The sequence below is a fragment of the Ornithodoros turicata genome, chromosome 4, assembly GCF_037126465.1.
Source record: "Ornithodoros turicata isolate Travis chromosome 4, ASM3712646v1, whole genome shotgun sequence".
Classification (NCBI taxonomy): domain Eukaryota; kingdom Metazoa; phylum Arthropoda; class Arachnida; order Ixodida; family Argasidae; genus Ornithodoros; species Ornithodoros turicata.
The window spans coordinates 45,973,773-47,127,205 of NC_088204.1; the positions used below are offsets into that span (position 1 = coordinate 45,973,773).

Here is a 1,153,433-nt window from a genome sequence, read left to right on the forward strand (position 1 = left end):
CCCATTTCCAGTGAAGGGTGTACAGGCACCAGGAACAGATCACGTATTGAAGCAGAAGACTCTTGACTTCTAGTGTACCTCATAGCAAAAGGCAATGTCAAGTAGTGCATTTCCATTTATGAAGTCTCAAACTCCGGTTGGGGTTTCCTAATTTACACTTCAACATGGGACCATATACTCAACAATCATGACATTATATCCTTAACCGTGTTCAATGTCAATAGGTTTCATTTGTAACTATGTTACACCCTTTTTAATATAACCTGCTGATGGCGGTGATGAGGTAACAGAAAAAGATGAGGATATGAGTCGCGACAGAGTCGGGGCCACCCCTGGACGCCTACAAGCGACGAAAATGCAAACAGATGCACATACGGTGAACGGATCAATTGCAAAATGTAGGACAAAGGTCTCAGAACGAGTGAGGGTAGTATGACACAAGTAATATGGCGTGGGGGGGGGGGGGGCACACCAAGCGGGCACTTCGCAAGTCATAGGGTGCATGTATATTACGCTTTTCAACTTGAATCTTTATAATCTATAATGACGGCATTAAGGCTGTCGGTTGTGGGCCACAAACGCAGGTGGCGAATTTCCCCATTTATCATCATCAGTGTATTCGTTGTTATTGTATAATGTCACGCTAGCAGCGCTCTTAGGCCGCTCAATCAGTGGATAAAATGAGTTTAACATGATGTTCTAGGAACCCTTTGTATAACATCAATTCCATTCAAGCATTTTCGGTTAATAATACAAGTGTGGCATTTTTTCTTCTCTCTCTCTCTCTCTCTCTCTCTCTATATATATATATATATATATATATATATCTGCAACAAAATAAGGAACAAGGAAGAAGGAGCAAGGAAATAAGGAATATATCTTTCGCGCTATATATATATACTATGACTCGGTCGTTCTACTGGTCAACAGTAAAACCGTGCGTGCAGAGAGAATACTACTGCGGTGCTACAATTTCGTTTTTTTTTATGGCCGATACCTGTTCCTTTATAGCTACATAGGGAGCAAAAGAATTACATAACAACTAAGATGTGCGGCGAGGTACACTGTATAGAAAGCGCCATAGTTTAGCTAAATGAGAATTTAGTTGAACAATTTACCATCGGCCTATGTTCCGTGACAAAGTGTTCCCAGCTTCCTGTACACCGATAAAAGAGATAGGGCGCAGACTAGCTGGTGCATGATGATGAAGGAACGAATAACCGAGAGACACGGGACACGAAGACAAGCACAAGAGTTCTCAGACACAGTAATGATTTAATAACACTAAACCTCCTAAATACCTAACAACTCCCGGAGGGGAGGGAGAGGGATAAAGGATGGTTGATAGGATGATAAAGGATGATAGGAGGTTTGGTGTTATTAAGTCATTACTGTGTCTGAGAACTCTTATGCTTGTCTTCGTGTCCCGTGTCTCTCGGTTATTCGTTCCTTCATCTTCCTGTACACAGCAACCCGATAATCGAGGCTGAAAAGAAAGAGTGAAGAGAAAGAAACCATCAAGGAGGCGAGCTCTTGGACGCAGTAGCCGCTCTTTATTTTGTTTTTCGACCCGTCTGTCATCATCCAACGAAGATAAGACATGCGGTCACGTGCTTCGCAACATTCCGATATATTTCGCTTGCAGGGATCGTGGGCTAGGCAGACGTGACGGTAGCAAATGTCGCGTGGTTTAGTTACAAAGAACTGCGGATGCTAGTAAACAGTCAGTGCGGCAAACCGACGTAGTGCTGGTCCAAATATATTCACTTTAAAAATAGTCAAGCACACATACACCGTCATACACAGCACATGTTGGACTAGTTCAACAAGAATCCGCTTGGTTCGCAGCGAGCGCATAGCGCCGGAGCTCAGGAGCTTGGCTTCAAAACAGGGGCATCGCGCATTCCATGTACTGAATATGGCGGTAAGCACACCAGTCTTTCTAGCCCACCATACCCGTGCTCAGGTCCCCCAAGGTCGCCATTTTCCCATGTATTTGTTCCTATCCCGATGCGGGCAATGCCGGAGAACGCCCTTAGATACCCCATTGTTACCAGACGTTGGCTTGCGTTGGATTGTAGCGCGCTAAAGATCCAGTTGAAGCACAATCCAAGCCAGGCCAAGTCACCGAAGGAGAAATGGACGACTGCGCCTGCGGCGCCTGGTACGACAGGTACGCTATGTGATGCACGCAGGCGTGCGCTCAACACGTTTAAAAACGGGACCAAAAAGTGAAACACGGCACAGAATGTTGTTATACGCGTTTTATTTGGACATATAAAGACTAGATTCATTCGCAGAAACAACAAAAACATTTTGCCGCTAAACTTAGCGCGCTGAAGTGATCCGGAACGGCAACAGTGGGGTATCTAGTGGCGGCCTTCTTCGTTGCACGCTTTTCCGAGGTGAGTTTGGAGGACCTGCTCGTGCTACTATGGTGGGCTAGAAGGACTGGTGTGCTTACCGCCATATTCAATACATGGAATGCGCGATGCCCCTGTTTTGAAGCCAAGCTCCTGAGCTCCGGCGCTATGCGCTCGCTGCGAACCAAGCGGGTTCTCGTTGAACTAGTACAACATGTGCCGTGTGTGACGGTGTATGGGTGCTTGACTATTTTTATAGTGAATATATTTAGACCAGCACTACGTTGATTTGCCGCGCTGACTGTTTACTAGCATCCGCAGTTCTTTTAACTAAACCACGTGACATTTGCTACCGTCACGTCTGCCTAGCCGACGATCCCTGCAAGCGAAATATATCGGAATGTTGCGAAGCACGTGACCGCATGTCTTATCTTCGTTGGATGATGACAGACGGGTCGAAAAACAAAATAAAGAGCGGCTACTGCGTCCGAGAGCTCGCCTCCTTGATGGTTTCTTTCTCTTCACTCTTTCTTTTCAGCCTCGATTATCGGGTTGCTGTGTACAGGAAGATGAAGGAACGAATAACCGAGAGACACGGGACACGAAGACAAGCACAAGAGTTCTCAGACACAGTAATGACTTAATAACACCAAACCTCCTATCATCCTTTATCATCCTATCAACCATCCTTTATCCCTCTCCCTCCCCTCCGGGAGTTGTTAGGTATTTAGGAGGTTTGGTGTTATTAAATCATTACTGTGTCTGGGAACTCTTGTGCTTGTCTTCGTGTCCCGTGTCTCTCGGTTATTCGTTCCTTCATCATCATGCACCAGCTAGTCTGCGCCCTATCTCTTTTATCGGTGTACAGGAAGCTGGGAACACTTTGTCACGGAACATAGGCCGATGGTAAATTGTTCAACTAAATTCTCATTTAGCTAAACTATGGCGCTTTCTATACAGTGTACCTCGCCGCACATCTTAGTTATGTAATTCTTTTGCTCCCTATGTAACTATAAAGGAACATGGTATCGGCCATAAAAAACGAAATTGTGGTACCGCAGTAGTATTCTCTCTGCACGCACGGTTTTACTGTTGACCAGTAGAACCACCGAGTCATATATATATAGCGCGAAAGATATATTCCTTATTACCTTGCTCCTTCTTCCTTGCTCCTTATTTTGTTGCAGATATATATATATATATATATATATATATATATATATATAGAGAGAGAGAGAGAGAGAGAAGAAAAAATGCCACACTTGTATTATTAACCGAAAATGCTTGAATGGAATTGATGTTATACAAAGGGTTCCTAGAATATCATGTTAAACTCATTTTATCCACTGATTGAGCGCTTCCCTAAGAGCGCTGTTAGCGTGACATTATACAATAACAACGAATACACTGATGATTACAAATGGGGAAATTCGCCACCTGGGGTTGTGGCCCACAACCGACAGCCTTAATGCCGTCATTATAACAACAACAACTTTATTTTTGACCTTGGAGAGTGGGGAGTTTCATCGCCACAGGCGATACTCTACCCTATTGCTGGTGGGAATGAGGGAATAAAATAACGAGCCCCTTCACAATAACGATCGAAGTCCGATGGTGTCCAGAAATGTCAGAAGACATTTGAGCGCACAGCGTTGCTGGGCTGGATTGGGCCAGGGACCAAGCAATTTCGATAGGGAGAAAAGGCGAGAGTCCAGCTGACGAAGAGACTCGGAGAGTGTGGTTCGGGAAGGTTGGTAGTGAGGGCAATGAAGAAGAATATGCTCCCGATCCTCAAGAGCACCTCACTGGCAGCAGGTGGGAGAGTCAACTTGTCTCAAGCGGTAAAGCCACTGAGCTGTAAAGGCCACGCGCATTCGGTGGATTAATGCAGCATCTTGACGAGAGGTGTTTCGTGGCATGCGGAAAGCGAGCGTTGGATCAACTCTGCTCAACATAGAGGGGGGAAGAATGTCGGTTGTCCGTTGGCGGGAAGCCAGGGGTGTCACTAGGCGTCGCAGAATTGAACGGCGGTCTCATCTCAGCAGAACAATACTGGTCCGTTTCCGATACGAGAGTGCTGCTTCTGCGGCGCTGTCGGCCTGCTCGTTCCCCACGACACCACAATGGGCTGGAACCCTCTGGAGAACTAGCCTGTGGCCTGCTGCGTAGATAGTGTGGTAAGCCATTAACACATCTGTGACTAGGGGTGCGGATGGGCCTCGTATGCCGGAATTTTAAATTGCTTGAAGTGCAGATTTGGAGTCTGTAAAGACTGCCCATTCCCGGGGTGTAAAATCAGCGATGTGTTGTAGAAAGAAAAGGATGGCATAGAGTTCGGCAGCTGTGGAGGAGGTTGGATGTGAAAGGCGTCTTCCGTGCACTACGCCTTCGGATGGTATGACGAATGCTGAGGCGGACTTGTTGTTTCGGGCTGCGCCATCGGTATATGCTGCCATAAATGTGGAAAACTTCTTGTCTACCAGAGCATGAAAATGGGCTCGGAGGACTTGAGGGGGGACCTGATCTCTTCTTTCCAGAAGGTTTGGGAGGCGTACAAAAGTGGGCGGTACCGGTATAGACCAGGGGGCTTCCGGCGGTATAGTGTCCTTAGTTATGAAGCCAGTGAGAGTCTGGCGTGTCCTCTGCGCTACTCGATAGAAGTCACTTTCAGGCCGGTATCGAATTTTCCTGAGGAGCGGGTGGCGGGGAATGTGAGCACGCAAACGGAGGTAGTGCCGAGCCGTTTCCCGTTCACGGAGAACCTCAATCGGGAGCTCACCAGCTTCAGCCAGTACTTGCCGTGTTTCAGCCATTCTTGGAACTCCGAGGCATTCAGACGGCGTCATTATAGATTATAAAGATACACGTTGAAAAGCATAATATACATGTGCCCTATGACTTGCGAAGTGCGCGCTTGGTGTGCCCCCCCCCCCCCCGCCATATTACTTCTGTCATACTACCCTCATTCGTTCTGAGACCTTTGTCCTACATTTTGCAGTTGATCCGTTCACCGTATGTGCATCTGTTTGCATTTTCGTCGCTTGTAGGCGTCCTGGGGTGGCCCTGACTCTGTCGCGACTCATATCCCCATCTTTTTCTGTTACCTCATCACCGCCATCATCAGGTTATATTAAAAAGGGTGTAACATAGTTACAAGTGAAACCTATTGACATTGAACACGGTTAAGGATATAATGTCATGATTGTTGAGTATATGGTCCCATGTTGAAGCGTAAATTAGGAAACCCTAACCGGAGTTTGAGACTTCATAAATGAAAATGCACTACTTTATATTGCCTTTTGCTATGAGGTACACTAGAAGTCAAGAGTCTTGTGCTTCAATACTTGATCTGTTCCTGGTGCCTAACACCCTTCACTGGAAATGGGACTGTCAAGTACTTGGTTGACATTCAGATCACAAGATGGTTCTTGAGATGCACCATATAAAATTTAAGCATGACAGACCTTAAATACAGATATTCCACGATATTCCTTGGGGAGATCCTTGTACAATTTTAACTGGATCTGTAGCATCTCGAGAAATGTTAATATGGCCTGAATTTTTTTCAAGGCCACTGTACACATGTCCACAACAAAGTTCGTGTCCAGGAAGCCTTACAGGGGGGGGGGGGGGGTAATATGTTTATTAAGAAAAAAAAGAAGGAAAGGTTAGCCAGGCAAAGAGTCGGCTTGCTATTCCAAAAAAAAATGGGAAAAGCGAAACAGAGAAGGAAGGAAAGATAAAGGAAAAAACGGGGAAAACGAAAAAGACAAGGTTTACACTCAAAGACCATGGCTGACACGCGAAGCTTAGCATCTTAAACGTCGCATAAACAAAATTAGACGGCGATGGAAACTAACCCTGGTTTGAGGTTTGACGAAGGCACTGAAGGACGAAATGAGGAAATTAAGTGAGACTAAAAAGAAATATTATAGCTACGTCTTTGTTGCGTACTCCCAGCAAATTTGGCATATGACTACTCAAAGTATCGAGCAAAAGAGGAAGAAAATGACGCACAGCAGAGAACAGATTATATAGAAGATGTGGCAAACTCCTAATAGATCTATCACCGTTGTCGCACAACTTAAACTCCCGAATTATTATTAGTGTGACATTACTTTAAAGCAGCATTACTTTAACTTGTATCTCTATTTCTTATTATGCCACTGTGGGAGGTAAATATGAAGCAGTCTTCTGCGGGTAGATTGGCAAAGGAAAAAAGTGGATATGCTAGTCCAAAAAGTCTCGGGACTGATTACTCCAGGACGCGATATTGTTGTCTTCTGGGCAAGACAATATTCCGAATGATTTTCTTAGAAGGTACGCCGAATAAGCTGCGCAATTTCTCAAAATTATTTTCCAGATATCGCTGGGCGAAGGGACTGTCCCGAACGAATGGAAATGCTCTCGTTTAAAACCGATACGTAAGGTAGGAGTCCCGACTTTGGTTTAGAATTTTCTCAGCTTTTGTGAATTGCTAAAGCACATCTTTTCCAAACAAGTAACATCATGGTCAAGTAACAGCTTTCCTTGCAGCATATCCGTGGCCCTGGCAGCATGGCCCTGTTTGATTTCATCCACGACTTCGCATTTGCTTTATGTAATAACCTACAAATTGAAATATTGGTTTTGCATCTCTCCAAGGCATTTGACCGTGTACGTACACTATAGAAAGCTGACACATAATACCAAGATCATGGATTGGCTTCGGGACTGATTCCCTGTCTGATCGAACCCCATACACCTGGGGTATACGACAGGAGTCAGTCTTGAGACTTTTGCTGTTTCTTGTCTATATGCACGATATGTTAAGTAACATTAATTGTAAAGCATGTTTATTCGCTGATGACTGCGTAACATATAGCGCGATATATTCCGAAAAACATAGGGATGTCTGAACGTGCGTCCTCAATATGCCGATCGTTCTCTCTCTCTCTCTTTCTTTTTTTCGCTTATGGCTCACCTTGCTCGCCTCATATTACGCACCTTTGCAAGGCAGTTTAGAACACATCAACGAGTGGTGTTACAAATTGCAATTCAATTTGAACACCGACAAAACTGTGTCTATGCTGTTATATGTAGAACAAAGGCTTTGCCAACATCATAGTATACTTGCAAGGGAGCTTAGTGCAAATATCTTGGGGTCGCCGTCCCGTCCGATTTTAGATGGAATTTTCACGTGCGCTTAATAGGCATCGCAGTCAAGAGAAAGCCTCTTCTATCTCAGAAGAACACTTGATTATGCTACTGCTTAGGTTAGACTACCGGTATATAGAACACTCGTGTTACCGATCGTCACGTTCGCGAAGGTAACTTGGGACCCCTTTGCTGCGTCTCTTTTGCGGGTTTCTTTCGAACTGTCGCCACTATACGAGTGTATTATGTGTATATATTATATAATTAATGTACGTTCCCTACTCCTTCCCAGGTCCCTTCTGGGACCAGTATTCTGAAATAAATGTATAAATCGTTATATTTTCGTGTCGTCCCCTTTGTCTTCCGGATTCCTTGCCTCTACTGACTGCGCATATGCAGACTCTAATCAGCAATTCTATCGCTTCCGTTGGTTAGCTGCAGTTAACGTATATCTCACGCTTATAGCCCACCACCGACTTAAACATTTCTATCACAATCCCCCGTCACCCGACCTCGCAACCTTTAAGGTAAAGGTCGCTCAAATGAAGGGAACGATGAGCATATCACGAATATCACCACCCAAAGGCAGAACCGGCTGCTCGAACACGTCTTTATCGTTATCAAAGTACACGTGTCCCAGACCCGAGGGCTGATAGTGACGCGCCGACGAATGTCAGCACTGATATCTGGGTGTGCCATTCGTTTGCTCCTGCAGGTGACACTCAAGGGGCATTTTGCATGCAGAGCAAAGAAAAGGCACGCTCATGGCTTAACGGCAGGTGTGTAATCACGTGACGAGTAGCACTGAAATGAGCCGCGAGAGGCGATTAGATCGCATAGCGCCGAGATACGCTTGGCGCCATCTCTCGGCAGGAACATCGGCGGGTACATATGACAACCGCCGAACGGCTCACCAGTCCTTCTAGCCCACCATAGTGCTACAGTCGAAACATGGAGGTAAGAAACCATGGAGGAAGGAAACACAGGAGCGGCCCTTCCAACTTTTTGCCATTGGGACGAGCGTGCCGGCCAGTGCCGGCATTCGCATTGCATTCTGGGATGCTCCTGTCTACCATGTGACCACTCACGTGACCCCAAGAGCATGCGCAGGCCAGCTGTCTAAGCAGACGACGGGAGTAGTGATTCTCTGGCAGTTGCATTGTGATGAACGCCGCGCGTCCAGTTTTATTTGTGTGTGTTCGGAGGTTTACTCTTGGTTTTTCCTTCTACTACGAGACCGGTCACGGTCTGTAGGACAAGCACGCAGTACTAGAAACATCATCAGTGGCAGCGACGTTTGTGTAACGACGTCGCTACCTTTTTTGTGTCGTTGCTGAAGTGGTAAAGCGTGCCAGTAATCAAACTTGCACAACAATGGAGGAAATCAAATGAATCTGCAACTGTAGCACAGCGCCAGCTTGCAAACGAACGATTCAAGATGACTATCACATACAGAGGTACGAAACAACCGATCAAGTACGTACTGACGAATGAAACGTTACTCCCATGACAAAGCCGCTTTCTGTTCTGGACCGAAAAGTGAATATAAACCTATCGAAACATTATGTTCAGCGAAAAGCTTGAACCTTCAAAAGTTCAAATGTCAAAGAACTCCGCTGAAATCGCTGTGGTTTTTCTGTAATCGAATTTTCCATAATCGCATGTCCAGGGACCTAGTAGGAAACCGAGCAGTCTGTCAACAATGGCATGACCCCGCGCCATCTGTCGAGGACGCATGTAATACGCGCACTTCCGGGCGCTAATCCGGCGAAAACGAAAATGGCAGTGGGCATTTGTGACCGCTTTCTACGTCGAGAATGTCGACCCTCTTGGACATAAGTGCGCTGGAATTCCGCATTCGAGAACTGTCACTCACACAGAACTGTTGTTCGTGCGATAGCGTGCTGGAAAGTGCGTTCTTCGCAGCAGAAGATTCCTCGTCCAGAGATTAATCGGAGTCACATTCGTCCTCAGGAGTAGCTCACCGTGCCGTGAACATGGACTGCTTTGTGAAATTTCCATGTATCAGAGAGAAGCACTTATGTAAGCCGAAACAAGCGCTGTTTTTTCGTCGTGCAGGTGTTCATGTGTGAAATGCAAACCGACGGATACTACGGTGGATACTACGCTTTTTGCTGCCGAGAGGTAGAGAATGCGTGTGAAAAGCAGACAGACGATTGCATCAGAACTAACGAATATTCCGAAATACTGTGCTTTGACACCGAAGTACTGCCAGTGTATTTTACATACATCCGAGAAACCGAAGAGCATGGCAACGTACACGGCAGCGCCATGTGGTCTTTACGCGCTACTTGAACGGCAAACTGGACGGAAAACCCTTATTTCTGCAGGAAATTCCGTTTTACCACCTGTTGGCGATTCACAAGGATATGGGGTGCTCCGTGAAAATACAATAGAAAATACTCCACTGGATCTCGATCTGCGTCATGCATGCTATTAGGGATGCTTTCCCATCAGTGCGCTGACCTCTAGAACTGTTGTCAGCACATTTTCATTTCTTGTTTGCTGCAAGTTTTTCTCATTGCTTTTTCTTTGCTGTCACAGCATATTATAATTACTAGTTTGTACCTGGAAGGTTAAGTAACCTGTGGGCATAGATGTATTTGTAGGTTATACTCATGTCTCACTTGTATATGTGAGGAGTAAGTAAGACAATTTTCATCAGTGTCATTCAGCTGAATTGTGTTCATAACCTTTTAGTATACTTCTTAGTGACCACGTTTCCAAATGTCAACTAATAATTGAACCAAGATTGGGATTTAACACTTAATTAACTCTTTTGCTAAACGGAGTACTTGTAACTGATTCATTATCACGTCGCCAACTAACATTTGTAAAGAAGGACTTGAGGGCTGACTTCAACTATTATTAACCCTTGCTCTGGGTTCAAAGTTAACAATGCACCATTGGTGTGCATAGTACTCCAAAATGGCTAAATAATTTATTGCATAAGTTCTCTGTTACTGTAATTGAGATGTACTTTTGTAAAGTACTTTTGACAGCCCTACAAATTGAAACTGGCTTCACTGTACACTACAAATGCATCGTAACATTTAATTGAAATATAATATAAGAGCAGAAGCAACGTTTTGTCCCAATTCAAACTATATCTTTCTTTTTTACTGTCCAGGGATTTAGGAAATAGAGTAGGACTTCCTGCCCTCTGATGTTTTGACGTACTTGAACGTACAGTTGTAAAACCTACAACAAAATAAACAAGAGAAGTATAAACAGTTTCGTCTTTCCCTTTTGAATTTAACAAGCTAGTTATATTTTACCATTTGTTCACTTTTGTATTCTCTGTTGGTGAAAAGATTACAGGAAAAATGATGCTGCAGATCAAACAATGACCTGTCATCTTGATGAAGATCAGAACATTTCTTCAGGCATGCTAAGTGAGACAAAAGAAATGTACAATGAAGGTTGTACAAAAACAGCAAATCTCCGTCGACTATAACTTTATATATGTGGATGTTACCACATCGTGTAGTTTCCACCCAAAAGTAGGACTATTCAAGGTTGTTTGGAAGGTTGTTGGGATGTTGATGTGCTATACCGTTAGAGCACATCAATATAGATGAGGGGCAAACACAGTAGACAGCGTAATGACTGCAAGCTCAAGTGAAGATTTATTCAACAGAATAAGAAACCGAAAGCATGAGCAGAGAAAGGCAGTGCCCATGCAGTGTATGGTGAACCATATTCATTTCTGAGAAGGTAGGATCGGGAGAGCAATTAAGAGAAATGACAGTTGCGTCCGAGATAGGGGAACTCTGCAAATTTTGGGACCAATATGATGTGGTAACCTTGCATGGCTCACTGCAGCTCTGACACACATTGAACAATTCCAGTAGTTACGGCTTCAAAGACAATGAACGTTTGCTGTTGCACTGGGTATTCAAGTGTAGAGGATGCATCTCTAGAAAATTAATTAGTGTTCCTTAGTCATAAAGTCATAACTCCATCTCAACAGGAACTATTCTCGTACCCTTCAAACAAGCTAGTAGTTCTCATCGGTTTCTTCTCCTCTTGTTGACGTCATACTAATGTTCTGCACCTGTCCAAAGACTAAAAAAAAGAAAAAATGTCACAAAGTCTGCAACACGTAACAAATCTAGTGCTTCCATCTGTGGACTTTGCATACCTGCTTTCGGTTATTTCTGTCATGTCAACTTGAGTGCCTGGATCACACATACGAAGCAGTCTTGCGCCACTTCAACACTGGAAGGCCCCTAAAGTTAAATTTGTTGATGTTGACAAAGTTGAGTACGGGACAAGTAGGATAACATAAGTTAAATGGAATACGTCGTCGCTATATTATAACTTTATACGTGTGTGACGCCTGTACATACCTAAGACGTTGTGTTGAACTCGTCACCTCGGTGAAGCAAAATCACTGGATACTGAGCATCAGTGTGCTTCGGACGTCTTCGCAATTCGCCTTCTACGGCATCTTCGTAGTCATCGGCAGCAAAATGAGCTCAGCACATACCACACGACTGCTACATCTAATAACCGAGTGCTTTGAACCACATTCGTTTTCGCGCACTCTCCTGTTGAATCTTGTGGTAGAAACGCCTGCCGCCGATGGTGAACGAACATGATTTTTGCATCCCCAAACACAAAAACCACACCACTCATATGTAGGTTTCTCGAATAATTGACACAACAACCACGAACATGTCATTCACTTCTCTTCGCGCGACCAACACGACCGCCCACGACGTAAACAATAAACGCGATAACACAGACGACTCTGCAGATGGCGCGGCGGATCGTAGCTCGTAGCTCGTAGCGGCGAAGTAGCTGAATGCTTTATTAACGTAAAAGCTATGGAAGTGAGCGTCATTTTTAAAATAGTGTTTAGCTGTAAGATAATGTGCGCCAGCTTCGTTCTCTACAAAATTAGCTCTCACGTGGTAAGGGTTGACCAATCCCTGGGAGCCCTGACCTGAAACCCAAGTTGCTCTTTTTCGCCGTTCGCTGGCAGCACCGTCCATGTTCCGGCAACCTTCAAAATATTTATACGTAAAAAATACGCCGAATTGAGAAGTAATGCTTTCTGTGTCTTATCAAACAACGATGTTGTGCACGACAGTGGGCAAAAATATGGGGGTTACTCTTTCACTTTTCGGTCCCTTTAAGAAAAAATGACGTTCGAAATGCATAAAAGCACGGAAAGCAGCGCGAGCAACAAAGCGTTGCCAATGGAAACAACTCAGGGAAAAGAGGTGCTGACGCCAGGAATCGAACCTGGGTCTCCTGATTTCCGGTCAGATATGCTAACCGCTACACCACACCAGCACGCCGTTTCCCTTGAGCCATTGAGTGCCTCAAGTACGGGGGGGACGGACAACCAACCACGCTATTCCCATTCTCTCTTACATCTTTCTCACTCTGCCAAGCCGAAACTTTAGAGAGGATCACGTGGTGGACATGAAGTAATGGCGGATTTGACAGGAGCGACCGCCAGAGGGGTCCCACGGAAACCTGTTCGAAACGGCCATGGAGGAAGGAAACACAAGGAGCGGCCCCTCCGACAGTTTTCTATCGGGGCGAGCGTAGCCGGCTTTGCGTTGCATTCTGGGATGCTCCTGTCTACCACATGACCGCTCACGTGACCCTCCAGACAGCATGGCGCCAGCAGAGCAGACGACGCGAGCTGCAGTTGTGTCTCAGTTCAGACGGCAGTATTACGATGTGCGTGTGCTTGCACTTTATTTCTGTGTGTTCGAATGTTTACTGTTCTATTAGAATACCAGTCACAGTGTGCAGAACGCAAAAGGAGTACGCGGGACCGGAAACATCACGTGTGGCAACGGTTACTTCCAACGTATGTACGTTCCTTGACTGCTAAATAATATCGTTCTCAAAATACCATTAATCAGATTTGCACAACAACAGAAGGTATGAAATCAATCTTCGGCACAGTCTGAGGCCCCAAATGAACAATTCAAGATGACTCGAACACACACGGGCGACTAAAACAACTTACCGTGTACTTACGAACAAAACGCGTTCCCGTGAAAGAGCTGCTTTCAGTTCAACGAGAGCCGCAGCCGGGACAGGAACACATTACCATACGTCGTTTCTACGATGGTGCTCACAGTTTCACAATAAAATACTTTCAAAAAGCAAAATCACACGGAGAGCAGCGCGAGAAACAAAGCCTTGCAAAACCGAAACTTTAGAGGGGATCACGTGGTGGACAGGAAGCAATGGCGATTTTGACTCGAGCGACCGCTAGAGGGTGGCTACGCTAGTCTGGCGTGAAGAGCCGCTCCTTGTGTTTCCTTCCTCCATGGAAACGGCCGCTCCTGTGTTTCCTTCCTCCATGTAAGAAACTAAGCAGAGGGCTATAAGATCGGAGGGCCGTGGGACCCCTCTAGCGGTCGCTCCTGGCAATACCACGCCCATCTAGCGCGATCCCCACATGTTTCGGCGTTATGGCGGTCTGCTCGGAGGATTGGAAGTTTAGCAAACCTCATCTTCAGCAAACGTCTTACCTTCAAAGAGTCCATTCGCACAATACTTTGAAGGTTATGGGTTGTTTCAACATTTGCCGCGTGATAAATCACAACAAAAGTTGAGCAAAACAGAAGAGAAGCCAGGCAATGTCACGATGACGTACGTACGTCTTCTAGCGATTTGTGATCCATTGCTTCCACACTGAGATGATCTATCTTGTGTTTCAACGGGTGTGATAACTTCTAAGATGTTATGAAAGCGGAAACAAGTTATTCGGCCGCAGCTCGTCTCTGTATTCAGGTAAGATACGCCGCGGACATGGAGGACGCCATGTTTTATGACGTCTTGCCGTGACGTTTATGGGTCACGTGTGTGGGCAACTAACCACAATGCCATGCGCGGGTCACAGCACGCTCGCTTGCATTGGGAGAGGCGCTTAGGGCATCTCCTTAGTTTCTTACCTCCATGGATTGGAAGAGCACAGCGGGGCAACTTTTTGCAGCAACTATGAGCAACTTTGGAGTTGCTGTCAGCCGGCAACCTCCAGCAACTCGAGTTGCTCCGAGTTGCTGCGAATCGCTCCCGGACCGAAAACTTGAGAAGTTGCTCGTGCATCGGCCAATCACAGAGGGAAGCATTGCCACGTGACTCCCGATGGCGTTGTGGATTTCGTTCGTGGGTTCATAGGTTCAAATCCTGGAGGTGCAGCTAAAAATAACTTTTTCTTTTTTTACGAACTTCACGGAAACATATCAGTTGCCACTTCTGGACGGCAATAATGATCTATTGGAGTAATAAAACTGACTGAAATTTGATAAACAGCAGCTAAAGAAAAGATTCCACCAGTTCGATTCGAACCCACATTGTCCGGTCGCCATAAGGTTGCTTGTGGGCGGAGCTACAGAGTTGCTGCGTGTGAACGCGGACTCGAAATTGCTCAAAAGACGTTGGTTTGAGTTGCTTCGAGTTGCTGGGAAAAGTTGCCCCGTGTGAACGCCGGCTTAGGGCATCTCCTTAGTTTCTTACCTCCATGAGTCGAAAAGAGTCTCCCATTTTGGTATGACCGCGGCGGCGTGAATCGGCGCAAGTCGGCGTGACGCTGGTATCGGTGGCGGCGTGATCATTACTCCCGCGCTTTTCGAAAATTAGATTTTCTGCGAAACACCCGAAATATCGGTGGGCCTCATAACGCTGTCTGTTTCAGTTTCTTTTCTTTGTAGGTGCCAAACTACTTAAAAGTGATAGAGTGCTTAGAAAGGACCGACTGGTATCATACCTACAGAAAGAAAAATCCGAGTCTGGGAGCGAGAAAGCACGAACAACAAGACATCTTGTTTGTCCGCGTCGTTCTTATGTTGCCGTGCGTTCTCACGATGGGAGGTACGCAACTTCAACGTGAATACCGTCGACACTGAACCTTGCGTTTGAAAAACTTTTGCGTCTGCTATCCAAATTACGGCTTTGCTACGCAAGCGTTACAGTTGGCTGCAGCTAATTAACATTTCACAACAAAGGGGTGTCTTAGTAATCATGTAAAAAATAGAGGGAACGCTGGGAAAAACCTGCAGGAAAATATTCATCTCTAGAAAACTTTCGCCATAGGGTTCGTTTTATCCATTTTAACCAATCTCTTGAATCGCGTCGACTGAACTCCGAAGTGTGTAAGGTGAATGTAACGTCTTTCTCATAGACAGAAAGCTCGCATCTAACATTTATCTCATTCTACTGGAAGATACATTCCCGACTTCACCTGATGCAATGGAATCGCTGAACAAAATCGCCGGGCAGAGAGGGAGACTCGCAGATTCGGGAAAATACGGACAAATTACCATTGTAGTTATCATTGTATTACCAACTTCAATGCCAATGTAATAGGAAATGTACTTCGTAATAAAGCGGGGTAAATCTGACATGAAAAATTTTGTGGAAAATATTCTAAAAAATAGTCGGTAAGACACTCATTCCCGTATTCTGCTGACGTTTTTCATCGTTGTCGTTTTGTGGGTCGACTGACTAATTCGTTGGAGCAAAAAATCACGAGATTTTCAGAAATCTCTGTAGATCTGTAAATTTTTCAAGAAGTAGGTAGATCTCACGATAAATCTGTCGGTGTGGCAACACTGAATTCGGCGCGCCCAACTGGCGGCGGCGCGCATCGGCGGCTGTAGCACACAGGTCTAGCTTGGTCTAGCTCGTCTAGCTCTAGAGGACGCTCTAGAGTGGCGGGCGTTTACTGCTCAGTTTACTAGGACTAGCTTTCTTTGCGGAAGCTTGCTGAATGACTGTACGAGGCCGGAGTGACGGGGGGTGATGGTAGATGGTAGTAGCAGTAGTCAAGAAAGAGTACGCCGTGGACAGGGATTCAGAAGTAGGGACGTGTAGCGGTTCCGTACATAAAACCACACCGTTGTAATGCAGGCATCGACTTCATCTTCGAAAAAGTAGTAGCCTTATTATGGCTGATAGCGAACCAGTTTCGAGGCGGGAGCTTCGCAAGACAGCGGACCTGAAGCGTATACTATTCAAAGAGCAAGAACAAGAGAAGATCCGACACGTACGTTGTGTAGACACGCTTAGTAAGGCAGGATAATGCAGGCACTATTCATTTTTGTGTGCGAGGCAATGCACCAGATTGAAAAATGATGTCCTAGTACCTTTGGTGAAGAAAGTGCGAAGTTACTAATTAATCTATTTCAGATTCGCAAATTGGTAAACAAGCCACCGTGGGACAGAACCAACGAGGAACAGGCTGTATTAGAAAATTCTCCAGAGCTTGTAAACATTCTCCTGGAGCGGTCCAGGAAACGGAAGTGCAATCAGCAGCGTCAGAAAGAGGTGAGTCGATAATTTGCATGTGAAACAGAGTCAGCCCATCATTGTGTACGTTACGCATTGTGTACATACGCTCCGCTAATCCTGAGTGCGATTCAACGTTTACGGTGCTCTAATCAGGTGTGCGTTAATGTTTTCAAATACAGTTGACGACACATGCACACACAATTTCCAGCAGTGAAACAACACAGGATCTTCTTTTCCTTTCTGATGTACAGGGCGCCCAGGTCACAGTTTCGCTTTTGTCATTACGCTGAAGTGAATGAAAACGGCTACTTAGGAGTTGAACTGTGTGTTGCATAATGTATTAGATGCTTAAATGTCACATGAAACTAGCTGCTGGTGTAATTTTCTTACCACAAGTCATGAATATTGGAAGAATGCTGACTCAGTTGACCATGCCAAACATCCCAGAAGTGACACTCAACCGTTATCAATTTTGTTATAAAAATTCATACAAAAGTTATTACTTGGAAAAAACCACTAAAACAAAGGTATTAGCTGTCATTACAAAATAGTTGTCCCTAAGCGGCTATTTAAAGTTATGGGTTCCTTGCGTCTGACCACCCCCGCAGTCTATGCATGGTGCTGCCAAAATTATCGAGGTACCAACTGGCATAGCCAGAGGGGTGCGGCAGTTCTGGGCAGTCAATCCTGCCAAAAATGGAACCCTTTGCAGTGCCTTTGGGAGAGAGAAACGAATGGAAATCCTCCCATGTAAAGTGCCCGTAGAACCCCTCCTCGAATATTTTTATGACAACGGCTCTGCTGCAGCTGTTTTCGTGCCACGGTAAGGAAGAAGTGTTTGTGTACCTTCCTGAGGGTTGCAAATATTCTGGTTGCTAGCCATATATATCCTAAAGGCGGTGCGAAAAATGCTTAAAGAAAACTTTCACACTTGTTCTGGGCTACATTGCTAAGAGTAAAGAAACAAAACTATTTTTGATGTTGAGATACAAAAGGGTACTACAAGCCAAAAGCCTGTTGTTGCGAGGCTAAACAAAATGATAGGGAAAAGATATATGCGACTATACAGCAACTTTAACCGTAAATAACAAAAATGGAGCACAGAAAGGAGTTCAGTGAAAGCTGGAAGACACTATGAGCTTGTTGGTTTGAACTCATAATAAAAGTGCTAAAAAGAAGAGAGAAAGAGACGGACAGGTACGCTATGTCTATCTGCTCTGTCTGCTTTTTTTTTTTTTCGCTTTTATTCTGGGAAAAGTATCATGCCCAAGGAATTCAAGGAGCAAGGTCTAAAAACGCATATTTTTTATAGCGGAGAAAATTTCAGGGCCAGCACAGACAACGTGTGCAACTGTCGCTATACACTCTCGTGCCCTCCTGGGCAGCTCATCGAAGGTGCACCGATAATCAACATTTTGTTATTCTGTACTGCGCGATGAGTGCATGTACCGTATTTTCACGCGTATTAGCCGCGGCTTATGCGCAATTTATTTTTTTCGCGGACGCTCTGCGGCTTATCCGTGGGTGCGGCTTATCTGGTGACTTTTTTTCCCCTGGTACTTTCCCCATGCCCCGGGTTAAACGAAAGGGCCGACAGTGCCTCATGTTTTCCGGAACAGGACCGCCCTGCAAGTGCACGAACAATACCGAACAGGGGCGGGTCCACTCCACATTCGAGTGGACGAACCCGTCAATCCACGAAAAACACGCAACAAGGGCACAATCCGATCTTAGTAGAACACTAGAACTGACCTCCTTTGTTATACATCATGCCGACACCGGAATGTGGACAGGGTTTATGGCCTTCCCTACGGTCTCCTTTGTCGGCAGACCCACAGGAAGGGTTCAATACACCTGACATCGGGATAAAACGTGGTCAGCTAAGCGTCAGTTCTCATTTGACGAGAGCAGCAGCATTCGTGGACACGGGCACGGCAGTTTGAGGTGAGGCATGCTTCAACGCTGAGGCACAGCCACGACAGCGGCTTCAAAGTAAAAGTCGTCGACTTCGCGGACAAGTACGGGAACAGGGCAGCTGGCAGGGAGTACGGCGCTGACAAGCGTTGAGCGTCTCTGTTGATTTTGTATGTGCATCACTGGTTTAGCGCACAAAGCAGTCGCGTCGTATTACCCGCGGCTTATCTGCGAGTGCGGCTTATCTGCAAAAACATTTTCAAAATGTATCTAAAAACGAGTCCTGCGGCTTATCTGCGGTGCGGCTAATACGCGTGAAAATACGGTATATGATTCGTTGTGATATGTCACGAGCTCTCGTGTGATGACCAGTCGTGTCGTTTCTTTGATATCCCAGCCTACCGAAACAGTTTTAAGACGAAACCACGTGGCGTTTGGAGCGCTCCATCTCCTAACACAGTTGAACCTCGTTATAATGAACACGGACACAACGAATTATCGGTTATAACATAGTGAATGCAAAGTTTGGTCGGTTTTTGCTTTATTTCAGTGGCAGTTCTACTTTTATGATGAAACCCACAACCAAGGAAAACATTCACGCGATGTTCATTATGACTAGGGCCCGGAAATTTAGGCACTAAAAATGATGGAAATAGGCAGGCAATTAGGCCCTCGAAAACAGCTAAATAGGCACGTTAATCTGGTGCACTCTTTGACTTTGTTGGTACTTCAGAATGCTCCATTCAGGAAAAATGGCTACGGTACTGTACATGCTTTGACTTTTACACGGATACTGAGGCTGCGTAGAACCACGTGATATTGAATACTACTCTTGTTTTCCGCCCTCAAAGGTCAAGAAAGGCCCAATATCTTGTTCAAATATACATGCACCTCTTCAAGCAAACCAGGGTACTGAAGGAAACCAAACGAGAGAGAGAGAGAAAAAAAGGTGGAAGCATGCAGGAACAAAATGCAAAATTCAGCACTCAGCATGAGTCTAGAAGATGAGCTCACCCTTGCACCTCTAAAAAAAGGCTGTTAAGGCTTACATTTGGAAGACTCCCCAAAGCTTTCTTTATGTTCTTTTTTTTTGTCAACGAGAGGGCGTGACATATGAAGGTAGGTACAAGAACCTACAATTTGGCAACTTTAGGAAGCTACCTTCCTCGCGGGCTGTCGGGGTCATAGGTACATGAAAGAAGATGTGACACCGCGTTCAGTGTGAGCAGAATTGATCCCCCATACTATTGCGACCCTTGTGATACTGCTGAAAACGAAATACAGAAGGCGAAGCCTAAAAAGTTCGAGGACTAAAACAATTTATTGTCACATTAAATCTTCCAATGCTCAAATATCGCCAGTATATGCTGCCCGAGACAAGTCCTCCAGAGAAGTGCTGTGAAACCGGTGGTAATGGCTAGAAGTCCTGTCTTTTGACCATAGTAGGTTCAATAAGTTTTGCATTTCATGCAGCAAAAAAATTATGACAACAGTCACAACCACCATTTACGGTATTGTTCCTGCAGATAAAACTGATTTATTCACTTTCTTTGTGCGCTTTAAGTGCTACAGATGAAAAAAATGTAACAATTTATAGTGGCATTTTTAGTGCCTAAACTGAGATTTTTCGCGCCTAAAACAAAATTTTTTCGTCCCTAAAAATCCGGGCTCTAGTTATAATGTAGTATATTTGACCTTTCATGTTGTTCAACTGTGTGTGCGAGCCAAAAAGAAAAAGAAAGACTGTGCAACCAGCGGGAACTCTCAGGCATTCAAATTACGTGATGCGCGAAAATATGCGCGCTCGCTCGTTTCAGGCGCTGCGGAGGCGATCGCCGTGATGGTGCGCGCGCAGGGCACCACTGCACGCACGTGCAGAAACCACGTGGTCTGCTTCGCTGTTGGCGGGATGGCAGCCAAACGGAAAGCAATCCCTTTGGAAGCGAAACTACGTAGGGTCTTGGAACGAGGTTAAGCGATCGAGAGTACGGAACTGTTTGTGAATGCCAGGTTCACTCTACCTGCTGTGGACACTTCACCGGAAAGCCATCGACAGACGACGCAAATTGGCGCTGATTAGCCTTGCGAGAGATATCTTTTGATGTCTTTAGTCCGTATTCACCAACTTACTTAAACCATTGCTTTAGTGACGTCGGGTTTAAATCGATCACGTGAGACTTTCGTTTGCCAATCCTGGATCACCACCCCATGCTCCACCACCTGCTGCTACGAAGCTTATGGCACCTCACATAGCGAGCTTCCTGCATGGCGCATGGGCATTTCGCCAGGGTTTGCCAGTAGCGATGGTTGCCATTGGGCCTAATCCCCGGTTCACGAAGAATTCTTCATCAAGTCTTAGGTAAGTTCTGATTGACATAGTTACTGGAAGCGCCCAGGAGACAGGGTTTATCACAATGGGATGAATATTTGCCTCGAATATTCCATTTCGATCATCCACCCAAGCTACTTAAACTGGTGGTTTAAGCCCCATGCATTTGAATGGGACGTATTTTAAACTAGGGGAGGGGCTAGTTTAACGTCGGTCTAAGTATGTTGCAACTACTGTGAACATGTGTGTTGAAAAAACGGACGTAGAGCGGCTGCGGTATGTGATGATGCACAAATTCGAAGTTTTAAATGCACGGTTAGTAAAGAAAACGGCGTAACGCCTGACTGGAGGCGCGAAATGCGGCAGTTGTTTTTAGAAGGCGCTATTGCGAACTCTTGCTTGGCATATGTAAAAAAAAGAAAACTGTCAAAGTGTGGTCAAAGAGAACAACATAGACATGCGCCACTGGACAAAATCCATATACCAATCCAAGGGACCGAGAGAGCGTGCGGATGGCCGAATGTCAACGTACATCTTCAAAGATAAAGTATAAGTAGTGCTGGCTAGCGCTTGTTATGAGTGTCATCTCTTGTGATACACACTGTAAGCGCCCCCGTCATTGTACAGTAAGAGCAACTGCATGCTAGATGGTTGTTGCGAGCCCCGATGGAGAAATTGGGGGGGCGTTATCCATCTTGCATGTTTATCAACGATCCCGTTATCTCTTCCTGGTATCATCTCTTCGCAGCGTGTCCAATCTCCAGGCATATTTAAGTGTGCAGTAGGGCTGATCATAAAGTGCATTAGTGTTTTGCAGCTGTTGTGTGGATACTATCAAGGCATGGAGATATTGCATGCTGTAGCACTACACTAAACACAAAATTTGAGCAGATTTTCCGTTCCCAGATTATGCAAATATCGGAACAAAAGCGAACGAGGTCCCCATTTTCCCTGGATTCACATGCAAGCATAGATGAAACTGAAATGTGTGCTTTACTTATTTCAGCATGCCACAGCAGAACAGACCAACGAAGAACAATTCTTGAGGTATCGTGTTATCACTGCAACATTAGAAGACATTCAAAGAGACACTGCATACTTCCGTTTTGATTTATCATCTGCTAACAGTAGATGTACTTTTGTAGGCTGCAAAGGAGGCTGCAAACCTTTTGGAAGCATCATGACTTTTCTAGTTGAACTATTGCAGGTACATAACCACGACCAATCACCGACAGCTTTGGTGCATTGTGTAAGCACAGATATTCTGAAGGTCCTTTCTCGAAAAATATCTTATAAACTCATCACAACAACTTTGTATTCGTGAGCATTTTGTTTATATTACAATAAAGGCTATTACGTAGTTCCACAAGGATGACTTTTTTCATAGAGGCGTGCACTCTTGATATTCTGTTCAATAGGAGATATGCGAAATGAAGCGCCCTCTCTTGCCCGTTAGCGGAAACGCGCTCGTGCCATTTTCGTCGAGGCGATGCTTGGAAAGCATGGCCCTGCTGTTCCGTGTACACGGTTTGCGTTGCCCCTGCGTAAGTTTGACTGAATAGTGGCAGCTGAAAAGGGCTTCTGTTGTCATCTTATGTGTAAGCGCCTCATGTACCACTGCGTTAGTAAAAGTTTGTTGTGCAGCAAGGCAGCAGCCGTCAGCATAGTGTAAACGACACTGCAAGCTTTTCGTTCTGCTTAGTAAAGAATCGTCTGATTACCACAACTTTTTGTCGTGTTGTGAAAAGGACTGCGTATGTCGAAACTCTGAAGAACAAAACACAATGTTATTTAGTAATGATGAAGGTGTCATCGCACTGCTGCGCGAAGCTGTACTAGCAGAGAGGAATAAAACGACAAAAGGGTGCGTATTCATGAATCGCTGTAACTGAGCACTAGGAAGAAAATGACATGAAGAAAAAACCTGAAATAGTATCCTGTAGTTGAGGCTACTGTAGGACCAGACTAAAGCTTAATGAGTAAAGCTTAACATTCTCGATCATTCAGAATTAATACGAGTAGGCAGTCACTTTAGAATCAGACATTTGCCGCTCGTTTATGCACCACTGATGCAGAACCTGAGAGGCAGACCCATAATGTGATATGAGTGATCCTGATTTGACTCTTTTTGTAAAATCACTGAACTTATGGTGAATTATATCATAACCAGCAGGTGAATTGTCAAATGTGATAGATTGGAATATTGTTTTGCATATGTACCTAGGGCGCTGTCTTGACGTACATCCTATAACTCCAAATAAGCATGTGCACAATAATTTGCGGTCTCTACATGTGTTCTCTACTGTGTTCCAGTTTCTCGTGCACAAGGGAAAGTAAGAAAAGAAATTAGTCGAACCACTAAATAGGCCAGAACGCCAGAATAGGACATCATCTATAAATATTTGCTTTTAAATCTTATTTGTGTTTGTGTGTGCATTAAGGAAGATCACTTCTTGTAGTTGAACTACGTAGGATAGAACCACTCTTATTACAGGTTCAGAATCGTGGCATTTATGTTGATAAAATATTTATTTATTAAATAACAAATAAATGTTGGTCATGAAGTCACATGCTCGACAAACGGGTCAAGTCGTGGCTTAAGGAGAGCAAGCAGCAATGATAGAACCAGATACCTTCCAACATCTAAATCTGAAACTTAGTACTGTATCGTCTAATTATATATCACAACTACCAAATGCAGCAGCACTACAACCATGGGGTGGGTTACCAGAATCTCAAAACATTAAGGAAGAAATTGCTCGGCACAGTGCGGCAAATGGTATGAAAAACTCCCGTATCAAAATATTCCCTTTTATAAGACCAGTATCTCATTTAATCTAACCATCACAATATCAGCCAAAACTAAAAAGTGAAGTATTGCAGAAAACAAAGTAAATGCAAATGCCGAACGTCGATGATAAATGCCGTGTGAGATCTCGCTTAAAATGGAATCGATCGCAAAACTGTAGGATTATTTCTGCTGCTGAGACTAGAGTTCTGAACAGTTTGTCATTCGTACATTCCGCCGAAATGTTCTGTACTCCACCGAGAAGTCGTGCTTCAAAAATTGCGGCCGTGGATTTCTCTTTAGCGGAATCTCCTCAAGCCGCGCTGCAGCTCGTGAGAGATCTGCCTTAGCCATGGCGGTCGGGAGCGGCGCACTCGACAGATGGCGCTATTTCGCATATCTCCTATTAGTTGCCCAAGTCAAATGAGAACATAGGTGAGCAACGCCCTACAAGGAAAAAAAACCCTTGCTACTTTCCACATGCTGACTCCACTAACATATCTGAGGTGTCGTACTGCAGTAGAGTTGAATTGCACAGCGGACTGCGTAGATAAACTTTGAAGCTCCCATTGTACATCGCTCAAAGTTGAAAATGAGATCAACTGCAATTACTGCATATAGCTCCTGCCAGATGAATATAACAAAACATAGGCTATAGACTCATCAATTGATGGTATTGACAATTATAATAGGAGTCAGCTGGTACATGCAACATCAGAATACAAATGCGGTTCCATCATACCGTAGCATGAGTGCATGGACAAATTGTACATGGACACATGACCGTTGTCAACTACTTAAAAGAAAGTTAGCTTACATTAACATGAGTACAGATTTGTCCTGCCAGTGCAGCCATTTATGTCCACATTGAGCACGCGAACATGTGAAAGAACATGCACCTATGTTAACAAAAAGTAGGGAAATCCCACGCGAAAGCATCCAATGAGTGCGCTCGACCTGCCACCATTCGGGCCGAAAAAAATTGTGGCACCTCCTGGGTGTTTGTAATGCCACATGACAAAATATTTATGCTCTAGTGGTAGCCATTGTCGCTCCAAGCACCGTTAAAGGGTGAGTTCCTTCTAAAAACCACCAATCGACTAAAAGTTTGTAGCGACGCTCCTGGATCTCCAAGAGACTTGGGGTTTGTCTTAAATTGTAGAAAGTGCTCTATTCTATAATCTCAGCAAAATTCCCGCCTTTTTACCTTCCCCCACCATTGCCTGCGGAACCCATCACGAACACAATTTTTGCCTTGGTTTGCGATTTTTTTATGCCTGATGGGTCAGCTGAATTTTCGTGAATATTTTTTGCTGTTAGCTTGTGTGATGCTGCTCATGCAAAAAAATCGTCAGAACTGGGGGTGTAGTTGGTAATGTATTAAAAATTTGAAAAATATAGTTTGCGTCATCGTATGCGACGGACCTTACCATATAACATATAAAAAATTCTGGGGGTATTTTTTTTTTTTTTATAAGCGTGAGAAAAAGAAATTGTGTCGACGGATACTTCGCCACTCCGCTGGGTGAATTGGCATCGTACCAGCTCCCGTGGCACAGTGGTTAGGGTGATCGCTTTCCACGTCGAGATTGGGAGGTGACACGGGTTCGAATCCTGTCACCGGCTGTGCTGTCTGAGGTTTTCCCTGGGTTTTCCGAAGACTTTCCAGACGAATGTCGGCACAGTTTCCCTTGAAGTCGGCCCAGGACGCATACTAACCCCCCTGTCCCCCACTCCTTCCTGCTGTCCTTTCTTCATCTGTCCACGTCTATACGCCGCTCATAGCCACAGTTGCTTCGCAGCGCTAACACGGAATTAGATTAAATTTTAAAAATTTGGCATCGTGCTCGTGCTACCGCATTGAATGTCGGTGGCCCCTGATAATTTCCTTTTTCTTATTTGCTTTGCATGTCTCATTTGTCGGACAGGCCATCGAGTTTCTGTGACTTCCACATCAACTCACCTACTCTCAGTCTTAGACTAGTCTTAGACTATTATTATTATTGGATTGAACGAAACAGTTCAGTTCCCCTTGACGTGTATTTGCGTAAGTCTTACTGCGGTGAGACTTATCTTTTTTCTGTGACTTTTTGTTAGCGTTGTCGTTGCTGGAGCCCTGTCCGGGCCCCCGACCCGACCCGAGGGCTAGGCTGAGCTTGTTATTGGTTGTGTGCTCCGGGCCGGGCCGACAAAATACGCCAACACCGCGGGCCGGGTCGGGCCCGTGCTGAGAAGAGACGCCAGCACTGCGGGCGCGGTCGGCTGACATGTTTCCAAGAGACAGGCTCGTCTGGGCCACGCAACTAATCCCACGCAATGGTGGATTATGCTTGCGTCATTACTGTGCATATTGTTACAAGATCGCAGTCTGTGTCACGATGAGTTCTGCTCGCCACAAGTTCGTTGGGAGAAATGCCCACGCGACGGTCCGATACCGCCTGCCCTTTTTCACGCCCGTCTTTTTCGTCTTCGCAACATCACACCCTCTTCTCCCCTCTGGCACTGTTGAGTCAATCTGCCTGGGGTGCTCCGTTGCCGGTTGAGAGTCCACGGTATGGTGCCAGATGGTCGACGTGAACGACAAGGGGCCGATCACGGCCTGTCCGCCTGATCTGGTAGACGACATCATTGAGGCGCTTATCGATGATATACGGTCCCTACCAAGGCTGCTGCAACTTGGGTGATAGGCGCCGCTTCCGAACAGGGTTGTAGAGCCACACCGATTGACCTTCCTCGAACCTCCTTCCGGATGCCGCCCAATCGTAGTGAGTCTTCATACGTGTGAATGTATTCCGCGGATGGTCTCTTGCAAATGTGTGCACAGTCTGGAGGCGTGTGCTCAGTGTCCGTAGGTAGCCGGAGACGTTGCCTGCAGCGGGGTCAGCATCTGGTGTTGGACCAAGAGCCAGCTTGCCTGGAAGGCGGAGGTTGCATCCGGTCGTCATCATTGCTGGTTTTTCCCCTGTATCCTCGTGGAGCGTTGTCCTGTACGACAGAAGGAAGAGGGGAACCAGAGTATCCCAGTTCCTCTGATTCTCGGACACAAATAGACTCATAGGCTGCAGTATATTGCGGTTGAACCTCTCCACCATTCCGTCGGACTGAGGGTGGAGTGGGGTGGTCCGTGTTTTGGAAATGCCGAGGCACCTGCACATGTTCTGGAAGAGCTGAGATTCAAAGTTGAGGCCCTGGTCAGAGTGCAGCAGCAGCGGCGCCCCAAAGCACGATACCCACTCGTTAACGAGGGTCTCTGCCACCGTAGCTGCTTCCTAGTTTGTTAGGGGGTATGCCTCAGAGAAATATATTTGCAAAAACAAGCAAGGGACACTGCATTATGCGTATGATTTCTCCGTCTATAACATTCTCAAGGTCACTTTACATTGCTCCTGACTCCTGACGTATTTCACAAGCACGTTCGCAAAGCTTGGTGAGAGGGGTAAGGATTGAGAGAAGCTGTTGACAGCAGCCCGTGTGAGTCCTGCATTTAGTTTGGTCTCATGCTGTTATGGTGTTAAACCGACTGTTCTTGTATGTTTATAGCCATGTCCTCTCTTATAAATTTCCTTATAAATTTGTGTAATAAGCGCTAGAAACGCGTACGTCATGGCTGGAAATACTAGCCCGGGATCTACGCGGTGAGTCACAGGGCCAGCCCGAGCTGCATAAAAGCATGAAGGTCTGGGCCCGGACTGGGCCAGTCCTTTTTACCATGTGCCCGGGCTGGGTCGGGCCTGGAAAAGTCCGCCTGTGCACAGCTCTAGTTGTTGCCTCTCACCCCACCATGTGTCTTGTTTGTCACCATGAGTCACTGTACCGGGGGAAGAGTACCGCAATCGCTCTGCGTCGTCTGCTCGGGCAGCCATATTGCTTCCAAGCCGCCGCGGATCGCCTGTTAGGATAGCTGTAGGCAGTGTTACATCGCGTTGACTTCGCGGCTGTGCACCAAAAAGTTTGTGACTTCCTGTGGTGGGACTCGGCTAATACTTAATGAAACAGGGCACAAGCGTCACTACAGTATCGTTTGTTGTATTCTGTAGCTAACAGACGAATTATGTTGGCGCGTGTTCACCTCTGAAAGGCATCGTCGAGTCTCGTTCGCGCTCTGTAGAGCAGTTCCTTTTTCTTTTAATTCACTTGTTTTGTTGACATTTCCACGAAAACAGAAAAAGAAGAAAAAAAAGAGAGACAGAAAGGGGATCATGACTCAGTACTTATCGCCGACCATTTTTGCGGTCCCAAGGAACACGCGTCCCTAGGTTCACACAGTGCCGTCTATGCCAAAGGGAGTCTGGCCATTAATGGGACCTGTCTATACCTGAGGCTCCACCCACTTTTTGAAGTATCTAGCCAATCACAGGTCGAAGTACAGTTGTCTATTGTTACATCCATCCAGTACTTATACCTCACCCTTATTTACTGGGCGCTACCATTTTGGAGAAAATTGATGGATTTGGATTGAAACGGATATCACTGGTGACAGACCAAAACGACAGATTTTGCGCCCTTTTTTATCAATGCCATCTGCACGGAGAGAGGCATGTTGGGAAGGCTCAGAAATGCAGAAATGGTTGCTGGCAGAAGTGATTGGCCAGGATGGCGGTACAACCGCTTCTTCGTAGCAGACGACAGCCGGTATGAAGTTTTATATCACGTAATGTAAGTACACTGAATCAAAAAGGAGCAAAGATGTATGTATAAATAAAATGCAATTATATAATGCAAATTCCTACGTATAAGGGTCGTCTTTCTTGCTATTTTTCTGGTATCACGATCTTAACTAGGCCTAACGTTAGCGACGAAACATCCCATTTTCACGTAAATAATGATGGCGGAGCGAGAGTTGAAGCTGATTTTGCAGATGCATACAAGCGGATATATACTCACAGTATGAAATTAAAGTAGTCTGTGAAATTTTTTTCTCGCGAGATCTCCGCTTCGCCATTCCAAGAACCATCATCCATTTTGGAGAAAATTTGGTGTCATGGCAGCTCCCATGGAAAACAGTAACCAATGAAATGCGCCTACGTTTGATTGACAGGTCGAGCCTCTTTTTTAGGCTCCTCCTAATGGCCAGACTCCCTTTGGCATACACGGCACTGGGTTCACAGATCGAGCAGCGCCATCTCACGGGCCAACTCAGGGCCGTGGTGGATGGAACGACCCAGTGGATGTAGCATCGCCAAAAGCACGTCCCCGTCTGCGTTCGAACCTCTGCCCCCAGATGGCACTCAGCCTACGTCGCTCACGCGTCCTCCCATTGGCGCGCTCCGGGTGGGCGGGGCGCGCGAGGGAGAGGGAAAATCTCAGGCCAGCTCTCTAGAGAATAGTCGTTGATTGCAGTCGTATGGCCACAGAGTTTATCCATGTGCTGATGTGTTCACTGTGAATATAGAGATAAACCAAAAACGGTGTCCTTTTTGTGTCTCCTGAAGCTCAAGGCTTTCCTTTCAAACAAAAATGTGCACATGCTGTTTTGCATCATTTTGTGAGTAGGACTGTTCAAAAAATTACTTGATGACACTGCAGCGTTACACTGGTGTGATCTGTGCACTCTTGTTGTGTAGCCTCATATCCTGTATCGGTAAATCTTAAGAATGGAAAAACACATCCCTGTGGAATCATGCCACATGATTTATTATATACACCTGCATCCACATTGCAATCATGCTTCTATTTAGTACGAATTCCACAATGCCTCTAATTTTGCTGTGTTGTGCATGTCTTCAGCGTGTTCTGAATACCTGAGTTCCAAAATAGTGAACCAAACCAATATCGTTCCAATATGCATATGTGTAGTACATCACTGTACCTTCAATTATGTTACAACTTGTTCTTCTTGCACCGGCTCAGGTGCGTGCAAGTGTCCACGGTTTTTGCTGTACGACATGTCCTGTACATTGGTACTCTCATTTCACACCAGCTCTCCTCTGCCTTGACTCGCACTCCACCCCTAACTGTACAGCAGTGAGGGGAGGATGAACAGAATATGGAGATACTACGATCACAAAGTTCTAATGTACCGTATTTTCACGCGTATTAGCCGCGGCTTATGCGCGATTTTTTTTTTTTTCGCGGACGCTCTGCGGCTTATCTGGTGACTATTTTTCCCTGGTACTTTCCCCATACCCCGGATTAAACGAAAGGGCCGACAGTGCCTCATGTTTTTCGGAACAGGACCGCCCTGTGCACGAACAATACCGAACAGGGGCGGGTCCACTCCACATTCGAGTGGACTAACCCGTCAATCCACGAAAAACACGCAACAAGGGCACAATCCGATCGTAGTAGAACACTAGAACTGACCTCCTTTGTTATACATCATGCTGACACCGGAATGTGGACCACAGGGTTTATCGCCTTCCCTACTGTCTCCTCTGTCGGCAGACCCACAGGAAGGGTTCAATACACCTGACATCGGGATAAAACGTGGTCAGCTAAGCGTCAGTTCTCGTTTGACGAGAGCAGCAGCATTCGTGAACACGGCAGTTAGAGGTGAGGCATGGCTCGAACGCTGAGGCACAGCCACGACAGCGGCTTCAAACTAAAAGTCGTCGACTTCGCGGACAAGTACGGGAACAGGGCAGCTGGCAGGGAGTACGGCGCTGACGAGCGTTGAGCGTCTCTGTTGATTTTGTATGTGCATCACTGGTTTAGTGCAAAAAGCAGTCGTGTTGCATTACCCGCGGCTTATCTGCGAGTGCGGCTTATCTGCAAACACATTTTCAAAATGTATCTAAAAACGAGTCCTGCGGCTTATCTGCGGTGCGGCTAATACGCGTGAAAATACGGTAACTAAGAATGTGTCATCAGCATCATGAGAAATGATTCTAACATCTATGGATCTGTCATTCGAAACAGTGCCTGAATGCTGTTGCAATACGAGACATCATGACATACATTTATTGCGGGAAAGCTTCTTTCCTTCACATCATCACCAGGAGAATCTGTGCCATGTCCTGCACACTGCTTTCACTGCATGACTGGCACCAAATGCCTGTGACGCATGATTGTATATGTGTCATACCTGGTTCTTTATTTTGTTTCAGGTGAGCAGTTCTTCAATGCCATATGTGAAGAAAATATATTGTGGTTATTGTGGTTATCTATACAAAATGTGGTAGGCATTAGCTTAGGCTTATGGCATACCATGCCATCCCCAACAAAAATCATGTCTGTGTAAGAGCTAGCTTCACCATGGGTTCAGAAATCTTGTGGTTGTGCGTGTGAAATTTTTCATTTCCTTTTAATGGGAAATTCACACTACATCTGTTCCTTTTTAGAACCCCCCTCTCCCCTCACATTTTCTATGGCACCCTTAGGGGTGATAAAGTTCAGTAAAGTGCTCTGAAATAATTACATGCTGCTCTTGTGTGCCAACGTAATGTATATGCATTTGTGAAACTGTTGCTTTGGGTGCTGGTATCTTGCAAACCATCTCCCATATGTCATGTATTAATCTCCAGAAGTTGAATGAAGCAGTGAAGACAGTAACAGTTCGTCAGTCGTTACTGAAGTTAGGTGGTTATTCATGGAGAGGCATCTATATTATTTTACAGTGAAACCCGCGTGTAACGATATTGGCACTGATCGCGAATTCCATCGTTATACGGGGTACATCGTTAAACGAGGGCTGACCTAAATAGCGCGTTCCTGAAAAGTCGCGCGCCACCCCGCGTGTAGCAAAAGAAAAAGAAACAGATGGTTAAAAAAAACGCAAAGCTGTGTGACATCGCACTGGCTTGGGAAAACAGCGATCAGAACTCGTGGAGGGAACCAGAGAACATAACAGGACAACTTCTGGCAACACTACACGTCATCATCCCGCAAGTCTGCTTCATGTAACGCCTGCGTGCTTTAGGAGAAGCTCGCTTTAGAATACTGTCGCGCGACTCGCGGGTGGAAAGCACGTACGAGGGCTGGGGACAGGGGTAGGCGAGTAAGGCGACCTCCTTAGGCCCCGCTCTTGCATAGTCCCCGCGCACGCAGCTCTCAACCAGGGATTACTTCTTTTTTTTAAATATCAAGTATGCACTTAATTGCACGCAAATGAGAGAACAATGTGTTATGTGCCATTCCGTCACGTGATGAGAAAAAGTCCCACTTTTAAGAAAAATCCGCCAACCCTGCAAGCTATAGCGAGGATTTCGCACCCTTCTCTCCTGCTGCCATTTCCCGTACTGCTAAAATCTCCCACTGCGAAAATCTTATTAGTTCTTCTATTTGCATTACTGCTGTTGTGAAACAGGCCCCGCGATGTGCCTTTGCCTCAGGCCCCGCACACCCCTAGCACCGGCCCTGGCTCGTACTAGGCCTTTTGAATCATCTCGCGAATTTGAGCAGCACTGGCCAAATACGGAGACACAAAAGCGTTACCACCTACCCTTTCACTGAGAGTATTGGAAAATGAACAGTCGCTGTCTATTTTCTTGCCTCAATTTTCATTTTGGTTTAATTCTTTTGATGTGGATTTCGGATGATACAAATTTTTTCCGCTACCCCGTGAGATTCGTAGCATCGTGATTGTCGCGGCGATTATCACCGTGAGGTTACGCGCACGGGACAGCGTCCAACATCGTTACACAAGTACTCGGAACCGCAGTCCCCATCGCTATACGCGGGTCGTTTCCTCGTGGAAACAATGTATATTTTGACGGTAAAATTACGAACCATCGTTTTATTATTATTCGCGATATCGCTATCCGCGAGTTTTACTGTACTACAAACTCTGCATTCTGTCCCATACATCTGCTCCCAGACTTAGTCCTTGATGATGCAGTACACCATGCTCACTACATTAACCTGTCCAGTCGCATAGATTTGTGCTGACACAACTGGATGAATGTTGGCTTCTGCAAAGTGACAACTACCAATGTGGCTCAAAAAATAACTGAAATTGTGAAAGAAAGATCATTAAAGAAGGAATCACGTAAATTTCATTAAAAATACTACAGCACATTGTAGCTAAGAGGCACCTGATTTCAAGTTGCATCCCTTTCTCTGTATGAGCTTATTTGCATTGTGTCAATTTTTTCACTGTAGACTTCTTCTTACGGTATGATACCGATCAATACAGAAAGCGAGCAGACAATGATCAGTGCTGCTGCTTGCTGTGACACTGAGATTTCATGCTAGAATGAGCGCCTCTAGGTTTGCTATGATATTCCACTGTGTTGTTTCTGAAGAAATAGCACAATCTCTCAGTACAAAGGTGTACAGTCAAACAGCGTAACCACACAGTGCAGAAATGCAGCCTGTGTAATAATTTTTCATAGTCATAGTGATCTGTGCAAACAACGAAAATTAGTCGAAGCAGGCCACAAATACGGGTGATACAAACATGTAACCCTCGAACGTCCAGTTGTTGAGTTACTTAAATTATCGTCTGTATTTCAGGATGTCTGCAATCTTGCAAAGCATGGAAAACTGGGAATAATCTGAGAACTATTGCACGACTGGAAAACTAGAAAAATGTCGAAGTGGTGAAGAGCTGCTTAAGTAAAAATTCACTAAATAAGTTTGCACAATTGTACGAGGGGTGTTCAGGTCAAACCGGGACTTTTCATTTTTCGCAAAAGTCAAATGAACTTACAAGTGAGAAATTAGTTTTATTTTTCCAACGTAATCTCCAGCTGGTACCAATGCACTTGTCCCAGCGTTTCACGAGGGCTTGGATGCCAGCACCGTAGAAATCCTTACCGGTGCGTAGCAGCCATGATCGGACCACATTCTTGACCTCGTTGTCGCAGCTGAAGTGGCGGCCCCCAAGGAATGCCTTCGGTGGCCCAAAGAGACGGAAATCGCTGGGGGCAAGGTCTGGACTGTAAGGGGGATGTGCAGCAACTCCCAGCGAAGTTCCTGTAAGGTGCGTGTCGTGAGATGCGCGGTATACGGGCGTGCATTGTCCTGTAGGAGGAGGACTCCTTTGGTGATGAGGACCGGCCGCTTTTGCTTCAACGCCTTATGCACATCCCTGAGAACCTGGCAGTAATATGCACTATTGATTGCGGTACCACTGGGCAGAAAATCAACATGAACAATGCCAGCCTTGTCCCAGAAAACCGTGACCATGACCTTACCCGCAGACGGGGTACTTCGGAACTTCTTGGGAGCTGGCGAGCCCGGATGCTTCCACTGTTTTGATGCGCGTTTAGATTCAGGAGTGAAATGGTGCACCCACGTTTCATCGCACGTGATGATCCGATCAAGGAACTGCTGTCCTTCACTGTCGAAATGGTACCTTAGCTCTTGGGAGATTTCCAGTCTTCTCTGCCGATCAAACACGGAGAGCTGCCTCGGGACCCAACGGGCAGTAACCCCCGTATTCCCAAACAACCCTGAGGGCTCCCTATGTAAGCGCCGGCCCTAAGGGAGGAGAATTTCGTTTCCCAAAGCGCCCGTATCTGCAAGGGGCGCCCCAAGGGCGCGCGCCAGCCAAGCAAGCTCGCGAGCTCCCTGTACACTCCCTGAGGGACGCTCGCCTCCAAACAAACATGGAGGACATGTGCGATTTCATTCATGGATCGCGTCGAGCGATTCGGTTTTATGCCGACAGTACGACGAATTCGGCAGTGGGAAAAACCATCTTGAGCGGTACGACGAATATCAATTCAAAGAAAGATACTGCTTATCGAAGTCATCCGGGCATTATACCAACGTCTCAACATCAGGAGGGGCATGGACAATCGTGGCTTCCTTTGTGCGCTCATCAAGTGATTGCTACAATCTTGCCATTTTAGAGCAACACACATACACACAAAATAGACGATGATGAGATGGGTACAATTCATATTCGCAATACCCAACAGTTATACAACATCTGAACACAATACTGACATGAAGTTTGCGAGACAAACGCCAGCATATACCAAAATAGCAGACTACAGCCGTCGGAAGCGGAAATGAAGCGCGGTTGTGCGCATGCACCTCTGCTTCATTCTACGAGGAATCGGGCAGAATCCCCTTCGAGCCTCCCGATGGCCAGCCCTTCGCTGAGCGCGTGCACATTTACGTTTGAGAAACGCATGCTGCCCTGAGGGGATGTTCGCCCTCAAGGGTCCCTGGGCTACGGGCGCCCTTAGGGCGAAGTTGCGGGTGGTTTGGGAATACGGCCCTAACTTTCCGAAACTGGAGGTGTTCATGAATGATAGTGTTCAACGTTCCCACAGAAAGGTCCGTCTTTCGAGCCAGTTCGAGATTTGTTATCCGTCGGTCCTTGAGGATAGGCGCTCCACAAGTTGAATGTTCTCAGGAACTCTGACACTGGGCTCTGAGCCGCCCCGGCCGGGATCGTCCTGCACTGATGTACGGCCGTCTTGGAACCGTTTGCACCACTCAAACGCTTTGCTGCGGCTAAGTGTATCATGGCCATACTGAGCCTGAAGTCTTCTGTGAATTTCAGATGACTTTACGCCTTCATTTACGAGAAACTTCATGACAATTCGCTGTAAGATGTGCGCGCTCACCTCGTTATCGGCCATCTTGTCCAGCACGTGTCTTCTATTTTGCACAAACTTTGGACCACCACGTGGTGAGCGCGGAGGCCTGTCGCGTGTAAAAATGACGAAAAAGAAATAGCGCGAGCCATTTGTACACTCAGGAGACAGAAAGTCCCAGTTTGACTTGAACACCCCTCGTACAGTGGTAATTATCTTTCTCATGGCATCACACAGGCCTCTTATGTCATTTCACAGTCAAAGTTGAGTCATCTGTGTCAGAGCGAAGTGATAAGTGTAACTGTATCACTATGGGAATTCTTTCTGAACAAGAAGGCTAAATTGGAGAGATTCCAAAGATTGTAGTGTAAGATGCATTTGTCCGTGTCGTCGTTCTTCTGTCCGTGTCTTTTTGTTCTCTGCACACCATGAATTCGTACCAACTACCCCGCCTTGATACGCTTCTTTGGTGCATGATATGCTGTTGGCAGCCGTATTATAGCATGGCATGAGCTGTGGGGAGATTTTAGGCATTGGTGGTGGTGGTGATGGTTTGGCATGTAATGGTGCGATGATAATGCTAGTGAAATTGCTTACTATGCCAGTATGGAGTCGAGAGAGAACTTTAAAAAAATTCATGAAAAAATAGATAAGTCTCCAACCTGGTGTGTAAAAGTGTCTCGTTAATAATATATGGCTTTGAACAAATAACCACAATGCAATTATTGAACAAAATGTCAGCACAGGCTTGTTTGTAGCTGATGTTGCAGCTGTTGTTGTGTGTTTTCTTTAGCCCATTCCTGTTTGCTCCATCCTTGAAACACCACTACTGAAACTGGTATAAGACATCCTTCTTTATGAAATATTTGGTTCATTTTAACATCTATATTTTGTGTACATGACATATATACGTATCTCAATAAACTACAAACTGCTGTGATACTGACCATTACGCACTGATATGAGTTGTGATTTACACCTCATGGTGAATCTGAGTTTTCGTTATTTGGGCATCTCTCTTGCAACCTAACTCTCGTGTTAGGTTGCACTGCGTTTCATGTGACTGTTTACCAGACAGATAGTCCACCTCAGATATGTCCCCCATCCTGTGCACTCTGACTGTTTCAATCGTTTAGTGCAAGGGCACTTCACCTTTGCCTTAGTCTATTTCCGCAGCTTCGCTGGGACAGAAATGACTGCTAGCCATCAAGACAAAGCTGATCTTTGCTGATGACACAGCAAAGATGTGTTCAGTGCACTTCAAAGAGACTGATATTGCCCCAAATGTGCCAAATGAAGGCGGATTCTCTATGAATTTGTGGTGCCATCACTCTTCACATTCAAGAAGAAGCCAGAGAGAAAACTACCAACAGAATGTGATTATCGCTCCCAAAATCGAAATGACCGCGCTCCAATGCTTTCACTGCAATAAGGAATACAAAAGCACTCTTACCTTGCTTGCGTTCTCTTCTGAACCCCTCGTCTCACCCAGACGTGTACGCCAATTATCTTCAACCGTCAGTGTCAGCGGCGCAAACAAATACAAGTTGAACTAGCACAAATCCGCAACCTATACTGACATCGGCATCAACAAAAATAAATTTGCCTTCGCAAGAGTTCTGTAAGGCTCATGTTAACGTGCGAAAACAGGTCCTCGGCGTGACTGTTTCGGTACAGCGGTGGTGCACACGTCTAGTCTCCCCACATGAATAACATAGTGAAACAGCAAATGTGTGAGGCAAGACACTCCATAGAATAGCTGCACGTGAGTTGTATGTATGACTCTTGACAGGTAGGGAACCCCAAACATGGTGGAATTCCGTAGCTTTCCGTGCGTGCTACGGCTTTGCATATCGTCTATTCAGCATCGGGCCCCGGGTATGCTGTTGGTGTCATCTATTACGAGCAGGCAGTATGATGTGATGGGTTCATCCACTACAGCCTAGCCGTCAGAAAAGACCGCTTTTTTGAGTATGACGCAAGTGCGGCGTTGAAAATGTACTTGTATACGACATAAACAACAAGAATTAGCTGAGGCAGGCTACAAACAGGGATGTTACAGAGACTTAAAGGAGTATAGCGCACCATCCAAAAAGTTTTCGGATTAAGACGTCTGATGAAAGTGTCATTGCGCAAAAGGTTTTGATGTGTGCAATTTGTTTCCCAGAAAAAAACTTCCGCGCGTTCACCCTTAACTCGCCACTCCGGGGAGGAGAAGGTATATAACGAGGAGGAGAAGGTATGATGCCACGTCACCAATGACATTACAGGGAGAACTCTGTTCTGGTTGCTGGTCAGTGGGGGGTCAGCGCCTTGTCCCTTTGCCTCCATAAACCAGTTTTGCCAGTTCTCCCGGAGAATTGGGGATAGAAGGAGCGGCCGAATCATGACCGAGTCAGGAGCAATGCTTTTTCAGAACAGCTGAGTAGCAGACGACGGCTGAGTAGCAGATATTTCTCTGGACCAATCAGCGAGCATGACCCTTGTAGCGTCGCCGCGAGGTTCCAGGCAGATCATAGGCTGGTACTGCTGTCCACCACCGTTGCACACGGTCGCTTTTTGCGGCGTACTTTACATTCACTTCCTGCGATAATTATGACTCTGTCGTACGAATCACATTGCATGGTGCATCTCACTGGCCTACTTAACAGTTTTATAGGAAGAAAACAAGGTGTCAAAAGTGACTCCTGGGCTACTTTAATCCCCCAGCTGGCGACATCTTGTGTATACGACATAAACAACAGGAATAGACGAATTCAGAAAATCCCAGTGCTCCTTGAGCACGTGTTGCATCCTGGGAGAAAGGGAGAATTGTCTTTCACTTTTCATTTTCGCTCTTTCTTTTCTTGTGGATAGTCTGCCGAGAGAGAAGGAAATGAAACAGCTTGGATGCCTTCTCCTCCTCTGTTATCAGCAAGTTCTCATAGTTCAAAGCGGCGCAAAGTTCTCTGAGATTTTGAGAAGTTGTTTATTGTAGCCAAGACAGGTTACTACATGAGCGACGCAAACACAAATGCCTCCAATGGGCTCACTGTTTCAAAGCAGTGGAAGGTGCGTGTGCCATGCATGGGCACCACACTTTGGTACCTCTCCTCCAGGAGCTGTCCTGTCTCACTTTGCCAAACCCAAACTGGTTGTGCACTCTTGAGGCTCCAGTTGTAGAATCTACTTGTTGGACCGTTGCAAGCTTGCTTTTGCTGCTAGGCGTTTTGCCGTTCCTCCAATGCCGTTACAGGGTCCTATACCCTGGAAAGTTGCAAACAAGTGCCAAGTCACAGAACGTTATAAGTGAAATTAGGTCTATAAGGTCTATAAAGTCAACCAGGTGAGAAGGTGCGCACCTGGTTAAACATCAATCTGCAGCTGCGGAGTGCATGAGAGCGTAGTGACAGTTGCTCGCGATGTCTGTGCCGGGCCCCGAACTTCAAAAATTCTTTTCTCCGTTATAAAAAAGAAATACTTTTTCTAAACTTGCTCCTTGTGTTCCTTGGGCATGGTACCTTCTTCGAGCTTTCACTGTAGCTTCCTCTGCGCTCTACCATTTATGTTATTTACGGTTAAATGTGCCGTATTTTCGCAAGAGTCGCATCTTCGCATATTTGATTCTCTTTAATTTTATTTAGCATCTAACGAGACTTTTTTAGCTTGTTGTACCCATTCGTATCCCAACATTAAGAATAGTTTTGTCTCTTTACTTCTAGCAATGTACTCAAGAAAAAATGCGAAACTTTGCTTCCCGAAGCATTTTTCGCACCATCTTTCGGATATATATGGCGAGTAGCCAGTTATGGTATCTCCATAATTTTGGCAGTGCCATACGTAGACTGCAGGGGTGGTCAGAGGCTAACCCCATAACTTTAAACAGACACTTAGGGACAAGTATTTTGTGGTGACGGCTAAAACCTTTGTTTTAGTGGTTCTCTCGAAGTGATTAATTTGTATAAATTTTCATAACAAAATCCACAAGGGTGGAGTGCCACCTCTGGGACTTTTGGCCCACCTACTAAGCCACACGTCAATGTATGTTCCATTAGTTTTGTTTCAGTGTAAACATTGCTACAACTTCGCTTTTTGAACCTTAAAACTGTAACATACTCTTTTGTTGAACCACCTTCAGTAAATCTGCCTCCTAGAGTTAATTTCACTGTGACTGTGATCCTTTCGCAGCCCAAGAAAATGACAAAATAAGACGTTGATGCCATATAGGGAGAGTGGATTCTACTTTCTGTAAATTTCTGGGAGATTTTCTGGAAGCAAAAGGAATCTGAAGCTACTTTTTAGTGTTCAGTACATCATCCATACAAGCACTATTTTGAAAGGAGCATGGAAAGACTTGAGAAGAAACATGTCAGGATGGGACACGCATTCACACAAAAACTACGACTGCAGCATATAATCATGGAGCACAAGAGAGCTTTGAATCTCATGGGTCAGGAAACACTCAGCTGCCAGTTTGCAACGTCATGTGCCTTGCCAATACTGAGGCATGCACCTTCTTTTTTCTTTCTTTCTTTTTTCAGTCACATTTCGCCCTGCTCTTCCCGTGTCTTGACTGGTCGCTCTCACTAGCAGATGATTCTCGGTTGCCCACAAGGAGTCCTCTGCCATTTGATGGTACGACATGCGAGGAGCAGCTGGGCGATGCCGCTGCTCGCTGTCTTCCGAAGTAATTTTTCCACTGAATTCAAACTTAACAGCAGAAATATCTTGCATGATGGTTCATGACAGTACTATGCCCATATGACGCAGTAAAAAGAACATGTTCCAAGTGCCTTCCATGCTCCTTTAACATCACAAAAGAATCTGCATTATTAATCTCTGTACTGAAGCCTGATTGAAGATAGACCAAAAGCCAAGGGACATCGTGAGGGAAACTTACACACACTGGCTCAATGCAACAATGAAACAAAATGTAGTATGACGTTTTGATGCCTGTTCGAGCATCATCATCAGAATGAAACAAGAACGGTACACCATCCGAGTTCAACTTTAGCTTAGTCATGACCTTGTAGCAGTCAGGTACCGGCCCTTTGTGACTGTTACGTGCGTTATCATCACGGTGAATGTGCCAAGATTCCACAAATTTTCTTACCCCCCATCTATGCTCGTGTGCCATGGTGTTTGCATTGTGAAAGTCAAAACAATGACCTGTTTTTAGCATGTGCTCGACAAGTTCTGTGCGGTGATTCACTGCCGGTGGTTTTGTTATCTGTTGTTAATGTTCTTTCAGTCTCGTGGCTTTCTTTCTTCCAGTTTCTCCCACGTAGCAGGCACTGCATTGTACACATTCCAACCTGTATGCAACACCAGATTCTTCCATGTGGGGCACAGTGTCTTTGGGGTGGCATAAAATATTGTATAGTGTTTTGATGGGTTTAGAAGCTGTGTGTATGCCAAGTGGTATTAAAATTCTTCGTACAGCTTCTGATAGACCCCAAACATAGGGAATGCATACAACCTTTCAGGAGTGGGGTTCTTCTCATGAACATCAGACATTCTAGAAATGGTACTTTTGACGAAGTCTTAAGCACGTTTGTTTTCAGGTGTGTGGTATGTTCAACGTGCTGTTGTCAGAAGCCTTTACAAACGTCAAGATGCAGTTTCAAGCACTCGCAAAGCAAGAGAAACCGAATGTAAGCTATCAAGTGACATCCTCACCAAGAATCATTACCCTGTCGACTTCGTCAAAAGTACCATTTCTAGAATGTCTGATGTTCATGAGAAGAACCCCACTCCTGAAAAGATTGAATGCATTCCCTATGTTCGGGGCCTATCAGAAGCTGGACGAAGTATTTTAATACCACTTGGCATACACACAGCTTTTAAACCCATCAAAACACTATATAATATTTTATGCCACCCCAAGACCCTGTGTCCCACATGGAAGAATGGTGTTGTATACAGGTTGGAATGTGAACAATGCAGTGCCTGCTACGTGGGAGAAACTGGAAGAAAGAAAGCCACGAGCCTGAAAGAACATGAACAACAGATATCAAAACCACCAGCAGTGAATCACCGCACAGAACTTGTCAAGCAGTGCTAAAAACAGGTCATTCTTTTGACTTTCACAATGCAAACACTGTGGCACACAAGCATAGATAGGGGTAAGAAAATGTGTGGAATCTTGGCACATTCACCGTGATGATAACGCATGTAGCAGTCACAAAGGGCCAGTACCTGATTGCTACAAGGTCATGACTAAGCTAAAGTTCAACTCGGATGGCGTACCGTTCTTGTTTCATTCTGATGATGATGCCCGAACAGGCATCGAAATGTCATATTTGATTTTGTTTAATTGTTGCGTTAAGCCGGTGTGTGTAAGTTTTCCTTTCTAAAGCCTGAGTTGTTTGCTTGCGAGACCGATTGCTACCACAGGCTAATCACGGTTTGTACTCAATCCAGATCCTGCATCAGTGCAAACAGGTTGTTAGGAACTCTTTCCATAACCAACACATAATCATCTCTCCAGACTCAGGATCCACAGCACATCATGGAGGATAAATGCAAAGGACTTGCACAAGCCATTGAAAGTGCCAAGTGTCTTATTGTATACACTGGAGCTGGAATCAGCACTGCTGCTCAAATACCAGACTACAGGGGTCCATCTGGTGTTTGGACATTACTACAGAAAGGGAAAGTTCCAGAGTAAGATGTTGTAGAAAATGTCTGCATGTACATCTTGTATATTCACTGACTTCTTGCAGGGTCCAAGAGCTGAGTGAAGCCCAACCAACATTTACACATATGGCAATTGCTCAACTTTATCATCAGGGGAGAGTGAAACACGTTGTGTCGCAGAACTGTGATGGATTACACATCCGCAGTGGTCTGCCAAGAAACAACTTGTCTGAGGTCCATGGCAACATGTTTTTAGAGGTTGGTTGCTGATGCTTTACCTTTTTGGAATTTGGAAGCCCCTCACTACTGGGCAGGCGAGCTACGAGGTGCAGATTAATATTTTTCTGCATGTATAAAAACGGAAGTAGTGCTGTAACAGATGCTATACTCAGTGCAGAATTAATCAAAAGAGGCTAAAACACCTTCACCTTGTGGCCTTCAGTTAATCAGGCAGTGGCTGGTGCTTTGCCATGTGGTTATCAGATATATTATGGCTTGGAATGTGTTCTTTCGTGTCATAGCGGGAGTGGTCATGGGCGTCGGCAGGATTTTGTCTTGGGAGGGGGGACAATGCAAGAAACTCAGGTTTGGAGTGAGGAGGGAGAGAGCCATGTAAGCGAACAAATGAACAATTGCAGTTTAATGTACATGTAAATGCAGTTAACCGAGTCACAGAGATTCAGGCAACATTGACAGTGGATCAATGGTGGTACTGCCCAGGAAAACAAAACTCTGCAGACTGTTTGACTTGGGGCATGACCATTCATGCAGTGTTAAAGAGCTTGCACTGGTGGGATGGTCCGATTTGGCTCAAGGATGGAGAGTCTCAGTGGCCAAAATTTGATGATCCTTGCCGGATGGAAGAATCGACCATGGAAGCCTGCAGTAACTCTTCGCAGGAGATGCACGTGACTCTCGAAAAAGTGGAACATCTAATGGACATCCAGAATTTTAGCAGCCATGTGAAACTGCTACGAGTTACTGCTTGGGTTATGCGGTTTATTGACAGATGCAAGAAAGCAGCCCAACCGTCTGCACCGTGGCTAACCGCCGAAGAATTCAATGCAGCCGACGAGTACTGGATAAAGGTTGCTCAACAAGAGTTTCCCTTACGAGATGCAGGAACTGAAATGTGGCAGCGCCATTACGAAGACTTCTAAGATTAGGATGTTGCAATCCTACTTGGACGAGTATGGGATCATGAGATCAAGGGGACCCCTGGAATTTTCACCAGAAACAGCGACAGTCATAATTTTAGACAAACAACATAGGCTGTTGTAGCGGTCTTGTTTGCAGATCGTATGAGAGATGTTGTGAGACTGTTATCTCTTAGCTCTTTTTGTTACTCGCTATGTTCTAGTCCCGGTGGCGTTGTTGTCGCCACGGCAGCGAGAATGGTATTAGAAGACGATGGCTTACGTAAATAAACTTCTTCCTGTTTTGGTTTTGTACGAGACGGCTGCTCGTCATATGTGCAACATCATGGTATCAGAAGTGGGGTGGTGTGGACTCCACCCCCTTCCTTCCACCATGCCGAATCCCCCACCAGCTGCAGAAACTGCGGCCAATGGAGTGTCACCATCTACGAAGCCTCAGCCACTACAATTCAGCGGTGTCAGTGGCGTTGGTCTCCCAGCGCCTTCTAAGTTCGACTTTGCAAATCCGGCAAAGTGGCCGTCGTGGTGAGCAGTCTTCGAAGACTATGCCTTCGCTTCAGGTATCATCCTCATGCAAGATTAAACTCGCGTGAGAACACTCCTCTACTGCATGGGGCCTCAAGCTCGCACGCTCCTCTCGTCACTGGGCCTCGAGAAACCTAAAGACAGCAAGTATGACGACATAATAACTAAACTAGAGGGTCGCTTCGTTCACCCGGCAAATGAAATCTACGAGAGCTGACGGTTTCTCCGTGAAGTGCAATAGCCTGGCATGGTCGAGTGGGCGTCTGCTTGTTGGTGGTAGCCAAGGTTGTGCCGAAGACTGGGAGGTGGTGGGCTCGAATCCTACCGGGAAACCTTGTAAGAATGATCGAGTCTATCTGAAATGCGAGTAGGAGGTAATATGTAAAGGGGGCGTAATGAGTTTGCGCGATAAATGTGGTTGAAGAGACAGAGACGAGAAATCCGGTGACGTTGAGAGAGGTCAGCTAGCTGAAGACGTTGCTTTATCTGGGATACACTAGAGAAAGGAGAACAATCAGATGTAATGAATCGGGCAGCCTGGTTTTGAATTTTTTCTATGTCAGTGATTAAACATTTATTATGCGGATCCCAGATAGCGGACACGTACTCCAGCTGAGGCCGCACTAATGTGGTGTCGGCGAGGAGTTTTACATTAGATAGGGATGACTTAAGGTTCCTACGCAAGTAACCTAGAGTTCGATTGGCTTTTCGAGACACTGCCTGGATATATGGAGAGATTGGATTGAAGGCGAACACCAAGGTACTTGCATGAAGAGGAACATGGAATAGGGCGCCCGTTGATGGAATATGTGTGCAAGGACGGTGATGTAATTTGGCGAAAGCAAACATGAGCACATTTATCAATATTTAATGACATTAGCCATCTTTCACACCAGTTATGGACTAAGGTTAGGTCTTTTTGTAGGGCGATTTGGTCAGCATCAGAGGATATTACACGGTATAAGACGCAATCATCAGCGAATAGAACTAGAAATAGAAGCAGGTAAGTCATTTATGTACAGTCGAACCTCGATATAACGAAACCCACGGGGACTGCAATTTCTTTCGTTGTATCGAACATTTCGTTGTACCGAATTGAAGGTCACAGATCGCGACCTTTGCGAGGGCGCGCGCTGTACATAAGCGTCGATAACTCCCGCTACGATGCGGAAAAGTTTTTCGTGAAAAATGAGAACAACTACAAATACAGCTCCAAAGTGCACCTAAGGTATTTTATTCTTGCGTGAAATAGCCGGTTATACGCGTCTGCGTCGTGCCTAGAAGACGCGGTGTCACGCATTGTTCGTACGCCGCCGAAGCCCCTGCAGCTTTCTCCATATCGTGTTGCGATCTCCCGCAAACCTTCTACGTCTATAACAGTGCGTTTTTCGTAAGGCTCTCCGTTGCTACCGCATGTTTGTCCCCGTCAAGAAAATGATCTAGGCTGATTTTGTCACTTACGCCGACACGCGAACGAAGCGTTTCCCACGCGAGCGATGGCGCCTTGCGTCTCGTGCTCTTTTTACTTGGCTGCAACTAGCGTGACTCTAGCTGCAACCGGACAGTTCAAAACAAGCGCGAAAAGGAGAAGCCTCGGAAGAAAATCCCTAACCTTCCAATGACTCCTTTTGTAGGCACCAGATTCCTCCCGACCCTACTCGCTCGTGCCATCTTTCGCCGCGAGAACAGGACGCTGCTTGCGCCCTTTGTTTTCGTGACCTAAAGTCGGCTTTGGGGTCATAAACCTTATCTCGTTCTTTCGCTGTATCGAGGCTGCGGCTAAAAAGTGTTTCGTTGTAGCGGGAGTTAAAATACATTGATCTCTATGGCCCTCTGCCGGGGAATCCAAATTATTTCATTATATCGCATTTCGTTGTAACGAGGTTTGACTGTATATGAGGATCAGAAGGGGGCCGACGACGGAACCCTGGGGAATTCCGGAAGTGACAGGGCAGAAATCCGAAGAGAACTGGCTAACAGTGACACGCTGTGAACGGGATTAGAGAAACGCAGATATCCAGGAGAGAATAGTAGGGTCAGTGTTTAGATGGGATAGTTTTAGTAAAAGGCGCTTGTGTGGAACTCTGTCAAAAGCTTTAGAAAAGTCGAGAAAGATGGCGTCGAGTTGAAGACGATTGTCAAGAGCTTGATGAATATCATGGACGAATACAGAAAGTTGCGTCTCACATGAGTGACCCTTACGAAAACCGTGTTGCTGTGGGAAAATTAGGAAATTTGCCTCCAAGTACCTAATTATGTTAGAATGAATGATGTGTTCCAATATTTTAGATGGAATGCTTGTAAGGGATATCGGCCGGTAGTTCTGAGGGGAATGTCTGTCGCCCGATTTATAAAGCAGTATAACATTTGCAGTGCGCCAGTCATGAGGGACGTAACCATGGTCTGACGACTGCTGGAATATAATAGACAAAAAAAGGCTCGACAGTTGCTTCGTACCTTTTAAGATTTTAGAGTTTATGTTGTCGAGACCACACGATGACGAAGTTTTAAGTGACTCAATTACTTTCATCATGCCAGACGGGGAGAATGCAATTGAACCCATCGGTTCGGTATTTACCCTAGAAAGGGATGGCAGGTTGTTAGTGTCTTCAGAAGTAAACACGCTGGCGAAAAACTTGTTGAATATATTCGGGCATGCATTTTCAGGGATCTTGTTGCCGCGATCGTCTGTCAAGGATGCTTCGGAGGTATGCCTCGGATTTATCGCGTGCCAGAACCTTTTGGGGTCAGTGTTTATGAACGTAGCTAGGTCTTGACCATAGAATTTTTCTTTGGATTGCCGAACAGCTTTCTTGTATACACATGCACAAGAGTTATACTTTTCCCAAGCAGTATCAGTATTTAGAAAGTTGGCCCGTCTGAAAAGCCGCTTCTTTTTATTTAACAAGGACCTAATGGGATGGTTGAACCAAGGAGCTGTCGACGAAACGACTATGGTAAGAAGTGGGATGTGTTTCTTGACTAGCTCAGTGATTTTGTCTTTGAAAAGAGACCAGTTGTCCTCTACGGACAGAGTGGAAAAGGTAGAGACAAAGTAATCCAGGTAGTTTGACAAACCTTCGTTTATGGCTGGAAAGTCAGCTCTGTTGTAGTTGCGTATTACTTTCTTTCTTAGTTGTCGCTTAGGCAACGTGACTGACACTAAGAAATGGATAACTTGGTGATCACTGAGAGGGGCAAGTTAAGTGATGTCAGCAATCGTGTCTGGATGATTTGTCAGGATTAAGAGAGTGGTCGATGATGATGATGAAATTCTAGTAGGAAAAGTAACCATTTGGCTAAGGTTGAAATCAGCACAGAAATCTAAGAAATCCCTTGCAATGGCAACTGAGCCTGGTTTTATAGAAAGTGTTTCCCAGTGAACAGCAGGAAAGTTGAAATCACTGAGCAAAAGCAATTTATGGGTTGGGTAACGTGCTACAGTATCACTCATGACAACTTGCAAATCTGATACAAAGCTATCGATACAGGTTGGAGGCCTATAACACACACCAAGTAATAAATCAGTGAAACAACACTCAATGCAAATCTAAATTATCTCCAATGCTGAAGATACTGGTACACACACGGATGGCACGTGTTCTTTAAGGGCTATCAGAACACCACCGCCACTTCTACCCTCGCGATCATGGCGATAAAACACAAAGTGAGGGAAGTCACGAATAAGTTCAGTATCAAGAATGCCTGGCGATAACCAGGTTTCAGTTAGGACAAGAATATCGCACAAGGTAGAAGATAATATGTTTGACAGGTCTTCCTGTTTAGGGAGAAGGCTTCTAATGTTTGTAAACACAACAGAAAGAGGAAGCGTGGATTGAACAGGTGGGGGCGCCGATACCACAAGTGGAAATGTTTGCTATTTGCATTCCTCAATTTATTCATTACTCTCATGAAAACGATAGCACTTGTTATCAACCAACAGTTTATCATATTTTAGTTTGAAAGGCAATGCAAGTGACTTAGCGAGAGCAAGCAGTTGGGAATGTGCTTTGCGCACTCTGAGTGAATAATCACCGCTAATGGAGTACCCAGACTGCTTCAATTTATGTCCCAAAGATAGAATTTTTTCCTTCCTCTTGTAAAATTTGAACTTAATGATAATAGGACGATGCCTTTCTGGATGGTACCGTCCTAATCGATGAGCACGTTCAATTTCATCGTGGGAAACACTCATATTTAGCTTTTCTGAACACAGCTCGATCACTTTAGCCTCTGACTGAGCCCACGATTCCCCAGCAACGTCAGTGATTCCATGGAAAATTAAGTTGGAACGGCGCATTCTGTTTTCCATGTCATCAATTTGGTTCTCAAGCTTCGTGATATCTTTGGACATATTGGCGGATGTCAACTGAATGTTGCTAATATCAGTTCGCATGACTTTTAACGGTGTTAATTCAGTCTCAATTGTTTCAACTTTGGTAGAGAGGTTCATTGTTGCTTGATCTGCGGCGTGCAGTTTTTCTTTTAATGTCCTTTATGTCGTTCAACAGAATGGTTTGCCTGACCTCCAAGCAGGGGAGTATTGCGATCGCGTCGAGTAAACGAGACATTTGTTCTTCCGTAACCATAGGGCCTGGGTTTAGTTCTACGTCCCCAGACTGAACAAGTAACAATGATGATACATTGTAGCAATCGCAGAACATGGATAGCAAAGCATTGGGGCTCGGGAACATCACCATACAGACATTGTCAGATTTCCTAGCAAGTAAAGAGTGACGATTACAAACCTGAACATACAAAAGGAACGGACGATAAAGAGACCACATCCTGGCGATGTCACCAAGCCCAATGAACCAGTCGCTGTCAGCCTCCGGCGTTTTATAGGGTGGCGCTATGTCAGATGACGTTGAACCTGCAGGCATACTCTGCCCTGTTGCTGGTACAGTCGCCGACCGATTTTTCGGACATGCTCAGTAATTTGAACACCGTCAGGGCACGGTCACGCGCCCCATAGGGGTAATGTATAACGACGACCGAAAATTCAGACGCTGAACAGCACCTGCGGTTCGGTTTTTCAGACTTACTTGGTGTCCAGATTTGACAAGTTTGTGTGTGCGGGTGAGTCATCACGCGCTCTGCCTGCCAGATAACCTCCTGTCAGCGGGGGCAATGCCTTCCGGAATCCGGAGCAATACTTCCAACCCCATTCCTCCTTCGCACGTGAAGGAAAAGGTCTCATTGGTTGGAGGCCACTGAGGGTTAGGGTCACGTGGCCTGTTTGCCTCCGCGTGCGCAAACCGTCTCTCAAGCGCCTTTCACAAGTGATTGATCCGCTGCAAGGTGACCATGTGAAATGGCACCAGCCTCTTCCTTGCTGTGACCAATGGCCAAGCCGCCCAGGAATCGCGGCAAGTACAAAACCATGATGATGAAGAAGAATGTCGCAATCATAAAGGAAGGGAAAAGTGGCCGGTCACAAGCAGACGTCGCCTGGGAGTTCGGCATTTCTAAGCAGACAGTGTCGGACTACATCAAGCACCAAGAGAAGATCGACGCAGCAGCAGGAAAAGTGTCCACATCCCAGATGAAGAACTTCAGCCAAGGAGGCCACCCAGTACTGGAAAAAGCTCTTCATATGTGGCTCAGTGCTACCGTAGTGAAGTGCGTTCCCGTGTCTGGCGACCTTTGCCTTTGAGCTGGCGACAGTTGGCCCTTTCCTGTGATGTGAAAAGCCGGAGTCTGGGACAGTCACACTGCATCAAATACATTGTCTGCCCTTGAGAAACTTTACAATGAGTGGGGTACACCTGAAACTGTAGCTGTGTAAATTGTTTCATGGGAATAGCAACCTTTTCCTCATGCTTACATAGTTGATGCTTCCCTACGTATTTCTCTGGTTATCAAAATTTTGTTGCATGTGCACATTGCAGTAAATAGGGTTGCTAGAAGTAATTTTGGTTTCGATATTCGAAGTCAATGTTTGCAATATTTGTATTTGACTCATATTCGATATTTATACTATTTGCACAGTCCTTGTAAATAGTGAAAATGAGACTCGCTACTTATAACACACAGTTCCAAGAGATAACTAAAGTAGTTCAGAGGCCCAGTTCCTGTTCTGGCACTGGTGTGTTGACTTTTTCCTGATATGTCTTTACTTCACTTTCTTACACCTATAGAGCCTTTAGGCCTCAGAAACTCAGTCGGAACGTACGTATGCCAGCGTGTTATGTCAGTCTGTTATATCGTGGACATCAATGCTCCTTGTTTTAAAAACGCACTTTTTTAAACGCACGCAAAACAAGCTCCTTGTTTTAAAAACGATAAAATTCCCCAGTGTAGGGTACAACAAAGAGGGTGACACAACACAGGCACTGGAAAGTCATTTCAGTTGGACCTGTGCGAACTCAGCAAGCTGCTGTTTCCTGTTGTGGTGAAGCTGAACACTGTAATCAAGACTACAGGCGAAATGCGCTACAGCTTTGGAGCAACGCGAGCGCCACGCTGTGGCGGGAGCGCGCATATATCTGCTGTCGCTGCCTCGTTAGCTGTCACGTCTACTGCATTCTCTGTTTGTTGAATTCTTCGTATGTTGTGCCATGGAAAACGAAAATCCTAATCGATGGTCGTCGAGAGGCAACTATTGCTGCACAACAAACAATTGATATGCGATAATATCCACGCCTCGTGTAACCCATTTCTCAGAAAGCCACACGGGAAGGATAGGAGAGAAGGATAGGATTGGATCACAACAGTTCATTGAATTGAATAAGTTCATCTACGCATTTATATACAATGTGCGGCACATTTTATTTCAGGGTGAGGAGAGTACAAACTTTTAAATGCGCGTTGCAAAGTGAAAAGTGGGTGACAACGAAGATAACTGTCGTATGCAGTGTGTCGTAACCAGACGGTAACCAGACGAGTGATTTTGCAAATAGCCTTTTTTATATATCCACGGCCTCTCCTGATGCATACTGCCAAGCACATCACGACGGCTGACAGGATGCATCGAACGACAGCAGGCATGTTACTATTCATTTCAAAAACATACGGTGATGGGCTACATATTTCTAAATCATTGTGAACTCTGGCTTCCTGAATCATCTGCAAAAAAGGCGATGTACCGTATTTTCTCGCATATAATACGAACTCGGGTATAATACGAGGTGCAATTTATAGACTCCTATCAAAAAAAAAGTTTTCTGACTCCCGTATAATACGACATTTCAGTTTCACCCGCCGTTCGTTGCGATGCCGTCGTTTCTGGCGAGCTGCACTGCCTTCACTCGAATTGCTTGCCCGGTTACGGCGATGTGCCGCGACCGAAGGTCTTTAACGTACTCGAGGAGTTGCTTCTCGATCTCCGGATGATGTCCCTTCTTCGGGCCACGAAACGCTTTCCGTGTTGCTGAGCGCTGAAACAACGACGCCCGCTGACGACGCCAAACACGAATGTTGGCTTCGTTAATCCCAAACTTTCGTGCAGCAAACATATTACTAGACGCTTCGGCCGCCAGTACAACTTCCCGTTTGTACTTGGCCGTGTACGAAGCCCGGCGTGGAGCCATGCCCGCGCGCGCGGTTACTTTCGGAAAGTTGGCGGGTGAGATGAAATCACGTGGGTGCGCGCGCATGACCAGGAGAGCCAAGGGGAGAGGGGAAACGTACACTCTTTCAAGAGAGGAGCGGGGCTCGTCGCCGTGGCTCATACAACCCGCAAATAATACGAACTCGCGTATAATACGAGTCCGCATTTTGGGGGTCCATTTTTCGGAAAAAAACCTCGTATTATATGCGAGAAAATACGGTAATTCTCAGTGACGAGGATTTCCGGGGACACGTGCAGACATGTAGTCAATGATCATCCGCCGTCAATGAACGCCGTGTTACTCATGCCACCTTCTTAGTAGGGCACATCAATTTCATGAAGATAACATGGACCTGGTGTGCCATATATCACAAGTAATAATACGTATATAAATAAAAATACATAAATATACAGAATACTCCAATTCTGGTCACACTTGTGCACTACATGGGTGACATATTCCACGTGTGTTCTGTGCTGATGAATTTGCTTAGCCTTGTGCTAAAGCGATAATTTTGTTTAGTATTTTAGTGTAGGGAATAGGAGTTGTTAGTATGACAGATGTCAAATATGCGGAACACTGCATGATATGGATTTTTCTATTTCGTGCACTGCCGGTCTCGGTTGTTCAGGTAGTAGCGTGTAGGCTTTTGATGAGCACCCCAAGCGCTCAAAATTGTCCGCAGCCCTATACCTGGCTACACGTCCAGCATGTAGCTAGCCATGCTGGAGACCCCCTTACGTGTAAATTTCCTAATTATTATTAGTGTGCCAAATACCTAAGCGCAAACACAACACATTCGCCTTGTCACTCTACAGCATGACTATGCGCGCAGTTTCCGCGAGTGGCACTGTAGCACAATAAGTAGTGGCGCCTCTAGCGGAGCGCAGGTCGCCTACAGGCCCACAGTGTTGTTTGCTGTGATGACTTTCTTTCTGATTCTCCCAGGGGAAAGAGGGTACTGTCGACGCTCTGACGGTTTGACCTCCCCTACCATTACTGGCTGTGCCGTGTCAAATTATGTAACCGTACAGTGTGCTTGAACGACACGTTTCGTATTATCATTGTGTGTCCTGTACGGTGTTTCACCCGAGGTATGCACGTCCCAACTAATGGACAGTGTCCCACCTGAGCTTTATGCATGGATAACCTTTTCTTCTGTTATTTCGTGGCAGGTTTTTTTTCAGCTGCTGTTGTGACTTTGAAATAAACAATAACATTTAAGAAGCAATACCTGGCACACGCCTTACAGTTGAGGGCTCTATTCAGGCCAAATGCGACCATTGTCTCTTTGGGACTCATACCACACCCTCAAGGTCATGAGTTTTCAAGCAGTGGGGAATTCCTCCGTGGGGGACACCATGTAACATTCACCTCCAATAGGCGATTTCAGATATTGCCCTTGTGCTCCGCACGAGGGCCCTCCGTCGCGCAAGTCACGCACATCGCGCAATGCGTTGTGGGAAATGCGTTGTGGGTTTGCATACGTGCTCGTCTGCCTGTTGCTTGAAGGTGCGGGAGGTGAAGGAGAAAGAAAATCGAAATCGTTTGCGCGCTTCTTCTTCTCTCTGACTCATGAACACTAAATCCCAAGGTGCAGCGGGGCTTTCGCAACACGGCGCTCTCTGGTGGGCCATCCATGCAATTTCTGAAATCGTCTATTAGCCCTTGTGAGCTCGCTGCGTAATATATCATTCACAGGACCTCTCGCCAGAAACACCTCGACGGTATGTCATGATTGCTCCTGGGTTACGGGTTCAAGGGCCATCTAGCGGTAAAGTCGCTTGCCCAAACAATATGTTGAAGAAACTCTGAAGACGCAATAAAACTCCTCAAATTTTTATGCATGTAATATTGATTTGCAGTTAATATAAGGGGATATCACTTCAATGAACAGCAAAAGGGGTTCATGGAGCAAGAAGGGTTGAGAAGCGCTGCTCAATGTGTTGTTGAGCAACAAGGAAAGGAAGCAATGCTTGTCACGGCCAACCAAGTGGACACACATGTGGCCTCGGCTCAGTGAGGCGGACATATTGAATTCCTTTATTAAATTTTTATTTTAAGTTGTGCACAGTGAAGAGTGCACTAACTTTCAACGTAGATGAAATAAAACAGAAAGCAAATCTCACACATTCCATCTGTGATAGTTCGCAACATGCTTTCAATTTTTTTGCTTCACTGCACCTACTTCAGTACTGTTGTCTGTACACCAGAAATCCTAGGAGACACGAGACAACCAACTTGTGTGAGGTGGGGTAGCATCAGAGACTAGTACATGTTTTATGAACCATGATACGTCCGTCTTTCAGAAGATATTGTGTAAAGGAGGAATTTTCACAGTGATTCACTAATCTTGGATGCAGGTCTGTTCAAAGTGCAAACCACTCAGGCAGTACTTCCGGCTGTTTGATGTTACGGAGCGCACATCACTGCACAAACACCGTACAGGGCGCAAGTGCCACAAGTGCAGTGCAGACCTCATTGACACCATTGTGCATTTTGGGGAACGAGGAAGACTTCGCTGGCCTCTCAACTGGCAAGGTGCTGAAAAAGCTGCAAATCGTTGTGATGCCATACTTTGTCTAGGCAGCAGCCTTAAGGTAAGTACTAAAGTTAAACATAACTCAAGTGATTATTTTCCTCATTATCAGATAGTATTTGTTGGCTTTGGGTGATATGAGGTATGAGGTTGTGAGGTAGTATCTGCTGACATACCTAACTGACTTGTTCGTGCCTCCATTGTCATTTTGTTATTTTGAGTGAATATAATTAAGAGTATTGTTATTAAAGAAAGCTAGCAGCCTTCATACCAGTGCACATAATCTCATTACAGGCTGCTAGGTAGTGCTGGTGTAAGTATAGTAGGCGTCCCTGGCCTTATACTGCTTCTTGCAAGGCCAGGTAAGCAGTGACAACCCAGACTGCGAGCAATCAATCTTAAATTCATTCATGTGCTGGTCACATTGAGATTTTCTAAATGTGTACATAAGGAACTGCAAAATATTCAGAAAGTTTGGGTAAATCTGCATTATGTGTTATGGGGTGCACAGTCAACCCTCGATTTATGAATGGCTAACATTTCTCGATAAATCTAGGAATTAATAAATTGAGGTTGGGGATAAGCAGAAGAGTGTCAGTGCTAAATAATAATAATAATTTATTTTTGCTATGGCACCCAAAGACAACCCATAGGGCCTTCTGAACCTAACTTTAACACAACTTTAAGCTACACAAGTTGCATGGGTGTGTAGAAAAGGGACATGATATAACAGTTCATTCCATCAATTGGGTTGAAAGATTCGGTTGGCACGATGTGGACGGTTGCTATGATGTGCAGCGTCTCAGCGTACATGCTCATGCAAAAGAAGGTCAGATATAAGTGTGTGCTGTGCATGCTCCCAACTGCTCCAAGGTAAACATGGCCCTTCGTCTGTATTTACTCGCATATTTTGTGCACCCCTAGTTTAGCACTAAAAATGAAAAAGAAAAACAAAAAATCGCGTAATTTGCTCACCCGTGTTTTCACGCGCAGATACCTTGCACGCGCGTCTCAGCGACCGTGGCGATTGCTTTTTGCGCTGTCAGTGCTACTGAAGTTATTGTGGGGTTTTTGTTTGATTTGTGCACATTTTCGCGTGATGGTCCACTGACGCGATGGACGGTATCGTCCATCGCGTCAGTGCGTTTGTCCAGCGTTTCTCAGCGTTAGTTCGAGTGACAGTATTGTCACTCGAACTAACGCTGGACAAACGCACTTGTTGCGTAACTTAGAGGAGGATGATGGGCCACCAGGTTCATGGGATCAACATGAGCGCGCAGCTCCTGGCTCGGGTTTTTTGGGTTCTGGTCACTTGTTGATTAAAGCTTGTTGGAGTTGGTCACCAGGAGCTTCAGTCCATCTGGCTCGTTTATGTAACACATTTTGGTGCCAAAACCCAGGAACCCTCCCCACACACACACATTGAAGCCAGATTATTCCGAAAGCTTCAGTCACCAGCTATGGAACACCTTAAACTGACCCAAGGTGGAACCCGTGGCTTCTTGACACGGACCATGGTTCGCCTGAACGACCTGTTGGCTCAGACTGATCCCTTTGGGAAGACATTGAGGCTGTTCTCAAATTTCTCATCAAAACGACAAGCTCTCTACGACCTTGATCGCTCCACCTTGAAGGCAACCCCAGAAGATGAGTTCGACACAGATCTCAGCGGCGCATTGGAATATGAACAGAACCTCGAAGAGGTCATCACACATGCACGTCGGTCACTGCAACATCTCCCAAGTTCCGTGACCGCTATTCAGCAGCTCTCAGAAGCCTTGAAGTCATACCAAAGTTCTTCGGCAAACTTCAGGAGTGGCAGCATTTCTGGGAGCATTTCGACGTGTCAATTCATTCCAACCACTCGCTAGCCGCCGTTGAGAAATTCAAGTATCTGGCATCCTAACTTGTCGGCGACGCGAAGCGTGATATCGAAGGCATACGCATCAGTTGAGGCAATTACCCCTCTGCTGTCATGGCCCTCAGGCACAGGTACGGCCGGCCAGGTTTGTTGACATCGGAGCACAGCGACAGTCTACTAGCCAGAGTAACAAGGCGGGGTAGATGGTACGAATCCATGGTGTGTGGACAGCAAAAAGACACGAACAGAAGAGCAACGACACGGAAGACTGCTAACTCTCAACTGATAGACTTTATTGGACAAAAAGAGTTTAAATACATGTGACACATCACGTGTATATTTAAACTCGTTTCGTCCAATAAAGCCTATCATTTGAGAGTTAGCAGTCGTCCGTGTCGTCGCTCTTTTGTCGCTTGACCCCACTAGCCTGAAGTCTTCAAAGTGCTGCCAGTAGTAGGTAGTGCCAGGCTGCAAACTGCTACAGTGTGGGCCTCTGGCCCCGCGAGCAGAAGGCGAATTCGCATCCTCCTCGACACCAGCAGGTGTTCGTTCGATATGATCTTCTGCAGCAGCTACGTTGCGAAGTCGAGGGTGAAGAAAATTTGTCTGTATTCTCATTTGTGTTGACCCAAGCATTGCCGCTGCGAACGGGTCACGGTGAGCCTTGAGTCCCTCTTTGACCGTGACTCCGTTGTCGACTTAACAGCTCTTGGCGTCACTGACCGTTGTCCCGTCGTTGCTCCTCCATTGGACATCAAAACACTCAATGTACTGCGAGAGCACGGCTTGCCTTTTGCTGACACATGTCAGACCACAGAGATCGGAGTGCTGATGGATCAGACTACCATTAGAAGGTAGTCACTGGCCATGTCAAACGCCTCGCTGCCGACCTCAGCTGTTGAAACCATCTTCGGATGGATTCTACAAAACGTCTGGGTTCCCTTCCGGGTAAACGTTGTCGTCATTGGTCTGTTTTCTTCCTCGCATACGAAAATCAGGATCACTTGGAACGCATCGACCCGTTGTAGATGTGGCATCTGGATATCCTCAGCACTGCCGACCAACTTGCCGGCGACGAAGATCCCTTCGCCTCACTTCGCTTCTCAAGTCAAGTGGAAAAGCGTAATGGCCGCTACGTGGTTCCCCTTATGGTTAAAGGCCCTGGACTTCCCCCCGAAGCAAACAACGAGGTAATGGCGGAGCAGCGGCTCTTCGCACAGTTGCGATGTTTTCGTTCATCCCCGGCTCAACAGCTCATACGAACTGTGAAGGAAGCTCTAAGAAGCGCCTCACCTTTGAAGAGTTGATTACGACACTCTGTGAAGTAGAAGCAATCGTCAATTCCCATCCACTCACGCACATTGGAGCTGATCCCAGGGAGCTTGAGCCACTTACCCCATCGCACTTTCTACTGGGAAAACGAGCAGTGGCTTTGCCTTATCCATTCGCTTCCGACTTATAACGACGTAGGACTCAACTTTCGAGCCATTCAACAGGCAAGGCGGCAGTTCTTGAAGCGCTGGACACGCGAATACATGCTTCAGCTGCGGTCAGCACACGCAACCACCTCACCAGCAGCATCTGAGACGCAACTAAAGGAAAGTGACGTTGTTCAAGTTCAGGCAGGAAGACAACGGAAGACAACTCTTTCTGGAAGTGGTCTCGCGTGTCAAGCATCATACAAGGGCGAGACACCATCATATGGGTGTGCTCGCTGTGCCTGGCCAATCTGGTTGTCAGTCGTCCGACCCATACAAAGGCTTTGCCGCCTTGAAGTTCACGTGCCCCAAGTCCCGGCGCGGGATGATGTTGTGTAACTTAGAGGAGGATGATGGACCACCAGGTGCATGGGATCGAAATGGGCGTGCGGCACCTGGCTCTGGTTTTGTGGGTTCTGTGCACTTGTTCATTAAAGGTTGTTGGAGTTGGTAACCAGGAGCTTCTGTCCGTCTTGCTCATTTTCGTAACAATGCGATGACAAACCTTACAGCGCAGTATGACAAAGTTGGCACATTTGAGCCTTCGTGTTGTGTTGTTTACATGTCTTGCCCATTGTTCAGTCTTGCCTATCATGGAGTTTATCCACCAGCTAGCCTACGTCTTCACCTTTCTATCTTGGCGAACATAGCGTGCTTTCGGTTGTGCAGTGTGACTAGTGGCGTCTTCCAGCAGTGTCTCGACATATTTCACCGGTATATGGGCAGTAGTAGGTCGGTGTTTTGCCTCCTGACCATCGGTGGTTCCGCGGTATTTGGGTACTTCTTTCGCACTCGCGCAATTCAGTGATAACGTCAATATCAGCTCTACTAGGAGCTGATATGACCAGCATAACAAAGTTTTGAAATTTTGCGTTCTTTAGATATCATAAGGAACGTTCCCTCGCAATAGGGACTGCGCAGTAAAGCTTCAGAGCGGAGAAAGAAGGCGCTAAGCATTCACCCTCACGAATGTGACGTGACCGTGCTTTGTTCGCAAGAATTATTATTATTATTATTTTATTATTATTATTTTTTTATTATTTATTGTTTTAATTGTGCACATTTCGTTTGCTTCTCTTATCTGTTTTTTCTGAATGCCAGCAAAGTCAGTAGTGATGAAGAGGTGATGCAGGGAGTGACCGGAGAGTTAAAATTCTTGCACTTGCCACAGTTTTCGACGCGCCACCTGGAGAAGTGTATGTTCCCTATTTGCACACCCCTACTTTTCTGACTTTTTTTGGGAGAAAAAGTGCGCAAATTGTGCGAGTAAATATGGCAATTGGGTTTTGAAATGGGATGAGGCTGCTTGCTCCAAATTTAGCGTCTTGCGATCAAGTATTTGTCAATTCTTATAAACTCTGTTGATGTTGAGAGCTCTTTCAGCAGGTATAAAATGATTATAGGCGACAGATAGCATTCGCTGTCAGAGAACGCAAGATATCATGTAATGCTGAGCCACAACTGTGCTTTGAATCTGTATGCTTATAAAATATTATCCAAGAAAATAAAGTGTTTCCCGTTTGAAGCAGCCGCTGACTCCTTGCTGCGGAATTTCCAAGTCGGAGCCGCAGACTTATGAATTTGCTGCAATAGCAAACCAGGGGCCTTAACCATGCCCCACAGCAAGTCGAGAAAGCCAATCAGTACAGTCCTGAATTTTCTTGAAAAGGAACATGCCAGTATTTAGATGTCATTGCAGCAGAAAGCGGGATGAATTATACCATTTTTGGATAGAGAGGTTTAATTGCTATTTCTTGGCTTTGTTTTCTCTGGGTGTGTTTGTGTGAGACTACCTGATCCACACCATTACCATTGTTGAACTGAACCCAACCATACATTTTCAAAACACAGTCATGAGCATGCTCACTCATACTCATATTCATTGTGGCGAATGAGCTTAATGGAGAGCTGAGTGGGAGATGAGTGAGCGCGAGTCAACAAATCGAGAGCTGAGCCAGGAGTGAGAATGAACATGACTGAGCAAACAGAGCTGTGCATGTCGGATAAGGAAAGGCTCCAGAATATTGTGGAGGCTGTGCAGATCAGACGGTCAAGCACTACTAAGTGGATCTGTCTCCACACTGTATCAGTTCATGACACGACACATCCCATGACCAGAATGCGACTGGCTGTTTATTCCAGGTGGGCTGGTTAAATAGTACAAGGGGCCGCTCCTGTAGCAGAGGTTGCCAACAGCAAGTACACATCTGACACACCTTTCCTTCCTTAAAATTTAACACTTTAACACACTTTTAACACACTTTTAACATACTTTTAAGAGTTAACACCTACAATTCAAACACTATGTCAACTGACGAAAATGTTCATCATAAGTCAACCTCTGCCAAGGCCGTACGTTTCTTATCGACCGCATGATGGCAGTTCCTCCCGTTGTACTGCTCCTGTCAGATTGGGATTTCGAGGGCAGTACTGCAGGCAGATCCTCGAAGGTTGTGGCTGGGACGTCAGGTTGCACGGCATCCTGCACTGCGTGTTGCTGACCTGCACCCTGACCATGAGTATCTGTAACATTTTCAACTTCAGGAACATCTTGCTCCCCCACATCATCATCAGCATCCGCACCTCTCACAAACTGTGCTTTGACAGGAAGGAGTTGTGTTCTATTTCGCCGGAGTTCCCTTCCGTCTTCTACCACTACCAGGTATGACCTTGGAGCCACAATCTGCCTTACTTGAGCCAGCATACCCCAGCGACTGTGCTCCCTGATCCACACCAGATCCCCTTGTTGAAGTGGCCTCAAAGGTGCTCCTCTATCACATGCTTGTTGACGCTTCATGGGAGCCACTGGAATATGTGGTGAAAAGTCCGGAAGCCGGGACCTAATTCGACGTCTCATTAACAACTCGCTAGGGCTGCGACCATCAGCCAAAGGTGCTGATCTGTAACTGAGCAGTCCGAGCCAGAAGTCCTCGTTTGCTTCCGATGTCTTTTTAAAGATGCGTTTCACCACCTGTACTCCCTTTTCTGCAAGGCCAGTAGAGCGAGGAAAGTGCAGACTCGATGTAATATGTTTAAAATCACATTTTTCAGCGAATGCTTGAAACTGCTTGGACGTGAACTCTGGTCCGTTATCGCTACAAAGTTCTAAAGGTATACCATGTCTCGCAAACATAGACCACAATGCTTTGATGACTGCTTCAGCTGTCGTTTCCGTGAACCTCTCCACTTCTGGGTAATTTGAGAACGCATCATAGGCTGTGATGTAGGAGTTGCCAGCATACTCAAACAGATCTACCCCAATCCTCGTCCAGGGCAGACTGGGTGTCTCCTGCATCATTAATGGCTCCTGTGACTGTTGGTAGGCGAAATGCTGACAAATATGACAACCCCGAATCAAGGCCGCTATGTTGTTAGACAAGCCTGGCCAGAAAACCAGCTGTCTTGCCCAAGTGGCCCTCATGGATCCGCTCTAGTATCTTCCTACGCATAGCTCGGGGGACAACCACTTTCGTACCTTTGAAGAGCACACATTCCACCTCCGTCAGTTCTCCAGAAAAGGGTTTTTATGGCCCTTGCACAAGAGTCCACTTGTCCTGGAGAGAGTCCACAACTTCTCATAGCTCCGGGTTCGTTGCAGATCCACAGACCAGCTGCGCCCTTGTTGCATCGCTGATGAGGCTGTGTTGCATTTCCACTGCATGCATCTTCACATCTGTCCATTCAGTGTCATCCACTTCGTGACTGGGCAGCGACCTCGACAGGACATCCGCCACCACCAACTGCTTCCCCGGAACATATTGCAACCGGAAGTCATATTTCATTAGCGTTATGAAAAACCGTTGCAGTCGAGGAGGAGCATCCCTAATGCCCTTTTGGGCAATTACAATGAGAGGCTTGTGGTCTGTTTCCGCTTCGACATGTCGACCGTAAACAAAGTGGTGCAATTTTTCAAGACCAAATGCCACCCCCAAAGCCTCTTTCTCGATTTGTGAATATCTTGTCTCAACATTGGACAGAACTCTTGAAGCATAGGCGACTGGACGCCACCCTTCCGAATGCTTTTGCAGCAGGACTGCCCCAAATCCGTTTTGGGAGGCATCAGAGGACACTTTCACTGGCTTCGCTGGATCATACATAGGGAGTGACTTTTTTGGGTTAAATGCCTTTCCCGGATTTGGGGGGGTGAAATCGGGTGGTATTGCCACTGCGGTGGTACGGTCTGGTGTTATCGGGTGTCTGTGACTCGTTCGCTTATCTCTTCCACATTCATTCCTTTACTACAACAACACACGTCACGGGTGAGCTGTGCTTCGCACTAGTATTTATTAAACGCACACATAAGAATATTTCCATCATTCACAAATGCAAATATTATAGACAGTAAAAAATCATACAAAATAGTAATATTTACAAAAGTCGACAGCGACATTTACAACCAGAACAATGGTGGCAGCATTCACGAGTGGTATCTACAAAACATTTTTGTTCACATATAACATCATTTGCATCTTGAGGAGCTCGGATGACATTTGAGAGCGTTCCGGACGCTGCACATATCGCATATTTGAAAACGCTCATTCAGCGTCGCAGCTCCCATTTGGTATGCACGGAATGGTAAGGGCAGCCTCTGACAAGTGTGTGTAACATTGCCTCTCTCTTTCCAAAAGGTAGTGAGCAACAGATCGTGGTTCTGAGGCGCATCCTCCAAAAGATACTGTTTCAGCTCACCGTAAACAGAAGTATGGTCGTCCACAACAAGGTCAAACAGATCACAATAATAATCTACCTGCTGTGGTGCCAGCGATTTCTTGAACGGATCAAGGACAGATCCCAGTTGTAGGAAATGCATCTGGTGTTGCATTTGGCAACAGATGCACAGAGTCATAAGTGCCAACCTCTGAATACAACTATGGTGTTACTCCCAGGACCTGCTTTACACCAGCATTTTTCTGTGGCAAATTGAGGGTCTCTGATGGTTCCCACTGCTCTGACATCTGCTTGTGATAGAGACGAGTACACATGATGAAGCACATTTTGGTAGAGCCACTAGTGTGTACTGCACCTGCAGTTAACAACTCCTTTAGCCTGTTTAGTTGTGTATTGAATACCATGTCAGAGTGTTTTGTTTGGCTAATAAGTACTGTTGTAGCTGGTGATAGACCTGCATGGTGACACATAAAAAGCACACCACATGAAATGCATCTGACGTTGCAATAGCCTGCTGTTATGTTTCGTGCAACAGTACTATGCCACTTTTCACAGAGTGTACCACAGAACTCCTCATGACACCCTTTTGCATCTTCCCTGTCTGCCCTTGGAAGCATTGCCAAGGCAGTGCTTGCTGTGTCACTCCTCTGATTTATTAGATCAAAAATTATTTGCGGCAACTTGACACAAACAAGATGCTCGTAATGGGGCACTAAAATCTTCCCGCTCTCGAGCTCAATTTGAATCTGCATTAACTGTTGAAGTGCATCCTGCATAAGTACAGCCTTTGCAAAAACTTTCTGACTTTGCACAGCAAGTATAGTGTTTATTTTTGCCGCTTTGCTGTTGCTTGTATTATTTTGCACCAGGTCAGTTCCCCACATTTCAACAACACACTCAAGTGAATTGTAGAAGCTGGACCACCTGCTCGAAACTACAGCAGGCGGCTTGCGAATATCGCCTATTTCGGTACCACTTGCGATGCAAACCTCGTAGTAATCCTGCAAGAGCTTATTCGCATGCTTGAACAGCGCGCCAAACTTAATTACGATGGATCTAACGTCTGCTACACAGTCTGCAGACACAGCACGATCTACAGTGACATGAATGAGGTGAGGTATGTCTTTAACTTGCAAAACACATGTAGCCTCTGCGGTGCAGATATCTTTTACCATTTTTTTTCATGTACTCGGCTGAATCCGATGCCAAAGCAATCACATCGTTCCATGATTTGCCCACACTCTTTAGAGCTTTAGTAACAACAGTGCCAACGGTAACGCTATTGCAAGTGTTTACCCGTTCAACATCAATTAGCACAATGCGCTTGCCCCCCTTCTCTTTGCTATAGTAACATAACAAGGTGTTCACAGTTGGAATGCGGGTTATGTCAGGAGACTCATCAACGATCACACTTACTTTCGACAATCCTATGCCTTCACGTAACGCCGCAAAGTCCTTGTCAAACACATCTTGAAGGTGCTTACGTCGTAGTTGGTTTGATGACGGCATTGTCTTTGTTGCGGGGCAGTACTTCTTCACGAAATCTCCCAATGGACCGTCGGCGTGCTCCATGCTTACCCCAGCGTATGCAAGAGCGCGAACAAAATCGTGTACCACACTCTTCCCGAGCTGATCCTTCTCCCGTTGTCTGAACATCACGTCAAACACAGTAGGCTGGTTCGCATTCCTCGCCATTTCTTCCAGTGTACCGGCCTTCAACCTCTTGTGCCGGGTCGACGCCAAATGTTCCTTTATCCTGTCGTACGGCTTTCGTGCAGGATCACGTGGTAATACCACGTTGCAGTACTTGCACGCCAGCGAATGTTCCCCTTGGCTTGTGTGGTTGGCATGCCCAGCGACGACTTCCAAGTCTTCATGATCCTTGCACCAGTCCTCTGGGCTCTTCCTTTTTCGTCCCATTACGAAAGTGACTAGATGCCAGCAAAGACAAATCTCAACTGCCAGCGCAGTGTCTGCAGAATGTACAGTTGTTGACGTCATATAGGAGAACTAGGATACCACTTGCTTTGTCACTCTACCATTCGGTGAGCGGCCTACTTGGGGTAATCCGTGGTAGAATGGGACACACAGTGACCTGAATGTCTTTCCGGGAAGTCACCGAGTTGGTTTGGATCTTCAGTGACTCAATTCTTAACATGTATAGGTATAACACGTGGGGATGCTTTTCACCCCTCGCTGGAAAGGTCAGTTGATGATTGCTATGGAATGGCATTCGGGTCGAATCGGGTTTAACCCGAGAAAGTCACTCCCTAATCATACAGTGCGAGGAGAGGCCTTGAGCACATAGGAGCCCACTCTGCTTCGTGTGCACTTGTCCACTCAAAGATTCTATCATCCCTGATAATGTCCCGCATCAAAGCTGTCCTGGCCGACAGGTTGGGCAAAAACTTCCCAAAATAGTTGATGAACCCCAATCTTTGCTGTACATCTGTCTTGCTTATTGGTTGCGGAAAATTGTGGATGCTCTGCACTAATGCGGGACTTGGGTGGATACCCTTGCTGCTGATCACGTCACCCAGAAACTCGATCTGCCTCAAACCCAATTTGCACTTCTCTAGGTTAAAGGTAAGCCCCTCTTGTTTCGCTCTCTCAAGCACCGCTCATAGCCTCGGATCATGTTCTTCGTCTTTCCCCACACAAGCATGTCATCCACGTAAATCCTGGTGCCAGAGAGTCCCTCAAACACTTGGCATATAGTCTTTTGGAATACTTCCAGCGCAGAGACAACCATAGACAACTTGATCTCTAATCATCGAGTCAGCTAAATTGCCGAATTCACACGACTGCGCTTTCAACAGCAAGTCCCAGTAGAACTGTTCAAACAGCTGTCCTTTGGCTTGCTGACACATGCGAAACACATACCTCTCGTAGGTTTCGTTTTTCTTAGGTGAGCAGTAGTCGTCAAACTTTGCAAGAACTGTGGCATGCGTGTGCTGACCATTCAGGTCAAAGGTGTTGAAAACGTCGACAGCTTCCTCCCCTGCCACGTGCAACAGCACCGCAATCTTTTGGGTGGACTCAGTCGCTGTCATAAAAATTTCCAAACGCTGCTTGAATCGCCTCCAGTTTTCAGCAACATTGCCGACAAACTGGACTGTTTCCGGTGCCTTTAAGCCTTCCATCAGGGTCCCACTTGACCGTTGTCGGGGTCAGGCCAATCCCACTCCTGACACCATGTATCAGTTCATGGCACAACACATCCTATGACCAGAATAAGACTGGCCTTATTCCAGGCAGGCTGGTTAAATAGTACAATGGGGCGCTCCTGTGGCGGAGGTTGCCAACAGCAAGTACACATCTGATACACACACTATCATCTAGAGCATTACAAACAGTGAGCAAATAGAGACAGGGTGTCTACCAACTTGGAAAACCTGGAAAACAGGGAATTGTCAGGGAATCTTGATGTGACTGGAAAAGCCAGGGTAAGGGAATTTTGCGAAAAAGCAGCTGAAGTCAGGGAAAATCAGAGACAAGTGCTGTGATGAATCGTGTGTGCTGACCGGTGGTTGAGCAGTGTTGCCGCGAGTAGCAGTTCGCCAATACGACAAGCTCCGAGGCAGAAAAGTAGGGTAGCCCTTCACTGATGCACTTCATAAATGATCTGTTTTATGAGTCAGGGAATTTGAAGGCTGCAATTTGGTAGACACCCTGACAGAGCTGAGTGGCTAGTGGTAATAATATTTGGTGGCTTTACGGTGTGAGACAACTATGATCATGAGCGGTGCCACAGTGGTTGGTCTGTGGATTATTTTTGGACAGCTGAGGGTTCTTGAATGTCCTCTGAAAGCTCAGCATGCCGTTTTAATATCCATCACGGATGACGGCCTGTCTCAGCAACTTGTATCCTGCCACCAAGTTGTTGACTGGATCGAACCCACAACATTGGGATCAGTAGGTGGGCATGCCTCGGTGGTCAGTACGTGAGAACCTGAGCCATAGATGAGCGAGCAGGAGTCATAAGTGCCAACCTCTGAATACAACTATGGTGTTACTCCCAGGACCTGCTTTACACCAGCATTTTTCTGTGGCAAGTTGAGGGTCTCTGATGGTTCCCACTACTCTGACATCTGCTTGTGATAGAGACAAGTACACATAATGAAGCACATTTTGGTAGAGCCACTAGTGTGTACTGCACCTGCGGTTAACAACTCCTTTAGCCTGTTTAGTTGTGTATTGAATACCATGTCAGAGTGTTTTGTTTGGCTAATAAGTACTGTTGTAGCTGGTGATAGACCTGCATGGTGACACATAAAAAGCACAGTTCGTATTCTTGCTTTTTGCTGCATTAGTTGTGTTGTAATTAGCTGCCCATATGCTAACGCATCATCTTACATTTGCAGGTGCTAAGGCGCTACCGGTGTCTGTGGGCTATGGACAAACCTGCCAAAGATAGGCCAAAGCTGTACATTGTCAACCTGCAATGGACGCCTAAGGATGATGGAGCTGCAATTAAAATCAATGGTTAGCTTTAAAGTAACACTTGATTTTTGCTGTTATATGCTTTAATGATGCAGTCGAACCTCCATATATTGAATTTGCAAATGCTGGCTCTTTGTTTCATTAAATAGAGCAATTCGTTCAATGGAACCCACCAGGTGAAACAAAGGTGGTCGCTGCCACCACTACCTGCGCTGCGCGTGCCGCAAAACTCCATTTGTCATAAAACAGGTATCATGCTATGAAGGGCACAAAATATCAAGCTTTATTCATCACATAACGCTAGGTAATACGTAATTTATGCACAATATTGCTTGGAGCGTTCATAACTTTCGTAACTATGGATGGCCTCTACTGCTTTCTCCTGCGCGCTCGCGTATTGACGGTCTCTTGGTTAGTTCACTTGCACTCATGACGCACGATTCCGGAAAGAACGAGGGTACACCACCGTTCAATACCGAAAAGAACGAGAAATGGGTACATATCACGTAGACGTTTGCGCTGATGGAACTTTGACCGGAGACGATGTCATGCTCAGTTTACTACCGTCAGCGTCAGCGGCGCGAACAAAAACAAATAAGAAACTGCACAAAACCGCAGCCTACTGTCATCATCATCCCATTAGCAAAAGCACGTTGGACTTGGCGAGAGGACAGCAATGTGTGTTTTCATGTTCGAAAACAGGTGCGAAGAGGCCCTCGCACTGGTTTCGAAACTGATTCGACGTACCATAAAATTACCGGCGGTGGCGCACATGTCTACACGCTGCTTTTACGGTGTGCCTACAGCACGTGACAACTGCAGCAACCAACGAAAACTCGCGTGAGCAGTTCCTTCAGCAGTTATAATGATGTACCAGCTATACCTGACATCGAGTTTACGTCGCCTGGTATTTAGTTATTGCTAAAACTTGGTGAAAAAAAAAAAGTGAAGGACCAGATCACTTGCCGAATACTTTTCTGAAATGTTATGCAGAGTGGATATCGTTGTACTTACATATTACAGTAGAACCTCGTTACCTCAAACTCCGATATTTCGAAAAATCGGTTAAGTCGAAGGTTTCTTGTGTTGCAGAATTATCTCCTATACTTGCCATGCATTTATAACCACTTATCTTAAAAGGTTTTCAAGATTAAGTTCAGATATCTCGAAATCTTATCAGTGAAAATTTCTGAAATATGAGTAATCATCGCACGGCAGCCCTGCACTGGCGTTCGCCGAAGTTATTTTCTACCGTTCTATCTGGAGTGCAGCAGAGAGGAGTTCCGTTGCCCCACCTTCTCATTCTCCGAGGAGAGTAGAATGGCCTGTATTGCCGTGTTGTTGCACAGAGCAGTCACAATGATTGGCTGGGAAGTCAGCTCCCTCACGAGTGTCACATGTTCGTCAATTCCTACGGCTACTTTTATTTTCCCTCACGGTGCCATTAAGCGAGCAGCAGTTGCTGTTACGTTTCACTAAGTGGAGACTGCTTATAACGTATGTCGCGGGACCACCTCAAATCTGCACTATAAGCAGTGCTGCAGTATAACCAAATATCACATTTTTAGGCCAATACATGCCCGAGATCGAGCACCCACCTTTCTGTTATACCATATTGTGAACCGGACTGAACGGCACAGAGATTCCATGCAGAGAGAACAATAAACCTCTACCTGAGAAACGTCATCATGACGTTGGTAGACAGACCGAAACCAAAACAGATCGGAAGGGGAGAGCTGGGTTCCACGAATGGGCAATTGTTCGCTGAAAGAAAAGTAGGACCGAAGGTCGCGTCTCTTTCAGAGACCATCGTAATCCCCTCAGGACCGTGGCTTTCGGACGCGACCTTGTTCGCCACTAGCTTTGAACGTAGTTCAACTCTACCAAACTCGTGGCGCTGTCGAACATTATGACGTCATTTGTTTACAAACAGGTAGAGGTCTATTTATTCAACGTTCTCATGGAGCCTGGAAAAACGCTGTGATTTTCGTCTGGCATAGCTTCCTGACCGTGACTTGCATGTGTGTCTCCAACAATGGTGTGGCAACTGAATGCCTCGCCCCTCAGTCCATTATAGGTACAGAAGTCCCTTCATTTGTGCACACACACTATCGCATCTTTGCGGGACATCTCTGCTGCCACAAAGTCCTGATCATCACCAGAGTCGTTTTCCAGCACGCACGCTTCACGGTCCCGGATGGCTTGCACTATTGCTTCAGCAGTGGCTGTTTGCTCGCAGTTGCAGACATCGGTGTCCGTCAAAAGAGTCTCTTTTTGAGAAACAAAGTCGTTCTCTACAAGATCGTTCCATAAGTTTAGCGCGTTGATCTCCAACCTCCTTGCAAGACACCCTGGCCCGCCTCGTCATGAGGAGATAACAGACGCGTTCTCCACGATGGGTGGTTCATGCTTCGGAATTTGCTGACAAATGCGCTTTGCCCTTCGGTGAATGCACTATAACCGGTATGCCGCGTCGGGATAGCCCATGATAAGCTGTATTCCTGTTCATTATGTTCTATGGGAAGAATACCGTAAAATGTCATTAAGTCAAATGCCGGTTAAGAACAAAATTAGGCTTCAGTCGACCGCCCACGATGTCCTGTGCATGGCCTGTATTCCCGTAATGTAAATAATACCTGCTTTAGTCGAAATTGTTTAAGTCGAAGTCACGGCTAAGCTGAACAAATGTTTCTTCCTAGGCGACATTTTTCATCTGTTTAAGTCGAATTTCACTTCGGATCGGTAAACACCACCTTTCTCGACTATGGATCGCCATGATTGGCCAAGTTCTTCAAGCCAGCCAACACAATCCAATCCAAGTCCGCCTGACCGAGAATTGATGGGATCGAAGCTTGCATGATTCCAAAACTAGCGCGAGACGCTGTGCGCGGGCTAGGCTAGTTAGAACACAGTAGTGGGGAAATCTTAAAATTTTCGCCAAGGGTTCAGGGCTTTGTAACACTCAAAATGTATAGGAAGCAAGGAAAGATACCAGACTATTTCCAGAGCTGTTAGAGCGCAACCAGTGGTTTATAGCAATTGCAGCAGTAGTGGCTATGTTTGTACACCCTTGAAGTACATCTGCAGAGTATTGTGTGAGTTAAGTTAAAAGTTCAAACTACAAATAAAGGTGATATTGATCCATTTGTGGTCTATGCAACAGTTTAGGGGCCAATTTTTATCAGAATTTGGCAGTTGTTTGATAAGTCAAAATACTGTTTAAGTCAAACTAACTGGTCTGGATGGTGGGTGTTTGAGTTGAGATTTTACTGTGTTGGGGGTCGGGAAAAGCAGCATTACAAGCGGTGCCGCACTGTAAGCGGTTACGTTAGTGGTCTCCACTGTATATAGAAATGTTTATGAAACTGGTAAGGTTCGTGATGCTTGAAAAGTAGCAACGATTGTCCCGGTACCTAAAAAGGGTGATCAGTCTAAGGTTGAAAACCACTGACCTATTTCTTTGATTTCAATGTGTAACAAAGATTTTTTAACATGTTCTCAGTAGTCATATGTCTGTGTTTTTGGAAGAGCACCGTATTATCAATGGATGTCAATGCCGGTGCAGGAAAGCTCATTTAAAAGGGCTCGGAAAGCACTCAATCACTACCATTTTTTTAAACCAAGCAGTTCGCCTGCCTATTAAAATGAACCATGCAAAGTAATTCAATCAACAAGTGCTCACATATCGCAGGATTCGATTTTGAAAATCGCAACCGTGCGAAACTGTGGCAATACCCGGAACGAGCTGTCGAGTCGCACGCATCATTTCAACGTCAGGAAAGTGGAGCCGCTTGTTAGTCGAGGAACGTCGTCTGCTATTTTTCACTCGGAACTCCGCCACAGTGGTTGAAGAAGTTTCTTTTTGCTTTTTCTTCGTTTTATCAGATACAGTAAACGAACGTTAGTCTACAGACACCGTTCAAGGTTAGACCGTGAGATTATGGAGGCCATCGTCATTGAACTCCACGAGCAACGTCAACCAAAAATCGGTCAACCTGTCCCCGCTCAACCTCGCTTTTCCCTCTGAACATCCATTGGCTGTGGTTACACACCACCATTGCCAAGTAGTGTCATAAAACCACCACAATTTATGGTCAACTTACCAATCATCGAGCTTAACAAAAATTAACCGATGCATGCTACAATCGTGGATGACACAAACACACAATTTTGATTCCATCCGTGCCTGTCACCTTTTGTTTTGTTGCCACATAGTGACCGACAACGCCAGTTAAGTTTGCACCTGCCGACATATCAACGTGCACTGGAACAGCACGTGACTAGCGTATATGTTATATGACTGTAAACTGCACCGTCGCACGCGGAAACCGCCAACGGCGAACTGTGACTAACTCAGACATAACATTGCAAACACCCAACTAACCAACATGCCACCCTGCTAAGCCAAATGGCTGCTAAAATGTGGCTTTCATTCGCTAACACGACTTGGACACATATCGAAAACTCATGAATTTGAGTGTTTAAATAGTGATGGTACGTTATAAGCATGGCATGTCATCTTTCGAAGCAGCATTTTCCCTGATTTTCCTTGTTTCCAGAACATGAATCCATCCCACCCTAAAGTTGGCAATACGAGAACATGAATTTCCAGAACGGGGGTTTCACGACCGAGGTCCTCCCTTATACAGCACTTGACAGGGAGAAGGCAGGGGAAAGAAGAAAAAAAAGAAAGAAAAGAAAAGAAAACCAGGCAGCACTGACCCAGATAGAAGCGCGGTCGCTGCGGAGATGTTCAAGTGTTTTTGTTTTTTTTTCTACGAAAAATATCGCATACAGAGAAAGTTTTTGTGTTAATCATCAAGTTATCTGCTTCCACAACGTGTTCGGAATGGAAAATGTTTTAGATGGCTTTCTGAGTTCCTTTAACTATTTTTCAATTGATCGAGTTTGCACACAATTTATCGATGTCCCTTAATTTGAGCCAACAGGTTGGTGCTGTTTCTCTGGACTTGGAAGTCTTTCATGCAAAGTTACTGCATATGTTGCACTGTATATTCAAAAATGTAAAAATGGTAGGTTGTCTTTCATAATATAGTCGAGCCCGTTTATTACGATCTTCGATAGAACGATAACTCCGATATTGCGATCGAATTGCTGGTTCCCGTCAGCTCTCCCATTGAACTACATGTAAACAAAACATCGATATAACGATCGCCGCAAAAGCGCTTGCTCGGATATAATCTCTTGCTCGGATGGTAATTCTTCCGGCTGCCGTTTAAAACGTGTGAAAATTAGAAAGCAAGATTGCACCATTTCACTGAAAACAAGTTACATTGGCATTTTCAAGAGCCTTTGCCTCCGTGCGCATGTGCAAAGTGAGAACGCAGTGCGTTTATCCGTGCATGACTGCCGCGGATTAGATGCGTGCGTTGCAAGGCACGCGACTTCGAAAGGGTGGAAGGGGCTCGCGCGAAGTAGAGAACGTTGTTCTCTCTCCAAATCGTTCTCTGGCTTTCAAGCTTTTTTTCTTGTTTTGCTGCGTGCTTGCTACGATGGCGTCCGCGTTTCCGAGTTGCTGTTTGACGATGAAAGACGCGTAGCTCGACCCGAAGTTGCATGCGCACTACGGGCTTCGTACTGGTGCAAAACCGCGTTGTGAAGTACAGCGGCTTAGAAAACGTGTATTGGCAGACAGTTGCATGTCGCCACCCAAACACGCGTCGACAGATTACCCGTGGCGGAGGCGCATTCTGATGGACCACGCACTCCTGATCGTGAGAACTGCGATGACTACGGCATTGGATGACGAGCAATGGACAAGGTCGTCGATCTCAAAAAGGTGCGGCACCCCACGCGATATCGGCGGTAAGTTATCAAAAGCTTTCGACACGCAGCTGCGTCATTTTAGAGCTAGATAAAATGCTTCTGCGCTCACAACAAACGCGTATGTTCAGCGGCGTGCTACTTGTGGCGATCTATTTTGTTTACGCAAACCTGAGCGGCAATTTTTCGAAAGCTCGTCTTTTACGATACTGCGATGTAACAATCAGATTTCGCTTTCCCATCAATATTGTTATAAACGAGCTCGACGTATCTAAATGGCGGCCTGCAGTTTGTCGAGTTAAACAAAACGTCATCTACTCAGTTGCCTGTTCATTCTGGGGTCCCTCAGGAAACTGTTTCAGGGCCTGTGTTGTTTTTAATATATATAAATGATATGGTTAATAGTATAAACGTTAATATAAGGCCCTTTGCTGACAAGGATATTCTGTACAAGGTGGTAAGACCACCGGATGATCAAATCTTTTTACAGAATTCCTTAGATGAGGTAATGAAATGGTGCAAAAATGGCTGATGGTCAACGAACAAAAGTGTGTTGAAATGACCTTCACTCGAAAAAAGAAAAGTGTACTCGTAACCGGCTACACAATTAATGACACCAGTCTTAACAGGTGAATCAGCTTAAAGGGGCACTAAAATACAAAAACAAGTTAACCTCAACTTACGTTACATGCTATGTTCATTTCGTAATTGTTACCATAATTCAAAAATTTGATTCCGTTATGAAGCTACAACTAAAACTATACCGAACTCTTTCTTGTGTTGGCGCTAAGCAGTGAACAACACTTCAGCTCGTGCATTGGTGTCTTTCTTCCATGCTGTGCGTGCCACACCATGGAGCAGTCCCAGTGAAAAACATAGTGCACATTGGAAAGCGAACTGGCATCGCTGTGCGAGGGACGTGAAGATAAATGTTGGCATTGGAATATTCGCGAAAACTGTTGTGGGCTACAACTCAGTGAATCGGTATTCAAAAATTCAGCAGTGCATATCATGCCACACATATGCGGAGCACTACGATCGGACCCATTCCAAATCCACAAACCCAGAATAGGTACGCGCGCACTTCTCCTGCTGTCTTATTGGATGCCGCCAATCTTTCCCTCCTCGGGATCCCATTCGTTGCCGCCAAACACGGCTGTGTTTGCATTGCGTTTTTCTTCTAAACGGTAACATTTTGGGAACTAATTTTGTATCAAGTATGCTAGTTCAAACCAGGGATGGGCAGTATTTAAATACATTGTATTTAAAATAATATTTAAAATATAAATACATGTATTTAAAATATGTATTTAAATATAGGCAAGAAAAATGTACTTATATTTATATTTAAATACCGTTTTAGGCGTATTTATATTTAAAATACACTTAAATACACATATCTCATCCTCCCGTATTTGTGTGCTTCTCTCGAGTTCCACATTGTTAGACTCCAGCAATGAAAGGTATCTTGGTTAGATGTTACACTAATTTAAAAGAATAATGTGCCTAGACGCCTCAAAGTATTTACGGAAGTAGTTACAGTATTTAAATACTGTCTTAATGTATTTATATTTTGTATTTAATTACTTTCATCATAAAGTATTTATAGGCAGTATTTAAATACATGAAAACATGTAGTATTTTGTATTTATATTTAAATACCCAAAAAGTGTATTTATGCCCATCCCTGGTTCAAACCTAGGCTTTCAATTGAGATCAAGTTATTTTTGTATTTTAGTGCCCCTTTAAGTATTTAGGTTTGTTGTTTAGTGGACTATCCTTGACTTTGCTGACCAAGAGCAAGGGAGGCTCCGCCTCAAAACGGCGCAAGGTGGAGCGATGCGGCCTCTGCTCTTGCCTAATAGATGGCGCATCGGTAGCGCTCGGCTCGGGATATGTGAGCCGCCGTCGTCTGCTTCTTCCGGTAGAGCTACGACCTTGAAGCCTCTGCTCTCGCGTAAGAGATGGCGCAACATTGGCGCTCGGTAGGGGCACGTGTGGTTGCCATAACCTTTAGCCTCGACCTTGAGACTGGCCGGTAACCTAAATTCCGATGATGCGGCAATAGCAAAGCATAGTGCATATTGTTTTGACGATTATGCTTCATGGATGTGTCATTACATTACCAAATTTGTGGCCAGTTCGACGTTTCGCTCCGCTCTTATGCGCGAACATTGTCTCAGCTCATGAAAAAGGAAATAAATGTTGCTGCTTTTGTTCTACTCCTTGCACTGAAATAAATCATTTAAAATAATTGAACCTCTGTATGCAATAAGGGGATAAGTCAAAAAATCCCAAAATGAGAAAAGGGGCCTGATATGATTGTCCGTCCCATTGACACACATGCATTTCCCGTTCTTAACCATGCTGTAGCGGGCCAACAAATCGCAATAAGGTCCTAAGTTTTCATTGGCAGGTGCATTTCATTGGTGTTTCTTTTTTCTTTTCTTTTTATAAGTAGTTACGCAAGTATACTGCGTAGTTTTGACGATTATGCTTCATGGATGTGTCATTACATTACCAAATTTTTGGCCAGTTCGACGTTTCGCTCCGCTCTTATGCGTGAACATTGTCTCAGCTCATGAAAAAGGAAAGAAATGTTGCTGCTTTTGTTCTACTCCTCGCACTTAAATAAATCATTTAAAATAATTGTACTGTGTGTTTCTTTTTTCTTTTTTTTCTTTTCGTAAGTAGTTACGCAAGTATACTGCGTAGTTTTGACGGGGTGGCAATCATAAGGCCGAAACTCATAAGGCGGAATTATCAGAAGGCCGAAAATCAAAAGGCCGAAAAATCAAAACACCGACCTATCAGAAGGCCAAAAAGTCAGAAAACCGAATTATCGAAAGGCCGAAATGTAAGGAACCCAGGATACGAAAACATTTATTCCAACTGCGATAAAAAATTAGCTCTACAAATTAAGTAGGATAGACTTGCTGTGAATTAATACTGCGAATAAATTATTTCACCGAACTTTGCGTTAATAACATACTTTCGATCACTTAGGGGAAAACAAAAAAAGGAAAAGTAGGCATATGAACCAATGTGTTATTGTATGTGTTTATTTTACACAATGGCAATAAGTTAAAATGAAAACTTACGAGCTATGCCATGATATTTCCCATTCTCATCCCATTTTCAACAACGGCTTCAACCTCGGTCATCCCTAAAACCACTTCCCTATCATCAGCTCTGACTCAAACCCGCACCTAATTGTTCGGCCTTTCGATAAGTAGGGTGAGTAGTCGAGTGAATGACCTGGGACAACTGATGACTATTCTGGAAGAAATCATATACTGTGCTCCTGTGTCAGGGGACAAGCGTGGTCATTATACAGTTCTTGAAATAGAGTGGTACAGAAAGTTGCAGGCGAAGCAAAAAGAAAAAAAAAATCGTACAGATCTTGTCATAGATATCCTATGTAGGGGTAAATTCATGATGGTCATTAACTGAGTTTAAGTTATTTCTGTGTAGCAAACAATTCAGACGATTGCTTGTTCAGATCACGTTCAGGTCACCAAATGTAGAGAAACACCATCTCCTCTACAATCCATTCAGTGGGTGATACAAGTCATTCACTGGTATTCACCCACGAGTCACTTTCTTTTTTGTAGTAAACATGTTGTAGATTTCTTTTTTCTCCAGCCAGTCTATTTCTGAGCACCAAATGCTACTTCAATTATTCGATTTCTGATACAAGAGCCAGGAAACTTTTCTATATAATCTTATGACACGAACAGTCCCATTCAGGGTCTTCTGTGTCTTTGGCCTTTCCATTTTCGGCCTTCTGATTTTCGGCCTTTTGACTTTCGGCCTTCTGACAGTTCGGCGTTATGATTTTCGGCCTCTTGGCTTCCGGCCTTATGATAGTTCGGCGTTATGATTTTCGTCCATCTGATAGGCTTACGTTTTGACGATTATGCTTCATGGATGTGTCATTACATTACCAAATTTTTGGCCAGTTCGACGTTTCGCTCTGTTCTTATGCGTGAACATTGTCTAAGCTCATGAAAAAGGAAAGAAATGTTGCTGCTTTTGTTCTACTCCTCGCACTTAAATAAATCATTTAAAATAATTGTACTGTGTGGTTTTTTTTTTTTTTTCTTTTTGTAAGTAGTTACGCAAGTATGTAAAAAGGAAAGAAGTGTTGCTGCTTGTTCTACTGCTCGCACTGGAATAAATAATTTGCAATTGTACTGTTTGTGTGTCTTTTTCTTTCTTTTTGTAAGTAACGGAACTATGTAAAAAGGAAAGAAATGTTGCTGCTTGTTCTACTCCAAACACCGAACTAAATCCTTTGAAATAATTATACTCTGTTTCTTTTTTCCCCCCTTTTTGTAAGTAGTTACGGAAGAAAATAATTGTACTGTGTGTGTGTTTCCTTTTTGTAAGGGTTCCGGGACATTTGATCGAACGTTGTTTGGTCGAAAGGCATTTGATCAAACACCGGTTGATCGATTCTTTTATTCGTTGGCTTGGAGCGTTGATGAAACAAAAAAGAAGAAAACAACAAAAGAAAGCTTCCAGTTCTAAATGCTGTTATCCCATGGAATATTTCACTCTGTGTAATCCGCTCGCCCATAAACACATTCCTCATCCTAATCCACTTTTTGGCATCCAGAAGGTGATCCGATGATGTGCCTTTTTTTTTTTCTCGCTATTTATTTGCATTAAGTGCTGAAACTGCGTTTGCAGCAGGGTGTCGAACCGAACCCGAACCCGAACCGAAAACCGTACCCGAACCGTTATTTTTGCCGGAACCGAACCCTAACCCGAACCGAAATTTTCGGAACACTGCTGAACCCGAACCGGAGCAGAACCATAAAAAATAATAGCGGTAACCGGTTCGCAACAAAACGGTTCGGACATAGAAGTCAGCACAAGAGTTCCTCTCTATCCCCGAACGAAGACACAATGGTATCATCGTCACGCGCCTATATCATGAATTTAAGAAATTTTCACCTAGCAGTCAGACGACGACATATGGTAAGTATACTTTCAGCATCTTTTTAACATGTTGAAGCCCAGTTGTCCTTGTGAGCGCCCAGGCTGGCGCCCCACGCACGTGGTGATGCGGCGTCTACTCTTCAGAGACGAGGTGCCACGCGGACGAATGCAACAGGAATGGAGTAGGCCAGTTATGTAGCTCTACACGACGAATATGTGATCAAATAAGCGCCCAAGATTTCTTTTTACACGTGAGCAGTAAAAATTAAACAAGTCAGAAACATGAGAAGTGGAAAAGGAGCGTACGCAGAACGGTGCCTGTTTGATTGGTCGTGGTTTGAAAAGTAAATGTGGTTCTGCTTATTGGTAGTGCAGTTGTGTCGTGATACATTGCCTTGGTGAGGTGGATTAACTAGTACACTGCTGTGAGCTCGGACAGAGTAAGGCTGGCAGGCTTATTTGCGACATGCTTCAGTACAGTTTCAGATCGATTCACGCTACGAAGGCAGTGTGCCGGCAAGTACTGTCGTCTATCTTACGCTGTCCATCTTATTAGCCTTCCTTTAAGTTTATCTTGCTGGCACTGTGCGTGTGAAAAAGAGATTTTGGGAGCAGAAAGTAACGGGACAACACCACTTCATCAGCGTGGACTCTATTTGCAATAAGTGTACATCCATTTCTTATTTCTCTCGCTAAAGAGCTACCTCACCGCTAAAGACGTCAATGCAGACAACAGCAGTAAGCTATTAGTCACGCATTTCCTGATAAAAGCAGTTTTATGGAACATATAAAACGGAAGCGTTGAACCGGTTCGCGAACCGGTTCGGGGCTGCGAACCGGTTTGCGAACCGGTTCGGTTTTTGGCGTGGCCGAACCGGAACTGAACCGGAACAAAATCAAAACAACGCGAACCCGAACCCGAACCCGAACCGAACCCGTATTTTTTGCGGTTCGACACCCTGGTTTGCAGGGGCTTTGAAAGTAAAATTAGACGTTCAGCTCCACTCTCATGTCCTCGTGGCTGATACTGCCGCAGCGTATTGCTAAAAGTATGCGCAAACATTTCATTTGGTAAAATGCTCCACAAACTGGGACAATTTTTTCCTACGCCCATGCTAACGTGAGACATGTGGTTCGCTGCGTTTTTCCAACATATCTGCCGGAAATATGCAGAAGGTATCAGGGCCTTGGGGAATTGCTTCTTAGTCTTGTCACGTTGTCTGTGTGTTCTGTTTCATGACTGCTGCCGTTTCGATCAAACGGTGTTCGATCAAATGGCTTTCGTCCAAATGTCCCGTGTTCGATCAAACAGCTTTCGACCAAACGACGTTCGATCAAATGTCCCGGAATCCCTTACAAAAACGAAACAGTTTCTTGCCTAACGACTTACAAAACGAAAAAGACACACACAGTACAATTATTTCAAATGATTTATTTCAGTGCAAAAAGTAGAACAATCAGCAACATTTCTTTCCTTTTTACATACTTCTGTACTTCCGTACTTACAAAAACGAAACACACACACACACACAGTACAATTATTTTCTTCCGTAACTACTTACAAAAAGGGGAAAAAAGAAACAGAGTACAATTATTTCAAATGATTTATTTCAGTGGAAAAAGTAGAACACTCAGCAACATTTCTTTTCTTTTTACGTACTTCTGTACTTACAAAAACGAAACACACACACACACAGTACAATTATTTTCTTCCGTAACTACTTACAAAAAGGGAAAAAAAGAAACAGAGTATAATTATTTCAAAGGATTTAGTTCAGTGTGAGGAGTAGAACAAGCAGCAACATTTCTTTCCTTTTACATACTTGCATAACTACTTACAAAAAGAAAAAAAAAGAAACACACAGTACAATTTTTTAAATGATTTATTTCAGTGCGAGGAGTAGAACAAAAGCAGCAACATTTATTTCCTTTTTCATGAGCTGAGGCAATGTTCACGCATAAGAGCGGAGCAAAGTGTCGAACTGGCCACAAATTTGGTAATGTAATGACACATCCATGAAGCATAATCGTCAAAACTACACACTATGGTTTGCTATCGCCGCATCATCGAAATTTAGGTTACCGGCCAGTCTCAAGGTCGAGGCTCAAAGTTATGGCGACAACACGTGCCCTTACCGAGCCCGAGCGCCAAAGTGGCGCCATCTCTTACGCGAGAGCAGAGGCTTCAAGGTCGTAGCTCTACCGGAAGAAGCAGACGACAGCGGCTCATATATCTCGAGCCGAGCGCTACCGATGCGCCATCTATTAGGCAAGAGCAGAGGCCGCATCGCTCCGCCTCCCGAGTCCTCCTATTGGCGCGCCATTTGGAGGCGGAGCCTCTCTCGCTCTTGGTCAAGGATAGTCATTTAGTGAAGATCTTAGGTGGAACCATCAAATTAAGAACATGCTAGCAAAAGCAAACACCAGGCTGTACTAAAGAAGAATGCTGAAAGATGCTAACAATGATACGAAGCTAGTCGTATATAACTCTTTGGTTTGTTCCATATTAGATATGGTTCCGCGATACGGTATCCAGCAGACCATACAGATATGAATGACTTGGAGAGGATACGAAGAAAAACAATTCTTTTTGTTTTTAATAAAGGATCCCGATATGACTCACTGTCACAACTATTGGAGGTTGACGTTCCCACATTATCTCATGGTGTAAGGGTTCAACATTTAAGAACACTATGGTCAATTTTGAATCTTCAAACATGCATAAATCCGACGTTGTATATCAACATGGCGCTTAGAGGAAGCACTAAACATATTGAACAGTACCGCTTTTGATCTAACTGTTTAAAAAATTCAGTTTTTCCAACTTCAATTACTGATCGGAATTTGTTACCACAAGAAGCTGTTGAATATGAATCATATGTCCTCTTTCATCGCTTTTATTGAAGGGTGCGTTGAGTGTTTCATATGAGTTGCTTGATTTGTACGGTCTCATAAGTGAAGTTTTTCCCCTCTTTTTTTATTTGTTTGTTTTTGTTGTTTGTAGAGGTGTGCGATATTGAAATTTTCAAATACGAATGGAATACGAATATCTGCAAAATTGTCCTTCCAATATCAAATCGAATATCACGTCATAGGATAAAGGCTTCTAAGAGTTAATTAAGTTAAGGGTTAATTAAGTTAATGAAGCCCCAAAACAAGCAATGTCATACTTGTGTCCTGCTGATCCTTAGAAAAATGTCCCAAGTGCTAATACAGAGTCTGTATTAATGTATTTGCTTAGCGTAGGACATAGATGCTTATAAGCACATGTACAACAAAATTATTTTTACAATGAGACAATGTAATGTTGTCATGAGGCAAGCTGAAAACTGTAAGAAATAACTTCAAAAATCTTTTGTGAACAGTGTTGGCATTGTAAGTGCTAGTGAGACAGGCAGAATGGAAGTAAAGGGCAATGACATGTTCCGAATGCAGGATGTGCAGTGATGAGCATATCTCAGACGGAAAATGAAGATGGCAAGTGCTCTCTTCTTGCACTGACAATGCCTTCCGCATTTGTCATGTAGGCAAGAAGCTGGCATGGTTTCACTTTGCGCTCACGCATGAGACCATCGTTCCTGACGGACGGTAATGCATAGCTTGGAACAGCTTCATCATTAGCGCAATAAAACCGCGATCCTCGATGATGTTGTGTGACTGTGCTGATCACGTGTCATTGTTTCCACGATGTTCGTGTTTGGCGTTTTTCATTTCACGGCAAAATGGCAAAATGACTCCATGCAGGTCGGGCTTAAGTTTTGCTATCATCTGTAACAACAGTTAGTGCAGTTTCAAATGTCTTTGCAGTGTTAATGTCGTCCTAGTTGGCATTTTTTTAACATATGCAATCGCACAGCGCCGGGGTTGGAGAAACTATGCCAAAATATCGTCATGTCCCACTCCTCGATTATTGCCGTCATCACACTCAACCCTAGTTATATTATATGCCGCTGACAACCGCAAATCGAGACAGAAAAAACGTGTTCAAGATGCGGGTTTGGTTGTGCATGCAATGGCACGATGAATTGTGGTGTTCAGCTCAACACCAACAAAATTTCAATATTCAACCGGAATTTCACTGAACTGTAGGTCTCATTTCATTGAACAGAGTTCGTTGGAAATCCACTAAAGCCATGACTATGCTGATGATGCATGAAGCGTACCACGGTTTCGCATTTAGCTGGGGCGGACTTTAAAATGGTGGCTGCAACTGTGCACTAGTTTTTGTTTCGGTTACCAACCGTGTAGTGGCGCATTCGCATATGAGTGTACTTCAGAAGCTATGCGCGTCGCTTTGCAGCTGTCCTTTTCTTGTTCGTCGCTGTTACAGCAACATACAAATTCCAGTGCGCAGCCTACAATGGCTTTGTAATGAGCTGTTATGATATTAAAAAAATCGAATATTGGAAAACTTTGAATATCACATTATCGCCCCTCCTTCTGCTGCATTTTCTATGCCAGAAGTTTTCTAAATAAATAAAAAACAGCATGTTTCCACGAGACATAGCCAATTCTGTGAAATTTCACGGGCTTGCGGAAAGCTCGGGGTAGCTATATACGGATACACCCTCAGAATACCTAAAACAGAAGTGAAAACGAAAATAATTGACGGTAACCTTTTTATTTATTTATTGGTATTTTTATGGTGCCCAAGAGCAGCAGAATAATTGGATACTGGAAAACCCAAATTATTCAAAACCTTTACCGTATCATTTACATACTGTATAAATGGTTAAATTCGCGGGCTCAATAATTCGCGAATTTGTGAGAGGCCACGATCAGGCAATTATTCACGGAACCTTAAATTCACGGTACCGCGGTGCTTCGACCCTGCACCTTTGGGGCCATGATAGAAAACAACGAAATTACACACCAGCTTGACGCAACAAATAACAATTTTAATGCAGACGTTTCGTCTCCCATGCGGGGGACATCATCAGTGAAGGCAAAAGTACAGTGTCTCGGTTGCGAGGTGTCCTACATTGGAGAGTCGGGCCGCAAGCGCAGTACAAGACTAAAAGAGCACGAACGAGATGTCCGCAACTCAACAAACGCAACGCGATCTAAGACAGAGCTCACCGAGCATTGTTGGAACACAGATCACTCTTTTGACTACGCGAATGCTGTGACCTTAGCCAGGGAACAAAGGTGGGGCCCCAGGAAACTGCTTGAGTCATGGCACCTGCGAGGAGAACCTTCAGTGTGTAATACCAATCGCGGCCCCCTCTCCGAAGTGTTCGCCGACCTGGTTAAGTAATCCGCTGGTTGCGGTCGCCTCTCATTTTGCCTTCACTGATGATGTCCCCCGCATGGGAGACGAAACGTCTGCATTAAAATTGTTATTTGTTGCGTCAAGCTGGTGTGTAATTTCGTTGTTTTCTATCATGACTTCTCCTGGCTTCTGGAATATTTTTGCATCTTTGGGGCCCTCCACCTTGAACTTCCTGAAAGAAGCTAATAAAAGGTTTCACAACTGGGTAGCTCGTTTAATTTGTCTTCCTTTTGAGCACTTCAGAATGAAAGGGCTGCGATTAGGGGCGCCCTACTCAACTTGTATCTGTGTCATTGCCGAATTGCCCTGTCTCCCGTCATTCTTGTCATCGCATCGAGCAGGTGCGATTGGCACTCGATAGTGATGCGGCAACTTTTACAAAGGCTGATCCGCGTCGCAGAGTGCATACACGCTTGCTGGATGATCCAGACTTACAAGGAACTGGAATCACGGGTCGCCTACATCCGTGAGGGATTCGTGGGCTGGAGGCTGGTCTACTGTCTCCAGTTGCAGCGCGGAGCTAAACACTTTGCGAGGCAATGCAGTCGAATAGCGTATGAAACCCCGTGTACATAACGTTGCATCAGTGTCCTGGGTAAAATTTCTTACATATTTCGTTCTCGTATTTTTCTGTCATTGGTTCGAATATTTCGCGGAATGTTAACTTCGCGAAAAATAGGTCCTCGTGAAAATTACTACTTATACAGTACCTGCTAACTCTCCCGATTCATCCGGGAGGCTCCCGGATTAGGGCCAGTTTGCACGATTGTCCGACCGAGAGGCAAATCTGCTGGAAAATGCAGTTTCTCCCTCTATATTTCAAACGCCTGCTTTTTGTCTGCCCACTGGATGAAAACGTCAATCCAATACCAGCCTGATTGCCATCGGCATCGCTGCTGCTTTCCGGAGCCTCTATGTTATGGAGTTCACGGGTTCTGGTCATGGTTCTAGTTCTAGCACTTCTAGTTTCCGGGTCTTTCCTCCATGTTTTTGAAAACAGGGGTGACACAAACCCACCATTGTTGTAACTACCCTTAAGCGGGTGCTTTTGGCAAAATTGCCATCTCGTCCTGGTCGCACATCATAGAAAACGTCATTTTGACGTCATGTGACTTTGTTTACATGTTGTTTTGCCGCTTACTTACATATTTGCATCATCATAGTGCTAAGAGATGCAATATGGTAGCCCATTTCTCCTTAGTTTAAGTATATCGCATCGGCTCAGTGAGTTTTAACGTGCAGTTGTAATCACATCTTTGGAAGTCGTCAACAGTACTAGGCCTTATGCGCAAAACTCTATGTGCTACTGCGAGGTTATCGGCTAAAAATAATTACCGTGATTGAAAGACATCCAAAACATCGCGCAGAAACAACCACCGCATTGTTTACAAACGGTTTCGCCGCCGATCACGGGCGCCGCCATCTTTAAGGTCATGTGTGCCTTGACGTTTGCTGTGACGTGTGAGCAGGACATGTCCAGGAAGCATTGTGTTCGCCCAGCATGCTTTCGTCTACAAAGCAATACATTGGATGCCACTCTGTGATTTCGGGCGACAAAGATGCCTTTGCACTATTTCTGCCTTGCATATTGCACATCACGGCTCAGTGTAAGCGAAACAAGTGTTTCGCTACACGTGTTTCTGAAGAAATACACAGATGAATTGGGGTGCGTGATCACGTCCAGGAAGGGCACCATGTGTTCTGCGCAGTTTACGGTTTTGATACCAGCATTCCGTGTGGAGGGTGCGCTTTGGAGCATCAGGAGTTGGAAACATGGAGGAGGATTGTGCTTTGAACTAAGTCGACTGCAGTTGTCGGTGAAATGGGAAACGCCCCACAGCAGCTCATGATGAACTTCGGTGAACTTCGGAACAGGACCAGAAAAAAAAAAGAGAAGATCGACAGTAAGCCTGTGCATCACAGTTTTGCAGTGAACGTGCTTTTCTTATCATATGATAATAATATAGGTCGTGGAAACAACAGAAAACTTACATAATTTGCAGAAAATCGATTATATCTCATTCATGGCTTTCAGTAACAAGTGGTCGCAAACTTACTTCATAACTCTTTTGCTTCTATTAGTGACTTTCCCTTTGCGAGTAGAGTTGACGTAACGTTGTTACTTTGAATTTGCACGACACTGTACAGTAAAATCTCGTTAGTTCGGCCCTCGTTAATTCGGAATTTCAAATGACTTGGCTCCTTCAGTTGGTCCTGTCAAAACAACCATGTATTTCTATGGCAGGAAGCTCTCATTAATTCGTTACAAAATTTAGCGCGCTCCGCATAATTCGGACTTCGGGCCGGACAATCGGCTGTCATAAACGCAAAAAAGAGCGGCACATTAGACTCCCATTGAGATCCCAGCCAGAAAATCGGCTCTCGCAAACGCGAAAATGAGCGGCGCTAGCTCCTATCGAGAGAGGGCATCACCCGATCTCCTTCTCTCTCCCTCTCTTATTGCACGTGCGCTGCCCTTCCTCGCTGCTCCTCGTGGCGTTCCGTACCTCAATGGGAGCGTTCGGACTGCACGTGGCAATGATTGCTCACGCAAAAAGTGGATAAAGTGGTGTTTAACTGCTTCAAATATAGGGATTTATGCAATCTGAGGACCAACTGGATGCCCCAGAAAAAACTTTCGAGGCCAGCATACAAGACCATGGCGATTTCGACCGCGTTCATCCCCGCACGGTGCTACTCGCGGACTACGTTCCGGCGTTGCTGTCGCCGGCCAGTTGACAGACGAAGACCGTATCAATCATGCGTTGGACACGAAACTCGATGAATCCGACAGCGGAATCGACTGTGAGGAAATGCCGCTGCCCCTGTCCGTGAAGGACGCTGCTGGGGCCCTTGACACCCTCAAGGACTTCTACGGCGGCCCCGATGGTGCCTGTGCTGAGGAACTGCTTGCAGGCATCCGGAAACTCGTTATTCGCGTGCAAACATCTGGTAAACAGGCAACTATTAACCGGTTTTTTCGGAAATAAATCTGTGTGAGTGCAGCGTATGTAAAAAAAAAAATAAAGATAATCGTTTTTTGGTGTAAATTTGTTATTTCGGAAACCCTGATAATTCGGATTTTTTTTGTGCTCCCTTGAAATCCGAATTAACAAGATTTTACTGTACTAGGTTTCCCTACCGCGTTCTGTTATCATTGGCAGTTGCTTTCAGGTTCCCTCAAGCTCTGAACCAAAATGCAAAAGAAATGCTGCCTAAAGCAGTGCTTCCAAGTACGTGCCTGAAATGACGCACATCGTCACGAACGATTAGTTGCGTTCTGAGGTAGAAAAATATGCTCTACTCTTTTGAGCTTGATATGCAGTTTAATTGCACAACATTAAGGCATAGCTTTGAGCCGTTTCATAATACACCACAAAGTAAGGCACATGTGAGGTGTAATCTTCACTTGCATACAGAACTACGCTACAACCCTCCAAATCCCCATAAAAGTTCTGGATTTTTATCCGATTGGGTTGTATTCGCCCCAGTGTTGCACACATTGAAACTGAAAATCTGCAAAATTTTAGCCTGTGGAAACTGCCAGATTTGTGCACCATTGCAGTAGGTGATCGATGACCCGAATAATTTGAAGTATTCAACAAAATACTATTCGAATCGAATGTTGAATACATGATTGCAGTATTCAGCCCGAATGTCGAATACTTCGAATATACCCACATTCCTACTTGTGGTGAGTCACAAGTAACAAGCATGAGTAACATTCGTCAACACCATGTTCATATACCACATTCAACGATGTGCTGTATTTTTGAATAGATGTGCTTTGTGTGCACATACATTCTTAAAGTCCTGAAAATTGATTTCCGAATATGCTATAAAAAGACGTATTATGTTTTGTGACAGTCTCAAGGCTTACCAAAAAGAAGGGAAACAACAAATGATGCCAAAAATCGAAAGGGGGGGATGCCAAAAATCGAAAAGGAAATTAGAACAAGCAGCAACATATATGGACTAGTAACGGAGGCGGTAACGTTAACGAAAAAGTTTGTTACCTTTCCCTGTATTCCTCCACTATAAGTCACATTGTGTGATGTTTTTTCCTCACATTAACTTTCCCGGCGTGACTTGAATTGGTATGAGATGAGTGTGGTATCAGTTCACTCGGTATGATTTGTCTTGGTGTGAGCTGGGTGGTCACCCAGTAACTAGTGTCAGAAGTGCAGTTGAACCTTAATACATGCTGTATAGAGAATGCTGATTTAAGGAAATCCTCTATTTAACGTATGGTTTCTGTTGCACGTGCACTTCTAAATAGGGGCATACTCATTTCTCTGCTGTATTTAACGAAGTGTCTCCATTCGGCATGTTGTGTTTAATGAAGCCTTCTGCACAAGAAGCAAAAGAAGAAAAAAAAAGTATTGCAGCAGTGTATGCAATCGCAGCCGCTGATCCCTAAATGAGAGGGAGAGTGAAGAGATGAGGAGTGACGCACTTCGTGAGAGAGTGAGGTCAATGTCAGAGTGTGTTAGTTGCTACGTGTGCTTCTGAAAACAGTTCCATGCATGGCTGTACACCAAATGGATACCCCAGATGTATTTTTGAATTTTTGTTCCATCCTTTGTTGTGTGTGTGATGGCTGAGTTTTCTCTTATTGTGGGGGTCTGATACATTGCCATGGTGTTACGTTGCAGCCCTGCATTTTCTTCCATACAATCAACACTCGATTTATGAATTCCCTCACTTTATGAACATTGCTATCCGGAACAAGACACATCCCCTTTCTCATTCCAAACCTCGTTTTATGTATTCCTCAATTTTAAACGTTTCTTTCAGGAACATTGACCATTCATAAACAGGGGCTTACTGTATTAGGTAAGGTAATTCAAATGCGGTCCTAGCACACAAGGACATTGTTCTGGCAGTTCAGCGTGTGGTGGAACCAGATTGCACAAGCGTTATGAGATTGAAGTAGCAGTGAGGGAAGTGCTGCGCCATTTGTGCCAAACTGTGCCAATCACAAGGTGCTGCGCCAGCCTGTGCCGTATAAGGATGTTTGTGCTGCATTTGCGCCAAAACGCAGAGTAGGTGACTGCTTCGCAGTCCATGGAAGTCGTGCACATCACGAGAAAGCAAAACCCGCATTAGATGAGGCGAACCAGCGTTTGACAAAGTCTAAACTTGAAATGAAGCTGACGCAGTGACTTACTAGCCTTCTAATCGACCGATGCCAGCTAAGTAGCCGAGCCCTAGCCAAGCAGCGTGAAGACTCCCATTCCCGGTGTGCGATGGCTGAGCTTTTGTGTCATTGTTGGGCATGGCGAGACGAGCGAAACAAGCCAGGCAAATACAAACAAGCACAAGAGGTTGTGAGCCATGTCATTCAAGCACTTCTGACACCATGTTGTGTGCGCAGGTAATAAGGTCACGTCTGTATGGATGAACAGCAGAAGGAAACTTCATTATCATGGTCCGCTATCTTAAATACAATGTTGGGTGACTCGCTGAAGCGCAGTACACGGGGAGAATGTGGCGACCTCTACAGCTAGGCTCTTAAGGGCAGATCCCATAAAACACGCCTAGCGACAGCTACACGCGACAAGTGACATATTCAGCGACGGCACTGGGCTTTCGCAACAGATGTCGCGGCTACAAAATCTTGCATCTGCTCACCAGTAGATATTTATCGCTTCTCGCCAGTCACCTTTGCCTGGCGCATACCCAAAACTTGCTAGATTTGGCGGTATGTAGCTGGAGCGAACAACAAAGCATAGGGATGTGGGAAAAACGATGTAGGGTGGGTGGCAAGCCAACTTTGTTATAATGAAATTTTGAGATTGTAGGGGGAAAGTAGCAGTTTGAATCGATGGTTATAGCGTATGACCAAAATCTATTGCACATTGTGTGGAAACGGATGGAACTGCAGCGCCACCACAGACACATATGTTATAACAAACTGACGGTAGTGTAAATTCCTCTGTGTTTATCTTCCTACGGTGTTTCAATTGAAATTTTATTATGTTTTTGACAGATATGCCACATAATCAATTGAAAAATAGGAATTCTTCTCTCGTAAATGTAGTTTTGTCACCAGCAGCTGTCGTCTCACAAATGGGTCGGGAAGCTGCTCCCGCTACAGCGACAGAATCTGTAGCGTGTCGCGTGTTATGGGATCCGCCCTTCAGACAACAAAACATGTTGCGTATGTGGACACGCACTGCACTGACCGCTACACACTGACTTCTCGAAAGCAGATTAGACTCGTGGGTCCTCGAGCTTGGGCCTCTAAATTGTATGAAAATTGCTCAAGACGAAATGGAACTGCTGGAACAATGGAAAGTGCTCATTCCACATCATAAATGAGTGACCATACATACCCGACCTGAGGCCCTCCGACGGCAGTTCGCTAAGCTGCGTTATGCTGCACCAAAACTCGATTTTTCCTGCGCGAGAACGCTTCGAGGCACTTAGAGAACTGAAGTAGACAAATTTGAATATGTAACATTGGTGACACATTGCAGTGTATCAAATGGGAGCACACGGCCACGTATGGCCCGCAGTCGGCTATTCTGTGGCCTGAAGTTCCTTCACCATCAAACGGAAGGAAGCTGCCTTCTAAAAAAGATGTAATAAAGAAATAGAAATGAAACCAGAGTTTCAGGCATTGTTTTTAATCTTGCCCGGCATAGTGCTGCGCCTATCCATGTTAGGCAGTACATACCCTATGTATGTGAACACTTCTTGTGGCCTAAGAAACTCAACAAGTTACGATCACAGCAACTGGGTATTTACATGCACATTGCTAAAACACAACTAACTAATGTGAGGGTTAAGATGGGCTTATCTTAATTCTCACACTAAGTTTACAAGCTTGTAGAAGCAGCAGTCCTTTCGGATATCATCTGCAAGAAATTAGAAAGGAAGAGAGAGAGAGAATTCTCAAACAACAACTTTATTTTGAGATGGAGAGTGGAGAGGTTCATAAGAGGTGATACTCTACCCGATTGCTGGTGGGGATGTGGGGAATAAAATAATGAGCCCCTTCACAATGGACAACCAACAGGCCCAAATGGATATTTTAGTGAAGAGAGGGAGAGAAGAAAATAAATGTTGCCAGAACAGTGATGTATTGCTTGCAAAATACTTTTCTGGAATCAATAGCTTGGTGTGTATCCTACCTGAAATCTCCAGGTGTTCAAAGATTATTTTTCCTGACTAATAGAATCGTGTGACATACGGCCAACTTTCGAACATAATGTTGGTACAGTTCCTTCGACAATAACGACAAAACCAATACTGACTGTTCAATACACTGATTGAAGATTTCAGACAAGTGTGTTGCATGCAAAATTACAACAGTCATTGTAATTTAATTTTTACGAGTCGTATTAAAGTAACCATCAGCTAGCAAGTGAAGTCAGCTTGCTCTTTCTCTTTTGCTTTGTTTCTTTTTCCAACTTGAAACTGTAAGCAATGGCAGCAATGCAGTGTGTAAACCATGCTGTGGTGCAGATCACTTAAGGTCTGCTCCAGAAGCCACACACTATAATTTTTTGTCGTCACACATGTAATAAAAGCCACACACTATAATAAAGTCATCACGGGTTCTGCCTCTCTCAATTTTTTGTCATTTCTAATTTACAATAATTACCGTAATTTCACGTGTATTAGCCGTGGCTTATACACGTTTTTTTTTTTCTCACGGGCACCCTGCGGCTTATCCACCGGTGCGGATTATCTGATGACAATTTTTCCCTGGTATTTTGTCCATACGCCGGTTCTAAGGAAAGGGCTGACAGTGTCTGTGGAAGAGCACCGCTCTGCCAGTGCGCAAACAATGCGTAACGGGCGCGTCGATCTTCGAGTGGACTGACCTTCCTGGTGACTTCCCCCAAGCAGCTTTAACGAAAGTGGTGACAGTAATTTATGTCTTCTGGAAGACCGCTGACCTGTCGATCCATGAAAAACACGCAACAAGGGCACAATCTAATGTTGGCAGAACACTAGAAATGACCTCCTTTGTTGTACGCCATGCCGATCCTGGAGTAGGAACCACAGGGCTTCTCTATGGTCTCCTTTGTCGCACAAATCAGTCGCGCCGTTTGCCCGCGGCTTATATGTAGGGAGTGACGTTTTCGGGTTAAATGCCTTTCTCAGATTCGGGGGGTAAAAATTGGGCGCTATTTTTAAATCTGTAATTCGGGGAGAAATCTGGCGATAATTGTGCCTTCGGATGTTATTGGGTGTTTTTGTTTCTCCTCTTGTCTATTAAGTCCTTCCCTAATCTCTCTTTTTTGTTTTTTTGCGGGATCGTGACCTTCCAGCGGTAATCCACGAAGACATAGAGAGTGTTGACACACATGGGTGTATTGTTGGGAACGTAAATGACCCATTCTTGCATGTGTTACACGTGGTAACCTTTGTTCGTCTTCAGTGGAAGCGTCACCTGAGGATTTCATAGTGACTGGAATTCGGGGAGAAATCGGGTTTAACCCGAATTGGTCGGAGGTCAGTTCGGGGGGGAATAACCGGGCGGAATCGGGCTTAACCCAAAAAAGTCACTCCCTACTTATATGCGAGTGCGGCTAATCTGCCCGAAAATTTTCAAAAGCTTTCCTAAAAACGGGTCCCGAGGCTTATACACGTGAAATTCAGGTACATCGATGTTCACAACATGTCATTATTTTACATTTGTCTTGAATAGGAAAGTATATTGGCCCAACTTTCCTGTGACCTCATACTGTGCCATGGGTCTAAACTGAATAAATGCTTGCAAGTAGCATGCGAAGTTGTAAATTGCATAATCAGGCTCTTGACACAAACTAGGTCGTTAATGGGGTTTACACATTTCTCATTTTAGGGCGCTGCGATGATGTCATGAGGAGAGTAATGGAACTACTACAAGTCAAAGTTCCAGAATATAACAGGTTGGTTCTTATCTTTTACTATTTTCATGTAAAGCAGTGAGAAATACTAAATAGCCCCGGATATCTTGAGTAATGCTCGATGTGACCTGATAACTTGGTAATTTAGGTTAGAAGTGATTGGTTCCTCCTAGGGCTGTGCGAGTACTCGAAATTTCGAGTTCGAGTCGAGTCGATCTCATACTCGACTCGGGTGTACCCTGTTACCCACTCTTAATAATAAAACTTTTGAAATCCACGCTAAGAAATCCACCCTTCAAATTCCAATCCTTTCAAATTCAAACTGTCAAAATAAATCACAATGGGTCTATGCAGTCCAGTGTTAAGCATGGTTTTACGTGAGAAAATCAGTGTTTAAGAAGGTCACACTCCAGAATAACGAGTCTTTATGCAATTCTGTGTGGTATTCAGCATGTATCTCTCAATTATTCATTAATTTAATTAAGTTAGAGGCGTAAATAACTACGCGTATGAATACTAGGAAAACAACGCTTCAGAGGTTCGGCCGTTCAGCTACTATTGGGGACGAGGCTATTAGAGAAAATGGAGTAACGACGGAGCTGTATGGTATTGCGTGATGGGTCCATGTCTAGTTTAGCGGCGCCACTCGATTTGAGCCTTGAAATTTACATACCTGAATAAATTATCCAAGGTGCATCGTAATCCATAATAAATAAGCGGCGGTCGGTTTCAGAAATCCTTCCAGAGAGCATTCCCCAACGGAAACTTTCGGCGTCGGAGCCCACGACCATCCACATACGCCCATTGTTTACAAATGTGTGCCTTCGCACTCCTTCTGTTGTCTCCCTCTCCTGTACCCTCTTGCCCTTTTCCAGGGAATTGGTTTGGCTACCGGCTAGGGAAGGAACGTACGATAACAGGTACCACGTTCCTTGGTGCGCATTTCTCGAGTTAGCTGCGAACCGTGTTACTTTTCAGGGCGTTCATGGTGGCGCTGCAGGTGACACGTTTTCCGCGTTGCAAAGGACATGGAGTGGTCGCTCTACTGCTCTACATATCCAAGGGGCGGACTTCCTAAATATCTCGTGACTGATGTTCCGGGAACAAGGGATTATTTCCAAGGTGATAACGCGGTTGTGATGATAGAATTCGATAAAGGCCCAGATACGAGTAATCTTTTACGAAAGCCTGCTACCCGTGTTTGAACGATTTTTTTTTTTTTTTGTAACGGGGGTGGTTACTTATTTTATATTTATTTCTTCGTGGGGGAGGTGGGGGCAGGTAGCGCCTTTCTGGTAACCAAGTTGTGTGTGAGGCAGTGATTACTATTTTGATAAATTCTGCAGAAATTAAAAGGAGGGGACGCGTTAAGACGCCAGACTGATACGCTCATTAAAGTCATTTACGCAGAGGAATACAGCACAAGCGTGTTTTCATCGCACAGTTCCTGTTGTTTTCTTTTATTTGTTCTGCGGAATGCCTAGGTCTTTTTTGAAGCCTTTTGCGTATCCATGGACACTTATATTTTACACATAGTTTCGTACTTCCCATTCAACTTAACACGTGTATATAAGGTGTGCAAACCCACTTCTGCCAAACCATAACTGCTTGTGTTTACGGTCAGCCAAATGAGCGTCGTTAGTTTTCTATCGATTCCTTTTTTTTTCTTATTTATAACCATGATGCAATGATCTTTTGGTTTGGATCACAAGCATACCAGTAGAGTTCTCCCTCCAATCCAGCAAAGAAAGAAAAGAATGCAGATGCACGAACCATTCGAACTCCATGATTTAATGAGCAATGACCTGGCAACAATACATTTTCTAGAGTCTTTTGGGCTCTTAGCAAGTTCACCAACATGTACACTTTTTAGCACTCAATTGTTACTGAACAGTGATAGTGAGAGAAGTGATGGCTATATACGGAGATTGTTTCTAGGAGAGGGCAAAAAGAAATTACCAAATGAAATAAAAGCAGTGGGGTGAAATAAAAACTGCAATAGGCAGTGGGGGGGGGATGACAGTGAAATAAAAACTGCAATAGGCAGTGGGGGGGGGGATGACAGTGAAATAAAAACTGCAATAGGCAGTGGGGGGGATGACAGTGAAATTAAAAACTAAAACATTAAAAACAAGCCCTCTCCTTCGCTGTTGTGGATCTTGGTGGCCTTTGGCTTCCTGTACGCGCCTAATCGCCTTCTTCGCTGTCGGAATCCCTGCCTTGTATTGCCAGCTGAGCTGGTTCTTGTTCGGGATTGTACAGCTCAGCGGCGGCAGCGACGAAGGCGTTGAATTCGTCCCAGCCGGGGTGCGCAGCGGCCCACCTGGCAAACATAAACTTCACCAGGTAGCCCACGAAATGCTCTCTGTTTCTGCGCCCTGCGTGCATAATTTACGGTTATTCAAACATATTACAACATTTGAAAGTTATATGCCTACCTGCCGGGATATAGCGCTTTGCATGTGTCCATGTGCCCTCAATGGTGTTGGTGCAGGCTCCGGTCTCTGGGTCCTTGAAGTGAATACGGTGGTTCACGGTGAGATGAGTGTAGTCGGGCGACCTGCTAAGTTCTCGATAGGCCGCCCAACAATCCGTCATCACCACCGTGTCTCTAAGGACCTGCACATATGGATAAATATAACCTTCTGGGAACCCATTATACAAGAACAAAGAAAATTACATGAGCAAGCGAATAGTCTTACCCATTGTTGGATGATGGGGATGAGTACATCGGAGCCGCGTGAAGGCACAGGCACCAGGAAGCACTTGTTCGAGCCACGCTCGATGCCACCGAAGACCCACTGGCCCTCCACTTCTCTTCCCCGGTTGTACTTCTTGTGGCCGAACTTGCTTTCATCTAGTTCGACCACTTTGCCTTCGCCACCTATGGGCTCGCCGTGAGTTATCATAGCATTGATAACAACCTCACGGCAAAAGCTGGCCCAGTCGGTGACGGTCTGATGCGCTACTCTGAGCTCTCTCTCGATTATATGGCTTGGATAATTGAGAGCCCAGAAGTAGGAGAACAAGGCAATCGTACGTAGGGGAAGATGCGATTTGTCGAAGAACGACCACTTGCGCACGGAGGTCTTTCCTTGGCATCTTGACCGCCGTGCCTTCTTCTTGGGCCGTTCTTCGCTGGTGGAGGCCGGACATCTCCATATATAGCCGTCAATGATCTCACTATCACTGTTCAGGTTCATTTGAGTGCCGCACAGTGGACACGTTCGTGAAGTCGCTAGGAGCCCGAGAGACTGTAGAAAATGTATTGCTGCCTGGTCATCGCTCATTGAATCATGGAGTTCGAAGCTCGTCCATCTTCTCGCAGCCATCGCCGAACAAGATATGAAAGAAATCAACTGGTTCCAGAGGCTTAAATACACTTCTCATAATTTGAATTACGACAGACATTGGTTGAATTGAAGTCTCTGATAAGTTCGTCCATATGACGTCAGCCCGTCTTCAGCAACTGTTGGTAATGTGACTCGACGGGTACTGTACCAACGGGAACCAATCAGTGGATAAGATTCTGAGTCACACACGACTGTGACTGGCTCCGCTAGGCACGATAGCCGGTGTTACGGTGCGGCGGCTTACTAAGACTCGCTAATAAGACGGGCTGACGTCATATGGACGAACTTATCAGGGACTTCAATTCAACCAATGTCTGTCGTCATTCAAATTATGAGAAGTGTATTTAAGCCTCTGGAACCAGTTGATTTCTTTCATATCTTGTTCGGCGATGGCTGCGAGAAGATGGACGAGCTTCGAACTCCATGATTCAATGAGCGATGACCAGGCAGCAATACATTTTCTACAGTCTCTCGGGCTCCTAGCGACTTCACGAACGTGTCCACTGTGCGGCACTCAAATGAACCTGAACAGTGATAGTGAGATCATTGACGGCTATATATGGAGATGTCCGGCCTCCACCAGCGAAGAACGGCCCAAGAAGAAGGCACGGCGGTCAAGATGCCAAGGAAAGACCTCCGTGCGCAAGTGGTCGTTCTTCGACAAATCGCATCTTCCCCTACGTACGATTGCCTTGTTCTCCTACTTCTGGGCTCTCAATTATCCAAGCCATATAATCGAGAGAGAGCTCAGAGTAGCGCATCAGACCGTCACCAACTGGGCCAGCTTTTGCCGTGAGGTTGTTATCAATGCTATGATAACTCACGGCGAGCCCATAGGTGGCGAAGGCAAAGTGGTCGAACTAGATGAAAGCAAGTTCGGCCACAAGAAGTACAACCGGGGAAGAGAAGTGGAGGGCCAGTGGGTCTTCGGTGGCATCGAGCGTGGCTCGAACAAGTGCTTCCTGGTGCCTGTGCCTTCACGCGGCTCCGATGTACTCATCCCCATCATCCAACAATGGGTAAGACTATTCGCTTGCTCATGTAATTTTCTTTGTTCTTGTATAATGGGTTCCCAGAAGGTTATATTTATCCATATGTGCAGGTCCTTAGAGACACGGTGGTGATGACGGATTGTTGGGCGGCCTATCGAGAACTTAGCAGGTCGCCCGACTACACTCATCTCACCGTGAACCACCGTATTCACTTCAAGGACCCAGAGACCGGAGCCTGCACCAACACCATTGAGGGCACATGGACACATGCAAAGCGCTATATCCCGGCAGGTAGGCATATAACTTTCAAATGTTGTAATATGTTTGAATAACCGTAAATTATGCACGCAGGGCGCAGAAACAGAGAGCATTTCGTGGGCTACCTGGTGAAGTTTATGTTTGCCAGGTGGGCCGCTGCGCACCCCGGCTGGGACGAATTCAACGACTTCGTCGCTGCCGCCGCTGAGCTGTACAATCCCGAACAAGAACCAGCTCAGCTGGCAATACAAGGCAGGGATTCCGACAGCGAAGAAGGCGATTAGGCGCGTACAGGAAGCCAAAGGCCACCAAGATCCACAACAGCGAAGGAGAGGGCTTGTTTTTAATGTTTTAGTTTTTAATTTCACTGTCATCCCCCCCACTGCCTATTGCAGTTTTTATTTCACTGTCATCCCCCCCCCACTGCCTATTGCAGTTTTTATTTCACTGTCATCCCCCCCCCACTGCCTATTGCAGTTTTTATTTCACTGTCATCCCCCCCCCCACTGCCTATTGCAGTTTTTATTTCACTGTCATCCCCCCCACTGCCTATTGCAGTTTTTATTTCACTGTCATCCCCCCCACTGCCTATTGCAGTTTTTATTTCACTGTCATCCCCCCCCCACTGCCTATTGCAATTTTTATTTCACTGTCATCCCCCCCCACTGCCTATTGCAGTTTTTATTTCACTGTCATCCCCCCCACTGCCTATTGCAGTTTTTATTTCACTGTCATCCCCCCCCACTGCCTATTGCAGTTTTTATTTCACTGTCATCCCCCCCCACTGCCTATTGCAGTTTTTATTTCACTGTCATCCCCCCCCCACTGCCTATTGCAGTTTTTATTTCACTGTCATCCCCCCCCCACTGCCTATTGCAGTTTTTATTTCACTGTCATCCCCCCCCCACTGCCTATTGCAGTTTTTATTTCACCCCACTGCTTTTATTTCATTTGGTAATTTCTTTTTGCCCTCTCCTAGAAACAATCTCCGTATATAGCCATCACTTCTCTCACTATCACTGTTCAGTAACAATTGAGTGCTAAAATGTGTACATGTTGGTGAACTTGCTAAGAGCCCAAAAGACTCTAGAAAATGTATTGTTGCCAGGTCATTGCTCATTAAATCATGGAGTTCGAATGGTTCGTGCATCTGCATTCTTTTCTTTCTTTGCTGGATTGGAGGGAGAACTCTACTGGTACGCATGTGATCCAAACCAAAAGATCATTGCATCATGGTTATAAATAAGAAAAAAAAGGAATCGATAGAAAACTAACGACGCTCATTTGGCTGACCGTAAACACAAGCAGTTATGGTTTGGCAGAAGTGGGTTTGCACACCTTATATACACGTGTTAAGTTGAATGGGAAGTACGAAACTATGTGTAAAATATAAGTGTCCATGGATACGCAAAAGGCTTCAAAAAAGACCTAGGCATTCCGCTGAACAAATAAAAGAAAACAACAGGAACTGTGCGATGAAAACACGCTTGTGCTGTATTCCTTTGCGTAAATGACTTTAATGAGCGTATCAGTCTGGCGTCTTAACGCGTCCCCTCCTTTTAATTTCTGCAGAATTTATCAAAATAGTAATCACTGCCTCACACACAACTTGGTTACCAGAAAGGCGCTACCTGCCCCCACCTCCCCCACGAAGAAATAAATATAAAATAAGCCCTAGTAGCACATATTGTGGCCTCGACGTTGCAGCAATGTTGCGAATGTTGTCCAATGTGGGGCAACGTTTATCAACATTTCGCAATGTTCCTGCAACATTATCAAAAGTGGACCAACGTTACTTGACATTCAGCAATGTTCAAGCAACATGGAAGGTCAACATTTGAGCAACGTTGCGGCCGAACGTTCCTGCAGCATTGTCAGAAGTGGACCAACGTTACTTGACATTCACCAATGTTCATGCAACATTGCAGAGCAACGTTGGAAGAATATTGCGGCTCTACGTTTCCTGAACGTTGTTTATTGACTTTCCAGCAACATAACACTGCGTAACACTCTTACCCACAGAGGAAACCTACCGGTTTTACAGCTCCAAACAGTAGGTAATTACATTAGAGACGAAAGCTTGAATTAAAAACACAGTACATGACAGGGCGGGATGTCAAAAATGTTGTTGAGTGCACTTGACTCTTGCAGATGCAAGGGCTAACTACAAGAACGCATCCTGGTCACCGTTGCAAACGTTGTACGCACTGCTACACTTAATGAGCATGCCCCCAACACTTCGCATTTTAGTATATGCCTCATCCTGTTCGCAAATAGAGCCTACTGCTTGCTTCAGGCTTTCGTAAAAGATTACTCGTATCTGGGCCTTTATCGAATTCTATCATCACAACCGCGTTATCACCTTGGAAATAATCCCTTGTTCTCGGAACATCAGTCACGAGATATTTAGGAAGTCCGCCCCTTGGATATGTAGAGCAGTAGAGCGACCACTCCATGTCCTTTGCAACGCGGAAAACGTGTCACCTGCAGCGCCACCATGAACGCCCTGAAAAGTAACACGGTTCGCAGCTAACTCGAGAAATGCGCACCAAGGAACGTGGTACCTGTTATCGTACGTTCCTTCCCTAGCCGGTAGCCAAACGAATTCCCTGGAAAAGGGCAAGAGGGTACAGGAGAGGGAGACAACAGAAGGAGTGCGAAGGCACACATTTGTAAACAATGGGCGTATGTGGATGGTCGTGGGCTCCGACGCCGAAAGTTTCCGTTGGGGAATGCTCTCTGGAAGGATTTCTGAAACCGACCGCCGCTTATTTATTATGGATTACGATGCACCTTGGATAATTTATTCAGGTATGTAAATTTCAAGGCTCAAATCGAGTGGCGCCGCTAAACTAGACATGGACCCCTATAGCTAAATCGAGCCCACGAATGCCTGCTCTCGAAGCTCTTTTGGCAATTTTGGACTCCATGGGACATTATTTCCTTCCTTACACCACAAGCTGCTATGGGGTAGAGTACCGCCCCAGGCAATGAAACTCTGTCCATCTCAAAATAAAGTTGATGAACAGCATCTGCAACTTTTGTGAGGTGGTTTAAACTACTCTTATAACTACATGATACAGACAAAATACAGAAACCGACACTTCCTCAGGTAGGACCTAAGGAAGCGTGGGCCTCCATGCGAAACCTTGTACAAATTAAACTTAAACAAAAATCTTCAGTGTCGGTTTCTGTATTTTGTTTATGCGATCTACGGGACTTGACTCCCCTCTTCGTATATCAACCACATGGTATGTGTAACCTAGGAATGCTGGTATGTGGGTGGAGTGACTAGTTTGCCACAGTACCACAAATAGGAACACAAATGGCTGATAAATCTGCTACAGAATCTGGGCCAAGACGATGAGCACTTGGAATCATCACAGTTTTCAATACCATGCAGAGGAAGATAGAGTAGAGTACCTTCAAATTTTGTACTACTTTTTCTGAATTACTTGTAATTATGCAGCAGCTACATAGGCAGCAGTTAAAATGCTACTCAGAATTGCCAAAACTTCATGCTAGCACTCAATTCTTTTTACAAACTTTGGTTTGTGATGTGATGAATGTTTCGGTGACTTCCATAGGCCCGGTTTCACCAACTCTGGTTAACTGAACCAATATCAAGGGTTGCCAATCCTCGAACAGACACTTAACATACACTTCTTTTTTTCCATCGGTGATGTGGTGAAGCAGATAGTTTAATGACCGTTCATCTAAGTTCAGATGCTGAAAAGGTTGGTGAAACTGGGTCATTATGTAGCCTTTGTGTTCTGGTGCTGTGCAATGGTTTTTCGAGGGATTCAAACTATATAAAAAGGGTAGTAATAAAAAAAATTCTTAGCATACCTACCTACCTACATATATGTCCTGGACAGCATGTAAGAAACTCAACAGAATAGAAATGTCATCATGACATTGGTAGACAGACTGATACCGAAACAAATCAGAAGGGGAGGGCTGGGTTCCACAAATGGGCACTTGTTCACTGCCTCCTCTTGAAAGAAAAGTAGGACCGAAAGTTGCGTGCTCTGTCAAAGACCACCATAATCCCCTCAAGACTGTGCCTTTTTGATGCGAACTCGTCCCCCCTAGCTTTGAGCGTAGCTCAACTGTACCAAATTGGTGGCACTGTTGAACAGTATGATGTCATTTGTTTTTATGATGGACAGTGTGATGTCATTTGTACCGTTTCTAAGGCACTTTGTACAAGGGTTTTGTATGCCAGCAGTGTACTGTCTGCGAAAGGTAGTTTCCGTGTCCACTTCAAGAAGACAATTTTTTTAAGAGGCTTAGAGGATGTGTAACTAATGTGTGATTCCCACTAAATATCAGAAGAGAGCTGCACACTTAAATACCTGAAACCCTCAACTCAATTAATTGTAGGATCAAAATTACGTGGAAATATATTGAGGTTTGTCTCGTTCACAAAAGACATCATTGCACACTCTGCAAAGTGCATCAGTAGTTGCCATGGCCTACATCAATCATAGATACTGCAAACCACTCATTGAGCATAGTCAGTCCGCAGTACACAAAGTGAAAAGAGTCATTGCCCATTGTGAACATGGCCATGCAACAGTGCTTGCGGCTCCGCATTTCTCACTAGTTTCTTTCATCACTTTGTTATGAGATGACTAACGCTTTGCCAATTCAACACTTGGAACTTTGGAACAACTTTGCAAAGCATATGTACTCGTATGCACTTCCTTTAATCGCTTCAGGAGTATTTCTTCCGTAACATATCTCAGCAAAGCAGTATGTCATGTAGGTAACACAATTTTGGCACAGTATTTGCTTGATATGTCCAACAAGCAGAGATATCAAATCTTTGTGCCAAAATGGTGTGCCACGTGTCCGTGTAAAAACGAGTCGCTTAGATGGAATAGGTACAGCATCTTGATGTTGAATGCAAGAAGTTAATGTTTGACAACATATATGTCATTGGTTAAATAGAGCAGTATATCATACACATCAGAAGAATGCCAACACTTCAGTGCTTTACCTTTACCTGTTATTTCAATGTTTACTCTCCCTTCTGTTGGAATTATGTATTTCAGAATCATTTTTGTATTACTGAATTTTAATTTGGCAATCCTTTCACATGTCTTGTGATAGACAGGTTAGCAATGTAAGCAGTGTTTATGTGCCTCTCACAACCTGCATCTTTATGCAAAAGTACTCCAAAAGCCGGGAGACGACATAACTAGACAAAAAAGTAGAGAACTCCAACTTAACATAACAAAATAACAAGGTTTACTCAGACGTTTCATCCGTCATGCGACAGACATCATCAGTGCCAAACTGAATGAGCGATTGCACAGCTGGTCATTATTTAAGGAGATGGGAGTATTGTTCGGGGAAGGGCCACGGTTTTTCTTAAAAACCGAGGCGTCACTGCGTATGTTCCGAGACTCTAGAAGCTTCCTGTGTCCCCATCTTTGTTCTCTCTTGTTATGTTAAGTTGGAGTTCTCTACTTTTTTGTCTGCATTTTTATGTCTGAGGGTGTTTTTGTGACAAGAGGGCAAGGGTGCCGGCAACATGGCACATGTTCGCAAAAATGCAGAACCAGAGACACACGCACAAAAAAAAAGTATAGCATAACACAGTCCCAATCATTTTGTCGTGTCCTTTTTGATGTGTCGTCTGTTCTACAGTTTTGTTTTGTTTTGTTTTGTTTTGTTTTTTCGTGTGTAGTTTCTGGATTTTAAGCCCAGGAGCAGTTGCTGTAGAGGATGCTGAGAACATGTGAAGCATACATTTTCTCATTCTCACATTATGCTGTAAGCAGTGTGAAATACAACCCAAAAGGAATTTAATGAGAGACAACTTGTCATCAAGATCAGTGTGGGAACATTGCAAAGGAAAAATAATTCTGAACCATAATGAATTTCTATCCTATTTAATGGTACAGTATCAGATGAAAGTAATCCAAATAATATTAAAGAAGTAACCGTGCAAATTATGAGTCAAACAGTGAAGCTGGCTGCAGTACACTACAATGTGTCACATGTAACAATATCAGTGTTTCCAAAACTGACACATAAACCATAGGGAGGCCGCAATAGTCAAAGCAGGGGTTACACCAGTTGGCGAAAAGAAAAAGCAGATGAAATGAACGCAATATGCGACAAAACCAAGGAAACTCAAGCTACAACTGCAATATATTGAAGTTGTTTTTAAAAAATAGAAGTTAGTTCAGCGCACAGATATCAGCGGTCGAACACACAGCCATCCCGAAAACTATGCCCATCTTCGTTGATGCACCCACGAATCCACAGGAAGACCGCCGAGGCTTTCCCACTCGGATTAAGTGTCTGTACCTTGAACTGTGAACAGTTTGGTGTACACTCCAGAAAACGAGAACAGCTGATTGCCGATTTCATGGGCGCGGCCATGCGAGCCGACAAGGACAGTTCAACAGAGGAGCAATTTGAACGCGAATGTGGCACTAGTGGTAGGCGCAACAATTTGCACTTCAAACGACGTAAAGTGACCAAAAATTAAGCAGCGAGGATGCGTGCTTGCTCATTTGTGATTATTTGGGCCTGTAATCCACATCACGGTTCAGAAAAGCTGCTAAAAATGCCGATGACAGGCACAAGAAAAACGAGTCTGCAATGTTTTTTGACCCGTTGCGGTTCAAGCGAATATATCTTTTTTGTGCTTCCTTCCTCTTTTTTTCTTTCTTGTATTTCTTTTTCTTTTATTGTTTTTTACTGCTGTCGGTTCGTACCGGAGTTCCGGAGCCCTAGCTTGGAAAGCTGCTCCTGTTTAGTTTCGGTATCAATCGGAATGTGGGGGCAGGGGGAACAGTCCACCGCTCCTCGAGTTTTCACAGTGCTGGCTCTGCCCCCCCCTCGAATTTTCCCTCCGAGGACCTCTTTGAAAATGCAGTACTTCTCAATCTTTAACTCCATGTCCAGCAGTGCTCTCCTTCAGGTTAGGTTAGGTTGGGTTAGGTTAGGTTAGGGCTCGCTCCCCCTTGCCGACTTCCGAGTTAGTGCGAGCGAAGTATCTCGATAATGGAAAATCTGAAACGGTGCACTAAAAACAAATGTCACCTCTGGGGATAATAATTTGAAGCATATAGATGAAGGATTCATCTCATATCTAAACCGATTGCCAGCAATTCTGCTCTTTCTGTTTCTCAAAGAAAGGAAAAGAGCTTCACACACACACACACACACACAAAAAAAAAACATCTTAGTGAATTATGCAAATTAGAATGCCAAAATACATTGCAGATAAGGTTTTCCTCCACTCGCGTACGCGTACGTGCGAAACTAATGTACACATAGTCCTAGTTGTTTTATTTTTTAAAAAAATCTCCATTAAAATATGGCTACGACCACAAAGTATGCGTTTGTGGCACCCCGTTTATTTTTTGTGTGTGTGTGTTTCAGCTTGGGGGGGGGACAAACTTTTATAAAAAGTCACGAGAGCATGTCATTTTCACAGTTGAGTTCTACGGGCGCGTATCTTTTCCAAGAGAGACTGTAATGACTAATAAGGACTAATCAATTAAATTCATTAATTAACTCTAATAAGGACGTCTTGAACAAAAGCCAGATACCGATATGAGAGACTGTCCTAGTTAAAATCCACGTTTAAAAATTCTGAAACGCGTACGTGTATTAAAATATCAATCCCTGACTTTTGACATGCAAATGGCCAAAACCGAAACCGTGGCAACCACGTTTGGGGTGGTGGCCTTCACGGTACGGGATCTGTGTGGGATAAGTCAACTGCGCTCACAACTATATTGTCTTGGCTCAGAAACCGTATGTTTCTGGAACGTAGAGAGGGAAAAAAGGAATCACACAACAGGAATATACTTCAAGTACTCTTCTCCTTAGGGAAGCGAAGAAGCGAAAGATTTATTGACTCTACGTTGCACTAGTGTCAGCGCGCTGAGCGGTTGAGCTGGAATTGGAATTAGAATTGGAAATGAATCAAAAAGAATGATAAATATTACTAGAAAGAAAAATAATGAAAAAAGCGTTATCTGAGCTGATCGAACTCGGTTCACTCTGGAAATTGTTGCACCGACGACTGGCGCTACGCTCGAACTTACCTAAAATTGCTCCTCTGTTGAACGGTCCTTCTCGGCTCGCATGGCCGCTCGCATGGCCGCGCCCGTGAAAGCAGCAATCAGCTGTTCTCGATTCGTGGAGTGTGCACTAAACTGTTTGTAGTTCAAGCTACAGGTACTTAATACGAGTGGGAGAGCTTCGGCAGTCTTCCTGTTGATTCGTGGGTGCATCAACAAAGATGGGCATAGCCTTCGGGATGTCTATGTGTGTCAGCCGGTGTCTTTCTCCGTCTGTTACGTCGCGAGACAACTGAGATCACCGTCAGGAAGCTTGAAATCTGCCCTGATACATATACAGTAATATACACCTTCAATATACGCTGATACATATACGGTCAATAAATTGGGACTTGCTCCATGGCAATCTTTCCCAGAGTTCACAAGAGACACTGTTTGTGGATTTATGCCTTACATTTAATCTATCGCATGCCGTTCCACATCCTACCCGAATAACTCATGCCACGCAGTCAACCCTTGACTTGGTTTTAACCTCCCATCCTGAGCACATCACTTCTTTGCATGTCACTGATGGTCCCAGTGACCATTTTCTAAGATATCTCTTCAAGTAGTCCAAATGTTCATAAATTCAACGATAAAACCATATACGACTATGCTCGAGCTCACTTCAAAGCCATCAACGAGGGTCTTGAAGCTCTGTATGAAAATTCATTTCATGGCACCTTGCCTCACTCCATTGAGGATAACTGCTCCCTCTTTCGTGACAACATAAACTACCTTACCGAGTACAATGTTCCAAAGATAAGAGTGAAATCTTATGATCACAATCCTTGGTTCACGAAAAGTCTTAAAATCTTGCTAACCAAGAAAAAGCGCTTATTCAGGAAAGCAAAGCGTCTTGGCGACAACGTATCATGGGCTAAATTTCACTACTGTGAACGGGAATACAGGTGCTCGATCAAGGAAGCGAAACATAAGTTCTTTACCATCGACCTCCCGTCTCTCTTGACGAATAAACCAAAACAATTTTGGAAAATCTTATCTCCACCAAAATCCCACTGTATCAGTCTAACTGACACCCGCCGACAGCGACTGCGCCAACGCTTTCGCTTCCTTGTTGTCATCCGTTTTCAACACCGATAACGGGTACACCCAAACTCCATTATCAGTTGTCGCCTTGTCACCTATGGTCCCCATTCATATCTGCACTCATGGTATATGTAAAATCATTGAGTCACTTAAGCTGTCGTCGAGTGCTGGTCCGGACTCTATTAACACGAAGGTTCTATACAACACGAGATCTATTTCCAGCAAGATTCTATGTTGCATATTTACTCAGTCACTCAGAGATTCTGCCATACCGCAGGACTGGAAGATGGCGAAGATTGTCCCTATTCACAAATCAGGCAGCTGCCACATCGTTAATAACTACCGCCCCATTTCACTCACATCTATAGTATGTAAAATTCTCGAACGCATACTCCAACGTAGTTAAGTACCTTGAAGAAAAATGCTTCTTCTATCACTTGCAGCACGGGTTTCGAAACCTCTTTTCATGTGAAACTCAAGTAGTCAGTTTTGTTCACGACATCTTTCTCCACGCGGACAATAATCATCAGACTGACGCCGCTTTCTTAGACTTTCGCAAGTCCTTCGATATGGTGTCGCACTCTAAGCTTCTATACAAACTCTATCTGCTTAACCTCGGCCCGTATGTCGTCCATTGGATAGCTCAATTTCTGACTAATCGTACGTTATTTGTTACTTGCAACAACCACCTGTCCCCAGATGTACCTGTGCTTTCTGGTGTCCCTCAGGGTTCAGTCCTCGGCCTCTCCTTTTCCTTATCTATATAAATGACCTTCCTTCAGGCATATCTTCCACGATTTGTCTCTTTGCTGACGACTGTGTAGTGTACAGGCAAATCCTCTCTCCTTCTGACCAACTAACCTTACAAAGCGACCTTTAACTAATCCGGCGTTGGTGCAATGAGTGGCAAATGCCTCTGAACATTGCACAGTGTCGCATTTTGTCGTTTTCTCGAAGACGGGTCTCCTGCCTTCCTCCCTTCCCCTACACTCTAAGTGATATCACATTAACCCGAGCAGATTCTTACAAATATCTTGGAATCCACCTTTCCTCCAACCTAACTTGGAACGATCACATCAACCCCATAATAACTAACGCTTCTCGCTCCCTAGGCTTTGTTAGATGCACCCTCAGGTTGGCGGGCTCCATCTTAAGCTCCTAACTTTCACGGCTCTTGTACGAAGCAAGCTGGAATATGCATCACCTATTTGGGACCCTCCCCAAAAGTATCTCTGCGACGCCCTAGAAGCCATCCAGAATCAGGCTGCCCGTTTCATTTCCAACGACTACAAATTCGATCCCTTGTAACCGCGTTAAAATCAAACCTTAATCTCGACACACTCGAACATCGTCGCCGTCTTGCCAAGTTAGCCCTCTTCCATGGGTTCTTTTTCATCTTGCCACCGCACCAATCGCCCATCACCTGCCTGAGTGTCATTTTTCCTCGCATCCACCACACTAATAAGGTCACATGCTTTCATTGTAATACCAATGCATTATCCAGATCATTCTTTTGTTCAACTGCCATCGAATGGAACAACCTCCCATCACCTCTCGCAACTATTATCTACCATACACTATTTTGTAACACCCTCTCCCGTTCACTCCACCCACAAGACCACCACGCTTGTATGTCAGTTGCTATGAAATTTTTCACCTCCCCCTTATCATATTTGTTAATTATCTGTACTTATGTGAACGAACTCCCTGTTTCACGCTTTAATACTTGTTTTCATATAAGATTGTACTGTCGTCGTTTCTTTATTTTCCTGTTTACTCTTACTGCTAATTGTGTTGTTCTTTTCTGCTTGCTTGTTTGTTTCTATCAAGTTGCTGTAAATGTATCTTACGCTCCAGTTCCCACCCCCCATGTAATGTCCTCCGGACCCTTGGGGTTCTCGAAATAAATAAAGAAATATGAATGTTATACTAGTGCGTGCAAGTAGCGTCTGATGTAGGTCCACGGTCTCGTCATGATACTGCGGCACACTTGATTCAAAGCATTGCTGCGAGTTAGCTTGTTTCCCGACTAATTGTGTGCTGAACTGAACTTGCATTTTTGTAAAACAACTTCAATACAATGCAGTCGTAGAGAAATAGTTTCCTTGGTTTTGTGGCATATTGCCCTCACTTCATCTGCTTTCTCTTGGGCCCCGTTTGGGCTATCGTGGCCTCAATGGGGGTCCTGACACACGGTTTGGGAAACACTGAGGCATACTGTATATTGTTACATGTTGTAGTGTACTGAAGCCAGCTTCACTGTTGTATTGTTTCTTCGCATGGGTACTTCTTCAACATTACTTGAATGAGGAATGCGGAGAATGAGGAAATGTATGCCTTGCATGTTCTGGATGTGCTCTATTTGCTGACCCCTGCTGTTGGGCTAAAATCCAGCAACTACACAAAAAGATTAACAAATGCAGAACAGGAGACAGAAACACGGACACAATGACATGATTGAGATCATGATATGCTGTCAATTTTTTTCTGTGTTTCTGGTTCTACATCTTATGAACATGCGCCACATTGCCAGCACCCTTTCCCTCTTGCTACGAAGAGAGCCTCTCAGCAATAAAAATGCGGGTTGTCAAATGCACGTAAACAGTGGTTACATTTTTTTGGGGTCTTCACTCATCTAATGTTTATGCCAGAAAATGCTCCCCTAGTTCACATGGCATACTGAATATGAGTGTGCTCCACAGCCACAAACTACATTGTAAATTAGCACTGCAGTATGTTTATTGACACTCATGAAATTACCCTTCATAAGTGCATCATGCAAGCTGATTGATTCTGATGCCAACTGCTCATGAAATAACGTGGGGTGGGGTGAAAGACACTGGAATCACATGTTGCGTCACTAGCAGTGCCGTACTCACTCAGCAGTGATTTTTCACTGAAGCCTGCAACTCAACGATGTAATTTACATCTTGATTGCAGAAAAAGTAAGCACATGTTTGTTATTACTTGGTATACAGTTGAAACTTGTTAATGTGATGACGGTCATTCTCGTTGATTTTGGCAATGAAACCATTTTAGGATAAAAAACACCTGTCAAGGTGTAAGCTATGAAAAGTAGTAAATTGAGTGAGGCATTTTAAATTGCCTTTTTTCCTTTATATTTTCAGTGCTGACATACATCAGCTTGTGTAACTGTCAACCTGGGCTATTCCAGCCAAAACCAGCCAGAGATGTAGCTTGACTCTGTTAAATATCACTGAAAAAAATTGTGTGCATTTTTTAGATGATGCATATATCGAATGTAACTCATCATTTTGTTTTCTTGAACAATGGGGGCACATTAAACTGTGCCGAAATATGAAGTTGTCCCTTACGAGCTTCCTTCTGACATCTACATATGCATCATTTGTGCGCTTTCCTTGCCTGGTGTTAGAGGGGAACCACGGCTCTGCCATCCCAAAGGGTATGTAGAACAAGAATAAATCTGGTGACGTGGTGAGAACTCAAGAAAGGAACACATTTGGAGTCAAGTTTACAATAAATTTCTGACACATTAGCATTCTTGAAGGAGCCCCAGATTATTTATGCTTGTAACTGATTGCTTGTGATTAGCTTCACATAAAAATATCAAGCTGATCTATATTCATTGTTTAACCATGTGTTTGAGAATAACAAGCACTTGCAAAAAATTACGTTTTTTTCAGATAGTATATTCACATATAGGTCGTCTAAAAGAAATCTTCACTTATTTGTATAACTAGTCCTCTCCTGCAACATATTGAAAATCTAGAGGTTTATTTTTCTTTAAGAAAAATTTAAAAAAATTGTCACCATAATGTGCTGCAGCTTGTTCGTGAGTTGAGGCCATCTAGGAAGCAAAAAAAAAATAATTTGAGAACCTACAGGTGTATTTGCTCTTACACAAGAAAAAGTGTTTCGTCAGCTCATTCATATCCCATCTGTATGACGCTATAGCACACTTTGAACAAATTCTGCATTCAACCGTTCTGCCCAGTTCTACAGATTAATTGCAGTCGCTGCTTCATAACAGCTTTGTCAACATTTATGATTGTTTTCACATACCTGAAGTCATCTGGAAAGTGAACAAATCTCATCATTTCAAGGGCATACCCTCTCCTATAGCATGTTCAGAATCTGCTGGCATGTGTTTTCTGTAGGTCTTATAGCATCAGCTGACCATATTGGCTCAGATAATGTCAGAATGCGACGTAACAGCTTTTGGAAACAATTTATTATGATCTCGTGTGCCCTTCAACCACAACAGAAAAAAAAAACCCAGTCTTTCTTTCAGTGGAAATAGGTGTTTTTGCTGCATTAACAGAAGGTGGCTCAAATTAATTGTGTACCTCCTTGTGGCCTGGGTGGAGCATGCCTCACTGTGCTTTATGCCCAGTAATTTCTTCTCCAACCGCATCTCTTTGGCAGTGAGCCACAACGTATGCAGTCTTCAAGCTTTCTTTCACCCGGAAGAACAGCTTACAGCTCTGCAGGCATCAGAATATTGCACGCAATAAGGGGCTACAATCTAGCCCTATAGGTGCCAACGTTTTAAATCGTACTGCGAACACAGTCATAGTACCCTATATCACGGCACAAAGCAATTATGTCAAAGTTATGCTTGTGGAGGCAAAGTCACGCTTGCCAAAGCCAAAGAGGCAAAGTGATGCTTATGGAGAGTTTTATTATGCCCTGCTGCTCAGTGTATGGCTTCTGTTTTTAGCTGGAACAAACCAATATAAAAAAAAATCTGAGGAAAGAAATATGCCACCTTCAGTTGTCATCGACCAAGCAAACTAAGTCAATAATGGTGGTTGTTATTCACTCTGCTATGTGATTGTCTTCATGTAAATTCACCTCTTTGGTACTGTGGTATCAGGTAGCTTCCTTGTAGCGTAACATATATGTGACCACATAGAGGACAAAAAGGAGGAATTAGCTAGTCTGGCGTAGGAGCTCTCACACTGGCATAGCTGGTCAAAAAGAAAATGTGGGCCATACATCACATAAGACACAAATACCAGTATATTTTCAGCAAGCACTGGTTAATTTCTAGTAGGTGCAGTGCATATAGCATGTCCATGGACTGATATTTTATTCCTAGAGAAATAATATTTTTGCAGTTATAAAGGATGACAACATGTTCTACATCCGAAGCGAATGTACTAATTAGGTCTCGTTTAATTATTAGAAATAGAAGGTCGGTGCAAATGCAATGTCGGTTTCCCTATGTGCCGCTATAGTTTTCCAAAGAATGCTCGTGACCATTTAGTGCGAGGACATGGCCCCGAAATAATGGCTGTGTGAGAGTAAGTCCCGGAGCGTTCTTTTTGCCTTTTCACTTGAACGTGAGGAAGAAACAACGCTGCAGAACTGCAAGCAGCACATTTAATGTAATGTCGTACAGGATGCAAGTTTTACAGCGATTTCATATTTCAGCACAATATTTATAAGCTGTAAAAATCGGTGCAAGGGTACCATACAGTGAAGTAGCTGGTACCGTAAATTTTAGACCTCTTCTTGACGTGGGTGCTTGGCATAAAGAGTGACTGCTAATAAACGTACTTGGGGATTTCTGAATGCGAAGATCATAGGAGAGAAAGGAAGGCAAACAAATACAACAGAGGGTGCCATTCATTTCTCACACTTCTGATTTCAGTTACTTCATTGCTCTTAGTTCTTCAGTTCCGACATCTGATAACCAGAATTTACACTGTATGTCCACGCGAATAAAAAAGATGCAAAAATTCCTGTGAGAAAATTTCATGGTTTTTAATACCTTGAAAATGGCATTCTTCGGTTCCAGTGTATTCAAAGACCAGTGAAAACAAAGTGCTTGAAGTATTATGTCTAGATACATCTTTTGCAGCTTTTGCATGGCAAATCGTTGTCTAGGAAGGTGCGCGAATCAATGTGGATGTTCCTGAAATTAGAATCTTATTTCGTTAGACTTGGAGATTACCGTATGCTGGTTACAAAAAAATTAGGACATCTGCTGACTCAAGTTATTCATTCGAGAGAAAATAGTTTCTTTCTTGCAAACAAACACACAATTTCTTCACATTCATATGCAGCTTATTTGCAGAAATGCATTTCGAGAGTCTGTCCAGTACCTGTTCCGTGCGTTAATCAGAACGTAGGCTCACAAGGAAAACCACAGGCAGGTTCCGATTTCACGATTCTGAGGCTGGAACACACACAAACACGTACAGACGGATAAACACAACACATCCACACGGTATCGGAATCAGGCTTTTTCGTCGATCGTCACTTTTCAACTCTACGACTTCACAACCAAGGCAGCTGCAGGAGAATGGCGATGTTCGCGACAATGTTCATAATATAGCAGGTGTCCACCATAGCTGGGACGGCTGGGACCAACACCGGGAACTCATTCGGTGACACCACACGAATTCAGAGTTCGACATACTCAAATTTGACAGGCGAGCAGCAGAGCAAATCATCAACTGCAGTGTCAACAGAATCCTGATAGCCAGCGGAGAATACAGTAAACGATTCGTCCAGACTCGGTACTCTCGTTCCCAGCCCACCGCAAAAAGCCTCACCCTGCGGCTTTGCGGGGAACTATTTTGAGACGCGGGAGCCAAAAGCCTTCGCTGCTCTGAGGCTGCCGTGGCTGTCGACCAATCAGAGACGATTTATTTTGAAAGTTTGAATCTGAAGCGTTTGTATCGCAAAAGTTGATTTTTACGGCTTTATCTTTACACCGTGGATTTTTTCGTGATTTATTTTGAGGAGTTTATTCTCGAAGTTTATTTTGCGAAGTGTAAACCAGAGTGATCCCCTCGACTCGAACTCGACAAATGATGACTCGTGAACTTTCGAGTACTCGATATCGTTTCGAGCTCGCGTTAGATCCACATTAAAATCCATCACATATAAGATATAACCTGTCGCAACGATTCCACCATTTGGAAACACGCATTTGGTGCAGCCGTGATCGCTGTCACAATTCCGCCATCTTGTTTTCACTATTAGCTTCGGCTAACCTCGATCTGGCTACAGACTGAGTAGTGGCTGTGAATGGCAAACCGGCTTGAACTGGCTACTGCTGGCCATGGAGGCGTCGCGCCCGCGGAAGCGTATCCGACATGGGAGGAGGAGGAGCGCATCTCGTAGTTTCGTTTCTTCGGCGGGTGATTCTGTTTCGGTTCTACTGGTTCATAAAACTCAAGAGATGTCTGACAAGAGTGAAGAAAGTGCATCTGCACACAACCGAAAAGGGCTGGAAGCCTTGTGTAGGACTACTTTACGAAAATTTCCGGTACGAACGCTTCCTTACCGCGCCCATAAAGAGTCGATCACCGGTGATCGACGTTTTATGAGCGGCGCTACTTGGTCCCTAAAGTAGATTTGGACAAGTGGTCACATTCGTAGGATACTATAAACACTACACAATGAGTTCCATCTTCACTTTTATCTTTTCTTTGTGGTAGCGATTTATGAAGTTGGCCCTGCGCCAAGGAGGCAGTGTGGAGATCCTATCTTTTGGTTGCGGCGTCGCGTTCCCGCAGCAGACCTCTTTCGCAAATGCGCACTACTCGCATTTGAAGCATATTTGGATTCGATTTCGTTTATTACAACGCAAATAACGACTCTGAAGGTGATAGACAATCAGATTTTTGTCCTGCACGTGTGGGCATGTATAACTTGCACTATTGCTGTTCTTCCTGTCTCAAAACTAACCGGGAGGAATGGAAGAGTGGTGAAATAGCAATATGTGGTACAACAGGAAAGTTGAGCCTGAAACTAATGTTTTCAGCGGAAATTACGATGTTAATTTCCGTTTTACTCCTTCAATGAACTCTGTCACTCAGTTACATGAACAACATGCAGTGTTGACGTTATTTTCCGCAACTCGTGAACTTCTTGATCCAGAGGGTTGATATTTTCAGATATTATTTCTGACAAAGATTGTATTTTGTATATTTGTAAATTTTGTATATTTTAGAACTTGTAGATTGATATTTTTCTTCAAGATACAGGCGTATATTCATGAGGTTTCTGCTGTTTGCACCAATTTTTTGGTGTCCCAAAATCAATTTCGGAAATACATGGATAGCTTTGTTTATGAAACTTACATCATTCGATAGGGCATTGATTTGGCTACATTTTCCTATATAGCAACATATTTTGAAGTGATACTGTCAGCCACAAAAAATATTTGTCAAACCACCCAAAAATGGCCATTTTTGCGACGATAAGGAAAGGGTTAAACCGCACCTTGTAGAAAGACCAGTTTTCCTACCCATAAGTTGTAAATCTTTTATGGTTGCAATATTCATTTAGCAATGTTGTCTTTAAGTGGCACATTGTTTCCATAAAGCTCTTATAATCATTCATTTCATTTTTTGTTGTCAACTGTAGCACAAAAGAACATTTTTAAAGGAAAGTTGGCCAAAAGGCGGCGCTAAAGTAGCTTGAAAGTTTATATCTATCTTCCTGCTTCTACACATTACCTATCATTTAATGGAACGCCAACTACTCGACTCGAACTTGAAAATTTTGCTACTCGCACAGCCCTAGTTCCTCCATAAAATTATCAGTTTCAGGTCAGGGCACTGTTGGTGAAAGTCTTGACTATTGAGGAACTGTGTGTTCTGTGTCTGTTACACAACATACCGAAAATGCAGAAATCGGTGTGCTGGCATAAGGAAGATGACTAAAGCTGAGTGCAGATAGGCAAATTCGTACTTGCACCACAACCATAGATGTGCCACCTGCACCCGCAACCCACAGTGTGTGATGCGGGTATACCCGGCAGAGGTGGGCATCCTTACGAGGGCAAATGAGGGTGAGGATGCCCTCACCCTTATTGAGGTGAGGATGAGTGAGGTGAGGTGAGTGAGGTAAATTTTCTGAAATTGAGATTGAGGTGAGGTGACGAAAAAATTTTGAGAGGGAGGTTGAGGAGATGTGGAGTGGCTATATTCAATTACGCGACCTCTTAAAAGGGCACTGAGAGCCAGCTTTTTCTATTACCAATGTAGCAGAAATGTTTTTGTACTGTGAGCATAGGCTCTCTACACTAAAATGTGTTCGATGTAAGCCTGTTGTTTCGGACTTTCAGTTGAGTCAGATACATGATAGACGTTTCAGGTCAGATGCACGTACAAGTGAATATAGCTTATGTGTGCTTATGTATCTAGCTTAGATTTCAATACAATCAAACTAGTCAGTTGAGTCACGTACATGATGTGAGACACATGAACAAGTCAATATAGTTCCGTGTGCTTTATGTGTTTAGATTTCAACAAAGCCAAACTAGTCAGTCTGTAAGCAGATGTCTTTCACGTATTATTTGGAACGATAGTACAAGACAGCCAATGACCTTATCAGAGACTGATGTAAGAAATGGAGGCAACAACACGCGTTTTAAGTGCAATAAGTGCAAATACTGGCATATGTTCCGTATTGCAACAAGTTGAACCATTGAGCTTTTAGTACGGCAATAAAGTTAGGTGAAAAGCCGCGAAGCAACTGTGGCTATGAGTGATGCCACTCTTGAAAGAGCAATTGTGAAGTGAAAATGGCAAAAATTATAACAAGTGAATATATTTTAGAAAGAAGGTTGAGGTGAGGAAGATACCTTAGAATGAAGGTAGAGGTGAAGTGAGGTGAAGTGAGGTGAGAAAAATACTTCAGAAAGCAGGTTGAGGTGAGGAAAACTTTTCAGAAACAAATTGAGGTGAGGTGAGGAAAATAATTTTAAAAGGAAGGTGAGATGAGGAACAAAATCCCCCAAAAATGAGGTGTGGTGAGGAAAATAATTTTAAAGGACGTTGAGGTGAGGTGAGGAACGAAATCCCCCCAAAATGAGGTGAGGTGAGGTGAGGAAAAACATCCGGGATGAAAATTGACGTGAGGGCAAAGATCGTGAGGGCATTTGCCCACCTCTGATACCCGCAAATGCAGTGCAGGTACACCAGCATTTTATCTGCAACGCAGTGCGTCACCAAATTTCTACTTGCAAACAGAAAAACTGTGAAATGAATCAGGTAAGGGAACAATATCGCCTACAGTGACGGTTATTTCCAATCGTATCATGTGGTCAAGTCCTCTTTTTAGAGTCTGCATGGGAAGAGAATCGACGTGGTAACAGGTAGTCCCATCTGACTGTGATATTGTGAGATGATCGGCTTGTTTGTTGCCGGTTTGAATTTAGTTGAAAACAAAACAAAAACTAGGAATTTCCATGAGTGTTGGCTGTTTGGCGTAATGTTCGATGTAGAAATTGTCAGGCATTTAAGTAAAAGCCAAAGGTGAAATGTCAGATGACCATGGGATATGCGAAGAAGTTTACTTTTGCAGGTATTTTTGTCAATGAAAACTTAAGAAAATGCTAAGATTAGTAGTAACTTAGGGTGGCAAAAGGTTAGTTTAGTGGGTGCGGGTAATGCAGGTTTACACGCATCCCACATTGACAGTAAATTTTTATCCGCAAATCACAGAACTGCACTGGTATCTGTGGTACCCATACTCACCTCTAAAGATGACGAAGACTCAGAATGGAAACAAGTTTAAGCAATGCACTTAAAGCGACTGTCTCATATGTCCCGGTTGATTCCGAAACTACAGTGCCGTTTTGCTCCTAGTTCAATACTGTCCATAATGCCAGAAATCTCACATGAATTAGTTGAGTAGTTTCTGCAGAGAGTCGAACCGAAACGTTTAACGGTCCGGTTCGGGTTTAGGTTCGGCGATAAGGGTTCGGTTCCGGTTCAGCTCCAGAAAGCAATTATAATGGTTCAAACCGGTTCTTTCCGGTTTCAGGGGCGACGGGTGCGAATGAAGCACAACAGGCAGGTTAAAACAAGCTTCCGTATGTGTGTTACGGTGCTTGAAGTGGGCAGGAAAGCGTCAGTAGTCGTTCAGGATTTGGAAAGAGTTTGTGCGATATGAAAGACAAGATTAGTAGCGGTTACAAGAGGAGCATAGCCATGAATTACTCGTTTGGGTTGAGTTTCCCCTCACGTATAGCTCAGGTCGCGGAGGTTAACTCACCCACTGGATTGTTCGTAGAATCTCACCAGGAATAACAGTCAACCAAACCTCCTACCTTGGCCTAAGTCATTTAAGTAATTGAAATTATTCGCTACGAGTCAGAATCGCGATTACACGTTAATCAGATAACGACGCTTCATGGTATGTAATTGGATTGGAATGGTGCGATCGTGAGCTCCGGGACATTACGTGTACTAAAGGGCACGTTATTGTGTCAGCATTGACCGCCGCCGTGCTCGGCGTTAGAGTGAAGTGTCTGTGGAACAAAGACAAAGCAAGTGCAAACAGACACTTCAGCTCATTTTAGAGCCACTGGCGATTTTTAGATACTGTGTCAGTACGGTCGTTTTTGCTTCTTTTATTTTAAATCCACAAAGAAAGGCAACTTGGCATGTTCTTTTCATTCTGACCAGCGTGAGTGTGGCCGGTGCTTTACTTTCTAGTACCCTATAGGCACGCCCGGGCTAACTTAATAAACGAAATCACAGTAACTTCACCTCCTGACCAACCAGCATCCCGAATGACACCGTTTTTTCAACACGCCCCTGCTTTCAACAAGCCAGGAGAGAACGACGCCACACAAGATGATAGTTGGTGTGGAGGTGAACTTACCGGCATTCCGTTTCATTAAGTTTACAGTGTGGCTAGCGTATAAGGGGCTTATGTAAGTTCACACGTGCACACGTTGGGAATCACGCTGCAGCGTTGTACACACGAATGCGTGCTAGAGCTGAGCTCAGGTAGTTTGCTTTCGCAATGTACTACGTACAAGAGAACAGAAGAAGAAAAAGGAAGGGGAGAATATTTGAAAGACCGAAGGTCGCACAGCCGACGACATATACGTCGGTTGGTCCGCGCATTCGCATTTATCAGGATGCCTGCGATAACGGTAGAGATGATCTCGAAGACATAGCGCTGTTGAAGAAAAACTGACAGGTTTGTCTTACAAACGGACTGATCCTGAAGTGCAGTGCCTGTTTCTGACGCAAACGTCACAGGAGAGTGTCAGTTTCCCATTGACGGTTCTATGTACCAGCGGTCATTTCTGCTGCTAGGGTGGACTGTGTATAGCTGACTCTGATTAGTATATTATTATAATATGTCACTTATTGACTGCTACCCAAAACTGTCCCTCATTTCCTGTTGATATCTAATTCCTATATATATTTATGTGTATGTCTTTAGACGTTAGTAGTCCTAGCAGTTTTAAGTTACTATCTGTTGCTATTTCGTGACTCGAGAAGATCCAAATCATTGTTGGGAGGGCACGACTTTTTCGGCAAGCAAGAGGATGTCTACGAACCTAATAAATGAAGAAAAAATACGAAAAATAGTTTTTGTGTTCATGCACAACATCCAAGGTTTCGCACTTAATTCCGTGTAAACCGTTATTTGAACCAGAAACCAGTATTTTTTTTACCGGTTTAGTTCCGGTTCAGCTCCAAGATGGTTTCGACTCTTTCGGTTCAGTTCAGTTCCGGTTCGGCCAAAAATAACGGTTAATAACGGTTTTCGGTTCGGGTTCGGTTCAACTCTCTGAGTTTCTGTACAAGTTGAGGCAATGCATAGCAAGAGCAGAAGACAGATGTTGAGAGTATACCGGAATTCCCTCTCACATCATTCACTCGCATTCAAAGCATCACTCGAACAAGGCCATTCAGGGAGTGCCCTTTGGCACGGACAAGTCCAATCAAGAAATGGCCACAGGACGACAAGTGGGTGGGAGGGAGGGCATCTGCATGTCGCGGCAAGTCTGTGATCGGCTTGTTGAATGTCACTTCTGGATTAGCAACGGACATGTTTGCACATCCAGGAGCGTAACACCATATTCCATGCGACATGGTCGTGTCAAAACTTGCAGTGGTAAGCAATGGCTGGCGTATTTATTGAGGACGTTTCACTTAGTATACAGTATCTGACCGATCTTCCGAACTTGACGGTGACCAGAAAAAATCTCAATGATGCTGCAGTCTGAAAAATCAGACGATCACACAATTAAACTTTATTTCACTTCAACTGCACTAAAGACTGAGCATCAAAAGGCGAGGTAGTTGATAACAGTACATATTGAAAAAGGAATAGCAGCAAGGGACAAGTACAGGAACCACACGAACCAACTGCTGACAGCCACCCAACTGCTACTCAGCAGTTGGCTCGTGTGGTTCCTGTCTTTGTCCCTTCCTGCTATTCGCTTTTCAATATTTATCTATGTTTGAAGACTGCCGGCAGTCAGTTGACAGCCAAGGCAGGTAAAAACAAGATATGCACAATGATAACTATCAGCTAACAGCAGAATAAGTACTAGTCAATGACAGCTCTGCACACACACAAAAAATAAAAAAATTAAAAAAGGCTTAACAATAAAGCAATAGCAGAATGATAACACGACACACATGTTCACTGAACAGGAATACTATTCAGGGCAGAACGAAAACAGGACACCTAAATTCACTCAACAGGAATACTAAGGTAACACTTGATAGCCAATGAAAATGAGGATGCACAATAAATTTCTGTAACATCCACTGGGAAATCATTCCACTCGCGCACTGTGCGAGGGAAAATGAGAAATACAAGACATTCTTTCTCGACCAAAGCTCACAGATGAGCTTGCCGTGTTTCTGTCTCGTCAAGCGACTGGAGTTATATGTCAAATAATCGTCCATCTTTCACCCAATCTTGTCGTAAACAATGTTAGGCAACAATTTCAATTGCTTGAGTTTTCTCCGAAGAGCTGATGGGGGAATTCAAGAGGGCTTCGTACAGCGCTGTTATTGATGAGTCTTTGGCATAGGAATTATAGATAAATGTTTCTAAACATTCTCTAACAGGTTTATATGTTTTAAGTCCCATCCCATATGCACTAAAGAAGTCAATAATTGTGCCCTGCCACATGTAGCACCTGCATGTGATGATATCCGCTTGCATTTGTCGTATTGGTGGTTTTTGTCACTCTAGTGCTCTCGCATTTGTCGGATTGGTGCTAATGTAGTCATATTTGTGCTCGTCCACAAGCATTTGAGTCTGGAAAATGGTAGCAAAAATTTATTAATCCTGTGGTGAAGGATACAGTTCCATAGGTTCTTAAGTACCGAACGAGTCCGAATAATCAGCGTCCGAAAAATCAGTCTGCCACTGTATTTTGTTGCAAACACAAAGCAGACAAACTCGGAGACAATGTCCTCTGCTGCGCTCCCATTCATCATGATGTTAATATCACTGGGGCTTCCTTAGCTGTAGAGGGTGAGCGAATCTTTAAAACTCATTTATTTATTATGTAAGCTGTTTTCGGAAGTTTGGCAAGTAGACTGAAGTGGTTCCAAATATTACTGTATCAGTCTCATACACGTTTCCGGATGCGACAGTCCCTTAAAGGGAGACTTCAGAACAAAATCGGTTGCAGGCTTCTGTTACTTTTACGATTATTGACATGTCTCAAACGCAGTTACATAATATCTCTGCTAAAAAATGTTGCAGACATCGCAAAAAATTATTTTTGAAATGTGCGATTAAACAACAATGACAGTGATAAAAAAAGGTTGTGAGAGTGTGTTTCATCAAAATTTGTGGCAACAAGTCTATTTCTACGTCTGGTGTTGCTTATTTTCATTTTCCGGGAGATGAAACAGGCATGGCCTTGAGTGGGAGGCAGCGCTCCAGAAGATTGGAATGATTCGACACAGAGCAGAATATGGTCCGACCATTTCGAATCTGAAATGTTCAACATCAGAGCACGTCTGATGCACCAGTTATTTTTCTTCAAAGAACGAAAAGTGTTGTAGAGCCACGCTGTTCCTACGCTCTTCTTGGGTGCTCCTATGCTAACTCAACGGAGTGCGAATGCAAAAAGAAGACTCAGAGAGGTGTGAATATACAAGGTAGTGCAAATATTAGCTCCTTTGATAATCCACACAAGTCTGGTACGACTAAAAATATATAGATCGTAGATGAGGCTCTGAAGGCAGACTTGTCATACGCAGCAAACACCTGTGCAACACTGATGTTGATGTCAGCATCCAACGGTGGCTCCGAAGAAGCTTTGTCACACTCATCCGAGTCAGACGAAAAGGATACAGGTTCGTAATGGCCTGAACCCATAACAGAACACTGACGGACACTACGCTGACGCTTCTAAACCGCTATGACCAGCCTTGACACACGCATACTTCTGTTGCTTCTTGCTTCTACATACTCTGCGACATCATGCGTCGGCTTCGTGCGGGCGTTCTTTAAAGGGAAGTTCAGGCCGCCTCACCCCCAAATGTGGTTTCGATCGAGATTAGCTGATATTTCCGCATAATACATTGAGTAAGAGGGAAACCATGCCCATAGCTGATATTTGAGGGCCGATATGTACCAAAAGCGTTATGTAACAATTTTTTTCAAAGATTGGTCCGAAGTCTCCCTTTCAAAGCAACAATTGCTTGCAACAAGCATGAGAGACAATACACAAGAGCAATACAGTGTGCTGCAAAAAGCCACATGACTTGACATCTTTCATTCCTTTCCCCACTTGGTCACACACGAGATTTGCTGAAGGGTATTAAAATGCACTCAACCTGACATCTAATTGCTGCTGACATATCAGTGCTGAAGCTTCTGTGAACTTATGAATCCACTGTATTAAAGAGGGGCTGTGTAAATACAGCCAAACTACTATGCACCAGTGTTTAGGGGACCATGAAAATTGGAAATAACTTGCTTAAACAGGACTTTCAATGAATTATACTGTACAGTCTCCCATAAATGTGTGCTGACGTAAACATCAACATTATGGAAGCTACCAAAGAGCATGTTCAAATATGACAGCTTGTGTTTTGATCATGTCATGTTGTAGCCCTTCCTAACTGTAATGTGTTCATAATCATTTTGACAGAAAAAAACAACAACAACTGAGGACGTCATCGTAATGTATCAAAGTAAGGTGCTAATGGTGTTTCATTGTGCATTAGCATAGGACCCGTACCTGAATAGGGTAACAACAACCTTGTCTTGTCAGAGAAATCATACACACCTGTGCTAGACTTAGTTATGTCGACTGCGAGAGGACTGAGGGAATGCACATGTATAGCATGCCAAGCAGATACTATGTACACCAGTGCAGACTCCATTTGAAAGCCTTTATTCACAAGGCTGAGGGGAAGAGTACTTGAAAGAGCTCAATAGTTGGTTAGTTAGTCATAGTGTTAGTTTTATGAAGAAAACGAATGGAGACTTGTCATTGCTGGAGGCGAATGTGCGGACAATCTGGCTTCTTGAATGTTAGGAGACATTACACAGTCAGTTTGGTGGTAAAGCCATTAAATTTCTGCGGTAAAAAAAAATTTGTTATTCCGCGGAGCAGAATGTCAAAATCGGCGAGTGTCTGTGGGGAAAAAACTGAATTCCACGGCAACTTTCCGCAGCTCTGGAAATGAACTAGGCCTGCACAAAATATTATTTTATTTGTCCTCTTGACTTAGAATATGCCAACTAAGCAGGGCTGTCTTTAGGTTCCAGATAAACAAAGGAAAAACAACAGTATAAGTCGGAACTAGCTGATTTAGAAGTCCAAGTAGCTATTGTGCTTTAGCATTAATAGATATTTTGTGTTTTGATTGCTTAGTGAGTACCTTTCTCTTTTTTCTAGACAATGTCCCCCATATTGGCTAAACGACCTTTCAGCATCAGATACGGCAAAGCAATCGATGCTAAAGCAGGCATAAGCTCTTTCATTCTGAACCGGAAGCTCATGATGTCAAAATTTGGGCCACAGTGTGTTTCTTTTGAAAGGAACTGAGGAAGAGGGTTGTCACTGGCCTGCAACTTGGCTGCACTTTTAAGGTACAACTGCCATTCAGCAGACAGAATAGCTGAGTGAGCTGCAAGTCCAGGAATGGCACTGTGAAGTGATCTGGGTCCAAACACGTTATGAACTTCAAAAACTTCCAGGTGTCAGATCCTTCCAAGTATTTTTCTGCTTTATCAGCAGCTTTCTTAATTCCATCTTTTAGTTTCCTAAAAATGTGGAAAGCTTCGATTGCTGGAACATTTTCAACCAGCATTCGGCTGTCGAAGTCCTCTTGTGCTGCAGCCTTATAATAGCCCCACAGTGTTAAGAGAGCATTGTAGGTTGAAAGATGAAAGTCACTGAAAAGGTTAGCCAGCTTCAGAACATCAGTTTCTCTCTTGAGCATTGTAGGCTTTATGATCTGTTGGCTCTCGGCAGCCTTGAGAAGGCTTGGAGTCTTTTTCCCAAAAACGCTGATGCAGCGCATGCTGTACTTTAATTCTGTGTGTTGCTCACCAAGTAGCTGTTGAAGAAAGCCAACTTTGCGCTGTGTCTCCATACTTTTCTCGAACCTTTGTTAACAGAGAAGGGTAGTGCTCAATATATGCCGAATATACTTCGACAGCCTCTAGCCATGAGTTCCACCGTGTGTTGACTGGCGCCGGGGGTGTCTTAGAGTCTTGTGCACCACACTATTCCAGACACTGTTTGTAGAAAGCATGTTTGCTGCTTGACAATCTGAAAGCTTTTCTCGTTACAACTGGTCAACGAGTCCAAAAGAGCTCTGCATAGTGCCTCCCACGAGGTTCACTGTATGCGCAACACAAGTAATGTGTACAGAATTTTAGCGCAAGGGTCAGACGTGTTGCTTGTACACCTTGATCATGTACTCAGCGCGCGTTCCCGCTTATGAAAGCCATGATGTCTTCGAACTTGATGCCGTACCTTGTCACCATCTTGGCTACGATGGGGCTGATGGTACCCACGTTAACTTCCTCAACGAACTGCAGTTCGACGAGGATTGGCTTCAGGAGTTTGCCCACATTGCTCGGTGGCTTCGCGAAGAGAGCATTGACGACAGACCTCGACATTTCGTCGGTGGTCTCGTCCGCTGTTACAGAAACAGTCGATCCTCGCATCGATTGTCTCATCCTCTCAATATGTTTTTCAGAGCAGCTACATGTCTTTCGAACAGCTGGGGAACACGAAGCACGCCAGAATGAGGTATGGAGTAATAGTCACTCGCCGGTGGAGGAAGCTTCTAGGTTTGGGGTTGTCCACCTTCTCCAGCGGAATATTGGCGGAGGTTAGGGCTTCTAGGAATTCCATTACCACGTCTTCTTTGCCTAGCTTGCTTTTCACTACTGTTTCCAGGGTTTGTAACCTTGCGTTTACGTCATCACCTGACTGCTGCACCTGTTCCCGTTTCAGCTTGTCGGCGTTCACGCGATGTTTCCCGCTAGCTAGGTGGTCATTGATCGTTGATTTTCGTCTGTGATCAACAGATTTTGCACAAGCTTTACAAAAAACTGTGACATTGCGCACCGCGCAGCGTCCAAGTGATGGGTTATGCGGCGTTCCTCACAGCCGCCACCCGCTTGTGCGCCTACGAGGTGAGTTTTCGTGACTGTGGTTGGTTGTCTCCTTGTCCACGTGACGGCCCCTGCTTCCTCAAGTTTCACAACGCTGATGCTCCTCACCGTTAGCACCGCGTTTGTTTCTTGTGCTTTTCGCTCTTGTTTTTACAGTTCATGAAGAAAATTCCCCCAAAACATGAAAACTGCATGAAAACTTAGAAATCCGAACGGGATATTGTCAGTTCCGCGAATTTCTGCGCAAAAACAATATTCCGCGAAAAATCTTCACTTCCGTGGGATTTCGCGCAAAGCTAAGGGCTTTAGTTACTGGTCACTTGATTATTAAGGGCTTTTCCTTTGAAAAAGTGAAGCTGAGATGGTGGTCGTTGGCGACATGCTTGAGTAGCTTTGGTGACATCTACCCTTCTCCTTTGTTTTCTTTTTGTTGTTTCTTACGAATTGTTTTTTTTTTTTTTTTTTCATTTCTTTTTCATTATTGGCTTTGCAAGGAGAGAATTTTGTAGACAGTGATTATGGTACCCTAGCTTTTCGCTGACAAGTACTAATAGAATTTTCATTATTGTGGAGCTGTGTAGCCATTTACACAGCGTGTCATTTACTCATAAATTGTTTGGAATTGTTTTTTTATGTTCTTGGTAAGTTTTACATTGACCTGATGATAGCTGATTGAAGGCTATCACTTCTTGGATGGCTCACAGTCCCTCATGTACTCTTAAATCAGTTAACAGTCGTTGTAACAGTCTTCTGCACAGAGTAGCCATTGCAGTGTGAATAAGATATGCTGCTCTGCTGAAGATGAAGGGTTACAATTAGAGATGTCACAAACTTTTTGGAAACCTGAGGTTCGCAGTCGAACATGGTGGTTCACAAGAGTTCGACGAACCTTTGAACTTCAGTCTGGTTCGCAGAGGTTTGCATAAGTTCCCAGGTTTGGCTTAAAATTCTGTAGCTAATATAGCTCTTCAAATTGAAATATCTGAAGAAAGGAAAACTGTCAAACTTTACAAAGCATTGGATTGTCTAGTCAGTACAAGTTCACAATGAAACGAGCACGGCCTACTCTATGCTAGAGACCTGGAAGACTGGCATTCGCCTATGGGAGAGCCAAGTCATGTGTTAGTTACGCTAGTGACCGCTGCAATCGCCACAGAGCATTATTGGGGAGAGAGAATGACTCTAGCATCCTTGCCATTGTCTTTCATCTGCTACACAGGGCTACACAAGCTGTTGCTAAGCATGCGCTATTCTCTCTCTTGCTGCTTCGTCATTGTGAACCCAGCCCACCATACGTTGCCACGGTTTCAGCAAGTCACATGGTAATGAATAGTACGAGCTAGCGCTAAACCTCATAGCGAAGCGGCGATTGCCAGAACTACTACCCCAGTGCTGCAAGCTTTGTGGATGTCCAGGTCTCTAGTATAGTAGTAGGTCGTGGAAACGGGCGCAGCATGACAGGGACCGAGAAAGGACGACACCACGCAGGTGCTCAGTAGCAAGTACTGAAATTTTATTGAAAACAACAGTTCTTATAACCACAGGAAGTGTGACCGAGATTGTAATAATGCACCCGCATCTGTCAAACCTACCCGTTATGTCGTCTATGCGTGTCTGCTTTGGAGTAGTTTGAAATCGCATATTATCAAAACAAGCGACGCACAGGAAAATACAGCTGGGTAATTCCATTTTAAATCGACCAAGGTCCGCCGATGGCATTTTTTGATTTCACTGAAAGAAATATATGTTGTAAATGACCTTCAGTGAAGACGAAAGCAGGTTCCCGGAGCTTCCTACGATCAACCAGTCCACAGATGGAGAGGGGGTAAGGGGGCGCCGTCTTCGCGACGTAATTTTTTCTCGCGACTTTGCAGCCTTACTGACACCACTTCATTTGCGTCACAGCCCTCATAGCTAGCACATGTAAAGTCTGGGAACTCTAGCATACCTGTACGGAGTGAAAACGGTGTCACTTTAAAGGGACGCTGAAGAAAAAATGCCAAAGTCAGCAGGTATGACAAAAATTGCACGTTTTCTAGCGCTCATAGCTTCTCGACGACAAGCCACATATTCATAAATGAAGGATGCTTTGAATGTGCAATCTTTCCTCTGTCGTTCAATATACAGAAAACCATTCTAATCCGTTTCGTTGCCGAAAGAGATGTCAGTAAAGTTAGGTGAGAGCAGAAAATTGCCGATGTTTGGTATGGCATACCTCAGCCCCTGCAATAGTTATTCAAATAATTTTGCAGTTACTGAAAGGCCAACGTATCCCCTAAATCCAGCTGCAAAAATATGTTGCACTATTTTAGTAGGGTGAACGCAGCGAATTCTTCTCTGTGCCCAGGTCTCGACGTTGCGGCCTTCACTCTGACTCCATTTTTGAGTGGCACGCCATCGCACGTTTCCCATTTGACAGGGCCTTCGATCTCCCGCCGATGACACTTAGTCGTGGACATGTGCACGTCTGCATTCTTATTTATGTGCAACCATTTTATATGCCGTTGCGAGACCAACAGATGGTGTCTGCCTATTATGCCGCAGCAACTGAGAGCGGAATACTGACTCGTGATATGTAGCAGAGTATAACAACAACTTTTGCAGCAGTTTTGTTAATACTGCACAGGGTGTGTGCTTAAAAATTCTGTACTGGGAAGTGCTACCAAGTGGCTTATTGCTAGAGGTGCCGTCTTTATTACAGCTGCAAAAAGAAGTAACAAAAACTGTCCGGCTACATTGCATAGGTAGCGTATGCATCCCCTCAGCCCCTTCGTTATTTGTTCACTTAGACAGGATTTGGTCAATAAAGAGGAAGGTTGCATCACGCCAGACCAGGCGAACCCTTGTCGTGAGAACGTGTGGTTCATTCTTTTTTATTAATATATGTCACAAATAGATGTCAGGATAATTTTCATCGCAGAAAGGCATGATACCTATGCAGTGTGGGCTGACAGTTTTTGTTACTTCTTTTTGTAATAAAGCGGCTGTAATAAAGACGGCACCTCCAGCAATCAGCCACTGGCAGAGCTTCCCAAATTTAAATTTAATTAAAAAATTCACACCTTGTGCAGCATTGACAAAACTGTTTCAAAAGTTGTTGCTATACTCAGCTACATAACGTCAGTCAGTACTCCACTCTCAGTCACTGCGGCATAATGGACAGACACCATCAGTTGGTCTCTCAACAGCATATACAAGGGTTGCACGTAAATAAGAATGCCGAAGTGGACATGCCCACAACTAAGTGTCGTCAGCGGGAATCAATGCAACATCAGAGAGACCGAAGGCCCTGTGAAACGGGAAACGCGCGATGGCGTGCCACTCGAAAATGGAGTCGGAGTGAAGGCCGCAACGTCGAGACCTGGGCACAGAGAAAAATGCGCTGCGTTCACCCTACTAAAACAGTGCAACATATTTTTGCAGCTGGATTTAGGGGATACGTTGGCCTTTCAGTAACCGCAAAATTATTTGAATAAGTATTGCAGGGGCTGAGGTATGCCATACCGAACATCGGCAATTTTCTGCTCTCACCTAACTTTACTGACATCTCTTTCGGCAACGAAACGGATTAGAATGGTTTTCTGTATATTGAACGACAGAGGAAAGATTGCACATTCAAAGCATCCTTCATTTATGAATATGTGATTTGTCGTCGAGGAGCTATGAGCGCTAGAAAACGTGCAATTTTTGTCATATCTGCTGACTTTGGCATTTTTTCTTCAGCGTCCCTTTAAAGTGACACCGTTTTCACTCCGTACAGGTATACTAGAGTGCCCAGACTTTACATGTGCTAGCTATAGGGGCTGTGACGCGAATGAAGTGGCATCAGTAAGGCTGCAAAATCGCGAGAAAAAATTACGTCGCGAAGATGGTGCCACCTTACCCCCTCTCCGTCTGTGAACTGGTTGATCGTAGGAGTCCCCGGGACCCTGCTTTCGTCTTCACTCAAGGTCATTTACAACATCGATTTTTTTCACTGCAATCAAAAGATGTCATCGGCAGACCTTGGTCGATTTAAAATGGAATTACCCAGTTGTTGTCTGGCAGCATCTCAGGTGTGCCAGCAGGTGCATTATACTTGGTCCTTTCCAGATTTCCAATCCACCTTTTTCTCTCCACTTTGCTAGTGTAATAATAAATATATAGCACACAGAAAAATATAGAACGCTGTGGCGGACGACGAAGGCGTGCCTGTGCTGGCACGTGCCACTGCACCTGCCAGCCAGTTCTACCGGCACCGTCCTCGCGTGAGGCCATGACCATCTGCCCGCTGGGACATTCCATCATCGCCGATCAGGACTCATGTAGAGGAACACCACATCCTCTACAACGCCATAATCTAAATATACCGCAACTACTTGGCGGCTTCTCAAGTTGTGAAACAAATGCTTCCACTTCTGGTAAGGAGACCGGCGTGCATGCGCAGTCGAAGTCCAACTCTGCGAACTTTTTCGAATTTTCCAAAGAAAGGTTTGAATTTCGCGAACTTTTGCAAATTTGAACCTCCAGAGGTTCGTGACATGTCTAGTTACAATAGCTGAAAAATAAAGGTTATTTAAAGGGAGGCTCCGTGACAATTCGAACTTCTTATAGTGACTGCATAGATAAGTTCGGTACATTCTTTAGTAATGAGAAACCAAGCTGGCTTGACAGTTGGGGACTCGTTAGTTGCCAAAAGAGCTCAGAAGAAACTCCTGGAGGCTCCCTCTCTGGTCTCCTGTACCCTACGTGATATCACAGGTAGGCTCGCGTGGGCCTTCGGCTGTTTGCTTAGTGTCGGGCACATGCTTGGAAACTTCTTCGTGAGACATGGATGATGAGTCATCTGCTTCCTTGATTTCGTTATAAAGTATACCAGCCACCGGGAGAACCGAACCTACAGATATGCGCACACAAAGAATACGTGTGAGGTGAATCCCAGTGTTGCTGGACCGCTCTTCCGTTGAGGGTGCCAAATCACTTAAAGGAAAATATTGGTTTTCTAATTATCCTGGGGATGAGAAATTGTGTTCACTGAAACATCATACATTCCCCGACAAACTGAATATTCTCTGGATGTATGAATAATGTCCTAACGGATTCCTACGTCCGATGGATATCACTCAAATATCCATCGGACGTGCAAATCCATTATTGTCCACGTATCTGAATGCAGACATTATTTGGACATCCAGAGGGTATTCAGTTTTGTTGGGGTTACGGATTGATGTCGCACTGTTACTTCAAAACGCTTTTGGTGCAGAGTCTCCCTTTAAAGATCAAGTAATGAAATACAAAGGCAAAGTCACAAATAACCTGCACACATTCACAAAAAGGAAAATCTCTTAGAGTATTCTAAAAGGAAGAGTTCTTCTGCACATGCTTAAAACACGCTTCTTCTGCACATGGTACAGTATTACTTCACAAGCTTGATGACTCTTTTCACCAGGGTCTCACAAGTTAGTTTCTGTTCCGGAATGCCTCTGTGGAGTGGTTTAAAGGGCCAGCATGTAGGCAAATTGAACACAACTACTGCTCGCAGAATGGGTAGAGTACCAGAAAAATTGTCTGACTAACCTTTTAAACAACCATATAGAGTAGCCGACAGATTTTCCGGACTTGACGTTGACCAGAAAAAGTCTGAATAATACAGGTGTCTGATAACTCCGACGATCACTAAATTCAACTACATTTCGCCTCAGCTGCACTAAAGAAGATTGTAATTGTGCCCTGCCACATGTGGCACCTGCTTAATCATTATATGAGCTTGCATTTGCGTGAGCGTCATATGTTAGTCGTAGCGACAACGCGTCGAAAGCTGGTGAATAGCCACAGCGTGTCCAAACAGAAACTTTGCTGGTGTCCCGATTCCCAAAGGTGGTGGCACCGAAATCCTCAGCGCATGCTTGCTGCTGCTGCCGTGGCATCGCCTAGCGATACGTTTAGGAAATTTTAGAGCAGTCTCCCCCAAGATTCTTATTACCAATCCAATCCAAGCGTACCATCCAATATGGCGGTTTCGCAGTTGCCGCCATTGTGCTGAAAAGTGGTATTGGTGCTTATCGACAAGCATTGTTGTTGACCTTCGGACTTCAGTCTGACTTGAGTTGATAGTCTACCCCATCACTGGCAGTAATGTGGTGGAATGGAATAGTCAGTCGCCCCAAAGTGAGGACCAAAGTCCTGCGTTGTCCAAAAAGTTTAGAAGTGCTTTTAGGGCCGAGCGTTGGTGGACTGGCTTTGGCCATGGACCAAGCATTTTTGACATTGTGAGAGGGTGAGAGTCCATCGCATTTAGAGACTCTGAAAGTGTGGTTCTAAAAGATTGGTAGTGTGGGCAATGGAGGATGACGTGCGCTAGATCTTCCAGATCAGCACAGCGACGACATCTTAGAGGGTTCACTTGTAGATGGGAAAGCTGCTTTATGTCTGCAATGTGCTACAATTATGTCTGGGAACTCATCTGTGAAACAGATACCACTATGCTTGGCATCGGCTAACAGTCTACTTGGATATTTTTTATTTTTTGTACGGAAGTGCTTAGATATTAAATACTGTATTTTCTCGAATATAAGACTACTTTTTTTTTCTTTTAAGTTCCATGTTCCAAAGTCAGGGGGTCGTCTTAGATTCAAATATCAGCACCAAAATGAGGTCAGGGGGGAGATGGGAGTGGGCTGCAGGATCGAGCCAATAGTGTGGCACAACCGATACCACGTGTTGTGGTTGTCAGTGCCAGTCAGTGCGAAACAAATTAAGCAATGCAAATACAAATACAGCATGTGCCATGTGCCTAATAACATTGTCCTGTGCGTAGTAGTAATACAATGTCCTGTAGTACGCCGCACTTCCGTCACAGAGCCGTCATGTGAAAAGCTGGAATGTGCCCCCCTCTCTTGTCACTAGAGCGCAGCACTGATCAGTGGGCCCATTTCTTGTTGTTCTGTGTGTGGGGAAGCATGGCAGCCTTCAGTTGTTGCCCGTTTATTTTGGAGTTCGTTATTATTATTATTGGCGACACACGATTCCACGTAAAGACCACGTTTCCCAATCAACAGAATACGTTTGTGAGAGGCACTTCGAACCACGGTTCATAACAAAGTCGTGGGAAGCATTCTATGAAGAGCACACAGTTGTATGTGCTCCGCAGAGAGCATCTGTGGCAAAAGATGCAGTCCTGACCAAATTATGGGTCGCCCAGGGTGTCGCAGGGGGAGAAAAGAAAGGAAGCTGCTACTGCTAGTGTTCTGCAGCCAAATGGTCCTGTGTGACTGAGGAATGTTCAAGAATCCCACCTGCACCACCAACGCTGAGCCGCCGTAATGGCCACAGATATGCGACATAGTCAGTGAAAGGCTGATGGAAAGTACAAATTGTTCTGAGGTTGGAACATACAGACCGACACGTATCACAGTCCTCAAGTTGCCTGGAAACATGAACAGTTGAAGTATGCAAAAATACTCCAAAAGCAGGGAGACGACATAACTGGACAAAAAAGTAGACACATGTTTGAATGCCTCCCGAGCTGCATCGACGCGCACACACATCCAACTCTGAAATCTGAACACTCGTTGGTTGACCGCCTACATAATTTAAAGAAGAAGGACCACCTAGATGATGCTACCTATTGTCGCCTTTTCTCCTGCAGCTCAGGAGCTCGGGAGGCATTCAGACATGTGTCTACCAAAAGCCTTGTGATACCGGCATTTTCCTTGGTTTTGACTCACACCATCCCACGGAGCACAAACGGAGTGTGAACGTTAACGAACGAACGGGAACGAACGTTATTTCACCGATCTGAACAGTTGTCATCCTGCACCGAGTTACGGGCTTCTGAGGACGCGACGATCGCCGATTATCTGGACAAACGGGGCTACCCACGCAGGTTTATCGAGGACACTCGCGAGCGCATGCAAGCATCTGGATCGCGGGACGGGAACCGCACCCGTCAGACACGTGTTGTCATCCCCTATGTCTAAGGCGTTACTGAATCTATCCGCCAGGCTTTGCTTCAGTTGGATATCAGGACTACGTTCAAACTGCATGTTAAACTTCGAAGCCTCATATCGAATCCGAAGGACCCCGTCCCCCCGGAAGACCAGTCTGGAGTAGTCTACAAAGTACAATGCCAAGACTGTGACACGTGCTACATTGGCGAGACAGGCAGGAAACGGAACACTCATTTCAAAGAACATAAGCGGGACATAAAGAGCACAACGCACGCCACACGGTTCAAGATGGAGCTTACAGAGCATTGTTGGGATACGGGGCATTGTTTTGACTTCGACAACACGGTGACCTTGGCTGAAGAACAAAGATGGGGACCAGAAAGATTCTATAGTCTTGGCACATACGTGGTGACTCCTCGGTTTGTAACGAAAACCGTGGCCCCCTTCCTGAGTAATACTCCTGTCTCCTTAAATACCGACCGGTTGTGTAATCTCTATCAGTTTGGCACTGATGATGTCCGTCGCATGACGGACGAAACGTCCGAGTAAACCTTGTTATTTCTTTATGTTAAGTCGGAGTTTCTCTCCTTTTTTGTCCAGTTGAAGTATGGCAGTCAATGAATCAAGCAGGGTGAATGATGAATGAATGAATCATGTGTTCAGTCAAAGAACTGAATGCCAGCGTGGTCGAATTGGTCAAGGCACTCGACCAGTAACTGAGAGATGCGTGGTTCAACTCCCACTGTTATCTGGCTTCTTCCATGTCTGCCATACTTCATCAGTGAAAGCCCTTTTATCGAACCTGATGAGGGTACTTTCGATTGAATATTTGACAAGGCTGAAAGCACACACCTCTGTAATGTGGCAGGGGCCAGTCACAAGGTTGACAATGATGGGCTGCGAACAGTTGTGTTTTCCGAGGTGTTCCTACTTGATGCAGCAACGACACTGCAAGACTGTGCCACTGCAGAGCCACATCTAATAAGCCTGTCTGATCTGACACTGCCATTTCAGAAAGATTAACCTTCCTTTTCTCGTCTGGAGGAATTAAAATGCAAGGTTTTTGACTTTGCGGAGAATGGGATTGAATGTGATGGTGCACCTGCATCGAACAGTGTAACTGATTGCTAGGTTCTGAGTTTTCGGAGTTTGCATTCTTGAAAATTCGGAGGCTATTTATCAGAGTTTTCAACTTTTCCGAAATTCTGAGTTTCTCGGAGAAATAAAAAGTCTGAAAAATGAGCGGCGTCGATTAAAAAGTAGTCGTCGCAGAGACAATGCAAGGAAAGAAGTGCAAGAGTGACTGAGACCACACAATATAGCGCACGGATGTTTTACTACCCAGAGCTACTGAAGTATTTGCACAAACTGTGAATGGTGCCCAGGCTCAAAATGAGTAGCAGCTGTGACGAACACAGAACTGTTCTGTGTCAAACTAGCCCAGTACCCAGGGTCAAGTAGAGTCACGAGGGTCGAGGATGCGTAGAACAGATGGGAGAAGTGTGTGTCCTATCCTCCTTTTGGGCAATTTGTTTGTCCAGCGACCCTGAAGGAAGCTACCACTTCTGACCCCCTTTTTTGGATCAGTTTGAAATCGAAAAGTAGATGTGGAAGAAGGGGGACAAAGGAACAAGGAAAGCGGAAAAACCGTAAGGCTGCCACGTGCGACTCTGAAAATATGGAGTTTATCAGATAAATTCGATTTTTTGCAAAAAACATCGGAGGGAGTTTGTCGGAGATTGTCGGATAAATCCGAAAAGTCAGAAGCCTATTTTAGCCAGCCATGGAAGCCATAATTTATTATGTAACCGGGTTTATGAACTGAAAAATCATAAAAGAACTCTAATTGTTCAGTGTGTAAAATTGGACTAACAGGTGCTGGGGCACCTCAAGATCTGAAGCAGCCCTTGTATTGTGCAGAACTTGAGGCTGTTGTTGTTGAGGCTGAGAAACAGATCGCAATGCTGTTATCAATCACCTAACAGTGTGACTCAGTTTTTCGGTGATTGATAACAGTATTGCAGTCTGTTTCACTCTTCCTCTTTACCGATTTTGTTTGCTTATTTCTTCCTGCTTTCTTCGCAGAGGAAGGGCCCTTGGGCGGAGCTTGTATCCGCGGCAAAGCAAAGGCCGCAAGAGCGCCCAACTTGCAATAGGATTGCGGATGCTTTTCGGGTAGCAATTTTTCTCTGAAAAACGTGCGCAAAATCAACTAATTTTGACTGCGATACGCTATTCCAGACATGGCCTTTCCAATTCCGGCAGAAAAACGTGACGTTTCCTTGGCATTTTTCAAAAATTAATTAGCAAAATTGCACTAATTAATTAATTACATTAACGAAAGTCATTACAGTAGGTGTCAAAATCCTTCAGGAGTCTCATAAAGCAAGTCCCATGCTTTTATCACCCCTATTTTTTTGTGTGTGATTTTTTTACACTTTTTCGCCGGACACCCTGTATAATGTTCAGGAGCAGTCAGTCACGTTTTTGAACAGATCACTATTCTGCAGTCCCCATGTATTATTTTGTGTGAACCCATAGCTTGCAAATATTTTTCTGAAATGTTGAAGCCCTGGTCATTTTACATCCCAGGCAAAATGATGACCGAGCCTGAAAAGGTCCTTGAAATAACATTGAATTTTTGTTCCAAAATTCAGTGGGAATCATGTTCCCAATGTGGCTTGGTACATTGAAGAGTGGGTACCTAGCATGGTGTGAATGGTAGCAAGCTCCTGACAGTCACATGGTGTAGGTTCGAATCCCACTGCTGGTGCCTTTTCAGGATGTCTACCAACCAGGAATTGGCAGGGAATTTGGATGAGACTGGAAAATTATGAGGATTATCATAAAATTTGCCAAAATGCAGCTCAAGTCGGGGGGAAAATGCAGACAAGTGCCGTGATGATGCGCGGTGAATCACAAGTTTCGGTCAGTGGGTCAGCGGCCATGCTGCAGTAATGTGACCGCGAGTAGCAGTTCGCCAATACGGTAAGCTCAGAAGCAGAAAAGTAGGCAGCCTCACTAATACGATCTGTTTTATGAGGGATCTGTATCAAAATGTAGCAGCACGCGCCAAGTTTCTTTTGTATTGGTAATGGTCTTTGCTTTAAATAGTCAGTGAAAACCTGGAAGAGTCAGGGAATTTGAAAGCTGCAATTTGGAAGACACCCTGCTTTCCTTCAACTGCCACTATTCAGTAAAAGTAACTTGTTACTTTCAAGATCCTGTCATGTTACAATTTGTTAAATTTACTGTCATATTAATAGCAACAGTACTCTTGTTTTCCTTGCTCTCCTCTGCAAACCTAATGCCTGATAATATATCGTTTGTGTGGCGCTGCACTCACAGGAGGAGGAAGAATGGCAACACAAAATGAATGTAAATGAGCAAGTCACCTTAAACTACTTCTGTTCTTTTAATCATCTGTTAACATTTGTAGCTGCCCCTGCTTGCTACGGCTCTGTGAAACACTGGTCTCTCCCCCCACTTTTTGCTAGACCAACATGGTGCCATGAATGTCCACTAATCATGAGGTCCTGAGACGTCCTTCTGCAGAAGGATGGCGGTACTTGGAATATCTGAGATGAAATGAATGCATATGGAAGTGGCAGTGCTTTTTTCTCTAATATTACCACGCTGCAAGTCTCTGCATTATAGCCGAGCTTATTCCTACCACAGTAGAAATGACTAAAAGCATAGCGATGTTTATTTCACTAGCAAGAATTTGGTTTCATTTAATTATGCATACCCTCATTTTGTAGATCACTGTATGAATGCTACTCTACTTTATGCATAGAAGCAGTTGTATGTTAGCATGTTACTTTGAACATTGATACCTTATCGTGCTTTCAGAAATATGTCACAAAGTTGCCTCGTTCTGCAAACCAAGTACAAAAACATATCAATTCTTTACTATTCCAGCAAGCAAGATCCCCTTTTCAAGCTGCACTCTCCACTACGACCGAAAGAGCTAAAGAGTTTTTCTCGAGCACCTCTGGCCATTCTGAGTGAGGAAAAGGACCTCCAACCTATGATGCAATGCCAGGTGAAAACAGAGTTTGAGGAGTCTATCTTCACCGATCACTGCTACGCTAGGAAGAACGAACATGACGTCTCCCTCAAAGAGGAAAGAGGCTCTCTCTTACAGTCGGACACTGAGGACAGCATGAGGGACGTCAAAACGGAATTACCCAGCGAAGGAGAAACCACTGAAGAAGATGAGAGACCTACAAAGCTGAAGCGAGTCAAACTCAAGGGATGGTTTGGCAAGGGTTATGCAAAGTGGAGGGCACGACGCAGGAGATAGCACAGATTGTAGCATTCGTGGAGTTATTTAATTCACCCGCACATTCTTTTTGTTAATCATGGATGTCAATTTTTTGTAAGCGCACTTTTTCCTGCTTTAACTACAGCCGCTTATCAAGTGAGAGGGGAGGAAATACCATAAGCAAGCAATTATATGTTGTTTATGACTGATTTTGTACTGTAACTTCTGTGTGAAATATTTTGCTTAGTTCTGTATGTCATGTAGGTTCTGTACATAAACTTTTGTTCATGTGGTTAGACATTTAGCTGGGCTACATAAAGTGATGCCTATCATGCAGCTGCATTGAGTCATATTATTTATTCTCATCCCTTCATTGTACTCACTGTGTTCTATTATTACCCTAGTTGCATGGTCCACATGGTGCAATGAAACAGGACAACTAATTTCTGTTGTGGTTTCTGGTTTTCTTAAATTAGATATCATGTGGGATGCCATACTTCCAAGTGACACGCTAGTTGCCATCAGTAACTGGTGGTATCCACAATACTAAAGATGAAAAAAATAAACAAAGCACTAGGAGATTTAGTGAACAGACAAGGATTATTGTCCAATGAAGCTATGCATATCTCAAAACAAGCTTCCTGCATTGTCCTTTTCTTCTTCCCAACCACTTTCCTTTCAACACCACCTTTTCTGATATCTGATGCACTTCAGAATGGGCTTTATTTGTTTTAGGCACCAGCCAGGAATGCCACAGTGTGTATGTGTGGAAAAGTGTGTGGGAAAATGATGAACTAGCACTGCAGCACAAGGACGGACAGAGAAGAAGCGTCCTCTTCCCTGTCTGTTTTCGTGCTGCAGTGCTAGTTCATCGTGATTGACTCATACCAACTTGCACGATTCACTATCGTTATGCAAAGTGTGGGGTTGGGGAGCAGCTCAAGTCCAAAGGATGATGCTACACACTGTGTGGCATGATTCCAAGCATGTTGAAGAGCTTTCATTCAACAAGGCAATGGCTTGTCTATGTGAATAACAGAAGTAGATGTCTATACTTGGAATGTGTTTTGTGTTCGAGGGTTAGTGTCGGCAACAGTGAATATCTTCATGCAAAATAACAGATTTTCCTTACCTGAATAAATAAATACAACCTTGTAAATAAATATTTCCTGCAGTAAGCAAAATTCATACAAATCAGCATGCCTATAATATAAAAATTCACTTTACGAGGCCAGCTCCCATGGCATAGTGGTTAGGATGATCGCTTTCCATGCCGACACTGGGAGGTGACACGGGTTCGAATCCTGTCACCGGCTGTGCTGTCTGAGGTTTTCCTGGGTTTTCCGCAGACTTCCGGCGCTAACATGGAATTTATTTTAAAAAATTACGAGGCTGAATACCAAGCAGTCTGCCTGGTCTAGAGAAATGAAAATGAGGCAAGGCTCCTGCAGCCAGAGCTCAGAGGAGGAGTGGGGGTGTGGTGGGGACCTCCCTCACAGCCCCACTGGTTTAACCAAAATTATTTCGTTTTCTGTTTTTGTGAATGTGTTTGCTTTGTGTTAAGCTTTGGTACATCACTCGCTGATCCCATTTGTAATCCCTAAAGAAACAATTTGTAGACAAATTATTAGGTCAAGTCATGCAGTGAAGAGTTTGTATACATGCATGGGTGTAGAGGGGAGCAAGGAGCATCAAGGTCACCTGTGAAAATTGTGTGCTCCTTAATCACAGGTCGTCATGGTTTATACCAGGGTGTCGAACCGAAACGTTTTTCGCTCCGGTTTTCGTTCCGGTTACATCATAAACGATCCGGTACCGGTTCTGCTCCAGAGAAAAAAAATAACGGTTCACACCGGTTTTTAACCGGTTCCGCTTCTGCTGGGAATATTCATCCCCACAAAAAAAATCAATGTTACAAAATGTAAACCTGTTTATTCCGCATACACGGTATTAAAATCAATAGACAGCTGTGAAATTGGTAGCTCCTGCTTCCTGTAGGTTACTGTCTGTTCAAATGGGCTTTCTCCTTTATTGAAGCGCATGCTACAAACGGACATTGTTTGTCGTGATGTCATACGTAAAGTACTTTCTTGCTGGGTTGGAGCGATTGCGTCCCATGCGAATGCCTGTTGCTACTGTCTAGCCAGCAAGCACCACCGCACGAGTACGACGCAAATCGAGGAACACCTTCACTCACAAACGCGCTCGATGGCTCCGTTTTATTTTCTTCGTGTCCTGTCCACAAAAGAGTTGCCACTTTGCACGGGCTTGCCCTCGCGTATACGTAAATGTATTCAACTTAGCTGCTCTCAAACAAGGGACGCGTTGCGCGACATTACCGATAAAGAAGCCGTTATGCAGCCCCCTTCGGTCGCTGTTTAGTTGAGGAGAGTTTGGGGGCATCAAATTAAAACGAACGCTACGGCACATTGCTAGAGAGTCACATGTACCTCGAAGTATGTGTGCGTGCGCAAACCATAAACCATTACAAAGGGAGCCTAAGGGTCATACTATACCGACATACATTCCACCGTAACCGTAATTCCATGACATGACTTCAGAGCACACGACGTCTGTTTCATTCGCCTATCCGTAGTCCAAACCGGCGAAGTTTTTTCTTGGACCGAAAACCGTTAAATATATTTTTCGGTTTCCCTCCTGAGCGAAAGAAACATATACGGTTTCGATTCCGATCCGGTTAGCACCAAAATAGCGTTTTTTTCCGGTTATCGGTTCCGGTTTTCGGTTCGCTCCGACACCCTGGTTTATACTCTGATGTCGTCAGAGTAATATGAGCAAGCATCTGAACACCGGCACAGTCCGCAGCGCCCGTCTCCAGGAGAAGGGGTGCAGGGGTTGCCCACCCAACCCCGGAAGTACTTTGCCTCCCCACTTAGAAAAAATCCTGGTCAGCTTTCAGCTGACTGTGCCTATTCTCTGACGATACATGGATTGGCGAGAAACAAGTCTGTTGGCACAAAACACAAGGTCCATTCTTTTTTCGCTGCACTGCCTGCACCTCCTGAACTAGTTCAAGGAGCGCAACGCTCTCGCATTCTTTTTTGTCATAGACCTCATATGTACTTAAGAACTGGTGCAGCACGAATGCAGCACTCTTCTTTTTAAAAGGATGGACCTACGTTGTTCTTGCATTGCTGTGAACTGGTAGCTCAGACTGAAGCCATTTCCATTTTCATCGGCCATTTAGCAGTTGAGCATCCACCTCAAGCCACCACTTCTGACACTATGTGTGATGCATTACATGCTCAGTGCTGCTGCTTGCATGCATGATACATGATATACACTGCCCTTGGTGGATCAGTTGCTACCATGTCTGCCTACTTATCTCAAGGTAGCCGGTTCGATCCCGTCCAAGGAGGGTGGTGGCTTGGTGGCTGAGTACAAGTTGCTCCAGCACAGTCGCTGTCTTCGATTGGGCTGCACTTTGTGAACTAGTGAATGGAGCAAGTTCCTGCATTCGATTGAGCGGAAGTGCAGCCTTTGCACTGCACTTGACCATTCGATTCGAAATGTGCCGCAGGAGTGCAACATGGGTTCACAAAAATGCTGCACCTTCTCCGACATGCGGCCAACCAGGATAGATAATACGCTCTCACAAAATTGTGATGCAGTGCAGACGTCTGTGAGAAACAATTTGAGGCTTACACTTTTCTATTGATTGGGCTCAGTCAACTTGGCAGAAGAGCGGCACCTGTCGTGCACTCCTTTACAATGCTGCTTGCACTTTTCCATGAAGCAAAGACAGCCATTGCCTTCTGCGAGACACGTTGGTAACACATGGTGTGCCTTGTGCAGTGCTTTTGGTGCATGTTAAAGAGCCATCTGGTTGGCAAAATTGATCCACTGACCGGCCACTGTGGCTTTGCTCATGATCATAATTGTCTCAAGACGTCAAGCCACAGGTTATTAACACGATACGCATTCTCAATGTCTCATATTACAGTTTAGGTATAGCCATACATAAATATAATAATAGAAATGCAGTTCATTAAAACAATAGATGTAAAACTGGAAACACGTTATCAAATTACTGCGGGGACTTATGGTGTGGTGAAACGTGCGTCCACCTAATGAATCCACATTGTTTTTACATTTCTGTTGCAGACTTATTGTCAATTGACACATTTAGTGCCCATTGTGAACTGTGGTTACTTGATTCCAGAGGAAGCAGTACCATTGCAATGCTAATTCCAAGTGGAACGCTGCCTGGGCTGGCCATAAATGGCTACAAGTACAATATGGTAGATTATAAGGCCAGGTTTCACCAATGCTGGTTAACTTTGAACTGAGATCACGTGTTAGCACTAGAAGATAACACTTAATTCTTTATAACAATGTTAGTTAGTGACATGATGAATGTAACTACACTTGATGAAGCAGAGTTAAGAGTTTAGGGAATGCTCATCTTGGTTCAAATGTAAATTTGGATTGGTGAAACCAGAACATAACAGTAAGTACAGTCATGTCTCGATTATGCATGTGGAGCTCAGATATCCGGAAAACTCTTTATCCGGACTACATTACTAGGAACAAACCTGCTACCAGTGGATTTTGTCTCGGTTATCCGGAATTCGTTATCTGTATCCGGACAGCAGGTACAGGGACCAATCCTCCAGGACCTAGGTCATTCTGATTAGCTTCTCTGGAAAAGTGTGAACGTCCCCTGTCCCTGGCATGTGCTGTGTTCGCACTATTCCGGAAAAGGGTCACATCTCACAGGGGCATTCTGTACTGTTTGACTCTCCTTTCTTCAGAGGTCACTCTCTTTTGATGTGTGTGGGCACACTGTAGAGATGGTAACGATAAGCGGAACAGGTGCCCTGTATCCAACGGGTGCACGAAATCCACATGTGAACGTCAGGCCGTCAAATGTCAGGCCGTCCAAGAGCATCGCCTGTTTTTTGGCCTGTGCCAAAGAGCATTTGCAAAAAGACAAAAACATGTGCGCGGGACCAACTTTCTGAGGCATTACCCTTGTTTCAACAGCAAGGTGACACAAAAGGTGCCGTGGCTGTGACAAAAATTCTGTCACACCGTGTGCTTACTAATTTTAAGCAGCTCATTTCACATGAATTTTTGAAGTAACAATATTTCCCTTGTCTCCTTTTCTGGAGCTATAGAGAGGTCTCCCAAATTGTTCGGGTTTCTCCGGAAGTTTGCTTTGTTCAGTCATCCGGAAATTCGTTTTCCGGACGAAAAGGGACAACTCCCGAGGTGTCCAGATAATCGAGACATGGCTGTATATTGAAGTTCTGCTGCACATCACGATGGATATGATGAGACAATCATTGTGGGTTTGCATAGGCGTGTCTCGGCAGTTGCGACACCTAGCATTACTCATGCTTTGTTCAGCATGCAGTCTATCAGAGACATGCACAATATATTTGCTCTAGTGTTGTCTTGTCTCTGCGTAATGGACCTTTTTCACAACGGCCTATGCACATGACCTTGAAGTGGCGGAGAGGGTTATCTCCACTTTCACTAGGTGGTGCAGTATGGGGACGACAGAAGTGGGGACCAGTGGGGGCCGCACAAGCTCTTCGGCACCTCTCTGGACCGTCCTTTGTGCTACCCACACGGATTTGTTTTGGTACCTGCCAAGCGTGGCTCACTAGTGAGCCGCTAGAATGAAACATGCATGTGAAAAAGGTTCACAAATGGTGTGAAGAAAGCAACCCTGTGCGGATTACGTTAGAGGCCTGGCTCAATGTCCTGGCATGATATAATCAGCTTGGGGAGCTGCCGGAAGGTCTCATTTCTCACTGAAAATTTGTCTGCTATAGATGCAGTGTGGCATTACTCGCGGAAGACTCACCACGTCGCAGCACCACTTGGGCTCCTTGAAGGAATTTTGTCAGGAAGGGTTTCTGTAAGGTGTGTGAAGACCTCTCTCTCTCTCTCTACAAGTCAGCCAGAATTACCGTTCTTGCACAATATACCAAAAACACCAAACAGACACAAACGAAGCATTTCAGGAGGGGCCTTTCACTGACCCTTTAAAGGAGTACGGAGGGCCATCCAAAAAAAAATTCAGATTAAGACATCTGATGAAAGTGTGTGTATCATTATACCGAATAGCGCGAAAGGTTTTGATGTGTGCAATTTGTTTCCCAGAAAAAAACTCACATATACATAGCTCCGCGTGTTCATCCTTAACTCGCCACTCCAGCTATAACGAGGATGAGGAGGTATGATGCCACGTCACCGATGACGGCATAAGGAGAACTCGTTCTGGTTCGCCGGTCAGTGGGGGTCAGCGCCTTGTCCCTTTGCCACCGTAAACCTGTTTTGCCAGTTCTCCCGGAGAATTGGGGATAGAAGGAGCGGCCGAAGCATTACCGAGCAAGGAGAAAGGCTTTATAGGAGTGGCCGAAGCATTACCGAGCAAGGAGAAAGGCTTTATCAGAACCCCGAACAGCCGAGTAGCAGACAACATTTCTCTAGGCCAATCAGCGAGCGTTCTCCTATAGCGTCAGCGCGAGGTTCCAGGCAGATCACAGGCTGGTACTGCTCTTCACCACCGTTGCGCACGGTCGGTTTTTGCTGCGTATTTTAAATTCAATTTCTGCGATAATTATGACTCTGTGGTGTAAGTTACTTCGCATGGTGCATCTTACTGGCCTACTTAACAGTTTTATAGGAAGAAAACTGGGTGTTAAAAATGACTTCTGTGCTACTTTAAGACATGCTACTACATATCTTTTTTTCCAGTTCTTAAATATCTTTTCATAAATACCATAAGCTTTTTCGTCGCTTGAGACTACTGTGTTCTGCCATAATGTAGAGAGAAGAAATTCAGGTCGCACAGTTTTATGCTGTAATGTGTTCAGCACTTCTGCCGATAAACAGATGCCAATAAAGATAGTCCTATAGCAGCTTCAGCTGGTTTGGCTCATGTTCCTGTCGTGGCATTTGCAATCAAGATTATGGAAAACCATTTCCTTTATTATATGTCTAGTGGATGCCCCGTGTCACACATTTTCAGAGCTATAAAACAGTTCACTCTGAGAAAGCTTGATACAGTCTCTTAACACATCATTCAGCCAGTCACGTCTACTTTTGTGGGGCAATTTTGAAAGTGACTCAATGCAACTCGGAGTCAGGAACACAACCTTGATGCCCAAAGTTTTCAGCTGTTCTACTTTTGCTCTCATAACCCCTAGAAGTGATGCTGAAGAGTTACGGAGAGTTACACTATGATCCAAGACTTCAATGCTGACAGGAATGCGAACACTTGAGGGGACTACACTGTCATCCTGAATTTTGTCCAGACCATTATGTCCAACAAGACCCTTGAGTATGAGAGGAGAGACGTGCACAGTTCTTCTTGTCCTTGAAAGTAGGTCTTCCAGGTTGTTTACTGGTGTGAAGGACAATGCTGAAGCAACTACCAATGCCACTCCTGCTATTCTGATATGAGGTAATATACAGCTTGGACAAAGCCCTTCGGAGTTGTAGAGATTGATCAAGTTCATGAGACTGGGACGATGGATGAGGCTGGCATCAACAGCATGCGACATAAGCAAGGGAGGCAGTTTCTGCCGGCTCAGCATAATCAGCGCAGAATTTTTAACAAACACAAACTGTTGGAACAGTTTTTTTTTGGGGTGGTGTGTCAGGTGATTTTCAGTTATGGATGCACAAGCTCGGCATGTGAGGTCTTCAGGGTAGACACCGAAGCATGCCAGCGATTGAAGTGCATCTAGAACATGTGGGATTGTGTCTGGATGAAAGTTGTCCTCAATGAACTGAACAGCCATAGTTGAATTCAAGTTGCTAATCTGGTGTCCTACACTGGCAAGTGCCCATAAGACCCTGGCAACATCTTTTATCCTTGGTGCAATTGAAGGATGCATTTTTGAATCTATCGTTACACCCCTTTTGATGAAAGTTTTCAATGAAGAGAAAGCACGAGCTTCAAGTTTCTCGAAAACATCTCTTTCGCAAACCTTCACACTCGAGTAAGTCGCTAAGAAATGTGCACACTCGGTCACATTAAATGTGTCACACTGTGCAAGAATGTAGCTGGTGAGTTTCGCTAACAATGTCTCTTTGTAGTATTTGCACATTCTCAAGAATTTCAGCACACTGATAAGGTCAAAACGGTCTTCATGCAGAAGCATAAGCTGCTCCACCTCTGTGGCCACTTTGTTTAGAGTGGTGAAATCAAAATCTTTGCACTTGAGCTTAAAAAGGCTACTGCAGACAACAGCAAGTTCCCTGGGAGTGAGAGACGGAAGAAATTTGTACAGGTTTGTACTCAATGAGCTGGACAGATTTTCAGGCACAGATTTCTTTCGACTCAACAAGTACACCAGGTGAACAAACTCTTCCTTTGTAGAAAACCTGACGTGTAAAGCCCAGTAAGCCACAGCGCAAGCAAAAAACTCTCCATTGAACGCTGTGTTGCCAAGTTGAGTTATCCATGAATCCATGATTTGTACACTTATGCTGAAGCTGAATTTTGATATTCTTTTACAACACTCCCTGTCCAAATCTTTCCATTTGCTCTTGAAGACTGAAGAGTCACGGCACAAAAGAATAGCTTGGAGTAACTCAGTGTCACTAAGACCAGCTGGATTCACTTGAAGGAAATGCCTATTCAGAAGTTCCTTTTGTAGATTCAAATCTGATCTAGCAACTGTCCTGTACTTTGGATTGTTGAGAAAATGACTGTAGTAATGTTCATGGATCTGACGTAACACTGGAGAGTGGTATTGTGAAACATTGCATGTGATGCCATTCCTTGCTATTGGCAGTAGCTTCGACAACCTGTGATGTAGCTGCAACATTCTTTCTTCTGCTACCTGCTGTCATTTCATATCAGGTGTATCAAAGTGGCACATGCTTTTGTACTTGATGAGCAGTTCCCTCTTCTTTATCAGTTGTTTCTTTAGAGCTTCAACTTTGTGCAACTGCTCCTCCTGCGTCAAATCGATGCCAGGTAATTTCTGAACCAGTTCTCGACAGGTCTGAAGCTTGTTTCGCAGGTCCTGAATTTTCAGTGCACTGTCGTAGCTGTCACGCTTCTGGTTTGGGTCGTGCGAATCCCTTTCAATACTGAAACAAAGACGTTACCGTATTTTTTTAATATACCGATATTGGTGTCGTATTCTGAGGTTCTTGGAGTTGCAAACACTTATTACCCAAGTACCCTTCAATGGCGCGAAGAACAAGTCGCCGAAATTACTGAACTGTGTCATTTATTGGCGAAGCTATGACAAACAAAGTTTATTCCACGAGTACTGGCAAAACAAACCAACATCGCAGCAACTCCTAAATTAGCAATAAGGCGAACTCATGTTTTTCTTGGAGAGCGAAGGAACTCCGCTTAGAAAAGGTACATCCCCGGTTTCACCAACGCCGACTAACATTTGAACCGACATCAACGGTCCCTTAACATGAATTTAACGCTTAACTCTGCTTCACTAAAGGGGGTTATTGTCGCTGAAACATTCATCACGTCACCAACTAACATGTGTAAAAAAGAATTGAGTGTTCACTTGAAGTTTTAGCAACCCTTGATCTCGGTTCAAACTTAACCAGCGTTTGCGAAACCGGGTCACTTAGTAGCAAGCAATCAATACCTTCGAATAATATCATAAAGAAGATGTAAAATATCGCTGCTTGCTTCCTCCACACTTGCCATAGTGCAACAAGACGCTAAAACCTGACGGGTATCATTGCCGCGTCACTCCATCCCTTCATGCTTCCGCATCAAAACGTAGTCCCTGATCCTCATTGGCTGGTGTGTGTGTGAGTGCTGTGTCAAGCTGTGTGTACTGTTTTGTTGCGCGAGAAAAAGGAAGCCGTGATTTTTATATTTTTTCTTAATACTGTACTTGCTGGGGTTTTGTATTTTTTTCTTAGTACTGTACTTGCTGGGGTTTTAAGCGTCGACTGATTACATTACAAGGAACGGATTACATTACAATTTACAAGGGAAAATGTCGAGCGGTGGTTAGATAACTTGAGAAATGATACCCGTCAGGTTTTAAGCGTCGACGGAATACACAAGGGAAAATGTCGAGCGGTGGTTACGATAACTTGAGAAATGATACTGTCAGGTTATAAGAAGATCGGGACGTGACTTAAAGGGACAGTCGCATCGACCACAGATCGATTCCGAAACCACAGTGAAATGAGATTCCCCGTCCTTCACTGACCATGACTCCAAAAGTCCCATCCCGATCGACGAATACTTTTTGCATAATTCGTGTGTAAGCGGCGCTACAGCAGACGACGGATGCGGGCGCCAAGCGGAACTCCCTGCTGAGAATCTTTAGCAACGTCACGAGGAATCTGACCAATAAGAACGCGGCGAGCCAGAGGAGTCCCCGCGGCTTGCTGCTTGCATGAGCAAGGTCAGGGAGACGAAGGCGAAGGCACATACGGAGATGGCGGACTCGGAACGCGGAAGTGGCGAATCGTGCTGTTCAAATGCCTTTAATAATAGCTCCCGTGACGAATATACATGTTTGATGACGGCCCATATTCGACGGATCCGCTTCCTCTGTAAGTCGCTGGTGATGTACGTGCCGCAGCTGCGTTAGCGCAACAGAACGAGCCTCAGGACCACTGCTTTAGGTACGTTCATGATTAGAGTGCTCAATACTTGATCCCGTGACATTCACTACGACGCAGGAAACAATCCAAGTGTTTGTGCGGCGTCTGTGCTCCCCAGGAACCCGATGAGTAGCTATATGCTGCAGTGCTGGTGAAGTGGCAGAGTTGTGCAATGACGGCGAAGTACAGTGTAAGCACGCATCACACTTTGTTCCCAGCTCTTTGTCTTCGGCCAGAACTTCTGGTGGTGTATCCACCGCAGTATTGCAGCGACAATCACAGTCTTCGCCATCTGTACCCACAATAGATCGGCACGTTGAGCCATCCTTATTTTCGTAGTTGTCGTCGTCGTTTGCACACACGACGAATGCCCAATGAAAGTTACGAAGGCTCTAACCAGCTGTGCAACTCAAGGGCCTGGTTAGAATTAGAATGATTGTCAGGAGATTACTGTGCTACGTGTTTAGGAAAGTGTCCTTTCTTTTTACAGCTACGTCAGGTTCACTGCTTATTGTGTGTTTACAAGCTGAGTTTGGAGACCGAGAAACAGACGACAGATACCTGGGTGTGCCGTCCGCATGATCCCCCAACGTTTTTCCATCCCGGTCCTATCAGGGCAATCATCTTTAGTGTGCCTCATTTCCTCAAACAAATTTTGATACCTGTCATTGATCCCATTTTTTTTGCACCACTGTTTTGAAAACATTTTTCAATGCTGTAACTTCAGAGATCCTTGGCAGAGCATTACCTCTTGTCTATGTATTATAATAATTATTATAATGACAGGCGATAAGTTATGTAAATGTGAATAAATATTTGTGTTGACTGAGTGTTGACCATTCAGGAGCCATTGCACAAGTCCACATTCAACTCTCCATGCACAGATATTCATTATTTGCTATGCACAGACAGTTATCAGCGTGCACCACACTGGCAACGTCACTCGGGACCTGAAGCGAGGACTGACAAAAAAACAAAACAAACAAACAAAAACTGCTTCGTAAGTACTTCAATTGCAATGAAAATCTGGAATTGTGTGTTCTTTACATTTCTGGACGGTTTCATGAACTTCGGGTAATTAACATGGGGTATACGAGTTCCACCTTCACTTACCTTTTCCAAACGCACAATCTTCACCGAGAACCTCAATCTTGGGGTGGTGTTGCAAAAAAAAATGGGGCTGCGGTTACATTATAACAGTGGTACACAGGAAAAAGAACTCGGGGTGTTGTGGGGGACCTGGATCGATCTTTGGGCACAACCAAGTGTAAAATTTTGGAAGGGTTAGTACATCCTGAAATGACCCCATTGCCTCAGACCCCACTACTGGAATAATGCACCTCTCTTTTACGGTAAGAGTTTGTGTCAATCCAAGTTTCACTTGCATGATGTTCTCATCCAGGTACATATTATCGGTGAAATGCGAGGAGCATACACGGACAGCATGAACACTCCTTGCTTCATCTGGATACCCGCTAATGATGTAGCCGCTTCCAACTTTTGCTTCGTCTGGGGTCTGCCTGTAGCTGTACCCTAGGCGTGCGAAATCAAACATTGAGGTTTTCGAAGGAAGCTTTCCTGGAGTCAGGAACGCTGCGTCGGTTTCCAAACGACATCTCACGCGAAGGATGCAAGCGTAGAGATTCTCCCGATTCACAAAGAGTATCCGCTTCACTAGAAAGTGTCACATGTGAATACGGGCGACGTGAAAAAAACAAAGCTGCCCCAGACTTGGCGGCAGACGACAGCGTCCTTCACCGCGGATTAGCCAGATTCCACCTTGCGTCACGCGATGTTGTTGGCACTGGCGCTTTCGAGGATGAAAACGAAACCGGATCTTTTAAATTCGATTCCTCATCACCCGGGCGGTTTTGGAAAAAGAAAATTTGGCAAATAGCTCGTGGTAGTGTACCGAACACATTGGTATTGGATTCGTAACCATGGTTCCGGATGCGACAGTCCCTTTAACAGAAATGATACCCGTCAGGTTTTAAGCGTCGACGGAATTTACAAGGGAAAATGTCGAGCGGTGGTTACGATAACTTGAGAAATGATACCGTCAGGTTATAAGAAGATTGGGACGTGACTTAACAGAAATGATACCCGTCAGGTTTTAAGCGTCGACGGAATTTACAAGGGAAAATGTCGAGCGGTGGTTACGATAACTTGAGAAATGATACGGTCAGGTTATAAGAAGATCGGGACGTGACTTAACAGAAATGATACCCGTCAGGTTTTAAGCATCGACGGAATTTACAAGGGAAAATGTCGAGCGGTGGTAACGATAACTTGAGAAATGATACCGTCAGGTTATAAGAAGATCGGGACGTGACTGAACAGAAATGATACCCGTCAGGTTTTAAGCGTCGACGGAATACACAAGGGAAAATGTCGAGCGGTGGTTACGATAACTTGAGAAATGATACCGTCAGGTTATAAGAAGATCGGGACGTGACTGAACAGAAATGATACCCGTCAGGTTTTAAGCATCGACGGAATTTACAAGGGAAAATGTCGAGCGGTGGTAACGATAACTTGAGAAATGATATGGTCAGGTTATAAGAAGATCGGCAAGTGACTTAACAGAAATGATACCCGTCAGGTTTTAAGCGTCGACAGAATTTACAAGGGAAAATGTCGAGCGGTGGTAACGATAACTTGAGAAATGATACCGTCAGGTTTTAAGCATCGACAGAATTTACAAGGGAAAATGTCGAGCGGTGGTAACGATAACTTGAGAAATGATACCGTCAGGTTTTAAGCATCGACGGAATTTACAAGGGAAAATGTCGAGCGGTGGTAACGATAACTTGAGAAATGATACCGTCAGGTTATAAGAAGATCGGGACGTGACTGAACAGAAATGATACCCGTCAGGTTTTAAGCATCGACGGAATTTACAAGGGAAAATGTCGAGCGGTGGTAACGATAACTTGAGAAATGATATGGTCAGGTTATAAGAAGATCGGCACGTGACTTAACAGAAATGATACCCGTCAGGTTTTAAGCGTCGACAGAATTTACAAGGGAAAATGTCGAGCGGTGGTAACGATAACTTGAGAAATGATACCGTCAGGTTTTAAGCATCGACGGAATTTACAAGGGAAAATGTCGAGCGGTGGTAACGATAACTTGAGAAATGATACCGTCAGGTTATAAGAAGATCGGGACGTGACTTAACAGAAATGATACCCGTCAGGTTTTAAGCATCGACGGAATTTACAAGGGAAAATGTCGAGCGGTGGTAACGATAACTTGAGAAATGATACCGTCAGGTTATAAGAAGATCGGGACGTGACTGAACAGAAATGATACCCGTCAGGTTTTAAGCATCGACAGAATTTACAAGGGAAAATGTCGAGCGGTGGTAACGATAACTTGAGAAATGATACCGTCAGGTTATAAGAAGATCGGCACGTGACTGAACAGAAATGATACCCGTCAGGTTTTAAGCGTCGACAGAATTTACAAGGGAAAATGTCGAGCGGTGGTAACGATAACTTGAGAAATGATATGGTCAGGTTATAAGAAGATCGGCACGTGACTTAACAGAAATGATACCCGTCAGGTTTTAAGCGTCGACAGAATTTACAAGGGAAAATGTCGAGCGGTGGTAACGATAACTTGAGAAATGATACCGTCAGGTTTTAAGCATCGACAGAATTTACAAGGGAAAATGTCGAGCGGTGGTAACGATAACTTGAGAAATGATACCGTCAGGTTTTAAGCATCGACGGAATTTACAAGGGAAAATGTCGAGCGGTGGTAACGATAACTTGAGAAATGATACCGTCAGGTTATAAGAAGATCGGCACGTGACTTAACAGAAATGATACCCGTCAGGTTTTAAGCGTCGACAGAATTTACAAGGGAAAATGTCGAGCGGTGGTAACGATAACTTGAGAAATGATACCGTCAGGTTATAAGAAGATCGGGACGTGACTGAACAGAAATGATACCCGTCAGGTTTTAAGCATCGACGGAATTTACAAGGGAAAATGTCGAGCGGTGGTAACGATAACTTGAGAAATGATATGGTCAGGTTATAAGAAGATCGGCACGTGACTTAACAGAAATGATACCCGTCAGGTTTTAAGCGTCGACAGAATTTACAAGGGAAAATGTCGAGCGGTGGTAACGATAACTTGAGAAATGATATGGTCAGGTTATAAGAAGATCGGCACGTGACTGAACAGAAATGATACCCGTCAGGTTTTAAGCATCGACGGAATTTACAAGGGAAAATGTCGGGCTGTGGACAGATGGAGTTACGACAACTAAAAAAAAAAAATATATACCATCAGAAGAAAAAAATACGAACCTGAGTTGCATTTTGTTGCCCACTCTCTGTTTGTAGTTTCAGTGACTGATCGGGCTTGAGTTATGTTTTATTGCTAACGTCATCCTGGGTCTTTCTATACTCGCAGAACGCGAGCCATTGTGGCAGATATTTGGTGGCCCTGAAAAGGACCGTATTTTCTTTTTTTCTTCTGTTGCATTCTTCCTCTTAGTGTGCTCGGAAGGCGCCGCAAATTCCCTCTCCATGGCCACAAGTAAGCTTCCTTGCCCCGGTTTTGCCGCAAGTTGCACAACGTGTACACCTGAGGATCCTGGGCGTCAGGTGCGGTGGCGCAGGTGTCAATGGGGTACCTATCGCTGTGTGCAGGGCCCGCTGTATGCAAAACGCCAGGGCGTTGATGCCGTGCTTGCGGTCGACGTGGTAGCCGTCAGCAGCAAGGAGGCGCTTGTCGGCTAGACCGTGCTTCAAGAATTTGAACTGAAAGCAAAACATACATTTCAAAGGGGGTCCCTAAAATCCGTATATAATGTATGGCTGACCAGAAATCTCTCACAAGAAGAATTACGATGTTGATGGTATCATTTCCTTGAGCTTGGGGGTGCATCAGGGACACCGTGATCAGGGATGAGACACGGAACCGGACGCTTTTATCTCGTCCCTAGTGCGCCCTCAAGGTAAAAAAGAAAGGAAACGCTACCACCAATACCGTTACATTAGCCTGCATGCCTCCAATTGCGCTCCTCAACAATTACTTGCGTGCTATACAGTCGGTGTATAACACATACGAACCAAGGTAAACGCGCATCAAAAAAGATAGCAAGGAAAATACAAGGTTACCTCGGTCCCGACAATGTGTATGGTCCTGTCCGCCGCTTTTTTCAGGCGCCTGTTGAAGCGTTTGTGCTTCTGGCACAAGGCATCGTCAAGTCGGGGCATTAACTGGCATAGGAAAACATTCTCAAAGCTGCCTTGGAGGAAGTGAGCAAATTCCTGAAAAGGTGCAAGTGTTAATTAATTAGTGATTGCGCACTAGGCATGACTACTCAAACGAAAATAATGCAGGGAATCAGGGGCATACGTACCAAGAGGTGGTTGAAAACATCGTGGGGTTCCCGGCCGCTGTCTATATCGTTGCCTCCAAGGTAAACAACGATGAAGTTCATTCTCTCCAACCGCAGCTGGTCAAATCGGAAAGGAGCCTCTCCAACTGTGAGCCCGGGGATAGAAAATGTACAGATCTCAATCTCCCTGTCAACAAACAATCGTTCCCGACAGAGAAATTTTAGTTGCGATGATCCAAACAGCACTCCCTTCATAGTGCAAGACGCTGTGGCCGACAAAGCATGCATAGGTTGCTCTTATAGGTCCAAGAATGTCCTTGAATCAACTGCTTGCTTGGTATGATGTGAGTCAGTCCTGGCTTGACAATTATACAGATTAGGCTGTACAAGAGGCAGTTGTACAAGACAGCCCAGTTTCTAACTTTGTTCAAAGGATTAAAGCGGCCTCCCGCCTTCAAAGGATTCGGCTACTTGGAATTCTGCAGCTTGGGAAAACACGGTCAGTGCGTGACCTGCGCAACCCTTTGACGTTTGTTCGGGTACATGTCCATGGTCCATGTCCAGGTGGTTACAAAGAAGGAAGCTGGTTGAAGTTCAGTGAACTGTAGAAGGCTCCCTCTTCTGAACGTTTGAGCAAAAGGTATCGCGCATATCACCAGAACGTTCTTGCGTTCTTCTCTGCCGTGATCAGTGCGTCACGTACGTCGCTTAGAGTTCTCTTTGCTTTTGGAGACGATCAACGAAGACTTCTGCGCCCCTGTCAAGCCAGCTGTGAATATTCGGAAAACCAGGTTGTATATCTTCATTTACTTTTTACCTTCGTTCTTTGATGCATAGTGTACGCACGTAAGTCTGACAGTGCAGTTTTGATTTTTGTGCCGATGTCATGGCTTCGGTGACCCCGCCCGAAACGACACCGAAGGTTTTCAGGTGTTCTCATTGCCCGAGCGCATTTACAAACGTAAAAAACTTGTATCGTCACAACCGCACGAAGCATAATATCGCTCCTAATGTAACGGCGTCCCGTTTTCTTCTGCGGTGCGAAGAAGAAGAATGCGCGTTTTTTACCACAAGGAAAGACGACTTGCGGAGCCACCTTGCAAGTCAGCACAACATGGATATGAACGTCGTGAAAGTGACGCACGACTCCATGGATGAGTTCCTCACGTGGCTTGATGCCTTAACAACAAGCGCAAACTCCCAGTTTTGCCTGCAGAAGGGAGCTGCAACTGAAGGTGCTTCGAAGGTCTATTCATATGTGTGTAACCGCTCCGGAATGTGCAACAGCAAATTGGCGCTACAAGACAGATGTCGACAAATGAGGTCCCAAGGCTCCTGCAAAATTGGTAATATGTGTACGGCATACATAACCGCGAGGTTATCTTTGACAACAGGCAAAGTTGTGGTGAGCGGATGCCTCAGCCACTACTACCACACAACCGATGTTCAACATCTCCGGATGCAACAATCTGATAGAGCAGCCATAATTGAAGACTACGTTCGTGGCGTGCCGAATGACAGGATAGTTCGGAATGTGCGAGGCACCATGCCTGCACGTGTGGAAGACCTCAAGCGCTCCCACCTGACAAAGACTGCCGATGTGCGAAATATTGCTGACGCTGAAGGTCTCATGGATTGGAAGCTTGACAAAGATGACGGAACAAGCGTGAAAAAAATGGTTGAACTTTTCCGTGGAAGTCCACAGAACTGCGTATTAATGTACAAGCCTACAGGTGTCCCTCACGATGTCTCTGACCAGCCTTTGCCCACAAAGGACTTCATGATTGTTTTACAGACGGAATTTCAGAAGGAAATGCTCAAGTTATTCGGAGCGAAAGTCGTGTGCCTCGATGCGACACACGGTACCAACGGTTACAAATTTTATCTAATTACTTTGTTGGTGCTTGATGCAGCGGGCGAAGGCGTTCCTGTTGCGTGGTGCCTTAGTAGCACTGAAAATAAGACCGCTCTGTATCACTTCCTCAAAGCAGTTAAAGAAAGCGTCGGTGAAGTTACTCCTAATTTTTTCATGACTGACGATGCGAAGCAATATTATCATGCATGGTGCGAAGCGTTCCAGAGCAGACCAAGGAAGTTACTATGTAAATGGCACGTCCGCAGAGAATGGTCAAATAAACTCAACAGCACCGTGAAGGACGAGCGAAAGAGGAAGGAAATTGAGAGCACCATCGACGTCCTCCTTCAACAGAAGACAGAAGATGCCTTCCGTGAGAAAATGACGAGCTTTACAGAGGTGCTACAGATAGATGAGTCCACTCATGTGTTCCTGCAATACTTCGAAGCGTATTACATGAATCGTGTCGAAGAATGGGCGACTTGTTTCAGGACGGAGTGCGATATTTCAACAAACATGAAGCTGGAATCATTTCACAAGGTTCTGAAATACTTGTTTCTCGACAAAAAAGCCAACAAACGTACGGATAAGCTAATTCACACCTTGTTGGCCTACTCCAATTGGAAACAGTTCGACGTCCTCATCGGTTCAAGCAAAGGTAAGACGACTAAGACGATGACCGCCATCTACCATGCGCATATGAGGGGCAAAGAGATACCAGTTCACGATATAACCACGCTCGACAATGGCAAGTGGAAGGTTTGCGGCACCAAAGAGTACGAAGTACTCGCCAGGAACACCTGCCATGCGCCTTGCCAGCTCCGATGCCGCGAGTGCAATATTTGTGTTCATGCCTATATTTGTTCGTGCCCTTGTACACTTATGTGCAAGCACATTCATGCAGTGCACCTACATTTTGGTAGTAGTCACCCCCCTTCCCTTCCAGTGTCATCTACTGCATTATTTGTTGCTGCAAGTAACTACCCATCTCCAGTTCCTCGTTCAAGTTCCCCCGAAGCAAGTGACAGCCCCGTCCAAGAAACTGATGAGCATCCCCCATCTCTTATACGGCCACGACTAGCCAAGGCATTCAAGTCTTTGGGTGATATTTCACATGGTGTAGCACGACTTCTGTCTTCAACCTCTACTCCGTTGCCTAACTCAGCCGAAAACACGCTTGCAACAGCAAATGAGGCAATCAAGGCAGCATTAGCTCTCAAACGTGTTTTGACCCCTGCATACATGCCAATGCATCCAGATCACGATTATACACCAGCAAACAAAAGAATTGCCCCGCAACGCAAAGCCAGAAAACGCAGAAAGCTTTCACAACGCTCGACCAGAAGGAAGGCAACCGACCTTGATGCACAGTGCAGAGAGTCTCAAGAAGCTCCACAGGAAGCAGAGATGGGCGACGTAGACGTGGAAGTCGCAGAGGAAGATATGCAGCTCATAATTCTCTTCACTGGAAGCGACATTAAAGAAAGGATACTCCATGGCCACAAGGCAGATGAACAGCATGTTGAGAGTGCTCCTGACAGAATTCCGGATGATGTAGTTGATGCTGACGTTTCTTGCATTAAGTGTTATTTCACCGATGAAGGATGGCAGTGTGTCATGCAAGTGTTGGACGCCAAGCGGAAACACTGGGCTTGCAACTCTTGTACCGTGACCACAACGAAGCTTCCAATGATCCAATGTGACTCATGTGAGAAATGGTACCATTACCGATGCGCTCTTATCAAACGGGCTCCTCGGTCTACCTGGCATTGCAATGCTTGCCTAGGTAAAGACCCACATAAATTAACATAACTTAACTGCTGTTGGCTTTGTATATTTCTGATTGTGTTCCTTTTATACTGACCATTCACATGAGTTACATTGTGAACACCTGTTGTCCCACCCCAGGCGTATGCACTGTTACAAGTGTTTCTTGAAACAATTTAGCACTAGTTTGTACAGAGTAGTTCCAAGTGACAATTGCTTCATGAACCACTTGTAAATGTGATATGACACTTGCTTGCAACGTTAGCTGTACTTTGTAGGTTACGTAAGTATGGCTCATTGACCACTGTCAACACCAAACGGGAGCTAGTGCTGGTGCTGGCGGGCCTTCGGGCTCTTGCAATAGAGCACCTCACCCTCCCTTTTGGCCTTTGCCCATGTGTCGCTCCCTGTATTTAGTACTGTGCAAATAAATGTGCTAATGCCTCTCTTACGCATCCTTGTTCTGTTCTCTTGTTGCCATTATACCAAAGAGGAGTTAGTGCTGGTGCTGGCGGGCCTTCGGGCTCTTGCAATAGAGCACCTCACCCTCCCTTTTGGCCTTTGCCCATGTGTCGCTCCCTGTATTTAGTACTGTGCAAATAAATGTGCTAATGCCTCTCTTACGCATCCTTGTTCTGTTCTCTTGTTGCCATTATACCAAAGAGGAGTTAGTGCTGGTGCTGGCGGGCCTTCAGGCTCTTGCAATAGAGCACCTCACCCTCTTCTTTTGTTGGCCTTTGCCCATGTGTCGCTCCCTGTATTTAGTACTGTGCAAATAAATGTGCTAATGCCTCTCTTACGCATCCTTGTTCTGTTCTCTTGTTGCCATTATACCAAAGAGGAGTTAGTGCTGGTGCTGGCGGGCCTTCGGGCTCTTGCAATAGAGCACCTCACCCTCCCTTTTGGCCTTTACCCATGTGTCGCTCCCTGTATTTAGTACTGTGCAAATAAATGTGCTAATGCCTCTCTTACGCATCCTTGTTCTGTTCTCTTGTTGCCATTATACCAAAGAGGAGTTAGTGCTGGTGCTGGCGGGCCTTCAGGCTCTTGCAATAGAGCACCTCACCCTCTTCTTTTGTTGGCCTTTGCCCATGTGTCGCTCCCTGTATTTAGTACTGTGCAAATAGATATGCTAATGTCTCACTCTTGTCCTGTATCAATTGTGTAAATAAATATGTACGCTAATGTTCTCTTTTTTATAGTATTGCATGTATGTAAATATATTTGTAATGATTGCATGAAAATGGGTGTGAAGGCTGTAGGGCGGGAAACCTACAAATTGCAATTGTGTGGCTGTTGAAGCGATGTGTATGCCCAAATTCTTTTCCTATCGTTTCAGAAATCAATGACCGGTTCGTGCCTTTGTTGGAAGCCTCCACGGATCTTGACGGGCACAAATGTGCAACGTCAGTGCCTTACAAAGTAAAGCTCCCTGATTGGAGTCAGTAAATTCCACTCATGACCGAAGGCGGTCAGGGCTTAGAGTCATGCTGCATAGCCTCACCCCATTTCATAATGATGAAAGGCCTATGATGAAAGGCATTACGTACACTACATGTGGCGAAAATGTTTGTCTGAGGCAAAAAAAGAAAAAAAGCTTGCAGCATAAAAGCAGCAATTCCAGCTTTGAGTGTAAATGCCATTTTCACTTTTGAAAGCTACTAAAGATAGCAGATGGATTTTGTTCAATAAAAGATGTGCAACATGCAAAGCTTATTGCCCTCCAGGTTTTACTGCTTTATCCATAAAAAGTGCAATTATTGCAGAATTATAGTACTTGCTGCTGCAGTCAACTAAAGGAATTAGCACCACAGGACTCAACTCTTTAAAATAATAATGTGATACTTTATTGTTCTGAACGATATGCATGTAGAAAGCGAAAACAAACCCAAAAATGTCCAATTATATAATCTTCAGTGCCATTACCTTTCTGCACAGTGCCATTAGTATAACAACTCCTTCTCCGAGTTCCGTTGTGAATGCCTTTTACAGTCAAGTGTTGTACTCCCACCAGTAGTTGCACCTGGAAATGAAATTTGTCTGTTTATTTGTAATACACTCAAGGCACATAACACTGCAGCTGCGAATGGGATACAAAGTTTTTTTTAACAAAACAGAGACACAAACTGCATATAATCACACATGCAAAAAAGGAAGATGGTTGGGTAATACAGCACTAAAATTCTTAGCACAGGCAATGGTAGACACTGATGAGGGAAGACAATTCCAACTTAATGTAGTATGAATAACAAATGAGTTTTTAGACATTTAAACAGACGATTCGTAACCACCGCTCGACATTTTCCCTTGTAAATTCCGTCGATGCTTAAAACCTGACGGGTATCATTTCTGTTCAGTCACGTCCCGATCTTCTTATAACCTGACGGTATCATTTCTCAAGTTATCGTAACCACCGCTCGACATTTTCCTTTGTAAATTCCGTCGATGCTTAAAACCTGACGGGTATCATTTCTGTTCAGTCACGTCCCGATCTTCTTATAACCTGACGGTATCATTTCTCAAGTTATCGTAACCACCGCTCGACATTTTCCCTTGTAAATTCCGTCGATGCTTAAAACCTGACGGGTATCATTTCTGTTCAGTCACGTCCCGATCTTCTTATAACCTGACGGTATCATTTCTCAAGTTATCGTAACCACCGCTCGACATTTTCCCTTGTAAATTCTGTCGACGCTTAAAACCTGACGGGTATCATTTCTGTTCAGTCACGTCCCGATCTTCTTATAACCTGACGGTATCATTTCTCAAGTTATCGTAACCACCGCTCGACATTTTCCCTTGTGTATTCCGTCGACGCTTAAAACCTGACGGGTATCATTTCTGTTCAGTCACGTCCCGATCTTCTTATAACCTGACGGTATCATTTCTCAAGTTATCGTAACCACCGCTCGACATTTTCCCTTGTAAATTCCGTCGATGCTTAAAACCTGACGGGTATCATTTCTGTTCAGTCACGTCCCGATCTTCTTATAACCTGACGGTATCATTTCTCAAGTTATCGTAACCACCGCTCGACATTTTCCTTTGTAAATTCCGTCGATGCTTAAAACCTGACGGGTATCATTTCTGTTCAGTCACGTCCCGATCTTCTTATAACCTGACGGTATCATTTCTCAAGTTATCGTAACCACCGCTCGACATTTTCCCTTGTAAATTCCGTCGATGCTTAAAACCTGACGGGTATCATTTCTGTTCAGTCACGTCCCGATCTTCTTATAACCTGACGGTATCATTTCTCAAGTTATCGTAACCACCGCTCGACATTTTCCTTTGTAAATTCCGTCGATGCTTAAAACCTGACGGGTATCATTTCTGTTCAGTCACGTCCCGATCTTCTTATAACCTGACGGTATCATTTCTCAAGTTATCGTAACCACCGCTCGACATTTTCCCTTGTAAATTCCGTCGATGCTTAAAACCTGACGGGTATCATTTCTGTTCAGTCACGTCCCGATCTTCTTATAACCTGACGGTATCATTTCTCAAGTTATCGTAACCACCGCTCGACATTTTCCCTTGTAAATTCTGTCGACGCTTAAAACCTGACGGGTATCATTTCTGTTCAGTCACGTCCCGATCTTCTTATAACCTGACGGTATCATTTCTCAAGTTATCGTAACCACCGCTCGACATTTTCCCTTGTGTATTCCGTCGACGCTTAAAACCTGACGGGTATCATTTCTGTTCAGTCACGTCCCGATCTTCTTATAACCTGACGGTATCATTTCTCAAGTTATCGTAACCACCGCTCGACATTTTCCCTTGTAAATTCTGTCGACGCTTAAAACCTGACGGGTATCATTTCTGTTCAGTCACGTCCCGATCTTCTTATAACCTGACGGTTTCATTTCTCAAGTTATCGTAACCACCGCTCGACATTTTCCCTTGTAAATTCCGTCGATGCTTAAAACCTGACGGGTATCATTTCTGTTCAGTCACGTCCCGATCTTCTTATAACCTGACGGTATCATTTCTCAAGTTATCGTAACCACCGCTCGACATTTTCCCTTGTAAATTCCGTCGATGCTTATAACCTGACGGGTATCATTTTTGTTCAATCGCTTCCCGATCTTATAACCTGACCGTATCATTTCACAAGTTATCGTAACCATAGCTCGACTTTTCCCACTTATCCCGTCGACGAATTCCGCTTAACCTGCACACGAAAAATCAAAAGATTGCCTACCTGCACGCGACAAGATCGGAGAAACAAAAAGACCACACAACACGCCGGAACACCGCCGACACCATGGACCAGTCGAGTGAGAATTGTAAACTTGCGCCAACCAGGGAACTACATCCGCACCTAACGCGTAGGAGCACGTATGTGCACCCAAATGATACCCGTCAGGTTTTAGCGCCTTCCCATAGTGCACTAGGGAGCAGGGTTGCCAGATGCCAAACTGGTCTCCCCCCCCCAAAAAAAAAAAAAAAACTGATTCAAAAAAATAGCCCAAATATCGCCTACTCACGCCAACGCACAAAAGAAAATAATAGCCGAAAGTGTTTTTCGTTACTCTGTTCACAAAACCGGGAGAATGGGGAGAATATACAGCATAAGATGGGGGCATGGAACTTCTCCTGGATTATGGATACATAAGTGCGCTTTTAAACTTGTTCAGGTAGGATTCGGTTGGCATCACTGATCTCGATTGTAAACACTGATCTCTATGTATAAAGCACTGATCTCTATGTATAAAGGCTGGATCGCGTATGGGAGAGGGGCTCGTGGGAGAGAGGCACGCATTCGGGCCGCCATGTTGGTGGGCCCTAAAACGCTGCGTGTGCCCATTGGAAACAATGGGAGGCAACAGAGATTGTGAGTATTTATTGCGCTACAGGCGTTGATCATTGTTTGTCGTCACGCGATTTTGTAAGGTGCCAGTATACTGATGTATCCTAACAGTGTTTCGCAGGTGCCCTGCATTTCGATTCTTAATAACGTTATGTTTTGCATTCCGAAACTAGACCGTCACTGCAGTGCAGCGCTGGGAATTGTACTACAGCTCGTTTCCCAGCCAATATTTCAATAAGAAACGATGTGAGGTTAACAACAACCATGTATATAATATCCCGTGCTGCGTTCTGGACAAAAATTGTTCCACAAAGAACGGTCCCAGAAGGGATACCCGCATGGTAGAAAGAAATCGCCCCGTAGAATCACAGCCGTTGTTTCAAACAGGCGTATGCGTTTAATTTGATTGATATCAAGCAAGAAAGGGTCTTTTAGTGAACGACAGTGGTGTCTTCGATGTAATGCCTCGCAAATATGAACACACCGAAGCATCCCAAAGAATTACTGCACGCAATTAGATTACGCTTAGGTCAGTTAATCTAGGTGTTGATGTAAACTTAATAAAGTTATTTAGTAAGTGGTAACACCTCCTTGAGACACAAAACTTATATCCTTTTGAAGTACAGCACTTCTTTTTTCTTCTTCCTTCATTTTTTCTGATTATTTGCAGGTGAAATTGAATGTCCTTCTCGCGTACTCACATGCTTTTGCTGAATAGAACTGCAGCGTGAACAAAGCTGCGTAAGGATGGGGGCCTGCCATCCACTGCTGACTTTGTCATGCTAGTTATGTGGAGCACGTTGCAAAAAATGCAGCTGCACATCTGAAACTCCGATCATTATCATCGTCATCTAAAAGGGAATGTGGTAGCACTGCTGTGAAACCAGGCACGATTTCTGAAAACCCTCTATGGCACTTTCCGCAGTTTGCACACTTTTCTTCAGCGTCAGTCTCTCTCATAGGAGTCACTTTGCATTAACAGTGACTCCCATCTTACATTTTCATGTGCGAGGGCTCTCTTGCACTACACATGTACGGTTTCCCAACTGCAACATGACGATTTGGAGCTTGAAACTGGAGCCCTGGTGTTCCCTGTGTATGAAATGATACCAACCGAATCTTGTCAAACGTGATGTTTAGTGGAAGATGGCTTTCTTGGTTGTGCATTCTGAGTGACAAAGATTAACACGATATGCTTTTGTAAAGATAAGTGATGTTATGCTCTATGAATAAAGAAAATATACATTTTTCAAGTTCAACATTTATTCTGGCATATACGCATTTCAAGATACAATGAATGCGCAGGGAAGTGACAAAACAATACATTTATTGTTTTGTGACCTCCCTGCAATGACAATATATATCACAGAAATGACAACGTACAGGTACACTATGTAAATTTGTTGCACCCAATTTTCATACATGTGAATTTTAAATTTTTGTTTTGCTGCCTATGTGTTCAGTGTATTACAAATTGCGTAATGCAAACAACACTTTGTTAATTTCAAGCTTTTTGCTCCCATCCAAGATATTCCTGCCCTGAAGGAACCGCCCCTTCGACACCATAAATATTCAGTAGGTTTCACTCTGGCAGGCCCTGCCACTGCAAATTTCCTGAATTGAAACCCTTCAATCTGTGTCATAACCTTAAATACGTCAATATTTTTGCAAGTACGTAGTTTACATGCTGGAGGACACTCCTCCTGCAGCTAAGGCAACTACAGAGAGTTCCAAGAGGCCGAAGGTAAACCTACAGCTGCATGAGTTTGATCAACAGTAGTGCATTCTCAAGAAATAATTTTCTTCTTATAGCATATATGTGCATGCCCAGTAACTGAAACAATGACCACAGTTCCGCAACGAGTTTTAATTCCTGAGGGTGTACACTGTAGAGGTGGGTTAGATCTACAACAGTTAATACAAGGTATTATATACTATGAATCAGTGATGGCCACTAAGTACTTCTACTATAACTACTAACTACTTTGCAATGGAGTAGTTTAACTAGTAGTTCAACTACTTTTCAGGCAGGGTAGTTAAAACTACTTCTTTAACTACTGCAGTGTAGTTTAACTACATCTATAACTACTTAATGTTGTCCATCAACACCAATCCCATTCTATAACGTTCTAAGACCCCTAAATATGAATCACAAGCAGTGATAAAAGTGAAAATTTAGTACACATGCACGGCACAATTGCTCTGCACCTCCGTTCTCATCAAACAAGTAGCTCAAGGTAAAAATCAGAAGCACAGCCATGCCGTAAAGCTTGCGGCAAAATCGGAAGTAGTTGGCGCCTGCAGTAGCCTAACTACTGTAGCCAACTACTCGAAATAGTAGTTTAACTAGTAGTTGCACACTACATTTCTGCAAGTAGTTGATAACTACTTTTTAACTACAATCAGGTAGTTTAACTGCATGTAGTTAACTACTGGCCATCACTGCTATGAGTACCTTTAAAAATCTCATGTGACACATATGCTTTTACTTTTTGGAGGTGCTGCGGTGATCGAAGTTTGTGGGCACTGCTCAGGTTTTGCACTGCTCAGGTTTTGCACCCATTTCTTGCGTATGTCGAGGCAGCTGTGAAGGAGAGAACATTTGTTAGGTTGCAACTAGTTAAAAATAAATATGTTGTTTAGTAAAAGCATCGCATAAATGTTTAAAACATCAGTTTAAAACAGGGTTTACAATCTTGATATCTTTTAAAAATTTCAACGTTTAAACGGTGTTGTAAAAGAAATTATAGCTTCATCACTAAGACACAATGCTGGGTGAAGGGGTCTAAGGTGTATATAAAGCTCTTTGAAGTGATGTGTTCCATGATGTGAACATGTAAAGAGAATGTACAAAATTGAGAGAGGATCACCACAGTGCGTGCACTGGGGTGGTTCCTCCTCGTACAGTAGGAACCCGTGAATGAGGAACATGATACTTATCTGTAAGCTCGATCGCATCAGACGATGACACAGGTGATGCTCGATGACACAGACGATCCTCCGGGTAGCCCCCGTGAGGAAACCTGTATTGAGGGACCACACTGCTGCAAATAACACGACAAGATACAAATTATTATTATCGCAACAAGCTGACAACATAGCTCAGACACAAAGGCGGTATCCAAGTCACACCACACCACCGTTACGTAGGATTCTTTGTCACAAATCAAACCAAGGCACAAAATAATACCAATACAAGAAAAAGGGTGACTATCTTGGTCTTATTATGACGTAATACTGAACTTATACGCGAAGGTGGTTCAAAGAAATGACTGTGCACTTGCTTCCGTAGAGAACACTTGGTACCGTGCTAGCAATGCATGCAGAAAAGCGCTCGAGTGCTCGCACATATTGATGACACCACTATCAGTGTAGTGTAACATGTTATCTCCAGCATGTTATGCACTCAAACTGTATTTGCCGGCGGGTAAAATGCAAGTGGGTTCGATTGAACCTCGGAAGAGCGATCAAACAACTTGCACCCAGCGCTGGTTTTGGACAAAAAAACACTTCATAATTGTCAAATAAATGTACAGAATGGACGCCTATTTATACCTTGATAAAGAATGACTCACCTGTAGAAATTTCGGCCCGGTATCATTGCCGGTACGGTTGGTACGACCGTAATTTCAAGAAGTTGCCATGATCGCTGCGGCGACTGTTTTGGGTACAGTAAGATGGCGGCCGGTTGCCGCACGATCACGCTCCCTATCCGCGATCCAGCCTTTTACAATCGAGATCAGTGGTATAAAGGCTGGATCGCGCATGGGAGAGGGGCTCGTGGGGGAGAGGCGTGCCTTCGGGCCGCCATGTTGGTGGGCCCTAAAGTGCTGTGTGTGCCCATAGGAAACAATGGGAGGCAACAGAGATTGTGAGTATTTATTGCGCTGCTAGCATTGATCGTTGTTTGTCATCACACAATTTTGTAAGGTGCCAGTATACTGATGTATCCTAACAGTGTTTCACAGGTGTCCTGCCGTTCGATTCTTAATTACGTTATGTTTTGCATTCCGAAACTAGACCGTCACTGCAGTGCAGCGCTGGGGATTGTACTACAGCACGTTTCCCAGCCAATATTTCAATAAGAAACGACTTGAGGTTAACAACAACCATGTATATAACATCCCGTACTGCGTTCTGGACAAAAATTGTTCCATAAAGAACGGTCCAGGAAAAGATATACTCGCATGGCAGAAAGAGATCGTTCTGTAGAATCACAGCCGTTGTTTTAGCCGTGTATGCGTTTAGTATGATTTATATCAAGCATCGCCTTAGAAAGAGTCTTTTAGTAAACGACAGCGGTGCTTTGCCTCGCAAATATGGACACACCGAAGCAGCCCAAATAATTACTTCACGCAATTAGATCACACTCGTTAGGACAGTTAATCAGGTAGTGATGTAAGCTTAATTAATTAAGTTACTTAGAAAGTGGTAACACCTCCTTGAGACACAGGACGTATCTCTTTTTGAACGAAGTACAGCCGTTCTATGTTTGTTTGCTTCTTCCTTTATTTGTTCTGATTATTTGCAGGCGCGGTTGTGCCAAACTGAATGTCCTTCTCCAGCACTCACACGCTTTTGTTGAATACAACTGCAGCGTGAGAAAAGCTGCTTGGGGAGGGGGTCCTGCTATCCAGTGCTGACTTTGTCATGCTTGTTATGTGGAGCATGTTCCAAAAAATGCAGCTCCACATATGGTCTTCAAGTTGCAACAGGACTATTTGGAGCTTGAAACAATTGTGATTTTGTCATTTTGGCCCTCGTGTACCCAGTCTGTGAAACGCAAACAAAAAAGTCTAACACGATACGCTTTTGTAATGAAGATCACTGATGATGAGTAAAGAGAATATACGAGTTCAAGTTTATTCAATATTTTATATCATTCATTATATTATTCAACATTTTATGTCAAGTTTATACAACATCAAGTTTATTCAAGTTCAAGATTTATTTCTTGCACTTATGGGTTTCAGGATACAATGAACGTGCAGGCAGGTCGCAAAAGACTACATTTATTGTTTTGTGACCTTGCTACAATGGCAATATATATTTTAGGAATGACAATGGTCAGGTACGCTCTCTAAATTTGTAGCACTCAATTTTAGGTTGGAATGAGCAATGAATAGCAACTTCCCTCCTGATATTTTCTCATATATGCTAAATTTTAAATTTAATGTGATTGAATATGTAATAATATAATAATAATATATAAGAATATAATATGTGATAAATGAATGTGATCAAGAGGTAGATGTAAACAACATGAGTAGCCAGAGAAGTGCATTCTCAATAAATTTCTTCTTATATCGTATATGTGCATGCCTATTAACTGAAACAATTATCACAGTATGAACAGATGACAAGTTTTAATTTCTGAGAGTGTACTGTAGAGGCTGCTTAGATCTACAACAGTTCATACAACGTATTATATACTGTGAATGCCTTTAAAAATCCCACGTGACACATGTGCCTGTCACGGGTTCGGGTGACGATACCGAGTAATGTCTGGAACTCCGTGACTAATTATGATTCGGACTCAGCGAGTCAAGCGGCTGCAGTCATTGGCTGAACGATTGCACACGTACACAGAGCTACAATCCACAACATATTTACTCATGCTACAATAATGTTGCAAAAACTGAGATTACACAGAGCCAGTACCACTTCAAACCAAACAGTCACACTTAGCTCAGTTCTGCGATGTCTTGGAGGGGGTCAATCGCTGCCTACTTCCAACGGTGGTTCTCGGTGGGTCCCTTGTGTCGTCGCTTCACTCACAACACTTGCCGAACTCAGTCAGCTTTCACACACATTTCTAACTTGTATCATCGTCCACCTGCAGTACATTGCCGCCACTCCTCTAACTTCCCCACCACTCTCTCGCTGGGACTCTTAACTGACCACCTTGCGACGACTGGCCCACCTTCCCTCAGTTACTCCTTATATTACCTCGGGAAACGGGGTTCCCAAATGTTACTTCACGGAGCATCCCCCCCCCCTTTTCTGAGAAAAGGTAATCACCCCTCTGTCCCAAAACACAGCTGGTATTTTTACGTAAAAAAAAAAGAAACAATAACAACACAACAAAAAAGAAAACTTCTTTCAACGCATCATTGCGAAGACGACCCTCAAGTTCTGGACCTTAAAACAGAATTCTATTCTACAACACGTAGCCTCTGGTTAATGTACACGGTCCTAACGACCCGAAAGCAGCAGCACTGGTCGCGCCGCGGGGTGCCAAGAACAACCCGGAGGGCACAAACACAGTCGCGTCGAGGTGTCGTGTTTCTCAACGTGGACTGTTCCCCCACGAGTCTAACCAAGCATCTGGACGCCATAGATCCGAGCATCCCGAAGATGTCATGGCCCATCGAACCAGAGTGTGCTCTTCCAAATTGACTCTCCCAAAAACTGTTAAACGACAAAAATCCACAAAACAATCTTGTCGCCCTGTGACACGACCCCATCGCTAAGAATATTATATAATAATATTGCAAAACCCACAAACAGGGCGAGACATAAGATTCCGGCATAATATGCGACACAAAGTCCACTCCATAAAAATCCACACTCGCGATACAACCAGCCCAAGTACGTTAAAAAAAAAACTTATAACGCACAATATTTGACGTAAGTGACACGACGATCCCTCTCTTAAGAATATTACACCACAATATTCAAAACACCCACATGTACTGACAAAATCTTTACATTCGTGCACTCTGGTTGACTCATCATTTGCGACGCCACTGCACTAATAGGCCATCAAGTACAAACACAATATTCTCATTTATCCATAACCACAAATTAACCACTGTATCACAACAATCACTACCTTACTGAAACATTATTAACACACGCCTTACAACACTCCGGAACCGAAAATCAACTCTAATATTACACCGCCCTCGATCCACTTTGCAACGATTCGCTTTCTTTCACTGCAGTCTGCCGACCCACTCACTTCTGAATTCCCCATGTCATGTTATAGTTGGTTCCTTGTTCCCATCCTTTCAGAGGCTCACACGTAGTTACGTCCTTCTAAACCTTCCGCTCGAGACTGAGCACTGACACTGCAAACGTCTACGCTCCATCCTGATCCGCGGTGGCGCTCGTTCATACCATCTTCTCGGTCGCCGACCCCTTTCGCTCCTACCATTCGCAGCCTGAGTCGGACATCTGCCGTACATCTGCTTCCTGGTCTCTGCGACGGTACCCTCTCCACTATCGGCTTCTTCCCAATTCGGATCAGGATTAGTAGGTCCTCGTGCATTTGGAACGTTCCCGATGATCACGTCATACAGTGGGGCTTCCATACACTTTGCCGTCAGAGGCCCGCTATAGAACGGCGTCTTCACAAAAATTCTCGCCTCCGGTAACTTCCTTACAGTCCCATCTACTAGGCGCACGGGGCTGTACCTTCCGGTCATGTCTTCTTGTCTTACCAGTCCCCTCTTGACAATCACCGTGTCGCTTACTGTGTCTCGCAGGACCGTTATTTCCCGCTTCCCCATTTTTCCTGTTGCGGCCGGCATGCCTTCGATCTGGAACGCTGTTTTGGGCGTCACACAAGCGTTTACAACGGGCACCATTGCGCCGTTCTTGAGTCCCACATGTCCATCCTTCACGTCAATTTCTGTACAGCTCTTGTCCTCAACTCTTCGGACGATGACACACGATGACTGGGAAACTGCTGGCACCTCCTCTGGGCAGTTTCTTGCCTGATGCCCTTCCTTCCCACAAGAATAACATATCCCGTTCCTTTGGCGACTCCTACAGTATGCTGCCTTATGGCCCAATCTGTTGCACAAAAAACAGAGTCCTCTTGTTCGCGTTTCTTTCCCCTCATAGGCGTGCCTTGTCACTGCTGCTTGCGCTGGCTCTTCGTCTGAGCCGTCACTTTCGCATTTTCTCTGCCCGAGATGACTCTGGCACTGCGCTTCCAAAAACCTGTCGGCCAGCATCGCCAAATCTGCCAAGGATTCGGTCTTTCGCTCCCTCAAAAACATGGCCAACTTTGGCTGGCACCCCTTCACAAACTGCTCCGTCAATAAGAGGTCCCGTAGGCTGGCATAGTCCTTCTTCGTCTCAGACAAATCGATCCACCTGTCGAAAAGGTTACTCAACCGCGCTGCAAACTGTGTTCCGGTCTCTCCATCCACTGGCTTCCCACTTCGAAACTTCTCCCTGAAACCTTCCGCCGTTAACCTAAATCTCTGAAGGAGAGCCGCCTTCACCTTGTCGTATTCAGCGGAGTCCTCAGGTGTCAGTCTGGCAAAAACTCCCAACGCATCGCCATTAAGACAGACGCTGAGCGCCGTCGCCCACTGCTCTTTTGGCCACCGTTGTCCCGTCGCCAGGCGTTCGAAACGTAGCAGATACGCGTCGAGATCATCACGTCTTTCGTCGAACGGCGCAAGCCAACGGTGCGGTGTAACCGGTAGTGTGTTACCGACCTCGCGTGCAGCGTTCGTCGTTGTCGCGCCTGAACCCTGATTCTGCAGTTCCTGTAGCCTGATCTTCATCTCTATAGTTCGCCGTTCTTCTTCCGCTAACTGTTTTGCCTCCTCAGCCCTAGCCTTTGCTTCTTCGGCTCTAGCTTTCGCCGCTTCGTTTTCGCGTACCTGTTCCTGCTCTCGTGCAAGCGCCTGCTCTTTCAACAGCTCCCGTTCTTGAGCCCTTCTTTCCCTCTGTTCTTTCTCTACCCATTCCTTCAGCGCGGCTCCCTGAAGACCTAGCTCTTTTCCGACGGCTATCAGCTCGTGCAAATCCATGCCGTACACCTTACGTTTTCAACCTGTACGCTCGCTCACCCACGTAACCGCTTCTAAATACGACTGTCGCTGAGTCCTGTCGCGGACGCCAGTTAATTGTCACGGGTTCGGGTGACGATACCGAGTAATGTCTGGAACTCCGTGACTAATTATGATTCGGACTCAGCGAGTCAAGCGGCTGCAGTCAGTGGCTGAACGATTGCACACGTACACAGAGCTACAATCCACAACATATTTACTCATGCTACAATAATGTTGCAAAAACTGAGATTACACAGAGCCAGTACCACTTCAAACCAAACAGTCACACTTAGCTCAGTTCTGCGATGTCTTGGAGGGGGTCAATCGCTGCCTACTTCCAACGGTGGTTCTCGGTGGGTCCCTTGTGTCGTCGCTTCACTCACAACACTTGCCGAACTCAGTCAGCTTTCACACACATTTCTAACTTGTATCATCGTCCACCTGCAGTACATTGCCGCCACTCCTCTAACTTCCCCACCACTCTCTCGCTGGGACTCTTAACTGACCACCTTGCGACGACTGGCCCACCTTCCCTCAGTTACTCCTTATATTACCTCGGGAAACGGGGTTCCCAAATGTTACTTCACGGAGCATCCCCCCCCCCTTTTCTGAGAAAAGGTAATCACCCCTCTGTCCCAAAACACAGCTGGTATTTTTACGTAAAAAAAAAAGAAACAATAACAACACAACAAAAAAGAAAACTTCTTTCAACGCATCATTGCGAAGACGACCCTCAAGTTCTGGACCTTAAAACAGAATTCTATTCTACAACACGTAGCCTCTGGTTAATGTACACGGTCCTAACGACCCGAAAGCAGCAGCACTGGTCGCGCCGCGGGGTGCCAAGAACAACCCGGAGGGCACAAACACAGTCGCGTCGAGGTGTCGTGTTTCTCAACGTGGACTGTTCCCCCACGAGTCTAACCAAGCATCTGGACGCCATAGATCCGAGCATCCCGAAGATGTCATGGCCCACCGAACCAGAGTGTGTTCTTCCAAATTGACTCTCCCAAAAACTGTTAAACGACAAAAATCCACAAAACAATCTTGTCGCCCTGTGACAATGCCTTTACTTTCTGGAGGTGCTGTGGTAGTCAAAGTTTGTGGGCATTACGCAGGTTCTGCACCCATTCCTTGAGTATGTCGAGGCAGCTGTGAAGTAACCTGCATTGACGATGATTATTCCAATTTTTATGGTGCATCAACAACAAAGGAAATAATACATCAGAACATTGGTTTGGGTGCAACCAGTTAAAAATGAATATGTTGTTTAATAAATGCATTGGACAAATGTTAAAACATCAGTTTAAAACATGGTTTACAATCCCTGTATCTTCTAAAAATTAAAAAGATTAAAAACTATTCTAAAAGGAATATGGGGAACTCTTCTAAAAAGAATTATAATCTCTAATTATTATATTGCTGGGTGAAGGAGCCTAAAGTGTAAGGTGAGTTTTTGATGTGAACATGTAAGAAAATATGCAAAACTGAGAGAGGCTAACTACAGTGCCACTGAGGTTGTTCCTTTTTGTAAAGTAGAAACCAGTGGATGAGGAACGTGATACTTACCTGTACACCCAGCCGTATCACACTGCACAGATTATTCACTGGGTAGCCCTCATGACGAAACCTGTATTGAGAGACCACTTTTGCCTTAAAAGCTGCTACAAATAGCACCACACGCTACAGATTATTACTATCGTAACAAGCTGACGATACAGCTCAGACACAAAGGCGTTATTCAAGTCGCGCCACACCACCGTTACGTGGGATTCTTTGTCACAAATGAAACCAAGGCACAAAACAATACCAATACATGAAAAAAGGTGACAATCTTGGTCTCATTATGACGTAATACCGAACTTGTGCGCGAAGGTAATTCAAAGAAATGAATGTGGCACTTGCTTCCGCAGAGAACACCGTGTACCATGCTAGCAATGCATGCAAAAAAGCGCTCGAGTGCTTGCACATATATTCATGACAACACTACCTGTGTAGTGTAACGTGTTCTTTCAAGCATATTATGCACTCAAACTGTATTTGCCGCCGGGTAAAATGCAAGTGTGCTCGATTGAACGTCGGAAGAGCGATCAAGCAACCTGTATCCAGTGTTCGTTTTGGGCAAAAAAACACTTCATAATGGTCAACTAAATATACAGAATGGACGCCTATTTATTCCTCGATGAAGAGTGACTCGCCTGTATAAATTTAGGCCCTGTAACCTTGCCAGTACGGTTGGTACGACCGTAATTGCAAGAAGTTGCCATGATCGCTGCGGCGAGTGTTGTGGGTACAGTAAGATGGCGGCCGGTTTCTTCACGCTCGCGCTCCCAATCCGCGATCCAGCCTTTTACAATCGAGATCAGTGATTGTAAAAGTATCTCCTGGATAGCGGATTGAGGGTGCAACCCATGGAGGTAAGAAACTAAGGAGAGGGCTATAAGATCGGAGGGCCGTGGGACCCCTCTAGCGGTCGCTCCTGGCAATACCACGCCCATCTAGTCACGTGATCCCCACATGTTTCGGCGTTATGGCGGTCTGCTCGGAGGATTGGAAGTTTAGCAAACCTCATCTTCAGCAAACGTCTTACCTTCAAGGAGTCCATTCGCACAATACTTTGAAGGTTATGGGTTGTTTCAACATTTGCCGCGTGATAAATCACAACAAAAGTTGAGCAAAACAGAAGAGAAGCCAGGCAATGTCACGATGACGTACGTACGTCTTCTAGCGATTTGTGATCCATTGCTTCCACACTGAGATGATCTATCTTGTGTTTCAACGGGTGTGATAACTTCTAAGATGTTATGAAAGCGGAAACAAGTTATTCGGCCGCAGCTCGTCTCTGTATTCAGGTAAGATACGCCGCGGACATGGAGGACGCCATGTTTTATGACGTCTTGCCGTGACGTTTATGGGTCACGTGTGTGGGCAACTAACCACAATGCCATGCGCGGGTCACAGCACGCTCGCTTGCATTGGGAGAGGCGCTTAGCGGGCGTTCACACGGGCCAACTTTCTGCACCAACTCCGACCAACTTTGGAGTTGGTGGCAGTCGGCCGACATCACCGACCATGACCAACTCGAGTTGGTGAGAATCGGTCGCCGAGCGATAACTTCGGAGAGTTGGTGGTGGTCTAACCAATCAACGCGAGGAGCATTGCCACGTGACCCTCCAGGGCGTCAAGCGATTTCGTTCCTGTCGTACTGCCTGGCATGGGTTCAAATCCTACGGGGGTACATGATAATTTTTTTTTGTTGCTAGCGCCATATAAACATATCAATAGGCATTTTTTGAGGTACTGGTGACCTTCTGGTGAAATACAATGACTTCGTTCTGATTAATGACAGTTAAAAAAAAGTCACCAGCGGTTGGACTTGAACCCATACACCCCGATTGCCGTGAGGTTGGTTGTGGGCGGAGCTAACGAGTTGGTACGTGTGAACGTGGAGACGGTACCGTCTTGAAGTTGGTCCAAAGACGTTGCTTCGAGTTGGTCTGAGTTGGTGCTGAAAATCGGCCCGTGTGAACGCCCCCTTAGGGCATCTCCTTAGTTTCTTACCTCCATGGTGCAACCGTACGGTCACCGGCCACCATCTTGGGAAGCTCAAAACATTGCCGTCCGCCACTCAGCTGCATTGTGAGCGTGCGCCTTTGCGTAGCATTTTTATGGTGTCATGCCCGCCTGCTGTGGTTATGGGTGTGCTGACCGTACTGGCAAGGCACTGGGGACGACATTTCACAAGTAAGTGACTTGGTTTTACAAATAAATGCGATTTATTAGTTCACGAGCGGGGTGACAAAACGTTGCTGTTGATGCATGTGCGCGGCACTTTGTGAATCGTATCTCAAGATCTAAGCGTTAAACTTTAAGCCGTACGTTATCTGGATAGAGTCATTGTGATAGTCTAGCCTTCCTGCAGTTCACGGGTATGGTCTCGGCACGCAGCAGGCGTTGAAGTGCGCTTGTCAGCTGTGGTATCTGCGGCTCAGTTTGTTGGTCACGGTATCAACGATTGCTTGCTTGGATTAGCCTTGTCATCCCTTCCGTAATTGATGGCATAAATTGTTCAATGCAGGTTCCCTCACGGCCACCCAGAACATTTAAACAAAATGTGCGGCAAATGTCAGGCGAAAGGGCTGGACGCCGTCGACGACATCACTGGTCTGCAGCAAACATTTTAAAAACAAATGCTTCGACAGACGCTGTTCCCAACAAGTTCGACTTCCCAGAACACCTCCAGAAAGTAATAATGCATGCGACATATGTAGAGGCCGGATTTATATGCACTAAAAGCTGGTTGAACACACATGCATGAGAAATTCATTTATCTTGCTCGAAATATGCGCCTCTAGGAATTCACTTGCATGCATTTAAAATACACAACAAATTCACTGGGGCAAAAGTATCTTACTTTATGTAGTGTACAAAAAGCATGCAGAGTTGAAAGCATAGATCGAGAAGTTGCCCGTCAAAAGGAACTCGTTACAAAGTTACCGTGTGAAAAATGCAACTAAGTTAAGAACTAAGTTATTCAGCCCGAAACGTAGCTTGAAACGTTACAGAGTTATTAAAAAAAAGAACGAGTTACTCCCAAGTTACTTCGGACACAAAATAACACTACACAGGTGCAGTTGAGTTCGGCCCTGAGTTGCCTGTGTTGAGTTTTCGTTTATGTCCAACAATTCAAACGCGTTACATCTTATTCCCTGTGGGCACACGATGGTTCAGCTTCATTTCAATAGCAGCAGTTCTTACTTTCTGAACAGAATACTGTCATTGACTGGACATCACGTTTTATGACATAAAATGCTGTGGAAGAACCGTAAAGAAAGCAAGGAAATAAGTGGACGTGAGTAAAAACGAATTAGTAACTTGGAACGTAGCTTAAGTTACTTTGGCAAAGTTACCTGAAAAAGGAGTTCCTCTGAAACTTACCACGGCGCAAAAGTAGCGAGTTAAGTTATATAATTACCAAGAAAAGGAACTTAGTTACAGTAACGAGTTACCTCGAACTCTGGTTAAAAAGTGTGTATTTGCATGAAAATCTAGCCTCTAGAATCATGTTCCCTAGTTAAGAGTTTCAAGCGATGGTTGATGATTGGAATCAGTACTGCACTAAGAGCACTAGCACTGCAGCTAGTACAATATATGAAAACACTCCTGAATTATGCATTCATATGCAGTAGAAGCCACTCCATATTGGATAGGACAATACTAAGATGGGCAAAAGCATATAAAGACAAAAGTATTGCATGAAAATGCTGCCTAACGTACAAACTCGTATTAGTGGGACGTACAAACACACCAGCCACATGACTCTGGTGCGTTCCAGCATGTTTACTTTACTTAGAGACAATAAATAATTTTTCAACCTCGAATGTCTACTCTTTATTCTCGCTGCTTAAGTTTGCGACAACACGTTTGAATGCAGCCCATCCGATCAATGTATCTGTGATCAGTCTGATCAAAGAAGTTTCCCAGTGTTACAGCAGTATCGGACTGTACCACCTTGCCAAGGAATATACAGAGAAGGTGACAGCCAGGCCTCAGCTGCGAAAGAAATTGTCAAGGTTGATCATATTCAACAACCAGTAATGCACTCTGCCCACTTACCTGCTTGACTGCCTCAAACTTGCTGTTGCAACTGAACTTGTGATACTTTGATGTTGGAGCTTTCAGCACAAGACCTTGCTACTTAGCCTTTTTATGACTTATTCACTCTACCTCTAGTCATTTTGAACTGTCTTTACCGCCATTCATTTCCCCAGTGCACATATTTCTAATCGATATGTTTTTACCGTCATATAGCCTTTATATCACATATCATTCTAGTCCTTTGGAAGTGCTTTAGTGCCGTTCGGCATTTCGTGTCATAACTAGTCATATCTAAACTTCCTGTGCAAAGCATAATGTTTATACCCCAGCATTAAGGCGGTTACATAAACAAACATTCCCTGGCATTCCACACTCCCGAGCAGAAAGGAAATGGGAGAAACACGGGAAGCAACACGCTGCACACACTGACAGACGACAAAGGAAACGTAACACAACAAATACAACACCACACAAAACCAGCAAATCACATAATCGAAGTTCAAAGTACAAAATTGGGACGACACGACCTCACACGAGTACAAAATAGACAGGAAATAACATGTATGTGACGGGATTTCACACAAAAAACGTAAGGAATCCAATCACGAGGGATTTCTGCAGCGATCCGTGGCAAAATTTTAGTGAAGAAGCAAGGGAAGCGCTCACAAACAGCAAAACTTGTCACAGCTTACATGCATTCCAATGGGAGTGAGTCACATATTCAAGATAGGAGAAGCTCTAGTTCGACCCTGGGAACGAGGCTATGTGCCGATTGCCTTGGCATGTAGTGGATCACTGGCTATTTTGTCCCCGTGCCGTTTGAGAAGCCTCGCTTGTTGTTGGAGTCAAGTGAGCCCAGTTTTAATATTAAACAGGGTAAGTGTGTCACTTGTTCTTACCTCGTTCATCTCGTCAAGTAAGCTTCCTAAGCTTCTGGGCCAGGATTTTTGCTTATTCAGAGCAGTAGTTATTTCGCTGTGAGAGATCGAAGTAGCCGTGGGTCGTCGACCAGTCTGCTCGTCTGTGCTCCAATCTTTCACATATTTATTTCTCGAATAAGGTCGATTAATTGCATTTATTCTGTTCATCGGGTCCAAATGAACATATGGGGAGGGATTGGTACCATTCCGAGCAGTAGTTATTTCACTGTGATCGATCGAAGTAGCCGTGGCTCGTCGACCAGTCTGCTCGTCTGTGCTCCAATCTTTCACATATTTATTTCTCGAATAAGGTCGATTAATTGCATTTCTTCTGTTCATCGGGTCCAAATGAACATATGGGGAGGGATTGGTACCATTCCGAGCAGTAGTTATTTCACAGTGATCGATCGAAGTAGCCGTGGCTCGTCGACCAGTCTGCTCGTCTGTGCTCCAATCTTTCACATATTTATTTCTCGAATAAGGTCGATTAATTGCATTTCTTCTGTTCATCGGGTCCAAATGAACATCTGGGGAGGGATTGGTACCATTCCGAGCAGTAGTTATTTCACAGTGATCGATCGAAGTAGCCGTGGCTCGTCGACCAGTCTGCTCGTCTGTGCTCCAATCTTTCACATATTTATTTCTCGAATGAGGTCGATTAATTGCATTTCTTCTGTTCATCGGGTCCAAATGAACATCTGGGGAGGGATTGGTACCATTCCGAGCAGTAGTTATTTCACTGTGATCGATCGAAGTAGCCGTGGCTCGTCGACCAGTCTGCTCGTCTGTGCTCCAATCTTTCACATATTTATTTCTCGAATAAGGTCGATTAATTGCATTTCTTCTGTTCATCGGGTCCAAATGAACATCTGGGGAGGGATTCGTACCATTCCGAGCAGTAGTTATTTCGCAGTGATCGATCGAAGTAGCCGTGGGTCGTGGACCAGTCTGCTCGTCTGTGCTCCAATCTTTCACATATTTATTTCTCGAATGAGGTCGATTAATTGCATTTCTTCTGTTCATCGGGTCCAAAGGAACATCTGGGGAGGGATTCGTACCATTCCGAGCAGTAATTGTTTCGCAGTGATCGATCGAAGTAGCCGTGGGTCGTCGACCAGTCCGAAGTAGCCGTGGGATTCTGTACAAAATTGTTCAATGGGCCGCTCTGTTACTACAGATGCAACAAGTGCCAGTCCACTTTTTCTCAGCTGCACCCTCTCAGTTCAGGCAGCAGCAGTACCAGGTGTATGTACATAACTTCTAAGTGAATTAAGACGCACGAGTGGAATTCTGAAGCTGGTAAGTACGTCTCATGCTACACACCATTCGCGTTCAACGCTCTTATTTTGCATGTGTTGTAGCAAATGATTCAGTGGCACAAACCGGCAGACTGGTGCGTAATGTACACCCATAGTGCCAAGTTGGACGAATTCTGGGGACGTGTTCGTGAAATCTGTGTAATAGGACTGTCTAATTGTCACCTGTTGTATCTTAACACCGAAGTTGGTATATGAGTAAGAAATATCGTGGTTTCGGCAGTTATCAGTGATCTTTCGTTGTGCTTAATGTTTCCTATTATTTCGTATTTGTGTTTTTATTCAGAATTATCATACTGTATTCTTAACTGGAGCAACAAAATTACTAAACACATGAGGATTGTGTTGAAACTGAGGACATTGCTTATTTTTACTGATTTCAGATTTTCAGGCATGGAGAGAAGAAATGCAGGATGCAGCCAAGAGTCGTTTTACTAAAGGCACAGGGGTAAAAAGATTGAAAGATGGAGGTTTAAAGTGTTATTATATTTGTAACTGATCAGGTGCTTTTATAGGTGGCGTGCATATGACGTCACACCATAGCTTTACCTGTGCTTTTTCCCTCTTTCTGGTGAACCGGCGCATCCTGCCTTTACGCATGCTTCTTTTCACTCTTTCTGGTGATCCAGCTTACGCAAATGCACCCCACCTATAGAGAGGACACATCAAAGGAAAAGGTCCATCAAATCACAAGGTTCCGTCAAGCGTGGGGACACCTGCCTTGCTGATATGTCTGCAATGTTCCAAACTGGCAAGGTCTCGTTTGTCTTCCAAGCTTCCTATTATGCACATGATTTTGGGCTGTCCCACACCCCACTGACAAAAACAGAGGAAGATGCAATAGAGGCGGCCCGTGCAGGCACTTGTAAAACACTATGTTGTACTGGAATGTCCTTTTTTTACCTTCAAGAAACTATTTGTTTATGTTAGGGAAACTACATGACGGCATTGCACTGCAGCTCAGTATTCGGGGTGTGCTGGATGGCACCTTTCAAAGGATCCAATTCACCTCACTACAAGGCAATACTTGTACACCACCATGAGGGAGAAGTTACCCGTCAAAAAGAACTCGTTACAAGTTAAGTTACCGTGTGCAAAATGTAACTAAGTTAATAACGAAGTTCTTCAGCATGAAATGTAACTCGCAGTTACTGAGTTACTTAAAAAAAAGAACTAGCTACTTCGGACACAAAATAGCATTATGCAGGTGCAGCGCGCGTGAGCAGTTGAGTTAGAGCTTGAGTTGCCTGCGGAGGAGTGCAACACGCTTAGATCGTTTTCGTTATGTCCAACAATAGACCTCTCCCTGTTTGTAAACAAATGACGTCATAGTGTTCGACAGCGCCAAAATTTGGTAGAATTGAACTAAGCTCGAAGCTAGAGGTGAACAAGGTCACTCCCGAAAGCCACGGTCTTGAGGGGATTACGACATGGTCCCTCAAAGGGACGCGACCCTTGGTCCTACTTTTCTTTCAGTGGGAGACAGCGAACAAGTGCCAGTTCGTGGAACCCAGCCCTCCTTCCGATTTGTTTCGGTTTCAGTCTGTCTACCATTGTCATGATGACGTTTCTCTGGTAGAGGTCTATTCGAACGCTTTGCATGTTACCCCCTGTGGGCGCACAATGGTTCAGCTTTGTTTCAATGGCAGCGGTTCTTACTTCCTGAATAAAATACTGTCATTGATTGAATATCACGTTTTATGGCAAAAAATGCCATGAAGGAACCGGAGAGAAAGCAAGAAAATATGTGGACGTGAGTGAAAAGCGAGTTAAATGTAACTTGGAACTTAAGTTAATTTGGCAAAGTTACCTCTAAAAAGGAACGAGTTCCTCTGAAAGTTACCAAGGCGCAAAAGTACCGAGTTAAGTTACAAGTTACCCAAAAAAGGACCTTAGTTACAGTAATGAGTTACATCGAACTCTGATAATATATGTTACGGTGAGAGGAAACACGACGACAATCAAAGCAGTGTTGCCCTGTTGGTCAGTTCTATCAGAGCCCAAACAAACAGTTCAGTGCTTTCCCTCACACACAAAGGCAAGAAGGATGATCCTACTGTCTTTCAACGAGGAAATAGTGACTTGTTGCAAGATGAGGATTCCTTGCTAGTTCTCATGACAGGCATGGCAAAAACACCTGTTAAGGCATTTGGGCACCAACAAAAGTGTGATGAATATAGGAGGAGCAGGAAAGCTAGCTGGTGTTGACTTGATGTTAATGCCGAAGTGTACACTTTCTTTTTACCCTGTCTCTCTTGCACTTTGTGTATTAAATCCTCATTGCTGGTTTGTGTGTCTATGTGTTCGTCTCGTCCTGTGTTTTCCCTCAAACTCAAGGCAATGTTAACATCAAAAGAAAAGTGTGCATAGATTCTACACATAGCACCACAGATGGGTCATTCTATGTGATAGTTGTGTACTGCCACTTCATACATTTTGGGTAATGGTTCAGGTGAAACACTTTACAGCAATGCATGCTCTCCTGCATTGACTTTTCAACTGAAGACAATATGCCCCATTTTGAGCTTGGTCTAGGGTATATTACAGCAGGTAAATACATTTAAGTGTACATACATACACATAACATAATTGGCAATTTGAATATCCTATAAAGTGCTCTGACCTGAGAAATCTTGTAGAAAAAATTGTGTTAATATTCTGCCAATAAGAAGTGGAATAAACTTTCCACTCACTGCACTAGGCAGTTTGTTTTATTCTGTGTGTTTATATCTCTCCAGTACTGAGTACTCTCTTGCAATATAACGAGACAACTGCCCCTGACTGATGGTATTGTTTTCTTCAGCTGCAACAGATGCTTTTTACCATGAAAATACTAACATCAGTTGGCATTGCACGCATAAAGCCTTGGTGAGCTCAAAGCCGCTGTGTGTATTCTTGTGAATGATTTATCTAAGGAAATGTACAACCTTCCAATAACCATCAGCAAACTCTTCATGACTATATATAATGCATAATTATTTAATTAGATTAAAGAAAAATATATTATCACACCAGCTCAATTGCAGTCTTTCGTTATCATCAAAAATATGGTGGCCGGGGTACATGACTCTCATCAACATTCTGATAATGTAATTCGCATACAATGCTCAGTCATTTTAAGTCATGGTAGCCAGAAAATATTATGGGGGGGGGGGGTTCTATGGGGACCTCCCAGATGCACTACCAAAGGTACGATCTTGGGGGTTTGAACCCCCCCTGGCTATGCTAAACCTGCTGTGACACTACTGAACAAAAATGCCAAACAACTCCGCTTTGTCTCAACAAAGATGCAGGGAGTTAAAACGGGTGCAGCTATGTGAAAGCCAACCACTGCAGAAATGCAAATAAGAACAACAGTTCTGGAACCTAATGTTTGAACAGCTGCTGGGAATTCAGATGATCATACTATATGCGTGAAAATAACTAGCACAATCACATATGTTTGTATGTTCATGTGTCTTGCCTCAGCAACTGAGTTCCAATGTATGCTTGATTGCATTTATTTAGCATTTGTTACAAGAGAGGCAAAAGTCCTCAAGATATTGCAAATCTACTCAGTATTGGCCAGCTAGATCACACAATTTGGTTGATTCATTTTATCAAGCTTTGTTTCACACCTCAAGGAAACGTAGCTCTTCGGTAACCTCAGTGAGCCAAACACTCAGTCCAGTTTTGGATGTTTTTACTGGTCTCGTTAGCAATACGTAGTTCCAAAATACCACAAATTCCAGCTGGACACCATATCAATGAGCCTGTCGCCTTGCACCTCATCGGAGCGGCCCCCTGCTGGCTAGCAGGAAGATATCGAATAAGAAACAGGTGACTGGACTGGCTGTTCTGTGCACCTCTCAGTGTGTGTGGCTGCTCCTGTTTGCTGCTAGGATGTTACTCCCATGAAGAAATGCAACACCCCATAAACTTTTGTCCCAATCTGTTCGAATATTGATGCAGAGATGGTGTGAAGAAAGCCATAGCAGCAGGGCAGTTTTCAGAAGCAGCTTTTCAACCAAATTCCAAAAGTGTGCCAAGCAGCAGGAAATAGACCCAGCCAGAGGGTTTGTTGAATTCATGCTTAAAGACCTTCACATCTACATCATTTACGGATGAATGCAGCACTGTCATGTGACAACACATGACAGTACATTAATGCTTTGAACATGAATTGAGCTTTACGCCTCTGGTTTGGCGTGAAACAATGAATCTTTCAACAGCTCATGACCCATTTGGGGGTCATGACCCACAGTTTGAGCAACACTGCTCTACACATTTGTTCCAACAATAATCTGGCATCCTTCAAAAACACCATCAAACAGGACTTTTCTGCTGATACGTAGGGTGACATGCAATTACTTTTTGATTATGTGCATTTCTCTGCTGTGCAATATCTTTGCTATTTGTTTCTTATACATACTTGCCATGTGTTCTTGATATTTCTGTTCCCCTCAAATTGTGTAGACATTTGCATTGACTGTGTCTTGGACTGTTCAACAGGGCTTGCCCTCTCAGTCTTGTTATCAGTAATCAGTGTAATACTGTCACGGAATAACAATAAAAAACTAAAAAAAAAAATCACCTGAAACGCATCTGTCTGTCTGATTCCTCTAACAATCTCCTCACAAATGCTCATGTAACCACTCCTCTGGTTGCGTGGCACAGGATATGCACCTTAAAGATGTCGTTGTGGACAGAAACAAGCTGTAACAGACTGAGGAAGTTTAGATGATGTGGTGAACGTATGAGTTTGTTGTTGCCTTGAATGGGCAATCATAGCTCAGAGTTAAAACTTATTTATGTTGACTACTGCCTTCAAAGTCTAACTATAAATTTTTTTGTTCTGCACTTGTCTTGGTACACCGGAGCTCACCCAAATGACTTTCTTAAGCGTTTTTGCAAGGGCAGCCTTTTGGGAAGAAATAGGCAGCAAAATCTCAAATTGGAACACTGACCTTACCGAGCAGTGTTTGTTAGTTGTCGGGGTTGTACAATGTACAGCTTGGTACAAATGTTTACGTACCACCATGGTGTCACATTTCTCCATTGGAGTGACACCCTAGCATCAAACAAGAGCGGACGCACATACTGAGAGATAGACCCGTTTCTTATTCGATCTTTTGCTGGTAGCTGGCAGGGGACCGCTCCGATGAAGAAAAGCGGAGTGCCGTGAACGTTTGTCTCGGGCTGTACACGCTGTTGTGTTGTACTCATACAAATTTGCTGCAAAAAAACTGCAATCTTTGGAAATTTGAAACCATTATGCCTTAATTGTCGGCTCTGATCATGAGCGAGATGGTACGGGGCCCCGGAGCATACGTCCCGTTATGTCCTGGAACCTTGCCAGTCTGGAACGTTGCAGACGAATCATCAATGCAGGTTACCCCACGCCTAACGGAACCTTATGATTTTATGGACCTTTTTCCTTTGATGTTCTTCTCTGTAAAAGCACCCGATCAGTTACAAATATAATGATGAAAGATGTTCCAGCCTCAGACCATCAGTTTCTCTCTTGTTCAACAAATATAATACAGTTGAACCTCTCAATAACGAACGTCGATTTAACGAAATCCTCTGTTTAACGAAAAATTTCCGTTGCACGAACGAGCGTGCCGACATGTGCGTCTCCGCCGCCGGTAATCGTTGCGCCGACGCTGTTTCGAAACCGGCGCGAGGGTCTCTTCGCACCTGTTTTCGGACAAGAAAACACGCATTGCTGACATCTCGCGAAGTCTAATTTGCTTGTGTTGATGAAGACGACAGTACGTTGCGGTTTTGTGCCTTTTCATTACTTGTTTTTGTTCGCGCCGCTGATGCTGACGGTGGTAAAATGGGCATGATGCCGCTGCCGTTCAAGGTTCCATCGGCGCAGACGTCTACGTGACATGTACCCGTTTCTCGTTCTTTTCGGCGGTGTACGGTTGTTCTTTCCGGACGTCATGAGTGCAAGTGAACCAACCAAGAAACTTCGATACGCGATCGCGTAGGAGAAAGCAGTCGAGGTCATCCGGAGTTACGAAGGTTATGAATGCTCAGAACGATATGATGCACAAATTACGCGTTACGTAGCGTTATGTAATGAATAAAGCTTGATATTTTGTGCCCTTCTTACCTTAGAACCTGTTTTATGACAAATGACGTTTTGCGGTACGCGCGGCGCTGGTAGTGCGGCGGCCATCTTTGTTTAACTTGGCGTATTCCATTTAACGAATATCTCGATTTAACGAAACAAAGAGCCAGCATTTACAAATTCGTTATATAGAGGTTCAACTGTAACACATTAAACTTCCATCTTTCAATCTTTTTACCCCTGTGCCTTTAGTAAAATGACTCTTGGCTGCATCCTGCATTTCTTCTCCCCATGCCTGAAAATCTGAAATCAGTAAAAATAAGCAATGTCCCCAGTTTCAACACAATCCTCATGTGTGTCGTAATTTTGTTGCTCCAGTTAAGAATACAGTATTAGAATTCTGAGTAAAAACACAAATACAAAATAATAGGAAACATTAAGCACAACGAAAGATTACTGATAACTGTCGAAACCACGATATTTCTTACTCATATACCGACTTCGGTGTTAAGATAGAACAGGTGGTAATTAGACAGTCCGATTGCACAGACTGTACGAACACGCCACTCGAATTAGTCCAACTCGACACTATGGGCGTACATTACGCACCAGTCTGCCGGTTTATGCCACTGAATCATTTGCTACAACACATGCAAAATAAGGGCGTTGAACGCGAATGGTATGTGTGTACTAGTGTAACAGAGCATGAGACGTACTTACCGGCTTCAGAATTGCAATTCACTTGGAAGTTGTGTACCTACATTCACCTGGTGCTGCTGCTGCTGCCTGGACTGAGAAAGTGCAGCTGAAAAAAAGTGGACAGGCATAGTAACAGAGCGGGCGTTGAACGCGAATGGTATGTGTGTACTAGTGTAACAGAGCATGAGACGTACTTACCGGCTTCAGAATTGCAATTCACCTGGAAGTTGTGTACCTACATTCACCTGGTGCTGCTGCTGCTGCCTGGACTGAGAAAGTGCAGCTGAGAAAAAGTGGACAGGCATAGTAACAGAGCGGGCGTTGAACGCGAATGGTATGTGTGTACTAGTGTAACAGAGCATGAGACGTACTTACCGGCTTCAGAATTGCAATTCACTTGGAAGTTGTGTACCTACATTCACCTGGTGCTGCTGCTGCTGCCTGGACTGAGAAAGTGCAGCTGAGAAAAAGTGGACAGGCATAGTAACAGAGCGGCCGTTGAACGCGAATGGTATGTGTACTAGTGTAACAGAGCATGAGACGTACTTACCGGCTTCAGAATTGCAATTCACTTGGAAGTTGTGTACCTACATTCACCTGGTGCTGCTACTGCTGCCTGGACTGAGAAAGTGCAGCTGAGAAAAAGTGGACAGGCATAGTAACAGAGCGGGCGTTGAACGCGAATGGTATGTGTGTACTAGTGTAACAGAGCATGAGACGTACTTACCGGCTTCAGAATTGCAATTCACCTGGAAGTTGTGTACCTACATTCACCTGGTGCTGCTGCTGCTGCCTGGACTGAGAAAGTGCAGCTGAGAAAAAGTGGACAGGCATAGTAACAGAGCGGGCGTTGAACGCGAATGGTATGTGTGTACTAGTGTAACAGAGCATGAGACGTACTTACCGGCTTCAGAATTGCAATTCACTTGGAAGTTGTGTACCTACATTCACCTGGTGCTGCTGCTGCTGCCTGGACTGAGAAAGTGCAGCTGAGAAAAAGTGGACAGGCATAGTAACAGAGCGGCCGTTGAACGCGAATGGTATATGTGTACTAGTGTAACAGAGCATGAGACGTACTTACCGGCTTCAGAATTGCAATTCACTTGGAAGTTGTGTACCTACATTCACCTGGTGCTGCTGCTGCTGCCTGGACTGAGAAAGTGCAGCTGAGAAAAAGTGGACAGGCATAGTAACAGAGCGGCCGTTGAACGCGAATGGTATGTGTGTACTAGTGTAACAGAGCATGAGACGTACTTACCGGCTTCAGAATTGCAATTCACTTGGAAGTTGTGTACCTACATTCACCTGGTGCTGCTGCTGCTGCCTGGACTGAGAAAGTGCAGCTGAGAAAAAGTGGACAGGCATAGTAACAGAGCGGGCGTTGAACGCGAATGGTATGTGTGTACTAGTGTAACAGAGCATGAGACGTACTTACCGGCTTCAGAATTGCAATTCACTTGGAAGTTGTGTACCTACATTCACCTGGTGCTGCTGCTGCTGCCTGGACTGAGAAAGTGCAGCTGAGAAAAAGTGGACAGGCATAGTAACAGAGCGGCCGTTGAACGCGAATGGTATGTGTGTACTAGTGTAACAGAGCATGAGACGTACTTACCGGCTTCAGAATTGCAATTCACTTGGAAGTTGTGTACCTACATTCACCTGGTGCTGCTGCTGCTGCCTGGACTGAGAAAGTGCAGCTGAGAAAAAGTGGACAGGCATAGTAACAGAGCGGGCGTTGAACGCGAATGGTATGTGTGTACTAGTGTAACAGAGCATGAGACGTACTTACCGGCTTCAGAATTGCAATTCACTTGGAAGTTGTGTACCTACATTCACCTGGTGCTGCTGCTGCTGCCTGGACTGAGAAAGTGCAGCTGAGAAAAAGTGGACAGGCATAGTAACAGAGCGGGCGTTGAACGCGAATGGTATGTGTGTACTAGTGTAACAGAGCATGAGACGTACTTACCGGCTTCAGAATTGCAATTCACTTGGAAGTTGTGTACCTACATTCACCTGGTGCTGCTGCTGCTGCCTGGACTGAGAAAGTGCAGCTGAGAAAAAGTGGACAGGCATAGTAACAGAGCGGGCGTTGAACGCGAATGGTATGTGTGTACTAGTGTAACAGAGCATGAGACGTACTTACCGGCTTCAGAATTGCAATTCACTTGGAAGTTGTGTACCTACATTCACCTGGTGCTGCTGCTGCTGCCTGGACTGAGAAAGTGCAGCTGAGAAAAAGTGGACAGGCATAGTAACAGAGCGGGCGTTGAACGCGAATGGTATGTGTGTACTAGTGTAACAGAGCATGAGACGTACTTACCGGCTTCAGAATTGCAATTCACTTGGAAGTTGTGTACCTACATTCACCTGGTGCTGCTGCTGCTGCCTGGACTGAGAAAGTGCAGCTGAGAAAAAGTGGACAGGCATAGTAACAGAGCGGGCGTTGAACGCGAATGGTATGTGTGTACTAGTGTAACAGAGCATGAGACGTACTTACCGGCTTCAGAATTGCAATTCACTTGGAAGTTGTGTACCTACATTCACCTGGTGCTGCTGCTGCTGCCTGGACTGAGAAAGTGCAGCTGAGAAAAAGTGGACAGGCATAGTAACAGAGCGGCCGTTGAACGCGAATGGTATGTGTGTACTAGTGTAACAGAGCATGAGACGTACTTACCGGCTTCAGAATTGCAATTCACTTGGAAGTTGTGTACCTACATTCACCTGGTGATGCTGCTGCTGCCTGGACTGAGAAAGTGCAGCTGAGAAAAAGTGGACAGGCATAGTAACAGAGCGGGCGTTGAACGCGAATGGTATGTGTGTACTAGTGTAACAGAGCATGAGACGTACTTACCGGCTTCAGAATTGCAATTCACTTGGAAGTTGTGTACCTACATTCACCTGGTGCTGCTGCTGCTGCCTGGACTGAGAAAGTGCAGCTGAGAAAAAGTGGACAGGCATAGTAACAGAGCGGGCGTTGAACGCGAATGGTATGTGTGTACTAGTGTAACAGAGCATGAGACGTACTTACCGGCTTCAGAATTGCAATTCACTTGGAAGTTGTGTACCTACATTCACCTGGTGCTGCTGCTGCTGCCTGGACTGAGAAAGTGCAGCTGAGAAAAAGTGGACAGGCATAGTAACAGAGCGGGCGTTGAACGCGAATGGTATGTGTGTACTAGTGTAACAGAGCATGAGACGTACTTACCGGCTTCAGAATTGCAATTCACTTGGAAGTTGTGTACCTACATTCACCTGGTGCTGCTGCTGCTGCCTGGACTGAGAAAGTGCAGCTGAGAAAAAGTGGACAGGCATAGTAACAGAGCGGCCGTTGAACGCGAATGGTATGTGTGTACTAGTGTAACAGAGCATGAGACGTACTTACCGGCTTCAGAATTGCAATTCACTTGGAAGTTGTGTACCTACATTCACCTGGTGCTGCTGCTGCTGCCTGGACTGAGAAAGTGCAGCTGAGAAAAAGTGGACAGGCATAGTAACAGAGCGGGCGTTGAACGCGAATGGTATGTGTGTACTAGTGTAACAGAGCATGAGACGTACTTACCGGCTTCAGAATTGCAATTCACTTGGAAGTTGTGTACCTACATTCACCTGGTGCTGCTGCTGCTGCCTGGACTGAGAAAGTGCAGCTGAGAAAAAGTGGACAGGCATAGTAACAGAGCGGGCGTTGAACGCGAATGGTATGTGTGTACTAGTGTAACAGAGCATGAGACGTACTTACCGGCTTCAGAATTGCAATTCACTTGGAAGTTGTGTACCTACATTCACCTGGTGCTGCTGCTGCTGCCTGGACTGAGAAAGTGCAGCTGAGAAAAAGTGGACAGGCATAGTAACAGAGCGGGCGTTGAACGCGAATGGTATGTGTGTACTAGTGTAACAGAGCATGAGACGTACTTACCGGCTTCAGAATTGCAATTCACTTGGAAGTTGTGTACCTACATTCACCTGGTGCTGCTGCTGCTGCCTGGACTGAGAAAGTGCAGCTGAGAAAAAGTGGACAGGCATAGTAACAGAGCGGGCGTTGAACGCGAATGGTATGTGTGTACTAGTGTAACAGAGCATGAGACGTACTTACCGGCTTCAGAATTGCAATTCACTTGGAAGTTGTGTACCTACATTCACCTGGTGCTGCTGCTGCTGCCTGGACTGAGAAAGTGCAGCTGAGAAAAAGTGGACAGGCATAGTAACAGAGCGGGCGTTGAACGCGAATGGTATGTGTGTACTAGTGTAACAGAGCATGAGACGTACTTACCGGCTTCAGAATTGCAATTCACTTGGAAGTTGTGTACCTACATTCACCTGGTGCTGCTGCTGCTGCCTGGACTGAGAAAGTGCAGCTGAGAAAAAGTGGACAGGCATAGTAACAGAGCGGCCGTTGAACGCGAATGGTATGTGTGTACTAGTGTAACAGAGCATGAGACGTACTTACCGGCTTCAGAATTGCAATTCACTTGGAAGTTGTGTACCTACATTCACCTGGTGATGCTGCTGCTGCCTGGACTGAGAAAGTGCAGCTGAGAAAAAGTGGACAGGCATAGTAACAGAGCGGGCGTTGAACGCGAATGGTATGTGTGTACTAGTGTAACAGAGCATGAGACGTACTTACCGGCTTCAGAATTGCAATTCACTTGGAAGTTGTGTACCTACATTCACCTGGTGCTGCTGCTGCTGCCTGGACTGAGAAAGTGCAGCTGAGAAAAAGTGGACAGGCATAGTAACAGAGCGGGCGTTGAACGCGAATGGTATGTGTGTACTAGTGTAACAGAGCATGAGACGTACTTACCGGCTTCAGAATTGCAATTCACTTGGAAGTTGTGTACCTACATTCACCTGGTGCTGCTGCTGCTGCCTGGACTGAGAAAGTGCAGCTGAGAAAAAGTGGACAGGCATAGTAACAGAGCGGGCGTTGAACGCGAATGGTATGTGTGTACTAGTGTAACAGAGCATGAGACGTACTTACCGGCTTCAGAATTGCAATTCACTTGGAAGTTGTGTACCTACATTCACCTGGTGCTGCTGCTGCTGCCTGGACTGAGAAAGTGCAGCTGAGAAAAAGTGGACAGGCATAGTAACAGAGCGGGCGTTGAACGCGAATGGTATGTGTGTACTAGTGTAACAGAGCATGAGACGTACTTACCGGCTTCAGAATTGCAATTCACTTGGAAGTTGTGTACCTACATTCACCTGGTGCTGCTGCTGCTGCCTGGACTGAGAAAGTGCAGCTGAGAAAAAGTGGACAGGCATAGTAACAGAGCGGGCGTTGAACGCGAATGGTATGTGTGTACTAGTGTAACAGAGCATGAGACGTACTTACCGGCTTCAGGATTGCAATTCACTTGGAAGTTGTGTACCTACATTCACCTGGTGCTGCTGCTGGTGCCTGGACTGAGAAAGTGCAGCTGAGAAAAAGTGGACAGGCATAGTAACAAAGCGGCCGTTGAACGCGAATGGTATGTGTGTACTAGTGTAACAGAGCATGAGACGTACTTACCGGCTTCAGAATTGCAATTCACTTGGAAGTTGTGTACCTACATTCACCTGGTGCTGCTGCTGCTGCCTGGACTGAGAAAGTGCAGCTGAGAAAAAGTGGACAGGCATAGTAACAGAGCGGCCGTTGAACGCGAATGGTATGTGTGTACTAGTGTAACAGAGCATGAGACGTACTTACCGGCTTCAGAATTGCAATTCACTTGGAAGTTGTGTACCTACATTCACCTGGTGCTGCTGCTGCTGCCTGGACTGAGAAAGTGCAGCTGAGAAAAAGTGGACAGGCATAGTAACAGAGCGGCCGTTGAACGCGAATGGTATGTGTGTACTAGTGTAACAGAGCATGAGACGTACTTACCGGCTTCAGAATTGCAATTCACTTGGAAGTTGTGTACCTACATTCACCTGGTGCTGCTGCTGCTGCCTGGACTGAGAAAGTGCAGCTGAGAAAAAGTGGACAGGCATAGTAACAGAGCGGGCGTTGAACGCGAATGGTATGTGTGTACTAGTGTAACAGAGCATGAGACGTACTTACCGGCTTCAGAATTGCAATTCACTTGGAAGTTGTGTACCTACATTCACCTGGTGCTGCTGCTGCTGCCTGGACTGAGAAAGTGCAGCTGAGAAAAAGTGGACAGGCATAGTAACAGAGCGGGCGTTGAACGCGAATGGTATGTGTGTACTAGTGTAACAGAGCATGAGACGTACTTACCGGCTTCAGAATTGCAATTCACTTGGAAGTTGTGTACCTACATTCACCTGGTGCTGCTGCTGCTGCCTGGACTGAGAAAGTGCAGCTGAGAAAAAGTGGACAGGCATAGTAACAGAGCGGGCGTTGAACGCGAATGGTATGTGTGTACTAGTGTAACAGAGCATGAGACGTACTTACCGGCTTCAGAATTGCAATTCACTTGGAAGTTGTGTACCTACATTCACCTGGTGCTGCTGCTGCTGCCTGGACTGAGAAAGTGCAGCTGAGAAAAAGTGGACAGGCATAGTAACAGAGCGGCCGTTGAACGCGAATGGTATGTGTGTACTAGTGTAACAGAGCATGAGACGTACTTACCGGCTTCAGAATTGCAATTCACTTGGAAGTTGTGTACCTACATTCACCTGGTGCTGCTGCTGCCTGGACTGAGAAAGTGCAGCTGAGAAAAAGTGGACAGGCATAGTAACAGAGCGGGCGTTGAACGCGAATGGTATGTGTGTACTAGTGTAACAGAGCATGAGACGTACTTACCGGCTTCAGGATTGCAATTCACTTGGAAGTTGTGTACCTACATTCACCTGGTGCTGCTGCTGCTGCCTGGACTGAGAAAGTGCAGCTGAGAAAAAGTGGACAGGCATAGTAACAAAGCGGCCGTTGAACGCGAATGGTATGTGTGTACTAGTGTAACAGAGCATGAGACGTACTTACCGGCTTCAGAATTGCAATTCACTTGGAAGTTGTGTACCTACATTCACCTGGTGCTGCTGCTGCTGCCTGGACTGAGAAAGTGCAGCTGAGAAAAAGTGGACAGGCATAGTAACAGAGCGGCCGTTGAACGCGAATGGTATGTGTGTACTAGTGTAACAGAGCATGAGACGTACTTACCGGCTTCAGAATTGCAATTCACTTGGAAGTTGTGTACCTACATTCACCTGGTGCTGCTGCTGCTGCCTGGACTGAGAAAGTGCAGCTGAGAAAAAGTGGACAGGCATAGTAACAGAGCGGGCGTTGAACGCGAATGGTATGTGTGTACTAGTGTAACAGAGCATGAGACGTACTTACCGGCTTCAGAATTGCAATTCACTTGGAAGTTGTGTACCTACATTCACCTGGTGCTGCTGCTGCTGCCTGGACTGAGAAAGTGCAGCTGAGAAAAAGTGGACAGGCATAGTAACAGAGCGGGCGTTGAACGCGAATGGTATGTGTGTACTAGTGTAACAGAGCATGAGACGTACTTACCGGCTTCAGGATTGCAATTCACTTGGAAGTTGTGTACCTACATTCACCTGGTGCTGCTGCTGCTGCCTGGACTGAGAAAGTGCAGCTGAGAAAAAGTGGACAGGCATAGTAACAGAGCGGCCGTTGAACGCGAATGGTATGTGTGTACTAGTGTAACAGAGCATGAGACGTACTTACCGGCTTCAGAATTGCAATTCACTTGGAAGTTGTGTACCTACATTCACCTGGTGCTGCTGCTGCTGCCTGGACTGAGAAAGTGCAGCTGAGAAAAAGTGGACAGGCATAGTAACAGAGCGGCCGTTGAACGCGAATGGTATGTGTGTACTAGTGTAACAGAGCATGAGACGTACTTACCGGCTTCAGAATTGCAATTCACTTGGAAGTTGTGTACCTACATTCACCTGGTGCTGCTGCTGCTGCCTGGACTGAGAAAGTGCAGCTGAGAAAAAGTGGACAGGCATAGTAACAGAGCGGCCGTTGAACGCGAATGGTATGTGTGTACTAGTGTAACAGAGCATGAGACGTACTTACCGGCTTCAGAATTGCAATTCACTTGGAAGTTGTGTACCTACATTCACCTGGTGCTGCTGCTGCCTGGACTGAGAAAGTGCAGCTGAGAAAAAGTGGACAGGCATATAACAGAGCGGCCGTTGAACGCGAATGGTATGTGTGTACTAGTGTAACAGAGCATGAGACGTACTTACCGGCTTCAGAATTGCAATTCACTTGGAAGTTGTGTACCTACATTCACCTGGTGCTGCTGCTGCTGCCTGGACTGAGAAAGTGCAGCTGAGAAAAAGTGGACAGGCATAGTAACAGAGCGGCCGTTGAACGCGAATGGTATGTGTGTACTAGTGTAACAGAGCATGAGACGTACTTACCGGCTTCAGAATTGCAATTCACTTGGAAGTTGTGTACCTACATTCACCTGGTGCTGCTGCTGCTGCCTGGACTGAGAAAGTGCAGCTGAGAAAAAGTGGACAGGCATAGTAACAGAGCGGCCGTTGAACGCGAATGGTATGTGTGTACTAGTGTAACAGAGCATGAGACGTACTTACCGGCTTCAGAATTGCAATTCACTTGGAAGTTGTGTACCTACATTCACCTGGTGCTGCTGCTGCTGCCTGGACTGAGAAAGTGCAGCTGAGAAAAAGTGGACAGGCTGTAGTAACAGAGCGGCCCATTTTACAATTTTGTACAGACGCCCTCACCTTTTGAAATTCGCAGGCGTTGCTGAAACGTTCCCTCATCTGTTGAACATCGACGGACGAGCCGGACATCCAGCGAGGAACTTGAACGGAATATTTGGCAAAGCTGCTTCACCACTACCACAAATCTCATCCTCAAGCCATGCCCAAAAGGTCAGCTACGCCGATTTCCCGATGTGCTGAAACGGTTGTGATATTCAGAACGAGCACATCCAACTGCCCCCGAAACGCACCTTCGTTTCTCACTTTTGTCTTCCTATTACGAAAATTAATTAATCAAAGAAACCAAAACAAGCCATGGGCGCAGCCATTTTTGTGACGTAGATGGGATAAACCTGCTCCATCTACGTAGATAGAGAATCGTGCGTCTGATTGGATGAAAGCTGAGGCTTTCTCTGACTTTCCTGGCGTCTTCTCCCGTTTGCGAGGAAATCCAGTTATGGCCGCCGGCTACGATGAGCGTTTCGTCAGAGGTAATCCCGAGAACTATTGAACGATGGAAACAACAACCGCGAACTCACCTCAACATCATTTTCGGCGTGAAATTGTGATTATGTGCTCGAGAACTTCGCAGTTCAACCGTTCAGCTGCCATTCACGTCAACCCGTTTGCTGCTTTTACTACAAGTGCAGGAATGGGAGCGATTGAGCAACAACGTGAGACTTGGTGATTGTTTGAGCATATACCTGCAGAGGACTGGTCTTCAAAGAAAGAAGGCCGTATTTCTGCCCATGCACATCGTGCGATTGCCAGGCTTGTTACACGAGATACATATATTGTGCAGCATCATAGCGCGACTGCAATGAACGACGTAGGAATGTATCGTGACCACTCGAACTGCATTCGTTGAACCATTCGTCGATTATATGAAAGTGCTCATTAGAGTTGCCCCGCACAAAAAGTGTTGGATGTAGTTTTGTAGTGTGTTGTTTATCTCGTAGAGCGCATCGCGGCATGTAGGTCGAGAGCCCTTATACGTATTTTTTTGCATGTTTACTTGAATCTGCGCATTGTTCTATACCACACAGGCCATATTTCATTCATAATAGTTTCGCAAATAAACACGTACGGGTCGATCTCATATTGCTTTTGAGTTAGGCATAGTGTCTTCAGATCAGGGTATGTGTATCCTGTTTGCTGGGCCCAACAGATGTTATTAAGGGTAGTGCAACATTTCCCACTTCTTGTACCATGCTAACATTGCCAGAATAAGGAACATTACACTGTGCTGTGTATTCCACACTCAGTTGTCTCGCGACGTAAATCCCCAATTATTATATTGGGTACTCCACATGTTCAACCAGTCAGCACTTCCCATATCCTATTTTTTTTAATTGCACAACTGTCACTCAAGTAACTTTGCCACCAAATTAGTCAGTGACAAAAGGTATATGTACTATATCACAAATTTAATGACCTTGGTGGAAATGGTTGATGGTGTCCTCTGCCTTGTACGGTGCACTTCATAGCAAAATACACAATAGTCCAAATGTTTTCCTTGTCCACAAATGCCCTGTCAAAGCTGAAAGACTCTTATCAAAATGGGGAAGCAGGCTTGCTTGTCCAGAGAAACAAATATGAAACTGCAGTGCTCAACGTAAATAACTGCATGCTGAGCAACTAAGGCTGGTGATGCCGAAGACCTAATATTTCTAGGTTAAAAGGAACAAAGGAGAAAAGACCACTGCAGCGTATTAATGTTGTTTCAAAAGTATAACACCACAAAATTTGTGAGAGTCAGTTGGTGTATTTAGTTATGTTGGTCACCTCCTGCACCAATTTTTAATAAGATTCAAATGCGTTGCTACCAACAAGGACCTAAGCCTGACCTATGATCTAATATTAATAATAGTATCTATCTATGACCTATATGGACCTTCACCACTAGTTTGGTCTAGGTTTCACATGTGGCTTCTAGTGAAATTCGAAGCTGCTCTGTAGAGCTGACAGGAGACTTGCAGAATAGAGAATTTTTTATTTATATTTTCCAAAGAACATGTAAAAAACAATGTGCTGTACCAACTGTATTCAAAGAAATACAAATATACTTTTAGCTATGTGCATATTAGCAGATTACAGGTGACCGATGACACACAATGGGCGTCAAGAGTGAGAACACAAGAATACTACCACTGCAGGCACTGTCCTGGAATTCTAAGTCACCATTTGTCAGAAAGCAATGACCACGCACAGCCTAAGTATCATATTGAGCTCCTTCCATTATTCTTTTTATTGACAGCATGTTGGCTGCCATCCAGTCCATGAAAGTGACCCTTATCGTTGAAAGAACGGTTCAACAGCAAGTGAGCTGGTGATAGTGTCCATGATGGCGAGACTTGAAGAGGAGATACAAGAAGGGACATAAACACGCTATGTTGAGACATTGTGTATGTCCCTTCCTATCCCTCGTCTCAGGGTTTTTCGCTATGGACCTTCATGACGTTTCCTTCCGGAAACTTTACATATTTTTATGTACAATTGTGAAGGTACAAATCACACAGTACTTTTCTTGAAACAAGAATCCATAGAAGGTACACAGTCATCTTCAGCATTGCACACATCTATGGTACATGTTAATCACTTTGGAATGTCACAGACATGTCATGGAGGCCGGCACATGATTAGTGGTGTTGAGCAGACAACAATTTGTCATATTTTAGGCACAAAAAGCAGTTTTGGCACCTGCATGTTGAGACAGATGTATCTCTACATACTTTGCCATGACACAAATATATGAAGCAACAAATGTACCCTCTACTTTATTATGGTTATTAGTCAACACTGCCAAGAATGTGGGAACACAGTCTTGTACAACCTACACTCTTCAAAATGACCTTCACACACAACACACTGTCAACGAGACTCCAGAATGATGTCCTCTCCCTCCCCATTGGCTGAAAACATTTTTCTTTCACTTTGCATAAGGGGAAGTTAGTACAAGAAACGCACACGTTCCTTTTTTGAGCAAATCAGTATTCAGAGCGTTACCATACCGTGGTGGGCCTGCAGTGCATTACGTGGTACAGCACATGCTGCAAAAACTTTATGTCCCCCATTCTAAAGACAGTCTTCTTCAGTTTTTCAAACTGCCATTTCCCATAGTGCTTTATGGTATGACACAGCATTTCTAAATCTTTACTGTAGTTTACCGATTGTAGCAGAAAAAGATACCACTGTTTCCGATCACGGGACGCAAGCCATAAGTGCCATACGGCAACAGTACATGCTGCTGTCTAGCAGTTGTTCGTGTTTGGACATGGTATGGTGCATGCAGGGTAAATTCCATGGTTAAAATATCCAAACGTGAACAACTGTTAGATTAGATGATGTAGAATACTCTATAGTACAGTAAAACCTCCAAAGTCGGACACCTCCCTACCTCGGACAACTCCCCATGATTTCATTGCACGGGCAGGCTCCCATTGAAACTACATGGGGATGAAATTCTCTATGTCGGACACCTCCCTATCTTGGAAGTAGGATAGGGTTTTCCCTGCAAAGTTGGACAAAACCCTGACTAAATTCCCTCAATATTGGCCCATCTTTGCACCAAAAAGACCCAAAATGAGCCAGTGGCCTTGACTTTTGCCCCTTTTTTCCCCCTATACTGGTCTCAGCATTTTGTTGCTTTAGTTTTTAGAGTCCAAAAACAAGTGCTGTCAGTCTACATTGTAATTCTTTATGAGAGCACTTGTATTCAGTTTGTCTAGAGCCTTTGAATGAGCACTGCACCAAAGCTATGAGAAGTGGGCTGACGCTTCAGAGACAAGTCCTTGCTGCTCGAAAAGCTCCAGAGGTAATGCCATTGAGTAGAATCTGAACGGAATTATTCAATTGCGTTCAGGGACCGTTTTTTCCTACACCCGAATTGAATATACTAAAATCAGTAATAATTATCAGTGAAGAGTGGGTAGAGGTACCACTACCAGGCACCACCACCAGGTACCACTAAGGACCTTAAATTGTAGAAGGGGGACATTTCTCACAGCTGTGATCTCTTTCATTTTTTGTTGCCGTCATATTCTGTAACTCGGACACCTCTATAAGTAGGAGACGCTTCGGCTGCACCGCAGGTGTCCAATATAGGAAGGTCTCACTGTATTTATGTTCCGTGTCATGTGACCACAAACAATATATGCTTTTGCTCATGCTGCACAGCACAGGCGAATTGAGCTGCATGTGAGGATAATAACATGAAACCCGAGGCGCGGAGGAAAAGGCATGACTTTACGGTCTCTGTGTCAGTTGTTTCATGTTGTAATTGCGTACGAGCTGGCCTGTACCTGAGAATAGGTTTGATGCATTGTACACGCACCATAGACATGCAGTGTGTGGCGTGTTGTGATAGTAATGCCACTGCCAATTGAAGAATAATGCTCCAGGTGGATTGTTTCGGTACAACCTTGAACTATGCATACCAAGGGGTAGGGCATCTGCGTGACAGGTTTACCTGGAAGTAAGAATGTAAATGTTAGCATAGGTGGGGAAGTTACTTTTATTTTGTAGTGCACTACCGTTACTCACTACTTTTTCAAAAAGTAACGCGTTACGTTATTCGTTACTGTTGCGGTAGTAGGTAACGCGTTACTAACGCCGTTACTTCTGATCAGTAATGCCGTTACTTTTGCATTACTTCATGAGGTTTTGCTTATAATATGTACCATTTTTGGTTGAGTCACATAAGTGCATTCCGCAAATTAATACAAGCAATGTTGTGCACAAACAAGGGTCACGCATGAACATAACTTACATGTGCGATTTATTGCAACGTAGAAGTAGTTGATGTTCAAAATTTTCATCTGTGAGCTTCGCCCGTTGGGCTGAGAGGACGCCTAATGACCAGTGAGTGCCCCTTGTCAAGGTTGATAAAGAGGTGACCTTTTATCTCACACAGTACAAATCCAAACAGCCAATCTCTTGGTACTTTGTTACTTGTTCAGGTAGAGGCTATTTTTCTGCCACTTTTGCCCCCCCCCCCATTCGTCCGAAAAATACCAGAGGGAGTGAAAAACAGAGGTGGTAAACAAAGGTGACATCTCAACCAGGGTAGGTCAATAACCCTTCTTTTGCGTTCTTCGTGGGTGTCGATGTGACCTTCTTCTCATTGTTGAAGATGAATAGCAAAAATCGGGGATTTTCCCGGATTCTGCAGGCACGGTCCTCGCTCAAGCATTCAAGTTTAGACGATGAAGCAATGTTCCCGAACACGCAGTAACGCATAACGCCGTTACGCGTTAGTTATTAAAAATGTAATGACGTTACGTTACTCATTACTTTTCTCCCAAATGTAATGCGTTACCATATTTCACTACTCGAATGTAACGCGTTACCGGTAACGCACTACTTTGTAACGCGTTACTCCCCACCTATGAATGTTAGCTGAAGTCATTGAATAATTAACATTATCAATATACTGCTGCAGATGATACAAACAATAGCACACAAGATGCTCAGATATGTTCTGCAGGAATGTCTCTGTGCTCACAATATTAGTACAGCAGCTACAGAAAGGCATAAAACAAGTTTTTGTATACATGATACCACTTGAATGCAACAAAAGCTTCTGCTGCACTGCCAGAACACCACGGCGGACAGATTTACCTTACTTCACCTGAGAAAAAGTATGTACTGTTGCACACATGATGCTGTTTGAATGTCTCGAAAAACATAATTTATGACCGAAAGACATCAACTGGAAGATTTCGATTTACCTTAGTCAAAACTGAGAAAAAGTATGTGCTGTTGCACACATGAAACTGCTTGAACTGCCCTTGAGCACTCTGGAAGAACACCTTATTTGTGACCAAAATACAACAGCTTAGCCAAAATTGAATTTATACCTTACTCAAAATACACAAGATGTGCTGTCGTGCATATGATACGATGATACTGCTTAAATGTACTCTGAAAGCGCTGGCACCTCAGGCATGGTTGCTCTAATCTAGCGAGCAACAGCAAGGGTATACGAACACAAGAAGTCGAGCACAAGTGATGGAATGCACTTGATTAATCAGAAAATGGAATTTCTCAGTACCAGGTGTCACTGTTCCGTCAACAAAAACAGATGAACTTTGAAGGGGCGTCTGGTTGGCACTGGTGACAGCCTTCAGCTTGAAACCCAGACGGTGATAGTTGAGACGTGGAGTGCAAGCTTTTCGGTGGTGCCAGAATGCCTGCGAAATCATTTAACAAATAAGGCAATTCCAAATATGTACTGAGAATACACCCGCTGGGGCGTAATCTCTAAAGGATGAAGCAGTAACTGTCAGATAGCGTATATTTCTCTTCTACGTGATGCAATTTGCACCGCATGACTGACTTGTCTAACATTAGGCGTCTTACCTTTATCTGCTGCCTAGTCCTGCCCCTCCAATCTCCTGCTGCAGATAAGGTTGGCACAGCATCCCGAACGAGACATCTTCGGCTTCTTGTGAAACAAGTTGCGTATTGCTTCCGTAACATTCGTATGGGCCAGATCAAATCGCTGCTTTCAAATGTGGCACCCAGTCGGAGTTGTAACCGATTGTAGCAGTCAATAGATTTCTCTTTCGCCTTTCGGAAAATTGTGGTTGAAACATTGGAACTGCATGCTGAAGTGTTCTTGCAGACGGGAGCAAAACGCTCACGCATTCTCGGCACGCAGCACAGAACACGTATCACACCAGGAAGTCTGTACTGGCCTAGCAAATGCTTTGCAGTCGAAGGAAGCAAAACTCACGTTCCTCGTGGGTCCAGAAATATACTGGCTCCCTAATAGGGAACTGTTTATCACTTCCCCAATGTGAATCTGCGCAGCAGACGGCTCGGCAGAAGAAACTGGCCGGCTTGGCGGAAGAAACCAAGCCAAAAGTCATGCCAAGCCGGAGCGCGGGCAGACCACGAATGTGTTGTCGACACAGGGTTTGCGGGCCACAAGACGGGATGTCAGTGAAACTAAAAATTCACTTTTTCGGAAAACCGCGAGGAGTTTGGGATAACTATTTTGCATACATAATCAGTGTTCCCTTATGAACACATCGTGTCAGTACCATTCCATTCTGTAACACTCGAAAATCGGCGTAGCTGAGCTTTAAAGGGACAGTCGCATCGACCACAGATCGATTCCGAAACCACAGTGAAATGAGATTCCCCGTCCTTCACTGACCATGACTCCGAAAGTCCCATTCCGATCGACGGAATACTTTTTGCATAATTCGTGTGTAAGCGGCGCTACAGCAGACGACGGATGCGGTCGTCAGGCGGAACTCCCTGCTAAGAATCTTTAGCAACGTCACAAGGAATCTGACCAATAAGAACGCGGCGAGCCAGAGGAGTCCCCGCGGCTTGCAGCTTGCATGAGCAAGGTCAGGGAGACGAAGGCGAAGGCACATACGGAGATGGAGGGCTCGGAACGCGGAAGTGGCGAATCGTGCTGTTCAAATGCCTTTAGTAATAGCTCCCGTGACGAATATACATGTTTGATGACGGCCCATATTCGACGGATCAGCTTCTTCTGCAAGTCGCTGGTGATGTACGTGCCGCAGCTACGTTAGCGCAACAGAACGAGCCTCAGGACCACTGCTTTTGGTACGTTCATGATCGGAGTGCTCAATACTTAATCCCGTGACATTCACACTACGATGCACGAAACAATCAAAGTGTTTGTGCGGCGTCTGTGCTCCCCAGGAACCGGATGAGTACCTATATGAAAACCAATCATGTCTACCACATTCCACAAAAGTCACAGGTTCAGTAACAGGGAAAGTTTCATGATAACGCGTCCGACAACGAGAAAAGCCAATCACGTTCATATGAATGACACCATGTTCTTTTATTTCTTTATTGTATTTTATTTATCTAGTTATTAATCATAGGTTAGGGGAGACCTTACGTTGTACCGATTTCGTCTTTTGCTGCTAAGTTACTCACGCGCAAGAGTGACAGATCCGATTGGGAAACTACATAGACATTGTGACTTACTGTCGAAGTTGCTGGCTCGCTTTGTTCGTGGAACACTGTCGGAACGGCGTCAAGTTTCAATTCGTTCCTTTTTTGTGTCAATCCAAGTTGCACTTGCATGATGTTCTCATCCAGGTACACATTATCGGTGAAATGCGAGGAGCATACACGGACAGCATGAACACTCCTTGCTTCATCTGGATACCCGCTAGTGATGTAGCTGCTTCCAACTTTCGCTTCGTCTGGGGTCTGGCTGTAGCTGTATCCTTGGCGTGCGAAATCAAACATCGAGGTTTTCGAAGGAAGTTTTCCTGGAGTCAGGAACGCTGCGTCGGTTTCCAAACGACATCTCACGCGAAGGATGCAAGCGTAGAGATAGTATCCGCGTCACTAGAAAGTGTGACATGTGAATAGGGGCGACGTGCCGGAAAAAAACAAAGCAGCCCCAGACTTGGCGGCAGACGACAGCGTCCTTCACAGCGGATTAGCTAGATTCCACCTTGCGTCACGCGATGTTGTTGGCGCTGGCGCTTTCGAGGATCAAAACGAAACCGGATCTTTTAAATTCGATTCCTCATCACCCGGTCCGTTTTGGAAGGAGAAAATTTGGCAAATAGCTCGTGGTAGTGTACCGAACACATTGGCATTGGATTCGTAACCACGGTTCCGGATGCGACAGTCGGAAGTCGGCAATTGGAAGTTGCCGGAAGTTGCCGGAAGTCGGCAATGGAGAAATGCGGCGCAAATTGTCAATCTACACGTTCCTGTTACATAGCAAAAGCAAACCGACTTCATGTTTACAGGATTCCGAGTCTCCCTGCCTTGCATGTGCAACCGGTCTTGGACACCCGAAAGGAGTCGTTTTGAGCTTTCAAGCTTGCTGCCACTATGTGGGTCAAGAGCCACGGCGCTACAATTTCTACACCCGACGTGCTCCTTCCATCCGCCATTTTGAAAGGAGCAGAGCGCCCCCTGTAGTTCGTTGGAGACGCGAATGGGCTGTAATCGCTCTTTTGAGCACCGCAATATGGCGGCCGGTTGGCATACCCTTTCCCGCGATACACTCACCCATCCGCTATCCAGCCTTCCCTACATAGAGATCAGTGGCAAAAATACTCCAAAAGCCGGGAGATGATCGAGCAGTGACGAGAAAGCAGTGACCTTGTCTCGAGAACAAAGATGGGGACCCAGAAAGCTTCTAGAGTATTGGCACATACACGGTGACCCCTGGGTTTGTAACAAAAACTGTGGCCCCCTTCCCGAACAATACTCCCATCTCCTTAAATAGCGACCGGTTGTGTAATCTCTCATTCAGTTTGGCACTGATGATGTCCGTCGCATGACAGGCGAAACGTCTGAGTAAACCTTGTTATTTTGTTATGTTAAGTCGGAGTTCTCTACTTTTTTGCAGACTTGAGCCCGTTACTCGAAAAAAGTAATTGATTACCGTTACCGTTACTGCTGTGGAAAAAGTAATTGATTACCATTACCAATTACTCGACTTCAAATGTAATTGAGTAACGAGTAGAAAAGTAACGCGTTACTTCGGTCGTTACTCTGCATTCACGCAAATTATAACCCTCTTTCTGTGCCTCAGAAAAAAAAAAAAAAAAGGTTCAACAGTGGAACAGCTGAAATAACAAGACAAACAAAATCACGTAGGACAAGGAGATCTGACTGTACGCCCGGGAAGACGTTGACCCGTTTGTGGAAGAGCATTGCGTGGAACTTCCCCATGACTCACTAAACCTCCAAAGCTTTAGGTACCATCACACTGGTGTAGGAAGAGATTAGGGAGAGAGACTCTGAAATTCCAGAGCGTTATTACAATGACCTCCGCTTGCTATAGTAGAACAGCCCAACAAAGGCTGATGGCACCAGGGGCTTGACTTGGGGCAGAACATCTGAAAGATAAGCTAATCTCTGCCGGTAAAGTAATCAATTACTGAGTAATCGATTACTCAGAATTGATTACTGGAAACATTACTTTGACAGTAAAGTAACTGATTACTCGAAAAGTTACTCAAAAAGGTAATTGATTACAAGTAACGCAATTACTAGTAACGCGTTACGCACAAGTCTGCAGTTTTTTGTCTAGTGAGATCAGTGGATACCCTAAGGACCTAGACAAGACGCTAGACTAAGGCATGTCCTGAGTAGTATCATTGCTGCGTCACTCACTCTTCCAGGTGCTTCCGCGCAAAAATCTAGCTCCTACTTCTCATTGGCTGCTGTGTGGGACGCCTTGCATTCTAGTTGCCTCCGCGGGAAAAATGAACCATTATTTCAATTTCATCTTTTTGTTGTGCTGTTTATTAATAGGCCTGTTCTTTCACACGAATGTTGCGCGGACGGTCTTTTTCTCGTTGTTGAAATACTGGGAACTTTTTTCCTGCATTGTAGTTTGTTGGGTTTGTGTTTGAAGGTTGAAGTCGTTGAAACCTGTTGAAGCCGGCTCATATTCGAAACGTTGAAAGTGTATCTGAAGCATGCGAAGTACTTTGTAACTTGTCAGAGGTACTGTGCATCATCGCTATGTTTCTTCTCATGGGTCATCATGAGGCACCTCACGGCAATGATATGGGAAACAAATCGGATTCAAGTCAACTCTTTGTTTCGAGAAGCAAATATGTTCAGAATTATAGTTTTTTCTGTATTTATTTATTTCTGCTCTTACGCAACAACGCCTTACGACATTACTGTGGTGGGGATAAGTAAGCAATAAGTACAGCATACAAAAAGAAAAATTAAAAAGTACACATGTATAAAACAACACGTACCCAGATCCAGAAAAAATCAGTTCTACATCCGCTAGGCTGAAGTTTCCTGTGATGATCAATCTCGATGTGATGTACGATGGAGGTACCAAATAGTTAGAGGAGGTTCCTTTGTCATATACTAATTTAATCATTCATAATCTTACCTAAAAATTGCAAACGTAACTGTTGTCTCCTTGTCGACAGAGTATCCCAACCTAACCTTGACTTTATCTCGCTTGTACTAACATCCATGCAACTTATCTACGGCAATATTCTGAACCCTCTCTTTCCAGAATTAAAAACATTTCGTGCGGATCCCATACTGTACATGCACAATCCAAAGTAGGGCGAATCATAGTAATGTATGCATCCCTTTTAACTCGAGTACTAGCCCGTTTAATATCATGGAAAACAAAGAGAAGCATCTTTCTTGCTTATTTACCTTTCTTCATGCCCAATCAAATCCCATTTCAAATCCGAGTTTGTCAAATCCTCTGCAAAATCCAGAAATTTGGGGAATTTGATAGAAAACATGGCCACGTGGTCAACTTTAGAGCAGGGGTCGAAACCGTAACTGAACCGTAACCGAAAACCGCAAAAAAAAAAAAACGTTATTTTTCGCCGAACCGAACCGTAAAAATTTTTTGTCCCCTCTTGAACGAACCGGAACTGAACCGAAAAAATATGATGCGGTAACCGGTTCGGCACACGGTAAAAACGCCTATACTTTCCAACTCGACTGCCGCGCACCAGCTCCCTGCATCGCTCGGAATCTTGCCGAATTCATAGAGCGGACAAATTGATAAACCAAGAAGTGGTGAGTCCATGCACCGGGTGGCAATCATAAGGCCGAAACTCATAAGGCGGAATTATCAGAAGACCGAAAATCAAAAGGCCGAAAAATCAAAACATCGAGCAATCACAAGGCCGAAAACCAGAAGACCGAAAAATCAAAACACCGAACAATCAGAAGGCCGAAAATTCAGAAAACCGAACTATCAGAAGGCCGAAAAGTCAGAAAACCGAATTATCGAAAGGCCGAAATATAAGGAACCCAGGATACGAAAACTTTTATTCCAACTGCGATAAAAAATTAGCTCTACAAATTAAGTAGGATAGACTTGTTGTGAATTAATACAGCAAATTAAGTATTTCACCGAACTTCGCGTTAATAACGTACCTTCGATCACTTAGGGGAAAACAAAAAGGAAAAGTAGACATATGAACCACTGTGTTATTGTATTTGTTTATTTTACACAATGGCAATAAGTTAAAATGAAAAATTACGAGCTATGCGATGACATTTCCCATTCTCATCCCATTTTCAACAACGGCTTCAACCTCGGTGATTCCTAAAACCACTTCCCTATCATCAGCTCTGACTCAAAACCGCACCTAATTGTTCGGCCTTTCGATAAGTAGGGTGAGTAGCCGAGTGAATGACCTGGGACAACTGATGACTATTCTGGAAGAAATCATATACTGTGCTGCTGTGTCAGGGGACAAGCGTGGTCATTATACAGTTCTTGAAATAGACTAGAGTAGCTTGATGGGATTGTTGGTACATGACTCAGAGAACAAGGAGCAGTCAAAAACAGGGACAACGACCCAAGAAGACACACAAACAGAGGCTCTGTTTGTGTGGAAGCTCTGTTTGTGTGGAGCCTCTGTTTGTGTGTCTTCTTGTGTCGGTGTCCCTGTTTTTGACTGCTCCTTGTTCTCTGAGTCTTGAAATAGAACGGTACAGAAAGTTGCACAGGCGAAGCAAAAAGAAAAAAAAATCCTACAGATCTTGTCATAGATATCCTATGTAGGGGTAAATTCACGATGGTCATTGACTGGGTTTAAGTTATTTCTGTATAGCAAGCGATTCAGACGGTTGCTTGTTCAAATCACGTTCCGGTCACCAAATGTAGAGAAACACCATCTCCTCTACAATTCATTCAGTGGCTGATACAAGTCATTCACTGGTATTCACCCACGAGGCACTTTCTTTTTGTAGTAAACATGTTGTAGATTTTTTTTTCTCTAGCCAGTCTATTTCTGAGCACCAAATGCTACACATTTCAATTATTCGATTACTGATACAAGAGCCAGGGAACTTTTTCCTGAGCCAGGAAAACAGTTCGGCGTTATGATTTTTCGGCCTTATGATTTTTCGGCCTTTTGGCATTCGGCCTTCTGATAGTTTGGCGTTATGATTTTCGGCCTTCTGATAGGCTTCCCCATGCACCTCCTATACAACCTCATCTCCAAAAGGTTCACGACATCGCTGTACATTTTTGTGATTCGATGTGTAAAAAAAAGATGTGCTACATGACAGCTACACTTTGCATTGTTGGCTCGGCTGCTTCCTTTCATTCAGCGTCGCAGTGTGAAGGCGACGTAAATTTCAATAGTTCACAGTGATGTCCACAAGCAACGCAGACCTCCAGCGACCACGGGAAAGAGGTTGGCGTGTGGTCCAGAGCATGGAGTAAGGAAACACAGGAGCGGCCTCTCGCAGTTGTTTCATCGGGGAGCAGAGTACCGGCCTGCGCATGGGACTCTGGGATGCTCCTATCTACCCACGAGACCACTTTCTTTTCTTTTTTCTTTAGAAATTGGCGATAGCCTTTTGCAATGCAGTTCAATGGTATGCTGTACGCCATTTTCCAGCACTTTTCGGTACAGGATCAACAACAACAACTTTATTTTTGACCTTGGAGAATGGGGAGTTTCATCGCCACAGGCTCTACCCTATTGCTGGTGGGAATGGGGGAATAAAATAACGAGCCTCTTCACAATAACGATCGAAGTCCGATGATGTCCACAAATGTCAGAAGAGCTTTGAGCGCAGAGCGTTGCTGGGCTGGATTGGGCCAGGGACCAAGCAATTTCGATAGGGAGGAAGGGCGAGAGTCCAGGTGACGAAGAGACTCGGAGAGTGTGGTTCGGCAAGGTTGGTAGTGAGGGCAATGAAGAAGAATATGCTCCAGATCCTCAAGAGCACCACAGTGGCAGCAGGTGGGAGAGTCAACTTGTCTCAAGCGGTAACGCCACTGAGCTGTAAAGGCCACGTCGAGGCGCATTCGGTGGATTAATGCAGCATCTTGACGAGAGGTGTTTCGTGGCATGCGGAAAGCGAGCGTTGGATCAACTCTGCTCAACATAGAGGGGGGAAGAATGTCTGTTGTCCGTTGGCGGGAAGCCAGGGGTGTCACTAGGCGTCGCAGAATTGAACGGCGGTCTTCTCTCAGCAGAACAATACTGGTCCGTTTCCGATACGAGAGTGCTGCTTCTGCGGCGCTGTCGGCCTGCTCGTTCCTCACGACACCACAGTGGGCTGGAACCAGACTTGTACAAAATACTGCGCAAAAGTATTTAAAATAAGATACTAAATACTCTACGGAAAAAGTATTTAAAATAGAGTACAAAATACTCAAAACTGAAAGTATTTTGAGTAGAGTACTAAATGCTCTAAGAAGTATTTAAGATACTATTTAAAGTACTTTAGTATTAGCAGTAAGTGAAACACGTATTCTGAACGTGGCCTTACAAATGAAAGGAATAAACTTCATCAGCCATGCATATCTTTCATTTGCAACGTCTTGGTGTCAAGTAATGTTTGGTGAACTTTGGTGAACCCAGGTAAACTTTGTTGATATGTTGTGACCCAAAACTTCGTAATCCCTCCTGTATGTCGGTTCGGGTCTTTCAACCTCTGGCACGTGTTTATTGCGTTGATGACCAAGGAAATAAATGCCGGGATTATCTTGTACCTATTCCCTTGGTGATTCACCTGGCAATATGAATAGGAACGGTTTTCTGACGAAGCTGGCTATTGAGAAGCAAGGCCAGGCTTGGGACCAGCCTATTGTACAAGAGGATAAATGACAGATTCGCGAATTCCCGAAAAAAAGAAAACGAAGAAAAAGTGGGTTAAATTCCAGTGAGCTGAAAATCTCGGCACGGCGGGAAGCGTGCTGGATATGGTTTGACGAGGAAGGAAAGTATTTTGAGTACTGAGTAGCAGATACCGAAAAAAGTATTTTAAATACATTAAAAATACTTGTCGCAAAAAAGTATTGAGTAGAGTACCAAAATACCGGAAAAAGTATTTAAAATACTGTATTTTGAGTACGTACTCAATATACGTACAAGTCTGGCTGGAACCCACTGGAGAACTAGCCTGTGGCCTACTGCGTAGATAGTGTGGTAAGCCATTAACACATCTGTGACTAGGGGTGCGGATGGGCCTCGTATGCAGGAATTTTCAATTGCTTGAAGTGCAGATTTTGAGTCTGTAAAGACCCGGGGTGTAAAATCAGCGATGTGTTGTAGAAAGAAAAGGATGGCATAGAGTTCCGCAGCTGTGGAGGAGGTGTGAAAGGCGTCTTCCGTATACTACGCCTTCGGATGGTATGACGAATGCTGAGGCGGACTTGTTGTTTCGGGATGCGCCGTCGGTATATGCTGCCGTAAACGTAGAAAACTTCTCGTCTATACCAGAGCATGAAAATGGGCTCGGAGGACTTGATGATCTCTTCTTTCCAGAAGGTTTGGGAGGCGTACAAAAGTGGACGGTACCGGTAGAGACCAGGGGGCTTCCGGCGGTATAGTGTCCTTACACAGTAAATTTATTTACGCCCCTATGAGTGTAAAATGAGTGTTAGATAACTCACACCCTCATGGGTGTAAATGTTACACCTCAATAATGGGTGTAACAGGGGTGTCACATGTTACACCCAAAAGAAGGGTGTTTATTGGGTGTATTGACCCCAAAAACGAAAAAAGGCTTGCTCCCGAAATTCACGGAACACTAGTTTCACGAATGCATTTGCAGGTGTGAACATGACTCTTAGAGCTTTTTTATTTCCGTGTTGGCGCCGCGAAGCAGCTGTGGCCATGAGTGGCGTTCAGGCGTGGACAGAGGACAGCAGGAAGGAGTGAGGAACAGGGGGGTTAGTGTGCGTCCTGGGCCGACTTGCGGGGGAACTAACATTCGGTGGGAAAGTCTTCGGAAAACCCAGACGGTGACAGGATTCGAACCCGTGTCACCGGCGTGGAAAGCGACGATCTTAACCCCTATGCCACGGGAACTGGTCTCTTTTAGAGTTTAGCTAGCTGTGCACTCGAAGAGCTTAGAAAGGCTTTGCTAGCTAGGCCAAGTGCTTCCGCTTTATTCAAGTCGACACTTCAACAGTAGCGTGCCTTCGATATTTGCAAGCCCAGTTGAAGGCTGCTGCTGCTGCTGTCGAACTTCCCTTGTTCTTCCTAACTGTTCGTAATCTTTGGTTCTTTCTACCTTTTCTTTTCGTATATTAATTTCACAATCACTCACAGTAATTAGCCCTTTACTTACCTACACATATGTATTTTAATTGCAGTGTCACCCGCGCCAGTAAACCTTCCAGCCAGGGGCTCAAGCCCCTGTCACCAATTTTCAAGTTTAGTCCTGCTGAAGGCAGCGCGGACTGCCAAAACGTCGACCCCTAATTTTGACTACAGATGTCCTACAGTTGGCAATACGACTGTAAATGTGTTTCTAGTAATTCCCATAATTCCCATTGAATTTTGTTAATGCAATAAAAGTAGCAATTGTTGTTAATCCTTAAACGGCTACCCAAGTCTCTCCGTTACTTATGATCTATATCTTCTCGCATCCATCTGTATGTACCAAGTTATCTATACACACACATAAGTTATATATATATATATATATATATTGCAAAGATTATCACAATGAAAAAGAAAACTACAGGAGCTTTGAGCATTGTGCGGCATACACCCCTGTTGCACTGATATGAGTGTTCCAAAATTTAGCATGGTGTGTAACATAAGTGTGATCGGGGTGTATTGGTACATTACACCCCTTTTACGCCATCACGGGTGCTTAGTTGAGTGTAGTATAAGTGTATTTCGGGTGTGTCCTCATAGTACACCCTTTTCACACTGGGAAGGGCGTAAAAAAATTTACTGTGTAGTTATGAAGCCAGTGAGAGTCTGGCGTGTCCTCTGCGCTACTCGATAGAAGTCGCTTTCATGGCGGTATAGAATTTTCCTGAGGAGCGGGTGGCGGGGAATGTGAGCACGCAAACGGAGGTAGTGCCGAGCCGTTTCCCGTTCACAGAGAACCTCAATCGGCAGCTCACCAGCTTCAGCCAGTACTTGCCATTCAGTTTCAGCCATTCTTGGAACTCCGAGGCATCGACGAAGGCTTCGAGCAAACAGGGACCGAAGTGTATTTAATGAAGTTGTTGATATCCTGTGCAGAATAGGAAGGCTGTAAAGCACAGTCGCCCTCACCAATGCCGCGTGAACTGCGAGCAGGGAACGCTGATCACAGCCAGAGAGAGCCAGAAAGATGTTGAATTGCGGGGAGCCATCGCTGCACTTTAGTTTCAAGGTGTTTAATGTGCCGACCCCAGCGTAAGTCCGAGTCGATTACCATGCCAAGGAAGCGGTAAAAGCGTACCGGTTCAAGCTTCTTTGTACCAAGCCAAATAGGGAAATTGGCCATAGCTTTACGCGTGAAAGGGAGCTCGACACACTTTTCGGGTGAAAGGTCCATCCCAAGGTGCGTGAGGTACGTATGGATATTGTTTAAAGCGAGCTGCAGGCGGCGCTGGAGAGCTGGGAGTGATTTTCCTACTGTCCAAAAGGGTGACGTCATCTGCATACACGGAAAACGACACTTTGCGAGAAATTACTGATTGTAGGCCGGCCATGACCACGTTAAAGAGTGTCGGGCTGAGAATGCTTCCTTGGGGGCTCCTTGAGGAACAGGATGCTGGGGGCTTTGGCCTTGGGACGTACAGACAGCGACAGTTCTGTCCGTAAGGAAGTGTAGAGGCGGATGGTATTCCTCTACATGAGCCCCGACCGGCGATGATGGTATGCCACGGAGAGGCGATGACGGTGGACTATCTCCATGGCCGCGCCGGTGGAACTGAGAAGCGGGTGCTCCACGCGCGTGGCCATCGTTGTCGTCGTCCAGCGTCCGCTACAGGGGTCCCCCGGCCGTCAGATGCGTTGCGGACGCATCGCAAGAGCTGGAGTCCAGGTAACGCGTCTGGGAAAAGCTGCAGTTGAGGGCGACCGTGGTAGACGTGCAGACGTGGTGACGTGTGGTCGAACAGGTGCAGGGCACGGCACACGTTGGCGGCATGTCACAGATGGTGAGGACGGGAACAACGATCTGTCAGGTACAGACGAGTGAGAGAGAATGATGCGCTCGGTATCGTGGTCCTGGGGTGCCGCGACCGGCACGGGAGCCGAAGCTCGAGAGTCCCAGGTGGAGTGAGTGAGGTGCCGAGACGGGCTGAAGCGTGCCGAGGCGTCGGCTGGCGCGACTGCCGCGACCGGCAGGTGAGCGCAAGGCTCGAGTGTCGCGGCCGGCAGTGAGGAGTGTGAGAAGAGGAGTGAAGAGTACCGAGATGCGGTAGGAGTGGAGGCGGGCCGTGTGTGCCGGAGGTAGTGCTGCTCGATGGTGTCACAAATTTGGGATGGTGAAGGGCCGAATTGCTCCGGACGTGATGTTCTTCGTCCGGGTCACCAAATGTAGAGGAGGATGGTATTCCTCTACATGAGCCCCGACCGGCGATGATGGTATGCCACGGAGAGGCGATGACGGCGGCCTATCTCCATGGCCGCGCCGGTGGAACTGAGAAGCGGGTGCTCCACGCGCGTGGCCATCGTTGTCGTCGTCCAGCGTCCGCTACAGAAGTCTTGGAGCCAGATGAAGAGCCGACCGGATACTCCAAACGAGCGCGTGCAGCACACAAATGTGCGAGACGGTATCATATGCGCGCTTGATGTCGAGGAAAACCGATCGGACGATCCGTCGATGGGCACGAGCATGTTGAACGGTAGAGACTAGGTCGAGAACTGGATCCATGGAGCTTCGGTGGCGACGAAATCCAGCCATTTCGTGAGGGAACGCACGTTGTTTTTCGAGCCACCAGTCGAGGCGATGCAAAACCATTTTCTCCATCAGTTTCCACATACAGCTTGTCAGGCTCACAGGGCGAAAGGAGGATAGGGCATTTGGGGGCTTGCCTGGTTTCAGGATGGGAACAACCAATGCCTCCTTCCATGTATGTTGTAAAAATCCTTGTTGCCAAGACGTATTATACACATGAAGGAAAGCTTGGAGTGACTGCCCGTCAAGGTTTCGTAGGGCGGCATAGGTGATGTTATCGGGTCCAGGGGACGAGCCAGCGTTCACAAGCTTCAACGATTAGCTCGATTAGTGTGAAGTCGCGGTCCATAACTTCCGGGGGACGGGGCCAGTCTTGGTGAAGTTCAGCCGTCAAACTGTGGACAAAACTGCGGTGTAGTAATGAAAAAAATGTCTAGGAAGCAAGCGAGCTGGTCTCGGGGTTTTTACATTATGCGTTGTAGTGGCGTGGTCGAGGCAGCCGCCGGAGTCGTTGGTACCACACAGAAGTCCGTCGCTAGCGTGTTTTCGTTTACACCCTTAACGATAGCCAAGGCCGCGAGAGGATTGTTTTGAGGGGGCGCCTCCTTCAGAGATCGGATTGTCCGCCAGATCTTCATGGCCGGATCAAACGGTGAAAGGTGGTGGCAAAACTTACGCCAACGCTTCCTGTCCTCGTTCTTAAGTTCTCGTGTTACTTTAGCTTTCATCCGGCGGTATTCCACAATGTCCGTAAGTTGCCCTGTCCGACGAGCCGTTCTTTCTGCTCGGCGACGTAATGCTCTAAGGTGGTTAATTGCTCGGGAATGACCAACATGGCCTGTTACCCTTTTAGACATGACCACCGCGTCCTGAATACCGCGGGTAATTGCTTGAGAGAGAGAGCCTCTGGGTACATACCGGGGTGCACAGATGTTCTGAGGCCCGCACGAAAAAGTCTCCAGTTTGTGAAAGAAATCAGTCCAGTAGTGGCTGAGAGGGGCAGTCTGTCGTGCGAAATATATAGAGGAAAATGATCGCTACCTCTAGTGTCGACGTCCGTAGCGCACGACAAGTGGTGAATTATGTCGGTTGAGCACCACGAGGGGTTCAATACATCAAGTGACGTTGGAGATCGCATGTAAGAGGGCTTGCGGTTGTTCAGCAGGCACATGTTACTATTTTCCATTGCCTCCAACAACCTCCTTCCCCTACGGTCCGTCCTTCGGCTTCCCTAGGCCGAGTGATGTGCATTGATGTGCGGTACAGGATGATCTGCTGTGAACTGCATGGTTCTTCGTACCTATGAAGTGTAGAGACGAGCGAGTAAGAGGAAGGAAGGAAGGAGGAGCAAGCCATCGCCAGAACCTGATATTACCACTCACATGTGGTACACTGATTAGCACAGCACACGTAAACCGGTTCGAACCGATTGATATCGGTTCAAACCGTTATTTTGGTTGCTCTGAACCCGAACCGAACCGACAACCTTGAACCGGAACTTGAACCGAACCCAAAAAATAACGGTTCCGAGCCCTGCTTAAAGGGAGAGTCTGGACCTCAGGGTGGATTTCGGGTTTTCAGCTCACACAATAGTATTTCGTACCTATAGGCCGTACCCCAAACAGAATGCCTGAAAAGTGCGTAGTTGTTGAGAAAATGAATAAAATCTTACGGGTGAACCACATCCGGTTTCGGTTTCTTGTGACGTCACGGGCAGTACAGTCGCGCAAAGCGCAATCGAAAGGTTCGAAAGTGCATGGAGGACGCGTCTGACAGTGATGATGACTTGTTTTATGCGAGTTACTTCGAAGACGAGAGCCCGTTTACAACCGATCCACTGCCAGTACGGGACGCAGAACATGAACGACCATCTGCGCACACTCAGTCTCGTACGCAAAGCGATGCCTTCAGGTAACGATCTGCCAATTCCCAGCGAATATTGTGCGCTTGCATGATCGACTTTTATGTACTGAAATATACTTTCCTGCTTGATATATGCTGTGCAGGTATCTGTGCTCTGTCTGCCAGCCGCAGCTGCCGGATGAGTTTCTGTGTTGTAGAAGTGTTGATGTCATATCGCGGCTATCTGACGAGGCCGGTGTCGAGTGTGTCACTATGCACCAACTGTTCTCGCCTCTCTGACTGATTGTATCTCATTACGGCCGAAGTCTCATTACTGCCGATGTCTCAATACGGCAAAAAGTCTCAATACGGCCGATAATACTTTAATCCCAAGTGTCTCATTACGGCCAAAGTCTCAATACGGCCGAAGGTAGTCTCATTACGGCCGAAGATGTCTAATATCGGTCAAAAGTCAAAATGTGTATTGTAACGTGCATTGACATGCAATGTTGCTGCCAGGTACGGATATACATTCCAGAGGATATAAGCCATGCAGTGTGCCCTTAGGGCCCTTATCATATATATAAACATATTGTGTGACAATCAGTATGTTATCATACCACAGCACAATGCAGCATATTGTGTAATGTGTACACCCCAAAGGTAGTGTTGATGTTGCTGTGAAGCAGCAGGCTACTAGGTGGAGTTAGCTGCTTGTGGAGAGCTAGATGAACCGGCTTTGTTGTGACGTTTTTTGGAGACATCCTACAGTCATTGGCCAAGAAGGAACACCTATCTCAGTCGACGTCAGTTTATTTCCACTCGCTTTACAATGATACAATTCTTGCTTCTGGAATGAGTGGACCTGCAATAAGCAAAGAGCAACCCTGAACAGGCTAGAATATATATATATATATATATAAAAACAGGCATTTGACTCTACAGGGCTGGTTTTAATGTGCACAAGCTGCATACATGTTGATATGTGTCTGTTATTTCATACAAGGCTAACATAAACCTTCATCTAGACAAACAAATGAAAAAAAATGTGACTTCCAGGTAAACACAATGCATAACCATGAGATGAATTTAGTTGCATTAGTTCATTCACTTAATGGAAACGTGTGAATATGAAACAGTGATACATTACAATTCATGAAATGATGCATGCATGACTTTCCTTTTCTCGTTTCTTCTTATAAAAGTAGTGCACGAATTAACTCTCGTGCACTACTATACACAATTTTTCACTTCACAACAGAACCGTATGATACAATTGGTAATCTTAACAGCTCACCTCTTCAGCCAAAACTCCCTGGGCAGCAACATCCTGTTAGCCATGTTTTTTTTTTTTTTCGGAATCCTTCGCGTACCCACATAACATGACTGAAATGGAAAATAGCTATAAATAACAATATACTTAAATGACTTCCTCTTGAAATATTTATTGCGGCTATAAAAATATTATTTATGTAATCAGATATGCTGTTGCGCTTAGTACAGTGCAAAAGCCTGCGCAACATTTGCAGATGTTCGCGGTAAGCAATTCGAGGAGATCAAGTATGCCGACTTGTGCTTTTATTTTTGAACAAATATGACGACAAATTTTAACAAATGAAATATGGCTCACAATGATAAATGCTGCTGTACGGTGCGGCATTATCGGTGTCTTAACTTCGAATGAATTTGTTGTTCCTAAACGCGCAACGAACCACAAACGGTGCAAATCTACTAACACATACCCACCTACATCTATTACAGGCACTTCGGCTGTTTTGATTCAGTCAAATTACTCGTATAAGAATGCAACTATGTGTGGATAACACACTGCTAAGCCAGACAGTCTACGAAAGCATAACTCACCAGAATTCTTTGTTCTCGGTCTTGGTCAACACAGCGCGATATACGTTGGGACTATGACGATTCATTCAACTCAATTTTCACCGGAACAATACGCGCTGCTCGAAAGACAACGACGGAAAATAAAGTGCCGCTTAAGTCCGCTAATTTGCACGTTACAGCACTACAAATCGATAGATAATATTATTGCGTCGTAAACTACAACTGATCGCTAACACATGGATGGATGGATGGAGCTTAACACAAGTACAGTGCCCTAGAAGAGTGTAGTGGAAAGAGCGGAACCGGTTTCAGCCCAATAGCTGAGGAAGGACGAGCGGACGGCCACTGCTGGATCTCCTGGCGCTGCCGTCGAATTCCCGAGGAGAAACTGTGAAGCGCTTTGGACCGCTGCAGTGTTTTTGCTGTGTTCGCGTGGTTTGCATGATGCTTTGGTGACTCGGAAAGAAGGTGATGTGTGACGCACCAAAATAGAGAACCTTCCTGTAAATTTTGCCGGTATTTGAGTGTGCTAGTCCTCGATGGAGAAGAAGAAGAGGGTAGAGAGGGGAGGAATATGTTTATTGAGAAAAAAAAAAATGAAAAAGCGAGGGGTAGAGAGGCATTGCTTCGTGCCCTGCTGCAATGCTGGCCCGATGTTGCCGGAAAATTCCTGTCTAAATCAAAGTGTGACATGCATAGAAAGTTGTTGCTTAGTGATAAGAATGATGTACAGAACCTGCAGGCAGCTCAGCTGACTCAGCTGAAAGATAAGGAGGGCAAGGATTTCCCTATGTACACCCTTCCTGCATTTTTGCGACACCCCCCCTGAAATTTCTCAGGGGAGCCCACCCAGCTCGGCCACCAACACGTTCTAGTATAGTGAGTCCGGCGCAGCGAATTGCATCCTGTACTGTCAAACTTATGCTGTAGGACCACAGGCATGCAGATGATCGTACCATGCATTTGTCTAAAATCATTTGAAAATGACTGTTCAATGCATATATAGCGCACATATACGAGCAAAAATGCGTGCGGGCACGCAAACTCAATGTGGATCATGAAGAACCATTTGCGCCCAGCTCAATCAGGCAAGGTATTCTGCTTTTTTCGTCTAAGGTTTTCACCGTTGGTTGCTAGGTATCCATTGAGCTTCGTGAGACAAGGTGCTAGTCTTTTCTCTTTTTCGGTCATGCGACTATGCATCTTAACGTTGAAATGCCGTTCACGATGAATCTATATTCTAATGTACTGCGTTCTAAACTTAATAACATGTACAAATAAAACGGGAAAGCTGTGCAGATATGTCACCATTGTACCACGATACTTTACGTGTCTAAGAAAAATTCCGTAAGCGGAACTTTCACCAGGCATAACCCCCCCCCCCCACAGAAGTGAATTTCTGGGCAAATCACTGAAGGGGGGCAAGGGGGGCCTGTTATACCCACTAGGCTTTATGCTTAGGTTCGTGGAAAATTCGGAAAACGTGTTTACGAGCTGCTTCAGTACGCAGGAACTTCATGATGAAGGGGTCCGCTACGGACAAGTGCCAGGTGCATGCTGGGATTGGTCTATTGAACCCCATGTTCAAGTTCGGACCCTTGGACCCCCCCCCCCCCCCTAGATCCGCGCATGATGGACGTCATTGCACTTCTTCGTAGACCACCGTGTTCTGAACACGATAGGATGCAATTGGTTGCAGTGAACATTGCAAGCAAATGAGTGCTGAAGTAATGGCATTTTATGTCACCACTAGAATCCGTTTTTTTTTCTTTTTTGTTGAGTCGCTGAATCGAGCCAGAGCACAGAAACGTGACTGTGCAAAATATCTGAAGATCAGTCGCTGCACATAACTTGTCTTTTTTACCTGTCAGTAATTAATTTTGTTATTTACATTATGTGTATCCAATGTTGCATTTAATTGCAGTTTTATTGTGCGTTTTATATTCATACTCTGTGGACGTAATAATCTTGTGTCTTATACTTCTTGTCAGTCAACGTTATAGCTTTACATATAGCTATATGCTTTACATACCTGAAAGCATAAACTTGTCTCCCTCATTGCGCGTGCTTCCTGTTTTATGTGGCATATGCCAGTAGACTATGTCATGTAGTAAAAGTTTTTGATAAAAGTAACAAGAAATAAGTCACAGAGAGACACGCACACACAAATAACAATCCTAGGGAGTGAGATAACCCGGTATGCCGGCGACAGTTTCTGCTCGGGGTAACTACACCAGCGACCCCCAGCGGCATGCGCCTTAAGAGCCCCACAGAGGGAGCGTCGCATTTTCCACTACAATCTTCTAGGGCACTGTAACACAAGAAACGAGATACCTAACGTTGCTAGACACCATCCGAACTTCCGAAGTGAGAGCGTGAGAGTATATATAATAAGATATCAAAACACGAAAGGAAGAGTATTGATCGCACCTCCTTCTATAGCATGCAAAACGTGATTAGCGCTGAGATGAACATGCATGTCCATGACGCGAGTTATTTTCACTGATCAAAAAGAGGTCACGTGGGATTGCGTGACGCTTGCGAAATGTGCAGCAATGTGCGGTGAGCATCATGGCGAAACGAAACTTTTAAATCGTGCATTGCACTTCATGGTAGCTGCAGGAAACGAAGCAAACTTATGAGACACTGGATTACAGGTATGTTGGCATCTTTTTCATTCCTGCATATCATTTCACATTACACTATACGTGAATACATGGTGTCATGTCATGGGTGTCATGTCTCACGATGCTGGGGAAGTAGTTGCATGGGGAAGTGTGCATGGTTCTTGACTTTTAGTTTTTGATCGCGTAATCGAAATATCGGCACCTCTCGCATTGTGGCTTGCATGTGACCAACCAAGTGCTGTTCCCTTACTAGCGCTTCCTACAAACGACAAAACGAAACATGTGGGAATGTATATTTTTGACTACTCATATATAACAAGAAAATGTATCGTTTTCAGGTTGCTACCACTACTCCATGTGTCCGCAATTGTCTTGCGTGTATGATTACACTAACGACGTCGCCCACCACGGCGGAAGTGTTTTGCGTACACGCGTTTCAGCATGAAGCCTGCAGGTAACATCTGATGCTTACCCTTCGGATATTCTGAATTTACATATTGTAGCTTAGAGGAATTCCGAATGCCCAGAGTGACACACACTTATAACATTGTGACATCAGTCCAGGGGCATAAGCTCTAATGTAGTGCCCCACGAAAATGAACAAGGGCAGTGGTTTATCCAGAATCCCAAGCACGAGAGGGGTGTTGGAAAAAATTGTGGGGGGAGGTCATCATTATAGTTACGTCATTACAGCTTAACATATCATTACAGACATATCTGAAGCTAAAATCGCAAGGGCACCCCCTGTAGGGAGTGCACCGGCAAAAAAGTTAGGGGGGTGTAGGGGGGGTCTGGATAAAGCACTGACGAGGGGGACTCCTCCACCCCATGTCAAGCCTCATAAAACACCTCCTGAAATATTTTCCTGGCTATGCAGCTGCATCATTATGACGTAACTGTCATTGTTGTCCATAATTCTTGAATATGTTTTGAATATATGGAAAAAAAAAGTCTGCTTGACAGCATATGTCTTATGGTCATCATCAAACAAGAGCATATGTCATTTTGTTCAGTGCCTTATGTACTTTTTTTAAATTTCAGGTGGACGTAAATTGTAGAAGGCAGCTAGTGGGGGAGAAGATCATGGTCATAGGTCATGTGGCTCCTGGAGCTCCCAGTGGGCTCCCTTGTGGAGTACTTTTCAGAACACACACACACAGTTTGCTCACAGAACCAACGAGTAGGATGTTGCTTGAATACTGAGAGAAAATGGCGTAACACATACAAATATCGTGTGACACATATGACGATAAAAACATTTTTCACGAGGGATGCATGAAACACTGTCGCAATATTGTGTGCATGAACCATTGTGTGTGGCACAAGCCGTGGGGGCACATCGCCTCGGACACATTTTGGGAAGCATAAAACACAGTATATACACAGCTAATATGGTGGATGCTTCTTTTTTCTTTTTGGCCGTTATGAGACATCTTCGGCCGTAATGAGACTACCTTCGGCCGTATTGAGACTTTGGCCGTAACGAGACACTTCGGGATTAAACGATTTCTGCCGTAATGAGATGTTACCCTCTGACTTCATCGGGACTTGCTCATGGTCCACGTGCGCCACATGAGGCACTACATTCCAACCCGCCTCGAAGAATGTACAGGCGAATATGTAAGCGATGACAGCACGCTTGTATATTTACCGTAGCTTACACAGCAGCTTTATGAGTGTCCAACAAGTCAAACCGTACGTAACAATCTGCAAGATGTATTGTTGAAACCACCATCATTATATATGGGACATGAATGAATAATTTGTTGTTACATTGCTTGTGTGTCCATGTGTATTTTCTGTGGACAGCACCCTGAGGTTTGCAGCATACACCCTGTTTGTTTGTTGGGTGTGGGGACGCCTTGGGAGAGGCCATCGGAGGCAGATTCCCGGGTGTTGTGTTTCTATGATACGCAGCACATTTCCATCGCCTACATACCATGGGTTTCAAGGTGGGAAAAGGCAAAACAATAACCATAAGAGAGCATGAGCTGCAGATTAACAGGTGTTTGCATGAGCATGTCTGCATGATCTTCTGAGTTTAACAGATGCATGTAACCTTTGCGACACAAGAATGTGCAATGTGGTTCATCCAAATGTCAATACCCCGTAACTACAAGCGGACCATGAGGTGAAGAGACGGTGGCTCACATCCATACTCGACAAGCCTGGGTCTGGGCAGACAGAAATAATGACAGACACACAGGGACTGAGAACTACCAAATGATCATCATTTGCATAATCATCATTTGCTGGTTCTGAGTCCCTGTGTGTCTGCCGTTATTTCTGTGTGCCCAGACTCAGGCTTGTCCAGTATGGAGTATATCCACCAGCTTGCCTGCATTTACGCCATTTTGTCGGTGTGACTCACATCATTTTCTTTCTATATTCCATGACTTTGTCGACGGGTCGAGTAGAAATCTAGTGATCCGGTAGAGCACAAAATGAGAGAAAGCCTCAGTGGAGAGCTGCCGATATTACAGAGACAGATTATATGAACAGAGACTGTTCTTCTTCTCGGCATAGTCCTCATCACATGGACGGTGTCCAGAAGAACAGTATCGGCGGCTCTCCACTGAGGCTTTCTCTCATTTCATGACTTTGTCGAGTTCTGTCGACACCGTTCCATTTATTTCCTTCACATACGAGTATTATGCCCAAAAAGTGCCTTGTCAGCTCTCTGTGAGTGTCTGTGGTAGTGTCTGATAAAAATATTGCACAGTAAGCATTGACGGTTGAAACAAACCTCAGTGGTTCAAATGAGGAAATGTTTTACTTCAAATGTTGGCTCTCTTTTGCACGCAGGTCTTGTCAGCTCAGAAGTAGCACTGCAAACATGCACTACCTACTTTATCCATCTTGCTTCCTTCTCTTGCAGACTAATTGCACAGTAAGCCTGTACACATATGTATCCATATTGAAAAGCTCCTCCTCCCTGGTACCCAGTGACATTCTGTAATGTATGAAAATAAAAATGAAGTGCCTTACACACCTGTACACTTATTGCAATTTGTGGTGAACATGGGACCATGGGGTATTATACACCGGACAGTGTCGTCTTTGTGGACACTTGATTTGTTTATTGGTATGGGTGCAACTAAAGATGGAAGTTAGCATGGAACAAGTGTTCGGTACCAATGTGTGAATTGCTGGCCCAATCTCGCGGTTTATCCGCATCCGACCCGCTCCTGATCCGCCGCGATCCGCGTCCGGTCCGCAGATTACAACAAGCGTCCATATTTCATTCGAACCCGCAAGTTTCGGGTATACGCTTCCATTCATGGATGGTTCGGGGCTTTATATATAGCTGTGAGCCTCACTGGAACCTATAGGACAGTTTGGACGAAGAACTACCACCACGAGATTTCGTCACTTCCAGTACTTCTGCTATGTAAATGACTTTTTTATATGTTCGTCTTTTCCTCTAGCGTTATAACTTGTTAGACTTTTCGTGGTTTACATTTTTTATGAATTTTTCGGCATTTAAATGTGACAGCTGAATGGAACCTTGATCAACTGTACATGTATTTACGCGCTTAGTATTCATGCTGGTGAATTGAACTCCACAGCGCTCAACTGGAGTCATGTTCCTTTCGTTCAGATGGTTGTCATATTGCAAAATGCAAACAAAAAAATCGAAAATACAGGTAATTAAAACGGTAGCCCAAGAAACAAATATAGCACCCCACCTGATACACGCAACGTGGGTCTGTGTGGCCGTAATACTTTCTACAAAAAAATAAAAAATAAATAAATAAATAAATAAATAAATACATCTCTTGTATACGAAAAAAAAAACACCCTCAAGATTTGTTAATATGTTGTAGAGGAAGGCTCGTTCTATAAAACTACGTCGGTTTCAGACGTCTTTTCCGACCTCTTCGTTGGGTCTTTTACGCCCGATTGTATAGCGAATTTTGGAAAAATCGCATACTTCCCCTATTTTCCTGCAATGACTACGAAAGTTACCTTAAGTTTTTTCTGTTGAAGTATTTCATGAGGCATTGGAAGGAAAACATATTCATTAAAATTTAATGGCTTGTTTTTCTACAAAAAAATCACGAAACAGAAGGAAAATTGCGAAACTTCTGGTATACCAGCACCGATTACAGCACGACAACCGGGATTTGCGACGCCTAGAGAGCATGATTGCCTCTATAGGCAAAAGAAAACCGCACACTTCTAGGTGCTTTCTGTGAGCGGCAGCTGCCGTTCACGCCAAGCATGGTTTTGGCTAGCGCTGCTAGCTTTGCTTGCGTCTAGCACCCGCCATATTGATATCTAGGAAAAAAACGTTTCGTGGAATGTCGTTTTGCACTATTAGGGGCTGCAAAACTTTTTTCGTAAAAATTCGCGGTAGGTTTTTGAGGGCCGCAGGTCCACTGGATCATTTCGCGTGGAATCGCTTAGAATCGAGCCATGGCTTGGAGACCTGGACGCTCTAAGGGTGCCGCGTTTCCAAAACTGCTAAGGCGCCACCCGATATTGATAAATAAATTACTTTAAAGTACTTTATTTATCAATATCAATATATATATAAAATATGTCGCAAATCCCGGTTGTCATGCTGTAATCGGTGCTGGTATACCAGAAGTTTCGCAATTTTCCTTCTATTTCGCGATTTTTTGTAGAAAAATAAGCCATTAAATTTTAATGAATATGTTTTCCTTCCAATGCCCCATGAAATACTTCAACAGAAAAAATCGCCAGACAGGTAACTTTCGTAGTCATTGCAGGAAAATAGGGGAAGTATGCGTTTTTTCCAAAATTCGCTACAATCGGGCGTAAAAGACCCAACGAAGAGGTCGGAAAAGACGTCTGAAACCAACGTAGTTTTATAGAACGAGCCTTCCTCTACAACATATTAACAAATCTTGAGGGTGTTTTTTTCGTATACAAGAGATGTATTTATTTATATTTGTTATTTTTTTAGTAGAAAGTATTACGGCCACACAGACCCACGTTGCGTGTATCAGGTGGGGTGCTATATTTGTTTCTTGGGCTACCGTTTTAATTACCTGTATTTTCGATTTTTTTGTTTGCATTTTGCAATATGACAACCATCCGAACGAAAGGAACATGACTCCAGTTGAGCGCTGTGGAGTTCAATTCACCAGCATGAATACTAAACGCGTAAATACATGTACAGTTGATCAAAGCTCCATTCAGCTGTCACATTTAAATGCCGGACAATTCATCAAAAATGTAAACCACGAAAAGTCTAACAAGTTATAACGCTAGAGGAAAAGACGAACATACAAAAAAGCCATTTACATAGCAGAAGTACTGGAAGTGACGAAATCTCGTGGTGGTAGTTCTTCGTCCAAACTGTCCTATACGTTCCAGTGAGGCTCACAGCTATATATAAAGCCCTGCACCATCCATGGATGGAAGCGTATACCAGAAACTTGCGGGTTCGAATGAAATATGGACGCTTGTTGTAATCTGCGGACCGGACGCGGATCGCGCCGGATCAGGAGCGGGTCGGATGCGGATAAACCGCGAGATTGGGCCAGCAATTCACACAGAGTACAAGCTGCACAAGCTGCAGGGTACCGAACACAGAGTACAAGCTGCACGCAAGGCGCTCGCGCGTCTGGGAGGGATCTCTTGCGCCTCGAGCCGAGGTGCGCGTTCCTGCGTTCCACTTGCAATAAATTGTACCTGTTTGGTTTGTTGCAAAATGTGTTGCTGTGTTTCGTGGCGTGTATTCTTTCGTGGCACCTAAATCTGCGCTTGCTGCCGTGTATCCTTTGGTGGCATAATGGACGCTCAGGACTTGTCCTCGCTACGAAAGCTGTGCCACTCCGGGGTTTTCACTGTCAGAACAAGGGAGAGGAAGTCGCCCGTGTGGATGGTGTTCGGTTACAGCTGTTTTTGTTAGTCTTTTTTCTCTGCTATTTTATGCTGACGGGAAATAACGTTTATTTCTCGGAAAATTAGCTAGATATATCCAGTCCAGAAACTGAACTATTGCTGCGTGCCGTAGAAGACGCGGATCTTGTGGGTAGGATCCGGATGTCAAAAAGCTCATCCACGCAGGGCTTTAGTTCACACGACAAAAAGTCCATCGAGATGTTTTAATATGTTGTAGAGGAAGGCTCGTTCTATAAAACTAGGTTTGTTTCAGACGTCTCTTCCGACCCGATTGTAGCCACTTTTTGAAAAATCGTATACTTCACCTATTTTTCCTGCAATAACTACGAAAGTTATGTGTCTTACGATTTTTCCTGCTGAAGTATTCCATGAGACCTTGGAAGGAAAAAATACTCATTAAAATTTAATGGTTTGATTTTCATCGAAAAAATTGTGAAATTGTAGTAAAGTTGCGAAAGTTCCGATCTGTGTATACCAGCTACGATTACAGCGTGACAATCGGGATTTGCGACGCTGTGAACAGCATGGTTTCCTCTATAAGGAAAAGAAAACCGCACACTTCTAGGTGATTTCTATGAGCCGCAGCTGCCGTTCACGCCATGCACGGTTTTCGCCTGCGCTGCGAGCTTTGCTCGTGTCTAGCACCCGCCACATTGATATCTGGGAAGAAATGTTTGGTGGTGTGTCGTTTTGCACTATTAGGGACTGTTAAAAGAAATTCGTAAAAATTCGGTATAGTTTTGTGAGGGCCGAGCAGGTCTACTGTATCATATCGCGTGGACTCGCCCTTCTATATCCTCCCCAGGTGGGAATGCGTGCATGTGCCACTAGTGAGGCGCGTCCCCAGTCGTTTGTTTCCACAGTCCTCAACTTACGTCCAGTGTCCCACTACTTCGATGGGTGCAGGAAAGGATCGCTCATCAAGAGTACGAATGTAGGGATCACGAACAACGGCCTGGGTTTTTATTCTCTCTTGTTTTTAAACCGTTGATTTACGTCACTTTGCGTTCTTTCTTGATTTCGTTATATTCTTGCGTCCTTCACGTTTTTTCCTTTTTCTTTCTTTTTGCTTTCTCCAAGTTTAGTGGAATGCATCAACTTGCCATTCGGTTAACAATTAAGTGGCGATTGACTTCTACATCGAGGCTAACTAAACCAAAAATTCAGCTTTCTCGATTGCGCATAATACAGTCCGGAAAAGTAGCTTTTTTTACACCGATTGTTTTTTTTTATCTACACCCTTACATCTCAAGCATAGGGGACCCCTAATATTCTCCTCTTACTGGCCGAAAGAACAACCTGGTGTGCAGCCACCAAGGCTATTACATTTTGTTAAAGCAGCGGTACGCGTCCCAGACAACCATCAACGTCCCCAGGACATCCCAGTTTGGTCATAACGTCCAGGTCCATGATGGATGTCCACTGGATATCCCCTGGATGTCCCAAAATATCCATAAATATCCTGGATTTATCCAGTGCTGACGTTGCGAGCTGGACGTCCCTTGGACGTCTTGGGTGTATAATATCAGACGTGTTGTGATACAGCCAATTAGGCTAACAGCTTTCATAACAACGAAGGTGTGGTGCACTCTGGTCGCAACCAATAACTACATGCGTAAAATAACATAGCGCAAGATTTTGATGCGGGATCTTAGCAGCTATATTTTGATTGGCATCCTGCGAGTAATATTACACCAGTTTTATTTACTCAATAGCTGCATAAAATAACGTGGATAGAACTACGACAGTACCAACCCTATGCGAGCTAGATTCCCTGGGATCAAAATCAAAGAAACGTCCCCCGCCGTTCACTGCTGAGCGTCGTCTGCTGCATTAACTTGCACCGCCGCGCAAAAGCAGAAAGCGCCATGAGCATCGACAATAACGCACGTCATCATCATCATCATCCGCTCGCCACCTCGCCACTGCAAGCGTTCACATTCCGTTGTGCAGTTTTAAGTTTCAAGATGAGCCTATAATATGTGCAGTGACGCCGAAAGTTAAGGGTAAAAATATGTGTGCATGAAGGACCGTCGGGCTGCAGAAAAAACTCTACGATTTCGGCTAACGCTCTGAGTACGCAACGCGATCAACACGAGTGTCGTGCGTCTTGATCCCGGAATCAAGATGAGGTCTTTATAGTAAACATGCTGAGTGGAAGTGATGATAATTGTGAGTCCTCAGTAGTTCTCCAATCATCCGTCGCAGGGGAGGTTGTGGAAACTTATTGTTCAACGTCAGAGAGTGCTGAACAGTTTGAAACAAAAAGTACTCAACGTGATTTCCAACACAGAAGAGAACCGAGCACGGTTGTACATGGTTCGTTCATGAGCGATGTAATGAAGTAAGTAATGATGTAAGTGATGTAAAGCATACTCCTACCAATGCCGGCATCTCGAATGACATCGTTCACGCCCGTGCGATGTTGAACAAGGGAGGCGTACGCCTTTTTTGTACCACTTATGAATTTCGTAATGGGTACAAAAAAGGCAGCGCCTCCGGTTTTCAACAAATCAGGGGCGAGAACTTTGTCATTCGGGATTGTGGTTGTCTAGGAGCGGGCTATCAGGTAAAGACCGTTTTTAAGAAGAAAAAAAAAACTTTGTCAGAAGCTGCACAAGTGTGCCTAGGAGGAAATAAGACTACCAAGAGGTACCAAACATGAATAAGAGTGTCAGCCCTGTGCTCCTTTCTACTGTGTTTTTTGTGAAATTTTTGATTTGGTGTATTGTTACGTATGTGACATCTTCTGAACTTGCGAACTTCTGTCACATTTACAGGGTGTAGCTCTTTTAGCTTAACTTTTGCATACTATTTGCTGTGTTCTACAGTTCACGACAAAAGTTAATGGAACACGTGAGCTGCATACTTTTTCTCTCGTGCGGCACCCAAGCGGTCTTCGGGAGCGGTAGAGTTCTTTGCTGAGAGAGGCGTGGATGAGTGTGCTGCGAGAAATTCGCTGCAGTAATTTCGGTATTGCTTCTCTTGAACGTGCCCACGACGCCCGTTGGATTTCACTGCAGTGCTCTCCATCAACATGTGACTGAAATACTGTGTATGTAAGCTGTCATCTGGTCACGTCAGATATTTAATATGATCACAGCTATGTTCCCTAACGATTAATGTGTTTAGAACATATGTAATGCTTCTTCGCTTTTTAATTTGGGAAACACACTATCGTGTTTTCACTATGACGTATTTTTATGTCCCCAGTAATACCTGGGAGCTCCCAGTCTTCACAAACTTTCAGTGACGTGGTGTTGCAGAACACTGCAGTGGTTTCGAACTCACTTCGCAGGCACTATAGTGAGAAGCAATACCGAAACTACCGCAGTATGTAGCTTGCAGCCCACTCATCTACGCCTCTCAAACAATGACCGCGCTCAAACTCACCTGCTTCCGTCTGCCTCTCGGGTGTCTTGAAGGAGAAAAAAATGCGCAGCTCGCATATTTCGTACACTTCTGTCAGGACCTGTACGATTTTCGGAAAAATGTAGTGCTGTTGGTTAGCACGTACATACTTTGTTTCTAGCATTCGATATGCAACTGCGAAGACAGCTATGCAAGGTGTGCCGGGGATATTCTTTCACATGAAGTGTTGGCAGTGTGTAACTGTGATATACCTGTACCCTATTTCTTTGAGTCTAGGCATACAACTCCCTCCTCAGTTATAAGAAAGTAGCTGCAATTATTGTTTTGCTAAAAGCACCAAGAGTGGCTGTGATAAATTATGTGTCGATATGAATAGTTCAAGTACGGTATGTGTACAGAGGATGTTGCACGAGAGAGTGACCATCAATTGTTGCAAGAAAACAACGAGAGATAAAAATTGAAAACATTCTGCATTACACTTGTGAAGGTTTTTGCTCCCAAACAGTGGTTTTCTATGGGTGTCCCTCGTTAATTAATGTGATTAGCGCAATGGAACTAAAAAAATTTGCCAAGAAAAGGTAACCTTTTTGCATTAGGTAGAAGACCCATAGCCACAACACACCATTTCAGTCACAAATACAGGATGTTTCGCAAACGTTTCTACAAAAATTTGGCACCCAAAAACACCCAACAACCGCCTGAAAAACCTTTCCGTGACAAAATATTGAGTTCAAGAAAATTACTCTAATTATTGAGGTACACTGATGCAAACCTCCTGTTTGGGTGGCAAAAAGCTTCATAAGTGTTGTGCAATAGGTTTTCAATTTTTATCTCACGTAAATTTTTTAAAAATAATGAAGGGTGACTCTCTCGTGCAACATCCTATATATATGACGACAAACGTTTCATAAATGTTGCCCCACTGTGATTTGCTGTGTACCTTGCAAACTCCTCAATAAATTGTTTTTCAATATATATTTAAACTCTCTTTCGATTTGTATTGTTACACATGCAAGCACCAGAAACTGTCAGGGAACAGATTAACGCGTGTCATTATTTCCTTGTAGATTATAGCAGTTTGGGATGCTGCCTCTGCACGCATAGGTGCAGGAGCATTAATGAAATACACGAAATATAGGTCCCATATAGCGTAGGTAGCAACATCCTGGTTCAGTCCTACAAATGTCATATATGACGTCTTGTGGACAAACAGGGGACGTCCATGGATGCACCTTTGAGTTTTATGGATGTCCTCAGGACATCCATATGTCCAGAGATGGATGTCCAGAGGATGTCCTAAAGACATATATGGTTGTCTGGGGTATATTCCCCCTCTCTTGATACTGTCACCATTTCATTCCACTCTCTAAAAATTAGAATTTTCCCCGAATCATTACAACTTCAGAGTTTCAAGTCTTGAAACAGCCACAACAATAAAGAGAAATGACCGTTGTGTCCGAGATAGGGGAACTCTGCAAATTTAGGACCAATATGATGTAGCCTTGTGTGGCTCACTGCAGCTGTGACACGCTTTGAACAATTCCAATACGGGGGCTTCGAATACAATGAACTTTCGCCGTTTCAGTGGGCATTCAAGTGTAGAGGATGCATCTCTAGAAAATTAATTAACGTTCGCTAGTCATAACTGTACCTCAACAGGAAGTAGTCCTCTACCCTTCAAAGAAGCTAGTAGTTCTCATCGGTTTCTTCTCCTGCTGTTGGTGTCATACTAATGTTCTGCACCTGCCCAAAGACGCCAAAAATGTCACAAAGTCTGCAACACGTAACAGATCTAGTGATTCTATCTGTCAGGTCAACTTGAGTGCCTGGATCACACACACGAAGCAGTCTGGCGCCACTTCAACACTGAAAGGCCCCTAAAATCAAATTTGTTGATGTTGACAATGCTCAGTACGGGACAAGTAGGATAACATAAGTTAAATGGCATTGCTATATTATAATTTATACATGCGTGACACCTGCACATACCTAAGAGTTTGTGTTGAACTCGTCACCTCGATGAAGCAAAATCACTGGTTACTGAATGGCAGGTTGCTTCGGACGTCTTCGCAATTCGCTTTCTACGTCATCTTCGTAGTCATCGGCAGCAAAATGAGCTCAGCACACACGACACGACTGCTGTATCTAATAGCAGAGTGCTTGGAACCACATTCGGTTTCGCGAACTCTCCTGTGGAATCTTGTGGTAGGAAACGCCCGTCGTCGGAGATGAACGAAGATGATTTTTGCATCTGCGAACACCAAAACTACGCCACACACTTAAAAAGAGGGTGTACTTTAACTCCTTTTTTTGCCACATATATAACACCCTTTTGGAGAGTACAATGGACCATTTCCGACAACACGTATGCGCATGCCCAGCCCTCGAGTCCGCCATCTTTGAGCGGAAAACATCGCCATGGACCCACCTGCGGGCGACTATCATGTTCATTGTGGGGAGATAATCGGTTTCAATGTTACGCGGACGTTTGAGGTCTGGTAATGAGTACAATGCGCTTTCACTCTTTCCGCATTTTTCTTCCAATCTTCTTTTGCTAATGAAACTACTTTCCCACGCAACGTACGTGCCAGTTCGTAAAGCGTCACCATTATTGAGGGGAAATACACGACGTTCGACATTCCACCGCCAGGGGCGACGTGAATATGAAAAAGGTCCATTACGCTCAAAAGGGTGTCTCCTCACTCCCTCAAGGGAGTAGCATAACACCTTTCTCCCTACTGGAGAGTAATATTACTTCCCGGCAGGGAGAAGGTGTTGTGCTACTCCCTTGAGGGAGTGAGGAGACACCTTATTGAGCGTAATTGTACTCTCCAAAAGGGTGTTATATATTTGGCAAAGGAAAGGAGTTAAAGTACACCCCTTTTTTTAAAGGGACGGTCTCGTACAGATCGAGCGATTCCGAAACTTAGCTGAAATTATATTCAAGAGTGCTACAGAAATACAGTCGCGAAGTTTCGACCAGAACAACGAAGTGGTTTTCGAGAAATTTGAAGGAATATGCCGTGACAGCAGACGGCGGAAGTCGCAGCTGGATTCAACTCCCTCTCATGCAACGTCACATGTGACGTGGTTATGGTATTTATGGTGGCAGGTCGCCCATTGGGCGACGGAAGCGCAATGACAGTCGGAGGTGTATGTGCTTTGCGCTTGAAAGTTGTCACGCGCGACGTCGTAATGTCTGATAGCAAATTCAGTGATAGTGACGGGTCCCTGTCACTAAGCCGTGAAGATGAGCTCATCGGCGCCGATCGATTGAAGAACCGGGGACGTCGATGAACCTTTAGCTACTGACCCTTTGCCACAACAACGTGGTTAGCCAGTGAAAGTAGTGGATGATCCGGAATCGATTGACGGGTAAGACTCATCCATAAAAGCGCACTTTTCTGCCCATATATGTTCCGCTTGATCGTGACACCATTCTAAATTGTACAAACATTGCAGGTGTGTGTGTAGACACTGCACGCCAATACCAACATGTGTGTTGTGCGCACAATCAGGAACCTGTTTCGGTCCGTCACGTACACATGGTGTTGTATTCTCCTGAAAGGTGTTGTAAGGTTTGTTTTTGTTGCGCAGCTTTTTATTTGCATATAAAAATGTGTGTTTCATGGTACGTTATGCAAAATTTCAGATTTGGGCATTTCGTCATATATGTATCAGAACTTGGATAGAATGCTGAAGAAAGCTGCTCTCTCTATCCATTCCTGCAAGCGGCAGGAGGTTGTCAACGTGATAAGTGAAGGCTTTCCATTCATGTCATTGCACCTGGAGCAAATGACAAAATCAAGGATAAGCTGATCTACATCAACGTCTTCAATTACCCCTGGCCTATGAAAACAAAAAAAGCCTTTTTCAGGACCACCCAACATATCTGCATGCTTCTGCATCGAATAAGCTCTTATCATCATTGATGATTATAGTATTTCGTATCAAAAATACCTAGACGTGCATTACGAATGTGCAAGATGGATCAGCCGTATTTTTGCTAATATTATGGCGGTGTGTTCATGAGCCCATACTGGCTCAGATTTTGATTGTGTCAGGGGTTGCACACTAAGATGTCCAGCACGTTGAATATAAAAGATTTGGAAATGTTTAAAAACTTTCAAAAATATAAAAAATACCTAGACATCTTACAAATTTGAAGATGGAACAGCGGTTTGCAACAGGTTTACATGTCGTCTGGCTTATTGTTGCTCATGTTACACCGGTGTGTTCATGAGTCCATACTGGCTCAGATTTTGATTGTGTCAGGGGTTGCACACTAAGATGTGCAGCACGTTGAATATAAAAGATTTGGAAATGTTTAAAAACTTTCAAAAATATCAAAAATACCTAGACATCCATGACAAATTTGGAAGATGGAACAGCGGTTTGCAACATGTTTACATGTTGTCTGGCTTATTGTTGCTCATGTTACACCGGTGTGTTCATGAGCCCATATTGGCTCAGATTTTGATTGTGTCAGGGGTTGCACACCAAGATGTCCAGCACGTTGAATATAAAAGATTTGGAAATGTTTAAAAACTTTCAAAAATATCAAAAATACCTAGACATCCATGACAAATTTGGAAGAGGGAACAGCGGTTTGCAACATGTTTACATGTCGTCTGGCTTATTGTTGCTCATGTTACACCGGTGTGTTCATGAGCCCATATTGGCTCAGATTTTGATTGTGTCAGGGGTTGCACACTAAGATGTCCAGCATGTTGAATATAAAAGATTTGGAAATGTTTAAAAACTTTCAAAAATATCAAAAATACCTAGACATCCATGACAAATTTGGAAGATAGAACAGCGGTTTGCAACATGTTTACATGTTGTCTGGCTTATTGTTGCTCATGTTACACCGGTGTGTTCATGAGCCCATATTGGCTCAGATTTTGATTGTGTCAGGGGTTGCACACCAAGATGTCCAGGACGTTGAATATAAAAGATTTGGAAATGTTTAAAAACTTTCAAAAATATCAAAAATACCTAGACATCCATGACAAATTTGGAAGAGGGAACAGCGGTTTGCAACATGTTTACATGTCGTCTGGCTTATTGTTGCTCATGTTACACCGGTGTGTTCATGAGCCCATATTGGCTCAGATTTTGATTGTGTCAGGGGTTGCACACTAAGATGTCCAGCACGTTGAATATAAAAGATTTGGAAATGTTTAAAAACTTTCAAAAATATCAAAAATACCTAGACATCCATGACAAATTTGGAAGATGGAACAGCGGTTTGCAACATGTTTACATGTCGTCTGGCTTATCGTTGCCCATGTTACACCGGTGTGTTCATGAGCCCATACTGGCTCAGATTTTGATTGTGTCAGGGGTTGCACACTAAGATGTCCAGCACGTTGAATATAAAAGATTTGGAAATGTTTAAAAACTTTCAAAAATATCAAAAATACCTAGACATCCATTACAAATTTGGAAGATGGAACAGCGGTTTGCAACATGTTTACATGTCGTCTGGCTTATTGTTGCTCATGTTACATCGGTGTGTTCATGAGCCCATATTGGCTCAGATTTTGATTGTGTCAGGGGTTGCACACTAAGATGTCCAGCACGTTGAATATAAAAGATTTGGAAATGTTTAGAAACTTTCAAAAATATCAAAAATACCTAGATGTCCATGACAAATTTGTAAGATGGAACAGCGGTTTGCAACATGTTTACATGTCATCTGGCTTATTGTTGCTCATGTTACACCGGTGTGTTCATTAGCCCATACTGGCTCAGATTTTGATTGTGTCAGGGATTGCACACTAAGATGTCCAGCACGTTGAATATGAAAGATGTGTAAATGTTTAAAAAATATGAAAAATACCTAGACGTGCATGACAAATTTGTAAGATGGAACAGCGGTTTGCAACTTGTCGACATGTCGTCAGTCTTATTTTTGCCTTTGTTGTTGCCTTATTTTGTTTGTCTTATTTACGCCGGTGTGTTCATGAGCCCATACTGGCTCACATTTTGATTCGATATCATGGGTTGCAGACTAACATGTCCAACACGTTGAACATAAAGTTTGCGGAAGTTGAGTGTTTATGTAGTCATCTTTTATTGTCCCTTATTGTAATGTACGTCCACAGCACTGACCAATTGTGTTAAAATTGGGTTGTTGGTATCGGGTAGTCATAATGATGTTCAAGCAGGAAGCTCTGAGCAACCTGTCGTCCTGTCCTGTAAACAAGGTTGTCTTGTCTTTTGCTGCTTGAACATCATATAATCACAACACTGATTTGTGGATATAACTTACATATTTATATTATGCAATACTTTTCTCACATCAGCAATGTGCAGGGAAAATTAAATAGAGCTGTGAAGCCTGCGAATTGGAGTTGTTATATTTGTGACCCATTAATAGGTGTTGATTCTGGCACGGGAAGGAGTGCCACTCTCATCAGTTAGTGTCAGCTACTGAAGGGGTACAAGACAACATTATTGAGCATTGTTTGGCGATATACTGCTCCGGTAGGGATAATACCTTAGAGAGGCTATATCCCAGTAAACCACCGATGTCCCATGGACGTCCTGAAAAGATCCCGAAGTCCTGATCCGCGAAAAATGTCCCAATGATGTAAATAAGACGTCATTCGAAACGTCCTAGCGTTGTCTAGCCAGGATGTATTTTAAAGGGACCGAAAATTGAAAAATAACCCCCATATTTTTGCCCACTGTCGTGCACAACATCGTTGTTTGATAAGACACAGAAAGCATTACTTTTCAATTCGGCATATTTTTTACGTATAAATATTTTGAAGATTGCCGGAACATGGACGGTGCTGCCAGCGTACGGCGAAAAAGAGCAACTTGGGTTTCAGGTCCAGGGCTCCGAGGGATTGGTCAACCCTTACCACGTGAGAGCTAATTTTGTAGAGAACGAAGCTGGCGCACATTATCTTACAGCTAAACACTATTTTAGAAATGACGCTCACTTCCATAGCTTTTACGTTAGTAAAGCATTCAGCTACTTCGCCGCTACGAGCTACGATCCGCCGCGCCATCTGCAAGGTCGTCTGTGTTATCGCGTTTATTGTTTACGTCGTGGGCGGTCGTGTTGGTCGCGCGAAGAGAAGTGAATGACATGTTCGTGGTTGTTGTGTCAGTTATTCGCGAGACCTACATATGAGTGGTGTGGTTTTGGTGTTCGGGGATGCAAAAATCATGTTCGTTCACCATCAGCGGCAGGCGTTTCTACCACAAGATTCAACAGGAGAGTGCGCGAAAACGAATGTGGTTCAAAGCACTCGGTTATTAGATGTAGCAGTCGTGTGGTATGTGCTGAGCTCATTTTGCTGCCGATGACTACGAAGATGCCGTAGAAGGCGAATTGCGAAGACGTCCGAAGCACACTGATGCTCAGTACCCAGTGATTGTGCTTCACCGAGGTGACGAGTTCAACACAACGTCTTAGGTATGTAGAGGCGTCACACACGTATAAGTTATAATATAGCGACGACGTATTCCATTTAACTTAAGTTATCCAACTTGTCCCGTACTCAACTTTGTCAACATCAACAAATTTAATTTTAGGGGCCTTCCAGTGTTGAAGTGGCGCAAGACTGCTTCGTATGTGTGATCCAGGCAGTCAAGTTGACATGACAGAAATAACTGAAAGCAGGTATGCAAAGTCCACAGATGGAAGCACTAGATTTGTTACGTGTTGCAGACTTTGTGACATTTTTTTTTTTAGTCTTTGGACAGGTGCGTATGACGTCAACAAGAGGAGGCGAAACCGATTAGAACTACTAGCTTGTTTGAAGGGTACGAGAATAGTTCCTGTTGAGATGGAGTTATGACTTTATGACTAAGGAACACTAATTAATTTTCTAGAGATGCATCCTCTACACTTGAATACCCAGTGCAACAGCAAACGCTCATTGTCTTTGAAGCCGCAACTACTGGAATTGTTCAATTTATTTATTTATTTTATTTGTTAATTGTTTGTTATTTCTTATTTGTTTAATTGTTCCCCTATCTCGGACGCAACTGTCATTTCTCTGTATTGCTCTTCCGATCCTACCTTCTCAGAAATGAATATGGTTCACCATACACTGCATGGGCGCTGCCTTTCTCTGCTCATGCTTTCGGTTTCTTATTCTGTTGAATAAATCTTCACTTGAGTTTGCAGCCATTACGCTGTCTACTGTGTTTGCCCCTCATCTATATTGATGTGCTCTAACGGTATAGCACATCAACATCCCAACAACCTTCCAAACAACCTTGCCTAGTCCTACTTTTGGGTGGAAACTACACGATGTGGTAACATCCACATATATAAAGTGTTAGTCGACGGAGATTTGCTGTTTTTGTACAACCTTCATTGCACATTTCTTTTGTCTCACTTCCCAGACAACACAGTGATGTCCAGTGGATGTCCAATGGATATCCATGCGGGAAATGCGGGATATCCAGAGGATATCCCACCATGTCCCGCGGACATCCAGGTCACATCCCAGTGACTGCCAGAAGACGTCCCACGGCAATCCTATGGACTTCGTATGGGACGTGTCACGGACATGTTATGGACCTGTCGGGATATGCGTACTATATCGTAGCTAGGTGTTCAGCAACGTTCAATATGTTGGCATTGAAACGTGCCGAGATGGTTTCCTGATTGTGGGAAATGAGACATTATGACGCAAGACGGTTGCGTAATTCAAATTGTAATGACACTTCTTTATTGCAAATAACAGATGTAGTATGCAACACATACAGTATGACTAGACGCACGAGTAAAGCATCCTTACTTAAAGTGAAAACTTGTAATGTGAGGACGGGTGCTTACACAGCTTGCCAATTCAACAAGCCATTTACCCACTTACACAAATGGCAATTGCATTCTGAAGTACATAATCTAAAACCAGAATCCTTACGTATTTACATATTCTCTCTAGTTAAGTATGAAGTCGCGTTATGCTTTATATAGGTTTGAAAAATATCACATCAATGAGCATAGCATCTAGTGCATCATGAGCATTTTACACATAATTTTGCAGCAAAGCAACTGAAAACAAACATCGAAAACTACAAACCCCATGAACAACTGCTGCATGAAAGAACTACACGTGAGTCCTTGCATTAGAAATGATGAATATCCCAAACTGTGGAAGAACATTGAATGGAAAGTTTAAAAGAAAGGGTTGTTGGTTAAAAATGATTTGTAAACGTGAAATGAACAAGCTAATGCAATCTCAATCATGGTCAGCTGATGTAGAAAAAAAAAACTAAAGTAAACAGCAAGCAAGAAGACAAAAGCCCAATGTTGCAACTTGCATGATAAATGATTACTTCCCGTTTAACAAAGGGCACCAAAATTAAATGGTTGAAGCAAACAGTCGTTTGCAGAAAAGTAAATGTTTGGAAAATATGGCATGAACTAGGTGATGCTATTTCAGCCACAGTGAGCTGGCACACAAAAACAGTTGCAGCAAAAAACCAGAAGTTTCACATGAGTAAATAGATCTGAAACATGACTGTCCCTTTAGTGAAGGGCACTATAACTGTGTTCGAAGCAAAAGGGTAGAAGCAAAATTTGGGGTACAATATTATTCCAACAACAATTAGCGTTTGCCAAACGGGAAATAATTTTACCATAAAAAGAGAAGGAGAACAGTTACGATAAAAAGAGAACAGTTTTCCAAGTATTCACACTGCTGTTACATGTAAGAATGGCCGTGAAGTTTTACTTGAGGTTCAAAGGCGGCTGAAAAGCATGGTAGCTCCACAACGTAGCAGCAGGGTGACGAAAAAGCAGAGCGATGTTCTCTTACCATATCTTAAAAACTAAGTATACAACCGAGTGTTGGTTATAGTCAAGCATGATGAAGGCATGCTAACAGGAACACTATAACGGACAAGCACGCACATACGCCATTCAACTTTAACTGACATGTGTTAGCCTATGCCTCTCCCAAGCTCTTTGAAAAGATTACCTCACTTGGAATCAGGACTAGTGAGTGGTGGCTAACGTTATTACCGCCACATCAACACGGAAGAGCGTAATGGCCTCCCTTCTGCATCATGTCATGGAACGGGCTATTCTGTATTTTGGGATGGCTGCGAGTAACGTTAGCCACTATACAGGGTGTTTCACCTAAAATGATAAATTCCAGCTTGCGACGTACTCGCCTGAGGATTGTGGGACTTTTTGCAATTACCTTCTGGAAACCTTTGACTGCATTTAAGAAGGCTTTGGACATTTTTTTATTATCCAACTTTTTTTCAATCGAACTTTGAAAATTGCTAAGGGAACCTCACTTTTTTTTACACAAATGTGAAGTCCTCCATGGATAACCACATACCCAACAAAAACTGCACAGTATTGCAACAGAAATAGTATAAGAAAATTAGTAAATATTCCACTTTAGCCCCGGCTGCTCGATTGCCACTTAGAAGATCGTACGGAAGATGTGAGGAAAGGAGGAAGGGTTCCCGCCTCTTGCTTTATTATTATTTCCCCTGCTCTGACCTTGACGGTGGTGACAAGGCAAAACAAATGAAGGTAGGAACACTTCCTCCTCAAGGCATACATTTCCCACACATTCCTTTGAGAAAATCATGCAAGCAGGGCTGAAGCCTTATTGCCACTAATTTTTGTCGACTATTTCTGTTGCGATATTGTGCAGTTTTTGTTGGGTCTGCGGTTATCCGTGGAGGACTTCATATTTCTGTTTAAAAAAGTTTCGCGTGGCGATTTTTGTAGTTCAATTGACAAAATAAATTTCCCACAATTAAAAATTGGCCAAAGACTTCCTCAATGGTGCCAAAATTTCGAGGAGGTAATTGCCGAAAGTCCCACAGTCGTCCAGCAGGTACATCGCCAGTTAAATGTTTTGTGACTCTTGGTGAAACACCCTGTATAGGCCTATCTCCCTGTGAAAATCATCTTTTGAAAGAACTCAGGAGAGACATGGCCTAAGTTACCCACATTAAGCTGTTTGCGCGTGCTTGTCCGTCCTAGTGTTACACTCCGCATTCTTTCATCATGTTCACCCCTTGAAGCATTTTGTAGTTGTACAAAACCAGCATAACTGATGCATCAAGGCAGTTAAGACACTGTGAAGGCATTCCACATTGGCACGCAAGAAAACAGTACATAGCTGCCACTTTTGCTGTGATTTAGTCCTTCCACTCTTGCCACTTATTTAGACGTCCTGTCGTGGCGCTCTTTGGCGTGCCTCAGCCACGATTTTATGTTGTGCCCCACTTCGCTGCGTGTGGCATTCTTAAGCAGCCGGTTGGACATCACGATGCCTAGAATAATTATGACACAGCTGTTAGAAAAATGACACGTCACCTGCGCATACAGTTTAACCTGATTACAGTCACATTTTCTAGCAGAAACATTGCGTAATACTTACCGCAAATTTGCTGAAAAATATAACTAGGCCTGACTTTTTCGGGTTTTACTTTTTTTACCGAATTCAGAACTAACAGTTATAACTTTCTTCAAAAATACAGCACGTGACTAAACCCAGATTGGGTTCAATCGTGTTGAGTCAGGTGTGGACTTTCAGTTTAGTCGTCATGATGTTTTTATTTTGACGCTCTTCACAATCATACTTATGTATTTACAATAAGGGTTTCTTTCACTGCTTTTCTTCGGTTATTGGGAATTTGGTATCCCCTGGTCCAGCAGTTCTCGAGGAAACAGGGCTACCTGATAGTCGCTCGTTTGCTTCAGAGTGTATTGAGCGTATGTATATGTGCGATGTATTGAGCGTGTATGTTCTATGTATATTCTGTGACATCACACAACAAGCACTATGTTATCACGACCTTTTCCTACCATTCTTCGCGACATTCTCGAAATAATGGGGTGACATACCTTTCGAACTCATGGTCAGTCAAAGTGAACGCCGGCACTTGGTGAACGCTCCAGTCACCGATGCCAGGGTACGCGCTGCAAGCAAATTTACGCTGCGGAAACAGTCGGCACAATTAAGTACGCTTAGCCAATATCTGTTCATGAAAGATAAGTTCTTCTCTGTTTCTTTTTTCTTCAACCGGATTGGCCCGCCTGATTCCGGTTGTACCTCTGGAGTCTGGACACATCGTTTCACCGCGTACACGTCAGCTGCGCCATTAAAATGACGGTGACCGCACACTGAATGCTTTATCGCAGGCATGTGGATATTGCAAAGTGAAGATCGCACCACATGATGCATCTCTTGTCCCCAGCATTTCCGATGCGGGGCGTGCATAAGATGTACCATATGCGGTCCCGCTGAGATGTCCATTGGACATCCATACAAAGTTTCAGCGGGACGTCTTGTCGTTTCGGACATGATGGGAATGCGAGGATATCCTAAGGACGATGTGTGTTGTCTGGGTTAGCATGCCTGAAGAAATGTTCTGATCTTCATCAAGATGACAGGTCATTGTTTGATCTGCTTGTTAGAGAATACAACAGTGAACAAATGGTAAAATATAACTAGCTTGTTAAATTCAAAATGGAAAGACGAAACTGTTTATACTTCTCTTGTTTATTTTGTTATAGGTTTTACAACTGTACGTTCAAGTACGTCAAAACATCAGAGGGCAGGAAGTCCTACTCTATTTCCTAAATCCCTGGACAATAAAAAAGAAAGATATAGTTTGAATTGGGAGAAAAAGTTGCTTCTGCTCTTATATTATATTTCAATTAAATGTTACGATGCATTTGTAGTGTACACTGAGGCCAGTTTCAATTTGCAGGGCTGTCAAAAGTACTTTACAAAAGTACATCTCATCTACAGTAACAGAGAACTTATGCAATAAATTATTTAGCCATTTTGGAGTACTATGCACACCAATGGTGCATTGTTAACTTTGAACCCAGATCAAGGGTTAATAATAGTTGAAGTCAGCCCTCAAGTCCTTCTTTACAAATGTTAGTTGGCAACGTGATAATGAATCAGTTACAAGTACTCCATTTAGCAAAACAGAGTTAATTAAGTGTTAAATCCCAATCTTGGTTCAATTATTAGTTGACATTTGGAAACGTGGTCACTAAGAAGTATACTAAAAGGTTATGAACACAATTCAGCTGAATGACACTGATGAAAATTGTCTTACTTACTCCTCACATATACAAGTGAGACATGAGTATAACCTACAAATACATCTATATAAAATACAAATATATCTATGCCCACAGGTTACTTAACCTTCCAGGTACAAACTAGTAATTATAATATGCTGTGACAGCAAAGAAAAAGCAATGAGAAAAACTTGCAGCAAACAAGAAATGAAAATGTGCTGACAACAGTTCTACAGGTCAGCGCACTGATGGGAAAGCATCCCTAATAGCATGCATGACGCAGATCGAGATCCAGTGGAGTATTTTCTATTGTATTTTCACGGAGCACCCCATATCCTTGTGAATCGCCAACAGGTGGTAAAACGGAATTTCCTGCAGAAATAAGGGTTTTCCGTCCAGTTTGCCGTTCAAGTAGCTCGTAAAGACCACATGGCGCTGCCGTGTACGTTGCCATGCTCTTCGGTTTCTCGGATGTATGTAAAAGACACTGGCAGTACTTCGGTGTCAAGGCACAGTATTTCGAAATATTCGTTAGTTCTGATGCAATCGTCTGTCTGCTTTTCACACGCATTCTCTACCTCTCGGCAGCAAAAACCGTAGTATCCACCGTAGTATCCGTCGGTTTGCATTTCACACATGAACACCTGCACGACGAAAAAACAGCGCTTGTTTCGGCTTACGTAAGTGCTTCTCCCTGATACATGGAAATTTCACAAAGCAGTCCATGTTCACGGCACGGTGAGCTACTCCTGAGGACGAATGTGACTCCGATTAATCTCTGGACGAGGAATCTTCTGCTGCGAAGAACACACTTTCCAGCACGTTAACGCACGAACAGTTCTGTGTGAGTGACAGTTCTCGAATGCGGAATTCCAGCGCACTTATGTCCAAGAGGCTCGACATTCTCGACGTAGAAAGCGGTCACAAATGCCTGCCCATGCCATTTTCGTTTTCGCCGGATTAGCGCCCGGAAGTGCGCGTATTACATGCGTCCTCGACAGATGGCGCGGGGTCATGCCATTGTTGACAGACTGCTCGGTTTCCTACTAGGTCCCTGGACATGCGATTATGGAAAATTCGATTACAGAAAAACTACAGCGATTTCAGCGGAGTTCTTTGACATTTGAACTTTTGAAGGTTCAAGCTTTTCGCTGAACATAAAGGTTCGATAGGTTTATATTCACTTTTCGGTCCCTTTAATGATATCGCTGGGACTTCGAAATGGCATCCCGATCGGATGTTGATTTAGAAGTAGAATACAAACATACTTTCGATGCTCATTATATTTTTGTATCCTTATGATAACGTTCAACAGCGTGCAGCAAGAAACTAAAACAGTGACACTAATTTTTATACGTGTTTCCGAAGTGGCAACACACAAAAATTATTCATCTGAATTTACAAAAAACTCCCGACATGGTCCGAGCTTAGCAGATGTACCACAGTATCTAGCTTCTGTTTCCTTTTACTGTAGTGCTAATAAAGGTAGTTGGGAAGGCCGAGAAGACCTCGATATCTCTTGCAATATCTCCATGTAGAACGGAACACACACAACTACATCTCCAGATGTGCTTCCCTGCCGGAACGAGAAGACATAACATCATTGAATTGTCGCCACAATTCCAACGAGATCCAAAGACAAATCAGACAGTCAATTCGTTCATTATGTAGCCGTCAGGTACAAGTTCCTCACTGACAGAATCAGGGTTTTTGAAGAGAAGCTATACCTTTGCGACATCATGTTCCACTATGTTGTGTGGCGAAGACCGTACCCACGGAATAAAGAAGCAATTCAATGAATTGGCTTAATGGATATAAATGCTAAACGCTGATTTCCACTTGATTTAATGTAATCCAACATGTTTTGTACACACTGCACCAGTTCAAAGAATGCGAAACCAATTGAAGGAATTGGCCTAGAGTATCAATAAAACAACAACTTTATTTCTAAGGTTAATAATGAGGAGTTTCGTCGCTAGTGTGGATACCCGAGCCCACTGGCATAAAATGCGATGAAATGTGCCCCTTCACCATAAGGATCGAAGTCCTGACGTGTCTAAAAAGACCAAAAAAGCTCTCATAACAGATTGTTGATGGGCTGGATTTCACCAGGGGCCAAGCAATTTTCATAGAGATAGAAAGGGTGAAATTCCAACTGACTAAGGATCTGAGAGAGCGCGGTTCGGGAAGGTTGGTAGCATGGACAAATAAGAAGAATGTGCCCAGGTCCCCTACGGCACCGTAGTGACATCATCGGTCAGAATAGATCAGATATGCATAGAGATTCCAACTGAGCACTGCACATGCCACTTGAGGTGGCGGTTGATACCGCGGCGTCTTTTAGCCATCCAGTGATGGTTTAACCCCATCAGAGTGACATCGCGGTGTTTCGCGATGGGTTCCCGTGTCTAATATCTTGGCCTGCAGCGGCGATATCGGGATGCTGTTTCTTGTGACGAATTTCCCTTCCATCCCCCTACGCGTGCACCTTGCGGCTTGTGAGAACTCCTGGCGGTTGTCCAGATATTTGAAAATTCTAGGCAACCGTCGGTGCTTCTGACACCTTTAAAGTCTTTTAAATCCCGCCCGGACTGTTGGATCGAGACCATAATTCAGGTCCGAACGGGCCTGGATTAGCTGTGTGATCGCGCAAATCACACAGGAACTGATCTGTAGTGGTTTCGAACTCGTAGGCGGAGACGCGTTAGTAAAATTCGTTTTTCCGAACTTCAGTGCCCTTGTTGGAAAGAAGTTCGTCTCGGACAGGGTTCATACTTGGAGAACCCACTGTTCTCGACGCGGAGCACGTGATAAAATTCACCGCGTCTCTCTAAATTTACCAGTTCTCGAGTTAGAGGATTCCGCGTTCACACTCCTCCCAATACATGGGACCAGCGGCTTTTCCGCCCCCCCCCCCCCCAAAAAAAAAGCCTTCCCGTTGCTGCCACATGGTCATGTTTGCCTTCGTTATGAAGGTCTCAATGTGCTCTTTCCAACAGCGTTTCTCCCGCAGGCGCGCGATGTTCCGTTCTCCCGATATCGGCTTAAAGGGACTGTCGCATCCGGAACCATGGTTACGAATCCAATACCAATGTGTTCGGTACACTACCACGAGCTATTTGCCAAATTTTCTATTTCCAAACCCGCCCGGGTGATGAGGAATCGAATTTAAAAGATCCGGTTTCGGTTTCATCCTCGAAAGCGCCAGTGCCAACAACATCGCGTGACGCAAGGTGGGATCTGGCTAATCCGCGGTGAAGGACGCTGTCGTCTGCCGCCAAGTCTGGGGCAGCTTTGTTTTTTTCCTGCACGTCGCCCGTATTCACATGTGACACTTTCTAGTGAAGCGGATACTCTTTGTGAATCGGGAGAATCTCTACGCTTGCATCCTTCGCGTGAGATGTCGTTTGGAAACCGACGCAGCGTTCCTGACTCCAGGAAAGCTTCCTTCGAAAACCTCAATGTTTGATTTCGCAGGCCTAGGGTACAGCTACAGGCAGACCCCAGACGAAGCAAGAGTTGGAAGCGGCTACATCATTAGCGGGTATCCAGATGAAGCAAGGAGTGTTCATGCTGTCCGTGTATGCTCCTCGCATTTCACCGATAATGTGTACCTGGATGAGAACATCATGCAAGTGAAACTTGGATTGACACAAACTCTTACCGTAAAAGAGAGGTGCATTATTCCAGTAGTGGGGTCTGAGGCAATGGGGTCATTTCAGGATGTACTAACCCTTCCAAAATTTTACACTTGGTTGTGCCCAAAGATCGATCCAGGTCCCCCACAATACCCCGAGTTCTTTTTCCTGTGTACCACTGTTATAATGTAACCGCAGCCCCAATTTTTTTTGCAACACCACCCCAAGATTGAGGTTCTCGGTGAAGATTGTGCGTTTGGAAAAGGTATTAAGTGAAGGTGGAACTCGTATACCCCATGTTAATTACCCGAAGTTCATGAAACCGTCCAGAAATGTAAAGAACACACAATTCCAGATTTTCATTGCAATTGAAGTACTTACGAAGCAGTTTTTTTGTTTGTTTTGTTTTTTTGTGAGTCCTCGCTTCAGGTCCCGAGTGACATTGCCAGTGTGGTGCACGCTGATAACTGTCTGTGCATAGCAAATAATGAATATCTGTGCATGGAGAGTTGAATGTGGATTTGTGCAATGGCTCTTGAATGGTCAACACTCAGTCAACACAAAGACTTATTCACATTTACATAACTTATCGCCTGTCATCATAATAATTATTATAAAGACAAGAGGTAATGCTCTGTCAAGGATCTCTGAAGTTACAGCATTGAAAAATGTTTTCAAAACAATGGTGCAAAAAAATGGGATCAATGACAGGTATCAAAATTTGTTTGAGGAAATGAGGCACACTAAAGATGATTGCCCTGATAGGACCGGGATGGAAAAACGTTGGCGAATCATGCGGACGACACACCCAGGTATCTGTCGTCTGTTTCTCGGTCTCCAAACTCAGCGTGTAAACACACAATAACCAGTGAACCTGACGTAGCTGTAAAAAGAAAGGACACTTTCCTAAACACGTAGCACAGTAATCTCCTGACAATCATTCTAATTCTAACGAGGCCCTTGAGTTGCACAGCTGGTTAGAGCCTTCGTGACTTTCATTGGGCATTCGTCGTGTGTGCAAACGACGACGACAACTACGAAAATAAGGATGGCTCAACATGCCGATCTATTGTGGGTACAGTTGGCGAAGACTGTGATTGTCGCTGCAATACTGCGGTGGATACACCACCAGAAGTTCTGGGCGAAGACAAAGAACCGGGAACAAAGTGTGATGCGTGCTTACACTCCCAGGCAAAAATCTGGAGCGGGACCACTTCAAAGTGGTTTATTGGACAGGTCCCACTTTGAGTGTGGGACCACTTCGTGACTGGGACCAGTTGGAAGTGGAACCAGCTTCACGATGGTCCCACTTGAAGTGGAACCAGTGGAACTGATCCAGTGGTCCCCTCTGCTAAGTGGTCCGGGATCTGGCCACTTAGCAGCTGGGACCACTGAATGCATGACCGAAAATAATGCGTAGAAATGCACATTTTGCTCAAGTAATTACCTTTTATTCTGCGAAAAGCATACACTGAGCAGAAAGAAATAATCAATACATCGCTACATGTACATACCACGTAGTATAAGTCCGATCACTCACTGTGTCTAGACAAAGCATATGCTTGACTGTGCGATGCACTCACGGACCACTGGGAGCTTTCGTTGGTTGGCCACCTCACATCTTGTATTTTCTTAGAGAAGATGACACATGACACTCCTGTTTTCAATGCAGGTCGCGTCATACACTGCATTCCTCTTCACCGTACGTTCAGAATCATCTTATCCTGTTTCTCTTCAAGTTCCTCCGAGGTTTCTTAAATGAAACATCTAATTAATAGTAATCAAAACATCACGGTCATCACTCATACCTGCAAACATTCGTGTCGTGCAGTCCATTCGGCGTTTCACAGTGCGTTCTTACCCCTACGCCGTTTACGTCTTCTTGGCGTCAAAACTCTTCCGGGAAATCGGCAATGTGTTGCACAGGAACCATTGTCATCGCATTGTCTTACAAAGCGCACTGAAACACACGTAAATACTGCACAGGAGATACACCATCCTTGCGACGGCTACTGAAACAAAACCAACTTGCTGCGACGCGTACAACGTACAAGTTCCAAGTTCCAACTTCCAACCCTTCCAACCAGTGTTGCCAACATTCTAGACGAATGATCCGCCAAAGTAGCCAACCGATTCCGCCAGAATCCGCTAAATTTTGCGAAGAAGCCGCTAAAATCCGCTTAACGCTGAAAAGTGCATGAACACGTTGAGATTTATGTATATTTCACCTCTGTTTATGGTGTTCAGGAGCATGCTTCGCATTCTCGTTCATTTCTTCTTCGTCGTACCGAGGAGGTCGTACTCGAAGCAGCTCCTCGCGTGCCTTCTCAAGCCCGTATCTTGACCATGACCAGGCCCGACCATGTCCGGCTTCATTTTATTGCGCAAATTGTCCTTTATCAAGTTCAACTGGCTGAAGGTGCGATGAAGATCATCCTTGAAGTGCCTATAAAGCACGTTCGTCAAGCTGGCTGAACATTTGGAGCGATACATCTTTTATTCCTTTGTCTGGAATCTTCGCACTGTCCGGGAAAGACTTCTTGTACAGTTCCCCGACATGATCGGCGGTCAGCACTGAACTGTGTTCAGCAATAAAGAGCTCTATCCCGCCTTCAGCCTCATGCGCTGGATCGACTTTCTCCGGGGCGATGCGAACTTGCTGTTGACCGGACGTGAAATGTCCCAATGCCTGTCTGTGCTTTGCACTGTCTCCATGTGCCTTCAGATCTGAGTACATCGCACCCAGCACAGACTCACACCAGCACTACACCGATGAACTAGAACCAGCACTATACCGTTTCGTCCAATCTGCCGCCGTTCTGAACCGTTCCTTCGCCCAGGGTCCCGAAGCCATTCCTTGCAAAGTTTTTGTTTGTAACTCACTTTTGGCATTTCAACAAACTAGAAGAGTGCACACTGCCATAGACGCTATTGAAGAAGAGAAACGAAGCCACCTCGCATTGGGAACAGCAATCGGCAGACTTTGTGGGCTACTACAAGATGTCGAGACAAACTTTAATTCGTGTTCTGGTGCAAAATCTCGGGTTATGTGTCATCATTTCCCCTAGTCAACAATGCTGTGCTGGTGGAGAGCAGCATTTAAGGCCTTAGTAGTTAAGGCCTTAATTTCGCGCCCTAAGGACAGAGCAAAGTCGCTTCTGTCCGGCGCAAGATTACGGCCCTAACATATAAGACATTAAATGGTCTGACCGAGGTACTGGTGGTGTGTTCTCCAAACCAGATCAAAAAGGTTCTCGCACAAAGGAAAGAGAGCGAATCGAAAGTGAGCTTCTTGCGCGCAAACAGCCGTGAGATACCAAATTTCAAACAACAACTTTATTTTTGACCTTGGAGAGTGGGGAGTTTACCAAATTTCAGGTGACTGGTTTCGGTTCGGAAGTTAGCATAATGTAGGGAATAAATTGATTTTTCGAGTTTCTTCGTTAGCTGGACTCTCGCCCTTTCTCCCTATCGAAATTGCTTGGTCCCTGGCCCAATCCAGCCCAGCAACGCTCTGCGCTCAAAGCTCTTCTGACATTTCTGGACACCATCGGACTTCGATCGTTATTGTGAAGGGGCTCGTTATTTTATTCCCCTCATTCTATCCAGCAATGGGGTAGAGTATCGCCTGTGGCGATGAAACTCCCCACTCTCCAAGGTCGAAAATAAAGTTGTTGTTGTTTGATTTTTCGGGCTTTTCAGCCAAAATGAGGCGAAAGTTTGAATCCGCTAGAATCCCCTAAATTCAGCCAGGACCCCGTGAGAAATTCCGCTAGCCGCTAAAGATATTTTTTTCCGGCTAGATGCAAGTCGAATCCGCCAGATCTGGCGGGAAATCCGCTAAATTGGCAACACTGCTTCCAACCGCTTCCAACTGCCACCTGCCACGCCACTCTCGCCTCTCGCCCTTTCCTCTCTCTCCCGGCTCTCGCCGTATGAAGTTTGAATTGCCGTGGCGTCTTCCGACATCACATTGCATCAGCCTCTGCAATTACCTTTTCTTTTTTTGTTGTTGTCTTTCTTCTAGTATTTAGCTTAATTTTTGTTGTTGTTGAGTAGTATTTTTTTACATTTCTCTGGTACTTAATATGTTATGATATTCACCTCAGATGAGAATGTGCACGAATTGGAATTACAGGGATACAGCATATATTGATCGCAGACGCGCGCACCTGGATAAACAGCAATAAAAAGAGCATACGTGTGCTAAAATAGAAAAGAGTAATAGATCAAACAAAACATGGCAAGTGTGGACAAGATGAAATCTCAAAGGGGGAAGCTGCCCAACTTGGAGTCTCAGCGACCATTCTGGGAACAAAATGGTAGGCTCCAGCTGGAACTTCTGGAACCATCTGAGACCAGAGTGGTACCACTGATGTCACCAAAGTGGAACCAGCCACCCCACTTGGGAATCCAGCTGGGACCATCCACATTCAACTGGAACCATTCCGGGACCATCAAACATCCAACTGGAACCAGTCCAGATTCAACTGGAACCATTCTGGGACCAGTCCAGATTTTCGCCTGGGCTGTACTTCGCCGTCCTTGCACAACTCTGCCACTTCACCAGCACTGCAGCATATAGCTACTCATCGGGTTCCTGGGGGGCACAGACGCCGCACAAACACTTGGATTGTTTCCTGCGTCGTAGTGAATGTCACGGGATCAAGTATTGAGCACTCTAATCATGAACGTACCTAAAGCAGTGGTCCTGAGGCTCGTTCTGTTGCGCTAACGCAGCTGCGGCACGTACATCACCAGCGACTTGCAGAGGAAGCGGATCCGTCGAATATGGGCCGTCATCAAACATGTATATTCGTCACGGGAGCTATTATTAAATGCATTTGAACAGCACGATTCGCCACTTCCGCGTTCCGAGTCCGACATCTCCGTATCTGCCTTCGCCTCTTCGTCTCCCTGACCTTGCTCATGCAAGCAGCAAGCCGCGGGGACTCCTCTGGCTGGCCGCGTTCTTATTGGTCAGATTCCTCGTGACGTTGCTAAAGATTCTCAGCAGGGAGTTCCGCTTGGCGCCCGCATCCGTCGTCTGCTGTAGCGCCGCTTACACACGAGTTATGCAAAAAGTATTCCGTCGATCGGGATGGGACTTTCGGAGTCATGGTCAGTGAAGGACGGGGAATCTCATTTCACTGTGGTTTCGGAATCGATCTGTGGTCGATGCGACTGTCCCTTTAAGAGCATGACGAGCTGCGAGGCTGGCTAGAGCAACCCTGAAACGCTTCCCACTTTTCGGTGTCGTAAGTCGATTACCCGATGTCCGATTTAGTCGAAATTTTGTGTGCGCGTGCTCTGTTCCCCGCTCTACAACTTTTCAATTGAGACCAGCCGTCGATTTCCAGTGGTTAAGACGTCATTCTCGAAATTCCTGACACCGACCACCGTTCACCGATTTTTGTGCCTGTCTTCAGGCTTGAAGCCCACGGCGGATCCGACTTCTTTTTAATGGGCACACGCACTCGACATGGGAAACGCGTAGAAACTTGCCGCATCTTTCTATCCCTCTCGGTTCTCGAGTTAGAACACCGTGGCAACGGCGGTTCTCTGATACATGGGCCTGGGGCATTTTTTCCGATATCAGGTTCTTGCTGGCGTAGGAAGGTGATTGAGATGTGTTTTTGAAGAGGAAAACGCCCTCTTTCCGATAGCGTTGGTCCTGTCTTCGCGCGACTTTCCGTTCCTTTGCTACATTCCGAGGAGTGCCTGGGCGCTGGGGCATGGCCTGGCGGGCAGGTGGCCTTCCTGCCGTTTCTGCGCTGCGGGCGGCGTCCATTTCGCTTGCAAGCTTCGTTGCGTTCGCACACCTTTTTCTGACTCCCGTTGTCTCGCGTTCCGTCGTTGCTCTGGTGCCCTGGACTGCTGTGAATGTGTTTTTATGCCCTACTAGTGTTGCCTGGGGGTGCTTTTATGTGTGCACCCTGAAAGATAGTTCCAGAAGCCTTGCGATTTCTTAGATTAAAGGTTAGTTCTATGTTTGTACGATTCGTGCAACTTTTGTTTGGTATCATTGCTAGCGTGTGGGTTCTATTACAGGGTGTATGCTATAAAAGGTCAGTCACATTTTCGTGCAAGAAGTGATACCTCCTTGATGCTGTACCTCTATCATGAAAAGACTTCCTCTGCCTCAAAGTGAATAATTTATGCTAGAGGAACCTAGGAAACGATTGTGGTTACCTAGCACTGTGTAACAAAATAAATATGACCATGCAAACTTTCACCTCCATCCATCGGTATTGCGCATAGGAAACACATGAAGACGAAAGTTTCCGTGGCCGTGTTTATTTTATTACGCAGTGAATGGTAACCACAATTTTTTCGTAGGTTTCTCTGGCATAAGTGATTCGCTGTATGGCAGCACAAGTCCGTTTCTCAAATAGATATAGTGTCACGCGCGAAAATGTCACTGACCTTTTATAGCATACACCCTGTACTTTATGCTAGCAGTGTGATTATTACCCTTTTGATTCCTATTACCCTATGCTTTATCCAGCTAAGTGTACTCGTGACCCTACCAGCACTTTTCAAGGTGAAGATGCAACATCGTCAGTGGCCCCGTTACTAATGTCTGATCTATGAATTTCAGATACTTTCGACGTATTCATTGCGGTGAACAACGCGGTTGGGACAGCACACTCACGACGTGGGAAGGTCACAGAAATGTTGAAAGACATCAGGTAAGTTACGCTAAAGTGCGTTTCAGAGCTCTTCAGTGACTTGTGTTTACTGCGAAACAGATTGGGCATACGCTTCACCCGTGCAACTTCGTCATGTGCTCCACGGCAGCACAAGCCTTTACGGCTGTGCCACTGTATGTAAAAAATGCTGAGTGATTTTAATAAAGAATTTGCAGGGAAGTACAATATGTCGCACCTTGTTGAATCTTTTACAGATGTGTGGAAACGTCGTAGCGGATGAATGTGAATTATGGATCTCCAAGTGGCGTCGCCAGCGTCATTATCAAGATTTTACCCGTTTTGAAGGTACGTAGTGAATGTGCGAGGCATTCACGTTCCTACTACGTGGTTATCCATGCGTTTCCCGTCTTCGCAGGCAATAGGGCTGTTGATAGGGAGAATGCTAGGCTACTGCAGACTGCAACCATAGGCTCTGTGTCTAAAGGTATGCGTATACGTCGATGCGTACTTCACAGTGACATTTTGCTGTAGCATTGTTTTTGAAATTACATTTCTTGCAGGTTAAGCTCACATGACGCGGCAGGGAAGGGAGTCCGTGGCGAAAAGTGAATATAGCCGAACCGAAGTTGGATAGCGTTAATTTTTGCGCACGAAAGGCAAGCTGGACACATGGCAAATCTCCAGTTGTACGAAACACAGTGCAGCATGGTCGTCGGTTATGCCAGTGCTTCAACATATGTTTCAGCGTCGCACTTCGGACATTGCGGGCATATACCTTTAAGTTTTTCCCCTTGTGGACCGATGCTGTATGTGTTCATGGACGTCATGTTTTCAAAGACATGTAAGTTCTCAATAATAATGCGAAAAAAATGCTGGTCATGTTACGCTGTGATATAATACCTGGTGAGGTAATACGATGCTATGACGCTCAGTTTCATACGAAATAAAGTGTTTGATCTAATGTTGCTTGTTTGTGCCACTGATACGCACTGCTGTGCGGTGTTGATGTAATGTTCAGAGAACGCCAGTAAGCCTGGCTAAGGCACGGGAAAAAGGTCCACTAGAGGTCCGTAAAAGGTCGTCATTGACGTACTATGGACTTCCTTGGGACGTGCGCGGATGTTATTTTGGCAGTTCTGAGTACGTCCCAAGTATGTCAAAATTATGTTTCAGGATGTCCTCAGGATGTCTTCATCGTCCATCATGTAACATCATGTAGACGTCCTTGGGACATCGGTGGTTTACTGGGATGCAAAACAAACTGATGTAGCCTGCTGGATCAAGCACTTCCTTCCGAGGTACGCGGGACTGCCGTTTCGTGCGGTGCCGATAATTTCTGTACACATCACTTTTGGCTATTATCAACAAAGTAATACCTACATTTCAATACTGCGCGTATCCAGTTCTTTGGACACCGTTGCCGCTAACAGTTGACTGCGTGACGGCCGACATCTTTTAGTTTGAGCTGCGTCCGGCGCCGTCCCATACATATCGTGCTCGCAGAACGTCCCTTACCTCATATGCATCGTGAACGAAACGTGCGGAGTACACGCACGCGTGTGACAGTCAGACCGTTTGTTGAAGATGCTTCGAGTGTGTGACTCCCAACAGGTGCTTTTCTATATCCACTTTCGTCACATTGTCGTCGACAAAAGAGTTGTTACGTTTCCACCACTTCCATACGGAATATTCTTTTCGCAGGTAAGACGAACTAGAAGTGCTCAAAATACCGAACGATACGAGACAAGTTAGTAAATAAGCGTCAACTGCCTTTATTAGGTGGAGTCATCCACGTAAACTGCCGCTCGAAATGAAGATGCGAGACGTATTGACATTGTTGTTCGGTCACAGTTTACAATACGCGTCTTTCGTTTGACCAGACCACATGCAGCAAATTTATTGCCGTCGCCGTGATCCTCGAGCACCTTTTGGAAGTCGTCTGCTCTCACCGCTGCAAGGAGGCGCGAGAGCGGATGATTTGTTCATCCAATAAGCGGTCTGCCATCGTAGCGGATATCGCTGTTGCCAACAGAAATCGCAATGTGCTGGCGCTGTTCTTATCAACTTAATTCGTTTATTTAATAACCGTGACGATTCTGGACGAGCGAATTCACAGTATTACGTTTTCAGATATGAGGAATCGAATGGTACGCTTTGTGGATGGGCCAGGGTGTACGAGACCGTCCCTTTAAGAGGGGATACCAGCTCCAAAGGCCCATGTATTTTCTATGGAGCACGTTTCGTCCTTAATCTCGGTTAATATTCGACGGATTCTCACCCGGTTTGTTTTGTACGATAGCTTGTCCACTGCTGCATTTGAGCTTCATTACCAATTTTTGAGTTTCGCTCTTGACATTTTTCTAGGCGTTGCGAAAGCAAGGGAAGAATTGAATGCAACTTTGAAGCGCTCTTGCTAAAAACTAAGAAGAAAAATGAAAAATCCGTATTGAAACTCGGATGCAGAATTCTTTCCAGAGTATTTTGATACCATACTCATTGAAATCCGCTCACCCGTTATCGAGATTAAGGGCAAAATGCAGAGGTACCTAGAGCCGTGGGAGGGATGACGCCGAAATAAATCATGTAAAAATAAAACGTTTTAAAATAAACCTCTTAAATATCAAATTTGCAAAATAAACTCTTCAATATAAATCATGAGAAAATCCACGCTGTCGAAATAAACTCCGAAAAATAAACTTTGAAGAATAAACGCTTCGAAATAAATCTTTTAACATCCATCGTCCCTGATTTGTGGACAGCCGACGGCTCTACGTCCGCCGCGGAAAATAGTACCCTCCTCGCGCTTGGGACTAGACAGGGCTATAGCTGTGAACGAGGATTTCGATACACCGGAAGTAGGTCGTCTGTCTATATGTGTTCCGTGACCAGTTTTGCCAACTTAGAAAAGGAGGGGGGCTGATATAATTCGGAATGACGGATGCCCGGGAGCGTATTATTCGGTGAAGTTCTGTTTTAGCAGTGCAAGTAACGCGCGACATCGGTGTAATATAGTCTAATATAGAGCCGACTATCAGGAGAGTTTGGCCATTCTTTGGTATGTTTTCTGATTTTGCGTTTCTCTTTTTCGTGTGCGTGCGCGCCTCTTGGCCTTTCTTTTACCAGTGGGAATGACCGTCGCCGCGCAATCCGTCCACAGCGCTCAGCTGACTCAAGGATCAAGAGCATACCTGGGTAAATTACTTCTAAAATGTAATTAAATTACATTACTCCAGTTAGAATTTAATTAAATTACATTACTCATTACTGCAATTGAAACGTAATAAAATTATATTACAATTACTACGAAAAAGTAATGACATTACAATGTCATTACTTTACCATTATTGGCATACATGTTCCCGAGTTTGTGGAAGGCAGAAGGGACACACAAGTTGACGAAACTTGCCTTCCCTGAAATTCGAGGAAATAAATGTATGCTTGCCAACAGTTAGCTTGTACTCTTCTATTTGTCTCTTCTACGTGAATGTCATGCTAGTGTGCCACGTATGACGTATCGTTCCACAATGTAGAGACGAAGGAGACACAATGTATCACGACAACAGGAAGATTGTCAGGAGGATGGGGCCCGCAAACAATGGTTCTCCAGGGCTACAACCCGTTGACCTAACAACGTTTGTTTGTGGGTGCCCTGCCTAAGGCAACTGGCTCGTCAAAGGGAATTGACGTTCCACGTGCCGATTGAGTGCGTCACCGTTCATAGTGCCGTTCGAATTCTTTTCACTCGCTAGTCCCCCGACTGTCTTTCTGCCAAGTGCCAACACAGAACACACACTCGATTCTTTTGTAAAAAGTAATTAGTAATGTCATTAAAATTACAGCCCAAATGTAATTAAATTACATTACAAATTACCTAATATCAAAAGTAATGCATTACATTACAAATTACCAGAAAAAGCAATTCATTACTGTAACTTCATTACAATAATGCAATTACTACCCAGGTATGATCAAGTGTGCGTGTCCTGTATTCATACGCGCATCGTCGTCATCACTTTTAAGCTGAATATTTCGAAATCCTAAGTTGTTATATAATTGATAACAATACAAACATGAGCAAGAAACATCATAATAGCATGTTTCGCCGAAAAGAACATCGTGTCGCCCATACGGCTATCACTACTTTGATAAGGAGCGTTACCTTCCTAAGCCTAACCATGATTTATTTTAACAGCGTTTATTTTAAGGACGTGTATTTTTAAACGGTTCATTTCAGAAAATGGATTTCGAAGGGTGGAATTTTAAGCATGGATTGTTTAATGTTTTATTTTAAGAGATTTATTTCGGCGTACAGCCCCGTGGGAGATGGTTCTGTCTTCCCCCTGCATGGTAGCGCCATGCCGTGGATTAGAAGGGAGAAGTACCACTACGCGTAAGGAAGCCCCCGTATTCCAAACCCCTATCCTTCCTTCTCGTGGTGTGAGTCAGAAGGGATCAGAAGCCCATTGTAGGAGGCCTACTTGGTGCCTTCAAAGCGGATTAACTGATGGCCAAGGTCGATAATACCGGCCCTTGGTAGGCTTTCCGAAGTGAAAACGGGTAGCAGCCTTTTGGTCGGGGACGTCTCCATCAACGAAGGAAACGAAAAGAACTCACATGTTATATTCACAATATCGCTGTGGGTAGCGGAAAAGACAAAATAAAGCAGATCAAAAACTGAAAACACAAATGGTTATTTAGAGATCACCGTAAAGATTCCAATAATCCGTGCGTTGTCAGGAATACTTGTTCAATAAAAACCGATAGATGCATGACATGTCACACTACCTCATAACAGAGATTCATGCCCGCTTTTATCGAGTGATTTCTTGTTATCTCTCGGCGGAAAGCTGTATGCGAACGTTTCACGAGTATTATGCAAATTAGAAGCGTATGTGTATGGCTCAATGGCTCGATGGTTGTTGCTTCCTCGCGTCTATCGCCATATTCAAATCTGCCGCAGGTGTTCCATTGTATGTTTTTCTGCTCCATCGCCGTTCAGGTTAGCCGCTGCTGTGCGTCGCGTATTCCTTGTATCACAGTCCGTTAGTTTCATCCACCTGTCCATTTCCTTCGTTTTCAATTTTTCACGTTTTGCGTTCCCACCTCATTTCATGCCATGATGTATTTTCCTTTTATTGCTCAAGTTTTAAGGTTATGTTTACACACACAAAAAAAACACCCTGTATACATTTTACACGCTAGGCAGCACACTTTATATACAGGGAGCAATGGCTGTGTCAGAAAGAAAAAGGCAATCCAGAGACAACTTCTTGACGCCACCAGAACCAGTTTATTTTATGACATCAATCAATTATCGGGCCTCCTTGAAGCGCGTAACACATATAGCTGTTGTGTCGAAGATCATCATGATATTCGCAGCAATAATTGAATCAGCGGTTATGTTCACGAACCCTGAGCATAATAAATAATAAACTTTACTTCGGTGTGTCTTCTATGCCTTTGTGCAAAATTCAAACACAAAGAATGTTTCTCCTTTTGGACGTAGGAGAACGCTGGAATACAAAGGCACTGTGCACATGATGTCACACGAGAGGATTTCTTTTCTGTGGGGTCTTTTAGTGCACACTGCTTCTCGCCTATTCTAATTGAAGTGTGCATGAACAATAAAAAAAAACTCGATCAAACGACCGCTGTCGTTTCGATCAAACGGCGTTCGACCAAATGTCCCGCGTTCGACCAAGCGACCTTCCACCAAACGGCGTCCAATCAAAGGGTGGTGCACGATTCCCCCGATTTAAACTCCCCCGTCCCGATTCCCCCGGCACGAAGCAACCGGCTCACCTCCACCGCCCCCCATTCACCCGTCGGATTTCCCCTGCCGTAGTGCAGTGACCCGCAACGGTTACAACAGAAGAATGGCTCGGGAGATAACACAATTTTTAATGCGTTAGCGCTAGGAGCGTTAAAAATTGAAAAAGCTATATGTATGTGGGTGTGTGTCCTTGTATGAGATGGCCTCCGATGGATACCTTGGCCTCACCGAGGCCGAGGTATAAGTGGACATGCAAAGGGGAGATAATAATAATAATAATAATAATAATAATAATAATAATAATAATAATAATAATAATAATAATAATAATGTTTTATTGGTGCCCAAGAACGGTCATGACGACCCTGTAAAGCCGAGAGCAAATGTAAATGGAGGCAATTAAAAGTAAGAGGTAAGAGTAATTGAAGGTAATTAGAGGTAATTAAAGCAAGAAAGTTGAGTTTAAAGGTAATGAATGTAAGATATATGTAATTAAGGGAAATATTAAATGTAATTAAAGGTAATTAACGTCAGATAAATCGAAATTGAGAGTAATTCAAGCAAGTAAACGTAATTAAAGGTAAGGAAATGAAATTCAAGATTACCTCAGGTAATTAAAGGGTAATTATACAGGGCAACTGAAAGTAATTGAGGGTAATTAAATGGACTTACATATACGAATTGAAAGTGTCGAACCGGAAGTCAAGCATAGACCAGAGGTGGACAACCGGAAGTGGAGAAACGGAAGTCGGGTTTAGACTGGAAGTGGACAACCGGATGTCAAGTTTGGACCGGAACAGGCGCTTAATGCTAACACATTTCTCTCGCATTTACCGCTAAATCGCCACTGAATTTTATTCATCTCTTATTTTTAAACGGCGAGGCTAAAGCGTGTCATGTCTATATGCCGCAAAATGCTGAATTTTTTTTGTGGAATTCAATTTCGGCGTTAGTGCCTGTTTTGATATAAACGACTGTAACTAGCTTTATTCCTACTATTCGGCAGCAAAAACAGATAAGGCTTGTGGAAGGCGTCGCTCTACGATACCTGCCCGCGCGTTTTCGAACTCATTTATTGCTTGAAGGGGCGCTTTTGACAAAATTGCTGATAAATAACAAGCTTGGGGTTTGATTGGAGATCATTGGCTGGTTAGTATCAATATAGCGCCATTAGATGGAACGGGTCACTTGGCGTTAAAAGCAACGTGTTCGAGTATTTCTAGTTCTATGTATACAGATGTCATGTAACGACTCATTTATGTTGATTCCGGTAGCCCTGAGACCGTAGTTGCAGGGCTGATTTTTGTCTTCCATGTGTCATCAAGATCCACTCCTTTCTCTGCTTTCCACACTGGAGTTGGGCTCTACGTAGAGCACGAAAAACTGGGCTGTAATTTGTGATGCCTACAACTCCTTTGTAGTGCCTTAAAAGAGTTTTTTTTTGCCTTTTATAGGCGCCTGAAACCAAAATTTTTTCATGCCTAAATATGCAGGCTCTAGACATCACAGTAGCTGTACCTTCATATGATTGGTGGTTTTGCCAGGTATTTCTAGGAAGAGTGTTCATGAAATGCTGAGTATCGCCCAAAACGGCCCGTATAGATGACCATTGATGAGATCACTTGATTAGATACCGACGGCTCAAACACTAAATGCGTCACTGTCGACGCCTATCAAAGTCTTTGTTTCGTTTCTGAAACGCAAACTGCGCGAAAAGTGTCACGGGGGAATTGACACGGGGGAATTGGAACAGGGGGAAATGATACATGGGGGAGACGGCGTGGGGGAAATGAGACGGGGGAGTTGGGACGGTAACATCTCATTACGGCCCGAGTCTCATTACGGCCGAAGTCTCATTACGGCCGAAAGTATCATTACGGCCGAAAATCCTTTAATCCCCAAGTGTCTGGTTACGGCCAAAGTCTCAATACGGCCGAAGGTAGTATCATTACGGCCGAAGATGTCTCATAACGGCCAAAAAGAAAAAAGAAGCATCCACCATAGTAGCTCTGTATATACTGTGTTTTATGCTTCCCAAAATGTGTCCGAGGCGGTGTGCCGCCACGGCTTGTGTCACACACAATGGTTCATGCACACAATATTGCGACAGTGTTTCATGCATCCCTCGTGAAAAATGTTTTTATTGTCATATGTGTCACACGATATTTGTATGTGTTACGCCATTTTCTCTCAGTATTCAAGCAACATCCTACTCGTTGGTTCTGTGAGCAAACTGTGTGTGTGTGTGTTCTGAAAAGTACTCCACAAGGGAGCCCACTGGGAGCTCCAGGAGTCACATGACCTATGACCATGATCTTCTCCCCCACTAGCTGTCTTCTACAATTTACGTCCACCTGAAATTTACAAAAAAGTACATAAGCCACTGAACAAAATGACATATGCTCTTGTTTGATGATGACTATAAGACATATGCTGTCAAGCAGACTTTTTTTTTCATATATTCGAAACATATTCAAGAATTATGGACAACAATGACAATTACGTCATAATAATGCAGCTGCATAGCCAGGAAGCTATTTCAGGAGGTGTTTTATGAGGCTTGACATGGGGTGGAGGAGTCCCCCTCGTCAGTGCTTTATCCAGACCCCCTCTAACTTTTTTGCCTGTGCACCCCCTACAGGGGGTGCCCTTGCGATTTCAGCTTCAGATACGTCTGTAATGATATGTTAAGCTGTAATGACGTAACTATTCCAACAATTTTTTCCAACACCCTTCTCGTGCTTGGGATTCTGGATAAACCACTACCCCTTGTTCATTTTCGTGGGGCACTACATTAGAGCTTATGCCACTGCACTGATGTCACAATGTTAAAAGTGTGTGTCACTCTGGGCATTCGGAATTCCTCTAAGCTACAATATGTAAATTCAGAATATCCGAAGGGTAAACATCAGATGTTACCTGCAGGCTTCATGCTGAAACGCAAAACACTTGCGTGTACGCAAAACACTTCCGCCGTGGTGAGCGACGCCGTTAGTGTAATCATACACGCAAGACAATTGCGGGCACATGGAGTAGTGGCAGCAACGTGAAAACGATACATTTTCTTGTTACATATGAGTAATCAAAAATATACATTCCCACATGTTTCGTTTTGTCGTTTGTAGGAAGCGCTAGTAAGGGAACAGCACTTGGTTGGTCACATGCAAGCCACAATGCGAGAGGTGCCGATATTTCGATTACGCGATCAAAAATTAAATGTCTAGAACCATGCACACTTCCCCTTGCAACTACTTCCCCAGCATCGTGAGACATGACACCCATGACATGACACCATGTATTCACGTATAGTGTAATGATATGCAGGAATGAAAAAGTTGCCAACATACCTGTAATCCAGTGTCCCATAAGTTTGATTCGATTTTTTGGCAGCTACCATGAAGAGCAAATGCACGATTCACAAGTTTCGTTTCGCCATTTTCATTGTTGATTTCGCAAGCGTCGAGCAATCCCACGTGACCTCCTTTGGATCAGCGAAAAGTGAAAATTACTCGCGTCATGAACATATATGTTCATCTCAGCGCAAATCACGTTTTGCATGCTATAGAAGGAGGGGGGATCAATATTCTTCCTTTCGTGTTTTGATATCTTGTTGTTTTGCTACTCTCACTTCGGAGTTCGGATGGTGTCTAGCAACGTTGGGTACCTCGTTTCTTGTGTGTGTGAGCGAGTGGTTGCTGTTCACGATGTGTTCATATATCGCTTTGTAGTGCTGTAATGTGCAAATTAGCGGACTTTATAGCGGCTCTCTATTTTCCGTCGTTGTCTTGCGAGCAGCGCCTGTTGTTCCGGTAAAAATCGAGTTGAATGAATCGCCACAGCCGCGACGTATATCGCGCAGTGTTGACCAAGCCCAAGTCAAGCAGGAATTCTGGTGAGTAATGCTTTCGTAGATTGCCTGTCTTAGTAGTGTGCTGTCCACACATAGTTGGATTCTCATAAGAGTAATTTAAATTAATCAAAACAGCTGAAGTGCCTGTAATAGATGTAACTCGGTATCCGTTCGTAGGTTTGCGCCGTTTCTAGTTGGTTGCGCGTTTAGGAACAACAAATTTATTCGAAGACGATAAGATACCGATAATGCATCACCGTACAGCAGCATTTACTCGTATCATTGTGAGCCATATTTCATTTGTTAAAATTTGTCGTCGTATTTCTTCAAAAATAAAAGCGCAAGTCGGCGTACTTGAATTGATCTACTTGAACCGCTTACGTCGAACATCTGCAAATGTTGTACTTATGTGCCTTCGCGCACCATACTAGGCACAAAAGCATATCTGATTAGAAGAAATACTTCAAGAGGAAGTCATTCAAATACATTGTTATTTATAGCTGGTTTTCCATTCCAGGCATGGTATGTGGCTGCACGAAGGATTCCGAAAAAGAACAACAACAACATGGCTAATAGGATGTTGCTGCCCAGGGAGTCCTGGCGAAGAGGTGAGCTGTTAAGATCATCATAAGGTTCTGTTGTGAAGTGAGATTTTTTGTTGTAGAAAACGAATGTTAATTCGTGCACTACTTTTATAAAAAGAAACCAGAAATGGAAAGTTATGCATGCATCATTTCATGAATTGTAATGTATTACTATTTGATATTCACATGTTTCCATTAAGGGAATGAATTACTGAACCTATATTCATATCATGGTCATGCTCTGTGTTTACCTGGAAGTCACATTTCTAAGGCTTGTCATTCTTTTGTCTAAATGAATATTTATGTTAACCTTGTATGAAATAGCAGACACGTGTCAACACGTGTGCAGCTTGTGCACATTAAAACGAGCCATGTAGAGACAAATGCTTGTTGTTGTTGTTTTTAATATTCTAGCCTATTCATGGTTGCTCATCGCTTCTTGCAGGTTTACTCATTCCAGAAGCAAGAATTGTATCATTGTAAGGCGAATGGAAATAAACTGACATCGACTGAGATAGGTGCTCTGTCATGGCCAATGACTGTAGGATGGCTCCAAAAGCGTCACAACAAAGCCAATATTCATCTAGCTCTCTACAAGTTGCTAACTCCACATAGTAGCCTGCTTCACAGCCTACACTACCTTGTGGGGGTACACATTACACAATATGTTGCATTGTGCTGTGGTATGATAACATACCGTTTGTCTCGCAATATGTGTATATAAATATGATAAGGGCCCTAAGGGCACAGTGCATGGCTTATACCCTACTGAATATATATCCATACCTGGCTGCGACATTGCATATCAATGCAGGTTACAATACACATTTTGACATTTGGCCGTTATGAGACATCTTCGGCCGTAATGAGACTGCCTTCGGCCGTATTGAGACTTTGGCCGTAATGAGACACTTGGGGATTAAAGGATTATCGGCCGTATTGAGACTTTCGGCCGTATTGAGACATCGGCCGTAATGAGACTTCGGCCGTAATGAGATACAATCGTTGGGACGGGGGAATTGTGCTACACCCCAATCAAATGTTCCGGAACCTGAAAACACTGCAGATGATTTTCTATAGACGCACCTTTTGTTTTTGCGGCTGCTAAATTATCGAAATAAATAAGGTACTCTCTCTAAATGGCGGGATTAAGCTTTAGATCTTTTCATCAAACACTTTTCGAACGAACGTGTCGATCAAGTGTCTTTCGATGCGACCAAGTGGCGGTCGATCAAACGTCTTCAATCGAACAGCGTTCGACCGAATGGCATTTGACCAAATTGGCGGACCACGCGCTAGCCGTGTTAGCCACCACGTGCCGATTTCTGATTGTCGTTAAAATGTAGTTCCCGAAGGTCTTCTTTCATGGGGTAGACGCTCGGAGACCATCGCATGCGAAATTCATAAGTTATTTTTTATTTAATTGGCGAGAGTATGCAAATGAACGTTACACGGCATATCTTGTAGCCGGTGCGTCACTAATAGCAACCCAAAAGAAATTATTTCGCCGGCATGAACCGTTTTCGAGTCGTCCAGCCGGGAGATTGTAGTGAGGAGCACGGTGTAAGTCAAAAGCAGCAAGACGATACACAAGTCGAACAGAGTGCGAACCAAGGAAGAAACCACAGACACATTTGTCCCACAAAGCTGTATTCCCTTCAAGAACTCCTCTTTTCTTAGGAGATTAGCCGTACATTCTTGTCGATACGAACAAATGCAACAAGGTCACGCGTGTTGTTGGAACTACATGCCCCATCGGTGTATTGCGCACTTCCTGAACAACGGTACTGGTTACGGCACCCTCAGAGCCGTATATTAAAAGGGAGTCTGGCCATTGGGAGGAGTCACAAAAAGAGGCTCGACCTGTCAATCACAGTTTCGCTCCTCTGATTGGTTTGCTTTTTACCAAGGGGGTCGCCATGACACGATACTGCCACCCAAAATGGCGACGAAAACAAACACAGTGAAGCGGGGATTTCGTGACAAAAAATTTTCACAGACTAACCTGATTTTACGCTGCAAATGTACATCCTAATATAAATTTCTCGGAAACCAGTTTCAACTTATGCTCATCCATCGATATCTAACTGAAAATAATACGTTTTGTCGCCGGCGTTAGGCCTAGCGAGCACGGCGATCACGATGAAATCATAACAAAAACGACGCTGTGCTGTACAATCTTATTTTTAACAGCTGGATTTCATTGATATAAAAATTCTTGCCTCTTATATTCCAACTATTCATGTAGAGTTGTTTAAAAATCATACCGACAACAGAATGTGTCCCAGCAGGTGGTTCTGCCGGCAGCGGTACAACGACGGAAGCAGACGACAATTCCCGACGTGCCTTACGCTCCCTAGGTGGCGCTTATCAAATTTGCACCAACAATCCACTACTTTTGCAGATTGCGAGAGGTATCCATTTCAATCCCATCCAATCCACTTGCCACCCAAAATGGCGCTGCCCATGTTGGATAGGGGGGCAAATAGTGAGGATAGGCTGATTGATAGCGCCCCATATTTCAAGACTTCATTGGTCGGAAAGCTGAAAAAGTGGGTGGAGCTTCAGGTATGGGCATGACCCATTAATGGCCAGACTCCCTTTTAATATACGGCTCTGGGCACCCTGCGCCTCTAGCGCCATCTGGTGGCTGTTTAGACCCCGGCGCCATCTCGTGCCGAGAGTCGGCGAAACGGAGCGGCTGGTATCCCCTCTTAAAGTTTAACGTTTTGATCTTGAGATACGAGTCACAAAGTGCCGCGCACATGCATCAACAGCAACGTTTTGTCGCCCCGCTCGTGGTCTAATAAATCACATTTATTTGTAAAACTAAGCCACTTACTTGTGAAATGTCGTCCCCGGTACCTTGCCAGTACGGGCAGCACACCCATAACCACAGCAGGCGGGCATGACACCACAAAAATGCTACGCAAAGGCGCATGCAGAATATGGAGCTGAGTCGCGGACGGCAATGTTTTGAGCTTCTCAGGATGGCTATCCAGCCTATTACTATAGAGATCAGCAGTGACGGCCAGTAGTTAACTACGTGTAGTTAAACTACTAGTTAAACTACCTGATTGTAGTTATTAACTACTTGCAGAAATGTAGTGGCAACTACTAGCTAAACTACTATTTCGAGTAGTTAACTACGGTAGTTAGGTTACTGCAGGCGCCAACTACTTCCGATCTTGCCGCAAGTTTTACGGCACGATTGTGATACCGACTTTACCTTGAGCTACTGGTTAGATGAGAACGGAGGTGCAGAGCAATTGTGCCGTGCATGTGTACTAAACTTTCACTTTTATCTATTTATTTATTTAATTCCGTGTTAGCGCCGCGAAGCAACTGTGGCTATGAGCGACGAACAGACGTGGACAAATGGAGAGAGGACAGCAGGAAGGAGTGGGGGACAGTGAGGGTTAGTATGCGTCCTGGGCCGACTTCAGGGGGAACTGTGCCGACATTCGTCTGGAAAGTCTTCGGAAAACCCAGGGAAAACCTCAGACAGCACAGCCGATGACAGGATTCGAACCCGTGTCACCTCCCAGTCTCGCCGTGGAAAGCGATTATCCTAACCACTATGCCGCGGGAGCTGGTTTCACTTTTATCGCTGCTTGTGATTCATATTTAGGTGTCCAAAAGCACTATAGAATAAGATTGGTGTTGATGGACAACGTTAAGTAGTTATAAATGTAGTTAAAATACATTCCAGTAGTTAAAGAAGTAGTTTTAACTACCTCCCCTGAAAAGTAGTCGAACTACTAGTTAACCTACTCCATCGCGAAGTAGTTAGTAGTTATATTTAAACTACTGTAGAAGTAGTTAGTGGCCATCACTGGAGATCAGTGGACCCGGTCGTTGTTCCGTCAAGTTGCTCGCTGTGTCTCCGCGCGGCAGCTCGCCACGGCGCGGCGCCAGCTGTACTCCGTTCGCCGATCCGTTTAAACTCGCTCCAGAGAATACTCCTTGCATGACGAAGGTAAAATTTTGGTTCTGAACTCAGAAAAATGTTTTCTTTCTGATGAAATCGAGAAAAAAAATCATTTCATACTCCCTTTAAGGTTGATCTCGGTTGTTTCCAAGCAGACGTCGTCTATGGGACCTCCTTATGCCAGAGGATGTTCTCACGCCTCCACCCGCCCCCTCCAGCGATCAACTTCCGTCTCTAAGCCTCACACGCCCAGCAACTAAATAATTCAAACACATTTTCCCTGAGTTCCCTGAGTTGTTTCTATGTACCATGGTGTCGGCGCCCCGTTTCGTTTCCCACTTCTCGGCTTCTCGCTTCACTCGATCGGCTTCACATGTGTCCTTACGCACAGGTAGGGTACGACCCCCGTCATCGTGCCACTCTATCCTTTACATGGTCTTACAGCGCCTGCGACAGGTGTTATCGATATCAGTAGGCCTCTATAATCCGTCTTCATTGGGCGGATTAAAGCCGCCTCCCTGGAAAACGCGTCATGGGTAACGACACGTGCACCAACTCGTGTTTTCAAACCTCGCCAGCACCACATTGTAAAACCGTTGCTTGCACTTTACCGCCCGACGTCATTTACCATCCTTCGTTCCTTAAATATGTAGTGCAGCCCATGTAGCAGCCCACGTAATGGAGCCGAAGACGACGCGGACTGAACAAAACACCCCGACGCGAAGACAGTTCAGTGCGCGACAACACGCCAAGTAGAAGTTGTTGTACGGTTTCTGGTTGCGACGACGAATCAGCGCCATCCATGAACTCTTACTTCGGCCCATTATCATCCTAAAGTCCCAATAATATCTGTCTTGCATTTCGTAAACTAGCCTTCAGATTCGGCCCTTCATATTAACATCTCACCTGGCTAAACGAGGACGCCATCAGAGCTCCCGCATTTACCATCAGCGGCCATCAGCGACCAGCAAGGCCACGACGCCTTCTTGTGTACGCATGACACGCTAAACCGATAGCCTCGAAATACGACATCATATCACCACGTTTGTTTCTCCCGCTGCTTTCATGCAGTTCCTGCTGAAGGGTTAATAAAGCAGGCACTCTTAGAAATGAACTTCACCACAGAGCACGCTCCTAGCCAACCATCATCCCGAATGACAATGTTCTCGCTAGAGCACTGCACGGGCTCGTGCCCCCGACCCGGCCCGGGCCCGGCCCGGCCCGCGGGCCGGGCTGGGCTTGTTATTGGCTGTGTGCTCCGGGCCGGGCCGAGCCCGGGCCGACAAAATACGCCAGCACCGCGGGCCGGGCCGGGCCGGGCCCGGGCCGTTAAAATACGCCAGCACCGCGGGCCGGGCCGGGCCCGGGCCGACAAATATGTTCCCGGGAGTCAGGCCCGGCCGGGCCACGCAGCTAATTCCACACATTGGAGATGCATTAGTTCATATCATCATGCGCTTGCGTCATTCCTGTGCATATTTTGCAAAGACAAGCTAAGGGTACTGCATTATGCATATGATTCGACCCTCTAGAACATTCTCCAAGCCACTTTACATTGCTCCTCACTCCTCACATATTTCACAATCACTTTGGCAAAGCTTGGTGAGAGGGATAGGGACTGGGAGAAGCAGTTTGTCGACAGCATGCTCTATTTCCACAAAATCTTGACAGTGTAACGATAACGCCCCGTGCGTTCTGGATTTAATTTGGTCTCGTGCGGTTACGGTGTTAAACCGCCATCACTTGTATGTTTGTCTTCTCTCCTTATAGATTTACTTATAAATTTGTTTGATAATCGCCAGAAACGCGTACGTCGCGGCTGGAAATACTAGGCCGGGTCACCGGGCCGGGCCGGGCCGGGCCGGGCTCTAGTCACTGGGTCACCGGGCCGGGCCGGGCCGGGCCACATAAAAATATGAAGGTCCGGGCCCGGGTCGGGCCGGGCCATTTTTCGACGCGCCCGGGCCGGGTCGGGCACGGAAAAGTCGGCCCGTGCAGTGCTCTAGTTCTCGCCCCTGATTTGTTGAAAACGGGAGGCTGAGCCTATTCTGTGCCGTGCATAATGATCACAAAATAGGCTCCGCCTTTCGTTTTCAACAAATCAGGGGCGAGAGTCATTACCTGCCATTACCCCCCCCCCCCCCCTCATTGCGAAGGATTGCTTTGATACTATAAAATCATCTTAGTAACCATTAGTAGTAGTAGATGCAGTTGTTTATCCAGAATCGCAAGCGCGGCAGGGAGGAGACAGGCCATCATTACAGCTACGTTATGTTTGTAACGACTTCATTACCATTGTCGACATGTAGGGTGTGCATTCAAAAGAAAGGAAGGGGATGTCGCCAAAGACCCGGAGGGAGGTTTTTGGATGGTGTAGGGGGGTCTGCATAAATCGCTGTCAGACATATGTCGGCACAGTTCCGTCAGAAGTCGGCCAAGGGCGCACATTGCCCCAGAGCGTTAGTCGTGACGTTGTCCACCTCTGTGAGGCCGAGAACGGCGAGCTCCTTCATTAGCACCACAACCGTGCTCAGGGGAACTGTACCCATGCTTCTTCGCATTCCGATTCCGATTTTTGTGTGTTGATGATGTTGATGCTGGCGAAAAAATATTAGTAGTACTAATAATATTTTTTTGTGTTAACTATCTTCGGCAGACAACCTACTTGTATTCACAGCATCAACATCGATATCGACGTTATACATTATCTTCCTAAGTAAAGAGGAAAAACGTTCTCGTGCTGGAATCTGGGCTTAAATTCTGTCATTCACAGCGCGATCGCAGATTTGTTTTGTTCCCTTTGGAAGAAAGGAACTATGGCGCTGCACCATGACGAGACCGGCAGGACGACTGCCAGCAGAGTGGCCAAAAAGGCGAAGCGTAGTGAACGAAGGTAACTGCCTTGGTTCGTCGTAATTTACACAGCGTATTGCAGCTCAAAAGAGAACGAGAATGTAAGCGTGCCTGCGTAGATTTGAGACAGGTGGCATTCTTCTTGGGACTGAGGAATGAGAAAGAAGGCAAAGAAGGAGACAACTACTTGTTCACTTTCCTGTTGTTGTCGCGTTCCTCAGCCGTAAGGAGTGCAACCTACAATGGAATCTCTAGCACATTCAAATGAGAGCAGCGCATTTATGCTACACGTGTTTTATTTCCTTTTTAGCAGTGTCTTCAGGGCATAATGTAGACCACGCCTACGTTTTGAGGGAACATGACCCCAGAAGGATACTACGTAAATACAACGTATAAAATAGTAATGCTCTTATTGGGTGAAATTGTCCGCCTCGCAATACACTTGCGTCACCCCAAAAGACTCGTTGTTTTGGATGTCACTTTATTTCAGTTTCCGTAAATCGCGTGGTTTCAGTTCACCACTGGACTGTTGGTTACTGCTGGGCGCACGATAAGACATCAGAACGTGTATACTTTATTGTTTCAGTAAATCGGAACATGCCCCGTCATCAACCACTTCACCAACTTCACCAACTTCGCCCACCAAACCGAGCTCACCGAAGAGTGGTGTCACGGATACACCAGCACATCCTTCCAGCACAGCGACAAGTCAGGCAATTGATCAAGCGCTAAAGCGAAAACGCAAGATATACATTGTCTTCGCCGCGATGGGAATACTGGGATCAGTCCTTCTAGCATACGTTTTTTTCTTCCGAAGTTCTGGCCAAGGTAGCCAGAAAGGGGCAACGCCATCCAAGACTATGCTCGGCAACTTCACCGAATGGGCTGCTGTAGTAGGGAGTCAAAGCTGTGCTGGAGTGCCCAGGTAAGCAACAAGCTAGTTCATAATTTGTGGGCTGATCGTTTCAATCCGTAGAGGTCTACTTCTCGTACATGATCGTAGGCCTTGTGAACTTGAGGCCTGTAAAATCTTTTGATCTTGGTTAACAAATGTAATTATTTAATATTCGTTCTGATTTTCACAGTGCACTGTATAATACTCAACTAACCAAGTACAAAGGCGCCAACGCGTTAGATACATCTTGGACGTTGGAGGCTTATATGTTTGCGTCGTCCCTGGTTCTCTAGAGAGCTGGCCTGAGATTTTCCCTCTCCCTCGCGCGCCCCGCCCACCCGGAGCGCGCCAATGGGAGGACGCGTGAACGGCGTCGGCTGAGTGCCATCTGGGGGCTGAGGTTCGAACGTAGACGGGGACGTGCTTTTGGCGATGCTACATCCACTGGGTCGTTCCATCCACCACGGCCCTGAGTTGGCCCGTGAGATGGCGCTGCTCGATCTTCCTTGGGATCACGAAAATGGTCGGCGATAAGTACTGAGTCATGATCCAATTTCTGTCTCTCTCTCTCTCTTTTTTTTTCTGTTTTCGTGGAATGAATTGACGAATTTTGACGGCTCCTGTGTTCGCTTGTTTTTGCTTTTAATAAACGTTTCACGATCGGCATCTTGAGCGATGCCCGCGTTTGTTTGTTTGTTTGTTTTTGCTTGTAATGAACGTTTTATGATGGCTTGATCCGTTGCCTGTTAGGCGCGGACTTCGAATGGCGCGTTTGCGGCGTCCTTGAGCGATGCCCGCGTTTGTTTGTTTTATTAAATATATGGAACACGCGTTGTTAGAGTGATCTTGATAAGACGTCCGCGGAATCGTTGCGCCCGTGTTTGGGTGATAGTAGGGCGTTCTTTGGCGTGTGTGCGTGTGCCTTCCCTGTTATTGAGCATGTCATGCGATTGGTGTGCGATGAGCTGTGGACCGGGACACGGCCGGTGAGAGGTATATCCCGTTTTTGTTTCTTTGCCGTTTCGCGGGACAATGCGTCATTATGGACTGTTTCCCTCTGCGTTTTTGTTTTTGTTTTTTTTTTTGTTTCATACCCCCTTTTTGTCTTCACTGCGTCATGCGACACGTGTTGTTACGAAAGGAATTTGATGAGATGCCATGCCCGTGCCGTTTTTGTGCGTATGTTTAGATAATGCCGACAGAAGACTCTGATTCTTTTCACTCTTTTACTGAACATGATGCCACACTTGATGTTACAGAATGACTTTGACGAGACGCCCAGGCCGTTTTTGTGCGTATGTTCGGTAATGCTAGCTAATGACGAAAGAAGACTACTGTTTTGATGGTTTCTTTCATTAAACTTTTGGTGGCACCGTACCGCTGTCAATCGACTGGGCGCGCATCCTCTTTCTATGTGAAACCAGGAGACGCATGCAACTGACCACAGCAGACTGCGAAATTAATGCATATGACATTTATTTCAAGGAACTGCATGGACAGGCTTTTGTTGGCGATGATAACTGTACATGTGGTCGAGGGCGGTCCTCTGAAACCCGTGCCGTAATGCCTCGGTAGTGGAATACACTGTTGTCTTTACATGTTGTAGCATATCATGATGCGTGCTCATGCAAAATGACACCCGACTGTCATTTTATAGGATTAATGGTTCCGGGACGTTTCATCGAACGTCGTTTGGTCGAAAGCCGTTTGATCGAACGCGGGACATTTGGTCGAAAGCCATTCGATCGAACGCCGTTTGATCGAAACGGCAGCGGTCGTTTGATCGATTTTTTTTATTGGTTCGCTTGTAGCGTTGATGTAACAAAAACAAGAAGAAAAACAAAAGAAAGCGTCAGTCCTAGATGCTGTTATCCTAAGGAATATTTAACTCTGTGTAATACGCTTGCCCATAAACACATTCCTCATCCTAACACACTTCTTCGCATCCAGAAAGCGGTCCAAGGGCCTGGGTTGTTCACCCTCTCCCGTTCGACAACTTGATAGGTTTTTCCTCTCTGACAGATAGTGACTAAAAATGGCATACATGCCTTTCACCCCTAATCCCCCAACACTTTGTCAAATAATAATTGATGTCAATTGTCAAATAATAAACTTTGACAAATAAATAAATAAATGACATTCTTGAATGGTTTATTCGCGTCGAACGTGGACAAATTTTAACAATGTATTATTAAGGCTACGGTCTCACGGTAGCCATCTTGAATTTACTTACGGACTTCCTACGGCGGGGCGCCACCGTCGCGGTTTCCGTGGATGACCCCGGTAGGGAGAATCGCGCGTGGGACAGCTGTCCCACGCGCGATTCTCCCGACTGGACCCTTTGACCTTGAGTCTCTGCTGTATGCCATTGTACCCGATGTTTATACGTGTGTAGAAGGGAGGATTGTATCGTAAAAGTCTTCTGAAACTGTCGTGCAAGACGGCGAGTTGATTTTCGTGCTTTCGTGGTTTGAGTAGCACGGGGGTAGCTGCCGCGCGCGTAGCGTGTGACGAAGACTGTGCAAAATATATTTGAGATATATAAAAATATATATCTCAAATGCAAAATGGTCAAACAACCGTCATAAAAAATGGACGCAAATACTAAATAATTGGAGTCAGCTGTGAAGAGTCTGTTCACGTGCCGATCGGTAGCAGTTTTATCTCAATACAGCTTACAGAAACAGGATTTCTTGAAATGAAGTATGAAATTACCACTTCTGTTGAAACTAGAAGTTCAACTCACAGTACGCACACAAAATGATAAGAATCAAAGGAATGGCATAACCGAAGTAAAATAGGGAAGTCGACAATTATGTGTAACCTGTCCGTATTCCGCATAGTAGCGGCCGTGACTAGTAGGTGAAGATAACTTTTTTTTTCTATTTGGCTGCGATTCGTGTTATCGCTTTGTGAGATGACGAGAGGTGTGATCTTTCGCCACGAAATGTGGTCATTTCACTAGTTTATTTCAGTCGTCTCCATCGCATTACGCGGCGCTGATTGCCCACAGTTTGCCGTGAGACGATCGTTGTATTTGCGAGTAAACGGAGGATCCGTCTACAGATTTCAGAGTTCAATCCAAGAAATTGCATTTGCATTGCAAGATAGTTATCGTGCGACAAAAATTCCTCGAAGCAAAATGGATGCGACAGCACTCCTTCCCCTTTCCTACATAATAAACACTTACCGTGGTGCCCCCTCCTTCCATGCTCCGGTTCTTCGTTCAGTTCCCCCACATGTAGAAAACAAAGAAACTAGTTGGAAAGAAAAAGGAACGAGACAAAGACGCGCGTGCTCTGGGGGAACCGGAAAAAATGTTCCCGGAAGAAATGTCCCCTGGAAAATATGTCCCCGGAAAAAATGTGCCCTCGAGAAACATCCACTTTTGGTACGCGTGGAATTTTTGCGAAATCTCCGATATTGCAGATCTTGAAGTCCTCCGGCTCAAAATAAATACTAAAATTCCTAACCACTTACTAAGGGTTTTTACTTTGAAAGCTCGACCTACTTTCACTTGCGATTTCTCGTAGGGATTACACTGCAATCAATTTCACGTTCGTTGATACAACGTGACACGGGTTCGAATCCTGTCACCAAGTGTGCTCTCTGAGGTTTTCCTTGGGTTTTCCGTCGGACTTTCCTGACGAACGTCGGCTCACTTAGCCCTGAAGTCAACCCGGGACGCATACTAGCCCCCTGTCACCCCCCCTCCTGCTGTCCTCTGTCCACGCCTGTACACCTCGTACAGCAATGGTTGCTTCGCAGCGCTAACACGGAAAAACATTTTCTCTGCTAATTAGCACAAATGTGAAGTGTCACAGAAAGTAGTACGACGTCCAGTTTCAACAAATCAGGAGAGAAGACGTCATTCGGAATGACCAGGAGCATGTCAAGTTCTTTTTTAGAAGTGCGCAGATCGACGTGCACGGTGATGTGTAAAGAGGGAAATAAAATGCGGGGGGGGGGGAGCAACAAAATTGACAGACAAAAATATATTTCCATATGTCTTGCGGTATCACATCTCGGGAGCCCCATGACTGTGCGGCCGCATTGTTGCAAGACACAAGGAAGTAAATTCACCAAAACTGACCCACAGCGACTACCTAGGCAAAGAAATGCTATGTGTGAATAGTCATTTTAAAATGGAATTGAATACGAATAAATTAAGCTACTCGTTGATAACCGTAATTGGATACATATACAACATATATTGGAATACAAACATGTACGGTACGTATATGTATGCGTAAGTATAGCGCTTACTCTTTTTTTTATGTTATGGGGAAACTGACGGAGAGAATGGTTTTGCATCGCCTCGACTGGTGGCTCGAAAAACAACGTGTGTTCCCTCACGAAATGGCTGGATTTCGTCGCCACCGAAGCTCCATGGATCCAGTTCTCGACCTAGTCTCTACAGTTCAACATGCTCGTGCCCATCGACGGATCGTCCGGTCGGTTTTCCTCGACATCAAGCGCGCATATGATACCGTCTCGCACATTTGTGTGCTGCACGCCTTGCGCTCGTTTGGAGTATCCGGTCGGCTCTTCATCTGGCTCCAAGACTTCCTTACGGACCGAACTGTCGCTGTCCGTACGTCCCAAGGCCAAAGCCCTCAGCATCCTGTTCCTCAAGGAGTCCCCCAAGGAAGCATTCTCAGTCCGACACTCTTTAACGTGGTGATGGCCGGCCTACAATCAGTAATTCCTCGCAAAATGTCGTTTTCCGTGTATGCAGATGACGCAGCCTTCGTCGATGCCTCGGAGTTCCAAGAATGGCTGAAACACGGCAAGTACTGGCGGAAGCTGGTGAGCTCCCGATTGAAGTTCTCCGTGAACGGAAGACAGCTCGGCACCACCTCCGTTTGCGTGCTCACATTCCCCGCCACCCGCTCCTCAGGAAAATTCGATACCGCCCTGAAAGTGACTTCTATCGAGTAGCGCAGAGGACACGCCAGACTCTCACTGGCTTCATAACTAAGGACACTATACCGCCGGAAGCCCCCTGGTCTCTACCGGTACCGCCCACTTTTGTACGCCTCCCAAACCTTCTGGAAAGAAGAAATCAGGTCCCCCCTCAAGTCCTCCGAGCCCATTTTTATGCTCTGGTAGACGAGAAGTTTTCTACGTTTACGGCAGCATATACCGATGGCGCATCCCGAAACAACATGTCCGCCTCAGCATTCGTCATACCATCCGAAGGCGTAGTGCACGGAAGACGCCTTTCACATCAAACCTCCTCCACGGCTGCGGAACTCTATGCAATCCTTTTCTTTCTACAACACATCGCTGATTTTACACCCCGGGAATGGGCAGTCTTTACAGACTCCAAGTCTGCACTTCAAGCAATTGAAAATTCCGGCATACGAGGCCCATCCGCAGCCCTCGTCACAGATGTGTTAATGGCTTACCACACTATCTAGGCCACAGGCTAGTTCTCCAGTGGGTTCCAGCCCATTGTGGTGTCGTGGGGAACGAGCAGGCCGACAGCGCCGCAGAAGCAGCACTCTCGTATCGGAAACGGACCCGTATCGTTATGCTGAGAGGAGACCGCCGTTCAATTCTGCGACGCCTAGTGACACCCCTGGCTTCCCGCCAACGGACAACCGACATTCTTCCTCCCTCTATGTTGAGCAGAGTTGATCCAACGCTCGCTTTCCGCATAACGCTCGCTTTTCGCATGCCACGAAACACCTCTCGTCAAGATGCTGCATTAATCCACCGAATGCGCCTCGAGGTGGCCTTTACAGCTCAGTGGTGTTACCGCTTGAGACAAGTTGACTCTCCCACCTGCTGCCACTGTGGTGCTCTTGAGGATCTGGAGCATATTCTTCTTCATTGCCCTCACTACCAACCTTCCCGAAACACACTCTCCGAGGCTCTTCGTCAGCTGGACTCTCGCCCTTTCTCCCTATCGAAATTGCTTGGTCCCTGGTCTAGTCCAGCCCAGCAACGCTCTGCGCTCAAAGCTCTTCTGACATTTCTGGATACCATCGGACTTTCATCGTTATTGTGAAGGGGCTCGTTATTTTATTCCCCCATTCCAACCAGCAATGGGGTAGAGTATCGCCTGTGGCGATGAAACTCCCCACTCTCCAAGGTCACAAATAAAGTTGTTGTTGTTGTACTCTTATTTATTTATTTTTTTGTTCTCCATGTGCCGGGTCTCTTCAAATATATTCAGTTCTGTAGAAGCATCAATTCGATTTGGAATTCGAACATTGAATTCCATATTTGATTAGGAAATGGAATAGGATATACGATTACTCGCTTCGGTGCTCAAAAATCCAAACATTCACACCGTCCTATATAGTAAAAAGTCAACGTCCGAAGTCAACCAGTCCACGCGTACCAAAAGTGAATTTTCCTCAGGGGACATTTTTTCCGCGGACGTTTCTTCCAGGGAACATTTCTTTCGGAGACAATTTTTCCGGGGGCATTTCTTCCGGGGACATTTTTTCTGGGGACATTTCTTCCTGGACCCGTGCTCTGGGGAAGGGGTTAGCTTATATTCTTTTCTCTCTGAGCAATAGTATTCACGCCTAGCACTAACAATTGTTTTGTAACAGCCTGCTTTCCGCCCCTAACAGGCTTCCCTGTCATAGAAGTTGTCAGTGTCACTGGGAGACCGAAGTTGATTCGTCATGCGCAGCGGAGGGCGCAATTGTTATGATTCGAGCCTATTGTGATAATTGCAGTTTCATTGTGATAAGTATTATAATAATAACGAACACAGTTCTATGACATTTGACAGCAGGGCTGCTTGTCCGTCGCGTAGCGAAAAGATTGCAACGAGACAGCTGTTGTACGAAATGCCGCAAGCGTTCATTGTACACGCACGCATTGCTTACTAGGGGCAAAAATAGGATGCTACGATTTTAGTTCTGTACACAACAGTTGTTTCGATCCAAAGCCAATATGTTACTCTGTGGAAACCTTGCAAGAATGTCAGAAATACAAGCGAAGAGACACTCAAGAGCCAAGCTCTAAACAACAGTTCCTGCATAAAACAATATTTTATTGCCTAAGCGTTGTCTGGGCTCTACTCATCATGGTTACATGTTCGTCATAAAAAAAAAAAAAATCTTACGAGGCAGCTTGGCAGTAGCGCCGGTACATATTTCCATACGGTAGCGGTACCGCGCTACGTTTCGGAATGAGTAGCGGCGTTTCAGAGGAGTAGCGAATAGCGGTACTCCGCTACCTAACTGCCGAACGAAGGGACAGGACGCAGGCAAGCTGGTGCATAACCCGGTTCCTTCCGTTCGATTAGAAACAATGAAGCAAAAAATAGAAAAAATAAAGGAAGATGATGTGTTTGGGAGACGGAAGAGAATTAGCTCGTAGCATTTTCTGTGTTCACATTCATTGTCTACCAGTGACAATTCTTTTGTAGGAGCCTGCTTGTTGCCCCTAACAGCTTTATCTAACCCTGTACTCACACGAGTCAGTTTTCTGCCAGCTGACGCTCAGGCGGCAGAGAACGTCACTGCTCTCTGGTGCCACGTGACCGGCGCTCTTCGCCACGTCACCACTTGCTGATCTCCGCAGCGGCAGTCGGAGGCAGCCGGATATCTTGTCCTCCCGGCACAGATTCTGACGACCGACGGCGTCTGCAGCCGGCAGAAGGAGGGTGACGCAACGGATACTTATCGCGCTTGCTTTTTATTTCATCAGGATTGCTCTGCACGTGTCCCATACAACGGCATTCACTGTACTATGGCCAATTCTGAACTGGAACGCAAACAATGCTTGGTTTTACCGCGAAAGTAGGGGGCGTGGTTTTACCGGCGCAGGAGCTTAGGAACAATTATGCAATCCATAGATAGATGTCTACAATGTAGTGTTGCATAGGAAGCTTTTTCTCTACGGGAGGCGATGCAGACACGGAATACAAAGCATGAATTTTATAAACGCGGATATTTCTTTTGCTGTACAGACGTTGACTACACATAATCGTTCGCTTGCACCTTCCCAATACATGTATAAAAACATAATAATTCGAAGCTACTCGTCCTACCGAAAGGAGAATAAAATTTGATTTAATTTAATTAATTATTTACTACGCGTAGCTCGACATCACAGCTTCATCGCCAGTCCATCACTTGTCGGCACGCTGTCGCGCCTATATTGGTGCTCAGCATCGAGATACGCTTCATGAGTGGAAAATAAAACCGAATGTGACAACGTCCGTTCTCAATATACTCCGATAGGCGTTTGGGTTGTCCACACGGAGATTTGGGTTCATGCTGTTTTACATTCCATAGCGCTTCTTCGGAATCTATTCTTTGGCCCATATCTTGTCCCGTTTCTCACGTGAATGGACCCTGAATCATCCACAAGGAGTCCACGTGCAATAAGCTTTTTCTTTCATTGATCCATCCTTCTTACGCTAGACACAGACAAACTACACGCACGAATACAAGGGATCGGGAAACTGACAGCCGCCGGGAAAATGGCTCGTGTGAATGCTAGAGAACGAGCTGGCGTCTTCAAACTCGTAGTGACCTTGTTTATCTCGGATATCCTCTCACTCCTTCCCGACTTGCTGCTGGCAGAAAACTGACTCGTGTGAATACAGGATTACACGCAGGATGTCAGTGACACTTGCAGTAACCGAATATGATTCAGCATGCACGGCGGGGTGTGCAACTGTTCAAACGTATTGCGATAATTAGATTCATTACGATAATTATGTTGATGATACCGATTACAATTTTATATTCACTTGAGACCATGGCTGCTTGCGCACCGAAGATAGTGCTGCACGAAATGCTACAGTCGTTCATTGTACCGCTAGATTTGGTCCGCAGGCACACTACACGCACGTATTGCTCTCTAGGCGCAAACATAGGGTTCTACGATTTTTAGTTCGTTCACAACAACGAGTATGAGCCAAGGCCAATATGTTAGGCCGAGGACACGTTGCGAGAATGCGAGAAAGACAAACAAGGAAGCACAAAAGAGACACCTTTCCAATAACAGCCTTATGCGTTCCCCCACGATTTTCTTTTACGATTAGACAGGTGGTACAAGAACCGAAGGAATGTGAACGAGCGCGCTTTTCCATTATTTGTCTCGGTCATCTGTCCTCTTCTGGCCGTGTGCCATGCTAACCCGATTGCAGCAGGTCAGTGGTCGGAAATGTCGTGCAAGTTGGTCTATTTCCTGCTCTTGCATAATGTATTCAAAGTGTTAGAAGACTTTTATGGGAGAAGAATCTATACGATAATTTTTCACGAGACCGCAGGACGTTGTAGAAGGTAAAAAAAAAAAAAAAAGAAGACGAGAACATATGGTGAGACTAAAGGAATGTACGGGTCAAATTTCAGGTATGTTAGTACGGGCATTGTGATATTGTATGAACATGCCCATGCTGAGTTCATCGTGCGGAAGTGGCCATTCGCTTGGCGAGGGTAAAACAACGGGGTGAGGCAGTGAGGCAACTGTAGCAAACATAGAAAAAGAGGAGATGGAACACAGCCATTAGAAATTGGTAAATACATATATTATTTATGATAACATCCGGGTCGACCTGAACCGCATAACATCGTACGCTCTTGGATAGCCGCAAGTGAAAGTTGGCACCACTGTGGTAATCTGAAAAAGGCAAAATGCACAAAAACTTGGCAATGCTCATGGGCAGAAATGAAATATCGAAGTGAGATACACAGCAGAAGATAGTTCCAAACCTAGAGAACGCTGTCCATCCTCACCCCTTCACTCCTGTGCTGTACCTCAGACTATATAAAAAAAATTAATCGGGGGAGAGTCGTAATACAGGTGCTTCTCAGTCTTGCCCCCAGAGTCAAGGCAATGACACTAGACTAAGACCACTGATGCCTAAGACCATACAAGGGGGCAAAGACCACAGCTTGGATTGCCTACGGAGAATAACAAATAAATATGAGCAAGCGCACTGCACCAGTACAAAGTTACAATCACTTGGTTACAACTTACCGTTTCTCTCTCGGCAGCCGCCGACGCAGCTTGCGGACTGATTTCCGACCGCAACTCCGCGGTTTCCGAGGATTCTTGCACGGCCGTGTCATTGCCGCGCGTTTCCAGTTTGTACGAAGCGGCAGCAGCAACGATACTGTGAACGTGCAGCCTACCGCAGTATCAACAGTTCAAATCAGAACACGACAGTCAGCACCTGTCAAAACGGAGTAGATAAATGCGTCCCGCAGCACAGCGGCACAGCCAGAGCAGTATGCAACACAAGTGACGCAAGCGCCACCTTTCACAGAATACTGGAGTTGATCACTCGGTAGTTACATGCTCTGCCACGATGTGGCCACCGAAAATCCTGTATAGTTTCGGTTTGGTCGGAATGTTTCGGAATGGCTTGGGAACGTAATAACCTGCGCTGTGCTCTTCCAATCCATGGAGGTAAGAAACTAAGGAGATGCCCTAAGCGCCTCTCCCAATGCAAGCGAGCGTGCTGTGACCCGCGCATGGCATTGTGGTTAGTTGCCCATACACGTGACCCATAAACGTCACGGCAAGACGTCATAAAACATGGCGTCCTCCATGTCCGCGGCGTAGCGGCGTATCTTACCTGAATACAGAGACGAGCTGCGGCCGAATAACTTGTTTCCGCTTTCATAACATCTTTGGAGTTAGAAGTTATCACACCCGTTGAAACACAAGATAGATAATCTCAGTGTGGAAGCAATGGATAACTAAATCGCTAGAAGACGTACGTACGTCATCGTGACATTGCCTGACTTCTCTTCTGTTTTGCTCAACTTTTGCTGTGATTTATCACGCGGCAAATGTTGAAACAACCCATAACCGTCAAAGTATTGTGCGAATGGACTCCTTGAAGGTAAGACGTTTGCTGAAGATGAGGTTTGATAAACTTCCAAGCCTTCGCGCAGACCGCCATAACACCGAAACATGTGGGGATCACGTGACCGGGCAACTAGATGGGCGTGGTATTGCCAGGAGCGACCGCTAGAGGGGTCCCACGGCCCTCCGATCTTATAGCCCTCTCCTTAGTTTCTTACCTCCATGGATAAATCACAGCAAAAGTTGAGCAAAACAGAAGAGAAGTCAGGCAATGTCACGATGACGTACGTACGTCTTCTAGCGATTTAGTTATCCATTGCTTCCACACTGAGATTATCTATCTTGTGTTTCAACGGGTGTGATAACTTCTAACTCCAAAGATGTTATGAAAGCGGAAACAAGTTATTCGGCCGCAGCTCGTCTCTGTATTCAGGTAAGATACGCCGCTACGCCGCGGACATGGAGGACGCCATGTTTTATGACGTCTTGCCGTGACGTTTATGGGTCACGTGTATGGGCAACTAACCACAATGCCATGCGCGGGTCACAGCACGCTCGCTTGCATTGGGAGAGGCGCTTAGGGCATCTCCTTAGTTTCTTACCTCCATGGATTTATCACGCGGCAAATGTTGAAACAACCCATAACCGTCAAAGTATTGTGCGAATGGACTCCTTGAAGGTAAGACGTTTGCTGAAGATGAGGTTTGATAAACTTCCAAGCCTTCGCGCAGACCGCCATAACACCGAAACATGTGGGGATCACGTGACCGGGCAACTAGATGGGCGTGGTATTGCCAGGAGCGACCGCTAGAGGGGTCCCACGGCCCTCCGATCTTATAGCCCTCTCCTTAGTTTCTTACCTCCATGTTCCAATCATGCTGAAATTTTCAGCAATTGTTTTGCGCATAATTGCCCATCCACTGCCACTTCTAGGCTGGTGTGGTGACATTAGAACACCTCGAAACAGGAAGCCAAAGAAAGGCATTTTTTCACGTTTTTCTGAAGGCGCTTCCGGATTATCGGCGTCATATATCAATAAGAGCGAGACGGTCCACCCTCCACTTATCACAGAACAACACAACGCAACAAATTGTGCGCCGCTATCTGCTCTCCCTTTTGCGCCAGTTTCGTGCAAAGACCACCCATAATCGGAGATATTGGCATGTTCCAGGCCTTATGGCGCCGCAACCGCATGGCTGGCCGAAAATCGGAAGACGGTCCCCCCGAGTCAAGAATCCTAGCTTCCGAATGGCACCAGTTTCACCACCAACAGACGAAAATGAGAGCTACAGGTCTGGTACAAAGTTGTCTCTTTTTAAGAGGGCAGTGAGACCATAGCCTTAATGTTTGTAGTCAATAACTAGGGTTTGTGGTTTTCGGCATTTATTTTCAACCCAATTCGGGGGGTGTTTATCGGCATTTATATGGAGGACTATAAATCGGACTTTTTCGGCATCTATATTCCGCCCAAAAAATAAATGCCCGAATACGGGCATCTATTTATTTCGCATGAAGGAAAGCCTATTTTGCGCGCGAAGTGACAGCGAACCGAAAAGAAGTGAATCGATTCATGGTTTCATTAACAATGTATTTTATTGCCTGTGCCAAACCAGCAAACAAGGAGACTACCTCTTGTTGTAATAGATGCAAGCGTACATCATCATGCTCGCATCTGTCATAGCGGCTCGCTCCTTGCGATTAATAACACGCATTTAGAGAACGCGCGCTCAACATTAGCGCTAGAAACAGGAATAGCCAGTATGCTTAAGGCGCACTGCGATAACAAAGGCCATGTGCTGGAAGGGGTCGTCCGAAATTGAATAGGAGATATATCCACCTGAGGGGCAGGGCATGCAGCATATTCGAAAAACTCGCGCTTTATATCATCCATACGAGATTCATCTCGTAGAACAAATAAGAATAAGTCCTCATACAGTGAAGTGCCTCGCTGTGCCTTGAAGTGCCTCAGGAACGGAAACAAGGGTCTCTCCAAGTGGTAACTTAAGCGGAGTAGATAGAGGAATACAAAGAACACAAAAATGAACTAGAAGGCTAGGGCAGGGGATCAGCGATCGGCTTTTGAAACCGTTTGGGAGCTCCGTACACTCGTGATCTCTTTTTAACTTGACAACAACAGACCACAAAGGTTCTGAATAGTAAATTCATTAAAGATAGGTGTGTCACTAAGTACGTGTGCTGCCAAAGCTGAGGTCATCCTCCTATAAGCGCTTAAGCACAACGAAACAAGGGCACAGCCCGAAGATAATGCCACGCTCGAGAAATAGTCGACAACGGGAGATTCCAAGGGGATTTCCCTTTGTGGTTCCAGAAATGGCAGCTGTCAAGATACGAGAAATTCGGATTTTTTCGGAATATTCCGAATCTGAAAAAAATCACTCGGGGGTGTTTTCCGGCATTTTTCGGAAAATGCCGAAAACCACGAACCCTAGATATATTGTAAGCCTTGGCTGCAGAATCACTGGGTGGATATCTGTAAAATTTTAGTGCCTTATTTTCTGTGGTGGTCACTGTCACTAATAGTGATTCAGTTAAGTGTTGTGGCAATTCCAATGTAAACAGTCATCTGCTATATTGGAAAGTGAGTGATTATGGTCACACAAGTCTCAATAAACATGATACCTTCTACAATACCATCTGTGGTTCCTAAATGTCGGTATGACAAGGTATGAAGAAATGTTAACGTAGTGCATGCTATTCAAAGCAAGTTCTTCCACATCCTCCCCATCTACAAACACCCAGAAAAAAAAACAAAAAAAAAACGGGTCTTGGGTTTGCCTCTGGTAACATAATTTAACTACACAAATGCAGATATGTGCAGTCAAACACATCTGCAATAAGGAAAGCATGAAGATTATTGCAGTTGCAACGATCATGTCAGTAGGTCATGTACACCTTGGTATTTTTGAAATTTCTCAAACATTTCCATAGCTTTTATATTCAACATGCTGGACATTTAGTGTGCAACACCTGATATCGAATCAAAATCTGAGCCAGTATGGGGTCACGAACACACCGGTGTAACCTGAGCAAGAATAAGGTAGACGGCATGTCAACAAGTTGCAAACCGCTGTTCCATCTTGCACATTTGTCATGCTCATCTAGGTATTTTCAAAATTTCTCAAACATTTCCATATCTTTTATATTCAATGTGTTGGACATCTAGTGTGCAACACCTGATATCGAATCAAAACCTGAGCCAGTATGGGGTCACAAACACACCGGTGTAACCTGAGCAAGAATAAGGCAGACGGCATGTCAACAAGTTGCAAACCGCTGTTCCAGCTTGCACATTTGTCATGCTCATCTAGGTATTTTTAAAATTTCTCAAACATTTCCATATCTTTTATATTCAATGTGATGGACATCTAGTGTGCAACACCTGATATCGAATCAAAATCTGAGCCAGTATGGGGTCACGAACACACCGGTGTAACCTGAGCAAGAATAAGGTAGACGGCATGTCAACAAGTTGCAAACCGCTCTTCCATCTTGCACATTTGTCATGCTCATCTAGGTATTTTTAAAATTTCTCAAACATTTCCATAGCTTTTATATTCAACGTGCTGGACATTTAGTGTGCAACACCTGATATCGAATCAAAATCTGAGCCAGTATGGGGTCACGAACACACCGGTGTAACCTGAGCAAGAATAAGGTAGACGGCATGTCAACAAGTTGCAAACCGCTGTTCCATCTTGCACATTTGTCATGCTCATCTAGGTATATTCAAAATTTCTCAAACATTTCCATATCTTTTATATTCAAGGTGTTGGACATCTAGTGTGCAACACCTGATATCGAATCAAAATCTGAGCCAGTATGGGGTCACAAACACACCGGTGTAACCTGAGCAAGAATAAGGTAGACGGCATGTCAACAAGTTGCAAACCGCTCTTCCATCTTGCACATTTGTCATGCTCATCTAGGTATTTTTAAAATTTCTCAAACATTTCCATAGCTTTTATATTCAACGTGCTGGACATCTAGTGTGCAACACCTGATATCGAATCAAAATCTGAGCCAGTATGGGGTCACGAACACACCGGTGTAACCTGAGCAAGAATAAGGTAGACGGCATGTCAACAAGTTGCAAACCGCTCTTCCATCTTGCACATTTGTCATGCTCATCTAGGTATTTTTAAAATTTCTCAAACATTTCCATAGCTTTTATATTCAACGTGCTGGACATCTAGTGTGCAACAACTGATATCGACTCAAAATCTGAGCCAGTATGGGGTCACGAACACACCGGTGTAACATGAGCAACAATACGGCAGACCACATGTTTTTGAAATTTCTATTATTGTAGAAGGTATCATGTTTATTGAGACTTGTTTGACCATAATCACTCACTTTCCAATATAGCAGATGACTGTTTACATTGGAATTGGCAAAACACTTAACTGAATCACTATTAGTGACAGTGACCACCACAGAAAAGAAGGCACTAATATTTTACAGATATCCACCCAGTGATTCTGCAGCCAAGGTGCTTACAATATATCTTACAGCACTGTAGTGTGCTATATTGCATATACTGCAGTATTACTAATCGCTAATTAAATTTAAACTAGTATGTGAGAATGATATACTGAAGTGAATAAATACATAAAGCAAATAAGGGGAACAACTTTCCTCCGCTCTTGTCTGAACATATGCACCATCACCAAAATAATATTGCGCGAGTCTGGAGCCTGCTAATATACGCGCTCGAGTCGCAAAAGCGTTATTAGGCAATTAAAAAGAAAGTATCCAAGTCTAATATCTACACGACGGGATGCACACGGCTGTTTGTGAACGGACTGGTTCGCGAAAGCGCCTTTATAATGCAAAGTGTAGCAACACGGGAAGCCATAATAATGTGGCGTAATTTATCGTGCACGTCCTTTTGTTTATACGTATTTATTTATATCGTCGTATGCCGTATATGCGTGTCGTACACCCTAATCTCACAGCATACTAATTGAGCTCTCAAACAACAACCATCAGTTGAACAATAAACGGAGTGAGATTAATATAAACTCGCTCAAAGACTCGTACACAACGCTGGACCCAAAACCCTCTTGCCGCCGACGCCGCGTATCGCGGTCACGAGACCATAACAACGCCGTGGAGAGCCGCCACGAGAGCGTCTGTCCTGTCGCCCGCAGCGCCACCACAGCCTTGCACAAGGGGGCGCTCTATTTCGCACCGCCATCCAATGCCTCCCGCTATCTCTCACCGCGTCATCCGCGGAATGCGACAGCAGCGGCCCCTAGTGGTGAGGCGTCGCTCGTAGCGCCCTCTGGTGGTGTACCCTACACAATGGGTAATCCTTCTATTCATCGGAGATAATCCGTCTATTGGGGGCTCCATTGGAAACAACACCCGAACTTTTTGTCACTGAACTTTGTGTTGTGAAGTCCGTCTTTGGGTCGCTCAGTGAATGCGGATTATTCTCCTACAAGGAGAAAAGAGACCAGCTCCGGTGGCGCAGCGGTAACGCGTGCGCTTGGAGACTGGGAGGTCCGCGGTTCGAATCCGCGGGGTTTTTGGGGCGAATGGGGTTTTTCCTGGGTTTCCCTCAGATGTGTAATAGGCGTATGCCGGCACAGTTCCCCTGAAGTCGGCCCATGGACGCAGCTATCCTCCCCCCGAGCGGATTCCGCTCGGTCTTCCACTTCACCCTTTCCTCTCCTCCTCTCCACCACCTTTCCCTTCCCGAGAAACATGCCGCCTAATCAGGCAGGCAGACCTCTCGGGTTCCTCCCAACGACACTCCTCTTCCTCCTCCAGGAGAAAAGAGGGGTCAAAACGCGGAACCGGCGCTTTCTTTGTTTCAGTATCTCTTCAGCTTCTAGACCTTGGCAGCGTAGCGAATTGTAGTCCATCGTTTCCGGTCTGAACTGGTGACTTGCAATGGCGTATATGCCCGCAATGTTCTTGAACATTCCGTCCCACACAGTCGAAAGAAAGGAATGTCAGGCCATTAGGTAGCCGTATTACACAGAGTTAAATATTCCTTAAGATAACAGCATCTAGGACTGACGCTTTCTTTTGTTTTTCTTCTTGTTTTTTGTTACATCAACGCTACGAGCGAACCAATAAAAAATCGATCAAACGACCGCTGCCAAACTGCTTTTGACCAAATGTCCCGCGTACGATCAAACGGCTTTCGACCAAACGACGTTCGATGAAATTTTCCGGAACCATTAATCCTATAAAATGACAGTCGGATGTCATTTTGCATGAGCACGCATCATGATATGCTACAGCATATAAAAACAACAGCGTACTCCACTACCGTGGCATTACGGCACGCGTTTCAGAGGACCGCCCTCGACCACATGTACTGTTGTCATCGCCAACAAAAGCCTGTCCATGCAGTTCCTTGCAATAACCGTGTATTCACACGAGCGACATTTGTCCGCGTACTCCACGAGAAGATGCGAAACACGTCACAGCTTTCTGTTGCTGCGCGAGTGCGAGCCTCCAACGTCATGTCTCCTCGTGTACTGGTAACCTTGGGGAATATGCTGCTGCGCCGCTACAAGATGTTCCTCCTTGGAAGTGGTGGCAGACGACAGAAAAAGATGGCGTCGCAAGACGGTGGGATCAACGACGCAGTTTGTTTTGATCTGCTCGCGGTGATCGAAGCTTATCTCTGTCTGTGGAAGCTGGATCATCCAGACTATAGGAACGTGGCACTGAAAAATGAAATCTGGCGAACCCTGGCTACCCAGCTACAGGCAAACCACGGCGGCAACATCACTGCAGATAAGTATATTGCTTGGTCATATGATTTTTGGTGGTCCTGAGGGCGTCAATTATCTGTTTTACCGTTTAATTTTGCTCGCTAGTATTACACCGAGGATGTCGTAAATGTTTGACGATACGTGGTTGCGTTCTTTTACATATCCTAAAGAAAGTGTTCACCATCAAGAAGAAGCAATACCAAGATGAAAAACGGAGAAGACTTGTCGTAGAAAGCGGCCAGCCTCCAAAGTATATTGGGAAGTGGAGATTCTTCTCTGCTCTTACGTTCCTCGACACAAGATGTCCTGCAGTGCAAGACAACTCAGTCTTGGGGATGGGACTCCATCGCGTAAGTCCTGAGAGTACAATGCTTCGTATCGTACGTTCTTCCTATACTTTCGTTTTATACGTCTGCGCGCACCTGCATTTGTGCCCACCTTAATTTTCACGTGATTCTTCAATGTTGATCTCCGATGGAGGGCGACGTAAGAAAGTAAATACGATAAGCACCTACGCTTTTTTCCGAAAATTCCAGGTCGAGTCCTGTACAACAAATGCCAGCGAAATTCTTCTATCAATTGCAAATGCATCGCCAGAGCACTCACCCAGCAGGGACAGCTATCACACAGAGATAGAACCAGATGTGCAGCAAACACCAACAGCGAGCACTGCAGCAGTGCCCACAATATCAGGCCGCCGTAGGCATTCGCAACAGAGGGCACAACATAACACTCCATCTGACAGGCTAGCTGCCCTTTCCAAAATAGCGGACGCACTTTCAAAGCCTGCTGATGAGTGTGAAGCTTTCGGCAAGCTTGTTGAGTGCAAAATGAGGCGACTTCCCTCTTCCTGCTACTCCGCATTCCAGCTTAAGGTGCTGGAGTCTGTCAGCCAGTTCGAACAGTTGATGTCCAGTGACGAATCATAAAGTGGCTGCTCACCTGAGGTATTCCTGTAGTAATGGTCTTCACATGCAAGGGCTTTTCCTGTGACAGCTAAATGTTGTTGTTGTTATTATTTATTGTGAAAGAAACATAGCAGAAGGCCCCCTTTCCAGCAACATCCATATAACATACGACGCGTAATCGACATTAGTCATGGAACTTGCTGCACAAAATTCATTAAAGTATTATGAACATTATGTGAAGCACATCACTTAAGGTACAGGTTCTAAGCTGCGTTAATGAATTAACAGGACAAAACAAATGTTAACGTGATGCATTTCAGGTCAGCCATAGTGCAGAAAAGGTGTGTAAACATTGCATGATGAAGGAAAGTTACCAAAATTATTATGAGCCAGCCATACATGCCACTTGACGACATGACGACAAATCATTTGCTACATTATCTACTTTTCCAACCACGAGGCTCGTGTTTGAAGGAACAGACTGCAATTTCTATTCTGCATGATAGTAAAAATATGTCATAGAATCTAGGCAACATCGAGTGCTTTGATATAAAGTGTAGGTCATTTGCAGATTAAGCTTATTTACTGCTGACAGTTCTTGCATCCTTTTTCCTTTTCAGGGCCACCTACTGTCCTCATGATGCAATGTGCCATATTTTTCTTCGTCATTCATCAGTACCTAAGTGTGTGAGTGCTTCAGCAAACATTGTTTTGTACAGACATCTAATCCAAACTCTCCAGTAGCTTAAATTTGACCTAGTGGACACAGTGACCACCACGCATTCCCATTTTGTGTGGAATATTTTGCATCCTTTACCATCTTTCACATACACTAAATCTTCATAGTACATTTAGTCACGTCGCTCAGGACGCCCATACCAACCCCCTTGCCCCCCCCCCCCCCCACAATCCTTCCTGCTGTTCCCAATCTGTCCATTTCTGTACACTGCTCATAGCCACAGGTGCTTTGCTGCACTAGCATGTGTATATCTATATATATATAGAAGTTCAAAAAAAGACGTGGAAACAGATTTTAGGGAAGTTACAAACACTAGTTTATTACATAGGGAGACGTTAAAAAGGGCAAGGGGTCGACGTTTCGACAGTGGCACTGTCTTCGTCAGGACAACGCTACGCATCTTTTGTCCTGACGAAGACAGTGCCACTGTCGAAACGTCGACCCCTTGCCCTTTTTAACGTCTCCCTATGTAATAAACTAGTGTTTGTAACTTCCCTAAAATCTGTTTCCACGTCTTTTTTTGAACTTCTGTAAAACTTCGTGGCCGTTTGATAATCCTTTGAGCTCACCCTCTCTCTCTCTCTGTCTATATCCAAAGACACTGGTTGTAAGCACGCATGTGGGTGGGGGGGGGGGATATGTTTCGTATGACCGATATTTGTTCCTGCAAGGTAAGTTCCTAGAATAGGCCCAGCGGCGTCTAGGGTATGGTAAGATAGGTAGCTAAATATACATGCATGAACATATGCTTTGTGTTTTCTTGCTACTGCATAAAACAGTCAACGCAGGTTGCACACATTCCTGTTCGAGCAATAAAGTACACAAGACATGAACCACCAATCTTGATGCCCAGGTATCATTCAAAAATACATTTGCGTTCACAACAAATATATTACACCGGCTCACATAACAAAATAAACGCAGAAATATAAGGACATTTCGACGCCTATACGGGCGTCCTCATCAGCTGGGATTCACACGAGAATTCTTGTGTGTATCCGAGCTGATGAGGACGCCCATATAGGTGTCGAAATGTCCTTATATTTTCGCTTTTATTGTGTTATGTGAGCCGGTGTAATATATTTGTTGTGAATATGTCTCCTTGATTTTGGTCTGTTTTCAACATTTGTGTTGCTTTTGTTATTATTCTTAGCAACCCTCTCCTGGGGCCACGTCAATAAAGCAGAGCAGTGCACAATTTCTTGGCGTCATTTATTTGCGTGCATTGATTATTCAACTGAGTAAAAATGTCACAACAAACATTGAATGTGCTACATTGGACAGTGTATGCAGTAATCAGTGGTTTATCAAGTATCTCAAGCACGGGGATTGCCGCTAAAAATTTGATGGGGTGGGGACATTATTACAGTTACATTACAAGAACTTAATGCAGAGTTTGAGGTAACTCGTTACAGGTAACTTGTTACCGTAACTAAGTTATTTTTTTTAAGTAACTCAGTAACTGCGAGTTAGATTTCACGCCGAAGAACTTCGTTATTAACTTCGTTACATTTTGCACACGGTAACTTATAACAAGTTCTTTTTGACAGGTAACTTCTCAATCTATGACTTCATGTACCCTTTACCGACATGTGCCTAAGGCTAAAGCTGAATGGGCCACTACTGTAGGGGCACACAGGTAAAAAGTTTGGGGCTGTAGGGGGTATCTGGATGATCCACTGTGGCTAATTTTGCTCAGGCAGTCTTCCTTGGCGACTGAAATAGTCCTTGAGTGTGTCCCTTACATGTGCAGCCATCAGTGAGTGGCGGGCCCGTATTGGTTCAAGATCACTCATGGGACCAGACAGTGGAATCTGCTCCGTGACCCCGCTCTCCTCTGCATGCTGCCGTAGATAGTTGTGGAGTATGCATGTTGTCTCTACAAGTAGTTTGACATGTCTTGGTTCCGCGTAAATTGTAGTGTGATAGATACGGAAGCGGTTCGCAAGTATGCCGAATGCACTTTCTACTACATTTCTGGCCCGTGAAAGTCTCTTATTAAATGCATCTTCTTCGGGGGAGAGATGACTTCCAGGGTAAGGCTTCATTATGTTCTCACTGAGAGGGAAAGCGTTGTCACCAAGAAACACTGGTGGTACTAGCAATGAGCTGTTTGGTAGCTGTATTGATTTTGGTAGCCCTAGCTTACCAGTTGTCAACAGAGTTTGTAGAGGTGTACGAGACCAGATACCACCATCACTTGAAGAGCCTGGGGCACTTGCATCGACATACATGAACTTGTACCTGGCATCTACGACTGCAAACAGTACAATGCTGTGTGTCTTCTTATAATTGAAAAACACTGAACCAGACTTCTTCGGCTTAACAATCTTTACATGTTTACCGTCCATTGCTCCTATACAGTTGGGAAACTGCCAATTCATGCTGAAGTCCTGATATTTCTGCTTCCATGCTGCTTCTGTGTTTGGCAGTTCTATAAGACCAGAGAGGTGTTTGCAGATTGCAGTACATGTACACCATATCATGTTGTTAGTAGTGCTGTGACCCATTCTTGCCTGAAAGCTCAGTGACTTTTGGCTGTCTCCTGTGGGGAGAAATGGAGCACCTCGTGTTCATTGTAAGTACTGTTGCAATGTCATATGTTGTGATATTGGTGGGCATCCTTCTACGCTGAATAAATAAACTTTGTTTTGTACTTTTGCGTGAAGCTGTAGCTGCATGCGCTTCCAAATATTCTTTATTTTTTAATGGGGCTGTATATCGTCTTTACAGTATAGGGAACAGTGCTGTATGCTATAAAACAAGCACTGCCATGAATGGATGGCTCATCTGATGTGTAATCTGCATCACCCCCCTCCCAATTAAAGAGTTCCGCTTTAGTACTTGGATGCGGATCTCTTTTCGTTTGCCGTGACATTCGCAGTAAGCGCATTTTTTGATAATGTGAATTGACCACACAAAACATTGTCTTATTGTTTGCCACTTTCGTTGGCGAATGGTACGCTAGTCAGAATAGACAAAGCAGATATAGTACCTGTAGCGAGATATCTTAGTGTTACACTAAGTTTGTCGTACGGTGAAATTGCGCTTCGCATGACTGTGTCCTGCTTCTGGAGATCTGGCCGTACAATACGTAACAGCTCTTCAAACGAAGCGGTGTCCATACGTAACACGCAGCGATATGCATTTGGATCGGTCAGCTCTAGCTCGGGGATAAGTTGTTGTTGTATCCCCCTGTGTTTGGGGTACAACCACTCCCTTGTCCACGTTTTCTTTTTCTTTGAGCTATCGTTTTCATCTAGATCATCAATAAGTAGCGCAAGACATAGCAGTTTCCTTTTTGTACTGTTCATTATTTCGCCAACAGTGGTTGTGTCATTCACAGCGCTTGAAGCGTTTGGAGTGTCGTCTGCTCGCTTGTCGTCTGCTCACGTATCGTCCGCTAGGTGGCAGTATCGCCACTCTCAAAATTCTACCGCCGTGTGAATGCTCAACACAAGACACGGGGAACTTCTGCGCCGTAAGAAGTTTTTTTGCTTTTGCTTCCACTAGAATATTCCACTGACATGTCGCTCGTGTGAATACACGGTAAATGTCATGTGCATTAATTTCGCAGCCTGCTGTGGTCAGTTGCATGCGTCTCCTGGTTTCACATAGAAAGATGATGCGCGCCCAGTCGATTGACAGCGGTACGGTGCCACCAAAAGTTTAATGAAAGAAACCATAAAAAAAGTAGTCTTCTTTCGTCATTAGCTAGCATTACCAAACATACACACAAAAACGGCCTGGGCGTCTCGTCAAAGTCCTTCTGTAACAACATGTGTGGCAGCATGTTCAGTAAAAGGGGGAAAAGAACCAGAGTCTTCTGTCGGCATAATCTAAACACACGCACAAAAACGGCACGGGCATGGCATTTCATCAAATTCCTTTTGTAACAACACGTGTCGCATGACGCAGTGAAGGCAAAAAGGGGGTATGAAACAGAGAGAGAAAAAAAAAAAACGCAGAGGGAAACAGCCCATAATGACGCATTGTCCCGCGAAACGACAAAGAAACAAAAACGGGGTATGCGCTAGCTTTTTCTGTCGACGGCAGCGGGGGGAAACGCGGCGTAATGCCCTGGTACAGGTCCCGACAAAAGTTTACGGAACACGCGAGCGGTGTATTTTCTCCTCGGTACGACACCCTAGCGGCAAGCGGAAGCTGGCGAAATCAGGCCAGTTCACTGCCTCAGAGGGGTGGACGACTGCGCTCTTAGCGACACACGGCGGTAGTTTCGGTATGATTACTGTTGCATGTGCACGCGAAGTGAGTTCGATTTTACTGTTGTGCTCGCCAACAACACGTGATTCAACGATTGTTGAGACAGCGAGCGCGCCGCTATCATCGTGATAACAAGAATGAATCATGGTGGCAACACTTTACGGTGTATTGCTATTATTGGAAAGCTCTGATATGTAGACAAGAGAAAGAAATATATCTTGTAAACAGTTGCTTTATTATGAACGACGCGTGACGAGCTGATAAACAATTGACGCTGAATTGATAATTGATTGATTGATAAGCAGCTGACGTTAGTCACGGGTTGTTGACGAGCACAACAGTTAAATTCAACTCGCTTCGCGGGCACATACAACAGTAATCATACCGAAACTACCGCTGTGTGTCGCTAAGAGCGCAGTCGTCCACCCCTCTGAGGCAGTGAACTGGCCTGATTTCGCCAGCTTCCGCTTGCCGCTAGGGTGTCGTACCAAGGAAAAAATACACCGCTCGCGTGTTCGCGTGTTCCGTAAACTTTTGTCGGGACCTGTACCAGCCAGCAGCGCCTAGCAGTGCTGTGCTAGTTTCGGCGTTCGAAAAGAGCGATTAATTTGAAGCTGCCAGCATAGAAAGTCAAAGGAGAAGATAAAATGGAAACCAATTTTATGTGGTAATCTGCCATGACAACCAAGTTAGTATGAAGAAGGCAACTTGCCGTAAAGTTTTCGTCCTTCTCGCTGTATCGTCCCGCCGGTTCCTGCCGGTCACATATTTAAGAGCACGCTTTCACAGCAATCCATCCAACTTCTTGCTCAGTCTGTTGTTTCTAACTTAGAACTCATTCTTTGCATTTAGTATATTTGTCAGTGAGCAGTTGAGCATCACGATGCGGACTTATAGCACAGCAGCTGGCGTGAAAAAGTTGCGAAATACACCAATGAATGACCAATGAACATAGTGGTAGCCGTACAGTATTTATCTCTTTTACTCGGACTCTAATTTTACGGCGTGTCGGCGAAGACTGCTTTTGGACCTGGTCTTCCTTCAATATGCAGCTAGCATGCGAACACAGGGGAATATGGGAATTATTTGTCCTCCCCGAGCTGCGTTTCGCAACTCGTCATCATTTTATGTAGGTGCATTCTGTCCCTATGATCTTATTATCTTTGCTAAATCTTGCGATCTCGGTTTACAAATTTGCTTTGCTCCTTCCTATTCGTCCACACGCACACACACAAAAGGAAACGCGTTGTCGAACAGCAATTGTCTGTTTCTTCTTAACTCTTGTCGATTTTTGTTTTATTTTTAGCATAGTTTAATGTCGTGTTTTTCTTTTGCATGATAGTGTTGGCTGCTTCTGTGTTGCAATTAGCGACAATGTGTCTGATGTGCACGCCCGCTGTGGCCGTTCTTTAGCACTAATAAAACGTTATTATTATCATTACATATCCGGTTTCCAACAAAGAACACGCCTTGTTTATATCCTGAAACAATCTTGATTGACTGATTGGTTTTTATTACTATGACCGTGCGTCCAATGCAGGCACAAAGGGCTAAAAGGGCATCCCCTGCTTTGAGCGATGCAAGATTGGGAACAAGTTGACTAAGAAATTTACCTCGCAGTGCATCATCACGCTAACGAATTATGCATGAGAAAGAAACCGAAAACGTTTTTTTTTCGCTATCTTCATAATGTATATTCCAATTTGTTGTTGACTGTATTATTCATATGAATTTTTCAGCGATTTCCGTCCTAATAGCGGACGTAGCTAATCCCCGATGTGTAGTCAATAATTGGTAGTCCCTTCCGGATAAATATGCACTTCACGTAGATACAGGCCACAAATACTACATGCTTGTCTGTGCTACACACTGTGTCACACATTGTGCATAGACAAGTAATGTTCCACGTGCAAAAAGCTTCCTCCTCGCATACATTTTACGTGTTTCGTATTGCGAAGCAGATGCCCTTTCTACAAACCACTTCCACACAAGTAGTCTCACGGGTTAATGAGGCTAGAGTAGAGTGATGCCACTATAGCCAAAGCCTCAAAGCCGACATATAAAATTCGGGAAACCACCCGAAAGCACCAAAGCTACATACGCGAAGGCGCCGATGCGGTGTCAGTACCAGACACTTACGCGCGAAATCGCCACGGGTGGCGCTGTCGATCAAGCGACCGCAGCGTCCTCCAGCTGGTGCACGATGCCCATAGGGCTGTTGCGCTAAAGTTTGAGGAGGGCGACTAGAGCGCCACTCTAGCTCCTACCGTCGGAATGCTACAACACGCGGCCGCTCTCGCCCAGTATGCCTAACTGATGGTTATATCTCATATGGCCCGAGTGTGCATAAGGCCCAAGTGACCAAAACGTCCAAATGTTCACAAGACCCGAAAAAAAAATTGGGCCTTTTGCGCATTTGGGTCAAATGAGCAGGACAGGATAAGGTGTCCAGAAGGCCCTAACGCCCAGAAGGCCCAAATGGTCATATGGCCCGAAAACTAGAAAGGAAGACTAACAGTGTATTTTTTCGACCGCATTTTTTCGTGTATAAGCGCCGTTATACATTGAAAGAAGTTCTCTGAAGAAGTCCTGCGCGTCATCTAATGTCATCATATGCGCGTCATCATCCTGCGCAGGACTTCTTCAGAGAACTTTCTTTATATATAACGGAGCTTGTACACAGAAAAATGCGGTACTTTTATCAGTGCGAGTTATATGCGAGAAATATTTTTCTGTAAAATCGCTTTTCAGGTGTGACCACGCAGGAATTCGACACTTTGCCGAGAATCGCTACGGCTTGGTATTTTGCTCGGGACTGAGATTTATTATGTTCATCAAGCAGTGCCCATTTTGGACAATTGCGCTCGGTCACTCAGTGGAATATGCTCCTTCTGCAACGCGCATCTCACGTGAACACAAACAATGCGCTTCTTCCGCTTTGTGAAATGTAGTCTCCAAAGAGTTCAGTTACAGAATCAATTCGAAGGTGTCTGCCTATTTGATAGAGCGCCATTTGGTCGAACGGCCCCGGAAAAATGGCCCCGGAAAATTTGGTGACGGAACAAATGGTCTCGGAAAAAATTGCACCGATGGGTTAGAGCGGAAAAAACGGTCCCATGCGTAGGCGTGGTTTGCGACGTTCAGACCATTCCCGAAATCGTACCTTTGGTAGCGCATCTGGAAGAGAGAAACGAGGAGTAAACACTTCTCTCCTATGCAAATTTCCTCCTGAACCCCTCCAGAAATATTTTTTTCTGGCTACGCTACTACCGTGCCCGGCTTGGATACCTTCGCAGAAAAAGCGCTACATATTGTGCGTCATAGCAGTATTCAAGCGAAAGTTGAAAAGCTTTTAATGCGGCAAACGAATCAGTTGTTCAATAAATATATTAGGCACAGAGCTTACCAATCTGTACCGAGCGAAATATTGAACGCTGTAAGGCTTCAATATTTATTTGTATTTTACTTTTTGTCACATTTATATCTTATTTGTTTGAAAATTTGGTTCTTCATTTAAGTACTTATATTAATATTTTTAGTTCAGTTACCTTTTTCTCCTCTGTCGCATTTAGCATTTAATTAATATTGCGCATATGTGCAAAGAAAATACAGTATCTAGGTCACTCCTAGTCTTCCCTCCTGGTTTTCGGGCCATATGACCATTCGGGCCATATGAATATTTTGGCCTTCTGGGCATTTCGGCCTTCTGGACACCTTACCCTGCCCTTCTCATTTGACCCAAATGCTGAAAAGGCCCAAATTTTTTAGGGTCTTATGAACATTTGGGCGTCCTGATCACTTGGGCCTTATGCACACTTGGGCCATATGAGATGATACCCTAACGGTTCGCAACGGGTAGGACGCGTCAAAGAGTTTTTCTTTTTTTCCGAAATCGATCTCTACTCGAACGGAATCTAATTCTACTAAAAATCGCAAACTGCTGTTGTATCGTACGCATAGCAGCAAGAAGATGGCTACGGCAAAAACTTGCCAGCCCAAGAAAAGTCCCCGGAAAAGGTGTCCCCGAAAGAAATGTCCCCGACTGGCAGCGCTATTCCGTCTGCCGGCGATATGCAGGCGGCTGTATTATCTTTTGTACTCCAGAACTAGCTAATTCTTAAAATATGAAGCCCTGAAATAATTATTCCTGACTGCTGCCGCCGTTTACCGTTTTCAGTCATAGACTTTCATTGCGGCTATGTAATATCCAGGTATAATTATTGCAAGAGCAGCATTCAGGGACACCCCCTCTGAAACCCGGCTTGACCTGATAGCATAGGACTACGCAAGGAAGCTAAGTTTACAGGCTGGTGTGTGAGTACGTGAGGAGGAACAGATCTGGGCAGGGAGAGGAGGACATATCTGAGGCGAACAATTCCCTTTTCGCGCCCCGACCTGATAACAACACCGATAACACGCCCGGGAGCATTCGCGTAAGATAAAGAATAAGACGTATTGTATAACTGTGGGAGCGAGTATGAGACTTTCCAGATATCGGGAGATTGCCGGATGAAATTGCCAGGTTGGCGCCTGTGATAGCCTTCTGGACGACAAATTGACTAAATGCGAGCTCTAAGAGTGCAACAAGGACACCAGCTACGGTCCGCAGACGATACACAGACTACGTAATTTTATGATAATACCGTCAGTATCAAATTGGTATCAAGAGTTATCACGAGCTCAAATAGAGAAAACTGACAAACTGGCGCCCGTGAGTGCCACTTGGGCGACGATTTGGAAAAATGTCTGAAGTATATATATTGGGCTGGTTAGTGTAAATCCACAAGCGACCAAAGAACAAACACGAAACCACAACAGAGCGACTTGTGTGTGACCGTGTCTCCTGTTTGTTCTTTGGTCGATTGAAAATGAATGATTTGACCAAACGCTACTTCGCAGGCTCTAGCAAGGGAAACAGGTATGGGCCGCGGACTCGTAGCTATTAAGCATGGATATACAGACTACGAAACTAAGTGATGACATCTTCGATATCACGTTTATATCCAGAGTTATTACTAAATGAAATGGAAGATATGGACAATTTGGCGTCTGCGAGTGCTGTGGGGATGCGAGTGGTGGCGTCTCCCAGTGGCAACGATATGATCAAACGCGACCTCGTTGGACCAGAGATCTTGGAGCAGAACTAAATACCAGTTTTGCAGATAACGCTAAACAAGTGCTACGCGCCCTCGAGTACATTCTTTACTTCCCGCTTAAGATGAAGCAATGCTTAGATCAGGGCAATCAGGGCGTTCACACACGCGGGCCGCATGTGCATGGCTTGCAGTCAGCTATTCTGTGTCCCGAGGGCTCTTGATCACTAAATAGAATAAAGCTGCCCCCCCCCCCCCCCCGCACACACACACGCACACACCAATAATGAAGAATTGGGAATGAAACCAGGTTTTCAGGCATTGTTTTTACCCTTGCTCGATGTAGTGCTGTTCCTGTCGGCGTTAGGAAGTACATTCACATTCGAACAGCTCTTGTGACTCATGAGCCTCAACAAGTAGTTATAGCGATTTGGTCTGAACGTGCGTTTTGATAAACTACACTGTAAGTGATATGATAATTGAGAAGTAATAGTGGAGACAAGTGCAGAAAATGACATCATCTTAATTATTACACTAAGTTTATGGGCTTACGGCATAGCAGCAGCCTCTCCGGATATCTTGCGCGAAAAACTATATACGGAGCACAGAGAGGCACAGAGAAAAAAAAAAAAAATAGATGGAGTAGTTATGTGCGACGGTCATTGTGTGAAAATTTTTAATTAGTTCTCTTTCCCTGATTTTTTTTCTTTTTCACGTTGAAAATGCAAGCACAATCAACAATACAGTGTGTAAACCGACAATTTCAGTGCTCCTGAACGTTGGGATAATCGTTCGTGAAGAACTATGTACGAAGAACTTGAAACGCCTTTCAAATTTTCAATGTCTCATTTGGATAAGAAGCTCATTTGTTTATGTTGGTGTGTCAAGTGAAGTTTTTCATTGACGAATTGTATATGCGAATGCCTAATAACTATACCGCTCAGCTGTTTACGCTAAGGTACTTTGCTATAATTGCGGTCCTTTCCAGGGTCATTACCCCCACCCCGCACAGGGATGTGTACACTCCCCCTGAATTTTTCCAACCACTCCCCTGTAATTCATGAGATTTCCCGATACAGCTTGGCCACCAATACATCTACCCATAGATATCCATATAGATATACGACCCTATGGTTCGCTCCACTCGAAATCACGCAGACATCTTATCACGCCGGGTACCGCATCTTGGCCTCTATGCGCATTGATGATAGTGCAAGCCGCAACAACAATGACAAAAAAGAAATTGTCGTTCCTCTACGCTGCTGATACGAGTTGCGCAACGGACTAAAAGCTGATACCTTCCGTTTAAATTCAGCATGAGAGAGCCGCGACGATATGTCAAGGAAAAAAACTTGCCAAGCTACGGGGCACAAAAGTGAATTTGCACGGCAAATCGCCGGCAGTCCGAACATTTACACGGCAACAGACACCTACGAGCACTGGTGCTAAAGTCTGAGGAAAAGACATCATAGATGAAAATACATATCCGTTACGAAGCCGTCTGAATTTCACTGGTCATGGTAATCAACCAATTTTTCTCGAAGTGCAGCACGCATAAAGAAGTCCATGATTCACTTACACGTCGACCTGCAAGAAATGACCCACACTATCGCTCTGAAACATTGCATCACTTGCGAACTTCGTTGAGAAAAGTAAAAAGTAACCTTTCTGCAACCACGATGATGGCAGGGGCAACCAAGGAATACACCACAAAGAGTCACTGGTGTATTCTGCATAGCGAAGCCATTATCAACGACTTATACTAGGCCCTTGTACTGGGATTTTAACAGTGGTGACAGCAAAATTTGGAAAAGGCGCCGGCAGAGCCCTCTAAAACGGGCTAAATCCTTTGTATCATGGTGCCAAAGGCATATTCGAAACGGCTTATGCTATTGCCCTTCCCACTGGGATTGTAACGGAGGCGACCGCAAAATCCGTAAAAGACCGCAGCGGAGCCCTTTAGAACGGGCGAGACCTCCATGGTTCCAACCAGGTATTATCAACGGCTTATGATGCTCTTCTACAGGGATCGCAACAGAAGCGACCACAAAATTCGGAAAAGGCAGCAGCAGAGACCTTTAAAACGTACGGAACCCCTTGTACCATGGTACCAAAGGCATTTCCATGACGGCTTATGCTATGCCTTTCTACCGGAATTGCGAGGGGACCGCAAAATTTAGATACGGCGGCAGCAAGGCCTTTTAAAACGGGAGTTATAACGCAGGCGATCGCCAAATTCTGAAAACGTGGCAGAGCCCTCTGAAACGAGCAAAATCCCTTGTGTCATGCTGCCAAAGACATATTATCAACAACTTATACTATGTCATTCTACCGAAATCATAACAAAGGCGACCGCAAATATCGGGAAACGATGCAGCATAGCCCTTCAGAACGGGCGAGACCCCTTGTATCATGCTGCTGATGACATGTCATCAATGGTTTGTGCTATGCCCTTCTACTGGGATTGTAACAGAGACTACCGCAAAATACGGAAAATGCGGCAGCAGAGCCCTTTAAAAGGGACAAAACCCCCTTTAATCATGGTGGCAGACGTTTTACACACATATAAAGACACGACGGCTTATGTTATGCCCCTCTCCCGTGGTTGCACCGGAAACCCCCGCAAAATTTGGAAAAGGCGGCAGCAGGGCCCTTTACAATGACTCAAATGATATGTATCATAGTGTCAAAAAGATACTATGAACGGCTTGTACTGGGATTGTAACAGAGGCTACCACAACGTTCGGCAGCAGATTGAGCCCTTTAAAACGTGCGAAGCCCCTTTAATCCTGGTGCCATTGCGTACATGGACAGGTCGCGTTTGAAGAAATCGCTTCCAAAACGACGCTCGCTACGCAAAAAGCGTCCTAAGCTGATTTTGTAGTATGCACATGCGAAAATAATATCACGGGGTTTGAACCCCGTATCTTGTTCCCCTGTTGCACCCTGAGAGGTCGCGTTTGACAAAATCGCTTCCAAAACGACACTTAAAATGGCCAAATGGCCAATTTCGTCAACTTCGGGGCTTAATATCATTTGATATAAAAACAATATTAAAGATGTCATACGTTACTTTTGTAGTATGTATATGTAAAAGTAAGATCACGAGGTTTGAACCCCGCACTTTGTTCCCCTGTTGCACCCTGAGAGGTCGCGTTTGACAAAATCACTTCCAAAACGGCATCGAAATGGCCAAGTGGCTAATTTCATCACCTTCGGGGCTTAATATCATTGGATATAACAATAATATTAAAGATGTCCTACGCTGATTTTGTAGTATGTATATGTGAAAGTAAGATCATAGGGTTTGAACCCCGTGTCTTGATCCCCTGTTGCACCCTGAGAGGTCGGGTTTGACAAAGTCGCTTCCAAACCGGCACTCGAAATGGCCAACTGGCCAATTTCGTCAACTTCGGGGCTAAATATCATTTGATATAAAAATAATATTAAAGATGTCCTACGTTGCTTTTGTAATATGTATATGTGAAAGTAAGATCACGGGGTTTGAACCCCGCACCTTGTTCCCCTGTTGCACCCTGAGAGGTCGCGTTTGACAAAATCACTTCCAAAACGACATTGAAATGGCCAAGTGGCTAATTTCATCACCTTCGGGGCTTAATATCATTGGATATAACATTAATATTAAAGATGTCCTACGCTGATTTTGTAGTATGTATATGTGAAAGTAAGATCATAGGGTTTGAACCCCGTGTCTTGATCCCCTGTTGCATCCTGAGAGGTCGGGTTTGACAAAATTGCTTCCAAAACGGCACTCGAAATGGCCAAATGGCCAATTTCGTCAACTTCGGGGCTAAATATCATTTGATATAAAAATAATATTAAAGATGTCCTAAACTAATTTTGTAATATGTATATGTGAAAGTAAGACCACGGGGTTTGAACCTCGTACCTTGATCCCCTGTTGCACCCTGAGAGGTCGCGTTTGACAAAATCGCTTCCAAAACGACACTCAAAATGGCCAAATGGCCAATTTCGTCAACTTCGGGGCTTAATATCATTTGATATAAAAATAATATTAAAGATGTCCTACGTTACTTTTGTAATATGTATATGTGAAAGTAAGATCACGGGGTTTGAACCCCGCACCTTGTTCCCCTGTTGCACCCTGAGAGGTCGCGTTTGACAAAATCGCCTCCAAAACGGCATCGAAATGGCCAAGTGGCCAATTTCATCACCTTCGGGGCTTAAAATCATTGGATATACCGATAATATTAAAGATGTCCTAAGCTGATTTTGTAGTATGTATATGTGAAAGTAAGATCACAGGGTTTGAACCCCGTATCTTGTTCCCCTGTTGCGAACGTCGAACGAAAATCAGATTAATATGATTCAAAAAAGAGTCTTGCGTATAGTTGCTGGTCTGTCCTACACTGATCATGCAGAGTTCCTTTTTGATAAGTATGAGATTTTAAAACTAAGTTCTTTGTACAAATATCGCGTATTACAGTTCTACAAAACGATGACAAAGACAAACAATCAACACTTACTAAGCATTATTTCGATGAATCAGTACAGATCTACGTATCCACTAAGGACTGCCCAAAACTTTCGCCTGCCGTTTAGTAGAACAAATTATGGTAAACAATCAATCACTTATCAGCTTCCCATCCTGTTAATATGTTGGCCTCTATTGATATTGATATCTTTGCTTTGTAACATTATAATATGAAACAGCTCTTTATTGTATAATTTTTTTTCTGGTTGCACGTTATATTTTTGTTATTAAGACTGCACGGATTTTTTATTCTTTGTTGGTTTATATGAAGTATTGAATGTAATGTAAGGGAGTCAGGGCCTAGTCAATCCACATGGCTTTTTTGCCCTGATTTCCAACACCTTTAGTGTGAACTATCTATCTATCATCTATCTATCACCCTGAGAGGTAGCGTTTGACAAAATCGCCTCCTAAACGGCACTCGAAATGGTCAAATGGCCAATTTAATCAACTTTGGGGTTTGATATAATTTGATATAGCAATAATATTACAGATGTCCTAAGCTGATTTTGTAATATGTATATCTGAAAGTAAGATCACGTGGTTTGAACCCCGTACCTTGTTCCCGTGTTGCACCCTGAGAGGTCGCGTTTGACAAAATCGCTTCGAAAACGGCACTCGAAATGGACAATTTTATCGAGTTATATAGTTTAATATCACAGCGATACAAAACACAAAACACTATGATTTGTATATTACTCCCACAACGCAAAGTTTTCCATTCTGTCAGCCCTTTGGAGTTCCGGAAAAAATTACCGTCCGCCTTTCGAACTCCTTCAGACCGGCCGTACAGTCTCAGCGCATGCGTATTACGATAATACTGGGACTTTGTCCGTCGAGCGCCTAGGAGGGGAACCCTGTCTGAGTCGCAACTTTGAAGGCCCTGGGTGCATCAGGATTAACACTCACACATCGTGCCGTGGTTGGTATGTGGCCTGGAGGACGTACTGAAAGAAAATAGGCGATGACATTTCCAGAAGTTGACTGCCTTTGTCGAAAAATCGTAGTCTAAACATGGGAAATGTGCAAAAATCGACGGGATCCCCATAGGCGCAATGCATTAAAATTCATTTGGCCAGGGTGCAGTAGGCTTATATTCCGCTGGTGCCTTTCATGTCTCCAGGGGTTCTTTACATGGTGTTCTTCTCTATTAGACGATGACATCTTAAAAATTTTATTCTGTTTTGCTGTTAATTGGCATAAACGCTGTCTCCCATTGAATTCACATCCTGTAAGGCCGCTTCCCGCATAACGGCAGAGTATAGTGACGGAGTGCGCCGACGGGGGGGGGGGGGGGTGACCGCGAATTTTGAGATTGGCAGTAGACAAATATCGGCATCCGTTCTAAGGAAATAGAACACAAAAACTTTGACCACATATACGTTTCGTTTTCCTGTATTTGCTTTGCAGTTTTCTGCTTTTTATATTAAAAGTTGACTGTGCAGCTGATGCTTCGGATAATTGTCGCTGTGTGACAGTAAGATCTCGAGTCTAGGGACGACGGAAACAGACACACGCAGACAGAGTTTGGAGACATCTGTATGTGTCTGTTTTCGTCGTCCCTAGTCTCCGGGTCTTACTGTCATGAATTACATGAATCACCCAAACACAGGCGCAACGATTCCGCGGACGTCTTATCAAGATCACTCTAACAACGCGTGTTCCATATATTTAATAAAACACACAAACGCGGGCATCGCTCAAGGACGCCGCAAACGCGCCATTCGAAGTCCGCGCCTAACAGGCAATGGATCAAGCCATCATAAAACGTTCATTAAAAGCAAAAACAAACAAACAAACAAACGCGGGCATCGCTCAAGGGTGCCGATCATGTAACGTTTATTAAAAGCAAAAACAAGCGAACACAGGAGCCGTCAAAATCCGTCAATTCATTCCACGAAAACGGAAAAAGAAGAAAAAAAAAAAAAAAGAGAGACAGAAATGGGATCATGACTCAGTAGTTGTCGCCGACCATTTTCGCGGTCCCAAGGAACGCGCGTCCCTAGGTTCACAGATCGAGCAGCGCCATCTCACGGGCCAACTCAGGGCCGTGGTGGATGGAACGACCCAGTGGATTCGCCAAAAGTCAAAAGCACGTCCCCGTCTACGTTCGAACCTCTGCCCCCAGATGGCACTCAGCCGACGCCGCTCACGCGTCCTCCCATTGGCGCGCTGCGGGTGGGCGGGGCGCGCGAAGGAGAGGGAAAATCCTATGCCAGCTCTCTAGAGAATAGTCACAACGGATATCGTCGACGATGGCAAAGTGGCCCGGTTTCATTAAAGGTCCCCTAAACCTAGGACTTGCCCGCACCGTTTTCACCGTACCATACACTCGGTTTGTTCTTTGCATCATCATGAGTACATTTCAACGCTCAATTACAAATTTTGCCTGTAACGGTCTCTTCAGGCTACCATCAAGAAGCTTCGTCGACTACCCCCCCCCCCCCGCCACTCACAAAAAAATAAAAAAAAGAAAAGAGAAAGAAAAAGAAAGGGCGGGCTCAGTCGTGTTCGAGCCGTAGTGCTTTACATGAAAACGTCACGATCTCCGATTCCTTTGCTCCTTTGCGGGATTTTAGTGACCCAAATGCAACAACAACTTCATGTTGAGGTGATAAATGGGGAGTTTCATCGCCAGAGGCGATACTCTACCCCATTGCTGGTGGTGATGTTGGGAATGAAATAATGATCCCATTCACAATAACGATCGAAGACCTATGGTGTCCAAAAGGTCAAAAGAGCTTTGAGGGCAGTGCGTTGGCGGACTGGATGTGGCCAGGGACCAAGCAATTTTGAGAGAGGGGAGCGAGAGTCCAGCTGATTAAGAGACCCGGAGAGTGGGGTTCGGGAAGGTTGGTAGTGTGGGCAATGGACAAGAATGTGCTCCGGGTCTTCTAGAGCAGTGATTCCCAAAGTGTGGTTCGCAGACCCCCAGGTGTCTGCGAGTGTGTTTGTGGGGGTCCGCGACGACCGAAGACAGCCGGAAGACAATTTTGGCGAGTGCTGGTCCTGAAGCTCTGAAACTCTTGCTCACTTTTGCGACAACTTCCTGTGCGAAGCTGCCTTTTCTGCACTTGCTCACATCGAGTCAAGGTCACGGAACAGGATTGACATTGAACCGGACTTACGACTGCGTCTTTCTTGAATTCAACCCGATTGTAGGGGATTAAAAAAAAATGAAGATGTAGACGCCAGAAGGAAAAGTGAGAAGCGCCAGGCGAGAGGAGAAAGAGACTGTAACCGTATACTCAGAATCCAAAGGGTACATTCTCAAATGTATTGAGACGAAAGGGTGCGTCAGTTCATCGGTGTGAGCGGCGTTGTTCGGATTCATCCCTTGTGTACCAAAATAATGTATTGTATATTGATGTGTAACACCGTTGGGAAGAAATAAACTACAGGATTACCCAACATTAATCAGAAGTGGGATTCTCAACACACCATCGGACGAAGACAACAAGCGAAAGTCAAGTAAGCAGACTCCTCGTTGGAATTTAGGCCTAGCTAACAATGGGACGACCGAAGAAGATGCGTCCGCAGTCGGGAGCTCAGCCGTAGGCAGCCGAATGTGACTTCGACCACCGAGGGCACACAACAACCCGACTTCCAGGCAATTCTTCAAACCGCGGTTGAGACAGCGGTCAGAGCAGCAATTGCTGGCATATCACCAGCTCTGCAGCAAAACGCAGCGCGTCCTCCTCACCACCGTGTCAACGACATGAAGGATCTCGTTCCCGAGTTTTATCCGGATCAGGACAAGGTGATGACAGCAGAAAGGTGGACGAAACGTATTGACGAACTTGCAGAAACATTTGGCTGGTCAGATCTGGACACAGTTGTGGTGGTTCTTCCGAAACTCATAGGAACGACACGAACATGGTATGAGGGTGTGTCCGTACGCCGTCGAACTTGGGAGGAATGGAAAGAACTGTTGCACGAGTCATTTCCTTCCACATCAGGCCTTCAGTCGCTCTACAGAGAAACGGTCGCCCGAAGGAAACGTCCAGGGGAGACATCAGAAGAGTACTTTTACGACAAGGAGACGAAGGCAAGACAGTGCAACCTCTCCGAGCCAGACGTTATCGAACACATCATCACAGGGCTCACCGACATGAAGCTCGTTCAAGCTTAATTGAGTCTGAGAGACTACCAGAACACCAAGGAACTGTTACGACACATCAAGAAGATAGAGGAAAGAGTCCAACTTGCCACAGGACAGTCCACAGAAAGGCACCAGAAAGGAAAACCACCTGAACAGTCGAAAGAAAACGCTTCAGAGAAATCGCAGGTACAGGTGCCCAAGTCAGAGAATCAGAAGGGGCAGCCACGCTGCTTTAACTGCAATAAAAGAGGGCATATATCTCGTGATTGTCCAGAGCCCTCTCGACGACAACAATCACCAGCTGTTAAGGACACCAACTCCAATCGTCAAGCGCGCAGTTTGTCGTGGCCGAGAACGTCAACCCCTGTGGACCCGACAAGTTCATCAAGGTTGCCAAGATCAATGGTTCTCACGAGGTACAGGCAATGCTGGATACAGGCAGCTCTAGTTGCATACTCCAAGCATCAGTAGCCGTGATGTGTGGACTGAACATTCTACCTTGCGACAAGACGCTGTATGGGTTCGGCTCAAACACAGAGCCAACAACACGCGCTATTGGGAAAGCATCGGTGGACTTAACGATTGATGGTGTGACCGCACACGATGTAGAGGTGCTGGTTGTTCGCGACTCTGTGCAGCCGTTTGAACTCCTGGTGGGCCGAACTTGGACAGAGTTCCCTCACATAGCCTATTGCAAGGTTGGTCAAAATTTCATGCTGGGTTACAGAGACGAAGAACCCTTCCGTGACATCGACATTTTCTCGCCTCCAAGCAAGCAGCGCAGAATCACAGTACAGAGGGATACCATCGTGCCCAGTAATACCGTTGTATGGGTAGAAGCGGAGACTGTTGAACGGAAGACACTTGATGCGCTTTACGTGCAAGAGTGTGGACCGGACAGGCTGTTACGCGTAAATGAGGGCGTAGTCCGTATTCCCTTGTTCAACTGTGGACAGGAAGATTTGCTTTATAGGAGCGGACAGCGACTAGGGAAGATCGAAGAGGTCAATTTGTTACGAGAACCCTCAGAGGAAGTATCTGTGAAGGCTCAATCGTGTCAACAGAAGGCACCAATAGAAATGTCGCTGGTGAAGATGGGCAGCGAAATATCAGAACCAGGTGCCGCACGTCGTCTTGATCTACTCAACGAATATCGGGAACGCTTCGCCTTCAGTCTTGAGGAGCCCGGTTGCACTACGCTGGTGTCGATGGACATTAAGGAAACACGTGGAAGCAGTCCCGTCGTATTCCGTCCGTATAGGGCAACACCGAAGGAAAGGGCGAAATATCTCGGATTGGTCAGGAATGGAAGACGCATGGCATAGTGTCTGACACCACTTCACCGTATGCAAGCCCCTTACACCTAGTAAAGAAGAAAAATGGAGAGAGCAGACTTATGGTGGACTATAGAAAGCTAAACAGTCATTCCCCTCTTTAAGGTTGTTCTCTTGACTCCCCTTTTTGAGAGTGCTCCCTTGAGCCTCTTTATGTGGGCATTCTCTTTACTCCCCTTTGTAAGGGTGTTCCCTTGATTCCCCTTTGGGTGTTGTCTTGGCTCCCACTTTGGGGGTGTTGTCTTGACTCTCCTTTTTTGGGTGTTCCCTTGACTCCCCTTTGTGAGGGTATTCTCTTTCCGCCCCTTTGTAAGGGTGTCCCCTCGATTCCCCTTTCTAATGGTGTTGTCTTGACTAGAAAAATTTATACCTTTTAGGGTATAAACGGCTTGTCCCAGGGCGCATACCTTTTGAGGTATAAACACTATACCTCCTTCCAGGTATAGTCACTTTATACCTCCCTGAAGCTATATTATTTGCACCTCATGGTATAAACATATATCCCTTGAAGGTATATTTTCAAACCCGGAGTGTAATTTTGAAAGACTGGAATATTCGATTTATTTCAGCGTATATAAAAGTGGCGCTTTCTTGATCCACCAGGTAACAAAATATTATTAAACGACAAGTGCTGTAATAACAACAACTGCCGCGAGAAAGAAAGAGAGAGCGAAAGAAAATACCTGGACACACACGCACGCACGTACCCGCAAAATCATATTCACAAACTGAAGACCTGTGTAAAACATAGAGGAGAGCTCGTGCAGATTACTCGCCACGCAAGAAGCAACGTGTGAGGATTTGGTGGGGAACAGATACTGGTATAATACATCGTGGCTTCGCAAAATGTGGGGCGTCTTCGCCCGGCTAGCAACTATATGAGTGAGGACGCGTAGATTTGGTCATTTCAGGACCAAATACCACGCTGCTATAAATCACTTCCCGTATTAATTACGATGTAACCGTATTACTGATTATGTTTCTTATTTAAAGTACTGCTTAGCTGGGATGGTACTGTCTCCACCACAAATTAATTGCTGTACCATAGGTTCATATCATAAGGTATACAAAATACCAAAGGTATAAACGGAAGCGAGAAGTACCTTATACCCTCAATTGACGTGGAAGGTATATCCTCGGTGACTTATACCTCCCACATGGACTAAACGGGGTATAGCCGTTGGTGATGAGGTATAAATATGGTAGCTTAGTCCTGGTTTATACCTTTGTTATACATCTTGTATACCTTTTCTTCTAACAGTGTGGGGTGTTTCCTTGATTCCCCTTTTTGAGTGTTCCCTTACTCTCCTTTTGGGGCGTGTTCCCACGACTTACTGAGAGGGTATACTCCTAACACATTTTACTGAAACAGTTGCACTGTTTGATGAGTCCAGCGATGGAAAAGTTCTTCAGTGCAACACGTGGAGCGATTGGCGAAGGCGTTCTAACTACCAAAGAGAGCTTGCAGGACTTACTCAAGTGTGATGTTGTGAAAACTATGTTTTCCTCAGTTCAGACGGCACACCGGCGCAAACAGTTTGCAAAGCAGCACATTCGTTATGTAAAGCCAGAGCAATACCAGTATGCAAATGACAAACATCAGTCCTTCTAGTATGTGCCAATCGGGAAAGTATTAACAAAACATTCTCGAATCCCCAACGATTGGCGAATCATTGCTAAGGCCCCGTCCCCCCTCTGACCCAGGGATGATCTGCAGGTTCCAGGGTGGCACGCTACAGAAGGAACGTGGAAACATCTTGCAAGATGATCTACTTTTAAGTACCGTGTACATCATTCTGTACTCAGATGAATTGGAGGTTGTCAACCTCATTGGGCCCAGGCGTGGCGCCCATAAACTTTTGTGGTATATTTTTCTTTTTTAGATCTTCATCCACAGTTTCGATCGCAAATCAAACATATTCACTTATCTGTGGTAGCCAAGTAATCGGACACGAAAGGTCAGCTTCACGTAGTCCTCGCACCGCTTGTTCGTGATTCGAACTCTCTATATGGTGGGCTACTTTCTAGCTTCTAGTGGAGTTGTTCTTGTGACCCCAGCAGGTGTTCGGAATGCTTTTGTACACGTTGTTGGCTTTTGTGGTGACAATTTTTCAATGCATGCCATGGGTGGTTTCACGTCTACTTTCAGCAGTGGAAGGTTTTGTCGGTTCTGTCTAGCGAGATCAAATGACCTTCATGAAATCAAAAGTGAAGTGAACTGCGTTGTTCGTAATGCAGAAATGCATGTTGCTCACTTTGAGGTCGTTCAAGTCAATCCATTTGAGTCACTTTTATGGTGTACGCGAGAAGTCGGCGCTGCTACAGATACAAGACTTTGACGTCACACATCACCTTCCCCCGACATCATGCATGACATGCTTGAAGGAACTTTCATTTTTGTCATGCACCATACCCTGCGAGGACTTGTGCAAGATGAAGTTCTGAATTCCGATGACCTTCTCGTGTGGGCATGTTCCCATATGGCATCAACGGTAAAATAAATAAACCCGAAAAATGAGCATCGCATTTTTCTATGATGCAGGAGCGGTAGAGGTACTGCCTCACAGAAGTGGTGCCTGTTCCATTTGTTGCCATTGATTTTCGGTGCTATAGTTCCCGAAGGAAATGAAAAGTGCGAAACGTTTCTTCGCTTTAAAGAAATTTCATTCTGCTAGGTTGACAAGAAACCATACGGATGCCCAGAGTGTCTAGAGGGAAAGATAACGGCATTTCTGTCTAGATTTCTGGCGTTGTATCCAGATGTTCACATGCGCCCTAAACTGCATTACATTGTACATTACCCTCGTATCATTCGTGAACTTGGGCCGCTCAGGCCGTACTCATGCCTTCACTTTGAGGCAAAGCACCAGTTTCTTAAGCAGCATGCGTCCAGGATGCTCAACTTTATCAATATTCCCCTGACATTTTCCCGAAAACACCTGATGTTTGAGAGCTATCACCTGAACAGTTGTTTCCTAGAAAGAAGCATGACAACGACAAAAGGCCTGCTGGTCACTCAACATTGCATGACTGTGTGAAGGCTGTGTTATCGGGTACCGTGTACACTGCAGATTCTGCTAAGGTTGACGGCTTTGAATATGCTCGAAAGGTGATGTCACGGCAACCGGGAATGAGCCAAAATTTTCGCGGGTGCAGCACTTCTTCGTTTCTTCCTGCAGATTGTATATTCAGTTGGAGCACATGCACATTGAAGCTTTTTCTCGACACTCTTTTGCTTATAAGCTCCGTCATACTTGTATTGTTGTGCTCACTATGCCTGGAGAGGAACCTTCATTTCAGACGTTAGACTTTTGTTTTGGTGGGATGGTTTTACCAAAAAGGGAAATAATCTTTTAGCTGCACAGTAGCACAAAAGTATGTCGTAATGCTTCATTGCAGAGGATTTGACGCTATTGTTGGTCTTGCTGATATGTGTGACTTTTTGCAGCCAAACATATTTCCATATTCCAATGCTGTTTTAAGGTGGCATCGCACTTTTGGCTTCTTGTACCAAGTTGTAAACCACAGCACTTGCTTCTGAGGAGCATTTTCTGTGTCCAATGAATAACCTTGAGACATCAATAAAATTTTGTACGCGCAATTACATATGCGTCCCTCAGGTATGATTATGCATAGATGAATAAACGATACCTGTTGGGCATACTACAGAAATTAGGGAGTCAGGCCACAACCCGTCAATAAGATTGTTGAACTCGCACCCGTGGGGAGTTCCGGTAACACCTTATCTCTGTAGTGCCCGTATAACACCTCACCAGTGAGGAGCTCACCTAACACCCAACCAGTGAACAAGTTGAGCGAAGACACTTTTCAGTTAGAGCATCAACGAACATCACATCAGCAGGGTGTTCAGCAGACACCCCACCAGTGACGGTGTTCACCATGACACCCTACTACTGGGGACTTCACCTAACACCTTACCAGGGAAGGAGCTTGCATAATACCCCACTAGTGAAAGAGTTCAGCTAACACCCCACCAATGGGGGCTCACCTAACACCATTCCAGGAAGGAGTTTTCTTAACACCCCATTAGTGAAGGAGTTCAGCTAACACCCCACAATGAGGAATTCACCTAGCACCCTACCAGGGCGGGAGTTTGCCCAACACTCCACTAGTGAAGAAGTTCTGCTAACACCCCTTCAATGGGGAATTCACCTAACACCCTACCATGGCCGGAGTTCTCCTAACACCCAACTAGTGAAGGAGTTCTGCTAACACCCCTCCAATGGAGAATTCGCCTAACACCTTACCAGCGAGAGAGTTCGAATAATACCCACTTCGAATACGGCTACTCAGGGATATCACAGCAACACCCCTTGTGCGATCTATGGTGTCAAAGCGTCATTTGAATCCGTTCCGACTCCCTTTTTTCTGAGAGTGTAGGCCACTATGGTTTTACACTGTACTGCCCCAGGTAATCCAACCCCTTTCACTGCCTCAGACTAGTTCAGCACTCGTAATAACCTATCAAAGGCTAACACATACAGCAGGGGAGAAAGGGGGCAACCTTGCCTTACTCCTCTTTTGACCTGAAAGCTCTTTCCGAATTGCCCATTGATGAGTAGCCTACTCTTGGCGTTTTCATACATGGCTCCTATTGGGTTTATTATTGGATTTTCCGTCCCCAATTCCTTTTAATGTTTCTCTTAAATATGCGTGTTTAAGCCGGTCAAATGCCTTTTCTTGGTCTAAGGTCATGAGAACACTTCTTATTTTCCTTCTGCTTGTCCAGTCTATAACATCTCTTAGCTCCTATATTTTTCTTTGGATTCTTCGACCTTTAACTGCAGCACACTGTGACCCCCTTCACCAAAGAGCGGCCTAGGATGATCCAATATAATTTGTAAATTCTGCCAGAAACCCGTCGGGTCCCGGCAACTTCCAATTCTTCAGGCTTCTAACAGCCTGCTGTACCTCTTTGCAGGTAAGCTCTATGCCTTTTCCTGGCTTTCCCCCACAAAATGAATCATCTGCCGTGAGACCATTCTCAAACATGTTGGCGTAGTTAACGTAAATGCACCATCCATTTTGCGAGAAACGCGTGAGTTGACTGCTCTGTACGGCTTCTCAACCACCGCACAGGAAGACAAGTTCGCTGCTGTGTTGGGCATGCAAAAAACAGGTCTCTTGCTGTCGCGAGACTCTTATTTCGTTGCACGCAGCTTGTGAGAAAATTGGCCAGTGGCGCATAGGCAAGGAATGTCGTGATAAACGAGCGGTGGTAAACAAGCACAGAGGGCGCCTTCTAAGATGTTGGTTCTAAGTGAAAAGCATGTATCACAAACCGACCGCCGTGGGATGTCCGCATTGAAAATCGAAGAGAGCGTGAGGCTGATTGCCAGCTCAGCTCTTCATTGGAGAGTGCGTTGTTTCTCTTATGGTGATGCTCTTAAAGGAGCATTAAAGTGGTATCTAACAGGGCCAAAAACTGCTGTCATCTTGTAAAGCAGTCCGTGAAAAGTATTCCCACAAAATATTTTTGTCCAAAGTTGGTTCTTCGAGCAGGCCGAAGCGTCTGCTACCGCTTCGGAGACGCCACGCGTTCTCCGGCTGCGTGATGTCCGAAACGGAAAATTTGAAGGCTGTCAACGACACGACCACTATTTTTTGGGACCGCTAACACCACGAGAAGAATGAGTGGTGCAGCCCGAAATTAACTGTGTGTTGTACAGCGATACCCCAGTGCTTCCCGACAGTGTGCAGCCGTGCAGCCTCTCCGACAGTTTTCACCGCACAGTTAGTTGGTTCAGTGGCTAACAGGTGGCGCCACAATACCGCCGTGATCGCTTGCTTTCTGCTACTGTGAGTATGGTGGGCTAGAAATACGGGTGTGCCAAGCGGCAAGTTTTTCAGGTACCCAAAAATGAAGGATTCTCCAGGGACGCTGAAGTCCGCGATAGGGCCGCGCTCTGGCGGATTTTCCTAAGTCACGAGATGTTCCACGACAGTTTGCCCAAGTGCGCTGGTGTGCGAATGTCAGTGCTTGGGATGCGATACGGACAAACAAGGACACGAGTCACTCGTTATCAGCTGTTTTGTTGCAGGTATCACCGCGGCTGGCCTTCACTGCTTTTTATTTGTTTGCTTTTGAACTGAGGCAGCCCGACGAAACAAGAAACTCTATACAGCAATCTATTCTCTCTCTCATCTGCCAGCGTGGCAGCTTCCCAGTAATGGTGGTGGGGGTGTTCTTACTGCTTGCCGTGGTCAATTACAATTAAAATACGGGCACACATTCTCTCAGAGTGTCACAGCCAACGCATAAACTGTAAACAGAGAAAACAGACAGCAGTGGGATTATTTTCAGTCGCTTTGCTCACCTCGCACTCACCTAGTCAATGAGATTCTCGGGCTTGGGAACTACCTACTTTTGAGCGGATTTTGACTTCGGCTACAATTTACCCCACGTGACCGAGGCGCCAATCCCCGATGAGAGATTTTGAAACATATTTTTAAAGGTATATTTTTGACAGTATATTTCCGAACGTTTATTTTTCATCGGAGATTTTTGAGCGATTTCTTTTTTAACTGGGATTTGTAACCGTATATTTTAGGCAATATATTTTTGACGGTATATAACTATATATTATATTCCACGAATTATTTTTTAAAACGGTCACTTTCGACGATCTCAAAGAGTATGCAACCGCGTAACCCGCGGTAACCCGCGAGGAGTTACCAGCCCCTGCGAAGAAATTTCCTGACTACACTAGGGTGTCTAAATGTTTTGGATGGCATTTTTAATGTTATTTCAACTTTTTCATCCTGAACTACGGCACTGCACCCAGTACTCTCCTGACATGAGCAGTGATAACGGTATGATTCTGTGCGGTGGTTTACATTGAGCGTAATATGTGTGTGAAATTATTCTAGAGTATAGGCTGCCTACCAATAGCCTCCAAACATACTATCACAGTTAATATTCGTCTAAGGTACATTGACGCTTCAATTTGTATGTATGCGTAACGTCAAGTAGTGACCTAACAAGACCGTGCACTTGTTGGTTCTGAGTTTCAACTCACTGTGTCAAGTTCCAATTGTGACATCGGCCCACTTTTTCGCAGAAAAATATTCACAATGAAAGGAACTATAGGAGACGCGGCTGTGGCCTCCATTTTGTGCGTCTGCACCGTCAGGCCAAACAATTGTGGAATCGGCGGAGGACTTTTCGCCATCTACTACGACAGGTGAGAATTTCCTCAAGGGCGTGCACGGGAATGGCTTCAACTGTAGTAAATTTTTCCGACTGCTTTCCATTAGTTTGAGTAGAAAATAGGCGGTTACCGAAGCATTCAAAGTGTGGGCCCTATCTTGCCGTAATGAGCGTTATGGTCATTTTTTTATGTTGTTACGTACACGTGACGGCAAGTGGAAGCCGTTTTTCGTATAGGCTGAGATATAAATAAAATTTGCGATCGGCTTTCGCGCAAGAGCGCGTTACGGGTGAGTGATGCATTTAACACTTCCTTACGGGTCCACTTCCTACAAGATCGAGGCCCCGGGGGCTAATAGCTTCCGCAATCTATACCCGACTTCAACCTAGGAGCCAGGGTGTCGAACCGCAAAAAATACGGATTCGGTTCGGGTTCGCATTGCTTGGATTTTTGCTCCGGTTCAGTTCCGGTCCGGCAAAGCCAAAAATCGAACCGGTTCGTAAACCGGTTCGCAGCCTTAAACCGGTTCGGGTTCATCGCTTCCATTTTATATCTCCCAGGGAACTGCTTTTATCACGATATGCGTGGCCAATAGCTTACTGCTGTTGTCTGCATTGACGTTTTTAGTGGTCAGGTACTCCCTTTTGCGAGAGAAATGAGAAATGGATGAACACTTGCAAACAGCGTCTACGCTGATGGAGCGGTTGATACTTCCTGTTCCCAAAATCTCTCTCTCTCTGTCTCTACATATATATATATATATATATATATATAAAGAGGGGAAAAAGCCAGCCCTGGGTAGCTGCGCATCGTTCGGGATTGGCAAACCAGGGGTCACTCAGCGAGCGATATACACCTGGGAGGGTGACTGAGCACTCCTCATTGCCACAGTGCAAGCCAGTGAATTATAAAGAGGGGAAAAAGCCATTAAAGAAATAAGTAAATGACGCTAGACGTGTTTGAAATTCAAACTTACAGATTAAGATGGCTTCTATGGCTGCACGTAGAGAAACAGATACTCATGGAACGATGCGACAGCACCAGAGGACACGTGTTTCGCCGTGTTTGCGGCTCGTCAGCCCTGGGTAGCTGCGCATCGTTCGGGATTGGCAAACCAGGGGTCACTCAGCGAGCGATATACACCTGGGAGGGTGACTGAGCACTCCTCATTGCCACAGTGCAAGCCAGTGAATTATAAAGAGGGGAAAAAGCCATTAAAGAAATAAGTAAATGACGCTAGACGTGTTTGAAATTCAAACTTACATATTAAGATGGCTTCTATGGCTGCACGTAGAGAAACAGATACTCATGGAACGATGCGACAGCACCAGAGGACACGTGTTTCGCCGTGTTTGAGGCTCGTCAGCCCTGGGTAGCTGCGCATCGTTCGGGATTGGCAAACCAGGGGTCACTCAGCGAGCGATATACACCTGGGAGGGTGACTGAGCACTCCTCATTGCCACAGTGCAAGCCAGTGAATTATAAAGAGGGGAAAAGGCCATTAAAGAAATAAGTAAATGACGCTAGACGTGTTTGAAATTCAAACTTACAGATTAAGAGGGCTTCTATGGCTGCACGTAGAGAAACAGATACTCATGGAACGATGCGACAGCACCAGAGGACACGTGTTTCGCCGTGTTTGCGGCTCGTCACTACAACTAACACCTGCGTCATTTACTTATTTCTTTAATGGCTTTTTCCCCTCTTTATAATTCACTGGCTTGCACTGTGGCAATGAGGAGTGCTCAGTCACCCTCCCAGTGTATATCGCTCGCTGAGTGACCCCTGGTTTGCCAGTCCCGAACGATGCGCAGCTACCCAGGGCTGACGAGCCGCAAACACGGCGAAACACGTGTCCTCTGGTGCTGTCGCATCGTTCCATGAGTATCTGTTTCTCTACGTGCAGCCATAGAAGCCATCTTAATCTGTAAGTTTGAATTTCAAACACGTCTAGCGTCATTTACTTATTTCTTTAATGGCTTTTCCCCCTCTTTATAATTCACTGGCTTGCACTGTGGCAATGAGGAGTGCTCAGTCACCCTCCCAGGTGTATATCGCTCGCTGAGTGACCGCTGGTTTGCCAATAACGATGCGCAGCTACCCAGGGCTGACGAGCCGCAAACACGGCGAAACACGTGTCCTCTGGTGCTGTCGCATCGTTCCATGAGTATCTATATATATTATATATATACTTTTTTTTTTTCACACGCAGAGTGGCAGCACGATACACTTAAAGGTCAGCTACGCCGATTTCCCGATGTGTTGAAACGGTTGTGATATTCAGAACGAGCACATCCAACTGCCCCCGAAACGCACCTTCGTTTCTCAATTTTGTCTTCCTATTACGAAAATTAATTCATCAAAGAAACCAAAACAAGCCATGGGCGCAGCCATTTTTGTGACGTAGATGGGATAAACCTGCTCCATCTACGTAGATAGAGAATCGTGCGTCTGGTTGGATGAAAGCTGAGGCTTTCTCTGACTTCCCTGCCGTCTTCTCCCGTTTGCGGGGAAATCCAGTCATGGCCGCCGGCTACGATGAGCGTTTCGTCCGACGTAATCCCGAGAACTATTGAACGATGGAAACAACAACCGCGAGCTCACCTCAGCATCATTTTCGGCGTGAAATTGTGATTATGTGCTCGAGAACTTCGCAGTTCAACCGTTCGGCTGCCATTCACGTCAGCCCGTTTGCTGCTTTTACTACAAGTACAGAAATGGGAGCGATTGAGCAACAACGTGAGACGTGGTGATCGTTTGAGCATATACCTGCAGAGGACTGGTCTTCAAATAAAGAAGGCCGTATTTCTGCCCATGCACATCGTGCGATTGCCAGGCTTGTTACACGAGATACATATATTGTGCAGCATCATAGCGCGACTGCAATGAACGACGTAGGAATGTATCGTGACCACTCGAACTGCATTCGTTGAACCATTCGTCGGTTATATGAAAGTGTTCATTAGAGTTGCCCCGCACAAAAAGTGTTGTTTATCTCGTAGAGCGCATCGCGGCATGTAGGTCGAGAGCCCTTATACGTATTTCTGCGTGTTTACTTGAGTGTGCGCATTGTTCTATACCACACAGGCCATATTTCTTTCATAATATAGTTTCGCAAATAAACACGTACGGGTAGACCTCATATTGCTTTTGAGTTAGGCATAGTGTCTTCAGATCAGGGTATGTGTACCCTGTTTGCTGGGCCCAACAGATGTTATTAAGGGTAGTGCAACATTTCCCATTTCTTGAACCATGCTAACATTGCCAGAGTAAGGAACATTACACTGTGCTGTGTATTCCACACTCAGTTGTCTCGCGACGTAAACCCCCAATTATATTGGGTACTCCACATGTTCAACCAGTCAGCACTTCCCGTATCCTATTTCTTTTAAACATGTGCTTAAAATTGCACAACTGCCACTCAAGTAACTTTGCCACCAAATTAGTCAGTGACAAAAGGTATATGTATTTTATCACAAATTTAATAACCTTAGTGGAAATGGTTGATGTTGTCCTCTGCCTTGTACGGTGCACTTCATAGCAAAATACACAATAGTCCAAATGTTTTCCTTGTCCCCAAATGCCCTGTCAAGGCTGAAAGACTCTTATCAAAATGGGGAAGCGGGCTTGCTTGTCCAGAGAAACAAATATGAAACTGCAGTGCTCAACGTAAATAACTGCATGCTCCGCAACTAAGGCTGGTGATGCCGAAAACCTAATATTTCTAGGTTAAAAGGAGAAAAGACCACTGCAGCGTATTAATGTTGTTTCAAAAGTATAACACCACAAAATTTGTGAGAGTCAGTTGGTGTATTTAGTTATGTTGGTCACCTCCTGTACCAATTTTTAATAAAATTCAAATGCGTTGCTACCAACCAGGACCTAAGCCTGACCTATGATCTAATAATAATAATAGTATCTATCTATGACCTATATGGACCTTCACCACTAGTTTGGTCTAGGTTTCACACGTGGCTTCTAGTGAAATTCGAAGCTGCTCTGTAGAGCTGACAGGAGACTTTCAGAGTAGAGAATTTTTTATTTATAGTTTCCAAAGAAAATGTAAAAAAACAATCTGGTGTACCAACTGTATTCAAAGAAATACAAATATACTTTGTTTTAGCTATGTGCATATTAGCAGATTATAGGTGACCGATGACACACAATGGGCGTCAAGGGTGAGAACACAAGAATACTACCACTGCAGGCACTGTCCTGAAATTCGAAGTCACCATTTGTCAGAAAGCAATGACCACGCACAGCCTAAGGATCATATTGAGCTCCTTCCATTATTCTTTTTATTGACAGCATGTTGGCTGCCATCCAGTCCATGAAAGTGACCCTTATCGTTGAAAGAACGGTTCAAGAGCAAGCTAGCTGGTGATAGTGTCCATGATGGCGAGACCTGAGGAGGAGATACAAGAAGGGACATAAACAAGCTATGTTAAGACATTGTGTATGTCCCTTCCTATCCCTCGTCTCAGGGTTTTTCGCTATGGACCTTCATGATATTTCCTTCGGCAAACTTTACATATTTTTATGTAGAATTGTGAAGGTACAGCTAGGTGCTGTTAGCAAATCACACAGTACTTTTCTTGAATCAAGAATCCATAGAAGGTACACAGTCATCTTCAGCATTACATACATCTATGGGACATGTTAATCACTTTGGAATGTCACAGACATGTCATGGAGGCATGGATTCATGTCATGCCGGCACATGATTAGTGGTGCTGAACAGACAACTATGTATTTGTCATAGTTTAGGCATAAAAAGCCTGTCATTTGTCACCTGCATGTTGAGACAGATGTATCTCTACATACTTTGCCATGACACAAATATATGAAGCAACAAATGTACCCTCTACTTTACTATGGTTATTAGTCAACACTGCCAAGAACGTGGGAACACAGTCTTGTACCACCTATACTCTTCAAAATGACCTTCACACACGACACATTGTAGGTCAACGAGACTCCAGAATGATGTCCTCTCCCTTCCCATTGGCTGAAAACATTTTTCTACTGCTTTGCATAAGGGGAAGCTAGTACAAGAAACGCACAGATTCCTTTTTTGAGCAAATCAGTATTCAGAGCGTTACCATACTGTGGTAGGCCTGCAGTGCATTACGTGGTGCAGCACACACTGTAAAAAATTTCACCGTAGAACATGTCCCCCGTTCTAATGACAGTCTTCTCCAGTTTTTCAAACTGCCATTACCCATAGTGCTTTATGCTATGACACAGTATTTCTAAATCTTTACTGTAGTTTACTAGTTGTAGCAGAAAAAAGACACCACTGTTTCCGATCACAGGACGCAAGCCATAAGTGCTATACGGTAACAGTACATGCTGCTCTCTAGCAGTTGTTAGTGTTTGGACATGGTATCGTGCATGCAGGGTGAATTCCATGGTTAAAATATCCAAACGTGAACAACTGTTAGATTACATGATGTAGAATGCTCTATAGTACAGGTAAAACCTTCAAAGTCGGACACCTCCCTACGTCGGACAACTCCCCATGATTTCATTGCACGGGCAGGCTCCCATTGAAACTACATGGGGACGAAATTCTCTATGTCGGACACCTCCCTATCTTGGAAGTAGGATAGGGTTTTGCCTGCAAAGTCGGACAAAACCCTGGCCAAATTACCTCAATATCGGCCCATCTTTGCACCAAAGAGACCCAAAATGAGCCAGTGGCCTTGACTTTTGCCCCTTTTTTCCCCTATATTGGTCTCATCATTTTGTTGCTTTAGTTTTTAGAGTCCAAAAACAAGTGCTGTCAGTCTACATTGTAATTCTTTATGTGAGCACTTGTCTTCAGTTTGTCTAGAGCCTTTGAACGAGCACTGCACCAAGGCTATTAGAAGTAGGCTGACTCTTCAGAGACAAGTCCTTGCTGCTCGAAAGGCTCCAGAGGTAATGCCATTGAGTAGAATCTGAACGGAATTGAATATGCTAAAATCAGTAATAATTATCAGTGAGTGGGTAGAGGTACCACTACCAGGCACCACCACCAGGTACCACTAAGGACCTTAAATTGAAGAAGGGGGACATTTCTCACAGCTGTGATCTCTTCCATTTTTCGTTGCCGTCATATTCTGTAACTCGGACACCTCTATAAGTTGGAGACGCTTCGGCTGCACCGCGGGTGTCCAACATAGGAAGGTTTCACTGTATTTATGTTCCGTGTCATGTGACCACAAACAATATATGCTTTTGCTCATGCTGCACAGCACAGGCGAATTGAGCTGCATGTGAGGATAATAACATGAAACCCGAGGTGCGGAGGAAAAGGCATGAGTTTACGGTCCCTGTATCAGTTGTTTCATGTTGTAATTGCGTACCAGCTGGCCTGTACTTGAGAAATAGGTTTGATGCATTGTACACGCAGCATAGACATGCAGTATGTGGTGTGCTGTAATGCTCCATGTGGATTGTTTCGGTACAATCTTGAACTATGCATACCAAGGGGTAGGGCATCTGTGACAGGTTTACCTGGAAGTAAGAATGTAAATGTTAGCTGAAGTCATTGAATAATTAACATTATCAATATACTGCTGCAGATCATACCAACAATAGCACACAAGATGCTCCGATATGTTATGCATGAATGTCTCTGTACTCACAATATTAGTACAGCAGCTACAGAAAGGCATAAAACAAGTTTTTGTATACATGATACCACTTGAATGCAACACAAGCTTCTGCTGCACTGCCAGAACACCACGGCGGACAGATTTACCTTACTTCACCTGAGAAAAAGTATGTACTGTTGCACATATGATGCTGTTTGAATGTCTCGAAAAACATAATTTATGACCGAAAGACATCAACTGGAAGATTTCGATTTACCTTAGTCAAAACTGAGAAAAAGTATGTGCTGTTGCACACATGAAACTGCTTGAACTGCCCTTGAGCGCTCTGGAAGAACACCTTATTGGTGACCAGAATACAACAGCTGAGTCAACATTGAATTTATACCTTACTCAAAATACACAAGATGTGCTGCCGTGCATATGATACGATGATACTGCTTAAATGTACTCTGAAAGCGCTGGCACCTCAGGCATGGTTGCTCTAAGCTAGCGAGCAACAGCAAGGGTATACGAACACAAGAAGTCGAGCACAAGTGATGGAATGCACTTGATTAATCAGAAAATGAAATGTCTCAGTACCAGGTGTCACTGTTCCGTCAACAGAAACATATGAACTTTGGAGGGGCGTCTGGTTGGCACTGGTGAAAGCCTTCAGCTTGAAACCCAGACGGTGATAGTTGAGACGTGGAGTGCAAGCTTTTCGGTGGTGCCAGAATGCCTGCGAAATTATTTAACAAATAAGGCAATTCCAAATCTGTACTGAGAATACACCCACTGGGGCGTAATCTCTAAAGGTTGAAGCAGTAACTGACAGATAGCGTATTTTTCTCTTCTACGCGATGCAATTTACACCGCATGACTGACTTGTCTAACATTACGCGTCTTACCTTTATCTGCTGCCTAGTCCTGCCCCTGCAATCTCCTGCTGCAGATAAGGTTGGCACAGCATCCCGGACGAGACATCTTCAGCTTCTTGTGAAACAAGTTACGCATTGCTCCCTAACTTTCGTATGAGCCAGATGAACAGATCAAATCACTGCTTTCGAAGGTGGCACCCAGTCGGAGTTGTAACCGATTGTTGCAGTCAATAGATTTATCTTTCGCCTTTCGGAAAATTGTGGTTTGAAACATTGGAACTGCATGCTGAAGTGTTCTTGCGGACGTGAGCAAAACGCTGACGCATTCTCGGCACGCAGCACAAAACACGAATGACACCAGGAAGTCTGTACTGGCCTAGCAAATGCTTTGCAGTCGAAGGAAGCAAAACTCACGTTCCTCGTGGGTTTAGTGAAGCCCAGAAATATATTGGCTCCCTAATAGCGAACTGTTTATCACTTCCCCAATGTGAATCTGCGCAGCAGACGGCTCGGCAGAAGAAACTGGCCGGCTTGGCGGAAGAAACCAAGCCAAAAGTCATGCCAAGCCGGAACGCGGGCAGACCACAAATGTGTCGTCGACACAGGGTTTGCGGGCCACAAGACGGGATGTCAGTGAAACTAAAAATTCACTTTTTCGGAAAACCACGAGGAGTTTGGGATAACTATTTTGCATACATAATCAGTGCTCCTTTATGAACACATCGTGTGAGTACCATTCCATTCTGTAACACTCGAAAATCGGCGTAGCTGAGCTTTAAAGGAAGCCCAACAAGATGGACAGTATTTTACATAGACGACGGTACTTGCCGGCAAACTGAATTCGCGGCGTGAATCTATCTGTAATCGTACTGAATGATCGAAATAGTCGAAAATAGGTATTCCAGCAGTTCTGTCCAAGCTCGCAGCAGTGTACGAGTTAATCCACAACACAAAGGCAACGTGTCACGATACGACTGCACCACCAGTAAGCAGAACTACATTTACTTTTCAAACCACGACCAATGAAACAGGCACCATTCTGCGTGTGCTCCTTCTCCACTTCCCATGTTTCTAACTTATTTAATTTTTACAGCTGGAGTAAAAACCGGGTCTCGTGTACTTAAAAAGGGGGGAAAAAGGGGGAGCTTAACGTTTCGAGCGGACGCTCTTCATCAGAAAAAAGGCGGAACGGGAAGCTATTGCCGGAGGATGTTAAACATACTGCCCAGACCGCTAGGGGGCTGCACGTGAACGCGTTAACTAGGGCAGCATGTGTAACACCAGTCGACAGCCTAGAACCAGTCTTTCGTTCAGGCCCGTTTGATGGGTAGTGTTCAGATAATATATCGGGCGACTCTGTTCTCGTTTTCGCGCATTTGCGGAATTGAAACCGGGGCGGAGGATAATGACGCGAATGTTATCAATAGTGTGGCCGAGATTAGAGAAATGTTTAGAAACCAATGTTATCTGGTGGTTGCTGATATCTCCAGAAATGTGTAAATATACGAGTCGACGATGTTCCCGGAACCTTTAATGAAGCTTACGTGCAGCACCCTAGCGGGGTGGGCAGTATGTTTAACATCCTCCGGCACTAGCTTCCTGTTCCCCCTTTTTTCTGATGAAGAGCGTCCTCTCGAAACGTTAAGTATAGTTTCCCCCTCTCCCCCCTTTTTAAGTACACCAGTCCCGGTTTTTACTCCTGTGTTTTGTGTACCTGGCAGTCCTTTTTTATCGTTCTAACTTTTACTGCTCACGTGTAAAGGGAAATTTTGGGCTGTTGCATAATCACATACTTCGTCATACAGATTTACTCAACTGGCCTACTCCATGCTTGCTTCATTCATTCTTCATTCGTCATGGCGCTTCCTCTCTGAAGAGCAGACGCGCCGTGCGGAGGCGTTTGCCGGCGCGCTCACAACGACAACTGCGCTTCAACATGTTAAAAAAGGCGCCGAGTCCTCGTTTGACTGCTAGGTGAAAATTAGCGAAATCCACGATATAAAACCAATGTGTCCTCGCTCGCGTTTTGAGAGGAACCTGAGGGTATGGACTTCTTTTATGTCCGAACCGTTTTGTTGCGAACCGGTTACCGCTATTATTTTTTCCGGTTCTGCTCCGGTTCGGGTTCAAGAGTGTCATGAAAATTTCGTTTCAGGTTCGGGTTCGGTTCCGGCAAAAATAACGGTTCGGGTTCGGTTCGACACCCTGCTAAAAACAGCGCGAAACGTAGTCCCTCAACCCTAATATTTACTTTCCGGGGAGATTACACCACTGCTCCACCAGGTGGCATTTGTGGCGCTCCTAGAGTTTCGAGGTTGTCGCAATGTAGAGTACTTAATTTAGAGTATATTAAAATATTACCCAACTCCAGTGCGATCACTGCGACTTCAGGTCTCACCCTACAGGTACCTTCAGGTACTGCTCGTGACACGCTTGTCTGAAATCAGCACCCTTGGTTTATCCCATCTAAAATCGCGAGGTTTTGTAAGATCATTTATTTTGAGTAATAAACACGTGCAGCATATGCGCTTTCTTTAAGTGCAATATTGGAACAACCTTTCCGAGGGCAAGCAAGGAAATATGGGCTGCAGAACTACTGACAGGCGATTCATGACAACCCTGTCGCAAGCTGTACAACAATCGGCGACTTTCTTGAGGAGAGATCGGTAGGGCGACAAACTGACTGTGGTCCGACGCATTGCCATCTACTGTGGAAGTACAGGTCCCGACGAAAGTTTACGGAACACGGGAGTGGTGTATATAACCATCGAAGCGATACCGTTGCTGCAAACAGGCTTACAAACAGGTGACAGGGTACTCCATGCACCTCTCAGTAAGTGTGTCCACTCCCGTTCGCTGCTAGGGTGTCGCTCCGATCAAGTAATATGTCGCTTTGGTGTTCCGTAAACTTTCGTCGGGATCTGTACTTTTTCTTCTTCGGGTAGAAGCGTGTCTGAGACGAAAACCAAGTTCATATTTCAACCAGTTTCACCAAGATACCAGAAAACCAAGTTTCATATTTACGACGACAGGGTTCATGAAGCGGAAGAAACTGCCAGATACTGTCGACAACAATGCTGGTAAAACAAGAAACTGCGTCGTTGGGATCGGTGCAACTGAGTACTGAAGTGAAATCGGTTGAAACAAGATGATAATACCCGCATAACGCGGAACCCCATGCGGATGCGCGGTTTTCAGATGAGGGTGATATGTAACAACACTGATGGAGGATTCATATGCACAAACACAAATCTAATGTAGAACCATACTTATTAGCCAGATTATTAACTTGAGAAAACCAGCGATACTGAGCAAAATCAAAGAGTGCACGACTAAGACGAGCTGAGGTAGATGTATGTCGCAACATGGTATCGTTCACAACGTCAACACCAGCAACCTAAAACGAGAACTTTACACGTGGTATAGACAAGTATGTTACCCAAGAGAAGATAATACTTATCAAGAGACACCACATCATAATCAAGGGAAAAATAATGCACATCGATTAGCATACTCTCATTACCACAAAGAGTGCACTCAATCCAAACGCATTCAGGGACCAACAACGAGCAACACAAATGTGTGATCGGACAGCGATGAGCGCCGCGCCCCTCTATCAAATAGCGTACGATTGAGGAAAATAGAGACTTTTAGCAGACCGTTGATAACGTGGCTTGCGTCGAACCGTATCAACCTGAACCAATCAATGGATAAGGTTCTGAGTCACGCACCACTGCGATTGGTTCCGATAGGCACGATAACATTATCAACGGTACACTAAAACTCACTATTAGGAAGAATTTGGGATGCCAGGCCACGTTTCGGTAAAGCAAAGAATGTCAAAATCATGATCAGCTACGGCACGAAAGCATGTCTCATCTTTTGTGCCAAGTCCACGAACATCCACGAAATCCACGTCCATGTCCGCGAAATAAGTTTACCGAAGTTAGCCCAAGTTACCGAAGATCACAAATCAGATTACCGAAGTTAACCGCTGGTTACCGGAGGTAATTAAAGGTAATTAACGCCAATTAAATGGCAATTGAGAGTAATTAAAGCAAGTACACGTAATTGAAGGGAATTAAACGAATTTCTAGATTACCTCAGGTAACCTGCGGTTGCCTTCGGTAACTGAAAGTAACTGAGGCTAATTAAATGTTGATTAAATGGACGCAGTCGAAAGTGCTGAACTGGAAGTCAAGTATAGACCGGAGGTAGAGAACCGGCAGTCAGGTTAGGCCGGAAGTGGATACCCGGAAGTCAAGTATGAACCGGAAAAGGCGCAAAATGCAACGCATTTACAGCTAAATCGCCACTGATGTTTTTCTTTTCTTTTTCTGACGTATTTCTTTCACGTAGAAAAGTCAGGGGTAGTGGATGGGCACACACGAGTAACAAAGAGGCGCTGATAGCGCTTTGCGTTGCCTGAGTCACATTTGGTAAAAATTTCGTTGACGAATGTTAGGGTCTTCGAGGTTCTCTTTTGGTTCCAAATTTCCGACCTGTAAAGTAGGCTTCACGCGATGCACTGAAGCGCTGGTTCAAGTGCTCGACCTGGTTAGTTAACGCGAACGCACTATGCATTTTGCAAGAAACGTGTGAGCTATCCGGATTATCAAACACCCTACAAGACAGATAAGACAGATAAACAAATCTCTCGCTGTCACGAGAATCTTGCTTCGACGCATGCTGCTAGTGAGGAGGTCTAAGATCAGTGGCGTGCAGGCAAGGAATATCGTGATATGAACGGTTGTAAACAAGCACGGTGGCAGATATTTGAGCACTAAATTGATTCCTTTCACCTCACAATAATTTGGGAAGAAACGTTAAGCAGACATTCCGAATCCACCGCTGCGGGATGCGCGCATTGAAAATCAAAGAACGCGTGTAGTGAGTTGTTGTTCTTATGGTGATGCTTTTAAATGCAGATTGTGCAGTTCTTTGAGATTTCAAAGTTTTCAGCTCCACTCGTTGAGGGAGCTTCACTTGGGAGCCACAATGTGGGTGGTTCCTCTGCATATTTATTCAGAGAGCTCAGCAGCGCCGTAATGCATTACAGCAGAGGAGTGAGGTAATACAATAGTGATGCTAGTGATTCTCAGCAGGACAAACACACCATATTGCAAAAAAGAATGACAACAAAAAAACTAAGAATCCATGTATGAGACCTCATCTTAACCATAAATAAAGTATTATTGGCAGCATTAACAGCTTCTTGGGGCAGAGAATTACACTCTGGAATGGTAGAACAAAACAAAGATTGCCTAAAAACGCTCGTTGAAAAACGGAGTGGTTTAACCCCCTTTTTTTTTTAGAGGGATCCATCCTAGACGATACATACACAGGTGCAGATCTGTAAAAATTACTTTTCTAAATTGAATTACGATTACAATTACATGTTCACAAAAGTAATTAAATTACAGTTACAATTACTCTTTTTTTTTATCTCAGTGTCTCGCGACGTAAACACCCAATTATTATTAAATTACTCATTTTCTATTGTAATTCAATTACGATTACAATTACTGAAAAAGTAATTGCATTACACTGAATTACATTCACAAAGTTGACTGCAATGGGCAAACGACGTGCAAACTGCAAGATTTGATTGACACATTTATTGCACATGTTCTGAAAGATGGTGGTAATTGTGCTTATGGCAGAAAAACAAGTTAGAGAAGTCTTACACAAGGACAAGTCTCTTGCCATGTTAAAGAAACACCGAACATCACAGTCGAAACGCTTGCTTTCTTCAGGTATGTGAACAAAGTGCAGATCATGAGTGCAGCTTGTAACGTCCATTGGCTTTCAAGAGTGAGGTATTCTCAAAGTTCTTGTCTGTAAGGCTGCCATGTTTCCTTGTCATAACAAGACCACCAACCGAAAACAGACGCTCCACTTGTGCACTGCTGTGCAGCCAAACATTGTACTTCACGAACACCTCGAGCACACAAGGAAGATCTTTCAAGCATTCTAACGACTCTGAAGTGTGGGTCGATACCCACAATTCGTACTCCTTTTCCCATGGCGCAAGAGTTTTTCTCCTTCAACATTGAAATGTAGAAAATCTGTACCGAAAAATGTACCGAGCTAATTCGAGTCTTTGGGTAATCACTGTGAAAAAGAAAAAAAAAGACGGTGTGGAACTGACCCAAACTTTAAACATTGGGCCTTCCCAGACAGCGTTCAAAGTAATTCCAAAAGTAATTCAAAATGCGTTACGCGTTACTTGTAAAAGTAATTCAATGACAGTTACAATTACATAAAACATAATGTAATTCTGGAAGTATTTAATTACTTTACAGGTCTGCACAGGTGGCAGAAGAAAATCATTCTTACTTAGACCTGTGTCTCCGCTATGAATATCGTACAGCAGTTTCAACCGATTGTATCGCCTTCTATTTTCTAAGTTGTCCCACCCTAGGTCAGCAATAAGTTTATGAGAGCGGATAAGAGAAGAATAATTGCCCGACACGAACCTCGCTGCCATATTTTGTACTCCCTGAATCATTTTCTGTAATTATTCCTGCTGCGGATCCCACACCACCGAAGCATATTCCAATATGGGGAGAACATACACTCTAAACCCAGTGACGGGTAGGTGCCGTCTGATCAACTGGCACATTTAACAAAAAAAAAAAAAGTGCCACATGACTTCAAGGGCCACGCGGTGCCTGCGAAAGCTGCAGGTGCCATGTGCCCCCTTAAGCAACTGATACGACATCCCTGCTGACGCCAGGAGTCACAGTGTACCGGACGTATCGAAGGGTTACTTGTACCCACTAATACGCGACACACATTGCGCCTCTCGAGTTTCATAAGAGAAAAATTACCTCCACGCTTCGCAAAAAAAGAAAAAGCAAGGAAGAAAATGCTCCAAGCACATCGAACATGAAACACCAAATTTTATTGGCTTGCACATACCTTTAAATTGCATCCAGTACATCATCGTTTGCCGAATGGAAAGTATACACGGTTCACTCATCCCAACACACACATATGGAGCACACGTTGCACACAACCCATCTGATGATCCGATGCACCAGGCAGTCCTCCAAACGCCGAACACACAATCCTCGAAACTTCGAACAGGCTGCACTGAAAGCTCAATGAAGATCCTTAGTGACGAACACGACGGTCCCTCAAACGAAATGGCCGAGGAACAATTGTCCAACAAGTGGCAACAGACACCAATTCCATGTGAGGAGCAGTTGCAATCTTTCACGCGTATGTGTGACCGTTGAGAAAGGAAACAACCTGTAAAGAAACCGAAGTGAATATCACACTGGTATTGTTCCAACGTTAATGCTGGAATAGTACTCCATTTTGTAACTCACCTCCTCGCAATCGGTCCCACGGTCACCTATAACGAAAGAATACAATTAACCTCGCTTGTAATGTACATCGTCGCTTCACCGATGCAGCCGATCCTCTCCTGCCGCCATTTGCAATGCGTCCACCGTCTGCAACAGAATGTACTTCGATTGTTGAACACGAGTAAAACGCAGGCGTCGTACGATGCATCACAGCTGGGTTGGCTTACCTTGAGCAAACATGAGACCTGTACTTAAAAAGCAAGGTGTCATCCTTCTCAAAGGCGAGGTTGCAACGCAGACAGCGTCAAGAAAGCGGGAAGCAGGAAGGAACGTACTGCGGGAGAATACGTTGTGCCGTGTCACTCCTCACCGGCGCAGCGCGGAACAACGTAGTACGCTCCAACAAAGGCACGCATATTCAGCCGGCACACGCATTATTCAACAAGCACACGAGTACAAGGTTCAGGAGGCACACATATTACTCAGCGGGTATAAAGCCGTTTCATACCAACGTGACGGCTTTGTACCTGCTGAAATTTGGCGATGAGGATCGCTGTGCTTGCTATTTGATAACCCTTACGGCTGCTTCCAGACGGTTACAGCTGTGTACCGGCTGCACTTTCGGAGGGAACTTTTTAAACTGGCACATGTCCGTCACAGGTTTTAGAGTGTATGATTTGAAAACAGTTTCCTTTAAATTGCGCGGCGCCCGCTTAAAATTGCGTCTAAGGAAAAACAAAGTACGACTTGCCTTGGACACAACCTGATTAATGTGACACTCCCAGTGTAAGTTAGATTGGAATAAAACACTCAAGTATTTGTATTCATTTGTCAGAAAAAGAGGAACAGATCCTATTACATACGAATGTGTTCTTATGCGATTAGTGCGGTTAAACTTTACATTTACTAGTATTTAGGGTCATGCCCCATGTAGCACACCAGGCAGTAATAGCGTCGAGATCTCTTTGAAGTTTGAGAACGTCGTTTTGTCCTGATACCTTACGATACACAACGCAATAATCATCTGCAAATAATCGGATGTTCGACTGAATATTCGTTGTAATGTCGTTAACGTATATTAAAAAGAGCAAGGACCCTAAAACGGACCCTTGAGGGACACCCGAGGTCGCGACACGAATTAGCACCATTAACGATAACACGTTGTGTCCTATTCGTCATGTAATGTAATAACCACCTGATGACAATTGCATGTAACTTTAGCATTTGCAGCTTGTAACATAGCAAACTATGGGGCCAGAGGTGGGGAAATTACTTTTATTTTGTAATGCATTACCATTACTCATTACTTGCATAAAAAACTAATGCATTACATTACTCATTACTTTTTGGATATTAGTAATGCATTAGTAATGTCATTACTTTAACGAAGTAATGGCATTACTCTGGCATTACATTTACGTTTTATAGTATAAGCCTCAAAGATGCTATGCATAAGTTTTTCCCTTGCTTTTTTGCTAAAGTCAATAGCCACCCGAGTATCCCCCAAATCGGTGCCACTAAATCCCCACAGAAGCAAGTCTGATAGGCAAAAACTATAGATAAGATTTATTGCAGATGCCTTTTCTAGCATTATGGAGCTAGCTGATGAAGCCCAGCCTACAGAAAAACTACCTCTGACAACACAAGAGAAACTAACACGGTACCATACCAAAACAGTGAATCACTACAGCAATTGTTAGAGGCTATGTTTCTATTTCACTGACTATCCTTTACTCCAAATGTACAGAGGAGAAAATGGGTGATATCATCATGTAGACACTTGTGACACGCACCGCCGACTGTTGAACTCTTGCAGAATTCCCCAGGCTTGCGCCTTTCTCTTTCCTTGTTGCCCTGTGCTCATTGTTAAAGGCGGATTGAAGAAGACCGGGATGTTCCCAATCTTCACCTGGTGCAATGAACATTCGACAAAAGTAATGAGTAATGCTCCTTGCATTACTCAGTCGAAATGTAATGCATCACCATTACTCATTACTTGCTGGCAAAATGTAATTCATTACCATTACTCATTACTCCAAAGTAATGCATTACCGGTAATGCATTACAAAGTAATGCATTACTCCCCACCTCTGTATGGGGCACGGAATCAAACGCGAGTAGTAAATGGCCTGGCCGATTCACAGAGAGGGCGATTTAGAGCCATAGACCCCTGTGCCGTGGGCCCCTGAGTCCTTCGCGTATTTTTTCGGGGGCGGCGCGTGTGCGGATGGTTGTCCGCGCGGTTACAACATGCATAGACATGCAAAAAGGAGTCATACACAAAAAGCACAAGTTGAAATATATTGAAAGCCAATAATGCTGGGAATTGTACCAATTGTAATGCCAATTGTGATGCCAATCAGGAGAAGGAGAAAAACGAAGCCGAAAAACCTTCACGACCTGCAACAGAATGAATAAGAACACAAGATAGTACATGTAAATAATATACATATTTTATTCGCTAATAATATTTCAAGTCATCAGATTCTGAAAGAAAACATAATATCAACATTCATCACATTGCTTACCAATTGTTCACTTAGGGAGCCCAGCACCAACGACATGAACAATAACTTATTATTATATGAAACTACATTAGCATTCAATAATACGTACAATACTGCGGCCACATTGGATAATTTGAAAAAGGTAAATTTTAATATCAACAATCATACTCCCATTATAGCAACAATAATCCGAAAGAGAATCTAATTTAATATTATATTCTACTTTCAATAATACATACACTGAGACGGCGGTGGACCCCAATAATGTGAAAGAGGATCACATTTATTATCATAATCTATTTTCATTAATACATACAATACTAAGGTCCCACTGGATAATTTGAAAAAAGAGACATTTTAATATCAACAATCATACTTGAATTTTAGCAACAATAATCTGTAAGAGAGTCTCACAGGATTATAACTACAAGTGCCGATAGATGTACAGGGTGTCCCAGAAAACGTGTCATTGAATTATAATAAAAAAACTACACCACCTAGAGTCATGCGGTCAATGGCATTTGTTTTTACTGGGTTTTTGCCACCTCCTCATGTGAATGTCGCGTAACGTAAGTTTAATTATGTAAATTTTTGCGAGCTTAAGTCGGAAATTTGCCTAGTAAGGGTCACTTTTTTACCCCACCAATGTGAAGAGCGTGTCTAATTTAGTCAAATTAATGATAATTGACAGGGATATTCAGGAGCTATCCCATCGGAAAAAATAGCCGAACATCATGCTCTACGGAGGTCGTACAAAATAGCGCACGATGAATTTTTCAGCGCAATCTTTGTCAGTCCGACGAAAGGAGGTTGGAAACCCAGCCCTCTCCCACATCGCAGAAAGAGATAAAACAGGCATGGCTTATCACGTCCGACTTTCCCTGGAATAATGCTTTCCCTGTTCCAATTTTAGGAACTGTTACTTTTTCTACTATCACTCTGTGGGCTGGCTTCGGAACCTCCTTTCGTCGCACTGAGAGCGGTTGCGCTCAAAAAGTCATCGCGCGCTATGATCCGGTGCTCCGAAAAGCATGATATTCGGCTATTTTTTCCGATTGGATAGCTCGTGAATATCACTGTGAAATATCATGAATTTGAGTGAATTCGGCATGCTCTTCAAATTGGTGGGGTAAAAAACTGACCTTTACTTGGCAAATTTCCGAGTTCAGTTCGCAAATATTTGCATAATTGAACTTGGAGTACATGACATTCACATTAGGAGGTGGCAAAAACCTAATAAGAACAAATGCTGTTGACCGCATGATTCTACGTGGCGTAGTTTTTTTATTATAATTCAATTACACATTTTCTGGGACACCCTGTATGTAATTAATTGTGAACAGCAGACCCTGGAAGACCATGGGACACGAACACAAGAGGAAATAAAATCTATAATACTACATTTAATCAAATGAGATATTCTTAATCAATACGATTACAATCAAAATTACAAGTTTTATTAGAAAAAGTCTAATATTCATATACGTGACCACCATAGTGGAGCTTTAATTACAAGTTCTGATAGATGTATGCAATTAATTGTGAACAGCAGAGACCCTGGAAGACCATTGGACACGAACGACAAGAACGACACGAACACAAGATGAAATAAAATCTATAACACCACATTTAATCAAAGAAGATATTCTTAACCAAACAACAGAGGAGAATAATCTATCATTGAACCATCATAAAATCATCTTCGTCACTTCATCTAATCGAACACCATACAATTTTCATTCGAACGAACGCTACAAACCTTACTTTGATGGAGACATCCAACAACCACCTAAGCAGCACAATGTACTGAAAGTTAAGTGCAATAGGGGTGGCCGGTATGTGTCTTATCAATGTTCTTTATTTCCAGAATTCTGTTCAAGGCCTTCCACCTACCCATCCACCCCTATTGCACTCGACTTTCAGTACATTGTGCTGCTTGGGCAGGCACCATGAGAAGATCTCGGTTTTTCTTCAAAGCCCGGAGACATATTATCTCTCTGTCTATACGGCCAAAGCACTGCGCATGCTTTATCACTCAAAGGGTTGGGGGCTATATTCCTTTTCCTTCCTCAAGCAAACAGGGCGCTAACGAGGTCAGATAAGATAGTACAAAGGCGATATATTTTATTGTGCAGCACAAATAGGTGCCGATATTATTCCTGGGGATCAGTATCTTTTCGTATCCTTTCCTCGAAACGGAAGTCTTTCGTCAAAGTGGATGACATAGTCGGCTAAGTTTTTACAGAGGCAATATTTTTTTATTGAACATGTAGAGAAAGTCCAAATTATTAAATGATAGCAACAATACTCAATCAAAAACAATGAGAAACAAATTTAATTACATCAATTTTGTAATATCTTGAAAGTTCTATATAGATGAACCTAGGGCTATATTCCTTCTTCCAGCAAACAGGGCGCTCTCCAGGTCAGATAAGATACTACAAAGGCGATATATTTTATTGTGCAGCGCAAATAGATGCCGATATTATTTGTGGGGATCACTATCTTTTCGTATCCTTTCCTCGAAAGGGAAGTCTTTCGTCAAAGTGGATGACATAGTGGGCTAAGTTTGTACAGAGGCAATATTTTTTTATTGAACATGTAGAGAAAGTCAAAATTATTAAATGATAGCAACAATACTCAATCAATCAAAAGCAAGAAACAAATTTATTTACATATATTTTTGTAATATCTCGCAACAGAAAGTTCTATACAGATTAATCACACAGAAAAATCAAATGTGAAACACAACTGATAAATATAAGGCATTCCGAACTCTGAGATTATTTTACTGATGTCAGTCGAGTGATCAATTGAAACAAATACAAGACAATAATTATTTCAGGCAGTAACTTTCTAAGCAAGCTAGAAATATTTAAAAGTTTTCCTATAGAGGAAATCTACAGACACAATACATCATGCATACATAATGCCTTACTCATAGAATATCAATCGAACCTGAAACAAAGTCAAAACAATAATTAATTCAGACAAATCATTTCTAAGCAAGCAGCCTGAATAGAGCACAGAATCTGAACAGAAACTTATCATTTCAATGAGTAAACAAGATCAACTAGTGGGTTCAAGCGATAAAGTGAGTGATGGATGAAAGCCGATGACCCCAACACCAACATCAAGTTATGGAAGGGAGGGTTCTAGCATGGTCTTGTACATAGAATCATTGAAAGCACACATTTTTTCTTACTCATCACATCTTTTTGTAAATCAATATCCATAATTCTCATGGCAGGTAGATATTAATAGCTTTCGAAACCAGATAATAAATTTTTGATCAATAAAATGAGCATAGATACGCTTTTAATTAAGTGTAGACGCGCACTTGAAAACAGAAGAGACAATTGCTCTACATTGAAGAGATGGACAGAATTTGTACTCGCTACCATAAGTCATGGGAAGATGTGATAAAAGCCTGCTTCGAAAAAGAAGAGCCCCTAAACGATTCCATTATCGCTGCGTTTCAATACGTCCTAGACATTGTCGTATTCGGAGACATGGCACAAACTACAGAATTGAAGGTGCAAGAATTTATATGCCGCATCTACAATACTTATAAAAATATCTGCACATCAACGTCGGAAGGGCCGCTGGGGTTGATGGCGGAGTTTATGAGGTTTGCTAACGAATAATTGAGATACACTAGACCAGATGTAATTGTAATCATTGCAATGGGCACTGCATTCATGAAGAAAGCAGTAAGATCAAATTATGATATACAAGTGGTCTAAATCGCGCGATTCATTACAGATTTGTTGAAATTACACGTATCTGAGATGGAAAGTACATAAAATCTTATCACATGATATGTTCAAATACCACGGCAACACAATTATTTTCTTCTGCCAGTTCTTGCAACGATGTCGAATGAGCAGAAGTTCAATATTGTCGTGCAAGGTCTGATATATCATCACTTATTGAAACTCAACGAACATATCAACTGCGGTGGACCATCGGACGATTTTCATCTAATACTTTCGTGTACGCCATTCAAGAATCTTCATACAAAGAAAGGAAACATCAATAAGAGATTGTGCAAGTTCATCGCAACAAAGTGCAACACTGTAAAAAATTTCACCGTAAAAAAAACGGGCAAATGCAAGGAAAGTTGGCTGCCAAACATCGGCCGTTATTTTTACGGTGGCCCCGTATAAGTTGTGCCCGTGAAAAAATACTGCATTGGCCAATAATTTTAACAGGGATACGCCGTGTAGCATTACTGTGCTGTGGTCGTTAAAAAAACTGCATTGGCCAGTAATTTTAACTGACATATGCCGTGTACCCTTATCGTGCTGTGCTCGTCCCTGGAGCCCCTCTTTTTTTTCTACATATAGTCGTAGCAATGAGAGCAGTTTAAGCAATGACCATGCGCAACACATTGTGATGTTTGTCACATTGAGATTTATTTTCTATGTACATAGTGATGAAAATGCGCTAGTCACCTCTGGCATGAAAATCCTGCAAAGAGAAAGAGAACTGTTACAGGGAGCCGGGCAATTGACATGCAATTATACTCACCGTCTATTTTGTTCAAAAGAACAACATACGAAGGAACCATGTGCACCCATCAGTCAGGTCTGGCATCACAATACTGCAAAGAGAAAGGAAACTGTTACAGGGAGCAGGGCAGTTGACATGCAGTTATACTAATGGTTTATTTTTTCGAAGGAAGAACATACGAAGGAACCATGTGCACCCATCAGTCAGTTCTGGCATGAAAACACTTCAAAGAGAAAGGAAATTAGACTCTGTTTTATTTTTTCAAAGAAAGAACAAGAAGGTGCACACAAAGCGCGGAGACGGCACGGGACTTCTTCTGGAAGCGTTCATAAGGACATCTGATCATGACCCTTTCGTATGTGCTGCTTCATATGTGACATTATCTCTATATTCGTAGTGAACTGACGCGAGCACGAATGGACGTGACATACTTTCGTGGTTTCGGAGAGCAAATCGATTCGAGGCGACCGCCCTGGTGTGTTCTTGTAACGCCCCAAAATGTGACATCCGAGTTTTGCATAGGTCGCCGCCGTGTACACACATAATGCATGACAGCACGGTATTCTGCTCGCTTCATGTACACCTCTACGGTGGTCAACTAGCCCATCAGAGTGTTAAAAACACATGGGCACCTTCCGCAACGATACATTACAACAAGAGCGCCTTGATCACCCTACGAGCCAGGACGTACACACAGAACTAGGGAGACACTTCACAACAAACGCGAGCCACGATTTACTGGTGTCAAGTTGAACAAAACCAGGCATACGGTGCACCACGCTCAAATCGCAAAGAACAGGATGTGCGAACAGAAATGTGCTTACCTAACTACATGCATTCGCGAGATTTACAACAACCGCTTCGTCGTCCTTCGTCAACCATCGTCCGCGCGCGATGTTCCGCTTCCGGCGTTTGCGAATGACGGCAATGCCCCGTACTTGGCTTGGCCTTGCCTCCGCATTGAAGTTTTTGGCCGGCACATGATGATGGCGCCACCGTTTTACGTAGTTTTCGCAGTATTTGTGATTACGGTAACACGCCGTCGTCACATACTACTAAACGCCTGTAGAAATCACAGTATTTTTTTACAGTGAAGTTGCTGAAGCGATACAAATGTTGCGACAACGTATCGATTGCATTAATCAACGCTGGATTCAAGCGACCGATAATAAGACATCATTATGTAATACATTCCGAATTCATCAATCAAGACAACAAACGAAAATTTCAGAGATTGGAATAGGACAATTGTAATTTATCGGAATAAACAAGTATATAACTGAAATAATAAATGTAATCTTTGTCATCATTATAATGAATTCTACGCATCACAATGAAAAACACTTTGCATTTAGCATGGCTAGACTGAGAACAGTGATCGCTAAGGAAACGAATATTCCACACTGTGTGTAAGAATTCTCATATGGAATCAGAGATGACCATCAAATAGGTTTTACCCGACTACACTCTGTACAAGTTCAACACCCGAAGGGTAGAATTGCCGGAGAAGGATCAGTCATTGAAATTTAGAGGCATGATACATCAGTCTATGATTACAAAAAAGGATCACAAATCTTTTGTGAAAACTTATCATATTTCATGAATAAAATTCCACAATGCATGTATATTTCTCAAAGAGTTGGACTAGCCCTCTTATGCATGAGCAAACGACAATTGTATAATTCAAAGTATGTCTATAACATCTTTTGACAATATATGTTGAAAGGAATCTATTATCAAATGCCGCGATGCAAATGGAGGATTTTACAAGCATGATGTGCAGGCGAAGTCTACATTTCTAATCACGTAGTCTTCGTAACACACGGCACACAAACGTATATGAAATAATTTCCAAGTGGCAATCAGATTTTGGGAGAAGCGGATCACACAACAGTCATCAGAAATGCTTAACCAATATACAATGAAGATGAACATTATGCATAAACACAATGAAATATATGTTATATTAATTATAATAAGCAGATCAGCACAGGTCGCACATAAACGTAGATCCAATTCACAAAATATACTCGAGGTTTCTCGTAGCCATACTGAAAACCTATCACCTTATTTTAGTGTCATAGCATCCGGGCACTACAACTGGAAAGGCCATACTTTAATTTTATAAATTTTTAGCTCATAACGTGGTAAAACGCAAATTCCACACTAAAGATCATTTTCTTCTTTAAATTTTCAAAGTCAAAACTGCACGCTGTTTCTTGCATTTTTTTAAAGATATAGATTAAAAAGTTGTGCATATAGTCACACATACTATACAAGATATTTGATTGTGGCTTAAATACTAAAATTTATCGATTCGCATTCAGGGGAAGTGGGGACTACCACACATCAGTAAGAGTTTAATTAAAATTTGAACAGGTGTTGCGATTTACGATTAGTGTTGTAGAATGTGTAATTTCACAATACGCAAGCTTTAGCTCGCTCACTTTGACGAGCACTCTTTCATGATGACAGAATTTAATCGAATGGATTGATATTTTCTATACAGGGTGGTCCACCAACCATAAGAGAAATTCATAGTAAAAAATGTAGGCCCCGGAGAGACATGCGGTCAGGGGATTTTTTACTGCCAATAACTTTTGCCACATATTGGTAACATTTTTATTTCATTTCAATTGACGGAAAGTTAATTTCTTGAATTGAACTCCGAAATTTGCCAAGGCAACCTGACGTTTTCTTTGCGGAAATGGGTTCCCCGTGGCCATTTTACTCAGTATAGCACATAATCCCACACTCAATGGAACGGCCATTGCCGAAATAAATTCGCCGAAAATCCGTTGAAATGAGCCTTTGGCTCCGCCTCTTTTTTGACGGCTCGTAGTTTGAGCGCAAAGCTGCGAAGAAAGGAGGTTACATTGACACGCCACACGAGGGGGGAAAGGGTTACAAGCTTTACCCACCGAACAAGCACGCCCGGTGAGTGTGGGAATCAGAGCTATCTTATCAAAATTGAGGTCACCCGAAGGCTTGTAACCCTTTCCCCCCTCGTGTGGCGTGTCAGTGTAACCTCCTTTCTTCGCAGCTTTGCGCTCAAACTATCAGCCGTCAAAAAAGAGGCGGAGCCAAGGAATGAGTCCTTGGCTCCGCCTCTTTTTTGACGGATGACGGATTCCACGGATTTTCGGCGAATTTATTTCGGCAATTGCCATTGCATTACGAGAGGGATTATGTGCTATACTGAGTAAAATGACCACGGGGAACCCATTTCTGCAAAGAAAACGTTAGGTTGCAAATTTCGGAGTTCAATTCAAGAAATTAACTTTCCGTCAATTGAAATGATATAAAAATGTTACCAATATGTGGCAAAAGTTATTGGCAGAAAAAATCTCTTGACCACATGTCTCTCCGAGGCCTACCTTTTTTACTATGGATTTTTATCATGGTTGGTGGACCACCCTGTATACACTACAACGTAATGCGAATTCTCTGTGTCGTGGATATTAAAAGTTACGAATATTTTTCGAACGAAATTTACTTAAAAAACTCGAAGAAAGGGTCACCCGCGTCGACGAACCGGTTTCCGGAAAAAGCAACACGCTCGCGTGCGGTACCGCGCGGACGGTACGCGGTACGGGCGCCGAATCGCGTTCGGTTTCGGGTATGGGGTTGGGGAAACGTGGCCCAGCGTGTTGCCGGAACGTCTTCGAGGACGCGGGTGACCCTTTCTTCGAGTTTTAAGTAAATTTTGTTCGAAAAATATTCGTAACTTTTAATATCCACGACATAGAGAATTCGATTTACGTTATAGTGTATACAGGGTGTTTCAAAAAACGTGTCATTCGGACGTTATAAAAAAACAGGGCGACGGAAAAATACGGGGTAAACGGCACTTGTGTGGCAACTGAATTTGCCATCTTGAAAAAATATCTTGATTTGATTTTAATTAAAATAAACTGAATTTTTTTAATTGAACTTCAAAATTTCCCAAGTCATCCTAACGTTTTTTTTTTTACAGGATTAGAGAGCCCGTAGCGAACTTAGTCAGATCCACCAAGAAATTCGCTCGATATTGCAAATAGAACTGCCCCAAAAAAAGTCCCGGAATTGAGGCTTCAGAGTTTCGGGTATTCAACAGCGCACCAAATCAGTCGCAAAGATGCGCGGAGGGCAGGACATGCTCCTGCCCCCACGAAGCTAGTACAATTTATCGCCGAACCGGCGTGCAGCACATGACGTGCCGATAACAAGGCGGTTGACATTGCACCATACGTTGATAAGCGGCAAACAAAAGTGATTCCGCCTCTTTTTTGCCGCCCTCTTTTTTTTCGACCTTCTATCTTTCATGGGGGCAGGAGTATGTGCTGCTCTCTGCGCATCTTTGCGACTGATTTGGTGCGCCGTTGAATACCCGAAACTTTGAAGCCTCAATTCCGGGACTTTTTTGGGGGCAGTTCTATTTGCAATATCGAGCGAATTTCTTGGTGGATCTGACTAGGTTCGCCACGGGCTCTCAAATTCTGTAAAAAAAAAACGTTAGGTTGACTTGGGAAATTTTGGAGTTCAATTAAAGAAATTCAATTTATTTTAATCAAAATCAAATGAAAATATTTTTGCAACATGGCAAATTCAGTTGCCACACAAGTGCCGTTTACCGCGCATTTTTCCGTCGCCCCGTTTTTTTATAAAGTCCGAATGACACGTTTGTTGAAACACCCTGTATAGAAAATATAAATTCATTCGATTAAATTCTCTGTCATCATGAAAGAGTGCTCGTCAAAGTGAGCGAGCTAAAGCTTGCGTATTGTGAAATTACACATTCTACAACACTGATCGTAAATCGGAACACCTGTTCAAATTTTAATTAAACTCTTACTGATGTGTGGTAGTCTCCACTTCTCCTGAATGTGAATCGATAAATTTTAGTATTTAAGCCACAATCAAATATCTTGTATAGTATGTGTGACTATATGCACAACTTTTTAATCTATATCCTTAAAAAAATGCAAGAAACAGCGCGCAGTTTTGACTTTGAAAATTTAAAGAAGAAAATGATCTTTAGTGTGGAATTTGCGTTTTACCACGTTATGAGCTAAAAATGTATAAAATTAAAGTATGGCCTTTCCAGTTGTAGTGCCCGGATGCTATGACACTAAAATAAGGTGATAGTTTTTCAGTATGGCTACGGGAAACCTCGAGTATATTTTGTGAATTGGATCTACGTTTATGTGTGACCTGTGCTGATCTGCTTATTATAATTAATATAACATATCTTCCATTGTGTTTATGCATAATGCTCATCTTTATTGTAGTATATTGGTTAAGCATTTCTGATGACTGCTGTGTCATCCGCTTCTCCCAAAATCTGATTGCCACTTGGAAATTATTTCATATACATTTGTGTGCCATGTGTTACGAAGATTACGTGATTAGAAATGTAGACTTCGCCTGCACATCATGCTTGTAAAATCCTCCATTTGTATCGCGGCATTTGATAATAGATTCCTTTCAACATACAGGGTGTCCCAGAAAACATGTCATTGAATTATAATAAAAAAACTACACCAGCTAGAATCTTACGGTCAACGGCATTTGTTCTTACTAGGTTTTTGCCACCTCCTGATGTGAATGTCGTGTAACGTAAGTTTAATTATGTAAATGTTTGCGAAATGAAGTCGGAAATTTGCCAAGTAAAGGTCACTTTTTTACCCCACCAATGTGAAGAGCGTGTCTAATTTACTCAAATTAATGATAATTGACAGGGATATCCACAAGCTATCCCATCAGAAAAAATAGACGAACATCATGCTCGACGGAGCTAGCGCGCGACAAATTTTTCAGCGCAATCCTTGTCAGTCCGACGAAAGGAGGTTGGAAACCCAGCCCACACCTGCAACGCAGAAAGAGAACACAGGTATGGCTTATCGCGTCCGACTTTCGCTGGGATCGCACTTTCCCTCTCCCAATTTCAGGAGCTGTCACTTTTTCTACTATCACTCTGTGGGCTGGGTTTGGAACCTCCTTTCATCGGACTAAAAGCGGTTGCGCTCAAAAAGTCGTCGTGCGTTATGGTTCGGTGCTACGAAAAGCATGATGTTCGGCTATTTTTCTGATGGGATAGCTTGTGAATATCACTGTCAATTATCATGAACTTGAGTGAACTCGCCACGCTCTTCATATTGGTGGGGTAAAAAAGTGACATTTACTTGGCAAATTTCCGAGTTCAGTTTGCAAATATTTACATAATTAAACTTACCATACATGACATTCACACCAGTAGTTGGCAAAAACCTAGTAAGAACAAATGCCGTTGACCGCATGATTCTAGGTGGCGTAGTTTTTTATTATAATTCAATGACACGTTTTCTGGGACACCCTGTATATCGTCAAAAGATGTTATAGACATACTTCAAATTATACCATTGTCGTTTGCTCATGCATAAGAGGGCTAGTCCAACTCTTTGAGAAATATACATGCATTGTGGAATTTTATTCATGAAATATGATAAGTTTATGATATGATATGATAAGACGCATAAATACCGCCGGAAGAATGTTGGTATAATTTCGAATGCCTCCATGCTGTCACGGAAGGACTCATGACGATAAGCAAAGGTAAACCTTTCAACAAACGCGATATGGAGAGACTTCTGGAACGCGTGGAACGCTACCTCGTCGGTGCTCGCGTGGACGCCAGAATGCCTCCTCTCCCGTCTTGGCCGTGCATGGTCAAAGGCGAACCCGAGCATGCGCTCGCTGTCGGCTCGCAATACAAATAAATTGCTAGTGAAAAAATTACAGCACGCGGTATATCCGCATCCGATCCGCTACCGATCCGCTGCCTTCGCATCCGCATCCGATCCGCATCCGACCTCGAGCCATCCGCATCCGATCCGCACACCGCAGAAATTTTCATCCGAATCCGCAAGTATCTTGCGGATATCCGCGGATATCCGCTTCCATCCGCGGATGGTGCAGGGCTCTAGTTTGTGCCATGTCTCCGAATACGACCATGTCTAGAACGTATTGAAATGCAGCGATAATGGAATCGTTTCGCGGCTCTTCTTTTTCGAAGCAGTTTTTATCACATCTTCCCATGACTTATGGTAGCGAGTACAAAATCTGTCTATCTCTTCAATGCAGAGCAATTGTCTCTTCGCGTCTACACTTAATTAAAAGCATATCTATGCTCATTTTATTGATGGAAAATTTAGTATCCGGTTTAGAATCCTATTAATATCCACCTGCCATGAGAATTATGGATATTGATTTACAAAAAGATGTGATGAGTGTGCAAAAAATGTGTGCTTTCAATGATTCTAAGTACAACACCATGCTAGAACCCTCCCTTCGATAACTTGATGTTGGTGTTGGGGTCGTCGGCTTTCATCCATCACTCACTTTATCGCTTGAACCCACTAGTTTATCTTGTTTATTCATTAAAATGATAAGTGCCTGTTCAGATTCTGTGGTGTATTCACGCTGCGTGCTTAAAAATGATTTGTCTGAATTAATTATTGTTTTGACTGTTTCAGGTTCGATTGATATTCTATGAGTTGGGCATTATGTATGCATCATGTATTAATTGTGTCTGTCGATTTCCTCTATAGGAAAACTTTTAAATATTTCTCGCTTGCTTAGAAAGCTACTGCTTGAAATAATTATTGTTTTGTATTTGTTTCAATTGATCACTCGACTGACATCAGTAAAATAATCTCTGAGTTCGGAATGCCTCATATTTATCAGTTGTGTTTCACATTTGCTTTTTCTGTGTGGTTCATCTATATAGAACTTTCTGTTGCAAGATATTACAAAAATTGATGTAATTAAATTTGTTTCTCGTTTTTGATTGATTGAGTATTGTTGCTATCATTTAATAATTTGGACTTTCTCTACATGTTCAATAAAAAAATATTGCCTCTGTACAAACTTAGCCGACTATGTCATCCACTTTGACGAAAGACTTCCGTTTCGAGGAAAGGATACGAAAAGATAGTGATCCCCACAAATAATATCGGCATCTACACTCTTAAAAATGAGCTTCATCGCATAGCACCCTCCTAGCCAACCATAATCTCGAATGATATCATTATCTGCCTTGATTTGTTGAGAACAGGAGGCGTACGCCTTTTTTGTGACACTTATGCTGTTCATAATTGTCACAGAAAAGGCGTACACCTCCCGTTTTCAACAAATCAGGGCATATAACGGTATCATTCGAGATTATGGTTGGCTAGGAGCGTGTTATGCGGTGAAGTTCATTTCTAAGTGTGTATTCGCGCTGCACAATAAAATATATCGCCTTTGTAGTATCTTATCTGACCTGGAGAGCGCCCTGTTTGCTGGAAGAAGGAATATAGCCCCAGGTTCATCTATATAGAACTTTCAAGACGTTACAAAACTGGTGTAATTATATTTGTTTCTCATTGTTTTTGATTGAGTATTGTTGCTATCATTTAATAATTTGGACTTTCTCTACATGTTCAATAAAAAAATATTGCCTCTGTACAAACTTAGCCGACTATGTAATACATTTTAACAAAAGACTTCCGTTTCAAGGAAAGGATGCGAAAAGATAGTGATACCCACGAATAATATCAGCAACTATTTGCGCTGCACAATAAAATATATCGCCTTTGTACTATCTTATCTGACCTCGATAGCGCCCTGTTTGCTTGGGGAAGGAAAAGGAATATAGCCCCCAACCCTTTGAGTGATAAAGCATGCGCAGTGCTTTGGCCGTATAGACAGAGAGATAATATGTCTCCGGGCTTTGAAGAAAAACCGAGATCTTCTCATGGTGCCTGGTTGTTGGATGTGTCCATCAAAGTAAGGTTTGTAGCGTTTGTTAGAATGAAAATTGTATGGTGTTCGATTAGATTAAGTCACGAAGATGATTTTATGATGGTTCAATGATAGATTGTTTCCTCTGTTGTTGTTTCCGTGGCGCCGCTTAGAGCGTTCCTGTGTTCTTCAGCATTAAGTCTGTGCTATTTACAGTATTAAATTCGTCATGTTTCTTGTTGTGATAGATTGTTTCGCTATTGCATGTATCTGTTATTTACATGTTGGCTAGGAGTTGCAGGTTTGGCTCTCTATTAATGCTAGCTGTTGATTGTGATGTTTCTCATTATTTCCTTATGTCTATGCTATTCACTTAATAAGAAATTGATTAATTAAAAGTGGTGTATTGTTGAAATAATCGACTTATCTTCCCTATTGCGCTCGAAATGTTCATAACTGTCACAAAACAGGCATACGCCTCCCGTCTTCAACAAATCAGTGCAGGTAATATTAGTGCTGGTTGTAGGCTAGGAGCGTGCTATGGGGTGAAGTTCATTTTTTAACATATTTTCTGTTCCTTCTTGTTCTGGGCACTTCTACATTAGCCACAAACTCAGGGTTGGAAACTTGGACTCGTGGCGTACAGAACACAGAACTGAAATAACAGCTGAAAGCAATCGCTATATCAACATTGTCATTTAGGTTTAAGTTATCATAGACTATGTTAGAAATCCCGACTTGTGTTTTACCATTACATCTAATGTGCTTCAACAGGTCACGGCTACTACTGACACGATCATTAAAGGGACCGAAAAGTGAAAAATAACCCCCATATTTTTGCCCACTGTCGTGCACAACATCGTTGTTTGATAAGATACAGAAAGTATTACTTCTCAATTCGGCATAATTTTTACGTATAAATATCTTGAAGATTGCCGGAACATGGACGGTGCTGCCAGCGAACGGTGAAAAAGAGCAACTTGGGTTTCAGGTCCAGGGCTCCCAGGGATTGGTCAACCCTTACCACGTGAGAGTTAATTTTGTAGAGAACAAAGCTGACGCACATTATCTTACAGCTGAACGCCATTTTAAAAATGACGCTCACTTTTATAGCTTTTACGTTAATAAAGCATTCAGCTACTTCGCCGCTACGAGTTACGATCCGCCGCGCCATCTGTAAGGCCGTCTGTGTTATCGCGTTTATTGTTTACGTCGTGGGTGGTCGTGTTGGTCGCACGAAGAGAAGTGAATGACATGTTTGTGGTTGTTGTGGTCAATTATTCGAGAGACCTACATATGCCTGGTGTAGTTTTGGTAACAAGGGAAAGGGTGCAAGCTAGCTGGTATAGATCCATGAAGAAGACCGAGAGACACGGACACAGAAGACGACACACGTAGGTTCTCTCGTAGTTTTGGTGTTCGGGGATGCAAAAATCATGTTCGTTCACCATCGGCGGCGGGCGTTTTCTACCACAAGATTCAACAGGAGAGTGCTCAAAAGCGAATGTGGTTCGAAAAACTCGGTTATTAGATGTGGCAGTCGTGTCGTTTGTGCTGTTCTCATTTTGCTGCCGATGACTACGAAGATGCCGTAGAAGGTGAATTGCGAAGACGTCCGAAGCACACTGATGCTCAGTACCCAGTGATTTTGCTTCACCGAGGTGACGAGTTCAACACAACGTCTTAGGTATGTACAGGCGTCACACATGTATAAATTATAATATAGCGACGACGTATTCCATTTCACTTATGTTATCCTACTTGTCCCGTACTCAACATTGTCAGCATCAACAAATTTAATTTTAGGGGCCTTCCAGTGTTGAAGTGGCGCAAGACTGCTTCGTGTGTGTGTGATCCAGGCACTCAAGTTGACATGACAGAAATAGCTGAAAGCAGGTATGCAAAGTCCACAGATGGAAGCACTAGATTTGTTACGTGTTGTAGTGTGACACTTTCTTGGACAGGTGCAGAACATTAGTAGGACGTCAACAAGGGGAGAAGAAACCGATCAGAACTACTAGCTTGTTTGAAGGGTACCAGAATACTTCCTGTTGAGATGTAGTTATGACTTTATGACTAAGGAACGCTAATTAATTTTCTAGAGATGCATCCTCTACACTTGAATGCCTAGTGAAACAGCAAACGTTCAAACGTGTCTTTGAAGCCCCTCTACCCCTGAAGCCTCAATGTGTGTCAGAGCTGCAGTGAGCCATGCAAGGTTAACACACCATATTGGTCCTAAATTTGCAGAGTTCCCCTATCTAGGACGCAACTGTCATTTCTCTTTATTGCTTTTCCGATCCTACCTTCTCAGAGATTAATGTGGTTCACCATACACTGCATGGCACTGCCTTGCTCTATACTCATGCTTCCGGTTTCTTGTTCTGTTGAATAAATCTTCGCTCGAGTTTGCAGCCATCACGCTGTCTACTGTGTTTGCCCCTCTATAAATATTGATGTGCTGTAACGGTATAGCACATCAACATCCCAACAACCTACCAAACACCCTTGCCTAGTCCTACTTTTGGATGGAAACTACACGATGTGGTAACATCCACATGTAGAAGGTTTTAGTCGACGGAGATTTGGTGTTTTTGTACAACCTTCATTGTACATTTCTTTTGTCTCACTTAGCATGCCTGAGGAAATGTTCTGATCTTCATCGAGATGACAGGTCATTGTTCGATCTGCAGCATTATTGTTCCTGTAATCTTTTCACCAACAAAGAATACAAAAGTGAACAAATGGTAAAATATAACTAGCTTGTTAAATTCAAAAGGGAAAGACAAAACTGTCTATACTTCTCTTGTTTATTTTGTTGCAGGTTTTACAACTCTATCAAGTACATCAAAGCATCAGAGGGCAGGAAGTCCTACTCTATTTCCTAAATCCCTGGACAATAAAAAAGAAAGATATTGTTTGAGTTGTGACAAAATGTTGCTTCTGCTCTTATATTATATTTCAATTAAATGTTACGATGCATTTGTAGTGTACACTGAAGCCAGTTCCAATTTGCAGGGCTGTCAAAAGTACTTTACAAAAGTACATCTCAATTACAGTAACAGAGAACTTATGCAATAAATTATTTAGCCATTTTGGAGTACTATGTACACCAATGGTGAATGGTTAACTTTGAACCCAGATCAAGGGTTAATAATACTTGAAGTCAGCCCTCAAGTCCTTCTTTACAAATGTTAGTTGGTGACGTGATAATGAATCAGTTACAAGTACTCCGTTTACAAACATAGTTTACAAACATCCAAAACAGAGTTAATTAAGTGTTAAATCCCAATCTTGGTTCAATTATTAGTTGACATTTGGAAACGTGGTCACTAAGAAGTATACTAAAAGGTTATGAACACAGCTCAGCTGAATGACGCTGATGAAAATTGTCTTACTTACTCCTCACATATACAATTGAGACATGAGTATAACCTACAAATACATCTATGCCCACAGGTTACTTAACCCTCCAGGAACAAACTAGCAATTATAATATGCTGTCACAGCAAAGGAAAAGCAATGAGAAAAACTTGCCGCAAACAAGAAATGAAAATATGCTGACAACATTTCTACAGGTCAGCGCACTGATGGGAAAGCATCCCTAATAGCATCAGGGTGTCGAACCGAAACGTTTTTCGTTACGGTTTTCGTTACGGTTACATCATAAACGATCCGGTACCGGTTCTGCTCCGGAGCAAAAAAATAACGGTTCATACCGGTTTTTAACCGGTTCCGCTTCTGCTGGGAATATTCATCCCCACAAAAAAAATTGATGTTACAAAATGTAAACCCGTTTATTCCGCATACATGGTATTTAATATTAATAGACAACTGTGAAATTGGCAGTTCCTGGTTCCTGTAGGTTACTGTCTGTTCAAATGGGCTTTCTCCTTTCTTGAAGCACATGCTACAAACGGACTTGTTTGTCGTGATGTCATACGTAAAGTACTTTCTTGCTAGATTTGAGCGATCGCGTCCCTTCCGAATGTCTGTTGCTACTGTCTAGCCAGCAAGCACCACCGCACGAGTAGGACGCAAATCGAGGAACACCTTCACTCACAAACGCGCTCGACGGCTCCGTTTTATTTTCTTCGTGTCCTGTCCACAAAAGAGTTGCCACTTCGCACGGGCTTGCCCTCGCGTATACGTAAATGTATTCAACTTAGCTGCTCTCAAACAAGGGACGCGTTGCGCGACATTACCGATAAAGACGCCGTTATGCAGCACCCTTGGGTCGCTGTTTAGTTGAGGAGAGTTTGCGGGGATCAAATTAAAACGAACACTACGGCACATTGCTAGAGAGTCACATGCACCTCTAAGTCTGTGTGCGTGCGCGAACGATAAACCATTACAAAGGGAGCCTAAGGGTCATAGTATACCGACATACATTCCACCGTAACCCTAACCCTCGTATAGTATCCATGACATGACTTCAGAGCACACGACGTCTGTTTCATTCGCCTATCCGTAGTCCAAACCGGCGAAGTTTTTTCTTGGACCGAAAACCGTTAAATATATTTTTCGGTTTCCCTCCTGAGCGAAAAAAACGTATACGGTTTCGATTCCGTTCCGGTTCGCACCAAAATAGCGGTTTTTTTCGGATTCCGGTTCCGGTTTTCGGTTCGCTCCGACACCCTGAATAGCATGCACGACGCAGATCGATATACAGTGGAGTACTTTCTACTGTATTTTCTCGGAGCACCCCATATCCTTCTCGTGAATGTCCGACAGGTGGTATAACGGAATTTCCTGCAGAAATAAGGCTTTTCCGTCCAGTTTGCCGTTCAAGTAGCGCGTAAAGGCCACACGGCGCTGCCGTGTATGTTGCCATGCTCTTCGGTTTCTCGGATGTATGTAGAAGACACTTGCAGTACTTCGGTGTCAAGGCAGTTAGTTCTGGTGCAATCGTCTGTCTGCTTTTCACACGCATTCTCTACCTCTCGGCAGCAAAAACCGTAGTATCCATCCGTAATATCCGTCGGTTTGCATTTCAGACATGAACACCTGCACGACGAAAAAACAGCGCTTGTTTCGGCTTACACAAGTGTTTCTCCCTGATACATGGAAATTTCACAAAGCAGTCCATGTTCACGGCACGGTGAGCTACTGTTGAGGACGAATGTGACCCGATTGATCTCTGGACGAGGAATCTTCTGCTGCGAAGAACACACTTTCCAGCACGCTAACGCACGAACAACAGTTCTGTGTGAGCGACAGTTCTCGAATGCGGAATTCCAGCGCACTTATGTTCAAAAGGCTCGATATTCTCGACGTAGAAAATGGTCACAAACGCCCACTGCCATTTTCGTTTTCGCCGGATTAGCGCCCGGAAGTGCGAGTATTACATCCGTCCTCGACAGATGGCGCGGGGTCATGCAATTGTTGACAGACTGCACGGTTTCCTACTAGGTCCCTGGACATGCAATTATGGAAAATTTGATTACAGAAAAACTACAGCGACTTCAGCGGAGTTCTTTGATATTCGAACTTTTGAAGGTTCAAGGTTTTCGCTGAACATAAAGTTTCGATAGGTTTATATTCACTTTTCGGTCCCTTTAAGGGTTTGAAAATAGCTAATTTTAGCTTGCTTTAATCGGACTTTTGACTGTCCCGATACCGCTGACAGCCTGGCTCTTGTTATTTCACTACTGTTAGCTTTATAGAGGCAGTACAAGCGACTTCTTTTACGTATGAGCTTTCTAATGGTTGACGATACGTATGGTTTGTTGCATCTTCTCTGTGATCTAAATATTCTAAATGGTATATACTTGTCAAGCGAGTTAAAATACTTGGAAACTCCACCCACTGACTAGAGACGTCCCCCGAATGACACATCTCAACAAAACAGGGCAAGCTCGCCTGCAGCCCACTTGAGATGCCAAGATAATCACCCCTGTCATACAAACACACTTTGCTGGGCGTGCCATTTTTCTGGACGGCTGATAATATGCTGCGCTGCTCGTAGGATCAGCAAGCAGATATGAAGATTCACAACCAGGGGTGTCAGACTCGTCAAAGCAGAACTAAGTTCAAAAGATGACGTCGCGCGGGGAGGAGTTTTGAACTTCCGAAGTTCGGGAAAAATGTTTCCCTTTCCCAGCAACTGATGTTGGGTCTGCGTCAGTGCTGATCAAAATCGACCCGCCCACTGGCACGAGCGTGATACAATAAAGAACGAGAAAGCGCACCGCTTCTGTCTGCTCCGGTGAAGAGTGAAATGCAGAGAAATACATCCTTGAAGGACTTAAGGTCAAATCATACATTGTCAAATATATTTGGGCTGCGCGAACATTAGAATATTTCAGATCTCGAGGCGCATAACTGTGTTCCGAATCGAATGTGGAACTATATGTTCAATTTTGAATCGAATCAATATTTCTTCCAAACTGAATACATACAGAAACAGCATGACTCGAGGCCTGATCCCATGGCATCACAAAACACCCGCGCTACTCGGTAATGGTAAAAAGGAAACGGAAAACAGTTGTACGATTCACGGAAATTGCCGGCCGTGCAGTCCTCCCTCACGTTATGCAAACGCAAAAAAAGAAAAAAAAGGGAAGAAAAAGGTCAAAAAGACGAGGCCAGCCGGTGAGTCGGTGACACGGCTTTTCTTGTAACCTCCTCACAATTGCTTCAGATAGCTGCGTCGTTTCAACCTTGCTGCCGCTATCAGTAGAAGCATGGAAGAGGGAACTGAAGGGGAGACTCATCGTTTCTTTCCACAGTATTCTACATTACGTGACGGAGTAATTAACGCGGTCGAGATTTTGCGCAAAGAAAATTTTCCCCAGCTATTTTTATTGTAGTAGGGTAATGTGTTTTGTGTTGAAATTTGTTGAGAAAACGAAATGCCTTTCTGCTTCGACCAAGGAAAAACACAAAGAAAGACAACGAACAAGCGAAAAAAAAAATCCCTGACTTGGTACATTTCAGAGATCTATTCAGAATATTTCTCGCGACTGAAAATCGAACAAGTGCGCGCAAGTCACACTAAAAGTTTGTCGATGACAAGTGCCAGTGACACCCTGAAGTAGAATTTTAAGCCTCTGTTTTGTGCCACATTACATGACACACCCGCTGTATCGGCATGTGTGCTATACGTGTATTCAGGATCAGTGAACACAACAACGCTTCGGTTGAAAACTATTTGTTTCCTATTTCCTTTTTCTATGTATCTGCTGGCTTCTTTTTCAAAATGACCTTGTGTAAATTTGAGCACATATAAACAGACTAGTGCCCGCATTGCGACGACACAACCAGTTCATGGCAAAAGGGGCGGAAAAGTCGCATGTCCGAAAAACCCTGGGTCCGTGCACTTGCAAGCGCTCATTTCGAGGTGCTGCTCCGCTGCATAGAAGAGCACCGACGCTTTCCAACGCCCTGCACATGCAGTGTTGATGTCTTTGTTGTGTGCATTTTATATTTAGGATGCATCTTTTAATCAGAAGGAAAGCTGTTGTCTTCCTCCGCGTCTCAATGGAAAATCTCATTTTTGTACAGCAAGGAAACCACGTGAAAACAAGAGGACATCACGGAATCTGCTGCCATGGGAGGTACGGTGTCATACGTGGAGAACACAACAATCTTGTGCGCAATGATATCATGGGGTTAGGTTCCGCCATCTTCGCGACGGGATTTTTTCTCGCGACTTTGCAGCATTACTGATGCCATTCCATTCGCGTCACAGCCCTCGCAGCTAGCACACATAAAGTCTGGGCACTCTACTATTCCTCTACGGAGTGAAAATGGTGTCACTTTAAAGGGACGCTGAAGATAAAATGCCAAAGTCAGCAGATATGACAAAAATTGTACATTTTCTAGCGCTCATACCTCCTCGACGGCAGGTCAGATATCCGTAAATGAAGTATGCTTTTAATGCGCAATCTTTCCTCTATCGTTGAATATACAGAAAATCATTCTAACCTGTGTCGTTGCCGAAAGAAATATCAGTAAAGTTAGGTGAGAGCAGAAAATTGTCGATGTTTGGTATGGCATACTTTAGCCACTACAATACTTATTCCAATAATTTTGCGGTTACTGAAAGGCCAACGTATACCCTAAATCGAGCTGCAAAAATATGTTTCACTATTTTAGTAGGGTGAACGCAGCGAATTTTTTTCTGTGCAAATGTCTCGCTGTTCCGGCCTTGCACTCCGACTCCACTTTCGAGTGGCACGCCATCACGCGTTTCCCATTTCACAGGGCCTTCGGTCTCCCTGATGTTGCACTGATTCCCGCCGCTGGCACTTATTTGTGGATATGTCCACGTCGGCATTCTTAATTACGTGCAACCTTTCATATGCCGTTGCGAGACGAACAGATAACGTCTGTCTATTATGCCACAGTGACTGAGAGTGGAGTACTGATTGGAGTAGCTGAGTATAGCAGTATAATGCATTGTACCTGAAAACAGGGCATCCGTTTTCAGGTACAATGCATTATAATCCCTCAGATTCGAGCATCCAAAACGTTCAAATACGTGCAGCGCGTACTGATAGTCTTCGTCGCTTATATCCTCCCCCGTCAGATCGTTTCGGAAGACGGATTTTGCCGGCAGAGCCAATTCGTCGTAGACCGCGAACGAGCTAACGTGGCTGTACGGGAATACACCTTTACGAAGCAAAATTTCGTAGTCGTCTCCAAATACCTGCTTCAGGCATTGGAACACCTCTGCGCCCCCCATGAATTTGACGGTTTCCACGAGCTCTCCCAGCGACGAATTTAGGTACTGCATGGTATCTCTGAATAGGAAGGTGCCAATTTCGAACGATGGGATTTTTTCCATGGAACTGGCCACGATGAAGGGAGCTCGCTTCCACCCGAGAAGGTGAAATTCCCGCAGCAATCCGGCCAAATCGTAGGCCAGATTGTGCACCATGATGGGCAGTTTTTCCCGCGTCATGCACGCCACGTTACAGGGGTTGCACAGCGTCGCGATGTAATTTGTCTCGGCGGCAGTACAACGCTTGGAATGGTCGTGGTGCCGGACACGGGGTAGATCCTGCGCGAACTCCCGCCTACAGTACGCGCAGTGGGTGGCAGCTCTGTGCCGCGTTCGTTGCTCGTCGTTCAGCACCATTTCCCCCGGGCAGGCGTTCAGGGCGATCATCTCGTCCCGCATTTCCATCAAAGCTTTCACGCACTACCTCGCGGAATCTTCACCGTGGTGTGTCCTGATGCACATCACCTTCGAGTCGTGGGTGCGCACGAGCACGGCACAGAAGCTCGAGGTGACGTGACGCTGCATGCCAACACCACTGGGCGCGAGTACGCTCTCCGTGTCCAACGCGACGACGTAGTTATACAGCTGCTTGTACTGTATTTTAGTAAATTCTACAAAATTTCTGCCGGGTTCGCAAAATTCCAATATGATTTCGTTTACGTCCGCGCACAGGCGATGATGTTTCGCCATGCTCTCTTCCTTCAGGAAAGAGCGCGTGCAACGCTAGTAGTAGGAGACCTTGTCCAGGCAACTTGGGGTCCAGTTAGAAACATGGACCCCTGGGCCCTACCCTGAGCCCTGCGCGTATTTTTCCCGGCGCGACGCGTCCCTCGCGTTTTTTTCCCCGTGCGCCGCGTTTGCGGAGGCTTGTCCGCGCGCTTATAACATGCAGAGACATGCAAAGAAGGGTCATACACAAAAAAGTACGAGTGAAAATATATTTATTAATGCCAATTGTAATGCCAATCAAGTTGCGATATATTTATTAAAGCCAATTGTGCTGGGAATTGTGCCAATTGTGATGCCAATCAGGTGAAGGAGAAAAACCCAGCCGAAAAACCTTCACAACCTGTAATAGAAGAAACACAACACACATAATAAAGAACATACTTACTCATTGCCAATTTCACAGATTCCATATGGATATGACTCAATGGCATTAAAGAGGTATCTCTTATCAAAGTGGGCCAACTTCTTTCGTCATTTTTCAATCTGCGCCGAATTTTTTCGCGACTTTTTCCCGTGCGCGACAGGCGGCGCTCGGGTAGAGGGCTGCTGCGGTGGGCGGAGCGTGGCCGGAGGGTTGCGTGAGCGCTTACTTGCTCACATTTTTCAGCCTGGGCCGACTTCTTTCATCATTTTTCAATCTGTGTCGACTTCAATCGCAATTTTTTTCCCGCTACAGCAGGTGTGCAGTAGGCGATTTACATGCAAAGGATAGCCATACACAAAAGTACAAGTGAAAATATATTTATTAGAGTCGTTAGTGTCAGGAATTATGTTATGACTCCGTGTGAAGGAGAAAAACTCAGTCAAAAAATCTGATGCAATAGCATTGAAGGGGTATTTTATTAGTGATAATCATGCAAGTTTTCAATTAAGCAGAATGAGTAGCACATTTTTAATAAAAGAAGATATTTTTAATCAATATGATTACAATCAAAATTACAAGTTTTATTATAAAATGTCTAACATGACAACCATAGCAGAGTTTTAATTACATAGTTCTAATATGTAACTTCATGCGCAACAGCTAATATTCCATTATGATACATTTAATCAAAGAATATATTTTTAATCAATATAATTACAATCAAAATTAAAAGTTTTATTATAAAAAGTCTAACATTATTATACGTGACCACCATACTGGAGCTTTAATTACAAGTGCCAATATATGTATGTGAACAGCAGAGAACCTGGAAGACCATGAGACACGAACACGAGAGGAAATAAAATCTATAACAATACATTGGTTAATCAAAACAACAGAGGAGGAGAATAATCTATCATTTTAACTATCATAAAATCATCCTCGTGACTCCCCATACAATTTTCATTCTAAGAGACACTACAAACCTTACTTTGTTTTATGAATTCAACACAGAAAATATATTAAAAAATGAACATCAACACATAGCACGCTCCTAGCCAACAATCAGCTCTAATAATATCTGCCCTGATTTGTTGAAGACTGGAGGCGTACACCTGACAGTTATGAACATTTTCGAGCGCAATAGGGAAGATTATTCCAACATTACACAATTAATCAATTTCTTATTAAGTAAACAGCATAGACATACGGAAATAATGAGAAAAACGATCAACAGCTAATAGAGAACCAAAACACATCACATAAACAACAGACAGATGCAGACAAATTAATGAAAAAAGAATCTATCGAAACGATAAACATGCACGGACGAATAGCAGAGAAACACTTTGAACGCCACATGATGAATAATTTAATACAGCACAGAGCTAACACTGAATAGCAGAGAAACAATCTAAACGGCGCATCTGCCAACGTGTAAACAACAGACAGGAAAATATTACTGAAACAAGATCAACAACTAAAGAGAGCCAAAAGGATAAATAGTTGAAGAACAATCTAACAGAACAAGAAACATGCACGGATGAATAGCAGAGAAACACTCTAAACGGTGCATCTACCAACGGTAAACAACAGATACATGCAGGAAAATAATTGAAAAAGAATCAATCAAAACGATAAACATGCACGGATTAATAGCAGAGAAACGCTTTGAACGATGCATCTGCCAACATGTAAACAACACACCGGAAAATAATAGCGAAACAAACTATCAAACATTACAATTTGAAATAATATATCTTTTGAACTATCATAAAATCAACCTTGCGAGCTAACAATATAGAATTTTCACACTACTCAGGCACTATAAACATTACCTTGGCAGAGGTATCCAAACACGCACCACAGCTAAGCTTTCCATAGTACAACCACACTGGAGCCAAGAGGGATCACTCTCTCCCTCTATGCAGCCCGGTGGGGTCACTCTCTCCATCTATACAGCCCAAAGCAAAGAATCTGTTGTCAATCTATGAAGTGGGGAAACCCTCTCTCTTTTTCACATTCTTTCCTCCAAAAGGAAATATTCTTAGGACCAGTGTACAGAGGCGAAATTTTTTATTGATTGCAAATAGACATTGGAATTATTCGACTCTCAAGAATACAATAAGAATTCTATCAAAAAACAATAGAACACAAAAAAATCTAAGAATAGACTTTCTAAGCAAACGAGAAAATATTATCGGCGCAAACAATACTCAACGAGAAACGTTGCATTTAATGTATTTCAGATCAGACACAACTATTAGGCAATCATTATTCTCAACTTACAAAATATCAATCGAGTGAAAGTCAAGTTTATTCGGTGATAGAAACAATACTAATTCGAAAACGAGAAACAAATTTAATTACATAATTTGTAATGATAACTTTGCAATACACGCAGAAGCCACAAACAACTCATATGAATTGCAAATTATTGTGTTTGCTAAAGCGGAAATCAACGTACACAACATTCCAATCTAGTAGAATATTTTTATTAATATCAATCGAATGATCATCTGAAACAAAGTCAAAAGCAGTAATTAATTTAGGCAAACATTTTTCGTAACCACGCAGCGCAAATATACATCACAGAAACACGTCTTTTTCATTTCAGGACCCACTAGTGGAAGCAAAATATCAATCGAGAGAAAGTTAAGTTTACTATGTGATAGAAACAATACTCATTCGAAAACGAGAAACAAATTTCATTACATATTTTTTATGATAACTTTGCAACAGTAATTTCTACACGCAGAAGCCACAATCAACTCATCTTAAATGTAAATTATTGTGTTTGCTACAACGAAAATCAACGCACATTGCTAAAAAATACATTCCCAACTAGTAGAATATTTTTATTAATATCAATCGAGTGATCATTGAAACAAAGTCGAAAGCAGTAATTAATTTAGGCAAACGTTTTTTGTAACTAGCAGCGCAAATATACATCACCGAAACATGTCTTTTTCATTCGGGGCCCAACTAGTGGAAACGAAGTGAGAGAGTTCCCGTATACTTTCGTTAAGGTTACGCCCGCAGGGAGTAGGGGAATCCAACAACGGTCTTGGTATACAAAGCCATAAACCGACTCCAGCAAGTCAAGTTAGGGAAGGATGGGCTCTAGCGCTGTCTTGTACATAGAATCATTGAAAGCAAACGTTTTTTTCCTTACACATCACATCTTTTTGTAAATTGAATTTCATAATTCTCACGGCAGGTGGAACATTCTAAACGCGATAATAAATTTTTAATTAAATGTCGAGGCGCACTACAAAACAGAACAGACAATTGCCATACATTGAAGAGATGGACGGATTTTGTACTCGTTACCATACGTCATGGGAGGACCTGATAAAAAGCGGCTTCGAAAAGGATAGTGCGCCAGAAAAACCCAAATCAAATCAAATCATGCTTCGAAAAGGAGGAGCCGCGAAACGATTCATTTATCGCTGCATTTCAATACGTCCTAGACATGGTCGTATTCGGAGATATGGCACAAATTATGGAATTCAAGATGCGAGAACTTGTATGCCGAATCTACAATAGTTATAAAAATATTTGCACGTCATCATCGGAAGGACCACTTGGGTTGATGGTGGAGTTTTTGAGGTTTGCTAACGAAGAATTGAAATACACTAGACGAAACGTAATTGTAATCATTGCAATGGGTATTGCATTAATCAAGAAAGCAATCAGATCAAATTATCATATACAAGCAGTCTATATCGCACGATTCATTATGGATTTGTTGAAATTACACCTAACGGTTGAAATGGAAAGTACATAAAAAATCTTATCACGTGATATATTCCACTAGAGTCTCTACACATTTATTTTATTCTACCAGTCAAGGATGTCGAATGAACAGAAGTTCAATATTGTCGTGCAAGGTCTGATGTATCATCACTTATTGAAACTCAACAAACATATCAATTGTAGTGGGCCACCGGATGATTTTCATCTAATACTCACTTCTACGCCATTCAAGAATCTTCATACAAAGAAAAAGCATCAATAAGAGACTGTGCAAGTTCGTCCCAACAAAGTGCAAGTTGTTGAAGCAATACAAACACGGCGACAACATATCACCTGCGTTAATCAACGCTGGATTCAAGCGCCCAATAATCAGAATAAATTACTTGATGTCTTCGGAATTCATCAATCAAGACAACAAACGAAAACTTCGGAGATTGGAATAGAACTGTAATTTATCGAAATAAACAAGTGTATAATTCAAATAATAATTGTATTCTTTGTCATCATTGTAATGTATTCTACACAGCGCAACGAAAACAGCTTGTGACTAGATTGAAGATTGCTAAGGAGACACTACATACAAGGATCTTCGCACGGAATCAGCGCTGGCAATCGAAGAGATTTTTACACGACCACACTCTATACAACACCGACACCCGAAGGAAAAAATTGTAGAATAATCGATAATAGAAATTTAGAGGCATGTTACATCAATCTTTGTTTACAAAGAGGATCACTAATATTTTGCGATAGCTTATTTTACGAATTAAATTGCACAGCGTATATATTTTCTCAAACAATTGGACAGATGACAATACTATATTGAAAGGAATCTATTATCAAATGACGCGATGCAAGTGATAGACATGCATGATGCGCTAGCGGAGTCTACAATTCTAATCATCATAACATGCGGCACACAATTCCAATAAGATTTGGGGAGAATCAAATCACGCAAAAGTCATCAGAAATGTTTAACCAATATACAATGAAGATGAGCACTATCCATAAGATACATAATTATAATAAGTAAATATTCCTTTTGCAAACTTAACCAAAGCAGCACCCATAAACGGAGCTCCAATTCACAGAATGTACCCGAGGTTTTTCATTAGCCATACTGAAAAACTATGAGTCTGTTCATTATGTCACGGCATATGAGGCACTACAAATGGGAAGGGACCTAATATAAGGACCTGTAAAGAATCGAAGAATTCTGCCGAAAGCAATACAAATCATTGCGTACATGTTCTGAAAATCAGCGCCTGGCTATATTTGAGTTTAGGCACCAGCATACCTACCTTGCGGAACCAGCATACCTACCAAAGAACGGAGCCGACTGTCCGTCACTCGCACAGATGGGCGAGCGTTTCCACGTAGATTTTCTGTTGTTCCGGCGAACTGGTCTTTGGTGAAATGTACGCAGCATAGCCAACGGTCCTTTGGCCGGTGTTCGCCTGCTTCAGACAAGTTGGCGTACGTTTCCCCAGAAAACACCTTGAATTCATATCACAGCCAATTTCAAAAGCCCACAAACAGCGCCAAACAAATGCGCTTGACAGTGTGACAACCATACGTACCTCTCATCATTGTCGGTTGGAAAGTGGAAAAACGAAATTCCGGGAGTTTTGTTGCACCACTTCGCGGCGCGGTAACGGCCCATGGGCTTCCACGCCACATTCCGCAAATACTTCAATAAGCAGCAAACAGCAAAAGGCACGAAAAACCACAAAAACTCCACCAACGAGGCATAAATGCACCGCACAGACGAGCATAGGTGGGCATTTTGGTGAAACCTCACTCGCCCTCACCCTCACGGCCCTCACGGGCACATGCCCTCACTTGCCCTCACCCTCAACGCCCTCACGAGCACATGCTCTCACCCGACCTCATGGCCCTCACAAGCACATGCCCTCACTCGCCCTCACCCTCACCGCCCTCACGGGCACATGCCCTCACTCGCCCTCACCCCTACGGCCCTCACAAACGCAAGCCATCATCCGTTAGGGTCTTACCCTCATAAGGTCTCCCGTGAGTGCACTCATGAGATTGTGCCCCTCGTGAGACCTCTTGTGAGTGCACTAGGTCTGAGGGCGCCATGTCTGTGTGAGTGAAGTCACTGGTGAGGCCTGAGGGGTTTGAGGTCAGTATTAGGGCATTCAGAAATGAGATCAAATGACACATACCAGATTTGCGCAAATTGGAAGGCATTGATGATATGGTTCCAGCGACCCAACTACCGGCTGTGTGCACTTTAAAGGGCTGGTGTGCATATATTTAGCATTTCATCTACTTCGCGCTGGGAACACAGCGAAGCGTCCTGAGCTGAATGTTTACTTGGTGATAGGGTTCGAGCGACCCAACAACTGCTGTGTGCACTTTAAAGGGCTGGTATGCACGTATTTAGCAATTTCATCTACTTTGCGCTGGGAACACAGCAAAGCATCCTGGGCTGACTGTTTACTTGGTGATATGGTTCGAGCGACCCAACCACCGGCTGTGTGCACTTTAAAAGGCTGGTGTGCACATATTTAGCAATTTTGTCTACGTCGCGCTGAGAACACAGCGAAGCGTCCTGAGCCGACTGATTACTTGGTGATATGGTTCCAGCGACCCAACTACAGGCAGGGTGCACTTTAAAGGGCTGGTGTCTACGTTTTTAGCAATTTTGTCTACGTCGCGCTGGCAACACAGCGAAGTGTCCTGAGCTGACTGATTACTTGGTGATATGGTTCCAGCGACCCAACTACCGGCTGTGTGCACTTTAAAGGGCTGGTGTGCACATATTTAGCAATTTCATCTACGTCGCGCTGGGAACACAGCGAAGCGTCCTGAGCTGACTGATTACTTGGTGATATGGTTCCAGCGACCCAACTACAGGCAGGGTGCACTTTAAAGGGCTGGTGTCTACGTTTTTAGCAATTTTGTCTACGTCGCGCTGGGAACCCAGCGAAGTGTCCTGAGCTGACTGATTACTTGGTGATATGGTTCGAGCGACCCACCTACCGGCGGTGTGCACTTTAAGGGGCTGGTGTGCACATATTTAGCAATTTCATCTACTTCGCGCTGGGAACACAGCGAAGCGTCCTGAGCTGACTGTTTACTTGGTGATATGGTTCCAGCGACCCAACTACCGGCTGTGTGCACTTTAAAGGGCTGGTGTGCATATATTTAGCATTTCATCTACTTTGCGCTGGGAACACAGCAAAGCATCCTGGGCTGACTGTTTACTTGGTGATATGGTTCGAGCGACCCAACTACCGGCTGTGTGCACTTTAAAAGGCTGGTGTGCACATATTTAGCAATTTCGTCTACGTCGCGCTGGGAACACAGCGAAGCGTCCTGAGCTGACTGATTACTTGGTGATATGGTTCCAGCGACCCAACTACAGGCAGGGTGCACTTTAAAGGGCTGGTGTCTACGTTTTTAGCAATTTTGTCTACGTCGCGCTGGCAACACAGCGAAGTGTCCTGAGCTGACTGATTACTTGGTGATATGGTTCCAGCGACCCAACTACCGGCTGTGTGCACTTTAAAGGGCTGGTGTGCACATATTTAGCAATTTCATCTACGTCGCGCTGGGAACACAGCGAAGCGTCCTGAGCTGACTGATTACTTGGTGATATGGTTCCAGCGACCCAACTACAGGCAGGGTGCACTTTAAAGGGCTGGTGTCTACGTTTTTAGCAATTTTGTCTACGTCGCGCTGGGAACCCAGCGAAGTGTCCTGAGCTGACTGATTACTTGGTGATATGGTTCGAGCGACCCACCTACCGGCGGTGTGCACTTTAAGGGGCTGGTGTGCACATATTTAGCAATTTCATCTACTTCGCGCTGGGAACACAGCGAAGCGTCCTGAGCTGACTGTTTACTTGGTGATATGGTTCCAGCGCCCCAACTACCGGCTGTGTGCACTTTAAAGGGCTGGTATGCACGTATTTAGCAATTTCATCTACTTCGCGCTGGGAACACAGCGAAGCGTCCTGAGCTGACTGATTACTTGGTGATAGGGTTCGAGCGACCCAACTACCTGCTGTGTGCACTTTAAAGGGCTGGTATGCACGTATTTAGCAATTTCATCTACTTCGCGCTGGGAACACAGCGAAGCGTCCTGAGCTGACTGTTTACTTGGTGATATGGTTCCAGCGACCCAACTACCGGCTGTGTGCACTTTAAAGGGCTGGTGTGCACATATTTAGCAATTTCGTCTACGTCGCGCTGGTAACACAGCGAAGTGTCCTGAGCTGACTGATTACTTGATGATATGGTTCGAGCGACCCAACTACAGGCAGGGTGCACTTTAAAGGGCTGGTGTCTACGTTTTTAGCAATTTTGTCTACGTCGCGCTGGGAACACAGCGAAGCGTCCTGAGCTGACTGATTACTTGGTGATATGGTTCGAGCGACCCACCTACCGGCGGTGTGCACTTTAAGGGGCTGGTGTGCACATATTTAGCAATTTCATCTACTTCGCGCTGGGAACACAGCGAAGCGTCCTGAGCTGACTGTTTACTTGGTGATAGGGTTCGAGCGACCCAACTACCGGCTGTGTGCACTTTAAAGGGCTGGCGTGCACATATTTAGCAATTTCGTCTACGTGGCGCTAGGAACACAGCGAAGTGTCTTGAGCTGACTGATTACTTGGTGATATAGTTCCAGCGACGCAACTACAGGCAGGGTGCGCTTTAAAGGGCTGGTGTGCACGTTTTTACCAATTTCGTCTATGTTGCGCTGGGAACACAGCAAAGCGTCCGAATTTGCTTGAGACGAAATTGCTAAAAACTGGCACACCGACCCTTTGAAGTGCACCCTGCCCGTAGTTGGGTCGCTGGAACCATATCACCAAGTAATCCGTCAGCCCAGGACGCTTGGCTGTGTTCCCAACACGACGTAGACGAAATTACTAAAAATTTGCACACCAGCCCTTTAAAGTGCACCCTGCCCGTAGTTTGGTCGCTGGAACCATCCGCCGGAATCTCCCGTTTACGCAATGGTCCAGGGAAAATGGAGGGCGCCCAAACCACGTGATCTCCAGGAGCCACTCACAGCGGCCCCGAGCAGCAGCGCAGGAAACAAGCTGGGGCTCAGTGCGCATGCGCAGACCAACCTCCTTTCCCAACCTCCTTCCCCTTCTCTCCTGGGGTTTTTCGTCTCTCCTCTCGTCCCCCCTACCCCCCAGCCTCGTCCGTTTGTCTTCGGCGCTTGCTGTAGAGCAACGATTATGCTGTCCCAAAGCAGACAATCAAAAAGCGATGGGGTATGACAAATCAAGTTTATCTGTCCTCGGGAACTGCCTCGAGAAAGCTACAGTACATATCTGTTTACGTCTTGTAACAGGCTTCACTGGAGCTTCAGGTGCTTCGACATCGAAGGGCAGTTCAGAACCCAATGCTGAGCTATGTGCGTCATGTTGCCCATGGCTGCGGAAGGACTAAAACAAAAAAAAAATCTATTGATGATCCGTAACTCTACACGAAAATCACTGGTATGATAGGCAATCGATCTTGATTTCGTATTTGAACACCAAAGCGCAGTTGTCACAAATGTTCGTAGATCACAGTGAATGAATGGCTGCGTCGTGCATGAGGGGCAACTAGCATAACCACACATAATTTGATTAGCGACATATCAGAAACGTACAAGTTACGGCAATGCACTGCAAACGCCGCTAACGTACCGAGTGACTCGTAAAGTTGTACGTAATACACTTAACGTGATAAACCTTAATTACTTCCTTCGGTCACAAAAAGTAATCAAACTTGCCTTACCGTTCACATGCGGTACGTCGGAAAGACTGCAGACTTCCTCTCTGACGATTTCTGCGTCCTTTGGAGGTGCAGGGAATCCCTGTCATATTCGTCTTCCCGCTGTTGTGATGATCAGGTGGATTTGCCATTCCGTTCTCACATTAGCAGTTCGCCACAATCTAAATCTAAAGCATTCAAAACCCTCAAACTACCCGCTAGCGTCTGCGTGCACAACGGTTGCAGTCCGAGAGAACACGCGTGGCCGGACAGACGTGATGTCTCCTCAGTCGTTTTTCTTTCTCCTCCGTTTGACCGACCATTAGGATACTCGCGCCTCAATCAAATGACTCTCGCCCAATCAGCGCGAACGAAACTGACGACAGTTCTTGAAGACCAATGAGCATTCAAATATACACACATATAATGTGCAGCCAATCAGAGATCCCCCGAGCAGGCGCGCCGGTGGCGGCAGTATTTTGGAGGCGCTTTAGAGCGGGCGGCTGCGGCTGCTGGAACCATATCCCCAAGTAATCAGTCAGGCCAGGACGCTTGGCTGTGTTCCCAGCGTGACATAGACGAAATTGCTAAAAACTGGCACTCCAGCCCTTTAAAGTGCACCATGCCCGTAGTTGGGTCGCTGGAACCATATCACCAAGTAATCAGTCAGTCCAGGACGCTTGGCTGTGTTCCCAACGCGACGTAGACGAAATTGCTAAAACGTGGCACGCCAGCCCTTTAAAGTGCACCCTGCCCGTAGTTGGGTTGCTGGAACCATATGACCAAGTAATCAGTCAGTTCAGGACGCTTGGCTGTGTTCCCAACGCGACGTAGACGAAATTGCTAAAAAATGGCACGCCAGCCATGTAAAGTGCACCCCGCCCGTAGTTGGGTTGCTGGAACCATATTACCAAGTAATCAGTCAGCCCAGGACGCTTGGCTGTGTTCCCAACGCGACGTAGACGAAATTGCTAAAACGTGGCACGCCAGCCCTTTAAAGTGCACCCTGCCCGTAGTTGGGTTGCTGGAACCATATGACCAAGTAATCAGTCAGTTCAGGACGCTTGGCTGTGTTCCCAACGCGACGTAGACGAAATTGCTAAAAAATGGCACGCCAGCCCTGTAAAGTGCACCCCGCCCGTAGTTGGGTTGCTGGAACCATATTACCAAGTAATCAGTCAGCCCAGGACGCTTGGCTGTGTTCCCAACGCGACGTAGACGAAATTGCTAAAAACGTGCACACCAGCCCTTTAAAGTGCACCCTGCCGGTAGCTGGAACCATATCACTACTATTCACTAGTGCCTTCATAATTTGCGCACGTCTCGAATGCGTCATTTGATCTCATTTCTTAATGCACTCATACTGACCTTACACCCCTCAGGACTCACCAGTGACTTCAGTCACACAGACAGGCGCCCCTCAGACTTGAGGGGCAAATGTCATGAGGGGCAAAACATCATGAGTGCACTCACAGGAGACCTCGTGAGGGTAAAACCTCATGAGTGCACTCACGGATGGCCTCATCGTGAGTTTGCGCTCACTCACCCTCACCTCAAAGGCGTGATGTGAGGGTGTGGGGCACTCATGAGGGCCCTCATGAGTGAGTTTGCCCAGCTATGCAGACGAGCCGGAGACCGGAAGCCCGGATGTGTTTCCGGAAGAGTCAGTTCCGAACAGTGTTAAATTCCTTACATCTGCGTGTTTTCTTCTCGAGCAACGACTGTAACGCAATCGATTCAATGCATTGTTGTTGCGGCGAAGTCATGAAACTATTTCATGTACCAAACTCGATTAGTTTCGAACTAGGTGTCGCTGCGGTCAAAAAACGACCTATTTGCCCCCTGGGGCATTCGCTTGAACGTCGAATCTGAGGGGCCCTGGCCGAGCACCCCACTGAAGTCAGCTGCTTTTGAAAGGCGCTTATGAAGACTCGCAGGCGGCTCTGACATGGTTCCTTTTCTGGTACTTATCGTCGTCATGGGCCACGCCGTGGTGTCATTGATGGTGATAACACATGGTTGAAACGAAGACGGCTGATAATAGGAACCAGCTGCTGCTCTGCTCGTAGGATCAGCAAGCTGATATGAAGATTCACAATCAGGGCAGAGCGCAATCTGTGCAAAATAGACAAGAAGTTAGGGAACATCATTCGACCGATGCCGAGCACTCCACTGAAGTCAGCTTCGTGTGAAAGGCGCTTACGAAGACTCGCAGGTGGCTCTAACATGGTTCCTTTTCCGGTGCTTATCGTCGTAATGGGCCACGCCGTGGTGTCATTGATGGTGTAACACATCGTTGAAACGAAGACGGCTGATAATAGGAACCAGCTGCTGCGCTGCTCGTAGGATCAACAAGCTGATATGAAGATTCACAACCAGGGCAGAGCGCAATCTGTGCAAAACAGACAAGAAGTTAGGGAACATCATTCGACCGATGCCGAGCACTCCACTGAAGTCAGCTTCGTGTGAATGGCGCTTACGAAGACTCGCAGGTGGCTCTAACATGGTTCCTTTTCCGGTGCTTATCGTCGTCATGGGCCACGCCGTGGTGTCATTGATGGTGTAACACATCGTTGAAACGAAGACGGCTGATAATAGGAACCAGCTGCTGCGCTGCTCGTAGGATCAACAAGCTGATATGAAGATTCACAATCAGGGCAGAGCGCAATCTGTGCAAAACAGACAAGAAGTTAGGGAACATCATTCGACCGATGCCGAGCACTCCACTGAAGTCAGCTTCGTGTGAATGGCGCTTACGAAGACTCGCAGGTGGCTCTAACATGGTTCTTTTTCCGGTGCTTATCGTCGTAATGGGCCACGCCGTGGTGTCATTGATGGTGTAACACATCGTTGAAACGAAGACGGCTGATAATAGGAACCAGCTGCTGCGCTGCTCGTAGGGTCAACAAGCTGATATGAAGATTCACAATCAGGGCAGAGCGCAATCTGTGCAAAACAGACAAGAAGTTAGGGAACATCATTCGACCGATGCCGAGCACTCCACTGAAGTCAGCTTCGTGTGAATGGCGCTTACGAAGACTCGCAGGTGGCTCTAACATGGTTCTTTTTCCGGTGCTTATCGTCGTAATGGGCCACGCCGTGGTGTCATTGATGGTGTAACACATCGTTGAAACGAAGACGGCTGATAATAGGAACCAGCTGCTGCGCTGCTCGTAGGATCAACAAGCTGATATGAAGATTCACAACCAGGGCAGAGCGCAATCTGTGCAAAACAGACAAGAAGTTAGGGAACATCATTCGACCGATGCCGAGCACTCCACTGAAGTCAGCTTCGTGTGAATGGCGCTTACGAAGACTCGCAGGTGGCTCTAACATGGTTCCTTTTCCGGTGCTTATCGTCGTCATGGGCCACGCCGTGGTGTCATTGATGGTGTAACACATCGTTGAAACGAAGACGGCTGATAATAGGAACCAGCTGCTGCGCTGCTCGTAGGATCAACAAGCTGATATGAAGATTCACAATCAGGGCAGAGCGCAATCTGTGCAAAACAGACAAGAAGTTAGGGAACATCATTCGACCGATGCCGAGGACTCCACTGAAGTCAGCTTCGTGTGAATGGCGCTTACGAAGACTCGCAGGTGGCTCTAACATGGTTCTTTTTCCGGTGCTTATCGTCGTAATGGGCCACGCCGTGGTGTCATTGATGGTGTAACACATCGTTGAAACGAAGACGGCTGATAATAGGAACCAGCTGCTGCGCTGCTCGTAGGGTCAACAAGCTGATATGAAGATTCACAATCAGGGCAGAGCGCAATCTGTGCAAAACAGACAAGAAGTTAGGGAACATCATTCGACCGATGCCGAGCACTCCACTGAAGTCAGCTTCGTGTGAATGGCGCTTACGAAGACTCGCAGGTGGCTCTAACATGGTTCTTTTTCCGGTGCTTATCGTCGTAATGGGCCACGCCGTGGTGTCATTGATGGTGTAACACATCGTTGAAACGAAGACGGCTGATAATAGGAACCAGCTGCTGCGCTGCTCGTAGGGTCAACAAGCTGATATGAAGATTCACAATCAGGGCAGAGCGCAATCTGTGCAAAACAGACAAGAAGTTAGGGAACATCATTCGACCGATGCCGAGCACTCCACTGAAGTCAGCTTCGTGTGAATGGCGCTTACGAAGACTCGCAGGTGGCTCTAACATGGTTCTTTTTCCGGTGCTTGTCGTCGTAATGGGCCACGCCGTGGTGTCATTGATGATTGTAACACATCGTTGAAACGAAGACGGCTCATAATAGGAACCAGCTGCTGCGCTGCTCGTAGGATCAACAAGCTGATATGAAGATTCACAACCAGGGCAGAGCGCAATCTGTGCAAAACAGACAAAGAAGTTAGGGAACATCATTCGACCGATGCCGAGCACCTCACTGTGCATATGTGTGTGTACGAGTATATGTGCCAAGTGCCATGGCATGCTGGTTAGGATGACTTCTTTTCCACGGGGACACTGGCAGATAACGCGGTTTTCCGGCACTGGCTGTGCTGTTCGAGGTTTTCCTTGGGTTTTCCGCCATACTTTCCAGACGAATGTCAGAAAGGTATGCAGAAAGTCAGTTCACGCGGAAGTCGGCCCAGAACGCGTACTAACACCTGTCCCCCACTCCTTTTTGCTGGCCTCTGTCCAGACTGGTACGCCGCTCACAGCCACAGTTGCTTCGCGACGCTAACACAAGAATAATAAAAAAAAGCTTTTGTCCTTTGGCATCCAATGTCCATCATGACGAATTATCTATTAGCTCATCTACGAACGAATTATGTATCTTCTCAACAGTCTAATTAACATCTTTGGGACAAACGCAGCCTTTCTGGCTGCATACAATGTTCTACAGAGTGGTGCCGCCAGTTAAACAGTTTTGCGTTATTGTACGGTTACTGGCGCGCAGCATAAAATACGCGGTAAAATCTTTCGAACCTCATGGTAAAACGAGAAACGTGAAGCTATGAAACGTATTTTGATTTGTTGACAGGGTTGTTAAAGTTCATTTTCAAAAGTAACCAAGTTACAGTTACAGATACTCAGCTTCAAAAGTAATTAAGTTACAGTTAGAGTTACTGGCAGGAAAAAATACTGAGATACAGATATAAATACCTTGGAAAAGTATCCGAGTACGGGTAGAGTTGCTTTTCGCAATTCTGTACGCAGACCATATCTTTCGCCTTTGGCTCATAATAGGTGTCATTATAGAGCCACAGAGACGTCCCTTCTTGGGTAATCGTACGTAATTGCAGGCAACACATTGAAAGGAACGCCTAAACTGGGGGTAACCGAGACAGGGACAGGTGAGACACTTAGAAACTTAATCTTCGGCTCACAGCGGAGACATTTCCAGCTCAAGATTCCCGTTCTCCTTCGTTCTGATGACTTGAAAGTGCTCTCGATATTGTGGCCACGGTACCTCTGACAGAACCGAGGCAACTTTGCTTGGGCTACTCGTAGTTACAGCCTCACAGACGGCGTCCGCGCCCGAGGTGGCGTCGACGCCTTCAAACTCTGCCATCTCTCTTCACTACCGACAAGGCTGCCAAGGCAGTGGCGAGGAACAAGGAATGTCACTTGCGAGTGCGAGGGCGTGAACACGTGCAGCAAGGGCGAGGAGGAGTGGAGCTCGTGCCTGGTATCGGCTAGGGAGCCTCGACGGGTTTCTGCTGCTTCTAACGCGCATGGAGGATCCCTAGTAACGGCGCACCCTTCGCGCCACCTCCTGCTCGGCGACGGTGTTTCGTCGTTTTTACTCAAAAAATACTCAAAAAGACAGATACAAGTTACTGAAAAAAGTAATTAAGTTACAGTTAGAACTGCGTGTTTGAAAATGTATCTAATATTTCCTCAAGATACACGAAAAGTATCTAAGTGCATGTACTCATATACTTTTACTAAGTTACTTAACAACACTGTTTGTTGACGACCACGATATAACATTGAGTACTGAGTGCGGAACGTGCACTGACCGCTTTAAGGGGCAAAAAAAAAAAAAAAAAATAGGGGGATAACATATAAGAGTTGATGAGAGAAAAAGAAAGGGTGATTACGAATTCAACAAGTGTCAAATAGGGGATTGTAAACACGTAAGAAAGTCATATGACAGCAAGGACTAGAAGCACATTCTCAGGCTCGTTCACATTCGCACATTCAGGCTCGTTCACCGCTTGTATCTGTGTCCACGTAACACAAATAAATTTGAAAAAAAAAAAAGAACTCCAATCATGTAGCATGTAGAATTTGATGCAGAACCGGGTATTAAAGACGTGTAATGACTATAAAGAGCGATGCAACATACTCTTAGCCCCCTTTGACGAGTCCTCCCGCTCACATTCACTCGCTTGTTCAAGGGATGCAGCTCATGTTCGATTTACACTTTGATGCACGCTGGTTACAAAAGAAGCACGCGTCTAGGCGTGTTGCGATGTGCCCAGTCGACATCGCACGTGCACAGACCTCTCGCTCATTGGGCCACGCCGACGCGCCGTGTAACGTGTCGCCGCACGTGCAACATGTCGCCACACTGCGCAGCCAGACCTTACGTGCAACATCACGGTACAATTATTATATTATTAGAGTATTCGCTGATACTTTACTTCCTGGAGGAGCACGCAGCAATTTTGCTAGCTTTGGCTTTAGGTGCGCAGAGCCATCAAAGCTATCTCTTACCTATACTCTATTGCCTTTGCGTACGTAAGAGATAACGTTGGTGGTCCTGCGCACGCGCAAAACATGCGCAGAACCACCATGCTATTCCTTACATAAGCAAAGGCGATCGCGTACGATATACTAAAATTTGTGAGTTTTAGTACATCGTATGCTATCGCCCTTGCGTACGTAAGGGATACAGCGATGGTTCTGCGCACGAAACACTCTACTAAAGAGTTTTACTCTACTAAAACACTAAAGAGTTTTAGCAAACCGGATTTCGCAGCTCCCGATCGACAACAAAAACGGTGATTGCGAACCGATCGTACCCGGGGCAACGCTGGCGGGAACACTTCTAGTAAACCGGAGTGAACCGGAGACGCGCTCGCCGGGGGCGAAGGGAAGATGCGTCTCTGAGATGCGCAATGAAAAAAATATAGAATATAATGGTTTTTGTGGACGACCTATCGAACGGATTTTTGTTCTGGAAACGGCATTGGTATCAGGGAACCGGAGGAACCAGATGTTCTCATTGGGACAACCTCGTAGGTGTTATAATTAAAAAAGTTAATTGTCGAAAGTTAGTGAAGACATTGCCTTAGGGGTTTGCTGGTGCCCTCCTAAGGAGTGCCCTTCAGCATATACTATATTGCAATTGATTTCATCATGAAGTGATATATCTATTTTTAAAAATTCTGTATACATTTTGCCGGGACACCTTGTATATTCTTCGGAAGTAGGCCACTGGGAGAAAGAAAGCGCTCAAACCCATATCAAGAAGAAGAAGAAAAAAGTCGGACTCCGGTCGCTCTTTCGCTTTTGAATGTCGTGCCGTCGGCGATTGTTAATCGCTTTCTAGCAGGTGCCAGCGTAGCAGACGACACAGCCATGATGAAATTTGCTTCCGTAATGCCTCCGTAATGCCTCCGGTAACGGCGGATAGCGAGCGGAGCTCCGGCGACGGCCGGAGAGATACGGTGAAGGTGATGTCATCTGAGCATGCGCAGTTGCGTGGCCGCGCCGACGGTAATCTACCGTGCGGGAGGACGCAGGATGCTAAACTCTTGTGAGAGCTTTATTGGATAGGTCAGATCGCCAGGGATGCTGACCAGCCAAAGCGATCGAATCTCGCGCCGCGGGCTACAGGGCACCAGTCGACAATAGCGATGCGTCTGCATCTCATTCATCCTCACACTCTCTACTGTGTCTACTGTCTATGGCTTACGATCACTCACGATCAAAAGCACCTGATAAGGCGTATCGACCTCATACAATGAACTCACGCAAAGGCCGCTATCGCACACAGTACCTGGTATCCATGATCACAATAATTTAAGCATCTTAAGTTATCAGACGAGCCGCGAAGATAAAAGCTGATGATTGCAGACAACGCCGCCGCCAGACGGATCCCACACTAGTGAATATGACATATCGCACTTTCGCGATGACAAAATCAAGAACCAAGAACACACGCAATGTCAGTTACGGTACATTACTGCACTCACGAGATAATAGAAAGCTTTAGTGCATCGTACGCTATCGCTTTTGCGTACGCAAGGGATAGCGTGGTGGTTCTGTGCACTGCGCGATGCTCTCTTTATGGTTTGCACGTGCGCAGAAGCACCAACGGTATCCCTTACGTACGCAAAGACGATAGCGTACGGTACACTAAAACTCTCTAATGTAAAAGACCATACACAGAAATGTACAGCTGTGTTACTTGATAACAATACTTGTTCGTAGCGACCCTTGTTTGGGGCAGTGTTCGACTGAACATGTCTCTTCCTTAGGTCACACTAACATTTTTCTCGTTCGTATTTTTTCACGTGCGAGAAACGGACCCAATAAAGTGTAGGTGCTATTCACACATGCACATTTGCTCACGGGCCGTGTGCCCGCTTTTTGACCACTCGGCTCGCCGCGTAGGTGCGCCCTTGCAGACAACCGAATTCCTCCTCTGTGTGCATCCCGATATTGATAAGGGGAAGACAGTGTTCTTTGACAGCGGCCTTACAAAATGGTTTCCGCTTTTTCTGTACAATTGTAAGGTGTCTTTTTGGCCTGCTGTTTCGGCATTCCGTTTTTTTATATTCCGCGTTAGCACCGCGAAGAAACTGTGTCTATGAGCAGCGTACAGAGGTGGACAGATGGAGAGAGAACAGCAGGAAGTACACTCTAAGAAAAAAAAGAGTACTTTTACTCCTCTTGGGGAGTAATTGCATTGCCACAAAAAAATAGTCCCTTTCGGGAGTAAATGCACGGGAGTAAATTAATGTCACAGAGTGAAGACCGCATTTCACGCGCTGTTGTAAGAGTCCCAGGTACCTAATTGGTGCGCATGCATGAAAATACTTTGAAGGAAACCGTCAACCGTGATATATCGAGTGATATAAAATATTGCGCCATACTAGGGCACAATTTGCGAAGAAAGATGCGCTGTTTCTTACTCTGTGTGGCTGGAAAATTGCTACGTTGTCTGAGTTATACAGCCATATGTCGTTCAAATTGACCAAGGGCACATATTTACGTAGACTGTTGCATTCAGGAGACCATTCGCGAAGTTTAGTGACAATTTGCAGTCCTGGTGAGTAAATGTCGGGACTAAATGTTGAGTTAGGGGACTAAAATGGGGAGTACTTGCAGACTAGGGGAGTAGAAGCTGCAATTACTCCCCGTTTTACTCCTTTTTTTCTTAGAGTGTAGTGGGGGACGGAGGGGGTCGCCGTTCCGTGATTTCAAGCTATGACTCTCAGACCTTCATACCACGTCATTTATGCCTGCCGTTTCCGTGACAAATGACTTACGACAAGCAATGTTGCAAGCAGGGCCAGTTTTTAATTGCAGAGTTTTGTCAACATAGATGCAAAAATATAACTTGTACATATAAAAATATATGTCAAAATATAAAAATAAAAAATCTTGTTTATAATATCCATGACATGACCGCTAATGAAGCAACAGCAATATGTATTTGAAAAGAGAGGTAAGAAAATTCCAACGTCCTGAAATCGTTGAGGAGCGGAAGCCACGGAATACGCATCCAGAAAAGGGGCGTGGTGCCCGAGAAACACGGGGGTCATTCCACAAGAAGTGATCCCAATCGAATTTTGACACTATTTTTTTCTCAGATTGGTATCATGAAGATAGAGATACCCAACGAATATTTTTGCCGAATTAGGTATGGTTGAAGCGCAAGGCGGTGCTGAAAGTCAACTCCTGCCCTAAAACGGGAGTGCATATTTGTACGTCTCCAAGAAAAACGGCTGAAGATATTGCCACGAATCATCATCGCGAAACTTACAGGGCAGGCACGAAACGGTACATCTCATCCCGGCGCATGCTGAAGGAGAAGCAAGAAGCTTCAAGACACATCGCCTGCTCTCTGGCAAACGCACGTGCTGTTTCTAGACTTTTCGGCGCGACGCTTAAATGCTTGTGCGCTCCAAGCTGGAGCATTCATTCTTTGGACTCAGTTGTGTTCAGAGAGCTAGCAGTCTTGTGTTTTGCTACCAAGTAGTCTAATAAACCGTTCGCTGTTTATTGGACGACTCGCCGACCCATTTCGCTTCGTGACATTTCTGGTGGAGATGCAGGGTATCCCTTGTCCAACGGCCTGGAAGACCAACTGCGACAAAGCAGAACACACCTTGGTCTGCCTGCAGAATTCGGTCCATTAGAACCACCTAAACGCAAGAAGAAGATGACCGCGGAGACCAGTACCCTGCTGAACAGACCCTCTGAGACAGGTGCCACCTACTCGTCCGTCGTACTACGGAATTGGACGCCTCCTCGGCCTGTCCAACCTACTCCGAGCGTCCCGCCACACTCTCAGCCGTTTCGCAGAACGGACGTTTGGCGGACTCCCGACTTCAGACCGCTCTGCTACCACTGCGGAGAGGCCAACTACGTCTGTCGCCGATGTCCCTACCGACGCCTGGCCTTCCCGGTTTTTCACAGGACGCCTCCCGCCCCCAGCGCGGTAGTCGCCCCGCCGCAATTGAAGATTATCTACGGCAGCAGAATGCTTCTGCTGGCTCGCAACGCGACCTGACCCCGAGCGTCCCCCACCGCAGCAGGTCGCCAGGAAGAGCACGTTCACCGTCACCGGCAAGACGACCTGTGTGGCGCAGTCCTAACCGGGAAAACTGAAGACTGCAGCTCCGGGAGGTGAAGCTGCGGACCGACGACAAGTTACAATTCCTCCAACTCGACGAACAGCAACGCTGCACCAACACGATGCTCGAAAAATTACCAATAACCTGAAAATACTCATCGACGGCCATGAGATGATTGCGTTAATCGATAGCGGAGCCGACGACTCTGTTATAAGTGGTAGGTTGGCTAAGAAGCTTCGCAAGGTGCAAACGAAGTGGGATGAGCCTGACATCGGCACTGCTGGTGGACACGTCGTAACACCGACTGGCCGATGCATGGCAGTCATACAAGTGCGTGACATCCAGTACGTCGTCAGCTTTGCAGTCTTGCCGAACTGCCCACGGGATGTAATACTCGGAATGGACTTTCTAGTCGAAAACGAAACAATCATCGACATCACAAATGGAGTTATCTCTTTTAAAACGGCAGAAGACAAGTGGTGGGCACGAATAACGCCGGAGAAACGCGCAAACAGGACGTAACCGCCGTGACGACTCAGCACGTCAAGCTGCCTCCCTTGTCGTCAGTCCTTGTGTCCGCTACGTGCGACAGAGCACCGACTGGCTGTTTGTTGGCTGAAGGCAACACGCAACTCCTCCTCGAACGAGGAATTGGGATAGCAAGAGGAATTTTGCCCGTAAGAAACGGAATATTCGAACTCCTGGTCACAAATTTTCGATCGGAGCCACAACACCTGGCGAACGGCACGAAGATAGCCGTCATCGTAGACCAATATTCCACCACAGATGTTCGCCTGATGGACACTGCTGGCATCGCGGTCACCACGGAACACGAGGCGGGACATTTCGACGTAAACCCTCAACTCAATACAACTCAAAAGCAAACCCTTCTCCAGATGCTCAACGATTTCAGTGACTGCTTCGCTGCATCGTCGAAAGTAAGACAAACGCCCATTGCGAAGCACCGCATCATCGTCGACGAAAAGGCCCGTCCAATTCACCGCATGCCGTACCGGGTCTCCTGCAAAGAGCGAGAAACGATCCGAACGCAAGTAGAAGAGATGCTAAGACATGACATTATCCAGCCGTCGACCAGTCCGTGGGCATCGCCGGTGGTACTAGTGAAGAAGGAGGACGGAACACTCAGGTTCTGCGTCGACTACCGGAAACTCAATGAGATAACGAAGAAGGACGTCTACTCGTTACCGCGCATCGACGACACGCTCGATCGCCTTCAAAACGCAAAATTTTTCTCTTCCATGCAGGGATTTCCCTACACCCCCTATGCATTTTTGCAACACCCCCCCTGAAATTTCTCAGGTGACCCCACCCAGCTCGGCCACCAACACGTTCTGGTAGAGAGTCCGGTGCAGCGAATTACATCCTGTACTGTCAAACTTGGGCTGTAGGACCACAGTCATGCAGATGATTGTACCATGCATTTGTACAATCTGTGTGCTAGGTATTCATTGAGCTTCGTGAGACAAGGTGCTAGTCTTTGTCCGTCGAGTGATTATGCATCTTAATGTTGAAATGCCGTTCATAATGAATCTGTATTCTAATGTACTGTGTTCTAACGTATAGTAACATGTACAAATAAAACGGGAAAGCTCTGCAGAGATGTCACCATTGTTCCACGACTCTTTCCGCGTCTAAGAAACTTCCTTAACTGCAACCTTCAAGCATACCCCCCCTTTGTAAGCTCGGCACCCCCCCCCCCCCAGCAGTGAATTTCTGGGGAAATCACTGCTTCCATGGACCTCAAGACAGGGTACTGGCAAATTGAAGTCGACGAACGGGACCGTGAGAAGACTGCCTTCGTCACTCCGGATGGACTTTTCGAATTGAAGGTTATGCCTTTCGGCCTTTGCACAGCACCAGTGACGTTCCAGCGTGTTATGGATACAGTTCTCGCCGGGATGAAGTGGCAAACCTGCCTGGTGTACCTCGACGATGTTGTCGTCTTCGCAAGAACATTCGAAGAACATGTTGAACGGCTAAAGCAAGTCCTCGAGGCTATCACAACTGCAGGGCTGACGTTGAAGCCTCAGAAGTGTCGATTCGGCTACGAGGAACTCAGATTTCTCGGTCATCTCGTGAGCAGCGACGGCGTACGCCCCGACCCCGAGAAGACGGCGGCCATGCAAATTACCCTGTTCCTTCTAACGTGAAAGACGTTCGAAGCTTTCTTGGCCTTTGCGCCTACTACCGACGGTTCATTCCGAACTTTTCAAGAATTGCGGCACCCCTGAATGCCCTCACGAAGGACGGATCCACGTTTATCTGGAGTGAAGCCCAGCAACAGGCGTTTGATGAATTGAAGACGCGTCTACAGATCGCGCCCGTGCTTGCCCACTTCGATCCAAACGCCGAAACAGAAATACACACCGACGCAAGCAATGATGGTCTAGGAGCCGTGCTCGTTCAACTTCACGACGGCGTCGAACGTATCATCGCTTAAGCAAGCAGAACGCTAACCAAGGCAGAGAAGAACTATTCGACGAACGAAAAAGAGTGCCTTGCACTCATATGGGCCATCACAAAGCTGCGTCCCTACCTGTACGGACGGCCGTTCAAGGCGGTAACTGTTCTAGGCCGTTCAAGGTGGTAACATTCTCTGTGCTGACTGGCTTGTTTAAGGGACCCCTCAGGACGCCTAGCGAGATGGAGCCTCCGATTACAGGAGTATGACGTAACCGTCACTTACAAGTCAGGAAGAAAACACAACGACGCCGACTGCCTGTCCCGAGCACCACTCCAGCGACAGGACAACAGCCTCGAGGACGACGACGCCTTCCTCGGTCTAATGAGCGCGACTACCATGTCTACCAAGCAGTACAACGACCCGGAATTGAAGATACTCGTCCACTATCTGCAGGGCCGCGCCGACAATGTTCCTCCCATCTTCAGAAGATCACTACCAAGTTTATCCCTACGTAATGGTGTCCTCTACAAAGAAAACCACGCACCACAAGGCGCTACGTGGCTTCTCGTTGTGCCTGGGGACATGCGCATCGAGATTCTTGAATCCTGCCACGACGAACCGTCATCAGGTCATTTGGGATACAGCCGGAAATTGGCCCGTATAAGGGAAAAGTACTACTGGCCAAAACTGGCCAAGACCGTACACCACTACGTAAGGACGTGCCGGGAATGCCAACGACGAAAAACGCCGCCGGTACGACTTTCTGGGTACCTTCAGCCAATCGCACCGCCGTCGGCGCCGTTCAAGCAGATTGGGATGGATCTACTCGGGCCCTTCCCACGTTCGTCTTCCGGAAATAGTTGGATAATCGTCGCCACCGACTACCTGACACGCTATGCTGAGACTAAGGCACTTCCACAGGGCACAGCAACAGAAGTGGCGAAGTTCTTCATCGAGAACATCGTACTACAGCATGGAGCTCCGACCGCCTTAATCACCGATAGGGGAACGGCATTTACAAGCAGGCTAACACAAGAAATCCTTCGACTTAGCCACACCGCTCCCCGGAGGACAACGGCGTACCATCCGCAGACGAACGGGCTCACCGAACGCCTAAACGAAACCCTGGCCGACATGATTTCGATGTACGTCGACTTCGAGCACAAGACATGGGACGAAATACTGCCTTACGTCGCGTTCGCCTATAACACGGCTGTCCAGGAAACAACGGGATTCATACCGTTCCGCCTTGCACACGGCCATGACGCGTCGACTATGCTGGACGCGATGCTGCCCCACGAACCCAGTGATGTGGAAAACGACGCTCTGGACTTCACACAGCGAGCAGAAGAAGCCCGCCAGCTGGCCAGACTACGCATTGGTCAACAACAACGCGTTGATGAAAGAAGATTAATTTGCGCCGACGAGACGTACGCTTCAGTCCAGGCGACTTGGTATGGGTTTGGACGCCGATTCGACGACGAGGCCTGAGCGAGAAGCTACTGAAGCGGTACTTCGGTCCCTACAAAGTACTTCGACGCATTGGAGACCTGGATTACGAAGTGGTACCTGAGGGCAGCGTTCCCTCTCGACGACCCCCGAGGACTGAAATAGTTCACGTCGTTCGACTCAAGCCGTACTACAGCAGGTAGCGCTGAAGACTGGCTGGAAGGAGACAACACGACAAAAAAAAAAAAAAGAAGAAGTAACGACAACGAGACGATGCCACGTCTACGGAGGGGGCAATGCCACGAATCATCATCGCGAAACTTCCAGGGCAGGCACGAAACGGTACATCTCATCCCGGCGCATGCTGAAGAAGAAGCAAGAAGCTTCCAGGCACATCGCCTGCTTTCTGGCAAACGCACGTGCTGTTTCTAGACTTTTCGGCGCGACGCTTAAATGCTTGTGCGCTCCAAGCTGGAGCATTCATTCTTTGGACTCAGTTGTGTTCAGAGAGCTATCACTATTGTGTTTTGCTCCCAAGTAGTCTAATAAACCGTTCGCTGTTTATTCGACGACTCGCCGACCCATTTCGCTTCGTGACAATATTAGGGTCCGGTCACCGTCAGCGAGTACAGGAAGTACGTTTATTTGATTTTTAATGAAAAGCATCCAAGACGTAATCGTGTTTCGTATCGAGCTGGGGGCCTAAAAGTATACATTTTTATCAGAACTTCAGCATTTCTTTTGCTGCTCACTAGGTCGAGGTAGGAAGATGAAACTTGGTGAGCTGGTAGCTCGGCGAATGGAAAACACGTAAAAAAAAAAATTCATTTTGCTACGTGCAAGGAAATGCTGTGAAATATTTAGCCTAATATGGCAATTTTGCCAAAATTCGCAATATTGGACCGCAAAAAACGTGATGTGGGCATCGTAATTCGGACGTTTCGTTAACGGCAAAACGAAGTGCTATCTGCCTACATCAAGCCTGAAAAAATCTAAAAGACTGATATGTGTTGTCTTTTAGTAACCATTTTTTGAAGTGGGCTTGTAGGCAAAGACTACCTGTTAGCGCACCAGACTCACTTTCGGACATTACAGCTCCGCATGTCACCGAAATTTCGGTTCAGATGCTTGTCTCACATTTGGAACCTCCCGGCCTCAGGTCGTTCTTGTTGAAAGACGCGTTTGGTGGTGGGCAGAAAAAATATAGATGCTGTAAAGATATAAACACCATAATCCAGCTGTCGTCGAAAGCTAGCAGTCTTACGCTCTCTGTGTCGGCAATTATTGCTGGTTATTATTGTAAGAAGATTATTCTGCAATACTCTGAAGCCTGAGGTCTAACGTACTGTTGCAGAGGAAGCATCTTGCTTCCGATCGGATCTTAGCCCTGAGAAAGGGCGCCACGGGCAATAAAGTGCAACAACACAACACAGAACGCAGCAGGCAGGTTGCACTGCCTCACTCGCAAGCGAAGTCATGTCGATCCCTCATTGCGTATAGCAGAAGGATAAAGGCTCAGAGCGTGTTGCCATACCAAACCACGTTCTTACTGGCGCTCCTTCTGGGAGCAGCATTTCTTCAGGCGTGACCAGCAGGCGTGACCATCGACTTCAGCGCAGGCTGCTCTTTTGGCCCGAAGGGGTGCAACACCTACGCACGTACACCTTCTCTAAGCAAGTTCAGTGATCTTAGTGAACATGACCAGCATTTGATGTTCGCACGTGCAAAGCGCGCGCATTTTTCAATCAGTGCTTTGTGCCGAGGCCATTACGCGCTGTACATCCGAAAGTACCGCCAGAAGGTCGCATCAAGGTGCTGTGTCAACCCGTTCGGTAAACACAAGAAGAACATGCGTGGGACAAACATAATACCTTCATTATTGGCTAAGCGCACAGTGTCACTTCAACTGGTCCCTGGAGACAAGCTGTGTCAAAACTGTTACATGGAATGTAACAAGCATGAAGAGGACACCACATCAGGTGAAACTGAACCGGCGTTGAGCCCTGGAACACCATCGGGGAGCCTACAGCAAGACTCACTCCGTTCACTGAACGAATCAATGGGAATCCTTGGTGAAACTCCTGTAAAACGAAAAAGGGCCATAGTACAACGACAGAGATACGCAGAAGCGAAGTTGCGCAAAATAGAGTCCAGGGTAAGAAAAGCTCTAGAGACGTCTCTAGGTATCGGTGTAGCAACGCTGTCGACGTCAGAAGAGCCGTGCCCCATCCTCGTCGCTGATTATATGACCTCACTGCGTGAGTTGAAGGAGAAATTCTCAACAGAAGAGAGCGCATCACGAAGAGCGATTATATTAACGCTGGCACCAGTGTCGTGGTCCAGACAGCAAACCATGGATTACTTCGGGCCGCTTGGTGCGTAAAGCCAGGGACATTAAGAAAACACTGGCGTCCTCAGTGAACCAACATCCGCAAGAGGAAAACAACCACTGGATTGAAACCAAACAATTAGTGAGCGCGGCGATCACAACGATGACGGTTTCATAACATACTGCTTGCCAGGGAAGAAGGATGTCTTAAGGGGACATCAGAAGCACTTGATGCTGACTGGATTAAAGGAAGCTTTCGAGCTGTGGAAGGCCAGCAATCCTGCACAGAAAATTGGTTGGATTTTCAAAGTTCGCTTCTTTGAGACCTTCCTGGTGTGTGCTTGCTGGGAGCCCCGGAACGCATTCTGTGTGCATTTGCAGTTATCATCAGAAACTGATGATGAAACTGATGCTCAACGCAGCAAGGATACAAGAATCCTACAAAGAGCTTCTGTAGTTGATGGTATGTAGTATCTGTGAAGAAAGATGCACGCTGGGCGACTGCCGTGACTGCCCTGGGCATGGAGCGCTTCATGACAAGATTGAAGAACATGTACTCCGAATATTTGAGTTCTGCAACCAGATCATGTACGAGCAGTGGGTAGCTGGGGACCGCGCAACACTGGAAACCTTCGTTGCAACACCTGAAGAGTTTCGTGAGAAACTCATCCATGCACTTCAAGCTTTGAAAAAGCACCACTTTGTAAGTTCTGCGCAGTCCGCATATCTGAAGAGCTTGAAGACAGGCCTTCCGCAAGACAAAGCCGTTGTGCAGCTGCAACTCAGAAGACTACACATATATACCGCAAAATTCCCCGCAATCATTTTACTGGAATACGTCGCAGGCAACATTACACCCCAGTGTAGTATACTTCAAAGATGGAGCAGGTGACCGATTGCAACATTCATCCTATGTCGTCATCTCCGGCTCTCTCACTCATGACAACGCATCTGTCCACATATATTAGAAGGTTTTCATGCAGCACTTCCTGGATGCTCAATCGCATATTAAAATGTTGCACTACTTTTCGGACGGAGCTACCTCACAATAAACAAAACAAAAAACTTCATCAACCTCTGCTTTCATCACGAAGACTTCGGACTTCATGCGACGTGGAACTTTTTCGGAACATCGTATGGGAAAGGTGCTTGCGACGGGATTGGAGGCACAGTAAAGAGACTCTCATCAAAAGCCAGTCTCCAAAAACACTTCGATCGTCAAATTCTAACCCCGTAGGAACTATTTTTGTGGGCTCAAGAGTATCTTCGCAACATTTTCCCATTGTGGGTCTCCTGCTCCAAATTACTGGAAGAACAGACCAGGCTGAAAGGACGTTACGAGAGGGCCAAAGCCATCCCTGGCACACGTGATTTTCATTGCTTTCAGCCGCCCTCCACACACGAGATCAAAGTGCGCGTGACGTCATCCTCTAGTGAAGCAAAAACCTACAAAGTCAGCATGTGCCGATAGTGAATGCCTTCCCCAGTGTGCCCTGTTCAAGAGAAACAGCTATGAACAAAAAAATTTGAGTTCATGAGTGTCTGTAACTAGTTGTGTTTCCTGTCGCGGGTGTAATAAAATATTGCAGATAAACTACGCCATCTATTTCACAGTGCGCGTCTGATTCTGCGCAAGTCCGAAGGGAGTGAGGAGTTACGGAGCCTAGTAAACTTAAAAAGTCACTACTAAAAGACAACAAATATAAGCCTTTTAGTTCTCTCCAGGTTTGATGTAGGCAGATAGCACTTCATTTTGCCATTAGCGAAACGTCCGAAATACGATGCCCACACCACGTTTTTTCCGGTTCAATATTGCGAATTTTGGTAAAATTGCCATATTCGACTAAATATTTCACAGCCTTTCCTTGCACTTAGCAAAATGAACATTTTTTCACGTGTTTGCCATTCCCCAAACTACCAGCTCACCGAGATTCATCTTCCTACCTCGACCTAGTGAGCAGCAAAAAAATGCTGAAGTTCTGGTAAAAATGTATACTTTTAGGCCCCTAGCTCGATAGGAAACACGCTTACGTCTTGGATGTTTCCCATCAAAAATGAAAGAAACATGCTTCCTGTACTCGCTGACGGTGACCGGACCCTTCAGCCGTTTTTCCTGGAGACGTACTCATATGCACCCCACTTTTAGGGCAGGAGTTGACATTCAGCGCCGCCTTGCGCTTCAACCAAACCGAATCTGGCAAAAATATTCTTTGGGCATCTCTATCTCCATGATACCAATCTGAGAAAAAAATAGTGTGAAAATTCGTGATGGTCGAGCCACGCGATTGGATCGCTTCTTGTGGGCAAGAAACGGACATGCAGTAACTTTCACGGAGCGAGCACACGGGCTAGGACAGTGAATTGGCTTGAGCAATGCTGCTCCGTGTTTTATCCGCTACAAATTTTGATATTGACAAGGGAGGAGAAACGGTGTGATCTGAAAAGGCAAGGAGTTAAAGACGAGCTTGTTCCGTGAAAATGGCTTAGAATGTGGTGCGGTGAAAATTTATCGTGGCGAACACGCCTCTCGTGAGGAAATACGGTAGCGTGTATTGCCTACATGAACACGAGTGGAGTCTGTGAAAAGTGAAAATGCAAAAATATTCCAAAAGCCAGGAGAACACATGACTAACAACAAGAAAAAATCTAAAGACTGGCTTGACACAACAGAAAACAATTTACTACAGACGTTTCGTCTCTCATACGGGAGACATCCTCAGTGAGAAACAGAATGAGGGGCGAACACAACCAACAGATTATTTAAGTAGGTCAGAGAACACTCGGGGAGAGGGCCGCGGTTTGCGTTCGACGATGAGGGAGTGCCTCGAATGTGCCACGATTCAAGCAGTTTTCTAGGACCCCATCTGTGTTCCCTGGCCAGAGTCACTGCATTGGGGAAATCGAAAGAATGTCCCGTTGTCCAACAATGATCGGTTAGTTCAGTCTTGAACCGTGTCGCGTTTGTGGAATTGCGTACGTCGCGTTCGTGTGCTTTAGTCTTGTACTGCGTTTACGACCAGTTTCGCCGATGTAAGACACTGCGCACCAGAGCCGTAGCGACGGGGGTGCGAGGGGGGCAGCCGCCCCGGACGCCCTCGGCAGAGAGGCAAGTCCTGGCAGGCTGATTGGGCAGTATAAAGTAGAAATGAAGAGAATTTGAATTTACGGTCCCGACAGTGTAAATGGTCGTTTTCTCTTCTTACAAGGCTCCTGACGGCAGTGAGGTGGGGGGGGGGGGCGCTTCAGATTAGCCCTGCCCCGGGCGCAAACTCGTCTCGCGACGGCTCTGCTTCGCACTCCCGACATTGCAGTCTGTACACTACCCCAGTCGGGGACCCAGGGGGGACGGGGTCTTTTGGCTTAGAGATGAGCGTTCGGAGCTTTAAGCACGTCTTGAAGGCAGTCTTGATCTTTAGCTGCAAAAGTGGTCGGTCGGTCGGAGGAAGTCGGTTATCATGCTCAACCTCGTAAGTGAACTGAATGGTCGGCTCAATGCTATTGAGGATCACAAAGGTGTCGTCGACGTAACGTCGGTAGAATTTGACGTGGTGTGTCTATCGTTGGAACACGGTTTCTTCAACGTACTCCATGACGAGATTCGCCATTGTAACGGACACCCTTCGGACTGCCCATCGGACATCCTTCAACTTGATGGTAGACTTGACCACGGAACGAGAAGTGTGATTGATTCAAGCAGAAACGCAGGTGGATGATAATGTCTTCAGGCGCGAGAGATGTACGCGTGGGAAGGGTGCTGTCGTCACGCAGCCGCGCTTCGCCCACTTTCACTGCAACCGCTGTAGGGACTTTGGTGAAGAGGGATACGACATCAAATGAGACCATCGAGGACTTGATCACGAACTAAATGAAGGAATTCCTTGGAATTGACCAGTGTCAAACCATTCTGCCCGGTGACTGGAGTTATTAGGCCCACAAGGTATTTCGACAGGTTATATGTCGGGGATCCAATAAACAAGACAATGGGCCTCAAAGGACAATCAGGTTTATGGATTTTAGGGAGGCCATAAAGCCTCGAGCTAGAGCCGTCTGAAGAGAACAGCCGTGGGTACGTCGCATCGTCGAGGCGTGCCTTTTTCTTGAGGTCGCGGAGGTGGTTCACCAAGGAGTGTTCAGGCTTCGGGGTGGGGTCACAGGGCAACTTGATGAAATGAGACGTGTCATCAAGGCGCATTTCTCTGCATTTTGGCGTAGTAGTCTTCTTTGTCCAGTATGTCTTTCACTTGTCTGCAGGAAGGATTAACACAGAGTCGTCCGACCGGAGATCGCATGGCGCTGCGTTTTCCTCTCTGGTGAAAGTAAATGTGAAAAGACAGGCACACGTCTCGAAGACTGTGAGCTCACCGATGATCACCGAAACAAAAAGCGGTTTCAATATGGACGCATTTCACGGACACGGAAAACGCCACGTTAGTGTGAAACCGGACTTACGGATTAACTGTTGAAGCAGGATAGGATGCAGCGGCGTGCACGTCGCACTCAGTGCGTAGTGCATTCTTGATTTGACTGTTCTACGGGATGGTTGTGCGTTTGTCTCACTACTCCTACATTCCATTTCCGCTCGATCGCGACATGCCTAAAAATCAGTACACACACTGCTAGATCTGATGTTACAGCTTACGATCATGCATCCTCTGTCATGTATTGTGCCGTGGGTTGGCCATTTGTGGCTCGCTCTACAGAGACTAGTGGGCTCAAATCACCCGTTGAAGTTCATTCTACATCATCGTTGTATGCGTTGCTGTTGAAATAAATTACTGCTGCAACTAATCAGTAGAACTAAATACACGGGTGACATAAGGAATTTAATAAAATCAATACGCATACGCGCGAGTGCCTGCCCAAAATCGCCTACTCAAAAACTGAAATAAAACTTTGCATTAGAATGTGTAAGTGACAGGCGCGGTTACAACACAGACAAACGGGTACCCTATTGGTTAGATTTAGAGCATGCTATCTTGCCTGTAACAGGCAAAAATAGAAATAAAACCCTTAAGCCTTAATAAATAAATAAAACGCCCTTATGCAAAACGCTCCGGCAAGCAAGTGCGAATGTGCAGTAGCAATATGAGCATCAGCGTCAGACCGACGTAGCGAAAGACAGCGATGTCGCAGCGACAAGATGAGTGCGGACACCTCTGGGGTGGCATCTAATGCATTGCTCCGTAGACGAAAGCGTGCTGGGCGAACGCAATGCATTCTGGACAGGTCCTTGTCCCACGTCACAGCAAACGTCAAGGCACACGCGACCTTAAAGATGTCGTTAAAGCGCGACGTTTCGATCACGCCTTTCGATCACGGTAATTATTTTTATCCGATAATCTCGCAGTAAAGCGCGCAGTCTTGCACGTAAGGCATCGTATTGTTGACGACTTCCAAAAATGTGATGACGACCGCGCGTTAGGACCTACTGAGCCGATGCGATGTACTTAAACTAAGTAAAAATGGGGCTACCGTGTTGCGGAAGAAGCACCGCATAGCTGAAGCAGCAAAATGCGTTCATCTCTTGGCTTTATGACGACGGAAATATATCGCTAAGCGGCAAAACGACATGCAAACAAAGTCACATGACCTCAAAATGACGTTTCTATGACGTGCGACCAGGACAAGATGGCAGTTTTGTCAAGAGCACCCGCCTGAGGGTAGTTAGAACAATGGCGGGTGTGTGGCGGACACACGATAATGGCGTCGAAGTAGTTGAAGCGAACGATTTCGTTCGGAGCCGTACACAGTCATTCCAGTTAGTATACCGCTGTGGGATGCCACAACATGAGTGCATTAAGCGAGCTCACGATGTTTGTGTGCAGCGTGAGTGCGATCACAATAATCGCGGTGCTTCGCGTTGCCATGTCAACCTGATAGCAGATTATCGCATAGGTGCTGCCACCCTGTATGAAAACGAGCGGGACTCACACAATCGGCACAATCCGGGACCGTGATTGTCCGTTTCGTGAGTTATCGCACTCTTGAGTTATGAGAGAGTTTTAGTACATTTTACGCGATAGCCTTTGTGTACGGAAGAGATAGCGTTGGTGGTTGTCCGCACTGCGCGAAGCTCTTTTCTGTTGTGGGCGTGCGCAGAACTATCAATGTACGCAAACCTTCCGTATACGCAAAGGCGATAGCGTACGATGCAGTAAAACTCCCTATTTTGCCGAGCTCCGGTCGCCTCGGATCAGCGTACGCCAACACGCCGGTAGCTAATGTTCGCACTTGGATTTTGTGGTCGGCGACTACGCCCCTTCTAGGGATCTACGCTCGCTTCGGTCATATTTGTTCCATTGGCTATCTGTCTTTGCCTGCCCCCACATTGCAAAATGGTGATCGACAGTGGTGAACACATCAAGTGAGCGCTAAGACGAACCAGCCTGAGCCACCGTGAAGAAATAGCACCATGCATACAAGGTGGCCTACGCTTTGGGGGGCTTAACTCCCCCCGTCGCTACGTCCCTGCTGGTATTCGAATGCTCCAAAGTTGGCGTGGTGAGGCATTCTAGTGATGCGTTCATCCCACTATGTCTCATTGGCTTAAGGTGCTACTGTTCCACGCTGCGACCGCTGTTGTTGCTGTTTTCCGGCACGTACACGCTGCGTTCCACAAAATACGTATTTGGTTCGCTTCAACTAGAGTCCCTCTAGTTTCTTGAACATTCTTGAGCGTATCTGATCGCGTCGTAGTATATAATGTGTTGAACATAACACAAGGAGGCAAGCGAGCTGGTGTGCAGATGTAGAAGGCAACATTTCCTTGAGCTTGAGGAAGGACGAGGATGGAACAGCAACAAGACAGGACGAGGCTCAGAAGCGTCCTGCATTGTTGCTGTTTCGTCCTCGTCCTTCCTCGAGCTCAAGGAAATGTTGCCTTCTACATATAATGTGTGTCAAATACCAGTACTTAATTAGGCTGCAGCGTAAACCAGCAGTACAGGGATATCTTTTGCGGATTCACAAGATTGTGGATGTCGTTTTTGCTGCATACAGGGTGTCTATTTTTATGCTTTATAGATTTTTATAAAACAGCTATGAGAACAGCATAGACGTTTTTGCAGTTGACTTATACGGCCAAGCGGACACCCTCTCGAAAAAAGTGTGGAAGTAGAAGATGACTAGTTACCTGAAATTCATTAATGAACTCTTTAATTAGGATATTTCGAGCAAAAGCGAGATAGCAGCGTGTGAGACTATCCTCGTTGAAAGCCTTTACACGTTTAAAAAATCCTGAAACACGCACGTGCATTAAAATATCCATAACGGAATTTTGATATGCAAATGAGCCGAAACCGAAAAAGCGCGCTTCAGCAGCGCATCACCTTCGACGACGGAGGCTTATTCGGCCAGTGGATGAGCACCTACTCCAATCACTTCCATCGCTCCAAATCACGTGGCCGCCTTATGTGAGCACCGTACTCCCTACCTTCACGGTCGTTACGGTTTCCGTTTCGGCTCATTTGCATATCAAAATTCGATGATGGACATTTTAACGCACGTGCGCGGTTCAGGATTTTTTTCTGTAAAGGACAACAATAAACACCCTGTATTGAGTTATGTAACTAGCGCTTTTATATACTATTGCCATACTGCCGTCGATAACAATTCTACCATTTAATTTCCAGGCTAAATAAAAAGGCTACGGTAATCAATGCTCGCGAAACAGCCCCTGCAAATCTTACGGCTAAAATGTTGGAAGCCGAAAATGCGTCAACCATTGGTAAGCAGCATTGTTGTACGCAGTGGCGCTACCGTATTGGCTACTGTTTTCAGTAGCGGAGCAGCGATCCCGCTACAATAAGTAACGGTAACGGAAAAAGTATTTTCGCTACAGATATGGGTAGCGGCAGCGTCTTTCTCCGCTACCGCAGCCTCTATACTTTTTACAGTATCTGGAAGCCGTGGAACAGAGAGAGAGAGAGGAAAGGCAAGATATGATGAAGCATAATTTTTTTCTTCTTTACACTGTATAGGTATATGAGCCACACAAAATGAAGAAATAATATTATTCCTGAGTCAGCGTATGCCGACATGCTTATTAGTGCTCTGTGCACACTTGCTTTGTTCATTGGGGACGGTTTATGTTTAACAAATACCTTGTAAGAGAAGCTGTCGTGTGGCTGGGAGAATGGGAGCAGAGGTTAGACGACAACGTCACAATTCGTGTGAGAGTTGAGAGGCCCTTGAGAGCTTTGATGCAGTATGCCAACATCACTGAGATGACAGTATATTCTTTTTGGATGCGTTGGCCCTAGCGAAAGCATGAGCAAATATTATGCCATTCGTTTGATCTTACTACCTGGTAGCTACTGAATGATGAGTCGATGGGTGGTCGCTTATGATGGCGGTTGCGCCACTTGACCACGATGAGAACTGTTCAATCTGTCAGCAGTTAGCAGACGGAAAAGTTTCAGGTTGGAATTCCTGGATATCTCGAACAAAACACTGCGATTGCGGAAAAAGAGTCTTATATTCGAAACATTCTGTAGGGATAATTACGAAATGCACATATGCGCTATGTGCATTATGTTATGTCTTAAATGCATATCATCTCAGTAGCAGGATCAATATGAAATAATATGCTGGCTACGTAAAGAAACAAATATTGTACCATCTTATAATGCATTGGGCAACGGGATGCCTGCAGTAAGGTGTTGCCTCTATAGAGAGTGGCATAGCGGAAACGTAGCGGCATAGTATTTACTTTACTTTCATGTGGTAGCGGCAGTGGTATCGCGTTACTTTTCCAAATTTGTAACGACGCTATTGCGCTACTCGTTTTGTGGAGTAGCGGGTAGCGCCACTCCCTTACTACTTTTTGGTAGTTGGTACAACACTGGTAAGCAGTTCCTTTCCCGTTCGATCTAGTATGTACTTCGGCAGAATGCGTTTGGTACTGTTTCCATCTTACAGTATTTTGAACTTAACGTTTGAAGCATAGCAATGCATGTGTATGTTGTTGACGCCCCATGATACACTTCTAATGACGTCTTCCAGGGCCTCTATCGACGGGAGTACCCAGCTTCCTAAGCGGTCTGGATAGCCTTTTGAAGGCAACCAAGAGCAAAGTGAAATGGAACGATCTAGTGGCTGACGCGCTCTACTACGCAAAGAAAGGCGTTATTGTCTCCAAGGAGCTAGCAAATGACATACAAAGGAACGCCAAAACTATCAATGCGAACATGGACCTAAAGTAGGTGTCAAATAGCTTCATGCAGTCACGTCATCAGAGGGACACTCATACCAATGCGCTGCCACACTAAGATTTTGGTTAGCGTCGCGGGACCTTGTTAACTTACAGCACTGACAGTTGTGAGAAGTCGTGGTCGAAGCCGCGGTCAGGGGCCTCGAACTCAAATGGAGTCGCATTGTCCTTAGACCACATCATGGAAGGCCACAAAGACGGTAATTACCATAAATACGTCGATATATCATACAATGAAAAACATACACAAAAATTGAAGTACGATTAATGTAATTAATGCGGCGGAAATGCGTCAGCATTAGACATATTAGAAACCCTCCTTTCGTTGTTCCTCTGTTTCGGCTTGACGACGTCGCCGCATAGCCTCCGCATTCTTTCGGCGATAGTCATCTACATCGGGACCACACCACATCCATTTTATAAACCCCGCACGAGCACATTCACATAGCTATACATGTCCGAACGTGCCCAGGAGCAAACGCCAACTACACAGCGAATTTTGGCCTCACGCCAACATCACGAGCTCCTCCGCTTGACGCCCTTTCCATTCTCCTGTACACCGACGGACGACACCGAATTTTCGTTCGCAAGACCGTTGTAATGCATTGGAGCCGGACGGTGTGTGCAGAATGCATTGCTGAAAGGTTCCACTGGACACACGAAGAGAAATAAACAAGCTGCCTTTCAAATTGTGTACTCAAAATATGAAAAGCGATCCGAGAAAGATATGTAGTCCTTCACAAAGGAGTACGATAATGTTCAGGAACACTCGTATCTCGTATTATCTCGTATTTACAGACTATATTGCTGTCTCGACTCACGGTTGGAAAATACATGAAAAAAAAAAAAAGATCAGAGAAAAACAGCTAGCTTTTTCTCTGTTACTAGGGCACTTTAACGTGACTGCTAAGAAATTAACATAGCATAGCATTTTTACATAACTGTGCTGTTTTAATGTGTCACTATTTGACTGAGTGTGACAATTAAATGAACTCCTCTTAATCCTCACGTCAGCTAATGTGCTAGTTTACCAAATTACACGAGAATACGAGGTTGCCGTATCCTTAACTTTGCGAGGTTCATGAGCTACAAGAAGCGCTCACATGCCATGTATTCTGCCTAACGAGGATAGAGACAGCAGACGCCGGGCAAGGCTGAAAACAATGCCTAAAAAATCTCGTTTTATTCCTAATTCTTCATTAAACTTTTGGAGAGTGCAGCTTAGTTCTCTTTGGTGGCCAAGAACCAGCGGGCCATAGAATAACTGTTTGAGAGCCCTGGTTTAATACAATCTTTGAAAAATCACGTCATTTCCCGTCCTTTTTGACGATAAAACTCAGGGCAAAACAATGTTTATTTGTATATATATTTCGAAAATAATAATCGTCAGAGGGTTCTTGGGAGTCTCGAGCTCCTAACCTGTAAATATAAAAGCAATGAAGTAAGTACCAGCAGTGGGTTAAAGCGTCCGCTCGTTGGTGGTAGCCATGGTGGTCGTGCTGAGTGGAGACTGGGAGGTGGTGGGATAGAATCCTAGCACCGGCTGTGCTATCTGAGGTTTCCCCTGTGTTATCCGACAGACTTTGCACAGTAATTTCTGCACAGATCCAGCCCAGATCCGGCCCAGATCCACAGATCCGGCCCAGGTCGCATACTAGCCCCTTCTCTTTCTTTCTTCATCTGTCCACGTCTGTACTCTGAGCAAGGGCCACGGTTGCTTCGAGGCGCTGACGCGGAATATAAGATGGGACTAGGTCTAACAAAAATATGCACTGTGAAAGTCATAATCGTCTTCATTTTGCCCGGACCATCGGGAAAAACTGAGACAACATAAGAGTATGGACTGCACCAGTTGGACCTTGCAATGCAAGCAAGCAAAGCGATCTTGATGGGCGCCTGAGCAATCCCAGTGAGCCCTATTACCCATCCGCTTCCGCATACGGCGCACTGATCTTTTGCAAACAAGACACCGCCAGTCTTGTGAGGCATCGTCGTTCTTCACATCGCAAATCAAATGCTGTTTGTCTCTCGTATGTTCGAAACATCACAGACTATGAGTGAAGAAAAAGTTAATCACGAACAAGCATTAAGTCACTTAAGTGACACATAGCCACTTCATGACCGCTGCATATTCTTACGTAAATAAATTATCAAAAAGTAACAGGACGATTATGATTGTGTAACGCGAATTTGGATGAATGTGGATACTTTTACTGCTGATGTATGCAGAACTGCTTCAGAGTGGCGAGTACTGCCTCGTTATCTGTGAAGTGAGTGGTGATATGATCGATATTCTGACGAGGTCTCGGCTTTGGAAGACCAGATCAATGCAGGTCTGTGCCGAGGTTGTTACAGCCCCTGTCCTGGTAGCCATTTCCAGCATCAACGCTACTTGTAGACCAGCGATAAAGCAGGTGGATTTTGTGACGATGTTAAAGCCTCTCAGCAGCAGTATCGGCGATGCCACGTGGACTGCAAAGGCGTAGGTGAGGTATGTTATAACTCGCGGAACTGTGGCGGTGGGGGTAAAGTAGGCGGCTACGACGATGAGTACACCGCACACACCTCATCCACGTCTCTGTAGTCACCAAAGAGGTCTAGGGGTGAAGCGTCGACCCCATATCGCATGTCGATGGCCCCTCCGACATATACACGAAGGAGTTCCTTCATATCGCATTCTGTCCTCTTTTCCACAGTCTCCCTCTCCAGTCTTCTCCTCTCACCCGTTCACCACCTCTTACTCCTTCCTTCTAAGGACGCCGCCGACGCCGCGATCTCTAGAAGAACGAGTCTGTAAAATGAACACTTCAACTTCTCCTCCTCCTTCACGGATGCTGGCAGAGTTACAAACCTAAAATTTTTCCTCTTCTTCTTCCTCCTGAGGACGACGCCGACGCCGCGATATCGGGAAACACGGCGCTAACAACTGTCGCTGTAAAACCAGCACAGTGGTATACGATGGATGAGAAACTCGACCCTAGGTGCCATGTTCGATCCCCCACAGCGTCTAGGCCGACTTCGTTCGCGATTTTTTTCATGCGCGCAGTGGGTTGCGCGTGGGGCGGAGGGCTGCCCGTGCGCTTACCGCTGGGCAGAGCGTCGGCGCACATTTTTCAACCGGAGCCGACTTCGTTCGCAAATTTTTTCTGTGCGCGGTGGGTGCCGCGTGGGCGGAGGGCTGTGCGTGTGCTTACCCGCGACCATTTTTCAGCCTGGGGCGACTTCTTCCGCGATTTTTCCATCTGGGCCGACTTCACTCACAAATTTTTTCCGCTACAACAGCTGTGGAGTGGGTGGTTTACATGCAAATACAGATGTGCAAAGGACATCCATACACAAAAATACAAGTGGAAATATATATATTAATACCAATGGTGTAATGACAATCTGTGAAGGAGAAAAACCCAGCAAAAAAACAAACAAAAAAAACCTGAACCAGAAGAAACACAATACAATACGATACACATAATAAATAATATGCTTACTTATTACAGGCACGATACAATGGCACTCAAGAGGTATCAAACAGAAAGAATCAAACACAATATTTTTTATTAACTGTAATCACACACACAAGTTTCAATGAATCGGAATTAAAATGGAATAGCACATTTATTCAAAGAAGATAATGTTAATCAATATGATTACAATCAAAATTACAAGTTTTATTATAAAAAGTCTGAGACGTGACCACCATCATTGCAATAGTAGGGTTTTAATTTCAATTACAAGTGCCGATAGATGTGCCCAGCAGAGACCCTGGAAGACCATGGGACACATACGATAGGAACGACACGAACACAAGAGGAAATGAAATCTATAACAAAGGACACTACGCCTAGTTAAAGAAAATCTCAATCATTACAATTAGAATCAACTTACAAGTTTTATTATAACAAGTCTTAGTCGCGATCACTATTATTGCAACATTCAAGGAATAGTAAAGTGAAATTTGACCCCCGTGTGTGCAACCTGGGGCGTTTGCATAAAGCGGTTTGAGATCGATCTCACACCTGAGTTGGATCTCAAGCTCGCCCTCATCGTCTAAGTCAGTTGCATTAAGCACATTTGAGCATGACGATGAGATCACATACATGTGATAATTAGTATATAATAAATTGAATGAAAATATCTACACATAGAAAAATATTGAAGTAAATGCAATGCAGATGCAATGCAATGCAGATTTATTTGATATGAATACTTCGTGATCATCTCAATTACATTTTCAGGCATTATATAAATTCTGTTCACGTAGTACAACTTTACTTGTGCATTATTGTTCACATTTCTATCTCAATTCAATGCAAATGCTTCTCATTCTGCGATTATCTACACGCGTTGACCTACAGACCATCATATGATATATGTTGATCTCCGACACAGGGCTATCGGACGACTCAAACGTAGGTTTCACTGCCTGCATGGCGAGTTGCGGATGGCCCCTGACCGTTGCTGCACCATAATAGTAGCCTGCTGTGTGTTGCACAATATTGCAAAGATTTTTCCAGGACATGAGCTAGTTGAAGCCATTCCTGAGGTGATAGAAGAGGATGGACTTGTAGGTAGAGAAGATGGAGTAGATGTCAGGCGAGCGAAAGTGCAAGCACATTTCAATTAGGCAAGTTATGATTTATTGTCATAAATCAAGTTATGTACACTGAGTGTTTGTCACATGCAATACCTATCTTGCACCATCTACATTTGAGATGAGGAGAGCACACCCCTCTGCATCTTTCCTATTTCGAATCGTAAACGCTGCTGTTTAAGGTGCTCAGTCTCTGAAAGTGCCTTGTAATATTCACCTATCAGTCTATTCTGCTGCAAGGGTGCTTACCTATAACACGACTAGTCCTCTTTATTTCTTGCAATGTTGCTATTGCCTCTTGCATGGCAGCGCTCTTTACTTCAAGGTATTCCTTTTCCTTTTCCAGAACACTTACATACGAGGAAGTCGCCATGGCACTTTGAGGGAGTGGATGTACTCTATGTGCACTTCCAATATCTTGGTTGGATGGAGACGAAATGCGTTGCTCAGCGCATTGTTGGGAGCTGCTTCCATTCTGTTCCCAGTGAATAGTGTTTTCGGCACTTGTGCTTGGAGGCATTAAATGTGTATTTGTGTCACTGAATGCCCTTGCATTTGTACTGTCTACTATGTCATATGTTAGAATGACTGTGTCTCCTTCCTGCTGTGTGTCACTTGACAGCAAGGTGTGCAGCTTTGCGTCATCCCTATAGAAACAGTAATTAGACACAGAGTTACTGATACAGAAAGGGAGACGCATGTGGAGGCACAAACATAAAAGGGGAAAGTTTGGGAAGCTCACATTCTTGGTGGCTGCTATAAGCGAACAATACAGAAATGCAGCTTAGGCCCCTTGGCAAACAGTAGCGCATACCACTCCATGCTTGCCGGTACATCAAACTCTTACAACTAGGTATTGTATTTGGTAATGGTAAAATCTAAATAGAAAGACACACATCGTAACTACTTGCAGCATTAATGCCGACTTTGTCATTTCAGTCACATAATTTATCTTGCACTCCACAGAACAGTGGCTATGAATGGGGAGGTTCTGTTATCAGTAAAACCAGTAGAAAACAACTTCATTGTGTAAAGCACACATGATTTGATTAGATTTTGAGCAAAAAATAGAATGGAGATTTTGGCTTAATTAGTGTGACGCCCGCAACTCCACATTACTTGCACACACACACATGCATTAAACTACACTAGAAAGGAATAATGAAATAATGTGTCCAATACAAGGTAAAAACTGTAAACTTATTAAATAGCACACTCACCTCCCGTCAATTCCACCAACAATACCTCCCAGAATAGGTGAATTCTCACCAGGGACGTCCAGCGTTGCTCGCGTAGTACCGGAAGGGCTGGCATGCTACCTCCTGCACTTAAAGGAGAATGTATACTAACTGTACATCACTTCACACTATGCAACAATGCACACAATGCTTGCCTGTAGTGTTCTGTAGCGTCTTCATTTTTGCTACTTCTTCTTTGCTTCGTTGAAGCAGGTATATCCACTACTTTTTAGCTTTTTCGGGCGTCCTCTTTGATGTTGGATGCCTACAGTTTAGTACAGCGACAATCTCTTCCCATGCTTTGCATTTAGCTGCTTTAGTCGTCGAATTTGAAAATTTAGATCTAATAACGTTCATTCATTTTTCCACTTCGCGTACCAACTGTAACTTCTGCTCCTCTGTCCAATTTTGACTACGCTTTGCCATATTGGAATTGTTCAAAAACCGATCGACCAAATGCAGACGACATGTAGCCGTCTGCAAGAACAACAATACAGCGCACGAAGTTTGGCATTCATTTTATTGAAATGAATGGCTTCACATTGCTGTGAATATAAGCTCAATTGCTCAGTCCCACAACGCAAATAATTACTTGCAAGCTTCGCCATTCCACCTCTATTCACCAAGTATGCGAAGCAGACAATGGCAGCCACCGTCCTCGCAAGAGAATCTGCGCATGCAAGATCTCGGCGGCGGCGATGCAGGAGCTTCATTAAGGGTGGATCCCATAACAAGCGACACATGAAGTTTTAATTAATCATTTTCTTATTAAGTGAATAGCACAGACGCAGAGAGATAGCACATATAATGGGAAACAACACAACACGATCAACAGCTAGCACTAATACAGATCCAAACCCGCACATCCTCCAACACACAAACAGATACATGCAGGAAAAATAATTGCGAAGCCATCCATAAAAAACAAACATTACAAATTTAATACCGTGACTAGCACAGGCTGAAGAACAGAGGCAAACAATAGCGAATGCTAATAGAGAGCAGAGAACCAAATCGGAGCGAACTGGTTTCACTAAGCGGAGCATTCTCCAACACGTAAACAACAGAGGAAAGTTTATCATTTGAAACACTATAAAATCATACTCGTCATCTAATCTAATCGAGTACTACACAATTCGAATTCGAATCGAATATTCTAACGGACACTACAAACCTTACATTGATATAGGTATCCAACACAGAGAAAATAGACATGGTACAACCAGGCCAGCTATCTTTCGCTTTTCCCTCAAAGCTGGGAGACAATCTCTCTATATATATATACAGCAAAAACGAAGAAACCGCACATCCTTTGTCAGTCCAAGGGGTGGGGGTCACTGTGTCTCTCTTTCGCGTTCTTTCCTCCACAGGGGAATATTCTGAAGACAAGCCAAGTTGTACAGTGGCAATATGTTCTATCAATTATCGCAAATAGATGCTATCATTATTCAACTCTGAGGAATAATATAAGAATATATAATATTATAAAATATATAATATATAATATAATATCATAAGAATTCTATCAAAAGATCCAGTAGCAAGCAAAAAGTAAAACAGACATCAATATCAGAGCAAAGCGGTTTTAGACAAGCATTTTCTAAACAAGCGAGAAATATTATGCTAACATCAACGAAAACAATACTCAATCAAAACGAGAAACATTGCAAATTTAATTAATGTATTTCAGATTTTTGTAATATCTTACAACAGAAAGTTTTACATAGATGAACCACACAGAAACAGCATGTCTGAAATGCAACTCAGAAATATGAGGCGTTCCAACTGAAAGATTATTTTTATTAACGTCAATCGAGTGAACAAATTAAACAAATGCAAATAAAACAAATAAGACAATAATTACTTCAGGCAGTCATTTTCTAAGCAAACGAGAAATATTTAAACGTTTCCTACAGAGGAAACCAACAGACACAACTATCATGCATACATAATGCCCAAATTCACAGAATATCAATCGAGTGAACATCAAAAACAAAGTCAAAACAATATTTAATTCGACAAATAATTTCTATGCAAGCAGCATGAATATACCGCAGAATCTGTACTCAAAACTTGTCTTTTTCAATGAACAAACGGGATCAACTAGTGGATTCAAACAATAAACGGAGAGTGAAAGCCGACGACCATAAACTTCACCCACGTCAAGGTAGGGAGGGGAGGATTCTCGACGACCATGAACGTGGTCTTGTACACAGAGTCATTGAAAGCACACGTTTTTTTTTTCCTTACAATTGAAATATTTTTGTACATCAATTTCCATAATTTTCATGGCGACACGGACGGATATTAATAACATTTCTAAACCAGATAGCTTAACAATTTTTTAACAATAAAATGAGCTTAGATATGCTTTTAATTAAGTGTAGATGCGCACTTGAAAACAAAACAAACAAGGAAGCATCAGCGAAGGGATGGACGGATTTTGTACTCGTTACCATAAGTCATCGGAGGACATGATAAAAAACTGCTCCGAAAAAGAAGAGCCGCGAAATGATTTCACCGCATTTCAATACGTCCTAGACATGGTCGTATTCGGAGATATGGTACAAATTACAGAATTTATGGTACAATAATTTGTATGCCGAATCTACAATAGTTATAAAAACATTTGCACGTCAACATCGGAAGGACCACTAGGATTGATGGTGAAGTTTGTAAGGTTGGCTAACGAAGAATTGAAATACTGTAGACAAGATAATTGCAATGGGCATTGCGTTAATCAAGAAAGCAATGAGAACAAATTATCATGTACAAGCAGTCTATATCGCACGATTCATTACGGACTTGTTGAAATTACACCTAATCATTGACATGGAAAGTACATAAAAAATCTTATCATGACAAGAAAAAAAATATAATATACATATAAACAAGAAAATGATATTTGATGTGGAGTTTACGTTTTACCTCATTATGAGCTAAATAGCTATAAAATTAAAGTAGGCCCTTTCCATTTGTTGTGCCCATATTGCCACGAATCATCATCGCGAAACTTCCAGGGCAGACACGAAACGATACATCTCATACCGGCGCATGCTGAAGAAGAAGCAAGAAGCTGTTTCTAGACTTTTCGGCGCGACGCTTAAATGCTTGTGCGCTCCAAGCTGAAGCATTCATTCTTTGGACTCAGTTGTGTTCAGAGAGCTATTACTCTTGTGTTTTGCTACCAAGTAGTCTAATAAACCGTTCGCTGTTTATGCGACGACACGCCGACTTATTTCGCTTCGTGACATTTCTGGTGGAGGTGCGCGGCATCCCTTGTCCAACGGCCTGGAAGACCAACTGCGACAAAGCAGAAGACAGCTTGGTCTGCCTGCAGAAGTCGGTCCATTAGAACCCCCTAAACGCAAGAAGAAGATGACTGCGGAGACCAGTACCCAAGTGGCGCAACCTGTTGCCACGCCCATAGCCCCTGCACGGTCGCCGAAGACATTCAGCGGGGAGTATTACGACGACGTGGACGATTGGGTCGACCACTACGGGCGGATCGCCAAGTTCAACAACTGGAGTGACGACCAGAAGCTCGTCAACGTCTATTTCTCCCTGGAAGGCACCGCGAAGACATGGTTCGAGAACCGGGAGACTTCGCTCACGTCCTGGGACGTTTTCAAAAGCAAACTCCGCGAGGCGTTCGCTTTTCAACAACGAGCTGAACGCGCTGAACATGTGCTCCAGAGACGTATCCAGCTGCCAAACGAAAGCATTACAGGCTTCGTCGAAGATATGTTGCGGCTCTTCCGGCGAGCTGACCCCAAAGCATCCGAGGAGAAGAAGGTTCGGCGACTCATGAGGGGCGTAAAAGAAGAGATGTTTAGCGCCCTGTCCCGGGATCCACCCGCCACGACCGACGCTTTTCTGGACGAAGCCGTCCGCATTGAGAGGACCCTGCTCTCTCGCGCTACCGTCGACCAACGACACCAGGGCTACGAGGCTTTCTCCACGACCGCTGGACTCGACGTCGGATCGCTCAGACAGCTGATTCGAGAGGTGGTACGCGAAGAAGTACGAGATCTCCTCTGTCCTGAGAAGGCTCAAGACCCTTTGTCTTCGATCGGTGCGATCATCAAGAACGAGGTTCAGCAGGCAAGTAAAGCAAGCAGGGCCGTCCCTGCCTGTACGGACGGCCGTTCAAGGTGGTAACAGACCACCATTCTCTGTGCTGGCTGACTGGTTTAAGGGACCCCTCAGGACGCCTCGCGAGATGGAGCCTCCGATTACAGGAGTATGACGTAGCCGTAATTTACAAGCAGGCTAACACAAGAAATTCTTCGACTCAGCCACACCGCTCACCGGAGGACAACGGCGTACCATCCGCAGACAAACGGGTTCACCGAAAGCCTAAACAAAACTCTTGCCGACATGATCTCGATGTACGTCGACGTCGAACACAAGACATGGGACGAAATACTGCCTTACGTCACGTTCGCCTATAACACGGCTGTCCAGGAAACAATGGGATTCACACCGTTCCACCTTGCACGCGGCCACGACGCATCGACTATGCTGGACGCGATGCTGCCCCACGAACCCAGTGATGTGGAAGACGCTCTGGACTTCACACAGCGAGCAGAAGAAGCCCGCCAGCTGGCCAGACTACACATTGGTCAACAACAACGCGTCGGTGAAAGAAGATACAATTTGCGCCGACGAGACGTACGCTTCAGTCCATGCGACTTGGTATGGGTTTGGACGCCGATTCGACGACGAGGCCTGAGCGAGAAGCTACTGAAGCGGTACTTCGGTCCCTACAAAGTACTTCGACGCATTGGAGACCTGGATTACGAAGTGGTACCTGAGGGCAGCGTTCCCTCTCGACAACCCCCGAGGACTGAAATAGTTCACGTCGTTCGACTCAAGCCGTACTACAGCAGGTAGCGCTGAAGACTGGCTGGAAGAAGACAACATGACAAAAAAAAAAAAAAAAGAGAAAAAACGGCATCGAGACGATGCCACGCCTACGGAGGGGGCAATGCCACGAATCAAAATCGCGAAACTTCCAGGGCAGGCACGAAACGGTACGTCTCATCCGAGCGCATGCTGAAGAAGCAGCAAGAAGCTTCCAAACATATCGCCTGCTCTCTGGGAAACGCACGTGCTGTTTCTAGACTCTTCGGCGCGACGCTTAAATGCTTGTGCGCTCCAAGCTGAAGCATTCATTCTTTGGACTCAGTTGTGTTCAGAGAGCTACCACTCTTGCTACCAAGTAGTCTAATAAACCGTTCGCTGTTTATTCGACGACTCGCCGACCCATTTCGCTTCGTGACAATATGCTATGACACTAAGAATAGGGTGATAGTTTTTCAGTGTGTCTTCAGGAAACCTCAGGTACATTTTGTGAATTGGATCTACGTTTATGTGTGACTTGTGCTTGCTAACCTGTGCTAATATTGCTTATTATAATTAATATTACATATCTTCCATTGTGCTTATGCGTCGTGCTCGTGATGCATTTGTCGTTGCTCATGAATAAGAGAGGTAGTCCAGCTATTTGAGAAGTATACACCGTGTAATTTACGTAATTCACAAAATACCATAAGCTTTCGCAAAAAATTAGTCCCCCCTATCCTCCGCTCGTTCCTGCTGTCCTCTCTCCATCTGTCCACAACTGTACGGCGCTCATAGCCACGGTTGCTTCGCGGCGCTAACATGGAATTAAAAGAAAAGGTTAGTGACTTTCTTTTGTAAACAAAGATTGAGGTATCATGCCTCTAAATTTCAATGAGGGATTGTGTTCTCGTTCCAGCCCATTGTGGTGTCGTGGGGAACGAGCAGGCCGACAGCGCCGCAGAAGTAGCACTCTCGTATCGGAAACGGACCAATATTGTTCTGCTGAGGGGTGACCGCCGTTCAATAGACAAGTTCACAAAATCCCAGAGTGCTTTGCGCCGCTTTGAACGGTGGGAGTTTACTAATACGAGAGAAACGGGTGACATCCAAACTGTTCCGATTTCTCCCCTACCGGTCCATTGTCCACGACGTGTCAAGGTCAGTGAAAGCGAAATGTGAAGGATTATTCTTCGTTCCCCCGCTCAGCAAGCGCCCAAGATGCAAGGCGTGCGCAAAGAGCATTGGGATTTTCTGAACTCGTCTATTCTCCGACGCCTAGTGACACCCCTGGCTTCCCGCCAATGGACAACCGACATTCTTCCCCCCTCTATGTTGAGCAGAGTTGATCCAACGCTCGCTTTCCGCATGCCACGAAACGCATCTCGTCAAGATGCTGCAATAATCCGCTGAATGCGCCTCGATGTGGTCTTTACAGCTCAGTGGCGTTACCACTTGAGTTGACACAAGTTGACTCTCCCACCTGCTGCCACTGTGGTAGGCTTGAGGATCTGGAGCATATTCTTCTTCATTGCTCCCACTACGAACCTTCCCGAACCATACTCTCCGAGTCTCTTCGTCAGCTGGACTCTCGCCCCTTCTCCCTATCGAAATTGCTTGGTTCGAGGCCTAATCTAGCCCAGCAACGCTCTGCGCTCAAAGCTCTTCTGACATATCTGGACACCATCGGACTTCGATCGTTATTGTGACGGGGCTCGTTATTTTATTCCCCACATTCCCACCAGCAATGGGGTAGAGTATCGCCTGCGCGCGATGAACCTTCCCACTCTCCAAAGCCTAAATACAGTTGTTGTTATCGTTTCTCGTTGTGATTGAGTATTGTTTTCGTTGATGTTAGCATAATATCTCTCGCTTGCTTAGAAAATGCTTGTCTAAAACCGCTTTGCTCTGATATTGATGTCTGTTTTAGTTTTTGCTTGCTACTGGATGTTTTGATAGAATTCTTATTGTGTTCCTCAGAATTGAATAATGCTACCGTCTATTTGCGATATTTGATCAATAAAATATATTGCCACTGAACAAACTTAGCTGGCTTAGAATATCCCCCTTTGGAGGAAAGAATGTGAAAGAGAGAGAGAGACAGTGACCCCCACCCCTTGGAGTGACAAAGGATATGAGGTTTTTTCGTTTTGGTTGTATATACCGGGTGTTTCAGTTAAATCTCCGGGCTAAATATTTCGCGAACAGGTGCACCAATCGACGAACTTCCTTTTTTACAAGTATCTGTCCGATACCACCTGCAAACTGCGCACCGTGTGAATGAGTGGGAGGCGCTCATTATCAATCCCAAAACTCGCGGTCACCCCCCCCCCCCCCCCCCCCCCGCCGGCGCACTCCGTTACTATACTCAGCCGCTATGCGGGAAACGGCCTTACAGGATGTGAATTCAGTAGGAGACAGCGTTTATGCCAATTAACAGCAAAACCGAATAAAATTTTTGAGATGTCATCGTCTAATAGAGAAGAACACCATGTAAAGAACCCCTGGAGACATGAAAGGCGCTTGCAGAATATAAACCTAGTGCACCCTGGCCAAATGAATTTTAATGCATTGCGCCTATGGGGATTCCGTTGATTTTTGTACATCGCCCATGTTTAGACTACGATTTTTCGACAAAGGCAGTCAAATTCTGGAAATGTCATCGCCTATTTTCGTTCAGTATGTTCTCCAGGCCACATACCAGCCACGGCACGATGTGTGAGTGTTAATCCTGATGCACCCAGGGCCTTCAAAGTTGCGACTCAGACAGGGTTCCCCTCCTAGGCGCTCGACGGACTAAGTCCAAGTATTATCGTAATGCGCATGCGGCGAGACTGCACGATTCGTCTGAAGGAGTTCGAAAGGCGGACGGTCATTTTTTCCGGAGCTCGAAACGGCTGACAGAATGGACAACTTTGCGTTGAGGGAGTAATATACAAATCATAGCGTTTTGTGTTTTATATCACTGTTATATTAAACTATACAACTTGATAAAATTGTCCATTTCGAGTGCCGTTTTCGAAGCGATTGTCAAACGCGATCTCTCAGGGTGCAACAGGGGAACAAGGTACGGGGTTCAAACCCCGTGATCTTACTTTCACATATACATACTACAAAATTAGCGTAGGACATATTTAATATTATTTTTATATCAGGTGATATTAAGCCCCGAAGTTGACGAAATTGGCCACTTGGCCATTTCGAGTGCCGTTTTGGAAACGATTTTGTCAAACGCGACCTCTCAGGGTGCAACAGGGGACCAACGTACGGGGTTCAAACACCGTGATCTTACTTTCACATGTACATACTACAAAATTAGCTTAGGACATCTTTAATATTATTTTTATATCAAGAGATATTAAGCCCCGAAGTTGACGAAATTGGCCACTTGGCCATTTCGAGTGCCGTTTTGGAAACGATTTTGTCAAACGCGACCTCTCAGGGTGCAACAGGGGAACAACGTACGGGGTTCAAACCCCGTGATCTTACTTTCACATGTACATACTACAAAATTAGCGTAGGACACCTTTGATATTATTTTTATATCAAGTGGTATTAAGCCCCGAAGTTGACAAAATGGGCCACTTGGCCATTTCGAGTTCCGTTTTGGAAACGATTTTGTCAAACGCGACCTCTCAGGGCGCAACAGGGGAACAACGTACGGGGTTCAAACACCGTGATCTTACTTTCACATGTACATACTACAAAATTAGCGTAGGACATCTTTGATATTATTTTTATATCAAGTGGTATTAAGCCCCAAAGTTGACGAAATTGGCCACTTGGCCATTTCGAGTGCCGTTTTGGAAACGATTTTGTTAAACGCGACCTCTCAGGGTGCAACAGGGGAACAACGTACGGGGTTCAAACACCGTGATCTTAGTTTCACATATACATACTACAAAATTAGCGTAGGACATCTTTAATATTATTTTTATATCAAGTGATATTAAGCCCCGAAGTTGACGAAATTGGTCACTTGGCCATTTCGAGTGCCGTTTTGGAAACGATTTTGTCAAACGCGACCTCTCAGGGTGCAACAGGGGAACAACGTACGGGGTTCAAACACCGTGATCTTAGTTTCACATATACATACTACAAAATTAGCGTAGGACATCTTTAATATTATTTTTATATCAAGAGATATTAAGCCCCGAAGTTGACGAAATTGGCCACTTGGCCATTTCGAGTGCCGTTTTGGAAACGATTTTGTCAAACGCGACCTCTCAGGGTGCAACAGGGGAACAACGTACGGGGTTCAAACCCCGTGATCTTACTTTCACATGTACATACTACAAAATTAGCGTAGGACATCTTTGATATTATTTTTATATCAAGTGGTATTAAGCCCCGAAGTTGACAAAATGGGCCACTTGGCCATTTCGAGTTCCGTTTTGGAAACGATTTTGTCAAACGCGACCTCTCAGGGCGCAACAGGGGAACAACGTACGAGGTTCAAACACCGTGATCTTACTTTCACATGTACATACTACAAAATTAGCGTAGGGCATCTTTAATATTATTTTTATATCAAGTGATATTAAGCCCCGAAGTTGACGAAATTGGTCACTTGGCCATTTCGAGTGCCGTTTTGGAAACGATTTTGTCAAACGCGACCTCTCAGGGTGCAACAGGGGAACAACGTACGGGGTTCAAACACCGTGATCTTAGTTTCACATATACATACTACAAAATTAGCGTAGGACATCTTTAATATTATTTTTATATCAAGTGATATTAAGCCCCGAAGTTGACGAAATTGGCCACTTGGCCATTTCGAGTGCCGTTTTGGAAACGATTTTGTCAAACGCGACCTCTCAGGGTGCAACAGGGGAACAACGTACGGGGTTCAAACCCCGTGATCTTACTTTCACATGTACATACTACAAAATTAGCGTAGGACATCTTTGATATTATTTTTATATCAAGTGGTATTAAGCCCCGAAGTTGACAAAATGGGCCACTTGGCCATTTCGAGTTCCGTTTTGGAAACGATTTTGTCAAACGCGACCTCTCAGGGCGCAACAGGGGAACAACGTACGAGGTTCAAACACCGTGATCTTACTTTCACATGTACATACTACAAAATTAGCGTAGGACATCTTTAATATTATTTTTATATCAAGTGATATTAAGCCCCGAAGTTGACGAAATTGGTCACTTGGCCATTTCGAGTGCTGTTTTGCAATGATTTTGTCAAACGCGACCTCTCAGGATGCAACAGGGGAACAACGTACGGGGTTCAAACACCGTGATCTTACCTTCACATATACATACTACAAAGTTACCGTGGGACATCTTTAATATTACTTTTAGATCAAGTGATATTAAAGGAACTGTAAAGTGAATTTCAACCCAGGGTAATCTTATGATTTTATGAAAGCCTGAGTACATCTCATTTACGAAATATTTCTTTTTCAATCCCTTTTTTCTTTGAGTAATCAAATTTCAAAGGTTGCATTCGAGCGCAAAGCTCAGTACTCCCTCAGCAACAACACTGGGTTGGCTCGTGTCGGCTACGGCTAGTCCGCCTCCCGGTCTGTGGCGAAGCCGTAATGTTGTTTTGAGGTATACGTCATGTGATGCCAATTTTTCCAAACTTCAATGCCCTCGAGCTTGCTATAGTCCAGCAGTCACGCCCGCAAAACTTTTGTTCTTACGAGTGCACGCGGAAGACGCAGCTAGACACGATATCATCCCACATAATCGTCCAGGGAGGATGGATTACCGTCATTGCCGCCAACTGGCCGCCGTGGGAAACACTCTTCATGTGTAATGAAAATGTTGAGAACATCACTGCGGAAGTATTGCATTGCCCTTTCGGTTCAGGTGTCCTTGCGGCAAATGCGTGCCGATGCCGACGGCAGAAGAATGCCTTTGTTGCCGCGAAATGAGACGTTACCGAAGCAGCGCAGCGGTTGCATTTCAAGAAATATGTACTTTGAAATACTGTGGCTGAAGACTGAGTTGCTCCAGGTATCCTACTGCTACATGAGGGAAAGCTACGAGTACGCTGTTATAAGGAACAGCAAAGTGAACAAGTGAGTTCATTCATGCGTGCCTTCGGTTTGTTATTAGTAAAGCTACATATCATAATTTTACGCTGTCCATTGTACATGCAGGAAGTTTCGGTACGTTGCCTACAGTTTACCAGGTGCCTCTGCGGCCCATTAGGAAAGCACTGCAGAAAAGTCCTCCAAGCATGTGCTATACATACCATAAGGGAAAACTTTCCTTCTGAAGCATACAAAGGTTTTTGCCTTTTTGACGTGTGATGCAGTAGGTGCTGTCTGACCATGTGTATGTTTATTCGATTTCACTGAGATGAAGCTCTCACTTTTCTTTCAGGTGCTTGTAGGCAGCATTGAATGCCTCCCATCTTGCAGAGGTACACTGGATGGTTTGGTCGTGAACACTGCTTGATCACAACAGTATTCCTTTCATGCACAATAGAGGTCTGCCATATGCCATTCTGGAATAACCAGACAGCCACTACACAGTAAAATACATTCTACAGACATCAAAGCTTGTAATGTTGCTTTATTGATCCTTGTGTTTATGAATGAGCCTACAAGTGATAGCTGTAAGCAAGCAAACAATGAAGGAGAACATCCCCATACTGTGTTCATATCAATTTGCAGTAACGCAATGTATGTATGGTTGTTTTTTTTTCTTCTGTTCAGTGCACAGGTGTTTGCCACAAACACGTTCCAGCCTATAACCTCTAAGAGAACGTATAGGATATCACCTTGCGTATAAAACATCTCGAGTCCATGACTTTATCACTATAAGAAGGCCTCAGGTGGGGTCATGCCAATGACATCAACAGAAACTTCTCTACAGAGGCATCCCTATCGTTGACAAAAATGTTATACCTTTTCTGTGCACATCCATCTTTGCTACCCTTGCTCAATTTCTTATTATAAATTCCCCATGTGCTCCCTCATACCAGTTCAAATGCAGTCATTGGTGCGGGCTCAGGCCTTTTGCAGACCGCTACTATTTCAATGTATATAGCTCACATCTTTGCAAGTTGTTGGTGTTTCACTCAGTAGGTGATCTACACCCTCTGCGAAGATAAGATATGGTCCTGGCTAAGTGTCTTCCCTATGCTCTTTATATCGAAACATGGTCCCTCATGGCTGTCATGGATGTTAAAAGTGTGCCGGGTCAAACCTAGACAAATTATCTCTAAGCTTGTATACACTGTTTCTTGAATGACAGCTCATTTGTACACGTAAGCTCATACGTCTCCACATGCTAAGCAGAAGCTCTGCATTTCCCTCAGAATTGTAACTACACCTGTGAAGGTAGTTACATGTATGCTGCATCCACGGGTTTAGCTCAGCACATGCACGGGACTTGACCGCAGCTTCAAGCTTTTTCTTAACCCTGTGTTACAAGATCCTTTTGTGGACTACATGGCCACTAAGCATTCCCAAGCATGGTAATTGCATATTGCAATTGTACATGCTTGTTCTTTTTACCTTTTGCTACATGTACCTTTCATGCCATTGCTGCAAGTAGAATTATTGGAACAGAAAATTCAACTACGCAAGGCTTGTGTTCCTTGTTTTGTATTATTTTTTCGTGCCCTCAATGCTTTCTACCAAGAATTTGGATTTCCTCCTCTCTACCTTCTTTGTTCTCTTTCTTTAATGTGCATCTGTATAAATATGTGTACCATGTGTGTCTGTATCATGCCTAATGAAGGACGGACTCTAATCGAGAGCTTGTGTTTCAGTAAGATTATTTGAATGTTTCAATCTCTTATGGCCGTGAGTTCTGATAATCCTACCTGTGTCGCGAAAGGGAGCCTGCAACCTTTCTGGTAGGTGTTGTAGGTGAGGTCTGCTGAGGTGACTTTGATATTAATCAGCTCGAGTAACCAGGGAACCTGGTCAACAGCAAATACTACAAGGTGTCATTTGAATCTGTGAAAACATAAGGCGCTATGAATTCACACATTGGCTGCACTGGCCCCATTGAAAAGGATTGTGCCAGACAGCAAGACGTTCCCCGCAGCCATCTTGTTCACTTCTGGCTGACGTTTCCCAGATAAATTGTGTTCACTTGGGTACTCGGCCTTTGTGGTGGGAAGCGTGACGCCAACATCTGTGCCCACTTTGTGAGATGCATCGGAAGTTCTGAATTTAATGCACATTTGATGTACTACTTCTGGTCTGGTGGAGCAGATGGCACAACACTGCAAAGTAGAAGAGCGTTTAGTATTTGCAAACTTGTATCAGTAGGCCATTCAAAACTGTTGTCTTTAGATTTCCAGAATGACTCAACAGCTGGTTCCACCAGTGGTGCAGATATTGTCATATCATGCACCTGCAAGGAATGTAAAAGTTGAAATGTTAAACAAAACAAGAGCTTAACCCACCTGTGAGCATGAGCTCGAGGGTGTATGGACAATAGGTGTTGAGTTCATCACTGGATAAAGATTGAGATGTGTTGACGGTAAATCTTGCGTCTGCACGGTTTTGCTTCCGAGTTTCACATTCTTGTCATTCACGATGGAAGCCTGTGTCGCTGATATAAATGAAGAATACGGTCAGTATCTATAGCGCATAATTTATTTGACACTTATATTCTCCTGTGAGAGCTCGGGGCTCCACAGGGGAAGGGGGATATTGCGTTTGGTACATTACGCAGCGTAGGCATCAGAAAAATCAATTTGAATTTGAAGTGAACCACATATATGTATTTTCCTGTGTATCTGTAAAGACAGACCTCGTGTGCACTGGTGTTCGCGTTGTCAAACATCACAAGGTGAAACACTGGTGTCGGGACTGCGGTGCGTTTGAGAAGTTTTCGACCATCCGCTGCTACCATTTCGTACGATTCGTCAGAGAAATTGGTTGAGCAAATACGGCGTGGCTCACGAATGTCTTCACCAAGCGCCTGCAACAATTTTCGTTTCCGCGCATTTCCCGTTGGAATCTTGTGGTACACAACGTCCCTTGTCGAGAGAGCACACTTGGTGTATCCCCGAACATTACAGGAGATACCTGGCATCGCTGTCAGGCGAAGCTCTGTTCAATTTCGGCAGGAAATGAACCTTTTTACCTACACAAACCTCGCAAGGCCGTGCAATAGTTGGGAGGAGAGCAAAGAGAGGGCGCTGACCGCGCAGACAGCATTTTGGGGTACTGTTTCTTTGATATTTTGAAGAATTGTCCCAGTAATTCTTGTGATTCTAAAAGTAGTGTTTATTGGAGATTAGTAGCCGGTCATAAGTTCATTGTGTATTACTTAGGTACCACGTGACGGGAGTACTCCCTTCATGACTTTTTTAGCCGTTGCGGGGCGCAACCTACCGTCCGATTTAGTTTTTCTAATTTATGCTGTGTAATAATTAATGCGCTTTGAGTGCTTAGACTCTATGTGAGGCATCACACAGGCAAACACTACCAGGTCGCACACTGAAACAGGTCTGTCAAATTTCACTTTACAGTTCCTGTAAGCCCCGAAGTTGACGAAATTGGCCACTTGCAACAGGGGAACAACGTACGGGGTTCAAACACCGTGATCTTACTTTCACATATACATACTATAAAATTAGCGTAGGACATCTTTGATATTATTTTTATATCAAGTGGTATTAAGCCTCGAAGTTGACGAAATTGGCCACTTGGCCATTTCGAGTGCAGTTTTGGAAACGATTTTGTCAAACGCGACCTCTCAGGGCGCAACTGGGGAACAACGTACGGGATTCAAACACCGTGATCTTATTTTCACATATACATACTACAAAATTAGCGTAGGACATCTTTGATATTATTTTTATATCAAGTGGTATTAAGCCCCAAAGTTGACGAAATTGGCCACTTGGCCATTTCGAGTGCCGTTTTGGAAACGATTTTGTCAAACGCGACCTCTCAGGGTGCAACAGGGGAACAACGTACGGGATTCAAACACCGTGATCTTACTTTCACATATACATACTACAAAATTAGCGTAGGACATCTTTGATATTATTTTTATATCAAGTGGTATTAAGCCCCAAAGTTGACGAAATTGGCCACTTGGCCATTTCGAGTGCCGTTTTGGAAACGATTTTGTCAAACGCGACCTCTCAGGGTGCAACAGGGGAACAACGTACGGGATTCAAACACCGTGATCTTACTTTCACATATACATACTACAAAATTAGCGTAGGACATCTTTGATATTATTTTTATATCAAGTGGTATTAAGCCTCGAAGTTGACGAAATTGGCCACTTGGCCATTTCGAGTGCCGTTTTGGAAACGATTTTGTCAAACGCGACCTCTCAGGGTGCAACAGGGGAACAACGTACGGGATTCAAACACCGTGATCTTACTTTCACATATACATACTATAAAATTAGCGTAGGACATCTTTGATATTATTTTTATATCAAGTGGTATTAAGCCTCGAAGTTGACGAAATTGGCCACTTGGCCATTTCGAGTGCCGTTTTGGAAACGATTTTGTCAAACGCGACCTCTCAGGGTGCAACAGGGGAACAACGTACGGGATTCAAACACCGTGATCTTACTTTCACATATACATACTACAAAATTAGCGTAGGACATCTTTGATATTATTTTTATATCAAGTGGTATTAAGCCCCAAAGTTGACGAAATTGGCCACTTGGCCATTTCGAGTGCCGTTTTGGAAACGATTTTGTCAAACGCGACCTCTCAGGGTGCAACAGGGGAACAACGTACGGGATTCAAACACCGTGATCTTACTTTCACATATACATACTACAAAATTAGCGTAGGACATCTTTGATATTATTTTTATATCAAGTGGTATTAAGCCCCAAAGTTGACGAAATTGGCCACTTGGCCATTTCGAGTGCCGTTTTGGAAACGATTTTGTCAAACGCGACCTCTCAGGGTGCAACAGGGGAACAACGTACGGGATTCAAACACCGTGATCTTACTTTCACATATACATACTACAAAATTAGCGTAGGACATCTTTGATATTATTTTTATATCAAGTGGTATTAAGCCTCGAAGTTGACGAAATTGGCCACTTGGCCATTTCGAGTGCCGTTTTGGAAACGATTTTGTCAAACGCGACCTCTCAGGGCGCAACTGGGGAACAACGTACGGGATTCAAACACCGTGATCTTATTTTCACATATACATACTACAAAATTAGCGTAGGACATCTTTGATATTATTTTTATATCAAGTGGTATTAAGCCTCGAAGTTGACGAAATTGGCCACTTGGCCATTTCGAGTGCCGTTTTGGAAACGATTTTGTCAAACGCGACCTCTCAGGGCGCAACTGGGGAACAACGTACGGGATTCAAACACCGTGATCTTACTTTCACATATACATACTACAAAATTAGCGTAGGACATCTTTGATATTATTTTTATATCAAGTGGTATTAAGCCTCGAAGTTGACGAAATTGGCCACTTGGCCATTTCGAGTGCCGTTTTGGAAACGATTTTGTCAAACGCGACCTCTCAGGGCGCAACTGGGGAACAACGTACGGGATTCAAACACCGTGATCTTACTTTCACATATACATACTACAAAATTAGCGTAGGACATCTTTGATATTATTTTTATATCAAGTGGTATTAAGCCTCGAAGTTGACGAAATTGGCCACTTGGCCATTTCGAGTGCCGTTTTGGAAACGATTTTGTCAAACGCGACCTCTCAGGGCGCAACTGGGGAACAACGTACGGGATTCAAACACCGTGATCTTATTTTCACATATACATACTACAAAATTAGCGTAGGACATCTTTGATATTATTTTTATATCAAGTGGTATTAAGCCTCGAAGTTGACGAAATTGGCCACTTGGCCATTTCGAGTGCCGTTTTGGAAACGATTTTGTCAAACGCGACCTCTCAGGGCGCAACTGGGGAACAACGTACGGGATTCAAACACCGTGATCTTACTTTCACATATACATACTACAAAATTAGCGTAGGACATCTTTGATATTATTTTTATATCAAGTGGTATTAAGCCTCGAAGTTGACGAAATTGGCCACTTGGCCATTTCGAGTGCCGTTTTGGAAACGATTTTGTCAAACGCGACCTCTCAGGGCGCAACTGGGGAACAACGTACGGGATTCAAACACCGTGATCTTATTTTCACATATACATACTACAAAATTAGCGTAGGACATCTTTGATATTATTTTTATATCAAGTGGTATTAAGCCTCGAAGTTGACGAAATTGGCCACTTGGCCATTTCGAGTGCCGTTTTGGAAACGATTTTGTCAAACGCGACCTCTCAGGGCGCAACTGGGGAACAACGTACGGGATTCAAACACCGTGATCTTATTTTCACATATACATACTACAAAATTAGCGTAGGACATCTTTGATATTATTTTTATATCAAGTGGTATTAAGCCTCGAAGTTGACGAAATTGGCCACTTGGCCATTTCGAGTGCCGTTTTGGAAACGATTTTGTCAAACGCGACCTCTCAGGGCGCAACTGGGGAACAACGTACGGGATTCAAACACCGTGATCTTATTTTCACATATACATACTACAAAATTAGCGTAGGACATCTTTGATATTATTTTTATATCAAGTGGTATTAAGCCTCGAAGTTGACGAAATTGGCCACTTGGCCATTTCGAGTGCCGTTTTGGAAACGATTTTGTCAAACGCGACCTCTCAGGGTGCAACAGGGGAACAACATATGGGGTTCAAACACCGTGATCTTACTTTCACATATACATACTACAAAATTAGCGTAGGACATCTTTAATATTATTTTTATATCAAGTGATATTAAGCCCGGAAGTTGTCGAAATTGGCCACTTGGCCATTTCGAGTGCCGTTTTGGAAACGATTTTGTCAAACGCGACCTCTCAGGGCGCAACTGGGGAACAACGTACGGGATTCAAACACCGTGATCTTATTTTCACATATACATACTACAAAATTAGCGTAGGACATCTTTGATATTATTTTTATATCAAGTGGTATTAAGCCTCGAAGTTGACGAAATTGGCCACTTGGCCATTTCGAGTGCCGTTTTGGAAACGATTTTGTCAAACGCGACCTCTCAGGGCGCAACTGGGGAACAACGTACGGGATTCAAACACCGTGATCTTACTTTCACATATACATACTACAAAATTAGCGTAGGACATCTTTGATATTATTTTTATATCAAGTGGTATTAAGCCTCGAAGTTGACGAAATTGGCCACTTGGCCATTTCGAGTGCCGTTTTGGAAACGATTTTGTCAAACGCGACCTCTCAGGGCGCAACTGGGGAACAACGTACGGGATTCAAACACCGTGATCTTATTTTCACATATACATACTACAAAATTAGCGTAGGACATCTTTGATATTATTTTTATATCAAGTGGTATTAAGCCTCGAAGTTGACGAAATTGGCCACTTGGCCATTTCGAGTGCCGTTTTGGAAACGATTTTGTCAAACGCGACCTCTCAGGGCGCAACTGGGGAACAACGTACGGGATTCAAACACCGTGATCTTACTTTCACATATACATACTACAAAATTAGCGTAGGACATCTTTGATATTATTTTTATATCAAGTGGTATTAAGCCTCGAAGTTGACGAAATTGGCCACTTGGCCATTTCGAGTGCCGTTTTGGAAACGATTTTGTCAAACGCGACCTCTCAGGGCGCAACTGGGGAACAACGTACGGGATTCAAACACCGTGATCTTACTTTCACATATACATACTACAAAATTAGCGTAGGACATCTTTGATATTATTTTTATATCAAGTGGTATTAAGCCTCGAAGTTGACGAAATTGGCCACTTGGCCATTTCGAGTGCCGTTTTGGAAACGATTTTGTCAAACGCGACCTCTCAGGGCGCAACTGGGGAACAACGTACGGGATTCAAACACCGTGATCTTATTTTCACATATACATACTACAAAATTAGCGTAGGACATCTTTGATATTATTTTTATATCAAGTGGTATTAAGCCCCAAAGTTGACGAAATTGGCCACTTGGCCATTTCGAGTGCCGTTTTGGAAACGATTTTGTCAAACGCGACCTCTCAGGGTGCAACAGGGGAACAACGTATGGGGTTCAAACACCGTGATCTTACTTTCACATATACATACTACAAAATTAGCGTAGGACATCTTTAATATTATTTTTATATCAAGTGATATTAAAGGTCAGCTCCGGAGATACCTTGACTTCTTGAAACTGTAACAATATTCTGGAAGCCCATATCGAACTGTGTCTTCAAAAGCACCCTTCATTTCCACAAAACAGCCACACATTTTAAATAATCGTAAATTAACCATTTCGAAACAGACATGGGGGCCGCCATTTTTATGACGGCAGCTGTTCACGTGGTCTATATCGCCGACGTAAGTGATATCAGTGTTCTTCAAGACTTCCCTCCCTCTCTACGGAGCATACGGGAATGTAAACAGGCGATGGTGGCAGGGAGCGTCTGCTCGATCGACGTAGGTTTCTTGATCGCATCGCTTTCTTAATATTTGGGATGATCTGCCAATGCTAAAACACGGTGTTGATACCACTTGTGCAGTTAGGATTCGTGCAACTATGCTGTCGCGTTCCGGCCAGCGGCAGACTGGCTAAGAACGCAATGAACGTCACGTATATTGTCAACGGAACTGTGCTACGCCTACATACGAAAGATATTTTTATTCGCATTGTAGGTGTCTTTGACAAAGTAAGTCAATTCATCGCTTAATTGAAGACTTCACTCTCTTATAGTTACGGCTCACCACTGCTGCATCACTTGCGCATAACTTTCTCACTCTCGAATACGTTCCAGGCGTTTGACGTTACAGGAGCAGTAATCGCATTTCTTGGCATTATAACCGGGTGAACGAGTTGTGTTTGGCAACGCCATGTTATCGTATACACACTGCAGGTACTACGTACGTAAGAATTAGGCTTGAATGACAACCTTAGTGTAGATTCGCGATGAACGTATTTGCCGAAATTTTACACTGTCGAGAGAGCAAGCACCAGATACAAGAACAAGATACTTACATGAGGGCCTACGTGGCTTATGAGAGCTGAACAGAAAAAGAAAGGAAGGAAAAAATAAACGAACACAAAAATACACTGCACAGTACAAGGACACCATGCAAGTGTAATTATCAGGGATATCTTGTACCTTATTTCGGCTAGTTTACTAGTGCAGTGCAGCCATGAGTCATCACGTTAATCAACCACAAAAAAGAAAGAAAAAAAAAAAAGAGAAAAGAAAGATGGGAGTTGCTTCCATATGTGAAAGACACCAGTATTACATCTGGATCTGCATGCTGGTTTCAGGAGCCGATTTACTTCTTGAATCAATGCACACCTCCACACATTCCACAGATACTGTAATTTTACACGTAACACTGAATATACCATAATTTTATTGAATACACAGAGATCATAAAACTATCTGACTCCCCCCATAATCCCTCGCAACAGGTAAACAAGCACACTGCAAGATGGACAGAACACTGGTGTCAGTTCAGGTGTTCTGTGGTAAGTCTTAGGTGCAGAATCAGGTCATTCCCCACAAACCAGTGAAAGGGGTTGCAACACCACCATCCCACATGAACATAAAAGTTTCTTCGTACCAATGTGTGTTTTACAAACCAAGGTTGGAATAGAGTGTAGAAAATGGGCACCTTGAATAGCAAAGCTCAAGCAGCTCTGACGTCACACACCTCAGGGCTATCAGTGGAATTGGCTGTATTTCTGAGGTCCTTGACATTCGTGCGTTAGTCAGGCATCTGTTCGAGAGCTTTTATCTCACGAAGTATGACACATGAAAAAAAAAAACAGATTGATCAGCATTATGGAGCGCAATGCATGACGCACCCATGATGTAACAAACCACGTCTATGAAAGCGTCCCAACCCTTTTGATTTTTCCCTGGCACTTCATGTAGTAAAAATGGCTAAGGAACATGGAGTACCATTTACTGTGTGCTCCAAAATCTTGTGTTTGTTTCCCCATCCCCTATGCTTCTACAGAAGCCACCGATTAATGGCGAATGAAATGCCAAAAACTAAATATCCTAGGTATGCGACTGTTTGTACATGTTCGCCGAAGCCCTTCTGCTGTCGACTTGCATTTAATGCCTTGCAGAGTTGTTAGCGTTTACTCATTCACTGTAACTCTTGCGGTGAGCCCCCCTTGTGTAGTCTCTTCCTTCTGTTCGGGGGCTCATGAACAGCTATCGTCCACAGAGATCGAGCAGAGCACCAGAAAGCCCCTGGACATAACCTGACATGAAAATTAGCATTATTAGAATTCCTAAAACAGACAGAACAGGCTTGTGCAGTAAAGAAGCAATGCAATTCTCTGTTTCAGTAGTTTTCTCACACACATTCCTTTTGTGTACATACAATATGTGGCACACAGATAAGGTGGAAGTGATACATGACCTACTTACCATGACATACTTTGATACATGACCGAGTAACAGCACTGAGACAAGGAAACACAATGGCGGGATGTCCTTCAGAAGGGGAAGTACACCCACTATCCCCTACAACACTTCGAATGTTCCAGTTCCTGTAAGTGAGGAATGCAGGACAGTTGCTTAGTAATCGCTGCTAGCTTGAAATACTGTAAATCACCTTCGTGGGGCCAAAGCAGCTTCCCAATGTCTTGATCTGCACATCTTGCATGGTGACTTTGATGCTCATGAATATGTGAAGCAACGTTATGATCCAAATATCCATGACATGCCAGAGTATCATGAGCCATTTTACCGGAAACAGGTTGCCATTATCATTGGTTGTCCATGTGTGCACACATGTACATGTTCACGATACTGTGGCACCATTATTGTAGCACCAGACGTTGCTTCACCAGTGCTGCTGTATGTACCTCTTTCCTGGGGCCTGAGAAAGGAGAAGCAGAAATTATAATGATACCTGTTAAGGCTAATATTGTTAGGAAAAGTGCAAAAAAGCATCTACATATATAAGAGCTACAAAATGTGATCAACAATGTTGACAGCATAGCTTGCCCCCAGCTATACCCCTTCTCATAGGAAATATGTTGTCAACCAATGGACAGCATACGTATGTGTTATAACTGTGTGCTACAAAGCAAATGTGGCCCTCTTGCAATGTGCCATGTGTCAAAACGATGATTCACAGGTAGATGAGCCTTTCTCATGACTTCACCTATTTCTGCTAATCTGTGACGAGCATGCTGATCGTCATCCCTTACTGGTCAAGGTACTCAGTTGCTGGAGTCAACTTCATTAGTATAGAAGGACAGAATGGAATTTCTGGCACGTAATAACTTTACATTACAACCTGAATACACGGCACTCACAGACACAGCCTGGCTTTTAAAGAGGAACAACAATATGCTACCATGTATGCAGGATATGGTGTGGTTCCATGGTTGGGAAATGGCTGAATGTGATCACACAGAAGTCCAGACAGACACAGAGTGTCTCAAAACAGGAACTCCTAAGTTGTTGCTGATTTCAGCTGCTGTGACTGTTTTGTCTTCCCTGTGCCCAAGCTCAGACTTCTCCAAACTCATGTAATTTCTCAACCAGCTTCTCTGAGAAACTGCGTAGTTTTACATACAACCGCGGATTATAGGGTTTAGCAGTCCCATATTTGTCATTCACATGTTTACATTGTGTGCAAGCCATAGTGCAAGTTCGTGCGGACACTTACCCGCAACTTTGGTCCTTTGTTGCTATCCCCTCCTCTTTGTTGTCGTCGAACGAGGCAGGTGCCGCATCCCTTTCCAGCGACTTTTACAGTCCAAATCGGCCGTCAAGTGAACGACCTCGTAACATTCTGATGCAAAATGCTTCGTGCACACACTACAGTTGCCTTGATAAGTTCAGAGCACTCAACTACTGGTTTCGTACCACTCAATCACGCACAATATCAACTGGGAACCTGGCACAAAACATCTTTCTTAGTAGCGTACCTGCTCGTACTGCGAGAAGCACGGCATTCTCACAATTCACTCACGCTGCATCTCTCACAAAGTGACAACTTAGATGAGGTTGTGTGTACTGACTAGCCGGAGTAAAAAGATGATCAAATTAAGACGTGGAGAAAGGTGCCCACACGTACACGACTCTCGATTTCGCTTTCAGCCTGACGAGTTGTGATTGCTGGCGATTGCGAAACTGCGAGCCAGCAAACAAGCCAAGAGGAGCCAAAGCGAAAGCTGAGCGTGACGTCAGCTGTTCAAGCGGACGATCGGACGGCAAACCAAAAAACAGATTTCGCAGTAAATACAGGGTATACGCCGAAACTATTTTGGAAGTACATTCAGTAGGCATCAACCTTTGTGCCTGCGAGTTTTTGTTGTAATCCGTGGCAGTAAGTTTCCTCCGGAGCTGACCTTTAAGCCCCGAAGTTGACGAAATTGGCCACTTGGCCATTTCGAGTGCCGTTTTGGAAACGATTTTGTCAAACGCGACCTCTCAGGGTGCAACAGGGGAACAACATATGGGGTTCAAACACCGTGATCTTACTTTCACATATACATACTACAAAATTAGCGTAGGACATCTTTATTATTATTTTTATATCAAGTGATATTAAGCCCCGAAGTTGACGAAATTGGCCACTTGGCCATTTCGAGTGCTGTTTTGCAACGATTTTGTCAAACGCAACCTCTCAGGGTGCAACAGGGGAATAACGTATGGGGTTCAAACACCGTGATCTTACTTTCACATGTACATACTACAAAATTAGCGTAGGACATCTTTGATATTATTTTTATATCAAGTGGTATTAAGCCCGGAAGTTGTCGAAATTGGCCACTTGGCCATTTCGAGTGCCGTTTTGGAAACGATTTTGTCAAACGCGACCTCTCAGGGCGCAACTGGGGAACAACATATGGGGTTCAAACACCGTGATCTTATTTTCACATATACATACTACAAAATTAGCGTAGGACATCTTTATTATTATTTTTATATCAAGTGATATTAAGCCCCGAAGTTGACGAAATTGGCCACTTGGCCATTTCGAGTGCTGTTTTGCAACGATTTTGTCAAACGCGACCTCTCAGGGTGCAACAGGGGAACAACGTACGGGGTTCAAACACCGTGATCTTACTTTCACATATACATACTATAAAATTAGCGTAGGACATCTTTGATATTATTTTTATATCAAGTGGTATTAAGCCTCGAAGTTGACGAAATTGGCCACTTGGCCATTTCGAGTGCCGTTTTGGAAACGATTTTGTCAAACGCGACCTCTCAGGGCGCAACTGGGGAACAACGTACGGGATTCAAACACCGTGATCTTATTTTCACATATACATACTACAAAATTAGCGTAGGACATCTTTGATATTATTTTTATATCAAGTGGTATTAAGCCTCGAAGTTGACGAAATTGGCCACTTGGCCATTTCGAGTGCCGTTTTGGAAACGATTTTGTCAAACGCGACCTCTCAGGGCGCAACTGGGGAACAACGTACGGGATTCAAACACCGTGATCTTATTTTCACATATACATACTACAAAATTAGCGTAGGACATCTTTGATATTATTTTTATATCAAGTGGTATTAAGCCTCGAAGTTGACGAAATTGGCCACTTGGCCATTTCGAGTGCCGTTTTGGAAACGATTTTGTCAAACGCGACCTCTCAGGGTGCAACAGGGGAACAACATATGGGGTTCAAACACCGTGATCTTACTTTCACATATACATACTACAAAATTAGCGTAGGACATCTTTAATATTATTTTTATATCAAGTGATATTAAGCCCGGAAGTTGTCGAAATTGGCCACTTGGCCATTTCGAGTGCCGTTTTGGAAACGATTTTGTCAAACGCGACCTCTCAGGGTGCAACAGGGGAACAACATATGGGGTTCAAACACCGTGATCTTATTTTCACATATACATACTACAAAATTAGCGTAGGACATCTTTGATATTATTTTTATATCAAGTGGTATTAAGCCCCGAAGTTGACGAAATTGGCCACTTGGCCATTTCGAGTGCTGTTTTGCAACGATTTTGTCAAACGCGACCTCTCAGGGTGCAACAGGGGAACAACGTACGGGGTTCAAACACCGTGATCTTACTTTCACATATACATACTATAAAATTAGCGTAGGACATCTTTGATATTATTTTTATATCAAGTGGTATTAAGCCTCGAAGTTGACGAAATTGGCCACTTGGCCATTTCGAGTGCCGTTTTGGAAACGATTTTGTCAAACGCGACCTCTCAGGGCGCAACTGGGGAACAACGTACGGGATTCAAACACCGTGATCTTACTTTCACATATACATACTACAAAATTAGCGTAGGACATCTTTGATATTATTTTTATATCAAGTGGTATTAAGCCTCGAAGTTGACGAAATTGGCCACTTGGCCATTTCGAGTGCCGTTTTGGAAACGATTTTGTCAAACGCGACCTCTCAGGGCGCAACTGGGGAACAACGTACGGGATTCAAACACCGTGATCTTATTTTCACATATACATACTACAAAATTAGCGTAGGACATCTTTGATATTATTTTTATATCAAGTGGTATTAAGCCTCGAAGTTGACGAAATTGGCCACTTGGCCATTTCGAGTGCCGTTTTGGAAACGATTTTGTCAAACGCGACCTCTCAGGGTGCAACAGGGGAACAACATATGGGGTTCAAACACCGTGATCTTACTTTCACATATACATACTACAAAATTAGCGTAGGACATCTTTAATATTATTTTTATATCAAGTGATATTAAGCCCGGAAGTTGTCGAAATTGGCCACTTGGCCATTTCGAGTGCCGTTTTGGAAACGATTTTGTCAAACGCGACCTCTCAGGGTGCAACAGGGGAACAACATATGGGGTTCAAACACCGTGATCTTACTTTCACATATACATACTACAAAATTAGCGTAGGACATCTTTAATATTATTTTTATATCAAGTGATATTAAGCCCCGAAGGGGCTTCGCACGTTTTAACGGGCTCGATCTGCTGCCGAACGTTGCGGTAGCCTCTGTTACAATCCCAGTACAAGCCGTTCATAGTACCTTTTTGGCACCATGATACATATCATTTAAGTGATTGTAAAGGGACCTGCTGCCGCCTTTTCCAAATTTTGCGGTAGTTTCCGATGCAATTACAGGAGAGGGGCATAACATAAGCCGTCACGTCTTTATTTGTGTGTAAAATGTCTGTCACCATGATTAAAGGGTTTTTTTTCCGTTTTAAAGGGCTCTGCTGCAACCTTTTATGGAGTTTGCGGCCGCATCCGTTAGATATACGCAAGACGTTACGTATACTTATATGACTTTGGAACTATGATACAAGGGGTATCGACCGTTTTAAAGGGCTCTGCTGCCGCGTTTTCCGTATTTTGTGGTAGACTCTGTTACGATCCCAGTAGAAGGGCATAGCACAAGCCATTGATGACATGTCATCGGCAGTATGATACAAGGGGTGTCACAAGTTTTGAAGGGCTATGCTGCATCCTTTTCCGATATTTGCGGTCGCCTGTGTTATGATCTCGGTGGAATGACATAGTATTAGTTGTTGATAATAGGTCTTTGGCAGCATGACACAAGGGGTTTTGCTCGTTTAAGAGGGCTCTGCTGCCACGTTTTCCGAATTTGGCGATCGCCTGTGTAATAACTCCAGCAGCCACACAAGCCACTGATAACTTTCTTTCTTTCACTCGATGATACAGGGAGTGTCGCCCGTTTTAAAAGGCCTTGCTGCCGCCGTATCCAAATTTTGCGGTCCCCTCTTGCGCAATTCCGGTAGAAAGGCATAGCACAAGCCGTCATGCATATGCTTTTGGTACCATGATACACTGTAAACTGAAAAACACCCTTATGGGTGTAAATCGCTTGTCCTATAATTGACTCCTCTTTTTATACCGTATGGTCTGGAACACCCTTTTTAGAGGGTGTATCCCGTGTAAAACGCCCTTTGAAAGGGTGCTTTTCCTTGAAAATGCCGTCTTTTGCACCCTTTATACACCTTTTTAGGAGGGTGTTTAACGATCTTACACCCTCCTAAAAGGGTGTTTAAAGGGTGCAAAAGAGGGCATTTTCAAAGAAAAGCGCCCTTTGCAGGGGTTATTTACACGGAATACACCCTCTAAAAAGGGTGTTCCAGACCATATACGGTGTAAAAATAGGTGTCAGTTATAGGACAAGCCATTTACACCCATAAGGGTGTTTTCCAGTTTACAGTGTACAAGGGGTTTCGTACGTTTCTGCTGCTACCTTTTCCGAATTTTGTGGTCGCTTCTGTTGCAATCCCTGTAGAAGAGCATCATAAGCCGCTGATAATATCTGTTTGGAACCATGATTAAAGAGGTTTCGTCCGTTCTAAAGGGCTCTGCTGCGGTCTTTTACGGATTTTGCGGTCGCCTCCGTTACAACCCCAGTGGGAAGGGCAATAGCATAAGCCGTCTCGAATATGCCTTTGGCACCATGACACAAAGGGTTTTGCCCGTTTTAGAGGGCTCTGCCGGTGCTTTTTCCAAATTTTGCGGTTACCACTGTTAAAATCCCAGTACAAGGGCCTAGTATAAGTCGTTGATAATGGCTTCGCTATGCAGAATACGCCAGTGACTCTTTGTGGTGTATTCCCTGGTTGCCCCTGCCATCGTCGGGGTTGCTGAAAGGTTACTTTTTACTTTTCTCAAAGAAGTTGGCAAGTAATGCAATGTTTCGGAAGGAGACTGTGGGTCATTTCTTGCAGGTCGACGTGTAAGTGAATCATGGACTTCTTTATGCGTGCTGCACTTCGAGAAAAATTGGTTGATTACCATGAACAGGGAAATTCAAACGGCTTCGTAACAGATATGTATTTTCGTCTATGATGTCTTTTCCTCAGACTTTAGCACCAGTGCTCGTAGGTGTTTGTTGCCGTGTAAATGTTCGGATTGCCGTGCAAGTTCACTTTTGTGCCTCGTATCTTGGCAAGTTTTTTTCCTTGTCATATCGTCGCGGATCTCTCATGCTGAATTCAAACGGAAGGTATCAGCTTTTAGTCCGTTGCGCAACTCGTATCAGCAGCGAAGAGGAACGACAATTTCTTCTTTGTCATTGTTGTTGCGGCTGGCACTATCATCAATGCGCATAGAAGCCAACCCAAGCAGCACAATGTACTGGAAGTCGAGTGCATTAGGGGTGGACGGTATGTGTCTTATCAATGTTCTCTAGTTTCATGAATCTGTTCAAGGCCTTTCATGTACCCGTCCACCCCTATTGCACTCGACTTTCAGTGCATTTTGCTGCTTGGGAAGATGCGGTACCCGGAGTGATAAGATGTCTGCGTGATTTCGAGTGGAGCAAACCATAGGGTGGTATATCTATATGGATACATATCTATGGGTATATGCATTGGTGGCAATGCTGTATCGGGAAATCTCATGAATTACAGGCGGGTGGTTGGAAAAATTCAGGGGGAGTGTACACCTCCCTGGGGGTGGGGGTAATGACCCTAGGAAAGGACCGCAATTATAGCAAAGTGCCTTAGCGTGAACAGCTGAGCGGTATAGTTATTAGGCATTCGCATATACAATTCGTCAATGAAAAACTTCACTTGACACACCAACAGAAACAAATGAGCTTCTTTTCCAAATGAGACATTGAAAATTTGAAAGGCGTTTCAAGTTCTTCGTACATAGTTCTTCACGAACGATTATCCCAACGTTCAGGAGCCCTGAAATTGTCGGTTTACACACTGTATTGTTGATTTTGCTTGCATTTTCAACGTGAAAAACAAAAAAAAAAAAATCAGGGAAAGAGAAATAAATAAAAATTTTCACACAATGACCCTCGTACATAACTACTCCATCTATTTCCCCCCCTCTTTTTCTCTGCGCCCCTCTGTGCTCCGTATATAGTTTTTCGCGCATGATATCCGGAGAGGCTGCTGCTATGCTGCAAGCCCATAAACTAAATAATTAAGAAATCATTCTCTGCACTTGTCTCCACTATTACTTCTCAATTATCATATTACTTACAGTGTAGTTGATCAAAATGCACGTTCAGACCAGATCGCTATAACTACTTGTTGAGGTTCATGAGTCATAAGAACTGCTCGAATATGAATGCACTTCCAAACGTCGACAGGAGCAGCACTACATCGAGCAAGGGGGAAAACAATACCTGGAAACCTGGTTTCATTCCGAATTCTTCATTATTGGTGTGTGTGTGTGGGGGGGGGGGGGGCAGCTTTATTCTATTTAGTGGTCAAGAGCCCTCGGGGCACAGAATAGCTGACTGCAAGCCATGCACATGCGGCCCGCGTGTGTGAGAGCCCTGATTGCCCTGATCTAAGCATTGCTTCATCTTAAGCGAGAAATAAATAATGTACTCGAGGGCGCGTAGCACTTGTTTAGCGTTATCTCCAAATCTGCTTATGAACAACTGTATTTTTGATGTTGGGGTGTCTAATCGCCACCGGCGATATTCTACCCTGTTCCAGTTTCTACTCCCCTATACAGGCTATACTCAATCCCATGCCAGTCTTCATACCATGGATCCATACAACTGGTTATTGAAAATCTACAATAAACATTGGAGATCGAGTTGAAAGGTATAGGCTGGGATTGAACAAACGGGTCGCACCATCAAACCGCGTTATTGTTGTTTAGTTTCACGCTGATCTAAACTCGCTGATCGCTATGCAATTTATTTTTGGAGCACCTTACACTTTCCATGCATAACTATACTACTGAATACAACAGACGTCTGTCGACGTCTGTACGGCGCTCATAGCCGCAGTTCCTTCGCGGCGCTAACACGCAATAAAAAAACAATACAACAGGATCCGTACGGTGCATCCGATGCGCCCTACATTAGTATACCCAAGCAGCACAATGTACTGAAAGTCGAGTGCAATAGGGGTGGACGGGTAGGTGGAAGACCTTGAACAGACCCGTGAAACTAGAGAACATTGATAAGACACATACCGGCCACCCCCATTGCACTCGACTTTCAGTACATTGTGCTGCTTGGGTAGTTGTAAGGAACGAATGTCGCCCCGGTATAAATACTTTCACCCGCTGGATCACGTTACGGAACTGTTTCCTTTCCAGGCGGGGAGCGGCAGACGTGCATTATGATTCAGAGATGCGATAACACACCACCGAACGCGTTTCAATATGAACCCCCGAAAAAAGCTCATTTTCATGTTATTTTGGTTTCATCACTGATTTTCCTTCCCCACACTTCAGCCAATCAAATTTTCCTACCCGCGGAAGGCAAAATCTACATGGCCCTTTTAGTTAGAAACTGCAACATCTGTTGTAATTGTCTGTTCTTGTGTTGTTGTAAATTGCCGTGTGACCTATCCACCAGCGACTATACCTACAAGTATGGGTAAACAGTATTGTAAATACAATAAAATAAAATTCACTCAGTGTTCTCTACTTCTTCACCGCCTCGTGTGTCGGTGACCTTCTGTATTCCTACCCACTGCTGGGATTTGGGAATATACACGGTTTCGATTCTGGTATCTAGTTCGCGTTTGATCAAATCATTGCCACTCGCAGACGCCACCACTCGCATCGCCACAGCACTCGCAGACACCAAATTGTCCATAGTCATTAGTAATAACTCTGGATATCAACGTGATATCGAAGATGTAATCATTTAATTACGTAGTCTGTATAACCATGCTTAATAGCTATGAGTCCGCGGCCCATAAGTGTTTCTCTTGCTGGAGCCTGCGAAGTAGCGTTTTGTCAAATCATTCATTTTCAAGCGACCAAAAAACAAACAGGAGACAAGATCACACACAAGTCGCTCTGTTGTTGTTTCGTGTTTGTTCTTTGACCGCTTGTGGATTTACACCAACCAGCCCAATATATATACCTCTGACATTTTGCCAAATCGTCGCCCAAGTGGCACTCACTGGCGCAAATTTGTCAGTTTCCTCTATTTTAGCTCGTAATAACTCTTGATACCAACTTTGTACTGACGGTATCATCATAAAATTACGTAGTCTGTGTATCGTCTACGGACCGTAGCTGCTGTCCTTGCTGCACCCTTAGAACTCGCACTTAGTCAATTTGTCGTCCAGAAGGCTATCACAGACGCCAACCTGCCAATTTCATCCGGCAATCTGCCGATATCTGGAAAGTCGCATGCTCGTTCCCACAGTTATACCATCACGTCTTATTCTTTATCTTAAGCGAATGCTCCCGGGCGTGCTATCGGTGTTGTTATCAGGTCGGGGTACGAAAAAGGAATTGTTCGCCTCAGATATGCCCTCCTCTCCCTGCCCAAATCTGTTCCTCCTCACGTACTCACACACCACCCTGTAAACTTAGCTTCCTTGCGTAGTCCTCTGCTATCAGGTCAAGCCGGGTTTCAGAGGGGGTGTCCACTAATGCTGCTCTTGTTAAATAAAAATTCAAATGGGTTTCGTAAAAATATAACTTCTAAAGCAGGGCGCTATCGGCATTAAAATGGGTACTACCCCTTTTGGGACCTTCAGTGGACACCTTTTAGAGAAAAATCTGCCACCGAAGCGGGTCATTTGTTGCAGTAATTAATTGGTTTCGGTTTACATATTTTTGTCGCGGCTGGTCGCAGTGAAGCGCAAAAGGACGCTCTTCCATTCCCTTATCCATCAATGAATTATGCCCATACACCAATGAATTACGTCCTTTTGCGCTTCACCGCGACCAGCCCCGACAAAACTTGTAAACCGAAACCAATTAATTACAGCCACAAACGACCCGCTTCGGTGGCAGATTTTCCTCTAAAAGGTGTCCACTGAAGGTCCCAAAAGGGGTAGTATCCATTTTAATGTCGACAGCGCCCTGGTTTAGAAGTTTTTTTTACGAAACTCATTTATATTTTTATTTAAATAATGAGCACCTGCCACTCATTCACACTGTGCGCAGCTTGTAGCTGGTATCGGACAGATACTTATAACAAGGAAGGTTCGTCGAATTGGTGCACCCGTTCGCGAATTATTTAGCCCGGGGATTTAACTGAAACACTCGGTATATATAGGGAGAGAATATCTCTCCGCTTTGAGGGAAAAGCGAAAGATAGCTGGCTTGGTTGTACCATGTCTATTATCTGTGTGTTGTATACCTTCATCAATGTAGGTTTCGAGTGTCTGTTGGAATGAAAATTGCATAGTGTTCGATTAGATTAGATCACGATTATGATTTTATAGTGTTCCAAATGATAAATTATTTTCCTCTGTTGTTTACGTGTTGGAGAATGCGCCGCTTAGAGAAATCGGCTCGCTCCGATATAGTTGTGTGTTCTCTATTAGCATTGGCTATTGTTTGTGTTCCTCTCACGGAGGAGGAGTAAGGACACCGAACTCGGCTAGAGAATGACGTCCAAATTCCACGAGTCAAATGTTGGCCGCGGCGCGGCGCTCGCGTTCCCTCCGGTACTAGGTCCGCGAAATCTCCTGCCCGGCAATGCGCAGTTTGTGCTCGAATACTCCACTGAAAAGCGTTCAAAACGAGCGTTTGTTTAATAAACATGAACAACGGTCTCTGCAGTAATGAGTAAATATTTTCTGATCAGCTACAATCCCTTTTTTGCAGTTTCTATTGCCTCGTTTTCATCGTGTCATAGGTGGGAGCTACCACAAAGGAAGCAAAGGTCGTGCTGAAAAGCCACATTTGAATGGCGTGGAGGGAAGGGTATGTTTGAAGCTCTGTAAAGTCGCCGGACGCGATCTTTTCGGAATCGCACGCTATGTGGGTCGCTGCATAAGCTGGGACTGAGAAAAGCTGCGTACGTGTGAAGCAATTAAGAAAGCTTTGTGCATGTGAGTGCAAGGAGTGGCGGGACGCTCTGTTGGACGGACACGGTGGGGTTCCATAGGTTCTGGGGATATTATCCTGAATGAATGCAAGTTAGCTTAATGGCGACGTTTTAGTGACACTTAGTTTATTTCTCGTCATGCATGTGAATGGCTATGCTACAGTTTTGGGAACACAAAAGAAAGTCGAGATCCACTCTGTAATTCGTTCCCCAAAGTGTTGTGCACACGGAGCGGCTGGTAGAAACGCGCGACAACGCTTTCGTGCAACAGCTGGAATGCAAATGGGGATTAACCAGCTCAATTACATCATTTCCTTACGCTGTGAGGTGTTCGTGGGAAGTAATAATAATCAATACACACCATTCATCAATGTAGATCTCGCAGTCGTGCGTTGCCGGTGATGGAACTGAAATCCTTACTATCCTGTACGATGGCAAACAACAACCTTTGTGCTTTTTCGGGTGTCTTTTTTATCCTAAACAGAACAAAACGTGCTTTCGCGATTCTTGACAGCTTCTTAACTGCAAGAACACTTCGCTTATTGAGACATTCAAGCCATCAAGCCAACCCGGATCCCCCTTCACGGCGGCTTCGATACATTGTAAAATAAAACCTCTCGCTTTGCACCAACAAAAACTGTAGACGAAAAATTCAGAGAGAGATCGTCCCTTGATACACGACAATCGTGTTTATTTATCGAAATATTTTTTTCCTGCTTGCGCTGGACACACTAGTACGTCTGAAACAGAGCATTACAGGAACGTCATTTCAGAGGAGCAAGTACCTGACGGAGCGCGAGCGCCGCGTCGCGGCCACAATTTAGACTCGAGGAATCGGGACCACGCTTTCTCAACGGCGGCGCGCTAGTGTTCGGTCCCCTTACTCCGTGGTTCCTCTGTTCTTCAGCCTTAAGTCTGTGCTAGTCACGGTACTAAATTTGTAATGTTTCTCGTTTTTGTGGATTGCTTCGCAATTATTTTTCCTGCATGTATCTGTTGTGTGTGTGTTGGAGGATGTGCGGGTTTGGATCTCTATTAGTGCTAGCTGTTGATCGTGTTGTGTTGTTTCTCATTATTTCCTTACGTCTGTGCTATTCACTTAATAAGAAACTGATTAATTAAAAGTTGTGTCATGCTGGAACAAAACATGTGCAACTTAGATTCCATGTTGTGCTCGAAATTTCTTACAGCGCTTAATAAGAAACATGGTAATGAGGAAATTGTTAGTGTCGCAATAATGGTGATCATTTCTCAGACTTTTTGTAATAACAGAATTTTGATTGTAATCGTATTGATTAAGATTGTCTTCTTTCACAAAATGCGGTGTCCTAGATTTAATTCCTCTTGTGTTCGTGTCCTTCCTCTACGCGCCCATGGTCTTACAGAGCCTCTGTTGTGTACAATTAGTTACATCTATTACAACTTGTAATTGTAATTAAAACCTGCTATTACAATGGTCACGTCTGAGACTTTTTATAATAAAACTTGAAATTGTGATTGTTATTATATTGATTAATAATACCTTCTTTGATTAAAAGTCGCGTCCGTTTCCCGTTTTGATAGAGTATTGTTTCGCTATTATTTCCCTGTATGTAACTGTTTGCGTGTCGGAGGATACGCCGGTTTGGCTCTCTATCAGTGCCAGCTATTGATTGTGTTGTGTTGATTCGAATTATTTACTTTTTGCGCTATTCTCTTAATCACTTACTTACTTAAAAGTTGTGTCATGTTAGAACAAAACATCTGCAACTTAGCTCGAAATTGTGCTCGAAATTACTTAAACAACTTAGTAAGAAACATGATAATGAGGAAATTATTAATGTTGCAATAATAGTGATCCCAACTAAGACTTGTTATAATAAAACTTCACAGACCTTCATTACACCATTGGCATTTTCACTTATAAATATATTTCCACCTCTACTTTTGTGTATGGCTGTCCTTTGTATGTCTATACTAGCATGTAAAGCACCCACCACATAGCTGTCGCAGCGAAAAAAATTGTGAGTGAAGTCGACCCAGGCAGAAAAATGGTCGAGGGTAAGCACACGCACAGCCCTCCGCCCACGCGGCACCCGCCGCACACAGAAAAAAAAATGTCAACCAAGTCGGCCCACGTGGAAAAATGTGCGACGATAAGCGCACGGGTAGCCCTCGCGCACGCACCGCCCAGCGGTAAGCGCATGGGCAGACCTTCGCCCCACGCGCAATCCACTGCGCGCATGAAAAAATTCGCGAACGAAGTCGGCCCAGGCTGACAAATGCACGATGGTAAGCGCACGCGCAGCCCTCCGCCCACCGATAAGCGCACGCACAACCCTCCGCCCACGCGTCGCCCGCCGACCGCGGGAAAAAATTCGGAGTGAAGTCGGCCCAGACGCTGTAGGGGTTCGAACCAGGCACCTAGGGTCGAGTTTCTCATCCACCGTATACTACTCAGCACACCCGATGAGTGTACATCTTGTACAAAAGAAAGAAAATGCTGAGTTTGGCATGATCGACTTGCAAAGCGCCGTATGGAACGAAAGCGATCTACAGATATTAGTGGCTCGCTTTTGACGAGTCTTAACATCCTGCTTGCATGGCATTTCTTTTTCTCATCAACGCGTACAGAAATCACGACAGTTCTCAAGTTAAAAAAAAAAAAAGAAAAAGAAAGCGGGTACGTAGGGACACTTCATGGTGTCATGTAAAAATGTCTCATTTTGCACCGCCTTTCCTGCTCTAGGGTGTGGTGTAGACTCTGTAGAGGAAGTCTTGTAAGATGGCTCTTCGTATGTTTTTTATGCTACATCTGTGTGCTGTTCGCTGTGACCTACATTGCACATATGGGGCGCCATACGTGAAGGGAAAGAAAAAAATACATGTTCCATTCCTATGCGGCGTGGGTAGATGTCATGGAGAAAATGACATCAGGTAACATCCGCCTCTGTTCAGACCACTCCGCGCAGCTTATCACTCATAGGACATGCGTGTCAAGGCGCTCCGGACCTCGACGGTGTGTCAATAAGGCTTCGAGGTATACGCGCGCAACTGGGAGAGCTATATAAGGTACCGCACAACAACCGATACTTTTATCAAGAGACAATAAAAAAAAATTTTGTTTGAATTTTTCCGTACACAACATTTCAGTTAATATACAGCGTGCATAACGGTTTGATGAATGGCAAAAGGGGTACAGGCAGCACAGGCAGCAAAAGGTTGAGAGCCACTGCTATATGGGCTCGGTATGAAAACTTAGCTTAATTAATAATTCGTGGCTTTCACGTCGCGAGACAACTAGGATCATGAGCGACGCCGTAGTGGTCGTTCTGTGAATTAATTTTAACCACCTGAGGGTTCTTTAACATACACTTAAAAGGACGGTCTCGTACCCCCTGCCCCTCTCATAAAGTGTACCGTTCGATTGCCCTTTGTTGAAAATGGAATAGTGCAAATTTACTCGACAAAGCACGTCACGATTATTAGATAACCGAACCGAATTAAATTGACCAACGTTACAGAGCATGCCGCGATCTGTGTTGGCAACAATAAGAACGGCTGCGGGAAAGTCCATGATAGAATACAGAAATCGTCTGCTTTTGCGCGTGCTAGGCGCACCGGCTAGGAGCACAGGCGTGAGCAGACGACTTTCAGAAGTGACTGGGGACCGCGGCAACTCTCGTACATTTTCTTTCAGTTCTCAGGCGAAAAACGCACATTCTAAGAAGTGGCCCACATGGTGGTTTAGAACAACTATCAGTTGTTCATCAACCTCAGAGACGCAGGAAAGTCGCAGGACAACCCCACTCACAATCCCAAATCTCAAGTTGCCGGTCATCGGAGCGCGCGGTCGCACTACAGATCCGACCAAAAATATATTACGCGCGCATCCATTGCACTCCCCGTTGCACACTCATCATGTTTCAAAATGAAGGGTCACTGACGATGGAGATGGCGTAGGAGTGCGTGTTTATTTAAAAACCGCATTAAAGCGGCAATAAACAGGTATGCAAGGTGCACTTTTTTCTAATGCAGTGTGATCTGTTTCTTACAGTGATGTTTAGCGAAAATTTTTAGCAAACCTACCGAATATTCACTGCACTCTTTTGCGCTCATGCCCTGCCCTGCGATGCCCTGGCGAAAATATCCACACGCCATTTTGACGTCTCGCACCATCAACCATTCAAAATGCGGGACGCCTGTACACTGATTTTGTTGTAATATCGGGAAGTTAGGTCAATTCTAAACATATTTACACTTGTCAATCCCAAGGTAGTCAGATCAAAAGGTCCAAAAAGGCTGCGATATTCCATGTGATGTGCGCACTATGTTTTCAGCGCTGTATTGCTCTGCGTGATCACGGCGACGTTCCCACAACCGGTTCTCTCCGCACGCCGCTGCTTGTGTCAAGGTGGCCCGTCATTGGCTAGGAGTGCCATCTCTCCAGTGACTGGAATGCAGCTTCGCTACACGTGCGAGACGTGTGACGTGAGTGCTCTCCGAGTACGAAGGAGAGACTCACGCGGAATATACTCTTTGAATGGCACTGTTTCATGGTAAAGACGCTCACTAGAAGTAAATGAATTTCATGATTGGGTATCGTGAGCCACGTTCTTTCATAGAGCATAATAATTGGATGCGATTATGCGCCACATTATCGGAGACCCCAGAGTCAATGCACGGACTACATTCTCCTCTTGCGGAAATATGTGTGTCTCCATTTCGAGAGTAAAGGAGATGACTCAACCTAAGGTCCTTCTGCAGGTTCCAATTGCCATGACAATGGCGACGTACCCGCGGACCGATGTCGTGCGTCACGTTGCAAGAGAGTGAAGCGCAGGTTTCGTCTTCTGCTGTTACGGCACGTTTCGACAAATTCCTCGAAAACGACTTGGTTATTCTGAATGAAAGTTTGACGGTTGTATGTGTGGAGTACTCCTACTCGTGCAGTTTTGGCTAAGTTTCGGAATCGCCCCGGCTGTACGGGACCGTCCCTTTAAATCTCAGCCCACGGCACATAGTTTTTAGCGTCCCTTGCGGAGGACGGCGTGGCAAAGCAACTTGTACCCTACCACCAAGTTGCTGCCATCCTCGCACGGGATCGAACCCGCAACCTTGGAATCAGTACATTTGCTTGCGGAGTGTCCCTTATGTGGATATGTTTCTCTGTGTGATTCGTTTTATTTTGCAATTGCGTCAACAGTGCTCTGGATAGAATTATTTTCTCTTATTCTAGGGAATACTTAAGTGAAAAAAGGGTATTCTACAAAGCAGGTGATACCATGGTACAGGACCGGATGGCTGAAACACTGACTGCCATAGGAAAGGACGGGCCTTCCACGTTTTATAAGGGTACACTGAGGAATAAACTTCTGGATGACATGAAGCGCAAAGGTATACGGACGTGTTGCATGTGTCGTACGGACGTGTTGCATGTTAAAGTTTTGTGAATTTTATTCATCTCTTGCCTCACTCAAATGATCAGTGAACCCATATGAGTGACCTCCAGAACATATCAGAATTGGTTCTCGTTTCAGACACTACGGTTTTCTTCCGTTGTGTACCACCAATGGACTTAGTGATAGCAAGTTCATTTAAATATCATGGAAAAGCCGCACGGGGTTATCAGTCGCAATATTATTAACCTCTATAACTTTGATACCCCTGACACATGGGCACTTTTGAACTCCTTTACACAGAGGGAAACCTAACGGAAAGGCGTTGCGTGACATGATACACGGCAAAGGAGAATTTCCTTTTACGAAGCGGTCCTTTTGGGAAGCTGAGATCCGCGATCTCCTTTTCATCTGTAAAGGCGTAGCCTCGAACGAAGGGCGATACAATGATAATACTCTCGAACGAAGGCTAGACCGTGTTTCAATTTTCCCAGTACTCGGAAGTCTGCGTGCAGACATTGCAGCTGCAGTACGTATTTTCAATTCATACGTCGTATTGTTATAATAATACTTTATTGAATAAGGTGCCTGCAAACAGCAGTGCCTATGTTTATGTTTACGTACGGGTAGGCTGGTTCTAGTAGAAATATCTAGCACGATATCTTTGGCTATATTTTTCAAACGAAACACCAAAAGGAGTTCGCTGTTGCCATCTGTCACGTGCAGGAACTCCTTTCGCGATGGTGTCCTTTGAAGCTGTGAAGGACCTCTAATGGCAAGGAGTTCAAACGTGCCCCTGTGCCAGGGGTGTGAGACTATTAACAATGAACTTGAAACATTGTAATGATTCTCCTTATCAAATTGAGGACTACAGAGAAAAATTTAGTGAACTTGAAGTGACTGGAATTAATCGATCAATTCATTCGAACTGTCTAAGCCAACGTTCGCTGGTTCAACAGAAGCCTGAACATACTTCTAAATAGTAAACGAAGACAAATACGGAACGCAAAGGAGAAAGGGTCTTTAGGATAGACAATAATTGATTCATTTATTTATCAAACTGCGCCCATCAACGGAAAAGTATTCCTTACGAATAATACGAATGATTTATTTATACCCTCAATGTTGGGCACTACAGAGGGGTGTGGTTATTTACAATGGCAGAACGGAAATTGACAGAATTGATGCAAAGCAAAACAAAACAAGACCAAGACAAACAACAAAATGGCAGGAGGTTCCAGTCCACATTTGTTTTTTGGGAGGAAAGAATTAAAAACAAAAATGACTGTACTCTTTGGCGCACTGCCAAACGCGTGTGAAAATGTGATAACATTACCAACAGACGAAGAACGACGATTCCATTCCGGATGCCAAAGAAGCACAATTTCACTTTCAGGAGCTTTAACAGCACTCTATGCATACGGAAACGATACTTAAAGGAAGCTGTCAATTGAAAGATGAACAACGTTATGTAAGCCACTTCAAAGGAATCAGGCGATTGACACCTCATGTTATCCGTATCGTTATCGCTAAGACTCTCCGATCTGCTAAAACTCGCGTCTTTAGGTCATGAACGTGAACGTATGTGTGTCAACGTACACGAACATTCGGACGATTCCTCTTCGTCTGGGTGGTCTTCAGTTCTGGTGATGCAGGGAATGGGTTTGTGAATACTGTAGTTGTCCATGCAGCGCACACTTTTTTTTAAACTAAATAACGTTCGCACATGTCCGCACGCAATGAAACGCAGTAATGTGACCCATGCTTAAGGTCGGAGTCACACTTGTTATACATTATACACGAACATCCCGTCATACGTGTATGACGAACGTGTATAACAAACATCCCCTAAACATGTATGATCATACGTAACACTGCTTATACACCGGCAAAATATGTTTTCAAAACACGTATGCATAACCAGTGTGACCGTGTCGTCATACAAGCAAGCGCTCTGACTATGTTTGACAACATAGTACATAGTAATACATGTTGTCAAATACACGACGATGTATTTGGGCACCGCCGAAAAACGGTGATGGACAAGTTGGATAAACGGGCTACGACAGTTTTCGTTCGCACGAGTCAGTGTCAACGACATCGTGATGCGCGTGAGTTATTTTGCACGAGTTAGTTACGTATAATGGCGAATTCGGGTGGTCATTTCTTGTCAACCTTTTTTGACAGATCCCGAGTAGTCATGTTCGCATGGTCACAGCGAAGCAATCTCGCATGTTCGTGTGGCGCTTTCTGAGCGCCACAAATTTGCCAGCTAGCAGTTTTTGCGCCCGGTCTCGAAACGATTAAGCAGCGGGTTGCCCTACTATATCCGGTGTCGTCACATCCGCACTGCAACGGTGGCGCGTGCTCTGATTGGCCCGCACGTCCAAGTTCAATGTGATATCTGTGATATCTCTCATGAAATTTGAAGGCCATGTGTTGTTTTGCTTCTTGAGAGACCACATGTGTTGGGAGGCGTATCGCGTTCGTCTCTACTAAAGGAAGCACTCTCACGTGCCCGGTGGTTTTTCTGGCGGCAGTGCTAGTCGCGTACATGTAACTTTCCTTTCATGCAAGTGCATCTAATAAAGCTTGGCTCTGTGCAACTACACTCTGAAAAAAAAAGGGGAGTCGTAATAACTCCTTTTCGGGAGTAAAAGTCCGTAACTTCCATATGCAAAATTTTACTCCTTTAAAGAGTTACTACAACACCCACGAAGACGGAGTTAAAGTGACCCCCCAGCTGAGTAAAGGGCACTCCAGCACACAACTCCCGCGTTACTCCACTACGATGGGCGTAAAACTGACTCCATACCGGGTGTTATTCTTGCCCTGCCACGACGTTAAATTAGCCCCCTAGAAGGAGTGCTGGTAACTCTACACGCTGCTACGTTACAGCTGCTGTTACAGCTGCTCCCTACAGGGCGCTATGGCGACTCCATATGGGTGTTGAACTAACACCCTATAAAAAGCAGTGGTAACTCCACATGGGCGTTACAGGTGCTCCCACTGGGGTGCTGTGGTGACTCCACTCCTGTGGTGGGCTGCTGTGGTGTTGCTCTTGCTCCCTCTTGGGAGGTACTGTTGCACCCTCCAGGGTGTTTAATTAACCCCTTATAAGGAGTGCTAACTCCACATTAGGTTTACACCCTGTCCTGGAGGGTGTAGGATTAGTGCATTTGGGATGCATATAAGTCTACATGAAATAACTTTTATTACAAATATGACAAATGTATTATAAATACGAAATTGTCTTAATGAGGTATAGCTTAAGAACAATGGGGAAAGTCAGCATGTTGCACCTTTATATGCATTAAAAATACACAACACCTGAAGTAAAAACGAACTATAAATACCTGCACTTGCTTATTCGGTTTGCCGCATATCGCAGACTCAGGTCAAATACCCTGTGGATTCAACCTGAGACTAGGGTGGCAAAAATCAATGACTAGGCAACACATAACATGAACCAACTCCCCAGTGCAAAAATCAAAGAATGATCGTAGAGGGGTGCATGTCTCAGCTATTTAAGGTGCACAGCTCGTATGGATGCCAACATAGTAGATCCTCAACTGTGAACATCACTAACACCGGTTGTGAGAGGTTCTAAATGCTGGATATCACAAAGCATAGGGTTGGCCACCAGTACACTTTGTACTGTGTGACATTATGGTGATAATAATAAAAACCTCGAACCATTGTGAGAGCAACAGGCACAAGTGAGTCAGGTACACAGTGGGACTCAAACGCCAAAAGGGAATACAAAGGCCTGCACACTAGTCTCAAATGCAGGAGCTTTAAAGTAAACCAATAACAGCTCAGATAATATGCTGGTGAAGGATAAAATGTGACAGTTATATGGGGTTTTTGAAATTAGCTTTCACTGCTCTTCAAAAACAAATGATAAGCAGTACTAGACGGCAACGTCCCATAACTACCCCAAATCAGAACTTTCTTGCAGCCGGTGGGCATGTACAGCTTGGGACAAAAGTTTACGGAACACGGCACCTGCGTATTTCTTCATCGGAGCGCTTCCCTGCTAGCTATCCCCAGGCGATCGAATAGGAAACGGGTGGCGGGCTATCCTATCCATCTCTTTGTATGTATGTCGACTCCTTTTTGCTGCTAGGTTGTCGCTCCATTGGAGGAATGCGACACCACGGTGTTCCGTAAACTTTTGTCCCAAGCTGTACATGCTGAAACTTAGAATCAATCATGCTTATAGCCTGTTTCGTTTTGGTAACATATGTGTTTCAGTTTCAGTTTCAGTTTGTTTTATTTTAGAAGAAAGTGCAAGATACATGGTTCCAAGAGGACTGCGAGGGCAAGCCTGTAAATCAGTCCCTGTAAGCTAGACAGCATTAGCATTATATAAGAAGTCTTATAAGTCTTATATAAGAAATGGTCTTGTGGATAACAATAAAAAAACAAAACAAAAAAAGAGAGAAGATACAAAGACTACAAAGATTATAACAAAGGATATTCATGAACGAAAAACTGCATTAATGTTTTTACAAAAGGTCATTACATGACTAAAAAACTGACACTGGCTTACATATCAATAAATATGCAAAACATGCCTATACATTTAGCACAACCCAGACGTTATAAAAGGACATCTTCTCTAAAGATTATTGTATAGTACCATTATATAGGTACCCATTAAGTAGCCGCTTGAATCCACTAAGGGTTCGCATTGCACGTACACCATAGGGGAAGGTGTTCCATATTTTGTGGCCCTGGTAAGAAATTGAATGTAGCATAAAGTTTGTTCGTGGAGTGGGAGCGTTGAGGATATACTCATCTTTCCGTAACAAATAACGAGACGAATAAAATGAGAGGTCAACATTTTGTATATGCAGATGTCCATGGATAACATTAAATAATAGTATGCATAGCCTCAGCTGGGTAAGCTTGTATACATCCAATATACTCAACGCATCAAATGCAAACGTGACACTCTCATAGGCCGGAAGAGAAAGAATTACTCGTAGTGCTCTCTTTTGTAACAGGTAAATAGGCTGTAACTGTGTTGGGTAATACCCCTGTCACACGGGCATTTTCGATCCTGCTAGACCGAACCTGCTTGAACCCAATGCAGGTCGGATGGTGCTACACAGCCGCTTCCAAGCAGGATCGAACTTTGATCCTGCTTGACTCAAGACAGTTCCAATAACAGGATTGAGAATTTCAAGACGGCTCGACGGCCGCCATTTCCATCCTCGACCCCGGTGAACTGTCATAACTTAAGACGGACATGCGCGCGAAGCTACAAATGATGTTTACATCGGTATACGATAAATTACCACTAATATCGCTGTTATATAGGAAACGCGAAATTAATGAGTTCCGTTTATTCATTTGCACAGGTCAACCATTAAATGCGCATTGAAAGTGGCCGTGTAGCAGCGTCAAAACTCGAGCGTGCTCGGGAAGTTCGATGCAGATCGGATTCGAGAAGGATCGAAATGCCCGTGTGACAGGGGTATAAGTTAACCCATATATTTCTAGTGCATACATGATGTGTGACTCAATCAATGACCTATAAATGAGTAGTAGCGTCTGAATCGAAAAGAGAGTTCTAGCTCTTGATAATGCATGGATCCCCGATAGAACTTTGCGCATGACTTCGGTTACATGATGGCGCCAAGATAAATGCTCGTGAAGTGTGACGCCTAGAAATTTTGTTGACGAGACACGAGCAAGGCTAAAGTTTGAAAGCATAACACTGAGGCCGTCAATGTTATTGGGCACAGAGGGCGTTGTGAAAAGGACATAGTTTGACTTCGTAATGTTAGGGACAAGTTTGTTCGTAGACAACCAGTACGTGCATCTTTCCAGAGTGGAATTTGCTTTATCAAAAAGAGCATTAAGTGAGTTACATTCAATAAAAATGTTCGTGTCGTCGGCGTAAAGGACTGACGTAGATGTAGGTTCTAAGTACTGAGGGAGGTCGTTTATAAAAACTAAGAATAAGAAGGCTCCCAATATGGAACCCCGTGGGACGCCTAGAGGTAGAGAACGTTCAACAGAGCGTGTATTGCCAATTGAAACGTATTGAGCCCGGCAGCTGAGATAGCTCTCAGTTAGATTGCGTGTTACACATCGTATGCCGTATCTCACTAGTTTCATTAATAGAAGCTGGTCATCAATCAAGTCAAACGCTTTACTGACGTCTAAAAAGATCCCCATTCTATATAATTTTGAGTCAATATTCTTTATCTTTTCCGTAATGGCTACAAGTGCAGAGATGGTCGATCTTCCTTTGCAGAACCCGAACTGTGAATGCGATAGGAGGTCATAATTATTAAAAAATCTTTCTAATCTTCTCAAAATAAGTTTTTCAAGGACTGTACTGTACGGAGACGCCTTTTCAGCGTCACTATCGTAGGCCTATTTTGACGCTAAAGATTCAACGTCACGAAATGACGCGATCTACTGTGACGCCCTTTCAGCGTCAAAATAATACCCGTTTTGTGACGCCACCTACCAGAGACGCCTACGACTGGGACACCATATAGGCGTCTCGCGACGGTCCCGCTTTTGACGCTCGTATGGCGTCACCGAGGATCCTTTCCGCCTAGACGGGCGGGCGCTGCGCTGGTTATACCTCCTTCCTCATCGGAAGCTGGTAAGAAAGACGTATTCACGACAGCAACACATATAGGCTGTACGTACAGGCTGTTCTTCCAAATGGGCTAAAGAGAACTCTTTATAAGGGCACCAGAGCTCGCCCACCAGCACGCCTGCATCTATAACATGTGATCAGCTAGAAATATCAAATAAAAACAATAATAAAACGTCCATGGTAAATAAATAAATAAATATTAGAAATGGAAAACTCTCAAGGTATAACGCATTTTCGCGTGTATAAATTGCGGTTCTTGAAGAAGCGTAGAAAATAGTTCCACAAGTGGTACTCCGATATGTGTATGCACAACATTTACAGGGATCTACTTTTGTTGGAAAGAGAACATATCATCGACAGTGGTAAAAAGGAAAGCACAACAAGTTCCATATGAATAGCGTAAGCACTTTATTTGCTTTTGGGACCGGTTCCGTTGTGCAGTCCACTGTTTCCAACAATAGAAGCACAGTAGAGCAGTGCCTTACGGAAAGTTCACAAATCTCTACCCCAAAGCGTCCAGCCCCTCTCTCCCCGCCCCCCAGCGCACTGAGTTTTATTACAGTGCGTGCTTAATTTAGGCAAATGTGTTGGTTTTCACTTACACGTTGTGGCACGCCGCACGGCGCCGCCGTTATCCTGTGCGGTACAACTTTCAACGCCATTTTAGCGTTTAGTGCATACCCCCTCCTATCCCAGAAAATACAGATTTAACAGCGCAGGGGATACATTTATTTATGCTGACGCTTTCAACATCCACATTACATTTAAGTCTCATTGACGGCGGTATGCAGATAATTGCAAGCGCCAATACGGGGTGGTTATACGTATACACACTGACACTTCTTTTGTCTTCTGATAACACAACAAAACTCACAAAGCACTCACGAGGGAACCTTCCTTTACAGCATATCAACAATCTTACGCAATTTGGCTGTCATCCAGCCTCTCGCAAACCTGGAGGCAAGTAGTAGCATCGTTTAGAGAAGTCCGAGAAGCTGTCCCTATGATGCAGGATATGTCAGATCCTTAACGTAGTACACAATGAGGCACAAGATTAATGCAGCTTCGAGGGTCGTGTATTGGCTTAGTAGAACACTTTCTGTGTCGTCTGACCCACATACAATTGCATGTTGCTCTGCCCACACTAAGAATGGTCCAATGTAATCGTTGCTACATCCGGCTGCCCGCTTCTCCTACAAGGCAAAAATAAAAATAATTACCGTATTTTCACGCGTATTAGCCGCGGCTTATGCGCGAATTTTTTTTTTCGCGGACGCTCTGCGGCTTATCCACGGGTGCGGCTTATCTGATGGCTATTTTTCCCTGGTATTTTCCCCATACCCCGGATTAAACGAAAGGGCCGACAGTGCCTCATGTTTTTCGGAACAGGACCCCCCTGCCAGTGCACGAACAATACCGAACAGGGGCGGGTCTACATTCGAGTGGACTGACCTTCCGAATACGTTCCCCCCACGCAGCTTTAACAAAAGGGGTGACAGTGATTAATGTCTCCTGGAACACCACTAACTCGTCAATCCACAAAAACACGCAACAAGGGCACAATCTGATCTTAGTAGAACACTAGAACTGACCTCCTTTGTTATACATCATGCCGATACCGGAATGTGGACCACAGGGTTTATGGCCTTCCCTACGGTCTCCTTTGTCGGCAGACCCACAGGAAGGGTTCAATACACCTGACATCAGGATAAAACGTGGTCAGCTAAGCGTCAGTTCTCATTTGACCTGAGCAGCAGCATTCGTGGACACGGCAGTTATAGGTAAGGCATGGCTCCATCGCGGAGGCACAGCGACGACAGCGGCTTCAAACTAAAAGTCGTCGACGTCGCGGACCAGTACGGGAACAGGGCAGCTGGCAGGGAGTACGGCGTCGACGACCGTTGAGAGTCTCTATTGATTTTGTTTGTGCAACTCTGGTTTAGCGCACAAAGCGGTCGCGTCGTATTACCCGCGGCTTATCTGCGAGTGCGGCTTATCTGCAAAAACATTTTCAAAATGTATCAAAAAACGAGTCCTGCGGCTTATCTGCGGTGCGGCTAATACGCGTGAAAATACGGTAGTCCTTATTTCAGCTGACTATTTAAGGTGGTGTGATTTATAGAAATAATGCAAAATGATGCGTTGCAAATCTCAGCTGATGGTTGCTGTCGCCATGGAATGCCCGCCGGGCACGACAGACTTATGCACAAGCAACACTAACTTCAATAAAAAAAAGTTATGTGTCGAAAAACAAGCACGGACCTCTTGTGCAATTATTCTTCTCACCTAGCTTACTTTTTAAGAACATGTAGCTATAGCGGCTAGTATGAATGGGTACCCCGAAAACGATTCAATTCTTGCCTTCTGCATGAACACGTTGCCCGTACTTCCTGGGGTCTCATAATTCCCGGGGTAGACGCTGAACTAAATTTTTGTGCGAACGACGAAAAATGAAATACATTTCGCCATGTTGTCACTCGTGCTATCGTCCCTGAGATGCGCGGTTATGACCTCGCCGAAATTGGGACCATATCCGGACGCTTCAGGCCTTGGTGCTGTGGGGCATAAGCAGTTGGGTAAGAGATGTTGTTGCAGCTCGCGTGCATGAAATTTTCAACATGTATTTGAGACTAGAAGTTCGACGCCCACCCTCCGCGGCATGCAAGAAGTTCGTGGTATTGGCTAAAATTGATGTATCTTGTATTGTACGCGTATCTTGTCGTGCAGTGTTTTGCAGAATCTCTGAAAGGAGAAAAAATATATTATATTCAGCAAGCACATCGCGTGTGGGAGATCAATTATGTTACACTTCCCGAAAGTATTCCCCAGCGAAAAAAACATGTTTAGCAACATGGGAAGCGGCGCATCCGAGCCCCTTCACGCAAAGGGGGCGGTTATGCGGGAGCGGTCCCTATGTCTGAACTCCTTCAATGCGAAAAGCTGCCACGGACGTCCTAAAAGGTGGGCGGGCCCGTAGCACAACTGTCACGTCAATGATCTGCTCGAACAGAGAAAAATAAATAAAAATACAGGACAATTACGGTACTCGGTAACGTGAAGTTCGAGACCAGGTCAAAATTTTCTTAACCGCTTTTAACTAGATGTCGTGAAGTCAATATTTTATTAATAATTATTAATGCACACATGCACTTATAAGCACTTCCGCCAATTCTGTCAGCCATGCGTCCCCCCCTCTCCCCCAGCCACGCAGTGACGCCGTCATGCCAGCACGGCCACCGTGCTGGGCCCGTGCTGCAGGGCCCCGTTGACCCTTCCCCCCCCCCCCCCCCCCCCCACGTGCGACGCACTACGCACGATTACACACGTTTGTTGTAAGTCCACAGCGACCCACTAACACCGCAAGCAGTTGGAAATTCGACTTCCTCTCTTGAATCGTTGAAGCAGTATTCAAAAAAGTACTGACCTAAGCTCATGTGCTGTGTTGGCGCGTGGCCGGAGTAAACGCACCAACCAAAAGGATGAGGTGCAATAGCAATCGCCGACCTTCCCTGAAGACGCATCAATTCGGTGCACTCGCAGCCATTTTCTCGGCAAGTACAGCGGCTGACGCCTCTGACATCTTGGTTGGTTATGTCTGCCATTTAAAACAGTACCTTCCTCCCTTCTCGACATCCACAACGAAAAATACATTTTCAAGCCCACACTTCGGACCCTTCTTTCCTGCCTGCGACGGTTACCAACCTTTTCAAACATCAGTAGACGAGCTTGCCAAGAAAGATGAAAATGACAAAAAACCACGTGAAGTTACCACCCCAGCTGAACAAAGGCCACCACCCACGATGAACATGCCAGCGCACGCAAAGACACGGTGAGAAATGGAGAAGACCGAGGGTCAAGCGTCCGCTTCACTTCCCGCGTTATTCTGGAGAATTCCATTCTTTGTCTTCCACACCCCCTTCCGACCATGTCAGCGTCTCTTTCGACGCGTCACACCAGCTACCGGCAACGCGTCTCACACCATTGCTCACAATATACCTTCTCAGCAGTGACGCTGATCAGGGAGAACAGTTTTCTTTTTATTTTGAATATTACCGGGAAAAGACGCTGAATTCAGGCGTCACTACGAATTTAGGCGTCTCCGTTTTTAGAGTGTAGTTTCCCGGTGACTGTGTGTCTCCCTTCTTATAGACCGGAATAATTTTGGCGATTTTCAGTAGATCTGGAAAGGTGCCTTTTTGAAATATGTCGTTAAAAACTTCTGCTAGTGGGGATGATATAGCAGCAGCAACATATTTCAGTAATGCGATGGGAATATTATCGTGCCCCTTGGAGTTAGAATTTCTCAAGTTTGCAATAGTAGACTCGATTTCCTGGGGATCTGTGGGCTCCAGAAAGAAGGAAATGGGGTTGTAACGTGGAACCGGCATCGAGCATGGTACGCATAACAAGTATGAAACCTGGGCAGTGATCTGGGAAAAGTAGTAATTGAACTTTTCTGCTATTAGTGTCGATTCCGTCACAAGAACACCCACCTCGCCGTGTAGTCCGTTAATCTGGCGGTTGGTCTGTTGTTTGCAAAGAGCGGCGTTAATTGTTCTCCATGTTTTTTTACCATCCCCTGCCGCCTCGTAAATAGCCTTCTGAAAGTGCTTCTCCTTTGCTTCCCTCAGAAGCTTTTGTAGCATATTACTGTATCTGGCATGCCTATGTTGCAGAGACAGGTTTAACGGATGTTTACGACATTTCTTGTACATGTTATTCTTATGTTTGATACTCTTTAGAAGTGCGCTTGAGATCCAGGGTTGCCTAGCAGTACTCCGTTTAGAAGTCGTGACTGTAGTTGAACAGGTCTCCACGATATTCAGTAGGATATCGTAGAAATATGTAAACTTATCAGAGCATCGCTCTAACTCCGAGAACGTCCATTCTACAGCGGATAACTTCTCCCGGGCTTGATTATAATTTATACGTCGATTAATTATGATGTCACGATGCAGTAGCCTTGGGGATCCACGTGAGCTAGTTAGGTAAATAAGCTCGTGGTCAGAAATGTTACAGGCTAAAACTCCATTGGACACGTCATTCTCCCTGAGGTTTGTAATTATATGATCTATAATGGTACCGGCAGACATGCCAAACCGCGTAACAGAGTCGATCAGCTGGTTGTAGCCATATCTTTCATATCTTTGCACTAGACAATCATTTTTTTGGATATCAGTGTTTAAATCACCGATAATAAGCAGGTTCTGCTTCGTCTGCCAACACCAGTATAGGAATCTATCGAATTCATCCAGAAACTGTGATAATGATCCCAAAGGCGAACGATAAAATACACCGATGAGAAGAGGTGTGTGATGGTGCACATAAGCACTGCTGAACGCCTGTGAAGTTTGAATAAGGAGCATTTCGCATAACGGAGTGTTAAATACTATATCGTGTCGTGGCTTGTACTCAATTCCATCACGAATATAAAGAGCCACACCACCATGCTGGCTTGCCTTTCTGTGGGAGTACTCAAAATTGTAGCCAGGTATGGAATAATACACCTGATTTGAACAATGCAGCCATGTTTCTGATAGAGCAACAAATGAGACATCCTTGCTAAATGTGTCAAGAGTACAACGCAGCTCCTCAAAATGCATAGCAAGGCTACGGACATTTAGGTGGACAATGGAATAAGATGACTTCGTTATGTCATTGAACTCATTTAGTGTTACGTATACCATGTATAAAATAAACAAAAAAAAAACACAGAAGAGAAAGTACACACAAATATAAAAGATAACACGTTCGGTCCTGCATCACAGTCCAGTGAGGTCACGTTTGTTCGTTATTCGCATGGCCTTAGAACCATCTGCCTGCCTAACATATACGTGACCGTTCCTGACCCAGACGTATGCATACTTTTTTTCCCTCGCAGTCTTCCTAGTTTCCCATAACAGAGTTTTGTTAAAAGCTGTCAAATTCTCACAGATAAACACTTGGTGACCCTCATGCTTGTCAACCACTGACTGGTATTGCTTTAACATGGAACGCTTGTTTAGCCAGGAATCCCTCGTAAATGTGTCCTTGAATCTGACGATAATGGGCGCACAACGCCCTTCTTTCGTGGGAAGACGGTGTGCGGCTTCTATGTCGGCTGTTGACAATGAAGACACCTCTAAAGCGGCGGCAATGTAGTTTACAGCAGCAAGAATATCTTCATTTTGGTTTTCGATAACGCCGCGGATGTCGAGATTAAATCGGCGTTCATATTGCTCAAGGTCATTGACTGTTCTCCTAACCATCATAAGCTCAGTATTTGAATTTTTCAATTCATCTTGCAACGCTGTTACACGGTCCTCAACGTTGGATAGAGCATGAAAGTTACTATTCTCACGACCTTGAAGTTCACGATGACTAGCTGATAAAGACTCAAATTTCGTCTCAAGTGATGAGAATTTTTCCAGAACTTCCGATGTCATACTGCTGTTTCGCTTTATTTCCGCAAGGATACTTCCAAGGGAAGGTTCATCTCTTTGTTTGGATAACTGACGTGAGTGAACATTACACGTTTGGCACGGCCACAATTCTCGCTCCCTAGGTGTAAAGGCTTTTAGGGACATTTTTGTAACATTAGAACATTTACCTAAGTGGTAATTGTTCTCACATTTCGTGCAGTGAATGGAAGAACTGGAATCAGTGGCGACCGCTTGCATACAAGACAAACAGATCAATGGTGTATCGCCACAGCTGGCCATAGTAAACACTTATCACGGTCTTGTGGGAGGAAGGATATGTAGAAAGTATCTGACTGTGCTCACCTAGTGGATACAAACAGATGCGTCAGCACGACGAATGTACGCCCCACAAGACCGTGATGCAGTCGCCGAAGTCAACGCTTAAATAGCTTTAGAGTCCGCTGGAGTCAGACATTTAGTTGTTGAAGATGGCGCAGCGAACATCCTAGAAGAATGATATCGACGAGCCGAACTTCCCTCTTGGTAATCGGCGATAGCGTAGACGGCTGGAACGTGTCAGCCTTTCCGGGACCTAGTGGTTACAAACAGATGCGTCAGCACGAGGAATGTACGCCCCACAAGACCGTCACAGCACACAATGTCCTTCCAAGTGTGTACAATGTGTATTCCAAGATATTGGCTTTTATACCTCAGGAGAGTCGACACTTGGGCTTGTTGGTACTCCAATCCGAAGGACATAGCGCAGGACACCGACGGCAGAACAAAGAGACACACCACAGCGCTACTAACAACAGGAAATTTACTACGAAAGCACACGAAGACTACAAACACCGCAACTGACACGGAACAGACTCCCGCACTCCAGATAAACCGCGGCGGCGACATGTGTGTCAGCAAACCATCGGTCGCGCTGTTAGATAAGGAGGTGGCATTTCTTGAGTCATGCACGGTGTAGAACGCAGAAGGTGGAGTGCGTGAGGCGGTTCCGTGTCAGTTGCGGTGTTTCTAGTCTTCGCGTGCTTCCCTAGTAAATTCCCTGTTGTTAGTAGCGCTGTGGTGTATCTCTTTGTTCTGCGTCGGTGTCCTGCGCCGCTATGTCCTTCGGATTTTATACCTCATCTTCATTACTGCTGCTGAGGCCACAAGTATTTGCTATAGCCCTCGTGTTTATCTTCTGCACTATTGGCTTCTGGTTGTGCTGGGTCCTCTGCTTATCTGTACACGTATTCGCGACTTCAGCGAAGCCGTAGCCACCTGGCGGAGATTTCGAAAAGCTGCGAGTGCAGGTTCGAGATCGCGTCGGGGCAGGGATGCAGTACAGCAGAACACGTTCTCCTGCTTATGGACAGAAAGCCGGCAACAAAGAATGTATCGAAATCGAAAACAGGAATGTTGCAGTACGAATTTCTTCTCAGCATGTTGGAAATACGCCACGCTTTCTTTTCATCATTTCCTAATCAAGAAGAACGGAATTCTCATATGTGTTGACCCATATCACACTTTCGTGATCGACTGTGTCGCCGCGGTTTCATCATAATATTAATCTTCGGAATACAGAACAAGGAACCGGCATGTCTTTGTCTTGCTGACATGTATGCATGTCTTGCTGACATGTATGCATCTTGCTGACATGGGAACTTTTTGTCGTAATTGTGAAGCATCCGCTAGGGTACAGAGGATAGAGTTACATTTCACATGAATTTAATGCCCACTTTCTGTCACAGGTTTGAAAACGCGGTAGAGGACCACGTACGTACTTCAGTTTAAAGCTCAGCTCCGCCGATTTTCGACTGCGACAGAATGGAGCCACGCTTGGGCTGTGCGCTCGTTTCCGCACAGGGAGCATACATGTGAAAAATTTTCACCCATTTGTTTGTAGTTTTTAAGAAAACAATTTCTTAAATTTCCCTGTTACGGCGGTCCTGTGGTCGGCAAACCCTGACCAATCCCGGCTTCGTCCTGGCTTAGCCGCGCTCGTGGCTTGGCTAACGCCAAATCGTCGGTGTGATGGCGGAGATCTATGGGCGAAGGTGAATGTTTTGGGTGTGTTCCGTGATAATGGCTGTCGTTAATAGCCTCAAAGATAGTTTTGCCGGTCTTCTTTAACAAGCCTTACAGGATGGCCTCGTTGTGCAACGACGGCCGTCGTGAGCGGACATTCTGTGCCCGCAGTGTGCTTCATGCTACCAAGAAGACCTAACACCTAACGTGTGACGTACTCGTACGCATTCTCAATAGCTTTGGCAGCGCACTATGCGCGGACTTGCTGCGCGTGCAGAAAGCACCACCAAAGCTATGAGAACGAGAACGTGCTCGAAGACGAAGTATTTCTTATAAGAAACATGATAAAACGGTGCGGTGGTCCCCGATAGCTCGTGACAGCTATTTCAGCACGATACAGCGGCCATGACGGAGTGTAAACACAAACTGGTTGCCAGGCAGAGCTGGCTAGGTGTGGCTATCCAATCCGCGCAGTTCCAAGTATGACGTCACAAGTGGAACCGCCGCCCGGAAGTTTTTCTCGAATATCTCACGAAGGAGTATGGAAATTTGGAAAGCAATGTGCGTTTATGAATGAAGTTGGGACCACGGTTCTGAATATCACAACGTCTTCATACTTTCGGAACAGCAGCGGAGCTGCACTTTAAGGAAGAGATCCCGCAGACGATTTTCATCTTGGTGTCCGGTTGGGGTGTGAAGCCCATATCTACTGGATTTGGGTATTTTTTAGCTTGGGTAGACTACCTGGTGTAGCGTTTTGAGCAGCATGCTTGTGCTGAAGTAAATTGAAACTCATGGAACTGAACATCAAAAGTCAGTGTTATTCAAGATGTCAGTGTTGGACAACACACATTACAGACTACATACCGACTTTCTTTTCTGTTCCCAAAACCGTAGCATAGCGTGTCACTAAAACGTCGCCATACACCAAGTTCTCTTAATTGATTCACACGTACGCGGATAAAACTTTCGCAGTCCCAGCTTATGCGGCGACACCACATAGAAATTCCCACATATTCCGAAAAGATCGCGTCCGCAAACTTTACAGATCATCAAACACATCCTTCCATCCACGCCATTTAAATGTGGCTTTTCAGCACAACCTTTGCTTCCTTTGGAGTAGGTCCCACCTATGACACGAAAACGAAGCAACAGAAATTGCAAAACAAGATTAGAGATGACCAGAAAACATTAACTCATTATTGGAGAAATCGTTGTTAATTTCTATTACACAAACACTCGTTCTTAACGCTTCTTAGTAGAGTATTCGAGGGCAAACAGCGCATTGCCTTGCAGGAGATTTCGCGGAGCTAGTACCGGAGGGAACGCGAGCGCCGCGCCGCGGCCAACAATAGACTCGAGGAATTGGGACGTCATTCTCCAGCCGAGTTCGGTCTCCTTACTTCTCCTCCGTGCTCGGGAGACCTGCACTCGTCCGCCATCTTGGAATTTCGGGGCGCCACCTATAGTTCACTGGAGTCGCGAATGCACTTGGACGTTGCATCTGTAAAAAAAATCGTGAAGTGCCACCTGATGAGCTGCTCATGCCTGTGTCAAGACCACTTTTTGTGTGGTTATTTATGTTTGCGAACCACACAGCGTCCGTTTATACATATCACGATCACAATATCGCCACCTTATGCAAATAAGAAGGATCATCGATGTTACTCACCAGTATAATTAGCTCGTGTCCTGCCAGCTGGCGACGCAACTGTAGCCTCTGGTCATCTGTTGCCTTATGAACGGCTACCGATTTCATTGTTCCTTCGTGTTTTCCAACCTCTGGAACTCACCGGCCAAATAGAAGTTCCGCTGTCGAAGCACACTGAAAAAAAAAAAAAAAAAAAAAAAAACACAGACATGATACAGACATATCGACGTTCGATAATTTTCCGATTTACGTAGCATTCTTACCTGTAGCGCATTAGACGATAAATGATTCCAAGCTTGCTGAAAGAGACACTTGATGAGTCCTAAAAGAACATGTAAGATGAAAACTGCAGTGAATCGACCACAAATTAAAAGTAGCACACGCACGCTAATGTGCCTACAAGCATACCCGGGCTCGTTTTCATTTTCATGAACCCAGTGGGCTAAGTCGACTGGAAGAACAATAGAGTCTCAAACGAACGCTAATAAACAAAGACACCATGGCCGTTTACCTGTATATACTGTGGCCGCATGTGGTGCATCTGTTACCTAGGAGGGACATGCACTTAAAGCTTCACAAACTTCAACCTGTGCTGGAGCTGTTCGCGCTGGAAATTACCGCAGTCGTCCAAGACATCGAGACGCCGTCATGTTGCTCGACTCCATCCTCCAGCAGCGTCTAGGACAGTTTGAAATTAACCGCTGCAACGGCGCAACGGGCTAGAGCATCACGTGATTCTCTCTTCTGCGCCTGAGGAAAAAATACGCCTTCTGCGCAGATTTCTCCTGTGGCCGTGTCACCGACAAGCAAACGACAATACGTGGAAAAACGTGGGAGCTAAAAGGAAGTTAAGTGGGTGGTACGTTTCGGTGAGGGGAGTAAAATGCATGCCCTGGGAGTTACAAGGGAGTTAAGTGGGTGTTAACTTTTAGCGATGAGGGTGACCGGGCCAATAAAGGTGTTGAAAGGGAGTTAAGTGAGAGTTAAATTTTAGTAGGGGGAGTAAAATTGCTTTTTACTCCCAGTTAACTCCTTTTTTTCTCAGAGTGTAGACGTCATCCTGTCATGAAACACTACATAATGGCGACGAGGATGGGATTCGAAGACTGGTGCCATGACGTCTGAAGAACAGAAGTCCTCCGGAATATCATCAGCTGCGTCTATGTCTACAAGCAGCGCTCACAGATCCATGGCGCTAATAGGTCAAGTAGAGCCTTTCGACGAACCTATTTCTCATTGGCCCTCATATGAAGAGCAGTTAAAGTCATTTCTTCGTGTCAACAGCATCCCCGACAATGACCATGTTGACGGCTTTTTGAGCATTGTGGGAGGAAAAACGTTCGAGCTGTTGAAGAACCTGTTTTCGCCGGAACTGCCCGCTTCCAAGACTCTGGATGAGTTGTTAAAATTACTTAGAGACCATTTGTCTCCGAGACCCTCTGTTATTGCTGAACGTGCAAAATTTCATAACCGGTCACAGCAAGAGAATGAGACGATGGCCGAATTTGTTGCAGAGCTAAAACACCTGGCGGAACACTGTAATTTTGGGAGTGTGTTAGACGAAATGCTTCGGGAACGATTTGTGGCAGGACTTCTACGAGTAGATATTCAGAAATCTTTGTTCACGGAGGACGATTCTTTAAGCTTGAAGAAAGCTGTAGAGAAAGCATTTTCTCTGGAACTTGCAACAAGAAATGCTGCTGAATGCCACGTTAGAAAGCCAAATTCGTTTGAGTCAGGACCATAGAAATTCAGCGCTCACAAAGATGCCAGTGTGAAGAAGAGTACATGCCATCGTTGTGGTTCTGAAAAGCACGCAGCCCACCAATGTTCGTTCAAAAACGCAACATGCTTCAAGTGTCGAAAAATTGGGCATATAGCGGCTGCCTGTGCGAGTGTAAAACGTCAAAATAATCAGCATAAGCGTACAAGTCGGAACACGCTTAAGAAGTTGTCGCCTAATCCGGGGACCACGCAAAGTGTATTGAAGTCTTTAAACAGCATGAAAGGTCCAGAACCTATTACGTTTGACATGGAAATCGAACGAGTGCCTTTGCGTATGGAGTTGGACACGGGAGCTGCTGTCTCCGTTATCTCGTAGAAAGATTTCAAGCAAAAGTTTCCAAGTTTAAAGTTACTTCAAACGTCGTTGCAACTGAAAACGTACACAGGAGAAACAGTGATTCCTTGCGGTTTAGTTAACGTCCGTGTTAATCACAAGGATTTTCAAAGGTGTCCTTCCATTGCACGTGCTACCCCAAGCGGGACCACCGTTAATCGGCAGAGACTGGTTACGGCAAGTTCGTCTTGATTGGCAAAGTTTACATGAAGTGAAAGTTGCCTAAAACAAAAGCATGACGCACCTTCTGCAAAAATTCAGCCATATCTTTTCCGATGATGTGGGAATAATAACGAATGACTGTGCTACACTCATTTTGAAGCCAGATGGGACCCCACGGTTTGTGAAACCAAGAAGTCTCCCGCTATCCTTAAAACCTGCGGTTGAGAAGGAAATAGAACGATTGATAAAGAATGACGTTTGGACTCCAGTACAGACAAGCGAATACGCGACACCGATCGTACCCGCCGTGAAGAAAGGCGGTGGTATACGTCTCTGTGGAGACTATATGGTTACACTAAATCCTCCACTAGTAGCAGAGAGCTACCCGCTGCCTCGAATAGACGAAATGCTTGCTGCGTTAGCCGGTCGAAGGTACTACTAAAAAATCGACCTCAGTAGGGCTTATTACCAAGTTGTGATGAGTGAACGTCTTCTTACTGTGAACACACACAAAGGTTTATTTGCGGTCAATCATATGCCCTTCGGTGTGGTGTCTGCGCCAGCGCTTTTTCAGCGAATTATGGACAACATGCTAAAAGGATTGAACGTCGTCGTCTGCTATTTAGATGGTATATTGGTCATGGGAAGAACGCAAGAGGAGCATTCGAAAAACCTGGAACAAGTACTTCAGCGTTTGAGCGACAGAGGTGTTCGAATAAACAAAAGCAAGTGCGAATTCGTAAAATCAGAACTGTGCTTTTTGGATCACATCATTGGCGCGAACGGTGTTTCGACATCCCCGGAAAAGATACAAGCAATTGTAGACGTTCAAGTGCCAGAAAATCGCAAGCAACTTCGCTCGTTCTTAGGGATGCTAACTTTCTACGCAAAGTTCATCCAATGACTATCAACCATTGCTTCTCCTCTGAATCTTCTGTTGAGCGAAAAGATTCAGTGGCATTGGACTAGTGACTGTAACCATGCGTTTCAAATTCTAAAAGAATCTCTTGTTTCTGCTCCAGTGCTTCATCACTACGATGAAAAACTCCCACTGCAAGTCTCGGCAGACTCTTCACAGTATGGAATTGGCGCCGTACTGTCCCACGTGATGCCAGATGGAGAAACAAGACCTGTCGCATTCGCATCCAGAACGCTGTCTAAGAGTGAGAAAAATTAGTCAAATAGAGCGGGAAGCGCTCGCTCTTATCTTTGCTGTCCGCAAGTTTCACAGTTACCTTTTTGACAGTCAATTTTTTCTACTCACGGACCACAAACCCTGGAAACAATTTTCGACGCAAAAACCGCGATTCCTGCGATAGCAGCAGCCCGCCTGCAGCGCTGGGCTATCACTTTGTCTGCTTATCACTAGACCCTTCGGTATCGTGCAGGAAAATACAACGCAGAAGCTTACTGTTTATCACGACCTCCGAGCAAGACTTCGGTTGACAACACCGATGACGACGACATCGACGAAGTGTATACTTTACGATTGGAGACATTTGCTGCAGAAGTTCGCAGATAGCACGTCAGACAGCTCGTGATAAGGTATTGCGTCTCATTCTACGTTACGTCGAAAGAACGTGGCTGCATCGGACTCAGGACGATAGCCTCAAACCGTACTTCGCAAGAAAAGCGGAGATAACGCATTTTAAAGGCTGTCTTCTCTGGGGCACGCGTGTCATTATCCCAGCTGCACTGACGAATGAAGTTCTGCAGCATGCAATGGCTACACATTCCACAATGGCCATCCTGTGCATCCGCAGTTATGCTTGGTGGCCGACAGTGGACTCCGACATTGAACGTCAAGTTCGTACTTGCCTCCAATGCCAGCAACAACGAAGCACCAGCTGCCCAGCACCGCTGCATCCCTGGGCCTGGCCCACAAAACCTTGGAGTTGCCTTCATTTGGATTTTCTTGGACCTGTTCAACACTCATTCTACGTTGTGTCAGTGGACGCCCATTCAAAATGGCCAGAGGTTTTCAAGATGACAACGACGACAACTCAAGCAACGGTGAGGAAGTTGAGAGAAATGTTTGGACGTTTTGGTTTGCCCGACAGCATAGTTACAGATAACGGTCCACAATTTTGTGCTAAGGAATTCCAGCATTTTCTCAACGAAAATGACATCAGGCATGTAGAGTGTTCTCCGTATCACCCATCTAGTAACGATCTAGCGGAGCGTTTTCTGCGCACAGTAAAAGAAGCCTTGCGGAAGGACATGCAAATACCTCCGGATGTTCGCCTAACAAATTTCTTATTAAGCTACCGAAATACCCCGCATGCAACGACACAGCAATCTCCAGCGCAGCTTTTGCTTGGAAGAAATCTGAAAACTCGGCTAGACTCGCTCAGACTTGACTCTTGTGAGGTGATTGTTCGTCGTAAACAATTTAGGCAAACTTTGAATGCTCGCGGGAACGAACGTACCTTCTCGCCTGGTGACCGTGTGTATGTAAAGAATTTCAGGTCAGGACCAAAGTGGCTGTCTGCACAGATTCTCGACAAAGTGGGACCGGTAACCTACCGTCTACAAGTATCAACACTTGGTGTGTCGTTCGTGTGGAAAAGGCATGTCGACCACCTGCGAAGAAACGGCTCAACGGAACTAATGCAGAGCTAGAGTTCATCATCCCGAAGCTGTTGTCCAGCTGTTGTTTCGTACTACGCTTCGGAGGTACCGCCCGTTCCAGCATCGCCAAGTGCAGCATCTGTTCCTCAGGAGGTCTTTCCAAACGACAGTGGTGGGCAGTATCGCAGATACATGTATCTTGGATACAATCTTTCGTTACATTTGGTGTATCGGTATTAGGCATCGCGTGCCAAAAATGAGAGTATCTGTATCGAAAATACATTTTTAGTGTATCGTTGTATTTTAACGATACTAAAAAAAGACGCAAATATTGAGGCTGTTGTGAGACTTAGGGTCGGCGGCGCTCGCTCAGGCGGTAGTACAAGCCAGAAATTCGTTCGAAGCTTACGTCCGCGCGCGCGCTCCATCGTCAAGGTCGCCCGGAGAGGAGGCCCTGCCCTGGGACGCGCTCGTGGGCGCGCGCGGCTTCTAGTTGGTTCCAGAAGAATCTTTCTACGGCGGGCGCGCCGAAAACGCCTTACACAGGACCAACCTCACGGCTTCTGGAACTGCGCTGCCCGATGTCCCCCTCCTCAGTGCGCAAGAGCACGACCACTTGACTTGAAGTGTGGATTCCGCGTCTGCCATGCGGAAAGAATAACCGCCGGCTTAGCTTGAGCACTGTAACCCGTTCTACAGCTCACAATTCACAACGGCCAACTAAGAAAATCAAGTCAGAGGCAAAGTCAGAGGCAACCGGGTAAGTACTGCAGTACCAAACGATAAAAGCAGCAGAAAAAAAGTTTCAGGTTTATTCGTATGTATAGTCAAGTGCTCACAGACCGGTACGCACGAAGAACATTGTCTTAAAGGAGTACAGAGGGCCATCCAAATAAATTTCAGATTAAGACATCTGATGAACGTGTGTGTCATTATACCGAATAGCGCGAAAGGTTTTGATGTGTGCAATTTGTTTCCCCGAAAAAAAAAAACTCACATAAACGTAGCTCCGCGCCTTCACCCTTACCTCGCCACTCCAGCTATAACGAGGATGAGGAGGTATGATGGCACGTCACCGATGACGGCATAAGGAGACTCGTTCTGGTTTGCCGATCAGTGGGGGTCAGCGCATTGTCCCTTTGCCGCCGTAAACCTGTTTTGCCAGTTTTCCCGGAGAAGTGGGGGATAGAAGGAGCGGCCGAAGCATTACCGAGCAAGGAGAAAGGCTTTATCAGAACCCCGAACAGCCGAGTAGCAGACGACAGCGGAGTAGCAGACAACATTTTTCTAGGCCAATCAGCGAGCGTTCTCCTTATAGCGTCAGCGCGACGTTCCAAGCAGATCACAGGCTGGTACTGCTCTTCACCACCGTTGCGCACGGTCGCTTTTTGCGGCGTATTTTAAATTCAATTTCTGCGATAATTATGACTCTGTGGTGTAAATTACTTCGCATGGTGCATCTTACTGGCAAACTTAACAGTTTTATAAGAAGAAAACTGGGTGTTAAAAGTGACTTCTGTGCTACTTTAAAGAATTGTTTTTTGCTAGGCTGCTCATTGATGCGATCGTTTCAACGTACCCATGGCTTCAGTTTAAAGTTCTAACAAGACTAGCTGCTTAGACAGTGCAGCTTCATTAAATCCGTGCGGTCGGTTACGTTCAAGCCCTGTCAGAAAAAGTGGGCTATAAAAATACACTAAAGGCTCTAGAGATAACGAATAAATGTTTTTACTTCCTTAATCATATTACCAGCTTTATTATATTGTTATTTCAGTGATGTAAACTTCGCGAATCATAACACCAGCTGTATTATATTCGGGATTTCAGTTATGTATCGAAGTATCGACGATACAGTACCGAGAATATGTATCGAAAATCAATTTAGGTTCTGTATCTTGTATCTGTATCGGAAATACAATTTTTGAGGGTATCGAGTATCGGCATCGAAGATACTTTTTTGAAGTATCTTGCCCAGCCCTGCCGAACGAGACTCCAGTCACAAACGACGAAGACACCGAAGTGGACAATACGGAAACAGCGTCAAGGGTCTCTACGGAACGGCGCTACCCTCAGCGCATCAAAATACCTCCTGATCGTTACAGCCCTGCTTAACCAAGTGAAGCCTTTCCTTTCTTTTTCTTAATAAACATATCCCCCCCCCCAAGTGAACTAATTATGACTGTGCCTCTCTTTTGTGAAACTTTGTTAAAAGTAAAAGTCATTGCCTTTTTTTCCTAGGGGGGGGGGGAGATGTGATATCTATGTTTTCAGGACATTATCTGTCATGAAATTTGAAGGCCATGTGTTTTGCTTCTTGAGTGATCACATGTGTTGGGGGGCGTATCGCGTTCGTCTCTTTTAAAGGAAGCACTCTCATGCGCCCGGTTGCTTTTCTGGCGGCAGTGCTAGCTGCGTATATGTAACTGTCTTCTCATGCAAGTGCAGCCAATAAAGCCTGGCTCTGTGCAACTAGACGTGATCCTGTCGTGAAACACTACAACGTGGTTTAGCAGACAACAGAACACAAAGACTGGTGACCGCGGTGCCCCTAGCGTAGGTGATTCAAGTGACCAAAACCGCTAGATTCCTGGCACTCATGTTCGGGTGGCAACGGTCACGTGATGCAGCTACGGCACCGAACTAGAAATGGACCTTTTCCACATACGCGTCGTATCCTAGCGGCACTCCAACAAACCATGCTGAGCGCTCGTCAAAACAAATCCACGTGGGTAGCATAAAGGGCCAAAAACCGGTCCGGAGTGGAGCCAACAAGCTCGCGCCATTCATGCGGTCTCCCCACTGGTCCCCACAGTCCCCATAGTGCGCCATCTAGTGAAGACGGAGATAATCCCCTCCGGCGCCTCAAGGTCATGCGCATAGGTCAGTGTGAAAAAGGTCCATTTCTAAGCGCTAGGCCGTGTTGCCACGAAATGACCACCCGAATTCGCCATAAGTCAGTGACATTGTGTTGCACGTTTGCTAAAAATGGCGATCTCTTTGCCTGCCCACATGGATCATCAGATAATCGAAAATCAGCAAATGCAGTGCAGTCTTCGTCGTCTTCGTACATTTTGAGTAGCGATGTCGGCGAATGGAAAGTATGTAAACTCCACGGTTGGTTACTATGACAGTGACGTGTGCCATACATCAGGGCTCAAGCCACTCCCATTGTTCCTGCAGTTGTATAACCAGTGTGACCGATGTTTGAACAACACATGTTCAAGACGATGTATAACCATACAAGCGTTTGGACCAAACGATGTTGTCAAACAAGAATTGTATATAGAAGACAAGAATTGTATAGCCAGTGTGACCGAGCATTATACATACGCCATACGCATTCGAAGACATGCTGTCACACATGTTTGGAGCACGTGTAGAACCAGTGACCAGAACTCCGGCCTATAAGCCTAACACTTCTCGTGAACACACCGTCTATGGTTGTGCCGTTGCGTGTGGTCGGCACATTCACATCACCCACGATGTCCAAGTTGAAGGTCTCGTGTGTGCTCGGCGCTCACGCTGGGTTTCTGCGCGTCGACGTTTACGTTCGACTTCGGCCAGTGCGCGTATGGCGGTTCGGTTCAGCAGTACGAGTAGGCGGATAACGAATACTTAAAGAGAAGTATTTCGAGGTTTTGTATGGTTTAGCATGCGCCGCGCGTATTTCGTCCCCTCCTTCAGCAGCAACGGTACTGCGCTTTGCGGCACGCCGTTTCCTGACATTCTTGGCGTCACGTCTCTTATGTTCATTTTTTTATAGCGAAAGCGTCCGCATCTACCGTAGCAGTGGCGGCAAATCTGCGAGCTCTAAACTTGTGCGAATGCTCTGCATTGCGTCGTTTACACTGTAGCTCCGTGGTGTCAGACGACATTGACGACATTACATCGAATGCACTGTGTAGTCACTAGAGACTAGAGAGTGCGAGCGCTCATCGAAAACGATACAATAAAGAAATGAAAGTAGGAAAGTTCATGGTGTTTTGTCTGTCTGTATGTTCCTGCCTCCGAATAACTGGCCCTGTTTACATGGGCGCGCTAGAAGCGTATAGAGTCGGAGCGCCCCGCGATTGAAGCAGGAACGCTATCGTTTACATGAGTTCATGCAGGAGCCGTTCTCAAGCATGAGTGTATGATGAGACTAGGATAGCGATGAGGATCCGGTAGAAGGAAGCGATGATCACGCATTTCCGGCCGCTAAATTCAAAGTTTGAATTTCAAACTTTAGAAAAGGCTGTCTCTCGCATAGCAGCGTTTTGGCTGCTGCTATGTCCCGAAAGTAAACTTTTCCCGGTGTTGCTGGCGTGGCATTCTTTCGGAAACACAGTCTTGGACGTCCAAGTATCCAACAAACAGAAGTGCGCGGGAGCCGAGTTCAGAAAACAGTAATTGGAATTGCTGCGGAGCGCCACGTGATACTTCCCATGATGCAACGCGCGCAGAAATCCGTAGAGCGCCAGTCACTGGGGATGCAATAAGTGCGCTCCGGGGTGTATACATGGGTTCTCCAAGAGAACCGTACCGACTCGATCCACCCCTCCGAAGCGGACCAAGTTGGCCCGCATTTGGGAGCGCTCCGAGGCGTTCGTCGATCGGTTCACTTTAAGCGGTCCCATGTAAACGGGGCGTCGAAAGGAATCAGGTGACCGCTATCGTAAAGACCTTCCAATCTGGTACATCTCCACCCGCCATTTCTTGTCAGCCGAGGCGCGCAATAACCAAACGAAACTAGGGAGAAATAGCACATCGCGAGACTGCAAGGACCCCTCTCCACTGGCGCTAGCGCCACCGGGGCCCAAAAGTGTGTTAAAGAAGATTCAATAGCGGTTGTGTAGGCAAGGGATCGGCTGACGGTATTTAACTAAAAACTATTTGGCACACTGCCAAACGCGTGCGAAATGCGATAGCAGTGCAGCCAGTGTTGTACATAGTGGCGCTATACTAGTAGCGCCACTATGTATTCGTTATTTTTATTCGTTATTTTTTTCATAGCGGAGTAGCGATCGTGCTACATTTCGAATTGATAACGGTATTTCCCACACAAATTCGGGTAGCGGCGCACCTTTCTCTGCTGCCGCTACCGCTAGTTTTCGTAATAAGGAAGACGTCGAACGCAGACAGAAAAAGTGAGATAACGATGGAGCAGAATTTCTTCTTGTCATTCCTTTTAGTTACTTGGTAGTCAGGCAGACCGATGTGACGATCTTCCTCACTAACTTCTTAAAGGAGTACAGAAACCATATGCGAACTTTTCTGTAAATCACGTCCTACACATTGTATCGTGCGTACTGAACACGTATATGAAACGCTATCGCTCAGCGATGCCCCGTCACGAAGTTACTGCACTCCGCATGTTACGAGAGGCGCGGGCTCTTGTATCCCTCTCGGCTCTCCACCTCCTTGCCAGTTTTTCTGGTGACGTAAAAGGTGAAACTAGGGAAGTAAGCGGTTCGCCGTTGCCATGACGATGTGGACGCTGCTAATGAGGGAGGAGCTTTCCGTTTCCACGGCAACGTCGGCGCTTGTGCGGTCAGGGTCGGAGATCGCCGTCGGAGGACTGCTTTCGTTTTACGCGCACATGGACCGGCAATCGCTGTCAGAACTCGAAAACAGACTTATTCGCCTCAGCCAAGAGTTTGGTATAAGGCCATATGAGGATGAACCACTTCGAGAAAGTGCAGGCGACCTGTCGGAGTCTCTGTCAGAAGACGACGACGAGGACGACGAAAGGAATCTCTCTGGTGTCTCCGCGGTGTCGTCGGACGGTTCGGCACCTATGAATCATGGCTGGTATGTTGAAATGAAACATCTCAGTACTACATATAGAGGTTTTTAGCATTGAGTGTAATAGCACAGACTGCGCTCTACTGGATTCCTTCTGTTATAATCTGTATCCCTTGTTTCAGATTGGTCGGACATTGGCAGTTGTTTCACGAAGTGTAGAACACATGTAGCTCGCTCATCTTTGTTTATATCCGTAGGTGTCCGTGCCTTAGGTGCGTAATCATGCCGACTGTGGAAGAATGCGTGTGCTGCCAAGATTACACCGAGGTGCAACAAAAGCAACCAAAAGGATGCATAACGCAACACAACTACTTCGGCGTATTATGCCTAGACACGGAAGTGCTTTCTGTGGCACTCTGCGAGCCACTCGACACGAATGCATCAATGTCACTGGAGAAACAATACAAGTATGTTTGCAAACATTTATAGAGATTAGACTGCGCAGTGCATACCGAATCGCAAATGTTGCATATAAACATTTACAATGTGTGTGTGTGCTCTGTAGCTTCAAGAGATTATCTTACCTCTGATTTGATACTCACAATTTGCATCTAGCGCAGTCATTGAATCTTATGAGGATAAACTTCCGTACGTTCCAAACACAATGTTTTGCAGTCGAGTTTTGCAATGTGTTGGTGTTACATATCTATGTCACTTAGGCTTTCTCAAGATGGGGAGTGCAGTCATTAGCTCATATTAGGCATGACCTTTAGCATGCTGGCTATTCCTGGGAGATTAATTAACTAATTACTATGAGTTGTCTTTGCAGAAGGTTTCGCTTTGCTGCCTATAGGCAGTTTACACGCTGGATCTGGGGATACCTGGGACCAGATAACCGAAAAATCCTCCCAGCCTGTGCTGTCACAGCCATTAGAAGGGCATTCCCCTCTACGTCCTACACAGGCTTCAAAAGTTCCAATTCCTGAGTCTACATTACTTGCAAAATAATAAATAAAAACTGTATCAAGCCAAACATTTGAGTAACAAATCTGATATCTTTTATCCGTAGAGGCAACAGGTCACAGAACATTTCTGGCAACAGCTTGGAACAACACTTTTGCAAACAAGCCCTAATTAAATCACACTCTTGGACTCAATTCTGCAAAATAAATATGGCTCAACACAACAAACAGTATGCTTATTTTTGGATTATCCTGACACCCAGAACATCTTGAACATGAGAAACATCACTTAAATTATGGCAATTTGTTTCTAGTCACTCTCACATTCACACAGACAATTACACTCGTGACAGGCAGCATCTTTCTCCTGTCCGCTCACTGTTACAAGAGAGACATGTCATGCAGATCTGTCACAGTCATCGCAGACTTCACGATACAATTGCTAATGTCATCGTCGAGGGCACAACAATAAAATAATTGCTTACATTATTCGCAGTTCAATGCTATTCCTAAGAGGAGGAATACTAGGAATGCACCATTCCAAGCACCAAGCCAATATTTGTTCCCAAGCACATAGTTGGGTAATAATAATTTGTGGTTTCACGTCGAGACAATTGTGGCCACATACCTCGGTAAGGACATTTTTGTGTGTTACTGCAACACAGGCCTGTTTTTCTGTTTACAAAACATGTAGTCTGATGACCACAGTATAATTTTGAACACTGCTCATAGCTACAGTTGCTTCGTGACACTAACACAGAGCCAAAACAGTACAATTTTGTTGTTGGAGATACTATCTGCATATGCTGCAGGTTAGGACTGCATATAATTTCGATCACCTGAACTTCTTTAACATGCACCAGCAATTTCCGACGCACAACACATTGTGTTCGTCCTCAGCCGGAATCTAAGCCACGATCTTGAGCTCAGCAACCTAGCCCGCTACTGAGCCAAGTTTACTTCAAGGCAGTGACATAAATGCCACGATAAGCAGTAATGACAATCTAGAACTTTACAATGCATGTCTGTTGTCATTCATACTGGAGCACTCGGCGGACCCCGCAAAATCGTTTTTGGCAGTCAGCAGCAAGTTCTGCAGCAGACTGTGTGCGAGGGTGATGAGCTGTCATTGGGGGGGGGGGCACTTCCTTCTGACTGGCAGCAAAGGCGTCATCAAATGTCCTGAACCTTTGGCAAACTTCCACAGCCGCCTCCATCAAATCATTTATGTAGCCTGAAATGTGAAGTAAATGAAAGAAAACAAAGGACGTATTGCCACAGGAAGCATATGTGTCCATCATATTTGTAGAAAAAAACACTGGCTGATGCAGAGAGACGATACATGGTTGTTGTTTTCCTGTGGTCGTCAGCCTGTTTGATTTTTTTTTAGTTTCATTTTTATTGTGACCCACTAATATATTCTTGATCTTACAAAAGCTAAAAGTGAGATAAATAGAATGTATACCATATGTTGCATCCACATTCAAGGGGCATGCGACATAATGCCCTTCCCTAGCACGCTGTATAGTTTTATCTTGTACCGTCCTTCTCCATTTCGCTTCACTGCCTGTGCTCTATTTGCATTTTCGTTGAAGTGCAGTGCAGCAAGCCATGTCCTAAACGGTTAACAACATGAACAAAACATTTTCCACAACATGATGAACTCATAAACTGTCTACTTTCAATCCTGAAAGCCTGAATGTGCATGGTGCTTCATTGTTGACGGTGTACTATTAGGATTGGTTTCTCACATGTTAAAAAATGTAATAATTCTTATTATTTTAATGCATTTGAAGACAAGAGGCTTGCTTGAAACATAATTAGGCAATAATACAAACACAGTTACCTGGCCTGCATGACTGCTGGAGTGTAGTGCACAGATTTTGAGGCAAAACGGATGAGGACAGCATGAAAGGATTCCAGGCTGTATGCGTGCCCTGCTGGTGACAGCTGGGCAATGTCCTTCAGCAGAGCACGGTCTGTTGTTAGGGACACGAACCGGTTGTGTTCAGGAGAGCCTGCACGTCGCAAAACATACAAGTTACACATTCAATTAAAAAAAAGCAAAGCAAGCTTGCCAGAGCTATATATGGAACAGCTATACCGATGCGAAGCCAGTCTCTGTCCTCAACACTGCCGTGAATGCATCTTGTGTACTCTCCGCCATGTCCCTCATGCACGTCAGCAACATCGTTGGTGATACCTGATTACAAAAATGAGAACAAATTCCACTAGTGACAGCAGCTAGACGTAATGTAGTTGGATATTTTTTAGTTCCACAGATCATCAGTTAACTGGTTCATACTTCTCCAAATTGAGAGGCGCAGGCTTGTGTCTTCGCCACTCATGGCAGCACACCAGTACATGTGGTTTGTTGCTGACTGGATCCATAACCCAATCTTTTCAAGGCCACGTCGCTTACTAGCAGCAGACATTTTTTTCTTGAGGCCTATACAACATAATGCACTGTATTGTATCTACTGAGGCACAAGCTTTCGTTACTGGAACAATAACAGCGATATTCCTTTGTAGTGTTAGCGCCAATGGATTTGGTCATGCGTGCATGACGCATGAATGCACGTTGCACATTGGCACACAATTGAACACCCAGAATACTGTATACACTACGCTATGGTACCTGCCTTTAGCCACGTGCCAAATGTCGAAGCTGTGTTTTATGTCGGGTTTCTGAGTTCGCATGTGCTTTCGAATGGCGGGATGGCGATCAGTTGTTAGGGACACGATTTTCATGTCTAGCGCTTCAAGATCAGCCAGGCCTGTCACGAGTGCGTGCTTCTCCATGCTGACAGTGCTTCGTACTTCGTCAGACTGTAAAAACATGTTTGCAAAAACATGAGGAATACACATACGTCTCATAAAACACAATGTTGACTTGCAATATTTAGGTTAAAAAAAAAGGCTTTAGGGATCGGAGGCAGTGCATCGTAACCAATGTAAATATTCTTAACTACAGCATTCTGTAAATGCAGCACAAATGTGTAACGTTATTAATTAATCTTAATTTATTGCCTTTTCTCCAGTTTACTTCTCAGTAGATACACCATTGTAGTGTGCAAGTGGTAGGAGTATGTAAACGTGTTAGCACCGTACCTGTCCAACTTGAACTTGAACACTGTGAACAATTTTGTTCAGTGACGCCACGAGGAAAGAGTACGTCATGTACTTTGCGCTGAATCCTGGTGAATCGCAGCGGCCATCTCAAAGTAATTCAATGGCGTGCCCTCTCAGCTCTGTCAGCAACTGTTGCTGCTGCTGCTTCATCCACACCTTTATCATGGAATACATTTCTATTGTGATTGCTATAATATGCAATACTGCAAATTTGCAAGGTGAGCAAAATCCCCTTAGAGAGCAGTCATGTCACAACACAAACAGAAACATCTACCAAGGTGACATATGAAGTCTGTACGATATGCCCATACTTTGTGTCAGCTGATTTATAAACTGTAGCTTACCTTTTCAATAGCTGGAAGAAGGAAACCTCTTTGGTAATTAAAGAAAGTCCTGTCACACATCACCTACAGGTAATGACAGTGCTTATGTTAATTTATTTCATATACTTTGCATTTGTATATCTGTTCCTTGATTATACCTGCACTGCCATGTGCCGAAGCAGCCGAAGCACTTTGGTGGACTTGCTCCAGTGAATAGGATGGCAGCTGAGAGCAGAAGGTTCCCAACTGCTTTCCCATTTATGGTTGGCTGGCTGGTCCATGTACGGTGGTGTCCATTGGAACAGATGAAGTTGACTGCCAGAAATGTTCCTTCTGAACTGAAGGTTGTCTTAGCTGGAGTGCAGCATGTTTGGCATAGTTGAAAGAGCTGGAGCAGACAGCTCTCAAAGACTATGTACTTTTTTTCCTTGTGGAGTGGAACGGCAGTGCCTTCTGGTGTGGTGCTGAGGAGAGAAAGCATCATCTTTCAGGAAAGTCAAGCGCAAAAGGCATTATTAGACAGTACAAGATAACCATTGACAAGTGGATATGGATGCAGATTTAAAAATTTCATTTGACAGAGGCAACTAGCAACTTTGATTGAAGCCGGAGAAATGAAACACCAGAACTCGCAGCTTGTGCATTTGGAAAAGGTGTGAAATTCTCCTCCCTATGTGAAGTTCCCCCAGAACCATCACAATTTTTTTTAGTGCTACATTACTGATATGAAATACCCATATATCAAGCTTTTGACTGAACACTTGATGATGACGGAGGAGTACAAAGACAAAACATGGTAAACATCAAACTTAACCTGTATTACGAGGAATGGCCAAAAAGGAAAAAAGCACGCAAGATCAACAGCATCCTCGAGCACCGAAAAGATAACACAACACTTTATCAGCCATGCCGTTCAGCCTTATCGATGAACTGATTTTTCAACTGCGTTCACAGTGTTATGTCTTTGTACTCCTCTGTCGTCGTTAAGTCTTGAATCACGTGCCAACTAGCTTATTTTGCAAACTTTTATACATAAAAAATGCAGTCTTGACGCTGTAAGCACAATTATGTTTGCGCGAACATACCTCACAAAGCTCTCGTCAAATGAAGGGAAGTATGAAGTATCCTTCTCAGAGTCCTGGTTTGTATTACACGGGCTCGAGGGGACTGGGCTTGAGCAGTGCACAGGTGAAAAGGTGTGGTCCACTCGTTCTTCTGAAGACACTGCATCAACAGCTGGTGCAGTGCAACAGTTTCCATCAGCTCCTTGGGATCTGGTCTCGATCCCCGAATCCGCCTCAGGGCTTGTGTTCGTCGCATTGGTAGTTGGGTCCTCCATGGGCAGCTGGCGAGGAGCGGTATCTTTACTTGCACATGCTACGCATGGTCCACACAAGTCTGTCTGTGTTCCCACAGTGGTGAGTGTCCTAGCACTGAAGTTCACCTGTGTACCTGTTTTACATTACAGTTGCCAGATGAGACATTTTGAAACACAACATTTCATACTTTCTACCAACCTTTAGATGACAAAATTATTAGTGAGGGATCAGTCTCAGTAGACACTGAAACACCACTGCTTTCCTCATATTGGATCACACTAGTACTGTCATACGGGATGTCGCTTGAATCACTGGCCACGTTCAAGGAGTATGTGTGATCCCCTTGAGGAAGACATTCCGTGACGTCATTTTCCGATGCACAGATGACAGACTGTTCAGTTGCTCCAAGTTCGCATACGGGCTCCTATGAAAGTGCAATAGCATTGTCTATGTTGTGACCGTACACAAACTTGTCCACTATTCTTGCACGGGGTTATAAAATGCGCTATCTGTACATATCTGTACTCCAGCGTGCTGAGAGAACGCCATGCATGCGATGCACAAAGTCGAACTACCGCTTGAATAGATTGTACGATTTGTATCGTATTGTACATCACAGAAGTAGCAAAATATTTGCGAAGTTTTGTCATACTCAAACATTTTTATTAGAAACAACAGGAATGTGAACTTACGCCAGAAGAATTCATGTCGTTCCCATTCAGGTGTAGTGTCGGGACCGCGTCGCTCGTCAACCTCGGCCGTGAAAACCAGGGTGTCGAACCGCAAAAAATACGGGTTCGGTTCGGGTTCGGGTTCGCGTTGTTTTGATTTCGCTCCGGTTCCGTTCCGGTTCGGCCACGCCAAAAACCGAACCGGTTCGCAAACCGGTTCGCAGCCCCGAACCGGTTCGCGAACCGGTTCAACGCTTCCGTTTTGTATGTTCCATAAAACTGCTTTTATCAGGAAATGCGTGACTAATAGCTTACTGCTGTTGTCTGCATTGACGTCTTTAGCGGTGAGGTAGCTCTTTAGCGAGAGAAATAAGAAATGGATGAACACTTATTGCAAATAGAGTCCACGCTGATGAAGCGGTGTTGTCCGCTACTTTCTGTTCCCAAAATCTCTTTTTCACACGCATAGTGCCAGCAAGATAAACTTAAAGGAAGGCTAATAAGATGGACAGCGTAAGATAGACGACAGTACTTGCCGGCACACTGCCTTCGTAGCGTGAATCGATCTGAAACCGTACTGAAGCATGTCGCAAATAAGCCTGCCAGCCTTACTCTGTCCGAGCTCACAGCAGTGTACTAGTTAATCCACCTCACCAAGGCAATGTATCACGACACAACTGCACTACCAATAGGCAGAACCACATTTACTTTTCAAACCACGACCAATCAAACAGGCACCGTTCTGCGTACGCTCCTTTTCCACTTCTCATGTTTCTGACTTGTTTAATTTTTACTGCTCACGTGTAAAAAGAAATCTTGGGCGCTTATTTGATCACATATTCGTCGTGTAGAGCTACATAACTGGCCTACTCCATTCCTGTTGCATTCGTCCGCGTGGCACCTCGTCTCTGAAGAGTAGACGCCGCATCACCGCGTGCGTGGGGCGCCAGCCTGGGCGCTCACAAGGACAACTGAGCTTCAACATGTTAAAAAGATGCTGAAAGTATACTTACTATACGTCGTCGTCTGACTGCTAGGTGAAAATTTCTGAAATTCATGATATAGGCGCGTGACGATGATACCATTGTGTCTTCGTTCGGGGATAGAGAGGAACTCTTGTGCTGACTTCTATGTCCGAACCGTTTTGTTGCGAACCGGTTACCGCTATTATTTTTTATGGTTCTGCTCCGGTTCGGGTTCAGCAGTGTTCCGAAAATTTCGGTTCGGGTTAGGGTTCGGTTCCGGCAAAAATAACGGTTCGGGTACGGTTTTCGGTTCGGGTTCGGGTTCGGTTCGACACCCTGGTGAAAACACAAGCCCAGCTTTTGCAGCAGCCGTGGCATTTAGCGTATTAGCCCTAAATGAGTTTGCAGTGAAATGTTTACTGCACACATGGATGTTCAAGTTGTAGGGCAAATCCCCCTGTGGCCATAAGGCATCAATCCAAAACTGCCTCTGAGGATTTTTCCTTGGAAGTGCATGGAAAGACACCAAAGACGCTCCCCGCGACGTGCAACACGGCACGCCACAGCGTCGCGACATACTGCAAGTTGAGCTCAGAAGATAAGCTAAGCGTGGAAGCACTAGGAACTATTGCTGAAGTAGAAGTACGAGAAGACGCGCGCCAAACTCAACAGAAGAAACCATGTGCGCTACGCTCGGCGGAAGCGGAACTCATTCAGAATAACAATACAACGTGACCACCAATTACAGTCGCGAAGGCGCTCACACCTTTTTCATCACTTCCGTCTGTCAGTCAACGTCTCTCAGCACTGCTTGGCGCCACCATCGACGGCGGCTTGAAAAAGCATCACTTTTAAAAACCGGACAGTAAAAAAACCGTTCAAATTAGGAATGTGGGACTTTGGCCACTGAAGCTATGGGAAGGAACTTATGAAATGCAACCATAGATATTGTAGGTTGCATATGATTTCTCAACCCCTTTAAGCTATGCGCAGTGGTTGAACACTAAGTAATATAATTTGTGTCATGCTGTGCATTTTCTTGCTCATATTTGCGAAACACACACAGGTATGTATAACATACTGCATAATATTGGCTAGGAAGCTAGTTGCGGTCATACAATCAGTTGCAAAACTAGTGTCAGCGTGTTGATAGCACATTTAAAACAGCGTTTTGCAGCTTTATTGATCGGAGTTCGGACCAGATATACAGCGTCGTGTCTTCTGGAACAATAATATGATTATATAGCGGAAACACAATGAGATATTGCTATAGTCATTCATTGAACTCCAAACGTACTGCCAACTCTGCTTAAAAGCGTTGCGCCTTAGGTAAAGCATTTATGTCGAGATAAAATTACCTAAGCTTACACAGGTTGCCGAACGCGGTCTAGTTATTTTTTCACATTACATACGTTACACTGTGGGTATATGAACTACACAAAATAAATAAACAATAATGTTTTCCGGGAGTCAGTGTACGCCAACATGCCTATCAGTGCTCTTTGCACACTTGCTTGGTGGTACACAGGCGATTAACCGGAAAAAGACGGTCTCGTACAGATCGAGCGATTCCGAAACTTCGCTGAAGCTATAGTCACGAGCACTACAGGAACACAGTCGCGAAAGTTTCATCCGGATCAATGAAGTGGGTTTCGAAAAATTTACACAAATATGCCGTAACAGCAGACGACGGAAGTTGCAGCTGGATTCAACTCCCTCTCATGCAACGTCACGCGTGACATCGTTGCGGGTTTTACGGTGGAAGGTCGCCCATTGGGCGACCGAAGCACAATACATTTGGACAGGATGTCCGAGTTTGGAAGTTGTTACGTCGTCGTAATGTCTGACAGCGAATTTAGCGATAGTGACGGGTCCCTGTCACTGAGCGGTCAAGGTATGAGTTCAATGGCTCCGACAGATTATATTACGGGGACGTCGATGATGCTTACGCCGCTGACCCTTTGCCACAACAACGTTGTCAGCCAGTGGAAGTAGTGGATGATTCGGAACTGATTGGAAATCATCAATAAGTACGCACGGTTTTGCGTATACAGTATATGTTCCGCCTGATCGTGACACCGCTTCTAAATAGCAAGTGTGTGCGTAGCCACTGCTCTTGTTGACTTGTTGAGCCAACTTGTTGACATGTCACGCGCCTTATTTTTGCTCATCACACCGGTGTGTTCATGAGCCCATACCAGCTCACATTTTGATTCGGTGCCAGGGGTAGCAAGCTAACATGTCCATCGCGTTGAGTATACAAGATGGGGAAATGATTTAAAATTTTCAAAAATACCTAGATGTGCCTGACAAATGTGCAAGATAGAACAGCGGGATGTGTTCTTGTTGTGGGTGGTTTGCAACTTGTTGACATGTCATGCGCCTTATTTTTGGAAAAGTGACGAAATTTGGGCTTGTTGGCATGAGACCATATTGCTGCTGTGCGCTATAAAGACGAGGACATAAGAGAGGGACACAACACATGCGCTATGTGTTGCGTATTATGGCCAGCTGCAATATGGCCTTATTTTTGCTCATATCACACCGGTGTGTTCATGAGCCCATACTGGCTCAGATTTTGACTCGGTGTCAGCAGTTGCAGGCTAACGTGTTCAGCAAGTTGATTATAAAGGTTGCGGAAGTTGAGTTTATGCTGTCATCTTTTATTGTCCTTTACTGTAACGTATGTCCACAGTACTGAACAATTGTGTTAAAACGGGGTAGCTGGTATCAGGTAGTCATAATGATGGTCAATCAGCAAGCTCAGAGCAACCTGTCTTCCTGTCCTGTCAACAAGGTCGTCGTCTCTTTTGGTGATTGAACGTCATTATAACCACAGCACTGACTTGTGGATATAATTTAGCTATCTATAGTATGCAACACTTTTTTTCACATCAGCAATATACAGGACAAAATTAAGCACAGCTGTGAAGCCTGCAAATTTGAGTTGCTATATTTGTGACCTATCAATAGGTATTGATTGTGGCACAGGAATGAGTGCCACGATGCTCAGTTAGTGTGAGTTTCTGAAAGGGCACAAAACAATATTATTGAGCATAGTTTGGCGATACACTACTCCCTTAGGGATAATACCTTGGAAATTAACATAGCCTACTGGATGAATCACTTCCTTTTCGCAATACTACCGCGGTACGCGGGACTGCCGTTTCGTGCGAAGCCAACCATTTCTGTAAACGTCACTTTTGGTGTCTTATCCACAAAGTAATACCTACCTTTCAACACTTGGCATCCAGTTCTTGGCCATCGTTGCCGCTAGCAGTTGTCCGCGTGATGATCGTCAACTTTTAGTTTGAGCTGCGTCCAACACCGTCCCATATCGGGCTTGGAGAACGTCTCTTACCTCGTACGCATCTTGAACGAAACGTGCGGAGTACACGCGTGTGACAATCAGACCTTTTGTTGAAAGGGCTTCGAGTATGTGACTCCCGATAACTGCTTTTCTATATCTAGTTTCGTCACATTGTCGTCGACAAAAGAGTTGGTACACCCGGATTACGTTTCCACCACTTCCATACGGAATATCCTTTTCGCAGGTGAGACTGACAAGAAATGCTCAAAATACTGAACGGTACGAGACGAGTTCGTAAATAAGTGTGAACTGATTTTATTAGGTCCAGTCATCCACGTAAACTCCCGCTTGTTCTGGAAATGGGGATGTGAGACGTATTGACACTGTTCTTCAATCGGCAACATTTTAGAATATGCGTCTTTCGTTTGACCACATAAAGCTAATTTATTGCCGTCCCCATGATACTCGGGCACCTTTTGGAAGTCGCCTGCTTTCACCGCTGCAAAAGGGCCCGAGAGCAGACGATTTCTTCATCCAATCACGGGCCTACCACCGTATCGTTGGAGGGGATATCGCTGTTGCCAACACAAATCGGGATATGCTGGCGCTGCTTTTATCAACTTAATTCGTTTATTTAATAACCGTGACGACTCTGGACGAGCAAAGTCACACTATTAAGTTTTCAGCAATGGCGAATCGAATTGTACAATTTGTAGATGGGCCAGGGTGTACGAGACCGTCCCTTTAAAGCAATTGGTTGTTGACAGCGTTTGACATCTTCAGGGAAAAGCTAAATGATATTTTTCTCTCTAAATGTTTCATTACGGAGGTGATCCCACACGGGTAGACTCAGCAACGCCTGCAAGTTGCATGCTGGGTTCAAAAGGTGAGGGCGTCTGTACAAAATTGTTCCATGGGCCGCTCTGTTACTACAGATGCAACAAGTGCAAGTCCACCTTTTTTCTCAGCTGCACTCTCTCAGCCCAGGCAACAGCAGCACCAGGTGAATTTACACAACTTCCAAGATAATTAAGCCACACGAGTGCAATTCTGAAGCTGGTATGTACGTCTCCTGCTCATTAATACAGACATGCCATTCGCGTTCAGTGCGTTTTTGCAGGTGTTGCAACAAATACTGCAGTGGCATAAACCGGCAGTCTGGTGCGTAATGTACACCCATACTGCCGAGTTCGACTAATTGGGGTGGCGTGTTCGGACTATCTAGTTGTATCACCTATCCTACCTCAACAGCGAAGTCAGCAAATGTGCAAGAAACATCGTGGTTCCGACAATTATCAGTAATCTTTAGTTGTGCTTAATTGTTCCAATTATTTTGTACTCGTGTTTTTACTTAGAGTTCTCATGCTGTATTCTAAACTGGGGCAACCAAATAAAACGCATGAGAATTGTGTTAAAACTGAGGACATTGCTTAATTTTTACCGATTTCAGATTCTCATGCGTGAAGAGAAGAAATGCAGAAGGCAGCCAAGAGCCATTGTACAAAAGGGACAGGGGCAAAAATATTTAAACATGGAGGTTTAAAGTGATATTATATTGGCAACTGGTAACTGGTATTGGTATATTGGTAATTGGTATATTGGTAACGGATCAGGTGTTTTACAGAGAATATACATCAAAGGAAAAGGCCCATAAAATCACAAGGTTCCATCAGGCATGGGGAAGCCTGCCTTGATGATACGTCTGCAACGTTCCAAACCGACAAGATTCCAGGACATAACTGGACATACGCTCCGGGGCCCCCCACCATCTCGCTCATGAGCAGAGCCGACGATTAAGGCATAGCGTCTTCAAATTTCCAAACATTCTCTAAAAAGTGGTATGCAGTTCAGAATTTGTGCGACTACAACACAGCAGCGTGTACAGCTTGAGACAAAAGTTCACTGCACTGGCGCTTGTCGTCATCGGAGCGGTCCCCTGCCAGCTACCAGCAAGAGATACAATAAGAAACGGGTGACTATCCAATCTCTCAGTATGTGTGTCCGCGCTTGTTTGATGCTAGGGTGTCACTCCAATGGAGAAATGTGACACCATGGTGTTCCGCAAACTTTTGTCCCAAGCTGTACATTGTACAATCCCGACAGCTAACAAACACTGCTCGGTAGAGATCAGAGTTCCAATTTCAGATTTTGCGGCCTATTTCTTCCCAAAAGGCTGTTCTCGCAAAAGGCTTAAGAAAGTCATTTGGGTGAACTCCGGGATACATAGTCAAGTGCAAGGCATGAAAAAAATGTATAGTTCGATTTCGAAGGCAGTAGTCAACATAAATAAGTTTTACCTCTAAGCGAGGATTGCCCATTCAAGGCAATAACAAACTCATAGATACACCGCATCATCTAAACTTCATTGGCCTGTTACAGCTCTTCTCTGTGGACGACGACATTTTCAAGGTGCATATCCTGTGCCATGCAAACAGAGGAGTGGTTACATGAACTATCATTCATCGAGCATTTGTGAGGAGATTGTTAAAGGAATCCGTCAGACAGATACGTTTCAGATGCTTTTTTTAGATTTTTATTGGTTTTCCATGACAGTGTACACTGATCACTGCAAGAGGAGTGAGAGGGCAAGCCCGTTGAACAGTCCAAGACACAGTCAATGCAAATGTCTACACAGTCTGAGGGGAACAGAAATACCAAGTACACATATGTCATGTATAAGAAACAAATAGCAAAGACATTGCACAGCAGAGACATGCAAATATTGAAAAAGTAATTGCATCTCATCCTATACGTATCAGCAGAAAAGTCCTGTCGTTTTTGAAGGATACAAGATTATTGTTGGAACGAACGCGTAGAGTTTCAGTGTTTCTCAAACTGCGGGTCATGACCACCAAATGGGTCATGAGCCTTTTTCTGGGGGTCATGGAGGGTCCAATCAGACATGCGATATGCCTTGAACCACACAGACCAACGTATTGATTTGATTCAATGTATTGTATACGTCGAAAAGGAAAAAAAAAAAAAAGAAACACTGTCAAGGAGCCCGCGAAGAGGGAATCACACACGTAACATGAAAAACCGTTAGAAGCAACTAAAATTTATTTGAACAAGAACTTTCGTGCAAGAGACTGCACTTCTTCAGGTTATAAAACTAAGTGCGACACGAATATATATACAGTATAGGGTTGTATATATACTTGTGCCGCACTTAGTTTTGTAACCTGAAGAAGTGCAGTCTCTTGCACGAAAGTTCTTGTTCAAATAAATGCTCCTAACCGTTTTTCATGTTCAATGTATTGTATCAAGAAAGCAAATACATCCTTCTCATTATGATACATGATTAAATCAATCCTTGTTAAAAACATCAATAAGCATTTTAGTAGCTATCTCTGTGGTTAATGTTTTTTAAATAAATTACGATGTAAATATATCTGCGTCATTGAAAGAAAGTAAATTTTCAGAAGGTAGGGTGAGGGTAAAGGTGGGGTCTCGTGGTAGGTTTGGTACTACTCAAAGGGGTCACGTACTGGAAAAGTTTGAGGAACACTGGCGTAGAGGGATGTCGTTCCAAATTTGACTTCCCAAGGACACAGACCAGGCACACACACTGAGAGGTGCATAGAACAGGTAGTCACCCGTGTCTTATTCGATATCTTCCTGCTAGCCAGCACTGGGTCGCTCCGATGAAGTTCAAGCCAACACGCTCATTGATATGGTGTCCAGCTGGAATTTACGTTGTATTTTGGAACGGTATACTGTTAACGATCAAGGAGACCAGTAAAAATATCCAAAACTGGACCTGAACTGCGTTTTTGTCTCACTGAGGTTACCGAAGAGCTACGCTTCCCTCAGGTGTGAAACAAAGCTTCATAAAATGAATCAAGCAAGTCGTGGGATCTAACTGGCCTATACTGAGTACATTTACAATATAGATTTGCAATATTTTGAAGACTTTAGCCTCTCTTGTCACAAATGCTAAAGAAATACAATCAAGCATACATTGGAACTCAGTTGCTGAGGCAAGACACATGAACATACAAACATTTATGATTGTGCTAGTTATTTTCACGCATATAGTATGATCTTCTGAATTTCTAGTAGCTGTTCGGACATCATGTTCCAAAAATGTTGTTCTTATTTGCATTTCTGCAGTGGTTGGCTTTGACATGGCTGCACCCGTTTTATCTCCTTGCATCTTTGTTAAGACAAAGTGGAGTTGTTTGGCTTTTTTTTTTTTTGCGTGGCATTTTTTTTTTGCGTAGCCGGGGGGGGGGGAGGGGGGGAGTGGGTTCAAACCTCCCTGAAATCGTACCTTTGGTACTGCATTGGGAGAGGGACACGAGGGCAGAATCCTCCTTCCGCATGTAAAGTTCCCATACAACCCTCCCCCCAAAGAAAAATATTTTCTGGATACCACATTGGTAGACAACACTACCATGAGACAAGATAAAAGCCCACTTCAATACACAATGCGTACAGATGTGCATGAAAAATTTAAAAATAACTGAGCATTGTATGCGAATTACATTATCAGAATGTTGATGAGAGTCGTCTACCCCGGCCACCATATTTTTGATGATAACAAAAGAAGGCAATTATGCTGGTGTATATATTTTTTTAAAGTTTAATGTAATTAAATAATTATGCATTATATAAAGCCATAAAGCGTTATAATAGATATATCTTAATAGATAGTAAATTATTATAGATAATAAAAATATAAAGAGATAAATCATTCACAAGAATGCACACAACGGCTTTGAGCTCGCCAAGGCATTATGCGTGCAGTGCCAACTGATGTTTGATTTTCATGCTAGAAAGCATCTGTTGAAGCTTAAAGGGACTCTGACCAGAAGTTCGACAAATCTTTCGTTTGCATCTATTACGAAGGTATAATATGCCTCCAAGCCACACGCGAAATATTTTGGCTGTGCGCGGCGGCAAAGTTTGCCAAACGGGGAGCTGAAAACCGGCTTCGCTTTTCCTCCTCAACTCGCGCAATCGGCGCCGAAATCTATCCTCTTTGTAGTGGACATCCTCCAATTTCCGTTTGCGTGCCGAAAGCACGAGGTCCACGTTTCATTGGACGCCCGGGCCGGAAGTTCTGTTGTTAGTGAGTTTGTGAGAGCGCCGGCATCCGTCCGGAAAGCGATCCTCAATATGGACGTCGAAGCAAGAAATGCGGAGACTTCGAGCCGGGAACTTTTTTCTGACCTTTCTGCGATCGAGAAGTAAATTCTGCGTGCTGAGCAGCTCGGTAGCCTTGCTTTCGAAACGTCGCCGATGCCGCGAATGCGAGACGAAGTTGGAGCTCTACGAACATCGGTCATAGATGAAGCAAAGAGCATCAGTCGCCTGACTTCGCCAGACAGGTAGGCGATGAGCTTTTTAACGCACACTGTGATCGAACATGTAAACGTTCTCTGAAATTTCGTGTCCTGATATTTAATGCGCACTTGCTGTTTATGGTGCGGGTGCGGCTGGTGTGTCATAATGCCGAAGGATATCGAATGCTTGTGCTGCAAGGAGCTCGAAAACACTGCCGAATGACTGCAGTATGAGTGCATTAGAACCCACGAAGATTTCCAACTTCTATGCTTCAATATGACTGTCCTGAAGGTGGCATATTTTGAACTCCGTGGGCAGCGCGAACCTATGAGCGACTATATTCACAAGTAAGTCACAAGTGTCCTTGTCGAACGATGTTAAAATTTGGGCGCTCAAAACTGATTTGGTCCTGCATTAAAGTCGCTAAAAACTTCAGTACAGGGTGCAGCACATAAAAAGACTACACAATACACAACTCTGAACTGGAGAAAAGCAATATAGGCAATTTTGTAATTGTCAGTGTGCTGTGTCCTGAGTTACCTTTTTATGTATTGCCCTGTGCATAGGGTTTTAGCGTAGGTTTTAGCGATATTGAATGTTTTTGATTGTCGATTCAGTGAAAAGTAAAACAATGTTGGTTTCTAAAAGAACACAACATGTGTAGTAATGTACAGGGTGTGGGCAGGTAAACTGCAGTTGCTCTCACGTACATGTGGAAATGACACTGCACACACACTGTACTGTAACCGGTTACTTATTTGCAAAAACTATATTTTATGTACATCTGTGTAGACGATACAGATACAGTGCGTATCGCCAGCTTGCAAGGTGAGTATGGCACAAGCTTGGGAAAAACAAGAGCATGGTCATCCCAGCCTGTGCAGTGAAGAGGGTCGGGCAAGCCTTCCCCACAGAAACTGCCACAGGCTTCAAATACCCAAGATTCTAACTGGAGCTACCTCTTCGCACAGCTCGTCTATCGGATTTAAAATAATTCAGCTTCTGTATTTAGGATGATGTACAGCTCTCAGGGTGATGCATGGTTCATGAGTTCAATATGTTGTGTTGAAACACAACACTAGTCCTTTTTAATGAGTTGCGGAACGATAGGTGAGCACTCCTTTCGTGACATTGTGTACCGGTGCTACAGTGAACAATTTCTTGAGCAAGACTGATGAACAAACAAAAACCAATCTGTCTTCCAAATATGCGTGTTCGTTGTAACTAAGGAAGTGTAAGTGACCCATGTTGATGCCCCCCCCCCCCCCCCATATAATGCCTGCAAAGGCCTTTGAGGTACACAATGTCCCTTTCGTGACATTGTGTACCGGTGCTACAGTGAACAATTTCTTGAGCAAGACTGATGAACAAACGAAAAACAATCTGTCTTCCAAATATGCGTATTCGTTGTAACTAAGGACGTGTAAGTGACCCATGTTGATGCCCCCCCCCCCATGTAATGCCTGCAAAGGCCTTTGAGGTATATCCATAAATAAATAAATATCAAAACCGGAAAAAGATGTAACATCTATTGTAACACCTATCCTCTCTTTGTGTGAATGATACATACATTCTCAGAAGATACGTAGTCACACTTTGCCTCATTGTGCCTAAAGCCTAGTTCCACCTCTTACATGATCTCCACATGTTCAATCTCCAAAGCAGTACAAGGCCAAAGTAATCAGCTACTACATAATAAAAAAGGCGGGGGAGGAAAATAAAAGCTGGCACATCTAAAATTCTAAGAAACCCTGGTGCTTTCACGGGGCTACTCACGGCTCAGTCGTGGATCAGATCCCGATGGAAAACAACTTTTCTGAGCCTCAGTGATAGATTCCCTTGATTGCCCTGACTGTGAGGCACGGCATTTCATATCGCTTTCAGTAAGTACAACACTCCTCATAGCAGTTACCACTCGCGTTGGGAAAGCATGCTGAAGTTAGCTCATCCAGAACTGTGAGTCAGGTTCATAGAGAGCACTTGGTGAGAGGGACAGCAATAGTGTCCAGTCTCCAGTGAAGACTCTCCAGGAATTTTGCGCAGGTTTGGGGTTCCCACCTTTTAATAGTTTTGATGGAAAGCAAGGTGTGTGAAACACTGACCTCTGGTGGATGAATTTTTATTTATAACCAGGTACTCATGTTCTAGTAATCTAGAAAAGCCTTAGCTTTCTTGCAGGAAATTGCTAATGAGTCTGAGTGTCTGTTGTAGAAACAGGTTGTAACTTCCTTTCTATCCACCCATCTTAGTTGCCGTAGCAAACGCTAATATGTAATGCTGTACACCATATCTAATGTTAGCACAACTGATTGCTTTGAGTGTTTTTAGGCTTCTGAAATGGAGCTACCTCGTGTATACGCTGTGCCATATCAGCAAGAGCATAAATCAGATTGCCTTTATTTTTGAAATTGGCCCTTCAGTGGTTCATGTGACCGCAAGAATGGTATCCCCTAAACAATAGGCAATAAGAATGATTTCTGCAATGTATTGTGCTTTGTAAAACAACTTGATTTGAAAATATATTCCAAAAGCCGGGTGACAACCTCATACTGTAACGTCCTTTACTGCAAACACCGCTCAACACAACGATTAAAAACAGCGCGTAAATGTTTTGCCGCCTATCCGGGTGGCATCATCAGTACAACAGAGACCAAAGACGAGCACATCAGCCTATCTAAGAGGGCATCATACGCATCCGATAGGGGGCCACGGTTTGTATTACAGGCTGAAACATCACGCCTGATGAAGCAGGACTCCGAGAACTTTCTGGGGCCCCATCGCTAGTCATGTGCAAAGGCTACTGCACCATCAAAATTAAATATATGTCCCTTAGGCCAGCAATGGTAGACCAATTCAGTCCTGGTTAGTTAAGCTAAGCATTAGTAGCCCTGGCAACGCCCCTTGTGTGCTCTTATAGTGTTGTCCCACGTCTTTTGTCTATCTCGCCAATGTAGGTTGCATCACATTCTATGCACTCAACTTGATATGCACAGTCAAAATGCCTGATGGGCACAGTGCCCTCCAAATGGTGTATGAAACACGTTGGGTGAAAGGAATGCGCACCATCAATTTGTCTTCTTTGATGTTGTTTTTGATTGTTCTCTGTTGTAGGGATGATGTCACCTGGATAGGTGACGAAACGTTTACTCTCTTTGTTCTTAATTGTTGTGTTAAGCCGGTGTTCTCAGTAAAGGATATTACATTATGAACTTTGTTTGAATGATGATTAGTGGCGAGATTCATACCCTGGGCCACTACTCTATCAATTGCTTGTGGTAGCATGGCGAAATCGAATAACGAGCCTTGTAAACAATTTACTTGGCAATATATTTATTTATCTCTCATAGATTGAAGAACCCAGCGTGGTGTTACATAACGGAGGGGCATGTAATCATACAAGACCGATCACCAAAAGGCGTTGCTTTTGACTAGATTAAAGTGTGAAGCGATTGTAACATAACAAATGCTGCATGGTGGCGATATGATAGGTTCTCCTCACGAGTTGTTGCCACGGTTGCGGTTAGTTGAGAAACTGCATATCCAGTTAATGGTAACGGGATCGAATTTTAATTAGGCTAGTTTGGCCAACACGCTAGCATAAAGCACAATGCCAAAATCCTTTACAAAATAAAAATCTACATATACATGGACCAGAAATCAAGACAGATAAAAATGCTGTGAACGAATTCCACTACGTTAGTTTTGCCTGAATACTTTTTTCTAAAACCATGCTAGAATTTAAAAAAAAAACTTGATAGACTCAACATGGTTGACGACGTGCTAGTATATGATGTGCTCCATTAGTTCACAAGAAACCCTAAAAAGGGGAGCTGGTTAGTAGATAGCATAGCTGTCACCTCTTCTGTAGACAGGAATTAGCTTGAGACCTATGTCCTCGACTAAGACACATACAAAGCACCTTTCACACAGATTAACGCATCTTCCTTCTTGCTCTTTCACCTTCAAATGTTCATCGCTGTTGAGTGGTCTGTCACTCTTGTAATGCATTGGAAATTGGAATTGAAACGCAGGTGCATAAGGGATGCTCTGAAAGAAAAGTGTTTGGTTTTAGTCCTCTTCATATTTCCGAAAACGAAAACAAACTTCACAGTGGCTATTCTTCTGAAATGAGCAATTCCAGAATGAAAGCAAAAAATATATCTCGCCATATCATTGTATCCAACTGAGACCTGGTACTTGAATTGAATAATGGCAGTTGAAGATGATGATGATTCAATTTAATGGCGCGTAAGCAACTCGGGCTATAGTGCGCCAAAACCATGGTAAAACTTACTAATTAAAAATCAGACTATTATACTAAAATATTATACTTGGTTGGCTGGTAAATTGAGATATAGACAAAAACCAGGAGTTGAACATACGCTAATATGCTGTAGCATATAAAGTACAATGATACACATGTGGATGTGGATATGTGAAACCACCATACACATACTTACATTTCAAACTTTCTTGTCATCTCAATGCTTCAGAGCGGCATAGCCTAGTAAGAAGCCATCAGAAGTATCACATAAAGATAACTGGGTTGAAAAAGCGGAGGGTTCTGTGGGATACGTAAGAAAGCATACGCGTTACACAACAGCTAGAGAATGATCGGCTGCACTTGCATGGTTTCCAGTGGGTAGGCTTGGAACTGAAAAACAAATATGCTAACCTTGTTGAAACTACTTTTCCGTCAGGACCACACGAGAGCACACTCGGTTTTTTTTAGATGAAGGCAATGAAGGTTTAGGTGACAGTATCATGAGGTCCCGATGCTCCTTTGAGATCCAGCAGACAGAATTTCGTTGAGGCGAGTGACTGCCGTTGCGGTTCGTTGCTTCGCAGCAGATCAAGAAAGGTACACCGCAATGATAGGTGAAACGTTGAGAATATGGCGAACAACTGCAACACCAACCCAATGACCCGAAAAAAGCAGGATGAGCCGGGAGTCACACAAGTTCGCAGTTCGCAAGCTCGTCGTCATACGGCATCCATTACAGCTGACCGGATACGGAAGCATATGGAACGCCGTGCACAGATTGCAAAGGAAATCGTAGGACCTATTGCAGGTGATAAATGTAGGGTATATTTTTCTTTTTCAGGCTCTGCAACAAAAACAACATATGAATGCCATTTCATGAAGGAAATTGATAGGTATTGCGCGTTTGAGCCAACTCTGGGTGTTGGCAGTGGCCCTCGTGTTGACGTCATCTTGATGGTGGGCCGGGCTGGATATTCTATATAAACGTATGTTTTCTCGGTTTGACGCTAGGCGTGCTGCACTCGGATGAAGTCGAATGTTTAAAATTCGAGTTTAGAGAAACCGTGGGGTTTTAATGCATGAATTTTCGCATGGAGAGTCCTTGCTGTGCGCTTTATCGACTGCAAGTATGAAAGAGCTCCCACAGTTTCTGGTCAGAGTCCCTTTAAGAAAACAATACCATCAGTCAGAGGCGCCGCCACGGGGGCAGTTGTCTCGTTATATTGCAGGAGAGTACCCAGTACTGGAGAGAAATAAACACAGAATAAAACAAACTGCCTGGTGCAGTCAGTGGCAAGTTTATTTCTTATTGGCAGAATATTAAAGCCGATATAAGAGCAATGATGTATCAGTAGTAAATTGTCCATTTCACTCTGAAACATATTTTCTTAAATTATGAAGGGCGACAACGACATAGTAGCGCAGTAATTACAGAACGCGTTGCGCTCTATTTCTTGAACTTGCTCCGCCCTTCAAGTTCTTACAACAATAGGAGCGACGTCATTTTAACGTTTCGTGCGGGCCACCACATTTGTTGCTGCATTTTTGAATAGTTCTTCTTTTTCTTTTTAGAGCCACTACACTACATTCACGAGGAATGTCCTTCCACAACGTATTATTTGTACATCCTTTGCGGCTGCCTTGACTATGAGATTGAGAGAGATGAGAGAATGAGATTTCTTTACAAGCCGCAGCCACGGAGCCGCAACAATGCGACAGCAAACAGGTTCGGCAGGTTCTCCCCCGCAGCTGACCTTGTGGGAGGCCAAGATTGGCTGTCGACGCGAAACCTCATTCGGGGATGAGTCTGCCCCGTTCGCTGTAGCCGAGTGACGTTTGCTGACGCATTAGACGAAGGGGAGAGTTGCACTGATTTCGCTCTTCGATCCACTTTTTAAATAGTGGAAGCGCTTGAGCTTAGAGATGCAAAATTTTGAATTTTGAATCGCTCGAAAAAAACGTTTTCTTTTTAGGGTTTTTTCCGAAAAATTGGAGAAAATGGAAACAAACGCGGTTACTGCTGAGTCGAAGCATTGCCGCCCATGCGACAGCATACAATGAGCGAGAATCTTTAGTAGTGTTCACCTACTAGGCATAAATGCGGAGCAGAGCATCCCGTGAGACTGCTGTCTACTCAGCGATAGGTAATTGGAAGAACCCGACCACTCCGACCAGAACTCCGACATTATGTGAACGCGATGGCGGTCGCTTGGAGCAGCCAGACGGAGCTCTAAGTTGGTGGTTGTTGGCGGATTAGAGGCACCTAAGGCACTATTGGCGGGTTGGAACGCATCGGAGGCACGGAAATTTACAATTTTGAATTTTGTCGCGAGGAAATTTTGTGCAATTTTTCCGGAGACGAGGAAAAAAGCCGAAAAAAACTGTCTTTTTCCCAAAAATTTCAGTTTTTTCCCCGGGGCTTCGCATCCCTACGTGAGCTACACAAGGTCTTCCACATATTTAGGTAGAGTGTAACCCCTGCTTTCACTCTGTGTAGTTTCTTAGACAAAGACCTGATGGGCTCTGACACCACTTTGTCACGCTACCATACATAAATGGGGTGTCAGAGCCCATCAGGCGCATTTTAGCTGATGTAAACATCAGGACGGCGTTCAAGCCTAAGACCACCCAAGAGTTTTTACTAAGCCATCCCAAGGATGAAGTAGAATTGATGGTAAAAAGAGCGGTTGTTTACCGTGTCTCATGCCATGATTGTTCATGACATACATTGATGAAACGGGCCGTAAAGTGAAAATTAGGATGAAAGAACATCGATACGACATTGAAAAGAATCCAGATAAACCTACGGAGTTGTGTGAACACGTGGAAAGGGCGGGGCATGCGGTTGGGTTGGAGTCACCAGATGTCTTAGCCCGTGAAGTGGGTGGGGGGTACGACTGAACCCTGAGTCATGGTTTATCAAAACAACAACTGGCTGCATGAATAAACATCCAGGGCCACTTCCTGAGACATATAGCCCCCTGTTTGAACAGAGTTAACGAAGGTCGACAGTCTTCTGTTCTGAAGATGAAGCCTGCGTGGGCTTCGAAACGTTACAACGTCTACTTTCTAAGTTGCTGTTTTTTATTGTGTTGTGCTACCGGTGCGGAAAGTTCAAATAAAAAGATCCACATGTATTGGCAGAAAGGGTTGCGTTTCGAAATAATCAGTAATGTAATGCCACGTGAAGTTGGGTTCCACGAATGAGCACTTGTTCGCTGCCTCGTATTGAAAGAAAAGTAGGACCGAAGGTCACGTCCCTTTCAGGGACCATCGTAATCCCCTCAAGAACGCGGCTTTCGGCCGAGACCTTGTTGGCCCTAAACATCGAGTGTAGTTCAACTATACCAAATTGGTGGGGCTGACTAACAGTATGACGTCATTTGTTTACAAAGAGGGAGAGGTCTATTGTCAGTGCCTGTCTGACATACAGAAATAACAGCAGAGAAAACAGCATGAAGTTCTTAAGCCTCCTCAATTTCAAGCTGAGCATCGGAGAAGCCCTGAGAGCTGTTCCCAAGAAAAAAAGGCTGCCCTTGCAGGATGAATACGTCCGAAGCCCTTATAAGCCTTCAAAGGTGCCATGCGTAGACAAGCGCTTGGACGGATTTGACCACTGGTCTGTGGCTGATGACATACAGAGTGCACGGTTTTGCAGACTGGAAGTGTGCTAGGGAAGAACCCGTACAAGATGTGAGAAATGCAATGTGTACCTCTGCTTGTCAAAAGAAAGGAACTGCTTTAAAATTTTTCATACCAATAAATAAGTGTTATTTGCTCGTGATTAATCCCCAACCAACACAAATGTATGGGTGGTGTAATTAGCAGTGGATTAAATCAAGGTGATATATTTTGCTTTTTTTATGTTCCCCTGCATCGATACTTTTACTTATTGCTGGAAATTATGGAGAATATTCATTGAATTTATTGGGGGCATCAAAGGACATCCTGTCGTGGGACAACCTGTATACCTGTTGTCCGCAGCACACCACCTATGCCGTAACTTCGCGGCATCCGTGTTGCCAGACAGCGTGGACGGCATCACGTGAGTCGCGCCGTGCAGACACTGAGCGACCAGCGGAACGGCTGAGTGGGCGAAAGCGTATGCTTGCTGGTGGCAAGGTAGGAAGTGGTGGGTTCGAATCCTACCAACGGCCGTGCTGTCTGAGGTTTTTCCTGGATTTTCCGCCAGACTTTCCGGACGAATATCGCCACAGTTCCCCCTGAAGTCGGCAGAGGACGCACAACAACCCCCCACTCCAGAGCCGTATATTAAAAGGGAGTCTGGCCATTGGGAGGAGTCACGAAAAGAGGCTCGACCTGTCAATCACAGTTTCGCTCCTCTGATTGGATTGCTTTTTACCAAGGGGGTCGCCATGACACCATACTGCCACCCAAAATGGCGACCAAAACAAACACAGTGAAGCGGGGATTTCGTGACAAAAAATTTTCACAGATTAACCTGATTTTACGCTGCAAATGTACATCCTAATATAAGTTTCTCGGAAATTAGTTTCATCTTATGCTCATCCATCGATATCTAACTGAAAATAATACGTTTTGTCGACGTGTTAGGCCTAGTGAAGACGGCGATCACAACGAAACCATAAGAAAAACGGCGCTGTGCTGTACAATCTTATATTTAATTGCTGGATTTCATGGATATAAACACTCTTGCCTTTTATATTCAAACTATTCATGTAGATTTGTTTAAAAAACATACCGACGACAGAATCTATCCCAGCAGGTGGTTCTGCCGGTAGTGATACAACGACGGAAGCAGACGACAGTTCCCGACGTGCCTTACGCTCCCTAGGTGGCGCACGTCAAATTTGCACCAAAACTCCACTAGTTTTGCAGATTGCGTGAGGTATCCATTTCAATCCCATCCAATCCACTTGCCACCCAAAATGGCGCTGCCCATGTTGGATACGGGGACAAATAGTGAGGATAGGTTGATTGATAGCGCCCCATATTTCAGAACTCTATTGGTCGCAAAGCTGAAAAAGTGGGTGGAGCTTCAGGTATAGGCATGACCCATTAATGGCCAGACTCCCTTTTAATATACGGCTCTGCCCCACTCCTTCCTGCTGTTCTCTCTCTCCTTCTGTGAACGTCTGTACGCCGCACATAGCCACAGTTGCTTCGTGGCGCTAACACGGCACACATTAGGGAGTTTTACACCGGAAGCACTCTATGACATATATGACAAAGGAAACTGGCGAATACAAGATCAGCATCGTGGAATACCATATGTCGTATTTATACCAACTAGCCCAACGTCTTTTGTTTTTACAGCATCTTGATGTCAGCCACTTCAAAGCTGCTTGGCTTATAATGTTTTCGTAATCGTTGTGGTAAAGACCTTTCAATCTGCTTAATCTCTTGGAATCCTTCTAAATCTTCGTACCGAACAGTGATAAATAAGCATATCCAAGCAGTGTGACACGACTGGGACACCGAGGCCCATAAAGCATCAAATCGACGACAGTGACAGAGCTGTTTATGTGAGGGCTGGAGCAGGAGACACGGAAGAAACAAAAGAAATTTTCTCTGACACAGCAACTGCTTATTATGAACCGAACGCTTATACCTCCACAAACCTCCGAAAGGGGGAAGGGATTACTCACACAGTTTCTTGTGTTTCTTCCGTATCTCCGCTTCCAGCTCTCAGTATGCACCAGCTTGTCTGCACTTTTTCACTCCTGTTTATGTGTCTCTCCTTCGAAGTAGGCTCGGCCGTTTTTACAATCCCGGGATTTCGAAATGTTGGTCCCGGGATCGGGATTTTTTCCAACTATCCCCAGGGTTTCGTATAGGACAACCATGCTATCAGATATTGCGATACAGTATGCGTTTTTCTGTTATCCACAAGAAACGTTCTGGTAAAAAAAAAGAAAGAAAAAGGGAATAAATTTATTCCCTTTTTTTTGTGCCGTTAGCAGGGTTAACCCTGCTAACGGCACAAAAGCTGCGTATTATAATGATTATTCGCACCGTGCCGGAATATCGACTTTGCATTGAAATGCGTCTCTTCTTGTCGTCTGCTACGGACTATCTTGCAGCTTCGCACCAAGGATATTTCCCCCGGTTAGCAGCTATAGTGCACGAGAATATATGATGTTCAGCTGTTGTACTTACGCAGTCGCTAAAATGAATGACGTTTGTCGCATCTTTGGTTGCAGTATTCTAGGGAATGTCGCTTGTGTGACTACATGGAATGGTGCGTTTTGCTTTCCCCTCTTTTATTAATCCACATAACTACTGTGTTCTGGTCTGGAGCAGCCGGGTCTGGTTTTCTGAAAAGGCTGTCTCCATTTTATCTTTTCACTCGCAAATATAAGTATTCGTTAGGATCAAAATAACAAAAAGAGAGATTCTGCAACTTTTTGTGTAGCCTTGTGGATTCCTTCGGATTTCGTACTTGAGGGCTGTTCTAGGCTTGTGTGGTTCACATGAGTCGTGTCGTGGTCTGTTGGGGTGGTCTCTCGTTACTCTGTTCTAACAAGGGGAGCGAGAGTAGGTATTTCAAAACTATCCGTGTGGCACCGCACGAATGACATCACAACTTAACTCGCTAAGCGCTTAATGTCATTTTTCGCGCCCGTGTGGCCGGGGTATTAACCTTAAGGACGGAGTCACATTGGTTATACACGTGTTCCAAACATGTATGACAACATGTCTTCAAACATGTATGGAGCATGTATAATGCTCGGTCACACTGGTTATACAATTCTTGTTTGACAACATCGTTTGGTCCAAACGCGTGTATGATTACACATAGTCTCGAACATATGTTGTTCAAACATCGGTCACACTGGTTATAGAACTTGACTGGAGGAACAGTGGGAGTGGCTTAAACCGTGATGTATGGCACACGTTTATCCAACCGTTTATCCAACTTGTCCATCACCGTTTTTCGGCAGTGCCCAAATACATCGTCGTGTGTTTGACAACATGTTGTCAAACATAGTCAGAGCGCTTGCTTGTATGACGGCACGGTCACACTGGTTATCCACACGTGTTTTGAAACATGTTTTGCCGGTGTATAAGCAGTGTGACCAGCATTGTATGACCATACATGTTTAAGGGATGTTTGTTATACACGTTCGTCATACATGTACATACATCATACATTATACACGAACATCCCGTCATACTTGTATGACGGGATGTTCGTGTATAATGTATGATGTATAACCAGTGTGACTCCGGCCTAAGACTTATTATTAAGGTCTACAAGGAGTATACCTAATTATTTTCGGGTTTATAAGTTCCAGAAAGCCAGCAGATACAGGTGTCGCATCCCCTCCGGCATTCGAACACACACTGAACGTCCTGCATACATCCCTCGTCCTCCGGTGGGTGAGTCGTGTTGTGGACGACAAGGTTGGTATGGTTTCGGAATGCAAATGATGTTTTCCGGTGAAGGGACGCTTGGAACAAAAAGTCGGTAGGGCATCGTTCTTTCCTTTTCAGTCGTACCACCGAATTTTTATTGTCAAGAGAGCCGAAATAATTTATCCTGATATCCCTTGATTTTACATTGCGAAACCCGGGGATTTCGTGGTCCCGGGATCCGAACCCTACCTCGAAGTGAAGCCACACGTGCATCGGTAGACCCTTTCCGTAAAAGTCTACGTGCGTTAGGAATGCAGTGGTCCCGTTTATCACCACGACGGAGTCATCGACGTTGCAAGCGATCGACGAGAAACGAGAAAATATACGAGTAGCTGTTGCAGTAAAATATCTGGTCATATCTGTTATCTCGTTTCTTCGTTTAATGCCGCCGGGTTTTCGGCGACGCAACGTACGGGACAGGATCCTCACGAAATTGATCCCTTAACACCTGTCACTGTAATAGATAACTTTATCAGAGGAAGGTGACACTATAGGCTGATTCACACTGCTGCGTTTACGTTTGCGCTTTCGTGTTACGTCCGCTGACAGCGAATCATTGCAACGGAACGAAGGTACTCGTAGGACGCTGTACGCAGCCGTAAACGCCGCAATACGAAATAGCCTTTTTTCCTGCCGTAGGGGAAGGTCTGAGGTTCTACACGGAATATAGTAATAATAATAACGTTAGTTTTGCCATGGGTTTAGCAGGTGCTAGGCAAAAAGCTACGACACCGATCTAAGCGTGTTGTTGTCGGGAATAAACACTTGGTTGTCAGTTAAGCGTGAGTTAAGTAAGTTAAGTGAGTTAGGTGAGCCAACGGAGAGCTGATTAGGAAGTGAGTGAGCATTATTGAGCAAATGAGGAGCTGAGCTGGAGATGAGTGAGCGGGATGTCCCGAATATCTCAAACGCTAAAGCATATGTACAGCACAGAGCGCATGGCCGAGATAAAAGGGAATTTTTCACTCGGCCTCCGTGTCACGCACAGATAAGTATCTTCAAGGTAACTTGGGAAAATGAGTAAACGTTATTGAAAAGTTGTTACTGAATGCTCGCCTTTGAAGGGCTTTTGCAAGATACGTAACTACTCTACTCATGGATGCCCCCAAGCTATTGTAAAGCTTTGGAACACTGTAAAGTTAAAGAGCAGAGATTTATCCTCATGCGAAGATTCACGTACTCACTTGGTGTAGAGAGTCCATTGCGTTGCGCTTGCTCACGCACTGCAGCTAAGTTGGAACTTGCAAAGCACACTCACAGTGTATTCCTAATAACGAATAACGAAGCGTCAAATGGGTGCGTACAATTTCGTGGTAAACATGTCCTTCCGTAGCGTGTTATACGTCAACTAGAAAGCGATGCTGCTGCAACAACCTTATTTTCTTGTCACTGTATTTCAAATCTCATGGCAGTCGAACGTGTGCCTCTGGCCGGAACTCACGACATTTTTTTAATGCGGTAGTATGTCGCGAAGTCAGGTCACGACAATAAGCGAGACGGGTGCAACGACATTTGTACTGCGTGCGGGCCAGATATGAACTGAACGAACTACCGCACGAAGAGTCCGCACGAGCAGGTCAGAGGCAGAGCTCGTCGTCGCCAGCAGGTGCCGCTACAAACCCCCCCCCCCCCCCCCGGAGTCCGGAGGTTGACGAAGGCAGGGCTGGAAGACGTGGCGGAAGTCGGCACGGCTGCGAAAAGGCGGGGTCGTCACCGCTGATTCCAGGATAGGTAGGAAATGGGGAAGGTGCGAACTTGCGGAGAGCCTGGAGCCCAATGGACGCATCGTGGAGCTGGAAGGGGCAGCTTGCCGGAGTGAAGGGCGAGTAGACAGGTGCGGAGGGGTCGGTGCTGGGGAAGTGTCCAGGAACGCGGGCTGGACGCGATCTATGGATACGACCTCGAGGCGATCCAGAAATTTGATTTGTGTCTTGTCTTGCCTCGAGTGTTCCCGGAAGGGGCCGTCGTAAGGAGACTGGAGTGACGACGGCTGATGGCGTCGTGGCGAAGAAAGACATGGTTGGCGGCGGAAATGTCTGGGTGCACGAATCGGGCGAAAACATGAATGGCGTGGAATTGGTGAGCGAAACTCAGCCACATGTTCTTGGAGGCGTGTGGCGAACTGAAGAAGGTCTGGTGCGGGCTGGGCTGGAGTCGCGGCGGCGAACAACTGCCCTGGGAGACGCAGGGCAGATCCGAAGACGAGGGTGGATGGTGCAACACCACAATTTACCTTGGAGGTTTCACGAATGCCGGGGAGCGTTAACGGTAAGCGCTCTGAAGAATGGGTCGGGTTTTCAGTGGCGCGTAAAGCGGTCTTCAGTGTGCGATGGAACCGCTCGACCAGTCCGTTCGCGCTTAGGTGGTAGGCCGTGGTGAAGTGATTCGAGCGTCAAGGAATCTGCAGACGTCGGCGAAGAGGCGGGACATGAATTGCCGTCCGCGATCGGCGGCGGGGGCAAAACGCGCCACCCAGGAGGACAGGAACACGAGAGCGGTTGTCTCAGCTGTGATATCCTTGATAGGTACCTCTTCCGGCCACCGGGTGCACCTGTCAATGCAGGTGAAGAGGTAAGCGTGGCCGAAGCAAGCAAGGGAAGAGGTCCAACCAGATCCAAGTGGACATGACGAAGCGGGCATCCGGGGTGGGAAATGGCAACGATGGGGATGTCGTGTGGCGCTGGATCTTGGAACGCTGGCAGGCCAAGCAATTCCAAACCCACTGGCGGATGTCACGATTCATGGACGGCCACACGAAGCGGGAGCTGATGAGCCTCTGCGTGGACTTGATGCCGGGGTGATGAAGGGAGTGGTAGCAGTTGAAGATGTAGCGACGGAAATCACTGGGAACAACAGGACGCGTGTTTGCCGCGGTTAGGCCTCATATCCTCCAAATGCCCATTTCCATCTATGTCCCAAATCAACCAAAAGCTCGTTTCATCCGAAAAAATGTTTGGAGGTTCTGGGCTTTCGGTTGATCTGGGTCCGCGGGTGGCAGTGACCCATATCCCCCAAATGATCTTTTCATTCGAGCACCCAGAACCACCGAAAGCGGGATACTTGAAAGTACACGCTTCCCCCGTTTGTCAGGGAGAGGAGGAAGGGTGAGCGGTTCTTGGTTAGTGACTCTAGTTCTTGGGTGTGCGGGAGTCCAATGTACTTGCTGCAACTGACTCAGAAGTGAAGTTTGCCAAGGGAAGGTATTATTGATGTCGATCGCGATCAAGAAGGGATCCGATCCGAATAGAGAGATGTTTTCTATATCAGTGACTGGAGTCCAGGCACTGGGTAGGTCATGATAGTGGAAAACGAATAGTAACAAAGCGTCCACGGCATAGGTCCCGAAAAAGGTTACAAAAAGGACCTCCTCCGTTACTTTTCTTTAAAGCTTTCTGTTAATACAGTTCAGACGTTCAGAAAACACTCTATTAGCTTCTGAAACAACCCCTTTTCCATTTTTTTGGAATAGCAAGCCGACCTCCGTCTGGCTGACCTTTCCTTTCTTTTTTCTTATTAAACATATCCCCCCTCCCCCCGTAGAAAAAGCTTGCAAGCAGTATGAATGCACTAAACAACATATCGTCTGAACTGTCAATCTCCTCAGAAGGCGCTTGAGGTTTGTGTGCTTTCCGCCGTCCCGCTACATGTTCCAGCCACAGGACATACCATTTCCACCATGTTCTTTTTCCGTGCCTCATGACGCGGACCTCCATGAGCTTCCGAAATTAGTGCTTCTCCCGTGTGCAACGTGCATACGAATAAAATTCTTTTTGGAAATATCTCTCTGTTCATATCACTTCTTGAACGCGATCTCATTTGCACACACCGAGTGTCGTGTCATTTCTACCCACCCAAACTCAGGCTTCTTTAATATAAATGCCGTGCATCAGCTCTCATTTTTATATCAATTATATCTGTTACATCTCGCGGAGGTGCAGATGCTAGATCTCTAAGGAGAATTATTAAGCACGGGAACAAAAGAAGCTGTAGAAGTCAGCGGACCGCATACATCACGTTACAGAACATTTCGAGCACCGGATGAGCAGCACCCAGGGACCCACGTGACGGCTAGGGTCACGTGACCCTCTCTGGCGAGTTGCAAGAAGTACAGCTCGAGACAGATTTAACTGGAACGCGACCTCGACCACCGAATCGGGAAGAGAGCCACCTTAGCGGCGCTTAGGAGAAATACAGGGAAATAATGTTTCGACTGTCCTAGTTATGGCGAATTCGGGTGGTCATTTTATGCTTTATTAAAGGAAGCTAAAAGCAGTAAGGATTCACTCCTAATGACCGTATATTGAAATGTGCGTAATAAACTATTCAAACCACCCACAAAAAGGCATTGCCGTTGTAAAGTACAAGCATATGCTAGTTCGATCACGCGGGCTAAGGTGACATTTATGCATTCACAGTATCAAGACAGTCTGCATACCTAGTATGCTCAAATTCTACAGGTGTGATATACCTGTAATATTTCAAGAGCAAACTTTGTGCTTCAAAGGAAACTAAAAACAGTAAGACTTCACTCCTAATGACCGCATATTAAAATATGCATAAATTTAATCATAAGTTATTGAAACCATTATTCAAAAAAACATTGTCACGGTAAAGCACCTGTCACGCGAGCTCAGGTGGCATTTATGCATACACAGTGTCAAGACAGTCTGTATACAGTATGCTCAAATTCTACAGGTGTGATATACCGCTGGTGTCTGCAAGGGCGCTGCAGAAATTCTGCATACTTGGTACAGAGAAAGAGTGAAACCACTCAACAACAACAACAACTACTACTACATGAATGACGATGGGATGAGGTGATTCACTGCAACAATTGCGGTACCATACCTCAGTGCATGTGGGTTAGGTGACAGAGGTGACAGGGTACGCAGAAAGTACGCTGAAACTCTGCAGAAAGGACACATTCATTTCATTCAGGGAGCGGCGCTTAGGAGAAATACAGGTAAAATAATGTTTCGACTGTCCTACTTTATGGCGAATTCGGGTGGTCATTTTATGGCAACAGGGCCTAGGGTTCGGAAATTGCTAGGTCGGCTAACGAGCTGGATCACGTGACAGTTGCCACCCGAACATGAGTGCCAGGGATCTAGCGGTTTTAGGATCAGGATTAGGCTCGCCTCATCCCTTTTGAATCAGGGCAGAGTTCGTACACTTGGATCAAGCTAGGGGCATCGCGTTCGCCCGTCTTCTGGTTCCGTCGTGTGCTAAATTACGTGAACTTCGACGTGCGGGCCAATGAGGGCACTCGTCACCGTTGCAGTGCGGATTTGACGACACCGGATATAGTTGGGCAACCCGCTGCTCGATAGTCTCGAGGCCGCGCAAAAAAGTGCTAGCTGGCAAATTCTGGGCGCTCGGAAAGCGCCACGCGAACATGCGAGATTGCATTGTTTCGACCAAGCGAACATGAGTGTTCGGCATCTGGAAAAAAAGTTGCCACGAAATGACCACCCGAATTCGTCATTATGCTGCGAGGGTGTCCGCCTTGGCAAGAGTTGTGAACTTGGCATTACCATCAACTGTGGTTATCATCGCGACGTTTGTTTGGGTTTGATGCGATTATGTAAAGGTGTATGCTGACCGATATCACGCGGACGCGATGCTGTTATCTCATTAACACACAAAGGTGGACACCAAATCCAATAAATTTGCCACTAGACTCCGTACATCCTCATTTGTTTCATCAGAAATTTGAAAATGCCCCACTGAGCGAACGCGACCACCTTCGCGTGTATCAATGAGATAAAGTCATCGCATCCGTGCGATTCAGCCGACATACACCTTCACATAATCGCCGCAAACACAAACAAATATCGCGATGATAACCTACAGTTGAGGGTAATGCTGAGTCAACAGCTCATGGCAAGGCGGACGCTCCAGCAGCAACAGCGGGACAGTCGAAACACTGTTTTTCCTTTATTTCTCGTAAGAGCCGCTAGGGTTGCTCTCTCCCCGACTTTAGCTCCGCCAGTCGAAGTGGCGTTCCATTTAACTCTGCTTCGAGCTGTACATTGGATTCCTGCACACTTAGGAACCGCTCACCCTTCCTCCTTTTCCTGTTAAACGGGGGAAGCGTGTCCTTTCAAGTATCCCGCTTTCGGTGGTTCTGGGCGCTCGGATGAAAAGAATACTTGGGAGATACGGGTCACTGCCACCCGCGTGCCCAGATCAACCGAAAGCCCAGAAACTCCGAATATTTTTTCGGAGAAAATAAGCTTTTGGTTGATTTGGGACGTCGGTGGAAATGAGCGTTTGGAGGATATGAGCTGCTACCGTTTGCCGCAGAGGTGTCGCAGAACAAGAGGCTCAAGGTTCCGGGATAAGGGAAGCTTGTGGATGTCGAGGGACGTGGATGACTGAAGAATGGCAGGCATGTCGCGGTCGTTCGCTTGCGGTTGCGCAAGCGCGACGTAGTCAACGTTTGGGGATAGATTGTGGGCCAGGCCAGCAATGTGAGCTCGAGAGAGAGAGAGAGAGAGAGCGTCCGCAACGATGTTAGTGCTACCAGGAATGTGCCTGATGTCGGTCATAAACTCGGCGGTTTAGGCGAGGTGACGGATTTCTCGAGGCGAGCGAGAACCAGAGGCAGACGTGATTGCGTAGTTGAGAGATTTGTGGTCAGTGTAAACGATGAACTGGCGTCCCTCGAGAAGGTGGCGCAAATGTTTGATAGCCAGGTACATCGTCAACAGCTCGCGTCCGAAAGTGCTGTACCGTGCTTCGGCGGGCTTGAGTGGTTTAGAAAAGAAACCCAGCGGCTGTAACTGATCGTGCGGTCCCAGCTGGTGCAGAGGGGCCCCAACGGCTTCTGAAGAAGCATCCACGAAGAGTGCGAGTGGCGAGTCTGGAATAGGATGAGCCAAGAGTGAGGCGGAGGCGATGTCCTGCAGGACAGAGGCAGGGCTCGTCGTCGTCGTCAGCAGGTGCCGCTACAAATATTAGGAGTGTCAAAATGGAAAAAGCTGTATGTATGTATGTATGTATGTATGTATGTATGTATGTATGTATGTATGTATGTATGTATGTATGTATGTATGTATGTATGTATGTATGTATGTATGTATGTATGTATGTATGTATGTATGTATGTATGTATGTATGTATGTATGTATGTATGTATGTATGTATGTATGTATGTATGTATGTATGTATGTATGTATGTATGTATGTATGTATGTATGTATGTATGTGTGTGTGTATGAGATGGTGAAGCCTCACCGAGGCAGCGGTATAAGTGGACATGTAAAAGGCATATAATAGGGTAAATGTAAATGAAGGTAAATGATTTCAAATTGAAATAGTCGAAGGTAATTAAGAGCAAGAGGTAAGAGTAATTGAAGGTAATCAGGGGTAATTAAAGACAATAGACCTCTACCTGTTTGTAAACAAATGACGTCATAATGTTCGACAGCGCCACGAGTTCGGTAGAGTTGAACTACGTTCAAAGCTAGTGGCGAACAAGGTCGCGCTTGAAAGCCACGGTCTTGAGGGGATTACGATGGTCTCTGAAAGGGACGCGACCTTCGGTCCTACTTTCTTTCAGCGAACAATTGCTCATTCGTGGAACCCGGCTTCCCCTTCCGATCTGTTTTGGTTTCGGTCTGTCTACCAACGTCATGATGACGTTTGTCAGGTAGAGGTTTATTAAAGCAAGAAAGTTCAAGGTAATGAATGTAAGGTATATGCAGATAAGAGAAGGATTAAATGAAATTAAAGATTACCTAAGGTAACCGTAGGTTACCGAGGTAATTAACTGTAATTAACGTGAATTAAAGGGAACAGAGTAATTAAACCAAATAAATAAATTAGCAAATTAAAGGGAATGAAATGAAATTCAAGATTTCCTCATGTAACCCGCGGTTACTTTCAGTAATTGAAGGGTGATTCCGGAGTAATTGAAAGTAATTGAGGCTAACTAAAGGTTAATTAAATGGACTTACATATACTAATAGGGTTTATTCACATGACGTCATCAGCAGGAGCCCACCACTGCCGCCAGCAGATTTGCCGTCATAATGTAGGTTCACAGATTTTGACTGTCCAGGCTTTCACCCACTTCCAGTTCACCGTACATTGGGTGTTTCGAAGTTATTGTACCGTATGAGTATTATTTGTACCATAATCCAAGTAATTTCCACGTTTTCACCGTTAATAGGCCTCTAAATAACATAAAGGCAGCCAATGAAACGGGAACCAAACTTCGAGGGACCTACATCATGGCGGCAATTTCGGCTTTTCGAAGCTAGTGCCCTCTGGGGGAGTGACGTCAGTGAATAAACCCTATTGAAAGTGTCGAACCGGAAGTCAAGTATAGACCGGAGGTGGACAACCGGAAGTGGATACCGAAAGTGAAGTATAGACGGGAAGTGGACAACAGGAAGACGACTCGAGGCCGGAAGTGGACAACCTGGAAGGTGGGTTTCGACCGTGAGTGGATACCCAGAAGACAGATATGGACCGGAAAAGGCGCTTCATGCTAACGCATTTCTCTCGCATTTACCGCTAAATCGCCACTGAACTTTTTGTGTGTTTGTGTGTTGAGAAAGCACTACAGCACGAATGAACCCTTGACTGACTTGCCTATTTCTGCCGTTCAAGTGACATCGCTGAGACTCACCGGCCTCGGTGGATACGTGTCCGCCTCCAAGGAGGACTTGAGCAACTTGGTACAGGACACAAGGTGTTTGGACACCGTGTGCTGCGTTAAAAAACCGAAACCTAATCCACGGGCCGACCACTGTGACGTAGCTCACGCGCGCTTCGGTACAGATTTTGCGAGAGCTAAGGGCCTCCACGCTTCACTCCTTCTAGGAGCGTGTAAATGAACGAGGAAAGTAGACGTCATCGCGTCACGTTCGTTGTCCCGATAGGACGTTTCAGCGGGCGGAGATGTATCAAATTGGAAGGTATTTACGATAGCGGTCACCTGATTCCTTTCGAGTGGCTTTATTGTATTTAGTCTCTAGTAGCTGCACAGTGCATTTGATGTAATGTCGTCAATGTCGTCTGACACCATGGAGTTAGTGTAAACGACGCACTGCGGAGCATTCGCGCAAGTATAGAGCTCGCAGATTTGCCGCCACGGTTGGAAGAGATGCGGACGCATTCGCTAAAAAAATGAACATAAGCGACGGGCCGTCGAGAATGCCAGGAAACGGCGTGCTGCTAAGCGCACTACCGCTGCTGCCGAAGGAGGGGCCGAAATACATGCGACGCTGCATAAATACTAAACCATACTGAACCTCGAAATACTTCCCTATAAGTATTCGTTACCCGCATACTCGTACAGCCGAACCGAACCGCCATACTGGCACTGGTCGAAGTCGAACATAAACGTTGACCCGCAGAAACTCAGCGACAGGAGACGTTCAATTTGGACAACGTGGGTGATGTGAATGTGCCGACCACACGCAACGGCACAATGATAGATTGGGTGTTCAGGAGACTTGTTAAGCATGATTCACACTACTGCATTTCATTGCGTGCGGACGCGTGCGAACGTTATTGTTACCGTGGCCACAGACGCGTGCGAGACATTTCGCAGCAGAACGGAAGGAGTTCGTCCGAGCTGAACTTTCTTCGACGCACGCATCGACCCGCCCAAGCGGGAACAAATCGCCGCCTGTTACGCTCGCGTGCTGAAGCGCTTCCCCTCTTCTGTGTGATATGAATTTCAACAAGGCTGTTGTAAACATGGAGTGCACGGAAGTTGCGAGAAAGAAAGATGTAAGATTTATTACACCAAAACTAACTGCAGTTTGCGTTACGCCGAACTCAAACGTGGACTTGAAACTTTCCGCAATATACGCTTCATGAAAGGTTTCAGGTTTTATTTACTCTTTCTGAGTTTGTTACGTGTGTGATTATTTCTGAGTTTCAATGAGTTACAAATGGGACTGTGAGGGCGTGCCCTGTATAACAGTCCCAGCAAAGCTGCTCATTAGCTGACACTTTCGATGCCCACATGTATGTGAACAGTTCAACGAATTGCTTATGTGAGTTATGTAGTACGCAGTGGCGTCGCTGGCTTACCCGTTACCCGGTACGGGAGCTCTTTGCGTCACCCCCCACCCCACCCCATGCCCCCGTTAACGGATATCTTTCTGTACCAGGCGATTCACGATAAATAAACATAATACACCACACCGAGAAAAAAAATAATAATGTGCCTGGCAGAAGGCTCCGCACGTCGCTTTTGGCGTCATCGTGCCGCAGAGAACGGGAGGAAGCGGCAATATTGGTGCGGCGCGTCACCCCTTCCGTCACTTCACCGGGTGCGGACTGCACCCCCTAGTGACGCCACTGGTAGTACGTATACACACGCATATGCAGGCCTGCACGCAATGAAACGCACTGGTGTCAATCAAGCTATATAGTGTGCGCTGCACGGACTACATCTCCAACTACAGTATTCGCAAACCCATTCTCTGCATCGCCAGGAGTGAAGACTATCCAGACGAAGAGGAATCGTCCGAGTGATCGTGTACATTGACACGCATACGTTCAGGTTCATGACCTGAAGAAGGGAGTTTTTGCAGATCGGAAAGTCTTAACGATAAGGATTCGGATAACATGAGGAGTCAATCGCCTGATTCCTTTGAAGTGGCTTACATGACATTGCTGATCTTTCAGTTGACAGCTTCACTTATAGTATCGTTTCCGTATACGCTCCGCAAGTATGTTTCTGCGCAGCTGAAGAGGGCGAGGGGCGTAAAATGACGTGTGCGGCTGCGTGCCGCGGTTCGATTCGCCAGGGCCTCTGTCGACTCCACGTGCGAACCCGAGAAAGGTAAACAGAAGGAACCCGCCATACGTTTCGTGTGTTTTCCGTTTTGCTAAGTGATACGTTGTTAAATACCTGCTGTATTTAAGACTGTTCTTCGTCGCATTTGGATGTAGTGTCCCTTTTTTATTTCCAAAGCGCACACAGCTCCGCCGGCGGTAGGAGAACGCGATTAACTGCTGCTGCTGCTTGCGGGTTCAAACGGATTTTACGGCTGGGGGAATGCTTGTGTACCGTGGCTACAGAAACAGTTCAAACGCGGTACACCACCAAGGCTCCACTTTCGGGGCGGAAACAAAGAGCACCACTGCAGGTCACAGTTTGTTTTGAGTGGCCCCATATAAGTTCTAACGTCTAATAACAGTGGAGTCTCACACTTTACTAGGAACGAGCCTCGTCATTGTCCGTCCAGGTGCCATTGCCGCGGTATCAGGCTCCAGTTGTCTCACATTGGAAAATGCAAGTTCGTACGCGTGCTGGGGCACGGTTGTCTTCGTTCTGTCGTCCACGGTAGTTTAGAGCATTGTAGCTCCCATGTGGCTACATTTGCCACTTGTATGAGGACACTCGCAGTTCGCCTTAGATAGTTGTCTACTCCGCGAGACCGAAATTTGAACAAATAATAATAATACATAGGTATAATAATAAATGGGAAAAATGTTTGCACTATGCTCGCACGAGCGAACTTATACGAGAGCGGAATATTTCAAACTGCAGCAAACATATTGCGTTAAACTTCCGTCGATAAACTAAGATCATCCCCCACGAAAAGGACCTCTAATACAGAAACCAGAGCTGTTCTAGCACTCCCAAAGGCATTCTTTGCGTCGAATGTTCCTTTGTTTACCCCTTGAAAAGCGCGCAAATGGTCCCTCCGGCCAATCAGGCGTGTCCCAAAAACGTCACCGTGCAGTCATGCGCATTGACCTCGCGGACTTACGCAGCGTATACAGTGCTGCCGATCTGCTAAAACTCGTGAAAGTGAAAGGGTGCTTCTTTCGTATCCGAAATGGAGTCGTCGTCCTTCGTCTGTGGTAACGAGGAGGAGGAGGAGGAGTGTCGTTGGGAGGAACCGAGAGGTCTGCCTGCCTGATTAGGCGGCATGTTTCTCGGGAAGGGAAAGGTGGTGGAGAGGAGGAGAGGAAAGGGTGAAGTGGAAGAAAGGGTGAAGTGGATAGCTGCGTCCATGGGCCGACTTCAGGGCAACTGTGCCGGCATACGCCTATTACACATCTGAGGGAAACCCAGGAAAAACCCCAGACGGCACAGCCGGCCCGCGGATTCGAACCGCGGACCTCCCAGTCTCCAAGCGCACGCGTTACCGCTGCGCCATAGAAGCTGGTCTGTGGTAACGCTATCGCATTTCATACGTGTTTGGCAGTGCGTCAGATACTACAGTCATTTCTAACCGGAACCAGAAGATAACCGCCATTCACCATCAGTGGTTAACCGAAACCCTTACATGAACCGAAAAATGGGGAGTTTTATTGAATCGTTTTCACTTGAACGGTTTTGTCGCTGCACAACCAGAGGATTCCATTCTGAGTCAGTCCCGTTCGCATTGCTTCCACGCAATACCGTTCATGAACGGTTTGGGGAACAACGATTCACTAAAACTCGCTAATGTGATTTCGGTTACCGGTTTATACGAATCGATTCAAGCATGAACGCGAACAACTTTAAATGCGATATTTGTACCGCTTTATAACTTTGATTAGTGGTGTAGTACATGCTTCTGTTAAAGTACATGTCTTTTTCATGTCATTGAGAAGCTGTGTAACCAACATACCACTTTATGGGCTTGGACCCATAATCGGATGACATACGCATCGTATGACAGGTATTGCGTACGTCCCTTATGAGTTATGAACTGTATTATTGCTTACCGTTTTAGTGCATTGTACGCTATCGCCTTTGCTTACGTAAGGGATAGCGTTGGTTGATCTGCGCGCGTAAATAGTACATCATCACGGCTGAAGTGCCGTTTGGGCAAGGTACTGCTATATATCAGTAAGTTTAGGAAACTGTACTTGTGATGTGCCTCTTTATTACGGCAGCAATTCACTAATAATAATGACGGGGCCCTGTGCAGTAATGAAACGATGATTCCGCTTTAAAACAGGGATAAATGCTGTCGACCATGATGCTAGCTGGTTTCCTGTTGTTTTCGTTTACAGTCCTTATAATCAATGCGAGATGTCCAGCGATTTTGTTTCATTGTTAACCGTTCAGTTCTCATGTTTTGTGTGTCCAGAAAGGATAGCTTTTCAATAATAACCCTTTATTTTGGAAATTACTGAAAAGACTACAAATAACTTCTTCATGGCTTTGGTGGTGGAACATTTGACCGCTATGTATCACATGAGCTGAAAAGAAAAGAAAGTATTACTGAGCCTACTTAGTCATAATACTTCCACAACAAATTAAATTATTTGATGAATAAAGAAATTTAATATGCTCATAGGAAGCATTTACAACTTACATGTTCCTACTTCTTGCTATATTCATCTGCGGCCCTCATTGCCTGACGCATTTATGTATGTAGCCCTCTTATTTTTTTATGCCTGCTGGCTCCCTTCGTTCTCAATGATACCAACCAGGTGCCTAAAATCACAACCAATTAATAAAATTTCCTTATAAGTATTCAAAATAATTGCATAAAATATTCTTAGTTTCACATGGTGTAATGATCAGGACAATCACTCCATTTCTCTACCAACTAATCCAAATAAGTTTATGAAGAACACTACACGTCCACCACTGCAAGTGGCACAACAAATTTCTGAGCACATAGATATGATTTTTTTTTTCAAACATGCTTATGAGCATAGTTCAGCATGGCAGAGAGACCACCATATGTGAAGCATATGAATGTCTCTGAAAGGTTAGCAGTTGATATGGCCTCTGCTATACATATCGCCTGCTGTATTTACTGCAGTATGTACGTACCAGCCGAGTAAATATGTAGTATAATATAAGGAGAGTTCTTGCAAGACAGGCCCGCAGATAATCTAAGCTAGAGCACCATCTAAACTTCCAGCACTTTTTTGTTACTCTACTACATCACGTGAGTTTCAAAATGCTATATTTTACCAGTATGTGACATGCTCTCCTACAACATTTCAATGCATGTCACAACATTTTTTTATATCTGCTGTACCCTAACCAGGTAAGCCATGCAAACAGCAAATATACCTGTGAATAAATATCACGAGTGCCTCCCACCTTCAATGGATATGCAGGGCCATGACGCTGCCATGTGTGCCACTTGCTGTCGTTGAGAGGGAAGCAGAACGTTGTCTGCTTCCAATGCATCAAGTACTGTCTTGCTGAGGCTCTCCCAAGGGTAATAAATTTGTGAGAGCAGAGGCATTTGTGGGATTGGTGAAGGTGCACTCACACATGTTGACTGATCTAAACAGGAAAGCATAACAAAAAATGGCACTTAAAGCCTCAAGCAAGAGGGCAAAGTGGCATCTGGAGATGTATGCACTATACCTTGTTTCCATAGTCCATTTTTAACAATGAAAATTCCATTGAGGTATTTCTCAGCACCAGCACCCATAGAGCGAAGTGATGACTCATCCATTAAATACACCTAGAAAGAAATAACTGGTGTGACAAAGATTTTTAGAACAACAGTGCAATTGAAGCTCATACGAGCGTTATAAACGTTATAACAAAAGTGGCATACCTGTATGTTGCCCTCCTGACAAATTCCATGACCCACAGCAACTCCGATTAGCTCCTCAAGACATGTTACTGACACAAAGTTTTTCGTTTTGTGATCTCTACTCCTGATATTCAGAAACTTCTAGTAAACGAGAAAGAAAGAGAAAAGGCAGCAGCATTGAGCAAGCTCTGAAAACCACACACACATAGCAACAACTGTAGCATGCACAGGGAAAGATATGTACCTCTCATATGGAACTTTCTGTGTCAGACAACGAAGTTATTAAGCAAAACCGGAAGTAGCGTATATATTTAGCAAAAATTTGGTTAAACAGACTATATATACCTCCATAATCATGGCTGAGCAGCGATATTCTGAGGGAGACAACAACAGAGTTTGTTACTTCGTAAGCTGAATATGGATGACTGTCCATTAACTCTGAGGGTCGCACACAACAATATACACTTGTCTCTGAGATTCAAGATGGTATAGCCTGAGGTCTGGTAGAAAGCTTGATGGTGTTATGCGAAAAAGAAAAATTGTCATCACCTCAGGGCCAGTTTCCACAAAGATGTGTACCGGTTTCCCATAGCGCAGGTTGTACTCGTCTCTGGAGGCCACAAGATAGTGTCCTGTTGTATGTTGAGTCCCAAGAAATGTGGTTGTCGAAGCACACAAGAAGGGACTGTCAACTCACAGTGCACGATGCATCTGTGATGAGGTGATGTTTTCAGCGCGCAATATCTGCTGCTTCACTGTCCACACGGCTGGCTGCAAGAAGCCACAGAACAAAACTTTCAAGACAGTACTTTTTGTGTTGAATGTGTTGGCGTTTCGTCAGGATGACTCATGGAGGAATTGGTTCTATAGTTCTTGGAAGCCGCATTACGTCCCTCTATGGTACAAGGAACACCACTTGCAAACTCTTCATGTGATAGCAGATGGTCGGCTCGACGAGAAGAAAATTTCTGCAGCAACAAAGTGCACCCGTATATCACCTACCAAGAGAGTGCAAAAAAGGGATCCATTTATAAACAGCCTTCAGCTGTGCGAGCATGAAACCGTTACTGGTGAAAATTTTGACGCCGCTAAGACTAGTGAAAGGTACATTTGTTTGGAAAGACTGTGAAATGTGACCTCCTTGATGAATTGCAAACTGTAGAGGATCGGAATTTTGCAAACAGGAGGCCTTCCTATAGTGCAAATGCAACAGATTTCAATGGAAATTTGGCCTGTTATATGCCTGCCGATATCGCCTGTTATACTTAAGTATAACAGTCCATATCGGAATGATATCCACTTTGGAGATTGGGACACTTTCAGGTGAACATTCCACAACAGAGGAATTCCGTTTACTCCAGCTCCAAGGGGGGAAAATAGAGTCACAACATCTATCAATTTTTGTGCGAGATCACAGCAAAACACAAATTATTTCAGTAGCCTCCCCCTGCACGACTGAACGTTAGGCATCTCTTTACGTTTCTACTCATGATCTACACACAGTGACACACACAGACACTGCTTTCCTGCTGTTGCACACCGTTGCTGAGACGCGTATGCAACGAAACAATTTTTGCAACCATGCTTACAAGTGGTGCTCGTATTTGACTTGGTATTGTGGTGGAACAACGAAACAGGTTTTGAACTCACCTTTGCTTTGCGGGGCCAAAGTCGGCCAAATACCAAACACTAGATGCACTCCAAATGCATTCCAATGCATTCCAAACAGGAAAAAATTTCGCGGGCTTCCTGTTAGCGGCTCAGGTGACAATGCAGTATTGCTCCGCGCTGCGCACTCGCTGACGGCGAGACGCCGGCGTCTTTGAGTCTGCCACATTCATCCGAGCAAAAAGTTAGGCTCGAATATTGCGATATCACTGTTGGATCGTTTAAAAACGGTAAATATGTGCTTCACTGAAGACATGTATCGTCTTCCATATTTCTGCTAGTATAATCGTGACGTGGTCTGAACAAAATATTTCATTTTCAGCGATATTGCTCAACTCATTCCTGGAAAAGACGATGGGGTAGCAACGGTTCATGTGCCGCTACGGAATTGGAGCAGCAATGAAAAAGAGAAGCTCTGGTTCCGTGGGCGGTGTTCCGTAAATTTACGGTCTTTTTTAACAGTGATGCCGAGGCTTGAAGAGACCTCGGGCACCCTCAGTAGCCTATATTGGCGTGTCGGATATGGATCATATACTGAAATACAATTTGTTGGGGCACGTTCGTTACATGTGGTGGGGCGGGAAACGTTTGTAACGGTGACGGGAATGAGTTTGTGCAATTCACACCCAGCAACGAGTCAAAGATATCAGCTAAATACCTAACATCCTTCCCTGTCAAATACTGTGTTTTTAACTGAAGTTATCGTCTATAATGTGATTACTTGTTGAGCGGAGCTGTGAAACCAGCATAATTTTTCTTTTTAATTTAATTTAAATTTAATTTAATTCATTTAATTTTTCTTAATTTTTCGAAATAAAACACCGTTTCTAACACCATATTTCCAATTCAAATGGGGTGTAAAGAAGGTGTACTACACGGTAAACATCTGTTTCAACACCCCACTTTACACTCTTAAAGGAGTACACTCTAAACAATTTTACACCTTAAAGGGTGTAAAAGAACATGTGCATAGCGCACACCTTTTAAGGTGTAACGGAACACCATCAAGAAATCAAAGGTGTAATTGTATGGAAGGGTGTAATGTAACCTGCAAACCATAGAAGAGGCAGCTGGAAATTATTACAGCTTCATGCGAAAATATATATGCGAAAATATAGTGTTTCTAGTTTTTACAGAAGGCACATGCTTGGTACTTTGGAGTGTAATTGTGGCTATCTTGGCATCACTCTTCGATCACAGTCATGCAAAATATTCTTTAAAAAGTCAAGAATATACTTTTCTCACACTGAACTTGTAATTTTTTCCAGGTATACTACTCAGCTGTACCCTGTGTGAAGCAAAAATAGGACATTGCAGACACATGTCGCACAGCACACACATGTTATAGGTGATTGATGTGGGTATATGCGGGCATCATATATATCAGACACAATCACAGGAACTGAATAGTTATGCTTCTATTAGGCTCACATTATGCCATGCAGCATACATATCCTACATTACGTAGGCATGAAGGTATTCAAACGTATGACTTAATACAGCTTTATCACATAGTAGTAATTTTATATTTTCCAGTCATCTAACCTTGAGGGGTCAGATGACAGTGTGCCAAATGTTGAGTAACTGTGCATTTGGTCTTTATATCACAACTTGTATCACAAGCTTAAGTTCTGAGTACCACAAGCACTCCAACACTGCACAGGAACAGGAATACATTTAGCCTGTGTAATGGAGCCTGTCCCACCTCCAAATACACCCTCTGTTGCACCCTCATCACACCCTCCTGACAATGTCTCATAAAAGGGTGTAATTCACCATAGTTACACCCTCGAAAATTTTCAAGCCAAGGTTCAAGGGTGTAAAATAGGTGTAATACATGAGAATACACCAATTTTACACCTTTAAAGGTGTGAAAATATTTAGAGTGTACAGAGGGCCATCAAAAAAAGAATTCAGATGACGTTGGATGAAAGTGTGTGTGTCATTTTACCGAATAGCGCGAAAGGTTTTGATGTGTGCAATTTGTTTCCCAGAAAAAAACTCACATAAACGTGGCTCCGCGCGTTCATCCTTAACTCGCCACTCCAGCTATATAACGAGGATGAGGAGGTACGATGCCACGTCACCGATGACGCAAGGAGAAGTCGTTCTGGTTCGCCGGTCAGTGGGCGTCAGCGCCTTGTCCCTTTGCCGCCGTAAACTAGTTTTGCCAGTTCTCCCGGAGAATTGGGGAAAGAAGGAGCGGCCGAAGCATTACCGAGCCTGGAGAAATGATTTTTCAGAACCCCGAACAGGCGTGTAGCAGACGACAGCGGAGTAGCAGACAACATTTCTCTAGGCCAATCAGTGAGCGTTCTGCTTATAGACCGTTTACAGCAGCCAGTTGCTTCAGGCGCTAATAGATGGCGCCACACTAGCCCCGCCATTGCTTGCCTTCTACAAGTGCCTATGTGCCTTTGCCTACGTGAGTGCTTCCTAGATTTTTAGCCGCTGGTGCTACAGTTATGTGCAAAATGTGCAAAAGCAGAGGGAAGACTTGTTTCGTGATTGAGTGTAGCAACTGGGACGGAGATCTGATCGTGTGGGACGAAGCAGTTTGTCAAATTCACGAGCCGTCGCTACACAAAGATTGCTCGTGTTCGAGGCCTTTTGCAATGCACGGGCTCGCACAAGGAGGGAAAAACAAGCTGATCCGACAACAGTAGGTATGGAATCTTCAAAGGGAGGATTTCGAACAGGGAAAGTCAGCGAGGGTGAGTAATGCAGTCCTCAAAGTGGCGCAGCACTTCTTCGTGTGAGCCCCAACCTCTGCTGTAGGCGTTGACTGCTGCTTGTGAGAATAAACTTCCTCCATAGTAGGAGGGGTCACGTTCCTTGCAGTAGAACGGTTCCATGTACATGCCTTGTCAGTGCACGAAGCACTCGTGAGCCCCTAGTTTGTCGCATCTACAACCTTGATGGGCAGTGCAGATATGACTGCACCTGCTGCTCAAACCCGCTCTACAGGTGCATGTTGTCGCCAAAGCGCACCCGAAGCGAATCTCTGCACTACACTTTCTGCTCACTGTTTGTGTCGACTTGATGTCAGCCATTAAAATGCATACACCATCGTTGCACTGGCACAGGTACTACACCGACATGGCCACTGTCAAACACGTTCGTTCCCTTTGCAAACCCTCTTGTAGTTCGTCGCAGGCTTTCCGTCTCCCTCTATCTCGTTGATCATGTAGTTGTATACATCTGAAATCAACAATAAAAGTATGATATTTCATAACGAAAACATAACAGCTCTTATACATGCATATCTTCCTCAGGTAGTTGTTGTACCACAACTCTTGCGATAAAAAGCAAGATTTCACATCTTACGATATTACATTATGAACGTATCCATAACGTAACGTATGCGCAACCAAAGAAAAACAAACAAAAAAGAACGCTGAAATGTGTAGTAACCCAAGCATAGTGGGACCGATCGTGTAGGACGCACGAGGGCAGAAATATCACCCTAAATCAAGCAAATGCAACTTAAATTATAATATATAAAAAAAACGCACTCACGTGACGGTTTAAGCAACGGCCAAAGCCTCGTGTCATCCTTCCACCCAGAATTCATTGCAAAAAGTTGAAAATCGGGGAAAACGTCTCTTGGTTGCACCGCAATACTACGTGCGCCGTGCCAACAGGCAGCCGAAAGCGAAGGCAAGCAATGTCGCGCAAGGTCACGTGCGCTAAGATGGCGGCGCCCTTCTACTGTAAACGGTCTATAGCGTCAGCGCGAGATTCCAGGCAGATCACAGGCTGGTACTGCTCTTCACCACCGTTGCGCACGGTCGCTTTTTGCGGCGTATTTTAAATTAAATTTCCGCGATAATTATGACTCTGTGGTGTAAATTACTTCGCATGGTGCATCTTACTGGCCTACTTAACAGTTTGATGGGAAGAAAACTGGGTGTTAAAAACGACTTCTGTGCTACTTTAATGATCGACATTGGATAAAATGTGGTGTATGTTGATATTACACCATTAGTAGTCCTCTTCTTGCACCCTTTGCGGAATAGAAAATGGTGTTTTTAAAAGAATACACCTTTTTTGAGCAAATAAAGGTGTAAAATGATTTACTGTGTATAACTGTAATCGAACCGATATTCGTTTCGGTCTCAGTCCCTGCTTTGTTCCTTCTTCAAAGGGGATTGCCAGGAGATCCTCATTCAAGTAGAGTTCTTGCCAGTGCCATACGTTGGCTGTTCAAACTCCTCTCTGTACGGAGTCCTTCAAAGCTGTAAATGACACCTAATTCAAAAGTGTTCTAGCCTGTCAGGGTGAAGTGTTACAGAAAAGGCGTGTATTTTCAACAATCGGTAAACAGAAACAGATCATTCTGAACATTGGCTCCACGTACATTTGACCTATGCCATTTTCGATGCAGGAGCGTAGAATGTACGTCAAGATTCTAGCAGCGCTTTATCACTTCCATGTGTCTAATTACAGGTTGCAAAATCACCCAGACGGATATGTCCAATTACAATGCTGAACAAGAGGAGCCTGTGAAAATAAATTTGGCGCCATATACTTTGTATGCTCCGAAAGCGCCGGGCGGGGGCACAGTTCTTGGCTTGATTTTAGGTGAGTCTAGTCGAGGCAGCGCCTACAGGTGCAAATTTTTGGTGCGGTATCAATGCGAAAACAGTCACTGGAAGACTGGGATTACGTTAAAAAAAAAGGAAAGAGAGAGAGAAACGCACAGAGCCGGGACATCAGTGGTAGTGAGGCTCTTCTGATTACGTATTTTAATGCCTTAGCATTATAGTCCTCGCTACGCAATAATCGCGGCGTGGCCTGTCTGTAGCCACAGCGTGGCACGCATGCGCGGTGAGTGGAGAGGGAAGAAGAGGGTGCCTGGAGAGTGCGACGCGGTCATGGCGCCGGCGCCGGTGAGTCTGCACTCTGTGCAGTGTAGCTGTGGTGGTCGACAGCTTCGGACATGTCTGCGCGGGCGCGCCATAGGTTATGAACGCGGGCTAGTTCCATCTCAAATCGAACAACCCGGTACATTTGATGTCTCGAATGAACGGCAAAAGTATATGCTGAAGCCGTCGGTGAGTTAAGAGAAATAAACGCTTTCGGAATTATCTGCACTGCGCGGTTCGGGTTTTGGTGGTGGTGATGATGATGGTGAAAGGGCTCGCCGTTGTCGGCGTCACAGAAAAATAGGAGAGGAGGAAAAAACTGCCTCTCAGAAGACGATGTCGGCGCGCGCAGGTTTGAGCGTCCCCTGCAAGGCTGTTTGTTGTCGCATGGTAGTGATCTTTTGCTCTCGATTTAGACCACCTTGGTCACAAAGGCTCCTGCGTTGACAGCGCTGTGTCGGTTTTTGCTTCTCTGGAAAAAAATATCAAAGTTGACTCAAAGTGCCGAAAAGCAGTATATTCACTGCAACTTTCCGGACGAAGTACAAAGTGGATAAGATTGAGCTTTATGCCATTTAATTTGTCATTCATCGGGCATATAGTTTGTTGCTCTACTCTATCATGAACGCAAGTGATAACTCTTTAAGTAACACCATAGCTCCGAAAAATGAGGGAATTCGGAAGCCTTATCTAAAAACACACACCAAAAACATTCCTCGAAAATTTTATATGTCATAGATAATCCCTTAGACTACACACAGAAGAAAAATCTAAATTCGGACTTGACCGGTAGGCGCGCTGCGAATTTTTTGCCGGCCTTATATGCTGAGCCCCATCAAGCGGTGGAACTGTCTCACACGTGGGGCAAAATCGAATTTTTCAAACAGACCTTCAGCTTTTGACTTCTTATAAAAACTAACTGCTATCATTTGAATCGTTCTGAGCATTTGCGTTCACACCAATCTTATAATCACTGGATGTAGTTTGTGTAACAACCAGATGTGCTAGCGTTTTTCACTGGACGTGAGATCCAGATGTGATGCCACGGACGATGCAATGCAGTAATGCTGCTGTCTTCACATACGGTGTATAAAGGTGCTCAGAGGTCTTCTGTAGCCGAGGATGATGCGCGACTTGACGCAGGCGGTCTCCAGGGGGATAATGCGATTATAACCTCCCCATGGTCGCGGCATGTCCAACCGAAGATCGTGGATGTTGGTCAGGGGCGCCAGTCGGGCTGTTTCGGCAAGGTTCACAAGAGGCACCAGGCAAAAGGCAGCCTTGAGTGCGTGCGTCACTACCACACAACGACACTTTCCTCTGTGCGATTTTCGCCGTCATGGGACCAAAGGAAAGGAAAGGTTTTAGAGAATGTTCGAAGTCACTCCTTCCCTTTTGACATAATCTGTACAGCAAAAATGCTTCTATGTGATCACCATGAACTCAAAGTTCAAACCTGTTTTCACCTACTTGGATACAATCGGACTTCGATCCTCATTGCGAAGGGGCTCGTTATTTCATTCCCCATATCACCACCAGCAATGGGGCCAAGTATCGCCTCTGGATGAAACTCCCCATTCATCATCTTAAAATGAAGTTGTTGTTGTTGTTACATCGTTGAAACAGCATTCTAAAATTCAGAAGCATTCAGAAGCATTCAAGAGCATTCTATTCTTCACGGGCTCAGCACCTCCAATACATGTGCGACAAGGGAAAGGGTGCAGGCTAGCTGGTATAGATCCATGAAGAAGATCGAGAGACATGGACACAGAAGACGACACACGTAGGTTCTCAGACACAGCAATAAATTTATTGGTTCATCTCAACTTAAAAGCTTCGAAGGGGTGCGAGAGGGATAAAAGACGCATTGCTAACTACGTTTCCCCTGGTGGCAATCTCCAAGGATTCCCGAAACAACCTTCGGTGTGCGTAGGGTTCCCACGCAAGCACTGTAGTGTCCTTGAAGCAAGGCTGGCAACCCTTAGCCGGCAACCGCATGGAGCACTTTTGCCAACTGAATGGCAGCAGAACTTGAAAGGAACGGTGACCTAATAAGCGAACAATAGACGACGAACCGATGAGCCGGTTTCTGCCAAGGATAGATATTTAGTCTGAGGAAAGGAAGTGACACCACCCGACGGAACCGTGTGCGCCAATGAAAACACGCTTCACGGGAAATGCCACAAGCACGTGACAAAGTTACCTATGACCGTGCCTGTGACCGCTTTATTATTTTTTTTCCTTTGGGCTTTGCCCTCTTCGCCCTGCCTCCTAGAAGGACACGCAGACCCGTCGTGTGAACTTCAAGGAGGCCACCCTTTTTGAACGTCAAACTTGTTCAGTATAAGGACATCAACTTAAAATATATCGTTTGGCAGGAGGTGGCAAGGTGTGTGCAAGGCGAAGGTGACTAAATGAAACATCAAAATATTATTTGTGGCACATGGCAAATCGGAAATGTGTGAGGAGATAACGGTAACAAAAATGCAGTCTGATATTTCTTTAGTGAGCATTGCTAGTAGGTCGCTCATACTCGTAAGTAGTTCGAAACACTCATAAGCCAACATTCTCTTCGTATCTCAAAATTTTTTGTAAACACCTGATTTCTAGATATTATTAACACCGTACCCAAGCAGCACAATGTACTGAAAGTCGAGTGCAATAGGGGTGGACGGTATGTGTCTTATCAATGTTCTTTAGTGTCACGAGCCTGTTCAAGGCCTTTCACCTACCCGTCCACCCCTATTGCACTCGGCTTTCAGTACATTGTGCTGCTTGGGTACTTTTTCAAGAACCGCTAAAATATCATTTATACTACTAAACAATGCGTACAGCAGTATACTACAATAAGCATTGCCACATCGCGTGCAACAAGCGGTGGTAAACGCGAGGCCGACGCTTCACCATGACAACCTCAACGTGGACATTCTGCTCCATGTGGTTGCATAGCTTCGTTCCGTTTACGCTGAGTTGGCGCTCCGTTGGCCCGGTTCAGTTGGCAAAAGTTGCTCCATGCTGTTGCCGCCATCTACCAGTTCCGAAGACCCGGCCATTCTTTCAACATTTGCTGCATGTTCCCTAATCCGGTCATTGATGCACCAGCGCGTCTGGCCAACGTACACAAAGCCGCACTCAAGGGGAATAGAATACACAACGTTCTGCTTGCAAAGAACAAAAGGCTTCCTGTGCTTCACGCCACAAGATTCAGATTTAAAGCTGAAGGGGGTCAGACGACTTAATTTAAAGGCATTGGAAAAAACAACTTTGATATTATAGTATTTAGCGACAGCAAGAATGTTGTGAGCAACTGCATGAAAATAGGGAATTACAACTACATTACGAGAGTTTCCATCATTCCATGGTCTACACTGTGAACTTTCAAGCAATTTCATGGCCCTCTTCACAATCAATCGGTTGTCATACCCGGCCTGCGTGAGTCTTTCACATTGCTCCCGCAAACTACTTCAAACAAAATGAAAACAGCTTTTCTTCGTTGCAGCATTCAAGAGGGATGTACAAACACCGAACTTAACAAGTTTAGAATGTGTGCTTGAGTAGGGCAGGACCGGCTTGCAGTTTCCTTTTCCATATGACAAACAAAAACCCGGGTTACAATGAAATGTGAGGTCCAGGAACCTCAGCATCCCATGAGAGGGTTGCTCTACACAAAACTTTAACTCAGGTGCTACGGTACTAACAACCTGTAAGGTAGAATCCACACATATAGAACCAGCATCAGAGATAACAATGATATCATCAACAAACCGACGAATCAAAACACGCTTTTGGCTCCCATAACTCGTAAGCTTGCCCAGCTCAATGTCCAATGTATTTAGATAAATTTATGATAAGACCTGAGCAACCGTTAGTATAAGCGGAAGCGGGAATGCGGGAGAGACAGCGTTCAGTAAAAACCAATCTGTCGGTAAACTCAAGCGCACATTCTAAACTTGTTAAGTTCGGTGTTTGTACATCCCTCTTGAATGCTGCAACGAAGAAAAGCTGTTTTCATTTTGTTTGGAGTAGTTTGCGGAAGCAATGTGAAAGACTCACGCAGGCCGGGTATGACAACCAATTGATTGCGAAGAGGGCCATGAAATAGCTTGAAAGTTCACAGTGTAGACCATGGAATGATGGAAACTCTCGTAATGTAGTTGTAATTCCCTATTTTCATGCAGTTGCTCACAACATTCTTGCTGTCGCTAAATACTATAATATCAAAGTTGTTTTTTCCAATGCCTTTAAATTAAGTCGTCTGACCCCCTTCAGCTCTAAATCTGAATCTTGTGGCGTGAAGCACAGGAAGCCTTTTGTTCCTTGCAAACAGAACGTTGTGTATTCTATTCCTCTTGAGTGCGGCTTTGTGTACGTTGGCCTAGAGTCACTAAATACAGGTGTCAGAGTATCGTATTCCTTTTATTTGCTGCCGCCACCAAGTCCGCCTGGTGAGTGGACGAAACTGATCACGTGGGGGATGCTTCCGAGAACTAGCAGAAGACGTTCGCCATTTTGGTTTTGGTCGAGCAGCCTGTGAACACGCCCGCTGTATTTCTAGTGTCTTGCGCGGTTTTTGCTCTGCTAGCGTCAATTTCGTAGACTGCACCGAAGTGCAAGTCGTACGCGATGCCTGTGTGTGCAGTACACAGCTGTACAAGCCGCACAAAGGATGGAATCCGCGTATTTCGGTTCCCAATGGGCACCAGCTCAGGGCACCGGTTGCGACAGTGGATTCAAATCGTCCACAAGGATGGCTTCACACCGACTGTGAACTCACGTATGTGTGAGGTAAGCATACGTTAACATGTTACGCGTCCGTGAATTGATATTTCTCTATTTGGGATGGTGAGTTGTTCAACAACATACTGCCCGTAGCTAAGCCTAGCCCGTAAAACTGTGCAAAGTTGTTGCCGTAACCAGTCTTTTGCTCCATTTTGCACCGATCTAGAAACATTTTGAAGTGGACCAGTTCGAGAAGAACAGAGCAGACGGCAGACTCCTTTTGAAATGGAACGCCGTGCCAACAATCTGGCTGCCAAGCGACGTTGTGAATGCAAGTGACGGTAAGTTATCGCCTTCCGCGACGTGCTCGAGCGCTAACAAACTAGATATTCATCACGACCAAATCTGTTGATAACTGACTGTGCAGAGAACTTGGCCTCTCTCCCTGCTGCTCCTGACCATGGTGCTGAAGCAGCCACGAATGAGAGCTTCATTCATGGTATGTTCAATTTGTTGTGTATCCGTACAGGTGTCTGCTTGTGTGATAACGCTATACGATAGTGTTTAATGACTCTAATGCCATCACCTGCAGGTGACACTCAACCTACATGCACCCTAGCGCATCCTTGCTCTGTCCAAAGTCTGCCATGTAAGAGTTCACAGTATCACAGTAAAAACAGTGCATGTACAGGGTTCGTTAAGATAAACTTTGGGGTTTGTAACAAAGATTAAACAATAACTGTGTGGGAAAGCTAAAGTAGACGAGGACATATCATGCCCCAAAATTGTATGTCCATAATGCTGCTTGGTCTGTTTCTCTGCGGATAAATCATAAAAACTAAAAAACCGCTGCTGCCTAAATGGCTATACCTGTGTTTCAGCTTCAAGATAGCGAAATGGTCGAACGCTGCGTTGCACAGTACGACTCTGCACTCAGTTCCACTTGTTAACTTGGATTCGATGTCGTCTGCAACGCTGCGTTCGACCGTTTCGCCATGTGACGGAAAGGAGCTGAAACACAGGTATAGCCGATTAGGCTGCGGTGGCTTTCTAATTTTCACGATTTATCCGCAGAGAAACGGATCAAGCAGCATTATGGACATATAATTTTTGGGCATAATACTTCCTCTAACATTTACTTTAGCTTTCCGACACTGTTCTTATTTGTTTTATCTTCGTTATAACCCCAAAGTTTATCTTGGCGAACCATGTACATCTTAGTTGCTTCTTTCTGAAACTTGCAATGTCACTGTGTGTACAGGTCCTGTAGAACAGGGAGCATTGGCGTTACCACCCCACAATGCTGTCCTCCACATGGCGCTTGGCGTATGCACTCCAGCAGCAGATACTGAAGGTAATTGCCACTTTGTGTAGTTTGTAAAGCAGTGTCCTTTGATGTTTGCGTGTTGGTCTCGACTGCAACATTTTTCATCAGACATTATTGCTGATCCTGGCCTTGGTGGTGACGTTGAGGTGGCTGAGATCCATGAGGTATCCTTAAATGGTAAGAAAACTTCTAATTTTTACATTACGAGACACTGTACACAATATGTATTGATGATGCTCAACTGTCTTTTTCTTGTAATTCAGACTCTGTTGCGGGCAGTCTGGCGTCAGCGTCATTTCTGTCTAATGATGCAGCACCTCACATGGAAGGCACAACATCTCAGAGTGTCTCTGTCTCCCCAGAGAGCGCCACGGTAGCAGAGCTACAGCGCAAGCTGCAGTTGGCTTACAAGAAAATTGCGGAGTTGGAGAATGAGCTAGCAGCTCTTCGCAGTAAGTTAATCTTTTTTTCCCTATATAATAGCAGTGAAATATGTTCAGGCAGTTTTCATGACTCTATTGATGCTTTCGGTAATAGGTGACCCACGCACAAGGCTGGCTGATGACCAGCTGACCTCGATCAAGAATGGGGACATGAGAGGAAACAGATGGAGCGCTGGTACGCTCAAGATGAGCCTGAAAATCCGTCTTGCCTGTGGTCGACGAGGATACTCGTATGTCAGGGACAACCATCTTCCTCTTCCATGCGAACGGACCCTACAGCGGAAAATTGAGGATATCAAGTTCAAGCCAGGTAATGTATCAGTAGACGTGAAAGACTAGGCGAGGAGTCACGGAGTCAGGGCAGACACGATGCGGTATGCATTTACAGCTATAGAATAAGGGGATCAAGTGATTGTGAGGTGAGAGGGGGGGGGGGGCACCGTGACAACATCGTCATCGTTTGAGAAAGTTTTAACATTGGAAAGCCTGGTAACATTTGCTGAAGGACAACGCATAGTTTCCTGGCCTAAACACTTTCAACTCTCATTTGTAACAGGCGTACTGGATGAGCTTTTCCCAGCACTTGCGTGTAAAGCGTCGACGATGCTGCCCTGTGAGCGTCACTGTGTCCTCCTTCTGGATGAAATGCAACTCACACCAGGGCTGGACTTCTATGCAAACACCCAAAGCGTAATCGGGAACCCGACCATTCCGTCTTCCCAAACACCTGAGGGAACTTCTGGGACATCCACTTCAGCTGACGTGACTCCTGCAACACATGGCCCGTCTTTATGCTGGCAGGACTATCCAGCAGGTGGAAGCAAACTATTGGATATCAGTTTTCAGGTATTTTGCAGCTTCTCTTCATTTTAAATCATGTCATGAAAATGCCCAGTATTGCTGAGCATTTCACTCAACATGCACCACTTGTAATTTTGTAGGAAATTCTGTCTCAGCTGATGCGCTGAGAGACATGGTATTTGACATCATCTCGAAGTGCGAAGATATCGGGCTCTCAGTGGATGCAGTTGTGTCCGACATGGGACCGTGCAATCAGGCTCTTTGGAGAAAGTGTGGAATTTCGGCTACCCGCAGCGGCGAGACTGTTGCCTCGTGTACACACCCATGTGCAGGAGACACCGACCGTCGGCTATTTTTCCTGGCAGATGCTCCGCACATACTCAAAAACATTCGAGCACTTCTGGTCAGGGGACAGTGCGTGTACCTGCCAAAAGAAATTGTGGAGAAGCACAAGCTACCTACAGCTGAGGTATTGCATTTTCTTTTTTAATTTTTGTGCGTGTCAGGGAGCATTTCCTGACATGGCATGTCCTGTTGATCTGTGTAGGTGTCCATCAGGCATGTCAAGAAGCTGGCAGAAGTTGACGAAGCCTTGTGTCTAAACCTTGCTCCGCACCTCAAGCCACGCTTCCTGGACAACAAGCACTACGATAAGATGAATGTGTCATCAGCTGTGGGTGTGCTAAACAGAGCAGTGTCGGCAGGCATCAGATTGCTCGTCGAGATGGGAAGACTGCCACGTGAAGCCATGACCACTGCGTGGTTCATCGAGCAGGTTCACCGCTGGTTTTCCCTGATGACTGCACGCAGCTTTAGCACAGCGATGAGCCATGCAAAAGAGGATAAGCATGAGGTGGCAGTAGATTTCCTTAAGAGCTTTGCAGACCTCTTCAGAAACATTTCCATCCATGCACCAAACCAGAAAGTAGCATTCAAGCCGGTGCAAGCAGGAGTGCTCGTGGCAACAACAGCTGCTCTGGAGATTCAGGAGTACCTGCTACGTAAACAAGGGTTCAGGTTCGTCCTCCTCAGTCGTCTAAGTCAGGATGCCCTTGAAAATCTCTTTTCGACTGTGCGGCTGAAGAATCCGGTGCCCAGGCCACTAGAGTTCAAGGCAACGCTGAGACTTGTCACACTGTCTCAGTTCTTCTGCCCCAGTTCAAGCGGCAGCTATGCCATTGACGACAGCATCGACCTTGTCGACTTCACTCAATGTAGAGGGAACAAAGGACATGAAGACAAAGAAGACGTCGAACCAGAGCCACTGGACATGAGCACCTCTTCAGCCGATCTCAACGACCTTGAGCACCAATCATTAACATACCTTTCAGGGTATGTTAGTCGTGCAATGCGCAGATATAGTCTTTGCACAACGTGTAAGAACTTTCTACAAGACAACCCAGTTCAGACTCACAACCGTCTTTTGGCACTGAAGTCCTACCGGCAGCCGCACGAACAGAATCCACTGTTCACACCATCGACACAAGTGGTACAGCTACTACAGCACGCCGAAAAGGTCTTCAACAAAAAGAAGACTGATGTTCTGACCTTTAATGTGGGTGATGTGAGAGACTGTGTGCTCCAGACGAGCAGGCCCCTTCAGATCCCGGACTGTCACGGGCTCTCTAGCAAGCTAGTCAATTTCTACTTGACACTGAGGTTACGCATCCATTTGCGTAAGTTGAACACCATAGCTGCAGCAAAACGTAGGGAGTCTGGGAAGACAGGTAGCAAGAGCGTTGGTATGAGAACGTTGGCCAACAATGTGAAGTAATGGATACCATGGTCTGCTATGTATCCCAGGAGTTATTCCAATTTTTAATGGGGTGACAGTAGCTGTCATCCCTCTCTGGTTGCACAGCTGTACTGCTACCCAGCGCGTCCACAGGTGGCGGATAGTGGAAATACCTGTGACGGGTTAGCTGCGAAATAAGCAGAGGTATGCCAGAAGGTTTCTTCTCTGACGAATAAGCAGCCGCGGACCAAACAGACCTAGCTACCTCGTTTCGCATTGTCATTTGTAAATGTATTACTGAGCAGTTGAATAAAAGCAGCTTCACTTGAATGTATCAAGGGACAGTGGCTTTGGGAATAAATGGTTTTTGAACAGGCTTGTGTCCCTTTTTTCGCGTGTGCACGAATTTCATGCAACGGAGTGGCTAGAGTTACAATAACAGTAATGCTAACCAGGAGTTAGAGCAGCAGCAGCAACAACAACACGAACAGCAAGTTAAACTTACAAGTAGAATGACAACCCCTTTTTGACTGCGTTGTCTGGCACGCTTTCCATGTGAAAGCATTGAAAAATTCAGGTGCAATGATTTGCCTGTACAATTCATCAATAACAAGACTTACAAGCAAGTGCTTTCAAAAAGACACAGTTGACTCGCGCAAAGTGAGCGCCGTCGTTAGCTTGTTTGTTCTTTACCACGAGTTTCCGGGTTCAATTCCCGATCTTCTTAGACGTTTTCGCACGTGTAGTAAAACGCAAAGCTTTACGATAACAAGAATAGAAAACGGGAGCTTAACTATAAACTTAACACGTAAACGACTAGGACGCCGGCATGGCAGTTTATTGCGGTGTATTATTGCATTGTATATTTATTATTGCTGCAAAGAGACCTTTCAGCGTCTTCTTGTAAGCCTCGTTATTCCTCTTCTTAGAGAATGTTTATGCTCTCTTCATTGCAGCTGAACATTGCAATGCTTTCACACGGAGTAGCGTGCCAAGAAAGGCAGGTGTTGTAAGTTTAACTGATAGTTAACGTTGCTGTTGTTGCAACCCTAGCCACTACATTCTTGCAATTGCTATCTCCAAATGTTGGTAGTTGTCTCCTCTTATTTTAGTCTGCCGTAAATTCATCTAACCTCACCACACAAATGCTGCTTTGCATATCACTTTACGCCGGAGCGCCGATCAAAAACGCGCTCTTGCGACTCCCAGCGCATGCGCGGTAGGGACGTTAGTGGGGAGGAGCTGCGCCCGAGGGCAAAGAGGGTGAATCACCCGCCGGCGCCGCTGAGCGCGTGACACAAAATGGCGAGTGAGCTCGCCGCTGCGCCTCAGTGTCATTACTCTGACCCTGTATTTAGTGACTCTACGTTGGCCAGACGCGCCAGTGCCTCAATGACCGGATTAGGGAACATGCAGCAAATGTTGAAACAATGGCCGGGTCTTCGGAACCGGTAGATCTTTTACGGGATTGTAAGGGTTGCCAGCCTTGCTTCAAGGACACTACAGTGCTTGCGTGGGAACCCTACGCACACCCAAGGTTGTTTCGGGAATCCTTGGAGATTGCCACCAGGGGAAACGTAGTTAGCAATGCGTCTTTTATCCCTCTCGCATCCCTTCGAAGATTTTTAAGTTGAGATGAACCAGTAAATTTATTGCTGTGTCTGAGAACCTACGTGTGTCGTCTTCTGTGTCCGTGTCTCTCGGTCTTCTTCATGGACATGTGCGACGTTTGGTAAAAAATGCGGGCGCATCTGGTTGATCTACAATTTACATACGGCGATTATAAAACTGTTATGGACGCAAATACTCAGAACGACTTCAAATGATAGCAGTTTGATAGAATGAAAAACTGATAAGGAACAGAAGAAAAACTGATAAGGCCTGTTTTATGTTATCCTCAAATAAAAGGCTCGTTTTTATTCGCAGTTGTCACACATAGCGCGAACAGATTTATTTCATACTGTCACTGAATGCGAAACAAATATCAGGCATCCGGCTTCTAAAACTTTATATTTCCAACCTTTTTTAACGAGCACCAAAACCTTATTGGTACCAGCAGATCAGTGGGCGAACTAAACGACTGTTACGTGGCAACCTATTGTCGGGCTTATATTTACCATATTGTATTTGAATTCTTTCTTGCACCATGTGCTGACTTTTAATTGGTTTGTTTGAATGTTTTGCATTTATGTATTGTTGTGTGCCTTGTTTTCTTTTTTTATTTATTGTAGCATTGTTCGCTGCCTTGCCTAGACGGAGGTTACGTTCGCAGTAGGCTCGGTCCTGATTTGCAAGGGAAGTGAGCAATAAAAAAAAAGGAAAAGCTCAATCACTGAACGCATGGAGATGCAGAGCATGTTGCTTAGTATGCACCAAGCTAAAAAATGCAACAGAGAGACAGATATGGAAGTTTCAATACTTTACAAGCAACAGGAGGCGAATGTCTCCACCTGCTTAATGTTCGGGAAAAAGCTGGTTTTCGAAAACACTTGCTGTTTTCCCCTTCTTTGCGCTGTTATTCGGGCATCACCCCTATAAGGATCATTCGACGACGACGCTACCCCTCAAACGATTAAAACTACGAAGGGAGCTCCGGCCCGTGTGTCACTGGTGACAGGCGTAAACAATTGAATCATGCTTACCGGCACCCCGCAAGGAATGGAAAAAGTCGCATACACTCTTAGACAGCTTGAGAGGCTAGGGACAAAGAATTGTCATTCAAGAAATAAAATAACTCGTGATTGTTGCGCTGTTGTGTGTCGCGACTACGCCAACAATATGTTTGCAGTAATCACTGCAAATCGCGTAATCCCGCGATTTTTTGGAAGAAATCCCGGGATAAAATTTAAATCCAGGGCCAGAAAAATATTAGATATATATGAAGTGTTAAAAATACTGCCCACAGTGCACTGCCAACTGCAGGGCGCACCGGGTCGGGACTCCAGTTGGGCATTCTTGGCCTACTGGATGGAACATATACTGAAATGCACATTTTTGTGCCCGTTTATTTATGTGTAGTGTTTTGCAACGTTTGCAACGTTTTGCAACGGTGACCGCAATATGTCCTCGCAATTAACCCGCACATCTACAAAGTCAAAGTGTGGAACACAGACCCCAGTCAAGACAACATCGTAAACTTAACGTAGAAAATGTGTTTGCAATCCACAAAGTCAACGTTTAATTAATAGACGGAGTTTACGTTCGGAGTAGGTTCGGTCCCGATTTGCAAGGGAAGTGAGCAATAAAAAAAAAGAGAAAAAAACTCAATCACTGCTTGTTTTTCAGCCTGAAGTTGGTCTTTCCTATGATGATTTTCTCAGTATTCCAGAATGTTATTTGAAATCTACTGTTATCTCTTTTGACAATTGTTTGTTCGCTCAGAAAAATGGTGTATGCATTGGATCCGCGGTTGCTCCTGTCTTATCAGAAATTTATCTAAATACATTGGCTGGGCAAGCTGAGCTGGGCAAGCTGGGCAAGCAAAGTCAAAGTGTACGCGCTGATCTTATCGATATCCTTTCCTCTCGGGTGCCGTGTTTCAAGCTGTCGTCAGTAACATGCACTGGAAACCATATACATCCCAGGTACATCCGAGTGATATCGCAAATCGGATGTTAGGATATCCCTAGGAGCTTCAGAGAGAGCCCTTTTACATAGAAAGTACGTTCATGCGACCGCCAGATTCCTACTGTTTTCACATTCCAGAACTGCCGCATATATAGACATCCATTTTCGATATTTGGATGTTCAGGGGATATTTTAAAATTCATGCTATTTTTGGCTCAATTAATGGATCAATTTGCATTTGGTAGCCTACTATAGCAAGTAAATGTCGCACATACTAAATAAACAAAGAGGAAGTCTACATTTGGCAGCACACCCCACTTGGGGAGGGGTGCCCAGCGACCTTTAACAAATGTGCTCCATATGACAACCAGGCTACCTTTATCACCCTTCCACCGCAAGAGATACCAGAGCGAGCATATACTGAAATAGAAATTGTTGTAGCACGTTCATTAAGGCTACGGTTTCACGGTAGCCATCTTGAATTTACTTACGGGCTTCCTACGGCGGGGTGCCACCGTCGCGGTTTCCGTGGATGACCCCCTTAGGGAGAAACGCGCGTGGGACAGCTGCCAACAGGACCCTTTGACCTTGGATCTCTTCTCTATGCCATTGTACCCGGTGTTTATGCATGTGTAGAAGGGACGATTATCTTGTAAAAGTCTTCTGAAACTGTCGTGTAAGTCGGCGAGTTGATTTTCGTGCTTTCGTGTTTTGAGTAGCACGGGGGTAGCTGCCGCGCGCGTAGAGCGTGACGAAGACTGTGCAAAATATAATATATTTGAGATCTCAAATACAAATATAATATATTTGAGATCTCAAATACAAAATGGTCAAACAACCGTCATAAAAAATGGACGCAAATACTAAATAATTGCAGTCAGCTGTGAAGAGTCTGTTCACGTGCCGATCGGTAGCAGTTTTATCTCAATACAGCTTACAGAAACAGGATTTCTTGAAATGAATTATGAAATTACCACTTCTGTTGAAACTAGAAGGTCAACTCACAGTGCGCACACAAAATGATAAGAATCAAAGGAATGGCATAACCGAAGTAAAATAGGGAAGTCGGCGATTATACGATATGTAACCTGTCCGTTTTCCGCATAGTAGCGGCCGTGACAAAGTGCCATCAAATGTGAAGATTTCAAGACAAGAACGCACATCATAACGCCGAACTATCATAAGGCCGAAAGTCAAAAGGCCGAAAAATCAGAACGCCGAACTATCATAAGGCCGAAAGCCAAAAGGCCGAAGAATCAGAACGCCGAAGTGTCAGAAGGCCGAGCAAAGAGAGGGCCGAAAATCAGAACACCGAACCGAACACCGAAATAAAACGGCCAAAGAAACAGAAGACCTAGTGTAAGCATCCCTGTGAATGACCACTGAAAGGGAATTGCTCTTTTCATTAAAAAAAAAAAGGCAATGAACTATAACCTCGCATTGCCAACCTATTCTAGCAATAATCTATAACATGTTTACTACAAAGAGGAAGTGTGTGGTAGGTGAATGCCAGTGAATGACTTGTATCACGCACTGAATGAATTGTAGAGAAGATGGTGTTTCTCTACATTTGGTAACCCGAACCTGATTGCCACCGTGTACAATAAACACACAATAACACAGTGGTTCATTTCTCTATTTTTCCTTTTTGTTTTCCTCTACGTTATCGAAAGTACTTTATTAATGCGATGTTCGACGAAACAATTTATTTGCTGTGTTAATTACCAACAAGTTTATTCTATTTAATCTGTAGAGCTTTTCCTTTTTCTTTTCTTTTTTGTCCCAGTTGGAATACCAGTTCTCGTATCCTGGGTTCCTCCTTTGTCGGCGTTTCGATAATTCGGTTTTGTGACTTTTCGGCCTTGTGATTTTTCGGTGTTTTGACTTTTCGGCCTTCTGGTTTTCGGCCTTATGATTGTTCGATGTTTTGATTTTTCGGCCTTTTGAATTTTTGTCTTTTGATAATTCGGCCTTGTGAGTTGCGGCGTTATGATTGCCACCCGCTTTAGAACAGGTTTGCTAGCCAATTTTAGATAGTTTTTAATTATGACACCCAAATACTCATAACGTTGTACTTGCGCGCTTTAGCCCGAAGAGGAAAAGCCAGTTCACCGCGTGACTCAGAAGAGGCATCCGAACTGTTTATGTGAACATATGTACCTATGTATATCCAATATCTTGTCCATCCTCGAAGGAGGAGCAGCAGCCGCCAAGTGAAGATGCTCCAGAGCAGTCGTGTGTTTTGAGCATTTAGACGAGCGAGAGATTGTCTACACATTGAACACGCGACCATTATCCCGCGAAACGTTCGTCCTGAGTGTCAGCTGGATAGACTGCTTGGAGGGGACCTTGCCTCAGCATGATACAGTTCCGAGGGGCAGTGGGGCAGACACTCAAACCCCCACGTAGTTGTGTTAGTGTCCATCACACAAACAAATGTCGTTGACTAACAACGCAGTGTGGGGTTGGTATGACATTTTAGAAGCGACGGAGCTACGGCAGACGAGGACAATACGGAAAAGGGCGGTGTGGTGCCTTTCCGTCCTTTCCGTATCGTCCTCGTCTGCCGCAGTTCCGTTGTGTCTCAATGTCGTTGATCACACATTTTCCGCGGTACCCTTTTTTTTCTTCTTTTCTTGATGGGAAAGTTATGCATAAACTTGTACAACTTCAGGAAGATGAATTGCATTGTTGCATTTTTGGTGATACGATATGCCGTGTAAACCAGTTGACATGGTTACAGTTTTTATTTTTATTTTACTAAGTTATTTAACTAACTAACTACTAACTACCACGTTCTTGTGGCTTCATAAGAAGAACTATTAGCTGGGAAGCCACATATGTAAGGGCGCGTACATGTTCACTCGCAAGGGGCCTGTTGCTCTGGGCCAGGTGGCGCGAGTGAGCAGCAACATCAGCGCCCCAAATCATGCAACACTCCCCAGTTTAGCAGACGACGCGGCACTTTCAAGTACACGGTTTCGAGTTGTTCGCGCTTTTCAAGAAGCACCGCTTTTTCTGCTGATTTCCTACAGGTTTTGTAGCTTCCTTGGCACCATATCGTTTGACAGACCATGCAAAACCCGCTGATGGAACTCCTTACTGTTGGGATCCGCGGCCGTTTGGGCCCGAAATGGCGCTGTGCAAACTTCAGTGCAACAGCCCTAGAGTCAAGGACGTTGGAGATGGAAGGAACGTTTTACGGAAGCTTTTCGAGATCATGCAATGCGAAAGACCAGAATACAGAAGGCTTTGGACAATTTTTAATTGCGGGAAATTTTTTTTTTTCAATTGAACTTTGAAAATTGCCAAGCGAACCTTACTTTTTTTTACAAAAATATGGTATCCTCCACGGATAACCGCAGACCCAACTAAGACTATGCACAGTATCGCAACAGAAATAGTCGAAAAAAAAAATTAGTAAGAATCAAGCTGTAGCCCCGCCTGCTTGATTTTCGCAGAGAAACGTACGCGAAATCTAAGTCTAGACGACAAAGTGTCCCCGCCTTCATTCGTTTTGGCCTTTGTGATAAAGACGGTTGTTTTCTTTGTGATAAGACGGTTGTCACCAGCATCAAGGTCAACGCGGCGCAAAGGAAGGTAAAACGCTACGTAAAACGAAAGGCGGGAACACTTCCCCCTCTCCCCTCAAATATCATGGGCTTTTCTTTGTGACAATCAAGCAGGCGGGGCTAAAGCTGAATTTGTACTAATTTTTGGGGGGCCTGTCGTTATCCCCTGAAGGACTTCATATTTCTGTAAAAAAGTGGGGGTTCGCTTGGCAATTTTCAAAGTTTCATTGAAAAAATAAAATTTCCGCAATTAAAAAGTGTCCAAAGTATTCCTCAATGGTGGCAAAATTTTCCAGAAGGTAATTGCCGGAAGTCTGACAATCCTCCGGCGAGTACGTAGTCAGTTAGAATATTTTATCACCTTAGGTGAAACACCCTGCATAATATAATAAAGGAATGATGTTACAAATGAGTACTATATTCTTAGCTCGGCTTTTGCTTACGTGTGCTGATGCTAAGGAATCCAATCATTTTTTACTCGTAGCAACCATGCACAATTGGTTTCCCTAAATCAACGGAAACAGCTTCCACAACGAACGTTACCTAATCTGAGCTGTTTTCTCTCTTGGTATGGGTATGCATGCCTTCTTTTAGGGTTACACTACCCAAAAGTTTCTTAGACGATCCGCAGGGCAATCACCCTGCAAACGACACAAGGTGGAATTTCCCACGATCAGAGCCGTAGCGAGGCAAGTTTGCGGCCAGGGCAAGGTAAATCTGAAGCGCCCCCCTCTTCTCCAACTGCTGTCAGAAGCCCAGTAAACAAGGAAATTAAAACGCTTATTTGCACTGCCGAGATCGTAAATTCAAATTTCCTTCGTTCCCGCTTTATCCTGTCCAACCATCCTGCCAGGGCCTGCCGTTCGGCGCCCCCGACGGCGCCCGGGGCGGCTACCCCTCTCGCACCCGTGGCTACGGCTCTGCCCACGATTCCCAACCTGACTATGACTACTCTACGTTACATTCACAAACAATACACAGGGGCAACAAGACGCATGTTGTCGCAGTGCCTTGTGTATGGCAGAAACCGAAACACCCTGCCATACAGAAGGTCAACCAGGGACCTGAAGGAAACTCCAGATTGTGTTTTCCGGGGTTCAACCACCGGTGGAATTTGCATTGTTCTTAGCATGCTTTGCTAATGTGTATGAGAATGAGATGAAAATAAACGAAAATTTAGCCTACAGTTTGAGTCCTAGTGTGTACGAAACTGATTACTGATTCTTGTACAAAATTGATTATTTATTCTAGGCACAACCCGGTTATGCTACAGAGGACACTCCTATTTGACAATGAAAAAATGGCTAAACTCCTATTTGCTTTTCGTATTAGAAACCGATTTGACTGACCAGTAAAATAGAAATGAAGCAAGCGCCTTCTCAGGTACACGTAAATTTGCAACTTCGCCATTCATCTTTAATAATGAAATGTTATCTCCCTGAAATTTATGATGACAACCATCTAAGTGGCTAGACCCAGGAACATTATCGGGTGTGTTGCATCTAGACAAACTATGCGCGGATTAACTTAGAGGGTGCGGACATCGAATAGAGACATTTTACGAACAAAATACAAACACAAGATAGGAATAAGAACAATAAACCTCTACCAGAGAAACGTCATCATGACGTTGGCAGACACACCGAAACCAAAACAGATCGGAAGGGGAGAGCTCGGAGAGGATCGGAAAGTAGGACCGAAGGTCGCGTCCTTTTCAGAGACCATCGTAATCCGCTCAAGACCGTGACTTTCGGGCGCTTTCTTGTTCGCCACTAGCTTTGAACGTAGTTCAACTCTACCAAACTCGTAGTTTGTCGAACATTACGACGACATTTGTTTACAAACAGGTAGAGGTCTATTGTGAGTCTGAGATGGGCGAGCAAAACGCCCTGATTACCACTCCAAAATATAAGCCGGAAAAGTGTATGCGGTAGGCAGTCTTCTTAGTGTGAACCTTTGCCGTAATCTGCCGTTGCGTATTTATTTCATCTTAACTCCAGTAACTATGCTGATAATATGACAAGCTAATCCAACTTTTCTTTATCGAAACCAAAAGTGCACGGCAGATTTTGTGGAGAGCGAAAGGCACAAAGCGCACTGTTTGCTATGTGGATTGAGGTTAGGAACTTTCAGTTCGCGAGTTTACGTGCTTTGGTATCTACCATTCGCATTTTGTCTAAAAAAAAAGAAGACAACGAAAAGTGCAGAAACAGCTGTAACAGAAAACGTCTTCTTTCGGTATTTGCCTGCGACATCTCTCGGGGAAGGCTGGGACTTACAAACCATGGTTACCAACTTACGCGGTAAATCTCGCCAAGGCCCATCGGTTTCGGTTTCGCTGGGCGGTCAGTGGGTGGCTTTTAGGCATTCGGGCTTCCCTTGATACACTCCGATTACGGTGAAAATTTCAGGATTTGTTCTGTGCATAATGGACCTTTTCCATATTCGCGTAGGCCCCTGGCGGTGGAATGTCGAACGTCGTGTCTTTCCCCTCAATAATGGTGACGCTTTACGAACTGGCACGTACAGCTCCCCGCAACCTTAAAGGAGCGATAAACAGGTATGCAAGGTGCACGTTTTTCTAATGCAGTGTGATTCGTTTCCTACAGTGAGGTTTAGCGAAAATTTTTGTCGCAAAAAAGTAAATAATGGCTTCAAACTGACCGAATATTCATTGCACTCTTTCGCGTTCATGCCCCGCCCTGCGATGCTCTGCCGACAATAGAGACACGTCATTTTGAGGTCGCGCACCTTCAACCATTCAAAATGCAGGACGCCTATACATTGATTTTGTTTTAATATCAGGTACTGAGGTCAATCCTAAACTTATTTACACTTGTCAATCCTAAGGTAGCCAGGTCAAGAGATACCAAAACCCCACAATATTCCATTTCATGTGCGCACTATGTTTTCAGCGTTGTATTGCTCCGCGAGGTCACAGCGATGTTCCCACAACCGGTTCTCCCCGCGCGCTGCTCCTTGTGTCAACGAGGTCCGTCATTGGCTAGGAGTCCGAAATCTCCCCCACCTCCGGTAACTGGAATGCAGCTTTGCTACACGTGCGAGACGCGTGACGTATATGCTCTCCGAGTAGGAAGGAGAGACTCACGCAGATTATGCTCTTTGAATGGCATTGTTCCGTGGTAAAGACGCTCGCTAGAAGTAAATGAATTTCATAATTGGATATCGTGAGCCACGTTCTTTCATAGAGCATAATAACTGGAAAATATTCGTGAAGCTGTTTAGTGCCCCTTTAACTTGAACGCCGCTTCGCGTGGCGGAGCAGGGGGAGAGACACCCTAGTGGGATTCAGCTGAACTATTGGGAGAGTGCGTTTCGGGTTGTTCCACTCGCGTGTAGGGGTGTTTGGTTGTTGCTCAAACGCCTCGAAGGCAGGCGGGGGTTGCTTTCTGAAGACGCTGTTATCGGGATGGCGATTGTTTCTGTTGCTTGTGTGAGATGTACGCTGGGTGATATCGGTAATATCGGCGATATTCGAGGCATGGCCGCCGTTGACAGATAAGAATGATTATGTGCACCCGAATGATTAACAATGATGCTCTATAAACTCGAGACGAAATAAATCAACGAGAAATTATGTCAGCCGTACTAGGTGCGAGCACTGATCTCCGCATTATGACATAGGGCACCGAGACGGCAATTGAAACAGGACAACTTGTGCATTTTTATGTCGCTACACCTGCGAGTGTTCTTGACACAGTACATCCTTCCGTAAAGAGGACCCGCATAGATATAACCTGTAGTCTGCGTAAACTGATATAACGTTTAACATACGACTTTAGAGAGAAAAGTAACACATACAGTTCCAAAGGACCTGAAGCGCTTTACCCGGCGACGGCTGAATGCCCGAAACTGCTGGGCAGCATCTCAAGGCATGGGTTAGTTCCGGGGCAGTCCGAATATGTGCAAGGATGTATTGACCGTCAAGAACACTTGCAAATGTAGCGACGTGAAAAGGAAAGGCATAAGTTGTCCTGTTTCAATTGCCACCTACTACGGCTGACTTCATTTCATTCTTTTCTGACTCAAATAAATGTGTGATGCGCTTCTATCCTCGTTTCACCTTGTTATCATCAGCAATGGTGTAAAGCATCGCCACTCAAGGAGATGAAACTTCGCAATCACAAAAATAAAGTTGTTTTATCCTCGTTTATTTCGTCTCGAGTTGATAGAACATCATTGCTGCCCCATTCGGATGCACACAATCATTCTTAGATGTGAACGCGGCCATGCCTCGAATATCACCGAGATTACCGATATCATCGAGCATATATCTCACATAAGCAACACAAACAATCGCAATCCCGATAACAGCGTCTTCAGAAAGCAACGCCCGCCTGCCTTCGAGGCGTTTGAGCAGTAACAGACAGCCCTACACGCGAGTGGAACAGTCAGAAACGCGCTCTCCCAATAGTTCAGCTGAATTCCACTAGGATGTCTCTCCTCCTTCTCCGCAACGCGAAGCGGCGTTCAAGTTAAGGTTTCTGGGAGCTGTACCTTGCGTAGGAAAGTAGCAAAAGAAGATTGGAAGAAAAATGCGGAAAGAGTGAAAGCGCATTGTACTCATTACCAGACCTCAAACGTCCGCGTAACCTTGAAACCGATTATCTCCCCACAATGAACATGACAGTCGCCCGCAGGTGGGTCCATGGCGATGTTTTCCGCTCAAAGATGGCAGTCTCATGGGCTGTGCATGCGCATAGGTGTTGTCGGAAATGGTCCATTGTCTCTCTTCAGTGCGGATTTTGCTTTCAAACAAGCACTAGAACAATCCGAAATGACAAGTTCAAAAATCAAAATTTTCAGGTCTTCTTAGGAGGGTTTATAAATTACCTACGTCAAATATCAATAATACGGGGCTTTGCACACTTTGTGTATCCCAGGACACAACGCTGCAAAAAACTAGATAGCGCTATTTTCATTTTTCTTCGCGTAAAACCTCGGCAAAGATGAGCAAAAAAAGAGAATATGCTCATGTTCCTCGCTTTATAGTAGAACAGCTGAGCGATGTACAAACAAAAGGGCGCTGTAGCACATTTATATAGAAAAAATGCTTTCCTACGACATCAATACTTCCAACGTCAGACAAATGGGAGCGGCGCAATCTCTTGGCAAACATGGCCGTTTTCACAAGAGGAGTGGGACCGAAGCCTTAAAGGGGCACAAAACAGTATGTTTCCTGATGGTGAACCTGGTGCAATCTGGCCACAGTAATGTCGAGACTTTGGAACCAGTCGCGCCCTAAGAGGCTGGCTTCGCTTCCCTTGATGACACGCAAACAGAGGTTGGCTGCCCTGTTTCCAGGCTTGACAGTGACTTGAAGAGTTCCCAAACATTGGAGCTGGCTGCCTGACCACGTTTGAAGCCTGATGTCGTCTGCAATGAACAGTGGTGCGTTAGATGGCCACATGGAGTGAAACGTCTCCTCGCTTATCAGATAAAGTGAAGCGCCTGAATCAATCTCCATTATCAGTGGGCGATCTTCAATCAGTACGTTTGCTGTGAATTTCTCTGGCGAGCCGCGATGGACACAAAATATCGTGTAGAGATTTGAGAACTGAGAACCGGGCTCCATCACGCCGAACTGATCATGGAGCTCATCTGCTGCAGATTCCACCAGATGATTGCTGCTGGACTTTCCGGCTTTCTGATTCTTGAAGCATGCTTTCGCCAGATGGCACGACTTCTTGCGGAAGTCGCAAACAGCATTTTGGAACTTGCATGTGTCTGCACTGTGGTTGCCAGTGCAACGGAAGCACTGTATGTTGGCTCTCGGAGCTGGGTTGCCCTGCTCAAATTTCTTTCGTCGCTGCGATTTCTGGGCAGTGTAGTTCACGTGTCCTTCCTGGTTCTCCGACCTGATCTGGGCTTGCTGTGTAACTGTAGCTTCGGCGGCTTTAGTGACGTCAAGAGCCCGTTCAAACGTGATATCTCTCTCAGAGAGAAGTCTGTGCTGGAGACCGGCGTCGTGTAGACCGCAGATAAACCGCTCTCGTAGCATAATGTCCAATGGCAGCAGGACAGAGATTTGCGTAGCCATCGGGATGGCTGCCGCTGAATCTGTTGTAAGGGTTGTTGCGCTGCCCCCCCCTCCCTGATGGAGCAACAACTGTCGGCGTAGGAGAGGCTGCCGTGCCTGTGCGGACTGCACCGAACCGGCAATCCTTGGCCAACCCTCGCAACACGTCGACATATTCTGTTTTCTTTTTTTTTCATTACAACACTTTTCAGAGTTGTTTTGGAATCAAGGAGTAACTTTACGGCGTGCATGAAAGCTAGTAGAACTAGAAGTCAGGGGTAGCCTCAACAGGCTAGTATGGAAAGCAGAAGTCAGCAGGAACCAGAACCGGTCAGGCTGCGAGCCGGACGGAAAGACTTCTGGTTGGAGGATTGAGGGAGCAATCGATGCATTCTCATTGGTCGTGTGCCCAGTGTTGTGTGAATTTCTTATGCTATGGGCTCTATGGGGAGTTGCGGATGGCTGCCAGTACTCGCAAACGCACATCCTGAGACGGTTCCGCGTCGTTCTGTTCCCGGATACTTGGCGATTTGCCATTACGTACCCGTTCTGTGCACTGCAGTGAAGTTCTGGCGTAGGAAGAGTGACCCCGTGCCGCCAAAAGTATGGAACCACGTGATTCCAATATCGCGCAGCCGCAGTTGGGTGAGAGGGAGCGCGCGCCATTGTGTGTTGTTCCGTTGTCAGCGGGTGTGAGGAACGCCGTGCGGCCATGGAGAAGAGTCTGTGTTCTCGGAGACAAGAACACGAACTACGCACGATGTAAGTATATTGATTTTGCCATTGGAAAGTGCTGTTCAACAGAGTTCGAGTCTGTAGGTACCCGTGAAAAGCAGAATACCCTTTGTCGAAGGGATGCATCTGGCCGAACTTACCATTTGTGTTCGAGTGTGCCTAACTGGTAATGTTGCTTGTTCGCTTGTTACGTATCGGGATCCTTGTATATATTTTCTTTGCCTTTGGCATACATTTGAGTTCCGTCATTTATCTCTCAGCTGAATTTCATCGTAGGCCATGGGCACCCGTTCGAGATTGTTCCCCCCCTGCCTTCCACCCAGAGCAGTGAATGGAGGTAGACAAGATTTAGGCCTCAGTTAGAACAGCCTTATTGCACCTGGTCTGTGTCCTCACCTCACGCACATTGAGGTGATGTGAGGCGAGGACAAATTTCCAAAAGGGAAATTGAGGTGAGGAAAATTTTCGGGAAGGAGGTTCAGGTGAGGTTAGGAAAAATATTCCGTAATGGAGATTGAGGTGAGGAAAACTTTTCGAGGAGGAAGTAACTGTACTGTGCTGTACTGTACTGTACTGTAAAGCAGCATCGATCAAATGTCATTTACTGTGGCTATTCGATAGTCCAAGCCACCAGGACAAAAACTGCGCGAGTTTCATTCCAATCGACGGTATAATTAATTAGAAAATTGCAACGAAAGGAAAGTTTGGTAGCAAGCGAGCTGGTGGTGACGATCCATGACTTGAAAACCTGAGACGAGGTAGGGACGATAACAGACAAACACAAACACGGTCTCAAACTCAGCTGACAGGTTTATTGCACAACAACATTTAAATAGACACTAGGTGGAAGAGTGGGGGTAAGCTAACAAGTTCTTCAAAGCGGGAGACAAGGTCAAAGAAGCTTTGCTGACACAGTTCCCGTAACTGAGGATACAAAGGGTTTCCCCAAGGAGCCTTCCATGACGGTCAGCCTCCCTGACCAGCACCATTGTTCGATTCCATAAGGGTTCACAGTTGTTACAATCTTGTAAATGTTTAGCTACTTCTGACACACGGTCTTTGTTTCTCACCTTCAAGGCATGCTCACGCAGACGATCATTTAAGCAACGCTTACTTTGCCCAATATAACAAAAACCACATTTAAAAGGAATTTCATAGACAATATTCGATTGACAGGATACAAACATTCGCTTATGATTTTTACAACTTGCTACAGATTTACTGAAAGGTGTCAGGGCGTCTAGACGAAAGTTCTTGCGAAAGGCAAGGTTGACATTGAATTTTTTTGGCAACATGTAGGAGATTGTGTGACATGGCATGAATGTAGGGAATAACCACACGGTTCTCGTGGGGTTTCACAAGATCATTGGCAGGACAGAACATCTTAGCGCTAATAAGCCTTAAACCACGAATTACCAAGGACTCAGAATACCCCGCATCACCCAAACGAACCATTTGGTGGCTGATAGAAGAGCAAAGGTTGTGGATGCAAGACTTTTTTGCGGCATTTGACAGTAAGCCAGAGACAACACCGAATTTAACACTTTTCGAGTGACAACTATGGGCCGGAAGTACCGGCTTAGGTTTTTCTTTGCCATAAGACCAACACAGACCCTGATTGAACATGATTCTTAGGTCCAAGTACTGAAGAGAATTACCAGTAGGTCGCTCAATGGTAAAGGCTAACTCAGGAGCAGCAGATGCTATTACACCGCGGCATTCATCAATAAGATCCTCATTCTCACAAGACAATATAAGAAGGTCATCAACAAACCTTTTTACAAGTACCAAAGGGGAGCGGAATGCAGAAAGAAACGATACTATAGCATTATCAACAGTGCGTAGATAAATCTCAGACAACATTGGCGCAATAGATGAGCCGATACAAATACCCGTTTTCTGAGTGTACAGTGCGCCATCAATGTAGATGGCAGTGGACTTGAGGTACAATTCTAAGATTCGCAAAAAATCACTGACAGAGATACCTGCTAGGGGCTGGAACAGTACCAGCTGCTACTCTAACAAGTCTCTTACTCTGTTTAGGAGAAGGTTAACTTGCAGGGAGTAATATAGATCCTTAATGTCCATAGAAAGGCCAAAACATTTCTTACAATGAAAGGGGCTCAAGGATTCAACCAGACACTCTGAATTTCTTAGGACGAGAGAACTAGGTTCAAATACAGTGAACAAGGATTGTTGAATATAAGTAGATACAATTTTCTGCCAGGTACGACCTTCGTTGACAACGATTCTTAGTGGCATCTCAGGCTTGTGATCCTTGACAAGAAATTTGACAGAAAGAGTATCGCAGCTTGTATTGATTTGCATAGTGACTGAAGGTCGCTATCATTGAGAACCGAGCATATTCGCTTCTTCAAAACCCCAATGTTTCCGGAAAAGGGGGTCAGAAGTTTGCCAATAGCTTCCTGTTTCTTAGTTTCGAAAGGATTTACATGGAGGACCGCAAGGCTAGCACTTTTGTCCGTTTGTAACAGACATAAGTTCTTAGAGCGAAGCTCATCATTTATGGAGGAAAATGGTAGAAGGCTATGTTTCACTGAAGGCGGACAGGAGTTCATACAATGCAAGATCCGATTTACAGCTTGATCAGTAAACGAAGAGGCCATTTGAGGGTCACTGATAGCAGAAGAGATCTTCGTTATGCATGCGGCTATATCGAGCCGGGACGGTTTTACATTCAGACAGAATTTGGGTCTATTAGAAACGATCTTAGCAGCAAAAGAAGATAAGGGAACATTGCTAAGGTTGACTATATTACGTGAAACAGGACTAGGTTCAGGCTTACTTGGTGCAGGCAATGAACTCCTCAACTTCGCAAAGTTCGACACAAAAGCGGAGTCAATTAAAGCTTGCCGTTGAGCATACTAGGTGTTGCAGCGGAAGCCAGGTCCGAGCAGTAAAGTCCAAAGCGTGTCGGCAGACGACAGTAGAAACTTTCCTATTAGATCCTTTCTATTACAATTACATTACAATTACAATTAAAGATTACGGGCAACACTGTACTAGATATTCGAAATGAATCCGTACACTCCTAACACATACGGCGGCAACCACATTGCATGCGTATAACACTGGGCCCGACATAACAATCCACCATAAAATCTGCCCCAATCCACACAACGATCCCCTTCTGAGGATAAACGGATAAGCGAACTGAAATGAAATGCTGCCCGCCGTTGAAAAAATGTGTCAGACGTTCAAGAAGCCAGACAGCGTCGGGACCTGTTTGTTCACAGAGGTTCACAAAGGGAGTTTGTTCGTTCGAAAGAGGCCGCGAACAGAAGGAGCGCGCAGGCGCAGCAGAGAAGTAGGGAGAGCCTCCATCGAACCAGCTCTGGGTTACTTCGCAAAAACAGGGGCTAACAGGTTAAACTGTTAACAGGGGTTTCAGAATGCATAGGTAAACAGGAAAACTAATAATATGGTTACCAAAATAACGAAGTTCCGATGTAATAGTGTGTAATACCAATTTTCAGTGTTGCCCGCTGTATACAGGGGGTTGTTTCACACCAGGCGTCGCACCGCTCCACTACGCCGCACATCTTTCATGGCAAATTAAAAATATTTATAGCGCGTTGTCGGTCGTACGGTTCCGCATATGGTATTTAGAAGCAACACAGTCTCTAGTCACATGACCGACATATCATGCTTGTCTACTGCTTTACAGTACCTTTAATGAGATTGAGGAGCGGCTATTTTCAATTGCGCGGTCACTTAAAAGGGCACGGAGAGCTAGCTTTTCCTATTACCAGGGTAGCAGGTATGCTTTTGTACTGTGAGCACCACCCACTGCACTAAAATGAGTCCGCGTTAGTTTCAGAGTTTCAGTTGAGTCAGAAACATGATAGATGTGTCAGATCAAGTGAATATAGCTTATGTGTGCTCTATGTATTTAGTTTAGATTTCAGCTCAGTCAAACTAGTCAGTTGGGTCACATACATGATGTGTCAGATACGTAAACAAGTCACATTCCCAGAATTGCGGGACACCTACTCTTAAAGGAGCTCTGAACGCCATCTAAAAAATTTTCCGTTCCGAACGCGTTGTGGAAGCAGGTAACTTTACTTGATGATTAACACGAAAATTTTCTCTGTGCCCGATGTTTTTCGTAGAAAAAAAGACACTTGAACATCACCGCGCGTGTTCCCACTCGACTCGTTCCTCCGGGTCAAACGAGGAGGAGAAAGAAAAAAACGTCATTGGTGACGTAATAAAAGTGGTGCGAAAGCGGCGACCGCGCTTCTATCCGGGTCAGTGCTGACTGGTTTTCTTTTCTTTCTTTCCGTTTTTCTTTCACCCTGCTTTCTCTTTGTCAAGGGATGAATAGGGGAGGACCTCGATATTCATGGTCGAGAAACCCCCGTTCTCGAAATTCATGTTCTGGAAACAAGGAAAAGGGGAAATGCTGCTTCGTAAGATGTTATGCCGCGATTAAGAATCACTATTTAACCACTCAAATTCAGGAATTTTCTACATGTGTTCAAGTCGCCTTAGCGAACGAAAGACACATTTAGAAGCCATTTGGCTTAGCAGGGCGGCATGTTGTTTGGTTAGTTGTGTGCTTGCAATATTATGGGTGGGTTAGTCACAGTTTGCCGTTGGCAGTTTTCCGCGCGCAACATGTGCATTTTATAGTCAGCTAAATTTTACGCTAGTCACGTGTTGTTTCAGTGCACGCTGATATGTCGTCGGACGCAAACTTAACCGGCGTTGTCGGTCACTATATGGTGGATAAAACTGATGCACTATATGGTGACAAAACAAATGGCGCCGAGCACGGATGAACTCAAACTTGCGTGTCTGCGTCGTCCACATTTGTAGTCTCCATCGGCCAATTCTCGTTTAGCTCGATGGTTGGTAAGTTGACCATAAATTGTGGTGGTCTTATGACACTGCTTCACTATGTTGGTGTGTAACTCAGGGAATGAATGTTCAACTCCTGATGCCACGATGTGCCGGCGACGGCATATTGCGATAGATTTCACTGGATTGTATCTGGCAACGTATGGGCAAGAACACTCCTCCAGCTGAATAAGGAATTAACTGAATGGCTAACAAAGTTGCTAGTCAAAGTGACGGGCACTAGTGATCATAGCGAATTAGTGATATAGCGTATATTGATATAATGACATAGCGGACGGAATTAGTGGTCATAGCCATGCAGCGATCATTTCGAGGCGTGAAGTGAAGCAGCGTTTAGTGCCGCACTGTGTTTATACGTATTGCCACCAACAACACAACAAGAAACAGTCACCACGATAACGAACAGCATACAAAACACAGACACGGACAGAACAGCGTTCAACGGGCACCTGAAGTTTATTTTCATAATCCACCTACTCCGGAAGGTCGCTTTAGGGGAAGTAAAGTCAAGCAGGGAGAGGTTGACCGATTTTTGGTTGACTTCGCTCGGGGAGTTCAATGAGGAGGCCTCTACAATCTCACGGTCTAACCTTGAACAGTGTCTGTAGACCAGTCTTCGTTTACTGTATCTGATAAACCAAAGAAAAAGCAAAAGAAACGTCTTCCACCGTTGCAGCGGGGTTCCGAGTGAAAAATAGCAGACGACGTTCTTCGAAACCAATCAGGGGCTCCACCTTTCTCACGTCAAAATGACGCAAGCGGCTCGACGGCTCGTTCCGGGTATTGCCACCGTTGCGCACGGTCGCGATTTTCAAAATCGAATTCTGGGATATTAATGCACCTGTTGATAGTATTACTTCGCATGGTGCATTTTAATATGCTTATTAACCACTTGGTTTAAAAAACTGCTAGTGATTAAAGTGCTTTCCTAGCTCCTTTAAAGTTGGCTTAACCTGCGAACTCGATGCCCTCCATTGAAGCTATACATTCCGTCTGCTTTCCATAAAATATCCATTAGCACTGAGGGTTTGAAAAAAGTGTCCACATCTAGGCGTGACGGCAGAAGGTTCCTCGATTGTCCACAAGTGCATTGGTAGCTTGAGACCGTCACACTTTTTTTCCTGAGAGACTTATTTTCGCCGTGTTGGCTTCATGGCAGAGTACATTGGCGTGTCTTAATCCTTTAATTACGTCAAAACTAGGGCTTCCCCAAAAAGTGTCCACATTGGACATGAAAGACTGGCCTGTCTTGTGCGCTCTGCAGTTGCAGAAGATCCTAATTTTTTTCCCACGACGAAAAAGTACACGATAGGCCTACGATGGCTTTCAGAGTATTTCTAACCAAATTCTTCGTGCTGTGTTGTTGCGCTGCTGGTCTGGTGGTATAGTGAGCGCGTTGCGGATTTGCGTTCTTGGGTTCAATCCTTGATGTGGTACTTTCTTTTATACACATATCATATCGTATTTTTTATTTCATTTATTATACCTGAAGTACTTTATAAGCTCTACATCAGGGGATTTGTACAAGGTCCAACAGCACAGCAAGTATATGAGCAACATTATGGGATGGGGCTCTGTATAGGTGAATAAGAAATATTCTGTTGAGCCTAATGCGGGTTCAACTTCTTCAATTATGTTCTGGTTCAATTTAAATACATTGTGAACACGGCTAGAACAAAAAGTGTAACAGTCCTAAATATGAAGAACCCGATAGCGCAACAACGCATTTTTTTGCTGAGCTGAGAGGACAATGGCAGGACATGTCTTCGTTTGAAAAAATACACACAATCTTAGAATTCAGGTACACTTGCTCATAAAATTGGCTTTACCTGCCTGCAGATCACTACCGTAGACGCGACGTAATTTAGTAGTTTGGATAAGATAGCACAGTATATGAGTGTTGCACACAGTGTCATCCACACCTGGAAGTATGGATTAGTTCATGCCTGTCCCTGTAGAAACAGAGCCGGTGAACATTCGCCAATATGACTCTTTCGTTAACGAGCTTAACTTGCGTAGTTGCAGCTCCTGTGTGTCGGCGACAGCCCAGCATCTAGCGCATGCTTTAGAGCAGTTGTGTAGATTGCTCTGTCGCTGAACTTTGGTACAGACGGCGCTGATCCGAAGCACGTTTTAAGAACACGCCTTTCATGGTATGTGATGTCGAAAAAACACTTCAACGTGGGATGCTGTCACCGGAGGTGTGGCATGTGATGTGATGGAACCTCCCCGGACCGCAGCTCGGTGTCGATTCAAGTCGTGGAGAGCAGGTGATAGAATCGAAGAGCTGTGCAATCCAGCTCGGGGGTCTGCTGTTGAGGATTACTGGCAGAATCATCCTACCGTCCTGAGTGACGGCTCGAAATTTGTGTGAGGGCAGACTTGGTCAAGACTCAGCGGAGAAGGCGAAGGCTTTAAGCGAGTGTGGTCAACAAGACTGCACTAAAATTGATGCCACCGACGTAGCCATAGAACAAATGCACTTGCCCATGCGCTCATGCGCGGCCCGAGTCCGTGTGTTTCGGAAAACGAAACTACCGTCGTCTTTTATTTCGTTCTGACTATTGGAGCGCTAGCCTCTGCCATAGATGTATTGGGGTCTTCGAGATGAAAGTAAGATTCATACAGTCAAGAATTTGGGACTCAAATGTAGTACCAGTTATCTTAATCAATCAATTGATTGAATTAATTCAATCAATTAATTAATTACTCGAGAAAATCAAGTGTCGATGCGGTTTTTTTAATAGCGTTTTTTGAATAAAATAGAGGTTCCGGAAGCGTCCAGTAAAAACGGGCTTTTTATTTAATTAATGAGCGCATGCTAATTGCTATGCTCAGTAAAAAGAAATCTTTTAGATATGTAGATATCGCCACTTGTTTACGAATAATTCAACGGCAGGCCTTCACAAAACACCGTATAAGACTGATGATAAGCGCCGAGAAACGTATGCTACCGCTTCATTCAAAGATAGGTGAAGACAGCGACATAACTGCGACCACATTGAAAAAGGACTCCCAGCAGCTGGCTCATTTTTTTGTTTGCTTATTGCCGCGAGTGGTTCCGTCGGGTACGTACTAAAAATAAGTGATCCCGTAAATGTAGCTACATGGTACTGATTGACGAACAGCAGGTCTGCAATAGCGATCTCTGGATGTCCCTGTCTACTCTTTTTTAGTTTCAATAGAAAATATTCTCGAGTACATCGTTCATGTATATATTAATTTCCACTGAAAGTTACACTAAGGCCATAGCTGCCTTTGCATCATGAAATTGTTCACAAATAGACCAATCTATGCGTCGTCAACCGTGGCGTCGCTCATGATTATAGTTGGCGCCACCAGTTATTTATATTAAGATCGTGCCTTTCTCACGCGGACCAATCATTTCGCTTCACAAGCTTCTATAGCGCGATTTTTGATTTCGCAACGACATTCAACCAACAGAAAAGGCTTGATGCATATTGCTGATGCACGCGTTGCGTTTTTGTTTTGTTTTTTTACCTGAGCACGAGCTCTCGTGCGTGCCCCGCGTGCCCACAGTGTTATTGCCGTGCAGATGACGTTAAAGTGCAGGTCCGCTGCTGTTCCGAAAGTATGAAGACGTTGTGATATTCAGAACCGTGGTCCCAACTTCATTCATGAACGCACATTGCTTTCCAAATTTCCATACTCCTTCGTGAGAAATTTGAGAAAAACTACCGGGCGGCGGTTCCACTTGTGACGTCATACTTGGAACTGCGCGGATTGGATAGCCACACCTAGCCAGCTCTGCCTGGCAACCAGTTTGTGTTTACACTCCGTCATGGCCGCTGTATCGTGCTGAAATAGCTGTCACGAGCTATCGGGGACCACCGCACCGTTTTATCATGTTTCTTATAAGGAATACTTCGTCTTCGAGCACGTTCTCGTTCTCAATAGCTTTGGTGGTGCTTTCTGCACGCGCAGCAAGTCCGCGCATAGTGCGCTGCCAAAGCTATTGAGAATGCGTAAGTGTACGTCACACGTTAGGTGTTAGGTCTTGTTGGTAGCATGAAGCACAGTGCGGGCACAGAATGTCCGCTCACGACGACCGTCGTTGCACAACGAGGCCATCCTGTAAGGCTTGTTAAAGAAGACCGGCAAAACTATCTTTGAGGCTCTTAACGACAGCAATTATCACGGAACATACCCAAAACATTCACCTTCGCCCAGAGATCTCCGCCATCGCATCGACGATTTGGCGTTAGCCAAGCCACGAGCGCGGCTAAGCCAGGACGAAGCCGGTATTGGTCAGGGTTTGCCGACCACAGGACCGCCGTACCAGGGAAAGTTAAAAAATTGCTTTCTTAAAAACTACAAACAAATGGGTGAAAATTTTTCACATGTATGCTCCCTGTGCGGAAACGAACGCACAGCCCAAACATGGCTCCATTCTGTCGCAGTCGAAAATCGGCGGAGCTGAGCTTTAAAAGTTCTCTTTCTTATCTCTCCTTCTCGTCCCTCCCCGAATTTTTCCTCCTCCCATATCCTCGTGCAAATCTGTCAAGTCGGCTTTCTTGCATGGTTGTCTGCTATCCCGCGAAGCCGGCTTTCTGTGTCGTGTCTCTGAATTCTGGTATAGTTTGTGTGCTTTATATGTTTAGATTTCAGGAAAGCCAAACTAGTCAGTCTGTAAGCAGAGGTGGTTCACATATTATTTGGAACGATAGTACTTGACAATCAATGACCTTACCAGAGACTGGTGTAAGAAATGGAGGCAACAACACGCGGTTTTAGTGCAATAAGCGCATATACTGGCGTATATTCTGTATTGTCACAAGTTGAACCATTGAGCTTTTAGTAACCAGTTAGCAGCAATGAAGCTAGGTGTAAAGGCACAAGAAGTCTGTGTCTTCATAAAGTAATTTTAGGAGTAAGTCAAGACATCATGTAGCTCGCCTACTTGAGGCACTAAAAAAAGGATTTTGAAGACAGAAGTTTTATATTTAAATAATATTGATCGATAATATAAAGTCATAGCAGACAAAAATGCAAGATGTACAGTGCTGGACAAAAGTTTACGGAACACGCACCGGCGCATTCCTTTCTCAGAGTGACACGCTAACAGCGAACGTTACCGTACGGACTGGCTTACTTATAGGCATAGGCCGCTAGCGTGTCACTCTGAGGAAGGAATGCGTCGGAGCGTGTTTCGTAAACTTTTGTAGTAAATTAGAAGTAGCGCTGCACACCATCCCGAACACGACCTTCGCAGCTCCATTATCATTCTCGCTTGAGAGATACCCGATAAAAGCAATTCCTGTTTTGCCAGTGTGAAAAACAGAAATAGCTAAAGAATTCTCGGTTTGTGCAACTTCTCTACCCTAGTACCCTACGTCTAATTTCTACAGTTTGTACATGTTGTGGATACTTGATGAAAGAAAAGGATGAACCAAGCAAGGCAATGAACCTTAATAATGGGTATACTTTTTGTCGAGAATCAACCAACGTGCCCAATCCTAATACTTTTTTTATTCCGTGTTAGCGCCACTCCTAACAGAAAGAGCAAATTGTGAAGTGTACGGGAACAGTGAGACGAGGCAAAACAAGTAGCTTGAGGTGAGATGAGCTGAATAGATTTTAGAAAGAAGGTTGAAGGTGAGGAAGAAATAAGGTTGAGGTGAGGTGAGGAAAATACTTCAGAAAGAAGGTTGAGGTGAAGTGAGGAAAGGAAAATGTTTCAGAAAAAAATTAGGTGAGGTGAAGAAAGGGTGATCTGGAAAATGTTGAGGTGAGGTGAATTGAGGAATATTTTTCAGAAAAAAAATTAGGTGAGGTCAGGAAAATAACTTAAAAAGGAGGTTCATGTGAGATGAGGTGAGGAAAATGTTTCAGGAATATGATGAGGCGGGGTGAGAAAAAATTCCCCCAAAATTGAGGTGAGGTGAGAAAAAACATCTTGGACGAAAATTGAGGTGAGGGCATTTCCTCACCTCTGGTCATAAATAGGTTCCGGTTTGTGCTAGAACTTAGCGTTTTTCACTGACTCGTTTTTCCAGCTGCACGAAAGCAGAACCACGGAAACTGCATGCTGGGTGACACTGAGAATTCACCGCCATGGGACTTACCGCTCAACTGTTAGTTTGTGTTGTTATCCAGCCTTGCTTCTTAGCACTTAACCTTGCACAACATTGTTCTTATAGGGCAGCACAGGGCTCACATTCTGCTACACTCCCTTGTCTAACAGTTGTGTTGCAGCACCTGAGCAGCGCGCTGGAAATCGTAAGTCCTATTACTTTTTATGTGATGTTAGGTATCAACCTAACATCACATAAAAAGTATATGGAAGTGTCTTACGTTTTAGGTCCTTCGTGTTGTGAAAGACAACGTTTCTCTTGCAGACTTGACTGTTTGCCAGGACCTGTCTAGAACACAGGATCAGCGTCTCGACCAAGTGCATTCATGGACATTTGTGATCACTGCCAGCGTTTATCAGGGCCTGAGGCTTCTTCCGAGACATCCTTCCTGCGCGACGACGACATTTTAGTGGGACGAGCTCGGAGTAAGTGCCCTATTACACATGGGTCAAGCAACGTTTTTAGCAGGTCTTATTTTGTAGAATTTCAGATTTTGAGCAAGACATGTTAGCACTTCTTGCTGACATGAAAAATTGCATGAAAGCTTGTACAAGACATCACAGACTCAATGACACAAGAGGATGAGGGCATAGGCTCAGCACCCCTCCAAAGCTTCCCCTGTGCACTGATGTAGAGCTTCTGCGGTTTCAAGCCAGTTTGGTGAATTCTGAACTGAGACACAACCTGGTTAGTGTTCAAGTGTGCTTTCTGCAGCACACGGATGTTCATTGTACCTAAAGGATCTCGATACGATTGGCAAGATATTTCAGGAGGTTTGCACAGCTGGTCCTTTGTCTGCATCCTTATAGTGGTCATTCGTAAACATAATTTCGAGTTCCTGGTGTGAAGTTAGAGTGCTTTTTGACCAGTCACTTCTCCTGTTGTGATATCATTGCTCTTTAAGCTCCTGTCCTTCCCCCTGTTCTGACAGTAAACACTTTCAATCTCTATTGCGCACTTGTGATATCTTTCTGAAATGTCATAATGCAGGTGTGTAATTGTAACATATATATATAGTGCATCATGTCTTAATAAAACGTTCTTCAGATTACTTGCCCTTATCGTTCATCAAATTCTAGGAATAAATCGAACTTTTTTTTAAACTACAGCGGAACGCGTGGAGGGCAGGATAATGGGACAGAGTAAGGACCAGGTACCGGGAATCTTGATCGGGCCTTTGTCCTCCCGTTGCGCAAAACGTACGTAGAATCGTTGCTGGGAGGCGAAGCGCGCCCGATTTGTCATGGTCTCCGCCCGTCATCGGTCCGCGCGGCTGCCAACGGGCTGTGCTGCTTGGGGTGGAACAGCGAGAGCATGGCAGAACACCCTCCTCGTGCCAGAAACAACGTGGAAAGCTGGTACAATGAGCAGCATGGTCGCGACTCACCCCACATTCTTCGAGCTTCTGGAAACGCTCATTCGAGAGCAGGTGAGATGCAATGCACTGACCATAAAATTGAATCTTGGCAAGGAAGTATCTCTGTGCTCCAGGGAGGATCACAGGCATTCGAACGAACTGCTACTACGCATTATAAGGGAGTATGAAGTTTGCGATGCTTTGTATTTGGCAGCGTGCAGCTGTTGTGTGCTGTCGTTCCATTACTTTTGTACATCGGCACTTCAATAAAATGTTATTTGTGAGCTTTGTGTATTTTCTTCAAGGTATTTCCTCTTGTCACATCGACTGGGACGATTTCAGACTGGTATGAGCTGATGCGCGACACGAACTGAACGGCTAAATCAAATCTAAAGTTAAAAAGGTGTCGCGAAAACGACGTCTGCAGAAGTGTGGCAATGGACACCTTCCGATTTTTTCGAATAGCATTGTGATGAACCGGAATACAGGTTAAAATCTTTGACTTACTGAAATGATTACTTAATGTTTTAGTATTGCACACGACAACGAAAATGTGGGACAATTTCGATTTTATTTCTCTTCAAAATTTCCTATTTACAATAACCATTGTAGTGCAGTTTAACTTCAGTGCACTTCGGTAGTTGTCATTTGGGGAATCCTTACATTTCCACCTTCAGTACAAGTATAAGTGAAATTCTGCAACATTTTTTCCTGATGTGGCCTTCCCCAGCGTGACTTGAGTTTTGTGTTTGAAAAGCTACTCCCGAAAACAACTCACTTGTCGTCCTGGCATGGCTTGAGTGTGGTATAAGTTGTCTGGTATGAGTTGTCTAGGTACGAGCTGTCTTGGTATAAGCAGGGTGGTCGCCGCTCATGCTACCCCCTTCTTATTCAGTATTTTTAGTCGAAACTAGCCCTGCGATAAGAATTACATCTTTGAATTTTTGTTGGCATTCACTTCCCAAAGCATTGATTTCTTTTCTGTAGGACTTGTGAGCACTTTCCTCACGAGAGGAGAGTTAATCGACGACGAGCAGCACATGCATTACCTAGTGGAAAGCATCAAGTACGGAATGGCACGGCGCACATCGTTAGCAGACCCAAAGTTCTTCCCTCTTGAAAACGTAAGTGTTTCTAAAAATGCTTCCAGCTCGGGAATGTACGAAGGCTGCGAGACGCGGAGTCTCGTTATTTAATAGCCACACCTCGTATATACGTGACGATCTTAGCACAGGTAGAGTACATTCAAATACACAGAGCTTTATTATCGCCGGATATTAGGTGATAATATTATGGTATTAATATTATAGTCACCTATACTGCAATGTAACATTAATACTGCGTGAACTCGTGTAGATGTGACTTCTTTTCTAGGCACGTTGAGGCATATCGAGCCATACTTTTGCTAAGTGTCGACATATTGCGCGCAGTGTAGTTCGTTTGTTATCGTATTGGAGTCCATGTTTTTCCAGTGTTCTCACATTTACCATCTTGCCGTAACACCAAATATGTATGTGCATCTAAAAACAAAAATGGTGAGGACTGAAGGAGTACAATAAGCAAATATTTTATTTTGTAGTAGGAAAGCACGATGTTTCAACTCTCATTGCACGAAATATCAACAAATTTGTGATGGGACAAGTTTTTCGTATCCCAGTACCATACGGATTATGCACACGTACGGCAGGCAGGGTTTTCAGTGTTTCATGAACTGCAAAGCTCTGTCGACTGCGCTGCACCATGGGCTTTAAAGGGACGATCGCATCCGGAAACGTGTGTTTGTGTGATCGACACGGTAATGTTCGTCACCGCTTCACAGTCTAATTGGCTAAGTTCCTCTTCGGAAAACAGCTTACATATTAAATAAACGAGTTGTAAAGATTCGCACTCTCTTTGCAGCTAGGGAAGCTCCAGCGGTAGTAACATCGTGATGACGTCAGCCAGACGCACGAATGGATGCGCAGCGCAGGCGATTGTCTCCGATGTCGTCGTCTTCGCGTTCGCACCGCATTATAAAAAGTGAAAAGTGCTCCGTAAATCCGCCGACTCTCGTTTACAAGTCAAGCGATCATGTCGCGTGGAACACGGTGTTATGCTCCTGGCTGTACGACGCTAACTAGAAACAACATTCCACAAGCCGATCACAGACTTTACGCGACCAACAGACACCGTCTCTACATCTCTAGCAAACAACACCAGCCCTAGTAGTTTGTAAGTTTTGTTAAAGCGCACGATACCGTTCATTGAAGGAAGAACGCTAGGAACCACATGTTACACCTTCGTACGAAGTGAAAGCGAGTTTGTGAAAGTTGATTAAAATCCTGCTGTAAGTTGCGCTTCGGTGCACGTGTGTGCGTACGCGACTCCCGTCAGAAGCACGTTTGTGGCAATCATTTTTGAATCTGTTCAGGTGCTGAAAGACTTCACCAGTAAAACCTACATTGATCGAATGGCTACCAAGATTCGTCCAAAGGCTCTCAGAGATGCCTCGGCTTACGGAATTACTCCAGTAAAGAATGACAAGGGCTCTGGTCAAATTGCCATCGTCGCAGCGAATGGAGACGCTGTGGCAATTACTGCATCGATAAATTCTCCGTGAGTGCGTTTTCAAAGTATCTCGTGGATCAATAAAACAAATAACCGTACAAGAGGCAACATCAGAGTGATGTCGAGCTAAAGTTGCTTAGAGCTTAAAGGGGCTCTAAAGCTTTGGTGTTAACTGGAATGCCGCTTCGACCGGCGGAGCAAGAGGGGAGCCACCCTGGCGGCCTTTAGCAGAAATAAAGGGAGAGGGCGTTTCGACATTTCCATTTCAGTCGGAGGGAGGTGTGGGAGGGGGAGGTGTTCGTTGTGATGTGCCGAACAGTGCCCAATCAAGCTGGCGTTATCAACGCTGCGCCTGTTTGTGTTTTGGGCGATTGTGTCTGAGATAATGCGGAGAATCGATGGCATGTCACGCGCCTGGAAACTGGATGGCGCATGGGCACGCGTCATCCGAAACGCTCATTTTGTGATCGAATGAAATGAATAACAGCTTGTCTCTGTTCGGAAAATTTACTGTGCCCAGAATAGAGGATGCGAAGATGCTTGAAATAATTAGTGATGGTAATCGCGAAAGCATCGTAATGAGTTTTTAAATATAATAATAAAACAATGCTTTCATGGTGTAGCATATCGCGTCTCTCGGGAGTTTCTCGGAAGCACAGCCAATTAGTACACACACAATTTTTTTGTGTGTGTGCATGCTGGCACACCGTGCAGGGAGGCACCGTGAAGGTTTTTTTATTATTGGTGTAGTGAATCATCATCAGAGCTAGACAAATTCACCATGACCTTTGTCCTCACTTCAATTTTCGTCAGCAGAGGTTCGCTCGTACCTCGACTGCATGTTCCCCAATTTGAGTCTCCCACCTTTCGTAAATCGCATTTTTATTTTAATTTTTTATTTTTTTTGCCCCACATCAGTCCTTTTTCTGAAAATTTTCGTCGTCTGGATCACTTCGCCGTAATTTTGGAAGTTTGGGAGGGGTGAGAGACGACTGGTTCGCACGTGCTTACCTGCCACGCGCCATCGGGATATCATCGATTCTTCGCAATCCCTCAGACACGGTCGCAAAAACCAAACGAGCGCAGCGTTGATAACGCCAGTCCGATTGCGCACTCTTCGGCACGCCACAGCAAACACCCCTCCGAGTAGAATGGAAATGTCAAAACCTCCTCGCCCTTTATTTCTACTAGACGCCGCCAGGGTGGCTCCCCCCTTGCTCCGCTGGTCGACGCGGCGTTCCAGTTAACTCTGCTTCGAGCTGTACTAGGAGTACGTATATTCTGTACTCAATGCTAGGAGTGCAATTACGCGCATTTCGCGACGCGCGCCGGCTGCGAGTTGTGTGAAACGAGGAGTTTCATGTCAGAATGATCAAGGGATACGTCAGAATTCCAAAATGTCCCATCTGCCAACGGAGATGACGTATGGATTTCTAACAAGAATTTTCACTTGAAATCGTATTGTACATTATGCATCGTATTGTTGTCAGGAAGAGCCTGTAGAACATACAATATAGAAGATGAAGTTCACAATCACACAACAGCGTTATTTTTCGTCCGAACACTGCTTTAGCTTGTGGTGCGCTCCGCCGTACTGCTCCGCTCACAGACTCCGCTCACTCCATAATATGCGTCGCAGCCAAGGGGCAGTTCTCCACGTACGACAAAGAAATGCGGGAAGAGGACGTTCTCGCAATATATTGCCTTCGACAATGGACCATTTGCAATGGACCATTTGCATATATTGCTGCCCGGGTTCTCGCTGAAATAGCCCGAACCATTTCTACACTAATGCTATTGTATATCATTTTCCCGTTCCTGGAATCTTTCCGTCCATGAGTGGGAACGCTTCCCAGGTTTCGGCATCAAAAAGGTAAGGAAACGACCCAGGAGCGACAACCAACAGCTTTAGTGTAGAATGGCTGCACTACACTCAACAAGCGCAAGAATCTTCTTCTTCTTAGTCTTCTTCAAAACAGTGGTGCGCAGCTTATTCGTCTGGAATGGAATGACACGGCGGGCTCCAGGGTCATGTTGCAGGCATCAAACGGACACACAAATTTCACGCAGAGAGAAGCAGCAGAAACAGGGCTCGAAACCTATGATGAATACTGAAAAATTGAACACACGGAGTATGCTGGAACGAAGGGCACGAAAACAAAACCGCGGCGCCTCGTCATTTACATTTGTTTTCAGCCAGTACCAGAAGACATTCGATCACATCTCACGCAAACGGTCCATTGGGTGCCCTGGAGGTGACGCACCTTTGACGTTTTTCGCCGATTCGTACGAAGGAAAGACGCACTTTAGAATTCACCGCTTCACCGCGACCAGCCGCTACAAAAATTTGTAAACCGAAACCAATTAGTTACTGAAACAAATGGCACGCTTCGGTGGCAGATTTTTCTTTCAAGAGTATCCACCGAAGGCCCCAAAAGGGGTGGTACCCATTTCAATGCTGACATCGCCCTGCTATAGAAGTCATGTTTTTCACGAAACTTATTTCATTTCTTATTTAAATAATGAGCCCCTCGCACTCATTCACACAGTGCACGGCTTATAGGTGGTATCTGACAGATACTTGTAAAAAAGTTCTTCGATTGGCGCACCCATTCGCGAATTATTTAGCCCGGGGATTTAACTGAGACACCCGGTACCTGTTTTCAAAACGCGTGCGCAGTGGAGGGAAGCAAAGGGGAGCCCGTCCTTCATATTTTGGAGAAGGGTCCTTGATAACGCGGTACGCCTCTGTGTCTTCCGCCTATGCACCGCAAGGTGCATATCCTGTACCATGCAAACAAAGGAGTGGTTACATGAACTATTATTCATCGAGGAGTGAGTATTTGTGAGGAGATTGTTAAAGGAATCAGCGAGACAGATGTGTTTCAGATGGTTCAAGAACACATGTCAAGTATAAGAAACAAATAGCAAAGGTATTGCACAGCGGAGAAATGCAAATAATCAAAAAGTAAGTGCATGCCACCCTACGTATCAACAGAAAAGTTCTGTTTGATGGCGTTTTGGATGGATGCAAGATTATTGTTGGAGTGAATGCGTAGAGGGATGTCGTTCCAAAATTGAATACCCAAGGACGAAAGGGAGGATGGGCCGAAATTAGTGTGGTAAGTAGGGAACCAGAAATAGTTGCGCTCATGCCTGAGAGAACAGGGTGTGGCGTAATTGTGTTTGGCTAACTGAAGTTGACTAGAAGGTGTGTAAAACAGCAGGTACATTGAGGATGCGCAAAAGGGGCAAAACAAATGAGACAGACTCATCAGGATCTAAAAAGGGAATAATTCCCAGTGCCAGCTTCTGGGTCAGGAGAAGGGGTTGAAGGTCGCTGGTTTATGTGAGGCCATAAACCTCGAGGGTGTATGTGATATGTGAGTGGATAAGGACGTAGTACACAGTAAGAACGTTAACATGTACTAAGCATCTGAGCTTAGCAAGTGTGAAGAGACCAGACGTAGTTCTGCTTTTCACGAAATGAATGTGTTGTTGCCACCCGATATTTTCATGGAGCACAATGCCCAGAAACCCTACAGATGATACCCGAGTGAGTTCATGTGGCCCGAGCCTAAGAACAATGTTAGCGAAGTTAAGGGTTTTTTAGGGATGGTGAAAAAGGATTTATTGTTAAGACCGTTTCAGGATACAAGCCTGGTAATACTCTCAATTCGTTTCAGATGGCACAAGACACGAGCCATGTTGATAATCTGTTTCTAATGTTTTCCAATTTGGAAAATGGTATGCTCGTTGAGAGATTCATTGTTTCATGCCCAACCAGAGGCGTAAAGCTCAATGCGTGTTCAAAGCATTAATGGACTGTCATGTGTTGTCACATGCTGCATTCATGAGTAAACGATGTAGATGTAAAGGTCCTTAAAGGGACTCTGACCAGAAACTGTGGGAGCTCTTTCGCACTTGTAGTCGATAAAGCACCCAACAAGGACTCTCCATGCGAAAATTCACGGATTAAAACCCCACGGTTTCTCTAAACTCGAATTTTAAACATTCGACTTCATCCGAGTGCAGTACGCCTAGCGTCAAACCGAGAAAACATACGTGTATATAGAATATCCACCCCGGCCCACCATCAAGATGACGTCAACACGGGGGTCACTCGCAACACCCACAATTGGCTCAAACGCGTCACGTGGTCACGCAATACCTGTCAATTTCCTTCATGAAATGGCATTTCTACGTTAATATGAGTAGTAGAGAGACGGATAGAACCGAGCCGGGTGCGAGTACGTTCCATGAACCCCTGGGCCCTGCCCTGAGCCCTGCGCGTATTTTTCCCTGTGCGGCGCGTGTGGGGAGGGTTGTCCGCGCGCTTATCGGCGGGGGAGGGCTGCGCGTGCGCTCATTGTAGCATATTTTTCAGCCTGAGCAGACTTCTTTGGCCGACTTCACATATTTTTCCGATACAGCAGGTGAGCGGTTTACATGCAGAGACATGCAAAGAAGGGTCATACACAAAAAGTACAAGTCAAAATATATTTATTAATGTCATTCAAGTTGAGATATATTTATTAAAGCCAATAGTGCTGGGAATTGTGATGCCAATCAGGTGAAGGAGAAAAACACAGCCGAAAAAACCTTCACCACCTGTAACAGGGCGGTGTTCGGGTGGAGGGCTGCTGTGGTGGGCGGAGCGTACCATTCATCCTGGGCTGACTTCTTTCACCACTTTTTTCCTACTTGGGCCGACATCCTTCCCGCAACAGGTTGCGGTGCTCGGGTGGAGGGCTGCTGTGGTGGGCGGAGCGTGACCGGAGGGCTGCGTGTGCTCTTACCATTCACCCTGGGCTGACTTCTTTCACCATTTTCCTACTTGGGCCGACTTCTTTCCCGTGACAGGTGGGCGGAGCGTGCTTACCCTTCACCCTGGGCTGACTTCTTTCACAATTTTCATACTTGGGCGTCGCGTGGCCAGAGGGCTGCGTGTGCGTTTACCATTCAGCCTGGGCCGCCGACTTTCGTCATTTTTCAGCCTGGGCCGGGATATGGACATGCAATGGATATATACATGCAAAGGATAGCCATACACAAAAGTACAAGTGAAAATATATTTATTAAAGTCATTAGGAATTATGTTATGACTCCGCGTGAATGGGAAAAACTTAGCAAAAAATCTGAAATAGAAGGAACAAAATACACGTAACAATACTTATTACAGGTATGATACATTAGCATTGAATAGGTATCACAAATCAAACACAATGTTTTTTATTAGTGGAAGTTTTCAATGAATCAGAAGTGATAGCGCATTTAATCAAAGAAGATATTCTTAATCAATACGATTACAATCAAAATTACAAATTGTATTATAAAACGTCTAATATTCCTATACGTGAGAACCATCAGTGCAATAGCGGGAAGTTCTGATAGTTGTATGCAGTTAAATGTGAACAGCAGAGACTATGGAGGACTATGGGACACGAACACAAGAGGAAATAAAATCTATACCACTACATTGGTTAATCAAACAACATAGTAATCTATCATTCAGAAAATGAAAAAATCAAACTCATAAGGAAATAGACATGTTAAAAACTTCACCACATAGCACGCTCCTAGCCAACAATCAGAACGACACGAACACAAGACGAAATAAAATCTATACCACTACAAAGAAGATATTCCAGTTCACCACATAGCACAATCCTAGCCAACAAACAGAACACGAACGACACGAACACAAGACGAAATAAAATCTATACCACTACGAAGAAGATATTCCTAATCAAAACAACACAGTAATCTATCATTCAGAAAATCGAACTCATCAGAAAATTAATATTCCTATACGTGAGAACCATCAATGCAATAGCGTGAATATCTGTCATAACATTTCGAGCGCAATAGGGAATCTCAGTTTCATATTCCAACATTACTCAACTTTTAATTTCTTATTAAGTGAATAGCATAGACGTAAGGAAATAACGAGAAACAACACAATCAACAGCTACAATTAATAGAGAGCCAAAACCTGCGCACCATCCAACACATAGAGAAATAATAGCTAATCAATCTATCAATGGCGAAATAGCACAGACTTAACGCTGAAGAACAGAGGAACAAGCGGCGACACGTAAACATCAACAGAGGAAAATAATCTATCATTGAACCATCATAAAATCGATCAATATACAAGATAGCATATACGTAAGGAAATAACGAGAAACAACACAATCCCATCCAACACATAGAGAAATAATAGCTAATCAGTCTATCAAAGGCGAAATAGCACAGACTTATCGATGACGAACAGAGGAACACGCGACGACATGCAAACAACAGAGGAAAATAATCTATCATTGAACCACCATAAAATCAACCAATATACAATTTTCATTCTAACAAACACTACGAACCTTAATGGAGGTATCCAAGACGTAGGAAATATGCACTGTTTTCACTGTTTTCCTCAAAGTCGGGAGACTTTATGTCTCTATCTATATGCCCAAAGCACTGCACATGCTTTATCACTCAAAGGGTTAGGGGCTATATTACTTTGTCCAGCAAACGGGGCGCTCTAGAGGTCAGATAAGAGAGTTCGAAGGCGATATAGTTTATTGTGCAGCGCAAATAGATGTCGATATCACTCGCGGGGGTCACTATCTTTTCGCATCCTTTCCCTGAAACGGAAATCTTTCGTTAAAGTGGTTGTCAAGTCGGCTAAGTTTGTAGAGATGCGATATTATTATTGAAGATGTAGAGAAAGTCCAAATGATTAATTGGTAGCAATGATACTCAATCACAAAGAGAAACAAAACTAATTACATCAATTTTTGTAATATCTTGCAATAGAAATTTCTAATGAACGACACAGAAATATCAAATGTGAAATGCAACTCAGAGTTATGAGGCATTCTCATCTTAGAGGTACTTACTTATGTCATGCGAGTGAACAATTGAAGCAAATACAAGACAATAATTATCTCGAGCGGTAAGTTCACAACTCATAGAGTATCAGACGAGTGAATACTTGAAACAAAATCAAAACAATAATTCTCACGACAGGTGGAGATTGTAGCATTCTAAACCAGATAATAAAATTTTAATCAATAAAATAAACATAGATATGCTTTTAATTAAGTGTAGATGTGCACTTGAAAACAGAAGAGACAATTGCTCTACATTGAAAAGATGGACAGATTTTGTACTCGATACCATAAGTCATGGGAAGATGTGATAAAAAACTGCTTCGAAAAGGAGGAGCCGCGAAACGATTTCATTATCGCTGCATTTCAATACGTCCTAGACATGGTCGTATTCGGAGATATGGTACAAACTACAGAACTGAAGGTGCAAGAATTGATATGCCGAATCTACAATACTTATAAAAATATCTGCACATCAACGTCGGAAGGGCCATTGGGATTGATGGCGGAGTTTTTGAGGTTTGCCAGCGAAGAATTGAAATACACTAGACCAGATGTAATTGTAATCATTGCAATGGGCATTGCGTACATCAAGAAAGCAGTCGGATCAAATTATCATATACAAGCGGAGTAGTGTATAGATTAAGAAGCCACCTTGTTTCAAGCTTTTGACCGTCTGAAGTTTCGGTTTCGGTTTGAAAAATGCATGGCGCGTGACAGCATGATTTTTTTTCCCCATGCCACTGTGATAAGTACACCCAAATAATGATGTATGTCGGAGACCAGACAACAGTGTATATATTCCTTTTTTATTTTAGCACATTATTTTTCTACTCTTTTATTTAACTACCGAAGGATATGTTACAAATTACCAGATTCTTGCTTGGCATCATCCTTGTACAAAAGCAATCTGGAAAACAAAGGGAAACGAAACATCCTGTGAATGCTTTTCTCAATCAGAACAAAGTCTGGGACGGCTAAGATCTTGATCGGGTGCCACGCAACAACAACAAGCAGCATTATCAAAGAGTCGGCTAACGTTTCCACTTTCCGATATGTCTCTCATACTGTGTCGTGCATTTGCGTTGGAGTACGGCCTTTGGACATGCCACACGCTAAAGTAAATAACCCGCTGACAATACCCTCAACAATCACTATAAAGTAGAGGTGTTCTATAGACATGCATTTCCAAACTTGTGTTGCTCATTGTGACAACAGCAAACAACGAATCGAGAAACAGCGCATGACCGCGTATTTTGGTTACCAGCTGTGACGGTTTCGAAATAAAAATAACCAAAATGGCATAAGGGCGAGGGTATACTCACATCTTGCATGACGAACTAGCACTGGGAACGGGACAGAGAGAAGAGGGTCGTCCATGGAGGTTCGTTCACAATCACCGGACTCAGTCTTCGACAGCTAGCTTATAAGACCCGTGATTTTTGTTTTATTTCAAGGGAAGGAGGGATCACGTGAATGCATCGTGGACAGCTTCTCCTTTCGCAGGAGCAGCATGTGAAATGCGATACCTCTTGCCGACACGCTCTTCTTTCTTCTTCTTTTTGTATGATAACACAAGCCGCGAAACACTGTGTCGGAGACACCCGTCTGGCTTTTTCCAAGCGCTCTTTGGGAAAGCCAACCACACAAAAACATTATCGTCCTCGCAAGATGTATTTTCGACTGCCGCACAAAGTAAATAGATTTATATATGTGACAGTTGAATGATATCCGTGCTCGATAGTGTACGTCAATAAGACGCTGTCGCTTTGTAGCAAGTTGCATGATCTCGACGCGAGTGGAATACTCAAACGGTTTCACTCATTCTTACGTGACCGTTAGATTAGTAAAACGAAGGATGTACCTTGAAACGAAAGAAAAAAAAAAAGGAATCAACTGTATGGAGCGCGGAATACATTTCCTTTGGAGATTCCCAGATGACTTGATTTCGACGATTATTCGCTAATCGCTAGAACTTCAAACAGCACAATATTCGTCTCAACTTGAAATGGTTCCATAAAATGTGTCCTCTTGACTGCTGTTAAACTAATTTTAATAGGTCATTTCGAGCAAGGTATGCTTTCTGATTAGGCGGAGGTATCCAGTTTGGCTCTCACGTTTAACCATGACTTCTTCATTTTAATATCGAACACTTTTTCCTTGAAGTGCATGTAGCTTCTCGTAAGGAGAGCAAAATGGTATCAGCCGAAAATTGTCTAATGGTTCACGGCGCTTGATATGGTCATCGACTTCAATGAATGTGGATACATGAGATGCTGAAACTCTCACAAAATGAATTTCTGCTCTTCAATCATCGTTGATCCAAACGATGCAAATCCTACCAGATATGAACACAAGGTGTCAAATAGAACTCTGTTAGCGTCCCGATATGTATGCGGCTGCCATATGGGTGATAGTGAGTATAATAGGGAAAAAATGCTTAAACATATAACCAGACCGCGATCTGTAAATATATGATAGTCTACATTTCAGTGGGTTAGGTTTAGTAGGTTCTCCCCTCATCTCTATGTTGTCGATCTATAAGAAAGCATTCAATTAGGTCCAAATTACGATCTTTCAATTGATAGATTCGAAATGATAGCTTTCCAACTCAATGTCGAATAATTATGGATGATATAACATAAGGTATTGGTTGGCGTGCTTTATCCATCCTGGGGTGTGCTAGCTGTTCACTTCATCGATTTCTAATAGCATAGAATAATTGATTCCTTACACATACCTGCTTGCGAATCGTTCACATGTTGCTACATGTTGGTACATATAGCTACATTTGATTATCACGAACATGGAATACTTAATTCTCCTGTGAGTGTCTGTATAGCTTGAAATGGGATAGTATCTATTCTTTACATGGTGTTGTCTAGAATGTCTTATAGAAATGGTTTGCCCGCGTGTGGACATTGAATCTATCCACCATGTTCGCCTCTCAATGTATGATTTCTATCGTTTCTAGTGTTAACTATTTACAATTATTGATAAGGTTGGTTGCAGGTGGGTCTATCCCTGTCTCTCCAGAAAAGGATGGAGGTTACATATTTGAGTATCAGATGTCCTATAATAAAAAAAAAGAATTTGATTTGATTGTCATCGTATGGCTTGAACCACTTATTGAAGCTAAAAGCCGTGTCCCTGATGTAAAATAATTATCGCTAGCTTTGATTTCATTCTTCAGATAGAAACATAGTGGTGGTGGTTTGTCGTTTTCATAGACTGCTTGAGTCTCACTCCTCTGTCTCTGTCGATTTCTTGATGACTGCCTAATATGCTGTGATTGACTTGTTGTGGGTGGCCGGTTTTTTATCATAAATAATAATTATTGCTAGCATTGATTTTTTGTATTTTTGAGATTTAAAAAATACTTGTGGTACAGAAAATTGAGTTGAAAGTGAACATATTCGACACAAGTGTGTCTGGTTGGGTGAGGACTATGATAGTAACGAAAATCTCCAACCAAGTTACAGGACGGGGATACCCGACGTTTCGGAGCCAGTTCGGCTCCTTCCTCAGGGGTGACTGTAGTGGCCGTTGGCGGCAGCGTTCTTGCCGTGGTTCGAATTTCGTGATGCGCCGGATTGTTTTTCAGTCACGTGACGGAGGCCGTTGACGTATACGCTGGGTAACGCTCCAACAGATCGGTTAAGGTTTCCAGGTGTGGATTGTATATGCCAGGACTCTACAAACATTCTTTTGATTTGATTACCCTCAAGGTCGATTATGCAGGCGTTTTGAAAGTCGATAGGATGGTCTCGAACTTGACAGTGTTCAGCGAGAGCGCTTCGTTCGATGTCCGACTTCCGTACATCATTCTTATGTTGCCGTAGCCTTTCGGGGAAGTTCTTTGTCTCGCCGATATATGATGCGCTGCATTTGTTGCATGGAATTTTATAGACTACACCTTGTGCTTTTTCTTTCGGTGGGCGATCTTTGGGCCGCGGTATATAGTGTCCGATTGTTGAGACGGGTTTGTGAGACACACGTATTCCTTCCTTCGCTAGTATACGTGTCAGAGACTCGCTGATTCCCTTCACATATGGCATGGTGATTCGTCTAGTCTGACAGGTCTGGTCGTTAGTTGGACGTGGTCGGTTTCGGAGACCGCGAGCTTGACGACGGGCGACTCTCTGAACAAAGCTACTTGTGTATCCGTTCCTTTTTAAATCGGAAGTGATTGCTGCTTCTTCTTTTTTCCTGTCTTTCTCCGACAAACAAATCTTCTTAGCTCTCGAAAAAAGGGACGAAACCACCGAAGCCTTGTGACACGTAGGGTGATTGGAATCAAACCTTAGATATCGTCCCGTATGAGTGGGCTTCCTGTACACGGTGAACTTTAGGTCACTTCCTTCTCTCTTTACGAGTACATCGAGAAAAGGCAAAACGTTGTCCCTCTCGAGTTCCACGGTAAACTGGATGGATGGCTCGATGCGGTTTAGGCGTGCCAAAAACTCGTCAACATCGGAATTCTTCAAAATACAGAAGCAATCGTCAACGTACCGTAAGAATGTTTTCGGTTTAATATCGGGGGATTGCAGGGCCCTTTCTTCAATTGATTCCATCACCAAGTTCGCTGCGGTTACAGATATTGACGCACCCATTGCTGTTCCGGTAGTCTGCTTGTAGTACTCTCCGTTGAATGAGAAGTACGTTCCGCTGAGGCAGAAATCTAGGAGGCGGCACACTTCGTGAACACTGAGGTTGGTTCTAGTCGCCAGGTCGTTGTCCCTCTCAAGTGCCATTCTGGCAGCGTCCACTGCCAGTGGGACCGGCACGTTCGTGAAGAGAGACACAACGTCAAACGAAACGAGGCACTCGTCAGCGCTGATGGTGAGTGGTGAGACGCGCTCCACGAAGTGGGCAGAGTTTCGTACATGAGTTGGGGTGTTTCCGGTGAGCGGGGATAAAACCTTGTGTAGGTAGCAGGATAACGCCCGAAGAGGGGACGATCTGAAGTCTACAATGGGGCGAAGTGGGATACCGGGCTTGTGGATCTTAGGGAGACCATAGAAACCAGGCGCGTTACCGTTCCTGCAGATAAGTCGTAAGTAGAGGGCTCTTGCATCTGGGTATTTCTTGAATATATCAGCAAGTATCTTATTAAGCTTAGTCTGAATCTGCGATGTCGGGTCTTTTTTGAGATTTTCATACGTACTGTTGTCAAGGAGGTCTCGGATTTTGCCATCGTAGTCCTGCCGGTCTAGGACGACCGTTGAGTTTCCCTTGTCAGCAGGCAGAATGACAATCTTCGAGTCTTCCTGGAGGCTTCGAAGTGCTTTATGCTCTTCCCTGGTTATGTTGTGACATTGCTGTTTTTGGATTTTTGACATAATTCCAATCGCTTTCAGTCTTACTTGTTCTTGAATGCTGGAATCCAGGTGTCTTATACCGTCTTCGGCAGCTGCGACCATCTTTGCCAGAGGTGGTCGTGCCGTTGTAAGGTTGAAGCCGTGACCTTTCGCCAGCACACTTGTCTCGATGGGTGAGAGCTGTCTCGAAGAGATGTTTTTTACAAATCCGGCGACGTCGGCGCTGGGCTGCGTCCTGTCTGCCTTCGTTAGCGACGTAAGTTTTCGGTCCTGAGATATCCGCTGTTTTTTTGCCACAGTGGAGGCACAAGTCCTGGCAAACGAGTCCAGCGAATGAAATAAGTCTGGGATGCGATGTTCGAGTTGCCGACGAATGAAAAAGAGATCAAGATCTTTTCTTCTCAATGTTGACCTGCACTCGTGAATCCGGGCAATTACCAAACGGCGTTCGGCTTGTGCCAAGATATTCTGTCCCTCCGCAGTGTGGACGAGACGTTTGATGCGTAGGCTTCGGGGGATCAAGTCCATGTCTCGGCAGTTGGTCGTAAATTGGAGGTGGGTTTTGAAGATTGAAATGCTGCGGATCACATTGACGTAACGCTTCGCCAACTTTGCTGTTTCTTGGCCGTAGTCAAGCGATTGGAATTATGTCAAAAATCCAAAAACAGCAATGTCACAACATAACCAGGGAAGAGCATAAAGCACTTCGAAGCCTCCAGGAAGACTCGAAGATTGTCATTCTGCCTGCTGACAAGGGAAACTCAACGGTCGTCCTAGACCGGCAGGACTACGATGGCAAAATCCGAGACCTCCTTGACAACAGTACGTATGAAAATCTCAAAAAAGACCCGACATCGCAGATTCAGACTAAGCTTAATAAGATACTTGCTGATATATTCAAGAAATACCCAGATGCAAGAGCCCTCTACTTACGACTTATCTGCAGGAACGGTAACGCGCCTGGTTTCTATGGTCTCCCTAAGATCCACAAGCCCGGTATCCCACTTCGCCCCATTGTAGACTTCAGATCGTCCCCTCTTCGGGCGTTATCCTGCTACCTACACAAGGTTTTATCCCCGCTCACCGGAAACACCCCAACTCATGTACGAAACTCTGCCCACTTCGTGGAGCGCGTCTCACCACTCACCATCAGCGCTGACGAGTGCCTCGTTTCGTTTGACGTTGTGTCTCTCTTCACGAACGTGCCGGTCCCACTGGCAGTGGACGCTGCCAGAATGGCACTTGAGAGGGACAACGACCTGGCGACTAGAACCAACCTCAGTGTTCACGAAGTGTGCCGCCTCCTAGATTTCTGCCTCAGCGGAACGTACTTCTCATTCAACGGAGAGTACTACAAGCAGACTACCGGAACAGCAATGGGTGCGTCAATATCTGTAACCGCAGCGAACTTGGTGATGGAATCAATTGAAGAAAGGGCCCTGCAATCCCCCGATATTAAACCGAAAACATTCTTACGGTACGTTGACGATTGCTTCTGTATTTTGAAGAATTCCGATGTTGACGAGTTTTTGGCACGCCTAAACCGCATCGAGCCATCCATCCAGTTTACCGTGGAACTCGAGAGGGACAACGTTTTGCCTTTTCTCGATGTACTCGTAAAGAGAGAAGGAAGTGACCTAAAGTTCACCGTGTACAGGAAGCCCACTCATACGGGACGATATCTAAGGTTTGATTCCAATCACCCTACGTGTCACAAGGCTTCGGTGGTTTCGTCCCTTTTTTCGAGAGCTAAGAAGATTTGTTTGTCGGAGAAAGACAGGAAAAAAGAAGAAGCAGCAATCACTTCCGATTTAAAAAGGAACGGATACACAAGTAGCTTTGTTCAGAGAGTCGCCCGTCGTCAAGCTCGCGGTCTCCGAAACCGACCACGTCCAACTAACGACCAGACCTGTCAGACTAGACGAATCACCATGCCATATGTGAAGGGAATCAGCGAGTCTCTGACACGTATACTAGCGAAGGAAGGAATACGTGTGTCTCACAAACCCGTCTCAACAATCGGACACTATATACCGCGGCCCAAAGATCGCCCACCGAAAGAAAAAGCACAAGGTGTAGTCTATAAAATTCCATGCAACAAATGCAGCGCATCATATATCGGCGAGACAAAGAACTTCCCCGAAAGGCTACGGCAACATAAGAATGATGTACGGAAGTCGGACATCGAACGAAGCGCTCTCGCTGAACACTGTCAAGTTCGAGACCATCCTATCGACTTTCAAAACGCCTGCATAATCGACCTTGAGGGTAATCAAATCAAAAGAATGTTTGTAGAGTCCTGGCATATACAATCCACACCTGGAAACCTTAACCGATCTGTTGGAGCGTTACCCAGCGTATACGTCAACGGCCTCCGTCACGTGACTGAAAAACAATCCGGCGCATCACGAAATTCGAACCACGGCAAGAACGCTGCCGCCAACGGCCACTACAGTCACCCCTGAGGAAGGAGCCGAACTGGCTCCGAAACGTCGGGTATCCCCGTCCTGTAACTTGGTTGGAGATTTTCGTTACTATCAGAAAATTGAGTGATTGGTTCGCTGGACACATCTCTGGGAATTGATTCCTCTGTCGTAGAATAATTGCAGTTAGCTCTGATTTTATTCCCTAGATGTGATAAGCTGGAAAGGACCTATCAAAATTAGATGAACACCAGTCAGGAGTGGAACCATTTTTAAGTTGAGACGAATATTGCGCTCTTTGAAGTTTTAGCGAATAATGGTCGAAATCAGGTCATCTGGGAAACTCCAAAGGAAATGTATTCCGCGCTTCATACAGTCGTAATTAACCGCGATGAAAATATATAACATGTTGTTTATGACAGTGAAAAAAATGGCTAGGAAACAAGCGAGCTGGTGAAGATGGTGCATAATGTAAAACCCCGAGACTAGGGAACACGAAACGACTTCGTGTTGTGTCTGTCCTTTCGTGTTCCCTAGTCTCGGGGTTTTACATTATGCAGCATGTTGTTTATGCTGGTTTATCCATCCTGTGTTGTGTTGTGCAGTCGATCGTTTCGGATAATATTAGCAACATACTATAATAGTTAATTGCCAGCATGTTGATTGAGAATCGCTTCTCGGAATTAAAGGTTGTGCTTTTCACATAAAATGATTGAACCTCTATGTGCAATAAGGGGATAAGTCAAATTATCCCCTTTTAGTGTTTTTGTTAAATTTTCCCTATTATAAGCTTAATATCCCTTTATATTAAAGCTTAAATTTTGCTTGGGTGCAGAAATCAACTTGGACTTCCGCTCGAAAAACATGTTCTTCCTACCTCACGTAACAGTGTCAGCAGTGCTACTGAGCGTTTTAATCGAAAAACGTGCTCACTATACTAGTAAGTCATGTTTTGCTGGTCATACAGAACATTATTTTCAAGATTATGCTCGTTTAGCAGCACGATAATCACGATCTAGGCTGCTCCACTGCACAAAGGTAACTTCGGACATCCTGCCGTCACCATGAAAGCCCGACTCATGAAAAGTGTTTTTTTTCCTGCACGAAAGCCCTGTGCGTGCTTGTTATATAGAAAAAGGGGATATGTCATGCTCCTGGATTTTGTTCAATCTCTGCTAAATCACACACTCAGAAAGGACGCTAACGGGACATGCATGTAGAGTAGACACACGCATATATGTTACACATTTTGCATTTGCGTTATTCGAGGGAACTTATCTGCAACTACTTTACCAAATATTCACTCGCAGTTTTCTCGGTTTGAATTTTCGACTTATCCCCGTATTGCATACAGAGACTCAATTATCCCTTGCTGTGATTTTATTCCTCAGATAGTAACATAGTGGTGGTTGTTCTTCGTTTGATAGACCGCTTGAGTCTCACCTCTGTCGATTCCTTGATGACTGAAATAATATGCTACAAGAGATTGATTGTAGCTGGTCGGCTACTATGATAAAGAATACTTGGTGCTAGCATTGATTTTCCTTCTCGGATATTAAAAATAGTTGTGACATAGAAAAGTGAGCGTTTGGATGGATGGCCTATTGCTGGGAGGGTTGATATAGAACAATTGTTGTTAGTTCTGATTATATTCCCTAGATATTATAGAAATCGTAGAGTTATGTACGTTGCATACTCCCATTCCTTACAATGTCGATTCGATGTTGTATCAGGTCATCCAGGCTAACTATTAAGACTCAGTTACCAATTCGAATGTATCAAGTTAAACTTTATTTGGCATCGTATGACATGACGGTAAGCACAAGTAAAACACGAGTAAAAATATTTTGTTATCTACACCACACTTTTTTTGTCACATCTAGGGAATAAAATCAGAGCTAACTGTAATTATTCTACGACAGAGGAATCAATCCCCAGAGGTCCAGCAAATTAATCACTGAATTTTCTATACCACAACTTGATATCTAAAAAAAATAAAAAATCAATGCTAGAAATAACTATTCTTTATGATAGAAACCGACCACCCAGAACAAGTCTATCACAACATATTAGGCAGTCACCAAGAAATCGACAGAGGCAGAGGAGTGAGACTCAAGCAGTCTATGAAAACGACAAACCACCACCACTATGTTTCTATCTGAAGAATGAACTCAAAGCTAGCGATAATTATTTTACATCAGGGACACGGCTTTTAGCTTCAATAAGATGTTTTCAATCCATACGATGACAATCAAATCAAATTCATTTTTTTAATTATAGGACATCTGATACTCAAATATGTAACCTCCATCCCTTTCTCGAGAGACAGGGATAGATCCACCTGCAACCAATCTTAGCAATAATTGTAAATAGTTAACGCAAGAAACGATAGAAATCATACATTAACAGGGCGACATGGTGGATAGACTCAATGTCCACACGCGGGCAAACCATTTCTATAAGACATTCTAGACAACACATGTAAAGAATAGATACTATCCCATTTCAAGCTATACAGACACTCACAAGAGAATTAAGTATTCCATATTCGTGATAATCAAATGTAGCTATATGTACCAACATGTAGCAACATGTGAACGATTCGCAAGCAGGTATGTGTAAGGAATCAATTATTCTATGCTATTAGAAATCGATGAAGTGAACAGCTAGCACACCCCAGGATGGATAAAGCACTTCAACCAATACCTTATGTTATATCATCCATAATTATTCGACATTGAATTGGAAAGCTATCATTTCGAATCTATCAATTGAAAGATCGTAATTTGGACCTAATTGAATGCTTTCTTATAGATCGACAACATAGAGATGAGGGGAGAACCTACTAAACCTAACCCACTGAAATGTAGACTATCATATATTTACAGATCGCGGTCTGGTTATATGTTTAAGCATTTTTTCCCTATTATACTCACTATCACCCATATGTCAGCCGCATACATATCGGGACGCTAACAGAGTTCTATTTGACACCTTGTGTTCATATCTGGTAGGATTTGCATCGTTTGGATCAACGATGATTGAAGAGCAGAAATTCATTTTGTGAGAGTTTCAGCATCTCATGTATCCACATTCATTGAAGTCGATGACCATATCAAGCGCCGTGAACCATTAGACAATTTTCGGCTGATACCATTTTGCTCTCCTTACGAGAAGCTACATGCACTTCAAGGAAAAAGTGTTCGATATTAAAATGAAGAAGTCATGGTTAAACGTGAGAGCCAAACTGGATACCTCCGCCTAATCAGAAAGCATACCTTGCTCGAAATGACCTATTAAAATTAGTTTAACAGCAGTCAAGAGGACACATTTTATGGAACCATTTCAAGTTGAGACGAATATTGTGCTGTTTGAAGTTCTAGCGATTAGCGAATAATCGTCGAAATCAAGTCATCTGGGAATCTCCAAAGGAAATGTATTCCGCGCTCCATACAGTCGATTCCTTTTTTTTTCTTTCGTTTCAAGGTACATCCTTCGTTTTACTAATCTAACGGTCACGTAAGAATGAGTGAAACCGTTTGAGTATTCCACTCGCGTCGAGATCATGCAACTTGCTACAAAGCGACAGCGTCTTATTGACGTACACTATCGAGCACGGATATCATTCAACTGTCACATATATAAATCTATTTACTTTGTGCGGCAGTCGAAAATACATCTTGCGAGGACGATAATGTTTTTGTGTGGTTGGCTTTCCCAAAGAGCGCTTGGAAAAAGCCAGACGGGTGTCTCCGACACAGTGTTTCGCGGCTTGTGTTATCATACAAAAAGAAGAAGAAAGAAGAGCGTGTCGGCAAGAGGTATCGCATTTCACATGCTGCTCCTGCGAAAGGAGAAGCTGTCCACGATGCATTCACGTGATCCCTCCTTCCCTTGAAATAAAACAAAAATCACGGGTCTTATAAGCTAGCTGTCGAAGACTGAGTCCGGTGATTGTGAACGAACCTCCATGGACGACCCTCTTCTCTCTGTCCCGTTCCCAGTGCTAGTTCGTCATGCAAGATGTGAGTATACCCTCGCCCTTATGCCATTTTGGTTATTTTTATTTCGAAACCGTCACAGCTGGTAACCACAATACGCGGTCATGCGCTGTTTCTCGATTCGTTGTTTGCTGTTGTCACAATGAGCAACACAAGTTTGGAAATGCATGTCTATAGAACACCTCTACTTTATAGTGATTGTTGAGGGTATTGTCAGCGGGTTATTTACTTTAGCGTGTGGCATGTCCAAAGGCCGTACTCCAACGCAAATGCACGACACAGTATGAGAGACATATCGGAAAGTGGAAACGTTAGCCGACTCTTTGATAATGCTGCTTGTTGTTGTTGCGTGGCACCCGATCAAGATCTTAGCCGTCCCAGACTTTGTTCTGATTGAGAAAAGCATTCACAGGATGTTTCGTTTTCCTTTGTTTTCCAGATTGCTTTTGTACAAGGATGATGCCAAGCAAGAATCTGGTAATTTGTAACATATCCTTCGGTAGTTAAATAAAAGAGTAGAAAAATAATGTGCTAAAATAAAAAAGGAATATATACACTGTTGTCTGGTCTCCGACATACATCATTATTTGGGTGTACTTATCACAGTGGCATGGGGAAAAAAAATCATGCTGTCACGCGCCATGCATTTTTCAAACCGAAACCGAAACTTCAGACGGTCAAAAGCTTGAAACAAGGTGGCTTCTGCAACCATTCAAAACCTAGGAATTCCAAACCGAAACCAAATCTACACATGGTCATAAACTATACGGGAACCAACCTTGGCGTCGGGTGCAGACATCCATTTTGTTAAAAGCGAAACTACAGACGGCCAAAGCTTGAAAATTAGAGGGCGCTTGGTGGGAATTTCAAACCGAAACCAAAACTACACATGGTCAGAAACCAACCTAGCTGGCGCTCTAGCGCGGCAACCAACCTAGGTGGCGGGCCCCGACGTCAATTTGTTTTTCAAACCGAAACTGAAACTACAGACGGCCAAAGCTTGAAAACTAGAGGGCGCTTGGTGGGAATTCAAACCGAAACCAAAACTACACATGGTCGGAAACCTACCTGGCGCTCTGACGCGGCAACCAACCTAGGTGACGGACTGATCGAGACGTCAACCCGATCGGAAAATGCTATTAAATGTCATCGGATGTTATTGCGTGTTATTAAATGTCATTTGCGTGTTATTACATGTCATTTGCGTGTTATTACATGTCATTGCTTGTTATTAACCGTCATTGCGTGTTATTAAGTGTCATTAAATGTGCATCCAGGTGCCTATCACACACTATCGACACGTGAGTTCCCATTGTTTACCTGAGTTAACCGTTACCTTATCCTGGCGGCGCATATTATTGAAACCTGGGAACCCATTGTTCACACTATCGATACATGATTTCCATTGTTTTCTGAGCTATCTTATCGTGCGTGTGCGTGTCGCATGTAACCTGAGCGGCCCATTGTTACCAAGTGGTATATGTATCGGTAGCGCCATCTGTTGAACGGCGGTAAATTTGCTGGAAGTGCTGCCATCTCTAGATGAACGAGCTCAACTCCCCATGACGCCACCTGGCGTAAAAGAAATCAAACGACGTCTCCACCCCACACAATTCTATCCTGATTAGCGACGCAAGTAAACATGTAGAGCCCATGGTCCAGTGGCTTGAGCTGCTCGTCTGACAACCTAAAGGACCCAAGTTCGATTCCTAGTTTGTTTCACCATGACGTCATTATTGTTTAATCTTATCATTGATATCATATCACTAAGATTAACTATGTGATGTCACTGATAGTTAATCAGTGGATACACTATCTTATCCACTGACCTCACTGATATGAGGGCGGAGCGGCTGCGGCCTGGAGTGACGTCATACGTCCTTGATGACGTCATTTCCTGTTTGACGTCATTTCCTGGCTGTAGAGTTAATCTATACACTACTAAGCGGTCTATATCGCACGATTCATTACGGATTTGTTGAAATTACACATATCTGAGATGGAAAGTACATAAAATCTTATCACGTGATATATTCCACTACCACGGCAACGCAATTATTTTCTTCTACCAGTCTCTGCAACGATGTCGAATCAACAGAAGTTCAATATTGTCGTGCAAGGTCTGATGTATTATCACCTGTTGAAACTCAACAAACATATCAATTGCGGTGGACCACCGGACGATTTTCATCTAATACTATCTTGTACGCCATTCAAGAAGCTTCATACAAAGAAAGGAAGCATCAATAAGAGACTGTGCAAGTTCATCGCGACAAAGTGCAAGTTGTTGAAGCAATACAAACATGGCGACAACATAGCGCCTGCGTTAATCAACGCTGGATTCAAGCGCCCAATAATCAGAATAAACTATTTAATGTCTTCGGAATTCATCAATGAAGACAACAAACGAAAACTTCACAGTTTGAAATAGAATTGTAATTTATCGAAATAAACAAGTGTATAAATGAAACAATAATTGTAATCTTTGTCATCATTATAATGAATTCTTCGCATCACCATGAAAAACACTTTACATTTAGCATGGCTAGACAGAGAACAATGATCGCTAAGGAAACGAATATTCCACAATTTGTGTAAGAATTCTCATATGGAATGAGACCTGACCACCAAATAGGTTTTACTCGACTACACTCTGTACAAATTCAACACCCGATGGATAGAATTGCCGGAGAAGGATTGGTCATTGAAATTTAGAGACATGATACATCGGTCTATGATTACAAAAAGGATCACTAATCTCATGTGAAAACTTATCATATTTCACGAATTAAATTCCACAGTGCATGTATATTTCTCAATCAGTTGCACTATCCCAGACTTAGTAAAAGAAGAAAAGATGTCTTTGACAAGCAACCCGATTGGAGTGCGGAACAAATAAATAAATATTTTTGTCAACACAGTTGACCATTATTTGAGTAGGAAAAAGGAGCCGTCCAAGGCTTGCAGGGGGGGCCAAGATATGGCAAAACGGGAAATAAGGCAAGATAACTGATTGCGGCGGGCCGTTCGCGACAACTTTTACAATCGCATTGGGGTTCACTGCCTGGGAGATAATACGAAGCCTTCGCGAAAAGCGAATCTATTATCAGATGCCACAAGGCAAAAGAAAGATTTTACGAGCACGAAGTAACAGGCCAAGTCTACGTTTCTAATCACGTAGTCTTCGTAACAGACGACACACAAACGTATATGAAATATTTCCAAGTGGCAATCAGATTTTGGAGAAGCGGATCACACAACAGCCATCAGAAGTGCTTAACCAATGTACAATGAAGATGAGTGTTATGCATAAACACAATGGAAGATATGTTACATTAATTATAATAACCAGATCAGCGCAGGTCACACATAAACGTAGATCCAATTCCCCAAAAATATACACGAGATTTCCCGTAACCATACAGAAAACCTATCACATTATTTTAGTGTCATGGCATCTGAGCACTACAAATGGAAAGGCCACACTTTAATTTTATAAGTCTTTAGCTCATCTCGTTGTAACACGCAAATTCCACACTAAAGAAATTTTCTTCTTTAAATTTTCAAAATCAAAACTGCACGCTATTTCTTCCATTTTTCTAAAGATATAGATTAAAAAGTTGTGCATATACTCACACATACTATACAAGATATTTGATTGTGGATTAATTGCAAAAATTTGTCGATCCACATTAAGGAGAAGTGTTGACTACCACACAACGGTAAGAGTTTAATCACAATTTGAACAAGTGTTGCGATTTATGATTAGTGTTGTAGAATGTGTAATTTCACAATACGCAAGCTTTAGGTCGCTCACTTTGACGAGCACTCTTTCAAGATGTCAGGGAATTTAATCGATTGGATTGATATTTTCTGTATACACTATAACATAATGCGAATTCTTTATGTCGCGGATACTAAAAGTTACGAATATTTTTCGAACGAAAATTTACTTAAGACTCGAAGAAATGGTCACCCGCGTCGTCGAAGACGTTTCGGCAACACGCCGGGCCGCGTTTCCATAATGCCGTACCCGAAACCGAACGCGATTCTGCGCCCGACGCGTTAACGCGGTACCGCACGCGAGCGTGTTGCTTTTCCTGGAAACGGGTTCGTCGACCCGGGTGACCATTTCTTCGAGTCTTAAGTAAATTTTCGTTCGAAAAATATTCGTAACTTTTAGTATCCGCGACATAAAGAATTCGCATTATGTTATAGTGTATACAGAAAATATCAATCCAATCGATTAAATTCCCTGACATCTTGAAAGAGTGCTCGTCAAAGTGAGCGACCTAAAGCTTGCGTATTGTGAAATTACACATTCTACAACACTAATCATAAATCGCAACACTTGTTCAAATTGTGATTAAACTCTTACCGTTGTGTGGTAGTCAACACTTCTCCTTAATGTGGATCGATAAATTTTAGCAATTAATCCACATTCAAATATCTTGTATAGTATGTGTGAGTATATGCACAACTTTTTAATCTATATCTTTAGAAAAATGGAAGAAATAGCGTGCAGTTTTGATTTTGAAAATTTAAAGAAGAAAATTATCTTTAGTGTGGAATTTGCGTGTTACAACGATATGAGCTAAAGACTTATAAAATTAAAGTGTGGCCTTTCCATTTGTAGTGCCCAGATGCCATGACACTAAAATAATGTGATAGGTTTTCTGTATGGTTACGGGAAATCTCGAGTATATTTTTGTGAATTGGATCTACGTTTATGTGTGACCTGCGCTGATCTGGTTATTATAATTAATATAACATATCTTCCATTGTGTTTATGCATAACACTCATCTTCATTGTACATTGGTTAAGCACTTCTGATGGCTGTTGTGTGATCCGCTTCTCCCAAAATCTGATTGCCACTTGGAAATTATTTCATATACGTTTGTGTGTCGTCTGTTACGAAGACTACGTGATTAGAAACGTAGACTTGGCCTGTTACTTCGTGCTCGTAAAATCTTTCGTTTGCATTGTGGCATCTGATAATAGATTCGCTTTTCGCGAAGGCTTCGTATTATCTCCCAGGCAGTGAACCCCAATGCGATTGTAAAAGTTGTCGCGAACGGCCCGCCGCAATCAGTTATCTTGCCTTATTTCCCGTTTTGCCATATCTTGGCCCCCACTGCAAGCCTTGGACGGCTCCTTTTTCCTACTCAAACAATGGTCAACCGTGTTGAAAAAAATATTTATTTATTTGTTCCGCACTCCAATCGGGTTGCTTGTCAAAGACATCTTTTCTTCTTTTACTAAGTCTGGGATAGTGCAACTGATTGAGAAATATACATGCACTGTGGAATTTAATTCGTGAAATATGATAAGTTTTCACATGAGATTAGTGATCCTTTTTGTAATCATAGACCGATGTATCATGTCTCTAAATTTCAATGACCAATCCTTCTCCGGCAATTCTATCAATCGGGTGTTGAATTTGTACAGAGTGTAGTCGAGTAAAACCTATTTGGTGGTCAGGTCTCATTCCATATGAGAATTCTTACACAAATTGTGGAATATTCGTTTCCTTAGCGATCATTGTTCTCAGTCTAGCCATGCTAAATGTAAAGTGTTTTTCATGGTGATGCGAAGAATTCATTATAATGATGACAAAGATTACAATTATTGTTTCATTTATACACTTGTTTATTTCGATAAATTACAATTCTATTTCAAACTCTGAAGTTTTCGTTTGTTGTCTTCATTGATGAATTCCGAAGACATTAAATAGTTTATTCTGATTATTGGGCGCTTGAATCCAGCGTTGATTAACGCAGGCGCTATGTTGTCGCCGTGTTTGTATTGCTTCAACAACTTGCACTTTGTCGCGATGAACTTGCACATTCTCTTATTGATGCTTCCTTTCTTTGTATGAAGGTTCTTGAATGGCGTACAGGATAGTATTAGATGAAAATCGTCCGGTGGTCCACCGCAATTGATATGTTTGTTGAGTTTCAACAGGTGATAATAGATCAGACCTTGCACGACAATTTGAACTTCTGTTGATTCGACATCGTTGCAGAGACTGGTAGAAGAAAATAATTGCGTTGCCGTGGTAGTGGAATATATCACGTGATAAGATTTTATGTACTTTAAATCTCAGATATGTGTAATTTCAACAAATCCGTAATGAATCGTGCGATATAGACCGCTTGTATATGATAATTTGATCCGACTGCTTTCTTGATGTACGCAATGCCCATTGCAATGATTACAATTACATCTGGTCTAGCGTATTTCAATTCTCGTTGGCAAACCTCAAAACTCCGCCATCAATCCCAATGGCCCTTCCGACGTTGATGTGCAGATATTTTTATAAGTATTGTAGATTCGGCATATATATTCTTGCACCTTCAGTTCTGTAGTTTGTACCATATCTCCGAATACGACCATGTCTAGGACGTATTGAAATGCAGCGATAATGAAATCGCTTCGCGGCTCCTCCTTTTCGAAACAGTTTTTTATCACATCTTCCCATGACTTATGGTATCGAGTACAAAATCTGTCCATCTTTTCAATGTAGAGCAATTGTCTCTTCTGTTTTCAAGTGCACATCTACACTTAATTAAAAGCATATCTATGTTTATTTTATTGATTAAAATTTTATTATCTGGTTTAGAATGCTATAATCTCCACCTGTCGTGAGAATTATTGTTTTGATTTTGTTTCAAGTATCCACTCGTCTGATACTCTATGAGTTGTGAACTTACCGCTCGAGATAATTATTGTCTTGTATTTGCTTCAATTGTTCACTCGCATGACATAAGTAAGTACCTCTAAGATGAGAATGCCTCATAACTCTGAGTTGCATTTCACATTTGATATTTCTGTGTGGTTGATTAGAAATTTCTATTGCAAGATATTACAAAAATTGATGTAATTAGTTTTGTTTCTCTTTGTGATTGAGTATCATTGCTACCAATTAATCATTTGTACTTTCTCTACATCTTCAATAATAATATCGCATCTCTACAAACTTAGCCGACTTGACAACCACTTTAACGAAAGATTCCCGTTTCAGGGAAAGGATGCGAAAAGATAGTGACTCCCGCGAGTGATATCGACATCTATTTGCGCTGCACAATAAACTATATCGCCTTCGAACTCTCTTATCTGACCTCTAGAGCGCCCCGTTTGCTGGACAAAGTAATATAGCCCCTAACCCTTTCAGTGATAAAGCATGTGCAGTGCTTTGGGCATATAGATAGAGACATAAAGTCTCCGACTTTGAGGAAAACAGTGAAAACAGTGCATATTTCCTACGTCTTGGATACCTCCATTAAGGTTCGTAGTGTTTGTTAGAATGAAAATTGTATATTGGTTGATTTTATGATGGTTCAATGATAGATTATTTTCCTCTGTTGTTGTTTGCATGTCGTCGCGTGTTCCTCTGTTCTTCATCGATAAGTCTGTGCTATTTCGCCTTTGATAGATTGATTAGCTATTATTTCTCTATGTGTTGGATGGGATTGTGTTGTTTCTCGTTATTTCCTTACGTCTATGCTATCTTGTATATTGATCGATTTTATGATGGTTCAATGATAGATTATTTTCCTCTGTTGATGTTTACGTGTCGCCGCTTGTTCCTCTGTTCTTCAGCGTTAAGTCTGTGCTATTTCGCCATTGATAGATTGATTAGCTATTATTTCTCTATGTGTTGGATGGTGCGCAGGTTTTGGCTCTCTATTAATTGTAGCTGTTGATTGTGTTGTTTCTCGTTATTTCCTTACGTCTATGCTATTCACTTAATAAGAAATTAAAAGTTGAGTAATGTTGGAATATGAAACTGAGATTCCCTATTGCGCTCGAAATGTTATGACAGATATTCACGCTATTGCATTGATGGTTCTCACGTATAGGAATATTAATTTTCTGATGAGTTTGATTTTCTGAATGATAGATTGCTGTGTTGTTTTGATTAGGAATATCTTCTTCGTAATGGTATAGATTTTATTTCGTCTTGTGTTCGTGTCGTTCTGATTGTTGGCTAGGAGCGTGCTATGTGGTGAAGTTTTTAACATGTCTATTTCCTGATGAGTTTGATTTTTTCATTTTCTGAATGATAGATTACTATGTTGTTTGATTAACCAATGTAGTGGTATAGATTTTATTTCCTCTTGTGTTCGTGTCCCATAGTCCTCCAGAGTCTCTGCTGTTCACATTTAACTGCATACAACTATCAGAACTTCCAGCTATTGCACTGATGGTTCTCACGTATAGGAATATTAGACGTTTTATAATACAATTTGTAATTTTGATTGTAATCGTATTGATTAAGAATATCTTCTTTGATTAAATGCGCTATCACTTCTGATTCATTGAAAACTTCCACTAATAAAAATATTGTGTTTGATTTGTGATACCTATTCAATGCTAATGTATCATACCTGTAATAAGTATTGTTACGTGTATTTTGTTCCTTCTATTTCAGATTTTTTGCTAAGTTTTTCCCATTCACACGGAGTCATAACATAATTCCTAATGACTTTAATAAATATATTTTCACTTGTACTTTTGTGTATGGCTATCCTTTGCATGTAAACTGCGCACCTGTTGTAGCTGGAAAAATATGTGAAGTCGGCGGCCCAGGCTGAAAAATGACGAAAGTCGGCGGCCCAGGCTGAATGGTAAACGCACACGCAGCCCTCTGGCCACGCGACGCCCAAGTACGAAAATTGTGAAAGAAGTCAGCCCAGGGTGAAGGGTAAGCACGCTCCGCCCACCTGTCACGGGAAGGAAGTCGGCCCAAGTAGGAAAATGGTGAAAGAAGTCAGCCCAGGGTGAATGGTAAGAACACACGCAGCCCTCCGGTCACGCTCCGCCCACCACAGCAGCCCTCCACCCGAGCACCGCCCACCTGTTGCGGGAAGGATGTCGGCCCAAGTAGGAAAATGGTGAAAGAAGTCAGCCCAGGATGAATGGTACGCTCCTCCCACCACAGCAGCCCTCCACCCGAACACCGCCCTGTTACAGGTGGTGAAGGTTTTTTCGGCTGGGTTTTTCTCCTTCACCTGATTGGCATCACAATTCCCAGCACTATTGGCTTTAATAAATATATCTCAACTTGAATGACATTAATAAATATATTTTGACTTGTACTTTTTGTGTATGACCCTTCTTTGCATGTCTCTGCATGTAAACCGCTCACCTGCTGTATCGGAAAAATATGTGAAGTCGGCCAAAGAAGTCTGCTCAGGCTGAAAAATATGCTACAATGAGCGCACGCGCAGCCCTCCCCCGCCGATAAGCGCGCGGACAACCCTCCCCACACGCGCCGCACAGGGAAAAATACGCGCAGGGCTCAGGGCAGGGCCCAGGGGTTCATGGAACGTACTCGCACCCGGCTCGGTTCTATCCGTCTCTCTACTACTAATATGTTTTTGTTACAGAGCCTCAAAAAGAAAAATATACCCTGCATTTATCACCTGCAACACTTTCTACGATTTTTTTTTCAATCTGTACACGGCGTTCGATATATGCTTCCGTATCCGGTCAGCTGTAATGGATGCCGTATGCCGAGCTTGCCAACTGCGAACTTGTGTGACTCCCGGTTCGTCCTCTTTGTTCGGGTCATTGGGTTGGTGTTGGAGTTGGTCACCATATTCTGAACGTTTCACCTATCGTTGCGGTGTACTGTTCTTGATCTGCTGCGAAGCGACGAACCGCAACGGCAGTCACTCGCCTCAGCGAAATTCTGTCTGCTGCATCTCAAAGGAGCATGGGGACCTGATGATACCTTCAACTAAAGAAACCAAATGTGCTCTCGTGTGGTCCTGACGGAAAAGTAGTATCAACAAGGTTAGCACATTTATTTTTCAGTTCCAAGTCTACGTACTGAAAACCATGCAGGTGCAGTCGATCATTCTCGTAGCTGTTGTGTAACGCGTATGCTTTCTTACATATCCCACAGAACCCTACACTTTTTCAACCAAGTTATCTTTATGAGATCCTTCTGATGGCTTCTTACTAGGCTATGCCGCTCTGAAGCATTGAGATGACGAAGCGTCGTGGTAGCTGCACCTCCGCCTTCGAAAGATGAATCAGTCATTCCACACTGTGCTTACTGGCTTTCTATAGAGTCTGGCAAATCCGACAGACTTGGGCTGCCTTTTTCAAGAAAGTTTGAAATGTAAGTATGTGTATATTGGTTTCACATATCCACCACATATTGAGCGTGTGTATGATTGTACTTTATATGCTACAGCGTATCAGCGTACATTCAACACGTAGTGTGGCAAACTCGACATCAGTCACACAAAGCCAACAATTGCCTTTTCTTCAATTGCTTATTTTTATCATATCATGTTTTTGTCTATATCTCAATTTACCAACCAACCAAGTATATTATTTTAGTATAATCGTCTGATATTTAACAAGTCACAGTTTTACCATGGTTTTGGCACACTATAGCCCGAGTTGCTTATGCGTCATTAAATTGAATCATCATCTTCAACTGCCATTATTCAATTGAAGTGCCAGGTGGATATAATGATATGGCAAGATATATTTTTTTGCTGTCATCCTGGAATTGCTCATTTCAGAAGAATAGTCACCGTGAAGTTTGTTTTCGTTTTCAGAAACATTAAGAGGACTAAAACCAAACACTTTTCTTTCAGAGCATCCCTTATGCACCTGCATTTCAATTCTAGTCTGTATTACAAGAATGACAGACCACTCAACAGAGATGAACATCTGAAAGTGAAAGAGCTGGAATGAAGATACGTTAATCTGTGTCAAAGGTTCTTAGTATGTGTGCGAGTCGAGGACATAGGTCTCAAGCTAATTCCTGTCTTCAGAAGAGGTGACAACTATGCTCCTTCTATCTATTAACCAGCTCCACTTTTTAGGGTTCCCTGTAAACTAATGGAGCACATCATGTACTACCACGTTGTCAACCAAGTTGAGTCTGTCGATTTTTTTTTTAATTCCAGCATGGCTTTAGAAAAGGGTATTCAGGCAAAACTAACGTAGTGTAATTCGTTCACAGCATTTCAAACTGTCTTGATTTCTGGGCCCACGTAGATGTAGTATTCTTTTTATTTTGTAAGGGCTTTTGACACTGTGCTCTATGCTCGTGTGTTGGCCAAAGTAGCCTAATTAAAATTTGATCCTGCTACCTGGATATGCAGTTTCTCAACTAACCGTAACCGTGGCGAGAACTCGTGAGGAGAGCCTGTCATATCGCCACCATGCAGCATTTGTTATGTTACAATCGCTTCACATTTTAATCTAGTCAAAAGCAAGGCCTTTTGGTGATCGGTCTTGTATAATTACGTTCCCCTCCGTTATGTAACACCACACTGGGTTCTTCAACCTATGAGAGATAAATAAATATATTGCCAAGTAAATTGTCTACAAGGCTCGTTATTCCATTTCAACACACACTACCACAAGCAATTGTTAGAGTAGAGGCCCAGGGTATGAAGCTCGCCACTAATCATCATTCAAACAAAGTTCATAATGTAAAATCCTTTACTCAGAACACTGGCTTAACACAACAATTAAGAATAAAGAGAGTAAACGTTTCAATGCCTATCCAGGTGGCATCATCCCTCCAACAGAGAACAATCAAAAAACAGCATCAAAGGAGTCAAATCGGTGGTCCGCATTCCTTTCATCCAACGTATTTCATACGCTATTTGGAGGGCACTGTGCCCATCAGGCATTTTGACTGTGCATATTAAGTTGAGTGCATAGAATGTGATGCAACCTACATTGGCGAGATAGACAAAAGACATGGGACAAGACTAAAAGAGCCAGTTGCCAGGGCTACTAATGCTTAGCTTAACTAAACAGGACCGAATCAGTCTACCACTGCTGTCCTAAGGGCCATATATTTTGATGGTGCAGTAACCTTTGCTCATGACTAGCCATGGGGCCCTAGAAAGTTCTTAGAATCCTGCTTTATCAGGCGTGATGCTTCAGCCTGTAATACATACAGTGCCCCCTATCGGATGTGTAAGATTCCCTCTTAGATAGGCTGATGTGCTCATCTTTGGCCTCTGTTGTACTGATGATGCCACCCGGATAGGCGACAAAACGTTTACGTTCTGTTTTTATTCGTTGTGTTGAGCGGTGTTTGCAGTAAAGGACGCTACATTATGAGGTTGTCACCCGTCTTTTGGAATATATTTTCAAATAAAGTTGTTGTTTTACAAAGCTGAATACATTGCAGAAATCATTCTTGTTGCCTATTGTTGTGGGGGTGCCATTCTTGCAGTCACATGAAGCACTGAAGGGCCAATTAAAAAAGTAAAGGCAGTCTGATTTATGTTCTTGCCGACATGGCAGAGCGTATGTACGAGGTAGCTCCATTTCAGAAGCCTGAGAACACTCAAAGCAATTAGTGTGCTAGCATCGGATATGGTGTACAGCATTACATATTTGCTTTTGCTAGGGCAACTAAGAAGGGTGGATAGAAAGGCAGTTACAACCTGTTTCCACAAAAGACACTCAGATTCATTAGCAATTACCTCCAAGAGAGCCAAGGCTTTTTCTAGATTACTAGAACATGGATACCTGGTTATAAATAGCAAGAATTCATCTACCAGAAGTCAGTGTTTCACGCACCCCGCTTTCCATCAACACTATTAAAAGCTGTGTCCCCCAAACCTGCACAAAATTCCTGGATAGTCTTTACTGGACACTGTTGCTGTCCCTCTCACCAGGTGCTCTCTATGAACCCGATTCACAGTTCTGGATGCACTGCCTGAGCTAACTTCAGCATGCTTTCCCAACACGAATGGTAACTGCTATGAGGAGTGTTGTACTTACTGAAAGCAACATGAAATGCTGTACCTTGACAGGTAATGTTGATATCCTTCTTAAGACCGTAGAGAGATGTTCCTTGCTCCCTTTCTTCCAAATCTTACTATCAGACGCAAGCCCACTTGCCACCAAGCCAATGAGTTGTGCTTCACAGTCAGTGCAATCAAGGGAATCTATCACTGAGGCTCAGAAAAGCTGTTTTCCATCGGGATCTGATCCAGCACTGAGCCGTGAGTAGCCCCGTGAAAGTACCAGGGTTTCTTCGAATGTTAGATGTGCCAGCGTTTGTTTTCCTCCCCTCCTTTTTTTATGTAGTAGCTGATTACTTTAGCCTTGTACTGCTTTGGAGATTGAAGATGTGGAGATGATGTAAGAGGTGGAACTAGGCTTTAAGCAAAATGAGGCAAAGTGTGACTATGTACAAATCTTCTGAGAATGTTTATGTATCATTCACACAAAGAGAGGATACGTGTTACATCTTTTTCCGGTTTTGATATTTATTTATTTATGAATATATCTCAAAGGCCATTGCAGGCATTACATGAGGGGCAAGACTCTATTTTTCGTTCGTTCATCAGTCTTGCTCAAGAAATTGTTCACTGTAACAATGGTACACAATGTCACGAAAGGAGTGCTCATCTATCGTTCCGCAAGACTCATTAAAAAGGACTTGTGTTGTGTTTCAACACAACATATTGAACTCATGAACCATGCATCATCCTGAGAGCTATAGATCATCCTTAATGCAGATGCTGAATTATTTTAAATGTGACAGACGAGCTGTGCGAAGAGGTACCCCCAGTTAGGATCTTGGGTACTTGAAGCCTGTGGCATTTTCTGTGGGAAAGGCTTGCCAGACCCTCTTCACTGCACAGGCTGGGATGACCATGATCTTGTTTTTCCCAAGCTTGTGCCGTACTCACCTTGCAAACTGGCAATACGCAGTGTATCTGCATCGTCTACACAGATGTACATAAAATATAGTTTAGGCAAATAGGTAACTGGTTACAGTACAGTGTGTGTGCAATGTCATTTCTACATGTACCTGAGAGCAACTGCAGTTTACCTGCCCACACCTTGTACATTACTACACATGCTGTGTTCTTTTAGAACCCAACATTGTTTTACTTTTCACTGAATCGACAATCAAGAACACTCAATATCGCTAAAAACCTACGCTAAGACCTTATGCACAGGGCAATACATAAAAACGTGACTCAGGACACAGCACACTGACAATTACAAAATTGCTTATATTGGTTTTCTCCAGTTCAGAGTCGTGTACTGTATAGCCTTTTTATGTGCTGCGCCCTGTACTGGAGGTTTTAACGACTTTATTGCAGGGCCAAACCAGTTTTGGGCGCCCAAACTTTAACATCGTTCGACAAGGACACATGTGACTTACTTATGAATATAGTCGCTCATAGGTTCGCGCTGCCCACGGAGTTCAATATGCGACCTTCAGGACAGTCATATTGAAGAATAGAAGTTGGAAATTTTTGTGGGTTGTAATGCACTCATACTGCAGTCATTCGGCAGTGTTTTCGAGCTCCTTGCAGCACAAGCATTCGATCTCCTTCGGCATTATGACACACCAGCCACACCGGCACCATGAACAGGAAGTGCGCATTAGATATCAGAACACGAAATTTCTGAGAACGTTTACACGTTCGATCACAGTGCGCGTTAAAAAGCTCATGGCTTACCTGAAGACAGGCGACTCATGCTGTTTGCTTCATCTGTGACTGATGTTCGTAGAGCTCTAACTTCGTCTCGCATTCACGGCATCGGCGACGTTTCGAAAGCCTACCGAGCTGTTCAGCACGCAGAATTTTCTTCTCGATCGCAGAAAGGTCAGAAAGAAGTTCCGGGCTCGAAGTCTCCGCATTTCTTCCTTCGACGTCCATATTGAAGATCGCTTTCCGGACGGATGCCGGCGCTCTCACGAACTCACTAACAACAGAACTTCCGGTCCTGGCGCCCAATGAAACGTGGCCCTCGTGATTTCGTCACGCACACGGAAATTGGCGGATGTCCACTGCAAAGAGGCTAGATTTCGGCCCCGATTGCGCGAGTTGAGGGGGAAAAGCGAAGCCAGTTTTCAGCTCCCCGTTTGGTAAACTTTGCCTCCGCGCACAGCCAAAATATTTCGCGTGTGGCTTGGAGGCATATTATACCTTCGTAATAGATGCAAACGAAATATTTGTCGAACTTCTGGTCAGAGTCCCTTTAAGCATGAATGCAGCAGAAATCCTCTGGCTGGGTGTATTTCCTGCTGCTTGGCACACTCTTGGAATCTGGTTGCAAAACTGCTTCTGAACACTGCCCTGCTGTTATTGCTCTCTTCACACCATCCGTGCATGGATATTCGTACAATGTCCTAAATGACATCAAATGAATTTCCAACAACTGCTCACAACAGGAATCACTCTAGTACCGAAAAGAATAGTTGGTGCACAGTTGGTGGAGGGATTGGAAGCTTGGTCAAAGAGCATATTGTTTTTCTAAACGTGCTGAAAATAATTACCAAGGATCCAAATACAGTGGCTGAAGTGCAAACCAACATGCTCATTGATATGGTGTCCAGCTGGAATTTATCTTGTATTTTGGAACGATGTTATGTTATCGATCAACGAGACCAGTAAATATACCCAAAACTGGACCACAACTGCGTTTTTGGCTCACTGAGGTTACAGAAGAGCTACGTTTCCTCGATGTGTGAAACAAAGCTTTATAAAACGAATCAACCATGTTCTGTGATCTAACTGGCCTATACTGAGTACATTTACAATATAGATTTGCAATATCTTGAAGACTTTCGCCTCTCTTGTCACAAATGCTAAATAAATGAAATCAAGCATAGATTGGAACTGAGTTGCTGAGGGCAAGACACATGGACATACAAACATTTGTTATTGTGTTAGTTATTTTCACGTACGATCTTCTGAATTCCCAGTATAGCTGTTCGAACATCAGGTTCAGAACTGTTGTTCTTATTTGTATTTCTACAGTGGTTGGCTTTGACATGGCTACACCAGTTTTAACTCCTTGCATCTTTGTTGAGACAAAGTGGAGTTGTTTGGCATTTTTGTTCAGTGGTGTCACAGCAGGTATAGCATAGCATAGCCAATACCAGCATGAGACAGGGTAGAGCCAACTAGAATATTCAAGGTGCACTGATGTGCCCGAAAAATTTAAAAATGACTGACCTCTGTATGTGAATTACATTATCGGAATGTTGATGAGAGTCATGTACCCCGGCCTAGAGCACTGCATGGGCCTAATTCTCAGGCCCGTGCCCGGCCTAGGCCCGGCTGCTACGACCCGCACCCGGCCCGGGCCTGACGTCTTCTATAGATTTCCGGCCTGGGCCCAGCCCGCACCCGACTGTTTTCATGCTCATGCCCGGTCCCAGCCCGCCTCTGCTCTATGTGCTCTCGAGGCCTGGAGGCTTATTTAGATTTACTAAAGAGCACAGCGCAGCGAGGAAAAGGACGCAGCTAATAGACGAGTTCAGAAAATCTCAGTGCTCTTTGCGCACGCATTGCATCCTGGGCGCTTGCTGAGCGGGAGAACGAAGAATAATCCTTCACATTTTGCTTCCGCTGACCTTGACACGTCGTGGACAATGGACCGGTAGGGGAGAAATCAGAACAGTTTGGAGGCCACCCGTTTCTTTCGTATTAGTAAACTCCCACAGTTCAAAGCGACGCTAAGCACTCTGGGATCTTCTGAACTCGTCTATTGGTACAGATTGATGAGGTACACTCGAACGGAGCAGCTGTGTTTCTCTGCCTGCAAGCCGCTTGGTGCTTGCTTGCTTGGGTGGTGACCGCCTTGATCACCGTCTCACTCTGCTTCACGGAGAGAGCAGTGTCGTGTGCAGACATAGTACGCGGCTGCTCCTCTCTGGCTTTGGTGAAACAAAGGACGCTCCTACTGTTGACCAAATCGCCCAACTACTTTCGTCTTGTCGGCAAACATCTCAGCGCGCCCGCCCCACACCATTCGTCCCCAAATGTGTGTGAGTGCACGTGTGAAATCCAGACCCATTACACGAAATAAGCATGATCACATATAAAAAAGTGATGTTCTCAGATGAGAATGCCATGATATCCCATACCCAATGTGAAAAAAGTGACATGAAAATTCAGCTGTCCAGTCTCGTGTAATATGTTCGCATACATGCCCTATCATGGCCGACGTTGCCAGGCCCGTACCCGGTGGCTGAATCCCGAGCCCGGTCCAGGCCCGTATAAAAAACGCAAAGCCAGGCGCGCCCGCGGGCCGGGCCGGGCCGGGCTCGGGCTTTCGGGTAAGCCCGTGCAGTGCTCTACTCCGGCCACCATATTTTTGATGATAACAAAAGAAGGCAACTGAGCTGGTGTAATGGTAAAATACATTTTTTCCTTTAATCTATATAAAGGAATCTTACAGAAATCTGATGCCCAGCTTCTTCAGTCTGATCTTAATAACGTACTAACATGATGCCACACCTGGGGCATGGATCACAATATTAACAAATGTAAATACATGAGAATAACATGAACCCGTGGATACTGCCACTTGATACACTACGCTAGGTTCGGTTCTTTCCTACAAATACCTAGGAGTTTTTATCTCGTCAGACTTGTCTTGGAAAACACATACAGAGTATATTATCACCAACGCTAACCGTACTTTCGGATATATTAGACGCACCTTTTGTCAGGCACCTCAGCATCTCAAATTACCCCTGTACACGTCCATTGTTCGCCCGAAGCTTGAGTACGCAGTTTCTGTCCAGGACCCGAGTTCAGCAGTTCTTGTTCAGGCCATTGAAGCCATTCAGAACAGGGCTGTCCGCTTCATCTTCTCTGAAACATAACTTGCAACTTACTAACCTAGCCTTGCGACGAAAAATTTTCCGTCGGTGCCTTTTCCACAAAATGTATTATCATAACGATAGCTTGCGATCTCGCTTTATATTTCCACATACATACATATCAAATCGCGCTGACAATTGTCAAAAAGTACACATTCCATCTTGTTCAACCAAATCTAATGCTGACTCCTTTTTCTACCGTACCGCCATCGACTGGAACCACCTCCCCGGTTCACTGACATACAATTTTGCCTATCGCTCAGTTCAAAAGTGTCATTAGTGATTATATAACATTGTAATCAACATTGTTATTCTGATATGATTGTTATACTTTGTATTCAGCTTTTTCTATATTGTGTAACCCCTTTACTTCAACCACCACTTCCCTCTGTAACACTAACGCCCTGAGGGTATTTAAATAAATAAATAAATAATTATGCATTATATATAGCCATAAAGAGTTTGCTAATGCTTGTTGGAAGGGTTTGCATTTCCTGAGACAAATCATTCACTACACTCTAAATCCTGTGACAGACATGTGCCAATTAAAAAGTTCCCCCAGAAAGTGCAGCCGGTACACAGCCGTAACCGTCTGGAAACACCCGTAACGGTTATCAAATAGCAAGCACAGCGATCCTCACCGCCAAATTTCAGCAGGTACAAAGCCGTCACGTTTGTATGAAACGGATTTGTGCCCGCTGAATAATATGTGTGCCTCCTGAACCTCGTACTCGTGTGCTTGTTGAACAATGCGTGTGCCGGCTGAATATGCGTGCCTTCGTTGGAGTGTACTACGTTGCTCCGCGCTCCGCCGGTGAGGAGTGACATGGCACAAGTAGTATAGAAAGAAGTCCTATAGCCAAGAGTTTTCTCTAATCCAATTCCAATCCAATTCTAATCCAATTCCAATCCAATTCTAAGCCATAATCCAGTTATAATCCAACACAATCCAGTTCTAAGCCAACACAAGCCAAATCCAAAGCCATCTGATTGGCCGCCATTAGCTCCGCCCACTTCACGTTGATTGGCCCATGCTAAGCCTACTGATCTTTGATTGGCTGCCCGTAGCTCCGCTCCTTTATGCTAATTAGTTGGCTTGGCTCCGCCCAGTTCACGCTGAATGGCCCATGCTAAGCCTTGACTGATCATTGATTGGTTGACTGTAGCTCCGCCCCTTTATGCTAATTACTCGGCTCTGCCCACTTCACGCTGATTGGTGCATGCGTATCGCTGAGCACAGCTCCGCCCCTTTATGCCGATTAACTGGCTCCGCTGATTGGTCCATTCGAAGCCTACTGATCACTCTCCACATTTTCCAGACTTTCTAAGCCCTCTGATTGGCCGTCCCCCGTTTAAGCCTACCGATTGGCCCCATTCCAAGCCCACTGATTGGCTGACTAAGCCCGCTGAACATAGCCTTCGTTAGCGCCCGCCAGATGGCGCACTCGGCAGCGACCCTGCTGCGGCTTTATCTCAGACGTCCAAACTTACCTCGTGCCACCAGATGGCGCGACTCAGGTGCATCAACTCCATGCTGTTCCACTTTGAGGCGTCACATGAGCGAGAGAACTTCGTCGAGATGTGCTGCCACATATTGCGGTCCCGTATCACCGCAAACAAGTTGCGGAAAATCATACGCGAAATCTTGGACGAGTACCTGTCGGCTTACAGGGAGCAATCACTGCGCGAGCTTCAGGAACTATGTCAGGAAGAAATAAGAGTCCTGGAGACGATCATCAATCGCGCTAGGAGCTATGGATGAAAATAAAGATGCATCACACCTCGCTACACAGTCTGCTCGAGTTATTCCACGATGCGCATGCAGTTCCAGCACCCCGCTCGAATACTCATCTCCGGCGCCTCCATGTGTGGCAAGACGGTGCTCACGCAGAATATAATGAGACACCCCGAGTTATTTAGCGTTCCACCGCAGAAGATACTCTACGTACGAAAGTATGCAGCCGGCTGGGAAAAGGATTTCGACGGTGTGGAGTTTATGGACCGGATACCCGCAGATTGGGATGAGCGATATCTCACTCTCATAGTTATTGACGATCAAATCACGGAAAAGTGGGTTCTATCGGAGGTAGAGTCGTTGTTTGTACGTGGTAGCCATCATAAGAATGCGTCCGTGATCCTGATCACACAAGCCTTGTTCTATCACAACGCCGCTTTTCGAACGATATCGCTGAACGCCAGTTATATCGTATTGTTCCGGAACGCTCGGTCCGTACAACAGATTGAAACCTTCGGACGTCAGGTATTCGGGAAACAGGGGCTCTCCTATTTTCTCGACGCATATAACCAGGCGACGGAGAAGGCGCACGGTTATTTAGTTGTGGATCTGCACGCGCAAACACCTCCCTCTCGTAGCCTGCGAACGGGTATTTTACCGCACGACCGGCAGTTCCTGTTTACGCCCGCAAAATGACGGCCGATCTTAGAAGACATCTTACGCTCCTCAAAGTATTGGCCGCCAGCAAACCGACGCACCGCGCGGAGTTACTTAAAGAGCTCAGCTGTGACGACATTCGAATCCTTTCGGAAATCTGTCTGAATATTCTACGCGGAAATATCCCACTTTCGACGGAACTTCATAAAAACCTGAAGAAACACAAAAAAATCCTCCGCTTCCTCGCTTACAAGTCACTTCATAAGTGCCCCCGGCAGTTGAAGAAATATATTAGGGGACAACGAGGTGGTCTCATTCCCATACTTCCACTGCTCCTCTCAGGGCTATCAAGTCTCGTGGCGGGAGTCGCCGGGCGAGCGATATCCAAAGCCATAGGTCATGGCTCATAGAATAGAAATAGGTGAAGTTCTGAAATCTAACGATTCGGACGATGTAAAAGTGGGCAAAATACTGGAAGCCCTCTATTACTTGCTGAAGCGCGCTCACTATCATCCTCCTCCTCCTCCTCTGGAACCTGTCCATTCGGAGCCCGAACCGGAACCCAATCCTTTCGATTTTAATCTTCTACCCTCCGACGTTGATAAAGCACGCGCGAAATCTGTGCTAAAAGAATTGAAGAAAGTTTTCACCTGGCAGGCGGATAATGTGCTAGTATATATAGGGAAGCGAATCAATCGCTCAAACATTGTGGCTCTCGTGAGCTACTTAGCACGTCGTAGCGCGCTCATCAAGAAACCCCGCTGGTACAAAAAAGTATCGAAAATTATAAGCGCTCTGAAAATACACCACATTGCTCACTGGAGCAAATATGGGGCCCTATAGAAAGATCAAGGAGAAAAGGTTAGGTGGAGTGGATCGGTACCGACGTTATCACAAGCTCACGCGCTCAGAAGCCGTGGAACAGCTGAAAAAAGAAGATGCTTACACCCTTCACAAGCCAGTGAAGAAAAAATTTAAGCGGCGCTCCATCATCGCAACTCACGTGCGGGATTTATATCAGGCAGACCTTCTGGATATGCGCAAATATCAGAAATTTAACAAGGGCTTCAGGTACATCCTAACGGTCATAGATACGCTATCGAGGTACCTGTACACGGTCCCCATTCGCACAAAGCGCCCGCAAGACGTAAAGAAAGCCTTCCAACGAGTTTTCCGTCACGGAATTCCGAAGAATTTGCTCACGGATCGCGGGAGCGAATTTTGGGGTTCCCGCGTTCGTCAGTACTTTCAGTCGCTACTAAATCACTATAGCACGCAGAGCGGAATGAAAGCGGCCTCCTGTGAACGCGTGCAGAGAACAATTAGGGAAAGAATAGCCAGGCATTTCACTAATACGGGGAAGTTTAATTATATCAACGCGCTGCCGAAGATAGTGGCCGACTATAACGACTCGGTACACTCCGTCACGGTCGAAAAGCCGAAAAACGTGAACGCCGGAAATGAAGTAGCTCTGTTCAACAGATTGAATCGTAAGACGACCCCGCGCGAGAGCAAGTATAAATCAGGGGACCAGGTGAGGCTCGCGTTAGATCGCGGCGTGTTCGCCAAAGGCTACGATCAAAGGTGGACGGCCGAAGTGTTCGAGGTGTCGCGAACGAGAAAGACCGATCCGCCCGTAGTGTACGTGAAAGATTCGACGGGAAAAGAAATACTGGGATCATTCTACGAGCAGGAGCTGCAGCCCGTCCACCATCTTTCCTCGTACGATAAGCGACTCATATCCGCGGTGATTAGAAAGAAGAAAATTAACGGGGTATTGCACTACTTGGTTCGTTGGTTCGGATACGCCAAAGATCACGATTCTTGGGTGCCCGCCAGCGATGTCAGAAAATGAATTTTACGTGTATCTGCTCTCGAACGCCAGCATGGACCTGTACCCATCCAACACGCTGAATGACTTCACGATCGCGTTAGATAAGCCGCTACACCTGGACGATTCGTACGTCGTCGGTCTAGAGGGATTTTCCATTCCCAACAGCTTCCTGAACGTGAACCAAGCGCCTGATAACCTGATAACGCTATCAACGGAGAAGTGGCAAACAAAACAGCTCACGTTCGAAGACACGGACACGCTATTGAATAAAATATTCCCCGAATATGGGATAGAGTGGACTTACGAGGAAGATCACTACGTGTTTAAGCTACCGTCGCGCGTGCGCTCGGCGAAACTAATCGACAGACCGCTGCATCTCGCCTTTGGAATCGTGGACATCGATGGAGATCACCCGGAGGGCGGTAAAGTACGCGCTGTCCCAAACGTGTTACCGCTCGCGGAGGAAAGAGCCGTTATGATGCGAGTTCGCCGGGTGATAGTGATCAATAACGATCTAATTTTAGAACCCCGATCGCTCATTACCGACACATTCAACGAATTCTTCAGAGCGACGAACGATACAGAATCAAGGGTGGAATACAAAGACAACACTTACTCGCTCTCTCTCCCGGCGAATTTCAACTTGTCGACCGAGTTCCTGGACCTCATTCAGGTGAAGCACATCCATGTTGAAGGATCCCGAAAGCGCATCACGTGTAATCCCATAGTGAAGACGTACCGCATCCACATAAACACTCGAGAGACGGAAAGTCGGCGCATTTCACTTCCACCGAATTACTACGAAACACCCGAAGCATTCGTGAGCGCCATCCATGAGCGTGTGCAGCCGGAGGCTTCCCTCACGTACGATGCATGGGCGAGGAAGTGTTCGTTGAGCTTGCGGGAAAACGTGTCGCTTACATTATCCGATTACTTTGCGTACCTACTGGGTTTCGGCGCAAAAACCGTATTTGCCGAAAACGATATGGGCGTCGACGAAGTGACCATAGATCTTCCCATTAACTGTATTATGATATACACGGATCTCGTCGCGCCCTCCGTAGTGGGAAACGGGCGGCATCCGATACTGAAATTAATTCCATTCGTATACGATAGAACGAAAGAACAACTGAGTTTCAGCTTTCTACCCGTTCAGTATTTTAAGTTAGTGCAGCGCGAAATTTCCTCAATCACCGTCTGCATACGCGACGACACGGGTCGCAAGCTACCGCTACAAAATCGCGGTAGATCGACGCTGACGCTGCACTTTAAGCATGTACACTAAAGCGGTACCAATCTACGGATTTGGCGTTCCGACGGTATACAGGTCGCACCTGCACCAGAGGGGAGGCAATTTCTTTTCTCAGCTCGGGCGTTTCGCTATTCCACTGTTTAAACGCGTATCGCCCTACTTAAAAAAGACGGCTGTTGCGGCCGCTAAGCGCGTGGCCAAAAAACCTGTCGGAGGGAGACTCTTTCCGAAGTGCGCTTAAGAGATCGGCGAAAGATACGGGCCGTGAAATTCTCCGCGACCTCGGAGGGGCTGGCGGGCGAAGAAAGAGGAGAAAACCGGACGTCTTCGACGGCATAAATCACGCTGGTTGCGCAGCCACAATTTAGTTGCGAGATGGACACGATTAATGTCGTACATCCCGACACTCCTCTGTTGGATAAGTCGGAAACGCAGTTATTTTCCGTGCCGGGAACGCAGTGGCATATACTGAAGGGGGAATATGAGGTATTCTACCCGGTCGCTGACATATCCTCCGTCATAGAGTTCCAGCTTTCGAATTTGGGGCATCACTATCTCGATTTGAACTCCGCGTACATAGTGACGAAAGTCCGCATCGTACGTGACGATGGTTCGCTACCGGAAACACAGGCTGGCGATCGGACGACCTACGACGAGGTCTACCCCGTCAACGCGTTCGCCAGCTCGCTTTTCAAGAACGTAGCCGTCTTCTTGAATCAGACCATGATTACGAATAATGATTTGTATAGCTATAGAAGCTACTTGGATATTTTGCTTCACGCCAGCACCACGGAGCAAAATACCGTGCATAAAGCAGGTCTGTACACGCAAGAAGAAGCGCGTCAAAGGGAAAACAACATTCGCGCTCGCGGACCGACCGAACGACACAACCTGACACGTGGCGGCAAGACCATCGACCTGGTTTCCAAGATCAACTCAGACATTTTCCTGCAGCCTAAGCTACTCATATCGGGAGTGGAAATTAGGCTTGTTTTTTATCAAGGTTCCGACGCGTTCCGCATTATGAAGACCGATCAGGAGCAGCACACGCATAAAGTGGAAATCATGAGTGCCACTTTGTACATAAAGAAAATCACCGTGTCTCCCAGCCTATTCCTCGAACATGGAACGGAATTGCAGAAGCGCAAGGCTCTCTACACACTGGCCGGAAGTGAATCGCGTATTCGTTCGCTACCAGTTGGCAACCTGGATGCATGCCTGGAAGATTTATTTCCAGAGAAGATACCGGTTTAAGGTGGTGGTCGCATTCGTGCCCACCCTAGCCTACCAGGGAGCATTCAATCGGGACCCGTACCGATTCGTGAACTGCGACATTGAGTCGGCGACGCTCACTGTGAACGGGACGCAGCGAATAGACACGTTCGACTTCAACAATAACCTGAACCACCGAAGCTACTTCAACCTCCTGGAGCAGCTGTGTGAGAAGCACGTCTCCTACTTATACGACCACTACGTTGGAAACAAGTTCCTACTGTACTACGACCTGGATCCGGATCAATCCTCCGTCCACCTGTCACCGATCAGGCGTGGAAACGTTCGTCTGCAACTCAAGTTCCGACGTGCCTTGGCCGAACCCACGACCGTATTGATACTGTCCGAGAGTGTGCGAATTATGTCCATCGATAAGAACAGGAACGTCACACTGGATTAGCGATGTTCGAGCAAGATATCGAGAGACTCCTGAAGTACAACGATTACACTTCGGCGCTCTTTCGCGGTGTATACGCTCGAGACGACCGTCTGCCCGCACTGGATAGACCGGGTATAATCGTGGTGAACACCGATCGGCGACAGCAAGCTGGGGAGCACTGGATTTTGTACGCGAAAATGAAGGATGACCTCATCTACTTTGATTCCTTCGGATTGCCGCCATCGAACCCGAGTTGAAACGCCTCGCCGTTGACGAATATAATGATGTCTGTATCCAAAGCCTGTATTCTCCAATGTGTGGTGTGTACTGTTGTATCGCGGCGACATTGTTGGCGAAAGGGAAATCACTGAAGAGCATTGTATCCCTGTTTTCCGATAATCTCGCCGCTAATGACCTAAAATCAATAAAGCTGCTAGAAAAGTTGTTTGTCGCTTAAAAACGCCTGGTGTCCTTTATTCTCTATAGCTCCCCCACAAACTATTCTTGCTAAGTCAATGAATACACGCTATAGCTCCCTATCATATCATTCTATCGATACAGCTTCCCATCATATCAGCCTATCTTCCTAATCCATTACAACAACGCAACACTTAAAATCAGAAATACATGTATTTTTATTTTACTGCTGATTACATATGGGACGCTCGCTGGTCTCGCGGTCACTTCTTCTTCGCGTGAGTAAAGATGATGTCGGGCGATGCGACTCTTTTACCATCCCTGAATCTCTCCTTCTTCTCTAGTTTCAGATCTGGTAATTCTCGCATTTCTTGCAAATCTTCATCTGTGAGTCGCTTAAAACGACTGGGTAGGTACACCTTTACGCGTTTATCGTTGTCCATCAGGAGTTCCACGTACACGGACTCCCCGTACATAGTATCCACTTTGCGCAAGTCCAACACGTCGAGCTTTTCGTTGTTCGGAACAGTGCTCATTTTCTGAATGTCCCCATCACCGGGTTCCTTTAGTTTATCCAGCTTCTCGAAAATAGATGACATATCTCTCAGGGCAAGTTTCTACGCACGCCAAATGATCTGAAAATGAGGACAATTATTACCTAACTTTCCTCATCTTGAAGACAATAGTGAAACATGCCTTTCTCGTTGTGCGCTTCACCGAGAGTCAACCGACGGAAGTAGCTTCACAGACCTCAAATGAGTTGTATACATCGCAACTTTTATATAAAGCACCCCTGGAGGAGCGCAAGGGTGGTGCGATTCTGTTTACACAATCACGCAGGAACAGCATGTGATTTATGATGCGCGCGCGCGCACGCGAAGGACATTTGGAACTTCTTGGAAACCAAAGTGCATAAGCGAACCCTTTGTTTTTGGTTACAGAAAGCTTGCTGATATAAAACAGATGGCCTAACTTGTTGAGACATGCAGCGCCGCGGCCGAGGCTCCATGACCTCATTTCTTGACAAACGTGATTTACGACCTCCAAAGCATGGCAGTACGCGATCTTTGATATAAAACAGATGGCCCCAACGTGTTGGGATGGCCGATGAAGCTCCGTGACCTCATTTCTCGGAACACATGATTTACGACTGCCAAAGCATGGGAATATGCGAGCTTTGATATAAAACACATGGCCCCAACGTGTTGACACGTGCACCACGACCGCGGAGGCCCCTTGACCTCATTTCTTGGAACACATGATTTACGACTACCAAAGCATGGGAGTACCCGAGGTTTGATATAAAACAGATGGCCCCAACGTGTTCTGACGTGCAGAGTGGCCGATGAAGCTCCGTGACCTCATTTCTCGGAGAACGTGATTTATGACCTTCAAAGCATGGGAGTACACGAGCTTTGATATAAAACAGATGGCTCCAACGTGTTGGGATGGCCGATGAAGCTCCGTGACCTCATTTCTCCTCCGTGACCTCATTTCTCGGAACACATGATTTACGACTGCCAAAGCATGGGAATATGCGAGCTTTGATATAAAACACATGGCCCCAACGTGTTCTGACATGCAGCATGGTTGCTGGTTTATAAGCCGCGCGATCGCCTCAGGGGGGAACAGTCTGCTTTCACTCGCTTCAAAAGTAAGTTATTCGCCTCACTTGTTGCACGTTTCTTACGGATCCGTTTATTTTCAGTGCCTCGGTGTGTGTTCTGCTTTTTTGATCCTCACGATATCGAAGATGAATCGGATGAATCGGACGACGATTCTCGGGACGGCGCACCTCCTACACTGTCTGCTCACGTGATGCGATCGCACCCCGACGTGGATACATCTTTCCTGCCCTTCTTCCAGACTGACAGTGCATTTAGAGGTGTCGTTAAAAGGTACGTGCTATTGGCATCTGTTCACGATCAGGGAGTAGAGGATTTGCGACAATATTTAATGAGTCACTTTCACGATATGGTCGCTATATTGAGAGCGCAAAGAATACCCTTTAGGTTTTGCATTTGTTCGGATGTTTTAATGGTAAAGGAAACTCGTGGGGAGATAATCGCGCACATTGCCCACTTTATGGCGTTTGCTCGCGAAGTCCACAGCGACGGAGCCATCGCGAATACCCTGGATGTGATTCAGGAGTCCACGGGACGCGTAGAAAATTATCAGCGGGAAGAAAGCGGGTTCGTGTCCACCGACGTCCAAAACGTTCAAATGTGCATTTCCGCCGTGAAAACGAAAAAATTCGGATGCAATGGGACACTTCCCGATCATTTGGCTAAGCGCAGGAACGTGCTAACAAATATTCATTTACCGGCACGTAAGGAGGGTGAGTGTTTTAAATACAACACGCTCGCCCTCCTGCATCCACAGAGTTGGAATACATGGTAAAAAAAATATGAAAATTATGCAGCGGAGTACTGGTGGCCTAGTCGCTTCCCCGTTTTTTACTCTGACCTGGACGAATTCGAAGACAAAAACATGATATCCGTGTACGTATACGAGTACGTCGATCAGGGAGTGCACGTGTCGCGACCTCCAAAACTCGAGTATGAAAAGAAAATTCACTTATTGGCTATAGACCAGCATTTTTTTGGAATCAAGTCCCTCGAGCGGTTACTGATTAGGAAAGACAAGCGTTTCGTCTGCGAGCGTTGCACGCGCTCTTTTAACAAGGAAGAGAGCATGGCGAAACATCGTCGCCTGTGCGCGGACGTAAACGAAATCATATTGGAATTTTGCGAACCAGGCAAAAACTTTGTAGAGTTTACTAAAATACAGTACAAGCAGCAGTACAACTACGTCGTCGCGTTGGACACGGAGAGTGTACTCGCGCCCAGTGGTGTTGGCATGCAGCGTCACGTCACCTCGAGCTTCTGTGCCGTGCTCGTACGCACCCACGACTCGAAGGTGATGCGCATCAGGACGCACCACGGTGAAGATTCTGCGAGGCAGTGCGTCAGAGCTTTGATGGAAATGCGGGACGAGATGATCGCCCTGAACGCCTGCCCCGCGGAAATGGTGCTGAATGATGAGCAACGAGCACGGCACAGAGCTGCCACCCACTGCGCGTACTGCGGGCGGGAGTTCGCGCAAGATCTACCCCGTGTCCGGCACCACGACCATTCCAAGCATTGTACTGCCGGCGAGACAAATTACATCACGACGCTGTGTAACCCCTGTAACGTGGCGTGCACGACGCGGGAAAAACTGCCCATCATGGTGCACAATCTGGCCTACGATTTGGCCGGACTACTGCGGGAATTTCACCTTCTCGGGTGGAAGCGAGCTCCTTTCATCGTGGCCAGTTCCATGGAAAAAATCCGATCGTTCGAAATTGGCACCTTCCTATTCAGAGATACCATGCAGTACCTAAATTCGTCGCTGGGAGAGCTCGTGAAAACCGTCAAATCCATGGGGGGCGCAGAGGCGTTCCAATGCCTGAAGCAGGTATTTGGAGACGACTACAAAATTTTGCTTCGTAAAGGTGTATTCCCGTACAGCCACGTTAGCTCGTTCGCGGTCTACGACGAATTGGCTCTGCCGGCAAAATCCGCCTTCCGAAACGATCTGACGGGGGGAGGATATAAGCGATGAAGACTATCAGTACGCGCTGCACGTATTTGAACGTTTTGGATGCTCGAATCTGAGGGATTATAATCTATTGTACCTGAAAACGGATGCCCTGTTACATGCTGACGTAATGCAGCACTTCCGACGCCTGTGCTACGACGCGCGCGGTTTGGAATTGCTTCATTGCGTTTCTCTGGCATCCTATTCGTGGCAATGCGCTCTAAATTACACGCGGGCAAAATTGGAGCTGATCATCGACGAGGACATGTACCGGACCATCGAATCGGGTGTTAGAGGCGGACTCTGTCAGGCGAGCAGGCGTCATTTACGGGCTAACAACCCGCTGTGCAGTGGCTACGATCCCGATAAAGAGGAGGTGTACATATCGTACATAGATTGCAACAATCTTTACAGATTCAGTATGATAAAGCACCTCCCCGTCGGCGATTTCGAATGGGTCGAGGATTTTAGCTCCGTGGATTTTATGCGTCATCCCACAGATTCAGATGGCGGATACGTGTACGTGTGCGATTTGGAGTATCCAAAATCTATCCACGCGCTGACGCGGTACTTCCCCCTGGCTCCTGAGAAGGCAGTCGTCCCGAAGGAATGGCTCTCGCCATTCCAGCGAGGGCTCCTCGAAGAGTTAATGTATCAGCCAGCGAACAGCAAAAAGCTGCTGCTCACGTGCAAGGACAAGGTCGAGTACGTTGTTCATTACGCGCTGCTCGCTCTCTATTGTAGACTGGGCATGCGGGTGACAAAAATTCACCGAATTCTAAAATTTCGTCAGGCACCATTCCTGCGTCCCTACATCGAGGACAATGTTGCCAGACGCGTCGCATCGAGCACGACGTTCGAGAAAAATTTCTATAAAATCTCAAATAATGCGGTCTTCGGGCGTACGCTACTAAATAAATTTAATATGCGGGACATTCGAGTAGCCTTCGATGAGGAGACGGCGAGTCGCCTCGGGAGCCAGGTGGAGTGCGCGCGAATGGAAATTTTGTCCCCCGATTGCGTCATGTACGAAATGCGCAAAAGAAAAGTGCGATGCGATTTCCCCCTGCAGATTGGCTTCACGATTTTAGAACTGAGTAAGTTAACCATGTACTCGTTCTACTATGAAACCCTGTTGAGTAAGCTCACTTGTCCGGTGATTCCGTGCTACTTTGACACGGATTCTCTGATCCTCGGCCTATTCTGCAAGGACTATGAAGATCAGTTACGCGCGATCGCCGACGACCATTTAGATTTGTCTTCCTTCGATCGTGATCATCCACTGTACAGCGAGAGGAATCTCGGTAGACTTGGCACATTCAAAAGTGAAACGGGTAGCGTACCCATTGAGGAAGTAATATGCTTGAAAGCCAAAATGTATTCCATCAAATTAGCCGGGGGAAAACAAATTGCAAGAGCTAAAGGGGTCAAAACGAACATTGTGCGCAAACACCTCCTCCATGATACGTACCACGATACCCTGTTGAAGCACACTAGCGTATCGCACGAACAGGTGTCAATAGTGGGAAAGAAACAGTGCATGTACACCATCAGAAATGTGAAAAGAAGTCTGATGGCGTACGACGACAAACGATACCTCTACAATGACGTGGACTCCTACCCGTACGGAAGCTGCGAATATGGTAAGCTCGAGTGGATGACGTAGATAGCGAGATTTCACCTGGCGTTCTTTCCCCCCGCCGCACAGATAATGCAGTGGATGAGTAGGAGTAGCATCATTTGACCTGCGTCACTGGAAGGATGTGACACCTCGTTCTCTTCTCGCTCGTCTCGTGCGCGCTGGCGCTGGACGCTGGCAACTGTACTGCGAGCATCAAGCTGGAGAAGGATAAGCACACGTACGCGCACAAATGCCCTGGCGACATCTTGGCCATCAGAGAGTGGCACGTGGTACCTATGCGATCTGGTATTAACCTGAATAGGAACGCTACTGGATCGCTGCGCGCGTGCCTTCACTCGCTGGACGTGAGGGTTCTGGGTCAAAATCGCGAGTCAAAAACCGCGACAGCAAAAACCGCGAGTCAAAAACCGCGAGATCCAAAAATCGCGATAGACAAAAATCGCGATAGGAAGCATTAGCGACACACAAATATCGCGACACCAAAAACCGCGAGTAGGGGAAAACAGCGGCAGGCAAAAAACGCGACAGCCGAAAACCGCGACTAAAAACACGACAGCTAAAAACTATACTCACTCTCCTTTAGAAGGGAGGATGAAAGGGGGGCATGAGGATATGAAAAGTAGGCTAACTTCCATTCCGGGAATGCGGCCCACACAGGGCCATCCTAAAAATTTCAGATTTAGACACTTGATGAAAGTGTGTGTGTCAATTTACCTGGTAGCACGAAAGGTTTTGTGTATACAGTTTGTTTCCCAGAAAAAAAGAAAAAGAAAAACTCACATAAACATGACGTTACAGGGTCCATACGTGTTCTGGTTCGGTGGTCAGTGGGGGTCAGCGCCCTTTGCCGCCGTAAAAAAGTTTTGCTAGTCCCCCAGGATAATTGGGGACAGAAGGAGCGGCCGAATCATGACCGATCCAGAAGCAATGCTTTTTCAGAGCCCCGAACAGCCGAGTAGCAGACGACAGCTAAGGCGTCAGCGCGAGGTCATGGGCAAATCACAGGCTGGTAGTGCTCTCCACCACCGTTGCGCACACCGGTCCCTTTTTGCGGCGTACTTTAAATTCAATTTCTGCGACAATTATGATACTGTGGCGTGAATTACTTCTCATGGCGCATCTTACTGGCCGAATTAATAGTTTTATAGGAAGAAAGCAGGGTATTAAAAATGACTTCTGTGCTTCTTTAAACTACAGCTTTCGATGTGCTCAATCTGTATACTTCACACTTGTACGTAACGCGTTACTTGTAATCAATTACATTTTTTAGTAATTTTTCGAGTAATCGATTACTCAGTAATTGGTTATATTTCCGGCAGAGTGAACGTGATAGCTGACGCGGGCAGGGAATGAGTGTATATGCCATTCTCTAGCTCTTCCATGTCCGTATTTGTACGGCGTCCGGCGGTGACCAACATATTTCAAGTCTTGTCAAATGTCTGAAACACTGCCAGTCAGCACCGGCGTGCTCAAAAAGTATCTTCTTCAATTCCATGCAGGTTTGCTCGCGGGTTTTGGCCATCGCGGTTTCTGCCTATCGCGGTTTTGCCTGTCGCTGTCTTTGGACGTCGCCTTTTTTGCTTGTCGCTGTTTTTGACCCTCGCGGTTTTTACCTGTCGCGGTTTTTGCTAATCGCGGTTTTTGAAAATCGCGGTTGTTGACTCGCGATTTTGTCTGTCGCGGTTTTTGACCCGCGATTTTTGGCGGTCACCGGACGTGAGCGACAGCTACGAAGATATCCAGTGCACGCGGATGTGCCAGCTCACGGAGGACGAAATTTTTCTCAGCCGCTGTCCCGGAGACGTCTACATGATCCGTCACTTCCGTGGAACCATGCCCAGCATCAAAGGAATCAATCTCTCCAAGACTGCCATGCTTTTTCTCAAACATGTACTCAATAAACGTTGAAAGGTATTTTTTCCCTGTCTGTCTGAGATAAAGCCGCAGCAGGGTCGCTGCCGAGTGCGCCATCTGGCGGGCGCTAACGAAGGCTATGTTCAGCGGGCTTAGTCAGCCAATCAGTGGGTTTAGAATGGGGCCAATCGGTAGGCTTAAACGGGGGACGGCCAATCAGAGGGCTTAGAAAGTCTGGAAAATGTGGAGAGTGATCAGTAGGCTTCGAATGGACCAATCAGCGGAGCCAGTTAATCGGCATAAAGAGGCGGAGCTGTGCTCAGCGATACGCATGCACCAATCAGCGTGAAGTGGGCAGAGCCGAGTAATTAGCATAAAGGGGCGGAGCTATAGTCAACCAATCAATGATCAGTCAAGGCTTAGCATGGGCCATTCAGCGTGAACTGGGCGGAGCCAAGCCAACTAATTAGCATAAAGGAGCGGAGCTACGGGCAGCCAATCAAAGATCAGTAGGCTTAGCATGGGCCAATCAACGTGAAGTGGGCGGAGCTAATGGCGGCCAATCAGATCAGCAGCTTAGCATGGGCTAATCAACGTGAAGTGGGCGGAGCTAATGGTGGCCAATCAGATGGCTTTGGATTTGGCTTGTGTTGGCTTAGAACTGGATTGTGTTGGATTATAACTGGATTATGGCTTAGAATTGGATTGGAATTGGATTAGAATTGGATTGGAATTGGATTAGAGAAAACTCTTGGCTATAGGACTTCTTTCTATACTACTGGCACAACGTACTCGTACTCTCCCGTAGTATACGTTCCTTCCCGCTTCCCGCTTTCTTGGCCGCTGTCTGCGTTGCAACCTCGCCTTTGAGAAGGATGACACCCTGCTTTTAAGTACAGGCAAAATGTTTGCTTAAGGTAAGTCAAACTAGCTGTGATGCATCGTACGGCGCCTGCGTTTTACTCGTGTTTAACAATCGAAGTACATTCTGTTGCCGACGGTGGACGCATTGCAAATGGCGGCAGGAGAAGATCGGCTGCATCGGTGATGCGACGATGTACATTACAAGCGAGGTTAATTGTATTCTTTTGTTATAGGTGACCGTGGGACTGTATCGATTGCGAGGAGGTGAGTTACAAAATGGAGTACTATTCCAGCATTAACGTTGGAACAATACCAGCGTGATATTCACTTCGGTTTCTTTACAGGTTGTTTCCTGTCTCAACGGTCACACATACGCGTGAAAGATTGCAACTGCTCCTCACATGGATTTGGTGTCTGTTGCCACTTGTTGGACAATTGTTCCTCGGCCATTTCGTTTGAGGAACCGTCGTGTTCGTCACTAAGGATCTTCATTGAGCTTTCAGTGCAGCCTGTTCGAAGTTTCGAGGATTGTGTGTTCGGCGTTTGGAGGACTGCCTGGTGCATCGGATCATCAGATGGGTTGTGTGTCCGTGCAACGTGTGCTCCATATGTGTGTGTTGGGATTAGTGTATGCTTTCCATTCGGCAAACGATGATGGATGCAATTTAAAGGTATGTGCAAGCCAATAAAATTTGATGTTTCATGTTCGATGTGCTTTGAGCATATTATACCATATATATATATATATATATATAGGTGAAATAATAAGACTTGGACTACAGATTACAGGAATGTTAACAAAAACATATTGCTTAAATAGGTTTCCTGGGTGACGTCACAATCGGTGCAAGTATGCCACGTGGCAGTTGTCTGAGTCATATTCTGGAACATTCCACAAGGTCAAGTCCGGGTGGTGATGTCATCTTTCTTGGGGAGCCAGCTCAGGGTGAGCTGTACTGAGGCCATAGCTGGAAAGAAAAAAAAAAGAAAAAAAAGAAAGTATATCCCATCTAGACGACCAGATTCCTTACTGTTGAAAGTACACCGGGATCTTCGTTAATGATTGATTGGAATTTGTAAATGAGGTAAGACTCGCGTTGTTCCCTGCCTCTATCGGAGCTAAAGTTTCAACAGTAAGGAATCTGGTCGTCTAGATGGGATATACTTTCCTTTTTTTCCTTTTATTTTCCTTTTTTGTTCTTTTCAGCTATGGCCTCAATACAGCTCGCCCTGAGCTGGCTCCCCAAGAAAGATGACATCACCACCCGGACTTGACCTTGCGGAATGTTCCAGAATATGACTCAGACAACTGCCACGTGGCATACTTGCACCGATTGTGACGTCACCCAGGAAACCTATTTAAGCAATATGCAACCCTTGTACCTCTTTTGTCCTGACGAAGACAGTGCCACTGTCGAAACGTCGGCCATTCTTTTTTTTATCTATGTGTTAAATTGCCCATTAAATCAATTAGTTTTTGTTAACATTCCTGTAATCTGTAGTCCAAGTCTTATTATTTCACTTTTATTTAACTTCGTAGCCGTCTGATATATTAACCTATTTCTCCTATATATATATATACAGGGTGTTTCAAAAAACGTGTCATTCGGACTTTATAAAAAAATGGGGCGACGGAAAAATACGGGGTAAAGGGCACTGGTTTGGCAACTGAATTTGCCATCTTGCAAAAATATTTTAATTTGATTTTAATTAACATAAATTGAATTTCTTTAATTGAACTCCAAAATTTCCCAACTCAACCTAACGTTTTTTTTTTTACAGAATTAGAGAGCCTGTAGCGAACTTAGTCAGATCCACCAAGAAATCCGCTCGATATTGCAAAGGGTACTGCCCAAAAAAAGTACCGAAGTTGAGGCTTCAGAGTGTCGGGTATTCAACAGCGCACCAAATCCGTCGGAAAAATGCGCTGAGGGCAGGACATGCTCCTGCCCCCATGAAGCTAGAACAGTTTATCGCCGAACCGGCGTGCAGCACAAGACGCGCAGATAACAAGGCAGGTGACATTCCACCATACGTTGATAAGCGTCAAACAAAAATGATCCCGCCTCTTTTTTCCCGCCCTGTGTTTTTTCGACCTTCTATCTTTCATGGGGGCAGGAGCAATTTCCCAAGTCAGCCCAACGTTTTTTTTTACGGAATTAGAGAGGAGCATGTCCTGCCCTCCGCGCATTTTTCCAACTGATTTGGTGCACTGTTGAATACCCGAAACTCTGAAGCCTCAACTTCGGGACTTTTTTTGGGCAGTTCCATTTGCAATATCGAGTGGATTTCTTGGTGGATCTGACTAAGTTCGCTACGGGCTCTCAAATTCTGTAAAAAAAAAAAAAAAACGTTAGGCTGACATGGGAAATTTTGGAGTTCAATTAAAGAAATTCAATTTATTTTAATTAAAATCAAATGAAAATATTTTTGCAAGATGGCAAATTCAGTTGCCACACAAGTGCCCTTTACCCCGTATTTTTCCGTCGCCCCGTTTTTTTATAAAGTCCGAATGACACTTTTGTTGAAACACCCTGTATATATACCACAAAGCAATTTTATTTAATATATCTTCTTATCGCCCTTTGTCACGTAAACACACCACTAAACTATCCCCAAGAACACACATGGTCCTGAGGATGTCCCCACAGTGTCATCGTGTCCTCGTCCTTCGAGGTGTATCCCCAGAACGCCCTGAGGATAACACTCGCGGACTGTCCGTGAAGAGTCATTCGGTACGTCCTGTGCCCGTCCCTGGGGGTAGCTAGGGGGACGAGAAATATTATTTTGTTTAGTTTACCTGCTCAGACTCTCTTGACACATTTGCTTTGACGATGAAAGATGAAAGTCACTGAAAAGGTTAGCCAGCTGTAGGAGTCGAACCCACATCTTCTGGATTGCCGGTCCAGGGCTCTACCAATTGAGCTAAGCTAACACGCCTTCTCAGCGATTTCCATGGTGCATCATCTGAAGGGACAAACCAGCCACTCTCTCTCTCACTCATCCTCCTCTCACTCTTACATTTTTGCTCACTCATACACACATTCATATGACTGTTCAACATTTGTTTTGTTTTTGGGCCGATCCTAGGACCTGGCTGAACTTTTTCTTAAATAAAGGGTGGCCCAGCGTACAATTCCCTGCCGCCAAAAGGAATGGCTGTCTATGATACATGAAGGATTTCTCGTGGAAAGAACAGAAACGCGTCATTCTGTCGCACTGCTTTTGACTTTCAAAGGTCCTACCTGAATGTCTCAAACCAAAGGGAGTAAGAAACATAGACTTTGGAATGAAGCAGAGCTAATACTTCAATCAATTCCTCGCTTTCATATTTTTCTTCGTGTAATCGAAAGAAACATGGACAGCTCACCCTTCGTTTTGCGTAGCAGACGAGTAGGACTCTCGAATTTACGGTGGGTCGCGTTATAAGCAACAAATGGTATCTGTTTTGGCTTCGGAAGAGAATTCTAGTACCTTTCGGAGTGGGAAAGCTTAAGCTTGTCCCACCCTACAGTTGGCAATACGAGGATTTTTCAGACTTAGTGTCCTTGACAAGATTCTGTTTCTCAATGAAACAATAAAAATGCTGCCCTAACTTTGGTGTCATTGCAATTTGATGTAACTTCTGCAAGCACTTGGCGGATGTGCGTGCCAGAAATAGCATAATCAAACAAATCAAAGCAGGGAATTGAGGGAAAGCATTGTCCTCCATGTGTACTTAAACTGTCCTAAATTGGTCCCTGAAGATGGGCGAGGGACAGAATCGGGGATGTCATCTCATATGCCAAAGTGGCAGTATTATGACATTCTGAGGATCAGATTTTGACGTCCTAGGGATGCCATACCTGTCCGCATCTGACAACCTTAGGATAGCCCTCGGATGACAGTGTGTTCTTACGGTAATTAGTGCCTATAACAGAGCCAACTTTTCCGCTATAAACAGCGGCCTGACTTCTCTGTACAACACATATTTTCTTAATCAGTACACATCTCGCTCAGTTGAGGAAAAACTGGGCTTTGTTCAGGGATACACTTCGTCACCTCGAGGAGTTATACGTACCTAAAGTCCGCATTAAGTGTTTCTCTCATGCACCTTGGTTCACAAAACGTCTCGGCAAACTGCTAAACAAGAAAAAACGCCTGTTTAGAACCGCTAGACAAAGTAAAACTACTCAAGCTTGGTCTAACTACTCGGAAGTCAACCGTGAATATACATTAGAATTAAAGTTTGCAAAGCATAAATACTTTAACATTGATTTGCCTTCTTTACTCGTAAACAAACCTAAGAAATTTTGGAATTGTTTGAAACCTCCCAAAGAAAGCTCAATTAGCCTGCCGAATCAGGTGCTTTCATTCCACCCCAGCATTGTGCCTCCGCTTTTGCTGACTTCTTCTCGTCAGTTTTCTCCACACGTTGCTCAGCTATCCATCCCAGCATGTCGCCAAAGAACTATGCTCCTATGACCAGAATAACCATCACGCCTAACGGAATTACTAAGGTCATTGACTCTTTAAAACTCTCCACGAGCGGTGGGGCAGACTTCATTAATGCTAAAATCCTCTCTGGTACAAAGAACATCTCGAGCATCATTTTGTCCTGCATATTTACTCAATCATTAAACGAAGGGTCCCTGCCTGCGGACTGGAAGCTAGCAAAGGTCATTCCTATCCACAAGTCCGTTGACCGGTCATCCCCAAGTAACTATCGTCCTATATCCTTAACTAGCATTCCATGTAAGATCCTCGAGCACATACTTTACTCACACATAGCACTTCCTTGAGAGCAACAAGTTCTTCCCCTATCAGCACGGCTTTCGCAAGCATCTGTCTTGTGAAACCCAACTAGCAGGCTTCATACATGACATAACATCTAACTCAGACAGTGGATGTCCTACCGATGCGCTTTTTCTTGATTTTTACAAAGCTTTTGATAGGGTACCACACGACACACTCCTTCTTAAGCTTTCTGCTCTGAATCTCGATAGCAATGTAATTCACTGGCTACGTAATTTTCTCTCGCAACGTCTTCTCTTCGTCAGTTGCAATGGTCACGATTCCTCATCCACACCCGTTAGCTCCGGCATACCCCAAGGATCTGTACTAGGCCCCATTCTGTTTTCCGTATACATCAATGATCTTCCCGATAACATATGTTCGCAAATCCGCCTCTTCGCCGATATGACTGTGTGCTATACCGTAAAATTTGTTCCTCTGATGATGAAATAACATTACAGAATGACTTATCCTCAATCCAATCCTGGTGCGACACTTGGCAGATGCCACTGAACCTAAGCAAATGCTCACTTGTAAGTTTCCAACGCCGTAAAACCTCGCATCACTTCTAGTATACCCTTAACAACACCCCCATAGTGCCTTCTAGTACTTACAAGTACCTCGGCGTACATCTTTCAGCGGATTTAACATGTAATAACCACATTGATAAAATAATCTCAAATGCAAATCACACCCTAGCCTTCACCCGACGTACTCTTAAATCGGCCCCACCTAACTTAAAACGACTCACGTACCTAACATTAGTTCGTCCTAAACTAGAATATGCATCATCAATATGGGATCCTCAGCAGAGGTACTTAATATGTAACATAGAATCCATTCAAAACAGAGCAGCACGATTCATCTGCAACGATTTTTCTCCGGATACATCAGTCACTGATTTGAAACGCGAACTTAACCTGTCGTCGACCTGAACAGCGCCATCTTATCTCACGTCTATCTCTCTTTCATAAATTCTTGAACAACATTCCCTCACAACAGTGTCCGATTCGCCGATCCACTGTCATATTTCCCCGCCTTGATCACCCAAATAAAGTTTACCGCTTTTTATGTCATTCTAATGTTTTTTTTTTTTTTCAAAACATTCATTGTTTCATTCTTTTGTCGCACCGTCCTAGAATGGCGTGGCCTTCCGAGCAACATCGCTACAATAACACAAACTCAAGAATTTCGTAATGCCATATCTGTTCTGTTCTCATAGTTATTATTCGGTTACCTTTCTAAGTGTTTTGCTTGCGTACAGTACTTTTTAACATATTATTAACGTATTTCACATGATCAATTTTTCATTGTAGCTTATGACGTTGTTGTTTCTTCATGCATAAACTTCGTTGTATGTCATATTATTATCTCACATTATCACGACGTTGTATTTCCAGTATTTTTCTGTACTAAATGTGATTTACATATACTCGTGATGCTGTTTAATATTGTAACCCACTCCCCCATGTAATGTCCCCAAGGGACCTTTGGAGGTATTCTGAAATAAATAAATAAATAAATAAATAAATAAATAAATAAATATTCTTCCTTGCTTTTTCTTTTCTCTTTTTTTTTTGCGAAGCGTGGAGGTAATTTTTAAGTTAGGGAACTCGAGAGGCGCAATGTGTTTCGCGTATTAGTGGGTACAAGTAACCCTTCGATACGTCCAGTACACTGTGGCTCCTGGCGTCAGCAGGGATGTCGTACCAGTTGCTTCAGGGGGCACATGGCACCTGCAGCTTTCGCAGGCACTGCGTGCCCCTTGAAGTCACGCAGTTGATCAGACGGCACCTATCCGTCACTGGGTTTAGAGTGAACGATACACACAACGTCTTTGATCTCATCAAGGCTTTATGCGTGCAATGCCAACTGATGTTAGTATTTTTATGATAAAAAATATCTGTTGCAGCTTACGAAAACAATACAATCAGTCGGGGGCGAGGCCACGAGGGCAGTTGTCTAATTATATTGTAGGAGAGTACTCAGTACTGGAGAGAAATAAACACACAGAATAAAGCATAAGCTGTCTAGTGCAGTAGTGGAAAGTTCACTTCTTATTGGCAGAATATTAACACCATTCTGTTTTCTATAAGATTTCTCAGGTCAGAGCACTTTATAGTATTTACAAATTGCCAATTATGTGCCTTTATGTGTATGTATGTACGCACACTTAAATATATTTACCTGCTGTAATATCCCTCAGACGAAGCTCAAAATGTGGGACATGGTCTTCAGTTGAAAATTCATAATGCAGTCCTGAGAGCATGCATCGCCGTAAAGATTTTCACGTGAACCTTTACCCAAAATGTATCAAGTGGCAATACACAAGTATCACATCGAATGACCCACCTGTGGTGCCATGCGTAGCATCTATGCACACTTCCTCGGTCCCTAAATGCATTCACAGCTGTTTTTGCACGCCTGTCATGAGACCTAGCAAGAAACAACAAGTCAGTATTTACTGGTTGAGAGACAATCGGATCATCCTTCTAGCCTTTGTGCGTGAGGGAAAGCACTGAACTGTTTGTTTGGGCTCTGATAGAACTGAGCAACAGGTCAACACTGCTTTGATTGCCATTGTGTTTCATCTCACCGTAACGCACCAAGTACCCAGGTAACGCATGGTGCGGTAGTATACGTCTAAAATATGTCTAAATGTAGACCTTGGGAATGTTTATTAGACGTCTAACAAAGTAGCTCCGTATCCGTCCCGTAGCCTTCCCCTAGCCCAGCTAACGTTACGCTAAAATACAGCAATAGCCGGATAATTGTAGCATCGATTTAGACATTTTTTTTAGACCAAACGTCTAAAACGGGACAGTACTTATCTATCCGGCGAGCCGTCATATAGACATGTAATAGCCATGATGTCTAAAATTATACATAATTTATATGTAAATTTTGGCACTAGTGGCCCATGTATTTGTTCATCCAGGTATATGTCCGTCACATACACATGCAGGTATTGTTTGTTTATGCACTGTACGTCTATACAAAGGCAGCATGGATGTCGGTACAAAATTTATTTCTATTAAGTAAGTTCTATCTATCAGCAAACACTGACTTCCAAACATATGGACAAGTTACCGGACATCGTGAGTATTTCCCATCTTTGCACAATGACATACCAACATACTCTTCCCAAGTAGGTAATAATATACATGTACACAAATCGCAGTACTGATATCACTGGCAGCTGCAAGCAATGCCTCTCATTTCAGGTCCATGCTCTGGCTGGACGCCGCTTTGTTTACCTTTATGGAGCGAGCACGTGTCTGCTTTAGCCAATCACAGGCATCCTTGAAACGTCACCGTTACGTCATGTGCGTGCTTACCTATAGCGTATATGGTATGAAAACACAACGCAGCAGCCGGCGAAGGCACAAAGTATCACAACCATACAACTGCATACTCTGAACTAACGTGTTGTAATGAGAACACGTTTTTAAATAACCAAGACGTGCGCTGACGTCAGCCTTCAGCAATGCAGGGCAGTCATTGCTATCTACTTCATTTTTAAAATGAGTATCTCTTCTTCTTTCAAGTCAATAGACGGCTTAGATAATCGTGTTTTTAAAAACCGAATCACATCAACACCCCAAGCAGCACAATGTACTGAAAGTTGAGTGCAATGGGGGTGTACGGGTAGGTGGAAGGCCTTGAACAGACCCATGAAACTAAAGCACATTGATAACACACAGACCGTCCACCCCCATTGCACTCGACTTTGAGTACATTGTGCTGCCTGGGACGTTCTACAGTGCACCGGAAGGTGACCTGACGGGGTGTTACATTTCACTGAAGCATGCTTTCTTAGTCTACCATTCGCACATCTGCCAGTCTGCCCGATATAAACGCTCTCAAATAAGAGTTGAATGTTATATACCACTCCCTGTCTACAGTCGACCCACGGGTTCTTATGTTTGATATTTTTCTCTTTCCTTATTTATCATGGAGCACAGGTCAATAAGCATCTTGGGCGCCGTAACAACCACTGGGACCCCATGCATCTCACCTACTTTCTTCAAATTATGCGTTAACTTGTGCACATAGGGCAACGATACCGATCTGTCCCTTGGTCTTTCTTTGCTGTTCTCATTTTTACCTTTCATCTTCTTTGGAATATTTTGAGCTACTTCAACTAAAAGACTCTCCGGGTATTCCCCTTTCCTTATCTTACTGACCTGCTCTTTAAGACTCCAATCGACAGTTTGCGTGCATGATCTTTCTATAGCCGCTGTTAGGGCTGACGTGACAATCGCTCTATTTACGATTTTTGAATGTGCCAAGTGCTGAGGGACCTCTCCTTTTTTTTAAATCTTGGGTTGTACGCCCAACATAGATGTTGGTTTCCTTGCTCTAGCTTCAAATTCAGAAACTGTAGAACACTCGTGAGATGTCTTTCCCATGTAAAAGTGAGTCCTTCTGCGCTGGACTGAATCAGATCTAATATGATCTGCCCCTCAACTTCCATAGATCCGACATAAAAAAATCAGAAAATTGTCCACATAGCGGAATATTTTGCTCTGGAATGAGTTGGTCATTGCTGCTTGGATTGTTGCATCAATTTGACCGAAGTAAATTTAGTAAAAAGTAAAGGTTCTGGACGAGAAACGCCGAGACGCACTTTTCCCACGTGCCGTTTTCAGACAACATTCACCAGAACGGAGTTCCAACTTTGAGTCTTTGCCATATAAAACACACCCAAAAGCGGCTTTTTGGTTTCCTTCATGCTTGTGGCTAGGCTGTTCAAATTCTCTCTATCACAGATGCTGAGCGCATTTCTAAATGCAGCTCTTTCCGCATTTTTCACAGCAGGCCGAAATTTCTCTTCCAACGCCGCCTCACTTTTTTCTGTGTAGATGGAGGACGGGACAATCACAAATCCCCCTTCTTTATCAACAGTTACTAGCTTCAGCTGCTCCTTAAAAAAAAAAAAGGATTCTAGTGCCGGCGTTATCTTGACATTGCCTTATTGAGGGTCCTTGTGGCACGTTTTTGCCACTTGTGCACTTTGTATTATACACGCATCTCTGGTTTCTTCCGGAGCCTCTCTAGACACTTTTCTAACCCAACCCAGCTTCTTCAAGTTTGTTTGCTGGCAGAACTTTGGACAATTTCCAAGTAGCTTCACTATTTTCTCTGGAACTTCTCTGGCACTCGCATGTTCAACGCAGATTGCGGCTGCACTGCTAACCTTTTTTTACTCCTGCTTGACAGTAGATGCTGCAGTCTCACCTTCCACATTGCTTCGCTGAACTGTATGCAGATCTGCTCGTATGTTCTACATCGGATTGAAGACCTGTGTTCTGGCTCCCCTGGTGCGCAACAGCAAGCCTGTAGCTCATTTTGTACAAGTCTCACCGTTCGCCAGCGCTCCCCACAAACTATCTTTGCCATTCTTCTAGCATGACTAGTGGACGGAATGATGAATCCAAAAACGTGCTGCACTTCTTCTGGAGTAGCATACTATCTAACACAAATGCTATAGATATTGCCGTGCACTTGGCCATTGCTGAACGAAAAACACCCATCGAAATATTGGGAGTCTTATCACAGAAACACACAAGAGGCGAGAGATTCCCCTTTGCACTGGAAATGTAGTTCAAGGTTCTGAAGTGGGGTCGTCTGCTGCTGCATTGTGTTTTCATACCATGATATGCCAACTACCCCACTTGAGAACCTTTGTGGAGCGCATATCCCACTGATTCATTGCCCGCCCGCCCGCGTGTCGGCCGGTCGGTCTCCAACGCTACCAAGGTCCCTCCAGCCGGTTCCTGATTGGTCTCGTCCGCACCAAAGGGCGCTCACTGACGTTTCCAGAGAAGGAATCCCGGAATACTCTCAACATGCGTCGTCTGCTCGTGCCATCTGTTACATCAAACCGCACAGGAACAAGGCCACCAATTCGCGTCGGATTTTCGGCGTTATTATCAGTGATGAACGCGGAATAAAACGGCACTATAGTTCCGGAATCGACCGGGACGAATGAGATATTCCTTTAAAATATTACCGAATTCCCCGCCCCCTCCCGCAAAATCCGCGGGAAGCTTATTACACGAAAGTCAGACCCTATGCCCCCCATGATGTGAAAGGCCTTAGTGTGGGCAGCAACAAGAGGGACAGGAAAGACACTCGACTGAGAACGAGAGAAGGGCATGAAGACGAAGGACGGGAACAGGGGAGATCCTTAGTATAAGTTGTACGCACTTATATAAAATTGTATGCACACACAATTGAACTCTGCATATAATTGTACACAATTGCATTATGGTAAAATATTTATAATGTGTGCATTGCTCCCGCAGTGTGTACTTCAAAGCTTCTGTATCATAAGTTTTCTCTAGTACGTAATAAATAATATTTCTTGTATTATCTAAGCCCATATGTAGCATATCAAAGATTGATTTATCTTTTCTGTGACATGATTGACAGCTCATGCTCAACCTTTAAGTAGTCAAATCATTCAGATATATACGTATATTTTTTACATGCAAGGCTAAAATGTGCAGTAAAACGTGATCATGAAATTCCATCTTAAGTTTTCTTCGTCACTTCCAAGTGCAACACAAGCAAAACAAAAAGCCAATATCAGATTTATATCCACCTGTGTACAGCCAGCGACGGTGAGGTTTGCAGTATTCCCATGACTTCGAGAGTGGTGTCTAGTTCTCCAGGTTTAGTAGGGTAAGGTGTGGTCAAGACCCCACATTTCTTGCTCGACGTCGCCTGTCTCGGAGACGCGTTGCTCCATGCGCTTGAAACTTTGCTCGTAGGTGGTTCTACATGTCCGCTTTATTGCACGTGAGGATTGCTCGGATTGGTGTTTGTGCTGAAGAGAGAGAGAGAAAAAAAAACCGGTTACTTCTGCCTGGAATGTAAAGACCCGCTAGAGGCAGGATTTTCTGTAGTCCTTTTTCTTGTGATCTGTGCAGCAGCGTTTCCTAGGCTTATTCTGTCAATGTAAGTTCACATCGTCTTTCTTTATTCACTCATCTAGATATATGCAAAGTATGGGCACTCTTGGTTATCCATTGTTGAACAGAAAAATTAATGCATTCGATGATATGCACAGGGCAAGACGCGACAATTTAATGTAATTTAAATTTAATGATATTTAGAAACGGATAAGTCAACTATTAGGTGGCTTCATGCTTGTTCCTCAGGATTTCTATTTTGAATATTGCCTGGGATTTTCCAGCAAATCTTCCTGTTTCTTAGGATATTTCCAGCAAAGCAGAAGTGCACGGTAAAGCGAGCGACGAGCGACACATAAGACTGGCGGTGCCTTGTTCGCAAAGCACGGTGGAGCAAAATAGCGACGGGTTCTGTGTGGTTTTATTGCACATCACGTGAGCAGTGGGCTCAGGGCGTAGTGGTATCCCACGGGCTTCACTTTGTCTGTTTTGATTGCGAAAACTAATATGTATAGTTCATAACCACAGCGTGTCTCATCTTGCCCCACGCAGTGTCTCGTCTTACCCGGAGGGTTGGGACAAGATGAGACAATCTTCATTCTTGAATTTCTTGTTCTGTGTTTATTTTAAACCCACTACGTCCGTTCTGCATTTGCAGGTCAGAATGTGTCTATGGCTAGGTATGGTTGTATGCTTTTTTTTTTTTTCAAAAACACGAAAAACAAAAACTTCACGTTCACATGCAAATTTCTGTCTCATTTTGCCCCGCCTTATCCTATTCAGCTTAACGAAATTGAAGCATTATTGCAGCAGTGTGCTATGCAGCGGATCTGCAATGAAGGCCTTTCTCTCTATAAAGCATTGGGTGGACCTAAAAAGGACCGTTCTTTTTTTTTTCTTTTTCTTGTGACGCGCCTTGCGTAATGAAAACTGTAGCAAACAAACGGGACCAAGGGTTAGAACAAGGACTGCATGCAGTCGTGTCCTGTCTTCCTCGTTCTAACCGCTGGTCCTGTCTGTTTACTCCAGTTTTTCATTATGCGAGGGTACCAACTACCCCGCTTCAGCCCATTAGTGACGTGTCGTGTGCTGAAGTACAGAATGGCAACAGAAGTGGTCATAATTGCCTTTTCTTCTGGAACCTAGATGGCAAAAGCAGAGTGATATTCAATGTGCAGAATTGTTCATAAGAAATAGGCATAGACACAAAATTGGAGAAGCGATATTCACAAACCTTGTTTGGTACGTGCACATCGTGAAAGCACTGCAGCAAAAAGACTAGGACACGGGTTAATAAACAATGTAGACCAGACTGCAGACTCGCACCTGAAATTTACTGTAAGCTCGTCTGTCAAATAAAGATTCAGTTGTTACACGGGGCTGTTGCAGAGCTATAATTTGGTCATCCAGGTTCGGCTCTCAAGTGATATCGAAATCCACGGGAATCATCCTGAACAACGTGATCGACAACTTCTACTTGCGGGACCAATTCGATCTAGATGGAAACCTGGAAACCCCGAACAACAAGATATCCCCTGGAAAGCGACCTCTATCCAACATGGCGCCAACCATCGTCACTGACCCCTCTGGGAACGTCGTGGCTGTCGCATCAAGTACCGGAGGTCCGAAAATCGTCTCAGGACTCACGCAGGTACGCACGGATGTCGCACGAAAACTCATCACCCACTCCCCAACCCTATAATGCTAAGTCACTTCTGCCTACCATAAAGTAACAAGAACGGAATCAAGAAGAATAGTTGGTAATAAAGCTGTAACGCCAAGATCGCCGCGAAACCCTTTGTACACACGTGATAAAGAAAGAAGGTGCAGAAACCAGCACACCCTTAGAGCATAATTTTTAGTAGGTACGTGAAAACGTCGTCCTAATCTACAGATTGAAACCTGTTTTCTATAAGAGTTGTTAGTGTGATAAATTCGTTTGCTACAGCATTTAGGTCCACTTCACGAGCAAACTCTTTGTGGCAATGAAGTAAGGCGATATGGCTTAGTCTGGCCTGTGCCATTGTAGAGTGTACATTATTCTTTAATTCAGAGATGTGATTTGACATGAAGCCGCATCTTGACTTGTGCAAGTCTGCGCCCAGACCTGTCTTCGCTCAAGATGGTTTGCGTGTTTCATGAACTCTATCGCTGGCTTACTTCGTAAAGTTGCAGCCTGTGTCTGGGAGCAAGATTTTCATACAATATTGCTCTTAAAATTTGATTTGCAGTATGAAAACACGACATTTCTTAGCGCCAGGCCTTATAATACACCTGTCGTCTGGCACCAATGTGGAAAGGCCCTGTAAACAAATTGATGACGCATCATCTCATGTAAAGCCAAGACAAGGCCATATTCTAAGTGCTATGTGGCTTCCGGAAGCTGCCGTACTTGAGCACTCTCCAAATCAGGTTCAAGGTAGTCCGAGCGCTGATGTGTCAAATCAAGCTCGCTGCAACGCTTCAAGGCGAAGAGTCACACTCTTCCAAGGCAGCTGCAAGTCAAGTAGAGTCACATCTATGAACTTGGAGTTAAATTTGGACTCGTCGAAGACATGCGAAAGATCCCTGCTGGAAATAGTCCAATTCAAAATCAACTAAAAATCTCATTCAGTTTAAGTGGATATCACATTGACAATTCTCATTGGAGGTGACCAAGATTTGCCATTCCGAATCGACAATTTTGGACAAATACCATATTGAAAACAACAAGAATTTAGTGGGTTTCAATGAGAAATCATTGTCAATGTCAATAGGAACGAAGTGGAACTGTGCTCGGTCGCACCCATTGGAGGCCAGCCTATAGTTTCCCATTGGCCAGATGTACAGCAGCAAGGATTTTCCCATTAAAGTCACATTGAAATTCTCATTGTCGATGCACTTTTTGAATGTGCAGTGACTATTCTATTGCATCAGAAAGCATGTCTTCGCTGTAAAAATGAATTACGCACAATACTGTTCCTGCGTGAATATTTATTCTTACAGATATAGCAATACAGTAGATGTGGAAATATTGCAAATGGCAGATACAAAGGTGAAAGTTATTTGTTATGTTTTCTATAAGAGCGAATATCCACAAAGTGGTTGAAAATCGCTAGCAAGACATAGTAAATAACCAGAATAGAAACCTAAATGAGCACTTACATGTTGTGAAAGCATTCTGTCCATCATCAACATACGCAACATAAATCCACAATGAATATGTTCATAGAGATGCATCCCCGTGTCCGAACAGTGCCGACGAAAAAAAAAAGCCCTATTGCATAATGTTCTCCTGTGTTTCGTAGGAGATTTCTAATGCCCCGTCCAGCTTGCCTTTCTTGCGTGAAAATTAATGCCATCCAGCTTCGTTGACATTCCGTTTTGACCACATGCTGACAAATGCCGACGCCCCTATGCCAGCAGCGTCGCACGAGGGTAACCTTCAACTAATACCATTTCGAAAGATAATGCAAAAGGTGCTGGAACAGCAGGATGTCAACGTAAGAGAGCGTCGAAATATATTACATACCGTTGCACGTAGCGCGGGTGGCAACACACTGATTCCACGATCCTCCCATCAACGACCGTAGTGCCTGCGAGCAGGGGCAAAAACATGCATACGGCGTTGGAAAAACGGGAATGCTTGACAAATCGGCTACTTACCTTAGACACGGATAAAACCCTCGAAATCAACCACGAATGACGCCAACTGCTTGTGAGCGACGGCACACGTGCTAACGCTGCAACGTTTCGTAAGAGACTGATTAATCCGTTTGTGGTGGCAGGGGGATGAACGTGTAGTATATTTCTATTGTCGGGAAAAACTCACGTGACCTCTAGAGTTGGGTCAATCGTTGGACGACGGTTGAGTACCTTTTTGCTTTGCTTTGTGTGTGTGTGTGTGTGTGTGTGTGTGTGTGTCTCCCTGGGTGACCTGTGACGCTTCCGGTGCTTTCCCTTTCTCATCTGTTCTCTCCCTCTCCCCCGCTTTGGCGGTTCTGGGTGGTTGTGGATTTTCGTTCGCGTCGAGTGAAATAAATAACAAAATGCGGAAGCGTTGGCTGTTTCTGTTACACAAAGTGCTTTATTTTTCGGGATAGGTGTTTCCAAATCACAAATTACAGTCTGCTATAGCCGTGCCAAACACGAACATGATATGAACAATGTTTCTGAAATGCCGAAGCAACTTTGCATTCACTGATAGCTGATGTCTCACGTGGAAGATTTCACAGTAGAACAACACTATACTGGCTGCACAGGCACACACATTCAGAGATCCGGCATGACAGAGAACATGTCCATATCCCTTTGCTGCATGTGTAGGCGTCTGGTTGACCCGTCATAAAGGAACTTGTGCAGCTGCGATACCGAAAGGTGATGCTCCAACCGCTCTGAGTGGCTTACCCATTCTACTGTATCCATGCAGATGCTTTTCTGAAGCAGATATGAGTTGAGTGCTTATACCTGAACAAGAAATATAGGGATCAGAAACGTGAAAACTAAAACTTCTACCTGCCAAAATGCTGCGTATATGCCACAGGTGTGGTGCTATGCTATGCTAAACGGCAGAATGGAATAGGAACTGACTTGCCTGTCATCGAGTGGGCAGTGGGAAAACGCAGTACTGATCCCTCTTGAATCGTTGTCGCACCAAGCAAGCGAAGCAGACCTGCGTTCCACTTATCTACCACTGAATTGACTTGCAGAAGTATCCATGAGGCACCGAGTTTTTCAGAGTCGGTATCGACAACATGTTAGGGAAGGACACTAAAAACCATCCAAAGCGGTAACAGCATAGATGCTTTGCTTGCGTCCCTGCTGCTCCCACCACATTTCAAAACTTTACGGCGAGATGCTCCGGCGTCGCCGACATGTCACCTCACGTGTCACCTCACATGTCACCTCACGCGTCACCTCACCGGCTTGAGCGCGCAAAGGAAAGTTCATAATTTCAAACCAACCAATGAGCTCTGGCATACCGGGGGGAGCGGCCTCAGGAGCCAATGGGCTCGTGACGATTGAGAATTCGCGCTCGACGTAAAATTTCTGACGTCTCATGACGTTTGATGACGCGAAAAGCTCGCAGCGCCTCACTTTAGTCCGGAAGAGAACTCGCGAGTTTCATTCCCTTGGTGGTGGTCCCAGCGCTTCCGGAGAACGCGTCGACATACATCCACTGAATCTTGCACGGAACGCTTTAGCAATAGCTTACAGTAAGAGGTGTAATACCAAGGTACCACGGCATATGTAGTTTTGACGATAATATGTTCACAAACATTTGAACTAACGCGAACTATTTTCAACTCGCACGAGCCACTATGTGGTACGGCACGGAAATGTATTACAACACGCCCTCTTGGCGACATCGCGACCGGCTGTCTGCTCACCTCATCAGTTGATTTATTCGGAATAAATTTTAATTTCAAAATTTTCATTCAAATTTCACTTGCAATATTTTCTATACGATTGGTGTTCTGGAATTCCATTTGTTTGAATTAGTTCACCGTCGACACGAACGTACAGCCTTCTTCCTAATCATATATTATTACTTAATTTGAAAGTGATGATGTACCGTTGGTCCCCATTACAATGGTTCCTTCAGCAACTGACTTGTCATTATTGTAGTGGCGGCAATGCAACATGTTGGATCCCATTAAATCAATTGCAATGCAGTTTCTCATTGATACGCATTAGGCCAGTTCCTCATTCCTTCTATTGGCGCAGTCTGTAATACACAACATGTCGGGTCTCATTAAATCAATTGGAAATCAACATTTCTCATGGACGCCCACTAAAACAATTCGTTGAATTGGTTCCTTACTTCGTTGATGTGGTCTTCGCCACGCAACACGGCGGAGTCCTGCTTCGCGAAGGCGTGTACATGTAAAACTGACCTGCAGTAGCTCACACATGAAGCACATTTTGACAAAACTTTATTTTAAGTAAAGACATTAAAACACTGCAAACGTCACCAGCGTATGCACTCTACATACACCCTACTACATTCGCAGAGCATTGCGACAAGACAAGGCTGGTACGGCGCTCATCAAGCGCTAGACAATGACTAGATAGTAACGTTCATAACATCACAACACATATCAACTGCTAGAAATAATATTGCAATATCAAACTCCAGTTACTTATGTTCCCTCATGATACACCTTCAATTCCCGTAGGCTGACCGTAAGTCCAAAAATGCAGAATATCAAGTTCAAATAATTTACGAACAAATTTCAATAGATACTGAGCGTCCAAAGGGGCTGTCGAATGTATTACCTTTTTGATATCATGCCTGCATGCTTAGTGCCTTCTAAGTGGCATACAGAAGGCCATTGACCAAATAGTAACGCTAGGTTAATAACACCACAGTCCAATATTTGTCAGTTGAACATCGTTTTGTTCAGATGACAAATATTCGACTAATGTAAATTAACCCTATGAAAAAACGACCCCCCCTGCAATCTTTATGGGTCATTCATTCGCCAAATGATCCAAACGTCCTGGTCGCATACCTGCCAACCTGACAAACTCAAAATTCGGGAGACTGCCGGCATGCGAATGTGGAGAGGGGGCACATTCGTCTTGTGCATTGCAATAGTACTGCCACTGTATTGCAGTTCCTCTATGTCATAAGTAGCCACTAAGCTGCTAAGTGGCTACTTAGCATAAGTAACCACTAAGTAAGGTGAAGCTGCGAGGCGCTATCGTTGCTTCCGTCAACCGCAATTGCGAAGACGCATCATTTCACACTGCATTTCGTGCAGCCGCACCCATTTCAGCGATCATCGCGGTGGTCTTCGTTCTTCCACACCTGTAGCCCTTCGCTGTCACAATTTGGAAACATCTTCTGGGACAGCGATTACACGTGGTCGCTTGCACTCTGCGACTGGTCGTGCTCAACCAGAAAACCTGTGAAAAGACACCTGGCATGCATGACGAACACATACAGATATTTCTTCTGTTTGGAGAGCGTTATTTCTTCTGCTCTTACCATGTCAGTGATGAACGCGGGGTAGACGGCGCTATAGTTTCGGAATCGACAGCGACGGATGCTCGTAGCTCTCAAAGCCGTAGAGGCTGCACGATTAAGCGCTAAATTTCGTGGTTTCTGAAGAGATGCCCGGATTTTTTCCACTTTCAACCACTTCTACAAATGGAATGTATGAATCCTTACCTCGCGATGTGCATGGGCACAGATGGCACAATGCACCTTGCCGGTTGTCGCACTGTACGAAAGCAAACTCTTCAGGTAGCCCCGCACGCCGTAGCTTTTGGTAGATGACGACTCGGTCTTTTCATGACGGCCACGAGGGCTGGGTTTGCCACTTGGAGACACATCCGCGGTAGCCCAAGACGTCCCGATAATATCTACTGCAGTAGCTGCAGTCGGGCCCACACGAATAGACCAGCCGGCCACAAACGGACTGTAGGCGTTGCCATTTTTAGGTGAAACACCTACGGGTGGACCTTGCTAGCTGCGAGTTTCAGATGCGTCGCAGAATGGAGCGACGGTCTCCTCGCAGCAATGCAATACTGGTCCGCTTCCTATACGACAGAACCGCTTCTGCGGCGCTGTCCGCCTACTCGTTCCCCACCACACCACAATGGGCTGGAAGCCACTGGAGAACCAGTGTGTTGCCTGCTTCGTACACATGGTGGTAAGTCATTAACACATATGTGACTAGGGGTGCGGATTAGCCTCGTATGCCAGCATTTTCAATAGCTTGCATTGCTGATTTCGAATCAGTGGAGACTGCTAATTCGAGCGGGATAAAATCAACTATGTGCTGCAGGAAGAAAATGATGGCATAGATTTCGCATCGCAGCTGTTGATGAGGTTGGATGTGAAAGGCGTCGTCCTTGCACTACGCCTGCGGATGGTATGAGGAATGCCGAGTTGGACTTGCCGTTTCTGGATGCGCCATCTGTATATGCTGCTGTAGATGTAGGAAACTTCTCGTCTACCAGAACATAAAAATGGGCTCAAAGGACTTGAGGGGGAACCTGATCTCTTCTTTCCAGAAGTTTCGGAAGGCTTACGAATGTCGGTGGTACTGGCAGAGACCAGGGGGCTTCCGGAGGCGTTACGTTCTTAGCTACGAAGCCTTTGATACTCTTGCATGTCCTCTGCGCTACTCGATAGATGTCGCTTTGAGGGCCATATCGAATTTTCCTGAGGAGCGGGTGTCGGGCAAGAACAACAACTTTATTTTGTGATGGACTCTGAAAGCCAGTTTATTTTGAGATGGAGAGTGGGGAGGTTCATCACCAGAGGAAATACTCTACCCCATTGCAGGTGGGAATGTGACGAATAAAAAAGGAGCCCCTTCACAATAACGATCGAAGTCCGATGGTGTCCAGAAATGTCAAAAGAGTGTCAGGGAATGTCAGCATGAAACCGTAGGAAGTGCCGAGCCGTTTCACGTTCACGTAGGACCTCAACCGGGAGTTCACCAGCTTCAGCCACGGCTTGCCGTGTTTCAGCCATTCTTGAAACTCCAAGGCAGCGACGAAGGCTTCGAGCAAACAGTGTCCGAAGGGCATTTAATGATGTTGTTGTTATCCTGATAGGAAGGCTGTAAAGCACAGTCGCCCTCACCAAAGCCGCGTGAACGGCGACTAGGGAGCGCTAATCACAGCCCCATCCTGAGCCAGAAATACGTTTGTCGAGGCTAGGAGGCAAAGAGCAGACAAGAGCTCGGGTTCGTGCCAGAAGCTCGACTGTTTATTCTGCGGCGGCGCGCTATGCTCGAGATGAACGGGATGGTCGATGATGATGACGGTGCCGCTACATGGACCCCCCCCCCCCCCCCCTAGCGAAGCGATATCAGTGGTGAGTGGTGCTGAGGGGACGAGCCCAATGAACACGGCGACGGCGAACTGGCTGCGTGGTGTCTTCTGGGAGAAATTGATGCGGAGGCAAACTGGGAGGCGTGGTGGCAGGAGACACGTCAACGGGGCTTTCGATGAAGGCCGGCTTCAGCCTGTCAACAGATACCGTGTCCTGGCGGCCAGCGAGCTGAAGCGTGAAATGTTTCGGTGACCGCTGCAGAACCTTGTAGGGACCGTCATATGTGGGCTGCAAAGGCTTTCGGGGCGCGTCATGGCGAATGAAGACGTGAGAAGCCGTTTCAAGAAGGGGGTGGCGATAGGTGAAGGGCTGCGCAGGTGAGCGGGGTCGGACGGCTGGTAGGGCTTGCATGACCGTGCGCAGGCGTTCAGGATAGGTTGTCGGGTCGGTATGGACGATTGGCGAGGGATGCGCAAAGAATTCGCCAGGCAGGCGTAAAGTAGTCCCGTAAACCATCTGGGCGGGTGAGCACTGCAGGTTCTCCTTGACTGTGGCCCTAAGGGACAGCAGGATGAGGGGGAGGGTGTCTGTCCAGGAAGCGGGGGATACAGACTTTAGGGCTGTTTTAATCCGGCGGTGTAAGCGCTCAGCCATCCCGTTGGCTGCAGGGTGGTAAGCCGTTGTTCTTGTACGGGATGTGCCAAGCAAGTTTGTCAGTTAGGTGAAAAGGGCGGACTCAAATTGCCGTCCGCAGTCCGTTGTGACGACTGAGGGCACGCCAAAGTGGGCGACCCAAGCTTGTAGGAAGGAACCGGTGGCGGCTGTGATGTCGGGGAGACAGACGACTTCGGGCCAGCGCCTAAAGCGATCGATCATTGTGAAGAGGTATCAATGGCCGTTAGATGAAGGCAGGGGACCGACAATGTCCAGGTGGATATGGTCAAAGCGAGAGTCTGGTGGTAGGAACTGTGCTGGTGCGGTCTTGGTGTGCCTGGAAACTTTGCATCGCTGGCATGGTATGCAGGAACGGACCCAACGCTTGATATCAGCTTGCATACGTGGCAACACATACCGCGAAGAGATCAACTTCTGGGTGGCGCGGATCCCGGGGTGTGCCATGGAGTGCAGCTGATCAAATACGGGTCGGCGAGCGGCCCGAGGAAGAAATGGGCGTGGGCTGCCGGTTGACAAGTCGCAGCAAATGGTACCTCCAACGCCTGGGAGAGGAATGTCTTGAAGTTGAAGGCTGGTCTGAGAAGAGGACGGTAAAACTGGAACTCATCGTCCGTGCGCTGCAGGTCACTAATGGCGGCAAAGGTTAACGGTGCGGACGAATCGCGGTTCAGTCCGGCAATACTGACACGGCTGAGGGCGTCAGCAACAGGGTTCCGAATGCCGGGTAGGTGTCTGATGTCCGTTGTAAACTCAGACACGAATGAGAGGTGCCGCAGCTCTCTTGATGAATGATTCGTGCTCGGAGATTGGAAAGCGTAGACGAGCGGCTTGTGATCAGTGAAGATCGTGAAAGTTCGTCCTTCAAGAAAATGGCGAAAATGCTTCGTGCTCAGGTAGATCGCAAGCAGCTCACGGCCAAAAGTGCTGTAGCGTGTTTCATGGGGGTCTGAACTTCCGGGAAAAGAAGCCAATGGGTTGCCAATCGGTATGGTCATCAGACATGTTCTGCTGCAGGACGGCTCCAACTGCGGTTGAAGATGCGTCCACCATAAGACAGGTTGGCGCATCTGGGCGGGGGTGGGTGAGCAGCGTGGCATGAGCTAAAGCCTGCTTGATGTTGCCGAAAGCTGCTATGGCGTCATCCGTCCAAGTGAGAGGTCGAGAAGATTGCGATTTGGTCGAGAGGAACTTCTCGAGGGGCAGGATGATCTCAGCACAGCGTGGGACAAATCGCCGGTAGACGTTAAGAGAGTCCGGTAGAGTCCGAAAAAATTGCGCAGCTTGCTGAGAGAAGCAGGACGGGGAATATCGGAAATGACCTGGACTTTGGATGGAAGAGGCTTGACGCCTTGAGAAGAGATATGGTGGCCCAGGAACTCAAGAGACGGAGCGCCAAATTGACTATTGCTGGCGTTGATGATAATGCCATGGGCAGAAAGCCTGGAGAACAGTGCACGTAGGTGATCGGCGTGTTCCTCGATGGATGAGCTGGCGACAAGAATGTCATCGATGTAAGCATACGCGAAAGGTAGACCACGGATGACCGAATCAATGAAGCGCTGAAAGGAGTGTGCGGCATTTCGCAGCCCAAACGGCATCCTGAGAAACTCAAATAGACCAAATGGGGTGGTAATGGTCGTTTTGGGTATATCCTCCTCAGCGACGGGTATCTGATGATAAGCCCGGACTAGGTCTACCTTCGAAAAGATGGTGGCGCCATGAAGGAAGGCTATAAAGCCGTGGACGTGGGGCACCGGGTATTGGTCGGGGATGGTAACTCGATTGAAAGCCCGATAATCCCCAGAGGGACGCCAATCACCTGTCTTCTTCGGCACCATGTGTAGCGCCGATGCCCAGCTGCTAGAAGAGGGACAAATAATTCCCATGTCAAGCATGTGGTTAAATTCTTCACGAGCGATCTTCAGCTTTTCCGGGGGCAGTCGGTGTGGTCGAGTAAACACAGGTGGTCCATTAGTCTCGATGTGATGGACTACACGATGCATTACTGGCTTCGACCAGTCGGGTGGCCGAGTGAGCTCGGGGAAGTCCTTAAGAATGGCGCTGACGGCATTGCTGGTGTCGTGGTAAAAGGCAACACGTAAAGATGATAAGGAAGAACGTATGCCAGTGACAGCTAGGTTAGTATTGGAGTCAATGAGCTTGCGAGTGCGGATGTCGACCAAGAGGTGGTAGTTGTTCAAGAAGTCCGCTCCCAAAACTGGTTGGTTGACGTGGGCGACCAGAAACATCCAGCGGAATTCGCGCCGGAGACCCAAGTTGAGCGTTAAAGAGCGCTGCGCGAATACAGGGATCTTCGAACCGTTGACGGCAGTAAGGTGGTACAGGGGGGATTGCCAACGGTCAGTGCTGGTCGCTGGAATAACGCTGACCTCTGCGCCAGTATCAACTAGGAAACGTCGGGTGGAGTTATGGTCGCGGATGTAGAAGAGGCGACTGGATGAGTGGCTTGGACCATTTGTCGTCATTAATGGTCCGCCGGAGTGTTTTCCGCATTCCATGAGCACGGCAAGAGACAGTGGTATGCGTCTGCGCCGAACCGACGATGGTACCAGCAAATGGACGAGACTGGGCTCCGCTCTCTGCTGGTCGAACGGCCGTTAGAAGGGCGACGTGGACTACTGCTTGGTCTTCGTCGTCGGGAGGCGCGGGGGTGACGAGGCTGTGCATGGGAAGCGGCAGTATGCTCGCCAGGCTCCGAAATTCGCGGCAGAGGTCGTCAACCTGAGAATGGGAGGTGATTGGCGCGCTCTGCGAAGCAGCATTGTTGTGGCTGGGGACAGCAGGTGGAAGCAGTGACACCGCGGTTATGGCCGGAGATGGACTCGCCACCTCAACAACGGCGTCAGCGAGTGTAGCCAATTGGTCCAGTGTCATGTTGGAAGCTGTGGCCAGGACCATCTGCACATTTTGTGGCAGGCGTTGAAGAAAAAGCTCACGGAGCAGAGTGTCGTCCATGGACGCAGAATTGTCTCCGATCAATTGCCGCATGCGTCGTAAAAGCTGGGTGGGTCGTCGATCTCCCCACTCCTCGGCCGAGAGGAGCTGTTGTAAACGGGAGCGACTGGAAGCTGTTGTGCGCTGGAGGAGGGCTTTCTTGAGTTGGTCGTACGGTGTTGCAGGGGACGGGTTAGCTAGAACGTCATATACCTCGTCTGCTACGGTTGGAGTAAGGGCAGAGATGACGTGGTAGAATTTTGTTTGCTGGGGGTGTGACGCCGGCGAGGCTAAATTGGGCTTCCGCCTGGATGAACCATACCCCGGGGTTTCGGTCGAAGTATTGCGGAAGTTTGACAGCAACAGCGGACAGCGAAGGCTGTGGGACTGAACTGGCTGAGGGTTCGTTGTGGGACACGGCTTCGCAAGGTCGGCGAACGTAGAAGTTCGGGTCACCAGATTGTCGAGGCTAGGAGGCAAAGAGCAGACAAAAGCTCGGGTTCGTGCCAGAAGCTCGACTGTTTATTCTGCAGCGGCGCGCTATGCTCGAGATGAACGGGATGGTCGATGATGATGACGGTACCGCTACACGTTGAATTGCAGGGAGCCATCGCTGCACTGTTGTTTCAAGGTGGGTAACGTAGGGAGCCCAGCGCAGGTCCGAGTCGATTACCATGCCAAGGAAGCGATGGAAACGTACAGGCTCAAGCTTGTTGGCACCAGCCCAAAGAGCGAAATTTGTCATAGCTTTGCGTGTGAAAGGGAGCTCGACGCACTTTTCAGGTGAAAGGTCCATCCCAAGGTGCGTGAGGTACATATACAGGGTGTCCCAGAAAACGTGTCATTGAATTATAATAAAAAAACTACACCATCTAGAGTCATGCGGTCAATGGCATTTGTTCTTACTGGGTTTTTGCCACCTCCTCATGTGAATGTCGTGTAACGTAAGTTTAATTATGTCAATTTTTGCTAGCTTAAGTCGGAAATTTGCCTAGTAAAGGTCACTTTTTTACCCCACCAATGTGAAGAGCGTGTCTAATTTAGTCAAATTAATGATAATTGACATGAATATTCAGGAGCTATCCCATCGGAAAAAATAGCCGAACATCATGCTCTACGGAGGTCGCACAGAATAGCGCACGATTAATTTTTCAGCGCAATCTTTGTCAGTCCGACGAAAGGAGTTTGGAAACCCAGCCCTCCCCGACATCGCAGAAGGAGATAAAACAGGCACGGCTTATCACGTCTGACTTTCGCTGGGATAATGCTTTCCCTCTCTCAATTTTAGGAACTGTTACTTTTTCTACTATCACTCTGTGGGCTGGCTTCGGAACCTCCTTTCGTCGCAATGCGAGCGATTGCGCTCAAAAAGTCATCGCGCACTATGGTCCGGTGCTCCGAAAACCATGATATTCGGCTATTTTTTCCGATGGAATAGCTCGTGAATATCATTGTGAATTATCATGAATTTGAGTGAATTCGGCACGCTCTTCATATTGGTCTGGTAAAAAAGTGACCTTTACTTGGCAAATTTCCGAGTCCAGTTCGCAAATATTTACATATTTAAACTTGGAGTACATGGCATTCACATTAGGAGTGGCAAAAACCTAATAAGAACAAATGCTGTTGACCGCATGATTCTAGGTGGCGTAGTTTTTTTATTATAATTCAATGACACGTTTTCTGGGACACCCTGTATACATTATTTAAAGCCAGCTGCAGGCGGCGCTGAATGGCTGGGCGTGATTTTCCTACTGTCCAAAGGGCGACTTTATCTGCATACACGGAAAACGACACTTTGGACAGCGAGGAATTACCGATTGTAGGCTGGCCATCACCATATTAAAGAGTGTCGGACTCAGAATGCTTCCTTGGGGGACTCCTTGATGAACAGGATGCTTAGGGCTTTGGCCTTCGAATGTACAGATAGCGACAGTTCGGTCCGTAAGGAAGTCTTGGAGCGAGATGAAGAGTCGACCGGATACCCCAAAAGAGCGCAAACGAAGAGAAGAAATGTGCGAGACGGCGTCGTATGCGCTCTTGATGTCCCGGAATACCGGTACGACGATCCGCCGATGAGCAGCATGTTGGACTGTAGAGACTAGGTCGAAAACGGGATCCATGGAGCTTCGGTTTCAAAGAAATCCAGCCATTTCGTGAGGGAACATACCTTGCTTTTCGAGCCACCAGCCGAGGCGATGCAAATTCATTCTCTCCATCAGTTTTCCCATACAGCTTGTCAGGCTCATAGGGCGAGAGGACGTCAGGGCATTTGGACGCTTGCCTGGTTTCAAGATGGGAACAATCAATGCCTCCTTCCAGGTAGGTGGTAGAGATCCTCCTTGCCAAGACGTATTATACACAAGCAGGAGAGCTTGGAGTGACCGCCCGTCAAGGTTGCGCAGTGGGGCAGTGCGGAACCACTAGATGTGCGATTCGGGGGTAAATTCGGGGGCAAAACAGGAAAACCTCAGACCCTACGGTTGAGTCCATCCAGAAGTGAGCGGGAGCCGCTTTTATGGTTTCTACTGTCGAGACGTGACGATAAAGACGCCTGGCCAGCAGGCAGGCGAGTAGTTCGAGACGGGTTAGCGAGACTTCTTTCAATGGTGCTAGACGGGCTCTCGCTAAAAGCAGCTGCGTGGAGGGGGGCCTGCTAGGGGAGAGTCTGCGAACGTTGATTGTGGTGTCGTAGGCCGTGGCACATCGAAGAGTGAGTTGCTTTGCGGAAGAACGCAACGAGGCAAGGCGGAAGGCATCGATGACCGACAGTTCAGCTTTCCATTTTTCCCAAACCGCATTGACTTCAGTTGCGAAGGCGACATCTTATCTCCCATAGCAAGGACTGGTGCCATAAACTTTGAAAGAGGATCTTGACGGTCGCGATAAAGGGTGCGAGGTAGCCGAGAGGGTCGTAAATGAGGGAGAGCGCCTTGAGCACAGTGCGTTTCGTAGGAGGATGGGATGTTGACAAGATGAGTGCTCATTTGACCGGAAAAGTGATATGACCTACGCTCGTCCTATCATATGACAAGCCCAGCACCTTGATCGTGGCCTCCTCGTTGGAAGCATGTTGGGAATATCGCGACTCCCGCTGCGAGGCCTCGCCACTCGACCTTTCGGTATCTTCCTTGGTTGGTTTGCTGTGTGTCGACCCGAAGCCTTTATCGCCATTCACCTTCTTTGTACGGTTTTGCAATCTGGCACAACAAGGCGAGAAGAAAGGGAGTCCCCTGTCACTGGGGGTTGTCGACTGACATCATTTTCCTGAGCCGATGTAATGCGAAAGAAAAAGAAGGGGGAACATGAGGGAAAGGAGTCTTTCAAATATCTTACTGAAGTTTCCGGGTAATAATAAGAAGTCTATCTTGCGACGAAAATTTTGAAAAGTATTTTGCACCAACGCCTTGTAAATGAATTCAAATATTTGATAATGCATACTTATCAGAAATATATATACCAAAATGTCATTTTTGCATGAATAATAGAGTTATTATCAAGGTGAATTGCATGTAAGCGAGTGCAGCAAAAAAAAAAAAAAATGAATTCTGTTTCGAGCACTAGATTTTCCTGATTGGCATTGTAAGCGCCGTGTGTTTATAGCCTAATTTACAGCTGCTGGTGCATCCAGTTGAGAGTCTCCGAGATACCGACATCTCGGGCGAGCTTTGATAGCATATGAAGTTGCCTTTCCTTGGCCATTTCCTGATTTCTTAATTGGCAATCACCTTGTGCTCAGACTCACTGCTGGCAACATTCGTTTATAATACCATCTGGGTGTATACTGCCCATATTGCCATCCGTACTATCCGATCACACTTGTACGCCGGCATACTGCAAGTATGCACTAGTAAAACAATACGAAGAGAAACTAAAAAGTCCATAATCAGCCAGCACAGACGCCAGTGACTCGTGGAAACAATAATTGTACCTTAAATATATAACAACAAAACAAAAATAACAAAGTACTCATATAGCAACAGGAGACAAGCAAAAAGTCGTGAATGTCTCGAATCGAACTGCGGACCTTTCGTGTCAAAGTCCGACGCTTTACCTCTCAACAAACAGCGCAGAGGGTGCGTGCCGCCTTAAACTCGCGACGTCAAGCATGCACAATGGGGATTATTTCGGAGTCGGAGGCGAATGGCGTGATAAGGACGGCGACCGTGGCGCCATCTAGAATCGGGGAAATCGTGAATCGGAGTTGCTCCCCGACTGGTATGACAGCAGGATCGGAATTTGATCCTACTCGAACGTGTCCGTGTAGCAGCGCAGGATCCACATTGAGCTCGATGAGCATTGGCTCAATGCGGATCGAAAGTGACCGTGTGGCAGGGGTATAAAGCATCATTCAAGTTATGGAAATTAAAAAAGGTCACTTTGGCTAGCACCCTCAATTGCTAAATTATTAGCACATCAGACATTAAGGCTACGGTCCCACTCATCACCCGAAAAGTGTCATTTTCAGTCAAAGGTTACACGGCTTCTCGGCAACTTACGTGAAATATGTTGGTACCGTTGGAAAACTTGTTCTTTGGGCAAGCTAAGCCAAGAACTCGTTTTTATGTGATGATCAGCTGAGGCGTTACAAAGCGAGAAGGACGACCATATCTTCCATTTTTGGTGTTTTTCAGTCAAGGATGATGCGAACACGAAAAGAGATAGCGCTGTCAATCTTTTTTCAAAGTGACGTTGCACAGTATGCAAAGGAAAGTCAAGAACGTTTTTACTCGCGTAAAGCGTCATTAATTGATTATTGCCTATCAAATTTAAGAAAAAAACGCTACTTTTACACTTGCCACAAAAGGCTATTCTGTACTTATTCTCGGCTGAAAACATGATCAGCGGGCGGATAATTATCAGCAGGAGTGATGTCCAAAGTTTTATCGCAAATGAAAGAATAATAAATAAACTAGCGTGGTTCAAAATCGCACACCTGAATACACAAACGCATAAAATGTGGTCACTAGCGCCATCTGCCTTACGCGTTTGAAACCAGCGGCAGCTTCGCTCTGCAAGAGGTTGCCGAGAGATGGCACGGGTTCCTATGTGCTGATCACGTGATCACGTAGCGGTTCTCTGACCTCCCTGACTTACGACACGTTGGCCCCGTGCGTGATTCCGTATACGCAGGTTCCTGCCGCGTGTAGTTTTGTTGGTCGTACGGTTATATTGTGTCCGTTTGGCTGAATTTCGTGCTGAGGAGTTTCATTATTCTCCGTTGGGTGTGTAGACAGCGCCCAGAAAAGAACGAAAATGCCGTGTCCAAGTACGAACCCAAGGAAACGATGTTATGCCCGTCGAAAGTCCAGCAAAGCGCATTGCCGACTGCTCCGGAAGAAACGACGGTAAGCATATTCGTTCCTTTCCGTTCTAAAAAGACCACTTCAGAATGGAGGTCATGCAAAGGGTATTGATAGCTAGGCCGCAAATTTTCATGCAAATGAACTTTTCTGTTTGCTTGGCGTCTTTCGCGGTGACTGACCTTACACCACGAGTAACGCGAACAGCAAGCCATTTCATACGGGTGTGTTAGTAGACGTTGTGTGTGATGACACTTTCTGTTAGCATGAGGGTCGGTTAGATTACTTGTGCTGACGTATTTTATCTGCGTGGCGGTCACGTTAGGGTGTCTCGTTTTGCTTTGGCAACTTACGAACGATCAGACACTTACACACCGTGTACATGCGTCTGTCGACAATTTCCTAAAATAAACCAGAATTTAAGAAAGCAGCAACTTTGGAAACAAAGCAGGAAAGTAATGCAACAATGCTGTCGTCGCTAGTTGACAATCTTGGCCGAATATATTTGGCTAGTAGCATTTCCCGTTACTCGTGGTGTAACCCAGCTGGCTGTTCGCGTTACTCTTGCTGTAACGCTACCCACGGCGCGTTTGGGTTGATTACAGCGATTTTAAATGCTTGTGCTGTACGTTAATGCATATTTGCACTGAAAAGGCATGTTTTGCGCAAAATTGCACGAGTAGTGCATGTTTTGGTGACCAGCGCTCTATTGATAATGCTATGGTTTTCAGACTCAAGGCTCATGCGACAATTGGTGACAACCAAGCTGACACTCTGCAGCTGTCTGATGGTGCCTTGGACGAATCACCGTTCACACGTGACCTATCCGTGGCCAGTGATTGCACGGAAGTAGAGGGATCGGAGCACCGCCCTTTAGAGACACCGCCAGGTACTCTGTACAGCATTGCCAATGACACAGCCCAGGATCCTCAGACATCACATCCTGGATCTGCATTTTGTTCTGCGGGTGAGGAAGATCTGCCGGACCTTCCCGTGGAAGTGAACGCTATTGTACAACATGAAGAGGACAGAATTCTGGGTCGGAGGCTAATTTCCCCAGCACATTTCATCAAGAGTTTCCGTGAGATGCAAGAGCACGTTTGTCCAGAGAAATTTGGAAAGCGGTTCACATTTCAGAAGGAAAGGCAGGTTGGGCTGTGGTCTGAGTTTACGTACAAGTGCAGTGGGTGTGGCCAAGTGAAGAAGATCACTACTGACCCTGTCCCGGAACCCACATCTCTGGTGGCTGAAGAAAAGATGATGGGAGTCAACGATGCTGCTGTCTGGGCCTTCATGACCATTGGATCTGGATTCTCCAACTTTGAGGAGTCGTTTTCAGTGCTAGGTGTGCCCACAATGAGCAAGGGAGCATTCCTGAGAAGAGAGGAAGCACTGGGAGAGGTAGGTAACGAATTTTTGATTTTCTGTTGTCCTTGCTCGAGTGAGACAGATGCATACTTGTTCAGTGTTGGCCCCACATGGTTTCGGGTTCTTTTTTGTGATGAACAAGGCCATCGTGCACACGACACAATGACTACTAATCATCAATGTAGGCAGGAATAGTTTGTTGAATGTGTGGTTTTGTTTGGATTTCTCAGTAATTCTAGCAGCCTAATTGTAATTGGCACTGCACAAAGAGTAATTTGAGAAGGGTGAGCTGTGCTACCAGAGCATCGTTTGCCACATTGGGTTGCTCATTCTTCCTCGTTTTGTTTTCCCTGTTCAGCACTGGGAGGCAATTCTCATGAAGTCCATCATCCTTGCTGGGAAGGAGGAAAAGGAGCTTGCACTAGAAGCTGGGGATGTTTGTGAAGATGGGACAACGGTGCACACAAAGGTCATCGTTGACGGTGGTTGGTCACACAGAAGCCAATGCCACCGATACTCAGCTTCTTCGGGTCTTGCTGCTATCATCGGAGCGAGAACTAAGAAGATCCTGCACTTAGGTGTGCGCAACAAGTTCTGCAGCTATTGCGAATACCACAAGCTAAAAGATACTGGTGTCCCGTCACACAAGTGCTACAAGAACTGGGACAAGGCCTCGACTGCGATGGAAGCTGACATTATTGTTCACGCCTTCCAGGTGAGTGAGCAAGTTCATGGGCTCCAGTACAGAACACTAGTCGGGGATGGAGATTCTTCAGTTTACCATCAAGTGATGACGCAAGTACCGTATGATACCTGGTACAGAAGAACGAGTGTGCAAACCATGTTGTGAGAAACTACACAAGCAGGGTATACAAGCTCCGTGGAGAAAACTCAGAAAACCAGAAGCTTCTTACTGCTCCAGCCAGATATGTCGCCAATTCAGTATGAGGAGAAGTCATCAGCACTGCTGTCAGCTCTCCAGGTGGGGTCCCAGGAGAGGGATGAAATTGAAGTTCGCACCAGAGGACAGGCAGCAAACTTGGCATGGATGATAGAGCGCAAGAACCGACTGTCGTCTTCAAACTTCGGTAAAGTTTGTAAAAGGAGGAGCACCACGCTTAGCAGCAACTTTGTGAAGCAGCTCGTGTACCCAAGGCCATTCTCTACAAGTGCTACAGAGTATGGAAAGCAGAATGAGGATGTTGCCATCAGATTGTATGACGCACAGCGAAATTGCAGCGTGCAGAAATGTGGATTGTTCGTTGATCTGGAGTACGGGTTCCTGGCCGCATCCCCAGATGTGATAAATTGAACCTCCCACTCTGGTGCATCTGCACAAAGTGTAGCTGTGCAGCTTCTTCCTGCGACTTAGTCCAAATGTAAGACGCCAACAGTTGCCTCGTAGGCAGACACAGCTGTTGAGGCCTTCTTCCCCTGCGTCTTCATAAGTCCAAATGCAGGATGCCAACAGTTGCCTCGTAGGCAGACACAGCTGTTGAGGCCTTCTTCCCCTGTGACTTCATAAGTCGAAATGCAGGACACTAACGGCTGCCTCATAGGCAACAGAGCTGTTGGAAATCTCTTCCCCTGTGACTTCATAAGTCGAAATGCAGGACATCAGTGTAGGGTCTTTACCCCACTTTGTGTCGTCTCAGGCATCAGTAAGGTGTTCAAATCTGGTGTCATTGCCGAGACTCAGTGGGGGAAAGATTAAAAATGCGGATGCGTCAAATGCGTAAAAATGCGTCAGGCACCACATGTAGAGCAACGATGCAACTTGGAAATTTATACGTCGGAAATCCCTTTCCTTCCCTTCCTTCCCTTTTAGGAGTTGGAGGTGACATCAGTCAGCAGAGCCGGGAAAGGAACATTTTTCATGTAGAGGCTGTGTTGTGCGTAAACTAGTGTGTGTCACAAGAGTAAGTACCTCATACCCTCATAGCATTAGGAAATTATTGCAACATTTTAAAGAACTTGCAGTCTGGTTGTTTGTGTGGCTTTACAACTTGCACATACGGCAGAGTGTTTACAAAAAGCCCTTGAGGGCTCTGCTTTGAACCCTATAAAAAATATAATAAGCATGTTTTCTTTGCCTTTTTTTTTCTTTTTGTTTTAGGTCAGCACATTTGTTTCTGTGGCTGTATGATGTGAATTTTCTTTTCTCTTTCTGTGGAAGGTGGCTACAATGTAAATTACCTTAGCTCGTTTTGAAACGTTTACAATAAAGTGTCTGATGCAGTGCCAGAGACATGTCTGTGAGAGACTCATTTGTTATTGCATGTATACATGAATGTAGAGCTGTAACCGCGTTGGGGGCCACCTAGGATGCCTTTGCTGTAGAGGCACCCTTTGGGAGCTATGAGAGTCCTGACAGCTAACGTTTAGGATATGACACAAGAATTATTACCCATCAGCAAAGAATGTAGCATCCTTGTAGCCATAGTGCATGTATAGCCAGGTGTGGCAGGAACATCTTCAAGTTGGAGAAGTATTTTCTCTCGCACCCAAGATGATGTAATTCTGCTAGTACCAGAACAATATGAATGAATTGCAGAATAGTAGGCTCTGATGACATTAGAATTGGTATGCAGTATAGGTAAGGTATGTATGTGTGATGATGATGTGTACAGGGCAAATGACCACAACATTTGCATTGTTACCATGATGGATGCGCGTTCTGTAGCAAAAACTAGATATGTAGTGCCAAAGGAGAAAGTAGGGTATGGCTTGGTGTGTGAAATCAGCCTCAGAGGCATGGTCCAGATGAGAAGGGCGGTCAAAGTATATGTCAACAGCACTAACACTGAAATGTATCCTTTTCAGTGCAAAAAAAAAAAAATCGTAATTCTGAATGATAATACGTAATGATGTAATAATAATGTAAATTTTGTTCCTGTATCCACGGCGATATACATATACATAATGTGAGCTCGACTTACTAGTGAATATGGTTATATGTTTGTTCACGTAATAACTGCAGAAAATCAAGCCAGATACAATAATATACAAGCCTATGTATCGGTGCGCAGGATGCTTTGCGCGGGTTCGTGTCGGCGCGTGTGCACTGCAGCATCCGCTGCCGAGCGCGTGCTTTAGCAATGAGCGGCACTACGATGCTATGGTGCTCTCGCGCTGCAAGGAACCCGCCCTACGTCGCCCTACGTCGCAGGGCCACGGCGTGTCTCAGTAAATTTCGCAAGGCGATAACTCGCGACAACAAATCATTATAAATGTTTTTTGTTTCCTTCTTTTTTCCCGTTGTCGTGCTCCCAATGTCATAGGAATAAAGAAGAATGCAGGGGATAGGAAGGAGGCGAAAGTGTACTTGTATTGCTACACCGTCGCGCACTGCATTCATGGCGGAATGCTTGTCTCCGGGACCGCCCCACCCCGTGCACCCCATCGCTCGACCACGTTTCGTAGAACCGAAACCGTTGATGCGGAAGCAAGGTGACGCTGGTGTTCAAGTAACTTTTTCATACTGCAGCGTTCGCAAAAGCTGAAATAACAACGGCCGAAACGGCATGAGATTTATTGTTGTGAACAGTCAGTTCGAACCTTTGCAGTCTGTCTAGCCTTTTTATGAACATGTCATGCTTGCTCTTTTCAGTTGAGCCCAATACTTTATGCATGCGCGTACTCCTCATTGTGTGAACACCTGACTTCGAGGTTCACCTCGCAAATCACATAACGTGGGCTCAGTTCCAGTTATATCACTAGAAAAAACTATTTCCCTACTTGTCACTTTGCTTTTTCGCGATTTCAGACAACCGTGTTCACTACAGCACACAATTATTTATTCAGTATGGAACATCTACATCGTCCCGGACCTTTGACGACCCCGGTGGGCTCCCCGGGCATCGGGCCACGCGGATGGCGGGGGTGGCGGGGACGGCTTGAGCTTGAGCTGCGCCTCCTCTTCGTGGCTCTGCCTCCTTCCAGGTCACGAGCGTGGGTAGACGCCAGCCCTGCCACCTGGAGGAAGCGACCTCCGAAGAAGTACCCCCCCCAGTTGGCAGTCACGGAACTGCCGCTCGATGAGTTCGAGCCCGGGTGCCACGAAACTAAGCACCCAGTGCCTCCTTTCAGAGGCCAGCTTAGCCGCGGCTTGACCAATGTGGTCAACCGCGGCCCCGACGTGCCTCGCCACTTCGGTATTGGCCACCTCTCCCTTTGCCATGGCCTTTACCAAGGCAGCCAAAGGATTCGCGGCTGCCATCAGTGAGCCCTCTATGTTCCGCAGAGCCCGGTCCACTGCTTGTGCGTCTGCGGTCGTCGGTCCCCTGGCATAAGTGAAGGCGTCGCTGTCCAGGACCGCCGGCTGCGCGAATTGCCAGGGGACGCGTGGGAACTCCTCCCGGTTCTTTTTGCACCTTCGGTCTTGTCCTTCTGGATTCCAGTGGCTCTCAAAGAACGCTTCTGCCTCTCGGGAGAAGGTTTCAGCTTTAGCTGATGGCAGGTAGTTGTAATCCTCCTTCTCCTGCGGAACGAAAGAAATAAACTGAGTGCCTAAACGTTGCACAGTTCGATCGCATCGGAAAAATTCGCATCGGAAATATCGCATCGGAAAGACATGCCCGTATTCACCAGTCCCACTTAGCCACTGGTTTAGTGACGTCTGGTTTAAGTTGATCACGTGAGTACTTCGTCCGCCAATCACGAACACCCACCCCGTTGGTCTAACCCGGCCACCGTGAGGCCGATGGCGGCCTCCATGGAGTTTGTGTGCACAACGCATAGGCCTAATCTAAGCTTCGCCGGAAATTTTTCGGCGAAATACAGGTAAGTTTTGACTTGTAAAGCTACTAGAAGTGTTTGTAAGGCGAATGTTGTTGCACTCCAATCAATATTTGCCCTTAACGTCTCACTTCGTTCGCCGTTCACACGACGTAAACCCGGCGGCTTAGCAATGGTCTAACTCCCATGTATTTGCATAGGACTGATTTAAACTGGGGGTGGGGGTAGTTTAAAGCCGGTCTACCACGGAGCAGCTGTGAATGAGCATTTCGAGAAACAACCCAAAAATAGTTTTTGCTGGACGCTGTTTTCAAGTTTCAATAGTTTTCAAGTCGAAATTGCGCAAATTATGCAAAAAGAACGTTGTGAGGAACAGGTGAGCGAAGTAAGTGAAGTAATAAACCCGCCAGTGAGTTAAAAGTTAACGATCGGTATGAAGTGAAATTTTGAAATCCGCTCTCCTAATTTAGGACCAACATCGTCAAAGTTAGTGATGTCAACATTGGCAGCTAGACACAAGTCACTTTCCGATCCGAAGCTGACGAGAGGTCGTGCACAAACAGCTGTTACCTCCAGCAACAAAAACGACGCCGATTGTGCGTGGTACTTTTAATACAGCCCCTAGTGCCTCTGTTATACATCACTAACAATAGTTCGTACTGTGCTGCCGTTACTGGTTCTGATTGATACATTTAACGACTTGCTGCACACTACACAGTGATCGCCGGAACTTGTGAACGAGCTTTGTGTTCCTAGATTACTGTTAAGTGTTTCCTGTTAAAAATGCATCCATCACGTTTGTCTTCTAAACTAAATGGAGGTCACAAGAGGGAGGGGAGGTTCCATGAAGCAGTTATACCTCTATGTGCCTTACAGCTATACAGCGGAGTATGGTACATGTTACCCAGCATGTAAAGGCACAAATATCAAGCACGTAGCTCGCCTTTGAAATGCTATGAGTGACATTCCAAAATAGTAGCATTGAGAGGGTACCTGGAGTTATATGTTGGATGTCCCAGTGCATTAACAATGTACAATATTTCAGATCTGACTCTGGAAAGGGCACCATATGGAGGAAGCTCTAGATCCTCTTGCAAGCAAAGATTTGCTTGCCATAGGAAAGCACTAATGTGTTCTGTCATTATGAAAGCACTAATGATTTTTGGAAACTAATGGAATGGAAATCACTATGTGCATGTTTCTTGACACAATTTTGTGCTGGTGAGATCTGGCTATGCTTATCGGTTTCAATGCAGAGTGCTGCTGTATATGTCGACTGGGAGAAATTTTGACAAAAAAGCGTGTCTTTAGGATATCAGACTTGGTTATTCGATAAAAGTACAGGTATAAATATCCTGCACAAGGAAATATTGTGAGCAGTGTTTTGTGTCGACGAATTTGTAGGGACAAATGAGAGCCTTCACGAGAGCATATAAACACAACACTAGAGTGCCAAGCAGCCCATGTAGTCATAATGTCGATACCACTGTCAGGAGTGTGCAGATGCTGCGTGCAAAATTGTGAGCAGGTTTCACCTTGCCGGTTCAGGAGAAAATCCACAGAGAAGTGAAGGTCTCAAAATTTTATAAGGACGCACATGTAAGTACATGTGTAGCTAAAATGTGTGCTCTACCGCTTCCAGCACACCACACCAGACGAGGAGGGCAAATATGCCAACAACCAACATTTCTGCAGTGATGATGTACCGTAATATTAGAAAATATTCAAGGTGACAGCTACTTGCTTTTATGCTCACTTATCATCTGCTATAACAGTAGATGTGGCTTTGTAGACTGGCACCGCAAGAGACAAAACACAAGTGACGTGGCTGCAGACTTTATCAAAGCAACATATTTCTGGGATGCGATTACTGCCAATACAACCCATGACCATGATTCACACAGTGTTCCCCTTCATTCTGTGAGCAGCACTGTGTATGCCCAACACTTTGTTTCTTTTCTTCCAAATTATCTGTTATGGGCCCACAGGAAAGAGTGCCTAGATGCTGTTACAATGCAAGACACTACGGCACTCATTTACATTTTGAAAGGTTGAAGCTTCCCGCCTTCACATCATCACCAGGAGAATATGTGGCACCTCAAGCATACTAGTTTTACTGCATAACCGGCACAAAATGCCTGTGACATATGATACACCTTCTTATTTAGTTTGTTTCAGGAAAGCAGTTCTTCAATGCAATACGTGAAGAAAACTAATTGTCGTACAGATATGTGGCTGGAACGTGACTAACGCTGCTTAAATGCATGAAAAACATGTAATTGTAAGAGTAGAAACCATTGCTTCAGGAATATTGTGCTTGTGTATGCAGAATTTTTCCTTTCTTCTAAAGAGGAGTTTCGCACTACCTCTACCTCTGTTTCTTTTTGTAACCCTGCCCGCTCCCACATTTTTTTTTGTAATGCACCCTTATGAGTACATAAAGTTCAATAAAGTGTAATGAAATATCTATATGCTCTTCATGTGTGCCAACATAGATGTGTTTGTCCCAAATCTGTGAAACTGTTGTTGCTGTTGGGTGCTGTTAACTTGCAAACCATCCCCGCTCCCCATACGTCACCTATTAATTTCCAGATTACACCAGCTGAAGACATCGCATGTTCATCACTGGCTATTGAAGTTAGGTGGTCAGCCATGCAAAAACATCTATGTTATTTTTCTGCATACTAAGCAATGTCCCACATTTCTGCTCCCAGACTTTGTCCTTGATGATGCAGTACACCGCGTTCACAAAACTAATGTACTGTCTGGTTGTATAGCCTTGTGCTGATATAGCTGAATTAATATGTCGGCTTTTGCAAAGTTACAACTGCGAAAGTGTCTCAAAAGGTAATAGAAAATGTGGAAGAAAGATATACAGTCCTGTATTTCCTAAAAAGTAATAGCAGCACATTGTAGATAAGATGCATTTGATTTCAAGTTTCATTCTTTTCTTTATATGAGCTTATTTGCATTGCATTCATTTGTCCATTGCAGCCTTCCACTTACTGTCCAATACATATCAATACAGAAAGCTAGCAGACAATGATCAGTGCTGCTGTTTGCTTTGATATTCCACGGTGTTGTTTCTCAAGAAATAGCACAATCTCTCAGCACACAGTTGTGCGGTTTATAACTGCGTAACTACGCAGTGCACAAATGCATGGGGCACATGCACAAATTTTTCAGAGCTTTACCATCTGTATTTCAGGTTGTCTGCAATACAGGACAGTGTAGAAAACTGGGAACAGTCAGAGAACTATAGCGTGACTTAAAAGCTAAAAAAGAAAATTCTCAAGAACGCTGTATAGAGCTGCTGATGTAATCGTGCAATACCTTAATTTGTACAATTGGACAGTGGCAATTCTCAGAGCAGCCTTGCCAAAGGAGAAGCAGAGGTCACACGGGCCTCTCGTGTGATTTTACTGTCAAAGTTCAGCTATCTGTGTCAAAGTGAAGTGGTAACTGCAACTGCATCACCATAGAAATTCTTCCTGAACAAAAAGCCTAAATTGAAAGTCTCAGCTGGCATATTATAGCATGGCATAAGCTGTGGGGAGTTTTTAGGCATTGATGGTGGTGATTGTTTGGCATGCAATGGTGCCATGACAATGGAAGTGAGGTTGTTTACAATGCCAGTATGAAGTCAAGACAGGAGCTCATAAAGAATGAGCGCAGAAAAATACACAAGTCCCTGACCAGGTATGTAAAAGTGTTTCCTCAATAATATATGACTCTGAACAAGCAAGCACAATGCAAATAGCAGTACGGATTGGCTTGTAGCTGATGTTGCAGCTGTTGTTGTATGTGTTTGCCTTTGTCCATTGTATGTTTGCTCCACCCTTGAAACACCATTATTGAGACAAATAAGACCTTCTGTACGAGATATTTTATCCATTTTAACAGCAAAGAGAAGATTGTTTGTGTTTTGTGTATGGTGGTCTCAATAAACAACAAATTCTGAATGGCTCGGATCTATTGTAACGACACTAAAGTGTGCCCTTTTATTTTTGCAGATATGGCATCTGTGATGTCAAGTGCGCTCAATATATGACTGTAGGCCAAGTGTGTACATTCCCATTATATGATAGCCACAGCACAGCCAGTCTTTGTTAGCTGAACAGAATAAATCAATTCAGTGCTTGATGATTTATACAGGAATGTTATATGCACACTCTTAAACCCGTACCTTTTATTGTAACTTTTAGAAACATGTAACTTCTGTATAGACGTAGATTTCGAGATTTCTTATAGGTTACACCACTGTAACGTATATTTAGAGGTTAAAAGCGACCAAAGTCATGTCTTTACAACACGAATAGAAGTTACATCTCGGAAAAAACAAAAACATCTTGTTGTAACTTATAAATGTACCCTCTACTCCGACATTGTAACTTCTAAGCGAAATCTCCAACGATAATCTCTTTGTTAGTTTCTTATCGTTTGTTTTCCTTTTCTTTTTCAGCATAATGCCGCGTTTCAGCCTCCCATTCGAGACGACAGTTGCGAATCTACGCTGTTATTTTTTATCTGTTTCAGCGTCACCTGTACGTCAACTACATGTTATCAATGCTGTATGAACACAGATTATAAGTTCGCAGTCTGAAATACAGATAGTATGTTTCTTTCTAAAGGGTGGGAAACAATTGTCAATGCCGCAACCACCAACCCAAGCAGCACAATGTACTGAATGTACAATGTAAGTCGAGTGCAATAGGGGTGGTCGGTATGTGTCTTATCAATGTTCTTTAGTTTCAGGAGTCTGTTCAAGGCCTTCCACCTACCCGTCCACCCCTATTGCACTCGACTTTCAGTACATTTTGCTGCTTGGGAAGATTTCCGATTTCGCTGCGTAGCCGAGCCTGGTCTAGGTCTATCCACACTGAGAGCGGTTTCCTTGAAACGCTTAACGCTCGTCGTCCGTCCGTTAACAAGTGTAATCTGTTTTAATCAGTGGTTTTCCTCGCGTTTATCATAGTATCGTCAGGAACACCGGAAAAGCTAGATGTCGCTAGCAAACAAGTATATTTTCGGTGTTCTGAGGGGAAAATGTAGTGAGTGCGAAGATTGCAAAGAATATATAACCGAAAACGAACGTCACCACCGCAGCCCTAATTCACACACTTCATACACTGGGTAAGTGTACATTTTGTGCTAGGTACGTGCGTTATTTTGATAGCAAGAGCTCTTAGCGCATGTTTGTTGTGATTATGGCAAGCGTTTTGCGGTCCTGCATATGAACGCCACTTACGCTTGCTACTTTTCTGCTCTTACTTGGTCGCCAAGTCAATACACCGGCGTGCATTTTGCGAGCTGCGGATATATGCATCGAGATATATAATTCGCAGCTTCCTACTTGTTGTATTCTTACGATATTCTAAGACTCAATCGCGGAGTGAACGCCTTCCCGCATTTATGCTGATTTGTACCTTGTGCTTTGTACGGATTTGAATGGTTCCGTAAATGTTACTCTCATTGCCCAAACTTTTGTTCCCAGGATCCCACATGCAGGTTCACATACCGTCACCAGCGCAATGCAGTACCTCACAAACTCGTCCCAGAGCGCCTCCAACGCTGATAACGCAGTAATGTAGTGTCTCCTGCGTTACTGTACACTCATATTCCTCAAGGTTGTGTGCGTTTTATGTAATACTGTATTGCCATTTGCGCTCGCCTCTGCAACACGAATGTGGAATAAATTTTTTTCTGCTGCAATTCTTCATTTCGTTGGGTGTGTTCAGCTTAGCAAACATAGGTCAGTTGTTTTGACTCGCTAGCTTCCTCGCACTTTTATGCATTGCTTCTCACTTAGAAGATAGTTCTTTTTTCCACATACATGGAAAAGCGACCATGGTTTCTCCTCACATCAGAATCGCACTTGTGCACAATGTGTCACCTCTCGACAGACTTCTGTTTTTGTAATATACATATGTTCAAGATCTCCTTTTCTGCGGGTTCATTTTGGTACCTTGGTGTGTTCTGTAAATGTCTGTCCATATCCCACGCACGGGGTGTTTGTTTTTATTCGCATCACACCAGCGCTCATTTGACAGGTGGGTTACGTTAATTTTCGCAAATTAACCCATCCGTAGTTACAAACATCTCCGACATTTCCTGACGCATGTGTCTGTAACTACGGACCGATTAATTAGCAAAAATTCACATAACCCACCTGCCAAATGAGCGCTACTCTGTTGCGAATAAAAATGAACATCCTGTATAAAAAGCCGCGCGTTGGCGTACCCTTTACGGGCAGGTGCTGGATTGAAGGCCGTAACCTCTAATTAGTGGGTTTCCTTGTAACTTTTATAAAAGGGGTCGCTCAGAGGGTACCTGGTAGCTTCTGAAATAGAGGGTAAAATATTGCGATTTTTTACCCTTTACTAAAGGGTACGGAGTTAAGAGTGCATAGATACGCAGATAAAGGAGGTCACAATTAACCATAGCACCGCACTGATAGGACGACAGGAGGTCACGACACTGGCAACTTCCACACAACTCACAGGCAGGGGCACTCTGGGTAACACAACGAAAACAGCGCTAACACACACACACAGGACGCGGATGTAAACAGGACTGCACCGTTCGTTTTCCGTCGTGCGCCAGAACAAACGCAGCCAGCCAAGCGATGATTTAATGCGTTGCAGATTTGTGACACCTTGTAAAGTACTACGTCAATTTCTTGAAACCATAACACTATAAAAGTTATGCGTGTGGGAGTCTGATGCAGGATATGGCCACCCTTGCATCAATGGTATTGCTGTTTACTTACAGGCAGCCTACCGTGATGATGCGCCTGCACACACGCTACGCACATGACACCAGGCTTGAAAGCGTAAAAACACGCTGCTGACATGCCCCAGCGATCGAAAGGCTATCTTGATCGTTGCAATTCACCACACAGGCCGCACAACAAACTATAAACAAGCGATGGTCCATGGAGGTGCAGTTATTATACGCAACCACAATCGACGACCGAACACTGACAAAAGTACAACGATCGCCTCCACGAGAATACGTACTCCTGCCTCTTCAATAACTTGGCAAACGCGCTCTTTGTACATTGTTTTAGCGATCATATGAACAAACACAAAGGCAGGCTTAACCGCCGGCTACCCACACACCATCACGCAACCACCTGTAGCAGCGCCGCCTGAACTTTTTTTTATCAACCTCATAGCAAAAAAAAAAGGGGCATCTTCCTCTTCGCGGCTCTTCCGTCGTCTGCTAATTTCTCCCTCCCCTCAACCATCCCGTGACAATGTGAATAATGCACATGCGTTATGGTCAAAGCAGGTCCGCCAAGGTCGCCATTTTCCCATGTATTTGTTCCTATCCCGATGCGTGCAATGCCGGAGGCCGCCCTTAGATACCCCATTGTTACCAGACGTTGGCTTGCTTGGATTGTAGCGCGCTAAAGATCCAGTTGAAGCACAATCCAAGCCAGGCCAAGTCACCGAAGGAGAAATGGACGACTGCAGCGCCTGCGGCGCCTGGTACGACAGGTACGCTATGTGATGCACGCAGCCGTGCACTAGATCCTTCCGATCGCTCAACACGTTTAAAAACGGGACCAAAAAGTGAAACACGACAAAGAAAGTTGTTATACGCGTTTTATTTGGACATATAAAGACTAGATTCATTCGCAGAAACAACAAAAACATTTTGCCGCTGAACTTAGCGCGCTGAAGTGATCCGGAACGGCAACAGTGGGGTATCTAGTGGCGGCCTTCTTCGTTGCACGCTTTTCCGATGTGAGTTTGGGGGACCTGGGTCAAAGGCTTCAGAGCCGGATCACGTGATCAACTTAAACCAGACGACACTAAACCAGTGGCTAAGTGTGACTGGTGAATACGGGCAATAGTGTCTAAATACCCTGCAAATTTTCACACCAACACACGACATGCTCAAAGTTTCACAACTTATAGTAACCGCGTAAGTCTATAACTGTGCTAACGCATGACAATGTGAGCACCGCCATAAGCTTGGCGCTAACCAAGGGCAAACGGTGATGATGAACAAAAACCACAAATCATACCATTCTTGGGTCCAGAGATTGTCTTGTCGGTGTCGGTGTCGGTGTCCAGAAGGCAGTCAGTGTCGGGTGTCCAGAAGGCAGTCGGTGTCGGGTGTCCAGAAGGAAGTCGGTGTTGGGTGTCCAGAAGGCAGTCGATGTCGGTTTTCGAGAAGGCAGTTGGTTTCGGGTGTCCAGAGGGCAGTCGGTTTCGGGTGTCCAGAAGGAAGTCTGTGTCGGGTGTCCAAAAGGCAGTCGGTGGTAAAGGCAGTCGGTGGCGATGGCTATCTGGCGAAAAGCTGGCGATCGATGTGCAGACCTGCTGTTACCGTTGCGTTTTTATTCACTTTGGGCGAGAGGGTAGGGGATGAGTGGGAAAGATGGGAAGATCCATGGGGAAACCCGTGCTAAGATGCGATGACCTTTACAGGAGAGTTCACGGCAGGGTCCACTCCTTTAGAATAAAGGAGCGCACCCTGGATACACTGTGCCCTAGTTGAAAGGCATGGTACGCATTCCTCTTTTCTTCAGATGCATCGTTCCCTGCGTTCTGTGGCCAGTGTTTGTGTTCTTACCTATTCGTGGCCCTTCGTTGTCGTGAGGCCGACAACGGCAAGCCCTTTCAACATCACCACCACCACCACCCTTCTCGGATGTCATTTGTTGGACATTCTTTCCAGATCCCGTATTACATATCTGCAGGGTGGGTCAGTAACAGGGTTCTAAATGTCTGTGACAAAAATATGCGGCCAACGTCCTTTTCCTCGGGGTTTTTACATTATGCGTCCTTTTCCTGACATGAACTTTCTGCGAATTCTGCCGTTCATTTTCTTCTTTCTCTTTCTTTTTTTTTTAGTTATAGTGTATTGGTTTCTTTGAATTGAACTTGGGAACTTGCCGTCAGTCACTGTAACCGACCGTTTGCCAACTTTTTTCTTTTCAACTCTTTCTCTCCCTCGTGTACCTTTATTTTTTTCTAATTTTTGAAACAACAACAACAACTTTATTTTATTTATTTGTTTTTTGAAGACAAAATGCGAACGGCCGATACAAAAGCACGTAAACTCGCGAACTGAAAGTTACTAAGCTCAATCCACACAGCAAACAATGCGCTTTGTGCCTTTCGCACTCCACAAAATCCGCTCTGCACTTCAGGTTTCGATAAAGAAAAGCTGCATTAGCTTGTGAATTATCAGCATATTTACTGGAATTAAAATAAAGTAAATACGTAACGGCATATTACGGCAAAGGTTCACACCAAGAAGTGTGTCACTTGACTGGTCGGCGCCTGTATCCCATATGCTGTAAACACTACGTGAAGGACAGGGTACAGGCGCTGCTCATAGCACTCGCCATTACCTTCACGTTATTGTCATAATATCAGTATAGGCTCAGTATATAGTAAAGGGGATAAGCCCATGAACGGAGAACCTGTTTCATGACAGTAACTGATCGCAGTTGTCTCGCGACGTAAAGCCTCGAATTATTATTATTATGACAGTAGCTATCGGCGTTGCCTTCGCAAACAGCGAAGAATGGTTGTAGGAAACAATACCCCCGAAAAAAAAAAAGTCCGTACACCGAAACTTCCACACCGAAATGTCCCGTTCCCGTCCCAAAAATGTCCCCGACGGACCGCGTTATTGAGGCTACCAGCGGTATTCCTGAGGCTAATTTCAGAGTTAGCTAATTCCTAAAGTGCGAATGTCACGAGGAACCCCTCAAATAGTGGCTCAAGTATAATTATTGCGGGACAGGGAAGAAAACATTTCCGCATCCGTTCTAACGAAACAAAATACAAGATTACAACAACTCACGCACACGAAGACATGATGATGGCGTGGGGCTCATGCCGGCCAGCAGGCTGACAAGATCACAGACGTTTTTACCAGATCTACGTTTTCTTGTATTTGCGTTCACGCTTTTCTGCTTTTCATAACCAATTGTGCACCTCGATGCTTTGGAGAATTGTCTTTGTGTGACAGTAAAATCCCGAGACGAGGGACGATGAAAGGCAAGGGATGATAAATCGGCGTTCGATGAAACGGCGTTGGGTAAAATGTTCCAGTCGAAATGACGAAATGAAAACCCTGTCACATTCCCTTTGCCGTTTCCCTAATGTATCAATTTCGCGTGTGACGTTGTCCCGGTCTACGTTCCTCAGTACGCTGTATTCCAAAGAGAAAAATAATATAACTACTAAAATGCTACTGTATTCTCGTACTGTAGTGTCGACTGTATTTGCTTGGCTGGTTGGTTATGTGTATCAAGCGTAAAACAACATCATAGAAACAAAGCACAACGAACCATTGCGCATCATTTGCGCCATGCTTTTCACGGAGTCTGAGTTCCCGATTTTTCTATTAGCGAAAAAAAGCAAAAAGACAGGAAATGGGGGAAATCTATTTTTCCCTTTTTTACACGCGCCTTTCTACATTCACAACTGCAGATTCGCGGAAACCCACCCAGGAACGTTTCCTAAGCGTTTTTGACGAGCGGTCGTTGCTCAAAACAAATGAGAGCAGCATGAAAAGTCTACTCAACAGCGATAATACCGAAATCAGTTGAACCCTGGGGATATCGTCTGCGCCATAGTCTGCGAACGAACTGCGGAAGTGAGGACAGCGCTCTGCGGGCGATTTCAGCTGAATTCGTGCTTTCTCGGCGACGCATCGTGGTGGACGAACACAAACACGACAGACACGGACGGCGTTCAACTAGCAACTCAGGTTTATTTGACACAAATCCTCCCTACCGCTACCCGGGGGCGTGTTTCTCGACAAAGGTGACGTCTTCCTTTGATGAGTTCCAACCAACATGCTCTCTACCTTCTACGTAGTGCTGCACGGCGCAGCGGATAGATCTGAAATGACCAGTGTGTAACCAGTGTAACAGTCCGTTACGCGAGACCTGGAAATAGACAACCTCACGGGAGATTGGCATCCACTGTGCTGCTGCAACCGGGTCAACGTGACACATGGCCATAGGACGAACGACCGAGGAAAAACGACGAGAATGCGCACGCGTTGACATTACTTCGGTTGTTGTATCTCATTTCTCATTGTAAGAGAGAATCACAGGGGAACGCAACAAAGCTGTTGTTTAGAGCTTGGCTCTTGAGTGTCTCTTCGCTTGTATTTCTGACATTCTTGCAAGGTTTCCACAGAGTAACATATTGGCTTTGGATCGAAACAACTGTTGTGTACAGAACTAAAAATCGTAGCATCCTATTTTTGCCCCTAGTAAGCAATGCGTGCGTGTACAATGAACGCTTGCGGAATTTCGTACAACAGCTGTCACGTTGCAATCTTTTCGCTACGCGACGGACAAGCATCCCTGCTGTCAAATGTCATAGAACTGTATTCGTTATTATTATAATACGTATCACAATGAAACTGCAATTATCACAATAGGCTCGAATCATAACAATTGCGCCCTTCGCTGCGCATGACGAATCAACTTCGGTCTCCCAGTGCCACTGACAACTTCTATGACAGCGAAGCCTGTTAGGGGCGGAAAGCAGGCTGCTACAAAACAATTGTCAGTGCTAGGCGTGAATACTATTGCTCAGAGAGAAAAGACTATAAGCCAATCCCCTTCCCCAGAGCACGGAGTAAAGTTGGTCTCCATAATGTTCTTTCTTTTCCAATCCAATCCAGTTGGTTCTTTTCTCCTCTCTCTTGAATCCCCGTGGATTGCCAGTTGTCGGTGATGATGACAATTGAGTTGCAGGTACTCGACAGCAGACAATCTTCAGTGCTTGGTAACAGATTTATTTACAGCAATGGATTTTAAGTGGACAAAAGTTACATCATATGGCAAAGTCACTCCGAGCCTCCGAGCAGGTCCGTTTGCTACGGAGTCCGCAGGCCAAGTCCCTCTAATTTCCCAAACTCCCCCGCTCTCTGGGTTGTTTTTCGTCCCCCAGATGTCCTCCTTTCGCGCTATTCAAACGAAGCACTCAGCAAAAATATAAGAAGACAACACCCCTCGCACAACCGTTAGCTCGACTGACCCAACGTCTTCGAACTCAAAATTTATTACCTCTTCTTGTCGGCTACGGACATGTGCGAGGCGCGGCTCACAGAAACCCGATCCTGCGTGTCTTGGAGTCAGAATCTGAGGACTGCTTCCAGACCACGTGTGTGGGAGGGACGACGGCAAAACCTCACAGTGGCCAGTCGTTTTCCGCGAAAGGCGGGGAGAAGTAAACACAAAATAATGAGCCATTCAGTCGCACAGGAAGTTTCCCCTTTACACACGGGTCCAGGAAGAAATGCCCCCGGAAAAAATTGTCTCCGGAAGAAATGTTCCCTGGAAGAAACGTCCCCGGAAAAAATGTCCCCTGAGGAAAATGCACTTTTGGTACGCGTGGACTGGTTGACTTCGGACGTTGACTTTTTACTATATAGGACGGTGTGAATGTTTGGATTTTTGAGCACCGAAGCGAGTAATCGTATATCCTATTCCATTTTCTAATCAAATATTCAAATATTCAATCAAGAATTCAATGTTCGAATTCCAAATCGAATTGATGCTTCTACTAAATTGAATATATTTGAAGAGACCCGGCACATGGAGAACAAAAAAAGAGTAAGCGCTATACTTACGCATACATATACGTACCGTACATGTTTGTATTCCAATATATGTTGTATATGTATCCAATTACGGTTATTCAACGAGTAGCTTAATTTATTCGTGATCAATTCCATTTTAAAATGACTATTCACACATAGCATTTCTTTGCCTAGGTAGTCGCTGTGGGTCAGTTTTAGTGAATTTACTTCCTTGTGTCTTGCAACAATGCGGCCTGTACAGTCATGGGGCTCCCGAGATGTGATACCGCTAGACATATTGAAATATATTTTTGTCTGTCAATTTTGTTGCTTTCCCCCCGCATTTTATTTCCCTCTTTACACATCACCGTGCACGTCGATCTGCGCACTTCTAAAAAAGAACTTGACATGCTCCTGGTCATTGCGAATGACGTCTTCTCTCCTGATTTGTTGAAACTGGACGTCGTACTACTTTCTGTGACACTTCACATTTGTGCTAATTAGCAGAGAAAATGTTTTTCCGTGTTAGCGCTGCGAAGCAACTATTGCTGTACGCGGTGTACAGGCGTGGACAGAGGACAGCAGGAGGGAGGGTCACAGGGGGCTAGTATGCGTCCTGGTTTGACTTCAGGGCTAAGTGAGCCGACATTCGTCAGGAAAGTCCGACGGAAAACCCAAGGAAAACCTCAGAGCACACCTGGCGACAGGATTCGAACCCGTGTCACGTTGTATCAACGAACGTGAAATTGATTGCAGTGTAATCCCTACGAGAAATCGCAAGTGAAAGTAGGTCGAGCTTTCAAAGTAAAAACCCTTAGTAAGTGGTTAGGAATTTTAGTATTTATTTTGAGCCGGAGGACTTCAAGACCTGCAATATTGCAACCGGGGATTTCGCAAAAATTCCACGCGTACCAAAAGTGGATGTTTCTCGAGGGCACATTTTTTCCGGGGGACATTTTTTCCGGTTCCCCCAGAACACGCGCGTCTTTGTCTCGTTCCTTTTTCTTTCCAACTAGTTGCTTTGTTTTCTACATGTGGGGGAACTGAACGAAGAACCGGAGCATGGAACGAGGGGGCACCACGGTAAATGTTTATTATGTAGGCAAGGGGAAGGAGTGCTGTCGCATAAATTTTGCTACGAGGAATTTTTGTCGCACGATAACTATCTTGCAATGCAAATGCAATTTCTTGGATTGAACTCTCAAATCTGTAGACGGATCCTCCGTTTACTCGCAAATACAACTATCGTCTCACGGCAAACTGTGGGCAATCAGCGCCGCGTAATGCGATGGAGACGACTGAAATAAATTAGTGAAATGACCACATTTTGTGGCGAAAGATCACACCTCTCGTCATCTCACAAAGCGATAACACGAATCGCAGCCAAAAAAAAAAAGTTATCTTCACCTACTAGTCACGGCCGCTACTATGCGGAATACGGGCAGGTTACATAGCGTATAATTGTCGACTTCCTATTTTACTTCGGTTATGCCATTCCTTTAATTCTTATCATTTTGTGTGCGTAGTGTGAGTTGAACTTCTAGTTTCAACAGAAGTGGTAATTTCATAATTCATTTCAAGAAATCCTGTTTCTGTAAGCTGTATTGAGATAAAACTGTTACCGATCGGCAGACTCTTCACAGCTGACAGCAATTATTTAGTATTTGCGTCCATTTTTATGACGGTTGTTTGACCATTTTGCATTTGAGATATATATCTCAAATATATTATATATTGCACAGTCTTCGTCACACGCTACGCGCGCGGCAGCTACCCCCGTGCTACTCAAACCACGAAAACACGAAAATCAACTCGCCGTCTTGCACGACAGTTTCAGAAGACTTTTACGAGACAATCCTCCCTTCTACACACGTATAAACACCGGGTACAATGGCATACAGAAGAGACTCAAGTTCAAAGGGTCCAGTCGAGAGAATCGCGCGTGGGACAGCTGTCCACGGAAACCGCGACGGTGGCGCCCCGCCGTAGCAAGTCCGTAAGTAAATTCAAGATGACTACCGTGAGACCATAGCCTTAATTCTTCCAGTTCTTGATTACGCATCGCCCGTATGGGCACCTTTCACAAAAGAAAACATTGAAAAAATAGAACGTGAATAACATATAGGGCCATCAGATTCATATATAATTGCTCAATCTGTGTCTGCCCTAAGGAAAAAGGCACCCAAGCAGCACAAAGGACTGGGATTCGGCTGGGAACGTAACGGGGATGATGGGTTCGAGGTGGCCGATATCGCCGTCACGAGCCCGACTGCTTCCCGACTATGTGAGGGGGAAGAATTGAGGGAGAGGGAACTACATAAAATTATTTCCCGATAGATCCCCGTTCGTGTCCCGGTCAGAATTCTTTCCCGATAGATTCCCGTTTGCGTCCCGGCCAGGATTCTTTCCCGATGGATCCCCGTTAACGTCCCGATCTGCTGTGGTGTACTGGCTAAGTATTTCTTCCCGCTCGTCTCCCGATGTTTATGCAGATTCGGCAACACGTGATCGGATGGTACAGCTTGAGAAAAGTTTCTAAAACACGGGTATTCTGTATTGGACTTCTCCCAGCCACCTCTGGGGAATGCTTGTTGAACAGAATCCTTGGGAAAAATCAAGGATTCTGTTCAACAAGTGTTCCCCTTAGGCCGCAGGGGAGGCGTCGAGAAGCGAAATACAAAACACCCGTGTTTCAGAAACTTTTGTCCCAAGCTGTACGAGACAGTGACGCATCCCTTCAGGAAGGAATTTGGGTGTCTGGTATGAGGTAACTCTTTCAAACATTGGGCTGCAGTTCACTTCATGTGTTGTGTGTTGTGTTGTGTGTGTTGTATGTGTGTATGACAGAAAACATGCACACGCAGCATCCAGAACAGAAATATTAATGAAGCCTCACTGCAAAGCAGGCAAGTACAAGATACTCGGGAAGAGTCGGCCACGCCCGAACGAAACGACCGAATCCCCCGAAACGAAAAACTGACGTGAAACGAAACGAAGAGAGCTTTAGCAAGTCGAACTGATCGGACGAAAACCGCTGCACCGAAGCCCGCAAGAACTACGCTGGAGCTCCCTGCATTTGGGCTACCGCGACTGCCATCGCCATCATCTTTGTTTTGGTTGTCATTGCTGGGTGCAAATGGCCGGCGTGTGTGTTGTTAATGTTTCTGTGCTACAAGTTTTGCAAAGTTTGGTTCGGAGGGAGTATGGAACGCCGTTCTGTGGTCAACGTGGCCAGAGTGCCTCAAAAGTACTCCTGCCGCATTCTGGTCACTGTTATAAGTGTGATACCCTGACACCATCAGCAGCTTTTAAGTAGATTCATGGCACATAAGGAACCTGTGATGTACACCATCGCACACAGTCAAGAAAAATGTAGCATTTAACCTTGCTTTCCTTCATTATAACAAAAAAAGAAAGAAAGAACACTAGAGAAAGGGTCGAGCAAAACAGTGAGTGTTTTGTTGTTGTTGTTTTTGATTCTATCGATCTCTCGCTGTCAGATTGCACTGCCGATCTGTTCACAATCATAACTAACTAATACCTTAGCTTTGGCCAATCTCATGTTGCGATTTTGCTTCAAACACAACATTCAGTGATTCTTATGAAAACAGCAGCATTTCTCGAAAGATCCTGGAACGGCCACAATCTCAAGAGGTAGTACGATTCTACCCGTCGTCATATTTCGTCCCCCAAGCCATTGCGCGGAGATGTTGGCTCCATGCCCATTTCGACACAGGCTCACCCGCACTCGCCCGCGCTCGCGCGTCGTCGCTGGTCTTCCATGCCACCAGCATGGCCAGGCCCCCACAGCTCCCCCTCTTCGCGGCTCTAAAAAAATGTTTGCACGTCATAAACACGTGGTATTACTCCGTCAGGCATCATAGTTGATATCCATTGGCCGAAGGACATTGCGCGCTCCGCTATTGGTTGGCGAAGTTTCAAAAGAGCATTCTTTCGCGGGCTGCCTGTCCGGCGGGCAGTTACGAGAAGGGAGAGAAGTGGCAGCGGCGTCTCGCGTCTCGACGATGTCAGTTGACACCACGGTATGATGGCATTGTTCAAAGAGAAGTCCCAGATTTGTTCGTGTGTGAAGGTGACTCAGCGCGTGTTGTGATGTTTCCCGACACAAGTATCCTACGTACGAACAGTCTCTCGAGTTCAGAACTGGAATGCAGTGGTGAGCTCACGCCTGAGGAACACTTGTGAGCGCCGTTGCATCTTCAAATGCAGTCACAACGGAGACAGGATTCCGTGTCCGTGCGACAAGCATTGCCCGCTGCGTTGAAACCTTCGCACTGCAACCAACGAAAGGAGATGCTAACCGTGAAATCGCGTGCACTCGTGTGAGCGTCGCTCACTTCTGGGAGTAGAGTGTGTGTTTTTCGAGTTCGAACTTGGTCAACGAACGCAACGATTTGGACTCTGTAGGCACGGTGAATATTTGTGTCAGACTATTGAATCAGTACGATATTTCAAATAAATGTGTATTTTGTCAAAAATTTGCCTAGTTGTTCTGGAATACGGAATAACAAACGTCGGGCATGAAAACCAGTAAAAGTAAAAGCCGATGGTAGCCAGTACTGGCCAGTACCGGGCCGAAAGGCGAGCCAAACTGAGAGACTCCTGATTGGCCGAAAGGTAGGCATCATAGTTCATTTTCATTGGTTGCATGTCCAGTGTTGCCTGAATTATCTCAAACTATGGGCTCTATGGGAAGCTGTGGGAGCCTGGCATGGCCACCAGCCAGCGCTGCAGTCGCGCATGCGCTGTTCAGCCTGTTCTTGTTGGGTTCGCTTTGGCTGCTGTAACGGTCGTTTCTCGTCGCCGCGTGTAGTTCGCGTAATTGAGAGCAAGTTCCAGCAAGTCTAAAGCGTTTTAGAGGCTTTGTATTGTTGTCACCTGATGCTGTCGTTCTTGCAACCCGTCTGATATTGCAACTGTCTGTAAGTGGAAGCGTTTCTTCTAACCGCGAGCAGACCAGTCGGTCTCGTTTGACATGTCAAAGAGTGAAGTAGTGATGGGCAAGTCAGTTCATTTTTGTGAACTAATTCATTTAGTTCAGTTCACTCCACTGAACTGCCTAAAAGAATAGTTCATTCGTTCACCTGTTCGCAATTAAACACAATCAAGTAATATAGTCGCAAACTTTAAAGTGTCTCGACCAAGAGAGATACAACAAAATGATCTTGCAATTCAGTTTTCCAAAGGTTCGAGAACATCAACATAGCAAACGTAATCTTTTAGGTCGCTTTTTTATTTTGCTTTAATTTTCTACGTATATTTTTAACGAGAAAAGTAATGCACAGATCAATATGCAAGGTGCCGTCGTCGTTCAATGTTACAATCGTGTATTTCTGATCACTTACGTCTGCTTGCTGCGAATTTGAGAACACAGAAGTGTGATAGAGTAACCGCAGTTTGAACTCATTTCATTCAAATGCATGAGAGAGCTTGAAGAAAAGTACAACGTAGCGTTGTGGAGGAAAAATTGGGAAGATTGCAGTGTATTGCCGCAAAAATAGCGTGCCCGCTCCAGGGTGTGCCAGTCACACAAGCAGTCAGCCAGAAGTCAGAACATAACGGCGCCACTAGCAGTCCACAATTGCGAGAAGGAGCTCAGAGCGATCTCAGCGCAATCAGTTCTAAATGGTTTACTCTTGTTCAGCGTTCGCCGTTCATATAGTTCACTTGCCCAGAGTACTTCAATCCATACGGCGTTCAAAGCCGCTTTGCTGGCTCTCCCTCCCCTGTGGACGAGTAACAGTTCTGACAGGCGCTGCGAGTACTTCCAAACGACTAGATCAGCTAGAGCAGCTCTGATGTTAACATCATCAGAGCAGCTGTGATTTGGGACACTGTCTTGATGCTAACATCAGCTGGTGTTAACATCAGCATCAGAGCAGCTCTGATGTTAACATCAGCTGGTGTTAGCATCAAGACAGTGTCCCAAATCACATCAGACCTGATGTCGCTTTTTTTTTTCAATAGGGATGCTTATCCTTGACCATGTTTTTTTTTTTTTTGCTGATTGACGTTTTTGTGAAGGAACCCTGGATATGTGCACACCATTGACTGTCAGCTCTAGTCCCGGTCAGCTGTCATTTTTTACAGTTTTCGTTGTAGTAATTGCTAGTCATTTGCACCAAAGGCGCTGGATGTGAACTATTTTCTCTTTCCTGGACTTGCATTTCTCCCAGTCGTTGGCTTTGTCATTTTTTCATAATTTGAATTTTCTCTTGGTAACTCTTGAGTTTCATAATCCCTACACTGTGCATTTTACCATTTTTGATAAAGCTCATTCCACATACCGTGCACAGACTATTTTGTGCTGACATGCAGCAATTGTTCCGTTACGTCTAATGTTACATGCCATTCATTTTTGTGTCTGGGCAGTACTGAAGCGTGAGCAGATAGGCAGACTGCCTCTTACTGCATAACTTCGTTTTCTTTGAGACACCACCACTTGTGCAGGCAGACCGCCTCTTGCTGTATACTTTTTCTTTCTTTTGAGACACCGTAGATGTGCCAGTGGTTACGCAGGCAGGCTGCATATTACTGTATACCATTTCCCCCATGGCCCAGGACGCACATTCCCCCAGGGCGTGAGTCGTGACGTTGCCCACATACGTGAGGCCGACAACGGCAAGCCCTATCACAACCACCACCCCCATGCAGCAATTTTACCGTTACGTCTAATATTAATGCTACAAGCCGTTCATTTGTTCCTGGGCCACTACCGAAGTGCAAGTGGTTTGGCAGACTGCCTACTACTGCATACCGTTTTCGTTTCCTTTGAGATACTACTTCTTACTGTGTACGTTTTCCCCCCTTTTGAGACACCATTGAAGGGCCAGTGGTTACGCAGGCAGGCTGGACATTACGGTAGACCATTTCCACCCTTTTCTTTTCAGGCTACATTGCCAATGACAGTAGTTATGCGGACAGGCTGCGTATTTCTGTATACCCCTCTTTTTTGTTTTTCAGTTCAGACACAATTGGCATGCATTGGGTGATGCAGGCAGACTGCTTAGTATGCACCACTCGTCGTTTAGTCTATTGAGGTGCTACAAGTGTTGTGTCAGTCTATTTCCTCCCCGAAAATAAAATGTTGGGCTCTGCATACACTGTTTACACCCGAAATTATTGTAATTATTAAAAATAAGCATATTAATGCTAAAATATGCATGGGGGGTAAATATGCATGGGGGAGCCCCTGCCAGCATTATCGGGGATCCGTCGGGGACCTGCTGGGAGCGAATACTTGCTGCCGATGTCGGTCCTTAATCATCCCGGTGTTGCAAATTGGAGGGAGGACAGGTATCGTCTGGTGGACTTTGTAGGATTCTTTCCCGATGCTGGATGGCTTCGCCTCGGTCCTTTGTGCTGCTTGGGAAAGTTTGCTGCCAGTGGAGAAACACATTACTATTAATCGATTCAAATGCTTTTCCCAAACATTTCACCGCACACCTATAAACTTAGCCCTTACTCTCCTCGTGAACCTGAACGAAACACATTCAACAAGTCACACCTATCCTGACCCATACACTTTCTCGTTAAACTTTCATTCCTGCCAAGATCGATTGAGGACTGAAACATACTTCCAGAAGAAATAGTTACACCCAGTTCTCTTGATAATTTTGAATATGCTATGACAGAACACAAAAAATAGTTTTGGGTAAGTAGAACGCGGACTTTCATGCAAATGCATATTTTTCTTTCTTTTTTATATCGATATGGTACTGCGCGTGGGCTACGAAAAACGGGTTTTTGGTCTTTGTCTGGGGCCGATTAGTATGATTTTATGTTGCATATAAATGCAGATATTGCATGTGAGTGCATACTTCGCATAAAAATTCATATTTCCTGCAAAAATGCATGAAGAGTGCATTTTGGCGCATTTGCCGCTGGTCTGCCAGGACAGCCAGAGCAGGAGGCACCAGTACGGTGGAAATCTTTCAGTGACATGCTTTCCTCTGTTTTCCGAGCGCAGTTCGGTGCTACGATATGAAGGCTCTAGTTTCAATCCACAAAAATGCCTCTCCTCGTCATTGAAGCTGCGCGCGCGGCTCCTCTCGATTCACGGGGGTGACACAAACCCGCCATTGTTGTAACTACCCCCAGGCGGGTGCTTGTGGCAAAACTGCCATCTTGTCCTGGTCGCGCGTCATAGAAAACGTAATTTTGAGGTCATGTGACTTTGTTTACATGTCGTTTTGCCGCTTACCGACATATTTCGGTCGCCATAACACGAAGACATGAACGTATTTTGCAGGCGTGAACTATGCGGTGCGTTTTCCGCAATATGGTATCCAATTTCTAATTAGTTTAAGTGCATCGCATCGGCTCAGTGAGTCTTAACGCGCGGTCGTCATCACATCTTGGAAGTCATCAACAATACGAGGCCTTATGTGCAGAACTGCGCGTGTTAGTGCGAGATTATCGGATAAACTTAACTACCGTGATCGAAAGACATCCAAAACGTTGCGCAGAAACCAAAACCGCATTGTTTACATACGGTTTGGCCGCCGATCACGGGCGCCGCCATCTTTAATGTCACGTGTGCCTTGACGTTTGCTGTGACGTGCGACCAGGACCTGTCGAGGATGCATTGCGTTTGCCCAGCACGCTTTCGTCTACGGAGCAATGCATTGGATGCCGCCACTGTGCCTCGATTGGCGCCTAAGCGTACGCCGCTGCGCTTTCACTACGTGTAGGCGAGACAGGCGCCAACAGCTCCCCATAGAGCCCATAGTTTGAGATAATTCAGGCAACACTGGGCATACGACCAATGAAAATGCGTCGTGATGCATAGCAGCCAGCCAATCAGCAGCCTCTCCGTGTGGCTCGCCTTTCGGCCGGCCCTGGCTACCATCGACTTCTACTGGTTTTCATGCCTGGCGCCCGTTATTCCAAAATAACTAAGACATTTTTGACAGGCGAAATACACATCTATTGATGCAACGTATTGACTCAAAAGTTTGACTCATATAGTCACCGTGCGTACAGGACGTTTCGTTCGTTGAATTAACCCTTTCCCCCCTCGTGTGGCGTGTCAATGTAACCTCTTTTCTTCGCAGCTTTGCGCTCAAACTACGAGCCGTCAAAAAAGATGGCGGAGCCAAGGGCTCATTTCCACGGATTTCCGGCTAATTTATTTCGGCATTTGACATTGCATTACGAGTGGGATAATGTGCTATACTGAGTAAAATGACCACGGGGAACCCATCTCCGCAAAGGAAACGTTGCCTTGAGAAATTGCGGACTTCAATTCAAGAAATTAACTTTCCGTCATTTGAAATGAAATAAAAATGTTACCAATATGTGGCAAAAGTTATTGGCAGAAAAAAATCCCTTGACCGCATGTCTCTCCGGGGCCTACGTTTTTTACTATGAATTTCTATCACGGTTGGTGGACCACCCTGTATGTCCGTGGAACCAAGGAAATTATTCGTAGACGGTTCAACCTGCGTGAATACATTCGTTTGTTGTGATAACATATTCGAGAAACCCCAGGGAGCTTTCCAATTTATGGATGTGAAATTAAATTATTCAAGAAAAAGAGTTTAAAATGCATGGCGTCTACAGGTCGTGTCGGGGTAGGCTTCATCCAACACTTGCGTGTACTAGGTGAAGCACGCTTTACGCTTTGTTCCTAATTATTAGGAATCGTGTTCGAGGATTTGTTCGTGTGTCAAAGTGACTCTGCGCGTGTTGTGATGTTTCCCCACACAAGTATCCTAAGAACAGTCTGTCCAGTTCAGAACTGGAATGCAGTGGTAAGCTGATGCCTGAAGAACACTTTTGAGCGCCGTCGCATTTTCAAATGCAGTCACAACGGAGACATGAACTGTGTCGGTGTGACACAAGGATTTCCCGTTTCGTTGTAACCTCTGATGCACTGCAAGCCACGAAAGGAGGTGCTCACCGTGAACCCGCAAGCACTCGTGTGAGCGTCGCTCGCTTCTAGGAGTAGACTGTGTGTTTTGCGAGTTCGAACTAAGTAGTACTATTAGGGCGGTCGTAAGCGGGGGTGAGAGTTAGCAACATGGACCCCTGGCCCCTGTGCCGTTGACCCCTGGGCCTTCGCGTATTTTTTCCCGCTTATCGGCGGGCGGCGCGTGTGCGGAGGGTTCTCTTCGCGCTTATCGGTTGGCGGCGCGTGGCCGGAGGGCTTCGCGTGCGATTACCCTCATACATTTTTCAGCCTGGGCCGACTTCATTCATATTTTTTTCGCTACAACAGCCTATGGTAGGCGGTTTACATGCAAGTATAGACGTGCAAAGGATAGCCATATACAAAAGTACAATTGAAAATATATTTATTAAAGTCAATAATGCCAGGAATTATGCTACGACTATGTGTGGAGGAGAAAAACCCAGCCTAAAAAACCTGAAGCAGAAGAACCGCAATACAATACACGCACGACAGATTATCTGCGCGTGCGCTTATCGTTGCGTATTTTTCAGCCTGGGCCGACTTCTTTGGCAATTTTTCCGCTACAACAGGTGTGCGGTGGGCGGTTTACATGCAAGTATAGACATGCGAAGGATAGCCATACACAAAAGTACAAGTGAAAATATATTTATTAAAGTCAATAGTGCCAGGAATTATGCTGTGACTCTGTGTGGAGGAGAAAAACCCAGCCAAAAAAACCTGAACCAGAAGAAGCACAATACAATACACGTAACAAAGAATATACTTATTACAGGTACGATACTGTAGCATTGAATAGGTATCACAGATCAAACACAAATTTTTTTATCAACTGTAATCATACACACAAGCTTTCAATAAATCAGAATTAAAATGCAGTACCACATTTAATCAAAGAAGATATTCTTAATAAATACGATTACAATCAAAATTACAAGTTTTATTACAAAAAGTCTAAAGCATGAAACCATCATTGCATCACAGGAGTTTTAATTACAGCTTTAATTACAAGTTCTGATAGATGTAAGTAATTTCGAGCACAATATGGAAGCTAAGTTTAATATTCCAACATTACACAAATTTAATCAATCAGTTTCTTGTGAAGTGAATAGCGCAGACATAAGGAAATAATTCGAATCAACACAATCAACACACAGCATTAATATAGAACCAAACCGACATATCCTCCAACATGTAGGGAAATAATAGCTACAAAGCGAGAAACGATCACCACATTTAAAGGTACTATAAAGCAGTCGAGGTGCAACCTAATGTTTGTGTGCCCTGAATTGTGTACGTCCTCAGGAGTAAAATGCCGCAATCTTTCCTCACATACACGTTATAGCTCACGAAAAAATGCAAATTTAAATCTGCTGGCAACACTGTGGCGAAGCAGACCGAGGAAACGCCAAACCCGCCAAGTACGGCGGCGAAAATGTCTCATGCGCACGGCTCTCATGGGCCAAACAGAGCGACGTACGATAGCAGCGCCACGGTGCTCAAAACAAGGCCCAGGTATAGACGTTTAGCTACTGAGCGCAAGATTCGGCTTTTGTTTATTTTCTTTCACACAAATTACATTTTGTCGAAAGGTAGTATCTGCAAATCCCAATGCTTTCCATCCAAAGATGGAAAGCCATCTGTTTATCGGTCTCCTTGTTTACAGGGTTGCTAGACATATTGAGTACTTCTTCCCACCAGGCGTCGCCCCGACATTCTTGACTGCGCTTGACTGCGTTTTTATTTACCAATTAAAAATACTTCGAGTAAACTCCTGCGCATATTACTTATTGTGCTGAACCCTTGAGTCTAGCACTCTCATGTCATGCTGATTGCATAGGTTCGACCTCGACTGCTTCATGGTACCTTTAATCAAAGAAGATATTCTTAATCAATATGATTACAAACAAAATTACAAGTTGTATTATAAAAAGTCTAATAATCCTACACGTGAGAACCATCATTGCAATAGCGGGAAGTTCTGATAGTTGTATGTAAATAATTGTGAACGGCAGAGACGCTGGAAGACCATTGGACACGAACGACAAGAACGACACGAACACAACAGGAAATAAAATCTATAACACCACATTTAATCAAAGAAGATATTCTTAATGAAAACAACAGAGGAAGAGAATAATCTATCATTTTAACTATCATAAAATCATCCTCGTGACACAATCTAATCGAATACTATACAATTTTCATTCTAAGAGACACTACAAACCTTACTTTGTTTGATGAATCCAACACCCAGGCACCATGAGAGGATCTCGGTTTTTCTTCAAAGCCCGGAGACATATTATCTCTCTGTCTATACGCCCAAAGCACTGTGCATGCTTTATCACTCAAAGGGTTGGGGGGTTATATTCCCTTTCCTTCCTCAAGCCAACAGGGCGCTCTCGAGGTCAGATAAGATAGTACAAAGGCGATATATTTTATTGTGCAGCACAAATAGATGCCGATATTACTCGTGGGGGATCACTATTTTTTCGCATCCTTTCCTTGAAACGGGAGTCTTTCATCAAAGTGGATGACATGTCGGCAAAGCTTGTACAGAGGTGATATTTTTTATTGAACATGTAGAGAAGGTTCAACTTATTAAATGATAGCAACAATACTCGATCAAAAACGAGAAACAAATTTAATTACATCATTTTTGTAATATCTTGCAACAGAAAGTTCGATATAGATGAACCACACAGAAATATCAAATGTGAAATGCAACTCAGAGATATGAGGCATTCCCAACTCAGAGATTATTTTTACTGATGTCAATCGACTATTCAATTGAAACAAATACAAGACAATAATTATTTCAGGCAGTAACTTTCCAAGCAAGCGAAACATATTTAAAAGTTTTCCTATAGAGGAAATCGACAGACACAATTTATACATCCTGCATACATAATGCTCAACTCATAGTATATCATTCGAACCTGAAAAAAAAAAACAATAATTAATTTAGACAAATCATTTCTAAGCAAGCAGCGTGAATCTGTACAGAAACTTGTTATTTCCATGAATAAACAAAGTCAACTAGTGGGTTCAAGCGATAAAGTGAGTAATGGATGACTGCCGACGACCCAAAACACCAACATCAAGTTATGGAATGGAGGGTTCTAGCATGGTCTTGTAACATGAAAAACGGCTAGGAGCAACTAATATTTATTCGAACAAGAACTTTCGTGCAAGAGACTGCACTTCTTCAGGTTACACAACTAAGTACGACACGAGTATATATAACAAGTGAACAGATACAATAAAACAGGTTTCCAGAACTAAGTAAACACAAAACAACCAGACAGTAAACACAATGCATCACGTGAGCAACCGTCACATAAGAATCAGGAAAGAGAAGGTGTACGGGTAAATGAGACATTCGGAGAATTAGGGTTCAAAAGATTTGGTGGTGAAAAAACGGGGGCACAGGTGGATGTCTAGCCGTGTACGAGGGGAACACAGCTTTTGTTGAACTGCGTGGGAAGGTACGGATGACCTTATGGGCTGAAGGGAAAATGGAGCTAAGAATGCTAAGAACAGAAGGTGAATGGAGTAGCTTAGCTGGATGATGGGTTGAACAACTGCAGAGGACCGCCATGAACGTTTAGTCCCCGTGGTTTTAAAGAAGAAAATTTAGAAATGAAGAAGGACTCGCGATTTTTGCGTTTGCAATCGGTTGTGTAGCCAGATTCCAGAATTGCAATGGACAGGTGTGTATACATGTCGTGCCCGGGAAGATTAAAATGTATAGCAACGGGAGTGGGGCGATTATTGACAATGTCGGATTTATGACCGTAAAACCTCTGACGCATGGTGTTGGAGGTTTCACCAATGTACTGAACATTGCATTTCATACATGTTATTAGATAACAAATGTTAAAGGAGTTACAGTGCAAAGATTGTTTAATTTGAAAGGTGTAGTAGTTTATGGTACTGGAGACCGAGGTGCAGGTAGAAATAAGATTACAAATTTGGCAGCGTGTACCGTTGCAGGGACCCGAACCAGGTGTTGTAGTACGGCGCAAACGCGAAGAAGTAAGGCGCCAACCGCATGGCGCGTATTTGCCTGCCGAATTGAAGCGGAGCGTGTGCCGAGCGTGCAACCGAACGACAGAACAATAGGCGCACAGCCGAAACGCTCATATCTGGCGGGATAGAAATTTCGGCAGTGACGACCGGAACGGAATCGGGCCAGCCAATCAGCAGCGAGAGGAAAGTGCACGTGACCGCCTTCCCTCCAGCACGGCGAGCGGTACATAAACAGAAAACATGGCTGCCCGATTCGTGGAGTACGATGTTGAAATCTTGGAACATGAAGATGGACGAGTACAAAGACGTAACGAATCATTTATTCTGGATAGAACTCGCGGACGAACTCGTAAGTGTATTTACGCGTTTAAGCAAATGTATTTATACTTATCGAAGAGCGGGGAGGATTGGGGCCGTTAATGTCGATGGCGTAATCGACAACGAACATTTTAGCGAGTTTTTAAACAACGTATATGTGAGTCAATAAACTTTTTGGACAGTACGCTTCGTGCGTGTGTCGCCTTTCTCCATGGTGTCATGCGCCTACGATGACTGATTACTTGAGTCCAGGTTTGACGTCTTTGGTATTTGTATGCGACTGAAATTGGGATGTGACTGAAGTTGGTTGTCATGTTTCATCGCTGCTGCTTCCAGCACGTGATCGTCACTGTCATGTATACTTAGTCTGATTATGTTGCCGTGATTCCTTAATATCGCAAAGCAAGCGACTGGCAGCATGACCAGCTGGGACCAGGCGAAGCCGGAAGCGCCTCGGGGACGCGCGGGTGCACTAAAGAGGACGCACATCTTGACTGCTCGAAGTTTTACGAAAGTGGAAACAGATGACATTGTGTGTTTTCATCAGCATAGCTATAATGCAACTAGTATGTATGTAGCTACCGCGTCCACAGCAGGCAGCCGACGCATCACCATGCCAACCACGCTCGCCGAGAATCCGTCGCATGCGGTTGGAAGAGCTCTGCTCACGTTCCGCGCGGTTCGGCAGAGACAACGCTGGCCCATTTCGGCTGTAAAATGCGCTCCATGCGGTTGGCGCCTAAGGATATTCCGGATATTCCTTGACCTGCGGAATGTAACAATGGGGGCAGAAGGAAATAGTTCTTTCAATTTTTCGTCACTGTGTAGAATGTTAAGATGGCGCTGGAAAATAGTTTTCGTGTTACGAAGGGTGTCCGCCCATTTGGTCGAACGCCGTTTGATCGGAGGCGTTTGATCGAACGCCGCTTGGTCGAAAGCCGTTTGATCGAAAGCTAGTTGATCGACGCCGTTTGTTCGAAAGACGTTTGTTCGAAGGGAATTCAAAGCTGCATGCACTGTGTTGTCCGCACCACTTTTTCTGTAACTTTTGACTCGAGCATACGGAGCAGGAAATCAGTGTCCTCTGCTTTTTTTATTTCTTCTTTTTTTTCTTTGCTTTTTGCAGTCGAAGAGGGGAGACCACTGGTTAGTTGCAGACGTTTGTCATTTACGAATCAGTAGGACACATATTGAAGAAAGCTGCCCCAGGTAGAGAGCAGCCGATAGTCTATCCTTGTTCCGGGCACCCTTCTTATTGCTGGCGACATATTTAAAGGGAACGGTCTGAAACGGGATAGTCATATGTGCAAAGCCACTCAAAGTCTGTGGGTGCTAAGAACGAAATTTCGCCATGGTACAACGAGAGATATTAAATTAACAGCATGTAAAACCTTAGTTCGACCTTAGAGTATGCATCTGCGGCCTCGAATCACTACACATGCACGATATCCGAAGAAATAGAGAAAGTACTAAGATCTGCTGCCCTATAACCTTGTCTAAGTTTCGAAGGACTTCTTCGGTTACATGTCTGTTGCAAGAACTAAATTTAGATTCACTTGCACATAGGCGAAAAGTAAATAAACTGAAACTGCTTTCTCCTATACAGTGGTCAGTTGATTACAAATAATAATCCACTCATTTACTCATTTATTATTACTCATAATAATTTACTATTAACTTTTTACTCATTATATTAATCATTTACTTATTTTTTAATTCATTTGCCAAAATGTTTAGTACTTGACATCTATTATTATTTGACAAAGGGTTGGGGGATTAACAAGTACAGCATGTTTAGTCACTATGTGTCAGAGCGGAAAAACCTATTCGGTTGTTCAACGGGTTAACGGTGAACAACCCTGGCCCTTGTACTGCTTTTTGGACACTAAAAAGTGGGTTAGCATGAGGAATGTGTTTACGGGGAAGCAGATTACACAAAGTTAAATGTTCCTCAGGATAACTGCATTTAGCACTGCAGCTTTTTTTTTTTTCATTGTCTTTTTTTGTCATTTTCGACACTCCAAGTGAACCAATTAAAAAAATCGATCAAACGACCGCTGCCGTTTCGATCAAACGGCGTTCGATCAAATGGTTTTCGACCAAATGTCCTGCGTTCGATCAAACGGCTTTCGACCAAACGGCGTTCGATCAAATGTCCCGGAACCGTTACGAAGGGCTTTGTTGTAGGTGGTCACGAAAGTAATATTTCTGTGTTCCTCGTTAGGTTGGCTGGAAAGAAGTAACTCTCTGTCCAGCGAGCATGATTTGGTGAAAGCATTTTGAATTAGATTGCTGGGATAGTTACGCTTCCTGAAATCAGCAGACATTTCGTGAGCGCGTCTGTGGAAATCGTCGGTATTGGAACATATGCGCTTGAGTCGTGTGAACTGCCCAAAAGGAATATTTCTTTTCTGGACATTGGGGTGATAACTACTTAAATGAAGATACTGGCGTCTATCGCTTGGTTTCTTATAAAGGTCGGTGACTAGTTTTCCAGACCGAATGGAGACAGTGACATCAAGAAAATTGATTGAAACATTGGAATAGTTGCAGATGAATTGGATAGTGCTATGCAAGGAGTTGAAGTGTTCAAAGAAAGACAATAAGGAAGAGTTATCACCTGGCCACACAACAAAAATGTCGTCGATGTATCTCAGGAAAATGAGCGGCTGTACGGGGAAGGATTCAAGGGCCCTCTTTTGAAATTGACCCATGAAGAGGTTTGCATAGTTAGGTGACACGCGGGATCCCATCGCTGCGCCATGTACTTGGACAAAATGTCTGCCATTAAACTCAAAGTTATTATACTTTAGGACCAATTCAAGTAGTGGGATGACCGCAGAAGTGTGGAGGATGTCGGAGGGAAAAGACAGGAGAAAGGATTCCACTGCATTCAGGCCCTCATCGTGGGGGATGTTAGCATACAGTTATTTTACGTCCATGGTTACCAGTGTCATATTGGTCAGATCTGAGAACTGGTTGTTGATAGAATTAATTTTGAGGAGAAAATCATTTGTGTCTTTGACGTATGAAGGAAGTAGCGGAGGTACATGTCTTATACAATGGTCTATCAGAAGGGAAATCTTTTCTGTTGGTGTGTGAATGCCTGATATTATAGGTCTGCCAGGGTTATTTTCCTTGTGGACTTTTATAAGGAGATAAAATGAACCAGGATTAACGTTTTTAGGCTTGATGAATTCTGCTATGTGGCGTGGAATTAAATTGTCATTAGCGAGTGCGGAAATCTTTTTGTTGATTATCTGACAAAACAAGGGTGTAGGATCATTATCAAGAACCCTGTAGAAAGTAGTGTCGTTGAGATGTTTATTAGCCTCATTAATATAGTCGGAAGTGTCCATGACCACAATTCCCCCTCCTTTATCCGCAGGCCTGATCACTATGTCATCCCGTGTTTTAAGATTACGTAAAGCAATCCTCTCAGCTTTGGATAAGTTAGGATTTTTAACGTTAATTGACTCGCCGACTAGCTTATTGATATCGTTAGAGACCGCCTTGATGTAGTTGTCGATCATGGGACTAGTTTTTGATGCGTCAGGGGTCCAAATGGAGGGCTTCTTAAAAGGGTTCGTGTTGGCAATTGCACTGCCATGAAAAAATGTCTGAAAATGCATCCTCCTACCTAAGCTTTGTAAATCATTCAGTATGTCGAACTCATCAACAGAAGGTGGGGTGAGGACAAAGCTAAGACCCTTGGACAGAACACTAATATCAGCTTGATTTAGCGTGGCACTGGACAAATTAAAAACTATGTCATTTGAGCATGCCGTGGGATATGTAATATCAACTAAAATATTGCAGATATTGAGATCATTAACGGGTGTGAGGTCTAGCCTGTCACGTTTAGCTTTCTTGGATTTTACAGATTGTAGTTTTGAGAGCTTATCAGACGCAAAGATTCTTAGTTCCGTCACTTCGTTGGGCCGTAGTCTTAGTGCTAGTTGCCGTAGTTGGTTGTTAATGTCCTTAATTCGGTACGAACTCTCAGTACGCAAAATTTTTAACAATTCTATGGATGCATGCTTTAATGAGCTAGACCATCTTCTAGAGCTTCGAGGAGAGTGGAATGTAAATGCTGGGGACGCATGAACAAGCAAACCATTGGGAACAATATTCTGTGCTATGCAGTCGGAATAGTAATGAAGATGAGACACAAATCTAGCTTTCTTATCGATTAATTTACGTGCTTTGAGGAAGGAAGCAGACCTGTTATTGTCCATGTCCAGTCACCGAGAGCTCCTGGTGTTATACCTCCTAGTGACGTTCCGAAGTTTCTTGGTGGGTTGTCTACGCGCACTTAGAGCAGATGTGGTTCTGGAGGGGATGGTGGACTCAACTGAGTTCACTAGAGCGTTCACACCGTTTTGCGGCACTGTAGCACTGTCTTCCACGGATTGGTGTCTGTGATCATGTTGATGTTCTTCGGGGGAACTGGGGGTTCCAGGTGAGCTGGTGGGACTGAGGCGGTCACTGTGACCACAAACGAGAAGCGCAGGACATGACGAAGGATGAGGTACTTGGTTAGGTGGGGAGAACCGGGTTGAGGGGAGCACAGGTGAGGCAGACGAGGAGCGTTGGGTACAGCTCGCGGGGGGAACTGATGGAAGGTGCGGAGTGTGCGGGTGTAGGTCAGGAACAGCAGCAGGGGCCGTGTTTGGTCCTATGGGCTGAGGGGTTAAAGCCATTGAAGGGGGCAGGGGTGGGAAATCATCAGGATGTGGAAAAACGACAACCTCTTGTCGTACGGAGCGGGTGGTTGGGCAGAAATGAAGCCTGATACAGCTTCGGTAATGGGAAGCCAGCACTCTAGCGCCCCGGAGATTCAGGTGGTGGCCGTCGATAGCTAAAAAGTCCCACGGCGATTGTTCGACACGACTGTGGCGGATAAAGCCAACACGGTCGTTCATTATGGACAAATACCAGAAATGCTGGTTGATAAGTTGAATTTTACGGTTGGTCTCTCGGGTAAAAAAGCGTTGGTCAGAGGACACATATGCAGAAGGAAGTCGTGGCGGTATGCTGGAGAGGACCACAAAAACGTGTGGACGGGTCGAGTGGATGTACATGTGGATGTACATAGAAACATTGAAAGCACACATTTTTTCTTACTCATCACATTTTTTTGTAAATCAATTTCCGTAATTCACATGAGAGGTGGATATTACAACATTCTAAACAAAAAATAAATTTGTAATCAATAAAATGAGCATAGATGCGCTTTTAATTAAGTGTAGACGCACACATGAAAACAGAAGAGACAATTGCTCTACATTGAAGAGATGAACAGATTTTGTACTCGCTACCATAAGTCATGGGAAGATCGGAATTGGAGGTGCAAGAATTTGTATGCCGAATCTACTATACTTATAAAAATATCTGCACATCCTTCTCCGGCAATTCTACCCTTCGGGTGTTGAAGTTGTACAGAGTGTAGTCGGGTAAAACCTATTTGATGGTCAGCTCTGATACCATGTGAGAATTCTTACACCTGATGTGGAATATTCGTTTCCATAGCGATCATTGTTATCAATCTAAGGTGTTTTTCATTGTGATGCGTAGAATTCATTAGATTGATGACAAAGATTACATTTATTATTTCAGTTATATGCTTGTTCATTTCGATGAATTACAGTTGTCCTATTCCAAACTCTGAAGTTTCCGTTTGTTGTCTTGATTGATGAATTCGGAATGTATTACGTAATGATGTCTTATTATCGGTCGCTTGAATCCAACGTTGATTAATGCAATCGATACGTTGTGGCCGCATTTGTATCGCTTCAGCAACTTGCACTTTGTTGCGATGAATTTGCACAATCTCTTATTGATGTTTCCTTTCTTTGTATGAAGATTCTTGAATGGCGTACACGACAGTATTAGATGAGATCGTCCGATGGTCCACCGCAGTTGATATGCTCGTTGAGTTTCAATAAGTGATGATACATCAGACCTTGTACAGCTTGGGACAAAAGTTTACGGAACACCGGGGTGTCGCATTTCTCCATTGGAGCGACACCCTAGCAGCAAACAGAAGCGCATACACATACTAAGGGAAGGGTACAGTACCCGGTCACCCGTTTCTTATTCGATATCTTCATGATATCCAGCAGGGGGCCGCTTCGATGAAGGAATACCCCAGTGCCGTGTTCCGTAAACTTTTGTCCCAAGCTGTACAACAATATTGAACTTCTACACATTCGACATCGCTGCAAGAACTGCTAGAAGAAAATAATTGCGTTGCCGTGGTAGTGGAACATATCATGTGATAAGATTTGTATGTACTTTCCATCTGAATAGTTAGGTGTAATTTCAACAAATCCGTAATGAATCGTTCGATATACGGGTGTTCAAAATTAAGCTTTCACGAGCGCTACGCAAACACAGCGATGACAGGAAACCGGATGATAACTTTACGCTACTTGTGTAAGAAACAGGTGCTGCTAATTATGTAGCACATGTTTCTTACTCAAGGAACAGAAAAATAGCAGCCGGTTTTCTTTTGTTCGCCTATTTATAAAGTGCTAGTGAAAGCTTCATTTTGAACACCCTGTAGACCGCTTGTCTATGATAATTTGATCTGACTGCTTTCCTGATGAACGCAATGCCCATTGCAATGATTACAATTACATCTGGTCTAGTGTACTTCATTTCTTCATTAGCAAACCTCAAAAGCTACGCCATCAATCCCAGTGGCCCTTCCGACGTTGATGTGCATATATTTTTATAAGTATAGTAGATTCGGCATACAAATTCTCGCACCTCCAGTTCTGTAGTTTGTACCATATCTCCGAATACGACCATGTCTAGGAGGTATTGAAATGCAGCGATAATGGAATCGTTTCGCTGCTCTTCTTCTTTGAAGCAGTTTTTTATCACATCTTCCCATGACTTATGGTAGCGAGTACAAAATCTGTCCATCTCTTCAATGTAGAGCAATTGTCTCTTCTGTTTTCATGTGCGCGTCTACACTAATTAAAAGCGTATCTATGCTCATTTTATTGATTACAAATTTATTTATTTTTGTTTAGAGTGTTATTAATATCCACCTCTCATGTGAATTATGGAAATTGATTTACAAAAAAATGTGAGGAGCAAGAAAAAATGTGTGCTTTCAATGATTCTATGTACAAAACCATGCTAGAACCCTCCATTCCATAACTTATTTCCATGAATAAACAAAGTCAACTAGTGGGTTCAAGCGATAAAGTGAGTAATGGATGACTGCCGACGACCCAAGACACCAACATCAAGTTATGGAATGGAGGGTTCTCCATTCCATAACTTGATGTTGGTGTTTTGGGTCATCGGCTCTCATCCATCACTCACTTTATCGCTTGAACCCACTAGCTGACCTTGTTTATTCATTGAAATGTCAAGTTTCTGTACAGATTCACGCTGCTTGCTTAGAAATGATTTGTCTGAATTAATTATTGTTTTTTTTTTCAGGTTCGAATGATATACTATGAGTTGAGCATTATGTATGCAGGATGTATTAATTGTGTCTGTCGATTTCCTCTATAGGAAAACTTTTAAATATTTCTCGCTTGCTTAGAAAGTTACTACGTGAAATAATTATTGTCTTGTATTTGTTTCAATTGAATACTCGATTGACATCAGTAAAAATAATCTCTGAGTTGGGAATGCCTCATATCTCTGAGTTGCATTTCACATTTGATATTTCTGTGTGGTTCATCTATATAGAACTTTCTGTTGCAAGATATTACAAAAATGATGTAATTAAATTTGTTTCTCGTTTTTGATCGAGTATTGTTGCTATCATTTAATAAGTTGAACCTTCTCTACATGTTCAATAAAAAATATCACCTCTGTACAAGCTTTGCCCACATGTCATCCACTTTGATGAAATACTTCCGTTTCAAGGAAAGGATGCGAAAAAATAGTAATCCCCCACGAGTAATATCGGCATCTATTTGTGCTGCACAATAAAATATATCGCCTTTGTACTATCATATCTGACCTCGAGAGCGCCTTGTTTGCTTGAGGAAGGAAAGGGATATAACCCCCAACCTTTTGAGTGATAAAGCATGCACAGTGCTTTGGGCGTATAGACAGAGAGATAATATGTCTCCGGGCTTTGAAGAAAAACCAAGATCCTCTCATGGTGCCTGGGTATTGGATTCATAAAACAAAGTGAGGTTTGTACTGTCTCTTAGAATGAAAATTGTATAGTGTTCGATTAGATTGTGTCACGAGGATGATTTTATGATAGTTAAAATGATAGATTATTCTCCTCCTCTGTTGTTTTCATTAAGAATATCTTCTTTGATTAAATGTGGGGTTATAGATTTTATTTCCTCTTGTGTTCGTGTCTTTCTTGTCGTTTCTGTCCAATGGTCCTCCAGGGTCTCTGCTGTTCACAGTTAATTACATACAACTATTAGAACTTCACGCTATTGTAATGATGGTTCTCACGTATAGGAATATTATACTTTTTGTAATACAACTTGTAATTTTTATTGTAATCATATTGATTAAGAATATCTTGGTATAGATTTTATTTCCTCTTGTGTTCGTGTCGTGCTTGTCGTTCGTGTCCCATGGTCTTCCAGGGTCTCTGCCGTTCACAATTAATTACATACAGCTGTCAGAACTTCCCGGTATTGCAATGATGGTTCTCACGTATAGGAATATAACACAACTTGTAATAATACATCTTGTAATTTTGTTTGTAATCATATTGATTAAGAATATATTCTTTGATTAAATGTGGTGATCGTTTCTCGTTTTGATACGGTATTGTGTAGCTATTATTTCCCTACATGTTGGAGGATATGTCGGTTTGGTTCTATATTGATGCTATGTGTTGATTGTGTTGATTCGAATTATTTCCTTATGTCTGCGCTATTCACTTCACAAGAAACTGATTGATTAAATTTGTGTCATGTTGGAATATTAAACTTAGCTTCCATATTGTGCTCGAAATTACTTGCATCTATCAGAACTTGTAATTAAAGCTGTAATTAAAATTCCTGTGATGCAATGATGGTTTCACGTCTCAGACTTTTTGTAATAAAACTTGTAATTTTGATTGTAATCGTATTGATTAAGAATGTCTTCTTTGATTAAACGTGCTACTGCATTTTAATTCTGATTCATTGAAAACTTGTGTGTATGACTACAGTTAATAAAAATATTGTGTTTGACATGTGATAAGTATATTCTTTGTTACGTGTGTTGTATTGTGTTTCTTCTGCTTCAGGTTTCTTGGCTGGGTTTTTCTCCTCCACACAGAATCACAGCATAATTCCTGGCACTATTGACTTTAATAAATATATTTTAACTTGTACTTTTGTGTATGGCTATCCTTCGCATGTCTATACTTGCATGTAAGCCGCCCAGTGCACACCTGTTGTAGCGGAAAAATTGCCAAAGAAGCAGAGTTGTGCCTAACTCGTTACAAGTAACTCGTTACTTGGTAGCGGTTACTTTTTTTGGTAACGAAGTAACGATTCCGTAACGTTTTAAAGAAATGGTAATAGTAACGGAATCAGTTACAAAAATTGGTAACTCGTTACTCACGTTACTCGTTCCTTCTCTTAAGCGCGGGAGAGCACATTTCGGCACTCCATGTTGCGCAATGCATGGACTTAGGTGACCCACGCCCACGTGTGACTCAAAGTATTATTACAGTCCCTCGCAGGATGTGTTGGTGAGGTGCTGAATCGTCTTAAACGAAAGCCCTTGTCTTTTCTCTTGTTTCCGTAATCTCCGACCATCACTCCTTCTTCCCAAGAATGGACACCAATTGTGCTATGGCTACAAAAAACGCGTTTCGACTTCTAGCATTTTCTTGTCTTTGCTAACCTTCTGGGCGTCCCAAATTATGACGCAGCTCCTCGTCTGTTTTTGGGAACCGTTGGTGATCGGTGGCACGGAGACCGGTGTCTGTTCTTGTGTTTTCATAACCTCCTATCACCCCCACTTCTGCAGCGGATGTCTTCACACGAAAGAGAACGAAGATCACTGATGTCAATTTCATCAAATCAGCTTCTTGTGAAGTGCAATTTCTCATTAATAATGAGTTGAAGGCAAGTGACGGCATGTTTGTTGGCTCCTTTAACTATGCGGCGGTAACGTAAAAGTAACTCGTTACCTGTGACTAACGAGAACTTGTTACTTTTGTATGTTAGTAACGAGCAACGTATTTAGTTACGTTTTCTGAAGTAACGGGTAACGGTATTTAGTTCCTATTTTTTGGTAACGGGCACAAGTCAGCAAAGAAGTCGGCCCAGGCTGAAAAATACGCAACGGTAAGCGCACGCCCAGATAATTTGATACGCGTACTGTATTGTGTTTCTTCTGCTTCAGGTTTTTGGCTGGGTTTTTCTCCTCCACACAGAGTCACAGCATAATTCCTGGCATTATTGACTTTAATAAATATATTTTCAATTGTACTTTTGAGTATGGCTATCCTTTGCACGCCTATACTTCCATATAAACCTCCTACCACAGGCTGTTGTAGCGAAAAAAATATGAATGAAGTCGGCCCAGGCTGAAAAATGTGCGAGGGTAATCGCACGCGAAGCCCTCCGTCCACGCGCCGCCCACCGATATGCGAGAAAAAATAACGCGAAGGGCCCAGGGGTCAACGGCACAGGGGCCAGGGGTCCATGTTGCTAGCTCTCAGCCCCGCTTACGTCCGCCCTAATATTCCTATTGAACTTGGTCGACGAACGCAACGATTTGGACTCTGTACGCACGGTGAATATTTCTGTCAGACTATTGAGTCAGTACGATGTTTCAAATAAATGTGTATTTTGTACAAAATTTGCCTTGTTTTGGAATACGGAATAACGAGCGTCAGGCATGAAAACCAGTAAAGGTAAAAACCGATGGTAGCCAGGACTGGGCCGAAAGGCGAGCCAAACTGAGAGACTCCTGAATGGCCGAATGGTAGGCATCATAGTTCATTTTCATTGGCTGCATGGCCAGTGTTGCTTGAAATATCTGAAACTATAGGCTCTACGGGGAGCTGTGGGAGCCTGGCCGCCCCAAGTGTGTCGCGACGTTAGGATCGATTGGGGCGCCATCACTTCGCAAGACTTCTTCATCACGAAAACAAACCCCCACTTAATAGGTGTACTTCTTCTACAAAAACTGGATCAACAACCATACTTGCGTTATAATAATACATACATTGCGGCGGTCGTGTTCGACCCCAATGATCTGAAAGAGAATCTCATTTATTATCGTAAACTATATCGAATCCTATAACTTTTACTCACGTTCCGGGGTTGCACGTGGTACCGTTATATAAGCTGAAAAAGATACTAAAAATTAATAACTAAACATACACAACCAATCATTTGATCCAGCAAAGTCATCTGAAATGGAACTCGTATATTAACGTCAAATTAAACAACTTCCGATAATACATACATATGGGAGGAGGCGACTCCGGAGCTGAAACAAGAAATAAAATTGAAACACTTTTTTCATATTCATTATAGTTCCTTACAATTTAAAAAAAAAGAAAACTGAGCTTGAGCTAAGTACTGAAAAAAAAAAAAAGACAACATTCAGGAGAGAAAGAAATACGTTGCGAAGCAAAAACTTACCACTTTCGCCAGACATTTTGAGACAAGTTGAGTCAGACAAGTGAGGAAGAAACTTTTAAACGTGCCGCATCCTCATTATCATACAACCTCCTCTCCACTGTTTTCCATTTATTACCTTCCAGACGAGCTAACCTCCTCATTTTCACATTCGTTCCCCAAACCAGGAGCCCACTCCCAAAATAATTATACGGAAGCTCTTTCGTCGCTGTTTCGGAAAGAAACATGAGGAGGAGGAGGTCGAGTCACCCGAAGAGAAGAAATGGCGTCTGAAACAAGAAATTCATGAAGCAAAAGCTGAGGCTATCTGACGCGTTTTGTGACACGAACGTCTCCTCAGAGCCAAACGAGAGTCTGCGAAAAGTCAGTTTGATGAAATTGGTAGTTGGGGAAGCACTGGATGGTAATAAATCTAGTTTTCAACACATCTTATTATTACTTTCAATTCTACCTCTGCGACACAATGTTCGACGTAAGATTGTTTTCTTTCATCCACCCGGCACGAATTATTATATGTGGACCTTCCATGACAGGAAAAACTTACCAAGTTCGTAACACCCTGAGAAACCTATCAGTATTCAGTGTAGTAAAAGAACTAATATTTTATGTTAGTAAATATGATGCTAGTTCGAAATATATCAGTTATTCTAAACACTGAACTCAGCGTAACACAGTGCACCTTGTATCCCACATCGATAGAGACCCCGGATGTGCGACGTCCGCATACGTATTTGCATATCGGCGTCCATTCACCCATTTACATAAAGCCGCATACTCGTGGCACCGCGTACTTCTTCACACCGTCAAATAACGCCGTGTCACTAACAAGTGAAGTATTCCTCTATAGGTCTTGGCACGAATGCTGTGGATGAAAGCCAATCCCAAGGTGGCCATAGACAGTGGCCGCTTGCATCATCAACTGAGACCTTACGTACTATTTGCTGAATCATCTGTACCAAAAGTAAGTTCTCCCTCTCAAAATGAAAACAGGCGTTTGCCGATGAATAACGGGGTGTCGCCGAAAATGTCGAGAAAAGATTCTCGTAAACGGATTCTTACAGCATATGCATGTTGTAAACGACAAACAAAAACAAGAACTTTATTTTTAAGATGATGAATGGGGAGTTTCATCGCCAGGGGCGATACTCTACCCCGACGATACTGTAAACGACGTTAACAAGGTTGTTATCCCGGATTTGTATCGAGAAAATGTAAAAGGGTGTTTAGTTTTATAAAACAGCTACGAGAGGGTCGCCATACTATAGGCAGACAAGCCTTACGTGTAATATCACTGCACCATTATTTTATTTAGCTACGAGAGGAACATAGATGCCTTTTTGTAGATGGGTTAGACGGCCAGGCGGACAACCTGCCGAAGCACTAAACCAAACTACCAGATAACTAATTGCCCTAAAAATTTTCAATTCACTTTTTTAATTAGAGGTTTTCGGGGAAATGTGATATACTAGAATTGGAACCACTCATTGTTTAAATTCACCATATTAAAAAAAATAAAGTGAGCAAGTACGTTGTAATATCCATCGTGAAATTTTACCATGCAAATGAGCCGAAACCGAAAGAAGCGCGTGTTGATCGCGGTGAGAACATTCGAGTTGGAGGGGGCCCACGTGCTTTGGAGTGATGGAGCTGATGGGGCTAATGCGACACGGCGCTCATCTGCTGCCAGATAAGTAACACTGGGCCAGATAAGTTGCCGGAAGTGGCGGTAGCGTGCTATATCTGAGAAATCTGCCTGCCTGCGTGGCGGCATGTTGTTCTGTGGGATCGTGCGTCCTGGACCGACTTCACAGCGAACTTAAAACGTCTGAGGAAAACCTAGGGAAAGCACCCAGATAGCACAGCCGGCGCCAGGATTCGAACTCGGGTCATCTCCCAGTCTGGGCGTGGAATGCAATCACCGGAGGGGAAATCCCTTCAATGATCATTTGCATAGCAAAATTTGGCGATAGATGGAGCTGCTCGTTTCAGGATTGTTTAAAAATACGGTGGCACAAAAACGAATTCTCACGTTTTCACGAAAGCATCTAATTAATAAGTTAACGAAGTCTAGGTAACGAGTGATCAAGTAACCACATATCTCTTCCGCGGAATGTCCGCCTGGTCGTATAAGATACCTGCAAAAACGGTGTCGGTGCTGTTATCATAGCCTTTTAATAAAAACTCTGTAACGAATAAAATGAACACCTTGAATAAAACGGCTCATTTTATCAATGTCGGCAGGTGCCATAAGTTATGCAGCCAATTGCGCAATAGTCGGGTAGAAAGTCTGACTTACAAATCCAGAAATTGGTGTTGCTTTGACTTTACGGCGTGCCAACCTATTTGTTCCTACGGTGTACAGCCTCGAAGGAAATCCCATGCTTTTCGAAACTTGGCCGCCACGCCAGACCAGGTTCAGGTTCAGGTACAACTAATCCCTTTTAAATCAGGGCAGATATCTTGCGGTATCACGGACAAAAGTAAAAATTAAAAAGACAGGAAAAAGGACATTGACGACTGTCTGTCTGATACCCCTGACACCATGGGCGTTCCCAGGACTTTTTCCAAGGGGGGCAAAGTGCTTCCTGTGGGGGTGGCAATCCCCCCCATCCACCTTGGAGACGTACGTTGCGAACTCTGCGGGTGTTCCAATGTTCCTATTATGACATCTGAGAATACTCATTACAACCTATGGCTAAAGAGCGCACTCTTTTCACAAGCCACCTTGGAGCTCCAGCGGAGGGCCGTGGTCCCCCTTTCCCCCCTCTCGGTACGCCCATGCCTGACGCAGACAAGTTTGAGCTCCCTTTCATTAGGGGTCCTTTACAGCTACAAAGGACACCTTCGACGCAGTAACAGTAAATGTACCAATACGACCAATGAACTCTAAATGTGTACTGAAAGTGCAATATCTGCACGCAGACTTCGTGTACTCGAAAAACGCAAACACGGTCTTGCCCTCGCTCGAGAGTGCTGTCGTCGTATCGCCCTTCGTTCGAGGCTGCGCCATACTGCCTTTGCAGATGAAAAGGAGATCGCCGATATCAGCTTCCCAAAGGAATCGCCTCGTAAAAGGAAATTCTTCTTTGCCGTGTATCACGTCACGCAACGCCTTTCCGTTAGGTGTCCTTTTGCCTAAAGGAGTTCATACGTGCCCGTGTGTCAGAGGTATATGATACGGTGATGCCACTAGGACTGGGATGCGGTCTGTAGATAGCGTTGGAGATGCATCCTTCCGGTTGTGGGTCTGCGCTTGGCTGAGCTGTCAGATTGGCTTGAGGTTCGGGTTGTGGGCTCCATACAAAAGGGCTCGCTTGCACGAACGTTTAGGCTATTCCTCAGTGTTGTACCTCGTAGCTTCAGTAGTGCTTTTTGCACACGATACTATCCTCGACGCACCTCTTTCTTTTAGCACTGGCAAAGCTATGGAGTACAGCACTGAGGAATAGCCTCAACGTGCATGCAAGCGGGCCAAGGAGTCTGACTGCTGGGAGAAGCATAAAGAGAGCCAGTGATGTCATAGCCGGAAGGGAGGGGCCAGTAAGTTCGAAAGGGTTAAACAGTTAACTATTTCATGTTTTGAAGCAGTACATGCGGCTTATTATAGATGTAAAAGGGTTGCTGTAGCTGGCCATGAAATGTATTTACATGTATTCGAGCGCTTGATAACCAATTTCGCGCACTTTGCGTAGTTTCTGCTGACTCCACTGCACTTCTCCATTTCAATACCAATGTGAAGGACGATGCTCTCTGGTTGGAAACTTTCGAGTATCACATATGATGATCATGATCATGATGTACCTGTCGGCTGGTGAAATGTCAGTCTCTGGCGAGGCACTCAACAGCCGTGTGTCTGGTCCAGTTCTGGCAGCATTTCCTTAGATCGTCAGCGCGTACCGTGTGTTGTTTCAGATCTCGTGTTACGACTTCGTGCTTTACACCTTCCAGAAAACGGATAATGCCAGTGACACGAAACAGTGATTGTTGCGCGAGTTCGGCTTCATTCAAACTTCGTATCGAATAGTAAAACTTTTCCAGCGGAATCATGTTTCTTTCGCTTTTGACGACGCATTTGGGTGATTTCGTCGTAACAAGCTCTCTGTGACAGTGCATTTGGTGAAGCAAATAGCACAGTGGTTATCCCGTTGTTGAGGCGTAACTCTGTACTTTTGTATGAAGTGCCTGAGTTTCTCCATCTCATCTAACGACGAAGCAAAGTTTTCAGACGTCGAGCAAGATGCGTGGATAATACTGGTGGGTTTCATGAGTACGACCATCCGAACATTATAAGCAATATGTCTGATTCCTAGACGATCCAGGAAATCAATCAGTGCCGTGCTGGTAAGCTGAGGAACGGTCTGTGCAACGAGTTGGACTGGAAGATTTTCAGCTGTGAAAATACCTTCAAAAGGCACCGAGAGTTGCAGTAACCGCGCCTCGGGTGATTTGGCAACGTAGGGCAACCCGAACTTATTGGTCAGAAGTAGGAACAACACACGTTTCAGAAGAGTGGCAGCCATTGATGGCCATCACACATAATATCGTGGTAAAGACGAACAAGAGGATGAAGGTAGAGAAGCGAAGCAGTTCATGAAGAGATGGCAGTCAGCTGGCGTTCTTTATCTGTAGTCATGCTGAGCGTCCCACAGCGGTATTAACAGGAACCATAATAGATGTGATCGCCGGAAAATAGCTCTGTTTGAATTTGAAATCGCAAGTACGCATACTCATTAGCTTTCACGTGGGATTTATAGTTATCTGTTGGAGCCTTCGGATAGCGAGGGAGCTGGGCCTAGTAACTGTGAAGGTGTACCTGTATTTCGATACATTTTACGTAACTCGGGGAAATTCTCAACTGCGTACCATTTACTACAGCTGCCAGTCACTGACAACTTTAAGTTGTTCTTATTTGATTTTTATGTATCTGATTTTGAATTATAATATATTTATGTGTGCAAGCACACACAAAGTATCGTTCATACGGTATTCTGGGACAGGCGGCCTAGTGAGTACACCGCACGTTTATTAACCCCTGGGCCGAATTCACTGGCGATTTTTTTTCCGCGTGCGCAGCGTGGCGCGTGGGCTACCCATGCGCTTATCGTCGCACATTTTTCCGTCTGGCCCGACTTCGTTCGCAAATTTCTTCCGTGCGCGGTGGATGGCGCGTGGGCTATTTACATGCAAGTATGAACATACACGCTGGGAACCCCACCAAGCGATGCCACCATCGCATCTGGGCCGACGTCACTCGCGATCTTTCCGCCTGGGCCGACTTCACTCGCATTTTTTTTTATCCGATACAACACCTGTGTTGTGGGCGGTTTGCATGCAAGTATAGACATTCACGCTGGCAAACCCGCCAAACGATGCCACCATCGAACCTGGGCCGACTTCATTCGCAATTTGTTTTCTGCTACAAAAGCTGTATGGTTGGCGGTTTACGTGCAAGTATAGACATGCTGCTGGCAACCACGCCAAGCGATGCCGCCATCGCACCTGGGCCGATTTCATTCGCAATTTTTCCATCGGGGCCGACTTCACTCGCATTTTTCCCCCGCTACAACAGCTGTGCGGTGGGCGGTTACATGCAAGTATAGACATGCAAAGAGCATTCATACATGAAATAACATGTGGAAATATATTTATTAATGCCAATTGTGCTGGGAATTGTAATGCCAATCTGTGAAGGGGAAAAATGCAGCCGAAAAAAACCTTCACGATCCGAAACAGAAGAAACACATTACAATACAATTCACGTAATAAAGAATATACTTACTTATTACAAGTATGATCCAACAACATTGAAGAGGTATCACACTGAAAGAATCAAACACAATATTTTTATTAATTGTAATCATACACAGAAGTTTTCAATGAATCTATATCGCAGGACCCGACTTTTAATCAAACCAATATGATAACAATCAAAATTACAAGTTTTATTATAAAAAGTCCAAGTATAGACTTTTAAGATTCCTAAGATTCCTACACATGAGCACCATCATTGCAATAATGGGGTTTTAATTCCAGTTAGAAGCTCTGATAGATGAAGTAATTAATTGTGCACAATAGGGGAAGGTAAGCTGGATATCACTTATTCCAACATGACACAAATTTAATTAATCAGTTTGGTATTAAGTGAATAGCATAGACGTAAGGAAATAATGCGATTCATCACAACACAATTAATAGTTAGCACTATATGAGAAACAAAAGCGACGCATCCTCCAACACGCAAACAACAGTTTCCTGTAGGGAAATAGTGGCGAAACAGTGCTCTGTTAAAACGAGAAACGGACGTGACTTCTAATCAAAGAAGTGCATTATTAAAAGCGGAAGATTCCTTTATGTGACCACCCAAGCAGCACACAATATGGGGCCCATATTGGCTGGTCATTGGCGACACAGGTCCAACATGGGACCCCTTTCGCCAAGATTTCCCCCATATTGGCTGAAACTGGGCAATATGGGCCCCATATTGCCCTGTTTGAGCCAATATTGGGAAAATCCTGGCAATATGGGCCCCATATTGCTCGTGTACTGACTGGATATATGGACGTATATACAGAAAATGGTACGTACCCGTGTTGCACAAATGCCTAAGCAGGACGGCAAGATTGGACGTTGAAGCGTGTGAAATGCTCAATTCAGTACGTCGTTACATCCATCAACTTCCCGCAGATGATACACATTGTTCGAAACAGTCAACATACGTGGCAATCCCATTGTAACGTCCACTAGAACACACACGACAACTCAACTTTCCACGTTCTGGAAGCAGCCGCCATCTTGCTTCGCGATGCCAATGCCAATCGGTCGAGCCGGCTGAGAGCCAGCGGGTTGTTTGAGCGAAATCACGCGTCCTACATCTAATGCGCATGCGCGACAGCGGGATCGGACGTTTCACACGAGCTAAAATGTCGCTGGTTGCTGTAATGAACATGAGATAACTGATGTTCTGAGGCTGGAACAACATACAAGGGACAAATACATACAAGGCCTCAAATCCAGAAGATGTGGGTTCGATTCCTACAGCTGGCTAACCTTTTCAGTGACTTCTATCTTTCATTGCTGTAATGATAACGGAATTGCGGCAGGTCAAGTAATAGGAAGGGATGGCTCTTCTGTAAAGTTAGGTGCTTTCGGGTTGCTGCAAGCAGTGTGAGTTGCTCTGGCGTATGTCCGTCACCCTCACGAAAGTGTTTCGGTTCTTTGTACTCTCGGAGCGGGTTGGAGATTTTTGGTTCATCAAATATTGCGTTCCACATGCAGGCTTCTGAGGGATCATTGGCATTGGCTGTTCCGTGGGACTGCTTGTGTCCTTCAGCAAGACGGGCGTAGCACCCGTTCTTCGTTTTTATGGGGGGAGGCAGTGTTTTTTTTTAATTGTATGCAACGTGGATCAACGAGGTCTGCAGAAATGAAAAAGCAAAAAGAAGAGAGAAGTAATATCAGGCTCCAACAGCTCCCCATACACTCTTAAAAAAAGGGTGTACTTTAACTCTTTCCCTTGCCATGTATATAACACCGTTTTGGAGAGTACAATTACGCTCAAAAGGGTGTCTCCTCACTCCCTCAAGGAAGTAGCATAACACCTTCTCCCTACCGGGGAGTAATATTACTCTCCAGTTGGGAGAAAGGTGTTATGCTACTCACTTGAGGGAGTGAGGAGACACCCTTTTGAGCGTAACTGCACACTAAACTTTTTTACACCCTTTCCAGTGTAAAAATGGTGTTTGATAACTCACACCCATTTGGGTGTAAAGTCTGTAGGGTGTAAGCAGTTACACCCCTTAGAAAGCTGTACCTCTGTATTTGCTTTTGAAAATTTATTACAGCACTTTAAAGATTGAGACCGTGACTTGAATGTAGGTTGCACCATACACCGGTAGTGACGTCATTTTTCTGTCAAATGGTCATTTTGCTGAATATATTCACGGGAACGTGCTCTAACTTTTGTACCTGCCTTGATGCGTTTCATGCTGCGCATGGGAATGAAACTTAGACTTCGCTTCCATCGAATTACCGTAGTTTTGCACTCACTGTTCGTAACGTCACGGTGAGTAGGAAACCGAAACGGGATATGGTTCGGGTGTTCGATTTAATTCAATTCCTTGAAAACTATTTCATTTTCAGGTGTATCTCGGGAGGAGAACGTTATTCAGCCGGAATCTGAATACCCGCTGGTGTCCCTACTGTCCCTTTTTAATCTGATTTTGCTTTGCCATTCTGATGTCATTCGAAGGCATCAATTTTTTTCCTGCATGGTTGTGTACATATTAAGTGCAGTCCATTACTGCCATGCCCATGTTCACCTCTGAGACCCTAAATAAAATATCCACAGTTACTGGTCTTGGTAGTTGGCCTGTGTAAGAAGTCGGCTGGCATCATTTGCAGCACATCATTTAATTATGTGCAGTTCTAAGTAATGTGCATGATGTTCAGTGCCTCATTTAAAAACATTGGAGTGCATGGACTATCCTCACAGCACAGAACGAACAGAAGCTAAGGTGCATGAGTCCCATCGCTGCTAAAATTACAGAAATGCTGTGTGCAGCTGACCCGCCTTTTACACCCTATGGGCCTGATGACCTTCCCACGAAGGGGTGTAAAAAGCAGACAGAAGGTCGTAAACAGCAGGATACACCCCCTTTACACTCAAATGGGTGTTAGACAGTTAGGTGTGGGGTGTAAATTGTGCAATACGCCCTTTTAACACCTAAAGAGGTGTGAAATTTTTTAGTGTGTGTACTCTCCAAAAGGGTGTTAGATATGTGGCAAAAAAAAAGGACTTAAAGTGCACCCTTTTTTTAAGAGTGTATAGTCCATAGTTTGAGATAATTCACACAACACTGGGCACACAGTAGTAAACAGTGGTTGAGAAACAACATGGTGTCCAAACTACGGCACCCCTGCCCCTGAGCCCTGCGCGTATTTTTCCCTGCGCGGCGCGTGTGCGGATGGTTGTCCGCGCGCTTATCGGCGGGGGGAGGGCTGCGTGAGTGTTTACCATCTCCCATTTTTCAGCTTGGGCCAACTTCTTTCGACACTTTTGCGCCTTGGCCGACCTTTTTCGCGTATTTTTTCCCACGACCGGCGGGCGGCGCTCGGGTGGAGGCTCTTATCGGTGGGCGGCGCGTGTGCAGAGTGCTGCGTGCGCGTTTACCATCACACATTTTTCAACCTGGGCTGACTTCTTTCATCATTTTTCAGCCTGAGCCAACTTGAATCGCTATTTTTTTCAAACTACCACAGGTGTGCAGTAGGCTATTTACATGCAAAGGATAGCCATACACAAAAGGACAAGTGAAAATATATTTATTAAGGTCATCAGAAGTTATGTTATGGCTCTGCGTAAATGGGAAAAACTTAGCCAAAAATCTGAAGCAGAAGACACACAATACACGTAACAAAGAATATACTTATTACAGGTATGATGCAATAGCATTGAATATAGGTATCACAGATCAAACACAATATTTTTTATTAACTGTAGTCGTACACACAAGTTTTCAATGAATCAGAAGTGATAACACATTTAACCAAAGAAGATATTCTTAATCAATACGATTACAATCAAAATTACAAGTTTAATTATAAAAAGTCTGACACGTGAGAACCTGATAGATGTAAGTAATTTCGAGCACAACAACTAATATTCCATTATGACACATTTAATCAAAGAAGATATTTTTAATCAATACGATTCCAATCAAAATTAAAAGTTTTATTATAAAGTATTATTGTACGTGACCACCATAGTGGAGCTTTAATTACAAGTGCCGATAGTTAATTGTGGATAGCAGAGAACCTGGAAGACCACGGGACACGAACACAAGAGGAAATAAAATCTATAACACTACATTTAACAAAAAAAAAAAACAACAACAGAGGAGGAGAATAATCCATCATTTTAAATATCATAAAATCATCCTCAGCAATAGCCTGAATATCTGTCATAACATTTCGAGCGCAATTCCAACATTACAAAACTTTTAATTTCTTATTAAGTGAACAGCATTGACGTAAGGAAATAACGAGAAACAACACAATCAACAGCTACAATTAATAGAGAACCAAACCTGCGCACAATCTAACACATAGAGAAATAATAGCTAATCAATCTATCAAAAGGAGAAATATTACAATATAGCACAGACTTAACGCTGAGGGAACACGCGGCGACACGTAAACAATAACAGAGGAAAATCATCTATCATTGAACCATCATAAAATCGAACAATATACAATTTTCATTTTAACAAACACTACGAACCTTGATGGAGGTATCCAAGACATAGAAAATATGCAGTGTTTTCATCTTTGTTTTCACTCTTTTCCTCAAAGCCGGGAGACTTTATGTCTCTATCTATATGACCAAGCTCCCATGCTTTATCACTCAAAGGGTTGGGGGCTATATTCCTTCGTCCAGCAAACAGGACGTTCTAGAGCTCAGATAAGATAGTTCAAAGGTGATATATTTTATTGTGCAGTGCAAATAGATGTCGATATCACTCTCGGGGATCACTATCTTTTCGCATCCTTTCCTTGAGACGGAAATCTTTCGTCAAAGTGGTTGTCAAGCCGACTAAGTTTGTAGAGATGCGATATTGTTATTGAACATGTAAAGAAAGTCCAAATTATTAATTGGTAGCAATGATACTCAATCAAAAAACGAGCAACAAATTTAATTACATCAATTTTTGTATTATCTTGCAACAGAAAGTTCTAATGAACCACACAGAAAAATCAAATGTGAAACACAACTCAGAAATATGAGGCATTCCTAACTCAGAGATTATTTTTACTTATCTCAATCGAGTGAACAAATACGACACAATTAATACATCATGGATACATAATGTCCAACTCATAGAATATCAATCGAAACAAAACAATAATTAATTCAGACAAATCATTTCTAAGCAAGCAGCCTGAATACCCCGTAGAATCTGTACAGAAACTTGTCATTTTCAATGAATAAACATGATCAACTACTGGATTCAAGCGATAAAGTCTGACGAAACCCGACGACCCCCAACACCAACATCAAGTTAGGGAGGGATGGCCTCTAGTATGGCCTTGTACATAGAATCATTGAAAGCGCACATTTTTTCTTACTCATCACATCTTTTTGTAAATCAATTTCCATAATTCTCATGGCATGGGGATATTAATAACATTCTAAAAAAATTTAATCAATAAAATGAGCATAGATATGCTTTTAATTAAGTGTAGACGCGCACTTGAAAACAGAAGAGACAATTGTTCTACATTGAAAAGATGGACAGATTTTGTACTCGCTACCATAAGTCATGGGAGGACATGATAAAACACTGTTTCGAAAAGGAAGAGCCGCGAAACGATTCCATTATCGCTGTATTTCAATACGTCCTAGACATGGTCGTATTTGGAGATATCGTACAAGCTACAGAACTGAGGGTGCAAGAATTTATATGCCGAATCTACAATACTTATAAAAATATCTGCACATCAACGTCGGAAGGACCACTGGGATTGATGGCGGAGTTTTTGAGATTTGCTAACGAAGAATTGATATACACTAGACCAGATGTAATTGTAATCATTGCAATGGTCATTGCATTCATCAAGAAAGCAGTCAGATCAAATTATCATATACAAGCGGTCTATATCGCACGGTTCATTACGGATTTGTTGAAATTACACATGTCTGAGATGGAAAGTACATAAAATCTTATCACGTGATATGTTCCACTACCACGGCAACGCAATTATTTTATTCTACCAGTCAGTGATGTCGAATGAGCAGAAGTTCAATATTGTCGTGCAAGGTCTGATGTATTATCACCTGTTGAAACTCAACAAACATCGCATCGAAAACAGTTTATGATTAGATTGAAGATTGCTAAAGAGACGAATATTCCACACTGTGTGTAAGAATTCTCATATAGAATGAGACCTGACCATCAAATAGGTTTTACCCGACTACACTCTGTACAAGTTCAACATCCGAAGGATAGAATTGCTGGAGAAGGATCGGTCATTGAAATTTAGAGGCATGATACATCAGTCTATGATTACAAATAGGATCACTAATCTCTTGTGAAAACTTATCATATTTCATGAATTAAATTCCACAGCGCATGTATATTTCTCAATCAGTTGCAATCGCCCAGACGTAGTAAAAGAAGAAGAAAAGGCGTCTTTGACCAGCAACCCGATTGGAGTGCGGAACAAATAAATAAATATCTTTGTCAACACAATTGTCCATTTGTATCACTGCATAGGAAAACTGAGCCGTCCAAGATAGGGCAAAACGGGAAATAAGGCAAGATAACTGATTGCGGCGGGATAAGCCAAAGCGTTCGCGACAACTTTTACAATCGCATTCGGGTTCAGTGCCTGGGAGATAATACGGAGCCTTCGAGAAAAGCGAATCTATTATCAGATGCCACAATGCAAACGAAAGATTTTACGAGCATGACGTGCAGGCCAAGTCTACATATCTAATCACGTAGTCTTAGTAACACACGGCACACAAACATAGATGAAATAATTTCCAAGTGGCAATCAGATTTTGGTAGAAGCGGATCACACAACCGCCATCAGAAGTGCTTAACCAATATACAATGAAGATGAGCGTTATGCATAAACAGAATGGAAGATATGTTATAATAGCCAGATCAGCGCAGGTCACACATAAACGTACATCCAATTCACAAAATATACTCGAGATTTCCCGTAGCCATACAGAAAAACTATCACATTATTTTAGTGTCATAGCATCTGGGCACTACAAATGGAAAGGCCATACTTTAATTTTAGAAGTCTTTAGCTCATAACGTTGTAAAACGCAAGCTCCACACAAAAGATAATTTTCTTCTTCAAATTTTCAAAGTCAAAACTGCACGCTATTTCTTGCATTTTTCTAAAGATATAGATTAAAAAGTTGTGCATATACTCACACATACTATACAAGATATTTGATTGTGGATTAAATGCTAAAATTTATCGATTCACATTCAAGAGAAGTGGTGACTACCACACATCAGTAAGAGTTTAAAAATTTGAACAGGTGTTGCGATTTATGATCAGTGTTGTAGAATGTGTAATTTCACAATACGCAAGCTTTAGCTCGCTCACTTTGACGAGCACTCTTTCACGAAGTCAGAGAAGTTCACGGTTATGATGCCGTAAGAACTCAAATAAGCTTTTAGTCGCTCTTCGGAGTACTGCATGGGGACTTTACATATTCTCCCCATAGTCTGAAGATATGATGATGCCACAAACGTTTCGACTGCGACTGTGGCGACTTTGTCAATTTGGAGCAAGCTTGTGGCTGATGCTTCAGTTGCGACATTAATAACTAAGCTTCCATCTTTGTTAATTCTGTGAGAAATGATTTTCTCCTGAGTTCCATGATGTATTTTGCAATCGTATTGGGGTCCACATCCCAGAACGACTGGGCTGGGTCTTTTGGTTTAAAGACCACAGGAATGCCCGTGAGACGGTTCTTCTTGTATGAAACCACCTGGAACCGTGTTGGGTCGTCGTCGATTTCAAAGTTCACTACTGTATCGTCAGAATCCAGGTTCGGGTCCTCGTGATTAGGATTCTGCCTCTCGAACTCATCATTTTCATCACGAGGCCGTTTTGTGGGGGGTTCAGAGTGCCTAGGATGAGCAGCACTTCTGTCAGGCGGCTCTATTGATGTTGTATGCTGTGAGTGTTGGCCGTCCGCTGCTGTAGCGACCCGATCCCGAAGCCCGAGCGAAGGGGCCCGAGGTGTGACTCGGTGTGATGGATTGACGTGCAAAGCTTGCCTTTCGTAAGAATCGTTGCAGAAAATTCCGTAGCTCGATAGACACACGTCCTCTTGGCGCGAGAACTTCGTCTTTTGGTCCGTTGGTCCACCGCAATTGATATGTTTGTTGAGTTTCAACAGGTGATAATACATCAGACCTTGCACGACAATATTGAACTTCTCCTCATTCGACATCACTGACTGGTAGAATAAAATAATTGCGTTACCGTGGTAGTGGAACATATCACGTGATAAGATTTTATGTACTTTCCATCTCAGATATGTGTAATTTCAACAAATCCGTAATGAACCGTGCGATATAGACCGCTTGTATATGATAATTTGATATGACTGTTTTCTTGATGAATGCAATGCCCATTGCAATGATTACAATTACATCTGGTCTAGTGTATTTCAATTCTTCGTTAGCAAATCTCAAAAACTCCGACATCAATCCCAGTGGTCCTTCCGACGTTGCTGTGCAGATATTTTTATAAGTATTGTAGATTCGGCATATAAATTCTTGCACCTTCAGTTCTGTAGTTTGCACCATATCTCCGAATACGACCATGTCTAGGACGTATTGAAATGCAGCGATAATGGAATCGTTTCGCGGCTCTTCCTCTTCCAAACAGTGTTTTATCATGTCCTCCCATGACTTATGGTAGCCAGTACAAAATCTGTCCATCTTTTCAATGTAGAACAATTGTCTCTTCTGTTTTCAAGTGTGCGTCTACACTTAATTAAAAGCATATCTATGCTCATTTTATTAATTAAATTTTTTTAGAATGTTATTAATATCCCCATGCCATGAGAATTATGGAAATTGATTTACAAAAAGATGTGATGAGTAAGAAAAAATGTGCGCTTTCAATGATTCTATGTACAAGACCATACTAGAGGCCATCCCTCCCTAACTTGATGTTGGTGTTGGGGGTCGTCGGGTTTCGTCACACTTTATCGCTTGAATCCAGTAGTTGATCATGTTTATTCATTCAAAATGACAAGTTTCTGTACAGATTCTACGGTGTATTCAGTCTGCTTGCTTAGAAATGATTTGTCTGAATTAATTATTGTTTTGTTTAGATTGATATTCTATGAGTTGGACATTATGTATACATGATGTATTAATTGTGTCGTATTTGTTCACTCGATTGAGATAAGTAAAAATAATCTCTGAGTTAGGAATGCCTCATATTTCTGAGTTGTGTTTCACATTTGATTTTTCTGTGTGGTTCATTAGAACTTTCTGTTGCAAGATAATACAAAAATTGATGTAATTAAATTTGTTTCTCGTTTTTTGATTGAGTATGATTGCTACCAATTAATAATTTGGACTTTCTCTACATGTTCAATAACAATATCGCATCCCTACAAACTTAGTCGACTTGACATCCACTTTGACGAAAGATTTCCGTCTCAAGGAAAGGATGCGAAAAGATAGTGATCCCCGCGAGTGATATCGACATCTATTTGCACTGCAGAATAAAATATATCGCCTTTGAACTATCTTATCTGAGCTCTAGAACGTCCTGTTTGCTGGACGAAGGAATATAGCCCCAACCCTTTGAGTGATAAAGCATGGGAGCTTGGTCATATAGATAGAGACATAAAGTCTCCCGGCTTTGAGGAAAAGAGTGAAAACAAAGATGAAAACACTGCATATTTTCTATGTCTTGGATACCTCCATCAAGGCTCGTAGTGTTTGTTAGAATGAAAATTGTATATTGTTCGATTTTATGATGGTTCAACGATAGATTATTTTCCTCTGCTGTTGTTTACGTGTCGCCGCGTGTTCCCTCAGCGTTAAGTCTGTGCTATATTGTAATATTTCTCTTTTGATAGATTGATTACCTATTCTTTCTCTATGTGTTAGATTGTGCGCAGGTTTGGTTCTCTATTAATTGTAGGTGTTGATTGTGTTCTTTCTCGTTATTTCCTTACGTCTATGCTGTTCAGTTAATAAGAAATTAAAAGTTGTGTAATGTTGGAATTGCGCTCGAAATGTTATGACAGATATTCAGGCTATTGCAATGATGGTTCTCACGTGTAGGAATATTAGACTTCTTATAATACAACTTGTAATTTGATTGTAATCATATTGATTAAGAATATCTTCTTTGTAGTGGTATAGATTTTATTTCCTCTTGTGTTCGTGTCGTTCGTGTTCCGTGGTATTCCATACATCTATCGGCACCCGTGTTCAACAAATCAGTGCATGTTTCTCGTTTTGATAGATTGTTCATCAACTATTTATCCTTTGTGTACCTCTTGTTTACGTGTTGGATTTTGGCTCTCTATTAGCTGTTGATCTTGTTTCAATAATATTTTCTTGTCTGTTGTTTACACGTTGGCAGATGCGCCGTTTAGAGTGTTTCTCTGCTATTCAGTGTTAAGTGCGTGCATGTTTCTCGTTTTTTTATAGATTGTTTTTCAATTATTAATCCTTTGTGTACCTCTTGTTTACGTGATGGGTTTTGGTTCCCTATTAGCTGTCGATCGTTTTATTTCTCGTTATTTCCTTACGCCTATGCTGTTCACTTAATAAGAAATTGGTAAATTGTGTAATGTTGGAATAATCAACTTAGATTCCCTATTGAGCTCGAAAATGTTCATAACTGTCACAAAACAGGTGTACGCCTTCCGTCTTCAACAAATCAGGGCACATATTATTAGAGCTGGTTGTTGGCTAGGAGCGTGCTATGCAGTGAAGCTCATTTTTTAATATATTTTCTGCGTTGGATTCATAAAACAAAGTAAGGTTTGTAGTGTCTCTTAGAATGAAAATTGTATTGGGTTCGACTAGATTAAGTCACGAGGATGATTTTATGATATTTAAAATGATGGATTATTCTCCTCCTCTGTTTTTTTTTGTTAAATGTAGTGTTATAGATTTTATTTCCTCTTGTGTTCGTGTCCCGTGGTCTTCCAGGTTCTCTGCTATCCACAATTAACTATCGGCACTTGTAATTAAAGCTCCACTATTGTGGTCACGTACAATAATACTTTATAATAAAACTTTTAATTTTGATTGGAATCGTATTGATTAAAAATATCTTCTTTGATTAAATGTGTCATAATGGAATATTAGCTGTTGTGCTCGAAATTACTTACATCTATCAGGTTCTCACATCTCAGACTTTTTATAATAAAACTTGTAATTTTGATTGTAATCGTATTGATTAAGAATATCTTCTTTGGTTAAATGTGTTATCACTTCTGATTCATTGAAAACTTGTGTGTACGATTACAGTTAATAAAAAATATTGTGTTTGATCTGTGATACCTATATTCAATGCTATTGCATCATACCTGTAATAAGTATATTCTTTGTTACGTGTATTGTGTGTCTTCTGCTTCAGATTTTTGGCTAAGTTTTTCCCATTTACGCAGAGCCATAACATAATTTCTGATGACCTTAATAAATATATTTTCACTTGTCCTTTTGTGTATGGCTATCCTTTGCATGTAAATAGCCTACTGCACACCTGTGGTAGTTTGAAAAAAATAGCGATTCAAGTCGGCTCAGGCTGAAAAATGATGAAAGAAGTCAGCCCAGGTTGAAAAATGTGTGATGGTAAACGCGCACGCAGCATTCTGCACACGCGCCGCCCACCGATAAGAGCCTCCACCCGAGCGCCGCCCGCCGGTCGTGGGAAAAAATACGCGAAAAAGGTCGGCCAAGGCGCAAAAGTGTCGAAAGAAGTTGGCCCAAGCTGAAAAATGGGAGATGGTAAACACTCACGCAGCCCTCCCCCCGCCGATAAGCGCGCGGACAACCATCCGCACACGCGCCGCGCAGGGAAAAATACGCGCAGGGCTCAGGGGCAGGGGTGCCGTAGTTTGGACACCATGTTGTTTCTCAACCACTGTTTACTACTGCACACGACCAATGAGAGTGTAACGCTGTAGAAATTATGCAATGCCAGTCGGCCAATCAGGGGCCTTAACTTTGGCTGACCTTTCGGCCGGTTCTGGCTACCACCGACTTCTACGGGATTTCACGCCTACCGCCGTTACCCGATATTCAAAATAACTCACGTTTCTTTTGGCTAAAAGGAATATTTATTTGACACAAAGCACTGATTCAAAGATCTGATACATGGGTAAACTGTGAATACAAAATCCACTCCGTTGTTGGCAGACTGTAAATAAGTTCGAACTTGAAGCAAAAGAACACACAGTTCATTTCTTAATACCGAGGCAGTTTTATGAGTTCGTACCATTTTATGACGAGTATCTTCTTTCGCTGCTTGCAGAGCGGAAAGCGCTTGTGTGGCAGGTAATCCCGTCTTTGTTGTTGTCAGCCCTCGAAATCCGACGGCGCCCGAGCGTGTTCTTCACTCTCCAACAGCTCAAACTCACGAAGCATTCTAGTTCCGGAGTTATATAGACTGTTCGTGGGATAATAGTCGTGTCCAGGAACAGTACATCACGCGTAGAATCATCTCGGCACATCCAGCGAACACATTTCTACAAACTGTTCTGCCGATTTACACCACCGAAACACGAAACACAAGAGGACGCCGTGCCGGCCGATTTTATGATGAGCACCTTCTTTCTTTGCTTAGAGAGCGGAAGGCGCTTGTGTGGCACGTAATCGTAATCCTGTCTTTGTTGTCAGCCCTCGAAATCCGGATTGTATCTCATTACACTGTAAACCTTTTCACACCTTTAAAGGTGTGCGCTATGAACATTCAACCTGGTTGCGTAACATTGCATCTCCAGGATGATATTTTACAAAATTTGGAAAGCATTACTAAAGATCAAGTGTCAGTGCAAATCTTGCTTTCATTATGTCTTGGATATCGTAGGTACGAGCTAATGCATATATGCATCGCTATCGATAATCGAGCACGCGCAAGTGTCTACAATACTGTCGAACAATGTTGAGATGTTGCAAGACTGAATTTTTGGAGGACAGACAACACTCGAGTAAAGAAAATTTGTGCGAAACTGTGCTCCATTATGATGTTACCAAAATTACACCTAAAAAGGCGTGCGCCACGCACGTTGTTACACCTTTAAAGGTGTCAAAAGATTTAGAGTGTACGGCCGAAGTCTCATTACGGCCGATGTCTCAGTACGGCCGAAAGTCTCAATACGGCCGATAATCCTTTAATCCCCAAGTGTCTCATTACGGCCAAAGTCTCAATACGGCCGAAGGTAGTCTCATTACGGCCGAAGATGTCTCATAACGGCCGAAAGTCAAAATGTGTATTGTCACGTGCATTGAAATGCAATGTTGCTGCCAGGTATGGATATACATTCCAGAGGGTATAAGCCAATGCAGTGTGCCCTTAGGGCCCTTATCATATATATAAACATATTGTGTGACAATCAGTATGTTATCATACCACAGCACAATGCAGCATATTGTGTACTGTGTACACCCCAAAGGTAGTGTTGATGTTGCTGTGAAGCAGCAGGCTACTAGGTGGAGTTAGCTGCTTGTGGAGAGCTAGATGAACATCGGCTTTGTTGTGACGTTTTTTGGAGATATCCTACAGTCATTGGCCAAGAAGGAACACCTATCTCAGTCGACGTCAGTTTATTTCCATTCGCTTTACAATGGTACAGTTGTTGCTTCTGGAATGAGTGGACCTGCAATAAGCAAAGAGCAACCGTGAATAGGCTAGAATATTAAAAAAACAGGCATTTGACTCTACATGGCTGGTTTTAATGTGCACAAGCTGCATGCATGTTGATATGTTATTTCATACAAGGCTAACATAAACCTTCATCTAGACAAAAAAAAAGAAAAGAAAAAATGTGACTTCCAGGTAAACACAATGCATAACCATGAAATGAATTTAGTTGCATTAGTTCATTCACTTAATGGAAACATGCGAATATGAAACAGTGATACATTACAATTCATGAAATGATGAATGCATGACTTTCCTTTTCTCGTTTCTTCTTATAAAAGTAGTGCACGAATTAACTCTGCACTACTATACACAATTTTTCACTTCACAACAGAACCGTATGATACGATTGGTAATCTTAACAGCTCACCTCTTCAGCCAAGACTCCCTGGGCAGCAGCATCGTGTTAGCCATGTTGTTTTTTTTTTTTCGGAGTCCTTCGCGTACCCACATAACATGACTGAAATGGAAAATCGCTATAAATAACAATGTACTTAAATGACTTCCTCTTGAAATATTTATTGTAATCAGATATGCTTTTGCGCTTAGTACAGTGCAAAAGCCTGCGCAACATTTGCAGATGTTCGCGGTAAGCAATTCGAGGAGATCAAGTAGGCCGACTTGTGCTTTTATTATTGAACAAATATGACGACAAATTTTAACAAATGAAATATGGCTCACAATGATAAATGCTGCTGTACGGTGCGGCATTATCGGTGTCTTAACTTCGAATGAATTTGTTGTTCCTAAACGCGCAACGAACCACAAACGGTGCAAATCTACTAACACATACCCACCTACATCTATTACAGGCACTTCGGCTGTTTTGATTCAGTCAAATTACTCGTATAAGAATGCAACTATGTGTGGATAACACACTGCTAAGCCAGACAGTCTACGAAAGCATAACTCACCAGAATTCTTTGTTCTTGGTCTTGGTCAACACAGCGCGATATACGTTGGGACTATGACGATTCATTCAACTCAATTTTCACCGGAACAATACGCGCTGCTCGAAAGACAACGACGGAAAATAAAGTGCCGCTTAAGTCCGCTAATTTGCACGTTACAGCACTACAAATCGATAGATAATATTATTGCGTCGTAAACTACAACTGATCGCTAACACATGGATGGATGGATGGAGCTTAACACAAGAGACGAGATACCCAACGTTGCTAGATACCATCCGAACTTCCGAAGTGAGAGCGTGAGAGTATATATATTAAGATATCAAAACACGAAAGGAAGAGTATTGATCGCCCCTCCTTCTATAGCATGCAAAACGTGATTAACGCTGAGATGAACATGCATGTCCATGACGCGAGTTATTTTCACTGATCAAAAAGAGGTCACGTGGGATTGCGTGAAGCTTGCGAAATGTGCAGCAATGTTCGGTGAGCATCATGCCGAAACGAAACTTTTTAATCGTGCATTGCACTTCATGGTAGCTGCAGGAAACGAAGCAAACTTATGAGACACTGGATTACAGGTATGTTGGCATCTTTTTCATTCCTGCATATCATTTCACATTACACTATACGTGAATACATGGTGTCATGTCATGGGTGTCATGTCTCACGATGCTGGGGAAGTAGTTGCATGGGGAAGTGTGCATGGTTCTTGACTTTTAGTTTTTGATCGCGTAATCGAAATATCGGCACCTCTCGCATTGTGGCTTGCATGTGACCAACCAAGTGCTGTTCCCTTACTAGCGCTTCCTACAAACGACAAAACGAAACATGTGGGAATGTATATTTTTGATTACTCATATATAACAAGAAAATGTATCGTTTTCAGGTTGCTGCCACTACTCCATGTGCCCGCAATTGTCTTGCGTGTATGATTACACTAACGACGTCGCCCACCACGGCGGAAGTGTTTTGCGTACACGCGTTTCAGCATGAAGCCGCCAGGTAACATCTGATGCTTACCCTTCGGATATTCTGAATTTACATATTGTAGCTTAGAGGAATTCCGAATGCCCAGAGTGACACAGACTTATAACATTGTGACATCAGTGCAGTGGCATAAGCTCTAACGTAGTGCCCCACGAAAATGGACAAGGCGCAGTGATTTATCCAGAATCCCAAGCACGAGAGGGGTGTTGGAAAAAATTGTGGGGGGAGGTCATCATTATAGTTACGTCCATTACAGTTTAACATATCATTACAGACGTATCTGAAGCTGAAATTGCAAGGGCACCCCCTGTAGGGGGTGCACAGGCAAAAAAGTTAGGGGGATGTAGGGGGGTCCGGATAAAGCACTGACGAGGGGGACTCCTCCACCCCATGTCAAGCCTCATAAAACACCTCCTGAAATATTTTCCTGGCTATGCAGCTGCATCATTATGACGTAATTGTCATTGTTGTCCATAATTCTTGTTTTGAATATATGGAAAAAAAGTCTGCTTGACAGCATATGTCTTATGGTCATCATAAAACAAGAGCATATGTCATTTTGTTCAGTGCCTTATGTACTTTTTTTAAATTTCAGGTGGACGTAAATTGTAGAAGGCAGCTAGTGGGGGAGAAGATCATGGTCATAGGTCATGTGGCTCCTGGAGCTCCCAGTGGGCTCCCTTGTGGAGTACTTTTCAGAACACACAGTTTGCTCACAGAACCAACGAGTAGGATTTTGCTTGAATACTGAGAGAAAATGGCGTAACACATACAAATATCGTGTGACACATATGACAATAAAAACATTTTTCACGAGGGATGCATGAAACACTGTCGCAATATTGTGTGCATGGACCATTGTGTGTGACACAAGTCATGGGGGCACACCGCCTTGGACACATTTCGGGAAGCATAAAACACAGTATATACACAGCTAATATGGTGGATGCTTCTTTTTTTCTTTTTGGCCGTTATGAGACATCTTCGGCCGTAATGAGACTACCTTCGGCCGTATTGAGACTTTGGCCGTAACGAGACACTTGGGGATTAAAGGATTTTCGGCCGTAATGAGATGTTACCCGAAATCCGACGGCGCCTTAACGCGTTCTTCACTCTCCAACCGCTCCAACTCACGAAGCATTCCAGTTCCGTAGTTGATAGACTGTTCGTGGGATAATAGCCTTGTCCAGGAACAGCACGACACGCGTAGAATCACAAACTGTTCTGCCGATTGACACCACCGAAACGTGGAATACAAGAGGACGACGCCGTTACCCGCGATGCGTGTTATTTCGAAACTATGCTGAACCTGACCAGCTCCGGTGGCGCAGCGGTAACGCGTGCGCTTGGAGACTGGGAGGTCCGCGGTTCGAATCCGCGGGCCGGCTGTGCCGTCTGGGGTTTTTCCTGGGTTTCCCTCAGATGTGTAATAGGCGTATGCCGGCACAGTTCCCCTGAAGTCGGCCCATGGACGCAGCTATCCTCCCCCCGAGCGGATTCCGCTCGGTCTTCCACTTCACCCTTTCCTCTCCTCCTCTCCACCACCTTTCCCTTCCCGAGAAACATGCCGCCTAATCAGGCAGGCAGACCTCTCGGGTTCCTCCCAACGACACTCCTCCTCCTCCTCCTCCATGCTGAACCTGCTGAAACGGCCGCAGGGACTTCGCACGCACATGCGCTCGTACAAAATCAGATTTCAAAAGATTGTCGACAAATCGAAGCGCGCACACAATCTGGGCCAATGAGCTTTCAACGTTCTAGATTGGCCGCAGTGGTACATATCATAGATTGAGAAGTTACCCGTCAAAAAGTTACTCAAAACTCGTTACAAGTTAAGCTACCGTGTGCAAAATGTAACAAAGTTAATAACTAAGTTCTTCAGCCTGAAATGTAACTCGCAGTTACTGAGTTACTACAAAAATAAAAAAAAAGAACGAGTTACTTCCATGTTAGTTCGGACGCAAAATAGCATTACGCAGGTGCAGCGCGCGTGAGCAGTTGAGTTAGACCTCGAGTTACCTGCGGAGGAGTGCAACACGCTTAGATCGTTTTCATTTATATCGAACAATAGACCTCTCCCTGCTTGTAAACAAATGACGTCATAGTGTTCGACAGCCCCAGAAATTTGGTAGAATTGAACTACGCTCGAAGATAGAGGTGAACACGGTCGCGCCCGAGAGCCACGGTCTTGAGGGAATTACGATATGCTCCCTTAAAGGGACGCGACCGTCGGTCCTGCTTTTCTTTCAATGACAGAAACAACAGCGGTGGCAGCGAACAAGTGCCCGATCGTGGAACCCAGCCCTCTCCTTTCGATTTGCTTCGGTTTCGGTCTGTCTACCAATGCCATGATGACGTTCCTCTGGTAGAGGTCTATTCGAACGGTTTGCATCTTATACCGAAAAAGGCACTGTCGCACACAACCTGGATCGGTCCGCAATCCTGGTTGGCGTAATCCCGCTGGACACGTCGTACCGTCCGCACTTCACGTTCGTGATTTTGGTTTTCATTTGCACTCGTCTGGTGGAAGCTTTACACAATACCCCCAGAAGTTAAAAATTAAAAGAAAACACTGGTCCAGGATGTCTATTTTGAAGAAATTCACATTAATGCAAGTGCGATTTCATCTGTTTCCGCGTTTGTCGATGTTGTTTTCTTCGTGCGGGCCGCTTTCATCGCCGCCCATGTTGCCAACCCCGGAAGCGTATTTAGATCTGCTAAAGAGCAGAGCGCAGGGAGGAAACGGGCGCTGCTGATTGGTGGAGAGTGAGGAGGTAGACGCGAACGGAGCGGCTCTGTTTCTCTGCCGGGCCTGTGTCGCTGTAAGGGCGGCCGCCGGTCGCCTTGTATGCTTTGATTGCTTGGGAAGCCCCATCAACACGAAATTAATTACGCTGGGGCCTGTGGAGTGTGTATAGGAGCAGTATGCAGACGCCCATATGGTTTTACGTGCCGAATCGGTAGCGAATGGAATACGCAACCCCGGAACCGGCAGTGCGAGTAGCGAGAAGGCGAGCTGGCAAAAGGAAGCCACAGCGCCTGCGCCAACCCTCCTTGAAGTGTGTAATCATCGATGAAAGTCACTGAAAAGGTTAGCCAGCTGTAGGGATCGAACCCACATCTTCTGGATTACCGGTCCAGGGCTCTACCAATTGAGCTAAGCTGACACGCCTCTCTAGCGACTTTCGGGGTCCGTCATCTGAAGGGACGACAAACCAGTCACTCACTCTCACTCACCCTCCTTTCACTCTTACATTTTTTGCTCACTCATACACACATTCATACGACGGAAATCGACGCAAGCGGCACCTGTCGAACAAGAGAGAAACTGATGTTCTGAGGCTGGAACAACATAGAAGGAACAGATACAAACAAAGCCTCAAATTGCCTAAGAAATCAACGATGAAAGATGAAAGTCACTGAAAAGGTTAGCCAGCTGTAGGGATCGAACCCACATCTTCTGGAAGATGTGGGTTCGATCCCTCAGAACATCAGTTTCTCTCGTGTGTAATCATGTTCGCGAACGGGGGACAAGTGTCTGCGTTGTTGATCTCTGTCGCCCAGACTCGCTTTGTCCGCACCCGAGGGCGATCGCAATCGCTGCCTAATGACGATTGCGCGCGATGTACATCCTGCATCGGTGCGTTTTGGGTATTACTCTGTGTGGGCGCACAGTGCTTCAGCTTCATTTCAATGGCAGCGGTTCTTACTTCCTGAATGAAATACTGCCATTGATTGAGTATCACGTTTTATGGCAAAAAATGCCATGAAGGAACCGGAGACAAAGCAAGAAAATATGTGGACGTGAGTAAAAAGCGAGTGAAAAGTAACTTGGAACTTAACTTAAGTTACTTCGGCAAAGTTACCTGAAAAAGGAACGAAAACGAAAGTTACCACTGCGCAAAAGTATCGAGTTAAAAGTCACATATGCCGATTTTGAAGTGCCGCAGAACTGAGCGATACTCGCGCTGTGTGTTCATTAGCGAACACTGAATACGTGTGCGAAATATATTGATCCAACTGTTTGTAGTTTTTTAGAAAACACTTTTCTTTTAGTTCCCACGCCCGCCCGTAAGACCGTCGGCAAACCCTGCGCACGGGCGCACCGACGTCACTGCTCTCGGTTTATAGACCTGTTTCGAAATACTGCCACCTAGCGGCTGTGGGCAGCTGCGGCCGCCATGTTGCGGGAGACGGAGCGCATCAGACACACGCCCGCGCCTACGGGTGGCAAGAACGGTGTACGCGATTTAATTCTCGCCGCATGATATACGTGCCTGTTTTTTTTTTTTTTTGTCCTTTCTTTCTTTCTTTTTCGTCATATCTGTGAAAATGTTCCTCGTGGCTGGATGGGTGACCGATCTATCTAAGTTGCCACAACTTTCGGAAGAAAGCATGGCGTGGTTTGGCTTGTCACAGCGAAATTTCACAAGTTACAACTTTTACATTGAGCAGTTTGTACACAAGGGGAGTGAAGATAGTATTTGGCTTGCAGCCTGCGTGTTCACATTTCTGAGAATTCAGATTTTGACAGGAGCATATTTGGGACGCTTTACACTGTGAACAGTGAGTTAGTTCGTTCGTTTTTCCTTACAAACAAAGAAACATTATTATATACAGCAAGGTATGTACTTCATCAAGGCATCGTGCTACGAAGGTAAGAAAAAGGATGTAAAAGGAAATGATCCCTACGTGTCGCTGATCTGTTTGACTCAGATGCACTGTTCGTGATGACGTGTCTGCCTCTGGTCTGCTGTGGCATAGTTGCTTCACAGAAGCTCATCTTTACTACAGGGCGGCAACTACTTTTTGTAGTTTAACTACTAGTGTAACTACATCATAGCACCAATGTAGTTTGAAAAATGTAGTTTACCTACTAGTTATGTGTCCTACCAACCCGCCCAAGTTTTATCGCTGATTCACTAAACAGAAATCACGAGAAAAACAACCAAGTTCTCAGGCAAATGGTAATTTCAGGGACACGTGGGTCGATTTTGTTGTGTAGCCTAAGCTGACACATGTTGATTTTCAAACACTATTGCCTATATTTTCTAGTTGTCAAGTACAAAACAAATAAACACTTGAAAAGAAAGTTTCAAATATGTACTTTTTTACATAATTAATTTACACATTTCAACGAAGAGAAAAAGAAAGATAAATTCACAACAGCTCATAGGTTGATTTAGTCTGCAGTCTGCTGCTGCGTCGGCTTCTCCCGCAATATGGCCGGCGCAGCTCAGTTCGATAAAAGCGCAACAGGTGGCGCTCATTTTTGAAAAGGGTATATATGTCTTTGGCTTGGCATGAACTCTTGACTTGGCCGCTTGGCTGCTTTCGTTTAGTTCTCTGTGCATCGTACATAAGCGAACAGATGTTATGTTATTGCTAAGCCGGAAACAAAGCATGTGAATATTTCTTTGGCACGGCGACGTTTGGAAAGCGCACTTCCTCGTGCTGACCTCGCCGTTTATAGGCTGGAGCGATATGATACGTGATATGCCACGGCGAAGTTGTCGAGAATGCGACGGTGCTACGCTGTTAAAACAATTCATCGGAGCATTCGGGTGTTACCTACTATAAGTGGCCAAAAGACCAAGCAGTGCGAAGCTCTTGGGTGACAGCGACCGTGGTGCCTGCAAGTTCCACTCCAAGGATTTCGTCCACGAATGTTATCATAGGTTACGCGCGACTCCAGAGGCAATTTGGAATCTCGGCACGAAATCATCTGATGAAAATCTGAGATGTCCGACACACAAATTTTGAACGTGCCACGGACGATCAAGGCAAAAAACGGGAGCAAAAAGGTAAGTCGAGGTTCAGATATAAAAATAGCAAGCTTCATGGATCGATTGTGCAGCTGTCCTACTGCGCTTCTTCTGATATAGCCACGATTAACAACACAACAGTATTGATAATCTAACTTGTGTATTACCACAGATGCACGCTGAAGGCGGAAATGAAGCAGGGTCTGGCTTGCATCTGGTGCATGAAGAAATTGCTGACACGTTAGTTGCAGTCTTGCTGCCGCCAACAGGTATGACAATGTGATGTTATAATTTGAGTATTCACCTATGTTGCACTTTTCATGGGCGCTCTCATGCAGACATCTTGCCACCACTCTTAAATTTGCCCTCAACGTTACAGCCTGTGCTTTCAGGGTGGTAAACAAAGGTCGCCATTCCGATTAGCTGCTATCTCCCAATTCATGCACTTTTGCTGTCCCGACACTGGTTCCTGTGGATGGGGTGGAACAAGCTTCAATGTCTAATACAGAAGGTAAGTTAAATTAGTTAAGTTAATTTGTCATTTGCACGTTTTTGTTACTGTTAGCTGGATTGCTGTTGGACACGCAATCCTTTCTGGCACGCAGAAGCTGATGTCGTCTCCGATAACGTTTTAGGATTTTCACTGTCATCAACGTCCATTGAGGAAGGTGCTTTATTATCTGTGAATGTTTCATTGAAGAATAGCCCAGAGCTCATGTTAACACTGTCTACTCAATTATTATTAATTCACTGTCTGTGTTCTGAGAGCTAAGAGAAATGGGAACTATTTATTTGTCACAACTTCACACTGGATAGTAGTACTGGATTTGCATGTAAGCTAAAACACCTGGATTCTACAGTACCTGTGTTGAACTTGGTGCATTACTGTGGGCTATGCCACATTCATTACATTTTTACTGGGTCCACTGCACAAATACTGTGTACATACTGCATACAAACTCTTCACTAGGCAAAAGTATCTGAGCAGTGCTGTGTAGTCTTTTTATCCAAAATCCATAATCCTACTACAAAATCATAGTACGTAGAAGAGGAATGTGCAAGTATCCTGCGATAGAGATTCACAACAGAAAGAAGACAGTTGAGAGTATCTAAATTTTAATGAGACGAGACTTTCGTGCAGAAGGCTGCACTTGTTAAGGTCTAACATGAAGTTACAAATCCCAGAATATATAAAACATGTTGTAAGGTGGAGAACGAGGATTGGTACCAACATAAAAATAGGTATACAAACTTTTCTAGTAAACTAAAAAGGGGGTACAACTCCATCAGTTTCAAGCCGGCAAGGGATAAGTTGACATGACACTGTAGCACTGTTTCCCTGAATGTGTCGTCCGTGAATGCCTTTTGTGCCAAAAACTGATCTGACCACCTTGGTCATTCATGTATTATGGTACACAACTCATCCCTTGTCTGTTTGAAAGTGATGGTGTCGTACCCCCTTTTATTTTATTATACTATGTTTGTATTTTTATTTGTATGTTTGTACCAACCCTCACTCTACTTTCTCTCTACCTTACAACATGTCTTATATAGTCTGGAATTTTGTAACTTAATGTTAGACCTCAAGAAGTGCAGCCTTCTGTGCGAAAGTCTTGTATCATTAAAATTTAGATGCCCTCAACCGTCTTCTTTCTGTTGTGCAGAATAATTATAAAGTAAACATGACTACATCCATTTCTTGTCATTAAATCCTTTTTTTCTGCAGTGGTGAGCAACCCTAAGGACACATGCAAGAAAGGGAGTCTCTTTGGGGTGACGAACCCTCATCACCTCAAGAGGATACAGTGGTTGATGAATGGTTCATGTTCTCAAGCACATGGAAACTTCAACAAATAATTCATGAAAAAGCCAGTCAGTGCTAGCACCAGGAATTGAACATGGACCCTCCTGCTACCAGTCAGGGATGTTATATTTCAGGCACTCATTGACTTTTGGTGAATTACCTGTTGACTTTGTCCCAAGGTGGAGGTCGCCACAGCCCATTTGCCTATCTGTTAATGTTAAAACAAATCAAATCCTTTATTGCAGATACAAGGTACAGTAACATGAAGGGTGCGGCTTGCGTTGTGTTTTTCTCTTTGTGTTTTTCAGACTCAGAACGGTTACTTTGGACCAGGTCAGGTACGTTTCATTTAGACATGGCAAACAGAAAGTGGTGCAGTGGTACTTAGTGAAAGTGGTACTTAGCAGTGGCCTTCCTGCATTACTGCTGCGGCCATGAAGTATGAATGGAAAGCTGCACATTACATTCACTCTACTTTTATTGTGTGCTATGTAATCCTGTTCAAGTTATCTCAAAAGAGCGTGCAATGCTATCATATAGTTCAGTACTTCCTTTACGTGGGAGGAATGGCAGCGCATGAATGCAGAAAGGAAACTATCATGTTATGGCAAGTGTTTATGTATTGTACATTTAACTAAAAATTTTATTTCTTAGCTTTCGCCAGCATATCCTGTCAGGCCATGTTATATTAATTTGGAACATGTTCATTCTAGTAGCCAGAGCAGCTGATACACAGTGAGAACATAGCCCGTGTGTGTTTGTCTTTTCCACAGTGGCCCTTGGTTTTCCTGCCTGATGCTACACATGTCAGGGATAGGTTTTAGAACCTGTAGTTCCAGCCAAGTGAGAGTTTCTTTTCAAAGGATTATCATGCTGGCAGATGAAACATGGTTTAAATTATTTGGTGGACGGGAATTGCGTAGCTTCCCACAAAAACTACTACAACTACAAAGTAAGGATGGTTTCAAATCTATCTTTCTTGTGTTACTCACATTCCCGCACAAGATGTAGTATCCACTATGATCCTTGATATGGGGGGGGGGTAGGTACAGTGCAATCACCCGAAGTTATTTACAAATATGTGTTTCCTACTGTGTTGAAATGGGGTAGTTTGTATCTGAGAACCATAGTGAAACACAGGCTGCAAAGAACAGACTTTTGATGCCCTCGAGAAACTTGCCAAAACATTGTAGGGACTCGGGATACTCCCTAAATTTCCAGACCACAGAGATGAAGGCTGCATTTAAAAAACAAGTAGTTAAAGAAATCCAAGACAGATGCTTGTGTAAGCACTCCACTGTTGGATTTGCTTCTGTCCGGGATACGTTATCCCAAAGGGAACACACGGGCATACTCGTGGTGATACTGCGGCTGTTTGTGAAATAGAATGAGAGGGGGAAGATATAACCCTCTTTTTCTTGTCTGTGATTCTGTTGGTTAAATTGTCATTTGTTCAGCAGCATGTATGTGTATATTCCAGAGAGTCTGCTAATAAATAGCAGAGAGCTAGCAGTTGTGTTGTAGCTGCCTCATCCTGTCCTTGGCTGCTAGTGTTTCACTATGGCCGTGTTTGCTATTGCAAAAAAAAAAAATGTTCAATTCATGAACTGTGCATAGTAGTACACATCACAATGGCATCTGATTATTCAGATTTTTCTTGAACTATTCTCTTTTGGAGCTTTGATTGCCCAGCCTAGAGCGCTGCACGGGCCCGTTATTGGCTGTGTGCTCCGGGCCGGGCCGAGCCCGGGCCGACAAAATACGCTAGCACCGCGGGCCGGGACGGGCCCGGGTCGACAAATATGTTTCCGAGAGTCAGGCCCGGCCGGGCCACGCAGCTAATTCCACACAATGGAGATGCATTAGTTCATATCATCATGCGCTTGCGTCATTCCTGTGCACATTTTGCAAAGACAAGCAAGGGATACTGCATTAGGCATATGATTCGACCGTCTAGAACATTCTGAAAGCCACTTTACATTGCTCGTCACTCCTCACGTATTTCACAATCACTTGGCAAAGCTTGGTGAGAGGGGTATGGACTGGGAGAAGGAATTTGTCGACAGCATCCTCTACCTCCGCAAAATCTTGACAGTGTAACGATAAAGCCCATGCCCGCGTACGTTCTGGATTTAATTTGGTCTGGTCCGGTTATGGTGTTCAACCGCCATCATTTGCATGTTTGTCTTCTCTCCTTATAAATTTACTGATAAATTTGTTTGATAATCGCCAGAAACGCGGGTTTGAAATCGCTACTCGGCGGGTCACCTGGCCGGGCCGGGCCGGGCTCTATTTGCTTAGATTCCGGGCCGGGCCGGGCTCTAGTCACTGGGTCACCGGGCCGGGCCGGGTCGTGCCGGGCCATTTTTCGATGCGCCCGGGCCGGGTCGGGCCCGGAAAAGTCGGCCCGTGCAGGGCTCTAGCCCAGCCTATTATTGCAGCTTTATGTGATTCCCTTCTTGACATACTTTAAAGGGTCTCTGACATGAAGCTGGAGAGCCTTTTCCGCAGTGGCTACCGATAGAATACACAAAAGCAACTTCGCATACGAAAATGCATGCCTCAACACCTCGTAGTTTTCGTAAACTCGAATTTTGAACATCGCGGTTCACGCCGACGCTGGCACACCTAGCGTCAAACCAAGAAAACGTACGCATATATAGAAAACTCATCTGGTCATCCCACTGGGATGACGTCAATCGCCCATGCAATCAGCGCGCAGAATGCCGTCACGTGATAGAGCACTACAACAACAACTTTCAGCAAGAACCAACATTTTTACGCCGATATACTGTTGTCACAATGTCTGGAAATAAAAAGTATGTATATACTTCGAAATCTACCACCTGTTTTATAACTGCGATAATCCAATTAGCGACTTCCGTGGAAAGAGGAGCTACGAGGCTACGAGCTACGACGACTTTCGGGATCCAGCGCGCTATTTCACTGCGTTAGCGTAGTGTGTGTATTTCCAAGTTTTCTTTATTTATATCTTTTGGAACAACGACCAATTTATCGAGGTACAGCCCTTACTTCATTTGACGTGCCTCGGTTGTGTCGTCAAAGCGAGATTTCTCGGCGGGCATTCAGTTCCGTACGATACTCCGCGTTCAACCGCAGCGGCAGGATAATACCGCGGCGGATTTTGCCAATCGTATTTGAAGAATGCAGACTATGAGACGGACCCCTCAGTTTGAGTACAAAGAACCTCCGCCTACAGCAGTCCGCAGTGCGTTCCTTGAATCTATATTCCAAGACTGTTGCATCTGGACGTGACGAGGTTAGTGTCTTCTGTATAATTTATACAGTGATTACTCTCCTTGTGAGAATTACCATGTGGCATGCAGATGTTAGGAGACCATTTACGCAACAAAGAAAAATACGGATTAAAGCAAATAGAAGTTTACGCACTAAATCAAAAGATTACTGTACAATTCTGAGTGTTGTTGAATGCAGCCATGCCAATGCAGTAAGCAACATTCACAGTACGTCAAATGAAGCTGTGTATTCAGCATCTAGATGTAACATTATAATTGTCGCAGCAGTGTGCACCAATGTAGTTCATGACTTCCTTGGACAAGACGTGGAACCAAATGTTGGAAATACAAGGCAGGAACCAGGTACAAGTTTTCTTCTATTTGTTTTCCTTATAATATGCAGCATACTGCACATAGTAAAGAATGGTTCTGGATTCTAAACCAACGCAGTTGAAATCCTTAGTTTACCCCAAGCTGTACTATTGTTGTCTAATCTGGGGAAATATCACAGAGGGCAACTACGATAAAATTGCAGTGCACAAAAAAAGAAAGAAAGAATGCCTGGTATACGACAACCATGTCTACAGGTTGTCTACAGGTGCAATGTGCTGGACCCTCGTTGCAAAGAGGCCCAGCAGGGGTGCCACTACAATCCATCCATCCAGCCCCTCAGCTCCTTCAAGACATGCAAAATACAGTAGACAAAGTGTTCACTTGGAAATCAGACATTTACACAAAATTGCCTTGCAAATTCAGGATCTTTTAGCGCCATCCCAAACACTTGCCATTACGGTATGAAATCTATCACTGTACCACCTTACAAGGTTCCACTGCTACGGACCAACTACAGAAATCAGCAGAAACTGTTCCTCTTCCGAACAATTTTTTTCAGATGATTGGAAATGGCCTTCCTGTGTCCAGTTTCAAAACAGTTACACAAACTTGTTGAAGTGTTATTAGAGACAGTCCACTCTGTTATGTATTTTTTTTTGTGTGTGTGTGAAAATGTGGACAGCTCGGTGCAATTGTGTATTTTATTTATGTGGTTGTGATTTGCTGTATGCTCATAGTAGTAATATCTCAGTTATCGCATTTATATGGCTTTTTTAACAATGTTAGGGTGATGACTTCATGGAAGTGGAAGGAACAGAAGAGGAAGACATCTGGCAATGGTCATGACAGTTGTCCGTCAGGTACGGGACCAATTTCTTTTATAAATGTGGTATATAGCGTGAAGTTGTTACTAACCAAAAGTTTTTTGTTCCCTTTAAAGGAATCTACAGGTGGTGAGCACACGTAAGGAATTGACATATCTCAATACAACTTAGACCTGCCTGTTGCACATGAGATGTGTGACTCTACTTACACACACAAGCTTCTGCAGGTTCGATGCATGTATATTTTGAAACATGAAAGACAGAGTGCTAAAATATATCTGAGGTGAAAAATTGAGCAGTTCACTGCAGTAATTCTATCGATTTATTTTCAGCATTTTGGGAAAAATATAGTGATGGCAAGATTACCTGTGTTGTACTGCCAGACCATCTGCTGTTGGAGTTCCATGTCCCAGCTATTATATATAATAGCTGTTTGAGGTTATTACATATTTATTATGCAAGTTTTGTGCCTGTGAGTTCCTGTAAATGTGCTCTGCGGTGATCATACTGGACAGAGAGCTATACCTGTATAATAACAGTGACTAATGTTCTCCTGCCCATAAACCTATTCATAGGGTACATCTGCACCCTTGGAAGTCACTGGAGAGGCGTGTTAGCTTAGCTCAATTGGTAAGGGCCCTGGATCGGTAATACAAAAGATGTGGGTTCGAGTCCTACTAGTGGCTAACCTTTCCAGTGACTGTCTTCTTTCATCATTCATTTCTTAGGCACTTGATGCTTTGTATGTATTTGCCTTTTCTATGTGTTCCAGTCTCAGAACATCAACTGCCATGTTCAAAAGAAGTGGAATATGCCTCTGCAATCTGGAACCCATCCCAACATCTCTTAATCGACAAAGTAGAATTTGTACAGAACCGCACGGTTTGTTGCTCGTGATTATCATCCTTTTTCCAGCGTCTCAGCCATTAAAGCCAATCTCTTTCTTACTCCTTTGATTACCAGATGAAAGGTATCAGGCCTGGCATTATTTCATAAGTTATATTACAGTCACACTCCTCCCCACCCCACTTACTGTCAATATCCTCACAAGTTACTTCCAAGACTTGATGACTCGCACAAAGTACTTGCTCCACCTACACAAACAAAAAAATTCCTCTACTCTCCGCACCAGCTGATGGTGTCAAACTGGAATGACATTCCTGCCCACATAGCATCAGAACAAAATGTATCGTCATTTATTTCCAAGTGCTATGATCGTTTTCAGATCGAATGAATTTCTTTGTGGTGAGTGAACGAATTTTGTTTGCGTCATTTTGATATTTGTCTTTTTTTGGATAAAAAACCTCCCGCATTTACGTAAGTCCCTTCACAAGGGTCTTTAAGTAAACAAATGAAATGAAGACCTTCGTGATACTTTCATAGTTGGAGCATTTTTAATGCATATTTTAAAACAGTGGCTGCTAAAAATGTGTCAGACACCGTTACAAAGGCTGCCGTCTGTATCAGGTGATCATGATTTTTCCCAGAAGCCCAATAACGTATAACGCTGCATCACATATGCTGTTTTGGAGCAATCTCTGCAGACATATTATGAAGATAGTATCTGAGTGCCAGAATAAACTATATGAACCACATTTCATGTTACATCATCTCCGACTAAAACATGCCTATTTGAGTATTTGAGCAGCCCAAGATACAAAGCTTGGTTCCTCAAGGTCTACATCCTACTCGAACTGGGTGTGCACTTTGCACACAAAAGGAAAATTGAGAATAAAAAAATGGCTAGGAAGCAAGCGAGCTGGGGTTTTACATCATGCATGGAAGATTGAGGTTTTCGATAGTCAACTTGTGTAGTGAGCACTTCTGGAGGACTGAGAGCAGGAACCGAGGTCACACACAGGGTAACCTGCATAACAGTGTGATTTACTTCCACATAACGGTCATTAAAATACTTGAGGTGCTTAAACAATACTACTTGGGTGCTATCAGACAGTAAGAGTTCGAACAACACTTACGACATATTGACTGAATGGGTGGACAAAAGGATGCGTCAGAACAGGATTGGATTTGTGTCTGTGGTGGAATTGAGAGTCCAATGTAATTCTTACTAGGCGGAGCAGGCTGATGAGATGGTGCTTTGTGCCAGGGGTCAGCACAGTGGTTTATCCAGAATCCCAAGCATGGAGGAGTGTTGAAAAAAGTTCGGGGGGAGGGGGGGTCATTATTATAGTTGCATCATTACCGACATGTGTCTACAGCTGAAATTGCAAGGGCACCCCCAGTAGGGGGTACTTCCACGTAGTATCTTGGGTATTTAAAGCATGTAGTAGTTACTATGGGAAAGGCTTTGCGTATCCCGTTCACCGCGCAGACTGGTATAACGATTCTCTTGTTTTTTTTTAAGTCTGTGCAACATCCATCTCACGAACTGTTGGTATGTAGTGTACGTATCTATTTCCTGTATGAGACACGCAAGCTTTGAACAAAGCTAAAGCAAGTAGGACGCCGAGTATTAATTCAGCTGCACTCTTTCTGAATAAGTGACGAACAATAACGAAAAGTTCAGAAAAACTATTTTGTATTGAAACCAACCAGCATAATTGTGCACGAGACACGTACGCTTCTTACTTGTGAATATGAGCGCTAGGTTCGTGCTGCCCTCGAAGTTCTAAATATGCTACTTTAGGAGCAGCTCCTTGCAACATAAGCACTCGACTTCTTTCGGCATTATTATGCAATGAACCACTCCGGCCCCTTTACACGGCGCCGTCAAACATGAAATTTACACAAACTGTTCATGTGCTTCATCGTGATGGATGCTGAAAGCTCATCTAACAGACTGTCGTTGGAACTTCCTCTTCATGCTGATGTCCATTCGCGGCTCAACATTTCAAAGGCAAGGCCTCCAAACTCTGCTGCACGTATAGCAGGTGCCTCTCAGCTGCTGAAAGGTGACTTCTCGACTCAACTGTCCGCTGTGCTTGCGCGTCCATATTGAAAAAGCACCCAGCAATACGGAAGTTGCGGAAACCACCCGAACTTCCGGTGTGGACTTTCCACCAATAAACGTCGCGGGCGTTTGACGTCATACACATGGGAAAACCACTGCATAATAGCTAGGGTTTTGCGCTGATCGCACGACTTGAGGGCAGAAATCGAAACCGCTTTTCGGCTCCTTGTTTGGAATAGTTGGCGGCTCCGCAGAGACGAAACGTTTCAGTGGTAACTTGGAGGCACTATGTAGGTTCGTTATCCGTACAAACAAAGACATTGACCAGGTTCTGGTCAGAGACCCTTTAAGATGCTGTGCAGTTCCTTAATTTTGAAACTGTACTGTGCTGAGGTACAAAAAGAGAATTGTCATATCTCCATTTGAATACGTAGGAATAATTTGTAAGTACTTTCCTTGTTGACATTTATATTTGCACCAGGTCCCAACATTGTTGATTGATGGAAAATGTAAATAAAGAAATTTATTTGCTTGCCAAACAATACACAAATGTCGTCTTTTCTACTGAGATATTCCTTGCTCACCAGACATAAAAGTGGCAAAGCTAAAGGGGCACAAAGATGGTAGAGTCTAGCATTGTTTTTTGCCACTTCACATATATTCACTGTTATTGGTGTGCACATGTATGACTTGGAAGGTTCAGCACGCGCATAAAAAGTAATTTCGTGTGCAGCCACACATATGGTTCAGAAGATTACATGATAGGTAATAGATGTGCTTCATCTGCAATGGGTATGCTAACACATAACTTCCAAGAAGACTCAGGTTACGTGGGCCCTGTAAGACTGGCCTTTGCGAATGGTTTGGTAACGTGTCTCTAACTGTAAAGGTAAGAGGCAGTCGAGAATGCTGCAGACAGGGTTGCAACTTACATATTGCTTATCATGTCCTACATGATAAATATTAAATACAAAGTGATTTGTGCAATAATTCCTGAGTACGGAATTAATTCCAAGGCTGGCCAGTGATGTCACCCAGAACGACAGTCACATAAATTACCTCTAACACTTTTACACCCCATGGGCTGAGTTGTGAGTTGAAATAGCACTCTACAGAGGGATAAGGTGCACCCACTGATTTGATTTCTAGGATCTATGCTATGCCCTAACTCTTCAGACCCCACATTTCTAAAAACACCATTTCTTAGTGGCAATATGTGCTCTGGTCTTTCTTTTGCGTCTGCATAGTGTGCAACCACATGACTTGTGGAGCTTTCGTGTGCATGTTTTTTTTTGTTTTTTTGCTACAGTGCTCATTACAAACAATATCCAGATGTTAGACATGAAATGCAGTAGTTTGTAGCGTGCTACACGACGCTGCATGACATGGCGGTGTGTAATTCAAAGAAAGCCTATGGAAAATGCACAGAATCCCACAAAAAGTTTAAAATGTGATTTCTATTTCGTTTTACGTCGCTCGTCATTCCATATCATCGTCGACGGTGTTGCATATTGGTAAATCGTACGTAAAACTTGTCCCATAGCATTATGCGGTTTCTCAAATACATAGTACGATTTTTTCCTGCAAAAATGAAACGTTGTCGGCACTGTCTTGCTAAAACGGCTGTCGAAACGTCAGTCAATTTCCTAAGATAATTGACCCTACAATGGGCAAGTGCTGTAAAGGGGCTAACGCAGACGCAACTTCATACAAATTGTTCGCGCTCACAAAACACAAACGACGAATTCCAGTCACAACATCGCACAGAGCTTGGTTCACGAATGAGTCCGCAGCTGCTGCACTGTTTACGCATCGCAGAACCAGTGGAACCCGGCTGTCCGCCATCTTCAAGCACAGATACGTGAAGTCACGAAAAGTCGTAGCTGGAATCCACTGACAAGTACGAAGGCGCGTACACGTCACAATGCCCGTTCGGGTGCATCTACGTCATAAAAATGGCTGCGCGCATGTGTGTTTCGGAATGAATTATCTGTTTTTATGACATGGTACTGTACCGAATTGGGAGAATGAAGGTGCATTTTGGGGAGAGCTGGATGTGGGCTTTCAGAATATCACAACCGTTTCAACTATTTAGGATATCGGCATAGCTGACCTTCAAGTTACAAGTTACCGAAAAAAAAAGGAACTTAGTTACAGTAACGAGTTACTTGTAACGAGTTACCTCGAACTCTGGTACATATTCTACAGCCGCATCCTCGGTTACCTGAGGAGGACTGGTACTATCAGTGGTGGATATTAAACCGGATAATGCTTTGTTATTACACGGACTCCCCGTTGGGGAGTCACAAATATATTGGCAATATTGGCGAAAAATAGAGGGTCGACACGAGAACAACAGCAAATCAAGTCTATAACAAAGGACACTACATTAAGTTAAAGAAGACGATTACAATCAAAATTACAAGTTTTATTATACGTAACAAGTCTGAGTCGTGATCACCATTACTGCAACACTAATAATTTCCTCATTATTCTTCCAACGTGACACAACTTTTAATTAATCAATTTCTTATAAAGTGAATAGCACAGACGTAAGGAAATAATGGGAAACAACACAACAGCTAGCGCTAATAGAGAGCCAAACCTGCGCGTCATCCAACACGCAAACAACAGATACATGCAGGAAAATAATAGCGAAACAATGTATCAAAACGAGAAACATTAGCAATTTAATTACGTCCAACTGTGACTATAGCACTAGCTTAACGCTGAAGAACGGAGGAGCACAAACAATAGCTATAAAAAAAAACTAAGAACAGACATCGATATCAAAGCGAACCGGTTTCTCTAAGCGGCGCATTCTCCAACACGTAACGTAATAACAGAGGAAACCCAAGCAGCAAAATGTACTGAAAGTCGGGTGCAATAGGGGTGGACGGGTAGGTGGAAGGCCTTGAACAGACTCGTGAAACTAAGGAACATCGATAAGACACATACCGTCCTATTGCACTCGACTTTCAGTACATTGTGCTGCTTGGGAAATAATCTATCATTTGAACCGCTATAAAATCATCCTCGTGACTTACTCTAATCGAATACTATACAATTTTTATTCTAACAGACACTACAAACCTTACTTTGTTTTAAGAATCCAACACACCGAAAATAGACATGGTACAATGAGAAACAACCAAGGCTGTCACTTTTTCACCCTCTTCCTCAAAGCGGGGAGACCTTATCTCTCTATCTAATAATAATAATTGGGTGTTTTACGTCGCGAGACAACTGAGATCATGAGCGACGCCACAGCGGTCGGTCTGTGGATTGCTTTTGCCCACCTGAGGGTTCTCTAACGTGCGATGAAAGCTCATCACACGGCACCCCGTATTTAACATCCCTCGCTGAAGACGGCGTGTCTAAGCAACTTGTACCCTGCCACCAAGTTGCTGGCGTCCTCGGCCGTGTTCGAACTCGCGATCTCGGGATCAGAAGGCGAACACGCTACCGTCTGAGCCACCGAGGCCGGTATCTCTCTATCTATACAACCAAAGCGAAGGAACTGTCCATGCTTTGTCACTCCAAGGGGTGGGGGTACATTCCTTTTGCTTCTTTCAGCAAACAGGATGTTCCCAAGCCCAGCAATGTTTGTACAAAGGTGATATATTTTATTGTACAATTATCGCAAATAGATGTTAGCATTATTCGATTATAAAGGACAGAACAAGAATTCTATCAAAACAATCAATAGCAAGCAGAAACTAAGAACAGACATCAATATCAGAGCAAATCGGTTTTAGACAAACATTTTCTAAGCAAACGAGAAATATTATGACAATATCAACGAAGCAATACTCAGTGAAAACGCGAAACATTGCAAATTTGTGTAAATGTACTCAAATATTTATGGTATATTGCAACAGGAAGTTCTACATGGATGAACCACAGAGAAACAACACATCTGAAATGCAACTCAGAAATATGAGGCCTTCCCAACTCAAATAATATCTTGATTAATGTCAATCCAGTATACAACTGAAACAAATACAAGACAATAATTATTTCAGGCAGTCATTTTCTAGGCAAGCGATAAATATTTAAGTTTCGTACAGAGGAAATCAACAGACACCATTGATAGATCATGCATACATAATTTCCAACTCGCTGATTTTTTTTTAATATCAATCGAGTGAATACCTGAAACAAAGTCAAAACAATAATTAACTCAGGCAAATATTTCTAAGCAAGCAGCTTGAATACACCACAGAGTCACTACAGAAACTTGTCTTTTTAATGAACAAAGAGGATCAACTAGTGGATTCAAACAGTAAAGTGAGAGATGGAAGCCGCCGACCATAAACATCACCCACATCCACGTCAAGGTTATGCCCATAGGGATGGGAGGATTCTCGCGCGGTCTTGTACATAGAATCATTGAAAGCACACGTTTTTTCTTACACATCACATATTTTTGTAAATCAATTTCTATAATTCTCATGGTGACACGGGCGGTATTTTAATAACATTAGAAACCCTATAGCATAAGTTTTGAAACAATCAAATAAGCACAGATATGCTTTTAATTGCATATTGTATATGCACACTTGAAAACAGAACAGACGATTGCTCTACGTCGAAGGCGATGGACATACTTTGTACTCGTTACCATAAGTCATGGGAGAACACGATGAAAAACTGCTTCGAAAAAGAAGAGCCTTGAAATGATTCCATTATCACTGCATTTCGATGCGTCATAGACATGGTCCTATTCGGAGATATGGTAGAAATTACAGAATTGAAGGTACAAGTATTTGTATGCGAAGCCTACAATACTTATAAAAATATGTGCATACCAACCTCGGAAGGACCACTGGGATTGATGGTAGAGTTTTTGAGGTCGGCTAACGAAGAATTGAAGTACTCGACACCAGAAGAGAGACACATCAAGAAAGCAGTGAGATCAAATTATCATATACATGCAGTCTATATCGCACGATTCATTATGAAAAGTACATAAGTACAAGTACATATAAGTACATAAAAGTACATTCATTATAAAAGTACATTATTTATTGAAATTACATCTAACTATTGACATGAAAAGTATATAAATGAACAGTCTCTGTTCGAAATATCGGCGGCTTCTGTCCTGAGGCAACTCCCTTCTTATCACGTGATATGTTCCACTACCATGGCTACGCAATTATTTTCTTCTACCAGTTCTTCGAACGATGTCGAATAGTTCAATATTATTGTACGCGTACAAGGTCTGATGTATCATCAGTTGTTGAAAGTCAACGACCATATCAACTGCGGTGGACCACCGGACGATTTTCATGTAATATTCTCTTGTACGCCATTCAAGAATCTTCATACAAAGAAAGGAAACATCAATAAAAGATTGTGCAAGTTCGTGATAACTAAATGGAAGTTACTGAAGCGATACAAATACGGCGACATCGTACCGATTGCATTAATCAGCGCTGGATTAAAGCAACCCATACTAAAACACCACTATATTTATTTATTTTATTTATTTATACATAGATATACCCTCACGGACCAGGGGGCATTATAGAGGGGAGTGAGCAGGACACTGAGGGTCCGAAGTTGGGGAAGTCGGCACATCACAAGTTCACACCGCCGCAGCCAGAAACACAGACAAAAGGCACACACAAAACAGGACGAACTGCAACTCACGACTACTTTACTGTTGAACACACATACACTCTTAAAATCCAGAGTAGGTACCCGTTCCCCTATGTATCTGACCTATTTTTTTAGATAACAAAATTCCTCCTGTATGAGGGCGATAGAGGGAGCGCTGACACATTTTCCCGCTTTTTCCTCAATCAAAAATGCTTCATATATCTCTCGATCCTGCTGTGATCGGAGATTAATTTCTATTGAAGTTTTATCAAAGGCAGGCGAGCATCCACATCTGTCACAATGGAATGCCAAGTGGCCCGACGGTGGCATCCCTTTCAACAACGTCGCGTGCTCACGTAACCTAGTATTGATACACCTGCCCGTCTGGCCGATGTACACTCTTCCACAGGATAACGGAATACAATAAACCACACACTGGCGGCAATCAACCCATCTGTTTTTGTGTTTGGTGTTACACACCTGTCTTTTTTATCGCTTGTTCACCTTAGGGCAAAGACTATACAACTTGCAAGGGGCTGAAATCACAACAGGAACATTATGTCTGACACCTACTTTCTTTATGTTATGTGCAAGTCCGTGAAAATAGGGAATTGAGACCGGTCTACCCTCCACCCGGCTCCCACCAAGCTTCGGTAAGCCCTTACACTTCCGAACAAGGCATTCTACCACCGAGATGAGTAGATCCTCGGGATAACCCCCAACCCGCATTTTTTCTAGCTGAGACTCGAAACTCCCCTGAATTGTATGTTGACAGGACTTTTCCAAGGCAGCCCCCAGGCCTGAAGTGGCAATAGCCCTCTTAACAATCTTGGAATGCGCCGAATCGTACGGTAGTACCATCTTTTTTATCTAGGGTGGAAAGCCCAACAAATACGTCGTGTCCGACACTTAGCTTCAAATCCAAAAATTTGAGGGTACCCTCCACCGGTAACTCAAATGTGAACCTCAGGCCTGGAGCACAGGAGCTAAACACATCTAAGCAGGCCTGAACATAATTACCCAAAACAGGTGACCCTAAACTTGAATCAAGAAAAATGTACCTCACTGCAACTGTGATGGAAGTGGAAGGTGAATTGTTTCTACAGAAGAGTGGCACCCCCATAGGTTCTTGTTTGTCTCCTTTACTAGTTGACATATACTTAGGTCAATGTGACGTCGCCATACAGAACATGATGGATGCCAAACAGCGAGTGAAAGTGTTTCGCTACGTTGATGATTTCCTCATTTTTCTTGATTCAAGTTTAGGGTCACCTGTTTTGCGTAATTATGTTCAGGCCTGCTTAGATGTGTTTAGCTCCTGTGCTCCAGGCCTGAGGTTCACATTTGAGTTACCGGTGGAGGGTACCGGTGAAGCTAAGTGTCGGACACGACCATATTTGTTGGGCTTTCCACCCTAGATAAAAAAAGATGGTACTACCGTACGATTCGGCGCATTCCAAGATTGTTAAGAGGGCTATTGCCACTTCAGGCCTGGGGGCTGCCTTGGAAAAGTCCTGTCAACATACAATTCAGGGGAGTTTCGAGTCTCAGCAAGAAAAAATGCGGGTTGGGGGTTATCCCGAGGATCTACTCATCTCTGTGGCAGAGTGCCTTGTTCGGAAGTGTAAGGGCTTACCGAGGCTTGGTGGGAGCCGGGTGGAGGGTAGACCGGTCTCAATTCCCTGTTTTCACGGACTTGCACATAACATAAAGAAAGTAGGTGTCAGACATAATGTTCCTGTTGTGATCTCAGCCCCTTGCAAGTTGTATAGTCTTTGCCCTAAGGTGAACAAGCGACAAAAAAGACAGGTGTGTAACACCAAACACAAAAACAGATGGGTTGATTGCCGCCAGTGTGTGGTTTATTGTATTCCGTTATCCTGTGGAAGAGTGTACATCGGCCAGACGGGCAGGTGTATCAATACTAGGTTACGTGAGCACGCGACGTTGTTGAAAGGGATGCCACCGTCGGGCCACTTGGCATTCCATTGTGACAGATGTGGATGCTCGCCTGCCTTTGATAAAACTTCAATAGAAATTAATCTCCGATCACAGCAGGATCGAGAGATATATGAAGCATTTTTGATTGAGGAAAAAGGGGGAAAATGTGTCAGCGCTCCCTCTATCGCCCTCATACAGGAGGAATTTTGTTATCTAAAAAAATAGGTCAGATACATAGGGGAACGGGTACCTACTCTGGAATTTAAGAGTGTATGTGTGTTCAACAGTAAAGTAGTCGTGAGTTGCAGTTCGTCCTGTTTTGTGTGTGCCTTTTGTCTGCGGCGGTGTGAACTTGTGAGCAGGACACAATGCAAGGTCGAAGCACAGTAACAATGGATACATATGTGGACGCAACAAAATGACAATAAACAAGCAACTTCGGCATGAACATATTAGTGAGATAGTCGTGACAATATATAATGGCATTATGTGTGAGGAACATCGCACAAGCTGTTTGTGAATTCTATAATATTAGTAATTGAAGTGACAGAACCAGGTAAACTATTCCATTCTGATGAGGTGCGGGGAATGAATGAGCCCTTGAATGATCTCTTTGAAGAATGCAATATACCTACTTTTTGACGATGATCAACACGAAGGGAAATGTACGATGGAGGAGTGATCAAAGAGGATTTTAAAGTCGGCGTTGTGATAAAACATTTTATGAAAGAAGCAGAGGCCGAGCATTTTCCGTCGCAAAGAGAGGTCAGTTAATCGTAAGCTAGTTCTCATAGCGGTAACGCTGGCCATTGTAGTTGCCTAGTATGAAACGGGCTGCTCTGTTCTGAACTGACTCATTTAGTTTGATGAGATTATTTTAATCAGGGTCCATGATGCATTCTCAATTCATCAGTCAAGACAACAAACGAAAACAGAGTTTGGAATAGGACAGTTGTACTTTATCAAAATAAACAAGCGTATAGCTGAAATAATAAATGTAATTTATTTGTCATCGCTATAATGAATTCTATGCATCGCAACGATAAAAGATTGATTGGGATTGTATTTAGCATGGTTAGATTGAGAATAGTGATTGCTAAGGAAACGAATATTCCACTATGTGCATGAATTATCATATGGAATCGGAGCTGACCAGCAAATAGGTGTTACCCGACTACCAATGAACTATTTATCTCTCTCCTGTCAACAATAGAATGCAGAGAAGCATGATCTTTACAACTTCAACATCCGAAAGTTAGAATTGACGGAGAAGAATCGGTACAATTAGGTAATTGAAATTCAGAGGCATGATATATCAATCTTTGTTTGCAAAAGAGCATCACTTATCTCTTGCGAGAACTTATCATATTGTGTGAATTAAATTGCACAGTGTGTATATTTCTCAACCGGCTGAGCCAGCTCTATTGTTCTCTTATTCTTGAGCAATGAGCAATGTATAATTGAACGAATGTCTGCAACATCTTTTGACAATATATGTTGAACCTATTATCAAATGCTGCGATGCAAATGGGGGATTTTAAAAGCGCGACGTGCAGGCGGAGTCTACAATTCTAATCACACAATCCTCGTAACACACAGCACACAAATGAATATGCGATAAATTCTAACACTCAATCAGATTTTGGGAGAAGCAAACCACACAATTATCATCAGAAATGTTTAACCAATATACAGTGGGCATGAGCATCATGCATAAGCAGATTGGAAGATATGTAAACTTAATTATAATCAGCAAATATTTCTTTTAGCATACTTAAATTATAAGCTGCACAGGTCACACATAAACGCAGATCATTTATCCAATTCACAAAATGTACGGAGGTTTCCTGAAGGCATACTGAAAAACTATCAGCCTATTCATAGTGTCATAGCTTATGGACACTACAAATGGAAAAGTGCATACTTTAATTTTAGAGTTTTTTTACCTCATAATGAGGTAAAACGCAAACTCTACACCAAAGATAAATTGCTTCTTTAAATTTTCAAAGTCAAACCTGTTCACGTTCTTACAAATTTTTAAAGATACATATTAAAAAGTTGTACATATAGTCCGACATCCTATACAAGATATTTGACTGGGTATTAAATGGTAAAATTTATCGAAACACTTCCAGGTCTTGTAAAGTGGAGACTACCACACATCAGCAAGTGTTTCATTAAAATTTGAACGGGTGTTGCAATTTACGAACTTAGTTGTAGAAAGTGTAATTTTCACAATACGCAAGCTTTAGCGCGCTGACTTGACACACGAATGTTTTCAGAACTCTTTCGCGATAACAGAGAATTTAATTGAACAATTTGATATTTTCTATGTACACTACAACTCAGTGTGGATTCTCTATGCTATGGAGATTGATAAAAACGAATATTTTTCGAACCAAATTTACTTAAAACTCGAAGGAAGGGTCATCTGCGTGACGACGAACTCGTTTTCGGAAAAAACCAACACACTCGCGTGCGCTACCGCTTTAATGTGTCGGGCGCAGAATCGCATTCGGTTTCGGGCACGTCCTTAAAGGGACGGTCTCGTACACCCTGGCCTATCCATAAAGCGTACCATTCGATTCCTCATATCTGAAAACGTAATACTGTGAATTCGCTCGTCCAGAATCGCCACGGTTATTAAATAAACGAATTAAGTTGATAAGAACAGCGCCAGCACATTGCGATTTCTGTTGGCAACAGCGATATCCGCTACGATGGCAGACCGCTTATTGGATGAACAAATCGTCTGCTCTCGCGCCTTCTTGCAGCGGTGAGAGCAGACGACTTCCAAAAGGTGCTCAAGGATCACGGCGACGGCAATAAACTTGCTGCATGTAGTCTGGTCAAACGAAAGACGCGTATTGTAAAATGTGGCCGAACAACAATGTCAATACGTCTCGCGCATCTTCATTTCGAGTGGCAGTTTACGTGGATGACTCCACCTAATAAAGGCAGTTGACGCTTATTTACTATTTTGTCTCGTATCGTTCGGTATTTTGAGCACTTCTAGTTCGTCTTACCTGCGAAAAGAATATTCCGTATGGAAGTGGTGAAAACGTAACCCGGGTGTATAACAACTCTTTTGTCGACGACAATGTGACGAAAGTGGATATAGAAAAGCACCTGTTGGGAGTCACACACTCGAAACATCTTCAACAAAAGGTCTGATTGTCACACGCGCGTGCGTGTACTCCGCACGTTTCGTTCACGATGCAGATGAGGTAAAGAGACGTTCTGCGGGCACGATATGTATGGGACGGCGCCGGACGCAGCTCGAACTAAAAGATGTCGGCCGTCACGCAGTCAGCTGTTAGTGGCAACGGTGTCCAAAGAACTGGATACGCGCAGTATTGAAATGTAGGTATTACTTTGTTCATAATAGCCAAAAGTGATGTGTACAGAAATTGTCGGCACCGCACGCAACGGCAGTCCCGCGTACCTCGGAAGGAAGTGCTTGATCCAGCAGGCTACATCAGTTTGTTTTGCATATAGCCTCTCTATAAGGTATTATCCCTTCCGGAGCAGTATATCGCCAAACTATGCTCAATAATGTTGTCTTGTGCCCCTTCAGTAGCTGACACTAACTGATGAGAGTGGCACTCCTTCCTGTGCCAGAATCAACACCTATTAATGGGTCACAAATATAACAACTCCAATTCGCAGGTTTCACAGCTCTATTTAATTTTTGCCTGCACATTGCTGATGTGAGAAAATTATTGCATAATATAAATATGTAAGCTATATCCACAAATCAGTGTTGTGATTATATGATGTTCAAGCAACAAAAGACAAGACAACCTTGTTGACAGGACAGGACGACAGGTTGCTCAGAGCTTGCTGCTTGAACATCATTATGACTACCCGATACCAACAACCCAATTTTAACACAATTGGTCAGTCCTGTGGACGTACATTACAATAAGGGACAATAAAAGATGACTACATAAACACTCAACTTCCGCAAACTTTATATTCAACGTGCTGGACATGTTAGTCTGCAACCCCTGATATCGAATCAAAATGTGAGCCAGTATGGGCAACAATAAGCCAGACGACATGTAAACATGTTGCAAACCGCTGTTCCATCTTCCAAATTTGTCATGGATGTATAGGTATTTTTGATATTTTTGAAAGTTTTTAAACATTTCCAAATCTTTTATATTCAACGTGCTGGACATCGTAGTGTGCAACCCCTGACACAATCAAAATATGAGCCAGTATGGGCTCACGAACACACCAGTGTAACATGAGCAACAATAAGCCAGACGACATGTAAACATGTTGCAAACCACTGTTCCATCTTACAAATTTGTGATGGACATCTAGGTATTTTTGATATTTTTGAAAGTTTTGAAACATTTCGAAATCTTTTATATTCAACGTGCTGGACATCTTAGTGTGCAACCCCAGATATCGAATCAAAATGTGAGCCAGTATGGGCTCATGAACACACCGGTGTAACATTAGCAAAAATAAGACTGACGACATGTCGACAAGTTGCAAACCGCTGTTCCATGTTACAAATTTGTCATGCACGTCTAGGTATTTTTCATATTTTTTAAACATTTACACATCTTTCATATTCAACGTGCTGGGCATCTTAGTGTGCAACCCTGACACAATCAAAATCTGAGCCAGTATGGGCTCACGAACACACCGGTGTAACATGAGCAACAATAAGCCAGACGACATGTAAACATGTTGCAAACCGCTGTTCCATCTTACAAATTTGTCATGTACGTCCAGGCATTTTTGATATTTTTGAAAGTTTTTAAACATTTCCAAATATTTTATATTCAACGTGCTGGACATCTTAGTGTGCAACCCCTGACACAATCGAAATCTGAGCCAGTATGGGCTCACGAACACACCGGTGTAACATGAGCAACAATAAGCCAGACGACATGTAAACACGTTGCAAACCGCTGTTCCATCTTACAAATTTGTCATGTACGTCCAGGCATTTTTGATATTTTTGAAAGTTTTTAAACATTTCCAAATCTTTTATATTCAACGTGCTGGACATCTTAGTGTGCAACCCTGACACAATCGAAATCTGAGATAGTATGGGCTCACGAACACACCGGTGTAACATGAGCAACAATAAGCCAGACGACATGTAAACATGTTGCAAACCGCTGTTCCATCTTACAAATTTGTGATGGACATCTAGGTATTTTTGATATTTTTGAAAGTTTTGAAACATTTCCAAATCTTTTATATTCAACGTGCTGGACATCTTAGTGTGCAACCCCTGATATCGAATCAAAATGTGAGCCAGTATGGGCTCATGAACACACCGGTGTAACATTAGCAAAAATACGGCTGATCCATCTTGCACATTCGTAATGCATGTCTAGGTATTTTTGATATGAAATACTATAATCATCCATGATGATAAGAGCTTATTCGATGCAGAAGCATGGTCTTTGATGCAGATATGTTGGATGGTCCTGAAAAGGGCTTTTTTTTTCATAGGCCAGGGGTAATTGAAGACGTTGAAGTAGATCAGCTTATCCTTGATTTTGTCATTTGCTCCAGGTGTAATAACATGAATGGAAAGCCTTCACTTATCACGTTGACAACCTCCTGCCGCTTGCGGGAATGGATAGAGAGAGCAGCTTTCTTCAGCAGTCTATCCAAGTTCTGATACATACATGACCAAATCTGAAATTTTGCATAACGTACCATGAAACACACATTTTTATATGCAAATAAAAAGCTGCGCAACAGAAACAAACCTTACAACACCTTTCAGGAGAATACAACACCATGTGTACGTGACTGATCGATTGTGCGCCAGGTTCCGGATTGTGCGCACAACACACATGCTGGTATTGGCGAGCAGTGTCTACACACACACCTGCAATGTTTGTACAATTTAGAATGGTGTCACGATCAAGCGGAACATATATACGCAAAAAAGTGCGCTTTTATGGATGAGTCTTACCCGCGTCAATCGATTCCCGATCATCCACTACTTTCACTGGCTATAACCACTTTGATGTTGCAAAGGGTCAGTAGCTAAAGGTTCATCGACGTCCCCGGTTCTTCAATCGATCGGCGCCGATGAGCTCATCTTCACCACTTAGTGACAGGGACCCGTCACTATCGCTAAATTTGCTATCAGACATTACGACGTCGCGCGTGACAACTTTCAAGCGCAAAGCACATACACCTCCGACTGTATTGTGCATTGCGCTTCGGTCGCCCAATGGGCGAGCTGCCACCATAAATACCATAACCACGTCACATTTGACGTTGCATGAGAGGGAGTTGAATCCAGCTGCGACTTCCGTCGTCTGGTGTCACGGCATATTCCTTCAAATTTCTCGAAAACCACTTCGTTGTTCTGGTTGAAACTTCGCGACTGTATTTCTGTAGCACTCTTGAATATAATTTCAGCTTAGTTTCGGAATCGCCCGATCTGTACGAGACCGTCCCTTTAACATCGGGAAACGTCGCCCAGCGTGCTACCGAAACGTCGTCGTCGTCACGCAGATGACTCTTTCTTCAAGTTTTAAGCAAAAATATTCGTCATCATCAATCTCCATAGCATAGAGAATCCACATTGCGTTATAGTGTATATAGAAAATATCGAATTGTCACATTCTCTGTCATGGTGAAGGCTTAAAACCTTCATGTGTCAAGTCGCAAAGCTTATGTCAAGTCGCAAAGCTTACGTATTGTGAAAACTAACTTTCTACAACAAAGTTCGTAAATTGCAACATCCTTTCAAATTGTAATTAAACGCTTACTGAGCTGTGGCACTCTCCACATTAGAAGACTTCTCCTGGAAGTGTTTCGATAAATGTTAGCATTTAATGCACAATCAAATATGTTGTATAGGGTGTCTGACTATATGTACAACTTTTGAATCTGTATCTTGAATCTGTAAAAATATTGTAAGAACGTGTGTACAGTTTTGACTTGACGGAGTGTGACCCCGCGTAGTGAAGCCATGTGCTGTTTATTGATGAAGCAACGTTTAGTACGAAGTGGTCCCAGAGGAGGCGGGTTTGGCGTCCTCCTAACTGCAGGTAATACCTTGAGAGTCCGCGCCTGCTTCGAGACGGCCTTATTCATTTTTTCCCCCTTTTCAGATATCTACCTCAGTACGTTCACAGCGTGGTCTCCAGCGGACGGCACTCCGTGAGCGTGTCGGGCGCCCTTTCGCACCAGGGCTTGGGGTCTCTTGTCCGCCTAGACGGCCGCTTCAACGGAGCAGCATACGTTAGAGTCATCGAACGTCATCTGCTCCCATACGTCCTTGACGGTCCTTTCCCCGACGGTTGCTTTATTCTGCAGCAAGACAGAAACCCTGTTCACATGTCGTCCACTGTCCAGCGCAGACTATACGATCTTGGTATCATGCAGATTGAGTGGCCCGCATGCAGCCCGGATCTGAACGTGATTGAAAATATATGGGGCATGATGAAATTCCGAATGAGCGAAAAGCGGGTGCCAATTCGGTCCAAGGAAGCCTTATGGGAGGCGGTAAACATGGAATGGACGTCCCTCAAGGAAGACGTAGTACACCTCGTGGGCCGGCTCTATCAATCGCTGCCAGACCGCATGTCCGCTGTGATCTCCGTGAACGGGGGCTTCACGTGATACTAAATAAAATATTAGTGAAGTGTCATTTGGCTCTTTCTTCCCTCTCTTGTTTCTACGTCAATATCGTACGCTTTTATTTGCCAGCGCCCGTCATCCAGAGACAAAATAAAAGGAGGATGAGAACGAAAAAGAGAAAAGAGACTGCAGAAACCAACTGTTGTCGCTCTGTGTCATTCCTGGGCCCGCTTGCACGAAACAATCCTCGGTACGGTCCTCAACGCTCACCTTCCTCAAGCATTTCGTTCCTCAACTGAGGAATTTATGGGTTGCAGCAGAAAGTAGCTTGCACGAACGCTTTGAGAAACATCCTAATGTGACTGGATTGTGGCTAGGTACTTCCGGCAGGCTGGTATTGGTGGAACGAACATCAAAAGCTCCTCCCCGGAAAACACCGCGTCATTTTGCGTTTAGACCAACCAGCGATCGCGCTGAATGGGACTGTCGTCTGTTTTTGCTATCGCTTCAGGTAATTTTAGAAATGCACAATAGCGAGCGATTGTTTTTGTTCTCACTGTTATGCATGTATAAGATGCTGTTGCTTGTATTTTTTTTTTGCAATAAACGGGCCTCATATTACATACTGTCTCTTCCGTGTGACGGATAATTTCTCCCAAATGTGATCGCCGCCGCCGATATTCATCAGTTGCAGCGATTAGCTGGCCTCACACCAAGAATGGGAATATTAAAAAAGAGAGAAAAACGTTTGACATTCGCGACGATACCAAGAAATAACTTTTTCACAAGTACTGCTGAGAAATACGTTACCCGCAATATGACCTGAGACATTTGATCAAATACATGAAAATGCGTGCTTTTAGTAAGCAGACGAACACGCAGTATTTCCGCGCTTTTGTTTTGTTTGAAATGGAAAGTGCTCCAGCAAAAAAGCGCCCTGCTTCTACGTGGAGCGATGAAGAAAGACTTGAGTTCCTGCAAGAGGTGATGGACAGGACGACTGTCATCAGGGGAAAGTTTAGTCCATCGCTAACCAAAAAAGGCGGCGTGGCAACAAATAGCGGATGTGCCCAATGCACGGCACCCAACTACGCTACGAACTGTTGCGGAGTTGAAAAAACAGTGGGACAACCTGTGCACAAGGCACAGAACTATTTTCTCTGAGTTCAGAAGGCAGTCACTCCAAACTGGTAAGTAGCAATGAGGCTTTATTACATACATTAGTTTTATATTGGGTTCTCTTATGTACGCGTTCCTCATTTGCAATAGAAGTGAAATAAAGACATACACACAGTACTACATCATAGTGAACCTGTACGAGGAGCATGACCTCTACCACTGACGTCATGAAATGCATCAAGAAGTTCCCATAACACAGCAGAAGCCACACATCCCACAGTGGCGTACATACAATTGAATGATAAGAATGGAAGAAAAGCAATGAGAATGGAACCTGATTTGCTGCCTTCCTTGGAGCATCCTTTTGTTTCGCACTCAAGTGCTTTGGTGACAGCTTTACAGTATATTCATGCCAAAACATATTTAGAGTCATTTGACATGTCAATAACATATCACAGCATAAGGTACACTACATATAGCTTCAGATTTACAAGGGCACACTGCTGAGCACATGTGTTCACATTTGCTTTTGTGCTACAACGTTCTGGGCTGCTGATTACAGGTCTAGGAGGCAATGTCTCGCAGCCCTCTGCAATCACACAGGCTGTGATCGACATTATTGGTGAAGATTCCCCCAGTATCACTGGGGTTGAAGGAGGTATGGACACCCGTGGGTAAGTAATACAGGTATTATGTAACTAATAAGGCTGCCACGTGAAAAATTTCTAACAAGGCACATCTCACATTGCGTTCGACTGTACTCTCTAAATCTTTTCACACCTTTAAAGGTGTAATAACGTGCATGGCGCACGCCCTTTTAGGTGTAATCTTGGTAACATCATAATGGAGGACGATTTCGCACAAATTTTCTTTACTACAGTGTTGTCTGTCCTCCAAAAATTCAGTCTTGCAACATCTCGACATTGTTCAACAGTATTGTAGACACTTGCGCGTGCTCGATTATCGATAGCGATGCATATAGGCATTAAGTAGTCTAGAAATGTAGCCCACCTAGCAGTGCCTATCTAGCAAAACAATTGCTAGATACGCTAGCTAGCGTATTTAGCATCAACAAACAAGACCGCCCCCGTCCCCGCCCCATCCCGCTCTTGCGAATGTTAATTAGGGCTAAACCACGTGAGCGCCAGCCCACAGATACCGACCTCACTGTATCATCTGAGGAATTAACCACGTGGGCACCAGCCCACTTTCACGACTCTATCTGGTAAGCCATCCCTGCCACATGCCTTTCTTAATATTATAATTAGGTGCACGCCCTACTGTGTTGGAGTAAACCACGTCAGAGTGATACCGACCTCACTGTGTCATCTGAGGAATTAACCACGTGGGCACCAGCCCCCATATCGTAAGCCAGCCTCCAGCAAGTCCCTCGCACGCGCAACACGCGCTTCTTATTATAATTAGGTTGCATGCACACCTACTATGTAAATAACTAAGACTGGGCACGCGCCTCAGTCTTATAAAAACGGTGCATGCAAACGGAGATTAGTCAGAACAATAAAAAATGGCAGACCAGTTCTACATCAATTTACTCTCAAACGCTTCCACCGATGTATTTCCTAATAACACGATGAGTAAGTTCAGAGTTAAACTTGCTCATCCCGTGCACTTAGATGGGAAGTGGGAAGTTGCCCTGACAGAGGTGAATGTCCCGTTTGCAATTAAGAACGTCACGGACACTGTTAACGCTATATCTGAAACTAGTCTCTTTGCTCCTACACTCACAACAGAGCAAATTAAGTTTCGCGCAGGAGAAAACATTATCTTACCAATTCGACAATTCCTAACGAAACATTTAAAAAGCCAAGCAAGGATTCTACGTGTCACTGGACATTATGAGCTACAACTGCCACTCAATACCGGACTTGAGTTGAGCCTAGCTCTCTCTGCCAAGCTTGGTTTTCCTGAAAAGATTATTGGATGTTCGGAAGTGGATGAAGGTCAACCAGTAAAAGTATTGAAGTATCAAGAGGATACAGAAGAAAAAATTACTTTAATCACGTACCGCTCACGTACAACAAAATATGAAATTCCAGAAGGGTATTACGAGTCGGGAAAGGACCTAGTTGATGCAATAAATCATGCATACCGAACAAAGCTAGGGCTACCAGAAAGTGCACGTGTTTTGTTTTATAATCCATACAATGGAGTTTGTCAGCTGGAAGGTCGTAGCGAGGGTTATGTCACATTTCATCCATATTTGGCTCTGATGCTTGGATTCGGAAAAAGGACAACCTTCTCAAGTTTTGCTGTAGCCCAGCGGGATGTCTGTCTTTTTCCAGCACAAAATTATATCTTTATTTACAGTGACATCATCGAGAATGAAGCTGTCGGTGATATCACGGCACCTCTTCTCCGTTTACTCCCTTTCAGAGTGCAGAGTCGGAATGAAGTGATTTCATATTCTTTCACTAATCTTTACTATAAATATGTGATAGCAAAAGAACTGACCACCATTCAAATCGAACTGGCAAACGAGATAGGTGATTTCATTCCATTCATTGCCGGCTCAGGACGTGTTGGAGTGACACTGCATTTTCGAAAATGTATATAACACAGGCACCCTGTTGCATAGCACATTATGGTACGGGCAAACGTGATCAACCACTGCCACATTATTCAGCTCCTCTTTATCAAGTCGGATCTGGTTATTTCTCTGATTTAGTGCAGCAGTTTATACCTATACTAACGAAGAAGGTAGCTCCCTACGTGAGTCGAAAGCTCCTCGACACTGGACGACACATAGCAGAAGAAGTTAAGCAGGGATCAACGTTTAGAGAAGCTCTAAGGAAAGGAGTTGGTCGTACAATCCATTCAACACGTGACGAGTTGCTTCAGAGGCTCAGAGGAAAAGGAAGGAAAAGAAAACAATCTGTCAACAATAAAAGCAAACGTAAGAGGGTGGGTCGGTCAGTAAAATCCCTGAAGAAGCGAAGAAAGGTCGATTTTTTTACTACAGAAAATGTCTAGCATCGCAATAGTACATAAGAATTCCTGCCTCTGCACCACAAACCAATTGGAACTGTTTTCTCTTCCTCCAACAAACTTTTCCTTGGAGAAGTCAGAATATGTGGAGTTTTTTCCAGTTTCTGCCCCTACAGCAAGTGGTGTAATCGAATATAATGTTCCAGGTCTCGGAGGTGGATTCTTTGACTTGCAGTCTAGTTTTCTACACATTCAATGCAAAATTGTACGGAAAAATGGAGATACAGCATCAAGTACAGTTGGCAGTACAGTGACACCAGATAGTGTGATACCTGTGCAAGCATTTGCATCCTCGCTCTTTCATCATGTCCACGTCTACCTTAATTCGACACTGGTTTCTAACTTCGAAAATTATGCATATCGTTCATACTTGGACATAATAACAAATGCTAATAATGTTACTCAAACTCACACCCTCTCTGCAATGCTCTACGAACCAGATCCAGTGGGAGAATCTGAAAATTTTGCCGCTCCTGTTGAGGCAAAAGGAATTTTTGCACGCTACAAACGGACCAAAGGTTCGACACTCTGCGATCTTTATTCCCCTATCTTCAGTGATATATGTCAACAGGAAAAGTTTCTTCTCAATGGAGTCGACATAAGAGTTGTCCTTCGTCAGAACACAGATGATTTTCGACTTCTTGCACCTGCCAGCGAGACTGAAAAACACACTATAGAGTTTTCACGAATTGTGTTGTACCTGCGACGTGTGCAGGTTTCTCCAAGTGTACTCGTCGGCATCGAACGAAGACTTCAGACAACTCCAGCATCATACCTCCTTCGAGGATTAGAGATTAAGTACAGGACAATTGCTCCAAATCAATCTCAAGTGATTTTCGATGACCTTTACAGTGAACGAGTTCCCTCAAAGCTGACAGTATTGATGGTTAGAAGTGAAGCCTACCAGGGTAACAGACAAAGGAATCCATTTAAACTTGAAAATTTCAAGCTTAAGAGAGCTGTGCTTGATGTTGGTGGACAACAGTACACAGATGACTTTGACTTTCAACGATCGATCTACTCTAAAGGATATATGAATTTGCTTCACAAGCTGAAGCGGAAAGACATACCTCTAGCTCCGGCTGCATATGAGAAAGAAACGTTTATGCTCTACTACCATCTCACTCCAGATGTGGAAGTGCAGTCGCTGAGTCCAGTGGTACAAGCCAATGTTCGTCTCACCCTAACATTTGGTGGAAATCTTACAGAGGCTGTTACAGTTCTCTTTGTTTCAGAAACACCTCGTGTGCTAGAAATCAACAAAGACAGACGAGTCAAATTCGTATAGAAAAAAAAATGGAGGAATGGGAATTTTATGCAGCCTTTGCTCGAAATCACTGCACAAGGCCACTGTTTCGTGGAACATTTGCATGCAATGAAATTGCAAGTCAAAAAGCTGAACCAGGGCTGTATGTTGTAAACACAGCTCCTAGATCCTCTCCTGGAGAACACTGGACCTTATGTTACATCTCTAAGAACAACAGCATTTCTTATTTCGACAGCTACGGCATACGACCAGTTTGCAAAGAAATTTACCAGTTTATTCACCCAACATCTTCCTTTCACTACAATGCAAAACGACTTCAGGGATATGGATCTGCTACATGTGGACTGTACTGCTTGTATGTAGGTAGTCTTCTAGCCTGTGGTTTCTCTCTTCAAGAGTGCACTCAGAAGTTTTCACCAACCAACTTCAGACACAATGACAGATTGATAGAAACACTTGTTCGAAAAAATTTCCCAAGAAAAACAGAGGATATGTCATGCTGTAGTGTACTATGAGCATTCAATAAAATTTCAGTTTGCCTGAAAAGAGCTTTATTTGTCAACTTAATTTGCACACTATATAATGAATCATTGGTAATAAAAAAAATCTCATCTGAGATAGGCTATTTACAAACAGTGACTTGCAAACAAAGACATTGTTGATGATTACATACATGCTATTAGAAACTGGTTATTTCATACACATACAGTCAAACTCCTTTATAGCGAACACCTTTTTAACGAAAATACCACTACAGCAATTTTTTTGCGGTCCTGCTGGAGCCCTATAGGTCCAATAATGGACATCCTTTTTAACGAAAATACCTTTACTGCGAATTTTTTTTGCTGTCCCCTGAGTTTCGTTGTAAAGAAGTTTGACTGTATAATCAAAAATTTTCTGACACGGATCATTTACAAACAGTGACTCTCATCTGAGACAGGCTATTTGCAAACACTGACTTGCAAACAAAGACGTTGTTATAGATTACATACATGCTATTAGAAACTGGTTATCACATACTCTTATAATCAAATTCTTAGAAAACAGGTTATTTCACGCACATATAATCAAATTCGTCTGAGACGGTCCATTTACAAACAGTGACTTGCAGACAAAGTCAGTTGTTATTTCCATCGCAAATGCATGCAGCAATATGGGAAAGCAAACTGTCTCTCTTTCACTCACATCAAGAGCTACACATTACTTCAGGAAGACATGAAATTCATCAAACCAGGTCTCAGCTTAGTCATCACTCGTGGCTAACAAATATCCTCTAGCTCCTAACTCACAGTTGTAAGTAATCCCACACTGACAACCATAGATGTGGAATAATGCAATAGCTTTAGTTCATGGTTCTAACATGACATTGTTCTAATATATGACAAACCATAGCTATATGGATGTAACATCTTTATTACAATTTTTTTCTGTGGGACCAGGAATAGAAGGGCAACATCTGTTGCGGGGGTGATAACAGATGAGTTCCCTCCTACTCCCGTATGCCAACTCTGTAATGAAACCTCGTGACGGTGCACACCCCAACACCATCGCTTCATTAGAGAGACCAATCCGTACACATTAAAAAAATTCAACCATAGCCAAAAGGTAGCGTGTCAATTCCATCATCACAAATGAAGCGTTTCGTATCCAGTGGATTGAGGGCTATTTTTGTCACTGACACACTTTTGTTGACATTGTCCTTGTGCACAATGAGGTTCTGTTTAACTTTATGCATTGTGCCCTGCTCGAGAGCATTCGTATACATAGAGAAGTGGAGTTTTTGTGCTTCACATTGTTTAACACCCTTAGCGCGATTGTACTGCTTTTTGCTGCACAGATCGAGGGCGTACAGCTTTGGCTTCAGACAACAGAAGCCAAGAATGTGATCACGAGGAAGCTCATTTTTAAACTTTCCTAGTACCATCCTGTTTTTTGTCGAATAGAGTGGGTGATCAGGGTCATATCCAGAGTTGTCTAGATGCTCGTCAGCTAGTTCGTGGAGTACTTTATCGTCACTCAGCATCACAATGTAAGAATCAGTGTCCATGTATAGCAGTCGTGTATCAGGGGCTACACGGAGAAGATGGTTATGATAAAAATCAAACATCTTCAGCTTAGACAATTCCAATATTGTGAAGCCCAGGTACAGCGGTTGCTTCATGCGAAGAACAGACTGACTAAATTGGAACAAGATGACGTGAGAGCTCAGAGGGCGGAACTGTTTCAAGTTTGGTTTACGTAGAAGCTTCAACACTTGCTCATCTGTTACTGTGAGGCGACAATTTACGAATTTCCTGACTTGCATACATGTCCTGCCATATACACTATTAATCATTAGCTTTGATTGCTGTTTCTCAAATGCGTTTGTAGCTCGCTTCCGAAGTTCGTGATTGAAGTCGACATAGGATCGCAGAAAGGGCTTTTGATTGAACTTGAGAACCCTGTGAACTTTAGTGAGACGCAACCCCAATTGCAGATACAGTTGCAAATTGCGATAGTGGAGAAAGTACCTCTCTTTATCAAATAATGTTAGCAACAGTTTTGCTTCGGTAGCTTTCTGTGGAAGATTGAACTTCTTCATGAGCGCCTTCTGATAGTCTGACAATAGCTCATAACGAACGGACATTTTTTCAGGGGCAACGGGAAGATCTCTGTGGCGTTCATGAGTTGCTCGGTCATACACTAGGTCTACCTCAAGAAAGTAACCCACAGGGCTATCATCTCGTATCTGAGCTATATCCAAGTTAACAATTTCCTCCTCAGTGAGCCACTCAAATCCTCCGTAAGGCAATGGTTCTCTCATGACTGCTCCATACAGGCCATTTACATCAATGTAGTTAATTATTTTTTTTTCTTTTTCGGGATCAAACTGTTCTGTTCCTGGCACATTCGCAGTTGCTTTTCTCAGGGAGCACTGTGTGACACCTCCTCGTAAGCCATTCTCGATGAGCAGGTACGCGTTGGGGTCGTTAATTAGTTCTAGTTCTACCTGACTCATTTTTAGTGCACAAGACATGCTTAATCCTGGAAGGGATACAAAATGAAACGGTTCAATCTTGTGCACATCGAGTGTCCACTTTCGAAAGTTCTGAAACACATCTGCTAAAAGCAGTGTGTCTGTCAGAAGGTATAAGTCCGAATACTCTCCAAGACTCTTGAGCCGAAATTTTTCATACACATTCTGCGCGTGGTTGTAGTCTTGTTCACTTACTTCGGTTCCATTCAAAATGTTAAAGAACTTATCTCGAGGTGGTAGCGAAGGCTCATCATAGGCTTCAAAACTGGTGACAAAGTTATAACAGAAGACCCCCTTACGAACAACCAGCTGAAAGTGTTCCTCATTTGGAAAAAACTGGCGAAGGCATTGAAAGTTGGATTCACCTTTATCACGTAGATTTTTCACCAGTGTTTCAAGGCTTGCGTTCAGAAAACTCAAACTGTCCAAGAATCGATAAGAGCCGATGTCAATTGCTTTAAATTTTTGACAGCTGGTGGCAATCACGTTGATGTCTGACTTCTTAAGCAGATGTAAATGAGACAGGAGAAAACTCATGTCATAGTTAGCATTATGTGCAATGATTGGAATCTTGGGTGGCACTCTCAGTTTCAGGTTACACGTCTGACATAGTGTTTGTCGAAATTCTCCGCTTACATGGTCATGGTCTCGAACTTTTTGTCTTTTAGCAAAGGATTCTTTGCAGATATTACAATGAGTGGCTGCTGTATGTTGACGCTCATTCTCTTCAGTCATTTCTAGAGGTGCAAAAGCATGTATCCATCCTAAAATTTCGTCATGCAATTTCCGCAGCAGCTCCATAAATACTGTGACACAATTAGGACCACGGAAAAGATGCTTTTGCAACACGTGTGAGTCGGATGCACGTATAACCAAAAGGCAAAATGAGGAAGGACAGTGATCCTCATACACGTTTGTTTCCTCCAAACAAGGTGACAAAACACTTTCAAAATCATATACACAGTAGAAAGGGACTTCCGACATGAGATGTTCCCCGGCAAATGCTACCGTCTCTCCCTTCTTAGGGTAAATTGTCTTAGCAACCTTCTGATGCAAACACATCTTTAAATGATCACTGAGGATTCTGTCTGATGAGAAGCCCATCATACACCTCTTGCAATGAAACCGTCCGCTAGGTTGAAATAATCCATTAAAATTTGTGATAAGCAGAAAATGAGAGTCGATTAGCAACAGATCCACATGTTTCTCACGCTCGTCATCGACAACCTTGATGGGGTACAGAGATTTGTCTTCCCTTTCGTAGGCGTACACATTGATACTGATACCATTATTTTTTTCGAATGCTTCAACCTCTTTTGGGAAAGCTACCGGGAATGTTTTCGGAAAAACATACTCAGAAATATATGGTCTGTACGAAGATGCCCTACGCCTGCGATAACCAGTAGCAGGATGCAGTGCAGCTATTACAGAGAAGGCAAAACACATGTTCTGCTCATCTTCATGCAAACCAAAGTCCACACACAACAGAGAACGAAACTTATGCTTCAATTCTTGCGGTAACTCAAACTGGGCACATCCAATCAGTTGAGGCATCAAACGTCCAATGTTCATGATACAGGCATGAATGCGAAAGAGAAAAAAACCTGAACCTTCTACTTCGAGGTTTTCCAAATTTTGTGCTATTTCAGCAGTCACTTGAGTGATAGAAGGTTCTACATCTGCCTCTGACCATACTGTCACTACTTTGGAAGGCACGAAACTAATTTCGAGCTGTAACTCATCGTCTGGCGTGTGACGACCAAGTTCCACTTTAAGCAATACAAAATAGCGCAGTGGGAAACCAAAGTGTCGTAAGACATCAGCAATGTACTGTCTGTACTCGTGAAAAAAGGTTGTAACATCATGTCCGCTAACGTCCCTGTCGTGTAAATGTAGCTCGAACCGATTAGTATAGTTTCGCAGTGTGCACAAAGTCTCACAAAAAGGAATGCAGGGGGCTTGAAGATTGTGAACATTTGCCAAGTGAATCTGAAGACCTAATGCTGTTGCATAATACTGCCGTTCGTGCTGGGAGCATAAGTGACACGTCACCATATCTCATCACTTTCTCTTCGAATTGGTGAAGATAATATCTGGCGAAATGACTTTTTTACCATCTTTGGTAAACCGTTCTTTCTTCTCCATTTTGAGATTTGGAAGCAGTCGCATTTCCTCTAGCTCTTCCTCCGACAATTTTTTGAAGCGTCCAGGTAGATACACTTTCACTGGCTTGTCGTTTTCCATGCGGAGCTCCACGTATACGGCCTCGCCATACATAGTGTCAATTTTCTGAATGTCCAGCACTTCGAACTTTTCGTTTTTGGGTATGTTGCTCATTTTCTGAATTTCACCGTCACCACATTTTTTCAGTTTATCCAACTTTTCCATGACGGATGACATAGCTTACTTGTGTTATGGAGGCTTCGCTGTTATGATGACAATTTGCTTTCTCCTCTTGCTGTATAGAATGAACTGAAAGAGAAGAATAGATTTGTAAACTCTTACATCTTCCACAGGAATATGTAACACACCTCCTCAGTCTGACGTTCTGAATGAAGAACCACTCTCTATGTCCGCTCTTATATAGCGATTGCATGCAGCTCTCTAACATGTGTGCACAGCCTTGAACGTCTACATCCTTGCAACGTTATACGTGAAGACATGTTTCAGCGTGTCCTATCTAACTTCATTGGTCTGGTAACTAACATACCTGCGTGCACAACCTTGAATGTCTACAACCTTGAACGTGTGTACTTCGACTTTGGGCAAGCTTAGAGCACAGACTTGTCTTTGCTTTTTGTTGTAACCTTCCATTATGGAATGCTCCTGGTCTGATAACTAACACGGCTGTGCGCAACCTTGAATGTCTACAACCTTGAAGGTCTGTATTTCAGTTTAGCCAATCTGAGAGTGATGTACAGGCTCGTCTTTGCTGTAACCTTCCTTTATGTAATGTTGTGATTTCATAGCATGCTTCATTCGTTTGCAAAAGATGGCTGAGGTTGGACCTTATAGGTTTACCACTCCGGTCTCAATGACCATATCAGGTCAAAGCCAGAGTGGAAAGACGACACTTGTTACACGTCTAATTAAACATAGAGCTGCTGTCTTCGACAAACCATTTGATCATATATTGTACATATACTTGTACAAACAACCAATCTTTGATAATTTTCCAGAGGTAACCTTCAGTCAGGATATTCCTACTAATCTTGATACTGTAAGAAATTCTTTAATTATATTTGATGATTGCTTAGCCGACAAACAAAGGCTCAAAGAAATCTGCAATTTTTATGTAGCTGGCTGTCACCACCTCAACTGTTCAGCTATTTTCATAACACAATATTTATTTATTAATGATCCTCTGTATAGATGCATTCAGTTTAACAGCAGTGCCTTAATTTTATGTCGTTCCGCCCGCACTGCGGACCAAATGCAAATACTTTCACGACAACTGTTTGGTCGAAAGAAAAGTGAACTACTGCCAAGTATATATAAAGATGCTTGCAAGAAACCATATTCATACCTTGTAATTGACCTATCCCAAAACTGTTCAGACCAATTTAGGGTGTGGACTAATATATTTCCAGACGACCAGCGACAAATAGTATATAAAACATGAAACGTGTCAAGAAGAATATTCATTTCCTTCAGTTGCTTGCTGATGCAAAGTTGCCGGAGCAACGTTATTTTCTCCTGGAACATGCTACGAGAGAGCAACTAACTGCTATTCGAGAGATTTGTATGAATCTTTGTAAAGGAAACATTAAGGTAGCTCCAAGAGTGAGAAATCAGTTGCAACCTTATGCAACACCTATCCGCTTTTTGGCAAAACGAGACACTACAGGAGTGAAGAAAGTTCGAAAGGTATTGCAACAATCTGGTGGTTTTCTACAGTTCCTTTTGCCACCTTTGCTGGGTCTCCTCTCGACTTTAGGTGGAAGGGCGATAGCAAAAGCAATCGGAGTGTAGTCGATGCAGAAATACGAGCTTGTGCCTTACCGGGAAACCCCCATCCCACAGATATTGAAGAAAGATGAACCAGACGATATCAAAGCAAAAGAGATAATCCAATATCTTCACTCCTTGCTACATCCCACTGTGAGTGAGAGCACACCTACACTGGGTTCAACAACAGCGAGAGAAGAGGAAACACAGACCGAGGAAAAAAGTAATACTGTCGTTGATTTCATGAGCAGTGGCTATAAAATCAGATCAGAAAACCTATTACGTCTTCTGGAACCAACGATCTCATGGGATAGGAAAACATTTCAGATAATTGTCGACGGTGAGCGAGTAGACAATACTAATATAATTGACCTCGTATACTATCTCGTGACGAAAGCAAGAAATGTTCAAAGACCACCCTATTTTGATCGGATTTTGCCGCTATTGGTCAAGCTAAACTTACCAGCACTTATTGTGCACCCATCTCGTCTTCAAAAACATACAGCAGAGAAAACTCTGGCCACTCCTTCACCTCATTCCGTAAGTGAAGCTTCCACACCTCGACGTGCGTCACCACCGCTCACACGAGCCGCGAAGCGCGCACGACAGCTCACATGGACACCGTACTGAACTCCGAGGAGAGAGGCTACTTCGAAGAAGAAAAAATACTGTCACACTTCCCTCCAAGACATCATAAAAAGGTATTAGCTATGCTTCAGCTGATGACAACGGTTCTGGCTTACGACGAGTACGGAAGAGTTATCTGTCACGGAAAGGTGGTGCCACACTCATCTATTGTTGAGCTTTTGAAGTACGAACTTCACAACAGGCAACCTCCCTGGATGAGAGGAGACGTTTCAGCTACAATCAACGCTTATCTATCACTCGATGCTCTTAGAGTTTGCAGTAGGAAGAAGTACTAATGGCAGCCTACTATGACCCGCAACATGTCGGCAGCTTTGGTGGAGTGCAGAGACTTGCTCGAGCCATAGGCGAAAAGAAGGACAAAGTCACTAAATTTCTGGAGACAAGTGATGTGTACAGTTTGCATAAGGAATACAAGCGACCCACGAAGTTTCGAAAAACCATTGCACTTGGACTTCGTGAACTATTCCAGGCTGACCTAAAGGATTTGCAAAGTCTAAAGAACCAGAACGATGGTTTTCGCTATTTGCTCTTTTGTATAGATGCTTTCTCTCGGCTTCTTGCCATTGTACCTATTCGTAATAAACGATCTCCCGAGGTTATTCGAGCTTTTAAACTTGCCTTTAAAAGAATTGGGACACCCAAGCTTTTGCACACAGATCGTGGAACAGAATTTACAAACAAGGTGGTACAACAGTTTCTGAAAGCAAGGGGGATCCGGCTCATCCATACAAATTCTCCTATGAAGGCCAGTATCGCCGAGCGATGTCAGCGAACAATTGTGACCACACTGTACCGTATCTTCACATTCCAGGGTCACAAGCGATATGTGAACATTTTACCTCAAGTAGTGAAAGCTTACAACAATCGCGTACACAGATCGCTTTCTGCCAGACCAGTGGACGTAAAGAAAGAAAACGAGCACATTTTCCGAGAGAGACTGTACCCCAGCCCGGTTGGACCACCAAAAAAGCCGCGCTACAGCGTTGGAGACGTAGTGAGAATTGCAAAATACAGACATCAGCTAATAAAACGTTATTTAGGGTCATTTACGTCAGAACTCTTCGTGGTGAGAGCGATCAAGTTAGGGTATCCTAACACGTACCTATTACGTGATCTTAAAAATGAAGACATCATTGGTGGGTTTTATGAGAGTGAAATTGTACGAGTGAGAGAGGTTCCAAAAGTAGAGAAGATCATAAAACGACGAGTTAGAAATGGGAAGCTTCAGTACTTGGTTCAGTTCACTGGCAGTCTGGACAAGAAGTGGATCGCAGAAAATTACCTTGGTTTGTAATGACCAGTCAAGACAAGTCAGCCGCCGATGACACAACATGGCCTGAGGTTGATCCTCGGCTTGATGGCGCATGGTTGTCATCATCAGACGCAGATGAAGAGCAGCCTGTGCTAGGTAGAGATGTGTGTGGCAGATGGAGAAGAGGTTACACACACGAATTTCGGATGCAGCCTGTGTGTCGTCTCAAACACGTCTCCTACAAAGAGATATTGGAATGTGGGTTAACACAAGTAGGCAAAACTTCGCTCGTGGAAGCTTTTAAAATTGTGACGGATATGGTGTTGTTTCAAGCGCTGCCAGATCAACCTCCTGACAGGGTTACTTGGAAAACTGCAAAAACAATGTATGCCAGAGTTCACACCGCCTGTACGTTTGCCTCGGAATCACCTTTTGCCTTACTTGCTGAATGGTCACGTCACGTGGACGAAATTTTGACATATGCTGACGAGGTTGACGCTATGCATCTTGCTGCCGAGAGTCTATGTTTCATGGAACAAGCCGAGTCTGAAGGTTGGCACTACTTAACAGGCTACATCAGCAAGCTAACACTTGACCTCTTCAAACATCGACTGGTGCACAATGGAGCATAAAAAAAAAAATCACCGCTCATGTATCAGGGAAATAAAAATGTACATTTGTACTAAGCCCTCTCATTTCATTGTGAGTGAACAGACATGGATAGATGTTTGTGTGTTCTCTTCTCCGTTGTGTGGCACACGTTTTTGCTTGTTGTGGTGATCATCGAGCTAACGAAGCTTCCATCCTCTTCCCTTCAGCTTCATCAGGGCAATTGCAGCAAAGAAGCTGAACTGGAAAAATATGTTTATGTACATTCGTGCCCTTCTGACTTGCTTGTGGTACGCATTTGGAGTGAAAACGGTAAACCGAAGCGTTCTGGTGTTACCCTAACACGAAACGAAACACGCCAGCTGCAAAAATGCTTAGAGACAGCCAATCTTACAAGGACCTATTACGATAACGAATGCTCAGATGTATGCTGTTTGTGCTTAGAACGTGAGTTAAAACTTCGCCGCTGCCCAGGCAACATTTACTCTCTTGGCAGAACAATTGGTCGACATCACTCTGGCTATGGAATCTCACTATCTAAAAGGGCTGTGATCTCACTGTCCTTGTATCTAAATAAAAAAAAATGTAACTGTTTGCAAACGTTTTCACTTCCTGTGATGGGCTAGGAAAGCATTCCTTAAATCACAAAGACCTGCATGTCGCCACTGAAAGCGAGAGGCATGAAACCTTGTCGTTCCTCATATTTGCATTTCCATAAATGACTTGCATGTTCATAGAAAAGCATTATATATAGTATATGTATTGCAAAAGAGGAGGGCAAATCCATGTACTTACCACAGTCTGTCTTTCCAGTCAAACACTCTCACGGAGAAAAAAAATCTTCATCTGGAATCCCGAGTGGATTAACTTGAAAAAAAAAAAGTTTTCCACCTCTTCTCCATTGTATAGCACACATTTTTGCCTTGTTGTCAAGGAAGATCTCAAACTCTTCCCTTCAACCTCTTCGGAGTAGTTACAGCAAAAGAAGGAAGATGAACTGGAAAATATGTTTTATGTCAAAGCAAAATCAAACGATAAAAAAAAACACCGTTTCGCTAAGTTTAAATGCAAAGAAACATGCAGTAACAAGACTGAACATTTCCTAAAGTAGGCTTTCCCCCAATGCACGTAGGAGTTGGGTGAAGACTAGCTACATCTCACAAATGAAGGTAGACACATTCCTTTCTTTCTGACCTGTTTGCCATTGACGTGCAGGTGAAGTGTTCTGTTGTTACCCGAACATGAAATGAAAAAGAGAAGCTAAAAAAATGCTTAGAAGAAGTCGATCTTACAAGCCCAAAATGTGAGATGACCCTTCAACCTCGTCGGAGTAGTTACAACAAAGACGATGAACTGGAAAATATGTTTTATGAAGAACCAAAGTCAAACAATTAAAAAAAACACCGTTCCGCTGAATTGAAATGCAAAGAAACAAGCAATCCAGCAAGACTGAGCATTTCCTAACGTTGACTTCCCGCAACGCACGTAGAAGTTAGGTGAAGCCGACTTGTAAATTAGCAATGTCCTCCAAAACATACAACGCAATGCAATGTCCTAAATAAAAAAATAATGTTGTACTGTTTGCAATCGTTTATTTTTCATTTCATCTACTGCGATGATCTAAGAAGGTGCACTTTAAAATCACAAAGATTGCATGTCGGCAGCGGGAAGGAATGAACCTCTTTTCTTTTTTTCTTTCACCTACATGCATTCCATAAATGGCTGTGACCTTGCACGCTCACAGGGGAAGAACTTATAACAAGAGAAGAGAAAAAAGCATGTACTCACCTTAGTCTGCTTTTCCAGTCAAACACCCGCACGGAAAAACCTGAGCTGGAATGTCAAGTGAATCCACCTGAAAACAATCAAGTGGCATTCACTTGACATTCCAGCTCAGTCCGGAAAGCGTTGCGGACGAACCGTCTTATATAGAAGTCGCTTCGTTTGCCTATGAGAGTGCAGCGTCGACCGTCTCGCCCCAAAGACGTGATGAGGAAAGTGATATTATCGTTTATCCTTGAGAGGTAATTACGGCTTTACCCGGGCTGGCTCGCTCTGTTCAGAAATCAAAGCAGTCAGCATGGAGGTGGCTGTCATTAGTATACTGCGTCTTTTTTTCTTCTTCTTTTTCCTGCGGCGCAACATGTATCGCATAGTAATTATTTTTCCTGTCTTCGAGTTGCAAAGGCGACACCGGCTAGAGTAAAAAGGTACGACCTTTATCCAACGAGTTGTCTTATATGCAAATGCTTGCTATTGCAATAACATCGTGTATCTTCGAGCGTTTATTCGACTTGCTCGTGTACTCATGCAAATCAGCAGAAGAGATATCACAGTCTGAGTGGAAACAGCGTGACCTTCAGCCATCCCGTCGTCTAATATGCAAAGCGTCGCTAACACAACAACATCTTAATGGAATACGGAAAAGTGATCTTATCATTTCTCGAGAGTTAATCCGTGTCGTACACAAAAACGGATTAATGGGGAGAGGTAGCCTGGTCGACTGCAAGTCCAAGCATGTTTAATGAAATCTCTACAATGAATATCATGATGTTCCCCCATGATGCGTCGGATGTCGAATTTCGAAGCGGTAAGCCTTTTGTCGGTTACACGCCCTTAGCACCCTGTCCATAATCACTTCTCAATACTAGCTATGCCATATCCTTGCAATTCGCAACGATGTTGTGGCGGGGGGCCGGTGCATTTTTCTTTTTTCGATCGGTTGTCGAAGGTCAGAGCTGTAGGCTTTTTTTTTTTTTCCGGTTACGCTCTTAGCGCTCTGAAGTTTAAGTATATACTGTCTCCTCGCACTTCGGAAGGAGTCGATTGGCTCATCAACCATTTCCATTAGGCAGACGATAGCGAGGTGTCCTACTTGTCGACTTTAAAACGTAATAAGAAAAAAAATATTTGAACAATGTTGTGCCATGTACGAATCGAGCTATCGTTTTATCCTTGCAGGGATCCAATAAACAAAATACAGAAGCCGACACTGAAGATTTTTGTTTAAGTTTAATTTGTACAAGCTTTCGCGTGGAGGTCCACGCTTCCTCTGTATTTGTTTATGGGACCTACAGGACTTGACTCCCCTCTTCGTATACGCTTTTGCAGGATCGAGTAAGAATTGTGCAACTATCCATAAAGAATTAATGTTCGTAATCTTATTATTATTTCATTTTACTAAGATCCTTAGATGGATGAACGGTTATGGCACATTTCTGATTTCATAACTAAGCTAATTATTCATTGTTAACGTAGTTTGTTTAAAACAAGAGGTATATCATTCTGATGGAACTACACAATTAAGATGACATTCAGTGAGTGCATCCTACAGGCAAGCAAAGGGGTTGGTGCCCCCACGTGGTCAGCCACAACTGGTCAGGTTTAAAATCTGCGAGAGGGTGGAGGTAAACTTATTAAGAAGTATAACGACAGCTTCGTGGGCTGGTTCAACCTTCGTGAGATGATGGGGTGCTGCTGTAGTGGGACTGGGGGGTAGTTCAGTCATAATTAAAATACGATCTTGCAACTGTGCTTTTTATGTAGTTCCTTCTAATCTACAGTAGGCATGCAACCTAATTATAATAAGAAGCGCGTGTTGCGCGTGCGAGGGACTTGCTGGAGGCTGGCTTACGATATGGGGGCTGGTGCCCACGTGGTTAATTCCTCAGATGACACAGTGAGGTCGGTATCACTCTGACGTGGTTTACTCCAACACAGTAGGGCGTGCACCTAATTATAATATTAAGAAAGGCATGTGGCAGGGATGGCTTACCAGATGGAGTCGTGAAAGTGGGCTGGTGCCCACGTGGTTAATTCCTCAGATGATACAGTGAGGTCGGTATCTGTGGGCTGGCGCTCACGTGGTTTAGCCCTAATTAACATTCGCAAGAGCGGGATGGGGCGGGGACGGGGGCGGTCTTGTTTGTTGATGCTAAATACGCTAGCTAGCGTATCTAGCAATTGTTTTGCTAGATAGGCACTGCTAGGTGGGCTACATTTCTAGACTACTGCATTAGCTCGTACCTACGATATCCAAGACATAATGAAAGCAATATTTGCACTGACACTTGATCTTTGGTAATGCTCTCCAAATTTTGTAAAATATCATCCTGGAGATGCAATGTTACGCAACCAGGTTGAATGTACATAGCGCACACCTTTAAAGGTGTGAAAAAGTTTACAGTGTAATATGTAGTCTAGGGGAACACAAACACTACTGACAAGGTGGAGCAGGTGCAAAAGAGCACGACATGTTGGGACAAAAGAATTTGCATAGGTCAGGACAGCACCTGATTGGCTTACTAATTTACAATGAGGCACTCCATACTGCATGTACAATGTGTAGAACATTGAAAATGTGGGATAGGGGAACCAGGGTGTCGAACCGAAACGTTTTTCGTTCCTGTTTTCGTTCCGGTTACATCATAAACGATCCGGTACCGGTTCTGCTCCGGAGCAAAAAAATAACGGTTCATACCGGTTTTTAACCGGTTCCGCTTCTGCTGGGAATACTCATCCCCACAAAAAAAAATCAATGTTGCAAAATGTAAAACCGTTTATTCAGCATACATGGTATTTAATATTAATAGACAGCTGTGAAATTGGTAGCTCCTGGTTCCTGTAGGTTACTGTCTGTTCAAATGGGCTTTCTCATTTCTTGAAGCGCATGCTACAAACTGACTTGTTTGTCGTGATGTCATACATAAAATACTTTCTTGCTGGGTTGGAGCGATTGCTACTGTCTAGCAAGCAAGCACCACCGCACGAGTACGACGCAAATCGAGGAACACCTTCACTCACAAACGCGCTCGACGGCTCCGTTTTATTTTCTTGGTGTCCTGTCCACAAAAGAGTTGCCACTTTGCACGGGCTTGCCTTCGCGTATACGTAAATGTATTCAACTTAGCTGCTCTCAAACAAGGGACGCGTTGCGCGACATTACCGATAAAGAAGCTGTTATGCAGCCCCCTTGTTTTTTAGTTGAGGAGAGTTCGGGGGGATCAAATTTAAACGAACACTACGGCACATTGCTAGAGAGTCACATGTACCTCGAAGTCTGTGTGTGTGCGCGAACGATAAACCATTACAAAGGGAGCCTAAGGGTCATACTATACCGACATACATTCCATCGTAACCGTAACCCTCGTATAGTATCCATGACATGACTTCAGAGCACACGACGTCTCATTCGCCTGTCCGTATTACAAACCGGCGAAGTTTTTTATTGGACCGAATACCGTTAAATTATTTTTCGGTTTCCCTCCTGAGCGAAAAAAATGTATACGGTTTCGATTCCGTTCCGGTTCGCACCAAAATAGCGTTTTTTTTTCGGTTTTCGGTTCCGGTTTTCGGTTCGCTCCGACACCGTGAAGGGAACCATTATATGTTATCTGTAAAATGGTTATTCGAAGGGGTTGTTTCATAATACATGCCACTTGGTGTCACATCCCTTGCTGTGGAAGTTGAAATGCACCCTCACACTGATGCGAACAATAACATTCTACAGGCAGGCAGACACACAGGTAGACATAGAATGCTATATTTTACGAAGTGCTACAACCCCATTGAGCACGTTGTGCTACAAGAAGAGCACCTTTGGTGTATTCAATAAACTACCTACAAGACATACAGACGCAACAACAAACAACAATGCAGCAACGAACTAATATGAAGAGCAAAATGTTGGGGCAACCCAAAAATATTATACGAATCCAAACGTAACTATGCATATTAAACATTGCACACTGTCCTTTGTGACATAACAAGTGAACCACGGTTGAAGCAAACTGTTCAAAAACAAACCCGAACAAAACGTGAACTGAGGAAGCACATATATGCACGCACAAAACACACAAAACTGGGTCTCTTGTAAAGTCAAACATACAGCTTATAAACAGAGTGCTAAGGAACAATGAAGGAAATCGCTGTACATTTCACCAAACCAACTCATCCGTGTTTTTTTTCCTTTCTACAGCAGCGCTGCCATTATCGAGGACGTCATTGCAGGGCTGCCAGGGCCATCCACCAGTGATGACCACGATTATATGGTGCTGTGGTCCAGGATGTTGTGCCTGTAGTTGGGCTGCATGAAGATGATAACTTTGTAGTGACTTGCGAGGTGGGTGGCACAGGGGGTAGTGCCTCTTCACAGCCGTTTGCCGATGCTGGGAACGGTGCAGAGGAGCAGCCGGCACGGAGCAGTACGCAGGTGCGTTCCCAGCGAGGCAGGAGGGACACTAGAGAAAACGTAGAGCGGAGATAGTCGGGCCTCCTTCACAAGGACACTGAGACGGCTACAATGGAACAACGGCTCATTTACGTCCGCCAGAGAGTTGCTCTCGAGGAGCTTGAGCTATGCCATCTCAGGCAGGAAACAGAGCATCTCAGGCAGCAGACTGAACTGCTGAGACACAACACAGAGAGGCTGCTGCAGACAAAACTGGAGCTGGAAGTGGAACGTCTCCAGCAGCAGCAATAGTGCAAATGTGCACATTTTTAAGTTCTTATTTCTTATCTAGTTGTATTCATTCCCTTGTGACAATGCAGTTGAAGCGAGTTTAATTTGTTCATGACAGTACCCTCATAGTGCTTAATTTGTTTGTTGCTTTATTTGCACATATTTACAGGGGTTGCGACTCTTTAATAGATGTGGTTCATTATGGCGTCGTGTCTGTGTCGTACTCCACTCCAGAGTAGTGAGGGAAGAAGCATTATTCTTCTACGTCTCGTACTTGGTGAGATACAAGACCTAGAACACACAGCCGGGATAATATGTGAAGATGTGTCACAACCCCTTAAAGCTGTACTTGACCTGTGTTAACCTAAATTGTTTGTTAAAGACCTCCAATTCACGCTTAGTACTGTGTTGAGTGATATGTTCCGAAATGTCCACTTACGCTCATGTGAAATGCTGACGTACGATGGCATCTCTGTACATGAAGCCATCCTGACGTCCTTCATAACTGGACACCAGCTGGGGGTCGTAATCGGGGTCGTGATCATTGTCGCTGTCTGCCTCCTGCACTTCACTGCCGAAATCTTTGGCTATGTTGTGAAGGACACAGCATGCCACGATGATGCTTTGTTAGCACTCGCAGCTCGCTGTGAAAGCAGTGGAACCTCCTTTTCAGTTGACCAATTGTCCTGCAATACATACAATAAGGAACAAATATGTACACTGTGCATCTTCCCCGCTGGCATGAGCTGCGGTTCCATCTAGTTTTGCAACGATGTGCAATTTTGCGCTTACATTGCAGTTTCCATCCTGCATGGAAACATGCATGTATATAGCTCATCATATTATGTATGTACATAACTAAGAGGGTAGAGTGGTTAGAGTCATTCAATAAACTATTCTTGCTATGTTGTTGCTAAATATCGGTGATATCCTGAACCAACTTACCGCTCTACCAAAGCCCGTGTTGTCGAGTGTGAAGCATTGTACTTCTCTTGTGCTCTGTTTTGTGGCTGGAGAAACGGTGTCATCAGCCAGCGTTTACAGGGGTACCCGCTGTCACCAAGAAGCCCAGTGTGGACTCCAGCTTCCAGCTCCCTCCCAATGGTGCTTTCACCAGTATCCTAGAGTCATGGGTGGCACCGGGCCAGTTCGCAACCACATCCAAGATCTTACAGTCAGCACCCGCAATGAGCTGAACATTTATGGAGTGGTAGTTCTTGCGGTTGACGAAAGCCGTCTCGTGTGCTGACGGTGCCTGGATGCGAACATGGGTGCCGTCCACTGCTCCCACAACCCCAGGAAAACTAGCCAGCTGATAAAACTGGTGTTGGGCCCTTGCTACCTCCTCACCTCTTGGCCACCTAAAACATGATTTTAGGAGTCAGGGAAAACAGACAGAACACCAATAGGCATATATGCTTACCGGACGAACTTTCCGACCTGCTTGCACAGAGCTGCAACGACGCGGTGCACTACACGACAGGCTGTTGCTTCGTGCACGTTGACCACGTCACCCGCTGTGATGAGAAAGTTCCCAGTAGCAAGGAACTGCAATGTCAGCAGCACTTGTAACGACGACGGGAGGGACTGGCTCCGACGGGTCGCAGGCTCGATGTCGGGAGCAACAAGGGACGTAATGAAAAATATTCCATCCCTCGTAAAGCGGAACCGCCGTTGCAGCTCACCGTCGTCTAGACAGTCCAAAGGATTTTCACGGTCTCTGTAGACTCGCTGCCGTGACAACGGGAGCGCGAGAAACAGCTGATGACGGCGTCGCAGCGTCACAACACGATCCATGCGGTCCATGTTAGTGCTAGCGTAAAAGACGGCCGAAGCTGCGTTGAGAGTGCCAGTAGCTTCCTCAGCCCTTTCGGCGCTGCCGTCCTACCTTCCTCATGGCTACGATCCTCAACTTGTTTCGTGCAAGCCACTTTTCCGCTTGAGGACATCACAGATAAAGGAAAGTGCCGAGGAGCGTCGCGGAGTGTCCTCAAAGTGTTTCGTGCAAGCGGGCCCTGTTATCTTCCTGCTGCGAACTGCGATAGGTATTTGCCTGGTGAAACGCTCTATGGGCATGCCCTTGTGGGGTAATTGCTGCAAACGCCACGGTGGGTCGCTGCCTGTGTTATGCCTTGCGCCCCCTCAAAGTGAATGGACCTGTCCGCTCCCGCCAACTTCCGGCCGCCGCTACGGTGGCGCGGCACAGGGAAAAATGCCTCTCGCGTGTTCCGTGGACTTTTGGCACAAGCGATAACTGTTTGCTTGTTGGACGATGCGTCGGTTTTGTTTCTCATGCTAGCTATTGATTGTGTTGTGATGAATCGAATTATTTCCTTACATCTACGCTATTCACTTAAGAAACTGATGAATTAAATTTGTGTCATGTTAGAATAAGGGATATGCAACTTACCTTCCCTATTGTGCATAATTCATTACTTACATCTATCAGAACTTGTAACTGAAATTAACACCCCACTATTGCAATGATGGTGGTCATGTATGGGAATCTTAGCCTTTTATAATAAAACTTGTAATTTTGATTGTTATCATATTGGTGTGATTAAAAGTCGCGTCCTGCGATATCGCTTCATTGAAAACTCGTGTGTATGATTACAATTAATAAACAATATTGTGTTTGATTATTTATGTGTGCTACCTTTTCAATGCTATTGCGTCACACCTGTAATAAGTAAGTATATTCTTTATTAGGTGAATTGTATTGTATATGTGTTCCGATCGTGAAGGTTTTTTTTTTTTGCTGCATTTCCCCCCTTCACAGATTGGTATTACAATTCCCATCACCATTGGAATGAATAAATATATTTCCACATGTACCTTTATGTATGACTGTTCTTTGTATGTCTATATTTGCATGTAGATGGCCCACCGCACAGCAGTTGTAGCGGAAAAAAAATTGTGAGTGAAGTCGGCCGAGGCGGAAAAATCGCGAGTGAAGTCGGCCCAGATGCGATGGTGGCATCGTTTGGTGGGGTTCCCAGCGTGTATGTCTATACCTGCACGTAAACCGCCCACCACACAGCTGTTGTAGCAGAAAAAAATTTGCGAGTGAAGTCGGCCTGGGTGCGATGGTGGCATCGCTTGGCGGGGTTGCCAGCGTGTATGTCCATACTTGCATGTAAACAGCCTACGCGCCACCCACCGCGCACGGAAGAAATTTGCGAACGAAGTCGACCCAGGTGGAAAAATGTGCGACGATAAGCGCACGGGTAGCCCGGGTAGCACGGGTGAAGTCGGCCTCGGGGTCAATAAACACGCCGTGTACTCACTGGGCCGCCAGTCCCAGAATACCGTATACTACTCATGCGGATCGCCCGGAACCGTCGTTAAGCTATTACAACATGAAAAGTCATGCTTGTAATGACCATGTAATACCCATCATATGGTAGCACCCGTAGCAGTAAATACGAATTCACATGATCTGTCACCTGTGAATTTGCTTCTTTGCGTCACCGTATGGTGAAGCTGTACCAAGTTGCCCAATTGTTACTTCATTTGTAATGTGTTAGACTTGCACCACCTGTGTATACGAACCTAGAATTACAAGCTTCGCTCTCGACAATAAGAGCTACACACATCAACAACAGAATGGGCTTCCGAGGAACGCAGCAGCAGAAGGGCTATTTAGCTTGGTGCAATTTGAAGCGAAAGACGTGTAAGTTGAAATCTTATACAAGGAAACGTACAATATCAGGAACGTTCTTGAAAGGCTGGTTTTGAGTCCGACGTAGTCTTCGCCCTTGGCCGCCCGCGCTGCGCGCCAACAGCCATCGTCCGCGACGCCACGCTTTCTCATCCTGCCGGGATCACAGTCCGACGCGAGTCGGCGCAGCGCAACGAAAACAGCAGCGGAGATTTTCACATTTCGTAGTGGGAAATCAGTCATATCAGTACCCGCGTGCTGGAATCCGACTAAAGACAATCCGTGTTCCCATCGTTGGCACTATTATGTTTGTATTACTGTAATACACTTGGTACCCCCGAACATGAACACTGAATTAAGTAAGAAAGTCGCACGTCTTCCTGGTTGCTCTCCTGTTACTTGTCTCTATAGTCCATCCGTCGTTTATTATATAGGCACGGATATTCCCTTTCAGTTTCGATCAAAACCTCAATGGGCGACGCCATGTTGGGAAATGCGAGCCTACCGGAGCCCACGCCGTGCACAGCTCGCTGGCCACCGCCAGATCATTGCTCTACTCCCCCGACGGCGGCTGGCGTAGTTGCGCGTTGCCGCCGCGCTGCGCTTCGCCGAGTGTCGTCGAACTCTGAACTCACCTGCGGCGGCTCGCGATGCGCGGCTGTGCGCCGCGCTATGTTACGGCCCGCTCCGTCGTTCTTGAGCGTTCTTTAATGTGCACCGTGTGTAACCCTAACGGAATGTCTTTGTAGAGAAATCGTAACCTGCCAGCTAGTCTGTGGCGGTTCGAACCCTCAACTTTAGGATCAGTATGCGGACACGGTATCAACTGATCCACCTGACCCAGCTGCTCCGAACGGGCCTTGTATTGAGGTGCTCGCTGTACAGGTGTGGGCGTTCTGTGATTACGCGCCCGTAAAGCGTGAACCGCATGACCCGAAAACCGTCCGGATTCTTCCCGAACCGAATTCGGGGCCGAACTTTTTTCAGCGACCGAAGTTCGTCCCGAATTCGGGCCGGATTTGGGAGATCTGGCGAGGCCAGATTTTCCTTCCGAAGTGGGAAGTGTCGTAAGCCGAAAAAATGGCAGACAGCCAATAACTGACAGACCGGAAGAAGAATCATAGCAACCATGGCAACCGTGGCGTCGTAAATAGTGCCCTGTGGTTATGATTCGCAGCAGTTCGTGTTTGCGGCCTAATCAACCATGCCACCAGTTCGCGGCTCAACAAAATTAGAATTTAATGAAAAGCTTATCCAGGAAGTGGAAAAACGGGTACCATTGTGGGATGTATCTGCGCCGCAATATGCCGTGCTGAAAGCACATTTGTGGAACGAGGTAGCGGCGATCCTAGAAGCTTCCGGTAAGGCATTATGCCTTGGCTTTGATAAACAATCCTATATCGGCGACGTTGTCTGATGTATTGCAGGGGATGACTGTCGGAAACGGTGGGGTGGCCTGCGAGACACTTTCAAGCGCCACTTAAGGACCTTAAAAGCCTCCGGCAGAAGCGGAGCCGGCGCTGTCAATGTTGTGGCCGTATCGTGGCCATTTTTGACAAGCATGCCTTTTTTGAAGGACACGGTGGAATTGAGAAGGTACAGTTGGAAACATCAACTACTATAAGGTTTTTCATATTCGCGCGAGTCTCTCACTTTCGCGAATTAAAAAATTCATTCGTCCTAAGCATCACAGGCACAAATTTTAGTTGTTCATTGAAAAACAAAATGGCTTCAAACAACAGGGAAAAGAGGTGCTGGCACTTGGAATTATCCCTAATTGTGGTCTGCCTCGAAAAATTATCATTGTTTACAACAAGATGGTTCCATTTTATTGTTCAAGTGGATCCACATGAGCGTTCAGAGTTCATAAAAGGAGATGGATTCAGACAGGGGGATATGTAATTTTCCAGATACAGGATGCAGAAAGGGGAGATGCTTACATATATTGCTAGCTCATCATTTACACGTGAAGAAAATTGCTAATTACCAGAGTTTGTCCCTGTGATTGTAAGGAAATGCACAAACTTACTGATTGCATTAATAAAGGTAGATATTTTAGGCTGGTTGCGACGTGAGCCAACCAAACCACACGTTTGATATGCAGGATTCTTAAGATACAGTATGGTCACTTTTTCATTCCAGAGGCACTGGAAATTGTCCAGCTGTAGTGCAGTCACCACAACTGGACATTGCGGCATCTCCTCCTCCAAGCTCTGCTGTGTCGCCAGCCGAAGCTATCTTCAGTCAAATGTGCACAAGTATCGATACTGAAGATGACGATTTTGATTGTGATTTGTTGCAAACACAGCCACTGTCACAAAGTGATGTACTCAGGACACATGACCTAACGCGTCAAGTTTCACAAAGAGAACGCACAAATGGCACCCTCAGCAACCGCAAACAGTCCCAGCAACTGCATTCCACCAGCAACACTCCATCAGCAAAGAGGAAGAAGCCATATGATCGAGAGATTGCAAGGCTGGATGCAGTTTTGGCTCACAAACCAGATCACGCTGAATATTTTGGCCACGTCATTGCAGGTCATATGTGAAACTGCCCCGAACGCCTCAAGGGGGAGATGGAGATTGAAATCTTAAAATTTGCAGTCTCCTATTCTAGCCTGAATAATGCTGCAAATACAACCGAGTGAGCATTAAAATGAATGTTGTGCATAAGTTTACAATGTGGTGTTGTTGGCTCCCTCGAGACACGGATATTCCCTGCACTGTTCAATGCAGAGTGTCGAACCGAAAATTTTATCATTTCGGTTCAGATATAAAGCTTCAGTTCCAAGATGACATCAGTTCAAACCGACTCATGAAAAGGTAAACTGGTTTGCTGCATGAAATGTGTGTGAAGAAGAAGACATGAGACGCAGGATAAGCTGGTTATACATGATGGTAGAAAAACCCCGATACAGAGGAACATGCAACACGAGACAACAAGTTTGTGAACACAGCAAATGTTTACTCTGATCCAAGACCTTTTACAGCAACGGGAGGGCTCCTCTCCCAATGTTGAGATTTTTGTTGTGAAGGGTCTTGGATCGGAGTAAACATTCGCTGTGCTCACGAACTTCTTGTCTTGTGTTGCATGTTCCTCTGTATCGGGGTTTTTCTTCAATCATGTGCAATGAAACCATAATTGCAATTTATAATACCTTCATCCGCAACAACTTACAGGAACACAACTCAACATTTCTTCATATTTGTTGTTAATGTTGTTGACCTCGTAGACCTGGAAGCCTCCACTGCCATGGGACAGCACCGTCCTCTGTCATGAAGTAGGCCGCCAATGTGTCCCTAAGTGCAACTGCAGCTCTGCTGCTGTTGCGGGCGTCAGAGTACTCCAGCTTGAACACACTAGAGTTTTGGGCCATTATCTCCCGCCACCTTCCTTCACACAGGTTCCCTGTGTTATCTTCAGTGTCCACCAAACCGGGAGGGCAGTAGGTGGAATCCGTCCCAATATGTGAGCACAAGTAGTTGTGCAAGACACATGCAGCCTTGACAACGTAGTCAACGTTGTCAGGGTCCAGTTTTAAAGGCGTTCGGAACACCCTCCACCGTGCCACAAGAATACCAAACGCATTCTCCACACAGCGCCTGCAAGAAGTGCAATGGATATTAAAGAAACTACCTCAACAATACAGTCCCCAAATTTCTATGAAATCCCATTGTGCGTGTACCTTGCCCGACTCAATCTATAGTTGAATACGGTGCTGACTTCACTGGTGGACCTCCCAGGAAAGGGTCGCATGAAGTCAGTCCTCAGCTGAAACGCTTCGTCTCCAACAAAGACATGCTGTGTGTATGTCGTCGTACCAGGCAGGCAGGTCTGGCTAGGTAGTCCAAGGGTGTTCGTTTCCAGCCTTTTCTCAATAGCAGACTCCTTCAGTACACCGCCATCACTCGTACGTCCTGAGGCACCCACGTCTGTCAATACAAATCTGTATTTGCTGTCTGCCACTGCCAGCAGAACAACAGAGAACGTTTTCTGAAAAAGATTGACATACACAATGTAATGTCAGTTCACCGCAGTAACACTTCATGTAGATAAAAGCTTGTACCTAATCTCAGTTATGGTTAGTTCATTTTTAAGCAACTAACTACAATGAAACCTTTCTGTCTGAACACACCTGGTGCAGTTGAAACATGACCTACTAAAGGAGTTAAGGCGGAGATTTGACCATGTTGGTACATAACTACGCAGAAAACAGCGCAGAGACGGGACACGAAGAAAAAACAAGTGCACACACAGAGCGCTGGTGTGTGCACTTGTTTCTTCTTCGTGTCCCCTTTTTCTCGTGTCCCCTTTGTCTCGTGTTTTCTACGTAGCTACTAAAGGAGTGATTCAGGTTACAGAATCCAGAAAAATAAAATTAATAAGATCCCAGATATTCTGTCAGAAATATAGAATGTTGTTTCGCTTGCCGCTTATATTCAGTTGGACCTTGCTGGTGCAATGAGATCGTGTTTAACACCAGGAGTGCTTAACATTCCAAGTGTACTGGCGGCATTTTCTCTACGGCTATATGATTCAAAACAAAACAAAAACACGCTGTCCACCACTGTAGTGTATTGCGGACATACACATCGAAGTGAAGTATGCCATTCACGTATTGCGTAAACCTATGTCAGTACTGGTGAGGTAGTAGCAACAACAAAGGCTAAGGCCCTATGAAATCACCTTGTAGTTAAAAAATAGGCTCCCATTCTTCTTAGGGCACTCAATCTGAATGTGCTTTCCATCCACAGCACCCACACAGCCAGGAAACTGCCATTGCTCCCAAAAGCCATTTGCAGTTTGTCGCCACTCTTCTTCAGTAGGGGGATGAAAAAAATGAAAACGAGCACCACATTCAGAATTACACAATTATTGCATGACCTTTCATACAGGATGTCCCAGACAACCTGTCATTGAATTATAATAAAAAATGGACAGCAGAATGTCAAAAATCATTCATGAATTATAAAGCTTTGCTGTCAAGTAACCAATTGTTAGCATTGTTTGATGACAAGAAGGAGATTAGTATAGCATGGGATGCATTGGGCCACGGAACGGCTCCGTCACAAGTTGATAACTCAGAGGCACACGTCGAGGATACCTCACGGACATTGACAAAATGTGAACGGAATTATGTACGTTTAGAGACCCTTGTACGGACCCTTTCTTCCCTCCTGGCTGTTGACCCACAATTCGCATGAACCTTTAACACGTCACACCTAACTCTTTAAATACCATGCCGTTGATGAGGACGGTGCACAGAAGAACAACAGTCTCTGTTCGAAATATCGGCAGCTCCTGTCCTGAGGCAACTCCCTTCGTACTTCTCTACCGGTTCGCTGGATTTCTACTTATCTACACCACCTAGAGTCATGCACTCAATGACATTTGTTCTTACTGGTTTTTGCCACCTCCTCATGTGAATGTCATGTAACGTAAGTTTAATTATGTAAATTTTTGCGAGCTTAAGTTGGAAATTTGCCTAGTAAGCTATTCCTTGCTAAATTATTCTGAGTGGGTCGTCAAGTCACTGGGGTAGTTAGAGTAAGGCGATGTAGGATCAGCGGTTGTGCACCTCTGATGTGACCAGCAACTCAGCTGCTGTGACATGCGTTACCTTCATGTACAATGGCGAAAGGGTGTCCCATATCACTCGGCAAGTGAGGTGGATTGCTTCACGGGCGGTTTCAATCCCAACCCTGTAGCTCAGGCGATATCCTGGATGGGGTCTCCAGAGGAAAGGTACCTGAAAGTTTCCGTGTGTGTCATAAATGGCCTGTAAAATTTTTGTGTCACTAATGAAAGTTGCTTTAATGGCACATTACCGTAGAGTCATGGCGAGACGTTCACCAGAGGAGATAGGTTCCCTCACACAATGCTGCTTAGTGAGGTGCAGACGAACCATTTCGTGCAGCTGGTCGAACAACTCTGGGATCATTCTATAAAACTTGAAAAAGAGCTCCGGGTCGCTCTTTCTCATAGTTTGCATCTTTAAGCAAAGAATTATATACTTAGTACATTGCAACCTTATCTATGGTGAAACAAAATCCGACTGCGCAATAAATACGGCGCGTACCGCTGTGAAGTATTCGCTCTCTGTTCTGCTGTTCGCCCATACAGGACGCACCCATGTCGACCGATATGTGCGCTGCCGCTGCTTCAGGAGCAATATTTCCCGCAGTAACATGAGGCGCCTTTCCATGGTCGTGATGCGACAATAAATTCACAAACACAAACTGGTACAGGGAATTATAAAACTGTAGGAAATATCAAAGGCACAAGCACTGGCTCGAAAAACACAGAGGCGAAAGAAGCCGTGAGTAGTTTCGTATCAACTCAAACTTGCGAAGTCAAAATAACGATGCGAGATTCTACTCACGGCGTGAAAAAATCAACCCAACCAAAAGTACAGCACCAATGTTGCAAATAAAAGCACATCGACATTTTTTGCAATGAAAAGGGTGCCACAAGTGAAGCCGGCAACCATGGTAGTTTTCGGACGAATTTCGGAGACCAAATTCGTGGCATGCATTGGAGTCCCGAAAAAAGTTCGGCCCGAATTCGGTTCGTGCAAAATCCGGCAAATTTTTCGGTCCATGCGGTTCACGCTTAAGAGGGCATACCAGTCTAGGAGGAACTCCGATTCACGATTTTCCCAACACTAGATGGTGCCACGCTTGCCGTGCCTTATGACGCCGTTCGCCTCCGACTCCGAAATAATCGACGCCGATCATGAAACGTTTATTAAAAGCAAAAACAAGCGAACACAGGATCCGTCAAAATCCGTCAATTCATTCCACGAAAACAGAAAAAAAAAAGAGAGAGAGAGACAGAAATGGGACCATGACTCAGTACTTATCGCCGACCATTTTCGCGGTCCCAAGGAACGCGCATCCCTAGGTTCACAGATCGAGCAGCGCCATCTCACGGGCCAACTCAGGGCCGTGGTGGATGGAACGACCCAGGGGATGTAGCATCGCCAAAAAGCACGTCCCCGTCTACGTTCGAACCTCTGCCCCCAGATGGCACTCAGCCGACGCCGCTCACGCGTAATCCCATTGGCGCGCTCCGGGTGGGCGGGGCGCGCGAGGGAGAGGGAAAATCTCAGGCCAGCTCTCTAGAGAATAGTCGGTGAAGTGTCGGACTTCGAGACGGAAGGTCCGCAGTTCGATTCGGGACACTCACGTCTTTTTGCTTGCCTCCTATTGTTGCCTCCTGTTGTTATATATTTATGCTATAATTGTTGTTTTCGCAAGTCATTGCCGTCTCTACTGACTCATTATGGAATTTTTAGTTGCTCTTCGTATTGTTGTACTACCCTATACTTGCTATATGCCGATGTACAAATGTGATCGGATACTGTGGATGGTAATATGGGCAATACACATACAGATGGTATCATAAATCAAGGTTGCCAGTACGAAGCCTGAGCACTAGTCGATTGCCAATTAAAGAAATTAGGAAAGGTTACTTCAGAGCTCGCCCGATCTGTCGGTATCTCGGAGGCTCTCAACTGGATGTACTAGCGGCTCTAAATTAGGCTATAAACATTGCCTGCACACCGCGCTTACAATGCCGGCCTTTTAAATATAGTGCTCGAAACAGTATTTTTTTCCTGCACTGGCTTACACGCAATTTACCTTGATAATACCTCTATTATTCATGCAAAAATGACATTTTGGTGTGTATATTTCTGGTAAGTATTACCAAATATCGGAATTCATTTTCAAGGCGTTGGTGCAAAATACTTTTCAAAATAACCGTCGCAAGATAAACTGGTTATTATTACTCGGAAACATTACTAATATGTTTTAGAGACTCCTTTTTCCCCTGTTTTCCCTTTTTCTTTGACATTACACCAGCCCAGAAAAATCACGTCAGTGGAGAATACCCAGTGACAGCGGCCTTGTGTTTGTCTCGGGTGGGCATCCTAGTTTGCCAAACCGTACAAAGAAAGGCGGATAGGAGGGAAGGGGGATAAAGGCTTTGGGTCGACACACACCAAACCATCCAAGGAGGGTATGGAAGGGTCGAACTGCGGGGCCTCGCAGCGGGTGTCGCGATATTTCCAACAGAGACTGTTTCATTTTTTTCCTCGACGCCAAGAAGAACGATTCGACAAATAATGAAAGGACATGGAGTAAAAAAATGATAATAACGGTCACTTGTCAACATAACAGATTCTTGTTTCAGTGCAGGAAGAAGTACAGTTCGGCCTCCTTATATTTCATGTGGAACAAGAAAATATATGCTTTTCTTTCTCTGTTTTTTACTTTCTTGTTTTTTTTAAGAACTTCTGAAGCGTCCTCCTGATTTCGTTGTGTTGGACGCTGAGGCCTCAGTTAATTCAATCCAACCTTGAAAACATGTAATTCGGTCGTGGAAATATCTGAAGAACGGGACAGCTTGTAAGCCACGTTTATGCGTATTTTAGGCAAATCACTATTCTTGAAGGGCAACGGGGTTTCCAAAGATGAATCTGACCGCTAGTCAATTGCTGAAGGAATGATCACGGAGAAGTTATTTCATGTAACCAAAGCTCGCTCGAGAGGCCGGATTTTCGAAGGCTGTCACCTCGCTGGGTACCGCAAGAAATAGTCCCGGAAAAAATGGTCCCTAGTTGCGTGGGCGGAAAAATTGGTCCCGCGGGGTACTGTGCGCCCAAAATTACAGGAGCGCCGTTGTGAACAGCTGAGGAAACGGATCATAGCCGATCAAGTGCTATCATTCGCCCACGTTATGTATTTCAATTGGAAGACAGGATTTTTTAAAATTAACATTCCAGTTAATGAAGAGTAAAACCATTGAACGAGGAACATAAATGCGGTTACACGCGCTGCACCGCTTGCATTGTGCGCATTGCATTCGTTCTTTATGTTCCTCTCTCTCTCTCTTTTAGTTTGCTAAGTACAGACAACGCAGCAAGATTAGCAAGCGATTCTCTAACAACAAATAAATCTTGTCTATGACACGGGGTGATTCATCACTGGTGATTCTCCAAGGTCCCGCTAGCTTCTATGTATTTCTGGCGGATATGTTGGGAAAATGGTAGCCGCGTTCTTTTATAAAAGGAAGTACTGAGTACTGAGTACTGAAGTACTAGAGAATACTGAGCACAATGCCATATTACCTTCTGTATTCATACCAATGAAATGAAACGCATGTATTCACTATCCTGAGGCTCTGACTTCACCCTCGCTGAACGTGGATGTTGTCGGACGTAGTTCCCAATTCAACCGGCATACTAGTATATTCCTATGTAGTTTTTTGCTGTTGTTGGTCAGACAACGAGGTTGTAGTTGTTCTATGTCGATGAACCGTATCTTCACCAGAAGCGGAATTGTAAGGGAAATGAAACAATTGAATATGTGGGTGCACAGCTTGTATAACCCATAAACATCGACACAGAACACACACATATACATTGGATGATGATGAGGTGGACAATTCACCGGAAACTGGGGCGGTACACTGCCCTATTGCGCATTGCGAACGGATGAGGGGATGATGATGGGGGGAGCACTTTTAAAGAGCCGTCACCAGACCACTGGAGCGCAAGTACTCGGCAAGAAGACGAAGGCCTTGCATCTGGTGGGCAGCGTTCGACCACGGTCCGAGGGTATTCGCGAGGTTGAACGGCCGCTTGTCAATATGTTGTTTAGAAGCTTCCATCAGTGCACGCTCGTGGTGGTATTGCCCACAAGCCAGGATGACGTGGAAGAGGTCGCCGTGCACTCCGCTAGTGGGGCAGAGGGAAGACGAGGTGGAGCCGAGACGGTGACACAGAAGAAATACTAGCATCCAGCGAACGATATCGCTAGCGAACTAATGCACCTAATTTATCAATTTTATCTTGCTCATTGAATGGAATGTAGATTTAATTATTCATTAACACATGAAAAAAAGAAAAAGGAGCCTATATCCCCCAATTTTAACAAATCAGCAGAGCGAATGATAACACTCGGTCGGTTGTGATATGCTTTATCGGCTATCTTCAACAACGCCCTGTATTTTTGGCCGCGGTGTACTTACGGGACCATTATTTTGCTACACCCCATCTCGCTCTATTAGCAGCTGATAATAGGCTGTATAGATAGCCTGCACCCCACGCTTACAATGTCTTACACAGGGTTCCGGAAAAACTGGTAAAAAGTTTTTTTTTTCCTGCATCCGCTAACACCCCAAACCCTGGAATACAGCCATAATTAGGCAGGAATTTACATTCCGATTACCTCTTTTATTCATACCAAAATAACGTTTTCGGAACGTAAGTGTATTTGTGGGACGTTAGTGCAGAATACTTACACTCAATCAGCCTAAATAAATGCATTGAATGTAGCAACAGCTCGTCACACACAAAAAAAGGAAGCTCCTAAAACTCCCTCAACCCCGTCTTTATGTATAAATGAACAAGTTAAAATGAGAGGAACTTGACGCGCGAGGTGGTCTCGGAGCACAAATTCTGCCTCATAACGCGCTGATTATTACCCGGAGACTTCACTATTATATTTTTAGACACTCTTTGGTTTTCACAGGGTCCTTCACATTACACTAGACCTTTCGTTCAGCGGAGAATCCCCAGTGACCCGGAGCTTTTCCTGATATTGGTCAGTGGGCCTCCCTTTGGCCGCAGTGCAAAGAAAGACGGGTAAAGCTTTTGAGTCATCCCACGCATAACCAGCAAGAAGTGTCGAAAGATGGAAAATAGAGGGAACCGGTACCGAAAAATTGGGTGTACCTCGAAATAAAGTGATGGAAATCCCCGTTGAAAAAAAAACTACTGTAAATAAATGTTATCTGACTATAAAATGCCCGGTTTTTGTCCCGTTTCGTCCACGTGTTCGTGAACCTTCCATTTTTCTGTAACCGGTCTGTAGCCTAGATCACTACGTTCACATAATCCCCTCCACACTCTAACAAAGCAGCGATTCACTCCGGCCGTAGAAGCCCGTACGGAACCTTTCTTCCCTCCGGGCTGTTGACCCACAATTCGCATGAACCTTTAAACACGTCACACCTAACCCTTTAAATACCATGCCAATGATGAGGACGGTGCCCAGAAGAAGAACAGTCTCTGTTCGAAATATCGGCAGCTTCTGTCCTGAGGCAACTCCCTTCCTATAAAATGCACAGTTGTACGTGGGAAACTGCCAACAGCGCATAGACTAACCTGAACATGAAAATGCATATAAAAGCGATAAAATACCCAATGCGACGGGACAACAGAAAGGACGAAGGGCAGACAAACACAGCATTGTACTGCCAACCAAAGACTTTTATTCGTGAAACATCCCCCTTTTTTATAATACTACAACCCTTTCCTGTCGAACATTCCAGAACCGCCGAGCAGCACCTAGGTCATCAGAAAGTCCATCACCTTATCGGAGAAGAACACAGAGGGGTTACTGATGCAGCTCGAACCCGCTTTTCTTATCTCTACGGCCTCCCTGCACACTAAACGTTTTACACCCTTTTGACTGTAAGGTTGGGTGCACCATAACACCCCCCCCCCCTTTGAGTGTAAAAGTTTGTAGGTGTAATTTAATACACCTACCTCTCAGGGTGTATTTCGCAACACTTGCAAACTTTCACACTTAAAGGTCAGCTACGCCGATTGCCCGATTTGTTAAAACGGTTGTGATATTCAGAACGAGCACATCCAACTGCCCCCGAAACGCACCTTCGTTTCTCAATTTTGTCTTCCTATTTCGAAAATTAATTAAACAAAGAAACCAGAACAAGCCATGGGCGCAGCCATTTTTGTGACGTAGATGGGATAAACCTGCTCCATCTACGTAGATAGAGAATCGTGCTTCTTATTGGATGAAAGCTGAGGCTTTCTCTGACTTCCCTGGCGTCTTCTCCCGTTTGCGAGGAAATCCAGTTATGGCCGCCGGCTACGATGAGCGTTTCGTCCGCGGTAATCCCGAGAACTATTGAACGATGGAAACAACAACCGCGAACTCACCTCAACAACATTTTCGGCGTGAAATTGTGATTATGTGCTCGAGAACTTCGCAGTTCAACCGTTCAGCTGCCATTCACGTCGACCCGTTTGCTGCTTTTACTACAAGTGCAGGAATGGGAGCGATTGAGCAACAACGTGAGACTTGGTGGTCGTTTGAGCATATACCTCCAGAGGACTGGTCTTCAAAGAAAGAAGACCGTATTTCTGCCCATGCACATCATGCGATTGCCAGGCTTGTTACACGAGATACATATATTGTGCAGCATATACATATATAGGTAATCATACATACAGGTATATACCTGTAGGTAATCATACATACATATAGGTTATCACAAATTTAATAACCTTGGTGGAAATGGTTGATGCTGTCGTCTGCCTTGTACGGTGCACTACGTAGCAAAACACACAGAGTCCAAATGTTTTCCTTGTCCACAACAACAACTTTATTTTGAGCCCTTTATTATGCCCTGTCAAAGCTGAAAGATCAAAATTGGGAAGCTTGTCCAAGGAAACAAATATGAAACTGCAGCGCTCAACGTCAATAACTGTATGCTCAGCAAGTAAGGCTGATGATGCCGAAGATCTAATATTTCTAGGTTAAAAGGAACAAAGGAGAAAAGACCACTGCAGCATATTAATGTTGTTTCAAAAGTATAACACCACAAAATTTGTGAGAGTCAGTTGGTGTATTTAGTTATGTTGGTCACCTCCTGCACCAATTTTTAATAACGGTCAATTGCGTTGCTACCAACCAGCACCAAAGCCTGACCTATGATCTAATAATAATAATAATAGTATCTATCTATGACCTATATGGACCTTCAACACTAGTTTGGTCTAGGTTTCACACGTGGCTTCTAGTGAAATTCGAAGCTCTGTGCTCTGTAGAGCTGACAGGAGACTTGCAGAGTAGATAATTTTTTTATTTATATTTTCCAAAGAACATGTAAAAAACAATGTGCTGTACCAACTGTATTCACAGAAATACAAATATAATTTGTTTTAACTATGTGCATGTTAGCAGATTACAAGTGACCGATGACACACAATGGGCGTCAAGGGTGAGAACAGAAGAATACTATCATTGCAGGCACCGTCCTGAAATTCTAAGTCACCATTTGTCAGAAAGCAATGACCACGCACAGCCTAAGGATCATATTGAGCTCCTTCCATTATTCTTTTTATTGACAGCACGTTGTCTGCCATCCAGTTCATGAAAGTGACCTTTATCGTTGAAAGAACGGTTCAACAGTAAGCGAGCTGGTGATAGTCTCCATGATGGCGAGACCTGAAGAGGAGGTACAAGAAGGGACAGACACACGCTATAGACATTGTGTATGTCCCTTCCTATCCCTCGTCTCAGGGTTGTTCGCTATCGACCTTCATGGTGTTTCCTTCCAGAAGCTTTACATATTTTTATGTAGAATTGTGAAGGTACAGCCAGGCGCTATTAGCAAATCACACAGTACTTTTCTTGAAACAAGAATCCATAGAAGGTACACAGTCATCTTCAGCATTGCACACATCTATGGGACATGTTAATCACTTTGGAATGTCACAGACATGTCATGGAGGCCGGCACATCTAAATTCTAAATTGGGGGTTTACGTCGCGAGACAACTGAGATCATGAGCGACGCCACAGCGGTCGGTCTGTGGATTGCTTTTGCCCACCTGAGGGTTCTTTAACGTGCGATGAAACCTCACCACACGGCTCCCCGTATTTAACGTCCCTCGCGGAAGACGGCGTGTCTAAGCAACTTGTACCCTGCCACCAAGTTACTGGCGTCCTCGGCCGATTAGAAGGTCGGCACATGATTAGTGGTGTTGAACAGACAACTATTTGTCATATTTTAGGCACAAAAAGCAGTTTTGGCACCTTCATGTTGAGACAGATGTATCTCTACATACTTTGCCATGACAGAAATATATGAAGCAACAAATGTACCCTCTACTTTATTATAGTTATTAGTTAGCACTGCGAAGAATGTGGGAACACAGTCTTGTACCACCTACAGTTTTCAAAATGACCTTCACACACGACACACTGTAGGTCAACGAGACTCCAGAATGATGTCCTCTCCCTCCCCATTGGCTGAAAACATTTTTCTACTAGTTTGCGTAAGGGGAAGTTAGTACAAGAAACGCACGCGTTCCTTTTTTGAGCAAATCAGTATTCAGAGCGTTACTATGCTGTGGTGGGCCTGCAGTGCATTACGTGGTACAGCACACACTACAAAAAATTTCACCGTAGAACATCTCCCCCGTTCTAATGACAGTCTTCTCCAGTTTTTCAAACTGCCATTTCCCATAGTGCTTTATGGTATGGCACAGTATTTCTAAATCTTTACTGTAGTTTACCGGTTGTAGCAGAAAAAGATACCACTGTTTCCCATCACAGGATGCAAGCCATAAGTGCTGTACGGCAACAGTACATGCTGCTGTCTAGCAGTTGTTCGTGTTTGGACATGGTATGGTGAATGCAGGGTAAATTCCGTAGCTAAAATATCCAAACGTGAACAACTGTTAGATTACGTGATGTAGAATGCTGTATAGTACAGTAAAACCTCCAAAGTCGGACACCTCCCTACCTCGGGCAACTCCCCATGATTTCATTGCACGGGCAGGCTCCCATTGAGACTACATGGGAACGAAATTCTCTATGTCGGACACCTCCCTATCCCGGAAGTAGGACAGGGTTTTCCCTGCTAAGTCGGAGAAAACCCTGGCCAAATTACCTCAATCTCGGCCTATCTCTGCACCAAAAAGACCCAAAATGAGCCGGTGGCCTTGACTTTCGCCCCTTTTTTCCCCCTATACTGGTCTCAGCATTTTGTTGTTTTAGTTTTTCGAGTCCAAAAACAAGTGCTGTCAGTCTACATTGTAATTCTTTATGTGAGCACTTGTCTTCGGTTTGTCTAGAGCCTTTGAACGCGCAATGCACCAAATCATTGAAAAGCGGGCTGACGCTTCAGAGAAAAGTCCTCGCTTCTCGAAAAGCTCCAGAGGTAATGCCATTAAGTGGAATCTGAATGGAATTGAATCTACCAAAATCAGTAATAATTATCAGTGAAGAGCGGGTAGAGGTACCACAACCACCAGGTACCACTAAGGAACATAAATTGAAGGGGGACATTTCTGGCAACAGAGCTGTGATATTTTCCATTTTTTGTTTCTCTCATATTCTGTAACTCGGACACCTCTATAAGTAGGACACGCTTTGGCTGCACCGCGGGTGTCCAACATAGGAAGGTTTCACTGTATTTATGTCCCGTGTCATGTGACCAAAAACAATATGTGCTTTTGCTCATGCTGCCCAGCACAGGCGAAATGAGCTGCATGTGAGGATAACAACATGAAACCCGAGGCGCAGATTAAGAGGCATGACTTTACGATCTCTGTGTGAGTTGTTTCATGTTGTAATTGCGCACCAGCTCGCCTGTACCTTAGAATACGTTTGATGCATAGTACACGCACCTTAGACATGCAGCGTGTGGTTTGTTGTGAGAGTAATGCCGCTGCCAATTGAAAAATAATGCTCCAGGTGGATTGTTTCGGTACAATCTTGAACTAAGCATACCAAGGGGTAGGGCATCTGCGTGACAGGTTTACCTGGAAGTAACAATGTAAATGTTAGCTGAAGTCATTGAATAATTAACATTATCAATATACTTCTGCAAATCATACCAACAATAGCACACAAGATGCTCTGATATGTTCTGCAGGAATGTCTCTGTACTCACAATATTAGTACAGCAGCTACAGAAATGCATAAAACAAGTTTTGAATGCAACACAAGCTTCTGCTGCAATGCCAGAGGACAACAGCGGACAGATTTACCTTACTTCACCTGAGAAAAAGAATGTACTATTGCACACATGATGCTTTTTGAATGTAGTCCTCAAAACTTCTCGAAAAACATAATGTATGACCGAAACACATCAACTGGAAGATTTCGATTTACCTCACTCAAAAATGTGTGCTGTTGCACACATGAATCTGCTTAACTGCCCTTGAGGGCTCTGGAAGAACACCTTATTTGTGACCAAAATACAACAGCTGAGCCAACATTTTAATTTATACCTTACTCAAAATACACAAGATGTGCTGCCGTGCATATGATACGATGAAACTGCTTAAATGTACTCTGAAAGCGCTGGAGTAAAAACATAAACACCTCAGGCAATGGTTGTTCTACGCTAGCGAGCAACAGCAAGGGTATACGAACACAAGAAGTCGAGCACAAGTGATGCAATGCACTTGATTCATCAGAACATGAAATGTCTCAGTACCAGGTGTCACTGTTCCGTCAACAAAAACAGATGAACTTTGAAGGGGCGTCTGGTTGGCACTGGTGACAGCTTTCAGCTTGAAACCCAGACGGTGATAGTTGAGACGTGGAGTGCAAGCTTTTCGGTGGTGCCAGAATGCCTGCGAAATCATTTAACAAATAAGGCAATTCCAAATCTGTACTGAGAATACACCAGCTGGGGCGTAATCTCTAAGGGATGACGCAGTACCTGACAGATGGCGTATTTTTCTTTTCTCTGTGATGGCATTTGCACCGCATGACTGACTTGTCTAACATTACGCGTCTTACTTTTATCTGATACCTAGTCCTGCCCCTGCAATCTCCTGCTGCAGATAAGGTTGGCACAGCATCCCGGACGAGACATCTTCGGCTTCGTGTGAAACAAGTTGCGCATTGCTTCCGTAACATTCGTATAAGCGAAATGAACAGATGAAATCGCTGCTTTCGAAGGTGGCACCCCGTCGGAGTTGTAACCGATTGTTGCAGTCAATAGCTTTTTCTTTCGCCTTTCGGAAAGTTGTGGTTTGAAACATTGGAACTGCATGCTGAAGTGTTCTTGCAGACGGGAGCAAAACGCTCACGCATTCTCGGCACGCAGCACAGAACACGAAACACACCAGGAAGTCTGTACTGGCCTAGCAAATGCTTTGCAGTCGAAGTAAGCAAAACTCACGTTCGTCGTGGGTTCAGTGAAGTCCAGAAATGTACTGGCTCCCTAATAGCGAACTGTTTATCACTTCCCCAATGTCAATCTGCGCAGCAGACGGCTCGGCAGAAGAAACTGGCCGGCTTGGCGGAAGAAACCAAGCCAAATGTCATGCCAAGCCGGAGCACGGGCAGACCACGAATGTGTCGTCGACACAGGGTTCGTGGGCCAGAAGACGGAATGTCAGTGAAACTAAAAATTCACTTTTTCGAAAAACCGCGAGGAGTTTGGGATAACTATTTTGCACACATAATCAGTGTTCCCTTATGAACACATCGTGTGAGTACCATTCCATTCTGTAACACTTGAAAATCGGCGTAGCTGAGCTTTAAAACGATGTGAGTTATGGTACACCGACGTTACCTCTGAAGAGGTGTAACTTCTACTTAGAGAGTGTGCGGCTTGTTGTTCTGCACTGGTATTTGGACGAGGCCCTGATTCAATTTTCGGTGTAAGTCAACACCCTTGAGCAATGCCGTAACCTGTGCAGCTTTCTTTCCACAGTGAGAGTATCATGCATACCAGCCGATGCTAACAAATGCCAAATGCATAACATGAACATGCGATGCATTGTGTTCTCCCAATATAGCAACTCCGAATTGGTGCCATATTGGACCAATATAGGTCTGATGTACAGATAGGCAGACTTGTACGTATCTTGAGTACATACTCAAAGTACATAGATGGGTAGAAATCCAGCGAACCGGTAGAGATGTAGGAAGGGAGTTGCCTCAGGACAGAAGCCGCCGATATTTCGAACAGAGACTGTTCTTCTTCTGGGCACCGTGGCACCACATGCCAATGATGAGGACGGTGCCCAGAAGAAGAACAGTCTCTGTTCGAAATATCGGCGGCTTCTGTCCTGAGGCAACTCCCTTCCTACATACTCAAAGTACAGTATTTTTAATACTTTTTCCGGTATTTTGGTACTCTACTCAATACTTTTTGTGACAAGTATTTTTAAAGTATTTAAAGTACATTTTCCCGTACTCAGTACTCAAAATACTTTCCGTCTTCGTTAAGCACACTTCCAGCTGTGTCCAGATTTCCAGGCCACTGGAACTTAAAGCTCAGCTACGCCGATTTTCGAGTGTTACAGAATTGAATGGTACTCACACGATGTGTTCATAAGGGAACACTAATTATGTATGCAAAATAGTTATCCCAAACTCCTCGCGGCTTTCCGAAAAAGTGAATTTTTAGTTTCACTGACATCCCGTCTTGTGGCCCGCAAACCCCGTGTCGACGACACATTCGTGGTCTGCCCGCGCTCCGGCTTGGCCTGACTTTTGGCTTGGTTTCTTCCGCCAAGCCGGCCAGTTTCTTCTGCCGAGCCGTCTGCTGCGCAGATTCATGTTGGGGAAGTGATAAACAGTTCGCTATTAGGGAGCCAGTATATTTCTGGACTTCACTAAACCCACGAGGAACGTGAGTTTTGCTTCCTTCGACTGCAAAGCATTTGCTAGGCCAGTACAGACTTCCTTGTGTGAGTCGTGTTCTGTGCTGCGTGCCGAGAATGCGTGAGCGTTTTGCTCCCGTCTGCAAGAACACTTCAGCATGCAGTTCCAATGTTTCAAACCACAATTTTCCGAAAGGCGAAAGAGAAATGTATTGACTGCAACAATAGGTTACAACTCCGACTGGGTGCCACCTTCGAAAGCAGCGATTTCATCTGTTCATTTCGCTTATACGAATGTTACCGAAGCAATGCGCAACTTGTTTCACAAGAAGCCGAAGATGTCTCGTCCGGGATGCTGTGCCAACCTTATCTGCAGCAGGAGATTGCAGGGGCAGGACTAGGCAGCAGATAAAGGTAAGACGCGTAATGTTAGACAAGTCAGTCATGCGGTGCAAATTGCATCACGTAGAAGAGAAAAATACGCTATCTGTCGGTTACTGCTTCATCCTTTAGAGATTACGCCCCAGCGGGTGTATTCTCAGTACAGGTTTGGAATTGCCTTATTTGTTAAATGATTTCGCAGGCATTCTGTCACCACCGAAAAGCTTGCACTCCACGTCTCAACTATCACCGTCTGGGTTTCAAGCTGAAGGCTGTCACCAGTGCCAACCAGACGCCCCTTCAAAGTTCATCTGTTTTTGTTGACGGAACAGTGACACGTGGTACTGAGACATTTCATTTTCTGATTAATCAAGTGCATTCCATCACTTGTGCTCGACTTCTTGTGTTCGTATACCCTTGCTGTTGCTCGCTAGCTTAGAGCAACCATGCCTGAGGTGCCAGCGCTTTCAGAGTACATTTAAGCAGTATCATCGTATCATATGCACGGCAGCACATCTTGTGTATTTTGAGTATGGTATAAATTCAATGTTGGCTGAGCTGTTGTATTTTGGTCACAAATAAGGTGTTCTTCCAGAGCGCTCAAGGGCAGTTCAAGCAGTTTCATGTGTGCAACAGCACATACTTTTTCTCAGGTGAAGTAAGGTAAATCTGTCCGCCGCGGTGTTCTGGCAGTGCAGCAGAAGCCTGTGTTGCATTCAAGTGGTATCATGTATACAAAAACTTGTTTTATGCCTTTCTGTAGCTGCTGTACTAATATTGTGAGTACAGAGACATTCCTGCAGAACATATCGGAGCATCTTGTGTGCTATTGTTTGTATCATCTGCAGCAGTATACAGTCAAACTCCTTTATAGCGAACACCTTTTTAACGAAAATACCACTACAGCAAATTTTTTTGCGGTCCCGCTGGAACCCTATAGGTCCAATAATGGACATCCTTTTTAACGACAATACCTTTACTGCAAATTTTTTTTGCTGTCCCGTGCGTTTCGTTGTAAAGGAGTTTGACTGTAGTGATAATGTTAATTATTCAATGACTTCAGCTAACATTTACATTCTTACTTCCAGATAAACCTGTCACACAAATGCCCAACCCCTTGGTATGCATAGTTCAAGATTGTACCGAAACAATCCACCTGGAGCATTATTCTTCAATTGGCAGTGGCATTACTATCACAACACACCACATACTGCATGTCTATGGTGCGTGTACAATGCATCAAACCTATTGTCAGGTACAGGCCAGCTGGTACGCAATTACAACATGAAACAACTGACACAGAGACCGTAAAGTCATGCCTTTTCCTCCGCGCCTCGGGTTTCATGTTATTATCCTCACATGCAGCTCAATTCGCCTGTGCTGTGCAGCATGAGCAAAAGCATATATTGTTTGTGGTCACATGACACGGAACATAAATACAGTGAAACCTTCCTATGTTGGACACCCGCGGTGCAGCCAAAGCGTCTCCTACTTATAGAGGTGTCCGAGTTACAGAATATGACAGCAACAAAAAATGGAAGAGATCACAGCTGTGAGAAATGTCCCCCTTCTTCAATTTAAGGTCCTTAGTGGTACCTGGTGGTGGTGCCTGGTAGTGGTACCTCTACCCACTCTTCACTGATAATTATTACTGATTTTAGTATATTCAATTCCGTTCAGATTCTACTCAATGGCATTACCTCTGGAGCTTTTCGAGCAACAAGGACTTGTCTCTGAAGCGTCAGCCCACTTCTCATAGCTTTGGTGCAGTGCTCGTTCAAAGGCTCTAGACAAACTGAAGACAAGTGCTCACATAAAGAATTACAATGTAGACTGACAGCACTTGTTTTTGAACTATAAAAACTAAAGCAATAAAATGCTGAGACCAGTATAGGGGGAAAAAAGGCCACTGGCTCATTTTGGGTCTTTTTGGTGCAAAGATGGGCCGATATTGAGGTAATTTGGCCAGGGTTTTGTCCGACTTTGCAGGTAAAACCCTATAGTACTTCTAAGATAGGGAGGTGTCCGACATAGAGAATTTCGTCCCCATGTAGTTTCAATGGGAGCCTGCCCGTGCAATGAAATCATGGGGAGTTGTCCGAGGTAGGGAGGTGTCCGACCTTGGAGGTTTTACTGTACCATAGAGCATTCTACATCATGTAATCTAACAGCTGTTCACGTTTGGATATTTTAACCATGGAATTTACCCTGCATGCACCATACCATGTCCAAACACGAACAACTGCTAGAGAGCAGCATGTACTGTTTCCGTATAGCACTTATGGCTTGCGTCCTGTATTCGGAAACAGTGGTGTCTTTTTTCTGCTACAACCAGTAAACTACAGTAAAGATTTAGAAATACTGTGTCATACCATAAAGCACTATGGGAAATGGCAGTTTGAAAAACTGGAGAAGGCTGTCATTAGAATGGGGGACATGTTCTACGGTGAAATTTTTTACAGTGTGTGCTGTACCACGTAATGCACTGCAGGCCTACCACAGTATGGTAACACTCTGAATACTGATTTGCTCATAAAAGGAATGTGTGCGTTTCTTGTACTAACTTCACCTTATGCAAGGTTGTATAAAAATGTTTTCAGCCAATGGGGAGGGAGAGGACATCATTCTGGAGTCTCGTTGACCTACAATGTGTCGTGTGTGAAGGTCATTTTGAAGAGTGTAGGTGGTACAAGACTGTGTTCCCACATTCTTGGCAGTGTTGACCAATAACCATAATAAAGTAGAGGGTACATTTGTTGCTTCATATATTTGTGTCATGGCAAAGTATGTAGAGATACATCTGTCTCAACATGCAGGTGACAAAACTGCTTTTTATGCCTAAACTATGACATATAGTTGTCTGTTCAGCACCACTAATCATGTGCCGGCCTCCACGACATGTCTGTGATATTCCAAAGTGATTAACATGTCCCATAGATGTGTGCAGTGCTGAAGATGACTGTGTACCTTCTATGGATTCTTGATTCAAGAAAAGTACTGTGTGATTTGCTAACAGCGCCTGGCTGTACCTTCACAATTCTACATAAAAATATGTAAAGTTTGCCGAAGGAAACATCATGAAGGTCCATAGCGAAAAACCCTGAGACGTGGGATAGGAAGGGACATACACAATGTTTCAACATAGCGTGTTTATGTTCCTTCTTGTATCTCCTCTTCAGGTCTCGCCATCATGGACACTATCACCAGCTCGCTTGCTTTTGAACCGTTCTTTCAACGATAAGGGTCACTTTCATGGACTGGATGGCAGCCAACATGCTGTCAATAAAAATAATAATGGAAGGAGCTCAATATGATCCTTAGGCTGTGCGTGGTCATTGCTTTCTGACAAATAGTGACTTAGAATTTCAGGACAGTGCCTGCAGTGGTAGTATTCTTGTGTTCTCACCCTTGACGCCCATTGTGTGTCATCGGTCACCTGTAATCTGCTAATATGCACATAGCTAAAACAAAGTATATTTGTATTTCTTTGAATACAGTTGGTACAGCACATTGGTTTTTACATGTTCTTTGGAAAATATAAATAAAAAATTCTCTACTCTGCATGTCTCCTCTCAGCTCTACAGAGCAGCTTCGAATTTCACTAGAAGCCACGTGTGAAACCTAGACCAAACTAGTGGTGAAGGTCCATATAGGTCATAGATAGATACTACTATTATTATTATTAGATCATAGGTCAGGCTTAGGTCCTGGTTGGTAGCAACGCATTTGAATCTTATTAAAAATTGGTGCAGGAGGTGACCAACATAACTAAATACGCCAACTGACTCTCACAAATTTTGTGGTGTTATACTTTTGAAACAACATTAATACGCTGCAGTGGTCTTTTCTCCTTTGTTCCTTTTAACCTAGAAATATTAGGTCTTCGGCATCACCAGCCTTAGTTGCTGAGCATGCAGTTATTTACGTTGAGCACTGCAGTTTCATATTTGTTTCTCTGGACAAGCAAGCCCGCTTCCCCATTTTGATAAGAGTCTTTCAGCTTTGACAGGGCATTTGTGGACAAGGAAAACATTTGTATTTGGACTATTGTGTATTTTGCTATGAAGTGCAGCGTACAAGGCAGAGGACACTATCAACCATTTCCACCAAGATTATTAAATTTGTGATAAAGTACATATACCTTTTGTCACTGACTAATTTGGTGGCAAAGTTACTTGAGTGACAGTTGTGCAATTAAAAAAAATAGGATATGGGAAGTGCTGACTGGTTGAACATGTGGAGTACCCAATATAATAATTGGGGGTTTACGTCGCGAGGCAACTGAGTGTGGAATACACAGCACAGTGTAATGTTCCTTATTCTGGCAATGTTAGCATGGTTCAAGAAGTGGGAAATGTTGCACTACCCTTAATAACATCTGTTGGGCCCAGCAAACAGGATACACATACCCTGATCTGAAGACACTATGCCTCACTCAAAAGCAATATGAGATCGACCCGTACGTATTTATTTGCCAAACTATTATGAATGAAATATGGCCTGTATGGTATAGAACAATGCGCACACTCAAATAAACATGCAAAAAATACGTATAAGGGCTCTCGACCTACATGCCGCGATGCGCTCTACGAGATAAACAACAGACTACAAAACTACATCCAACACTTTTTGTGCGGGGCAACTCTAATGAGAACTTTCATCTAACCGACGAATGGTTCATCGAATGCAGTTCGAGTGGTCGCGATACATTCCTACGTCGTTCATTGCAGTCGCGCTATGATGCTGCACAATATACGGCCGGAAGCCTGGCAGAAATACGGCCTTCTTTCTTTGAAGACCAGTTCTCTGCAGGTATATGCTCAAACGATCACCAAGTCTCACGTTGTTGCTCAATCGCTCCCATTCCTGCACTTGTAGTAAAAGCAGCAAACGGGTTGACGTGAATGGCAGCTGAACGGTTGAACTGCGAAGTTCTCGAGCACATAATCACAATTTCACTCCGAAAATGATGTTGAGGTGAGTTCGCGGTTGTTGTTTCCATCGTTCAATAGTTCTCGGGATTACCTCGAACGAAACGCTCATCGTAGCCGACGGCCATAACTGGATTTTCTCGCAAACGTTAGAAGACGCCAGGGAAGTCAGAGAAAGCCTCAGCTTTCATCCAATCAGACGCACGATTCTCCATCTACGTAGATGGAGCAGGTTTATCCCATCTACGTCACAAAAATGGCTGCGCCCATGGCTTGTTTTGGTTTCTTTGATGAATTAATTTTCGTAATGGGAAGACAAAATTGAGAAACGAAGGTGCGTTTCGGGGGCAGTTGGATGTGCTCGTTCTGAATATCACAACCGTTTCAACACATCGGGAAATCGGCGTAGCTGACCTTTAACACTATTTTCTCTTCCATTTTTCGGGAATTCAGGAATCTGTCATTTATCGTCCTGTACCATAGGCTGGTCCCACGCTTGGCCTTGTTGTCAATAGCCAACATTGTCAGACAACGCTTCCTATTCATACTGCCAGGTGAATCCCCAGAAGATTAGGTACAAGGGAATCCCGGCATTTATTTCGTTGGTCATCAAAGCAATAAACACGCGCCAGAGGTTGAAAGACCCGAGCTGACATGCACGAGGGATTACGAAGTTTTCGGTCAGAAAGTATCAACAAAGTTTACTTGGGTTCACTAAAGTTCGTCAAACATTACTTGACACCTAGACGTTGCAAATGAAAGATATACTTAAGCATGACACATGAAGTTTATTCCTTTCATTTGTAGGGCCACGTTAAGAATACACGTTTCACTTACTGCTAAATACTAAAGCACTTTAAAGAGTATCTTAAATACTTCTTACAGTATTTAATACTCTACCCAAATTACTTTCAGTTTTGAGTATTTTGTACTCTATTTTAAATACTTTTAGGTGGAGTACTTAGTATCTTATTTTAAATACTTTTGCGCAGTATTTTTTAGAAGTCTGCAGATAGGGATATACGTGCTTAAATTTAGAGATAAATTTGAAACATCACTTAAATGGGATGACGAACCCACTTAGAAAGGCATTTCCTTTCTAAGAGAAAACAGATGCTATACAGGGTGCTTCGCGTAAGACTGCCCGGAATTTTTATAAAAAAACCCTATGAGAGCAGCGTAGATGGTGTTTTTGCAATTGAGTTCTACGGCCAGGCGGACATCCTCTCGAAGAAAGTGTGCAACTACGAGATGACTAATTAACTAAAATTCATTAATTAACTTTTTAATTAGGTGATTTCGGGCAAAAGCGAGATGGCAGATTGAGGAACTATCCTGGTTGCAAGCCATTTCACGTTTAAAAAATCCTGAAACACACACGTGCGCTAAAATATCCATCCCCGAGTTCTTGTATGGAAATGAGCTGAAATCGAAAAAGCGCGCCTGAAAAGCGCATCAGCCACAGCGACGGAGGTTTATCTGGGCCGGAAAACGGTTTATCTGGCCAGCTGAGTGGCACCTACTCCGCTCTTCACCGCTCCAATCACGTGGCCCTCTGACGTGGAATGGCGCTGTACTCCCCGCGTTGCCGTTCGCCGCGGTTTCGGATTCGGCTCGTTTGCATATCAAAATTCGGCTATGGATATTTTAACGCACGTGCGGGTTTCAGGATTTGTTAAACTTAAAATGGATTGCAACCCGGATAGTCCCTCAATCAGCCATCTCGCTTTTACCCGAAATCACCTATTTAAAAAGTTAATTAATGAATTTTAGTTAATTAGTCATCTCGTAGTTGCACACTTTATTTCGAGAGGATGTCCGTCTGGCCGTAGAACTCAACTGCAAAAACACCATCTATGCTGATCTCATAGGTTTTTTATAAAAATTCTGGTCAGTCTTACGTGAAGCACCCTGTATACACTGCCTATCTTGCGAGCGCCTGCAAATTCGATTGCCCTGCTCGCATTCCAATCAAAACGAAGGGTGTGGTCTCGAAGTTTAATTTGATTACACACACAAGAAAACACTGAAGTGACGAATGGCTTGGTGTATCAACTCACCATCAAGGTAACTTTTGTGTTTCTTACTTGTTTTGGTATGAGGGAATATTTCGACTCAGTGTACAAGCCAATGATATTCCACAACAACGTTAAACATTTTTCGCAAAACACCCTTAAACCATTACACCTTTATTACACCCTTAGTTCACCATTAACACACCAATGTTGACGTGCACCCGATTCACATTCACCTATGAGAGGGTCAGACTAGAAGGGGTGTAATATGCGTGTGATCCGAGTGTATATTTTAAAATACACCCCTCTTACACTAACATATAGGTGTGAAAACACTTAGTGTGTGTATAACAAAAAACCTGATTTGCTGCTCTTAAAAATAATCTTCGCGTTAGTAAATCATGCTTTGCACCCAACACACGTGGCCAAATGTTCCCCAAGGTATTATACTTGTTACATACTTTCCAATGATATGGAGCACCAACCCGTTCGGATTTTAACTTTATTTCATGAAAATGCAAACACCGAACTTGTACTAGCCAAATAATAAACTAACCAACGTGCTGTTCCGTCGTGTGGGCCCTGCTAAGCCTAAGCCGCTAAAATAACTCGCTAAAATGACTTGGACAGACATCGAAATTTCGTGAATTTGTGTGGTAAATAGTGATGTCGTCTTTTTAAACAGGGCATATCATCTTACGAAGCAATTGATCATTCTCGTTGATTTCCCTTCTTCCGCGAACATGAATTTGGGTTCCGGAAAAAAGGGCTCCTGATTGCGTGGGCGGAAATAATGGTCCCGCAGGGTTTCAAGCGCCGAAAAATACAGGAGCATCATTGTGAACAACTGAGGAAACGGATCATAGACGACCAAGTGCTATGATTCGCCCTCATTATTTCTTGAAATTAGGACACATGCGTTTTTTAATGAACATTGACTTGAATGAACAATAAAAGCTCCAATCCAGTGAACGACGAATATACAAGCGGTTACATTCGTTGCACCGCTTGTCTTGTGCGGATAGCATCTGTTCTTTCTCTTCCTCTCTCCCTCAATTTTATTTTGCTGAGTACAGACAACGCGGCAAGATTAGGAAGCAATTCTCCACAAAGCACAAAGGATTGTTCACCCTAGCCTGTTCCCCAACGTGATAGGTTTTTCCGCTCTGACACATGGTGACTAAACATGCATTACATGCCTTTCACCCCTAATCCCCAACCCTTTTCCAAGTAAAAATTGATGTCAAATAATAAACATTTTTGACAAATAAATCAACCAAATAAATGACATTTTTGGATGATGCTCACTGGGTATGATGCTCCTATATCGCATATCGTACCTCCTGTATCGTATTCTCCTATTGTTGGTCAGACACAGACTTTGCAGCTGTTCTCTCATATGTCGATGAACCGTACCTTTAGCAGAAGCGGAGTTGTACGGACCATGAAACAATGAAATGAGTGTACAGCTTTTATTGTACATAAACATCCACACAGAAAAGATGCAGGGGACAACTGTAAGACCCGTGTCTGACTAACTGTACAGAAATACTAGCATCCAGAGGACGATATCACTAGCGAACTAATGCAGCGAATTTAATTTTTAAGCGATTTTAAGTTGCTCGTTGGAATTCCAAATCGAGAGAGAACGAATGATAAACTCGGTCGGCTGTGATGTGCTTCATCGGCTATCTGCAACTACGCGACTATATTTTTTGCAGCGCGGGTGGTTGCGTGACCATTTTTTTCCGTCCACACAACCAGGGACCATTTTTTGCTATACCCCGTGAACTGCGAGATTGGGGATTTCGCAACCGGCAATATCGAGGTCCTCCCGAAAACTTCAGAAGTTCGGAACTGACTCAGGCGTGCAGCGAAAAGAAAAGAACACGGCGAATTGTTATTATGGGAGGCGAAGGTAGAATTTCTAAGATTGTTTCAGCATTACGAACATTACAGGACAGTCCTGTTGAACGTTACTGGAATGGCGTAAAGCCCGGCTTGCACTAACCTGAAATACGAGAGATTCTTCGTTAGCCTTATGAGACAGTTCAAACAGTTGACTGAGTCCGCACAAACTCGAACCGGAAAAATCAGGCAAATTGACGTTTCACGTGAAGGTCACAAATTCGTATCACTTCTCTTTACGCGCACCGTGCACAGAATAGAAAGAGATAAAAAGAAGAGGTTTGTTGGTCTTAGGTATCAATGTGCTTTCGCTTTACATTACATGGACCACGACTAATCCCTTTACAAGCAGCTAAGCGACCTTTTGTACTGGTCGCCAAGGCCATGCCGTAAGTTCGTGAGCCATGAAGGTAAAGGGGAGAGAGGGAGGATTGCTGGAACCAGCCAGCTCCAACCTCCTCGCTTGATGGATACCGTCAAAATGGTCTGCGCGAGTTTTCCTGTGCGACAGCTGATGGCGACACAGAGTGACATGGTTTACTGGGCTTTCAGTGGGTGTGTTTGAGTACTCATACTTAATGTTTTTTTATAAAAACGAAAAGTGGTAGACATACAAATTTGGTGTCTATCGATTCCTGAAATATTTCGAGAAAAAATAAATGCGACATTTTTTAGCAATGGCTATAGAAGTTTAATAAAAATATGTTCAAAGAGGAACGAAAAAAATGTGTAGTTTTTTTCACATTCCGGTGGTTACCGATAAAAAGCATAAAACATGTTCCATAGCAAATACATTGGGACGTAGAGCTGGTATGCCCTCTTAATATATCGCAACTCATATAGCGTGTGTTGTTGCTCCCTCACTTTCTCTGGATATGGGACTTTTTCTGTTGGATTATGACGATTTTCTCTTTCGTCGTGCTTCGACTGCATATCGATTGTTTGCCTGATGAGCTCAACATGAAAATTTTGCCTCCTCTTCTACAGGATATCCTAGATGGACTGCGCAAGCGCAGCCACGACGTACAGATTCTTTCCCACTGGGGCAACGATGTCATAGCTTTACTCCGCAGGAAGAACCGGATATTGGCTGCATACGATTTTCGGAAACAGACCGATGCCGGCGTAGACGGTGGTATGCATTCCGCTAATAAAACAGGATGAGTGTCATCTCAAAATCATCATATTTGCAATGCCGATAGGATTATTGAAATACTTTGTATCGATTAAACGCTCCCAGTTACATGGAATACAAATATGTCAAATCACTGTCACACTTTTTCTCATTGCAAGCCTAGGAGTGATGTTAACTAGACAGCAAGGGCGATTGTGGGATTTGTGTGAGGACATGACATGGGCAGTAAGCGGTACATCAGTTTATCGGTTCAGACCCGACCGGTTCTTCCTGACCGGCAGCTTTCTCAGCTCTGTGAACCATGCGGATGAATACACAATTGAGAGACGGGTAGCTGAGCGAGCGAGCGAGCGGACTGCTGCGCTACTCCGCGCAAGAAATATTTAAACCGAAGCCAATTGACTAACATAAAAATTAGAAGGGCCAAACCGCTACGGCAAGGTGGCGAAGGTGCCGGAAGTAAAATTTAAACGTTGTGATTTTTATTTATATAATGAGCGTATATGCAAATGAGCCACTCGCACTCTAAAAACTGAAGCGGTTAAGTTGCGTTTTTAGAGTCAGCTCTTGGCACATCTGTAAATGACTTTTAAGAAAAAGAAAGTTCTTTAGCCGTTCCAGAATTATTCAGCTGAAGGATTTTCGTGAAACACCCGGTAGACGTGTATTCGTTTTTGGCCGAGTATCCGGCATCGTTGCACTGTTAGAAAAATATCCGCAATTTTACTGCACAAGTGACTGCTAACTCCGTTGCCAGGGGGTTTCGACAACACAGGGGGGGGGGATATGTTTAATGCAAAGTAAGAAAAAAGAGAAGGGGGGTTTCGACAGGGGGATCCGTCATATAATTTACGCCGTATGTGCCGTAACCCATATGGTGCACAAAATCCGTTTGGAGTGCACACTGCAGAGTTACGGACTGGGTTTTCGCAGATTAATGTCCCTTTAATGTAGGTGGCTCGCTTTTCGCTAATGGGAGCTGTACAGTGTGCACTCCAAACATTTCTTTTTTTTTTTTTTTTTTTGCAATAACGACTTTCGAGCGACTTTACTGCAGATATGCCGGAAACAGAGTTAGAAGTTACTTGTTTGTAAAATTTGTGTTTCACAGTGTGGTGCTTGATGTACTGTACAAAGTACTCCATTTTATATGTACTGCTTGCGACACGGTTGTCTGAAATCAGCACCCCGTGGTTTAAACCATCTCAAATCTCCAGATTTTGCAAGGTTATTTATTTTGAGTAAGAAACACGTGCAGAATATGCTCCACCCTTAAAGGGACGATCTCGTACAGATCGAGCGATTCCAAAACTTAGCTAAAATTATATTCAAGAGTGCTACAGAAACACAGTCGCGAAAGTTCCATCCAGAACAACGAAGTGGTTTTCCAGAAATTGACAGAAATATGCAGTGACAGCAGACGACGGAAGTTGCAGCTGGGTTCAACTCCCTCTCATGCAACGTCACTTGTGACGTGGTTGTGGGATTTATGGTGGGAGGTCGCCCATTGGGCGACCGAAGCACAATGCACAATACAGTCGGACAGGTGTATGCGCTTTCCGCTTGGAAGTTGTCACGCGTGACGTCGTAATGTCTGACAGCGAATTTAGGGATAGTGACGGGTCCAAAGCGGTGAAGATGAGCTCATCGGCGCGGACCGATGGAATTACGGGGACATTGATGATCCTTTCGCTGCTGACCCTTTGCCACAACAATGTGGTCAGCCAGTGGAAGTAGTGGATGGTTCGGAACCGATTGACGTTGGGTAAGACTCATCCATAAATGCGCACTGTTTTGCGTATATATGTTCCGCCTGATCGTGACACCATTCTAAATTGTACAGGTGTGTGTGTAGCCAGAGCCACTGCTCACCGCAGGAGGCTATACAGGAGGCTGCATGACTGTAGACAGGGTAGCAGCTGTTGCTGTTGATGTCGGTGTCCGCTGCATCACCCAATATGTGCTGTTCCCTGATTTTTGCACTCGTCCGGAACTGTTGATCGTCAACGGCGCTCCGTATCGGCGACACAGCCGTCAGCTACGGCCACTGGATCCGAACGATAACAGGCGTGTTGTGTTTCTGAATTTGCGCTATTGTTTATAGCAGAGATGTGCTGTAACTGCTTTTTATAGTAGTTTAACTGTAACTACTAACTACTGTGTCAATTTTAGTTTAACTTCTAGCTTAACTGCATCACATGCACACTAGTTAAATCTACTTTGCAACTACTACGATGTAGTTAATTGTTTATAACTACTGTGTGTACTGTGTGTGTCGATTGTTAACATGTACACGATTAACACAAAAAACATACTTTCTGCTCATGTGCCATAGCATTTCTGTACACAATCTTGACAACGAGTGCCTCCATTCCACATCTAACTATAGTCTAACGCAACCTGTTTGACCAAAACTCCTGTTGCAACATGTTGGATACAGTCCTGACTCCCCGTCGAAACCCCCTCGTGCTCCACGAGATTTGCGCACTTGTGACAGGCAAAGCATGCGCCTCTGTGCACCCGTGCTGAACATTGCACTGCACATTATGCAATTCTTTCCCTGAATGACAATGCTGAATAAGCTTTTAGTGGTTGTGCCAGATCCACTACGTGTCTCATGCAGAAGATGACAAAATTCTCATAGTTGTCGGTAATAAGCACACGGCCGGTAAGCTAAGTGAAAAAATGTGAAGTAGTTGTAGCCCACTGTAACCTGACTACGGTAGTAAACTAATAGTTATAACTACCATTTTTTCAAGTAGTTTCTAAGTACTTTTTAAATACCAACAGTAGTTTAATTACCAGTAGTTAACTACTGCACGTCCCTGGTTTATAGAATGTCACGTTAACATATTTATTGTGACGCAAGGAAACAAATGCGGGATTTACATGCATACCCAGGGAGCACATGGTGGGCTAGTAGACGCCTAAATGACGTCTAAAAAAGAGATAAGGAATAATCTATAGAATGTCTAGGCACTAGACCAAATGTCAAGTATCCGTCCACTAGACGTCAAATAACACGTCTAACGTTACGCCACCTAGCCATCTAGCCCTAGACATCCGATGTCTATGTACCTGGCCGAGATTTAGACATTCTTTTGACCTGATGTCTGGAAGAGGGTCAGGCACTTAACCATGTATTAGACGTGAAGTCTACAGCTAGACCAATTTTATCCCTCCATTCAGGCGACAGGTCTAGAGTTATACATTTCCTGTACCTTACTTTAGCCACCCTTAGACTTACTTTAGACCATGACTAGTCCTGCTACCGTCCTGGCATGCATTCATGCAGAAATGTGATATAATTTATAGCAACATGGATCTCAGCATGAACATTTATTCACAGTAAACCACACACGAAGTCTACGGTATAAAAGTCAGTCTAAAACTGGATTGACTTTGCACCCAAGCAGGCGTCTTGTGTTTTGACTGATGAGTGTTGAACTGGCAGCAGGGTGTTGAAGGCCACCTCATTCCTTTCTTCCAATGAGTGATTGTTGGTGCTGCAGCACTGCCTCCAATGACTCACTGTGGCTAGAAAATAGAACAAAACATGTCAGAAAGCATTATGTAGCCTGCTAGTTCTAACTAGTTTGTTTAGTGGCTATGCAGACTCTTTCACGGGATGCTTGTCTGGCCACATAACAGCAAAAACTGTATCAACACTGATCTGAGAGACACAAAGAAAAGAAGCTGCACGTACAAAAATCACAGGACTGTTACAGCTACACAACACGAATTGCAGCAACTGCTGAAAATCTGTTTGTGCGTGACTACTTGATGTGGACGCTGCCAGGATCTCAGGGAAACGAGGATGTAACAGCTGTCGCTGTGACAGGCGTTTTCTCGTGATGCACGGCCTTACCTGGTCGAGCAGGCGACTGCGAAGCACTCCATGATTGGCGCAGCACTTCCATCACTGCATTACGCTAAAACAGCAACTGCGCTGCTCTCATAACTTTGGTGCAAAAATTCTGTACAGGATGAAAATAAACACTGTGTATATTATAAAAGACAATACAAAGCAAGAGCTGTATCACCACGTCAAATATAAGGTTTATGCACATGACGTCACCCATAGGAGACCGCCACTGTCGCTAGCAGGCAGATTTGCTGCCATCGGCCACCATATTGTAGATCTCAGCCAAGCTGTTACCCATATTATACTCATTATATATCTGGTGTTTCAAACTTGTTGCTCTGTGATTTGTAGAATATCCAAGCAATTTTCATGTGTTCGGTGTTAATAGTCACCTAAAAAGCATAATGCAGCGAACAAATGCAAGGACGTAAGATTGAGGGACCTATAGTATTGCGCTGAGGTGACTTCAGTGAATAAACCCTTTAGGAACTCAAATCTTGCACTACTGCCAGATAGCTGTTTGGGTGAAGTAAGACGGAATGACATCGTCACGCTGTTCTCCATACAATACCAAGGATGTTTCAAAACGACTAAGCACAGAAATACTAGTTTTGTACTGTTTTATGAATATTTTGTCTGCTGCCCATACATGTTGTGCGGTTCTTTAGCAAGCTTCTGGCAGTCCTTTCTTCTACATCGCACTTCCCTACTGACTTTCACAGCATCTGAAAAAAAGTTCGATTTCGTTAACTACACAACAACCATGTAAATGGAAAGCAGTTAGAGCCTTCCACCAACTGTATTTGCAATACTTTGTTGACAAAAAATTTAAAGAGGCTCCCTCTAGAGTAAGATTAGGGCACATCGAACACCAGGAACATTGGAGGACAACACAGTCACACGTCAAAGACAACTGCTTCCCCTTACCTCACAGGGAACTGTTAAGCTTATGTGCAAATAGATGTTTCATAGGGTAGATTACCACTATTTTCATATCCACCAATGCAAGGTAGTCCAAGCACCTATAAAAAGAAAAATACAGTTGCTATGAAACCATGATATGCAAACAAAAGTACTTGCGCAAAATTTTCAGTGTGTGGTTTCACTACCAGCGAAAAATGCAACAACCGAAGCCGGGCTGACATGACAATGAACTAACCAGCATTTATGTTCCGGCGTGTCCGCACTGCAAACCGTAACTGTCGACTTTCGTTTACTCAAGACTTCCAACAGTCATCGAAAACTCGTGAATCTCGATGGTTAATTAGTGATACCGTATTTGTTTTAGCACCAAGACGAACCAAGGCACTTACTGAAACATTGTACTGCCGAACATACAACGTCAAGTATCACTACTTTGAATGCAAGTGCAGTCAGGTCAACTCACACTTCCAATATGTGCTTCAATCGGTGATACGAAGCCGAAATAGGTAAAGGAAACGATATTCCGATATTATGCCACGCATCTTTACTACATGCGATTTGGTGCACAGAAACAGGCACATACTTTTAATGAAGAGTGAACTCACCCCTTAAACTTGAAAGCCAGAGAACAAAGAAACGCTGTCCACCCGTGTACTCTGGGAGCTCTGCTGCGCTCAACAGTTTTTATCACTGGACAGCACGGCGTACGTTCTCACTATGCTGAAAAATTGCAAGACAAAACGTGCGGGAGATTAGAACTTAGAAAGATTTTCGTATAACAACCAGTGGAGTGCAGCCGCTAAACCCATCTGCTACCCGTTGCGCGTCCGGAAAGTTTGAAGCTTCAACGGTTGGAACTGAACAGGTTCGAACTGGTTGGATGGAATGAATGATGGATGGTGATTGGGTGGATTGGGTAGAGGGGCAGACGTCATTACCATTGCTTTAGCTCGTGCTTATTGAGTACTTATTTGTTGTAATATTCTTTAATTTCCATGGCCGTTCATTATCATTGGGTGGCGGAGGTTAAATGTTAAATAACACATATGCCAATCCAGCGGAAGTGACACCAACATCATCATCATTATGCCATCGCCATCATCGTTGCAGCGACGCATGCAGCGGCGAGTGACGATTGTCGTATTTTGTTGCTGTTTGTGTTGAAAATCGCTGTTCTTTTTGCAAACATTTTATCAGTGCCTTTGCTACTGAGCTGCAGGTGTGCCTAATATTCAGCGTATTGCCTGTTCAGCGGTTTGAAAGAGATACCATGGGCAGTTTCAGATTTTCAGATTTTTTTAAGGGTCCTGAAATCCCTGGGTCATGTCAGATTCCATTTTACTGCTGCAGCTGTGTAGCTTCTGGGAAGATGTTATGTGCAGTAAACAAACATCTGCCATCTGCTGCCCACAGTACGTGCAAAGTGCTTCTGTGTTTGTGGAGCAATGGTTTAGTGCTACGCTGAACGATTCGCCGGAGTCGTCGACTTTTTTATTGACGTTTCAGTGATTCAATAATTCAGTTGCTGATTTCTTTAAGTTGGTGTAGCGTAGTATTCTGCAAGGGAGTTTCTGACGTACAGAATTTACATTTACCAGCAACGGTAACGCCATCAGGAACGCTAGTTCAAGAAACATTGCCCCGAACAAATGCGTGCTTTCGTTAAGTGAAAAGATATATGTTCAGTAATACAAAATATTACTTCACAGCACTAAGAGTCTGGTAATGTCTTCTAGTTGTGGATGTTACATATAGGTATATGCATGTCAGTGAGCCAAAAAAACTCGGATCACCATATGTATGGACATTATTTAAATTATCTACGTACCTCAGTCAGACTGCCTTCATCTGACTGATCTTTTGTTACAATATATGGGCATACAACTCACATAGCATAAAAGACTACATACTATCCATTTGGTCATAATATAATTGGACAAAGTTAATGTGGTCCATTCGTGCATAGTTTCTGAAAGTTGTTACGGAGTCCAGTTTTATTACCTCAGTATGATCATTTGCAAAGAGATCGTACTTGGTGCTTCACACATGTGTGATAGAAAGTAACAGAATAAGGAATTTCCTTCATGTATGAAGATCATCCAACAAAAGTTCCTCTGCTGTGAACAAAATAATAAATCTAGAGCATAATATTGAAAAAAATTATGTACAGATTAGAGTTCAAGATTACTGCCTCATATAATAATAATAATAATAATAATAATAATAATAATTTATTTATTTCCACATAGCATAACATGTGGCGGGAACTGTGAAAAAAAGTCACCTTGGTGACTTGACGAGCTCACAGCTCCCGTGAAAAGAAAACAATTGGCCAAATATTGGGCAAATATAGCCACTTTATTTAGCTGAACATTTTTGGTACTGTGATATCAAGTATTCAATACTGTATTGTCTGTGCCATGCTATGTCCGGTTTACAAAGCGAGGCATTCACTTTGCATTTCACCTGACCAATTTGTGTTTCATGATCCCTTGCGAATTGGTGACTGCCGAGGGGCGCTTTGAGCGGAAGATGGAACAGCAAATTGGGCAAATTTTCATTGAAGTAGGAATCATCACCTTGAGCATGAGGAGAACGAAGTATACAGGAAGCTCACGAAAAGGAAAATCACGTTTGTGTGTCTCCTGTATACTTCATTCTCCTCATGCTCAAGGTGATGATTCCTACTTCAACGTTCTACCAGATTGCTTGTGTACTTTTTCTCTCTTTGGCAAATTTCTAGATGAATTTCTGGAACAAATCCCGAGTCTTTCAAGACGAGTGCAGACAGCGTTGACGGGGTACGCCACACCCTTCCAGGTCCTGTGCGTTTCTGTTTCATTGTAGTTTGAAGCTTACCCAGGATCTCGCATTACATTTTGTTCCCATTAGTATCAGAGTGCAGTACCAGTGACCCGCCAGTCTCCGTTAACAATTCTCGGAATTTCAGAAAAGAAACGTTGTTTCGTGGTGTTATAGCTGATCTCCCACTGTACTGTTCATTGTGGAGGTTTTCACGACCCTGTATAGAGGACACACCATTTCAATGCCTGTAAAGTCTTTTGTATAAACAGGTGTTAACTGTCAGTGGATATTCTCTAAAGCATTCTTTTTTTCTTTAACGAAAAGTTGGGTAACTCTTACTTACTAGGATAGTCAGACTAGGAGATTTGGAAAAGCCGCCGGCAGAGCCCTCTAAAACGGGCAAAACCCTTTGTATCATGGTGCAAAAGGCATATTCGAGACGGCTTATGCTATTGCCCTTTCCCACTGGGATTGTAACGGAGGCGACCGCAAAATCCGTAAAAGACCGCAGCAGAGCCCTTTAGAACGGGCGAAACCTCCATGGTTCCAAAGAGATATTATCAACGGCTTATGATGCTCTTCTACAAGGATCGCAACAGAAGCGACCACAAAATTCGGAAAAGGCAGCAGCAGAGTCCTTTAAAACGTACGAAACCCCTTGTATCATGGTACCAAAGGCATTTTCATGACGGCTTATGCTATGCCTTTCTACCGGAATTGCGCAAGAGGGGATCGCGAAATTTGGATACGGCGGCAGCAAGGCCTTTTAAAACGGGCGATACTCCCTGTATCATGGAGCGAAAGAAAGTTATCAGTGGCTTGTGCAATGCTATTCTGCTGGGGTTATAACACAGGCGATCGCCAAATTCTGAAAACGTGGCAGAGCCCTCTGAAATGAGCAAAACCCCTTGTGTCATGCTGCCAAAGACATATTATCAACAACTTATACTATGTCATTCTACCGAGATCATAACACAGGCGACCGCAAATATCGGAAAAGGATGCAGCATAGCCCTTCAGAACGGGCGAGACCCCTTGTATCATGCTGCCGATGACATGTCATCAATGGCTTGTGCTATGCCCTTCTACTGGGATTGTAATAGAGACTACTGCAAAATACGGAAAATGCGGCAGCAGAGCCCTTTAAAAGGGACAAAAACCCCTTTAATCATGGTGGGAGACATTTTACACACATATAAAGACACGACGGCTTATGTTATGCCCCTCTCCCGTGATTGCATCGGAAACCACCGCAAAATTTGGAAAAGACGGCAGCAGGGCCTTTTACAATGACTCAAATGATATGTATCATGGTGCCAAAAAGATACTATGAACGGCTTGTACTGGGATTGTAACACAGGCTACCGCAACGTTCGGCAGCAGATTAAGCCCTTTAAAACGTGCGAAGCCCCTTTAATCCTGATGGCATTGCGTACATGGAGAGGTCGCGTTTGAAGAAACCGCTTCCAAAACGACGCTCGCTAAGCAAAAAGCGTCCTAAGCTGATTTTGTAGTATGCATATGTGAAAGTAAGATCACGGGGTTTGAACCCCGTATCTTGTTCCCCTGTTGCACCCTGAGAGGTCGCGTTTTACAAAATCGCTTCCAAAATGGCACTCGAAATGGCCAAATGGCCTATTTCATCAACTTCGGGGCTTAATATATTTTGATATAACAATAATATTAAACATGTCCAAAGCTGATTTATTTTCTAACGTGTATATCTGGAACTAAGATCCTGGGGTTTGAACCCCGTACCTTGTTCACCTGTTGCACCATGACAGGTCGAGTTTGACAAAATCGCTTCCAAAACGGCACTCGAAATGGCCACATGGCCAATTTCATCAACTTCGGGACTTAATATCATTTGATATAACAATAATATTAAAGATGTCCTAAGCTGATTTTGTAGTATGTATATGTGAAAGTAAGATCACAGGGTTTGAACCCCGTATCTTGTTCCCCTGTTGCACCATGAGAGGTCGCGTTTGACAAAATGGCTTCCAAACCGGCACTCGAAATGTCCAAATTGCCAATTTCGTCAACTTCGGGGCTTAATATCATTTGATATAAAAATAATATTGAAGATGTCCTAAGCTAATTTTGTAATATGTATACGTGAAAGTAACATCACGGGGTTTGAACCCCGTACCTTGTTTCTCTGTTGCACCCTGAGAGGTCGCGTTTGACAAAATCGCTTCCAAAACGGCACTCGAAATGGCCAAGTGGCCAATTTCATCACCTTCGGGGCTTAATATCATTGGACATAACAATATTCGAGATGTCCTACGCTGATTTTGTAGTATGTATATGTGAAAGTAAGATCACGGGGTTTGAACCCCGTATCTTGTTCCCCTGTTGCACCCTGAGAGGTCGGGTTTGACAAAATCGCTTCCAAACCGGCACTCGAAATGGCCAAATGGCCAATTTCGTCAACTCCGTGGCTTTATATCATTTGATATAAAAATAATATTAAGGATGCCCTAAGCTAATTTTGTAGTATGTACATGTGAAAGTAAGATCACGGGGTTTTAACCCCGCATCTTGTTCTCCTGTTGCACCCTGAGAAGTCGCGTTTGACAAAATCGCTTCCAAAACGGCACTCGAAATTATCAAGTGGCCAATTTCCTCAACTTTGGGGCTTAATATCATTTGATATAAAAATAATATTAAAGATGTCCTAAGCTGATTTTATAGTATGTATATGCGAAAGTAAGATCACGGGGTTTGAACCCCGTATCTTGTTCCCCTGTTGCACCCTGAGAGGTCGCGTTTGACAAAATCGCTTCCAAAACGGCACTCGAAATGGCCAAGTGGCGAATTTCGTCAACTTCCGGGCTTAATATCATTTGATATAAAAATAATATTAAAGATGTCCTACGTTACTTTTGTAATATGTATATGTGAAAGTAAGATCACGGGGTTTGAACCCCGTACCTTGTTCCCCTATTGCACCCTGAGAGGTCGCGTTTGACAAAATCACTTCCAAAACGACATCGAAATGGCCAACTGGCCAATTTCGTCAACTTCGGAGCTTTAATATCATTTGATATAAAAATAATATTAGAGATGTCCTAAGCTGATTTTGTAATATGTATATGTGAAAGTAAGATCACGGGGTTACCTTGTTCCCCTGTTGCACCCTGAGAGGTCGCGTTTGCAAAATCGCTTCCAAAACGGCATCGAAATGGCCAAGTGGCCAATTTCATCACCTTCGGGGCTTAATATCATTGGATATAACAATAATATTAAAGATGTCCTACGCTGATTTTGTAGTATGTATATGTGAAAGTAAGATCACAGGGTTTGAACCACGTATCTTGATCCCCTGTTGCACCCTGAGAGGTCGGGTTTGACAAAATCGCTTCCAAAGCGGCACTCGAAATGGCCAAATGGCCAGTTTCGTCAATTTTGGGGCTTAATATCATTTGATACAAAAATAATAATCTTTACATCTTTACAAGGACATCTTTAATGATGTCCTAAACTAATTTTGTAATATGTATATGTGAAAGTAAGGTCACGGGGTTTGAACCCCGTACCTTGATCCCCTGTTGCACCCTGAGAGGTCGCATTTGACAAAATCGCTTCCAAAACGACACTCGAAATTGCCAAATTGCCAATTTCGTCAACGTTGCCGCTTAATATCATTTGATATAAAAATAATCTTAAAGAAGTCCTAAGCTGATTTTGTAGTATGTATATGTGAAAGTAAGATCACGGGGTTTAACCCCGTACATTGTTCCCCTGTTGCACCCTGAGAGGTCGCGTTTGACAAAATCGCTTCCAAAACGGCATCGAAATGGCCAAGTGGCCAATTTCGTCAACTTCGGAGCTTTAATATCATTTGATATAAAAATAATATTAGAGATGTCCTAAGCTGATTTTGTAATATGTATATGTGAAAGTAAGATCACGGGGTTAGAACCCCGTATCTTCCCCTGTTGCTCCCTGAGAGGTCGCGTTTGACAATATCGCTTCCAAAACGGCCAAATGGAGAACTTCATCAAGTTCGGGGCTTAATATCATTTGATACCCTAAGCTGATTATGTAATATGTATATGTGAAAGTAGGATCACGGGGTTTGAACCCCGTATCTTCCCCTGTTGCACCCTGAGAGGTCGCGTTTGACAAAATCGCTTCCGAAACGGCATCGAAATGGCCAAGTGGCCAATTTCGTCAACTTCGGGGCTTAATATCATTGGATATAACAATAATATTAAAGATGTCCTACGCTGATTTTGTAATATGTATATGTGAAAGTAAGATCACGGGGTTTGAACCTCGTATTTTGTTCTCCTGTTGCACCCTGACAGGTCGCGTTTGACAAAATTACTTCCAAAACGGCACTCGAAATGGACAGTTTTCTCAAGTTGTATAGGGTAGTTTAATATAAAAGCAATATAAAATACAAAACGGTATCATTTGTATATTACTCACTCAAAATAAAGTTGTCTGTTCTGTCAGCCCCTTCGAGTCCTGTAAAAAAAATTACCGTTCTCGTTTCGAACTCCTTCAGGCCGGCCGTACAGTCTCAGCGCATGCGTATTACGATAAGGCTGGGACTTAGTCCGTCGAGCGCCTAGGGGAACCTTGTCTGAGTCGCAACTTTGAAGGCCATGGGTGCATCAGGATTAACACTCACACATCGTGCCGTGGTTGGTATGTGGCCTGGAGGACGTACTTAAATAAAATAGGCGATGACATTTCCAGAATTTGACTGCCTTTGTCCAAAAATCGTAGTCTAAACATGGGCGATGTGCAAAAATCGACGGAATCCCCATAGGCGCAATGCATCAAAATTCATTTGGCCAGGGTGCAGTAGGCTTATATTATGCTGGCGCCTTTCATGTCTCCAGGGGTTCTTTACATGGTGTTCTTCTCTATTAGACGATGACATCTTAAAAATGTTATTCTGTTTTGCTGTTAATTGGCATAAACGCTGTCTCCCATTGAATTCACATCCTGTAAGGCCGCTTCCCGCATAGCGGCTGAGTATAGTGACGGAGTGCGCCGACGGGGGGTGACCGCGAATTTTGGGATTGAAACTTCGCAAAACTTTCGCTTGTCGTCTTTGTCTTGGTGAGTTCCTATGCTGGTGCAAACTGTTCGTCCTCTTCTAGCGTTGGTTGTTCTGTTTATGCACTCAAAAATAGTTTTGATTGAGTTTTTGTATTTTTGTTAAGTTTGAAATATGATGATATTGAATTTGTAAAGAAGAAAAGCGTTGGTTTGAGGTGTGTGGAGATAATTTTATCTTCACCCAGTGTACTGATTCTCCCCCACATTAATTACATCCATCCTTGGGGCGTTTGAAGTCGTAAAGACTATACATCTCCACGTTTTATTCTTGGGAGCATGGGGAGTTTATGGCAATGGGGTGGTAGCCGGCAAGAAAGGTTTTGTCTGTCCCCTCTCACAACTGAGAATAGGTTGCTTGCATGCAGTGAAGAATACCTGAGGGAACTGATGTGTTTTGTAGGAATATTTCCTGTCCAGCTCGTTCTTGCAGGTCAATGAAAAATACATGTTTGTTGCTTAGATATGCATATGGTTTGTCATTTTACGGCCAGAAAATCAGTTCCTGACGTAAGCTTTTTATGACTGTCTAATTATACAGAAAAGAGCTGAGAGAACTGATGGGTTTTGGTGGAATATTTGCAGTCCAGCTCGCTCTTGTAGGTCAATGAAAAATACATGTTTGTTGCTTAGATATGCATATAGTTTGTCATTTCACCGCCAGAAAATCAGTTCTTGACGTAAGCTTTTTATGACTGTCTAATTATACAGAAAAGAGCTTCCCATCACTAAATGGTCATGTTCGTTGTTCTCATTTAGCCTGTTTTCGTTGCGTTTGTATCGTGTGATGTAAATTTGGTACTTTGATCCTTACATAATATGTTGACAAATGAAGCCATACTCATTCTTTCAGTTATGCATTGGACTTTCGCAGTTGTCTTGAAATAGTCTTCGAAGCCATGAGACTTTTGCAAACCGCCCTGAGGAGTGAGCTTATAGATGTATTATCATATCTTCTTTCATTTTCAAATTTATACTCCTGATTAAGGACAGAATAATGTTTCCATACATGTGTAAGGATTGTTTCTCCATGACCTTAAAAAACGATATGAGTATATTTAAAATTTGTAGTGATAATGAATGCTAAAGCGAAAAAAAGCAAAGAAAAGCGATGATGTTTCCTTTGAGTTACAGCTTCTTCACTTGTAACATGAAAAACGGTTAGGAGCAACTAATATTTATTCAAACAAGAACTTTCGTGCAAGAGACTGCACTTCTTCAGGTTACACAACTAAGTGCGACACGAGTATATATACCAAGTGAACAGATACAATAAAACAGGTTTCCAGAACTAAGTAAACACAAAACAACCAGACAGTAATACAATGCATCACGTGAGCAACCGTCACATAAGACTCAGGAAAGAGAAGGTGTACGGGTAAATGAGACATTCGGAGAATTGGGGTTCAAAAGATTTGGTGGTGAAAAAACGGAGGCACAGGTGGATGTCTAGCCGTGTACGAGGGGAACACAGCTTTTGTTGAACTGCGTGGGAAGGTACGGGTGACCTTATGGGCTGAAGGGAAAATGGAGCTAAGAATGCTAAGAACAGAAGGTAAATGGAGTAGCTTAGCTGGATGATGGGTTGAACAACTGCAGAGGACCGCCATGAACGTTTAGTCCCCGTGGTTTTAAAGAAGAAAATTTAGAAATGAAGAAGGACTCGCGATTTTTGCGTTTGCAATCGGTGGTGCAGCCAGATTCCAGAATTGCAATGGACAGGTGTGTATCCATGTCGTGCCCGGGAAGATTAAAATGTATAGCAACGGGGGTGGGGCGATTATTGACAATGTCGGATTTATGACCGTAAAACCTCTGACGCATGGTGTTGCGTCAGAGGTTTTACATTGCTCAGTTCAGTTACAATGTTCGTACATTCACCAATGTACTGAACATTGCATTTCATACATGTTATTAGGTAACAAATGTTAAAGGAGTTACAGTGCAAAGATTGTTTAATTTGAAAGGTGTAGTTGTTTATGGTACTAGAGACCGAGGTGCAGGCAGAAATAAGATTACAAATTTGGCAGCGTGTGCCGTTGCAGGGACCCGAACCAGGTGTTGTTGTACGGCGCAAACGCGAAGAAGTAAGGATATTCCGGATATTCTTTGACCTGCGGAATGTAACAATGGGGGCAGAAGGAAATAGTTCTTTCAATTTTTCGTCACTGTGTAGAATGTTAAGATGGCGCTGGAAAATAGTTTTCGTGTTACGAAGGGCTTTGTTGTGGGTGGTCACGAAAGTAATATTTCTGTGTTCATCGTTACGTTGGCTGGAAAGAAGTAACTCTCTGTCCAGCGAGCATGATTTGGTGAAAGCATTTTCAATTAGATTGCTGGGATAGTTACGCTTCCTGAAATCAGCAGATATTTCGTGAGCGCGTCTGTGGAAATCGTCGGTATTCGTCCAATTGTCCATTCGTCCAATCGTCCAATACCGACGATTTCCACAGACGCGCTCACGAAATGTCTGCTGATTTTGTGTGCTGATGTCTGCTGATGCTGTCTTTGTGTGCGTGTGCGTGTGTGTGTGTGTTATTGTGTTCTTCTCATGAAAATATTCGACAGAATACGAGAATGTGAGTCAAAATGACGTTTAATGTGTGCACATGATCCCGAATGCACAAAAATGTAAGCTTTGTAGCCTCTTTCAAATTGACGAAAACTGTCCTGCTATTGAAATTCGTGTTCCTTGGTGTTCGCCCTAGCTCAGATCGGAATGGCAACATGCATAGAAGCTAACTCTTCTTTAATTAAAGGTTGGTTAATGATATCCCTCTGACAGTTTTTAGCATTGACTATGGATTGCTTTAATTACTTCTATGACTGCTCGCCATGATTCTATCCATTTAATGATTATTTGATGTTCCTCTGTTAGCATGTTATTTCTAACATTGACTATCGATAATTAATGCTACGATTCTGCGTGTCTGATTATACTCCTCCATACTTTCTCCCCCTATCTACATGTTCCTGTTATTTGCTCTTCACTTGGTAGATTCGTATTTGGTAGCTTTCGATTAATATAAGTAGAGAATTATTAATTTTTCAAGCATTGACTATTGATAATTGTTGCTACGATTCTGCGTGTCTGATTCTACTTCTCCACCTATGTACATGTTCCTGTGTTTTGCTCTTCGCTTGATAGATTCGTATTTTGTAGCCTTCGATTAACATAAGTAGATAATTATTATTTCTTCAAGCATTGACTATTGTTAATTGTTGCTACGATTCTGCGTGTCTGATTATACTCCTCCATACTTTCTCCATCTATCTACATATTCCTGAGTTCTGCTTGTTCCTCTTTTAACATAATATTTCTAGTGTTGACTAATAATTATTGCTATGATTGTGTGTGTGTGTGTGTGCGTCTGGTTCTACTTCTTCATCTATCTACATGTTCCTGTGTTCTGCTCTTCACTTGATAGATTCGTATTTGGTAGCTTTCGATTAATACAAGCAGATAATTATTATTTCGTTACACCTATTCGTGATGACGATGTGATAAGGAACAAAAAGAAAAACAACGGGATGTGAGTTGCAACAAAATTCGAATTGGCTACCCCCAGGATGCTTACACATAGGGTATTTGTGATCATTGTATATGGTTGAATTGGGATAATAATATATATCGCCTTCATATAACAGCAAGATTAGTCGTTGCATTTAAGGTGTTACCTGTGTTTTGCTATCACCCTTCACTCTCATGATGATGGCGCCCAATATGTATTTTATCGTTGGGAGGGAATCGTCGATTGGGGGTTGAGGGAGATCTCCCGCGCGTTTCGAGGAAAGAGTGAAAGAGGGATGCCTGAAAGAAGAGGTGAAACCGGTTCTAGCAGAAGCAGACTGTGGTCAGTGTATATGTCTATCTGAGAATGTGTGTGTGTGTGTGTCACTGTGCTCTTCTCATGGAAATGTTCGGCAAAATGCGTGAATGTGAGCCAAAATTGTGTGTATATGTAATGATTCTGAATGCACAAGGAAGAAAGTGAGGTCTGTACCATATTTCATATCAATGAAAATTGTCCCGCATATTGTAATTCGTGTTCCTAGGCGTTCGTCCTAGCTCAGGTCATGTTGATAGCAAGCTTAGAAGTTAAATACAGTGAACCCTCGTTATTATGACCATGGTCGTTTCCGAAAATTTTGGTCATAATGCGGAATTGTCATATTAACGGAGGGAGGGGGGGATTCGCAGAGGTTTCACTGCATTGTTCCCCAGGAGCATGGTCGTAAAGCGCGTATGTCAGGTTATCGAGGGTCATATTAACGAGGGTTCACTGTATTCTGCTAATGATATCCCTCTGGCAGTGTTAACTATTGCTTGTTTAATTATTGCTTTCCTGGATGGTGTGGATGTGTGGTATGATTTGAGCATGGAATGCTTAATTATTTATATCCATATGTTTTTTTTTATGCTGATTTACATCACAAAGACGGAGGTCACATACAGGAAGCTCAGACTTGTTATGGTAGAAATTTTGATTTTAATTATCATTATATGGACTAAGAATGTCTTCCTTAATTAAAAGTTGTGTTTGTGGAAGTTCTTTAATAAATATCTGCTCTGGGGAAGTGATTGTCTGCGCGCTCCGCAGACCGGATTTTCCGCAATTTCCGGAAAGTCACAGAGGATGGTGGCGTATGGAGATGTGGAAGGGTGCAGCAGAAGAGTGGGTCCGATGGAAGGTACCGATGACGGTATCCCATTACAGTGCATGCCTGGATCGAGAAGGCGTTTTCGGCGTACATCGACGAGTAAGTCGAAGTGTTTGAGGAAATCAGCTCCCAATATAGCGTGCGTCACATCCTCTCGTATGAAGCACCAACGGAAAATACCTCGGAGTCCAAAATTCACAGTGAATGATTGTTCTCCGTAACTGGCTATAGGCTGGGTGTTGACAGCGTGTACTCTGGAGGATGTCGACGATGCACAGCAGGAGTTGCGGGAATGAGACAGACATCCGCTCCTGTACCCACGAGGAATCGTACTCGGGAACTCTTGTCACTGATGAAGAATAATGTACTGGTCGGCGAAGTTGTGTTGGTGACGACCGATGTGCGATTGTTGTGGCGGGTGTCGATCAAGCTGTGCTCCGTAGCCGCCTCTAAGGAGTGGCATTTCAGTTTCCCGGATGTGAACATGGACGCAGACAGTATAACATTCGATCACCAAAGCCAGCATGATACCAACATATCGAGGGGTGTTGCGAGCACGGGAGCGATTACGGTTTGGGCGGGTACGCTGTGTGGGCCTCCTGAGGGCTGCTACCTCTCTGGGTAATTGGGCAACCTGGGGCGCGTTACCGAACACTGCGCTCGCGATGCCTCCGCCTTCCGCGTCGTTGTCACCGTAGCAACAGGGCGCTCACTTGGCGCTCACGTGGTACTCTTCGCGGGTGGCCAAAACAACCCCGTTTTTCGAGAACGGCGCAGCCACTGAGCGCTCCAGAGGGTAGTCGCAGACAAGGAAGAACAACGCAAAGCTCCTCGACGTTCGCGTTGCAAATGGCGGACCCGGAATCTGCTTTTCCTCGAAGAAGGTGTTGCTGAGGAGGAGCCGGTGACTTCCGTAGTCATCGAGATGCTTTCGAGGCGTTATCGGAAGACCAATTACCTTCTATTACCTTCTTCGGCTACCTTCCGCTTGTCGAAGGAAGCTGCGAGGGAGGTGTGCGAAGCTGTTCGGCCGGACTTGCAGCGCAGTAAGTACACGATCATAATGCGGATTCATTCTTTGCGCACGTAACAGCTCCCCATTTTTAAAATATTGTTAGGTAGAAAAGCGAGACAGGTGTAGCCAATGGACGTAAGGTTCTTTATAAGCAGCCGTAAAGGATGGAGGCCGAGACCAGAATGAATTGGGCTCGGTCTCGCGCGATGATTAGAGCGATGGGGATGATTGGGATCGGTGATCTTCCTCCTCACAGCTGCCCCCCGGCGGTATAGGAGCCAGCTTGGCGACGGGAAGTGAAGGTGGAATATAGGGCTTCAAGCGGGAGACGTGGACTGTTTCCGTAGAGCGGCAGCGACGGTCACTGGGTCGATCAACAGGGTCGACAACGTAGGATACGTCGGAGAGGCGGCGGGTAATAGTGTAGGGTCCCAGGTATCGGGATATCAGCTTCTCGTAGAGGCCACGCGACCGCACTGGCGTCCACAGCCAAGCCAAGTCTCCAGGCACATAGCTGACAGGACGGTGGACCTGGTCGTAGCGTATCTTGGAGGTTGCTTGGGTGTCGAAAGTTCGGTAGCGAGCCATCTGTCGACATTCTTCCGAGCGGGATGCGGCTTCCGCAAGGATGGGGTTATCTGCAGACACCGGAATAAACGGGAAGATTGTGTGGAGCGTGGAGGAGGGGTCACGGCCATAGACAAGTCGGAATAGGCTGAAAGCGTGTAGTTGATTGGACAGCAGTGTTGTATGCGAACGTTACAAATGGCAGAAGGGAATCGCGGTTTCTGTGATCGCCTGATATATAGTAGGACAGCATGTCCGCCAAGGTATGGTTAAACCGTTCGGTGAGCCCGTTGGTTTGTGGATGGTAACTAGATGTCGGGGTGTGGGTAACAGAACAGGCTGCGAGGACATCTTGTAGAAGCTTGGCGAGGAAGGGACGCCCACGGTCGCTTACCAAGGATCGAGGTGCTCCATTACGGAGCAGGATGTTGGCAACGAAGAATTTTGCTATTTCTTCGGACGATCCCGTGGGGAGTGAAGCCGTCTCGACGTAGCGTGTGAGATGATCAATTGCCACAATTACCCATCGATTGTTGCGTGACGTAAGGGGCAGGGGGCCGAAAAGGTCTATGCCGACGCGTTCGAACGGCGCAGCGGGTGGTGGTATGGGGTGGAGCTCGCCCGATCGGGGTGGAGGGGACGGCTTCCGCCGCTGGCACGATTGGCATGAGTTGACGTATTTCAGGACAGATGTGTAGAGACGGGGCCAGAAATATCGGTGACGTATTGCGACTTGCTTGCCGGATCGGAGCTCTGTCCTGGTGAAGAAGTTGCAGAATAGGAAGGGAATCGAGACGCATCTCCACCAAGTTGTTAGGTAGAAAAGCGAGACAGGTGTAGCCAATGGAGGTAAGGTTCTTTATAAGCAGCCGGAAAGGATGGAGGCCGAGACCAGAATGAATTGGGCGCGGTCTCGCGCGATGATTAGAGCGATGGGGATGATTGGGATCGGTGATCTTCCTCCTCACAATATACGTTTCAGCCCAAGAATCCCGTCGGACAACTCTGAGCGTAGACCGGAGAGTCCTTACAGCCCTTCGTTTCTACGCTACTGGAGCTTTCCTTGGAAACATTGGGAATGAGGGAACGATCGCCTGCAGCAAGCGTGCAGTATCATAGCGCTGTCCATGAAGTAGGTGAAGTCATCTTGAAGTACCTTGCGCCCAAGTACATGAGATTTCCCCCAACACCTGAGGCAAAGCTAGAAGTGAAACGTGGCTTTTATGAACTGGCAGGCTTCCCAGGCTGTGTCGGTATGTGACCACCTATGATAGCGGCATATACGTATGCATGATATACATTAAGAGATGAAAAGGCTAATGCACAGAGCTAATGCTGTGTTATCTTACGTGTTTTCAATCCACTGGTTTTCGGTGCAGAGACGGTTCATGCGACACAAGGATCTATCCCAGGCGGAAATTTGAACTGGAATCCCAAGTGGATCCACTTGACTACCGAAATGGTTTGAAGTGGACTGAACTGGTCCCACTTCAGAGTCAAGTGTTCCAGTAAGGAACCACTAAGCATGCTTAGTGGTTCCCAACTGGTTCCTTTCCAGCCCCAAGTGGATACCACGAAGGAATGAAGTGGTTCCATTTTGCCAGCAAGTAGACTTGACAATGTCCACTTTAATTCAATATGGTTACATTTTGGTGATAAAGCGAAAATTAAAGTGGGTTAGACGGGCCCACTTGGGGTCTGATATGAGGAACACTGAAACCACTTTGACAACAATCTTGGAGAAAGTGGGAGCATTACTGTCTGGTGGCATCGCCATCGCTAGCGACAGAATGAAATGGAGACCATCCAATCCGATCCAATCCGTGTCGTTCAGTTGAACCGTTGTGTTTTGCGGTTATGACGTGAACGGGAACGCTGCATTCAATTTTATGGACTACTGGATCCGATCACAAGTAATTACAAGGTAAGGCGACTACTTTTGTTGTTGTGTCAATCAACATGCACTTTGTAGACCTGGTAAGGCCATTTCATTCGAGCTTGAGAGTGCGTAGAACGTTGTTGTGTTGTGTGGTAATGACAAGATCTAGACCGCAAAGACTACATAATCCAAGATGTGTATTGAAACGAATATGTTGCGATATAAACCTGATGAAAAGGTGAATGAAGGATAACATGCATGCTTTACTATCGGCAGTTTAATTATGCGAGCCGTCACACTCGATCATCGATAAGGAGTGCAGGTTTTTACTGGACCTAGTTAGCGTTGCGAGTTTTGTATTAGAATTGGTTATGTGCTTTGAATCTGTGGTATTACAGCTGTTTTATTGTAGTGCACTTTTTTTTTTTCATCTGCATTGCTTCCCGTCCCTGCTGTTTATCAACGGGTTTTATCGCGTATATTTTTGTGCGTCGGTTCATCCCGAATTCCTTGTAGCAAACAGAGATAAGTCATGGTTGGATAGGAGTGCAACCTTTTATATTCTTTTGATGATTAAACTATTACCAGTCCAGCGTGCGTGTTGTCCTCGTTCATGTCTTTTCATCGCTGGTTTATATCGGTAATACCATGTACGAACTTCATATACCATTCTGTAAAATAATAATCTGCATTGTCCCTGATAATGTAACAATCAACCAATGTAATGCCAGTTTTGAATTTTATAGCGGGCTGAGATGAGTGAATGGCCTTTTGCATAAACGCTAGGTTAGCGAGCATTGAGTTGTGAAATAAATTTTCTGCCCTTTTTACCTCGACAGAAAGCCTAAGGTACTCTGGGCTGGCCTGGACAAGAAAATGGTTGCCAGAAGGAAGACAGATGTCTCAAGAGCAGTTAACCAGATGTGTAAGCTTCATTATATGGTGTACCAAGTTTGTTAAACTTTGTAATGTTTCAAGTTTTGCTGCATTCTTGTTTCTTTTGACACCATAAGTTCCCCCTCTGTTGGCAACAAATAAAAGTGTGCCCTGTGTTGGCATGCAATGCCCATTACTAAGGACAGGTGAAAATTTTGTCCAAAGGTCGTAGACTCAAAACTTACACTTCAAACTTTACTGCACTTGAAGTGAATTAAATGCGAGACTTTGCAAGGATTTGAGAAAAATTAGGTGAGCATCATACCAAGCACGAACCGCCCCTCGATACCGAATACAATGCTCGCGTTCATTTTGCACGTGTAATTAGTTTCTAAATGATGACAATTGCAAACCGAAACAGAAATGCGAAGAGCAGAAAACAGAGCTCCATACTGCGGCGGTTCGTCCGGAGGCGGATACCGTGACGTCACCCAGCATTGTTGTCTGCTTCAAAACCTGCATTCTCCCTTGCCAGATGATGTCAGCAGCGTGTTGCTTTCAGTGACCTCTCGCTTAACAGAGGCGAAGCACTTGCTTCATAATAAATTTGTTTGAATAAAATCTGTGTAGTTCGGGAACGAGCTATGTCGTACACATGTTCCTGATATCCCAAACGTTACGGCTATACCATAACCTTTGTGGTGATTTTGTTGCGGAACCCTACTTTCAGAATAAACGTCTAAAGAACAAATATGCATGTGCACACAGCAATTGATACACTTTTATAGGTTGCCACCATGTACTCTTTGCTTGAAAGATTTGTGGTGACATGTCGTGTTATTTTGATGGACATTTTTTGTAGCTTCACGCACAAACTGTATTGCGCACTATACTGTATTCAACTTAAGAGTGGAAAGGAAATCTAGTCCGTCAGCTCTCCAAATATGAGTGCGCCACGGATAGAAACGCTGGACACAGTGAGGTCACGCTCCCTGCTTGCGCCAGATAATATAATCCATCATACTCACTACACTGCAGTGTTTCTCCTGGCACACTCGTATGTTGTTGACATACTAGATTCCATTTCCTTCTTATGTTGAAGACTGCTGTAGAGTGTGGAGGGAAACCAATCTTTCTACTTTTTTATGTGTCATTCTTGGCGAGATTAATCCCTTGAATACATGTATCCGTCGGGCTCTGACATCAGAGCTCCGGTCACTGCTGTCTGTTAGCATGTGACGTCTCTCACGCTTCCTCATTGGCAGAAATGCCTACCGTGACTCATTTGCAACTGGGACCTGTCCGAATAGCGAACATCTGTCAGGTACATGATACCATGGTAGCTCTGCCCGTTGGCTTTTGTGTGAACTACCGCCTTTTAAATTAGATCGTAGCAGTGAATATCAAAACTTCTCAAGCTTCGATATTCTTGATGCTGTTTTTCTTTGTCTATTACTCCCTTTGCTGTAATACTGGATGACATCAGTGCAAATAAGTGAATAAGTGCATTTGACATTTTTCCGTGACAGCTTGAAATGAATTGTTGCAGTTCATTTAGTATCTGTTTCTGTCTTTGTACTTCAGTGCTGTTTTACATTGCTTCAAAACCAGCTGTGAGTGTAAAAATGAGAAATAAAAGTGCTATGCAGTTAAATACGCGTCTGTGTCTGACTATAAGTGGGCTACGGAAGTGGAACCACCTGCAAGTGGTTCATCAAAGTGGGAAAGGTTTCATAAACCACTTGCAAGTGGTTCCACTTGCAGAAAATTTCCGCCTGGGATGTCAGTCACTACGTGCACTGTGACTTGTAATGTAGTACAGTGTACATGCAGTACTGATGAGTTAGGAGTGATCACATATAGTTCGTGTTGATTGTCAATTCAAATGTGTTGCCTGCGAGATATCTCTAAATGTGTGTTCATGATCCCAGGGGCTATCGACGGTACGCAGGTACCAATTTTGCAGCCAAGCATTTTCGACCCGAGAGTTGTCGATGGCAATTACTATCGCAATAAAGGCTACAATTCCATCAACGTCTTAATTGTACGTGCCTTTTCTGCTCAAAATTTCAGTACCGTCCATGCAACAATACAAAGCACAATTGCCCTATGTCTCTCTCTCTCTCTCGTCCAATAATGCTGTCTGTCCATTAATGCTGCATTTTGTCTGTCCACGAAGGACACGTACAATGAGGTTGTCATTAAACATCTTTTCATTTACTCAGCTTTGTGACGCCTCCATGCGAATCCTCTTCTTGAACGCCAGGTTCCCTGGTTCATGCCATGACCCAGCTGTATGGGCTGCCTGCAACCTGCGGCAAGCCACCTCAACCGTATTTGAAGAAGGAGGGTGGCTAGTTGGTAGGATGCATTTACCTCTGTATAATGTAACTTGTACTCCTACAGTACACAGTGCATTACACTTCACATTCAATTCATTTCAGCAATCAGCACGTGAACTAAGCAACTGTGTTCCATTAATTAATATACATTACATTAAATTAAGTAATGAATTAATTAACATGAATCTATTACACTGTTGCAAGTTGTAGAAAAGAACATGTACCTTGCTAACTATCAGTCGTGGAGCTCTGTTCCACTTTATTGTGTTACTGTATAAAGAGATAAATTATTGTGTCGGATGCAACTAAGAATATTTATATTTTCATACATATTTATTTACATTATCTATTTGCACAAATTTCAGTATTATCTACAGCACATTGTCAAGATGAATATATACACACATGTAAACTCCTCCCACTTCTTCCTGCTCTCGTTTCCCTATCCATTTTGCTGAATGTCAGTTATAGGATAGCCACAACTGTTTTATGGCACTAACGCCAAATGAACAGATACAACTACCTTTAAGGGCTACGTTGTCGATTTTCAAGAGTATGACTACAACTTTACAACCATTTACAGGCCACCAACCATGACAGTGGCTACCTCCTCCAACCTTGGCTGATGACACCAGTCCGCACACCAACGACACAAGAAGAAAAAGACTACAATGATTCACACAGCAGGACCCGCGTGTGCATTGAACAATGCTTTGGGTTGTGGAAGATGCGGTTCCGGTGCCTACAGTGGTACCGCACGCTGCACTTTGCTCCTGATCGAAGCTGCAGAATCATTAATGCCTGTGCTGTGCTTCATAATATGTGTTTGGCGTACAACACTCGGGAACCTCTCGATGATACAGATGAAGGTGATGGGCCAAGTGGGGAAGAGGTGGAACGTGGAGCAGCAGTGGAGCAGCAGGGGAGGCAGAGGAGGAGGGAGCACAGGAAGAGGGAGAGCATGACCCTCAGCCTATGAGAAATCGTGCAGCACAACTTAAAAGCCAGCTCATTGCGCATGGTTTTAGAAGAAGAGGATAACCTACCTCATAGACTGGCATTTCGCCTGTCTCTCTCCAGATGATAAGCAAAATATTCGCTCACAGGAGTGAGGAGCTGCAAGTGATAAGCAAGTTGTGATATGTGCAGAGACTGGACATTTTGTCATTCATAAAAAGGCAACTGAGGCACAGCTGTGCTGTAGATTTTTTTATATATAGTTTTCTAGCCAAGTCAACCCCTATTTATTTGGGCTTTACAGATATGGATTCAGCACTACACAGACAAACAGCATGGTGATAGATTCTAGTCCATACAATTTGCCTTCATTCATCCGGGCCTGAGTTTCATGATCAGAATAATGATTTTCTGAAAATGCTTAGGAGATTGCCCAACAGCTGCCTTCACAAATCCGGATTCGAGGGCTTAGTACAAAGTGTGCTACATTTGTGTGCGGTATTGAGTGAGAGACAGTGTGCGACCTATATTTCATAAAGGCAGTGTGACAACCTTGAAGAATTTCCCCTCTGACCTGTGTAACATGCATTGACCATCAAGTCATTTGAAGCCCTGAGGAATGACGACTGTAAAGCTTTCAAGGACACCTTCAGCCATGCACATCACTTTGTCAGTGAATGACTCGAATATTTGCATTTAGCATGCTAAGCATCACTTCATCGTGCAAGTCGAAACGTAACGGGAATCCAGTATTGTGGCGCAACAGGATGCACAAAGCGCACAAAAAATGGCTTTGGCATTATTTCAATGGAAGAATAATGTTTCTCAATTTGACTACGTTGGTAGTAGTTTATAGAACTTGAATGTGTACAGTAATTTTATGCAAGTGATACCGTTGTACCGTTGTTGTACTGTAGTGTACTGTTTCATATGCCTTCTGAAATCAAGATCTGCTTTACTATCAACTAGTGACTGAACCCCTCTTGAGTTCCATTCATCAGGATACTTCACTTTCCATCCAATTTTTGTTCTGAACTACAAGATGAAGATAAAAAGGGGTTGACTGTGAAGAAGGCATTCAAAACTACCCGTACCTGTTATTTCATTACATTTTCTTAGTCCTCTCCACAGCTGTCGTCATGAACTCAAGTGGGGAATATAGTGTGCACAATCAGTAGTACCACTGCTGAAGTGATCAAGTCAGCTGACATGCTACTTTAATGCGCTATGACTATTATCATTCACAAAATCATTCAATCCTGTTTCTCTTACTGACAACGTTGTCCCATATGTGCCCTTGCATGCAACGGTTCAACTTTACCTGACAAATTGTGGTCAAACAGTTGACCGTTTTCTTTTGCTCTTCCAGGAGAGCCTTCTGCTCGCTGAGCAACTCTTGCTGGCGCTGCATGAGTTGCCAAGCAATAGAGGGAGGAACTCTCCTCCTCCGTCGTCGGCATGCGCCACCTGTGTCCTGGCGCCTGCTGTCAGGCGCAGGATGTGCTTGGTCCTGTAAGCCATAGAATCATAGGTTTTTAGAATAGTGGCAACAGTAGAACAGTTTTCACCATATTGACATTACCGTCTCGGTTGGCTCAGCACCAGCAGGACCGGCCAGGACAGGTAGACGGCACAGGTTCTTCCACGTCCTGAAAAAAAAAAGAAAAGAAAATGTACAACACATCACTCTTTTAAAAAAAGAATGGAATGTGAAGTGTTCTCCATTTGGTTGTGTTGTCTCATAATTGATTCAAAATCGTGTTAATCTAAGATTACTGTAGATGTCTCACAGCAGAGACAGGAAGTCTCACTTCCATGACTCCAGTTTCCACGGATGGCTCCACTCCTCTGGGAAATCCTGAGGAGGAGTCCTATCCAACGAGGGCCATTACCCTCTCGTCGAGTCCAGACAGGTGGGCAGCGATGTCCACAGGAGTGGCCCTCTGGCTGGTCACCACGTACCGACTGCCTCTACCCGTGGCCTGCATTTTCCGCGTCATCTGCAGTGCGAGGCTGCGCACGCGGTACCTCCAATCTTTCCAGAGCTGCTGCCACCCCTTACCTTCTTTATTAAATGTCCCAAGGGTGGCAGCAATCCGGTCCCATTTGGCACGTCGATCAGCTGCTGTCTCACCCTGCAGGAAGGTCCGGTTATTGCAGAGTTCCGGAGCTTCCTCCAGTAGTGACAACAGCAGCATCCGTTGTGCCTCGGTTGCCATGGCTGTAAAGGGAGGAAAAACATTTACATTGACCACATTTACAATGATATGACGCATGTCAAACTTGAAATCCTGCATGATTAATCAAATTTCCTCAGGTTTATTTAGGTCATGTACAGCTCTTCGTGCAGCTGAAATTGCATGGATTCATGCACTAGCTTAGTAATGTTTAGGTGAGACTGAATAAGTAGCTGTAGAGCTCCAGCATGAACAGCATTTACACCATGGATGGTGCAGGCCTTTTTTTTTTGTTTGTTTCAGGTGTCGCTTCATATAGATGGCTACTTACTTTGTCAATTACACTAGAGAGGAGGGATTGGACATTGAAACTTGTCGCTACATCTCCTTATTTTTCACCATCGCTGCTGTTTTTTTTTCTTTATTCAAATTAATCATGGTAAGTTACTAACGACACCCCTACAGTAGCGCGCCACTACAGACTGTGTGAAATGTTGCTTAAATTTTACGCCGGCGCTAAATGAAGGCACATCAAAATAAGTTGAGAATTTGACGACGCACATCGTGTATGGTGTGTACCTAGAGTGATAAAACTGCGTCGCCACGCACGTAAAAATGCGACCGGCGCCTGCTGCAATAAGAGCATAAGCGTCTTGTACGGTGTGATATAACTCGCGTCAGTGGAAGAAGTTAATTACGAAAAGCTCGTCATGACAACAAAGTGCAGCATGCGAACTCCCGAAGCAATACGGGAATGTAGCTACACGATTTCATTTCGTTGATTTACATATTAATGGTTTATACTAAGTCTTGTTGGGATATCAACTTGCAAAGGTGGTACGCGACTGTGCGATAGCACACGCAATTAATTCTGACAATACTTTCATACTTACCGGTAAATTTTTGCATTGTTCACTTTCGCGAGATGAATCTGGCGCTTTTCTTAGCAGACGACGAGAAGGTGTTCTCTCATTGGTCAAGTTTAAGGCCAAGGTCAAGAATAAGACAAACCACTGAAATGAATGCTGTTTCGAGGCGTACTCACAATTCATTTATTCATGTGAACAAAGGTATATATTGCACTTAAAGTTTATTTCAACCTGTTGTAATTTTATTGCTGTTACGAGACGCACGTGTTGTCGAGAGTTTCTTCGTTCCGCCACGACTCGCGATGCGATGGCGCAACGGTAGTGTTACTGATCGTGCGACTGCCACCTGCGCAGCTCCGACGATGGGTGGAGCGTGGCGAGCTCGCAAGCTCGCGCAATGTTCGGTAACGCGCCCCTGGTTTACCAAAGCGTCGGTACCAGAGTGAGTTTCTTCATATCATGTCTGACCTTGGTCGGTTGATGAGACTCTTTGTGCCGGTGGCTGCTGCGATTGGGTGTGGGCCTGTAGTGCTACTGAACACTAACGAAACCAGGCAACAACATAGCGGTGGAATTGCCAGGTCAGAGCGAGAGCTCGGGCTGACCGAGGCAAGGCTATTTATTATTCGCGCCTTGATGTGATGGCGCAGGAAATGCTGCCACAGGCCTGTAGGGCCAACTCTATAGTGCTCTGTCAGCGAGGTTCGCTACGTCGTCCAGTGATATGTCCCCGACAGCGGGAAGAACCAGACAGACGTTTGAGAGCAGCCGCTGTAGGAACAGCTGAAGAAGAATAGAGTCATCCGCAAGGGTCGGACGATCACCAAGTAGTTGTTGCACTCGTCGAAGAAACTGCGGCGGTGTGCGTTCTCCTAATTCTTCGTAAGTGAGGGGCTGCTGGAGCTTTCTGTGTTCCGATCCTGACATGCGTCGAATGAGATCGTTCTTCAATCTGTCATGTGGTGACTCTTGTAGTGGGGTGATGAGGGGGTCACGAACTTCTGCGGCTTCAGATGGCTGGAGCGCAGACACTACGTGGTAGTATTTCGTGAGCTGCGTCGTAATTCCTCGAATTCCGAACTGTGCTTCAGTATGTGTGAACCAAACTGCGGGGTCTGCCGGCCAGAAACGCGGAAGTTTGACTGCTACAGCGGAAAGAGTCTGTGGTGGCTGATTGAGGTTAGGATCACCGGTGATGATGGCATTCAATATGTAGTGTCTCCAGGTGCGTGTTCCGAGGGTGGCGGAACCGGTATCGCTGCCGGAGGTGTCGCCATTTCATGCAAAGTAGTGTTGTCCAGGCTGGTAGTAAGTGTTCACGTCTGGGTCACCATTTGTAGCGCTCAAAGACTGGACGGAGATACTACATGCAGAACATAGAAATCATAAGGAGAGGCTAGGAGAAAAGCTGGGAGAGAGAGTGAAGGGGGAGAGCAACGGGTTGTATGGAGGTAAGACCCTCTCCCAACGTCCAAGTCTGGGGGATGCCATGATCGATATTCTGGATTCGGCCGGATTCTGCCAGAGCCTTTCCAAGTCTGAAGACCAGGTACGTTCGGCGCAGCGGTATCGAATCCAATGCAAGTCGCTTCAGCTGGACTCCGTGTGCCATGCCGTGTGCGAAGTGTGTTTGTTTTGTCTGCAATCACCTGTGCGCTTGGATTCCTTAGGGAACGAGTATCATACGGCTTAAGCCTTGTGCTGCGACATGAAACAACGGCGCACGGAACTCGTACTAGACACCGTTCGTAACGCGCTACGCCTACCGTATCGATCATGGCGGATCACATGTTGAGATGCACATGTAGAGATATTTTTAAGAGTAGGTTTTCGACGGTTTATTATTAACGGTAGATTGCTATGCAGCTTATTTTATTATTATTTATGTCGATTTATTTGAGCGTATATTCAGGACGTTTTATTTCTAACGGTGGGTACTTAGGCGTTTGGTCTTGAGTGTTTATTAATGCGTTAGCATTAGAGTCCTCGGTACGCAAGAATCGCGGCGTGGTCTGTCTGTAGCCACGGCGTGCATGCGCGGTGAGTGGAGAGGGAAGAAGGGAAGGAGAGGGCGCGTGGAGAACGGCAACGCTGCGCACCGACTTGCTCAGCTGTCGTCAGGCCCCCACATCTCCCCATAGTGCCCATAGTTCGAGATAATTCAGGCAACACTGGGCATGCAACCAATGAAAATGAACTCTGATACCTACCATTCGGTCAGTCAGGAGTCTCTCATTTTTTCTCGCCTTTCGACCGGTCGTGGCTACCGTTGACTTTTGCTGGTTTTCACGCCTGACGCTCGTTACTCCATATTGCAAAAGAAAAGTTGCAGGTTTTGCACAAAATGCACATTCATTTGGTGCATCGTATTGACTCAAAAGTCTGACACAAATGTTCACTTGTTTACAGAGCGTGAGGCGTTGCGTTCGTTGGCAGACTGCAATCAAACCAAGTTCGAATTCGCAAAACACAAACAGCCTACTCCTAGAAGCGAGCGACGCTAGTAGTATAGGACTTGTGTTAAACTACGACAATGTTAAACTATGACATGGACCTCTGGGTCCTGCCCTGAGCCCTGCGCGTATATTTCCCCGCACGGCGCGTGTGCGGAGGGTTGTCCGCGTGCTTATCGGCGGGGGAAGGCTGCGTGCGCGCTTACCCGCTCACATTTTTCAGCCTGGGCCGACATCTTTCGCCATTTCTCCGCCTGGGACGACTCCCCTCACAATTTTTTCCGATACAACAGGTGTGGGGTGGGCGGTTTACATGCAAAGGATAGCAATACACAAAAGTACAAATGAAAATATATTGATTAAAGTCATTAGTGTCAGGAATTATGTTATGACTCTGTGTGAAGGAGAAAAACCTAGCCAAAAAATATGATGCAATAGCATTGAACGGGTATCACAATTTTTTATTAGTGATAATCACACACGTTTTCAAATAAGCAGAAAGAGTAGCACATTTTAATCAAAGAAGATATTTTTAATCAATACGATTACAATCAAAATTAAAAGTTTTATTATAAAAAGTCTAACATGACCACCAAAGCGGAGTTTTAATTACAAAGTTCTGACAGATGTACGTAACTTCATCCTCCACAGCTAATATTCCATTATGACACGAACACGAGAGGAAATAAAATATATCACACTGCATTTAACCAAAGAAGATATTCTTAATCAAAACAACAGAGGAGGAGAATAATCTATCATTTTAACTATCATAAAATCATCCTCGTGACTTAATGTAGTTGAACCACATACAATTTTCATTCTAAGAGACATTACTTTGTTTTATGAATCCAACACAGAAAATATATTAAAAAATGAACTTCACCGCATAGCACGCTCCTAGCCAAGAACCAGCTCTAATAATATCTGACCTGATTTGTTGAACACGGGAGGCGTACGCCTGCTTTGTGACAGTTATGAACATTTTCGAGCGCAATAGCGAAGATATGTTGATTATTCCAACATTACACAATTAATCAATTTCTTGTTAAGTAAACAGCATAGACATACAGAAATAATAAGAAACAAAACGATCAACAGCTAGCATTAATAGAGAGCCAAAACAATGCACAATCCAACGTGTAAACAACAGACACATGCAGGAAAATAATTGAAAAAGAATCTATCAAAACGATAAACATGCATGGAGCTAGACTGAATAGCAGAGAAACACTCTAAACGGCGCATCTGCCAACATGTAAACAACAGACAGGAAAATATTATTGATACAAGATCAACAGCTAATAGGGAGCCAAAATCCAACACGTAAACAAGAGGTACACAAAGGATAAATAGTTGAAGAACAATCTATCAAAACGAGAAACATGCACGGATGAATAGCAGAGATACACTCTAAACGGCGCATCTGCCAACGTGTAAACAACAGACACATGCAGGAAAATAATTGAAAAATAATCTATCAAAACGATAAACATGCACAGATGAATAGCAGAGAAACACTCTAAACGGTGCATCTGCCAATGTGTAAACAAGAGACAGGAAAATATTATTGAAACAAGATCAACAGCTAATAGAGAGCCAAAATCCAACACGTAAACAAGAGGTACACAAAGGATAAATACTTGAAGAACAATCTATCAAAAACAAGAAAGATGCACGGATGAATAGCAGAGAAACACTCTAAACGGCGCATCTGCCAACGTGTAAACAACAGACAGGAAAATATTATTGAAAAACAATCTATCAAAACGAGAAACATGCACGGATGAATAGCAGAGAACCACTTTGAACAGCACACCATCCACACGTAAACAATAGGTACATGCAATGAAATAATGAGAAATACAATCAACAGCTAATAGAGAACCAAACAAATGCACCAAAGCAAACAAGAGGTACACAAAGGAAAATAATTGAAAAACAAACTGTCAGCACGATAAACATGCACAGATGAATAGCAGAGAAACGCTTTGAACGATGCATCTGCCAACATGTAAACAACACACAGGAAAATAATAGCGAAACAAACTATCAAACATTACAAATTGAAATGGAAATAATATATCTTTTGAACTATCATAAAATCAACCTTGCGACCTAACAATATAGAATTTTCTTCTTACTCAGGCACTATAAACATTACCTTGACAGAGGTATCCAAACACGCAGCACAGCTACGCTTTACACAGTACAACCAGACTCGAGACCGGTGGGGTCACTCTCTCCCTCCATACACCCCAAAAGCAAAGAAACCGCACGTCCTTTGTCAATCTATGGGGTGGGGAAACCCTCTCTCTTTTTCACATTCTTTCCTCCAAAAGGAAATATTCTTAGGACTGGTGTACAGAGACGAAATTTTTTATTGATCGCAAATAGACATCGGAATTATTCGATTCTCAAGAACACAATAAGAATTCTATCGACAAACAATAGCACGCCAAAAATCTAAGAATAGACTTTTATGTCAGTGCAAACTGGTTTTAGAGAAACATTATCTAACCAAATGAGAAATACTATCGGCACAAACAATACTTAACCAAAACGAGAAACGATGCATTTTAATGTATTTCAGATCTGACACAACTATTATGCATACATTATTCTCAACTCACAAAATATCAATCGAGTGAATATCTGAAACAAAAAGAGAAAGTCAAATTTATTCAATGATAGAAACAATACTCATTCAAAAACGAGAATCAAATTTAATTACATCATTTTATGATAACTTTGCAATAGTAATTTCTACACGCAGAAGCCGCAAACAACTCATCTGAAATGCAAAGTAATGTAAAAGTTTGCTACAGCAAAAATCAATGTACACAACTTAAAAATACTTTCCCAACTAGAAGAATATTTTTATTAATATCAATCGAGCGATCATCTGAAGAAACTCAAAGGAGTAATTAATTTAGGGAAAACACTTTCTGACAAATCAGGGCGATACACCATAGGAACACATCTTTTTCATTCAGAGCCCACTAACAAAAAAAAAAAAGAATGAGTGAGAGAGGGAAGCTGGGATCCCATGCACTTTCGCCAAGGTTACACCCCGCAGGGAGAAGGGGGATCCCACAATGGTAGTTGTCAAAGTCATAAACTAACTCCAACAACTCAAGCCGGGAATTGAGGGTTCGCGTTTTTCTCGCTCATCACATCTTTTTTGTAAATTGACTTTCATAATTCTCACGTCAGGTGGATATTAATAACATTCTAAACATGATAACATAAGAAATCTTTAATGAATAAAATTAGCACCGATATGATTTAATTAAGTGTCGAGGCACACTACAAAACAGAACAGACAATTGCTATACATTGAAGAGATGGACGGATTTTGTACTCGTTACCATAGGTCATGGGAGGACCTGATAAAAAGTTGCTTCGAAAAGGAGGACCCTCGAAACGATTCAATTATCGCTGCATTTCAATACGTCCTAGACATGGTTGTATTCGGAGATATGGTGCAAATTATGGAATTCAAGATGCGAGAACTTGTATGCCGAATCTACAATAGTTATAAAAATATCTGCACGTCAACATCGGAAGGACCACTGGGATTGATGGTGGAGTTTTTGAGGTTTGCTAACAGAGAATTGAAATACACGAGACCAAACATAATTGTAATTATTGCAATGGGCATTGCATTAATCAAGAAAGCAGTCAGATCAAATTGTCATATACAAGCAGTCTATATCGCACGATTCATTACGGACTTGCTGAAATTACACCTAACGGTTGAAATGGAAAGTACATAAAAAATCACGAGATATATTCCACCCTAGAGCCTCTACACATTTATTTTATTCTACCTGTCAATGATGTCGAATGAACAGAAGTTCAATATTGTCGTGCAAGGTCTGATGTATCATCACTTATTGAAACTCAACAAACATATCAATTGCAGTGGACCACCGGTCGATTTTCATCTAATACTGTATTGTACGCCATTCAAGAATCTTCATACAAAGAAAGGAAACATCAATAAGAGACTGTGCAAGTTCATCGCGACAAAGTACAAGCTGCTGAAGCAATACAAACACGGCGACAACATATCACCTACGTTAATCAACGCCGGATTCAAGCGCCCAATAATCAGAATAAACTACTTGATGTCTTCAGAATTCATCAATCAAGACAACAAACGGAAACTTCAGAGTTTGAAAGAGAACTGTGATTTATCTAAATAAACAAGTGTATAACTGAAATAATAATTGTATTATTTGTCATCATTGTAATGTATTCGACACATCACAACGAAAACAGCTTATGATTAGATTGAAGATTGCTAAGGAGACGTTTATTCCACACTATGTACACGGATCTTCGCATGGAATCAGCGCTGGCAATCAAAGAGATTTTACACGATGACACCAACACACGAAGGAAAGAATTGTAGATGAATCGCTAACAGAAATTTAGAGGCATGTTACATCGATCTTTGTTTACGAAAGAGGATCACTAATATTTTGCGAAAGCTTATTTTATGAATTAAATTGCACAGTGTATATATTTTCTCAGACGATTGGACAGTTGACAATATTATATTGAAAGGAATCTATTATCAAATGGCGCGATGCAAGTGATGGAGAAGCATGATGCGCAGGCGGTGTCTACAATTCTTATCATCATAACATGCGGCACACAATTCCAATAAGATTTGGGGAGTATCGAATCACACAACTGTCATCAGAAATATTTAACCACTATACAATGAAGATGAGCACTATGCATAAACACAATGGAAGATACGTAATTATAATAAGTAAATATTCCTTTTGCAAACTTAACCAAAGCAGCACACATAAACGTAGCTCCAATTCACAGAATGCACCCGAGGTCATGGCATATGAGACACTACAAATGGGAAGGACATACTTTAATTTGAGAAGGTGTTAGCTCATAATGAAACAAAACGCATACTCTAAACTCGAACTAAATTTACTTAAAACTCGAAGAAATGGTCATACGCGTCGTCGAATGCGTTTCGGCAACACGCCGGGCAGGGTTTCCTGGACACCCTTCCGAAACCGAACGCGATTTGGCGCCCGACGCGTTAACGCGGGACCCCACGCGAGCGTGTTGCTTTCTTCCGGAAACGGGTTCGACGAAGCGGATGACCATTTCTTCGAGTTTTAAGTAAATTTAGTTAGAAAAATATTCGTAACTTTTACCATCCACGTCATGGAGGATTCACATTACGTTATAGAGTATATAGAAAATATCAATACACTCGATGAAATTCTTTGTCATCGTGAAAGAGTTCTTAAAACCTTCGCGTATCCAAGTGAGCCAGCTAAAGCTGTGAAATTACACTTTCTACACCTCAGTTCGTAAATCGCGGCAGCAGTTCAAATTTTAATTAAACACTTACTGATAGTCTCCACTGCTCCGGGATGTGATCTGATAAATTTTATCAATTAATGTGCAAACAAATATCTTGTATACAATGTGTGACTACATACACAGCTTTTTAATCTATACCTTAAAAAATTAAGTGTACAGTTACTTATTTTGAAAATTTAAACAAGAACCTTTGGTGTTGGAGTTTGCGTTTTGTTTCATTATGAGCTAACATCTTCTAAAATTAAAGTATGTCCTTCCCATTTGTAGTGCCTCATATGCCGTGACATAATGAATAGGCGTAAAGTTTTTCAGTATGGCTAATGAAAAAACCTCATGTACATTCTGTGAATTGGAGCTACGTTTATGTGTGCCGCTTTGGTTAAGTTTGCAAAAGGAATATTTACTTACTATAATTCGTATCTTCCATTGTGTTTATGCATCGTGCTCATCTTCATTGTAAAGTGGTTAAATATTTCCGATGACAATAGTAGTATATGATCAGCTCAACTGGCCCACAACTCACACAGTGGCCTGGACGCCATTAATGAGCAATTAGGGACCCCCACAGTAATTAGGATCATTCAGTGAGGCATTACACTAATTGGGGAGCATCTAAGACGTCTCCAGACCACTGTGTGAGTTGTGGGCTAGTTGAGCTAACAAAAAAAAATAGGTAGAAAATAAAATAAAAAGTTGAAGACAGATGTCGCCATCTTGAAGAAAGCGGTCCCGAACGGCCGGTGACCATCGCTGGGCAACGGAGCACAGAGGCAGGCTGCAAAGCATCACAGCTGTGGCAACCAGTTCTGGACATCCTGTGACATCATCATGGCATGTCTGGGCAGGTTAGGACAGCTCTGGACATGCAAGGAGAAAAACACTCGTAATACAGAGGCAGGAAAAGCAAGAGTATGCTAACCATCAATAGCAATCAACAAAAAGAATGAGTTACACAACAAATCATCCCACCACAACACGAGCGCAGAACGATGCGACTGCTCCATCCAACAGCCAGGCAGAGAACTGACTCATAATAGTTTTTTTCTACTGTATAAAGCCCCGCAGCTGCACCCCCTAGCGGTTACTTTCTCATCTAATCTCACAACAAAATCATTAAGAATCACGCCAGCGCTACTCCCGTTCCCAAGGCAGAAGAAGATAGAAAATGGCGGGGATGCCCGGACAACAGCAACCAGCACCCGACGTGCATGGGCATGGAAATCGCAAACAAAGCGGGGACAAAGTTGGCGAAGAATTAGTTACAAACAAATCAACCCACCACAACAGGAGCGCAGACCCATGCGACTGCTCCATCCGACAGCCAGGCAGAAACTGAGCGAGAGCAGGGACTGCGGAGCAACCGAGCGCACGTCTGCGCTCCGCGACAGCCAGCGAGGAACTGACTGTGGCGCGCGCACCTACGCGCGGCAGCTACGCATGCGCGCTCGCTCTGAGCGCCCTCTGTGGCGACCACCTGCGAGAGGCTAAGAGAGAAGAGCATTCCTGCGCCCTCTTCTTGTGTTGCTCATTGGTCGTGACGTCATCCCATTGTCCTAAAGCTACACCGTTTTTTTTTTTTCACATGGTCGACACAACTGAACAAGGTCAATCAGCAATGAAGCCATGGCATGACGTCATCTTGCACCTGCGTGGCTCAAGGACGCGTACGCTCTAGACAGGGGACCTGTTATTTATTGAATCACTATCCCAAGATTATTTCCTTTATTTTACTATAATGATTGCATAGGGAACTATTGCAGAAAAACACCATACATGAGAGGAGATTGTAGGAATTAAGCATTTCATTCCCAAGGTCTTACTGTACAGGAAAAAACAAAATAATGGTTCAGCAAAACATGTCCATCCCATCCGAGAGCCAGGCAGCTAACTGAATAATGACGCTTTGTTCCTCCTGAATAAAGCCATGCACCTGTCCCCCTTGCGGTTACTCTCTGAACTAAATGAATCGCAAAATTATTCAGAATAGCTCTACTCCCATTCAAGGCAGCACTATCGACATCGTCAAGAATGTTTCTTTTCAACAAGAAAAACTACATGAAGGAAAGCATGTCAGAACAGGTCAGGGCATGTCAGCGCATGTTCGTCTGACAACAAGGGGGAAAAAAGTGAAAAGAAACACTTGAACAAAGCAGAAAATCAACATCAAACTATTTCTAAGCACACGCACTCCTCTTATTCAAAAACAGTGCTCATCCTAAATCCGTCCAGGACAATACACACCATTTTTCTATTGCTGCACCTTTTTCCTTTGTCTTTGTCTTCCAGCGGGAAAGACAAAGACTCCTATTATTTATTGAATCGCAAGAGTATTTCCTTTGTCCTACTCTTAATGATATTCATTCTTACATTAAAATTCAACAAAAAAAGCAGCATGCATATTAACGATTTTCACCCCAAAGGCTCATCATGGTCATTAGAATCACATCACCAGTAAACTACCACTGCTCTTTTAAAATAATAAGTGAGATCACTCAACATCATCACCAGGCTTATGTAATACATGACCCTTTCTATGCTCATACGATCGTTGTCTGAGGCTACACCTGCGAGCAAAAAGGCGCGAAAGCCTGGGGGCAAAGTTCCATTCGCGCTCGACGGAGGACTAGACAGAACGCCGTTACGGGAACGTGACGGCATTCCCACCCTATTAATGATTATTGCATTGCAGTTTAGAAAAACTACTACTACGCTGAACTATAATTTAGGAGCCTTATAATTCTACTTTCTATGGAAACTGTAATTGCCCTGTTACTTGGATCGCTATTAATCAAGCGCTCCAATTTTTTCTCTTCCCATTTCAGCCTTGTCATGCAGTGAAGCAGTCTCAAAACCAAAATAATTAATTTACACTGAGGGTGGCGTGCTAGGAATTTCTGTCCTGCGCTCAGATGCAAGCATTTGTGCACGGATACCTATAACAGCTGATTTCCTCAACACACCGTGCTCCTAATTACATGTAACAAACAAGCAGAGAAAGCCACTTCTCAGCTGTACCATGCGACTTTCTTCTGCGTAAAATTGGTGAAAAGGGGAAAGGGCAGCAAAAATTGCGTGCACTTGTGCTTGACTTCAAAAACCGAAGCATATGCTAATCAACTAAGAAAAAGACACCCATTTCTGCTATCAGATATTTCTTGCATAACGCTACATACACAGTAGCATTGCCCTTGCGTAAACAGAGCACGGGACAAGGGCACACAAATTCATTTAAGCGAGCAAGGAAAAGGCTTAAGACCCCAGGAATAATAGCAGAGTCACCGGACATCGCCACGCGGATAACACAAGATTACAACAAGGTACTAGCGGCGGGTAAAATTGCAACACTGCTAAACAAGTTCAGACATGCCATGATGACGTCACAAATCAAGAAAAAGCACGCACACACAGACAGCAGCTCAAGAATGCACAAGGAGACGTGCTTTATAGGAATTTCTCCTCCACGCTCACGTACCAGCATTTCTACACAAATCCTTATAACTGCATACAGCTTACTCCATCATCATATCAAGCAAAGTGAATACTGACACTCAACAACATATAGCAAAAAACAAATTCCATTCTCATGAACTCTCCTCTGCCGAGCAGCTTTCTCCTGCTCTACCTGGATGGTGACTTTTTCCCCTCACCTACATTCTGAGTAAAAGCAGTGAAAGAAGAAAAGAACCGCGAAAAATTACAGGGCATTTGTGCCTCACTAGCTGTAACTGCAAGAAACCGTAGCGCACGCTAATAAACTGAGAAAAAGACACCCATTTCTGCCACCTGATAATTCTTGCATACTGCCACATACACAGTCGCATTGCCCTTGCGTAAAGAAAGCACAGGACAGGGATACACAAATTTCTTTAAGTGAGCAGGGAAATGGCTTAAGTCGAACCGCTCAGGAATAATCGGAGAATCACGGGGTAGCCACGGGGGGGGGGGGGCTAGGGGGGCCCGAGCCCCCCCTACCTGCCACTGACCGACCCATGCAAATCGTGCAAATCCGAGGAGAAAATAATATATTAGGGGGGGGGGGGACCAGTGTGACGATCGCGAAAGTTCTTACAGTTCATGGCGTCTATCTAAGCGGCACACTTGAAGGGTTTCCAAAGTATGAGCTTTCCAAAATTCTTCCAATCTCCTGACACCACCTCATTGGACATCACAGTATAGTCGTATTGTGAATGTCCAAATCAATTTTTTTTTTCTCAACCGCATGCTGCGGTGTGCACAATTATTGTGCGTTGTCGCACCCAGGATTAGGGAGGGAGTGGGCGGGTTTTCGTATAGAGCCCCCCACTACCTTGGAGGTCTGGCTACGCCACTGATCACCGCTCATCGCTATACGCGGCTAGCACAACATGACAGCAACAAGATATTAGCGAAGGGTAAAATTTGCAAGACACTACTGAACAAGTCCAGACATGCGACATCGCATACAAAATACTGCTTATCGGGGAAAAGGCCTAAGCCTGCGTCAGAAAATCATAGAAATGTTCTGCGTACGCATACATGTCTGTGCCGTCTTTTGACGATGGTAGGATAATTATTGACCTGTGGAATAATATGGATTTATGTGGTTGTGAAAATAGACTGTGTTTGTGAGTGTGTCTGCGTGTCTATGTGTGCGCGCGCGCACGCGCTGGGACCCCACTTGACAAGTAAGTGTTTGCCTTTTCGTGTGACACGAGTTATACATTTATGTACTATTGCGTGAAATAGTGGTTTAAAAAAATAAGGGTAGTCGCGTTTGAATTGCTATCTGTAGGATAGGACGAGCGTGTTTAATGGAATTGCCTCGCGAACCTGGTGAAGTCTTTGTTTTGGACAGGGTATTTTATGAGTGCCCGACGCCGGTCCTGTTGTTGTTTGTTTGTTAGTATGTATCTGTCACGTTCGTAGCGCTGTTCGAGCTTTGTTTTCTTTGCAAAAATTCAGACTTGATGGTATTAAGCTGTCCGAGTAGAAGTGAATTTCCCTGCTCGCTTGAGATAAATTGTGTGTCCTTTTTCTGTGCTTTCTTCACGCAGGGACAATGCAAATGAGTATTTAGCATTATGCAACAATTATCAGATAGCAGAAATGGGTGTCTTTGTCACAGTTTATTAGCGTGTGCCTCGTTATTTTATTTTTTCTCTTATAGCTATGCGAGCAAAAATGCGTGTAATTTTTCGCTGCTCTTTTCTTATTTTCTCTACTTTTACGCAGAAGAAAGCCTCCTGGTAAAAAGCTGGATAGTGTTCTATCAGTGGAAGTGGGGTTGTTTGTTTGATTTTGTTGGGTGGCGATATCTTGATGAAGTAAGCAGTGCTTAATCCTGCAGGTTTTTGAGCAGAAATGCTGGTATCTGAGCACGGAATAGAAATTCCTATATTTCTCTGCTCCCTAACAAAATATGTGCCTCGGTTTCCAAGCAGACCGCGTTTAGTTTACGCGAAATAGAAAAATGAAGTTGTATGCTCTATGATTTTCTGACGCAGGCTTAGGCCTTTTCCCCGATAAGCAGTATTTTGTATGCGGTGTCGCATGTCTGGACTTGTTCAGTAGTGTCTTGCAAATCTTACCCTTTGCTAATATATTGTTGCTGTCATGTTGTGCTAGCCGCGTATAGCGATGAGCGGTGATTCTCCGATTATTCCTGAGCGGTTCGACTTAAGCCATTTCCCTGCTCACTTAAAGAAATTTGTGTATCCCTGTCCTGTGCTCTCTTTACGCAAGGGCAATGCGACTGTGTATGTGGCAGTATGCAAGAATTATCAGGTGGCAGAAATGGGTGTCTTTTTCTCAGTTTATTGGCGTGCGCTACGGTTCCTTGCAGTTACAGCTAGTGAGGCACAAATGCCGTGTAATTTTTCGCGGTTCTTTTCTTCTTTCACTGCTTTTACTCAGAATGTAGGTGAGGGGAAAAAGTCACCATCCAGGTAGAGCAGGAGAAAGCTGCTCGGCAGAGGAGAGTTCATGAGAATGGAATTTGTTTTTTGCTATATGTTGTTGAGTGTCAGTATTCACTTTGCTTGATATGATGATGGAGTAAGCTGTATGCAGTTATAAGCATTTGTGTAGAAATGCTGGTACGTGAGCGTGGACGAGAAATTCCTATAAAGCACGTCTCCTTGTGCATTCTTGAGCTGCTGTCTGTGTGTGCGTGCTTTTTTCTTGATTTGTCACGTCATCATGGCATGCCTGAACTTGTTTAGCAGTGTTGCAATTTTACCCGCCGCTAGTACCTTGTTGTAATCTTGTGTTATCCGCGTGGCGATGACCGGTGACTCTTCTATTATTCCTGGGGTCTTAAGCCTTTTCCCTGCTCGCTTAAAGGAATTTGTGTGCCCTTGTCCTGTGCTTTCTTTACGCAAGGGCAATGCGACTGTGTATGTAGCGTTATGCAATAATTATCTGATAGCAGAAATGGGTGTCTTTTTCTTAGTTGATTAGCATATGCTTCGGTTTTTGAAGTCAAGCACAAGTGCACGCAATTTTTGCTGCCCTTTCCCTTTTTCACCAATTTCACGCCTAGCAATTCGGGACAAAACGTAAAGCAGGCTTCACCTGATACTGCTACCGTAGAAGCCATGTATTAGGAATACAAAATCGCGTGCAGCACGCTCCGTTGTTGCCGCTTTGCATTCGTTCTCTAGTGGGACATTGCCTGTGTCATGGCGAAACATTTAGTGAAGTTTCATTGACGAATATTGGGGTCTTCGAGGTTCCATTTTGGTTCCAAATTTCCGATCTGTAAAGGAGGCTTCACGAGATACACTGAAGCTTTAGTTGAGGCCCTCAACCAGGTGAGTTAACGCAAATACAGTCGGACCTCGTTTTATGAACCCTCGATATACGAATTCCCTCAACTTACGAACGGCTCCACAGGGAACCAAACTTTTTCCGTGTATTTTGACCTCGTTTTACGAACCCTCGATATCCGAACTATGAACAGATTATTAGGAAACGGACCCAAAGTAGCCAAGCCATTCTGACCTCGATATACGAACGGGCGTTATGAACGTACAGAGGACAGGCCAATGGACCGGAGGATAATGAAAGTTCCTCAGTACATGCTGCCAAGGTCAAACGTACAATGTTCCAACGTCGCTACGTTCCACAAACATGATTCACCATTTCCTGAAAGAATAATTCGGACGTTTACAGCCGAACGGTTGTGAGTTTGGACCAGGTCTCCGAGATGGAAACCTCTTGCCGTTGCAAGAGAAGGCGTTCAGTCCTGACAGCCGGTGACAAGCGAGATATTTGCCGTTTGAAACAGTCTCATCCGCGCGCGATACGGTACTTTGAGGACCGGGTGGATGAGTCAAGTGTCAGACTCCTGTCATCCCTTCTAAACAGGATAGACCCTGCAGAACGTATGGTGCAAAGCACAATTACGCAGTATTTTCAAAAATAAAACTTATTCAAATCAATTTCCCGTATTTTTGTAAGGTATTTGTGCACTGCGCACCTCGGACCTCGATTTACGAATACCTCGATTTACGAACGATTTTCTGAGAAACGAAGGGTGTTCGTAAAGCGAGGTTTGACTGTACACCACGCATTTTGCAAGAAACGCGTGAGTTGAATGCTCTGTACTCTCAAACACCCTACAAGACAGAGTCGCGCACGCACAAATAAAACAAATCCCTCGCTGTCACGAGACTCTTGCTTCGATGCACGGAGCTTGGGATGAGGTTTGAGGTCAGTGGCGCACAGGCAAGGAATATCGTGATATGAGCGATGGTAAACTATCACACAGGCCGATATTAGAGCACTAAGTTGATTCCTTTCGCGTCGTAAAGTAGGCATCATCTACCTACCGCCGCGGGATGCGCGCATTGAAAATCGAAGAGCGCGTGTAGTTTGTTGTTTTTTCTTATGGCGATGCTTTTAAACATAGATTTGTGGGTGAATATTGTCAGGTTCCTTTGAGGTTCCAAACTTTTCAGCAGGGCTGGTTGAGGAAGCTCCACTTGGGAGCCCCAACGTGGGTGGTTCCTCTGCACACTTACGCATCAACTTCGCGTGCTCCAAATACCGCTAATAATGCTAATGCACAAATAATGCTCGATATTCAAACGGTAATGGTAACATCCCAGTTACGAACATCAGTTTCCAAAGTCCCCAAACTACAGAGCCGGCCTCGCCACCTTTGTCCTTTATGATTCGTCCTTGAAACAACTGATTTACGCAGCCATATTTGCGTATGGGTGACTTTTTGTTTGCGCTACTTGACTATACGCGCGTTTCGGGTCGTTTTCCCTCTCTTTGGTTGGTAACGTGTATTAACCAATATTTATTGATGTGCCAACTACCGTGACATTGTGGATGGGATTTACGCGGGTTCGAATCCCGTTACCGGCTGTAATGTCTGAGGTTCTCCCTGGGTTTTCCGACAGACTTTCCATACGAATGTCGGCACAGTTCCCTCTGAAGCTGACTCAGGTCTGAAGCTGAACAAACTCCCCGCTACTTCCTGCTGTCCTCTCTCCATCTGCCATGTCTGTACTCCGCTCATAGCCACAGTTGCTTCGCGGCGCTAACACGGAATTAACACACATAACAAAAATGAAACAATCGTTTATGTGTCCTTCGTCATCCAATGTCCATCATCACGTCTCACTTTGTCAAGCCGGACACCCTGCTGCTCTGCACGCAAAAGAAAAGAAAGAAAGCATTTCAGACATAGTACACGAGCAATTGGTGCAGCTTTTGTTAACCGTTTACGGAACACGTCGAAGCGGCCTTCTGTTAATTATCAGGAAGAGATCGAATAAGAAACGAGTGACCGGCTATATTCTATCCATGTCAGTGTGTGTGTCCGCTCCTGTTTGCTGCACAGCTGTCGCTCGAATTGAGAAGTACGACACCATGGTGTTGCGTAAACTTTTGTCCCAAGCAGTACATCAAGCGGAGGACCAACTGTCCAGCAGCAGAGTTGAATCCGTAAAAGTCAAGCACAACTCCATTTGTTGGGTATATACGTTCACCGTAGTGCAGCGCACACTTCCAACAATTTTCGTTTAAACATCTCCTCATATAAAGGTGACATCGAGACGCTTTTACTGCACCTTCCTGTATGCGATGAAGAAGCTTGACGAGTCTATACCACCTGTTGAGATGGAACCGTATCCAGTACAATGTCGTTGAGAAAACAAACAATGCCCTCGTACAGTTATCGCTTATCGGTACTTCAGAGACACGTAAGAGGGAAGCAACGATGTCTCTGATGCCCCCGAATCGCACAATATCGTTTTTTTTTTCTGTCTTCAGGTTGAAGCAACCACATTTCTGTGAACTCCATGACGCACGCTGAAGTGCACACGGATGTACGTTGAGCAACAGCCCAAGGGCTGTTCCTCAACGTACATCGCAACAACGCAGCCCCAGCTACATTTCTTGTATAATCTTTTCGTGATTTTCTGTCTTAGCTTCCTTTGCGTACTGAAATTTCAGTGTTGTTGTTGTTGGTTGTTTACATAACAAGGGGAAGTTTGCAACCCCCCTTCCCCCCTCCCCGAAAGAAAAGAAACCGTACGATCGCACCACAGAAGGTGCGGGCGCACCCGCTACAGTTCACCGCGGCGAGCGTCACGACCGCGACCACGCAGGAAGGAGCGCGCCGTTCACCTCAAGGATCATAGTAATGTCCACGCACCGTCTGGTATAGGGTTTCTAGTCCAGATTTCACAATGAAATTGACAAGAGCATTGAAGGCCACGTCCCTGTGCTTAGCGTCCCATACGCCTAAGACTTTCTCTATGCTGAGGCCCCTGTTGTCGAGATGGCCAAGGCTCCGCCTCAAGGTGCCTCTTTGTGCAGCATGTTTTGGAAAATACACGATGATATGTTCAGTGTTTTCCACTGCCCCGCACAGTAAACAGTTGGGCGAGTCCACCTTGCCGACTTTATGAAAAAACTGGCGACCATAGGGCACATTCAGGCCTAGACGATGCAGGAGAGCTTCTATGTGTCTGGGCGTTCTTGAAGGTATGGTAAAATTCAGCTCCGGGTCTAGCGTGCACAGCAGTGACGGACCACTGTCGGCTTGGTGCCATTTTGTCCTGTGGATGTCATCAGTCATAGATTTTAGGAGAGATTTGATGTCCTGCTTAGAAAACGTGACTAGATGTTCTGTCGATGACAGGTGTGCGATATTCGGCATTTCGTCCGCCTTCTTGTTACAACTTATGCCAATATGGCCAGGTATCCACTGAAGAATGACGTCGTGACCGATGTCTGTGCACTTACGATACGCTAACAGGATGTCTCGTACTACTGAAGCCGTACGGCCTTTTTCCAAGAACGATGAGATATAGCTACAAGGCCGGCTTTGGAGTCGCACTGAAATATCCATTGCCTGCGCAATGGAAATTTCAGTGTTTTTCCTACCAAATCAACCCAAATTGTAGACTGAGGCGCCTCAATAGTGGGGTGCTCCAGACGACCCGCACATAAAAAAGAAATAAAAACGAACAGTCATAATTGTACTCTACATCACGCTTCGGCAGGTAAATTGCTGTTGGTGTTATGCGGAAGACATACAGGGTTTCACAGAAAACGTGTAATTGAATTGTAACTTAAAAAATTACACCACCTAGAATCATGCGATCAACGGCATTTGTTCGAACTAGGTTTTTGTCACCTCCTGATGTGAATGTTGTGTAACGTAAGTATGTAAGTTTTTGCGAAGTGAATTCGGAAATTTGCCAAGTAAAGGTCACTTTTTTACACCACAAGTGTGAGGTGCGTGTGTAATTTTCTCAGACTCATGATAATTGACAGGGATATTCAAGAGCTATCTCATCAGAAAAAATAGCCGTACATCATGCTCTACTGAGCTCAGAGAGGATAGCGCGCTACGAATTTTTCAGCGCAATCGTTCACAGTCCGATGAAAGGAGGTTGGAAACCCAGCTCAAACCCACATCGCAGAAAGAGATAACACAGGCATGGCTTATCGCGTCCGGCTTCCGCTGGGATCATGCTTTCCCTCTCCCAATTTCAGGAACTATCACATTTTCTACTATCACTCTGTGGGCTGGGTTTGGAACCTCCTTTCGTCGGACTGAGAGTGGGATTGCGTTCTTTTTTTTTACTTTCGTGTTAGCGTCGCGAAGCACCTGTGGCTATGAGCGGCGCATAGATCAGGACAGATGGAGAGAGGACAGCACGAAGGAGTGAGGGACAGGGGGGTTAGTATGCGTCCTGGGCCGACTTCAGGGCGAACTGTGCCGACATTCGTCTGGAAAGTCTTCGGAAAACCCAGGGAAAACCTCAAACATCAGAAAACCTGAGACAGCACAGCCGGTGGGAGGATTCGAACCCGCCACCTTCCAGTCAACATGACACCCACGAGCGAGACGCCGTGATTGCGTTCAAAAAGTCGTCGCGCGTTATGGTCTGGTGCTCCGGAAAGCATGATATTCGGCTATTTTTTCCGATGGGATAGCTCGTGAATATCAATGTAAATTATCATCAGTTTGAGTGAATTTGAGACGATCTTCATATTGGTGGGGTAAAACAGCGACCTTTACTTGCCAAATTTCAGAGTTCAATTCGCAAATATTTACATAATTAAACTTACGATACATGACATTCACATCAGGAGGTGGCAAAAACCTAGTAAGAACAAATGCCATTGACCGCATGATTCTAGGTGGCGTATTTTTATTTTTTTTAAATTATAATCCAATGACACGTTTTCTGGGACACCCTGTATACTTCTAAGCTGTTTCTAATCGAATCAGCCAACACTCCGGCTGTAAAAAAACATCACTTTATGCTCGCTTTTTTTTTTCATTTTGCTGCTTAACCTTTTCGCTATCATTCATTCAATCGCCAATGTTAAGAGTAACCTATTTACCGGAGTTTCAAACAGCGAGCTTTAGTGCAAAGCACGCTATCGCCCTTGCGTACGTAAGTGATAGCATGATCGTTTTGCGCACTGTGCGAAGCTGTCTTTATGAACGCGTTCATGGAGTAGTCGGTACATATTCGATACATAAGATACGCAGCCAGAGACAAGGGTTGGCAGACTTCTCGCAACAGTTGCTAGCCAACAACTGATAGAATTAAATGCAACTGAAAATAAGGAAAACACAAGGAGAAGTGACAGGAAAAACTGGCTTGTTAGTCATTGTGTTACTGTCAATTGATTTATCGCCACAAGCGATTAGCTACCTGTGCGACTCGCGCTGTTAGACCACCGAGCAGGAATACATTGACTAACAAGTCAGTTTTTTTCCTGTCACTTCCCCTTGTGTTCTGTTGCATTAGATTAATTCAGTTATTAGTAAGCAGTTGTTGCGTGTCTGTCGTCCCCTGCCTCTGACTGCGTATCTTCTGTAGCTCTCTTTATGTTTTATGCACTACTTGCACTTATGCACTAAAACTCTCTAGTAGTGAGCATTAGTGCATACGTTGCGCACGTAAAAGACCTTTTACGAACGCAAAGGAGATAGCGTACGATGGACTAAAGCGTTGTTGGTTCTGCGCTCTGCGCGCGCAAAAACATAAAGAGAGCTTCGCGCATTGCGCAGGACTACCACGCTATCCCTTACGTACGCAAAGGCGATAGAATTAACGATGCACTGAAACTCTGCATTATCGTGTGTTTTAGTACATCGGAAGAATTCTACGAAAACGATATGATAAAGGAAGTTATCAAATCCAAGCTTAGCAATGGGATTTCACCCGTTTCAAAGAAGCAGTGCGATTGGCTTATCATGTAATATGTATCTCTGAAGTTCCGGCCACTCTTCGTAGAGAGCTTAAAATAAACCTTTACATGCTATTATCACGATGCTAAAACACAGACCGCAGGTGTTGTACAGCAGGTGCTCACGTAACTTACATTGCTTGTGGTTAGATAAATCTGAAGATAAAAAAGAAGATATTGTGTGATTTGGAAGTGTCAGAAGAAGCGTTGCTTCCCTCTGATACGTGTCTCTGAAGTAGCGATAATCTGAGAACTGTACGAGGGCGTTGTATGTTTTCTCATTGGTATTTTACTGGTGAACTAAAGATGACATCTTTCACATCTATCACAACACGTTGTATACGCACTTGGAGCTTCTTGATCACACACAGCAGGGTGCTGTAAAAGCGCCTGATGTCACCTTTATGCAAATAAATGTTTCAACAAAAATTGCTTGAAATGTGCGCTGCAGTACACTGACCGTATACTCAACAACAAATGGAGTTGTGCTTGACTTTTACGGAGTCTGGTCCGGTGCTGGACAGCTGGTCTTCCGCTTCTACCAATTGCGCACATACTACGTCTGCAAAGCTTTCCTTCTTTCTTTGTTTCTTTTTTGTGCAGCAGCATGATGTCAGGCTTGTAGGGATGAGACGGGAGGATGGACAATGGATGACAAATTATACATAAATAAATGTTGGGTAATACCTGTTACCAACCAAACAGAGGAAAAAACGATCCGAAACGCGCGTATCAGAGTAGCCCAACCGAAGTCAACCACACGCAATGATGGCTGTTTGAAGAGAGGTGGCATAAAGCAGATTAAAGTAGCTAGGCGAGGATGATTCCGCACGTTCGGGACTTTGGAAACAGATGTTCGTTGCTGGGATGTTACCAATACCCTTTGAATATCAACATCTTCTCACCTGATTTTCGTTGTCCTTTTTACAGCCTATTCAGGACTTCGGGTTATAGGAGGAGCTGGACCAGTTCCATATTTCCAATTCATGCAAGCGGCATTTGGACCACGCGAAGTTTATGCGGAAGTGTGCAGAGGACCCCCCCCAAATGGGGCTCCCAAACAAACCGAGCGGAAAAGTTTGGAACCTTAAAGGAACCTGACAATATTCACCCACAAACCAGCATTTAAAGGCATTGCCATAAGAACAACAACGCACAACACGCGCCCTTCGATTTTCAATGCGCGCATCCCTCGGCGATAGGTAGATGTTGCCTGCTTTACGAGGCGAAAGGAGTCAACTGAGTGCTCTGATATCGGCCTCTGTGCTAGTTTACCATCGCTTATATAGCGATATTCCTTGCCTGGCACGCCACTGGCTTCAGATCCCCTCACAAGCTTCGTGCATCGAAGCAAGAGTCTCGTGACAGCGAGGGATTTGTTTTATTTTTGCATGCGCAACAAATTCTGTGAACTTACCTGTCTTGTAGGGTGTTGAGATGCCGTACAGAGCATTCAACTCACGCGTTTCTTGCAAAATGCATGGTGTATTTGCGTTAACTCACCTGGTTGAGGACCTCAACCAAAGCTTCAGTGTATCTCGTGAAGCCTCCTTTACAGGTCGGAAATTTGGAACCAAAATGGAACCTCGAAGAACCCAATATTCGTTAACGAAACTTGCACTAAATGTTTCGCTATGACACAGGTAACGTCCCACTAGAGAACGAATGCAAAGCGGCAACAACGGAGCGTGCTGCACGCGATTTTCTATTCCTAATACATGGCTTCTATGGTAGCAGTATCAGGTGAAGCCTGCTTTACGTTTTGTCCCGAATTGCTGGGCATGTTACGCAGAAGAATGTCGTATGGTACAGCTGAGAAGTGCGTTTCTCTGCTTGTTTGTTACATGTAATTAGGAGCATGGTGTGTTGAGGAAATCAGCTGTTATAGGTATCCGTGCAGAAATGCTTGCATCTGAGCGCAGGACAGAAATTCCTAGCACGCCGCCCTCAGTGTAAATTATTTATTTTGGTTTTGAGACTGTTTCACTGCATGACAAGGCTGAAATGGGAAGAGAGAAAAAATTAAAACGCTTGATTAATAGCGATCCAAGTAACAGGGCAATTACAGTTTCCATAGAAAGTAGAATTATAAGGCTCCTAAATTATAGTTGAGCGTAGTAGTAGTTTTTCTAAACTGCAATGCAATAATCATTAATAGGGTGGGAATGCCATCATGTTCCCGTAACGGCGTTCTGTCTGGTCCTCCGTCGAGCGCGAATGGAACTTTGCCCCCAGGCTTTCGCGCCTTTTTGCTCGCAGGTGTAGCCTCAGACAACGAACGTATAAGCATAGAAAGGGTCATGTATTACATAAGCCTGGTGATGATGTTGAGTGATCTCACTGATTATTTTAAAAGAGCAGTGGTAGTTTACTGGTAATGTGATTCTGATGACCATGATGAGCCTTTGGGGTGAAAATCGTTAATATGCATGCTGCTTTTTTTGTGGAATTTTAATGCAAGAATGAATATCATTAAGAGTAGGACAAAGGAAATACTCTTGCGATTCAATAAATAATAGGAGTCTTTGTCTTTCCCGCTGTCTTCTTCAGACAGGATGTTTCGACGTCATGCAGTCTGTAGCAATGCATTGACCGTTACTGGAAAAAGGTGTAGCAATAGAAAAATGGTGTGTATTGTCCTGGACGGATTTATGATGAGCACTGTTTTTGAATAAGAGTTTCTTTTCACTTTTTCCCCCCTTGTTGTCTGACAAACATGTGCTGACATCCCCTGACCTGTTCTGACATGCTTTCCTTCTTCATGTAGTTCTTTTCTTTTTGAAAAAGAAACATTCTTGATGATGTCGACAGGGCTGCCTTGAATAGAGCTATTCTTAATAATTTTGCGATTCATTTAGTTCAGAGAGTAACCGCAAGGGGGACAGGTGCATGGCTTTATTCAGGAGGAACAAAGCGTCATTATTCAGTTAGGTGCCTGGCTCTCGGATGGGATGGACATGTCTTGCTGAACCACTATTTTGTTTTTTCCTGTACAGTAAGACTTAGGGAATGAAATACTTAATTCCTACAGTCTCCTCGCATGTATGGTGTTTTTCTGCAATAGTTCCCTATGCAATCATTATAGTAGAATACAGGAAATAATCTTGGGATAGTGATTCAATAAATAACAGGTCCCCTGTCTAGAGCGTACGCGTCTTTGAGCCATGCAGCTGCATGATGACGTCATACCGCGACACTATTGTTTCAGGTGGACATTGTCCAGAGGAGCATTAGTGGAAAAAACAGTGTAGCCCTGAGACAATAGGATGACGTCACGACCAATGAGAACTGCCTGCAGGGGGTGCAAGGATTCACTTCTCTCTTGGACACTGGCGGGTTTGGACGCATTAATTCTGCTCCTAGCAAGTGTGTTGGCCGTCAGTGGAAGAGCGTAGCTTAGGTGGGGTTCTGTCTGCCTCCGATGGGGTGCGGATGTGTGGTTCGTCACTGGTGAATGGCGGATTTTGTGACGAACGGATTTACCATGAGGGAAGGTAGTGTACGTGTCCGATGATGGTGAGTGTCTTTTCACTCTGTTCAAGTGTTTGCTTTCCTCTGTTGCCCAGCAGTCGTGCGATTTGTCCTGACGTGTCCTGACATGCCCCGACATGCATGCTTTCCTTTGTTGACGCTTTGTATTTTTTCTTCTTTTTTGACAAGGAACATTCTTGTCTTGACGATGTCGATAGTGCTGCCCTGAATGGGAATAGTGCTAGAACAATTCTTAATAATTTTGCGATTAAATTAGTTCAGAAATCAACCGCAAGAGGGACAGATGCATGACTTTATAGAGGAGAAAAAGCATTACGATTCAGTTCCGTGCCTGGCTGTCGGATGGAGTAGACGCATCGTTCTGCGCTCCTTGTTACCCGTACTCTGTGTTGATTTGTTGAGTGCCTAGTCCTCTTATTAGCCATTGATGGAGTTACGTGTTAGGATATTTTGTTCTTTTGCAAGTCTCATTTAGTAAGACTTTGGAATTCCTACGATCAGTCTTCATGTATGATGCTCTTCTGCAATAGTTTCCTGTGCAATCGTTATAGAAGAATAAAGGAAACAATCTTGGGATAGTGATTCAATAAATAATAGGTCCCCTGTCTAGAGCGTACGCGTCCTTGAGCCACGCAGGTGCATGATGACGTCATGCCATGGCTTCCTTGCTGATTGACCTTGACCAGTTGTGTAGACCGTGTGAAAAAAAACGGTGTAGCCTTGGGACATGGGATGACATCATGACCAATGAGCAACCCAAGAAGAGGGTGCAGGAATGCTCTTCTCTCAGCCTTTCGCAGGTGGTCGCCGCACAGGGCGCTAAGAGCGCGCGCGCGTGCGTAGCTGCCGCGGTGCGGCGCCCCAGTCAGTTGCTCGCTGGCTGTCGCGGAGAGCAGACGTGCGCTCGGTTGCTCCGCAGTCCCTGCGTTCGCTCAGTTTCTGCCTGGCTGTCGGATGGAGCAGTCGCATCCGTCTGCGCTCCTGTTGTGGTGGGTTGATTTGTTTGTAACTAATTCTTCGCCAACTTTGTCCCCGCTTTGTTTGCGATTTCCATGCCCGTGCACGTCGGGTGCTGGTTGCTGTTGTCCGGGCATCCCCGCCATTTTCTATCTTCTTCTGCCTTGGGAACGGGAGTAGCGCTGGCGTGATTCTTAATAATTTTGTCGTGAGATTTGTTGAGAAAGTAACTGCTAGGGGGTGCAGCTGCGGGGCTTTATACAGGAGAAAAAAACATTATGAGTCAGTTCTCTGCCTGGCTGTCGGATGGAGCAGTCGCATCGTTCTGCGCTCATGTTGTGGTGGGATGATTTGTTATGTAACTCATTCTTTTTGTTGATTGCTATTGATGGTTAGCATACTCTTGCTTTCCCAGCCTCTGTATTATATATATATATATATATATATTATACATATCGGTGCTAATTTTATTTATTAAAAATTTCTTATCTGATGGCGTTTAGAATGTTATTAATATCCACCTGACGTGAAAATTATGAAAGTCAATTTACAAAAAAGATGTGATGAGCAAGAAAAACGCGAACCCTCAATTCCCGGCTTGAGTTGTTGGCGTTAGTTTATGACTTTGACCACTACCATTGTGGGATCCCCATTCTCCCTGCGGGGCGTAACCTTGGCGAAAGTGCATGGGAGCTCAGCTTCCGTCTCTCACTCATTCTTTTTGTTTTTTTTTTTTTGTTAGTGGGCTCTGAATGAAAAAGATGTGTTCCTGTGATGTATCGCCCTGATTGGTCAGAAAGTGTTTTCCCTAAATTAATTACTGCTTTGAGTTTGCTTCAGATGATCGCTAGATTTATATTAATACAAATATTCTACTAGTTGGGAAAGTATTTTTAAGTTGTGTGCGTTGATCTTCGCTGTAGCAAACGTTTACATTAATTTGCATTGCAAATTACTATTGCAAAGTTATCATAAAACGCTGTAATTAAATTTGATTCTCGTTTTCGAATGAGTATTGTTTCTATCATTGAATAAATTTGACTTTCTCTTTTTGCTTCAGATATTCACTCGATTGATATTTTGTGAGTTGAGAATAATGTATGCGTAATAGTGGTGTCAGATCTGAAGTACATTAAAAAACATCGTTTCTCGTTTTGGTTGAGTATTGTTTGCGCTGATAATATTTCTCATTTGCTTAGATAATGTTTCTCTAAAACCAGTTTGCACTGACATAAAAGCCTATTCTTAGATTTTTTGCGTGCTATTGTTTGTTGATAGAATTCTTATTGTGTTCTTGAGAATCGAATAATTCCAATGTCTATTTGCGATCAATAAAGCATTTCGTCTCTGTACACCAGTCCTAAGAATACTTCCTTTTGAAGAAAAGAATGTGAAAAAGAGAGATGGTTTCCCCATCCCATAGACTGACAAAGGATGTGCGGTTTCTTTGCTTTTGGGATGTATAGAGGGAGAGAGTGACCCCACCGGTCTTGAGTCTGGTTGTACTGTGTAAAGCATAGCTGTGCTGCATGTTTGGATACCTCTGTCAAGGTAATGTTTATAGTGCCTGAGTAGGATGAAAATTCTATATTGTTAGGTCGCAAGGTTGATTTTATGATAGTCCAAAAGATATATTATTTCCATTTCAATTTGTAATGTTTGATAGTTTGTTTCGCTATTATTTTCCTGCGTGTTGTTTACATGTTGGCAGATGCATCGTTCAAAGCATTTCTCTGCTATTCATCTGTGCATGTTTATCGTTCTGATAGTTTGTTTTTTCAATTATTTTCTTTTGTGTACCTCTTGTTTGCTTTGGTGCATTTGTTTGGTTCTCTATTAGATGTTGATTGTATTTCTCATTATTTCATTGCATGTACCTATTGTTTACGTGTGGATGGTGTGCTGTTCAAAGTGGTTCTCTGCTATTCATCCGTGCATGTTTCTCGTTTTGATAGATTGTTTTTCAATAATATTTTCCTGTCTGTTGTTTACACGTTGGCAGATGCGCCGTTTAGAGTGTTTCTCTGCTATTCATCTGTGCATGTTTATCGTTCTGATAGTTTGTTTTTTCAATTATTTTCTTTTGTGTACCTCTTGTTTGCTTTGGTGCATTTGTTTGGTTCTCTATTACATGTTGATTGTATTTCTCATTATTTCATTGCATGTACCTATTGTTTACGTGTGGATGGTGTGCTGTTCAAAGCGTTTCTCTGCTATTCATCCGTGCATGTTTCTTGTTTTTGATAGATTGTTCTTCAACTATTTATCCTTTGTGTACCTCTTGTTTACGTGTTGGATTTTGGCTCTCTATTAGCTGTTGATCTTGTTTCAATAATATTTTCCTGTCTCTTGTTTACACATTGGCAGATGCGCCGTTTAGAGTGTTTCTCTGCTATTCATCTGTACATGTTTATCGTTTTGATAGATTATTTTTCAATTATTTTCCTGCATGTGTCTGTTGTTTACACGTTGGCAGATGCATCGTTCAAAGCGTTTCTCTGCTATTCATCCATGCATGTTTCTCGTTTTTGATAGATTGTTCTTCAACTATTTATCCTTTGTGTACCTCTTGTTTACGTGTTGGATTTTGGCTCTCTATTAGCTGTTGATCTTGTATCAATAATATATTCCTGTCTGTTGTTTACACGTTGGCAGATGTGCCGCTTGGAGTGTTTCTCTGCTATTCAGTGCTAGCTCCGTGCATGTTTATCGTTTTGATAGATTATTTTTCAATTATTTTCCTCCATGTGTCTGTTGTTTACACGTTGGATTGTGCATTGTTTTGGCTCTCTATTAATGCTAGCTGTTGATGTTTTGTTTCTTATTATTTCTGTATGTCTATGCTGTTTACTTAACAAGAAATTGATTAATTGTGTAATGTTGGAATAATCAACTTATCTTCGCTATTGCGCTCGAAAATGTTCATAACGGTCACAAAACAGGCGTACGCCTCCCGTCTTCAACAAATCAGGTCAGATATTATTAGAGCTGGTTGTTGGCTAGGAGCGTGCTATGCGGTGAAGTTCATTTTTTAATATATTTTCTGTGTTGGATTCATAAAACAAAGTAATGTCTCTTAGAATGAAAATTGTATGTGGTTCAACTACATTAAGTCACGAGGATGATTTTATGATAGTTAAAATGATAGATTATTCTCCTCCTCTGTTGTTTTGATTAAGAATATCTTCTTTGGCTAAATGTAGTGTGATATATTTTATTTCCTCTCGTGTTCGTGTCATAATGGAATATTAGCTATGGAGGATGAAGTTACGTACATCTGTCAGAACTTTGTAATTAAAACTCCGCTTTGGTGGTCATGTTAGACTTTTTATAATAAAACTTTTAATTTTGATTGTAATCGTATTGATTAAAAATATCTTCTTTGATTAAAATGTGCTACTCCTTCTGCTTATTTGAAAACTTGCGTGATTATCACTAATAAAAAATTGTGATACCCCTTCAATGCTATTGTATCAGATTTTTTGGCTAAGTTTTTCTCCTTCACACAAGTCATAACATAATTCCTGACACTAATGACTTTAATAAATATATTTTCATTTGTACTTTTGTGTATTGCTATCCTTTCCATGTAAACCGCCCACCCCACACCTGTTGTATCAGAAAAAAATTGTGAGGGGAGTCGTCCCAGGCGGAGAAATGGCGAAAGATGTCGGCCCGAGGCTGAAAAATGTGAGCGGGTAAGCGCGCACGCAGCCCTCTCCCCGCCGATAAGCACGCGGACAACCCTCCGCACACGCGCCGCGCGGGGAAAAATACGCGCAGGGCTCAGGGCAGGACCCAGAGGTCCATGTCGTAGTTTAACATTGTCATAGTTTAACACAAGTCCTATACTACTGACGCTCACACGAGTGCACGCGATTTCACGGTGAGCCTATTCTTTCGTTGCTTGCAGTGCATCAAAGGTTACAACGAAACGGGAAATCCTTGTGTCACACCGACACAGATCCTCTCTCCGTTTTCACTGCATTTGAAAATGCGACGGCGCTCAAAAGTGTTCTTCAGGCATCAGCTTACCACTGCATTCCAGTTCTGAACTGGACAGGCTGTTCGTAGGATACTTGTGTGGGGAAACATCACAACACGCAGAGTCACTTTGACACACGAACAAATCCACGAACACCATTCCCAAGAATTAGGGACAGAGCGTAAAGCGTCCTTCACCTAGTACACGCAAGTGTTGGATGAAGCCTACCCCGACACGGCCTGTAGACGCCATGCATTTTAAACTCTTTTTCTTGAATTTCACATCCATTGCAAAGCTCCCTGGCGTTTCTCGAATATGTTATCATATCAAGCGAATGTATTCACGCAGCCTGAACCGTCTACGAATAATTTCCTTGGTTCCACGGACATATGCGCGAAATGCAAGTGCTCTATGGGAAAATGGGTGGAAACCCGCGAGCGCAGGGAACCGACAGTTTTCTATCTAGACAAGAATGATTTCGTAGAATGATCCAACTGTACCTCTAGTACCGCGGAGACGATGTTGATCAGCGGAACCGTTTAGTAAAGAGGCATGAAAGTTGCCGGTTGCCCACGGCAACTAAATCTTTGGGCAAACGCGCCTGCGCAAGGAACCGACAGTTTTCTACGTAGAAACGAATACTTTGGTAAAATGATGCAACTATACCTCTAGTATTTGAATCCTGGAGAGCATTTTGACAAGCGGAAGCGTTCATGAGTTAAGACGCATGCAAGTTGGTGTCCTCGCCCACCGCGCAAGCAGAGGGAACCAACAGTTTTCTACATATAAAAAATACTTTGATAGAATGATGTAACTATACCTCTAGTATTTGAATCCTGGAGAGCATTTTGACAAGCGGAAGCGTTCATGAGTTAAGACGCATGCAAGTTGGTGTCCTCGCCCACCGCGCAAGCAGAGGGAACCAACAGTTTTCTACATATAAAAAATACTTTGATAGAATGATTCAATTATACCTCTAGTATATAAAGCCCGGAGATCATTTCGATAAGCGGAAGCATTCCTGAGTTAAGAGGCATCAAAGTTGGTAGCCTTGCCCAATACAAGTACAAATTTGGGCAATCGCGCCAGCGCAGGGAACCGCCAATTTTGTGCTTAGAAACGAATACTCAGGTAGAATGATGTAACTATACCTCTAGTATTTAAATTCTAGAGAGCATTTTGATAAGTGAAAGTGTTCATCAGTTATGAGACATCAAAGTTGGTGGCTTCGCCCACGGCAAGTAGAAATTGAGTTAACCACGCCTTACCATTCATGTGAACCATGGCAATGCGAACGTGAACCAGACAGTGGAAAATACGTCGGTTTCCTTGGGGTATTGGCTATAGGAAATGCATGGGGTGAGTATTTGCTTGGTTTCTGCCTTTTTTCTACAAAGTTATACCCTTTGAAAAGCATATCGATAAAAATTTCAGGCAAATGACTATCAGTGTGCAAAGTATGAAGCGCAAGAAACGACATTTATTTTCAATGCGATCCAAATGTTGCTCAGTTCACCTTGTAAATTCTGTGACGTGGTGGCAGAGCACAAAGACTGCAGTAGCAGAGGACATAGTGTACTATTGATTGATAAGCTGAAGTTCAACAAACGTTTACGTCAGAAAGGCGGGAGCCAGTATGCACAAGTTGCGCGGAAGACCTGATCGTAATTGGTGCTTCGCTGTCCACAGATGACGGCAAATCCGCTATCCGTGAGGCACACTGCAAAGTACGCCACGTGGAATGAAAGCATTTTAGGTGGCGATGGCTCAGTGATAACGTGTTCATGACGGTAACATATGGTAGTCCCTGAGACCAGAAATGAGATAGAGCACAGAATAAAAAAAGGCCACACAGAGAGCTGGAAAGTTCATTTCCATAGCGACATATTCAACGCACACAAGGACAAAAGCAGGGATTGGTGACACAGCTGGCCACAACGGGGGTAGTGCTCTCTGACTCGTGACGCGTGGTTCTGGGTCGTGCTCGTGGTCGTGGCTCTGGAACAGCATACTTTCCCACAAAGTGCAGTACTTCGTGCACAGCTGAATACTTGTTACAGTGGATCATTTCCATGTACGCGTCGCTCCTGGCGGCGAGAGATGAGATGATGAGAAAACGACGAAGCAATGATGACAAAGTAACACCACGTGGGCGTAGCTGGCATTTTTTGAGGCGATAGCAGAATAACATTTGTTTTGAATGGTATAGCTAACTCCTGTAAAAGCACACAACACGTGATACACACAAAACACACACACACACACACGAAAACTTGTTAAGGCTTATTCATAACACGCTATGTTTTTATGCCAACTATCATGGCGAGGCTCGTACAGTTCGACGCGACACATTACATACATTGCGAAAAGCTTCAAAGTGCATGCGCCAACACCGGCAAACAGAAAGATTTTGGGGACGGAGAGCGTGACACGTTAATTCTTCGTCGGTATCCACACGGAACCATCTTTCTTCATGCGCCCGCTTCTCTCGGTGATGCTTTTAGCGTGGGAAGCGGAAGAACCACACACCGACATTATGCCTTTCATGTTTCGGCAGTTGACACATTACAGGCATTGCGAGAAAAAAGCTTCGCCAACTCGCATCACAGCCTACAACATGTTTTCATGTCAACGAACATGGCGGCCGTCGCCAGAAGTGACTGGGCATGAGCATACGTGTACCCAGAAAGGATACCTTGCGTTTTTTTTTTTTCTACAGTATATTGTCGTAATCGTTCGTTTAGAAAATTTCTTTTTTCTGGCCGCCGATTCAAGGAGGAGCAAGAGTGTGCGCTGTGAGGACGTTTGCAATGGACAAATGCTACACTAGTCCTCCAGGCGCCTCGGTCAGAGATGTTAGCGTGGTTTTCGTAATTCTCACAACCAGCAGCAGTGCTTCGAAACGGAGTGAGGTCACTGTTGTGAACCTTTGAGTTGTAATAAACCCTCTAACTTCGCTTGAGACATTTGTGTAGTATTTCCAGTCCTCACCTGAATGTTGTCCTCATCAGGTTCTTTTTCATGTACAAAAGGGACAAGCCGAGCCTCTGTGAATACACTTAGAGCCACTAAATTAACTACGCGTAGCTGACTGCAGCTGCACTTACAGAATGACTCCAGCTGCAATTACAAAACAGATATAGTTACCCTAAATTTAGAGTCAGGAGAGACATTTCTACGATAACGCTGCATTCTCTGGAATACATGATTATGTTATTTCCCTTTCATTTCTTATTCTTTCTTTCAACGGTCGCGACACTGCTTACTGCGCGGGCTCGATAACAACAACAAATACACTGATGACGATCAATGCGTAAAATCGCCATCTGGGTTGGGGCCCCTTAGGGATGGTATGATATCGATATTCTTATCGATATTATGGATATTTTATGTATGCGGTGTTATTGATAGTTTTAAAATATCGATATTCACGATATAAATATCGATATTACATCGACAGAGATATCAACACGTATGCTGAAATATCAGTAATTTGGCGGCTTCTGCGCGCGAACAGGATGTGAAAGAAGAAGCGAGTCATCGAGTTTATTAAAGGACAACGGAAGCGAAATTCGTCAATTGCAAGAAAGAGTCCGTACAAGGTGTAAATCTTACGTAGAATTATGATGCCACCAATATTTTGTGAGTGCGGTGTACGGATGGGCATATTTTTGACGATTATGAGCACGCTGGGCCGCCGACCCGACACGGCCGCCCATGGAGCGCGCCCGCTGCCGCAAAGCATTGCGGGAGAATCTGAGGAGCGCGTGATGTTAAATATCTCTCGAGCTCCATGTGCGGCTGCCAGGTGAACGGGATAAACACAGCGAGTTCCGAACAACGACTCAAGATGTTCGATTCGGAGATCTCGTGGAGGTCTGAAGGTGATACATATCTGATGAGAGATGGGTTCGTACCTATGTTTCTTCTTGCCATTTTTTTCCCGCAGCCGGAATCAGACGTACTCCGAAAGGCCAAGTGGAGGTCAAGATTTGTGCCTTACATTTCCGTGAAAATACAGAAGGAACCGCTCCTTCTTTCAGCTTGATGTACTTCGTTGACAAGCCAAGGCTAATGAGCACCTCCGGATTTGTTGTGAACTATTCGTCAACAATATGTCTGCGCACTACTTGTCTTGTTTCACCTGTGTCCAAGTAGGCATAGACGGATTCGCGGCGAGAATAAGTTTCCTGTCTTTTGGAAAGAATTGAAATATGAGTAATAAAAAAAGTGAGACGTCGGCGGTATTTGAACAACACATCTCTAGGTTGCCAGTCGAGCGCCAATGGTCAATACGGCCATGCAAACAATCACAGACTAGTACAGCGTGTCCGTTCTGAAACGTATCCTGGTCGAAGGCAAGACAGCTAGCAATGTAAGCAGCAAGACTCGCACCCCTAGAGAGAATGAGCTCCAGCTCAGAATGGGGGATAGCCTCGGTAGTGTTGTCTTTGCAAGTAAACATCAGTCGATGTTTGACGCCGTGTTTGTGCTCTCTACCCGTGTGTCGTTCGTCCAAGGAACACTCTGCCCTCGCGTTGCCGAAAGGAAGTCGGCAACATGCTGTAGCACAGCCAGGAAACACTTCACAAGCATGTAAAATTTTTCTTGCCGCGAAAATCAACCTCCGATCGCAAAACAACCGCGAAATGAAAGTCAGGAACTCCAACAGGAGAAACAACGTGCGTCACTTCCGTGGTCTGCTACGGCGGTGCGGCGACGCTCACCGAATTTTATATCGCGATTATGGCGGCATTTCAACTAATGTACGTAAATCTAAGTCGAATTCCGCAGTGTTTTGGTACACACCGCTATATGAGGTAAACAGCTTTGCAGCTTATTTTCGCTTCCGTCGTCCTTTAACTAAACTATGGTTACCATAACTAAACGACAGATGTTTTTCTTCTCTCTTGATGTGGTTTTACTCTGGCGGTGAGGAAGGGTCGGTGATATTGAGGAAATTAAACAAGAAGATGCCGATATTTCATGTAAAGATATGATGCATGTTGCGGAATTTGTGAATCGTGTCGAGTTCTAGTAGAGGGCAGCAACACTGAGCTCTGGTATATTAGACGCGTGCATATTACACTCAGTCATTTACGAATGATTGTGTCTATTGTGTCGAGGGAAATAATTTAGATGCCGCTTTTTAGAAACACAGTCACCAGCGGCGTGGCCGAGTAGGCAAAGGCGTCCGCTCGTTGGTGGTAGCCAAGGTCGTGCTGAAGACTGGGAGGTGGTGGGTTCGAATCCTATCACCAGCTGTGCTGTCTGAGGTTTTCCCTGGGTTTTCCGAACACTTTCCACACGAATGTCGGCACAGTTCCCCCTGAAGTCGGCCCAGGACGCATACTAACCCCCCTGTCCCCCACTCCTTCCTGCTGTCCTTTCTCCATCTGTCCACGTTTGTACGCCGCTCATAGCCACAGTTACTTCGCGGCGCTAACACGCAGTAAAAAAAACACACACAGTCAGCAAACCAATTTTTTATTCGTAAGACGTCTCTCAGGAATGCAGCCCCTTGGCATTCCTTCGAGGCGAGTGGTGTCGCGGTCGATAATTTCAAGGTCACCTAGTATATACAGATGAATTGTTTCAAATGAAATTGTAAAGGTGTACGGTGAAGTTACATTTGTAGAGAAGTTAGGGTATCGCAGTAAGGTAAACTACCCCCACGTATTTTACCTTATTGCGTCCTCATCACGTGCCTCAGCGGTAATACGCATGGATGGACGCCGGGGTAATGCATTTTTGTTTTCGGCTGTTCAAGTAATGGCGTTCAGTTATATTTCAATCGACTGGATTGAAATCCCAAGGACTGTCGTTAACGTAAACGGACCAGCAATAGACCCGAACCCTGAAGAGGACACAGTACGTCTTTGCTTCTCACCATCATTCATCATTCGTTTGTGTATTATTGGTGTTGTTCACCCCTTTTCTCATGGAGGTCGAGAATGTCCTTTGCGCAAATATTATACGTTAGCACACAGCGCTATGTCGACAGTGCCCGACATCACCACCAGCAATGGGATAGAGTATCACCCCTTGCGATGAAACATCCCATTCATAATCTCGAATGAAAGTAGTGGGTTAGTTGTTATCGACAGTGAGGACAGTGGGGAAGGGCATCCACCTCTCCAACAATGATACACTAAGTATGAGTACATTGCCCTGCTTGGGAGGCGACCTTGTGACACGTCAGTTAGATGAATATAATCGCAATCTTACTTCAAACAGGCACAAAAAATTGTCTTAGCCATGTGATGCACTTTTGGCGCGAAAATTGTTGTATAAAAGGAGGAACAGGAACGGCAAGTGAAGAACTCCGGAATGCCGAAAAGCAGTGCCAGGTGGCCAACTTCTCAACCTTGATGTCATACTTTCCTGTGGGAAGGATAATCGCTACAACGTTAAGTGTGTACTCTTTTCTGTGTTCTCTGCTGTTCCCGGCTTCTGTCAAAACTCTGACTTTTGAGGCGTCAAATCACTAACTGTCGACATAAAAACAACAGTACGTTAGCCGGTGGTATTTGTGGGTGTTAGTAGACCGTGATACCGTGGCACCCGGAGTACCACATCTACCGCATCAAATCAAGTGATAAGATTCTGAGTCAGGGACGCTGTCATTGGTTTCGGTAGGCACGGTATAGCTTCCCGGTGACGTTATGAACGGTCTACTAACACTGGCTAAATAGTCCCTGCTTCTAAATGACTATACACCACCGACTGGAACAAATCTAGAAGTGTAAAGCATTTTGCGTTCATTATCCGCGGACAATTTTCAAGGATACTGTACAGCCTTCCCTGTAGTCATAGCAAGTACTTTTCGCGTGAGTGTCATCAAAAGATAGAACATTTCGAATTACTTTCGAAAAAGTTCGGGTTCATGTACAAACAGCCTGAAATTGTCTCCGTTAGCCATCGTCTCCTAAAGGGTTAATACAAACCCTGCTCTGCTCACAAGTATGCAACGTGTTTTTGTGCAGCATAACGTAAACTTTGGGTCACAACTATGGGTCACAAAGCTTTCTTTCTTTCTTTTTCATTTTGGGTTTTTAGTCCATTTTGTGCGCTTCTCATGTACAGAGCTAATTATGTTAAATGAGCTGGGATGCTACTGAATTCTGCGGTCCACAGATGTCATGTTAATAGAATAAATCTTAAGAGCTTGTTAAGATTCTAGAAAAAGTAGCGAGTTTTGCTTCATCGGAAGGTGTTCACGATAACAGTTCCGGAAGTCAATCGCCCTGTTTCTTTCAAGCGAGTGACATCACGTTTTTAAGCTTGGATTTGATAACTTTCTTCATCGTATCATTTTCGTATAGTTTTTCCGATGTACTAAAGCTCGTTATTCGCACCTAGATTGTCACAAACCGAAACGTTTCCGTGTGTCGACTTTGTTGTTGTATCGGCTCAAATGCATCTTGCTATTACGGATACAAAGCAAACTATTTATGAAGTCAGAATTATAAGACCCTTCTTACCAGCTGCAATGACTCTCTTATGGTGCGTTGGTAACAGTTAACAGTTGTGGAATGGTTCTTTCGAATGACGGGTTTCAGAAAAGTTTGATATTTGGCTGACTATAACACAGTGTTCTCTGCTTCTTCCTGAAGGGAGGCTTTCTTGTCAACTGGAAAAACTGTCCTCTGTAGGAATGCTCTGAACCCCGACGCAACCTGAATGCAGCGTGCATCGATGCTTTTCTATCTGCTTCTCGGCCCCTGGAACACAGCCTGGAAACAGCGACTGCTACTTTTGTCTGCGTGATACAGAAACGGCTAACCAATACATCAAGAAACAGTGGACTCGTTAGAGTAAGATTTGATTCGGACAGTTTTCGCTGGACTTTCCAGCAAGCCCTGATAGCGAATGGTTGGATACTGTGTGTCGAGGTTGGAGTTGGAATTAAAAAGAAAAATATGGAAATGGAGGCTCCTACAAAACATAGGAGCCAGCTACTCCAAAACACTTGAAGATAAAAAAAAACAGTAAGTCTAAAAAGTTAGAGGCGCTGCAATGTCCACAAGAAATGTGATTAAAGCAGCTGTCGCACGCTGTCTAAGGTCCCTCGGCCATTGTCCGAGGAGTTTCCCTAAGTCTAGAGGACGGCGGTCCAGTCTTTCCAAGGAGGCTGTGAGGTCATTACGTTGAACACTGCATCTGGAGCAGTGAATTAACATATGTTCAGTGTTCTCCACTTCATCACACGTGAGGCATTTCGGCGAGTTTACCTTCCCCATCTTGAACAACAGGGCACGGCTGAAAGGGACATCTAGTCGAAGGCGGTGCACTAATGATTCAATGGCACGTGGCGTGCGACTCGGAAGACAGAAGCGAAAATTTGGGTTGACTCTGGCTAGCAAGCTGGACTCCGCATCAACCAACCATGTACGTCTGCAGGCGTCGTGACATCTGTGACGAAGCATTCTTTTGGCGTCCGACGCCGTGAAGTACACAGGGGTCTTGCTCGTTTTCAGGTGTGTCCTTACAGCCAAAGCATCGGCAGCTTCCCATTCCGGGAATGCCTACGTGAGCTGGGATCCATTGCATAACGATGTCATGCCCTCTTGAAATAGCAGAGTGATACTCGCTTACGACGTCGTGGGCGATAGCTGCTAGACTGCAGCCGGGGAGGTAGGCAGTGCGAATTCCCAGCAAGCTTGCCCGCGAATCAGTGAATATCACCCACGAGAGGCCAGTTGGAGAAGAAGCAATGTGACGAAGCGCCAGTACAACTCCGTAGAGGTCGATGACATTTGATGGGACAAGCGAGCACTCAGTTGAACATGTTCTTGTGGCATTGAGGAGGTTGATTTCGAGCGACTAGATCTGCCTTCGTTGTGGCAGAGCAGAGAAGCGAAGTGTGGAAGTAGTTGCTATATACTTTCCTGTCAGAGTAAAAGGTGTTTCCAAAGGTGTACGTTTCCAAAGAGTGAACAAAGGTTTCCCGCTCGAATCGCTGCATCTCTTTATCAGTACAAATATTGTAACGTAGAAGGTGAAGTATGGATGATAGCATACGTGCCGTGATGAATAAAGATGCTATCACTCTGACGCTGTCAACTGGCGAGCTATTAGAAATGTGCTCAAAGCACGAACAGGGAGTTGGCTACATTGAAGGAATAAGGAAGGAAAACTCGAGGGGAAGCTAAGGTAGCTGTGCGCGTCAACGAGATCGAAGTTTATAGCTCTAAAAGGGCATGCAAGGAAAGCGTTCTTGCTACAGAAACGTTCTCTAAGGATCGAAGTGGAATGTGTCCAAGCTAACCCGGATGACCTCCAGGAATGTAGCTCCATCAATGGAGGCGTTTCAGCAGATGACCGTATACAGAAGCATGAGGCCCTGAGTGCAAGACTCGTCCAGACGCTCCAAAAATGCCAGAACGAAAAGCAATAATTATCCCGCGCACTTTCTGACGCTAAGTTCGAGGCAGAACATCTAAGAAGGCAATGCAGCACACTTCAACAAGAAAATAACAAATTATCGTCACTGCAAGAACTAACGCAGGGCATAGGCGAGGGAAAGAAAGTCGCTGATGGATCTAGAAGAAATGACCTGAGGAAGCTAAACCTGGCTGCAGATTACATGCGAATGTCTACAGATAATCTACTACAGTGCTTCAGCTTGGCTGTGAAGGTGGTGTTCGTCAGCGATTTGAAGGGCATTGTCCACAAAATTTTGTACTGCGACACTTGCACTAACGTTCACCTCTGTACGAAGACACATTTTGGAAGCTCGGGAATTCCGAAGTATGACGAGCTGTGTCAGAGTGACCAGAAAATTGTGGAAGAAGTCGTGAGAACGCTGGACGATCACTACGTTAGCAACAATTTTTCGCAAGAGTTAAGCCGTACTGTTGATGAACTACCCTGATTGGCACTGATTAGCAACTTTCGGGAACGCCTTGATTCACAAATTGAGATCACGATGACCCCAGGGGCAGCAGCTGGGGCTCAAGTGTCATTTCTAAAGGAGCTCGTGTACATCGTATGGGAATCTGCGACAAATACAGGAAGGAAATTGGGAGACATTCCCCTTTAACCATCAAAATTGAAGGTGATGGTTGCAATATATCAGCCGAAACACTTCCTGGACCACATTGTCAATCTTCGTTCTGCAGCCCCAGGAAAGACAGATAGCACAAAGTCCAAAAACACACCGTCTGATAGCCGTCTCTTCAACATACGAGAACTACTCTTCAATAAGGGAATCATTCCAGAGCGTGCTTGACGAAGTTCACCGTGTCGTTGAACGGAATGGCTTTACCTTGAACGACGTGTTTATACCTGTGACAGTTGGCTTCGGATCTGACTTGAAATTTATTTTACTAGTCGTGGAGTTACCCCTGCCCATTCTGCACAGCAGATGCTAAAGAAAGGGCGAACCCGGAAACTCCTGATAGTTATTTTAACGCACGTCTCATAGCGCGTGCCCTGGAAAATCTGCAAGCGGACTGCGACAAATTGGCATATGGGGGCATGATATACAGCTCTTTTGGAAATTGACCCGTCATTCGTAATTCCGGACACACTACATATGCGTATCAGAATGTTTCATCGCCTGTTGGATAGTGTCATCATAGATGTGGACGATATGGATGTGAAGTATTAGGCTAAGTGACCTTACCGCTAGGCATGAGCACCTCGCAGACTTTGTTAGACTTGTAAACAGCTGTGGTGTTAAATTTGAAGTTTGGCAAGACGAGAAGAAGGGTCGTGACTTCACAGCTCTGACGGGAGATGATTGCAAGACGTAGCTGCAGAAACCGCCTCACAAGATAAAAGAGACATTGCATCGAGACACGAAGCAATTGGTTATAAACTATTCAGGAGTTTGATGACCCTTTCGAGACTGACAGAACAGGAGAAAGCGTTCAGCAAGAGGCGGCAAGCTTTCTCGGCGTTTTCATTGACCTGGGCAAGAAGAGGAAAGGTTATGGCGCTGGCAGGGTTACGCCATATACAGGAATCTCTGAGAAGATCGCGTACCGCACCGGAACCTCTTCAGGCGCACCGCCCCCAGACCGCTGGCTAGATACGGACAGAACTGCACGCACTATGTGTTTTAACCACTATGAAAGACAAGACGAAGCTGCAGGAAATGCTGTCCTCAGCTAAAAGTGTGACTTGCTAAGATAGCCAAATAAGCGCCTGTTCTTGAGCCCCCTCCCCATGTTCATTGCCGTTATCTGATTTCGTTTTCAATTTATTGGTCTTAAAGGTCAGCTATGCCGATATCCCAAATAGTCCAAACGGTTGTGCTATTCTGAAAGTCCACATCCAACTCTTCCCAAAAACGCACCTTCATTCTCCCAGTTTTGTACAGTACCATGTCAAAAAAACAGATAATTCAGTCCGAAACACACATGGGCGCAGCCATGTTTATGACGTAGACGCACCCGAGCGGGCATTGTGACGAGTACGCGCCTTCGTACTTGTCAGTGGATTCCAGCTACTGCTTTTCGTGGCTTCACGTATCTGTGCTTGAAGATGGCGGAAAGCCGGGTTCCACTGGTTCCGCGATTAGCAAACAGTGCAGCAGCCGCGAACTCCTTCGTGAACGACGCTCTGTGGGATGTTGTGACAGGAATTCGTCGTTTCTGTTTTGTGAGCTCGAACAATTTGTATCAAGTCGCGTCTTCGTTAGTCCCTTTACAGCGCTTGCCCAATGTAGGGTCGATCATTTTTGGAAATAGACTGACGTTTCGACAGCCGTTTTAGCAAGAAAATGCCGACAACATTTTATTTTTGCAGGAAAAAAGCATGTTATGTATTAGAGAAACCGCATAATGCTATGGGACAGGTTTTAATTACGATTTATCAATGTGCAACACCGTCGAGGATGTTACGGAACGACGAGCGACGTAAAACAACATACCAATCACATTTTAAACTTTTTGCAAACTACTGCATTTCATGTCTAACGTCTGGAATTTTGTTTGGAATCTGGAATAATTTAAACCATATGTTTCATGTGCCAGCGTGATAATGCCCTGAAAAACAATTCTCACTTGGCTGGAACTACCGGTTCTAAAACCTATCCCCAACATGTGTAGCATCAGGGTGGAAAACCAAGGGGCATGGTGGAAAAGACAAACACACACGGGCTATGTTCTCACTGTGTAATAGCTGTTCTGGCTACGAAAATGAGCATGTTCCCAATTAATACAAAATGGCTTGACACGATACGCTTGTGAAAGCTAAGAAATAAAATGAGTAGTTAAATGTACAATACATAAACACTTGTCATATCATGACTGTTCCTTCCTGCATTTATAAGCTGCCATTCCTCCCACTTTAAGGAATTATTGAACTATATTCCTACATTGCATGCCATTACACGCTCCTTTGACAGAACTTGAACAGGGTTCCATAGCACAGAATAAAAGTACAGTGAATATAATTTGTGGCTTTCCATTCACGCTTCATGGCCACAGCAGCAGTGCAGGGAGGCCACTGCTAAGTTGTGTTGAGAAACACCACTTCCTGTTTGCCGAGTCTAAATGAAATGAAACATCTAAATGAAAAGTAACTATTCTGAGTCTGGAACACACAAACAGAAAAACATTACACAAGCCCCAACATTAACAGGTAGGCAAATGAACGGTGGGGAGCTCCACCTTGGGACAAAATCTGCAAGTAATTCACGAAAAGTCAATGAGTGGCTGAAATGTAACATTCCTGACTGATAGCACGAGGGTCCAGGTTCAATTCCTGGTGCTAGCACTGACTGTCTTTTTCATGAATTATTTGTTTCCGTGTGCCTGAGAACATGAACGACTCATCAACCACTGAATCCTCTTGAGGTGATGAGGGGTCGTCATCCCAAAGAGACTCTCTTTCTTGCATGTGTCCTTAGGGTTGCTCACCACTGCGAAGAAAAAAAATTAATGAGAAGAAATGGATAGTCATGTTTAGTTTATAATGATTTTGCACGAAAGAGAGAAGACGCTTGAGAGCATCCAAATTTTAATGAGACGAGACTTTTACGCAGAAGGCTGCACTTCTTCAGGTCTAACATGAAGTTACAAAATATATATATATATATATAACACATGTTGTAAGGTAGCCAGCAAGAAGAGCTAGGGTTGGTGCAAACATACAAATAAAGATACAAACATATATAATAAAATAGAAAAGGGGGTACTACTCCATCAGTTTCAAACAGACAAGGGATGAGTTAGTTGTGTAGCATAATACATGAATGACCACGGTGGCCAGGTCAGTATTTAGCACAAAAGGCATTCACGGGAGACACATTCAGGGAAGCAGTGCCAGTGTTTTGTCAACTTCTCAGTTGCCGGCTTGAAACTGATGGAGTTCTACCCCCTGTTTACATTATTTATTATATATGTGTGTATATTTATTTTATGTTTGTACGAAACCTTGCTCTTTACCTTACAACATGTCTTATATGTTCTGGGATTTTGTAACTTCATGTTAGACCTGAAGAACTGCAGCCTTCTGCACGAAATTCTCGTCTGATTAAAATTTAGATGCTCTCAACCGTCTGTTTTCTGTTGTGAATCATCTCTATCACGGGATACTTGCACATTGCTCTTCTACGTACTATGATTTTGCAGTAAGATTATGGACTTTGCATAAAAAGACTACACAGCACTGCTCAGGTATTTTTGCCTAATGAACAGCACCCACTAAAAATATATGAATGTGGCATTGCCCACAGTAATGCACCAAGTGCCACACAAGTATTGTAGAATGCAAGTATTTTAGATTACATGCCAATCCAGTACCACTATCCAGTGTGAAGTTGAGAGAAATAAAGAGTTTCCATTTTTCTTAACTATCAGAACACAGACAGCGAATTAATAAGAGTAGACAATGATAGCATAACATTCTGCTCTATTCTTCAATCAAACATTCACAGATAGTAAAGGCACCTTCCCCAATGGACGTTGATAACAGTGAACATTCTAACAGGTTATCAGAGATAACATCAGTTTCTGCGTGTCAGAAAGGATTGTATGTCCAACAGTAATCCAGCTAACAGTAACAAAAATGTGCAAAAGGCAAATGAACTAAACTAATGTGACATACCTTCTATATCAGACAGTGAAGCTTGTACCACTCCATCCAGAGGAACCAGTGTTTGGACAGTAAAAGTGCTTGAACTGGGAGATAGCCGTTAACCGGAATGGCGGCCTTTGTTTTCCACCCTGAGAACCGAGGTTGTAATGTTGAGGGCTGATTAAAGAGTGGTGCCAAGATGTCTGCGTGAGAGCTTCCATGAAAAGTGGAACATAGGTGAATGCTCAAATTATAACATCACATTGTCACACCTGCTGGTGGCAGCTGGACTGCAAGTAACGTGTCAGCAATTTCTTCATGCACCAGATGCAAGCCAGACCCTGCCTTCAGCATGCACCTGTCGTAATTCACAAGTTAGATTATCAATACTGCTGTGTTGTTAATCATGGCTATCAGGGGAAGCGCAGTAGGACAGCTCCACAATCGATTCAAGAAGGTTCCTATTTTTGTATCTGATCCTCGACTTACCTTTGCACTCGTTTATGCCTTGATCCTCCGTGGCACGTCCAAAATTTGTGTGCTGAGCATCTCACTTCAGACGATTTCGCGGCGAGATTCAAAATTGCCTCTGGAGTCGCACGTAACCTATGATAGCATACCCGGACGAAATCCTTGGAGCACAACTCAGTCCGCACACCTGTCGCTGTCAGCCAAAAGCTCCGCACTGCTTGGTCTTTTGGCAACATATAATTGGTAACACTTGAATGCTCCGATGAATCGTTCTAACAGTGTAGCACCGTCACATTATCGACAACTTCGCCGTGGCATATCACGTATCACGTCGCTTCAGCTCATAAAAGGCAAGGTCAGCACAAGGAAGTGCGCTTTCCAAACGACGTCGTGCCAAAGAAATGTTCACATGCTTTGTTTCCGCCTTAGCAATAACAGAGTTGTTTGCCAATGTACTGTGCACAGAGGACGAAACCAAGGAAGCCAAGCGGCCAAGACAAGAGTGCATGCCAAGCCAAAGACAGATAAACCTAGAGCAGTGATATCGGTGCGCCCGTGCGCAGGGTTTGTCGACGGTATGACTGGCGGGCGGGGAAACACACACAAAAAAATGTGCGAACAGTTGGACCAAGATATTTCGCACACATATTCAATGTTTGGCAATGAACACACAGCGCGAGTATCGCCAAGTTCTGCGGCACTTCAAATTCGGCATATCTTACGTTTAAGGATTCCGTGTTCTCGCATGTTATCATACTGTGATGTGTTCCTTGTTAACTATTCCTGCTAACTATGATGCCTTGTGGTAATTATATGCTAATGTTGCTCGACAGCTATGTATCTTCCTCCCTTTCAACTCGCGTGCGCTTTAAATGCTCAAGTTGTTCCAAGTTGCGTGCGGTCATATATATATATATAACGATTAAAGCGTTTACTCGTGTGCTTTCTTTCCGTTAATTTTTATTTGTTACTTGGACTAATGTACTGCATAATCTTGCTGTAACCACTCCTTTTTGCTGTTGTATGGATGGAAATCTAAAGTGATGCAATGAATTAGTGCTAGGAACACTTCACACCGAAATCTGACGACGTCTTCACTCTCCTCCTCCCTGCTTGCATGAACACAAGGGTCGATCCTTCCCAGACAACCATCAACGTCCCCAGGACATCCCAGTTTGGTCATAACGTCCAGATCCATGATGAATGTCTCAAAATATCCATAAATATCCTGGATTCATCCAGTGCTGACGTTGCAAGCTTGACGTCCCCTGGACGTCCTGTGGATGTATAGTATCGGGCGTGTTGTGGCACAGGCAATTAGGCTAACAGCTTGCATAACAACGAAGGTGTGGTGCTCTCTGGTCGCAACTAATAACTACATGCGTAAAATTACATAGCGCAAGATTTTGATGCGGGATCTTAGCAGTTATATTTTGATTGTGCAAGATTTTGCACGACTTTGTGCAGACTTTGCAAGAAATTAGAGAAGAAAGAAGAAAGGAACTAGAACCATATATATGCCTTAATAACAACTATCACCTCGAGAAGGTAACAGAGGAAGAATATACTTGGACACGCCCATACATAAATAAAACCCCATGTTCACACAGTACAGGTGCGAACGTAAGATGAAAGCCCTTGCATATATTACCCGACACGTAACGAGGAACGTGTGTGATGTCATCAAGTAGCAGAACAAGAAACGTGAGACGACTGCGCTTTTGCTGAAGAACAGATACTGATACAACACACCGCGGCTTCGCAATATGTGGAGCCACCTTCACCCTGCATCCCACATATTACGTGAACACGTGACGTTATACGAGTAATATTACACCAGTTTCTTTTACTCAATAGCTCCATAAAATATGATGATGATGATGATTAGTATTTTAATCGCGCAGCAGCAACGGAGGCTATAATGCGCCAAAACATTGTTAAAAATGTCACTAGTTAAAAAGCTCCATAAAATAACGTGCACAGAACTGCGACAGTACCAACCGTAATGCGATCTAGATTCCCTGGGATCAAAAAAGCAAGAAACGTTCCCCGCCGTTCACTGCTGAGCGTCGTCTGCTGCATTAACTTGCACCGCCGCGCAAAAGCAGAAAGCGCCATGAGCATCGACAATAACGCACGTCATCATCATCATCCGCTCGCCACTGTGAACGTGACATTCCGTTGTGCAGTTTTAAGTTTCAAGGTGAGCCTATGAAATGTGCAGTGACGCCGAAAGTTAAGGGTAAAAATATGTGTGCATGAAGGATCGTCGGGCTGCAGAAAAAACTATTTGCGATTCCGGCTAACGCTCTGAGTACGCAGCGCGATCAACACGAGTGTCGTGCGTCTTGATCCCGGAATCAAGATGAGGTCTTCATAGTAACGGAGTGGCTAATCTTCCGTGACCCGGAAGGATTTTTTGCCGCCGTATTCTTCCGTGAGTAGCGCCTCATTGGCTGCGCCGGATCACGTGATATTTCGCCGCCGCCGCCGCCGCAGTCCGACTTTCCCGGAAGAATTATGTCCTTCCGTGAGTGGTGCCTCATTGGCTGTGTCGGGCCACGTGATCCGTGCTGCCGCCGCTCTGTCCCTTCGTGCTTCTCCCTTCCCTACAATCCGGACGAAACCTGACCTGCGTCGTCGTCTCTGTCGTGAAAAGTTACGTGCAAGCGCTCGCTGCATACGTTTTCCGCTGCCAGGAGAATCGACACCTTCTCAAGATCAATGCATAGCGATACTATGGGTCCGGCCACAGCCGCAGGAGGCTGTTGGAGGCAAGGCTCGGCTCCGCTGTTTCCTAACCCTTGCTTCTGGTGTGGGACGTTGCATGGAGGCTCAATGTGTAGGTTGAATTGACTAATTGTTCTTTATTACGGTTTTAATTTCTACAGAAGGCGCCCGATAATCAGGGACTCATAGCTTGACTGCTTGCATGTCACTTCTTATCAGGTGCACCATTGCACCTCGAGCACCCATGAAGAAGACCGAGAGACACGGACACAGAAGACGACACACGTAAGTTCTCAGAGTGCACCCAGTGCTGCTGCTTCACCTGTGCTGTTGCACTCGTTCAAGACATGTGATGCTGTTCAAGACAACACTCGCATATGATCGAAGGAGCATCGCCGATGCATGTTAGACAGCTACCACAGCAACATGTGTGCAGTCTTTTCTTGTGTTTCACGACGGCTTTTAGAGTCTTCTGGTGTAAAATAGTCCGTCACCAGGGACAGGTTCACGGACTCGTCCAGGATGCCATCGGGTACCCGCTCTGGCCTCACCTACAAAGAGGAGGAGCACGTTGTAGGCAAGTTCTAACAATCTGGACGAAGACAAACACACACGACTGAACACAGCCATAGACTGTAGACGTAGAACATGTACTGTAACAGCCATAAGTGTCCTATTTAATCAGGCAAATTGCATCAGCTCATTGCAGTTCAGATATTTATTTGCATGCACCAACTTGTCATAACAAAGAAGAAAAATGTGCTTGCTTTGGCGATTGTCTGTTGAAATTTGAAAACTTGGCCACTCACGAATTAGAGTCAACTGTCTCAGTGCATCTTGTGCAGCGTGTTCATCTACAACCCATGACAGGATCTTTCTCCTCTCCTCACTGGCTGACAGTTTTACAAATGGTGTTGCTGCAGTTCTGATTTTCTTCTTGTGCAGGCCAATGGCAGTCTTCTCAGCTCCTTTCGGTCGACCACGCTTCCTGACAATGGGTGGGACCCGAATGTCAGAGGCTGGATGTTCTGCCACCGACATCCACAGCAGAGAAGCGGCATTGCTGTTCACTGTGGTGCCTGGCTGCTCCTGGTGGATCATCATTTACAACAGTTGTTGCCAGGGGAGTGGCTGCCTCTGAAATGGATTCAGTCTGAGGGTCCCCTTCATCCTCAATGCGCACATGTGCTGCCCGTCATCGTCGGCTGTAGGTGTGCTGGAGATGTCAAGAGCAGGATGTAGAATACCCACCCGTTTTTCCTTCAGGGAACGAAGGTCTTGAATCCGCTGGAGGTATTCCACTCCAGCTGCCTCCGACGCCGGTCTGGCAAGGTATTTTCACAGTTGCATGGCCTTTCGGAACTTGTCATGTTTAGACAGGCCGCGTGCTGGTCGTTCAGATGTCCCTGTGATCGCGAGTCAGGTTGCTTCGGGCATACGTGCTTCCAGCATGTCCTGGTTAGAATTGTAGTAACCGTTGGTCCACTTGCTGTGACACAGCTCCATGCAGTACAAGTCTGCTCATTTGAGTTCTGATGCTGCCAGTATATGGCGGCTTGGCAGCAACGTCGAATAACTTGTGGAGCACATGCAACTATTTACAGTCACAACAGTGGGCCCAGATGATGGTGTGAGCGAGTTCGTGCCGCGCTCTCATGCTGGCAGCTTTACTTTATGACGCTGCTGGAGATCTCTCTTGACCGAATTGGAGGCAAATTCGGTCAGAGTGTTGTAGTACTGCTCATCAGCCTCCTGGGCAAACCTGATTACTTTTCGCTTGTGGGTGGCCTGTGGTGGTGCCTTGTTGTCGCAGCTCTCATCGTGGTTCATTACATTAGGACAGCAAATAGTCAAGAGTGACAAAGAATATATATATATATAGTATAAACAAATAATTAATAAAATAAATAATAAAAATAGAGAAAATAAAATAACAAAAAATATACAGGGTGAACACAATTAAGCTTTCACAAGCGCTTCGTAAATAGACAGACAGAAGAAAACCGGGTGCTATTTTTCTGCTTCTTGAGTAAGCACCTGTTTCTTACTCAAGTAGCATGGAGATGGCCCTGGTTTTCTTTTATCGTTGTTTGTTAAGCACTCGTGGAAGCTTAACGTTGTCCACGCTGTATAACTAACATATGTACAAATATGGAATAAAATTTATGAATATGTAAAATACAAATACTAAATGTAGGTATAAAAATAAATAATATATAAAGTATAGAAAATAAATAAAACTAATATATATGTACATGTACACATTATTATTATACACTATATTAATCTGTTACACTACACTATTATACTATTACATATTATAACATACATTACATATAATTACACTATTACACTACAATATTTCACATATATATATATATATAATACATTTGTTATAATTACAATAAATATATATAAAAATAAGGAATAAAAATTGATAAATTTATAAAAATCAAAATAATAAAGAAAAATAACCAATAATATAATTATATAGAGAGAGATGAAATTTATAAAATAAGATATAGATTAATACAATAAAACCATATATAAATACATATAAAACAAATATACAATATGAAGGAAAATAATTTATATAAACCAAAATAAAGAAAATAAATTAAAAGTATATATATATATATTTACATTTTGACCGTGCACTCCCAGCCGAGTACAGCTGTTTCGTCCTACTTGGGACTCGTCAGCCCGGCGTAGGAAAGTTACACGGTCTTGGGTCGGCACTAACAGTGCGTCTCGGCGAACACTGACGTCTCGCCGAGACGCACTGTTAGTGTCGACCCAAGATCGTGTCACTTCCCTACGCCGGGCTGACGAGTCCCAAGTAGGACGAAACAGCTGTACTCGGCTGGGAGTGCACGGTCAAACTGTAAACATATGCTCAAGCTACAGAGCTTCGGCTATTTACCCTTTGTGTATATATATATATATATATATATAATATTAATAAAGCTGTCAACAAAAGCCTGAAGAGAGCTGCGACTCTTGACAGCAGGTTTAAGTAACCCAGCGACCACTCGTTGGAGATATCCCGCCCGTTCTTATTAAAGTATTTGAGCACTGGTCTTGATGAGACTTTTTCCAACTTGGCCAAGAACTTTGTATCGTCTTCCTTGCTCTTTGGCAGACCATATCCTGTAGGACCTCGAGGCAGACTTCCCTCTGAGCCGGTGATATACCAACTTTTCACAGCTAATTTCCCGCCCAAATGTGTGCAGCGCTTGAAATATGCAGATTAGCACATTTATATTGGCAAATTCTTCCTTCAGGAGATGGCACTCTTTGAGCTATTTATCTGCAATGATGCATCTGGTGCCAGCCCATGTTGGGTTGCATTCCTTGTATTTCTGCAGCAACGACTGAGGACTTTGCTGGACACAGCACGCTTATGGCAGCAACTCCTGACATGCCGTTGCGGTCTTCAACATATACAATGGACAACATATTTTGAGAAGGTTTTATATTGCATAGATGGCGATGAATCCCGGGCAGCACTGCATCTTCATTCGAGCATTGGTGATGAAGAGTCCCCTGAATTCTTTCTGGCCATCCAAGAGCAGATGGCAGTCACATCCTATGGGTATTACAAAAAGTTGTGAATGTAGAAATGATTCAACCCTGAAGTTCTTTTTTTCCTCCTTACTTTCCTTCTTTCAAATTCTGGGGTAAAAATTGGGCCTGTAGTTTCATGAAAAAATTCACGCAAATTCGGGTGGGAAAATTATCATCAGACTGAATTTTGGTAGAAACCTGGCTTTCTTGTAGAATTAACGTCCTTTGTACCATTAATCTGGAATTTTAGGAGTAATCAACTCCGTATTTTGTGCAAGATTAGTATGTCACTGCCTTGAGGTGTCTAGCTATCAGGTTTAACCTAAAACGGGCGAACCTCGATTCTGGGAAATGTTGGGTTACACCCTAAGAATGAATGGCTCAGAAGTGATGAAGCGATCAATACAGCCAGGAGGACATCAGAACTGGGAGGCATTACCATACTTCTCCTTTAGTATGGTGACAGTTGCCTGGATGTTGTTTCGTGAAGGAGATGAGAAGGCTGTGACCATGTTGTTGAGGTCCTTCCTGAGGATTACCTTATCAGACTCTTCTTAAATGCTTTGCCTCACAAGCTTCGTGTTCGCACCAAGCTTGAGGAACTTGTTTACCTCTTGTCGCGTTGCCTCAGGCAAATGTCTGTGTAGCTCCTGCATGGCAGCAACATGAATGTCAGTTGAATTAAATTTGAGTTGTTCTTGCTGTACGGATCAATGACTGATGACCGAGAAGCTGTAGTGAAATGGCTGTGCATTAGAGCATCCCATTCAGTTATCGACAGATGACTGAGCATGTGTGGACAACGACAGAGCACACACCTTTGACGTGACACGATTGTGCTTGTCGTCAATGCCGATGATTTGCAAGGACTCCCCATCTGGCGTCGCATGGCATTTAATCCGTGCTGGGCAGCCTGCTTGGTAAGTGCTGTATTAAAGAAATTGGCATGTTGCTTAAATTTGCGTCGCCTCACCTTTTTGGCCCCTGCTCTTCCCTTGAGTTCCTCATTCTCTTAAACTTACACTGGAACTTTATGCCACCTTTAATGCAATGGTATATGAGCCCGTAGTATACAAGCTGTGGATTTACATGGTTTGTAACTTTCTTGTGAGCAGCCTCAACCTTTTGTGAGTCACGCCTGTAATAGTTCTGGCACACAGGCTGAGAGTAGCTCTCGATGGCTTTGATGAGTTCATCGGGCATAGAAAACTCGTCACCCACTTTTAACATGGTTTCCATCATGAAATACTCAGTGTCTCGCACGACAGTTGAAAAGCGCGCCAAGTTCGTAGCGTTGGCCGTTGCCGTGCGACGAGCCGTAGCGTAGCTGCACCAAAGCAGTGCTTGGCTTGCCTGGGTACTGATGCTGATGGGTGATGGCCTGCTTATGCACTTGTTTATGTACATGTGTTGATGCATTAAGAAAGCCCAAAAATGTCTACATGAAAAGCACTATGCCAAGACTGCGAATGCAAGGGGATAAACTCTGAGCACGGTTTACTTAGCAACAAGAAAAAAAAAGTGCTGTTGGTTAAGAGTGTATCGTCGTGTCTATCAGATACTTTCTTGCGACTGTCTAACCCCTTATGACATACAACTTGCACCGTAGAGGTAGACGTGTAGTATTCACTGTGTTACAATACAGTTGTGCGAGATTTTGTCTGCGAAAGATGGCAGTCTCCTGTCTCAAATAAATGTCAGTTGCTGGAGTTGAGTCCTCATGTCTTCTCTCGGTCTCAAGGTTTCGTTACTCATTGTGGATGTTCACCTGCTTGCTGCCGCCCTTTTTTGTTTCTGATATGGTAAGATTTCGGGCAGGACACACCCGACCTCATGGACAACTACCTTGTGCTGCCGGTCTATTAAGGTAAGGCGGGCATACCCAAATGAATCAACTAAACGATGTACAGGGTATTTCACGTTACAGCATACAGTGTATCCCGGCCAAATGCAAACGATATTTCTGATAAAAAGGGGATCTATAGGGAAGACTGGTGCCATTTCTTTGATACTTGTGTTGGAAACTAGCTGTGTGGTGAGATGCGCCTGTTTTCCGCAGAAGTGACACAGAAAAGGTACCGGTTTTTCTGTATTTCTGCATTGTGTTAGCACTTGGCTGGGATGCCTGGTATATACCTAGTTGGAAATGATGCTAAAAGTACAGAGCTATCTACACCGACAATACTGAAACTAGGTGATTCAGTAAAGTAAGACTGCTTCGTTTCATTAACTTAATGCAGTTCGTTTAGTCATTGCTCCACTAGTGTACCGCTGCACACCTCATCGGGTCGTCCATGGAGCTTTGAACCGTGCATAGGCCAGTGGAAATGTTAGAGGCAATGCTTTTCCCGACTTTCACGGTTTAGCCATGAACCATCAGATAAGGTTCCTCGATCAAGTAAAACTGAGACAAACGAGTGTTCTGGCAACGGGCGTAGCCAGAAATGAAATTTTGGAGGGCTCAATGGGAGGTTTATATGGGAGAGGAAGATTTCCCTCTTCCCTTTCCCAAATGCGCAACTAAAGTTACGGTTTCTAAGAAGGGAGGGGGGGGGGGGCTAGGCATTGAAAGCCTCGCCCCTCCCCCGCTACGCACACCTTGTTTTTGCGTACAGTCGACTCCAAATTTTCTTTTTATTCGTTTTGTCGCCATTATAAACTGGTACTTTACCTTGGCCCACCCTTGGACGACTAGCGCCCCACAGAACCAGCAAACTGTGCACGATAGTCGGGCGGGTAGGTGACTTGCAGTAGCGGTCACGCACAATTCGTGTGCGCGCTGTCCGAAATCTTACCATATTAGGAAAGGAAGAAAGGGTCGGCGGCGAGCATAAGTGGACATCCACAATGAGTAACGAAACCGAGAGAAGACACGGAGTCAATATACCAGCAACAGACATTTATTTGAGACAAGAGATGGTCGTCCTTCGCTGACAAATCTCACACCACAGCTATATGGCAGCACCCTGAGTACTACACGCTTTCCTGTGATGTACAAGTTGTACGCCATAAGGGGCTAGAGCCAGGGGTCGGGAACCTTTACAATTCCAAGGGCCATATCCCCCCCCCCCCCCCCGCGTCGAAGACTTTTTTCCAGGGACCGCAGATGAGATTTGAACCCATTCTAAAATAAGTCTAAATTAGCCTGCCGAAATTATATTCCCTGTTGAATGACAAGCTGACCGTTCCACAAGTGCAAATAATACTGAAAGCTTGCTTGTTGCGCTCAAGTTATGGTACGAGAATACGACAAACACCTTTTGTTAATTTTAAGCGCGGGAAAGGCAACACCGAGAGCACACTTTTGCTTTAGGAATTCGCCCAGCTAAACACCTGAATTTTTGCTGTGCGCTCAGTCTGCGCCAGGCCGCAACTGTAGCGCAGCTGGGCCGCAAGCGGCCCACGGGTTCCCAACCCATGGGCTTGACAGTAGCACGAAAGTATCTGACAGACATATCAATCTGCTAACTAGCTGTACTTTTTTTTGCGAAGTAAATTATGCTCAGGGTCTAGTTCCTTGCTTTGGCATCGCACTTTCAATGTGGACACTTTTGGCTCTTCTTAATACTTGAACTCATGCACCTGTACAAGCGCATAACCGGCATCACCACCCATGCATCACCATCACCACCCATGCAAGCCACGCACCACTTCGGTGAAGCTACGCTCCTTGTCACGTGGCTCGTCGCAGGGCAACGGCGAACGCTACGAACTTGGCGCGCTTTCTGATTGCCGTGTGACACACTGCGTCTTTCATGATGGAAATCATGTTAAAAGTGGGTGACAAGTTTTCTACACCCGATGAACTCGCCAAAGCTATTGAGAGCTACTCTAAGACTGTATGCCAGAACTATTACAAGCGTGACTCGCGAACGATTGAGGCTGCTCGAAAGAAAGTTACCAAGCATGTAAATCCACAGCTTGTATACTACGGGCTCACATACTATTGTATCAAAGGTGGCATAAAGTTCCAGACTAAGTCCAAGGGAATCAGGAACTCAAGGTAAGAGGAGGTGACAAAAAAAGGAGGGCAACACAAATTTAAGCAACATGTCAATTTCTTTAATACAGCACTTATCAAGCAGGCTGCCCAGCACGGATTAAATGCCGTGCGACGCCAGATGGGCTGTCCTTGCATATCATCAGCATTGACGACGAGCACAATCATGTCAAATCAAAGGTGTGTGCTTGTCGCGGTCCACAGAAGCTCAGTCCTCTGTCGATAACTGAATGGGATGCCCCAATGCACAGCCATTTCACTACAGCTTCTCGGGCATCAGTCATTATTCTGTACAGCAAGAACAACTCAAATTTCATTCAAGTGACATTCATGTTGCTGCCATGCAGGAGCTACACAGACATTTACCGCATCAACGCCGTCTCCCTGAGGCAATGCGACAAGAGGCAAACAAGTTCCTCAAGCTTGGTGCGAACACGAAGCTTGTAAGAAAGAGCATCCAAGAAGAGACCGACAAGGTAATCCTCAGAAAGGACCTCAACAACATCGTCACAGCCTTTTCATCTCCTTCACGAAACAACATCGAGGCAACTGTCACGAAACTGAAGGAGAAGTATGGTAAGGCCTCCCGGTGCTTATCTTCCTGGCTGCACTGATCGCTTCCTGTTTTGGCCCCTGAAATTCTAGAACTTAACTAAACCTTTCCCCAAGTTGAAGTTTGCCTGTTGAGCCCGAAATCGCGAAGCCGTGCCTAAGCTAGAGACCTCTTACACAAATCTTACACAAAATACACAGTTGTTCACTCCTAAAACTCCAGGTAAATGGTACGACAAACTTAATTTCTACAATAAAGCCCGATCTTCTCCAAATTTGGTCTGGTGTCAAACTTTTGGCACGAAGCTACCCTCTTAGTTACTACCCCCAAATTTAAAAATAATAATAATAAAGCCCTTGAACTTCGCGGTTCAATCAGTCATTCACAACTTTTCGTAATGCCCTTAGGGTGTGACTGCCATCTGCTCTTGGATGGCCAGAAAGAATTCAGGGGTATCTTCATCACCAATGCTCGAATGAAAAAAAAGATGCAGTGCTACCCGGAATTCATCGCCATCGATGCAACATATAAACTTGTAGCAGCACTAGCTGCACCAACATCGCCTTTGGCCACATGACCCTGTTTGTGCCCTGCCACCTCGCGCTCGCGAGATGCGAGCTAGTTACTTCTTCTTCTTCTACTCGAGCGACCGGCCAGAATGGTCAATAAAAATAGTCTGGTCCTGGGACTTGCTGGATTGGCGGAAAGTGGCCTGCTGGTCCTGGGAGAGGGCCAGTAGCAGAAGGGGGTCCAGTGGCCATCACGTCCGGGTCACCAGTTGTCGCGTGTTGAGTGAGGCCAGGAGACAAAAGGCGTCAAGTCGGACCAGACTATTTTTATTGACCATTCTGGCCGGTCGCTCGAGTAGAAGAAGAAGAAGTAACTAGCTCGCATCTCGCGAGCGCGAGGTGGCAGGGCACAAACAGGGTCATGTGGCCAAAGGCGATGTTGGTGCAGCTAGTGCTGCTACAAACTCCTTGAGATACGTCGTCCAGTCTTCATTATTCATGTTGAAGACGGCAACGGCATGACAGAAGTTGCTGGCGTAGGCATCCTGTCTTCAGAAGATAGACAAAGTCTTCAGAGGCTGCTACAGAAATTCAAGGAATGCAACCCAACATGGACTGAAACCAGATGCATCACGGCAGACAAGGACCTTGAAGAGCGCCAGCTGCTGAAAGAAGAATTTCCCAACGCACATGTGCTAATCTGCATATTTCATGCGCTGCTGACATTTGGGCGGGAAATCAGCTGTGAAAAGTTGGGTATTTCACCAGCTCAGAGGGAAGTCTGCCTGGAAGTCCTACAAGCTACGGTGTGGGCAAAGAGCAAGGACGACTATACAAAGCTCCTGGCCAAGTTGGAAGAAGTACTTCCAAGAATACTTTAACAAGAATTGGCGGGATATCTCCAACGAGTGGTCACTGGGCCCGGAGTTCAATGTCTCCAACTTTTTGAACAGCACAAACAACAGACTGGAGTCTCTGAACAAGGACCTAAAATCTGCTATCAAAAGATTCAGCTCTCTTGAAGATTTTGTCGGTGGTATATTTGCCGTCCTCATGAACCGCAATGAGAGCTGCGACAACAAGGCAGCACAGGCCATCCACAAGAGAAAAGTAATAACGTTTGCCGAGGAGGCTGAGCAGCAGTACTACAACTCTGACCGAATTTGCCTTCGATTCAGTCAAGAGAGAGCTGCACCTGCGTCATAAAGTACAGCTGCCTGCAAGAGAGCGTGGCACGTACTCGCTCATATCATCATCTGGGCCCACTGTTGTGACAGCAAATAGCTGCACGTGATCCACAAGATCATCGATGTTGCTGCCATGCCGCCACATATTCGCAGCAAGAGAACTTGAAGGGGCGGACTTGTACTGCCTGGAGCTGTGCCACAGCAGGTGGACCAAAGGTTACTACAATTCTAACCAGAACGTACTGGAACCATGTATGTCCGACGAAGCCTGCCTCACGATCACGGGGACAGCAGTACGACCAGCACGCTGCCTGTCTCAGCACGAGAAGTCCCGGAAAGCCATGCAACTGGCAAAAGACCTTGCCGGATTGGCGTCGGAGGCAACTGGAGAGGAATACCTCCAGCGGATTCAAGACCTTCGTTCCCTGAAGGAAAAATGGCTGGGTATTCTACCTCCTGCTCTTGACATCTCCAGCACACCTACAGCCGACGATGACGGGCAGCACATGTGCATTGAGGATGAAGGGGTCCCTCAGACTCAATCCATTTCAGAGACAGTCACTTCCTTGGCAACAACTGTTGTGAATGATGATCCACCAGGAGCAGCCAGGCACAACAGTGAACAGCAATGCCACTTCTCTGCTGTGGATGTCGGTGGCAGAACATCCAGCCTCTCAGACATCCGGGTCCTACCCATTGTCAGAAAGCGTGGTCGACCGAAAGGTGCTGAGAAGACTGTCATTGGCCTGCACAAGAAGAAAATCAGAACTGCAGCAACACCATTTGTAAAACTGTCAGCCAGTGTGGAGAGGAGAAAGATCCTGTCATGGGTTGTAGATGAACACGCTGCACAAGATGCACTGAGACAGTTGACTCTAATTGGTGAGTGGCCAAGTTTTCAAATTTCGACAGTCGCCAAAGCAAGCACATTTTTCTTCTTTGTTATGGCAAGTTGGTGCATGCAAATAAATATCTGAACTGCAATGAGCTGATGCAATTTGCCTGATTAAACAGGCCACTCGTGGTTGTTACGGTACATGTCTATGGCTGTGCTCAGTCGTGTGTGTTTGTCCTAGTCCACATTGTTAGCACTTACCTATCACTTGATCCTCTTTTTTGTAGATGAGGACCAGGTTGAGGTGAGGCCAAAGCGGGTATCCGATGGCATCCTGGACGAGTCCGTGAACCTGTCCCTGGTGACGGACTATTTTACACCAGAAGGGCTGCAAGCTCTAAAAGCCGCCGTGAACCACAAGAAACTACTTGACACATGGAGCTGTGGCAGCTGTATAGCATACATCGGCGATGCTCCTTCCATCATATGCGAGTGTTGTCTTGAATGGCATCACATGTCTTGTACGAGTGCAACAGCACAGGTGAAGAAGAAGCACTGGGTGTGCTCGAGGTGTAGTGGTGCACCTCGTAAGAAGTGACATGCAAGAAGTCAAGATATGAATCCCTGATTATCGGGCGCCTTCTGTAGAAATTAAAACCGCAATAAAGAACAATTAGTCAATTCAACCTACACACTGAGCCTCCATATAACGTCCCACACCAGAAGCAAGGGTTAGGACACAGCGGAGCCGAGCCTTGCCTCCAACAGCCTCCTGCGGCTGTGGCCGGGCCCATAGTATCGCTATGCATTGATCTTGAGAAGGTGTCGATTCTCCTGGCAGCGGAAAACGTATGCAGCGAGCGCTTGCACGTAACTTTTCACGACAGAAACGACGACGGAGGTCAGGTTTCGTAGTGCGAGCACGGATTGTACGGGAAGGGAGGATCACGTGGCCCGACGCAGCCAATGAGGCACCACTCACGGAAGGACATAATTCTTCCGGGAAAGTCGGGCTGCGGCGGCGGCGAAATATTACGTGATACGGTGCAGCCAATGAGGCGCTACTCACGGAAGAATACGGCGGCACAAATTCTTCCGGGTCACGGAAGATTAGCCACTCCGTTATAGTAAACATGTTGAGTGGAAGTGATGATAATTGTGAGTCCTCAGTAGTCCTCCAATCATTTGTCGGTTGGTTGGGGAGGGGAGGTTGTGGAAACTTATTGTTCAACGTCAGAGAGTGCTGAACAGTTTGAAACAAAAAGTACTCAACGTGATGTCAAAGAGAGAAGAGAACCGAGCCCAGTTGTACATGGTTCGTTTACGAGCGATGTAATGAAGTAAGTAATGATGTAAGTGATGTAAAGCATACTGCTACCAGTGCCTCATCTCGAATGACATCGTTCACGCCCGTGCGATGTTGAACAAGGGAGGCGTACGCCTTTTTTGTACCACTTATGAATTTCATAATGGGTACAAAAAAGGGAGCGCGTCCGGTTTTCAACAAATCAGGGGCGTGAACTCTGTCATTCGGGATTGTGGTTTGCTAGTAGCGGGCTATCAGGTAAAGATCGTTTTTAAGAAAAAAAAATATTCGTCAAAAGCTGCACAAGTATGCCTAGAAGGAAATACCAAGAAGTACCAAACCACAAAATGAATAAGAGTGTCAACTCTGTGTTCCTTTCTACTGTGTTTTTTGTGAAATTTTTGATTTGGTGTATTGTTACGTATGCAACATCTTCTGAACTTGTGAACTTCTGTCACATTTACAGGGTGTAGCTCTTTTAGCTTAACTTATACCTACTGTTTGCTGTGTTCTACAGTTCCCGACAAAAGTTAACGAAACACGTGAGCTGCATACTTTTTCTCTGGTGCGGCACCCAAGCGGTCTTCGGGAGCGGTAGAGTTCTTTATTGAGAGAAGCGTGGATCAGTGTGCTGCTAGGAACTCGCTACAGTAATTTCGGTATTGTTTCTCTTGAACGTGCCCACGACGCCCGTTAGATTGCACTGCAGTGCTCTCCATCAACACGTGACTGAAATACTGTGTATGAAAGCTGTCATCTGGTCACGTCTGATATTTAATATAATCACAGCTATGTTCCGTAACGATTAATGTGTTTAGAACACATGTAATGCTTCTTCGCTTTTTAATTTGGGAAACGCAGTATCGTGTTTCCACAATGACTTATTCTTATGTTCCCAATAATACCTGGGAGCTCCCAGTCCTCACAATCTTTCAGTGTCGTGGTGTTGCAGAACACTGCAGTGGTTTCGAACTCACTTCGCAGGCACTATCGTGAGAAGCAATAGCGAAGCTACCGCAGTATGTAGCTTGCAGCACGCTCATCTACCCCTATCAAACAATGACCGCGCTCAAACTCACCTGCTTCCGTCTGCCGCTCGGGTGTCTTGGCGGAGAAAAAAATGCGCAGCTCGCTTATTCCGTACACTTCTGTCGGGACCTGTACCGTTTTCGGAAAAATTTAATGGTGTTGGTTAGCACGTACTTTGTTTCTAGCATTTGATATGCAACGGCCAAGACATCTATGCAAGGTGTGCCGGTGACATTCTTTCACATGAAGTGTCGGCAGTGTGTAACTGTGATATACCTGTACCTTATTTCTTTGAGTCTGGGCATACAACTCCCTCCTTAGTCATAAGAAAGTAGCTGCAATTATTGTTTTGCTAAAAGCACCAAGAGTGGCTGTGATAAATTATGTGTCGATATGAATAGTTAATGTACAGTATGTGTACAGAGGATGTTGCACGAGACAGTGACCATCACTTGCAAAAAAAAAAAAACTACGTGAGATAAAAATTGAAAACACTTGTGAAGGTTTTTGCTCCCAAACAGTGGTTTTGTATGAGTGTGCCTCGTTAATTAATTTAATTAGCGCAATTGAACTAAAAAAATTGCCAAGAAAATGTAACCTTCTTTGCATTAATTAGAAGGCCCATGGCCACAACACACCATTTCAGTCACAAATACAGGATGTTTCGCAACGTTTCTACAAAAATTTGGCACCCAAAAACACCCAACAACCGCCTGAAAAACCTTTCCGTGACAAAATATTGAGTTCAATTAAGATAATTAGTCATATTATTGAGGTACACTCATGCAAACCGCCTGTTTGGGTGGCAAAAAGCTTCATAAGTGTCGTGCAGTTATCTCACGTAATTTTTTAAGAAATAATTAAGGGTGACTCTCTCGTGCAACACCCTATATATATGACAAGCGTTTCATAAATGTTGCTGCACTGTGATTTGCTGCGTACCTTGCAAACTCCTCAATAAATTGTTTTTCAATATATGTTTAAACTCTCTTTCCATTTGTATTGTTACACATGCAAGCACCAGAAACTGTCAGGGAACAGATTAACACGTGCCGTTATTTCCTTGTACGCTGCAGTAGATTATAGTAGTTTGGGATGCTGCCTCTGCACGCATATGTGCAGGAGCATTAATGAAATACACGAAATATTGGTCCCATATAGCGTAGGTGGCAACATCCTGGTTCAGTTCTCCAAATGTCATATATGACATCCTGTGGACAAACAGGGGACGTCCATGGATGCACCTTTGACCGTCCCGCAGACGTCTACAGGACGCCCTGAGGAGGTTTGTGGATGTCCTCAGGACATCCATATGTCCAGAGATGGATGTCCGGAGGATGTCCTAAAGACGTATATGGTTGTCTGGGTTGCTACTGAACCTCAGGCTTGCAAATATTTAATATTTGCAATTGCAGAGCCAGTTGACACGGTCGGCCAACACAGGCACTGTCGAACGCTGTGCCTGTGATCCGCCCATGCCTCCTTCGCGTTCATTAACCAGCGCTCTCTCCTGTCGTTACTAGTGCGACATGTGTCGTTACTCATGCACTCTACATGTCACAAGTCATCCAAAGTTATGACCCAGGAAGCAGCGGAACCGAATGTAGGGGCTAACATCCTTCATGAGACGCAAGTAAATGCACACAAAGAGAATTCGTGCTTTCTTCTCGCAAAAGCCAAACGGGAAAGAAATCGGCATTGCACATAGGATAAGGCAACAAGTCCAGGAGACAGGGACAAGCACTCACTACCTATATATTAGGCAGTTTTAGCAGACCGTTGGTAAGGTTATGGTGCCTGTCGGAAGCAATAGCAGTCGTGTGTGTGACTCAAGCCAGTTCGACGCAAGCCACGTTATCAACGGTTTGCTAAAACTCTCTATTTATTGATATGACACAGCGGACGATTAAGTGCAACTTCCCAAGCAGCACAATGTACTGAAAGTCGGATGCAACAGGGGTGGACGGTATGTGCCTTATCAGTGTTCTTTAGTTTCACGAGTTTGTTCAAGGCATTCCACCTACCCGTCCACCCCTATTGCACTCGACTTTCAGTACATTTTGCTGCTTGGGTTCAAATGTTATCCCCTTCCATAGCTCGGCATTTCGGGCGTCGGAACTCACGATCACAATCATCTGATAAGGCGTGAGTTCAGCTGCTGCTACGAACTCACTTAAAGGTCCACATGGCGTATCGGTGAGCTCGACCATGCAGCATAATAGCGTACTCACCAGATAACATTACACCTCCCAGACAGAACACCATCTCCCACGGACGTCCGAAATAGATCCCAATGTCCATATCCGAAAATGGATCTCCGTGGGGCTTCCCTGGGAGGTATATCCGTAACCGTATATCCGCAGGATGTCCCGTTGTGGTTGTTTCACGGATTGTCCAAATCGACTCCGTGATGGGATGCTACATGGATCATGTATTCCAAGAGAGAGAGAAACGCGGGATGATGTAGCACAGCACAAATTCGACTTGCCATAAACCAACTCAGTTTCTCAAACCGAATGAGTAAGAAACAGAGACATTACCTCCACAGTGACTTAATACGGCAAGCAGTTTCTCACGTCACTGTTGTTTGTGCACGCAATCGAATTAAACTTGCACATCTCACCCTTCATTTCGACCCACAGGCGAACAGGGCTCTCGTACTTGTAGAAGCTCGCGAAAACACCAATGTACAGTGTCTGTTTTCTGTTTGAAAGTGAATACGACTTCATTTCCAAAGCCTTTCGGCTGAGGGATACCGCCTTTGTGTCTATGTCGTCAGCTTGTTCCGATAATAATAATTTGTAGCGTGTCGTGTTATTTTTTAAAATGGATAAATTTTTTTTTATCCATTTTAAAAGATGTCATACCAACCCGCCCAAATTTTAACCTTATTTCGTGTTATTTGTAGCAGTTTTTAAGGCAAAAGCGGATCTCAATGCAGATTTCCTCATGGGGGCTACCCAGAGGATCATCTGTCCAGTGTGATGCGGTCGAGTTTACAGATGAGTATCATGTTCCTCATTCATGGGATTCTACTTTACGGGAAGGAACCACCTTAGTCACACGCACTGTGGTTAGCCTCTCTCAATTTTGCACATTTTCTTTACATGTTCACATCATGAAACACACCTTACACACCTTAGGCTCCTTCACCCAGCATTATTGCTTGGTGATGAAGCTATAATTCTTTTTAGAAGAGTTTTAAACTTTTAAATTTTGAAAAGATATCGGGCTTGTAAACAGTGTTTTCAACTGATGTTTTAAACATTTGCCCAATGCATTTATTAAACAACATATTTATTTTTAACTAGTTGCATCCCAGCCAACCAAAGTTTATACGGGCGACGAACTCTGAATGAAGAATTGCGACGATGCGTTCATTCGGTGGCGTACGGGAATCTCCAGAAAACGCTCGAAAAACATTCTACGTGTCCGCACATAGCCAACCAAAGTTAGTACGAGGGACGAACGCTGAATGACGAATTGCGACGATGCGTTCATTCGGGGGCGTACGGGAATCTCCAGAAAACGCTCGAAAAACATTCTACGTGTCCGCACATAGCCAACCAAAGTTAGTACGAGGGACGAACGCTGAATGACGAATTGCGACGATGCGTTCATTCGGGGGCGTACGGGAATCTCCAGAAAACGCTCGAAAAACATTCTACGTGTCCGCACAGAGCCAACCAAAGTTAGTACGAGGGACGAACGCTGAATGACGAATTGCGACGATGCGTTCATTCGGTGGCGTACGGGAATCTCCAGAAAACGCTCGAAAAACATTCTACGTGTCCGCACATAGCCAACCAAAGTTAGTACGAGGGACGAACGCTGAATGACGAATTGCGACGATGCGTTCATTCGGGGGCGTACGGGAATCTCCAGAAAACGCTCGAAAAACATTCTACGTGTCCGCACATAGCCAACCAAAGTTAGTACGAGGGACGAACGCTGAATGACGAATTGCGACGATGCGTTCATTCGGTGGCGTACGGGAATCTCCAGAAAACGCTCGAAAAACATTCTACGTGTCCGCACAGAGCCAACCAAAGTTAGTACGAGGGACGAACGCTGAATGACGAATTGCGACGATGCGTTCATTCGGGGGCGTACGGGAATCTCCAGAAAACGCTCGAAAAACATTCTACGTGTCCGCACATAGCCAACCAAAGTTAGTACGAGGGACGAACGCTGAATGACGAATTGCGACGATGCGTTCATTCGGGGGCGTACGGGAATCTCCAGAAAACGCTCGAAAAACATTCTACGTGTCCGCACAGAGCCAACCAAAGTTAGTACGAGGGACGAACGCTGAATGACGAATTGCGACGATGCGTTCATTCGGTGGCGTACGGGAATCTCCAGAAAACGCTCGAAAAACATTCTACGTGTCCGCACATAGCCAACCAAAGTTAGTACGAGGGACGAACGCTGAATGACGAATTGCGACGATGCGTTCATTCGGTGGCGTACGGGAATCTCCAGAAAACGCTCGAAAAACATTCTACGTGTCCGCACAGAGCCAACCAAAGTTAGTACGAGGGACGAACGCTGAATGACGAATTGCGACGATGCGTTCATTCGGGGGCGTACGGGAATCTCCAGAAAACGCTCGAAAAACATTCTACGTGTCCGCACATAGCCAACCAAAGTTAGTACGAGGGACGAACGCTGAATGACGAATTGCGACGATGCGTTCATTCGGGGGCGTACGGGAATCTCCAGAAAACGCTCGAAAAACATTCTACGTGTCCGCACAGAGCCAACCAAAGTTAGTACGAGGGACGAACGCTGAATGACGAATTGCGACGATGCGTTCATTCGGTGGCGTACGGGAATCTCCAGAAAACGCTCGAAAAACATTCTACGTGTCCGCACATAGCCAACCAAAGTTAGTACGAGGGACGAACGCTGAATGACGAATTGCGACGATGCGTTCATTCGGGGGCGTACGGGAATCTCCAGAAAACGCTCGAAAAACATTCTACGTGTCCGCACAGAGCCAACCAAAGTTAGTACGAGGGACGAACGCTGAATGACGAATTGCGACGATGCGTTCATTCGGGGGCGTACGGGAATCTCCAGAAAACGCTCGAAAAACATTCTACGTGTCCGCACATAGCCAACCAAAGTTAGTACGAGGGACGAACGCTGAATGACGAATTGCGACGATGCGTTCATTCGGGGGCGTACGGGAATCTCCAGAAAACGCTCGAAAAACATTCTACGTATCCGCACAGAGCCAACCAAAGTTAGTACGAGGGACGAACGCTGAATGACGAATTGCGACGATGCGTTCATTCGGGGGCGTACGGGAATCTCCAGAAAACGCTCGAAAAACATTCTACGTGTCCGCACATAGCCAACCAAAGTTAGTACGAGGGACGAACGCTGAATGACGAATTGCGACGATGCGTTCATTCGGGGGCGTACGGGAATCTCCAGAAAACGCTCGAAAAACATTCTACGTGTCCGCACATAGCCAACCAAAGTTAGTACGAGGGACGAACGCTGAATGACGAATTGCGACGATGCGTTCATTCGGGGGCGTACGGGAATCTCCAGAAAACGCTCGAAAAACATTCTACGTGTCCGCACATAGCCAACCAAAGTTAGTACGAGGGACGAACGCTGAATGACGAATTGCGACGATGCGTTCATTCGGGGGCGTACGGGAATCTCCAGAAAACGCTCGAAAAACATTCTACGTGTCCGCACATAGCCAACCAAAGTTAGTACGAGGGACGAACGCTGAATGACGAATTGCGACGATGCGTTCATTCGGGGGCGTACGGGAATCTCCAGAAAACGCTCGAAAAACATTCTACGTGTCCGCACACAGCCAACCAAAGTTAGTACGAGGGACGAACGCTGAATGACGAATTGCGACGATGCGTTCATTCGGGGGCGTACGGGAATCTCCAGAAAACGCTCGAAAAACATTCTACGTGTCCGCACACAGCCAACCAAAGTTAGTACGAGGGACGAACGCTGAATGACGAATTGCGACGATGCGTTCATTCGGGGGCGTACGGGAATCTCCAGAAAACGCTCGAAAAACATTCTACGTGTCCGCACATAGCCAACCAAAGTTAGTACGAGGGACGAACGCTGAATGACGAATTGCGACGATGCGTTCATTCGGGGGCGTACGGGAATCTCCAGAAAACGCTCGAAAAACATTCTACGTGTCCGCACACAGCCAACCAAAGTTAGTACGAGGGACGAACGCTGAATGACGAATTGCGACGATGCGTTCATTCGGGGGCGTACGGGAATCTCCAGAAAACGCTCGAAAAACATTCTACGTGTCCGCACATAGCCAACCAAAGTTAGTACGAGGGACGAACGCTGAATGACGAATTGCGACGATGCGTTCATTCGGGGGCGTACGGGAATCTCCAGGAAGCGAAGCATTCTACGCGTCCGCTCAAATAACGCTCCTGCGATTCCCCATGCGACGAATGATGAAGGACTGCTCGCGCGTCCCTGGGGGTATTGGGGTGAAGGAAACATGCAGGAAAGGACATGTCGTGAGGGAAGGCGATGCCGGTGGGTGCTGACAATGAACAAAATAAGACACAAGAAAAGAAAACGAAAACTACAAAGTGTGTGGGAGTTATTTCTAAGCCTTTTTAGTACATACTCCTGTACATCTATGTTACAGCAATGGCTGTGCCGATTCATGCGTAAAGTACCCCAGTTCCTGCCATAAAGTCATAAAACCGTTGGGAGTAGTGCCCTTGCCGAGATACTTTGTTAGTCCTGTTCTCTCCATGTTTCACTGTTATCATTAACTGATGATTAGCTCTTAGAAGGACAACTGGGACGCCATAAGGCATAAATATTTTTATTACAACAGAGGCTAGTTTATATTACACAACTAAAGAATGTGAACACGCTATATATATATGACTAGGGCACACGCGAGCTACATGACTAGATAGTAGTATTTTCGCCATCTGCAGTTGTCTTCACTGCAACACACGCTGCAAATATTATATATCACATTTGGCTAAGGATAAGACCACAGCTTTATACACATACACGTTAAGGTTCTCAAAGTGCTTTCCACCCAAAACGAAACAATGTATAAAACATTGAAGTTGCTAAAAACACACACCTTGTGGTTACTAGATACCAACACTTTTAGAAACTTCAGTCAGTTCAAAACACAGTCATGAAGCTCAGACGGCGCTGTCTGTTGGGTTTCCCTGGTCTGTGGGGTTCTCCGCACGTTTAGCACGTCTCTGAACTCTCTCGTTTGCGTGGCCAAGCCACGACTTGATAATTTCTTCCACTTCTGATTCGGTGGTACGGTTTGCGCGAGGATTCTTCAACACACACTCTGAAATTCAGTAGCGATTATATGAATTACTGTGTGTACACACAAGGGTAGCTGAAAGAACAGGAGACAGAAAGAGCGCAGTGCTAAAAAACAGCACAATGATACTGTGAGGAAAGGAATGAATGCAACGGCTCTTTTGTACCGTTAAAGGATGGAGACGAAACAAAGTTTAAATCCAGGCGGGTTCGTTATCGATTCTAAAAACCACTGTCATTTAGATTACTGCATCTCCTACCATCTTTGACGCATCAAATTCACCCTATGTCTTCCGAGCAAGTGAGCAATGTGTACGTTATTAGCTTAATTCCAGTTCATAAACACCTGACTGAAACTTGCTCCCATTCATTGCTCTCACACTTATGCACTACTTACAAAAAAAAAAAAAAAAACAGAGCAGCTTGTAGTTTGGACGCATTCCTACTCAAGCTTGCAGAGATTAGGAACTAAAAGGCATTTCATGCACCTTCTGTTTATCACTTATTCTGCCCTCGGCTTGTACGTCTTTGTGCCACAGGCTCTGTTGGCATCACATGTCTCAAGTCTGTGGCCGAGATAGCCAAAGATCCACAAAAAACAAGCATAATGGTTTCATTTTTTGGTTGACTTTGTCTTTCCACTGAAAATTTGCATGCGATGAGTGCAGGTTCGGAATTCGGATTAACAGATGCTGCTTGCGTCGCCCCCGTCGTAGGAATGTGTGTGTGTGAGAGAGAGAGGGAGAGAAAACATGTGAGAGTGAAAGCTTAGCTCAGTTGGTAGAGCCATGGACCGGTAACCCAGAGGATGTGGGTTCGAATCCTACAGCTAGCTAAACTTTTCAGTGACTTCCTTATTTCGTTCTTTTAATTCATACAATGTGGAGGATTTTCATGTGGTGCCATAAATCGAAGGGTTTCCTGACCTTCAAAATTGCATTTTAAAATTACTATATGTTCAAAGGTTTCGGTGAGAAGTGGAAATAGTGGGTTGGTGGACAGGCATGTTAACTATACATTAGTCTGCCCCATCGGACGGGATGGGTGCAAAAGAAAATATTTAAATAACCATCCTAAGTACCGATGAGTAGCTTGCACACATTGAGACCGCTGAAGCTCATTTTTCCTTTTCGGCCCTTGTAACTGAATTGCTCAGCTAAGCTGTTGGTGATAAGCAATCCCAAAATTCGCGGTCACCCCCCGTCGGCGCACTCCGTCACTATACTCAGCCACTATGCGGGAAGCAGCCTTACAGGACGTGAATTCAATGGGAGACAGCGTTTATGCCAATTAACAGCAAAACAGAATAAAATTTTTAAGATGTCATCGTCTAATAGAGAAGAACACCATGTAAAGAACCCCTGGAGACATGAAAGGCGCCAGCATAATATAAGCCTACTGCACCCTGGCCAAATGAATTTTAAAGCATTGCGCCTATGGGGATTCCGTCGATTTTTGCACATCGCCCATGTTTAGACTACGATTTTTGGACAAAGGCAGTCAAATTCTGGAAATGTCATCGCCTATTTTATTTAAGTACGTCCTCCAGGCCACATACCAACCACGGCACGATGTGTGAGTGTTAATCCTGATGCACCCATGGCCTTCAAAGTTGCGACTCAGACAAGGTTCCCCTAGGCGCTCGACGGACTAAGTCCCAGCATTATCGTAATACGCATGCGCTGAGACTGTACGGCCGGCCTGAGGGAGTTCGAAACGAGAACGGTATTTTTTTTTTTTACAGAACTCGAAGGGGCTGACAGAACAGACAACTTTATTTTGAGTGAGTAATATACAAATGATACCGTTTTGTATTTTATATTGCTTTTATATTAAACTACCCTATACAACTTGAGAAAACTGTCCATTTCGAGTGCTGTTTTGGAAGTAATTTTGTCAAACGCGACCTTTCAGGGTGCAACACGAGAACAAAATACGGGGTTCAAACCCCGTGATCTTACTTTCACATACACATATTACATAATCAGCTTAGGGTATCAAATGATATTAAGCCCCGAACTTGATGAAATTCTCCATTTGGCCGTTTTGGAAGCGATTTTGTCAAACGCGACCTCTCAGGGAGCAACAGGGGAAGATACGGGGTTCTAACCCCGTGATCTTACTTTCACATATACATATTACAAAATCAGCTTAGGACATCTCTAATATTATTTTTATATCAAATGATGTTAAAGCTCCGAAGTTGACGAAATTGGCCACTTGGCCATTTCGATGCCGTTTTGGAAGCGATTTTGTCAAACGCGACCTCTCAGGGTGCAACAGGGGAACAAGGTACGGGGTTAAACCCCGTGATCTTACTTTCACATATACGTACTACAAAATCAGCTTAGGACACTCTTAATATTATTTTGATATCAAGTGATATTAAGCCCAGAAGTTGGCGAAATTCGCCACTTGGCCATTTCGAGTGCCGTTTTGGAAGCGATTTTGGCAAACGCGACCTCTCAGGGTGCAACAGGGGAACAAGATACGGACGGGGTTCAAACCCCGTGATCTTACTTTCGCATATACATACTACAAAATCAGCTTAAGACATCTTTAATATTATTTTTATATCAAATGATATTAAGCCCCAAAGTTGACGAAATTGGCCATTTGGCCATTTCGAGTGCCGGTTTGGAAGCGATTTTGTCAAACCCGACCTCTCAGGGTGCAACAGGGGATCAAGATACGGGGTTCAAACCCTGTGATCTTACTTTCACATATACATACTACAAAATCAGCGTAGGACATCTTTAATATTATTGTTATATCCAATGATATTAAGCCCCGAAGGTGATGAAATTGGCCACTTGGCCATTTCGATGCCGTTTTGGAAGCGATTTTTTCAAACGCGATCTCTCAGGATGCAACAGGGGAACAAGGTACGGGGTTCTAACCCCGTGATCTTACTTTCACATATACATATTACAAAATCAGCCTAGGACATCTCTAATATTATTTTTATATCAAATGATAATAAGGCTCCGAAGTTGACGAAATTGGCCACTTGGCCATTTCGATGTCGTTTTGGAAGTGATTTTGTCAAACGCGACCTCTCAGGGTGCAACAGGGGAACAAGGTACGGGGTTCAAACCCCGTGATCTTACTTTCACATATACATATTACAAAATCAGCTTAGGACATCTTTAATATTATTTTCATATCAAATGATATTAAGCCCCAAAGTTGAGGAAATTGGCCACTTGATAATTTCGAGTGCCGTTTTGGAAGCGATTTTGTCAAACGCGACCTCTCAGGGTGCAACAGGGGAACAAGATACGGGGTTCAAACCCCGTGATCTTACTTTCGCATATACATACTACAAAATCAGCTTAGGACATCTTTAATATTATTTTCATATCAAATGATATTAAGCCCCAAAGTTGAGGAAATTGGCCACTTGATAATTTCGAGTGCCGTTTTGGAAGCGATTTTGTCAAACGCGACTTCTCAGGGTGCAACAGGAGAACAAGATACGGGGTTAAAACCCCGTGATCTTACTTTCACATGTACATACTACAAAATTAGCTTAGGACATCCTTAATATTATTTTTATATCAAATGATATAAAGCCCCGAAGTTGACGAAATTGGCAATTTGGCCATTTCGAGTGCCGGTTTGGAAGCCATTTTGTCAAACGCGACCTCTCAGGGTGCAACAGGGGAACAAGGTACGGGGTTCAAACCACGTGATCTTACTTTGACATATACATAATACAAAATTAGCTCACGACATCTTTAATATTATTGTTATATCATATGATACTAAGCCCCACAGTTGACGAAATTGGCCACTTGGCCATTTCGAGTGCCGTTTTGGAAGCGATTTTGTCAAACGCGACCTCTCAGGGTGCAACAGAGAAACAAGGTACGGGGTTCAAACCCCGTGATCTTACTTTCACATATACATATTACAAAATTAGCTTAGGACATCTTTAATATTATTTTTATATCAAATGATATTAAGCCCCGAAGTTGACGAAATTGGCAATTTGGCCATTTCAAGTGCCGGTTTGGAAGCCATTTTGTCAAACGCGACCTCTCATGGTGCACCAGGGGAACAAGATACGGGGTTCAAACCCCGTGATCTTACTTTCACATATACATACTACAAAATCAGCTTAGGACATCTTTAATATTATTGTTATATCAAATGATATTAAGTCCCGAAGTTGATGAAATTGGCCATGTGGCCATTTCGAGTGCCGTTTTGGAAGCGATTTTGTCAAACTCGACCTGTCATGGTGCAACAGGTGAACAAGGTACGGGGTTCAAACCCCATGATCTTAGTTCCAGATATACACGTTAGAAAATCAGCTTTGGACATGTTTAATATTATTGTTATATCAAAATATATTAAGCCCCGAAGTTGATGAAATAGGCCATTTGGCCATTTCCAGTGCCATTTTGGAAGCGATTTTGTAAAACGCGACCTCTCAGGGTGCAACAGGGGAACAAGATACGGGGTTCAAACCCCGTGATCTTACTTTCACATATGCATACTACAAAATCAGCTTAGGACGCTTTTTGCTTAGTGAGCGTCGTTTTGGAAGCGGTTTCTTCAAACGCGACCTCTCCATGTACGCAATGCCATCAGGATTAAAGGGGCTTCGCACGTTTTAAAGGGCTTAATCTGCTGCCGAACGTTGCGGTAGCCTGTGTTACAATCCCAGTACAAGCCGTTCATAGTATCTTTTTGGCACCATGATACATATCATTTGAGTCATTGTAAAAGGCCCTGCTGCCGTCTTTTCCAAATTTTGCGGTGGTTTCCGATGCAATCACGGGAGAGGGGCATAACATAAGCCGTCGTGTCTTTATATGTGTGTAAAATGTCTCCCACCATGATTAAAGGGGTTTTTGTCCCTTTTAAAGGGCTCTGCTGCCGCATTTTCCGTATTTTGCGGTAGTCTCTATTACAATCCCAGTAGAAGGGCATAGCACAAGCCATTGATGACATGTCATCGGCAGCATGATACAAGGGGTCTAGCCCGTTCTGAAGGGCATCCTTTCCTCCTGCATCCTTTTCCGATATTTGCGGTCGCCTGTGTTATGATCTCGGCAGAATGACATAGTATAAGTTGTTGATAATATGTCTTTGGGAGCATGACACAAGGGGTTTTGCTCGTTTCAGAGGGCTCTGCCACGTTTTCAGAATTTGGCGATCGCCTGTGTTATAACTCCAGCAGAATAGCATTGCACAAGCCACTGATAACTTTCTTTCGCTCCATGATACAGGGAGTATCGCCCGTTTTAAAAGGCCTTGCTGCCGCCGTATCCAAATTTTGCGATCCCCTCTTGCGCAATTCCGGTAGAAAGGCATAGCATAAGCCGTCATGAAAATGCCTTTGGTACCATGATACAAGGGGTTTCGTACGTTTTAAAGGACTCTGCTGCTGCCTTTTCCGTATTTTGTGGTCGCTTCTGTTGCGATCCTTGTAGAAGAGCATCATAAGCCGTTGATAATATCTCTTTGGAACCATGGAGGTTTCGCCCGTTCTAAAGGGCTCTGCTGCGGTCTTTTACGGATTTTGCGGTCGCCTCCGTTACAATCCCAGTGGGAAAGGGCAATAGCATAAGCCGTCTCGAATATGCCTTTTGCACCATGATACAAAGGGTTTTGCCCGTTTTAGAGGGCTCTGCCGGCGGCTTTTCCAAATTTTGCTGTCACCACTGTTAAAATCCCAGTACGAGGGCCTAGTATAAGTCGTTGATAATGGCTTCGCTATGCAGAATACACCAGTGACTCTTTGTGGTGTATTCCTTGGTTGCCCCTGCCATCATCGGGGTTGCAGAAAGGTTACGTTTTACTTTTCTCAACGAAGTTTGCAAGTGATGCAATGTCTCAAAGCGATAGTGTGGGTCATTTCTTGCAGGTCGACGTGACTTCTTTGTCATTGTTTTTGCGGCTGGCACTATCATCAATGCGCATAGAAGCCAAGATGCGGTACCCGGCGTGATAAGATGTCTGCGTGATTTCGAGTGGAGCGAACCATAGGGTGGTATATCTATATGGATACATATCTATGGGTAGATGCATTGGTGGCCAAGTTGTATGGGAAATCTCATGAATTACAGGGGAGTGGTTGGAGAAATTCAGGGGGAGTGTACACCTCCCTGTGCGGGGTGGGGATAATGACCCTGGAAAGGACCGCAATTATAGCAAAGTACCCTAGCGTAAACAGCTGAGCGGTATAGTTATTAGGCATTCGCAAATGCAATTCATCAATGAAAAACTTCACTTGACACACCAACATAAACAAATGAGCTTCTTTTCCAAACGAGACATTGAAAATTTGAAAGGCGTTGCAAGTTCTTCGTACATAGTTCTTCACGGGTCGATTATCCAACGTTCAGGAGCACTGAAATTGTCGGTTTACACACTGTATTGTTGATTGTGCTTGCACTTTCAACGTGAGAAAGAAAAAAACCAGGGAAAGAGAACTAATTAAAAAGTTTCACACAATGACCCTCGTACATAACTACTCCATCTAGTTTTTTATATTTTTTTTCTCTGTGCCTCTCTGTGCTCCGTATATAGTTTTTCGCGCATGATATCTGGAGAGACTGCTGCTATGCTGTAAGCCCATAAACTTAGTCTAATAATTAAGATGATGTCATTCTCTGCACTTGTCTCCACTATTACATCTCAATTATCATATTACTTACAGTGTAGTTTATCAAAACGCACGTTCAGACCAAATCGGTATAACTACTTGTTGAGGCTCATGAGTCACAAGAGCTGCTCGAATGTGAATGTACTTCCTAACGTCGACAGGAACAGCACTACATCGAGCAAGGGTAAAAACAATGCCTGAAAACCTGGTGTCATTCCGAATTCTTCATTATTGGTGTGTGCGTGTGTGTGTGTGTGGGGGGGGGGGGGGGCAGCTTTATTCTATTTAGTGGTCAAGAGCCCTCCGGACACAGAATAGCTGACTGCAAGCCATGCACATGCGGCCCGCGTGTGTGAGCGCCCTGATTGCCCTGATCTAAGCATTGCTTCATCTTAAGCGAGAAATAAAGAATGTACTCGAGGGCGCGTAGCACTTGTTTAGCGTTATCTGCGAATCTGGTATTTAGTTCTGCTCCAAGATCTCTGGTCCAACGAGGTCGCGTTTGATCAAATCATTGCCACTCGGAGACGCCACCACTCGCATCCCCACAGCACTCGCAGACGCCAAATTGTCCATATCTTCCATTTCATTTAGTAATAACTCTGGATATAAACGTGATATCGAAGATGTCATAACTTAGTTTCGTAGTCTGTATATCAATGATTAATAGCTACGAGTCCGCGGCCCAAACCTGTTTCCCTTGCTAGAGCCTGTGAAGTAGCGTTTGGTCAAATCATTCATTTTCGAGCGACCAAAGGACAAACAGGAGACAAGATCACACACAAGTCGCTCTGTTGTTGTTTCGTGTTTGTTCTTTGGTCGCTTGTGGATTTACACCAACCAGCCCAATCTATATACTTCAGACATTTTGCCAAATCGTCGCCCAAGTGTCACTCACGGGCGCCAATTTGTCAGTTTCCTCTATTTTAGCTCGTAATAACTCTTGATACCAATTTGATACTGACGGTATCATCATAAAATTACGTAGTCTGTGTATCGTCTGCGGACCGTAGCTGGTGTCCTTGTTGCACTCTTAGAGCTCGCATTTAGTCAATTTGTCGTCCAGAAGGCTATCACAGGCGCCAACCTGCCAATTTCATCCGGCAATCTCCCGATATCTGGAAAACTTTGTCTCATGCTCGCTCCCACAGTTATACATCACATCTTATTCTTTATCTTACGCGAATGCTCCCGGGCGTGTTATCGGTGTTGTTATCAGGTCGGGGCGCGAAAAGGGAATTGTTCGCCTCAGATATGTCCTCCTCTCCCTGCCCAGATCTGTTCCTCCTCACGTACTCACGCACCACCCTGTAAACTTAGCTTCCTTGCGTAGTCCTCTGCTATCAGGTCAAGCCGGGTTTCAGAGGGGATGTCCCTGAATGCTGCTCTTGACGGCGGAGGATTCGTTTTGTTGTGTCTCTTTCGTCTGTCCCACCGCATCTCAAAAACTCGTTCTCCTGAAATAAGCAGAAGACGGAGGAAAAATGCGCAGTGAACGAATGGAAGCAGTCCTGTTTTAAAGTGCAAGCTGGTACCCTTGGATAGGTACATGTAAAATACTTCAAACGCACCAATTCAAGGCTCCTGGATGGTGAGGAAAGATTTGAATCGAATTCAAGGAGCTTCTGGAGATCATTGAATGGTTCGTGCAACATCTCACTGTTCCCTGCCTCTTGTGCTGGTGGTGCAGTAGGCAGTCGCGCCAAAATAAGGTTCATCTGGGCTGTGCGGTGCTCTTGAACAAGCTTCATAGTGTGCATCATCCGCAACATCTAAGCCTGAAATGCTGAACAGTGGCGTTAAAATACCGCTATAATTAGACTTAAGCAATTGCAGGCAACTCCCATTAATTCAAGCTCAATTGCACCTGTGACTTTTGCTTGAATTAACAGAGATTTAAATTATCGGACACTGATCTAGCAACGTGCTGCAAGACTAAATCATGTGATGTGGTCATTTCTGTACGAGGCGCTCTAATAACAATTGCTGTAGGCAATGCTTAGATCGACGTCTCACCATCTTGAATTCTGAACGATGCTGCTCTGTACGGTACACCGTCTAGCACCAACTGCTTAACTGTGTATAGTCACATAGAGGTGACTACATGTGACATATTTTACATGAAACTACACGGATGGTTCCAGGCTTTGATTGCAGGATTGACCTAATTGCTTCAAGACTGCGTATCTACGTATTTGGTCAAGCCAAACAAAATTTCGAATTTTACTCAGTCAACAGGGTTTGAACTAACGTGTCTACTGTACAAGAGAGCAAGTCTATTATTAGAAACGTTGTAAGCGTCTCACATAATGAACCTCGCAGAGCGGACGGGGTAGCAGAGCCGTGTGCGCGTGCAGGAGCACACGGGACGATTCAGTGTATGATATGGCACATGCATTTATGGACAGAAGTTTACAAACAAAATATGTTAGTGATGTGCCTCACCACCTTGGTCCCAGGCTCCATATGTGCCTTGTTCTGGATGAATACATAATGAGTAAGATGGCTGCTTTGTTTCATACAACAATTTTTATAGAGGGTGTGCCAGTAAATCATTGAATTATAATATAAAACATGCGGTCAACGGCATTTGTTCTTACTACGTTTTTGCCACCTCCTACTGTGAATGTCATGTAAAGTGAGTTTAAGTACGTAATTTTTGGCAAACTGAACTAGGGAAATTTGCCAAGCAAAAGTCACTTTTTTTTACCCCACCAATGTGAAGAGCGTGCCGGATTTACTCAAATTAATGATAATTCACAGGGATATTGAAGAGCTATCCCACCGGAAAAAATAGCCGATCATCAGGCCGTACGGAGCTGCCAGAGGATAGCGCGCGACGAATTTTTCGGCACAATCGTCAGTCCGACGAAAGGAGGTTGGGGACCCGGCCCACACCAGCATCGTAGAAAGAGAAAACACAAAGAAAGGGTTCTCGCGCCCGAGTTAGGTTGGGAACATGCCTTTCCTCTCCCAATTTCAGGAACTGTCGCTCTTTCTACTATCACTCTGTGGGCTCGGTTTGCAACCTCCTTTCATAGGACTGATGACTATTGCGTTCAAAAAGTCTTTGCGCGGTATGTTGGGTGCTCCGAAAAGCATGATGTTGGGCTATTTTTTCCGATGGGATAGCTCCTGAATTTCACTGTCGTGTCATTATCACGAACTTGACTAAATTCGGCACGCCTTTCATATTTGTACGATAAAAAAGTGACTTTTACTTGGCAAATTTCCGAGTTGAGTGCGCAAAAATTTACATAATTGAACTTACGTTACATTACATCCACATCAGGAGGTGGCAAAAACCTGGTAAGAACAAATGCCGTTGACCGCATGATTCTAGGTGGCGTAGATTTTTTTTTTTAAATTTTAATTCGGTGATTTCTGGTAATTTTAATTCAAATTTTCTGGGACACCCTGTAGATGTAACAATTATCTTACCGCATGAAAACGGTTCGCCAGACGCAGAAGCCATATTCGTAGGACTGCTACAGGCTGTGACAAAAAACGGGTTCAATAAATGAACAGCTAGGAACAGTTAGGTGAGAACATGACGACAAGATGAAGATAAAACGCAAGCAATGAGAAGAACAGAGGATAAGCGCTAATTTGCCACTGAACATTTACTGATAAAAACATCCCACAACGAACCCATGGAGGCCCCGAAGGTTACACGGGGAGAGCCACCTGTGACGTACACCGAAATAGCGAGGTCATGTACAAAACAGTAATGTCTCCAGAAACTAACCTTTTGGGCGAAAACGAACTTTACAGCAATATCTCGGCCATATGGGCCACGTTGTCTCTCAGAAAATTCAGGGACGTGTACGCCTCCTGAGAACAGTCTCGGGCTATTACAACCCAACAGACGGCACACAAACACATGAATAGTCTCCCCACCAACGTATGTGAATCGCCCATCAACTTATTTAGAGACAGATGGACTACAGTCATAGCACCAACAACATCCAGGAAAATGACTACCGTGGCTGTGCAAAAAAAGAGAGAAAAAAAAAAAGAAAAGAAAAGATGAACCAAACATTGAAATTTACAGCACCTTCATTTGAAGTAGCTTGACCTTGATATGATGTCCCACGGGAGACAACGCCTTAACCAAAAACGGATATACATGTGTGAGATTTTTTTTTCTGGGCTTCAGCCCGATATACTTTCGAGGTACAGGTGCTGTTTTAAAGGAGGAAAGCAAGAGATAGAATGAGAAGAGAACAGTTAAACCATGCTTATTTGAGCACAGTACAAAGGAAACAGGTACAGCCCTTAATGAGAAAACACGCAACGGCAACGTAAAGTTGCCGGAGAGTCAGAGATTCTTTCTGAAAAGAGAATGGAATGTACCTACCGTGCATAGGGTACGATGGACCAGTGGCAGCGTGGAGCCGTTCAAGTTGTGCAGTTCCGATTGGGTTGCGTGATACTGAAAATACAATGAGCTAGCACAGTGAAACCTGGCCAACCCAAACAGCTGGTACTTTCCAGAGTTTGTCCTACCACTTTGCGCATTCCGTCTTTGTGCTCGCCTTACTGACTGGCTCAACGGCTTTTGCTGCTGTGTGGGATGCTGCTGCTGAGAATGACGTTGATCTGTTCCCCTTGGTGAAAAAAACGACGAACACTGCTGCGTGGCTGACTGTGAAGTGGCTTGCGAACAAAGCCATGAATCTTCAGAATGACGCACATTGAACTGTCCTGCATTACAAAAAAAAAAAAAAAAAAGAAGAAGATGAGATAAAACATATATATTTGTCATGCAGAAAGCTATATAATCCAACCTGTCTTGATCAGATTGAGAGAAACCCGGTGTCGGAGCTTTATACATTGCAGTGGTGACAGCGTTGGCTGTAATATAACCACATTTAAGTTGACTAATGGAGAGTGAAGTAAAACAAATTACGTACATTCAAAATGAGTTTGTTGGAAGGAGGGGGGAAGGTGGGATGTGTTAGCGTCCCCCATCTGTCTTTGTGCCGCGGTGCAAACTGTGGAATAAAATATCTCATATTAGCGAGACACATCGGCGATACGATGTGCGAATGTGGCACCTGAGCGAGGAGGGCCATGCATTTCTGTACTTGAAAAGATTGGCGCGCCAGGAGATGGGAGGGTCATTGGCTCTGGATCGTAGAATTGAACACGTTTAGGAAGGTGCTGAACGTGGTGGACATGCAATTACCCTGAGCATTCGTCAAAAGTGCGTAGCTTTGGGGCGAGCCTCTTTGAGACGTGTGTCCCATATCGTCATCTACAAAACGAAATACATTCAACCTCAATTATTAGAAAATTAAACACGTCATCGAAGATTGATATTATAACGGATAAACATAATCATTGGTTACGATACCCGCTACAAGGTATGCACGTTGCTGGGCATTATGAAGCCCCACGGCGTCATTTCTTTCTGAGTAGTATGGGGGTGTCGGTGGACGAGGAATTTCATGGGAACTGTCATCTCTGCGTTGCCTCTTCCTTTTGCCCCTTCCAAGCTCCGTCTCACTTTGCAAGTCCGATGTGACTTTCGCCGTTGACAGCATCTTCCGCGCTCCCTCGTAGGTTGCTAAAAAAACTGACTCGATCAGGCAAAATGGAAAAGATATGGCGAAAAAGCCACACTCACAAAACCATTTAATGTTGACATATTCTTCTCTTGACCATGTGCTGTCCGGTTCAACACCCTTCTTGATCATGAGGGCTAGCGTGCTCGACGACACCAATTGCTGGGCCGCAATAAACAACGCTCATCTTCAATCCATTTCCGATGGATGACTGCAACTGAGTCAACCGGGAACCGTACAATTGCAAAATTTTTATCACCTAGAAACAGGGGGGCATTATAAACTTTTGTCCAAATTCTGCCGCACTCAAAACGTGTATCTACACCGTTCAGAAGTTCTTAGTGAGGCGTTTGCACGAGTACAAGTGGCAGATGACAAGTGTAACTCTTAGAACATGAACTTGCTTTTTTTATTTGTTTGTCTTTTCTTTTGGCAACCACTCTCCTTTAACACTACGATGGAATTTGGTTGGACAATTCAAAGTGAATGCTAACAGTGGCTGCAAGCACAGATAGGACTGGGAGGTTCACATTTGATAAGGGAAGGTAGCACAATGTGAAGTCATCGATGGTGAGCTCAAGGCCGCTAACACACATACCCAGGGCAACAGAAAACACTATCAAGTTACATATAAATGTGTAGTAAGGCCTCTCAAGAAGGAAGAAGCACAAGGTATGCATCACACCGTGGTGACTACTGCTCCGTAATGTGGAGGAGTGGAAAAATCACATTTTGTGCTTGAAATGGAAGCCTCGCGCACTTTGCTTAACAGAATCGAATTTCCAACACTGAACGCTTGATAACTGGGAAGCTAAGTAAACACCAACCATCGACGACCTGCATGGGTGTGTGTAAAAGTCACCGACATTCAGAAATTTTCTTCCAATGACTTGAGGCTCCCCCGAAGTTTTCAAAAACGCGAAGTTTTCAATTTGGATAATGCTTCCATCTTCAAGTACACAGCAGCTGTCGCGCTTTCCTATCCGCAGTACACATTTATCTAGGGTAACAGCCTTCTTGTATTGTGGCCCTCGGCATTCTGGAGGGAGAGGCCCTCTTCTGTGCTCACACGAATACATAACGTTTCCTTGTGGACCACTAGATGATGGGGTTTATCTTTGTTCCTCCAACCTTCTGCAGAGTTGCTCGAGTTGCTTGGAAGGTTTTCTCAGCTGCTTCTTCAAGGTTTGCATGTAGTTCTCAAAGGGATAAGCACTCGATACGTCGAGAGTGCCATGACAGCGAGCATCGTCTGCAAGGTGAAGTAAACCGTGGATATTGTGCGAGACACAGTCTTCACCATACAGTGTAATAAACACTGTAACAAAGTGCTGGAGTAGTTTCTCCGCATAGTCTGCAAGATGGGTATGATGACGTGGGCTGGCAAGAATTCTGATGGCAACATGAAGTACCATAAAGTTCTGGTACAACTTGTCTGGCAACCTCCCAGCGAGGACAAGGGGTCCAGTGTACAACAGAAGGAGGCGAAACTCCGTCGCTTTCCAGCGATCGAGATCTGAGAGGCTTCGTGGCTTCCTGCTGAAATCGGATGGAACATAAGGCTCAAGCGCTAAGTTTGCGAGCGACATTTCGTCTTTTCCTCTGCTGCTCACCCTATAAGTCTTCTTTCCTTTGAACCACAAATTAAGCAATTTTCGCGTCACTCCTAGGCACACCAAGTGCATGTAATCTAGTGGCACCTGCTTTACCACATCAATGGGAAGCTCTTCAAGAACGGTGGTCCCCCTATGGTAATCACAGTCTCTTTTGCTTCTGAAGCTCTCATCAGTTCTCAGTTCCGCAATCGTTCCTGGAAAGCACACTCTGCCATTTTTGAAGTCGCCTTCCACTGTACACTTCGTGCAGCTGTAATATCCTGTATGTCCTTTCACACACAGGATATACGACTTCGCGGGAGCATCACACACTATGGCTCCTGACCTAACTGGTAGAATCCTGTTGCCGATTCCTATGCCATTGCAATACAGGTCATTAAATTCGGAGACGAATGGCTGCAGAAACTGATTCACATCTTCGGGCTTGCCTTTTCCATAAAATACGCCAACAGGAAACGGAGGCAAACCACGGGAATTCGCGACTCTGCATAGAATGGGCCAAAATTGATCGCGGGTACTTTTCGTGAGTGGCAGTCCATCAATATTCACATTCAAGGTGATCACCTCTGGAATGGCAGTTTCGTTCCTTAAGCAATGCTTCACGCCGCTGGCTATTCCAAAGTTGCAGTATTTGCCTGCTCCCATTGATGAAATCTTGTTGGTACTTCTCGGAGTCCCCAACAGTGTTCTCGCGCATGCCGGCAGGTCAGCAAAACACGAATGAGAGCCTAGCAGCTTGAGAAGAGACGTAACTGCCTCGTGTGACACTGACAACTCCATGCTCCACCTACGAAGCTGATCGACGAACGGCGTGGCGTCTTCTGAGTGTACGCTGCTGTGGTGATCACTAGAGCTTTCAACGCAAGAAAATCCGAATTCGTTTTGGGGTTCTGATAGTCCACTCTCAACGCTTTCATTGTTTCTATCACCGAGAAGTAAGCACCGAATTTCAAGATCTGTTGAGTGGGTGCAAGTTTCGCTATCGAACACAACTGGCTCACAGCTACGCGACGCTTCATGTGTCCAACAGGCTGAGCTATCAGTTGCGAGGGCATCCACAGGGATAGCCCTCGAACTGCCTCCCGCGACATGTAATAATTGGCACGTATTCCTACAAGCAATTGCCTGCAGACTCTCATTAACGCGAGCGTTAAGCTGCCTTTGGATTGTCCCAGGCGTCTTCCACATGGTTTTCGATTATTCGCATGTAGTCAATAGCTACATCCCGTATCAGATGAACTCTCACACAATAAAGTGTAATATTACTTGCCGTTATTTGGCATACCGGTCCAGAGTCGTACCGATCGTTCAAGGTCACACACAATATACACAGCACTCTGTTGCACAGAACGGAAAACAAAAGACGCGCGCTGGCTCTCGGCTTTGCATGAGAAACAGCAGCCACACTAATGCAGCGTTAGATCCGTATTTCTTTTGCGTGCGGGAAAGCATAGTTATGCGGCCTGACTGGAATTAAAATTCTTAAAGCAACAATCTGTTAACTGTGACTGTAATATTGACAAAGTTTTAGTTGGCAGATACCTATGTTAAGTATCCGCATTTGCGTATTCGGCCGCTTCATCTTCGCATGCTGGCCGCAAGCGGACGACTGCAAGAGGATTCTTTATGGTCACAATCGTAGATCTCAGGAATGATCCATGAATGATCTCGCCCCAATACGGCGGCAGCGATGAAAACGGGATGATCTACGTACGAAATGTGTTGACTGGGATCCTAACCAATGTTCTGATGTATTATGACCTTTGTTGTCGATGCACCATAAAAATTGGAATAATCATCATCAATACAAGTTCCTTCACAGCTGCCTCGACATACTTAAAGTGCAGCTCCGCTGCTGTTCCGAAAGTATGAAGACGTTGTGATATTCAGAACCGTGGTCCCAACTTCATTCATAAACGCACATTGCTTTCCAAATTTCCATACTCCTTCGTGAGAAATTTGAGAAAAACTACCGGGCGGCGGTTCCACTTGTGACGTCATACTTGGAACTGCGCGGATTGGATAGCCACACCCAGCCAGCTCTGCCTGGCAACCAGTTTGTGTTTACACTCCGTCATGGCAGCTGTATCGTGCTGAAATAGCTGTCACGAGCTATCGGGGACCACCGCACCGTTTTATCATGTTTCTTATAAGAAATACTTCGTCTTCGAGCACGTACTCATTCTCGTTCTCAATAGCTTTGGTGGTGCTTTCTGCACGCGCAGCAAGTCCGCGCATAGTGCGCTGCCAAAGCTATTGAGAATGCGTACGAGTACGTCACACGTTAGGTGTTAGGTCTTGTTGGTAGCATGAAGCACAGTGCGGGCACAGAATGTCCGCTCACGACGGCCGTCGTTGCACAACGAGGCCATCCTGTAAGGCTTGTTAAAGAAGACCGGCAAGACTATCTTTGAGGCTATTAACGACAGCAATTATCACGGAACACACCCAAAACATTCACCTTCGCCCATAGATCTCCGCCATCGCATCGACGATTTGGCGTTAGCCAAGCCACGAGCGCGGCTAAGCCAGGACGAAGCCGGGATTGGTCAGGGTTTGCCGACCACAGGACCGCCGTGCCAGGGAAATTTAAAAAATTGTTTTCTTAAAAACTACAAACAAATGGGTGAAAATTTTTCACATGTATGCTCCCTGTGCGGAAACGAACGCACAGCCCAAGCATGGCTCCATTCTGTCGCAGTCGAAAATCGGCGGAGCTGAGCTTTAAGAAATGGGTGCAGAACCTGTGCAGTGCCCACAAACTGATTACCACAGCACCTCCAAAAAGTAAAAGCATATGATGTGGTAGCGATCAGCGGATCAACCACTTCCGATTAGTCACTGCAGATGTACGTGTCCGAGGAAAGAAGGGACGCCTTATTTAGTTAAAAACTACAAACACTTTATAGCAACAAACTTACATGCCTGCCGATATAACCAAAACGTTCTAGAATGAACACGTAGCACATTAACTGAAAAAAATTTAAAAAAGGGAAAGTTACTGTTCACATCGTCGTCGTCGTCGTTCTCCTTTTTTGACTCGTTCGTTTTTCTTAACAGCCTCCCCCCGGCAAGGAGCCATTGAACTAGCTACTTTCTGAAACAGTTTCCAACGGCTACAGTAGCAGCACTGGTCGCCTCGTAGTTCTACCCGTGGGTAACAGGACCTCGCACGCTCTAATGTGTCCATCTCTTCCTCGATACGTCGTTGTGACTGACACAGTCTTCCACATACTGCTGGCTTCTTTATCCAGCTCAGCGCGATGCAAGAGTCCATCCAGAAGTATGTAGGCAATGCAGACATCTGGATCACTTCTTTGACGAACGTTGCCAACCTGGCCGCGATGAGTGCTCCCATAAGTTACAATCTGAGAAGAGTTAGTTTCTTTAACGGCTCTAGTCTAATCTTGGAAAGCAGTAAGGTACACTGTACACCTCCGTCTTGATCTTCAGTTCTCAAATACGCACTGGCACCGTAAGCAAGTGGGCTGGCGTCACTAAAAAGGTGAAGCTGCTTTGACGTGGAGTTCTCTATGGTTTCGTGTAGATGGCGAGCGACGGATATACTAAGCATATCGGCAGTTCTGCTCGCCAAGAATCCCACTCGTTCTTGGGGTTACCAGCCAAGGGTTCATCCCATGATGTTCCTTGCTCCCAGAGGCGTTGAAACAACACTTTAGCTCTGACAGTGAACGGTGTAGCAAATCCCAAAGGGTCGAAAATGTTTGAGGCAACCTGAGGTACGGAGTGTTTGGTATCCCCAACGTGACTGATTGCCTCGTGAACATTTGACCCGGCAAACTGTAACTTATCCGGTAGCCGATTCCAAGTTAGTCCAAGAACCCCGAAAGTGTCACCCTTGCCGATGTCTCGTGCAGGTTCGTCGTTGAATACTGCCGACTGCTGCACATCTATGTGATCCTGCACTTGTGTGGAATTTGATGCCCATTTTTTCATTGGCATGGCTGCGCCGGTAAGCAGATCGTCTACATGCATAGAGTGACCTAGCGATTAACCTTGCTGTGTCTCGTTCTGCCACTGCCACGTTTTGAAGATTATGGTGGATGGTTGCCCCCAAGAGGAAGGAACTGGCGGACGTGCCGAAAGGGACGCGTGTCATTCTCCACTCATCAACGGGTGGCCAACGTTCGCTTGCTGTTGGTAACCGCTGGAACCAAAGGAAACGTAGAGCATCTCGGTCGTGATCTGTGACAGCTACTTGCGGAAACGGTTTCTGTATATCGGCAACGAGTGCCATGTTGTAAGTGCAAAAGCGAAGTTGCGTCGAAAGGAGATCGAGTTTAGCTTTGGTCCTGTTTCCAGACAATCGTTGCGGGATGGACACCCTGGTGCTTGTGAAGAAGCATCTAAAACGACCCTCACTTTGGTCGTTGCAGATCCTTGTCGTATAACTGAACGGTGAGGCATATAATACGACCTCTCTCCCGCTGCTGCTCCTGGTTGTACCCGCTCAGCATGGCCATCGTTGATATAGCTGCGGATTGCTTTGTCGTACTCTTCGAGATGTCCTTCTCTTTGTAGTCTTTTTAGCAAGTTCTTCCATCTGCTATCTGCTATTTTGCGGTTGTCTGGTGAGTTGATGTTAGACGCTTTCCAAGGTAACGCGACAACGTACCTTCCATCCTCCTTGCGTATCGTGCTCGCGAAATGTCTCAGCACACTGTCTTCAGCTTCCTTCTGACCTAGCGGGTCTTCTGCGATGCCGATGCTGTCGAGCTCCCACATTTTGTGTAAGGAATCATCCACTGTATCTTCATAACTGGACTCTGTTCTCAGGAAGCAAGTCATTGCATTCGATGTTGTACAATTCGCGTCGTGGAACAAAGTGGGACATTGAAACGTCCAACCCAGCTTCGTCTCGATTCCGACGAGGTTGGCCGTGTGATTGCAACGATCGATTTTGCCCTTGACGAAATTCCACAACTGATCTGAGCCCAGAAGTAGGTTAATCCCTTGTAAGTTCCGTATGTTAGGGAACAATAGTTCGTCGGCCACGCATCCACCGTTAGTGCGGACCCTGTTGATTAGGTCGATGTCCATTGGTGTTTGAACGATGTTCTTGCAGATAAGAGGCACGACGACTGCCTTGAGTGAATATTCTGCCTGTGTGAACTGGCTTCGAAGTGCGCATTCGACGACCGCGCACCGGTGGCGCTTCGGGTTTGTCGAGTTGTCGCCGAAAGTGTTGAGAGTGAGCGTGATATCGTCGATTGTTTTCTGGCTTAGCTGAAAACCTGAAGCCTTTAGCTGCTCAGCTAAATTCTTACTTATGAATGTCTGCTGGCTGCCTCCTGACGTAGATACACTTCCCGTTCGCTGTCACCCAGCACCGAAAAGTTTGTAAGACTACCGTGGCGCTCTGTCCGCAAGTTCGATCTGGAGCCAGCACACTAGTGACATCTTTTGTAGTGGTACTTGTCGAGTATTTGCTCCCCGGCGTCCAGGATGGGTCACACATGACAGGGACGTGCCTGTCGTCGCATTTCGTACAGCGCATCTTCCCTCTGCAATCCCTGGCGCTGTGTCCCTTCTTCGTGCAACGAAAACGTCGTTTATCGCCAGATAGCTTCTTCCTTTTCTCTTTTAGAGCTATGGGTGCATCACAGTTCGCCGTTAAAGTGCAGCTCCGCTGCTGTTCCGAAAGTATGAAGACGTTGTGATATTCAGAACCGCGGTCCCAACTTCATTCATAAACGCACATTGCTTTCCAAATTTCGTGAGAAATTTGAGAAAAACTACCTGGCGGCGGTTCCACTTGCGACGTCATACTTGGAACTGCGCGGATTGGATAGCCACACCTAGCCAGCTCTGCCTGGCAACCAGTTTGTGTTTACACTCCGTCATGGCCGCTGTATCGTGCTGAAACAGCTGTCACGAGCTATCGGGGACCACCGCACCGTTTTATCATGTTTCTTATAAGGAATACTTCGTCTTCGAGCACGTTCTCGTTCTCAATAGCTTTCGTGGTGCTTCCTGCACGCGCAGCAAGTCCGCGCATAGTGCGCTGCCAAAGCTATTGAGAATGCGTAAGTGTACGTCACACGTTAGGTATTAGGTCTTGTTGGTAGCATGAAGCACAGTGCGGGCACAGAATGTCCGCTCACGACGGCCGTCGTTGCACAACGAGGCCGTCCTGTAAAGCTTGTTAAAGAAGACCGGCAAAACTACCTTTGAGGCTATTAACGACAGCAATTATCAGGGAACACACCCAAAACATTCACCTTCGCCCATAGATCTCCGTCATCGCATCGACGATTTGGCGTTAGCCAAGCCACGAGCGCGGCTAAGCCAGGACGAAGCCGGGATTGGTCAGGGTTTGCTGACCACAGGACCGCCGTGCCAGGAAAATAAAAAAATTGTTTTCTTAAAAACTACAAACAAATGGATGAAAATTTTCCACATGTATGCTCCCTGTGCGGAAACGAACGCACAGCCCAAGCATGGCTCCATTCTGTCGCAGTCGAAAATCGGCGGAGCTGAGCTTTAAGTGGGAAGTACTTTTGCAGAAGAAACAGACAGGTAGCTTCGCGGTGGCAGTCTGAGGTACGGCCGCAGAAGGAAGGCGACGATCTGAATCGCTTGAGCTAGACCACCGTCCATGATTTTTACCATGCAGATCAGAACTTTGGTCGGTTGGTCGATTTTTCTCTCGACTTTCGACTTCGATCTGAAGAAATCTAAGAATATTCTGCAGTTCGCTTGTCGGTCCAACGGGCGCCGATTGGGATGCTAAGTTTGGGCTCACCTCTGCTGTCATGCTCTCTTCGGCTGAAGTTGTACCAATGTTGCCACGTTTTTGGCGTACTGAGCGGTGAAAATCTCGTCTATGATGTCCGAAGGGAGAGTTGACAGTATAATCTCTGATAGCATTGCAGAATACGTGTCACCGCTCACTCAGCCCTCGTACGTTTGTCTGCACGTAGTCGTATAGAAGCGTCTAAGTCCCGCGACGTCGTTGGGTGACTTTACCACAGGTAGGTTGCGGAGTTTTCCCAAGAGCTGCTTCTCGATTCTTCCCTTGTCTCCAAAACGCTCAGTCAGGATTTCTGTGGCGTCGTCGTAAGATGCTTCGGAAACAGGTAGCCCTGCGATAGCGGCCGCTGCTTGTCCCGACAGTAAGGAACGGAGGTACTGAAATTTCTCGATTTTTTGTAGATCTCCGTTATCGTGCACCGTGGCTTTAAATTGTTCCCAAAAACTGTGCCACTCACACAGATTGCCGGCAAACGTGGTAAGTTTGAGTTTCGGAAGTTTGACGCCAGTGCGTCGGGATGAAGTCGTTGGTCCTCCACCTGGCTGCCCAGTAGTAGTTCCTATCGTTGAGCTAGAAGTTATCTGTAGCTGGGACAGCTTCCAGTTGAGGTTGGCCATAGCTTCTGTCACTTTATCTTCGTAGGCGAGAACTGTATTGCATTCATCTTCCAAGCCCTCGACTTGTACAAGGGGTTCTATTGCTTCACTGAGCGCTAGGAGTTCAGTGTGGCTTGCCGTGAGTCGTTGAATGAGTGCATTCAGCACTTCCGGTGCAGCAGTTCCGTCTTTCAGAGTTGATGTGGCCTCGTTCAGAACTTTCGTAGTTTGCGTTCGTCGGCTTGCACGTTTCGCTTTCAGTCAATCCATGTTTGCGGTGAAGGGCTCTTTGTCGATCTAGACGCGGGTAGATACGATGCTGCAGACTCGTTCCCGGGTTTCGGCACCAAATGGGCGCGTTAGGCAGGTTCCCGAGCGCCATATCCCGGGTTCTCAGGGGAACGTACCCTTGGTATCTCCACATAATGGTGATTGTGAGGCTATCCGGAAGCCGAGCGCAAGAGCCGCTGAGCACGCGCCACCTATCGAGCTTTCTTCTGTCGCCTGCTTTTAAGTAAACATAGCAGTAGACCATAGCAGTCCTCTATAATATTATAACTGTTTACCGCCGACATCCGATGATTCCGGAAACAGAAAGAGCATGGGCGGTTGTAACGGTTGCGCCATTTCGAAAGGCGGAACATGCGTCACGCTCCGGAACTGGCCCCGCTCTTCCCCAGCGTTCCCTGGCTCCCCAGCACCGAGGAAGGGGTGCGCAGGGTGCACCCGGGAACGAGCACCGGAAGTCACTTTGGAGGTGTTAAGTGATCCCCTGAAAGAGGGAATGTTCCCGGAGCACGAACCTATCGCGCCCAATGATGCGGTAGAGATCTGCGGATCAACCACTTCCGATTAGTGACTGCAGATGTACGTGCCCGAAGAAAGAAGGGACGCCTTATTTAGTTAACAACTACAAACACTTTATAGCAACAAACTTACATGCCTGCCGACATAACCAAAACGTTCTAGAATGAACACGTAGCACATGAACTAAAAAAATTAAAAAAGAGAAAGCTACTGTTCACATCGTCGTCGTCGTCGTTCTTTTTTTGACTCGTTCACTTTTCGAAACAGCATATGTGTCACACGAGATTTTTAAAGGTATTCATCGTATATAATACCTTGTATTAACTGTTGTAGATCTAACCCGCCTCTACAGTAAACTCTCAGAAATTAAAACTTGTCAGGGAACTGTAATCATTGTTTCAGTTAATAGGCATGCACATAAATGCTATAAGAAGAAAATTATTTCTCGAGAATGCACTTCTCTGGCTACTGATGTTGTTTACATCTACTGTTGATCACATTCATTTATCACATATTATATTCTTATATATATTATTATATTATCACATATTTGATCTCATTCAATTTAAAATTCAATTCGGCATATATGAGAAAATAAAAGGAGGGTAGTTGCTATTCACTGCACATTCCAGCCTAAAATTGAGTGCTACAAATTTAGAGAGTGTACGTGTACATTCTCATTCCTGAAATATATATTGCCATTGCAGGGAGGTCACAAAACAATAAACGTAGTCTTTTGTGACCTCCCTGCACGTTCATCTTGAAACGCATAAGTGCAGGAGATAAATGTTGAGCTTGAAAAATGTATGTTCTCTTTACTCATCGTCACTGATCTTCTTTACAAAAGCATATCGTGTTACACTTTTTTGTTTACGTTTGACATGATATCATTTCAAAGACAGAGTACACCAGGGCCAAAATCACAACTGCTTCAAGCTCCAAATTGTCCTGTCGCAATTTGCAGACCATGCGTGTGTAGTGCAAGACAGCCCTCGCACATCAAAATGTAAGATGGGAGTCACTGTTAATGCAAAGTGGTACCTATGAGAGACTTCGACGCTGAAGAAAACTGTGCAAACAGCGGAAGGTGTCATAGAAGATCTTCAGAAACCGTGTCTCACGACGGTGCTGCGACGCTCCCTTTTAGATGACAATGATAATGATTGTAGTTTCAGATATGCAGCTGCATTTTTTGGAACGACTCCACATAACAAACATGACAAAGTCAGCACTGGATGGCAGGCCCCCGTCCCCACGCAGCTTTGCTCACGTTGCAGTTCTATTCAGCAAAATCATGTGAGCACGCAAGAAGGACATTCAATTTGGCTCAACCGCACCTGCAAATAATTAGAACAAATGAAGGAAGAAACAAACAAAAATAGAAGAGCTGTACTTCAAAAAGAGATAAGTCTTGTGTCTCAAGGAGGTGTTACCACTTTCTAAGTAACTTGATTAAGCTTACATCACTACCTGATTAACTGTCCTAACGAGCGTGATCTAATTGCGTGAAGTAATTATTTGGGCTGCTTCGGTGTGTCCATATTTGCGAGGCATTACGTGCGAGGACACCGCTGTCGTTCACTAAAAGACTCTTTCTGCGGCGATGCTTGATATAAATCATACTAAACGCATACACCTATCCAAAACAACGGCTGTGATTCTACAGAACCATCTCTTTCTGGAATGCGGGTATATCTTTTCCGGGACCATTCTTTCTGGAACAATTTTTGTCCAGAACGCAGCACGGGAGATTATATACATGGTTGTTGTTAATCTCACATCGTTTCTTATTGAAATATTGGCTGTGAAACGTGCTGTAGCACAATCCCCAGCGCTGCACTGCAGTGACGGTCTAAGTTTCGGAATGCAAAAACAACGATCAACGCTTGCAGCGCAATAAATACTCACAATCTCTGTTGCCTCCCATTGTTTTCTATGGGCACACGCAGCTCTTTAGGGACCACCAACATGTCCGAATGCATGCCTCTCCTCAACGAGCCTCTCTCCCATGCGCGATCCAGCCTTTATACATTGAGATCAGTGGTGCTGATGAACTATTTCCTGCCTGTTGAATGTGTGTCGCTTTCAGAATATAGTCTGGTCCGCACTATTGCATTTGAATGCGTCCGTTTGCGTTACATCCAAGGTAAATATAAATGTTAGCGAAGGCGGGAAAAAATACCAAACCTGTGTTAGCAACCCTGCGCTCTTCATGATACACATGCGAGCGTGGTTGTTGAGGGGTAAACTACGAATGTAAAAAATAATAATTTAATCGGAGGTGCGAATAATGTGTATACTAATGCAATATGCATGCTTTTAATATAGCAATTCGCGCGGTCTGCCAGTAATACGTAGGATTATAGACAGAGCCGAGTACGCTTCCGGTTCCTGTCCCTCCACATGTTGTTAGCTACGAGTTTGCCGTACGTTCACTGTGCACTTTGTGACAGTTCATAGCCGTTTTCTTCTTCATCGTCGTCTTTTCAATTTCAAACCACCAAGTCGAAGAGGGGACATTTCTCGGAGGAATAAGGTAAGGCAGACACACACGAGCAGTGGTAAAACACAACAGAATGCCGGTAAACCTGCTCCTGCAGGCTCTACCGGAGACTCACCATGTCGGGGCGCGTACATGAGCGGTGCCTCCTGAAAGAGAAAGGAAACTGTGACGCCGATGACACTATGGGCGGTATAAGTATATATATCCACCGTTTTCCTCGGGACCCCTTGAGGTGAATTCCTACATATTATAAGTGTCTACGGCCGAGAACGCAGCTGTGTCACTTGGATGAGGACGTGCAGTGTTTGCTGAAATACAAGGCGTCCCCCCCCCCCCCGAGTGTTATTGATAGCGGTGAAGTGAACATAGTGCAAGATGCACAAGATTAATAGCGTTTCAATGGTATCACCGCTTTTCCAGCTTTCAGACTGTATGGACACTACCTGGATAGGTCATCGTTCCACAGTGAGGTGATAAACATGGAAATATTTAAGCATGTTGCTGCTGGGCTGCTTTGCACGAGGAGTTTTGCAACGGTTTGCATGTACGGGGCACAATGGGCTGTGCTGCATGTGCTCACATGTACCCAATGCTAGCATGGTGACTGCTTGCTTTGCTTACTGCTTTTTTTTAGCTCTGAATGTAGGGCATACTGGGTCAGGCTGGTGTAACTAGTGCATGTTTTCGTCGCACAGCGTTGCATAATTCTCCAACAATAAAACTGCTTCGGTACAAGGCGTGGCTGGAGGTTTGCAACCTGGAGGCGGATACGAGTTTAATTTCCATCCGCTCTAAGGTCCTGTGCTCCCAGCACTTCGCACCAGTTGCTTATTTGCGCACGGGAAGGCTTCGGTGGGATGCAGTTCTTACATTGAAGCGCACACTGCATGGCGTTGATAAGTATAATACAAGTCAGTATGCTGAAGTTACGAGGGTGGTTCCATAAGTTTCCGGCCCGAGGTAGAAAATCGCGCGAATTTGAAAATGCGATTAAGGACGCGTGGCGCCATCTGTTGGAGGGCCGGAGCACCACCCTCAACCCTCTCCATGCTTTTGTCGGTTGGAGAGCGGCATTTCAAACAGCCAGGGTGCACTTTTCACTTAAAATGGAAAAAATTGACTACCGCGCTGTGATAAAATTCTTGACAAAAGAGGGACTTTCGCCTAGAGAAATTAAAGCGCGACTGGACAACGTGTACAGGGAAGCCTCTCCGTCGTACACAACGGTAAAAGACTGGGCTAAGCAGTTTCGACTGGGGCGAGAGTCCATTGAAGATGATCCACGCGATGGTCGTCCAGTGGAAGTGGTGACACAAAAAAAAATTGTCTCTTGTCGAGGAGGAAGTGCTGAGCGACAGGCGTCTGAACGTGAAGGAAATCTCAGAAAGGCTGGGGCTTTCCAAAGTTTTTCGCATCATCGGCGAGGGCCTTCACCACGAAAAGGTCAGTGCGAGATGGGTGCCACGACTTCTCTCGTCAGTTCAAAAGCAACAGCGCGTCGTCTGTGCCAGTTTTTGGAGCTCTGTCAAGAGAACGAAGAAGAAATATTGAAGTCAATTGTCACAGGGGATGAGACTATGGTGCTCTACTATGATCCCCTTTCGAAAAAGGAGTCTGTGGAATGGCGCAAACCAGGAGAAGCACCCCCAAGAAAAGCCAAGGTCACACAATCCACAAAGAAGATCATGGCAACAATATTTTGGGATTGTCACGGGATCCTCCCCATCGACTTCAAAGAGAGGAACACCACAGTGAATGCGACTTATTATGCTTCACTTCTGCACCGACTGCGAGACGCCATCAAGGAAAAGAGGCGCGGCAGGTTGAGTCGAGGTGTCCGGTTGCTCCAGGACAATGCCCCTGTCCACACGGCTTCTGTTGCCAAGGCTGCACCGAAGGAGTGCGGCTTCGAAGAAATCCACCACCCACCCTGCAGTCCAGGCTTGGCACCGAATGACTACTTCCTGTTCTCAAACTTGAAGAGGGATCTCAAAGGGCGGAGATTTCAAAACGAGGCAAGAGGAAGTTTTCCAGGATTTTGCGGACAAAACTTCGGACTCTTTTTTCAAAGGTATAAGAATGCTGGTTGAAAGGTGTCAAAAGTGCATCGAAGTTAAGGGTGACTATGTCGAAAAGTGATACACTTGTTTCGTCTCTATGTCTATTAAAAGTTGGTCGGGCCGGAAACTTATGGAACCACCCTCGTATCACATGAAAATGTTGTAGCTCTAGAGGCAATTATTGCGATGTGCTACTGGTGGTTTACAGGAGGAAGTGGTGCCTACGCCAACCAGAGCAGACTTGAAAGCAGTGGGCCTTCAACGGAGGAACGTGTGCAAGCTGTGGTAGCTCGTGATGAGGACAGCATAGGAGCAATACACCAGATGAATCATCCTTGCCATGCTGAAGGTATACTTGAGTAACGTAGTTGTTGGGTTGGCTAACTGTACGACATCTTCTGCTTCATCAGAGTGTGGTACAGAAGCAAGTCAGCAACAGCATGATCTGACTCATCAGGGCCATAGCTACGCACGACACACACCACCCTTGTCAGCACTGAGCACTGTTGTCTCCCCCCCCCCAGCTGCAGTTGTCACTGCTCTGCCAGGAACCTCGTCTGGTGTACCATATTCAGACTCGTCACCTCTGCATTTAGCAGGTATGTGGCGAATACATTACCGCCATGAAGTCCGTGAACTTCTGAATGCTTGTTTTGACCATTTTTGATCACCATTTGCAGGTGGAAGCGGTTGGCATCCCCCCAAAGATTGCCCGTCATCCTGTAGTCTGGCAGCTCCAGCACAACCAACAAAAGGCAAGCTGGACAACCTCCGGAAGAAAGTGCACCAGCTGCAAGCCCACAACAAGAAGCTTCGGAGAGACCTTGAAAGGCGTAGGCGAACGAGAACCATCAGTGAACTGATGGAGCATGTGAGGTGTCACGTCTCTGGAAGTCTCGCAGTCTTCATTGAGGCACAGATAAAGATGGGAGGTGTGTGCAAATCTGGGCGCCGTTGGTCATCACCAAACAAGACATTTGCGCTGAACTTGTACTTTCACAGCCCCCGTGGCTACAGGTACTGCCGAAAGCTGTTCCACTTGCCACCAGTGAGGTCACTGCAGCTGTGGATGAAACGTATCCCACTACGACCTGGATTTTCAGATGAAGTCTTTTATGTTGTGAAGCGAGAGGTGACTTATTTCTCTGAAATGGACAAGCTGTGTGTGATAATCTTGGACGAGATGCACATAAAAAGGGAACTGCACTAGAATGCAACAGAAGACTGCTTTGAAGGATTTCCGAGCTGTGGAAACTATGCTCACACCGAATTGGCAAACAAAGCACTTCTCTTCATGGCTAGAGGCATTTGTACCTCATAGAAGCAGGTCTTAGGCGGCTACTTCACTCACAGAGCCGCATCTGCTTCGACTTGGAAGAGAAACTGCTTGAATGCTACCACCACCTCCTGTGTGCAGGATTGAGGCCAAAAGTTGTGACATGTGACCAAGGAAGCCAGAATATCTCTCTACTGGGAAAGCTGGTTACAACTGCGAAGCCGTATCTCACCATTGGCGACGAGAAGCTGTTCTTCATGTTTGATCCACTTTGCCTGCTGAAATGCCTTCGCAACATGCTGTTAAAGTATGACTTCCAGGTTGGCAACCACATCATAAGGGCACACCATATCCGGGATGCTTTTGCAATTGACAAACAGCTTGAAATACGGTCCATGCCACGGCTAACTGATGGGCACTTAAATTTAACGTTCAGCTCAAAAATGAAAGTCAAACTGGCTGCACATATCTTCAGCAACCATGTTGCGGCCTCACTGTTGACCCTATCTACTTTCCACCAGCTACCACCCGATGCCATCCACACAGCCAGATTTGTTGAGCGCGTCGACCGTCTCTTCGACACTCTTAACAGTAGCCACCTGCATGGTAAGACGAAATATTCTTCGGCAATACAACAGGGGTCTGCTCACGAGGACTTCTTGCTGGAGTCCCTGTCCGAGTTTGAGAAGATTGCCGTTCTTGGATGCAAGAGACTTCCCCCGTGTATCCGTGGCTTCTGCTTGACCATGACTTCCGTGTTTCAGGTCAGCGAAGATCTGCGAAACTCTGGCATACAGTACCTCCTCACTCGAAGGCTGAACCAGGACGCACTCGAAAACACCTTCTGCATAATTAGGACAAAGTGTGTAAGCAAGTGTACGAAGTTGGAGTAGTTGATATCTTGACACATTGTTGAATGCAGCAATAAACAACACCAGGTAGACACGAAGTTGACGCCACGGCTGCTTACTCACAACTGACAGAATATTTATTTCAGGACGGACAAGGAAAACAATGGCATCTACGATGAACAGGTTTGAAAACCCGAATAAGCTCCACTGCTCCCCCCACTGTTACCACGCATGCTTAAAGGGGTTATGAATCCAAATCCAAATATTACACAAAATGATGTTTGAAATGTAGATCTATTGGTGCCAAACATCTCCGTCGAAACCCTTTCACGCTGCGCTTCCGCGCCACGGAGTTATGACGCTTTGAATATGAGTAGGTCCTTTCACTCTTGGCTCGCCTCCTCTTCGCCCGATCTCGGTATGACATAGTATCGAGCGCGCCACGGAAGTGCGGAGTTCCCGTTCTCATGACGACGCCTGTAAACAGGGCCGCGGCGAGCGCTGGGACGCGACGCGGCGAAGTGAAATGAGCGGAAGGGCTATGACGTAGAGCCATCGAGCAACCGGTCAAGGCGTCACTTCCCGCCGACTTCATGGAGCTGCCTGGCACCGTTTGGCGCCACGGTCGGCGGGGGCATCAAAAATGAGAGATTTTTAAAACGCTGTAGCATAAAAAATAATAGGAGGTGGGAGGTGGGACTTTGGCTACGGAGTGCGTGGACTAAGGCGAACAGACTCTGCCAGAGACAAAGGTCTATCCGTGTGGTTTCTCAACCCCTTTAACAGATAACCCGTCACTATTTAACACCTTCGCACCTGCCACACATGTCTGACAATGTACCGAACATATTAATCCACATTAGTGATTATATCGTATGCAGATATGCTACCTCTTCCAAAGACAAGTCCATGAAGGGCTTACACACATATCTCCGTTCTCTCTTATTAAAGAGGCTTCAGCTCCCTCTCTTGCTATCTTTTGTTTAAACATAGCTTTTACCACTCTCTGTCTAAAAAGCGGCTTGCATGCGCATGCTCGACAGTGAACGGCAAGGTGTCCTCAGGGAGTTGAATTGGACACCACTGCCCTATGCTCAAGCAGCCGTGTGTTAAGGCAGCGCCGTCGTTCGCATGAGAGCGGTATGCTGTACACTACTTGCTGTCGGCTACTCACAAAAGCTTCTTTTTTTGTGTTGCACTTTACATTCACGTGTGGGCTTTGGGTTGTTGACTCTAGAGCACAAAACCTGGAGCTTCATAGGAGCAGTCAAAACTACTGGAACGCCATTCCTTTTAGCCACATTTTTAAAATTGAAATATTATTGAAAAATTGAAATAAATATTCTGTCAGTTGTGAGTAAGCAGCCGTGGCGTCAACTTCGTGTCTTCCTGGTGTTGTTTATTGCTGCATTCAACAATATGTGGAAGCAACACTGACTCCAGCTGCATTCAGTTCCAGGCTGCAGTAAGACATCTGCTACTCGGACAACTTTTTAAGACTACGCCGGGCTCCAACTGTGCCGAAGATGTGGACTCCCTCCTGGCGGCAATACCTATTGGTCGTAACTACATGAGCAGCCTTGGATATTCTGCTGCCACGCACATCACTGACGATGTCATCGTGCCACCCAATGAGTCGCCATCACCGCTAGGGTCCAACAACACATTCTTCGCAGGGTGGCTTGGTGCAAAATTTCTCGGTGCTCACACTTGCCCCTCTGAGCACACTGTAAAAAATTTCACCGTAAAAAAACGGGCAAATGCAAGGAAAGTTGGCTGCCAAACATCGGCCTTTTTTTACGGCGGCCCCATATCCCGTGAAAAAATACTGCATTGGCCAGTAATTTTAACACGGATACGCCGTGTAGCATTACTGTGCTGTGGTCGTTAAAAAAACTGCATTGCCCAGTAATTTTAACTGGCATATGCCGTGTACCCTTATCGTGCTGTGCCCGTCCCTGGAGTCCCTCTTTTTTTTTTTTCTACATATAGTCGTAGCCATGAGAGCAGTTTAAGCAATGACCATGCTCAACACATTGTGATGTTTGTCACATTGGGATTTATTTTCTATGTGCATAGTGATGAAAATGCGCCAGTGCCACTGCACCCTTATTATATTCACCCTTTATTTTCTCAAAGGAAGAACATACGAAAGAACCATGTGCACCCATCAGTCAGCTCTGGCATCAAGACTCTGCAAAAAGAAAGGAAACTGTTACAGGGAGCAGGGCAATTGGCATGCAGTTATACTCATCGTTTATTTTTTCGAAGGAAGAACATACGAAGGAACCATGTGCACCCATCAGTCAGCTCTGGCATCAAAACACTGCGAAGAGAAAGGAAGCTGTTACAGGGAGCAGGGCAAATGACATGCAGTTATACTCATCGTTTGTTTTTTTCGAAGGAAGGACATACGAAGGAACCATGTGCACCCATCAGTCAGCTCTGGCATCAAAACACTTCAAAGAGAAAGGAAATTAGACGCACTGTGTTATTTTTTTCAAAGGAAGAACATAAGAAGGTGCACACAAAACGCGGAGACGGCACGGAACTACTTCTTGCAGCGTTCATAAGGACATCTGATCATGACCCTCTCGTATGTGCTGCTTCATATGCGACACAGTGACATTCGTAGTGAACAGACGCGAACACGAACGGACGTGGCATACTTTCGTGGTTTCGGAGAGCAAATCGATTTCAGGCGACCGCCCTGGTGTGTTCTTGTAACATTCCAAAATGTGACATCACAGTTTTACATAGTTGGCCACCGTGTACACACATAATGCATGACAGCACGGTATTCTGCTCGCTTCATGTACACCTCTACGGTGGTCAACTAGCCCAGGGGGTTAAAAACACAAGGGCACCTTCCGCAACGATACATTACAATAAGAGCGCCTTGATCACCCTACGAGCCAGGACCACGGAGAACTAAGGAGACGCTTCACAGAAAACGTAAGCCACGATTTACTGGTGTCACATAAGTTGAACAAAAACCAGGCATACGGTGCACCATGCTCAAATCGCAAAGAACAAGATGTGCGAACAGAAATGTGCTTACCTGACTACGTGCATTCACGAGATTTACAACAACCGCTTCGTCCTCCTTCGTCAACCGTTGTCCGCGCACGATGTTCCGCTTCCGGCGCTTGCGAATGACGGCAATGCCCACTGATCTCTATGTATAAAGGCTGGATAGCGGATGGGTGAGGGTATCGCGGGAAAGGGTACGACAACCGGCCGCCATATTGCGGTGCTCAAAAGAGCGATTACAGCCCGTAGGAATGCATGTAAGCTGTGACAAGTTTTGCTGTTTGTGAGCGCTTCCCTTGCTGCTTCGCTAAAATTTTGCCACGGATCGCTGCAGAATTCCCTTGTGATTGGGTTCCTTACGTTTTTTGTGTGAAATCCCGTCACATATATGTTATTTCCTGTCTATTTTGTACTCGTGTGAGGTCGTGTCGTTCCAATTTTGCACTTCGAACTTCGATTATGTGATTTGCTGGTTTTGTGTGGTGTTGTATTTGTCGTGTTAGGTTTCCTTTGTCGTCTGTCAGTGTGTGCAGCGTGTTGCTTCCCGTGTTTCTCACATTTCCTTTCTGCTCGGCGGTGTGGAATGCCAGGGAATGTTTGGTAGTCTTTGCACAGGAAGTTTAGATATGACTAGTTATGACACGAAATGCCGAACGGCACTAAAGCACTTCCAAAGGACTAGAATGATATGTGATATAAAGGCTATATGACGGTAAAAACATATCGACTAGAAATATGTGCACTGGGGAAATAAATGGCGCTAAAGACAGTTCAAAATGACTAGAGGTAGAGTGGATAAGTCATAAAAGGGCTAAGTAGCAAGGTCTTGTGGTGAAAGCTCTAACATCAAAGTATCACAAGTCCAGTTGCAACAGCAAGTTTGAAGCAGTCAAGCAGGTAAGTGGGCAGAGTGCATTACTGGTTGTTGAATATGATCAACCTTGACAATTTCTTTCGCAGCTGAGGCCTGGCTGTCACAATCTCTGTATATTCCTTGGCAAGGTGGTACAGTCCGATACTGCTGTAGCACTGGGCAACTTCTTTGATCAGACGGATCATATTGTTTTCGTTTGGGCTGCATTCAAACATATGTTGTTGCAAACTTAAGCAGCGAGAATAAAGAGTAGACATTCGAGGTTGAAAAATTATTTATTGTCTCTAAGTAAAGTAAACATGCTGGAACGCACCAAAGAGACATGTGGCTGGTGTGTTTGTATGTCCCACTAATACGAGTTTGTACGTTAGACAACATTTTCATGCAATACTTTTTTCTTTATATGCTTTTGCCCATCTTAGTATTGTCCTATCCAATATGGAGTGGCTTTTACTGCATATGAATGCATAATTCAGGAGTGTTTTCATATATTGGACTAGCTGCAGCTTTAAGGTGCCCTTCATGCAGTACTGATTCCAATCATCAACCATCGCTTGAAACTCTTAACTAGGGAACATGATTCTAGAGGCTAGATTTTCATGCAAATACACACTTTCAACCAGAGTTCAAGGTAACTCGTTACTGTAACTAAGTTCCTTTTCTTGGTAACTATATAACTTAACTCGCTACTTTTGCGCCGTGGTAACTTTCAGAGGAACTCCTTTTTCAGGTAACTTTGCCAAAGTAACTTAAGCTACATTCCAAGTTACTAACTCGCTTTTCACTCACGTCCACTTATTTCCTTGCTTTCTATACGGTTCTTCGACAGCATTTTATGTCATAAAACATGATGTCCAGTCTATGACAGTATTCTGTTCAGGAAGTAAGAACTGCTGCTATTGAAATGAAGCTGAACCATCGTGTGCCGACAGGGAATAAGATGTAACACGTTAGAATTGTTGGACATAAACGAAAACTCAACCCAAGCAACTCAGAGTCGAACTCAGCTGCACCTGTGTAGTGTTATTTTGTGTCCGAAGTGACTTGGGAGTAACTCCTTTTTTTAAGTAACTCTGTAACGTTTCAAGCTACGTTTCGGGCTGGATAACTTAGTTGTATTTTTCACACTGTAACTTTGTAACAAGTTCCTTTTGACGGGCAACTTCTCGATCTATGCTTTCAACTCTGCATGCTTTTTGTGCACTACATAAAGTAAGATACTTTTGCCCCAGTGAATTTGTTGCGTATTTTAAATGCATGCAAGTGAATTCCTAGAGGTGCATATTTTGAGCAAGATAAATGAATTTTTCATGCATGTGTGTTCAACCAGCTTTTAGTGCATATAAATCCGGCCTCTACATATGACGCATGCATTATTACTTTCTGGAGGTGTTCTGGGAAGTCGAACTTGTTGGGCACAGCGTCAGGCCTCAGTCGAACGGTTTGGCCCGTTCTGTCGAAGCATTTGTTTTTAAAATGTTTGCTGCAGACCAGTGATGTCGTCGACGGCGTCCAGTCCTTTCGCCTTTACCGCACACTTTGTTTAAATGTTCTGGGCGGCCGTGAAGGAACCTGCAAAGAACAATTTATGCCATCAATTACGGAAGGGATGACAAGGCTAATCCAAGCAAGCAATCGTCGATACCGTGACCAACAAACTGAGCCGTAGATATCACAGCTGACAAGCGCGCTTCAACGCCTGCTGCGTGCCGAGACCATACCCGTGAACTGCAGGAAGGCTAGACTATCACAATGACTCTATCCAGATAACGTACAGCTTAAAGTTCAACGTTGAGATCTTGAGATACGATTCACAAAGTGCCGCGCACATGCATCAACAGCAACGTTTTGTCACCCCGCTCGTGGACTAATAAATCACATTTATTTGTAAAACCAAGTCACTTACTTGTGAGATGTCGTCCCCGGTGCCTTGCCAGTACGGTCAGCACACCCATAACCACAGCAGGCGGGCATGACACCACAAAAATGCTACGCAAAGGCGCATGCACATAATACAGCTGAGTGGCGGACGGCAATGTTTTGAGCTTCCCAAGATGGCGGCCGGTGACCGTACGGTTGCACCCTCAATCCGCTATCCAGCCTATTACTATAGAGATCAGTGGCAATGCCATCCCCGTACATGGCTTGGCCTTGCCTCCGCATTGAAGTTTTTGGCCGGCGCATGATGATGGCGCCACCGTTTTACGTAGTTTTCGCAGTATTTGTGATTACGGTAGCACGCCGCCGTCAGATACTATTAAACGCCCGTTGAAATCACAGTATTTTTTACAGTGCAGAAATGCAGCCTGTTGGAAGACAATGTCTCATTTCAGGACAGTAGCCAGCTATTGCTTTATTTGAGTGTCAATAATGTGGACAGTGCTGACTTTGGAAAGCTGCCGGTTCCTCTTCCTGCCTTTGCGACGTTTGTGGGTGCGTGCGAGGAAGCCTTCAAAGCCAACGTCAAGACATTCCTCACCTCCCAAGGGGTCAGGTCCAAGCTTCGTGAAGTGTTGGACAGACTTGTCCCAAATACATTGAGTTTGTGTTCTTCATCGTTATATGATGATTTATGTCACTTTTTTCTGAGGATACGACTGTTTTGGTTTGCACGACAAAGGAATGAGGAAGTACGAAATAGAACGTTACGTCAGAAGGCACTGCAGCAGGCAGCGAGACTAAGTTCGTAATCTCTGCACGTTGTTGTGATTTTATTTCCATGCAAAAGCATATGCATGGTTATGTTGTCTATCGAGTGCTTTCAGTTGTAACCTAGATTACACATGATCTCTTGTAATTATTTCATTCCTGTGTAGCATACGATTTGTCATAGTGCATTTTTGCACATAGCTCCTTACTGTGTTATTTGTATTTTGACAGCCACGCAGAGTTCAGTAGTCTGTACCTATTATTTATATGTTTAGTGTATGTACAACTGTGTACATAGATACCTAGCATACATTTTCTATTTTGAATCTTCAACAGTTTGCCTAATCTTTGATATGTATTAAGTGTATCCCTGTGTACGTAGATGCCTAGCATGGATTTTCTATTTTGGATCTTCAGCAGTTTGCCCACTCTTCGATATGAATTTAGTGTATACCTGTGTACATAGATCACTAGCACGTGATTTTAGATTTTGAATCCTGCGCTGAGTTCAGTAGTTGTGTGCACACCCGCCAATATGTACACGCAGTTATGTGCAGGGGCATGACCTTGATCAGCAAGAAAATCCACACCACATGGCAAAATGTGTACAAAATAGCAGAAGCACAGAAGATTGTCGATGCTTAGTTGACATGCCTTTAATACAAAAATGCTTTTGTAATCAAAGTAGAACTAGTCATCAACAGGGTGTGTACACACTGGACAAGGTTGTCATTGCTGGAAACTGATATTATTGTGTGCTGTTTTGCAAGACAAAGTATCACAGACTTCTAAACTGAGCTAATGGACTTGTGCCTTCTAATTCCCCCCATAGCATTAGTAGTAATGTATCAGCTCAAGTATCCGGAAACTCACATCTAAACTCACGCCATTAATTAGCAATTAGAGCTAATTGGGACCCCCCACATTAATCAGGACCCACAGGGAGTCATTACACTAATTGGGGATCATCTAAGACACGTCCAGACCACTGTGTGAGTTTCCGGCTACTTGAGCTGATAAAAAATAAAAAAAATAAGTAGAAAATAAAATAAAAAGATAGAAATAGAGTGGAGAGAAACAATTTATTCGAAAATCAACGATGCCGCGGCGAAGAAACGGCTCCGGGGTGACCAGTGCTTGTTGACGTCGGGTAGTTGCAGAGATCGACGACAGGTGGCCACTTAGTTGCAAGGCATCACACCAGATGGCGCCACCATCATAGCTCTAGAGGAGAGAGACAGAGAACAAGATACTAGCGGCAGGTAAAAATGACAGCACTGCTAAACAAGTCTAGGCATGCGAGAGAAAAGGTCTAACCGCTACTGCTAAACAGAAAACAGTACACATCGGGGGGAAAAGGCTTACGGGGGGACGATCACTTAGGCCTAACCACAACACTACGCAGCTAACACAAGGCGGGAACCACACATCGCTAAACATGCGTCAACAGGCTTGGACACCGCTAAACACGGCAAACATACGAGAAAAGGAGCGCGCTTGGGCATAACCTCAACACTACGCAGCTAACACAAGGCGGGAACCACACATCGCTAAACATGCGTCAACAGGCTTGGACACCGCAAAACAAGTCTAAACATGCGAGAAAAGGCTTAGCACGAGCGCGATCACCGCTAAACACGGCAAACATACGAGAAAAGGAGCGCGTCAAATCACTCACCTTTTCCCCCGCGGCAACTTCCAGGCAGTAACTGAGCGAGCGCGGAGAACACACGTCTGCTCTCTACGAGAGGCAGCCAGAAACTGAGCGAGCGCGCGGAGCGCACGTCCGTCTTCCGCGACAGCCCGAGAGAAACTGAGTGAGGCGACGCGCAGCGGCAGCTATGGATGCGCGCGCGCCCTCTGCTCCACCCGTCCGCGCATGCGCGCGCGCGCAGCTCCCTCTGCGCCGCCCGCGGGTGTTTTCGGTTTCGGCTCTCCGCTGCGCGCGCGCGCTCCTAGCGGCGACGGGTGGCTTCTGAGCTTCACTTTCGTTTCTTTGCGCGCGCGTTTATCTCTATAAAGGCAGCGCGCACTGCGCTCGCGTCATCACTACGTGAAGATGTTCAGTTACCACTCCTTACAAAATTGTTCCCGCACCCACGCTTCTTGGGAAGAAGTGGAGAAGGAATGTTTCAACAGCGAAAGTCCCCGCAGCGAGCTCGTCATCACTGCTTTTCGCTACGTGATAGACATGGTAGGCTTTGGCAATATAAGAGAGATCTCGCCGGGGCCGCTGCAGGAGATGGTGCGTCGGATCTACGCCCGTTACAAGAACGTCTGCATAACGGTTCCAGACGGACCCCTGGGACTAATGAGCGAATTTGTGAGCTTGTCCAACGCAGAATTCAACTACATCGCTGCAGACATCGTGGACCTTCTCGCTCGTGCCATCGCTCATATTAAGCACGCCCTGCGGAAGCAGCGACATTTGCAAGCAGTCTACATTGCCAACCTTGTCATTGATTTATTGAAATACCGCTTGGTTATTGACATGCAACGCATTAAACAGTCCGAATAACTTTGACGAGACTCTGTGTGTTCTTTCACTGAAACATCTTTATTGAATACAAACAAAAGATTTGGTCAATAGATGCCAGCACCCTCCCTAACTTGTCTGATCTCACGAACAGAACGAGATGATCAGACGTGCCAGAAAAGGGGAATCTTCATCGCAGCGTCGTCATTGCGCGGGTCACTGCACCAGCACGATGACAGAATGCTCAGTAGATAGAGTCGCAAATCGTCGACGTTGTCGTCGTGCGGGGAACAGAGAAGCGTGTACCTAGTAGCCGTTCCGTCAAATGCCTCATCTGTGACAAAGAAAGGAAGGAATCGTCTCTCCGTGACGGAGGGATGATTCTCTACGACGTGTTCTCTCAATTCAACGATCCTACGACCCTGGACAGGCTCAGCTTCGTTTCGAAATTCTGGGCTTGCATCTGGTGATTCATCTCGAACCCTACCAGACAGAGGAATGAAATCTGCATACGACTGATCCCCTTCCCACATGAGCAATTCGTCTGCATTGTCATGTCCATCTAGGGGTTCGTCGTCGTCCGTTTCAGGTATTACGAAAGGCGGACTACTGACTCTGTTGTCGTCGTCATCTGAAAGGACGACTGGGCTATTACCGAGATTCTCTATTCTAGCTTCGTGCTCTCTTTCTACGGCCACGAGCATGGCATCGATGGGGTCGTACTGACATACGAGACAGCGCGGCACTGCGGTCAAACAAAATCAGTACGAGATTCCCCCTCACGAAACAATGCTCACTTTTCCCTTCAGTTGAGGAACGCTTGAGATTGATGATGATGATGAGAGAGGATGGGATGAGTTCCTGTGTTCAGTGTCATGCGGTGACAGCGGCTATTGGTTCCTGAAAAACAATGTCATGCATAGAATACACTCTCACAGCAGAGACGGTCAACTTACATTTTGGTCCACGAAACGACTCACGTCGTGGATGAATGCCCCTCATGGGCTGTCGATCAATCGTCGTAGAACCAGCGCACCTTTTATAGTCGCTACACCGCTCTCCTCCTCCTCGCATTGCGACGGTGTCGTCTGTACTTTGAGTTAAAAAAACACGCGTTTATCACACTCCTTTCGTTGCAGATTACGAATGGCTACTGACGGGAGATCTACCCCTGGTCCTAACCTTCAAGCCTCCTCCAAAGACCTTCTTTTTGCGAATCAGCGATCAACTGACTACCTGTCGTTGCGGTGGACTCTGGTCGAGAAACCCCAGCCATTGGTTAGACTCGAGCCTTCGTCCGTATTTGGGCTGCCTTCCCGGCTACGAAACCAAAGCTGGAGCCTAATTCATGTGTAACGAGAAATAAAAAAAGGTTGTCTACTCTCATTCCGTCTCAGTCATGATGACGCCCGAGCAGAGGTTTGCCACCTTTGTGCAAACACGAATGTATCGGGACTTGCTGCGATTACGCGATTATATTCACGGCGATAGCTGCGAGGGAGACCTTCGCTCGATTCTCAAGACGATACCCTTACGTCTGTTCACCGTCAGTGGGAAGATTGCAAAGAAAATGAAGCGTTTCGTAGATTACAAGCTCGAGCTGCTGGAGAAGTATAGACGAGGAGAGACAGTCGACCCGTGTCTCATCAACGCGGGTTTCAAACGACCTATCGTCCGTCGCTACTGGCTTCTCCACACATCCCTCGACGTCACGGTGCAGACCGGCGACGACGGTGAGCGTCGGGTCAGCACGTTGGAAGATCGTCTCGCAAGGGTCTTGTGTATGTCGTGAAAAAATAAATAGACTATTTTTTACGAAACGAGTTCGCTCACGAGGAGACGTTTTATTGTTTTGTCATTCTCTTCGAGGTTACAGGAAAACATGGATACACAACTTTTCAAGCTGTAGCGTTTCGACATGCGCGTGGCTACGTAGATACAAAAAAGCCCGCAGTAAGGCGAAAAAGGCGATTGAATACACTTGTCGTTATACTCGTCCACTACAGGTAAAGTCTTTCGAAGGTTTGCTTCGGTGGGGGGAAGTCTGTAGCTGTCGAAAAACACGTCAGAGCCGTCGTAGTTTTTCAGGTAGAGCACCCAGTGCTGCCCGCGCCTTCTTCGCTCTTCGGTATTGATGATTAAATAGCCGGGTTTGCGTAAAACGGACGCTTCGTCGGAAGCGCAAATGCCTCTCAGCATGGAGGAAGTGAGGGAGTTCAGCGACACGAGTTCCAAGATGTCGCTCTCGTACATCTTTTCTTATGGGAAGGTGACCGTACGGTCCTTGTCGACGCCCATGAGCTTGGGACACTCGGAAATCAAGAGGACGGTGACCGCGTGTGGAAGGGCTTTAGCGAAGCGTAATTGCAGGCGAACGTTTCCTTTTCGCCACTCGTTCAAATGCGAAGGAGAAGAACACTTGTCCACGTCCAAGTTGAAGTAGAGAAGGAACCCGTTCGTTTTAAATCGCTCGTAGCTATACTTGAAATGTTTCTCTCCCAGTTCTTGCAAGAAGTTAAAGTAGGGAATTTTGACGAGGTCGTTCTGAAAATCGTACTCGGCTCGCACTTGCTGGCCGTCCACGGAGAGCATCGAATGAGACAGGTCGTAATGGCGGAATTTGTAGTGGTTCGATTGGATGTCGCCGAGAAAGTTGGACGTGGCGAGTAGGGCGACGCATAATTTGGAAGGTACCCTTTCGGGGTAAACGTTTTCAAAGTGAGCGTCCAAGCTCCCGGCACTCAAGCTCCGCACCTTGGTTTCCAATCCGCGTAACACGTAGATGGCCGGCGTGGTCTGAAGCCGCCGCTCGTATTCCAAAAATAGGGAAGGTGCCAGCGTCACCTTTTTCAAGTGTAACGTCATTTCTTTAATGTCCACCTCGTAATTGTACGTTTTCTTGTCTTTGGGGACCGATACGAGTTTAAATTCGTCGTTGTTTAATAGGAAAACGACGCGAATTTCGACGGCAGGTACCATCAGGCGCGGCTGTTGAAACAAGTCGGTATTGATCTGACCGACCAGGTTAAAGTATTTTCCACCCTTCGTCGCTTCGTAACGTTGTTTCGGACCGCGAGACGAGACGTCGTAATCGTCCTTTAAATGTTCGTCGTCCTCGACATAGAGTCCAGCCGCGTGCACTGTTTCTTGAGCCATGGGCGTGGAATGAAGCACGACGTCCAAAATACTCCTGTAGGCGTACAACTCGTTGGAACTGACGAGCTTGTTGTTCGCATAAACGGTGACCGTCTTAAACATGCCGCTCAACAGGTGGTTTATTGGGAAAACGACATCTCTCTCGTCCATTTCTTCCCCGTCGTCGCGAACAATGCGCACGGTCAAAGACACGAAACTGCCGTAGAGATCCAAGTGTGCCCTTTGCAAATTTTGAATACAAAACTCGATCACGGAATTATTTACTCCGTTGACCGGATAAAAGAGTTGGTACGAAGTATCTTCCACGCCGTATTGAATGGAAGGGGGTTCGAATATCATCACATCACTCGTTAGACAGATCGGCGTCTGTATTTTTCCTTTCGTTGACGTCATGACGGAGCGCGCGCAGCGGATGTGTGACCTTCACGGCGTACCAAAGATATCTGCAGGTGCGTCGTGTGTCGGCGCCTTTTGTTGTCGTTTGCGGCGTTTCTTCCCATTGTTGTTTCCAGAGCCCTCCATGGAATCCAGCACGTATCTCCCCGTTGCTATGGCCGTCTTTTTTACTGCGCGCGATATTCCTTCGCCATCGGCCAAATTCCGCGCCAAGCGCTTCAACGTTCTCTTGGCGATCGGTTTTATTTGCTGCCAGATGGGAACAATAAACTTGGATATGTTGCTCAACACACCGCCCCCTCGTTGGAAAAGGGGTCCCGTGTACACGGGGATTATTTTGGGGGAATTACGGTACATATTTGAAATGCAACGTTAGATTGGTTCTGCCTTTGGACCGCAACGGCAAACGTCTTCCCGTTTCGTCCGCGAGAACGATCGTCACTGAGGGAATTTCGAATTGAGACAGGTTAAAATACTGGATGTTATCTAACGTGTAGGTGACGACGTGCTTGTCTTTCTCGTAATAAAAGGGTAGTATTTTTAATATCGGTTTTTTCCCGCTCCCCACGTACGTGGGTTCCACGATATCCGTGTAGACGATTATGTTGTGAAACGGGGGTTCCAGGAGTACCTCGACGGAGCTCGTGGCATCCTCATCCCCCGTGAACACGGTACGCGATTCGCCCAAAGCGCAAAGCAGCCCAAAGCCCAAAAGCACGGCCAGGTACTCGGAAAGTCTTAGGGTGGAGGTACCCTCGGAAAGCCGAATTTTACATTTCTGTTCGGTTCCGTCGAAGCCGAAGCGCGCGCGTTCGCCTACGCGCTGGTTAATCGCATTTAGAAGTCTGAAATAGCCGGGAGGCACATGTACTTGCAAAGATCGAGGAATTTTCGTCTTGATCGTGAAAGAAAATTGGCGCGCTACGGGGAGAGAGACGCGTAGCGTTTCTTCGTGTCCCTCGACGGCTGTGAGATGTAGCAGCTTGACAAAGGGTTCCGGTACGTGCAACCCTTTCGGTGTTTTCAGAGAGCACACGTTATCCGCGAATTCTAGCGAGGCGTCCAGCTTGTGCGTCTGGAAATACTTGTTGAGTGTGTTCCGTAGGGACGTGGTTTCCGAATTCAGTTACGTCACCGAAAGCGACGGGTGTGGCGTGCTCCAATAAGATGGAGGTGGCTTTGCGTTCGCTCAATTTGGGGGGTTTCACCGCGGGACGCTAGCGAGGCGTCGAGCGCTTGCGCGAGCCGAGGGTCCAATTCCACGGCTTTCACGTCCACGGGTAAGACGAAGTCGTATCGCGATTTATTGTACGCGAAAGAAACGTTGAATTCCGAAAGGGCTTTTCCCAAATCCCTCTCGAGATCCGAGGTGACACGAAAAGTTCTGCCGGCTTCCACCGTGTCCTCGAAAGAAACCTCGATTTTCGCATCTGGCCTTTCGTAGCCGATATTTAAAAAATCGTTACTTATGCTGAGATCCATCAGACCGACTTTATACCGATTCGAGAGCTGAAGCGGACTATCGAAAGCTACCGTGAAGGCGTTGAGTTTATTCGAGGGAAACTTATCCATGCTGGCGTTCGAGAGCAGGTGGACGTAGATGTCTGACATCATTTCCCAATCTTGACCACGTCGCTGCTCGGAACCCAACTGTCGTGTTCTTTGTCGTAACCGAACCAGCGAACCAAGGAGAAGCTCTGACCGTTCACTTGCTTCTTTCTCAGCACTTTCGTTACTGGCCAAGGCTGATTGGCGTCTCGGGTTACGACGAGTACCTCCTCCGTGTAGAAAGATCCGTCCACTTCCTTGCCCCGGTAATCTTCCAGGTGTACGACGGGAGGAGAGGTGTCTCTCAGGCGGGAGACGGTGAAAATCTGAGGCGACCAACTCCCTTCCGAGCTCTTATGAAAACCTTTTCTGTGTAGTAGGACCCTCACTTTATCCCCCAGTTTGAGCTTCTTTTTCACGGAGGGTACGACGGGCTTCCCATTTATCTTATTGAACAGCTCCAATTCGTTTTCGGGCGTGACTTTGGACGGGCTGATGCCCAAGGTCCTGTGTTTGGTGGTGTTGTAGTCGCGCACGATCTTGGGAAGCGCGGAAACGAAGTGGTATTTTCCCGTTACTCTAAAATAACGGAATATTCTGTCGCGTAAAGTGCGTATGACGCGTTCTGCCTGCGATGCTTTGATTACTGGAGAGAAGGTAGAATACATGTGTACCTTCTTTCGTGAGAGATACTCCTTGACGGTCTTGTTGTAGAATTCCCCGCCTCTGTCGCAAAAGATACGTGTAGGTAGGTTACCTCCCCGAAAAAGTCTTATCATGGCCCTTTTCATTTCGGCGGGGCGCTTCGTCTTTAGTGGGAGGGTGCGCAGAAAGTGGGAGAGGGAATCGACTGCCACGAGAATGTAGCGGTAGCCACCGTTGAATCTCTTGTATTTTGAAAAATCGGCCAGATCCATTTGCCACACGTTGTTGATCTTGAGCGCGATGATGTGCCTCCTATTAAACTTTCTTCTGACCGGATGGTGGAGCGTGTAGGCATCCAGCTTTCTGAGAATGGCGAGAGCCTTCTTTTTGCTCAAGTGATGCGCTTTTCTATAGCGTTCCACACCCCCCAAACCACCCTCTGGTTTCTCATATCCCTCCATAAGTCGTCCACGCAATGGATGCCTGCTGCTGCTGCTGTTGAGGCTCGCGAGATTTGGGTAGAGAAATCAGACGCAATAGTTTCGAGACTTTGGGGAACCAGGAAGGTTTCTTTCCCGTCTTACGTTGCAACAAATAATTGACGAGTTCGTAAACGGAGGAGTGTCTGATGGGTTTGCTCGACACGGAGACACAACCCTCGCGATCCGAGGAAAGAACCTTCTTTAATTCCGAGACGACCCTTTCCGCTTCCTCTTCGTCCACCTCTGGAGAGAGGAGCGAATAGTCAAAGTCATTTGTAGCATCGGACGCCTTGTTTTTATTGTCGTAGGGGTCAAATCTGTACTGCTTGAGTATGCGATACAGTGCTTGCAGTATGAGTTTCACTTTGACGTCGTCACTCTCCTTCGAGGAAAGAATGTTTCCGATGGAGGAGGAGGTGGTCACTTCAATTCTCTTGGCCATTGGCGAAAAGGTTCAACACGGCGGAAAGCAGGAGAGGAACCACCGACGAAAGAACGCCCTGTCCTCGCTGCTGAGACAGATAGCGCTTCAAACGTTGCGGATTCTCGTGAATCTTTTTGTAGGCGAGCCGTCGTAAAAAGCGTTTGTGCTTCTTCAAACGCGCGAACGTATCTGGAGCTAGAGCCACCTTTCCGTTCAATACATTGAGGCAAATTTCGGAGAGGTGTTTCATGTCGGACGAGGACGAACGTCTCAAGACGTCGCGACGGCGCGGAGGGGGTAGAGTGGAGAGTACTTTGAGTAAAGTGAGGTGAGGGCGGAGATTCATTTCGGAGCGTAGATATATTGACGTTCTCCGGGAAAGATATTGCTACGCAACCTGTGATCCTCGTGCGTATAGTTGTGAAGATCCACGAGTAAATATGCGTGGGGCGACGACATCTCTTGTTTATATGCGTCCAGAAAATACTCCAATCTTTTTCTGCCAAATAGCTGTTGGCCGAAATGTTCCATCTGGTGCACGCTGCGCACGGTGCGCCACAGGACGACGTAACTGGCGTTGTAGGATATTGTTCTAAAATGGCTACTGTCGAAAAAGATGTTTTGAACGAGTAAGAAGATCGACGCGTTGGCGTGGTGAGAACCCCGAATGAAAAGATCGGTCACCTCCTTCAAGGAACCGGCGTCGGTCATGTGATCGTCGACGACGATCAGCGTAGCGCGCGACGTGTCCCACTCTCGCGGTAGCTGCTTGGTAAATTTTACGGAGTCCCCGAATTCGTCCTGCATGCTCGGCGAAGCATATTTCTGCACGTAGAATATTTGTGACGGAGGCTTGTCTACCACGTCGTTCAGGTTCCTCAACACGTTAGCAACGAAAGTGGATTTGCCGCACATGGAGGGGCCGCTTAAGATACAGCGAAAGGGATGACGGAAACGGAAAGGTTCGGGGGAAGACATGTTGCGTGCGTACACGTTGCACGAAGAAAAAGAAGAGACTGAGACTCGAAGAGAAATGCATCGCTTTTATTTACACATCCTCGTCGTCGTCCTCTACATCGGAACTGCGTTCCCAATACAGATTGTCCAGGCTAAAGTTGGACTTCTTTTTCGCCAGTCTGTCCGCCGCTAAGATGCGGTCGAGCGTCTTCATCTTGTCCTGACACATTTCTTGACGCGCTTGCAACCATTCCAGACGGTGGACTTGAAAGGCTTCCTCCACGATGCCGCGTATAAATTCGCGAAGTTCTTCGTTTTTTGTCTTTTCCTTGCGACGACGAGAAACGCAGGAGAATAAACCACACATGGCGTTTTCCACATATCGGTCAGAATGATGACGCGAGCGCGGTGCGCCTTTATAGAGATAAACGCGCGCGCAAAGAAACGAAAGTGAAGCTCAGAAGCCACCCGTCGCCGCTAGGAGCGCGCGCGCGCAGCGCAGAGCCGAAACCGAAAACACCCGCGGGCGGCGCAGAGGGAGCTGCGCGCGCGCGCATGCGCGGACGGGTGGAGCAGAGGGCGCGCGCGCATCCATAGCTGCCGCTGCGCGTCGCCTCACTCAGTTTCTCTCGGGCTGTCGCGGAAGACGGACGTGCGCTCCGCGCGCTCGCTCAGTTTCTGGCTGCCTCTCGTAGAGAGCAGACGTGTGTTCTCCGTGCTCGCTCAGTTTCTGCCTGGAAGTTGCCGCGGGGGAAAAGGTGAGTGATTTGACGCGCTTCTTTTCTCGTATGTTTGCCGTGTTTAGCGGTGATCGCGCTCGTGCTAAGCCTTTTCTCGCATGTTTAGACTTGTTTTGCGGTGTCCAAGCCTGTTGACGCATGTTTAGCGATGGGTGGTTCCCGCCTTGTGTTAGCTGCGTAGTGTTGAGGTTATGCCCAAGCGCGCTCCTTTTCTCGTATGTTTGCCGTGTTTAGCGGTGACCGCGCTCGTGTTAAGCCTTTTCTCGCATGTTTAGCGATGTGTGGTTCCCGCCTTGTGTTAGCTGCGTAGTGTTGTGGTTAGGCCTAAGCGATCGTCCCCCCGTAAGCCTTTTTCCCCCGATGTGTACTGTTTTCTGTTTAGCAGTAGCGGTTAGACCTTTTCTCTCGCATGCCTAGACTTGTTTAGCAGTGCTGTCATTTTTACCTGCCTCTAGTATCTTGTTCTCTGTCTCTCTCCTCTAGAGCTATGATGGTGGCGCCATCTGGTGTGATGCCTTGCAACTAAGTGGCCACCTGTCGTCGATCTCTGCAACTACCCGACGTCAACAAGCACTGGTCACCCCGGAGCCGTTTCTTCGCCGCGGCATCGTTGATTTTCGAATAAATTGTTTGTCTCCACTCTATTTCTATCTTTTTATTTTATTTTCTACTTATTTTTTTTATTTTTTATCAGCTGAAGTAGCCGGAAACTCACACAGTGGTCTGGACGTGTCTTAGATGATCCCCAATTAGTGTAATGACTCCCTGGTGGGTCCTGATTAATGTGGGGGGTCCCAATTAGCTCTAATTGCTAATTAATGGCGTCCAGACGAAGATGTGAGTTTCCGTATACTTGAGCTGATACATTACTACTAGCATTTGTTACGAATGCCAAAAATTGTGGGCAGACACACCACACAGTATGCAAATGTCATATAATGTGATCTTCAAGTGCAAATATGTTCACTTCCACCTTCTTTGTACGAGAGATATCTGGAAAGCTCCACATGTGCATGAGGACAGCTATAGCAGCATGCATTGGACATTAAGGTTTTCGGCCCCACCTGTGTCTGCTGGAATTTGTACATTATCCTTTCGTGCTCATTCAGTACATGAACTGTCATACTGGTTATTTTGCACATTATTCTGTCGTGGTTATTTATACTGTTTACAACGGCATGGCGAATTTACAAGTGATAAAAGAAAGCAAGCCCCCACCTGGTCTCCTGTGTCCTTTGTTGCACGCATGTCGCTACTGTTGATTCTTCTCGAGCTTTTGCTCTTGGATTTGCTTTCAACAGAGATTTTTAGTATACATATATAGCGATATTAGTATATAATTTGTAGTATATAGACCCCGCAACGGATAGATGGCGCTGACGGTCTTTATCATGGCCGCCCTTGAAGACATGGTGGCCAGTGCAAGCTTCCCTACCATTTATATTTACCTTGTTACGTCTGTCTGCGAACCGACGCAAGCCTTTCGGAGGCGACAGACACATGAGCTCGCAGACATGAAGCTACGCAAAGAATGTAATTAGTCAGTTTTAGTATATCGCGCGATATCGCCTTTGCATTCGTCAGCGATAGCGTGGTGGTTCTGCGCAATGCGCAAAGCTCTGCTTGTGCCTTGCGCGCCCGTAGAACCACCAACGTTATCCCTTACATCCGCAAAGGAGATAGCGTACTATATACTAGAACTCACTAATGTCTGTCATCAGTGAGTGAGTTTTAGTATATCGTAGGCTGTCGCTTTTGCGTACGTAAGGGATAGCGTGGAGGTTCTGCGCAATGCGCAAGCTCTCTTTATGCACTGTGCGTGCGCAGAACCACCAACGCTATTTCTTGCGTACGCAAAGGCGATGTACTAAACGGTATACTAAAACTTACTATTGTCCCGGGAACCGTGCCGCGTGCGTTTTTATCTACTTTTGCTTCTGTTCTTAGTCGGTTGTCACTGTTGCCACACTAGGCAGATAAACATTACGTGTAGCATCATGACACCATTATTAGTCCGTTTTAGTATATCGTACACTGTCGCCTTTACGTACGTAAGAGATAGCGTGGTGGTTCTGCGCAATGCGCGAAGCTGTGTGTATTGCGAGTGCGCAGAACCATCAACGCAGTCCCTTATGTAAGCAAAGGCGATAGCGTACGATATACTAAAAGTCACTATTGTCACTGGATCGTCAGCAGCGGCGTTTGTAGGGGATACAGGGGTGCGGTCCACATTGGGTGACGCGATGAAATGTGGGTGACGCGCCGCAAGAGTACCTCCTTTCTCTGCGGTGACCTGAGGAGCGCTTTGCGAGCACGAGCTTATTTTTTTCGATGTGATATGATGAGAGTTTGAGTACAGCGTACGCTGTCCCCGTTGCATACGTAAGGGCTACTGTTGGTCATTCTGCGCACGCCGATAACCGAATAAGACCTTCGTGCTACGCGCACAATTGCTAACCATAGTTGCCCGTATTCACCAGTCCCACTTAGCCACTGGTTTAGTGACGTCTGGTTTAAGTTGATCACGTGAGTACTTCGTCCGCCAATCACGAACAACCACCCCACTGGTCTAACCCGGCTACCGTGAGGCCCATGGCGGCCTCCATGGTGTTTGTGTGCACAACGCATGGGCCTAATCTACGCTTCGCCGGAAATTTTTCGGCGAAATACAGGTAAGTTTTTACTTATAAAGCTACTAGAAGCGTTTGTAAGGCGAATGTTGTTGCACTCCAATCAATATTTGCCCTCAACGTCTCATTTCGTTCGCCGTTCACACGACGTAAACCCGGCGGCCTAGCGATGGTCTAACTCCCATGTATTTGCATAGGACTGATTTAAGCTAGGGATGGGGGTAGTTTAAAGCCGGTCTACCGCGGAGCAGCTGTGAATGAGCATTTCGAGAAACAACCCAAAAATAGTTTTTGCTGGACGCTGTTTTCAAGTTTTCAATAGTTTCAAGTCGAAATTGCGCAAATTAAGCAAAAAGAACGTTGTGAGGAACAGGTGAGCGAAGTAAGTGAAGTAATAAACCCGCCAGTGAGTTAAAAGTTAACGATCGGTATGAAGTGAAATTTTGAAATCCGCTCTCCTAATTTAGGACCAACATCGTCAAATTTAGTGATGTCAACATAGGCAGCTAGACACAAGTCACTTTCCGATCCAAAGCTGACAGGAAGTCGTGCACAAACAGCTGTTACTTCCAGCAACAGAAACGACGCTGATTGTGCGTATTACTTTTAATACAGCCCCTAGTGCCTCTGTTATACATCACTAACAATAGTTCGTGTTGTGCTGCCGTTACTGGTTCTGATTGATACATTTAACGACTTGCTGCACACTACAGTGATCGCCGGTACTTGTGAACGAGCTTTGTGTTCCTCGATTACTGTTAAGTGTTTCCTGTGAAAAATGCATCCATTGTGTTTGCCTTCTAAACTAAACGGAGGTCACAAGAGGGAGGGGAGGTTCCATGAAGCTGTTATACCTCCATGTGCCTTACAGCTATACAGCGGAGTATGGTACATGTTACCCAGTATGTAAAGGCACAAATATCAAGCACGTAGCTCGCCTTTGAAATGCTATGAGTGACATTCCAAAATAGTAGCATTGAGAGGGTACCTGGAGTTATATGTTGGATGTCCCAGTGCATTAACAAGGTACAATATTTCAGATCCGACTCTGAAAAGGGCACCATATGGCTCTAGCTCTAGATCCCCTTGGAAGCTTGATTTGCTTGCCCAGAAAGATGCAAGCCCCATAGGAAAGCACTATTGTGTTCTGTCATTATGAAAGCACTAATGTTTTTTGGAAATCACTATGAGCATGTTTCTTGGCGCAATTTTGTGCTGGTGAGATCGGGCTATGCTTATCGGCTTCAATGCAGAGTGCTGCTGTATATGTCGACTGGGAGAAATTGACAAAAAAAGCGTGTATTTAGGATATCAGACTTGGTCATTCGATAAAAGTACAGGTAGAAATATCCCGCAGAGGCATACAAGGAAATATTGGGAGCAGTGTTTTGTGTCGACGAATTTGTATGGACAAATAAGAGCCTTCACAGGGGCATATAAACACAACACTAGAGTGTCAAACAGCCCATGTAGTCATGATGTCGATACCACTGTCAGGTCTGTGCAGATGCTGCGTGCAAAATTGTGAGCAGGTTTCACCTTGCCAGTTGAGGAGAAAATCCACAGAGAAGTGAAGGTCCCAAAATTTTATAAGGACGCACATGTAAGTACATGTGTAGCTAAAATGTGTGCTCTACCGCTTCCAGCACACCACACCAGAAGGGGAGGGCAAATATGCCAACAACAAACATTTCTGCAATGATGATGTACCGTAATATTAGAAAATATCCAAGGTGACAGCTGCTTGCTTTTATGCTCAAATTTATCATCTGCTAACAGTAGATGTGGCTTTGTAGACTGCCACCGCAAGACACAAAACACAATGAAACCTGGCTGCAGACTTTATCAAAGCAACATATTTCTGGGATGCGATTACTGCCAATACAAGCCCATGACCATGATTCACACAGTGTTCCCCTTCATTGTGTGAGCAGCACTGTGTATGCCCAACACTTTGTTTCTTTTCTTCCAAATTATCTGTTATGGGCACAGCAGTGCCTGTACCTCATGCTTTTGACTTGTTTCTTTGCATTAAATCAATAAAACTTGTTACGCATTTCCACAAGGATTATTATTATTAAGGATATCAACTATTAGTTGTGGAGTACAGATGTGTGTCCCATGCCAAATGCTATGGAAAAAAGAAATATTTACTACATTGTGCGTGGAGAGACAACTCCAATGCATTGATAGTGCAACAGAGTGGAACTTTATTGGGCAGTTTATCATGAAAAGCAGAAGCACTAGATGACACTCTTACTGGCACAGGAAGTACCAACACGGAACAGTTGAAATTACTGCTGTACATTGGACATGAAGAGTGATTGAATACCGGAAATGCTGTCTGTTACACATAACGAACAAATAGAGATCATGAAAAAGGGAACTGTGATGGAAGGACATGTAGGGTGTGTCTGAGCCGGTGCAAAGAGAACCAGTAACAAAATTACCAGTACCTTGAAATATATGTAGATCACAGGGACCTGTTGTTATTGGTAATGCTGTTTTTCCACCTTGTACTGCAGCGCACAAGTACATCGATCTGTCTGAAACGCAGCTATGCTGAGGACAGTCACCACGTGACAGATTGACCTTTGTATCGTCTGTGCTAAATCGTGGGTATCATTATGATGTGACTGCAGATGTATGACAGATCATGAGATCTGAGAACACAGGCATGCTCATTTTTTGCAAGATTTCCTGGCAAATCTCACATGTTATGCATTGTTGACAGCTGTCATGACATTGATGTCATGACATGGTGGCGACACGGATGTCAACGACACTCCAGCTTTACACTGGTGTGATCTGTGCACTTGTTGTGTAGTCTCATATGCTGCAAGGCAAACCTTAAGAATAGAAAAACACGTCCCCGTGTAATCAGGTCATAAGATTTCTTCTATACATCTGCATTCCTATACACATCGCAACCATGCCTCTGTTTATCATGAATGCCCAAATGCCTGTAATTTCGTTCTGTTGTGTCTGTCTTCAATGTGTTCTGAATAGCAGTGTAGTAATACTGCATGAACCAAACCAGTGGCCACTACTAATATACACTTCACTTCACTGTACTTTCAATTATGTTGCAACTTCGTTCCCCTTACACCAGTACAGGTACGTGCTAAGTGCCCACGGTTCTTCCTTTTTGACATGTCCTGTATATTACCTGATAGGAACAGGTACTCCCATTTCGTACTAGCTCACCTCTGCCTTGACTCACACTCCACCCCTAAATGCACACCGGTGAATGAAGGATGAACGCAATATGGGCATACTACCGTCACAAAATTCTCATGTGATTAAGAGTGTTGTTATCAGCATCATTACAAATGATTCTAATGTGCATGAATCTGTCACTCGAAAGCCCACAGGAAAAAGTGCCTAGATGCTGTTACAATGCAAGCCACCACGGCACTCATTTACATTTGGAAAGATTGAAGCTTCCTTCCTTCACATCATCACCAGGAGGATATGTAGCGCCTCAAGCATAGTAGTTTTACTGCATAACCGGCACAAAATGCCTGTGACATATGATACACCTTCTTATTTAGTTTGTTTCAGGAACGCAGTTCTTTAATGCAATACGTGAAGAAAACTAATTGTCGTACAGATATGTGGCTGGAACATGACTAACCCTGCTTAAATGCATGAAAAACATGTCATTGTAAGAGTAGAAACCATTGCTTCAGGAATATTGTGGTTGTGTGTGCGGAATTTTTCCTTTCTTCTAAAGAAGAGTTTCGCACTACCTTTACCTCTGTTTCTTTTTGTAACCCTGCCCCCTCCCACTTTTTTTCGTAATGCACCCATATGGGTACATAAAGTTCAATAAAGTGTATTGAAATAACTATATGCCCTTCATGTGTGCCAACATAGATGTGTTTGCCCAAAATCTGTGAAACTGTTTTTGCTATTGGGTGCTGTTAACTTGCAACCATCCCCCCTCACCATACGTCACCTATTAATTTCCAGAATACACCAGCTGAAGACATCACATGTTCATCACTGGCTATTGAAGTTAGGTGGTCAGCCATGCAAAAACATCTATGTTATTTTTCTGCATATTAAGCAATGTCCCACATTTCTGCTCCCAGACTTTGTCCTTGATGATGCAGTACACCTCGTTCACAAAACTAATATACTGTCTGGTTGTATAGCTTTGTGCTGATATAGCTGAATGAATATGTCTGCTTTTGCAAAGTTGCAACTGCCAAAGTGTCTCAAAAGATAACAGAAAATGTGGAAGAAAGATATACAATCCTGTATTTCCTAAAAAGTAATAGTAGCACATTGTAGGTAAGATGCATCTGATTTCAAGTTTCATTCTTTTCTTTATATGAGCTTATTTGCATTGCATTGATTTGTCCATTGCAGCCTTCCACTTACTGTCCAATACATATCAATACAGAAAGCTAGCAGACAATGATCAGTGCTGCTGTTTGCTTTGATATTCCACAGTGTTGTTTCTCAAGAAATAGCACAATCTCTCAGCACACGGTTGCGCTGTTTATAACTGCGTAACTACGCAGTGCACAAATGCATAGGGCACATGCACAAATTTTTCAGAGCTTTACCATCTGTATTTCAGGTTGTCTGCAATACAGGACAGTGTAGAAAACTGGGAACAGTCAGAGAACTATAGCATGACTTAAAAGCTAAAAAAAAATTCTCAAGAACGCTGTATAGAGCTGCTGATGTAATCGTGCAATACCTTAATTTGCACAATTGGACAGTGGCAGTTCTCAGAGCAGCCTTGCCAAAGAAGAAGCAGAGGTCACACGGGCCTCTCGTGTGATTTTACTGTCAAAGTTCAGCTATTTGTGTCAAAGTGAAGTAACTGCAACTGCATCACCATAGAAATTCTTCCTGAACAAAAAGCCTAAATTGAAAGCCTGAGCTGGCATAAGGTGTGGGGAGTTTTTAGGCATTGGTGGTGGCGATTGTTTGGCATGTAATGGTGCAATGATAATGGAAGTGAGGTTGTTTACAATGCCAGTATGAAGTCAAGAGAGGAGCTCATCAAGAATGAGCGCAGAAAAATACACAAGTCCCTGACCAGGTATGTAAAAGTGTTTCCTCAATAATATATGACTCTGAACAAGCAAGCACAATGCAAATAGCTGTATGGATTGGCTTGTAGCTGATGTTACAGCTGTTGTTGTATGTGTTTGGCTTTGTCCATTGTATGTTTGCTCCACCCTTGAAACACCATTATTGAGACAAATAAAACCTTCTGTACGAGATATTTTATGCATTTTAACAGCAAAGAGAAGATTGTTTGTGTTTTGTGTATGTGGTCTCAATAAACAACAAATTCTGAATGGCTCGAATCTATTGTAACGACACTAAAGTGTGCCCTTTTATTTTTGCAGATATGGCATCTGTGATGTCAAGTGCGCTCAATATATGACTGTAGGCCAAGTGTGTACATTCCCATTATATTAAGTTCCAGCAAGTGACAGTCACAGCACAGCCAGTCTTTGTTATCTGAACAGAATAAATCAATTCGGTGCTTCATGATTTGTACAGGAATGTTATATGCAGACATAAAGGAGGTCACAATTAACCATAGCGCCGCACTGATAGAACGACAGGAGGTCACGACACTGGCAACTTCCACACAACTCACAGGCAGGGGCACCCTGGGTAACACAACAAAAACAGCGCTAACACAGGACGCGGATGTAAACAGGACTGCACCGTTCGTTTTCCGTCGTGCGCCAGAACAAACGCAGCCAGCGAAGCGATGCTTTAATGGGTTGCAGATTTGTGACACCTTGTAAAGTACTACGTCAATTTCTTGAAACCATAACACTATAAAAGTTATGCGTGTGGGAGTCCGATGCAGGATATGGCCACCCTTGCATCAATGGTATTGCTGTTTACTTACAGGCAGCCTGCCGTGATGATGCGCCTGCACACACGCTACGCACATGACACCAGGCTTGAAAGCGTAAAAAGACGCTGCTGACATGCCCCAGCGATCGAAAGGCTATCTTGATCGTTGCAATTCACTACACAGGCCGCACAACAAACGATAAACAAGCGATGGTCCATGGAGGTGCAGTTATTATACGCAACCACAATCGACAACCGAACACTGACAAAAGTACAACGATCGCCTCCACGAGAATACGTACTCCTTCCTCTTCAATAACTTGCCAAACGCGCTCTTTGTACATTGTTTTTAGCGATCATATTAACAAACACAAGGGCAGGCTTAACCGCCGGCTACCCACACACCATCACGCAACCACCTGTAGCAGCGCCGCCTGAACTTTTCTTTATCAACCTCACACTCACAGCAAAAAGAAAAAAAAAACCCGACATCTTTCTCTTCGCGGCCTTTCCGTCGTCTGCTAATTTCTCCTTCCCCTCAACCATCCCGTGACAATGTGAATAATGCGCATGCGTTGTGGTCAAAGGCTTCAGAGCCGGAGAGATCACGTGATCAACTTAAACCAGACGCCGCTAAACCAGTGGCTAAGTGTGACTGGTGAATACGGGCAAGTGAGTTTTAGTATATCGTACGCCGTCGCCTTTGCGTGCGTAAGGGAGAGCGTCGTGGTTCTGGCAAAACGCAAAGCACTGTGTGTCTTGCGCATGCGCAGAACCGCCAACGTTATTTCTCATTGAGGAGGATTCATCATTGAGGAGGGTGACGCAAAGAGCTCCTGCACCGTATGACTCGTACCCTCTTGGCCCCGAGAACCGCCAGAACCTCCCCCTCGCGACTACACCAATAGTGAGGATAGACCCGACGTTTTCATGTGGTTACGCTGCGGTACCGAACAGAACCACACCATGCTTTCAGTACGGGAATTATAAAAGGAAAAAGCACGTAGGGCGTCCGTACTCCATGCACTTGGAACGCCTTCACGCGTTCTCCTAGCCTCACTAATTCGGCGATCGACGCGACAACTACAGCTTGTTCTTGAGGCCAATAGTCACGCCACTGATCGTGATGTCGTTCCTTTCATTGTTCTCTCTATTGCTTTTATAATTCCATGTTAGCGCCGCTAATCATATGTGGCCATGATCGGCGTACAGACGTGGACAGATTGGACAGCAGGAAATGGCGGATACATGGGTAGTATGCGTCCTGGGCCGACTTCAGTGGAACTCTGCGTACATTCGTCCGAGTATTTTCATTCAAAGCAGCGTCGCAAAGGTACGTTACACACAGACTCTGACAGACGGACGCGTTGAAACGCAGTACTGTGGACAGCACTTCTCTTTCCAGATGATTTAGAAATCAATTCGCACTGATCCAACAAGGCCACAGATCCAAAGCGTTTTACTTGATAATTCGTTATCAGTGGAATGTCCCTTTCTATAGCTCTTCGATGTTTTCATGCGGAAAGTGTTATATAAGCCAAACTGGTCGACGAGAACATTAAAGGGCTATGGAAGGAAAACAGACCACTGCATGGTAACGAATGATAATGTAAAATGTTTCGGCTCCGTGGCCTTATTGCATCAGTATGAAGTAATCTATAAATCAAAAAGTTCCCTCAGCAAGAGGAAAATTGTGGAAGTGACACAGATTCGACAGACAGGAAATATTTACTCGAACGAAGATATCTCCTCCAATCTGAGGAGCACGGTAACAAACAAGATAACGACAGAACAAGAACTGACGAACGGGCGGGAACGGTGGATCAGCATTGCTTCCATATCTCTTACCGATAGGGTGTATGGCTTACTGACTGGTCCGGGTAGATGAGCATTTGTTCAGTGTAAACAATGTTCCAAAGTAGAGGGAGAGGGTAGCATTTGAAGTTGTATTTCAGTTTCCGCTTTGTCTTTTTAGTAAATCTGCTGGTACTGAGTGCTTGTCCCAGTGTTAGCCTTCACTGTTTGTGTTTTATGCACTATGTTCCCCTTTTCCTACGGTATGTTAAATGTACCTGTAGCGCCCTGCTACATCAGCTCAGTCAGCGCGTCATCGCTATCATCTGCGAGCCGCGCGCCAAATGCGCCCTGAGTCATCTTCTAGATTCATCTACCCGTATTCTCCAGTCGACTTAAACCATTGGTTTAGAGACGTCGGGTTTAAAGCGATCACGTGATCTCTCCGGCTATGAAGCGCCATCCAAACAGTTGACCACAACGCATGCGCATTATTCACATTGTCACGTGATGGTTGAGGGGAAAGAGAAAGTAGCAGACGACAGGACTGCGAAAAAGGGAAGGCTCCTGTTTTTTTTTTTTTTTTTTATTATGAGGTTGTTACGGAAGAAAAGTTGAGATGGCGCTGCTGCAGGTGGTTGCGGATCAGGGTATCGGTAATCGGTGGTTAGATCTACCTCTGTATCTGTTAATGACAAGGTCCGCGAGATATGGTTGTTGTGGTCACTAAAAAGGTGTACATAGTGAGCGTTTGCAATGTTATTTGAAAAACAGAAGTAGGTATCCTCGCGGAGGTGATCGTTGTGCTATTGTCAGTGTTTCGTCGTCGATTGTGATTGCGTGTAATAATTTCATCCGCATCGACCATCGCTTATTTATCGTCTGTTGTGCGATATGTGTGGTGAACTGCAACGATCAAGATTGCCTCTCGATTGCTGGGGCATTCCAGCAGCGTCCTTTATACGCTTTCGAGCCTGGTGTCATGAGCGCAACGTGTGTGCAAGTGTTTGATCACTGTGGGCTATGTAAACAGTAAACAGAAAGAAAGTTGATGCAAGGGTGGCCTTATGCTGCATGGGACTCCCACACGCACAACTTTTACGGTGTCATCGTTTTAGGAAATCGACGTGATACTTTCAACGTGTCACAAACCTGCAACGCGTTAGAGTATCTCCTTGCTGGCTGTGTTTCTTTGGAGCGCGACTGATACGGAAGACGTACTCAGGGTGCTGCCTTGTTTGCGTCGTCGTCCTGTGTGTGTGTGTGTATTTCGTTTGTTTGTTTAGCTCTGTTTTCGTCATGTTACCCAGGGCGTCCTTGCTTGTGAGCGTGGAAGTGTTGTGACTTCGTGTCAGTGTGGTGCGTTGCTGTGCTTAACTCTGACCTCTTTTATTTCTGCATTTCAGCATATCAGATTATTGTAGAAATCACTAAGCACTAAATTGATTGTTCTGTTCAGCCCACAAAGATTCATCGTTACATTGTGACTCTCTCTTGCTCTGATGAAATTTCACGAAATAGGAACATACCTAATGTATATATTTGTCATTGCCGTTACTGAGCATATTTGTCATTTGATATGATGCATTCGACATTGTTAAGATAAATGGCCACACTCTAGTGCCAGCACACTACGTCTGAACCATTCAGGATTTGTAGTTTAATGAGACCACGTACACAAAATACAGATGTTAAAATGAACCAAATATCTCATAAAGAAGGAGGTGTTGTACCAGTTTCACGAGTGCTGTTCAAAGGATAGAGCAAACAGGAATGGACCAAAGAAAACACATACAACAGTTGCAACATCAGCTACAAATAAGCCTGTGCTGTTATTTTGTTCAATAATTGCATTGTGCTTATTTCTTCAACTTCATCTATTATTGAGGGAACACTTTTATGCAACTGGTTCGGGACTTACACATTTTCCGTGCTAATTCTTTACAAGCTTCTCTCTCAACTTCATACTGGCATTGTAAATTTCACTAGCATTATCATCGCACCATTACATGCCAAACCATCAGGACCACCAATGCTCCCCACAGCTCATGCCATGCTAAAATACGGCTGCCAACAGCACATCATGCACTAAACAAGTATAGCAAGGCAGGGTAGGTCATACGAATTATGGTGTGCAGACAGCCAAAAAACGCGGACAGAAGAACAATGACACGGACGACTGGATCATGCACTACGCTCTGTGAAATCACTCCTTATTTAAGCTTTTAATTTAGGATTCTTGTTCAGAAAGAATTTGCGTTAGTGATGCAGTTAGTTATCACTCCACCCTAACACAGATCACTCAACTTTGACTGTGAAATGACATGAGGCCTGTGTGATGCCATGAGAATGATAACTGCCACTGTATAATTGTGTAAACTTAGTTTGTTAATTTTTATTTCAGCAGCTCTTCACCGCTTGCTTTGCATTTTTTTAGTTTTCCAGTCATGGCATAGTTTTCGGACTATTTTCCCAGTTTTTCATGCTTTACTGGATTGCAGACATCCTGAGCTACACACTGTAATACAAGCAACTGGGCATTCTAGGATTACATGTTTGTGTCCTGCCTCGACTAATTCTCGTTCTTTACACCGATGATAAAGCTCTGAAAAATTATTGCACAGGCTGCATTTCTGCACTATGTGGTTATGCAGTTTGACTGTACAGCTTTGTATTGAGAGATTGTGCTATTTCTTAAGAAACAACACAGTGGAATATCAAAGCAAGGCACACCTAGAGGTGCTCATTCTAGCATGAAATCTCTGTAGTAGCACTGATCATTGTCTGCTTGCTTTCTGTATTGATCTATAGCAGACAGTGAGGTGAAGTTTGCAATGGACAAATATGCGAAATGCAAATAAGCTCACACAAAGAAAGGAATGCAACTTGAAATCACGTGCATCTTAGCTACAATGTGCTGTATTACTTTTATTAAAATTTACATGTTTGTATATCTTCCTTCCACAATTTCACTTATTTTTTGAACCACTTTGGTAGTTGTCACTTTGTAGAGGCGAACATATTCACCCAGTTGTGTCAACACAAATCTATGCAACTGGACAGTTTAATGTAGTGAGCATGGTGTACTGCATCATGAAGGACAAAGTTTGGGAGCAGATGTATGGGACATAACACTGAATATGGAGTAAAATAATACAGATGCCTCTGTATGACTAACCACCTAACTTCAGTAACGACTGATGAACATGCAGTCTTCAGGCAACTTCAGGAAATTAATATATGATGTATGGGGAAATGGTTCCGAAGATTTACCAGCACTCAAAGCAACAGTTTCACAAGTTCCGGCCAAATGCATTATGTTGGCACACCCCCAAGATAAGCATGTAATTATTTCGTTCCACTTTACTGAACTTTATGCACCCCTAAGAAAATGAAAATGTAGGAGGAGAGGGGGGTTCTGAAAAGAAACAGAAGTACTGTGAATTTCCCGTTAAAAAGAAATGAAAAATTCCACACACATAACCACAAGATTTATGAACCTATGGTGAAGCAAGCTCTTACACAGACATGTCTTTCGTGTGTTACATGAAGGTCAGTTGTGTTGGGGATGGCATGGTATGCGATAAGCCTAAGCTAATGCCAGCCTCATATTTGTATAGCAGTGTGAGGCATGCCTCACACTGCTTTTTCTTTTCTTCTTTTCTTCACATGTGGCTTTGAAGAACTGCTTACTTGAAACAAAATAAATAACCAGGTGTTACACATATACAATCTAATGTCACAGGCATTTGGTGCCAGTCATCCAGTGAAAGTAGTTTGCATGAGATGCCACATATTCTCCTGGTGACGATGAGGGGGAAGGAAGCTTTCCAGCGATAAATGTATGCGATGGTGTCGTGTATTGCAACAGCATTCAGGCACTGTTTCGAGTGACAGATCCATAGATGTTAAAACCATTTGTCATGACGCTGATGATACAGTCTTAGTTACATCCGAATTTTGTTACCGTAGTATTCCCATATTGTGTATACCCTCCACTCACTGCTTTAGGGGTGGAGTGCGAGTCAAGGCAGAGGAGAGCCGGTGTGATATGGGAGTACCCATTCTGCGTAGATATTGTACAGGACATGTCATACAGGAAAAACCGTGGACACTTAGCATGCACCTGAGCTGGTGTATAAGTAACAAGTTGTAACATAACTGAATGTACAGTGAGGTACTACACATATGCATATTAGACGTGGATATTGGTTTGGTTCCCTATTTTTGAACTCAGCTATTCAGAACACGTTGAAGACAGGCACAACACCAAATTAGAGGCATTGTAGCATTCGCGATAAATAGAAGCATGATTGCAATGTGCATGCAGGAGTATATTATAAATCATGTAGCATGATTCCATAGGAATGTGTTTTCCCATTCTTAAGATTTACCTCTACAGGATATGAGACTACACAACAAGAGTGCACTGATCACACTAGTGTAAAGCTGCAATGTCGTCAAGCAATTTTTAACAGTCCTGCTCACAGAAATGATGCAGAACAGCATGCATACATTTTAGCTTGAAAGAAAAGCCTTGAGCTTCAAAGGAGACACAAAAGGGACTCTGTTTTTCTGTTTAGTACTATATTCACACTCAACACCTGAGTACATGGATAAACTCTGTGGCCATATGACAGCTATCAACAACATAAAAGGAGATGCATAATGTAAAAACCCCCGAGACTAGGGAACACGAAGAGACAGACACAACAGACTTCGTGTTGTGTCTGTCCCTTCGTGTTCCCTAGTCTCGGGGGCTTTTACATTATGCATCATCTTCACCAGATCGCTTGCTTCCTAGCCATTTTTTTTTTCATTATAAAAGGAGAGATAGTGTAACATGGGTGCATGTTTACCCTGCTTTACTACTGTCATCAATATCCACACTGAACACGTGCACACAGAAATTAACTATGCAGCATTACGGCAGCTGTCTATAACGTAAAAGAACGATAGCTACTGTTAACATGGGACCGTGCTCTTTCACGTTCTCGTGTGCTCAGTGTATATACAAACAGCTGCACTGGCAGGACAAATCTGTACCCATGCTAACAGAAGCTAACTTTCTTTTAAATACTTGACAACAGTCACATGGACATGTACAATATTTCCATGCACTCATGCTACAGTTATGACAGAACCACATTTCCATTTTGATGTTGTGTGTACCAGCTGGCTACTATTATAATTGTCAATACCATCTATTGATAAGTCTGTACCCTATGTTTTGTTAAATGTATCTGGAAGGTGTTATATGCAGTAATTGCAGTTGATCTAATTTTCAAGTTCCAGTGCAATGCAATAATGAGCAAAAAAGAGATCTTAAAGTTTCTGTACACATTGCCCTTGATTCCTATGCAATTCAGCTCTTTTGCAGTACACCTCAGACATATTAGTGGAGTCAGCATGTGGAATGTAGCAAGGAGTTTTTTCCTTGTGCACCATTGCTTACTTATGTTTTCACGTGACCTCACCATCTAATTGAGCAGGGTATCGAGAGTGCATGCCTCTATGAAAAAAGTCATCCTTGTGGAACTATGTAATAGCCTTTATTGTCTGAATATAAACAAAAATCTCACGAATACAAAGTTGTTGTGACAAATGAGTCCACAACAGAGATTTTTAAGCAATGATCTCCAGAATATCTGTGCTTATACAATGCACAAAAACTGTCATTGATTGGTTATGGTTATGTACCCGCAATAGTTAACCTAAAAAAGTAATGATGCATCCAAAAGGTCTCCAGCCTCCTTTAGCACTGTCTTTTGCAGAAACAGCCCTACAAAAGCAGATCTACTGTTACCATACAATAAATCAAAATAGAAGTAAGCAGCTGTTTTTTTTAATAGGAAGGGAGTTGCCTCAGGACAGAAGCCGCCGGCTTCTGTCCTTCTGTCTTGGCGGCTTCTGTCCCGAGGCAACTCCCTTCCTACATTCTACCGGTTCGCTGGATTTCTACCCATCTATGTTTTTTTTAATGTTTTCCAATGTAGCAGTAGTAACACAATACCTGAAGAACTGTTTTTCATTGGTCTCCTCTGCTGTGGCATGCTGAAACAAGTAAAACACACATTTCAGTTTCATCTATGTGAATTATTACATTACATTATTATTATTACATGTGAATCCAGAGAAAATGGGGACCTCGTTCGGTTTTGCTCCGGTATTTTCATAACCTGGGAAAGCAAAATCTGCTCAAATTCCGTGTTCAGTGTAGTGCAACAACATGCATATTTCCATGCCTAGATAGTATCCACACAACAGCCGCAAGACGCTATTGCACTTTATGATCAGTCCTATTGCACGATTAAAGGTCTCTGGAGATAAGACACGCTGCAAAGAGATGATAGATACTGGGACGGTTAATAAACATGCGAGTGGATAACGCCCCTCAATTTCTCCATCGGAGCTCGCAACAACCATCTAGCACGTTATTGCTCTTACTGTACAATGACGGGGTGCTTACAGTGTGCATCACAGGAGATGACATCATAATAAGCGCCAGCACTATGCTTTGTTTTTGATGATGCACATTGACTAGCCCGCCATACATTGACGTTCGTCCATCCGCACGCTCTACCGGTCCATTGGATTGGTATCTGGATTTTGTCCAGTGGCACATGTCGATGTCACTCACTTTGACCACACTTTGACGGTGCTTTTTACTTTTGTCATGCAAAAGTTCGCGATAGCGCCTTCGAAAAACAACAGCCGCATTTCGTACCCCCGGTCAAGCGTTACGCCGTTTTCGTTTATTAACCGTGCATTTAAAACGATTCTGCTTAATTTTTACCAGTTAGGTTTCGAGTTAGTGAAACCTCACCTACCACAACCACTCTACAATAGTTTTTTCAGCACACGTTCACAGTTGCAACGTACTTAGGCCGACGTTAAACTAGCCTCTCCCCTAGTTTAAAATACGTCCCATTCAAATACATGGGTCATAAACCACCGGTTTAAGTAGCTTGGGTGGATGGTCGAAATGGAATATTTGAATAGAATATTCGTCCCATTGCGATAAAATCCACCTCCTGGGCGCTTCTAGTAACTATATCAATCAAAACTTACCCAACATTTGATGAAAAATTCTTCGTGAACCGAGGATTAGGCCTACCGGCCTCCATCGCTTCTGGCAGACTCTGCCGAAATGCGCATGCGCCGTGCAGGAAGCCCGCTATGTGCGGTGCCATTGGCTTCACAGAAGCATGTTGTAGAGCATGGGGTGGTGATCCAGGATTGGCGAACGAAGGTCTGACGTGATCGATTTAAACCCGACGTCACTAAACCAATGGTTTAAGTAAGTTGGTGAATACGGGTAATGGAGAATAGTGCGCATGTGGCGCACGGCAGCCTGATTCCTTTTGTTCCACACCCCTACTAACCGAAAGAGCTGCGCATTGCACAGTAGTAGATCTTAACTGCTGACACATCACTTGACTACAGTTTTTCTTCCTTCTTTTATACGAAACATTTCATAAGTTGTGTTCCGTAGAACGGCATCAGCAAACTTCATTCTTCCGTGCGCCGCCCACGTTGCCCAAATATCCTTCAGGAACTTGTCACCAGCAGAGTGCCTCAGCAATTGTGGGATCGGTGTATCGTACTACTTTCCATATTGAATACAACGAGCATAGAAACATTGCTTCATATCGTCCTATGTGCACTGGAGTATATCGGACCACAGTTTCCCCCTATTTCCCCCGTGAATTCCCCCTACCACCATTACCTATTTTTGTCTCTTGTTATTATTGTATCGTTTGCCAGCGATATTTTCAATGTGCGAAAACATGTGCAGATTCCTTGCGTGAACGCATTTAGCCTGTGTTTCGCTCAGGGTGCATGTATTGCATCTGCAAGACCACAAAACCTAGTCCATTATACCTACCTAGTTACATTTTACGGAATGTGTTTAGCTTGCAACGTACTCGGCGGGGCTTGGGTATCATTACAAAATAATTGCGAAATAACAGACTAAAACTTATTTGACAACATTTTCCCAAACACGTCGCTGAACGACAAAAAAGAGGAGCACAGGTGGCGGTGATGGTGAAAAGACTCTCCGTTGTCGGCCTCACAGAGGTGGACAACGTCACGACTGACGCCCTGGGGATGTGCGTCCTGGGTCGACTTCTAAGGGAACTGTGCTGTACCTATGTCTGAAAGCGTCTGAGGAAAAGCCAGGAAAAACCCCAGACAGCACAGCCGTCACCGAGTGAGAAGGAACTTAGCTTGTGCAGTGTCAACTTGATGTGATCAACTCAGAGTTCCCCCAATTACAGATATCGCGCACCATGCAGCTGGTCTACGTCTAAGTAATTTTATCTGAAATGCACCCCCATGGAAAAGGCTAGGGTTGGCCTCACGTAACGCCCCACAGTCTTTACCGCAGCCTGCTTTTCATTTTTGCTGAAATTCCAGAGTGAATCTCAACTGCCCCTTAACTGCTGTGTCATCCATATGTGGCGCCCCAGTTGCCCACGGACGAAAAGAAAGAAAGAGTGGAGGTTACTTTGAGCTACGGGATGTGCACGCTTAGAACATGGTTTACGCATAACGGCACAAGGTAGAAATGTTGTGGTATCTTTGGGTCTCCCCGATTAAAGCTAACCATTATTCTAATGTTGGCTCAGTATTTTGCAAGCATAATCTGAAGTTCAGGACAGAGGTACACGCATAACGAACATTGGCTTCGGGAAGGGCCATGCCTTTCCAGTTTGTCCTTTCCCCATTAATTTTACAATAATTTGCGGATTTATTCACATAAAAAAGAACCCTGAAAAGAGGAGAAACGCTCACATTCCCAGAATTGCGGGACCCCGCTTCTTAAAGTTGGCTTGACCGGCGTACTCGCTGCCCTCCACTGAAGCAATGCATTCCAGTTTTGCCAGTTTGCCACAGTTTTGCCTGCCACAGTTTTGCTTCTGCAGGACTTATTTTTGCCGCGTTGGCTTCAAGGCAGAATGGACTGGTGTGCTTTTTTCTTGTACTTGGCCAAAAGAATGGGCTCCTCAGAAAATGCTCATGTAAGACATGAAAGATGAAGTTGTCCTTTACGCTTTGGAGTTGGAGCGGATGGCGTCAGTAGGTCACGTGGCACGTGATGCCTCCCCTCAGGGTGTCCTAAGACACCTCTGAAAGCCCAGTGCAAAGCCAGTCAAGTGTATAAGGGAAAAGAAAATTAGCAAGAGCTCTTTGGCTGCACGTGTAGCATATGTTTGTAAGTCAAACGGTCAAAGGGCCTGCGTACTGCTGATGATGGCCCAACAACGCCGAAACAGCTGTCCAGTACTGGCATGGTGACGTTTGACTTACAAACATATGCTACACGTGCAGCCAAAGAGCTCTTGCTAATTTTCTTTTCCCTTATACATTTGACTGGCTTTGCAATGGGCTTTCAGAGGTGTCTTAGGACATCCTGACGGGAGGCATCACGTGCCACGTGACCTTCTGACGCCATCCGCTCAAACGTTGCCTGCCCTGCGTACTGCTGACGATGGCCCAACAAGGCCGAAACAGCTGTCCAGTACTGGCTTGGCGACGTTTGACTTACAAACATATGCTACACGTGCAGCCAAAGAGCTCTTGCTAATTTTCTTTTTCCTCATATATATATATATATGCATATATATATATATATATATATATATATATATATACAAAAAGGAAAAATAGCTAATGCTCTATGGCTGCACGTTTAGCATATGTTTACAATTTGATCGTGCACTCCCAACCGAGTACAGCTGTTTCGTCCTACTTGGGACTCATCAGCCCGGCGTAGGGAAGTGACACGATCTTGGGTCGGCACTAACAGTGCGTCTCGGCGAGACGTCAATGTTCCACAGTGACAGCGCCACTTGTGGAGGCCGCAGTGCAAGCCAGCAAGTACATATACAAAAAGGAAAAATAGCTAATGCTCTATGGCTGCACGTTTAGCATATGTTTACAATTTGATCGTGCACTCCCAACCGAGTATAGCTGTTTCGTCCTACTTGGGACTCATCAGCCCGGCGTAGGGAAGTGACACGATCTTGGGTCGGCACTAACAGTGCGTCTCGGCGAGACGTCAATGTTCCACGGTGACAGCGCCACTTGTGGAGGCCGCAGTGCAAGCCAGCAAGTACATATACAAAAAGGAAAAATAGCTAATGCTCTATGGCTGCACGTTTAGCATATGTTTACAATTTGATCGTGCACTCCCAACCGAGTACAGCTGTTTCGTCCTACTTGGGACTCATCAGCCCGGCGTAGGGAAGTGACGCGATCTTGGGTCGGCACTAACAGTGCGTCTCGGCGAGACGTCAATGTTCCACGGTGACAGCGCCACTTGTGGAGGCCGCAGTGCAAGCCAGCAAGTACATATACAAAAAGGAAAAATAGCTAATGCTCTATGGCTGCACGTTTAGCATATGTTTACAATTTGATCGTGCACTCCCAACCGAGTACAGCTGTTTCGTCCTACTTGGGACTCATCAGCCCGGCGTAGGGAAGTGACACGATCTTAGGTCGGCACTAACAGTGCGTCTCGGCGAGACGTCAATGTTCCACGGTGACAGCGCCACTTGTGGAGGCCGCAGTGCAAGCCAGCAAGTACATATACAAAAAGGAAAAATAGCTAATGCTCTATGGCTGCACGTGTAGCATATGTTTACAATTTGATCGTGCACTCCCAACCGAGTACAGCTGTTTCGTCCTACTTGGGACTCATCAGCCCGGCGTAGGGAAGTGACACGATCTTGGGTCGGCACTAACAGTGCGTCTCGGCGAGACGTCAATGTTCCACGGTGACAGCGCCACTTGTGGAGGCCGCAGTGCAAGCCAGCAAGTACATATACAAAAAGGAAAAATAGCTAATGCTCTATGGCTGCACGTTTAGCATATGTTTACAATTTGATCGTGCACTCCCAACCGAGTACAGCTGTTTCGTCCTACTTGGGACTCATCAGCCCGGCGTAGGGAAGTGACACGATCTTGGGTCGGCACTAACAGTGCGTCTCGGCGAGACGTCAATGTTCCACGGTGACAGCGCCACTTGTGGAGGCCGCAGTGCAAGCCAGCAAGTACATATATAAAAAGGAAAAATAGCTAATGCTCTATGGCTGCACGTTTAGCATATGTTTACAATTTGATCGTGCACTCCCAACCGAGTACAGCTGTTTCGTCCTACTTGGGACTCATCAGCCCGGCGTAGGGAAGTGACACGATCTTGGGTCGGCACTAACAGTGCGTCTCGGCGAGACGTCAATGTTCCACGGTGACAGCGCCACTTGTGGAGGCCGCAGTGCAAGCCAGCAAGTACATATACAAAAAGGAAAAATAGCTAATGCTCTATGGCTGCACGTTTAGCATATGTTTACAATTTGATCGTGCACTCCCAACCGAGTACAGCTGTTTCGTCCTACTTGGGACTCATCAGCCCGGCGTAGGGAAGTGACACGATCTTGGGTCGGCACTAACGTGCAGCCATAGAGCATTAGCTATTTTTCCTTTTTGTATATGTACTTGTTGGCTTGCACTGCGGCCTCCACAAGTGGCGTTGTCACTGTGGAACATTGACGTCTCGCCGAGACGCACTGTTAGTGCCGACCCAAGATCGTGTCACTTCCCTACGCCGGGCTGATGAGTCCCAAGTAGGACGAAACAGCTGTACTCGGTTGGGAGTGCACGATCAAATTGTAAACATATGCTAAACGTGCAGCCATAGAGCATTAGCTATTTTTCCTTTTTGTATATGTACTTGCTGGCTTGCACTGCGGCCTCCACAAGTGGCGCTGTCACCGTGGAACATTGACGTCTCGCCGAGACGCACTGTTAGTGCCGACCCAAGATCGTGTCACTTCCCTACGCCGGGCTGATGAGTCCCAAGTAGGACGAAACAGCTGTACTCGGTTGGGAGTGCACGATCAAATTGTAAACATATGCTAAACGTGCAGCCATAGAGCATTAGCTATTTTTCCTTTTTGTATATGTACTTGCTGGCTTGCACTGCGGCCTCCACAAGTGGCGCTGTCACCGTGGAACATTGACGTCTCGCCGAGACGCACTGTTAGTGCCGACCCAAGATCGTGTCACTTCCCTACGCCGGGCTGATGAGTCCCAAGTAGGACGAAACAGCTGTACTCGGTTGGGAGTGCACGATCAAATTGTAAACATATGCTAAACGTGCAGCCATTGAGCAATAGCTATTTTTCCTTTTTGTATATGTACTTGCTGGCTTGCACTGCGGCCTCCACAAGTGGCGCTGTCACCGTGGAACATTGACGTCCCGCCGAGACGCACTGTTAGTGCCGACCCAAGATCGTGTCACTTCCCTACGCCGGGCTGATGAGTCCCAAGTAGGACGAAACAGCTGTACTCGGTTGGGAGTGCACGATCAAATTGTAAACATATGCTAAACGTGCAGCCATAGAGCATTAGCTATTTTTCCTTTTTGTATATGTACTTGCTGGCTTGCACTGCGGCCTCCACAAGTGGCGCTGTCACCGTGGAACATTGACGTCTCGCCGAGACGCACTGTTAGTGCCGACCCAAGATCGTGTCACTTCCCTACGCCGGGCTGATGAGTCCCAAGTAGGACGAAACAGCTGTACTCGGTTGGGAGTGCACGATCAAATTGTAAACATATGCTAAACGTGCAGCCATAGAGCATTAGCTATTTTTCCTTTTTGTATATGTACTTGCTGGCTTGCACTGCGGCCTCCACAAGTGGCGCTGTCACCGTGGAACATTGACGTCTCGCCGAGACGCACTGTTAGTGCCGACCCAAGATTGTGTCACTTCCCTACGCCGGGCTGATGAGTCCCAAGTAGGACGAAACAGCTGTACTCGGTTGGGAGTGCACGATCAAATTGTAAACATATGCTAAACGTGCAGCCATTGAGCAATAGCTATTTTTCCTTTTTGTATATGTACTTGCTGGCTTGCACTGCGGCCTCCACAAGTGGCGCTGTCACCGTGGAACATTGACGTCTCGCCGAGACGCACTGTTAGTGCCGACCCAAGATCGTGTCACTTCCCTACGCCGGGCTGATGAGTCCCAAGTAGGACGAAACAGCTGTACTCGGTTGGGAGTGCACGATCAAATTGTAAACATATGCTAAACGTGCAGCCATAGAGCATTAGCTATTTTTCCTTTTTGTATATGTACTTGCTGGCTTGCACTGCGGCCTCCACAAGTGGCGCTGTCACCGTGGAACATTGACGTCTCGCCGAGACGCACTGTTAGTGCCGACCCAAGATCGTGTCACTTCCCTACGCCGGGCTGATGAGTCCCAAGTAGGACGAAACAGCTGTACTCGGTTGGGAGTGCACGATCAAATTGTAAACATATGCTAAACGTGCAGCCATAGAGCATTAGCTATTTTTCCTTTTTGTATATGTACTTGCTGGCTTGCACTGCGGCCTCCACAAGTGGCGCTGTCACCGTGGAACATTGACGTCTCGCCGAGACGCACTGTTAGTGCCGACCCAAGATCGTGTCACTTCCCTACGCCGGGCTGATGAGTCCCAAGTAGGACGAAACAGCTGTACTCGGTTGGGAGTGCACGATCAAATTGTAAACATATGCTAAACGTGCAGCCATAGAGCATTAGCTATTTTTCCTTTTTGTATATGTACTTGCTGGCTTGCACTGCGGCCTCCACAAGTGGCGCTGTCACCGTGGAACATTGACGTCTCGCCGAGACGCACTGTTAGTGCCGACCCAAGATCGTGTCACTTCCCTACGCCGGGCTGATGAGTCCCAAGTAGGACGAAACAGCTGTACTCGGTTGGGAGTGCACGATCAAATTGTAAACATATGCTAAACGTGCAGCCATAGAGCATTAGCTATTTTTCCTTTTTGTATATGTACTTGCTGGCTTGCACTGCGGCCTCCACAAGTGGCGCTGTCACCGTGGAACATTGACGTCTCGCCGAGACGCACTGTTAGTGCCGACCCAAGATCGTGTCACTTCCCTACGCCGGGCTGATGAGTCCCAAGTAGGACGAAACAGCTGTACTCGGTTGGGAGTGCACGATCAAATTGTAAACATATGCTAAACGTGCAGCCATAGAGCATTAGCTATTTTTCCTTTTTGTATATGTACTTGCTGGCTTGCACTGCGGCCTCCACAAGTGGCGCTGTCACCGTGGAACATTGACGTCTCGCCGAGACGCACTGTTAGTGCCGACCCAAGATCGTGTCACTTCCCTACGCCGGGCTGATGAGTCCCAAGTAGGACGAAACAGCTGTACTCGGTTGGGAGTGCACGATCAAATTGTAAACATATGCTAAACGTGCAGCCATAGAGCATTAGCTATTTTTCCTTTTTGTATATGTACTTGCTGGCTTGCACTGCGGCCTCCACAAGTGGCGCTGTCACCGTGGAACATTGACGTCTCGCCGAGACGCACTGTTAGTGCCGACCCAAGATCGTGTCACTTCCCTACGCCGGGCTGATGAGTCCCAAGTAGGACGAAACAGCTGTACTCGGTTGGGAGTGCACGATCAAATTGTAAACATATGCTAAACGTGCAGCCATAGAGCATTAGCTATTTTTCCTTTTTGTATATGTACTTGCTGGCTTGCACTGCGGCCTCCACAAGTGGCGCTGTCACCGTGGAACATTGACGTCTCGCCGAGACGCACTGTTAGTGCCGACCCAAGATCGTGTCACTTCCCTACGCCGGGCTGATGAGTCCCAAGTAGGACGAAACAGCTGTACTCGGTTGGGAGTGCACGATCAAATTGTAAACATATGCTAAACGTGCAGCCATAGAGCATTAGCTATTTTTCCTTTTTGTATATGTACTTGCTGGCTTGCACTGCGGCCTCCACAAGTGGCGCTGTCACCGTGGAACATTGACGTCTCGCCGAGACGCACTGTTAGTGCCGACCCAAGATCGTGTCACTTCCCTACGCCGGGCTGATGAGTCCCAAGTAGGACGAAACAGCTGTACTCGGTTGGGAGTGCACGATCAAATTGGAAACATATATATATATATATATATGTTTACAGTTCAAGCGTGCCACAATCCCAGCTGTGGACGGCCGTTTCGAGCTTCTTGGCTCTCATCGGCACAGCGTAGGGATGTGTATATATATATGTGTGTACTCAAAGCCAGGTAGATTCTACATGTTCCCAAAGATTCATAAACCGGGTCCCATCGTCTCCTGCAATGGGACAGCCATTGAAAAACTCTCTAGTTTCGTAGATCATCTTCTTAAGGACATACCCCCGCGACTACCATCGTACATCAAGGACACTAATCACTTCCTGCAAATACTAAATCAATGTCAGCCACCCCCATCTAGTCTCCTAGTTACGTTAGATGTTTCTTCCCTGTATACCAATATTCCTCACGATGATGGCATAGCTGCAGCCGAGGCGGCTTTTTCAAAGTACTCTGATTCTTCTTGTGATCCATCTGTCGTATCTACTCTACTAGAACTGATCCTAGAGAACAGCAACTTTGAATTTAACGATGGCCACTATTTACAAGTCAACGGCACCGCTATGGGCACTAAAATGGCACCAAACTATGCAAATCTATTCATGGGTTCACTAGAAGAAGCATTCTTGAGCACGTGTGAGGACAAACCCACTTTATACAAGCGCTACCTTCATGACATATTTATGATCTGGCCACATTCGGAAGACAGCCTATTGGAATTTATACGCGATTTCAATGAGTTGCATACTTCTATTAACTTCACTCACACCTATTCTCGCGTCACTGTTAGCTTTCCTGATGTTCAAATTAAGCTAACCAATGGAGTTTTAACGTCTGATCTGTTCCGTAAACCCACAGACTCTCAGCAGTACTTGTCATTCCATAGTTGTCATCCTCGCCACACAAAACTGGCCACTCCCTACAGTCAAGCTCTTGACGCTCGAATGACGACGATCTGGACAGAAATTTAGAACAGCTGCAACAAACGTTTTTCGGTCGTCAGTATTCACCCAATCTAGTTCAAGATGCTCTCAACAGAACTCGCAAGGCAAACCGTCTAAGCTTACTCGAGAAAAGACAAAACGAATCAGAAAGTAATGCTGTGAACTGAACTGTAACAATCGCCGGAAATATCCCAAACATTAACAACATACTTAGCCGCCACCACAGTATCCTTCTCCAGTCAGAACGCACGAAAAACAGATTTCCTAATCCACCACGTGTCACTTACAGACGTACACGTAACTTACAAGATAATTAACGATGACAGATGAAAGTCACTGAAAAGGTTAGCCAGCTGTAGGAGTCGAACCCACATCTTCTGGATTGCCGTTGGATTCATGTTCACTTACAAGATAGCTTGGTCCGCTCTAAAGTTCGCGAACCCACTAGCCCTCCGGCGGGCTGTCGTCCATGTAATGGCAGGAGATGCCAGATTTGCAAGTTAATGCAGACCGCACAAACGGTCAGAAGTACGAATTCCAACTTTACCGTCAAGATCAACGCAGACGTAATACACAGTTTTCTTGCACACTTCTTGCGAGTGTTGTTCAATTGTGCACAGTCACCAGTATGATGTCTCTCATATTGAGCTTGATGTTTATATTGTTTCTTCATACAGTTGGAGCACCTGGATACAAACCTCGACGAATTGCTTGAGCTTCGATGAGCTTCGTGGTACCGTGGATGGGGGGTTGAGAACACGAATATTCAAAATACGCCGGAAATCGAAAAATCAAGCTGAAAACGTCTTAGATCATGAAAACACTGCTAAATAGCGTTTTTAGAGCGTTTGGCGACGTGGAGAACACGAATATTCAAAATACGCCGGAAGTCGAAAAGTCAAGCTAGACTGTAACTCATGCAACGTTATCTATGTAATCCAATGCAACACATGCCGGGCCCAATACGTGGGTAAGACAAAAACTTCTTTCCGAATTAGATTCAACAATCACCGATCGGATGTTACCAGACTTGTGCCCGTTACTCGAAAAAAGTAATTGATTACCGTTACCGTTACTTGCACGGAAAAAGTAATTGGTTACCGTTACCAATTACAGGACTTCAAATGTAATTGAGTAACGAGTAGAAAAGTAACGCGTTACTCCGGTCGTTACTCTGCATTCACGCAAATTATACCCGTCTCTGTGTGCCTTAGCAAAAAAAAAAAAAGAGAGAAAAAGAAAAGTTTAACAGTGGAACAGCTGAAATAATCCAAAAATATGTACGTCTACTGTAGTTATCGCCCGGGAAGACGTTAGGGTTGTCACCTTTCGTAGTGAAAAATACCGACTGGGGGAGAGGAGGTGGAATAGAGGGAAAGGAGGAAAGGCTCGTGGAAAAGGAAAAGTGGGTGATGGGTGGACGAGACACACACATAGAGAGAGAGAGTGCTCGCTCAAGACAATACGAGGAAACATATGTCCCTGTGTTTGGCTGTATCATTGATGCTAGAAATAACAATGATAATAATAATAACAATGAATAATAATAAGAATGAATAACTAAGAAAACGACTGGTGACTCCGGAACTGGGTCTGTGTTCCAGATTTATTCAAGCTGTAGTGGAATGTTGAAGGGAAAATCCCGTAAAAGCCCTTATGAAAGGTCTTGAGCCACAAATACCGGCAAAAGGCTGCCGGTACCACCTTCCTACGGGCAACCGGCAGAGCGCCCAAATAACCGGCCGTGCCGGTATAATACCGGCCTGGTGGCAACCCTAGAAGACGTTGACCCGATTGTGGAAGATCATGCGTGGAACTTCCCCATGACTCACTAAACCTTCAAAGCTACCACCAAGGGAACCACAACACTGGTGTAGGAAGAGATCAGGGAGAGAGACTCTGAAATTCCAGAACAAAGGCACGAAAATCTTGACTTGGGGCAGAACATCTAAAAGATGAGTTAGTCTCTGCCGAGAAAGTAATCAATTACTCAGTAATCGATTACTCAGTAAAGTAATTGATTACTCGAAAAATTACTTTGACTTTAAAGTAACTGATTACTCGAAAAATTACTAAAAAAAGTAATTGATTACAAGTAACGCAATTACTAGTAACGCGTTACGCACAAGTCTGGATGTTACCAAGAAACCTAATCTTCCAGTCTCACGCCATTTCAAACAACCAGAACATTCAATCAGCCTCAGTTTTTATTCTCCAGTCGAACTTTATCTCCGACCGCTCCCGGGAACAACGGGAATCCTACCTAATTTACAAATTCCAATCGGCCATTAATGAGGATCCTGGCATGCTGTCAACAATAAGAAGTTTAACAACCTAGATAAGACCCTGTTGCCTTTTTCCGTTTCAGCCGGATCAAAATCCCCACTGACCCACAAGGACGATGACCCCACTCCTGGACCTGACACAGAAGCACTCTGAAATTTTCCCAATTGACAACCGCCAGATGGCGGGAATTTCCCCCAACCGACCACGTCATTCTCAAGCCCCTTATCAGCCTCGTGGCCACCTTTAGCTCTTTCGTCCCGAAGAAGGCGGAGCTTCCGCCGTAACGTAGACATCCTCCCTAACTTTTAAGTTTTAATAAACCCCTTTTTTGTTACTTCCCCTACTTTCGTCTTCTGTCTCCCATTTATTTCGACTATAATTATGTAGCCGTCCGATCCAACTCCAACTTTTCAAGATATATATATATATATATATACGGTCGACCCCCGTTTATCCGGACTTCATTTATCCGGATCCCGCGGTATCCGGACAAAAGGCACGCGAACGGATTTTCCTCCATGTATTTTGTTCTCGTTTATCCGGACTTCAGCTTCCGGACTCGGACAAGAATTCCAGGGAACGAGAGTCGAAAATTGTTGTAATCCAGCTTCAGTTATCCGGACTACCGTGAGTAAGAGGAGACGCTGACCCCGCTTCTTCACCCTTTTCGCTGTGTTGGGGTTGTTTTCGTCACACGTCAGGAACCTACATTCCTCCATAGGGGAGACAACCGTGCACGATGACCCCCCTTTTCTATTTGTGTGCGTTGGGTCACGTTGACCTGTCGAGTCATTTGGAAATATCTCGAGCAACTGTCCGGTTCTAGAGGGGAAAACTCCAACCCGAGGGCCTGCTGCTTACGGCCCGTTGGCCGATGAAGACATTCCCCTAGCTGAGCTGCGATCCCTGATGCAGAGGCTCACTGCGACTGCCGTAGATGATGCTGCGGTTTCTGACTGCGTTGACGTTGATAAGGATGATGACGCGTGTGCAGCTATGACTGATGACTGTGTGATTGCTGCTGTTGCCTCCGATGATGTGCAGCAAGACGGTGCCGATGACGCCAGTGAGAAACAAGGCTCCGACATTGACACTTTGCGTCCGCACTGACATTCTTCGAGCAGCGCAACAGCGTGGCTCAACTCTATGCAATTAGCAAAAGTTTGCAGGAATCGAGAGCCTACACTACTATGTAACAGCTGTCATTGACGAGATTTCTGTGTTTTAATAAAACCTTGCTCTGTAGGACGTTTCTATTCGGTCGCTTCATTTATCCGGATGCCCCAGTATCCGGACGATTTCGCCGGGAACGGCACCGTCTCGATAAAGGGGGTCGACTGTATATATATATATGAGAGAAAAATGTGTAGCACGTCGTAGCTCGAAAACGATGACCCGTCCTTTTGGTGTTTTCTCTCACTGTTGTTGCGGACACCTGTTGTTTTGGTTGTTACGTTCCTGCCTTCTTTACCTGAAGCGTTGAGAAGATAGCGAGTCTTCCTTGTTTCGCTGCTTGATATAATCAGAAGGCGGACGACAGCTTGCACGCCTGTTTCCGTGTCATCTTTTAGCTATAACCTTCAAAGCTGGAAATCTACTTTGTAATAGGGTGTGGTCAACCGTACGTGCGCTTTCTACTTGTTACAAAAATTACAGGACGGTTCTGACAAGTGTAACGTGAAGTTCAGCGTCAGTATACGTGTGGTGAAATGAAGCCGCGTGAAAGTGAAAAAGAAGAGAATAACATATTAACTCGGCATGTTTCCCTATTATATTACCTGCAGACAAATGTCGTTGATCACACATTTTTCGTGACGCGCTTTCCTTCTTTCATGTTTTTGACATTATTACTGAAACACTCTGTGTGAATGGTGCATAACGCGTAAAACAATTGAATAGTCGGCCGCTGTGGCGTTGCTCATGATCTCAGTTGTCTCGCGACATAAACCCCCAATTATAATAATTATAATAATAATAACAATTGAATAGTAGGCTGCATATTCATTATTTATGGCCTGGCGACTGGTCTACCTGCGAAAGAGACCTCTTCCGTCTTATGTTGCCTATTTTCCACATTATCACGTAAATTTTATGAAAGGCATTAGACATTATCAACGTAGTTGTTTTGTCGAAAACCACAAAGAAAAAAAAAACGAGAGAGAGATGGAGGGAGGAAAGGATACCTCCTACCACCAAAATGTGTCGCAGTCTATTTGGTCAACCCCATAGCATCTCGGGGTTGACCACGAACTCCATACTTTAGGAAGTAAAATTGCCACCCCCCTCCAATTGTCATCCGGTTGTGCATCAATTTGTGCAACTTCAGGAAGGTGAAGTGTATTGTTGCCTTTTGGTGATACGATATGCCATGTCAGTTGCTCCTGTGTCGCTAAGGTGTGTGTTGGGAGCGCGCAGTCAGATTTTTGGGAGATTCACCACGGTGCTGGCAGTCTATCCACACTTTTTTGCTTTTCTTCACGTCTTTTTACAAATTGAACTCTCTTTTCGGTTTCGGCTTTTTTGAGTTTACGACTGTTCGTTTCTTCGGCCTTCTGATAGTTCGGCTTCATGATATTTCGGCACGTAACAACCATAGTGCGCGGACCCCATAACAAGCGACAAGCGACGCGCTGCAGAATTTGTCGCTGTCACGTCTGGTCATGGCGTGACTTCCCGGTCCATTTGAGCAGCGACATTTCGTCGCCGAGAAATGATGTTTTTGGAGAAGCAATGCATATTTTAATCGAGCTAAGTTGTAAATTTCCATAAATATAGCAAAAATAAGTATTTCATTCGTCAAAACGAGGAGAACTTGTAATGAAGGTGCTATGTAATATTCGCCGTAACGCAATGGCGCTGCGGTTGAAGTTCCCAACGCCCCGCCCACTTCTTCGTCTGCTACTATGGTGAGCTCACTGATCTCGATTGTAAAAGGCTGGATCGCGGATGGGGAGCGCGAGCGTGAGGAAACCGGCCGCCATCTTACTGTACCCACAACAGTCGCCGCAGCGATCATGGCAACTTCTTGCAATTACGGTCGTACCAACCGTACTGGCAAGGATACAGGGCCTAAATTTCTACAGGTGAGTAATTCTTTATCAAGGAATAAATAGGCGTCCATTCTGTATATTTAGTTGACCATTATGAAGTGTTTTTTTTTGTTCAAAACTAGCACTGGATGCAGGTTGCTTGATCGCTCTTCCGAGGTTCAATCGAGCACACTTGCATGTTACCTGGTGGCAAATACAGTTTGAGTGCATAATGTGCTTGAAAGAACAGGTTATAGTACACTTGTAGTGTTGTCATCAATATATGTGCGAACACTCGAGCGCTTTTTTGCATGCATTGCTAGCATGGTACACGGTGTTCTCTGCTGAAGCAAGTGCCACATTCATTTCTTTGAATTACCTTCGCGCACAAGTTCGGTATTACGTCGTAATTAGACCAAGATTGTCACCTTTTTTCATGTATTGGTATTGTTTTGTGCCTTGGTTTGATTTGTGACACAGAATGCTACGTGACGGTGGTGTGGCGCGACTTGGATAACGCCTTGTGTCTCACCTATCGTCAGCCTGTTACGATAATAATAATTTGTAGCGCGCCGTGCTATTTGTAGCAGTTTTTAAGGCAAAAGTTGTCTCTCGTCAATACAGGTTTCGTCATGTGGACTACCCAGTGAATAATCTGTGCAGTGTGATACGACTGGGTGTACAGATAAGTATCAAGTTCCTCATCCACTGGTTTCTACTTTACAGGAAGGAACCACCTCAGTGCACGCACTGTGGTTAGCCTCTCTCAAATTTGCACATTTTCTTACATGTTGACATCAGAAGCACACCTTAGGCTCCTTCACCCAGCAAAATAATAATTATAATTCTTTTTTGAAGAGTTCTCCATATTCTTTTTAGAATAGTTTTTCATCTTTTCAATTTTTAGAAGATACAGGGATTGTAAGCCATGTTTTAAACTGATGTTTTAACATTTGTCCAATGCATTTATTAGACAACATTCATTTTTAACTGGTTGCACCCAAACCAATGTTCTGATGTATTATTGCCTTTGTTGTCGATGCACCATAAAAGTTGGAATAATCATCAATACAGGTTACTTCACAGCTGCCTCGACATACTCAAGAAATGGGGGCAGAACCTGCGTAATGCCCACAAACTTTGACTACCACAGCACCTCCAGAAAGTAAAAGCATATGTGTCACATGGGATTTTTAAAGTCATTCACAGTATATAATACCTTGTATGAACTGTTGTAGATCTAAGCAGCCTCTACAGTGCACTCTCAGAAATTAAAACATGTCAGGGAACTGTGATAATCGTTTCAGTTAATAGGCATGCACATATATGCTATAAGAAGATATTTATTTATTGAGGATGCATTTCTCTGGTACTGATGTTGTTTACATCTACCGTTGATCACATTAAATTTAAAATTCAGCATATACGAGAAAATATCAGGAGGGAAGTTGCTATTCTTTGCTCATTCCAACCTAAAATTGAGTGCTACAAATTTAGAGAGTGTACCTGTCCATTGTCATCCCTAAAATATATATTGTCATTGTAGGAAGGTCACAAAACAATAAATGTAGTCTTTTGGACCTCCCTGCACGTTCATTGTATCCTGAAATGCATAAGTGCAAGAAATAAATGTTGAACTTGAAAAATGTATACTCTCTTTACTCATCATCAGTGATCTTCTTTACAAAAGCATATCGTGTTAGACTTTTTTGTTTACGCTTCATAGACAGGATACACGAGGTCCAAAATGACAAAAGCACAACTGTTTCAAGTTCCAAATCGTTCTGTTGCAATTTGCAGACCATACGTGTGTAGTGCAAGAGGGCCCCTGCACATCAAAGGGTAAGATGGGACTCATTAATGAAAGTGGTTCCTATGAGAGACTTCGATGCTGAAGGAAATTGTGCAAACTGCGGAAAGTGCCATAGAAGATCTCCAGAAAGCGTGTCTGGTCTCACAACGGTGCCCCTTTTAGATGACGATGATACTGATTGGTGTTTCAGATGTGGAGCTGCATTTTTCTAACGTGCTCCACATAACAAGCATGACAAAGCCAGTGCTGGATGGACATTCAGTTTGGCACAACCGCGCCTGCAAATACGCAGAACAAATGAAGGAAGCAACAAACAAACATAGAGGGACTGTACTTCAAAAAGAGATAAGTCCTGTGTCTCAAGCAGGTGTCACCACTTCCTAAGTAAGTTACTTGATTAAGCTTGCATCACTACCTGATTAACTGTTCTAACGAGCGCGAACGAATTGTGTGAAGTAATTATTTGAGCTGCTTCGGTGTGTCCATATGCGCGAGGCATGGCACACATGTCGTTCACTAAAAGACTCTTTCTGCGGCGATGCTTGATATAAATCATACTAAACGCATACACGGCTAAAACAACGGCTGAGAGTCTACAGAACGATATCTTTCTGTCATGCGAGTATATCTTTTCCCGGACCGTTCGTGACGGAATAATTTTTGTCCAGAACGCAGCACAGGATATTATATACATGGTTGTTGTTAACCTCACATCGTTTCTTATTGAAATATTGGTTGGGAAACGTGCTGTAGTACAATTCCCAGCGCTGCACTGCAGTGACGGTCTAGTTTCGGAATGCAAAACATAACGTTATTAAGAATCGAAAAGCAGGGCACCTGCGAAACACTGTTAGGACACATCAGTATACTGGCACCTTACAAAATCGCGTGACGACAAACAATGATCAACGCCTGTAGCGCAATAAATACTCACAATCTCTGTTTCCTCCCATTGTTTCCAATGGGCACGCACAGCGTTTTAGGGCCCACCAACATGGCGGCCCGAATGCGTACCTCTCTCCCACGAGCCCCTCTCTCATACGCGATCCAGCCTTTATACATAGAGATCAGTGGGTGAGCTAGAATGACTGGTGTGCTTACCGGCCTATCCAATGCATGGGAGCGCTTGGTCGCGGCCTTGGCACTCGACCACGTGCGATTGTTTACATGAATGCGCTGAAGCTCGCTGCGCGCCTTGCGGAAGGATTTTGGTGGGGATCCGAGGTACTCTTCTGTTTCGTATCACATGACCTTTCCGAGAAATGCAGAGGATCGCCCCGCGCCGGCCGAGAAACGGAACAGTGTCGATGGGTGGTTTATCAAGAGAATCACGAGCTCAGTGCAAGGTCGTTGCTTGCTGAGGTTATCTCTCACTCTCTTGCAATTGATAATTTGTTGATTACAACAATGATCATAAGCGATGCAACAGTGATCGGTCTGTGCATATCGCCGTATTCTCGCTCAGACTTGAGGGATATTTGCGCTTCGGGGAACCCTTCGAGTAGGATTGGCAATGCGTTGGGCGTTCGCTCGCAGCGCGTGCACAATCTATAAGCAACTTGTACAACTTGTACCCCGCCAAAAAGCTGATAGCCTCCTCAGCCGGAATTGTATCCATAACCTGACCCCAAGCAACTGAGGGTTTTAGTAAGGGGGCCTCCATAAATCACTGATTGTAAAATACGCGTACAGTTGGTTAGACGAAGTGCAATGGCTATTCCTTGCAATCTAACCGTGCTTGTTTTCTCGCATTCGAAATCGGCTATCGCATAAGGACCGCGTCCAGGCGCAAGTATGCAAGGATTGTGTATCGAAGGCAAGGGAAGGGCCGTTACAGAACCTCACAGTATTACCCGAGGCAGCACGGTTTCAATAGAGAAAGCATCAGCAACAAATCGTATATTTTCTCATTTCACACAGTTTTCAGAAACCGTTTCTCGCAGTGATTCACAGGTTAGAGCGCATGAATCGGATTCCTGCGTAGTGCAAGAATTAAGGGTTTGTGATGCGTATTCTTTCGCGTTTTATTAGGCCGGTAAGTGGCCGGCATAAGTAGGGAAGCGCACCAAGTGTGCGGATAAACAGTTTTCCACGGTTTACTCATGGGTCAGATAAACCCTCGTCGCTTCGGACATTGACCGGGTGACAAACGTAGGATCGCGCAGTGCTTTACAGACGGTTGCCTCATCAAATACCGCGATCATATGTACTACACCGCAATGTAGTTGATGCGATATAAATTACATCTAAGCATGCGACATTATCTTCACTTGTTATCCCTTAACGATGAGCAACCCGACGTTTCGTTGCTTTTCTATTCATCCTGTTCTGAACCCCTTAGCTGGAGTACGTACAAGTGGAAAGAACTTCGGCGATAATGTGCCTGCTGTTCACAGTCACATCATAACTACTGCTTGTTGCTCGCTATTTTCAAGAAATAAGACTCTATGTAAGAATCGAAGGAAGTGTGTTTGGGGAACCCACTCATTGTCTTAGCCCGTACTTGTATGTGTACATCTCGCGCTTTTTTTATTGTACACACCAGCATATAAGGCCAATAAAATTTCTTTATATATAACGGGTTTGTTGAATGCCAGTATGCAATAGCAAGCAATGGAAGAGCGTCGCTAAAGTTGGAAGTAAGAACGATAAGATAAAATCGGCAATAAAATAAACATTATACCGTCCTTGTTTTCCGAATATTCACCAACTGAATGAGTGAAAGTGCGGGTAGTCAGATAACAATGCCGAATTTCTTTAAATTATGCAACAGCTTCGTTTGCAGCGGACACAGAAAACTTATCTTTAACAACGAAGATGACGAAAATAGCAGCCGCGCACGGCATGTATCATGATACCTGATAACAGCGCGACGATGTCTTTCTGGAAATGATAAAGATTAGTGAAATTACGGGGGGTAACCCTGAATGCTGTATCGAAATAGGACGGTATACACTGTCTGCGTAGCATAAAAGGTGGTGGATACTACCTAGCGACCTGCCTGCCTGTCTGGCGGCACATGCTGCTCGGGCGGAGGTGGGGGGGGGGGGGGTAGACGTTCGGGACCGACTTCATAGGCAACTGAGCTGACATTTGTCTTAAAGTGTACGAGGAAAGCCCATCTTCAGACAGCACAGCTTCCTCCGAGACTCGAACCCGGGTAACCTCCCAGTCTCGGCATGCCATGTCAACATAAAGGTCACCTCACATTCTAACACATAGTGATCCCCAGCACCAGGAGGGACGCCGCAGATTTACCAGCGTTCAGGGAGTGGCCCAGACTTGACCCCCTTTGGAGTTGCTGGTTCTGCTGAAGCTATCTTTCAAAATTTGAGCGGATTTGTTAGGAAGACATCTGCTCCTGAGCACTAAAGTTATGGAAGTTATCTCTCTCTCTCTCTTTTTATCAGTCATGATGTACTTTGCAAACTTGGCTGCTGTGTGGTGGCGTCCATGAAAGCAAAGTACAGGTCACTGCTCAGCATGGAGCGAACACTAAGAACTGTTGCGCTGAGAATGCGCCCCCCGTTTTGAGAGACGCTCACCTCAGCCAGTATAGGATGAGTCTATTCTGCTGGAACTGTTTTTGTTTTCCCCTTTGGTACGGGTACCAAATTTACAAAGCCGGGAAAAGGGGTTCCGGTAAAGCCGGGAAAGGGAGAGAGCAGTGACATAGTGCATAAACCCTGTTCTGAAATCGTAAGCAAAAACCATTGCTTCTACGACGAAGGTATAAAAGAGACAGTGTTCCTACAGGATGTGACTTTCTGTCTAAACAGGATCTCACCTTCTACTACCTCTAGTACGATGTTCGCGACAAATACATAGTACACCCCGACTTTTGCTTGTCAAACGACGCGATTACATGTTATGAGGTAAATAAGGAGATGATCTTCAGCTTGCATAATTTGATGTCAAGAATTGGCTGAGGTATCTGACTGATTTTCCAAATACTCTGCATCTATTAGTACATGACGCTGTTTTTGGAAATGCTGCCTTAAACAAAACTTCAGGGCCATGAGTATGGAATGAGTTATGTGACTTTCAGAGCGTGTGTCACGATGGTCAGTCTGTTGCGCCCAAAACTTTATACATTGTTCACCAGTGTATCATTGCATTATATCACAAGCGCATCATGTTGGATTGTACAAGAATGGCGTGTAACACATCCTGCAGCCAAAATTTTAGCCAACATGTCTCAAAACGGAGGTATTTTATTACCAAACAGGGGCTAGGCATATACAGACAAGCAGCAAACCAGTATGTACTTCTCTGTGAATGCAAACTACCTCAAGTATACCTTTATGACTATCGAAGTCACTTCCATGTACATTAATTTATACATAACGTATCTGTGTGGTGTACCCAAGGAGACTGGAATGGAATGCCTTTGTGCTACCTCACAAAACATGTGAGAGCTTCACACAGAATTGTACATAACGAAAATACCCTACTCAAGTTACTTTACTTTAAGTGCTTTTGGGAGTAACTTGGTATCTTACAAATACTTTTAAAAGGCAGTATTTATTATCTTGACTTGAATACTTTTTTAGTATATTAATATAAGCTTGCAGCAGTGAAAGTCCACTCCATTCCTCCCTTTTATTTATTTATTTATTTTTTCTTTGAGTTATATATAGCTAGGCGAACATCCTCTCGAATAAAGTATGTAACTACAAGGTCACAAATTACCTAAAATTCATTTATTAACCTCTTTAATTAGGGGATTTCGCGCAGAAGCAATGTAGCAGAACCTGAGATATTCCTTATCCCCCGAAGAGAATTATCTCCCGATTATCCCAAGAAGGAATCGAAAGGCATTGAAACACTGCCTTTACCGCAACATTCCAAAACGCGAACTTCTCCGTCCGTCGTAATCATATCTCTGAAGCGTGACGTATCAGCACGCCCACATTTTTTCTCCCTCCCTTTGTGTCTGCCAGATTGCTTCAATTTCGGCTATCGCGGGAACTCCCTGGCGCTCCCAGGTGCTCTTTGCGCATGCGGTCACGTGGTCTTGAGGGCGCAAGAAGCGACAGCGGGCCGAGCCCTTGGTAGCCACCTATCGGCAGGCCCGTCGTCACGACCCGGTTTCAGTCTCCGTTCAGCACACCATTCATTCTAGCTCACCATACTGCTACTTTTGTTGGTTGCCCTCTCCACCCTTTCCCTTGCCCACGCGTTGAGTTCTTGTTTCACGCCGCCAAATCTGGCTGGTTTTGTCAAACAACAGGCAACGAACTCAGCGACATCCTACAAATATCTACGGGAGTAGATGCAAAGATATTGAGCCGCGACAAAGCTTTTTTGACGCTCGCGTGGCGGCGGTGACGTCGATTTTGTCGCTTCTCGCGTGTATCTGCCGCGTGTCGCTTGTTATGGGATTCGGGCTTAATTTCGAAAACAGCGACCTGACCCATTCCTGATTCCGTTTTATTGTATAACCTTGCTCCTTTATGACCAGAAGCATCGCGAATCCGGGGTTCTCGTTTCTCTTCTTGTCGTGTATTATTATTATTCCATTAGTCTAATACCGTTGTAGCAGGAATGGATTTTCTAATAGATTGTAAATGCAATGGCACAAAACGTTATGCGGACTTGGCGAATTTTGGAGTGCCATTCAAGAAATCAAGGAATTAAAATTCGTTTCAAACTCTCCTACGGATAAATGTCGTTGACCACACAGTTTCCGTAGCACGCTTTCCCTAAAACAGTTGACATGGTTCCTGAAATACCACGTTTTTGTGGCTTCGTAAGAAGAACGATTAGCTGGGAAGCCACATATGTAAGGGCGCGTACATGTTCACTCGACAATTATTCACCGTTGAAAGCGCTGAATCGGATCAGTTATACACTTTCATTGGCACCCCCACCAATCCACCCACACACAAATTTTTCTGTCACCGCTGATGCGTGACTTGTTGTTTGGAAGGTACAAGATTGTGTGCATACGTATTTATACAAGGTGTTTTGCTATGTGCACACGAATACATGTAGTGTACTATACTAATATATAATATAATAAAGGAATGATGTTACAAATGAGTATATTCTTAGCTAGGCTTTTGCTTACGTGTGCTGATGCTGACGAATCTAATAATGTTTTACTCGTATCAACCATGCACAAGAAGCATTCGTTTCAACGGAAACGACTTCCACAACGAATGTTACCTAATCTGATCTATTTTCTCTCTTTGTATGGGTATGCATATTTTCTTTTTAGGGTTACGGAACCCAAAGTTTTCTTAGACCATACGCAGGGCAATCACCCAGCAAACGACACAAAGAGGAATTTCCCACGATCCCCAACCTGAGTATGACTACTCTACGTTACATTCACAATGTACAAGGGGGTAATTCCATTTTAAATAGACCAATGTCCGCCGATGACATTTTTCGATTTCAGTGAAAAAAATATATGTTGGAAACGACCTTAAGTGAAGACGAAAGCAGGTTCCCGGAGCTTCCTACGATCAACCAGTCCACCAGTCCAGATGGAGAGGGGTAAGATGGCGCCGTCTTCGCGACGTGATTTTTTCTCGCGACTTTGCAGCCTTACTGATGCCATTTCATTCGCGTCACAGCCCTCATAGCTAGCACACGTAACGTCTGGGCACTCTAGTATACCTGTACGTAGTGAAACCGGTGTCACTTTAAAGGGCGCTGAATAAAAAAATGCTAAAGTGAGCAGTTATTACAAAAAAATGCACATTCAGTAACCGCAAAATCATTGGAATAGGTATTGCAGCGGCTGATGTATGCCATACGAAACATCGGCAATTTTCTGCTCTCACCTAACTTTACTGACATCTCTTTCGGCAAGGAAACGGGTTAGAAGAGTTTTCTACATATTGAACGATAGACGAAAGATTGCACATTAAAAGCGCACTTTAGCTACGGATACCCGACCTGCCGTCGAGGAGCTATGAGCGCTAAAAGATGTGCATTTTCTGGAATTACTGCTGACTTTGGCATTTTTTCTTCAGCGTCCCTTTAAAGTGATATCATTTTCACTCCGTACAGGTATACTAGAGTGCCCCGACTTTACGTGTGCTAGCTATGAGGAGTGTGACGCGAATGAAATGGCATCCGTAAGGCTGCGAAGTCGCGAGAAAAAATCACGTCGCGAAGACGGCGCCATCTTACCCCCTCCCCTTCGGTGGACTGGTTGATCGTAGGACGTTCCGGGAACCTGCTTTCGTCTTCACTGAAGGTCGTTTCCAACATATATATATATTTTTCAATGAATACGCCACGCACTTTCTCATTTCACTGTTGTTTGTGTACGCAATCGAGTTAAACTTAGACAACTCACCATTCATTTCGACTCACAGGGGAGCAGGGCTCTCGAATGTGTGGAAGCTCGCGAGGACACCAATGTACAGTGTCTGTTTTCTGTTTGGAAGTGAATGGCGCTTCATTTCCAAAGCTTTTCGGCAGAGTGGCCCAATCTCACATTGCTGTTTTTTTTTCTTTCTTTCTTGAAACGCTGCTCTTATTTTCCCTGATGGGAAACAAAGCGGAGCAACAGAAAACAAAACCACCGACGACGGTAGCAATGTTAAAAAAATGGCGGTAAGACGCTTTACGTTCTACTACAAAGCGTATACTAACTACAAAAAAATAAAAAAGTAACACTCGCTCGAGATACACGCTGCATCCCAGAGAGTTCCTGCTTACGTCCGTATCTCCTGGACTTCGATCGTTATTGTAAAGGGGCACGTTATTTTATTCCCCCCATTCCACCAAGCACTGGGGTAGAGTATCGCCTGTTGCGATGAAACTCCCCACTCTCCAAGGCCGAAAAAATAAAGTTGTTGTTGTTGTTCCTGGTTATGTCGGCAAAGTGAACGTTCGTAGGAAGTTCGAAGCCCGGCCAAGTGGATCTCCGTAGTACAAGCAGGAGGAATTTCATTATTCTGCGGATATCCGTATCTGCGTGAAAGTATATCCGATGGACATCCGTGGGACAGAATTTTCTGACTGGGTGAAAGAAAAAGTTGTCCAGAGATAGTCCTACTTATGTCGCAACGGATATCCTCAGGATTTGGCTAGGACATCCAAGGATACGTATTCTGCAGTCCCTGGAACGTCTTTGGGGCTTCCTTCGGCGGTGCTTGGATATCCCTAGGATGTCCTTATATCCTGTTCAGGACATCCTCAGGATGTTCTCCACCAGTCACGGGGTACGGTTGTCAGTCCTTTCCTACCCCACATTTGGTGACCCGAACCTGGACATACGCAAACCTTCGGTTGATTTCATGGAACCTCTCCCTCCACAAACTGTCTCCGTTGCTGACGCACCGCTGCCCGCAACTTCGACAGCTGACCGGCCATTTCGGCCGCCGCTACGCCACAGCTGCGACTTCCCCCTTTCTGGCGACAGAACCCTCGGTCGTGGTTGCGGCAAGTGGAGGCACAATTCGCGCTTCAGCACATACAGTTCGAAGTAGTTCCAAGTCCTTGCAGGCCTTACTCCGGCAATTGCGGCCGGGCTGGATGATGTCCTCGCCTCTGTCTCGCTTACGTGAGGCTACGACCTTCTTAAGAGCGCCATTTTGGATCGCCTGGAAGTTTCCGAACGTGCCCGATTTCAGCAGCGACTTTCTGAAGAAGACCTTGGTGACCGTAAGCCTTCACACCTGCTGCACCGAATGAAGCAGTGCTCGGAGACTCCGCCAGTAAGAGCCAGCAGCCGCTCTTGCGGGAAATATTTCTTCAGCGTTTGCCGCAGGCAATGCGCATGGTTCTGGCAGGATCCGGAGACCTCACCCTTGACAAGCTTGCTGCTTTGGCAGATCGGATCGCATACTATTCTGCGCCTGGGCATCCGCAGGTGGTGGCAGCGGCAACGCCAGCTCAGTCTTCACGCTTGGATCGCATAGAAGAGAAGCTTCAAGAGCTAACGGACGCGTTCCACTCACTCTCTGCGAGTCGCTCAAGACGTCATCGCCGCTCCACTTCTCGACCTCCACCGGCCCGTCGCCAATCGTCCACCCCTCCGCCTTCGCCGTAAGAAGATCCTCGTTCACGTGCCACCCTTTGTTTGTACCACCACCGCTCCCGACATCGAGCCCAGCGCTGCATTTCGCCCTGTGCCTGGCAGGGAAACTCGCGGGCCGATCACTGATGGCGGCAGGCGATCCCGGCCCAGCCGCCTTTTCGTCGTATGTGACCGCGTTGCTGGATACCGCCTCCTGGTTGATACCGGCACTGAGATCAGCGTGATCCCAGCGTCTGCCGCAGATCGACGCCGTTCGCCCAGCGGCTTTTAACCTTCAAGCTGCCAACGGTACCACAATCAAAACGTACGGTCTACGCTCCTTGACGTTGGGCCTTGGCTGAGGAGGACATTTCGGTGGGTCTTCGCTCTCGCGGATATCTCGCAGCCTATTCTAGGCGCCGACTTCTTGGCTGCCTCCAACCTGTCCGTTAACGTCCACCATCGACGCCTCCTTGACAACACCACAACGCTTGAAGTGAAGGGCCTGCGGAAGTCCCAACTGGTATCCGCGCGCTGCCTCCAGCTTCCCCGTATGACGCGCTCTTGGCGAGTTTCCGGACATCACCAAGCCCTGCAACTTGAAGGCACCCGTCACGCACGACGTGGCCCATTATATTACTACCACCGGCCCTCCAATCGCCTCCCGTGTCCGTCGCCACTACGTGACCGGCTGGCTATCGCGAAACGCGAGTTTGACCACATGCTGGACTTACGTATCATTCGGCAATCCTCCAGCAGCTGGGCATCCCCGCTACATATGGTGCCGAAGAAGGACCCAGGAGATTGGAGGCCATGCGGCGACTATAGGATCCTCAACGCCAGGACTATTCCAGACAGATACCCTCTGTCTCACATTCACGATTTTACTGCCAGTCTTGCGTGCTGCACCGTCTTCACGACCCTGGACTTGGTGAAAGCCTGTCACCAGATTCTGACATCCCTACAGACGGCCGTCACAACACCCTTCGGACTCTTTGAATTTGTCAAGATGCCTTTCGGGTTGCGCAATGCTGCACAGAGCTTCCAACGCTTCATCAACAACGTCCGGCGAGGCTTGCCTTTCGTCTACGCATATATTGACGACCTCCTCATTGCAAGCGCCTCGCAGGAGGAGCATGTTGTGCATCCCCGGCAGGTATTCGCACGCCTCCAAGACCACGGCCTTGTCATTAACGTTAAAAAGTGCAGTTTCGGCGAGAGCGAGGCGAAGTTTCTGGGACACCATATCGATCAGCACGGCATTCGTCCTCTTGAAACAAAGGTGCAGGCCATTCGCGAATTTCCCCGTCCGCAATCGGTACGGCAGTTGCGACAGTTCCTTGGCCTGCTGAATTTTCACCGGAAGTTCATCCCCGACTGCGCACGCATTGTCCAACAGCTCACGGACCTCCTCCGTGAGCCCACGTCGGCAACCTCCCAGTTGTCCTGGACGCCGGAAGTCGAGGCCTCATTTGTCGAAGCGAAAGTCGCCCTTGCCAATGCAACACTGCTCGTCAGTCCAGTTCCATCTGCACCAACCTGCCTCATGGCTGATGCCTCCACCACGGCTACTGGCGCCATTCTACAGCAGTTCGTAGATGGCATGTGCCAGCCGCTTGGTTTTTTCTCCCGCCGCCTCAAGAGCGCCGAGACCCACTACCGCACGTTTGGGCGCGAGCTCCTCGCTGTATACGCGGCCGTGAGGCGCTTCCGCTATCACCTGGAAGGGCGTGACTTCCACATTCTGACCGACCACAAGCCGTTGTGATATGCATTTTCTGGCAACCACTCGGGCTACTGTGAGCGTGAGATCCGTCAGCTTGCTTTTATCCCCGAGTTTTGCACTGGCATTCACAATATCCCCGGCGTTGACAACTCGGCAGCTGACGCTCTTTCACGTATCAATGCACTTCCCTACTTGCCATCCCCGGTGAGCGTCAGTGACCACCTCAAGGCCCAGGCTCATGACGCTGAGCTCAAGGATTACCTCGCTGGCGAATCCTCCCTTGTCCTTCAGAAGGTACACCTACCTGTCTGCGTAGACCCTCTTTTCTGCGACGTGTCAACTGCGCATCCTCGCCCCTTCGTCCCGGAGCCGCTACGCCGCCGGATCTTTAGCGAGTACCTCAGCCTCGTCCACACCGGCGTGCGCGCTACACAGAAGGCCATTGCAAACCGCTATGTCTTGTCAAATATTAACAAAGACATCCGAAGCTGGACCAGCTCCTGTTTTGCTTTCCAGCGGACCAAAGTTGAACGCCACATCCAGACGCCACTCAAAGCGCTCCCCGCGCCCGAAGGCCGGTTCTGCCACGTTCATTTGGACCTAGTTGGCCCACTTCCCTCTTCGCTCGGCTACCGGTATCTCTTCACCTGCGTGGACCGCCTTACGCGCTGGCCAGAGGTTGCACCCATCCTGGTACGCGACGGCCGATACGGTCGGCCGCGCGTTTCAACTCGGTTGGGTCGCCCGTTTCGGCTGCCCTGACATTGTGACCACCGACAGGGGGCGCCAGTTCACATCTCGCTCCTTCACGTCTCTTCTGAAAGCTATCGGAGCTAAGCATATGATGACGACGGCCTACCACCCCGCTGCATGGTTAAAGTTTCAGCCACCATCCCGTTCGGATGGTGGAGCGGCTGCATCGCCAGCTAAAAGCCGCCCTCTGTTCCCAGCCTCAGCCAACTAACTGGGTTGACCATATGGGTGCTCCTCGGCCTCCGCTCTTCGCTGAAACAGGATCTCAAGTGTAGGTCGGCGGAGTTAGTCTTCGGCTCCCCTTTGCGCTTGCCTGCTGACTTCCTCGATTCCCGCCCGAAGCCTCCCCTCACCGGTGACGACTTCGCAAGCCGCCTCCGTCAGCATTTCCAGGCCGTCAAACCCGCCCTACCCCGTCAGCCTTCCCATAGGAAGATTTTCGTGCACCCAGATTTTGCTAATGCCTCTCACGCCTTCATCCGGGTGGGTCATGCCAAGCCACCCCTGACCCCTGCATATACTGGCCCGCAGCGGAAAGACCGTAACAGTCGACCTTAATGACCGCCGCGAAACCATCTCCCTCGACAGGGTCAAGCCCGCTCATATTGAGACACTCGTCGCCCCTGTGCGTCTCCCCAACCTCCCCTCCCCCCGTGGAGGTCCTCGACCGCGACGCTTCTTCCCTCAGCCCAATGTTTCCTGGCATTCTCCCCTGGTTACCACCAGGGTTTAGGGAGGAGGCCTGTAGCAGCACTAGTGCCATCGGATGATGGCAGCTCGGTTTGAACGTGAGCAGGCTGAGCGCGATTAAACCAGTTGTTCTCCACCAGTCATGGGGTACGGTTGTCAGTCCTTTCCTACGCCACATGTACATAAAATCTTGCAGTTTGCGCGTCGTTTGCCCCTTGCAGTCAACTTTGTGAATGTAATTCAGTGTAATGCAATTACTTTTTCAGTAACTGTAATCGTAATTGAATTACAATAGAAAATGAGTAATTGTAACTGTAATTTAATTACATTTGTGAACATGTAATTGTAATCGTAATTCAATTCTTTGGAAAAGTAATTTTTACAGGTCTGGACTCCAAATGCAGTGGGTTTCAGGTATGTATAAAGTGTTATTGTTTCTCAGCACTCACCTCACATTGCGCTGTGGTCATATTTCGCATTGCCGAAAGGTGTATCCGCAGCGCACGTTTAATTATTGCACGATTACGTCTTCCTTACTAGGCGCCTCACGGAGCAGATTAGAAGTTCAAATCCCGCTGGCGGAGCAAAAATAAACGTACTGTACTCCCAGAAGACGCGTACTTTCGCCTTATTGCACGCGAACAGGAAAATCATCCCGTGTGTTATTTTCAGGCACCGTTACTTGAAGCTGCTGCCGGCTAGAAGAAACTTGGCAAGCTCCGTGCGCATATGCCCACTGATGTAGCCTGGAGGTAAATTATCTTGCTGATGTGTTAGATTTACTTCTTTGTCCCACTTCAGTGCTTCAAGTTACTGAATGCTGCTGAAATTTTGTATTCTAGGTGAAAAGATCTAATAACATGCGTATAGGACATATCATGTGCTTCATATATGCGTGTGTACTTGTCGATTTGGTGTTACTTGTACGATGTCGTGATTGTTGAACATGTTTTACGTGTTCTTGACCCCTGCCTAATTTGTTCGGTTCTAATCTGTTCCAGCAGAGATGGTCACTTCTGGGCACACCATCCTTCCTGGCCAAGTCGCGTGGAAAGGCATCCAAGACACGCTTGGCCTTGGATCACTTGCTGAAAGAAGACCCAGGAGAGGGCATCTCTTTTGCATGGTTTCTCGTGACACTGAGTGAGTATTTCAATTTTTATCATCAATTAGTCTTGCATCACTTTATCGTTTCAGTCTGCAGCAGCACATTTCAACTTAAAACTGATATTATTCTGGCTTATTTTATTTAGCCGTTTGTACCGCCGTTCTTCTGTGACTGTAAGACATGCTTGTAGTGTTCATAACTTAAATGTCACACATATGTCTAGAAAGGTAGAACCTAAGGAGCTGGTGTCTCTTATAACTTCACATGAAATTAGTGTATTTATTGGGTTGGCATGCTGCTTGTCCACCTTTGAACATTAGCGTTCTTTTGCGATTGAAATCGCGTCTTTTTACACACTTAGAATTTGCTGCAATAAGTGCATAACACGGCGGATAATGTCCGGTGTCCCTCTCCTTATTTTTCTTCGGAAACAAAGTCGTTGGGTAGAGCTACTGGTAGCTGGCTAGTACATGTAGCTGCTTATCTTAATATATTGAGAGCTTCTGTTTCTCCCTAGCAGTAAGAAAGTGTAGTACCCTCTGTAAGGCTGGTGCACCGGGATGCTGTGCTCTGCCCTCCATGGTATTTATTCATCCAGAATGCAAGAAGCATTACAGAGTTGTTTGGTTGTTATGACCATTGTCTAAAAACTGAGTAGTAAAGAAAGTCCACTTTGGTCACAAAATGTTATACTGGTGCGACGTGATTGCAGTATGCTGTTTTAAAATGATTAGTGGGTAAAATGGATGCGGGGCAAATGGGGAGGTGGTTCCAATCATGATTTGTGCGCGGAACAAAGAAATCAGTGTTAGATTCAACATGGAAATTGTGTGCTTTCTCTCCATTTTTTTCGGTGATGAGTAGTACAGGTGCAGGACGTGCATGTGTCACTATGAAGGACATTAGGTTGCAGCGAATTTATGTGGTACATATTTTATGGAAAAAACACAGGCGCGCAATTCTCTGGTGCATGCTGAGATTAGTGCAGTGATTTGCTCTAACCATCTCATTCCTGCATCATCACCCGTGGCGCTAGTCATCAAAAGTAAAAATATATATTTGCTTCACCAACGGCGTTGCTGATTCTTTCATTTAACATATATCTTGTGATTGGAACTACCTGTTGAATTGCTTGGCATGTATTTCCTGGAACAATCTCAGTGACATTTGTGGTTATAGGACTGAAGCGTGGTTATTTTGTAACCAAACATGTTCTTCTTTACAACAATTTTAGACCACATCTATAATGACAAACACTCTAACATAATTGCATTTTCACAGAGTCACTCCACACAAAATCATCAATATCTAACAAGATTTAAATCAATATATGTACTATCGAAATATGAGTGATTTAAAGTCTGTATGACCAGTATAAGACCTTAAGATATTTCTTTGCTTGTATTGGATAGTACTCAGCCAGCACCACAAAGGTGTTTGTACTAGTGCCACCATACTGAATGTGTAATGCGCAGAAGTGTGTACATGTGGAGCTGCATTCCAATGGTAGCAACTGTCGTACTACATATCCTGCATTTTCTTTCTTACAGGAGCTACTGTGTATCAGCCCTGCAGGGGCAGCAAGCTGAAGTACAGTGACACAACCTACGAAGAAGTTCTGGGGATTGTTTCGAAAACAGCAGAAGTGTAAGGGGATGTTTTACTTGGTAACCAGATACACTTAATCTACTTTGCAACTCCAAGATGTTGTTTTGATCGCTGCAGATTCAACAGACTTCACAGATTTTTCCACCCTTTCTTTGTATGAACAATAAATGCTCGATCCTGTACTCTGTGACTTGTGCCACACATTACTGCATGACTTGCAATTCCATTAGAGGAAGACACACACAATTACACATCCTACGGTGCTGTTCCCACATTTGTGGGAATTAATGCACTCCACACTTGAACCAAAAGCCGACTCTCTCAGGTGGCCGTGAGTATTACAGGAAAGAGCCGACAACATAGCTGCAATTAAAATCCCTGTAAATTTTACGGCTGCATTTTTTGTAAGACACTGTAAATTTCACGGGGAAAAACCAGCATTCTGGTTACATCAAAATTACCACAAATTTAACGGCAGTACTTCTCCCGAAGTGGCCGTAATTTTAACGGGAAAAGTCTGGCAACATAGCTGCCATTAAAATATACGTAAATTTTATGGGAGTTTTTTTACAGTGTACAGTGGTACAATAGGCATGAGTGCCGAAGCTTGAAGAGACCTGGGCACCCTTGGTAGCCTGTATTGGTGTACAGATGGATCATATACTGAAATACAATTTGTTGGGAGCACGTTCGTTAAGTATAGTAGCGCGAAAAACATCTGTAACGGTGACGGGAATCCGTCTTTGCAATTGAAACGTATGCCCGCAACGAGTCAAGGATACTATCTAAATTCCTGACATCCCCAACAACACAGAAATGTTCTACAATTGTCCCCAGGATGTCAACCCCGGACGACGATGACATCCTCAGGAAGTTATCAACTGGTCCTCCCAGTGTTACCTCCGTGTTAAAGTCCCAGACAGAACAAATTGATCCCACGGAGGTCCCACGGATGTCTTAAACGGGATCTCACAACATCCTGCGGAACGGGTCTAGCGGGACAAAAGACGTCCCATGGACACCGTTTTGTCAGCTCCTCGAACATCCCAGTTACTTCCCACGGCGGTCCCATTCGAAAATGCGGGATGCATGACAGACGACGAATGGAAGTACTCTTTCATGTTGAGATTTAAATGTTTTGTTGATTTTTAACCATTATATTAATTAAAATATAGAAATCACTATAAAGGACAGAAGTGATTTTTTTTTACGCATGATACACGTACAGTAAGGCGTTTGTGTTGCAATGACGCATACACCCCACAGCAGTAACGTCCATCAGAACATGCGCTGCAATATAGACGCAAAAAATTGTTGAAAAGTTATGTCCAGTCTCATGCGGCACACAAAATGAATTTGTCCAATGTCTGTACAGCACAGAGAAGTAATGTTATGCAGGCGTTCAGAATAAACTTGACCACCACAAAAGATTACACCAAACTGATCTACCTTAGCAGTTTTGAAGTAGGTTCTTTTCTTTGTGGTGTAAGCTTCGCAACACAGACAGATGACCTGACAAGGAATCGAGAGTCCTCATGTGGCATGAAATCAGTCAAACGGCACATGGATGCTAGCGGAAAAGAACTCACCTGAATTGCAAGACTGAAAAGCGGATTCTGGAATACATCGGTTCAATTACATTCAAAATCAGGTCGTCCAATCCTCATTTCCACGGCAGACGCAGAGACCGCTTCATCATCGCACCTCAAACCCATTCAAACCGCTCGAGCGGTTAGTCTGCGTTTAGCGGAACATAGCAAGCACAAGTTTCGTACTCACGATATTTGCAAATGCGAAACGTGTGCGCAGACACATAGTAATAATATCTATTCGTATTCCAGCATGGCGTATTGCAAAATAAGCTAAAAAACGCCAAAAAACTGAATCCAGCCCTCTACCACTACAATTTCAATTCCGAAACTACATGCAGATTAGGCCCTGCGGCATCGTTGCGATTGCACAATGATTGCACTTCACAGTGCAACGTGCAACGACCGTTGCGACCGGGCGACGCGGCGCAGGTGCGTCCGTTTCCAGTCCTGGACAGATCATCGCCGGACAGCTTGAACACGGCCTTTGAAGGGGAAATATTCACATCCTCGTGGGACTTCCCTGGGACATCTGCCCAGGATGCAGACATGGATGATCGATTTGGGAATATTATGGGACACAGTGTTCTGTCTGGGGTGGGACTCCTGGTCATATCACCTGCACATCCTCAGGGTGTCAACCTGGAACACTCGCAGGACCTTATGAGGACGACTTCGCCTGCCCCTCATTTTTCAGCGTATAATTTATACAAAATCAGACACAGCCCTGATAACTTCTCTTTTTCCATACATCTTGATTAACTTCCGCAATACAACCTCGCTGTTTGTCTCTAGTACAATTCATAACGGACAACGAGCGCAGCGGTTTATAGAGAAAGCAGACAGAAATATAAAAGACGAAATATAAATCTTGTCAGGGGCACGAAGCCCGAGAAACCCACTGAAAGGTACTAGAATTCTCTTCCGAAGCCAAAACAGACACTGTTCATTGCTTATAACGCGATCCTCCGTACATTCGAGAGTCCTGCTCGCCTGTGACACAAAACGAAGGGTGAGCTATCCATGTTTCTTTCGATTACGCAAAGAAAGTATACTCAAAGTGAGGAGTTGATTAAAGTATTAGGTCCACATCAATGCAAGGTCTATGTTTCTTACTCCTTTTGGTTTAAGACGTTCAGGTACGAGCTTTAAAGTCAAAAGCAGTGCGACAGAATCGCGCGTTTCACTCCATTCGACGAGTAATGCGCTCCATTTATCATAGACAGTGATCCTTTCTAGATGCAGAGAATTTTACCCTGGACCACCCTTTATTTCAGAAAAATGTCAATCAGGTCCCAGGGTGTGCGCAAAAAACAAACAAATGTGTTTAGAAAGTCTGAACAGGTAAACTAAACAAAGTAATATTTCTCGTCCCGCTAGCTACCCACAGGTACGGGCACAGGACGTACCTGAATGACTCTTCACGGACAGTCCGACAGTGTTATCCTCAGGATGTCCTGAGGATAACCTCGAAGGACGAGGACACGATGACACTGTGAGGGCGTCCTGAGGACCGCCTGTGTTCTTTGGGATCCTTCCCTGTCAAATACTGTGTTTTTAACACAAGTTATCGTTTGTAATGTGATCGGCCGCTGAGTGGAGCTGTGAAACCAGTATAATTTTTCTTTCACGAATTAAAACACCATTTTCAACACCATATTCCCAGTTCAAATGGGGTGTAAAAAAGGTGTATTGGACGTAAGCACCTCTTTCAACACCTCACTTTACGCCCTTAATGATTGACATGGGATAAAACGTGCTGTATGTCGATTTTGCATCTTTAGTAATGCTCTTTTTACACCATTTGCTACAGCTTGCGGGATAGAAAATGGTGTTTTTATAAGAATACGTCTGTTTTGAGCGAATAAAGGTGTAACATGATTTACTGTGTGGTGATAGTAAACACTAAGTGAATGCAAAGAAAGTGAAGCAGCGGGTGGTTTTGGCAGTAGACGATACCAAAATTGAACGCACATTCATATTTTTATTATATCCTGTTATATCCAATTATCCTACTGTGTGTTCCAAAAAGTTACATCAGTACTCGGTTACTCTTTATCATGAGAGTGACGGCCATTTGATTCACGATTCACAAAACTAATCTAAAGTATTTTCCTTTCCAGCTTGCTCAATTTTTTTATTATTTAGATACGTGTACGCAATGTGCACTACAAAAAGTATAACGCTAATACGACTTGAGGGTGTGGGTTGTAACGGCATAAAGAACAACACAGAGACTCCACGCATGAGCACTTGTATGTGTGTATCGTCTCTGCCTGTGCCTAAGATACAAAAATGTATTTGTTCCAACAGCAAACTGTATAGACATGTACACAGACTGGATAGCACAAATCTGACAATGAAGTATAAACTATCAACTCATCATAGCTTTGCTAGTCATTGCCATAGTACTCGGGAAGATAATCTGAAAGTTACTAAGCAATTATGTTATAAATACAAGTACCTACAGAAAAATGCATGTAATTATTCACTAAATGTACGTACTAAAGTATCTAAATATAAGTATGCACTTTTACTTTTACACAGTACACACACAGTTACACAGTTTACACAGTTCGCACACAGTCACACACAGTTTACACAGTTTACATACAACACTTTTAGTATTCACCTACTTTTACTTAGTTTCTTAACAACCCTGCATGGGAAGCTTTTTAGGCGGATTTCAGGGGACCGTATCCCTTCAAATAGCTGCGTGCGAGGATGCGATGTTTTCTCTGGTTCCTGTCAGCAGGGCTTTATCTGTTCATAATCTCGGAAAGGGTGTGCACGACGACCTGGACGAATGTGCAGAAGGGAGAGGGACAGGGACATGGTGTATCGAGGAGTTGAGCCTCGATACACCACATTGTGGCTTCCGCCTCAACTAATCTGGTTTGTCCCTGAATCGTGCTCATGCTTCTCTTTGAACAACACGGTCATACAGTGCTGTCAACCGACATCGTCGAGACGCTGCCTCCCAATCTTCTCTTTTCGTATCTGCCCGCCGACCGGCTTTCCGCGAAAGAATGCTATTTAGAAGCTTTGCAAACGAATCGCGAAGCCCGCCATGTCCTTCGACCACTTGGTATCAAGCTGTAATGTTTTTAACGGTTTAAAGTAGGCTGCACACGAAGTACAGTACCTTCAACAAAAGGATGGGTGCAAAGGCGTTACAGTGTGGGATCGAGAGTCGCAAGAGGGAGCACAAGACAGCAGGTTCCGGGAGCTATGTTGGACAATAAAACGAGAATCAAGATAATTTTGAGCTCAACTGCCTTGTGAGGTTTTCTTCTTCCTTCTTCCTTCTTCTTTCTTTTTTTTTTTCAACGCGTCTGGTGAGCGGGAGGGGGGGGGGGGGGGTAATCCTGCGTAATCGTGCCCCAGGCGGAAGCTCGCCTCCGGACGGCTCTGGGTGGATGTATGTATTGGGACGCTCCACATCCAGACACTTCAGCAAACTGTTTGATTGATGTTCAATATGACCACACACCTGTAGGAGCTGCCCGCACATGTTTATCATTTTCTTTTCAGGAATCCAACACCGGCTGCGCAACATAAAAACAATTAAAACTGACTTTTCGAGCCCTATAGCGGTCTCATAATGGGAATGAGGTTCCTCAGCCGTCCGCCTTGTACTTAAATAGTGGGGCGTATCTGTCTCGAAGGGGACCCTGATGTTTGTTCATGCAACCTATACTCGTTTTTATGTACCATGACTCCACATTCTTTGTAACACCCAAACGGCCTTCACGTGCCAAAATATGTGAATTCAGTCTAACCATATGGCTTTTTTGTCACGTGTTCGCATAATTCTGTCGACTTGCCAGGATTTTTTTCGATGTCATTTATGTTCTTTCATTCTTGCGTCCTGTTTCTTCAATGTGTAGAGGAGGTGGTGTTCCTCTACATGAGTCCTGACCGGTGATGATGGAATGGCCAACGGGCAAATGTTCGTGGCCTCACGCTAGGACGGTGCCGGTAGAACTGGCTGACAGGCGCAGAGGCGCATCTTCATCGTCGTCCACGGGCCGTCACAAATGGATATCTTGCGGCAATCCTGGCATGCAACGCGGTACACTACTCCCCGCCTTTGCATCAGTTTGTTCTCGTCTTTACGATGGCTTAACTGGCTTCTAAGGGTTGTCCGAGGCTTAAATATAGTTTTTATGTTTACATTCGCTAGGATGCGTCTTATAGGTTCCGAAACCCCTTTTATATAGGGAATAGTAACATAATCTGCTTTTCTGTAGTCTGTTCCACCTCAGGTCTGGATCTTATCCCCCGATTGCACACGCCATATAAGAGCGATACGACACGATCGGGATCTGTTCTACAGCATTCCTTTTACTGTTACCATTTCCGTTGTTATTGCATCGGGTCTTGAACTTATGGCTCGACAGCTGGAAATCAAGGAACGGGCTATTTCCCTTTTTTGGGCCAGTGGATATGCTATTCGTAATACCGCGCCATACCGACGTCACACTGCTTTCTGTTGATTTCTTTCGTCACACTGCTAAAACAACATTTATAATATTTCGTACTTCTCGAGCTCAAATAGATACTAGTGGCTTTTCCTAACGCTGTGTAACGGTTCAATCACGAAATCGCCACACGTTACCTACCCTGCTGGAAATATAGTAGACATGACCTCATTGACTTCTCCCCGCAATTTTAATGAGATTCAATGAGAAATCAGACTGCGAATTCGTTCAATGTGTAAAGGCCGACTATTTCTCATTGACTGAATTGGAAGTTGAGCACGGAAGCTGCTTTCGCGAAAGCGGGCTCCGCCGTGTTGTGTGGCGAAGACCACATCCACAGAGTAATCAACCAATTGCACGAATTGGTTTAATGGCCGTCAATGAGAAACACCGATTTCCAATTGATTTAATGAGTTCAAACATGTTATGTATTACAGACTGCGCCAATAGTAGGAATGCGAAACCAGTTGGAGGAATTGGCCTTATGTGCACGAGTGAGAAACCGCTTCCCAATCCAGCATGTTGCATGGCCGCCAATACAATAGTGAGAAGCCAGATGCTGAAGGAACGAGAGTAATGGCGACCAACGATGCATCATCGTTCTCAAATTCAACGTTCAACGTTCGCGGCATGTTCAACGGCGGTGCTCAATGATATGACTAGGAAAAAGGCCGTACGTCCGTGTGGAAACTAATTTGAGAAACTCGTCCAATTCAAACAAATGAAATTCCAGAATATGCATTGTGTCGAAAAATATTGCAAGTGAAAATTGAATGGAGATCTGAAATTAAAATTTATTACGAACAAATTAACTGAGCACCGCCGTTGGCCGATGTCGCCAAGAGGGCACGTTGTAACACGTTTCCGTGTCGTGGCTGATCCTCGTTGAAAATAGTTCGCGTTATTCCAAATGTTCGTGAACATATCCTCAAAAGAGCATGTACTGTGGTTTCTTCGTATTACTCCTCTTACTTTAAGCTAGTGTTTCTGCATTCCATACAGCATTCCAGTGCATGTAAGTGGAAGCGTTCCGCCTGTGCCAACGAATTAATCAGTCTGTTACGCAATGTCGAAGTGTTCGGACGTGCGCTGTTTCTCACAAGCAGTTGGCGTCATTTGTGCTTCATTGTGAGGATTTTATCCGTTCCAAAGGTATGTAGTCGACATGTCAAGCATTCCTGTTCTTTCTACCCATGTTTTTACCCTTGCTCGTAGGCATTACGACCGTTGATGAGAGGAGAGCGAGATGTGCAGTCAGAATGTTACCTACCACCCGCGCTGTGTGCAACGGTATGTAATACATTTTGACGCCCATTCACACCGACATGCTGCTCTTCCAGTACCTTTTGAAGTGATATTTCTTGAAGGTTATGCTCGTACAACCCGGCTGGCATAGGCGTCTCCATTTGTCAGCAGTTGGTCAAAACGGAATCTCGGCGAAGCTGGATGGCGTTAATTTTCACGCAAGAAGGCAAGCTGGACGGGGCATCGCGAATCAGTCGAGGGTTCCCGGTTTTCGGTGCTTAATTTTTCAGTGATTCGGTGGGGGAAATCGGTGGCTATTTCGCTCACCAGGAACCAGTGTTTTTCGGTGGTAATATTATTAATTACGATATGAATATTAATAATTAATATTACTTGAACTTGATGCTGTTGTGACGGGCCTTTTTATAAAATCGGTTTCCGAAACTTTTCCCGTTTTTTAGCATCAAAGGGACAGCGCGCCCGGTTTCTTTCGAACGGTCGGGAGAGCTCGTGTTCCCCCACAGTTGAAAGCCATCAAACTTTAGTTGACATGTACGCAGTGTCTCTCTGTGGGAAGGGTGACATCTGCTCCCCCTTAGACAGTGTTGTTTTCCCCTAGAGGCAGCTTTGTGTAGAAGGCAGCATAACTGTATATTAACGGAAGCGGTGGAAATTACAGCGTTCTTGGAATGCGGAGTCGGACGCACATGTGTTCTTGGTTTTCCGTACTTGACTGACCCGGACTGTGACATGGCGCGGGAAGGTTATATAAACCTTCTTCGGGAGGCCTTCCGTGTGTGGTAAACAGAAAGCGGTCTTTTTCAAAGTGTGATTTGCGCCGGCGCTGAACCCTCGAGCAATTGGGAGCTCTCCCATTGTAAAAGTCGGGGTGGCAAGTCGCTGGGCCACGGCGGCCGGTATGGTTGACGGCAGGGTGTCGAACCGAAACGTTTTTCGTTCCGGTTTTCGTTCCGGTTACATCATAAACGATCCGGTACCGGTTCTGCTCCGGAGCAAAAAAATAACGGTTCATACCGGTTTTTAACCGGTTCCGCTTCTGCTGGGAATACTCATCCCCACAAAAAAAAAAAAAAATCAATGTTGCAAAATGTAAACCCGTTTATTCAGCATACATGGTATTTAATATTAATAGACAGCTGTGAAATTGGTAGCTCCTGGTTCCTGTAGGTTACTGTCTGTTCAAATGGGCTTTCTCATTTCTTGAAGCGCATGCTACAAACTGACTTGTTTGTCGTGATGTCATGCATAAAGTACTTTCTTGCTGGGTTGGAGCGATTGCGTCCCATCCGAATGTCTGTTGCTACTGTTTAGCCAGCAAGCACCACCGCACGAGTACGACGCAAATCGAGGAACACCTTCACTCACAAGCGCCTCGACGGCTCCGTTTTATTTTCTTGGTGTCCTGTCCACAAAAGAGTTGCCACTTTGCACGGGCTTGCCCTCGCGTAAACGTAAATGTATTCAACTTAGCTGCTCTCAAACAAGGGACGCGTTGCGCGACATTACCGATAAAGAAGCTGTTATGCAGCCCCCTTGTTGTTTAGTTGAGGAGAGTTTGGGGGGATCAAATTAAAACGAACACTACGGCACATTGCTAGAGAGTCACATGTACCTCGAAGTCTGTGTGCGTGCGCGAACGATAAACCATTACAAAGGGAGCCTAAGGGTCATACTATACCGACATACATTCTATCGTAACCGTAACCCTCGTATAGTATCCATGACATGACGCCTCATTCGCCTATCCGTAGTCCAAACCGGCGAAGTTTTTTCTTGGACCGAAAACCGTTAAATTATTTTTCGGTTTCCCTCCTGAGCGAAAAAAATGTATACGGTTTCGATTCCGTTCCGGTTCGCACCAAAATAGCGGTTTTTTTTCGGTTTTCGGTTCCGGTTTTCGGTTCGCTCCGACACCCTGGTTGACGGGCTATCGGTTACATTTTTTTCACGGCCCCATCATAAATGGGAGCGTTGGCAAATACAACTGTCCTTTGAAGTTTTGTGTAAACACCCATTTTTTCTGATTGGGTCGGTGGGCTTTGCTGGTTGTGGTTGCTGACGCGATACTGATTTCGCCCTCACAGCGACATTGGACCCCTGTGCGAGATTCGTCTGGTGTACGAGAAAAAGTTAAAAAGTGAGGAAAGAAACAACAGAGGAGGGAGATCGAAGAGTCCGAGGAAGAAAGTAGAGATGGGGCCGCCACCAAACACCGACGTAGCGCCGGAACGTAGGTTTCCGCGTAGCCGTTGTACATCGCAGATGTTCCGCGAACGACCCTATCTCTTCAACTGTGAGCCATGTGCCTGGATCACATTCTGTACTCGGACACCTGTGACCATTGTCTTCCCCCTGTCATCGGGCATCAACACAAACTCCTGTCGACGCTGCGAAAAGTCGGTCGAGTGCCACCTCCGATTTGAAGATCGGCTAGTAGGGGATCTTTGCGTCACTTAAGGCGTATCACTCGCTCTTGTTATGCCAGCTCGTCCCGATGGATGGCGTTGCGAGCAGAGTAGCACGTGATGTTTCTCTCCAGGAGAGATCGGAAGTTGCGTCACCCTTTCCCCTCTCTCTTTCATCTCCTCCCTTTCCCCACCCTTAGCTACGTTGCTACGTTTCTGACTGTTAGCAAGTCTGTCTACGCGTAGCACCGGTGTCGTGTTACACTGCGTTGGGGAGCCCAGAGGTGGGAGGAAATTTATTGTGTGAAGTTGTTGGTTGCCACGTATTCGCAAAAACAACCAGCGCCATTATCCGAGGCTCTCCTGAAACATACTGAACACGAACAAAAAGAACGAAATGGAAGGAAGAAAAACGTCTGTGACTTTCTGACTGCCTTTGACTGTACGGTTGCCATCCTTGCCGGAGAAAACGATTTTCCGCTCTCTCTTTCCCCCCTGTGTTGTTCTCTTCGTACTGTGTGTTCCTCAAACTCAAGGAAATGGTACTTCGTTCTACAGTACACCAGCTTGCTTGCGCCATTCTAATTTGCCCACCTCAGAGAAGCTCGCTCCCGCGCCGAAATCCGACTGCACGACATTTCCCAGTGAACGGGATGACAACTTTACAAGTGACAGTAGACATATTTCACGGAACTTGTGAAACGAGTATCCGTCTTGCAATGGTGAAATCAAAGTTATCGAAAGTAAGTTCTGGAGATAAAAGAAACGAACTGATGCATATTATTTATTTAAAGGGACCGAAAACTGAAAAATAACCCCCATATTTTTGCCCACTGTCGTGCACAACATCGTTGTTTGATAAGACACAGAAAGCATTATTTCTCAATTCGGCATATTTTTTGCGTATAAATATTTATAAAGATTGCCGGAACATGGACGGTGCTGCCAGCGAACGGCGAAAAAGAGCAACTTGGGTTTCGGTTCCAGGGCTCCCAGGGATTGGTCAACCCTTACCACGTGAGAGTTAATTTTGTAGAGAACAAAGGTGACGCACATTATCTTACAGCTAAACGACATTTTAAAAATGACGCTCACTTCCATAGCTTTTACGTTAATAAAGCATTCAGCGACTTCGCCGCTACGACCTACGATCCGCTGCGCCATCTGCAAGGCCATCTGTGTTATCGCGTTTATTGTTTACGTCGTGGGTGGTCATGTTGGTCGCGCGAAGCAGAAACCAGAAAGTATAAGTGAATGACATGTTCGTGGCTGTTGCGTCAATTATTCGAGAGACCTACATATGCCTGGAGTAGTTTTGGTGTTGGGGGATGCAATAATCATGTTCGTTCACCATCGGCGGCGGGCGTTTTCTAACACAAGATTAAACAGGAGAGGGCGCGAAAACGAATGTGGTTCGAAACACTCGGTTATTAGATGTAGCAGTCGTGTCGTGTGTGATGCTGAGCTCATTTTGCTGCCGGTGACTACGTTAAATGACTACGTTACGCTATTACTACGAATATCCCGTAGAAGGCGATTTGCGAAGACGTAACGAAGCACACTGATGCTCAGTACCCAGTGATTCTGGTTCACCGAGCTGACGAGTTTAACACAACGTCTTAGGTACGTACAGGCGTCACACATGTATAGCGATGACGTATTCCATTTAACTTATGTTATCCTACTTGTCCCGTACTCAACATTGTCAACATCAACAAATCTAATTTTAGGGGCCTTCCAGTGTTGAAGTGGCGCAAGACTGCTTCGTGTGTGTGTGATCCAGGCACTCAAGTTGACATGACAGAAATGGCTGAAAGCAGGTATGCAAAGTCCACAGATGAAAGCACTAGATTTGTTACGTGTTGCAGACTTTGTGACATTTTTTGGAGTCTTTGGACAGGTGCAGAACATTAGTATGACGCCAACCATTGGAGAAGAAACCGATGAGTACTACTAGCTTGTTTGAAGGGTACAAGAATACTTCCTGTTGAGGTGTAGTTATGACTTTATGTCTAAGGAACGCTAATTAATTTTCTAGAGATGCATCCGCTACACTTGAATGCCCAATAAAACAGCGAACGCTCATTGTCTTTGAAGCCCCACTACTGGAATTGTTCAATGTGTGTCAGAGCTGTATTGAGCCATGCAAGGATACCACATCATATTGGTCCTAAATTTGCAGAGTTCCCCTATCTCGGACGCAATTGTCATTTCTCTTTATTACTCTTCCGATCCTACCTTCTCAGAGATTAGTGTAGTTCACCATACACTGCATGGGCACTGCCTTTCTCTACTCATGCTTTCGGTTTCTTGTTCTGTTGAATAAATCTTCACTTGAGTTTGCAGCCATCACGCTGTCTACTGTGTTTGCCCCTCATCTATATTGATGTGCTGTAACGGTATAGCACATCAACATGCCAACAACCTACCAACAACTACCAAACAACCTTGCCTAGTCCTACTTTTGGATGGAAACTACACGATGTGGTAACATCCACATATATAAAGTTTTAGTCGACGGAGATTTGCTGTTTTTGTACAACCTTCATTGTACATTTCTTTTGTCTCACTTAGCATGCCTGAAGAAATGTTCTCATCTTCATCGAGATGACAGGTCATTGTTTGATCTGCGGCATTATTGTTCCTGTAATCTTTCCACCAACAGAGAATACAAAAGTGAACAAATGGTAAAATATAACTCGCTGGTTAGATTCAAAAGCAAAAGACAAAACTGTTTATACGTCTCTTGTTTATTTTGTTGCAGGTTTTACAATTCTATCAAGTACGTCAAAACATCAGAGGGCAGGAAGTCCTACTCTGTTTCCAAAATCACTGGACAATAAAAAAGAAAGATATAGTTTGAGTTGTGACAAAACGTTGCTTCTTCTCTTGTATTATATTTCAATCAAATGTTACAATGCATTTGTAGTCTACACTGAAGCCAGTTTCAATTTTCAGGGCTGTCAAAAGTACTTTACAAAAGTACATCTCAATTACAGTGACAGGGAAATTATGCAATAAATTATTTAGCCATTTTGGAGTACTATGCACACCAATGGTGCATGGTTAACTTTGAACCCAGATCAAGGGTTAATAATAATTGAAGTCAGCCCTCAAGTCCTTCTTTACTAATGTTAGTTGGTGACGTGATAATGAATCAGTTACAAGTACTCCGTATAGCAAAACAGAGTTAATTAAGTGTTAAATCCCAATCCTGGTTCAAATTTTAATTGACATTTGGAAACGTGGCCACTAAGAAGTATACTAAAAGGTTATGAACACAGTTCAGCTGAATGACACTGATGAAAATTATCATAATTACTCCTCACATATACAATTGAGACATGAGTATAACCTACAAATACATGTATGCCCACAGGTTACTTAACCCTCCAGGAACAAAGTAGGAATTATAATATGCTGTGACAGCAAAGAAAAAGCAATGAGAAAAACTTGCAGCAAGCACGAAATGAAAATATGCTGACATCAACATTTCTACAAGTCTGTGCACTGATGGGAAAGCATGCCTAATTGCATACATGACGCAGATCGAGATCCAGTGGAGTACTTGCTATTGTATTTTCTCGGAGCACCCCATATCCTTCTTGTGAATGGAAGACAGGTGGTATAACGGAATTTCCTGCAGAAATAAGAGTTTTCCGTCCAGTTTGCCGTTCAAGTAGCGCGTAAAGCCCACACGGCGCTGCCGTGTATGTTGCCATGCTCTTCGGTTTCTCGGATGTATGTAAAAGACACTTGCAGTACTTCTGTGTCAAGGCACAGTATTTCGAGATATTCGTTAGTTCTGATGCAATTGTCTGTCTGCCTTCCACACACATTCTCTACCTCTCGGCAGCAAAAACCGTAGTATCCATCCGTAGTATCCGTCGGTTTGCATTTCACGCATGAACACCTGCACGACGAAAAAACAGCGCTTGTTTCGGCTTACACAAGTGCTTCCCTGATGCATGGAAATTTCACAAATCAGTCCATGTTCACGGCACGGTGAGCTACTGCTGAGGACGAATGTGACTCCAAGTAATATCTGGACGAGGAATCTTCTGCTGCGAAGAACACACTTTCCACCACGCTAACGCACGAACAACTGTTCTGCGTGAGCGACAGTTCTCGAATGTGGAATTCCAATGTTCAAGAGGCTCGACATTCTCGACGTAGAAAGTGGTCACAAATGCCCACTGCCATTTTCGTTTTCGCCGGATTAGCGCCCGGAAGTGCTCGTATTACATGCGTCCTCGACAGATGGCGCGGGGTTATGCAATTGTTGACAGACTGCTCGGTTTCCTACTAGGTCCCTGGACATGCAATTATGGAAAATTCGATTACAGAAAAACTGCAGCGATTTCCGCGAAGTTCTTTGATATTTGAACTTTTGAAGGCTGAAGCTTTTCGATAGGTTTATATTCACTTTTCGGTCCCTTTAATTACTACAGGAAGTTCATTCCGGGGTTGTGAACCGTGCTGCATGCTCTCGACAAACTACTGGGGTTGGGAGTCCAGTGAAAATGGAGTGCCGAGCAACAGTACGCGTTTGACAGGAGCAACTTTTGACATCAGCTAACGTTCTAGTTCATTTTGACTCCCACAAGCCACTTGTATTGGCCTGCGATGTGTCACCGTACGGCGTTGGCGCTGTACTGACTCACCGTGAAGACTGCGGAGAAGAGCGGTCCATTGTGTTTCTGTCGAGAAGCTTGGTTCCGGCCGAACGCAATTACAGCCAACTAGACAGGGAGGCGCTGGCAATCGTCTTTGGAGTATTGAAGTTCCACCAGTACCTATGGGGTCATCAATTCGAAATCATCACTGATCATAAGCCTCTACTGGGACCTTTAGCTCACGACAAGCCCGTGCCTGAGAGAAGCTCACCGAGACTTATTCGCTGGGCGGTAATGCTTTCATCGTACACGTATACGTTCATGTACCGTCAAGGGAAGCGGATTGTACACACGCTGAGAGATTAAGCCGTCTGCCGTTATATACTGGGCAATTCCACGTGGAGCAGCCAGCGGAGGTGTTCCTGTTGGAGCGAACGTATCCAGACATTTTGTCAGCGTCTGCAGTCGCCCAGGAAACAAGTAAGGACGTGCTGCTGTCCAGGAGTCGGCGTATTCTTATATCGGGAGGTAAGTTACCCGATGACGACGACGTCATGCTTTATAGGAGGCATTTTGATGAGCTAAGCGTACAAAAGGACTGCGCTCTTTTAGGAAGTCGTGTTGTTGTTCTTCAAGCATTGCGGTCCCAAGTCCTGGATGTACTTCATGAGGGTCATCCGGGGATCACGAAGATGAAGACAGTGGCCCGTAGCCACATCTGGTGGGAGACGGTTGAGTGAGGCATGTTGCTAAAGTTCAAGGATGCATCACATGCCAAGAATGGCAACGCGAATCGAAACGGGTTTCTGTCATGATAACGTATTTGTTGATATGGATGTGGCTGAATCCCAAGCAGAAGGTGGGAATGTTGTGACCCCCCAGGTGCGAAATCACAACTCAATATCTTAACTTGAAGAAGACAGTGAGTATGAAGCTACTGACGAATCTGATGTGGAGCCTCCACAGAACGACGCTCCAATAAGACGATCGACGAGAATCAGTAGACCACCTAGTCGTCTGCAAGTTGATCCAAAGAAGGCTACCCAGCCGAAAAAAAAAGGAAATGGTCCAGTTGGAATTTCTAATTGGTTCGAATGGGACTCAACGGGTCCCATGTCAAAACCTGTTGAATCGTTCAGTTCCAATTGGACTGTCCAGTTTGTAGTTGAGCACCAATTGGAAGGTCCATTTGGTTTCATGCACTCCAATTGGATACTCAATTGGACATCATGGGTCCAATTGGTCGTTCTGATAGGGAACCCCAGGTCCATTTGGTCTCTCGGTCTCCAACTGGTCCGCACAATTAGCAGACAATTAGCAACTGCTGACCCAATTGGCAACTGATTCCAATGTAGAGTTGTAAAGTAAGTGATGTTACTCAGTATTTCCAACACAGTTAGTCAGTGCATGTGTACCTAAACTATTAATGCTATCAACAAGTAACAGTAATTTATATTAACAGTATTTTATATTTTAAGGATTAGTTCGTCCCCCGGAGAGCGAGATTTTTCGGTATAAATAGCAGAAAATGCGTAAATTAAGTTTCATAGCCACAGCTGGATAGAATATAAAATGATAGCGGCAAAGAAAGTTCGTGGTTCTACATCGCACGAGTAAAGCTTTCGCTGTCTTCACTTCAATGTGAAACCGAAACTTTGATGCTCTCATCGTCATGTCTGATGTACCGCCGTACTGCATCGGCATCACCCCAGAATCTGTTTGAACAAGTTTCCATTGGCGTCGGTCGCGTCGATTGTGCAGCTCCGTGAATGAAGCGTTTCGTCTGGTTTTTCAAACCGTGTAAGAACTCGAACATAATTGTATCTGTGTCGTGAGCTGCTGTGTTATGCGTCCAATTTTCTCTTCGCACCCGTGCACCAGCTGTGTTACGAGAAAGGACAAGCGGCCCGTGTATGACAGTTGTGAATTTCCTGAACTCTCAAATCCGAACTAAGGTGGGTGATAGTAATTCGATAGATATGTATGTTTATCTGAACCTCCCTTATGACGCGTCATCGCCTTGCGCCAGATAGCTAATAGCTTTTTTAATAAAAACCTGTTGTATTGTTTTCGTTTGGAAACGACCATTTGTAAAGTACTTTGTTCTGAGCAGTTCTAGTCAACAAGACTAGTCAGAACGCGCAATAAACAAGTTGTTACCTCCTACATATGTTCGTGTGTGATATTCTCTGATGAAACCGTAGCTGTAGCCCTATGTGGCAGACCCGGCAGGGCTGCTTGATTCCAATTGGAGACCCTACTGAGTCCACCTGGACCATTTGGTGTAACCATTTGGATAGAGTTGGATAGCTAGTATGGGACCAATTGGTAAGCCTGAGCTTGCCTGTTCTTTGTAATGGGGGGACCAATTGATTTCAACTGGTTTCAGTCCAATGGGTGACAAAAACACAACTGGAATTCCAATTGATTTGAATGGGAAAATGTCCAATTGGACAAATTCCTTTTTTTTCGAATGGGTAACTACTGTGAAATGGCGACAGAACAGCAAACGGAGGAAAAGCAAACTGACCCACGATCTTACGATGAAGCAATGGCGTCGCCACAACGAGCACAGTGGATCGAAGCCATGGAAGAGGAACTCAAATCTCTTCATAAAGTGGAAACGTGGACCTTAGTACCAAAGAAAGCAGACATGAAAGTGGTCAAATCAAAATGGGTCTATCGCATCAAGAGAGATGCCACAGGAAATATAGACAAGTATAAGGCACGCCTTGTTGCCGTAGGGACATCGCAGGTTGAAGGCGTGGATTATTTTGAGACTTTTTCACCCGTTGTCAAGTTGACAAGTTTGCGAATCCTCCTTGCATTAGGCCTTGAGGAAGGAATGGCGATGCGCCAACTTGATGTGAAGACGGCGTACCTTCACGGAAGACTCGAGGAAACTGTCTACGTGGAGTCACCTTTGGGCTATCCAGGAGCTGCCAATAAAGTATGTCTACTAAAGAAGGCACTTTACGGCCTCAAGCAATCCGGGAGGACATGGTACCTAACCCTTGATGAAATCCTCAGGAACTTGGGTTACAGGAGACTTGAAGCGGATAGATGTGTTTACATATTGATCCAAGGACATCAGAAGGTTATTCTAAGCTTATATGTGGACGACATGCTTATGATGGTCACTTCATCAGCCCTTCTAACAACAGCTATCAAGGACCTAGGGAACAAAGTAGAACTGAAAGTTACCGTACCGTTACGTTACGTACCGTGAAAGTACCGTTGTGTAATACCCCCTTGGGGGTCCTCAACGTATGTAAATAAATAAATAAATAAATAAAAGACTTGGGAGAGCCAACCTATATTCTCGCAATTGAGGTACTACATGACAAACAGAACAGGACCCTAACGATCAGTCAAAGAAAATACATCGACGAGATCTTAAACCGCTTCAAGATGGAGGATTGCAAACCGATAAAAACACCAATGGAAGTTGGACAGAGGAATGACACGACGACTGCGACTGCTGCAGAGAAGAATCCGAATGTACCATTTCAGTCCCTGATAGGAAATTTAATGTATTTGGTGCAAGGGCCACGTCCAGATCTTGCTTTTGTCAGTCACTACCTGAGCCAGTTCAACTTAAACCACACGCTAAGTCACTGGGGGATGGCGAAAGGAGTGCTACGCTACCTCAAGGGAACCCGCAACATTGGAACAACGTACACCGCATGCAAGGAGCCAATAACAGCTTATACCGATGCAAGCTGGAACGAGTGCGGCACTGGCAGATCGAGGAGTGGTTACGTGTTCACAATGTCTATGGGTGCAATCAGTTGGAGATCGACGAGACAACAACTAATAGCTTTGTCAACATGCGAAGCGGAATACATTGCGTTCACGGAAGGCTTAAAAGAAGGAAAGTGGATTAAAACGTTCATGGCAGAACTTGGATTCAATAGTTATGGAACTCAGACCTTAGAAGTCCGTTGTGACAACCAGAATAACTGAAAACCCGATGTATCATCAACGAACAAAGCACATCGATCTCAAATACCTATTCGCCAGAAATGAAGTGGAAAACAAACGGTTCAGGATCACATTCTTACGCACTGAGGACATGATCGCCGACGCTTTGACGAAACCAGTGTCGAACGCAAAGAACACCGTGTGCGGCAAAGGATTCGGCTTCACAAACTTTCCTTGATGTGTAGGGTTTGCTGGACGCAGGGGGGCATTTGTTGGGCTGTATCTTTTGCGTCTAGCGCAAATCCTTTAGTTTCGGATTAGTTATCTTTTAATAATAAAATGCCCGAGCAGCGCGAGGTGTGTGGTGACAAAGTGGTGTACCACATTCTTTCGCTGACTGGACCGAACTGGATGTCTGACTGATGTTCTCTCGGTAGTGTTGAAGGCACACGCACAGATTGTCCACGGCATAAAACCTCAACAGTTCAGAGCTTGCAAGTAAAGAATCTGGCATAACGTACCACCAGTAAGTATATTCTGCTGTGCTCTCTGTTTCACATTGTTGCCTGTGTTTGTTCTCGGCAGTACGTTTTAGCTTTTCCCGAGACGAGTCCTTACGATTGCAATGGGTGAATGCGATCGGGAGACCGGACTGGGTGCCAACGAAGTACAGTTGAGTGTGCTCAAAACACTTCAGGAACGAGGACTTCGACAGAACGTCGCTAACACGCGTGCGCCTGCGGGAGGGTTCCGTTCCTGTCGCACATCCGTCGCTTCAAGTTCATCAGGTACGTTCTATCGTTCTGACGTGACTATCGCCATAATTATGGTCGATAGTCAATTGCATATAGCCACACTATGGGCCCAGAGCATGGGTACAAAGGGAATGAATGCCAGGGACATGTTAGCGGTCAAATTTGCCAAGTATTTGCTCGAGGTCAGGCCCTTTGACCACAAAATACGTTCACCAGTTCTTTTGTGTCTTTGGTGTTTAAAGGTCCGGTAAATACAACTCGCTCGTTGCCACGTCAGCAGGAGCATGACTTGCCAGCCAGACGGGAACCTAGCGGCAACAACCAATAGGCGTGTGCACGCCTGAACCTGTCACACGAGAGCAAATTCACATGAGCCTGCCTGAGCCTGACACACAGGAGGAGATTGAAGTGAGCATGCCTGGATCTGACACTCAAGAGCCAATGGATGTGGGCCTGCTCGAACCAAAGACACCAGAGCGAATCCATGTGAGCACATATTTGAAAGCCTTTCAAATGTGATGCCGAACAATAGTATGCAATTACAGGTAGACAGAACTACAAGCACACCTGTTGTGTCTGCTGTGGTAGGTATTTTATTTTTTTTAGAATTAACCGCACAGTTTGTTTCACGAGTAAATCTTTATGGGTTTGTGCTGCCTTCATGTTTTTATTTGTTTTATACGATACATTAATTTCTCAGTCTTGCTTACACTTAGTGGAGTAAAAGATGAACTGTATCGCATACTAGTCCTTGAGTTGGTTAGCAAGCTTCTGATTCATTGTCATCCCCAATTGACCATTAGGTCTTACTCAGAATTGAGCCACTTGCTCTGTGGCAGTGGTTGCCCAAACATTGGCATCCCTTTGTCTTCTCCAAGTGCGTCATGGTTCGGTTTTTCAGGCTGTACAGAAGTTAGACCCAAGGTGTTATGCTCTTACTCATAATCGTGTGTAGGGAATCAACAGCTCAGGCTTCACTACTAAGCCACCTACCACAACTTCAATGTAAAGCCTCAGCAGCACAAACAAATGAGACACAGATGCATTGTGCCTGTATGCACTTACACATTCGGTGCCTGGCTTGCATGTCACATGTATATAGTGTGCAGCATTAAAACCTCACCAGAGCTCTTCATGAAGAGAGCAATAATCCTAAACCAGAGAATATCTATGTTGCGTATGAGTTACAACCAGGTGCTACTTTTGATGTGACACCTGTTTGTAACCCAAGTTCCACAAAGGTAGCCTCTGGTTTCCGTTTATCAGTCTCACTGTGACGCACTCTGATCAGTTCTTAATGATGCACCCTGTATACCAGCACCCTGCAACATATCTATGGCATGACGATCACACAGAAGAGCAAAAATCATGAGAACACAGTAGGATTTAGTTCGGGCAACTATAGTTGAAAAGCATTCCCAACGACCATAAAACCCACTTCCTCACAGGTACCCCAAACAGATCTTGTGCAGATTTAAACATGCCCTACGCATGAAAAAACCACTGTTCACTTTAATGCCCATCAATCGCATTTTTCAATAAAATTTCGCACACTGGGTCACTGCTTCGAAGACTACTCCCGCACGGTGTGAACCGAGGTTCTCCGCTACTCCCTCATATCTTGGCTTTAACATGGTGTTCAATGGACCAATCCCAGCATGCGTTATAGTTATATGCATAGTTATAGTTACAAAGCTCAGAGGGTGCTCTATATCATGGAGGGAATTCCCAGCTTGGTATGCATGCTGCTGATTATTACTAACCCCAATACTTGTCACAAAGAATTGTACTGTTTGAATCGATAAAGATGGATTTGATCAAGCGCAATGGCGTGGAGAAACTCCTGTGACCTGCATGGCTGACTTTTTGTCATCTACTGTGACAACTGCAATGTGGATCTCTCCTCTAGTGAGTATATGCACAGTGTGTCAAAAAAGGAGCAGCGTTGTGCTACTGTGTCTTGTGATACTAGGTCCTAATTACCAAAGATATAAGGGTGCGATTGCTTCCATTCAATGCTAGGTAAATACGTCAAGAGTGCTCATATTAAACAGTTAAATTCGAGACATCCAAGGTCTGTTTATCTGTACAAGTGATACGCTGAGAGCTGGCAGCTCACTATAGGCAGGCTAACTGCCGCATCAGATGTTTTTATTTTTATTTTAGTAAACATAATGTTAGGACAGTAACCGTAGACCTTCATACTTTCTTCGAATAGCCACCATATGAGTAGGTCCTGTACCAGACAGGCAATCATGCTGTGTTGTAAAGGAACTCTGAGCAAGCGGCTCCTACATGTATCTGACCAGAAACACAACCTGTGCATGACTGCATGGCCTTGCATGTGGCTGCCACGTACTATCTAAATTGTTCACAGCTGAGTATTACCGGCCTCGGTGGCTCAGTCGGTAGCGTGTTCGCCTTCTGATCGCGGGTTCGAACCAGGCCGAGGACGCCAACAACTTGGTGGCAGTGTACAAGTTGCTTAGACACGTCATCTTCCGCGAGGGACGTTAAATACGGGATGCCGTGTGGTGAGCTTTCATCGCACGTTAAAGAACCCTCAGGTGGGCACAAGCAATCCACAGACCGACCGCTGCGGCGTCGCTCATGATCTCAGTTGTCTCGCGACGTAACCCCCAATTATTATTATTATTACTGTTATCGCAGCTGAGTATTAATGAGGTTATTGGTACCTGTTGTCTCAGGCGACATCCTCTGAAGACACGCCAGTAAAGGCCTTCCTGAAAAAGGAAGTCAAACGTATATGCAACCTGCATACCCTCAACAAAAAACGAATCAAGGCATTGCAGCAGGCACAAAGACGCATCAAGCAGAAAGTTGCAAAGCTACAGTATGTGATATCCCATCTCACATCTCAGAACATTTTACTTCAAGAACATGCAGGCTGCCTCGAAAACATTGTCGGTGCAAACAAGGACTTGCTGATGAGGCAGTCAGCAAAAAGTGAGGGGACAAGCTTGCCTTATAAGTACAGCATAGAGTTACGAGCGTTTGCACTTACCTTACATTTCTCTTCGCCACGTGCATATAACTATGTAAGGCAGGTCTTTGACACGTGTCTACCCCACCCACGTACGACACGGAAGTGGTACCAGTCAGTCGACGGTGAGCCAGGGTACTCAAAAGAAGCGCTGTTAGCCCTGCAGATGCGTGTTACGGACAACAACCAAAAAGCACTGTCAACTGTATGCAGTCTTATGGTTGATGAGATGGCGATTAGGAGGCATGTCGAGTGTATGTGAAAATGACTTATGGCTTCGCAACCGTTGGGCCATTTGGGCATTTGTCATCCTACTTGTTTCGTTACATGAGCAGTGGAAGCTGCCGATAGGATACTTCCTTGTAAATGGAATAACTGGCGAGCAAAGAAGTAACCTTGTCCTTCAAGGCTTGTCTCTTGTGCACAATGTTGGAGTGAAGGTTGTATCTGTTACCTGCGACGGTGCTGCAGCAAAATTGTCAATGTTGCAGAACCTAGGTTGCTCGCTGCAGTTTGAAAATCTAAGGACCAGCTTTCCCCATCCTGACACAGCCGAGCCCATAAGCGTATTTCTTGACGCTTGCCACATGCTGAAGTTAATACGAAATGCATTTTCTCACTTCAAGTCCTTCATTGATGACGATGGCAAGGAAATATCATGGGACCACATAGCGGCACTCCCCTCACTTCAATAGAAAGAGGGGCTCCATGCTGCAAATAAACTACGAAGGGTGCATGTTCAGTGGCAGCGGCAGCCCATGAAAGTCAATCTTGCTGCAGATCTTTTTAAGCATGAGCATTGCAGATGCCATACACGAGTGTCGTGATCTAGGTGTATCAAGGTTTGAGGACTCGGAGGCAACTGAGAGGTTCCTGAGATTTATCAATAATGTATTCGATGTGTTGAACTCCGTCAATATGCAACAGAAGTCATGGAAGAGGCCGCTCTGTCCGGAAAACATCGAAAGGGCACGCATAATGTTTCAAATAGCCACAACATACATTTGCAGTCTACGGAGGAGGAACTCTGGGCCACTTCTGTGAAGACTAACCGGAAAACTGGGTTTCTTGGTTTCATCACATGCTGCAAGAGTGCCATCGAGCTCTATGACTTTCTCCACTCTAAGAACCTTGCGACATACTTCCCAACACATCGCGTCAGTCAAGATAATCTGGAACTGTTCTTTGGTTTAATACGTTCGCACGGAGGATACAACAATAATCCCACTGCAAGGCAGTTTGCAGCAGCATACAAAAGATTGATCATCAACACCGATGTGGAAGCCTCTCAAAAAGGAAATTGTTTACCACTCGAAAATGTCTCCATACTGCACGTCAGCAGCGCTACACAGCCCCTATCGGAAGACGTAATTAACTGGACATCAAGAGGAAGAAGCCTACCCGCAGAAGAAGTGACTGTACAGGAGGATCTAGGTGAGCATAACTACTTCTCAGACCCAACGGAGCCATCAACTTTTGGTGAAAGAGTGATAGTGTACATTGCAGGACGTATAGTGTGCTACCTATGCGAGCATCTGAAATGTGACATCTGCATCTCCCGCCTGACAGTCCGTACACCTTCCCTCTACCATTCACTAATACAACAAAAGGATTACTTTCACAGACTTTCCCATGCTTCTGATGATGTGATCACCATTTGCAGGAAATCTGAGAAGCTGCTGCGTGCAGCTCTTTTCCAGGAGGGCATATCATCAGCAACACTTCTGCAAAGGTTAGTCTTACAAGTGCTGGAGCCTATGATGAACAGCGGTGTGTTCAGCTCCATACGTAATGACCACATGCTTGGGCAGACGTCACTTGAAAATCACTACTTTCATCTAATACGATCTATTGCTCACAAATACTTAAGCATATGCGTTCATCACGCTTGCAGACTACGTACAGAAGAGATGCACAAAATTAGATGCCGGCAAATGTGCACTAAGCTTACCCAGTTCAAAGGACAATAGTTGCCTTAGGAGCAAAAGTACATGCCACTGTGATTTGTTAATATATGTGCCCTAATAAGTTGTTGCTCCCAATGATAAATGTGTACTAATTGGGCCATAATACTGTCATCTGCATTCATATTCCAATACTATACCCAGACGTTGCCCCAGTGCTGAGGCTGTGTCAGCATCAAAAATAACAAGGACGGTTAAGAGTATCAACTGTTTACTATATACATTAAAAAACAAGACTTTCGTGAAGTAGGCTGCACTTTTCAGGTTTGAGGACCTGTTACAAGTGGTGAAGCATATATCAAAAAACAAGTCACATGGGACAAGAGAAAAGGGTACGGGTGAAGAGAACTAGTAACGCAATACAAATATGAACACAAATAAAAACAAAACGCAATCAATAGGAGGTGGCTGGACAAGGTCAGACAGACATACAGACGAGTCGGAGTTGTACGTGGATTTTTGATTCTGCATCGCCGGAAACCTTGTACATTGTTTTTCTTCACGCTGTGTCAGCAAAAAGGATTTCTCAGCACGACAGCTATAGTTACAGGAAAAAAGGAAGTACTGCAGCTGACAGATTGGAACAAATGCTGGCAGGTTGCTTGAGGAATGATTATGTGTGCGCATGAAAGTGAAATTTCTGTGCCAGATGCTGAAAACTGCTACAAGCTTTGTTGTTTTCGCGGTGATTTGGAGGTAAAAATTTTCGAGCACAGTGAGAATGCCATTTTTCCTTAGAACGTTTTGCTAGTTGCAAAAATGCAGAAGTCACACTGCCTCCTTCCTTTGGTTGGATATTCAGCCCGGCTTTTGCAAGCAAAACAAAGCAGTCTGTTGAGAAATCAGCTTACAGGCACAGTATGAGGTGACAGAAATCAGCAGACCTAGCGTGAAACAATGCGCGCAGGCTGCATTTCATGTACCACGGTAATTCTTCAAATGCATTATCAGTGATTGTGCCTTATAAATAATGTGAGGTGAATGGAGGAATTACAGTTTTACCCAACAAGTAAAGTGGCACAAGTCACAAGCTCTCCTACAGTATTATTTTGTTTTTCAGACATCCCACTGTCTTGTAATTGTATTACACTTGGAGACCTACTTTTCTACTACAACGCGACAGTAATAGCCAAAGCTGGATGATCTTATAAAATGAAACGGGCAAAGCAAACGAACGGTGTTACAATTTACATCGACCCAGGTCGCGTTTCATGGGCGCCGCCATGTTTATGGTCACGTGTGAACACGACGAGATGGCGCCCACTGACACGCTCTCGTGTATGAGCGATTGCATTGAAGGGCCGCCCTGTGCACCGCACAGATAGCGGACTCGTGAGCACGTGATTGTGAGACGCAGCCAACCACAATCGTGAGCACAGCAATCGCGCCTGCGCAGTTTATTGTTTCTACGCGGGCATTTTTTGGCGCGATGGCTGCCGCGGAAGCAAGAATCCGTAGACCAACACTGGCTCATCCACAGAAGATCTGCAGCGAGATCGGCACAATACTGAGTGAGACTACTTCAGCCCTTACGTATTAAATATGTGTTTTATCTATTTTGGTGTCCCGTGTACTACCTCTCAGCGTGCACCCAGCCATCGGTGCGAGCTTTCATATGAGCATGGCATTTTGAAGGAGACACTCTCGCCCCGGTTGTTTTGTACATTTTTCTCACGCTGCAGCTTGACAGAGTTGGGATTCGATATGTACATTTACCGTTTCCAAAGCTCGTTTTATTGTTTTCATTTCATGAAACTCGCAGCGGATCTTCATGTCGGTGAAGGAAATCGGCAGGCCCCCAAACCTGCCACAACAGTCGGCCGACTCGTGTTCTTCCCGATTTATCGGTGTTGACAGTCACACTAGGCCGACATTTTGAATTGTTTGTGTCAGCTATCTCTGACTGAACTATTTTGGACCACTCTTGTTGGAAATTGAATAATATCATGACTTATTACTATGCGGGATTTTATAAGCTTTTTATGACTATAACCTACAATATAGACTACGATTGAACTATTTCGGACTACTCTTGTTGGAAATTGAATGTCATGACTTATGACTCTCGACAGAAGGGTGTCACGTTCACGACATTTCAGTACGTCTGCCTTTTCATTATCGCTGTACAGTTTCTCATGGCAGACATTTTAATAGGCGACTTCCTTATCTTAATAGACCTTTCTAACTTCACTTTCGACGTGCCTCGGAGAGTACTGGTGAGCCGACGATGCCGACAGCAAGCACTCCGCTGAAGCAGACGACACACCAGACAACCGCCGCTACGTGCGTCAGACAAGGGCTATTTGTGAGTTGATTTTGAACCGCATTCATAGCGAATACGCGGTTGATATGAGCACCGATGTTGAACTGGAAGGAGGAGGAAACCGGCGAAGGCGTCCGCGTAGAGACCCCAACTACCCTCCGAGAAAATATGCAACAGTATCGCAGCAGGACAGGGAACGTGTTGTCGACTGCCACAGGCGGCGACTTGACATCGGCTGCTAACACGTTGGGAATAAACATCAAAACTGCTAGCTCCATTGTGCGCATGGATAGAGACACACCAAAGCGAAGAGGAGGATCTGAGAAGAAGTCTGGCCCTGAAGTGGTAAACATATTGACCGACCTTGTTGACACACATGCTGCATACACACTGCAGCAGTTAAAGCGAAAGCCTATAGAGCGTATGCCAAACCTAGAGATCAGTTGGGCAACAATTGACCGCCTGCTAGACGGTCATTGTTACAGCCTGAAGCAGCAAACACTTCAACCGGCGGACCGAAACAGGGACGACGTCAAATGCGCACGGCGGAACTATGCGATGTAGCTGCAATCGGAGGGGCCGCGAACGCTACCATACTACGTAGACTAAACTAACTTCAATATCTGGTGCAGTAGTGGCTACGGGAGATCGAAAAAGGGTACACCGGCAATTAAGAAGACCACAAGTTGCAAAGGCTCCAATGTTGACATAGTCGCTTGCATTTCCTGCAATGTCGTGCAGCTGTGGAGAGTGATGGAGAGGGTAACGCACGTTACCTATAATGAATTTTTGGAGGAACTTTCACGCTCTATATCGGAGACCGAACCAGGTCAGCATGCCGCTATAATCATGGACAACGCCCCAGCTCACAAGCGTGCGCAAATGGCTGAGCTATGTGAAGGACATACAGTAAAATATCTTCCTCCATACAGCCCTTTCATTAACCCAATAGAGAAGATGTTCGCGAAGCTTCATGTTCGTGCCTTTCTAATGGAAAGGGAAGGAGACATTTTGCCACCCCCGTCTGGAGCAACCATACGCCACCATCGCCGTACCATTTTGTTGCAAGCCGCACAGCAATGCATGGAGAGCATCCATCGCGTGGACAGTGCATCTTTTGATCGTAATCACTTCCGTTACATAACTCAAGGTCTCGAACGTGTAGACACGTAGAAAATGCTTGCAACCTTGTGTACGAAGCTTTCTCTTTTCTTTTCGGTGTTTTACATTAGTGCACCAGATAAACATGAGCATAACGCTTACATCGTTTCATGTACATAAAACGTGTTTGTGAGATTAAGATGACAAATGTTTTGCACCGCAGCTCATAGTCACTCCAAATATATTGCGTTGGGAGTTTATGCCACGTGGGCACGGGTCATCGCTTAGCGTTGAATTGGGACACGAAGCTCCGTGTGGATTGGATTGGAAAGAAAAAGAAAGAATGGAAAAAGTAGGAAGAAGAAGAAGCTCCATATAATCATAACCTAAAGGTCTACCGTCATGAAATTGCCGCACGTTACATCGGTGGTCATAACTTATCTTACTGTATCGGTTATGACCATGGCGGTGCTCTCGTCCGTTTGATGGACCATATGCATCGAACCGTCAATACCCCAACACTTACATGCTATATGATTGCACCATTTGCAGTTAGGGTAGTTCAAATTAGTCTTGTGGTAGTCGATAACATAGGCTATGGTCATGAAAAGATAATCAGATTCAAAATAGTGATGTCATGACATTATACCATTTCCAAAAAGGGCAGTGCGAAACCGTCCAGTCATAGCCCATGTAACAGATTATACTCATAAAAAGCTCAAAATGATCAAATAGCAATAGGTCATGGCATTAGACCATTTCCAACTAGGGGAGCCCGAACTGATCCGGTGATAGGCTACAATGCAGGTCACAGTCATGAAAAACTCATAGAATCCCCAAATAGTCATAAGTCCTGACAGTATTCAATTTCCAACAAGAGTAGTCCGAAATAGTTCAGACATAGTATACAATGCAGATTTTAGTCACGAAAAGCTCATGAAATCCCGCATAATCATAGATCATGGTGCTCTGCAATGGGGTTACTCTGAAATAGTCCAGTTATAGTCTATAATGTGGGCAATAGTCAAGAAAACCTCATATAGTCCCGCATAGTCATAATTCATATCATTATACAATTTCCGACAAGGATAGTCCGAAATAGTCCAGTCATAGTCTATAATGTAGGTTATAGTCATGAAAACCTCACAAAGTCCCACATAGTCATCATTCATCTCATAACATTTCCGACAAGGGTGTCCAAAATAGTCCAGTCATAGTCTATATATATGTTATAATCATAAAAAGCTCATAAAATCCCGCATAGTTATAAGTCATCACATCATTCAATTTCCAACAAGAGTAGTCCGAATAGTTCAGTCATAGTATACAATGCAGGTTATAGTGATGAAAGCTCAAAGCCTCGCATTGTCATAATTGATATCATTATACCATTTCCGACAAGGGTGGTCCGAAATAGTCCAGTCATGGCATATAATATAGGTTATAGTCATGAAACACTCATAAAGTCCCGAATAGTCACAATTCATGTCATTATACCATTTCCGACAAAGGTACTCCGAAATAGTTCAGTCATAGTCTATAATGTAGGTTATAGTGATAAAAAGCTCATAAAATCCCGCGTAGTCATAAGTCATGACATTCAATTTCCAACCAGAGTGGTCCAAAATAGTTCAGTCAGGGTATACAATGTAGGTTATAGTCATAAAAAGCTCATAAAATCCCGCATTGTCGTAATTCATGACATTCAATTTCCAACAAGAGTGGTCCAAAATAGTTCAGTCAGAGTATACAATGTAGGTTATAGGTTATAGTCATCAAAAGCTCATAAAATCCCGCATAGTCGTAATTCATGTCATACCATTTCTGACAAGGGTGATCCGAAATAGTTCAGTTATGGCATATAATATAGGTTATAGTCATGAAAGTCATGACATTATTCAATTTCCAAGAATAGCCCTAAATAGACCAGTCATAGTCTATAATGTAGGTTATAGTCATGAAAAGCTCATAAAGTCCCGCATAGTCATAAGTCATGACGCTATACCAATGTAATAAATGACGAAGTACTCGCAATTTATCTCCTTATCGTGCAGCAGTAGTCATAAATTACTGGGTTATACTGATTCCAATGGCGGCAGATGCAATGACATGGACCGGATTAAATTGGCTGACCACTGGGCTAATTTGGTTGACCATAGGATTAAATTCAGTGACCATGGGATTAAATTCAGTGACCATGGGATTAATTTCAGTGACCATAGGATTAAATTCAGTGACCATAGGATTAAATTCAGTGACCATGGGATTAAAATTAGTGACCACAGGATTAAATTCAGTGACCATTGGATTAAATTGAGCGAGAAAACCTGTAGTTGCTGTGCTTGATGAATTTCCATGTAATGCTAGTTGTAAAAGGGGGTAGCGAGGGAAACCGGATGAGAGTACGTTCCATAGGTGTCTGGTTCGAACCCCACAGCGTCTGGGACATCGTCGCGTATTTTCCCTGCGCGGCGCCAGTGCGGAGGGTTGTCCGCGCGCTTATCGGCGGGGGAGGGCTGCGCGTGCCCTCATCGTAGCGTATTTCTCAGCCTGGGCAGACTTCTTTGGCCATTCATGGGCCGACTTCACATATTTTTCCGATACAACATATGAGCGGTTTACATGCAGAGACATGCAAAGAAGGGTCATACACAAAAAGTACAAGTGAAAATATATTTATTAATGCCAATCAAGTTGCCAATTGTAAAGCCAATAGTGCTGGGAATTGTGCCAATTGTGATGCCAATCAGGTGAAGGAGAAAAACCCAGCCGAAAAACCTTCACGACCTGTAATAGAAGAAACACAACACACATAATAAAGAACATACTTACTCATTACCAATTTCACAGATTCCATATGGATATGACTCAATGACATTAAAGAGGTATCTCTTATCAAAGTGGGCCAACTTCTTTCGTCATTTTTCAATCTGCGCCTAATTTTTTCGCGACTTTTTCCCGTGCGCGAGAGGCGGCGCTCGGGTAGAGGGCTGCTGCGGTGGGCGGAGCTTGGCCGGAGGGTTGCGTGAGCGCTTACTTGCTCACATTTTTCAGCCTGGGCCGACTTCTTTCATCATTTTTCAATCTGTGTCGACTTCAATCGCAATTTTTTTCCCGCTACAGCAGGTGTGCAGTAGGCGATTTACATGCAAAGGATAGCCATACACAAAAGTACAAGTGAAAATATATTTATTAAAGTCATTAGTGTCAGGAATTATGTTATGACTCCGTGTGAAGGAGAAAAACTCAGTCAAAAAACCTGATGCAATAGCATTGAAGGGGTATTTTATTAGTGATAATCACGCAAGTTTTCAATTAAGCAGAAGGAGTAGCACATTTTGAATAAAAGAATATATTTTTAATCAATACGATTACTATCAAATTAAAAGTTTTATTATAAAAAGTCTAACATGACAACCATAGCGGAGTTTTAATTACATAGTTCTAATATGTAACTTCATGCGCAACAGCTAATATTCCATTATGATACATTTAATCAAAGAATATATTTTTAATCAATATAATTACAATCAAAATTAAAAGTTTTATTATAAAAAGTCTAACATTATTATACGTGACCAGCATACTGGAGCTTTATTTACAAGTGCCGTTATATGTATGTGAACAGCAGAGAACCTGGAAGACCATGAGACACGAACACGAGAGGAAATAAAATCTATAACAATACACTGGTTAATCAAAACAACAGAGGAGGAGAATAATCTATCATTTTAACTATCATAAAATCATCCTCGTAACTTCCCCATACAATTTTCATTCTAAGAGACACTACAAACCTTACTTTGTTTTATGAATTCAACACAGAAAATATATTAAAAAATGAACATCAACACGTAGCACGCTCCTAGCCAACAATCAGCTCTAATAATATCTGCCCTGATTTGTTGAAGACGGGAGGCGTACACCTGACAGTTATGAACATTTTCGAGCGCAATAGGGAAGATTATTCCAACATTACACAATTAATCAATTTCTTATTAAGTAAACAGCATAGACATACGGAAATAATGAGAAAAACGATCAACAGCTAATAGAGAACCAAAACACATCACATAAACAACAGATACATGCAGGAAAATAAATGAAAAATAATCTATCAAAACGATCAACATGCACGGATGAATGGCAGAGAAACACTTTGGACAGCACACGATGAATAATTTAATACAGCACAGAGCTAACGCTGAATAGCAGAGAAACAATCTTAACGGCGCATCTGCCAACGTGTAAACTACAGACAGGAAAATATTACTGAAACAAGATCAACAGCTAAAGATAGCCAAAATCCAACACGTAAACAAGAGGTACACAAAGGATAAATAGTTGAAGAACAATCTAACAAAACAAGAAACATGCACGGATGAATAGCAGAGAAACACTCTAAACGGTGCATCTACCAACGGCAAACAACAGACACATGCAGGAAAATAATTGAAAAAGAATCAATCAAAACGATAAACATGATAGATTTTATTTCCTCTCGTGTTCGTGTGTCATGGTCTTCCAGGTTCTCTGCTGTTCACATACATATATCGGCACTTGTAATTAAAGCTCCAGTATGGTGGTCACGTATAATAATGTTAGACTTTTTATAATAAAACTTTTAATTTTGATTGTAATTATATTGATTAAAAATATATTCTTTGATTAAATGTATTATAATAGAATATTAGCTGTTGCGCATGAAGTTACATATTAGAACTATGTAATTAAAACTCCGCTATGGTTGTCATGTTAGACTTTTTATAATAAAACTTTTAATTTGATAGTAATCGTATTGATTAAAAATATATTCTTTTATTAAAAATGTGCTACTCCTTCTGCTTAATTGAAAACTTGCGTGATTATCACTAATAAAATACCCCTTCAATGCTATTGCATCAGGTTTTTTGACTGAGTTTTTCTCCTTCACACGGAGTCATAACATAATTCCTGACACTAATGACTTTAATAAATATATTTTCACTTGTACTTTTGTGTATGGCTATCCTTTGCATGTAAATCGCCTACTGCACACCTGCTGTAGCGGAAAAAAAATTGCGATTGAAGTCGACACAGATTGAAAAATGATGAAAGAAGTCGGCCCAGGCTGAAAAATGTGAGCAAGTAAGCGCTCACGCAACCCTCCGGCCAAGCTCCGCCCACCGCAGCAGCCCTCTACCCGAGCGCCGCCTCTCGCGCACGGGAAAAAGTCGCGAAAAAATTCGGCGCAGATTGAAAAATGACGAAAGAAGTTGGCCCACTTTGATAAGAGATACCTCTTTAATGTCATTGAGTCATATCCATATGGAATCTGTGAAATTGGTAATGAGTAAGTATGTTCTTTATTATGTGTGTTGTGTTTCTTCTATTACAGGTTGTGAAGGTTTTTCGGCTGGGTTTTTCTCCTTCACCTGATTGGCATCACAATTGGCACAATTCCCAGCACTATTGGCTTTACAATTGGCAACTTGATTGGCATTAATAAATATATTTTCACTTGTACTTTTTGTGTATGACCCTTCTTTGCATGTCTCTGCATGTAAACCGCTCATATGTTGTATAGGAAAAATATGTGAAGTCGGCCCATGAATGGCCAAAGAAGTCTGCCCAGGCTGAGAAATACGCTACGATGAGGGCACGCGCAGCCCTCCCCCGCCGATAAGCGCGCGGACAACCCTCCGCACTGGCGCCGCGCAGGGAAAATACGCGACGATGTCCCAGACGCTGTGGGGTTCGAACCAGACACCTATGGAACGTACTCTCATCCGGTTTCCCTCGCAACCCCCTTTTACTACTAATGCTCCATCGTAGAATGGGTTGCCTCGGAAAGCCTGCCCCTATTCAGTATTTTGCGTGCGACAAATGTCTGACAAACGCCTCTCAGGTTGCAAGGGCACAGCACCTATTCTTGTTATCAGGGGGGGAACTGGGAATTAATTTGAACTAGCAGCAAAACGTTACTCGAATGTATGAAACAGCATACAGAAATATTTTGAAGACAGCGCGTAAGTGTTACTAGCAAACTTCTTATACAGTAACCATGGCAGCATCAACGGAAAGTATGCAAGTGTTACTTGAATTCTGGCGGCAGCATCACCAGCCAACACATCAGCAAGACGTTCGTGCTGTTGCCAGAAACCTTTTTCATTCCATTTTGCGCATTCATATTCCAATTGTTCTCTCCAGTTATGAGAATTCGTTCTCTGTCAGTTCGGTTTATTCACACAAACCGAAACACACATGGGCGCAGCCATTTTTATGACGTAGATGCACCCGAACGGGCATTGTGACGTGTACGCGCCTTCGTACTTGTCAATGGATTCCAGCTACGGCTTTTCATGGCTTCACGTATCTGTGCTTGAAGATGGCAGACAGCCGGGTGCCGGGTTCCACTGATTCCGCGAAAAGTAAACAGTGCAGCAGCTGCGAACTCATTCGTGAACCAACCTCTGTGCGATGTTGTGACTGGAATTTGTCGTTTGTGTTTTGTGAGCAAGTACAATTTGTATCAAGTCGCGTCTGCGTTAGCCCCTTTAGAGCACTTGCCCATTGTAGCGACTGACGTTTCGACAGCCGTTTTTAGCAAGAAAGTGCCGACAGCGTTTTATTCTTGCAGGAAAAAATCGTGCTATGTATTTGAGAAACCGCATACTGCTATGGGACAAGTTTTACGTACGATCTATCAATGTGCAACACCGTCGACGATGGTATGGAACGACGAGCGACGTAAAACGAAATACAAATCACATTTGAAACTTTTTGTGGGATTCTGTGCATTTTCCAGAAGCTGTCTTTGAATCACACACTCCCATGTCACGCTGCGTTTTGTGGCACGCTACAAACTACTGCATTTTATGTCTAACATCTGGATATTGTTTGTAATGAGCACCGTAGCACAAAAACATGCACACGGAAGCTCCAGAAGCCATCTGGTTGCACACTATGCAGACGCAAAAGTAGTACCAGAGCACATACTGCCACTTAGAAATTGTGCTTTTAGAAATGTGGGGTCTGAAGAGTTAGGGCATAGCATAGATCCTAGAGATCAAATTAGTGGGTGCACCTTATCCTTCTGTGAACTGCTGTTTCAATTCACAGCTCAGACTAGAGCCCTGCACCATCCGCGGATGGAAGCGGATATCCGCGGATATCCGCAAGATACTTGCGGAACTTTCTGCGGTGTGCGGATCGGATGCGGATGGCGCGAGGTCGGATGCGGATCGGATGCGGATACGAAGGCAGCGGATCGGTAGCGGATCGGATGCGGATATACCGCGTGCTGTAATTTTTCCACCAGCAATTTATTTGTATTGCGCTGCGACAGCGAGCGAATGCTCGGGTTCACCTTTGACCATGCACGGCCAAGACGGGAGAGAAGGCATTCTGGCGTCTCAAACCGCGCTATAGCACCGACGAGGTAGCGTTCCACGCGTTACAGAAGGCTCTCCGTAACGCGTTTGTTGAAATGTTTACCTTTGCTAGTCGTCGTGAGTCGTTCCGTGACAGCATGGAGGCATCCGAAATTATACCAACATATGCTTCCGGCGGTCTTTACGCGTCCTTCGAAACGTGCGGATTTTGCGGATCGGATGCGGATGGTGCGCTTTGGTCAGCGGATCGGATGCGGTGTGTGCTGCGGATGCGGATCGGATGCGGTAACGGTTGCACGGATGCGGGTTGGATGCGGATGCCAAAAATGTCATCCGCGCAGGGCTCTAGCTCAGACCATGGGGTGTAAAAGTGTTAGAGCAATTATGTGTCTTGTCGTCCTGGGTGACATCACTGGCCAGACTCGGTATTGATTCCATACTCAGGAATTATTGCACAAATCGCTTTGTATTTAATAGTTATCATGTAGGACATGATAAGCAATATGTAAGTTGCAACCCTGTCTGCAGCATTCTCGACTGCCGCTTACCTTTACAGTTAGAGACACGTTACCAAACCGTTCGCAAGGGGCAGTCTTACAGGGGCCGTGTAACTTGAGTTTTGAATTTATAAAATTTATAAAAATAAGTATATAATAAGTAATATAAAATTTATATAAAAATAAAATTGATCAAAAGAATTTATAAAAATTAAATAAAAAGGCTTCATGGAAGCAATGTGTTAGCATACCCATTGCACCTGAAGCAAAATTATATATCGGGCATCTATTATATATCTTATCTATTAATCTTCTGAAGCAAATGTGTGGCTCCATACGAAATTATGTTTTATGCGCATGCTCGACTGCTAGCTCTCAACTGATATATTTATTAGCAGACTCTGGAATATACACATATATGCTGCTGAGCAAATGACAATTTAACCAACAGAATAACAGACAAGAAAAAAGGGTTATATATTTTCCCCTCCCCTCATTTTATTTCACAGGCAGTCCTAGTATCATTCTGAGTGTGCCCGTGCGTCCCCTTTGAGATAACGTATCTCGGACAGAAGCAAATCCAACAGCGAACTGCTTACACATGCAACTGTCTTGGATTTCTCTAACCACTTGTTGTTTAAAGGCTGCCTTGAGCTCTGTGTTCTGGAAATTTAGGCAGCATCCAGAGTCCCTGCAATGTGTTGCCATGTTTCTTGAGGGCATCAAAAGTCTGTCCTTGGCTGCCTGTGTTTCTCTATGGCTCTCAGATACAAACTACCCCATTTCAACACAGTAGGAAACACATATTTGTAAATAGCATATCTGTTGATTGCACTGTACATACCCCCCACATAAAGGATCATAGTGGATACTACATCTTGTGCGATAATGTCAGGAACACAAAAAAGCTAGATTTGAAACCACTCTTACGTCGTAGTAGTAGTATTTGTGTGAAGATACGCAATTCCTGTGCTGAAAATAATTTAAACCATATGTTTCATTTGCCAGCGTGATGGCCTCCTGAAAAGCAATTCTCACTTGGCTGGAACTACCGGTTCTGAAACCTATCCCTGTCATGTGTAGCCATCAGGGAGGAATACAAAAGGCTGCGGTGGAAAAGACAAACACACACGGGCTGTGTTCTCACTGTGTATCAGCTGCTCTGGCTACTAAGAAGAACGTGTTCCAAATTAATATAACATAGCTTGACACGATACGCCTGCGAAAGCTAAGAAATAAAATTAGTACTTAAATGTACAATACATAAACACTTGCCATAACATGACAGTTTCCTTCCCGCATTCATGCGCTGCCATTCAGCCCACTTAAAGGATGTACTGAATTTTTTGATAGCATTACACGCTCGTTTGACAGAACTTGAACAAGATTACATAGCACACGATAAAAGTAGAGTGAACATAATGTGCAGCTTTCCATTCACGCTTAATGGCCGCAGCAATAATGCATGAAGGCCACTGCTAAGTTGTATTGAGAAACACCACTTTCTGTTTGCCATGTCTAAATGAAACGTACCTGACCTGATCCAAGGTAACCGTTCTGAGTCTGGAACACACAAAGAGAAAAACGTAACACACGCCACAACATTAACAGATAGGCAAATGAGCTGTGGCGAGCTCCACCTTGGGACGAAGTCAACAAGTAATTCCCCAAAAGTCAATGAGTGCCTGAAATGTAACATCTCTGACTGGTTGCAGGACGCTCCACGTTCAATTCCTGGCGCTAGCGCTGACTGGCTTTTTCATGAATTATTTGTTGAGGTTTCCATGTGCTTGAGATTGTGCACAACAGAAAGAAGACTTTCGCACAGTAGGCTATACCTCCTGCGGTCTAACATCAAGTTACAAAATTCCAGAATATATAAGACATGTTGTAAGGTAGAGAACAAGTAGAGGGAGGGTTGGTACAAATATACAAATAAAAATACAAACATAGTATAATAAAATAAAAGAGGGTACGACGCCATCAGTTTCAAACAGACAAGGGATGAGTTGTGTAGCATAATACATGAATGACCATGGCGGCCGGATAAGTATTTGGCACAAAAGGCATTCACGGGCGACACATTCCGGGAAACGGTGCTACACTGTCAACTCTTCTATTGCCGGCTTGAAACTGATGGAGTTGTACACCCTTTTTATTTTATTATATATGGTTGTATATTTATTTTTATGTCTGTACTAACCCTCGCTCTCTACCTTACAACATGTTTTATATGATGAAAGATGAAAGTCACTGAAAAGGTTAGCCAGCTGTAGGACTCGAACCCATCTTCTGGATTTCATGTTTTATATATTCTGGGGTTTTGTAACTTTATGTTGGACATTAACAAGAGCAGCCTTGTGCACGAAAGTCTCGTCTTATTAAAATTTAGATGCTCTCAACAGACTTCTTTCTCTTGTGAATCTCTATCGCAGCATACCTGCACATTGCTGCTCTACGTACTGTGACTTTGCAGTAAGATTGTAAGATTATGAACTTTGGATAAAAAGACTACACAGCACTGCTCAGGTATTTTTGCCTATCGGACAGCATGCATGCAGTATGCACACAGTAATGCACCATGTTCAACACAAGTATTGTAGAATCCAGGTATTTTAGCTTACATGCCAATCCAGTACCACATCCAGTGTGAAGTTGTGACAAATAAATAGTTTCCCCCTTTTTATCTCTCAGAACACAGACAGTGAATTAATAAGAGTAGACAATGTTAACATGAATTCTGGACTATTCTTCAATCAAAGATTCACAGATAGTAATGGCACCTTCCTCAATGGACGTTGATGACAGTGAAAATTCTGAAACGTTATCAGAGTCGACATCAGCTTCTGCGTGTCACAAAGGATTGTATGTCCAACAGTAATCCAGCTAACAGTAACAAAAATGTGCAAAAGACAAATTAACTGAACTAATGTAATGTACCTTCCGTATCAGACAGTGAAGCTTGTACCACCCCATCCATAGGAACCAGTGTTCAGACAGCAAAAGTGCTTGAACTGGGAGATAGCAGCTAATCGGAATGGCGACCTTTTTTTTGCCACCCCGAAAGCACAGGTTGTAACGTTGAAAGCAGATTTAAGAGTGGTGTCATGATGTCTGCATGAGAGCGCACATGAAAAGTGGAACATAGGTAAATCCTCAAATTATAACATCACATTGTCATACCTGTTGGTGGCAGGTAGACTGCAGCTAACGGGTCAGCAATTTCTTCATGCACCAGATGCAAGCCAGATTCTGCTTCATTTACGCCTCAGCGTGCACCTGTGGTAATTCAAAGGTTAGATTATCAATACTACTGTGTTGTTAATCGTGGTTATATCAGAGTAAGCGCAGTAGGACAGCTGCACAATCGATTCATGAAGCATGCTATTCAGAAGTTAGATTATCAATACTATTGTGTTGTACGAGGGGTGTTCAAGTCAAACCGGGACTTTTCATTTTTCGCAAAAGTAAAATGAACTTACAGGCGAGAAATTAGTCTTATTTTTCAGCGTAACCTCCAGCTGCACTAATGCACTTCTCCCAGAGTTTCACGAGGGCTTGGATGCCAGCAGCGTAGAAATCCTTACCGGCGTGTAGCAGCCATGATCGGACTGCATTCTTGACCTCGTCGTCGCAGCTGAAGTGGCGGCCCCCAAGGAACGCCTTCAGTGGCCCGAAGAGATGGAAATCGCTGGGGGCGAGGTCTGGACTGTAAGGGGGATGTGGCAGCAAATTCCTGCCAAGTTCCTGTAAGATGCGTGTCGTGAGATGCGCCGTATGCGGGCGTGCCTTGTCCTGTAGGAGGAGGACTCCTTTGGTGATGAGGCACGGCTGCTTTTGCTTCAGCGCCTTATGCACATCCCTGAGAACCCGGCAGTAATATGCACTATTGATGGTACCACTGGGCAGAAAATAAACATGAACAACGCCAGCTTTGTCCCAGGTAACCGTGGCCATGACCTCACCCGCTGACGGGGTGCTTCGGAACATCTTGGAAGCTGGCGAGCCGGGATGCTTCCACTGTTTTGATGCGCGTTTAAGCTCAGGAGTGAAATGATGCACCCACGTTTCATCGCACGTGACGATCCGATCAAGGAACGGCTGTCCGTCAGTGTCGAAACGGTACCTTAGCTCTTGGGAGATTTCCAGTCTTCTCTGCCGGTCAAACACGGAGAGCTGCCTCGGGACCCAACGGGTACTGACTTTCCGAAACTGGAGGTGTTCATGAATGATAGTGTTCAACGTTCCCACAGAAAGGTCCGTCTTTCGAGCCAGTTCGAGACATGTTATCCGTCGGTCCTTGAGGATCAGGCGGACAACAAGTTGGATGTTCTCAGGACCTCTGACACTGGGCTCTGAGCCGCCCCGGCCGGGATCGCCCTGCACTGATGTACGGCCGTCTCGGAACCGTTTGCACCACTCAAACGCTTTGCTGCGGCTAAGTGTATCGTGGCCATACTGAGCCTGAAGTCTTCTGTGAATTTCAGATGACTTTAAGCCTTCATTCACGAGAAACTTCATGACAATTCGCTGTTCGATGTGCGCGCTCACCTCGGTGTCGGCCATCTTGTCCAGCACGTGTCTTCTGTTTTGCACAAACTTTTGACCACCACGTGGTGAACGCGGAGGCCTGTCGCGTGTGAAAATGACGAAAAAGAAGTAGCGCGAGCCATTTGTACACTCAGGAGACAGAAAGTCCCGGTTTGACTTGAACACCCCTCGTATATCGTGTTTATATCAGAGTAAGCGCAGTAGGACAGCTGTACAATCGATTCATGAAGCTTGCTATTTTTATATCTGAACCTCAACTTACCTTTTTGCTCTCGTTTTTTGCTTTGTTTCTTGATCCTCCGTGGCACCTTCAAAATTTGTGTGTCGGCACTTCAGATTTTCATCAGACGATTTCGTGCCGAGATTCCAAATTGCGTCTGGAGTCGCGCGTAACCTATGATAACATTCGTGGACGAAATCCTTTGTTGGAGTGGAACTTAGCAGGCACCGCTGTGGCTGTCAGCCAAGTTCTTCGCACTGCTTGGTCGTTTGGCAGCTTATAATATAGTTAACACTTGAATGTTCCGATGAATTGTTCTAACATCGTAGCATCGTCGCATTTTCGCCAACTTCGCCGTGGCATATCACGTATGATATCGCTCCAGCCCATAAGAGGCAGGTGTCAGAACAAGGAAGTGCACTTTCCAAACGACGCCGTGCCAAAAAAAAAAAAAAATCACTAAGTGTCGACGTAGTTTTTTTCTTGCAATATTTTTCGCTGAAGGTCCCGATGCGTAAAACAGAGGTTCCGTAAGCGTGCGAAGTAAAATTTAAAAGTTTGAATGTTTATTTAATTAGTGAGCGTATGCAAATGAGCCGCTCACTATTCAGTTCTTGGCCGCTGTCCCAAGGATCTATACCAAAAAGAAATTTCTTCGATGGTGCCACCTGTTCCCGAATTATTCAGCCGGGGGATTTTCGTGAAACACTCTGTATACGAAGATCGCAAGGCGAAGTTAACGAACGTTCAGAAACTAACTTTATACTAGAAAAAATCATATTTCAATTTTTTGTAAGGTTCGTTAGTGTTAACGACAGCTAATTTGGAATTCTTCTATATGTATTTTGCGCGTTCCTGCTGCCACGATGAATGATGCGTTTGAACATTACTGTGTAATGGTCGATTGCTTCGGTCGCTGATGCAGCTGATGACGATGGTGATGGTAGGAGAAAAAGAATGGAGGTGTGACCCCACTCACCGTGCGGAGGGGGCATTGCGGTACGCATATCTTATTTGCCACCTATCTTTGTTCTCTGTCTTTGTGAAACCAAAGAGGTGAAAGTCGAGATTCGTCCTGTGTGACTATGTCTTTCGTTTGCTCGTCGCATCGGCAATGGATTGGTATTAGCCAACCCAGCTTCTTCTTCGTCTACATGTCTGTCAGCTACACCAGCCGAACTTGCTTGTTCTAGGCACATTGGCATTCTTATCACATCCGCAGCACAGTGTCGGAGATTTCTGGTGCACGTTAAAGAACTCCAGGTAGTCGAAATTATCCGCGGCCCTTCCCTGCTGCACGTGCAGCACAACTGTGGGCGAACTCTCCTATATCTATATGACCTAATTATCATGTCTTGTATAACCTCGATCGAGCCATGGATCACGTTCCGCTTGTATCTGGAGAATCGTGGGTTCTCTCGCTAACAACCCAATATACTCCAAGACGGTAGCTATGAAAAGTCAGTGAGTGATGACAGCTAAGACATGCAGCTTACATCGATTAGAAGGGCTACGTATCTGTTTTAATTTTATCCCATCTCCGCTTTCATTTTCCCCTAGCATTTCGTTCTCGTCTCTGACTTTCGCCCTGTGATAACATCTCCAGCAACGATCTGGTGCAACTTTTTTGGTAATCCCAAGAGAACAGAGATTTTGCTTCCCAGTGTCGGCAAAAAAGGAGTGTTGAAGGTACGGGAGTAGTATAGAACGACAACGACAACGACATCCTTTTTCTAATCCAATAGAACCCAATTCTAATCCAACGCGAGCCAATTCTAATCCAACGCGAGCCAATTCTAATTCAACATAATCCAATTCTAATTCAACAATCCGCTTCTAATCCAACACAATACAGTTATAATACAACCCAAGCCAATTATAAGCCCTCCGATTGGTTGATCCCCTCCACCCGTTCACACTGATTGGTCCATTCTAAGCCTACTGATCGCTGATTAGCTGGCATAGCTCGTCCCCTTCATGCTGGTTGGTACGTTCTGATTGGCTGGCTCTGACAACCCTTCACATAGCTCTGCCCCCTTGAGCCAACTTGATTGGCTCCACCATGGCTAGCCTTCACAACCAGACTGCCAAGTCTTCTCCCAGATTACTTACCTGTCCATTGGTCCAGAGGTGGTCACTTCAAAGCCCAGGCTAACACAGACAAGGGCCCCCAACACCCACGGTTTGCTCTGCAATGGCTTCAGAAAACATGTATGAGAAATTGATTTCAACCCTTATGCAGTACATGTTTTAGAGCTTTCCTAGGACAGGCAGTCATGTTCAGCCCAGCTGTTTATGGGTCCATAATTGTAGCAAGACAGCCACTCATTGCTCACTTCCGCTCATCTCTAGACTTGTAATGTTGAATTCCAATGGCAGATTCGGAGCGCTTCTGAAGCAAGTCCTGCTGCTCTGCCGGGAGCAAGTCTGTTCTATTGGCAGATTGGGAGCAGTGCCAGAGAATTCCAATGGGAGCTTTGGAGCAGCCTTCAAGCAAAGGTCGCTCCAAGGAGCAACCCAGACTGCTCTGCCAAAATAGGCAGATTCAACCAGAACTCTCTGTGACTATCACTTGTCGCTCGCGCTTCCTATTTCCTGTCTCTTCTTCGCTCTCATGGCCGCTTCGCAATTTGTCTCTGCCAAGACTGTTATTTCGCGTCGTACGTTGGCAATTTTGCTTCTTGAAGGAAGCGATGAGTCAGACATTAGCAGGGCAACGTTGCGAGATTAGGAAGACCTTCATGTTGTAAAACATGGGGTTGTAGTGGAATATGAGTTCCTTCTTCTTCCTCAGTCTCTGGCCGTCATCCACCAAGGAAGCTTTGCCAGGGCTAAACTTCAAGTTGGGTGCAAGTGTTCCAGTTGCAGATTTGGATCACTTGCTATAGGCCAGATCAAGCCGCTCCATTGCAGGGTTGCACTTGCTGAGATTCTGCCTTTGGAATTCAACATAAGCTTCCGCATAGGCTCCCAACCACTCCCTGGTCCGTAATTCTAGCTCATGGCGATCCACTCATTGGTCACTTCCACTCATTTCTAGATTTCTAAGCTTTCTCCCAAATACCTAATTGATCAATACTTCGAGTACATCGTAAAGAGCCACCCATTTCTAAGCTACCCCATAGGCTGCTAGACTCTAACTGCTATTGGTCCATACTTCTAGCTTGAGAGCCACTCACTGGTCACTTCCACTCATCTCTAGATTTCTAAGCAGAGTGGTTGACTCCCAAGACCTATTGGTTCACAATTCACGTTGAAACTTGCGCATATTAGTGTGACGCACGAAAAGCATACGCTTTTCATGTCAAAGAAATCCTGGGCACTGAGGAGCGCGACGTTGTGGGCAACGAGCACGAGCTGTGCAATGACTGTGGAACGAGCTTTCTGTGTGATCTCATCCTGGATCTGAACCAATATGCCATTAAGCGAAACAGAAAATTTCGTGACATTACTATGTTTGAAGTGGACACTGCGATAAAAGGGTGGCTACGCCACGGCAAAGAATGTGCCTCAAAGGAATCAAGAGCTGAAGATGCGTCTTACCATTAAATCGAGAACCAGGGAACTGTGTGTGACAGTGCGACTAAGTCAAGTCAAGAGAGAAACATTTTTAAGTGCAATATCAAGAGGTAGCGAAGATGTGTCCCAACATTAACCAGGTAACTGTGTGTGACAGTGTGACCAAGTCAAGTCAAGAGTGAAACATTTTTAAGTGCAATATCAAGAACCGCCGAAGAGGTGTCCCAACATTAACCAGGTAAATGTGTGTAACAGTGTGACTAAGTCAAGTCAAGAGTGAAACATTTTTAAGTGCACTATCAAGAACTCCAAATAATATGCATCAATAGAATCGAGAGCTGAACATGTGTCTCAACATTAAATCAAGAGAACCAAGGAACTGTGTGCTACTAAGTCAAGTCAACCGTGAAACATTTTTAAGTGCAATGTCAAGAGTGAAAGTATTTTCATATTGCAGTATAAAATAAATAACTTTTGGACTCTTGTAATAATCTGTTGCTTGCCTGTGCTGCTAATAGGCACTGATGTGCAAACACTGTTGAGTGGAACAAACCGATAAACTGATATACAGGCAAGGTGGTGGACAATCACCATGATAAACGTGAGCAATGGGTGAACACCGAAGACTATACAGGAAAGTTATCTTGTGTAGTCATCAGTGTTCACCCATTACTCAGACTTGTTTAACATTTCAACAAGTCTGTCCACCAGTGTATCTCTCTCATTTTATCAGCATTCAGGGACAGCCAATAAAGAAGACGCAGCATGGGAAAAATATCCATTTCAGGGAAGTGAGAGCTGGCCCTAAAAGCGGTGAGAGAAGTGAGGGTCTGGTACGAATACAGCGCTTGCATGGTTTGCAAGGTGCGCCGGAATTTTAAAGCAGTGGCAGTCGGCCCCTCCAGTGACACCAGTTGATCGATTTTTAATTACAAATGTTAATGAATGGTTGTGCATGTTATTAAATGTCATTGCATGTTATTAAATATCATCGCATGTTATTAAAAATGCTATTAATGTCCCTCCAGGTGCCTATCAAACACTATCGACATGAGTTCCCATTGTTACCTGAGTTATCATGGCAGCGCATGTTATTGAAGTCTGAAAGCCCATTGTTACATACTCTTATATCTATCACTATTACAGCGCAGTGGCGCTACTGCTTGAGACAATTTGACTCTCCCCAATGCTGTCACTGCAGTGCGGTAGAAAATTTAGAGAACATTCTTCTCCATTGCCCACACTACCAACCTTCCCGAACCGTACTCTCCGGATCCCTTGACAAGCTGGACTCTCGCCTCTTCTCTCTCACAAAATTACTTGGTCCCTGGCTACATCCAGCCCACCGACGCTCTGCCCTCAAAGCTCTCTTGACCTTACTGGGATACCATAAGACTTCGATCGTTATTGTGAAGGGGCTCATTATTTCATTCCCCGCATCACCATCAGCAATGGGGTAGAGTATTGCCCCTGGCAATGAAAGTACCCATTCATCATCTCACAATAAAGTTGTTGTTGCTGTTGTATCTGTCACTGCTTAGGATTCAGCAGTAACAGCTTTAGCAGATTCAGCAGATTAGTAACAGCAATTCTCCACAGGTTTAGAAGTGTGACTAAAAGTAACCTGGAGACGCAGGAGCGCACAGACAGCCACATATGTGAATTAAGGATTTGTTGTGGTTGTTTGTGTGTTCCTGTCTCCAGGTTACTTTTCGTCACATTTCACCAGTTAACATCCATGCACTTAAGTATGCTGCATTAAACGGCCTTTTACTTGTTTCTCTTGGCAGGTATGGCCTACACATTGTTACAAATTCATACTGTGTACAAAGTTAACCTGGGCATTTGTACAGCTGTTATTGCTGTCTGACAGGTGGTAGTTTTTTTTCGCTTTTCTACTCATGCCTTGCTCACGACATGATACAGTCCAGGATTTCTTCATTCATTCCAAAACCATTTGTTTTTACATACTTTGTAGCTGTTATCATTGTCATTATTTCATTTCTTGTCTGTATATTTGTGAGACATTATTATCTCATTTATCGCACCCATGTACAGCTTACCAACATGTTGCCAGCTCTACACGTGAAGGAAGGGGGAGTGGGGAAAAAGTGCGCGCCACTCTTCACTCCACCTTCAGACATAATGATATCACAAAACATAGTATACAAATGGAGCCCATTGCAAAGCAATGGTTTGCTGAACATCTACAGGGCACAGTGATCACTGGTTTAATTATCTGTTAACAAAGCCCGTGGCTTGGATGCAGCCCAGATGGTATTATAGTCAAAGATGATGTACCCAACACAGTTCTAGACACCAAGTGCCCTCCTAAAGGCGGAACACAGAGTATATTGCTGCAACAATGGGAAGTTGCAATGGCTATCTTTGTCACAAAATGTAATGAGCAGTGGGCTTTAAAAAAGGACACACATACTGTCTCTCAAACGTCCTGGCAGTGTTGCTGAACCAACGGCGATAGTGTGCTGTTTCATCGTCTCACATTGGGGGTGAAGGAAAGACGCGTCCCCGAGGATGCGCAATGAACAAAAAGAAAAAACGCTGTTCCTTCACAATTTTCACGACGGCTACGGTATCAGGTGACCGAAGGGACCAGATGTTCTCATTGGGACAACTTCGTAGCTGTTTAATTAAAACGTTAATTATTGAAAGTAAATTAGGACATTACCTTAGGAGTTTGCTGGTGCCCTCTTAAGAAGTGCCCTTCGGCATATGCTATATTGCAACTCACTTCATCTCGAAAAAAGTGATATACATAATTTAAAAACCTGTCCGCATTTAGCTGGGGCACCCTGTAGTATAACCACTGGTAAGAGTAATTGTGTTATTCCCTGAACACGCCGAACACACTGCTTTTCGTCGACGTGGAAGTCACCTTTGCCCTTAAATGAATTTGACAAACTGGCTCAAAATGATGGTACTTGTAAGTGCCAGGGACGGGAACTGCGTGCTGGAATCGGGAAGCCAAGAGTCGTGCTTCTTGCAGCACTAGGGACCCACAGTGGTTGGATGTCTTTGAGCTCACTTTGTGCATACCAAAAAGGTTTGTGAGGTAAAAGTATCTGGTCATGAAATGGTTTCTGAAAGCTCGCTCTCACAGCAACTCTCTTGACCGTACCGCCAACCCCGTCACGCGGTTGCCGTGAGACGTGGCAAAGAAGTTCCACACTGCACTTATTCCGAAGTGTTCTTTGTGCAGGCAAAGATTCACAAAGTTTTTCTTGTTCTTATATTGAGAAGCAGCCAGACTTGTACGTAACGGGTAACGGGTAATTGCGTTACTAGCAATCAATTACTTTTGAGTGATTTTTAACGTAATCGATTACTTTTCTGACCAAGTAATTTTTGAGTAATTCAGTTACAATTTTCAGTAATCAATTACCAAGTAATCGATTACTTTGAGACCAAAGAACGCACATTGTTCGGGAAGACAAAACTAACTGCCCTCTGCAAATTCCAAGACAGCCGTCTTATATCTAGGATTTTTTCCGCAACACGTGCAGTGTATTTTAGAGTTCACCGTCCTCTCCCATTTCATGTGGACTATCTTTCCGTAATCCGGCCTGCATATACAGTAGGTTGGACTGTAGGTTGTTCCATGAACCTGGTGAGTTGTCTGTGGAAATCCCAGTTGGGACTCTTTTGTCTTTGTCTCTCACTATGCGAGAAGCACAAAGAGCACAGAACTCTCGACCTCGATAACCTATTGCGACTCTTGTGCATTCATGAGCTCCTGTCAGTCTTGTATGGAATACTGTCGATGTCACAATGATGTCGACGATTTGCAATGACTTGTCGGCGTGGTCTGAGCTATCTGGCATGTTCAGAGCGGTGGAGAGAAAGGACAGAAACAACATCTTCTTCAAATGCCTGCTGTGCCTCCCTCAAGAAAAATCACTCTCAGCTTTGAGCTTTAACTCATTCAATTTCTCGGTGCCTTGCAGCTTGAAGTTCAGACACTTCTGTTTGTACTTTTCCTGTCAGATATATGGAAAGTGATTGGCAAAGTCAAGACGTTACATCATTACTTTTTCTGGCGAGTAATTTGTGGCGGTAAAAAATAATTTTTCGTACAGGGTAACGGTAATGGTATTCAATTACTTTTTTCTTAGTACCTTGTACAAGTCTGGAAGCAGCCCATCACTGCAGTAGTGTATCTTTTCTATTCCTTCCACGATGGTGAGGCAGCTTTCTATAAAACACTCTTACGTACACATGCACTGCTGCAGTATCGTGTGTCATGCGGTCAGATATTATCGCAAATGATTTGTACATGAGAACATCATCAACTGGGGAGCGATAGTACACCACTATTCGATGGACCGTAGCCTGGGTATTCTCCCAATGGAAAGACTGTGGCGCGTCCTGCTCGATGAAACTGTAATTTTCTGCAAAGTACAGTAAAACGATTGCTTCGGTTGAAGGAACGTCGGACTTCAGTGCCGACAAACATCTTGACTGTTCCTTGCTGACGAAGTGATGGGACTTCAAGTTCCCCAGCTGGAATAATAGTTGGGCAGTGAATTCTGCGCTTGGCAATATCGTCGTCTGCAGGCATATGTGATGCCCAGTCAGTATGCTGGAATGTTACAGTGTCCCAAAACTCAGAGACCAGGAGTTCTTCTTCCGCTAGGTACTGCCTGACATGACTTGCACCAGGGCAATTGACGGAGGATGAAAGCAGACATTTCTGCTTATTAATGTCGCACACAATGAGTTTCATGAGCTCGGTGTAGCTGTTCTTGTATCCTATAGCATACCGCATCAATTTAAGGTTTGGTGATACACACAAACACACACACACACAGAATGTGTACCTGGAGCACCGACGAGAACGCAGCAAGCTTGTCTAAGAGCAGCGAACGATGAGAATCCAAGTTTACAGGAGGGGTTTCGATTCTGCCACATCTCGTATGCGTCGCGCAGATTCACCAAAATTATTATTTTTTGATGTCCTTTAATAAATCCTTTTTCACAGGAAGGCAGTAGGTTATGGTATCATCCTCGTAGAACGTTTGTGTGCTCAACTTGACTTCTTCTGCGATAGGCTTTCCTTTCCGTGGCAAGGGTTATGCAAGAACGCCTTTTGTGGCCTTTAATTCCCTGGCTTTGCGAACCATTCTTTCCGGAGCTCCAAAAAAGTTCATGATTCGCTGTTTTGACGACGAGGCATGCGCCAGTGTTAATAATGCTGTCCTTTTAGCAGCAGAAACTTCATATTTTTTGTTGAGTTCGTGCGGGATCTTGGGTTCCAAACAAAAATCGGCGAAGTTGTTCATTACGGTGCAAGCACCAGGAGGTCACAGCGGACACCTAGCAAGCATCACGAAAAAGATTTAAGGCTCTTAAGCTAGGGACCATACACATATTCCCTTTGCGGATATTGCCTTGCCGCATTCAATGCTACAGTACTAGTGATCTGAAAATGTTGTCTGCTACAAGTGAAAGCTTGTGTTTGGTGCTCTCTCTCTCTCTTTCGGCAGTTAAAAAAAACACTGTAAAATACCACCTAGAGTAACTTGATGGGCTTGTTGGTACATGACTCGGAGAACAAGGAGCAGTCTAAACAAGGACAACGACACAAGAAGACACACAAACAAACAGAGGCTCCACTATCAACAAGTTTTTACTGAACAACACAAGCACATTTATAACCAATGGTAAGGACGGGAAAAGGGGCCAAAACGGAAGACACGTGGGGCCATATAAACACGAGGAACAATCAGATCTAACTACTCACTTCCAGCCTTCAGTCTGCATTCCAAGAACCCAAACTCTTCCCTAGTTAGCGATATTGACGGCTCACTGACACATTTATCAGACCCATACTTCATTATCAAAAAGGCCTCGAAAATTTCTCTTTCATTCTTGGAGTTAAATCGTCCTCTAATCTTTGTTCTCGGAAACTCCGGAACGCAACCGCAGACACTGACGTGTTCATGCAAGGTACCCCCACCCGTCTTATTTACACAATTCTTATGCTCCATTAAGCGTTCATTTAGGCACCGGCCAGATTGGCCCACATAAACCTTATCACACGAAAGTGGGATTTCATAAACAATAGACCTTTTACATTCCACAAGAGGACACCTATGCTTCTTCTCGCACTCTAGTGATACCTGTTCCTGATTCGTTAACCTAACGAGTGAAGATAGCTTAGAAAAAGACTTAAAAACTACAGGTACACCGAACCTCCCTGCCAATTTTTTTAAATGATGACCTATGTATTTCTGAAGGTTCAGAACATATATGTTGGCAGTACAAACAAAGGTCCAGAAAACCTGTGTTACCCTTTGGGTCGAACCATTCAAAAGTAGTAAAAATGGGATAGGATTGACATGTGTTAGGAAGGCCCTCCAGAAATCTTGTGTGCATACCATGTCTGAAAGCGTAGTGCTACAGTTGAACCGCCTTGAAGAAGCTGGGTTTCCTCGGCAGGTACTGCTAATGATCCTCCGCAGGTTGCTTACAGAAGTTAATGGTCTAAAGAGTTCCCATATAAGAATGGAAGGAAGACCGAGTGTGATTCCATATATTCATAAAACGTCGCATCATTTAAAAAAATTGGCAGGGAGGTTCGGTGTACCTGTAGTTTTTAAGTCTTTTTCTAAGCTATCTTCACTCGTTAGGTTAACGAATCAAGAACAGGTATCACTAGAGTGCGAGAAGAAGCATAGGTGTCCTCTTGTGGAATGTAAAAGGTCTATTGTTTATGAAATCCCACTTTCGTGTGATAAGGTTTATGTGGGCCAATCTGGCCGGTGCCTAAATGAACGCTTAATGGAGCATAAGAATTGTGTAAATAAGACGGGTGGGGGTACCTTGCATGAACACGTCAGGGTCTGCGGTTGCGTTCCGGAGTTTCCGAGAACAAAGATTAGAGGACGATTTAACTCCAAGAATGAAAGAGAAATTTTCGAGGCCTTTTTGATAATGAAGTATGGGTCTGATAAATGTGTCAGTGAGCCGTCAATATCGCTAACTAGGGAAGAGTTTGGGTTCTTGGAATGCAGACTGAAGGCTGGAAGTGAGTAGTTAGATCTGATTGTTCCTCGTGTTTATATGGCCCCACGTGTCTTCCGTTTTGGCCCCTTTTCCCGTCCTTACCATTGGTTATAAATGTGCTTGTGTTGTTCAGTAAAAACTTGTTGATAGTGGAGCCTCTGTTTGTTTGTGTGTCTTCTTGTGTCGTTGTCCTTGTTTAGACTGCTCCTTGTTCTCCGAGAAATACCACCTACTCCGCTGCATGTCGTGAAAGCGTTGCTCCGCGCCATTTCATGTTTCTCGTACTATGGCAACTTTCAAAATTCGTCACGCGCGATAAACAAACAAACAAACAAACAAAAAACTCTGGAGATACTCTCAGTATTGGTAGCCGGGATAACGGTGAGTACCTCGGTGGTAAATTCAGATCCCTAACTGGTCCACCAGTGTCTCTTTTTGCACGCCGAATTTGCCGATATTTGCTGAAAAGGCTAACTTCACAATTTTTTAGAAAATCAACAATTTGACACATGACCTCTGTAGTGGCGCCAGTTGAAGAAGCAGATGATTGAGATCCGCCGCGCTCGTGCTGTGAAAGATCATTCTGTTTCGGAACTGGAGCCGGACTGAGAACCCCGCACTTGTGGTGCAACTTGGTTGTACACAGGAGTATTAAAAGTGTGTTACTACTGTTCTGTTACACTGGCGACGAGCGGGCAACAGTTCGACTTCTAGAGGCACCTACGGGGATGGCGCCTCCTGCGGCTTCTGAAAGTATGACTTCTGATAGGGCGGGTTCTACTCCGTCTGGTTCAAGGTTCATCGGCCCAGGAACGTTCGATTCTGAACGAAAAGACTGGGGATTGTACCAGATCCGCCTTCAAGCGTGCCTCGACGTTTCCGGAATTGTTTCAGAGGTGGACCGAAGGAACGCCTTGATTGCACTTTTGGGAGCAGAGACTTTCAAGGTCTTGCACTCTCTAGTTCAGCCCCAAAATATCACCGATGTGTCCTTCGCCGACCTGCTGAAGAAGCTGGACGAACATTTCTCTCCTAAACGCTTCAAGGAATTCGAACGAGCAAAGCTGTTCTCCGCTCACCAGGAGGAACATGAGACTCCCACCGCATTCCTTGCAAGGCTTAGGTCCATCGTCGCCTTTTGCGGATACGAGCAGGAGACTGACCCCCGGGCATGTTCGTTACTCACTGCATTTAGCGTTGGACTTCGGGACCAACGAATACGGGCTCGTCTAGTTCAAGAGGTTGACCTGGATGTCAACAAGGCATTAAGGATTTCTGAAAGTTGCCTGAAGGCAGAGCAGGAGTCGCGGCAACTGGATCGCAAGCTACTGGCTTCGTTGGCGTTGGGGAACGTTGCTAAAGTACAAACCTCCGTTGATCAACAAGTGGAAAGGTGTTTTCGCTGCGGCAACACCAACCACAGTGAGGCAACGTGTCGCTTCAGCAAGGAACGTTGCAGAGCGTGCAATCAGTTAGGTCATATTGAACGTATGTGTACGAAGAAGAGGCAGAAACCTTCTCGCACTGTTCACCCTCGTCGTAGCGTGAAGTCTATCACAAGTGTGTTGGCTGTGGGTGACAAAGAAGAGGTCTTCACCTGCGTCATCGACGGAGTTCCAACTCAACTCCAAGTAGACACACAGGCTCATATTATACAATCCTTGGAGGAAACGCTGGGCTGAAGTTGGGGAAGCCAAAACTCGCACCGGCGCATCAGATATTCAGGGTACTTGCCGATCACAGTATACCTTTGAAAGGCCAACGTTCGGTGGAGGTAACCGTTGCGGGACAAACCCACGAGCTCCAAACACTTTTTGCAGAATTTGATGGTATGAGCTTACTTGGCAGAGAATGGATCCGCGTGCTGAAGCTGGACCTCAACGTCATGTTTGTTGGGAGTGTCCGCGATCCTCAGCCAGACCTCTCGGACATTCTGCGCCAGTACGACGAGCTTTTCGAGGAGAGACTAGGTCGGTGCTCGAAGGTCAAGGTCCACCTACAGTTTCAGTCAGAAGCGAGACCGAAATTTTGCAAAGCCAGGCCTATTCCGTTTGCGCTTCGTGACGCAGTGGAGAAAGATCTTCAGAGACAAGTCAGTAACGGAGTCTTGACGCCAGTTGAAGTGTCGCAATGGGCAACACCAATTGTAGTCGTTCCCATACCGAACGGGGCGGTGCGTGTCTGCGGCGATTTCAGCGTTACTGTCAACCCGCAGCTGGGCGTTGCCCAGTACCCCCTACCTCGTCCGGAGGAGCTGTTCGCAAAACTGAACGGTGGCAAGCACTTCTCGAAACTCGACCTCTCGGAAGCATATTTGCAGTTGGAGCTGGATGAAGATGCGAAGAAGGTCCTTGTCGTGAACACTCACAAGGGTCTTTTCCGCTTCAACAGGATGCCTTTTGGGATATCGTCAGCCCCCGCTATATTCCAGAGAACAATGGAACAGGTCACTGCTGGCCTAGAGGGCGTGGCTTGTTATCTCGACTACATCATCGTAACTGGAAGAACAGAGGTCGAACATCTGGACCACCTGGAAGAGGTCTTGCGAAGGCTTCGTGAATATGGCTTTCGCTTTAAGAGACAAAAATGTGAATTCTTCAAAACAGAAGTGGAATATCTTGGACAAATCGTTTCAGCAGATGGCTTCAGACCATCACCGAAAAAAGTGTCAGCTCTGCTGGACATGCCAGAACCAACCAACGTTGGGGAACTTCGAGCCTTTCTTTGTCTCGTGCAATACTCTATGGTCGATACATCAAGTCACTTTCAGATCTTTACGCACCACTCAATCAACTTCTGCGGAATAATGTGCCTTGGGAGTGGTCAGCAGGTCGCGCCCAGGCGTTCAAGGAGATCAAACATCGACTCACGTCCATCGATTCCTTGGCGCATTTCGACCCTAGTCAAACTCTCTACATGGCTGCTGACGCTTCCTCGATAGGCGTTGGCGCAGTGATTTACCCTAAAGTCAATGGTAAAGACAAGCCCATCGCCCATGCTTCTAAGATGTTGACGTCGGCCCAAAAAAACTACGTCCAAATTCAAAAGGAAGCCCTGGCCATTATATTCGGTGTTAAGACGTTTCACCAATATCTCTGGGGAAGGGAATTCATCTTATATACCGACCATAAACCACTGACGGCAATCTTTGGCTCAAAGAGAGGAATTCCAGTCACAGCGGCGAACAGAATGCAGCGCTGGGCGTTGACCCTGCTTGGTCATAGTTTTGACATTCAGTACAAGCCGACGGCCCATTTCGGAAATGCGGACGGCCTGTCTCGACTTCCGGCAGGTCCGGACCCGGATTTCGATGCTGCGATTTTGGATGACGACTTCCTTTTGGGGAGTACTGGATCGCCGAATGTCTCTTCCGTCCTCTCAGTAGGTATTGATAAAATTCCGCTGAAAGCGTCGGCAATTGCCAAGGCCACTGCTGCAGACCGAATCCTTTCTAAGGTCTACCGTTACATCATGGAAGGTTGGCCTTGTCGTGAACGGGACCCCGAGCTTCAACCGTACTACCAGCGCAACACTGAGCTGTCAACAGAAAAGGGTTGCATCGTATGGGGCATGCGCGTTGTCGTTCCGTCCCAGCATTGCAACACTGTCCTCAGCCTACTTCATGATGGCCACATTGGGCAAACAAAAATGAAGATGTTGGCGCGCTCCTATGTAAGGTGGCCAGGAATGGACAATGACATTCAACTGACTTGTCAGTCGTGTGGAGCGTGTGCCGCTTCTTCGGATCAACAACTTCCAGTTCCTCTTCACCAATGGGAGGTTCCGAAAGAACCGTGGTATCGCCTTCACGCTGACTTCGCAGAGTTCGGCGGAAAAACTTACCTAGTGGTAATCGATGCGTACAGCAAGTGGCCCGAGGTGAAGTTGATGAGGTCTACCAAGGCTTCAGCCACAATAGAAGCCCTTGAGGACATCTTTGCTGCCCAGGGACTCCCTCTCCACATGGTTAGCGATAATGGACCTCAATTCATTTCAGCAGCGTTGAAAGATTTCTTGGCTCGCCTCGGAATTAAACACATCTTGACTCCGCCGTATCACCCTAAGTCCAACGGACAGGCTGAGAATCTTGTCCGAACTCTGAAAGCCTTCCTTCGCCGTCAGAGGGAAGGGAGGGACGGTGCCAAGGAAATTAAGCATTTCGTGCTTAAGTACAGGATAACGCCTCACGCAACAACCGGACAGCCGCCGTGCGAAATGCTTAACAAGAGGCACTACCGTACAGAGCTGGACCTTCTGCGCCCTAACCATCCAAACGCCTTGTCTCCAGCGAGAGATCGTCAAAAGCGCAATTATGACTCTCGCACAAGACTGCGGAAGTTTGCCGCCAACGACGAAGTTTGGGTCAAGGACAAGTCCCGGAAGAACCACTGGCTTCGGGGTACCATTGTTCGCTCTTCGAGCGGTCCAACATATCAGGTCATGACGGAGGATCTGAAACAGCACAAGATGCATGCTGACGACATCAAGCCGCGTCTGCCCGAATTGCCGGATATAGACTGGTCACACGGAGTCGAATCTGCAACAACAGGTGGGAACGCTGAGTCTACCTTGGCCGCTGATGAGGACACTCAACCCGTGCCTCAGGCCCGAAGATACCCTGCTAGAAATCGTCGTCCGGCCCAACGGTACGGATCAACTTAACGGGGAGATGTGTAGTGGCGCCAGTTGAAGAAGCAGAGGATTGAGATCCGCCGCGCTCGTGCTGTGAAAGATCATTATGTTTCGGAACTGGAGCCGGACTGAGAACCCCGCACTTGTGGTGCGACTTGGTTGTACATAGGAGTATTAAAAGTGTGTTACTACCGTATGTTACAACCTCAAATATTTTTCTGTGCAATGTGTTGGTACTTTACTATCGGGGGAAAATATAATCGACTGATTTTAGCCAACCGTTACTAAGGAACAAAATTCCGAACTTGGCACAATGTGCGCTTACTTTGCTTGTCCAGTATGTTTTAATGCTCTGATTGCTTGAGATACCGAAGCTGTCACAGATGACACAATCATTCCTCGAAACGCCCTAATTCGAATTTTTTATTTATTTACAGCCGTATGCGCTCCACAAGCGCCGAAGCAGGCCCCGGTTTTTTGGCAGGAGGGGACATTCAATCCCTCCCTACGGCCGTTCTACACTGCATTGGGAAAAACTTTTATTTATTTTTTTGCTAGTTTACGCATGTCCACACATCATATATTTTTTTCTCGGAAATCGACGTTGGTCGAGCAACACCGCTGGGACGTTTGAGCTGGAATGGCTCGGGTGTTATTTTATAACTTTTGCAAGCAACGATAGCTCATTTATGCTTAGAGAATTGCTATTTGACCCAAGCTTTACCTGGAAAATGCTGGCACACTTGAAGGAAGCATACTTGAAGAATATCTTACCTCTGAAAGTATACAAACAGCCTAAGCATCTGAATGTTTTTCGTATTCCAGTCTTATTGAGATGCAAATAAATGCCTGTACAGTGAAGTTCTGTTTGATGTACTATTGCCAAGTACACTTGCACAATCTGTTTATCAACTAGTATACAAAACTGCACTCTCAAGATCCTGTGTATGCAATAATTGGCTTTGAGAGATTTGTCAGGGTAGCTGCTATGACAAAGATGTCACCTGCTACAGGAACAAAATGCCACGGGAGTTTGTACTTTAGGATTTAAAAAAAAAATCGTGTGTTGTACTGCAAGCTCAACGTGTACAGTTGGCTGTAGCAATCTTCTTTGTTTGCAGTGCACCTCTTTTTGACAGTTGCTGCTTTTGCCTCAAGAATGGTGGTCTGACAACACTGTTGAGGTTGCTTTTCACAAGCTTCTTCGATTAAGAATCGAAGCAGCTAGATCCCAGGTAACGGGATTTCAACCAGATTGCTTTGTTCCACTATTGCTTTATCAGAAGCACGACCACCATAGCCCTTACTGACGTAACTAATTAAGCAGCAGGAGATATTCCAACCATATACTTTAACATCTGTCCTTTCTTGTGCTGTGAAGAAGTACGAATCCTACATCTGAAACAGTTTGGCTGAGCCACATGACTTCTGTGTAATCAAGCACAACCCGTACCTGCTGTGAGAATGACTCGAAACACATTGGAAGGTTACTTAAAACTTCCTCCTTAGAAGGCCAAGTCATAGCTGCACCCAAAATGGCTGCAAGTGCACTTATTGTACATTTGACAGTTGCACCACAAGTGGCTGGGGAACAACCGAACAGGTGTGATACAAAATCAAGTGATACAGCATGCTTGATGACCAACATTGCCATGGTACTTGTCCACATAAGAATTCTTGATGATATCTGCATCTTCTTCTTCGGCTGGCGTGATAATTCGTCAAGAAGTGCAATACTATTCGACCGTGTTATAGATGGCACGTTGTTGTCGTTTATCAGTGTCAAAAATGTAATGTAAGATCGCCCGTTCGAACTTGCATTTCACCATCCTTGTTGTACTTTGTAGGCACCACATCAAGACTCAAAAGGATGTTCGCTATGCACAAGTCCCCACAAGTCTGTTGAATTTCAGACTCTACTTCCTTTGGTGCTTGTTCACTGGCACTAAGCTCCTCATTGGCATTCGCTGAACTGTTACACAAATGATTCTGAAACGCAAACAACAAGTCAGAGCTTAGTTGCGTCTCGTATTTGGCTTCACTCCGCAGTCTTGTCGAATCACGATTTTACGCACTATTGTGAAACACAACAAAACATTGCAACAATGTTGAGCATACAGGGAGCGCAGCCGCTATGTTTTGACAACCAACTCACCGTCATGGCTATGAGTTTAGCCGCTGCCCTCTTATCAGTCCTCTCTTCGCGTTGGCTTGCGATCCTCTTCTTAGTCTCTTCTTTTCGAGGATCGTGGGGTGACAGCACTGGCAAGTTTGACGACGGGACAGCTGTATGTTTTAGCCTTCGCTTTTCGCATGGCATGTCTGGAGAAGGGTCAAACTAGCAAAATTAAAAACGAGATAGCACAGCGAGAAGCACTTTCTAAATACGAAATAATGTACGTAGTTTTGACTTGCACCGCATTGCTGCTACATGCACAGCATTTGAATGAAATAACATAGATTATATTTATATGTACCTGGAAAGAAATAATCTCCTGCTTTTAGCGAGCAGACGATTAAGGCACGAGTGACAGGCTTTCTGATCCTCAATGCAGTGATCCACTCTTTGCGCTGGTTGACCATATCGCCATTAACGTTGCATTTCTGATCCTTTTGTGGAAATCTGTGAAACGCTAGGGATCGGTATTTCTCTTGCGTGCTTTTACTTCACTTTACGGCACTGAATAGTACCGTTTTCCTCTAGCATTACCAACTTCCAGATCAACCTGTGCGCCTTTTATGCTATCGCGCACTCCCGTCTCCAGTTACGTAGCATGGCTGGCACGGTTTTGCCTCCTCTCACCCTTTCCGTAAATTACCGCGAGAGGGCGAGCTTCCTCATGAAGGCACGAATAGTCCCGCAGTATATGTCAAGCCAGGAAATTTGTTTCATGAAGAATAGGTAGATGCGTTGGTCAAACTTTGTTGACAGTTTGGACATTTTCTTGATCATCTGCTCAATAAACATTCAATTTTTTTTTCGTTGGAAAGCCGAAGCTCTCAATCTATGGGCAAATCAGTGTAGCCTACATGATGAGAACCAAATTATGAGCTGTCCTGGACCAATTAGAAAGCACCCCAATATGATGGATCAATCATGGACGGGTAAGTGATTTACCAGCCTATGAGTGCGCTTATAGAGGAGTAACTAGTGACTGGAATCAACTAACAAGTAGTGGGGTCCATATGTCCGAAATGAGTGTAATTGACCAATTAGTGGTTGTCTATGCTGTAGATGGAAACCGAGTACCAATGAGCAGTGGGGCTCTATCAGGGAGCTTAGAAATCTAGAAACGGGTGGCTCGATTATGTAACTAGAATTGTGAACTAATAGGTACAGGGAGTCTACGACACTATGAGGCAGCTTAAAAATCTAGAGATAAGAGGAGGACCAATGAGAGCTTGCTAGAAGTATGAACCAATAAGCAGTTGGCAGCCTATAGGGGAGATTAAAAGATTGTGGTGGTAAATTTCTGTAGTGGGTCATGCTCAGTCGGGCAACATCACAACAACTAACGCAGGGGATTGTGCGTACTGGGCCGATTTCACAGCTCTGCCGACATTTGTCTTAAAGCGTCTGCGGAAAACACAGGGAACACTCATGGCGCACAACTGGCGCCTGGATTCGAAACCGGGTCACCTCCCAATCTCGGCATGGAATGCCGTCATCGTAACCACTAGGCCACGAGCGCGGGTGGGAGCTAGCTATAGAGTCATCAATTTCTAAAGGAAGCTTAGCAATGGGTGGCTCTCTAGCTACAGGTATCGACCAATAAGAGGTTGGGAGCCTGTAACGAAGCTTATAAATCTAGAGATGAGTGGCTCTCTATCCCATAGCTAGAAGTATGGACCAATAAGCAGTTGGAGTCTACCAGCCTATGGGGAGCTTAGAAATCTAGACATCAGTGAGAGTGACCAATAAGTGGCTCTCTATGAGACTATCACATAGCTAGATCTAGCTTACTAGATCTACTTGATCCACTTATCGGTCTCTTCCACTGATCCAGATTTCTAAGATCCCCCGTAGGCTTAGACTCCAACCGCTCATAATTCGAATGATGAACCGATAGCAGTCGGAGTCTACTAGCCTATAATTGAGCATAATGCTACGGCAGCAAAAGACGAAGACCGAAGGTTAAAAACATGAGGTAGACAAACGACCTGCAGACTCACGACTGGTGAAATTTTAATCGACACCGTCTATCTATACATCCATTTGATTACTATAAGGGGGATTAGAAATGGGTGGCTCTCTATGACGTAGATAGAAGTATCGACCAATCAGCACTTGGGAGGGAACTTAGAAACCTAGAGATGATGGAAGTCACCACTGCATAGCACGCCCCTCATGGCTGGCATCTATCTGTCCAGAAAACGGCAGGCGTAAGTCTTTTTTGTGACAATTATGAGCATAAGTGTCATAAAAAGGCGTACGCCTCCCGTTTTCAACAAATCAGGGCAGATAACGATATCATTAGAGATGGTGGTTGGCTAGGAGCGTGCTATGCTGTGAAGTTTATTTTCAAGAGTGTATGGACTACTGAGCAGTTGGAGTCTACCTGCCTATGAGGGAGCTTAGAAATGGGTGGCTCTCTATGATGTAGCTAGAAGTATTAACCAATCAACGGTTGCGAGGGACCTTAGAGATCTATAATGAGTGGAAGTGACTCTTTATGACATAGCTAGAACTATGGACCAGTGAGCGGTTGGGAGCCTATGAGATAGCTAAGAAATCTAGAGATGAGTGGAAGTGACCAACGAGTGGCTTTCTAGGTAGAATTATGGACCAATAAGCAGTTAGGCTGAATGTGAGTTGCTGTCCTGGGAAAGCTGTAAAAAAGTACTGCATGAAGGTTGAAATCCATTTCTTATGCATGTTTCTCCGAAGACATTGTAGAGCACGCCATGGCTAGTGGGGCCTTGTCTATGTTAGCCTGGGTTTTGAAATGACCAGCAGTTACCACCTCTGAAAGAATGAACAAGTAAGCAATTTTGAAGCGAATTTGGCAGCCTTGTTGTGAAGGCTAGCCGTGATGCACCTAATCAAGTGGGCTTGAGGGGGTGGAGCTTCGTGAATGGTGGGCAGAGCCAGCCAATCAGAGTTCAATAGGCTTAGAGTGGCGGCAGTTGGCATGAAACAGAATCCATCTAGCTTCCCAAAGAGCATATTGGACGAGAATAAATTCGGTGACGTCATAAGAGCTCAAGAACGGAGCACATTTTGGGCAAAGTTTACGATAAATATTTGACAAGTTAGCATTCTCTCATAAGCCACTGTATGGAGATTCGTCTCAAGTAAAAATTTGAGGCTGACCTGTGCTCATTGCTTAATTAAGCAATCGAGAATATCGACAATTCGTTAAAAAAATACTTTTCAGATAGTATTTTCACATACATGAGTTGAAAGAAGTCGTGCCATTTGTAGGACAGATCCTCTCCTATAACATATTGAAAATCTACAGGTTTGTCTTCTTAAACCAGAAAAAAAATGTCGTTACTATACTCCGCTGCAGTTCATTCGTTAGATGTCTTCTAGGAAGTAAAATAAATGTGCCTTTGTGGAAGACGCCCTCTCTCATAACGTTTTGAAAGGCTACATGTGTATTTTTTCCTAAACGAGAAAAAAAATCGTCAGCACATTCATAACCCATCTGTAAGGTACCATTATTACCCTTTGAAGGAAGTGTGCCTTCTACTGCGTGTTCTAGCGCGAGTACTCACAGCAGCATCTTCGTAGCAGCGTCGTCGTCGTTTCTGGTTGCCTGACTCATTAGTTTTGACAATGTTACGGTACACATCATTCGCCACTTGTTTATTGAACAATGTACGATAACTCTACCACTTCTCTGATGGCGCGTCGCATTAGCAAAACAGAGAATACAATTGCTAACCTTTGCCTCCACGAGCACGACTTCGGCATGCCAGTTAGCACTTTTTTGCCTCATCCCGCGGTAAAGGGCGATGTGGCGGCATTGGTTGTACAGTTTAAAAGGTCGGCAGCTATAGGGCTAACTTGCAACGCCCTTATTGAATGCAGATATTCTGACACCCGCACAGATGTTCCTCTGGAGAAAAGGATGCTTGAACAGAGTTCATGCGCTGTGGCTCACCGCCGAGGACCGTCCAGGGGTGATGCGCTGTGAAGCAATACACAGCATCACTTCGAACACCAGCGTGGTAGGGTCTGGAATCATACTTCTGGAGCTGTTGAGAGCACAGTGCTGGCTGCAGTCAGCTGCTCTTACCACGTACTACGTCATCACAAGTTGTCCTCCAACGGTGGCTGTTTATATCCTGTTCCGCTCAGGTTTTACTGTTAGCAAAATCTAGGCGATTCAAAGTACGCCTGTGTTTTGAGCTTTTAGAAAAGTGCGGTGACCTTAAACATGGAGTACCTTTGGTGCTGCTGTCTCAATTTCATTTCAGAAGCCCTAATTGAAAGGTTAAATAAATTTTGCAGTTATACTTAATTGGTCGTCTCACAGGTGCATGGTATCATGCAGAAAGTTCTTGCCTAGTCGTATAAGCCAAAGGAAAAAGCGGTCGCCAAGCAGTTGCTAGTCTGTTTTTTAAAAATCTGTAATGTACATGAAAAACACCCTTCAGCAACACATCATTTTGCATTTGACTCATTGCATTGCTCGTCATCTATGTAAGTGTTTTTGTCCACTGATTGTGATATGTGCTGCAGACCACCCGATGCAGTCACCACAACAACATTGAGTCCCTGCATATATAGTATTGCACGAGCGTACAGGATGCTGCACATGCATATATGTTTGTATTAATATATAGTCGGTGTGGACCTTACATATATATGTCATCTCGGAGGATTCCTGAGTTTCTGAACGGAGGCTGTACAATAACCCGTGAAGTACAAGGTAGCAAAAAAGTTCACATTCTAAGCAGGTTAAAGCACACAATAAATACTCTTTGCCCACACATTTGCAGTAGTCTCTATGCACTCTACAAACACTAAATATCTCATGCACGAAATTTTTAAAAGCAAAATATGTACGATATTCGTAATCTCCCGTATATATCCAAATATCCGTGACAGACGTGACAGGGACTTTCAGTGGATCTACAAACAGGGCAGAAATGCTAAACATGAGACAACTGATGTTCTGAGGCTGTTCTGAGGCATCGTTAATATCTTTCATCAGAAATGCTAGTCGCTAGGATATCGCATGGATGTAAAGTGGATCTGTGGCAAACTCCAGTGGATATCCAAACGTCCCGGGAGAGATATCTTATGGAAATTTGCTGGATGTATCTGGTTTGCTGGGTTCTACATCCAAATGTTCTGATTTTGCGATCGATCTTTGTAAGGAATTCTGTGCTGTAAATATTCCCTTTTGAAAGCTGGAAAATGCTGAGCTACCGGTATTTCTTGACTAGTACACATGCCGGCAAATCCCTCACTACTCGACAATACAAAAAGCCTACCTGCATCATTGCTATCAGGCTACCCCACAAAACATCCTTGAAAATCTGAAGTGACGGAAAGTGTGGATATCTATAGACGAAACAACAAACACTTCAGGACAGTGCGTAGCCTCTGTTGTCGTCGCACCACTTGCGCTGGACACATGTGAAAAGGACTACCTACTGGCGGTTGAGGAGCTTCCAAAGGTCAATCATTCGACAGTAGCACAGCTCTGTGTAGACTGTGTTCAGATGCTGAACAGGTATGTGGATGCGAATGGCGTGCTGCTTTTTGTTATGGATGCAGCTCCTTACAAGATCAAGGCTGGCACCTCTCTTCGTGTGATATACCACAAAATTATTCACATCACCTGCACAGCTCACGCGCTTTACCGCTCTGCCACAAGCATTCGTTTGGCGCAGCGACTCGTGGAAGACGTTAGCAGCTGTTGAAGCTAATTTCTCATTCCTTCCCGCTTCCATCACAAAGTTGGAGTCTGCAACCTTCTCGTGGAGGCTTTGGACATCGTTCGGGACGTGCAAGATTCCTTACAAAGGGCTTGAGATGCATGTGCATCTGTTGTTAAAGCCACACTTGAAGCCGTGCTTGCCAAAAATAAGGGTCTGAAACTGTTGGAGCTCGTTGGCGCCATTCTTGAAAGCAAAGAACATGACTCCGAAGATCTGTCTGCATATAGTGCAGATCAACCAGCTCATTTCAAGTTCACAAGTATAACGTCTTGCAATGTAGAATGCACATTTTCTCGATACAAGACTCTATTGTTCGACAACAGGAGGCCTTTCAAATTTGAAAACTTAAAATGGCTTTGATTGCATACTGTAATGTCATATAGTTCAGCGGTGACTTCAATAAAAAATGTATTGTTTATCATTCTATGATTCGTTTCTGTTCATTATTTTGTTTTGCATAAAGAGGTTCATGGTATACAATAGACTTTTGTGCAAAGCGAGAATTTTTCTGTGCATATTGTAACCATGTTTGACCGTTTTTGTCGCATATTTGCATGCATATTTTGGAAGACTTTTGTGCATAAAGTTTGTGGCTTTAATGATACTGACACCTCACAAAGTGGATGCAAATGCACCGACAAAGTTTTTTTTTGTGTTTAAGAATAAATATGCCAGCAGATTTTTAATATGTTATATGAGATTTTCTATTCTTGAAATGGTGTGATTTTTTTTTCACTTCCCAGACGACTTCAGGTATAGTGAAAACAATCATCAATGACGACGAAATGATGACAATAAATGACGAGCAATCTGTTACGAAGCAGCGACTGTGAGTTTTAAGTTGGTATAACTTGGCAGAACAGCAGAAGGCGAAATTCGTCCAAAGGAGGATAATGGTACCTTACAGATGGGATGCAAGTGCATTGACAAATTATTTTCTCTCACACACAAACAAATACATCTGTTGATTTGAAAAATGGTAAAGAAGGGGTCTCTTTTCACAGAAAAGGGGTCACAAAGGCATACTACCTAGATGACCTCATCTAAGGAATGAGCTGCAGTGGAGTATGGTGAAGGAAAAAATAGACCTGCAGATTTGAAATATGTTACAGGAGACGATTTGTTCTACCAATGGCATGAATTGTTTCACTTCCTAGATGACCTCAGGTATGTGAAAATACTATCTGAAAAGTGTCATTTTTTCCGAATTCTGGATATTCACCGTCACTTAGTAGATCAGCTTCATATTTTTACGTGAAGCTAATCTCCATACAGTAGTTTAAATAATCGCGGGATCCTTCGAGAATGCTAACTTGCTATAAACTTATTGCAAACTTGGCCCAAAATGCGCTCCATTCTTAAACTCTCACCACGTCACCAGATTTCGTCTCGCTCCATGTGCCCTTCAGGAAGGTAGATCGACCCTTCTCCTCTAACACCAGGCAAAGAAAGCGCAGAAATGCCTTCTCTATGTGTAAGAAGGACGCGCAGGATGGAAAACACTTTTTCATGTTTAGGCCAAGTTCGAGTTGACCCCAATGCTCAAGAAAACAAAATCTTGAGAAAAACAGCTTACATCGTACATACACACCCCTAAGGAATTACACGTAATTTTTTTTTCAGCAAAATCTAAGAAGGTCGAGCTACACCTCTCGCTGGTATAGAGCTTAGAACAGGCTTGCATTGGAATATAACTGGATTGTGTTGATTTGAACTAGCTCGCATTGGATTACAAATGGATTCTATTGGATTAGACAAAAGATGTTATGTGTAATGGTTCTATACTACTTATGGGACAGAACCTGAAAGGAAACCCTGCTGAAAAATATGTTTAACACCTCGGAGGCTCACAGATTGTCGAAAGACCAGCTTGTAGATGTTCCAGGCAAACATTGAAGCTGCACTGCGTATAGAAGAATTTGCCGACGACATCACCGCAGCTGACACAGCTCCCAGGCCAATGGCTGACACGAAGGAGGGTGACAGATACAGCAGGGAAAGCGGAAGCACCAGGGACGCATCTTCTAGAGTCCATCCGCTTTCAAAGCCAGCAGCGCTGAAATCTATGATAATGCTCGTACAAAAGACGGGTATCACGTATCATTTCTACACAAAATTATGTCACTCACTGGCAACTTTGGCCACCGCACCGATGACTACAGGTGGAACAGCCATGAAAATACACCCAAATGCGGCCATGTACGATAGTAGTTCAGCTCCTTCAGCGGTCTTGCTGGAAAGTACGCGCCGAAAATACACCTACAAAAAAGCCACATTTCAAGGAAAGCTGGGCGTTAAAATAGAAAAAGAGCTCGTGTAGAGATCAAGTGGCTGGTTTCACTGGCTTAGTGGTAATGTGACGCACAGCAAACACTGGCAGCACATATGACACAATGTATATGCACACCTAAGTCGTCATGAAACGAACAACTGCTGCCTTTAGAGCGCTTGTAATAAAATCGCCGTTTTCATCGCAAGCGTAGTCGTCCATCGTGGCAAGCAGTTCAAGCACCCCAACAACACAATGTTATCCCAGGGATATCCTAAGAGCATCATGCATGGACAGGGATGACATCCCCAGGATGGTGAATCTGATCCTCAAATCATCCTCAACATATCATTTTGGCACTATATAGCGTCCCCATGGTATCCTCAGATCATCCACAGATCCTACGTGAGGACCTCTTGAGAACAGTGCTAGAGCATTTCTAGGATGCACCACTTTTTTATATTCATATCCCTTTTTCAGTATGCACACTTATAAAATAGCCCCCAACTCGTCGGAGAACCCATATCAATGTTTTTTTTATTGCACACAAAACAGTCGCTTCCTGACTCCATGCATCTTAGCAGCGGTTTAAAAAGAAAGCAGATAGAAATACAAAAGACGCGGAGAAAGGTCTGAGAAACTCACTCCGAAAAGGGAAAGAAAAATTGTTTCCCGGAACAGCATCGCAAACGGTACTGCCCCGACGACCTTGTTATCGGCCGCGCCATTCCGAAGCAGAAACAGATACAGTTTATTGCTTATTACGCGACGCTCCGTAAATCCGAGAGCCATGCTCGTCTGCGACACAAGACAGAGGGTGAGCTGTCCATGTTTCCTTCGATTACGCAAAGCAAAACTACTAAAAGCGAGGAATTGATTGACGTGTTAGCTCTGCATCACTGCAAAGTCTATGTTTCTTACTCATTTTGGTTTGAGACATTCAGGTAGGACCTTTGCAAGTCAAAAGCAATATAACAGAATCGCGCGTTTCTGTCCATTTCCACGAGAAATGCTCCATGTATCATAGACAGTCATCCTTTTCGGAGGCAGATAATTTTACGCTAGACCACCCTTTATTTCAGAAGAATGTCAATCGGGTCCAAGGATCGGCCGAAAAAAACAACAAAAAACAAACAAATGTGTTTAGGGAGTCTGAGCTGGTAAACTAAACAAAGTAATATTTCTCGTCCCACTATCTACCCACAGGGACGGGCACAGGACATACCTGAACGACTCTTCACGGACAGTCCGCGAGTGTCATCCCCAGAATGTTCTCGGGATACACCTCGAAGGACGAGGACACGATGATACTGTGTGGACATCCTGAGGACCGTGTGTGTTCTTGGGGCAGTGCCCAACAATGCTTAGGTTTCTTTAGTTTCCTTAAAGCACATGTGGTTTAAATGTTTACACCATTTTACTATATTAGAATACAACTAAATCGAATCACCGAAATACATCGTGTAGGAACCTATTGCCCAAAACCTCGGGGTGTCAGCCCATCCGTCTCGCGAGCCAAGGAACACGCAACACACAAAAGCTCGAGCAATCATACAAGGGTTTGTTACCTTTCGATAACCTTTCCTACAGCGGTTTTGTCATAGCGCGAGGAATGCAGAAGATAACGCAAGAATCTGAAAACACCTTACTTTTACAGTAGGTCGCATTGTCAGTGATCAGCTGTGCGGGAAACCCGAACCGGCAAAATGTGTCGAATAGTCTTCCCACACTCTCTGGGAAGTCAGCGTCCTGATAGGAAACAGCTCAACCCATTTCGTAAAATGATCAGTAACCACAAGTACTGGTTACCTCTAGGACTACGGCAACAAGGTCCCATCACATCACAAGCAACTATCTGCCAGGGCCTATTGCTCTGAACAGGCTGTAAGCGCCCAGGAGGTAAACCACCACGAGGTTTCGCTCTCTGGCATAGGGGACAAGTACAAACATAACTTTTCATAAGTTTTCCTGCCGCTGCTGTGATCTGCCAAGGCCGAGTCATGAAAGTAACGTCTGAAAGAATTACGCTACTTCCGTGGCACCACGATTGTGAACGGGGATGAGCCGTCGTCCTCATCCGCCTGGGATATGTATCTGAACAAGATGCCATCCTCGCCCAGCAGATAGGAGTCGTGCCGCCCATCAGTCGTTTCGGTGCCTGCCGAGTCTTGCTCCGCTATCCATTGCGACACCCGCTGACAAATGCCGTCCGTTCTCTGAACGTCTAGGAGCTCACGTCAGGAGCTCTCTGCTCACGACTGTGCCCCAAGACGAATATACGCCTCGTGCCACTTGTGCTGCTGCCAGAAGTTGGGAAGGCCCCTCGGTGCCTTCCTCTTCCCCATGCGGTAGAGGCGCGCAAGATACCGCGTCTGCAACCACGTTCGTTGAGTCCCGGCTGTACTCCACGTTGAAGGAGTAGTCTTGTAGCGTCAGGGCCCACCTGGCAAGACGTCCAGATGGGTTGTGGAGCCGCTGCAGCCAAGAAAGTGCCTGGTGGTCAGTCTGGACAGTGAAGGTACTGCCGTCCAGGTAGAGGACGAACTTCCTGAAACCCTAGATGATCGCCAAGTACTCCTTTTCCGTGACTGAGCAGTTCCGCTCTGTCGGCGCTCTTCAGCGTGCGACTTGCAAAAGCCACTGGACAAAGAATAGCGTCATGCTCCTGCAAGAGAACAGCCCCAACACAGTAATCGCTTGCATCTGTTTGCACAACAAATAGTTTGTTCAGGTTGGGTTGATAAAGCCTAGCCGTATCAGCGATTGCTTGTGATAGAGCTCGAAATGATCGTTCCTCCTCTTCTACCCAATGCCATCGCGTGTCTTTGCGCAACAACTCGTTAAGCGGCTGCGCCAACTCTGCACAATTAGGAATGAATTGCCTGTAAAAACCAACCATACCTAGAAACCACTGGAAGGCTTTGGCGTTACGGGGAACCAGAAACGGCGTGATCGCCTTTAGCTTATCGCCGTTAGGACGGATGGTACCTCCGCCAACCACAAAGCCGAGGAGGCTCATCCTACACAATGCCAGCTGCACCTTGCGAAGGGTTGATTGTTAAGCCCGCTTTGTTCATCCTTGCAACGATGATTGCCAGGTGCTCCAATCGTTCCGAAAAATTCTAGGAAACTCTATGACATCATCCATGTATGCCATCGCTGAATTGTACTTCGCATGTCCCAACACTGTATCCATCAATCGCTGGAAACTGACGCGTGAATGTACAGACCGAAAGGCAAATTCGTACAAATTCGAACAAACCTCTATGACACGTAAAGGCTGTTTAGGGGGTATCCTCTGGGGCAACTTGGATTTGCAAAAATCCTGTACTACAATAAAGCGTTGAAAACACGGTTGCATTGCCGAGGGAATACATGATTGACTTGATAGACGGAAAGCGGTAAGAGTCCCTTACAGTTAACGAGATAAATCGACGGTAGTCGACGCATAACCTTGCTGTACCATAACGTTTCGGACCCAGAACTGGAAAGGCTGTGGGGACTTTTGAACTGCACCGATTTGGAGCATTTCGTCAAGAGCAGAGTCTAATTCCAGGCGGAAATTTTTTGCAAGTGGTTTATGAAACCTTTCCCACTTTAGAGAGCCACCTTGGGAATATCCACTTTATAGAAAACCATTTGCAAGTGGTTCCACCTAGAGAAATCACTTGCAAGTGATTTATGAACCTTTCCCACTTTAGGGAACCACTTACAAGTCGTTCCACTTCTGTAGTTCACATATAGTCAACCATAGACGCGTATTTCACTGCACAGCACTTTTATTTCTAATTTTTACACTCGCAGCTGGTTTCGAAGCAATGTAAAACATCACTGAAGTACAAAGACAGAAACAGATACTAAATGAGTTGCGACGATGTCAAAAATGTCAAATGCAGTTATTTGCACAGATGTGATCCAGTGTTCCAAGTTTTACAGCAAAGGGAGTAATAGACGCACAGGAAACTGGCATCAAGAACATCGAAGCTCGTGGAGGTTCCATATTCACTGCTACAACGTTACTTAAACGGCGGTAGTTCAGAAAAAGGAAACGCGCAGAGCTACCACGGTACGGAGAGATGTACCTGACAGACGTTCCCAATTCAGACAGGTCCCGGTCGCAAATGACCGCAACGTCACTGTAAGAGTTTCTGCCAGTGAGGAACCGTGAGAGAAGTCATAAGCTTACAGACTACTAATAGCAGTCACCGGAGCTCTGATATCAGAGCCCGACGGGTACATGTATTCGAGGGCTTAACCTCGCCAAGAATGACACACAGAAAAACATTTTTTTTTCATCAACTCGTGTTCGACATAAGAACGAAAACGAATCTAGTCCGTCAACTACGAGGGGTGTTCAAGTCAAACCGCCACTTTTCATTTTTCGCAAAAGTAAAATTAACTTACAGGCGAGAAATTATTTTTATTTTTCAACGTAATCTCCAGCTGCACTAATGCACTTGTCCCAGCGTTTCACGAGGGCTTGGATGCCAGTAACGTAGAAATCCTTACCGGCGCGTAGCAGCCATGATCGGACCGCATTCTTGACCTCGTCGTCGCAGCTGAAGTGGCGGCCGCCAAGGAACACCTTCAGTGGCCCGAAGAGATGGAAATCGCTGGGGGGGGGGGGGGGGGAGGTTTGGTAGAGCCCTGCGCGGATGAGGTTTTTGGCATCCGCATCCGACCCGCATCCGCGCACACGTTATCCGCGTCCGATCCGCACGGCAGCATACACAATAGTTTACATCCACATCCGATCCGCTGAACAAAACGCGCCATCCGCATCCAATCCGCAAAAGCCGCACGTTTCGAAGGACGCGTAAAGACCGCGAGAAGCATGTTGGTATAATTTCGGATGCTTCCATGCTCTCACGGAAGGACTCACGCTCACTCAAGCAAAGCTGAACCTTTCTCAGAGACTCAAGCAAAGTTGAACCTTTCAACAACCGTTCAACAAACGCGATATGGAGAGACTTCTGGAGCGCGTGGAATGCTACTTCGCCGTTGTTCGCGTGGTTCGAGACGCCAGAATGCCTACTCTCTCGTCTTGTCTGTGCACGGTCAAGGGTGAACCCGTGCATGCGCTGTCGGCGCGCAATACAAATAAATTGCTGGTGGAAAAATTACAGCACGCGGTATATCCGCATCCGACAGCTACCGATCCGCTGCTTTCGCATCCGCATCCGATCCGCATCCGACCTCGAGCCACCCGCATCCGATCCGCACACCGCAGAAAGTGCTAAATTTTCATCCGAATTCGCTAGTATCTTGCGGATATCCGCTTCCATCAGTGGATGGTGCAGGGCTCTAGTTTGGACTAAGTATGATGTGGCAGCAACTCCCAGACAAGTTCCTGTAAGTTTCGGAATGCGGGCGTGCATTGTCCTGTAGGAGGAGGACTCCTTTGGTGATGAGGCCCGGCCGGTTTTGCTTCAGCGCCTTATGCACATCCCTGAGAACCTGGCAGGAATATGCACTCTTGATGGAGGTACCATTGGGCAGAAAATCAACGTGAACAACGCCAGCCTTGTCCCAGAAAACCGTGGCCATGACCTTACCCGCAGACGGGGTGTTTCGGAACTTCTTGGGAGCTGGCTAGCCCGGATGCTTCCACTGTTTTGATACGCGTTTAGACTCAGGAGTGAAACGGTGCACCCACGTTTCATCGCACGTGATGATCCGATCAAGGAACGGCTGCCCTTCAGTGTCGAAACGGTACCTTAGCTCTTGGGAGACTTCCTGTCTTTTCTGCCGGTCAAACACGGAGAGCTGCCCCGGGACCCAACGGGCACTGACTTTCCGAAACTGGAGGTGTTCATGAATGATAGTGTTCTACGTTCCCACAGAAAGGTCCGTCTTTCGAACCAAGTCGAGACAGGTTATCCGTCGGTCCTTGAGGATCAGGCGCTCCACAAGTTGGATGTTCTCAGGAACTCTGACACTGGGCTCTGAGCCGCCTCGGCCGGGATCGTCCTGCACTGATGTACGGCCGTCTCGGAACCGTTTGCACCACTCAAAGGCTTTGCTGCGGCTAAGTGTATCGTGCCCATAGTGAGCCTGAAGTCTTTTGTGAATTTCAGATGACTTTACGCCTTCATTCACGAGAAACTTCATGACAATTCGCTGTTCGATGTGCGCGCTCACCTCGTTGTCGGCCATCTTGTCCAGCACGTGTCTTCTATTTTGCATAACCTTTGAACCACCACGTGCTGAACGCGGAGGCCTGTCGCGTGTAAAAATGACGAAAAAGAAGTAGCGCGAACCATTTGTACACTCAGGAGACAGAAAGTCCCGGTTTGACTCGAACACCCCTCGTACATACAATGTTGGAGATAAGGACAAGAAATATTTTTTCTTTTTATTCCATGTTAGCGCCGCGAAGCAACTGTGGCTATGAGCGGCGTACAGGTGTGGACGGATGGAGAGAGGACAGCAGGAGGAGAAGCAATAGTGTGCCAGGAGAAATACCGCAGCGCCACAATGCGCCATCAGTAGGGGAGTGCACCTTCTGCCGCAGTATAGTGTCATGTTGCCAGTCTTAACAGCCAATACGGAAGCAGGAGTGAGTATGATGGATTACATTATCTGGCACAAGCATGGAGTGTGACCTCACTGTGTCCAGCAGTCCCATCCGCCGACCAGTAATATTTGGAGAGCTGGCGGACTAGATTTCTTTTCCTTTCTTAAGCTGAATATTACTATAGTGTACAATACAGTTTATCCATGAAGCCGTTCATTGAAAAAATGTTCACCTGTGCTAAGTACTGGGTACTGCATGCCAACACAGGGTACAGTTTTATTCGTCGCCACCAGGGGATGAGCTTATGACATAGCTTGCAAAAGGAAACGAGGATGTTCATTGCAACAAAACTGGAAACGTTACACAGTTTAAAGGGACCGAAACGTATAAACCTATCGCAACTTTATGTTCAGCGAAAAGCTTGAACCTTCTAAAGTTCAAATGTCAAAGAACTCCGCTGAAATCGCTGTAGTTGTTCTTGAATCGAATTTTCCATGATTGCATGCCCAGGGACCTAGTAGGAAACAGACAGTCTGTCAACAATTGCATCACACCGCGCCATCTGGCGAGGACGCATGTAATACGCGCGCTTCCGCTCGCTAATGCGGCGAAAACGAAAGTGGCAGTGGGCATCTGTGACCACTTTCTACGAATGTCGAACCTCCCGAACCTGAGTGCACTAGGGCTCCGCATTCTAGAACTATCGCTCACACAAAACTCCTGGTCGTACGATAACATGCCGGAAAGTGTGTGCGTCGCAGCAAAAGATTCCTCGTCCACAGATTTACCGGAGTCACCGCCGTCCTCACCAGTAGATGACAGTGCCGGGAAGACGGACTGGTTAGTGAAATGTACATGTATCACGGAGAAGCACTTGTGTAAGCCGAAACATGCGTTGTTTCTTCGTCGTGCAGGTGTTCATGTGGGAAATGCAAGCTGATGGATACTGCGGACGAGTGTTTGTGCTGCCGGGAGGTAGAGAATGCGTGTAAAAACCAGACAGACAATTCCATCACAAACAACGAATATTTCGAAATGCTGTGCCTTGACACCCAAGTCCTCCAAGTGTCTTTTACATACATCCGAGAAACCGAAGAGTATACGCGGCAGCGCCGTGTGCTCTTTACTCGCTACTTGAACGGCAAACTGAACGGAAAACCCTTATTTCAGCAGGGAATTCCGTTATATCGCGTATCGGCAATTCACAAGATGGATATGGGTGCTCTGAGAAAGCATCATACAAAGATTCTTCCTGCCTGCGTCGTGCATGCTATTAGGGATGCTTTCCCATCAGATGTCAATAAGGGCTTTTTACTTGCAGATTTGTAGAAATGTATATATCGATGCCCGCAAATTTTCTTCCTTTTTCTTTCAAAAGTTCTTCTCGTTGCTTTTTCTTGGCAGTCACATAATATTATAATTAGTAGTTTGTTCCTGGACGGTTAAGTAACCTGTTAAGTAACCCGGGGGCATATCTGTATTTGTAGATTATACTCGTGTCTTCTATATATGGGGAGTAAATCTGATGATTGTCATCAGTGTAGCTCAGCTGAACAATGATTGAACCGAGATTGGGATTTAACACTGAGCTCTCTTTCGCTAAAAGGAGTATTTGTAACTGATTCATTACCATGTCGCCAACTAACATTTGTGAAGGAAGACCTGAGCACTGACTTCAATAATTAGTAACCCTTGATCTACGCTCAAAGTTAACCATGCAGCATTGGTGTGGGCAATAGTACTCCAAAATGACTAAATAATTTATTATGCAGTAACAGGCACTCTCTATCTTTGGAATTCTATTTAACATGAAATACATTGACACCTTTCCACACATGGTAAAGCCACTCAATAACTAGACTAGCCCGAAGAGTCTCTGTGAATGGGAATGGCTGTACCCATGTATTCTTTTTTTGCGTAAGTTCTCTGTTACTGTGACGGAGATGTACTTTTGTAAATTAATTTTGACAGCCCTGCAAATAGAAACTAGCTTCAATGTACACACCATACGCGTCAGAACATTTAATTGAAATATAATATAAGAGTAGAAGCAACATTTTGACACAACTGAAACTCTATTTTTCATTTTTATTTTCCAGGGATTTAGGAGACAAACTAGGACTTTCTGCCCTCTGATGTTTTGATGTACTTGATAGAGTTGTAAAAGCTCAAACAAAATAAACAAAAGAAATATAAACAGTTTTGTCTTTCTCTTCTAAGTTTAACAAGCAAGTTATATTTTGCCATTTGTGTGCTTGTGTATTCTCTGTTGATGAAAAGAGTATAGGAAAATAATGCAGCACATAGATCCAATAATGGCGTGTCATCTTGATGAAGATGAGAACTTTGCTTCAAGTGTGCTAATTGTGACAAAAGAAATATACAATGAAAGTTGTACAAAAACAGCAAATCTCCATCGACTAAAATTTTGTATATGTGGATGTTACCCAATCCTGTAGATTCCGTCCAAAAATAGGACTACCTGACACTTTTCACTCGTGGCAGTGTGCAGAGGAAAACTCTTTGAAGTTATGATCTGCGGCAACAAAAAGTTTTGGCATGTTGACAAGGATAGTATAGCACATCAACATCGATGAGGGGCAAACACGTAGACAGCATGGTGGCTGCAAACTCACAATTGAAGATATAGATTTATTCAACAGAACAAGAAACGGAAAGAATGAATAGAAAAAGGCAGTGCCCATGCAACGCGTAGCGAACCACATTAATATCGCAGAAGGTAGGATCGGGAGAGCAATAAAGAGAAATTACTGTTGTGTCCGAAACGGGGGAACGCTGCAAAGCTGCACTCCTTGGCGATGATCGAACGTGACGGCTCGCTGACCAGCGGTCAGTAAAGGGTGTAAACTTTCATCTTCCTTTTTTCATCATTAAACTGTTGGTAGTCAAGCGTGCGTGTTGTCACTTATTCACCTTTTCACCAGGTTTATATCGCAACATATTGATTTCATTTTAAAAAGAAGGAATGTGTCATATCTGCTGCACCTAATCTCAAAGGTACAGGAATGGCAGTCAGCAACGACTATCCAGCAGCCATACGTACGGCTAGAAAACACCTCCTCACTTTTGCAAGGTCTTTGTCATCACCATATAAGTTGCGTCTCAACACACTGCATGTCGACAACAAGCGGTACGAGTACGATTGTTCCACGAATTCCGTCAAAGAAATAAATGCTGGGAAACGTGCTCCATAACTAGTTTCGAGCTGTCCAGTCCCGACTTCACGGCCACAAGACATTGGTCTCTCGCTTTTCTACACAAACATACGTAGTGTGATGTCAAAAGTAGATGCTCTATCCTCTGCTATCGACGACCACAGCCCTGACCTCATTGCCATCACAGAAACGTGGCTGTCACAGAATATTAGAGATCACGAAATTTTCCGTCAATCTTCCGCATATACTATTTATCGTACTGATCGTGTGCCAGGGAGGGGAGGCGGCGTACTTCTGGCCGTGAAGTCTAATCTGCTCTCGCATATGATTCATGTTGACAGTAACTTAGAGACGTGCTGGGTATCACTAGAATGCACTCATCCACCTGTTCTTGTTGGTGTGTGTTACCCCCCCCCCCCCCCCAAGGTAACCGTGAATTTGCCACCATCTTCCACAACGAACCGCTTCGCTCATTAATCGATTCCCATGTCACCACCTTCTCATACTCGGGGATTTCAACTATCCTAACATTGACTGGACGTCAAGTGAACCACACGGTACTAGCATCGATGATAAGAATTTCGTCGAACTGTGCCTTACCCTGAACTTAACACAGATGATCCTTTCCCCAACAAGGAATCCGCCTTTGCGCCTCACACTCTAGACCTTCTGCTGACGTCACAACCCGAAATTCTTAATAACATGTCGATAGACGATGGCCTTAGCGATCACTGCATAATCACCGCTAGGATGACCATACTGAGAACCAATAGGTCAACCTCTGTTAAACGCATTCTCCTATATTCCAGAGGTGACTTTGATGCGATGCGGAACGAACTACGCCAGTTTTATGATATATTCTCGGTGGAATGTGTGAGTCGCACTGTAGAAGTTAATGGTTTGCCTTCAAAACAAAGTTGCTCTCTTTAGTGGAAACTCATATACCTACCATGACTATACGTAATCGAGCCGATGCTCCTTGGTTCACTCGCACTTTACACTTGCTGCGAAAGAAAAAACAACGCCTTTTTCGTCAGGCTCGCATTCTGGGTAATCCCGTCCTGTGGAACAGCTACAGGTTGATCGCTCAGAAATACAGACGTTCCTTACGTAATGCAAGGGAAAAGTCCTACAATAGTGAGCTCCCCAAGATTATGTCAAATAACCCTAGAAAGTTCTGGAAGATCATAAACCCACGTTCTAATTCACAACTCCAATTGGTTGACTCTGAGGGACACCCAGTGCCAGAAGGCGACTCTGCGGATGTATTTAACAACTTCTTCTCTTCCGTCTTCACGGCTGACTGCACTAGAACTGCGCCCACAGAACTCTCTACGCCCCCATATCCCACCATGGAGAGTATATCCGTCAGCCCGCATGGTATCGCTAAACTCATCGGCTCTCTTAAGAATACCTCATCATGCGGTCTTGATAGTATAAATATCAAAGTCTTAAAACAGACCAGAGACTTATCCTCACTCTTCCTGTCATTTATCTTTCAGCAATCGTTAGAGACAGGTGACATTCCTCGTGACTGGAAGACAGGCAAAATCATTCCCATCTTTAAGGCAGGCGACCCACACACTCCACCGAATTACAGACCAGTTTCACTAACAAGCGTCCCGTCGAAACTCATAGAGCATGTCGTCTACAAACACGTGATCCAGTTCTTGGAAAACAACCAGTTCTTCTTCCACAATCAGCACGGATTCCGAAAGGGTTTTTCCTGCGAAACCCAACTTGCATCGTTCACGCATCACATCAGCCTGGCTTTAGATAACAACACTGAATGCGATGCTATCTTTCTCGACCTATCAAAAGCCTTTGATAGAATATCACACTCATTGCTGCCCAAGCAGCAAAATGTACTGAAAGTCGGGTGCAATAGGGGTGGACGGGTAGGTGGAATGCCTTGAAGAGACTCGTGAAACTAGGGAACATCGATAAGACACATACCGTCCACCCCTATTGCACTCGACTTTCAGTACATTGTGTTGCTTGGGTGTTTATCAGCGCTCCACTTCCACCCACTTATACTTCAATGGATTAAGAACTTCTTAACAGATCGCTCACAGACGGTATACGCTAACAACCACTACTCTTCATGTGCGCATGTCACCTCTGGTGTCCCACAGGGTACAGTATTAGCACCTTTGTTGTGTCTAATATATATTAATGATCTCCCACAGTCAGTTTCATCGCACATTCGCCTATTTGCAGATGACTACGTCGTCTATCGCACAATCCATTCCACAGCTGACCATATAGCCTCACAGAGACACTTGGATAAAATAGGCGAATGGTGCGAAACCTGGCAGATGTCGCTTAACCCCACAAAATGTAAACATGTGATGTTTTCACGAAAACAACGATCATGTCCCACTACATATATCATAAGTGGATCACCTGTAGAAACCGTTACTAACTAAAATACCTTGGAGTGCATTTCTCATCTGATCTAACATGGAACACACACATCTCGAACATTCTTTCTAATGCAAATCGTAGTCTTGGGTATCTTCGGCGACACATTACTCACGCACCTCCACACCTCAAACGGCTGGCATATCTCACGTTTGTGCGCCCGAAGATCGAATATGCCAGTGCCATATGGGATCCCCACCAAACGTATCTTTCGAATAATATCGAAGCCTTGCAGAATCGGGCTGCCCGGTTCTTTTTCAAACAATATTTACCTTACACCAGCGTAACCTCACTCAAGGTCCAAGCTGAGCTCACCGACCTTAAAACACGTCGCATGATTCAACGGCTGTCATTATTACAAAAGGTTTATCACTCTCCCGCGCTCCGCAGTAGTCACATCCGCTCCCCTTCTTACCTTTCCTGCCGCGTTGACCATCAACATAAGGTACTACTAACTCGGTCACGTACAACATCATTCGAGGCATCCTTCTTTCAACGAACATCATCAGATTGGAATAGACTCCCACGGCATATTGCAGAACTCACGGATCATATCCAATTTAGCAACGCATTAATCGCCGAGTTCACTTGACCATTGCCGCTCCATGTACACGCACATTATTGCTCTCTAACGTAGATATATTCTTTGCTTTTCACTTTGTTATAATCTTTTTCTGTCTGCTGTCTTTTTTTTGTTCTTTTATGTTTTTTTAGTCTATGTTCATTGTTTGATGTACAGTGCCAGTGTGTTGCATACGTGCTCACTCCCTCATGTAATGGCCTAAAGGCCCCTTGATGGATCAATAAATAATAATAATAATAATAATAATAATTTCAGTATGTGCCTGGGATATTGCCTTTTTTATTTGTAATTTTCCTAACAAATGTTTAACATTAAAGGAGTGTTGATTGTACATATCATCATTTAACTTATTCAGTCTTTTTATTGCCTTTTTTTATTTGTGTTTTTCCTAACAAATGTTTAACACTAAAAGAGTGTTGATTGTACATATCCTCATTTGAGTTATTCAATGTACCTTTTTTCTTAAGTTTTATATTGGATGTGAATGAGAGAGCTGTCACTTCCTTCAATAATGAAACTTTTTTCGAAGTATTTGCAAAAGTGGAGCAGTGCCTTGGTATATACTTTGCAAAACAGCTTGTCTCGAGTACTCTTATTTTCAAACTGATGATGAAATTATGAATGTATAATAGTGTCACCATTTTTTTGGTGAGCTGTCTCATGTAATGTATCCTACTTTCTTACTAAGATGACCAAATAATGATTCTGTTTGCGCACAAGTATTCCTATCCATGTGTCATTGAGCTTAAAGTTGGTGTGCGAGAACCTCCAAGTGCACTCTTCAAGCAGAAAGCAGAAAACCACAGCAGAGTAGACTGCCTACATAGAGACAATTAAGTCCACAGGTGGCCAACCCATATTCCTGAAGTCGTTTCCTGTTTTGGTGAAATCAAGTTGCCGTGCGAATGAATAGGTAGAACCCCTTGTATAGTGGTCGCATTCTGTAGCTATCGAAATAAGAAATGATCCTATCGCTAGAGATATAGAATAGAGTCCAGTGTTCTCCCGGGGAAGATCTTGGAGCTGTATTCACCACATAAAGACCCGGTTTAGCCTGTTTCAATAAAATTTCATCGCGAGTGAACGTTCCATGAATGCATGTCCTTGTGCAATGATTACGAGCAAAAGCTGAATAAAATTCCCATTCTTTCATTTTATTCTTTTATACGAATTTAGCGCGTCTGTCTTTGTTGATTTCCAGAACATGAGGTGTCTCGGAAACAAAGAGCACCGTGACAGCTTCTGTGAGGTTAGCAGCAAATGTCAATGTGAGACGAACATTAGCTTGAAGCACTAGACTTAGGATGGCAGCTCCACATCTGGCGTGGGGTGGTAATAAAGCATAAATGTCTCTTTCGCGTATGCAACCGGACCTAGAGGTTGATTGATTGATTGATTTTATTTAAAGTGCCCACAAACAGCCGTGGCCTTTAGTGTGGTGCACGAAACACAATACATACTCTATATACAACAGGGAACTACACATGCATAATGCTGGCTAATTAAAGATTCTGGGATAACTAAATTAAGAGAAAGATATACTATCGAAATGTCGCACGATCAGAACCATAGTCATTATACACTTTCAGTAACCGAGACAAAGGAGAAGCAACGTCTGAATGACTAATGTAGAACAAATTTCGTGCCCTTGTCCTTGTTGTACACAGAAAATTAACGGATGATAACAACATGGGACAGTCGATTTCACCGTTAATTACTTTTTCCAAAAATCGCAAATCAATACATCGTCTTCGACACGACAATAACGGAAGTCCTATATAATCAAGAATGCGTTCATAGTCATAGTATAACCTCCTACCAATATATCTGTCATAAACAGTAGTAACCAACTTACGTTGTACACGTTCAATTTGGTCTGACTGCGTTTTAGTCAAACGGTTCCAAACAATACTGCAATGTTCGAGTCTGCTCCTGACATGGCTCATATACAGCACTAACAAGCACCGAGGTCCAGTGAAGCCACGAGTAAATCGCGTTATAGCACCCAGAGACCTGACAGCATTGTTCACAATGGTGTTCACATGTGGGCCGAAGGAAAGGGCGCTGTCCACTATGACGCCAAGGTCACGAACAGAGGGCACACGCTCGATATCAATGTTTTCGACAACATAAGAAAAATGCGTTGGCTTTCTCTTTTTGCTTATCGTCAACACCTTCGTCTTGGCAGGGTTAAGTAACAAAAAATTATCTTCACACCAGTTATTTACTGAATCAACATCCCGTTGGAGTAGCTCACAGTCGTCCACTGTAGAAATAACCCGATACAGTTTAACATCGTCAGCATACTGTAGCACCTGCGAGTGTTGAACGACCAAGGACAAATTATTCACAAATATTAAGAAGAATAAAGGGTCGAGATTAGAGCCCTGCGGAACCCCAGAAAGAGACTTGTATTCCGACGACAAACAATTGCCTAAGCGAACAAAATTAGTGCGATTCGTTAAATAATCATTTATCCATTTGCAATAGCCATCTGTAACTCCAGTGCTAGATAATTTCTGTAGGAGACGCACATGAGACACGCGGTCAAAAGCTTTTGACATATCGCAGTACAAAACGTCGATCTGACCACCATTGACAACTGCAGGTGAGCAATAATTTAAAAAAGAACACAGATTTGTGTCCACAGATCTTCCACGCATAAAACCATGCTGCGTTTCCACTATTCTTCTACTAAAGTAGGCATAAAATCGTTCGTGCATGACAATCTCAAAAACTTTTGAAAAGTTACATAATAATGAGATAGGCCGGTAATTGTCGACAACAGTAGGGTCACCACTTTTAAGCACTGGTACAATGACGGACTGCTTCCAGACAGCAGGAAACACACCTGTTCTAAGTGACAGGTTAAATATATGCAACAGAACTGGACCAAGGATATCGGCACAACCCTTCACAAGAAAGCTAGGTATGCCATCAATACCACAAGTAATCTTAGATTTCAATTTTTTTAGCGCCACTAGTACCTCGTCAACAACAATATCGCTGCGCGACATGCTATCAGATACGACGATATCACAATTTCCAGAGCAGGCTCCAGATCTTTCTTTGATGAAGGAAGCGGCAAAGTGATCAGCAAACAGATTGGAAACAGAAACCAGGTCAGTACACAAGGTACTGCCACACTTTAGAGCGTTGACATTTTTGTGGGTATTTCAGGTATTTCTTTCCTCTTAACTTTGTGAAGCGAATTGGTGTATCCCTTTGCATACATGTCTTGTTGAAAGTCGAAGTCATCCGTGTAGTGTTGACCGCCAACGTCGAGCACTGCTCTTTTGAGCTTGAAATTTTCGAGCTTAAAAGGGTTCCGTTCTCTATGACCCTACTACGCTTCTCTCTTGACCATCAATACTGCCAACTTCGAAAGAATTCGTTCACTATGAAGATAATCAAATATGACCTGAGATTGCTTTGGAGTGATTGTCCTGTACTTAATCTCTAAACCTCGGAGAAGGTATGCGGCGGGTGTCGTTTGAAGTCTTCATTCAATGCCAACGAGTACACTTGGAAAAACCTGCACACGTCGGAAATAGAGCACAATTCGAGAAAACTCTATTGTATGCTTTTCGGTCTCATTGGGACCAGAGAGTAATCTAAATTCATCACTGGCTTGTCGGATTCAGGTACTCCGATGTCGACAGTATTGAGGATAAATTTTTCCTGTTGATAGATGTCACTAAAGACAGGAGAATAAAGATCACAGAGAGTGCATCCTTTGGTGCGTTTATAGCGGGCGAGAAGTCACCTTGCTTCTGTGGGTATAGCATAATTGTCAGATTCTCCTACTGGATCTGGTTCGTAAAGCATTGCAGGGTGTGAGTTTGAGTAACATTGTTGGCATTTGTAACAATGTCCAAGTAGGAACGATAGGCATAATGTTCAAAATTAGATACCAGTAATAGAATTAAGATAGATGTGGCTTGTACAGGAATCACGTCGTCTGTTATCGCCGTACTGCCTGGTGTAGTTGATGCTGCATATCCATTTTTATGCACAGCTCTGCATTGAATGTGTAAAAAGCTCAACTGGAGATCAAAGAAGCCGCCACGCAGACCGGGAACATTATATTCAATGACACTGTTCGAGGTAGGCGCACAAATGGGGAAAGACTCCGATGTCTCTAGAGAAAAGTTTGTCGGCGGAACAGAAAACAGTTCCAACTGATTCGTAGTGCAGAAGCAAGAATTTTTATGCACTAAGGCGATGGTAGACATCTTTTTTTTTTCTTCAGGTGGAAGAGTCAACCTTTCTTCGTTTCTTGGTTGTTTTTACTGATCGATCACTTCTGTTACGCTTGCTTTTATTACCTTTCCTGCCCTTCCCTCTGAGTCTATGAAGAAACTCGTCAGGAGTCGAATGGATGGTGCGACCAACCCCTTTCTTTAGTGCCTCTCCAAATGTTGTTCCCAGCTTCACTTCCTCCGCTATGTGGTGTCTGGTCTCAAGAAGTTTCCGACCTAAGTACAGTGCTACTTGTTTAGTCAGTATAGATATAAATCGCTGCACCAACTCCGAGAAAAAGCCAGATCCAACTTGATAATAAGGAGCTGAGTAATGTGGCAATGGTTGATCTCGTTTACCGGTACCAAGATGTGATATACAACAGGGTGTCTGTGTTATATACATTTTTGAAAATGTAGTGTTACTGCCACACGACCAGAACCGGCAGTCAAGGGAATGATATCACCTATCTCGTTTGCCAGTTCGATTTGAATGGTAGTCAGCTCCTTGACAGTCACATATTTATAGCAAAGATTTGTGAAAGAATAGGACGTAACCTCATTCCGACTGTGCACTCTAAATGGGAGAAGATGAAGAAGGGGTGCAGTTATATCACCTACAGCTCCATTCTCCATGATATCACTGTAAACAAAATGTAATTTTGTCCTGGAAAGAGGCAGACATTACTCTAAGCAACTGTGAAACTAGAGAAGGTTGTTTGTTTTCCAAATCCAAGCATCAGAGCTAAATATGGGTGAAATGTAACATAGCCCTTATTGCGACGTTCCAGTTAAAAACTCCATTGTAGGGATTGTAAAATATGAGATGAGCATCTTGTGGTAGGTGTAAGTATATTCGATATGCATGATTTACCGCATCGGCAAGGTCCTTCCCTGACTCGTAATACCCTTCTGGAACTTCGTATTTGGTTGTACGTGAACGATATGTGATTAGGGCGACTTTCTCTTCAGTGTCCACATGATATTTCAGTACTTTTACTGACACACCTTCATCCAGTTCGGATGAACCGACAATCTTTTCAGGAAGGCCAAGCTTAGCAGAGAGAGTTGAACTTAACTCCAGACCAGTATTGAGTGGAAGTTGTATTTCGTAACGACCACTGATTGGTTTTATTCTGGCTTGGTTTTTGAAGTGTTTCGTTAAGGACATGTCACACTGCGACGACGCGACACCGATTTTTGTCGAACATTGTCGGCGAAGTTGTTTTTGTTGGCGTCGGCAGCGTACTCACACTACAGCGACACCAACAAGCGACAAGGGAATGACCGAGGTGAGGAATGATCGGCCGATTCTGTTCTCCACGACGCCGATTCCTGTCACATCGCACAAATAGCAGACTCGTGAGCACATGATTGTGGGCCGCAGCCAACCACAGTCGTGAGCACAGCAATCGCGCCTGCGCCGTTTATTGTTTGTACGCGTGTTCTTTTTTTCTTTTTTTTTGTGCCATGACTGCCGCCGAAGCAAGAACCCATAGACCAACACGGACCCATTGTTGGCATTTGTAACAATGTCCAAGTAGGAACGATAGGCATAATGTTCAAAATTAGATACCAGTAACAGAATTAAGATAGATGTGGCTTGTACAGGAATCACGTCGTCTGTTATCGCCGTACTGCCTGGTGTAGTTGATGCTGCATATCCATTTTTATGCACAGCTCTGCATTGAATGTGTAAAAAGCTCAACTGGAGATCAAAGAAGCCGCCACGCAGACCGGGAACATTATATTCAATGACACTGTTCGAGGCAACTTTAGGCAGGTAGTGAAGTCTATCCAGGGGCGGATTACTGGCCATTGCATCGGTGCGTCGGCCTAACGTGGCAACGCCCACCGTCGTGCAAGCGCGCGCTGCCGACGCACGATCTGAAGTGGTCAGTAAGGCCACCGTCGTCCGCTGGGTAGGCGAGCCTCGTCGGCGCGAGGAGCAATGACGCTACTCTCGGTGGCAGACGCAAGTCTGTCAAGCAAAAAGCCTAAATTTGACGACATTAACTTACTTTGTATTTATCTCTAAGAAATATAAATTTTGTTACCGCGTGGAAAGGAACCTTCTTGCACATACTTCGCTAGATGAGCACGTAAGACACGAATCAGCCAATGCGAATGCAGTGCAGTGTCGTCTGTTGCCGTCGCCGGCTCGAAGGGAATCCTTCGGTGCTCGGAGCTGTCTTTTTCTTTTCACGCGACACATGCGTTGAGGATTAATTGCGTATTTTATTTTAGCATTACATTCGTAGAAGACGAGGACGGTGATCTGTGCACTATACGCCGCGTGGAAGATTGCATACTGACGAGGATAAAGTTATTTGGTGGACTTACGGTGTGCTTGCTGAGCTTGTCGAGTGATCTCCTCCTTTTTAGTTCTACACCTAAACTAAGCAGTGATTCGGGTAACAGCTCAGGACTGCACAGCCTGCTGAGGCTTCCAGAGAGTTGCCGGCTACAACAAGCAGCCAAGCTCAAAATGTGCGGAGCGGAGGCAGATGTCGACGGAGGAGGAGACAGGTGCCACCATCAATGTCCACCAACTCCTTGAAGAACGAAGGAGAATCGTGGAACAACAACGGCGGACCGCAGGAAGCATTGATCGCCTATGCCAAGTATGCCCAATGAAAGAGTTACTAACAATACGGACAATAAAATATGTGCTGGCTCATTCCCGCAGGCACTGGCTGCAATATCACAATATTTTGCGCACAAGCTTCTGCAGAAAAGGCATACAAATGAATAGCGCAAGTATTGCTAGTTTTTTTTTTATTGCAGAGTCCAAATATTTCATAAATAAAGAAATGTCATGCTTCTGCAAGACGGAGTTAATTTCACAATGATGGGTTACATACACACTAACTCAGCTAATGCGGGTGCATAACATTCCCTATATGGGAAACACTCGATGTGTATGTCAATGTTTTCATATACATCCTGTATGTGTATACACGAGGCTTTGGACAGTCGGAAGAAGGAAACAAACTGCTCTTCCGACAAGGACGTGAAGACATCCTTGTGAGCACGAAATGTCCTCGTTGACTGCACTGAAGTGACTACTTGGTCCTCTAGAAACGCATACACAAGCGCCATTTTCAACGACGAACATCGCAGCGTTTTGCGTCGGCTGACCTCCTCGCCCAATGGCTACGAACGCCACACACCCGGCGATGGTGGCAGGCTGCGAGTAAGGTCACTTCTTCCTTCTCACGACGAAGCGGGTCACGTGCAGCACGCGTTACTATGAAGACGACGCTGCGCTACGCACCGACAAGTGGCCAGTAATCCGCCCCAGACAAGATCTGCAGCGAGCCCTGGCACAATTCTGAGTGAGACTACTTGAGCCCTTAGCGGGCGTTCACACGGGCCAACTTTCTGCACCAACTCAGACCAACTTTGGAGTTGGTGGCAGTCGGCCGACATCACCAACCATGACCAACTCGAGTTGGTGGGAATCGGTCGCCTAGCGACAACTTCGGAGAGTTGGTGGTGGTCTAACCAATCAACGCGCGCAGCATTGCCACGTGACCCTCGAGGGCATCAAGCGATTTCGTTCCTGTCGTACTGCGTGGCATGGGTTCAAATCCTACAGGGGTACATGATATTTTTTAATTTTTGTTTGTTGCTAGCGCCATATAAACATATCAATAGGCATTTTTTGAGATACTGGTGACCTTCTGGCGAAATAAAATGACTTCGTTTTGATTAATGACAGTTAAAAAAAAGTCACCAGCGGTTGGACTTGTACCCATGCACCCCGATTGCCGTAAGGTTGGTTGTGGGTGGAGCTAACGAGTTGGTACGTGTGAACGTGGAGACGGCACCGTCTCGAAATTGGTCCAAAGACGGTGCTTCGAGTTGGTCTGAGTTGGTGCTGAAAATCGGCCCGTGTGAACGCCCGCTTACGTATTACGCTGCAGCTTGACAGTGTTGCGATTGGATACGTACGTTGAGCGTTTCCAGAGCTCGTTTTATTGTTTTCATTTCATGAAACTTCGAAAGACTGTAGAAATCTCGCAGCGGATCTTCATGTCGGTGAAGAAAATCGGACAGCCCACAACACAGCATTCTGCCGACTCGTGTTTTCCCGGATTTTGCTGGCAGATTTATCGGTGTTGACAGTCAAACTAGGCCGACATTTTGAATTGTTTGCGTCAGCTATCGTTGTCGTCCTAGTGTGACTTTGATCGGCCAACTTCGTGTCGGCCGACGGTTGCAGTCGTCGTCGGTCGTCGGTGTCGTGTTGAGATCGGCACTCGGCCGATAAAAGTCGGCCTAGTGTGACACGTGCTTTAGCAGTTGACGAAAAGGTACAATAATGTTTTCTCCCGCAAGAAACTTAACTTGCTCTGAACAATGAAAGATGGAAGTCACTGATCTGCAGGTTAGTGGTCTGCAAGGTTAGTGGTCTGCTGCCGGCACCGCGGATAGCCATGAAACTGCTAACATCGCGACATCAGTTTTTGAAAGACTGTTTAGAAATCCTGCCCGGTAACACTGCCTTTTCCCGCATGTGGCTACCACAAAATCGACCTGGACGGTGTGCAAGATGTCTTTTGTGAGGTACAGGCTGTCAAACTGTACAGCGCTGAGGACACTAGCAGCCGCACAACACAGGTTGTAACTACTAAAATTGTTGACATTACCGAGAAAACTGACCATCAACCATATGATCGAGAACTGTGACTTTGCAATCCCGTGCCAAAGCCACAAAGTAAACATCATTGCGCAAAAGATGAAAGTCACTGAAATGGTTAGCCAGCCGTAGGACTCGAACCCATATCTTCTGGATTACCGGTCAAGGGCTCTACCAATTGAGCTAAGCTAACACGCCTTCTCAGTGACTTCCAGGGTGCGTCATCTGAAGGGACAAAACAGTCACTCTCTCTCACTCATCCTCCTTTCACTCTTACATTTTTGCACACTCATACACACATTCATACGACAGGGAGCGACGCAAGCGGCAATTGTTGAACATGAGAGAACTGGTGTTCTGAGGCTGGAACAACATAGAAGGGCAGTCACATACAAGGCCTCAAGTTGCCTAAGAAATTAACTATGAAATATCAAAGTCACTGAAAAGGTTAGCCAGCTGTAGGACTCGAACCCACATCTTCTGGATTACCGGTCCAGCTGGCTACTGGCTACTACAGCTGGCTAACCTTTTCAGTGTGAGGCTACGGCTGGGGGAACAACAGGCGTCGAAGGAAACGGCTCTTTATTCTGAGACTTACATTCGCCAAGATGGCGTGGCTTGCATTGCGCTTGGTTCTCTCACGCGCTCGTCTTCTCGAGTCGTCGTCTTCTACGCCTGCGCTGCTTCCATACTCACATCCTACCCTTCTTGAAAAATTGACGAGCCCTCTCGACATAAAACAAAATAAACCCTTTAAAATTACGAAAACTAACACAAGTTAGTCACAGAAAGTCACAGAAGAGTTCTCGTTTATGAGATTGGTTGGGGTCGTCCACTTATACGATGTCCCTTTCGTGGAGGTTGCCGGCGTTGTTCATGGAGGTGCCGGGGACTTCGTCGCTTTCGTGTGGTTGGTTTGTGTGGAGGAACAAGAAGGGGTCTTGATAGGGTGCCTTGTAAGGCTTGATTTGGCTGATATGGACTATACGCTGTTCCGACTTGCTTCTTGGTGAGCTTGGGTTTATGCGTACCACCTTGTAGGTGTATGGTGTTTTCCTTTCGAGAACTGTGTAGAGGCCCTTAAATCGGGGAGCCATCTTCGAGCACATGTCTTTGACTGGTTCTTGTCGTTGTATCCAGACGATATCTCCAATGGAGATTTCCTTGTGACGGTGTTCGCGGTTGTATCGTCTCTTCCGATCTTCACGGTCTGTTTCAGACGTTGTCTGAGCTTCGCGGCGGTCCTCGCAAAGCTGTAGGAGGCGATCTTCGAGTGTGCGTTGGTCTTTTTGGCGTATCTTTTGCTGTGGTAGCTTCGGTGTGTAGCCATGTAATAACTGGAATGGCGAAAATCCGAGTTAAGTATTGGTCGACGTGTTCACTGCGAACGCTGCCTCTTGAAGGTACTTTTCCCATCTTTGAGGGTGATTTTAACATATTTTCCTAAGCACTGTGATGAGCGTGGCATTACTGCGTTCAATCATGCCGTTGCTAGCTGCGCGATATGGGATTGAGTGATGTGAACTTATGCCATGATGTCGCATGAAGTTCGTGAACTCTGTTGCTCCAAAACATTTTGCGTTGTCTGTGAGGCAATGGTCTGGCGTTCCGTAGTGGTAGAATACGTTGTAGAGGTGTGAAAGTACTGCTTTGGTCGATGTGTTTGGCACTGCTGCTGGAACGATGTATCTCGTAGTGAAGTCTATTACGTTCAGAATATACCGTGCTTTGTTGTCTTCTGACATTGTGATGTGGTCCATCGCGATAATGCTGAAGGGAATGTCGGACATTGGCATTTCCCCCATATGTCCCACTGACTTCGTTATTGGGCGATTGTTGCTTTGACATGTTTCGCAAGCTGTGACGTAGTCTTTTACAGTTTTCTTCATTTGGGGCCACCAGTAGCGATCTTGTACTTTCGCTAATGTGCGGTCATAATCCATGTGACCGTTTCCATCGCGGGATAGTTCAAGTGCGGATTGTCGCATACTTCTTGGCAGAACGATGGCTAGAATTCCTGAGCCTGTTTTGCGGTACAGTGTGCTGTCGATGAGTGTGAAAGCGTCAACGCTTTCTTCAGTGCTTTGGACATCTGAAATGATGCGCTCAATTTCCGGATCTCCTTGTTGAGCCTTACTTAGTGTCGATGGGCTTAAGGTTGTGTACGACAGCCTGGAAAGCATGTCTGCTATATTGTTTAAACGGCCAGGGCGGTGCTGAACTGTGAAATCAAACTCTGTGAGGTCCATTAGCATTCCAGTGAATCTTCTGGACGGCTTCATGCTTGACGTTAGACATGCAACTGTCCAGTTGTCAGTCAAGATGCAGAATTTGATTGTTAATAGGTATGGTCTGAATTTCACGGATACTGCCCAGTGCACCGCTAGGCATTCGAGTACGTTGCTATGGAGGTTCTTTTCGTGTGATGTCAGCGAACGGCTGGCGTACTCTAGTACTACTTCTTTGCCTTTTTGCTGCTGCGATAATACGGCTCCGAGTGCAACGCCTGAGGCATCTGTGGCTACCGTGGTTGAAGCCTGAGGGTCGAAGTGACCTAAGATGGGTGCATTTGTCAAACACTTCGGAATCGTTTGGAAAGCTTGCTCGCATTCGTCGGTCCAAACGTATTGACCTGATTTCACGATGAGTTGGAGAGGAGCAACAATTTTAGCAAATCCTTGGATAAATTTTTTGTAGAATCCTGCTGTTTGGATCCAAGAGAGGACAGCTTTTGCTGTTGATGGGGCTGGCATCTTCACTAGTACCTCTACTTTCGCAGGATCTGGAGATTTTCCTGTCCCTGATATGATGTATCCGAGGAACTTGATGGTTGTGACTGCGAGACAGCATTTTGTTGTAGATATCTTGAGTCCACTCTGTTCTACAAGTGTTAGCACGTCTTGAAGAAGCTGTAGAAATTCACCCAGAATGAAGGGCAAAATGTTGCGGTGAAGGATAGCTGCTTCTACGGTTCCTGATATTCCTGCAATGGTTACCGTGATGGGCGTAGTCCCTACAGGAGTAACGTGTCCACCACCAACTACAGACAAGGGGGGTCCATTCCATGGAGTTACTGGTCTGTTAGTGGCGATGATGTCTGAAATGATGGTCAACTTGGAGCCACTGTCCGGGAAGGCATGAACGGAATCATATCCTTCTATGTTGGTTGGTACCATCGGACACAAGACTTGTGATCCTTCCAGCATATGAGTGTGACAAGCTGGTAACGTTGGGGCTGGGGAGTTTGTGCCGTCTTGTGCTGTTGCTTGTTGCTGTCGGCAATGTGCCGCCAAGTGCCCTTTCTGTTTGCATTTATAGCAAACTGCTTCATTAATGTCTTGTCCTCGGCGAAAAGCTGGTGCTACATACTTCTCCGAGATAGCTGCATAACGTGATTCTTGTTGTGTCGCAGGTAATGCTGTGATACGGCGCCTAGCGTCTGGCTGGGCCTGTCGTCCTTCAGGACGTGGAGTTACTTGTCTACCCGGCGCGCTAGCTGTACTAACTGTACCTGTCGAAGTTCGAGGCATTTGATGCGTCGCGGTATGTCCACTGCGTGGTTTCACGTGAGCTAAAGTGTTATCGAGCTCCGTGACGATTTCGATAAAGTCATCGATAGTCTTTGGTCGTTGCGCACATATTGATGCTACTAACATTGGGTCATTAACTCCTTGCAATAAGTAGTCGATCTTGTGCTTGTCTGAGAGGGTTACCGGACTTGGTGCCAGAAGCCGCAACTTTGAAAAACTATACTGGTGGAGCGTTTCTTGCAGTCCTTGCTTCCTATCTGCAACTCTAGTTTGCCACTCTACAATCGTGAGTGTGTCGTCAAACTGCTTAAGAAAGGCGGCTTTCCATTGGGTCCACGTGTCGAAGTTTTGTCCCGTCGAGAAATGCCAATCTTTTGCTGTTCCACGAAGTTTACTAATTGCGATTGCTCGCGCCGTTGAATCCTGCCATGCCGCTAATTGTTGCGTCTTTTCCATTTCCTCAATCCACCGCTTAGGAGACGTGTGTTTGCAATCTTCGAAGGTAGGGACAGAGGCTGATAAGCCTGGCAGTGTTGCTACCTGCAGTGGTTGCTGCGGTCGGGAAGCTTGTAACATTTGTATAAGTTGGGCATTCTGCTGGATGCAAGCTGCCAGCAACGCGGTAGTATCCGAAGGCGCCTGTGACGTGCCGGCGGGCAACGACGGCGTTTCTGTAGTGTCGGCAAGCTGTGTTCTTTCAGATAAAATAGCTTCATGAAGGCGCTGCACTATATCATCTTTTAGGCCAGTAGTTTCCAATCCACGGCGGTCAAGCTCAGCTCTGAGAAACTCGATTGTCAAGGCATGTAACTCACTGGGCGTTGCGTCGGTCCAGTTGAATAACGGCATGCTGTCTGGTCGAGGGAGTCCGTTGTCGACTACGCCAGATGTGAGGCTACGGCTGGGGGAACAACAGGCGTCGAAGGAAACGGCTCTTTATTCTACGACTTACATTCGCCAAGATGGCGTGGCTTGCATTGCGCTTGGTTCTCTCACGCGCTCGTCTTCTCGAGTCGTCGTCTTCTACGCCTGCGCTGCTTCCATACTCATATCAGTGACTTTCATCATTCAACGTTAATTTCTTAGGCAACTTGAGGCCTTGTATATGATTGTCCGTTCTATGTTGTTCCAGCCTCAGAACATCAGTTCTCTCATGTTCAACAATTGCCGCTTGCGTCGCTCCCTGTCGTATAAATGTGTGCATGAGTGTGCAAAAATGTAAGAGTGAAAGGAAGATGTGTGAGAGAGAGTGACTGGTTTGTCCTTTGAGATGACGCACCTTGGAAGTCACAGAGAAGGCGTGTTAGCTTAGCTCAATTGGTAGAGCCCTGGACCGATAACCCAGAAGATGGTTCGAGCCCTACAGCTGGCTAACATTTTTAGTGACTTTCATCTTTCATCGTTAATTTCTTAGGCAACTTGAGGCCTTGTATGTGATTGTCCCTTCTATGTTGTTCCAGCCTCAGAACATCAGTTCTCTCATGATCATTGCGCAGTCACTTCATTACTACGTGTCGATGAGGATGCATCACTACTGCAAGCAAATGAACCGCGTGGTAGCCAAGATAAGACAAAAAACTACGAAAGCTTTCCAAGCTACTCAAGTGGGTTATTTACGTATTACATAATTTGATTTTGAGGTCCTGTACTGTGTTTTCTGAATGTGTGCAATAAACAGCTTTATTTTTGAGAATTACTTCTCTTATTGGGCAATGCTTGGCTTTCTAAAGAATCCCAAGACCTGTAGTATCCCTGCCTCCTTTGCATTTGTATTCGCACCTTCGCGAGGGCACTCGCCATGTCGCGGTGGTTTGCGAAGCTCCGAGTGGAGGAGACTTTCCGAGCGGGAGTGCCCGAAACGCATAGCATAAGCATGGATGGCGCGGAGTTCGTGACGAAAGCAGGTAACCCTAGAGGCAAACGTTACTGCTCAGTGCCGGGATGCAAAAGTACACAAGGTAAGGACAGATCTCTCGCATTTCATAAATTACCGTAAAAGGACCACAAATGCAAAGTTAACGGCCGCCTAGTCAACCGCCGGAAAGAGTGGGTGCGTACGCTGAAGATTGGAAAACTCTCACTCCCAGCATGATCTTTTGCTCTCGTCACTTCAAAGCAGGCGATTATTTCTTTCCTGGTAAGTGCATGTGCATTGATTCATGCAAACACACCAAGTTCTAACCTGTTTATTTGCTCTTTCGCAAGATATGCCGTGCGACAAACGGAGGTTGAAAAACACAGCCATCCCATCATCGAATCTACCGGTATCGTCAATCCACAACGTAGAAAGGGAGGACAGAAAGAAGAAGAACGCAGAAAAACGTAATGAAAGGTCAGACAAGAGGGCTCAAGCTAAAGCCACTGCCGCGATGATGAGTTCGTTTGCGGTTTGTCCGTAACCCCGCAGCAGGAGTGATCTCGTTGCAAGAGTTTTTAGAACAGTGCAAGAAAGCGCAGTGCAATGAACAGTTGTCTGTGGAACAACATGCAACCAGCAATGCATGGATGAGATAAGCCTCTAACTTTTTGTTTTTCAGGGTGACCTGTGTCAAAGCTGAACTGTGGCTTGTGCTGACCATGAGCTTGTTTCTATGGGGGAACAAGACAAAAGCAGATCAGAAGGCTTCCTAATTGAAGATAGCTGTGAAAACCACCTGATTAATGTCATCAGACCACCATTCTTGAGAGAGAAAAAACAGCTGTCTAAGCAAGAGGCACTTCAGACAAAGAAGATAGCTGCAGCAAGAGTGCACGTGGAACGTGCAATCCAACGAATGAAGATATTGTGGCAAGGAAACAGGTTTGGCAAGGTTTATTCGGGTTGATGCTGGAACTTCCAGAAGCGGGAGCGAGCGAGCGAGCGAGCGTGCCGGAACCGATGATCACGTTGACGATCGTCTGCCTCACAACTTCCCCCGGCGAAGAAACGGAGCCAACCTGGCGACTGATGAACGGGACGGTTAGGGGGTGATGAAAGGCTTAAGGCGGGTGACGTGGACGGTTTCAGTGCCGCGGTGTCGACGGTCAGTAGGAGGCTCAACGGGTTCCACGACATAGTTCACCTCTGAGGTACGGCGAAGGACGCGGTAAGGGCCAAGGTATCGGGAAATGAGCTTTTCGCATAAGCCAGGAGTGCGAATGGGCGCCCAGAGCCATACTTTATCGCCGACACGAAATTCAGCGTGCCGGTGGCACTCATCGTAGCGATGCTTGGCGAGCGCTTGGTGGTGAAAAGTACGGAAACGGGCCAGTTGGCGGCATTCTTCGGTACGGGAAGTAGCGTCGGCCAAGGGTAGGTTGTGATCGGTTTGCGGGGTGTAAGGGAAAATGGTGTCGATGGTGCACAAGGGCTCGCGGCCATAAACAAGACGGAAAGGGCTGAAGCCCGTGGTGGCTTGGACTGCCGAGTTGTAGGCAAACGTGACGTAGGGGAGGATGGCGTCCCAGTTGCTGTGATTGGCAGACACGTAACAAGCCAGCATATCGGCGAGGGTGTGATTGAAGCGCTCCGTAAGTCCATTTGCGAGAGGTACGGGGATCGATGCCCCGCACCTCCACCAAATGTGGCAAGGAAACAGGTTTGGCAAGGTTTATTCGGGTTGATGCTGGAACTTCCAGAAGCGGGAGCGAGCGAGCGAGCGAGCGTGCCGGAACCGATGATCACGTTGACGATCGTCTGCCTCACAATATTTAAAATGTTGAGGTACAACGTTCCATGGCATATGGTTCCCGTAGCAGACGATATTGTTATCATCACAGCAGCCCTGAAAATCTGTCAAGGCCGATCATTGCAGACACACGATTTTGAGGAGTGATGTGTACCACATCATGAAAAATGCAAGTACTGAAATATGAGAAATGTGGACTTTGCAGGGTGTTTGTCATGTGTATTTCAAACTTTGAGACAATAAATCTTCATGTACAGCATACATGTTCTTTATTTACAAATTATCACAGTTCATGTTGCTGCTGCAGCCAGAACAGGAAGAATATATGTGAAATAAACCTGCTTCAGGCGAGTCAGCATTCTCCATGCAAAGCACGTGTCAAACGGCACTCCAATCCTCAGGAACGAATTATCTGAGCTCACAAAAATCACGAAGTCGCACACAGGTACATTCAACACAGCCATGCAACATTGTATCTGACCATAATAGCTGTGTCTTTTCTTCAAGGACCACTGTTCATTATGCTTAGTAAGAAAATTGCAGCTCTCTAGTGTATCCGCAATACCATGTTTTTTCCCTTAGTGGGGCACTTTATTTCTAGCAGCCTAACTGGTAAGGCATTCTCAATAACAATCCCGTCAGGGGTGCACCCAAGCCATGGGTTTGCTCGCAAATAATGAAGCCTGCAGTTATCACAGTGGCTTGCATACGATCAGCATACAGCTGTCGTGCAATGGGTTCCATTTTTTGACCGTATCTAGTAGCAGCGTTGCCCCTGAAGGACGAATGGAGTGTAGCTTGGACTTTCTTGTCCCACTCAGTCTTCTTGTAGGTGTACAGTTGGCAGCACGTCGTACCTGTGTGGCACAAATGAAATAAGATGTCTCGTGGATACAGTACTGCATGGTAACTCTAGACGCCAGCAACTTGGTGGCAGGGTACAAGTTGCTCAGACACGCCGTCTTCCGCGAGGGACGTTAAAGACGGGGTGCCGTGTGATGAGCTTTCATCGCACGTTAAAGAACCCTCAGGTGGGCAAAAGCAATCCACAGACCGACCGCTGTGGCGTCGCTCATGATCTCAGTTGTCTCGCGACGTAAACACCCAATTATATAGAATTATATAGGTAACTCTAGAGGCCAGATTTGTATGCGGTTATGTGAAAAGTGCATCTGAGACACTTTGAGAATTAATCGTGATTTTCGATGTAAGAGCATATTTAGGATGTGAATGCAAGTAATTTGTATTCCATACACACTTCAGTTGCATATTTCAGATTATGTCATTCGTGCAACATAGATTGGCAATGAACAATGAAAAAATAATTATAATTGGCGGCTTTACGTCACTGAGTTTGAGCACACTACATTTGCGACCATGACCAGGGGACGAATGACGCTGATAGAGGCAAACAGCTGCAAAGATCACTTAGAAAATTCTATCTGTTATCACTAATTAAAGTATACTTGAAAAAGTAAATTCTGACACAATATTGACTCGGGAAGATGCTGGTTTCCATGTGACCCAAACAGTTTGTATTAAAATCTTACCGAGCACAGTAAACACAGCCATTGTTAAGAGGTGGCTGCCCACCCCGATTTGATGTGCATGAGCAGCCCGTTGTCACATTTGCTCACATCAATTGCCACTCGACTCCATGGAGGATGTGTCCATAGTTCATCATCATGTTAAATTGTGTACCACTGCAGCATCGAGGTGGGGGATGTATTGGCAGAAGGTTAAAAAAGGAAGAAAAATATTAATCTAATATAAACGTGGAAGATAGGATAGCACATTTTTTACACACAGATAATCCGTTTAACCAGTTATCCTCTAATGGCGTTCTTTCATCCAAAGTAGCTTATCTGTTATTGTCCATTGAGCAACATGCACAGTCCTGGTAGTTGTTACGGCTACTGCATCACCATAAAACTTTGCCACTTGGGGGTCCACATGGGGTGTTGGGGTCGCTGCCAAATTTGCCATCATGGTGCTATGCTGCATTTGTGATATGACAGTGGAGATTTCTGCGTTCTCGTGGGAACTGAAATAAATAGTAGACCAAAAATATCATTTTGGGGTCTGCACTCTTTCAATTCTTCGAACGGAGTATAATTTTTTTTAGGACGCAACCTAGTGCTTTTTGTGTTAAAGACCAGTATGCCTGTCTTGAGAGCACGTCTGCAAATGTCTTCTTTATTTACCTAGTCCCGGCTTTTGTGTTGTGGATCCATTCCTCCGACTTGTCTGCTTTTCAACAATTCGTTTAGTGTTGATTGCATTATTGTGTTGGATGTGAAGTAGAGGTGATGACATAACTTACATTGCACTGAGGTCTTCCTCTGACTCTAGTGCACAATTTACACACTGACGACCAGACCTGAATAGAAAAAAAAGCTAATGAAGCCTTTGGGGCAACTAATCTTATAGCACACTTCATCAGCACATGGTAATGACACTGCACCATGCAATTACAAAGAGGTGGCTCAGTAACAGACGTACTCATGTTTTGTGAGGGCTGCATCAGAGCAGAGCATCATTAGAAGGCGCTTGATGTCGTCTGCTTCCAGCTCTTGTATCAAGAATAAACGAAGGAGAGGCTCCACGTGACAAGACTCCATGAGCGGAATTACCTCCCCGTAGACATTTTTGCCAGGCTTTGCTTTCCAGGCACACTCTATGTCCGTCTGGCTCACAACATTAAGATTATGAATGCCTACCCTAATAACAGTGCGGATACCAAATAGAAACACACACCCATGACAATTTTCTCCCCTAGTGAAGTAAAATCGCACCAGCGCAACCAGGGAGGCGTTTGAGGGGGTTCACGACTTACGAAACCTCTCATTAGCGTGCGTCGTAGTAAATGCGTTTTGAAACTCCAAGCAGCGTTATGCTATTTAAGATTGGTACATAATAGACAACACATTCAACATGAGTAGTATTGATTAATACGGCTTAATAACGGTGCCCGTATAAGAACCATGCGGCATAAGAACCGTGCGCTATAACGACATCCTTTTTCTAATCCAAGATGGCCGATTCTAAGCCAACACAATCCAGTTCTAAGCCAACACAATCCACTTGTAATCCAAGCACAAGCCAAATCCAAAGCCATCTGATTGACCGCCATTAGCCCCGCCACTTCACGTTGATTGGCCACCGCGCCCAACTGATCTTTGAATGGCTGACCGTAGATCCGCTCCTTTATGCTAATTAGTTGGCTTGGCTCCGCCCAGTTCACACTGAGCGGCCCGTGCTAAGCCTTGACTGATCATTGATTGGTTGACTGTAGCTCCGCCCCCTTATGCTAATTACTCGTCTCTGGCCCCACTTTACACGCTGATTGGTGCATGCGTATCGCTGAGCACAGCTCCGCCCCTTTATGCTAATTAACCGGCTCCGCTGATTCGTCCATTCTAAGCCTACTGATCACTCTCCCAGCCCCCTCTGATTGGCCGCCGCCGCCGCCGCCGCCCGCCGGACGCCCCGCTGCGGCCTCAAACTTACCCGGGCTAGCGGGTGGCCCGCCGCCGCCAGATGGTGCGCGGGTCGCTCGCCGGCGGCTTCAGATGGTTCTAACCTATCTCAGATAGCTCTATGAGATCGCACAGACAGGGAAAAAAAATACCTTTCAACGTTTATTGAGTACATGTTTGAGGAAAAGCATGGCAGTCTTGGAGAGGTTGATTCCTTTGATGCTGGGCGTGGTTCCACGGAAGTGACGGATCATGTAGACGTCTCCGGGACAGCGGCTGAGAAAAATTTCGTCCTCCGTGAGTTGGCACTTCCGCGTGCACTGGATATCTTCGTAGCTGTCGCTCACGTCCAGCGAGTGAAGGCACGTACGCAACGATCCAGTAGCGTTCCTGTCCAGGTTAATGCCGGACCGCATAGGTACCACGTGCCACTCTCTGATGGCCAAGATGTCGCCGGGGCATCCGTAGCCGCCCGCCGGACGCCCCGCTGCGGCCTCAAACTTACCCGGGCTAGCGGGTGGCCCGCCGCCGCCAGATGGTGCGCGGGTCGCTCGCCGGCGGTTTCAGATGGTTCTAACCCAACGTCTCTATCTCATACATCCAAACTTACCTCATGCCACCAGATGGCGCGACTCAGGTGCATCAACTCCGCGCTGTTCCGCTTCGAGGCGTCACACGAGCGAGAGAACTTCGTCGAGATGTGCTGCCACATATTGCGCTCCCGTATCACCGCAAACAAGTTGCGGGAAATCATACGCGAAATCTTGGACGAGTACTGTCGGCTTACAGGGAGCAATCACTGCGCGAGCTTCAGGAACTATGTCAGGAAGAAATAAGAGTCCTGGAGACGATCATCAATCGCGCTAGGAGCTATGGATGAAATTAAAGATGCATCACACCTCGCTACACAGTCTGCCCGAGTTATTCCACGATGCGCATGCAGTTCCAGCAACCTGCTCGAATTCTCATCTCCGGCGCGTCCATGTATGGGAAGACGGTGCTCACGCAGAATATAATGAGACACCCCGAATTATTTAGCATTCCACCGCAGAAGATACTCTACGTACGAAAGTATGCAGCCGGCTGGGAAAAAGGATTTCGACGGTGTGGAGTTTATGGACAGGATACCCGCAGATTGGGATGAGCGATATCCCACTCTCATAGTTATTGACGATCAAATCACGGAAAAGGGGGTTCTATCGGAGGTAGAGTCGCTGTTTGTACGTGGTAGCCACCATAAGAATGCGTCCGTGATCCTGATCACACAAGCCTTGTTCTATCACAATGCCGCTTTTCGAACGATATCGCTGAACGCCAGTTATATCGTATTGTTCCGGAACGCGCGGTCCGTACAACAGATCGAAACCTTCGGACGTCAGGTATTCGGGAAACAGGGGCTCTCCTATTTTCTCGACGCATATAACCAGGCGACGGAGAAGGCGCACGGTTATTTAGTTGTGGATCTGCACGCGCAAACACCTCCCTCTCGTAGCCTGCGAACGGGTATTTTAGCGCACGACCGGCAGTTCCTGTTTACGCCCGCGAAATGACGGCCGATCTTAGAAGACATCTCACGCTCCTCAAAGTATTGGCCGCCAGCAAACCGACGCACCGCGCAGAGTTGCTTAAAGAGCTCAGCTGCGACGGCATTCGAATCCTTTCGGAAATCTGTCTGAATATTCTACGCGGAAATATCCCACTTTCGACGGAACTTTATAAAAACCTGAAGAAACACAAAAAAATCCTCCGCTTCCTCGCCTACAAGTCACTTCATAAGTGCCCCCGGCAGTTGAAGAAATATATTAGGGGACAACGAAGTGGTCTCATTCCCATACTTCCACTGCTCCTCTCAGGGCTATCAAGTCTCGTGGCGGGAGTCGCCGGGGCGAGCGATATCCAAAGCCATCGGTCATGGCTCATAGAATAGAAATAGGTGAAGTTCTGAAATCTAACGATTCGGACGATGTAAAAGTGGGCAAAATACTGGAAGCCCTCTATTACTTGCTGAAGCGAGCTCACTATCATCCTCATCCTCCTCCTCCTCCTCCTCTGGAACCTGTCAATTCGGAGCCCGAACGGAACCCAATCCATTCGATTTTAATCTTCTACCCTCCGGCGTTGTTAAAGCACGCGTGAAATCTGTGCTAAAAGAATTGAAGAAAGTATTCACCTGGCAGGCGGATAATGTGCTAGTATATAGAGGGAAGCGAATCATCGCTCAAACATTGTAGCTCTCGTGAGCTACTTAGCACGTCGTAGCGCGCTCATCAAGAAACCCCGCTGGTACAGAAAAGTATCGAAAATTATAAGCGCTTTGAAAATACAGCGAATTCCTCGCTGGAGCAAATATGGGGCCCTATAGAAAGATCAAGGAGAAAGGGTTAGGTGGAGTTGATCGGTACCGACGTTATCACAAGCTCACGCGCGCAGAAGCCGTGGAACAGCTGAAAAAAGAAGATGCTTACACCCTTCACAAGCCAGTGAAGAAAAAATTTAAGCGGCGCTCCATCATCGCAACTCACGTGCGGGATTTATATCAGGCAGACCTTCATGGATATGCGCAAATATCAGAAATTTAACAAGGGTTTCAGTACATCCTAACGGACATAGATACGCTATCGAGGTACCTGTACATGGTCCCCATTCGCACAAAGCGCCCGCAGACGTAAAGAAAGCCTTCCAACGAGTTTTCCGTCACGGAATTCCAAAGAATTTGCTCACCGATCGCGGGAGCGAATTTTGGGGTTCCCCGTTCGTCAGTACTTTCAGTCGCTACTAAATCACTATAGCACGCAGAGCGGAATGAAAGCGGCCTCCTGTGAACGCGTGCAGAGAACATTTAGAGAAAGAATAGCCAGGCATTTCACTAGTACGGGGAAGTTTAATTATATCAACGCGCTGCCGAAGATAGTGGCCGACTATAAACGACTCGGTACACTCCGTCACGGGCGAAAAGCCGAAAAACGTGAACGCCGGAAATGAAGTAGCTCTGTTCAACAGATTGAATCGTAAGACGCCCCCGCTTGAGAGCAAGTATAAATCAGGGGACCAGGTGAGGCTCGCGTAGATCGCGGCGTGTTCGCCAAAGGCTACGATCAAAGGTGGACGGCCGAAGTGTTCGAGGTGTCGCGAACGAGAAAGACCGATCCGCCGTAGTGTACGTGAAAGATTCGACGGGAAAAGAAATACTGGGATCATTCTACGAGCAGGAGCTGCAGCCCGTCCACCATCTTTCCTCGTACGATAAGCGACTCATATCCGCGGTGATTAGAAAGAAGAAAATAACGGAGTATTGCACTACTTGATTCGTTGGTTCGGATACGCCAAAGATCACGATTCTTGGGTGCCCGCCAGCGATGTCAGAAAATGAATTTTACGTGTATCTGCTCTCGAACGCCAGAATGGACCTGTACCCGTCCAACACGCTGAATGACTTCACGATCGCGTTAGATAGGCCCCTACACCTGGATGATTCGTACGTCGTCGGTCTAGAGGGATTTTCCATTCCCAACAGCTTCCTGAACGTGAACCAAGCACTGATAACCTGATAACGCTATCAACGGAGAAGTGGCAAACAAAACAGCTCACGTTCGAAGACACGGACACGCTATTGAATAAAATATTCCCCGAATATGGGATAGAGTGGACTTACGAGGAAGATCACTACGTGTTTAAGCTACCGTCGTGCGTGCGCTCGGCGAAACTAATCGACAGACCGCTGCATCTCGCCTTTTGGAATCGGCGACATCGATGGAGATCACCCGGAGGGCGGTAAAGTACGCGCGCCGTCCCAAACGTGTTACCGCCTCGCGGAGGAAAGAGCCGTTATGATGCGAGTTCGCCGGTGATAGTGATCAATAACGATCTAATTTTAGAACCCGATCGCTCATTACCGACACATTCAACGAATTCTTCAGAGCGACGAACGATACAGAATCACGGGTGGGAATACAAAGACAACACTTACTCGCTTTCTCTCCCGACCAATTTCACTTGTCGACCGAGTTCCTGGACCTCATTCAGGTGAAGCACATCCTAGTTGAAGGATCCCGGAAGCGCATCACGTGTAATCCCATAGTGAAGACGTACCGCATCCACATAAACACTCGAGAGACGGAACGTCGGCGCATTTCATTTCCTCCGAATTACTACGAAACACCCAAAGCTCTCGTGAGCGCCATCCATGAGCGTCTGCAGCCGGAGGCTTCCCTCACGTACGATGCATGGGCGAGGAAGTGTTCGTTGAGCTTGCGGGAAACGTGTCGCTTACATTATCCGATTATTTTGCGTACCTACTGGGTTTCGGCGCGAAAACCGTATTTCGGAAAACGATACGGGCGTCGACGAAGTGACCATAGATCTTCCCATTAACTGTATTATGATATACACGGATCTCGTCACGCCTCCGTAGTGGGAAAACGGGCGACATCCGATACTGAAATTAATTCCATTCGTATACGATAGAACGAAAGAACAACTGAGTTTCAGCTTTCTACCCGTTCAGTATTTTAAGTTAGTGCAGCGCGAATTTCCTCAATCACCGTTCTCTATACGCGACGACACGGGTCGCAAGCTACCGCTACATAAATCGCGGTAGATCGACGCTGACGCTGCACTTTAAGCATGTACACTAAAGCGGTACCAATCTATGGATTTGGCGTTCCAACGGTATACAGGTCGCACCTGTACCAGAGGGGAGGCAATTTCTTTTCTCAGCTCGGCGTTTCGCTATTCCACTCTTTAAACGCGTATCGCCCTACTTAAAAAAGACGGCTGTTGCGGCCGCTAAGCGCGTGGCCAAAAATCTGTCGGAGGGAGACTCTCTCCGAAGTGCGCTTAAAAGATCGGCGAAAGATACGGGCCGTGAAATTCTCCGCGACCTCGGAGGGGCTGGCGGGCGAAGAAAGAGGAGAAAACCGGACGTCTTCGACGGCATAAATCACGCCGGTTGCGCGGCCACAATTTAGTTGCGAGATGGACACGATTAACGTCGTACATCCCGACACTCCTCTGTTGGATAAGTCGGAAACACAGTTATTTTCCGTGCCGGGAACGCAGTGGCATATACTGAAAGGGGAATATGAGGTATTCTACCCGGTCGCTGACATATCCTCCGTCATAGAGTTCCAGCTTTCGAATTTGGGGCACCACTATCTCGATTTGAACTCTGCGTACATAGTGACGAAAGTCGGCATCGTACGTGACGAAAGTTCGCTACCGGAAACACAGGCTGGCGATCGGACGACCTACGACGAGGTCTACCCCGTCAACGCGTTCGCCAGCTCGCTTTTCAAGAACGTAGCCGTCTTCTTGAATCAGACCATGATTACGAATAATGATTTGTATAGCTATAGAAGCTACTTGGATATTTTGCTTCACGCCAGCACCACGGAGCAAAATACCGTGCATAAGCAGGTCTGTACACGCAAGAAGAAGCGCGTCAAACAGAAAACAACATTCGCGCTCGTGGACCGGCCGAACGATACAACCTCACACGTGGCGGCAAGACCATCGACCTGGTTTCCAAGATCAACTCGGACATTTTCCTGCAGCCCTAAGCTACTCATATCGGGAGTGGAAATTAGGCTTGTTTTTTATCAAGGCTCCGACGCGTTCCGCATTATGAAGACCGATCAGGAGCAGCACACACATAAAGTGGAAATCATGAGTGCCACCTTGTACATAAAGAAAATCACTGTGTCTCCCAGCCTATTCCTCGGACACGAAACGGAATTGCAGCAGCGCAAGGCTCTCTACACACTGGCCGGAAGTGAATCGCGTATTCGTTCGCTACCAGTTGGCAACCTGGATGCATGCCTGGAAGATTTATTTCCTGAGAAGATACCGTCTAAGGTGGTGGTCGCATTCGTGCCCACCCTAGCCTACCAGGGAGCATTCAATCGAGACCCGTACCGATTCGTGAACTGCGACATTGAGGTCGGCGACGCTCACCGTGAACGGGACGCAGCGAATAGACACGTTCGACTTCAGCAATAACCTGAACCACCGAAGCTACTTCAACCTCCTGGAGCAGCTGTGTGAGAAGCACGTCTCCTACGAATACAACCACTACGTTGGCAACAAGTTCCTACTGTACTACGACCTGGATCCGGATCAATCCTCCGTCCACCTGTCACCGATCAGGCGTGGAAACGTTCGTCTGCAACTCAAGTTCCGACGTGCCTTAGCCGAACCCACGACCGTATTGATACTGTCCGAGAGTGTGCGAATTATGTCCATCGATAAGAACAGGAACGTCACACTGGATTAGCAATGTTCGAGCAAGATATCGAGAGACTCCTGAAGTACAACGACTACACTTCGGCACTCTTTCCGCGGTGTATACGCTCGAGACGACCGTCTGCCCGCACTGGATAGACCGGGTATAATCGTGGTGAACACCGATCGGCGACAGCAGGCTGGGGAGCACTGGATTCTGTACGCGAAAGTGAAGGATGACCTCATCTACTTTGATTCCTTCGGATTGCCGCCCATCGAACCCGAGTTGAAACGCCTCACCGTCGACGAATATAATGATGTCTGTATTCAAAGCCTGTATTCTCCAATGTGTGGTGTGTACTGTTGTATCGCGGCGACATTGTTGGCGAAAGGGAAATCACTGAAGAGCATTGTATCCATGTTGTTTAATGTTGAGGAAGGGCAAGGACGACAGACAGCAGGAGCAAGTAGAACGAGAATGCTAGCTCATGCCCATAAACGTGCCTGTCCATCAGGTGCGCGAGCGAGGTGCGCAGTAGCTTCAACTTCCTTAACACATGTTTTCCGATAATCTCGCCGCTAATGACCTAAAATCAATAAAGCTGCTAGAAAAGTTGTTTGTCACTTAAAAACGCCTGGTGTCCTTTATTCTCTATAGCTCCCCACAAACTACACTTGCTTAGTCAATGAATACGCGCTATAGCTCCCTATCATATCATTCTATCAATAGAGCTTCCCATCATATCAGCCTATCTTCCTAATCCATCACAACAACGCAACATTTAAAATCAGAAATACATGTATTTTATTTTTCACGCTGATTACATATGGGACGCGGACTTTCGTCGCGGTCACTTCTTCTTCTTCGCGTGAGTAAAGATGATGTCGGGCGATGCGGCTCTTTTACCATCCCTGAATCTCTCCTCCTTCTCTAGTTTCAGATCTGGTAATTCTCGCATTTCTTGCAAATCTTCATCCGTGAGTCTCCTAAAACGACTGGGTAGGTACACCTTTACGCGTTTATCGTTGTCCATCAGGAGTTCCACGTACACGGACTCCCCATAGATAGTGTCCACTTTGCGTAAGTCCAACACGTCGAGCTTTTCGTTGTTTGGAACAATGCTCATTTTTCTGAATGTCTCCATCACCGGGTTTCTTTAGTTTATCCAGCTTCTCGACAATAGATGACATATCTCTCAGTGCAAGTTTCTACGCACGCCAAATGAACTGAAAATGGGGACGACTATTACCTAACTTTCCTCATCTTGAAGACAATAGTGAAACATACCTTTCTCGTTGTGCGCTTCACGAGGAGTCGACCGACGGCCTCACAGACCTCAAATGAGTTGTATATATCGCGACTTTTATATAAAGCACCCCCGGAGGAGCGCAAGGGTGGTGCGATTCTGTTTACACAATCACACGGGAACAGCATGTGATATATGATGCGCGCGCGAAGGACATTTGGAACTTCTTGGAAACTGCATAAGCGAACCCTTTGTTTTTGGTGCTTGTTTCGGCAATGAGCTGGTGGGCTCATAGGGATATTTTCCTTCAGATAGACTTGTCTCATCAAGCACAACAGTTTACTTTTGGTTTTAATACGCGTGGCCTCGGAAAACATGATTTACGTGGTGACCCAGTTTCTCGTTACATCACCTTGACGCAACATTTTTTTTTCACTAGGGCCCGCCACGATGGGTGGAAGTGCGTTTTTGATATTAAACAGATGGCACCGTCGTGTTGGGGCTTGTCTCAAGGTGACCCAATTTCTCGTTACATTACCTTGACGCAACTTCCCCGAGAATAAAACAAAGCTCACCGTTCTATAGTATAAACTCATTTTGACCATGAAGCGCATTTTGATATAAAACAGGCTACCCCAACGTGTTGGAACATGCAACCGACTCAAGGTGACCCAATTTCTCGGAGAAGACCTATTTACATTACCTTGACGCAACATTTTCTTCGACGGTGAATGCTCACCATTGCGGCCGCGCGCGTTCTGATATTAAACAGATGGCCCCAACGCGGCCTCATCCTCGAGGTGCCACATGATTTACGACCGCGTGGAAACAAGCGAGCCCCGACGTGTTGGCGCATGTAGCGTGGATGCCGGTTTATAAGCCGCGCGATCGCCTCAGGGGGGGAACAGTCTGCTTTCACTCGCTTCACAAGTAAGTTATTCCCTCCTTTACTTGTTGCACGTTTCTTACGGATCCGCGTTTATTTTCAGTGCCTTGGTGTGTGTTCTGCTTTTTGATCCTCACGATATCGAGGATGAATCGGACGACGACGATTCTCGGGACGGCGCACCTCCTACACTGTCTGCTCACGTGATGCGATCGCACCCCGACGTGGATACATCCTTCCTGCCCTTCTTCCAGACTGACTCCGCATTTAGAGGTATCGTCAAAGATTCACGCTATTGGCATCTGTTCACGATCAGGGAGTAGAGGATTTGCGACAATATTTAATGAGTCACTTTCACGATATGCTCGCCATTTTGAGAGCGCAAAGAATACCCTTTAGGTTTTGCATTTGTTCCGATGTCTTAATGGTGAAGGAAACTCGGGGGAGACAACCGCGCACATAGCCCACTTTATGGCGTTTGCTCGCGAAGTCCACAGCGACGGAGCCATCGCGAATACCCTGATGGACGCGATTCAGGAGTCCACGGGGCGCATCGAAAATATCAGCGGGACGGGAGTGGGTTCGTGTCCACCGACGTCCAAAACGTTCAAATATGCATTTCTGCGGTGAAAACTAAAAAATTCGGATGCAATGGGGCACTTCCCGATCATTTGGCTAAGCGCAGGAACGTGCTGACGAATATTCATTTACCAGCACATAAGGAGGGTGAGTGTTTTAAATACATTACGCTCGCCCTCCTGCACCCGCAGGAAAGGAATTCGTGGAAAAAATGTGAAAACTATGCCGCGGAGTACTGGTGGCCTAGTCGCTTCCCCGTTTCCTACTCTGATCTGGACGAATTTGAAGCCAAAAACCAGATATCCGTGTACGTATACGAGTACGTCGAGCAGGGAGTGCACGTGTCGCGACCTCCAAAACTCGAGTATGAAAAGAAAATTCACTTATTGGCTGTAGATGAACATTTTTTCGGAATCAAGTCTCTCGAGCAGTTACTGATGAGAGACAAGAGGCGTTTCGTATGCGAGCGTTGCACGCGCTCTTTCCTGAAGGAAGAGAGCATGGCAAAACATCGTCGCCTGTGCGCGGACGTAAACGAAATCATATTGGAATTTTGCGAACCGGGCAAAAACTTTGTAGAATTTACTAAAATTCAGTACAAGCGGCAGTATAACTACGTCGTCGCGTTGGACACGGAGAGCGTACTCACGCACAGTGGTGTTGGCATGCAGCGTCACGTCACCTCGAGCTTCTGTGCCGTGCTCGTGCGCACCCACGACTCGAAGGTGATGCGCATCAGGACGCACCACGGTGAAGATTCCGCGAGGCAGTGCGTCAGAGCTCTGATGGAAATGCGAGATGAGATGATCGCCCTGAACGCTTGCCCCGCCGAAATGGTGCTGAATGACGAGCAACGTGCGCGGCACAGAGCTGCCACCCACTGCGCGTACTGCGGGCGGGAGTTCGCGCAAGATCTACCCCGTGTCCGGCACCACGACCATTCCAAGCGTTGTACTGCCGGCGAGACAAATTACATCGCGACGCTGTGCAACCCCTGTAACTTGGCGTGCACGACGCGGGAAAAACTGCCCATCATGGTGCACAATCTGGCCTGCGATTTGGCCGGACTACTGCGGGAATTTCACCTTCTCGAGTGGAAGCGAGCTCCCTTCATCGTGGCCAGTTCCATGGAAAAAATCCGATCGTTCGAAATTGGCACCTTCCTATTCAGAGATACCATGCAGTACCTAAATTCGTCGCTGGGAGAGCTCGTGGAAACCGTCAAATCCATGGGGGGCGCAGAGGCGTTCCAATGCCTGAAGCAGGTATTTGGAGACGACTACGAAATTTTGCTTCGTAAAGGTGTATTCCCGTGCAGCCACGTTAGCTCGTTCGCGGTCTACGACGAATTGGCTCTGCCGGCAAAGTCCGCCTTCCGAAACGATCTGACGGGGGGAGGATATAAGCGACGAAGACTATCAGTACGCGCTGCACGTATTTGAACGTTTTGTATGCTCGAATCTGAGGGATTATAATGCATTGTACCTGAAAACGGATGCCCTGTTACATGCTGACGTAATGCAGCACTTCCGGCGCCTGTGCTACGACGCGCGCGGATTGGAATTGCTTCATTGCGTTTCGCTGGCATCCTATTCGTGGCAATGCGCTCTAAATTACACGCGGGCAAAATTGGAGCTGATCATCGACGAGGACATGTACCGGACCATCGAATCGGGTGTTAGAGGCGGACTCTGTCAGGCGAGCAGGCGTCATTTACGGGCTAACAACCCGTTGTGCAGTGGCTACGATCCCGATAAAGAGGAGGTGTACATATCGTACATAGATTGCAACAATCTTTACGGCTTCAGTATGATAAAGCACCTCCCCGTCGGCGATTTCGAATGTGTTAAGGATTTTAGCTCCGTGGATTTTATGCGTCATCCCACGGATTCGGACGTGGGATACGTGTACGTGTGCGATTTGGAGTATCCAAAATCTATCCATGCGCTGACGCGGTACTTCCCCCTGGCTCCCGAGAAGGCGGTCGTTCCGAAGGAATGGCTCTCACCATTCCAGCGGGGGCTCCTCGAAGAGTTAATGTATCAACCGGCGAACAGCAAAAAGCTGCTGCTCACGTGCAAGGACAAGGTCGGGTACGTCGTTCATTACGCGCTGCTCGCGCTCTATTGTAGATTGGGCATGCGGGTGACGAAAATTCACCGAATTCTAAAATTTCGTCAGGCACCATTCCTGCGTCCCTACATCGAGGACAATGTTGCCAGACGCGTCGCCTCGAGCACGACGTTCGAGAAAAATTTCTATAAAATCTCAAATAATGCGGTCTTTGGGCGTACGTTGCTAAATAAATTTAATATGCGAGACATTCGAGTAGCCTTCGATGAGGAGACAGCGAGTCGCCTCTGGAGTCGGGCGGAATGCGCGCGAATGGAAATTTTGTCCCCCGATTGCGTCATGTATGAAATGCGCAAAAGAAAAGTGCGATGCGATTTCCCCCTGCAGATTGGCTTCACGATTTTAGAACTGAGTAAGTTAACCATGTACTCGTTCTACTATGAAACCTTGCTGAGTAAGCTCACTTGTCCGGTGATTACCTGCTACTTTGACACGGATTCTCTGATCCTCGGTCTATTCTGCAAGGACTACGAAGATCAGTTACGTGCGATCGCCGACGAGCATTTAGACTTGTCTTCCTTCGATCGTGATCATCCACTGTACAGCGAGAGGAATCGCGGTAGACTTGGCGCGTTCAAAAGTGAAACGGGTAGCATACCCATTGAGGAAGTAATACGCCTGAAAGCTAAAATGTATTCTATCAAATTAGCCGGGGGAAAACACATTGCAAGAGCTAAAGGGGTCAAAAAGAACATTGTGCGCAAACACCTCCTCCATGATACGTACCGCGATACCCTATTCAAGCACGACAGCGTATCGCACGAACAGGTGTCAATAGTGGGAAAGAAACAGTGCATGTACACGATCAGAAATGTGAAAAGAAGTGTAATGGCGTACGACAACAAACGGTACCTCTATAATGACGTGGACTCCTACCCGTACGGAAGCTGCGAATATGGTAAGCTCGAGTGGATGACGTAGATAGCGGGATTTCACACGGCATTCTTTCCTCCGCCGCACAGATAATGCAGAGGATGAGTAGGAGTAGCGTCATTTGACCTGCGTCACTGGAAGGATGTGGTACCTCGTTCTCTTCTCGCTCGTCTCGTGCGCACTGGCGCTGGACGCCGGCAACTGTACTGGGAGCATCAAGCTCGAGAAGGATAAGCACACGTACGCGCACGAATGCCCCGGCGACATCTTGGCCATCAGAGAGTGGCACGTGGTACCTATGCGGTCCGGCATTAACCTGGACAGGAACGCTACTGGATCGTTGCGTACGTGCCTTCACTCGCTGGACGTGAGCGACAGCTACGAAGATATCCAGTGCACGCGGAAGTGCCAACTCACGGAGGACGAAATTTTTCGTCGGAGGACGAAATAAAGGGGCGGAGCTGTGCTCAGCGATACGCATGCACCAATCAGCGTGTGAAGTGGGGGCAGAGCCGAGTAATTAGCATAAGGGGGGCGGAGCTACAGTCAACCAATCAATGATCAGTCAAGGCTTAGCACGGGCCGCTCAGTGTGAACTGGGCGGAGCCAAGCAAACTAAGTAGCATAAAGGAGCGGATCTACGGTCAGCCATTCAAAGATCAGTTGGGCGCGGTGGCCAATCAACGTGAAGTGGGCGGGGCTAATGGCGGCCAATCAGATGGCTTTGGATTTGGCTCGTGCTTGGATTACAAGTGGATTGTGTTGGCTTAGAACTGGATTGTGTTGGCTTAGAATCGGCCATCTTGGATTAGAAAAAGGATGTCGTTATAGCGCACGGTTCTTATGCCGCATGGTTCTTATACGGGCACCGTTATTAAGCCGTATTAATCAATACTACTAACATGACGCTTGTTACAAGCGTCAGTATACCTAAATGTACACATACACACCTGTTCACTTGCAACAATAAAGCCCCCGTGTGCTTGCACGCTTGCGAAAGTTCAGTCTTGCAGGAACAGGATGCTTCGGAGACTTTTAGAGTGCCATTCCGAAGAGTTAGTCTCGCTTTTTGCAAATGCGGGTTGCCTTTTATGGCACTTGTAGCGAGGATTACACCGTGCAAATCCCGATTGTCGTCGTCAATGGCCATCTTACCGCAAAAAATTATGTGGCCTGCTTCAAGCAGACGTTCTCCTTCAAGAAAGCATCTTGCATTTTCCGCTTCATCAACAAACAGCAAAATGTCACTCAGCAAAAGTTGCCGGGAATGCAGAGCGTGACCAACATCCATACCGACATCGGAATCTAGCCGGCAGGTTCGCGAACGACCCCTCCACTCAGCCGCCATCTTGCTATCGACAGCAGTGCCTCTATAGGGCGCCGAAGATGCGAATATTCGCAGCGCAAAAGTGGAGAACCGAACACGATTGCAGAATATCCCTCCAACAACAGTCGTTCTCGCGTCGCTCGCAGAAGTGTTGACTGATATTATAACAAAATCTACACCTCTGTCTCATAAATATCGCGACTACCACTATTTTTGCTTTAAAATATTTGCGCGCAGGCAGGCGTAGTGTAGTGAGCGCGGTGGAGTAGGCTGCCTCCACTGATCTCAGGCTGGATAGCGGATTGAGGGTGCAACAGTGCGGTCACCGGCCGCCATCTTGTGAAGCTCAAAACATTGCTGTCCACGACTCAGCTGCATATTCTGCACGCGCCTTTTCGTAACATTCTTGTGGTTATGGGTGTACTGCCCGTACTGGCACGGTACCGGGGACGGCATTTCACAAGTAAGCGACTTTGCTTTACAAATAAATGTGATTTATTAGTCCACGAGCGGGGCGACAAAACGTTGCTGCTGAAGCATGTGCGCGTCACTTTGTGATCCGTATCTCAAGATATAAATGTTAAACTTTAAGAAGCACGTTATCTGGATAGAGTCATTGTGATAGTCCAGACATCCTGCAGTTCACGGGTATGGTGTCGGCACGCAGCAGGCGTTGAAGTGCGCTTGTCAGGTGTGGGATCTACGGCTCAGTTTGTTGGTCACGGTATCGACGATTGCTTGCTTGGGTCAGCCTTGTCATCCCTGCCGTAATTGATGGCATAAATTGTTCAATGCAGGTTCCCTCACAGCTGCCCACAACACTTAAAAAGTGTGTGGTGAATGTTAGGCGAAAGAACTGGACACCGTCGAGGACATGACTGGTCTGCAGCAAACATTTTAAAGACAGGTGCTTCGACAGAACGGGGCAAACCGTTCGACTGAGGCCTGTTGCTGTGCCCAACAAGTTCGACTTCCCAGAACACCTCCAGAAAGTAATAATGCATACGTCATATGTAGAGGCCGGATTTATATGCACTAAAATCTGGTTGAACCACACATGCATGAAAAATTCATTAATCTTGCTCAAAATATGCACCTCTAGAAATTCATTTGCATGCATTTAAAACTCGCAACAAATTCACTGGGGCAAAAGTATCTCACTTTATGCAGTGTACAAATAGCATGCAGAGTTGAAAGCATAAATCGCGAAGTTAACCGTCAAAAGGAACTCCTGACGAAGTTACCGTGTGAAAAATGTAACTAAGTTAATAACTAAGTTATTCAGCCCAAAAGAACTAGTTACTCCCAAGTTACTTCGGACACAAAATAGCACTACACAGGTGCAGCGCGTGTGAGCAGTTGAGTTCGACCCTGAGTTGCCTGCGTTGAGTTTTCGTTTATGTCCAACAATGCGAACGCTTTGCATCTTATTCCCTGTGGGCACACAATGGTTCAGCTTCATTTCAATAGCAGCGGTTCTTACTTCCTGAACAGAATACTGTCATTGACTGAACATCACGTTTTATGACATAAAATGCCATGGAAGAACCGGAGAGAAAGCAAGAAAACAAGGGGACGTGAGTGAAAAGCGAATTAAAAGTAACTTGTAACTTAGCTTAAGTGACTTGGGCAAAGTTACTTGAAAAAGAAACGAGTTTCTCTGAAAATTACTACGGCGCAAAAGTAGCGAGTTAAGTTATAAGTTACCAAAAACAGGAACTTAGTTACAGTAACGAGTTGCCTCGAACTCTGGTTGAAAGTGTGTATTTGCATGAAAGTCTAGCCTTTATGAATCGTGTTCCCTAGTTAAGAGTTTCAACCGATGGTTGATGATTGGAATCAGTACTGCATGAAAGGACCTTAAAGCTGCAACTAGTCCAATATATGAAAACACTCCTGAATTATGCATTCATATGCAGTTAAAAGCCACTCCATATTGGATAGGACAGTACTAAGATGGGCAAAAGCATATAAAGAAAAAAGTATTACATGAAAATTTTGCCTAACGTATAAACTTGTATTAGTGGGACATACAAACACACCAGCCACATGTCTCTTTGGTGCATTCCAGCATGTTTACTTTACTCAGAGACAATAAATAATTTTTCAACCTCGAATGTCTACTCTTTATTCCCCCTGCTTAAGTTTGCGACAACATATGTTTGAATGCAGCCCAAATGAAAACAATGTGATCCGTCTGCAAAGAAGTTTCCCAGTGCAACGGCAGTATCGGACTGTACCACCTTGCCAAGGAATATACAGAGGTGGTGACAGCCAGGCCTCATCTGCCAAAGAAATGGTCAAGGTTGATCATAATCAACAACCAGAAATGCACTCTGCCCACTTACCTGGTTGACTGCTTCAAACTTGCTGTTGCAACTGAACTTGTGATACTTTGATGTTGGAGCTTTCACCACAAGACCTTGCTACTTAGCCTTTTTATGACTTATTCACTCTACCTCTAGTCATTTTGAACTGTCTTTACCGCCATTTACCTCCCCAGTGCGCATATTTCTAGTCGATATGTTTTTACCATCATATAGCTTTTATATCACATACTTAATATCATTCTAGTCCTTTGAAGTGCTTTAGTGCCGTTGGGCATTTTGTGTCATAACTAGTCATATCTAAACTTCCTGTGCGAAGCGTCATGTTTATACCCAAGCATATTAAGGTGGTTACATAAACAAACGTGCCAAACATTGCTGAATGCCGAGAGTCAATTCTGAGAATACTGCATGCTCCCTGGCATTCCACACTCCCCGAGCAGAAAGGAAATGGGAGAAACACGAGAAGCAACACGCTGACAGACGACAAAGGAAACGTAACACAACAAATACAACACCACACAAAACCAGAAATCACATAATCGAAGTTCAAAGTACAAAATTGGAACGACATGACCTCAAACGAGTACAAAATAGACAGGAAATAACATGTATGTGACGGGATTTCACACAAAAAACGTAAGGAACCAAATCACGAGGGATTTCTGCAGCGATCCGTGGCAAAGTTTTAGCGAAGCAACAAGGGAAGCGCTCACAAACAGGAAAACTTCTCACAGCTTACATGCATTCCAATGGGCTGTAATGGCTCTTTTGAGCACCTCAATATGGCAGTCGGTTGGCGTACTCTTTTGCCGCGATACCCTCACCCATCCGCTATCCAGCCTTTATACATCGAGATCAGTGGCTGCCTCCCTCGGCTCAGCGCTGCTAGCGGCGTAATGAGGAAGCTCGAGCGCAAATTCGACCAACGGAGCGGCTCCGTTCGGGCACTTTTCTCTTCTTAAGCGTGAACCGCATGGCCCGAAAAGCATCCGAGTTCTTTCCGAACCGAATTCGGGACCGAACTTTTTTCGGAGAACAGAATTCCGTGCCGAATTCGGCCCGATCTGGCCAAGCCAGATTTCTCCTCCGAAATGGGAAGTGACGCCAACCGAAAAAGTAGAAGCATCCAACGGCTATCCAGCCGGAAGGAGAACCATAGCAACGATGACGTAGCTATGAGGTCGACTGTTGCCGTGTGTGCGACTTCTACCCCTATGAATACAGGGATTATCTCATTGACCTGGATGGTTGAAAGGCGATGTTCCCCAAGGCCATAAGTCTTCGGCCGAAATTCGGGGTGCATTTCGGAAGCATGCGGTGATGCACAGAAAAAAGTTCGGTCCCGATTTCGGTTCGGACAGTTTTCGGACAGTTTTTCGTGCCATGCGGTTCACCCTTTACACCGTGAAACGAACTATAGCAACTGTGGTGCGCCATCTGTCCTAGAACAAATCAAACTGCGTCACCCTCACAATTCTACTCTCAATACCGACCCTCGTAAACATTTTGAGCCAATGGCCCTGTGCTTTAAGGTGCTTGACTGACAACCAAAAAGACCCAGGTGCGATTCCTAGTTTGTTTCAACCGTGACGTCATTATTGTTACTTAATAATCTTATCAATGATATGATATCGCTGGATTAACTATGATATCGTATCACTGATTAACTATCGTATCCGGTGACGTCATGATGACCTCTCCGATATGAGGGCAGAGTGGCTGCGGCCTTGAGTGACGTCATACGACCTTGATGACGTCATTTCCATTGTTTAGCTGGAAAGTAAACCTAATGTACTACTCACTACCAAGATTAGGATTGAGGCACACAAATGGGCAAATCTGCAAATGGGCAATGTCATGACCACGAGACCCACCTGAACTCTAAGCATAGAACCTCGCCGCATAGCGCGCAGAAGGTCAGCCATTGCACAGAAAGATAGCTTTATCACTGTTGATTTATTGCTGAAAACAGGGACACCTTTTTGGTACACTTAACATAACTATGTAAGTGTCCCAAAGAGCCGTACGCCTCCCGTTTTCGACCAATCAACTGTGATAAACGTATCATTCTGCACAATAGTTGGCCTTCAAGGTGCTGTGCGGTGAAGTTCTGCTTTAAGAGCATGTGAACTTGCTCGTGACACCTGCTGTGAGAGTTCTCGTGACACATGCTTCAAAAAGCAACAACAAGCACCTGAAAGTGACACTTGAGCAGAGCGTCACATACTGAGGGCATAAAGTGAGTACAGGTTACTGTAGTGCACATAGTTGCCATGACAAATATTGCATAGTTGTTCTATACTTTCCACGCGTACATATAGTGGTCATACGGCATAAATATGTTGTTTCAGTTTGACGTTATGCCCTTTATACATCTGCTCTATACTCTTTCGTTTTACCGTACCTCTATCATGCAAACATTCTACACGACAAGAACCCTTCACCGTGCAGTATTCCGGAAGTAATTATATCCAACGTTCTAAAATCCTTCCACATTAAAGGACAACGGAAGCGAAATTTGTCCACTGCAAAAAAGAGACCGAACAAGGTGTAAATATTACTTAGAATTATGTTGCCACTAGTATTTTGTGAGTACGCGTTACGGATAGGCATATTTTTGACGATTACGAGCGCGCTGGGCCGCCCATCTGACACGATCTAGAGTGACTGTATCCGGGGGAAGAGTATCGTATTCGCTTTCCCCGTGCCGCCGCCTTGCTCATTCGCCGAGACGCGTCACGTGGTGCGTTTTCCTCCTCTTTGCTTCCAACCTCCCGCCGGGTCTACGGGGAAGGCAATAGCTGGGACGCATGTGCGCGTACGTTCGTGCGCCGCTCTTGGTTTTTTGTACGTGAAATGGATCTCAGAGAGCTGAGGAACTAGGAACAACCATGTCTGGATGTTGTGCTGCAACGGGACAGAGTCAGGCAAAGCATTTTTCTGCATTCCGACGGGCAAAAGTGACGAGACGCGTAGATCGGCACAGAACCTGCCGGAAGAACTTCGCGCCTACGAATAACACACGTTTGAGCGAGGTAAATTTCGTGGCGTGTTTATTTTTCATTGCAGAACCTTTGCACTCAGTATTGAATAACAGTTCAACTGTGCGAAGAACAGCCGGGCGTATCAAAGTAGTGCTTGTAGGATCTTCCCATTGCGTTCCCTGTCCTGCGGTGCTAACAAATCAGGACCACTTCCCACGCGACGACTTCGAGGACAAGGATATTCGAAAGTGGACGGCAGTCCCAAGCAGTTTTGCATACCGGACACCTACGAGGCTGAGGAAGGCTCCTATCCCCCGTCCTGCACACTAATTTTTTTTACACCCCTTTCAGTGTAAAGTGGGTGTACCATAACTCACGCCCCTTTGAGTGTAGAAGTTTGAAGGTGTAATGAAATACACCAACCTCTCAGGGTGTACTTCACAACACCTTCGCAGTTTTACACCGAAAAGGGCGTGAGTTATGGTACACACACTCTACCTGTGAAAGGGTGTATCTGAATTGTGGGTGTACGGCTTGTTGATCTACAGGTTTTCCTCCAGGGGAGACATGCCTATGCTGTTTCGGTCTCCTGGGGGTTTCTTCTGAGACCGAAACAGCCCAGGTATATCTCCCCCGGAGGAACACCTGTAGATCAACAAGCCGCACACCTGCAACATAGATGTCAAAACGGGGAGGAAGAAGAGAGTGGAGAACTGGCTATTGGGTATACCCAACAGCAAATTAGTTCGGTTCTGCGTAACTCAGGACTCAACAGGCTGTTCCTTGTCCTCTTATTCGTGCATACTAATTCACCTGAAAAACAATCCAGAATTTTAAAGAACACTTGTATTTATTTAACAAAGGTACATATTTGGCTACATGTTGAAGCACCATATACAGCAGACTACATGTTGAAGCACCATATACAGCAGACAACCTCCACTACAGGTATCTACAAGTAAATAGTTCAGCATACACGGGGGGGGAGGGGCAAAAAAAATTTTAAAAAGAGAGAAAACGGGACTCTCCTCTGTGCAGTTGACCGAGGGAGTGGGAGGTCCCAGCTACCACTTCTCCTTTCTTATATCCTTAAATGCTTTTCTTTAACAAAAGCCCAGTTTCTTTTGGATCCCCCTTGTACCTTTTCCCCTGCACCCTTGTCTCATTTGGCACATTTATTTAAAAATGTTATAGCTACTGGTCTCAGACGAGTGATAGCCAGACGCATGCACAATCTCTTTAAAATGCATGCTGAATTAAAGGCTCCTTTAGGGTACAAAATGTGGAATATGTAAAATGATGCCATTAGAGCTGCAACTCCTTCTTCTGCATTAGCCACCCTGAACAGCCGCAGTCTATCAACATAGAGGAATAGTTCTTGTGCTCTACAAAGGTCCTCTCCACTATAAGTGATACACGGTGTCACAGGAATGGCCATCTGAACAGAAAACAGTGAATTTAGTTGAACTCATAAACAGAAAAGCCGACTTGGATACAATACAGAAGCAGTAGTCAGGTTAAGTAAATGTAAATGTTCTGTAAATGTAGTTTGTCCACTGACACCAGAGCAACCGTAACAATGAGATGCCCTCTCATCCCCTCTGCAAGCTGGGTCATTCCAGGCCAAATCACCCAAAGGTCGTGCTCGACCCCCCTCAGTTTTGGTTCCAAAAATTATCATGTACTTCTTACTGCAAATAAAGATAGTTTCCCAAGTTTTACTGGACTATGCTGTACCGCTGTCGATTTAGGCAGGGACAAAGTATGTCAGAATCGCGAAAACCATGCTGCAGGCCTAGTGAGGCCAGCTGACCTAGTGAGCAGGGTTTTGCGTCTAGGTTGACGTTAATGACATAGAATGAAAGAGCGTGGCTCTAACGTTCTGACAATATCAAGTTCTTCCATCGTGGTTCGTTCTCAGCCTGCGAGAGAGAGCTGCTTTTTGGCGCTATTTCTTACAAGTTTGCGCCTTGCTAAGGGCACCTTTTGCACAAGCTGGAAGGGCCAAGAAAGTTCAGCGTATTCTGGGCCTTCCATATTTCAAAATCACATGTTTTGAAGACTGAGCACGTAATACTTTTTGCCACATTTAATCTAAAATGTCGTACTTTTGGCAAAGTTGGCTGTGTTCAACGCCATTTTTGAAAACGAAGCGGTCGTCCGAGAACAATTCAAATGGGTGGAGATGACAGATGACAGAAAAAGCAGCTCTGTCTCAGAGGCTAAAATTGACCACGACAGAAGAACTTGATATTGTCAGAATAGAATATTAGAGTCACGCTCTTTCATTCTATGTCACTAACGTCAACCTAGATGGAAAACCCTGCTCACTAGGTCACTTTTTTCGCAGCATGGTTTTCGCAATTCTGACGAACTTTGTCCCCGCCTAAGTTGACAACGGTTCAACATAGTCCAGTAAAACTTGGGAAACTGTCTTTATTTGTAGTAAAGAGTCAACGATAATTTTTGAGACCAAAACTAAGGGGGCCGACCATGACCTTTGGGTGATTTGGCCTGGAATGACTCAGCTGAGTCACACATTTTCATCATTATATGCATAGTCATTATGCATACACATACATAAACAAGGGTCCTCAGCATACTGCAAAGTAGCATTAAAAGGCAAAGTTGTGTGCACGTGTACTGGTTACATTACACAGTAGGTTCACGTAAAAGTTATGCAACTCTGTCTTATAAAAATACCAATAGTTGTACAAACACCATTGCTTACATCATCTTTGATGAAGAAGATGTTAGAAGCCCTCGGTTCCCCTACGTTCATGCTGACAACTTGAATGGCATACGTAGCCATCAGATCTTAAAGGAGAGGAATACATGCAAATAAGATATCTTAGTAATCAAAGAAATAAAGAAGTGCTTACGCTTCTTTCGTGTAATGCCAATATCTTGTGTTGGCATCCCTTTGACTTGTTCCAACACTTCTGGGTCACATTTGATTTTTCCTGCAACTGCAAGCTCTGTTACTCTTTGGAGCCCACGTGATGTGCAGTGAAGAGGGTCCTCGTGATGCATCCTTTGATACTCTTGAAAAAACTGGAAAATTACGGGAGTCAATGCAATTACGTAGGGAGCAGACAACAGAAATTATGTTATGACATGTTCTTCATTGCAAAAGTTGCGCTAATTGAACTACACAGATCATCATACCCTGGTCGTGTCCATGAGGTACGGGAACTGCTGCCGCACAGATAAGATTGATGGGCACGATGCCAATGTTGCTGCTCTCTTCTTAAATGTGGCATCCATACGAGTTGCGAGTTGCGCTTCATCAGGGTTTTGCTTTTTCATCTCCTTGAGAAGCCATTCCTCGTGTTCCTTCAGGCTTTTGGAGTCCTCTCCACCAAGGGCACAGATGTCATCACACTGCAAACAAGATTTATGCAAGTTTTAAGCTTCAATGGCCGTGACTAGTCCACCTGAGCAATACAGCCATTCACTAAACCGTGGTGCCTCAGAAAGATCTCATTTGCCACTTACACCTATGCCAAAGGAGGGCTACCAGCAAGCTCTTAGTACAGAAATATAAAAATGAAGCAGTGGACTTTGGTTTTGAGCAACTAGCAGTGGATTCCATATTTTTTTTTCATGCTCAAATAATTTGATTTCATTTGCAAATGGCCAACCACCCAGGAGCCAATACTTACAGACTGTTTTGTTGACTTTCTTCTCGGCAGTGTCTCTTCTGCGCTTTGATTCTCCATGCATGGCACTGCCATACGTTTTGACGCAGCAAATCGTTCCCTTGCATCCTGTACTCTGGTATCTCCATGTATCTTTCTTCTTTCATTTTTAAACTTGTTTCTCAATGCAGCGATCCAAGAGTCCTACCAGAGGAAGATGCACAACCAGAACACAAAGAGCAAACAGTAGTCACAACCTACCCATAACTACTTTAACCTCGAACACTTCACAAAACTAACAGCATGGGTAGAAAACATGCATCACCTACTGCTTGGCATTACGTGCTATTGTGCCAAACATAGCAAATGAATAAAGTAATTGCTAACAAAAAATGTCATTTACATCCTACACTAGGAGCATTTGGATGTTCACAGCTAAAGCCCTGTGGCTTTATGCAGCCAACAATATAAATCTGGGAACCCCTTTGCTAGTTACATTCTCGTCAAAGCAAGGCAAGATAAAAGCAGGATATTGGATGGAACTAACGCTGCTGGGCAATTCCACGTGAAATGATAGCTTATTTTTAGTCATTTCGTATGACGTTTCAACTGAAGGAAGCTGTTCCACATTCGTAGGATAGATATTTTTATTAGTACACCGTTACAGGTGGAGGACGCAGAAACGTTTAGCGACATTCGACAAACTGGTGTGTGCAGTTGTCACTGTGCAATGGCTCTCTGGCTGGAAGCAATGGTACTTCCTTGCTCCAACTGGTATGGTGCAGCTGTAAGCACTACGAGCTTATTTCTTCCAGCAGTATGGCTTAGGCCAGTATAACGTTCTACTCTGGTTTTGAGCAATATTACGCATTCTGTTAACCAATTCCTTCTCGCACACATCTTACGCATCTTAGTCTGCTTACACAACCGCGCGCCTTGCCCTTTCGCACCAAGAACTATAGTTATGCTATTTTTTATAGGGCCATGAAGTTAAGAATGGAAGACAACAAATATGAATGAAAAAGAGAGAGATAACAGATACCACAATACATTCAGGAGCGACAAGTGGTTGCTGCGCATAGAACCCTGGAAATGCCTACAAGTGGCACATGAAAAAAAAAAGAAGTGCTGAAGTATATGAAAAAATACCCTCGAGAATGTTTTGTATGTTATTAAGGATGGTTTGTTCCATAACAAGACACAGCTTTTACTCGGCTAATCCGACCTCTTCATTGCATAATGCTTGTCTCAAAATTAACTATTTCTTAAAAAAACGCTTATTTTGCCTATTTTTCTTGAAATAAATGTTTCACTTGAAGCTCAATTTTTTTTTATTCTAGTGTATTCTGTGCGGGCCAGAAGATATCTCGTCGAAATTGGAGCACTTACATTCTTGTAGAAAAAGAATTGCAAAACTAAGTAAATATTCTGTTCATTGTGGCCTGTAAGTTTCTGCACCCCTTTAACCAAGTGGACTGGAATTCCGACCAAGATCTAAAATATTCTTCCTTCTGCCAAGAGACACAAATAAAGTGTTCCCAGAATGGAGTGTCTCAGCTCACTGTCAAGCTGACTGTGGTTCTAGCAGAAAAGGCACCCTTCGGAGCCACCACCTAGAGCTTGAACGTGACAAATTTCTCTGCAGCATATCATTGAGCGAGTTAAGGAGCACCCACAATTTTTTTTTGTAATCATTGCTGATGATCCAACAGGGACACTGGATCATTTGACATGGAATTACACTGCTGCATTCAATGTTAGCCAACATGTTAAATTAGGCCGACAATCGCATGCACTGTTATTCCAATCTATACATTTGCAGTAGGGCTCTTATCACCTTCTAGCATCCAACTCCAAAGAATTCAGATTTAAAACCTTTTGATGGAATTCGCCGCATAGCTATGTGCCCGAAAATTGACAATGAAGGAAGAACTCTTTTGCATCATGACAAAATGATATCTTTGCACTTATTCAAACTGGCATACATACATAGCCTGTCCCAATTGCATCAGCAAGACCAGGGCATCTCTGGAGCAAGAAATTTGCAACTTTAAAATAAAACTTTTTTGCTGGATAGCTGGAACAAAGAAAAGCAGACAAACAAAAAATGAACATGTAGCTCTTAGGTGACTGATGGATTACAAAGCAGTGCATGAAAGATACATATGCATCAAGTGCTCAGAGAAAGTTACTCACAGCGTTTGGGATACCATCGACTGGAATAGCATTTCCACAACTTTGCTGTGGACAGAAGAGGTGAGGGGCTCCCCATTGGTTATGCTTGCACTCAATGTCCCAAAGTTTGGAAGTGAGTAAGCAATACCATCATCAGACACGTCATTTCTGTGGTGGTAAGACATACATATGAAATAACTGCAGCAAATGACATGAGAGGGCATAAGCCAGCATAGTGTATCTCAAGATTTTGCACTTTGGAGTCAAGACAAGCCATTGTGGCCCTCTTTACGCACTGCAGAGGCCCTATTCTTGTCAAAGTAGGCGACCTGGCTACTCTGCACATCACGAGCTGCTGGACAGACCCACTGTGACAAACTTGCCTGAAGGCTGCACCCATTTATAGGGTCATTTATCCCTCGGTCATACAGAGCATGTACAGCATTAGGCAGCCACTATATGTGGCAGCATGATGCTGACCAGATACCGTATGTACCACATTCGTGCTACATACTGCGACCTATGTGAGAGTATTAAAAGTAAAGGACAGTACATGTACCATCTGGCTATGTGGGGTAATCAAGCTGTATGTACTTCATGTGATAACGGTACAACAGTTGCGGCATTGTGTATAGGGTGTCAAGCTCGGACTGTCCCACAACTTACGTTGGTGAAACAGGAAGAAAGACACACACACACACACGCATGAATGAACACTATAGGGATATAAAAACAGCTACAAAAAAGCGACCTGAACTATCTGAGCACGCTCAGAGTACAGGGCATACTCTAGATTTAGATAAGCCACTTATGTTTGCCAGAGAAAATTGTTTCAGCGTATGCAAAATATTGGAATCCTGGTACATTAAAAGAACACAGGGAGCTATCAACAAACACAACAAACCACTGCCTGATTGCTATGCCCCATTGGTGCTGGGCCATTCCACGCCAAGTGATCTAGAGGTACCACTCGACTCCCTTCCCCTGGAATTTTATGTCAATTTTTTTGGTGATTCCTTATGACTCTGAAAGCAACAGAACATTGGTCTTTTCTAACGAAATTGAAATTGATGCGGCCCCTCAAAGCTGCAGTGCTTGGCGAAAACCTATGTCGTTTTAATCAGGCAATACGGCCCATGTAGGGCACTGAGCATGTTAAAAAGCATCTTATTTCATAGAGGAGAGTTCACTTTAGCGTACATAAGCAATTTTCACCATCGCACTCGACGCATGTGGTGTGCAGGAAATTTGCGAAGTTTATGCAAGTATACGCGTTATTTTGCAATATAAAATTCTGGAATTTCTTCCTCAATTTTTTGTCATATAGCCCGCATGCTGTAGTTTAAGCAAAAAAAAAGCCAACCCCGCCGGTGCACTGTAAACCGCAGTAGAAAATTGGGATGTTGTGAAAATTCGACAAAATACACGTTTTTGACAGAAAAATTCTGTACGAAAAGGTTGGAATAGAAGCATGATGAAATTGCCATTCGATGCATTGTCTTCCTAGCAAGACGTAGCAAAAAAATCTCCGAAGTACTTTTTGTTAAACTCAAATAATAATTTTTTAATTGAAGGCAACTTCACAAACATGTATGCGTGCTACGGCGCATCGTACCGAATGAACAACTGAGCGGGTTACTCACAAAACACTAGATGGAAAGAAAATACTAGGAAGTCGCATTATTGAAGAGCAAACAACGGTTGCAAACACATGTTTCCCTCCTTCGAGACCCGGCAGTTGTGCAGTGAGCCCTCATCAAGCTGGCCATCTTGTGCACCAACGAAACTTTTAGCCAGCTCGCGGTGTTGGTAAGTGAGAGATAAGGAAAGATGTGGTAATAGGGGTCCAATTCAGGCTTTATGGTACCGTGAGCTTGATTTTTGGCTGTGTTGCATCCGTCAGTAGAGTCGCTGACATGAGTAAAGTAATCGCAACATGAATAGTGATCAAGTATACTGCCTGCACCGAACACAAGCAGAGAATGCTTTCACCTGTGATGCACTATTGTTCCTTTCATTTTTTTGGAGCCTGATCACTGCCATGAAACAACTGTAACAAGGGATGAAGTAAGCGGTTTTTCGTGAGTTGAACTGCTCAAGTCAAGATCTAAGCCAACGAAAAGGCGAAAAGTCCCAGGCCTCCCTGAAGTCATTTTTAAGGTCTTGCCTATACACTATAGTGTGTTCACATGAAAAGCCTGTCCGGGTACGCTCGTCCATCTTTCTCTGAAATAACAATCCCTGGTATGCAGGATGACTATGAAAGAAACGTTAGACCTGACCTGAACAACGCGGTACATGTATCATAGCTTCATACACAACATAAATGCCTGGAAATAGCTTATCCGGTAGTGAAAAAGATAGCACTCGTGACCAACAAAATTTTTCAATTATACGTACATCTCAACTGTTGGCGCACAGAGCGAAAAGATCGTACGCCACAGCTACTAACTAAGTTTTATATATGTGCAAGAGGAGTGGGCAGCTAAAGGGATCTCTTTGCAATACTGGAATGAGTAACAAACACATGAAAAAAAAAATGAAAGGAACAACAGCACATACCAAGAACTTACTGGTTAAAGCATACCCTGCTTGTGTTCGGTGCAGGTAGTACTTGATCACTGTTCATGTCGTGATTACACTACTCACGTCAACGACTTGACTGACGGATGCCACACAGCCAAAAATAAACCATATGGTACCATGAAGCCTTAATGGGCACCTATCTCCATGTCTTTCCCTATCTCTCACTTACCAGCACCACGAGCTGGCTAAGGTTCATTAGAGCACAAGATGACCAGCTTAATGAGCGCTCACTGCACAGCTGTCAGGTCTTCAAGGAGGCAAATATGTGTTTGTAACAGGGGGTCTATACGACAAAAAGTCGTGAAGAAGACATTCCAGAATTTTATATTACAAAACAATCCTAGCACAAGCGTCAACTCCGTCAAGTGAGATGTTGATAAATTGCTTACGGTAAGGTGAACTCTGCCTTATTAAATAGGACGCTTTTTTAACATGCTCGGTGCCTTACGTGGGCCGTATGCCAACTTAAAACGGCATAGGTTTTTGCCAAGCACTGCACCTTTGAGGGGCTCTGCACCCCATAAATTTCAATTTCGTTAGAAAAGACCAATGTTCTATTGCTTTCGGAGTCATGAGGAATCACCAAAAAAAATTGACATTAAATTTCAGGGGGTCGAGTGGTACCTCTAGATCACCTGGCGTGGAATGGCCCAGTACCAATGGGGCGTAGCAATCAGCAGTGATGGGCAGTACTTGAAGTACCAAGTACTCAAGTAGTACTTTAAGTACATTTCTGGGTACTTGTACTTTACATTAAGTACATCTTAAATCGTGTACTTTGTACTGTACTTCAAGTACTTTTTTCCGAGTACTTTCCCATCAAGTACTCAAGTACCCAAACTTGGACTCCAGGCAAAAAGTCACAAAAGAGTATCAAAAATACATCCTACTAAAAGCGCTAAAATGACAACAAGAAGACGAAAACACACAGATAGGGCTATCTCTGAGTTTTCGTCTTCGTGCCGTCACTTCAGCGCTTTTAGTGGGATGCGGTACATTTTACCAAAAAGGATTTTTGTGTTTTTAAATAGCACATTTGTTGAAGCACATCTATTGTTGAGAGGCTTGAAATGTGTAAAAAGTATCAACATTTCTATTATTATGTAAAACGAATGGAATACAAAGACACGCACACATTATGACATCGCAACCGGCAGCACAATGACTTGGTCCATTGTCATTTCAGTTCTCGCAATGCAGAGTTCTATGCTTTTTTATAATGTCTCCTTCATTCGCAATTAATAAGCATTTATGCATTATATATCACATTATATGTGTGATTGCATTACATGATGAACACTCTGCAAGACACACCGGCTTTAATTTTTACATTTTATGTTTTTTTAATTGGTCACATGGATTACATTGCAGCAGATTACAGTCGTATAAAAATGAAGGCTTATACTGTGCTTCATCTTTTTTACTTTCATCATGTTCTTTTTCTAAACAAAAAGCAGCAAGAAATTCCCAGAAATATGTAATTTCTGTTGCCTTGTACTTTTTTCTTCTTGAAATTTCCTAGTCTGCTATAGCAGAAGATTAGTACCAGAACACCACACTAGGCAGGTGAACCTGGATCAGTCAGGGTGTAATACTATTTTGCATAATCACAGCACAGCTGCTGATTACCTTCCTACATGTAACTGCACATTATGACCTCTGATTAAGTTTATATTCACGGGTTAGCACTTAACCTAAGACTTTATGGCTCCAAAGCATTTGTCAAGAATACTCGCTAAACTACTGCAAAAAAAAAACAAGTCACAGATGCTAAACAGTAAAATGCAAAGTGATACAAACTAAATTGGCAATGTACTTGATCAGTACTTGAAGTACTTTGCCTGGTACTTTGTACTTTACTTGAAGTACACTTTGAATTGGGTACTTTGTACTGTACTTGAAGTACTAATGATGCCAGGTACTTGGTACTTTACTTTAAGTATAATTTTGAGGTACTTTGCCCATCACTGGCAATCAGGCAGTGGCCCGGGGCGTTTCTTGATAGCTCCCTGTGTTCGTTTAATGTACCAGGATTCCAACTGTTTGCGTACGCACGAACAATTTTCTCTTGCAAACATAAGTGGCTTATCTAAATATAGAGTATGCCCTGTATTCTGAGCATGCTTCCATAGTTCGGATTGCTTTTTTGTAGCTGTTTTTATATCTCTATAGTGTTCATTCATTATCGCAAGGTGAAAACACAGACACAGCAAGTAGGCTGCATGGTAATGTGTTTTTTTAATTGGCTGACGGCATGTGAAAGCCATTCCCTATGGCATTGTAATTGCTCTCGCCTTCTGTATGTTGACAAATAATAACAGATTACACAAACTTTTACAAGAATAGGACCTGTACTATGCTGCTGTGGTCACAGGACATTCTGCGAAGAAAATGCGATGATGAAGACCCCCCACTGAGCAGGGACTACTCCCTACCAAATGAATGCGTTCCATCTCATTTTGTCATTGAAACAGGATGTCTATAAAACTGGAATTATCAGGAAATTGCAAGCAACACAACTGGAAAAGTCAAAGAAGTGCCAGATAATCTGGTAAAAAAAAAGAAAAAACAGGATTTATGAGTTTGGGAAATTGGGACAGCTATTACAGCCACTGACGACTGGTGAGCACAGATCGTGCTATGCAATCTCCAATGGAGGGATAATTAAAACGTAAGAGTCGATTCATTGGCCTTGGGGGAAAAAAAACAAAAAGGGGTGGGGGCGCCATATTACTATTAAGCGTCCACAGGTACTAGCTTTCATCAGTGGCTACTGGCAAGTGCTTATTTTATAACAGAATATACTGAAAACTAAAATAAGGTCACATTCAAATCCACCAGTTTTTATTCGCCAGAAGAAAATCACATGCATTGTTGTAGGCAACCTTAATTTATTTTAGTGTGAGGAACTTACACATTCACACCTTGCATGTCTTCACTGTACTATACAAAGGGAGAGGGGACACTATTATACTTCTTGTTAATGAACATCAAAAATGTACCTGTGCAAAAACTAAAACGAAACCTTGTTGAATGAAATGGGAACTTATCAGCTGCAATTTCATAGACACCCTGTGAAACTTATCAGGGGCCGTATGGTCATCAAAATAATCTGCCTCAATTACTTCGTGCCTCTCCTGTCACTAGTCGTCACGCCTTCTTCACATAATGACCGATGGCGGACAAAGGCACAAAGCAATTGAGGTCCATTACGTAGACGAGAATAGGGCCCCAGATGTTGGATTGGGACAGCCACAATCTACTTTCAAGTTCCTGTGCAACTGCCTTATAAACCAGTTGTGAGCCCCTTCTCAGTCCTGGCCCACAGTTTAGGAACCATTTGGAAAGAACATTTCTGGAACATTTTAGGAAGATGTGCTAATGTATACACATAGGGTGTGAACTAAGCCACAGTATGTGTGAATTTCGGGGTTGGGAGAACTCGTCACAAGCCAACTGGTCATAGGTGAACTCGTCAAGTGCTGCAACTCATCACAGTGCATCTCGTACGAGGAACTACCGTCACGCCGGAATAATCGTCACAGTGGACCTGCCACCTGCTCACCACACCGTACTCCCCAACATGTGAAATACGTAAAAGGCTCTCCTGACCTAACCTTGGTCAGTCTGGACGGGTGCATATTCTACATGAACTGACCCACTTTCCAGCGTGTGAAATAGTAAAAGGCTCTTTTGACCTAACCTTGCTCAGTCTCGATGGGTGCATATTCTACATGAACTACGGCGGTCTTCGGAATCCGGGTTCGCGGAAGTGTGGGTCGGGCACTGGACTAATCCCTTTGGTAAAACACAGTGAAACGCATTCCCTTTGGAACGGGGTCAACCTTGCAACCAGTGTTCCGGTGACGAACCGCCCCCTTGACAAGTGTTCCGGTGACAAAAGGACCTTGTACCAGAGGGCCGATGTGACCAATTATCCTGTGACGAGTGGGATTGTGACGAGTGGACCGGTTCCCATGAATTTCTACTGTGCTGAGCATTATTGCTCTGTTGCCCTTATTTACAGATTTGACAATTCTTGCAAAAATGTAAAAAGTGAAATATATTTCATATTTCTTCACATTAAACTGTATCATGTATTAAACATATTGTGCCAAATCAAGTAAGGGCATTTTCAAGAGGACATGGACATAGATTCTCACACTACCAACATGGTGATTCATAAAGGTTGCACACTTTACACCCCTAGCACACCCTAATCGCATGTATTACCTCCCTACACCAAATTTACACTCACCTCTGGTAGGATTTTTGTTGAATGAGTGTACTAACGGTGTAGGTAGGGTGTATATGGCAAAATACACCTCTCTTACACTGACATGGGTGTAAAAAAATTTAGTGTGTGCGCACGCAGAATTCTCCGAGGAGTCACCAAAAGACTTGCACACTGAAGTTGATGACAACATATGTAAGATTAAAGGGCAGTGGAGGATGGTAATGCGTCGAAATATATGTAGACATGCACTATGAAAATTATTGAAACTTATGAAAACTACTCCTAAATACTGATCAAGGGGCAGTGGAGGATGGTAATGCGTCGAAATATATGTAGATATGCACTATGAGAACTATTGAAACTTATGAAAACTATTCCTAAATATTGAGCTGTAATTGTGAGTGAATCCAAAGTGAGTCCACCGTCACAAATTTCTGTGACCAGAGCATCGAGGAATATGCACAGGAAAAACCTGGAGACAAGTCATGTGATGGTCCCCTCGACGAGGTCGCAGTCTTAAAAGAAACGAGCAAAGGCTGAGACGGAATGTAGTGACTTGAAGCTCACGGTCTACTCCTCATGGAAGGTCAACTGCTTGCGTTGGAGCGGGGGGTTGGAAGAACAATCCACAGCACTTTACATGGGCGTGAAAAAACGTTGGCATTCACATAGCCATTGAACGTGTGAAATAGAAATTTAATTGCGAAGAGATGAGAATAAAACTGGTGGAGGTTATTATGTCAACCTGAAGCTCCACGCTCGAGCACTATTTATGTCCCCAAAACAAGTGAACTAAAAGAAAAAAAAACTCATCTATAGAGCGCAAACGAGACTCGACGATGCCTTTTAGAGGCGAACACGCGCCAACATAATTCGTTTGTTAGCTACAGAATACAAGGAACTATACTGTAGTGACGCTCGTGCCTGTTTCATTAAATATTAGCCGAGTCCCACCACAGGAAGTCACAAAATTTTTGGTGCACAGCCGCGAAATCAACGCGATGTAACATGACTACAGCTATCCTAAAGGGCGACCCGCATACGACGTTTTCTCGACGCAAGAACGCCGAACGCTCGGCATTTTTACGTTCAGCTCCATGAACAATAGCGGTCGAGCGGGGACGCCGACATCTGAGGTGAACGGAGTTATTGAGGGCATCACCTCGAAATGCCCAAGTTTGTAGTTAATACAAAGCATCGTGCCTTGAGAAGTAAAATCGTTCGGGCAATGAGCAATGCGGAGCGTTGCCGGCTCTATCGTGCGAGAAAGAAAGCCGAACGGGAAGCCCAGCAAAGAACAGGACTGAAGACGCCATCTGCAGAGGAGGTGGTGTTACATGAGCCCTGACCGGCGATGATGGAATGTCCCAGCGGGCAGATGGTCGTGGCCTCACGTTAGGACAGTGCCGGTAGAACTGGCTGCCAGGCGCAGTAGCGTGAGGCAGCAGAGGAGCGTTGCCGTAGTCTTCCACGGGCCGCCACATCACTCCCCCCCTCAGACGCGGAGCGGTGTATGCGGTTGAGGTCCGCGTCAATACCATGAAGAGGAGAATGAGAACGACTCGTGGATGGTGGACGACTGGACACACAGCTTGTGATTGTGGCTGTTGATGCAGCAGCAGCGGGATGGCGGGAACAAGAGCGCTGCTATCCCGAGGGGTTCCAGTGATGAGATGTGAATGCTGAGTGACCGTTGCTGCGTTGCTTGTTGCTGAGTGGGCGACATTTACCGCGACCGGTACGTAAGCGTGGATGCTGCTTGCCGCCAGAGATGTGCCGGGGAGGACCATCGTGAAGCAGGTGGAGGCCCGAAACTCAGCTTACTGTGGTCCCCTGCGGGTCCCCGGTGGAACAGGTCCCGGTGCGACTTGCCTGCTAGAAGGTGCTTCGTTGCTGGTTTGCCGAAAAATTTAGGATGGTGAGTGGCCGAATTGCGCCGAACATGGTGTTCTTCGTTCGGGTCACCAAATGTAGAGGATGTGGTTTTCCCCTACATGAGTCCTGACCGGCGATGATGGAATGTGTCAGCGGGCAGATGGTCGTGGCCTCGCGTTAGGACGGTGTCGATAAAACTGGCTGCCAGGCGCAGTAGCGCGAGTATAGCGCGAGGCAGCAGAGGCGCGTCGTCGTCGTCTTCCACGGGCCGCCACACATCCACTTCGGAGTCGACGCGTTCACAAAGGAGTGGACGCGTGGTTACCATGCATGTAGAGGTTCGGGCAACGAGCATCGCTGTCCCAATGAGCTGTCCGTTCTGCATCTATAACGACGATGGTTGACAAGCTGCAAACATGTAGGTACTTCGAGAAGACTTTCACCTTATAAACTAGTGTCTGTCGTTTCAGTGTCCTATGCGAGACGTATTCAGGGATAAACCTAGCGTAGTTGCCTGACTACTATCTACCTACCACGAATTTTTCCCCTCCACCATATGGCATTGAAGACATCAAGGTGCATTTCACTCACCTGCCATGGGATTCCTCCCAGCGTAAGTAGGAGCATGCTATCGAAGTAGACGCCGGAAAACTTCCAGTCCATCGAGCCGATGTAATCGTTGTCCGGAAAAGAGAATTCTCCCACATTGGCGTCGAACATGATGAACGGGATGCTTAGCCACTGCGACAGGTGTTAAAATGCGTTACAGTAGCTATCCTTTCGTCAGCAGATGGATTGTGAAGCAACGAAGGATGTGTGTCCATTAACTTACTAGCCCCAAGAAAATGGCTAGCAGCTGGACAACGTCGATGTGGTCAACCGAGTAAAGTCCACCAGTGAGAGTGTAAAGGAAGGCGATGCAGGCAGACACTACAACTGATTTAGTGCGGTCAAAGTCCAGTACAACCTTTACTGTGGCGCCTGCAGACGATACACGCATGAGAGTAAACATATAAACTACCGTTGCTAAAAGCGTACATTACCCAACAAAGTTCATTTGTGGGGCGGACACCAAATGATCGTACATAATTAAAGCACGCAAACACGTTCCATTCGAAACAGTTCAGAACAACAATTTTTGAGAGGGATGCATACTTCAAATGCGTAGAAGAAGCCACGGCACTGAACATTGGAGAAGCGCTTACAGTTACGCACTTACACAGAACTTGCAGATAACGACATATGTATCATCATCACCAGATTACATGAACATCGCGCAATCCAGATATTACTTGACATGTTCGCTTTGCGGCTTTCACTTCCGTACCATCGTACTGTCCGTATTACATACAATAACTGCTGTCCTGACAATCTGCATGTCGCCTGTGTCCCCGTGTTCACTTTGAGGAAGAAGGGAAGCATGATTCACAGAAAAAGGAAAGGGGAACCGTTGGCCCTGGATACTTCCCAAGTAGACAAGAAAAATGGCCGAGGTAACTTCAAAACGCCCTCATGTCGAGTAGTTTCACTGTATAGGGTATCCTATTCGGTAGCTCTAATGTCGAAGTGCCTCTAAGCAAGGATGGACTTCACCCGCCTTACATGGGTGCTTCGTGCGTTTCACAGCGCACTGAGGTGGCCCTCCAGATTTTATTATATATTTTTTAACGCGGGCGGGGGCAACAGCGTGTTCCGCAACAAATAAAATGAGCTCCTTCGAAAGAACAACGAGCGCAGGCGACTTGCGTGCGGGAGACGTCACTCCGCACACTTCAAAAGTCATCCTGTCTTCGAAAGAGCCAATCGGAGAACAAGGGAACGGTTTGTCGGGACGTCGCCTAGCCCCCCAGACAGCGCGGATCATGTGACTCGTGACGTAGGCCACGACGCAGCACAAGCGGGTATAAGCAGCGTGTGAGCTGGGAAGACACTTGAAGGAGAAACGCACGGGGACTTGCAAGCGTCAGCCGCTCGCAACTGCTTTCTTCGACTGCTTTTGTAAAGTGGTATGTCGATAAGCTAGAAAAAAAAAAACACGAACAGCACAGGACGAGCTCAAACTAACAGCTGAGTTTACTCTAAGACAGAAGGTACAGGTATGGTAGGTAGAAAGACTGGTGTGTTTAACAGCCTATTCAATGTATGGGGAGCGCGTGGTCACGGGCGTGGCGCCCGACCACGTGCGTTTGTTTACATGGATATCGCTTGCTATTGCAGCACGCCTACCGGGAGAGTTTCTGTGTTATTAGGGAGTTTTACTCAATCGTTTTTACCCGAACAAAACGACCGACACCACCTATACGAAAGCAAACGAATGAGCGAGGCGAGGCGGCTTTTATTGGGTCGGTATGAATCGTTCCTTTCGAAATAGTGCGGTGGCGCTTTGAACTAGATTTCAGCGCCGGATTTGAGTGGAGCACTGCACAGCATCTAACGGTTTAAGTGGAAAATTCGCAATTACGAGATGAATGTGCCGTATCGCAGCGTTCTTCGCGACCCGCTGTTGGCCGAATGTTTAAGCTGGGACGAGATTGAAGATGTCATTTTGCGATCCCGATTTCGCGAACGGCGGGCGAAACAGACTTCAACATATGGCCGACTGGAGCTGACGGCAATGGATGCAGACGATGTTAGAAAACAGTTTCGTTTCGAGAAAGAGGACATCATGCGACTAGAAGCAGCTCTACACGTGCAGGACGTGAAAGCACAAGGAAGCACTCTAAAAGGGGACGAGGCGCTTTGCATAGCCTTAAGACGGCTTGCCTACCCGAACAGACTTTGCGACCTAGAGAGAATGTTCGGCCGCCACTATTCGACGCTTTCTATTGTCTCCAACGTCGTCATTGAACATATCGCCGAAACGTTCGGGCATCTTTTGAACAACCCGCTATCGCACTCCTGGCTGGAGCTGGAGAACTTTGCACTGGTAAGCATCTCAAATGAGAGTGCATGCACCAGCGCCTATGTGCTGTAAACATGTTTACGAATTTTAAAACGACATTTCCAGGCAATCTACGAAAAGGGTGCTCCTGTAAAGAATTGTTGGGGCTTTATTGACGGTACCGCGAGGCCCATATGTCGTCCATCTTCGAGTCAAAGAATTTACTTTTCGGGACACAAGCGCGTCCATGCCGTTAAGTATCAGAGCGTTATGTGCCCAAACGGCATCATCGCACAGCTCGACGGTCCCTATCCCGGAAGCAGACACGATGCAGGTATGTTTAGAGAGAGAGAGAGAGAACTCTCCTCCAAGATGAATTTTCTCCTTGTGTGCATGTGCAGCAATGATTTGTACGTAGATATGCTCAAGCTGTCACTTACCAGCTATCACTGGCATAGCCAAAGGTGAGTGGTTTCTTGGGTTTGCAAACTGGTACCTAAGGTAGTGCATTTAGGAGAGGGAAACAAGAGGGAAATCATCCTCTCCCATGTAAAGTCCATGCGGAACCCCTCCCAAAATATTTTTTCTGGCTACGCCACTGCCACTGTAGCCCAACTCAGTTTTGTACATTTTGTTAAGACATTTATGTTTATTTAATTTTCAGGAATCTTCCGTGACAGTGGTCTGTATGGGAGGCTGGAACAACTTATGGATGGACGCACATTTGTTCTGTATGGGGACCCTGCCTACCCGCTGCTACCGCTCCTTTTTCGACCATATTCTGGTGCTGCACTGTCTCTTCAACAGGAGGCATTTAACAAACAGATGAGCACTGTTAGGCAGTGTGTGGAATGGGGTTTCGGAAAAATCATTTCGGAATTCGCATTCCTAGATTTCAAGAAAAACCAAAAGCTGCTCTTACAAAATGTAGCATCTATGTACAAGGCAGGAGTAATATTAACAAATTGCCACACATGCTTGTACGGGAGTCAGACATCTGATTACTTTAACCTTCCACCACCGTCCCTAGAGGAATATCTCAGGTAGGTAGGTGGTACATGTCTATACTTTTTTTTTTTTGGCAAACTCCATGAGCAAATTTCAGCAGCTGGAGTTAATTCATTATAAAGCAACAGTTATTTGCATCCCCAACAATGGGGTAGAGTACCACCCTTGGTGATGAAACTCCCCATTCACCATCTCCAAATAAAGTTGTTGTTGTTGTAACATCTTACTGCATAATAAGAGTGCATCAATTCCTTATGTGTGCAGTATATCAGTCTGGATCACAGGCTTGTATTAAACAAGGTAGAGAGCAGTCTACCAGAAAAGTTCAGTTTAACCTGCTGTTAAAGAAGGTGTTTATTCAAGTAAATATCACAGCATGAACATCCCACCGTGTGGTTGTTGCATCTTTTCTGAGGCAGTGTAACATATCACAGTGTACAGTATATATGTCTTAAAGCATAAACATCCAGCTATGTGGCGATCAAATCTTTTTTTCTAGGCCTAATGTATCACAAATATAGAGCACTGTTTACTGTATTGTTATTGCAGTACACTAGCAAAAATGAGCAGTTGAACATGAGACTGGTTTACGTGCGTAAAATCAGAACAATTGCAAGGTCGGAGCTTGCAGAAAAAACAAACAAACAAATCAGATTTAATAACAACATCTATGCGGGGGCAGTGAGCATTTTAACAGCAGTGCTGCCTCCAATAGGACATGTCCTCGCAATGGTAGCACTGCTGTCATAACGTTGACTCCTTTGCCGTAGTTGGTGTTAATTGATGATGTCTCTCCTGTTTTTCCTGTAGACATTAACTCCATTCCATTCCGAGGCTCAGCAAGCCTTCAACTGAACCCCTGGGTGCAATAAGGGGAGAAGTCAAAAAATCAAAAACCGAGAAAAGGGACCTGCTCTCATGGTACGTCCCATTGACACACATGCATTTCCCATTTCTTACCCTCCTGAGGCGGGCAAATAAATTGCAATACAGTCCTAAATTTTCTTTGGCAGGTACATACTGGTATGTAGATGTCATTGTAGGAAAAATAGTAAAAAGGGGATTAGTCGACTTATCCTCTTATTGCATACAGAGGTTCAATTATAGTGCCCAGTCAACATGACCACCTGCTCCAAAGCAACACTGAAGTCAAGTGAAATTAAATACTAAATAAGACAGAAATAGAAAATGCTTCCTTATCAAAGATATACTAGAGCTATATAAAAACTTAATATACAGAGAAAAGGACTAGACAACCACAATGCACTTGTTAGGTGCACCCTTCATATTGCACAGAGTATTGCACATTTCAGTGTGAACTGACCTATTCAATGCATTCATTCGTCAAAAAGAGTTTCAGTAATGCATTTAAAGCTCTCGAGCAAAAAGGAAGAGTAAACATTCTAAATATCACAGACAAGTTAAATTACATACAGTAGAGCCGAACTACAGTGAGTTAGTCGGGACACAAAATATTTACTACGTGAGAATTACTAATTAGAAAGTACTAATTCCTGAGAGAGACAGAGGTTCTACTGTATACACTTGTGTAGAGTACTGTAATCAGAAGGGATTATTAAACTTTGCAATGCTGCATTAAATTTACAAAATGCATTTTCACATCCCTGTAATATGATGAAAGAATTATTTGTCTTAGGTACTTGAGGCTTTCTCTGTTTGTCCTTCTCTGTGTTCCAGCCTCAGAACATCAATTTCCTTCGTGCCCTTGTAATACGCACTATACACTGACAATTACATAGCTGCTCTACACTCTTAAAAATGAACTTCATTGCATAGCACGCTCCTAGCCAACCATCATCCCGAATGACAACGTTCTCGCCCCTGATTTGTTGAAAACGGGAGGCGTACGCCTTTTTTGTGACACTTACGTTGTTCATAATTGTCACAAAAAAGGCGTACGCCTCCGTTTTCAACAAATCAGGGGCGAGAACGTTGTCATTCGGGATGATGGTTGGCTAGGAGCGTGCTATGCGGTGAAGTTTATTTTTAAGAGTGTATGACAGATACTTCTGGTGATAAGATTCTACAGTGGACCTGACCTTTGGAGCAAATGGTTAAGAAGTGTTTCTAAGATATGTGCTTGAGAACGAATCCTCTCCTCTTCTAACTGCATTCTGGAAATCTCAATTTCTCGGAAACGTTCTCTATCAAATGCGTGTCTGTCCTCTTCCAGCCGAAGCCTTCTTTCTTCAAGCTGGATCCTCCTTTCCTCCAGGTTCAGCTGCCTTTCCTTGATTGTGAATTCACGTTCTGCTCTTCTCTCAATGAAGTCCAGGTCCTGGTCCTCCCTTCTCCTTTTTCCTACAAAAGGATCACAAAGATTACTGACCCATTTCATACAGCTTCATAGCTTGTATAATTTGAATACCCCATATGCTATTTATTCTGCATTAGCAATCACCAGCACTATGCATGGGACTTATTGGCCAGATTCATACCAGACACTAAATTGGATAAATAGGTTTAATGGTGTTTAATTGCACAACAAAATTTCTTACTGCGTCGGGTAGCCTGTCCCAGTGAAGTGTCTGGCGCAGTAAGCACGGCATCTTGGGCAGGATGTATGGCGTCTTGGGCAACAGGCTGTGTGTCATGAGTGGCACTGCGCTCTTCTTCATGTGTCACATGCTGTGTGTCGTCTTCGAGCATGTCGTCCATGTGGTCATGTGACTCCCCATCGTACATCCGTGGAAAGCTGCTTGTGCAGTGGAAGCTGCACACCCAAAAACAGAAAAACAAGAGTCATGAGAAAACTGAAGCAAGTGTGCTGGTTACTAGAATACACGGGGAAAAAACCCTGCCACTTAGGGAGACAATGAAAAAGTTGTCTGCGTGAGCCAGTTTTCCATCGTCTCCCTAGTCTAAGGGTTTTTTCATCATGTATGAAAATTATAGTTCCAATCTAGTCTCATATATTTAGTTCTAGGTTTCATTAGGTTCCTTCCCCAAGTACAATGCGGCTCATGCAACATTGCAACATACAAAGAAAAATCACTGTATAAAAAAAAGTGAGCCATGCTTCAACACAGTCGTTGCATACTGCACAGCAACAAATTGGACCTGAAACAGCAAGTTACTACAAGCAAGCGACTCAGCACAACATTACAAAACCACATCAACACTGCCGGTGTCGTCCATTTCTGGCACTGCTACCAATTACATCAGCAACATCCCCAGAAAGTGACCACTAGAGGAATGCAGAGCTTCAGGGGGCAGAATATGGATATATTATATATGTTATATCTGGGAATATGGGTACCCTTATGGGTATATGCATTGACACCCAAGCTGTTTTGAGTCATCTCAAACGTTATGGTGGGCATTGCTAACAACCAGGAAGTGTGTACAACACCTGGGTTGGGGTGAACTTACGGGGGTCAACTTCAGCAAGAGCAGCATCACGTGCGGCACTAGCTACGGCTTTCGGTCTTGGTGCTCGTCGTCGAAAATGGCCAAACTCGGTGGCGATGTCGACCACCTCTTGCAGCAGCTTCGCCTTTTCGTCATACTGTTCCTCCGTGCCTGATCTACGAGTAAAAAAAATCTAAATTAGTACTCTTCCACCTATGACATGTCAACTCATGCTGTGTGGTCTGAGTTAAACAGAAACATGTTCAACAGATCTAGCGTGACGTAATATACACAGTTATGGCTTCAGACATACCCTAAACGCCGTGTAGCTTACACTTTATGACGATTAGGAAATGCCGGCCTGGTGATTTATGACATAAGTACGATAGCTTGCGCGTTAACCGACACCAATAAAACACTTCACGTGTACAAGCATAGATCCTCCGCATGTTCTACCTTGCAAACTGGGAACTGCAACGTTTTTATGTACTTACTTTCTCAAGTTTTCTGTATCTTCCCTTCGAAAGAGCTTCAGCAGGTACTCCGTACGTTCACGCACGGCACGGACGCTGTAACCTTTATCCGTCAGCGAGTTCACAGCGCTCGCCACGTCTTGCCATTTTGAGGGATCACGGTAGGGGTTGCAGCCAACAACTTCCCGCAGAAGGTTTAAATCATCCGCCACAGTGAACCTTTTTTTCTTCTGAGAAGTCGCAGCTGCGCTCGCACTCCCACTGGTCGCCGCCATCTTGTTTATCGATGTCAATCGGTCGTGCTCGCCGAATGCAACGAAACGACTCAGAGCGAGTGGGTCGTTAGAACGAAATCGCACGTCCTACGACTCGCTCACCGATTCGTACAGCGCATGCGCGACGTTTGAGTCGGTCGTTTCGGTCGGAGAAAATGGACGCAGTAAAACTCCCTATTGTGGGGCGCATAGATGCTCTTCTCTGTCTAGTCACGTGCATGGTCATGTGGCCATAAAATGCATGCACGGGCCTACTCGGTGATGGCAAAGAAAACTGCCTTCGTGAATGGCGCGATATCGTCACGAGTCACGAGCTCTCGCGCAGCGGGGCGTGGTCGCTGGTGGTCGCGCTTCGCTGTATGGTGTTCGTTTAATTGATTTCATGTTATCTGGAAAACGGCAGTCGAAATAAAAACTCGTTTTTTTTTAATCATGCAGGACAAAATGTGATGTGGTGGGGTTGTGAACGTGGAAGGTACTGTCTTCAGAAGGTTGTGAGGGTACAGAGAAAGTGGCGTACATGCAGGCTAGCTGGTGAATGAACTCCATAATGTAAAAGGCTGAGTCTGGGCACAACTGAGGCTTTTAAATTATGGAGTTGTTAGGGTACTTCCACACCTACCACTACCAACCTGAGACAGCCGACTGTTCAGTAGCTAGGCGGCCCGAATTTCTTTTCCATTTATTTATGTTTACTTCATGTTTTAGCAGCCCTTGATATCGGTTCCAAGTTAACCACTGTACGTGGGAGTGGGCTATATAGGCCTGGTTGAATTCCCGCAAGCTAACGTTAGAGAAAGTGGGTTCAGTCGTAATTTCATGATAAGGGATCGCGGATCAACACTTAACCAACGTTGGTGAAACTGGCCCTTGGTCACGCAAATCTCCGTCGCTTCGGGCATGGTTGGGCGATACGTTTTACACCGCAATGTATTTTATGCAAAATAAGATACTACGTTCTAGTACACAATAACAAGCAATGGAAGGATGTAGTCAAAGTTGAAGGTAAGAACGACAAAAGACGATATGTATGGCTGCACCCCTCCTTCCGCGAATATTCACCGTGGGTAACCAGTCATCGCGCGGGCTCTAGCGAACAATGTAATGGCATGCAATGGAACGGCGGAGCACTACAACCTTTGCTGGTTTCAATCCACACCCCAGTCCCCACACACCTAAGTTCCTTCGGCGAGGCAAAAGCAAAAAGAACGCCGTTCGGCACGCACCACCATACATGATAAGTTATCAGGAATCGTGGTGCGTGTTGAGCTCCTGTAGCTGTTATCGGTGATCTCTTGTTCCACAGACAGCTGTGTTAGCATGTAAAAAAATCTGTGTTCATATTCAGCAGTGATAAGTAAAGAAGGACGCTGGACTGTCGACAGTTTAACACAAGGAAGGATAAAAGTTTACACTTCTCCGCAACGTCACCTGTCTGTAACAGTTGGAAGAAATCGAACATTCAAAAAGGTACAACAAATATACAGGGTGTTTCACTTAAGGCTACGGTCTCACGGTAGCCATCTTGAATTTACTTACGGACTTGCTACGGCGGGGCGCCACCGTCGCGGTTTCCGTGGATGACCCCGTTAGGGAGAATCGCGCGTGGGACAGCTGTCCCACGCGCGATTCTCCCGACTGGACCCTTTGACCTTGAGTCTCTTCTGTATGCCATCGTACCCGGTGTTTATACGTGTGTAGAAGGGAGGATTGTCTAGCAAAAGTCTTCTGAAACTGTCGTGCAAGACGGCGAGTTGATTTGCGTGCTTTCGTGGTTTGAGTAGCACGGGGGTAGCTGCCGCGCGCGTAGCGTGTGACGAAGACTGTGCAAAATATAATATATTTGAGATATATAAAAATATGTATCTCAAATGCAAAATAGTCAAACAACCGTCATAAAAAATGGACGCAAATACTAAATAATTGCAGTCAGCTGTGAAGAGTCTGTTCACGTGCCGATCGGTAGCAGTTTTATCTCAACACAGCTTACAGAAACATGATTTCTTGAAATGAAGTATGAAATTATCACTTCTGTTGAAACTAGAAGTTCAGCTCACAGTACGCACACAAAATGATAAGAATCAAAGGAATGGCATAACCGAAGTAAAATAGGAAAGTCGACAATTATACGCTATGTAACCTGTCCGTATTCCGCATAGTAGCGGCCGTGGCTAGTAGGTGAAGATAACTTTTTTTATATATATTTGGCTGCGATTCGTGTTATCGCTTTGTGAGATGACGAGAGGTGTGATCTTTCGCCAAGAAATGTGGTCATTTCACTAGTTTATTTCAGTCGTCTCCATCGCATTACGCGGCGCTGATTGCCCACAGTTTGCCGTGAGACGATCGTTGTATTTGCGAGTAAACGGAGGATCCGTCTACAGATTTCAGAGTTCAATCCAAGAAATTGCATTTGCATTGTAAGATAGTTATCGTGCGACAAAAATTCCTCGTAGCAAAATGGATGCGACAGCACTCCTTCCCCTTTCCTACATAATAAACATTTACCGTGGTGCCCCCTCCTTCCATGCTCCGGTTCTTCGTTCAGTTCCCCCACACGTAGAAAACAAAGAAACTAGTTGGAAAGAAAAAGAAACGAGACAAAGACGCGCGTGCTCTGGGGGAACCGGAAAACATGTTCCCGGAAAAAATGTTCCCGGAAGAAATGTCACCTGGAAAATATGTCCCCCGGAAAAAATGTGCCCTCGAGAAACATCCACTTTTGGTACGCGTGGAATTTTTGCGAAATCCCCGGTTGTGATATTGCAGGTCTTGAAGTCCTCCGGCTCAAAATAAATACTAAAATTCCTAACCACTTACTAAGGGTTTTTACTTTGAAAGCTCGACCTACTTTCACTTGCGATTTCTCGTAGGGATTACACTGCAATCAATTTCACGTTCGTTGATACAACGTGACACGGGTTCGAATCCTGTCACCAGGTGTGCTCTATGAGGTTTTCCTTGGGTTTTCCGTCGGACTTTCCTGACGAATGTCGGCTCACTTAGCCCTGAAGTCAACCCAGGAATACGCATACTAGCACGGAACGCATACTAGCCCCCTGTCACCCTCCCTCCTGCTGTCCTCTGTCCACGCCTGTACACCGCGTACAGCAATAGTTGCTTCGCAGCGCTAACACGGAAAAACATTTTCTCTGCTAATTAGCACAAATGTGAAGTGTCACAAAAAGTAGTACGACGTCCAGTTTCAACAAATCAGGAGAGAAGACGTCATTCGGAATGACCAGGTGCATGTCAAGTTCTTTTTTAGAAGTGCGCAGATCGACGTGCACGGTGATGTGTAAAGAGGGAAATAAAATGCGGGGGGGAAAGCAACAAAATTGACAGAAACAATGAAGCAAAAAATAGAAAAGATAAAGGAAGAAGATGTGTTTGGGAGACGGAAGAGAATTAGCTCGTAGCCTTTTCTGTGTTCACATTCATTGCCTACCAGTGACAATTCTTTTGTAGGAGCCTGCTTCTTGCCCCTAACAGCTTTATCTAACACGCAGGATGTCAGTGACACTTGCAGCAACCGAATATGATTCAGCGGCGAGGTGCGCAATTGCTATTATTCAAACGTATTGCGATAATTAGGTTCATTACGATAATTATGTTGATGATACCGATTACAGTTTTATATTCCCTTGAGAACATGGCTGCTTGCGTACCGAAGATAGTGCTGCACGAAATGCTACAGTCGTTCATTGTACCGCTAGATTTGGTCCACAGGCAGACTACACGCAGGCATTGCTCTCTAGTCGCAAACATAGGGTTCTACGATTTTTAGTTCGTTCACAACAACGATTATGAGCCAAGGCCAATATGTTAGGCCGAGGACACGTTGCGAGAATGCGAGAAAGACACAAGGAAGCACACAAGAGACACCTTTCGAATAACAGCCTTATGCATTCCCCCCCGATATTCTTTTACAATTAGACAGGTGGTACAACAACCGAAGGAATGTGAACGGGCGCGCTTTCCCATTATTTGTCTCGGTCATCTGTCCTCCTCTAGCCGTGTGCCATGCTAACCCGATTGCAGCGTCAGTGGTCGGAAATCTCGTGCAAGTTGGTCTATTTCCTGCTCTTGCATAACGTATTCCAAGTGTTAGAAGACTTGTGGGAGAAGAATCTATCCGATAACTTTTCATGAGACCGCAGGACGTTGGAGAAGGTAAAAAAAAAGACAAGAACATATAGTGAGACTAAAGAAGTGTACGGGTCAAATTTCAGGTATGTTAGTACAAGCTGCTTTAGTGGGCAAAACAAAAGACGTAACTCGTATTCCACGCCATTTCACTTCGACAAGGCGGTATCCGTGTCTGAAGTCTCAGAATCCGGCATGATCAAAGTGACATTTTCTAATTTCTGTAGTCGCTAATCGCTATACATGATTTTCATTAGCTGAGGAGCGAATGTGCTACGTTTCTAACCACTAGCGGAAAAGTAATTTCCGCCAAAAAGCTTGGCAGCGGATTCGATGCTGCTACAGCTACTTTGTCGCTATTTCAGTGGGAAAAATGGAAAGAAGTATACCGTATCTCAGGGCGTTCCACTTCGACAAGGCGGAGCCGTGTCTTTAGCCCCACAATTCAACATGACCGGGTGATATGGTGACATTTTTCAATTTCTACGCCAACCTATTCTGTCTAGAATCCTGGTTTCAGGGCTGGTATCGACGATTTTCGTGCTCATTGCTCCTGATTATAGCAACATGTAGTCAAAATGGATACGTGTTCGCCACAACGCGAATACATAATTAGTAATTAGGACGAGTGATATATCACACTATAGTTTAGAAATGAGTAGCGCCGCTTGTAATTGCGCTACTTTTTAGAGGAGTAGCGGGTAGCAGTAGTCCGCTACCTAAATTTGGTACTGGGCGCAGTTATTGCTTTATGTGATGGTAAGAGGTGTGTCCTTTCTCAGAGTCAAGTCGCCGATTTCGCTACTTTAGTTTAGTCTTTTCCACCGCGTTAGTTTGCAGTGAAGTGATTGAAGTGATCGTCTTTCTTGCGAGCGAACAGAGGATCCCTCATGTAAACTTCAGAGTTCAGTTCAAGAAATTGGTTTCCATAAACTGATTTCAAATAAAACAGCATCGCGTGGCCAAGGTTCCTCACAGCAAAATGCCTGCAACACCATGCCGTCCCCTTGTTTACGAAATGAATTTTATCCTGGTTCTTGGAGCACCCGATTCTTGAATTTGAACTTGTTCTTGGCGAGGAACGGCGCACTCGTGAATGACAGGGGGACGGCTCTTTCTCTTTCTTTTCTCTGGAAGGGTGGGGAGGGGTAGAAGGGAGCATGGCACCTTGTAATTGCAAACAAGGAAACGAAGAGAAAGCAAACTGAACCCAACAGAGAAGCGTGTTTGAAAGACAAAAGAAGCGAAGAAGTTAACCCGCAGCTACCTGTCGTGATGAGGTGCCCTGGCTCCATACTCCAAGGGCGAGATTTTGCACGCAGAACGAGGTGTCTGCGGCACTGCTCATGTCGCTTCTCGAATTGGAACGCTGGCGAAATTTGCCTCGAACGGTATCTTTATTTTCGAAAGTAGCATGATGTAGACATGTTTCAGATGGAATTATGCCTCTGTGAAAGCTGCAACGTTTACCTCAGTGGAGCGGACAACGTCACGACCGAGTTTTACGTAACACGTGGAGATCGATTACTCGTTTAGTGAATTTGACTTCAATCAGTCTTCTGCGAGCAAGTAATTTTCCTAGGTAAAATGAATATAATTTTGAGTGATCAGTTACACGACGAAGTGATTACTACGTTTTGCATAGTCTAAAGTTCCGCCAAGAGCCTCTCTCCCGCCATTCCACTGCGAATATATTTGCTTTGAGCGTATTTCTCGCGCTTTGCTGGACTTTCGACGGGCATAACATCGTTTCCTTGGGTTCGTACTTGGACACGGCGTTTTCCTTCTTTTCTGGGTGCTGTCTACACACAACGGAGAATAATGCAACTCCTCAGCACGAAATTCAGCCAAACGGACACGATATAACCGTACGATCAACAAAAATACACGCGGCAGGAACCTGCGTATACGGAATCACGCATGGGGCCAACGCTTCGTAAGTCAGGGAGGTCAGAGAACTGCTACGTGATCACGTGATCAGCACATAGGAACCCGTGCCATCTGTCGGCAACCTCTTGCAACGCGAAGCTGCCGCTGGTTTCAAACGCGTACGGCAGATGGCGATAGTCACCACATTTTCTGCGTTTCTGTGTATTTAGGTGTACGATTTACTTTACGATTTAGGTGTACGCAAATTACTCTTTCATTTGCGATAAAACTTTGGACATCACTCCTGCTGATAATTACCCGCCCGCTGATCATATTTTCAGCCGAGAATAAGTACAGAATAGCCTTTTATGGCAAGTGTAAAAGTAGCGTTCTTTCTTAAATTTGACAGGCAATAATCAATTAATGACGCTTTACGCGAGTAAAAACGTTCTTGACTTTCCTTTGCATACTGTGCAACGTCACTTTGAAAAAAGATTGACGGCGCTATCTCTTTTCGTGTTCGCATCATCCTTGACTGAAAAACACCAAAAATGAAGATATGGTCGTCCATCTCGCTTTATAACGCCACAGCTGATCATCACATAAAAAACCGAGTTCTTGGCTTAGCTTGCCCAAAGAACAAGCTTTCCAACGGTACCAACATAGTTCAGGTAAGTTGCCGAGAAGCCGTGTAACCTTTGACTGAAAATGACACTTTTCGGGTGATGAGTGGGACCTTAGCCTTAAGAGTGAACCATGATTACTAAAAAAAATGTACTTGAGATAAAAAATAGAAACCCTCTGCGTCATACTCGTGAAGGTTTCTACCGCCCAAACAGGTGGTTTCCACCAGTGTACCTCATTAATTTGTCAAATTAGCTTAATTGAACAAAAAATATTCTCAAGGAAAGATAACTTTTTTGGCGCTAATTAGAAAGCCCATGGCCACAACACCCCATTTCAGTGACAATTACAGGATCTTTCACGACCTTTCCACAAGAATTCGACACACGAACTCTGCAAGCGCGTCGGGACAATCGTCTCGGCCCGAAGACACTCCCAGTACGCATGGAAACGGCATGAGAAAACAGAAGAAAAAGGGAGGGCGGGCACAGGATGCAATCACGTATTTAGCCTGCACAAGCTTATCTGTTCGTAGCCATGAGTTACTGGGCGCGTTTTCTTATTCAGCTCTGGCAACTCCGAGTGACTCGAAGTGGGCGAAAAGTAGCCAGGGTAGCGGAAATGAGGTCATAACTCTGCGGCGAAAATTAGCCAGGGTTAACCCTGGTAACAACCCTTCTCGACTCTGCTCCAAAGGAGGGTGAGCTAGGGTTGTGACATCATATAAATGCGCGTGTGGCCTTGTCGTCTGCTACTACACGCTTTTGCTTGGTCATCACCGTGTTTTGAAAGCTTTTCGTCTAGTCAGTTACGAAAATGTTCCTGTGTTATCTCTGTGGCCTAAGGGAAGATTACTAACAAGCTAAAAGGTTGAATCAGAATTGTGAGCACTTTCAAAGCGTGTACAGCGTACCTGGGTCTGCATGAAATAGGGCGTTTTTTTTTTTTTGTCAACTGGAATCGCAAGTATTTTGAAATAACTGTAGGCTAGGTTATACAGCACGTGGTTCTTATTCATATGGCATGGTTATTTTTTAAGGCCGCGATGTTCCCGGTTGCGAAATTCCTGATCTCACAGAAACTCACGGTCTCCAAACATAGATAATGCTGGATTGCTTCTCCGTGTTTAAAAAGCGGATAGTGCTGAGTAACCTCTAAGCTTCACGAGTCTTTGATATCCGTCGAAGTTGTTTTAGTGAATGAAAGCCACATTTTAACAGCGTTATGCTTAGCAGGGCAGACGCGCCGGCACAGCATGTTGGTTAGATTGTTATCAGATTAGCTCAAGCTGGGTGTTTGCATTTTTTTTTTTTTTTCAGGTTAGTCTGAGTTCGCTGTTGGCAATTTCTCTGGCGTGACTGCATTTTCGGCGGCTTATTTTCAATCGGAGGACCACAGTCTGCAGTCTTTACAGACTCCAAATCTGCACTTCAAGCAATTGAAACTTCCGGCATACGAGGCCCATCCGCACCCCTAGTCACCGACGTGTTAATGGCTTACCACACTATCTACGCCGCAGGCCACCGGCTAGTTCTCCAGTGGGTTCCAGCCCATTGTGGTGTCGTGGGGAACGAGCAGGCCGACAGCGCCGCAGAAGCAGCACTCTCGTCTCGGAACCGGACCCGTATTGTTCTGCTCAGAGGAGACCGCCGTTCAATTCTGCGACGTCTAGTGACACCCCTGGCTTCCCGCCAACGGACAACCGACATTCTTCCCCCCTCTATGTTGAACAGAGTTGATCCCATGCTCGCTTTCCGCATGCCACGTAACACATCTCGTCAGGATGCTGCATTAATCCACCGCATGCGCCTCGATGTGGCCTTTACAGCTCAGTGGCGTTACCGCTTGAGACAAATTGATTCTCCCACCTGTTGCCACTGTGGTGCTCTTGAGGATCTGGAGCACATTCTTCTTCATTGCCCTCACTACGAACCTTCCCGAATCACACTCTCCGAGTCTCTTCGTCAGCTGGACTCTCGCCCTTTCTCCCTACAGAAATTGCTTGGTCCCTGGCCCAATCCAGCCCAGCAACGCTCTGCGCTCAAAGCTCTTCTGACATTTCTGGACACCATCGGACTTCGATCGTTATTGTAAAGGGGCTCGTTATTTTATTCCCCCCATCCCACCAAGCACTGGGGTAGAGTATCGCCTGTTGCGATGAAACTCCCCACTCTCCAAGGCCGAAAATAAAGTTGTTGTTGTTGTTGGAGGACCACAAAACATTTATATAATTGTTGCAGAATTGCTACAGTGAATGAAGGTCATATGGTTGCGTGCAGCACATAAAAATTAACTTGTATCGCCGATTTCTTCAACGTAATAAATACAATAATAATAATAATAATAAAAATCCGCCATGTGGGCTTAGGAGGCAAAGGCACTTTGGCGGCACAGTGTGGTGCCGGCGAGAATATCTCGGCAACCCCCCCCCCACCCAAAAAAAAGAAGAAGAAGAAAAAAAAGAACGTGTCCTGACCTAACCTGGGCAAACCTCACCGAGGTGCGTTAACCTAACCTAACTTGACGCTTCCTACATTTCACAGGATGGCAACTTCCAAGTGCGTTAGGCTGAGCAAGGCCGCGGATGTCTTGCTCTAGAAGTGCTTGCGGTTGTGTTATTCAAACGCATATAAAAAGGTTCTAGACCGCACAATTTTATTATTCTTATATTTTTAGTTGCGGTATATGACCCTCTTTCACTCGCATATGCAATATTTAGCTTTGAAACGCTCTCACTAATTTTAAAAACCCAGTGGCCCCGATAACGAACTACACTTTCGAGGAATTCTCGAGGAATGCAGCCTTGACCACCAGGTACACATGCAAGTTTTACTGAGGACTACTTGCCGCAAAGCAAGTAACAAACACCAAAGCAAGTAACAACACCTAAGTGCTAGTAGCACACGATTTCATCCCGAATTCCAGAGAAAACAGAAACATATCGTTCTCCCCATTCCTCTTTCTGAATACACATTACAATTTGGCGCAAATCGAAACTTCAACGTCCGCGATCTTGAGCACAGAATGCCTCCGACCGTTCAAAAATTCCCGGCGAAGGGTGGCTACTCCAGGCTACAGGGTACAGGGTACGTGACGCTACGTCACACCAAACTCGCGAGTTACTCGGGTTGAATAAAAAACGCTCCGTGATAATCACCAAAGTCGGCTGTCCTCCTGGGTGTTTTTTTTATCCCTCCCTTCCATTCCTCCTCCCCATACTTGGCGGGCAATTTGGCCAAACGAGCGCCTTGACGAGCGACGGTTTCGCGGTACCGCGACTTTCGACAGTGCACCAGCCGTTTTAGTTGCCCTCCACCTTGAACTTCCGGGAAGAAATTAAGGTATCACAACTGGGCAGGATTCCGTTCCATTTGTCTTCCTCTACTGCCCCTCTGACTCTGAGAGCTGCGATCTCCTTACTAGGTTGGTATGTGATACGCGGAGCAAGTACGATTGGCATACGAAAGTGAATCTGTAGCTTTTGCAAAGGCCGATTTGCGTGACAGGGTGCTCATACGCTGGCGTGATGATCCAGGCTTACAAGGAATTGGAATCACGGGGTGCGGACATCCGTGCGGGATTCTTGAAGACTCAGCGCTGAGCCACACTGTCTTCACTTGCAACGGAGAAGAACTGAACTCTTTATGAGGCAATGCACTGCAATAGTGCAATAAACCGCATACGTAAGCTAAATCAGCTAAATCTTATTCCTTGGATATTTCGTTCTCGTACTTTTCGGTTATTGGTTCGCATATTTTGCATATTCGCGAAGAAAACAGCGATCACGAATTTCGCGAATATTAGTTCCACGCGAAAATTACTACTTATACAGTAACCGGTTGATAAACACTGTTCGTATGATAAACTTTGGATGGGAATACATACGTGTACCTATATGTGCCAACATGCTAAACTCCACAGCATTCTGAGCTGAGCTTCGGCCAACGTTTGCATGGCATAACACAACTTTGATTAGTCTTTGATCGCCGAAATAAAATTTTCTGAATTTATCTCCGAAATTTGCTAAGCGAATGTAACGTTTTCTTTACGTTTTAACGCTTTTTCCTCCTTGAAGAGGCCGATTATTCTATCCCTCATCTCACCACCACTATACGGGAAAAGTGTCACCCCAGCGATGAAATTCCCCATTCATCCTCTTGAAATAAAGTTATTGTTCTTTTTTTTCCTCAGAAAGTGAAAGCCCGCCGAATGGACTTAGCCTCGTTCCATCGCAAGCTCCGACATGCTATTACAATGGGAAAGGCTCAAAAGAACTATCGGTTCCAGACGCGCAAATTGTTGAAGTAATGCAAGACATAGAAGAAAAATGTGACGCCCCCCCCCCCCCTTTCTTTCTGCACTTTAATATAAGTGTGGCGTTCGAGCCTTCCTGCCACAGCAACATGAAAAATATAATTGAAGTAGACGGTCATCGTTTGTTTCCACAGCTTTTTCCTTTATCACCTATACGGAGAACTCAGCACGATGGACAGTTTGGGCATCTCGGAACTACGGTTTTCGCAATTTTTTCCTGAGTAACCACTGAGTAGGGAATCTATTTTGCGATGAAACACGAGATGCACTGGCCTGTTTCCACACACAAAAAAAAAAAACAAGGAAGAAACAAAGAAGAAAAAAGAAGAAGAAGAGAAGAGGGAGAGGAACTCGGATTGACTTGGCAAATTCCGCAGCTTAATTCAGACAATTAAATTACTCACGACATAAAATTGGTCAGCGTGCTAGCTCGTAGACCACACTAAAAGTTCATCGAAGATAAACACAGTTGGCCCACTCATTATCGGACAACCGATTTCTAAATATATTTTTTACGGGTTAGATGGAACCCCTCGTATTTATGGAGTATACTGCACCTGAACCTGGGTTTACGTTAGTGTCTTGTAGAAAGAGGTGTCACACTTTCAGCCATGTAGTACAATGAGAATACAATGAATTAGGAAACCTATGCCTCAATCTGATAGTAAACCTGCTTGTGGTACGATCTGTGATCTGATAAGCCTGCAGATTGAGATTCAGGTTTGGTAATCCCTTCCACTTCTAAACGGTTGAAAGCGCGACATAATCTGTGTGTCTTTCTTGTTTTCTTCGTCGCTTTTCACAACCTGTGTATCAAGCTGCCCAGTATTTATTGCTGTTATTACGTTAGTAACTCGTTACCACATAAAGTTACAGAAACGCCGGATTCATCGTGTGTGGCGCGTAAACAGACTGTGGCTAATGATACTACTACTAATAATAGTTCTGTGCTGTACGCCGCGAGGCAATCGCGCATACTGCGCCTGAACCCGTACGTGGAAGCATATAGGTACTGCAAAAGTGTATAGAAAAAGAGAGTGTTCCGGACGTGACTTTCTATCGTGACTTTTTTTTTTTGGGGGGGGGGGGGTAGCAGAATTTGTTTGCGCGAATTCAACTTCCCCTTGTTATTTTACCAACCACCAACCAACCAACCAACCAACTTTCTATCTGTAAAAAACCTCTATCACGGAGGCCTATACACGACGTACAACCTCGCACATACAAGATGTTGAGAAGCACCTCAAAACATTCGCGTGATACAAGCTAAATAAGCAGACTTGTTGATTGTTTTGCAAGAGGCTGTGGGTTGTTTTATATATGAGCACCTTGACAACTTCACACACTTTGAATGCCTCTGTATCTACGTTTTCGGAAATGGCTGATAAATACAAATCCTAGCTAGAACGAAAAGAAATTATGTGATTTTCAGAGCATAAAATCACATTTGCAACTAAAAAATATATACATTATATTATATGTGAGTGTATGCTGCACGTTGCTGAATTAGGTTGAGGTGTACAATAAAATGGAAGCGTGCGCCAATAATTCAAAATTCCTGAACTGAAACTTCAGCACACTTCCTGGATGTTCCAAAGATGTGTTCGAAAATTCGCCATGTGGCATTTTCATTCGCATCTATTGAGGCGCTACCTCCCCTAGTAGCACAAAAGGTCGCAAAAACGTCTTTATTTGGTCAAATTAGGATAGAAGACGATCAGGACGTCAACGCGACGTCTAAAAGCCATAATTTATAGTGTATTTATGAGGCGTACCTATTTTCCATTTATAATACGTCTTCGCCATCTCTGTTGAGGAGGTATCCTAAAGGAAGACCTCCTGTAGACATCTTCAGTTCACGTTTACAAGACGTACCAACTTTCCGTTTATAATACGTCTTCGCTCTCTCCGTTCAGGACGTATCTTAAAGGAGGACGATTTGTGTGCACTGAGTAAGTTTACTTTCGGAGGACCTACTGACTGTCTCATACCAAAAACAGTAAGAAACAGAGACTTTGTGTCGATGGTGATTTAATACTCCCAGCAATTTCCCACTTCAGTGTTGTTTGTGTGCGTAATCGAATTAAACTTATACCCAAAACGCACTGATGCCACATCGCGCGCAGTCGTGATCAGGCAGCGATTGTGATCGTTCTCAGGTGCGGACAAAGCGAGTCTCGGCGACAGAGATCAACAACGCAGACACCCCGTTCGCGAACATGATTACACACTTCGAGGACGGTTGGCGCAGGCGCAGTGCCTTCCTTTCACCCTCGCCTTCTTGCTACTCGCACTGCCGGTTCCAGGTTGGCAAGATGGCGGCGATGACAGCGGCCCGCACGAAGAAAACAACATCGACAAACGCCGTTTGAAACAGGTGAAATCGCATTTGTATTAATGTGAATTTCTTTCAAGTAGACATCCTGGACCAGTGTTTTCTTTTAATTTGAAACTTCTGGAAGTATTGTGCAAAGCGTCCACCAGACTGCTGCAAATGAAAACCAAGATCACGAACGTGAAGTGCGGACGGTACGGTGTGCCCAGCAGGATTGCGCCGACCAGGATTGCGGACCGATCCAGATTGTCTGTGACAGTGCGTTTTCGATATTAGACACATCACCCTCCATTTTGACTCAGAGGCGAGCACGACTATCGAGTTTGCGGGAGTTCCTAAGATAAGCAATGTATTCGCCTCGAGATCCAACAGCGTCGCCACCATGCGGCTGCTCCGTGAACTGCCTTTAGTGGGGATGCGCCGCTTGAGTCGGTGCTTTCGCTGTGGCTATCATGCTCGAAAACGTGCTTGGAAGGATCAATGTGGACATTTGAGCTTTTAAAATCGCTTCAAAATGAGTGAAAATGACTTGGTGGAAGACTTTTTTGAACTTCTCTAGTTCTCTGCACCAGCGTGCTTAGCGGGGAAGAAAACTACGGAACGTGGACATATGTTCCAGTATGCGGATTCCACTCGTCCTTTGTTATATTATATTTGTCACTGCGGTTCTCTGTGACAAACAAAATGTAAGCTAAGGTCAATGTTTTAACAGTTTTTTTTAAATAATAAGCATAAAACTATGTCACAGTTATTTATTGGTTAATGGTTAAATGTTAATGGTTTCTGTGCTAGCTGTTCGAAGTTACTTCATAATGCTGAGTTAGGATATTCTGCACGCGCTAAACACAAATTGTATCGAATGCATGAATATATATATATATATATATATTTATTTATTTATGACACGGGTGTTTTTAAATGTGTGAATTTCAAGCTTTAATCTCATTTCATCTGACCGTATGACAGGCTAGACATTTATCTTTCAACTACGTAATCATTGGAACACGCGCATTCAAGGTAAAATGCTACTATGACCATCCCTGAACGTTCTATGTAACACACGCGTGTTTTTCGGGGATATGAAGCGCGTGTGCAACAGCGTGTCTCAGAATATACCTGCCGCTGGAAGCAAAAACTTAGTTTATATGTAGTTATTACCTGACCGGTACACCCCACGCAAAGTCTCGTAACATATTTTAGCACCATTTAATGAATGCCCACAAGAGAAACGAATCATAACTCGAACCTCTCCCGGACTCGCACGACCTGAATAACAACTGCTGTTATTCGACGCAAAAAATTGTAGCGAAGGGCTTGGATACTTCATGGGCTATTCTGCCCTTATTCTGCATTCTTGCACATTTGTACATTCAGATTCATTGGTATTGTTGATTAGTACATTGTACATTTCAATCACTGGATCAGGAATTCTGAGTGTTATTTTGTTTTTCTTTTTTAATCCTTGTTGTCTCGACGTAAGATAAAAAGGTACAGAGAAAGACGGCTACGTACACAAGCGACGAATAAATATTCGAGCGAGAGCTGCAAAAGACAAACAAAATCCAGCTTGGAACAAAGGAGGCGGTGTTTCCCTTCAAAAGCGCGCAGGAGATTTTCTTCTCACAACTTCGCAAATTGAGCGTTTCGCAGTGCAGCACTTTTTTCAACTTCCACACCTCATCAGCGTTCTAAGTATCGCATTTCAACACATCCGCAATATGTGAGGCACTGACAGCAGCATTTCATCCAGAAACACTGCCATACATGCGTAGAAAAGCCAGAGCCTGCTGCGTCTGATCATGCCGTATCGCCACTAGGGCATCCGTCGCAGCGCCACCTATACAGTTCGATCTCGAAGCGAATAGTATCTGTTTTCCCTTTGCAAGGGAATAGACCACCTCTATGCTTTGGTCTCCCTAGGTGTACGCCGAGGAGGGCGGCAAAAAGGGAGCCTGCTGTTCTTACGGGGAGCACCTCTTGCTAACGCGGTCCGCCTTGATGAACCGCGTCTTCAATTTTGGCCGAAATGTCACGTGGCAGTGTTGCTTGCAGTTCTGCTTGAGGAAACAGAAAATGGAACTAACGTGTGGTGACGGTGACTGAGGTTGAAAAAAGAGGAAGATCTCCGCAAAACTATACCCGGTGGATATCGACAGGGCTGAAATTTCTGACATCCAAATATGTGTTTTAAACATTTTTTACACATCTTCAAGACGACCACAAACGCGTCTTCAAGACTCGGGAAAGCGTCAACTTATCCCGTGAGAGAAAACGTTATGTAGATCAGATTGAAGACGTCTCTTAGATGAAAATGTGATCGTGGCTAGACCTTTCCTCGACGTTCAGAAAACGTTTTGTGCTACTGGGGTCGTTTCAAGACGAAAGATTCTCCTGTTAAAAGCCTGCAGTCAAAATTCTCCCATTTAAACCCGCTGTTATAATCATATCTGTGGAGCGTGACGTACCAGCACGCGCACATCTCTCTTTTCTCGCTCGATCTGCGGTGGACTGCTTTATTTTTGCCCACCATGGGTGCTCCCGCGAGATCTCAGGTGCTCTTCGCACATGAGGTCACGTGGCTACGAGGGTACGAGAAGCGGCAGCGAGCCGAGCCCTTCGTAGCCACCTATCGGCAAGCCCTTCGGCTCGACCCGCTTGCAGCCGCCGTTTAGCACACCAGTCCTTTTAGCTCACCATAGTACAGGTACAAGGTCAGGCGATTACCGCGACACCCCGGAAGGTGGGGATTAGCACGAGAACCAGAAGGGTGACCTAGAAACGCTAATTCATCTTTGGAAAGAGCGATCGAGGTATGACTACCACAGTCCCCTTCTTTCTTAGAAATGAGGGAAGCCTCTAAGATCTCGCCTTTACGTTGTGATCTGTGGTGACCAGGGTTCTTTGGATTTAATCCATATGGTTTTAACTGGTGGATTTTTTTTATATTTTATCCACACAATTTAATCCGGATTTTTTTTAGATTTTGTCCAGATGCGACGTGAAAGACAATCTTAATTCAATGTCACACGGAAAACTTCCGCTTTATTTTATTGTAGTGTTGGCTGTTTACAAAAGCACAGGGGTCGGATTCACAAAGAGCTCGTGCGACGGAATCTGTCGTAACTCCGTCGTACGGGAAAGTTACGACGAAGTGTAGATTCACGAAGGGCGCGCGCAAAATCTTCGCAGCTTACGGCGGAATCCTGCGAGAGCTCCCGAGCAGTCTTACGAAGAAAGATGGCGGCGTTATTTGGCAGCGGTGGATTTGGAGACGGCAAACAGACTCCGTAATACGCGCCAACGCATTGCACTTTGCCACAGAACCTTCGAGACCATCCCCGAAGTGACACTGAGGCGCTTTTTTGCTTGGTAACCTTCAACAAATGCTTCAACTTTGTGCTCCGTAAAATCGGGTCGCAGGAATTTTTCAAGCATCCCCTACACCCCGCTAAGACACCCCCAACACCCTTCCAAATTGTCTGCAAGAAAGGCAAAAGAAGCCATAAAAGCTGCAAAACTGAGTGCCACACACCGCTTACAAAACACCCTCACCCACCCCCTCCCCGAGACGACATACTGGGAATATATTTGCTGTGTCATCGAACGCGTTTCGCCCGTGATTGCATGGCATCCATTATGGCTACCGAAAGACCGAGAGCACGTGCAGTAACAAAACATTTGGGTATGAACAACTTCGTCTTCTTCTAATAGGACGGCTCGTATTGGTGTGATCACTGACCTCTATGTATAAAGGCGGGATCGCGCTCCCGTGGCTCAGTGGTTAGCGTGCTGGCCATGTCACGTCGAGACTGGGAGGTACCCGGGTTCGAATCCCGGTGCCGGCTGTGCTGTCTGGGGTTTTTCCTGGGTTTTCCTCAGACGCTTTCAGACATATGTCGGCACAGTTCCCTTAGAAGTCGGCCCAGGACGCACATTCCCCCAGGGCGTGAATCGTGACGTTGCCCACATACGTGAGGCCGACAACGGCAAGCCCTATCACCACCACCACACCACCACCACCGGGATCGCGCATGGGAGAGGGGCTCGCGGGGGAGAGGCGTGCCTTCGGGCCGCCATGTTGGTGGGCCCTAAAGTGCTGTGTGTGCCCATAGAAAACAATGGGAGGCAACAGAGATCGTGAGTATTTATTGCGCTGCAAGCATTGGTCGTTGTTTGTCATCACACAATTTTGTAAGGTGCCAGTATACTGATGTATCCTAACAGTGTTTCACAGGTGTCCTGCCGTTCGATTCTTAATTACGTTATGTTTTTCATTCCGAAACTAGACCGTCACTGCAGTGGAGCGCTGGGGATTGTACTACAGCACGTTTCCCAGCCAATATTTCAATAAGAAGCGACTTGAGGTTAACAACAACCATGTATATAATATCCCGTACTGCGTTCTGGACAAAAATTGTTCCATAAAGAATGGTCCGGGGAAAGATATACTCGCATGGCAGAAAGAGATCGTTCTGTAGAATCACAGCCGCAATGTTTTAGCCATGTATGCGTTTAGGATGATTTATATCAAGCATCGCCTTAGAAAGAGTCTTTTAGTAAACGACAGCGGTGCTTTGCCTCGCAAATATGGACACACCGAAGCAGCCCAAATAATTACTTCACGCAATTAGATCACACTCGTTAGGACAGTTAATCAGGTAGTGATGTAAGCTTAATCAATTAAGTTACTTAGAAAGTGGTAACACCTGCTTGAGACACAGGACTCATCTCTTTTTGAAGTACAGCCCTTTGTTTGTTTGCTTCTTCCTTTATTTGTTCTGATTATTTGCAGGCGCGATTGTGCCAAACTGAATGTCCTTCTCCAGCACTCACGTGCTTTTGTTGAATACAACTGCAGCGTGAGAAAAGCTGCTTGGGGACGGGGTCCTGCTATCCAGTGCCGACTTTGTCATGCTTGTTATGTGGAGCATGTTCCAAAAAATGCAGCTCCACGTATGGTCTTCAAATTGCAACAGGACTATTTGGAGCTTGAAACAGTTGTGATTTTGTCATTTTGGCCCTCGTGTACTCAGTCTGTGAAACGCAAACAAAAAAGTCTAACACGATATGCTTTTGTAATGAAGATCACTGATGATGAGTAAAGAGAATATACGAGTTCAAGTTTATTCAGTATTTTATATCATTCATTATATTATTCAACATTTTATGTCAAGTTTATACAACATCAAGTTTATTCAAGTTGAAGATTTATTTCTTGCACTTATGCGTTTCAGGATACAATGAACGTGCAGGGAGGTCGCAAAAGGCTACATTTATTGTTTTGTGACCTTGCTATAATGGCAATATATATCTCGGGAATGACAATGTACACGTACATTATGGAAATTTGTTGCTCCCAATTTTCATACATGCTGAATTTAAAATTTTTGTTTTGCTGCCTATGTGTTCAGTGTATTACAAATTGCTTAATGCAAACAACACTTTGTTAATTTCAAGCTTTTTGCTCCCATCTAAGATATTCCTATCCTGGAGGAACTGCCACTTCGCCACCATAAAATATTCAGTAGGTTTCACTCTGGCAGGCCCTGCCACTGCAAATTTCCTGAATTGAAACCCTTCAAACTGTGTCATAATCTTAAATACGTCAATATTTCTGCAAGTAGTTGACATGCTGGATGACACTCCCCCTGCAGCTAAGGCAACTACAAAGAGTTCCAAGAGGCCGAAGGTAAACCTACAGCTGCATGAGTGTGATCAACAGTAGGGCATTCTCAATAAATAATTTTCTTCTTATAGTGTACATGTGCATGCCTATTAATTGGAATAATTATCACTGTTCCCTGACAAGTTTTAATTTCTGAGAGTGTACTGTAGAGGCTGCTTAGATCTACAACAGTTCATACAAGGTATTATATACTGTGAATGCCTTTAAAAATCCCATGTGACACATATGCCTTTACTTTCTGGAGGTGCTGTGGAGTTTGTGGGCATTACGCAGGTTCTGCACCCATTTCTTGAGTATGTCGAGGCAGCTGTGAAGTAACCTGCATTGATGATGATTATTCCAATTTTTATGGTGCATCGACAACAAAGGAAATAATACATCAGAACATTGGTTTGGGTGCAACCAGTTAAAAATGAATATGTTGTTTAATAAATGCATTGGACAAATGTTAAAACATCAGTTTAAAACATGGTTTACAATCCCAATATCTTCTAAAAATTAAAAAGATTAAAAACTATTCTACAAAGAACATGGAACTCTTCTAAAAAGAATTATAATCTTTAATTATTATATTCCTGGGTGAAGGAGCCTAAAGTGTAAGGTGTGTTTCTGATGTGAACATGTAAGAAAATATGCAAAACTCAGAGAGGCTAACCACAGTGCGTGCACTGAGGTTGTTCCTTCCTGTAAAGTAGAAACCAGTGGATGAGGAACGTGATACTTACCTGTACACCCAGCCGTATCACACTGCACATATTATTCACTAGGTAGCCCCCATGACGAAACCTGTATTGAGAGACCACTTTTGCCTTAAAAACTGCTACAAATAGCACGACACGCTACAAATTATTACTATCGTAACAAGCTGACGATACAGCTCAGACACAAAGGCGTTATTCAAGTCGCGCCACACCACCGTTACGTAGGATTCTTTGTCACAAATCAAACCAAGGCACAAAACAATACCAATAGATGAAAAATTGTGACAATCGTGGTCTCATTATGACGTAATACCGAACTTGTGCGCGAAGGTAATTCAAAGAAATGAATGTGGCACTTGCCTCCGCAAAGAACACCGTGTACCATGCTAGCAATGCATGCAAAAAAGCGCTCGAGTGCTCGCACATATATTGATGACAACACTACCTGTGTAGTGTAACATGTTCTTTCAAGCATATTATGCACTCAAACTGTATTTGCCGCCGGGTAAAATGCAAGTGTGCTCGATTGAACGTCGGAAGAGCGATCAAGCAACCTGCATCCAGTGTTCGTTTTGGGCAAAAAAACACTTCATAATGGTCAAGTAAATATACAGTATGGACGCCTATTTATTCCTTGATGAAGAGTGACTCACCTGTATAAATTTAGGCCCTGTAACCCTGCCAGTACGGTTGGTACGACCGTAATTGCAAGAAGTTGCCATGATCGCTGCGGCGACTGTTGTGGGTACAGTAAGATGGCGGCCGATTTCTTCACGCTCGCGCTCCCTATCCGCCATCCAGCCTTTTACAATCGAGATCAGTGGGTGTGATTACAAATTTTCGTCATCGTTACCATAGCGAAAACATAGTCTCGCACCCTTTGGCTGTTTCTCTCCGAGGTGCACGTGACAGGAAGCGAGCAACTTCCTCTTCCTCGCCAAAGCGGGTACCCTCTCCACTACGATAGCTTTGTGAATCGCGCTTAGGACGCCGTCGTACGCGTGTCGCAGGCTACGACGTCTTAGCGCATCTTAGCGATCGTAACTTACGATCGCGTTTGTGAATCCGACCCCAGGTACGCGTAACAACTTTTTTAGCTTTTTAACCTGACTTTTTTAGCTTTTCAGATTTAACTTTTTTTCTCGTTTTCTTCTACTTCTGCCCATTCAGGCAGAGGCTTTCTTCTGCTTCCTGGAGGCATTGTAACTGAAGTACGGCAGCTAATCCAGGCGTGTAGCGTCTACACCATTCAGCGTACATTGGGGCTCTACCTTTCGGAAAACAATGGGCACTCATTCAATGTTAGTGGGACAGGCAGTTTCATAAACCGAAACTATGAGAGGTCACCCGAAATCAAGAAGAACAGCAAAACATATTTGTTTTTACTCTGTGTCACATTTCTAGGCTGGTCCATGTTCTTCAAAAATATCCAAAAATATCCGGGTTTTATCCAAAAAAAAGTCCACTGGAGAGGATCTTTTTAAAAACATCCGGATCTTTTTCAACCCTGGTGGTGACCCAATATATATGTGACGTGAAACAGCGCAGCCGCAGTCCGTAACATGGCTCTTTAGATGGCGCGCACTGGAGGGAGCGGCCGAGCTCTCTAAGTCCATGGTTCACACAACAGACTGCTGCTGTTCTGTAAAGTGTTAGGACATGTCTATTTTGGGTCATCACAGATCACAACGGGAACGCGAGATCCTAGAGGCCTCCCTCATTTCTAAGAAAAGAGGGGAGTGTGTTAGTCATGCCTGGATCGCTCTTTCCAATGATGAACTAGCGTTTCTAGGCCACCTAGAGTCACTAATAAGCTTCGCTTCAGTATCGACACTGAGTTCCAAGAGCGAGCACGCGCCACCTTGTTTCCACGACAAGCTAGCTACGCGCACGCGCACTTCAGAGCGCGCGATGCCATCTGTCGTGCGCGGGTGAAATGTTCCGTCCTCTTGCAAGTAGCCCATCAAGGTTGACGGCCTTGAGCTCACCTTGACATCCTCGGGACGCTTTGGTAGACAATACATGGATTATCGCACAACAATCCTGCACACTTCTCTATCATATAGAGTCACTAAATAGGGGTACAGAGTATTGTAATCTTTTTGCGCGCCGGAGCCGCCGTTCGGTGTCCGCGATTGGGCCAATCGTGTCGGTTTCTCCTTCGAAGCACTCGCCGTCTATGTTGAGTTACCTCGGTCGAAAACCGGTTTCTGGAGTTACGAACTTGCGAGCTGGCTCGACTACGCGTTGTTCCCTACTGGAGACGCGGGGAGTTGGCGTCCCATTACTAGGCGACGGAGCCGCGCCTGACTCAAAATGGCGAGCTCACTCGCAGGCGTGGCTCAGTGTCGCTACTCTGATCCCTATTTAGTGACTCTACTCTATCCCACAGGGAGCATTACGTTAGCCGTCATTGATCATCAACTGGACACGGTAAAGGCGTGCTGCGGAAACAAGATGGCGCTCCTGTTCTCCCTTTAACCTCAGTGTCGATACTCTGAAGTGAAGATTATTTAGTGACTCTAAGGCCACCCATCCGGTTGTCACGCTAATCTCCCACCTTCCGGGGTGTCGCGGTAATCGCCTGACCTTGTACCTGTACCTTCTGTCTTAGAATAAACTTAATTATTAGTTTGAGCTCGTCCGTGTCTTTTTGCTCGCTCATCAACATGTCGTCTTACCAACTAGCCCACCTCTCCACGTTAAGTTGTAAAATGTATTGCGCAGTGAGAATATACCGTACAGCTGAAACATTTTGCATGGCTGCTTCTGATGGATAGCTTGACGAATAAGCCGATTTCACCGGCCTCGCTGCGCATTCGAGTACCTCCCGACCAAATTGGCCAACGCCATTTTGGTAGTTTTCTCCAACCGTAGGCATTGCCGCTCGCGCCGTTTGAGCTGTCTTCGTGTTTCTTTTAGTTTGCGGTTGCAGGAAATTTTACTGTTGTGTGCATGTTATTGCACGGCTCATCAAGCAGACGGCAAATAAGGAAGATTTCAAGGAAGAAGAAAGAAGTTCAAAATATGATTTTCTTTCGCGGGTGCTTCTTATGCTCCAGCAGCTACGCGCCTTGCTCTTTACGAATACTCAACCGGCGTTTGAACGCTGAATCACGGGAAATCAGAAGCATGTGATGTGCCTTTATGAACATTTGGTTTGTATGTGCTTAATGTTTCGGTATGCACGTTTGTTAAGGAAAGACAGCCTCATGCTGCCGATGTCCTCGTAGTTTATATACATGCGTGGATTCTCATCACGAGAGCAATGGATCTACTGAAATGCAAAGGGTATGAAAGATCTTTGAACGTATGTTGACGAGAGATAAATTCGAGAGAAGAACTCGAATAATAAGTCTAACATCACATCGCAAGTGTGCAAGTACAATACATATGGATGTGTATCGCTTTGGCAGGTGAGAGTGCACCAGTTGAACTGTTCTATTCTTAACCTACACATATTTCAGGTGCATAGATAGGAAATGCCTCAACCGCTTCTACCGCATATACAGGGTGTTCAAAACTAAGCTTTCACTAGCACTTTATAAATAGGCGAACAAAAAGAAAACTGGTGCTATTTTTCTGTTCCTTGAGTAAGAAAGAGGTGCTACATTATTAGTAGCACCTGTTTCTTACACAAGTAGCGTAAAGTTATCAACCGGTTTCCTGTCATCGCTGTGTTTGCGTAGCGCTCGTGAAAGCTTAATTTTGAACACCCTGTATTTACCAAAGAGGGTGGACATCATCTACACGCAGCCTAAATGAGTTTCTTGGGAAGCAGCACATATACCAGTAAGACTTACCTGAACAAAATGATTGCACATGTAGATAAAACACATTATAGATCATTGCACGACAAACGTGACAGTGTGTTAAAACAACACGTTGGTGAACACATAATGGGTGTTAACATTAGTTAGTGTACAAGTTGCACAGTGCTGCGATAACAAATGAACAACATGGTTTCTTTCAGGTACATTGAACTGCACAATGCTGGAAAGCACACGGAGGGGGGACTTCGGCTGCTCACGTCTGGCCATGTTAAGGACCTGAAGTTCTTTGAGGACCAAACAAGCCCGCACACACAGTGAACGTGAGTATTGACAGAGCATCGGGCAATGTTTGCTCAGGACACTGCAAATGTGTCGCTAGTGGTAGTGATGTTTGTAAACATCTGTGCTGCGTCCTTTACGCTTTGGTACATACAGGGTGTCCCAGAAAACGTGGCATTGAATTCTAATAAAAAAATTACGCCACCTAGAATCATGCGGTCAACGACATTTGTTCTTGCTAGGTTTTTGCCACCTCCTGATGTGCATGTCATGTAACCTAAGTTTAATTACGTAAATTTTTGCGAAGTGAACTCGTAAATTTGCCAAGTAAAGGTTACTTTTGTACCCCATCAACATGAAGAGCATACCGAATTTACTTATATTCATGATAATTGACAGTGATGTTCAGGATCTATCCTATCGGGAAAAATAGCCGAACAACATGCTTCTCGTTGCACTTGAGTATAACGCGCGAGGACTTTTTGAGCACAATCGCTGTCAGTGCGACGCAAGAAGCACTCTAATCACAGAACTTCACCGCGTAGCACGCTGTTCGCCAACCATTGCCACGAATGATAGGGTTATCGCTTCTGATTCGAAGCGAGAGGGGGGAGTATGCCTTTTTGTGGCAATTTCCATATATCGAAATTGCCACAAAAAGGCGTACGCCTCCCTCTTTCTTGGAATCAGAAGCGATAACTTTATCATTCGTGGCAATGGTTGGCGCAAAGCATGCTATGCGGTCAAGTTCAATTTTTAGTGCGAGGTTGGAAGGCAGTAGTATTTCAACAAAATGCTTTGTTGGGCTAGTTGGTAATTCATTGCTAGACCGGCCATCATTGCCAGTAGTATAGCACTGTTATGTACAACGACATCCTTTTTCTAATCCAGTTCTAGGAATCCTATTCTAATCCAATTCTAATCGAATTCTAAGCCAAAATCCAGTTCTAATCCAACACAATCCAGTTCTAATCCAACACAAGCCAATTCCAAAGCCATCTGATTGGTCGCCATTAGCTCCGCCCACTTCACGTTGATTGGCCCACGCTAAGCCTACTGTTCGATGATTGGTTGACTGTAGCTCCACTTCTTTATGCTAATTAGTTGGCTCCACCCAATTTACGTTGATTGGCCCATGCTAAGCCTACCATTGATTGGTTGACTCCCCCTTTATGCTAATTACTTGGCTCCGCCCACTTCATGCTGATTGGTGCATGCTGATCGTTGAGCCTTTATGCTAATTAGCCAACTCCGCCCCAGCTGATTGGTTCATTCTAAGCCCACTCACCCTAATTGCTCCTCTTATTCACATGTTCCAGACTTCAAAGCCCCCTGATTGGCCGTCCCGATTCGCCCATTCGAAGCCCACTGATTGGCTGGCAGTCCTGATTGGCCATTCTAAGCCTACTGAACATAGCCTTCACCAGCACCCGCCAGATGGTGCGCGGGTCGCTCGGCAGTTGCTTCAGATGGTTCTAACCCAATTGGGCATCTCTGTCCAAACTTACCTCGTTAGAGCGCCACCAGATGGCGCGACTCAGGTGCGTCAACTCCGCGTGGTTCCACTTCAAGGCGCCACACGAGAGAGAGAACTTCGTCGGGATGTGTTGAAACATATCGCGCTCCCGTTTCACCGCAAACAAGCTGCGGGACATCACACGCGAAATCTTGGACGAGTACAGCTTGGGACAAAAGTTTGGGACGGAACACGGCACTGGCACATTTCTTCATCGGAGCAGCCCCCTGTTAGATATTAGGAAGAGATCGAACAAGAAACCGGTGACCGGCTATTCTGTTAACCTTTCAGTATGTGTGTCTGCTCCTTTCGGCTGCTAGGGTGTCGTCCCAACAGCAAAATGCGATACCCCGGTGTTCCGTAAACTTTTGTCCCAAGCTGTACCTGTTGGCTTACAGGGAGCAATCACTACGCGAGCTTCAGGAACTATGTCAGGAAGAAATAAGAGCCCTGGAGACGATCATCAATCGCGCTAGGAGCTATGGATGAAAATAAAGATGCATCACACCTCGCTACACAGTCTGCTCAAGTTATTCCATGATGCGCATGCAGTTCCAGCACCCCGCTCGAATTCTCATCTTCGGCGGGTCCATGTGTGGCAAGACGGTGCTCACGCAGAATATAATGAGACACCCCGTGTTATTTAGCATTTCACCTGCAGAAGATACTCTACGTACAAAAGTATGCAGCAGGATGGGAAAAGGATTTCGACGGCATGGAGTTTATGGACAGGATACCCACCAGCTTGGGATGAACAATATCCCATTCTCATAGTTATTGACGATCAAATCACGGAAAAGGGGGTTCTATCGGAGGTAGAGTCACTGTTTGTACATGGTAGCCACCATAAGAATGTGTCCGTGATCTTGATCACACAAGCCTTGTTCTATCACAACGCCGCTTTTCGAATGATATCGCTGAACGCCAGTTATATCGTATTGTTCCGGAACGCTCGGTCCGTACAGCAGATCGAAACGTTCAGACGTCAAGTATTCAGGAAACAGGGGCTCTCCTATTTCCTCGACGCATATAACCAGGCGACGGAGTAGGCGCACGGTTATTTAGTTGTGGATCTTCTCTCGGAAACACCTCCGTCCCGTAGCCTGCGAACGGGTATTTTATCGCAGTTCCTGTTTATGCCTGCGAAATGACCGATCTTAGAAGACATCTCACGCTCCTCAAAGTATTGGCCACTAGCAAACCGGCACACCGTGCATAGTTACTTAAACAGCTCTGTTGCGACGACATTTGAATCCTTTCGGAAATCTGTCTAAACATTCAGCGCCCTCCACAACGGAAACATCCCACTTTCGACAGAACTTCATACAAACTTGAAAAAACACAAAAAAATCATCCGCTTCCTCGCTTACAAGTCACTTCATAAGTGCCCCCGGCATTTGAAGAAATATATTAGGGGACAACGAGGTGGTCTCATTCCCATACTTCCACTGCTCCTGTCAGGGCTCTCAAGTCTCATGGCGGGAGTCGCTGGGCGAGCGATATCCAAAGCCATCGGTCGTGGTTCATAGAGTAGAAATAGGTGAAGTTCTGAAATCCAACGATTCGGACGACGTACAAGTGGGCAAAATACTGGAAGCCCTCTATTACTTGCTCAAGCGCACTCACTATCGTCCTCCTCATGCCCTGGAACGCGTCCATTCGGCACCGAAACCGGAACCCAATCAATTCGATTTTAATCTTCTACCACAATCTTCTACACACGCGAAATCTGTGCTAAAAGAATTGAAGAAAGTTTTCACCTGGCGGGCAGATAATGTGCTAGTATATAGAGGAAAGCGAATCAACCGCTCAGACATTGTGGCTCTCGTGAGCTACTTAGCATGTCGTAGCGCGCTCATCAAGAAACCCAGTTAGTACAAAAAAGTATAGAAAATTATAAGGGCTCTGAAAATGCTCGCTGAAGCAAATAATGGGCCCTATAGAAAGATCAAGGAGAAAGGATTAAGTGGAGTGGATCGGTACCGACGTTATCACAAGCTCACGCGCAGAGAAGCCATCGAACAGCTGAAAAAAGAAGATGCTTACACCCTTCACAAGCCCGTGAAGAAAAAATTTAAGCGGCGCTCTATCGTCGCAACTCACGTGAGGGATTTATATCAGGCAGACCTTCTGGATATGCATAAATATCAGAAATCTAACTAGGGACATCTTAACGGTCATAGATACGCCATCGAGGTACCTGTGCATGGTCTCCATTCGCACAAAGCGCCCGCAAGATGTAAAGAAAGCTTTCCAACGCGTTTTCCGTCATGGAATTTCGTAAAATTTCCTCACCAATCGTGGAAGGGAATTTTGGGGTTCCTCCATTTGTCAGTATTTTCAGTCACTACTAAATCACTATACAACACAAGTGGAAAATTAATGGGGTATTGCACTACTTGGTTCGGATACGCCAAAGATCACGATTCTTGGGTGCCCGCCAGCGATGTTAGAAAATGAATTTTACGTGTATTTGCTCTCGAACGGCAGCATGGACCTGCACCCGTCCAACACGCTGAACGACTTCACGATCGCATTAGATAAGCGGCTACACCTGGATGATTTGTATGTTGTCGGCCTAGAGGGATTTTCCATTCCCAACAGCTTCCAGAACGTGAACCAAGCACCGGATAACCTGATAACGCTATCAACGGAGAAGGGGCAAATAAAACAGCTCACATTCCAAGACACGGACACACTATTAAATGAAATATTCCCCCAATATGGGATAGAGTGGACTTACGAGGAAGATCACTACCTGTTTAAGCTACCATCGCGCGTGCGCTCGGTGAAATTAATCGACAGACCGCTGCATCTCGCATTTGGAATCGCCGACATCGATGGAGATCACCTGGAGGGCGGCAGACTACGCACTGTCCCAAACGTGTTACCGCTTGCGGAGGAAAGAGCCGTTATGATGCGAATTCGCCGGGTGATAGTGATCAATAACGATCTAATTTTGGAACCCCCATCGCTAATTACCGACACATTCAACGAATTCTTCAGAGCGACGAATGATACAGAATCAAGGGTGGAATACAAAGACAACACTTACTCGCCCGCTCTCCCGGCGAATTTCAACTTGTCAACCGAGTTCCTGGACCTCATTCAGGTAAAGCACATCCATGTTGAAGGATCACGAAAGCGCATCACGTGTAATCCCATAGTGAGTACGTACCGCATTCACATAAACACTCGAGAGACGGAAACTCGGCGCATTTCACTTCCACCAAATTACTATGAAACACCCGAAGCTCTCGTGAGCGCCATCCGTGAGTGCCATCCATGAGCGTCTGCAACCCGAGGCTTCCCACGCGTACGATGCATGGGCGAGGAAGTGCTAGGTAAGCTTGCGAGAAAACGTGTCGCTTACATTATCCGATTACTTTGCATACCTACTGGGTTTCGGCGGGAAAACCGTATTTACTGAAAACGATATGGGCATTGATGAAGTCACCATAGATCTTCCCATTAACTGTATTATGATATACACAGATCTCGTCACGCCCTCCGTACTGAGAAACAGGCGTCATCCGATACTGAAATTAATTCCATTCGTTTACGATAGAACGAAAGAGCAACTCAGTTTCAGCTTTCTTCCCGTTCAGTACTGCAGCGTGCAAGTCAGTGCAGCGTGAAATTTCCTCAATCACCGTCTCTATACGCGATGACACGGGTCGCAAGCTACCGCTACAAAATCGCGGTAGATCGACGCTAACGCTGCGCTTTAAGCATGTACAATAAAGCGATACCAATCTACGGATCCGACGGTATACAGGTCGCACCTGTACCAGAGCGGATGCTACTTCTTTTCTCAGCTTGGGCGTTTTGCTATTCCACTCTTTAAACTCGTATCGCCCTACTTAAAAAAGACGGCTTTCGCCGCAGCTAAACGCGTGGCCAAAAATCTGTCGGATGGAGACTCTTTCTGAAGAGCGCTTAAAAGATCGGCGAAAGATACAGGTCAAGAAATTCTCCGTGATCTCGGAGGGGCCGGGCGAAGAAAGAGGAGAAAACCGGACGTCTTCGACAGCATAAATCACGCAACAATTTAGTTGCGAGATGGACACAATTAGCGTCGTACACCCCGACACTCCTCTGTTGGATAAGTCGGAAACACAATTATTTTCCGTGCCGGGAACGCAATGGCATATGCTGAAGGGGGAATACGAGGTAGTCTACCCGGTCCCTGACATATCCTCCATCAGAGAGTTCCAGCTCTCGAATTTGGGGCATCACTATCTCGATTTGAACTCCGCGTACATAGTGACGAAAGTCCGCATCGTACGTGACGATGGGCCACTACCTGAAACACACGCGGGCGATCGAACGACCTGCGGCGAGATCTACCCCGTCAACGCGTTCGCCAGCTCGCTTATCAAGAACGTAGCCATTTTCTTGTATCAGACCATGATTACGAATAATAATTTGTATAGCTATAGAAGCTACCTGGATATTTTGCTTCACGCCAGCACCACGGAGCAAATACCGTGCATAAAGCGGGTCTGTACACGCAAGAAGAAGCACGTCAATCGGAAAACAACATTTGCGCTCGTGGACCGGCCAAACGATACAACCTCACACAGGGCGGCGAGACCGTCGACCAGGTTTCCAAGATTAACTCGGACAATTTCCTGAATTATTCCAAACATTTTCCAAAATTAGGCTTGTTTTTTATCAAGGCTCCGACGAATTCCGACTTATGAAGACCGATCAGGAGCAGCACACACATAAAGTGGAAATCATGAGTGCCGCCTTGTACATAAAGAAGGTCACCATGTCTCCCAGCCTATTCCTCGGGCACGAGACGGTATTGCACCAGCGCAAGGCTCTCTACACAATGCCCGGAAGTGAATCGCGTATTCGTTCGCTACCACTTGGCAACCTGGATGCATGCCTGGAAAATTTATTTCCAGAGAAGATACCGTCTAAGGTGGTGGTTGCATTCGTGCCCACCCTAGCCTACCAGGGAGCATTCAATCGCGACCCGTATCCATTTGTGAACTGCGACATTGAGTTGACGACGCTCACTGTGAACGGGACGCAGCGAGTGGACACGTTCGACTTCAACAATAACCTGAACCACCAAAGCTACTTCAACCTCTTGAGCAGCTGTGCGAGAAGCACGTCTCCTACGAATACGATCACTACATTGGAAACAAGTTCCCACTGTAGTACGACCTGGATCCCGATCAATCCTTCGTCCACCTGTCACCGATCAGGCTTGGAAACGTTCGTCTGCAACTCAACTTCCGACGCGCCTTGGCCGAACCCACGACCGTATTGATACTGTATGAAAGTGTGAGAATCATGTCCGTAGATAAGAACAGGAGCGTCACACTGAATTAGCGATGTTCGAGCAAGATATCGAGAGACTTTTGAAGTACAACGATTACACTTCGGCACTCTTTCGTGGTGTATACCATCGTCTCATCGACGATCGTCTGCCCGCGCTGGATAGACCGGGAATAATCGTGGTCAACACCGATCGGCGATAGCAAGCTGGGCAGCACTGGATTCTCTACACGAAAATGAAGGATAAACTGATCTACTTTGATTACTTCGGATTGCCGCCCATCGAACCCGAGCTGAAACGTTTCGCCGTCGACGAATATAATGATGTCTGTATTCAAAGCCTGTATTCTCCAATGTGTGGCGTGTACTGGTATATCGTGGCGACATTGTTGGCCAAAGGGAAATCACTGAAGAGCATTGTATCCCTGTTTTCCAATAATCTCGCCGCTAATGACCTAAAATCAATAAAGAAGCTAGAAAAGTTGTTTGTTGCTTAAAAAACCGTAGTGTCCTTCATTCTCTATAGCTCCCCACAAACTATACTTGCTTAGTCGATGAATACGCGCTATAGCTCCCTATCATATCGTTCTATCAATATAGCTTCTATCATACCAGCCTATCTATACACCTTCCTAATCCATCACAACAACACAACATTTTTTTCTCTTCAAATCAGAAATACATGTATAAAGACATTTAAAATCCATGTATAAATTTTACTAATGATTACATATGGGACGCGAACTTCCTCTGGTCTCGGTGGGATGCGTCACTTTATCTTCGCGTAAGTAAAGATGATGTCGGGCGATGCGACTCTTTTACCATCCCTGAATCTCTCCTTCTCTGGTTTCAAATCTGGTAATTCTCGCATTTCTTGCAAATCTTCATCTGTGAGTCGCTTAAAACGACTGGGTAGGTACACCTTTACGCGTTTATCGTTTTCCATCAGGAGTTCCACGTACACGGCCTCTCCGTACATAGTATACCTTGCGTGAGTCCAACACGTCGAGCTTTTCGTTCTTCGGAACAATATGCTCATTTTCTGAATGTCCCCATCACCGGGTTTCTTTAGTTTATCCAGCTTCTCGAAAATAGATGACATATATTGCTTACTTCTCAGCACAACTTTCTACAAACACCGAATGAACTGAAAATGAGAACAACTGTTACCTAACTTTCCTCATCTTGAAGACAATAGTGAGACATAAACAATAAAGAGACATATCTTTCTCGTTGTGCGCTTCACCCGGAGTCGACCGACGGATGAACAAGTAGCTTCACGGAGCTCAAATGAGTTGTATATAGCGCAACTTTTATATAAAGCACCCCTGGAGGGGCGCAAGGGTGGTGCGATTTTGTTTACACAATAACATAGGAACAGCTCGTGATATATGGCGAGCGCGCACGTTAGCTGCGAAGGATAACCCCATTTGGAACTTCTTGGAAACCAAAGTGGAAATGAGAGGGCTATGATGTAATACAGGCAGTCCGGTTTGACGTGGGCTCATAGAGATTTTATTTTCTTCAGATAGACTTGTCTTATCAAGCAGAACAGTTAACTTTTTTAATACGCGCGACCTCGGGGCATGCAGCGTGGCTGCTGAAGCTAGATGACTTCATTTCTCGGAAAACATGATTTACGATCTTCAAACTGCGAGCTCTGATATAATACAGATGGCCCAACGTGTTGAGACATGCAGCGTGGCTGCTGAAGCTCGATGACCTCATTTCTCGGAACACATGATTTACGACCTCCAAACCATGGCAGTACGCGAGTTTTGATATAAAACAGATGGCCCCAACTTGTTGAGACATGCAACGTGGTTGCTGAAGCTCCATGACCTCACTTCTCGGAAAACTTGGCTTATGACCTCCAAAACATGGGAGTACGCGAGTTTTGATATAAAACAGATGGCCCCAACGTGTTGGGACATGTACCCTGGTTGCTGAAGCTCCATGACCTCATTTCTCGGAGAACATGATTTACGACCTCCAAATCATGGGAGTACGCGAGTTTTGATATAAAACAGATGGCCCCAACGTGTTCTGACATGCAGCATGCCCTAGTGAAAATGTGTCTAAGAAACCTCTCAAAATTTCCTGAGAGGTCTGAGAGGACCTTTCAAGAAATCTTGAAAGGTCTGGTAGGACCTCTTAGCACTTCTGAAGGGTCTGAGTAGACCTTTCAAGAAATCTTGAAAGGTCTGGTAGGACCTTTCAGGCAGCACAGAGGGGTCTGAGAGGACCTTTTAGAGAAAATCTGGAAGACGTTGTAGAATCATTCACGTAGCCCTGAGGGGTTTGGAGGGACCTCTCAGACATCTTTGCGACAGTGCGTCGTACAACACCTCTCAGAGCATCTTGCTACAGGTTTTCCGCGCCGCGGGACATGCTACCTCGTCCGCTTTGGAAAATAGTTCGCAAGATTTCACATGTTTGTGCATTATTCCTCCAAGGAACACGTGCCGTGGTAACCTTGTATCGTCGTTCCCCCTTGAAGCTATTGTTCTTGCAATCCGTGCATTATGACACTGCACGTAAGTGGAAGCGTTTCGGCCAGTCGCCAGCGGTTCAATCAGTCTGTTTTGAAACGTTGAAGTGTGAGGACGTCGGCTGCGGATCTCAAGTAATTTGCGTTTTGTCTTCGGGATTCGAACTATTTTTGAGGTATGTAGACGATGTGTCAATATGCTTTTGTGAGTGACAGGCATTCCTGTTCACTTTACGCTATTACCACTGTTCCCAGACACGCATTATGTGCGCCGATAGGAAGATTACCAACCACGTTAGGTTACCAACGGCGCTTTGTGCCAAACGGTATGTTATATATTTAGGTGCCTACACACTGACTTACACTGACATTCTGCAATTGTATTTCTTACAGATGAATCTCGTACGAAGCGACAGATGGCGAGAACCCAAGGTGAAAGATGAAAGTCACTGAAAAGGTTAGCCTCAGAACATCAGTTTCTCTCTTGTTCAACCCAAGGTGATGAGAACCCAATCTCGCCAGTTAGTTGGCGTCTTACGCAAGCAAGGGAAACTAGACGGTGCATCGCGAGTCCCCAAGTATACGTAAAACAGACGAACTTGATCACCGAGAAGCAGAGTTCTTCAAGAATATTTTCCATCGCCGCTGTACGGACATTGCGAATATGTGTCCCATGAGTTCACGCTTTGTGGAATACCAGAGTATGTGTTGATGATGACTTGTATGCCTTCGTAGACATGTAAGTGCTAAATCTAGTTTTTGTTGCTGCTATTTACCGTTTCGTGTAGTTTCTTGCGAGCGATCCTTCAACAAACATTAGATATTCACAATTCTGCAAGACGTTTGAAATAACTGTTAGATAATCTGATAGCAGTGTGCATGCCTTGAGTGTATCTGTACAATCGAAGGAACTCAATATATGTGGAGTTTTGTGACATCCACTTGTCTGTATCTATCTCTGGTGTATCCTCCTGACGCTCCGACGACAGGTGCAGCGTAGACGGCGAAATTGAACATTGATGTTCCGATGTCAGATCTGGGCATTAGCTTCTGAGAGGTCTTGAGAGGTCCTGTCAATCTGAGAGGTCCTCCCGGCTTGAGAGGTCCTCTCAGTCCCATAACATATTTCACCTGAGAGGCCTCTCAGATACATTTTCACTAGGGTGGCTGCTGGTTTATAAGCCGCAGGAGTGCCTCAGGGGGAACAGTCTGCTTCAACTCGCTTCAAAAGTAAGTGTTTTCCCGTGACTTGTTGCACATTTCTTACGGCCCCTTTTACTTTCAGTGCCTAGTCGTGTATTCTGTTTTTTTTTTTACCCTCGCGATATCGAGGATGAATCGGAAGACGATTCTCGGGACGCCACTCCTCGTGCACTGCGCGCTCATGTGATGCGATCGCACCCCGACGTGGATATATCCTTCCTACCCTTCTTCCAGGCCGAGAGTGCATGTCGAGGTATCATTGAAAGGTTTGCGCTATTGGCATCTGTTCACGATCAGGGAGTACAGGATTTGCGACAATATTTAATGATTCACTTTCACGATACGGTCGCTATATTGAGAGCGCAAAAAATACTCTTTAGGTTTTGTATTTGTTCCGATGTTTTAATGATAAAGAAAACTCGGGGGGAGATAATCGCGCACATCGCCCACTTTATGGCGTTTGCTCGCGAAGTCCACAGCGACGGAGCCATCGCGAATACCCTGATGGATGTGATTCAGGAGTCCACCGGGCGCGTCGAAAATTATCAGCGGGAAGGGAGTAGGTTCGTGTCCACCGACGTCCAAAACGTTCAAATGTGTATTTCCGCGGTGAAAACTAAAAAATTCGGATGCGCTGGGGCACTTCCCACTCATTTGGCTAAACGTAGGAACGTGCTAACGAATATTCATTTACCGGCACGTAAGGAGGGCGAATGTTTTATATACAATACACTCGCCCTCCTACATCCACAGGAAAGGAATTCATGGAAAAAATGTGAAAACTACGCCGCGGAGTACTGGTGGTCTAGTCGCTTCCCCGTTTCCTACTCTGACCTGGGGTGCTAGACTCGTCGTATTTTGAAACACGAAGAAAGTTCAAGAGATGGGAGGGAGGGCAACCATTGGACGCTTTCCGTGACCCACGTGAGCGCTCCTGACTGTCAATCAAACCTCAGATCAAGGTTACCGAGACGCGCGCACTTTGAAATATTTTCATGACGTCAAAATGACGTTTTCGTTGCCCAGAGGGTGGTGTCTTTGCAAGTTTCGACGACGTAAACAATTCAGGAGATATGGGGAAAGACAGCCGTTGGACTGTTTCCCTGGCCCACGTGACAGCCCATGTTGTCAATCAAACCAAAGTGCAAGGAAAGAGAAAATGCAGCTTTTGGGAGAAGTTCCGTGACGTCAAAATGACGTTGCGCAATTTTTTTTCCACCGAGAAAAGTTCAAGGAAAGATAGTGGCGAACTTTGTAGTTTGTGAGAAAGATTGCGGCCGCTTTTATTGCCATGCCTTTACTACTGCACCTCTGACTCCCCATTTATCTAGATACGTTTGAAATGCCAAACGAGGATTTTTGCCAGTGTTACCGACTGTCGAAGAACGCTGTTCGTTCGCTGTGTGACCATCTGCGCACACCCTACCCTCTCAGAACAGAACTTCACCGCATATCATGCTGTGCGCCAACTACAGCCACAAATGATATGCTTATCGCTTCTGATTTGTAGAGAGAGGGGGACATAGGCATTTTTATAGCAATTATCATATACCCAAATTGCTATACGGCCCGGTCGCTCTTCGAATCAGAAGCGGTAATCCTATCATTCGTGTCAATGGTTTGCGGACAACGTGCTATGCGGTGAAGTTCTGTTCTGAGGGTGTAGGGTTCACGCAAGATGCGTTTCTCGTCACGGATAATGATATCATTGCGCACAAGATTGTTGTGTTCTCCACGTATGACACTGTACCTCCCATGGCTGCAGGTTCCGGCCCTCTTGTTTTCACGTGGTTTCTTTGCTGTACAAAAATGAGATTTTCCATTGAGACGCGGAGGAGGACAACAGCTTTCCTTCTGATAGAGAGATGCATCCTAAATATAAAATGCACACAACAGAGACATGAACACTGCATGTGCAGGGCGTTGCAAAGCGTCGGTGCTCTTCTATGCAGCGGCGCAGCACCTCGAAATCAGCGCTTGCAAGTTCACGGACCCAGGGTTTTTCGGACATGCGACTTTTCCAGCCCCTCTTACCATGAAGTGGTTGTGTCGTCGCAGTGCAGGCAGTAGTCTGTTTACATTTGCTCAAATTTACACGCGGTCATTTTGAAAAATAAACGAGTATATACATAGAAAAAGGAAATACGATAAGCAAATTGTTTCTTCAACGAGGCGTTGTTGTTTTCACTGATCCCGAATACACGTATAGCACACATGCCGATACAGCGGGTGTGTCATGTAATGGTGACACAAAACAGAGGCTTAAAATTCTACTTCGTGGTGTCACTGGCGCTTGTCATCGACGAAGTTCGGTGTGACTTGCGCGCACTTGATCGATTTTCAGTCGCGAGAAATATTCTGAATATAACTTTGAAATATGCCAAGTCAGCGTAACTTTTTTTATTTCGTTAGTTTGTTGTTGGCTTTTGTTTTTTCTTGTCCGGAACAGAAAGGGCTTTTCGTTTTCTCAACCAATTTGAACACAAAACACATTACCCCACTACAATAAAAATAGCCGGGGTAAATTTTCTTTACGCAAAATCTCGACCACGTTAATTACTCCGTCACGTAATGTAACATACTGTGGAAAGAAACGATGAGTCTCCCCTTCAGTTCCTTCTTCCATGCTTCCGCTGATAGCGGCAGCAAGGTTGAAACGACGCAGCTACCTGAAGCAACAGTGAGGAGGCTACAAGAAAAGCCGTGTCACCGGGTGCTTCGTCTTTTCGACATTTTTTCTTTTTGCGTTTGCATAACTTGACGGAGGACTGCCCTGCCCGCAATTTCCGTGAATCGTACAACAGTTTTCCGTTTACTTTTTACCATTACCCAGTAGCGCGGGTGTTTTGTGATGCCATGGGATCAGGCCTCGAGTCATGCTGTTTCTGCATGTACTCAGTTTGGAAGAAATACTGATTCGATTCGAAACTGAACATATAATTCCGTATTGAATTCGGAACACAGTTAGGCGTCTCGAGATCCGAAATATTCTAATGTTCGCGCAGCCCAAATATATTTGACAATGTATGATTTGACCTTAAGTCCTTCAAGGATGTATTGCTCTGCATTTCACTCTTCACCGGAGCGGACAGAAGTGGTGCGCTTTCTCGTTCTTCATTCTATCACGCTCGTGCCAGTGGGCGGGTCGCGCACACACTGATTTTGATCGGCACTGACGTAGACCAAACTTCAGTTGCCGGGAAAGGGAAACATTTTTCTTGAACTTCGGAAGTTCAAAACTCCTCCCCGCGCGACGTCATCTTTTGAACTTAGTTCTGCTTTGACGAGTCTAGCACCCCTGGACGAATTCGAAGACAAAAACAAGATATCCGTGTACGTGTACGAGTGCGTCGATCAGGTAGTGCACGTGTCGCGACCCCCAAAACTCGAGTGTGAAAAGAAAAGTTACTTACTGGAGGTAGACCAACATTTTTTCGGAATCAAGTCCCTCGAGCGGCTGTCGACAGCGAGAAGTAACGATTTCGTATGCGAACGTTGCACGCGCTCTTTCATGAAGGAAGAGAGCACGGCGAAACATCGTCGCCTGTACGCGGACGTGAACGAAATCATATTGGAATTTTGAGAACCGGGCAAAAACTTCGTGAAATTAACTAAAATACAGTACAAGCACAAGCAGTACAACTACGTCGTCGCGTTGAACAAGGAGAGCGTACTCGCGCCCAGCGGTGTTGGCATGCAGCGTCACGTCACCTCTAGATTCTGTGCCATGCTCGTGCGCACCCACGACTCGAAGGTGATGCGCATCAGGACGCACCATGGTGAAGATTCCGCGAGGCAGTGCGTGAAAGCTTTGATGGAAATGCGGGACGAGATGATCGCTGAACGCCTGCCCCGCCGCAATGGTGCTGAATGATGCGCAACAGGCCCAGCACAGAGCTGCCACCCACTGCGCGTACTGTAGGCGAGGGTTCGCGCAAGATCTACCCCGTGTCCGACTCCGACATCACGACCATTCCAAGCGTTGTGCTGCTGGCGAGACAACTTACATCGCGACGCTGTGCAACCCCTACAATGTGGCGTGCACGACGAGGGAAAAACTGCCCATCATGGTGCACAATCTGGCCAACGATTTGGCCGGACTGCTGCGGGAATTTCACCTGCTGAGGGAATCGAGCAGTAGTATTGGAATAATACAACTTAAAGAGCAACTTCACACCTTCCTCGTCTCTCACCCCCCTGCCACCCCCAATTTTGCAATTTACACCCCCACCCAATTTCTTTATTTTCGATTTTTTCACTTAAAACCGCTCATACACGCATAAGAATGCGATAATAGAGTGTAGAATATAATTTTCAATTACCATTCATTCCAGCGAGGGAGAGAGAGGAGGAAAATTTGAAATTATCGTTAAGTTGTACTTTTCTATAATGAGACACATGAAAAGAAGCGCACATACGCATAAATACACTTTCTAAACTCATTTAATAATTCAAGTCATTACTATACATATTCAATTCATTAATGTGTCAGTCCAGGTTCGGTAACAGCATCAGCCCATGGGCGCCGCCATTTGCAAAGCGTCACACATGGCAGGTCGGAAAGCATCACGTCAGGTGGCAGCACCGCTGTCATCATGGGGACTTCTGTGGAATGCAGAAAAAAACAAAATAGAAAGTGCTAACGAGGGGAAAACACGCGAGAAAACAGGCACACACACAAAAAAAAATTTTTCACCATCGCGAACATGTGCGGGCATGCACCAACGAGAATAGCAACAAGGGTCATTGACAGAATGGCGTACAAGGGAATTGCGAACATGTTTGGGCATGCACGGACAAGAATAATAACAACAAGGGGAAGACTTTCTGCTAATCGCAACAAGGTAAATCGCCAAACATACACTACTCCAATACACGCTGACAAGTAATCGCAGTTAGGGGGTAGGTAAACGCGACAACAGGAGAAGAAGTATTAAAACGACAACTCACCGACATCCAAGCATATCTGTATGCACACACACCGCCCTCCATCTTCTTTACATGACTAAAGAGTTCACCATCACATCAACGGTCACGATACGAGCGACGCGCCAGACGTCCGCACCCGACGAGAGGCAAACAGAAAACTGAATCTGGCGCCAGCCGCCGGCTCTAAAGCGAAACGCACCGCCTCGAAAATATTGTCGCCACCGGCGTGCCAGCTCGGAAGATCTCTGATTGGCTGCGCATTATATGTATAAATATTTGGATGCTCATTGGTCTCCAAGAACTGGCGTCAGTTTCCTTCGCGCTGATTGTGCGAGAGTCATTTGATTGAGGCGCGCGTATCCAAACGGTCGGTCGAACAGAAGAGAAAGAAAAACGACGGAGGAGACATCGCGTCTGTCCGGCCACGCGTGTTCTCTCGGACTTCGGACTGCAACCGTTGTGCACGCAGACGCTAGGGGTAGTTTGAGGGTTTTGAATGCTTTAGATTTAGATTGTGGCGAACTACCAATGTGAGAACGGAATGGCACATCCACCTGATCATCACAACAGCGGGAAGACGAACATGACATGGAATCCCTGCACCTCCAAAGGACGCAGAAATCGTCAGAGAGGAAGTCTGCACTCTTTCCGACGTACTGCAGGTGAACGGTAAGACAAGTTTGATTACTTTTTTGTGACCGAAGGAAGTAATGCAGGTTTATCACGTTAAGTGTATTACGTACAACATTTACGAGTCACTCGGTACGTTAGCGGCGTTTCATTGTGCAGTGCATTGCCGTAACTTGTACGTTTCTGATATGCCGCTAATCAAATTATGTGTGGTTATGCTAGTTGCTCCTCATGCACGTCGCAGCCGTTCATTCACTGTGATCTACGAACATTCGTGACAAATGCGCTTTGGTGTTCAAATACGAAATCAAGATCGATTGCCTATCATAGCAGTGATTTTCGTGCAGAGTTACGGATCATCAATAGATTTTTTTTTTTAGTTCTCCCGCAGCCATCGGCAACGACGACGCACATAGCTCAGCATTGGCTTCTGAGCTGCCCTTCGATGTCGAAGAACCTAAAGCTCCAGTGAAGCCTGCTACAAGACGAAAAAAGATATGTACTGTAGCTTTTTCGAGGCAGTTCCCGAGGACAAATAAACTTGATTTGTCATACACCATCGCTTTTTGATTGTCTGCTTTGGGACAGCATGATCGTTGCTCTACAGCAATCGCCGAAGACAAACGGACGAGGCTCGGGGTAGGGGGGACGAGAGGAGAGACGAAAAACCAGAGGAGAGAAGGGGGAGGAGGTTGAGAAAGGAGGTCGGTCTGCGCATGCGCACTGGGCCCCAGCTTTTTTTCCGCGCTGCAGCTCGGGGACGCTGTGAGTGGCTCCTGGAGATCACGTGGTTTGGGCGCCCGCCATTTTCCCTGGACCATTGCGTAAACGGGAGCTTCCGGCGGATGCTGGCGCCATCTCCGCGGAGCATACGTCTCGCGCACGCGCGCTCGCAGCGCCACCACGTCTGCCGTCGGACGTTTCGGTTTTGGTCTCGTCGCCCTTCACGTCTCGCGCATGCGCTTCGAGCACGGTGGCGGCGGTGGTGGTGGTGGATTCGCTTTCGTTCAGACGCCCATTTCTTTACGTTTCTTATTTGGAAGCGCCGTATAAAGGGAGAGCGTGCTATCCGCGCGTTATCATTCTGACCAATACTTCGAAAACACCATGTGTGGTTTATTCTCCTGCGTTTCTCGCCGTCGCCAGGAAAAGACAAAAAACGAAGAACGTCGCGAATTTATTCGCGCCATCCTGGAGGAAGTTTTTCAAGTCCACCGCCTGGAATGGCTGCAAGCACGTCAAGAAATGTGTCAGGACAAGATGAAGACGCTCGACCGCATCTTAGCGGCGGACAGACTGACGAGAAAGAAGTCCACCTTTAGTCTGGATAATCTGTATTGGGAACGCAGTTCGGACTTAGAGGACGACGACGACGTGTAAATAAAAGAGGTGTATTTCTCTACGAGTCTCAGTCTCTTCTTTTTCTTCGCGCAACGTGTGCACACGCGTCATTTAACGCGCCTTCGATTTCTTGACGGTTATGAACCAATCTCATGTGAAGGTTTACGTGAAGGAGGTGCGAAGTTATCCCGTCGGCTCCGTCCCTAACCATGAGCGCCTTCAAGCACAGACAAAATTTGAAAGGCATGGGATAAGCTTCCAGGACGCGCATGATTACAGGAGCTATGCTCGGTAGATAGAGTCGCAAATCGTCGACGTTGTCGTCGTGCGGGGAACAGAGTAGCGTGTACCTAGTAGCCGTTCCGTCAAATGCCTCATCTGTGACAAAAAAAGGAAGGAATCGTCTCTCCGTGACGGAGGGATGATTCTCTACGACGTGTTCTCGTAATTCTACGATTCTGCGACCCTCCACGGAGTCATCTTCCCATCGAAATTCTGGGCTTGCATCGGGTGTCTCAACTCTCACCCACCCAGACAGAGGAATGAAATCTGCATATGACTGATCCCCTTCCCACATGAGCAGTTCGTCTGCATTGTCGTGCCCATCTAGGGGCTCGTCGTCGTCGTCGTCGTTGTCATCATCTAATTATTCATTAAAAAAGACGGACTGATAACTGTTTCGTCGTCGTCGTCATCATTATCATCTGAAATGACTATCGGGCTGTTACCGAGATTCTCTATTCTAACCTCGTGTTCTCTTTCTACGGCCACGAGCATGGCGTCGATGGGGTCGTACTGGCATACGAGGTAGTGTGGCACTGCGACAAACAAAATCAATACGAGATTCCCCCCTAAAGAAAAAAAATACTCACTCTTCCTTCTTGATAAGAAACACTTGAGGTAGTAGTTGTTTTTGTTGATGTTGTGGTTGTTGGGGAAAGGATGGACACAGTTAACGGTGCCCCTGTAGAACTTGTGCGTGATGAAAGATTGTGTCAGCGACTATCATCCCCTAAAAGTACAAAATTTAGAACAAACATAGCAATCATCAAACACATTCGACTTATATATTTGTTTTCCACGAAACGGTCCACGTCGTTGAAGGATGGCCCTTGCGGGCTTGCAATAATTCCTACGAAGACTGTCTTTTTATAGTTGACACCGTTCTCCTCTTTCTCTCCCCCTCTCCGTCTTGCCGGAGTGAAATCGACACTTGCGTTCCAAGCTCCACCTTTTTTTCTGTCGTAACCGTCGTTTCGATGCACCTTGATTGTTGTTGTCACCGTAACCATTGTTTCGAAGCTCGTTGCTTGTACATGATGGCAATTGATGTTCTCAGGCTGGAGCACAGAAGATGAGGGTTCGTGTCCAGCCTCCTTTTTTCATCACGTTGCTTGTGTTTGTTGTAACCGTTGTTTCGAAGCACGTTACCACGTGCAAAAAAAAGGAGGGTCTAGGATGAAATCAAAAGCACCGTTAGGAAGACAACTTTTCTTTAACGAGTATCCTAACCTAGCGTCCTCGCCCTACGTCCTCCGCATCATCCTACGGGTCGTGCACCATCAACCTGCTAATATAGAATCACGAGAGTGATTCTCTTGCCAAAAATAAAATAAATAAATAAAGAGCTTACTGGATTACGAATTGGGGTCCGCTTCGCCTGTGCGCGCAGGAATTCCACTGGAAGATCAGTGAGTGCATAATCTCCTCAATCATTCCAGTGGATAGGGGGATGCCCTCATCGACATCAAGGTCGTTGAGGTCATCCACCAGGCTTCTGGACACTGAGAAAAGCTCCTGGCATGAAGGGTGTCGAAGCAGACCCCTGCCCTCCCATTCCGCCCTGTAGTAGGCGAGGAGGATGGTGTTGAGGGCCTCATCAATGACGTCCAAGAGGAAAACGAGAAACTCTAAAAAGTCCTCGAAGACCACCCTCGGAACGTCGTTGTTATCAATCAGTTGAAAAAAAGCGAGAGGATGCTCAGGATGGTGTACCCTATGCAAATGTTAAATAAATAAATAAACAACACTTTCTATGATGATGAGCGCTCACCAGTCGACGGCTCCATATCCCTCAACAACTGTGTCACACTTTCAAACCGCCTCATCGCGAATTTCGGATCGACGTTGAGGAGCATAGAAGGAAGACTAAATGGTTGATTGACTGCATGTTGGGTAGGTTGCTCCCCCATGTTTACTTGTCATGCTCAGGTTGCACGGTTTCGTATTCCTCTATTGAGCTGGGTTCTCACGAACGATCAGCTAGCGCGCGAGAGAGAGAGAAGAAGGACAGGGAAAATTTTTATTCGGTATATACATATACATTTATTCGACCTGGTCGACGTCTCCTCCTTCCTCCCCCTCATGCTCTTCGAGGATCCAGGGGTCGTGCCTATAGAAATAAACAAAAAGAATGAACATCGAACAAGAAAGATCTCTCGGAAAACTTGCGGGATTTGTGTGCGCATCCACCGTTCGAGGATGTCTCTCCATCCCGCACAGCTCACTTGGTTCCACTGAGTAGTGAGGGACCGGAGGAGGCGCTCTGCGGCCCCAAAACTTAGGGGAAGATTACCTTCAAAGCAGAGCAATCTGCGTCCACTCAGTCATGTAATACCCCATGAACACAGCCACCGTTGCGTCCTGAATTTCAACGTCCTCACTGAACGTGAAGCACTGAAAGAAGGTCTCCACGTCCATGCGGGGGACGTCGCACCCCGTCGCCGGTATCAGTTGGAAAAACAGTTCTACCACTGCGATTACTGTAAACCCTACAGAAATGCATGAAATAAAATAAAATAAATAAATAAGACGCTATACAATGGCGAACAGACTTACCGTAGAGGGGACGGATGTGGACCAGGAGGTCCAAGATGGATGCGAAACGACGAGGCATATCGCTTGGTTGGTTGGTTGGTTGGTTGGTTGGTTGGTTGATGGAAGGCAGGGAATAGAGGATGAGGTGGCAAGAGGAACGGTTCATCTTATAACCGTGCTTTCTCACGCTCGCATGCATCCGGCGTAATTGTATCGCTTACGGGAAACCGCCATTTTCCTGTTCAATATGACGCGCACGCGCGCACGCGAATTCAAATGTTAAGACAGTTGTTATCGTTGCTTCCAAATGATGGTTCTGACCGCTGTTTCCAAACATGTCCCAACACGTTCAAGGACGATAGAGAGAGGGAATAAACGTTAGTATAAATTTCGAAGCAGTAGCGACAGTTTGAGCAATCGTATAGAAAACCATGCTCAGCTTGGAAGATCCTCGTAAGTGATGCCCGTTTTGAGAAAAAAGTTTGTTTGTTTGAAGTGTTTCGTTTTCAGTTTTCAACAACTTTGCTGCTCGTGAAGTCGGTTTCTTCCCACCTCACGTGTTTCGGAAGATTGGCAACGCACGCTTCTTCTGCACCAACTGCGGTGGTTTCTGGTCCAAAGGTACGTTTTTCTTTTTTTCTTTTCTTTTCTGTGTTATTTGTTTTATATTCAATCACTTTTTCAGAGCAAAAACATTGGACGGATCGATTGATACGCCCGTTTCTCGGTTGTCGCACGGTACCGTTCGACGTGCGTTGTAAAGGAATTCGTCTCGTAAAGCAACAGGAAGAAGAAGAAGAAGAAGAAGAAGAAGATGGAGGAGATGGATCATCAGTGTCACTCTGTGACTGAAGAAGACTGTGCGTGTATCTGTGTTTTTTTTAAATACGTGTTTCTTACACTCCTTTCGTGCAGATTATGAATGGCTACTGACGGGAGATCTGCCCTTGGTCCTAACCTTCAAGCCTCCTCCATTGGTTAGACTCGAGCCTTCGCCCGTATTTGGGCTGTCTTCCCGGCTACGAAACCAAAGCTGGAGGCTAACTCTCTCTCTCTCTCTCTCATGTAACCTCTCACGATAAATAAAAAAAAAGATTGTCTACTCTCATTCATGTCTCAGTCATGACGCCCGAGCAGCGGTTTGCAACCTTTGTGCCAATGCGAATGTATCGGGACTTGCTACGATTACGCGATTATATTCACGGTGATGGCTGCGAGGGTGACTTTCGCTCGATTCTCAAGACGATACCCTTACGTCTGTTCAGCACCAGTGGGAGGATTACAAAGAAAATGAAGCGTTTCGTAGATTACAAGCTCGAGCTGTTGGAAAAGTATAAACGAGGACTGGCAACTGACCCGTGTCTCATCAACGTGGGGTTCAACCGACCCATCGTTCGTCGCTACTGGCTTCTCCACACTTCCCTGGACGTTACAGTGACCGGACACGAGCGTCGGGACAGCACGTTGGAAGATCGTCTCGCAAGCGCCTTGTGTATGTAGTGAAAAATAAATAGACTACTTTACGAAAGGAGTTCGCTCACGAAGAGACGTTTTATTGTTTCGTCATTCTCTTCGAGGTTACAGGAAAACATGGATACACAATTTTTCAAGCTGTAGCGTTTCGACATGCGCGTGGCTACGTAGATACAAAAAAGACTGCAGTAAGGCGAAAAAGGAGATTGAATACACTGGTCGTTATACTCGTCCACTAGTAAAGTCCTCCGAAGGTTTGCTTCGATGGGGGGAAGTCCGTAACTGTCGAAAAACACGGCAGACCCGTCGTAGTTTTTCAGATAGAGCACCCAGTGCTGACCGCGCTTTCTTCGCTCTTCGGTATTGATGATTAAATAGCCGGGCTTGCGTAAAACGTAGGCTTCGTCGGAAGCGCAAAATCCCTCTCAGCATGGAGGAAGCGAGGGGGTTCAGGGACACGAGTTCCAAGATTTCGCTCTCGTACATTTGTTCTATGGGAAGGTGACCGTACGGTCCTTGTCGATGCACATGAGCTTGGGACACTCGGAAATCAAGAGGACGGTGACCACGTGTGGAAGGGCTTTAGCGAAACGTAATTGCAGGCGAACGTTTCCTTTTCGCCACTCGTTCAAATGCGAAGGAGAAGAACACTTGTCCACGTCCAAGTTGAAGTAGAGAAGGAACTCGTTCGTTTTAAATCGGTCGTAGCTATACTTGAAATGTTTTTCACCAAGTTCTTGCAAGAAGTTAAAGTAGGGAATTTTGACGAGGTCGTTCTTAAAGTCGTACTCGGCTCGCACTTGCTGACCGTCCACGGAGAGCATCGAATGAGACAGGTCGTAATGGCGGAATTTGTAGGGGTTCGACTGGATGTCTCCGAGAAAGTCGGACGTGGCGAGCAGGACGACGCATAATTTGGAAGGCACCCTTTCGGGATAAACGTTTTCAAAGTGAGCGTCCAAGCTCCCGGCACTCAAACTCCGCACTTCGGTTTCCAATCCGCGCAAGACGTGGATAGCAGGTGTGCTCTGAAGGCGCCGCTCGTATTCCAAAAAGAGGGAAGGTGCCAGCGTCACCTTTTTCAAGTGTAGCGTCATCTCTTTGATGTCCACCTCGTAATTGTACGTCTTCTTGTCGTTGGGCGCCTATATGAGTTTAAATTCGTCGTTGTTTAACAGGAAAATGATGCGAATTTCGACGGCAGGTAGCATCAGTCGCAGCTGTTGGAACAGGTCGGTATTGATCTGACCGACCAGGTTAAAGTATTTTCACCCTTCGTCGCTTCGTAACGTTGTTTCGTACCGCGAGACGAGACGTCGTAGTCGTTCTTTAAAGGTCAGCTACGCCGATTTCCCGATGTGTTGAAACGGTTGTGATATTCAGGACGAGCACGTGCAACTGCCCCCGAAACGCACCTTCGTTTCTCAATTTTGTCTTCCTATTACGAAAATTAATTCATCAAAGAAACCAAAACAAGCCATGGGCGCAGACATTTTCGTGACGTAGATGGGATAAACCTGCTCCATCTACGTAGATAGAGAATCGTGCGTCTGATTGGATGAAAGCTGAGGCTTTCTCTGACTTCCCTGGCGTCTTCTCCCGTTTGCGAGGAAATCCAGTTATGGCCGCCGGCTACGATGAGCGTTTCGTCCGAGGTAATCCCGAGAGCTATTGAACGATGGAAACAACAACCGCGAACTCACCTCAACATCATTTTCGGCGTGAAATTGTGATTATGTGCTCGAGAACTTCGCAGTTCAACCGTTCAGCTGCCATTCACGTCAATCCGTTTGCTGCTTTCACTACAAGTGCAGGAATGGGAGCGATTGAGCAACAACGTGAGACTTGGTGATTGTTTGAGCATATACCTCCAGAGGACTGGTCTTCAAAGAAAGAAGGCCGTATTTCTGGCCATGCACATCGTGCGATTGCCAGGCTTGTTACACGAGATACATATATTGTGCAGCATCATAGCGCGACTGCAATGAACGACGTAGGAATGTATCGTGACCACTCGAACTGCATTCGTTGAACCATTCGTCAGTTATATGAAAGTGCTCATTAGAGTTGCCCCGCACAAAAAGTGTTGGACGTAGTTTTGTAGTGTTTTGTTTATCTCGTAGAGCGCATCGCTGCATGTAGGTCGAGAGTCCTTATATGTATTTTTTGCATGTTTACTTGAGTGTGCGCATTGTTCTATACCACACAGGCCATATTTCATTCATAATAGTTTCGCAAATAAACACGTACGGATCGATCTCATATTGCATTTGAGTTAGGCATAGTGTCTTCAGATCAGGGTATGTGTATCCTGTTTGCTGGGCCCAACAGATGTTATTAAGGGTAGTGCAACATTTCCCACTTCTTGAACCATGCTAACATTGCCAGAATAAGGAACATTACACTGTGCTGTGTATTCCACACTCAGTTGTCTCTCGACGTAAACCCCCAATTATTATATTGGGTACTCCACATGTTCAACCAGTCAGCACTTCCCATATCCTATTTTTTTTAAACATGTGCTTAAAATTGCACAACTGCCACTCAAGTAACTTTGCCACCACATTAGTCAGTGACAAAAGGTATATGTACTTTATCACAAATTTAATAACCCTGGTGGAAATGGTTGATGGTGTCCTCTGCCTTGTACAGTGCACTTCATAGCAAAATACACAATAGTCCAAATGTTTTCCTTGTCAACAAATGCCCTGTCAAAGCTGAAAGACTCTTATCAAAATGGGGAAGCGGGCTTGCTTGTCCAGAGAAACAAATATGAAACTGCAGTGCTCAACGTAAATAACTGCATGCTCGGCAACTAAGGCTGGTGATGCCGAAGACCTAATATTTCTAGGCTAAAAGGAACAAAGAAGAAAAGACCACTGCAGCATATTAATGTTGTTTCAAAAGTATAACAGCACAAAATTTGTGAGAGTCACCTCCTGCGCCAATTTTTAATAAGATTCAAATGCGTTGCTACCAACCAGGACCTAAGCCTGACCTATGATCTAATAATAATAATAGTATCTATGACCTATATGGACCTTCACCACTAGTTCGGTCCAGGTTTCACACGTGGCTTCTAGTGAAATTCGAAGCTGCTCTGTAGAGTTGACAGGAGACTTGCAGAGTAGAGAATTTTTTATTTATAATTTTCAAAGAACATGTAAAAAACAATATGCTGTACCAACTGTATTCAAAGAAATACAAATATGCTTTGTCTTAGCTATGTGCATATTAGCAGATTACAGGTGACCGATGACACACAATGGGCGTGAAGGGTGAGAACACAAGAATACTACCACTGCAGGCACTGTCCTGAAATTCTAAGTCACCATTTGTCAGAAAGCAATGACCACGCACAGCCTAAGGATCATATTGAGCTCCTTCCATTATTCTTTTTATTGACAGCATGTTGGCTGCCATCCAGTCCATGAAAGTGACCCTTATCGTTGAAAGAACGGTTCAACAGCAAGCGAGCTGGTGATA

The 1,153,433-nt window shown here is 44.8% G+C and overlaps 10 protein-coding genes, 9 long non-coding RNA genes, 2 other non-coding genes and 3 pseudogenes across 30 annotated transcripts in view; 9 read left to right on the forward strand and 15 right to left on the reverse strand.

Annotated features, from left to right (window-relative positions):
* Positions 1–11,259: 11,259 nt before the first annotated feature.
* LOC135393098 (uncharacterized) lies at positions 11,260–12,585 on the reverse strand. The gene is made up of 3 exons (XR_010422444.1): positions 11,873–12,585; positions 11,665–11,752; positions 11,260–11,588 (listed from the first exon to the last, which is right to left on the reverse strand). It is a non-coding gene; the product is annotated as an uncharacterized LOC135393098 (long non-coding RNA).
* Positions 12,586–12,752: 167 nt separating this feature from the next.
* On the reverse strand, positions 12,753–12,824 carry Trnas-gga (transfer RNA serine (anticodon GGA)). The gene has a single exon. It is a non-coding gene; the product is annotated as a tRNA-Ser (tRNA).
* Positions 12,825–13,975: 1,151 nt separating this feature from the next.
* Positions 13,976–135,582, forward strand: LOC135391492 (NAD-dependent protein deacetylase sirtuin-7-like). Of its 2 annotated transcripts, none has more exons than XM_064621757.1 (8): positions 13,976–14,288; positions 16,686–16,823; positions 41,720–41,895; positions 41,955–42,126; positions 53,467–53,703; positions 66,014–66,134; positions 90,917–90,983; positions 134,903–135,582. In XM_064621757.1, the coding sequence occupies exons 1-8, from the start codon at positions 14,241–14,243 to the stop codon at positions 135,285–135,287; spliced, it is 1,344 nt and encodes a 447-aa protein (XP_064477827.1). In that variant the 5' UTR covers positions 13,976–14,240; the 3' UTR covers positions 135,288–135,582. The 2 variants fall into 2 exon arrangements, with proteins under 2 accessions (XP_064477827.1, XP_064477826.1); XM_064621756.1 differs by lacking the exon at positions 13,976–14,288 and adding an exon at positions 16,143–16,542.
* On the forward strand, positions 18,019–22,393 carry LOC135391493 (uncharacterized). Its single transcript, XR_010422003.1, has 3 exons — positions 18,019–21,060; positions 22,037–22,077; positions 22,176–22,393. It is a non-coding gene; the product is annotated as an uncharacterized LOC135391493 (long non-coding RNA).
* A 6,611-nt stretch (positions 135,583–142,193) lies between the features above and the next one.
* On the reverse strand, positions 142,194–144,061 carry LOC135393099 (uncharacterized). Its single transcript, XM_064623657.1, has one exon. It carries the CDS (start codon positions 144,059–144,061, stop codon positions 142,241–142,243), a length of 1,821 nt encoding a protein of 606 aa, XP_064479727.1. The 3' UTR covers positions 142,194–142,240.
* Positions 143,654–144,952, reverse strand: LOC135393101 (mediator of RNA polymerase II transcription subunit 9-like). The gene is made up of 2 exons (XM_064623658.1): positions 144,857–144,952; positions 143,654–144,329 (listed from the first exon to the last, which is right to left on the reverse strand). Exons 1-2 carry the CDS (start codon positions 144,916–144,918, stop codon positions 144,083–144,085), a joined length of 309 nt encoding a protein of 102 aa, XP_064479728.1. The 5' UTR covers positions 144,919–144,952; the 3' UTR covers positions 143,654–144,082.
* A 553-nt stretch (positions 144,953–145,505) lies between these two features.
* LOC135393102 (uncharacterized) lies at positions 145,506–146,660 on the forward strand. 2 transcript variants are annotated; one of them, XR_010422446.1, is made up of 3 exons: positions 145,506–145,856; positions 145,914–146,025; positions 146,326–146,660. It is a non-coding gene; the product is annotated as an uncharacterized LOC135393102 (long non-coding RNA). The 2 variants fall into 2 exon arrangements; XR_010422445.1 differs by having other exon boundaries at positions 145,914–146,660.
* Positions 146,661–150,342: 3,682 nt separating this feature from the next.
* LOC135392399 (uncharacterized) lies at positions 150,343–151,451 on the reverse strand. Its single transcript, XM_064623114.1, has 3 exons — positions 151,218–151,451; positions 150,973–151,125; positions 150,343–150,612 (listed from the first exon to the last, which is right to left on the reverse strand). The coding sequence occupies exons 1-3, from the start codon at positions 151,449–151,451 to the stop codon at positions 150,343–150,345; spliced, it is 657 nt and encodes a 218-aa protein (XP_064479184.1).
* A 22,354-nt stretch (positions 151,452–173,805) lies between these two features.
* Positions 173,806–174,734, reverse strand: LOC135391494 (uncharacterized). Its single transcript, XR_010422004.1, has 2 exons — positions 174,046–174,734; positions 173,806–173,982 (listed from the first exon to the last, which is right to left on the reverse strand). It is a non-coding gene; the product is annotated as an uncharacterized LOC135391494 (long non-coding RNA).
* A 73,632-nt stretch (positions 174,735–248,366) lies between these two features.
* Positions 248,367–249,489, forward strand: LOC135393103 (uncharacterized). Its single transcript, XR_010422447.1, has 5 exons — positions 248,367–248,503; positions 249,033–249,068; positions 249,126–249,216; positions 249,277–249,350; positions 249,432–249,489. It is a non-coding gene; the product is annotated as an uncharacterized LOC135393103 (long non-coding RNA).
* Positions 249,490–266,045: 16,556 nt separating this feature from the next.
* Positions 266,046–777,118, forward strand: LOC135392400 (scoloptoxin SSD14-like). Its single transcript, XM_064623115.1, has 12 exons — positions 266,046–266,208; positions 266,755–267,093; positions 312,611–312,733; positions 387,162–387,256; positions 388,534–388,729; positions 432,366–432,523; positions 508,034–508,168; positions 544,715–544,851; positions 546,138–546,322; positions 611,137–611,377; positions 672,830–672,943; positions 776,942–777,118. The coding sequence occupies exons 1-12, from the start codon at positions 266,132–266,134 to the stop codon at positions 777,116–777,118; spliced, it is 1,977 nt and encodes a 658-aa protein (XP_064479185.1). The 5' UTR covers positions 266,046–266,131.
* LOC135393104 (uncharacterized) lies at positions 276,589–277,264 on the reverse strand. Its single transcript, XR_010422448.1, has 3 exons — positions 277,024–277,264; positions 276,756–276,947; positions 276,589–276,663 (listed from the first exon to the last, which is right to left on the reverse strand). It is a non-coding gene; the product is annotated as an uncharacterized LOC135393104 (long non-coding RNA).
* Positions 393,088–394,706, reverse strand: LOC135393105 (uncharacterized). Of its 2 annotated transcripts, XR_010422450.1 has the most exons (4): positions 394,550–394,706; positions 394,072–394,207; positions 393,579–393,976; positions 393,088–393,276 (listed from the first exon to the last, which is right to left on the reverse strand). It is a non-coding gene; the product is annotated as an uncharacterized LOC135393105 (long non-coding RNA). The 2 variants fall into 2 exon arrangements; XR_010422449.1 differs by lacking the exon at positions 393,088–393,276 and having other exon boundaries at positions 393,368–393,976.
* Positions 459,541–460,836, forward strand: LOC135390497 (P2X purinoceptor 7-like). The gene is made up of 3 exons (XM_064620198.1): positions 459,541–459,869; positions 460,061–460,270; positions 460,633–460,836. The coding sequence occupies exons 1-3, from the start codon at positions 459,541–459,543 to the stop codon at positions 460,787–460,789; spliced, it is 696 nt and encodes a 231-aa protein (XP_064476268.1). The 3' UTR covers positions 460,790–460,836.
* On the reverse strand, positions 532,231–534,018 carry LOC135390498 (uncharacterized; annotated as a pseudogene).
* LOC135390499 (uncharacterized) lies at positions 621,602–622,925 on the reverse strand (annotated as a pseudogene).
* On the reverse strand, positions 696,415–696,487 carry Trnat-ggu (transfer RNA threonine (anticodon GGU)). The gene has a single exon. It is a non-coding gene; the product is annotated as a tRNA-Thr (tRNA).
* LOC135391495 (uncharacterized) lies at positions 725,576–742,208 on the reverse strand. 6 transcript variants are annotated; one of them, XM_064621761.1, is made up of 4 exons: positions 739,994–742,208; positions 739,400–739,430; positions 737,627–739,202; positions 725,576–734,220 (listed from the first exon to the last, which is right to left on the reverse strand). In XM_064621761.1, the coding sequence occupies exon 4, from the start codon at positions 733,801–733,803 to the stop codon at positions 730,321–730,323; it is 3,483 nt and encodes a 1,160-aa protein (XP_064477831.1). In that variant the 5' UTR covers positions 733,804–734,220; positions 737,627–739,202; positions 739,400–739,430; positions 739,994–742,208; the 3' UTR covers positions 725,576–730,320. The 6 variants fall into 6 exon arrangements, with proteins under 6 accessions (XP_064477831.1, XP_064477830.1, XP_064477832.1 ...); XM_064621760.1 differs by lacking the exon at positions 739,400–739,430; XM_064621762.1 differs by having other exon boundaries at positions 737,627–737,834; positions 739,001–742,208.
* Positions 745,107–746,471, reverse strand: LOC135390500 (putative nuclease HARBI1; annotated as a pseudogene).
* A 19,976-nt stretch (positions 777,119–797,094) lies between the features above and the next one.
* Positions 797,095–802,157, forward strand: LOC135393106 (uncharacterized). Of its 2 annotated transcripts, none has more exons than XR_010422451.1 (3): positions 797,095–797,259; positions 800,987–801,122; positions 801,687–802,157. It is a non-coding gene; the product is annotated as an uncharacterized LOC135393106 (long non-coding RNA). The 2 variants fall into 2 exon arrangements; XR_010422452.1 differs by lacking the exon at positions 797,095–797,259 and adding an exon at positions 798,536–798,810.
* A 105,747-nt stretch (positions 802,158–907,904) lies between these two features.
* On the reverse strand, positions 907,905–908,564 carry LOC135393107 (uncharacterized). The gene is made up of 2 exons (XR_010422453.1): positions 908,520–908,564; positions 907,905–908,065 (listed from the first exon to the last, which is right to left on the reverse strand). It is a non-coding gene; the product is annotated as an uncharacterized LOC135393107 (long non-coding RNA).
* Positions 908,565–983,575: 75,011 nt separating this feature from the next.
* Positions 983,576–984,130, forward strand: LOC135392401 (uncharacterized). Its single transcript, XM_064623116.1, has one exon. It carries the CDS (start codon positions 983,576–983,578, stop codon positions 984,128–984,130), a length of 555 nt encoding a protein of 184 aa, XP_064479186.1.
* A 34,062-nt stretch (positions 984,131–1,018,192) lies between these two features.
* On the forward strand, positions 1,018,193–1,021,023 carry LOC135392402 (uncharacterized protein K02A2.6-like). The gene is made up of 2 exons (XM_064623117.1): positions 1,018,193–1,018,916; positions 1,019,132–1,021,023. Exons 1-2 carry the CDS (start codon positions 1,018,193–1,018,195, stop codon positions 1,021,021–1,021,023), a joined length of 2,616 nt encoding a protein of 871 aa, XP_064479187.1.
* A 1,752-nt stretch (positions 1,021,024–1,022,775) lies between these two features.
* Positions 1,022,776–1,153,433, reverse strand: part of LOC135392403 (high-affinity choline transporter 1-like) — a 254,458-nt gene continuing 123,800 nt past the window's right edge. The window contains exons 4-9 of the mRNA XM_064623118.1: positions 1,097,349–1,097,497; positions 1,097,108–1,097,257; positions 1,031,022–1,031,151; positions 1,030,744–1,030,955; positions 1,023,149–1,023,331; positions 1,022,776–1,022,982 (exon numbers count right to left, since the gene is read on the reverse strand). Coding sequence (XP_064479188.1) covers positions 1,022,776–1,022,982; positions 1,023,149–1,023,331; positions 1,030,744–1,030,955; positions 1,031,022–1,031,151; positions 1,097,108–1,097,257; positions 1,097,349–1,097,497 — 1,031 coding nt within the window. The remainder of the gene's footprint in view (positions 1,022,983–1,023,148; positions 1,023,332–1,030,743; positions 1,030,956–1,031,021; positions 1,031,152–1,097,107; positions 1,097,258–1,097,348; positions 1,097,498–1,153,433) is intronic.

Bases quoted from the DNA above. Each gene is read 5' to 3' on its own strand.
- LOC135390497 (XM_064620198.1), top strand. From the start codon at position 459,541: ATGACGATGTGGACGCTGCTAATGAGGGAGGAGCTTTCCGTTTCCACG. The intron at 459,870-460,060 runs GTATGTTGAAAT...TTATATCCGTAG, and splicing joins GCACCTATGAATCATGGCTG to GTGTCCGTGCCTTAGGTGCG. The intron at 460,271-460,632 runs GTATGTTTGCAA...TTGTCTTTGCAG, and splicing joins TCACTGGAGAAACAATACAA to AAGGTTTCGCTTTGCTGCCT.
- LOC135391492 (XM_064621756.1), top strand. From the start codon at position 16,444: ATGGCTGATAGCGAACCAGTTTCGAGGCGGGAGCTTCGCAAGACAGCG. The intron at 41,896-41,954 runs GTAAGATGTTGT...GACTTCTTGCAG, and splicing joins CAGAAAGGGAAAGTTCCAGA to GGTCCAAGAGCTGAGTGAAG. The intron at 53,704-66,013 runs GTAAGTACTAAA...TTACATTTGCAG, and splicing joins GTCTAGGCAGCAGCCTTAAG to GTGCTAAGGCGCTACCGGTG.
- LOC135393101 (XM_064623658.1), bottom strand. From the start codon at position 144,918: ATGGCAAGTGTGGAGGAAGCAAGCAGCGATATTTTACATCTTCTTTAT. The intron at 144,330-144,856 runs GTATTGATTGCT...TCTTTGTTTCAG, and splicing joins CTTTATGATATTATTCGAAG to TATTGAAAGGGATTCGCACG.
- LOC135392401 (XM_064623116.1), top strand. From the start codon at position 983,576: ATGGAGGATTGCAAACCGATAAAAACACCAATGGAAGTTGGACAGAGG.
- LOC135393099 (XM_064623657.1), bottom strand. From the start codon at position 144,061: ATGTTGCAGCTACATCACAGGTTGTCGAAGCTACTGCCAATAGCAAGG.
- LOC135392402 (XM_064623117.1), top strand. From the start codon at position 1,018,193: ATGAGCTTACTTGGCAGAGAATGGATCCGCGTGCTGAAGCTGGACCTC. The intron at 1,018,917-1,019,131 runs GTGAATATGGCT...AGTCACTTTCAG, and splicing joins AGAGGTCTTGCGAAGGCTTC to ATCTTTACGCACCACTCAAT.
- LOC135391495 (XM_064621760.1), bottom strand. From the start codon at position 733,803: ATGGTGACGTGTCACTTATGCTCCCAGCACGAACGGCAGTATTATGCA.
- LOC135392400 (XM_064623115.1), top strand. From the start codon at position 266,132: ATGGCGCTGCACCATGACGAGACCGGCAGGACGACTGCCAGCAGAGTG. The intron at 432,524-508,033 runs GTATACGGACGT...GTCTAATTACAG, and splicing joins GGATGACATGAAGCGCAAAG to GTTGCAAAATCACCCAGACG. The intron at 611,378-672,829 runs GTACGCACGGAT...ATTCCTCTATAG, and splicing joins TCGTCTCAGGACTCACGCAG to GTCTTGGCACGAATGCTGTG.
- LOC135392399 (XM_064623114.1), bottom strand. From the start codon at position 151,451: ATGAAGGGAGTGCTGTTTGGATCATCGCAACTAAAATTTCTCTGTCGG. The intron at 151,126-151,217 runs GTACGTATGCCC...GCACCTTTTCAG, and splicing joins ATGTTTTCAACCACCTCTTG to GAATTTGCTCACTTCCTCCA. The intron at 150,613-150,972 runs GTAACCTTGTAT...TTTTGCTTTCAG, and splicing joins TACACATTGTCGGGACCGAG to TTCAAATTCTTGAAGCACGG.